The sequence below is a fragment of the Bubalus kerabau genome, chromosome 12 (assembly GCF_029407905.1).
Source record: "Bubalus kerabau isolate K-KA32 ecotype Philippines breed swamp buffalo chromosome 12, PCC_UOA_SB_1v2, whole genome shotgun sequence".
NCBI classification, from domain to species: Eukaryota; Metazoa; Chordata; class Mammalia; order Artiodactyla; family Bovidae; genus Bubalus; species Bubalus kerabau.
In genome coordinates, this window is record NC_073635.1 from 14,003,932 (window position 1) to 15,157,364 (window position 1,153,433).

Genomic DNA, 1,153,433 nt, shown 5'->3' on the forward strand with positions numbered 1-1,153,433 from the left:
TGAAATGAGATGTTGTTGGCAGCCTGCGTCTTCATGGAGAACTCTTCAGACACCCCTTAGACTCTTAACAGGCTCAGAGGAAAGAGCAGTAAGTTCGAGTTCTTTCCTTTTACTAATGCAATGCCTTGGGGATCTGCATCATGTTCTTGGTTTTGTTTTCTTTTCTTTTTTTTTAATGCAAAATTGAGAGCGGGGAAAAAATCTCTAGCAGTCTTCTCTCCTTTGGGACTCTCTCTTTTAAATGTGATCCTTTCAGTTCAAGAACCAAAACACAAAGACGGAAAAAACAATAGAATTTGCATTGAAAGCCTCAGATGTGTTGGACTCTGTAGTGAGCATTTTGTACATTTTGTGAGGTCATATCCTTAGAAGAATTCTATGAGAGAGGTAGGATTCTCCTCATTGTGCAGATTTAGAACTAGGGACTCACTGAGGCTCAGTGATTTGCTTGGGACCACACAGCCTGCCAGCGCGTCAGTGTTACCCAGTCGTGTCCTGACTCTCTGTGACCCGGTGGACTGTAGCCCACCAGGCTCCTCTGTCCGTAGAATTCTCCAGGTAAGAATACTGGAGTAGGTAGTCATTCCTTTCTCCAGGGGAATCTTCCCAACCAAGGGATCAAACCCATGTCTCCTGCATTGCAGGCAGATTTTTTAGCATCTGAGCCACCAGGGAAACCTGCCAGTGGGTCAGAGCCTTGGTTTAAACCCAGATCAGTTTGACTTGTAACACTCCTGCTGGCTTAAGGAGCTGGTTAAGCTGCATACACACACAGCTGGTTTGTCAGGCCAGCTTGTCCTTGAAAATTCTGAATTACCTGGTTGTCCAGTGGTTAGGACTTGGTGCTCTCCCTGCGGTGGGCCTGGGTTTGATCCCTGGTCAGGGAACAAGGATCCTGCAAGCTGCTGGGTGTGGCCAAAAGGAAAAGTTGTAACTGATCAACATCCTCTGAGAACCTGTCTCGGGTTGCTCGGAAAACCTCAGCTACTTCTCTCTGCTCTCACAGGATTTCCGTTCCACCTGTGTCGCAGAGCCTCTGCCATTGTGCTGTAAAAACACCCACCTTTCTACTTATCCTCAAAGTCCTCAAGGTCAAAGCCTTCTTTCTATCAAGTGTGTGTCTCTCTACATTGAGGGACCAGAGTACTGTTTGGCACACAGTAGACTCTCAGTAAATATCTGCTGTTGGATACTATTATTTCCAATTCTCTTTTCCCATTTGTTTAGGGAGTCCAAGAATGCTGTTGTGTTGGTGTGTGGCATTTGTCACTGCTGGCCTTCTGCACTCCTATCTATTTTCTTACACTGAGTTTTCTATTTTCCTGTCTTCGATGGTCACGCAGCTAACTGGCCAACACCAGTACTGATAAGGGCTTCCCTGGTGGCTCAAATGGTAAAGAATCTGCCTGTAATGCAGGAGACCTGGGTTCAATCCCTGGGTTGGGAAGATCTCCTGAAAGAGGGCATGGCAACCCACTCCAGTGTTTTTGCCTGGAGAATTCCATGGACAGAGGAGCCTGGTGGGCTACAGTCCATGGGGTCGCAAAGACTCGGACACGACTGAGTAACTAAGCACAGCACAGTACTTATAAAGGAATCTTCTGGGGTCAAAAGGTTGGAGCAGCAGGGATGCCAGGATGCATATATTTGCAGAAGTCCAAGATGGTCTTCTCAACTGCCCTTCCTTGTGATCTGATGGAAAGGTAGTGGCAGAGTGAGCCCAATGGAAGGCCTCACTTCCCAGATTTAGGATCTTAAGGCTGATGGATTGGGTTGGCCAAAAGTTGGGGTTTTTCCACAACATCTTATTGGCCAACCCAATGTTTTCAGTCACAGCAATACAGGGATGGAGTGTCAAGAGAAGATTGAAAAATATGCCAGTGAAGGAGGATGGCAGATTAGCTCTGATCCTGTCTTCTCACAAAAACTTCTTAGAAAGTCACCCTGTTTTTGAAAAGAGTACATATTCCCAGAAAACTTCTTTCAGGAAGTAGACGGTACGTCGTCCCTTGATTCTGCTTCCAGAAGGAAATGTGGTCATCGAGGGAAATGTGGGAGTCCCCGTGTCCTCTGGCCCCTCGGGGATGAACGGGCCATGAAGCCGGTAACTGGTGTTCATGGACAGGTATTGGCTAAGAGGGTTGAATGCGTTCCCAGCCTAGCCACCGGGAGCTCAAACATGAAGGAAGTGTGTATATGGAGATCCAGCCTTTAAACGCTCCTGGCGTTTGTGTTCTTCTGCAAATCCGAGGTCCTTCAATGGGGTTTTATGACTAACAGTGATTGCCCTGCCACATTAATTCATCTCCCACAGGCTATTTTTCTTTCAGGTCCTATCTGGGGCAAAGATGACTGTGTTAAAAGTCGGGACTTGTTCTTGCTGACAGAGTTAAATTTGGTCTGTGTTTCTTCTGCACAAGAAGCAGAGCCTGAACTGCACCGAACAACTCTCTTGAGGGCACGTCCAGTGCTGAGTTTGTCTCTCTCATCTTCATCCTTTTATTGTTTTCGTTACAGTATATATTTCAGTAGTGTCAGGATTTTTTAAGGCTCCATCTTGGGAGACGGTCAAGAAATGGCCTGTGTTAGCATGGGTGAGGCTCAGACAGGTTTATGCATATGAGCCAGGCTGTTTATTGATCCCATGAAATAAGAAACCATTTGAAATATCCTGGTTGTGTGAAATATAACCCTTGACCAGCCAAAGCCATTTGTCTGCCTTGCCTGTTGAGAGAAGCACATTTAAAATTCCACACCTGGGAGGAACTTCTTGGAAAGAATATTTCATGCAAATGAATACATTCTTTGGATTTGCACTGCAATTTGGATTAGAAAATATGAGCTTGTTATGCCTGGACATAAATTTTGTTAGAGGCCACCTTGAGGATGAGAGCATGGATTATTCCGGGGGTCTTGTGTAGGATCTGTCATGGAGTAGGTTTTGGATGTATTTGTCTCCACATCCTGCGTGAGGGGTTTGAAGCTTGAACCGCTGCTGCTGTTGGTTTAATGCTGTATGTTGCTAGGGTGGAGGCTGCAAGGTTCAGAATTTTAAAATAAAGTGCTGGACTCTGCTGGGAAGAAATGGAGAATGGTTCTTAATTCCCATCTTGAGGGCTTTATGGATAGTTACTGGGGGGGAAAGAACTTCCAACAATTAAAGTCAGAGATTAATATTTTGTACATGTTTTGTATTTGGGAGAATGTTGTGTTTTCCTCGAGAGGTTTGACTTTATTTTTTAAGCTAGCCTGTGAAATATGGCTAAGGAATATTGGAGAAACTTCAAGAAGTTTCTAAGTAATGTTGAAGAAACTTCCAGTCAAGACCAGGGACACTAATCCTGCCCCAGACTTTCTTTTTCACAACTTGCCATTTCTGAAAGCCTGAGCTTGGCAGGCAGCTGAGTGTGGTTTGAGCACCTTACTAGAGAAAGCTTTGGGACAGCCTTGCTGTGAGGTCATGGGGGCTTCAGGCCCTGGGCAGAACTTGGTTATGAGTCTGTTACTGCCATGCGCTTGGCCATGCACACTGCAAAAACTTTATAAATTGAAGAAAAGGGAATTCCCTGGTGGTCCAGTGGTTAGGACTCCATACTTCCAGTACTGGGGCCCAGGTTTGATCCCTGGTCAGGGAACTAGGATCCTGCAAGCCACTCAACATGGCCAAAGGAAAAAAAAGTAATTGGAAAAAAATATATATATATAATTATAGTGAGTGAAAATCGCTTGGTCATGTCCGACTCTTTGTGACCCCATGGACTGTATAGTCCATGGAATTCTCCAGGCCAGAACACTGGAGTGCGTACCCATTCTCCAGAAAATAGTAGTATTAAATTAAAAGTTTGTATCATAAAATTGTATTAAATTTTATATTATAGTTTGACCTACCTCTTGAGAAACCTATATGCAGGTCAGGAAGCAACAGTTAGAACTGGACATGGAACAACAGACTGGTTTCAAATAGGAAAAGGAGTATGTCAAGGCTGTGTATTTTCACCCTGCTTATTTAACTTCTATGCAGAGTACATCTTGAGAAACGCTGGGCTGGAAGAAGCACAAGCTGGAATCAAGACTGCCGGGAGAAATATCAATAACCTCAGATATGCAGATGACACCACCCTTATGGCAGAAAGTGAAGAGGAACTGAAAAACCTCTTGATGAAAGTGAAAGAGGAGAGTGAAAAAGTTGGCTTAAAGCTCAACACTCAGAAAACGAAGATCATGGCATCTGGTCCCATCGCTTCATGGCAGATGGATGGGGAAACAGTGTCAGACTTTATTTTTTTGAGCTCCAAAATCACTGCAGATGGTAATTGCAGCCATGAAATTAAAAGACACTTACTCCTTGGAAGGAAAGTTATGACCAACCTAGATAGCATATTCAAAACCAGAGACATTACTTTGGCAACAAAGGTCCATGTAGTCAAGGCTATGGTTTTTCCAGTGGCCATGTATGGATGTGAGAGTTGGACTGTGAAGAAAGCTGAGCACTGAAGAATTGATGCTTTTGAACTGTGGTGTTGAAGAAGACTATTGAGAGTCCCTTGGACTGCAAGGAGATCCAACCAGTCCATCCTAAAAGAGATCAGTCCTGGGTGTTCATTGAAGGGACTGATGCTGAAACTCCAATATTTTGGCCAACTGATGCGAAGAGCTGACTCATTGGAAAAGACCCTGATGCTGGGAGCGATTGGGAGCAGGAGGAGAAGGGGACGACAGAGGATGAGATAGCTGGATAGCATCACAGACTTGATGGACATGAGTTTGAGTGAACTCTGGGAGTTGGTAATGGACAGGGAGGCCTGGCGTGCTGTGATTCATGGGGTCGCAAAGAGTCAGACATGACTGAGCAACTGAACTGAACTTAAAGTATAATATATAATAAATTTATAAATATATATTACTTATATATATTATATCATACTAACATTTCTTTTTTTTTAATTTTATTTTATTTTTAAATTTTACATAATTGTATTAGTTTTGCCAAATATCAAAATGAATCCACCACAGGTATACATGTGTTCCTTGTATATTATAATAGCATAATAAAATTAGATTAAATTACATATTATATTAAATATATTTATAATACATATTATAACAATTGCATATAATTGTTACTGAATATATAACTATATTCTATAATTCTATCTATAGCTATATATTATCTATATCTATATATTATAAATACATTATATTTATATCTATATCTATATATTATCTGTGGGTATTTATACATATATCTTATCACATAGATTTTGAGAAGGTGCTATTCAGAGAGTGACTATGAGGTTATCTTGAAGATGCGGTCTCACACTCAGCATAAGGGCTGTAGGAAGTGGTGTCTGCCCTGATGTTCCTCTTTGGAGTCATGGGCATCATCATCCTGATGTCAACACTTTTCTGGTTTTTGATTCTCAAACACTAACGTGTTAGCTTCATAAACACGTGATAATTAGGCTGAACTGAGAGTGGGGACAGGAGCAGAGAGCAGGCTAGAGAGCTTTTCCACCAGAGCTCTTGGTCTCTGCACTTAGGGCCCTCTCTGTGGCCAGAGTCCTAACTTCACTGTCCCCTGGTTCCTCGTGGGGAATTTCAGCAGGAGCTTTTAGCTGGTAATGACCACACTGTTCTAGGTGCTACAGGACATGAAGATCATCAAAATAACCCATTGTTAGTTATCAGAGTTTGCAAAGGGCTTTTCTCATTCTTGATCTCATGAACTCCTCCCTCAAGGAGAACTCTGGTTCTGAGCCTGAAGGTGGCCCTCCCCTAGAAGGTCCAGATAGCCCTCTTCGCTGAAGGCTCCTTGTAACTTCTTGCTAGAGTGCATCCATTGGAATTTTTCCTGAGTTCTTAGATCATCTTTGCTGTAAACCCTTTCTCGGGTAGATTGACTATGTTCACTTCATTTAGTTCTTCTGGGGTTTTATCTTGTTCTTCCATTTGGGACATATTCCTTTGCCATCTCATTTTGCTTCAATGTCTGTGTGTATTTTTATGAGTGGACTAGGTTAGTTGTGTTTCTTGACCTTGGAGAGGAGACTCTCTGTAGGGGATGCCCTGTGTGTCCCAGCAGTGCACTCCTCTCTTGTCCCCTCTTATCGCCCAAAAGACAGGGACCAGCTGGTCCCAGGGGAGGTTCTCATCTGCATTTGCTGACTTGGCTCCTCATGCCGCTGGACTGGAGTTCTCTTGCTTCTGGTGTCTGCCCCCTTGTGGGTGAAGCTGACTCTTGGCCTTCTGGTGGGCAGGTCTGTGTCTAGACTCAGCTGTGGCTTTAGGAAGTCTTTAAGCAGCCTGTCTGCTCATGGGTGGGGCTGGGTTCCCACCGCATTGGTTGTTTGACCTGAGTTTTCCCATAACTGGAGCCTGCAGGCTGTTGGGTGGGCCAGGTCTCCAAAAGTGTCAAGGAGTCAAGCAAGGTGTCTGCCCTGGGCCAGAGTTCACGTAGACAGATACTCCCTCGTATCTCCACCAGCTGTGTCCATGTCCCCAGGAAGAGGCACAGCTGCACCCCACTCCCCACCACCAGGAGCCCCCAGAGCCCAGCAGATGTGTCTGCCCGGCTCCCATGAGGCCACTGCTTCTCGCTGGCCCAGTGCACCTTGGGTGCACCTCCAGGAGTGGAGTCTGTTTTCCCCAGCCCTGCTGCGCTCCTGTGCGCAAACCCCACTGACCTTCCGAGCCGAGTGCTCCGGGGGCTCGTCCTCCCAACACCAGAGCCCTCAGCTGGGGAGCCTTTTGAGGGGCTCGGCATTCCCACTTGTGTGGGAGAACTTCTGTGATATTATTGTTTTCTAGTTTGTGGGTCACCCACCTGGGGGCATAGAATCTGATTAGGTGGCACATGGGCCTCTCCCACCAGCTTGTTGTGATGTCTGCATTGTCTTTGGATATAGAATATCTTTTGGGGGGCAGCTTCCAATCTTTGTGTCAGTGGTTGTTTGGTGGGTATTTGTGATTTTGGTGTGCTCATGAGCGGGGGTGAGCTTTTAGTTCATACAGGAAACCTCCTTGTCTGCAGTCACCTGTCCGAGGAGCCTGCCCACAGCAGGCTTCCTCACAAAATTTTGTTCAAATTAGTAGTTACTGGAATAGGAATGTTTCAAGGCCCCTGGGAAAGGATTGGTTAATGTTGAAAGAGTACATTTAAGGGTTTGAAATAAGATGTGATTGTGGAAAAGAAAAGAGAGAGAGAGAGGAGAGGGGCCCATGGTCCCAGTGGGTGGACGCCACTGCTTTCTGGAAGGGCTTCCCTGCTGCTCAGAGGACAGAGGTCTCACCAGAATCAGCGGGGAATCCCGACCTGTTGGCAAGACGGGCCAGATTGCCTTTATGCCCTGATTCACACACACAGAAGGTTTTAATGCTTTTCCCTCATTCACAAGAGTGCATCAAGCTTTAAAGATCCCTGTGTTACAGGTTGAACTGTGTCCCCCACAAAAGGGGTGTTGAAGTCCCACCCCCCCCCATGCACATATGTGACCGTGTTTGGAAACAAGAGTCATTGCAGATGAAATCAGTTAAGATGGAGTCATACTGGAGTAGGGTGGGCCCCTAACGTATTGCGACTGGTGTTTTTCCAAAAAGGCCAAGTACGGAGAGAAACATGCAGGGAGAACCCCACGCGATGATAAAGGCAGAGCCTGGAGCGACACCTCCACGCTAAGGAGTGCTGAGGACGGCTGACAGCAAACAGAAATTAAGGAGAAAAAGAAATGGACCCTCCCCAAGGGGCTTCAGAGAGAGCACGGCCCTGCTGGAATCTCGGGTTTAGACTTCCAGCCTGCAGAATTCTAAGAGAACAAACGTCTGTTTTTTTAAGCCTCCCGGTTTGTGGTACTTGTTAAAGCAGCCCTGGCAAACGAACAGTTTGACCTTATGACCCGTACAGCAGAACCACGACTGCATTTACTTGTGAGCAAATTTGATCTCATTCAAGAGCCTAGGAGCTCGTATGCATCCCTAGAGCCCACTGCCTAACACAGACCACAGAGCACACTAGTAAATATGGGTTGAATGAATACATTTTAGGAGTTTAGATCTCCGTGGTATATTAAATACAAATAAAATGTTAGAATTAACAAGGGAGAAATGACTGCCTAGATTGATGTATGTATTTTATTTATAACACTATATAATCTCATTTACAATTTGCAGAAATGAATATTATGCCATACTTTGAAACCCTAAGTAGTGGCTTTCCTCCACAAAACGAGTGAAACAAAAGTCTGTATCTTGTCTCTGAGGTTGAAGAGGACTGCTGCGTTGGTCAAACAAGAGACCTTGGTCTTCACCACCTCTTTAACTTCTTAGCATCTTTTCTGGTTTCTCACTGGAGCTAGAATGGCTGCTGAGGGACCCTCCCTGCCTGTGAGATTTACATTAGTGGAGATTTAAAGCAAACACTACTTCAAAACTAGCAGTAACTTCAATAATTGACTGAGGTTAATGCCCCGAGGCAGAATCTCAGATCATCAATTTAACTTACCTGGTTCTTAATGGCTGGGAAACAGCTGGCATCTGGGTAACCGCTGGGTACCTAGGAGGCCACAACAGGAGGGACCCCGTGCCTTGGAAGAGATGTATGATATTAATCTCATTGGATCTTTGTTTCTGAGTAGCAATTTAGCAGATACTCGGTTGCTGCTGCTGCTGCTGCTGCTGCTAAGTCGCTTCAGTCATGTCCGACTCTTCGCGACCCCATGGACTGCAGCCTGCCAGGCTCCTCCGTCCATGGGATTTTCCAGGCAAGAGCACTGGAGTGGGCTGCCATTGCCTTCTCCGATACTCAGTTGAGAGGGACCATCGCACATATATGTTTGCATGTGTGTTCCTAAATGAACCAAAAACAGCAGAGTAAAGGGTTAATAAGGATCCATATTGCAATCACTTATTGAAGATGTACAAGAAAATATATGGGAGATAAGAGAAAGAAAAACAAACGAGTTAGAAAGGGTCCCAAATCCTTGAATGACTTTGTCCTTCTTTTCACAGTTTATCTATTCTTTGTACTTAAAGATTCTGGTTCCATTGGGTGCCGTCATTTACTTCTTACTCAAAGGAGATCAGCAGTGACATTTTGGGAGATTTCCTTTTTTTTAGACCCTGAGAGAGCGCACACCATCAGCCTCATCCTTAAGTTTATCATCCACAGACATATCTTACTCAATCCAGGTTTTAACTTCTTACCTTATGCCAGGCTCAATGCTTGACAGTTGAATGCAAAGATAAGTCAAACAGAGCTCCAGATTATAAAGAGTTTATGATCTATAGAAGGGATTAGATGCATTATGTAGGTATGAAAGCGTCCCTTCATTTTCTGTTCTTAAGGGTCATCTTGGCCAACCCTTGGAGGGCAATCAGGAAGTTGAGTCACATTGTTGCCCAGATCTGGAGTTTTCCCTGCCATCTCCTATTCGTGAGTCTCTTCTCTGCAGCTGTGTCAACAGGTAATCTCAGAAGTCACCTACTCAAAGGGCTGGACGAGATCCACCTCTCCCTGGACCCCTTGATGCTTCGGCCCCCATGAAGTCCAGTAACTCAGGTGACAATGTAGATATGTGGAGTTCTGTCCTGAATGGTTAACAGTGTGGAGGTCTCATTTGGGTTCTAAACTTTCCGGAGATGGTATAGGTTGCTACCCGGGGATACAGAAGGTGAGATCTACTTGACTGTGGGCCCAGCAAGGGCTCAGTGAGAAGTCCAGGGCTCCTGAGTCACTCTGGACAGCAGCAGTGTGAGTGTCCAGGACCAACATGTGCCCTTTTGCGCCCTCCCCTAGAACTAGGGCCAGCCCAGCCTCCCTAGTGACTCACAGGAGGAGGAGAACGGACTCAAGAGGGCAGATAGCTGGCTGGCCCTACCCAAAGGCAAGCCTGTCTATGACCCCCATCTCCACCCCCTGGGAACACGATGGACCATTGGCCTGAGAGAAGGAGAGGGACTGAACCTGTACCCTACTTTTAAGGGAAGCACCCCTACCCATGGGCATGTAAGATGTGCACCCAGGAATTTCTCTCTCTGCTCATCCATCAGGTCAGTTCCCCCTCCTTTGGTCAAAGGGCCCAGATGATGAGAAGGGGAACTAAACTCTGCATTCCAATCCTTCCTTCTGATCTTGGGGTGGAAATTTCCTTCCCTCCATGAAAATGAGCACGTGCTTTGGGTGCTGCTGCTGCGAAGTCTCTTCAGTTGTGTCCGACTCTGTGTAGCCCCATAGATGGCGCAGCTAAGAATGCCCCTGGAAGAGAGGCAAGACAAACAATGACCAGACAGACCCTCCAGAATATTCTGAATTGGATGGCATCACCGACTCAATGGACGTGAGTCTGAGCAAACTCCGGGAGATAGTGAAGGCTAGAGAAGCCTGGTGTGCTGCAGTCCATGGGGTTGCAAAGAGTCAGACATGACTTAGTGACTGAAAAACAACAGAAAGAAGATTAGAGCTGAAACTCCAGGTAGACATTTCTTTCTCCTACACCTTTCAGACCTGCATGAGGGAATTGTCCCGCCACACCTCCCCACCCCCGCTCACCTAGCTCTGGCCCTGAATCGCTCCCCCCACAACCGTCCCTACAGTGACCCCCCAGGTCTCAGCACAGGGACCCCACGCCCGCACTGTGCCTTTCTGAGGGTTTCTTTGAGAATCTGGTAACGCACATCTTAGCCTAGGTGTGCGGCGATGTTTGCTTCTTCATCACAGCTGCTGCATGGGGTGGGCCATGGACTCCACCCTGTGGCCCTAGGGGAGCTTCGGGGGGGCTGACCACCTCAGCAGGCCATACATGAAGTTTGCTTGGTGAGACAAGCCTGGATTTTCCGCAGAGAGCACACGGCCTCATTCTAGAACACTGCATGGGGAGAGGGGCATGTTTGCCATCCCTGGCTTTGGGCCTTGACTCTTAGGAAGAGTGGACACTCACTGTCCTGTCCCTCCCAGACCCTGAGACCTTCAAGAGGCCACGGGGAGATGCTCACTGTCATGGCGTAAGATGTGGCAGCAGGCCCGGTGCGCTGCCTCAGGTTACAGTGTTCTGATCCAGGTTTTCTCCTAATGAGAGCTCGTCGGAAGGAGGCTCTCCAGGTGCACCCTCACCTACAGACAGGGAAGCCTGGCATGCTGCTGCCCGTGGGGTCCCAAAGAGTCAGACGAGATTGAGCAACAACAGAGATGTAAATCAGTGAGCTTACTCAGGGACAGAAGGTTGAGAAGCGCACAGAAGTTACTGAGTTTTGATGGAATGTAGGCAGGCACCAGAGGACGCACCCTGGGGAGGGAAGGAGGGACGGAAGAAACCCCAGGAGCAGAGGCTCGGAAGTGAAAAAGCAAATCTAGCCTGTGTGGTTTAGTGAAAGTGAGGGGGAACGTGAGGTTTACCATTTGGCTGGGTGTATGGAGTAAGTGGGGAGGTGGGAAGACTGACAGAGAACCAGGGCTGAAAGGCGGGCTGTGCAGCTCCAGCTTCATGTGGAAGGCATCCCGCGGCGATGGAAGATTACTGAAGAGAGCACACTGATCAAGCAGACCTTTAGAGATTAATCCCGCAGCGGTGTGGAGGTGGGCCTGGAGGGCAGATTAGGATGCTGATGGTGGTAACGAAGAAGACATAATAGTCAAGTTTATGAAGACAGTCATGGTTTTCAGCACTTTGCATCCATTACCTTCTGTAATCCCCTCAACACTCCTGTGAAAAGAGATGACTGTTTTCTCTATTTTACAGATAGTGAAAGTGAGGAACAGATAAGTTTGGTAATTTACCAGGTCACCCAGCTAATAAGGGAGAGACCTGCTAATGAGGACTGACTGTACAGCACAGGGAACTCTACTCAGTGCTCTGCTGTGACCTAAATGAGGAGGAAATCCACAAAAGAGGATATATGTGTATACATAGCTCATTCACTTTGCTGCACAGCAGAAACTAACACAGCATTTTAAGGCAACTATACTCCAATACAAGGCAATTTTAAAAATATGGATTCATGAAACTACAAAATTACAGAAATATGGAACAACAACAACAAAAGGGAGACCTAGATACAGCCAGGGGCTGTCATCTATTCATTTAGACAAACTACAAGGAGAGCCGGAGCAAAAGTGGGGTCGCCAGAAAGGCAGAGATAGTTGGGCTGTCACAGAATCAGAGGCCACCAGATGGTAATGATAGCAGGAGGCTGGGTCTCTGGAAACGGTGCTAACGTCACTGAGATAGGGGCACCCAGGGGCAGAGCTGGCTTCCAGAGCTGATGGGGCACCGAGGTCCCCACTAGCATTTCTGCCCCCAGCCCCGGAAATCCTGCAATAGTCATCCCACTGCTGTCTCTCCTTTCTGCTTGCTCTCACCATCCACTCTACATGGTGATGTCTACACTATGGAAAGCAGATCGCATCGCTCTACTGAAATCTTCCAGTCTTCACAGCTCATCAGTCTAAATCCCAGGTTCCTTACCCTGTCCAGCAGACCCTACATGAAGTGGCCACAGTCTCTCCGACGGCGTCTCACAGCCCTGTGCCCCGGCCGCCTGGCTTCCATCTCCCTGGCTCCGCACATGCTCCCCGTGCCCCTGGAGCCACATGCCCCCCAAGCCCCTGGAGCCCCGCCCACCTGTGAGCCTCCACGTGGCCGCCGGCCTCTCTCCGCCTTGCTCCGGGCTCACAGGCCCCTGCTGCAATGCTCACCGCGGAGCCGCCTGCCTGGGCTGTGTCCTCTGAAGGGATTCCTCCGTTTCTCAGTCTCATCGATCGCCACGAATGTCATCACATTCACGTGCGTGTGTATGTACTGGCTTCCCAGTGCTATGGAAACAAGTGACCACACTCTTGGTGACACAGAAATGTGTTCTCTCATGGTTATGCAGAGCAGAGATCCAAGAAAAGTGTCCTGGGGCCACAGTCAAGGTGTCAGCTGTCAGAGCCACATTCCTCTGGAGGTTCTAGAGGAGAATCTTGTTCTTTTTTTTTTTTTTTAAACAAATGCATTGTTTTTGTTTATTTGGAAAACTTTCTCACTCACTCTTTTTTTTCTTTTTGCTGCCCCCCACTCTATTTTTTTTTTTTTTTTTTTTTGCTGCCCCAGGTCTTGGTTGCGGCATGCCGGCTCCTTTAGTCACAGCCTGTGGGATCTAGTTCCGTGACCACGGATTGAACCCGGGCCCCCTGCATTGGGAGCACAGAGTCTCAGCCACTGGACCACCAGGGAAGTCCCTGGAAAAATTTTTTAAAGCAGGTATTTATCACTTTTCCATTTATGTTCTTTTCTTATTTTTTTAAAATTTATTTTTTAAAAATATATTTGATGAGCCACCAATGAAGCCCAAAGGCAAGGGAAGTATAGTTGATTTACATGTTAATTTCTGCTTTCAGCAAAGGGATTCGGTTATATATAATTCTTTTCCATCTTCTTTTCCACTAGCTTTATCACAGGGTATTGAATGTAGTTCCCTGTGCTGTACAGTAGGACCCTGTTGTTTATCTGCTGATACCTGCATCTGCTGATCCCAAACTCTAGCCCATCCCTCCTCCACCCCGCCTTTCCCCTTGGCAGCCACAAGTCTGTTCTCTGTGTCTATGAATGTGTTTCTGTTTCAGTGATAAGTTCATTTGTGTCATAGTTTAGATTCTATGTATAGGTGATATCACATGGTATTCGTCTTTCTCTTTCCTACTTACTTCATACTGTTTGTGGCGTTCTCAAGGCAAGAATCCTGAAGTGGTTTGCCATTCCCTTCTCCAGTGGACCGCGTTTTGTCAGAACTCTCCACCGTGACCCGTCCGTCTTCACTTGGTAGGATAATCTCTAGGTCCACTCATGTTGCTGCAGATGGCAGTGTTTCATTCTAGGAGACTCTCTTCTTGCCTCTTCCACTTCTGATGGGCACTGGCGTTCCTTGGCTTGTGGCCATATCACTCCAGTCTTCAAGGCCAGCGTCTCTCTGTGCCATCATATTACTTCCTCTTTTACAGCGTCAGAATCTCCCTCTCCTTCTGTCTTAGAAGAAAACATGTGAATGCACTTGGGATCCACTCTAATAATCCAACATAATCTCCCCATCTCAACACCATTAACTTAATCACATCCACAAAGATACTCTTTCCATGTTAACATTTACATGGAGAATTTACATTTAATCTTTCCATGTGACATTTACATGGAGAATTCTGCATGGGGAAGGAGGTTGAGCCTAATTATCTCTAAGGATTCCTCGGAAAATTCTATGAAAGAATGAGCCCATTAAAAAAGGAACGTACAGAGAGGGAAATGAGGAAAGACACTCCACTGCTTTGCCATATATTTTGGTCTAGGGATTAGGAACTGATATCTTTGGGGGGCCATTATTCAACCTCCTACAATTTCTGTTTCCCTCCACTTGCTCAGTGGAAGAAATCTACTATATCCTACATACCTAGAACATAGCAGGTACTCAATCTTCATTTATTAAATCAATAAATAAATTAATATAGCAAGTGTATTTTATTCTTAAAAGTATTTTTCATTATATGTTCATCATTTAAAAATAACCCACCATATGATTCCAACTTCTATAACAATAAAATAGCTTTGATATAACAGTCACATAAATGAAAACATGATTTAATGAAATGGCATTTTATGAGCTTTAGGCAAGCAAACGTTTGAATTATCTTGTTTAAATTAAATGGCTCTTTTGTGTTCAGTAGTAAGCATCACTAAGTGTGTCTATCTTGCTAATACAGTGGCATCATTATATTCTGAATTATACAATTTAATTACATGTAACTTGAAATTTAAACTGAAACATTGTTGAGACATAAGCCTGACCTTCACTTCCATTCATTCCAGTTTTTTTCCAAATTATGTGACACTGAGAAACGGTTAACAAAATCTTAGTTTTTCAGTTGCTTAAAGAAACCGCAAGGAATGGACAACTCTGGTTCTCAGCCTGGCTTTGCCACTTATAGGCTGCATAACCCTGGGCAAGATATTCAAGCAGCTAAGATACTCAGACCTCACTCTGTAAAAGGCAGCTCTTGAGAAGCCTGAGATGAGGTAAGATAAGCACCTCAAATATGCCTGTTCACTGTCAGCCGGTACCAGCTCCCTCTTCCTCCATCCTTTCGCTCAAACAAGCCAGAAAAAAATAACTTAGATCTGATAAATAACTCTTCAAACCCACGCCACCGTACGTAAACATACTGGCTTAAAATATATAGGTGGCACACACTGCATGAAGTCTGGACCACCCCAGCCTGAGCTGTGCTCTATGACTTTGCTGTTGTGTTGGGCACTGCGCCTAGCTGCTCCGTGAAACTTGACTCCTCCCCCGGGGGACCAGAGCTCCTGACTGGCTTGTTGGTTTGGGCTTCCCTTGTATGTAGTTCAGCTGGTAAAGAATCTGCCTGCAATGAGGGAGACCTGGGTTCGATCCCTGGGTTGGGAAGATCCTCTGGAGAAGGGAACGGCTACCCACTCCAGTGTTCTGGCCTGGAGAATTCCATTGACTGTATACCATGGGGTCACAGAGTCAGACACGGGTGAGCGACTTTCACTTTCGCTACTTTCACTTTCCAGGGGACCAGGGTCCAGGAGTGAGAAGGAGTGAAGCTGAGCCCTTTTCAAAGGCTCAGAGAACGTGCTCCTTTAGGCATCTGGTGGTTAATAGAAGCGTCATACTACAAACCCCCTCCATGGACCACAACTTGGTCATGGTGAATGGAAGGACTGATGTTTGGGCCACCTGATGTGAAGAGCCAGCTCATTGGGAAAGACCCTGATGCTGGGAAAGATTGAGGGCAAGAGGAGAAGGAGGAGACGGAGGATGAGATGGTTGGATGACATCATCGACTCAATGGACATGAGTGTGAGCAAACTCCGGGAGATGGTGAAGGACAGGGAAGCCTGGTGTGCTGCAGTCCATGGGGTCACAGAGTCAGACATGACTTAGTGACTGAACAACAACCAGCAAATCAGGCTGGGTTGGCTGGCAGAGGGAAGGGGGAGCGGGATTTGCCATCAGAACCGTCCCTTGGTTCTCTGAGAGAGAGAGAGAGAAGGGGACTGAAGCAGGGTGATGGCCAGGTTTTCTTCAAGGAGAAACAGACTACATAACCGCGTATGTTTTTTTGGAACTTAAAAAAAAGGGGGCCAGTTTACCAACCTGAGAGGGGTGTCAGAAGTCACAGAATATATGTCAAAGCAGAGTGGAGTGTTTTTCTTCCTTTCCCCTCTGTACTTCCTTTTTTTATGGGCTCACCATTTCAGAGAATTTGAGTTTCAGAAGAGTCTTTAGAGATAATTAGGCTCGACCTCCTTCCCCAAGCAGAAATCTCCTTTATGATGTTCACAACAGATGGCCATCCTTTGTCATGTTGCTTTTGTTATGATTTATTTTCTTAAGTAATCAGTTTTTATAGAACACCATTAAGTTAAGGAGTTTGTTTCTCAAGTCCCCATGAAATGCCTCTCTCTTTACAATGTGTGTGTGTGTGTGTGTGTGTGTGTGTGTCCGTCCCATATCCCATTCCACCCTGGGACTTTCTGACCCTGGTGGCCCTAACTATTAGTAGGGGCAGGAAAGGGAAAAAAGACTTGACTTTTCAGGCATAACTCTTGGACTGGATTTAGTGCCAGGGGATGGGAAGGGCAGGAATAATTTTTAAAAATATCTCCTAGCTTGAGAAACATCTTTCTGACCCTTAGTGTTATTTTTTTCCCAAATAGTGCCAATCAAGATTTAATCCTTCTTCAAGTAACCAGGTCCAAAGAAAATTTTTATTTATGTTTTTGTTTCATTTTTCAGCTGTGCCATCCAGGTTACAGGATCTTAGTTCCCAGACCAGGGATTGAACCTGATCCCTAGGCACATGGAGTCCTAACCACTAGTGTGTGTGTGTGTGTGTGTGTGTTCAGTCACCCAGTAGTGTCTGACTTTTTACAACCCATGGACTATAGCCCGCCAGGCTCTCTGTCCGTGAAGTTTTCCAGGCAAGAATACCGGAATGGGTTGCCATTTCCTCCTCCAGGGGATCTTGCTGAGTCAGGGACTGAACCCACATCTCCTGCGTCTCCGGCATTAGCAGGCAGGTTCTTTACCACTATGCCACCTGGAAAGCCCCCCAACCACTGGACAGCCAGGGAAATCCCCAAAGAAAAATTCTATAGATACAAAAAAGCATGCAAAAAGATAATAAACATTTGAGAGTCCTAGGATTATGCTGCTGCTTCAGTTTTCATATCCTGCTCTTTTCATGTTGTGTTGTTGACATGTCCTGTATCATTATATGTTCCCCTGCAGCCTAACTCCTAATTATGTGTCGTGTTCTGTTGTCTGGCTGGATTTATTTACTTGTCCAGCCCCTTCTAGTTCCTCTCACGTCTTGCCTCCTTATGCTGGTCAGGGAAGCTGCCTCTGGCATAAGCCCTTCTTAATCTCCCTTGACTTCTGTCCAGACACATAAATGCTCGTCCCAGCGTATCTGGATGGCGTGATACAATTACAGTGTGTTTCTGGGGAGTCATCACAGTGGTGCTGTGAGAAGGACAGCCAGAGCCAGAGATTCTAACGTTACAGAATCTTGAATCCACCTGGAGCTGATGGGCTTACTTACTTGGATTATTCACTCCTGTAAGTAGACACACACACACACACACACACACACACACACACACACACACAGAGTCCAACTCCTTAGAAGAACTCGTGGGCCAATAGGATTCAACCTGCTGGTTTGACTTCTGAGTTTCCAATTCTCTGTCTCATACGGTGCTGCCTGAACAGCTGTTTTTAAGGACAGCCTTGGCCCGTGGTCCTTGACCTTGTTCTACTAACTTCCACCTCCTCCTGCCGTAGATCCACAGCCTGGACACTGGCAAGGTCTTACTTCCTCCCACGTCCTGTGCTGTATGTAACCGCCGTCTTCACTGTGGTGTCCTTGGAGGGCAGACTGAGCTGTCACATAAAAGAATGCCCTCTTCTCGGCATTGAGCTCAGTCCCCTGGACCTTAAGCAGTGCTGCGTATGCCCTGGCTCTCCAGTGGTATTGGCAGTGATGCGGCTTTACCTCCCTGTGGCTTTAGAGGCGGTAGAGAAAAACACCCAAGAGAGGACGCCAAAGGCAGACACGTGTGGTGCCTCATGGTAGCTGCTGGAGTCGGCTGTCACCCGCTTTCTCCCAATACAGACTTTGCCTCCAAGCTGCAGAAATGGCCCTGTGCCCCCCACCCCCTCCCTGGATACAACACTCAGCCTAGGCTTGGATCTGAGACCCATACAGAGTTAATCAGAGGCTGTCCCTGGGGTTGGGAGACCTGGGTTCTATCTCTGGATGGGGAGGATCCCCTGGAGGAGGGCATGGCACCCCACTCCAGTCTTCTTGCCTGGAGAATCCCATGGACAGAGACGCCTGATGGGCTGCAGTCCGCAGGGCCACAGAGTCAGACGTGACTGAGCAACTAAGCACACACATAAATCCGTGGGGTTGACTCACATAGCTCTGTTCTGGGCCATGCAGATGAGGAGAAAAAATGAGGCCATACATAAAGAGGGCAAAGACAGCAGAAATGAGAGAATGAGAGCAGCGAAGAGAAGAAGTGTCGTGGAGGCGCTGAGCGTTGGTTTGGTCCTTTAGGTCCGGCCGCCTCCACTACTACTTCAGTTACATGAAAATCCTCAGCATCCTCCTTGTTTCTTCCTGACTTGCAAGAAAGATGGTTCATTGTACATGTGTTCCATGCAGCCACAGCTGAGAATGGTCCAGAATGTCAATAGTTCCAGGGTAAAGGACCAAAAGGGACTGCTTTGATATGAGCAAGGTGGGTCTCTCAAAGGCAGTTGAGGCCATCAAAATAGCTCCAGATGTTCCAAACTCATTGAGACAAGTTCTAGACTGTAGGCATGCATGTGTGCATGCCAAGTCACTTCAGTCTTTTCCGACTCTTTGGGACCTCATGCACTGTAGCCTGTCACAATCCTCTGTCCACAGGATTCTCCAGGCAAGAATACTGGAGTGGGTAGCCATTTCCTTCTCCAGGGGATCTTCCTGACCCAGGGATTGAACCCGGGTCTCCTGCATTGCAGGCAGATTCTTCACTGTCTGAGACATCAGGGGAGCCCCATAATCCAACAGTTCATACCAGCATCCCTGGCCTCTGGCTTCCCTTGTTTCTGCTCGAGTGGCTTCCGTGGGTATAAAGTCTCCTTGGCCCCCTGCCTCATCTTTCTTCTTTGGCACTTCAGCTTGTGTGTTTGCTTCTTCCTCTGCTTCGCTCTCATGACGTGGAGGTTTCTCAGAAGATGGTGCTAAGGCTTAGAGCCTCCGCCTCCTTCTTAACAACGGGAGTCAATTATTCTCTTGTATAGGCCAGTTTTTGACGGCCTCTGACACATGGCCAAGCTGGCCCCGGCTAATGCACATTCTGGTGCCAGCAGGTGCCAGTTTGATTTGTGAATACAGATGAGACACCCTCTAGGGACTTCTGGAGATGGCAGTAGGATACTTTGAGAAAGAACCATTTCCTGCAGGCAAGCAGGATGAGGTCTCCTGCAATAAGAATTTGGATTCTGAAAGGGAAATATGACCTTGCTTTGTAATCACAGGCTATTGTGCATGCATGCATGCTCAGTCATGTCTGACTCTTTGTGATTCCATGGACTGCGGCCTGCCAGGCTCCTCTGTCCATGGAATTTTCCAGGCAAGAATACTGGATTGGGCTGCCATGCTCTTCTCCAGGGGATCTGCCCGACCCAGGGATCAAACCTGTGTCTCTTGCATTGGCAGGCAGATTCTTTACCACTGTGCCTCCTGGGAAGCCCCACAGGCCAAGGAAGCCAGGAATACCCTCACAAAGTCATGCAAACCTCTTAGCCAAACTGGTGCCTGCTGGATCTTGGCCACTTGCCTGGCACTCTAGGATCTCAGAAAAGATCAGACACAAGTCTGAAATGTAGCTGTGGTGGTCACTTGGGTTCTAACTGGACGCCCTCCACTTCATTCAACAGTCTACAGAGAGGGACTTTCAAGGTAGGATTGTGAGGTTTTAATGGTAAGATCGGTGTAAAGAGGTGCTTCCCAGGTGGCTCAGTGGTAAAGAATTTGCCTGCAAATGCAGGAGACATGGTTTTGATCCCTAAGTTGAGAAGATCCCCTGGAGAAGGGCATGGCAACCCCTCTAGTATTTTTGTCTGGGAAACACCATGGACAGGGGAGCCTGGCGGGCTTCAGAGTCGCAAAGAGTCAGATACAACTGAGCGACTAAACAACAGCAATGTAGAGAGAGGAGGTCGCAGTGATTTAGTCAGTTGTGTCCGACTCTGGAGACCCTGTGGACTCCAGCCCTCCAGACTCCTCTGTCCTGGGATTTTCCAGGCAAGAATACTGGAGAGGGTGCCAGTTCCTCCTCCAGGAGAGAGAGGGGGAGGAGGAATAATCAAGGGTAATGTCAAGGTTTAAGGTTGGGGAGGCAGGTTTTGGTGATGCCACTAACCTAGATTAAAAAAGTTATTGAGGACTGGGGACTTCCCTGGTGGTCCAGTGGCTAAGACTTCTCACTCCCATTGCAGGGGGCCTGGGTTAGATGCCTGGCAGGGGATTAGATCCCACATGCCGCAACTAAGAGTTTGCCTGCCACAACTAAGACCCTGCACGCTACAATTAAGACCCTGCGTGCTACAACTAAGACCCTGCATGCTACAACTAAGACCCAGCATGGCCAATGTTAAAAGAAAATGTCGAGGGAGACCGGGCACATGGCAGAGATCAATTCAAAGCTGGACACATTACAAGGGCAGAGCATGCCGGACACAGAGATGCAGGGTGTCAGCTGTTGAAGCGGGTGCTTGGAAAGCAGATCTAGAACTCAGGGAGAGAGAGCTCCCAGCTGGCACTTAAGAGCTAGAGGTCACAGACATATAGATGGGCTTGAAACCTTAGCGACTAAATTACATTACTTAAGCTGATGGCTGCGGTAGTTTCCTAGGTTTACTGTAACAAATTATCACAGACTGGGTGGCATAAAGAGGTGGACACTACCCCCCCCCCCCCACAGTTCAGGAGGCTAGAAGTCTGAAATCAAGCTGTTACCAGGGCCATGTTCCCTCTGAGAACTCCTGAATTCTTCCATGCTGCTTCCTACCTTCTGATAGCTGCTGTACTAAAAAAAAACAAAAAACAAAAAAACTCAACAAACTAAATTTTAAAGACCTTTATTGACTGTAGTCAATGATTCAAGAACTGAGCAGCACCCCAGAACGGAGCTCTGAGGAGCTGTACAAAATAGAAGACTCACAGGCAGAAGGATGTGGGAACAAGGAGGTTATACTAGACAAAGAAGCAGCAGGCCATTGCAAGGTTACTGTCCTTTAGGGGAAGGCACGTGTCTATGTAGCAGAAGACCTCACTAGAGTGAACAGCTGATTCCTGATTGGTTTAAAATTCCATCTCTGGAAGAGGCTGAAACTATAATAAAGTATTAGATCTCAGTTTAGTGACATGGAGTTGAGCATAAGTGACTCCATTTTGGGCCTGTTGTTTTAACACTGGCAGTGTTGGCGTTCCTTGGCTTGCAGTGGCCTTGCTGCAATCCCTGCCTCTGTTTGTCATGTGGCCTTCTTCCTTTTGTGTCTTTGTGGGTTGTCTCCTTGTCTATAAGGACATAGTCATACTGAATTTGAGATCCTTCCTAGTCAACTGAAAAAAAATGTACAACCTAAAAGCTGCAAATTATATGTTATTTGGGGACCATACTGAGGACTATAGCTTGGGAGACAGCCTCTCAGACAGCTGTAAGGAACTGCTCCCCAGAGGTAAGGAAGGAGCCAGGATATATAGGAATATTTGCCAGAAAAAAAACCTGTAGTTGGACATTAAAAGATTAATGCTAGTTGCAAAAAAACAGACATCTCAAATTAATGGTTTGAGTGCTTTTCTGTGTGTGGGAAGATGCAAGAGTCTGTGTTCACTGAAATTATTCCTTTGATATGCATCTTAACTCTCTAGGGCCAGTATCCTGTTTTTCTCCATCCTGAATTCCCCTCAGGGTGCACCATCTGGCCATCAGCAGTGGCTGATGGCTTTATGGCAGGCAACATTCTTTGCCCACAACCTTATCTTAACTTCCTTTGCAGAAGCCAGTGGCAACTCACTTGCCTGGTGAATTCCATGGACAGAGGAGCCTGGCAGGCTGCAGTCCATGGGGTCACAGAGAGTCGGATATGACTGAGCAACTAGAATTTTAACTTAACCAGTTATATCTGCCAAAACTCTAGTTCCAAACAAGGTCATGTTCTGAGGTTCTGGGAGGATATAAATTTAGGGGGACACTGTTCAACCCAGCATGTTGGGAAGAGAAAAGGCAAGCTAAGGACAGAACTGTGAGAAGCGCTGACACTGTAGAGGCTGGAAGGAAGGTGTCAGCAGAGAAATGAGAGGTGAAGAAAGGAGATAGGAGAGAGGGAAGGGGAAAGAAAGCCAAGGTGGGGTTCTCTGTGGTCCAGTGGTTGGGAATCCCACCTGACAACGCAGGGATGCTGGCTCAGTCCCTGGCCTTGGAAGATCCCACGTGCCTTGGGCAGCTAAGCCCATGCGCTTAGAGCCTGTGCCCCAAACCAGAGGAGCCAGCACAGTGAGAAGCCCACGCACCGCAACTAGAGAGTAGCCCCTGCTTGGTGCAACTCGAGAAAGCCTGCATGCAGCAGTGAAGACTCAGCGCAGCCCCAAATTAAATACAATAAATGGAAGCCAAGGGGGCAGAGAGTCTTCTCGAAGCGCAGGGGCTAACCCACATCCAGAGCTGCCGAGAGAGCAAGCATCCATCAGAGAGTATTGGGAACCTCAGTGGGGGACCAGCTATCCCAGTTTACCCCTGACTGGTGGAGCTGCCTTGGATGTAGGACTTCCCGTGCTAAACGTGGATGGATCCAGGCCCACTTGGACAGAGAGTCTCCCTGCTTCCCCACCCACTCACCACCTGTCATTATTTAGAGCTGAGGGTGGACAGAAGGCAGGGTGCAGCCTAATGAATTGGGGAGTGAGTGGGAGCTCAGATATGTACTTCCTAGGGCATGGTTGTGGCTCTGATGGTGGATGAGTTGTGTTTTTCTGAGAATATTCGCCACAGTGGGAATTTTCTTGGTTAGAATGTGGACTGGGATGTTTAGTCCCCAATGAAGTCTTCAGGTAAGGCCAGCTCAGTCTCTATAACCACCTGACATCATGGAACAACCAAATTATGGGAGATCAAAATGTTCCTCAAAGGCAAGGAAAGCCACTCCGACCCTCTTTGGCTGGTGGGAAACTCTGGGGCATGCTTTTTAAATGAACCCAGTTTTGAAAGTTCACCTTACTCCACTGAATGGGATTGCTACCTCGCTCTGCCTTCAGAGCACTTATCTTCAAAGTATTCAGCACCAGGCGGAAACCTTGATTTTCCTTAAAAAGAAATCATCAGAATGTCTGATTTCGTCCAGACGTCTGGATGTGTGATTTCATTATTCATGGTTGGCATTCCTCTTCTGGCTCTTGGTCTGTAGTTTTCAGAATATGTGCCTAAGCAGGCTCTCTTTTCCATAACCTGATCTCTTTACCCTCTCAGCCCAGAATCACTTTCCATTTATTCCTGATAAAGCGCTGATGCTGTGAGTCAGCATATATTACATCTGTTATGATACAAGCACAGCACTAGACTGCTTTCCAGCCCAGATCCACATCCAGATCACTGTCAGGGATCCTCAAGTGTTTGCTGATGATAAACAGCACAGGGGCCTGGGGAATTTTTCACAACCGTCAGATCTGGGGAAGGAATCCTTTTCTAGAACAGATCTCAGAGCCTGTCACCAGTCTCCCAATTCTACTGCTAGCTTGCCAAGGTAGTTAAATAATGTCAGCCTTAAGTCAATAATAAGCATTTTAAGATACACAGAAAAAGGAGTTCCCTGGCAGTTCAGTGGTTAGGACTTTGAGCTTTCACTGCAGAGGGCGTGGGTTCAATCCCTGGTCAGAGAACTGAGAACCCGCAAGTGTGGCGAGGCCAGAACAAAAACACCCCATGTTAAAGCACCATTTAATTTAAATTCTTAAATGGCTTTCCACCTCTTTTCTTTTTTCTCTACAGTTTTTTCTTTTATATTGGAGTATAGCCGATTAACATCGAAGGGACTCAGCCATACATATACATGTATCCATTCTCACCTAAATTCCCCTCCCATCCAGGCTGCCAGATAACATGGAGCAGAGTTCCCTGTGCTCTGCAGTAGCTCCCTGTTGGCTGTCCATTTTAAATATAGCAGTGTATGCATGACCATCCCGAACTCCCTAACTAGCCCTGCCCCCCACCTCCACAACTCTAAGTTCATTCTCTCAGTCTGTGAGTCAATTTCTGTTTCATAAGTAAATTCATTTGTATCATTTCTTTTTTGATTCCATATATAAGGGAAGTCATATGATATTTCTCCTTCTCTGTCTGACTTAACTCACTCAACATGACAATCTCTAGATCCATCCATGTTTGCCTTCAGCACCTTTAAGGCTGGAAAAACATCTCAAAGCCTAGCACACTCTTTTGGATCTAATGCGTATGACTGGACATTTAATTAGCATTTTCAGGTAGACCAGTGATTTGGGGTTTGACTTGAGAGTGAATAGATGATATATTTCTTAACTAGTAGTTATGAAACTTTGTGGAACTAAAGCTCACAGTCTTATTTTTATTTTCTTCCTGCTGGATCATCGAAAAAGCAAGAGAGTCCCAGAAAAATACCTATTTCTGCTTTATTGACTATGCCAAAGCCTTTGACTGTGTGGATCACAATAAACTGTGGAAAATTCTGAAAGAGATGGGAATCCCAGACCACCTGACCTGCCTCTTGAGAAACCTATATGCAGGTCAGGAAGCATCAATTAGAACTGGACATGGAACAACAGACTGGTTCCAAATAGGAAAAGGAGTATGTCAAGGCTGTATATTGTCACCCTGATTATTTAACTTCTATGCAGAGTACATCATGAGAAATGCTGGACTGGAAGAAACACAAGCTGGAATCAAGATTGCTGGGAGAAATATCAGTAACGTCAGATATGCAGATGACACCACCCTTATGGCAGAAAGTGAAGAGGAACTAAAGAGCCTCTTGATGAAAGGGAAAGCAGAGAGTGAAAAAGTTGGCTTAAAGCTCAACATTCAGAAAACCAAGATCATGGCATCTGGTCCCATCACTTCATGGGAAGTAGATGGGGAAACAGTGGAAGCAGTTTCAGACTTTATTTTTTTGGGCTCCAAAATCACTGCAGATGGTGACTGCAGCCATGAAATTAAAAGACGCTTACTCCTTGGAAGGAAAGTTATGACCAACCTAGATAGCATATTCAAAACCAGAGACATTACTTTGCCAACAAAGGTCTGTCTAGGCAAGGCTATGGTTTTTCCAGTGGTCACGTATGGATGTGAAAGTTGGACTGTGAAGAAAGCTGAGCACCAAAGAACTGATGCTTTTGAACTGTGGTGTTGGAGAAGACTCTTGAGAGTCCCTTGGACTGCAAGGAGATCCAACCAGTCCATTCTGAAGGAGATCAGCCCTGGGATTTCTTTGGAGGGAATGATGCTAAAGCTGAAACTCCAGTACTTTGGCCTCCTCATGCGAAGAGTTGACTCATTGGAAAAGACTCTGATGCTGGGAGGGATTGGGGGCAGGAGGAAAAGGGGACAACGGAGGATGAGATGGCTGGATGGCATCATCAACTTGATGGACATGAGTTTGAGTGAACTCCAGGAGTTGGTGATGAACAGGGAGGCCTGGCGTGCTGCAATTCATGGGGTCACAGGGAGTCGGACACGACTGAGCGACTGAACTGAATACTTTATATTACTTGTGCTGCTGTATGTACCTCCACTAAATTTAATTTACAAGTAAATTTACAAGTAAAAGTAAACCTACACAGCAGGGGCTTAAGCGATAAGTATGTTTTTAATTTACTCACCAAGAAGTCTGGAGGTAGGTGATTTCTGGCTAAGTTTAGAATTTCTGTGACATAAAGACACCAGATTGTCATCTCATGTTTCTCTGGCCTTCTCATGGCCACAACGTGGCTACCACAGCTCTAGGCACTACATGCTCACCCGATCCTGGACAAAAGGCAGAAAGTAGGGTCACATAAAAGTGTTCTCCCTGTGTGCCTCCCTCCTTTGATCAGGAAGGGAAAATACTTCCCAGATACCTCCAAGCATAGTTCCGTTTAGCAGCACCTTCCGTTGCAAAGGAGGCTTGGGACATGAGTCTCTAGCATTTTCACTCTTCACAGTGGGAGGCGAGCAAAAGGGAAGTGGGATTTGGAGTGGAACCATACAGCAGTGTTTGCCATGGGATCATGCTTATTGATCTTAGTCCTTCAACCTCCGACTTGGAAACAGATAAACCATCTGTTTTCCCTTCCTGGGGAGTAGCAAGTTATGAATAAATTATGCTGCCAGAGCCCAGAGAGTCCTTAAGGCAAAATACTGTCAATCCAAGGCCCTCATTTCATTAAACCCGTATTAGTTTGTATTGCTTATTTGATGGCCTCTGATTGCTCCCTAGGATGGGAAGGATTGGCAGTGGAGGAGAAGGGGAGAACAGTCCCTCACATCCAGTGTTCCAGCCCCTCTCCCCAGCACTGAATACACATAAGACTCCACATATTCCAGCCATGTCTGGGTAACCAGGAAGCTATGGCTACAGATTCATAGCAGGGGGATTGATACGTTCGAGACCATGGAGAAGGCCACTGGGGAGAGGAGACATTGCTGAGAGAGCAGCTTCAGGCGCCAGTGAGGAAGTTGGAAGTGTTGGGGAACCCTAGGCCTTCATGAGGCCCTGAAATAACTTCTGTGTCAAGCCACCTCCCTGCCTCCCACGCAGTCTGATTCCATCTTCCCAATTCTCTTCATCTCAGGATTCTTAAAGGGGCTTTAAGAAAGTTTCAGTTCCAGAGGACGTTTGCTCTGGAAGCAGGGTTGGCTCATGACTGACTGTGGATCCACAGGTCTCCACTGGAGAGCTTGAGCGTCCCAGAGGCCGAGCAAAGCAAGCTTCCCGAAGAATCAACTATAGCCATGGAATCGCCGCTGTCACCGTGGGCCTGAGCCTCTTAAGTCGGCCCAGGCTTCCTATGCCACAGGGCTCGAGCCACAAACACAGACAGCCCTTGCTCTCTGCAGGTCTCTCTCCCGAGGTTCACGCACACTCCTATCTTTATTTTTCCTCCTCAGAGCCTCACTGTTTTGCGGACCTGACTCTGTTTTCTCTCTCTGATGCTATCTGTTTCCTGCTCCCTGGTGTTTGCGGGGCACAGGCAGAGGCCCCCACTGACCACTCCAGGCCCCTGGGGACCCACCCTGCTCTGGCTGGCCTACTCAGCCAAGAAAAGACATGCTGACTATGAACACGGCCTGCGCCTTGGAGGTTAGACGTGAACAGGCTTCCTCGAGAGTTTTCTGTGTCTGGTCTGCCTTTTTCCTGTGCCACGATCTGTTCCTCTGTTCCCCCTCATACTCTGCTCTGGCTCCCGGAAATGGTAGTGCTGCGTGGTCTTCATGTAAAGGTCATCCCAATGGACTCTCACTCCCACAGGCTCCTGGGGCTTGTTGGGGAGGCCTGACTTGACATCTGGTTTCCAGAAGCGCCAGCAGACTCAGGACACCATCTAAGTGTGGCCCGGCCTCTGATTGAATCAGTTTGAAAACAGTCACAAGTAATTTGCAGCCCAGATGTCAGCTGGAATCCTATTGAGTTTTGAGTTGTGATTGACATTGGCTTCAGGGCACAGTGAGCAAAGGCAGGGACCCAGGAGTCCATGTGCCCGGATCCCGCATCTGGGTACTCTGTGACTCCCTGTGTGATCCTAGGCAGGTGACTGAACCCCTCTGTTCCTTCATCTGTAGACTAGGCATAATCGTGCTCTTTTTGCAGTTGGGGTGACCATTCAAGGAGCTGTAGCAAGCAAAGCATGCAGAACAGGGCCAGACCTGCGGTGCCGCCATTAGCTCCGCCCCTTTCCCCTGGCCGCCCTGGCCCTGCAGCTCTGCTGTAGCTCAGGGGCCGTTCCAGGGGCTGTCTCACTGCCCCGTGCTCCCTGGTGGTTTTCTACACAGCCACCCCATTCTGGGTGCCACCCACTTTTCTCTCTTTCTTTCCTGTTTTTTTTGGCTGCTCCGTCTGGCATGCAGGGTCCGCGACCAACGATTGACCTCGTGCTGTCTGCATTGGAAATGCAGAGTCTTAACCACTAGACCACCATGGAAGTTCTCAGCCCTGCTCTGTTTGCTCTCCCAAATACCTCTAATCTCTAAGGTTGGGTAGGCAGACAGCTTTCTGAAGTTGTAGGGCAAGGAGAGGGATTTGTAATACAGTGCTGCACAACTTAGATCAAAATATAATACATCCAGTTCTTAAAAGTTCTTTGAACTCCACAGTCCCTAGCCTCCAGCCCTCTCCTCGTCTCTCTTTTCTGATTGCCTTTTCCCTTACCTTTATCCCTCTGTCTGCTTATGACAAAGTCCTTGAGGGCTTTACCTCTGCCCTGAATATTCCAAGGTTTTTTTTTTTTTTTTCCTTGAACAAAGATAGCTCTTTTGCCCTTAGAGGAACTCAAGTTGCAGCTTCTTAACTAAAAAAATATTCTGCTGTTTATATGTTGATCATAATAATTGATGGTGACAAGCAGAGAATTTTTTCACAGACACTAATAAGAAAATGGTAACTAACAACCATCATTAGCATGCATTTTACAGTTTACAGAATAAGTTCAAATTTCTTATTGTCTCACTTGAAGTTTCTTTTCTGTTTATGCCTGAAGGGTTTATAAATACAGGCTGTGTAGCAGAGGAGGGAATCACAGAATTTCTCGTGAAGACACACGCACACGTGTGCACAGCTCCCTGTTTTATGTGGACTCTGGGATGCTCACATAAAGCTCCGTAAGGGGCAAGGCCCCAGATCAATTAATAGACAAAGTCATTGACGCAGTGTCTGTTGATCCCAAGTCCTGGGCTGGAAACTCCTGACACCAGGGGCCACTGTGAGGAGCTATTACAACCTTGTTCTCCTAGTGGATACACGTAGTGAGTTTCTGAGAATTCAGAGAACGGATGGGCTCATCTTCCTCTGGGATTATTGGGTCATTTCTCAGCATGTCTGCAGCCTGAAACAAGAGCGAGGCCCTGATGAATCACACTCAACATCCACAGTTCAAGCAGGAGAAATCTGAAATTTGAGCGGAAATTTAAGTACTTCCGAGCACACACCCTTTCATCTTCAAGGACTAATTCACATTGTTTATTTTATACATTTCTGTAGGGTCAGGTTGCCGTTCCTGGACCCTTATTTCTTAACAATTGGTGGGTGGAGGGACACTTGTAAGTATATTCATTCAGTGGGAGAGCTTGCTTTGACATGTATTTCATTGGCAGAGGCCATAAATACTTTCCGCACACGTGTTTGTGTATCCGTGTGATGCCTCATTTTGGAAAGCAACAATAACAACTGCGTCATTAAGCCACAGAGAGGTTAATGTTTCAGCTGGCCGCGTGGAGAAGACAAACAGAGATCATCTTGTCAAGTCATGAAATGGATTGTGCTCTGGCACGAGCTGCCTGCTTATTTCTGGGTTTCGCAGTTTCAGGACTTGAATTTAACCTGTGACTTAAGGTATCTCATGACCTCAGGAAACTTACAAGCTTCTCTCTGTCCCTACCCCAGGGTCACTGCGTGGATGGGATGGAAAGCTGCTAGAAGCCTACAGCTTGGATCAGTCATTGCCCAGGCCTTTTCAGAGCGTCCCTGAATAGTTAAAGAAATGGAGCCCAGTGACTTGTCTGGAATGTCCTTAAGGCTCTTTGCCACCCTCAGAGCTTTTAACATAGATTTAATGTTGTCGTTGACTGATCAGTTTTCAGTCTCCATCGCTGGATCAGAAACTCCAGGCAGAGACTGTATCCTATTTATCTCCATATATCGAGCATCTAAAAAGCAGACATCACTTTGCTGACAAAGGTCCATATAGTCAAAGCTTTGGTTTTTTCCAGTAATCATATGTGCATGTGAGAGTTGGACAATAAAGAATGCTGAGCACCAAAGAATTGATGCTTTTGAACTGTGGTGTTGGAGAAGACTCTTGAGAGTCCCCTGGACTACAAGGAGATCCAACCAGTCCATCTGAAAGGAGATCAGCCCTGAATACTCATTGGAAGGACTGATGCTGAAGCTGAGTTTGGCGACCTGATGCAAAGAACTGACTCATTTGAAAGACCCTGATGTTGGGAAAGATTGAAGGCAGGAGAAGGGGATGACAGAGGATGAGATGGTTGGATGGCATCACTGACTCAATGGACATGAGTTTGAGCAAACTCCAGGAGGTAGTGAAGAATAGGAGAGCCTGGTGTACTGCAGTCCTTGGGGTTGCAGAGAATTGGACATGACTGAGTGACTGAACAACAACAACAATCCAGCATCTAACGTAATTACCCTATTACAGTAATGGATTAACAGGTTGGTTGATTGAAGAAGTGAATGGCCCTGTGCCAAGGGGACAGTGAGATTAGTTTTGTCTGATTCTGCTATGACAGCGCTCACTTCTCCTAGTTTCCTTTGGCTCACTTTATGTCTCTTGTGCCAACTAGAAGTTGTCAGTCGCCATCTGGTTCTACAAGGATTGAGTCTCTCTAGTCACTGCAGCCGGTGACCATGAGCACACTCTGAAAAGAGTTCAGGGCAGAAGTCAGAAAGGAGGCCTTCTGTGCTCTGGAAAACCTTGCAGGACAGGACTTCAGGTAGTTTGATATTTCCAGGAGAAAGTTTTATGAGCCCAATGTCTTGCATCTTCTATCTAGAAAAGCACTAAGGGCGTTACTGGAGGCACCTGCTCCATGTGATTAATAGCAACTTCCTTGTGACTAGCAGCAATTTTCTGCTAAAGTGTGTGCTTGACTGTATGTATCCCGCCTTCATTAAATTTACATATATATATGTATATACTGGCCTCCCCGCCGCCTCTTCAGAGCAGTGCCCCAGAGCTCTCTGAGAGGCTGTCTCCCGGGCTACAGTCCTCATTAGGCCCAGATAAAACTTGGCTCACAACCCTCACGTTGCGCTTTTTTTCTCAGTTGACAGCTGCATATAGGTAATGAATATTGATTGAGAACACTTACACTTTACTTATTCACTCTCACCCTCAACTGACATGAGAGTGAATAATTCTGTCATAAAATCAAATGCAAGATCAAACCTAGGGTGACATACCGAGTGAAGTAAGTCAGACAGAAAAAGAGAAATATCATGCGATACTGCTTATATGCAGAATCTTTAAAAAAAAGGATACAAACGAACTTATTTATGAAACAGAAACAGACTCAGACTTGGAGAAATGAACTTAGGGTTGAGGGTGCAGGGGGGAGGGGGAGGGAAGAGAGAGTTAGGGAGTTTGGGGTGCACATGCACACACTGCTCTATTTAAAATTAATAAACAAGGACCTACTGTATAGCACAGGAAACTCTGTTAATATTCTGTAACAATTGGGAAAAGAAATTGAAAATGAATAGATTCTCTGCATAGATGTGTATAACTGAATCACTTGTTGTACACTTGAAACTAACACAACATTGTTAATCAACAATGTTGTTGTGTTTGTTCAGTTGCTAAGTTGTGTCCAACCCCATGGACTGCCGGCATGCCAGGCTTCTCCGTTCTGCACTGTCTCCCAGTTTGCTCAAACTCATGTTTATTGAGTCGGTGATGTTATCAACTAATAACCATTGACTAATAGCTAATCAACCATATTCCAATATGATATAAGAAGTTTAAAAAAAAAACAAAGTCAAAGGGAGGCATGAGGGATTGGGACCTTGGGAGAAGAGATGCCTAAGCCCATCCTGAGGCCAGGCCTGATGGAGTGTATGCACAGCCAGCTCCCAGGGGCAGTTTGAAATGTGTTTGTCAGGAGGAGAGAAAACGAGCAGCCCTTAATGGGTGGGGCTCAAGGATGCTGAACAGCCTCTAACATTTGGGTTGGTCCCTGTAATGAAGAATCTTTGTTCCAGTGCCATGCATACGGGAGTCATCTTTTATATTGTAAGTTTAATTTCGGGATATGACGTTTCTTTCCTTCCTCCACACTTTTCTTCCTTTTTCTTCTTTTTAAAAAAATATGTATTTTTATTTGACTGTGCCAGGTCTTAGCTATAACATGCAGGGATCTAGTTCTGTGACCAGGGATTGAACCTGGGCTCCCTGCATTGCAAGAGCAGAGATGTAGCCCCCTGGGCCACCAAAGAACTCCCTCCTCCTTTTTTTTTGAAATTTCTTTTCTTTCTTCCCACCTCCCCTTTCTTCTTCCAAAACTTAAACATCTACAACAAGAAATCTATATGGAAGGCTATGAAGATGAATCAGCCAGGAACTTGGCCTCAGGGAGCAGAGTCATGCAAGAAGAGAGACGACACGTGCTTAGAAACAAGAGGACTGGGCAGAAAATAATAAGCAGAAGGCGAGTAAAAGTCGTGTTAGAGGAGATCAGGCGGAGAGATGTGTTTGGTGTTTTCAGTGAAATGCATCTTACGAATCAATACCCAATCATGTTTACAGAGCTTAACAGTTTACAAAGGTCTCTCCTATGACATTCCTGGTCTGTATTCACTCTCACAATAACCTAAAAAGGTGCTTGCTTGTCTCAGATCTATTCTTCACTGGTTCTCTGCTCTGCTCTGTATCCCCAGGGCCCTGACCCCGCAGGCCAGGTGAGTGCTCAGTCACTCAGTCGAGTCCGACTCTTTGCGAGCCTATAAAGTATATCCCACGGGCTCCTCTGTCCAGGGGGTTCTCCAGGCAAGATTACTGGATTGGCTTGCCCTGCCCTCCTCCAGGGGATCTTCCCCACCCAGGGATCGAACCAGCATCTCTTAGGTCTCCTGCATCATCAGGTGAGTTCTTTACTGCTGGTGCCACCTGGGAAGCCCCTCCTGCAGGCCACGCCCCCGTTCCTTATCAGCTGGTTTCTCACAGGGTTCAGTTAATGGGAGCACTGGTGGGAGGTGGGAGCTGCTCCGTTAAGCTGTGAGGGGCAGTGTCTTTTCTGGGCCCCACCTCCCACCAGACAGGCCTCGGTGCCTGGACTCCAGAGTCCTGCCTCCTTCTACTTTCTGCTTCCTGTGTTGCAAATCTCTGGTTACCTTAACCATCTTTTCCTGGGTCTCAGAGCCTCCATCACCTGACTAAGCAACTCCTTGCATTCAATTCCCTTGGTTGTAAATATTTGAAGGGGATTATGTTTTCCTAATTAGAAGGAAAGCATTATTCTTAGCATTTAGAGATAAGAAGAGAGAAGAATTAAAGGACTTTCCCAAGGTCAACCAGGCATATGAGGAAGAGCCCAGGTCTGTCTCCTGACTCCAAATACAGGCCTTTATCCACTGCTTCCTGCTGCTCTTCATTGAGCTAATAACGATGGAAAAGATTTTTCCAAGATCATATGAAAGACATATCAGTTTTTTTTTCTTTTTTAAGGTTTCGTGATGTGGCTTTTGTTTCGATTCGTTCTTGGAAAAAGTTAATGTATTAGCTAGATTGGGAGAATGCCTCACAAGTGCTTATGGATATCAGTCTGACATTTGGCTCTGTTGCTCATGATAGCCTCACGGAGTAATGCATGTTGGTACAGTCACATGGATTAGCAAGTGACTGGTGCAAGATAAAGTCCTCACAGTATTTTATGCCATAATTTTGTTGTTGTTTAATTGCTAAGTCGTGTCCGACTCTTTTAAGAGCCCATGGACTGTAGCCTGCCAGGCTCCTCTGTCCATGGGATTTCCCAGGCAAGAATACTGGGGTGGGTTGCAGTGCCCTCCTTCAGGGGCTTTTCCTGACCCCAGGATTGAACTCACATCTCCCGCAGCTCCTAAACCCCTGGGGAAGCCCCTTATGCCGTACTATCTCAGAGGATTACTATGACTGTCATGATTATCTCACCTTGGGAGAAGATGAACAGTAAAGATATTGAAAATGCTTTGGGTTTGGAAACATTCTGATAAATATGTGAATCAGAGATACATTTGTACAGGTTACCACACCCCTGACAAGAATAGTTTAATTCTTCAGTGTTACTGAACTAAATACTAAATGTTCGTAATCACTAGATCAATTAATTCAACAATAATAAATACCTGTTCTCTGAAAAAGCTTTTTTAAAAATAAGTTTACTGATTTATTTTTGACTGCACTGGGTCCTCGTTGCTGCGGTAACTTTTCTAGCTGTGGGGCACGGCTTCTCACGGTGACGCCTTCTCTTGTTGCAGAGCAAGGTCTGTAGAGGGCTGGCTCAGTGGTTGTGGTCCACGGGCTTAGCTGCCCTGCGGCACGTGGGGTCTTCCTGGACCAGGATCGAATCTGTGTCCCTGCATTGCAGATGGAATCTTAACTGCTGGACCACCAGGGAAGTCCTCTGAAAAAGCTTTTGAGGGAGGGTCTGAATCTGAAGTAAGGGTCTTGGTGGGTATAGGCCAGTGGGGTACTGGTCTGGAAAGGATGGGCAGGAATGGGGGCTTTGTATGAAGGCTCAGTTTGGGGGCTGCTTGAAGCCCAGAAGACTCATTTGGGGTTGGACTCTTTGTTCAGATGATACTATGACTTGACTCCTATTATTTCTTGTATAGAACAAGTAACTGAAAATAAGAGTCTAGAAGCCATAAGTCGTGGTTTATCATGGACCATGGACCACATCCATTGCCAGGCACATCTATCTTGCCTTGAAAGCAGAGAAGGAGGAATAGGATAAAAAGCATTTGGTGGTGAGATTTCCTTCTTTGCACATGAAACCAAAAAAAATAGCCTCTCTTTCTCTCTCTCTCTTTTAAGTGTGTGGCATTGAATGCTATATTATCAACATCCTTGAAGGATTGGGTTTGGATGAGTTTTCAAATAAATCCCAGTGATTCTCAATTGTGGATTCTAGTGGACAGTTGGAAAGTTGTGGGTCATTTTGTTTGACACAAAATGGGGTTGTTTGGTATATGTCACGGTAGCAAGGCCAGCTCCACAAAACAAAGAATTAAACTAGAATTATTGCATCCACCCCGAGGTGTATCACTGTGAGGTGCTCTGTTGTGCCTGTCCCATTCAAACTATAGAGCTGAGAGTTGAGACTATACTGTTGCCAGGGCTGGGACGAGGGTCTTCCCTGGAAAAGAAAGGCTTCCAGATATGAGCTTTTTGTAAAGGAGGAGATTTATCAGGAAAAACTCTCATAGTTCTTTGGGGGAAGACATCTAAGAGTGCTTCTGCTTAGAGCAGAAGTAGGACCACCTGCAAGAGAGAGTTATCATGGATCATATTAGATGTGTGGCTTAGAGGTGCCGACGGCTCTCAGCAGAGAGAACTGGTGAGTTGGTGGAGTTATCACCAGGCTTCTTTGGGCTGTGGAAGGAGCAAGCTGGCCTGTTTCATCTAGCCCCACTGCTGAGCAGCATCTTTTCCACGTTGTTAGGTTGGTGGAAAGTGCGAGTCCTCCTTGGGAGGGTGCATTTAAATGGTTGCAGCAGCCTCTGATGTCTTGGTGGTGATGGTAATGATGCAAATGAAAGAGCACTCAAGGAAATGCCAAAGGGGAAAAGAATAAGACTGCATGATCCACTCACCCCTTCCCCCTTGGGGAGTCTCCAGCTGTTACCAACTTTGGAAGATTGCGGTTTTATTTTGTTGAGGGAGTTATGGGTAGATGCTCATTTGTCCTCCCTGGGCACTTTAGAAGACGACACTTCCCAGGAGTTAGTGTGAGGCTGAGGTGACCCACGAAATGTGGGTGGAAGTGACCCATGCCACTGCTGGACCTGGCTCCTAGAATCTCCTCTGAGGTGCTTAGCTTATTCTGTCTGTTCCCTGTCCAAGGACACTGTGGAGGCATTCCATGGGAGCAGTCCAGTTCCGGGGTATTGCACAGAGGCATCTGCCCAAGAGAGTCACTCACCCTACTCTGGACTGAGACGTGAATAGTAATTAAATTTATGTTGTATCGAGCCACTGAGATTTGAGGTTAATTTGCTACAGCATCATAGCCTAGTTTTTGTACAAAAACGTTGAAAGAGCACCAATCAATGAACTGTTGCTCATTACCTAGAGAAAGGGGTAAGGAGCTCAGCGAGGTGATAGAACCCAGGAGAACTGGTCTGCCTAGCCCTGCAGTCTCAGGGTTTAGGTGGTGGGGTTGGCCTTCTGGGGTGTCTCTGGCTGATCATCTTGCTTGTTGCCCTTATTGGTCTGAGTCAAGGCTTTTCCTGGTTGCACATCATCTCTCAGTCGAGATGGATTTCAGCTTGAGGGTTTCTGGGAGGGTGGCAGGACATGTTGGCAGATACCATGGCTGGTGTCTCCTCCTTCCTTTTGGCCCCTACTGAATTCTTCCAGTTGGCGGCAGCTGGTCAGTTCTGTGTTCCTTATCGGGACCTCCTTTTGTGAGATAACTCGTGCACGTGGGTGATTATCGTACCGGCAAGGCAGGTAGTTCTGGTCAATGGTTCCCTAACAGCTGCCCTCTGAGAGACTTCATACGCAAGATACTTCTGGGGAGTTGGGTGGAGGTCTCTTTTGTAACTACTTCTTGCTAGGAGTGGGATCATCTTGCCCAGTAGAGTAGAAGTCTCTATCTGATCTAAGTAGGGTACTTCATGTCTGAAACTGGCTTCCAGCCTTGTAGTAATGACAATTTAGCCTGAAACTGTAGGAGCCTGTTGGAGATAAACCCTGTGAGCAGTTGAAACAGACAACAATTATTCGAATCTGCCCTTTGGAACTTAAGGAAGGTCAAGGAGGTGGAATGAAACCTTTTCCCCACAAACAAGAAACAGGGGACATATAGAATTTGTACCTGGAGCCCTGCAGCCTTCTGCCCAGTTTCATATTTACCCCATGAAACTAACCAGCAGGACCCCCGTGGCCCTTCTTGTTGGAGCAGGCCTTCCCCCCCAGTTCCTCTCTGAAGTACCTAGATAATAGTATTTCATGCATATTTCCTGAGTTACTTTGTAGATGTGGAAACCTCTCACCAAAAAGAAGAATTAACTCTTTGATGACCATAAGCCCACAGCCCCAGGCCTCCTGGAGCCTAAGCACTGATAATGTTAACCCCCGTGACACAGCCCTGTTACCTTACCATCAGCCAGAGATGCACAAGTTAATCACATACTCTGTGACACTCCCCCCAACACCCCTCCCCGCCCCCACCCCCTTGGTCCCAAGCTGGCTTTTGAAAGTACTTTTAAAACCATTAGGGCACCCTGAGGGATGGAATGGGGAGGGAGGTGGGAGGGGGGTTCAGGATGGCGAACACATGTACACCCGTGGCTGATTCATGTCAATGTATGGCAAAAGCACTACCATATTGTAAAGTAATTAGCCTCCAATTAAAATAAAAAAACAAAAACAAAAACAAAAACCCTTAGGGGAGCTTAGAGTTTTTAGGGCATGAGCCACCCGTCTCCTTGCATGGCCTTGAAATAAACCTTTTTCTGCCCTAACAGTACAGTTTATTTGGCCTCACTGTGTGTGGGGCACACAAACTTTCACTAACAAAACCTGTAACCTTATAAATATTATTTTAAATTTTAGTAGCTTGTAATTGTACTTTGAGGGCTTCCCCTGATGGCTAAGTGGTTAAGAATCTGCCTGCTAATGCAGGAGATGCAGGTTTTATCCCCAGGTTGGGAAGATCCCCTGGAGAAGAAAATGGGAACTGACTCTAGTATTCTTGCCTGGGAAATCCCACGGACAGAGGAGCCTGTGGGCTACAGTCCATAGGGTGGCAAAGAGTTAGACAGAACTTAGCAATTGAACAATGACAAACAACAAATTGTACTTTGAACTTTCTACATATACACTCTTGCTTTCTGCAAAATAAAAAAAAAAAGAGGAAAAGATTGTTTTATCCCTTCCTCTCCAGCTCTTATATGTATTTATTTTTCTGGCTTCATTGTGCTGCCTAGAACTTTTATTAAAATATGTGAATATAAGTGGTAGTAGCCCGCATATCTGAATCACTTCAAATCTCAGAGCAAAATCTTTCAACAATTTACCATTAACTGTGATGACTGCTGTGGGTTTGGATAGATAGTCTTTAATAGATAAAAAATATTCCCTTCTCTTCTTTGTTAACAAAGAGGTTTATTTTTTATGAAAGGATGTTGAATTTCTGCATCTGTTGAGATGATCCTATTTTGTCTTTTATTCTGTTAATGTGATAAAATACATTGATTTTTTTTTGTTGTTTTTGTTCTCCCCTCCAGCTCTGTCATTTATTTGCATAACTCCTTGGGAGAAGCAGTAAAGAGAGGTCTGTTACATCTTCAAAACAGAGAAGGGCATACTGTACTTTACGCCTACTTCTTCAAAGAGTTACAATACATGCCACAAGAAAGAAATGATGCCCTCCTAATTTTGAAGCTGATTGTTAAACTGTCAGTCTTTTATAATTACAGTCCATACTGCTGCTGCTGCCGCTACTGCCAAGTCGCTTCCGTCGTGTCCAACTCTGTGCGACCCATAGACGGCAGCCCACCAGGCTCCCCATCCCTGGGATTCTCCAGGCAAGAACACTGGAGTGGGTTGCCATTTCCTTCTCCAATGCAGGAAAGTGAAAAGTAAAAGTGAAGTCGCTCAGTTGTGTCCGACTCTCAGCGACCCCATGGACTGCAGCCCACCCGGCTCCTCCATCCATGGGATTTTCCAGGCAAGAGTACTGGAGTGGGGTGCCATTGCCTTCTCCAAGACAGTCCATACTAGAGGTTGCAAACTGGTGACCAATGTGGGTAAACGTGGCCTGCAAGTGGGTTTTGTCTAGCCCACAGTGGTTTTAAACTCCCCCTCACCCCCACTCCCCCTCACCCCCAATTTGTTGCTGGAGACACAAAGATTTTACATCTGTGATTTCAGCTTTCTCTCTTTAAAAAAAAAAATTATGGCTATGCTGGGTCTTCATTACTATTCTCGGGCTTTCTTGAGTTGTGGCGAGCGGGGGCTGCTCTCTCGGTGGGGCGCACGGCTTCTCATTGCAGTGGCTCCTCTTGCTGCAGAGCGCGGGCTCTAGGGTGCACAGGCTTCAGTTGTGGTGCGTGCATGGGCGTAGTTGCCCCATGGCATGTGGAATTTTCTCGGACCAGGGATCCAACCTGTGTCTTCTGCATTGGTAGGCAGATTGTAAACCATTGGGCCATTAGGGAAGTCCTCAGCTTTCTCTTTCAGTTCAGTTCAGTCGCTCAGTCATGTCCGACTCTTTGCGACCCCATGAATCGCAGCACGCCAGGCCTCCCTGTCCATCACCAACTCCCGGAGTTCACTCAGACTCACGTCCATCGAGTCGGTGATGCCATCCAGCCATCTCATCCTCTGTCGTCCCCTTCTCCTCCTGCCCCCAATCCCTCCCAGCATCAGGGTCTTTTCCAACGAGTCAACTCTTCGCATGAGGTGGCCAAAGGATTGGAGTTTCAGCTTTAGCATCAGTCCTTCCAATGAACACCCAGGACTGATCTCCTTCAGAATGGACTGGTTGGATCTCCTTGCAGTCCAAGGGACTCTCAAGAGTCTTCTCCAACACCACAGTTCAAAAGCATCAATTCTTTGGCGCTCAGCTTTCTTCACAGTCCAACTCTCACATCCATACATGACCATAGGAAAAACCATAGCCTTGACTAGGCAGACCTTTGTTGGCAAAGTAATGTCTCTGCTTTTCAATATGCTATCTAGGTTGGTCATAATCTTACAAGGAGTAAGCGTCTTTTAATTTCATGGCTGCAGCCACCATCTGCAGTGATTTTGGAGCCCAAAAAAATAAAGTCTGACACTGTTTCCACTCTTTCCCCATCTATTTCCCATGAAGTGATGGGACTGGGTGCCATGATCTTAGTTTTCTGAATGTTGAGTTTTAAGCCAACTTTTTCACTCTCCTCTTTCACCTTCATCAAGAGGCTTTTTAGTTCCTTTTCACTTTCTGCCATAAGGGTGGTGTCATCTGCATATCTGAGGTTATTGATACTTCTTCCTGCAGTCTTGATTCCAGCTTGTGTTTCTTCCAGTCCAGTGTTTCTCATGATGTACTCTGCACAGAAGTTAAATAAGCAGGATGACAACATACAGCCTTGACGTACTCCTTTTCCTGTTTGGAACCAGTCTGTTGTTCCATGTCCAATTCTAACTGTTGCTTCCTGACCTGCATACAGGTTTCTCAAGAGGCAGGTCAGATGGTCTGGTATTCCTGTCTCTTTCAGAATTTCCCACAGTTTATTGTGATCCACACAGTCAAAGGCTTTGGCATAGTCAATAAAGCAGAAATAGATGTTTTTCTGGAACTCTCTTGCTTTTTCCATGATCCAGCAGATGTTGGCAATTTGATCTCTGGTTCTTCTGCCTTTTCTAAAACCAGCTTGAACATCAGGAAGTTCACGGTTCACATATTGCTGAAGCCTGGCTTGGAGAATTTTGAGCATTACTTTACTAGCGTGTGAGATGAGTGCAATTGTGCGGTAGTTTGAGCATTCTTTGGCATTGCCTTTCTTTAAAGCTGACACTAATGAACCCGTGCAGCAATCAGCTGAAGAGAACAGGCCCTCTTTTGAAAAGGCAAAGCATCTGGTCTGTAATTTGCCTCAGGTACGTCCATTCATACCACATTTCTACTTCTAATTTTGTTGCACATTTTGTTATCTTGGCAGATTACCTGCCCTTTCACAAAAATGTTGTTTAGCAAGTAAACAAAATATAAAAACATTAAAATTTACACTGCTGTAAAATGCTGGAATCAGATTAAACCAAAATAGAAACTGCAAATTAAGGGGCGAGTAGTGAAACCGAGCAGGGCTCTGTGGGGCTCCCTGGTGCCGGAGCTTTTCTGTCTCCATTTCTTGTGGGCAAGACTCCAGCCTCCATGGCCTTCCCTGAGTTCCAAAGGGTGGGTTCAAGGGAGGAACTGCTCATCATGGGAGGACCAGCCAAGAGACCACCTGAGGCAAGATTAAAGGGACCAGAGAAGCTCATCAAGATTTGGAGACCCACCACCTGGGAGGGCTCCCCAGGTAGCCCTAGTGGTAAAGAACCTGCCTGCCAGTGCAGGAGAGATATAGGATGAAGGTTCGATCCTTGGGTTGGGACGATCCCCTGGAGAAGGAAATAGGCAACCCACTCCAGTATTCTAGCCTGGAGAATCCCATGGACAGAGGAGCCTGGCGGGCTACAGTCCACGGGGTCTCACAGAGCCAGACATGACTGAAGTGACTTGGCATGCACACACCACCTGCGTGATTAAGGGAGTGGAAGCCCTGCTCACACCCGAATCTTGTCAGAGACCCACTTTAAAAAATGTTATTTATTTTTTAATTGAAGGATAATTGCTTTACAGAATTTTGTTGGTTTCTGTCCAACATCAGTGTGAATCAGCCACAGGTGTACATGTGTCCCCTCCCTCCTGAACCTCCCTCCATCTCCCGCCCCATCCCACCCCTTTAGGTTGATGCAGAGCCCGTTTGAATTCCCTGAGCCACACAGCAAATTCCCATTGGCTGTCTGGTTTACATATGGTAATGTGAGTTTCCATGCTACTCAGAGATCCCACTTTTGAACAGCTGTTACGCATCTCATCAGGTCCTCTGGAGTTGAGACACCTGTCCAAGGGCAAAGCCAGGTCTTCTCCCTTTGCCTGTCAAAGCAATAAGTCTGTCCTTTTCTATGTCACTTACAACGCTGTCTCCGGGATGTGATTTTACAACGACATACAGAGAGGCTGAGTTTTTGATAAGTGGAAGTTTAGAACTTGGATTTTAAGATTTCAAGGCAAGCCAAACCATATATACAGCTTAGAAAATATTGTATGGTAAAACATAAGGTAAAACCCATGGAGCCCTATACCAAGGTCACAGGACAAAAATTTCTGGAATTAAGCAAGCTCCATAGCAACTGCTGCCATGAACCTCCTGATCTTAACTGGCCAGTTCCCTGACCCCATAATACAGACCCTATTAGCCAGCCATAGCATCCTAAACAATCACCTCATGCCCCTCTTCCAGCTGGCATTTTCTTTGTCTTGAGGCTATAAAAATTGGCCACTAGCCTCCGAAAGGGGTCAGCTGTCCCCTTGAGCCAGCCCGCTGTTCTAACAGCGTCTCCCACTCTAATGAACTATTCTCTTCTCATTCTGCCTGAAATATCTGGAAATTGTTTTCCAATCCATGCACAGACCACGACAGACCCTAAAGTTAAGAAAATTTGTAAAGCCATTTGTCAGCAATTTTTCAGCTATAAAGATGTTTTATGTATCTTGTTAAACTGTAAAGATTTCACTGACATAAATTTAAACTATTTCATGGAACGACCACTTCCTAGATAATTAAAACAATTTACATATTAAAGAATATATTCTATAGAACATATTCTATAATATGAAATCAGACCCAAGAGTGTATTATAAACAATAAACTGTCCTTAAGTATTGGGTTGGGCAAAAAGCTCATTTGGATTTTTCAATAAGATGTTACAGAAAAACCCAAAAGAACTTTTTGGCCACCCCAGTATATGACCTATGATTTATTTGGTATGACTAATTTTACTACACTTCAATTCAAGGCACAAAATTGTTTAGTTTTTTATTTTAATTGGAGTAGGTTGGAGAAAAAGCAGGGTGAGTGTTTAAAAACAAAACAACTTTTTATTTATGTTACAAATCACAAGCTGAAGATACTCTCCAGCAGAGACTCAGAAGCAGTATGATAACTGTTTGGTAAGTAACAGTAATCCAATAAATTGCAATCCAAAAACATTTTTAAAAAAGTTATTTTGTAGATATTTCAGAATCCCAAGCTCTTCTTTACATTACAGGAAAAAAATGCAAATAAATCTATATTTGAGGCAATATAACAATCCACATCTTTCTCGGGAGAGACCATACCAGGCCGCTCAGTATGGCAGGATGTTAATCTGTCTTGTCTGCCCATTCCATGAGGCCACTCAAAACATCCTGAACTGTCAAAGAACCTAACTCTTGGGTTGTTCTTAACAATTTTGGATATTTCATGGATTTCTGGGAGTCACTGCCCAGTTTTCATATCACATAAATGGAGAGAGAGGGGCCATTTCCTATGCGTGCTGGGAAATTTCATGCGAATCCCTTCCTGGATTCATTATAGGAATTCCCAGCTTTTCTGCATCTCCTGAATCTAAGGGCTTCCCAGGTGGCACCTAGTGGTAGAGAACCTGCTTGCCAAAGCAGGGGACACCAGAGACACGGGTTTGATCCCTGGGTTGGGAAGATCCCACTGGAGGAAGGAAATGGCAACCCACTTCAGTATTTTTGCCAGGATAATCCTGTGGACAGAGGAGCCTGGTGGGTTATCATCCATGGGGTCGCAGAGAGAGACGACTGAAACAACAGGCATGCACCACTTGATTCCAAATGCTTTAAAGGGATGTGCAGAGCAAGAGGCAAAAAGAGATAGTTTGAGATGTGAAGTTCAGACGCAGGTGCGCTGCCCCTCTGAGCTCACCAACTGCGGGGCACGGTACCTTCCAGTCCTTTCCAAGCCACAGAAAGCTTGTTTGATAGTTCTGCAGATTAATCACAGCAGACCCTGCTGTTCCACTGCTGAGTTCTGCCCAAATGCCTGCGAAGGCGTCCCAGAGCAGCAGGCCACCACTGTGAGAGGCCCAGACAGCAGTGATTCTCAGCACATCAGCGTCTGCAGGCAGCCCAGCACCCGGGTCGTGGTGACAAGCCCAGACACCGAGTGTCCCGCCATTCACACAGGTGGTCACTGCCTCCCTTGGAAGCCCTAGGGGGAAGATGCATGGATGGGGAGACCCGCCGTTCTCATGGAAACCTGGGATATGGGCCTGGAAGCAAAGGCACTGGCCGACACAAAAGGGCAAGGGGCAAACAAGATGCGTCATTAACCAGGTAGCGGGTGAACGCTTTATCTGAGCCCTTGGCTGAAGGGCCTGGGCTTAGGGCACGCACTCCAGGCAGAGGCGAGGCGACCACAGATGAAGCCTGGCCTCGCGGTGCCACCCTTGTCAGCCAGGTTGCTTGTGTCCAAAGAAGCGGCAGTCCCTTTAACCAGGGTGGTCCAGGCCAGAAGTTGTCTTGAGGCTACTGTGAGCAGCTGCGTCCATCGCAGCTCAGGACGCAGGGGCGGTCCGGGACCCAGCTGTCCGCATACATTCAGCGCAGGCGCACTAGCAGCTGGCCTCCTGCAGAATCTCAATTTGGAGACTTTGGGTCACTCGAAAGGCAGCAGGCAGGTTTTCCTAGTCTTGCTGTGACTCCAGCTCCTGCTCCGCCTGGCCCCGGGGGCTGGAGCTGCAGCTCCTGCTCAGCCTGGAGAGCCTCCACAAGCTTCTGCTTTACGAAATTCAGCCCGTCGTGGTACTTAGGTCTGCAAGGTGAGTCCCTACCCCCAACAGCCATGGCAGCTTGTTCTGGAAGTTGTCAATACATTGCTTTTTGAATGTTTAAACACACTTGTGTGTGTGTGTGTTTTCTTTCTTAGACACAATTTGGCCATGGTGTGTTTTCTTTTCTGTATATTGGTGAATTTGGTTTGCTAAAATTTTGCATCAGGTTTTTGCATGTAATGTGAGAGACGGACCTCTAATTTTCTTTTGTTGGTATGTCCTTGGCGAGCTTTAGTTTCAGTGTTATGCCTTCCTCATTGAATGAGCTGGGAAGTAGTCCCTCTTTTAACAGTCTGCAAAGTTTATCAGGCAGATGTAATTTATTCCTTAAAATATGTCGACTGAGAAAAAGCGCACACTGTGAGAGTTGTGAGTTAAGTTTTATTTGGGAAAATGAGGATTGCAGCCTGGGAGACAGCCTCTCAAGATAGTTCTGAGAACCTGCGCAGAAGAGCTAAGGGGAAGGTCAGTATGTATGACGTTTTAAGGGATAAGTGCAAACAAGAATACATTTTGGCAGAAGGTTGCTGCTGGTCGCAAGAAGTAGATGTCTCCCTAATGATTTTAGTGCTTTTCTAGGTATGAGAAGATGCGAGAAACTGGACTTATAAAATAAGTTCACCATAAAAATGCAACTTTTCCATATGGGATATTTTTTCAAGTTCTTAATCTTTTTTATCACAAACTTACACAAAATACTTCTCTCAAGTCGTATTCAGTAGACTTCTTACATCTCATTTGTCAGAACTGTGTTGACTCAGAAACAGGAGTATTTGGAGAGTTGATCATTTTCACCTGGGCCCATGCTGCCACAGACAAGACTGGGCTTCTGTTAGATCACAGAAAAAATCAGTTAAGTGGATCTTAGTTCTTTAGCTTTTGTATAATTTTTCTTTTAAGAGTTCTCATTTAAGTGATATCATATGATATTTGTCTTTCTCTATCTGACTTATTTCACTTACTATGGTAATCTCCAGGTCATCCATGTTGCTGCACAGATATTATTTCATTATTTTTAATGTTTGAGTAGTATTCCATAATAACATCCCATGCCATAGTACTCATTCCATATGTACTATGTCTTCTTCATTCTTTTCTCTGTGGATGGATATTTATGTTGCTTCCACGTCTTGGCTTCTGTAAACTACAGTGCTACAGTGAACATCGGCATGCACATATACTTTTAAACCATGGCTTTCTCTGGATACATGCCCAGGAGTGGGATTGCTGTGTCATATGGTAAGTAAGTGTTAGTCGCTCAGTTGTGCCCGACTCTTTGCGACCCCATGGACTGCAGCTCACCAGGTTCCTCTGTCCATGAGATTTTCCAGGCAATGATACTGGAGTGGGTTGCTGTTTCCTTCTCCAGCTCCACTTTTAGTTTTCCAAGGACCTCCATACTGTTTTCCATGTACCAATTTACATTCCCACCAACAAAATAGGACGGTTCTTCCCTTTTCTCCATTCCCTTTCCAGCATTTATTGTTTGTAGATTTTTTTGATGATGGTCCTTCTAACTAGTATTGCGATATATTGGGATATATGGTGATTAGCAATGTTGATTGTTTAATTAGTTTCAGGTGATTAATTAGTCTCAGGTATACAGCAAAGTGATTTAGTTATACATATTCCTTTATCTGGGCGCTTCCCAGGTGGCTCAGACAGTAAAGGATTCACCTGCAATGCAGGAGACCTGTGTTTGATTCATGGGTTGGGAAGATCCTCTGGAGAAGGGAAGGACTACCCACTCCAGTATTCTTGCCTGGAGAATTCCATGGACAGAGGAGCCTGGCGGGCTGTAGTCCATGGGGTTGCAGAGTCAGACAGGACTGAGCGACTAACACACTATACGTGTATCTAGGGCTTCCCAGATGGCACTAGTGGGAAAGAACCTGCCTGACAATGCAGGTGGACAGACGCGGGTTCAGTCTCTGGGCTGGGAAGAGCCCGTGGAGGAGGGCATGGCAGTCCACTCCAGCGTTCTTGCCTGAAGAATCCCATGGACAGGATTCTGGGGTCCATGGGATCACAGAGGCAGATATGACTGAAGTGACTTAGCACTCACGCATACATGTATCTATTCTTGTTCTAATTCTTTTCCCATTTAGGTTGTTATGCAATACTGAGCGGAGTTCCCTGTGCTCTATAGTAGGTCCTAGTTCATTACCCATTTTAAATATAGCAGTGTGTACACGTCACATCCAGACTCCCTAACGATCCCTCCCTCCCCCTTCCTCCCTTAGAACTGTAAGTTCATTCTCTTGAGTCTGTGAGTCTGTTTTTGTTTTATAAATAAGTTGATTTATATCAGTGTTTTTAGATACGACATATAAATGGTAGCATAGGAATATTTGTCTTTCTTTGATTTATGTCTCGCTAAGGATGACAATCTCTAGGTCCATCCATGTTGCTGCAAACGGCATTATTTCATTCTTTTTAATGGCTGATTAATATTTTATTGTATATGTGTGCCAGCTCTTCTTAATGCATTCCTCTGTTGATGGCCATTTAGGTTGCTTCAATGTCTTGGCTATCGTAAACTGCACTTCAATGAACACTAGGGTGCATTTGTTCTTTCGGACCATGTTTTTCTCTGGATATATGCCCAGGAGTGGGATTGCAAGGCCATATGGTAGCTCTATTTTTAGTTTTTTAAGGAGCCTTCATACTGTTCTCCACAGTGGCTGTACCAGTTTACATTCCCACCAATAGTGTAGGAGGGTTCCCTCTCTCCACACCCTCTCCAACATTTATTGTCTGTAGATTTTTCGATGGTGGCCATTCTGACCAGTGTGAGGTGTTAACCTCATTACAGTTTTGAATTGCATTTTTCTAATAATTGATGGTGTAGAGCATCTTTTCATGTGCTGCTTGGCCATCTGTATGTCTTCTTTGGAGAAATGTCTGTTTAAGCTTTCTGTCCTCTGCCCATTTTTTAATTTTTTTTTTTTTGTATTGAGCTGCATGAGCTGTTACTAGATTTTGGAGATTAATCCCTATCAGTCCCGTCGTTTGCAGATATTTTTGCCCATTCTGTGGGTGGTTTTTGTTTTGTTTTGTTTATGGTTTCCATTGCTGTGCAAAAACTTTTGGGTTCAGTTAGGTCCCATTTGTTTGCTTTTGTTTTTTCATTAGTCTAAGAGATGTATTGAAAAGCATATGGCTGCAGCTTACGTCCAGGAATGTTCTGCCTGTGTTTTCTTTTAAGAATTTTATAGTATCAGGTCTTACATTCAGCTCTTTAATTCATTTTGAGTTTATTTTTGTGTGTGGTGTTAAAGAATGCTCTAATTTCTTTATTTTACTTGTAGCTGTCTAGGTTTTCCAGCACCACTTATCGAAGAGACTGACTTTTCTTCATTGTATAATCTTGCTTCCCCTAATTGACCATAGGCGTATGGGTTTCTTCTGGGCTTCTATCATGCTCCACTGATTTATATTTCTGTTTTTGTGTTACTATCATGCTGTTTTGATGACTATAGGATTGTAGGACAGTTTGAAGTCAGGGAGCCTAATGCTTCCAGCTCCATTTTTTTCTTTCTCAAGGTTGTATTGGCTGTTTGGGGTCTTTTGTGTCTCCATATATATTTAAATTGTTTTGTTCTAGTTCTGTGAAAAATGCCATTGGTAATTTGGTAGGGATTGCATTGAATCTATAGATTGCCTTGGGGAGTGTAGTCATTTTGACAATATTGATTCTTCTGATCCAAGAACACAGTATATCTTTCCATCTGTTTGCATGTCTTCAATTTCTTTCATCAGTGTCTTATAGTTTTCAGAGTACAGGTCTTTTGCCTCTGTAGGTAGGTTTATTCCAAGGTATTTCATTCTTTTTAATGTGATGGTAAGTGGGATTGTTTCCCTAATTTCTCTTTCTGATCTTTTATTGTTAGTATATAGAAATGCAACAGATTCCTGTGCATTAATTTTGTATTCTGACTTTACCAATTTATGGATGATATCTAGTAGTTTTCTAGTAGCATCTTTAGGATTTTCTATGTGTAGTATTACATTATCCGAAGATATTGACAGTTTCACTTCTTATTTTCCAATTTGGATTCCTTTTATATCTTTTTCTTCTCTGATTGCCATGACTAGGACTTCCAGAACTATTTTGAATAGAAGTGGTGAGAGTGGACATCCTTGTCTTGCTCCTGAACTTAGAGGAAATGCATTCAGCTTTTCACTATTGAGTACGATGTTAGCTGTAGGATTGTCATATATGGGCAATATTATGTGGAGGAATGTTCTCTCTAAGCCCTCTTTCTGGAGCGTTTTTATTATAAGTGAGTGTTGAATTTTTTCAAAAGCTTTTTCTGTATTTTTTGAGATGATGACATGATTTTTATTCTTCAGTTTGTTTATGTGGTATATCCAACACTGATTGGTTTATGGATATTGAATAATCTTTGCATCCCTGGGATAAATTCCATTTTGTCATCGTATGTGGTCCTTGTAATGTATTGTTGGGTTCTGTTTGCTAGTATTTTGTTGAGGGTTTTTGTGTATATGTTCCTTAGTGATACTGGCCTGATTTTGGTATCAAGGTAATGGTGGTCTCATAGAATGAGTTCAGGAGTGTTTCTTCTTTTGCAAGTCTTTGGAATAATTTCAGAAGGATACTAAATGTTCCTTCTCTAAATGTTTGGTATAATTTGTCTGTGAAGCTGTCTGCTTTTGGACTTTTGTTTGTTGAGAGTTTTTAAGTTACTGATTCAATTTCAGTAATAGTAATTGGTCGGTTCATATTTTCAGTTTCTTCCTGGTTCAGCCTTGGGTGATTGTACATTTCTAAGAATTTGTTCATTTCTTCTAGCTTGTGTATTTTATTGGTATTTAGTTACTCATATGCTATGCTATGCTATGCTAAGTCACTTCAGTCGTGTCCGACTCTGTGTGACCCCATAGACGGCAGCCCACCAGGCTTCCCCATCCCTGGGATTCTCCAGGCAAGAACACTGGAGTGGGTTGCCATTTCCTTCTCCAATGCATGAAAGTGAAAAGAGAAAGTGAAGTCGCTCAGTCGTGTCCGACTCTTAGCGACCCCATGGACTGCAGCCTACCAGGCTCCTCCATCCATGGGATTTTCCAGGCAAGAGTACTGGAGTGGGGTGCCATTGCCTTCTCCATAGTTACTCATAGTAGTCTCTTATCCTTTTTATTTCTTTGGTGAAGGTTGTAATTTCTTTTTTATTTGATTTTATTGACCTGCACCCTCTCTCTCTTTTTCTTGATGAGTCTGGCTAAAGTTTTATTAATTATGTTTATCTTCTCAGAGAAACAGCTTTTAGTTTAATTGACCTTTTCTATTGCTTTTGTAGTCTCTAGTTTATTTATTCTGTACTGATCCTTATGATTTCTTTCCTTTTGCTAATTTTGGGTTTTGGTTTTCCCTCCTTCTCTAGTTGCTTTAGGTATAAGGTTAGGCTTTTTATTTGAGATTTCTGTTTCCTGAGGTAATATTGTATGGGGCTTCTCTGGTGGCTCAGATGGTAATGAATCTACCTGCAATGCAGGAGACCTGGGTTCAATCCTTGGGTCAGGAGGATCTCCTGGAGGAGGGCATGGCAGCCCACTCCAGTATTCTTGCCTGGAGAATTCTATGGACAGAGAGGAGTCTGGTGGGCCCCAGTCCATGGGTTGCAAAGAGTCAGACATGACTGAGTGACTAACACTTTCACTATCATAGTGCAATAAACTTCCCTCTTAGAACTGCTTTTGCTGTGTCCTGTAGGTTTGGGATCCTCATGCCTTTTTTTTTTTTTGTCTCTAGATACTGTTTGATTTTCTCTTTGATTTCTTCAGCGATTCATTGGTTGTTCAGTAGCCTGTTGTTTAGCATCCATATGTTTGTGTTTTCTGCAGTTCTAATAGTGGATTTCAAATTTCATAGTGTTGTAGTTGGAAAATATGCTTGATATTTTAATTTTCTTAAATTTACTGAGGCTCACTTTGTGGCCCAGCATGTGGTCAGTCCTAGAGAACGTTTCTTGTGTGCTTGAGAAGAATGTGTATTCGTCTTCTTCTTCGCTTGATCCGTTGATCATTATGTAGTATCCCCTGTCTCTTAACAGCCTTTTGTTTTAAACTTTGTCTTCCATGAGTATTGATACACTGGCTTTCCTTTGATTTCCACTTGCATGGAGTACCTTTTTATGTCCCCCCACTTTCAGTCTGTATGTGTTGCTATATCTGAAGTGGGTCTCTTATAGACAGCATATATAAGGGTCTTTTTTAAAAAATATATTTTAAATTTTATTTGGTTGTGTCGGGTCTTAGTTGCAGCATGCAGGATCTTTAGTTGAAATATGTGGGATTTTTAGTTGTAGCATACAAACTCTAGGTCCTTGACCAGGGATTGAACCCAGCCCCCTTGCATTGGGAGCATGGAGTCTTAGCCACTGGACCACCAGGGAAGTCTCCACAGGTCTTGATTTTGTATCCTTCCACCCAGTCTGCGTCTTTTGGTTGGGGCATTTAATCTGCTTACATTTAAGGCAATTACCAATATGTATATTCTTAACTGCCATTTTGTTAATTGTTTTGCATTTATTTTTGTAGGTCTTCTTTTCTTCCCTTCCTCTCTTGTTCTTTTGTGATTTGATGACTATCTTTAGTGTTGTGTTTGGATTCCTTTTTCTTTTTTGTCTGTACATAGATTATAGATTTTTTTGTTGTTTGTGGTTACCATGTGTTTTGGTATAGCAGTCTATATGTAAGTAGAATTGTTTTACCTTTCTGGCCTTTTAACTTCAAAGGCATTTACAATGTCTTGCATTTGTAGTATTTTCTCATGATTCCTAGTTTAGATATCTTAGTTCTGTGTGTATGATTTCCTACCTTTACTGTTTGCCTTTACCAGTGAGCTTTTCCATTTGTAATTTCCTTGTTTATAGTCCTGGCCTTTTCTTTTGCACCTAGAAAAGTTTCTTTAGCATTTGTTGCAAAGCTTGTCTGGTGGTGCTAAATTCTCTTAGCTTTTTCTTGTCTGTCTGTGGTTTTTCCAGTGGTCATGTATGGATGTGAGAGTTGGACTGTGAAGAAAGCTGAGTGCTGGAGAATTGATGCTTTTGAACTGTGGCGTTGGAGAAGACTCTTGAGAGTCCCTTGGACTACAAGGAGGTCCAACCAAACCAGTCCTTCCTAAAGGAGATCAGTCCTGGGTGTTCATTGGAAGGACTGATGCTGAAGCTGAAACTCCAATACTTTGGCCACCTGATGCAAAGACTCATTGGAAAAGACCCTGATGCTGGGAGGGATTGGGGGCAGGAGGAGAAGGGGATGACAGAGGATGAGATGGCTGGATGGCATCACTGATTCGATGGACGTGAGTCTCAGTGAACTCCGGGAGTTGGTGATGGACAGCAAGGCCTGGTGTGCTGCGATTCATGGGGTCTCAAAGAGTCAGACACGACTGAGCGACTGAACTGAACTGAAAGCTTTTAATTTCTCCGTCAAGTCTGAATGAGAGCCTTGTTGGGTAGAGTATTCTTGGTTGTAGCTTCTTCCCTTTCATAACTTTAAATATATCATGTCACTTCTGTCTGGCCCGCGGAGTTTCTGCTGAGAAATCAGCTCATAACCTTATGGGACTTTGCTTGTATATTATTTTTTGCTTTTCTCTTATGCTTTTAATACTTCTTTGTCTTTAATTTGTATGGTTACCATGTGTCTTGGGCTTGTCCTGCCTGGGACTCTCTGTGCTTCCTGGACTTGAGTGACTGTTTCCTTTTGCATGTTAAGGAAGTTTACAGCTATTATCTTTTTCAAATATTTTCTTGGGTCCTTTCTCTCTCACTTCTGCTTCTGGGACCCCTATAATGTGAATGTTGGTGTGTTTAATGTTGTCCCAGACATCTTTTAGACTGTCTTCATTTCTTTCATGGAAATGGCAACCCACTCCAGTGTTCTTGCCTGGAGAATCCCAGGGACGGCGGAGCCTGGTGGGCTGCCATCTGTGGGGTCGCACAGAGTCGGACACAACTGAAGCGACTTAGCAGCAGCAGGGGCATTTCTTTCACTCTCTTTTCTTTATTTTGTTCTGTGACTGATTTCCACCATTCTGTTTTTCAGCTCAATTATTTGTTCGTCTGCCTCACTTTTTCAGTTGATTCCTTCTAGTGTATTTTTCCGGAGAAGGCACTGGCACCCCACTCCAGTACTCCTGCCTGGAAAATCCCATGGACGGAGGAGGCTGGTAGGCTGCAGTCCATGGTGTCGCTAAGAGTCGGACACGACTGAGCGACTTCACTTTCACTTTTCACTTTCATGCATTGGAGAAGGAAATGGCAACCCACTCCAGTGTTCTTGCCTGGAGAATCCCAGGAACGGCAGAGCCTGGTGGGCTGTCGTCTATGGGGTCACACAGAGTTGGACACGACTGAAGTGACTTAGCAGCAGCAGTGTATTTTTCATATTGCAGTTACTGTACTGTTCAGCTTTTGTTATTTAGTTCTTCTAGGTCTGTGTTAAACATTTCTTGTATCTTCTCAATCTGTGCCTCCATTCTTTTTCTGAGATCATGGATCATCTTGACAATCATTATTTTGAATTTTTTTCAGGTAGACCACCAGTCTCCACTTCACTTTGTTCTTCTCCTGGGGTTCTATCCCCTTCATCTGGGACATATTCCTCTACCATCTCATTCTGTCTAACTTTCTGTAATTGTTATTTCCATTCTGCAGGTGGCAGGGCTGTAGTTCTTCTTGCTTCTGTTGTCTGCCCCCCTGGTGGATGAGGCTAAGAGGCTTGGGCAGGCTTTCTGGGGGGAGGGACTGGTTCTTGCCCACTGGTGGTAGAGCGGGGTCTTGTGTCTCTGGTGGGCAAGGCCATTTCAGGGGGTGTGTTGAGTGGGTGACTGTGTACTCAGGAAGACTTCATGCCACCTGTATGTTGATAGGTGCAGCTGTATTCCTGTCCTGTTGGTTGGCTGGCCTGAGGCATCCCAGCATTGGAGCCCACAGGCTGTTGGATGGGGCCCCGTCTTGGTGAGAGAATGGTGGACCCCAGGAGGGCTCACACCAGTGACTTCTCCCCAAAACTGCTACTTCAGTGTCTGTCCCAGCGATGAGCCACAGCTAACCCCGCCTCCATAGTAGATGCTCAGTACCAACAGGTGGGGCTGACCCAGGTTCTTATGAGATCATTGCTTTTTTCCCCCTGGGTCCTGATATGCATGAGAGCTTGTGTGCACATTCCAAGAGTGGAGTTTCTGTTTCCGCAAGTCCTGTGGAATTCCCGCAATCAAAGCCCGCTGGGCTTCAAAGCTAGGTTCTCTGGGGGCTTCTACCCCTGTTGCCATCCTCGAGGCTGGGGATGCTGTCCCGGCACTCAGAACTTTTGCATCTGTGGGAACACTTCTGTGATACATTTTGCAGTTTGTGGGTCATTGACCTTGTGGGCACGGGATTTGATTTTATAAGCAGTTGCGGCAGTCTACTGTCGTGTCGTGGCTGCTGCTTTGTTTTTGGATGGAGGCTAGTTTTGGGGGTGGGTTCCAGCATTTTTATGTGGATTGTTATTCATGAGTTGTGATTTTGGTGTTTTTGTAAGAGGTGAGCTCATGTTCTTCTACTCCGTCTTGTCCCCTCCTCTCCCATATGGGATGTTTTACTTCACATTCATGAATTCGTCTTTAACTGATTTCTTAAATCAATGTCTTATTCCATTTGGGTGCTATAACAGACAATACTGTAGACTGGGTATTTTAAACAAATATTTATGTCTCACTGTTCTGGAGGCTGGAAAGTCCAAGATCAAAATGCCAGCAGATTTGGTGTCTGGTGAGAACTCACTTCCGGTTCATAAAATCTTTTCCTGAAAAATATCTATCTGAAGGCCTGTTCTGCCAGTTTTTCCTAAGCACAGAGTGCCTCATTCCTGATCTCTACCCTAGACTCTCTTCAGAGTGTGTTGAAGGTCATTGGCTAATGACTTCATCCTTATAGAGGCAGATGGCAAGCAAAAGTTTTTAGTTCTTAAATATTTGATGAAAGTGGTGATTTCTTCTGGATTTCAGATTTTCATTGATGCCAAGGCTTTAGATTATGGGTTTGTTCCTTTAATAGATTAGAACTATTTAGAGTTTCTATTTGATTTGGGTAAGTTGAGCCTTCCCTAGGGTACATTCCATCTAAAAATTTAAATTAATTGGCTTAAAATTGTTCATAGTAAGCTCTTATGATGTTTCCAATATAGGATCTGTAAGGTGTTACTTTTTTCATTCTCAATTTTTGTTGGTTGTGTTCCCTCTATCTCTGTGTCCCTCCTTCTCTTTCTCATACACATAGCTTCTCTGGGCTCATCTTGTTCAGGCTGGTCAGTTACAGACTTGGGCCACATCTAACCTTGAGTCTGTTTTTGTCAATAAAGTTTTATTGACACACAGCCACACCCAGTCATTTATTGTCTATGGCTGCTTTCACTCTACAATGCCAGATAGAGCTGCACAGAGACCACAGGCCTGCCAAGACTAAAATAATAATAATACACCCGGCCCTTTACAGAAAAAGGATCTACTTGAACAACTTTCAGATATACTATAAAGCAGTGTTAACAGTAGTTTTCGGGTTGTACATTACATCCCAAGGGTTGTTTTTTATTTTATTTTCTTCTTTGTAGTTTTTGTGTTTTAAAAACCTTTTTATATTGAATATGTACTGTTTTATAGGGTTTTTTATTTTACTTTCTTCTTTGTAGTTTTTGTGTTTTCAAAACCTTTTTATATTGAATATGTACTATTTTATAATCTAGAAAAAGAGTCATAAAGTAAGCCCATGGCTCACCTTAATCCAATGGATTGTGTGAATCCAGTTCTAAAGGATTAAAATACCATCTTTTTTTCAATTAAAGTACAGTTGATTTATGATATTATACTAGTTTGAGGTGTACACCATAGGGATTGAGTATTTTTATAGATTATATGCTAAAGTTATTATAAGTATTGACTGTGTTTCCTGCGGTGTGTGATATATCCTTGTATCATAGTAGTTTGCACCTCTTAATCTCCTCCTCGTATTGTTCCTCCCTCCTTCCTCTCCCCACTGGTGACCACTAATTTGTTCTCTGAATCGATGAGTCTGTTTCTGTTTTGTTATATTCATTTACTTTGTTTTTCAGATTACACGTATAAGTGATAACGTGCAGTATTTGTCTTTCTCTATTTGACTTATTTCATTAAGCATAAATACCTCCAGGTCCATCTGTGTTGTTACAAATGGCAAAATTTTGTTCTTTCTTGTGGCTGATAACACAAAGTCTTTAGCGAGCTAGAGATTCTTTGTATTTTTAAACAATTTAGTTCCTGTATTTCACACTAAGAAGACAAGAGCTTGGAGGAAGCCATAGGGGAGGCTCCTGGCAAGGTGAGACAGAGCGTCTGCGCCGCTCCGGGGAGCAGTTGGCTCTGTGGCTGTAGCGTAGTTGACAGTGGTTTTAGCCCTTGCAGCCCTGATCGTCTTCAGTTTTATTGATTGAATTAATACTTCTTTATCTACAAAAAGTAGAATGGATTTTTTAAAGAAGTCTTTTTCATTATGACAAGATTCTATCCAATTGGATTCTATTAACTAAAAATTTTGGTTTAAAAGCATCTAAGTAGTATTAAGGGAATTCTCTTCTTGAACTTTCTAATTAGCTTTCATAAGAGCCAATTTCCACCCCTCCACTCCCGTTTTTTTATAGAGCAGGTCATGTGTAGATGGATCTTATCTTCAAAGGAAGGCTGAAGAGGGGCAGTTTGGTTTCTTGACTGATTACACAGCTTTTCCATATGGGGTGTTTTATTTTACATTCTTGAATTAATCGTTAGCTGATTTCCCATATCTGATTCCATTTGGAATAGCAGTCCTATTCCATTTGGGCTGCTGTAACAAAAATACAGACTGGGTGCTTTTTACAAATGAATTTTTGGCTGTGCCGTGTCTTTGTTGCCGCGCACGGGCTCTCTCTGGTTGTGGTGAGCAGGGGCTCCTTTCCACTGTGGTGGCTTCTCTTACATGGAGCGCAGGCTCTAGGGTGCTCAGGCTTCGGCTGCTGTGGAGCACAGTGTCAGCTGCCCTGCAGCATATGGAATCTTCCTGGACCAGGGACCAAAAGCGTGTCCCCTGCATTGGCAGGCAGGTTCTTAACCACTGGATCACCGGGGAAATCCCTAGACTGGGTGTTTAAAAAACAAATACTTATTTCTTACTGTTCTGGAGGCTAGCAGGTCTGAGATCAAGATGCTGGCAGATTTGGTGTTCGGTGAGAACTCACTTCCTCGTCCATAGACTGTGGCCTTCTCGTTATAACCCGGCGTGGTGGAAGAAGGCAAGGGGGCCCTCCAGGGTCTCTTTTATGGGAGCACTGATTCATGTGGGTTCCACCCTCATGACCTGATCACTCCCAAAGGCCCCACCTCCTGATATATCACACTGGGGGCTAAGGATGTAAACTTATGAATTTTGGGGGAACACACATTCATTCTATAACATCTGACTTTCATTTTCTTTCAAATGTTGATTCACTGATTTTTTTTTCCCCCTCCATCCCCTTCCCCCTCTTTCTTCCTTGAGTTCAGAAACCTAGCGAACTTATTTTATATATTGATTCACATATGGATACTCTGGAAACTTTCTAAAGGTTTTTATTGCTCTTTTTGGCTAAACATTTTGCTGATAGTCCCAGGACCCTGAATTCTTCCCTAATTCAATGAAATGGCCTGTTTTAATATTTAAACTGGTCTGCAAGAGTAAGGCCATCTTGATACAACTAAGGGTTCTGCCACCCTGGACTATTGCTCAAAACATATTTCAGTTTTATTTGAAAGCTTTTTTATGTGTATCCCCCAAAGCACCTTAGTTGAAAATCAAATATGTCTGGAGCTTTATACAGACCAATGTCTCTTTCTTGCTTCCTGTATACCAGTAAAATTGTGTATTTTATTTTAACCGCAATCTGCCCGTGTTTAAAATATAAAGCTAAGGTTAAGGATTTTACTGCTAACAACCCCACCTGGACACCTCAGTTTCGAGATACAATCTCACAGAGACCGTTTTATTAGCCCCACAGCTCAACCCTACTAAATATGCCAGTTTATCTTATTAATCCTTGGCTACAAAAATATCAGAATCATTTATGAGCTAAAGTTTGTTTTAGCTTTTTAGTTTTCTGGACCTTTTCCACGTTATTTCCATTAGCCTGGGGGAGGAGAGTTTCGGACTTGGGGACAGAGAGGCTTTGGGACTGGCCACCCACTGTAGCTGGCCTCTCCTGCTGGTCCCTTGGCCCTAGGACTTGGTACTTCCTGGTGGAAAAAGGGCGTGAGGGCGGCAGAGAAGGAGAATGCCTCTCCTGGCCTTCTATGGCCGGGCTTTGATGAACCTTTTTTTTAATTAATGTTTGTTTACTTATTTATTTTTGGCTCCGCTGGGTCTTCATCCAGGTTTTCTCTAGTTGTGACGAGCAGGGGCTGCTCTTCATTGCAGCGCACAGGCTTCTCGTTACAGTAGCTTCTCTGATTTTTTTTTAATTGAACGATAATTGCTTTACAGAATTTTATTGTTTAGCAGCTTCTTATGGAGGAGCACGGGCTATAGGCACGAGGGCTTCAGTATTGCAGGATGTGTGCTCAGCGTTGTGACTTCCAGGCGTAGTTGCACGTGGAATCTCCTCGGACCAGGGATCCAACCCAAGTCCCCTGCATTGGCAAGTGCATTCTTAGCCACTGGACCACCAGGGGAGTCCAGGCCCTCCTTTGGTGTAAGAGGGTCTCCTGTCTTATCCAGGGAGGAACAACCTGGATGCCTGCTGTTGCTTAGTTGAGGTTGGGGGTTCCACGTCTGGGTGGCCTTCCTTTTGTGGTGTCGGGGGGGGTGCAAGCTGCCCTCCCACTGTGTTGCTCCTCCGGTCCCAAAGCAGCCGGCTTTCTTCATATCACATCTTGCTCTCCTTTGGTGCCTGCTGTGCTGTTCCCAGTTTTTATTCTTGTGTTTAGTGGAGAGGAGTCAGGAGAATGGGCCTCCGCCCCTCTTGTCTGAACCGGCTTTCTTAGCTGTATAAAAGGTTTTATTTTATTCATACTTCTTCACTTATTTATAAAATAATGCCCTACATTCAGGGACCATATGTGGTTTTTCATGCCAGAAGAACTCCAGGATTTATTTTCTGCTCATAGACAAGAGCAATGATTGGACTGAAATGGTGTAGAACCCATGAAATACAGCTTGGACCAGTTCTCCAGCTGGGACTCAGGATGTCTTGAGTTGCTTTCCAGACCTCACGCTCATGTTCACGTTTCACTATCGTACTCAGGAGATGGGCAAAAATGTGTAAGTCTGTTGGAATTAGGGGCTGGGGAACCAGTGCCACGCACCTCCTGCCCTTTCATGTTAACAAGGACATTGGCTGCTTGCTGAATCAGAGATCTTTATTGCTTGGAAGATTTGGCCCCACCTGGCTTTTCTTGCCACCCAACAGAAACTTGGGCATATCTCGAATTTTATTTACCAAAGCAAAGCGCTCAGCTGAAGCCTGGACCTCACAACCACTGGGCTTCAGGAATGTCTAGGGGCAACATGGAGAACTTACAGACAGCTGACAGCATCTCCTGGGAAAGAGCGTAACCCTGTCCACTGCTGGAGCTCAGACATGGGCGTGCATTTTTTTAAATTGTTCTCTTTCCCTCACATTCTGTATCCAGCCTCTCTTCACATTCTGTATCTAACCTCTTGTCCACACCACCTTCTATATATCCAGAATCCAGCATCTTCTCATTGTCTCCATGGGTGTTGTTATTCAGTCGCTCAGTCGTGTCCAACTCTCTGTGACCCCATGGACTGTAGCCCGCCAGGCTCCTCTGTCCGTGGGATTTCTCAGGCAAGAATACTGGAGTGGGTTGCCGTTTCCTTCTCCAGGGGATCTTCCCGGACCAGGGATCAACCCACATCTCCTGCATTGGCAGGCGGGTTCTTTACCGCTGAGCCACCAGGGAAGCCCTAATGGGAAGCCAGCCAGGGAGGTCTCGATGGCTACGTCCCCACACACCACCAGTGCGCTGGCTTGCCAGCCGATGTCCCCTTCCCTCTAGCTCCTTCACCACTGCACTGCAAGTCAGGTGATGAAACTGCCCTGTTTAAATCCCTCCAGTATTTCCAGCTCGCTCAGGGTAAGATTCAAAGTTCTTCGGTGGCCCTGGGGCGCCCACAGAATACTTCACTGACCTCATTTCCTCCTCCTGTCCTCCTTGTTCATTCCTCTGCAGTAATCGTGGCAGCTCGCAAGCCTGCCAGACGCCCTTCCACCTCGGCACCCTCACACACACAGCCCTCTGCCTTCGGTGATCTTCCCTGTACATTCACATGACTGACTTTAACCTCTCAAATAAGCCCCCTTGTCAACAGGTCCTTAATAACTCTGGTATCTGAGCTGGCTGCCTAGATGGTAAAGAATCCGCCTGCAGTGCTGAAGACCTGGGTTCGATTCCTGGGTTGGGAAGATCCCTTGAGAAAGGAATGGCTACGCATTTCAGTATTCTAGCCTAGAGAAACCCGTGCATGGAGGAGCCTGGCAGGCTACAGTCTGTCGGGTTGCAGAGAGTCAGACACGACTGAGCTATGGACACTAACAAGCGTGGTATAGAAAATATTCTGCACTCCAGGGTCGCTCTTAATCCCCTTACTCTGCTCTGTTTCTCTTCACTGCACCGGGCATCTCTTGACATAGATCTGTATTTGTCTAAGGAACATGTAAGCTCTGTGGGAGAGAGGACTCGGATGCGTTCCTTCTATATCACCAGAACCTAGGACGGAGCTTGACACGTGATCGGTGCTCGCTGACGAATGAGGGAATGGATGTAGATGATAACCTGCGTCTCTTCAAGGTGGGACTGGGACGCCTCCTGCAAGAGCTTGTCATCATGAAACGAGGCACGTGCGAGTTTTAACCCAGCGCCGAGGAGGGTTGTTCTAAAGACAGAGTCATGACTGTCAGGTCCAGTACCCGTTGGACACATTTTGGGGTCTTTGAAAGACAGGAAGACTTTACATAATACCAGAAAGATCCATTCCATTTCGCTGGACTGGAAAATATGGGCGCCCAAACCAGCGCTGGTGTGGGAGGGAATGTTCTCTTTTCTCCTGCGTCGGTTTCCGGTGTCTGTGACACGCACGGCCAACACTTAGCAGGTTGAAACAGGACCCACTCGTTCTCTCATAGATCTGTGAATCAGAAGTCCTGGCTGGGCTCTCTGCCTAGTGTCTCGCAGGCCAAAGTCATGGTGTCGGTCAGGCAGGTTCTTCCCTGGAGTCTCTGGGGAGGATCCTGCTTCCAAAGTCATTGAGATTGTTGACAGTGTTCACCTCCTGTGGCCAAAGGACTGATGTCCTTGTTTCCTTTCTGACTGTCAGTCAGGGGCCGGTATCAGCTTCCAGAGGGCATCTGCGTTTCTTTCTGCACTGCCCCTCGGTCTTCAAGGCAGCAGTGATACATCAGATTCTTCTGCTTCCTATTTCTCTGACTTCTCTCTCTTCCATGGGCTGCAGAAAGCTCTGCTTCTAAAGGGCTCATTCAGTTTGAGTGAGGCCCAGCTGGATCCTCTTTCCTTTGCCCTAAAAAGTAACATAACACAGGAGTGACATCCCATGGTGTTTGTGGATTCGACCCATACTCCCAAGGGAAGGGGCTTGAAGCAAGGGTCACAGCGGATGGTTCTTAGAATTCTGCCTAACTCAGCTCACTGCACATCACAGCACAGTTGGGTTCTGAGAGGGTCCCGGGCATCAGAAATGATACCTGACGAGAGGCAGTGGAACCCACTCTATTTGTGAGACCGATAGTGGGACTCCTGTTCAGCCCTGGGGAATTCTGTAGGGAAATGGGATGCTTCTGGGAGAGGCGCTGCCCTTGTGACTTGACAGACCAGTGGCACTGGCAGGAATAGACTTGTTTATGTACCCGTGAGAGATGCCTGGTAGAGAACTGCAGAAAGACTTGAGAAACAAAGACTTTTCAAAGGGTCGGTGATCCTATAGCAGCAAATGGGGGCCACTGATGAATCAAATGTGAGTCATTACTGTTCAGGTGACATGTTTGTGTATAAGGAAGTAAGGACTGGAGAAATTTCCCCCTGTGAGAGCGGATGTTAGCAACTTAGTCTGAGGTCTTGAAGATCTGTGGTCTTTCAGCTCAAGATCTTAACCTGGTAAGTGGGGCTTCCCTGCTGGCTCAGTTGGTAAAGAATCTACCTGCCAGTGTAGGAGATGTGAGTTCGATCCCTGAGTCAGGAATATCCTCTGGAGGAGGAAATGGCAACCCACTCCAGTATTCTTGCCTGGGCAATTCCATGGACAGAGGAGCCTGTCGGGCTACAGTCCACAGGGTTGCAAGAATTGGACACAACTTAGTGACTAAACAACAACAACCTGGTAAGTAGCTAAGCCAGGTCAAGCTCTAAAGCCCATTGAGTTCTCTGAACTTCCCTGGTGGTCCAGTGGTTAAGAATCTGCCTGCCAGTGCGAGGGACGTGGGTTCGATTCCTGGCCTGGGAAGATTCCACATGCTATGGGGCAACAAAGCCTGTGTGCTGGCATTACTGAAACTTGCACCCCAGAGCTGGGGCTCTCCAGCAAGAGTGGCCACCGCAGTAAGAAGCCCAAGCACCACAATGAAGAGTAGTAGCCCCCGCTCGCCACAACCAGAGAAAGTCCATGTGCAGCAAAAAAGACCCGGCATGGCCAAAAATAAACCTAAAACATTTTTTAAAGCCCCTGAATTCTCTTAAGCACTGTGCCAGGGGTGGGAAGCGAGTGGCAGACTTACTGTGCTGGGCACACCCTCGCATGCCCCAGCACTGACTGACCGCATAGACCTACTGGTGAGCCTTGGACTCATCCAGACTGACCGCCACTGCCGATAAAACAGTGGAAATCCAGGACAGAACTCACCTCCCATCCCTCAACTACATTATACCACAAATCCCAGCCATGCCAGAGACAGAAATTTTCTACTTCTTTCTTACTCTAGCTGCAAAATTGCATATTGTAAGTGTTAAAGGAAGACGTTGACTCCCTCTATTATGTACCATTAGTTGAATCTGACCGAGAAGAGAAAGTGAGGAGAATTGAAATCTTTTATACATTTTTTAAGGGCTATTACTCAGACTTATATGAATTCAGGGATCCTCTTCTGTGAGTGTTCCCCTTTTCTAATGAATGGAAAAGGAATTAAAATGATTAGATGGCAGGGATATAGACCCACAGAGGACGTAGCACAGCCATTTGTGCCATTTAACCTTCTTAGAGCTCGCGATGTTCACATTAAGAGGCAGTGCCCTGTTCGCACGGACAAGCAGAGCGGGCTTAGAGAGCTGTCGGGATGCCCCCGCTAGTGGAAGTTACTGAAGGCCGTGCAAGCTGTTGCCATGAGAGGCACAGGGGTCTCTTGGGTGGCGCAGAAGCTCTCTTCAGAAGTAGGAATATATGGGGGCTACTGGAGCCTTTTGTGGTCTTGAGGTTAGAACCTGGAAGGTTAACTTGTTAAAAAATGTTTATTGAAGTGTAGTTGATTTACAATGTTGTGTTAATTTCTGGTGTACGAAAAAAAAAGTGATTCAGTTATATGTGTGTATATATGTGTTTTTTTATATTCCTTTCCACTGTGGTCTATTATATTGCATATGATTTCCTGTGCTATACAGCAAGACTTTGTTGTTTATCCAATATCCCTATTTGCATGTACACACACACAGACACACACACAGACACACACACACACACAATTGTTTGTATCTGCTAATCCCAAACTTGCCTGGTGGCTCCATCAGTAGAGAATCCACCTGTGATGCAGGAGACCCAGATTCAATCCCTGGGAGGGGAAGATCCCCTGGAGAAGGAAATGGCTACTCACTCCAGTATCCTTGCCTGGGAAATCCCATGGACCCAGGAGCCTGGTGGGCTCCAGTCCATAGGGTTGCAAAGACTTGGATGCACCTAAACGACCACCAATGCCAAACTCTCAGTCCATCCCTGTCCCACCACTGCCTCTGGCAACCACAAATCTGTTCTGAGTCTGTCTCTTTAACTTCTTTATATAGACTTCTTAAGGATGGATCTAACCTGCACAGCCAGCTCACACACAAGAAATCAGGTATTTCTAGATGAGACAGTTGAGTGGAAGAGGAAAACCATGACTCAGTCTAAAAGCCAGTAACAGGTTATGTGAGAGTAACACTTGATGCGGTTGCCTTCCAGAGCCCGGTGATACAGCTCTGACCAGGTGGGAGCCACCTGATCTCAAAGCTTTCTGTATGGTTCTTCTCTCTTCCTAGTCTGCCCTTTCCTTCCTCTTTGTCTGGCTACCTACAGTTCAGTCTCAGATCTCAGTGTGAGTGTCATGCCCTGCAGGCCTGATCAGATGCCCCAGTTACACGCCTGCCTGGAGCCCTGGACTTGGTCTCAGTTACCCTTGTAGTTGCTTTTTTAGTGATGCTTTACTAAGTGAGTAATTGTGGAGCTCGTTGCTTAATAAGGTTTTAAGTTCCTTGAGGGCACGGCTTAGCTGCCCTCAAGTGGAGTGGGTAGCCATTTCCTTTCTTCTTCATGTCTGTATCTGCAAAGCCTGACTCAGTGTTTAACTCTCAGGCAGGGGCCCAGTGACCATGTGTGCAATGAAAGAAAGAATCGAAACACCAGAGCATGGCCTTTGGAGCATGGCTGTGATGGAAGCGTGCTGCAGATGGGCCTGGTTTTCAGTATGCCTTCTCCCTCTGGTAGCATCTCTCATCCTGTAGACTTCCACCAATTCTGAGTTCATGCGCATAGGCCTTACTTAACTCTCAGCTGGCTGTTGGGTATTTCCCCAGTTAAGAAACTGAGCTGACAATGACCAGGGCTATTTTAAGCTATTGTTGGAGAATCTTCACAGTGTGTTTCTAGGTGCCAGGTGCTGGGAGGATTCTAAATTGGTAACCAAGGTGCTGATCTAGGAAATGTCATGTTCCATGAGGAGCTTCTCTTGAGAATCTGAAATTAGGCCACACGGCAGATGGGAGAGGTGGGAGGGAAATTTTTTTGTGGTGGTGATGTGTAGGAAGATGGATCAAGCAACTGTTTTTGTTTTTAACAGAAGCTGTGTTAGTCAAAAATGTCCGCAAGACATCTGGCATTTTTATTAAGCCTCTAGAAAAGCTATGCACCTCAAAAATATGGGCCTTACAGGCAAGGGCTCTGCTCGTTGGTTAATTGTGGGAGGCTTGGTGGGTGGTTAGTTGTTTGTTTTCTTCTGGTCAAGGCTTGCCTTTCTCGCATTCGATCGTTTTTATTTATCTGGCTGTGGTCGGGTCTTCACTGCGGCAGGTGGTGTCTTGTTGCGGCACACGGGCTGTCCAGTTGCAGCATGAGGGCTCCAGGGCGTGCAGACTCAGGAGCTGCAGAGCACAGGCTTAGTTGCTTTGAGGCATGTGGGGTCATAGTTCCCTGACCAGGGATTGAACCAGCGTCCCTTGCATTAGAAAGAAAGAAAGTGAAAGTCACTCAGTCGTGTCTGACTCTTTATGATCCCATGGACTGTACAGTCCATGGAATTCTCCAGGCCAGAATACTGGAGTGGGTAGCCTTTCCCTTCTCCAGGGGATCTTCCCAACCCAGGGATCCAATCCAGGTCTCCTGCCTTGCAGGCGGATTCTTTACCAGCTGAGCCAGAAGGGAAGCCCAAGAACACTGGAGTGGGTAGCCTATCCCTTCTCCAGTGGATCTTCCCGACCCAGGAATTGAACCAGGGTCTCCTTCATTAGAAGGTGGATTCTTAACCACTGGACCACCATGGAAGTTCCAGGGCTTGACTTTCTAATTGACTAACAAAGTCACGAGACTCCCTTATCTCGTCAGAAATGGGTCTTTCTGGTCAGAATCAACCCCCCAGGGCCTTGGTGCTCCCAGAGCGGTTGGTAGACATTTCATTTCATTCTGCGCATCCCCCAGGAGGCAGCAGGCCAGGTAGCATAGGAAGCCTGTTGCTCAGGTCTGTGTCCAGAGCCTCAGCCCCAGGGCATCATCATCACACGCTTGTCCTCAGGACAGGTGTGTTGGTCTCCAAACTGAACATGTTAGAGCAGTGACCTGGCCTCCCCATCACCACCAGCCAGGGACTGGCCGTGGAGAAACCAGTCCAAAGCATCTGGCCCTTTTCCATTTTTTCCCTTTTGTTGTGTGAGTTTCGCTTCCATCTTTCCCTCTCTCGCGTTCTTTCTTCCACCTTCCCTCTCAGTCTCATTCTCTTTCTCCGTTTCTGCCTCTTTTTGTGTGGTTTTTCTTATTCTTCTTCGTCTGCTTCTCTCTCCTCTCTCCCTTCTCTGTGCCACGGAAGGGTGTGTAGGTGTTTAACTACACAAGGGCACCTTGCCAAGACGAGAAATGAGGGCTGAAACCCAGCCTCCACTCTGCTCGCTAAGGCATAAGCACGGGCATGGGGTTTTGCCTACCCAGAGGAAGCATCTTTTTCTACTTTACAAAAAAGGATTTTTTGGGGCTAACAGCCACTGTTTCCTTCCTGAGAATACTTCCAGGGGAGACAGTCATGGTCTATTTTTCCGCTTGACCCAGGCTTCCTCAAACTCTCAAGAGGAACCTCTTTTCCCCTCCTTCTCTCACCTGCTGACCAAATCTGGGTGGGTTAGAATTGCCTTTGCATCAGCAACATACCATTAAACATGTCTTTCTGCAGTATTCTTGTGCTTTCATCTTTTTTCTGCTGATCCTTTAATTTTGTTGGAGCTCTTTTGAGTGGAAGAGCTAGCCTTTCAGTTGCGTGCCTTAGATGTTTAACTCTGAATTTCTCTTCTCAGTTGTCTGTTTAAACCCTCTTAAGCTCTTGTTGATCCATTGGCAGCGGTGGTGTTTATTTAACAGCAGTGTTAGTTCCGTAACCTCTCACGGGAAATATTGAGGATGGGGGCTGTCTTTGCAAGATGTTAGAAGTCAGACAGCTGCGGACTTGGAATTTCAAGTTCTTGGAATTCTCTCGAAGTTACGGTCATTTCTAACTTTCCTTTGTGCCCATAGTGCCCGGCAAGTTGTTTGGCTGGCACAGGATAGGTATTCATCAAGACTGTTGCATGCCCCAAAAGTGTTAGCCGCTCAGTTGTGTCTGACTCTTTGCGACCCCATGGCCTGTAGCCCGCCAGCTCCTCTGTCCATGGGATTCTCCAGGCAAGAATACTGGAGTGGGTGGCCATTCCCTTCTCTAGAGGATCTTCCCAACCCAGAGATTGAACCCAGGTCTACCCTCATTACAGGTGGATTCTTTACCAGCTGAACCACAAGGAAAGCCCAAGAATACTGGAGTGGTTAGCCTATCCCTTCTCCAGCAGATCTTCCAGACCCAGGAATCACACTAGCGTCTCCTGTACTGCAGGCAGATTCTTGACTGTTTGAGCCACTAGGGAAGCCTGCATGCCCCAAAGAAGGGCATAAATAAAGCCTCCTTTCACTGCAGGCTGACTTAGAGACTCATCCTGGTGCTAAAAGGAGCCATTATAGATCTACCCTGAGGTGGGTGCCCTGGCCCTCACACTCAGCTGGCCAGGGTAGAGTGAGATACCACCTGTGTTAGGCTCTGTGTGAGCTGCAGGAAACGGGAGCAGATTAGACCCAGCCAGCTAAAACACATCAAGTACTTGGGGAAAGCCAGCTTCCGCAGAGCACGGCCGCATGTCAGGACCCTCAGCTTCGGAGAGATTGTTCCTCGGTCCCCTGTTCTAGCGTGGTGGTGCCGGCAGCTTTGCTCTGCCTTTTTTTTAGTTCCAGTTGACCTGACTTCCTGCTGACCTCCAGCCCCCGGCTCCTGCTTGGTGTTCGAGTGGCCCTCAGCTTCCAGGGTCCCTCCCTCCCGACGGCCTCTCTCCGTGGGCCCTGCTGTCCGGCTTTTCTAGGGGGACTTAGTGGGCTGCTGCACGCTGCAGAGCCCTTGCGCCAGACAGAGCCTTGTCTACGGGGAGGCCCTCAGATGGGTGCTGGGCGGGGGCAGGTGTTCAAGGCTCCCCCGGAGTCCTCCCAGAGCCTGGCCTTTGCTTGTGAGGGCTGCTGCTGTCCCTTGAGCATCAGACCTCAGTGTTCCTAAGGTTGCAGTCTGTCCCATCCAGCACTGACCCCAGTCAGTGCCGCTGTGCCAGCAACACTGTTAGGGTTTACATAAACCCAGGCTGGCACCGAAACAGGGAGAGGACCGCGGAGCAAGTCAGCCGGTAGAGGGAGCACCCTCAAAGCTCTAGGCCCCGCTGGGTCCTTGCAAGTCATAGAGACATGGCCTGGTTCACGGTCACTTCTGCTCGGCTGTGATTCCTTTCTATGTCGTTGACTCGAATGACTGAGAAAAGGTGCTGGAGGTGTCTCAGAAGTGCCAAGGGACAGTATCACACTGGCAGTGTCTTCCCAACCTTTGAGTTTCCTTCCAGAAAATGGTTCAGAAAATGGCATTAGGCCATCAGGGATTGGCAGAAATCTTTTGACGTTATGAAAGAATGACGTAAAACTCCCTGCAGCCTGGGAGGACTGACTGAAGATTCTGTGGAATTGGGAGAAATCATGGCTGGAGCTTGCCAGACTCCAGGGGATTTGAGGCGAACAGGCACCACCTTATCAAGGGCTGCACGACCGTGATTCAGGGGGTGACTGTGTTATCTTCATCCTGCCCCTGCCTCATGCTGTTTCCCAAGAAACACACTCAAGACAATCACCAGGAAGAGTCCTACTCTTTTCTTTTTGTAAACTTTTTGTTTTATATTGGAATATAGCTGGTGAACGGTATTGTGAGTTTCAGGTGACCAGCGAAGGGACTCAGCCATACATACACATGTATCCATTCTCCCCACCCCACCCCCCCATCGAGGCTGCCACATATCATGGAGCAGAGTTTCCTGTGCCTCACAGTAGGTCCCTTCTCTCTTCCATATAGCAGTGTGTACAGGCAACCATAAGTCCATTCTCCAAGTCTGAGAGTCTCTTTCTGTCTTGTAAGTTCATTTGTAGCCTTTCTTTTTAGATTCCACGTATAAGGGATGTCATACGCTATTTCTGCTTCTCTGTCTTACTTCACTCCATATGACCCTCTCTCAGCCCTTCCATGTTGCTGCAAATGGCATTATCTCATTCTTTTTATTGGCTGAGGAATAGAGCCCCCAGCCTCGCACTGGCACTCATTGGGATTTTCTCTGCCAACGTGAGGCATTAATGGTGCTGAATCTGCCCTCTTGTTCCACAGTGAGTGTTGCCGTGAGTCCAGATGCAGCTTTCCTTTCAGGGGCTTGGCAGCTGGTCCAAGCCTCCTGCCTGGCTTTGCGCTGGGGGGAATTGGGGAGAGGCAGCCCAGGCCATCGTCCTGGTACCCCTCGATTGATCTCCCCCTCTACGCGGCAGACTCAGTCCCTGATGCCATCCATCCTGCACATTTCATGAACAGTAAATTCATTTGAAAACCCTGCCGCTGAGCAGCCATCTGTCTCCATTTTTGTCAATCTGCTATTATAACAGTGCTACTGTACCATGAGGCCGCCTTTCATGGACAACTCCTTGATCCGAAGGCGACCGTGTTCAAGGTGGAGACAAGAGCGATGGGCCGGGCTGACAGCATTTCCACCCACTAGCCTTTCATCACTGGAGCCTGGAATTTAAATCTTGTTTTTGACCCAAGGTGGTGGTATCGATGGTTTCTATCTTTTGCTCTGCTTGATTTATATACTTTAAGATTACAGAGTGTTCCAAGGTCCTGATTTATAATTTATTAGGTAAGGCAGACAAATGTTGTTACCACTTGAGAGACGCTGGTGGATAAACTGAGGCATAGAGTGGTTACCTTTCCAAGGTCAGATAGCAAAGGAGGAAAAATTGGAATGTGTCTTGGAATTATCTCCCTCTTAAAACAATGGAGCTGTCTCCCTTTAACCATGTTTTTAAATTTTTTTTTTTTTGTACTATTTAAACATTTCACAAAACTGCTACACATGGACTTTTTTTTCCTTCTGCAGAGACTGGTCTGAAAATAGCAGAGAGAACTGGCAGCTCTGGGCTGAGTTGTAAGAAGCTGACACCTGGAACCCAAGCCAGTTTTTAATACATAACGTCCTACGGTGTTTCTCCTTGCAGCACTGGAGACCTCTCTGCACTAATCATTTTTTATTAGGGGTGGGGAACATATTAAACAAAACCCAAAAAACCGCAACAACATAAAAACCTCTGAAACCAAGCCAAGGATGCAGATGGGATTGTAGGCAGTGGGAACTCCTCTTGCAAAGGAAGCTTGGTAACTTAGGCTCTGTTTCCATGTGCTTGTCTCTGGAGGAATCGTTTGCAAGAGCTCAGAGTGTATTTTCCTATGCTTCCCATCAGTGAGCACCCTTAAAAGCCATTCTGGGTGGGACAAGAAGAGTTTTAGGTGGGGAACCTGGTGGCTCAGATGGTAAAGAATCTGTCTGCAATGCAGAAGACCCGGGTTCGATCCCTGGGGAGGGAAGATCCCCTGGAGAAGGGAATTGCTACCCACTCCAGTACTCTCAGAGGAGCCTGGTAGGCTGCAGTCCATGGGGTCGCTAAGAGTTGGATACGACTGAGCGTCTTCTCTTTCACTTTTCACTTTCATGCATTGGAGAAGGAAATGGCAACCCATTCCAGTGTTCTTGCCTGGAGAACCCCAGGGACGGGGGAGCCTGGTGGGCTGCTGTCTATGGGGTCGCACAGAGTTGGACACAACTGAAGCGACTTAGCAGCAGCAGACAGTACTCTCGCCTAGAGAATTCCATGGACAAAGGAGCCTGGTGGGCTCCATGGGGTCATGATGAGTCGGACATGACTGAGCGCCTAACACTTCTAGGTGCAAACAGGTTTTCAGAGCTCTTGGAAGTTTCATTATTTCCACGGCGCTGGCACGCCTTATCTGTTAACATGGAGACTTAACCTGAGACAAGTCTGATCTGACCTGCAGGCGTGGACTTCAGGGAAGGCAGGTGGCTCTTGTGCTCATCCTTGCAGCATCCAGGGCTGTCACCAGCTTCACTTCCGTCCACCTTTCTCTGAGGGAAGTGCTTGGCATCGACACATTCCCTCCAGTCTCCTCGTCAGTCCTCTTTGTGGCCTTCCCCTGCTTCATTATTTTTTTCCCAATACATTGGACACACCACCTCCTTCCAGCCAGAATTGAAAAGGCCAGCTTGTCTTTGAATAATCAGTGGATGTCAAGGTAAACCCTTCTGTCTTATTAAATTTTTTTTTTTTTTTTTTTTTTTTTTTACTTATTTGGCTGTGTCGGGCCTTAGTTGTGGCGCGCAGGATCTTCTTTGTGTCATGAGGGAGCTTTCTTTGCAGCACGTGGGCTCTCTAGTTGTGGCACTCAGGCTTCAGTAATTGTGGCATGTGGACTTAATTGCTCCCATGACTCGTGGGATCTTAGTTACCCGACCAGGGATAGAACCCACAGCCCCGGCATTGGAAGGCTGATTCTTAACCACCGGACCACCAGGGAAGTGCCGACTTCTGCCTTACTCTTGTTCCCTGGGGCGATGGTTGACTTTAAGAGTCAACTGGGATAGGTATGACACCCAGCTGTTTGGTAGCTGAGATTTGCTGTGAAGGTACTTTTTAGATGTGGGTGACATTTAAATTGGTAGACCTTGAGTAAAGCAGATTACCCTCATAAGGTAGGTGGGCCTCATCCGGTCTGTTGAAGAGGAAGACGGGCCACTGCTGGAGAGGCTGTGCCCGAGGAGGAGTGTCAGAGTGGGCGGGCTGCTCTGGGTCCCGAGTTTATTGCTGCTCAGTCTGAGGTCACAGGCTGGTCTGTGGGCCTGGGTGCTCCCCACAACTGGGCTGGCTGTGCGCCCGTGCTCAGGCCACTGGACGGTCAGGACCACCGCTGAGTGGTCTAAAGTATTCTTCCGCTGACTCTTTAACAGAGATGGAAATAAGCGTGACCAAAAAAGTGAATTGGTAGTATTCTCTGTGGAGTATTACGAGGATTAAATGAGGATGGACTTGCCGCACAGTGAATGCTGTGTGTTTATTAAATTAACCTAGTATCCGTCTATTGCTCTGATGCTGTACACATAAGAAGATGTCCGTGTATGTACCTCATGTGAGGAGAGGTGGAGAAAACCATGCAGTGCTCTTCATGGTGTTCCCAAATCTCTGTTTCTAGTTTTTCTGGAGGCACGTGGTTGGTGTGGTAGTAAAGGAAAGAGCAGGAACATTTGGAGGTAGATCCAGCCACCTTCAAACCTCTCTCTCCCATCTGCACACGGTATGATTTACAGCAAGTGATACTACCTTTTTCAGATTCCAGACTTTTTTTAAAAAATTGAAGTATAGTTAATTTACAATGTTAATTTCTGCTGTACAGCAGAATGATTCAGTTATACACATATATATATATACACACACACCTTCTTTTAAAATATTCTTTTCCATTATGGTTTATCACAGCATTCTGAATATAGCTCCCTGTGCTGTACACACAGCAGCAGGACTGTGTCGTTTATCCCTTCTATATAATAATTGTTTGCATCTGCTATTTCCAAACTCCCAGTCCACCTGGCCCTGGCAACCACAGCATTATTCTCTATGTCTTTGAGTCTCTTTCTGTTTTATAGACACATTCGTCTGTGTCATGTTTTAGCTTTCACGTGTAAATGATGTCATATGGTATTTGTCTTTCTCTTTCTGACTTACTTCAATCTGGATGATAATCTCTAGGTCTATCCATGTTGCTGCAGATGGCATTATTTTGGTTTTTTTTTTAATGGCTGAGTAATATTCCATTGTATATATGTACCACATCTTTTTTAAATTATTTTTTTAATTGAAGGATAATTGCTTTACAGAATTCTGTTGTTTTCTGTCAAACATCAACATGGATCGGCCATAGGTGTACATATATCCCTTCCCTTTTGAACCTTCTTCCCACCTCCCTCCCCATCCCACTGCTCTAGGTTGATACAGAGCCCCTGTTTGAGTTCCTGAGCCATACAGCAAATTCCCATTGGCTATCTATTTTACATATGGTAATGTAAGTGTCCATGTTAATCTCTCCACACATCTCACCGTCTCCTCCCCTCTCCCTGTGTCCATAAGTCTGTTCTCTATGTTTCTCCATTGCTGCCTTGCAAATAAATTCATTGGTACCATCTTTCTAGATTCCATACATATGCATTAGTATATATTTATCTTTCTCTTGCCGACTTACTTCACTCTGTACAATAGGCTCTAGGTTCACCCACCTCATTAGAATTGGCCCCAGTGTGTTCCTGTTTATGGCTGAGTAATATTCCGTTGTGAATATGTGCCACATCTTCTTTCTCCATTCATGTGTATCAGTGGACATTGAGGCTTCCATGTCCTGGCTGTTGTGAATGGTGCTGCTGTTAACATTGGTGTGCACGTATCCTTTTGGATTAGAGTTTTGTCTGGATATATGCCCAGGAAATGGTGCTTCCTGGGTGGCACTAGTAGTAAAGAACCTGCCTGTCAACACAGGAGATGTAGGAGACTCAAGTTCAAGGAAGGATCCCCCGGAGGAGGGCGTGGCAACCCATTCCGGTATTCTTGCCTGGAGAACCCCGTGGACAGAGGACCTAATGGGCTACCATCCACAGGGTCACAGAGAGCTGGACATGACTGCGGTGACTTGGCACACATCCACGTGCCCAGGAATGGGATTTCTGGATCATATGGTAGCTCTGTTTTTAGTTTTCTGAGGAACCTCCATACTGTTTTCCATAGGGGCTGTAACAACTTACATTCCCAGCAACAGTTTAGGAAGGTTTTCTTTTCTTTACATCCTTGCCAGCATTTGTTATTTGCGGAGTTTTAAATGATGACCATTCTGATCAATGTGAGGTGGTATCTCATGGTAGTTTCCATCTGCATTTTTCTAATAATTAGCAATGTTGAGCATGTTTTCATGTGTCTGTTGGCCACTGTATTTCTTCTGAGATCTGTATGGTCAGGGCTTTTATTTTTAAATTGGGTTGTTTTTTGTTGGTGGTGGTGAGCTGTATGAGCTGTTTGTATGTTTTGGAAATCAAGCCCTTGTTGGTGGCACTGTTTGCAGATATTTTCTCCCATTTTAGGTTGTCTTTTCGTCTTTTAAAAATGGTTTCATTTCTTGTGCAATAGCTTGTGAGTTTGATTACATTCCACGTTTATTTTTATTTTTGGTTCTATTGCCTCGGGAGACTGACCTAAGAAAACACTGGTGCGATGTATGTCAGAGAATGTTTTCCCTGTGGTCTCTTCTAGGAGTTTTATGATTTCAGGTCTTTTGTGTAAGTCTTTATCCATTTTGGGTTTATTTTTGTGTATGGTGAGAAGGGGGGTTTCTAACTTCATCTCTTTACATGTGGGCGTCCAATTTTCCTAGCATCACTTGCTGAAGAGACTGGACCCTAGGCTTTTTAAGACTCTTAATTGGACCTCAGCTTGATGGGGTGGAGGTCTTGGGAGATTTACTTAGGAGTCCACAGAGAATTCACTGTGAGACGATGCACGCTTTGGTGAATCACCGAAGCTGACCACCATTGAGCAGCAGGCTTTCTGAACGCGATACCTGTCATACTACTGGAATCTTCAATGGTTTAGCCCCTAAGTTTGTCCCAATTCGCTCAAGAATGATGGTTGCAGACATATTGGAAGCCTGATAAAGAGCTTTAAAACCTGGTGAGTGGTGCAGCAGAAGTTATTGGAGGTAGATGATAAATGGGGACGAGAACAGACCAGCTGCCAAATGAAGGTGTTTCAAGTGAACAGCCGTGAGAAGTCTCAGCTACACACAAGGCTGCAGGCTTGGAAGGAAGCTTGGCTCCCAGGGATGTTACCTGGTGATAGTGGGGTGGTCTCCATTTCAGTAACAACAACAGGGAATTCCCTGGTGGTCCAGTGGTTGGGACTCCAAACTTCCATCGCAGTGGGCACAGGTTCACTCTCTGGTCAAGGAACTAAGATCCCACATTCAGGCTGCATGGTGCGGCCAAAAACAAAACAAAAAAATAAAATTGCGATTTTGTTTTTCTCATAGTCTAGAACAGTGGTTCTTAGCTAATAGAGATGTTGCCCTTCAGGGGCCCTTTGACAATATCTAGAGTCAGTGTTCTTGCCTGGAGAAGCCCAGGGACAGGGAAGCCTGGTGGGCTGCCGTCTATGGGGCTGCACAGAGTCGGACATGACTGAAGCGACTTAGCAGCAGCAGCAGCAGCAGCGGAGTCCGTTTTGGTTGCCACTTCCGGAGTGGGGGGTGAGGGGTGCTGTTGTCATCCAGGGGCATCTAGGGCTTCCCGGGTGGCACTAGTGGTAAAGAAGGCACCTGCCAGTGCAGGAGGTGCAGGAGATGTGGGTTCGATCCCTGGGTCAGGAGGATCTCCTGGAGGAGGAAATGGCAACCCACTGCAGCATTCTTGCTTGGAGAATCCCCATGGGCAGAGGAGCCTGGCAGGCTACAGTCCATGGGGTCACACAGAGTTGGACACGGCTGAGTGATTGAGCAGGGGTGTCTCCAGCATCCCCCAGAGCACAAGGCAGCCTCAGAACAAAGTATGCGACTCAAACCATGAATAGCAACGAGGTGGAGATGCCCTGCTCTAGAGGCCTCCGGGAAGGGGAGGCTGCCCAGGTCTGTGCTGTCAGACTGCTGGCTGGAGAGGCCTAGAGTCATAGCTCCTCTGTCCATGGATTCTGCAGGAAGGAACACTGGAGTGGGTTGCCATGCCCCCTCAGGGCCAGGGATCGAACCCAGGTCTCCTGCGCTGCAGGTAGATTCTTTACCATCTGAGCCACCAGGGAAGCCCTGCAGGAGAACAGGAGACTGAAACGTATTTTGGATGTTTCCTCCAAGACAAAGGAGTTCATTTAATGCCAAGTTCTGTGCTATGGACGCTACCACAGCACAACCAGATATTGGACGAAATGATTTGAGACCAGTTCACCTCACTGCCTCATTGTGACGGTGAGGTAAAGCCAGGATGGATTTCATGATGGAAAGTCCCTGACAAGGGACTTTGTTTCCGCCCTTTTTGATACATCTGTGTGGCCTCCTCCTGCTCCAGGCTTTATCTCCCCAGTTAGAGGGCAAACTCTGAGTTGCCAAGGGCTATGGATTCTCTCCCCTTTCCCGGGCTTTCTGCCATACCTCACAAAGGGCAGGCCCTCAGGAAGGAAATGTTTAATAAAGGAAAGTCACCATTCAGCTTAATGTAGTCCAACAGGCTGACAACCTGAAAAAAAAAAATTAGGACAGGAAGAAGAAAACCACCCTCACTGATGAATGTTCTAAAATTAGAGTCTGCAGTACAGGTTGTATATTTCCTTAGAATATTAATATGCCCTCCCTGGAGTATATCATGGAGATTTCTCTGGGAAATTAGCAAGCACAGGGGAAGAGTTTCAGGCTGGAAGGATAGTTTGAATATCTTAAGTGATTGAAATAAGCAAATTAAAAAATGAACTTGTTATATTCAGGACCAGATTAATAACAGGGCAGTTAGTTTTAGGCCATTTTTATGGTGGCAGATAGGAAACACCAGAGGATTCTTATGTCCCAAAGAGGCATTCATCAAAATGTTTTTATAGTCTTCAAGTTTCAAGGGAACAGAAAGAATAGTGTTTCCAATCTACTCTGCTTAGGAGGGTGTGACCGCTTTAAGACAGCTCCATGCAAAGCCAGGACTAAAACAGTTTCTTGACCACAAGACTGTCATCCTGTGCTGTTTAACCTGCCTTCTGTCGTGATGCCTGATGTTCTACCACTGACAGGTGAGGAGATGAAAAGATGGTAGGTGTTTGGTCAGGCCAATGTGGACATGCGTTCCAGCTTTACGCTCCCGTTCTGTGAGGCTTGGTTAGCTTTCCTGACTCTTGAGTTCTCGTGTGGGAGTAAAGAAAATAATTACCACAAGCAGTTCTTTAATCTGTCCCATGAAAGCTGCTTCTAGGTCTCCTAAAGCTCGCTCCTGTAATGCAGTCATTACAGATTTTCATAACTTAGACCAGTGCTTCTCAGAATGTGATTCGAGAAACACTTGTTCTGCAAGGTATCTTCAGCAATTTTTCTCTAATGTGTTTCCTGGCTAAATGTATGTGTGAGACACCAGTTAAACCAAGGTAAACAGACACAGGAATTCTCAGAGCCTTTTATAGGTTAGTAAGTACAGTGACTCACCAAAAGGATATAATAAATAGCATTTCACAAATTTGCAAACATAGAAGTCTTTATTTTTAGTGGAATATCTCATAACATCTTCTGGAACACTAGTTTTTATGGAAGATAGTTTTGGAATTATGGTAGGTTGATTGCATTGATCCCCTACTCCTGGTTTCTGGGCTCAGTCATGTGACTTATTTTGGCCAACTGGTGTTTAGCAAAGGAAATCAGTCCTGAAGATTCATTGGAAGGGCTGATGCTGAATCTGAAACTCCAATACTTTGGCCACCTGATGTGAACAACTGACTCATTGGAAAAGACCCTGATGCTGGGAAAGATTGGAGGCAGGAGAAGGGGATGACAGAGGATGAGATGGTTGGATGGCATCACCAACTCAATGGACATGAGTTTGAGCAAGCTCTGGGAGTTGGTGGTGGACAGGGAAGCCTGGTGTGCTGCAGTCCATGGGGTTGCAAAGATTCGGACATGACTGAGCCACTGAACTGAAGTGTGATGAAAATAAGAGACCTGGAAAGTCTTTGTGCATTCAGGCTTTCTGTCTTGCTGCTCTTTATAATGAAGACATCGGTCACACTCTTCTCTTGCTTCTTCGTCATCGTGAGCGTATGCTAGGGCTGCTCTGATGGAAGGATGAGACTTACGGAGAGTGGATCTGTCACAGCTGAGGTCATTGAGACATGCTTGCTTCAAGCCAATTACCACCAGAAACATGATCCCAGCCATTAGCTAGTTGACTTAAAAAAACATGCAAGTCAGGGAATTCCCTGGTGGTCCAGTGGTTAGGACGCCATGCTTCCACTACTAGAAACCTGGGGAATCGATCACTGGTTGGGGAACTAAGATCCCACAAACTGTGTGTGTGGCACAGTGTCCCGCCCCCACCCCCCCATAAAAAGCAAGTGAGCCCAGTCAAGATCAGGAGAAATTCCCAACTTAAATCACACACCTGCAGACCTGTGATCACCATTAATGTGTGACAGGAGAAAACTGACATGGAAATTGGAATGGAAACTGGTACAGAAGTGAAATGTCTACACTGATCTCAACTGCTCATTTTATTCATACGTGCATAATACACTTACCCCTTCCTCCCAAGAGCCCCGATGATGTCATTTAATCACAGCATCAGGCTCAAGTTCCAGGGTCTCAAAATGAATAACATGTTCCAATGTGGCTCCTGGATATAAATTCTTTGTGACAAAAAGCCCTATGAATGAAAAGGGTAAGCTATTTTATCCCAAATCTTATACACTAGGGTAAGGAAGGACAGGGTAGTTATAGCAGACAATCCCATTCACAAGATGAATGGAAATTACATGAGGCAGCAGTTCACACCAGTTCTGAAATCCAGTCCTGTGAATGCTGCCAGGAGCGCCTGTCCCAGAGAAGGCGAACGTTCTTTGACCGGGCCTCAGCGCTGCTCCGAGGGCGCCTCTGCAGTCCATTGTCTTCTGTGGCTCTCTGCGCTACTGTCTGGGATGGCTTGCTGGTCCTCTCTCCTTCGTTACCTCTTTGTGCTTTGAACAGTTTTCTCGCCCTGCTTTTTCTTTGTGAAAATGAGGAACCTAGGGATTTTGTTACTTTTTCAACAGTCAGGTTTTTTTTTAGGATAAATTGGTAGAACTCTTGCCAATATAGTGCCCTCAATGTTTTTGTGGGTTTCTTACAAATCTGATGAGCCGAAAGCAATACCTACAATTCTTTTAGAGCTAGAGCTCTGTCTAGACATAATTACTGTTTGGGCAAGTGAGGTTTCTGTGGGGGCAATGCTTTGAAGACTCCTACCAGTCCTTTTGTCTAGCTTAGAGGTTCTTCGAGGTTCTGTTTCTTTCAGAGGTCATAATAAAAGGTCTTAAATGTTTGTTTGGCTTCTTGCCCCAGGCGTTATTTTACTTGGAGAATCTTTTGCTGACTGAAGAGACAAGAGATTGTTTTCCAACCAAGAAGTTACCTTTCTTCTGTAGCCCCTTTAAACTTGTTTTGTTTATTTTTCTGGCCATGCTGGGTCTTTGTTGCTGGGCACGGGCTTTCTCTAGCTGTGGTGAGTGGGAGATCCTCTCCTTTGCGGTGGGCGGGCTCCTCATTGAGGTAGCTTCTCTTACAGCGAAGCCCAGGCCAGACACGCGCACACGGGTTTCGGTGCAGCACGCAGGCTCAGCAGTTGTGCACGGGCTTAGTTGCTCTGTGGCATGTGGGATCTTGGACCAGGGGTCGAACCTGTGTTCCCTGAATTGGCAGGTGGATTCTTAACCACTGCACCACCAGGGAAGTCCCTCGATTATTTCTCAAACCCTTCTGATTTCTCGTAGGAACCTCGTTGACACGTGGGTAGCAAGAGCCACTGGTACTTTCAGGGTTCTGCCTAGATATGTTATTACTCAAATCCCCAAGTTCAGTAGGTACATTTCTTCTCTTCTGAATTAACAAATGGCAGTATTACCAGTTTTTTTGGCTACTGCATAACCAATGTTGCTATTTTTTCCATCCTTCTATAGCCATTTTCTTATTACTTTTCCCGCTTCTGCCCATTTCTTGGTCTCAAAGACACTGTCTCATTTTTTACTCTTTTGTTATAACAGCACCCTAATTCTAAATCACAGTTTCTGTGTCAGTTATCTGTTGCCACAAATAATGCTGCATAACAAGTCACCCCAAAATTCAGTGGCTTAAAACAGCCATTTAATTAGCTCGCAAATGTGCTGATTCACATTAGGCTGAAGTGTACTTGTCTCTGATACGTTCTCTTGATTACATACATTATTCATCCTGTGTTCTAGCTAGCCCGCTGTGTTCTCATAGCCGTGGCAAGAGTGCACAAACCCAGTCAGGCAAGAGAGCAGGCAGAGACGTGCAGGTGCTGGTCAAGCTTCTGCTAATATTTCTTCGGCCAAAAAGCAGGGCAAAATGACCAAGTCCAGAGTTGAAGTGGGAGGAGATTACAAAATTACAAGGAAGGAGGGGTAGATACAGGAGAGCCATTGAATAGTTGATAGTCTTCATTTGCTATAGGAATTGTTGCAGTATATATAAGAACCTTGCTCCATTGCCTCTCTGGAGCAGAGCTCCTTGATGTCCTCATGGGTTAGCTAGCTCAGTTTTCTTGCCTTTTCTGACTCTTTTGTAAATTTTTTTTGTAAACCCACCTACATTATTATTATTATTATTTTTTGGCCAGTATCATCTTTTAAAGGCATGTTTCATATACTTCCTAATATCACCTAGAGGGGTTAGTTGAAGAAGGCAATGGCACCCCACTCCAGTACTCTTGCCTGGAGAATCCCATGGACGGAGGAGCCTGGTGGGCTGCAGTCCATGGGGTCACGAAGAGTCAGACACGACTGAGCAACTTCACTTTCACTTTCCACTTTCATGCATTGGAGAAGGAAATGGCAACCCACTCCAGTGTTTTTGCCTGGAGAATCCCAGGGATGGCGGAGCCTGGTGGCTGCCGTCTATGGGGTCGCACAGCGTCGGACACGACTGAAATGACTTGGCAGCAGCAGAGGGGTTAGTGGCACCTTCTCTTATTTGTCCTCTAAGTGAATCATCCTCCTGGGAAGAGTGAATAGCTGATAGAAGAGGGAAGCACTTGAGGGGGCAAAAATGATGACCAGTAGCAGAGATGTTTGAGTGTCAGCGTATATGTGTAAATGTGGCTACATAAAGATGCATTTGTATGATGTGTGCATATCTGTGTGAAGTTTTATTAGTATGTGACTAATACACATCTGTGCACATGTGCATTTGTGCCTGTATATATGCACAGTGGTGGGTGCTCCTTCCCAGCTTATTAAAAAAAAATACCACTGTACTTGATCTGATAAATCATGAGACAGTGACAGGACAAAGTCTTATGGGAACAAAGGAAACAGGAGTCCAAAGAGTTAATGAGAACAAAGCGGGAGTTGAGTGCTTCCAAGTTTGAGAATCTTCTGGCAGTAATGAACGTTTCCTTACCCCTTCTCCCCACCTCCTCCACGTTGTCCCTTAAACCTGGATGCTGGAGAAATAGGAGCTAAAACATCCCTTTTGCCATTACATAAAGTGATATGAAGCAGAGAAGCACAAGAGAGATTTTATTCCTCTGATTCTCCCACCAAAATGTCCCCTTCTTATTGGAGGTCAAGGACCAGGGATAAGACATCCAGTCCTTTCTCAGTCCCAAAATCGGGATGTTGTCCTGTTTCCTTTGGAATATTTTATATTTGAAAAAACACACCAGGTTTGTCTTTGCCAAGACTGCCTTCCAAGAGGTCTGGTTTGAGTTAGGAACTTTACTGGTTCTTCGTTGATTTCTGGAGTCCCTAAAACCTCCCATTGAGACCACGGGAATGCAGAGTTCTTCAGAAGGCCTAGATCTAGCTCCTCGCAGTCCACCAGTCTCTTGGGACTGCAGGAGATTTCCTGTTATGCTGTGTTAAGGCATCTGTTATTCCAGGGAGGAATCAGGAAGCTGAAGCCACTTGATGTGTTAGTGGTGACCTCTGAGGGGAGATTCTTTCCAACTGGCAGTGGACTGTGGAGGCCATGAGATGGAAAACGGCTGCTAAGTTCTGTGCGCTTAGATGACCTAGTAAGTCCCGGATAATGGGAAGAATCACAGGAAGACTATGAGACAGGTTGTTCCTATCATCCCTATTTCAGAGATCAAGTCCCTCTCCTGTGATCATTCACTTGAAATGATTCCAGAAAAATGGAATCTCGCTGTACTGCTTCTGACCAGGTGACCTACCCCTTCCATGAGCTAAAAACTGGAGGCTCCTCCTTTATCAGCCCGTAGAAGTAAGCGATATAAAATACTTGACTCTAGGTTGGCATCGTCTAGATTTCGCTGTCTGTTCTCTGCCACCCAGTTTGCTTGCATATAGCACCACACAGCCTTTTCTTTGATGGACATTGAACCAAAGTTACCTTTATCTGCTCAAGGAACAGATGTTGGTGTTGTTTAGTCACCCATCTGTGTCTGACTCTTTTGCAAACCCCATGGATTGGAATTTTCCAGGCAAGAATACTGGAATTGGGTTCTCATTTCCTTTCTCCAGTGGATCTTCCCAACCCAGGGATTGAACCCACGTCTCCTGCATTGCAAGCGGATTCTTTTACCACTGAGCCATTGGGGGAGCCCTCAAGGAACAGATACTGAGGTGCAAAGTCCCTCCCAGCTGCTTGCCCAGCCTTAGGAAGTGACAATTATCCTAAGAATTCATAGCACTTCCTATTTGAAACTTGATTTACTGTGATTGTAAGTCATAAAAATGATACATGATATGTTGATTTGACGTAACAATCAATGTCTGTTTAATAAACGACCCACAATGGCGTTCATATATTATCACCATCTGAAGACAGTGTTTGACTTGCCAGCCCATATTTCACATTCTATCTCAAAAAAATACGAGAGACAAACCCTCACTTATGCATAAACATATTCAAAGGCAAAAGATTTATTTATTGATGAGAGCCTCAAATTGACCAATTTTTAGCTTTTTCTTTTGAAGAGAAGAATGCTTTCTGAAAAGAGATTGCTACCAGATGTGGTGGGTTGCATAGCACTCACTCAGATATGAAAAGCAGATGAAATGGAATATTCTGGTTTCTGCTTCAGTCCTATTCTTATCTACACGTAGCTCTTCTTAAGTGAACTTGACAGTCTCGGGTTTGATATTAAGACAGACTGCTTTAGTAAACAAGAAAAAGAGTTTTTACTCCCTACAACAACAAATGAGCTTTATATAGGAATTTCTTCATGCAGGGGAAGATATTACAATTTTCAACACACAATAAATACATTTGCTAGACAAAAAAATGCATTTCATTACCTGCAATGCACTTTCTGTTGTACATTAACCACTTTCTTGCTTTGTCTAGAAAAGTACCATTTTCTACTGTAAAACGTTTGCAATTTCTTTTTATGAGTCTGTTTTTCCCACGAAGTAAGAACGTTCCATTACATGGCCCTGTACGATATATGTACATTATGTAAGAGGTGAAATGGGCAGTTGAAACGTCTCAGCTTTATTGTTTGTGTATCTCCATGGTTCTGAGAGCAGGCAAAGAGAGTTAAAATTTTGGGCCCGAACAGCTAATTTTATTAACACAACTCGTCTGTAATTACTAGATTTACTGGAGTCCTTTACTTTGACTCTCTCAGCAACTATAATAGATGTGTATGTTCTCTTAAAATAATACTATGGCATGTTCCAGCTACAGCTATAATTTTTCTTGACCATGTTTCTGCTGGGTTAAAGAGAACATAATTAATACTTTATTTAATCCTTGCATACTGTATACCTAGTTGATCATCGTTCAAAATGGCAGCTGTCCAGAGCCATACAATGTCTTCACAGTTGAATGTATATGACCCTGATTACTGTTTGTTGGAAATAAACCAAATAAGTAAAAAGGGAGTTGCTACAAAGAATTCTGGTTCTAGATTTTCTCCTGGCTGAGGGTCACTGTGATGATGACTGCCGATTTGCATATAAGCATTGCAAAGTCTTGGCAGGTTAGGGGGCTTCCCTGGTTGTTGAGATGGTATAAAATCTGCCTGCAATGCAGGAGACTTGGGTTTGATCCCGGGGTCAGTAAGATACCCTGGAGAAGGGAGTGGCTACACACTCCAGTATTCTTGCCCAGAGACTTCCATGGACTGAGGAGCCTGATGGGATACAGTCCATGGGGTCACAAAGAGTTGAACGTGACTGAGCTCCTTTCTTCGCAGGCTGCTGCTGCTAGGTCACTTCAGTCGTGTCCGACTCTGTGTGACCCCATAGACAGGAGCCCACCAGGCTCCCCCGTCCCTGAGATTCTCCAGGCAAGAACACTGGAGTGGGTTGCCATTTCCTTCTCCAATGCAGGAAAATGAAAAGTGAAAGTGAAGTCGCTCAGTCATGTCCGACTCTTTGTGACCCCGTGGACTGCAGCCTACCAGGCTCCTCCATCCATGGGATTTTCTAGGCCAGAGTACTGGAGAATCCCCGAGTTCCAATTATTTTCCTTATGTTGATTTTACATTTGTACATATTTAATAGACTATTTGTGGGGATGATGATTATATCTGTTTTATACTATTATTTGTCTTATTTTATTCTTATATTTAGAAACATATTATTGGCTGGTTATCCCTAAGGGCAGGAATAGACAGACAGCAGGGAAAGGGGCTTGCCTACTTTGCCTGGGATGATGTATCTAAAGTTTCTGTGTTCTGTGTTTTAAACCGGGGCAAGCTTTTAAAAAAAATTAAAATGTATTTAGGCTGTGCTGGGTATGACAGAGGATGAGATGGCTGGATGGCATCACTGACTCGATGGACGTGAGTCTGAGTGAACTCCGGGAGTTGGTGATGGACAGGGAGGCCTGGCGTGCTGAGATTCATGGGGTCGCAAAGAGTCGGACACGACTGAGCGACTGATCTGATCTGATCTGATCTGGGTCTTCGCTGCTGCGTGGGCTTCTCTCTACTTGCAGCGACTGGGGGCTACTCTGTAGTTGCGGTGTGCAGGCTTTGCGTTGCAGTGGCTTCTTCCGTTGCGAGGCGGGCGCCAGGGCACGCAGGCTGCGGCAGCGGCAGCACACAGGCTTGGTAGTTGTGGCTCCTGGCCTCCGGAGAACAGGCTCAGTAGTTGTGGCCCACGGGCTTAGTTGCTCCATGGCGTGTGGAATCTTCCCTGATCAGAGATCGAACCCGTGGCTTCTGCATTGGCAGGCGGATTCTTTACCACTGAGCCACAGGGTCACCCTAAAGTTCAGTTTTTGAAGAAACCAGTGACTTCAGTCTCCCTGGCTCCGATCTGGGTGCTTTATGCATGCTGTCTTACTGAATCAATCACCGTGATCCTCTGACATAGGTGTTAACATTACTGTATCACGAATGTGGGGCTAGCACCTCCCTGGGGTTAAGTAACGGGGCTGGGGCTGGACTCGACTCCACACAGACTCAACACTCTCCTAGTATGAGAAACGGTCAGGTGTTTGAAGCCCAGACATTTTTCAAAGACGATCCACTTTCTGAGAGCAGAAGAGGGGAACTGGAGTTGGTGGAACTAGAAACACAAATTTTTTAGTGATCTAATATATAAACACATTCATAATAAGTTGTTTAACTCTGAAATGTTTATGTTTGGTATGCTGCTTGTGAAAGTTGTAGTTTATTCAGATACTAATGACAGACTGATTGAATATACATGTGAACCTTTTACCATGTTGACATAAAGTGAGCCAAGCTATAAGATTTTAGGACTCTAACATCTCTTTATTTTCTCAGTTTATGAGGAGAAACTATGAGTATTATGGTAAAGTAGTTCTTACGGTTTTGGGATAAAATGTCTTTTATTGAGTGAAACAAACACAGCATCCATTTTTAGAAAATGGATTAAAAAAAAAAAAACCCTCAAAGTGAAACATCTCCAACCCTTAGCAAGAGAAAATAACTCGTCACATATCACATTTGTTGCATGGATATGTGTTGAAACAGTCTTTTTCTACACAATTACTGCCAACATTTTCTACTTTTGTCATTTCATTTTTATCACCCTCAATGAAAATGAGGTTTATCTAGATGGAAGCAAACTTCTCTACACTTGCAAATGTTGTTTTTGATGTGGTATTTACTAAAAGTACTTAAGTACTTTCAAACGTAGACAAGGGACTTTTCCTTGCTGCAGTAGATAACAGGTACTTAAGCCAGCAAGAAGAGTTCTCACACAACAAAGTATTATTCAGCCTCAGAAAGGAATGAAATTCTGACACATGCTATGGATGAATCTGGAAGACATTCAGCTAGGTGAAATACGTGAGACTAGGTACATTCAAAGAGACATAACGTAGAAGAGAGGCTACCAGGGGCTGGAAGGAAGGGGGATAGGGAGTTATTGTTTAATGGGTGTATTAACATTTTTGTTGAGGATGATGAAAAAGTCATACAGTGGTGACTATCTGTGCCACCACTCTGAATGTGTTTAATGCCACTGATTTATACAATTATGAATGGTTAGAAGTATAAACGTTATGTGTATTTTCCCACAATAAAAAATTTTAACATATTCCTGCCATATTACATGTATGCACGTACAGGGGATTTTTGCAGAAACTAATGCCTGTGGTAATTTGTTATGTAAGTGAATATTTAAATGTGTACAGTCAGTAACATTCAGGTGTACCAAAAGATGTATTAAAATGTCGCTGGTCAATAATGTGTTAAAAAAGAAGACTTCTGCCAGGATCTTACAGCTGAGAAGAAGAACGTTCTGGCCTTTATTCTGTATTGGGCCTAATACCTCAATATGATTTGATTCAGAAAATTCCTGTGCGGGCTTTTCTTTCATTTATTGGGTCCATTCAGTCGATAAATGCCTAGAAGTCATGGTATGTCATGTCGGTCTGCAGGCGTAGAGGGCTGAGTAAGGGAGGTCTACAGCCTGCAGGACGTGGGAGAGACAGGGTTACAATACATAACTCGGGCCGCAGTGGGAACATACTGTGGTAATGGTGGGAACCAGGAGAGGATCCTGGAGACCAGGGCTTCATCAAAGAGTTGCTAATCAATCTGGGTTTCAACCTTAAGAAGGAATTGGGTTGCTTCTTGTATTTCCATAGCATACAGTATATTATTGCTCACATTTTCTGTCTTGGAATCTCGGATCTAAAATATATGCAGCCTTTTAAAATATTTTGTAATTTTTTTCTTTTGTGTCTAAGCAAACTGATCTCTGGTGGCAGAAAAACATCTTGGTTCTTTCTCTGTCTTGCGTTCTAAATATTTATAAGTAACATCACTTTGAGAAATATTCAAAGTAAATGAGACAGGCTTGGATCCCTCAAAGAGCCTGTGACCTAATGGGGAGATAAGGCAAAGACTGCTGGGGATTAAGTGCCTCAAGAAATCGTCCACATGGCATGATGGTCACACAGAGGCAGGAGAAGCGACTTCTGGGGGATGGAGAAATGTTTTATGGCTGAGGAGAGGCTTTGTGTTTCCTCTTAAAGCTGTGTAGAATTGTGACAAGTAGTGCATGCATACAGACTCAGTCACTTCAGTCGTGTCCACCTCTACAGTCTACTCCGTGGACTGTAGCCCGCCAGGCTCCTCTGTGCATGGGATTCTCCAGGCAAGAATACTGGAGTGGGTTGCCATTTCCTTCTCCAGAGGATCTTCCTGACCCAGGGATCGAACCTGCATTTCTTACATCACCTGTATTGGAAGGCGGATTCAGGTTAAGTATTCCCTTTGGTTAGATAGATACAAACAAAAGCCAAAAGACAAAAACTTACTAGTCTTATTTAGGGGAGGAGTGAGAAAGCAATCCAGAAAGACCCATCGGGGCCAGGTAACAAGATTTCCAAACTTTCAACATTTTGCTTCTCAGAATCCAAGAACGATGATTTGTTACTGGGTGAGTTTAGGAGAGAAGGGTCTTCCCACCTGTATGCATGTACAGGGGATGGAGAATAAAGGAGAGCAAAAGCGGTGGTCTGAAGGCCCTGGGTGACCACTGAGCTCATGGGAGGAGTGGGGACAGACTGAGAAGCGTGGCATAGTAAAAAGAGCAATGTGTTTTGGAGTCATTGGGTCCTGGTTTCAAACCTCGTATTCAGAGTTGTCTAACTGTGCAAATTTGGCCAGATTGTTAGCACGTGTGAGCCTCCTTCTCCTTGTGTGACAAATGAGGACAATAACACTGTCCTTTTTAATAGGATTATCCCGAGGATTGGGGAGGACGGGGTGATAGGAAGACGCCCCTCAGAGGTACCAACGCCATTTCCTTCCCCAGGTGACCTCTAAAGTCCTATCTGAAACCAGCATGTGTGTGAAATAATTCAGAAGTTTTCTTTTTTTTTCCTGGCAAAAATAAGTTATTCACATAATTGAAGTTAGAAAGCAGTGTCTTATCTCAGATCTAACATAAGGTCATGCCAACTCCTTCTCCTGAGCAGAAGCCGTAAGTTGGGGTCTGCCCTGTGCAGTGTGTCCTCAGGCTACAGTGACTGCGGGCGATACTTGAAAGTATGAATGCACACTTGAAAACGCTGACCAGGTTTCAGCTTGCAGACGGTCTAGATTATGGTACTTTCCTTTGGGCCCCTACTAGACGTTGTCTTTAACTGCCACTTGACTGAATTCGTCTCTTCTAGTTCTTTTTCAGGTGAGCCTCTTAGGTCTTCTATTTTATGGTAACCTTATCTGTAAATAAGGGTCCCCTTTCGGATTGTTGTATCCTTATTCGTCTCCTGACCTAAACATGTCAGGATGAGGGTGATGGTGGGCATTCACAGATGGCAGTGGAGACCTCAAGTGTTTCAGCATTAATATGACATTGATATTTAGGTTGGATCATGGCTCCATTATCAAATCTTTCCTGTCACATGGTTCACATCATATAGACACTTTTGGGAAAATTTCTTTTCCCCATTGACCTCTGAGTTCGTTGGTTGGGGTGGGGGGGTGTTCCTTTCTTGTTCAGCTACATATTCATGGTGTTAGCACTGAGCCTGAATATAACATATGTGTAGATATTTATGCGAGGCATGAATAAGAATCTTAATTTATCAGAACTCAATAAAAAGAGCCGGAGGACAATAATGTCCAGTAGGAAATTATGAATGTCTTTTTGGAATTTTAAATAACATTCACTGTTCAGCTGTCTTCCTAAAAAATGTTGTTTCATTTAAAATCAATCAGTATCTTGAATACTTGTTTTTTTTGTGATTCTCATGTAAGGAAACAGGAGGGAAACACAACTGAAAGCTGTATTCTACTTACATTTAAAGAAGGCAAACCTAAATTTTCTCTAAATTGTTGATGTGTGAATTTTTTAATTCTTTTTCTAACTTGTATGTTTTCTGGAAAACATACAAATAAACCCAGGAATTAATAATAGTAACTGGCTACTTTTTTATATGCATGAGGACACAAAACAAACATAAAATTTATGTTGATTATATTTGGCTGTCATATCTTGGTATTATTTGAAAATAATACCCATTTTAACGCTATATAATCTTTTCTGAGTACTTTCTACTTTATGATTTTTATATATTGCTGTCTGAAATGTTTTGTCGCTTCATGTCACTTATGCATTTATTTAATAATTTAAAAATAATGGGCCATGAGATGGGATTGAATAATGTGAAAAATATTTCTTAAAATATATCAAAGAATAATTTGCAAAACCAATATGGTAGAAGTCATATTTATTGAAAAAAATTAATATCTTTGCTATAAAATTTGTAACAGCAATATTTACTGAATGTTTATTTTGATGCATAAACCTGAATGTTACATACCAAGTACAAGACAGGAGCACTAGTTTGTCTTTTATTTACATTTTATGAAAATCATTATGCAGTCCATGTTAAAAGAATGTATGATGGAGGATTGTTACATTAGAAAAATAATATTCTTGGTAAAGCATTCTCAAGGAGTCCCATCACATTTTCTGCCTCTTCAATAAGGCAAAAGTCCCTAGAACAGCATATAACTTAATTTACAAAATACAATAATTGTTCAGACACATATTCAAGTTTTCTTTTGGTATGATTCTTTTTCCTTACTGTAAAATTACTTTTTTTCTTTCTTCTTTTTTTTTTTTACTAAAACAGAAAGACTTTCAGGAAAATGTCATTGAATGATTTCAGCTATACATTACATATACAGCTTTGTAGCCTAGCAACGACCATTGCTACACCATTATTTAAATAGTCTGCTTGGTGAGCTAGTCTCAAATGTAGCATATTTTAGGGTTCTGCCATCACTATGACTGTGGAATCATTGGTTTTCATAGCAAACAGATCTGTCACAGTATGAAGCTTTGTTTTAGGGAACTGGTACACAATTACATTTCCACTCACAAGAGAACGCCACGGATGTAACTACAGTCAGGCTCTGACGGCTCCATGAAGGTCCCGCGTTGGACCTGCCCCAAACCTCCTGGGCTCACGCGGCGCAGCCCTGGCCGGGTTCAGGCGGTTTCGTCCAGAGATTTCATCGCTCTTCACAGTTAGGTAGTTTTAATTCCTTCGAAGGCACACAACTTCCACCTTTTTTCCAGTGTTGCTCCCACGCCTGTGAATTCCTGCTTAAACATGCGTGGCAACCTCATCAAAAGCATTTCGATTTCGTTTGCAGATATCTGTTAGAAAGGAAGAAAAGTCACTTTTGGGAGGGGAACTCATCTTACAGGAGGCAGGGGGCTGAGTAAGGACGCGCTTTCCCAAATGAGACAAGCGTGCGGTTTTCCGCTTGGCTGTTAAGTAAGGTCTTTACAGAAGGAGCGCGAGATAAAGGGCTGAGAGTGATTCGCTGCATCGTTTCCTGGGCAGCTGTTAGGAGAGGGGCATGAGATAAGCAGGTGGAAAGTTCCAGGTTCACTCTTCATATGGATGACTGCCTTACTGGCAGCGTGATGTCTGAGCAGCCCTGCCTTGATCTAAAAAGGAGATGGGGTAAGATTTAAGATGGCTCAGAGCAAACTGATCACCACTTCTGGAGAACCACAGTCCTCTGATCCAAAGGGCAGCTCTGCTGTCTGGCTCGGTGAGGACCAGAAGACGGGTGGGTAGATGTCCCGTCACCCTAACTTCCTTCTGTTAACTTTCACAGGGACCAGAAGACCACATAGCTTTAGGAATAAAAATGAAACTCAGCACCCACAGCAATAAAAGCCTCAATGTCTAGTCATAAAACCCAGGTAGGTTTTTTAAATGCAATTTTTTTTCTTCTCCCAATTTTTATTACATATATTTTTATACCAATAATTCATTTTTTCTTAAAGATTGGAACAACCACAATCTTTCTACTCTAACACAGGCATTGCTCTTATTTTCCTGTGTTTGCATCCTAATCCATGCCATATATATATATATTGGGATCTCAGATAGAAAGTTGACTGGGATCCTGAATTTCTGTTTAAATTTTGTATCATACTATTGTTATGAGCTAAAAATGGCCCTACCAAGATAGTCTCCGTAAGTCACAGAAAGGGGGATAACAGCATTCAGTAAGGATGTGTGAAGACTACAGGCTTAGCACAGCTTTGGACATTCAGAAGTGCTCAGCAAATAAGACATTATGTTTTCATGGTACAATCACTGTGTAGATACTGTGTGTGTCCTAAGTTGCTTCAGTTGTGTCCAACTTCTTTGTGACCCGGTGGACTGTAGTCTGCCAGGTTCCTCTGTCCATGGGGACTCTCCAGGGGATCTTGCTGACCCAGGGATCGAACCCGCCTCTCTTATGTCTCCTGCATTGGTAGGTGGGTTCTTTACCAATAGCGCCACCTTGGATACTTCCCAGTTAACAATTAAGAGAGACCAAACAACTGATACCACAGAATACAAAAATGTAAGAGAATACTAGGAATAATTATATGCCAACAAGTTGGACAACCTATAAGAAATGGATAAGTTTCTAGAAACTATACAACCCACCAAAACTGAATCAATAGATATTTTGAACAGCTAGATCACTAGAAGTGAAATAGAATCTGTAATTAAAAAAACAAACAAACAAAACAAAACTCCCTGCAAACAAAAGTCCAGGACCAGATGGGAATTCTACCAAACACACAAAGGAACTACATGGATTCTTCTCAAACTCTTTCAACAGACGGAAGAAGGAATATTCCCAAAGTTGTTATAGGAAGCCACCATCACCTGATACCAAAATCAGACAAAGACAATGTCAAAAAAATTATAGGCCAATATCTGGGGCTTCCTATGAGGTGCTAGTAGTAAATCTCCCTGCCAATGTAGGAGACGTAAGAGATGCAGGTTCAGTCCCTGGGTCGGGAAGATTCCCTGGAGAACAAAAGGGCACCCCACTCTAGTATTCTTGCTGAGAGAATCTCATGGACAGAGGAGCCTGGTGGGCTACAGGCCATGGGGTTGCAAAGAGTCGGACACAACTTAGCGTCTGAGCACATATCTTTGATGAATAACAGATACAAAATTTAAAACAAAACATTGGATCAAACTAGATGGATGCATGGTTAGAAGGAAGTCCGTCTTGCCGTGGCTGACTTTGAAGAGAGAGGTGAACGTGAAGTCGCTCAGTCGTGTCCGACTCTTTGCGACCCCTTGGACTGTAGCCTACCAGGCTCCTCTGTCCATGGGATTTTCCAGGCAAGAGTACTGCAGTGGAATGCCATTTCCTTCTCCAAGGAATCTTTCCAATCCAGGGATTGAACCCGGGTCTCCCTCATTGTAGACAGACACTTTACCATCTGAGTCACCAGGGAAGTCGAGAGAGGTAGAGAGCCATAATTCAGGGAACACAGAACAGCTTCTAGAACCTGGACAAGGACCCCTGCCAGTGTTGCTGGGGCATCCTGCATCACTCAGAGCCCCAGAAGTGGCCCTGTTAGTGCTGAAGGCAGTTCTGTAATGGATGTACAATTAGATGTCATTATCATCACTGTGAAGGGGTGCTGTTGTGCCTATTGATATGGCACTGGTTTAAAAAAAATCAGTAATTAAGAGTTGATTCATCATGCCGATGGCAGAATAGAAGGAACGTGAGCTCACTTCCTGACATAAGCACACCAAAATCCCAACCCATTGCTGAACCACCACTGATAAAAACAAAAACAAAAACAAAAACACTTGAACCTACCAAAAAAGATATTCTAATCCAAAGATGTAAAGAAGAAACTCAACAAAAAGGTAAGAGGGGTGCATGTGTGATAGAGTGAAATCCCATTACCCCCTGGGTGGGTGACCCACAAACTGGAGAAGAAATATACAGCAGAAGGTCTCCCACAAGAGTGAGAATTCTGAGCCCTATGTCAGACTCCTTAGCCTTGGGTTCTGGCATCAGGAGGCGGCATGCCCAGAGCATTTGGTTATGAAAGCCACGAGTGCTTGAGTGCAGAAGTTCCGCAGGACTGGGGTAAACAGCAGCTCCGCTCTTGGAGGGCAACACAATGTCTCGTGTACACCAAGAGCCAGGGCCAAAGCAGTGCCTTTCTAAGAGCCTGGGCCAGACCTTCCTGCTGGTCTTGGAGGGTCTCCTGGGGGAGGCAGGGGCGGTTGGGGCTCACTGTGGGGACAGACACTGGCGGCAGAAGTGCTGGGGACAGTTCATCTGTGCGAGCTCTCCTGGGCTGCCACCAAGACCTGGCCCACCCAAACGCCTGTAGGCTCTGGTGCTGGGACACCTCAGGCCAAACAACCAGCATGGTGGGAACACAGCCCCTCCCATCAGCAGACTGGCTGCCTAAAGACTTCCTGAGCACAAGCCCCTTGCCACAGCCCCACCCACCAGCGGGTGTGTACCAGCTCTTCCATCAGGAAGCCTGGATAAACCTCTAGACCAGCCTCACCCATCACAGGGGCAAGACACCCCGAAGCAAGAGAACTACAGACCAGAGCCTACCCTGGGACCAGCTGGTCCCTGGCCCTTGGATGACAAGAGGGGGCGTGTACTGCTGGGACATGAAGGACAGCCCCTATATAATGCCACTTCTCCAAAGTCGAGAAACATAACTTTCCACTTACATAAAAATGTGCTGCTAAACTGGAGCTCCAATGATGTGAAAAGCCAACTCATTGGAAAAAGACCTTGATGCTGGGCAAGACTGAGGGCAGAAGGGGGTGACAGAGGATGAGATGGTTGGATGCATCACTGACTTGATGGACATGAGTTTCAGTAAACTCGGATATGGTGAAGAACAGGGAAGCCTGGTGTGCTGCAGTCCATGGGGTCACAAAGAGTCGGACATGACTGAGTGACTGAGTTGTTGTTACAGTATACAGTTAGAAATTGAGACAACGTGAGATGGTAGAGGAATATGTTTCAGATGAAGAAACAAGATAAAACCATAGGAGGACAACTAAGTGACCTGGAGATAGGCAATCCACCCAAGAAAGAGTTCAGAGTAATGACGGTAGGGATGACCCAAGAACTCAGGGAAAGAATGCATGCAGAGTGAGAAGTTACACATTTTTAATAAAGAGCTAGAAAATATAAAGAACAAGAGTCGATGAATACAGTAACTGAGATGAAAAAAGTAGAATCAATAGCAGAAAAAAACGAGGCAAAAGAATGGATAAGTAAGCTGGAAGAAAGTCATGGAAATCACTGCCACAGAACAAAATTAAGAAAAAAAAAATAATGAAAAGAGGACAGTTTAAGAGATCTCTGGGACAACATCAAATGTACTAATGTTTGCATGATAGGGGTTCCAGAAGGCTTAGGGCCTGAGAAGATATTCAAAGAAAGAATAGTTGAAAACTTCCTTAACATGGGGAAGGAAACAGTCACCCAAATCCAGTAAGAAAGTCCCGGGCAGGATAAACCTAAGGACAAACAACACACCAAGATGTATACTAATCAAACTGACAAAAATATTAAGTCAACAAGAGAAAAGCAACAAGTAACATACACGGGAATTCCCATAAGGTTATCAGCTAATTTTTTTTCAGCAGAAACTCCAGGTCAGAAGGGAGTGGCATGATATAATTAAAGTGATGAATGGAAAAAGCTACAACTGAGAAAACTCTACACAGCAAGGCACTCATTCAGATTTGACAGAGGAATCCAAAGCTGTACAGACAGGCAAATGCCAAAAGAACTCAGCACCACCAAACCAGCTCTACAAGAAATGCTAGAAGAACTCCAGTAGGTGGAAAGGAAAAGGCCACAACTAGAAACCAGAAAATTATGAAATGGGAAAGCTCACCAGTAAAGAAATCATCCACACGCAACTATATCTAAACTAGTAACAGGAGAGGAGAGTGCAAATGCAGGATATTTGAAATGCATTTGAAATTAAGAGATCAGCAACTTAAAATAATCATGTGTATGTGTATATATACGTGTGTGTGTACACAGAATGCTATATATCAAAACCTCATGGTAACTGCCAGTAAAAAAACCTATAATATATATTTTTAGGCAAAAAAGAAAAATGAATCCCAACACAACAGCAAAGATATCCATCAAATCATAGGATGAGAATAAAAGGAAAAAGACCTACAAAAACAAATCCAAAACAATTAACAAAATGGCAGTAAGAACATACATATCAATAACTACCTTAAATGTAAATAGATAAAAGGATCCAACCAAAAGATATAGACTGGCTAAATACAACAACAAGACCCATATATATGCTGTCTATAAGAGACCTACTTCAGACCTAGAGACATATGCAGACTGTCAGGGGATGGAAAAAGATATTCCATGCAAATGGAAATCAAAAGAAAGCTAGAGTAGGAATACTCATATTGCACAAAATAGACTTTAAAATAAAAAGCATGTTACAAGAGACAAAGAAGGACACTACATTAAACAATAAAGGGATCAATCCAAGAGAAGATACAACAATTGTAACTATATATATATATGCACCCAACATAGGAGTACCTCGATATATAAAGCAAACATTCACAGACATAAAAGGAGAAACTGATAGCAACATAATAATGGTTGGGGGCTTTTAACACCCTGTTTCATCACTGGACAGATCATCCAGACAGAAAATCCATAAGGAAGTACAGGCCTTAAAGGACACGTTTATACCAACTGGACTTAGTGATATTTAAAGAGCATTCCATTCAAAAGCAGTCGAATACACATTCTTCTCAAGTGCACATGGAACATTCTTTAGGACTGATCACATGCTGGGCACAAAGTAAGCCTCAGTAAATTTAAGAAAATTGAAATCATATCAAGCATCTTTTCTGAGCACAGCACTTAAGATTAGAATCAATTACCAAAAAAAAGAAGCTGGAAACACAGTCATGTGGAGGCTAAACAAGATGCTTCTAAACAACCAATGGATCACTGAAGAAATCAAAAAAGAAATAAAAAAAAAAAACCTAGATGCAAATGAAAACAAAAGCACGATGATTCAAAACCTATGGGACACAGCAAAAGCCGTTCTAAGAGGGACGTTTATAGCAATACAGTCTTACATCAGGAAGCAAGAACAACAAACAAAACCTAAAGCTAGTAGGAGGAAAGAAATAAGATCAGAAATAAATGAAAGAGACTACAAAAACAACAGAAAAGATCAAACTAAAAGCTAGTTCTTTGAATAAACAAAATTGATAAACCTTTTGGCAGACTCATCAAGAAAAAAAGAGAGGGCACGCAGGTCAATAACATCAGAGATGAAAAAGGAGAAGTCAGACTGTCACCATAGAAATACAAACGGTCATAAAGGACTGTTACAAGTTACTGTGTGCGAAGTCACCTCGGTCATGTCTGACTCTGTCTGACCCTAAGGGCTGTAGCCCACCAGGCTCCTCTGTCCATGGGATTCTCCAAACAAGAATAGTGGAGTGGGTTGCCGTGCCCTTCTCCAGGGGATCTTCTCAACCCAGGGACCGAACCTTTGTCTCTTACGTCTCCTGCATTGGCAGGTGGGTTCTTTACCAGCTGAGCCACCTTCGAAGCCCTACACCTGTAAAATGCACAGACTAGAAGAAATGGACAAATTCATAGAAAGTCAAAAGAAAATCTCCGAAGACTGAACCAGGATGAAATAGAAAATAATAGACCAATTACCACTACTGAAATTGAATCAGTAATTTAAAAATTCTCAACAACAAAAGTCCAGCAGCAGGTGGCTTCACAGACTACTTTCAAACACTTTGGAAGAGTTAATACCTGTTCATCTGAAACTTGTCCAAAGAATTTCAAGAAGGGAACACTCTTGAACTCATTCTACAAGGCCACTATCAACCTGATACCAGAGTTAGACAAAGATGCCACAGAAGAGAAGATTATAGGTCAGTATCACTGATGAACAGAGATGGAAAAATCCTCAAGAAAATACTAGCAAACCAACTCCAACAGTACATTAAAAGGATCATACACTATGATCAAATGGGAGTTATCCCAGGGATGCAAGGGTTTTTCAATATCCACAGTATGGATCAGTATGATACACCATATTAACACATTATTGCCTGGGGGATTTTTGCAGGAACTAACACCTGTTGCTGGTGATTGTTATGCAAATGAACATTAAAATATCTCAATAACGTTTTGTAATAATATGTCTGTGGTCAATAACTTATTAACAAATTGAAGAATACAAACCACATGATATCAATAAGTGCAGAAAAACATTTTGAAAAAATTCAACCTTCTTTTATGATAAAAACTCTCCAGAAAGTGGGCACAGACGGAACATGCTTCAACATAATAAAGGCCATTTATGACAAACCCACGGCTAACATCATACTCAGTGGTGAAACTCTTGAAAGCATTTCCTCTCAGATCAGGAACAAGACAAGGAGGATATATACACTCTCACCACTTCTATTCAACATAGTTTTGGAAGTTCTAGCCACAGTTCAGTTCAGTTCAGTCGCTCAGTTGTGTCTAACTCTTTGCAACCCCATGAACTACAGCATGCCAGGCCTCCCTGTCCATCACCAACTCTAGGAGTTTACCCAAACCTATGTCCATTGAGTTGGTGATGCCATCCAACCATCTCATCCTCTGTTGTCCCCTTTTCCTCCTGCCCTCAATCTTTCCCAAGATCAGGGTCTTTTCAAATGAGTCAGCTCTTCACATCAGGTGGCCAAAATATTGGAGTTTCAACTTCAACATCAGTCCTTCCAATGAACACTCAGGACTGATCTCCTTCAGAATGGACTGGTTGGCTCTCCTTGCAGTCCAAGGGACTCTCAAGAGTCTTCTCCAACACCACAGTTCAAAAGCATCAATTCTTCTGCGCTCAGCTTTCTTTATAGTCCAACTCTCACATCCATACATGACTACTGGAAAAAACATAGCCTTGACTAGATGGACCTTTGTTGACAAAGAAATATCTCTGGTTTTTAATATGTTGTCTAGATTGGTCATAACTTTCCTTCCAAGGCCACAACAGTCAGACAAAAGAAATAAAATGTATCCAAATTGGGAGAAAAGATGTCAAACTGTCACTATATGCATATGACATGATGCTATATATAGAAAACCCTAAAGACCACACAAAAACGACTAAAATTAATAAAATAATACAGTAAAGTAGCAGAATACAGAAGGCAATGGCACCCCACTCCAGTACTCTTGCCTGGAAAATCCCATGGATGGAGGAGCCTAGTAGGCTGCAGTCCCTGGGGTCGCTAAGAGTCAGACACGACTGAGCGACTTCACTTTCACTTGCATGCATTGCAAAAGGAAATGGCAACCCACTCCAGTGTTCTTGCCTGGAGAATCCCAGGGCTGGGGCAGCCTGGTGGGCTGCCGTCTATGGGGTCACACAGAGTCGGACACGACTGAAGTGACTTAGCAGCAGCAGCAGCAGAATACAAATTGATGTACAGAAATCTGCTGCATTTTTTTACTTTGCACTAACAATGAAATATCAGAAAGGGAAAGTAAAAAACCAAAAATCCCTTTGAAAAAATCATATAAAAAATACTTAAAAATAAACCTGACTTAGGAGGTGAAAGATTTACATGCTGAGAATAATGAGACAATTGAAGATGATTCAAAGAAAGAGAAAGATACCGCGTGCTCTAGGGTTTTATTAATAAGAATCAGGATGATTAAAAAGGCATACTGTCCAAGACAATCTACAGATTTAATATGATCCCTGTCAAATTACCCACAGAACAAAGAATCCTAAAGTTTATATGGAACCATGAAAAACTCGAATTGCCAAAGCAGTCTTGAGGGAAAAGAACAAAGCAGGAAGCATAACCCTCCTAGATGTCAGACTGTAGTAGCTGTTCATCACCAAGTTGTGTCCCGCTCTTTGCAGCCCCACAGACTGCAGCATGCCAGGCCTCCCTGTTCCTCACCATCTCCTGCAGTTTGCCCAAGACAACAATGGAAAGCTTCAATAATCAAAATGGTATGGTAGACAAGGATAACAGAAATAGACATGGATAAACACAAACAGACATGGATAACAGCCCAGAAATAAATCCACACACCTATGGTCAATTTTCGACAAAGGAGGCAAGACTATAAGGGAGGAAAGACAGTTTCTTCAGCAAGTGGTGTTGGGAAAGCTGGACAGCTGCATATAAATCAATGAAGTCAGATCATTCCCTCACACCTCTTTCACACCATACGCAAAAATAAACTCAAAATGACACCATAAAAATCCCAGGAAGAATATAGGCAAAACATTTTCTGACATAAATTATACCAATGTTTTCTTAGGTTAATCTCTCAAGACAATAGAAATAAAAGCGAAAATAAACAAGTGGGACCTAATTAAACTTAAAAGCTTTTGTACAGCAAAGGAAACTATAAACAAAATGAAAAGACTTCATACAGAATGGGAGAAAATATTTGCAAACAATGTGACCCACAAGGGCTTAATTTAGAAGAGACACAAACAGCTCATCTAATAGTAGAAACAACAGCCCAATCGGAAAATGGGCAGAAGGTCTAAACAGACATTTCTCCAAAGAAGAAGTTCAGTTCAGTTCAGTTCAGTTCAGTCGCTCAGTCGTGTCCAACTCTTTGCGACCCCATGAATCGCAGCACGCCAGGCCTCCCTGTCCATTACCAACTCCCGGAGTTACCCAGACTCACGTCCATCAAGTCAGTGATGCCATCCAGCCATCTCATCCTCTGTCGTCCCCTTCTCCTCCTGCCCCCAATCCCTCCCAGCATCAGGGTCTTTTCCAATGAGTCAACTCTTCGCATCAGGAGGCCAAAGTACTGGAGTTTCAGCTTCAGCATCATTCCCTCCAAAGAAATCCCAGGGCTGATCTCCTTCAGAATGGACTGGTTGGATCTCCTTGCAGTCCAAGGGACTCTAAAGAGTCTTCTCCAACACTACAGTTCAAAAGCATCAATTCTTCGGCACTCAGCTTTCTTCACAGTCCAACTCTCACATCCATATATGACAACTGGAAAAACCATAGCCTTGACTAGATGGACCTTTGTTGGCAAAGTAATGTCTCTGCTTTTCAATATGCTATCTAGGTTGGTCGTAACTTTTCTTCCAAGGAGTAAGCGTCTTTAGGTGGACAAATTGGCATATGGAAAGATGCTCAACATCGCTAATTAGAGAAATGCAAATCAAAGTTACAATGAAGTATCACCTCACACTGGTCAGAATGGCCATGATTCAAAAAATCTACAAATAACAAATGTTGGAGAAGGTGAGGAGAGAAGGGAGCCCTCCCACACTGCTGGTGGGAATGTAAGTTGGTGCAGCCACTGTGGAGAATAGTGTTATTATTAGGATTGTGTGTAAAATGTAACACAGGGCCTGGCACAGGTTCAATTTCTCTCTATCTGTATTTCAGCAATGCTGATTGAATCCTGCATGCTCACATCAGGTCATCAGTTGTGCTGAAAAGCAGCAACATGTTGTTTCCTATGGTCGCTTCTGACCTGAGCCTAGACTTCAACCACAAAGGAAGCAGAGGTCGGCAAGCGGCAGCAGAGAGGCAGCAGCACGTCCTGCGTCTGGGCCAGGCACAGGGTCCGTGCTTTAAGTGCACTGTCTCATCAAAAAGTTATTTAAACAGGCAAATAAGCCGTTCACTTGCCAGAAGAAAGAAATGCAGAGGCAGAAGTTCACGTTCCAGTCACGAATGATCCTTAACCTGCTTTACCATCTTGCCTGGCTTCCTGGATGGCTCAATGGTAAAGAATCTTCCTGCTAAGCAGGAGATGTCAGTTCGATCGTGGGATCAAGAAGATCCCCTGGAGAAGGAAATGTCACTCGACTCCAGTATTCTTGCCTGGAGAATCCCATGGACAGAGGAGCCTGGTGGGCTACAGTCCATGGGATTGCAAAAGAGTCAGACGTGACTGAGCGACTGAACAACCACCGCCACCATCTTGCCTAAGTCACTAAGTCTCTTTGGGCGTTTTCTCACTCGCAGGAAAGGAATTGGAAGGAAACTCATCGGATGCTCTAAGGACTTCTACTGGGGTGTTGCCCAGCACACGCTAACACTGGGTTTTGGGCAAGCCTTTAAAATTCACCTGTCCACTAGGTTGTGGCGAATATCTCAAACTGAGAGAATGTGGTAGGTCTTTTGTGCGCTTTTAAGCTCAAAACAAATGGCAGCCAACACTAGGTAGCACTTAACTATGTGCCAGATACTGCTATAAATGCTTTTATCTATTAAGCCATTTAATACACATAAAAAACCCATTCTATAGGCAGTGAAGCTAAGGTACAGAGATGTTGAGTGAGTTGTCCGAAGTCACACAACTAAAGAGTAGTGAAACTGGCATTTGAAATTCTCATGATTACTTAGTTGGAATAACCAGCTAGTCAGAAATGATTATAATAACCACTGGTGTCTTCAGAAGTAGTTAACTGCCAGTTGCTGTTGATAGTGCTAGGTAACTGCCTGATTCAGTGAGGATGGTGTAAATATTATAATATGGACAGGGAGACAATTACAGAACAGGCACTTCAAATGAAATCTTATCTAAAATACCCATTAAAAATAAATTAAAAGCTTCTCTACAGTGAAGGAAACCATCAACAAAATGAAAAGGCAATCTACCGAACAGGAAAAATACTGCAAGTCATATGTCTGATAAAGGGTTAATATTCACAATGTACAAAGAACTCACAAAATCAATAGCAAAAAACCAAGGAATCCAATCGAAAAAATGAGTGAGGATCTGAACATTTTCCAAAGATGACATACAGATGGCCAACAGATACAGGAAAAGGTGTTTAGCATCACTAATCAAGAGAAAAAAAAACCACCACAATGAGATATTACTGTGAATAATCTAGAGATAGTTAAAAGTATAGAGAGGATCAGGGCTTCCCTGGTGGTCCAGCGGCTAAGACTCCGAGCTCCTGATGCAGGGAGCCTGGGTTCGAGCCTTGGTCAGGGAACCAGATCCCACATGTCACAACTAAAGATCCTGTGTGCTGCAGTGAAGATCGAAGATCCCACATGCCTCAACTAAGACTGGGCACAACCAAATAAACAGGGCAAGGACGTTGCTGCGTATGTTACTTGCAAAGACCAAGTCATTTTATGTGAATATAAAGGATTTGAGCATCTGTGGATTTTGGTAACCACAGGGTTTCTTTGAGCCAGTCGCCTGCAGATACCAAAGGACAACAGTATTGGGGAAGCAATTAAAAGGAGCCTGATGCCAGGAAAAAAAATAATTCATTTACTAATAAGGTGCTCAGCTAGATTCTAGAGCATTTCCTTAAAGATGTTTATATCTCATGCGAGAAGAAACAGCAAGGAGAAACTGCTTCATGTTATTATTTTGATGGTTTTTAAACCTTTTCCCTTCCTGATAAAACAACCTATATGACATGTGACATTTGGGGATTTTCAAGACAAATTCAAGAGAAAATTCAATTTGTCCTTCTGTTTTAGTGTATGGCTGAAGAAGAATGTTAACCTACAAATTTCTTCACTTTATTTTTTCTTCCCCTTCCTTATTAAAACATGTCAGGCATTATGATCCTGCCTTCATGGTATCCTTTCTCTTCCTCTCAGTCATTTCATGGTCTTCAGAACTGGAAGCGTCATGGAATCATCACAAAGACACAGCACTCAGCGCTCACTGGCTGCGATCAGAGCCAGAGGGACTCGTCTCCCCGCTAGGTGTGCAGGATTCCCTTCCCCAGACCCCTTCTGAGGCCGGGGATTCTCCCTGAGCGCCTGTAGGTCACGGATGGAACCCTGGGGTCCAGGGCAGGGCTGTTGCTGGCCCAGCTGGTACGTGGAGAGGCTGGAGCTCCGCTCCGGGCTCCTGATGCTGCATCTAGCCCGGCTTTCCAGCACCGCATTCGCTTTCTCACAAGGATACTATGAGACGAATCAGATACATGAGGCTAAGAGAATCCCGTGCGGCGTTATGATATAGGTCAGCAACGTGCCGTGACTGTGAAATCTCATTTTCCCATACACCACATGCTGGTGCTTTGGCAACTGGGGAGGGTTGTGATAAACATGATGCTTTTATTTCCTCTTACTCAGCTGGCTTTAATTCCGGGAAACTGGGGGTCTGTGTGTCTTTTTATTCTTCAATGTTGTCAGTGGCTCCCCCTCACTTCTGTTTAAAATTTTCTAAGGTTTACTCTTTGAGAAAGGATTGATTTGCTCTAATTAGAAGGAAAAGAAAGGATGAGAAGGAATAAAGGCTCTAACCAAGGGGCTTGGGTGATGGTGGTTTGTGAGAGGCAGAGGTCATCTGTAAGATGTACTTGCTTTATTTTTTGGTTTGCTGACTCTGGTTCAAGCCCACTGCCTCCTTGCCAGGCCACTAAGCACATGTATACACGGACACAGGAAGGCATAAATAAATTTTATCACCGAGGATGGTTGGCTCCATGTCCCATATCAATCAGCCAAGGGAGGCCAGTGGAAAAGGGGTTTTCATTTTGGGGGACTGAAGAGACACCCACATAGGCTTTGTCAAGGCTGGAGAGTTAAGAGAAGCCAACTGCAAAAATCAGATTTCTTTTTGTGGAATGAACTGACTGTTAGCCTTTCCTGCACGTTGAGATCTTACTCATCCTTCACATCCCTGGGCAGGTCACGGTGTCCTACAGCCACACAGACGCCTTGCAGCGAATATCCGCAGAGTGTGGGTGGGGAGGGAGGCAGGACACAGGAAGAAACGGGAGAGGGGAAAAGGGAAAGACGATAAACGGAAGTGAGGACCTGGGGGAAAGAGAAGGAAAGGGCTGGGAGGCAGAGGATCAGGGAGGAAGGCGAGGAGGTGTGAGGAAAAGCACAGGAAAACAGGAAGAAGAGAACAGAAGGAAAGAACCAGAAGGAGAAGAGGAAAGATCTGGAGGGAAATGGAGAGAGGAAGGAGGGGAGAAAGGGGAGAGAGGCGGTGAGGACCGCTCAGGCGCCCCAGAGGAGCCATGAGAACCAGCACGGACTCGCGGGCGCCCCTGCTGGTCATGATGCGCACGCACTTTGCCCTTCTCCAACCCCTGTTGCGCTCCCTGTCTGCCCGCCCTACCGAGCGAACATCTCATTAGTTCACCTCTGACTCTCAAGTTCCTTCATAAACACACCATTTCCTCATTGAGACTATGAGCTTTTTGAGAGCAGCGTCCTTTCTTAGATTTCTTTTGTACCCTGGCCACTCCCCGTTCTGCCTTGTCCGTAGGAAACACGGAGTTTGTAAAAAAAAAAGCAGTGACTTAACCAAGCAGTCACTGGGTCCCTGGTACCCTCGTCAGTTATAACTCCCTTTCTGCTTTTCACGCTGCCAGATGGAAGTCTCCTTACCTCCAAACCTTCCTATGCCACATGCTTTCCAGAGGCGCTGTGACGTCTGGAAAACACATTCATGATAGCCTGTCTAAGCAACAGAACACTCATTCACTCATGTGGCTACTCAGGAGAACACCAGAATATATGTAATATTAAAGATTATTCAGGTAGGGGGACTTGCCCTGTGGCCCAGTGGTGAAGACTTCACCTTCCAGTGCAGGGGGTGGTGGGTTCGAGCCCTGGCTGGGGAGTTAAGATCCCATGTGAAAGGGTCAGTTGCTGAGTCGTGTCTGACTCTTTGCAACCCCATGGACTGTAGCCCGCCAGGCTCCTCTGTCCATGGGATTCCCCAGGCAAGAATACTGGAGTGGGCTGCCACGCCCTCCTCCAGGGGCTCTTCCTGACCCAGGGATTGAACCCAGGTCTCCCGCACTGCAGGCAGATTCTTTATATCTGAACCACCTGAGATTCCACGTGCTTTGCGGCCAAAAAACCCCCAAAACATAAAATAGAAGCAATATTGCAACAATTTTCAATAAATACTTTAAAAATGGTCCACAGTGACAAAAAAATCTATCAAAAAAAAAAAAAAAGATTATTCAGGTAGGCAATCTCACAAACACTATTTGGAACATCTTCTCCAGCCTTACCGCCTAGCTATCATCTGGGGAAGAATGCTCTCCAATTAAGGTCTATTTTGCACCTCCTTGGAATTGACAAGATATTTTATCTATTTCACAGGAATGCTTCCAGTACATAGATGCAAATGGTTTTCCCCTCTGGCAGGAAAGGAACACGTCATGAGCACCCAAGCCTGTTACCAAACATGGTGTCATGTCCCAAATGGCAGCTCTTTCTAAAAAAAACTAGCCTCTGTGGCCCCATTATATCGAGTCTGGTCTCAGAATCAAATCTTTCACTTTGTGAGTTTTAGGAAGAGGCTGCTGGTATGTAGGTGGGGAGCCAGAGACACTTGGAAAACTGGGTCTGAATCTCTTAGACAGTATTGGGGGAAGATCAGAGGTCTCCCCCCTCTTCACTGTTAGACAGAAAATATTCATCTGCTGATGCTCAGATGTGACTTCTGCAAGGCTTAGGATGAGCCAGTGAGCTCAAAAGGCTCTGGGCTGATATGAGACATTCTAGGCATTAATCATAAAGCATTTTCAAGATAGTGTTGCCCATTTGGAAAAGCTTACCTGCCTGTGCCCGGGGCATGAGTTTTGACTCAGTAAAGCTTCAGGAAGCCATCTCCCCCCAACCACTCTGGCACTGTCTTCCTCTGAATGCATCTTTCTGACTTGGTCATATGTTTGTGACATAAGAGAGCTGAGCAAATGAGAGTGAGTGGTTTAGAAGAGGCAGAAAAAGTATTTAACTGGAAAATGGACTATTTGGGGATACACAGTTTTAGGGACCCAAGTGCAATGTACATGCCCATCCTAACTTAAATTAATTCCTGTCTCTCCTTCCATTTCTGACCATCCATATCCTCATCTGTGGCCTTCAGGGAACTCCTAAGAAAAACAGCTCTGCTACAGGCTGGACGGAAGCTGCTTTCCTTGTTCCTGTCTGCATGTGTGTGCTGAGTCACTCAGTCGTGTCTGACTCTTTGTGACCCCATGGATTGTAGCCCGCCAGGCTCCTCCGTCCATGGGATTCTCCAGGCAAGATATCGGAGCGAGTTGCCATTTCCTTCTCTGGGGATCTTCCTGACCTAGGGATCTAACCCAGATATCTTGCATTATTGCAAGCGCCTTCTTTACCATCTGAGCCACCAGGAAAGCCCATCAAAACAGGGCAAGGCAGAATCGAAATGTTATCTAAACAGCAGTGGTGATGATGCCTCTGTCTGATCTCAAGGAAACCATACTGTGCCAAGTGGGATTTCTACAAAGCCCTCTCAGGACTTCCCTTGGTGGTCCAGTGGTTAAAAAATCCACCTTGTCATGCAGGGGACTCGGGTTCAATCCCTGGTCAGGGAATTAAGATCCCACATGCCACAGAGCAACTAAACCCAAGTGCTGCAACTTCCCAGCCCAAATGCCACAACTAGAGTCCACGTGCCGCCAGCGAGAGATTCTGCACAATGCGGCGAAGATCCCGTGTGCTGCAGCTAAGACTCAACGCAGCCAGGTGAACAACCAAATGAACAAACAGTAAAAAGCAGGAGCCCTCTCAGCAGAGTCAGCAAACATCCCGAGCTGCGGAAGCCAGGCTGAATTCCCCATCTTCATGCAACATTCACCAAAACTCTGGAGTGGGGGGAGACCGTGACACTCAGCTTGTCCCGATTAACCAGAGCGGGCGCCAGGAGCTAACCAGGATTAACTAACAGGATTCACCAGGCCGCTGTGCAGGAGAATGTCAGCGGCGGGGCCGCGGCCCTGCAGGGCCCTGAACCTCCTGGTAGCAGATGCGACGACAGGGCCCTGGAGGACACTTAGAGGATAAACCACTCCTCGTTTTACTACCTGCTGAGATTCTGGGGCTGTGGGATTCCAGTCTAGAGCCGTAATCTGCTCTTTGGATTAAAAGTCTTAAATATCCTCTCAGCCTCACTGGGTTAGAAAGAATATTTGGTCCAGTCCTTGGCACCCAGGAGTTTTAGTCAGAACACTTTTTTTAATATAAAGTGAAAGTGAAGTCACTCAGTCCTGTTCGACTCTTTGTGACTCCATGGACTGTAGCCTACCAGGCTCCTCTGTCCATGGGATTTTCCAGGCAAGAATACTGGAGTGGGGTGCCATATTTAAATTTTATATATAAATATTAAAATGTTTTATATTTATGTATAAATATTTTATTTTGTATTTATGTATATATTTTAATATTTATGTATAAATATTTATATATTGTAATATCTATGTATGGATTTATTTTAATATTTATGTACATTAATATATTTATGTATAAGTATATATAATATGTATATTATATTCATATAAATACATGTTTATATATAGGAGAGTGAAAAAGTTGGCTTAAAGCTCAACATTCAGAAAACGAAGATCATGGCATCTGGTCCCATCACTTCATGGGAAATAGATGGGGAAACAGTGGAAACAGTGTCAGGCTTTATTTTTTGGGGCTCCAAAATCACTGCAGATGGTGATTGTAGCCATGAAATTAAAAGACGCTTACTCCCTGGAAGGAAAGTTATGACCAACCTAGATAGCATACTCAAAAGCAGAGACATTACTTTGTCAACAAAGGTTCGTCTAGTCAAGGCTATGGTTTTTCCTGTGGTCATGTATGGATGTGAGAGTTGGACTGTGAAGAAAGCTGAGCGCCAAAGAATTGATGCTTTTGAACTGTGGTGTTGGAGAAGACTCTTGAAAGTCCCTTGGACTGCAAGGAGATCCAACCAGTCCATTCTGAAGGAGATCAGTCCTGGGTATTCATTGGAAGGACTGATGTTGAAGCTGAAACTCCAATACTTTGGCCACCTCATGTGAAGAGTTGACTCACTGGAGAAGATCCTGATGCTGGGAGGGATTGGGGGCAGGAGGAGAAGGGGACGACAGAGGATGAGATGGCTGGATGGCATCACTGACTTGACGCACATGAGTTTGAGTGAACTCTGGGAGTTGGTGATGGACAGGGAGGCCTGGCGTGCTGCAGTCCATGGGGTTGCAAAGAGTCGGACATGACTGAGTGACTGGACTGAACTGAACTGAATGTTTATATATATATATATATATAAAATAGATAGATAGATACTTTTTACCTTAGACATGAGTAAAGGATTTGACAGTCCCACTAAGCATTTGAGCCAGGAGATGGAGGGCTGTCTGGAGGAGATGCCGTGTGTTTTCTCTGTGAGGGTAATGCTGTCTTCTAAAATAAAACTATGAGTCTGTGAGGAAATGGAATTCCCCTTCTGGAAAAGTCCGCCATCCAAGGGCCAGAGACCAGGTGTATGACTTCTCTCCTCAGTGAGGGAGACCGCACAGATCTCAGCTGAGCAAGGGGGTGACGGACCCTGCCTTGAGGGTGAGAGTGGAACAAGAACTCCCGAGCTGCTCGCCATCATGTAAGTGACTATACCCGGAGGTCCGCGCGCGCTCACACACGCCTCACGGGCGTGCACGTCGGACTAGCGCCCTGCCGTGATTACACGGCTAACAAGTGGGTTCCTAGTGAAACGACCACTGCTTTCTCAAAAGGCTTCCCGCTTGAGGTTTCTAGAAAGGGAAGGAGAGAAGTGTCAACAGTCCGAGGGAAGGATGATAGCAACAACAGGAATCATTTCTTGAGGGCTCATTCTATGCCAAGAACACTGGTGCGGGCAGTATTTCATTTACTCCTCCAGACAAAGGTAGTGGTGATATCAGGAAGGATGACGCTGAAGAAGGAAAGCACAGCCAAGAAGCTCTTCAAAGGCTGCTTTCAACAAAGGAAAGTTGTATTGCTCCTCCTCCTCCTCTCTTCTGAATTCACAAGAGTGTGTTCTGTGCCTCAAGCCCAACCCCTTCCAAGCGAAGGGAGACCACAGGGAGGGCAGTGCCATGATTCTGAATATCGAGACTCTTCCAATCACCGGGCTTCCCTGGTGGCTCGGTGGTAAAGAATCCACCTGCCAGCGCAGGAGATGTGAGTTTGATCTCTGGACCCGGGAGATCCCAAATGCTGCAGAGCAACTAAGCCTGTGTGCCGTAACTACGGAGCCTGTGCTCTAGAGTCCGGGAACCGCAGCTACTGAAGCCCATGCACCTGAGAGCCCACCCTCTGTAGTAAGAGAAGCTTCAACAGTGAGAGGACTCAACACAGCAGCAAAGGGTGGCCCCCACTTGCCGCCAGCTAGACAAAGCCCATGCAGCAGTGAAGACCCAGCACTGCCAAAACGAAATCATTTTTTAAAAAAAGTTACAGAAAGACCCTTACAATCCCCTCCTTCCACAGGGCCGGTCCACCCTGTCCCCAGCTGCGGGAGACTCAAGAGGGCATGGATCTCTACGACTGCAAACCACCTTTTGTTCCAGCTGATTTCTCTCGAAGGTGAAGTGTAAGGCCCATGAGAAAGGTCGATCGTTTGTGGGATCATGCACTGGTTTGATCATCTGCATCAAAGAGAAGATGACAATGAAGCCCTACAGTTGATCCTGACCACTGAAGAGTCAGGATGACTGACATGTACTGAGGTCAGACAGCCGCAGGCCATGCACCCAGTCCTGTACACCCCATGAACCTTATTGCCATCAACGTAAGACCTGCTTATTTCCATTGGCCTTCCCAGCAGGACACTTAGCAGGCTGCCTAGTGACAGGCCCAGCATCTCTGTCCCTTCCAGGGCTGCCTGAGGCAGTCCTGGTTAATGCCACCGCTTTATTTCGACAGTAAATACATCACTGCAAAATCACTCCAAAATCACTGCAGATGGTGACTGCAGCCATGAAATTAAAAGACACTTGCTCCTTGGAAGAAAAGTTATGACCAACCTAGACAGCATATTAAAAAGCAGAGACATTACTTTCCCAACAAAGGTCTGTCTAGTCAAAGCTATGGCTTTTCCAGTAGTCATGTATGGATGTGAGAGTTGGACTATAAAGAAAGCTGAGTGCAGAAGAATTGATGCTTTTGAACTGTGGTGTTGGAGAAGACTCTTGAGAGTCCCTTGGACTGCAAGGAGATCCAACCAGTCCATCCTAAAGGAGATCAGTCCTGGGTGTTCATTGGAAGGACTGATGTTGAAGCTGAAGCTCCAATACTTTGGCCACCTGATGCAAAGAGCTGACTCATTTGAAAAGACCCTTATGCTGGGCAAGATTGAAGGCGGGAGGAGAAGGGGCTGACAGAGGATGAAAAGGTTAGATGGCATTACTAACTCAATGCATATGAGTTTGAGTAAACTCCGGGAGTTGGTGATAGGGAGGCCTGGTGTGCTGCAGTCCATGGGGTTGCAGAGAGTCGGACATGACTGAGTGACTGAACTGAACTTATTTCAACAGAGGCCCCTCTCACCATTCACCGGGATCTGATACTTTCACTGAGTTTTTTGTCCCTTCTTTTTTGGTGCACAAACGCCTCTATGGGCTAGGAGCGCAGCTGTCTGCAGAGGAGGAAAACTAGCCTCTGAGAAGAGAGGAGTGACGTCCTGACCTGGGTGTGCCTCTCGAGGCACATAGCTGAGAAGAACTTTTGTAGTCATTTTTTTTCTATTTGGGGAATGATGCTAAATACCACTACTAACACAGTTTTCTTGAGAGTTGTATCAGATCTTTATGTAATTTGAGGTGATTTTCCTCTATCGTGTCAAGCCCTTAGCATAGAGTTCTGGGAGGACGAGGCCGAAGGGTAATGCCCCATTAGCCGCCCTGACCTCGTATCTCCCTTGTTGTGCGGACTTTCAAACCAAACTGCACTTTCAAATCCCTCATATGCTGCTCAAAGTCATTTGATGCCTGCTAAAAGTCAGTGTCATTTTCGATAACTGCTTTTCTTTCCACAGGGACAAAAGCAAGGAAAAGAAGACATTCTCTGCCAGAAACTGAGTTCTTGTGAAGAAGTACAGACAGACCTCCATCCGCTGTTATATCCCTAACACAGATCACACGGGTTCAACCTGCAGCCAGCAACCAACGTCCTAAGTTTTCGCAATGCCAGTTGAGAAAAAGGACTTACCTTGGAGTCCAGCTGCTGCATGTACGACCAGAGATATTCTATATTGGCTCCGAAAGGATGGACGTGAAGAAACGTGGATATGATGCCTGAAATGAAGAGGGCAAACGGATGTTATTGAGAGGCAAGTAAAAATCTCAGGCGAATATTGTCATCTGACCCCAGTGACAGCTTTGTCAGGGCCGAGTCGTGGTCTTGCCACTTGTATCCGTGCTCGGCAAGCATTCAGTAATAGCCTGTTTTGAAGACAGTAATAGTACTGTGGCCAACAGAACATTGTCTCCTGCAAAGACCGTAGTTAGAAAAGCGAGACTGAGAAAATACACAGATGAATAAAGGTATTTCCAAACAGAGGCTTCTGGCAGCATTTCAACTACCAATTTTATGCTTGATTTACCAATATAAGATTGTAGTTATTGAAAGGATCAAGTGATCCCCTTCCTCCCCCTCGATGGACTTCACAATATGAAAATGGCTCCTGCGGCTGTGTCAGAGAGCACTCTGCCTCCAATTCCCCTGGTAATTACCAAGGCTAGTTACAGGAAATATTTAGTCCCTCTTTTCCCTGCCACTGAAGGAAGCACAAATCCTCTGCTATTTCCCCCTGGCTGTTGCTGTTGTTTCAAGGGAGCCAGCCCGCTCTCCCCTCTCTGCTGTAATTTACAAGATCATTTTAAAAGGCCTGGGAATGGATGGTTTGGCTGGAGTCTGATTATAAATCAGAGGGCTTTTTCCATCGTGAAATTCAACTGTCAACATTGCAGTGACAAATGAAAAGCTGAATGTCGGTGTTAGGGCTGAAGGAAAAGCATCACCCTCCTACCTCCCTGCTCCTACATCCAAAATTAAAACAGTGAAAATGAGAATGTTGACCCCACAGGCTGTATACTCCTGTTTTTAAGAAACCATGTTCAGACTGACGTTTTTGGCTTCTCTTTGGAACAGGCTTTGAGATGAATGAATCACGTTTGTGGATGAGGCCCCTGATGTTCTGTTTATTGTGACGCTTTGGTGCTTGAGAGCCAAAGGTCAAAGGAAAGACCCACTCTGGTATGCAACTGGTCATGGTCATCGTATCAACTGCAGGGTGTCCTGGGACTGCCCTGGGATAGGATCTCATGGCCCCCTGGGCTCCCGTGAGATGCTTGGAATGCTCTGGATGAGTGTCAGTTTTTAAAGAAAAATTTCCCAGTTTATCCTTAGGCTGAGAACAGAGAACCAAGAGGTCTACACAAGTACTCTTAAGACTGGTCCTCAGAGCACTTTAGTGGGTGCTTTCTTGGACAGTGAAATGGGGAACATAGAAACACTTTTCCATAAAACTAAAATCTCAGTTTTCAGAGATTGACCTTTTCCCTGAAATACAAAGAGCTACTGTTTTATTTTGATATTATGTTCTTCTTCTTCTTCTTTTCTTAAAATGTCCTTCTCTGAAATAATGGTGATGATAAGTTAGGGATGGAGTAAAGGGACAGAACAGTTGATTAAATAGTTAATCCCACTAGGGGACTGTAGGTAAAGGAAAAAGTATGGGAGACCGCTATAAATTAATGACCTCTATGACATCTATGCTCTCTGCACACCTAAAAAATAATTTATGGAAAGGTGTCATTTCAAAGTGAAAGATCCTCATTGTACCAAGACCTGAAATAATTTTTTCCATAGTGCCCTGACAGTAACCTCCTTGGATCATGAGGTACAAGGAGACGTCCCCCTCTCCACCAACACAGAGGAGGAACTTATGATGGAAGCATAATGTCTACTCAAGAATGAGGAAGAAGGTAGTCCTTTCCCGCTCCCTGCTTTTCCTTTGATCATAAAACTGTAGCTCTCTAAGTTCTTGGGGCTCGTAACATCTTGCCCACCTGCTTATAAGCCTCCCATGGGAAGTATTCTAGTGAATCATTTCTTATCCATCACTTTGCCTCCTGCTGAATTCTTTCTGTGCTGAGACATAAAGGACTAGAGCTCCGGAGCCCTCTGAAACGCCACTGAGCAGGTTCAGATAGCAGGTAGCAATGGTAGTTTTAATCTAAGTGGCAAACAGCCATTTTTAAAAACTTATTTTGTATTGGGGTTCAGGTGATTAAACATGTTGTGATAGTTTCAGGTGAACAGCAAAGGGATTCAGCCACTTATATATATCTGTACCCATTCTCCCCCTAACTTCCGTCCCATCCAGGCTGCCACATAATACTCAGCAGAGTTCCATGTGCTCTACAGCGGTCCTTGCTGATTATCCATTTTACATAGAGCAGTGTGTACAGGCAACCATAAGTTCATTCTCTAAGTATGTGAGTCTCCTTCTGTGTTGTATGTTCATTTGTATCATTTCTTTTTAGATGCCACGTATAAGGGATGTCATAAGCTGAGTGCCGAAGAATTGATGCCTTTGAGCTGTGGTGTTGGAGAAGACTCTTGCGAGTCCCTTGGACTGCAAGGAGATCCAATCAGTCCATTCTGAAGAACAGCCTGGGGATTTCTTTGGAAGGAATGATGCTAAAGCTGAAACTCCAGTACTTTGGCCACCTCATGCGAAGAGTTGACTCATTGGAAAAGACTCTGATGCTGGGAGGGGTTGGGGGCAGGAGGAAAAGGGGACGAAAGAGGATGAGATGGTTGGATGGCATCACTGACTCGATGGACGTGAGTCTGGGTGAACTCCAGGAGTTGGTGATGGACAGGGAGGCCTGGCGTGCTGCCATTCATGGGGTTGCAAAGAGTAGGAAACGACTGAGCAACTGAATTGAACTGATACGATATTTCTCCTTCACACTTCCCTTAATGTGACAATCTCTAGATCCACCCATGTTGCTGCAGATGGCACTATCTCATTCTTTTTAATGGCAAACAGCCATTTTTAATATACTTAAGTGGAATTGTTTTGTCCCTCTCCTACCGCTTCATTTGCTAATTTGTGTTTGAACTATTTCCCTGTGCCTGAAATTCTCAAATCTGGTGAGGTGGCACTGTAAGTAATTCTGTCACCAGTATAGAAGCTTGTGAATGATTTATTTAGAAAGTAAATTAGAAGTCTTTTAAAAAAAAAATACTTTGATTTGTATTCCTTAGGTGGGAGAGAGGGGGCAGAATTCTCATGGGGAATTGCTTCTATTTCAGGATGGTGAGTGGTGCTTCTCTGCTGTCCCAGGCTGAGGACGAGTGGTTCAGTGTCCACTGCTTTCCAGAGAAGAGCTTCCGACAAATGGTGGACAGACCCCCAGCCCCTGTAAGGGGGAAAGGTGGTGGACAGGGAAGGGAGGGGCAGTCAGTGCTGGCTTTGTGGGAAGGCGAGGGTGTTCCCAGTGAGAAGCTCTTTGCTTTTCCTCTCAAATGGGATGCTTCCAGGGAGGGAGGAGGCACCTCAAGAGAGCAGCCTGGAGAGACTAGAGGGGTCCTGCAAGAGGGGGACGGGCATTCCTTTCCCTGGTGGGACATCCACTTGGGCAGCAGACTGACTGATCCGGCTTTGCTGTGAGCCAAGCACCGGGGAGACGGTGGGGCTGAGACGGGGAGCGGTGTGGCGCGGCAGCCTGTGGGTGACAGGACTGTGAGCGTCCCATGGGACACGGGGGCATCTCAGAAGGTGGACGGGCTTGAGCAGTCTTACAGGTGTCGCAGGGGCTCCAGCAAATAGAGAAAACAACATTTTTCACGTTAATATCCCTACGGGACAAAGATTCATCAGCATCTCCTGGGTCACCCAGCTCCTCCTCTGAATACCCTTGGGGGTGTGCCATGAAGTTAAATGCGCCCAACAGGATGGACAGTGTGGTTTAGAAGAGAGTGGGGTGGGGCCGAGGGGGAGTGACTGACAACTCTGGGCCGAAAGAGAGAAGATATGAAGGAGGAAATTTAGGGATACCGGAGACGGGAGGACTTGGAGTGGCTGCTTTTCTCGCCTCTCTGATGCTGGCATCCCTCCTCCTTACAGTCCCTCAGCCCCATTCTTGGGTCTCTACCCCCAAGGAACTCTTCCCTTAGACAGTATTTGTGTGTTCAGGTTCAGCAGCAGGAATATAGTATACATTTACAGTAAATGTATGTTGAGGGACCTTCCTGGTGGTGCAGTGGCTAAGACTGCGAACTCCCAATGCAGGGGGCCTGGGTTCCATCCCTGCTCAGGGAACTAAATCCAGTGTGCTGCCTCAAAGATCGAAGATCTCACATGCTACTGCTAAAAGACCCAGGGCAGCCAAAGAAATAAGTTAAAAAAAAAAAAAACAAAAAAAAAACGTTGTTCAGTGGCTAAGTCATGTCCAGCTCTTTGCGACCCTGTGAACGGCAACACACCAGGCTTCCCTGTCCTTCACTGTCTCCTGGAGTCTGCTCAGACTCACGTACATTGACTTGATGATGCCATCCATCCATCTCATCCTCTGTTGTCCCCTTCTCCTCTTGCCCTCTATCTGTCCCAGCATCAAATGTACCTTGAATGAATTTATCCTCTAGAACTGAGAATAGCTAGTATATTTCTTTGACATTTCTACTGTTCTGTTATTGATAAATGAGGAGAAATAAGAACCTTAAAAATTGGTACCAGTACTCACTAATGATATCATACTTCCTCAAAAGCAGGTAACTTTGAAGTACTATTCATCAGTGATTCCTGCCCTTTGCTCATGCTCTACGGATTCAAGAGAGTAACCTGGATATTTTGGGTGCAGAAACTTCTTACTGAAACTATTTTGCTCATAAAGCTAAGGGGAAAATGCTCATGTGATTTCTAGAGATGTCTCTAAAGTCAGATTAGAAACCCTAATCCAGACATGAGTCTTTTTCCCTAGGAGAGTATTTAGAACCATCTTAGTGGTAGCTGATATTAACAAGCCATTAGCTTTTCTTTATAAAATTTTAAGGAGTTGTCACTAGATACCTGTGGGGCCAAAGCAGGAAGTTAAATAAAGGTTCTCCAAGCTTTACCTCTGGATGGGAACCAAGTTATTCAGTATTGCTAGAGACACAGTATAAATGGGAAACGCGAGTCATCATCTCTGGCAAGTCCTGCACCCCCTCCTCCCTCCTCCCCTGCCCATCCCAGCAGCATCGCCAGAAGCATCAGTCATGCTATCTGAGAACATGTAGTGTCCAGGCCCTGGTTCTGGATCAGTTCATTTTAGGGAAGCTTTCTAAATAATCAGCTAAAGCTTCTTGCTACATTGCTTTAGTCGTGTCTGACTCTTTGTGACCCTATGGACTGTAGCCCACCAGGCTCCTCTGTCCATGGGGATTCTCCAGGCAAGAATACTGAAGTGAGTTGCCATGGGGATCTCCCCCACCCAGGGATAGAACTCATGTCTCTTAGGTCTTCTGCATTGGCAGGTGGGTTCTTTACCACTACCATCACCTGGGAAGCCCTCCTTTAAAGGAACTGGGAGATTTCCTGAGGCTGGAAAAAAAAAAAAGATAGGTATAACTCAAAATCTAATCTATAAACCCAGAAATGGAAACTATTTATGGTTCTCTGGAAGACCATAAAGACCATAAAGGCTTGGTAAAAGAAACACAAGGAACTGAGGGTGGAGAACTCAGCCATTACTGAACTGATGGATCTCCAAAGGGATGGATTCAACAGCTGGTCTTGGTTCGATCCATGGAGAAGCAAGGTCTCCATGTTTAAGACTGGATTTCCCAACAGTGGAAAATACAACTCTAAATTAGCTAAATTAAGAAATAAAGAAGAAACAGAGGAGGCTGTCAGTACTCTTGGATTTGCAACACAGCTCAGGGCCTAGTTTATAAAGAAATACAAGCCAGCTCTATATACCTTGTGGCAAATCCCTCACTAGGAAAACCCATTTAAACAGGCACATTAAGACATTTTCAGCTTTTCCCATCAAAGTCATCTAGCCCATTCTTGATTTCAGACCTCACTAAGACCAAGGGAGCAGCATTTCAATTAGATTTGTACGGATTCATCTCCTTAGCGGCATTTGGGTACTAAGTCCTAGGGAGTATTGCATTGCACACACAGACAAGGTTCCTGCTCTTGAAGAACTAATTTTCTAAGTAAGCAACACAGATGATAAACACAAAGATTAAAAATAAAACGAGGACTTCCCTTGTGGTCCAGTGCTTGGGAATCTGCCTGCCAGTGCAGGGGACATGAGTTCGATCCCTGGTCCGGAAAGATTCCGCATGCCTCGGAACAGCTAAGCCCGTGAGCCATGACTGCTGAGCCCACATGCTGCAACTGCTGAGGCCCCTGCACCCTAGAGCCCGCTCCAAAACCAAGAGACACCAGCACAGAGAGGAGCCTGCGCTCCACAGCTGGAGAGCAGCTCCGCTCGCTGCAGCTGGTCCATATGCAGCAACAAAGACCCAGCACAGCCAACAATAAAATTAGAAGAAAACAAAAGGAGATGCTTTCAGATGGTGAACACAGTGCGGAAAAGAAAGCAGGTGACAGGACAGCACTGGGAGCGGCCCCAAGTGCGGAGGAGGCTGCTTTGCAGGAGGCCAGTGGAGGCGAGCTGCCCAAGGGCAGCTGAGGAGTCAGCCACAGTGAGCCGGGGGCGATGGCTCGGGGAGCGGCAACAGCACGTGCAAAGGGCCTGAGGTGGGAACGGGGTGGCAGGAACACACATGGCTGGGGAGCGACAGCGTGCACTCAGAGGTAGGTGGGGGGCCAGACCACACAGGGCCCCCGCTTTAGGAGGCTGGATTGAGCTCTAAATACAGCAGGAAACTAGTGGAAGGTTCTAAGCAGGGACATGATGTGAACTGAATCACGTTTTAAAAATTTCATTCGAGCGGCTGCACAGCATACAGACAAAAGGAAACTGGCAGACAAATTAGAAGCGTTTGCAACAACCACTGGATCACTGAAGAAATCGCAGAATGAATTTAAAAAGATACCTGGAGACAAATGAAAACGAAAACACGATGCTCCAAAACCTACGGGATGCAGCACAGACAGTTCTAAGAGGGAATTTTATAGTGATACAGGTTTACTTCAGGAAACAAAGAAATCTCAAATAACCTAAACTTACACCTAAAGCAACTAGAGCAAGAATAATAAACAAAACCCAGAGTTAGTAGAAGGAGAAAAATCATAAAGATCAGAGCAGAAATAAATGAAACAGAGACTTAACAACAACAAAAAGCTGGCTCTTTGAAAAGATAAACAAAACTGATAAACCATGAGCCAGACTCAGCAAGAAAAAAAGAGGGTACAAGTCAATAAAATAAGATATGAGAGAGGAAAAGTTACAGCCTTCACCACATAAATACCAAGGATCCTAAGAGACTACTATGAGCAGCTATATATACCAATAAAATGGAAAACCTAGAAGAAATGGACAAATTCTTAGAACTAAAAGTACAATCTCCCAAGACCAAACCAGGGAGAAACAGAAAATGTTAACAGGTCAATTACCAGTACTGTAACTGAGTTAGAATTAAACTCCCAGCAAACAAAAGTCCAGGCCAGATGGCTTCACAGGTGAGTTCTACCATTTAGGGAAGAGTTAACAGTTAGCCTTCTGAAACTATTAAAAAGAAACTGCAGAGGACCTAACACTTCCAAACTCATTCTATGAAGTCAGAATCACTCTGATACCAGAACCAGACAAAGATACTACAAGATAAGAAAACTACAGGCCAATATCACTCATGAGCATAGATATAAAAATTCTCAACAAAATACTAGCAAACCAACTCTAACAATATATTAAAAATATCATACACCATGATCAAGTGGGATTAATCCCAGGGATGCAACAAGATTTCAGAATCTGAAAATCAATCAGTGTGATATACCACATTAACAAAGACTACAATAGATGCAGGATAAAGCTTTTGATAAAATTCAACATCCATTCATGATAAAAACTCTAGAAAGTGGGTACAGAGGGAACATACCTCAATGTAGTACATGGATTTTTTTTTCTCTTAGAAAGTGAAAGAAAGTGAAGTTGCTCAGTCGTGTCCGACTCTTTGCGACCCCAAGGACTGTAGCCTATCAGGCTCCGTTGTACATGGAATTTTCCAGGCAAGAATACTGGAGTGGGTTGCCATTCCCTTCTCCAGGGGATCTTCCTGACCCAGGGATTGAACCTGGGTCTCTTGCATTGCAGGCAAATGCTTTACCATCTGAGCCACCAGGGAAGCTTTTCTCTTATGGACTCCTATTTTTTAAAATGGTACTGATACTGGCACCAAAACAAACATATAGATCAATGGGACAGAATAGAAAGCCCAGAAAGAAACCTACACACTCATGGCCAACTAATCTGCAACAAGCGAGACAGGAGTATACAATGGAATAAAGATAGTCTCTTTAACAAGTGACGCTGGGAAAACTGGAACACCTACATGTAAAAGGGTGAAATTAGAACATTCTCCAACATCATACACAAAAATAAACTCAAGACGGATTAAAGACTAAATTTAAGACTGGGTATGATAAAACTAGAGGAAAACATAGGCAGGACGCTCTTTGATGTAAATTGCTGCAATATTCTTTTAGATCTGTCTCTAGAAGGCTTAGCTCTGCAGAAGAATAGCTGTCCTTAGACGCAGTCATATCTTGCTGGAAATCAGTAGAGGCCTAACCAGGAGTCTGGAGAGTCAGCAGGGAGGGGTTATGTGAAATCTGGGTCTCCCCCTAAGCCGCTGGGGACAGCTGCCTGTGGGCGGCTGCAGAGGACAGAGCATTTATGAGAAGTGGAGAGAGGCAAGACTGGGAGTGGGTGGCAGAAGGCTGATCAAACACTTCTGTGCTTTGGTCTAATGTTTCTCAGTGCCCTGGGATTTTAAAAACCTTTAATTGTCCAAAAAGTAGGTTTTCCCACTTATTTGTTGATTATAAATACCGGATCTCGCACAGCTTTGTAAAACTGTGTCTTTTTCTCTTAATTTTAAAATTAATTTTTATTGGAGTATAGTCGCTTTACAATGTTGTGTTTCTGCTGTACAGCAAAATGAATCAGCCCCATGTATACATACATTCCCTCCTTTTTGGACTTCCTTTCCATTCAGGTCACCAAAGTGCATTAAGCAGACTTTCTTATGCTATATAATATTATTGCGGCGTGGCTCTGACAGTCAAGAATCTGCCTGCAATGCAGGAGACCCGGGTTTGATCCCTGGGGTTGCGAAGATCCCCTGAAGAAGGGAATGGCAACCCACTCTAGTATTCTTGCCCGAAGAATTCCACGGACAGAGAAGCCTGGTGGGCTACAGTCCACAGGGTCACAAAGAGTTGGACACGACTGAGCGACTAACACTTTTCACACCGTACAATATATTCTCATTAGTTATCTGTTTTATATATAGCATCGATAGTATATATGTCTGTCTTATTTTTAACTAAACTGCTGAGACCGCACTTGGCTCTTTCAGTAAGTTGCTCCTTGTATCTGAAATGGCCTTGGAAACTCCCCATCTATCCAGAGGAACTCTGTCCATCCTGTAGGACGCCCTGAACTGTCCTTTCATCCCAAAAGGCATCTGCAGCAGAAGCAGCTCCTTCGCTGTGTTTCTGATTTGACTTTCATCGTCATTGACTACTTTCTTTCTCGTTAGTCTATAAAGTTCTCGAGGGGAGAGCTCGTCTCATCAGCACCATCAGCTAACACACGTCTTGGCACATGGTAGGCCCCTAGTTCCTGAAACAGACCCAGAGGTGCCTGCTTCAGTATCACCTCAGATGTTAGTCTCTCAATAAACCGAACCTCTGTGCATGAGGACAAAGACTCTGCCGATTAAACAGGCTGCTCAGATGATTCTTTTCCACAGTACAAAGAGTTAGTTGCTCAGTTGTGTGTGACTCTTCGTCATCCCATGGACTGTAGCCCACTAGGCTCCCTATCCATGGAATTTTTCAGGCAAGAATCCTGGAGTGGGTTGCCATTCCCTTTTCCAGGGGATCTTCCCAACCCAGGGATCGAACCCAGGTCTCCTGCATTGCAGGCAGATTCTTTACCGTCTGAGCCACCAGGGAAGCCCTTTTCCACAATGAAGCCTAGTAATTTTTACGCAGGCTTTTGACAAAAGTTTGTTGGTTTGTTGGTGTGGACATTTGTGTTATGGAAACAAGATTTAGGTCGATGACTCATTCTTTATGATCAGTAGCTTTCAGACAAGAACACACTCCCTAGATTACTTTTCTCAGGTGCAGCCTAAATAAAGCCTTAACTCTTTTCACTGAAAACACCAAAAAGTTGCCACTCAACCTTCTATAAGTGTTTTTATCTACAGTTCCTTCATCTGCTTTCTAATACCCATGGGTTAGGGGGAACATTCCAATTCAGATGCAGACTGGCTGTGAGCAGGTGGGTTACATAGTGAGAGCGATGGATACGGTGGTCACGGTAGGAGGGGTGGGGCTTGATGTGAACAGTCATCTTGGTTACACATAATATGTGTGCCGTGACCCACAGAGGGGCCACAGGCCACAGTGATATGTAAAGAAGCCTGCCTGATGATTAAGAATGTGAGGATGGTTCTCAGGGATACGGGTAAGTTTTGAATAACAACTTCATAAACAGTTGTTGAGAAGGTTTGGGCTGTATTTGGATGGGATTTACAATGATGACTAGCACTGCTGGAGTGCTGATCAAGGCTGCTGGGAATGGAAATCTATTGTGTTAGAATTAATTAAGCAGGAGAAGATGGAGTGATGCAGAGTTAGACTGTCAGCATCTCCTCAGAGCTATCTGCTTATCAATAAAAAATGTTGATCCATTCTCCTTCCTAACAACAGCCAGAGGTTTCCAACTGAACCTAGCTCCAAAGCTTTGGTTCTAAACCAAAAGTATTGACTCATGCTCTCCCACATGAATTCAACACATGCCAAATCCAACATGCAGGGCATATGTGAAATAAACCAGGAGTTCTGGCATAGACACTGGGCAATGCCAAGCTGACCTAATGTGTGGTTACTATATAGCTTTGAGATATAAAATGCTACCCTCCCAAACTTCCATAAAAATGTAATTCTGTTAGGTTCAATTATATGCCAACCTGTCTTCACAAGAATTGATTGATTCCAGCAATCAAAATACTAAAGTGCTTTCCAAGGGCCTAGCTTCTTTGGTTGAGTTGGAACATAGCACTCAATGCCCATTAATTGTGAAGCAGAAAGTTTGGCAGAACGGTGGAACTCCCAAGGGACTCAGGATGGAAATCTGCAAAGATCCAAGTAGTGTTACAGATGAAATCCCACTGATCTTCTTTAATGTACACATAATCTATATGCCTTAAAGACACCACTTTTATAAAATGGTCATGAGAATGTCTAGAAAGAATACACATTTTGGCCCAGATAAATTCACATCACAAATTAAAGTCACAAACTAGGACTGCACATTGTTTAGGAAGTGCCAGCCTCAGTGTTAAGTTTTCTGTAGATAAAATTCATTTGAGTAGCTTATCTCTCACTCCCCTCTTCCAGGCAATCAAGACTTGTTCCACTTTGCATTTTTATATAAAATTTGTGTGTCCCAAGAGGGTTTTAACTGAATATATTTGCATGCAGCATATACTATAGGCACCTAGATATGATGAAGGTTTTGTTAATAAGCATTTCTAATACAAGGGAGATTTTCTGCTGTGCTCCTAGCCTTTTAGAGTGACTTAGGGCAGGCCTACTGTATCCTGGATATGGGTTTAGTTATTCCAAGGGCAGATTCCAGGGAAATTCCACAGTACTGCTGACCCCTCCAGATGTATCACAAGTCCAGGGGACTCCCAAAATCATTCTGCTTACAAGTGTTCTTCAGAAAAGAACTAGAATCTCCCCCCTCTCTCTAGCTTGCTCCAAAGCAGTTCTGAACCCGCAGTCTATCATTCCGTCTCTATCACAGTCCTTATCCAGATTCCAGAAGCTGCAGGAGAGCTCTCTATGGCCCCAGCATTTGGGTGTCCACAAAATATGAATGGCCAAACTCAACTAGTAGAGTGGCACATTTAATTCAGGGGGCAACTGCAAGATCCATTTCACCAATCTTAGAAACTCTTTCTCTGGAACTTGCCTGGTGGTCCAGTGGTTACGATTCTGCGCTTCTAACACGGGAGTGGAAATTCAATCCCTGGTTGGGGAACTGAGATCCCACATGCCACATGGTGTGGCCAAAAATATAATAAATAAAAAAAAAAAAAGAAAAAAGGAACTTCTCTCTACTTTTGGCCATTCTTTTGGATGATTACTCTCTCTCTGACTACAAAATGGTGTAAGTACCTACGTATTTTGGGTAGGGTTTGGGCAGGAAGTCACATCTGTAATCAAACTTCCATTAAATAAAGTTAAATAAAACACTGAGGTGGAGAGGTAGTGGAGAAATGAAGGGAAAATTAAACTCCCAAATTTAATCAAACTGTAAATCTTGAATCTTACTTCTCGTTAAACAGCCTCATATATTGATTCAAAATGAGTTTCACATCCTTTTTTTTTTTTTTTTTCTTTGCCCAGCCCTGAACTGCAAATGCTAATATGAGAGACCACTTTGAAAGATCAAAAGTGAAGGAAAAGTTCTGGAAAATTTGGAGTTGGTTGTACCTAATTTTTATTGAAGATCCTGATTTACAAAATTTATTCTTCTAAACAGACATGAATTTACCCATTTTTAAGTTTTTTTTTCCCTAAGATTAGAGACCTCAGTCGAGTTCTCCCGTGTCCTCCCATTCACCTCCATTGTGTAAAGCATTTCTAACCTTTAGAGGTGGCTGACTGAAAAAAATGCTGTGTGGTGTGTGTGTCTATATAGACAGGCCCCAACTTACTGTGGTTCCACTTAATGATTTCTCGACTTTATGATAGTGTGAGAGCAGTGTGCATTTAGTAAGAACCGTAGTTTGAATTTTGGCTTTTCCTGGGCTAGCCACACCCCCCGTGACGCTGGACAGCCGTATCGAGCTGCGGCTCCCTGTCAGCCACGCGACCGTGAGGGGAACAGCCAACACGCGACCGTGAGGGGAACAGCCAACACGCTGAGAACTACTCTGGACCCTACAGCCAGCTCTGTCTTAAAGTTTCAGTACTGTAGTCAATAAGCTACATGAGATATTCAGCACTTTATTATAAGTAGACTTGTGTTAGATGGTTGCCTGTTAGCTCATGCAAGCGTTCGGAGGTAGGCTGGGCTAGGCTATGACGTTTGGTGAGTGAAAGAAAAGTGAAAGTATTAGTCACTCAGTTTGTATCTGACTCTCTGAGACTCCATTGACTGCCCGGCTCCTCTGTCCATGGAATTCTCTGGGCAAGAATACTGCAATGGTGGCCATTCCCTTCTCCAGGGCATCTTCCAGACCCAGGGATGGAACCTGGGTCTCCTGCATTGCAGGCAGATTCTTTAGTGTTTGAGCCACTAGGGAAGTTAGGTGTATTAGATCCATTTTTGACTTGGATATTTTCAACTTAAGATGAGTTTATTGGCATGTAACCCCATCATAAACTGAGGAAGATCTGTGTGTGTGTGTATGTGTAATATAAATGCTGCAAAATAAATTTATATATGCAAAATAAATACTGTGTGTGTATATATAGGGGCTTCCCGGGTGGCTCACATGTTAAAGAATCTGCCTGCAATGCAGGAGACCTGGGTTCCATCCCTGGGTCAGAAAGGAGGAAATGGCAACCCACTCCAGTATTCTGGCCTGGAGAATTCCATGGATAGAGGAGCCTAGCAGGCTACAGTCCATGGGATCCCAAAGAGTTGGACATAACTGAGCGACTTCAGGGTATGTGTATGTATATATATGCATATATATGTATGTATGTATGTGTGTGTGTGTGTGTGTGTGTATATATATATATATATATATATATATATAAAATCTAGCTAGCTAGCTATATAGTTGGAGAAGGCAATGGCACCCCACTCCAGTATTCTTGCCTGGAAAATCCCATGGATGGAGGAGCCTGGTGGGCTGCAGTCCATGGGGTCGCACAGAGTCGGACACGACTGAAGCGACTTAGCAGCAGCAGCAGCAGCTGCTATATAGTAATTATGTAGCTGATATTGTAAATGAACTGTGTTCTCCAAGTAGAACATAAAAGCAGCAGCAATCTATACTGACAGGAAAGAAGTAAAGAAAATGGACACTGTTCCCATTTTTTTAAAACTGCCAAGTGGCCTACATTACTCAGACTTAAAGAGGGAGCGTTTACTGTTGATCATTAATTATGTACTCCAGTCATACCCTAAAAGCACTGCGGGAGAAATCACAACTTTGTCACACTGAGCAAAAGAGAAACTGTTGTCAAGAGTCTGACATATTTTCCCGTAAAAGAAAAATCCAGTTGCCAACTACATATGGGTTCATTTTGGGCTCCTGGAACCAACAACACATCAGCATGTCTTATGAAACTCATGCACGGCTGTGTATCATCACAGAAAAAAAAATAATTGGTTTTCCTTGGAGTATCTCTAAGTTGATGTCATATTCAATAACCCTGTAGTTGAAAAATCTATATGTGATGGATGAAGTCTGGACTGTCTTTTGAGTTTAATTCCTCCTGTGCCAGATTCTCCAGGACCTGAGGTACCTGTCGTTCTGAGGTGAGTGCCTGCAGTATTTAGAAAATGCAGCCACGTGCTACTCCTGCCAGATAACAAACTACGGAAGAACAGTTTGTCTCACGTGGACCACAGCCTCATTCCTCACTCTTAAGCACGCCGAGGGGGAGCCCAGCTAACCTTGGGACCTGACATCGGGCTCAGTGCCGAGGTGTGGCTGAGTTGGTGCTGTGCATCGGGGAGTGAGGCTGCTGGCTTCGCCTCCTCTGGATTTGAGGACTTTAGGAACAGCCTGAAATATACGGGCTTCCAAGGTGGGGTCCCAGGAGTACTACCAACACATCACCATCAGGAACACTTCCTTGTGAGACTGAGTACTACCTTTGTATATGCTGATGGATTGGGGGTTTGGGTTTAGCAGATGCATAGATACAGAATGGACAGGCAACAAGGTCCTACTGTCGAGGACAGGGAGCTATACTCAATGTCCTGTACTAAACCACAGCAGAAGAGTACGAAAAAGAATGGATACATATGTATCCTTCTACTTCTCTGTCTATCCGCTCTATTAATTTTTGAGAGTTTGATAGTGAAACTCCAACTAAAAATCTTCATTTATCTACTTAAAAAATAATTGTAATGTATCATGAACTATATGTAACTTTGTTCTGTATTTTCCAAGTCTCCTGTAAATGTGTTATCATACTTAAGTAATTTTAAAAATTAAACAAAAAAGAATATGTGTACGTGTGTGTGTGTGTGTGTGTGTGTGTATGTATATGTGTGTGTGTGTGTATGTATATGTGTGTGTGTGTGTGTGTGTGTATGTATAACTGGGCCACTTAGCTGTAGACTGGTAATTAACACAACATTGTAATTCAGCTGTATTTCAATAAAAATAATTTTAAAAAGAACATTTAGAGCTTTCTCTGGACCTGGCAAAGAAAAAGCCAACCTTGATACATTTTGTGGGGCAGCTGAATATGTTTTAGGCAAACACCAACTTTCTTCCTTCTTTCTCTTCTTTAGTGAGCATCTTGTTTCATTTACCTTGGATAAATGAACCCAGACTTGGGCAGGGAATCCTGGTCAGCTGTCCTAGACTAGCCCAGCTCTGTGGTCTAGATGCCCCTGTATCGTTAGTGCTGCAGGTCTGGCCTTGGAGCTGACCTCAGGGCATGGCTGCTCCTGAGTCTGGGGATCTGGTTTCGGGTAGAAGATCCCCTTTGGACTGAATCCAACCTGGCCTCCAGTTGTGGCTGCATCTTGAAATCAAGATTTGTAACATGTGACCTGCAAGTTAATCTGTTTTTCTTGTATTCAGTTTTATGTTGGATAACCAACTACTATACATGCTTGGAAAGTGAAAGTGAAAGTTGCTCAGTCATGTCCGACTCTTTGTGACCTCATGGACTATATATTCCATGGAATTCTCCAGGCCAGAACACTGGAGTGGGTAGCCTTTCCTTTCTCCAGGGGATCTTCCCAAACCAGGGATGGAACTCAGGGATGGAACCCAGGTCTCCCGCACTGCAGACAGATTCTTTACCAGCTGAGCCACAAGGGAAGCCCAAGAGCAAAGTCCCAACTGGCTGGTCTGCCCCTGATTTGTAATGTGTGTAATACAATCTTGATGAAGTTAATCCTATCTTTGACCAGAAGACAAAGCTTTTAAATCATCAACATGTTGGAGGTGAATAACTTAAAAATACTGTTTAAGTGAATTATTACTAATGAGAGAACAGATGAGGAAAACAGAATTTCCTTACCAATCAGCAGAGCTTCTTTCTCTGATTTTAAGCCTTGGCTTCTTTTCTCAGTGTTGTTCTCTCGGTCTTGGTTGACCAATGCGACTGTCAATACGTTGATTTCCTATAAAGTCAAAAAACAAAATCATGTAGGTTTTTTGTGCATTCTGACAAAAGCAACGAGGTCTTTTAAAGTCTATAAGAGAGGTCACTGCTTCTATTTATAGCCGAAGATCAACTTTTATAACTGGCTGACCTATTTACCCAAGAGTAGAAAAGTAATTCTAAAACCTAGGTTCCCAGCTACTGCTTCTAGTGAACTAAGTACTAAATAACTGAAAAAGTGGCACATTTTGTACAAATTGTGTTACTTTTGTCCACGTTTTGATAAAACTCTGTTAGCAAAAAAAAAAAAAAAAAAAAAAAAAAAAAAATTTGACCATAGCTAACTTTAAGAAGTTTTGAAGTATGAAAATTTTCCTGAAAGGCATATACAGAATAATTTACAATATTATGTGAGTAATCTGTGTCAGTGTATGAGGACACAGGCCTGCTGGGAAGGTCAGAAAGAACTGGTAGGAGTGTTTAAGTGGAATAAGTATATCCTTATACACAACTGCAAAAGGAAGATAAAGCAAAGGTTGGGAAATTCTTTTCTTTGAAAACTAAAAATGAAGAATTGTACAACAAGTTGGTATGGGAGGCTGGACTATTTTTAGTTTTTTATATGGTCTTTTTAATTGAAAAAGAGAAAAAGATTTAACTCATATTGTCCCAGACTTGATATCAGGACTCATAATGGGAATAATTTAATAGAAAATCAAGTTTAATGATCAGAGACCTGTATATATGCGATGGCAGAATCATTAGTGTAGTTGAGTCTTGTTGGAGGGCAATTTCTCACTGAAAGATACATCTCAAAGAAGGACTAGCCCACTGATAAAGAATTAAGGATAGGGGCTTCCCTGGTGACTCAGTGGTAAAAAAAAAAATTCCACCTGCCAATGCAGGAGACATGAGTTCGAGCCCTGGTCAGGGAGGATCCACATGCTGTGGAGCAATTAAGCTTGTGTGCCACAACTATTGAGCCTGTGATCTAGAAGCCTGGAGCTGCGACTGCTGAGCCTGCACCCCACAACAAGAGAAGTCACTGCAATGAGAAGCCCGCTCACGGTGACTAGAAAGTAACCCTCACTCTGCACAACTGGAGGGAAGCCCATTGAGCAATGAAGACACAGCACGGCAAAAAACAAAACAAAAAAACAAAACTGTCACCTTAAAAAAAAAAAAGAATTAAGGACACTGTTTCCATTAGCGGATGGATTCTGTCAGAAGGACAGAGGGTAGGGAGGCAGGGACAGAGGACAACTTAGATGGTTTGGCCAGTGATCCCAGGATTGGAGCTGGTTACTCCAGCTATTTAGCTATTTACTCCAGATATTTAGCTAACTTTTACATATTAACAAAGCTGGCCAGATAAAAGAATACAGGAAATTGTTAGGAGCGTGTTGAGTCTGTAAACAGCACACTGCGACCTGAAGGCATTCAAATTAAGAATGATCCGGGGCAAGTCTGGAGCCCGTTAGACATAAAAGGTCATGAGAATGAAAGATGCTCTTATACTTGCACAGAAGGGATCTTGGAAACCAGTCCCAGCAGAAACACAATCCAGAACTTGAAAACAATAAACCCAAAGGTTTATGTAGATGAGATGAGAACACTTGATGAAGAGTCACAGACAGTTCCTTCTGTGATGAAGCAAGCGTTTTAAGGGCTAGTAGAGAAGGCAATGGCACCCCACTCCAGTACTCTTGCCTGGGAAATTCCATGGACGGAGGAGCCTGGTGGGCTGCAGTCCGTGGGGTCGCACAGAGTTGGGCACGACTGAGCGACTTCACTTTCACTTTTCACTTTCATGCATTGGAGAAGGAAATGGCAACCCACTCCAGTGTTCTTGCCTGGAGAATCCCAGGGACAGAGGAGCGTGGTGGGCTGCCGTCTATGGGGTCGCACAGAGTCGGACACGACTGAAGCGACTTAGCAGCAGCAACAGAGATGTATCAAGAAAGAGGATGGATCAACATTAACTAGGATGATGACGGTGTTATTTAAGAAAAACATAAATAATGAACTTCAGGGCTGAGTGGAAACAGGATCTCTGAGAAGGGGTGCTCTGTTAATAGCCAGGATGATGACGGGGGCCAAATGAGATCACGAGCAGAGTTTAGCAGACAAGAGACCCACATTAGCTGCCAAAACTGAGTGGTGTCCTGGGGCATCACACAGCTGAGGATCCAGGTTTTCGGGGGAATATGGACCACAGAGGGCAGGCAGCAGGTCAGAAACCAGCAAGAAGAGGAAGGGCGGGCCAGACTAAGGCCAGTCAAGAGTGCTGTAAGGCATCCATCCTCATGTCCAAAGCTGAAGTCATAAAAGAAAGGGACTGTGAGCAGCCTCCAATAAATGTGGCTCAGTCAACAAGGACTCAGACGTGCCTCACCAGTGACTGTTGCTTTGATGATTGTTTTAGGGTAGGATACATGAGGTTGGAAAACTGGAAGTCCTGGGAGCACCCTTCTGTGTAAGTATTTCTTCAGACTGAAAATCGCAGCCTATGCTCTGCTCTTAGTATAAAATCCACGCTTTAAGTCTAAATCCTAGTCTGACCTTAAGGGTTTCATATTCTCTACTTAGGATGTTACAACTTATCTATTTAGTAATTGGGGAACATCTTTTACTACGACACTGGATCACGGGTTAGAAAGACTTAGGCCATTTCTTAAAAAAAAATTAACTGTTAATTTCCCCCCCAAATCTATGGAATATAGAAGGAACTTTCACCATCAGAAGCATAAAACTGTTGTTCAGTCGTTCAGTCCTGTCTGACTCTTTGCGACCACGTGGACTGCAGTACACTGGGCTTCCCTGTCCTTCACCATCTCCTGGAGTTGGCTCAAACTCATGCCCATTGAGTTGGTGATGCCATCCAACCATCTCAGCGTCTGTCGTCCCCTTCTCCTCCCGCCTTCAATCTTCTTCAGCATCAGGGTCTTTTCCAATGAGTCAGCTCTTTGCACCAGGTGGCCAAAGTATTAGAGCTTCAGCCTCAGCATCAGTCCCTCCAATGCATATTCAGGATTGATTTCCTTTAGGACGGACTGGTTGGATCTCCTTGCAGTCCAAGGGACTCTCAAGGGTCTTCTCCAACATCACAGTTCAATAACATTAATTCTTCAGCACTCAGTCTTCTATATGGTCCAACTCTCACATTCATACATGACTACTGGAAAAACCATAGCTTTGACCATATGGACCTTTGTTGGCAAAGTAACATCTCTGCTTTTTAATACCCTGTCTAGGTTTGTCATAGCTTTTCTTCCAAGGAGCAGGTATCTTTCAATTCCATGGCTGCAGTCACTGTCTGCAGTGATTTTAGAGCCCAAGAAAATAGTCTCTCACTGTTTCCATTGTTTCCCTATTTGCCATGAAGTGGAAAATAGAATTTGTATCTTTTATCCCATACAAATTCTTTGCCCTGATAGATGTAATATGCCCTTAAGAAGTACATGTCTACTAGTGAAGGTGTTCCAGGTGCTTAAGAGACTGAAAACTGGATACAGTAAGTGCAGATTGGGTTAGGAAGTAAGAGAGGTTATCAAGGACAAATTGCTAATAGTGTACAAAGTATACACTAGGAAGGAAACATTAGGATGGGGATCAAGAGTTTCTTCACCATGAGATCAATAGGATTATGAAATAGTATTCCAAGGGCAGTGGCAAGAACACCATTCACTTGACATGGTCGAAAAGCACTCCAGACTAGAAAATGCACAATAAGTAACAATCCTGCACTTGGCAGGAGAATGAGCCAGATTATCTAATAAATCTTTTCGCCGTCTACCTTTTAACTCTAATTTCTGTGACACTTACAGGGAATCATGAAAGGCCTGGAAGAAGAGGTTTTCAATAACTGGAAACTACAGATGCCATGGAGGGTTTTTTCAGACTTCTGAAAGGTTAGCTACTCAAAGGCAGACATTTCTCCTTTAAGAGTCCTTGTCAATTACTTTAAGAGATGGTCAAAGTAATTTATCCATTTAGAGAAGCTCTTTTTCAATAATTTACTGAGCTAGGTTCGTGCTTTGTTGTTTTGTTTTTGTTCTCCTCCACCTACCAAGCCCCTAAGAACCAAGTACATGACTTCTCCAGCCTTATAAAATCTTCGTGTTACTCCTTTCATTATTCCTGTGACCTCCTTAACTTTCATGCTAATTCCACCACAAAGTTTCTCGGATACATGGTGTATACCCACTGTGGCTACTGCCTCACCACCTGGAACCTCAGCTTTCTCATTACTCACCCCCTGAAACTATCCTTTGAACTGCTTATATTTTTCTCAGTCTGTGTACCATGTGATGTTTGACATCACTCACTCATCCCTTCTTAAACCCTCTGCCTCACTTGCTTCTGTTACATAAGAAGTCCTGGTCTTTTCCCTCCTAATTGTTAATTTCATCTTCATTGGCTTTTTTATTCCCTCTGTTGGCCCAAGGGTTTCCCTGGTGGCTCAGGTGGTAAAAAATCTGTCTGTAATGCGGGAGAACTGGGTTCAATCCCTGGATTGGGAACATCCCCTGGAGAAGGGAATGGCAACTCAGTCCAGTATTCTTTCCTGGAGAATTCCATGCATAGAGAAGCCTGGTGGGCTACAGTCCATGGGGTCACAAAGAGTCGGACACGACTGAGCAACTAACATACTGCTGGCCCAGTACACATGGATAAAATGGTAACTTTCTTATACTCTTAACTGGGGTACTTTTGCCAAAGCTCAGTCACCACTTTTTCTCCTCTATTTCCTTTGATCAGAGTTCTTTCATTCTCCTGGGTTCATCTATCATCACAGTTCACGCTTTACCTTCTGTTCCTTATCATCAATTGACCCCTGGGCTTGCTTGCTTTATCACTTCCCATTTCAAATTCAAAATGAAAGGTGGGGGGCTCCCCCGGTGACACAGTGGATAGGAATCCACCTGCCAATGCCAGGGACATGGATTCAATCCTGGGTCCAGGAACATTTCACATGCCATGGAGCAACTAAGCCTGTTGCCACAACTGCTGAACCCGAGTGCCCTGAGAGCCGCAGGCTGCAACTGCTGACCCTTCGTGCCCTGAGAGCCGCACGCTGCAACTGCTGAGCCCGCGTGCCCTGAGAGCCGCACGCTGCAACTGCTGACCCTGCGTGCCCTGAGAGCCGCATGCTGCAACTGCTGACCCTATGTGCCCTGAGAGCCGCATGCTGCAACTGCTGACCCTGCGTGCCCTGAGAGCCGCACGCTGCAACTGCTGACCCTGCATGCCCTGAGAGCTGCACACTTCAACTGCTGACCCTGTGTGCCCTGAGAGCCGCACACTGCAACTGCTGAGCCCGCGTGCAGCAACTAATAAGGCCCGTGCACCTAGAGGCCATGCTCCACAATAAGAGAAGCCACTGCAGTGGGAAGCCGCTGCCCTGCAAGGAGGAGTAGCCCCTACTTGCTGCAACTAGAGAAAGCCTGAGTGCAGCAACAAAGACCCAGTGCAACCAAATAAATAAAGAAAAATAAATAAATTCACAAAAATGAGAGCTGGTCAGGAGGTGGCAGAAGGCACGCTACATGCTTAAGTTTTGCCTTGGCTCTTCTACGAACAATGAGTTGACCTTGGGCAAGGAAAGCAACATCTTCAAGCCTCGGATCAATAGTCTAAAAATGAGGGTGCTGGAGAGGGTTCATCATCTCTGAATGTATGCGTCATGGAACCCCATCAGCTCTAAAATTAACTAGGAGCAGATCTCTAGAATTTCCAGTCTGTTACTTCTTTCTTCTGTTTTATAATATAGGACTTCTATTTAAAGCTTCATTTAAAGGGATGTCCTCGTTTTTATTAAAACATTTTTGATTATTCTTTTTTTAATGTAAATTTATTTATTTTAATTAGAGGCTAATTACTTTACAATATTTTATTGGTTTTGCCATACATCAACATGAATCCGCCACGGGTGTACATGTTATTATTCTTTATAAAGTCCATTATTGTCTTAAAAATTAATGTAAATGCATATTCTATGCAAAACAACATGATTTCAGAATAGAAAAAAAGAGGCATTCTTTAAGGTGCAATTCTTAGCCCCGGTATACTGTCTATACTTAACCATCTGTTAAAACTCTGCAGAGGAGTGTGTGTCGGGGGTGGGGGTCAGGATAGGAGTTAAATACTTATTTATTTATTATTTAAAGTAATACCTTAATAAGTATTTGCCGAGGGAGGAGGGTTCAGGATGGGGAACACGTGTATACCTGTGGCTGATTCATGTTGATATATGGCAAAACCAATACAATATTGTAAAGTTAAAAAATAAAACAAATAAAACAAATAATAAAAAAAACAGTACAAAAAGGGTTCAAAAAAGTTTAAAATATGTGCAGACTGTGACTTTAGAGGGTAAGAAAGTAACAGTATATGACAAAATATGTTCATTAGGAGGAAAACAAAGTTCAAAATTTATAAGACATAACATTTCTTTAAATAAATGAAAGCAAAGTAAATTCAACAGATAATAGTAACTACAAAATATAAAATAATTCAATGTATTAGAGCAAGGTACGCTTCAGTTACATTATGATGTTCCTCTCTAATTATTTAGTCTGGAATAAAAGTCAGTGTTCTCACCTCACACCAGTCAGAATGGCCATCATCAAAAAAAAAAACAAAACTATAAACAGTAAATGCAAGAGAGGATGTGGAGAAAAGGGAACCTTACTGCACTGTTGCTGGGACTGTAAATTGGCACAGCCACTCTGAAGAGCAGTATGGAGATTCCTTAACAATCTAGGAGTAAAACTACCCTATGACCCAGCAAACCCACTACTGGGCATATACCCTGACAAAATCACAATTCTAAAAGATACATGTATCCCGATGTTCATTGCTGTACTATTTACAATAGCCAGGACATGGAAGCAACCGAGGTGCCCACTGACAGATGAATGGATAAGGAAGTAGTGGTACATATACACAATGGACTATTACTCAGACATAAAGAGCAAAGAATGTGAGTCAGTTGTAGTGAGGTGGATGAACCTAGAACCTGTTACACAGAGTGAAGTCAATCAGAAAGAGAAGAACAAATACTGTACAGTAACACATGTATATGGAATCTAGAAAAACAGTACTGACGAACCTATTTACAGAAAAGAAATGGAGATGCAGACCCAGAGGACGACTTGTGGACACAGCAGAGGAAGAGGGCAGGATTAACTGAGAAAGAGGCACTGACGTATAATATACACAACCACGTGTCGAGCAGCTAACTAGTGGGGAGTTGCTCCGTAACACAGGGAGCCCAGCCCGGCACTCTGTGACGACCTCGAGGGATGGGATGGAAGCAGGGAGGGAGGCTCCCGAGGGGGGTGATATATGTATCTAGTCTAGATGTATACGTATTGCTAATTCTCCTTTCTGTATAGCAAAAACCAATACAGCAATGTAGAGCAATTATCCTCTAATTAAAAAATTAATTAAAAATAAAAGACTGCATCCTTTGGAATGAGTGGAATGTCCTTATTTTAAAAATGTGTGCATCCAGGTCCCTCCTGATGTGGTGCTTCTTCTAAAATTCTATAATGCCTACATTCTAAAATGTCCAGTTCACCTCACCTGTCAGGGCTGCATTTTCTTCTAACTTTTCTCTTTCACTAGTAGCAGCAGCATCCTTCCACTTGCAGGCCTTTGGTTCATCCTCTCCTGCCCCCAAAGACCTTTCTAGATCAGGATCCCATCGAGGATCTGTGAAATCTCTCTCCTGCTTCTCTCCCATCACCACTCCCAGTGCTCCACTCTCAGTCCGATTCATTTCTTCCTTGGACCACAGCAGGGACCTCCCGCTTTGTCTCTGCGTCTGGCTTCTCCCTCTTCAAGTCGACCTTATATGGTATTACCAGATCAGTTTTCTAAAAACGCCAGTTTCACCTTGTCAGTCTCCACTTCAAAACTCAGATGCTTGGGGACTTCCCTGGTAGCTCAGTGGCTAAGACTCTGTGCTCCAAATGCTGGGTTCTATCCCTGGTCGGGGACCTAGATCCCACATGCTGGAACTGAGACCCAGTGCAGCCACATAAAAACAAAAATTAAAAAAACAAAACAAAACACCACCACTTTGGATACTTTCTGATAACCCGTGGAAAAACGCCAGATTGAGCCTGGCATTTTGGATTCAGTCCTCCCCTTACAGCCTCTCTTCTTTAGATGGTAGGTCCAGATACATTCTTAGAAAACCCTCTCCTCTTTTCTTCACCACCTCCTACATGTATTTTTATACACAGTACAAATCCCATATCTCTTAGCAGCATTGATTCCAGGCTATTTGTAAGCTTCCCTTATCTCAACACATTTCCTATGTCACTTAGTGTGGCAGTTGCCCACTTGCACATCTGGCATAAACTGAGGATCACCTGTGTTTGCTTCTGCAAAACTGCCAGCTCCTGCAGGGCACTCACATATCCCAGCAAGTGAGGCAGCCTGGCCAGGTGGGACCTGTGTTCCGATTCTGTCCCCATTATTTACGTACTGGATAACTTCAGGCAGGGTGTCTCTGAACTGTCTTACATAAACCATGGAGAACAATGTATGCCTATCCCTCCAAGGTGCTATGAAGACCAAATGTCATCCGTGAAATGGTGCTTTTGAAGACTATAACCTTCTAGGAATACTGTGCCATCACTGTTATTAAGATCATTATTTCCTTTTATTATTCTCAGGACCGACTGGGTACAGAACAGGCGCATATACATACTTGGGGTACTCCACCTACGGGAGAGTTCTGTGTAAGACCCTGGCTACGGTTACACAAAAGCACGTGTGCAAAAGGGGCAAACTGCAGCAGGCTTCGAACTGTGCATAGTCCGTTTTCCTAATGCTCCGTGGCACTCTTACTATCCTGCTATCCTCTGATTTAGAAAGAAATAAAAAGACGCCGTTCTGCAGAGCTGTACGTAAGCACACTCGGTAGCTGATTACTGAATAACACACCAAACGACATCCCCCCGCCCCCGCCACACACATCTGAGATAAGGAGACCTCCACCCTGTGGCCCTCAAAGGGCTACTAGAGCAAGGTGAATGAGAGAGTCGTCAAGATTCGCTTGGTCAAGATTCACCGTGTCGCCTCCCCACTGCCAACACCACGCCGTAAGACTCTGGTTCCTTCTCCGCCTCCTTTGTTCCATGTTTGTGCCCAGGCCTTAATCCTAGACATCACACGCCATGAAGCCAGGGGCCCTGCAGACAACCGTCAAGATGCCGATCGGCTACTTCAGCAGCCTTTACTTAACGCTTTTTCAAGATACCAAAGCAATCCATCAAGTGCCATGGCAGTCTCTAGTAGCCTTCAGCTAGTTTACACAAGATTAGAACCACAGTCGGGGAGGAAGAATGGATTCTTTTTTTTTTTTGAAGCATGGATTCTTCTCCTGCTTTTCTTTATGAGCCAGTGACTAAGATGGTTATACAGCAGGTACCCCTGATAAATGAAGGACAATAAATGAAGGCTGATAAATGAAGGATGACCCATAAACAACGGCCTGGAATAGTGAAAGGATATTCCCAGGTGGCGCAGTGGTAAAAGAATCCACCCACCAATGCTGGGCACATAGGAGACAGAGGTTCCATCCCTGGGTCGGGAAGATTCCCTGGAGGCTGAAATGGCAACCCGCTCCAGTGTTCTTGCCTGGAAAATCCCACGGGCAGAGGAGCCTAGCGGGCTACATCCACGGGGTTGCAAAGAGTTGGCCATGACTGAGCACTCACACACAGAACGGCGGGAAAATGGTGGATTTAGACACAGAAGACTGGTCCTAAGCGCGACTCACTTGCTGTGGGCCCTCATTTCATTATCTCTCTTTGTTAAAGGTGGACTTGGTAGTGGATGAGCCCTACAGTCTCTTCTTGCCCCCAGATTTCATCTCTGCTATGTGCTCTTTTCCCTGACTTGGCACTTCCATCCAAATAAGACAGCCAGCTTGGCACTGACGATATATACTTACCCTGCATTTCAGTGCCAATAAAAATTAGAGAGAAAAGAAAAGGAAGAGGGAAGAAAAAAAAACATTTAAAAAGCAAATGGATGGGAAAAGGATTGTCGAGAATGAGTATCTGAGTAAGCTTCAAGATTCCTTAAGGTTCAAGGGAATGTAAGAATGGATCAACCCCCAAGAGTAAACATGATGGCAGGGATTTTCTGTGGCTTAGAAGTTCCAAGGCCCCACTAATCTTACCAGTTGCTGAAGCTCGGTACCACCAGTCCTGAGGGTCAGGGCCCCCCACCCACCTTTGCTCAGCAGCCTTTGATGTCCAGGGTCTGCAGAGGGGAGCCTCAGAGAGACCGTCTGAGAGCAGACGTGTGGCTCCTGCCCTCAGCCAAGAGGCAGGGATTCATCACAGCACTAGCTCATTTTCTGTGCTGGGATGTTCCACCTCATTGGGTTTCAATGCCTGGACTTAGACCCAGAGGGCATGCATCATGTCCTAAGACACCTAAAAGATTTTCTAAGATTTCCAATCGCAAAGATTAAAACGGGTGAGAACCGATTAAGAAATCAGCCGAAACTCCACTACTTTGCCCACCTGATGTGAAGAACTGACTCATTCTGAAAAGACCCTGAGGCTGGGAAAGATTGAAGGAGGGAGGAGAAGGGGACAACAGAGGGTGAGATGGTTGGATGGCATCACTGACTCAATGAGTTTGGGTAGACTCTGGGAGTTGGTGATGGACAGGGAGACCTGGCGTGCTGCAGTCCATGGGGTTGCAAAGAGTCAGACATGACTGTGACTGAACTGAACTGACTGATTAAGAAAGAGAAAACTCAGGGTAGTTTAGTTACCTGAGATAAAGCATTTCTCCCGGTGGCTTTCTTTCTAGATCATCCTTGGTGATATTTATTTAATAAACACAGACAGTGCTTACTCTGTGTAGGCAGTATTATAAGAACCTTATGGGGACTTCCCTGGTGGCCCAGTGGCTAAGACTCTGCGCTCCCAGGTTCAATCCCTGGTCGGGGAACTAGATCCCACATGCTATAACTAAAATGATCCCACAATCCACAGTGAAGACAGAAGATCCCGTGTGCCACGACTAAGACCCAGCACAGCCAAATACAGAAATAAGTAATTGAACAAAGAACTTTACACACACGAACTCATGCAATCCTCCTCGGGAAGACTGAGCCCTAGGAGATCAGCACTGCTGCACTGCCATTTTACAGATGAGGCAAGCGAGGACTGGAGCGGCTGCGGACTTACGTGAGATCACAGAACCAGTAAGGAGCAGACTGTGGATGTGACCCTGCGCTGTCTCCCTCTAGGGTCTTAACCACTGTGCTGAGTTCCCTCTCTGGCCCTTGTAAATTGCAGAATGCCTGTTGAGTCCTGGGCCCCCTCTGTCATCAGTCCTGGCCCACTGGGGAGTCAGCAGGGGCTCCAGGCTGGCTGATGAGTGGTGGCTCGGGGGCAGCTGCGAACGCAGAGGGGAGCAGGGAGGAGAGTCGTGGTCCCGGGTTCCCCCTGCCCAAGCCAGAAGGGGCCTGGCTTGGGAGCAGGGTTAGTGGGGACGGGCCTGGCTCTCTGCTGCTATTACGTGGTGACTCCCTGTCCTTTGGACAAGTGTGACTTGTTGTAACCATGGTCCATGCAACAGGGAAGGGTTTCAAAGGCAGGATGCTGGGGCCAGTGAGGAGGAGGAAGATGCTGCATGCATGCCCTCCTGGTTTTGAAGATGTGTGCGGGGGAAAGCTGGGGTCAGGGCATGCTCCAAAGACCAAGGGAGGGCCGTGGGTGGGTCTGGCTGAGAGAGGGAAGAGGCTCGGGCAGGGGGAACACGGGGGAGCCCCAGCCACACTCCAGGTAAGTTGAGGTGATGGGAGAAGACAGAAAATCGGGGGATACAGAAGCCATTCTACAGGAAGAATGGGGACTTCCCTGGTGGTCCAGTGGTTAAGACTCTGTGCTTCCAATGTAAGGGATATGGGTTCGATCCTTGGTCAGGGAACTAACATCCCACATGCCATGCCTTGCAGCCAAGAAAATACAAAAAAAAAGAAAAAATAAAGAATGAACAGATTGTGTGTGTGTGAAGCAGAAAGTCTGGACAACTAGCAGAATAATGATACCAGAATCAGGGGTCACAGAGAATGAGAAGGACTGGCCCCAGCAGTTGAGAAATACTGGAGGTAGCTGGAAAGTTAACACTTAAACACATAACGAAAGCACTCATAATAAATACTCGAAATTAACTCTGTACTACTGTCTAACTCTGTCCGAATCGTGGACAGGTAGCTGAAAGTACGGGTGGGTCCTGACCTCAGGACAGCATCTGGGCTGGGAGCGGCTCTCCAGCCACCCTCCGTCTCCGCCCCCCGCAGGTAACAGCTGCCACTTGCTGTACCCCCGCCATCCTTCGGTGTCTCTGCCAGGACTTTGTGCGACCGTGCCACCTGCAGGCATTTCTCTACATGGGGACAGTGTCCTCAGGGGTACACAGTCCTCTGCACACAGCTAAATCTGCAACCAATATTTTTTTTTTTAAAGAATAAATAGTAAGTAGACTTGGTAATCTTTGTTGAATTAAATCAAGCGAGTCTGTTATTACATGGAGAGGCATAAATTTTGTAGACAAAACTGACTGGCAGTCATAGGATCAGGTCAGTACCCCTGGCCAGGAGTGATTTACCAGGAGTCTGTTGTTGAGTTGCTAAGTTGTGTCTGACTCTTTGTGACCCCATGAACTGCAGCTCGCCAGGCTTCTCTGTCCTTCACTATCTCCCCCAGTTTGCTCAGACTCCTGTCCTAGACTGGAAGTCTAGGAGGACTATGTGTAATGAAAAGAGAAAATAAACAATGCAGTTGCTTTGGGTATTTTACATCCTTTGGTCCCTAAATGTATTTGTTGAGGCATCATTTTAAAGTAAAATAATTTCTTTACTAGTTTAGATTCAGTTGGTACAAAGTTAATTTTGAGTTTGTATCTGTCGTTATTGCTTTCAATATGTTTTAAAGTATTAACGTTTTTGGGGACGTCACATTATAAGCTTATAACTCTTTTCTTTCTTTTTTAAACTTAAGAGTTCTCCAGTTCACTTTAATTTTTAAAACATTTCTTGGCTTTCTCATTACAAATAAATATGTATTTATAAATAAACATATATTTTTAATATAGAACATTGACAGAATATAGATTTTAAAAAATAACTGGAATTCTACTATCCAGTTGTAAGCACTATTAACATTCAGTTATCTTACCTTTCATATTTTACATATAACCCTCCTCCCACATACATGTACACATATATTTACTATTATATAATATACATACACACATGAATGCATATATACAGTTGTGTGTGTGTGTAGTTCAATTCTTTTTTTAATCTATTTTTTAATTGAAGGATAATTGCTTTACAGAATTTCTGTTTTCTGTCAAACATCAACATGAATCGGCCATAGGTATGGGATTATCCCACAAATACTTTTAATAAGAAAACTCTGATAGGGAAGAGCAATTTCAATTTTGTGATGTTTTCCATTAAATACTAAGAGCATACTGCTGCCTGGATCACAGCTTAATTATGGCTATCACAGTTCACACCAAGCTTAAACTGTGGTCCCAAGCTGGTGATTAGATGACTTTCTATTGGCATAGTTTTGTGGCAGCCACATTAAATAAAAGTGATGTAAATGTAAGAAAAATCACACTTTTGTCTTCCTTTAACTCCATTCAGTGAAGCGCAGGTGGCAGTATTTTGTTTTACTGTATGCTACTACGGATGTTGCCAAATGAAAAAAAATACCCTTGATCTCAGAAACAGTTGTGTATTTCTCTTCAGTACATAAAAAATGTAACCCCTACTACTGTATCTACCCAAGTCCATACCTTCATAGCCTGAAAAAGTACTGACATGAAAAATCTCCTTAACCAATAAAAATGGAGCAGCAAATAGAAGAAACTAAAGCGAAATACTTCTAAATGTATGTATGTGCATCCAGAATTAGTCAGCTTGATTCATCTTGTATGATACTGACTCTATTGCCGGTAAAGATTAATTGTATTATGGCGCTCTTGGCATGTTATTTTCCCAGTCCATTTCTCAGTATGACATTTCTTATTTTTCTCCGCTACAAAGCACCCACTATCATAATTTTCACCTGCTGAGTTTACATTACTAATGATAATATTAAAATTCAGTGTTTTTTTGACCTTTATAGAGGTAAATTAGGTCATGAGAATAGATGGGATGCAATCTGATAAATGGGAAAGAGAGACATTTAATTATGATTAAAGTAAGATCAAATTCCACAGGGCTTGCCAGCCATACTGAGATCTCAGTAAACATTAAAGCATCTCCCCTCCTCCATGCACCAAAATCCAATTCTGTCTCCTCACGGCCTTCCGGCATACGCCAGCTCTGAGAAATACTCCAAGAATGGAGTGGTCTGGATTGCTGATGCATGGTGCATGATGGATGTAGAATTTGGAGTCCTCTGAACTAAAAAAATAATGGCACTGATAGTTAGCCCTTGCTGAGTGCTTGGTAGCTACCAGGACCCAGCCCTGCTAGCCTCCCCACTTTACAGATGATAAAATCGAGGCATAAATAAGTTAGTTTCCTAAGCTCACATACCCATAAAGTGGTGGCTGTAAGACCCGGCTCCAGGGAGTCAGCCTGTCGAGCTGTTAGTCTATACCGCCCCTGTGCAAGGTACTTCTCAGGGAATCACAACTTCTGGACTTTGCTCAAGTCTCTAATCCCAGCCCAAGTCCCTTCCTTGCTGAGAGGACTGAAGCCCATGTTTGGGGATTTCCCTCTTCAGCATCTGCTGTCTCCACAATGGGCCATGGGCTCTCTGAGAATGGTGACTGAGCTGTAGTCACGCGTGCTCCCAACACACAGCACTGTGTCTAGGACACTACCCTGCCCATCACGTGGACTTGGGTGGACACAGGAGCATCTGGTTGTGAGTAGTCCCCAAATGGCTGTGATTTCTTATAAACCAGAATCAGGTGATTCCTAGCTGTATATTTTCCTTCTGGCGTTGAATCACAGCAAAGTTCAACCTTTAGACTTAAGTCTCTGGACACCTCAGTTCAGTATAATCCAATTCACTGAACCTCCATCACTCTCTTATCCATCAAATATGAATTGAGTATGTACTACATGGTTGGTTTTATGCTAGATAAGAGTCAAAGATGGCTAATAGTGTTTCCTGCTCTGAAAGAACTTAAGAGTCTAGAGGATGGATAGGCACATAAAATATATTAAAATGCAGTGTGATGTAACTCTGACAAGCGCTGGCTTTAGGGGCTGTGGAAGCCCACAGTGGCTTAATCTGGACTGGACAGTAGGCAGTAGCTACTCAAAGTGTGGCCTGGAGATTGATGGCACTGGGAGCTTAATCAAGTGCAAGTTCTCAGACCTCAGCCCAAACCTTCCCAATCTCTAAGCGGGGCCCAACAAGCTGTGCTTTAAGAATTCTGCTCTCCTTTTGATTCTGTTGCTTACTAAAGTTTGAGTAGCACCACCTTAGAGAGTATAAAATTCACAGAGGCGCTAACCATCAGGCAAGAAAACTTACACCAAATCAAATCTGTAAAATAAGAAAGCTGGATGAGCAATCCCTGCTACTTCAATTCTAACTTTCACCACTGGCAAGACTTCTGTACACATCTTACACTGAACTGCAACGAAATGAGCTTAATCTCTGAGATCAGCTGCAGATAATATATAGAAGGAATCACCTAATCAGGCCAAAGAGATTCACAGAGCTGTCTGAATTATGTCCATCAATCAATAAGTATTAGAAATGTATTCTATTACAGATGTGCCTACATACATAGGCTCATCACTGTGTTAGGTTCTGGAACGCATACCTACATATTATGGGCCTTTAAGGCACTTAAACCTGAGTTGAGGAGCCTATCATATCTGGGTGGTTCAGAATGTTTGAGACAATGATAAATTCTGTGGGAATAAGAAGAAGATGGTCATTAACTTGGGCTGATCCCAAGAAGTGGGAACTCAGCTGGGCTTAAACACAGTAGAATTTGCATTGCGGACCCAAAGCATGACATGAAAGATGGAGGAAAACTGAGTTACCAATGAAAAAAGTCTCACTATTTAGAGTTTTTAGTGAATGGTGCTGGGGAAGATTGAGGGCAGGAGGAGAAGGGGACGACAGAGGATGAGATGACTGGATGGCATCACCGACTCAATGGACACGGGTTTGGGTGAACTCCGGCAGCTGGTGATGGACAAGGAGGCCTGGCGTGCTGCGGTTCATGGGTTTGCAAAGAGTTGGACATGACTGAGTGACTGAACTGAACTGAACTTTGACCTGTTGACTAAAGTCATTTATTTAGGAGACCGGGTCAACAGTTACTCCCAGTAGCAGACCAATAGTCATTTCTGTTCTGACTAAGGGGACCAACCTGAGAATTGGTATGTAAAATGTCCAGGAACCACACCCAAGCTTACAGTGGTACAACATGCCATACTTCTGCACACGTGTGTCTGTGTGTGTATACACGTGGTGACAGGAGCAGGGAATTACACCCGCACAGGTGTGGGAGCTTTACACAGGTCATGCTTGAAGACTTCTGCCCTAGCTTCAAGTCCTCCTTCTCAAAGCTGGCATGGAAAGAAATTGTGCAGATTCTGAAAGTCTCATGAACATAAGCAGCTTATGAGCATACGCTGAACAGTTTGGAAACTGTCCAGACAAAGAAAGGCACTCTGAGATCTCACAGGGAAGCTGACCTAACAATAAAAATGATGGCGATGCTGAGCATCATGGCCACAAATCTCTCCTACAAGGGCAGTTTCAGGGCTGGAAAGGCTGAGGCTTAGAGGATTTTCTTGGGGGGAAGAAAAGGAACAGAAATCTTAAAACAACAATGACAAACAAAACCTATTAAGTGTTCTGAGGCTGTGAGTCTCTCTAGAGAGAACATAAGATGTGAAGGTCTCTCCCATCAGCAGGAGTGGATGGAAGCTTTCCTTCCCAGCTCAACAGTCTGCTCTGCCTGGATCGGGAAGACATGGAGGAGGGCGACACAGAGGTTGGCGGGCAGAAGTTCTGAAATTTTGTGAGACCGTAAGTCAGGTTTCGGAGAAGGCAATGGCATCCCACTCCAGTACTCTTGCCTGGAAAATCCCATGGATGGAGGAGCCTGGTAGGCTGCAGTCCATGGGGTCGCTAAGAGTCAGACACGACTGAGGCTGCAGTCCATGGGATCACTAAGAGTCGGACACGACTGAGCGACTTCACTTTCACTTTTCACTTTCATGCATTGGAGAAGGAAATGGCAACCCACTCCAGTATTCTTGCCTGGAGAATCCCAGGAATGGTGGAGTCTGTTGGGCTGCCGTCTATGGGGTCGCACAGAGTCGGACATGACTGAAGCGACTTAGCAGCAGCAGCAAGTCAGGTTTAAAGCTACAAGTAGGATGTCTGGTGCCTGGGAACGCAGGGTGGCCGGGTGGCCCTCTGGGCAGGGTGGGCAGGCCGGGAAGGAGGGAGGGGGTGCTGCATTTGGCCATGAACTCATGGCTGGGGGCGTGATTCTCACTTGTCAGGCCCTCAACAGGGTGGGGTGCAGGGGCGGGGGGAAAGAGGAGCCTCTATCAGAGCAAGAAGGGCTTGTGAGGCTGAGGGACTGGAATGCACTTCACTTGCTGGCAGGTCATCTGAAATTTCCAAGTCTGACCTTTACAACCCCCTCCAGGAAGTCTGCTAGGATTGCAGCTGCAGATTAGCATCTGGGTTTTTTTTTTTTTTGGCCTAGAATTCCAGGGTAAACTTATTTTGGGGTAAAGTTTCCATGACATGGGCATATTTGTATGACGACGTACACCTTTGGTGAAGGCAGTTTGGCCAACTCGAGCTGGCAGGGACGGGTCCACACCCGTTGGTTGGCAACCCTTGCCCTTCTGCCTGTGGTTTTACAAGTGCTGGCGGCCGCAGAAAGTGATGGAAACTTGGGAAAACTCTTCCTGTGGCGATCTGCTCTGCCCCGCCTCCCCTTTTTTTTTTCTTCCACCTACTTTTCTTCTTTGTCACTTTTCTACACATTTCCTCGAAGAAATGCCACAGTCTGGTGAGTTATGTGCCACTGTGATGGATGAGGTCTGGAGATGAGCAGTGTGTGTGCAGAGAGAGAGGCTGACCGCCCTGCACAGAGTTCTAGAAACCTCTTGAGACCCCAGGAAGCGCCGAGCAGGAAATCCTTGAGCGAGACCAGTGTCACGGGTGGTGAGCCGGGTGACGCTGACCCCAGCCTGGGAAGAAGCATCTCTTACTTCCCTTTCTACTGGTCCCCGTGGTGGGAAGAAACGAGGACTGCGGAAATCACTGCATGACGTTTAATATTCTAAAAACAACAATGGGGCTTCCCCAGTGGTCCAGGGGTTAAGGATCCGCCTTGCCATGCAGGTGAGGACCCGTGTTTGATCCCTGGTCCGGGAGGATCCTGCCTGTGGTGGGGTGACTAGGCCCGTGGGCCACGACTACTGAGCTTGTGCTCTAGAGTCCGGGGGCTGCAACTACTGAGCCCATGGGCCGCAAATACCGAAGCCCGCAGACCGAGAATTCTGCAGCAAGAGAAGCCACCGTACTGCAACCAGACAGGAGCCCCTGCTCGCCGCAACTAGAGAAAGTCTGCACACAGCAATGAAGACCCAGTACGGCCAAAGATTAAAAAAGAAAAAACAAATGTCTAGGAAGCCCTACAGCTCCTAAGAAACACAGAGGACTAACAAGAGAGGATGCCCACCCCCTGGTGAACCCCTGTTCCCCAGCGTTTTCAGAGCCACTGATCCCAGTGACGTGCCAGCAGGAACGGAAGCAGCCTCAGAGAAGAAGGTGCCCTGCATTCCCCTACCTCTTCCAGAGGCCCCAGAACCACTTCTGTCCACCTTCTGGGCCTCTGGCTTTTTTCATAAACGCTCCTCAGCCTTCTTCCTGTTCTGTTCTGAGCAGCACACCTTGCAGGGCTAGGCAGGATCTCCTGGGAGAAAGGGATTGCGCTCTCTGGGTTTATTACACTTCAGAATGATGCTGCCTGCACTCAGCTCAGGTCTGTGTATTTCTGTCTGTGTCTCTTGCTGACGGTTTGGAGTTTCCATGTATCTGCTGGGCCATCTTAGAAAAGAAAAGTGAATTTTCTATTTGGGCTTGGAACTCTTTTCATTCTTTTACTTGAACCTTCTTCTCAACTGCGTGTATCCTCCTGAGACAGTGGACTAGCCTCGTTTGTACAGGGGTAGTCTGGGTCTGAGGTCCACACAGAGAACAGACTCTGCCCCCGCCAGGGCACCAGAAACATGGCCCTCTAGTTCACAGCACAAATTCCTCTGATAACATGTCTCCACCTTGTTCTTCTAAATCATTTATGAAGGCTATACAGTTTGCCTGTATCTTCAGAATGCAGACTTTTTTCATGCCTTTTTTGGGGTCACACTGCACAGTATGTGGGATTTTAGTTCCCTGACTGACCAGGGATCGAACCCACGCCCCCGGCATTGGAAGTGCAGAGTCTTAACCACTGGATTACCAGGGAAGTCCCAGAATGTAGACATTCTTGGGAGCTATTTCCCTTTCCAATTGAGAACTCAGTACCCACTCTCTGTGGTAACTCTGTGTCTTTCCAGCTGCATCAGTCAAGTCCCACTTCTGTGCAACCCCATGCATTGTAGCCCACCAGGCTCCTCTGTTCATGAGATTCTCCAGGCAAGAATAGTGAGTGGGTTGCCATGCCCTCCTCCAGAGGTTCTTCCCAATAAGGGATCTAACTCATATCTCCTGCACCTCCTGTTGCAGGCAGATTCTTTACTGCTGAGCCACTGTGGAAATCCCTCGATGTGGTAACATCCAGACATTATTATCTGTTGTTTACTTCATCACTTACCATGTAGGCGATGAGCTTTAATCTTTTTAAAGAATCAGAGAGGAGTCTGGGGAGATAGGATACATGTATATATATGGCTGAGTCCCTTTGCTGTCCACTTGAAACTATTCCAACATTGTTAATCAGCTATACTCCAATACAAAATAAAAAGTTAAAAAAAATAAAGAATCAGTGGATCCTCCTCTAACAGTTCAGTTCAGTTCAGTCATGTCCAACTCTTTGCGACCCCATGGACTGCAGCATGCCAGGCCTCCCTGTCCATCACCAGTTCCTGGAGTTTACTCAAACTCATGTCCATTGACTCGGTGATGCCATCCAACCATCTCAGCCTCTGTCATCCCCTTCTCCTCCTGCCTTCAATCTTTCCCAGCATCAGGGTCTTTTCCAATGAATCAGCTCTTTGCATCAGGTGGCCAAAGTATTGGTGTTTCAGCTTCAACATCAGTCCTTCCAATGAATATTCCAATGATTTCCCTTAGGATGGACTGGTTGGATCTCCTTACAGTCCAAGGGACTCTCAAGAGTCTTCCCTAACACCACAGTTCAAAAGCATCAATTCTTTGGTGCTCAGCTTTCTTTGTAGTCCAACTCTCACATCCATACATGACTACTAGAAAAACCACAGCCTTGACTAGATGGACCTTTGTTGACAAAGTAATGTCTCTGCTTTTTAATATGCTGTCTAGGTTGGTCATAACTTCCCTTCCAAGGAATAAGCATCTTTTAATTTCATGGCTGCAGTCACCATCTGCAGTGATTTTGGAGCCCCCAAAAATAAAGTCAGCCACTGTTTCCCCATCTATTTGCCATGAAGCGATGGGACCAGATACCATGATCTCCGTTTTCTGAGTGCTGAATTTTAAGCCAACTTTTTCACTCTCCTCTTTCACTTTCATCAAGAGGCTCTTTAGTTCTTCTTCACTTTCTGCCATAAGGGTGGTGTCATCTGCATATCTGAGGTTATTGATATTTCTTCTGGCAATCTTGATTCCAGTTTGTACTTCATCCAGTCCAGCATGTCTCATGATATACTCTGCATATAAGATAAATAAGCAGGGTGACAATATACAGCCTTGACGTACTCCTTTTCCGATTTGGAACGAGTCTGTTTTCCATGTCCAGTTCTAACTGTTGCTTCCTGACCTGCATATAGATTATTCAGGAGACAGGTCAGGTGGTCTGGTATTCCCATCTCTTTCAGAATTTTCCACAGTTTGTTGTGATCCACACAAAGGCTTTGGCATAGTCAATAAAGCAGAAATAGATGTTTTTCTGGAACTCTCTTCCTTTTTCCATGATCCAGTGGATGTTGGCAATTTGATCTCTGGTTCCTCTGCCTTTTCTAAAACCAGCTTGAACATCTGGAAGTTCCCGGTTTATATACTGTTGAAGTCTGGCTTGGAGAATTTTGAGCATTCCTTTGCTAGCATGTGAGATGAGTGCAATCGTGTGGTAGTTTAAACATTCTTTGGCATTGCCTTTCTTTGGGATTGGAACGAAAATTGACCTTTTCCAGTCCTGTGGCCACTGCTGAGTTTTCCAAATTTGCTGGCATATTGAGTGCAGCACTTTCACAGCATCATCTTCTAGGATTTGAAATAGCTCAGCTGGAATTCCATCACCTCCACTAGCTTTGTTCGTAGTGATGCTTCCTAAGGCCCACTTGACTTCACATTCCAGAATGTCTGGCTCTAGGTGAGTGATCACACCATCGTGATTATCTGGGTCGTGAAGATCTTTTTTGTATAGTTTTTCTGTGTATTCTTGCGAACTCTTCTTAATATCTTCTGCTTCTGTTAGGTCCATACAATTTCTGTCCTTTACCCATCTTGGCATGTAATGTTCCCTTGGTAACTCTAATTTTCTTGAAGAGATCTCTAGTCTTTCCCATTCTGTTGTTTTCCTCTATTTCTTTGCACTGATCACTGAGGAAGGCTTTCTTATCTCTCCTTTCTATTGTTTCAAACTCTCCATACAAATGGATATATCTTTCCTTTTCTCCTTTGCCTTTTGCTTCTCTTTTCATAGCTATTTGTAAGGCCTCCTCAGACCACCATTTTGCCTTTTTACATTTATTTTTCTTGGGGATGGTCTTGATCACTGCCTCCTGTACAATGTCAGGAACCTCTGTCCATAGTTCTTCAGGCACTCTGTCTATCAGATCTAATCCCTTGAATCTATTTGCCACTTCTACTGTATAATCATAAGGGATCTATCACTAAATACCAATTAAGTGGAAAAGCTTCCCCACTTCAAAAGTGCTTAAATGGTGGACGAATTAACTAATGCATTGTTAAAGACTAGTCACTGCACACTATCTATGACAGCAAAGACAGAAAACATTTTAAAGTCCCACGGCAGACACATTAAGTAACCTACAGGACACCTATGGCATGAAGTATGTAAGCAGTCATTAAAAGTCAGAAAGAGAAAATCAAGTGTCATGTATTAACGCATATATATGGAATCTAGATGTCTCTAGAAAGCTGAGACATTACTTTGCCAACAAAGGTACATCTAGTCAAACCTATGGTTTTTCCAGTAGTCCTGGATAGTGTGAGAGTTGGACTATAAAGAAAGATGAGCACCAAAGAATTGATGCTTTTGAACTGTGGTGTTGGAGAAGACTCTTGAGAGTCCCCTGGACTGCAAGGAGATCCAACCAGTCCATCCGAAAGGAGATCAGTCCTGAATACTCATTGGAAGCACTGATGCTGAAGCTGAGTTTGGCCACCTGATGCAAAGAACTGACTCATTTGAAAGACCCTGATGTTGGGAAAGACCGAAGGCAGGAGAAGGGGATGACAGAGGATGAGATGGTTGGATGGCATTACCGACTCAATGGACATGAGTTTGAGCAAACTCCGGGAGTTGGTGAAGGACAAGGAGACCTGCAGTCCATGAGGCTGCAAAGTGTCAGACACGACTGAGTGACTGAACTGAACTGAGAAAGCTGCTCCTGATGAACCTATTTGCAGGGCAGCAGTGGAGATGCAGACACAGGGAGCAGACTTGTGCACACAGTGGGGGAAGTAGAGGGGGGACAAGCTGAGAGAGCAGCACTGAAAAGTGTGTTATCACCACGTGCAAAATACACAGCCAGTGGGAATTTGCCATGTGACTCAGAGAACCCAAAACTGGCGCTCTGTGCCAACCTAGAGGGGAGGGAGGTGGGAGGGAGGCTCACGAGGGAGGGGGCCTGTGTATACCTATGGCTGACTCATGTTGATGTATAGCAAAAACCAACACAGCGTTGCAAAGCAATTATCCTCCAATTAAAAATATAATAAATTAAAAACATAGAAATGTCACATTAAGAAAATCTCTTTGATAACATGGGAGAATGCTCATGATTCACCATGAAAAATAAATGTAGGCTATAAAACTGCCCATATGGTAAACTGTAAATCTGGTAAAAGCGTGTATGTGTGTACACGGACAAAGCTGAAGGAAACACAAAGAAGTGTGAACACTCATTTCTGAGTCGTAAGATTGCAGGTGGTTGTATTCTCTGTATTTTCTTGCACTTTCCACATTTTCTACAAAAAGAAATGCTCTTTTAAGTTAAGAACATGTGTGTGTGTGTGTGTGTGTGTGTGTGTGTGTGTGTGTGTGTATTGGATCTATAAAAGTTACTAATCTTTCACTGTAAACAATTGCTTTTGCTTCTACATCACATAGGATTATCATTAACCTTTGGGGGGAAGAGTATTGGTTTCCAAAATGGAAAACTTTGGTTTCAGATCTTGGCATCAGGTATAAAACCATCATGTCTGTGTCAGACCATTTCACTCAGTACTGAAATTTATGTCTCCTTTGGCTGTTTCTAACTTGACCTGGGGGAAAAGGTGTTTTCACTTCTCCAAATCCGACCTGTCAGTTTTATTAAACATGTGCCAATCCTATTAGAGCTGACTCATTGGAAAAGACTCTGATGCTGGGAAAGATTGAAGGCAAAAGGAGAAGGCGGCGGCAGAGGATGAGATGGTTGGATGGCATCACTGATTCAATGGAGATGAACTTGGGCAAACTCCGGGAGATAGTGAGGGACAGGGAGGCCTAGCGTGTACTGCAATCCAGGGGGTCGGAAAGAGTCGGACACGACCTAACAACTGAACACCACCACTACCAATCCTATTACATGCTCCAAATCCTCTAATGGCCAGGCAGTTCCTCAGAGCTCCTGTCCCTGACAAAAAGGACCAACTGCAGCGCCGGCTCCGGCTGCAGAAATACAGGGTGTACTTGGCAGGAAGGCTCCCGATAAGGAAACCTCTCGAGCATTTGCCAGAAACAAAAGCGCGAACCCTGAAGTCAGCTTCGGTCTTTCCTGTGGGTTTTTTCTTTCTCTTTTGCCTTGTTTAATACATGAGTATGTATGCTTTCTCTCTCATGCTTATGCACCTGAAAGATGAGAGCACACTCTGAAATCGGGCCCAGGACTCGGCACCAGCAGAGCTCCGGCATGCAGTGCACACCGTTAGGATACCTGGTGAAGGGTGGCTGTCTGCTGCGACATGCTAAACCTGAAGAACGGCCTTCACACTGCAGCTCTTTCACAGATGCCTCACATCTTTACTTGGACACACTGAGGATTCACTTTCTTGTAGACGCAACGTGAAAAGCTGAAAAATCTTTTCTCTTTTGTGTTTTTTATTTTTGGGGATGGGAAAGGTATTCCATGGGATGGTGGTAACCTTCAACACCACAAATTCAAACTCTTTGCAGATTGCCAGTGGTTTCTCTATCTCCAGTGTGTGAGCCTGAAGTAGGCAAACAGAGGTTGGGAGCAGCAGCTTGCCTGGAGCAGACGCAAAGAGGGAGGAGGAAAAAATTCACGGGAAGGGACTCTCCTGGCTGTCCAGTGGTTAAGACCCTGTGCGTCCAAAGTAGGGGGCGCAGGTTCGATCCCTGGTCAGGGAACCGAGATCCCACAAGCTATGTGGTGTGGCCAAAAAAAACAAAATTCATGGAACACCTTGAGAATAAATTGTTCTGTATATATTGCTGGCTTAAGTAGCCACTTTATTCAATCCCTCTTACTTTCACAGCCTTTCTTTCTTCCCTTCCACCAAACGTATGTACGTAAGGGTCATAGCTGGCAATGGAATACCTCTGGGAGGCATTTGGGAGGAAGGTTGTTAAAAAAGATGCAAGATGAGGACAGATATGACATTCTTTTAATTCAATAAATAGTAATAATTTAATTTGAGATTCTATTTTTAAAGTGAGATTTTAATATCTGTTACATATAATGAGCTGGGACCAGGTTAGTTATTCAGCAATCCTAGGAATTAAGAGAGAGCTGAGAGGGAAAAAAAAATCATAGCTTGGGCTTTTAGGAAAGAAAATTGGTTCTGGAATAACTGAAATCTCTAAAGGATCTGTGCTTAAGGCTAGTTTTAAACTTCAGTGTACTTATACAAATCCAGTTTCAAATACAGGGAGAAACCTATTTCAAATCCCAAATGCAGTCCTCTTAGAGAAAAAGCCTTGGCAATCGATCTGTTTCTGGTGCTAATGCTTATAGTTTTCAGAATCTTTTTTCTTGTGGGCACGAGCCTACAGAAGGTCCTGTGCGTGGGACAAGGGTGGGCTTTGCAAGGGTACCTCTGCTTGGGGACTTCAAGAATACTGAATGAGGTGTCGGGCAGATACTGTCGTTGCTCCAGAAGACGCGAAAACAACAGAAAAGTTTAAGTGACTGCCTGACTCGACATGCAGCTAGTGTCCCATAAGCTTGGCTCTTGAGGTTAAACTGGCCAATGAGTTATTAAATTGTTAAGATTCCACGTATCTTTGAGCGGATCCCTTTAGGATGACTGATGGATATGATCCGTGTGCACCTGCCAAGCTAATATTCTATTAAAAAAAATGTTATTTATTTAGTTTTGGCTGTGCTTGGTCTTCATTGCTGCTCAGCTTTTACCCAGTTGTGGTGAGTGGGGCCTACTCTCTAGTTGCGGTGTGCAGGCATCTCTTGTTGGGGAGCATGGGCTCCAGGCTGCCAGGGCCTCAGCAGTTGCAGCTCCTGGGCCCTAGAGCACAGGCTCAATACTTGTGGTGCTTAGTTGCCCTGCAGTATGTGGGATCTTCCTGGACCAAGGACTGAACCCGTGTCTCTCACATGGCAGGCGGATTCTTTACCACTGAGCCACCAGGGAAGCTCCCACCCTAACATTCTGAATGCCCAGCAGTTCTATGAGGTCCGAATCTCCCTGCCAGACTTTGCAACATGGCTGTTAATGTACAGAATCCTCCAGAAACAAACAGGAGCAATGCAGACCAAGATTTTGGGGCGTGTAAATCATGGCATTTTTTATAATGTTAAAAAAAATGAGAAGTTAAAACCCTAACACATTAGGCATGCAGTTTAATTAGTTCATGTCTCCATTCTACAGCCATTAAGAACCATGCTTTTGAGGAACATTTGTTGACATGAAAAATATTCATGGTATAATGAGAAATCAGAAAGGTATAAAACAAGACACTATGAAATCATATTTATTTCTTCTTTTTCTTAATGGTTTTTCCCCTCTGGTCATATACATGCATGTGATTGAGAAGAACTAAAATAAAATACTGATAGTGACTATTTCTGAATAATGAGACCTTTTTCTCTACCTTTGTGTGTTGTCTAGTCACTCTCTCGTGTCCAGCTCTTTTTCGATTCCGTGGACTGCAGTCCACCAGGCTCCTCTGTCCATGGGATTTCCCAGGCAAGAATACAGAAGTGTGTTGCCATTTCCTTCTCCAGGGGATCTTTCCAACCCACAGACTGAACCCCTGTTTCCTGCTTGGCAGGCAGATTCTTTACCACTGAGCCACCAGGGAAGCCTCACTACCTACCTTTGTATTCTTTCCTGTGATTTTCCAGTTTCATACAAAGCTCCTTTTCTAATAAAATATATTATTTTAAGGAAGCAACTGTTAATCTCACAAGAATATCCAGCAAAGCCAGTGCCAGTCTACTATATATTATTAATAAATAATAAATGTACAAAGTTCTTGTCCTTGCATGTGAATAATGATGGTTGAAAAAAAAAAATCTATATGCCTTAGTCAATAACCTCTGGGCCAGAAGCTTTAAACCTCATGATCCACATTAAAATTCAGCATGTCAAAGCACTGCCTACTGTATTAAATACTGCTGATACTGATGCATGAAAAGGGAATTGATACCTGTTGAGAAGGTACTCTGGGCCGGGTGTTTATATATAGCGTTTTGCATAGGTCACTTCTAGACGAGGAAGGTGAAGTTCTAAGAGGTCAAATCACTGGTTCTGGTCACATGGCTAGTCAGTGATCAAAGTAGATGCAAACCTTCTCAGTCTGACCACAGGGTGAAAACTTCAGATGACACACAGATATTTAAAAAAAAAAATCTTAAACTATTTTGCTAGTGCTCTGAATGTGTGGCCCAAATAATTACGTTTTGTTTCTCATCTTGCATGGCAGCCTGGAAGAGGTGCTGGAGAAGCTGCCTAAAGGAGACAGCATGACGGAAAAGAGAAAGGCAAGGGAACAATCCACCTACAGGGACACACCTGAGCAAACAGGCGATTCTTACGGCTACAGAAACCAGCCTAGCCCTCTGCCCAGTGACAGAGAAGACAAGCCGTTGCTACCAGGCTACATCAGTCTGCGAATCTCTCCCCCCTGCCTCCCCCCAGCAAGGTCCTGCTCCTCCCTCCTACTCAGCCTGCTCGAATAACATCTCTCAATGGTGGTTTTTGGTGGTTGATTACAAAGCACGTGTCATGGATTCCAGAGAGGTTTAAAAAAATTTTTTTTCATAATTGTTTTTTATTTTTTGGCCATGCCTCACGGCATGTGGGATCTTAATTCCCTGACCAGGGATCAAACACGCACCCCCTGTATTGGAAGCACAGAGTCTTAATGACTGGACTGCCAGGGAAGTACCTAGAGAGGTATTTTTAAACATTAAAACTTTCCTTTAGAGAGGACATCAGACCTTAAAGATGATCTCTTTTCACTTTTTCCATTCAATAATAAACGTCTTTAGACATTTCGTAAGAAAGAGCTTACAGACCAGACATTGTGTCAGGCCTGTCTTCCCATGCATCATCCCGTTTAATGCCATCAGCCGATGAGTTCATAATCTTAACAACATCCTACGCAGTTAGAACCTCACAATCACTTAGTGATTCCGTATCAAGTATCCCATTTGCTTCCCACAGTAAACCTTAAGGAAGGAGAGGGAGGTGCTATCACCCCATTTTACAGATCAGGAGGTTGAGGCACACTGCCACTTTGCCTGGCTTATTGGATTAGACAGCAGCTTCCTCGAAAGGCACGGAGGGGCTGACTCTGGGGAGGCAGGGAGCAGTGCACGCAAAAATTCTAAAACGTAGCAGCAATGTGTCTCTGGAAGACAGGATCCTGAAAAAGGGTTTTCAGGTACGGATGGAGTAATCAGACACTGGAGGGTGAAGACAAACGCTGCTTAGGCCTCACTGTTGCCTGTGAAGAGCTCTGGGTGAACGGCTTCCTTCCCTAACTTTCCAGGAGGTCATGCTTGATTATCCATTATGGAGAAGCCATAACAACCACATCTTAAGGTTCCCATGTGCCTTAGCTTATTGTATCATTGTGAGTTTTTTGAGGTAGGCTTTGTAGATAATTTTGCAAATGAAGCTCAGAGGGGTTTAGGAACAGGTTAAGCTGACATAGCGAGTAAGCAGCAAAGTCGGGATTTCAAACCACATCACATCACGTCCACCTCACCTTCCTGTACACGTGTCTCATCTTGTGTGTTGCCTGCCCGCGTGTTCCTTAGCTCATCAGTCTTTTGTTGTAGGTTTTTGAGGGCAGACGGCAAGCCTTATATTTCTTTGTAACCACCCCTCCGGGACTGAGCAGAGCCCCACCACACAGTAGGTTCTCAAAAAGCATCATATGTCAAATATCTGTTTGGGAGTAACAGAAGTTATCAAGAGGGACTCTTTGGTACTCTGAATGTCAGGCTCTCTGCTGCATATAATTAAAACAAGAGTGAACACGAGATGTGTAATTTCTCCCAGCTCCAGCTTAATCAGGCATTCATTACCATGTCTGACTCTGTGTTACGTGAAAAGAACTGCTCAGTAAGCATGTTCTGTGATGAGGCCAGTCAGATACAGACAGACATCAAAGAGATTTCAGAAAAGGCACAAACAAAATCATCAAACATGTGGAGAGACAATGATCTCCATGGTGTACTGCTTAATCTGAGACTAAAGAACTTACAAGGTAAAGAGAGTATTTGACTACTAAGGAGAAGAAGCTGGATGCCAAGTGGGATCAGGTACCATTAGCCTCTCTCAAGAGTAAGGATGTACCACGCTACTGATCTGGGTCAGAGACAGAGCGAGGTACACATTCAGGGGTTTTTCTGGGAGGAGGAGTTTGCTTTGAACCCTCTTCAGCACAGCAAGCATTTCACTGTGATGGCTATCACAATCATTTCACTACCATCTTCACAGCCAGGCAAACCTAACAAATACACATGCAATATACAACTTATCATCCTGCCGGGTCTCATTCCATTTGCCATCCCAACACCACATTAGTTTACAGCTTTCAAAACATAAAGGGCTCGAATGAATTCATTGAGATTGGAACTTCTATGACAGAGATTAGCTCAAGTACTTCTACGCTGACATTTGGTAACCTAAGCTAATAGGACTTACCCTATTTTATTGCCAAACCACACACTGGTCATCTTCATAAGCTACTGAGAGGCAGGGTTTCTGACTTCCTTTGTGTTAAAAAGTGCCACCTTCTCATGAGCATTTAATCAACACCAAGCAAGAAAAGCAAACGTCAGATTCGGGGTACCTACATTTGTGTCCTCGTGGCTGTGGCCATTGGTCTCGACCAACTCCTTGGTACCCTTCAACTGCAAGTTTAAAGAGAAAACAAAAACAAAACAAAAACCCAAATGAATAAGCAAGCATATCTATTAAGTGCATAACATCCTGTTGACCCTGATTTATCTGCAGCTACACTTCAGAAAACTTCCAACAAGAAAAAAAACAGAAGGAGCACATAATTCTAACGAGTCTTACTGAAACCAGTTTGAGGCCAATATTTTATGAAACTTGATGGCTGGCAAAAAAATAAACGGGCCTTGGCCATTCTTTTTAAATAATAAGATTAGAAAGCAGTTTCATAGGCATAAAATGTATAAAATTGGTTCTTAAGAATAATAAATGATTTCATTTCCTCGTTGTATTGCTATTAATTTAAACCCTGCAGTGTTTGCAAGTTGCCGCCAGCTAAATGATGTTATACTAATGATTATTCGAGAGTGATGTATTTTCAGTTGCTTTAATGCGCCGCAGCGCTACTCTACGCGTCCTCCTAGAGAACCTATTCGAATGACTGACGTGATTTCTGGAGGCCTAGAGAAGATGCTCTGCTGCTTTTTGGAAAGGAAGAAATGGGACCTCAGCTCCTTGGTCACCGAGGCATTAGAAGAAAAGCTGAGACTTTTAACAGTGCACATCTGAAAATGCCCTTCTCCCTGTTCTCTCTCAGAAGGCTTAGGAGTAATCAGTTATCGGGAGATTTCCCGGAAACCTTTAATTGGCATTTTTATTCCAGCCTGACTTGAAGCAAACACGTGGAGACAAAGAACAAGGGCAGAGGTGAGCAGCCTTGCAGCTGTCTGCTGGCATTTCTTCCTGGCTTATTGCACTTAGGAAGCAGCATCTTCAGCACTCTCTTTTTCTAATGCCTAAAATAAAGCACTCACGGTGCGATATAAATGCTTGAAGTTTGAAAGAAAACAAATGCACCACCAACATGTTTGACTCAGATGTTGGTTCTTTTGGGTTCTATGTACATGTCAGAAGGAAAGCTTCTTTGGTTTTTGCAAGGCGATCTCAAACTCTCAGCAAGAAAGGCACCCGCTCTCCAAGCCAAGAGCGGGGCTCTGCCAAAGCCATGGCGACATGATGGGGCTGAGGACGGGGCAGCTGACTGCGGACCCGTGGAGCCGAAGAAGGCTCACTTTCACATCATCGCACTTGAGAAAGAGACATTCCGTCCAGGGGTCCTCAGGGTAGCACCACAGATGTTTCTGCACGCAACAAGGACAAGGGAGCACGGGCAACGTGTGTCAAACGTGAGAAGCCAAGTGCACCTCGGCAGCAGGAAGCCCAGCTGGTCAGAGGGCATGAAGGGACTTCAAAACCTCTGCTTTCCGATCTGAAAGTTTTCTTTCCATGGGTGACCCTCACCATCTCCGTCGCTGCTCATCCCGCCTTGCAATTCGCACTTCCGGGAGTTAAGAGCGGGGCTGGCTCAGAAGAAGGTTTTGCTGTTTTTCAACAGAAGGAATGGACTCTATTTAAAGCCCTGTCCCACCTTCACATGTTTCCCAGCACAAACACACCCACTGCTCTCCTTCTTCTGTTTAAATAAATTCCATTGTCCTGCTTTGTGTTCCCCTCACTCTGCCGTGTGTGTGTGTGTGTGTGTGTGTGTGTGTGTGTGTATGAGATCTCACTCCCCATTTGCCTGCTCTCTGCTGTGGGATCCACACGTGTCCTCCTTGCCTGGGGTGGTGGGCTGGCCTCTCCGTCCTCACCAGCCTACCCTCTGTCCCCTCTGGAGCTGCTGCTCCCCTCGAGATGGAGAGGTTGGCATCGTGTCCGAGGACACCTGGGCTTAAGTACAGGGTGTTGAAAAGTGAGTGTTAGTTGCTCAATCGTGTCCAGCTCTTTGTGACCTCGTGGACTGTAGCCTTCCAGGCTCCTCTGTCCATGGAATTCTCCAGGCAAGAATACTGGAGTGGGTTGCCATGACCTTCTCCAGAGGATCTTCCCAACCCAGGGACTGAACCCGGGTCTCCCGCATCGCAGGCAGATTCTTTACTATCTGAGCCACCAGGGAAGCCCATGCAGAGGTAGGTGTGCTTCTAATTGTACGTGCGTGTGTGGGTGTGTGGTGGTGGCGATACGGAATATGGCAGAAGGAATATGTCCACTGCCTGTTCTCATCTCTAAGATGACAGATGGGGGCACCAGCCGAGGGGCTCTTGGGAAAACAGCGGCCGACGGCCCCTCTTAGACTTACGTATTCTTGGGGCCTTTGCTTGAAAAAGAGCCATCCCATTAGCACAGCAGATTTTAAAATGCTTCCTCTCCAGTCATACTTCCTAGGTCTTCAATGATTTCAGTTGTTCTGAATCTCTTTCATGTTACCCATTTATCTTTTTTTTTTTTTTTTTTAAGGAATGGAGAATGAAGTGTGATGCTTCACCAAAGCTTATGTGTGCTCACTGCTCTTTAAAAACGCGTGTCATAACAAGGATATAGCAATGGGATCTGCAAAACTTAGCGTCTAGTTTTATGACTGGGGTTTGGACTTCACATCAACATAAAGGATTGGAGTCCTTTAGAGGAAGAGGAATTCACCCCTCCTCATCCCAGTAAATCAAAGAGACAGAGAGAGAAAACACAAAACAACAAAGCTCAGGGACATGTATGTTCGATCAGGTGCAAATCCGGACCAAATGTGCTCCAATTTGTTGGAAGCTTTTTCATAATGCAAAGGAAGAAAGAACAGGACAGAAGAAAGACTGCAGGTCTCTTAGACAGCACATCACTGTGAATTTAGTCATCAATATTTCCCAGTTCAATCTAACTTCTCCAAAATCATACACAGTCAGACTCAGTCTGTTACCGAATCTGTCTTAATCATATAAAGATAATGATTAGTTTAAGAAAGGATTTTCCTCCAAAGCTAAAAAAGCTTATAAACTATCCAACACCTTCAAGGTTCTCTCACAATTCACTGATACTTTTAGAGGAAAGTGACTGAAAATGTATTTTCTTGGTTTCAAACCATTAAAAAATCATTTGTACAGTGACTGAGTCACAGTGGACTAGGTCATACTTTCCCAACTTCATAGTTTTTTTTTTTTTTAATCACTTTTGAAGTGATTTATGTTGTACAAAGGACCTCCTCATATATCATGGTAAATGAAAATTTTAAAGCAATCTAAATTTGACTACCCCCAAAGGGTTGGGGCTACTACATGTGATTTTTTTTCCCCTTCCATTTGCCATTCATTACTTCATGGGCAGCCTGTGAAGGCCAGAAATAGGAAAGTATTTCAGGAACTTGCCTGGCTTCTCCTGTGTAGATAACGGGGCTTAGATTTCACTCAGCTGCCAAGCAATCCATCTTACCCTGCTGTAAGACAATACTTTCAAATCCACTTATCAATGTCAGGCCACACTTTAGTATCAGAGAAAGCCAGGATGAAATGATCAGATTTACAAACTTCGTATAAAAGGTCTGTTGCTCACCCTGGCTAGATAAGTGTCCTGATGCACAGGGGAGAGTTTTGTGGGTTTTTTTGTTTTTTTTTTTTAATGTTGCTATGAATCAGTCCTTTTTATTCAGATGTCTGCAGGAGGACCATAGGCTATGCTAAACTCATTTTCCTCATGATTAGACTTAAGATGAAACTAGCTGCTTGCTCTGAAATTTATCTGCATCTCCAATGTTTTAAAATTTAATCAAAATTCATTTGTCTTCTGGAAGAAAGTTTCACAGATCGCTGGAAGGCTTGGATGGCCTAAGAGGTACCAAAGTGAGAACAGAGATGCTGGAGATAAGATCAAAAATCCCACGCAGCAAAGCTGGGAGGTTGGGATGATCCAGGCTAACCCTACTGCAGATTAACTTCATCCAGAGTTTGCACATGCGTCAAACACGGGGAAGCGTGTGTCTGTGTTTGAACTGATGCGCGGGTCGGAGCTGTGGCTTTCACTTACTTGTTCCTGGAGGACTTTGAGTAATGCTTGTGTGTGTGACTGCTCTTCCTTTGCTTGCTCCAGTTCTGACTTTTTGTTGTTCAACTCTTCCTGGATGGTCAGCAATTGCTGTGAAATTAAAGGATGGTTATGATAAGATAGAAGGCCAATTGGAATATTTTAAGAAAATTAGAACATCCATTCCAAAACACAAGAAAAAAATTTTGTACATGCCTTAAAGTGTAATCTGGACTTCAGTTGACTTTTTAAAATGTGCATTTCACGCCCTACATAGGGTAATGAGCGTGCAGTTAATGCCACAGTTTCAGGCTGTCGGTGACACTGAGGTACAATGCTTGTGTCAGTGTCTGTGAAGGCGCCTTTGTTTCCCTTTGAACAGATGCACATTTATAAAAATAATGCATGTTAGGTAGGAAGTTAGGCATGAGCAACCAAGGGTGCCCTAGAAGGAAAGGATGAAAGGCTGATCTCTAAACCCCATCCCAGAGGCAACCAGGAGAGCTCATAGACATGCTACAAAATTACCACAGAGACTTTTCCACCTCCTGAACATGTGCCATAGCACACGGGGGATACAAACTAACCACAGGGGCCTCGTCTAGTAACCTTAGGCAGTTAGGAGCCCATTAAAGGTTCATGAATATTCTACACATATATGCACCTGATTGTAACAGACTCAATTATGAGAAGACATACACAACAGAACCTGCTGTTATATAACTTGAGAGTGTCCATCAGCCTTGAGCCTATGCCTATTTGCATTCCCTTTCATTGACTGGTGGTGGGTACAAGCCCTATTTTGCACAGGGCACAAGCAAAGGAGGAGACAGGAAGTGTAAAAAGGGGGAAGACAGGAGGTATTGTGAGAGGACTATGACTCCTGCCTGTGTCTTGGGGACTATCCGTCTAATAAAACATCTGTTTCCTTGGGCTGTAACTTGTCTGTTGTTTTAAACCCTTTAGTCAATTGTTCCAAACGTTTGTTTCAACAAGAAGCGAGGAAGTGAAATAAACCAATACGACATGCAGAATCCTGGTAAGAAACGAAAACATTGATAGCTGAAGAGATTTAAAAAAAAACAAAAACACTTAAAATAATTAGTCCATGTCCAAGGTTACATCAGTTTACACTGGACCCTACAGCTAGCTTTAGAGCAGCTCTGTAAAGCCGTTTCGCCAGGTGGCTGGGACCACAAACGAGACTTTTACTTTCTCTGTTATGACGGTGATGTTTTATTAGATCAGCAGGACTCAGGTCCAAATGGCAATCAATATATCAGCCGAGAAAACTGCTGATATAAGCTGTCAAAACACTCAGCTACGGCCTGCGCTGCTATTTGGAAGCAGGGCCCTGATGGCATTGCTGGAAGCTTGAGCGGTCCTTGCCCCCATCAACTGTAACTCACGCAGAGGCTCACCTGGCCTGCCAGGAGGATGCGGCTGCCCAGCGCTAATTCCCTGTAACGCGGTTCTCCGTTAATATAGACACAGGCTGGAGAACACATTCAAGAGCTTCCAAACAGGCCCTGGAAACAGGGTGTCTATTCAGAGCTTCTTGACAACAGAGGGCTAGTTTGCAAAGACAAATGTGTGTTTCTTCTGCTCCGGCACAAAACAAGCGGTGCCCTAATGACATGGAAATGTCAGTGCGGAGCCATCTCCACGCCGAGGCTGCTGCTTCTGGGGCTTGACAAGCTGGCTGCAGAGCTGCCTGGCCGGTTCTGAACTACCAAGACTGGAATAAACAATGGCACTGGATTCCTGGTGCTTAAACCTACCAACTGGAAGGATTAAATCAAATCTTCAAATCCGCTAGTTTAGGGGCTATGTTGAAGACAGGAAGTGCTCAGAAAAACACACTGTATCTTAACCCCCGGGCTTGCTTGTCCTGGCCTCTCACCTGGTGCGGGATACAGATTTAAACATAAACAGATATTTCCCTGCAGTTTTGAAAACACTCAGGGTTTCTTATTTCACTACCTGCCCCTATCCTACACTGCCCATATGAGGCAATACACACAGCCCCCACGGGCTCCCTTTAGACGTTATGTGGTTTAATTGTGTACGGATTACAGTGCAGAAACCAGGGGGCCGTATTGTACTTTGGCACCATGACAGGTCACGAAAATGGCCCTTTCCAAACGGTGGGGAATGATCCTGTTTCCTTATTCTCATTCACGACCAGCCCCAGAATGGTTCTGAAGGGATCTGGTGCTCTGACTTCCATGATGCTGAGTGGATTTTTTGTGTCATTAGACAATTTCGAATCCAATCCTGAAATCTCCTTTCAAAATGAGCCGAATAGAGGACAGGGAATTATCTTCAACAGCTCCTGTTCACTCACTGCTGTAAGCAAAGTAGCAAAATTTAGAAACAACTGATGTCTGGTTGAAGGGGACTGGCCACGCTAAGGATGGTGCCCCTGGACAATGGAAAACCAGGCAGCCATTAAAAATGAAGTTACACAAGTGTGTCTGGACACAGGAGAAACTCAACATACTGTTCCCTGCATGAGGGGTTCACTGAATTTTGCAAAACAGAAAAGGATCTGGATAGAGTCTGCAGGTGAGTAGGTTTGTGGATCTTTCTGTTAGTCTGGCTTATAATTTTCTGGGAAGTCTGTAAGGAGCAGACACTGCTTTAGTAATAAGAAGAAAAAAAAAGCAAATGAACTTAAATAAGGTTGAGGAAACAACAAAGAGGAAAACTACTTGGACACAACTCTCAGTTGTCATTACCAACACTGTGAATAAATCAGAGGGGAAGCGAGAACGCTACTGGAGTCTGCCATTTCAGCCACACGTTACAACACTGCTTCATTCAAAACATGACTCTGTGTGCACGTGTGCGTGCACACACACACACTCCCTTCCCTGGACCTCACTTCCCAGGTTAGCATCTACCTTATCTCACTCTTATGTGGAATCACGCTTTTTAATTTAAATTGTAATTCCAATTTAAGTTTTTAAATCAAAAAGTGTGATTCCAAGGAATCATCTGCATTTCCTTCTCTTCTCATATGCAGGCAACCGTTTTCAATGGTTTCTTTTTTATTTGAATGTGTTTTTCCAAAATATATACTGTTGTCGTGTGAGTATGCAATTGCATGTAAGTGGCTGTGCCATATTTCTTGTTTACTATGTTTTTTACGAAGCGCAATTCTTTTAAGATAACCATGTTGATATGTATATATCTCTAACTAATGCCTCTGGTGGCTGCGTAATAGTCTATGGGATATGTCCACCCAGTTATACTTATTTCGCTCTCCCAGTGAAGCCCACTCAGATTACCCCCATTTTTTGCCCCCTGTCAGGGCTACAGTGGGAGATTCTGGTGCTTGTCCCTCTGGACCTGTGGGAGACTTTCCCTGGTGTGTATCCAGCAGTGGATCTGCTGGTTCACATGACATGCTTGAGGATTTCACTGCCAAAGCGGCTTTACAAAATGGCTATACAGTCTGCCCACTCACCAGTGCTGGATGAGTTACTGTGTCCACACTTTACATTACCTAGCTTCCTAACATCTGTCAGTCTAATAATATCAAGATTCTTCATCTTTTAAAATCATCTCATACTTTCTCTGATCCCCTGTGATTTTAGGCTTTACTTCCACATGTATAACCTGGGTTTAGAAACGGCAGAAAAACCAGAGATCAAATTGCCAACATCTGTTGGATCATAGAAAAAGCCAGAGAATTCCAGAAAAACATCTACTTTTGCTTCATTGACTATGCAAAGGTCTTTGCATGGATCACAACTGTGGAAAATTTTTAAATAGATGGAAGTATCAGACCACCTTACCTGTCTCCTCAGAAACCTGTATGAGGGTCGAGAAGCAAGAGTTAGAACCAGACATGGAACAATGGACTGCTTCAAAACTGGGAAAGGAGTATGGTAAGGCTGTATATTGTCACCCTGTTTATTTAACTTACATGCAGAGTATATGATGCAAAATGCTGCAATGGATGAATCTCAAGCTGGAATCAGGACTGCTGGGAGAAATATCAACAACCTCAGATACGCAGATGATACTATTCTAATGGCAGAAAGTGAATACAAACTAAAGAGCCTCTTGATGAAGGTGAAAGAGGAGAGTGAAAAAGCTGGCTTAAAACTCAACATCAAAAAACTAAGATCATGACATCTGGTCCCATCAGTACATGGCAAACAGAAGGGGAAAAAGTAAAAACAGTGACAGATTTTATTTTCTTGGGCTCCAAAATCACTGCAGATGGTGACTGCAGCCATGAAATTAAAAGATGCTTGCTCCTTGGAAGGAAAGCTATGGCAAACCTAGACAGCATATTAAAAAGCAGAGACATCACTTTGCTGACAAAGATCCATATAGCCAAAGCCATGGTTTTTCCAGTAGTCATGTATGGATACGACAGTTGGACCATAAAGAAGGCTGAAGAACTGATGGGCCATAAAGATGGATATGACAAGTTGACAGATATAAAGCTCCGAAGAACTGATGCTTTTGGTGCTGGAGAAGACTCTTAAAAGTCCCTTGGACTGCAAGGAGATCTAACCAGTCAATTCCAAAGGAAATCAACCCTAAGTATTCACTGGAAGAACTGACCCTGAAGTTCTAATACTTTGGCCACCTGATCCGAAGAGCCGACTCACTGGAAAAGACCCTGATGCTGGGGAAGATTGAAGGCAAAAGGAGAAGAGGGCAGCAGAGGATGTGATGGTTAGATAGCATCACTGATTCAACGGACATAAATTTAAGCAAACTCCAGGAGATGGTGAAGGACAGGGAAGCCTGGTATGCTGCAGTCCATGAGGTCTCAAAGAGCTGGACACAACTTACTGATTGAACACACACACACACACACACACACACACACTGTGTATACGTCAGTGCTAGTCTCTAAGTTTGCCCCAGCCTCCCCTCCCCTGCCTGGGACCACATGTCTGTTCTCTACGGCTGCGTCTCTATTCCTGCCACACAAAGAGGTTCATCTGTACCATTCTTCATAAAAAGCAGAGACATTACTTTGCCAACAAAGATCCATCTAGTCAAAGCTATGGTTTTTCCAGTAGTTGTGTATGGATGTGAGAGTTGGACCATAAAGAAAGCTGAGCGCCAAAGAATTGATGCTTTTGAACTGTGGTGTTGGAGAAGACTCTTGAGAGTCCCTTGGACTGCAAGGAGATCCAACCAGTCCATCCTAAAGGAAATCAGTCATGAATATTCATTGGAAGGACTGATGCTGAAGCTGAAACTCCAATAGTTTGGCTACCTGATGGGAAGAACTGACTCATTGGAAAAGACCCTGAAGCTGGGAAAGTTTGAAGGCGGGAGGAGAAGGGAATGACAGAGGATGAGATGGTTGGATGGCATCACTGATTCGATGGATACGAGTTTGTGTAGGCTCTGGGAGTTGGTGATGGACTGGAAGCCTGGAGTGCTGCAGGCAATGGGGTAGCATAGAGTCAGACATGACTGAGTGACTGGACTGAACTGTACCATTTTTGCGGATTCCATATATGTGCAGTAATATATGATATTTTCTTTCTTCTGACTTACTTCACTCTGTATGACAGACTCTAGGTTCATCCACATCACTACAAATGACCCAATTTTGTTCCTTTTCATGACCGAGTAGTATTCCATTGTATATATGTACCACAACTTCTTCATCCATTCATCTGTTGATGGACATTGAGGGTGCTTCCATGTCCTGACTATTGTAAACAGTGTTGCAATGAACATTTAAGTCAACTTAAAGAATGCTTTCAGGCTAAAATCAAATCATTTGATGACTTATAATGTAGAAAAGAGCTGCCCCCTCTAGCCAGACAGGGCCCCTCACTAAGGCACATGGTTGGGCAGTGGAGCAGGGGCTTATTCTCATTCCCATTCACCCATTTGGCCTGCTGTCCTGCTCAGGGCAAAGCTTGCACAACTATTTGCAGCAGTTTTGGGTTCCTCCTCAATAAAGACCCCCTCCATTCATCCAAGCAAAGTTAGTTTTCTTTCATCTTCCCAAAGCACTTTTATATGACTTATTACAGTTCATAGGAATCTCCCCAGCTAGACTACATCCACCAAGGGTAGAAGCCATAACTGGGTTACCTCTAACATATAGTAGGTGCTGAATGAATGAATGAGTAAAGAGGTAAATGAATATTTGCTCTGGTTCCCCCAATTCTATGAGATTAAGCCATAATCTAGCAAAAAACAAAACAAAGGAAAAAACCACACACACACACACACACATCAAACTAAAACAAGCTCAGTTACAAAAACTACTTGATCTATCACTGGGTAACTTATTGTTCCAGACATATGGATATATGAAAGCTTCAGAGGGAAACAGCAGTTCCACGAAAGGCATTCTGATTCATTACTCTGGAAGTAATAGATGCTGTCCTGAAGCTATAGGGGAATATTTCTTCAAAGTCTAAGGAAGCCCAATCAGTGAATTTATAATTATGTAATTTCTTCCCCATGTCCCACCGGAAAGCAAACAAATAAACCAAAACCGCCACTAGGAAAAACAAAATCAACACACCCCTAGAGTACTGTCTGCATTCTTTCAAACCGTTTCTTTTGTTTACAAAACATCAGCTCATGAACCTAATATTTATGTATTCAAAACAGTGGTAATTCAGAACTGCTATTCCTTATTTGACTAGATGCCCTATAAAAACAATGAGATAGCCTGCAACTAGATAATTTAAGTCAGGCTTTCTCAGTCTTTTTTCTCTTCAAATTTATGAAACTGTATAATGTTCTTTCCGGTTTGAATTTTTAAGTACCAAAGTGCCTCAATTACAGAAGTTCACAGGCAGCAAGAACTTAATCAGAAGAGCCTTTCGGTTGGACTGGCTGACTGCAGCATAATTTTAATTTAACAGTGGAGAGTGTGGTATTAAACAGATGCACTATTACATCTTTTGGTGGTTACAACTGACTCTGTTCCAATTAGACAATTATCCATATGCCAATCAAGTACAAACACTCGGGCGGACAATAACAGGTAAATAAATGCAGTACCTGACACATCTTAATGTTTCCAGGCCACTGATTTAATAGGATCATTTGTAATGCTCTTTGGGGATGTAGACTTCGGTGTGTAATGGGTCTTTCTCTCTGACAAATTCAAAGTGCATTACAAATGTTATTTGGAGCCCCAGAATAAGTGAGGTCACATTTCCATTTTTATAGATGGGTGAATCATGGGCGCCCAGAGGTTAAGTCATGGACCTAAAGCCATGGCGTCTTGCAAAGACCTACCGCTTGCCCAACTCAATTTCCCCGTTTCAAAGTGCACTTTCTACCCTGGCAACCACATCAAGCCCTCAATATGAGAGGGAAATGAGGACACACCAGGTTTAAAATCCTCCTAGCAAGGACTTCCACCTAGGCATTCACCATTTTCCACTTACAAGTGAGGCTGTTTTTGTACCTCATGGGACATGCCTTTTATGTACCCTTTGTGAGCAGTACGGTAAATTTCACTTTCCTTTAAAAACTGTAACTCTATCCTTGTTTTTTTTGCTTACGTTTTATACTTTTGTCACTAAAGTGAAGTCTATATAACTAAAAGATAGTATAAAGTTAGATCCCATGAAAATCATGGACTATGGTGCAAATTCACAGTAGGAAGTACACCAGCAACGTCTGATGATGAGCTGTTGTTTGTGAGTCACTCAGTCGTGTCTGACACTTTGCGACCCCATGGTCTGCAGCACACCAGGCTCCCCTGTCCTCTATGTCCTGGAGTTTGCTCAAACTCACGTCCATTGGGTCGATGATGCCATCCAACCATCTCATCCTCTGTCGCCCCCTTCTCCTCCCACCCTCAATCTTTCCCAGCATCGGGGTCTTTTCCAATGAGTCGAATGATAAGCTGACGCTCACAGAACTGTGATAGCTCAGGAATCTTTGGCAGGAGTGGTGAGCTGCTGGGGCATGGAGGTGGTGGTTGGTGTAAAACCGAGAGGATCCCTAAACGGAACACTGGTTTTGTGTCTTTCATGGTGGTGGTGGAGCACTTTCTAAACCTAGAGTGGTGGCAAAGTCACGTGAACTTACGCCATGAGGTGGAAACACGCTGACAGTGAGCGCCAATCACATGCCAGGCTCTGCCTGAGGTAGACACAGCCAACAGTACTCCTGACAAGAGACAGAAACCCACCTGGCACCTAGACCATTCACTTTTCTCCTTGGGAGAAGAAAAAAAAAGGATGGAATTGAACTAGCTTGAATTTTTGGGGTCACATGAGATGCTAAGACTACTCAAAATTTATTCTAGTTTAAAATGTCACTGGCTTTGGACTTCCCTGGTGGTACAGTGGGTGAGAATCTGCCTGCCGAGGCGGGGGACATGGGTTCAGTCCCTGGTCTGGGAAGATCACACTTGCCATGGGCACCGCAACTAGTGACCTGCACACCCGAGAGCCTGGGCTCCACAAGAGAAGCCTCTGCGATGAGAAGCCTGCACGCCACGAAAAAGAGCAGTCCCTGCTAGCCGCAGCTAGAGAAAGCCTGGGCAGCCTCAGAGACCCAGAACAGTCAAAAATAAAAAATAAATAAATTTTAAAAATGTCATCTGCTTCTCCCTGCGGATGAAAGTGCACTTCAATTTACCTTAAGACCCAAGGATGATGAAGACTGTGGCCGGGTATACGCACCTGGGCATCTCCCTCTCCACCTCTAGCTCGGTGACCCCTAGGGGAGAAACATCTCTCGGAGAGAGCCCCACCATTCAGATGACTGATAACAGGACTACTGGATCATAGAAATGAAATTGTGCTCCGAGCCTAATATCCTATTACACCAGGCTATACATATTTAATTCCTTGGGTCTTTCCTCATAAATCAATTCCTTCAGGCCCTTAATCTCGTCAATATCTTTTCTGATATTGAATTTTAAATGCCACTCTCATTGCTAGGCAGAAAGGCAATCTCTTGCTCATGATGGGATCAGGTTTCATTTACAACTGAGAGATGCTTGGAGTCTGATGCTGTTCCCTGACCCCGCGGTCACAAATCCTGATGTCGGCCGGAGCCAAACAGCCCAAGGGCAGGTCTGACCTGGCTGGTCCTCTGAGAGGTCGAGACCAGGAACCCTGGGGTCATGTCTGTGGGTGCTCTGGGACAGCTCTGGGAGACTGGGGAGAGGCAGAAGTAAGTGTTTTCAGGGGTGCGGATCCTTGCAGGGGGGTCCTGTGAAACATGGGCACCCTGCCATCCACCCAGAGCAGTGTGCTGATGGGGGTCCGCTTCTCTGAATGTATGTGTCTGACCCAAGATACACACAGCATGCATACATCAGAGTAAGATCTCAGGAAGTGGGTGAAGGGAAGGAGAGGCTTGTGGATTCTTTGGAGGGGAAGCATGAAATCCAGAGGGCAAGGGTTTGGAGCGGGAATGTTTCCAGGTTCCCCGGGGCTGGTCCCTAACACTGGGATCTCCCTGGTTGCAAGGAAAGGGAAAAAAAATCCACGAATTCTGTGAGCTGTGCAGAATTTCCAGAGGGGAGCAGGAACGATGAATGTTAAGACTTCAAGAGTGTGGGAAACACGGGGAACTACTGAGATGAGGATTTGGGGGCCTAAGTATGCAGTGGTAGGATTCCCACAGCAGGGCTCTAGGCGCTGTCGGACTCGGTACAGGAAATAAGCAAGTGCAACTGCACGGAACTGAACAAAAATTAAACTATCCAAAGGTCCATCTCTTGACTATCAGTGCACCAGCAATTCGAACAAAATCGGACAAAACACTCCATCCTGATAAAAATCCTTTGTTGACCTAAAACCTAAACAGTTGCTGCCTTTACTGTTAAGATTCAACATATATGTACGCTTCAAATGAGTACTGTTCCATCTCTTACCCTTTAATAAACATACTTTATGTAGAAACTAATTTGGAAAATGTTGGAGTCACAGTCTGCTCCCCGCCAACCCTCCCCCACCCCCCCAGACTCACACAGGACTCAGCTAAGCCCAGTTTTGGGGCTTAAAAGCACTTGAGCTCATCTAAATCCCATGGACGGAGGAGCCTGGTAGGCTGCAGTCCATGGGGTTGCGAAGAGTCGGACACAACTGAGTGACTTCACTTTCACTTTTCACTTTCATGCATTGGAGAAGGAAATGGCAACCCACTCCAGTGTTCTTGCCTGGAGAATCCCAGGGACGGGGGAGCCTGGTGGGCTGCCGTCTACGGGGTCGCACAGAGTCGGACACGACTGAAGTGGCTTAGCAGCAGCAGCAGAGCTCATCTAAGACACACAGTGTCCTCAACCCCTGCAGCACTACACAAATTCCTAGATTTCTGCAGCAGATTCAAAATAAACAATGAGAACACAGTTGTTGCCAAGACTAAGAACTAGAACTGAGTTACTCTACTTCGTTTCACAAGACCCCTTAAAGAAATTTTATGTCAAAAATTGGAAAGAGCGAAATGTGGTGAGGACCACGAGCCATTCTTGTTGAGTGCAGAATTGATTTCTCATGTGAAATATTTTTACTGAATTTTCATATTTTACAAGCCGAAATAAATTCTTTCAAAATTGTTAACTGTTTGCCTTAAAACTAAAGAACAAATCAAGAAAATGTTACGTCAGTGACAGTAACAGCAGTTGTGTAAACTGTACCCTTTGCATTTGGTTTTGTTGAGATTCACGGGCAGGAGGAGAAGCGGGTGACAGAGGATGAGATGGTTGGATGGCACCATCGACTTGATGGACGTGAGTAAACTCCAGGAAATAGTGAAGCATAGGGAAGCCTGGTTTGCTACAGTCCACGAGTCTACAGCAAAGAGTCATGACTGGGCAACTGAACAACAACAAACATTCAAAGATCCACGTATTTACTGGCCATTTACGTACTGTAATATATTCAGTTCAGTTCAGTCGCTCAGTCGTGTCCGACTCTTTGAGACCCCATGAACTGCAGCACTCCAGGCCTCCCTGTCCATCACCAACCCCCGGAGTTCACGCAGACTCACGTCCATTGAGTCGGTGATGCCATCCAGCCATCTCATCCTCTGTTGCCCCCTTCTTCTCCTGCCCCCAATCTTCCCAGCATCAGGGTCTTTTCCTATGAGTCAGCTATTCGCATCAGGTGGCCAAAGTACTGGAGTTTCAGCTTAAGCATCAGTCCTTCCAATGAACACCCAGGACTGATCTCCTTTAGAATGGACTGGTTGGATCTCCTTGCAGTCCAAGGAACTCTCTCTCAAGAGCCTTCTCCAACACCATAGTTCAAAAGCATCAATTCTTTGGTGCTCAGTTTTCTTTATAGAGACATACTGTAATATATTAACTATAATCAAAATATCAAAGTTCAAACTGCTAAGTGAGCTAAAAAAAAAGATTTAATAGATGTGATTTTTGTCCCTTTTTATTATACTATTAAAAGTTTGTAGGCATCATATATGTGAAATTCAATATCAGAAAAATTTCACTGTATTTCTTTCTTGGCCATTATTATTACTTGTTTCATTTCATGATTATTACTGAAAATAAGCTGATTATTACTGAAAATAAGCCTGTCACATAGAGGAGGAGGATGTTTAAAATAGGATCCTCCCTGAGTGTCAAGTTACACCAGGCACACTGCTGGCAGGCAGCCCACTGTCTGTGCAGGAGAGGAGATCATGACCTTGGGGTGGAGGACTGTGTCATCAGACAGGGTTTTAGAGACCATTTCCGCTACTTGGATATCCTCTTGGGAGGGCCTTGTGTGAAAGACAAGATACTTTCTGGCATCTGTACAATCCAGTAGTTATTTACCATGATACATGATACCCCGATCAGGCAACATTATGAAAAGAAGTCCAGCCAAGGTTTGGCGAAAAGGCCAAAAAAAAAAAGAAGCCCCAGATCATCATTTCAAGGTTAATATGGTCAGCTCTGAGGCTGACGTGCTGTGTGACCTTGAGCAAGCCGTGTTACTGCTCTGGTCTCCTCTTTTCCTCGCAACTGTCTCATGAGGAATGATGTATCATGTGCAAAGCAACACATCAATTAATGTCCTGCTTACCGGACTCATGAAGATAACAAAAAGGGTTTGGAAGACTCTAAAATCTGCTTTCTCTTCTTCAGACGATTTTTCAATAGTGTACTTTGCAGGGTCGTTTTAACCTCCTGTCTTTCACTGTCCTCACATGTTACACAAAGATGACAGTACTTGCGAGAGGGATATTGTAAGACTAAAGAGTATCCATTAAGTTCGGAAGGCTCCTTGAATGGCAAAGGGTACCAAGTTAAACGAAAGCGCCGTCACAATCCTCTCTGCAAAAATGGAGAGACTAAGGTCAAGTGACTTTTAACTTCCACAAGTGGGCACTCTTGGGGATTAATATTCAGAGGCAAGGTCTGCTGTTCAGGCCCGTCCTAGCCAGGCCAGTTGTCCTCCTTCAGCCAATTTTCAAAACACAGGGCCAGCCAACATGAATTAACACCATTCATGCAATTCCCAAGAGAAGGTGTCAACTGCTTTGCCAGAGTAGGAATACAGATCGGTGATGCTCTCTCTGTTGCCTCTGCTGGCACTTCTGCTGCAAATGATAATCCAATTTGCTGGGATTTATTTATTCTTATCACTTTTTTTGGGGGGTGGTAATTATATAAGGTGGTCATCACCCCAGCCTCTGGGCACATGTACAGCTGCTAATGTAGAAATTTAAAATATTAACATGCTTTCCAGCCAGGTTGGCCCATTTGCTTCAAACAAGCACGGAATTGCACAGCTGGGTCTCGAATCGCGCCCCAAAGGCCAACAGAGATTTGTTCTTTGTCTGCAGAGTTTATAACCCAGTCATGAGCAAGCTTGTAGCCAGAAAATCCTTTTATGGATGACTTGTGACCAAAATTCTGTGGCCATCTCTGAAGGTGACTGATGCAAAGTGATCTGGGCCTCATTCAGAACAGCCCACGGAGAGCAAAGCGTGCTCTCTGTAGTATCAACAAAAGATACTACCACCATCACTGGCCACCTGGCTGCAGTTTTAGAAATGAACATTTTAAAAAATTATTTTTAAATTTATTTGTTATTAATTGAAGGATAATTACAGTACTATGTTGCTTTCTGCCATACATCCACATGGATCAGCCACAGGAATACATACGTTCCCCTCCCTCTTGAGCTTCCATCCCACCTCCCACTGCAGGTTGTCATAGAGCCCTGATTTGAGTTCCCTGAGTTATACAGCAAATTCCCACTGGCTACCTATTTTACATAAGCTAGTGTATATGTTTCCATGCTACGCTCTCCAAGGAATGCCCATTTTGAATTCATGGTTAAGGGTAAGAATGCAAGTTGTGGTTTTGAGAGATTTTAGTTGAGTCCCAATTGGTGAGAAAGCTGTCATGATCTAACATGTGCTGCATATAAATGAGAGAAAAAAACAGCTGAAACTTTTATCTCTGCATCAGCCACAGATGTCTGACAAAGGATGGACATGGGTCATCACCTATGTCACTTAACTCTCAATTAATGGAAGAACTTCAGGGAAGCCAACTCAATGACAACAATATTCTCAATTTTCCTTTGTTAACACAAGTTAATGTTTTTACGTTCAGGAGACTCACACATCCAGGGGCAGCCTGAGAGGAGGGTGAGAAGTGCCCCTGAACTGAGGACTTCGAATCTTTAGGTGGCCCTGCAACAAGGTCTGTAAATACTGGGCACATTTCACCTGTCACAGAAGACGTGGGAGGCAGAGGACGTCTGCTCATGCCCCGAAGTGTCCACGTGACTTTAATACACTGGGGCTGGTCTGGAACCCCACATGAGGAGTCTCAGAGTAACTGGAACCTTCTGGAGGTCTCTAAGTTTCACTGGTTTCTGGCTCCAGGGCCACGTCCTGGGGAGATAGGTGAGGGCCTCACCAGATGAGAACAGTTTCCCTGGACTTCCCTTTTGGTCCAGTGGTTAAGAATCCACCTGTCAGCGCAGGGGACATGGTTTGATTCCTGGTCTGGGACGATTCCACATGCCGTGAGGCAACTAACCCCGTGCTCTGCAACAAGGGAAGCCACAGCTAGGGGGCAGCAACGGAGATGCAGACACAGAGAACAGACTTGCAGACAGGCGGGGACGGGGGCGGGACTACCAGAGAGTAGCACTGGAACATATACATACAGTTCAGTTCTGTTCAATCGCTCAGTCGTGTCCGACTCTTTTCGACCCCATGAACTGCAGCACTCCAGGCCTCCCTGTCCATCACCAACTCCCAGAGTTCACTCAAACTCATGTCCATTGAGTCGGTGATGCCATCCAGCCATCTTATCCTCTGTCATCCCCTTCTCCTCCTGCCCCCAAGCCCTCCCAGCATCAGGGTCTTTTCCCAATGAGTTAACTCTTCACATGAGGTGGCCAAAGTACTGGAGTTTCAGCTTCAGCATCAATCCTTTCAAAGAACACCCAGGACTGATCTCCCTTAGAATGGACTGGTTGGATCTTTTGCAGTCCAAAGGACTCTCAAGAGTCTTCTCCAATACCACAGTTCAAAAGCATCAATTCTTCGGCGCTCAGCTTTCTTCACAGTCCAACTCTCACATCCATACATGACCACTGGAAAAACCATAGCCTTGACTAGACGGACCTTTGTTGGCAAAGTAATGTCTCTGCTTTTGAATATGCTATCTAGGTTGGTCATAACTTTCCTTCCAAGGAGTAAGTGTCTTTTAATTTCATGGCTCCAATCACCATCTGCAGTGATTTTGGAGCCCCCAAAAATAAAGTCTGACACTGTTTCCACTGTTTTCCCATCTATTCCCTATGAAGTGATAGGATCCGATGCCATGATCTTAGTTTTCTGAATGTTGAGCTTTAAGCCAACTTTTTCATTCTCCTCTTTTACTTTCATCAAGACGCTCTTTAGTTCCTCTTCACTTTCTGCCATAAGGGTGGTGTCATCTGCATATCTGAGGATATTGATATTTCTTCTGGCAATCTTGATTCCAGCTTGTGCTTCTTCCAGCCCAGCATTTCTCATGATGTATATATTACTCTATGTAAAATTATATAGCCAATGGGGATTTGCTGTTTGATGCAGGGAGCTCAAATCTGGTGCTCTGAGACAATCTAGAGGGGTGGGATGGGGTGGATGGTGAGAGGGAGGTTCGAGAGGGAGGGGACACATGTATACCTACAGTTGATTCATGCTGACCATGAATCAGATCAACAGAGCCAACACAATACTGTAAAGCAATTATTCTCCAGTTACAAATAAATAAATTTGAATTAAAAAAGAAAGCCCACACATAGGAATAAAGACCCGGCACAACCAGAAGCAGCTCATATACCAGAAAAACAAACAACCCAACCAAAAAGTGGGCAAAAGACTGAAACAGCCATTTCTCCAAAGCAGACAGATTGCTAATAAACACATGACAAGATGCTCAACATTGCTCATTATTAGAAAGATCATATCAGATCAGTCGCTCAGTCGTGTCCAACTCTTTGCGACCCCATGAACTGCAGCACGCCAGGCCTCCCTGTCCATCACCAACTCCCGGAGTTCACTCAGACTCATGTCCATTGAGTCAGTGATGCCATCCAGCCATCTCATCCTCTGTCGTCCCCTTCTCCTCTTGCCCCCAATCCCTCCCAGCATCAGTCTTTTCCAATGAGTCAACTCTTCGCATGAGGTGGCCAAAGTACTGGAGTTTCAGCTTTAGCATCACATTATTAGAAAAAAGGCAACCCAAAACTATAATGAGTTATCACCTCACATTGGTCAGAATGCACATCATGAAAAAACTCACAAACAGGCGACACCAGGAGGCCGGCGACGCACCATCCAGAGCGCCAGGTCTCAGCAGCTGGGGTCTCTCCTCAGCCTTTGAGCCATCATGTCCCATCCCAGTGCCCCTCCTCCATATGAGGGCCGCAGCCCCCTGTACCCTGGCTCTCCGCCCCCAGGGGGCTACGGGCAGCCGTCTGTCGTGCCCGGGGGGTATGCCGCCTACCCACAGCCTGGCTACGGTCACCCTGCTGGCTACCCACAGCCTATGCCCCCAGTCCACCCGATGCCCATGAACTATGGCCCAGGCCATGGCTATGATGGCGGGGAGAGAGCAGTGAGTGACACTTTTGGATCTGGAGACTGGGATGACAGGAAAGTCCGACACGCCTTCATCCGAAAGGTTTACACCATCATCTCCATCCAGCTGCTCGTCACGGTGGGCATCATCGCTGTCTTCACCTTCGTGAAGCCGGTCGGTGACTTCGTGAGGGCAAACATGGCCGTGTACTACGCATCCTATGCTGTCTTCCTGGTCACATACCTGACCCTCGCCTGCTGCCAGGGACCCAGACGCCGTTTCCCATGGAACATAATCCTGCTGATCCTCTTTACTCTTGCCATGGCCTACATGACTGGCACCATCTCCAGTGTGTATAAAACCAAAGCCGTCATCATTGCAATGATCATCACTGCTGTGGTGTCCATTTCAGTCACCATCTTCTGCTTCCAGACCAAGGTGGACTTCACCTCGTGCACAGGCCTCTTCTGTGTCCTGGGAATAGTGATGACAGTGACTGGGATTATCACTGTCATTGTGCTGGCCTTCAAATACGTTTATTGGCTGCACATGGTCTATGCCGCTTTGGGGGCCATTTGCTTCACTTTGTTCCTGGCCTATGACACACAGATGGTCCTGGGGAACCGGAAGCACACCATCAGCCCGGAGAACTACATCACCGGTGCCCTGCAGATCTACACAGATATCGTCTACATCTTCACCTTTGTGTTGCAGCTCGTGGGGAGTCGCGATTAAGGAGCACCTCCAGGGCTTTCCCTTCCCTAGAGGGCTGGGCCCTATGATCCTGGTCTGGGCCTACACCCATTTCCTTCTCAAGTAATACGCCCATTTTTCTTTCTGTCCCGGGATGGGCAGCTTCTCTCGCTGTGGATGTATAGGCACCTGGTGCGGCTGGAGGAACTAAGGACTAACTCTTGCCCTTAGTGGACAGAGCTGGGCCAAAGATGTGTGTTTTCCCTCCACTCCACTACAGGGCACCAAAGCCTTAACAGCTGGGGTTGGAGTCGGGTGGGGTGAAAAGAGCCTATTCTGTAGCTCAAAGGGAACATGAGAAGGAGAAGGGACTTCCTGGTGATAAGGTTTCCCCTCCCACTCCCGCCATGGGCTTCTGGGCTTGACAGCTGGAACATTTTTCCTCTCTCAATCCCAACAAACCCGGAGAGCTGTCCCCTGCCTCCTGGACTCATATCTTGTACTTTTTGGCAACCCGTGGCACCTTTCAACACAGGAAGGTAGAGGGGGTTTGTCTCCTTTGCTTCAACCCCTTCTTTTGATAGCATATATATGATGGTCTTCTGGGTCAGGGGTGGGGAGGAAGTGGAGAGTGAGCCAAATCAAACATTGAGGCCAGTTGAGAGCAGCATCTGTCCAAGCTTCCTCAGGGCTTGTGTGGTAGAGAGCAGGCCCCCTGGCAGTCACCTGGTTCTCCGAAGCTGCCCGGGGCCTCTCTGGTACTTCTGAGATCTCTACAGTCTGTGGGACCACTTGCTTCCTGTGCTCAGGCTGCTCAGAGTAGAAAGTGAGGGCAGAAGTCAGGAGATGGGGTGGTGTGTAGGATCACTATAGCCAGGAAGTAACTAGGGTGAAGAGAGCCTAGGGTGTGGGCAGGGTCCCCCACCCTGTCGGAGAGATATGGAAGTCTATGTGGTACCCAACGGGCTTCCCTTCTGCTAACTGGGGAGGGCCCTGAGAGGAAGAAGCCCCTCTTAGTCTGTGAACTCACGCTGAGGGGATTTAAGATGCCCCATCTCTCCAGCCAACTACCGCTTTCTTCATGACACCAAGTGCCTCAAGCTGCATGGGGAAGGGAGACAAGGGTCACTCTACGGGGTGGGGGTGGAAACCAAAACAGCCCAAGGATATAATTAAGACTTCTTTATTAAGTATTTGGTCCTAAGTATATCCCACAAAGGGACGTAACTAGAAATAAAGTTTTATGTTTAGAAGGTAAAAAAAAAAAACAAAAAAAACTCACAAACAAGTGCTTGAGGGTGTGAAGAAAAGGGAACCCCCTTGCACTGTTGGAAGGAATGTAAATTGATACAGACACTATGGAAGACAGGATGGAGATTCCTTTAAAAGCTAGGAATAAAACTACTACACGAACCAGCAATCCCATTACTAGGCATATACCCTGAGGACACCAAAACTGAAAGACACATGTACCCCAATGTTCATTGCAGCACTATTTACAATAGCTAGCTCATGGAAGCAACCTAGATGTTCATCGATAGATGAATGGATAAAGAAGCTGTGGTACATATATATAATGGAATATTCAGTTCAGTTCAGTTGTTCAGTAATGTCTGACTCTTTGAGAACCCATGGGCTGCAGCACACCAGGGTTCCCTGTCCTTCACATCTCCCGGAGCTTGCTCAAACTCATGTCCACTACGTCAGTGATGCCATCCAGCCATCTCATCCTCTGTTATCCCCTTCTCCTCCCACATTCAATCTTTCCCAGCATCAGGGTTTTTTCCCAAGGAGTTAGTTCTTTGCATCAAGTGGCCAAAGTATTGGAGTTTCAGCTTCAGCATCAGTCCTTCCAATGAACACCCAGGACTGATTTCCTTTAGGATGGACTGGTTGGATCTCCTTGCAGTCCTAGGGACTCTCAAGAGTCTTCTCCAATACCACAGTTCAAAAGCATCACTTCTTCAGCGCTCAGCTTTCTTCACAGTCCAACTCTCACATCCATACATGACCACAGGAAAAACCATAGCCTTGACTAGACAGACCTTTGTTGGCAAAGTAATGTCTCTGCTTTTAAATATGCTATCTAGGTTGGTCATAACTTTCCTTCCAAGGAGCAAGTATCCTAATTTCATGGCTTCAGTCACCATTGGCAGTGATTTTGGAGCCCCCAAAATGAAGTCTGTCACTCTTTCCATTGTTTCCCCATCTATTTGCCATGAAGTGATGGGACCAGATGCCATGATCTTAGTTTTCTGAATGTTGAGTTTTAAGCCAACTTTTTCACTCTCCTCTTTCACTTTCATCAAGAGGCTCTTTAGTTCCTCTTCACTTTCTGCCATAAGGGTGGTGTCATCTGCATATCTGAGGTTATTGATACTTCTTCTGGCAATCTTGATTCCAGCTTGTGCTTCTTCCAGCCTGGCATTTCACATGATGTACTCTGCATATAAGTTAAACAAGCAGGGTGACAATATACAGCTTTGACATACTCCTTCCCAGATTTGGAACCAGTCTGTTGTTCCATGTCCAGTTCTAACTGTTGCTTCTTGACCTACATACAGATTTCTCAGGAAGCAGTTAAGGTAGTCTGGTATTCCCATGTCTTGAAGAATTTTCCACAGTTTGTTGTGATCCATACAAAGGCTTTGGTGTAGTCAATAAAGCAAAAGTAGATGTTTTTCTAGAACTCTCTTACTTTCTCAATGATCCAATTGATGTTGGCAATTTGATATCTAGTTCCTCTGCCTTTTCTAAATTCAGCTTGAATATCTGGAAGTTCATGGTTCATGTACTGATGAAGCCTGGCTTGGAGAATTTTGAGCATTCCTTTGCTGGCATGGGAGATGAGTGCAATTGTTCAGTAGTTTGAACATTCTTTGGCATTGCCTTTCTTTGGGACTGGGATGAAAACTGACCTTTTCTAGTCCTGTGGCTGGAGTTTTCCAAATTTGCTGGCATACTGAGTGCAGCACTTTCACAGCATCAGCTTTTAGGATTTGAAATAGCTCAACTGGAATTCCATCACCTCCACTAGCTTTGTTCGTAGTGATGCTTCCCAAGGCCCACTTGACTTCACATTCCAGGATGTCTGGCTCTAGGTGGGTGAATACACCATTGTGGTTATCTGGGTCATGAAGATCTTTTTTGTACGGATCTACTGTGTATTCTTGCCACCTCTTCTGAATATCTTCTGCCTCTCTTAGGTCCATACCACTTCTGTCCTTTATCGAGCCCATCTTTGCATGAAATGTTCCCTTGGTATCTCTAATTCTCTTGAAGAGATCTCTAGTCTTTCCCATTCTGTTGTTTTCCTCTATTTCTTTGCATTGATCACTGTGGAAGGCTTTCCTATCTCTCCTTGCTATTCTTTGGAACTGTGCATTCAGATGGGTATATTTTTCCTTTTCTCCTTTGGAATGCAGTATTACTTAGTAATATTCCATTTTCCATTTTCTCCTTAGTAATGGGATATTACTCAGACATAAAAAGGAATACATTTGAGTCAGTTCTAATGAGGTGGATGAATCTAGAGTCTATTATACAGAGTGAAGTAAGTTAAAAAGAGAAAAACAAATATCATATATTAATGTATATATATGGAATCTAGAAAGATGGTACTGATGAACCTATTTGCAGAGCAGCAATGGAGATGCAGACATAGACAACAGACTCATGAACGTGGTGGGGTGGGGAGGACGGGGGAGTGAATGGAGAGAGTAGCATGGAAGCATATACACTGCCATGCATAAAGCAATCAATGGAAACTTGCTGTATGACTCAGGGAACTGAAACTGGGGCTGTGTAATAACCTAGAGGAGTGGGATGGGCAAGGAGGTGGGCGGGTGGGGACATACGTATAACTATGATTGATTCATGGTAATTTATGGCAGAAACCAATGCAATATTGTAAAACAATTATCCTTCGATTAAAAGTGAATAAATTAGAAAAAATATATATATATACATACATATATATTTCAAAAGGAGCAGTTTCCCTGAGGCGCTTTAACCACCTGTAGGCATCCTCGGAGGCAGCTACTTAGCCTCTGGACTACCTGAGGCTTGCTAGTCTGTGAACTGTAGATTGTCATAAAGGAAAAAAAGAAAAAAAAAACAGGCAAAACCCCAGCAAGAGTAGCAGCAGCTGCAACAGAAAAGCTCAACAGAGACTGCCACTGTGAAATGTGCCACATGTTCTTAATATCCGGGGCTGAGATCTATTGGGTAAAATGAAATACGGTACCACCCATTTTGCATAGATCTCAAGGACGCAGACAGAAAATTACCATTTTAAACCAATTTTCTCTGCTTCTGAAACATTAAACATAGGAAGCATTAAAGAAGTGAGCTGAATCTCTCAGACCCTTTACAATAAATGGTGTCAGCATGGCCGTGAATGATAACAGCAAAAAAGGCTCCCAAGGTATAAAAATTAAGAGAAATTAAAGTTGTAGTTCCACACTTAGTATCAATATCAATCTACCCTGGGATGATGTCTTCCTCCAGCCTCAGCAATCCTTCAACTAGAGATCAGAGACTGCATGCAATTGAACCCTGCAGGTGGGAAGTCTACCTATGTTCTTTGACTGAAAACTTCAACCACAGGCTTTGCCGAAGTCAGCAGAAAGACCACCATCTAACAAGGACAATCAGCATCTGGGATATATAGCCAGTTAACAAGCATTCTAGAAATAGGAAAATCAACACCAAGATGACTTTAATTTTTTTCTAGAAGAAACAAAAAAGAAACCACATTTTTAGGGTCTGCCAATAGACTTTGCGTAGCAATGATTTTTGCTTCCAAAGGACAATTTGAAAATGTAAATCATGATACAGGCAAGTGACATAAAGCAGTTACATTCTAGTCCAAGTGATTATATCAGGATTAAGAAGGATTATGTAAGGATTACATTGGGAAGGTTAAAAAAAATCACTTGTTTTGCCACTGAGTTCACTGTGGATAATGTTGTAACAAGAAATGAAGGTTTTATTTTATTCCAAGTTGTTACAATCTTCATTTTTTACTTAGTTTTATATTAATATTATGAATGGATATTCAGTAGCTGTTAAAAAGATTATATTATTCTGACTTAACCTGTTAATGGGGTTACATTATATTAATAGACTTTTTTAATATTGAACCAACCTTGAATTCCTGGAATAAATCCAATAGGGTGGTTTATAAAATACTAGATTAAATTAAGTTTTCAAAAGGAATTTTAAATCTAAGTTCATAAGTGAGACAGACCTGTAATTCCTCCACCCCTCTTTTTTACTGCCTTTGTCCTGTTTTGGTATCAAGTGTACTATTTATGCCAGCCTTATGAGTTAGTTGGAAAGCTTTTCCTCCTCTTCTATCATCTGAACAATTCTGTAAAAGACTGTCATAATTTTCATTGAATATTTGGTAGAACTTCTCTGTAAATCCATTTTGGATCCATTGCTTTGATGTGAGGTTTTTAAGCTACTACCTCCAGTTTTTAAAATGAGATCATTGCGGCTTTTGATTTTTCCCTGATTTAATTTTAACACATTTTTTTCCTTTAGCGATCTTTACATATCACCTGAGTTTAAAAACTTGTGGTAAAGCTAGTCCTGATTTTTTCATAGCTCTTTAATTTCTGTCATATCTAAAGTTGTAACTCATTTAAAAAATGTTATTTATTGGTTTATTCTCTTTATGATCACTGTTGCCAAATATTTCTATTATATCAGTCTTTTCAAACAGGCAACAACTGCCTTTGCTGATCTTCTGCAGCGTATGACTCTGCTACTTTAGTAAGTTCTGTGCTTATCTTTTGGAGAAGGCAATACCACCCCACTCCAGCACTCTGGCCTGGAAAATCCCATGGACGGAGGAGACTGGTGGGCTGCAGTCCATGGGGTCGCACAGAGTTGGACATGACTGAAGCGACTTAGCAGCAGCAGCAGTGCTTATCTTTACTTATCTTTCCTTCTTTGTGTTTATTCTTTTAAAACAAGAATTCAATGCTTACTTCTGTTTCCAATTTTCTTTTTTCCTAAAACAGACATTTAAAAGTCTAAAATTTTTCCTCTAGGTTCTGTTTTAGCTGCATCCCACAAGTTTTGATATGTTGTATTTTAACTATCAATTATCAAGTATTTTAAAATTACAATCCTGATTTCTTTTTATGTGGATTTATATGTGTGTTTTAAATTTTCTAAGCATACAGAATTTTAGTCATCCTCTGTGACATTGATTCTTAATAATTTTAATGTGGTCAGAAAATACAATAGCACCACTTTGAAATTTATTGAGATTTGCCTTAAGGTCTACTATGGAATTAATTTTTGTAAATATTCCAGAAATATTTGAAAAGTACAGTTTTCTGAACAGGTCCTGCTAATCAACAGTGTAGGAATCAACATAATATTGTAAAGCAATTATCCTCCAATTAAAAATAAATAAATTTTTAAAAAGAGTGTAGAAGCTGAATGCTATGGAAATGCTTCATCAACTGCAAACATCAGCAGGAAGAGCAAGAGGAAGGGAACAGCAGAGCTGCTTTAAAAAGTGTCCTTATTCCCTGTCATCTTTTAAGGTCTTTCACTAAGAGTGGGCTTGGCATGTCACCATTGTCCTTTAAAGTCTCAATGTGTGATATAACCTCACTTTCAAAAGATTAGGAAAAATAATTAGGAAGAAATTTTAAGCACTGTGCTACCTGGATCGGAGCTTTCTTACTACTCTTTCTAAGCCTTGGTTCCTTGATAAGCACAATGTACATGTCAGCTCTCAGGATGCAAGGTTCTCAAAACATCTGGATGGTAGCAAACAGTCTAAACAGAAACGTATATGACTTATGTACACACACTCAGTGCGAGTGAAGACAGAATGGCTGTTTCCCAAGGCTGCAGTCATTCTTTCAGAGCCCTGGGGCCATGCCTGTAGTACCTAATGAGGTCAGCGACTAATAAGTTCCTTAGCATCTAATTGCAGCAGAGAGCATCCATGACTTCTAAAGACAGAAGGGCTCAAAAAACCCTTACACTTCAACAAAGACTTGTCAGAGAGTGGGTTCTATTCAATCAGTGAGATGAGGTTAGTATATATTTGGGCATGACTAGGAGAAGCAGTGGATATTAAGAATCAGGGAAGCTGGTTTACAGGTTTTAGTAGCCGAGACTAAAACATGTGTGGTGACTCAACAATTTGTTCTTTAATTCATTCATTCTTTACTCAGAGAGTTGCTGGATATAAAAAAATAAAAATTAGCCTTTAAAGATGGACCTTAGGCACCAGAATTAATCTCTATTCCATTATCAGAAGAAAAAAGAGACTGACAGTTATTTGACATGTTGGGGGAAGGATCATAGCCCCCTGTGTCTCAATTCACTTTCCAGGGGGTAGGAGATCAATATGAATGAACGTAAAAGGAAAAGATTCTCAGAATGCAAGCATGAGCAGGCGGAGCAAGGAGCCAAGGACCGAGAACCAGGAGCCGTGAGGAGCAGGAGGTGAGCTTGGGGTTTGGGAGTACGGCTTAGCTCAGTGACTTCAACTCTATTTGATTAAAATTAGGAAATAAGTGGGCTGGATTAGGGGTCTCAGCAATGCCCCTCTTAGCTTTAACAGTCTGTGTTTCGCAGTTCTCTTGGGGTAACTATGGTGGTAACAATCTCTTGTCGTGCTGCAATTGAGCCCATGCCCAGTCCAAAATTTATATCGAAAGCAGAATTCCCATTATCATCATATGCTAGCTTGTTTTTTATACTGTGGGTGAGCCATGAGAAATGGCAAGAAAACTGTGAACCTAAAATCAAGCATATCTATCACGAGCTGGGCAGAAAAAGCAGACTAAAAAGACCAGCCTAATCAGTTAAGATCCAAGGGTTCAGGAGGGAAAGATCAGACTTGAGAGTGCTCCTTAAGTGATCCGGTGATTCTTGGAAATCTGAGCTCATGATATCCTGTGTAGAGGGGTGAAACTTCATCCAGAACACTCCTTTTCTCCTTCTCCCTAAATGATAACTAAGAGGACTACCTGGGGAAAATCATTTTGTAAAGAGAAACTCGGCACAACACCCTTTTTATGGACTTTACAGTTACATCATTACCAAGATTTTCCTGAAATAAACTGAGTAGCACTGGAGATGAGAAATACATGCCACAATGGAAGAAATATTGGAGAAGGAAATGGCACCCCACTCCAGTGTTCTTGCCTGGAGAATCCCAGGGACGGGGGAGCCTGGTGGGCTGCCGTCTATGGGGTCGCACAGAGTCGGACACGACTGAAGCGACTTAGCAGCAGCAGGGAAGAAATGTAAACCCAGGAGAAAAGAAGACAAGATACACAGAGAATTAGCGAAGGACAACATTGCAGGGCACCAGTCTGTATTTAAATAATTGAAAAATGTATAATGCACTGGTTCAGGAAATGACTTTGGAAAAAATGTAAATCACGGGTGAAAACATATATCTCTAACACGGGGAACGAGAGCCCTGGGGCTTGCCAATGAAAGTCTTGTGACTGGAATATGTGAGTGATACCAGCTTGAAATAAAGTGGTGGTGGTGGTGGTGGAGGAGGACATAAAAACACGAACTGTGTGTGCATGGAGGGACAGCAGAATGAACTACACGTGTAATCACAATAAATTACAGAACAAACGAAAGAAGGGAAAAGTGAAAATAAAGGCATGAAGTGTCATTCTGCTCATCTCTCATTTGTAAGTACCGTTTGTAATGCCCATTCCTTGGAAACCTATAACCAGAGTGCTAATATACTTTCTCCTTTTATATCTTCCAGAAAATAAAGCTGCTCTGGCCATTTACTAAGTGTGTGTGCACATGTGTGTCTGTGTCTGTGTGTGTGTATGTGAGACACAGAGTGGGTGAGACAGACAGACAGACTGACCCAGCGACACACAGAGAGGGAACAGAAACCGGAGAGGCGATCACCAGACTGAGGAAGCTGCATCGAGTTAAGAACTTCATGAGGCAGGGTCTTTTCAGCGATCAATTGAGTGAAGTGGGTGGTTTATAAAGGGAGGGCCAGATTGGGCACTAACTTTGTTTAAGCTTCCCTTGATGACTATTCTGGGTGCTTTGTTAAACAGAGGAGAAAACGTAGTCTTTAACTAACCATTCCAACATCTTGGTACTGAATTCCCAGCTCTACTCTTTGGCTACAATTCCAGAAACGTGAACTGACTACGTTCGGCTAGTCCACTGGTCGATATTTAAAAATGATAACACTGCATGTTTATGCGCACAGAGAGAAAGAGACTGAAACAATATATGTAAATGTTACCCACAGTGATACCTGGGAAGCGACACCCTGAATGATGTGTTTCCTTTTATGTGCTTCTTTTAGGTTTCCCAGTTTTCTGCACTGAGCACACACTGTTTTGTAAGATGGAAAATAAAACAAAAATTAACATGACAAACCTAGACCCAGAAAAACTGCAGCTCCCACCCACACTTCTCCTCCCCTGTGTTTATTCTCTTACTCAGCTGAAGATTTCTTCCCCTTCTGAGTCATTCTTCTTTCTCCTTTGTTTCCACGCGGTCTTCTTTCACCCCTGCCACACTTCTCCCTGCTTTCTCTTCACAGCCCTCATTTCTGATGAGGAGGAAATTGGCTGCCCTTGCTAATCCTCATGTTTCCTCTCCTAACCAGCTGCATGGAGAAAGCCCCAGAGCACAATTCCCCCCCAACGGCAGCCCAATTGGAGAGATGGATTAATTACATCGTCTGGCTGCGAGCTGACACCTGCTGTACGCAGGCAGCCATGTGTGCGTCCGGGCCCAGGGCTTTGGTGCGGATGAGCCTGTCTCTTTGCATTGGCAGATGCTGAAGAAAGAGAGTCGAGGCCAGGACACAGGGATTCATTTCAGCGTTCATGGCTGCAGGGGAGACCCGACAGTGGTCAAGTAGTACGTGTCTGCAGCCAGAGTCCATTTTGATTTACTGCATTTAAGAAAAGATCCATGGTGCTGTAAATCTGGGACTCCTGGCCTGGTATATGGCCCATACGTCAGGAGGCAATTTCTAAAAGAGGTGGCGGAGAGGAGGGTCATTTAAAGGTCATCCACCAACTATGGCTGACAGTGTCGGGGGAAAAGCCAAGTTCTTTTATCCTGGGAATGGCTGCGAATCTACCAACAGTCCATATTTCCCAGGGCAGACGTTGGGGAAAGTGGCAAAAGGTAGAAGCTGAGAGATTTTAATGGTCTGCAGGGCGATGCCGTTATGTCTACCCCTGGCTCCTGCACTGATCTGTCCACTAGTCTCATTAATTTTTAGAAGAGATGATTACTAATGAGGATGCATTTGATGATCAAATTAATTACTGGCAGAGCAGGAGTACTCAGGGTCAACTGAAACCTCCCCGAGTTAAACTTTATTAGGGCTTCTCTTTCCTGTCCCAGAAGTGAAGAGATTTATTTTCACAGTTCAAATCTAATAAATAAAAGCTGCACATGTGTTATTTTCTTCTTGCTGGTTCTTACTCTGCCCAGGTAAAAATCAAGGGGCTGGGACACAAGAGTCGGAAAACAGGCAGTGGATTTTGGCCAAAAGTATTTCTAATGAGTGAGGAGCTCTGGAAGGTGTCCTGGGCCCCTGATCACCACAGCTCTGAAGCCCCACTTCTCTGCAGGCTCCACTGTGGGGAGTTACGGGGAGACAGAGAATGCAGAGGCCGTGGTCTGGCAGGACTGGCCTGGAATTCTGACTCTGCTGCGTCCGGACCCTGGGTAAGTCACTGGCCATCTCCAGCTCTCAGGTTTTCCTCCGAGAAACCACAGTGAGCACATGCTCCTGAGGTGTGAGCGCCAAGAAGAGGAATGAAGGGGTTTCTGGTGCGTAACTGTAGGGAGCGGGTCCCCCAGCCATAAAGGGGCATAAGAACAACAGAACAAGCCACCGTAGGGTCGGGAACCGCATGTCTCCAGACTTACTCTGCGAGTCCTGGGTCTTCTCCTGCATGCTTGTGCCAAGTCACTTCAGTTGTGTCTGACTCTCCAGGGCATCTTCCCGACCCAGGGCTCAAACCTGTGTCTCTTGTGTCTCCTGCATTGGCAGGCAGGTTCTTTACCACGAGTGCCACCAGGGAAGCCCCGAGTCTTCTCTTAAACCTCCGCACTTCTTCATGTTGGCCCCGAGAATGCAGCGATCGCAGCTGGCATTTGTGGAACAGCTTTTCCGAATGCGTTCATGTACATGGCCTCATTTTACGGCCGCAAACCCTGATGGAGGTGAGCAGGGCCTGTTTTCCAGGTTAAGAACCTGAGGTTCAGACAAGCTGACTTATGCAGTGTTATGCAGGAGACGGCCAGGCTGGACACCCTTTCTGTCCCACTGGTTCGGTGTCTTCCTCCTCTTGTGCAAGGCTCAGTGTCCCACATGTCCACGAAGGCAGCCTATCTCCTTTCTCATCAGAAGGTCTCTCTGTCCGGTGAAAATGGTATGATGCCCCATGGTCTGCCCCTGTCTGAAACTACTAAAAACAGCAGTTTCCTCTCCACGCACATCGCTTTTGGTCCTTTGTATCTTGTCCAGATTTAAATGGGCAAGTGCCTTCATCACTCCCAACCCCCTCAGCAGATGTCAGGTGGGATCATTTCAATGTGATGGGAATGAGCCAAGGACCTGTGCACTGGTTTCCACTTCTGGTTCCAAATGTCCCCAACCATCCCTTCAAGACTCTCACTCAGCAGTGGGTACCAGACGCCCAGAAGTGCCAGGGAGTGTGATCTGCAAGTGCTAGAAAATGGACATGCTGCCAGCAGGACAACTGATGTTCAGCTGAAAGTAAGGGGTGCTGAATTATAAATGAGGGTATCATCACCATCACGCGGGCTGCTATTACAATGCACCGTCCCACAGTCCAACTCCTTTGGCTTCCCAGGTGGCTCAGTGGTAGAGAATCCACCTGCCAAGCAGGAGATGTAGGTTTGATCCCTGGGTGGGAAGATCCCCCGGAGGAGGAAATGGCCACCCGCTCCATTATTCTGGCCCAGGAAATCTCATGGAGAGAGGAGCCTGGTGGGCTATAGTACATGGGGTCACAGAGTCAGACATGACTTAGCGACTGAACAACAGCAAATCCCAAGGTAATGGTTGAAGAACAGGCAGAAAATGAAACGACAAACTCTGGGGAGTTACATGAAAAGGAACGATGACCATGGTGGACCCCGGACTCAGCAGCTGTTGTGAACCCTGATGTCTTGCCTTGGAACTTATGTCAAGCCACACTTTGAGAGATGTACATGTTTTTATGATTGTTCTAATTTTAGCAAAATGTCAAAAATCTTTGATATGAATGTGGGAAACGTCTTGTGAGTTGTTTTTTGATTCAGAAAGAAAGAGACTGCATCTGGGTAGCTTAAATAGAATAAACATGCTTATGTCTCTGCAGCCACAGCTTGTAAAAATTCCAGATGTGTGTGTGTATGTCTTTATGCACAGAAATATTTTTTTGAACTTTTTAAGACTACAGAATGTTTTACTACTTGCCCACAAAGACTGCCCAGACCCTTTCTCTACACTGTAATAATGCAATTTTCTTGCCTTGTCCAGTGATACTGAAGTATTTTCTGCACTGATGTAAAATATTTTCATACAGTAAAGATATGGATGAGTAAACAACCAAAATTTCCAGGATACTTCTTCAACTGAGCAATTTTGAGGTTCATGAGCCCTCCTTAGGAAGAAAAGCCTCATAATAAACTGCAACTTAAATTCCCAACGAATCAGTCTTTAGTTTTGCCCAGCCTGCACCTAGTTCACTGATCTATATATTTCACAAAAGCTCTTAAAAGTTAACCTGCCATTATAAAAGTGGTGAATTCCTTCTTTTAGAGAACTCTCTCCTCTTCTCTTCTGTGTTAATGTCCGCATCACTGTGTTTTTAACTCCGGAGGAAGATCTGTCCTTCCGCCGCCTCTCCAGTGTCTCCACGTATCCTTCTCCTTCCTCTACCTCCAGCACCTTCTAATCTACTCTTCACAGGCCCACTGAGGCTGAGGCTTGCCTTCCTCCATATCATTCGTTTTTCTCGGTTCTGTGCCTCTTTCTCTTTTCTAGGGCAGCCAGCCAATATAGACTGGAGAAAAGTCACCCAGTTAAGCAGTATTTCTATTTTCATTCATGAGGATAAGTCCATGAGTCACATTTTTAAAGAGCCACCTGAAGGGCTTCCCTAGCAGCACAGTGGGTAGGAATCCACCTGCCAATGCAGGGGACGTGGGTTCCATCCCTGGTCCGGGAAGATTCCACGTGCCACGGAGCGACTAAGCCCGTGCACCACAACTACTCAAAGCTGCATGCTCTAGGGCCCGAGAGCTGCAGCTACCGAGCCCGAGTGCCTGGGTGCTCCACAACAAGAGAAGCACTGCAGCGAAGAGTCCATGCGCCGCAAACAGAGAATAGCCCCTGCTTGATGCAACTAGAGAAAAGCCTGTGCGGTAACAAATTATGAGTTATAATTAATCAATCAAGTATAATTATATAAATTAATTATAGTCATAATTAATTAACTAATAATAAAAAGAATCAACTTAAAACTCCAACTTTCCGTCACCTTGTTCAGACTATTCATCTTCATTTTCTCCTCCCCTAAATGCCCCTAATTTGTGTATCTGCCTTCCTCATCCTGAAGCATCCAACTTTATTCCAAAATATGCTGCCCTAAGTTCCTATGTTCCTACCTCCTAGACGTTTAGAAAATGTGCTCTCTCTTCTCTTGTTTCTGCAAAGCCAGAATAACGTGGAATGTTCCCCCCAAGCTCCGTTCCCTTTCCACTCTCCAGGCACCATACTAACCCAGAATTCGTTCAAGAACTGGATTAAAACCAAGAGCTCCTGAAACAGGTTCTTGTTCAAAATGTCAGACTCAGTCCATGGGTGTTAGGTTTTGCTTTTTCTCTCCTCCACAGACAACTGAAATGTATGTCAACAAATAAACTTAAAAGAGCAAAGCGAATACAAGGGAAACGCCAGGGAGTTCTTCTTGTAGGACAGACTCTGGCAATTGTGGAATCCCCAACTCTCCTCAAAATGAAGCCTGCCAGTCAGTGAGCCGCTGAAAGGGAGACTCCGCTGTGGGGGAGACCTGGACTCAGCCATCAGCAAACCACACAGCATCCTGGAACAGCGGCCTCCAGCCCTTCATCCCAGATACAAACAGGCTACTAAGCATGACCTCCCATGAGAAGAAACCCGGAGCACGAAGGACAGATGGAGACACAGAAATGAAGCATGCAGTCCTGGAATAAACAGAAATGTTCAGGACCAAAAAGAACTTAAAAAAAGAATTCTAATTGGTATTCTCGAAAAGATTGAGAAGAGACGGTAACCAAAAAATAGCACTGCATGAAAAGATAATAAACAAAGAACAGAAATAACATTCGCAAATAAAGTAATGTGACAATCAAATAGAAACTTCAGGGGAAAGGATAAAGTTTAAACAGATCATATGAGAAAAAGGATAATGGACAGAGCGCACCGGCTTCGTAGGTCCATTATCTGACTGCTGGGCATTTTCAGAAAGCAAATACAAATGCAAATCAGAAGTGAACAGTTATTGAGAGAACAGAGATGCCTGTTGCATCTGTCTGCGTTCTCTGCCTGCAGAACCTCGCCCATGTTCTTTGTAGCACTGTCTTTGAAGGCCACTGGGAGCAATGGGGCCGCTGGCCTTCATAGGATTTTCACAATGTTTAAGGGACATGCTCTTCCCCCCACCCCCAGATTTAAAAAAAAGTTATGTGAAGTTGTCTTGGGTAAGTTCATTTTACTTGTCTTCCTCTAAAACCTTCTAATGATCAAAAACACCCCCAGCCCAGCACAAGCAGCATCCGCACACAGTCATTATCACAGCAGCCCTGGACATGACTCCTGCTGCCATAACAACGACCCTAACTGTGACCTGTGCATGCCAGACCTCCTGACACGTGAGGCTGGGAAGGCAAGCAAACACAAACTTTTCACTATCTCTTAAGAAAAAAAAAAAGGACTTACTTAGACAACTGAATAAAGAAGATTTCAGAAGAGATGCTTAACTTTCCTTATAGTGGTCAGATGCACTCACTGGTGTTCTCATTTCAACACATTTTTCATTTAATTTATAATACATATCCCACAAACCAATCCTTGATGATTTGGCAAAACTCGCTGGGGTTACGTGGTATTTTAGGAGAGTGACGTTATTGTATTTCTTTGCCCTCTTCTGCACGATTAGTCTAGATTAGGAGTTGTAATACATATACAGAGAATTCCACATATGCTCCTCTTTAAGCATAAAGTGGGGAAAAAAATTGTTACTTAATTACTGAAATAGTGTTGATGGTAATAGGACTCTTTTTCCAATCCCCCCCGCACCCCGGTCTCTTTTGCTGAAAGCTGTCAAGACAGCTGAATAGCCCTTGTCTTTACTAATGTCAAGCCAAAAGCGTAAGAGAGTTCTACGTGGGCCAATAAACCATTGGCCTTAAGACATCTGGTCTCAAGACAGTTGGTCTTCAATGACATTTGTTAACAGCATTAAAGAGCATTGGCTGAAATTCAGTGTGTATGAGGGAGCCTTCTGATATAACCATCATTAGGCACTCAAGTTTTAGGACCGGCAGCTTACAATGGTATCCTGTTGTTATCTAAATATTTACCAGTCCTATCAAAAGGACTTATACATGGCTTCAAAAAGAATTCTGATTTTTAAGTTGCTTATTTAGAAATATGACAAACTGACTTATTCTCATGAATTAGAACACAAAGCCTACTTAAATGAAGGTGTGGTTAAAACCATAAAAAGATACTACTATACACTGCTTCAGTCAGTCAGTCAGTTCAGTCACTCAGTCGTGTCTGACTCTTTGCGACCCCATGAATCCCAGCATGCCAGGCCTCCCTGTCCATCACCAACTCCCGGAGTTCACTCAGACTCATGTTCATCGAGTCAGTGATGCCATCCAGCCATGTCATCCTCTGTCGTCCCCTTCTCCTCCTGTCTCCAATCACCCCCAGCATCAGAGTCTTTTCCAATGAGTCAACTCTTCGCATGAGGTGGCCAAAGCACTGGAGTTTCAGCTTCAGCATCATTCCATCCAAAGAAATCCCAGGGCTGATCTCCTTCAGAATGCACTGGTTGGATCTCCTTGCAGTCCAAGGGACTCTCAAGAGTCTTCTCCAACACCACAGTTCAAAAGCATCAATTCTTCGGCACTCAGCCTTCTTCACAGTCCAACTCTCACATCTATACATGACCACAGGAAAAACCATAGCCTTGACTAGACGAAACTTTGTTGGCAAAGTAATGTCTCTGCTTTTCAATATGCTATCTAGGTTGGTCATAACTTTCCTTCCTAGGAGTAAGTGTCTTTTAATTTCATGGCTGCAGTCACCATCTGCAGTGATTTGGGAGCCCCAAAAAATAAAGTCTGACACTGTTTCCACTGTTTTCCCATCTATTTCCCATGAAGTGATGGGACCAGATGCAATGATCTTAGTTTTCTGAATGTTGAGCTTTAAGCCAACTTTTTCACTCTCCACTTTCATCAGGAGGCTTTTTAGTTCCTCTTCACTTTCTGCCATAAGGGTGGTGTCATCTGCATATCTGAGGTTATTGGTATTTCTCCCGGCAATCTTGATTCCAGCTTGTGCTTCTTCCAATCCAGCATTTCTCATGATGTACTCTGCATATAAGTTAAATAAGCAGGGTGACACTATACAGCCTTGACGTACTCCTTTTCCTATTTGGAACCAGTCTGTTGTTCCATGTCCAGTTCTAATTGTTGCTTCCTGACCTGCATACAGAGTTCTCAAGAGGCAGGTCAGGTGGTCTGGTATTCCCATCTCTTTCAGAATTTTCCACAGCTTATTGTGATCTATACAGTCAAAGGCTTTGGCATAGCCAATAAGGCAGAAATAGATGTTTTTCTGGAACTGTCTTGCTTTTTTTTTGATCCAGCGGATGTTGGCAATTTGATCTCTGGTTCCTATGCCTTTTCTAAAACCAGTTTGAACATCAGGAAGTTCACGGTTCATGTATTGCTGAAGCCTGGCTTGGAGAATTTTGAGCATTACTTTACTAGCATGTGAGATCAAATATGCAGTAGTTTGAGCATTCTTTGGCATTGCCTTTCTTTGGGATTGGAATGAAAACTGACCTTTTCCAGTCCTGTGGCCACTGCTGAGTTTTCCAAATTTGCTGGCATATTGAGTGCAGCACTTTCACAGCATCATATTTCAGGATTTGAAATAGCTCAACTGGAATTCCATCACCTCCACTAGGTTTGTTCATAGTGATGCTTTCTAAGGCCAGCTTGACTTCACATTCCAGGATGTCTGGCTCTAGGTCAGTGATCACATCATCATGATCATCTGGGTCATGAAGATCTTTTTTGTACAGTTCTTCTGTGTATTCTTGCCATCTCTTCTTAATATCTTCTGCTTCTGTTAGGTCCATACCATTTCTGTCCTTTATCGAGCCCATCTTTGCATGAAATGTTCCCTTGGTATCTCTAATTTTCTTGAAGAGATCTCTAGTCTTTCCCATTCTGTTGTTTTCCTCTATTTCTTTGCATTGATCGCTGAGGAAGGCTTTCTTATCTCTTCTTGCTATTCTTTGGAACTCTGCATTCAGATGCTTATATCTTTCCTTTTCTCCTTTGCTTTTCGCTTCTCTTCTTTTCACAGCTATTTGTAAGGCGTCCCGAGAGAGCCATTTTGCTTTTTTGCATTTCTTTTCCATGGGGATGGTCTTGATCCCTGTCTCCTGTACAATGTCATGAACCTCAGTTCATAGTTCATCAGGCACTCTATCTATCAGATCTAGGCCCTTAAATCTATTTCTCACTTCCACTGTATAATCATAAGGGATTTGATTTAGGTCATACCTGAATGGTCTAGTGGTTTTCCCTACTTTCTTCAATTTCAGTCTGAATTTGGTAATAAGGAGTTCATGATCTGAGCCACAGTCAGCTCCCGGTCTTGTTTTTGTTGACTGTATAGAGCTATACACTGCATATAGTGACTAAAAAAAAAAAAATAAAACAAAACTAACTGGCCACTCCAAGTGCTGGCTGACAAGGACGCTGGAATTCTCATGTAATCTTTCGGGAATGCACATCAGGAAAGACATTCTGGAAAACTGTTTAGCAGTTTCTTAAAAAGTCAAACACCATATGACCCAGCAATTCTATATTTACCCAAGTGAGATGAAAAAATTATGTCCAAACAAAAAGCCTGTAAACGGAATGTTTAGAACAGATTTATTCACATTGGCTTCAAACAGGACACCGTCCGAATGTCCATTAACTGGTGACTAGATAAACCAAGTATGGCCCTTCCTTACAATGGAATACCATTCAGCATAGAGAGAATGACCAGCAGACACACCCAGCAATACGGATGCCTCACAAATCCGTCATGCTGAGGGACCGGAGCCAGACTCAAGAGGCTGTACATCCTGTCCAAGTGCTCAGCTGCTTCGGTCGTGTCCAGCTCTGTGCGGCCCTCTGGACTGTAGCCCGCCTGGCTCCTCTGTCCATGGGATTTCTGGGGCAAGCATACTGGAGTGGGTTGCCATTTCCTTCTCCAGGGGATCATCCCGAGCCAGGGATTGAACCTGGGGATCGACGCAGGGATCGAGCGTCTCTTACGTCAGCCTGCGTTGGCAGGTGGGCTCCTTACCGCTAGTGCCACCTGGGAAGAATATACACTATGACTCCACTTATATGACTTCCTTGAAAGGGCAGAACCAGGAAGGCAGAAAGCAAGTCAGTGGTTCCGAGGAGTGGGCTGGACTAAAAGGGGCATGAGAGAACGTGTGGGTGCTGGTGGTGATAGAACTGTTTCATATACTGAGTGTGGCAGTGACTGACAAAACCCTGAAAATAGTCTCTTTCACTGTGCATAAATTTTACTTCGATAAACCCAAGAAAAGACTTCAGTGTGGTAACCTGAAGATAAGTAAGAATTTCAAGTATGGATATGCTTTCCTTGGATACCTAAAGATACAAACAAAAGCCCACAGCCTCACTCTCCCCATGGCAGAGACAGGTTAACTATGTCACCAGCTTCAGATCAGGTAAAGGCTATCGTGTTACCACGGATACCAACTATTACTTCATTTTGTGTGAAACCTCTAATACGAAACTGTGACTCACATGCAGGGCAGGGGGAACACTGAGAAATACCCAAATTCACCTGAGGCTTTTTTTCACTTTTCCAAACCCTGCCCATAATATTTCCTGCATGAACTCATGAGAAACCATGTGAAGTCAGTGAACACATCCTTCAGGGATGGAAAGAAGAAAGGTGAGCAACTTTCCAGCTAAACTTGAAGGCAGTTCTAAAAAACTGTATGCTAGTCCTAAGGCTAGTAAGACTGTTTATATTGTTTTGTTTATTGCAGAATAATTTTCCCTAGATGGATTGCTAAGACAGTGACACGTGAGAGACCAACGCCCTCCTCTATCTGCTGACTTTCCTGGGAGGTGATTATTTTCTGATTTATAAAGTGGACAGCAGGCAGATTGAGGGTGGGTTTTAAAGTTAGGAGAATTCTTGGCAGTGGGGCTCAAATTGACAGGTTGTGGGAATTCATTCAAAGTGAATAAGGTAGGAAGATGACTCTTAAGAAGCACATACATTTAAAAACTCTATTAAAGATGTGTTCCACAATAATCACCATGGGTCCACCTAAGGGCCAGTGAGAATGAATACTGTACCTGCTGCCACTGACCTAGTGCCCCTCACGTGCTGAGGAGGAGCTACACGGACCCCTGGGGCATCAGTTCTCCCCACACCCTGCCCTGCTCTTTCCAAGATCCCAGAGTCCCCCAGAGGCACTGGGCTAGTTCTTGCCCCTGTACCTCTGTCCCTTCATTCTTCCATTCAACAAAGATATTTTGACATCTCCTCTATGTGTGCTGCTGATGGAATTGTGCCCCCCTCCAAATTTAGAGTCACGTACAGATGTGAGAGCTGGACAATAAAGAAGGAAAAGTGCTGAAAACTGATGGTTTCAAATTGCGGTGCTAAAGAAGAGTCTTGAGAATCCCTTGGAAAGCAAGGAGATCAAACCAGTCAACCTTAAAGGAAATCAACCCCGAATACTCTTTGGAAGGACTGATGCCAAAGCTGAAGCTCCAATACTTTGGCCACCTGATGTGAAGACCTGACTCATTGGAAAAGACCCTGACGCTGGGAAAGACTGAAGGCAGAAGAAGAAGAGGGTGGCAGAGGATGAGATGGTTGGATGGCATCACCAATTTAACAGACATGAACTTGAGTAAACTCTGGGAGACGGTGAGGGACAGGGAAGCCTGGTCTGCTGCAGTCCAGGAGGCTGCAAAGAGTTGGATGTGACTTGGCGACTGAACAACCACCACCACCAAATCTATATGGTGATGTCCCAAACATCTGTACTTCAGAATACAAAATTATGGAAACAGAATCTGTGCAGGTGTTATGAGTTAAGATGAAGTCATATTTGAATAGTGTGGGCCCCTTAACCCTGTACAGATTGTGACCCCGGCACACACACAAGGAGAAGGTCATGTGAAGATGAAGGCAGGGAGCGGGGTGATGCGTCTACAAGCCGAGGAAGCACAAAGCTTGCCAGCAAACCCACAGAAGCCAGGGGAGAGAAGAGAGCAGACACTCCCTTGGGTCTCACAGGGAACCAACTTTGCCAGCAACCTGGTCATGCACTTCTAGGTCTACAACTGTGACCATAACTTTCTGTGATTTAGACCAAACCAGAAGAAACCAAGACAGACCTCCAAACAAAACTCCCCTGCCCCCCAAACAACACAAACATAGGAAAGGACGCTTTCTACGGACAAGGAGATTCTGCAAACGTATAAGAGGCTGCAAGAGGAGAACTGTCCCTTTAAGGGGCTGGAGCTCAGTGAGGATGCCCAGCGCTGTGGACCAGTGTGGACCAGGGCATGCTTCTTCCTGATGGGCCAGCCCACCCTGCCTCCTGACTTCTCTCACATTTGAAACTTCAGCCGCCTTCAAGGTTTTGATCCACTTTTCAAGCAACCAGGGTCACCTTTCTTGGGAGGAAAAGAGGGCCCTGTTGCAGGAGATACGAGATAGTAGCTTGCTGGCTAGATCTGGCGTCATGGTCCTCGGAGAAACGGCCAGACGCTCCTCTTGGCAAAGGCACCGCACACCCCGTGATGGGGACAGATGGACAACCCCAGGAGCCCCGCGTGGCAGCTGTTACACCGATTTTCGAGTGCGGGGGCCCGAGCCCCGCCTGTAATAACATTTTCCTGGCTGGCTCTGACCTCTGAATCTCGCTGATTTGTCTAACACACACTGTGAACATCAGCGAGTCAGGACTCAAAGCCAAGATGGCAGAACTGCTTTTAAATGGCAGGAGATGCTTAAGACAGGATTTCTGTGACTTGGTCATTAACTTGTTTACATCCTGATCTGCGCTTCTCTCTCACATCCCTTCCTCTCAATTATTTTTTCCCTCCCTTGATACTGCAACCTGTGTTTGGCGAAGGTTTCAGCGGCAGTTACCTCTCATCTTTAAGACACTTCTGTAGGCAATTCAGGCTGCTTAGACAGCAGTCAATACAGATGGGGGAATTTGAAAAAATATCCTACTCACTCCATCATTTTCCATCAGCCTGCTTGTATTTCCCCCATTTAACGAAAAACAATCCTTATTCCTCCCCTGTAGAAAGGAGAGGTTAAATTGATATATTCAGAGGAGTAACACAAGTACCCTTGTATGATGATAATTTCAGCTACATTATTCTAAGATAACTCAAAGGCCCAAACCCCTTAAGTGCGTCACACATCAATCGATGTTTCCAGATATAAATCTAGATATGACTCTTTGACCCTCTGCAGCCAGTGCCCGGGTTATCCCAGCCCTTGAGCCCTCGTTCCCCATAGTCCATGTTCCTTCTCCTTCCTACAGAGCCCATCACTTCTGTTTCTTTCTTACACCAGCTGGAAAGATCCAGATTTAATTTGAATGTGCCAAACTGAAGCCCGTGGCTCTTTAACAAAAAGCAGAGACGTGGCCTCTTTCTGAAGCTTCCCATCGCCCTGAATTCCAGTCCTTCATCCAACCCAACAGCAAACATTTCTGAAATGCAGAGTGTTTCCAAAGAACCGGTCTACATCTGAAGGATCACCCGGGAGAAGAGGAAATAAAAACAGTTTAGATGTTCATCGATCTCGTAAACAAACTTGCCACGCTTTTATAAAAATCAGTCTGCTTGCTTGTAAGTGGAGACGTTCTAAGATTACAGAACACTGGTGTCGTGATGGGCACGGATTTTCTAACCATTTGCCAGGGGGCTACATTTCCCGTGTGGAGCTTTCAATGCCTTAGATTCTCTTCCTTTGTTTCCCACCTGGAGGGTGTAGTTATTGATACTGCAACCTATTTCTTTGTGTGGCTTCTCCCCAGACCCTCTCCTCCCACAAAACATCATCGGGACTTTCCTGATCCCACCACTCAGCTTTTCTGCTGTCCTTTTTTCTCCTCCAGCTTCCCGCCACCCCCCCTTCCCCTGAGCACATGTGCCCCTTGCTCTCTGAGCCGAGGCGCAGGTACCTGCTGCATGCCTTGCATTGTCTGCTGCAGGAACTGCACCTGCTGGTCCTTGGTCAGGTTTTCCTCTGTCCGAAACAGCTGCTCCTTCTCCTGCTTCAGCAGCTCCACCTCGTTCCTGTAGGCATCCAGCTGCCATCGGAGGCTGTCGTTCTCCTCTTTAAGTGCGTAGGCCTGGGCGGCCAGGGCTGCGGGGCAGACAGAACGAGTTCAAGTGAGTAACCATCTCGCTGAGATGGAGGGCCTTCGGTGCTAAAGGGAGCCTTGCACCCCAATTTTTTATTTTCTAATTTTTTTTGTTGTTGTTGATGTGGACCATTTTAAAAGTCTTTATGGAATTGGTTACAGTATTGCTTCTGTCTTATGTTTTGGTTTTTTGGTGCAAGGCATGTGGGATCTAAGCTCCCCCACCAGGGATCGAACCCACACCTCCGGCACTGGATGGCCAGGGGAGTCCCCCCTCACTCTGATTCGCCACCTTTGTGCCAAACTTGAATGCCCTACCGTGGGGCGCTGCTTCATTTTACAGCTGGTGCTGCCTTATTTTGCAGCTCATTTCTTTGGCAATGTGTTAGCTATTCTGTCTGTCCCATCTTATGGGTGCCTGTGGGTACAGGATGAATTCCTTCTGAATTCTTGTCTCCTGACCCCTGCCCCGACCCTAGGCTCCCTCTCAGAAACTGATCTGGGTTGGTGGTGATGAAAGCGCTCAGAATTCCAGGCAGACACCCTGTCTGCCTTGTGACTGCCCTCTCCCTTTCGGCAGGATGGCTCAGCTCCCTGGAGGGCCACGTTCACATCATTCGTGGTCCCCAGGTGGAGGCATGCAGCCACAGCCACCCAGGGGAGGGTGGCGGGGATGGATCCACACACCGTTCCTTCCTGCTGAACTGCCAGGACAGACTGCACAAGCCTGTTAGCTCCTTCTAACTCCTCTCAGGACGGAGACCTGGTTTCATCTGTTTCACCAACAGCCTCCTACGCTACTCCTTCCTGAAACCCGAAACTCTCCAAGTAGGGGGCTCAGAGCTCACTCACCTCCCCACCCAATGGAGAAACTGGGATGGGTAATTCAGGGCCTTACACATCTCATGACTCCAAAAGTAACTGAAGTGGAATACAGAAGAGTGAATGGGACCAAGGAAAATCGAGGATGGGGACTCCCTTCCTTCGTCTCTAGCTGACTACTTGGTGGTCTCTGCAGCAATCACAACAGCTTTTTGAGCTCTCACAATGTAACAGACGCTGGACCACACACTCACTCACTCCATCTCCCCCATCAGCTTCTGATGCGGGTGCTGTTCTTATTACTCCGCTTTACAGATGAGAAAAAATGAGGTACATGGATGTTACAGAACTTGTCTGATTTCACAGAGAAAGTACCATCAACAGCCTTCAAACCCAGGTCAGGCTCCAGAGTCTCTGCTCCCAGTCACTGGGCTATTCTGCCAGCCCAATGGGTTTAGTTCTGAACAGATTATTTTAAAAGAACCCCCAATTCTCTCTCTTTTTTTTTACCAGTCTCCCATACTTTCTCTGCCTCCTTCAGAAAATCCATTCGCTACTTTTGTAAGCAAGATAAAAGGGGAGATATTTCAAAAGTCTGTTATCAGAAGCTTCTTTAAAGACGTGACTTCTGGTTTGTAAGGACACGGTGTGGAACCTCGCTCCAGCAGGTTCTTGGTCCAGGATCATTTCCACCCCCTCCCCAACAATCCCCCAGTTCCAAAGCCAGATCAAGGTCAGCCTCTCAGGTCACAGTTCCACCATGAAGAGGTGACAGATGTGAACAGAGTTGCTCTGAAAACCCACTGAGCTCTCTCCTCAAATAACCACCATCAAATTACGTCAATAGTGGTTTAATAGTTGAGTGTTTTACGGCATTCTACTTTGTAAAACTGATGATGTATATAGTACACACTGAAAGACTAATCAAATAGAACATACAATTAACCAGAAAATTCCCTACCTCAAACCATCAGGGATCAACTAGTCAACGAGCATTCACTGCATATGCACTCTGTGCCGGAGCCTGTCTGGGCCTCTTGGATCACAAAACAAGGAGACAGAGAATGTCTCTCCTCTCAAAGAGCTTGACATACAATAGAAACCTACAAGTTTGAAAGGAATGTACTCAAAGGAAGAGAGAAGAGGCTAATGCCTGACATGTATGCTACGTGCTAAGTCGCTCAGTTGTGTCTGACTCTTTGCGACCCCACGGACTGTAGCCCACCAGGCTCCTCTGTCCATGGGATTCTCCAGGCAAGAATGCTGGAGTGGGTTGCCATGCCCTCTTCCAGGGGATCTTCCCAACCCAGGGACTGAACCCACGTCTCTTACATCTCCTGTATTGGCAGGTGGGTTCTATACCACTAGTGCCCCCTGGGAAGCCCACTGTAGGCACTCAAAAAATATTGGTTGGATAAATAAATGAGCGACCAACTTAGTGTCAGGGTGTATGACAGGGGAATCCATTCTACAGGAATTCAGAGGAGAGAAAGGAAAAAGCAGATGGGAATAATAAAGGAGGGCTTTGAAGGCTGAAAGCCCATGAACTGGTGAAGGGCGTCTCAGTCAGGAACAAGAGCTGACGCAAAACCCAGAGATGGAAAGGCAGACTACTCGGGGCAGAAAGCAGAGAAGCTTGACCAAAAAGTGCAAGAGTCCGTCTGGAAGCAGTGAGAGAAAGGTGAGCCATGCTGCGTGATGAGAGGGGATGGAGGCCAGCTGGACCGCTGGGCCAACGGGGCGGCCAGTTGAGCACTGCTGAAGGTGCCTGGCAGTGGAAGATGTGACGAAATTGGTGATTTAGGAAGATTGGTTTGGCAATGGTGCGTGGAATGAACTGGAGGCTGAAGAGGATGAGTAAAGGAAATTTTATTTGCTGTATATGTATGTGCAAACCCCAGAAACTGCCAGTTTTACAGTTTTCAGGCACTGACTCATAAATCAGAAACGACCCAGGGTCTACCTTGGAGTATGGGCTGAGTGTGTGCACGTGTGCTAAGTTGCTTCAGCCGTGTCGGACTCTGCAACCCTATGGACTGCGGCCCCCCAGGCTCCTCTGTCCATGGGACTCTCCAGGCAAGAATACTGGAGCGGGTTGCCATGCCCTCCTCCAGGGGATCTTCCCGATCCAGGGATCGAACCTGTGACTCCTGCATTGCAGGCAGATTCTTTACTGCTGAGCCACCAGGGGAGCCCCGAGTACGAGTTGGTGGTTTTTTAAACATGGTGCGGCCCAACACTATACCACATCAGATCCTGTCCACACCCTGACACACACCCTGACAACTCAGTTTACCAACCCCTAAGGAAATGGTTACCAGGCATCATTTAAGAGAGGGATGTTGTAATAGGGCAAAATTAGAGAAAATGCAAATGACAGAAAAAGTGTTGGCGCTACAGAAGCACGTTACTACATTTAGTAGCATTCAAAGACACTTAAGTCATTTCCTTAGGAAGCTTCATTTGGCCCCTTCTCAGTTCAGAGTGGCATTTTTATTATCATAACTGATAGCAGGTGTTCGTGAAGAAATCGATTAGTATGCAGAGATGGAAATTACATTTTCCAAATGAATTGCCGAGTCTGCAAGATATGCTGAAATCTGGGTAGCAAAATGCAAGCAGCTATAAAGCATGTGCCAGCAACATTATTTAAATAAATTGTCTGAACATAAATACATAGAGGGAAGTGCACCATCCATTATTTTAGGACTTCTCTTAGAATGGCACAGCTGACAGCTCTTGCTCTTGGCTTGAGCTGAGTGACCACTGCTCCTGCCAAGTAGGATACAACGTCGTCAGCATTTCTGGAATAGGCATGTGATATCATCATATTAAAAAAGATGAAAAAAAATCCAGCAGGTGTAACTATCCACTCTCATCCCCCGCTCCCCTCCCCCCAAATCAATACCATAGCCAACCCCATCAACATTTATATAATTGGGGCATATAACTGATTTACATTCCTTATTAAGTGATTTCAAGCCTGATATCTGCAAAAAAAATCTTGGTTTCTCTTGTGGCTGCAAAGTGGTTATTTTATAAAGGGTGAGAAATTGTCTATTGACTCCACTTAACTTCTGGCCACCTGTTTGTAAACATTTTTCAGCATTATGCTGCATGGATCCGCCCCTCAGATGAGGCTTTCTGAAGAAGTTAGATTATGTTTCTTGGACCAGGGCTCCAAAGGAAACAAAAAATCCTAATCATTTCTAAGTTAATATCATTTCTCGGTGTATTCAAAATTCAGAAACTTGAAAGGTCTACCTTTTCCTTTTTTTTCTAGGATACTGCATTAAACAGTTTTGAAAATGTATAATGAGGCTTCCAGGATAAAATTTACCCTTGAATTACATTCAATTACAATACAAATGGCAACCAACCTACCATTCAAATAAGCAGGATTAAAAATAGACAGTAGGCATCTTTTTGTAGGAACTCCTGGGGAGTATGCACTGTGTTGCAACAAATAGAATAGTGAACATGTGGATTACTGACTTTCAATAAAATTTAAAGAAAAAGAATACAGTGAGACACTTTAAATGTAAACTATTCTGAACATAACTGAATTTTGCTTTGGTGATTTTATGTGAAAGTCGCTCAGTTTTCTCCGATTCTTTGTGACCCCGTGGATTACACAGTCCATGGAATTCTCCAGACCAGAACACTGGAATGGGTAGCCGTTCCCTTCTCCAGGGCATCTTCCCAACTCAGAGATCGAACCCAGGTCTCCTGAGTTGCAGGCAGATTATTTACCATCTGAGCCACAAGGGAAGCCCAAGAACATTGGAGTGGGTATCCTATCCCTTCTCTAGCGGATCTTCCTGACCCAGAAATTGAACCCAGGTCTCCTGCGTTACAGGTGGATTCTTTACCTGCTCAGCCACCAGGGAAAAGCATTGCTGTATCCAAGGGTGTCTCAGATCATCATTCATTCATTCACCAATCAGCTGTGTGAAGCCACATGCGGGGAGCTGTGACCTCCATGAGGGTAAAGCCAATGCAGGCATCGGCTTATCCTTGCTCAGGACCTTAGGAAAATTCTGTTACAGGGATTTTCTGGTTGATCAAAACGGAAATAAAGACACTGGAAAAACCCTGTTAAACAAGATTAAATTCCATTTCAAAAATTAGCACTAGACTACTAAAATTAACCAAAGCGTATGAAAGTTGATCCAAAGATTGAATTGCATCACTGTAAACGAGGCTTAAAGGCATTACAGCACCTCCCTGCACCCTTGACTAGATCCTATACAAACCAGTATTCTTCATATTAATTATGGTCAGAGTGACCTCCTCTTCCGACTCCTCTATTACTTACTGTGTTTCCATGGGAACAGATAATGGCATGCTTAACTTCTTTAAGTAAATAATCTGGTGAAAGCCTTGAAATCTCTCTCTTAGCAGCCTGAGCCAGCCTCAGAAAAATAATTAGCACTCTATGGAAATATGTAAGTTATTTTGGGTTATGTCCCAGTAAGCTGACAGTATGTTAATATCTTTTTCCTGCTCAGGCAAGATGTAACTAAATAATCAAACACTATAACATATTGTTTCTAACAATATCTGGATTTCTTGAGAACTTGGTGTCACTGGGGGGACTCTGTGTTTAATGTCCCTCCCTCCCCTCTGCCAGCTGTCCTCCTGGAATGCCAGGAGGACGCTGCTGAGCTGTGCATCGCCTCCTCGTGTGCAAAGAGCATCTCTTCCAAGGATTTCATCAGCTGCGACCGATACAGGCACTTGTGCTAACAGGTCCAGAGCCCAGGATGACGGGATGGGTCTGAGACCTGGAAGATATGGCTGCCGTATTTGTTTGCCTTCCAGCTCCCACAGACCCGGGCACCTAGGGACCAGGCTCCATCTGCCTCTCTGCGTCTGCTCTTCTTCTTGAAGGGCGCCTGGGGTGTCCAGTTGCTCTGCTGTGGCACAGATACCACGCTATGTCATGCTTTTCTCTGCTTGGTGAAGCTCATTCTTGAGGGGTGACCGGGCCAGGCACTGCCATCTGACTGGTTTTCACGGATGCAGCGTGAGGGGTGTAAGATGTGCCTTCTGCTCAACCCCTCATTCTCTTCTTGCTGCTGAAATGGGCCTGGGTCTCTGAATCACTGCATGGAGGAAAGGTGCCCAGGGACCAAGAATACCTGCTTTGGACTCTACTAGGCTACAAAATCACTGCGGATGGTGATTGCATCCATGAAATTAAAAGACGCTTTACTCCTTGGAAGAAAAGTTATGACCAACCTAGACAGCATATTTAAAAGCAGAGACATAACTTTGTCAACAAAGGTCTGTCTAGTCAAGGCTATGGTTTTTCCAGGGGTTGTGTATGGATGTTGAGAGATGGACGGTGAAGAAAGCTGAGCACCGAAGAATTGATGCTTTTGAACTGTGGTGTTGGAGAAGACTCTTGAGAGTCCCTTGGACTGCAAGAAGATCCAACCGGTCCATCCTAAAGAAGATCAGTCCTGTGTGTTCATTGGAAGGACTGATGTTGAAGCTGAAACTCCAATACTTTGGCCACTCTTTCTCATGTGAAGAGTTGACTCATTGGAAAAGACCCTAATGCTGGGAATGATTGGGGGCAGGAGAAGGGGATGACAGAGGATGAGATGGCTGGATGGCATCACCGACTCGATGGACATGAGTTTGAGTGAACTCCGCGAGTTGGTGATGGACAGGGAGGCCTGGTGTGCTGTGATTCATGGGGTCGCAAAGAGTCGGACACAACTGAGCGACTGAACTGAACTGTGCCCAAGAAATAAGCTTTTTTTTTCTTTGAAGTTTTGGGACTTAACTGTAGAGCAGCTGACACTATTCTACCCCAGTTTCCCAAACACTGGCTTGGATCAGAAACTCCCAGTAGGTGTGTTTAACACGTATTTCTTGGTCCTCCCCCCAGAGTTTCCAATGGGATTATGTCAACGATGTGGCTTGAGAATCTGCATTCCTTCAAGTTCCCTGTGATGCTGATGTTGCTGGGGCCGAGACCACATTGGAGAGCAGCGGCTCAGACCACGGCTCCGTCTACTCCTTGGCATCTGAACTGTGGCTACAGTTAGCTTGTTTGGACCAATACTTCTGAGGGCACCACAGGCTCAGCCTGTCCTTCTGGTTTCATTCCTTGACCTTCTGAATGAGCCCCAGCCCCATGCTCTGCACCAGGGTAGGCAGTCCTGTCCCAGGCCTGTCCCCATGCCCCAGCTACCTCCCTATAAAAACGGGGAGATCTGAGCAGAAGATACAGTCACCACCACTTTCCTGTGCCTGGTTTGTTCACCAACAGTCCCAGCAGGCATAGCAGTAGTAATGAGAACAGTAATAGCAGTAGTAATAGCTAAGGATGTTACTGCCTAAGCCGATGATTTACACAATCTCCTTCTGCGCTCGTGGAACATGACATAGTAAATATGACTATTATTTCTTTTTTCCAGGAGATAGGACTAAGTTTGAGAGACGTGGAGGTTACACAGCTGGCTGGAGGTGCAGGGTTTATCCTCGGCAGGGGGAACTCCAGCATCTGCACCTCCCAAAGAAACGCCACTCGGGTGGCCTCGCACAGCAAGTGCTGCAGCTTGAGAGCAAAAGGAAACCAGGGGCCCTGCTGCAGGGCCTGGTGTGTCCCTAACAGAGGCGAACACTGCCTTGCTGGCTCCGTTTGGTGACTGTTCCGCAGGAATGGGGCTCTATTATGGAGGCAGAGGGGATGAGACTGTTTTAAAACAAACACACACGGATCTTCTGCAGGAGTTGTTTGGGAATAAGCCATGTGGAAGTTAAACTAAGGATTCTAGAGTCTTGAGGCTTGACTTGATCCACTCGGCAGGGATCCTGCCTTCTGTGCTGTGTCCCTCTTCTATGAAACAGCAGCATTGAGGCTGCCAACCACTGAGAATCTGGGTTTTGGCCAGTTAGTGAGGCTCCCTGACTTGACCACAAGTGTATGGCTTTATTTCTGAGCCTCTGTTGTGTTCCATTGCGCTTTATGTCTGTTTTTGTGCCAGGCCATACTATGTGGATGACTGTAGCTTTGTAGTATAGCCTTAAGTGATGAGGTCTGATTCCTTAAGCTCCACTCTTCTCTCACAGAAAACTCTAACTTGAAAAGATACACGCACCCAATGTTCAAAGCAGCACTACTTACAACAGCTAAGACATGGAGGCAACTTAGGTGTCCATCACAAATGAATGGATAAGGAAGATGTGGTATATACACACAATGCAATACTACTCTGCCATAAAAAAGAACGAAATATGGCCATTTGCAGCAACATGCGTGGGCCTAGAGCTTATCATAGTAAATTAAGTAAGCCAGAGACAACTATCATAAGATATCACTTATATAAGGAATCTTAAAAAAAGTAAGCTTATTTACAAAATAGACTCACAGACATAGAAAAGCTATGGTTACCAAACGGAAAATGGTGAGAGATAAATTATGAGTTTAGGATTAAAACATGTATACCAATATATAGAAAATAGATAACTAACAAGGACCTACTGTATAGCTCAAAGAACAATATTCACTATCTTGTAATAACCTATAATGGAAAAGAATCTTAAAAAGAATACACACAGACACACACGCTTGTGTGTATGCTAAGCCGCTTCAGTCGTGTCCAACTCTTTGCTACCCTATGGACCACAGCCTGCCAGGCTCCTCTGTCCATGGGATTCTCCAGGCAAGAATACTGGAATGGGTTGCCATGCCCTTCTCCAATATATATATATGTATGTATATATAACTGAATCACTTTTTGCACACCTGAAACTAACACAATATGGTAAACCAACTGTATTTCAATACAATTAAAAAAAAAAAAAGGCTCTATGAAGACAGCCAGGTCCAAGGCCTCAGGCTGCTCTTGCTGTCCTGAAGGACGTTCCAGTGCACACCGTACCCATCTGAACACCCCTATGCTGTGCCTTTCTAAGTGTCTTCAGCTGAAGGAAAGGTGGTAGAATCCCCTCTTCCCACAGATTCCCCTGGTCTGAATGGGCTCAGAAAGGTCCAGGACAAGGACCAGATGGCCCTCAGATGACAGAACAAAGCCTTGGCTCCTCGGGCTGGTGTCACGGCATGCCTCCCAGCATCCTGGCACAGGGCTGGGGAGCATCAGACGCCTGCCTTGCAGCTAGTCTCCTGCTAGACAGCCTCTCCTGCTCCCAACAAACTAAAATCGATCTGTTTTCCAGCAACACCTGTATCGCCACTGAAGCAGCAATCTTCTTCCAACTGCTGGCGGAAATTCCTTCTGTTACAGTTTTTCAGGATTATTATCATTACAACTTAGCATTGACATAACATTTTCTGTTTGCAGTGTCTGTGCATTAGCTGTGATTAGGGAGAACTCACCAGAAGCACAATGCAGTGTCTATTTCCATCTCTGTGTGAGGTCAGTGGAATAAGGGTAATTTGAAAAGTGCAGGTAAGCTGGATCCTGTTATTATAATGGCTTGTGCGAGTCTGCAGGCACACCTGGCAGCAGGTGACTCGGGAAAAGAAAAAAAACTATCTTCCAAGACCCTGTTCACAGAGCTCCTCCTAAGGACATGATCTGCTGGTGGCCGTGACTATGCTGTGCCCCTGGGCCACTGACGCTGCTGAGAACTGACCTCACACCTTACTGCTTTTCCATCAACGTTATTATATCTGATACCCCCCCACCCCCAACTCTCCCATTCACTGTCCTGGAGGGAAGTAAGTGAAAGAAAGAGGCACGCCTGTTTCTTCTACGAGCAGGGAGCAGGGTGAGTCTGCCATTTAAAAGGGTCCTCAGGGAGGCATAGAGTCCCGCAAAGCTCAGCTCCTGGCCTGTGCTAGGCGAGCACACCTGCCTGACTTTGGGGGCTCGGTGCCCAGGGACGGGGGAAATCAGACAGGCATGGATGGTCCCTCACCTGCTCTCCCCTCCCCGTGCTGTGGTGGTCGGAAGGAGGGAGAGGCTGGGAAAGGAGGGCTGCTGGGGGGCGGGTTGGACCTTGAAGGCAGGCTCACGCTGCGAAAGGCTGCAGGACTCGGGAGCGGGCCACCGCCCGTGAGGATCACGTTCACTGTGGACCCAAGAGCCGGTGCTGGCGACAGGGCGAGATGGACGCGGGGAGGGGAGGAGGCTGGGCTGCCGAGGGCCCCGTCTGCAGTCACCACGGCGGACGCCTCAAGGGAGGCATTTCCACCAACTCTCACTTTTAAAATCGGACTTCAGTTTGCTTTTCCACCTTCGGTCCCTATTTTGATTTCCACGGCGCGTAACTACCTTCCCACCCCCCAACTCTGAAGGCTTTAAGGTTTCTTTTTTAAGTCCGTCAGACTTAAGACGGCGATCTGTCCCAGAAGGACGCAGGTTTTCGGGAACAAGGGCCCCACCCTGGCCATGCCTTCGCCGCCTAGGCACCCTCTCCGGGGACGGTGCTCCGCCCTCGCTCGCGGCTGGTCTCTCCAGAGAACAGCTTCAAACAGCAAGCCTTCCCCTGAAGGCGTTCACTGCTCTCCCTTCCTCGCCTCGCTCTCCTCCCGACCCGCAGATTTCTTTCCCTTTTAACCAACAGTCACTTCCAATTTTCTTCAAGAAACCTTTCCCTCAAGGAGTGATGTTTTTCTACTTGTTCTAACCCCCTGCACTCATGCATGCGCTCTCTCGCTCTCTCGCTCTCTCGCTCTCTCTCTCTCTGTTTCTACCACACAAGACTGAAATGTGCTGTGGAGGTCAGTCCATGTGAAGCGTGTGCTCAGTCCTAGACACCATCCTTCACAAGGAAGAGTGGCCTTTTCTACAAAAAGGTTATTAAAACACCAAATATCTAGGGTAACACAGATGAGCTAAAAAGAAAGCCTCTGGCTCCCCTCAGGTTTTGTGCGGAGCATAAACCCAGTCTAAGAACAGGAAGCGAGGCTGCTGGGAAGCGGTGGGCAGCGATTCCCCTCCACATGAGCCTCCTCACCAATGCTGAGACTGGCTGAAGCCCACATGTTGTGTCTGGCACCGGGACAAAAGACTACTACTGCATTCTCTAGACACATAACCAAGGTGGAATGACATGGCACCTGTGTGCCACTAAGTCGTGTCTGACTCGGTGCGATCCCATGGACTGTAGCCCGCCAGGCTCCTCCATCCACGGGATTCTCCAGGCAAGAATACTGGAGAGAGTTGCAGTTCCCTTCTCCAGGGGATCTTCCCGACCCAGGGATCGAACCGGTGTCTTCCGCGCTGCAGGCAGATTCTCTACCGCTGAGCCACCAGGGGAGGCCAGAATTATGTGGCGCCCAGCCAGCAGTCCAAGCTTGCTCCACACACAGCCGCTACCTGTCCTACCCTGGTGTCTCATAAAAGGGAGTTCCTGGACCCATCCCAGCCCCCCGGAATCTGAGCTTCTGACACGGGGTCTGAGGTTGTGCATTTCAGCAAGCTTCGAGGGTGACTCTAATGCCAAAGTTTTAGGACCACTTCACTAGCCTTTAGGGACCAGATCCCTGGTTTCTCTATAACGTCTTTCAGGCTTGTGCTTCTTTCATTATTTTTTGACACCTGCTTTCTCTCAGCCTTTTCCTAACGGCTTCTGTTACTGAAATGAATTTTCCCCTCTCAAGCTTGTACCGTTCAGCATGGCTTTCCAGGATTTTCTGCCTTCTGTTCTGCCTTCTCACACTTTGCTCATCTATCTCCCTGCTCCTCTGAACACTGCTTACTGCCCTTCCCGTGATGATATTGTGACTGAATGCTTTCATAAATCCTCCAGGCAGTGTCTCCAAAACACATTTCTCTGATCTACTAGATGTGGTTGTGTATTACTTTTTCTTGCAGCCATATTTCTGGAGAGATCGCGGCTGCAGTGCGTTTGTGGCCTGCACCCAGGAGAGGCTGGGCTGCACCCTCGTGCTCGCCAGTGGGGCAGGGGCGGCACTAATCACCCTTGACCAAGGGCCCTTGGACCAGCCTCTCACTGGAGGAGTGGAGACCCTTCTTGCATGCGAGCTCTCCCCAGACCAGTCGGTAGGTCCTGCAAGGCCTTTTTCTTTGGCCAACACCCAGACTCCCCTGCTTTCTTCTCTCACCGCTGATGGATGAGAAAACAGTCCCTGGCTATTCTCCCAGCATCAGAGAAGAGCAAGAACTCTGTCCTTGGCTCTCATCCCATCTTTCTGCATCGGGCTACTTTCATTTTTCCTCCCAGTTAGTCTTTTTTCCCAATTAACCGAGGGCTATTAGGATGCATTGCACACAGATATGGGGGGAATTCTCCACCTGGATCATGCATGCCATACTTAAATAAACTACCTCCCTTTCTTCTCTCTTTGGTCCTTTATCGTTGTCTATATCAGTTGCTTCCTCTCGACTAAACATTTTTATCTTCTACTTAATTTTCATTCTCTTCTTCTCTCTTTTTAGTTGGGATACAGTTGCTTTACAAAGTTGGGCTAGTTCTGCTGTACGACCAAGTGACTCAGTTATACATTTACATATATCCCCCTCCCTCTTGGACCTCCCTACCTCCTACTCTTCATGCTACCCCTCTAGGTCCCCACAGAGCCCTGAGTATAGCTTCCTGTTTGTTACCTTACAATCTTTTTTAACCTTCTTTTCCACCTATAATTGACAGCCATCAATTCTCCTGTCACGGGCCAGTGGTTTCCAATCCTTTGCACATCAGACCTGCCTGAGGAGTATTGTAATAACAGATGTACCTGGGCCTAAACCTCCAGGCACTGGTGTTGTGTAAAGCTTCCCAGATCTTCCCCACTCACAGCCGGGGCTGGGAACCGCTCATTTCACTTTCTGTGATTGCTCAGCAGTATCTGTTCTCCACCTTGTCACAGTACCACTTGCAAAATGCCCTGGAGACCCTTAGTTGGTTATTTCTTACAAAGTTGAGAAAACCCTCTTAGGATGAACCTTATATTACTGCCGAGAACGCTGAGGCTTGGAGAAGGAACATCACTGGCTGAGCCACCCTGGAAACAACTTGAAACTTCCTCTGGGGGCCTCTTACCTTGTCTGGTCCAAAGTTATTTCTGAACTCTGCGGTGAATCTAACATCTCTCTTCCAGCAACACCAATTCTCACTCATGTGGGCCACTTTCTCAGAGCTTTTCTAATGGTTTGACCACCCAGGTGAGGTGGTCTTCAAAAGAGCATCAGCGTGAGGTTGGCATCCCTCAATCAGGCTCAGAAAATGGGAAGGAAATGTGAGAAGCAGCCTCTCAAACACTTATCTTCAGGGACTTCCCTGGTGGTCCAGTGGTTAGGACTCTGTGCTTCTGCTGCAGCAGGTTTGATCCCTGGTTGGGGAACGAAGATCTCACATTCCACGAAGTGTGGCCAAACAAACAAAAAACTTACTTCCAAAACTCATGTTCTCTCCTCCAGCCAGACGGCTTCAGCTGGACACCTCTTTCCATTACTTCTTTTCATCCCTAGAGCTTGAGTGTGACCAAATTTTGCTTTAACAACCTCGGCATTCATCTTGGAGTCCTTGGGCAGGGAAAAGTGCATGTGTTTCATAAACTGTCTGGATGGCTAAATTATAGCATATTTTTCCCTGAGAGAGAGTTGTTCGGATATTAAAACCTACTATATATCGAGTATGATCATGCTTCTCCATCCCCACAAATAGCAGTTCTTGCTTTGCTTATTAAAATGATGTTTCTGATGGGGATAATTTTTCAGGTAGCAATGTTTTATTCTTACTGGTGATGCCTTAGGATCCCTCTGCAAGTGCTGAAGCCCCAGTTCAGCAGAATTAATCAGACACTAAATGCTTTAAAACATCACTGCCCCTTTTTCTAATTGAGAAATAGTGCTATTTGGGCAAGTTGAGAAGGTGACCTTGATTGAATTAGAAAGGTCAGGGGCAGAACAGACTTCAAGCTCATATTCAATGATTTTAAAGAAATGACTTCCCTCCAATTAAGCAGAAATTAGCATGAAATATTTTGTTTCTGAAAGGTGAAAAGAATTCCCCCGAGAAAGCAGTTCTCTGCTTACTAGCTTTTTATCGAACTCGGGAGAGAAGGTGGTTTTATATCAAGTGCTTTGTTAACATGGTGTTGATGGCCTGGCGTCAATTACACTATTCCTTTGGAGCCTAAATGTTATATAGAATGGGCAAAGTGTTCAATCTAAGTTTTGATTTCTATTTCAAAAGCTCAAGGACCTAACAACTTTCTGTTACTACCAAAGAGAAAAAAAAAGCTCTATTTTTCCATCTGCAATCATCTCAGCCTAGTTCCAGGAGAAAAATGGTTTCAAACATTACCTGACATATTTCTTTGTTGTTTTCCCTTTTAGCTCCATCCGTCACCTTGCCAAGTCTCCCATCTTTTAATGGCCTGAAAGAACACACCCGTCTTCCTGCTCTAAACAGTAACATGCAGATGTCTCTGCATAATTCTGGAAGAGGCTCCCACAGAGAAGTGAGGAGGGACAGGACACAGATGGTGATTCAGGGACCACCGCGTGCATCTGAGCGGCAGCGGTTCTAAGAGGACGCTGGGTGGGCTGTTCTGCATCCCAGTGTCTGCCCTTGTCAACCTCGGAGAGTTGTGCAGACACAAATTATACAATATGCAAGTGCGAGGCAGAGCAGTGTTAGGAGGAGAGAAGGGGCTTTGCAGCTATATGCCAGTTTTGAGACTTGGGGGCAATTAGTCAACCTCCATTAGACCTCAGGGTTCTCATCTGAAAAACATGGTCAGTACTCTGAGGATCAAACAGATAACAGATTTTTTTTTTTTTTGGTCTAAGCTGAAAAAATATCCTTCAACAGATTAAAAAATTAGTTGAATTGGTTCTTCCTAGTTTTTATTTCCAATCCATTTGGTTAACAAATTCTTGTCCATTGACTGTGTACCCTGCAAGGTGCTGGCCATTCCAGGAGGTTAAAAGATCCTGACCTAGTCCTGAAGGAGTAGATGGGTGGAAAGTCTTCCATCTCACCATTATTTACTTAAACAAACAAACAAAAAAAACAAACAAAAACCAAGCAAATTTTCTCCAGGATGACAGAATTCAGCTGAATAGATTTACCCTTCTTTTCAGATCCTCGCAGCATTCACGGCTCTGCCTGTGAGAGTTTATGTTAGTCTTGGCTGTGACTTCTGAGGGTGTGGAGAGCAGGTGCAGGATGGACCTATGATCCAGTGTTATTCCAAGGAAAGGAGATCTCTGGTAGCTACTGGGATTTTTCAGAGTAGGAAAACAACACGCTCAGTTCAAAGACTGTCTCAAACAGTCTTAAAAGACTTAGCTACTTTTCCTCCTTAATACGGCACCGCAAGACATGATATCATGGTCCCATATGCGTTGCAAGTAAGAGTTCACTAAATATTTGTTTTTGTTTTATCGTTGCTTTGTATTATGGCATTGCTTAAGACAATTTCATGGAAAGAAAGGGCTGAGGATAGAGAAATGGCTAGCTTTACAACTTTCAGATTATATAACTAGAAGAAAAGTCTAGAATGGCAAGTGGAGACATTTCTTAAACAACTGACTGGTAAATCACTAAAGAAAAGAATAACAAAATTCTGTGAAGCAATTATCCTTCAATTAAAAAAAAAATTAAATTTCTTATCCTGCTTCCAAGAGATTTGCTAAACTTGTGTTACCACTTATGTTTTGCCTAAAAACTTGTAATTACAAAAAATCACTAATACAAACTTGCAGAATTTATTCAGCATTCCAGCTACTTATTGTTGGGGGTAAAAACTACATTTTTGTCATAATTTTGGATATAGGGTAATAAAGGAAAGGACATAATACTTCTAAGAATCTTTTTCCAATCAAAACATGCCTGAGTCTGTGTATCTCAATAAGATTACTACTGTAGATGCTCCCCTTCAGACATATATTTTCCAGATTGATTGAGGGGTACATCTCATAAAGAAGAAGCCTCAGGAGCAAGGAAGGAGGGAGAATGCTTCAACAGGTCTTGAAATTAGATGGAAAGTCAATGAATGATTTCCAGGTAGGCTCTCCCAGTCCCTGGGCATGCAGAGAAAACATGAGATGGGAAATCAAAGATCTAATACTGTAGCTCGGATCACTCTCGATCAATCATCACATCTGTGCTTGCGTTTGGGGTAGTTTTATTTTCCTCTTCGCCTTTTTGGAGAGTCAGGGAATGGAACACTTGGGCTTCCATTGGAAGACAGTGTATCTATCTGGTTTATCAAAGGCGTACATGACATGGCACGATTCCTCCCCCATGTACATACTTCAGTTCTTCAAAGCATGTCTTCTTCTTGCTCAAAGCCACAGAACAGGCTGTTTTTGAGGAAATAAATACCACTCGACTTGAAAAGGGATTGTGCCAGTTTCCTGAATATTTTTAGAAGCTGGCATTTCTGCTGGCATGGGCTAGAGAACAGTTTGCTACATGCACTGCGTGTGCTGAAGCTAACTTCTTTCTAGTCAGCAGAAAACCCCGAGAGTAACGGGAAGACCAAGAGAAAGCCACAATGAGCTTGGTCAGGATGAGCACTTTCAGGTAATGAACATACCCAGTCTACCTCTGCCTCCCAACGGCCTCATGGCGCCATGCACGAGGCAGGCACTCAATGTCCTTGGTGGATTTCACTGACTCTGTTGATGCCACTCAAGGTGTCTGAAGGATATTCTGGAGCCTTTCCCCCTCTAACACGCACGGAGCGGTGCCACAGAAAGATCATCAACCTGGAAAGAAGGGAACTAGTACTGAGTTCAGGACCTTCTACTTACTATCTTGGGCAAATAACATAACTTCTCAATGTAGAGCTGCACACTCCTATCTGTGCAGAGGGGGGTATACAAAATGATTTCTCAGCGTTTCTTCCACATCTGATGAAGAGACTCCTCATTGCCAATCTCCTTGTGACGAGCAGCTTTGCTGGTGGTCCAGGGGTAAGAAACCACCTTGCAGTGCAAAGGGGACCCTGATTCGATCCTTGGCCTGGGAAGACCTCAGACCCAAGCAACTAAGCCAGTGCACCACAACTCCAGAGCCTGGGCTTCAGCTACTGATGCCCGTGTGCCTAGAGCTCATGCTCCACAACAAGAGAAGACCGCACATCACAGTGAGAGAAAGTCCGTGCGCAGTAACGAAGACCAGCGCAGCCATAAATAAGTAAATATTAAAAAAAAAAAAAAGAGCTTCACATGTCTGCCTAGATTCGAACTTGAATGATTTCTCAGATCTTTAGTTTAGTAGCTATGCAAATATGATCATAGTTAGCATAGGAAACTGCAAGACAATATGGTCTAGGAAGCTGTAAAATACAGAAAATTAAATGTGATCATTCCGTTTGGGTTTTCCTGATAGTTCAGTTGGTAAAGAATCTGCCTGCAATGCAGGAGACCCCGGTTCGACTCCTGGGTCCGGAAGATCCACTGGAGAGGGGATAGGTTACCCACTCCAGTTTTCTTGGGCTTTCCTTGTGACTCAGCTGGTAAAGTATCTAACATGCAGTGCGGGAGACCAGGGTTGGATCCCTAGGTTGGGAAGATCCCCTGGAGAAGGGAAAGGCTACCCACTCCAGTATTCTGGCCTGGAGAATGCCATGGACTATATAGTCCATGGAGTCGCAAAGAGTAGGACACGACTGAGTGACTTTCACTTCACTTTCCCTGTCCAGGGCGTCCAAGTATCATAAATAGCAGGTGGACTTTCTAAGAAAGGGAAGAAATAAGTACTGCTACTCCTTTAAATTACTTTTCCATTAGTTCTATGGCACTTAAATGTGCATAGCTCACTGAAATTCTACTAGACGTCTGTCCTCACGGTCTGTCTTCCTACAGCAGACATTAGCATCTCTAGGTCTGCGATTAATGAAGCTTATGGGCAACACCGTTAGAAGTCAAGGTACACTCACTACATATCACTGTCTTGAATAACGCAGTATAAAAGCACAGAATTAGGAAGACTGTGTTCACGAACAGTACATTAGGGCTAAGAAGCTGGTAGTAGCATATGTTTTAATATGGTCTGGTATCGATTCTTTTGGCCAATGTTCTGCTTTAACAGTGGGATAGTCACACTTGAAGATTTCAGATGGAAAGGTAGAGAAGAAAATCAATAGATGCTATCTTTCCACGACCAACCAGCTACATATCTGTATGGTTTTCCGCCATGCTCACATTTAAGGGACCTGAAAGATGCTATGGGGAAGGCTGGCCCAATTTTCAGGCTTTAATAACCTTAGGTATCTACTCTGACCACCTCAAAGACTACAGCTTCAAATCATAAAAGGTTCACAGGAAGGAGTCTATGACCCAGAAAGGATACACATGCATTTGCTCTATATTTTCTGTTTCATTAACATATAAAAAAAGCTTTAAAAAACTTCCCTTGCTATACAAATTGGTCTGACTGAAAACAAAATCACATAGAATTGTTTCTGAGCTTTAAAAATATATACAAAGATGCTTATATAGTTAGGCTGTGCAGAAGAAACAGAATTAAAAACTAAAGTCTTTGTTGTGTTATAACTAACAGTTTTATCTTTTGTTATTGGCAATAATTAGATTCTCCAAAATTAACAAGTATTTTTCATATAAAAAGTAATTTCATTTTTGAAGTGCTACAGCCTGCCAGAGGGCAATGGATTGATCTACTAAAAGCATTTTCTATAAGCACCAACTAGAAACATAGGTGGGCACTTAAAACATTACATCAAGTTTGAAAAGAATAATTCTCATTTTGTAATCAGAAATTCTGACTTTTACTTACAAACTAAGAGGAAAAATTAGGAATAAATGCTGCTAAAGAATTCTTTTTTACATTTAGAAAGGAAAAAGGAAAGAGTCACAAACTTACCCAGATTCTGTCATCTAAACTCGCTCAAAAATACTCGGCTGTTTTTTCCAGAAGTTGTGCAAACCCCAGTTAAATTCCAACAACACTGTGTTAATTTTGTTCAAATGCAAGCTGAAAACATATTTTAACATCCTGTCAGAATGAGATACTAAGAGTGTCGATAAAATGACTCTAAAATAAATGTAAATTTAGATTGCTGTTACAAGTGGCTGCCTGGCTCTGGGAAGATGCTAGGTTGCTATAGTACTTTCCATAGCAACTTTGCATCTTATTACATAAATATTCCCTCAGTGTCCTTAGAGCCTGCTAAGAAAACAGGATTAAATCTACTCCCCAACGTAATGATCCCGCAATCAAACCTTATCAGAATGAAATGCCCAGAAAACACAATAAACTGTAATGTATATCACAGTGTTCCTGGCAGCTGGAAGGCATCCGAGTACCACAGGCGGGTCAGGGGCAGCTGTGCTGTGACCTCAAGCTGCCCACCGGTCACTTGTCTACACTCCCTCTGGGTCAAGGTCTCTGCGCCTCTCCCTTTCTGAACGTTGCTTGGTAAGTTCCCCATTTTTCTCCACTGCCTGCCATCTGTCCATCCGCCCAGGTGCTCTTCATCACACTCTGGGGGCTCCTGTCACCAGGCAGGAAGCCAGGGTTTCAGAGAGCAAATGCAGCGGGGCTAGAAGCACGTGCTGGGCTGTCACCCAGGAAACCAAGCAGAGAGCCCCCTGGGCTCCAAGCTAGGATGGACCAGGCGTGGATGGCCAGAGACTCTCCACCAGGGCTCGCCTGGGTTCTCCGGAGGGGCCACACAGCTAAGTGGCTGAAGCATTAGGGAAAAATCCATGGTCTCTGAGACACAGCACAATTTCAGCAACATGAACTGATTCGACACGAAACACACGATGATGGAAAATTTGTGCATATATGAGAGCGATGTTGGGAATACGGCATTGTTGTGTGCTACAGAAAAACAAGATTATAAAGGGATTTGGCTTAAAGAGAGTTTAAGCTCCAAATGTGAATTTACACAACAGATAAGCACGGTCTGGTGGGACAGATGTGTTGCTGTGACGAGCAAGCCTCCACCGCAGGGTGGGGACTTCCCGGGTGGCACTAGCGGTAAAGAACTCGCCTGCCAACGCAGGAAATACAAGAGATGTGGGTTTGACCCCTGGGTGAGGAAGATCCTCTGGAGGAGGGCATGGCAACCCACTCCACTACTCTTGCCTGGAGAATCCCATGGACAGAGGAGCCGGGCAGGCTACAGTCCACAGGGTCCCACAGAGCTGGACACGACAGAAGCGACTTGGCACGCACGACGCACACCTCTTACATATAAAAGGTAAAGAATGATTTATACACTTCTCAGAAATACATCCATCATGAGATGAGAACTGCAGCTGCTCGTGAAATCACCAGGGAACTGAAAAATCTGTCCCAAGTAAACATCGATTTGATTTCCTTTGGCAAGATTAGCAAGATTAAAATACAAAGGAAGAAACAGAGGAAAAACCTGGACTGCTTGCAAATGAAGCTCCATGTCAAGAGATTAGGAGCGAAGCTGGCTGCTCAGCGCACTTCTGAAGACTGATTTCTTCATCCTGAAGCCATGTAATTGTAGCTGATCACATCTCCTTGTCTGGCCCTGGAGGTCCCAGAAGACATTCAGTTGTGGTAATAAAATGCTCATGTTTAACTCGGTGGCAACTGATGGACACACATCACCATTCTTATTTCTCTTTTGGGTAACCATCGCATGTGAAAACAGGAAGTCTACAAACACCTTAGGTGAGCCTCTGGGGCTGGCGTCTAATTGGAATGCCTCTGTTGGGTCTCCTTCATGGCTCTCAAAAGCACTTCCTTCCAGGAAATAAACTGAATCAGAAAAATGAAGGCAGTCCTGGTGTTCAAAGAGATCAGGGATAGCCAGAGACAGCTTTATGATTATTAATCTTTTAACCTGACTTCCGGCTGTATATGAAACTTCAGACATACTGAATACTGATAACCCAATTATGAGTCCCTAACGTGACTCAGTTGTCAAAAATCCTTGTTTAACTTCTTACTGGAATTAAAAAGAAGTCTGTATCTATGCTGTGGTTGAGTCTCCATGGAAAATTGACAACCTGGACAACACTCTTCATAATTAAGAGTATTGGTCCCTACAAAGAACTCTGAGTTTAAATGAGGTGTAGTTAAAATCCAAGAGTGTCTGTACGTTATGGAATGGTTTAAGGGTTGTGTATTAAGCAAGGGCTGTTTTAGTTCTACTTTTCTCAAATCTGTGTTCAACATATAATGTATACTCACCAAATACTGCATGAGGTACACACACTGGAAGCGATGCTCATTTTGTTTTATACGGAATTTAAATTAATGGCTTAAAACATATTTGGCTTCCGGCACAACATTTCTATTAACTTAAAAAAGTGTTCATATTTCTCTTCAAAAAGTATCTTATAGCCTGGAGGGCAAGGTTGACTGTGTCTGAACTCTCCCCGTACCCCTGGGTCCATAGTGCCTTGAACACAAGAAGGTGCCTGACAAATGCTTGCTGATCACTAGGTTAACACCGAGTTTCAACCCTCTGGTTCATAGCCTCTTCAGCGTGTGGCACGGGAATTCCGGGTATGCAAAAGTTCTGAACGTTGCGGAGAAATCAACGGTCCCTGTTTGAACACGCCACTTAATGCCTGACGTTGCAGTTTAACCGGAGCAAGTGTTCTTAGGGCTACCATCCTCTGGTTGACTTACGGGAGGGCACCATCCAAAACAGACAGGAAGAAGACTGAAGTCAACCAACTTTTATTGAGCACTTACTTGGGGAAAGGCCCAGGACCAGGTGTTGGAGGATGATTAAGGTAAGAGGCAGAGTTAACAGCCACTGAGTTACTTGTCATGTGCTAGTTGGATGGGCTTCACAAGACGAACTGACTCACTGAACTCTCTCAACACTGATGCTGATCAGGTTCTGCCAAACGAGGCCTTACGCTTTAGGACAGACTTCCCCTCTCCTTCCCTTCCTTCCAGTGCACTCCTGCGCCCCCTCCATTGGCGATCTGGAGGGAGGAAGGAGAAAGGGGGAGGGAGAAGCAAGCTGGGGGGAGGGAGGGAGAGGGAGTGGGCGGGAGAGAGTGAGGGAAGTAGGAATAGACTTGGCTTCAAAAGTTTGGCTTGATTGCAGCAGGAGGCAGACTGTGCAACAATACATTTGAATTTTTATCAGAAATTATCTTCAGGGGTTTTGGAGCAGGATGCCAATCTTCCTGAACGAACGCTTTTGATACGTCTGTCTTGATTTTCAAATGTATTAACAAAACTCATTTTCATTTTCATCAGCATTTCAGTTTGGCTCCATCAAACCCCTTTTCCCTCTTTAAGAGTCACCTGCTGAGCCTCAGTGACCAGCCTGCCCAGAGTGATCTGGAAGGGACAGCTGGTCTGGGCGAACTCTGGCCAAAGACACACTGTAAATTACCAGGAGCAGTCAACAGCCAAAGTACAAGGAAGCATTCTTCTTAATCAGAAGAGCAGGGATGGCCTGAAAACCTTTGATTAAAGGAAAAAATTAAACTCAAGGTATCATAGAAATCCTTCCTTTTCTGAAAACCAAAGTCCATTCTCTCCATCTCCTCATCAGAAATAAAACCTGTGGAGGTTGGTTTTTTGTTCTGGGAGGGCAGGGCTGGTAGGAGGCTCCCAGGAGGGGATTCCCCCCTGGCATTTCTAAGAATTTCTGGGTCAGCTGCTGCCAGAAAGGTCTGAGGCAAAATCTCAAGATTTCAGAAGAAGAGGAAGGGCCAGGGGATTCCTTAGAGCAGGGAACCCCAACCTCTGGGATCTGATGCCTGATGACTTGAGGTGGAGCTGATGTAATAATAATAGAAATAAAGTGCACAATACATGCAATGTGCTTGAATCATCCTGAAACGGTACCCCCACCCCTCAGTCCATGGAAAAATTCTCTTCCATGAATCCAGCCTCTGGTGTCAAAAAGGTCGGGAATCACTGCAAAAGATGCAGAAGCTTACTTCTATCGTGAGTCTGGCAATTTCCCTTCAGTGCAGTAAAGTGCTGTCTTCAGAGGCCTGCTAAGAGGTGACTAGACATGCAAATTTGTACCTAAAAAAAAAATAAGTGGCCTATTACCTAAAGAGATGCCTCTGAAATCAGACCCGTTTCCCTCAGGCTGCGGTTCAGGCAGCTGGACCTGAACCACTTTCAGTAGATCACAGGGATCTTTTGTCTGAGGCTTGGCCAAAGATCAAGGGGATTCCTGCTCTCAGGTTGTGCCCCCGCAATAGGCAGGGCTGAGAGAACCACCACCTGCCTTTCGGCAGGGTCTTGAGGGCCCGGTGGAACAAGGGTGGCTTTCCCTTCCATCTCATCAGTCCTGCACTTTCCCCATAAACCACATGCCATGTTCTCTGGTCCATCTCGTTTGGAAAAGCACAAGAAAGACTCAGAACTCCTCAGGGCCTGGCATTTGCTCTCTGGTTCTTTCATCTCTGCTCTGGGCACCTGGTGTGGACCATGTACTGGTTGAGTTCATTAATTCTGCTGACCAAAGGAACAAGCCTAGAGAACATTCTGCAAGTTCAGGTCCTATTTCAGGCTCTTATGAGATGCCTGGGGGAAAAAAGTCATAGCAGTCTGGGAAGGGCTCTTTGGTCAAACCTCCTGGGAGCATCTTTGTGGTCCTGACTGAGAAGAGAGGTCCTTGGTATCTTGCAGATTCTTCTCGAGCAAAGATTGCAGGTCATTCTATAGGAACATGCTTACTACCACAGTCTGTAAGATTTTCTCTGTGGCTTATTATTATTCTTGTCTGCTCCCGAGTAGGCTATGAAATTATACATATTTCTTACTTGAGAAATTGGTAGGTTGTTTAAAAAGAAATGTCACCACCCCTCAAATAGGAAAAAAAACTTACAGTTTCAATCAGAATTCCTGATTGAGCCTAGTCTTGTCTTCTCTACCTACCTTATAAGGTTGTTAAGGATCCGGGTTTTGTGCAAACTTGCCCCACATCTAGAAACTTCAAAAATGATGAACGCCTTTTTTGAGAAAAAAATTTACTAATTTATTGGAAGAGCTTGTTGAATTTAAGAAAAATCACACCCAAACTCACTCTCTTCTTCTGATATATGAAAGTGTGCAGAACAGAAATGCTGGGCAGAAGGTGCTTTCCTCACATAAGCAAATCCAAACCCAATAATCGAGCAGTCCTGAGAAACGTGACATCAGTTTAATAAGAGACATTACATGTGTCACATAAGTGTTTGGTTCATTTTCCAGACAAAAGATATATGGCTTCAAAACACAGCGCGGTGGTGCCTGCTTTTACGCTAGGCTTTAAAAGATTTAAATGAATGGAATTTGAGGATGAAAGGGAAATTTTCTAAGGCCTGGCTCTCAAACTTGAGCCTGCATCGGGATTCCCCACAGGGCTTTTTTAAATCACAGATTTTTGGATCTCACAACCCTCCTCTTCCATCCCCTGGAGTTTCTGACTCAGTAAGTCCTGAGTAGGACCCAAGAAGTTAACATTTTGAATAAGGTCCTAGGTGATGCTAATATTGCTGGACTGGGGAACAATGTTTTCAAGAACCACTGCTCTAAGGAAACGAAACTCTCCTCTGTATACTTCTGTGCAGGAGCTTTTTCTTGTGATCATCTTATGCTTCAGGTATTCTCTCCTAAAGCACTGCAGAAACAGAGTGTTCTGACAGCTTAAAAAAATTTTTTTTAATTAATTAGTTTAAAAAATAGAAGTATAGTTGATTTACATTGCTGTGCCACTCTCTGCTGTGATTCAGTTATACACACACATTCTTTTCCATTATGTATCCCAGGAGACTGGACTTATTATAGTTGCCTGTGCCGTACAGTAGGACCTTGCTGATTATCTTGTCTAAATGTAATAGCTTACATTTGCCAATCCCGAATTCCTAGTCCATCCCTCTCCTTCCCCCCGCTCCCCTTTGGCAACAACAAGTCTATTCTCCGTGTCTGTGAGTCTATCTCTGTTTTGTAGACAGGTTCATTTGTGCCATATTTTAGATTCCACATATAAATGATACCGTGCTTTCTCTGACTTACTTCACTTAGTATGATAATCTCTAGCTGCATCCATGTTGCTGCAAATGGCATTATTTCACTCTTTTTATGGCTGAGTAGTATTCCATTGTGTATATGCACCACATCCTCTTTATCCATTCGTGTGTCGATGGACACTTAGGTTGTCTCCAGGAGGCATAACTCTCCCAGACTTCAGAAAATACTACAAAGCTGCAGTAATCAAAACAGTGTGGTTATCTGTACAACAACAGACATATTGATCAATGGAATAGAACAGAGTCCAGAAATAAATCCACACACCTACGGTCAATTACTCTCTGTCAAAGGAACTAAGAATATACAATGGGGAAAAGACAATGTCTTCATCAAATGGTGCTGAGAAAGCTGTACAACTGCATGTAGATCAATGACGTTAGAACACACGCTCGTGTCATGCACAAAAGTAAACTCAAAATGGTTTAAAGACTCAAACATTAGACATGACAACACAGAACTTCTAGAAGAGAAAACAGGAAAATCATTCTCTGACCTAAATCATACCAATATTTTCTTAGGTCAGTCTCCCAAGGCAATAGAAATTAAAAAATTAATGCATGGGACCTAATCAAACTTACAAGGTTTTGCACAGTAAAGGAAACCATAAAAAATAAATGAAAAGTTTAAAAATAAAATAAAATTTAAAAAAAATAAATAAATGAAGAGACAACCTACGGACTGGAAGGAAATAAGATGTGACTGGCAAAGGCTTAATCTCCAAAATATACAAATAACTCATACAAATAAACAACAACAGAAAACAACCAACCCTATTTAAAAATGGACAGAAGACCTTAATAGACATTTTTCCAAAGAAGACATACACATGGCAAGTAGGCACATGAAAAGATGCTCAGTATCCCTAACTGTTAGAGAAATGCAAATCAAAACACCTATCAGAACAGCCATCATTAAAAAAGTTTACAAACAATAAACACTGGAGAGGATATGGGGAAAAGGGAACCCCCGGACACTGTTGGTGGGAATATAAGCTGGAACGACTGCTGTAGAGAACAGCCCGGAAGTCCCTCAGGAAACTAAAAATAGAACTACCGTATGATCCTGCAATCCCCCTGCTAGGCATATACCTGGACAAAACTCTAATTCAAAAAGATACACGTAACCTACGTTCATAGCAGCACTCCTGACAACAGCCAAGACACAGAAGCAGCCTAACTGACAACTTTGAAATCCTGACAACCTGATCATTTTGTAATCCTGATCTTGGCCTCTACTAACAAATTCATAAAAATCCGTTGTTCCTGGTCACCTGAGTCTTCCTGTTAAAAGGCCTGGGAGAGGGGGCTGTTTTATTCCCTTTTTGGCAAAGGTGGCAAGGGTGGTTGTCCCAGGCCCTTTAGACAACACTCCTCCCCTCAGACAAGCAGTCTCCCCGGGTGTCTCCTACCTCTGAGTGAGCATTTCCCCTGCGTGCTTTTATTGATACAACACCGAGGGAATTACACACAATTTGAGAAAAAGAGTTTTAAGTCGGCCTCTCAGATTAGTCAGAGCATATAAAGCAAGGTTCTCTCTAAGCCTCTCTCCTTTTTATAACTCAAGGATTGATGCCCCTTTCTTGGTACCGAATAGGGCCATCCCTTTGATCATAGGTTAGGAACTAAAATTTATTGGAAAAAAATCTAATTCTCCAAGCATGTTGCTTTGGAGGCTAGAAACCTTCTTTAGGGATTAAACATTTCCCATGAAAGAAGTACACTGATTGAAACCAAATTTTATCTGTATTTCAGCATCAGCAGTGGCTGCCACACTCTGGAAGAGGATTTTTATGGGAACAGGCAAATGTCCCCGAAAAAAAAATGTCTTAACAGCCCCAGACTCATGCACATAAGAAACGAATGGGACAATTTAAATCATTATGTTTCCAAAAAGGAATTTCAAGTTCTATTAATAAAAGGCAGAGTCACTCAAAGATGAAAAGTTTAGCGTAACTCAAATGAAAGTGAGTGACGTGACCACCTGCCGATATGTACGCCCCAGCTAAGATTAGGAAGACCATTACGGCAGCTCACAGGGCTGTGGTGGTGATCAGCGTTACCTGATTCATCGACTCTCATCTTTTTAGTGGGGCTATCACAGTTCTCATCGTCCGACATTTCCATCTCTTCTTCGCGACGGATGCCCATAAGCTGCTCACTCTGAGCATTCCGAAGTTCCTGGAAGCAGAGGACCCACGGGCGTCAGAGTCGCAGACACGTGACACTGCTTTCTCAGCGGTCTCTCGGGGTATTAAGACTGATACAGACATGTCTTCACCTCCCATACGCTGCCCCACCTAACCCAGAGGGGAGTTCTGCGGGGTCTGGGGATACCGAGGGATTCGGTATCCGATTCGCAAGAAATCCCTGCTCACCAAAGGTGAATCAAGGGCTCGTCAGCAAGATATTCAATCTCTTGAGTCTTAATTTCCTCTTTGGTAAAAATGGGGGCAATAACATCCACCCTGGCAGGGCTATTTTGAGGCTCCCACAGAAATGTCTATTACCAGGAATGGCACGCAGGAGGGGCTCAGCTAGTGATTAGGAATGCACACAGGAGAATTTTTAAAAAGGCCTCATCTACCCCTGAACCACTGGGGTCACTTTAGGGATATTTCATCTTTCTTAGGGTCAATTCACTCACTGAGATAGTGGGACAATAAGAGTTTTGAGGATAAACAAGTTAATGCATGTGACATTCTTAGCATCATGTGAGATTTGGTTAAGTTGAAAATTAAGTTCATGCGTAATAGTGTCCCTGAATGTATGTGCCCACATGTGATCTCTCTCTCTCACACACACACACACACACACACACACTTCAGATATCCAAAGGTGTTCCAGGACAAAATAAAAGCAGATGCCCTCTTTTCTGGTGTTTCACATTATCACAGGGGTTTATTGTTTGTGATGTAATGGTTGTTTTAGCATCCCTTTAAGATCTAAGGATTGTATCTTTCTCTGTTTCCTAGAGAAGTGACTGTAATCAAGGCATTTAATTTCTTTGAGTCTCAGTCTACTCACACATCAACGAGATAGTAGTAATACAAGGCTGTTTGAATGGAAAAGTGTTATGTTAAAATTCATTTTCAAAAATAAAGACTTACATAATAAATTGTTTACTACTGTGCCTAAAAATCAGGACACTGTAATGGTTTACATTAAATTACTATATTACTATTTTGCATCAAGCTGGATATTATATATTTGTAAATTCTTATCTATTCTGTTCTCTTACATGTTCTGATCTCAAAGAGGGAAAAAAAAATAAGAGCAGGGTTGCATTATTGTTTTTCTCCCCATTTAAACCAAGGTCTCTAAATAAAAGTCAAACAGTTAAAATAATTTCACTTTATAATAAATGACTCTATGACTCACAATAAAACTAAATCACAACACTAGCGTGTTAGTGGCATGACTTTAAACGCAAAGTGCCCTTTCAATGGATGGATGTGTCTGTATTATTCTGTTATAGGTCCTCTCAATTCTCCTCTCTCCATAGTGCACACATTTTAACTGAAGCACGATGGATGGGGAATTATGTTTTGCCAATCACGCTCGCACGGTCAGCTCTGAGCCCCAGGAAGCACTACTGCAGAAACAGGGAAGCCATAAGACAGGGAGAAGGAGAGGTAGAAGGGACGTCCCTGGGACAGGACCACCCGTCACCGGGCAGTCCTGAGCGGCACAATGATGAAGGCAGCGTTCCCTTATTTGACCGTGCCACCCAGCAGAGAGAGGTTCCAATTCCGCCTTAATAACACCATCGGAGCTCGGAGGTGGTTGTCACATGTGATTAGTGGGGAGGTTTTTAGATTGTGGACAGCTAATCTTTCCACTGACAAGGGGCCCACTTCCCCAGGAGGTGGCCTGAAAATACTCGAAACAAAGAAACTTCAGGTGGAAAGAATAAAGGAGGCTGAAAGGGTCTGTTGTTTAGTCTTTACAATTAATGACAAACTGTCATACAGTAGCTGTTCTCGGAAGGGTGATGGAAAGGAAAAAAAAATTGAAGGGGGAACAAAAAGCGGTGGGTGTTTCCACAGGGTGCCTCTGGTTCAGCAGTAAATCACTAGTACACTCTAATAAATCTGTAAAGGTGTTGCCGATAATTAACAGACGCTGTTCACGGGAACGTGGAAAAAATCAAGCCAATTATCAAGCTTATATGCAACTGAGAAATCATCCACAATGTTAAACTGCCAACTGGTATTTAATCAGTTAGGCGACATGGAGGAGAGAAAATCAAAGGTAATTTAGAATTCTATTTCCTGGTATATCAAAAGAGGCGGTGGGAGCAGCAGGGAGACGCAAAGACCCTTTCCAGGAGCATCTCTCTGGACTGCTTCCGTTTCTGCCTCCCGGGAGGAGTGAAGAAGCAGGGTTCCTTGGGACAAAGCCAGAACCCTTTGTGTGTCCTGTTCAGCAAAGGAGAGGATGGCCCTGCACAGGAGGCGGCAGCAGGGCTGGGGAGCAGGACCAGACATGGCAGGAAGCCTGATGGATCAATGAGTTGCTGACACTCACGTACTAATGCCAGATTTGGTAGGTCTCGATTTATCCAGAGTTAAGCCACCTGCCCTCCTCTTAACATTTCTCCTAGTATGTCTGGTTTTGTGTGAAGCCAAAAAAGCAAACAATTCATAGGCAGATCATTCCCACACCTGAATCGTGCTTTGTGGATTCCAATGAGTGTCTCAGAACACTCATCTTGGATATTTCATCACTGATTTCCGGGACTCTTTCCTCCTGAAAATCAACCCTGACATGGGTCCTGAGTCAGTCAGTGTCTGCGAGAGCCTGAGATGAGCTCCTGTTGGTTTTCTGCCCCTCTTTTCCCCAACATTGAAGAGAAACCCCACCTCCTCCTTATCCATCATCCTGGGCAGAGGAACAGAATTGTATCAGTCACCAGCCACATTCTCCGAATTTGTGAACAAAATAAAAAATGTCCTTCTTCATAATAAATTGCACTAGCGTTTTAAGTGTCCCATTATTGTGAAGTCATTCAGTATTCACCATAATAACAGTGATAATAAAGAATTCATTTGGTATGCATGTGGATGCTACATCCAGCGCCATTGGTATTCAACTGTAATTTAGCATTAGTTAATGGGCACTTAAAATGCTACCCAGATGATTGATTCCCCGGCACTTTGTGGTTCCTCAAACTCTACATAAAACACTTATTTTCCAAGTGTGAGCCAAAATCATTAAATAAATAAACCTTACCTTCTATAAGTTTGGGATTTGGAAAGAGGGGGTTATCATTTAGAGAGCTTTAATATTAACATGCTAGAAATGGAGAAGCATCCAAATGAAAGACATTCTCTCGTTAAATAAAAAAAAAGAAGAAGCAAACAAAGACAGTATACTTACTTTCAAATTACAGGTTCAAAGCGAACACTACACTGCAGGGTTAAAAATAACAGCTGGATGAGCAATGACTCATGACACATTCTGGTTCTTGTAGGTGGCAGGGAAGGTCGAGGTCTGAGCTCTTGCCTCAGGGTAGATACTCACACTTCACACATGCACGGATGCAGAAAGGTGGGCAGTGCTAGCCGGGACATTCACTACCTAGGGACATCTGCTCTGGGGAGGGATCTGACGGGACCCATCGGCTGGCACAGGGGACTACAACATTGCTTAAGATGAGAAGATGTGGCTGAAAGGCACACTTGCCATTTCTAGCCAAGGGGCCAATGGTAACCATGGTGCCACAGAACACTGGAAAAAAAAACAACTCAGTAAAGACCAGTTTTCTACTTTACGTTACACTTTTTCGGCACAACGATTACGCCAAGGGCTTATTTCCAAGCTCTTTACTATGAATGGGAGAGATGCTTTTCTCTGCAGGAAAGAAAAGCTCTCCGTCCTCCAAGCATCAGGTCAGCTGCTTTTATGGACCAGGGGACCAATCTGAGCTGGATGTGGGGCTGACAGTGAGACAGGACACGGGCCGGTGGACTGCCCGCTGTAACAGAAACCATCATGGCTGAAGCCACACTCTTCCCTGCCAATCCAGCTGTGTGATGGTGGTTAGAAAGTAATAATAAAATCACCAACCTCAGAGTGCTTTCGCCAAATGTCTATGTTCTTGCGCTGAGCTTTCGAGAAATGGTCCCAAGCTTTTTGTCTGGTAGAAGCGTTGAAAACGGCCACAATCTGCTCAACTTTGGTGAACAAGGAAGTCAAACAAGACAAGTAATTTATGTTGTGATCACTCCAGGGAAGCAAAGCAAAGGCACTAAGAGTCTACAGATGATGTCACAGTAGAAATGACATCATCCATATCCATCCGATTCGTGCCTTTTCGTACTTACATGTTAGCAAGGTTGGGGAGGTCTCCCTTCAAGTCTGTCTCCACAACTTTAGGTTAACACAAGTTCTAAATACAGCTGGGGAAAGGGCATGGACATTGGCACCCAAGCCTTCTTGGGTGTCTAAAAACATGACTTGGTGGATCTGTCGACGTAGATCTATAGATATCCAGGCACCGGTGGTGGCATACAGATACAGATCTACAGATCCAGGAACGCCCGGGTGGGCGCCTGAGAAGTGAAGCCAGGGTGGAGCGGCTGAACGAGGAAGAGCCAAACATCCATCTTTCCCTCTGCTGGCCTCCATCTCAAGGGCCCTGTTGCCGCCCTCTGAAGACATTACCGTGTCCAAGTTCCAAGGCGGGGCAGTGAGTAGTGGTGTCATGTTTCCCCTCGATCTCAAGGCCATTTTCACTCGTTGGTCCCCCCTTCTCCCCCGTGGCACCCACTGCAGCCAGCTCTCCAGCCCTCTGGCAGTAAACAGGAGCCACTGCCTCCACTTGAAGACAGACCGAGGCTCTCACCCAACCAGCGGCACAGTGCATGCAGATCTTAATGCAACACCATGTGGCGCCCTCCAGGGTTTCAGCACAGCCACAGACCATTCTCGGTGACTCCGTTTTCACTTTCATGATGCTCCCCTCCCCCTCAGGCTCCCAACACCCTTGAAGTTCTACTTCTATCACTTTGACTTAACGTAGCACTTCTGTGGCTTCCAGGCAAGGTGCTATGTCCATGGTCAGTGCTGAGGGGTGGTGAACAAAGCTCTCCAGGGAAAGGAAAGGATTCTTAGCAGTGGAGCTCAGAGATGGAGCCAACCTACTGCAGATTTAATTTTGCTCAAGCAGTTACCAATCTACTAAGCACGGGATTAAGGAAATCGTGGCACTGAATGAACCATATGATTAAACCTGAACTTCTAAACATTTAGGAAATGTTAGGAAAGCACAGGTAAAATGAGCTTATTATGGATGCTAATGCTCTACTTAACATAAATCTTTCTTAAGTGATTTCCCAGGGCTCTATTATAAAAAAGGATATCAAAGCTCTTCCCAATCTTCCAGGTGTCCAAAGAATGTCAAAGAGAAATAGAATAATGCCTGCAGAAGAGCAGCACCTGATGCCCTGATTTCAAAAGTGAGCCCACAAAACAAACAAGTGTGTGATGGAGGAGAGGAAGAAAGCGGATTTCCTTCACTGACTACACGGTGCTGGCTAAGTCGATGTAGTCGTGTCTGACTCTTCACGACCCTATGGACTGTAGCCCGCCAGGCTCCTCTATCCATGGGGATTTTCTAAGCCAAGATTACTGGAGTGGGTTGCCATACCTTCCTCCAGGGGATCTTCCCGACCCAGGGATTGAACCTGCGTCTCTCATGTCTCCTGTATTGGCAGGTGGGTTCTTCACAACTGAGCCACCCGGGAAGCCCTACTACATGGTAAATATCTTCTAATATTAACAAGTAACTACTTCTCACTCTGTGGTGATTTTCACAGGGGCTCTCCCGTGGACTGTTTTCTGCCTCAAGGGAATCCCAACTCCGAATCTCCTTATCAAACTTCATTCTCCGGTCACCTGATGAATTCGTTGTGCTTACTTGGAACAGGAGGATCTGTGGGCAGCTAAGCTCTCCCCCACCTTGAGTACACTCAGTTCCCCTCTCCCGCCTCACCTAGAGGAAGGAACACTGCCAGGCCAGTCCCGCCAAACCACCCCTGGTGCTGACTTTCCCCTGATCACCCACCCCCAGGGCTCCGCTCAGCTGCGCGGCTGGTGGAGAACTGGTTCGACTCCTGCAGCCTGGGTTTCCTGTTGCTTTGTCTGCGGGGAGGCTGCGAGAATCTGGGGCTTCAAGCTGCCTGCTGCAGGGGCAACACAGAGCTGCAGGGGCAACACAGAGCAGCCGGCCCAAAAGGCCACGGTGGGATCCACCGTCTAATGAGATTATCTGTCCAGGGTGGTGATCGTGGGATTGTTAGAGAGTAAAGGGCTCCACTGCTTTTAATAGTAGAACTCTAACCAGCATCATGGTTAGATGACGGTGTCCTGAATGGTGGGTGTCCTGACACCAGGCCTGAGGACAAAGCACAGGACAGGTTGAGACTGAGTATCTGGGGGGTGAAAGTCAACATTCTGCCAGCAGTCAGGGAAGGCTGTTAATAGAGGGGATATACAACAGTGAAAATGGTGAGGTCACACGTGTGTGTGTGGAGTGGCAGGAAAGTAAGAGGGATCATTAATGCACGTGGAGGCGTACAGAAGGCGAGGCATGTAGAGGAAAGACTGCACAGGTTCAAGGGTAAATACAGACCCCCGGGTATCTACTGAAGCCCAGTACTCTTAAATGAGGTTAAGTGCCTCAATTATTTAGAACATGTTATTACCACATCCCAGGGCATAAGTTCAATTCATTCATTCATTCATTCAGCAAACATTGAAGATCCTCTGAATGAACAAGCATTTGACTGATTGTTAGAAACACACAATTAAGACAAAGCTCATGCCCTTGATGAGATCACTGTCTCTAGGGAGAAATAAAGACAAGCAGGTAATTACCCTACACAAGAGAGGTATTGATGACAGCTACCAGTCCATTCTGAAGGAGATCAGCCCTGGGTGTTCTTTGGAAGGAATGATGCTACAGCTGAAACTCCAGTACTTTGGCCACCTCATGCGAAGAGTTGACTCATTGGAAAAGACTCTGATGCTGGGAGGGATTGGGGGCAGGAGGAGAAGGGGACGACAGAGGATGAGATGGCTGGATGGCATCACTGGCTCGATGGACGTGAGTCTGGGTGAACTCCGGGAGTTGGTGATGGACAGGGAGGCCTGGCGTGCTGCGATTCATGGGGTTGCAAAGAGTCGGACATGAACTGAACTGAACTGATGGGGACACAGTAACTAACTCAGTTAGGCAGAAATCAGATGGAACATCCCTAAAGAAGGCCACATCTGCTAAGTCTTAAATGATGAATCAGTGGCTTGCCCAGTAGAGAAGGCAGGGGCGGCTGGTTCAAAGACAGGCATGGAGCTGTGAAAGGGCTTTGTGTGAAAGTAGCTGGTGAGGATGGGGCTGAATCTGGGTGAGGATGACTCAGGAGGGACTGTGTATGTTATAAGCCAGAGTGTGACTGTATACTGTAGACCAGAGGAGGCACCGTCAAGTAGGATTTGTTGGGGAGACATGATGAAGGCTTGGGATTAACACAGGGCACTGGGTGGAGAGAGGAGCAAGGAGTCAACAGGACACAGTAGCTGACTTGCTGTAAGGTTGGAGAGAAGGGAGAACAGAATGGCTCAAGCTTGGGACGTACACCAGAGACCAAGAGGATGAGCACAGTGGAGGTCTGTGAGAGGAGATTAGGAGCTGACTTCTGGACAGGCTGAATCTGAGATACCTGAAGGTCATCCAGATGGAGCCAAAACATTAACACACATTGGAGGTTTGGGGAAAAAAGTAAGAATTCAGAGATTTATCTTGAATTTTCTGGGCCATTTTCAACTTCATGTAATTAATTGTATTCTGTTCAATAGCGCATTAACTAAAATGATTATCTTTATTTCTTATTAAGTTTTATACTCCCTACCCCGCCCCACATATTAACAAGTTAAAGAAACCTCAAAACCAAAACCCCCAAACTGGGTAACTTGGCTTAGGTTTAAAAAATAACTCGCACAGTATTTCTGAGGTCCAGCTGACTCCTCTCATTTCGGTACAGACTAACCGTGAGCCAGCTGTGTCTTTCAAATGAAAAGTGCATGAAAGGACTCAGAAGAATGCTAGGCTCGGCATGAATTCATCCTCATTAGGGAAACACTATCTCAAAGAGTATGCCCTCATGGATGGGATTCCAAGCCAGCGTATTTTTTAAAATCATAAATCAGGATGACTGCTAGGATTGATGTCCCAGGGAAAGACCATTTAGTCTTCATTGTTTCCAGCAGGACACACCAAAGAGCAAGTTGGTAAATTTGACTACCACTCACCACTTCCCCAGTATGATTTATACAACATATTCCATAAGGCAAAACTACAAGTAGTTGCTAACGTGGGATCTTCAACACTCTATTTCAATGCTGAGACAGAGAAATAGTACACAAGACGGTGCTGGCCTGAGTTCACAAAGACAGCATGCAGAAGTTGAGCTGTGAGCAGAATAAACTCACGTCAACCCCCACGGGGCCTTCACCACCCAGGGATCTGCAGAGTGGTGGCTGGAGGCCCTACACCAGCCTACAGTGGTTAGAATACTTCAGCATTTTGGAAGCATTATCAACAGAGCTCTCAGTAAGAGAATTAATATGTAATCTTTATACTTTGCAAATCCCCCCTCCCATTATATGTATTCAGGCCAGTTCAGCCGCTGTCGTGTCCGACTCTGCGACCCCATGGCAGCACACCAGGCCTCCCTGTCCATCACCAACTCCCGGAGCTTGCTCAAGCTCACGTCCATCGAGTCGGTGATGCCATGGGTTTCTAAGTATTAGGTTTGCCTACATTTAGGTTATTTGAGAAAAATGAAAAAAATTTAAAGTGATGGCCATAAAAGGAAATGAAGTTGGGTCATTTGTGGTGGATGTGGATGGACCAGCGTCTGTCATACAGAGTGAAGTAGGTCAGAAAGGGAAAAACATATATGTGATATTTTATATTATTATAATGCATATATGTGAAATCTAGAAAAATGGTACAGTGGAGCCTGTCTGCAGGGCAGGAATAGAGATACAGACGCTGAGAACAGACGATGGGGACACAGAGGTGCAAGGGGAGGGTGAGACGAACTGGGGCAGGAGGACTGACGTATAAACACCGCCACACATGAAGAAGCTAGCTAGTGGGACCTGCCGTAGAGCACCAGGAGCTCAGCGCGGGGCTCTGCGCTGACCCGGAGCGTGGGATGGGGGCGGGAAGGAAGCCCAAGAGGGAGCGCGTATCTGTGTACATAGAACTGATTCACTTCCTTGTACAGCAGAAACGAACACAACACTGGGAGGCAATTACGTGTGTGCGTGCTCAGTGGTGTCAGGCTCTCTGCAGCCCATCGGGCTCCTCTGCCCATGGAATCTTCCAGGCAAAAATACTGGAGTTGGGTGCCGTTTCCTGCTCCAAAGAATCCTCCTGACACAGGGATCGAATCCCAAAACAATTATCCTCAATAAAAGAATGAGAGAGACTGATTTTTTTCAAAAGGATGCTTGAATGTCCGTCTTCGGGGTGACAGTCGAGTCCCTGAGGACACATCTGGCAGGTGTGAAGGAACATAAGGGAAGGACGAAGAGAGGAAATGGCTCATCACCCTTTGAAGAAACTCTTACGAAAGGATAAACTGAAGTATACTAAACTTTGTGAAGTTTATTTCAGCAAAAGTGGATTGCAACCGAGCAGGAGGGAACCGGAAGTGGCCAGGAGTGCTCCGCTGACGGGAGCCGGGGAGATTCCCCGGGAGCAGGCAGAGGCTGAGCAAGGGTACTGGCTGACTCGCTGGTGCTCAGACCCCAGCTGCTTATTTGGCGAGCGGCTGCCCTCAGGTTTCTGTCTTAACCTTGAGGCATGTGCCGGCGGAGGGTTTGGTTTCCAGCCCCACCATGGCCTGAGAGCCTCCTCAGCCTAACGGCCTCTACCTTTAATTAACTGAACACTGTGTGTGTGTGTGTGTGTGTGTGTGTGTGTGTGTGTGTGCACGAGGTGTCCGGCTTTTTGCAATCCCTTGGACTCTAGCCCCGCCAGGCCCCTCTGTCCATGGACTTTTCCGGGCAAGAACATTGGAGTGGGTTGCTATTTCCTACTCCAGGGGATCCTCCTGACTCAATGATGGAACCCACGTCTCTTGCAAGTCCTGCATTGGCAGGTGGAGACTTTGCTGCTGTGCCACTGAGAAGCCCAACTGAACACCTTACTAGCGATTATTCGTTCTCTTATACACGTAACAGGCACACATACTTGTTAGGATTTTTTTTTAATTCTGAAGAATTTATACACATAGGTGTGCATGTCGAGTGTATAAGAGAACTGAACAGTCTACTAGTGAGTGACTATTCATTCTCTTATACACATTACATGCACATGTATGTGTATAAATTCCTCAGAACTTCAAAAAAATCCTAAGACTAAGTAATTTAATACATTTTCCCGGTATTTCTCCCCCACTTCAAACTGTTTGGACATCTGTTGACTTCAGAACAGACTTCTTATATGAGAGAGAACTTTACAAATCCTCTTGAGAAGCACTTGACTTCAGTCTTCTCAGAAAAGACAAGCTCAGAACAGGGCGTTCTGGGTAAACACCCAGGACAGATCCCACTCCAGTATGCTTCTGGGGAAGGAGCCAGGCACCAGACTTCTGGGCCGCCCCAGGCTCCTGGTTTTTGAGCTCTGGACAGAAAAGCATTGGAAGCAGTCAAAGAGAAAGTTAGGCTCCTCCAGAGAACAAACACAGACCTCCTCCCCCACATCCTCCTGAGCTTATGTCTGAGTCTCTGAACCTCCTGCATCTTCTGTTCCCACCAAACAGCTGTGACAGAACCTCCCAACCATTTGGCGGTGGTGGTTTAATCGCTGTCTGTGTCTGACTCTTGGGGGCCCATGGACTTTAGCTTGCCAGGCTCCTCTGTCCATGGAATTCTGCAGGCAAGAATACTGGAGCGAACTGCCATTCCCTTCTCCAGGGGATGTTCCCAACCCAGGGATCAAACCCAGCTCTCCTGCACTGCAAGTGGATTTTGACTGAGCCACTAGGAAAGGCCAATACCTGGAGAAATTGATGAAGTCCTCATAGGCAGTAGGCCTGCTTACATAGAGCACCTCAAACAAATCTTCCAGGCAGAATGTTTGTTCTTAAAACTTGTCTAGGTTCCAGATAGAACCTTAAACTCTGTGGGGTTCAGAGGAAATTTTATTTCCCTTTAAGGGCTAACATTTTCCCAAATTCTCTGCCAGTGGCTTGGAGAGATTTTCAAAGGCATGTAACAAGTGAAAGAAGGGGAGTTTCCCCACCCTGGCTCATCAGTGCTGTTATTAAATACTAAAAGCGGGGGTGGGATGGATGAGCCTTGGCCTTGGATTGAAGAATTAGAACAGAGAATGGATAAGTGATCCAGGGCTTCTGGGATGCCCAGAGGAGCGAGACAAAGCCAGAGGGAGGAGCAGTTAGTGTTGAACACGACATGGGAGGCTGCTAGAGCGGCTCCCAGAGATTCCTGCGCCCTTACTCTGGTTCTGGGTCCTCAGCTCAGGAGCCAGTCAGTCTGGCGGGAAGCCCAGGAAACGGAATTAACTCGGCCCAACCCATACATTAAGGAAGCATGGGCTGGAATTTCAAGTCGAGGAGGAAAAACGGCCTTCTGGGGTTCTGTCTTGAGATGAGTCAAATGAATCATGCTGTGTAACCCTGTGAAATCCATGACAGCCTTGTTAAAAAGTAAAAGTGTTAGTCGCTCAGTTGTGTCCCACACTTCGTGACCCCATGGACTGTAGCCTGCCAGGCTCTTCTGTCCATGGAATTCTCCAGGCAAGAATACTGGAGTGGGTTGCCATTCCCTTTTACAGGGGATCTTCCCGATCCAGGGATCAAACCCGGGTCTTCTGCAGTGTGGGTGCCTGCTAGGCCACTTCAGTCATGTCTGACTCTCTGCGGCCCTCTGGATCATAGCCTGCCAGGCTCCTCTGTCCATGGGATTTCCCAGGCAAGAACACTGGAGTGGGTTGCCATTTCCTTCTCCAGGGGATCTGCCCGACCCAGGGATCAAACTCATGTCTCTTATATCTCCTGCTCTATAGGCAGATTCTTTACCATCTGAGCCACCTGTGGCCAAAACATCACCAGCAGGTGCCGCAGTTCTGAACTTCCTGTCTGGATGAGGTAAAAAATCTGATTTTGGGCGGGGGGAATGGGATGGGGCTAGGAAGAAACACATGCAGATTAAATTGTAAAAAAAAAAAAAAAAGGAAAAAGAAAAGGGTCCTTTTAGCAAATTTTAAGCAAGCAGGAAATGGTGACACTGTTTAAATAAATGCTAGGACATTGGACAGTGACTTTTTAAGCTGTGTATAAATCCCACTACATTTCAGAGAACTGTAGATGCCTTTATTTAATGCATCTATTCAAAGATTCAGGGAAGTAACATAACAAAAATCCATGAGACTTTTATAATTTTAATGGTTCCTTACAATATATAGAACTCATTAAGCTTTTTAAGACCCAATAAATCACCCTGTCTAGATTATCCCTTTGGACTAAATTAAAGTAATATATGTATATACGAAAAAAGGAATAAATTGAAAAGTCAAAGTCTATCTCCCCATCCTGACTACTTTCCACTCAGTGTCTCTTTTTATTTCTTTACTTATATTTTTTAACTGGAGGATAACTGCTTTACAATGTTGTGTTAGTTTCTGCTGCATGACAAAGCGAATCAATTATGTGTATACATATACAGCCGCCTGCTTGAACCTCCCTCCATCTGAATCAATTATGTGTATACATATACAGCCTCCTGCTTGTGTATGCATGGAACCTCCCTCCATCCCTCTCCTCTAGGTCATCACAGAACATGCGGCGGAGCTCTCTGTGCTGTTCAGTACGTTCCGTGTCTCTCTTTAAACTACTGTTAAGAGCCTATCCCTCCAGAGAAAATGTTATATGCAGAGTACACACTGTGTATTTTACTATGTGCAACCTTTTTAAACTTACATAGATGTGCTATTATATACACTGTGCTATATCTGAGCTTTCCTGGTGGCTCAGATGGTGAAGAATCTGCCTGCAACGCAAGAGACCTGCATTTGATCCCTGGATTGGGAAGATCCCATGGAGAAGGGAATGGCAACCCACTCCAGTATTCTTGCCTGGAGAATTCCACAGGGTCTTGTTTGGAAATCTAGCCTTATGTGCATAATTAACAAGGCCGCAGTGGACACCCTCAGATGTATTTTCTGACACATTCTTACCTAAATATCTTTATAAGAGATTCTTAGCAGTGGGAAAAAGATAGAGTATCTGAATTTTTAAGTGCTATCACCAAGTTTCATTCCAATTTTCTGCCCACTAAGTGTTTTTCAGATTCTTTTCCTATCCCATGTCAACAGCTGGTAATCAAGTGTTTAAATTCTGCCATTCCTGATCAATGAGAAAAGGCTTGAAGGACATGATGACCAATGCTCTGAATCTGAGCTATCTGCGTTTGCAGTTTCCATTATGAATCACAGAAAGATGCCTACAGAGTCGTCAAAATGGCCCCTTTGTCAGTGGTTGGCTTGTCTATCACATAATCAGGAAGGGGAGAGTTACAGTTTGTGTTCCTTCTTTGTGACCTTCAAAATGGTGACCCTGCCTTCCTCTGGGTCACCATCAACTCCATGAGTGGTGCTAGGAAAATCAGACAACAGTTGTTGGTTATTTGCAGTTACTTAGACTTAATTGGGTTGCCATTTCAGTGTTCTTGCCTGGAGAATCCCAGGGACAGGGGAGCCTGGTGGGCTGCCGTCTATGGGGTTGCACAGAGTCGGACACGACTGAAGCGACTTAGCAGCAGCAGACTTAATTGGGCAGACACTACACTTGATTTGAAACAGTGGTTTTCAAAATGTGGATCCTGGACCAGTACCATAAGCATCACTTGGAAACTTATTAAAATGCAAGGAGCCCCTACACTTACTGATTAGAAACTCTAGGGGTGGGGTCCAGCAAATTATTCTTATGAAAACATTTTCCCAGTTTTATTGAGATGTAATTGACATTGTGTAAATTTAAGGTGTACAACATAATGATTTGCTATAGGTAGATATTGTGAAATGATTACCCTAAGGTTACTTAACATCCATCATCTCACCTGGGTACCACATTTTTTTCTTGTGATGAAAAATATTTAAGATTTACTGTCTTAGCAACTTTCAAGTATGCAATACAGTATTGTTAACTATCGCTGCCATGCTGTACATTCCATCCCCGGGAATTATTTATAACTAGAAGTTTGTGCCTTTTGACTGCCTTCATTACTTTCCTGCACCTCCACCTTCGGCCTCTGGCAACTACCAGTCCAGCAGACACTCTTTTCTAAGGTCTTCAGATCATACTCACACATAACAAAAGTTTGAGAATCTCTGATTTTAAAATATTATCTCATTTAAATTTCCCAACAACTCTCCATATACTGAACGCTATGGTTTTTCTAGTAGTCATGTATGGATGTAAGAGTTGGACCATAGAGAAGGCTGAGCACAAAAGAATTGATGGTCTCAAACTGCAGTGTTGGAGAAGACTCTTGAGAGTCCCCTGGACAGCAAGGAGACCAAACCAGTCAATCCTAAAGGAAATCAAGCCTGAATATTCACTGGAAGGACTGATGCTGAAGCTGAAGCTGCAAAACTTTGGCCACCTGATGTGAGGAGCCGACTCACTGGCAAAGACTCTGATGCTGGTAAAGACTGAGGGCAGGAACAGAAGCGGGTGACAGAGGATGAGGTGGTTGGATGGCATCATCGACTCAATGGACCTGAGTCTGAGCAGACTCTGGGAGACAGTGAAGTATAGAAAAGCCTGGTGTGCTGCAGTCCATGGGGTTGCAAAGAGTTGGATATGACTGAGCGATGAACAACCATAACTCTCTGAGGCAAGAGTTATCGTTATGCCTGTTTCACTGACAAAGAAACTGAGATTCACAGAGAGGTGTCGTTATCAGTCACATACTTGGCAAGTGGTAAAGTTGGGAATGGAAACAGCATCTGGGCAACTTCACATCATGCGTTTATAACCATTTGTACGTGTATCTGTACTATGAGCCCAAGTCTTATGAACACTGGGGAGTGCTAGACCTTTTACAAGGCACTGAAGACAAAAACGGAGAAGGCAATGGCACCCCACTCCAGTACTCTTCCCTGGAGAATCTCATGGACAGAGGAGCCTGGTAGGCTGCAGTCCATGGGGTCGCTAAGAGTCGGACACAACTGAGCAACTTCACTTTCACCTTTCACTTTCATGCATTGGAGAAGGAAATGGCAACCCACTCCAGTGTTCTTGCCTGGAGAATCCCAGGGATGGGGGAGCCTGGTGGGCTGCCGTCTATGGGGTCGCACAGGGTCGGACACAACTGAAGCAACTTAGCAGCAGCAGAAGACAAAAAATGCCAAAGATGCTGCTGGTCCTCGCAGCCCCAAGGAACCCCAGTATGAAAACTGCTGGAAAGGAGGTGGCAGAAAATGTCAAAGGAGGCGGGAACGACTTTAACGACAGCTGGAGAAAAGCTTTAAGTAGAATTTTCTAACACAAAGAAGCCAAATATTTGTGTTTATGCACAATAAAGGACAGAAACATATGAACCTAATAGAAGCAGAATATATTAAGAAGAGGCGGCAAGAATACACAGAAGAACTGTACCAAAAAGAGCTTAATGACCCAGATAACCACGATAGTGTGATCACTCACCTAGAGCCAGACATCCTGGAGTCCGACGTCAAACAGGCCTTAGGAAGCATCACTACGAGAACAAAGCTACTGGAGGTGATGGAATTTCAGCTGATCTGGATTCCAGCTATTTCCAATCCTAAAAGATTGCTGCGAAAGTGCTGCACTCAATATGCCAGCAAATTTTGAAAACTCAGCAGTGGCCACAGGACGGGAAAAGGTCAGTTTTCATTCCAATCCCAAAGAAAGGCAATGCCAAAGAATGTTCAAACTACCACATAACTGCACTCATCTCACACGCTACCAAAGTAATGCTCAAAATTCTCCAAGCCAGGCTTCAACAGGATGTGAACTGAAAACATCCAGATGTTCAAGCTGGATTTAGAAAAGGCAGAGGAACCAGAGATCAAATTGCCAACATCCACTGGATCACAGAAAAAGCAAGAGAATTCCAGGAAAACATCTACTTCTGCTTCATTTACTATGCTAAAGCCTTTAACTGTGTGGATCACAACATAATACGGAAGATTCTTAAAGGGATGCGAATATCAGACCACCTGACCTGCCTGATAAGAAACCTGTACTCAGGTCAAGAAACAACAGTTAGAAGCGGACATGGAACGACAGACTGGTTCCAAATTGGGAAAGGAGTACGTCAAGGCTGTATATTGTCACCCTGCTTATTTAACTTCTATGCAAGTACATCATGAGAAACGCTGGGCTGGATGAAGCACAAGTTTGGAATCAAGATTTCTGGGAGAAATATCAATAACCTCAGTTATGCAGATGATACCACCCTTGTGGCAGAAAGTGAAGAACTAAAGAGCCTCCTGATGAAAGTGAAGGAGGAGAGTGACAAAGCTGGCTTGAAAATCAACATTCAAACAACAAAGATCATGGCATTCGGTCCCATCATTTCATGGCAAATAGATGGAGAAACAATGGAAATAGTGACAGACTTTATTTTCTTGGGCTCCAAAATCACTGTGGACAGTGACTTCAGCCATGAAATTAAAAGACGCTTGCTCCTTGGAAGAAAAGCTCTGACAAACCTAGACAGCATATTAAAAAGCAGATACATTACTTTGCCCACAAAGATCTATCCAGTCCAAGCTATGGTTTTTCCAGTAGTCATGTATGGATGTGAGAAGGACTGATGCTGAAGCTGAAGCTCCAATACTTCAGCGACCTGATGTGAAGAACTAAGTCATTAGTTCTAAGTCATCAGAAAAGCCTCTGATGCCGGGAAAGATTGAAGGCAGGAGGAGAAGGGGACGACAGAGGATGACATGACTGGATGGCACCACCGACTCAATGGACATGAGTTTGAGCAAACTCCAGAAGTTGGTGACAGACAGGGAGGCCTGGTGTGCTGTGGTCCATGGGGTGGCAAAGAGTCGGACATGACTGAGCGACTGAACAATGATGGGACAAGAAACTGCATTGAGCCCTCTCCAATCTGAAAGACACCAAGGAAGAGTCTGAGAGTCTGGAAAGCGGGCCCCTGCTCGCCTGTCTGCCAGACTGCAACTGATCCCTCTTGCGGTGCATCCTCAGCATGTGCTTTCATCTGTTAAGAAAATCTGTCCTGCTTCTGTTTATCACTGTTGTTGAACAAATGCCTTGGCCGGGAAAGCTCAAGGCGGGGCTGGGTGAGAGCTTTTAGGGGTCTAGGAGTGGCAGAGGGCTTCGGGGTACCCTGGGAGGGCGGGGAGGGGCAGCAAGCCTGCATGGCTGAGGCTGCGGCTCCATCTCTCAGCAGCCACGCAGCGTGCAGAAACCTCCCCTGGTTTGAATCCCTCGGTCAAGAGAGGTGGACCAGTCAGCCCCGTGCATCCTTCCTATCCCTGTTGTCCCACCACAAAGACGCCCGCAAACTTCTTGTGAAGGGACAAATGGCTTCTCAGCTCACATGCCGACCTGCTCGAGCGGGGTGGGCCCACCTGAGCTGCCCGGCTCCTCCAACAGAGCTCTCCCGCCGTCTGTGGCCACACTCTCACCAGCCGCACGGGACGGTGTCCTTTCTTTGAGCACACATACTAACCTGTACTCCCTTCTCAGTTGCACAGACAGTTACGGACACGTCGGCCTTCAAGGAACTTTCCTGGCCCCTCACTTTCCCTCAGATCTAATGTGAAGGTCCTGTGGCTTTAAAGGGTCTTTGGTAAAAGATATTTCTTTTAAACGTGTGATTCTTTCCAAAGTAGCTCAGAGGCTGTTTCCTCACAGGAGCCCCCCCCGTTTCTCCTCCTCTTCCCCTCCCCCTTGCCCTGGGCAGTGGTTTCTTTCCCAGACCCTGAAACTGGGCTCCGATCCACGGGGGAAAGGCCTTCATCCTTAGCACCCGAGAGTTAGATATAATATTTCCTGAAGTTCTGTGTTTCACACAACATTTGTATGTTAATTCTTAAAATCTAGCCCTCTAAAAGTCTTCATTTTCCAGAGTGTGACACGTAACTTCTCTCTCATCTTTTGCTATCCTTACATTTTAAAAGAAAGGCCAATATTATAGTGTATTACTTAACCAACCATATATATAGGTACAGGTATGGCTTCTCGGGTGGTGCAGTGGTGAAGAGTCCGCCTGCCAATGCAGGAGACGCAGGAGACCTGGGTTCTATCCCTGGGTCAAGGAAGAACCCCTGGAGAAGGAAAATGGCAACCCACTCCACTATTCTTGCCTGGAGAATCCTGTGGACAGAGGAGCCTGGCGGGCTTACATGGGGGTCACAAAGTCGGACATGACCGAGCACGCATAGAAGGACAGACAGACAGACGGAGGCGATACCAAAAAGGCTCAACTCAGTTCTGGCAAGTTTCTAGAAACTTCTGCCATCTGCTTTGCTGTCCTATGGAACAGAAAACTGTGCTCATCATTGACTGGGAAGTTATTACAAAAGATATTGTCTCTGGATATTTTTTTCCCCTAGAGCCAAGAGGTTTTTTTTTTTTAATGAAACTTTCATTTGCAGCACTGACAACACTAGAAAATACAGCCATCTGTGTAATTTAGAGGAAAAGCAGAAAACCTGGCGCGTGGCTAAGGCCGTCATGGGGAACTTCCTTCCCAAGGATGTACAACAGCAATGATGACCACAGACACGGGAAAACATTTTAACACTTCATAAAATTCTTTTTTTCCCGACAGCAGGGACACGGGAGCCACATGTCCCTTGGTGGAAATTTAAAAAAAAAAAAAATAATAAACTGAAAAGTTTGGCTCAGAAGTTCCTAAGGAGGAAATGATTTCAGAGAAAGCCTTTTAGGCGGGAGAAATGTGAACAAGGATGCCAATCGCCTGAAAGGGGGGGGGTCGAGGTTTAGAGGGAGATCAGACACCCCTCACATTTCACTCCAGCCCTCTGCGTGCTACCTGGCACTTAATAGGGACCCAGTAAATATCGTGGATGGGTGTCATCATTCATTCAGACGCCAGAGGCTTTTACGATTTCAGTCAAGAAAACAGATGAGGACGTGCCAGAGGAGATGCAAGGTGCAGCCTCTCTGATATGAATTTTGGCCGATCAATAGTCACACATGATCTCAGGGGGCAAACGTGGCTTAAAGCTCACAGTGCCGCCTGGAGCTGTAACCCCACAGCGGGGCAGAGTCGGGACAGGCGTGGGTGGGGGGCACACTCCAATCCTCTGTTCTGTGATCAGCTCAGGAGCCACTGACATCCTGGCTGGGTCCTGGCAGGTGCTGGCCGTGTGCAGACGTTCAGGGATGTTCAGGGGCCGAAGCTGTTGATACAATACATGCACGCGTGTGTGGTCAGTTGTGCCCGACTTTGTGATGCCGTGGACTGTAGACTGCCAGCCCCCGCTGTCCACAGGGATTCCCAGGCAAGAATACCGGAGTGGGTTGCCATTTCCTACTCCAGGGGATCTTCCTGGCCCAGGGATCGAACCCCTCCTCCCCTGTCCACTGCACTGGCAGGAGGATTCTTTAGCACTGAGTCACCTGGGAAGCTCGCTGACAGGATAAGGACAGCGGGATTTTCAGAGTGGGAAGAGACAATCCTACGGGATCGTCTGGTGGAACACTTTCCCCACAAGAGATGATAAAACAAGACTCAAGGAGCTTCAGGATCTTTCCTAAAGTCACCTGCCTAACTTATAATCAAGCTGGGACTAAAATCAGGATCTCCTGGTGCCTGGTTGAAAGTCTTTCCACTGTTTTTGAGATCTAAGACGAGGTTGATGCCATTCCCTATCATAGAGGTACAAAGCAAATTTGCATGATGGTTCTAACCTTTCCAATCGGCAGGTTAAAACAATATTAATAACAGTGCCATAATACTACTTCTACAAAATTCTCAACTATGGTACACTCTGTGTATTTCACTTTTAAGGGGAAGGGTATATTAGAGCAAAGTCAGATGAGATCACGGCTTACCTCAAAATCCAACACTGAGAATGAGTTTTAGGTTAACACTGCAATTTCCAATCTTCAGTTTCGTCTACCATATCTGATCAACAACCAACACTTGTACTGAGGTGCTTACAAGTATCACGTCTGAAAGTGGTACAGCGAGGTGAGAAAAGAGAGCAGCAGATGGACTGTCTTTGGTTAGCCTAAAATCGTGCTAGAGGAAAAAACCAAACCCCCAAAACCTGATGCTTAGGAAATCATCAAATGCTCAAGTGGACAGTACTAACAAGCGCCACAGAAAGGAAGAGAGAGGGTGGTGGTGATGTGTAGAAAAGACAGGAAAACTTCACGGAGGAGATGTGATAGGAGCTTTGGTTCTTATCAGACAAGGACAGGGAGGAGGTCCAAGCGTGGAGGTGAGAGAGAGGGTTGCGCTAGAGGCAAAGACTTCCTTTTCTAACCATATTGTAGCATTTCTATTCAGTGTGATGCCAGTACATTTCTTTACCCCCACCTGCAAACTATAAATTCATATTTATAACATCCTCCTCTGATCATTTTCAGCTTTCATGAACACACATCACACAAAGAAAGTCAACTGTCTGAGAAGCTGAGTCTTAGTTTCTAAGCTACCCACAGACTGCTAAATGGTGGGGGCCCAAGAGGTCTGCTCTCAGAACCTCAGTTTTCTCTTCTCTAAAATGAGAAGGTTTGGGCCGACAAGTGTCTGAAGTCCCCTCCAGGTCTGACACTCAACAATTTCTACTTTTCTGTTCTGCTCGTTAATATTTATGGCATGTACTCTTTTTTTTTTTTTAACTTTGTGTTGGGGTAGAGCCAGTTAGGAGCTTCCCAGATAGCTCAGTTAGTAAAGAATCCACCTGCAATGCAGGAGACCCCGGTTTGATTCCTGAGTTGGGAAGATCCCCTGGAGAAGGGATAGGCTACCCACTCCAGTATTCTTGGGCTTCCCTGGTGGCTCATATAGTAAAGATTCCACCTGCCATGTGGGAAACCTGGGTTCGACTTCTGGGTTGGGAAGACCCCTGGAGGAGGGCATGGCAACCCACTCCAGTATTCTTGCCTAGAAAATCCCACGGACAGAGGAGCCTGGGGGGCTATGGTCCAAGGGGTCGCCAAGAGTCAGACACAACTGAGCAACTGAGCACATGCACAGAGCCAATTAGCAATGCTGTGCCAGTTTCAGCTGAAAGGTGAGGGGACTCAGCCACATATACACATGTATCCATTCTCCCCCAAACTCCCCTCCTACTCAGGCTGCCACATAATATGGAGCAGAGTTCTCCTGCGTGCCAGGCGGCTTCTTACCGCTGAGTCACCAGGGAAGCCCTCCGTGATGGCACATATTCTTAGTATCACTAGGCCCTTCTCCATCACCATCTGCTTCCTGTTTGCCTTTTCCACACCTTCCTCCCTTCCCCATCTCCTCTCTCACCGAGGAGTGTGCTGGGAAAGTCCCAGAGTGGCATGATCACGGAGTGTTTAAATTTTCATCAGACGTGTGTGCGTGTTGTAACAAGGCATGCCCAATTGATCATCTTGGCATGCATATTAATAATTGAGGGCCGTAGAACATGCTTCCTCAACTTTATAAACAGTTTCTCTCTGAGCTTTGAAATGACAAGCTTTGCTCGTAACTGAAAAACTGAACTCAGGCAGGCCTATGGGGAGTTTCCTCAGAGGTATTAATGTTTAAAAAGCGAAGAAGATCAAAACCTGAAAGTCTCTCACTTGGGAAACCAGGAGGAGTTTCTGCTCAATGGGCAGGTTAAGAGATGACATAAAGATGAAAAAAGGATGATGTGAGAATAAAATGGCATAAGGATGAGATGATTCACCTGCATTGAATTGTCTTTTTCCCTTTCTTTATATCTAGTAAATGAGAATCTATCCAGCTGGCCTTGAAAGGAAGGGAAAGACCCAGGGGCCCCAGCAGGATAAAAGAGGCTCTCACCTAAACATCCTGGAAAACTGCACATTCATGGTCAGAGGTGGAAAATGATCCAAAATACGAGTGGCTGCTGTACTCCCCAAACTCTGGTTGGGTTTAGCTGCTGCCCTTTGACACGATACACCAGGGCCCACATGGAAACAATGCCCGTTGGATTATAATTATATAGCCCACCCTGGGGTGAAGGCTGGAGACAGGAAGAAAGTCAGAACTTAAATAAATGTTGGCGGAACTGAATACCAACAAAGCTAGAAGGTAACTGCTGGCCTCTGATGCAGACCTTGAAATAAATCACAACTTTACATTATTATTCATGGCTCTTGATTTTTTTTCCCCTTTGAGCAAATGCTATTTGTTCAAATATGAAAACAAGGACAAATGTGATCAGCAAAGCAAGGAGATACATGCATTCAACCCAGCTTAATGGACTAACATTTCATGCAATTTCCCTTTCCCTGTTCAACAAAATCTATATAGGCATCCACACTTTTCTGCACTTGGACCTTTGTAATGTACCTGAATTTTCCTGGTAGTTGTTAGATGGACACCGCCTTCAATGCCAGGCCAACCCCACTTACTGTAATAAGTTAGTTCAACAATAGACCTGCTCCCAAACTACCTATGAACAACTCCCTGAGACTTGGCTTTCTAATAGAAAGGCTCCCATGGAATGCTAGAACAATTGTGGGGATCTTTTAAGTGGGAGGAAGACACTGCCAAATAACCAGCAGACTTCCAGCCACTTTGCAGAGTCAAAGCTGAGATGTCATTCCTGAATCTTAGTGCTTTACAATCTTAATCTAATTCTAAACGAGAAAGCCAAATGTGGCTCTCGCAGTGTCTGCCAGGAATATTAAAGCTGACAAATGGGGGGTTTGACTGGTTCTGCTTTTGGAAAATGTGACAAGTATGAAGACTGCTGTGGACTTCAGCAGCTATTACTTTAGAGGCAGCTCTATGGATACCAAACTCAGCCTGAGGCCAGCTGGGGAAGCAGAAAATGAGGTGCAGACCGAGAAACATTAACTCCACCAGACCTGAAACAAGATCTATTTCAAAATTCAAAGGCGGATGAAATGTACACATACCTACCACGTTAGCCAGGTTACCAGTAACATTTTCATGACGAATTTCATGTTAGAACCTGGATCCCTTTTGCATCTGGGGAATTGCCATCTTTGTAACAGCACACAGAAATGAATGGAAAATTCTGGTTGTTCAGTGAGCTGTGCAATGCTCCCGTTCTATCTCAGAGGTCTAACTCCAGCTGAGGCTCACATTGAAAGGATCTGCATATTTTCAAGTCACCCTCAAGGGTCCTGGCTATTGACGATTCACTCGAAGGCCTCCCAGGCCTTCCGGCTGAGGCCTGTAGCCCTTGGACAGCCCTGGGGGCCGTCAAGTTCACCTGGGCTTTTCACCTTCTCTGTCGGCTGCCGAAATACTTCCAGGATCAAATTACAGGGTTACGGAGGAATCTCTCAAATAGTAACAGGGAGATGCGGAATGCACAGGCTGTCAGACGGTGACAACTGGGAGATGTCAATGTGAACTTTGGTGTTTATTTTGCTACCTCAACTCTTCTTATATCCTCTGGCCTGTGACCAAGTCTGGTAAAATGTAGCAATCTCCAACAAAAGCATAGCTGGTGAGCTCTCTATTCAGTTTGTTTGATTATACATGCAAGGTGAAAACTCTACAGACAGGACTAACACTGATGAAAAACTCTTCTGGGAGGTTCCTGGAAACGTCTTAGCTCACTGTTTCAGGCTTACTTCCTGTCTTCCTTCCAATGCACTCATTCATATTCACTCACTCACTCACCCATGGAATATTTCTTGCATATTTCCACATCCCAGGCGCCTGATACACATCTGTGACTAAGAGACACATGTCTTTTCCTTTGTGATGCTTATAATAATAATCATAACCAGACAATTTATCAAATTATACCCATTTGAATGGGCTTCCCAGGTGGTGCTAGGGGTAAAGAACCCAACCGCCAACACAGGAGACATAAGAGATGCAGGTTCCATCGCTGGGTCGGGAATATCCCCCTGGAGGAGGGCATGGCAAACCACTCCAGTATTCTTGCCTGGTGAATCCCATGAACAGAGAAACCTGGTAGGCTACAGTCCACAGGGTCACAAAGGGTCAGACATGACTGAAGTGACTTAGCATGCACCCATTTGGATAAGTGCTCTGAAGGACTGATGAAATATGAATGGCGAGCCTGTTAGGAGAGGGGAGATCAGGAAGGCCTCTCTGATAGGATGGTCTTACAGCCAGGACTGAAAGGATGAGGATTCAAGATTGCAGACTGCAAGGATGAGAACATCAGACAGAGGGAATGGATGTGTAGAGGCTCAGAGATGGGAGGGAGCTTTGATGGGCTCAGCAGGAAAAAGGCCAATGGAGATGATGCCTCGTGAGTCGAGCGAAAGCTGACGCAGAAGAGGCAAGCACAGTGAGCTTGGGAAGATGAATGTTATTTTAAGTGCAATGGGAATCTACTCAAGGGATTTCAGTGGAGAAGATGTGCTCTGAATTATGTCAGATGATGTGTGAAAAATAGATTGAGCTGGAGTAAGGTGGAAAGGGAAGAATCACACATGGCAGAAACTGCAAAATGTCTGCCTGCAGCCATTCTTCCCTCCTTCCTTACCTGAACTCCAGTTTTATTCTGGAGGGCAATGGGTCCAGTCAAAAGAGTCTATTTCCCATTTTCCTTGTATAAATAGCTTGGCATGGCTACATGTAATACTTCTGCACAACAGGACATAAATAGAAGCCTGTTGGGGACTTTTTGGCAAGTTTTGCTTTTCTGTTTTAAAGGTACAACCCTTTCCTCTTTCTTCCTCTCCTTTTTCTTCTGTGATTCCAGCTAGTAAAAAAAGAAGTGATGGCAGGAGAAACAGCAGCCCTCTTAGACAACTATCTAAGAAAGCTAATAACGTCACAGAAACCTCAGGCCTGGCGCTCTTCAACTACCAAACCAGTGCCAACAATCTGGGTTTCACCGTATGTAAAACAAAAACTCTCCATTTGTTAAGATCAAGTTTGGTGGGGGGTTTCTATTACTCCCAGACACCATCATCGTTCAGGCAGCCTGCACTTGAAAGGCTATAGTGAAAATGAAGAAAAGTGGGCTAATTTGAATGTTGAAACAATGGGATTTCTCGATAGCCTAGATGGGCTTTGGTGGTGGGAGATGGTGGGTGTGAAAAGTACTCAACAGGATCTGAGTCTGAGAATTAGTAAAATGGGAAGGAAAAACCCAAAGAGGGGCAGGTTTGAAGATTAAAAGCAAGAATTGAACTTTTGATATTGTACAGGTGAGGTGCCTAAGCGGTGTCTTGAGAGTAATCTCCATTCCTATGATTTCCATGAGACGGGATCTTCCTCCTAAATCTCTTGCTCTGGCCCTTCATTCTCTCCTTTTCAGGGAGGGAGAAAGTAAATCCGCTTGCCTGGACAGAACACAGTGAACCCTTGACTAACACGGGTTTGAGCTGTGTGGGTCCACTCACATATCCTGTACTACAATATGGCATCATCCATGCTTGGATATGGAACCCAGGACAGGGAGGGCCGGCTGCAAAGCTACACTCGGATTTTTCATCACATGTACGTCACTCGAGGGTCACCTGTACTCATTTCCATCAGCTTCTCCACATGTGATGTGGCACATACAGATACAGGCTCTGCGGGAAGCAGCCTGTGGTCCTCAGTGCTGCCTGTGGTCCTCGGTGCTGCCTGTGGCTGGAAGCTCAACCCCCAGGTCAGCATCAGGGAGCCCACCACGGCTGCAGATCTCAGTCCCATGATCCGGTTCAGCCTTAATCAGGAGTAACAAGCTGGTGTTGGTATTCCCACATGCTAGACCTGTCTATCTGTCTCTCAGTGGTTTCACACCTTGGCCCGCTTCTACCTGTGTAAGGTTGGACATGTCCTGTTCACTCAGCCACATGATCGCGTGCTTGTTTTTAACAGGGGCTTGTTGCAAAAGATACTGCCAGAAAAAACGAAAGCCCTCCCCTATTCTAACGCCTTCCTATATTCCTTGTGAGAGTCAAGGATCGAATCTTCCCTGCCCAGTGGGACGATAAACTGCATAGGAATGGGGATTTATTTAAAACTGATGCCAGTAAGCAAAGGGTAATCGGTGATCATTCTACTATTCAGGCAGCTGGCTTCTTGCCTCAACTTTGCAGAGGCTGTATTATTAGAATTGGTGTGGCCTTTCCTGCTTTCTGTTACCAACCCACCCTACCCCCCCTCCACCTACTAGATCCATTCTCTGCTTCTCTCCTTTACAGGTGGTCTGGGTGTTAGTGTATTTATCCTAGCTCTAGTAACCCAAACTTCAGAACTGCTGGGCATACACAGCCAGGTAAAAGGTCATTGCTCACCATCAGGGAATCTAGGGAAGGTGGTCTGACAGTGACGTCTATGAGATATACCAGTTCTATTGTTCCTGTAAAGACAGGTGTCCTAGGTTGGTGTCATGCTGGATATCTGGTCACTTATCAGAGTTTACGTTTGGGAGTTATTTGACACTGCAGCAAAAATGGTCTTTTGACAACAAAGTCAAATAAAACACATTTACAGTGAGGCTTCTGGTTTTTCCTTCCCTTTTCTCTTTCCATCCTATCAGGCACATTATTGCTGGAGTTTATACTGATGAAAGAGGTGATGGGTATTTTGGCATAGTGTATCATTGAAAATAATACTTATCCTCAGAATGAGTATGTAAATTGCATGTGTCACGTCCTGTGTGGGACCCTGCACCTGGTGTGGAATGGAGCGTGGCATTGTTACAGTGCCATTCAGTGGCTTTTACCAGGCGCGGGCACATCAGCAGCTGTGATGCATGCGGCCACAGACACAGAGAGCATGCCCATAAAAAAAAAAAAAAAATCCGTCCTTTTTTTTAATAGAGCCCTGGGTAATTACCCTAACCATTGTTCTATGAGAAAGCCCTGTTTACACCCTTTCATCAGTTTAGGATCTAGATGGGAATGATCACCGGCATTAAGCGGTGAAGGCAACTTGCTTTTTCAATGAAGAAAGGACCAAAAAAAAATAATAGCACCGAAAGATCTCTGCTCCTGAGTCGCCCGTGTTCACAGCCAAGGCTCACCCCACATGAAAAGGATCCTGAGGAGGAGTCTGTCTGACCTTCCTCCTAAACAGAGCCCAAGGATAACGAGGACTGTGTGTTCTGGGGCTGCTTCTACTCTCAGCGCAGGGAGGACGTGGGCTCTGCGTACCCAGCCTACGGGGGAGGGTGGCTGCCCTGAGGGGTGGTGTGGACTGCGGAGGGTCCAGCAGGCATGGGAGCATCTGTCCACCCTGCCCTGGGGCCCGGACGGGGTGTTCTGCGGAAAAGCTACAGAAACGCTGCTCACCTTGAGAAGTAAGCTCTCAGGGCGGGGTCCGTGTTCCTCCAAGATGCCACAGAACATGAAACTGGTTATGAGGTTTGGCCATTCGGTATGGAGTAAGATGGGAAACTATGGGACTACTTACCCCCAAATGGGAAAAAAAAAATGAGTACACAAGAAAAGGCAACATCACGACAAAAAGAGATGGCCCCCAGAAGTCTTACTTACATTGAGTGAGGATGCCGGTTAAGGCGTTTTTGAAGTTCTCCTTGGCCTCCTCCATCTCCTGCTCATGGGTGGCCTTCTCGTTCATCAGCCGGCGCACGTGGCTGTTGGCTGACTGCACCATGGAGTAGAAGTGGTTTGCGGACCGCCGGTTCACCTCCCCTCGCTCGATCCAGGACAGCAGCACCGTGATGGCCTCTGAAAACTTGCTGTCGTCTGCAAACGGAAGACCACCAAGTTCAAATCATGCCAAGGCAAGGTCTTGGTTTTCACTTCGGGTCCTCTCCAAAGGCATAGCACAGTCCATCCTGTGTATATGTGAGTGTGTGTTAGTTGCTGAATCGTGACCGACTCTTTGAGACCCCATGGACTGTAGCCCGCCAGGCTCCTCTGTCCATGGAATTCTCCAGGCCAGAATACTGGAGTGGGTAGCCATTCTCTTCTCCAGATCTTCCCAACCCAGGGATCTAAGCCGGGTCTCCCGCATTGCAGGCAGATTCTTCACCCTCTGAGCCACTAATGGCCACAACTTGACCTTGTGAGCTTTCCTGCAACTAATGGTTCCCTCATCACTTAGCTTCTCTTTCCTCATCTCACTGCACGGCACTACAAAGCCACCCAAGAAACAAAGAGTGGCTTACCCTCAGACTACCAACTTGGTGAGCCCAGTTTCAGGAGATCTGTTCTGGGGATCCTTTGAAATATGACACAGCTGCATTCTCCCACCAAACCCAGATTTCTCTTTCTCAAGACTGGCTCAAAAAACTGTTACCTGTTTGGCCTCCAGTTGATTTCCTTATTCTTTTATTGGTAACGGCATACAGCAATATCAGTTTTCTGACTTAGGATCTGCTGAGTTATGGTCAGGATGTGGATGACGGGTGAAATTACTTTTAAAAGTAGTCATGATGTAAGATATTGTTCCCAAGCTAGTAGTAGCAATAGGTCAAATTCTTGTTCTGCTGCAGTTCAAAACCAATTTCGCTTTAGGTTTACTATAACATATTTGATTATGGTGAAAACTAGACCATTTCCATGCTTTCAACAAAAGAGGACCTGTTTCTGGGGGGTGTTGGGGTCAGTGTGTGTGTTGGGGAAGGCTGCTAGAGATCCATTTGTATTTGATTTAGGAGTATGGGGCTTGGGGTAGAGGCCAGGAGGTTCCACCTGTAAAGTAAGTGATAAAGTTCATTTCAAAAGAAAGCAAATAGACTTGCCTGTTTGCAAACAGTTACTGGAGCAGATCTCTGTTGTACGGCTTAGACATGGGAAAAAAGTAAGTTTGGAGGTGATTAATTGGAACCGGAAGTTGTATGTCAGTTATTACAACATAAATCAATCCTACTGCTGCAAGCGCTGGGCTTGTTTTCTAAACTTGAGAAGTCTTTCATTTTTGTATTTTTCTAGCCTCTAAAAACATAATTTATGAAAAATATCCTAGAAGCGAACACATTATAAATTAATTATACTTCAATAAGAATTATTGTAAAAATAAAGAAAACAAAAATATCCTGCATTTTCCAAGGAAACGGAGTCAGGGTCCTAAATATCAGGAGGAAAATTAAGACTAAAAGATTCAGATACTTACTCATTTATTTGACAAATACAGAGCGGCTACTATGTTCCTTCCATTAGAGGAACACCAGAGACATCCTTATACGCTGTGTATGTGTGTGCACTATTGTTTATATATTATATATTGGTCATATATACATACACACAAATCCATATTCACACACACACATACATACATATACGCACACACACTCCAGATGAACAGATAGAGGGTGATTCATATTTAGCAAAGGAATCTTATTTTATTTTACTACCCAGACGTTTTCTAATCAGGCACTGTTAGTATTTTACACCCCATACGAAGCGTGCATTTGCAGAGTGCTTTCTGAGTTTTGCAGAGCGCTACAGAAAAACCCTTAATCCCTTTTCTCCCAGGCATCCCCTCCCAAACCAGGGCACGACTTCACGGTACGTAGGCAGGCTAGCCTGACCCGTGCCCGTGGAGCGGGTTCTGCCCTCTCCAGGCTGGAAATCGCGCTGCTGATGGGCCACCATCTCTAGTCCTCTCCCGCCCAGGTGGTCCCCGTCTGGGCTTGGGGATCAAAGCTTTATTCCTGAGCAAACCTGCCCCCGGGGCCCTCACGCTTTGATTCGAGGAGATAACTGGCCTGAGGAAGGCCCACGGGGCAGCCTGCACAGGAAGGACTCCAGTTTCCTTGCCAATTTCAACCTGCCGCTGAGCGAGCATGTGCACGCGTTCAGCGTCACGGCTGGCCCACACAGTTCTGCTAACTCTGGGATTTCAGTCTGAGTTCAACCCTTAGTGAACTCCAGCTGCACGAGTTTCTTATTTCATTTCATGGATCGGAGCAGGCTAGTACAGAGTCCATCATACAACTTAACACCGTGTTCAGCCCGAGGAGAGGCCCAAAATTTAGCATGATGCTTGTGGGAGCCCCACTGAGACACTTACAGTCAGAATAAACTCTGCCTCCCTTCCACTCTCTGCCTCTCTTCCTGCCCATGTATGTTAGGAGAATGGGCCTCCAAAAAGACAGCAGAAATATACCTGATGCCTTTAAGAAATCTTTTCTACCTGGCCCCCGGCTTCTTAAAAGATAACAACAGAAAAGGGAACTCTTGACTTCATGGACCATTCTCCCCCTTTGCTGTGACATTTTCATCTCTGTGTAACACAAAGAAAAATCCTAAACGTTTTTGTTATGGGGCTTCCGAGAGAGAGACAGAGAGAGAGCAAGAGAGAGAGACAACGAGAGAGAGCGAGCGAGCATGCACAAACAACGGGGCCCCATCTTCCTTTCACCCATGAATGGGCACGGTTTTTCTTCTCTTGCTTGTGGCTACACAGATCATAAATACCCTTAGTGTCAGGAAGAACACACTTAAATTTTAAAAACAGATGTTTGCTCAAATGATCTAAAAGCCACATTTTATTGCTCTTCACTCTTAGACCTAAAGTGTAAGTTCACCAGTAGATTATAGTTAATACATAGTTTTCAGAGAGAGAGCAATTTTAGGATTAAGCAATTAAAAATACACAATGAAAAAGCAGTGAAAAAGTAAGTAGGCAAGAGACTTGCTATTGTCATAACAAGCAATAGTAGGCAGATTCCATTTTCTCAATATATGTGAATAAAATACAATACATATTATATGTTGTATATATCATATACATATGTACATATGGCTTAGTATATAGTTTTGAAAACTTCCAGTTTCATCATTTCTGAATTTTCTGTGGCAGACTCATGGATGACTGATGCACTACATTTAAATTAACCATGAAAACATTAGTTAACATGTGATTGGTTAAGTCTAGTCAATATTTGTTGCCATGCAAGAAGTGAATTTATATTAATTAAGACTAAGCCAGCAGCTCCTTCTGAATGGCTACATGAGTGTGTTGGGAGTGGTCATTTTCAATATCCAAATGAAAATTCAATTCTGCCTTCAGGGGAAAGATCACTAAGAAAACAGAAAACAATATAAACTAATTTAAACAGGACATAGATTGCAGCACTATTAAAGCTATTTATGTGGAAAGAAATTAACACGGCTCATAAAAATCACATCCAAGATGCAATTAGAAAAATTCCAAACAGTTTTTGTGAACACGCTTGGACTTAACTCTGAACATTAGTGCCCTTTAGAAAAGAGAATGGTCAAACACATCTTCTTCACACTAAGAACTGGGAAAGTTTGCATATTATGGAGCGACTATGGACCATCTGGTTTTCCCTAGTGGATAAGACGGTAAAGAATCTGCCTGCAATGCACAAGACCTGGGTTCAATCCTTGGGTCAGGAAGATCCCCTGGAGAAGGGAATGGCAACCTACTCCAGTGTTCTTGCCTGGAGAATTCCATGACAGAGGAGCCTGACGGGCTATTTACTGCCCACAGGGTTGCAAAGAGTCGGACACAACTGAGCGACTTTCACTTTCACATGGGCCATTTATTTGCTCACTAAAAATTCTCCAGTGTTTCCTAATCAGGGACCTCGCAATGTCACACCTGGATTACTGCAATCATTTGTTCCATGGCCTCCCTTGATTGGCATTTCCCCTTTCAATCCATTAGCTGTTCCTTTGTCATGGTCCTCTTTGTTAACACAGTTTTGACCAGAGATATAGTAATATCTCTTTTGTTACCTGAACAGTATGGACTGGAGACTTATCAATACGTTTTCAGAGAGTGATACCATGAACATCACCGGGCGAAGTTGTTTGAGCTTAAAATTGATCAAGGGTTCACTGTACAAATTATGATTGTCATTATCTTTCACATTTTGCTCCATTAGGTTTCTGTTCCAGCCTTGTGTATATTATAAATTTTCAAAAATGATGCATTGCGAAACTTTGAATGAAAAAGAATTTTTTAGTGAATCTTGTGCAGATACCTTGATTTTCTGAGTGACATATATACTAGTGTTTCAGAAGATGCCAGTTCTTCAGATTATAGTTCTGATTCAGACAATGTGAATATTAGAACAACAAAAAGACAAAAAACCTTAGTGATTGATTCTGACACGAAAAGTGAAAATGAAAGTCACGGTGCTGGACTTCCTTTGCTTCTACATACGAGTGGATTGAAGACAACATTTCATGAAAATTAGAAGACTTTACACGGGTGTGCCAGGTGTAACTATTGCATATAATAACCCGTCAAGTGTTAATAAAATAACAGAATTATTTTTTTGGCCGGTCAAAATAAAAATAGCCAGCCTCAGATATTAGTTTCTGCAAAAAAAAACAAAAAACAAAAAAAACAAAAAACAGTTAAAAATGAGTTAAGCACCCCGCCCTTGTCTCCCTAATTCTGCATGTGCTGTGTACTCATCCTAGGGTCCCTGGAGATCCTGGTCGACCCAGCTAACTGGTCTGCTTCCCTCAAGAGTCAGCCTAAGTGCTTTTCATAAAGGAAGCTTTCCTGTAACCCTAACATGAATCAAGGATCCCTTTGCTAATGTTCCCACAATTCCTTACATATCCTGCTATTAAAACATTAGTCATTCTGTACAGTAATTGTTGGTTCATGTACCAACTGGCCTTCTAAACCTCTGAAGTGTCAGGATGAGAAGAAAATTTCCAAGACATATTTAAACCTTCTGTTCACTCTGAGTTTTCCCCTTTGTACTTTATTTCATTACACTCTGTGTCTAATAGATTTGTAGTGCATTAGTACTGGAAAGTTACAGCAAGTCCAATGGTCAAGAGTTGATAATAAACATTTTAATTTCATGTTGAAGAGTATTTTCACGTTGTCCACCAGAGATAAATGTTCTCATGGCACTTAGGCTGGCTGGTCCTTTTATCCTTCAGGCCTCTGAGGTTATTTCCATTAGCAATGAAAGTTAAGAGTGATCTCAGAAAATTACACAGAAGTCTTCCACAGTAAGCTAACCAGCTTATCCAATGACTTAAAAATCTTTTGAAAGTTTCTTTTTTTTTTTTTTAATTCTGGAAAAGTAATAACCTTTGCATTTAACCTTGTATTTAGCTTTTTAATTTTGGGAAGGGAATGACTTAGCTTTGTGAGGACTAAAGAATATTATAATGATGGTCACACTTCAATGTTGCTACCTGAATCCATACCCAGTTCATTTTATTTCTAGTTACTTCAGAATTTGTCAACCTCTCTCCCTATCCCCCTTTCTCATGTGTATTCAGCATGAGGCACGCAGTAGGCATTTTAAAAATTGCACATGGGATACATGCCTGCATTCTAAGTTGCTTCAGTTGTGTCTGACTCTTTGTGACCCCTTGGACTGTAGCCCACCAGGCTCCTCTGTCCATGGGATTCTCCAGACAAGAATACTGGGTGGGTTGCCATGTCCTTCTCAAGGGAGGATCTTTCAGAACCAGGGATCAGCTGTTTCCTGCACTGGCAGGTGAGTTCTTTACCACTAGCGCCACCTGGGAAGCTCACATATGGGATACATCTCTCCTATTCAAAGACCATAAGCATGAGCCTCATTCTGGGGCGTGTTGAAAGTACAGTCTCACCCTTACTCAGGCCTCCTGACTCAGAATCTGCATCCTCATCCAAGTGTTTCATATGCACATTGAAACTGGAGAAGACCTGGAAGAAATTACTCAATAAAAACCAGGGAAACTCGTTAGGAGCTTACCTAACTGAAAAAGATCATGAAAACCGGAAATGGAAAGGGGCATCTGAGAGAGGGGAGAATACTGAAAGATCCTCACGTGACTCCCGTGAGATTTATGAATCTCTGTCTGCAAACCCTCCACTCCCACTTAAAGAACAGTGGCTTAAACATCAGTCATCCTTATGCCAGAAAAAGAATGTGAAAAATAAGTCAAAGTCTTGGAAATGGGCACTGAGAGGGCAGCAGATTTTTTCGATGGAATGCCAGACTGGAGGACCCTCTGGGATTTTCTGATTTTACCGGGGTGTGAATCTCCAACTGTCATTGACTAGGCTATTTTACCATGCTTTAGGGACACAACGTAAATTGTGAAAACTGATAATGCAAATAATTCTTCTCTGTAATAATGAAAATAAATTTTTGTCCAAAAGAAAATATAAGTCTTTACAAAGCAAACTCTCTTTTGAACCAGTTTTAACATCTTACTCGTTCTCTCATTAATTAATGCCTTAAATAAAATCACTGACACATGTTCATTTCATATTTGTAAGACAGTCATGATTCCATTGTCACAGCATCCTCGAGCAACCACTGACTATAAGCTCCTCGGAGGCAGGGCCCACGCCATGGTCGTATCTGAAACCCCAGGTAGGGCACAGAGCCCAGGGCCCAACAGGTGGGCACTCGGTGACCTTTAATCAAATGGATGCACAGACAATGAAGGGGAAGGGGAAAAGGAATCAAACCGGTAAGCAGTTTCTTCTCCCTCTTTGTGGGCAGAGGAGATCTGGCCCTGAACTTCAGAAGGCAGGGGTGGGATGACTTGAGAGAAGAGCACTGAAATATGTACATTACCATATGTAAAACAGATGACCAGTGCAAGTTCGACGCATGAAGCAGGGCACCCAAAGCTGGGGCTCTGGGACCACCCAGAGGGATGGGGTGGGGAGGGAGGGTGGGTTCAGGATTGGGGGGGTGGGCACATGTATACCTCTGGCCGATTCACACTGATGTATGGCAAAAAGCCATCACGATACTGTAAAGTAATCATCCTTCAATTAAAATAAATAAATTAATTATATACATAGGCAGGACAAGAGCCAAGACAATGAACCCTGAATATGAAAACTGAAATGCGTTAGTGGAACCTGATTTCTGGCAGGTCCAGAAAGGAACGATAGGAAGGGAGAGTTCACATTTGAACAAAATGTCTCAAGAATGAGAGGAAAAAAGTAAGACATTTTACAATGCTTTTCAAAGAAATGGGGGTGGACGCACACACAAACATACTGAATGATGTGTCTATAAAATTGTCCCTGGTTTCTGGCTTGATAGGTAGAGATAACTTACAGTGTACATATTGATCCAGGCAGAATGGCTATTTCAGGATGGCACTACAACATCCCCCAAATTTTACCATGTGTTCCTAAAACATGGACATCCCAAAACAAAGCTCCATCTCTGGCTGCTCAATTAACCATCAGAAGGTGTGGTACCTCACCTACCCTTCAGATCACAGATAGCATGAAAAGCTACAGAGATGATTAATACTTTCCCCCCTACCCGGTGGCTCAGTGGTAAAGAATCTGTCTGCAATGCAGGAGACGCAGGTTCGATCCCTGGGTTCAGAAGATCCCTTGGAGGAGGGAAATGGCAACCCACTCCAGTATTCTTGCCTGGAGAATTCCATGGACAGAGGAGCCTGGCAGGCCATAGTTCATGGGGTCACAAAGAGTCAGAGTCAGACACAATTTAGTGACTAAATAACAACAACAACCCTACCCTACAAGCTCACTCTCTGTTTCTCTCTCTCTCACACACACAATCTCTCAGATTTAGCACATGAACGTGCACTGATTATTCCTGCTTTTGGATCAGGCAAAATGTGAGTAGATGAAATGGCCCATCTCGCCTCTGTGAAGGTCAGTAATGCCAAAGAAGTGATTCTCAAACAGGCTCCCATGCTTCACATCTCCTGTGTCCTGAGAAGGAAGTCTGGCTTTCAGCTAATGGAATTTCCACTTGGCTCATAGCATTATTGATTCTTTCTTTCTTAGAACCATAAATGTTGACAACCATCTCAGTAAGACGCTGGCAACCTCTTCCACCCTTTCTTCCTCTGCTAGGCTGTTTCGGGGCCATTCCGTATGCAAATCAGAGACAAGTCCCTGGAAATTAGGAATGTTGATCCCAGGAAGACTGTATCCTGGATGACACATGGGAAACAGGGAGTCCCAAGGACACTGCTTGTAAAGCTTTGTAAAACTTCACCTGAGGCCGAGAGAAACCATTCTTTCATCACATGGTGAAAGATTATGTGAAGTTTTCTAAAAGGGGGAATAGTACACAAAAACTTTGAAATGCTCTTGCCAGGAGAAATCCCCCCATGAATCAGGAAATCATCTCTCCTCACTGTCTAATCAATCTCTTCCTTCTACAGTCCAAACACGAGGCTCCTCCCGGGGTGGATGGTCTGTCTTAGAAAGGCAGAAATTCATTATCTCATCTGCCGGGTGCTACCATCTCCAATAAAGTACAATTATGCTGGAATTGAGCCCCTTCTCACTTTCTCAAAGCCGTGCTATAAACTCGGCATCTGTGAGAAGTTACTTTCCAGTCAGTCTTCATTAAGTGGAATCGTCTCAGAACAATGTCTATTTAATCCGCGGGGTGCCCACTAATTTTCTTTTTTAGAGTCTGCATTAACCTTAACAGACATTGGGCGTTTGGTGCCTTAGACACTACACAGTTGCAACTCAGTGTCTCGTCTGACTTCAGAAGGCCCAGGGGTCACTGGAACGGGGCTACCTGGTCCCAGGAGGTTGGCCATCTCTCATCCCAGAACAGTGCTTTGTAAATGCCTGGATCACTCAAGTAAACCGAAACTAAACGCAAACTCTGTAAGGCAGGGGCTTTGTGTTCCCCTGGCCTCACAGTGTCAGGGGTCCAGCAGAGCGCTCAGGGATGCATGTGGAGTGAATGAATGATACCTGAGGGCATGTCCCCATGCCCTCCCCATGCTTTCATTCCTGGCATTGCGGCCGGAAATGCAACATGCTCACACACTCCTGACAGCGAAGGAAGAGAGAAATGGAATAACCTACTGAGCATCTACTATTAAGCATAGTTTTAACACTGGGCAGGACATGGAGGGCCTTGTGGGTCATAACAAAGACTTGGCCAGAGGGGAAGGTTGAGGGGAAGGGATACTTAGGGTGTTTGGGATGGACGTGTACATACTGCTATATTTAAAATGGAAAACCAGCAAGGACCTGGTGTATAGCACTGGGAACTCTACTGTTATGTGGCAGCCTGGATGGGAGGGAAGTCTGGGGGGAATGGATAAATGTATAGGTATGGCTGAGTCCCTTTGCTATTCACCTGAAATGACCACAACATTGTTGATTGGCTATACCTCAATACAAAATAAAAGCTTTTTTAAAAAAGATTCAGGTAGTACAGATTTTGCTGGATAAAGCTGATTTTCCACAAGAAAATTGTAAGGATAAACAAGTATGATATAAAAGAGGGGAAAAAATGCTTGTAATAAACCTGAGATAGCAAGATTTCTCATGGGAGGAAAAAAAAATCAAATCCAATTAGGTATTTTCAGATTGCCTTTCCATTTCCTTTCTGACCCAGGCTTATTTTACCTGACGTCTTGATGGCATTTATATCCCCATATCAAGGAAAATCATCTTCAGGGAAACAGTTTCCTTGGCTCCTCCTGTCTGGCTTTTCAGTGTTACAAGGAGCATGGAGTGGATTTCCTCTCTGAGGCAGCCAATTTCCTAAGCAATTAAATGCTGTTTATGTTCCAAACTCTGCTCTGGTTGAAACTGTTAAGCTTGATACTACCTGACTGTTGCCTGAGATGTCGTCCAGGCTAGTTCATTCTACTGTAACTGCACTCTACTAAAACTTCCAATCTGTTCTCTCCTCAAGGGATCACACAGTGCTTGGCAAAGGTGCCGCTTCTAAATTCTGCATATTATGCTCTTCTATATAAATATATATTTTTGAAATGGCAGGGTTTGTAAATGACTTTACCAAACGGATACCCCAGTCTGCTATCCTCTTACAGGAAAGGCCACGCTGTGTGGCTTGTATGTGCAGACACTCTGGCGCTGGCTTCTTAAAAAGAACATTAATGCAGATGCCAAGCTTTCCTGAAATTCCTCCACGGGGTCACAGCGGCAGGGTGCACGTCTCTGTCACTTCTTGGTGTGGACATGATCGAATGCAGCATAGCTGATGTAGTACGTTTAGCTGATATACACAATGTGTATCAGTAGTGATACTGATATACACAATGTAATCAGCAGTGTTAGTTGCTCAGTCGTGTCCAACTCTTTGAGACTCCATGACTGGAGACCGCCAGGCTCTTCTGTCCATGGGATTCTCCAGGCAAGAATACTGGAGTGGGTTGCCATTCCCTTCTCCAGGATATCTTCCTGATCCAGGGATCAAACCCAGATCTCCTGTGTTGCAGGCAGATTCTTCAGTTGTCTGAGCTACAGGAAGACAATGTGCTGGATAGTGAAGGAAAAATTATTTGTTCTGAGATCAACATTCCTGCTTGAGAAGGGTGGTCTTTCTCACTCTGCCCACTCCTTATGGATTCTGGTCTGAACAGAAAAGTGAGAGGGTGTCTGCGTTTGCATTTTATATGTTTTTTTATTAAAGGGACAGCCACAGCCTATGTATTCATGATGGCAGGGCTCGCCTTTGCGGAGAGCCAGAGCACGTGCCAAGGGGCACTGGTAAGAGGGACTCCACGGTTATGTCAACTAAAGAAGGTTCCACAAGGGCTAAGTCATTGGGCACTGCAGCTGCTGACTTTCAACACAGCCTGAAAGGAATTCAGAGCAGGGATTAGGCACGTGGCACTCTGTGCTCTGGGAACACCGGCAGAACGGACCTCCAGATAGGCAGGTATTTTCGGGAGGAAGTTTCATGAGCCCAGATTCTTGCCTTGCCCCTCACGGAGAAAAGTACTAAAACCGTTTACCAAGATGTCTGTTCCTCGTGACTAGCAGCAACCTTGTACTGAGATGCCTGCTTGGTGGCAGGTAGCCCCTTCACCAAAATCACGCATACACTTCCTCCTTTACCTGTAACTCTGGAAAAGCTCCTCAGAGCCATCTTGAGAGGCTGTCTTCTGAGCTGCAGTCCTCAGTAAGACACTGAATAAACTCAACTCACAGCTCTCCCAAGGTGCGTTTTTCAAAAAATTTTCCAGGTCCACAGTTTCAGAGGGGCATTTCAGTGGCAATTACATCTGATTAAGGGTCCCCAAGGCCAGAGGAGAGGATGAAGACTAGAAGCAGAAGTCTTTTTTTTTTTTAATTCTTTTTTAGGACTTCCTTGGTGGCCCAGGGGTTAAGAATCTACCTGTCAGTGCAAGGGATGCGGGTTCAATTTCTGATCTGGGAAGATTCTTCAGGTTGTGGGGCAACTAAGCCCGCCCTAGAGCCTGAGCTCTGCAACAAGAGAAACCACAGCAACGAGAAGCCTGCGCACAGCAAGTGCAGAGTAGCGACCACTCACCGCAACTAGAGAAAGCCCATGTGCGGCGACAAAGACTCAGGGAAGCCAAAGGTAAATGAATAAATAAATAAATGATTTTAAAAAATTCTTTAAAAAAAAAATAGAATGTCAACTTTTTATCTTCCAAAAATAGGTCTGGGGCAGCTTTTCAAGTTTCCTTTAGTGAAAACACACAATCCACTTTGAACACTGCCAGCTAGGCTCTAAAACACTCCCAAGGATAAATCACATCTCTCCTCTCCTAAGAGTCCTTCATGACTTCTGCACTGTTTATGGAACAAAGCCCAGATCCAGCGGCAGCCCTCGGGGCTCCCCCGTCTGGCCCCACACTGGGTTCCCAGCATCACCTTCACTCCTGTGAGCTTCCAAGCGGCTCTCACGTTCCCCAGAGGAGGCAACGTGCCTCCCTGTTTCTGTGCCCAATTCCCCATCTGCTTCCCTGTGTCTTTTTTCCTAGGGCTCCTGCCTCTGACAAGAATGTCTTTGGACCCTTTCTTCCCCTGGTGGGGGGGAATTCTTGTTTCTCTTGCAAGGTTCAAGCTCCGCCTCCTCTGTGAAAGCTTTCTTGACACCTCCCTCAACATCACGCTCACGTGTCGCTGAGTTCCCAAGCGTACTGCTCACATACTGATGGACCACTGTGTCGGTGGCTTTGTCACAGCGCGTCGTTTCCTTGTAGACACTTGTGTGTGGCCAGCGACCACGACCTGTGTTCTCTCTTTAAAACCTGACATGCCGGATAACTGAGGAGGGGTTGACCGCCACCTGCCTGTACAGTGCACCCATGTTGCTGGGGTCAACAACTCTGATCAAGAAGGAAACAACTCACACACATGTCCTCCTACCTTCAAAATCTGGACCCTTCCCAACCATCTGTGGTTCACTGCGGCAGGTACTAAAGCCTCTGTCTGTCTCTCCCAGAGTCTCAAACCCGGGAGAGGAGCACAGAAAGCATTCAAAGAAATGAAGTGCTCTCACTTCTAAACCTCATTCTTCTGCAGCTGTTAGCAGGGTCCCTTCCACTCTGGCTCTAAAGACAGAGGGGCCCTCTTCTACATTTCTCTTCTGTCCCGCATGGGTCCCAGCTTGGTTTCTGATGAGCCTCTGGGGAAGCTTGGTTAAGAGCCCAGTGGAGGTGCAGACCATACAGATCAGCAGGAGCCCTGGGACCGCCCAGCCCCACAGGAGGAGACACGGGCTCATTCAACACGGTGGGAACCTGGTAGCCTGCTTTGCAGTTGTACAGGAGCTCTCCTGCCTGTCTTTGCATGAATTTTGTTGAGTGATGAAGGCACCCAATCAGGGAGAACTCAGGGGTGAGGGCCGGGCTCTGTCCAGGGAGCATGAGGAAGCCCAGGTGGGTGACGCCAGCTCTATGAGATCAGGATGCAAAGGGCCAGGAGAGACGCTCGGGGCCTCGGCGCCTGGGGAGGGTGCTGGCATGCGCGGACGCAGAGGAAGCCGGTGCCAGGCTCCTACCTTTGAGCTTCTCGGCCAGCAGGGCGGCCTCGTGCTCCGAGTAGTGCATGATGGGTGGTGGTGAGGGCGGCCGCAGGCGGTCCTCCTCCAGCTTGCGCCGGTGCCTCTCCTCGCGGGCGCGCATCCGCTGCTTGCACTCCCACTCGTAGAAGTCGTCGCGCGCCTGGGCGAAGTCCACGTGCAGGCGGCCCGAATCCTTTTTGTCCGTGCTGGACCCTAAGCGCATCCGGTAACCTGAAACCAATGGGGGAGTCCGGTCACATCACAGGGTCACGAACATGGTCCCATGCCACTGTCGACAGTCGTGTCCAGGCCATTCAAGGTGAGCCTGGGCGCTCTCGCTGACCTTTTTCCCTTAAGAAGGACATCCTTCCCAGGGGAGGTGGGAAGCTGCAGTCCTCCGTGATTTGGAACGGGGCCAAGATGTATCTGTTACCGATGGGCAGCTAAACTCGTCGCTGGGAAGTGATCTCCAAGCCAGTGTTACCAAGATGATCTCAAGAACCAGGACACCTATCCTAACTCCTTCTTCCCTCTGGCTTCCAGGAAGCTCACAAACAAACGGAGCAGGGAGCTTTTTTTCTACCCCGCCCCCTCTGGTTTTTATGGCCTCAATTTTCTATTTTCAACGTACTGTAACTCTACCTCATAAGCTCACTTACATTCTTTTCAGAAAGTGATGGAGTGTGAGTAAAGAAAGAATATCTATGATATTTAAAAAGGTCTAAGTAGTAAATTCTACCACGCCTCACTCACAGGCTATCGCTTCATTCTGCCACTCCGTTCTCTGTCTCGGCAGCTGTAAAAGCCACAACTACCACGGCAATTTGGTAATACTGTTTTATTTCCACTTATCCTCTGGGGCATGCAGGAGAATATTTTACCTTCAATCAAGAGGCCTTCCTTACAGCCCTCCAGCACCTCATCTGGCACACAGCACTGCACAAACTGTTTGTGTGCAATCTCTGAAGGCCACAGGAACCCGTGTGAGAACCCAGAGCTAGACCAAAAAAAGAAAAAAGGGCCCGGAGGTCTCTGGGGGATTTGCTGTGAGCTACACAACTTACAGAGATTATGAGCCGCAACTGGAGCTGAGACATCAACACACACGGAACTGCAACCGGACCGCCAGCCTAACTTCAAATGGAGGAGGCCTGGCTTTGAGGTTGCTCTTTAGTTTGGGGTGCTCGGATTTTAGAAACATAAATTCAGGTCCCAGCAGGATCCTGGCTGTTGGGGGCTGCCAGAAGAGAGAGCAGAAGGAGCTCTTTTGCCGTGTGGGGACTGCACACATGAGCCACCACTGCGAGATGCCGGGCAGCACAGCGCTGATGCGCGAGCGCTCGTGGTGAATTTCAGAGGACCGTCCTAGTATCTGGGGTTGAAACTGAGCTGAAAATCCCAGGACGGCCTGGCGCCTCCCCAGGAGGGCACTTCACATCTTTGAAAAGTTAACAAACGTGAAACTGATCTCACACCTGATTCCTGTTGTGACTGTCTCCCTTCCAAGTTTAAACGATATTCTCCCAAAATGGGAAGACATAACAATACCTATCAATACTGATCACAGAGGAGCAGTATTAATGCTAAAGCAGAGTGTATCTTGGCTGTGGGCCGTGGAGCACTTAACAAACCAGCAGGCTGTGGTAATATATATCTAACAGCTGAGCAGGCAGAATGGCCTAAGACTGGCCAGCTGTCCCAAATGGCCAAGAAACTTTCTCCTGCTTGGGTCCAGAACATCACTTTTCAGACATTTCTGCGTCCAGAAAGCACCCCCTCGTTCACCCAAATACCATTATTAAGGCTCTTAAAAGAGCCTATGATGAGGCCGAGTCTAAATTTAACTTGACCGTCAGATGTGATCATGGTCCTAAAATTAGACAGGCCATCCAGCTGGGCTCCGGCTTGCAGTAAAGCTTGCACACAGGAGGGGCAGCCTGTCTGACTTCCTGCCCCTCCCAATCAGCCCTTCAGATCTTCCCAGGACGATGCTGCACCCGGGCAGGGGACGCTGGAGGTGAGGCCTTTGCTGTGGGCTCCTTCTGCTGCCAAGGGGCAGTCAGGAGGGGGCCCAGGTCAGAGCTTGAAAAAAATAATATATAGCATCAAGGCATAAATTTGGGACTTTCAAGTGCCTAAATTTGGAACTGTTCATCTCTGGTAGTGTACTATGAGGTTTCTGATTGGGTCTAAACATTGTGCTATGTTGGTGTTGAAAAGCACCTCTGATTTATTCTAACTCCTTCATTTAATAAGGTGGGATAAAGTCACAGTTATATTGGTAGAGCTGTGATTAGAATCTGAATTCCCAGGGCAAGGCTACTGAGAAACCAGTCCTACTTTATCATTATCAGGATATTTGTGTTAAAAACAACCACTTACTGAATGGTTCCCATGCTGCGTATGTCCTGCTAGGTGCTTAATATCCATTATTCCCATTATTTGGATTTATTCCTCGTAATCATCTGATGAGGTAGCACTGTTACTGTCTCAATTTTGCAGATGAGAAAACAGAGGCTCCAAGAGAGGTTATCTTGCACGAGGCATGTGAAACCCAGTGCCAAGCACTCAACAGAATTCCTGGTTGTCTAATAGATTACTCTGATGCTGTAGCTCAAGAGTTGCAAGAAACATGTATGCTGTACAATATTTCTATGTTTTGTCTTCCATCTCCATTTTGGAATACTGTTAGGTTTTTGCCCCAGTTTGTCAGGTTTTATTGGAATAAAGGTTTTAAAATTCCCCAGGTCACTATTTAGCACAGGGATATCTCTGCAGTGTTGGAATAACCCCAAGGCTTCTGGGGTTTGCAAGAGAATTTGATGGCCATAGGGGCTGACGGCGGAGAAGGCAATGGCAACCCACTCCAGTACTCTTGCCTGGAAAATCCCATGAATGGAGGAGCCTGGTAGGCTGCAGTCCATAGGGTTGCAAAGAGTCTGACCCAACTGAGCGACTTCACTTTCTCTTTCTTCATGCATTGGAGAAGGAAATGGCAACCTACTCCAGTGTTCTTGCCTGGAGAATCCCAGGGACGAGGAAGCCTGGTGGGCTGCCGTCTATGGGGTCAAAGAGTTGGACACGACTGAAGCGACTTAGCAGCAGCAGCAGCAGCAGCAGGGGCTGACTGCAGAAGTTAAGAAAACCTGGTAGTAATGTTCAGATTTTTTTTTTCCTATTCTTTTCTCACCTTTCCTCACTAGCTTTGCTTCAGGAAGAGGGAGGTGGTATGCAGAGTGACAGACTGAAACGTGCAGATGAAGAAAGAGAGGGAAGGAATAGCAGTGAATTAAATCCAAAAAGATGTCCTTCTAATGCTCTGCGATTCTTAGACTTGGCAAAGACCTTGTTGACAGGCTCCGTATGAAACAGGATGGGAAGAGAGTAGGGCACAACCCCTTAAAGAATGACATGACCTCGAGCCTTATCATATGCTCAGTGTAATATACTAGTATATGCTAAATGACACACCACTCTAGCACTGGGACAATTCTGAGGCCAACCATAAAAGGTCAAAAAGTGGGCAGTGGCCCAATATCTGGAAATCTCCACGCCTTCCCTAAAATAGTTCAAATAATCCTCCCACTCATTAGCCTATAAAATAACAGCTCCTAAAAACGAACCATGCCATATTTCAGGGCTCTCTCTCACCTTCTGAGATGGCCTCATTCTGTCTGCGGAGTGTGTTTCTCTCTAAATAAATCCACTTTGTACCTATCACTTCGTCTCCAAATTCTTTCGCGATGGAGGGAGAACCTTAAATTCACTGGGAACACATACACTTGCTCCAACACCCACCCGATGGAAGGCAGCCTTACATTCCTAGTTTCGACATCTGTAAAAACCGCCTGTAAATGGCACCAGAGAAGCAGGGCTGGTGGGTGGGCTTAGAGGCTAAGTGCGCGAGCAAACAGAGGGAGACTGGGCCTGCCTTCGGCCAGGACCACCTCCTGTAAGGCACTGATCTTAAACCGGTGCCCTGCTGTCTAGAAAGTGAACCACTTCTGAAAAACTGAAATTACGCTGAGAGAGGGCTGTATTCCCCTCGAGAATTACATCTGATAATAACAGCGGTCCTCGGTAGTCATAATATTGCTTCTTAGTTAATAAGCATTTGAGGACATTGATTAGAAAGCCAATGGAATCCCTAAAGCCTGGATGGTAGGAAACCCACGCCTGCAGCCTAGAGGTGCGCTCACAGACTTCGAGGTTCTGGCACCCGGGGGGAAAAGGCAGAATCCCTCCTCTCCAGCCCCAAATTGTGAGCGCTTTTATTGCACATTAAGGCCAAAGGGAATACGCTCATATTAATATCACAAAACATCACCAAAGCGCTGGGGGAAAAAAAAACCCTTATGTAATGCAAAGTACCAGAAAGGTAAATGGCTTTATCAACCATGAACTCCTCGGCGAAGCGGATGTGACAGAAATTCTTCTTGCTTTTCCGAATCGCTGTGATGTCACCGCACTGCTCAAAGACTTCCTGGATGATCTCCTCGGTGGCGTTTTCCGGTAAGCCTCCAACAAAGACAGTCTTACACCCGGGAGGTCGTTCTCTTGTGGAGGGGGGTGGAAGATCTGAGAATCACAACCAAACACAGGGTGTTTTGCCTTTTACTTATTTTTGCTCTATTTTATTTTATTTTTCTTTTCTCTGGTTCACCTGACAAAAGTCACACTCGCAGACTAACTTTCTCTATTCTGAGCAATGATGAACGTCTAGAGCAACGGACATGGATGGGGGTGTCAGGTTTCCAGTGCCTGCCTCCTTCCCACCTCTCCGTTCCTCTCTGCTCCTTTCTACAGAGTGGCTATGCCCGTCCATGAACAGAGATAAAGCAAATGTGAGCATAATTTCATTTCTCCTTCATAATACAGAGGCCCAGAGAACTGGCGGGGGCTGGGGGGGGAAGCCTTCAGAAACTACAAAGCATGATGAAATGACAACATGCTGGAAACCTGAGGCTGGTTATCTGCTTTGTCTTTCTGGGGTACAATGGAGCGACGAGGCAGAACGGGAAACAGCCGGAAAGCGGGCACAGTACTTACTTGGCTGGGAAACAGCAGGCCTGAAAAAAATATGCTTTCAAAAAAAATTATTCACATTTAAATGAGCAAACTCCCAAATTTGAGGGAGGCTGTATAAAAAGATAAAATGTACACTGTCACAACATTTTACCTAGTTTATATGTAGATTACTAAAGCAATCTTCTAGAAGGTCCACTTTAAAAAGGCAACACTGATTAATATGAATAAAAAAAAAATTCAGCTATTTAAGCCCATAAACTTAGCATCAGAAGTTAAATTAAAAAAAAAAAAACTGGCCTATTCATTTCATCAAATCTGTGTTTCCTTCAAGTGAAGGCAATCTGGCCCAGGAGCTCGCAGATGTGGGCTCCCCCCACCAAAATTGCTAACTGCCAAATTAATTCCGTTTTCCATCTAGCAAAACACATTTCAGGGTTTCTCTCCTGCATTTGTGAAGATGGATGGAAGTGTGCACATATTTCACACTCTGATCCGCAGCAAATGCTAGACTTCATTGCGCGCAAAAAAAAAAGATTCTTAATGCTGTTTATACATCCCCAATCACACGTGTGCCCTTCATGGTGTCGATTCAGCTCCTGGAAAGACACAGGGACCCACAGATTTTTTCTGTTCTAGAGCCAAAGGACTTCTGTAGCATGATCCCCACTCTGCGTACCAAAGTGGGAGAACTTTGAGTCATATTTGGAAAATGAATACTATATTTAAAAAAGACAAAGAAATTAAAACTTGATGATCAAATACTGCTCACAGATGCCACTTACTTGGATTTTGAGGGAAAAGAGTACAACTTTTGCAGTGGATTATTTCTTTGACAACAGCCACTTCTGTTGGCGGTGGGGGTGGTACCAGCCCCAGGCCTGGTATCATCGGATTAATAGGGGTGATCCCAGTCATCATGTTGAGGCCCGGATCAAAGCCTGGTACACAGATCGAGTCTGTAAAGTACATAAGATATCATTTTGGCTGGTGGATCTTAGATCAGTTTCTGTGGTTACTTTGCTGTTTTCCCGCAAAGGTGATTTGACTTTCGGCTTTCTATTTTTTAGGAATTTCTCATTGGCATAAATATAGCAATACAGAAAGGTAACGAGTAAAGATGAACTTAATGCTTCATGGAAAAGAAGATATGTTATTTAAAATGTTAACACAGCAGGACAGAAGATAGCATATTAGAGTGCAAAACCATGAACCAGGAAGCTCTGCTATTATTGTCAACTCTATTTTCTGTTTCTTAACTTCCAATGCAGATGTGACTGGCTTATGACCAAGGAGGTGGGAAGAATATATTTAACACTGAAGTGCCCAGTGAATCCAACTGTCAACCTGGTTTTATCAAAAGAGGCTTCTTATCCAAATGACCTAGATTTAAGAAAAGTTCAATTTAGATGTGCATACTTTATAATGATGCATTCAGGTCCAACCTATCCTATTTCCACCGGGAAATAAAAAGCAAAGGGTGATTATAATTACGAAGGCTGGGTTAGATACATTATCTGCATATTCAGTCGAATCTGATTCTTTGCAATCCCATGGACTACAGCCCGCAAGGCTCCTCTGTCTATGGGATTCTCCAGGCAAGAATACTGGAATGGGTAGCCATTTCCTTCCCCAGGGAATCTTCCTGACCCAGGGATCAAACCCACATCTCCTGCGGCTCCTGCACTGGTGGGTGGATTCTTTAACACCGAGACACCTGGGAAGCCCATGGGTTAGATACATGTGGGCATAAAATTAGCTATATACATTTCTGAGATCTGTGGGATAATCACACATTCTTCCTCTAATTCAATCAGCAAATAATTGACTGCCCTTCTGAAATCTTTATTTGTGGAATAAAAAAAATACAGCTTTATGCCCTGCAATAAAAATGGAAGGGCACAAAAAGGATGGGTTTTCCAATATAAACACTGAATTTTTTTTTTTAGTGTGATAATAAAAGAAGTCATTTCAAAGGGATATAAAAGTTTTTTTTTTAATTAGTAAGGCCTTTCTAAGGGTGGGGATTGTTACAGTGTACTGTGTTTGTGAGTAGCTGCAAGGAGATCTCTCTCCTGAGGATTCTTCCGTTTTCAGATAACAAATACTTTTCCTGGCGGCGTGGTACTGCTCCCAGACAGATCGGCAGCTCAGACGCCACTGACGGTAGCCCTGGTGACCCTCCACAACCGCTCTTGGGAATGAAGTTTTCTTCTGTAATTTCTCTTTTTTCCGCCATTATTCTAGCTCATTCCCCTCCTTCCCTCCTGCCCCCTCTCCTTTGAGGTGCTCATGTCCAGCTGGTGCCTCAGGCCCTTGGGAGGCTTCATTCTTTGCTTGGCTGAGCTGACAGGTCAGCTATGCCCAGAGGCAGGTGAGGAAGGGACAACTCCAGGCTCTGTTTGCTAAGACAGGCCAGGACAGAGGCCCAGCGCCAACTTTCCCTTTCTGGGAAGAAGCCTGTTAGAGCTTTCTTCCAGCTACTTCGGGTGTTTCTGCTTCTCTTCTGGGCTGAATGGAAGAAGCAGCAGGGTGATCCTGCTTTATGACCCCAAGAGGACCACTGGCCTATTTATGAGGAGATTCATTTAATCTGACTGCATACCAGCCTCACTTCAGTAAAAGGAGGTGGGGTTTTGGGTTTGGTTTTTGCTTTTTGGTTTTTTTGTAAAGAAACCCTCCATGTAAATGCTAAAGAAGCATTGTCTTTCAAAGCAGTGGCCCTGACATCCTAGGCCCTTCTTCTATATAATCATGGCTCTTAGTTTCTTTGTCTCTCACATGGGGCTTTGAGTGGACAGTCTCTGCGAGCACGAGCCTCTGAGGACTCCAGGACTCTGCACTGATAACTGCTCAAAACAAAGTGAGGTACAAATATCAAAATTTGGAAGAGACAGAGACAGGTCTAACACTCTGGTTATTCACTTGAAATTTTCATGAAGTTTCAGTCTTATTCCCATTTCACAGATAAACTAATCAAGGCTTAAAGCCGGAAAGTCAGATTTCCAACATCATAGAGCAAACGAATGGCAGAGTCAGAACTAGGGCCCAGGTCTCTGGCCCTGGTTTTAAATACATCTCTTTTTATAACCACTTGAAAGTTTCCACTGAGAATGACCCAACACTATCATTCACATAATGCATGCCACTACTACAAAAGTACTCTACTCTTAAAAAAAAAAATCAAGATACAGCCTTCCGATCCAGATGCCAATTCTAAAGGAGAAGGTCCAGAATAGAATGGCTTCCAATGTCATCATCACTGACATAACTTATTGGCTTCTAAGGAGAACATATTAGAAATAGACATATTGCCAAGGGGAATATTGGCACGGTGATGCCTTTATTTAATCTCATTCCATACATGAGATTTGTCTGTTTCTTTCCTGGCCTGGCTCTTACTATTGTTTGCCAACACAGGGTGATTTAAGGCTGAAACCACTCAGGACTGCAAACCCTGAAATGAGGGCTCTGTGAATTACAATAACCAGATGTTTCCCCAAATGAGACGAGGGGTCCAGCCCTTGAGTTCTCTTTTAGTTGTAGCAGACTTCTGTTTTCTTTTTGAAGGCCAAATAAATAAAGACATCTTCAGAAATAGAAACAAAAGATTAACAACTCTTGAGCAAAAATCTGAATACACAGCAAGAGTTACTTTGCTTTTTCTGAGACGTGAATACAAAGAGATTGGGGAGGGCTTAATGAAATCCGCATGGTGAGTGCAGTAGTCTGAAAAGCACTTCGCAAGGAATTAGTGCTTAAATTATGTTGGACCTTAAAGAATCTGAGACTCTGTTTTTAAGGGAAAGAGGTAAGAAAGATTAGACTTAAAAAATTATGAACCCATTACTTTTTAACAATATATGAACACATGAAAACTGTTTTCTCAAACAGCACAGCAATCTATTTTGGATGTATGCATTAAAGAAAACGCACAAGTTTTGAAGGTGTGAGAGACACATGCATAACAAGACAAAGGTGAGGAGACAATGGATGTTCTCAGAGTCAGTTCCTCATCTTGCTTTGAACTTGAGAGATGGTGAGCTCTAATTCCACTCAGGGAAAAGAGGGAGGAGGTGGGAAACTGCAGCAAGAAATAATTCGATTAAGCTATGACAAACCTGGAGATCGTATTAAAAAGCAGAGACATCACTTTGCCGACAAAGGCCCACAAAGTCCAAGCTATGGTTTTTCCAGTAGTCATGTACAGATGTAAGAGTTAGACCATAAAGAAGGCTGAGTGCAAAAGAACTGATGTTTTTGAATTGGGGTGCTGGAGAAGACTCTTGAGAGTCCCTTGGATGGCAAAGAAATTAAACCAAGACATCCTGGAATGTGAAGTCAAGTGGGCCTTAGAAAGCATCACTACGAACAAAGCTAGTGGAGGTGATGGAATTCCAGTTGAGCTATTCCAAATCCTGAAAGATGATGCTGGGAAAGTGCTGCACTCAATATGCCAGCAAATTTGGAAAACTCAGCAGTGGCCACAGGACTGGAAAAGGGCAGTTTTCATTCCAATCCCAAAGAAAGGCAATGCCAAAGAATGCTCAAACTACCGCACAATGGCACTCATCTCACATGCTAGTAAAGTAATGCTCAAAATTCTCCAAGCCAAGCTTCAGCAATACGTGAACTGTGAAATTCCTGATGTTCAAGCTGGTTTTAGAAAAGGCAGAGGAATCACAGATCAAATTGCCAACATCCACTGGATCATAGAAAAAGCAAGAGAGTTCCAGAAAAACATCTATTTCTGCTTTATTGACTATGCCAAAGCCTTTGACTGTGTGGATCACAATAAACTGTGGAAAATTCTGAAAGAGATAGGAATACCAGACCACCTAATCTGCCTCTTCAGAAATTTGTATGCAGGTCAGGAAGCAACAGTTAGAACTGGACATGGAACAACAGACTGGTTCCAAATAGGAAAAGGAGTTCATCAAGGCTGTATATTGTCACCCTGTTTATTTAACTTATAGGCAGAATACATCATGAGAAACGCTGGGCTGGAAGAAACACAAACTGGAATCAAGACTGCCGGAAGAAATATCAATAACCTCAGATATGCAGATGACACCACCCTTATGGCAGAAAGTGAAGAGGAACTCAAAAGCCTCTTGATGAAAGTGAAAGTGGAGAGTGAAAAAGTTGGCTTAAAGCTCAACATTCAGAAAACGAAGATCATGGCATCCGGTCCCACCACTTCATGGGAAATAGATGGGGAAACAGGGGAAACAGTGTCAGACTTTATTTTTCTGGGCTCCAAAATCACTACAGATGGTGACTGCAGCCATGAAATTAAAAGACGCTTACTCCTTGGAAGGAAAGTTATGACCAACCTAGATAGCATATTCAAAAGCAGAGACATTACTTTGCCAACAAAGGTTCGTCTAGTCAAGGCTATGGTTTTTCCTGTGGTCATGTATGGATATAAGAGTTGGACTGTGAAGAAGGCTGAGCGCCGAAGACTTGATGCTTTTGAACTGTGGTGTTGGAGAAGACTCTTGAGAGTCCCTTGGACTGCAAGAAGATCCAACCAGTCCATTCTGAAGGAGATCAGACCTGGGATTTCTTTGGGAGGAATGATGCTAAAGCTGAAACTCCAGTACTTTGGCCACCTCATGCAAAGAGTTGACTCATTGGAAAAGACTCTGATGCTGGGAGGGATTGGGGGCAGGAGGAGAAGGGGACGACAGAGGATGAGATGGCTGGATGGCATCACTGACTCGATGGACATGAGTTTGAGTGAACTCCGGGAGTTGGTGATGGACAGGGAGGCCTGGTGTGCTGCGATTCATGGGGTCGCAAAGAGTTGGACATGACTGAGCAACTGATCTGATCCTAAAGAAAATCAATCCTGAATATTTATTGGAAGGACTGATGCTGAAGCTGAAACTCCAATACTTTGGCCACCTGATATGAAGAGCCAACTCACAGGAATAGACCCTGATGCTGGGAAAGATTGAGGGTAGGAGGAGAAGGGGGTAGCAGAGGATGAGATGGTTGGATGGCATCATCAACTCAGTGTATATGAGTTTGAGCAAACTCTGGGAGACAGTGAAGGACAGAGGAGCCTGGCATGCTACAGTCTACTGGGTTGCCAAGAGTCAGACACGACTGAGTGAATGAACACGACAAGTATATAATAGAACTTTCTGCTACAGTTTCTTTCTTTAGAAACTATACTTAAGCAAGAGGAAGCATCACTTATTGCCAAGTTTGCAGCCAGGTCCAGCTGCTCTCTGTATGGCTAGCTGCGATCACAGAGACAGCAAGGCTGTAGCTCAGAAAATATTTTAATTGTCTTTCCCCAATTGGACAAGACAAAAACAGAAACAAAAATCCTGTTGAATCGGTTTAGTGTTTTATCAACCAGATGACCATTTTTCAGAGGGCAACTTGTGGTTTGTGTTGCAAGCTTCTGAGGTATGGCAGTCGAATCCATCCATCCATTCATTCATTTGACACATGCTGAGCACATACAATTGCCAGGATCTGGAGTTACACAGGTAACAGCAACACATTGCCCACTTGGGAGAAATCACAGAGTTTGAAGAGAGCAGGAAGGATGAGGACCACCCTCAGCAGAAGAGCTGAGACATGCGAACGGAGGTGCACAGGGCTAAGAGTCGTCCAGGAAGGGGCCAGCCAGGGGGAGCCTGATGGGAGAAGTCTGAATAATCCTGAGGCCACAGCACAGGGAGCACGTGACGCTGCGGCCGTGATGTGATGAGGGGATCTTGCCATTCGAGCCAGTGTGGCACCACCAGATGGCGGCCACTGAAGGCCAGGTGTGCCCTCTGCCAGGCCAGAGGCCCCGAGCTGGGTTCTGTGCTGCCCTCCATCCCTCCTGCTCTCTTCAACTGCTGCCCCGAGCAGGGGCTTTCCCCTTTTCTGTCCTTCCAGGCATTGCCTCCGTAAAGAATCTCATATTTAAGGTGAGCACTAGATCCCATTTGAAAGAAAGGCAATGCATAGTATAGTCAAGGCTGGACAGAACTGAGTCAGGTGTGGGCTGGACTGTGGCCGAGTGGACGGACATATGCTGTCAGTGCCAAGAACAAGGGCAGCCCAGGAGGCAGGACACAGCACTCTAAGAGAAGAAAAGAGGGAAAAGGTGGGAATCAGGCCAACTGGTAGCATCTGAGGTCTAGTGATGGCGAGAGATCGTGAGCAGCAGACAAAACATGAAGCCAGGCTGGCCGACTTTGCCAGGAGACACTGTCTGCAGGTCACAAAGCCTAAGCCACCCTGGTCCATGGCTCTGACTCATTCCAGGGGAAACTGGAGTTTGGCAACAACACTATGGGGTCACAGGTCAAGAAAAACTAGGCAATCGGGCAGGTTACCTGAGTGGAGACTCAAGCTGGAGAAGTAAGATACTCCTAGATGCCAGGAGTGACGCCTGGGGTTTGCAGGAGGAAGCAGACACTCTGGTTATAGGTCCCAGAGTACAGGGCAGGGTACTGCCAGGTCAACCCAGCGGGATGCTGAGTCCCAGAAGCAGGGTGCTGGGGTCCCCTTATTTCCTACCAGAGAAAGCCCAGGGAGCTGCCAGGCATGGGGTTCAGGGCCCAGGGCATGTACAGGCAGAGACAGGCAGGAGGGGTCCCAAGAGACGTGCAGTAACTCCCCTCCTTTCTCAAGAAGTGCTGACTCAAAACAATGGGATATATGGGGACATTCTTTTTCTTGGAGTTGAGGATGGTGATGCTGTTTTTCCCAAGGGTTCACACTGCAATTGACAAGTTTTGCTTCCGTAAGATCAGTTAAGCTCACGGATTATTAAGGCAATGCTTTTTTCCAATCCAGGTCTGCCTTTCCTTTAATAGCCTTAAAAATCATTTCATGATCAACAGGGAAAAGCAGATGCTAAAAAGGGTGACCCTGAAGTAGACAGATGTGGGCACAGCCAGGTGAACAGAAGTTCCGTAACTCCTCTCAGCTTCAGCGTCTTCATGAGGTAAAGGCGAACATGAACGCTGGGCACCCTCCATCCACAAAGCGGGAGCGTCAGAGAGGACAGTCTGCAGGACAGCCGGGTACGGACCTGTAAGTGCCCGCGTCTGCAGTCAGACTGCCTACGGGCAGGCCCCTGGGTCTCCCACGTACTTGCTGTGTGACCTCAGGAAACTGAACTAACCGTGTTAAATCTCACTTATAATAGCCATAAAATGGGGATAATCATATTTCAACCTTAATATTCTTGGGTGGATTAAACAGGATTAAATAAAAACCCAAAGTGTTTAACATAACATCTAACATATGGTCAACAAACGGTAACGGTTGCCTACGACATTAATATGGATTTTCATACCTACTTAATGTAACCTTAAATAAGTATGTTATCAACACTGTATACACATAAAACATCATCTTGGGGCTCCCCTGGTGTTTCAGTGGTAAACAATCCACCTGCCAATGCAGGAGACATGGATTTCATCCCTTATCTGGGAAGATTCCACATGCCTCAGAGTAACTGAAGGAAATCGACCCAGAATATTCATTGGAAGTACTGATGCTGAAGCTCCAATATTTCAGCCACCTGATGCAAAGAGCAAACTCATTACAAAAAACCCTGATGCTGGGAAAGATTGAAGGAAGGAGAAGAAGGGGGCGACCGAGGATGAGATGGTTGGATGGCATCACTGACTCAATGGACATGAATTTGAGCAAACTCTGGGAGATAGCGGAGGACACGGGAGCCTGGCGTGCTGACGTCCATGGGATTGCAAAGAGTCGTACATGACTTAGTGACTGAACAACACCTAAGCCCATGCGTCACAACTACTGAGCCTGTGCTCTGGAGCCTGGAAACCACATCTACAGAGCCCATGCACCACAAAAACTGAAGCCCATGCATTCTAGAGCCTGTGCTCTGCAACAAGAGAAGCTGCTGCAATGGGAAGCTCGTGCACTGCAACAGAGATCAGCCACTGCTCGCCAGAGCTAGAGACAAGCCCGCACAGCAGCGCTCTAGTGTTAGCTCGGTCACGTCCAACTCTCTGCGACCCCGTGGACTATATAGCCTGCCAGGTTCCTCAATCCACGGGATTCTCCAGGCAAGAACACTGGAGTGGGATGCCATTTGCTTCTCCATGACCCAGCACAGCCAAAAATAAATAAATACATAAAATTATCTTTAAAAAATCATGATGATGGTAAATTTCATTTGACTAACATTTAAACGCTGGGCTTTGGCTAGGTACTTGGCCTGCAAAGACAAAGATGGGAGTCCTTTCTTAGTGAAATCAACAGTCTAGTGGCAGAAACAACTACACAGAAAATGACAATACCGTGGGAGAACTGTTGCGGAACATTTAACCAAGAGGTGCTACGGAAATACAGAGAAGGGGCATCAGAACCCGTTTGGGGCAGGGGTTGTCATGGCTTAAACTGTGTCCCCCAAACAGGTGTGTTGAATTCCTAATTCTCCTAGGGAGCTGAGAATGTGACTTTATTTAGAAATGGGTCTTTGCGGATGTGATCAAGTTAAGGTGAGGTCATACTCTGCTTAGGGTGGGCCCTATCTAACAGGACTGGGGTTCTTATAAGAAGAGGAAAGACACAGACAGACACACAGAGAAGATGGAGGCAGTGACTGAGAGGAGGAGGCTGCAAGCCAAGGAGTCCAGCAGAGCACTGACGAAAACCAGCAGCTAGGAGAAAGGTGCGAAACAGGTTCTCCTCTAGATCCTTCGGAGATAAGACAGCCCTGCCAACACCTTGATTCCGGACTGCTCGCCTCCAAAACTGTGAGAGAAGACATTTCTGCTTTAAGCCCTCTCACTCTGTTCTCTGTTCTGACAGCCGTAGGAGACTGATCCAGAGGGACAGCATCATTGAAGGAATCCAAGAAGGGGGGCGGGGGTGACAGCTGACCTCAGTCTTAAAAAGGATGGCTTCTACATACGCACTGGGCGTATAAAAAAGGTATTTCCACAACATCCTTATCAGGATCAGAAACACAAAGATAGTTCTAAATATTCTCTTAGAAGAAGTGTTCAAAGCAAGCCCCCTGTGGGCAGAACAGCCCTTCGGTTTTTCCTCTGGAAAAACAATCCTAGAAGACTGCTATATGTTTGTTGAGAACAATCTGATCACAAAGACTGTACATTAATGTAATTGTGTACTTTTAAACGGTTATGTGAGGCTTCCCAGATGACGCTAGTGGTAAAGAACCTGCCTGGCTATGCAGGTAGACGTAAGAGACACAGGTTCGATCCCTGAGTTGGGAAGATTCCCTTGGAGGAAGGCACAGTAAACCCCTCCAGTATTCTTGCCTGGAGAATCCCACAGACACAGGAGCCTGGCGGGCTACAGTCCATGGGGTCACAAAGAGTCGGACACGATTGAAGTGACTTAGCATGCAGGCACACGAACTAGCAGAATCTTGAGGAAAGCAAAATTGAAAATGCTGCTGTGATCTTCCCGAAGAGACCGGGAGGCGGAGAGATGTGTGTGCCATTTAATCCCAAGGTGCGTATCCCAAGTAAGCTCCTGGAGCCCCGCCCGGCTGTGCACGCCTTACAGGCAAAGACCTCATGCCATCAGTAAAGCCGGCTGTCTCCTATGGCAGATGCAACGCTGGCAGTTAGAGGAAACGCAGCTGTCAACAGCTAACTTGAGACAGAAGATCTGTGCCCGTGTCTGTAAATATGACATGACGCCAAGCGAACGGGATTTTCAGAACTTCTGACCCAAACTGGTGCAGAGGAGAACTGACGGCTGGAAAGGGCTCTGTCAGATTTTTCTAGTAACGTGCACGTGGGAACCAGACACGTTCTGATGGAGTGGGAGGTAAACGCCCATCAAAGGTTCTGGGAAATTCATTCACGCTGAGGGCCGGGGGATTTGAATTTTCTGCCAGGGCAGTTTGGGTACAGAGGCCCGAGCCGTCACACTCCAAGGGAGCCGCTCTGTGTCCCCCGGGCTTGCGGAACACGCTCCTCAGACACAGTGGCCTCACCAGTGAGGCATAAAGATGGTGGGCGGTGCCTGCCAGGCAGGATGGGCTCGATCAGAGAAGGAAGCAAAGGCGACTGGGCATTATCACGGACCATCACATTTCAGAGCTGCAGGGGACTTGGGCATTTCCTAGTCCTACCATCTCGATTTGGAGATGAGAAAACTGAAGCCCAGAGAGGTGAAGTGACTTGCCCAAAGCAACAGAGCTGAAGAGGCATACAGTTGGAACTGGAATCGGAAGTCCTGGGCTTAGTCATCATGCATTTGTAGTCTCCAACACCTCTGCATCCTGCCTTTATTGGGATACACCTAGTGACAACCACCTCTGTATTTGCTGCCTCCCAGGATAACCCATTCCATTGTCCAACTTTTGTTTTTTTTTGATGTAGATCATTTTCTAAAGTCTTTATTGAATCTGTTACAATATTGCTTCTGTTTTATGTTTCAGTTTTTTGGCCTGGAGGCATGTGGGATCTTAGCTCTTCCACCAGAGATTGAATCCACACCTCCTGAGCACTGGAAGCTGAATCTTAACCCCTGGACCACTAAGAAAGTCCCTCTAACGGTTTTCACTATGAGATACTGACTGATAAGCAGAGAAGAATTGATGCTTTCGAACTGTGGGACTGGAGAAGACTCTCGAGAGTCCCTTGGACAGCAAGGAGATAAAACCAGTGAATCTTAAAGGAAATTAACCCTGAACACTCATTGGAAGGACTGATGCAGAAGCTCTAATACTTTGGTCACCTGATGCAAAGAGCTGACTCACTGGGAAAGACCCTGATATTGGAAAAGATCGAGGGCAGGAGGAGAAGGTGGTGGCAGAAGATGAGATGGTTGGATGGTGTCACCAACTCAATGGACAGAGTTTGAGCAAACTCTGGGAGATGGTGAAGGAAAGGACAGAGGAGCCTGGTGTGCTGCAGTCCGTGGGGGTCACAAAGGGTTGGACACAACTGAACAACAACAGTCTATCTGCTGTCTTTGGCCTGGACTCCTGGACTATTCCCAGGTCGAGTTCTCTCCCACCTTTACTGCTCAAACCCATGGAGAATGGTCACAGGAACACCTGAGTTTCCTCTCAGCCGCCCTGGGCATCCTGCTCCTATAGTCCTTCTACGTGTTACTGTCCTCAAAGACCCCCTTTCCTGAGGTCTGGGGGTTTTCCCCAGAAACAGGCCATGCAGACACTGGCCCCTCTGATCAGGAGTGCTCACTCCCTTTCTGAATTCTGAACTCTGTGGTTTTGCTGACTGGATGCGTCGTGACTGAAAGACAGTGGTCACGTTGGAGTGCCCGCTCTGTGCCAGGTGGTGCCCACAGCTTCATGTCCATTCGTGATTTGGGTCTTTCTGGCAGTTCCATCACAAAGGTGACATCCATCGAGGGACCCCAATCCACTGGAACACGCATCTTGTCTCCTCAGGGTGCTGTCATGGGGCACTGCAGTTGGGCACTGTGAAACAAAACAGATGGTTCTGCATTCTGCTCTGTGTTTTCCCCGATTTGTGTTTTTTAGGTTCTCCTCCTGTCTTGAACGTTCCCTCCCGGGCCTTCAGCGTCTTATACGAAAGCAGGACAAGTCTTTCAGTAAGTTCCTGCCCCATCCAATTCCCCAGCAAATTTCTCTTTGCAGGTCACGCTTGGCCACAGGAGAGAAGATGCCCTTAGACATATCCCATTTAGTTGCCTTCCCCTTAATGCTTATTTCTTCTGAAGACTTTGTTGCTCATTGGCTCCAGTTTTGAGGGCCATTGCCAAGTCTCCCAGCACACAGGGTGACCCCTACTTCCTTGTGTTGGAAGCTCATCAATTCAGTTCAGTCGCTCAGTCGTGTCCAACTCTTTGTGACCCCTGGACTGGAGCATGCCAGGCTTCCCTGTCTGTCTCCAACTCCTGGAGTTTACTCAAATTCATGTCCATCAAGTCGGTGATGCCATCCAACCATCTCATCCTCTGTCATCCCCTTCTCCCCCACCTTCAATCTTACCCGGCATCAGGGTCTTTTTCAATGAGTTGGCTCTTTGCATCAGATGACCAAAGTACTGGAGCTTCAGCTTCAGCATCAGTCCTTCCAATGAATATTCAGGACTGATTTCTTTTAGGATTGACTAGTTGCATCTCCCTGCAGTCCAAGGGACTCTCAAGAGTCTTCTCCAACACAATTCAAAAGCATCAATTCTTCGGCGCTCAGCTTTCTTCACAGTCCAACTCTCACATCCATACATGACCACCGGAAAAATCGTAGCTTTGACTAGATGGACCTTCATTGGCAAAGTAATGTCTCTGCTTTTTAATGTTCTGTCTAGGTTCATCACAGCTTTTCTTCCAAGGAGCAAGTGTCTTTTAATTTCATGGCTGCAGTCACCATCTGCAGTGATTTTGGAACCCAAGAAAGTAAAGTCAGCCACTGTTTCCCCGTCTATTCGCCAGGAGGCGATGGGACAGCACTGAGTTCTTTCCCCTGCTCTGCGGCCTCCTGGCCCTCTCCCGCTTGTTTTCTGTGTCTTGGCTGAATGTTCTCCATGGCAAACTATTCACAGTGTATAGGACATCCACCCTACTCCAGTCCACCGAGATGTTCTTGAGCAGATGAAGTAACTTTAGGGTTTTCTGTTTTTGGGGGGCCACATCATGTGGCATGTGGGATCTCCTAGTTTCTCGACCAGAGATCAAACCCATGTCCCCTGAATTTGAAGTGTGGAGTCTTCACCACTGGACCCCCAGAGAAGCCCCTTTCCTATTTATTTCACTGGTACCTGTCCTTCCTCTCAGTTTCCAGTTTGTAACCTCTTGTGGGCAAATATCCAGGGCAGGCCTTTTAGACAGACCTATTCATGAAGGGTTTTCTACGCCATCTCCCCCCCCCCACCCCATGGCTATTTAGGCTCGCATTAGCTCTCATCCTGGAGAAGGCAATGGCACCCCACTCCAGTACTCTTGCTTGGAAAATCCCATGGATGGAGAAGTCTGGTGGGCTCCAGTCCATGGGGTCGCTAAGAGTCAGACACAACTGAGCGACTTCCCTTTCACTTTTCACTTTCATGCATTGGAGAAGGAAATGGCAACCCACTCCAGTGTTCTTGCCTGGAAAATCCCAGGGATGGTGGAGCCTGGTGGGCTGCCTTTTCTGGGGTTGCACAGAGTCGGACACGACTGAAGTGACTTAGCAGCAGCAGCAGCAGCAGCAGCAGCAGCAGCAGTAGCTCTCATCCGGAGCGCTGTGAAAGCCTCTTTGTCTGCCCAGAAGCTTCTTTTCCCTTCCTCCCTCTTTTCCTGCCCTCCCCCACCCCTGCTCTCTCCCCGTTCATCCCCTTCTCACCCCCCTAGACCTGGGATCAGCCAGTGATGCTCACAGGAGGCCCACAAGAATAGACCCTAATTGGGGCCTCTAAATTGCTTCTTTCAAACTTTTCACATCCCTATCTCATTAGCCGATGATTAATTTTCTCTCTGTACGATGTTAAGTGACTTCGTACAGCAGGACTGTTACATAATGATAGGGGGGAAAGGACTGAATAGGCTCATGGTGTTCTCGGCTTTGTCCTCACTGACACGCTCATGGCATGGGAGCAGAAAGTAGAGCCGAAACGCTGTTGAATGCTGAGAAATATTTTTGACTATTCAGTCAAGCACGTAAGAAGCGGTCTTTAATTTTTACCCATTTATTTATCTGTTTATCTGCCAATCTTTCCAAGAAGTGGAGATACTCCCGTGTACATAGAAAGGCTAGAGAGTTTATGTCCACATATTTGTTTCTGGAATTCAATGCCTCTTCATTCTGCAGAGACGTTTCCTCTTCTTTGAGGTCAGGGTAATTGCCAGGTGTGATATTGATATAAAGCCCGCTGTTCAGTTCACTCAGTAGTGTCTGACTCTTTGCGACCCCATGGACTGCAGCATGCCAGGCTTCCCTGTCCACCACCAACTCCTGGAGTTTACTCAAACTCATAACCATGGAGTCAGAGATGCCATCCAACCATCTCATCCTGTGTCATCCCCTTCTCCCCCACCTTCAATCCTACCCAGCATCAGGGTCTTTTTCAATGAGTTGGCTCCTTGCATCAGATGCAGAGGTGGTATTTCACAGCCTCGGAACGTCTTTATAGAGATCTTACCTGTGAAACCTACATCTTTCCAAGGTAATAGACAGGACCTAACCTTTTCGTTTTATTTATCAACCTTAGTTTCAGTTGCAAAGGCATCTGGGAGATAGGTAACATCTCATAAATTTAAACCGGAACAAAGAAAAGCATATTCAACGTGTAGCTTCAAAGAAAACATTCACAGCATATTATCTTAAACAATTTATGTAGGTTTCGATTTAAACTTACTGTTTGATGGGGCGGAAGGAACACATAGTTGGTCTCTTTCAATAAAGTTTAAAAATAAAATAAAATTTAAAAAAAAATTGAACAATAAAAATTAATTTTAAAATGAAAAAAAAAAAAAGATCAGCACAGGGCTGTGGACTTGGAGAGAAATTAGAACCTATTTTCAAGTAAACACTTCACACTTCTAAAGGAAACTTCAAATCGTGCGTTGTATTTAAATCACAGACTAATCTAATATTAATTTAATTTTTCCACTGTGGGAATATCACCTTAACTCTTGGGTCTAATACAGTCCCTGGCACCTGGTGTCACCCTCAAGAAATATTTGTGAAGTGAATGAAAGAAACTGCAAAATTCACAGAACTGACAAGAGTTCTTACTAAGGGGACAAGACAAGGTAATGCATGGTGGTTAGAACCGTAGGGTCACTGCACAGATTCATGGAAGATTCTAGAGCAAATGCTATCTGGTGTTCTTTATACTGATATTTAGCTTATTAACTGAACAGTGAGAGCGATGAGGGTTTCTGCCAGTCATTCCTCTTCTTATCATTGGAAAATGATGTGGTTGTGATTGTTACTCACATGTTACCGATAATGAGTCTGAGAGGCAGAGGAGCGAGGGGCTGCTCAAGACCACAGAGGACACTACAGGACAGGTCTCAGCGCTCGTCAGTGTCGCATTTAACACCCTCCTGCCAGCTCATGGCTGCAAAACACAGACCTGATCCTACAGCCATGGGATGGAGAGACAGGAGGGTGGTACAGTATCATCTAAATTCGTACAAAGTCAATTTGCTTGGGTGCACTTCAAAAATTCAGGGCAGGAATGGGTACCATTTTTTTTTTTTTTAACTACAACTTACTTTCATGCCAAAGGGAATCCTATAATCTAATGGCATAAGTCAGAGTCACTTTATCAAAGCAAGCTTACAAAAGAGGTAGAAATAAAATACAGGTTCATCTACTGCTAACATTTTACAAAGGGAGCATAAGCCATATTTAATATACATCTCTGATTTTATATTATGTTCAATTAAGGGAAAAATAAAGATGGGGGAAAATAAAGATGGAGGGGGAACGAAAGGAAATGTAGACTCTGGGTAGGAATGAGGAAATATGGGGGAAAATAATAGCCGAAGATGGAAAGGAAAGAGAAATCAAACAGAAAGGCTGCAACGGATTAAGAAATGGTCTGAGTCCTGAATTCAAGGGCGGGCCTGCCCTCCTGTCCAGCTAACTAGCCTATCTCCATACCTCATCTGTAGAAAGAGGAATAAAAATGATACTTATCTTAGGGTGGTCATGAGACTTACATAAAACACATAAAGGGCTTGGAAGAGTGCCTGGAATATAAGAAATGCTTGATACGTATTAGCTAATCACTTCGATGATGAGTATCACGTATATTTGAGTGTGCAGAGCAGGGCCAACCCCTGGGCCACGGGCTGATGCCAGTCCACGGCCTGTTAGGAACTGGCTTGCCCAGCGGGAGGCTGAGTGGTGAGCGGGCGAGCCAAGCTTCATCCGTATTTACAGCCACTCCCCATTGCTCACATCGCTTCCTGAGCTCTGGCTCCCATCAGATCAGCGGTGGCGTTAGATTCTCATAGGAGCGCGAACCCTCCCGTGAACTGCGCATGCCACGGATCCAGGTTGCGCTCTCTTCACGAAAATCTATTGCCTGCTGATCCGATTCTGCGTTGTGGTGAGCTGTACAGTTATTTCATTATATATCACAATGTAATAATCAGAGAAATAAAGAACACAATAAATGTAATGGCTTGAATCATCCTAAACCGCCCCCCTCTCCCTGGTCCGTGGAAAAATCGTCTTCCACGAAACCGGTCCCTGGTGCTGAGGCGTGTGAGAACCGCAGGTGTGGAGCACGCATGTGTGAGCCACACTTGTACATGGTACAATATCGCCCTGGTGTCCTTCCTTAAAAAAAAAAAAAAAAAAGCCTCCTGCAGTCTTCTGTTTCTAAGTTGATGTTCTGTTATCTATCTAAATTCCAAGAAGTAATTCTTTAGGTGGAAATCAGAGGGTCTTTTCTAGGTAAACAGAGGGGGTAGAGCTGTACAGGTTCACACAGGAAACGTTTCTCTGTAAGTTTAGCACCAGGGAAAAACTCCTCTCTGCCCCCGAGGGCCCAGGATATTTTTCTGTGCCTGGAAATGAGAATTAGAGAATTCAGAGCTGTTTACACTCAGCTTTTTCTGCAGGAATATTAGCTGCTATATCCAAACACACCATGATATTCATATATCTGGCATGTCTGCTTTCTCCTTAAATTTAGTTTTTCCCTTTGTAATCCTGTTTTATTAACTTAAATGAACATGTCTATGTTATTAAGCTTCTTTATACATACACACACAGTCTTTAAATAAATTAAAACTGAGCAGTGCCAGACTTTAAAAATACTTTGTTACATCTGATGCTCTGGCCAGATTTAATTATTTATATGTTAATATGAATTTTAATTTAGAAGATGCCAAACCATACTCTCTGATAGCCTGTCATTTCTAGCTATACCCTGAGAAATCTCAGTGGCTGATTTTTTTTTCAGAGAAGTAAACTAAGGTGGAATAATTTTGCTAAGAAATTGCCATTTAAAATGAATTCAGCCTTTTGAGCTGAATGTGGTATTAGACTTTGAGGAATATTTCCAAACAACATGTTTTGGTCAAGTCCTCCTCCAGGGTGTCAATCCCTCAATATGAAAAACTCAGCGAATTCATTCCTGGCATGAAAAATAGATCGTAATTTTTTTTTTTTTCCTGGAGAGTTCAGGGTGAGGAGCAGAGATTAGTCCACAGATCTTCATTTGAAATTACTTTCTGTCCAGTGGTAAATCCACAGAATGTTTTTGTTCTTCATTTGGGGGTCCATGTCTCCTGCCTCACGCTCATTCTCAGAGGCCTCTGGCTTTGAACTGTCACTAAGCCTTTACGCAACACCATCTTTCCAACATCCTTTCTCCATCATTTAATGGGCTAGTCCTCATTGCATCTCTCCAAGATCATTCCCCCTTTAAACATGAGTGAGGAGGCTGGGCTTTGGGAGACTAAAGACATTTGCCCACAGCATCCCTGGACTCGGAGGAGAGGCAGACGGTGGGCCAGCCCTTCCTGGCTGTGGTGAGGGCCTGTTCGCCTGTAGTCTTCCAGGAAACCCAGGGCACAGGGGGAGAGCCAGGATGCTCGACATGCAGGGCTCAGCCCCACGTCCCCCCCAGGCTCCTCACTGCAGACCTGAGGCGCCCACCTGCCCTGCCTACTCCCCACCGTCACTGCGGATGCCAGATGTCATGATGGACACTTATGTGCTGGCCGTTTACAAACCCGAAAGCAACATCCAAATGTAAATTATAGTTAGGATTTTTCCACTTCAGAGACCTCTGGGGCTCCACAGTGGTGCTAAGTGCTTCTCCTGTGCAGAAAGAGAATCCAATATATTATTTTGTATATTACTGTGCTTTAAAGAGCAGACAGGAGCACGGCAGGAAGGAGGAGAGGGAGGGGAGAGGGGCATGATATATGTGTATATGTGTGTGTGTGTGGTATATCCTCTTTCTTCTCACTATAATCCATGGTGCCAACACAACCACGCCATACTCCACATTAGGGCCATCACTCAGTTTTACAGCTGGAACACTGAGGAGCTGAGAAATCTACTGTCCTGGGTCCCTCTGAGATCTCTGCTCATTCATTATCTACAAGGATGTTAAGTCATGTGCTAGTGGCTGGGGGAGCAGAGATAAGCCAGGAGCCCAGGCTCTGTGGCGCTCAGTACACTGTGACACAGACGCGTGGGCACGTAGCCGCATAAGAAAGAGGCAGCAAAATTCAGGAGGATGCTGGCCTACACAGCATCCGCGCCATCCCCTTGAAAACAGCCGGTCCACACTCTGAAGGACAAGGAGCCTTCTCACTGCAAGTATCTGCCCAGCTGAGCCACTGGGTCCCTGAGCCTGAGCACCGACTTCTTCTGTAAATACATTCCCAAGTCAGACAGTGGCTGCCCCCCGGGGCTGGAGCTGCCCTTTTGACCACGGTCATTTTTGCCACATTTATCAAATGACTCTTTGAGGGCAGAGGACTGTCTGGTGTTTTGTTTCTTTATCTGTGTTACTATATATCTTTCTCTTCGTCTTAGTTCTGGGGACATTCTGGATCAACAGGCCTCCATCAGGCTGAGTTTATATCAGAAGCATCCCTGGAGTGGAGGACGGAGGTACAAATCTGTCAGGGACAGAGTCTGAGGCTCTGCTAACCTACAGCTGCTGGCTGAAACCGGACGGGGAATCTCCATCTGTCGGAAATGCCAGAGTAGAAATGCTAGCTTGGGCATTCAGACCCTTATTCAATTATGGTTTTTTTCTTTTGACTGTAACAAAAACAGATCGTAACACTTTTTTTGTTTTTTTAAACATGTGGTATTTCAGTCAAAAGGATCTGAAACCTTGATCATGGGTACTTTTCTTCCTTCCATCACACAGTGATGGGACAGAGGTGTGAGGGAAAGGAATAATTTCTGCATAAAGTGTCTATTGCACAAACAGAGCTAAGTTGAGCTAAAATCACAGAGTGAACTGGGAGGACATGTATCAAGTGTGAATCATGCAGTTTGATTCTGGGACCTTACTTGGGGCTTCCCAGGTGGCTCAGTGGGAAAGAATCCACCTGCCCATGCAGATGTGGGTTTGTTTGGTCTCGACTTCCTGGGAAAGAAATGGCAACCCACTCCAGTATTCTTGCCTGGGAAATCCCATGGACAGAGGAGCCTGGCAGGCTACAGTCCATGGGCTCGCAAGAGTTGGACAGGACTTAGCGACTAACACCAGCAACAGCCCTTACTCGATGACTTGAACAGAGAACTCTGTGACACACTTATTAAACACCGTCATCACCAAGCACTTGTCCACAAAGCTTGAGTTGGGTGCTGGGGACACAAAAAGGTTGAAAACAAGGGTTTGGGCTTCATGGCTCCAACGGGACAGAAACTTCCAGGGAGAATAAAAGTGACAAATACAAAGGGCCTTCATGTTTTGAAAAGCATCTCAAAATGAAGTGAAAGGGCTGATGGTACAGGTGACATTACCTGATTCACTGACAGTGGAGAGTGAAAAAGAGAGCCACACATGTGAGCAGGAAATCCCAAACCCTGAGAATGATGCCAGAGAAACCCAGTCCCACAAGGTGCCCCTCACACTGTTCTTCTTGGCCCCCGTCTGTCAAGGGGCTCTGCTAGGATGGCTCTGAAATGTTATCACCTTAAGAAGCAGAGAAGGATGCACTGGGAGGATGCAGGTCAGACTCCTGCCAAGCTTTCAGAACTGAGCTCAGGTACCTCTCCCCTTGCGTTACCCTTCCACACCTGGCCCTGCTAGCACTGTCCTCTCCGGTGGCCATGGACACCAGCTCCCCCATGGACTGACTTTATACCAGCATGACTGGGAGGTTTCCTGAGTTATGGTGATCACTACCCAATTTTCTGCTTCTTTACCATCTCTTTCATGCCTCTTCCCTCCACAAAGAGCTCCTGGGTATAATCCCCGCTTTCTTTTTGGATGAATTGCCCTCTGAGTTGTGGCTGGCCTTGAAGAACACATGTGGACCATGGAGGAAGGTTTGGTTAGGATCTGGAAGGGTACTCACTTTTACTGAGTATCCCAGAGGCATGGCAAGATGCTAGCGACCTTAGCAACCTTGATCCAAGTTGTAGAAATTAACCTTTTCTACAGCAGTACATGAGAAATTAAGAAAGGGAAGAAATTTAAGTCAGGTGGTCACTTAGCAATGGCTGAGTCAGAAGGCAAAGCCAGGTCAATCTTACTGCAAAACTCCTTTTGTGACTTCAGGACTGTCAATGACAAGCCCCTGAACTGGATGGATTATGGGGTTTCATCACTACACAGGACTGACCTTTAGCTGGTAAACACCAGGATGGCCATTATCACCATTTCAGGCCAGTATCTGTTGTTTGGTCAGTGCCCAAGACCTAACAGTTGTTAAATATTTGGGTATCATTGTTTCCCTTATTCAAACGAAAAATGTGGAAAATGTTTAAACTTCTGCTTCTGGTGAGATGAGAGTAACAGAGACTGAAAATGCTCTCCCACCTGAAACAATGAAAAAGCCAGATAAAATAGATGAAACGTGGTTTTCAGATAATGGACATCAGGCAGTATAAGACAATCATTCCTAAGAGACGGGGAAACAAACAAGGCGAGCCACGTGACTCCCAGGGTACTTCCAAGAGAGGACGCAGCACAGGGAGGAGGAGCCCTGCAGCTTCCTCGAGTGAAGACATAATAGGCAGTCTGGGGAGGTCAAGTCCATCAGAGCTTGCAGGGTAGGGTGCTGGAGAAAAGAACTACAGACACATGTGTATGTACACACACGCCCACAAACACACAGCTCCCAGACTTAAGAGGACCTACTTCAAGACTTCCGCTGAGGACTGGTGATAAATGCATATGAGGACACTATTCAAGGCTGAGAGAAGAACCACTGAAAAGGACTGGAAGAACAAATCCCTAGTGATCACAAAGCTGGGGAGAGTTTGTGCCCTCATCAGCCACAGCAGAAAAGTCTCACAATTCTCAAGTATTGGGTAGAATACCCTGAATAGTATGGCCTCATTGGTAGGGCAAAATTAACCCTAGATTAATAAAGCCTCAAGTGCAAGTCGCTCAGTCGTGTCCAACTCTTTGCGACCCCATGGACTATACAGTCCGTGGCATTCTCTAGACCAGAATACTGGAGTGGGTAGCCTTTCCTTTCTCCAGGGGATTGTCCCAGCCCAAGGATTGAACCCAGGTCTCCCACATTGCAGGTGGATTCTTTACCAGCTGAGCCAGCTTCAAAGCAAGACTTAAAAGGTTGAGACTATTTCCAATTAACTTAAATGTCTCCTGGAATAAACCTCAAGGATATTTAGAGGAATAAAAAAAATATCCAACACCTAATAAGGTGAAATTCATGTTTGGCAACCAATGAAAAATTACTTCCACATGTGATAGGCTAACGCAAATCTGGGAATATGTTATTTTATATGGTTAAGGGATATTAAGGCTGCAGATGGCATGAAAGTTGCAAAACAGCTGACCTTAAGAGAGATGACCCTGGATGATTTAGGGGGCCGAATATAATCATAAGGGTCCTTACATGGGGAAGAGGGGGACAGAAGAAAAAGTTAAAATGATTTGATGTGAGAAGGATTCAACCCACATTACAAGGCTTTGAAGACGGACGGGAGCCATACGCCAAGGAATGCAGGCAACACTGAGAAGCTGGAAAAGGCAAGGAAGCAGTTTCTCCTCTGGAGCCTCCAGAAAGGAATGCAGAGTTGATGACATGTGGATTTGAGCCTAACAAGGCCTTCTAACCTACCGAAGTGTACACTGATAAATTGTGTTGTTTTAAGCCTCTAAGTTTGTGGTAACTAGTTACAGCAAAAGAAAGAAATACACCAGGCACTTAAAGAAGAAAATGTGACCTACAATAAAGAGAAACACACATCTGTAGAAACAATAACATAAATAACATTAATTATTTATGAGACACCATTAGTAGCTGAGAAAATTAAAATGGTCACAACTGTGCTCCATGTGTTCAAGGAGATAGAATACAGAAGACTGAACACATTATATAGACATGGAAGATTTAAAAAATACAAGTTGAACTTAATTAAAAGTAAATCCAATTGAACTTCTAGAGGTGACAAGTATAACGCATGACATGAAAATACGCATAAAATTAACAGCAGATAAAAATTAAATTACAGATAGTGAATTTGCAGACAATAGTAATAGGAACCACCTAAAAATGAAACACAGGGGTAAAAATAAGAAAAATATAAACAGAACATAAAAAGAGCTGCGGTACAAAGACAAACGGCCTAATATACTTGTAATTACTTTCTCTGAAAGAAGGTAATTGAGTCAGAACAATATCTGATGGCCGAAGAGTCTCTAAATTTGACAAAAACCATAAACTCAGAAATCCAAGAAGCTAAGGAATACATGGTAAAAAAAAAAAAAATAATGAAGAAAAGTATACCAAGATACATCATAATCAAGTTGTTTAAAACCAGGGATAAAGAAAAATTATTAAAGGCATCCAGAGAAAAACAGATATGTTATATACAGAGGAATAAAGATAATAATGAGAACAGATTTCTTATTGAAAAAAAATGCAAGCTAAATGATTGAAATGAAACCTTTAAAGAATTGTACAAAAAAAATTGTCAACATAGAATTCTGTACCAAAAAAAAAAAAGCTTTCAAAAATGAAAGCAACATATTGACATTTCTGGACATAAAAGCAAAGAATCCAACACAGTCAATCTACACCATGGTAATATTAAATAAAGTCCTTTAGGCAGTAAAATTGTAAAATTAAGTCTGAAAACTGCAAAATTCAGACTTAAACTGAAGTAGGAAAAACCACTAGGTCATTCAGGTATGATCTAAGTCAAATCCCCTATGATTATACAGTAGAAGTGACAAATAGATTCAAGGGATTAGACCTGATAGAGTGCCTGAATAACTACAGATGAAGGTTTGAAACACTGTACAGGAGGCAGTGACCAAAACCATCCCAAAGAAAAAGACATGGTTGTCTGAAGAAGCCTTATAGACAGCTGAGGAAAGAAGAGAAGTGAAAGCTAAAGGAGAAAGGGAAAGATAAAGCCAACTGAATGCAGAGTTCCAAAGAACAGCAAGGAGAGATAAGAAAGTCTTCTTAAATGAACAATGCAAAGAAATAAAGGAAAACAATAGAATGGGAAAGACTAGAGATCTCTTTAAGAAAATTAGAGATCCCAAGGGAACATTTCATGCAAAGATGGGCACAATAAAGGACAGAAACGGTATGGACCTAACAGAAGCAGAAGAGATAAAGAAGAGGTGGCAAGAAGAACTGTACAAAAGGTTCTTGACCTAAATAACCACGATGGTGTGGTCACTCACCTAGAACCAGACATCCTGGAGTGTGAGGTTAAGTAGGTCTTAGGAAACATTACTATAAATCAAGCTAGGGGAGGTGATGGAATTCCAGCTGAGCTATTTCATATCCTAAAAGACGATGCTGTGAAAGTGTTGCACTCAATATGCCAGCAAATTTGGAAAACTCAGCAGTGGCCACAGGACTGGAAAAGGTCAGTTTTCATTCCAATCCCAAAGAAGGGCAATGCCAAGAACTATTGCACAACTGTACTCATTTCACATGCTGGCAAGTTAATGCTCAAAATCCGTCAAGCTAGACTGTAGCAGGACATGGACTGAGAACTTCCAGATGTAAAAGCTGAATTTAGAAAAGGCAAAGGAACCAGAATCAAACTGCCAGCATCATTTGGAATATAGAAAAAGCAAAGGAGTTCCAGAAAAACATCTACTTCTGTTTCATTGACTATGCTAAAATCTTTGACTGTGTGGATCACAAAAAAATGTGGAAAACTCTTAAAGAGATGGGAATACCAGATCACCTTACCTGTCTCTCAAGAAACCTGTATGCAGGTCAAGAAGCAACAGAACAGGACATGGAACAATGGACTAGTTTCAAATTGGGAAAGGAGTACATCAAGACTGTATATTGTCTCCCTGCTTATTTAACTTCTATACAGAGTACATCATGTGACATGCCACACTGGAGGAATCACAACCTGGAATCAAGATGGCCAGGAGAAATATCAATAACCTCAGACATGCAGATGACACCAACCTAAAGCAAAGAGGAACTAAAGGACTTCTTGATGAAGGTGAAAGAGGAGAGTGAAAAAGCTGGCTTAAAATTTAAGATTAAAAAAAACCTAAGATCATGGCATCTGGTCCCATCACTTCATGGCAAATACATGGGGAAACAATGCAAAGAGTGATAGACTTTATTTTCTTTGGAAGAAAAGCTATGACAAACCTAGACAGAGTATTAAAAAGCAGAGATATCACTTTGTCTGCAAAGGTTCATATAATCAAAGTTATGGTTTTTCCAGTAGTCATGTACGGATATGAGAGCTGGACCAGAAACAAGGCTGAACAATGAAGAATTGATGCTTTCGAACTGTGGTGCTGGAGAATACTCTTGAGAGTCCTCTGGACAGCAAAGAGATCAAATTAGTCAATACTAAAGGAAATCAACCCTGAATATTCATTAGAAGGACTGATTCTGATGCTGAAGCTCCAGTGCCTTGGCCACCTGATGCAAGAAAAGAGCCAGCTCATTGGAAAAGACCCTGATGCTTGGAAAGATGGAGGGCAGGAGGAGAAGTAGGTGACAGAGGATGAGATGGTTGGATGCCATCACTGACTCAATGGACATGAGCTTGAGCAAGCTCTGGGAGATGGTGAAGGACAGGGAAGCCTGGCGTGCTGCAGTCCATGGGGTTGCAAAGAGTTGGACATGCCTGAGCCACTGAACAACAAAAAGACAGTAAAAAAAGTGAAAGGAAATGTAAATTTTAGCCTTATTCTACACAAAGGGAAGATGAAAAAGGGAAATGGAAAATACAGAATTCCGTGTAAAACAGATTTTTATATTTCTTTAAAAGATAATTGAAAAAACAAAAATACTAGCAATGTATTTTGGGTTCATAGCAAATGTAGAAGTAAAATGTATAAAAGCAAATAGCACATAAAACAAGGGAGGGAAATAAAATTATATTGTTTATGGTTCTTGTACTATACATGAAGTGATAAGTCAACAAGAGAGAAAATTGGAATTGTAAAAGATACTCAATTGAAAAGAACAGAGAAAAACAGAAAGGCTGGCATAAAGATCAGAACAGATAAATAAAACCCATCAGTCAGATTGATTTTAACCCAACTGATAATCATATTAAAGGTAAGCAGTCCAAATACCCTAATTAAAAGACAGAGATTGTTAGATTGGATTAAAAAGGCAAGGCTCAACTATATGCTGCCTACAAGTAACTCATGTTAAATCTGAAACCGTAAATAGGTTAAAAGTATTTAAATTCTGTACCATGCTAATACTAGCCAAAAGGAAACGGGAAGAAAGCTATTATTAGTACCAGACAAAATGGGTATTAGAACAAAAACTTATCAGATATAAAGGGGTCACTTCAACATAATAAAGGAGTCAAATAATTAAGAGAACATAATGATCCCAAAACATTTCTGCACCAAATAAAAGGACTTTAAAAATACTTGACATAAACATTAACAGAACGGAAAGATGATGTAGAAAAATCCATAATTACAGAGATTTCAATAACTCCCTAGTAACAACTTGCCAGAGCAAGTAGGCAGCAAACCAGTAAGAATACAGAAAGCTTAAACACTATCAATCAATGTGACCTACTAACATTGTAGAACACTTCTCTTAACAATAGGAGAAAACATTCTTTTCAATTATACACAGTGCATTTACCAAATAGACCATATTCTGAGCAGAAAGCAAATCTCAATAAAATTACAAAGATACAAGTCATAAAAAGCATATTCTCCAACCACAATAAAATAAAATCAGAAAGTAATGACAGAAAAGCACTTGGACAATCAAATATTTGGAAAATAACTTGTATTTCTGAATAACTTGTAGGGTCAAAGAAGAAATCAAAAGAGAAATTTAAAAATATTTTAAATTAAATGAAAATATATACAACAAACCAAACTTCATGAGACGTGGCTACAGCAATACTTAAGAGGGATATTTACGGCACAACACTGCCCAATTAGAAAAGAGTCTCAAATCAGTGAAACTGACCTCCACCTTAAAAGTCTGGAAAAAGTGATGAGTAAATTAAGCATAATATAAACAGCAAAAACAGGTAAAAACAGGAATCAAATATAAAACATTAAAATTATGGAGAAAAATCAATGAAACCAAATGCTAGTTCTTTGTGAAAATCAGTGAAATTGATAAACCTTTAGCCGGGATTAGGAAGCAAAAAAGACAGAAGATACAACATATACGGATATTAGGCATGAGAGAGCTAACGTAATTACAGATCCTAATAAGTATAACTTGATATTGCGAACAAATTTATGTCAACAAATTGGACAACTTGGATGGAACAGATTCCTTGAAAGACACATATTAGTGAAACTCACTAAAGTAAATGTAAATAATCTATATAGTCCAATATCTATTACAGGAACTGAATTCATAATTAAATCATTCTTACAAGGAAACTCAGGTCCAAGATGACTTCACTAGAGAATTGTACCCTAGCATAAATTAAATACTAAATAAAACATAATATTAATTCTCTATAAACTCAGAAAACTGAAGAGAAGGCAATACTTTTCAATTTATTTTATGATGCCAACATTACACTAATACCAAAACCAGGCAAAGAAGAAAAGAAATAGAAGAAAGAAAAGAATAGAAGAAAAGAAAAACATAGATAATATCAGTCATGATCTTTGATGAAAAATTTTAGGAAATTTAATCTAGTGATCTGTATAAAGGATAACACATTACAACAAAGTAGGGTTTATTACAGGAATGCAAAGGTGATTTAACACTAAAAAAACAAACAAAAAAAATCAATGTAATTTACCAAAGTAGCCCGTGGAAAAAGAAAATAAAAAAACAAACTCACAATTATCTCCACAGAAGCAGAAAAAGCATCTGAAAAAACCCAACATCCGACTTTCTCAACTTAGTAAAGGTGACGAACTTAAAATCTACAGACATCCTCATACTTAACTGTCTTTTCTTTATAACATCAGGAACAAGGCAAGGATATCCACTCTTACCATTTATATTCATCCTTTAATATATATGACAACACAGAAGACTTTCAGGATGATTTACCTAGTGAAAGAAGCCAGAAATTGAGTACATTCTGCATGATACATGTATATAAGATTATGGAAAATGCAAAATAATTCATAGAGACAAACAGAAGATTCATGATTGCCTGGGTATTGAGGTGTGGGGGGCAGTGGGGGGCAGTGGGTTTGAATAGGGAGGGAGAGTATTTACAAAAAGAAGAAGGAAGCTTTGAGCTGTGACAAATATGTTCATTATTTTGATTGTGACGGTGATTTCACAAGTATATTCACATGCCAAAGCTTATCAGGTTATACAATTTAAATACATATAGCTTATTGTGCATCAATTATACTTTATACACATATGAAGTAAAATTTAAACAAACAGCCCACTATTATGCTAATTCTATCATCTCAGAAGTCAACAAGAAACATGCAGGAAATTATAGATGAACTCAGCAAAATTTGGCATGGTTCCTGATCTCAGGCAGTTTTGAAAATTATAGATGACTTGGTAGGTTTTCCAGGTAGCTCAGCTGGTGAAGAATCCACCTGCAATACAGGAGACCCTGGTTGGATTGCTGAGTCAGGAAGTTCCCCTGAAGAAAGGGTAGGTTACCCACTCCAGTATTCTTGGGCTTCCCTGGTGAGACGTAAAGAATCCACCTGCAATGTGGGAGACCTGGGTTCATTTCCTGGGTTGGGAAGATCCCTTGGAGAAGGAAATGGTAACCCACTCAAGTATTTTTTCCTGGAAAATCCCCATGGAAGAGCAATCTGGTGGGCTATAGTCCATGGGGTCACAAAAGAGTTGGACACCACTGACCGACTAAGCACAGCACAGGGTAAGATTAATTCTCATTCTCAACTCAATCCAAGAGTGACAAAGTCTCCCAAGTAACATTAACAACTTGCTGGGTTTTAGATGTCACTGTGTATCTGAATTTCCACCCAACTGTAGAGGCTGGGAGAAGGCAATGGCACCCAACTCCAGTACTCTTGCCTGGAAACTCTCATGGACGGAGGAGCCTGGTGGGTGGCAGTCCATGGGGTCGCTGCCAGTCGGACACGACTGAGCAACTTCACTTTCACTTTTCACTTTCATGCATTGGAGAAGGAGAGGGCAACCCACTCCAGTGTTCTTGCCTGGAGAATCCCAGGGATGGCGGAGCCTGGTGGGCTGCCGTCTATGGGGTCACACAGAGTCGGACATGACTGAAACGACTTAGCAGCAGTGTATCTGAATTTCCACCCAACTGTATTAGCTCAAATTCCTCTCCCAACTTGTTAAATTTCAAGACTTGTCCTTGGAGCCATGAGCAGAATAAGAAAAACACAGATGGTTCAACCTCACTGTAATAATGATTCAAGGCAAGCACAGCTTAAGCTGTTTGTATTTCAGATTTTAAAATAGAATTGAGGAAAGCAACATCATTATCCCGGATGCTAGAGTGAGTATTGAGGCAAAGCAAGTTTAGATCTTGCTAATATTGCAACATGATTCCTTTCAGTTTGCAATCCACGTGAAATCCATACATCCTTCCACTGCTTCCCTCAGCATTAGTATTTTAAACAAATTCTACATGCTTAATAAATAAAGTCTACTTATTTATTCAAAGGCAACAGACCCTATGGTACTATCAACAAAGGCTTCCCTTGTGGTCTCCTGCTGCTGCTGTTTATGGGGCTGCAATTACAGAAAAAGGTTCTTGGGAAAGAAGAAACTACACCATTACCATCAACAGGAATTCCCCCAGCACTGTGGAGACTCTCTATTGAAAGCAATACAAAGACAGTCTGTTGTTGGCAGAATGCATAGAGTTCGTTTGGCAGCGGCTTTGCTGTTTCTGGACACCACCCTGCAGGTTGTGTGTGTGTGTGTGTGTGTGTGTGTGTGTGTGTTCTGGACACCACCCTGCAGGTTGTGTTTTGTGTGTGGTGTGTGTGTGTGTGTGTGTGTTCTGGACACCACCCTGCAGGTTGTGTTTTGTGTGTATGGTGTGTGTGTGTGTGTGTGTGTTCTGGACACCACCCTGCAGGTTGTGGTGTGTGTGTGTGTGTTAGCCGCTCAGTCATGTCTGACTCTTCGCAACCCCATGAACTGTAGCTCTGCCCATGGCATTCTCCAGGCAAGAATACTGGAGTGGGTTGCCATCTCCTCCTCCAGGGGATCTTCCCGACACAGGGATGGAACCTTGGTCTCCTGCATTGCAGGCAGATTCTTTACTGTCTGAGCCACCAGGGAAGCCCACCCTGCAGGTTGATGATGCTCAACTCTGAGCATCCCCCTTCTCCTTCAGCATCTTTCTGGGTAAAAGTCTCAGAAAGGGAAGGCTGCCACTCCTGGGAAAATGCAGGAGGCTGATGGGCGGGGGAGCCAGGTGACTTGTGCGCATTTTCTGGTTGTGCCATTCACTGGCAGCGTGACTCAGGACAGATCCCTCAGCCCCTCTGAGCCTTGGGGGCACTTACTTGTAAAAATGAGCTACGATCAGCACCTCTTTCATTAGATAAGGATTAGATAATAACTGTAAGGTGCTTGGCAAAATGCCTGGCACATACACAATGAATGTAAGCAATTATTACTATTAACACAGCTTCGCAGACACAACCATAGTTGTGGAGAATGGATGACTGAAGCATCTCTAAACTGCCTCCTCCTGACAAGCACAGGAGGAATAAGACAGAGAAGTACTTCCTCCTAATGATGCAGCAAAATCTTCCATGAAAAAGTGCCGTACAAAACCACTCTATCAAATAATAACGATACTAATACCATCACTTCATGGGAAATAGATGGGGAAACAGTGGAAACAGTGTCAGACTTTATTTTTCTGGGCTCCAAGATCACCGCAGATGGTGACTGCAGCCATGAAATTAAAAGATGCTTACTCCTTGGAAGGAAAGTTATGACCAACCTAAATATCATATTCAAAAGCAGAGACATTACTTTGCCAACAAAGGTTCGTCTAGTCAAGGCTATGGTTTTTCCTGTGGTCATGTATGGATGTGAGAGTTGGACTGTGAAGAAGGCTGAGCGCCGAAGAATTGATGCTTTTGAATTGTGGTGTTGGAGAAGACTCTTGAGAATCCCTTGGACTGCAAGGAGATCCAACCAGTCCATTCTGAAGGAGATCAGCCCTGGGATTTCTTTGGAAGGAATGATGCTACAGCTGAAACTCCAGTACTTTGGCCACCTCATGAGAAGAGCTGACTCACTGGAAAAGACTCTGATGCTGGGAGGGATTGGGGGCAGGAGGAGAAGGGGATGACAGAGGATGAGATGACTGGATGGCATCACTGACTCGATGGACGTGAGTCTGAGTGAACTCCAGGAGTTGGTGATGGACAGGGAGGCCTGGCGTGCTGTGATTCATGGGGTCACAAAGAGTCGGACACGACTGAACGACTGAACTGAATACCATCAGTTGTTGAGTATCTTTGAATACAAAGCAAAGGCATCACATACACTATATTATTAATTCCCACCACAATCCCAAGAAGCAGATGACAGCACACTCCCATTTTCCAGACAGGGAAACTCAGGCCTGAAGAAGTTGAATGCTTTGCCTCAGCGCACATGGCTGGTAGGAGCATTTCTGCACAAAGCCTGGCAGGGCCTGCTCTTTAGAACATGATTTTGCCACGATGCCATGTGATTTTTCAACAGACAAAGTGGTGCTGTGCTTTGAGCAAAGCTGTTCAGAAGGAAAACAAATCTTTCAACAGGCAGAGTTTCCAAGAGGTCACAGTCTTTTGAAATTATTAAAAGAAGGATGGTCTCACATACTGCTGGGTGAACCATACCTTCCTCATCACACCTGAACGTGGAGGTAACATCATCATTGCTGAGCCATTTCTGTGTTTCAAGAGAATATACTTGAAATGATAATGACTTTTTTTCCCCCTGCTTTTTCCTTTGTCCCTACCTGGTACCGCAATTCAAATCAGGCTGTTCCGTTTTCTTCCTCAGGGAAGGATATTATGCAGATAGCACAGAGCAAAGAAATGTGTGGCATGGTGGCATAAGGTATTGTAAGAGTTGGAAGGACCTGGGGCATCAAGATCCAGAGCAGAGCTTCCTGTTTCCCAGGGGGAGGGAAACAGTCTCTGACTGATGCATTTTAATGTATATTTGGAGGATTTCATGAATAAAAATTACAAAGTAATTATAAGCAGAAGAAAATTTTATCTTATACTATCGGTAAGCTCATAGCTATGAAAATATTCTCAAGATTCTCAAGAAACCATATAATGATTAACTTGTATATAAAGTGACAATTCTATGAAAACAGTCGCTTACATTAAATTCAAATTGCAACTACTAAAAATACTTGCAATATGTATGACAGATAAAAGGCTAAACCTCTAGCATATAAAGAACACTAATATTTTTTTAAAAAAGGAAAATGTTTCAGTAGGAAACAAACAGGTAATTTATGAGAGAAGACATTGATACATACAGTCTGTCAAGATTTGAAAAGGTTCAGACTTAACAGAAATAGAGACAGGATTTGTGGTTGCCAGAGGTGAGAGGTGGGCAAAGGAGTCGGATGAACGTGGTCAAAGGTATGAACTTCCAGTTACTAGATGAGTAAGTCATGAACTGCATGCTGGGTGCACTGAACACTACTGAGTGTTATACAGTAAAGCTGTTAAGAGACTAGACCCCAAGAGTTCTTCAGATAGGAAAAAAAATTTCTATCTCAATGAGATGGTGGCTATTAACTATAGTTACTGTGGCCATCATTTCATGATACAGAAGTTAAATCATTGTGCTGTACACCTTACATTTACACAATGCTGAATGTCAGCTGTATCTTAAACTGGAAATTAAAAAGATCTGAAAAGGTTCACATAAAAGCAAGATTCTTTTCACTCATTAGCAAAGATTTAAATGACAATCATAGCAGTTTTAGCAAGGATTTGAGAGATGGGCCAGCATTACAAGCGGCTAAGTCAATTATTATGCATCCAAAGAGTGTTTACTGACATGAGACAACGGTCTTCTTCCTCCCTGGTATGAAAAAATGATAAGCAATTATGTATTTGAAAAGATACCATATTTTTAGTATCAAATACATTTGTTTATACTTTTGTAGAAAAAGTGACTGGAAGGAAATACATCAATATAAGTTGTGGGAACTCTGAGCCTTTAGATTACAATATTTTTCTTCTAAAGACAACAGAATTTTTACAGTAAAATTATGCTATAAAATTTTTCTCTGCATATTCCAAGTTCCTCTAAAAAAAGAAAATCTCTATCTTTGATAGAAAATGGATGAGACAAGATTCATGTTACACATCCCTCCTATCATCATTGAGACATGCTGATAATGTATACAGTTTCTTTGTAATAGTATTGGTGTTGTTTTCCCAAGAGGATTATTTAAGATTGGATGCGTAGGTCTGTTGGAAAATGTAACTTTATGTAAAATCATTTTTTAGAACTGGAAGTCCAGCTCAGCAGGGATGAAGAGAACACATATGACGGTACAGTATTAACACATTATTATTTTGTTCCAAGTAAATGATATGTTTCCTAGCTGCTTTGAACTCAGCAAATCTACAACTGGGAGAAAAGTTGATAAAAACCGCTGCTGCTGCTGCTGCTGCTAAGTTGCTTCAGTTGTGTCCGACTCTGTGCGACCACATAGATGGCAGCCCACCAGGCTCCGCCATCCCTGGGATTCTCCAGGCAAGAACACTGGAGTGGGTTGCCATTTCCTTTTCCAATGCATGAAAGTGAAAAGTGAAAGAAGTCGCTCAGTTGTGTCCGACTCTTTGCGACCCCATGGACTGCAGCCCACCAGGCTCCTCTGTCCATGGGATTTTCCAGGCAAGAGTACTGGAGTGGGGTGCCATTGCCTTCGCCAAGTGATAAAAACTACTGCTTAGTAAATAGTATATTAATAAACCATTGTTTACTCCCTCATTGTTTACTTAGGTATAAAAATTTTAACTTTTTGCTTAATTTACAATCAAAAAACTAGAAACAAAATTACTTTGGGGCACTATAATTTAAGCATTACACGAACATGATGGTTCCTTTTGGGAAATGAACTTTGAAATTCTACTTAATACTTTAATAAGTAAAAATTCTCTTCAGGTGCTCTTTTAAAATGGTTACAACTGATTTCTAAAACATTTTAGTGTATTCTTCCTAGTAGCCTTTGACCACAGGCTTTCAAATTCCTACCAGCAATCAGACTTCAAATATCAAAACTTGACCTGATAACATTAACTACAGAAAAAGCTGTGAAACACAGTTTTTAAAATTGGAAGGTTAAAAAATAAACCCGACTGGATTTAGAAATGAGAGAAGAAAACTTTCTGAAAGATGTTGAGTCTTCTATAAGATGAAGTCCTCTGCTTCATCGATAGACTCTACCCCCAGCAAATATTAATAAGTGCCTTTTAAGATAGACCTGCCCACCCTCTCCTGAATCTTACCTCCTGGTGGGGAATTGATGGAACATAAACCATAAAGCAAGAAGCTACCTTTAAGCAGTGGTCAGTGCCCAGCGCAGGGATGTTACCTGTAGATAAAGAGGAGGCAGGAAGCCCTGTGGCTGGTGAAGGAAGCGCTCGCTGGTCATGTCTCTTTTGATTTGAGCTCAGAACAACAAGGAGTCTGGCTGTGAGAGGTGGGAAGCTCTAGGTGAGGAGATGCTAGGCAGAGGGAATGGAAGGGGCAAAGGCCCGAAGGTAAGAATAAGCTTAGCGCACTCCAGAACCAGGCATACAAGGAGGCCAGAGTGTATGCAGCCTGGTGGGCAACGGGTACAGTGAGGACAGATTATGCATTTTGCAAACTGCTCCCAAGAACCTCCCTGTCCCTACTCTTCAACTGGATAATCACTATGTTTTATGACTTTCTGCTTCAGTGATCATTCATTAGTATTTTCACTTTAAAAAGAAAGATTTGAAAACTTTGGTTGTTTTAAATCTATCCTAATTGCTAGAGGTTATGGACAGAGGAGACTAGTGGGCTACATGCAATTCACAGGGTTGTAAAGAGTCAGGCATGATTGAGCATGCACACAGAGATACACACGCATACATGTATATATAATGTGTATGTGATTATATAAACATACGTATGTTTATAAACATATATACATGTGTATAAACATGTATACACATGCACACACTTATATGCTGGTATTTGCCAGAGATTCAGTCTAGGCAGCGGTCCCCAACCTTTTCGGCACCAAGGACCTGTTTGGTGGAAGACAATTTGTCCACAGACTGCAGGGTGGGGTGGGGGGCAATGGTTTCAGGATGATCGAAGCACATTGTGCACTTTATTTCTATTATTATCACATCAGCACCATCTCAGATCATCAGGCATTAGAATCCAGAGGATGGGGACCCCGGCTCTAGAGAAACAGTGGCTTAAAAATCTTGGCAGAAGAGGCAAACTTGAATGAGCATGATTTGGAAGAGCCTGAAGCCGGGGAAGCAGAGTCAGCCGCAGGTGGGTGGCCACTTTCCCCCGCCAGAGAGAGCAGCTCAGGATGCTAGTGAAACCAGAGATGACTAATAAGACACATGAATGACACGGACAGGTATATTCTGAAAATAGAGTGGGAAAACACTAACATTAGAGATGGAGTCAATAATAACAATGAAGGCTGCCAGAATTAAGCAGATGGGTGTCATTTAAGAAATTTGATCTAAATAGAGAAGAAATTCAACCCATGTGTGAGAATGCTTCAGCTATTTTGTTTGAAGAGAAACTAATCTTGCTCACTGGAAACAATCAGAAGTCTAAGCAAGAAAAGGCCATGAAGGAAGGTACCTAAAAGGCAATTCAGGGGGAATCCCCTGGTTGTCCGGTGGTTAGGACAACACGCTTCCACTGTAGGTAGAACGGGTTCGATCCCTGATCAGGGAGCTAGGATTCTGCATGCTGCACGGCACGGCCAAAACATTTTTTTTTTTTTAAAGCAAATCAGAATGACACAAAAACAATAATGTTGGCGAATGAAGTATAACAGTAAATTTTCTTTGCTTGCCCAGAGTTCTGGAAATGTGTTGACAGGGGAGAGGACAGTGTTTCTTACACTCCATCACTCTCTGGAGTAAAGTATCTGACAGGGCTTCAGTTCAACACCCCTGACCCACGTCAGTTATGCACCCATGTGTGCCTGGCACTGTCTCTGCTCACAGAGAGGAAAGCCCACTAAGAAAAGAGGCCTGCTGTGAACATCCCCGGCAGGTGGAGTGTCTCCATTGTACAAAACCCGACCAGCAGAGTAAATAATGGAAACAGACGGGCTCTAGCCCAGGGTCACACCGCATCATCAGGACCATCACTGCCTTGGTGTGGACAGGGAAGGGCATCACTGGGCTTGCCCCAAGCTACCAGGGGAGGCTACCTGAACGGAGTGGGGCTGGAGGTACCCTTGGAGGAGCTGGCAGACTTTAGGTGCGTGAGAAGCTAGGGGAAGGTGTTCCTGAATCATTAACAGCTCAGCAAGAGCAGTTCAATCTGATCCAACTGTGAGCCTAGAAATATTGTTGGATTATTAACTAGCAGGTGAAAGCACAGAAAACAAACCCCTGGTGTCACTGTGGGCTTCCATCTGGCTGCAGGACCATTAGGAGGCCCTTTAAATTATGACTCTTGGGCAAGACAAAGAAAGCAGAACTTGTGCTCACTAAATTAGCAAAAATAATTTCAGTAACACCCCGGGTGAGCAAGGATGCTAAAAAGAAAACATTCAGGCATTTCTGATGAAGGTATAAATTGTAAAGCCCTTTCAAAAGTAATTTTGTGATGTCTCCAGAGTAACTGCAATGATCACTACTTTCTGACCTGGAAACTGACCTTAAAGAAATATTCCAAATGGGAAATAAAAAGTCCAAGATACCAACTGCAGAGTTACTTATACTATCTGAAAACTGGAAACATCTCAAAGACCACCAACAGAGTAGTCAAAGCAATGCAAATCAATCAATGTGTGAGATCTTTTTCACCCAAGGAGAAAGTTTAAAATGCTTTTAAATATCCACTATCACTGTGAGAGTTGGACCATAAAGAAGGCTGAGTGCCAAAGAATTGATGCTTTTGAAATGCGGTGCTGGAGAAGACTCTTGAAGAGTCCCTTGGATGCAAGGAGATCCAACCAGTCCATCCTAAAGGAAATCAACCCTGAATGTTCACTGAAAGAACGGATGCTGAAGCTGAAATTCCAATACTTTGGCCACCTGATGCGAAGAGCTGACTCACTGGTACCGACCCTCCTGATGAGAAAGATTGAAGGCAGGAGGAGAAGAGGGCGGCAGAAGATGAGACGGTTAGACAGCATCACTGACTCAATGAACATGAATCGGAGCAAACTCCAGGAGACAGTGAAGGAAGCAGAAGGGTACATTTTTGTTTTCCCGTCGACCTCGCTTCACAAAGCTCCGGCTGTGCCTGAGCCCAGGCTCAACCAAGCAAGGGAGCAGCGCAGCATCTGTGCGGCCCATCGCGTGTCCATGTGGGACAGGCTCCTTCTCTGAGGCAATCAACCCTGTGTTCTGTGTCCAGTGGCTTCTCCCTGGGTCCTGGGCTTAGGAAGGAAAAGGAAATGAGGCCAGACCTGCTCTAATCATGTTCATGAGAAACAGAAAGCAAGACTTAGGGCAAATATGTAAATGAAGTCTACATCATTATTATGAATTATTCAGTTCAGTTCAGTCACGAAGTCATGTCTGACTCCTTGTGACCCCATGAACTGCAGCACGCCAGGCCTCCCTGTCCATCACCAACTCCAGGAGGCCACCCAAACCCATGTCCATTGAGTTGGTGATGCCATCCAACCATCTCATCCTCTGTTATCCCCTTCTCTTCCTGCCCTCAATCTTTCCCAGTATCAGGGTCTTTTCCAATGAGTCAGCTCTTCACATCAGGTGGCCAAAGTATTAGAGTTTCAGCTTCAACATCAGTCCTTCCAATGAACACCCAGAACTGATCTCCTATTATGAATTAAGAGTCACTAATAAGGATCATTAAGAATTTATTGTAATATAGTACCCCTTGTATGGAAAGCTAAGAGCACCAATTTAGGCGAAATAGTAAGATTTGGAAGTTAGAAGGGACTTTAGATAGTCATTTCTTATATTGGTATTTAGGGTTTAATTTTTCAGAGAGGTTTCAGGTACTGTATTTCATTTACACCTTAGTGATCCACTCCATGGTGGCACATGTTTCTTATACTGTCCCCATGCTTCTAGCCGATGTTTATAACCTATCAGGATCCTCTTTCCTGCTAAAGTTGTTGTTGTTCAGTCGGTCAGTCGTGTCTGACTCTCTTGTGACCCCATGGACTGCAGCACGCCAGGCCTGCTTGTCCTTCATTATCTTGGGAAGCTTGCTCAAACTCGTGTCCATTGAGTCAGTGGTGCCATCCAACCATCTCATCCTCTGTCACCCTCTCCTCCTCCAGCGCTCTGTCTTTCCCAGCATCAGTGTCTTTTCCAGTATGTCAACTCTTTGCATCAGGTGCTGGGATTGACCTCACCACGTCTCCTGCATTGGCAGGCCGATTCTTTTACCACTGAGCCACCAGGGAAGCCCACAGACTAGAGAAAATCCTAACCAAGCAGCCTTGTTGGTTCTTACTGTAATTGCTTTTCCTCATGGCTAGATCTGATTTATGAATTGACAGTTCCTTAAAGAAAATTAAGAACTTAGTGAAAACACGAGTAGGAAGATAGTGAAGGACAGGGAAGCCTGGTGTGCTGTAGTCCATGGGATCTCAAAGAGTCGGACACAACTTAGCAACAAGAAGAAAAACAGGTGTGAGGATAAAATGGGTGAAATTTTTGGAAACGACAATTTGGCAACATCTAAACTTAAAATATTCACTCCTCTAAGTCAATTCTAGAAATTTAGTCTTTTGACTACCAACTATCCAGTACTTAAGGTGTGTAAAGGACTTTACTAAATTCCAAGGCATCTGCTAATTTCCTTTCAAAATTATGTAATACACAATACCTTTAATCCCTAAAAAAAGGATGTCATGATAGATACTGTTATTATTACTATTATATTATCTTTTGGCCATGCCATGTGGCATGGGGACCTTTTCTTCCAACCAGGGATGGAACCTGTGCCCCCTGCACTGGAAGATCAAGTCTTAACCCCTGGACCTCCATGGAAGTCCATGATAGATACTGTTGATAGGCCCATTTTCTAATGAGGAACATGAAGGTCACAGAGATTAAGGGATTCATCCTTGCTGTTGTTCAGTTGCTAAGTTGTATCCGAATCTTTGAGATTCCCATGGACTGCAGCACTCCAGGTTTCCCTGTCCCTCACCATCTCCCGGAGTTTGCCCAAATTCATGTCCATTGAATCCGTGATGCCATCCAGCCATCTCATCCTCTGCCACCCACTTTTCCTTTTGCCTTCAATCTTCCCCAGTACCAGGGTCTTTTCCAATGAGTCAGCTTTTCACACCAGGTGGCAAAGTATTGGAGCTTCAGCATCAGTCATTCCAATGAATATTCAGGACTGATTACCCTTAGGATTGAGTGGTTGGATCTCCTTTCAGTCCAAGGGACTCTCAAGATTCTTCTCCAGCACCACAGTTCAAAACCATCAATTCTTCAAGACTTAGCCTTCTTCATAGTTCGAGTCTCACATCCACACATGACTACTGGAAAACCACAGCTTTGACTGGGCGGACTTTTATTGGCAAAGTGATGTCTTTGCTTTTTAATATGCTGTCTAGGTTTGTCATATAGCCTTCCTTCGAAAGAGCAAGAGTCTTCGAATTCATGGCTGCAGTCACCATCTGCAGTGATTTTGGAGCCCAAGCAGTGAGAATGTCACCACTTCCATTTTTCCCCCTTCTATTTGCCATGAAGTGATGGGACCAAATGCCATGATCTTAGTTTTCTGAATGTTGAGTTTTAAGCCAGCTTTTTCACTCTCCTCTTTAATCCTCAAGAGGCTCTTTAATTCCTCTTTGCTTTCTGCCATTAGAGGGGTATCATCTGCATATCTGAGGTTGTTGATATTTCTCCCAGCAATCTTGATTCCAGCTTGTAATTCATCCTTATCCTTACTAGCCCTAAATTCATATGCCTAGCAAGTACAAGTCAAATCCTTTACTCGCGTTTCTAGTGCCCCATGATGCAAATGGTGGGAATTTTAGAAGGCTAAAAATACAGTCATCTTGTTTATGTCAAACATCTCTTTGTTTAGCCACAGAACTCCATTTCACGGAGGCAAACCCCGAGGATCTGGGGTCTAATTCTGTATTTTCTGTGGAATAATGGGTAACACTGCTCCCACTATATTCTGCAGGGGGGGCAGTGTTGTTGGGGGGAGGAGAGAGACAGTGGCAGGGAGGGAAAGAGAAATGGCCTCTTAGGTAGGAAGAAGCGTGAGGTTGTTGGTCCTCTAACCTAGCACGTGAGAAAGAACACACAGAAATAACTTATATGCAAATATAAGATGCTGTGTGAATGCTTAAGTGGAGGTGAGGATTATGAAATCTATTATTCACAACTGCTGCATATACTTGGAGAGCAGATTCCAACAGGGAGGTGAGGTCTTATTATTTCACAGCAGGAGAAGTAATAATCCTTATTGCTTCTAAAAGCCATGTGGACTACAATGGATTTCACAATAATCAATTAATTAACCAAAGTAAATATTTAGAATGAGTTACAGCACAAAACGATGATATCAAGGCATGCAAATGAGCTTCAGACATGTAAACGCGCTCTTTAGAAGGACAGATTACACAAAAGGGGGCCGTGGTGTTGCACCAGATGGCCGGTAATAACTTCAGTGGACACATGGCATTATTGTTCTGTTACTTATCAAGGAAAATATCTGCAAAAATTCAGTCAGTATACACAGGGTTTGCCAGTGACAGGACTGCATCAGTTGAGAATGTGTTTCATTTTGAGTTTTAAAATCCTCCCACTCAATAACCGGATTCTAGAGCAAGGATTCACTATTTCTCTATGCCTCAGTTTTACCATCTACACTATGGACTGAAATGCTTAGCTCAGATCAAGGGCTTTGGGGCTCTTTCTTCCCAAGGACTCTGATTTTTGCACGAGCCCCTCTGTCCTGAATCTCACACTTCTTCCTACCTAAGGGGTCATTTCCAAAAGTGAACTGTTACGTCTGAGTTCATTTTAATTTTCTCTCGACCTTGTATCTCCCTCAAGTTACCTTTAAATTTACCTGCCCTCTTTGCAGACAAAAACCTTCAAAGAGTCCTTCGTTCATTTGTTTATATCTTTTTTAAAAATTAATTTTATTGGCATATAGTCGATTTACAATGTTGTCTTAATTTCTGTTGCACAGCAAAGTGAACCAGTTATATATATACCTATACCCACTTTTTTAATTAAAAAAATATATATTTTTAGGCCACACTGCATGGTGTGCAGGATCTTAGTTCCTGACCAGGGAATGAACCCTCCTCCCCGCCCCCTGCAGTGGAAGCGCGCAGTCCTAACCACTAGACCTCCGGGGAAGGCCCTCTGATCCATCTTTAACCCACCAACCCGGTTTCTATTTGTACCAGTGGCAGTGACTATTGTTCAGGTCCCCAGTGACCTCCCCACTATGGCCTTTGCGCTTGACCTCTCAGACAGTATCAGTCCTGTGGCTGCTCCACGGCTGAGAAACGCGACTCAGCCCCCAGAAGGTCATGCGTCTGTCTCCTAATCTTCTCGGTGCTCTTTCTCCATCTCCTTAACTGACTCACCTTTTCCTCCTGAACATTAAATGCTGTGGATTTTCAAGGCCTGCTCCCCTCCCCACCCTCTGTCCGCTCCAGCCTGTCTCCCTTTGCGATGGATACAGGTCTTTTTCTATGTGTGGATACATCTGCCCCACTGTGTCTCCCACTCCGCACTCTCATTTCCCTCTGCCTACTTCATGCCACTTAGATTTTCTCACAAGAGCTCACACTGAGGACATACAGATCTGAATACACAGTTCTTCCCCTATTTGTTTCTCCTTTACTCGTTTTGTGAAATGTCTCCACCATTTACTCTGTTTCTCGAGCTAGAAACCAGGGGTCCATCTTGATTCCACTTTTTATCCCATTCTCCTCTCATCTAATCACCAAGTCCTGAGCTCTCACCCTCAAAAATCAATCACAGGCCCATCCTCATCTCTTCGACTTCACTCCCACCCTCCCACCCCCAGGGGAAGCCACACTCACTCTAATCCTCTAACTGGGACTCACAAGGTCTCTTGGCTGATTCCCAAACGCCCATCCCCACCCCAGCACTGAAACCCATTCTCCTTTACCATTCAAATTTAATTATGGAGTCTCTTGGTTGAGTGAGTGAATGAATGACAGAATGAATGAATGAATAGAATAACCGTCAGTTAATCTCAAACTTGAGGAGGGCATGGTAACCACTCCAAGTATTCTTGCCTAGAGAATTCCATGGACAGAGGAACCTACCAAGCTACAGTACATGGGGTCACAAAGAGTCACACACGGCTGAAGCAACTTAGCATGCACGTAGTCTCAGAATTAAGTCCAGACCCTTTCACAGGATGCAGGGAGCCTCGAACCACCTCTATAACTCTTCCCATAACAGCCTCCACTCCATCCCCTAAACTGGCCCTCTGGTAGTTCTTCAAGCAAGTCAAGCTCCTTCTGCTTTGAGGGTCCCTCATACCCGCTTCCTTCCACACTTTCCACAGCGGACTCCTCCCCATCCTTCAGGATCTCGGGCTAAATGCTGAGCAGATTCCATAAAGATCTACGGTCGATTCCCTCCTTCGGGGGCTACCATTGCAGCGCTCTGTTATCTCCTTCCTAGCAACCGTTATGACTTGTAACAATGCACTTGTGAATTTGTTTGCCTGCTTACTATCTGTTTCCAGCATCAGACAATAGCTCCATGAGGGCAGAAATAACTTTAGTTCCGAAAAGTGGACAAGTAAAGAAGGCAATGAGGGACAGAGGGATGGAAGGAAGGGAGGGATGAAAAGGGGATGGAGGGAGGGAAGCACGGGCAGAGGAAGGGAAAATGGATAGGTATCATCAAGTTATATAAAATCAGAAAGAGTATAGAATCCTTAAAACTGGGAGGTGGCCATATTAATCCAAAAATTCATTTTCGTGAGAATAAAATTTTAGTTTCAACATTTTCTGCATATTTTGGCTTTATTTTTACATACACATTAATATTTTTTTTCCTTAAATTAAGCTACCAGTTTCTGTACAAATTTGTTTTGTTTTGTTTTTTTAGCCAAAGCATGAAAAGCATGACTCTCCTGACAGGTCTTTAAAAGGAATCCCTTCTCTGCTTTCTTTTCTCTGTCCTTAGCCCAAACAAACAAACAAAAACAGAAGGTGTGAGGAGCGAGGCTGCTGCAGGAGTGGGGCAGATGCCTTGTCTTGATCATTCTAAGTTAGTACCAAGGAGTCTGAGGCAAAGCCAGGTACAGTTCTGTAGATATTTCTGATACTGCATTCAGTTCAGTTCAATTCAGTCGCTCAGTTGTGTCCGAGTCTTTGCGATCCCATGAATCGCAGCACGCCAGGCCTCCCTGTCCATCACCAACTCCCGGAGTTCACTCAAACTCACGTCCATCGAGTCACTGATGCCATCCAGCCATCTCATCCTCTGTCGTCCCCTCCTCCTGCCCCAATCCCTCCCAGCATCAGAGTCTTTTCCAATGAATCAACTCTTCGCATGAGATGGCCAAAGTACTGGAGTTTCAGCTTTAGCATCATTCCTTCCAAAGAAATCCCAGGGCTGATCTCCTTCAGAATGGACTGGTTGGATCTCCTTGCAGTCCAAGGGACTCTCAAGAGTCTTCTCCAACACCACAGTTCAAAAGCATCAATTCTTCAGCGTTCAGCCTTCTTCACAGTCCAACTCTCACATCCATACATGACCACAGGAAAAACCATAGCCTTGACTAGATGGACCTTTGTTGGCAAAGTAACGTCTCTGCTTTTGAATATGCTATCTAGGTTGGTCATAACTTTCCTTTCAAGGAGTAAGCGTCTTTTAATTTCATGGCTGCAATCACCATCTGCAGTGATTTTGGAGCCCCAAAAAATAAAGTCCGACACTGTTTCCACTGTTTCCCCATCTATTTCCCATGAAGTGATGGAACCGGATGCCATGATCTTCATTTTCTGAATGTTGAGCTTTAAGCCAACTTTTTCACTCTCCACTTAGCATTAGTTATAAATAATTCATATAAAAGAGGTGAACCACAAATAATATGAGGAAAGAGTATGAAGCACTGTATGCTTTTGAATTGTTGCTGGGAGGAAATTCATTGTCAGCCAGAACACAATAGGGCTTCGCCCTTTGGCTGTGGAGCTGGCTGGAAGTAGAAGTGAGGCGCAACAAGAATCCTACACAGTCGTGTGGCTGCCTGCTGTGAGTACTCAGGCCCACAACCTGATGAAGGCTAACCAGAAGCCCTTAAGGAAGGTCCTGTTTAATTTATTTTTTTCAAATAGGAGAAAAAGTACGGGCTGGTTGGGGGGGATACTTTCAAACTGTGGTGTTGGAGAAGACTCTTGAGAGTCTCTTGGACTGCAAGGAGATCCAACCAGCCCATCCTAAGGAAATCAACCCTGAATATTCATTGGAAGGACTGATGCTGAAGCTCCAATACTTTGGCCACCTGATCCGAACAGCTGACTCATTGGAAAAGACCCTGATGTTGGGAGAGATTGAAGGCAGAAGGGGAAGGGGATGACAGAGGATGAGATAGTTGGATGGCATCAAACTCAACAGACATGAGTTTGAGCAAACTCCGGGAGATGGTGAAGGACAGGGAAGCCTGGCATGCTGCAGTTCATGGAACTGAAGAGTCAGACACGAATGGGCAACTGAACAACAAAAATACAAAGAGAGAGTAGGTAAACAGGCAAAAAATTACAGACAAAAGATTCTGTTTATAATCATTCATTGAGCATGCCCTGTGCTGGGAGGTGTGGGGGCACAAAGATGAATAAAATACAGTGTCCCTTAAAAGGCTTAGCATTAAGCAGAAGATACAGACTGGATGGAAGGAGGGGTGGATGGATAGATGGGCAGATGGATACATTCACAGGTGCAGCATGAAAAAAAGATGAATGGCCAAGCCTGGTCTCCTGGGGAAAAGAAAGTAACCAGGATGCAAAATTTAACGAGTAAGAGTTAAAGAGACTCCGATTATAAATGTGGAGAAATGAACACGCTTCATTAATTTTATCTGTATCTCCGTTGCCTTGGGAAATATCAACAGACCTTCCCTTTATTTTACTGTACACAAGACTCTCATAGTGAATGAATGAAAAATGTAGTCTCCTGTTGATTAACTCTTGCGCTCAGGCAATCAAGGCTAGGGATTAGTTGTTGCTTTACAATCAGTCTCCTTCAGTGACAGGGGCACTCTCAGACCTGGCATGCTCTTTAGCAGGTGTGGAAGGGACAGGTGAGAGCGCCTGGGTGATCCTCTCCACCTACCAAAGATGGAGGAAACAGTCAAGATACAGTATTCAACAGGACTGAACTAGACCCTATCCTGATCTCTAGCTCCTCATCCATGAAATGCAAGGTCTGGGTCAGCTGGAGGTTTTCTTCACATCTATTCTGGTGTTGGCTGCCTGGAGCATCGTGTCAAGATATAAAACACATCCTACTTTAGGAGAATTGATGCTTTTCAACTGTGGTGCTGGAGAAGACTATTGAGAGTCCCCTGGACAGCAAGGAGATCAAGCCCATCAATTCTAAAGGAAATCACCCCTGAATATTCATTGGAAGGACCCATGCTGAAGCTGAAACTCCAATACTTTGGCCCACCTGATGCAAAGAACTGACTCATCAGAAAAGATCCTCATGCTGGGAAAGATTGATGGCAGGAGGAGTAGGGGATGACAGAGGATGAGATGGTTGGATGGCATCACTCATTCAATGGACATGAGTTTGAACAAACTCCCAGAGATAATGAAGGACAAGGAAGCCTGTTATGCTACAGTCTATGGGGTTGCAAGGAATCTGACGTGACTGAGCAGCTAAACAATAATAACAACTTCAGTAGGAAAGATGGTCCTGATAGGTTATAAGCATCTGCTAGAAGCATGGGGATAGTATAAGAAACACGTGCCACCGTGGAATGGATCACTAACATTTAAATGAAATGGCACCTGAAACCTCTCTGAAAAATTAAACCCTAAATACCAATATAAGAAATGACTATCTAAAGTCCCTTCTAACTTCCAAGTCTTACTGTCTCACCTAAGTTGGTGCTCTTAGCTTTCCATACAAGGGATACTATATTACAATAAATTCTTAATGATCCTTATTAGTGATTCTTAATAATTCATAATAATGATTAAGACGTCATTTGTATTTTTGCCCCAAGTCTTGCTTTCTGGTTCTCATGAACATGATTAGAGCAGGTCTGGCCTCATTTCCTTTTCCTTCCTAAGCCCAGGACCCAGGGAGAAGCCACTGGACACAGAACACAGGGTTGATTGCCTCAGAGAAGGAGCCTGTCCCACATGGACATGCGATGGGCTGCACAGATGCTACTCTGGCTCCCTGCCTTGGTTTGAGCCCGGGTTCAGGCACAGCCGGAGCTTTGTGAAGCGAGGTCGGCGAGAAAATGAAAACATACCCTTCTGCTTCCTTCCTGCTCAGGTTTTCACTAAGTTCCTAATTTTCTTTATGTGATGTGATGTGATGTGAAGTCGCTCAGTCGTTCGGACTCTTTGCGACCCCCGTGGACTGTAGCCTACCAGGCTTCTCCGTCCATGGGATTCTCCAGGCAAGAATACTGGAGTGGGTTACCATTTCCTTCTCCAGGGGATCTTCCTGACCCAGGGATTGAACCCAGGTCTCCCGCATTGGAGGCAGATGCTTTAACCTCTGAGCCACTGGGGAACTGTCAATTCATAAATCTGATCTAGCCATGATGAAAAGCAATTACATAATAAGAGCAAACCAGGCTGCTTGGTTAGGATTTTCTCTGGTCTGTGGACTTCCCTGCTGGCTCCGTGGTAAAGAATCAGCCAGCCAATGCAGAAGATGTGGTGAATTCAATCCCTGGGTAGGGAGGATCCCCTGGAGGAGGAAATGGTAACCCACTCCAGTATTCTTGCCTGGAGAATCTCATGGGCGGAGGAGCCTGGCGGGCTACAGTATAGGGCCACAGATAGTTAGACACGACTAAGAGACAAAACAACAAGATGGTCTGTACCCTATTAGCCTTAGCTGACAAGAAAGGCTGAGATAGATATGGAAGGCCCTGCTCACACTCTTGCCAAGATGACTTGAATTGACAATCTCCAGTTTCTAGAATCTATGCAACCCTCACCTCCACATTTGCCATTGGTTATTGGATATTCAGCAGATGCCAATAAGGCAAACGGCTTGAAACTGGTGGGAGTCAAGTCCTTCCCTCTCCTGAAGTTGCTTCTTCAAAGCCTAGAAAGATTATGGAGCTCTTTACAGTGATTCTCCCACAGCATTTCCAAGGCCATGTCTGCGATTTACTTCACAGGGGCTCTCTCCACTGAAGAACAAATAAATAAACAAAAACGAACAAAAACCACTATCACCACCACCAGAAAGATTACCTTAATTACAGAGCTACTTATCCTGTGGTTCTCGTTAAAAGTTTCCATCCTGCTTTACTTCCTCAAGATGTTACCTGGATGCCCATCACTGTGCGTAGTAAGTAAGGGACTTATATTCTAGACATGAGGATTTTCCTAAATCTTGAAATTTCAGAGCCTTAGTGGAATCTGGACACCCTCCTGTGACAGGTGGGCAGAAGAGGGCCCTCAGAAGCTGTGCAACTTGGCCGGCGGTCACTCAGCCCTCACTGGACTGCAGAGGGGGCTCACACCCCGGCCCCCCGGCGCTCCACTTCCCTGACTGAGGCTGCCTGGCGTTTCAGGCACCTGGGTACCCCCCAGTCTTCTCGGGTCAGTTAGGACCTTCTCTGGCCCCTGTGGAGCCTCTCGCCTGCCCTTCATCTGGCCCAGCCCCAGCGAGGATGACACAGAAAACCAGACATGGATGACATCACCGTCTTCCTCGATTATTTCCCTAAATTGCTTTTTTCCCTACCCATGACGAGGTAGTATTTTCTCACAGCTGGGGATGAGCAAATTCAAAGAGATGTTCTCAAATGCATGGTTTCCAAGAGACAGAGAGGCCACAGAGTTTTGGAAACAGCCAATGAACATTTTTGAGTGATTGCCTGGCTCATGAAAATGTCTCTGGTTAGAAGCTCTTCGGCAGTGATTCACTCTGAGCGAGGGTCCCCTGCAGAGACTTGAGCTGCCTTGCATAAGGGTGGTGAGGCAGATTTTTCCTGCTGAGATGGAATAAATGTCTAGGAAGCATTAACTGATAGAGGTCACCAGAGTTCCAGCCAGTGAACTGAGGAATATTTCTTTAAAGATGCCCTCGTGGTCGTAAAGCCTTAGTGAACTTGAAGACTACAGTATTTCTCCTTCAGCTTAAGGATTAAGTGTCTCTTTGCCTACAGGCATAAACTTTCAGAAGTCAAGCTTCAAGGTCAAAGCTGTGCCTTCTATGAGAGCAAGTAACTGTCCTTGATGAGGAGGAAAATATAGTTTATTATAGTCCGGGGATGTGTGTCTTGATGCTTGAGATTTTCTTTTTTTTTTTAAGATAAAATCTGTTTTTAGATGAGATTATACACAGTGCTTAAACATAGTAAATTCCCTGGTGGCTTAGATGGTAAACAATCTGCCTGCAATGCAGGAGACTAAGGTTCAATCCCTGGGTCAGGAAGATTCCATGGAGGAGACCATGGCTACCCACTCTAGTAGTCTTGTCTGGAGAACCCCATGGACAGAGCAATCTGGCTGGCTACAGTCCATGGGGTTGCAATAAGTCGGACACGGCTGAGCGAGCCACACTCGCACTTTGATCGGATTTTTAGCCTTACATCAGCAGTCCCTTGTTAGCGACTTTATGGCTCAGGCACTTTCACACATTCACACACACACCACTAGAAAAATTATGGTATAGTTAAGGAATGTAGCATCAGAAAAGTTTCTCTACCTATTCCAGACCCAGTCGGGTAATTTTGTTTGCTTCCCAACAGCTCAGGCTCTGAAGTACCTCAAGGAGTTGTGTTCTCAAGTCTTCAGTTGTCATTTCTGGGTCTCCGGAGGTCTGAAATAGGACTGGGGATCTCTATTCCAGGGAATGCTGGCACAAGGGACTTCTGGAAATTACTTTGGGTAATACTGTCACAGAGGTACCATTTATGGGTGTGCGCTGGCGTGCTGCAGCCCATGGGGTCGCAGAGAGTCAGACACAACACAGCGACCGAACAACAACAGCTACTGCACAGGAGAAGGGCCGTCACTGCTCCTAGAACAGGAGAACATTCAGAACGAGAGTCCTCGTTTGGAGGGGCCAAGTCTTCTCTCTCATTCCCTTCACACAGAGAGTCACCCAAGAAGCCTCTTCCCCACTTCCTACGTACCCCCTACGCTGCCCTCCAACGAGAGTACAGGAAGCGCGCGTTTTGGATCTCTGCGTGGTGTCCCACACTTTACGTCACCCCTTGCAGGAAGTGCAACAGTCCTCTGGTAATAATGCTGGTGTTGTTATGGCCCTTTTATATGCAGACAGACTCAGGGAAGTGAAATCCATTGCCCCAGGATATACAGTTAAGGGAAAGAGCCTGGATTCAAACCCAAGACCTCAGGCCACCATCTGCTTCTCATAGAGAGCTCGTCAATTTCTATGGAAAAGGATTCTTCTTCTGCAAAGACCACAGGAAGGGTCCTCGTTTACTGCTGCTACTGGCTAACGCCCCCTTGCTCCCTCACGCCTCCCGGCCCTGCTGACCCCCTGCTTGCCCTCATGGGCTTCCCCCATCCAGCGACCCCTCCATATTCTCTGACACGGGTCCTCCCCGTTTCGCTGCTCTGTCTCCAGTCTGCTGTAGGACTGCACGGTCAGGCTCCATGACGACTCTCCTGTGATGCTTATCCGATCCTCTTTGGACCCCTGTCCTTTTCTTCCAGCCTCCTGCTAAAACCCAACCAGGACAAAGGCCACCCTCCTTCTCCGTGCCCACCCACTGGGAACACGCCACATTGCTCAGGGAAACTGTGTGAGCTCCCAGTGAGTATTCATCAATCTCCCTAAACTTCCACATTCAGTTTCTTCCTGCTTCTCCAGTGATTACCTTCAAGGGCTCTCCTTTCTCAGACCTTTCATACCTCATCAGCCCACCTAACCTCACCAGATAGCTTTGCCTCCTACTTTTCTGAGAATGCAGAATCCTTCAGCCAAGAACTCCTTCCACTTGTGTTCACCAAATCCACAAGTCGTACCCTTGCTCTGGATTCAGGACCATCCGAAGAGTGAATATTTAAGCTGATCCAAGTGCATCTTGCGAGTCCCTTGGATGGCAAGGAGATCAAACCAGTCAATCTTAAAGGAAATCAACCCTGAATACTCATTGAAAGGACTGATGCTGAGGCTGAAGGTCCAATCCTTTGGCCACCTGATGCCAAGAGCCAACTCAATAGAAAAGACCCTGATGCTGGGAAAGACTGAGGGCAAGAGGATGAGATGTTTAGATAGCGTCACTGACACAACGGCCACGAGTTTGAGCAAACTCTGGGAGACAATGAAGGACAGGGAAGCCTGACATGCTGCAGTCCATGGGGGTCACAAAGAGTTGGACACTATTTAGCAACTGAACAACAACAAAGTTCATCTCATGAGCATTAATCACTGAAAAATTCAGTTTCTTTTATCCTTTGGGAGCACTTTCTTATTTTCAGACTGAAATGTACATATTCACCTTATTTCATCATCGTTTCTGGTTAGGATATTAACCCGATGGCATGACCACCATGATTTTATTCATAGCAATCAACTTTATATTACTAAACTATTCCTGGTTAAATTGTAGTACGTATCTTAGATCACTGGACCTCGAGTCCTAAAATTGTAAGGTTTAATAGAAATCTCCAGATTTCAAGCACAATGATATGCATAAAAATTAAATAACTGAAATCTTTTAAACTTCAATGCAATACAAAAATAAATCTCTACAATCATCACTTCTCCCCAATCTCCAAGATATATTTCCACCTAAGCTATTTATCTTAAAAAATAAAAGTGTAAAGATAGGGCTAGCTTGAGGTAAAAATGTAGAAGATTTTGCTTGAATCATTTCCTCCCAGTTCCTGATAGAATAGAAATAATTTAGGCAGCCAGACCTGGATTTCAATTCCAGCACTGTCTCCTTCTGAGTAAGTTAACAAACATCACCCAGGCTCAGTTCCCTTGTCTCTAATACCAAGTAAATAATATTTAGCTAGCAGAAAAGTAATTGAAAGTATTTAGAGTATTTAGTATGTATTAGGTGCTCAATTGGAGAAGGCAATGGCACCCCACTCCAGTACTCTTGCCTGGAAAATCCCAGGGATGGAGGAGCCTGGTAGGCTGCAGTCCATGGGGTCGCTAGGAGTAGGACACGACTGAGCGACTTCACTTTCACTTTTCACTTTCATGCATTGGAGAAGGAAATGGCAACCCACTCCAGTGTTCTTGCCTGGAGAATCCCAGGGATGAAGAGCCTGGTGGGCTGCCGTCTATGGGGTTGCACAGAGTCGGACATGACTGAAGCTACTTAGCAGCAGCAGGTGCTCAATAATTGGTGGGCATATTACTATTCTTTTCAATGTTCCTAGTAAAGTCATTCATACCATAGCCTCAGATTTATACTGAGTATGTCTTTAGAGAAAGCACGCAGGCACACTGAGACAGCAAAAGAGACACTGATGTATAGAACAGTCTTTTGGACTCTGTGGGAGAGGGAGAGGGTGAGATGATTTGGGAGAATGGCATTGAAATATGTATAATATCATATATGAAACGAGTCGCCAGTCCAGGTTCAACGCATGATACTGGATGCTTGGGGCTGGTGCACTGGGACGACCCAGAGGGATGGTATGGGGAGGGAGGAGGGAGGAGGGTTCAGGATGGGGAACACGTGTATGCCTGTGGCAGATTCATTTCGATATATGGCAGAACCAATACAATATTGTAAAGTTTAAAAATAAAATTTAAAAAAATTAATTAATTAATTAAAAAGACTTGAAAACTTCTGTTTCTAGTCATGAGGAAGCAACTGGGATAGAATCAAACCTTCTGCGTCAAGCAACTGAAAGGTGAGAGACTTTCCTGGCAGTCCAGTGGCTAAGACTCCTCGATCCCAAAGCAGGGGGCCCAGGTTCAATCCGTGGTGGGGCGATGAGATCCCACATGCTGCAGCTAAGATCCAGCAGAGACAAGTAAATAAATAAACAAAAATAAGTGTTCAAAAAAGACAAAACACATGAATGACAGTTTTCAGGCATTGGACAATGGGAAGTAGAAGACAGTGATTACTGAGAGAATGGAGACAGATGAAGTGAAAAACATCAATTGCCCCAGTCTGCTGTCTAGGAGGTTTCAGGGATTTACCTCATGGAAGAAAAACTCAGAGCCTAAGGGGGTACCTGAGTTCAGTGTCTGAGGAGGCTGAGGTAGCTGGAAATTACAGGGCTGAGCGCTGGGAGGAAGGAGCTCATCAGAGAGAGGGCGCTCTGGAGACCTTTGGCTGGCTCTCCTCAAGACTCTGGATGAGTTTTGATCAGGCATGTGAGGGAAGTACTAAGGCTGAGGCAAAAACCGTGGGAGAGGAGGAGTAGGTGGAACCATTTCTGAAGCTCTGGGAACAGATCAGATTTCCAATAGCCAGACAGGGGAAACCTTGCAATGTATTTGGGTAAAGGTCCAGTAGGGTATCGATTCAGAAGGAGGATAAAATTATCTCCAGGCCGAAGGCTGCTCGAGACCCAGTTACCCAAGATTCAGAGAAAGTCTTTGAATGAACTAAACTATTTTAAAAATATTGAAAGGAAAACAAAAAAATATTCTACCACCTAATAATGTAAAATTCACAATGTCTGCTGCTACTGCTGCTGCTAAGTCGCTTCAGTTGTGTCCGACTCTGTGTGACCCCATACACGGCAGCCCACCAGGTTCCCCCGTCTCTGGGATTCTCCAGGCAAGAACACTGGAGTGGGTTGCCACTTCCTTCTCCATCACAATGTCTGGCATCCATCAAAAAATTACTAGGCACGCAAAGAAATGGAAAAATATGGCCCATCAAGGGGAGAAAAACTAACCCAAAGAAGGACATGTCGAGACATCACATATAACAGAATTGGTCGATGAAGGCTTCCTGGGTTGCTCAGTGGTAAAGAATCTGCCTGCCAATGCAGGAGACATGAGACACGGTTCAATCTCTGGGTTGGGAAGATCCCCTAGAGAAGGAAATGGCAACCCACACCAGAATTCCTGCCTGGGAAATCCCATGGACAGAAGAGCCTGGAGAGCTACAGTTCATGGGGTTGCAGCAAGTCAGACGCGACTGAGCATCTGAGCACCACACAAAAACAGCTATTGTAAATAGACTCCGTATGTTCTAGAAGGTAAATGAAAGCCTAAGCATAATAAGAAGAGATGGGAAAGATACAAAAGAAAAAGGAAAAAAAAAAAAGATAAAAAGAATAAGGAAATAATCTCACAGACATCAAATAAGGAGGATGATGGCTATCGCTAACCTAGATTAATGACATAAAAGCTATACTATTCCAAGTATCAGGTACAAAAGTGACTTTTCCAAAATTAATACTTTTTATATAACTGATTATATAAAAAGTCAAATCATACATTCTTTCATCTATGTAGTTATTGAGCACTCAGCTCTGTGTATGATGATGAAGAAATAGCTGAATTAGATACGGTTCTTGCTTGTATAAGTGTACAGTCCAGCAATCTGTTAAATAAATGATAGTCTAATTATATAAAGGCACAACTCAACTACAACTCAAAAACACAATATCTAACCCAGAAAATGATCAGGCTATAAAATAAGAGAAAATAAAAAGAAATGAGATACAGAAAAATATATATAATTATTCCATATTTACAAGTAAAAAGCTTTGAAATTAATTCAAAACAAAAACCTAATATACAGTAACATGCATCTGTGCATGTGCACACATGGGACAGAAATGCACAAACTGATTTTAATACAGGAATTTAACTGTTTGGGTTTTTTCTTTCTCTTCCCAGATGCATTAGATGTCTACTCTGAGGCCAGGATACAATTTTCCATTATGAAATGCAAATATTTCCCTTCAATTCATGTTGCTGTCAAAAATATCAAAGCTTCTCCATCCCAGGGGAAGAAAAGGAAACCAAGAAAACCAGGGGATGTGTGTGTCCATGATGTATATGCATGTGCCGTTGCTGTTTAGTTTTAAGTCGTGTCCAGCTCTTTGTGACCTCATTGTCTGTAGCCCACCAGGCTCCTCTGTCCATGGGATTCTCAAGGCAAGAATGCTGGAGTGGGTTGCCATTTCCTTCTCCAGGGGATCTTTCCGACCCAGGGATGGAACCCACGTCTCCTTCATGGCAGTTGGATTCTCTACCACTGAGTCACTTGGGAAGCCTGTACACATGTGTACATGCATTATGTATTTCTACGCAACAGGTGTATACTTAAATATATCCATCCGTACAGAAATATACATGCAATTCTATGAATATATTTTCTCTAGTTTTAGCCTAGTGGGTAGGAAAGTGACTTGCCTAGTTCAAAAGGCTAGTTGAACAGTGCATATACCAGGGTACGACAGATCAAAGACTAAGCTAATCAAGAGATGGACACCAACTTAAAATTTTATTTTAATTGTTATGGCATACACAGGAAGAAAAAAATTACACATTGATAATTCAAGAGAAAGTGAAGAGGAACTAAAAAGCCTCTTGATGAAAGTGAAAGAGGAGACTGAAAAAGTTGGCTTAAAGCTCAACATTCAGAAAAGGAAGATCATGGCATCTGGTCCCATCATTTCATGGGAAATAGATGGGGAAACAGTGGAAACAGTGGCTGACTTTATTTTTTGGGGCTCCAAAATCACTGCAGATGGTGATTGCAGCTATGAAATTAAAAGACGCTTACTCCTTGGAAGGAAGGTTATGACCAACCTAGATAGCATATTCAAAAGCAGAGACATTACTTTGCCAACAAAGGTCCATCTAGTCAAGGCTATGGTTTTTCCAGTGGTCACGTATGGATGTGAGAGTTGGACTGTGAAGAAAGCTGAGCGCCGAAGAATTGATGCTTTGAACTGTGGTGCTGGAGAAGACTCTTGAGAGTCCCTTGGACTGCAAGGAGATCCAACTAGTCCATTCTAAAGGAGATCAGCCCTGGGTGTTCTTTGGAAGGAACGATGCTAAAGCTGAAACTCCAGTACTTTGGCCACCTCATGTGAAGAGTTGACTCATTGGAAAAGACCCTGATGCTGGGAGGGGGGGTTGGGGACAGGAGGAGAAGGGGACAACTGAGGATGAGATGGCTGGATGGCATCACTGACTCAATGGACATGAGTTTGGGTGAACTCTGGGAGCTGGTGATGAACAGGGAGGCCTGGCGTGCTGCGATTTATGGGGTTGCAAAGAGTCGGACACGACTGAGTGACTGAACTGAACTGAATTCAAAAGAAGTCAGTCTACAAAGAAGTAAATTTACACAGCAGGTAATAATTATGTGCTTCATTCCATGAAAGAGGGAAAAAAAGACAGTATTTCAAATAACTATCGTGTTACACAAACACTTGGAAAGGGCTTGCATTTTACAACATCTCTAGCCATCAGGGACATGGGCCGTTGTCACTTGTGGGGAGTTATGGGAGGACAAGCCTTGATTTGTCTGGAGTGACATCAATTACTGTACATGGTATCTCGTACAGGAAGGAGCAAACAGCTTCTGAAAAAATTTTCCACAGATCCTCTTCCCTCTAGAAATACTGTAGACTCACACACATCGCTAACAAAGCACTAGAACACCAGCTCCAGGAATGCGTGTGAATCCCCAGTGCCTGTGGCCATGCCTGACACAGAGTGGGTGTGCAGTCTCCAGTCTACCATTCACCTCTTTAGGGATTCCCATAAGCCTCCAGATGTGGGGCCAGATGCCTTCTACCACCCTTCAATGCAGTCCCTATAAAACAACTTGGGTGATTTTTTTTTCCCCTCTTTTAAACACGAGTCAGAGGTTGCTTCCCTGCTTGAAATCCTTCAATAGCTTGCACTTCAAATAACATCTGTACTCCTCACTTTGGCAGGCATGATCTGGCCCAGCCAACCTCTCCAGACACATGTTAAGGACCAGCCTGACAACCCACCCCATGCCAATTGCCTTCTCCTGCCTACCCATACACACCTTTCATTTCCTTTCAAGAGCCAGGTTCTCACTACCTCAGGCCTTTCCACGGGGCATTTTCTGTTTTTAGAATTTTCTCATCTTCCCAAACTCGCCTTTTCTTCCTGTTCTTCCCTCCTGCTAGTGGAATAATTTTAATCTATCCTTGGGGTCTTAGCATGAATATAACTTCTTCAAGGGGACCTTATCTGAACACCCTCCAATTGCTCCGAGGCGAGTCAGGCTTTCAGCTCTCTTTGGTAACAGCCCACGATTGTAATTATATTATCACCTGCACAGCTATTTGGAAAACATCTGCTTCTTTAGAAATGTGTCTCTCCATAGGAGCATCACCTGTCTGTCGTGTAAACTGCTGTTTCTCTAGTGTCTTGTAAAATACGCAGTGCATTATGAACCTTCAGTGATGGTGCGGTGAATGAATGAATACACCAATGTACCGCCCTGCTGTCCTGGGGAAAAAAGGGTAAATAACCGTGGAAAGTAGAACAGAACTGTCAAGGAGACATGAAATCAGGTACATAAATTGTGAAATGTTAATTCGAGGGCCTACTTATTTTCTGGCACTTGATAATGAGAAGTCTTCCGACATGATGGGAAATGAAAACAAAAGAGGACTGAACATCATCTTCTGGAGAGTCCAACCACTAAGCCCCCAGGCTATCCTCATCCCTTAATCATGCCAGGGCCATCATTAGTATCGAGAGGGACTAAGAAAAAGGACGTTTGCTGGTTGGAGTGTAACTTTCATTTAAGAACAAGTGTGTGGCATAGTTTACCATCAGATAGTCTGAGTATCTCTGTGAGCTGGTGAGAAAGCTTTGGTTATAGATTTCCAGGTTACATTTTTAAAGTCTCTGACGACTTCTCTTATTTCAGACCTTGGAATCCAGCAGCAATAGAAATCGAGCGGGTCAAAGAAAGGAGAAGATGAAGGAGTTATCTGGAGATGCAATTGGAGTCTAGGCTGATCACGGCATGAGCAGCTGAGGGCCTATGTTAATTTCAGAGCAAAAGTGTAACTAGCAGAGACAGGAGTCAGTGGCCGTCCACGCACCACGCGTGCCAAAGCAACATCTCCACATCTGCTTCTTTCATGAGCTCGAGACCCTTACATGTGACTGATCACCACATGCTTCCTTCAACAGCCTCTTCATATTCAACACATCCAAAAAGGAACACACCATCTTCTCCCCACTCCCCTTCTCCCTTCCCTGTTCTCAGTCAACGACCGCACCACTTACACAATTTCCAAAGCCAGAAGCCCAGGATTAATGGATTTACTGTTGATTATTCACTTTCCGTGCATTTCACATGGACCCAGTTATCAATTCCTTCTTTTTTTTTTCTTTAATTAAATGTTCCCTTCACTTCTCTCCCCACTGTGACAATAATTGCCATTATTATCTCATGGCTGCATAACCACTACACCCTCTCAGCAGATTTCTTTGCCACCAGCCTTTCCCCACTCCCATCAGTTCTCTGTAGGACTTAACGCAAGTGCTCTGTGGAACTACAGATCTACATTCCACATGTAAGTGATATCACATGAAACTTATCTTTGTCTGTCTTACTTACTTCACTTAGTATGACAATCTCTAGGGGAGGGATAAATTGAGAGATTGGCATTGACATATACACACTACCATTTATAAAACAGATAACTAATAAGGACCTACTGCATAGTACAGGGAGCTCTACTTAATACTCTGTAATGGTCTACATGGGAAAAGAACCTAAAAAAGAGTGGACGCATGTGTTTGTAAAACTGATTCACTTTCCTATACACCTGAAAAGTGTACAGTATTGTAAATCCAGCATACACCAATAAAAATGACAAAAAACCCATAAACACACATACACACACACACACAAACAAGTAAAAAACTAGAGCTCTAATCATAGGACTCTCCAGCTTACCACTCTTCAGCCATATCCTGTAGCATCCTTTATTTGCTAGTGTCATTACTACTTATCATGCTGATTTGTATTTGTTTATCCCTGCTTTTCTATTTCTCCCACTAGGCTCTCATATAGGAGAGTGAGGTCTATGTATTGTATTCCCAGTATTCATCACCACATCTGGCTTGATAAATCCAAGTTAAAAGAGAGCTGCTTCAGGAGATGAAAGGATTTAACAAATGCCTCTTCATATCTGGGCATATTGAAGAGGATAAAGGTGTTCCTGGGAGGATTAAACAACCCAACAAGGAAGCTAGACAAAAAATATTCAGAGGAAGCAGAGTGGAATTAAAATGAGTGGAGGCATCCATGAGTGAGAGAGGAAGAGGACAGCTCATGTCCCCATGAGCTGTGAAGCTAAGCTCTTCTCAGAGTGGCAGGGAACAGGGGTGCGGAGAGTGAACTCAGAGCTTCAGAAGGAACTGCGAGGTAGGAACCGAGGACCAACTCGGATACTTGTGAGAGTTAAGCCATGATAAGGCAGGTGGCACTCCCACAGCTAATGGGGAGCTGTGATGCCTTTTCTGAACAAGTATTTGAAACACAACAAATGTCACACTAAGAAACTTGAGGTAAGAGATATATGTCCACTTTAAGTCAATAACAGGGCTTCCCTGGTGGCTCGGATGGTGAAGAAACCACCTGTCAATGCGGGAGACCTGGGTTTGATCCCCACATTGGGAAGATCCCCTGGAGAAAGGAATGGCTACCCACTCCGGTGTTCTTGCCTGGAGAATTCCATGGACAGAGGAGCCTAGAGGGCTACAGTCCATGGGGTTGCAAAGAGTCAGACACGACTGAGCGACTAACACACAACAAGTCAATAACAGCTAAGGAGAGATTGCTGATTTAGGCAAGAAAACTTCAAAAAGTGTAGAGCAAATCAAGGTATAAACTCATGTCCAGAGAACATCCAGGAAATATTACCAGCTCCCAGGCGGGCCTGGGCAGGCAACTTAACACCTGGTCAACTCAGCTGCTGCTTTCCAACCCTTCCAGTCGATGGCTATGAGTCTGGAGGAGAAGCCAGGATATACGGAGAAGGGGGCAGCTGGTCGCACAGATGGTGTGAAGCTCGGGATTTGATATTCTCAGTTTCAATCGATGACACCAGAGATGGGGGGGCTCCTGGGAAGTGACACTGTGTATCACAGGCAACACCAGATCACGTGAGGATTATTTTGAAACCTGAGATTAGGAAGTGACACTGCTCAGTGAAAACACAAACACACACACACACACACATACACACACACACACACACAACTGTAAACCAGATCACAGGGAGCATACCAGAGAGGGCAACAAAAGATGGATGGATGGCCGTGGCCTGGGATCTCCATAGCTGGAGGGAAAATCTGGTTTGACGGCAGTATTCTAATGTCTCGTGAGATGTTAACAGATATTTGTTAGAGGCTAAGTTATGTTTGGGGAATCCAAGATACACGCCACTGCTCTTTCAAACTGCACATTAGCAGAGTCAAGGCTCTGAGGAAACCCACAGAGAAAGCAGTCACCACAGCCTCGTCTAACTCAATGAAACTATGAGCCATGCCGTGTAGGGCCACCCAGGACGGATGGGTCATGGTGGGGAGTCTGACAAAACGTCCACTGGAGAAGGGAATGGCAAACCACTTCAGTATTCTTGCCTTGAGAACCCCATGAACAGTAGGGAAAGGCAAAAAGATAGGACACTGAAAGATGAACTCCCCAGGTCAGTAGGTGCCCAATATGCTACTGGAGATCAGTGGAGAACGGTGAGATGGCTGGATGGCATCACCGACTCAATGGACATGAGTTTGAGCAAGTTCCAGGAGATGGCAGACGACGGAGAAGCCTGGCAGACTGCAGTTCGTGGGGTCACAAACAGTCGGATACGACTGAGCAACTGGATTGAACTGTGTTAAACCCAGAATCTACCATGGCTATTAGGCCACATAAATACTTACACGACATCCACCCTACCTAACAACTGTAAGACACTGATGTTCCATCAGGCCAGTTTAGAAAATCTGGATCTACACTAAGGCACAAGGTATGGATAATAGAAACAAATCAACAATAACAAAAATTTGAAAATTCCTCAGAACTAAAAATATGTGGAATAAAATAAGTGTACAATACTATAAGGAGGTAAGTATCATCTCATGATAAGCCAAGACTCTGAGTATGGGATTTAGGGCTGGAGTATAGGTGGTGCTAGTGGTGAAGAACCCGCTGGCCAGTGCAGCAGACAGAGACGCGGGTTTGATCCCCGGGTCAGGAAGATGCCCTGGAGGAGGGGATGGCAACGCACTCCAGTCTTCTTGCCTGGAGAATTCCATGGACAGAGGAGCCTGGTGGCCTACAGTCCATGGGGTTGCACAGACTGGACATGACTGAAGCGACTGAGCATGCATGCACTTACCAGTAGAAGGGTTCATTTGGGATAAAATAAGCAAATTCGATGAAATGATCTTGAGTAGCACTTCATAAAAAGAAGGTAGATGGGGAAGTTCATGAAAGTGGGAAGGGGACTGTGGTAATGATGAAAGGGGAGGAAAATTAAAGAGGTGTAATCGTGGGAGCTCACAATGACCCATCAGAGTGGCATGATACAGCAACCATAAATGCACTCAATTTCCTGGGAAATCCTTTTGATAAAATCAGAGGGTATGAAAAATGTGTGTCCTGCTTTGTTGATAATTCATATCTCCCAATAAATAGGGAAAAAGTAGTAAGGAATGGGATTCAGTGTCAATTTGATTTTAACAAGCAAGAAAAGAATAGTTGGTCATTCAGAAATAATCAGAAACTTTGGGAGAAGGCCAAGTGCTCATAAAATCTAACCTCTCTGTCATCCTGTTAGAGACAATTTAGAGGAGATTTCTTGGAAGGAAGGGTACAGTTAAAAGTTGCCTCAGACAGGTGCTAGCATGAAAACTGGGCGAGGGGCAACATTCTGCGGCTCTATGATTATGGGGGAAAGAAACAGCACCACCCATTAGGTACTTCATGTAAATATACAACAGAGCTGTAAGAACTGAAAAGATGTGGAGGCAGGAAAAAAGAGAGGTTGGTAGTACAGAACAGATACTTTAGAAATAGATTAAACGTGCACAACAAGTGAATTTCTGATAAAAGAAGAAAGTATATCCATGAAGGCATGGACAATTAGGACTATGTATCAACTGTAGAGAGTGGACAAAACCTTTCTGTATTTAGAAATGGAATACTCAAAAAGCACTCATAAAGGAAATGGTAAACTTTCTTTTTTTAAAAAAGAAATAATATTAAAGAGGTGAAAAACAGACTAGATAAATATTTTTAGAGAATATGAACCGCAAGATTAAAATAATTTTTCAGGTAAGAATAGTGGGGTGGGTTGCCATTTCCTCCTCCAGGGAATCTTCCCAACCCAGGGATCAAAGTCACATCTCTTACGTCTCTTGCATTGGCAAGCAGATTCTTTACCAACTGCACCACCTGGGAAGCCCCTTAAAATGCTTAAAAGCAATGACCAAATACAAGCCAATAAAACAAAATTACCCCGAATCCTATATGATAAGTGGATATAGCATGAAAGTAATCTATTTACAAAAGAGGAAATATGAATGAAAAATAAATGAAGGAAAATGCCACAATTTATTTTGATATTTGGCAAAACTAATACAATTTTGTAAAGTTTAAAAATAAAATAAAATTAAAAAAAAATAAAGAGAGTAGTTATAAAATAATTTAAGGCAAAATAACAGGATGCCACCTTTGCATATCAAGTCAGTAAATATTAAATATGCATTTATATTTTGAAAATTAATTGTTCAGTATTTAACAAGAAACTTTAAAATGTTCATTTCTTTTGACCGACTAATTCTACATGTAGGAGTCAATCCAAGGGAAATAATTCTAATTGCCAAAAACTTCTATGCATAAAAAGGGTTCACCATAATATCGTTAAAAAACATCACAAGGAAGAAAGGAAGGAGTAAGAGTTAATGTTTAATGCATGCTTACTATGTGTAGGTACTATGCAGTTAGTATATGTCATAAGTTATCATATTTCAATCTTACAACTGTCTCATGAAATAGATACAATTATCATTTTACAGAAAAGGTAAAAAACTCGAAGAGATTAAGTTCTCCAGAAACTTGGCTAGGAAGAGTAAAATAAAATTAAAAAAAAAAAAAAAAAAGGAAACAGCTTAAGTGCAAATACAGAAAAACTGGTGAAGATTTATTCAAAGGACTATTCTAAAATTTTAATATAAAACTATAAAATGGAAAAAAAATAATTTAGGATAAGGTGTTAATAAAAATACTAATAGAGATTTCTATATTTAATAGTACTCAAATACTTCATAGAGAAAAGACTGGAAGACAATATATACACAGTAACCAAGCACAACAGAACTTGACCCTGAGAGAGCCTCGACAAAGGAAGTCTGCAGGCCGCCACGAGAACAAAGCCAAGTACAGTTCCCCTGATGGGTGGGGAGGGATGACGCAGGATGCTCCGGAAGACCCCGAAAGGCTCAGACGCAGCTTAAGCACTTTGGCTAATATAGGAGATGGAGAATGTAATTCAGGGCAGATACGGTAAATCTTCTACAACGAGTAGGGCTGTAATTCTTTTCATGGTAAGTTGCTGGGAAAATCATAAATCGGTCATGGTTAAAATGTCAGAAGACTCAAAATAATAAGAAAAAAATAATGAATTATTGAGGTTGTGGCTTACCCTGGAAGTCATACAACACTTTCTGAGAGGAGTGGAGGTGGAGACAAGAGTAAAGTGATTTCTGCTGTATGAATATTTCAATTAGGCAGCTGGGAAAATTTGGGACAGAAACATATAAATCTGTACTCTCAAGTTATTAGGAGGAAGTATTTGTCTAGATTAGCTTTAGGGAAAAGGGGTCTGGATAAATACATGTTCAAATGATAGAAAATGTCATTTATGTGCATACACACACATCCCATAGCAGACTAAGCCTCTACTGCATTTATTTTATAACATTTTGGGGAATTTTATAAATAGCCTAAGCATAATGTTTTGTAATATTAATATCTGGCTTTCCTTTTCCTATCTCCCACCTTCCTTTGCTTCCTGTCCTCTCTTCTCCTTTGTTATGTTATAGAAGAAATGGCATTACATATATGCTTGTATTCGTGTGCACACTGCCACACACAGTACATATAACTTACTACAGCTAGTTTAGACTCTTATATGTACTGCCCTATTGACAAAACAAAAACAACAAAAAATCAAATGCTTGCTCAACTCAGCTCAAAGTACACACATATATGGGTGTGAAACTTAGTAACTCTCCAAAGGCAATAGGTTTATACTTAATGTATCCTGTCTACTCTAATACAACTTGATGTGCAAAAGTGAGTTGTTCTTCTGACATATAACAATGACCATAGTGTAATTCCAATCCCAAAGAAGGGCAATGCCAAAGAATGCTGAATCTACTGCACAACTATACTCATTTCACATGCTAGCAAGGTAATGCTCAACATCCTTCAAGCTAGGCTTCAGCAGTACATGAACCAAGACACACAAGCTGGATTTCGAAAAGGCAGAGGAACCAGAGATCAAACTGGCAACATCTGCTGGATCACAGAAAAAGCAAGAGATTCCAGAAAAACATCTACTTCTACTTCATTGACGATGTTAAAGCCTTTGACTGTGTGGATCATAACAAACTGTGGAAAATTCTTCAAGAGATGGGAATACCAGACCACTTTATCTGTCTCCCTGAGAAACATGCATGCAGGTCAACAAGCAACAGTTAGAACCGGACATGGAACAACAGACTGGCTCAAAATTGGGAAAGGAGTACGTCAAGGCTGTATATTGTCACCCTGCTTATTTAACCTCTATGCAGAGTATATCATGCAAAATGCTGGGCTGGAGGAATCACAAGCTGGAGTCAAGATTTCAGGGAGAAATATTAATACCTCAGATATGCAGATGATATCACTCTACTGGCAGAAAGTGAAGAGGAACTAAAGAGCCTCTTGATGAGGGTGAAAGAGGAGAGGGAAAAACGGCTTAAAACAACATTCAAAAAACTAAGATCATACCATCTGGTCCCATAACTTCATGGCAAATAGATGGGGAAAAAAATGGAAACAGTGACAAAATTTATTTTCTTGGGCTCCAAAATCACTGCAGATGGTGACTGCAGGCATGAAATTAAAAGATGCTTGCTCCTTAGAAGAAAAGCTACAAGAAAACTTGATGGCATATTAAAAAGCAGAGACATTACTTTGCTGACAAAAGTCCATCTAGTCAAAGCTATGGTTTTTCCAGTAGTCACGCATGGATGTGAGCTGAACCATACAGAAGGTTGAGTGTTAAAGAATTGGTGCTTTTGAAATGTGGTGCTAGAAAATAGTCTTGAGAGTCCCCAGGAGAGTACGGAGCTCAAACCAGTCAATTCTAAAGGAAATCAGTCCTGAATATTCATTGGAAGGACTGATAACTGAAGCTGAAGTTCCAATACTTTGGTCACCTGATGTGAAGAACTGACTCATTGGAAAAGACCCTGATGCTGGGAAACATTGAAGGCAGGAGGAGAAGGGGATGACAGAGTATGAGATGGTTGGATGGGAATCACCGACTCGATGGACATGAGTTTGAATAAACTCCAGGAGATAGTGAAGGACAGGGAAGCTTGGTGTGCTGCAGTCTACGGGGTTGCAAAGACTTGGACACGACTTAGTGACTGAGACCTGGGTTTGATGCCTGGGTCGGGAACATCCTCTGGAGAAGGGCATGGCAACCCACTCCAGTATTCTTGCCTGGAGAATCTCATGGACAGAGGAGCCTTGTGGGCTACCGTCCATGTGGTCGCAAGAGCTGAACACAACTTAGGGACTAAACCACCACAGTAGCGACATAGCATAATAACTGTCAGTTTTCCACTGAAAATTCTGGAAAGGCAGAGAGGCAGGGACCACCCCTGCACCAGGACAGTGCCTCAAAAAATGTGTGTTAAGTGAGTGAATAAGTTGAGTAAAGTGGATACAGGAGACCTAAGCATCTTTCCAGGCAGCACAAATCCCATCCCACTGATAACATCTTTCCTCAGACCCCAGGCATTGATCCTCCCAGAAATTTCTATAGGACTAGTCTGAACCACCTCTTAGCCCATGATTCTACCCATCTTTTTTTTTTTTTTTTGGCTGGTTTTTAATCACTATGTTTTTTAATTCGGGGAGACATGCTCCCTGAATCCTCAAGGACACTTATATAGGTATATATTTATTCTATTTCCCAAAGCACTTGTTACAGAGCACATGGAAAATCAGCAACAAACTTGTTAAATTCAACGATGAACTCTTGCCAAAGACCTCCTACTTTGTGAGGTCTCAAAACGTTTTCTCTCTTGAATGCACTCCTGTTATGACAATTCCAAAATATGATGGAAAGAAACCATGGAACACAATGTCAGTTAACTCAGGCTTCTAAGCCTTGCCACTTCAGTGCTGGAAAAGCCACCCACCCAAACTCCGGGCCCCCTTTCCCTATTTTTAACATGGGAACACGAACCTGAGCCGCAACCACCATTAGGACCTACCTGTCTCAAAGAGAAGACTGGAATCAAATGCTGTAACATCTGTGGAAGAGCTTTGCAAATTGGAAAGCAAATATTAGCTCTACTATTTACCTTTTTAAAATACAAAATTCATGATGCAATGCCATCAGTGCGAGATACTGCGTGTGAGTTTTTTTCTGGGAACGGCTGTTCGGCAGAAGAGTGAGGTGACAAGGACAAGTCGCTCAGGCACATGGCCTGCCAAACATGCTCTGGGCATAAATCCCAGGCCAGGCTCAACACTTGTGTGTGGAGAGATTACGAGGTGCCAAGCACCCAAGCCTGCCGGCACGGCTGCAGACATCTTCCAACCCCAGAGAGAGCTTACCTGACACGAGCTGCTGTCCAGGCAAACCCACGGGAACCATGCCCAGGTTATTCATGGCGGTGGCCCAGGCGGTGGGGTCCGTCACCGACATGTTCAGCTGGGTCGCGTCTATTGCGATGCTTCCCAAACCATCGGCCGCTGCGGGTGGGAAAGCAAATCGACTTAGATTCCACCGGTGAGGGTGTCTGAAAACAAATCGCGTTTCTAGAGACGTGAGGCTTCCTTTAAGCACATTCCCAAATCACAAAAAAATACGGCACTGTAATCGACACCAACACTTTCTCTGTCAACATGATGGAACACATTCTGGGAGGAAACTTAACGACATGCAGTTTATATCATACTCAGCGTGCCATTAAGGACGCACCTTTGGGGGGAAAAATGCAGAATCACTTCCTTTTCCCAGGGAAACATTAGTTAAGTTCCCCAGTGAAGAGGACTCTTTGGGTAAAACAAGTCAATTGGCTAAGAATAAATAAATTTGTCTGTTTGTAATTCTGAAGCAGGCACACCCTCTAACTATCTAATAAAAATCTCCAAATTCAGTTGAGCAGTCAAAAGCGGTCCTGATTGAATTTATTAAGATTTACCTTATAACACATTCCATCCTTAACAAATAATGAACATTCGTACATGAAATGCAGGTGCCTGTCTGAAGTGACTCCCAAAATATTTCTTACAAGCACAGACTTTTATTAAGACAAAATAAATAATATTGAAAACAAATAGCACAGAGCTAAAAAAGAAGACAGCAAAATATATCCAACTGGACTTGATGCTCTTTTTTGTTTTAAAGAAATTTATTTTCTCAATTACCTTTGGTTAAAGTCTTTATTGAGTTTGTTACCATTTTTGCTTCCGTCTTATGCTTTGGTTTTTTGGCCTGGAGGCATGTGGGATCTAAGCTCCCTGATGGAGGGATCTAAACCACACTCTCTACACTGGAAGACAAAGTCTTAACCACCAGCCCACCAGCGCAGTCTGAGTTAACTGTGATGGTCACTAGTTCCACGGCCTGGCTTGTTTGAGGAGCACAGGCTCCCACTTCGACACATGTTTCCATGGCTGGGGAGCCTTTCCACTATGATGCAAAGGGCCCGCTTTGTGTCCTATGCCGGCCACCGACATATACCTGCAGCCATCATCTGAGGAAGCTGCTGGGAACACTGGGTGATGCTCTCAACGCCACCTGCATCTACGACTGAATCACGAGCATCCTGAGCGGCAGGAGTGCTTTGATGGCTGAGTGCAGGGTCCCCACGGACATCATCGGATTCTGCAAAAGGGGGAGAGCAGTGGGGTGAGAAAGCCTTCCGGGGCAAATCTGTCATCTACTCCAAACAACAACAGCAAACAAACAATGGCAATTTGCAGGGGCACACACAGAAGCGAAGCTGCCTCCTTGTACAGTCTCAGTTTCGGAGGCCGGGAGACGTGAGGGTCAACCGGCAACCACCTGGAGCAGGGCTGGCTGAATAAACCGCCCCTCTGTGGAGCGGCTAGTACCTGGCCTCCAGCTGAACAGACTTCACAAACGGAGCTTATCAGGCCCTGCACAGCCTCCTCCACACACGGCATATCAATGGAGAGGGCAGACTCGCGGTACATGTGATTTTTTTAAGTTCAAAAATTAATTGATGTTATTTTCGAAGACAGTCATCTGTGAAACGTATTCAGACAGGGAGAAAAAGTGGGGAAAAGGAGAAAAAAAGCAATAAGCTATTCACGGTGAGATTGGTAAAGGACGTGCCCAAAATACAATCGTGCGAAAAGGCAAAAGGGAAGAATGGCATGCTGCCTGTCCGTCGAAGAAGTGCAGAGGGTGATGGGGCCACCGAGGAAAAGCACTTGCTTTTTTTTTATTTCTATGACAAGATATGATTAACTGGCTGTACCTTGTTTGGTCTGAGTTTTCCTGAGAATTGCACAGCTTATATATAAATGTATTTTTATAAGCCTTTTCAAAGCACTTTTCTAACCAAAAAAACCCACAATAAAACATTACAAAAAGTTGCAAAGGGCCCCTCCAGACTTCACTATTTTTACAATGCTATGCTTTCTCTCCATCCTTAAAAATGCAAAAACATACCTTCCTATGTACATGTTAAGTGCACTTTCACCAGCTTGAGACTAGAAGATAAAATATATCACTTGAATTTTACATAGACGGGTAAAACAACTGAATGCAAAGTATTTATTTTTATTTAGGTATCCATTTAGAAATTTTTATTACATGTGCTTCTCTTAATAGGTATTTTAGAATTAGTGTTACAGTCTCTGTGTTAGTATATCTAGTATGAAGATTGGCCCTTTGATTTCTTTGATTCTTAGGTGGGAGAATCAGTGATCCCTTTGAACACTACTCTCAATAAATAAATAAATAAAGAAGACAAAGAAAAAACTTATTTCCAGGTGAGTATAAGTTTCATTCAAATGGAAGCTCAGGTTTCAATATCTCAAGGATAGGTGGGTATTGAGCAAATTGTTTCTTTAGTCTCCATGAATCCCTAGCCCTCAGCACAGGGACATAAGAAATGGTAGGGAATTGTTTTCCATAGTCTATCAGGAAGATGAAACCTTTTCATCAAGAAGCAGTGAAATGATTCCAATTTTGGGAGCAAACTGCACTCAGGTCAAATGTTTTATACCATGCAATTAGACTCTTCCACCTAAATGAATTCAGAATGTGTTTAATGTATTACATGCATCCATTATCTTAGGCAATGAATGCCATCAAAGAGATTCTCACCATGTAAAATAAAACCAGTAACATCAAGGCATAAGTAACCAAATGCCTGCCCTCTCGCTGTCCACTCACTAGCGACATTTCTACGGTGAAACCTTAAAGCAATTTTCTTCTCTCCACATCCACCTGTTTCAGAACACCAAAGCAGAGACAGGCTAGAATGTGTTCCTTCTTTTGCTCAAATGGCCCAGAAGTAGAGGCAGTTCGGATCACTGCAAGGTCACTGTTTGTCTTACTTATCGCCCCACTGAAGTTTAGTTGGCTAGCTTTTTTCTTTTCTAGCTCAAGTTCTCCCCAAATGGGCATTAATCACAACTTTTTCCTGTCCGATGAGTCTGCAGTTCTGGAACACTACATCAGAGAACATCCCTCTGTCGTGTAGGCTTTATGCCTTGCGCCTGACCAGCCATGTTTCACTTTGCCTTTTTCGCTGTAGTGTTTCAGGGGAGGTGTTAGTCTTCTTGGCTTTTTAACTGTCTGTTCCAGTGTTCGTTTTCACTTTAATGACGGCGGTCTTATAAAGGGGCATCAGGTGTCCTGGTGGCCCATAGCTTCTACCTACACTTTTCATCACCATCTTAATAAACTACTGTTTCATGGAGGAAAAACACTAACAAACTGCTACTGTTTCACCAAAACAACTGTTGTTTCCTTGGCAAGTTGTGCTTTGTGAACCTAAAGTTGCCCCTAATGAGACTGACATTCAATGAATTACATCTCCTCAATCTGCCAACCCAATGGTTTGAATGACATACAACTTCATGTGGCTGCCACGTACCTAGAATAGTGACTCTGAAGGAAGTTCTGTCATGTCTCAGGCATTTCCAATAGCCTGAGGGATGCCTTGCAATTCTTCAAAACTTTTAAATTGCTTTATCACTTGGCTTGGGAGGAAGGTGATATTTTAAATTAATTATTATTCCGGAATTTATGAATAGTTGCAAGAGTGATTTTTATACTCTACTAACTTCTATTGTTCCTATTGAGTACCTGCCGCTCTAAATGATTCAAGGCCATAATACCTAATTCATCATTCTAATCAATTTCTCTGCCTTAGTTTTCTTATTTCTAAATGATACAAAAGACTGATATTCTTAATGATGTTTATTTACACACAGACATGTGGGGAGTTAAAAATTACAGCTAATAAAGCACTTGGAATAAAGCAGGTATTAATTATTATTATTTTATTTGGAAGTGTAGCTTGACATTAAGGTACCCTGGGATCTTGGTGTTCCACTGGATAATTATGTAATTAATTTTAAAACAGTTAGTAACACTTAATATTTCTAAAAGTAAGTGCTGCCCTAGTTTTCCGTGTCACATCTAAACTGTACAGGACTATTTCTTCCCTTTCCACTGTTCCTTTGTAAAATAATGTAATTTAAAAGATGTACAAATGTTTCTCTCTAGGTTTTTTTTTTCCAAGCTATCAAACTACAAAAGCCTTCAAGAGATTCATGATCAATTGTGAAACTGGCAGTTTCTATTTACGGCTAGTAGTGAGGTAAGATCATTCCCAAACAATCAGGAATTGGGAATTCCCAAATTCCCAATGTATAAAATGCCTAGGATAACAATACAGTTTTGTCCAGGGTTCAATGGAAATCTAACCTGTTCTTTGTTAAGTTTCATTCAAGTACAAAATCTCACACCCAATTTCATAATTGTTCAATACAATATATTTATACTCAGGATTTTACTGGGCTGTATCAATGGAGCAAATAGCTTTGAAACTCACCAAGGCTTTGACTGTGTGGATCACAGTAAACTGTGGAAAATTCTGAAAGAGATGGGCATACCAGACCACCTGACCTGCCTCTAGACAAACCTGTATGCAGGTCAGGAAGCAACAGTTAGAACTGGACATGGAACAACAGACTGGTTCCAAATAGGAAAAGGAGTACATCAAGGCTGTATATTGTCACCCTGCTTATTTAACTTCTATGCAGAGGACATCATGAGAAACGCTGGGGTGGAGGAAGTACAAGCTGGAATCAAGATTGCTGGGAGAAATACCAATAACCTTAGATATGCAGATGATACCACCCTTACGGCAGAAAGTGAAGAAGAACTAAAGAGCCTCTTGATGAAAGTGAAAGAGGAGAGTAAAAAAGTTGGCTTAAAGCTCAACATTCAGAAAACGAAGATCATGGCATCTGGTCCCATCACTTCATGTCAAATAGATGGGGAAACAGTGGAAACAGTGGCTGACTTTATTTTTCAGGGCTCCAAAATCACTGCAGATGGTGATTGCAGCCATGAAATTAAAAGACGCTTACTCCCTGGAAGGAAAGTTATGACCAACCCAGACAGCATATTCAAAAGCAGAGACATTACTTTGCTGACAAAGGTCCATCTAGTCAAGGCTATGGTTTTTCCAGTGGTCATGTATGGATGTGAGAGTTGGACTATAAAGAAAGCTCAGGGCAGAAGAATTGATGCTTCTGAACTGTGGTGTTGGAGAAGACTCTTGAGAGTCCCTTGAACTGCAAGGAGATCCAACCAGTCCATCCTAAAGGAAATCAGTCCTGAATATTCATTGTTCATTGGAAGGACTGATGTTGAAGCTGAAAGTCCAATACTTTGGCCACCTGATGCGAAGAGCTGACTCATTGGAAAAGACTCTGATGCTGGGAGGGATTGGGGGCAGGAGGAGAAGGGGATGACAGAGGATGAGATGGTTGGATGGCATCACCAACTTGATGGACATGGGTTTGGGTGGACTCCGGGAGTTGGTGATGTACAAGGAGGCCCGGTGTGCTGCGGTTCATGGGGTCGCAAAGAGTCAGACACGACTGAGCGACTGAACTGAACTGAAGCCTAAGAAAATATTACTTGGCCTAAAAGAAAGACACAGGCTTCTCCTGCTCTAACACAACTCTTTGTACCTGTCCAACTCTTACGGGTCCCAAGCATACACACATGCACACCCTGTGAGTAATAAAAATCCATCTATAACTGTCCACAAAACAGATTCCTGTTAAAAAAGGGTGAGTACTGAATTTTTTTCTTTTTTTAAGAATGACCTAAGTCCTTAGTTTCATGCCTACTTTAATAGAAGAATAATTATACTGAGGAAGTCAGATTTATTAGTGTCTTGTAGAGAGTTGATTCCAAAGGAAACCTATTTCATAGGACATCTGAAACTTCTTTAATTTACAGGAAGTAGTCATAGCATTATCATGGGTTACATTTACAGAAAAAAGAAAAATGCATTCCCAAAACTCTACTTTCTGCTTCTATTACTAAGAAAATATTCTCACTTTGATCTCCATCATCCTAGTCAGTAGGATGCTCTCTGGAGGTTATGGAAATGCTCATAGTTTAAAACAACACAGAACACTGTTAAATTGACATTACTTATGTTTTAACTCGATAATTTTTAAGCAACCATTTAGGAATAAAGGAGACATTTCTGCTTCCTGTAATGGTAAACAGTAACTCAGTAATTTCCCACTGAGGAACAACCAGAAGAGCCTAGTATCTTTCATCAGTTTTATAAAATTCTCACTGTTATCTCTTCAAACACACAAGGATCACAAAGACATGTTTAAATTATCGAAGAGGATTACGAAACAGGCTTCTAAGGAGAACAGGTCCTCTTAACTGATCTAGGATCTGGGTGGAATCTGTTAAGTTTCAAGGCAGAGTGGAGTTGCTCTGAAAAATGTGGTTAAAAAGAAAAAGGACACCAAGGCTAAGTGCTTTGAGGGGGGTAAGAAAGAAAGGATCTTTGGGGGTCACTCATGAGAAAAGGGGACTTCAGAGAAGAGAAAGGAGTAAAGCCAGACTACTGGGAAATATACAACGTAAATCTTGCCCCTGTGCCCTCTAAGGAAATGTCAGTAAAGACTACATTACATCTTATTAATAGTATTATATGGGAGTAATTCTTGGATGGTGGATACCCTTTAGAGACGAGAGCCTGAAGAGGATAATGAGGAGGAAGTTGATGACAGAGACAACTCAGGGTACTATGTGATAACACACGATAAAGTTTTCATATCTGTTAAACATAGAGGATGTTGGATATTAATGATCAATGTCTCCTGATTAGTGTGGAATAAAAGGATTAACGTTTGGAAGAAGAGATTTCGATTATATTAAAGTTTATGAGGAATGAGATTTTGTGGGGGAATTTCTGATGTGAGAATTGCAGGGTAGGAATATTACATCAACTAAAGCTAGAAAGGCCCTACTTGGTAATGGAAGAGAAAAAGCCGCCTCTCGGCAGAGGATGGAACTGGGCTGGGGTCGACTCAGGCAGGGTTGAACCCTGTAGTACTTTCTATCGAATCCGTGATATCGACAGGGCTTTTTTAATAAAACCTGACCTATAACCTTTAGTTTTGTATTGGTATGTTCATGAAGTCACTAGACTCTTTTCAAAGGGGCCATGATGTGACATGTCTCACAGCCGCGCACCCGAGGAGAAAAATGCCATTTCGGTGCTGAGTAATTTTTAGCTTGTCCTTTGTGGCTCAGCTGGTAAAGAATCCGCCTGCAATGTGGAAGACCTGGGTTCAATCCCTGGGTTGGGAAGATCCCCTGGAGAGGGGAAAGGCTACCCACTCTATTCTGGCCTGGAGAATTCCACGGACTGTATAGTCCATGGCGTCACAGAGTCAGACACGACTGAGCGGCTTTCACTTTCGTTTAAGGTAAGAAGACAAAGGAGATATGTATTCCCTCCTCTGTGTTCGCACAGCGCTGTGTTCTGTGCACCAGCACTCGGAACTTCATACTCTAATTAGCTGTTTATGTCTACATCCCTGATAAACAGCATACTTAGAATGATCATGGAAACTGATCGTTTTTGCATACCCCGCAGCAAGCAAGTACAGTACCTAGAATTATGGCAGATGCTCAGTATACACATAAAATTGTTTATAAGTCTATACATTTAAATCCTTATGTATAAATTACACATTATATATGTGTTTTTCAAGAAAATTCAGGCATAAAAGGAAGGAAAGAAAGTAAAAAGGAAAATAACAGAGGGAGACAAGGAAGAAATAAGAGAACAAAAAGACAGAATTCAGTTCCAGGGTCCAATCTCACAGGCTGGAGGTTTGAAAGCTAAAGAAAAAAGGGAAAACTGCAACTGAAAACTAGAACACAAGATGAAATTTAAAATATCAAAGACAATTTTTTAAAATGTTAGATTTTTCCAGATGTCTTGGTGCAATTAACAAGTCACTCTCCAAGAGCTAAGACCCCACACCTCCCTGGTAACCAACACAGGGTCATAAGCACGTGACTGCGATGTCCTCCTTTTGTGAGACTTCTTCCCAGCTATTCTCTGGAGGAGCCGAAATCCATAAATAAAATCCATAAATAATGGCATCTCCAGGTCCATTAAGCAGTACATTAGTGTAACAAAGGCATACAGGTATAGTGCTAAAGACGTGAAATCAGGGTAAAAGGGAAAGTTTCCATTTGGCAGGCACCACAGAGGATAAAAAGCAGGTCTGGCTATTTCTCAAACACAGAATGCCATTAAGGGTCTGTGATTATATCCTCCATCTTTCTACTTTGTCGAGTAGCCAATTTTAAACTACAAATCATCATCCTTCCAGCTGAGGGGAGGAAATGGTTACTGAATGGATGATGAAGTTTTGCCCACGACATATCTATTTCTGAAAAACTGGATGCTGAGAGAGGGGAGTGGGGACTGAATATGAGAGAGACAGAAGGTCTCCCTCTGAAATGATGTGATCAAACAAAAGAACCAACTTTGCCAAAGAGACAACTCAACCAGCATGGCAGGACAGCAGATAAAGCCAATTATCTTTTGACACAAAGAAAAATACTATTTGGCATTACTTACCTAAGTGTAGAGAAATGACAGAAGTAAAATTATTTTGTTTTCAGGAGCTCTTTGCTTTAAAAAAAATTACACTTTATATTTCTAAACTGAACAAAGTAATAAATGAGAAAGCTCGAGACCACAGGAATAAAGTACTTCTCTTTCCATTAAAAACAGAAATAAAAAGAAAATAGGACTGGATGCTACTATGATAATACATATTTCAAAGTCTTTGCAGAGACACCTTCCATACTTAGGATAGTTCAGATTTTCTGAAAAGGGCAATATTATACTTGAAAACTGTTTATGAATCATGTAATAGGTCAGTTAAGTCCCCTCACTAATGGCTACCTACCAATGGAGACAAACTCACCCAAGTTCATAGAATATCAATATTCTAACCTGAGAGTTCATCACGTGTAACTTCACCCAGATACAAAAGTCCCCAAAATGTTGCTGACAGGCAACCATCTCAGGACAGCCTTAGAAGTTCAAATCTCCCTTCAGCAGAGGTCTTATCTGGAAAACAAGACATCTGAGCTTTATCAGTCCTGCCTCTACAGTGATGTGCGGCCTTGGGCAAGTGACTCTTCCAGCCCCTCCCTAGGGATACGGAGGTATAAACTCAATATCTGCCAAATTAGTCAGTCACGGACAAGTTTATAAAAGGAAATTAAGGACAGGCATCCCCTGGTGGTCCAGTGGGTGAGAATCTGCCTTGCAGTGCAGGGGATGCTGGTTTGATCCGTGGCCCAGGGAGATCCCACATGCCTTGGGACGACTGAGCTCCTGAGCCGCAGCTACTGAGCGCACGTACCTTAGAGCCTGTTCTCCACAAAAAGGGGAGCCACCGCAGCGCAACTAGAGAGCACCCCGCCCTCTGCGCAACTGGAGGACGCGGCAACGAAGACCCAGTGCAGCCACAAATAAGGAAAAGAGAAAAAGTAAACAAGGCCGTATCAGGCAATTCTTGCTTCCCCTCAACAGACGAGCTTTTTCTGTGGGCACCTGCTCTGTTCTCTTTCTTTCCCATTGAAAAAGTTCTACAGAACAGACAATGTAAGCAAAAGGCTGGAGCTACCTAAAAACTTCTCTTGAAAACTATGGGAGGCCGATGGAGAAAGCAGAGAGAACAAGAGTCCTTTGGAGAAAGATGGTAATGCCTCCCGAAGAGGCTTCAGGTCGACTCCTGGCTTCAAAGACACAACCACCATCTAGGTTGAGCAAGAATGCACGTATATGGACGGCTGAGTCCCCTCGCTGCTCACCTGAAACTCACACACTGTTTGTTAATCGGCTACACCCCAATATAAAACAAAAACTTGTTTTGCTTTTTTTTTGATCTCTATAAACCATAGGCAGTCCCACAGATCAAAGAACATTTTTTTTTTAATGGAATGCACAGTTGTAGAAAGGCATATTGGTCATAAACTGATCATTTTGAACCATACTTATGCACTGAAAGTGATTTCTGGAAACTTCTTATGTAAGGGAAAGCAGAGGACATTTAACTCTACAATTCGTGCTGTCTGGTACTCAGCTGGTTTTTTTTTTTTTTTTTTCATTACACTCTCATATCACACCTTGACCCAACCATGGAAAATATATTAAGCTACAGAGTGGAACACTTTAATGGTAAAGGGTGAAAAAAGTGACCCTTAAACAGCTGCAAACTCTGGTAAATGAGTTACCTGTTCTCCAAAAAGCCTTGAGCAGAGCTCTTTAATCTATGGAAATCCACCTGCAATAAAACCTGGATGGGGCCGTGACTGGTGTGAGCTGGTTGCTCATCCTGTTTAATCTCTCTCCTTGGAGGGTCAACAAGAACATGTTAGTTACTCTTTAAACTAATGTGCTCTTAATGATGCCATTGCAACACGATGAATAAAGCATTAGCCCCACAGCCGTGATCGCCCCAGGAGCAGGAAACCTCACCTCCAGCGTGTTACTGGGGCTGGAGACCTTGTTTTCTCTTCCCTAAATGAGCACCCACAGCCCTTGCTGATGCTCTGTAACCAGAAGGCAGGAGTCTGGAGGCCCTGGGCTCCCTGGGATGATCCTTTTTACTCTTCGGGGAGTCACAGATGGAGACAAGGGGCTGGGATGGTTGGGAGGGGCCACCAAGGCACAGTGCAAATGCCTGTGCAGTGAGATTTCCAACTGGAAAGTTCAAGGCTGGCAGGGAGCATCCTGAGGAAATGGGTCAAACCTTGGCTGCTACTGGCCGTGCTTGGCAACATTCAAAAAGAGCTGCTGTTGTTGTTCAGTAGCTAAGTTGTGTCTGACTCTTTTGTGACCCCTAGGACTGTAGCCCGACAGGCTCCTCTGTCCACAGGATTTTCCAGGCAAGAATACTGCAATGGGTTGCCATTTCCTTCTCCAGGGGTTCTTCCCAACCCAGGGATCGAACCCACATCTCTTGAATTGGCAGGTGGATTCTTTACCACTGAGCCACTTGGGAAGACTCTCAAAAACAGGGGGTGGAATAAATAATGATGAGAAGGTTCCAGCATTGAAGACAATGTTGAAGGTCAGTGTAAAATGATGCTGCTATTTGAGCATAATTCCATCCTTTGCCTCCCTTCCCCTTTCTCTCCCCACCTCTCCCTTATCCCCCTCTCAGTAACAGAATCCAATCCAAAGGTTTAAATATGCTTCCCCCCACCCCACCTTCTCCCATGAACACTCATTCTCCCTCAGTGCCAGCAGGAGATGCAATTCGCCTCTTCAGTATGTCTTAAAGAAAACCTTCCTTCCGTACAAGGGGATGGCATTTGGAGGACTAGGCTCCTCAAATGGAATCTCTTTCTCTACTCCTATCTTCCAGATTAAGAACCCATCCGCCCGGGGAAAGTAGCCTGTTTCTCTAAATATGACTGTTACCAATGAGGCACTAAAGGCACCAGATAATGTGGGAGAGCTGAAAATGGCTTGTGTCAACCTGCAATGAAACGTGCACGACCAAAAGCAAATAGTCATTTAATGAAATACCGGTGCATTCTGTATTATGACAACGTCTCTAATTAGCAAATTTAGATCTCATTAGAGTTAAAAGTCATCTGTAAGCAGGGCTTGCTCACATTGCAAAAAAAAAAAAAAACACCCTGAGCTTGCACAGTTATACAAAAATCAGAGTTGGTTGTAGATGAAATGAGTAACGTGAAGGCAAGTAATTTCAAAAGCAGAATTACAAAGACCCAGACTGGGACTTCCCTGATGATCCAGTGGTTAGGACTCCATGGTTCAACTGCAGGGGTGCAGGTCAGATCCCTGACCAGGGAACTAAGATCCCACATGCTGTTGATGTTTGGCAGAAACCAACACAATTCTGTAAAGCAATTAAAAAATAAATAATTTACATTAAAAAAAAAAAGGTCCCACATGATGTACAGTGTGGCCAAGGGGGAAAAGAAAAAAGTCCTGCTCAAAAGTTGTGTAGACAAGGTCATATTGAATGTCATGCGTGAGTGCATTTTGTATGTTTGATACAATGTAGGATGAGGCCTCCCGAAGAAGGCTGTGGGTGCCTGGAGCCTGTGAGGTTTTAAGTGGCTGTTTTGAGGCACCATCCGGCCCCTTCTTTCCTTCTGCACGTGAGATAAACAAAGCTCCGTCTCCCCTCAAATTCACCAAACTCAGATCAGATCAGATCAGATCAGTTGCTCAGTCGTGTCCAACTCTTTGCGACCCCGTGAATCGCAGCACGCCAGGCCTCCCTGTCCATCACCAACTCCCGGAGTTCACCCAGACTCACGTCCATCGAGTCAGTGATGCCATCCAGCCATCTCATCCTCTGTCGTCCCCTTCTCCTCTTGCCCCCAATCCCTCCCAGCATCAGAGTCTTTTCCAATGAGTCAACAGCACCAAACTCAGGTCAAGATCAAATGCCATCCCCAGTTATTTATTCACAGATTACTTACAAATTACCGGCAGGGGAGTAAGCTAAAACTGACCCTAAAGGACACAGATCTGAGAGGAAAACATCTGGCTCCTCGTGCTGAATGTAATTTCATGTTAGCTGAGAGTAATCATATTTATTTATGGTTTTATTATTTATAAAAAAAGAAATTATGCTGAATGTGCTTAGCGTGAATTACAGTGTATTGCTATTGCTGCCACGGTTTATTATTTTCACAGCTAGATGGCTTAAGCGCAACCTAAACAAATATTTTAAAAGAATTCCCACTAGCATTGTCACTTCCCCCTGTTAGTCTTACTGCAAAAGATCATCTGCTCGTCAAGGACTCTGATGTTCTTACTCTTGTGCATTTCTAAATTTTACGATTTATTATATGAGATAACGCTTACTGTAAAATGATGACTAAGAAAATAAGCAGCAATGAGTGGTGGTTGAGCCATGCAGGGAATGAGTTGACGGCACTTAAGAACCTCGTAGCTGTCAATTCCAAACATACTCCAGGCCTAGGCCCATTAATGCAATCAGGATAATGATTCCATTACTCGCACGATGAAGCAGACATGTGTTCATGCACTTATCCAGCATATCAACCTGACACAATCTCTACAACACAAAGAGCTTTATTCATAATTAATTAGCTAAAAGTAAGGTGGATATGACTGTGAGACACACAATCAACATGAAAAGTAATGGTAGCATTATTTCCAGACTGCCCACAGGAAAATCTCTTAACATTAGTCTCTTTCTTTAATAGAGGACACCATCTTCATGCAAACAGGCTTCCCAAACTCTTGCTACCATTCCTATTCATCAGCTAATTCAACTGCCCTTTCTTTGAGCAGTGAAATTTGCATGAAAAAGCAGTGACATAATTTCTCCCCATAACATCACTGTATGGCACGTAGATGGAAACTAATGTTCTTATGCAGACACTTTTATTTTAAAGGCATTTTTACTAACACTAATACTTGGCCTGAATTTTTTTTTTTTAAAGCCGAAGTCCATAAAGTGAAAGGAAAATGTCATTTCCTAAGCGCTCGCCATGAGGTACGCAGCAGGAAAGTAGCTTACTGTGTTACATCTATATTCTTCATTTCATGAAAACTCCCAACAACCCGTGAGACAGTTGTTACTAGCACTTATGTTTTTGCAACAGAAGAAAACTTAAGTTTCAGAAAATTAAGACTGACTCATGTACCTTGGGTCACAAGGCTAATGACTGGCAGAGCCCAGGGTTCAATCTGTCTTAGCCTGGACCTCTGTTGTTACAGACTTGAGGAACTTTTCTCTAAGAAAGAGCCCGAGTAGGAGGTCCCTTTTGGTTTTGACTGATTCTGAAGACATAGGAATCTGGGGGAAAAGCATTAGTTACATCACCTAGGGATGCAGTCACTCAATAGATCTTTATTAAAAGCTTCCTATATGCAGGTCCCTGTGCTTGAAATCAGGAATACGGTGAACAAGACAGACCCCATCTTCAAGGAGTCTGCAAACTAAGAGGCACCAGTAGATGAATGAATACAACAAAATAGAGACTCACAGATGCAGAGAATAAACTAGTGGTTACCAATGGGAAGAGCAAAGGGGACTAAGAGGTACAAGTGTTAGTCTCTCAGTCGTGTCTGACTCTTTGCAACCCCATGGACTGAAGCCCGTCAGGCTACTCTTTTCATGGAATTCTCCAGGCAATAATATGCGAGTGGGTAGCCATTCCCTTCCCCAGGGGTATCTTTCCAACCCAGGGATCGAACCCAGGTCTCCCGCATTGCAGGCAGATTCTTTACTGTCTGAGGGACCAGGGAAGGCCAAGAGGTACAAACCACTAAATATAAAATAAATAATATACCAGGATGTGATGTATAGCACAGAAAATAGAGCCAATAGTTTATAATAACTATATGGAGTATAATGTACAAATATATTGAATCAATTCAGGTATATATATGTTATATACCTGAAATTATAATCCGGTCCCATCACTTCATGGCAAATAGATGGGGGAAAAAATGCCAACAGTGACAGACTTTATTTTTTTGGGCTTCCAAATCACTGTGGACTGTGACTGCAGCCATGAAATAAAAGATCCTTGCTCCTTGGAAGAAAAGCAGATGACAAACCTAGACAGCATATTAAAAAGCAGAGACATTACTTTGCCAACAAAGGTCTGTCTAGTCAAAGCAATGGTTTCTCCAGGAGTTATGAATGGATGTGAGAGTTGGACCATAAAGAAGGCTGAGCGCTGAAGAACTGATGCTTTTGAACTGTGGTGTTGCAGAAGATTCATGAGAGTCCCACGAAAAGCAAGGAGATCAAACAAGTCAATCCTAAAGGAAATCAACCCTGAATAGTCATTGGAAGTACTGATGCTGAAGCTCCAATTCTTTGGCCACCTGATGACTCATTGGAAAAGACCCTGATGCTGGGAAAGACTGCGGGCAGGAGGAGAAGGGGAAGACAGATGATGAGATGGTTGCATGGCATCACTGACCCGATGGACATGAGTTTGAGCAAGCTCCAGGAGTTGGTGATGGACAGGGAGGCCTGGCATGCTGCAGTCCATGGGGTCGCAGTGTCGGACAAGACTGAGCAACTGATCTGAACTGATTATAACAAAACAGCAACACAGCTAGATTCTGGATGTAACCACGTTTTAACATATTGTTAATCTTGAAGAAAGGAAGGGAAGTCACTAAGATTCTTCCCTCCCCACCCACCTCCCTCCTATGCTCTCCCCGCAAAATGAGAAAGACAAGTGGGCTGAAACCAGAAGCTGCTGGAGCAGTAAACAAACAGGAAGCTAGATTTTTCGGAGGGAAATGCCAGCACTAGCTTTGTGTCAGATGACAGCCTGTCCTGGTGAGGCGGAGCCAGGGCCCGAGGACCCCACAGTCATCCCTTGTTGACTTGGAAACCTTCTTGCATCTTTGCATGGTCCTCCCTCCAGTCCCAGTCATCCACCTTGACCCCTCTACTTCAGGTATAAAAGTAGACAGGGGGATAAAACATGAGCAAATCAGCAGAAATCACTGCTGGAGAACATTTCAAGACCCATGCTTTAGGGAGAAGTACATTTTTTCTTAGAATATTGATTGTGCATCTAGAGAAAAAGAGGTGGAGAGGAAATGTGTAAGACATCTATCTAGGGTTGATCTGCAGGCTGAGCATTTTAATGGGCTGGGTCTTATCAGAAAGCCTCACAGATGCCTTTGCCCACACTGGGCTTAACTCTGTTCAAATGCAGTAAGCACCCGACATATGAACAAGTTTCATACCAACAGTGTGTTCTTAAGTCCAACTTGTTCATGAAGTCCAACAAAGTTAGCCTAGGTACCCAACTAATACCACTAGCTATATAGTCAGTTCAGTTCAGTCACTCAGTCATGTTCGACTCTTTAAGACCCCATGGACTGCAGCATGCCAGGCTTCCCTGTCCAGCAACTGCTCCCAGGGCTTGCTCAAACTCATGTCCATCAAGTCGCTGATGCCATCCAACCATCTCATCCTCTGTTGTCCCCTTCTTCTGCCTTCAATCTTTCCCAGCATCAGGGTCTTTACTTGTGAGTCAGTTCTTCACACATCAGGTGGCCAAAGTACTGGAGCTTCAGCTTCATTCCTTCTAATGAATATTCAGGACTGATTTCCCTTAGGGTTGACTGGCTTGATTTCCTTGCAGTCCAAGGGACTCTCAAGAGTCTTCTCCAACAGCACAGTTCAAAAGCATCAATTCTTCAGTGCTCAGCTTTCTTTATGGTCCAACTCTCCCATCCATACATGACTACTGGAAAATAGCTTTGACTAGACAGACCTTTGTTGGCAAAGTAATGTCTCTGCTTTTTAATATGCTGTCTAGGTTTGTCATAGGAAAAGGAGTACGTCAAGGCTGTATACTGTCACCCTGTTTATTTAACTTATATGCAGAGTACATCATGAGAAACGCTGGGCTGGAAGAAGCACAAGCTGGAATCAAGATTGCTGGGAGAAATATCAATAACCTCAGATATGCAGATGACACCACCTTTATGGCAGAAAGTGAAGAAGAACTAATGAGCCTCTTGACGAAATTGAAAGAGGAGAGTGAAAAAGTTGGCTTAAAGCTCAATGTTCAGAAACTAAGATCATGGCATCTGGTCCTATCACTTTATGCCAAATAGATGGGGAAACAGTGGCTAACTTTATTTTTTTGGGCTCCAAAATAACTGCAGATGGTGATTGCAGCCATGAAACTAAAAGACGCTTACTCCTTGGAGGGAAAGTTATGACCAACCTAGATAGCATATTGAAAAGCAGAGACATTACTTTGCCAACAAAGATCCATCTAGTCAAGGTTATGGTTTTTCCAGTGGTCATGTATGGATGTGAGAGTTGGACTATAAGGAAAGCTGAACGCCAAAGAATTGATGCTTTTGAACTGTGGTATTGGAGAAGACTCTTGAGAGTCCCTTGGACTGCAAGGAGATTCAACCAGTCCATCCTAAAGGAGCTCAGTCCTGGGTGTTCATTGGAAGGGCTGATGTTGAAGCTGAAACTCCAATACTTTGGCCACCTCATGTGAAGAAATGACTCATTGGAAAAGACCCTGATGCTGGGAAAGACTGATGGCAGGAGAAGGGGGCGACAGAGGATGAGATGAATGGATGACATCACCGACTCAACAGACATGAGTTTGGGTAAACTCCGGGAGTTGGTGATGGACAGGGAGGCCTGGCGTGCTGCGGTTCATGGGGTCACAAAGAGTTAGACACAACTGAGCAACTGAACTGAACTGAACTAGGTTTGTCATAGCTTTTCTTCCAAGGAGCAAGCATCTTTTAATTTCATGGCTGCAGTCATCATGTATAGTGATTTGGGAGCCCAAGAAAATAAAGTCTGCCACTGTTGGCAATTTTTTCCCCATCTATTTGCCATGAAGTGATGGGACTGGATGCAATGATATTCGTTTTTTGAATGTTGAGTTTTAAGCCAGCATTTTCACTCTCCTCTTTCACTTTCATCAAGATGCTCTTTAGTTCTTCTTCACTTTCTGCCATAAGGGTGGTGTCTTCTGCATATCTGAGGTTATCAATATTTCTCCCAGAAATCTTGATTCCACTCTGTACTTCATGCAGCCCTGCATTTCTCATGATGTACTCTGCATATAAGTTAAATAAGCAGGGTGACAATATATAGCCTTGATGTACTCCTTTCCCAATTTGGAACCTGTCCGTTGTTCCACGTCGGGTTCTATCTGTTGCTTCTTGACCTGCATACAGGTTTCTCAGCATGCAGGTAAGGTGGTCTGGTATTCCCATCTCGAAGAATTTTCCACAGTTTGTTGTGATCTATAAAGTCAAAGACTTTGGTGTAGTCAATAAATCAGAAGTAGATGTTTTTTTTGGAACTCTCTTGTTTTTTCAATGATCCAATGGATGTTGGCAATTTGATCTCTGGTTCCTCTAACTTTTCTAAATCCAGCTTGGACATCTGGAAGTTCCCAATTCACATGTTGTTGAAGCCTGGCTTGGAGAATTTTGAGCATTCCTTTGCTAGCATGTGAGATGAGCGCAATTATGCAGTAGTTTGAACATTCTGAGGCATTGCCTTTCTTTGGGATTGGGCTATATAGTACTGCACTGTATTAGGTTTATAACACTTCTCACATAAATAATACATATATAAAAAACAAACGCACAGAGACACACACAAACATTTAAAATCCGACAGTACAGTACCTTGAAAAGTAAAATAATGTAGTACGCCAGCTGGCATACAGGGGTGCATTCACATCTTTGAATATTTTGCAACTTGAAGGTTGTATGTAGGGCTTCAGATCAGATCAGATCAGATCAGTCGCTCAGTCATGTCCAACTCTTTGAGACCCAATGAATCACAGCACGCCAGGCCTCCCTGTCCATCACCAACTCCTGGAGTTCACTGAGACTCACGTCCATCGAGTCAGTGATGCCATCCAGCCATCTCATCCTCTGTCGTCCCCTTTTCCTCCTGCCCCCAATCCCTCCCAGCATCAGAGTCTTTTCCAATGAGTCAACTCTTCGCATGAGGTGGCCAAAGTACTGGAGTTTCAGCTTTAGCATCATTCCTTCCAAAGAAATCCCAGGGCTGATTTCGTTCAGAATGGATTGGTTGGATCTCCTTGCAGTCCAAGGGACTCTCAGGAGTCTTCTCCAACACCACAGTTCAAAAGCATCAATTCTTTGGCGCTCAGCCTTCTTCACAGTCCAACTCTCACATCATACATGACCACAGGAAAAATGAGAGTAAATCTGTGATTTGAGCTGAGAGCTTGTTGCAAGTATCACTACCATCAGGGATTGCCAAGAACTGTTATCCCTGTATAGAGAGCTTCTACTGTCATCTCCAACTCACCGTATCACCATCACCAACACAAAGAGGACAGTGAGAGAGAAGGCTGGCAAGATACACAGGCTGGTCGGGGCCACCTGAGTGGGAGGGCTGGGAGGTAAAGTTGGGTTACTGTTCCCCTCACCCCTTCTGTACTAGCATTCCTTCCTGCCTACTTGTCTTCCTTCACAAGCTATCTCGTTCCACTGGTAGCTGGCTACAAGGCTGACCCGGAGTTCAAGTCTCCTTTCTGCCTTCCACCATGAACAAGAGCTACAGGAAGTGGAGATATCAGGGCAGGGGAAAGCTGGGAGCTGAGTGAACCAGAAACGCCACCGTCTGTTCTCCGGGGCTGCTGACATCCTGGAAGTGCTGCAAGCACAGGGTGTGTTAGCGTGTGACGCACACGTGAATCCAAGTCCCACTGCCTGCTCATCAGGATGGCTACCCTGTGCCAATTACGTTTCCCCTTGCAGTGAAGATGACCTTACACACTGAGAGCTGATCTGGGGCCCCCTTTCTGCCTCTCCTATAAAACCAAGGACAGCAGTTTGCACATCACAGGAGAGCGGCCATCACAAGTCCCCTCCGGGCCAGTTCCCTGAGCTTCTCCACTTGATGTCCCTTCAGATCTCATCTCACGAGTTATTTGAGGGGCTAATGCCTAACGCCTTTTGGAGGAACTGAAAGAAATGAAGCACTGCTGTCAATGCTGTGAGACATTGTGATGGTTCAAATCTAGATCCCTTTACCGAGGTTCTCACAGAGGAATTCTTTTGATTATAAAACAGCAGCAAAACTTCCACAAACGACAATTTCATGAGTGCATCTTTACACCAACTTTCCCCTCTGAAAAGTACATATTCTGGACTCTCTGGTTTTTTTTTTTTTCTATCAGTATTTTGGCTTGATTCATTGTTGGTTCACAAGACACCAGAATAATAAGCTAGGTGGCTTGAGGCTGTGAGTGGCAGGGTTTGGCATTAGCATCAGAGTCTTGGTCTGTGAACGCCTGTGGTCCAGGAGATCAAACATGGGAAAGGCCTGGAGTGCCCACCTTGATGACTTAATCCATCAAACCAAGTTCAGAACAGCAGCCAACAGCAGCTTGGATCATTTGACTACATTACTTGCCACTGGCTCACACACTCAGGAACCAAAGAGATGAACAGGCCATTTTAGGCAGAGCAGCCAATTAAAAAGGAAATGTGAGCTAATCCTGAAATGTGATGCAGAAGAAAAGAGAGGTTATAATTGGATCCTTTCTGAGAGTTGTACTAAGCTCAAATTATTTCTGAATTTGCAATCTCCTTGCTGAGTTAAACTGCAAAAATAAGTTTATATGAGAAAAGGTGATTTCTGAAATATATTAAGTATAATATATAATGGCTGTAAATTTATACATGAAATCCAGAAAAGTGTTTTTTTTCTTCATGCCACATGATCGGAGTCTTATTTTACACTCTACTAGATTTCTTTTTTCTTTCTTTGGCCATGCCTTGCAGTTTTGGGGGATCTCAGTTCCCCAATCAGGGACTGAACCTAGGCCCACGACAGTGAAAGCACCAAGTCCTAACCACTGGACCCCCAGGGAATTCCCAGCCACTAGTTTTCTCATACGTGAATATTCTTGACCCAAATCAATGAAAGCGTATGAAATATAAGCAACGGAGTCTCCATACAGAGATGGACCAAGACACTGAACTGCATGGCGCTGCTTGTCTTGCCCACTGCAGCCAACATCATGCCTGGTATTAAGAAGTGGAACATGACTTCAATCTCACTAAGTGGGGGTGGTGGAGGGTGTTAGAACCAGAACAGAGGAGAAGCTAGGCCAACAGCCTACTCTTTAGCTTCCTCCATTTACCAAAAATAAAACCGCCAAACCCCCAACCAGCTTTTAGTTTGCACCACATTTGAAGTTTCCCGAGAGAAAAACTTAATAGCAGTAACAAGGGCATCTGCCTGCCAATGCGGGAGACAAGGTTCGATCCCTGGTCAAGGAAGATCCCACATGCCACGGAGCAACTGAGCCCACGCGCCCCAACTACTGAGCCCTCGTGCCACAACTCCTGAAGCCTGTGCACACCAGAGCCTGTGCTCTGCAACGGGAGGAGCCAGGGCAATGGGAAGCGGGTGAATCGGAACTCGACAGCAGCCCCTACTCGTCACAACTGGAGACAAGCCGGCACAGCAGTGAAGACCCAGCGCACTCTAAATGAATAAATAAAGTTATCTAAAAAATAGCAGTAACAAGATGTTGAGGTTGATAGAAGCCGGTATGCTCCCTGTCCATTCACCTGCCTTCTACTGAAACTAAATCAGGAAACTGCAGCCTATGTGGTCAGAAGGTCTTCCTAGTTATATTCATAATTTCCTCCCCTCCTTTCTGTGCTCCAGAGAACACCTTCATAGACATGGGGTGTTTTAAAATTCTGATCAGAATTGGCAGTAGGAAAAGAGCTGGGGAAATAACGGAGACTCCAGTACTTATATGAGACGTTTATAAACCCCATGAATTTTTAACAAAGGAACAATATTCACAATTATATTTGAAATGAGGTTTTCTTTGTGGGCGCGCTTATGGTAAGTGGAGTGTGAGTGGATTTTACTTTATATTCAGTAAACGATACCAAGTGCAAAAAAAAAAAAAAAAATCACAATGCAACAGAAAATAAAAGCAAATTGTTGATTGTTCTCAGATCTTTTTTCTTGTAGATTTTCAGAAGTGTGGCAGTTTTCCAATTGTATTTCATTTTATTTAAATGCCACATATATGCCAAGGAACTCAATGGTACAGAAAGTCGTTTTCCAACATTCCTAACCCAAAGCTATGCTTTTGCATTTTATAGAGAAGTTGTTTGTTTTCCACTGTAAAAAAAAATATATATCCAAATGTAGAACTTTGGGGGAGAAAGACATTAAAAAAAAAGCCATCTCAAATAAATACTGAAAAAATTTAATAGTGTAGACGATAAGAGTGATTTACCAGAAACTTTCAACCTGGATTCCCTGGTGGCTCAGATAGTAAAGAATCTGCCCACAGTGCAGGAGACCCAGGTTCGATCCCTGGGTTGGGAAGATCCCCTGGAGAAGGGCATGCCAACCTACTCCAGTATTCTTGCCTAGAGAATTTCATGGACAGAAGATAAGAAAAGAGCTTGAGGCAGTAGCTACTTAATTTGCCTTTTGAGGCTAAAGCTTACCTCTCGTCTTCATAAGGCTTGGGTTTCTAGCTTCACAGAAACATACAGAACTTCTTATTGCCTGCTGAGGTCTGAGATTCTGCCATCTCATCATCCCTGCTGTCTCATTTCCTGTAGCCCCCTTTTTCCCCAGGGCTCCCAGGCCACAAGCTTTGCTACTGTTCCCTGAGCCTGACAAGCAGAATCCTCTCGGTGACTTGGCAGTTGCGGTGCCTCCAGACACCTGGACACTGGCCCTGTCCTCTCCCTCAGCCTCGCCTCTGCTGAACCATCACCCTCTGCAGAGAGGCCATCCCTGACCTGCCAAAAAGAGCAACTTCAGCTCCCTTCCGTCCTTCCACCAGCTGGATTTTTCCCCAGAGGATTTCTCAGTATTTGAGGTTATATTATATAACTATTTCTTTGATAAGTTGGGTCTTTGCCTTAGGGCAGGCTGCCTTTCAAAAACTGTTTACATGGTTCCTGCTAAACCATCATCAACCAAAACAGGGTCTGGAATGCAGCAGAACATGCACGCTCCCCTCCCCCCACACAAAAGCACCGAACACACAGAATGAGTGAGTAGGTCTGTGTACATCCGTGTGTGTGTGTGTACATATACATTCATATACATACATACTGCATTGTGTTTTTTTCCATTTTTTTTCTATTTTTCTGATGCTTTAATATCTGGGCCCTTCCGGACCCTGGAGGGATTGCCAAGGATTGTTGGCTAAAGACAGTCAACCAGAGGAGCATATTCTTCAAATGCAAGCCAACCAATTGAGAGCTCGTATCTTCAATCCACTCCACTAAGCCCCTGCCCTAACCACCCCAGGACCAGGCACCAGACAACTAGAAACAGCCCTGTCCCTCATAACCTGCTGAAGTGATTCAAACTAGCCAATCCTAAACCAACCTGCCCTACTTTACCTGTTCTTTCTACCAGGAAGCCTGTTGCTCACTCTCTCCCCTTGCTCAGTCTGCATCCTGACCCAGGGTGGCATGCTTTATCTTCTTAGGATCTGTGAGTGACACACGACCTTATGATGGCAGTCTGCTTCTGACCTTTGGCTTCACCATAGCTGATTCACGTAGATTCACTAAAATCTACGTTTTACAATTCATCATACAAATCTGCTGAATGACTCAAGGAATGCCACTGAGTCCTCTGTATATTCAAGGAATATGATAGATAATCATCACCAGGAGTTATGGTATCTTTGGACTCACAATAAATAAAATAACTGTACCATTTTAAAGTAAAGCAAAGAGAAAGTCACTCAGCCATGTCCGACTCCTTGCAACTCAACCCTTTGGACTGGAGCCCGCCAGGCTCTTCTGTCCATGGGCTTCTCCAGGCAAGAATACTGGAGAGGGTTGCCATTTCCTCCTCCAGGGGATCTTCCTGACCCAGGGATCAAACCAAGGTCTCCTGTATTACAGGCAGGTTCTTTACTGTCTGAGCTACCAGGGAAGCTATTTTAAAGATGTATAGGTAATCTGGCCTTCATCTTGGTTCTGAGAATAATTTATAAATGGATTGATTTCTAAGGTTATTATTGCTGGTTTTCTATTTGACCTTCCAGCTTTTTTGGGGTAGGAGGCAGTCTAGAGCCCATCAGTGAATAGGAGCAGCTTTTCCTTGTTCTTTCTGCCATAGACACAAATAATAAACCCTGGACATCAAACACCAGTAAATTGTCAGTAAAACACATACAAGTTTATTCTCTTTACATGCAATAAAATAAGAAGTCCTACTCAAACTTTTCTAAATACAGCGAGCTCTCAAACCAATGGGGACACATTTCTTCAACAAAAGCCCTTGGTTAGCTTTTCTAGCACATGAGAACGCAGGTGTTCTCTTTTTAGTCCAAGAAAATGCAGTTCATGCTGTTCCAGGGCCCACTGCTCAGATGCCTGGATGTTCTCTGCTGGAACATACCCCTCGGGCAGGCCCAGACTGGGCCTGCAGGCATGGCAGCTGCGGAAAAGGATCCTGGGAAGCTGACCTTGGAGTCACCCTCACAGTAAGTGCCGGGGAATGTCGGGGGTGTTACCCGTTACGTGCACCTGGTGAGGACGAGAGCCCGGGGCTGGCATCTTCAGCACAGTAGGGATGGGCCAGAAAGAGAGAGAGACATCCACAGGAATGGCCGGGGGAGTTTCTGGAATGACTGGAGGGAGCTTTAACCCTGCCAGTTGCTGTCTCTGGCAGGAGAGATCTTGCTGAGGTTTGACAGCCTGGGGAGCCTGACTCTCTCAGGGGGAGTAGCCAATGGAGCCTCCCACTCTCTGAAGCTGTCTGCTTGCAAGTTTATGCTTCCTGTATTCGCACCGCACAGCCATTCCTAATTGTGGTCACCCTGCAGACAACCGCACACTCCCTATCAGAAATGCTACTTGACCTGCATGAGGTGTTGGTCATCGAACAGAGGAACCCTCACAAAACTCCAGAAAGGTCAGAAAACTGTGCTCATGTGCTTTGAAAACGTGCTTTCCAAATACATGCGAGTTACTTTACCCTGCAAGACAGACTCTAAGTCCAACCACATCATGACCAATGACCCAATTTCGATCCTTTTTATGGCTTGGGTATCGTGTATTAACACAGATGTTTGGAATCTAGAAAGATGGTGCATATGAGCCTGTTTGTGGGGCAGGAACAGAGAACAGAGGCAGAGAGTGGACATGTGCACCAGGAGGGGAAGGGGAGGGTGAGATGGATTGGGAAACGGGAAAGTAGGATTGACAGATACATATACTGCCGTGGGCAAAACGGCCAGCTAGTGGGGAGCTGCCCTATAGCACAGGGAGCTTGGCTCAGTGCTCTGGGATGACCTGGAGGGGTGGGTGGGTGGGCTCAACAGGGAGGGGATGTATGTATACATGTAGCTGAGTCATGTTGCGGTACTGCAGAAACTAACACAACATTGCAAAGCAATTAGCCTCCTATTAAAAAATGCACACAACTGCATCAGAAACAAACAAATTCGGGGATTAATAATTTACAGCAGAGGAGTCCAGAGCGCTTCCTCCAGTCCACTGGCTCTCCTTTTCCGCTTGGCCCCCTAGCCGTCCTCACAGATGGCTGCTCCCCAGAGAGCCATGCTCCTCTCTCTCTTCTCTGTGCGTCCTTCCTTCCAGGCTCGCAGCCTGGCCCCCCTCCTCTGAGAAATCTCGCAAGACCCACTGTTTACGGCTTGCTCCCTCCAACTCCGGACCTCCTCTGGGGTGACATGTTCCTCTGTTGTTATATCCAGGGATTCAATGTGAGCCACGAAACCCTCATTCTGACTTGTAATAGTTATATTTACTTTAAGCCACGTGAAACGGATGTCTTTGAGGATTTTTTTTTTAAAAGGTCAAATATTGGCAGTTTCATACAGTTCAACCTAATATGTGTCAGGAATAAAAAAAAAAAAACGTATTAAAAGGAAACCATACAATTTTGCAGGTATTATTTCTTAGGGAGAGGTTTCAGTTCAGTTCAGTCGTTCAGTCATGTCCGACTCTTTGCGACCCCATGAATCGCAGCATGCCAGGCCTCCCTGTCCATCACCAGCACCCGGAGTCCACCCAAACCCATGTCTATCGAGTCAGTGATGCCATTCAACCATCTCATCCTCTGTCATCCCCTTCTCCTTCTGCCCTCAATCTTTCCCAGCATCAGGGTCTTTTCCAATGAGTCAGCTCTTCGCATGAGGTGGCCAAAGTATTGGAGTTTCAGCTTCAGCATCAGTCCTTCCAAAGAACACGCAGGACTGATCTCCTTTAGGATGGACTGGTTGGATCTCCTTGCAGTCCAAGGGGCTCTCAAGAGTCTTCGCCAACACCACAGTCCAAAAGCATCAATTCTTCAGTGCTCAGCTTTCTTTATAGTCCAACTAGGTACTTTTTTGAGTCACATATAAAGAAGTAAATAAATGCTTCTGATGACACAGAAACTACAAAAGTTGTTAAGCTGGTATCCACCATCAAATGGCAGGACAGCAGAACAAATGCATTTTGACAACCAGTGTTCCATATGCCCCTCTGGCCATTTAACCTGCCTGGGGGTTTTGCGTGCGTGGCTATTTTCTTTGCTTATCTGTGCTTAGGTTTTCTCTCCAACTAGTTTGGAGAAGGAAATGGCAACCCACCCCAGTGTTCTTGCCTGGAGAATCCCATGGACGGAGAAGCCTGGTAGGCTGCAGTCCATGGGGTCGCACAGAGTCGGACACAACTGAAGTGACTTAGCAGCAGCAGCAGCAGTTCCCCAGGCAGGCAAAGGCAGCGAGCAAGGTGAATGGTGAACCTCTTAGCGCAGGACCTTGTGCATAGCAGACAAACCCAGGAGGGGGACCTGGTCGCTACGATGATGCTCTCTCACCAGGAAGCATTGTTTGTTTTCCTTATTATTCCAAAGCCAGAAGCTGATGGGCCACGCTGTTCTGGTCAGGAGGCCTGAGACCTGGAGCAATTTACCACTCAGGACTCTTAGTAGCACTGCTTATTAGAAACTGCCAAGAAGTGTTAGGAGGCACTGTGGTCTGCTGGACAGAACATGCATTGACCATCTGGACTCCCTCTATTCAGCGGAACAGTACGCACAGTTCCCTCTGCTCCTCAGTCCCAGTGGGCAGGGCCGCGAGCAGGTGGGAGAGGAGAGACTGCGAGAAGCTAGCTCCTCCTGGGACAGCCTCCTGGCACCTGACCCCTGGCCCCCATCCAGCTACTGAGCATTGCAACCAGCATCAAAGTGTAAAAGAAAGTCAAAGTTCCTCAGCCATGTCCGACTCTTTGCGACCCCATGGACTGTAGCCCGCCAGGCTCCTCTGTCCATGGAATTCTCCAGGCAAGAATACTGGAGTGGGTTGCCATGCCCCCCTGCAAGGGGATCTTCCCAACCCAGGGATCGACTTTGCAACCCCATGGACTGTAGCCCGCCAGGCTCCTCTGTCCATGGAATTCTCCAGGCAAGAATACTGGAGTGGGTTGCCATGCTCCCCTGCAAGGGGATCTTCCCAACCCAGGGATCGAACCCAGGTCTCCTGCATTGCAGGTGAAGGTTTTTTTTTTTTAACCATCTGAGCCACCAGGGAAGCCCAGGCTCGATTAAACACTGTCCTTTATCTATTTATTTATTTTTTTTGCAGTTTCTAAATTCTCTGAAGAGTTTTATTCTTTTATTTTTAAAATTTATTTAATTGGAGGCTAATTACTTTACAATATGTGGTGGGTTTTGCCATACATTGACATGAATCTGCCACAGATGTACATGTGTCCCCCATCCTGAACCCCCCTCCCACCTCCCTCCCCATCCCATCCCTCTGGGTCATCCCAGTGCACCAGCCCTGAGCACCCTGTCTCATGCATCGAACCTGGACTGGCGATCTGTTTCACATATGGTAATACACATGTTTCAATGCTATTCTCTCAGATCATCCCACCCTCGCCCTCTTCCACAGAGTCCAAAAGATTGTTCTATACATCTGTGTCTCTCCTGCTGTCTCGCATAAAACGATGCCTGTAATTGCAGCAACATGGAAGGACCCAGAGATTGTCACAGTGAGTGAAGTAAGTCAGACAGGGAAAGACAAATATCATATGATATCTTTTATATGAGGAATATTAAAAAAATGGTACAAATTAACTTATTTATATAGAAGAGTCTTATGGACTCTGTGGGAGAGGAAGAGGGTGGGAACATTTGGGAGAATGGCATTGAAACATGTAAAATATCATGTATGAAACGAGTTGCCAGTCCAGGTTCGATGCACGATACTGGATGCTTGGGGCTAGTGCACTGGGACGACCCAGAGGGATGGTATGGGGAGGGAGGTGGGAGGAGAGTTCAGGGTGGGGAACACATGTATACCTGTGGCGGATTCATTTTGATATTTGGCAAAACTAATACAATTATGTAAAGTTTAAAAATAAAATAAAAAAAAATAAAACACAGAGTCACAGATGTAGAGAACAAACTTACAGTTACTAGGGAGGAAAGGGGGCAAAGGAATAAATTGGAAGACTGGGACTGATAGGTACACTGCTGCTGCTGCTGCTGCTGCGTCACTTCAGTCGTGTCCGACTCTGTGCGACCCCATAGACGGCAGCCCACCAGGCTCCCCCGTCCCTGGGATTCTCCAGGCAAGAACACTGGAGTGGGTTGCCATTGCCTTCTCCAATGCAGGAAAGTGAAAAGTGAAAGGGAAGTCGCTCAGTCGTGCCCGACTCTTAGTGACCCCATAGACTGCAGCCTACCAGGGTCCTCCGTCCATGGGATTTTCCAGGCAAGAGTACTGGAATGGGGTGCCATTGCCTTCTCCGGATAGGTACACACTACTATATATAAAATAGGTAACTAGTAAGGACCTGCTGTACAGTACAAGGAACTCTACTCAGTACTCTGTAATGGCCTATATGGGCAAAGAATTTTAAAAAAGATTTGGTTACATGTATAACTGATGCACTTTGCTGTACACTAGAAACTAACACAACATTATAAATCAATTATCCTCCAATACATTTTTTTAAAAAAATGATGCCTGACTCTTTCAAAATGTGTGGGGCTAATTATGACTCCCATGCTTTAAATCATTCATGTCACTTGGATGGCTTCTATATATCATTTCTTTTTTAAACATATAAAATATTTTGCACAGTTGATATTCTGAAAGCTCTTGTAACTCAGCTTTTATATTAAATCCAGTGTTTAAAAAAAAAATTCTAACCAGTCTTCACGGCAATGCAGAGAACGACATGTCTGCATAGCACCTAGGAGGTCAGTCACTAGATGCTGCAATCGATAATATTAGAGGAAAAAAAAATTTTTATTGTAGAAATGGGTGGTGAGGAGACAGAAAAGATGCTATTTTCTTCTGGGGTGTCAGGGAAGCACCACAGAGAAGAAAAATATGGGCTGAGTCTTGAAGGATAAAAAATACCTCAGTAGGAAAAGAGGGAAAGCGGGCCTGTGGCTCAGGAAGGGAATGGTAACCCCTGATGCTTGAAATCCAGAGTGGGAGGGGCCTCTGAAAGGACATAGCTCTCTCTCCCCTACTGTACCCCGAAGTGAAGTCACTCAGATTACATCGGTCTCCATATCCATATAAAGACGGGGTGGCTTTTATTCTCTAAAGTGTTGCTTTGAGGAAAATGTCAAGGGATATAAAGGCATGCTTCCTAAGTAAAACACTTTCCTACATAAAGATGCCAGTTAATCAAACAAAATGAAACTCACCTTTTTTTTTTTCATAAAAAATAGACTGAAGAGATTAAGAAAGTCTTGATAATGTAAACAAGCATTTAGTCACCAACTCATGCAATATGAAAACTAGGGTTTTACTGCTCAAAAGCATAGGAGAGATCCTTTTAGTAGAGAGAAAATAATGTCCATTTTTTAACAGCATAAAAAGTAATCTCAGAATTCATTTAACCAAAAGAGTGAAAAAATATGCTAAATATTACATATTTTAAGAGAGTTTTAAATAAAGTCACAGAGGGCAGATTTACAATGGTTTGACTAAACTAGGTTAGGAATGGCAGGAGTCTCTTCCCAAGCTTTGAGGACACGGAAGAACTAAATAACAGCCTAGTTATTATATTGACTAGCTGCAAAAAAAAAAAAAAAAAGTCAATAACAACATGAAGATGATTGGACTCTTAGACGGAAGTTACTGTACCAGTCTGGATTCTGTAATAGTGAGGAGAGAGAACATTAATTCTAATCAGATCCAGAGAGAACATTAATTCTAATCAGATCCACACCACTGACTTAGGAAAAACATTTTAAAACACCAGCAAAAAGATACGTATAAAAGGAACACAGAGATACTAGTTATAATTTAAAAGAGACTCTGAAAAAGAAGATTTTGATCGTATAACTACATAGTCTAATCCTAGTAAAAGAAAAGGGGATGCTACTATGGAACTGACCATGTCTTTACAAGAACTCTGATGAATTCTGATTCTACCAGGATGAAATAAATGGAAGCAGTGACACACAGAGATCGTCATAAAGGGGTTGGAAGAATCCTTAGGAGAATTGCAGAGGCCTAAATCCAGAAGGACTGGGATTGAACATTTTGAAAAACTACCCGAGGTGGTACTCAGAGTATGTTTTAAAATATCTGAAGAGAAGGAACAAGGAAAAATTAAAATCTTTTGGAGGAAGGTCATTAACAATAAACAACAATGTTCACAGGACTGTCACAATTCCCCTTTTGTACATTTCCCTCTGCAAGCAAAATAATCCACACATGCAAACAAAATAGTCCATAAATTGGGAAGGTGTAATAAACAACACAAGCAAGGGACGTCTGCCTGAGGAGGTGGTGGGAGTGAGGAGAGGGAAAGCATTAGGTGAGCAAAGGATGTTCTCAAAATAAGAAGCAAGAGTAAAACTCCATCCCGGGAGGAGAGTGGCCAAGATGGTAGATTGGATTGCAGATGGTAGATCAATTGCAGATGGTAGACTGGATTGCACATGGTAGATTAGGAAGCTCCTGACCTCACCTCTTCTCATGGACACACCAGAATCACGACTATTTACAGAGAAACTACTGAAGAGAAAGGCCAGAAGACCAGCACAAGAGATCTTCTCCAACTAAAGACATGAGGAAGGAACCACAACAAGACAAGAAGCAGGGAGAGCAGAGACCCAGCCCAGGTAAGACCCAAGTTCCCCAGTGGATGACCCACAAACTTGAGGGTAATTACAATTGCAGAGGTTCTCCCCAAGGAGCGAGGGGTCTGAGCCCCACACTGGGCTCCCTAGACCAGGGTTCCTGTGCTGGAAAGATAAGCCCCCAGAACGCTTGGCTTTGGAGGCTAGTGGGGCTCACATTTGGGAGAACTAGAGGGCCGTGGGAAACTGAGATGCCACTCTAAAAGAAGCGCGCATAAAGTCTCTCGAGCTCCAGGATCAGGGCAGAAGTGGCCATTCGACAGGAGCCTAGGTCAGGCCCCCCTGCTGATCCCGGAAAGCCTCCCAAGAGGCAGAAGGCAACTCGGACTCGACCTGGGGATACAGATGCTGGCGGCAGGGATTTTTGAAAGCTCATTCCCACGAGCACACTGATGCCAGCAAGCAGCATTTTGGCATTCTCCCTCCAGCTTACTAGCCTCAGCATCCAACCCTGGCCCCACCCAGCAGTCTGCAGGCACCACACTAGGATGCCTCAGGCCAAGCAGCAGCTGGGAAGGGACACGGCTCCACCCACCAGCAGACAGGCTGCCTGAAGACCCCTGAGCCCACGCCTCCCCAGAACTTGGCCTCAACAGCCAGAATGCTCAGGGTCTGGACCTACCCACCAGGAACACCAGGGCCTAGGAGCCAAAGACCCTGAGATCCAGCTCCACCCATGAGTGGGCCAGCAATAGCCCAGGGATCAGCCCCAGGACCCCCTGGGCCAAGCTCTGCCCACTAGCAGGCCAGCATCAGTTCTGAGACCGCTTGGGGGACCCCTCATTCAGCCACCGTGGTCCAGTCGTACTCCCCTGCAAGTCAACACCAACGTTGGGACATCCCAGACTCCAGCTGTGTCAGAAACCGATTCGACCCTCCAGCAGGCTGAGAGCAGATCTGGGATCCCTGGTCCCACAACGACCCGCTCCAGAACCTGGCTCTGCCAACCTCTGCACAGTAGGTTAGCAGCCTCCACACCAGGCAGGGCATGGCAACCATCAGGACTGGGAGCCAGCCTGGCAGACTGCCCACGGGCGTCAGCGCATCACTAGTGAAGGACGCTGCAGCTGATAAAAGGGGAACTCCTAGAGTACACAGATCACTCTGGTGACCAGTGGGGATGGCACTGCCAGGATACACAGGACCTCTCCTACAAAAGGCCACTTCCCCAACGTTGGGAAATATAACCAACCCACCAAACCTATGAGAGGCTTCCCTCGTAGCTCAGTCAGTAAAGATTCTGCCTGTAATTCAGGCGACCCAGCTTCGATTCCTGGGTCGGGAAGATCCCCTGGAGAAGGAAATGGTAACCCACTCCAGTATTCTCGCCTGGAGAATCCCATGGACAGAGAAGCCTGGAAGGCTACAGTCCCTGGGGTCACAGAGAGTCAGACATGACTCAGCAACTAAACCACCACCACCACCAAACACAAAGAAATAAAACCAGGAAATCAGGCAAAATGAAGTGACAGAGGAATATGTTCTTCATTTTGGAACAAGAGAAAACCGTAGAACTAAGGGGAGTGGAGCTAAGCAATCGACCCAATAAAGAGCTCGAGGTAATGACCATAAGGATGTTCAAGGAACTCAGGAGAAGACTGGATGGACAGAGTGAGAAGTCAGAAGTCTTCAAAAAAGAGGCAAAAAATATGAAGAACTAAACTGAGATGAAGAATCCAGTAATTTTAATAAAAAATACACAAGAAGGAACCAACAGAAAGTGAGAAGATACAGAGGAACGGATCATCAAGCTGGAAATCACAGTAGTGGACTGTGAACAGAAAAATGAGCACAGTATAAGAGGCTTTTGGGCCAACTTTATGTGTACCAACATTCATACCATAGGGTCCCAGAAGGAGAAGAGAGAGAGAAAGGGGCTGAGAATACACCTGGAGACATAATATTTGAAAACCTTTCCTAACCTAGGAAATAAAACACATATCCAGGTCCAGGAATCACAGAGTCCCAAACAGGATAAACCCAAATAGGTCCACACCAAGACATGTTGTAATTCAAATGGCAAAAATTAAAGAGATAAAAGCATCAAAAGGAAAGCAACAAGTTATATACAAGGGAGCACCCATAAGGCTATTAGCTAAGAAATTCTGCAGACCAGAAATGAGTGGCACTCAAAATTTAAAGCAATGAAAAAGGAAAACCTACAACCAAAAATCCTCTACCTAGCAAGGCTCTCCTTCAGATTTTAGGGAGATCAAAGTTTTACAAATAACAGTATCTTGTAATGGCCTATAATGGAGGGGAGTAAAAAATGCAGGATGGTTAAAATGCATTTGAACTTAAGAGATCAGCAGCAATCTTGAAGTGAATGCGGTATAATACAAGGTTAAATGCTACCCACTTTACTCTCTCACAAAAAATCTGAGCTTGCAGCAAGTTTATCAGGATTAGGTCATTTGACTTTGAGAGCTTAGTGCAACTTTGAAACTGCCCGTAGTGACTACTAGAATTCTAAGGAGTTAGCATCAGTTTTAAAATGAAAACTTATTAGCTCTGTGTCTATGGGAAAAGGACAAAGGATGAGAGTAATCTTCATATATTAGAAGGAAAGCAGTCATATAAAATGGACTGGATTAGCTAAGCAATACACCAAAAAAATGGAATTCAGACCTGTAGGAGAGGATACAGGAAACCAGCTTCAGGTTCATTTATTCTTTTTCCCTCATTTATTCTTTTTCCCTCAGTCAGTGAGTATTTAGTTAGCTCCTATTGTGTGTAGCACAAGTTCGAGGCAAATAAAAAACCAAAAAACCTCATTCCAAAGAAGGCTGCCCCAGATAGATACGTCAGTATATGGATATACGTGATTAGTCACTTCTTTTGTGTCTGACTCTGCAACCTCACGGACTGTAGCCCACCAGGCTTCTCTCTCCATGGGATTTCCCAGGGAAGAATATTGGAGTGGGTTGCCATTTCCTCCTCTAGTGGATCTTCCCGACACAGGGATAGAACCTGAGTCTCTTGTGCCTCCTGAATTGGGAGGCAGGTTCTTTACCACTAGCGCTACCTGGGAAGCCCAGGATATAGGTATGCACATAGATAAATGGGTGCATTAATTAAAACATAGGTTAATATAAAGAACAGAGAGAAAGAACCAGTCAAACTAACTTTGGAAGCAATTTTAGATTTTCTTGAAGGATGAATGAAGGTGAAAACTGGAATAAAGAGTGTTTCAGGCATTGGTCACACTATGAGCACAGACACTGAATGGAAATGTGCATGGTATGGTATAGAAATGAGTGTTTCTGTCTGCCTGGAACTATGGGGCAAATGGTGAAATGGCGCGGAATGGTGCTGAAAATACAGGTGGGGGGGCCAAGCTGGAGGGTTTGATCTCCACAGGAAATGAGGGCCAAGGAGAGTGTTCTACACCGGGAGTGACAGGATTACATTCGTAGCTTAGAAACCTTCTCAGAGTAAAGTAAGGGTCTCCTCACAGGGAGGGAAACATGGGGAGGGTAATTTCAAAGTAGTTCCTACAGACCAGGCAAGATGGGATTGTGGCAGCAGAGATGGAGAGGGACCAGATTTGAGAGAGACTCCTGGAGACAAGAGTCCATCTGGATTTTCCTGATGGTTCAGATGGCAAAGCATCTGCCGCATTGTAGCAGGAGACCGGGGTTCAATCCCTGGGTCGGGATCTCCTGGAGAAGGAAATGGCACCCCACTTCAGTATTCTTGCCTGGAAAATCCCATGGACGGAGGAACCTGGTAGGCTACAGTCCATGGAGTCGCAAAGAGTCGGACACGACTGAGCGACTTCACTTTCTTTCTTTCTTTCCTGGAGACAGAGAGCTAGGACTGGAAGGGCAGTTGGAATACATATGTGATGGTGCAAGAAGGTCATATTCAAAAACTATTCCCAGGTTTCCGGCTCAGGGGATTGGTGAATAAAAGCAGGAGATTTCCAGGGCACCAGGAACAGGTAAAGTATTAAGTTTAGTTCAAAAGGAGGAAAACGTGCGTTTTCCATAGAGCAATTAAATGCTTCCATTCCTGAACTAATAATAATATAGAGACATGCTTGTTCCTAGGCTTCTCTGAGTAGCCACAAAACTAGCCTCTGCGTCCAGCACAGAGGTTCTCGGCCTTTGATGGACACCAGAGTCACTTAAGAAGGTTTTTACAAATGCACATGCTAGTTTCCAGGCTTCCGCAGTGGCTCCCTGATAAAGAATCTGCCTGCAACGTAGGAGCCACAGGAGATGCGGGTTCAATCCCTGAGTTGGGAAGATCCCCTGGAAGAGGGAGTGGCAAACCACTCCAGTATTCTTGCCTGGAAAATCCCATGACAGAGGAGCCTGGCAGGTTTACAGTCCATGGGGCAGCAAGGAGTTGGATACAGCTGAAGTGACTTAGCACACGTGCATGCATGCTGGTTTCCACCCTCAGATTTTTAAGCCCTTGGTGGGTTCAATGTGAGGGCCAGGCATTAAAAAAAAAAAAAAAGCTCCACTAAAAGATTCTTATGTGTGTCAAAATTTGACAGCCACTGGAACATAGAGCTGATAAACAACAGATTAATTTCAAAAGAAGAGAGGGAGAAGGAGAAGGCTTCCTGCAGTTTTTGAATCAGCAGCTGGTTGACCTTCTATACTCAACAGCATGGTGTTGGCTGTCAAGTCTGCACAGTGCCCTTTCAGATCTTTCAATCTCAAGGGTTCAAGATCATGCTGTTTACAGAAACCCCGGATTCCACCCTTCCAGACAGTGTGCCAGATGAGTGATTACTGGCTCGACCTGAAGACTCTTACATCTCTGACATTATTAATGACCTCTTACGGCAAGCTGTCCTTTAACTTGATAACATTTTGTATATTTGTAAATACATATTTTTATCCATTTGCTTTTCTTCCTATGCCTGTCTCTTCTACTAGACTGAAGTTTCATACAGGCAGGCATTCTGTTTCTTTTGCTCATGACTGTGTATCTAGCACCTACCAAGGAAAACACAGGTGCTCAGTGAATAAACGAGCAATGAGTCAGATTTTTCTCATGAAAATGTTTCGGCCACTCTGCGTCACTTTCAGTATGCCTACAGATTCATCCAGGAGGGTCTTACAGACCCAGGAAACAGTTTCAGAAGTGTTGAAATTACACACAGCTGCAGACAAGATATTTTTAGATCTTCTTCCTCGAGAAAACATTTTGGTTCCAAGAACTCTGATGTTCTATAAGATAGCTCCGTAGATGAAATAAGTCAAATTTTAAAATGGGGAATAAATAAAAGGGTGAAATAGGGACAGCTGTTTTGCCTAAAAAATACAGTTTAAGCTCTGGTATTGTTCCTCATCGAGACCTAGGAAGTCGTACCCTCAAAGTCTGACGAACTTGGGGCTTTCATATCATTTTTGTTAACGATCAGGTCTAATGATTAGGTACAAAACAAACAAACAAAAGGGTGAACTAATGGGGAAAAAACTCAAAGTTAATACAGCTGCTGCTGCTGCTAAGTCACTTCAGTCGTGTCCGACTCTGTGCGACCCCAGAGACGGCAGCCCACCAGGCCCTTCTGTCCATGGGGTTTTCTAGGCAAGAGCACTGGAGTGGGTTGCCACCGCCTTCAGAGTAATTCAAGAAGTAGAAAAAGGGCTAACTTCAAGAGCCAGAAACATTAAACATTTTTATATTGTGATCAGTGTGCTGCTATATGTTTAAACAAACATTTGCCAGGACTTCCCTGGCAGTCCATCTGTTAAGACGCCATGCTTCCACTGCAGGGGACAAGGGTTTGATCTCTGGTTGGTGAACGGAGATCCTACACACCACAGGGAATAACCAAAAAATAGAAAAAACAAAAGCAAAAATCAATGACCAACAGTAGTTGCTATGATATTTAATTAACTCAAGACATTTCAAAACATTTTACTATCCCGAGAGGTAATTTGAGGTGTTTATTTTTTTTTAATACAAAAATTATCAGCATTCTACTTTTCCTAAAATTTGCCAGGCACCTATTATATGCAACCACTTTTCACATTTATGATCTCATCTGATTCTCACAACAACTTTATAGATCAGGAAACAAGAAAGTCAGAGTAATCTTAGAAGTATGCCGAAAACTGAAATACTGTTGAAAAAAAAAGTGTCAATTAAAATTAAAAAATCACTTAAGTGTCATGCTAATCCAAATGAAAAATATAGAGTATACTTATAAAAGCATATTTTATTAATATTAAAATGGTAAATGTAGACTTCAACCATCAGAATGCTAGAATACTATGCTCTAATTAATGATATAATTTGGCTTAATAAACAGAAAATATTACTATTTCCGTTGATGTTATCAAAAAGATCTTAAGATTAGTGATATGATATATGGATATCATGTGCCCATAACACACCAAGAAGGGTAATAGCACTTCTGAGATATCCTTGCCAAAACTGCATAACCTCAATTAAGTAATGAGAGAACCTGAGACGAACTCAGATCAAAGACATCTAACCAGTACTCTTCAAAAACATCATAAACAGGAAAGACAAAGAAAGAATACCAAAAAAAGAGAAAGAATGTAGAGCTGTCCTATTCATTTTATATCTCTGATGTATTCAGATCATCTTTCTGAAGCTCAGTAGTCAATGCATAGTCCTGGCTGTATAAATGTAGGTTTAAAAAACTGGATTAATTGCTATCACACCCAGGGTATTAGCTAAATTCTGTGATGCAAGCTTATTTTCATATCATTTGCAATTTTTCCCAAACAGCTATTAAAAAAAAAAAAACAACTAGAGATTTCAGTTAACTGATTGAGAATTACATTAAGCTAAGCTCAATCTACATGTCATTTCTTACAAAGGCTGTGTATCTTTCTCAATCAGTATCTCAGCCGAGATGATTAGAGTTATGATGGGTGTTGCCACTGTCCAAACAGGAGAGCAGGCAGACAGGAGAAGTCAAACCAAAAGAGGGTGGGGGACACTGAAGCAAGGAGGAAGGAAACATTTTTCCCTTGAAACACACTCGTTAACCTGGGAGTACCGCTAGAAGCTCCCGGCTAGAAGTGAGCACTCACTCCTAAACAGATTTTAATTTTTAATCCAGCTGAATAGGTCAGGTGCTGCTCTCCCACCTGGAGGCCTGTCCCTGGACCAACCTGCCCCAGGGCGGTACTGCAGGTCTGCTAGTAATGTTCACACCGGGTAACTGCTACCTCCAGGCCACCACGTGACTGCGTGTTCTCATTCCAAAGACCCGCAGTAAAAGGGAAGGGATCATGCAATGAGGTAGGGGGTTTCTTTTTAGATGTTTTTTAGGAGTGAGAGGAGACACAGCCAATAAACATTTTTTTTTTTTAATGGAGGTGGGAGGGGGGAGAATATCCATGTTTGAAATAAAATTCTCATAAATAAAGATCAGCTTTACTATTTAATTAAAATTGGGTGGAGGCACAAATGCTGGTCCAAATGTGATGCTAATGAGACAAACGCGCAGACACGAGAAAGATCTCCCAGGAAATCAGAACGCCTAAGCGTAGGGAGAATTGAACAGAGAAGGCGTCCACACGTGGGGCTAAAACAAACCAAGATGAACAGAGGGTGACTGACTCCCAAGCTTTCTGCAGACCTAAGATCAGCTGGGTATTGGCATAGACAGGCCTCAGCTGTCCATGAAAAATGAGAGCAGGTTTTAAAAGCTGCAGTTTAATTTCAAGGGTACTCAACATTTCTCGTAGTGCTTACTGGAAAAGGCCAACACCCGTGTGTTTTATTGATGCACGGCAGAACCTCAGTCTAAAAGCACCAGGTCTGCCTTGTGGCATTTGCTGAGGGTGTTTTAAACGCATAGTGCCAGAGTCAAGAACATTGTCTCTCGGACTCAGTGAATGCATTATTAAAGGACTTCTGCTGTGCCCAACACGGGGTAGGGAGAAGAGGGGGCAGAAGCCTCACATTCTGAATGCAAGGGGACAATGATGAAGTCATGCGCTATAAACTCTAACGGCAACAGCCCCAACTCACACTCCACCGCCCCCTCGTCAATTCTCTTTTGGCCAATCTAAAAAAAAAAAAGGCAAATGGAAACATTTAAATAGAACTTATATAAAACTTCAGTTCCAAGCACAGTCTCTTTGGTTCTTTGGTGAATAAGGCTTTCACATCAGCCCTCATCAGCCAGTTCTACTTGCAAACCACGAGTATAACATACTGGCTGTTTCCAGTAAGATTTGTGTTAAAATCATTAAATGCCCACACGAGCAATTTTTTTTATTAACTGAACCAGAAATAATACATAATGCATACCAATTTTACGACACAGAAGAGTTATTCACTTTTAGTAAGCCAAGAATATCTGTTGTACAAATTAAAAATCTTAGGAATAAGTCCGGTGTTTTAAATAGACTATGGAAAAGCATGAAGCTTATGCCAAGTGAATTTTGAATGCAGGAGAGCCTTTATCATTCTAGGAAAAATACATTTCTACAACAGGCAAATTCTCTTGATAAGTTCAGAAATGATCCATTTTCATTTAGAAAATGATACCCTTTCACTTGGAAAAGTATTTTTTAAACTGATGCCTTGGTGCATTTTAATACATAATTTGATTTATAGACATCAGGTTTACACACAACTTTTCTAGCATATATCTTTGGCATAAGGCAAAGTGAACTGGTGACCAAAATTTCTTTCCTGTTAAGATGTGGGCAGCAAACACATGACCAGTATCCCCAGATGCATGGCAATAATATATGCAAAGTCCTATGTACAACTTTCCCTTTCAAGATAAGAATATAAAACAGTTTATTCAGAAAATTCCAGAAGACCATGGTTTTAAAATTATTCCTTTACTTGATATACTTTTCCCAAACTCAGAACCTTTATATTAAAAAGAGTTGGTGCTGATACAATGAGTCGACCTCGTAAATATGTACAGAGCTCCCAGGGCACCTCATCTTCTGTGCTCTGAGCAGGGAGGTAGGTGACGGGAGACGTGTCAGGCACCGTCTGCTGGCCCTGCCTTCGGGGAGCCCACGACTGGGTTGGCAGCACAGATAACGTGTAACTGGTTCGAACGTGCTGGAACTATATTCTCATGGAATGAATAAAACGCTCTGATGGAGCAGAAGACCAAGGATTCTGGAACAGGACGTGAGAGCAGGAAGGGCTGATGCTCAGCAGAGGAGATGACATTGGAGCTGGGTCTTAAAGGATGAAGATTAGGGAAGGCAGGTGAGAGCATTCCAAGACAGGGGAAAAAATCACACCAGCCCATCTAACCCAAGTGCTTATTACTGGATGTTTAAAATTTCCTTCAAAAAGACTCAGTTTTGTGAAGTCTTAACGTGAAATAAAAATCACGAACGATATGGTTTCTTTCTTACTGGCCTGGCGTTCTCACAAGCAGCCTAGACATTTCGGAAGTACACGTCACAAGAAAGAGAGGATTTAAAGTTGTCTTGGTAGAGAGACTTACTTCCCTGGTGGTTCAATGGCCCTGCACTCCCAATGCAGGAGCCTGGGATCAATCCCTGGTCAGGGGACTAGATCCCAACTAAGAGTTCTCATGCCACAAATAAAAAGATCCAGCATGTCACAACCAAAAATGACCCCGCATGCTGCTGCTAAGACCTGGCACTGCCAAATGAGGAAATGCATCTATATATTTTAAATACGGTACCCCACCAGGAACAGAGAAAGTGAGAATGTGTCCATAACTGAAATAATAGATGGAATTAGCACTGCAGATGTTTGCAACTGAGAAGTGCTACCACTGCCATTCGGAAAAACATAATGCAATCATCATAGCTTTTTGGTCTGTTTAAAATATAAGTTAAATTGAAAGAAAGAGGGTCTGCTAAGAAAAAAGTCTGCCAAGAGCTATTAACTCGAGTGTGTAAGAATTTTGCTTTGGAAGGGAAGACAGCAAGGAGAAACTGATCAATTTCTCCCAGTCATTTAATCCCACCAGTCTCCCGAATGGAGACGAGGGCTGGACTGCAGCCTTCGTGTTTCGTATTGTGTCCCTCTCCTGCCACAGAGGGACAAGGAAGAGGGAAGCAAGGTCCCCTGGGAAGACTTGGATGGAGGAAGCATTAGGTTCTAATGCCCAAGTGAAGATGGTGCTGAGAGGCTGAGACCAAGAGAAGGACAGGAGTTTACTGGGTTTTCACAGTTGCTATATGCTAACGATAGTGGAGTTAAAAGCCTGAAGGAAATTTAAAGACTGGAAAAGGTCAATTTTCATTTCAATCCCAAAGAAAGGCAATGCCAAAGAATGCTCAAACTACTTCCCAATTGCAGTCATCTCACACATTAATAAAGTAATGCTCAAAATTCTCCAAGCCAGGCTTCAGCAATACGTGAACTGTGAACTTCCAGATGTTCAAGCTGATTTTAGAAAAGGCAGAGGAACCAAAGATCAAATTGCCAACATCCACTGGATCATCGAAAAAGGAAGAGTTCCAGAAAAACATATATTTCTGCTTTATTGACTATGCCAAAGCTTTTGTCTGTGTGAATCACAATAAACTGTGGAAAATTCTGAAAGAGATGGGAATACCAGACCACCTGACCGTCTGACTCTTGAGAAACCTATATGCAGGTCAGGAAGCAACAGTTAGAACTGGACATGGAACAACAGACTGGTTCCAAATAGGAAAAGGAGTACGTCAAGGCTGTAGATTGTCACCCTGCTTATTTAACTTATATGCAGAGTACATCATGAGAAACGCTGGGCTGGAAGAAGCACAAGCTGGAACCAAGAATTGCCGGGAGAAGTATCAATAACCTCAGATATGCAGATGACACCACCCTTATGGCAGAAAGTGAAGAGGAACTAAAAAGCCTCTTGATGAAAGTGAAAGTGGAGAGTGAAAAAGTTGGCTTAAAGCTCAACATTCAGAAAACGAAGATCATGGCATCTGGTCCCATCACTTCATGAGAAATAGCTGGGGAAACAGTGGAAACAGTGTCAGACTATTTTTTGGGGCTCCAAAATCACTGCAGATGCTGACTGCAGCCATGAAATTAAAAGACGCTTACTCCTTGGAAGGAAAGTTATGACCAACTTAGATAGCATATTGAAAAGCAGAGACATTATTTTGCCAACAAAGGTCCGTCTAGTCAAGGCTATGGTTTTTCCAGTGGTCATGTATGGATGTGAGAGTTGGACTGTGAAGAAAGCTGAGCACTGAAGAATTGATGTTTTTGAACTGTGGTGCTGGAGAAGACTCTTGAGAGTCCGTGGACTGTAAGGAGATCCAACCAGTCCATCCTAAAGGAGATTAGTCCTGGGTGTTCATTGGAGGGACTGATGCTAAAGCTGAAACTCCAATACTTTGGCCACTTCATGTGAAGAGTTGACTTATTGGAAAAGACCTTGATGCTGGGAGGGATTGGGAGCAGGAGGAGAAGTGGAAGACAGAGGATGAGATGGCTGGATGGCATCACTGACTCGATGGACATGAGTTTGAGTGAACTCCGGGAGTTGGTGATGGAGAGGGAGGCCTGGCGTGCTGCGATTCATGGGGTCGCAAAGAGTCGGACACCACTGAGCGACTGAACTGAACTGATCTGAAGGCAGCTGGAACCTAACTATAATAGGGTTATACATTTGCTTCTTCACATTTTACAAAATGAAGTTAATTCATTCATATTGGTATTTTTTTCAAAGAGGTGTACGCATATGTGTAAGTGTATGTGTGTGTGTGATTGTGTGTCCAAGAGAGGTTAAAAAGATAAACCAAGTATCCAGACTGTGTGCAGTGTTTACTTTGAGCCACGGACAAGCAGAGCCAAGCTGTAGGGAGAATGGATTTAGGAAGATGAGCCTTGGGGATTAACCCTCTTATTATTCCCCTTGTAAAAGAAGGCAGCTTTAGAGAGCTGAGCGAGTGCCTCCCTGGCATCCACGGGTCCCCCTCCTCCCCAGGCGGGTGTGTGGGCTGCCTGTGGCTCCGGGTCTGCTGCTGACTCGCTGCCTGAGCTTGGGCTGGTCGTGGCTCTCCCGGGCGGAGAGGAAAGGCCAGGGTGTGGATTACACACTTGGCACTGGCCTTCCTCCCCCAGTGTCCTCTGATTTAGCAGCACAACGTGATGTTCTAAAGAAATGTTATCGTCCTTCTGGGTTTCATATTTGCACGTGTTAGAGCCCCTGTAATAATAACAATGCCCCACCTAGTGTCAGAATAGGGAATACTGACTCAGGAGTGTGAGCGGGCCCTTCATGGCTTCAGGGCTCAGAATGGCAGGGGGCATGACAGATGCCTGCTTGCGGGGTGGGTGGTCTTTCTCTTGTCCCCCCTGCCCAACTTGGTGATGTGGGACATTTTTTAAAAAAGGTCTCCTGGAATCACCTTTCCCACTCTTCTCACTGGCAGCCATCACCATCGACCTGAGAGAGCCCCCGGGGGATGGAGACAGGCAGGCAGCACCTTCCCAAGGGAAGAGCCCGAAAGATGCTGGGAGAGTTGCCAGCAAGCCTCCCGGCTCTGGCCTCCTGGACTTACACTGGGGACTTCTGTGGGGCTTAGATCCTCTACCCTCCCTTCCTCACTTCTTTCTTTCCAAATGCTCCCGCAACAAAAACCTCTCCAGCCAGCTGACAGCTAACCACACACATTACCAACTTCCCAGGTTCTGTGCAGCTCTGCCCTCCCCTTGCTAAGTGGGCCCCACAGGAAAGAAAGCAAGGGAGGGGACGACACCCACACAGGGGCAACACATGTGTCATTGAGACATGATCCTCCCCCTTATGTGTTTGACACTCCTCTGGATTTTTCTGTGTGTGTGTCTCCATTAACTGCCAGGGCAATTTAATTTTTATATTGCTGCCTATAAACTGCTTCATTCTGGAACCTGCCTCCCTCTTCGGATGCAGGTCAGTTTGGCGGAACAGTGTCTACCTCAGGCCAGACACCGTCTTACTGACATCTGGGCTGAGACAACATGTTGAGCCCACGCTCAGAAATTCTCTGTCATGCTTCCTGGTCTGCTCTCAGCCTGTGACCTAGGTGACCAGAGGCACATTTTACTTTCTATGACCAAGTTTAGTGCCAGAGGGTTACCATCTTCAAGCCTCATTCCCGTGGCAGCTGGATCTACCCCACCAGCAGGGGCTGAGCTTCCGGAATGCACACAAGCTGGCTGGGCTGACGCTTCCAAAGACTCACCTGCTCTGATCTCTTCCAACTGGTGGCCTCCACTCGTCTGCCTTCTAGTCTTACCGTCTGGTCAGTCACTGAATTGTGACTTCTGCCCAGCCCTCAGCTCTGGCTTGTCAGGTTAACGTGCCTCGACATTCCAAAATCAGTTTGATTCTAAGTGGCCCATATTGTCCTCACTCCTTCATTCCCCAGGATCTTCAAGCCCATCCTGAAGGCGATGCATCCTCTGCCTGAATTTAGAGTGATGCTTTTGCACTGTGGTGCTGGAGAAGACTCTTGAGAGTCCCTAGGACAGCAAGGAGATCCAACCAGTCCATCCTAAAGGCAATCAACCCTGAATATTCATGGGAAGGACTGATGCTGAAGTTGAAGCTCCAATACTTTGGCCACTTTATGTGAAGAGCCGACTCACTGGAAAAGAGCTCGATGCTGGGAAAGACTGAAGCAGGAAGAGAAGGGGACAACAGAGGATAAGATGGTTGGATGGCATCACTGACTCGACAGATATGAGTTTGAGCAAGTTCTGGGAGACAGTGAAGGCCAGGGAAGCCTGGTGTGCTGCAGTCCACGGGGTCGCAGAGTTGGACACGACTTAGAGACTGAACAATGACAAGGAGCGATGGTCTCAGCTCAGTTCCACTGACATCCATTCAGAACCGGCAGCTGTGGTACCCTTGGGAACAGCTGTTACCCAACCAACAATTGAGGCAGCTCCCACAGAACACTCACAAAGGAGATTTGCCTTAGGGAGCCACCAGGACATAGGGGTCTCTGCTAATTACTCGAGAAAGAAAACATCTGGAGTATTTCCTGAACACCTAGAACAGTGGCAGGCACACTATGGGGATCCTTCAAAATTTGGCAAACTACGTAAAGACATCTTTCAGACAACAAACTGCAAATACTGAGAGTTATGATCAGATACTGTAAGTTCCCTCAGGGTAGTGAGTCTGGGTTTATATCCATCCTCAGGGCCCAGGGCAGGACCTGGCCTTTAGTAGAACTGGCAAATATTTGCTGAGTTAGAATGACTTTGTTGATAAGAGCATGTCAAGCTACGTTTGAAGGATATCTAACCTCCCAGGAATGTGGATGAGGCTGGACTTCCGAAGATATCCAAAACACAACTATCAGACGGGTGGGAGTCCTGAATCTATTAATACACACTAGAGTGTTCCTGAGCACGAGAGCCTCAGCTCCTGAGCACGTGAGTCTGTCCGGTGAGCATGGACCACCACGGGACAGGAGTGGGGACTCCGCAGGACGGTCTGTGACCCTGCGTGCATTTCCCTTCTTCTGGGATCCTTGGCACCTTCAGGGCTGACCTGAGATGCAGGAGATGGACAGCTACTTACTCATAAGCAAAAGCAGGAATGTGGGTTTGGCCCAGCATCTCTGATGCCTGAAACACATCGAGAGTAAGCAGTCAGCTATAAGCCTCTAATGGAGCACAGCAGAGCTGCCCAAACGGTTAGATGGCAAGGAGCTTAGATGATCAGGCTTCTAGTGAATGGTGTAAGTAAGCCTAGTAGCTTAGAGCATTTAGCTCCTTATTTTTATGGCTTAAGAACTCCATGAATGTTTGGAACTCTATACTTAGGTTAATCAAGGGTACATGATTTTCAAAATATATTAAAAGAGGTTAGTGTTCATTTCACATAAAATAGAAAAGAACCATCTTTAAAATGCTCACAGCAACTGATGCTTTTAATTGAGCAGAAAAAAACATATACAAACATAGAAATGTTTCATCCTAGCTAGGGTTCCTGACAGTCATCCTCAGAGATACATTTCCACAATGGACGTTTCAATTACTTATGACAGTAATATTTATTGAAAGGTGAAACCATAAACGTATAAGCGCTTGAAACATTATTGACCAAAAGTAAATTACGCTGCAGCTGGTGCGCTGCATTTTAGCCCTGCTTTGATTTTATCAGCATTTGTCAATTAATCAACATGAACCTTGTAAAACATGTTCTCTTATTAGTGGAAACAAGCAAGTGTTTGCAGACTCTGAAGGAAAGGTCCTTTCATAATTTGCTAATTGTGCAAAGATGGATCTAAATTTTTTAAAAAAGGGCAACTCTCATTACCACCCTGCAAGAACAGAAGTTTCAGTTCAAACTTGCTAACTAAATCATGGTCAAAGGTTGAGCTGTTTTTTGTTTTTTGTTTGTTTTTATATTAAATATGGAGCAAGATTAAGAAGGAAAGAAATTAATCTAGCTGCAGATTTTCAAAATATATTTTAGGAAGCTTTTGTTGTCACCTCTGACCCTTTACTTTCATGCATTGGAGAAGGAAATGGCAACCCACTCCAGTGTTCTTGCCTGGAGAATCCCAGGGACGGGGGAGCCTGGTGGGCTGCCGTCTATGGGGTCGCACAGAGTCGGACACGACTGAAGCGGCTTAGCAGCAGCAGCGGCGGCAGCAGCAGCAGCTGACCCTTGAGAGCTGCTGCCAACCTTGAGGCTAGGGTTATATAAACAAATCAACTATATTTCCTTGGCAGACAAGTGAAGAGAAAAAAAGACAAAGCCACAGAAACGGGAAATGAAGCAGCACAAAAGAGCCTGGCAGGGCAGTGTTTTCTTTCCTTCTTTTTTCTTTGCCTCAATTCATCCTTCATTCTGCTAGATGAGATGTCAGCCCCTTACTTCTGCCTGCCCGGTTCATTTTAAGTTCAATAAGTGAGAAAGAAGCTGAGCCCGGCTCTCCCTGGAGGGAAGACAGGCTTCGTTCACACCCACCACCTCTCCTGGCCACCAAGAGCAGGCTTTACCTTCTGGGCAGAGCACTACCCCCACCACCCAGCTTGCTGCGGTCACCAGAAGGGCTGGAGGAAGTTTAAAATGGGTAACATACCTCGGAGAGCAATTTCTACCCTGGGGTCTGCAGGGCTGAACCGAGAAATCCGCACCATTTTAGAAGTCTAAGAGCAATTTAAGAAGAGATCTCGTGCCTCGAGGCGTTTGGAAGAGTCGGAGTTTTGAACAGAGCTGAGAGAGAGAACGTTCCTTGAATGGGGATGGGGCTTGGCAGATGGTCTGGGCAAACTGCAGGGCTCCTTTTATAACAGCGAGGCCTGGGTGGCTCTCAGCTTGCTTAAACTGGCTTATCAATCCATTCCATTCCATTGGGTTCCGTGTTCTAAGTAAGTCATTATTTTAAGTCATTTTGGGCACATTTCCCTAAACAGATGCAAACACTCCTTTCCTGTGTGAAACTCCCTTGGGCGAATTAGGTTTCTTGGAATAGGGTCAGGGAGCAATGAAACAAAATACCTACCACCAACAAGCCTGTGGCTTCAGGGCATGCTGTCTTTTTTTTTTTTTTTTTTTGGTAGGCCCAAAAAATTTGACTACAAGTCAAATTTTAGAGACTGTTCAGGCAGTAATGTTGAATCTGATTGGGCCACGAATGTTAAGCAAAATCCTGCTATCTGCAGCCCAAGTTTCCTTTCGCAGTCATGACAAATAAGTTCCCCCACCCCCAGGCTGATCAAAGTATAACTGACAAATAAATTTGTATGACATTTGTATAAACATGATGATTTGATATACTGGGCTGACCAAACACAATGTTTGGGCTTTTTCATAACATCTTATGGGAAAACTCGAAGGAACTTTTTGGTCAACCCAATACATACGACGAAATAACAATTCATAATTGAAGGCATAACGAAAAAAAATTTAAACACAGATTTTTTTTTTCCCCTCTGCCTATTTGGGCCTCCTCCCTCCCCTCAAGTGTGTACTGTGAAGCTGCTTCATGTGTTAACCAGACCTCCCAAATGGCAAAAAGGCCAGTTCAACCATAAAGATCGATTTCTCTTCTGGCACCAGCCATGTGACTCCTTGGAAGAGAAGCATTCCTTTCTCAATCCTGTAAGGAGTCACGATGACCCACCACTTGCCTTGTATGTGTACACATCTCTGCACATACAGAGCCAATATATTATTCCCCTTAAAGATAGTGACTGGTGTAGAAAAGACTGATCAAAAGATCGAGGAGATCCTGGGCTGCACTAATGGAAGTTCTGAGCTTAAATATTTATGACCTTGTTAATGTTACTAGCTGTATTACTTGCATTCTTGTATTATACTACTTGTATTCTATTTTACAAGATTATTGTTTCTTGTACTATCAAATGCAATGATAAATGGTAAAGTGATAAAAAAAAAAAGATGACCAGGTGACTTGAAACAATATACCAAACACCGAGTTCTATTAACATCCATAATGGCAGATGTAACTCTAGATGTGAGAAGAGAAAACTCTAGATGTGGATTAGACAAAGCCATTTCCTGAACCATAACAGAGTCTTGGTTCCCTTACCTATAAAACTGGGCTTTTGGCTACTGTTAATGAGACCTAGTGCGCTAACAGCACATTGAGAAGCCTATCAATGAAATCCTTGCCTGACCTGGAAATGAACATTCCTAGCACAGTGGGACAAATTGGTCCTGGGTATGCCTCCAAAACCGTGGGTGAAATTCAGACTGAAAAGGAGGGACTGTAAAATAAAGAAGGTTGTTCACCATCCAGTTCTACAAGACTCAAGTCATTAACCACTGCAATTGGTGACCTACAACACACCCTCAAAGGAATTCGGGGCAAAGATTAGGATGCAGTTACTTCGTGCTCTAGGAAAACTGGCAAAATTGACCCTAAGATCACTAGACATTTTAGGAGAAAATTTGATCAGCTCTCAGATCCTTGTATCCTCTGAATGTAGAAAAGCCCTAAAACCATGAAACACTTCTCTTCCTTGCAACCAGCAGTAACCTTCTACCAAAATGCTTGCTTAATTGCATGCACCCCCTTCTCCAAAAGTCACATATACACCAACCTCCCCACTTTACCTCTTTGGAACAGCTTTCAAAGTTCTGAACTGTCTTTCAGGTTATAATCCCCAGGTTGGCTTGAATAAAATTTACACTTCTTTCTTAGATTTATTATTGATTAATTTTTTTTATCAACACACATTATATTGTGAAATGACCACAATAAAGCAGTTAACATACCCATCACCTTGTGTGTGTGTGGGAGTGGTCAGTGACAAGTTAATTTTTTTATGGAAGCACAACTGATAGTCATAAAATAATGAAAATTTTCCTTATCTAATATTTCTAATTAAAAGCTGCTAACCAAATCCTATTTCCTTAATAAAACTGCAGCAAAAATTTTTATAAGGGAAAAGCTACCATGAAATTATTATCTTCTGTTCTCATCATCCTACCTAACACATGTGGAATATTTCTGAAATAGATATTCCTTACTGTATTTTTTTCTTTGAGTCTTAGGGAGAAAAATCCCTTTTATACTCTTTTAATATTTGCTTCTATGAACTTCAGCTTCAGTTAGCTCACTTCCATACATCAAGATTCTTTTCAAAGCAGAAGAGAAGAAAAAGGAAAAAGAAAAACTCAAGTTGTTTCAGTTATGTCCAACTCTTTGCGACCCCATGGACTGTAGCCCGCCAAGCTCCTCTGTCCATAGGATTTCGCAGGCAAGAATACTGGGGTGGGTTGCCATTTCCTTCTCTAGGGGATCTTCCCAACCCGGGAACTGAACCTGTGTCTCCTCTGAGTCCTGCACTGATTGAGACACCAGGGAAGCCCAAGAGGTAAATGCAAGCGTGGCGAGGGAAGCTGCTGGCTGACCTGAAAGCCGCTCCCTGGTAGGAGTGATCTCTACCTAAAACATACCCACGGTATTAAGAAACCACAGGGAAGAAATGAATGGATGTGGGTGGCCGGTTTTCACTTGTTTCCTGGATGTCTCAGACTACTGTAAATAAGTGTGTTTCAATTCAGATGGTTCCATTATCTTGGAGGGCCTAAGCATTTGTAATAGCCGTTTCTGGAGTATGCAAAGCTTATGCTTAAGGAGCATTACTGGCATTCAATGCAGTTGAATGCAGACTGCGTTAAGCAGATTTACAACCCTGTTCACAGCTCTCCTTGATCGTCTTTATTTAAAAGTAAGTTCAGCCTGACGAGGTGGCTTAAGAGTCTGCCCGTGTTTCAGCCTGTTAGCCATGCCCACCAGAACGCCTGGCTCTGCTGTGCACCCTTCACCACTTCTCTAAATGAAACTCCAGTTGCCAAGGTGAATGGGAAGGACTGGCAGGTGGCACTTCACTAGGAAAGAAAGTTTCATGGGGGCAGCTTGTTTTCAAAAGTATCCAGGGCTGCGGTTGCCCAGGCAGCTCGGTGGTAAAGAGTCTGCCCACCAACGCAGGAGACGTGGGTTAGATCCCTGGGTCGGGAAGATCCCCTGGAAAAGGAAAAGGCAACTCACTCCAGGATTCTTGCCTGGGAAATCCCATGGACAAAGAAGCCAGGCGGGCTACAGTTCCATGGGGTCGCAAAGAGTCGGACATGACTTAGTGACTGAACAATGACACGGCTAGCAGACTGGGAGACACGTGTCACTGAAAAGACAGTTTGTTGCCTATAGTTCCCAAGAGGAGGGGTGTGCAGTGCCACAATGGGCCACGCAGGCCCACGTGGGGAGGCACCAGGATTGCCCACGAGCAGAGGAAATAAGGGAAAAGTGTGGACAAAAGTCTCTCCTGTGGTTTCTGCAAGGTAAGAAGGTTCTGAATTCAGCAGCTTAAATATTTTCAGCGTGTTCTAAGGCATTGGGACGACTGCCAGCAGCTGGCCCTGGTATAATCTGGGGCACGGGGATAGTGCTCTGGATAACAAGAGCCTGATAAAAAGGGGCAGGTGTGGACACAGCCTCAGGACTGGTTCACCTGCAAACCAACGGTGTGATCCCAGGCAAGCTGTTTGCTATCTCTGTGTGAGTGTGTGGAAGTCGCTCAGTTGTGTGCAACTCTTTGCGACCCCATGGACTATACAGTCCATGGGATTCTCCGGGCCAGAATACTGGAGTGGGTAGCCTTTCCCTTCTCCAGGGGATCTTCCCAACCCAGAGATCGAACCCAGGTCTCCCAGATTGGAGGTGGATTCTTTACCAGCTGAGCCACAAGGGAAGCCCTAGGAATTAGCTAACTCTGGGTAAGAGCAGTGCCTCCCAGGCATCTGGAAGACTCTGAGACCTCAAAATACATCTCACAAAATACCGAACATAAAAAACAAGACTAATACGAGCCTGTCTGGAACACTGCTGTAAGAAACATGAAAACAGAGCTTCTCAAACTTTATTGTGCCTAGGAATCACTTGGGTATTTTGTTAAATGGCAACATCTAATTCTGATTCATTGGATCAGCTGGGGATTGAAACTTTGCATTTCTAATAAAGTCCTCAGTGATGCTGGGACCTTGATGATGCTTTGAGTCATTAGGGATAAGAATATTCCTGGGTCAGCTTCTGCAGGGAAAACAGAAGAACTTAACATTTACTGAGCCCTGCTTTGCACTAGATACTGTGAGGCCCTGAATACACACATTTCACCTTGTTTTGCTTGGACAATATCCTTTGCTTTTAAGAAGAATTATCCCAATATTATAGGGAAGGGAAATAAGACTCAGGATGGTTAAGTAACCTGCCACAGGTCACTTAGCTGAGACTCAGAAGATATAAATACATCTGACCTAGAAACCCAATTTTTCCTCACCACAACCTAAGTACAGATGGTTTCTGTGATGGAAAATAAAAAGTCTCTGTTGGTAAAGGTTTCATAAAATATAAACTGTGGACTTGAATGGTGGTCCATATACAACTTGACTTCTGGAAAGAAGAGAAATTCTGACTGGTGTCCATTATCTCAGGAACAGAAATAAACAGTGCTGACTAAATAACTTATATTTTACTATAGCCAGTGGAGAAACATTTTAGATGGATTCTCTATTACACTTGTGTCTTTATTTTAGAAAGTGATGCACGTCCATGGTGAAGATAGAAACAGTAAGAGTCTGCCTTCCTCCCACGTGCCCTATGTTGTATAGAGAGAACTACTGTTACCTTTCTGTCGGTTTCTAGAAATTCTGTGCAAATAGTAACCTCATATGCAAATAATCAGCTTTCCCACACAAATTCATTCATTCCAGTCATTTATTTTTCCAGGGGGAGAAGCAGTAAATAAAACATGCACCATCCCTCATCACCTGACATTCGAGTGGGCGAGCTACATCACAGACAAATACACATTATGTCAAATGGGAATAAATGGGAATGAAGAAAAAGCCAGCAGTGGAGGGCACGTGTTTGCAACTATAAATGGAGTGGTTAAGGAGGGCTTCATGGAAAAGATGGTATCTGAGTAGACATGAAGAAGCCCATCTTATTCCACATTTACTTTTTCCCTTTAGCAATATATATTAAAGCTCTTGCTGTATCAGAACGTGGAGATCTACCTCATTCTTGCTAATGGCTTCATGGTTACTCCACTGTTCACATACACCATAACACGGATGGGCATATTCTGTTATCTTTACAAAGGAAACATTTTAGATTCGTCTTGTGATTTAATTTGTTAGGGGATCATCTGAGTGGTTATAAGGAGATGTGAGCAGCGTGGTGTAAAGCCTGATGGAGTAGAAAGAGCAATTAGGTGCAAAGCTGGGGTTGGAAATCCTAGTGGCTGGTCAACCAGATGACTGTGTTATCACTGACTATTTCCTGAAAATCTGCTTCATATTGGTTTCCCAGGTAGCCCTAGTGGTAAAGAACCTGTCTGCCAATGTAGGAGACATAAGACATAGGTTTGATCCCTGGGTTGAGAAAATTGCCTGGAGGAGGGCCTGGCAACACACTCCAGTATTCTTGCTTTGCCTGAGGAATGCTACGGGTAGAGAAGCCTGGCAGGCTACAGTCTATACGGTCGCACAGAGTCGGACACAACTAAATGGATTGAGCACACACGCACTACTTTATATTAGTGCTTTATCCTCTTCTGCTACATCTTAGACAGGGCTATGTCCACCACGTACAGGGAGATATCTAAAAGCTTCTCTACCCTGAGACCAAGGCAACATTCTACTGATGTTTTGCTCAATTCCAAGCTACCCTATAATCCCTGCAGAGTCAAATATAAACCCTCTGGGTGACACTTTTCCATGTTCCCCACAAAGGAAACATAAGCAAAAGTTTTAGGGAGCAGCTAACCCTCTGGGCTCTGAGTATGATCTTCCTCTTTTAGGAGAAAACACATCAGCTTCCTTAAAACAAAAAGGCACATAAATTCCTTTCCTTCCAGTAATATTTATTTATACAGATACAGATGTTTAGCATTGGGCCATATGACTGAACAGATTTCAAATGTAATGGAAGATTCATTTATTCATTTAATTATTATCTGAGGCATTACCTGTATTATGTCAGCACTCTGACAGCCTCTGGAAGAGGAATAAATATCTGTGCAATATGGTTCCTACCCTTGCTACCTGCTAACTCTGAAAAGACTCGACAAGGGAAAAAAAAAATAGGACTGACTGAAAGCCATGTGTGGTCAGTGGTGCCAAGGATAAAGCAAGAGGAATTAAAGGAAAGGGGAGGATGCTGTGATCCAGAGAGGGGGTCCTGGCTGAGATACAAACAGGAAGAGATGCAGGTGGAACCAGGGGATCTGGGGAAGGGATGTGTATGTATCTTGGGGGGGATATATATGAATGGAAGGTGAATATAACTATGTTTTATATTTTTGTGACCTCATGGACTGCAGCCCACTAGGATCCTTTGTCCATGGAATTTTCTAGGCAAGAATACTGGAGTGAGTTTTCATTTCCTCCTCCAAGTATCTTTCTGACCCAGGGATTGAACCCACTGTCTCCTGCATTGGCAGGTGAATTATTTATCACTGCACCAATTATATAAGCAAAGGCTGAGGTGAGGGAAAATACAGGCATTATAAAGGGAACAGGAAGTGGCCCAGTAGAGTTAAACACAGAATATGGGGGATGGTTGCAGATGACAGGAGATGTCAGCTGGAATGAGACCGGTAGACGGTTCTCAGGCCTCTATTTTGTCATTAGACATGAGATAGATAAGTCCTGAAAGAGATCAAGAAAAGCACCACTGACCTCTTCTTGAGCTGTTTTTGCTTTTTCTGGGAGAGGGGTACTGTGTACTTTGCTTTTATAGCCTCTGTTTCTGATTCCAGTAAATTTAAAAACCAACTTAAAACCTTTCAAAGTCACATATGCCTAGAGCTTAAAAAGGCAAGCAGGATATAAGAGGCCTAGAACCCAAATCAGCCACCCCCCACCCCACTTGTCCCTGCCGCCCCCTCCTTCTCCTCCGAAACCACTTTTGTGTGTGTGTGGTTTACTTTTTTTTTTTTTGATTTATTTATTTTAATTGGAGGCTAATTACTTTACAATATTGTAGTGGTTTTTGCCATACATTCATATGAATCAGCCATGGGTGTACATGTGTCCCCTCTCCTGAACCCCCCTCCCACCTCCCTCCCCATCCCATCCCTCTGGATCATCCAAGTGCACCAGTCCTGAGCACCCTGTCTCATGCATCGAACCTGGACTGGTGATCTGTTTCACATATGATATTATACATGTTTCAATGCTATTCTCTTAAATCATCCCACCCTCAACTTCTCCCACAGAGTCTGGTTTGCTTTTATTATGAAAGATGATGCTTTGCCTAAGCGAGCAGCCTCCGATACAGGTAAGACTTTTGCCTCAACTGGTTCCTTTCAGTATGGTTATACCTATGGGCTGGCCCAGGGCAGGTAGCCTAACCAGTAAATCTAACCCAGCCCTCCCCACCTCAAGGAGGTTGAATCCTGTCGTGGAAAAGGACACCGCTTTTAACTTTCAATTCTGATATCTGATTCCATATATTTCAGTGATACATGTACACTGATATTTCTTAAATGATCATTTGTAGAGCTTACCTAATGTCTTACTACTCTGTAAAATGAGGAACACTCGACACTCTTATACCATCACCCCTTCCCAAAGAGGATTCTTCTCTCATCTTTCCAGTTGGCTAAATTGGAATCTTGCGAAGAAGGCAATGGCACCCCACTCCAGTACTCTTGCCTGGAAAATCCCATGGACGGAGGGACCTGGTGAGCTGCAGTCCATGGGGTCGCTAGGAGTCGGACACGACTGAGCGACTTCACTATCACTTTTCACTTTCATGCATTGGAGAAGGAAATGGCAACCCACTCCAGTGTTCTTGCCTGGAGAATCCCAGGGACGGGGGAGCCTGGTGGGCTGCCGTCTGTGGGGTCGCACAGGGTCAGACACGACTGAAGCGACTTAGCAGAAACTGGAATCTGGGGTTAAATCAATATTTTTTGTTTACATTGTTATGCCATGCAATATCATTCACTTTTAAGTCACGCCCTACAAGAACACACTTCCTATCTTAATCCATATTTTTCATTTGTGCTGTCTTTTTTCTTCCTTCTCGTGTGTATTTATTACTAACAGCCCTCAACTTTGCAGAGGAACCATAAAAGCCCTATTGCCACCCTTTCTGACGTAAGCAGCTCCATCAGTGACCCTCTCAGACCTGTTTGTCCCTCCACAGGCCTCCCGTTCAGTCCGTCCAGGCTAGTGGTTCCCCAGGCCAGCTGCCCACCTGTTGTCCTGGGGCTTCTTTTTAACACCATCTGGCGAAATCCCTGTGCCTCTCGCCTGTGCTGGGTCCCCCGCCTCCTGGATCCCATGGTTGCCTCTTTCTTGGTTTACAGCCTCATTTTTGTGGAGCTCATTCTCTAGTAGCTTCCTGAGAAAAGGTACATGGGAGGTAAATTTGTTGAGACCTTTCTTGTGTGTCTGAAAAACGTCTTAACTTCTACCCTCACACTTGGCCTGCTGATTAAGCTTTCTAATTCTAAGTAAAAGTCATTTCCCTTTAGAACTCTGACGGCTGAGTTCCACTGTCTTCTAGCGTCCAGTGTTGCAGTTGAGAAGTTTGAAGGCCACTTGTTCTCTTGACCTTTCATCTGTGACCTGGTTTGTTTCGCTGGAAGGTTTAGGAATCTTTTAAGTCCCTGGGATGCTGAAACCTCAGAGTAAAGAACCTTAATGAAACTTCTTTACTTATCCATTGTTCTGGGCACTTTCTCCCCTTTAAAACTGGAAATTCCTACTGTTCTGGTTTGAAATTTTTCCTGTATTATTCTTTGATATAATACATCATTTTTTTTTCTATCTTTCCTTTGGGGAATAGCTACGGTAAAATGCTGAAGCTGGCGGGCTGATCCAATCCATTTTTCACCTTCTCTCCCCTACCCTGCTATAACTGCTGCCTGTTAATCTACTTTCTAGAAACTTTGCATGACATGACCTTTTACACCTCTGAATAACTTTGTTTTTAACTATGAGTTTAATTTCCAAGATCTCTTTCTCATTTTCTGATTGTTTCTTTTTTTCATAGAATTTACCTTTTATTTCATGGATGTCATAATGTCTCCCACCTTTCTGAAGATACTATAGGTTTTTAAAAGCTCTTCTTTTGCTTCTTGAATTGTCGATATTTTCCCCAAGCCCTCTAACCCATTTCTATTTTGATCTCAATATTTTATTCTGTATTTTCTATTGGGAGCCATACTCACATCTATATGTGATAGTCATCGTATGTATTATGCATAAGTAATACAAAGAATTTATTTATATTTAGGGACGGTGAGTCCTCACACAATGAATTGGAAACACTGACTGGGGGCCAGTACGCTTATCCGGCAGGCGTCCCCCGAGGTAACTGGGTGGGACTCCAAATGCCAGTCCGGTCATTTAGTTTCTCTACGTAAGAATCCTTTAATCTCCTGTCTACAGAGCCTGTCGTGGCTACAAATGTTCTGGGGGCTCAGCTGTAGGACAGTCTGGGCAGGTCTCACCTACCTGTTCACTCTACGGAGTTGCACTGAATTCCCCTGGTTTCACTTCTCTATCCTAGGCTTCAGTTTCCTGAGTCTGGAGCATCTCAGAGCCCAAGAGTACGCCCCAAGCCTCCATCAGGGACAGGTTTGGGAGCGGCTGTGTGAGGGTGGGAGAGGAACAGGGCCAAGTTCGCACGTGCACTCTTTCACCAAGTATTATTGATCACTCTGCACCCGCTGTCAGCCTCCTCCAGGCTCACTCGCACGCCCATTCTAAGCCTCCCCAGGATCCTGCAGAATAGATCTGCAAGCTTCTCTCGGGACCCCTCACCAGTCCCCCCATCACAGGGCCAGCTTCCCAAAGTTTGCTCATATCTCCTGTTTAGTACCACCTGCTTCTCTGCTCTCTCTCAGGCTCTATCTCTGTATAGTATTTTTTTTTTCTTATTCTTTGCCAAAATTTTAGGGAGATTTTTGGAATAAGAAGATTTAAATGCATGTGTTCAATGTGACAGAACCACAAGCTCCCAGTCTTATGAATTTTACTTTGTCACCTATGTACTTACTATGTACATCACCCTAGTCTAGACAGTTTATCCAGAGAACCTTAGGTGTTACCCTAAACCAACTGCTAACTACCTAACAACTACTTTCAGGTAGGGTATTGTCAAAATCATTTTAATTCTCGGTGATTTTCTACAGAGTACAAGTTCAAAGTGAGCTGGACTCTTACAAATTTATCTTTACAGCATCTCATTATTATCCTGGTTCTAGAAGTTTGGACCAAAGGTCAATTTGAATAGATGCCACATCCATTTTCAAATAAGAAGGAAGGAAGGAGAGGAGGGAGATGGAAAGGGAGGAGGGAGAGATGAAGGGAGAGATGGAGGGAAGCAGGGAGGAAAAAAAGAAACAGACATCAAGAAAATGATTTAAAAACAGAACAGTAAGGGGGCTGGTCCAACAAATACTATTTTAAGAAAAGCTATGTAAGCTTATTAAATAAGAAGAGAGACAGCAGGAAACAACCTGACTTTAAGATAACTAAATGAGCACTCACTTGGAAGGCAGTTGCTTAACTCCTACCACCCAATGTTAGCTGTGAAACTCCAGTTACTCATTCAACAACTTGCCTTCAGAATTCATATAAAAAAATCACCATTATCCAGCTAGAAATTATATACATATGAGATTCTTGCAAATAGTTGCGAGATCACCTTCCAATTATGTACTCACCCTTTTATTGCCTAAATGTGTATGTATATACACATACATATGTATATTAATGTACATATGTAGGTATTCCTCACCTCATCCCCCTTAAGACAGCTTGCTGGTTGTTCTTTTAATATATTACTTCAATGTATTTTTATTTTCCTAAGTACATTTCCTACAAATTTCTCTACTTCAGTTCATTTCAGTCGCTCAGTCATGTCTAACTCTTTGTGACCCCATGAACTGCAGCACGCCAGGCCTCCTTGTCCATCACCAACTCTCAGAGTCCACCCAAACCCATGTCCATTGAGTCGATGATGCCATCCAGCCATCTCATCCTCTGTCATCCCCTTCTCCTCCTGCCCCCAATCCCTCCCAGCATCAGGGTCTTTTCCAATGAGTCAGCTCTTCGCATCAGGTAGCCAAAGTACTGGAGTTTCAGCTTCAACGTCAGTCCTTCCAATGAATACCCAGGACTGATCTCCTCTAGGATGGACTGGTTGGAGCTCCTTGCAGTCCAAGAGACTCTCACGAGTCTTCTCTAACACCACAGTTCAAAAGCATCAATTCTTCGGTGCTCAGTTTTATTTATAGTCCAACTCTCACATCCATACATGACCACTGGAAAAACCATAGCCTTGACTAGACGGACCTTTGTTGGCAAAGTAATATGCAATTCTTTCTACTCTCTGATATACTCAACTATGGGTCAATTAGTTTTTAAAGAGGTATTCACGTTGTCAACAAGAATGATCCTAATGTAGCTGAAACCACATCTCCATCTCTGAGTTTGATAAGATGAAAAACTCTGTAGTCAGATTGACCTTGTTTTCAATTTCACTTCTACTTACTGAATGTCTGACCTTTCAGTTCAGTTCAGTTCAGTCGCTCAGTCGTGTCCGACTCTTTGCGACCCCATGAATCGCAGCACGCCAGGCCTCCCTGTCCATCACCAACTCCTGGACCTTTAGGGAGCTAAATAATCTCTCCAAGAGGAAAATGGACATACTATTATCCATTTTGCAGGCTGTTACATGGATGAAATCATAAAATGCATATAAAGAACTTGACATATTATAGGTGTTCAATAAATTAAAGCTATTAAAATCAGAACATGAGAAGATATTGAAACCTTGACTCTTAAAAAATTCAGGTTCTTTACCACGAGCACCACCAGGGAAGCCCCAGATCACTGGCAGGCTGGTCAACTGGAAGCAGCTTGTCAGTCACTGAAAAGCAAGGGGGGAGTTTACAGGCAACGAGGGAAGCCAGTGTGAAAGTGGGGGTGGGGAGAAGGCCTGGAAGAAAATTACTTCATTTTGGGTCAGTTCCTTAATCTTTTTGTAGTTTATCTATCTACAAAATTAGGAAGTTGGATGAAGTCCCTCCAGATACTCACAATGAAGAGTTCTGTGGTTGGATAATTTTGGAATATGACTCTTCATGTCATGCCTGTCCCCTCCCCCATTTAAGGCAGCAGCTTGATTTTCTTTTACCTGGAATATTACAAATCTGAAAGTGTTAGTCACTCCATGTGTCTGACTCTTTGTGACTCCATGGGTGTAGCCTGCTAGGCTCCTCTGTCCATGGGATTTCCTAGGCAAGAATGCTGGAGTGGGTTGCATTTCCTTCTTCAGGGAATCTTCCTGACCCAGGGACTGAACCGGGGTCTCCTGCATTGCAGGCAGATGCTTTACCATCTGAGCCACCAGGGACCGCCTACAAATCCTTTCCACATTTCCCCTCCCCACCCAGGTACTATGTATTAGCATATTCTAGAAAGGATGGATGAGCTGATCTGCAGTTTCTCATCCTAAAATATGTTTCTCTGAGTTTTACTACTTCACCTAAATGTTTGGTTAAGGAAAAAAAGGATAAATGTGATGTGTCGGGAGTTTTATTTATTGGTGCTTTCTCCTATAGCAGCATATAACTTTTAGAGTGGGAGAAAAAAAAATCTATCATAATTTCAGTGAAACCAGCTATTTCTTAGTTTAACATTTTAGCTATGGCACCATCCATGTCTTGGGCAGGTGATCACCAAAGCATTGGTTGAACTGCTGCCAAGTCAGTGGATTTAATTTGGTTATGAAGATAGACATATTACTGGGACACATCTGGCGATTTTGGCAGACGGTGAATGAAATGAATCAACCGTGGAGTAATTGGACTGGCTGCTCAGTGATCAACATGACCGGAATGGAAAATAACTGTGGGATAAATTAATCCTTACGCAGCAGGACTGTACCGTTATTCCAGAATACACCTCAAATCGGTATTCAAGATGAATATACTTTCAGGTACAATTACCAATTCAAACAATTAAGGTATTTCTAGTAGAAAAATATGTTCACTTTTTCTATCAATCTACCAACATTTATTTTTATCTAAAAGGAAAAGATGGTGCCGTTTGCTGGGAATGGAAGCATTTAGTAGGAAGGAGGCCAAAGAACCTTACCAGAGAAAAGATCTAGGAGCCAGATGCTCTGTAACTTTCCATGGAGCCTTCAGTAAGTCTTTGTTTTCTTTTAAAAATAACTAACCTCAAGTAGCTTATAATTTAGCTGATTATATTTACACATTTGGGGTTTCCATTTCATGCCTTCTTACATTACAAAATCATTTTTAATTCTGCTACGTAGTGGAGATATAAGTGAACAAACTTTTCAATGTTCTATAGTTAACCTTTGAATGGCCAAAAATTCATTTAGGTTTTTCCCTAAGATGAAAAGAAAAACTCAAACGAACTTTTGGGCCAATCAATGCCCTAGTACAGACAATGAAGCTCCCCTTCTTCCCATTTCACCTTAATTGCAAGAATTCTATCAAAACTTGTTGCAACATTCTTTTTCTTTCTCTCTTGATATGTCTCCCACCCCTCAAGACTGCTAAGGTTCTAATTATGTCTATATTTTCATTGAATACTCTACTCCCACCACCAAAATACATTTCCTTCTCAAGAGGAAGTTTATCAATTCTGTCAAAATAAAGTTCATCAGTTCTGTAGGATCCAAATGCTGAGCATGTTAGTAGTAGAGTAACCAACTGAGAGGTTTCTGTGTAGGGCTTTCTGTATTCCTCTGTCCATAGATTTCTCTAGGCAAGAATACTGGAGTGGGCTGCCATTCCCATCTCCAGGGGATCTTCCCAACCTAGGGACCAAACCCAGGTCTGCTGTGTTGCAGACTCTTTACCTCCAGAGCCACCAAGGGAGCCCCAAACAAGCACAAGTCCCTGACAAATGAAGACTGTGAGCCACCTCCGTTGGTAGCTTGAGAGGAGGATTGGAAGTGGCAAAGGCTGCCTGCATCAGAAAGTTGCCACGTTAATCCTCTCATTAGAAGCACTCTTCTTTCATCACTAACCAGCTGTAGAACGCCATCAAACAGCAGATAGAGGAGCACATTTAATGACCTTTAACTTTCCCTTACACCAGTGGTTCTCAGTCTTGGCTTCTCACTAAAATCATCTGGTAAGCTTTTTTTTTTTTTTTTTTTTTAATGATACCATTCCCTGACTTATGAACTGAAGTTTAGCCCTGGTCATCAGCATAGATGTCTAAAATTTCAGAGCTTATTCTAACGTTATCCAGGGTGAAGAAACACTGCTTGGCATCCATTCTGGGATTCAAACTACAGGCCTAGCAAGAGTCATTCAAAAGCAAGGAGAAAGCTACTTTATTATCTCTGACTTTTAAAAGATTGCATGCACGTTTCCACTTCACATTTAAAACACATGAGAACCCACAAACTGACTTTAAATGTAGCTCAAATGGTAAAGAATCTGCCTGCAATGCAGGAGACCCGGATTCAATCCCTGGGTCGGGAAGATCCTCTGGAGAAGGGAATGGCAACCCACTCCAGTATTCCTGCCTGGAGAATCCCACGGACAGAGGAGCCTGGAGGGCTACAGTCCGTGGGGTGGCAAAGAGTCGGACACGACTGAGCGACTAACACTACTAGGGTTCATGATATGCTTCTCCCTTGCTGTGTTTTCATTCTGATTATCAATCACCACCATCCACTGAGTTTTGTTTTTTGCCTTTTTTTTTTTGCACAGGAAATTGTTTTAGGTAGGTACTGTGGGGCTACAGTGATTTCAAACCCAGGGTTTCTGCCTTCGGGGAGCTCACACAGGAAAAGGTGACTAGATGATAAAGCAAATGACCTCATAGAAGAGACTCAAAGAAGGAAATGGCTGTAGCCTGAGATGGTCAGGAATTCTGCACAGAGGAGGTAGGACTTGAAGAAGGCCTTGGAGGACTGGCTAGCATTCTAATTAGAAAAGGCCTGGGACTTCCCTGGTGGTCCAGCGATTAGGAATCTGTCTTCTAATGCAGGGAACACGGGTTTGATCCCTGGTCCAATAACTAAGATCCCATGAGCTGCGGGGCAACTAAGCCTTCCTGGGCACCACAACTACTGAGCCCATGTGCTCTGCCCGCTGCGCTCCAGAGACCCAGTGCTGCAACCAGAGTCTGTGAACCACGGTGAGGGGTCCCGCATCCTGCAGTGAGGATCCCACGTGCCACAACTGAGTCCCGACGCAGACAAATTAATTAATTTTAAAAAGCAGCAAAGACCTTCCAAGGAGGAAGTGGGTACGATGCCATCAGACTACCAAATTTAAATATACACACAAGTAACAAAGTTCATATTCTGAGAAGTTCAAACTATATGAAGCCAACTGCTGAGCAAAGAGACATAATGAGCTCAGTCACATTTTTTTTTTTTGGAGATAACCACTCTTGACATCGAAAAGAAGAATTAAACTGGCAGATCAAACAGCTGGTTCAGCTGAAGCAAAAAGACAAGCTTGGCATATAACTCAGAGAACAAGCCACAGAACAGCAGCCTCACGCGGTACAGGGTCCTTCCCTCTCTCTCACGCTGGGCCCACAGAAGAGACCTCATTACCCAGGCATCAAGGCAAAAGCTGCCCAGAGCATCACCAAAGCCTTGAGGTTCCCACTCTACATGATCGCATGACTATCTAATGTTGAAGGAATATATTCAGGACAAAAATCGTCCAAAAGTTATATGTTGACTTTTACGTCATGTGATGGTCAATCACTGATTTTCAATCACTTTTCTAATGCAATGGCTTTCTCTCTGGATTTCAGAATTCAAGTACCACTGTGCCATTTGTCCCTGCCCCCTAAAATAGTTAGTTTTCCCCTTAGAAAACTAAGATGTTTTCAACCTAGAAAACCAGATATTCCAATATCTGGTCTTCGGGCAAGACAGTAACTAAATGCCAATAAACGATCTGGGTCTGCATCATCCCAGGAAGTCAGCTGGCAAAAAGAACATTTAGAAGTAGGCACCACTGGTTATTTCACACATTATTAACTTATAGTACAATTCAAATAAGCTTACAGCTGGCAAAAAAAAAAAAAAATCTCTTCTGTAAAGTGATCTCAAACATAATAGGCTTAATCAGAGATAAATTAAATTAGGCAGCCAAGCATACTACAGCATATTAATTCTGAGTAGTTATTAAATACATTTTCTGTTATCAGTGGTGTGAACAACATTATACACAAACAAATTCTTCCAGAGGACAGCAAATAAAGTTTATGTTTGGGATGCTGTGTGCCTGACATTTCCCCATGCCTCCTTATAACGTTAAATAATCTTTTCTGCTAATAATGGCACTAGGTTAAGTCTCCACAAATGAGTCAACTTCCCTCCCAGGCTATTAAGCAAAAGAACAGCAGGGGAAACTGCCAGCGTGGTTTTGGTTTTCTCCAAAGGAAACTTTTCTACCTTTCTGCCCCAAATTTTAGAAAGAAGGCATTAGTAAGTCAAGCTGGAGCAAAACTGTCCAAAATATAAGGTGGTGAATATCCATTAGGTTAAAAATGATGTATCTCATTCTGTGTTTTGGGGAGCCTGGTATGCCTGAGAATATTCAAGGAAGGAAATTACTAAAGTTGAATGATCTTTTGTAGATAACATCCTCCCATCCTGTGTTTCCTTGAATGGTAGTAATCTAAGCCATCAAACTAGCACTCTGATTCCATAGACCAGGAAGTGGTGCCTCTGTGAAAGAAAAGAAAAAGAGACATCTAAAGGATGAAAAGATACATCAAGGAAGGTAATGTACACACACATATATACACACATTACCTTCCTGGATGTACTTCTGCCATATTACCTTGTTCTTTCATTAATCAACCAGGTCCTTCAATTTCTGTATCCAGAAGCAATTCAAGTTGCTAGGAATGAGCCCCCCTCCCCCTGCCAACCCACCAAGTCTGAGAAAAACGTTTGACACTCCTTGCGCTTTGCACATTTAAAACTCAATGTAAGGTGACAAGAACATTAAGCTGCCCAGTGAGCAAAATGTGAAACTAATCACTATCTGTTCTTAGCCATGGGTATAGTAATTGGCAAATTAAACTGCCTGAGAATAGCTGGGCCACCTGCATCAGAAAGCATCTCCTCAGAATGACTAATGAAGACAAATGCATGCTTTACTGGCAACTCCAGCAGCCTGAAAAGGCACACTACACCACCTACTTCATTTACAGTAAGGGTAAGCACACTGCAGACTTTTCATTTCAAAGCAGGGGTCCCCAACTCCGGGATCCGATGCCTGAGAATCTGAGGCGGGAAATAAAGTACTCGATAAACATAATGTGCTTGAATCATCCCCAAACTATCCCCCACCTCCCTCCCGTCTGTGGAAAGACTGTGTTCCACGAAACCTGTCTCTGGTGCCAAAAAGGTTAGGGACCGCTGATTTAAAGGAATAAAAGCTAACCACCTGCAATATTTTGTACATACATACTGATTGAATTGGACTTCCCAGGCGGTGCTAGTGGTAGAGAATCCTCCTGCCAATGCAGGAGACACAAGAGATGTGGGTTCGAGCCGTGGGTCAGGACGATCCCCTGGAGGAGGGCAAGGCAACCCACTGCAGTATTCTTGCTGGGAGAATCCCATGGATAGAAGAGCCTGGCGGGCTACAGTCCACAGGTTTGCAAAGAGTCAGACACAACTAAAGTGACTTAGCATGAACACAAAGCACAAAGGGTTGAATTTACATTGTTATTTACTCTTGAAAACCCAACACTTCTCTTTTTAAGTTGGCAAACTGGGATCAACTTGCTGACTAAAATGTTGAATTGCGGCTTTATAACAACTAGATTCAAATAAATAAAACTTCAAAAAATACCTTTATTTTAAATAAACTTGCTGTTATTCATCCATCCATCCATTCTGCATTCATACATCCATTCTATATTTACTGAATACCTACTATGTGCTAGGTACTGCTTGATATTTGGCAGAGAGAGAGAGAGGGATGAATGACAGTTCCTTAAGGAGTCTGTCAACTCTTGGAGGAAAGCTGCACACACACAGCCAATTTCTACATGTTCTTGTAGGAATCATTTCAGAGTACCTTCTCTTTCCTTGGAGACTTCAGAGAGGAGGTGACTCTGGAGCTGCATTTTAGGACCAGGTAAAAAGGGTACAAAATGAAGAGTTTTTGTGGCTGAAGAGGCTTGAGAAAAAAAGCCTTGGAAAATGAGAGGCAAGCATATGCAAAATCAATAAGAAGGCTGTGGTCTGAATGAGAAAAAGAAATCGCCTTCAGAGTATATGAAGGAAATAAATACAAGAGGCCAGAAAGTCAACCAGAGAAAGAAATGGCAACCCACTCCAGTATTCTTGCCTGGAAAATCCTATAGACACAGGAGCCTGGTGGGCTACAGTCTATAGGGTCGCAAGAGTTGGACACGGACTTAGCGACTAAACCACCACCACCAGAAGGTCAACAGATGATGGTGAAGGCCAGGCAAGGGTGAGGCTGTGCAGGACCCCAGAAGACAGGTCCAGGATGTGGCATTTCATTCTGTGGGGCATTTGTTTGCAAAACACAGGACAGGGGGACCCTCGGGTCACAGGAAGGGAGGGAGGCAGACTGGGGAGGAGTCAAGAGTAAGGAAGCGGCCTTCCCGTCAGGACGCCGGGCCCTCAAACTCTGCTTCAATTCCAGTAGCTTGGCCAATGTCTATCTCCTACTGGGCCTTCTAAATTTTTAAAATATGTGTTTTGAGTTTGGAAAAGTTTGAGATTTACAACAGTTGCAAAGCTAATACAAAGAGTTCCCCTTAAACACCTCACCCAATTTCCTTTGACATTAACCTCTTCATGTTACCACAGCCATTTGTCACAGCCGAGAAGCCAGCCCTTGCACGGCGCTGTTAACTCTGGGCTCCAGTCACATTTCACCAGTATTTCCACTCGCGTACTTTCTCTGTTCCATAGTCCATGCCAAGACATCACACTGCATTGAGTCACCGTGTCTCTTTCGTCTCTTTTCATGTGTGACAGTTTTTCGGTTTTTCTTCCTTCTTAACTCATGACCTTGACAGTCTGGAGAAATAGGAGCCAGGTATTTTTGTTCTCACTCTGGGTTTGTCAGATGTTTTCCTCATGACTAGACCAGGGTTATGGGTTTGGGGAAGAATACCACAGAGGCGAGGTACATTTTTCATCTTGTCATATCAGGGGGCATATATCATCAACAAGTCTTGGCAATTGCCACGCTAACCTTGAACACTTGGCTAGGTGGTGTTTGTTGGGTTTCTCTGCTGTGAACCCACCACTTTCCCTCTTCACATACACTCTTATTTGGAAGCCGGTCTCCCCGGGCCACACTGACGGACGAGGGTAAGCTTCACTTTCTGGAGGGGGCTGTATCTACCCACATTATTTGGAATTCTTCTACAAGGAAGATTTGCTCCTCCTACTGCCATTACTCATTGGTTCAACCCTTTATATTACAGTGAACTCATGCATATTTATATTTTAGATTATAATCCAATAAACACCATGTTACCTATTCCATTGCACAAACTATTCCAGCTTTGGCTGCTGGTGACTGTTTTTAGGTTGTCTCTCACATTCTTCTGACGGGCCCCCATCCTGTTGTTTTCTGAGCACTTTTACTGTTTTAGGGAATCCCAGATAATCCAGTCTTACATTGTACTTTCACTACCATAGCTCCAGAACCAGCCATTTTTCCAAAATCCCTTGTCTTTTTTTTTTTTTTAGTTGGCTATTTTATTTTATTTTTATTTTTAAACTTTACATAATTGTATTAGTTTGGCCAAATATCAAAATGAATCCGCCACAGGTATACATGTGTTCCCCATCCTGAACCCTCCTCCCTCCTCCCTCCCCATACCATCCCTCTGGGTCGTCCCAGTGCACCAGCCCCAAGCATCCAGTATCGTGCATCGAACCTGGACTGGCAACTCGTTTCATACATGATATTTTACATGTTTCAATGCCATTCTCCCAAATCTTCCCACCCTCTCCCTCTCCCACAGAGTCCATAAGACTGTTCTATACATCAGTGTCTCTTTTGCTGTCTCGTACACAGGTACCATTTCACACCAGTTAGAATGGCTGCAATCCAAAAGTCTACAAGTAATAAATGCTGGAGAGGGTGTGGAGAAAAGGGAACCCTCTTACACTGTTGGTGGGAATGCAAACTAGTACAGCCACTATGGAGAACAGTGTGGAGATTCCTTAAAAAACTGGAAATAGAACTGCCTTATGATCCAGCAATCCCACTGCTGGGCATACACACTGAGGAACCCAGAAGGGAAAGAGACACATGTACCCCAATGTTCATCGCAGCACTGTTTATAATAGCCAGGACATGGAAGCAACCTAGAAGTCCATCAGCAGATGAATGGATAAGAAAGCTATGGTACATATACACAATGGAGTATTACTCAGCCATTTTTTTTTTTTTTTAATGGAAGATGATATTTAGAAACTAGTATCTGGGTATGGGTATGCTAGATGCTTCTGGGGTATCACTGCTCCCAGGCCCTCTCAGCAGAAAGTGAGGAAATGTATGTGTGTCTGTGTGTGTATATATACATATAAATATATATATAGTGTAATATAACAATTATAGCTATATATATCGGAGAAGGCAATGGCACCTCACTCCAGTACTCTCGCCTGGAGAATCCCATGGATGGAGGAGCCTGGTGGGCTGCAGTCCATGGGGTCGCGAAGAGTTGGCCACGACCAAGGGACTTCACTTTCACTTTTCACTTTCATGCATTGGAGAAGGAAATGGCAACCCACTCCAGTGTTCTTGCCTGGAGAATCCCAGGGGCTGGGGAGCCTGGTGGGCTGCCGTCTATGGGGTCACACAGAGTCAGACATGACTGAAGCGACTTAGGAGCAGCAGCAGCTATATATATATATATATACATAAATTGCTTCTATAATCATTAATCAGTATATATATTACACTAAACATGAATTCACACTAATATGTCCACCTGTACCCCAGTACCAAATGGTTCGTTCTGGTTCTCCCTCTCTGCTTATCTGCAAGAGCCCTGACAGAGAGAACCAGGCTCTCACCATCCATCCATTTACTTGTGTATTTGACTCCAGTATTCGAACCTTCTTTTGAAGATGAAATTCTATTACTTTAAAATAATAGAAAAAAAAAACTTGAAAACAAACACAAATCAGTTTGAGAGGTATTTTACAAGATTAATTCACAGAACTTAAGTGATTGGATGTGGAAAGTGAGAGAAGCTAGAAATAAATGTGGATTAAGTAATGGGGTGAACAGTGTCTTTTTATCTCAGTTTTAAAAAAATACACGGGGGAAAGGATTTGGGAAGAAAATAATTGAGTCTGGGGAATTTAAAATGGAATATCCACGTGGACATGCATCAAAGACCTCCTGAAATGAGGGTCAGGATTTCAAGAGAGTTCTAAGCTGTAAAAGTAAATTTCAGGATCTTAAGCCTAAAAAGGAAGATAGAAAATCTTGGGGCCAAATAAAAAGGCCAGGAAAATAAAATGAATAGAAATAGAAGGTAAGGGACGACAGCCTACACAACAATAATAGTGAAAAATACATGTTGAATACAGGAACATGTACTATCTCTCCATTGATTTAGATCATCTTTAATTTCTTTAAACATGCTTTGTAGTTTTCAGTGTATATGTCCTGTACTTCCATTATTAAATCTTGTCCTAAGTTTTTTTTATTTTGATGCCATTTTAAATTGAAATGCTTTCTAGATCATTCACTGCTGCTGTAAAGAAATGTAAGTAGTTTTTAATATACTAATCTTCTACCCTGCAAGTCTGCTGAACTCATTTCCTAGATCTACAGTTTTTTGGTGAATTCCTTAGGATTTCATATATATAAGACTGTGTCATCTACAAACCGAGTTTGTTTTGTTTGAAAGTGAAAGTAAAAGTCATGTCCAACTCGTTGCGAGCCCATGAACTGTAGAGTCTATGGAATTCTCCAGGCCAGAATACTGGAGTGGGTAGCTGTTCCCTTCTTCCAGGGGATCTTCCCAACCCAGGGATCGAACCCAGGTCTCCCACATTGCGGGCAGATTCTTTACCAACTGAGCTATCAGGAAAGCCCTTGTTTTGTTTGTCCCTTTTCAATCCAGATGCCTTTTATTTTTCTTGCCTGCTTTTGTTAGAATCTCCAAACTATAACTGAATAAAAGTGGCAAGGGCAGACAATTTTTTTGTTTGTTTTTTTTTTTTTAATCTCAAGTAGGAAACTTTCAGTCTTTCACCATGGATGCTCACAGATATTTCATTATCAGGTTGAGAAAGTTTCTCTAGATTCTTAGTTTGCTGAGGGTTTTTTTTTTTTTTTAATAACTTATTTATTTCTGGCTGTGCTGGGTCTTCCTTGCTGTGTGGGCTTTTCTCTAGCTGCAGCGAGTGGGGGCAGCTCTAGTTCTCTTTGAGGTGGCTTCTCTTGTCATGGAGCACGGGCTCTAGGGTGCATAGGCTTTAGCAGTTGCAGCCCCAGGGCTCTGGAGCACAGGTTCAATAGTTTGAGGCACAGCCGCAGGTGCTCTGTGGCATGGGGGATCTTCCTGGGTCAGGGATCAAACCCGTGTCTCCTGAATTGGCAAGTGGACTCTTTATCACTGAGCAACCAGGGATGCCCGAGTGTTTTTTAATGAAAGGTATTTCGTCAAATGCCCTTCCTGCATTGGTTGAGATAGTCATAAGGCTTTTGTCTTTTCTTCTATTAATATGGAGTCTTACATTGATCAATTTTTGAATGTTGAACTAACCTTGCATTCCTGAGACAAATTCCACTTAGTCATGGTGTAGAATCCTCTCTACATGTTGTTGCATTTGATTTGCTAGAATCTTATTGAATATTTTTGAGTCTACATTTATAATATTGGTCTGTATACTTGTTTGATTTTGGTATCAGGAAAATAGCACAACTGCAGTTTTACATATTAGCAGGAAAGAATTGGAAGATAAAAAATTTAAATTACACCTAAATTATTAAAACTACATTAAATTCTTAGTGATAAATGAACCAAGAGGTATGCACAAATTATATACTAAAAGCTATAAGACACTGCTGAGAAATATTAATGAAGAGACAACATATATTTATGGATTGAAAGGCTCAATACTGATGTCAATTCTTTCCAAACTGAGCCTTAAACTTAACATATTCTCAATTGTAATCTGACTAAACTCATTACTTTTAAAAACTGACTGCTAAGTCGCTTCAGTCGTGTCCGACTCTGTGTGACCCCATAGATGGCAGCCCACAAGGCTCCTCTGTCCCTGGGATTCTCCAGGCAAGAACACTGGAGTGGGTTGCCATTTCCTTCTCCAATGCAGGAAAGTGAAAAGTGAAAGTGAAGTCGCTCAGTCGTGTCCGACTCCCAGCAACCCCATGGACTGCAGCCCACCAGGCTCCTCCATCCATGGGATTTTCCAGGCAAGAGTACTGGAGTGGGGTGCCATTGCCTTCTCCATAGAAACTGACTAGCTAATTCTAAAATTTATATAAATTCTCAGAAGAAATATCTAAACCAATTATTACAAAAGAACAACAAAGATGGAGGGCTTACATATCTGGCTTGACATCTTATGGTAAAGCTACAGTAATCAATACAGTACAGCCCAAGCATAAGCAGCAATAAAATCAGTGAAACAGCATAGAGAGCTCAGAAGTAGGTGCACACTTATCTGGTCACTTGATTTTTGCGAATACCACTTAGGCATTCCAATAAGGAAAGAAAAGGCTATTCAAAAATACTGTTAGGAAAATTAAATATCCTACAAAGAAAACAATAAGCCCTACTCCGACCTCTTATAACATACAAAAGTTAATTTCAATAAGGATCATAAATCTAAACATAAAAGCTTAAACTATAAAATTTCTCAAAGAAACCACAGAATTTTTTTTTACTTGAGTGTAAAGCTATTTTAGGATACAGATAACAGTACTTATGACTAGATTTTGAAATGTATGAAAAAAATTTTCAGAATTTATGAAAAGATTCTAATAAATTACACCCTCCAAGTTAGAACCTCTGATCAACAAAAAAACATCATTAAGAGCATTAGTAGGCAATCCATAGATTAGAATTGGAAGGAAATACTTGCAATGTATACATTAATAAAATACTAGAGATATATATATCTTATACCTCAAAAATAAAAATACATACAAACAACCCAACGCAGAAGGATGTGCAAACAATGTAATGAACACTTTAAAGATATATGAATAGCTAGTAAGCACATGAAGATGTCAACATATTAGTTATCAAAATTGCATATTACATCACGATGAAATATCACTACAAACCCAATTCTAGCTTACCAGAATGGCTAAAATTAAAGATACTGACAAGACCAAATGGCTAAGGGTATGTAACAACTAAAAACCATCATTTAGTGGTGGTGTGGATATAAAATGGTGCAGCTAACTTTGGACAAAGACTTCTTCTAAAACTACACCTACTATGACTAAAATTCCACTTTCAGATACTGACCTAATAGAAATGAATCCCTAGGGTCACAAAAGACTTGACTGAGAATGTGCATGGCAACTTCATTCATAGCAGTCGGAGCCTGAGAAGAGCACAGGTGTCCATCCATAGAACAACGGATAAACAAACTGTGAAACAGTCACACAATCAGACGTCACTAAGCAGGAGACAGAAGTGAACCACTGATAGACCCAAGAACAATCTCAAAAGCATACTATGGAAAAGAAACCTGACACAGAAGAGCATGCAGCATATGGATCGATTCATGCGGAGTTCTGGAACTAGTGAAAGTGTTAGCAGCTCAGTCGTTTCTTACTCTTTGAGACCCCGTGGACTATATAGCATGCCAAGCTCCTCTGTTCATGGAATTGTATCTTAAAGAGTTGGTCATGACTAAAGTGAGAGACGCACGGAATTAGAATTGATTTACTCTGGGAAGTGGGTGGAGGGCGAGATGTGCTGGGAAGGAGTATGAGGGAACTCTCTGGGGGTGATACACACCTGGATAGCACAGGTCTATGCATTTATTAGAACTCATGGAAATAGACACTTTAGATCTATGCATTTTATGTAAATAGGCAAATTTTAACCTAACAATTTTACTTAAAAAATAAGAATCATGTAAAAAAATCATAAACTTTGAATTCTAGTAACGGTACATATGCCCAAGTATTTGGGATAACTGTAGAGATATCTGGAGATCAGCCCTGGGATTTCTTTGGAGGGAATGATGCTGAAGCTGAAACCCCAGTACTTTGGCCACCTCATGCGAAGAGTTGACTCATTGGAAAAGACTCTGATGCTGGGAGGGATTGGGGGCAGGAGGAGAAGGGGACGACAGAGGATGAGATGGCTGGATGGCATCACTGACTCGATGGACATGGGTCTGAGTGAACTCCAGGAGATGGTGAAGGACAGGGAGGCCTGGCGTGCTGTGATTCATAGGGTTGCAAAGAATCAGACACGACTGAGTGACTGAACTGAACTGAACTGTAGAGATGTCTACCACTTACTGAGAAATGTTTCCAAGAATATGGTGGATTCACGGATGAAGAGAGAGATGTGTAGAGGTAAGCATCTGAGTGACCACTGTAAATTTTTCGACTTTTCTGTACGGTTAAATATTTCTCTAACAAAATGTTGCCAAAGGCAAAAAATCCTTAAAAACTGAGTCGTTCACAGTAAATAACAAATAAAAAAGAAAAGAGAAAGTTCAAAGAAAAAAAAAGAAAGCAATAGTCGTTCAGTCATGTCCAACTCTTTTTGACTCCACGGACTGCAGCCTGCCAGGCTCTCTGTCCATGGGATTCTCCAGACAAGAATACTGGAGTCGGTAATCATTCCCTTCTCCAGGCAGTCTTCCTGACTCATCAAACCCATGTTTCCTGCACTTCAGGCAGATTCTTTACCATCTGAGCCACCAGGGAAAGTCCAATAAATAAAAGGAAAAAGTTCAAAGGAAAAAAAAAAAGAAAGCAATCCCAACTTCTTTTAAGTTACTAGCCATGTGAACTTGACAAAGTTTTTAAATAAAGAGTCTATGTCTAAATTTCCTTATCTGTAAAGTTAAAATGATAAATAATACCTTCTATGTGTATGTACTAGTCACTTAGTCTCTGGCTCTTTGAGACCCCATGGACTGTAGCCTGCCAGGTTCCTCTGTCCATGGAATTTTCCAGGCAAGAATACCATGAGAATACTGGACTGGATAGCCATTCTCTTCTCCAGGGGATCTTCCTGACCCAGGGATCGAACCCAGGTCTCCTGCCTGGCAGGCAGCTTCTTTACCTCCTGAGCCATCAGGGAAGCCCAGCACCATCTGCACAGGATCCTTAAAGGGCTACACTTGCTAATATATGTAAAGAAGAGTTCTTGATATAAATAAGCACAGAGTAAATGTCTCAGCCACTATTTCTGGTGAGCATGGGGTGCCCGTGGCCATAAACCCATAAAAATAAGATGTCTCAGAAACAGAAGAAGGGGACACTGTATGCACACTTGGAGCGAGTCGTCACGTTTGTTGCACAGGTGACATTAGACTCCCTGTGATTTCTTTTTTTCTGGGCACTGTGTGTCATTGATCAAGACCCCTAAGTGAATGAGCTAGGAGACTGGAAATATTATTTTAAAAAACTCATAAAGCATATTTTTAGAAATGGTATTTCCTTGACTTTTCGTTCCAGGAAAATAAGAACACACTGCGTGGAGCCTGCTGGGCCCAGAAAAGAAAGCCTGCCAGATGCCACGGCAATAAACAGAGTGGGGCTTCAGAGAAGAGATGGAAATGAGAGCGTGTAACACTGTGGTTCCAACGCCCTCACCAAATGATATTTAGCCCACTGAAAGGATGGGGGCTTTTGGAAATTCACCTTTGTAGGTCACCTTTAATTAATTTTCTTATTTATTTGTTTAGCAAACATTTAAATCACAGCCTACCAGGAGCAGCATTCTATGCATGCCCCCCAGGACATAAGCAAAACGAAGCTGAGTGAGGCAATTTTAGGAAGAAAAAAAGTTCTAAGTGCAGTATAATGAGAGGTTAGTCCTATTTGCACCTGCCACATCCTTTTTCAATATTTATTCTAAAAATACACTTTTTAACCTTTTCAATCAATAGATTAAGCAGCCACATATTTTCATAAATGACAGGGATGCTCAGGAAAAGAGACAGGAGGATGTGTTATGTGAGTTATGTCTTACTTTGCTGAGAAATGTGTAAGTAGAAATACATTTGTGTAAATTGTATTTCCTTCAGTGCTTGTATTATCGTTTTTATAAATCGATATTGTAAACACAAGTAGGATTTCTTAATGTGATATCTTTGACTTTCAATTTAGTAAATGCTTCTGAGAAGAAAACTGGGCTCTAGAATGTTGAAAATTGACTCATTCTATGATGAACACTGTCCTTTCAGTTTTCAAATATATACACTTGTGATAATTCTAAGAAGCTGATATTGATGAATTTTTACCCAGAATTTGAAAAAAACAACAACAAAAATTCTTTTAAATGAAAAGAAAAGTACATCCTGTTCCCCTGACTCATCTTTATTTTGGGATTATACATTCTGTGCTAAAATTTAGGATGGAAGTTCTAACAGGGATGGCATTGTTCAGCAAATAGCAGACCTTTGCGTGTGTGAACATTTTCAAATGAATGGAAATGGTCTTAGACATTTTATCTGGAAAACTTTCGCCTATAGTATTTATTCAAATATTGTCCATATTTTCAGGGAAGGATTCAGAAAAATGTCTTTCTCATAAAAAGAAGTCATTCCCTTGTGTCTATTTATAAAGGAACTCTCTCTCCTCCCTACACGACACAACACACAGGCCCTGTGCTATCAATAGAAGCAAAAAATAAAATTAAAGAAACACTGACTGCATGCCAAATTCTGGGATGAGAGAGAACAGAGAGCCGGTCAGCAATTACCTCTCCTAGCCCTGATCTTTTCCTCCCACTTATCTCTCCCAGGCTGGGGATGTCTGTGACCTTTTTTCTGAGGGGAGACACAAGCTGTGAGTCGGGTGCCCCGCACTTTAAAGTCTTATTCTTCTTCTTCTTGAGTGAAACCTTAACTGTTAAGAGGAAATGAAATGTTCTGTGTCAATGAAACTACTCGGTCACTTGGAAATCATCTTTATGGGTTTCAGCACCAATACATCTATGATGTTAAAAAACATTCTTTCAATTTAAATAATAATGAATTTGTCACAGAGGTACATTAAGAGCCCTATATGCAAATAAGGGGCTTCCCTGGGGGCCCAGTGGTAAAGAATCTGCTGGGCATTGCAGGAGATGCGGGTTTGATTCCCGGGTCAGGAAGATCCCCTTGAAAAGGATATGGCAACCTGATCCAGGATTCTTGCCGGGAGAATCCCATGGACAGAGGAGGCTGGTGGGCTGCAGTCCATGGGGTTGCTTAAGAAGCTGGACATGACTTAGTAACTAAGGAACAACAACAACAACAACATCCAAATAAATCTCTCCACTGACTTCAGGTGAATCCACTGTTTTCTAAATCAATACCTGTTGTTGAGGATGATCAAAGGCAAACTTTTGTTAGTTCCTCCCCATGCAGATCATCTCAGAGTAAAATTATTATGGAGAGATTAGGGATTCATAAGGCAAGACAGGGTTTTTTGCTACTGTTTTTGTTACTGGGATTTTTATTAACCACAAGCTCATACGACTGCATTTATTGAGAGTGCCTAACTGCCTTGAAATGAAACATCACATAATTCTAACAAGTGTGCTCTATCTAGTTCACCCAAATTAGGAAGGCTTCCCTGTATTAATTTTGTCTCTTTCACAAGCATCCTTGAGGTTCTTTATTCTTAATTACTTATGACTGTGTTTCAGGTATTAAGAGCACACTTGAAATTTACAATTTTTCTAAATTCCTAACACTTATTAGCTTTGTTTTCTGCCTAGACCTGTTAACCTAATTTTGTCTTCAACACTTCAGGGGATAATACAGTGATTATTTTTAAATTTTGCATAGCTCTTTCTACATTCAGGACCCCAAATTCAAGTTTTAGTTTACTCAGTACGAATTTGATGATCCTCTAATGTGAGTTAAAACCCACACTTACTAATTTTTTTCATTCTTCTCCTTTATGTTTCAAACTTGAACAGATACTTCTTGAAAATTTTATAATCCAACGTCATGACCAATCTTTCCACCAGCATTAATGGCCTAATTCTTTTTATTTTTCTAAAGTTCTGTGGACTGTGATATAAAAGAAAAAGAAAAGGAAATGCAGAAGGACGATAGTAGGCCTATTACTGGACACATTTCCTCATTTCCCTCTGCAGCTTCGTCTCCTTGGACAGTGTCCAGAACCCAGGGGCTCCACCCCAATTCCTGAGAGGATGGACCTGCAGAGAAAAGGGGAGGAAGGCAAGGAAGGCTGCAGACCTGGTGGTAACTTGAGCTGAGTCCCCAGGCCCCAACTTGGAGGCAGACAGATGGCCAGAGCAGCAACTTCATTTCCTAAAGTGAAATCCACCAGAAATTAACAGTGTGCAATGTGTGGGGATTCCAGCACTTATTAACAAGTATGCCAAATGAGAACCCAAAGTCATCTGCAGACCCGTCATTATGATGGATACTGATTAAAAAATCATACATTTACTGCTATAAAATAGCACTAATAATCTCATAATGGGGATATTGGTTCTACCAGAACAAATTCTACATAAAACCATATGTGAGTTAAGATTTAAAGGCATTTCCTTGCAGATTTCAGATACACAGGAAGACCTAAATAGTATGGCCAGCAGAGCAGCTCTAGGTAATGTGGGCAAGAATTTCTGGCTGAAATCCTATTTTCTGAAGACTTATACTCAGTGACAAATGTCTGCTGGAGACTAAACTTGGCACAGATCTTAGGGTAGTAGAACTCCATCAAATGCAACAAAAATAAGGATTAAGTGTAGGGGAAAACCCTATAAACTTGACTTTCAGAAGAGACTAGAGCATTGTGTGCAAGGGAAACCAAAGGAAATTCTCAATACTTACTGATCTTTTTATATAGAAAATTACTTTGGCAAGTGCTAAGATCACTTACAGTCCAATAATTTCCAGTACCTTGAAAGGAATAAGTAAAAAGAACAAGAATTGAGCCCCAGAAAGGCTCTGTCAGTTCTAAAAATAATTGGTTTACTCTTCAATTTTTCAAAGTTTCATTTTTTTAGTGATGTCAACTGGCTCATCCCACAGTCATATATAAAAATATAATGGACTAAAACAACCTTTAATTTTTAGAATAACAGAGTTTCAGGCCCATCTAAACACTGAGATACATAGCTGTCAAAATTTTGAGAGAGTAGACATTTGTTTTAGAGCCCTAAATAATCTGGTAACCCTAAACAGAGACTTTGATTTTAATAACTTTTGGGAATAACAACATTTTGTATTCTCAGGTAACTCCAGTCTTTGTTTTTAGACCTCAGTTTCCAGTCACAGGAGATATAAATGCTAAAGTTCAGTGTGTTTTAGTAGATGGAAGACTATTACCAGGAACATTAAAATATCTCCAAGTCAAATGACCATATAACGTCTACAAATATTTATTACTGTTACCTTTATAAATATTTATTACTTTGTTCATTTATTCAACCATTCACCAAATATTTATTCAGAACATACTAGGCAAAATACAAAACAACTCTAAAATCTATTAAAAAGTACAAAAATAGATTCATTTGAAGATTTTTGATAGCTCCCATTTTTTGAGGCACCAGAAATTAAAAGACACTTAATTTGAGATAGATCTTGAAACATTATATCTAACTTTGAAAGAAATAATGCATATTTTCCTAATGTGATTATGAAACTAAGGAAGTATTTAATTAGTTTAATGGAAGATAAAGGCCTCCCAAACTAGCTGATCTCTGAGATGATGGAAAATAAGAAACTGTGCAAATGCCCTTTAAAAAGTATCTCTGAGAAACACCAATTGAATCTCAGAGGCTAAAAATTAGACATAATCCCTTCTTTCTTTTTTTAAATTCTCTCTTGTTAAGTCTTTGCTTTATTTCTTTTGTCTTTTCTCATGGTTCAGACATAATTATACCTGATTTCTATGGAATAATAAAGCCACATTAGAAACTGCTCACAGAAAAAAATCAGTAGAAAAGGGCAGAGGCACAGCAAACAGCAACAACAAGACAAAACAGAAAACTTTGTTGACAGAAAGGAAATAAAAAGGTTTTCTAGTATAAAGAATAACTAGTTCTCAAGTCGGAGAAGCCGATGGCACCCCACTCCAGTACTCTCGCCTGGAAAATCCCATGGATGGAAGAGCCTGGTGGGCTGCAGTCCATGGGGTCGCTAATAGTCGGGCACGACTGAGCGACTTCCCTTTCACTTTTCACTTTCATGCATTGGAGGAGGAAATGGCAACCCGCTCCACTGTTCTTGCCTGGAGAATCCCAGGGACAGGGGAGCCTGGTGGGCTGCCGTCTATGGGGTCGCACAGAGTCGGACATGACTGACGTGACATAGCAGCAGCAGCAGTTCTCAAGTGCCTGTTCAATGGCAAGGAGGGTCCTGCATTACCAAACATTGAACCCACAGCTACATGTCTCCCCGTCTAGTGAGTGATAGATGAATGAGGGGTGCAGGAAGGCGGCTGTCCGGAAAAAAAAGATGACCTGTAAATGTTCCATTATGAGAAGGGAAGTACATACAACAATTAATTACGATGAACGAGTCAAATGTCCATGTATTAAGAGATCCAGAACGAAACAAATGGCTGGAATTCCCTGGCAGTCCTGTGATTAGGACTCCACGCTCTCATAGCCAAGGGTCTGGGATCAACCCTTGATCAGGGAACTAGGATTCCACAAGCCACACGGCCTACCCTCCACTTCCCCCAAAAAAACTGTTAAGGAGAAACAAATTGAAAGGTATAAATTCAGTATGATCTCATCTATGAAAACTTGAAAGAAACATTCCATATCCATTCACACAGACATAACTAGATAAGGAAATAGAACATATAACACAAATGGAATAAAATATAAAATCTTATAAGTGATATTATCTATGGGATGTTTAAATATTAGAAAGAATGGTACTTTTTTTCACTTTAAAAAATAGATATCCAGAACTTTGGCAGAATTAACATTTTTAAACTACGATAGTGGAGATGGTGGCCAAAACGTTGAGCAGGTGGACCTGAGCGAACTAAAATTACAACACAGAGCAACTCGCAATGAGAATGATCTGAAGACTAGCTGAAAAGATTTTTTTCAGTTGCACACATTTTCTCCCGTTTGGAGGGTTATATTTTCATCTTGTTTATGGTTTCCTTTGCTATGCAAAAGCTTTTCGGTTTAATTAGGCCTTTTAGTTTAAAAGGCCCCGTTTGTTTTTATTTTCACTACTGCAGCAGGTGGATCAAAGAATATCTAGTTGTGATTTACGTCACAGTGCTCTTCCTATGTTTTCCTCTAAGAGTTTTAGAGTGTCCAGTGTTACATTTACTTCTTTAATCCATTTTGAGTTTATTTTTCAAAGGAAGCACTGATAAGGGATTAACCTCCAAAAAATACGAACAGTTCTGGCTGCTCAATTAAAAAAAAAAAAAGCATGGAAGACCTAAACGGACACTTCTCCACAGGAGACACAGAGATGGCCAAGAGGCACATGAAAAGATGCTGCTGCTGCTACCGCAGTTAAGTCACTTCAGTCGTGTTCGACCCTGTGCAACCCCAAGGATGGCAGCCCACCCTACCAGGCTCCCCATCCCTTGGATTCTCCAGGCAAGAACACTGGAGTGGGTTGCCATTTCCTTCTCCAATGCATGAAAGTGAAAGTGAAGTCGATCAGTCATGTCTGACTTTTAGCTACCCCACGGACTGCAGCCTACCAGGCTCCTCCAGCCATGGGATTTTCCAGGCAAGAGTACTGGAGTGGGGTGCCATTGCTAATTAAGAGAAATGCAGATCAAAAGACTTGCTCTACAAAGAGTTATTACATTACATAGGTCAGAATGGCCATCATCAAACAATCAACAAACAATAAATGCTGGAGAAGAGGTGGAGAAAAGGGAAATCTCTTGTACTATTAGTCAGTCAGTTCAGTCACTCAGTCGTGTCTGACTCTTTGCGACCCCATGAATCGCAGCACGCCAGGCCTCCCTGTCCATCACCAACCCCCGGAATTCACTCAGACTCACGTCCATCGAGTCGGTGATGCCATCCAGCCATCTCATCCTCTGTCATCCCATTCTCTCCTGCCCCCAATCCCTCCCAGCATCAGGGTCTTTTCCAATGAGTCAACTCTTCGCATGAGGTGGCCAAAGTACTGGAGATTCAGCTTTAGCATCATTCCTTCCAAAGAAATCCCAGGGCTGATCTCCTTCAGAATGGACTGGTTGGATCTCCTTGCAATCCAAGGGACTCTCAAGAGTCTTCTCCAACACCACAGTTCAAAAGCATCAATTTTGGTACATATACACAATGGAGTATTACTCCGCCATTAAAAGAATACATTTGAATCAGTTCTAATGAGGTGGATGAAACTGGAGCCTATTATACAGAGTGAAGTAAGCCAGAAAGAAAAACACCAATACAGTATACTAACGCATATATATGGAATTTAGAAAGATGGTAACAGTAACCCTGTGTACGAGACAGCAAAAGAGACACTGATGTATAGATCAGTCTTATGGACTCTGTGGGAGAGGGAGAGGGTGGGGAGATTTGGGAGAATGGCATTGAAACATGTATAATATCATGTATGAAACGAGTCGCCAGTCCAGGTTCGATGCACGATACTGGATGCTTGGGGCTGGTGCACTGGGACGACCCAGAGGGAGGGTATGGGGAGGGAGGAGGGAGGAGGGTTCAGGATGGGGAACACAGGTATACCTGTGGCAGATTCATTTCAATATTTGGCAAAACTAATACAATAATGTAAAGTTTAAAAATAAAATAAAAAAGCATCAATTCTTCAGCGCTCAGCTTTCTTCACAGTCCAACTCGCACATCTATACATGACCACAGGAAAAACCATAGCCTTGAGTAGACGAATCTTTGTTGGCAAAGTAATGTCTCTGCTTTTGAATATGCTATCTAGGTTGGTCATAACTTTCCTTGCAAGGAGTAAGCATCTTTTAATTTCATGGCTGCAGTCACCATCTGCAGTGATTTGGGAGCCCAGAAAAATAAAGTCTGACACTGTTTCTACTGTTTCCCCATCTATTTCCCATGAAGTGATGGGATCGGATACCATGATCTTCATTTTCTGAATGTTGAGCTTTAAGCCAACTTTTTCACTCTCCACTTTCACTTTCATCAAGAGGCTTTTGAGTTCCTCTTCACTTTCTGCCATAAAGGTGGTGTCATCTGCATATCTGAGGTTATTGATATTTCTCCCGGCAATCTTGATTCCAGCTTGTGCTTCTTCCAGCCCAGCGTTTCTCATGATGTACTCTGCATAGAAGTTAAATAAGCAGGGTGACAATATACAGCCTTGACGTACTCCTCTTCCTATTTGGAACCAGTCTGTTGTTCCATGTGCAGTTCAAACTGTTGCTTCCTGACCTGCATACAGATTTCTCAAGAGGCAGGTCTGGTGGTCTGGTATTCCCATCTCTTTCAGAATTTTCCAGTTTCTTGTGATCCACACAGTCAAAGGCTTTGGCATAGTCAATAAAGCAGAAATAGATGTTTTTCTGGAACTCTCTTGCTTTTTCCATGACCCAGCGGATGTTGGCAATTTGATCTCTGGTTCCTCTGCCTTTTCTAAAACCAGTTTGAACATCAGGAAGTTCACGGTTCACGTATTGCTGAAGCCTGGCTTGGAGAATTTTGAGCATTACTTTACTAGCGTGTGAGATGAGTGCAATTGTGCAGTAGTTTGAGCATTCTTTGGCACTGCCTTTCTGTGGGTTTGGAATGAAAACTGACCTTTTCCAGTCCTGTGGCCACTGCTGAGTTTTCCAAATTTGCTGGCATATTGAGTGCAGCACTTTCACAGCACCATCTTTCAGGATTTGAAATAGCTCAACTGGAATTCCATCACCTCCACTAGCTTTGTTTCTAGTGATGCTTTCTAAGGCCCACTTGACTTCACATTCCAGGATGTCTGGCTCTAGGTCAGTGATCACACCATTGTGATTATCTGGGCCGTGAAGATCTTTTTTGTACAGTTCTTCTGTGTATTCTTGCCATCTCTTCTTAATATCTTCTCCTTCTGTTAGGTCCATACCATTTCTGTCCTTTATCGAGCCCATCTTTGCATGAAATGTTCCCTTGGTATCTCTAATTTTCTTAAAGAGATCTCTAGTCTTTCCCATTCTGTTGTTTTCCTCTATTTCTTTGCATTGATCGCTGAGGAAGGCTTTCTTATCTCTTCTTGCTATGCTTTGGAACTCTGCATTCAGATGCTTATATCTTTCCTTTTCTCCTTTGCTTTTGGCTTCTCTTCTTTTCACCGCTATTTGTAAGGCCTCCCCAGACAGCCATTTTGCTTGTTTGCATTTCTTTTCCATGGGGATGGTATTGATTCCTGTCTCCTGTACAATGTCACGAACCTCATTCCATAGTTCATCAGGCACTCTATCTATGAGATCTAGTCCCTTACGTCTATTTCTCACTTCCACTGTATAATCATAAGGGATTTGATTTAGGTCATACCTGAATGGTCTAGTGGTTTTTCCTACTTTCTTCAATTTAAGTCTGAAGTTGGCAATAAGGAGTTCATGGTCTGAGCCACAGTCAGCTCCTGGTCTTGTTTTTGCTGACTGTATAGAGCTTCTCCATCTTTGGCTGCAAAGAATATAATCAGTCTGATTTCAGTGTTGACCATCTGGTGATGTCCATGTGTAGAGTCTTCTCTTGTGTTGTTGGAAGAGGGTGTTTGCTATGACCAGTGCATTTTCTTGGCAAAACTCTATTAGTCTTTGCCCTGCTTCATTCTGTATTCCAAGGCCAAATTTGCCTGTTACTCCAAGTTTTTCTTGACTTCCTACTTTTGCATTCCAGTCCCCTATAATGAAAAGGACATCTTTTTTGGGTGTTAGTTCTAAAAGGTCTTGTAGGTCTTCATAGAACCGTTCAACTTCAGCTTCTTCAGCGTTGCTGGTTGGGGCATAGACTTGGATTACTGTAATATTGAATGGTTTGCCTTGGAAACGAACAGAGATCATTCTGTCGTTTTTGAGATTGTATCCAAGTACTGCATTTTGGACTCTTTTGTCGACCATGATGGCTACTTAGATTGATGCAGGCACTATGGAGAACATTTTGAAGGTTCCTTAAAAAAATAAAAACAGAACTACCACATGACCCAGCAATTCCACTACGGGGCATATACCCTGAAAAAAACCACACTTTCAAAAGACACATGCACACCACTGTTCACTGCAGCACTATTTATAATACCCAGGACATGGAAGCAACCTAGATGTCCACCAGCAGGGGAATGGACAAAGAGGATGTGGTACATATCTGCATTGGAACAATACTCGGCCATAAAAAGGAACCCAATTGGGTCATTTGTAGTGATGTGGATGGACCTAGAGTCTGTTGCACAGAGTAAAGTCAAAGAGAAAAACAAAGACTGTATTAATACACAATAGAAAAACATATAGAAACTGGAAAAATGGAACAGGTGAACCTATTTGCAGGGCAGGAAGAGAGATGCGGATGTAGGGAATGGACGTGTGGACATGGGGGTGGGGGGAGGAGGGGATGAACAGTACTATTAGGAATCACATATATATAGCACCACGCGTGAAACAGATGGTGAGTGGGAATCTGCGATGACCTAGACAGGGGGGACTGGGTGGGGGGGGTGGGAGGGGGGTCCAAGAGGGAGAAGATACATGTATACGTACAGCTGATTCACTTCATCGTACAACAGAAACTAACACCGTAAAGTAACTATACTCCAATTTTTTAAAAAGGATCCTCTCCAATGGAAGATATAAATAAGGAACCACAACAAGATCCGTAGGAGAGGCAGAGATGCCATATAGTCAAGACCCGCATCCAAAGGTAGGTAGCCCACAGACAGGAGAATAATCCCAGCTGCAGAGACTTCCCTCAAGGAGTAAGGAGTCTGAGCCTAATCTTGGGCTCAAAAGCCTGGGGCTGGGGGGGGGTGGGGGAGGTCCTGCATCAGGAACATGAGCCAGAGTTTCTGGCTTTGAAGGATAGCAGAGCTTGCATTCAGGAGAACCAGAGGCTACAGGAAACAGAGACTCTTCTCTTAAAGGGCACATTCCGAATCAAAAGCAATTGGAAAGGAGCCTGATTCAGACACATCTGCTGGTCTTGGAGAGCCTTCCAGAGAGGCAAGAGGCTACTGGCACTTACCCTGCTGACAGAGACACTGGAGGCGGCCATTCTTAGGAGCTTATTCTACTACGAGAACGCCAGTGCTGACAGACACCACGCTTGAGCCCTCCCTCTAGTTTACTGGCGCCTGGACCTGGCCTCCCTAGTCAACTTTGCAGCATCAGAGTCGGGATGCCCTACACTAAGCAGCCAGCCTTGCTGGGACATATCCTCAACCACCATCAGGCTAGCACCAGGCCCTGGACTTCCTGGGTTACGCAGGCAGCTATACCAGGACACAGCTCCACCCACCAGTGGCCAGCAGCCTCTGCACTTGGCAGAATCTTAAACCCAACAGGCTGGGGACCTGTCACATCAGTATACCCACAGTAATCAGCCCCCCGCCCCCAACAGAAGGGCCCAAGCAGCCCACAATGGGGAGGAACTCCTAAATCATTTAGCTCAGGTGAACAGAAGGGAGTGTGCATCTGGGCCCCATAGATGTCTCCTACATAAAAAGGTCGAATTTCCAAGATTAGGACATGCAACTGACCTACCTAATTTACATAAACAAAAACAGAGAACAGGCAAAATAAGGCAAGAGGGGAACAGGTTCAAAATGAAGGAACAAGGTAAAATCTTAGAAGGGCTAAGCAAAGTAGAGACAAGTAGTCTACCCAGTAAAGACTTCAAGGCAATGATCATAAAGAAGCTCAATGAATTTGGGTGAAGAATGGGTGAACACGGTAAAATGTTTAAGAGAGACTTACAAAATAAAAAGAAGAAATAAGCAGAGCTGAAGAATACAATGACTGAAATAAAAAAGAAGGAAAGTACAGTAGATTTCATGATACAGAGGAAAGGATCGGCAAGCTGGAAGACAGAGTAGTGATAATCACTCAAGTTGAACAAAAAAAGAAAAAGATTTTAAAACTGAGGCTACATCAAGAGATCTATGGGACAACGTCAAGTGTACTAACATTCTAAGGGTCTCCCCCAAAAAGAAAGAAAGGGGTAGAGAACCAATTTGAAGACATAACATCTAAAAATTTCCCTAACTAGGAAAGGCAATGGACATCCAAATCTGGGAAGCTCAGAGAGTATCAAACAAGGTGAACCCAAAGATGTCGACACCAAGATATATTAAAATTAAAATGGCAACAGATAAAGAGAAAATATTAACAGCAACAAGAGAAAAGCAATTATTTACATACAAGGGAACTCACAAAAGGCTATCAGCTGACATTTCAGCAGAAATTCTGCAGGTCAAAAGAATGACACTATATTTTCAGAGGGATGAAAGAAAAAAAACACACACACAATTAAAAATACTTTCCTCAGCAAGGCCATAATTCAGGTTTGGAGGAGGGATGAAGAGTTTCAGAGACAAGCCAAAGCTAAAGGAGTCCAGGACCACTAACCCGGCTTTACGTGCGTGTGTGTGCTGAGTTGTGTCCGACTCTTTGTGACCCCACGGACTAGGCTCCACCGCCTGTGGAATTTTCCAGGCAAGAATGCTGGAGTGAGTTGCCACTTCCTATTTCAGGGGATCTCCCCAACCCAGAGATAGAACCAGTGTCTCTAGCATCTCCTGCACTGGCAGGAGGATTCTTTACGACTGTGCCACCTGGAGAGCCCCAGAAACAGGCTTTCTAAAAAATGTTGAAAGAACTTCTTTAAGCAAAATGATACACCTAGAAATACGAAAGCTATAAAAGGACAAATCTCATTGGTAAAAGCAAACATACGATAAAGCTGGCAGTATCAGGTTCCCTGGTTTCAAGCGATTATACAAAGCTACAGTCATCAAAACAGTGTGGTGCTGGCACAAAAGCATAAACCTAGATACAAGGAACAGAATACGGAGCCCAGGGGTAAACCTAAGCCTCCATGGGCAATCAGTCAATGACAAACGGGGCAACAATACAAACAGGGATAAGACAGCCTCTTCAATAAACGGTGTTGGGAAAACTAGACAGCATGCAAAGAACCAAACTGGGCTACCTTTTCACACCACATAAAAAAACAAAAAGGACTGAAACTTAAATAACCTGACACCACAAAACTCCTCGGAGAAATCATAGGCTGTATACTCTTTGACATTGGCCTTGGCAATAACTTTCTGGATGTGTCTCCTTAGGAAAGGGAGACAAAAGTAAAATTTTAAAACTGGGACTGCATCAAGCTAAAAGACTTTTGCATGATGAAGGAAACTATTAACAAGATGAAGAGCCTGCCTCGTAAATGGGAGAAGATATTTGCAAATGAATCTCTGATATGGGGTTAATATCCCAAATATATAAAACTCATATAACTCAACATCAAAAAATGAACTACTGACCGAAAACTGGACAGAGAACCTGAACATTTTTTTTTTTTAAAGACACATGAAAAATGCTCAACATTACCAGTCATCAGGGAAATGCAAAGTAAAATCACAATGAGCTACCACCTCACACCTGTTAGAATGGTTGTTACCAAAAAGAAAAGTGCTGGTGAGGATGTGGAGAAAAAGAAGCCCTAGAAAACTGTTGGTGAGAATGTAAATTGGTACAGTCACTCTGGAAAGTAATATGGAGGTTTCTCGTAAAACAGAACTACCATATGATCCAGCAATTCCACCTCTGGCTATTGCTCTGACAAAAACGGTGATTTGCAAAATATATGTCCCCCTATATTCAATGCAGTGCTATTCATAATAGGCAAGATATGGAAACAAGTTAAATGTCTATTAATAGATAAATGGATTAAGGAAGTGGTGCATATATTCAATTGGAATATGAGTCATAAAAGAGAATGAAATCTTGCCATTGATGACAACATGGGTGGACCTGGGGGGTATTATCGTCAGTGAACTCAGTCAGACAAAGAAAGACAAACGCTGTATGATTTCATTCATATATGGAATCTAAAAACCAAAACAAATGAACAGATATAAAAGAGCAGACTCAACAGATATAGAGAACAAAACAGGTAGTTACCAGAGGGGAGGGGGTTGAGGGAAGAGTGAAATAGTTGAGGAAGATTAAGAGGTACAACCTTCCAATTACAAAAAAGAAAAGAAAAAGTGAGCCTCGGGGAGGAAATGTCCAGCGTGGGAAATATAATTAGTTATATTCTAATATCTTTGTCTGTTGACAGATGGTAATTAGACGTATCATGGTGATCATACTGTAATGTACAGAAATACGGAATCACTATCTTGTCCACCTGGAATTTGTATAATGATATAGGCCAGTTATACCTCAATTTTAAAAAACTCTGAACACTGGGAAGAAACACATAAAAATGCTAATAATGATGGGTATCTCTGGGGGTAGGTATCTTTGGCGGTTTTTAATTTTTACCTTATGTTTTATGTATTGCTAGTTTTATGTCATCAACATGTATTGTGTATAAAATTGGAAAGAAAACAAAAACAAATCCACTAAAAATAAAAATAATAAAATAGAACATGGCAGTAAATAGACTTTATTATTTTCCGTAGGCTTAAATTACTTCATAATAAAATTTAATGTATTTTCAAATTTTGTGGTTTAAAAGAAGCATCCTGTAGAAATTCAGGCAATTAGAAGGAACTATTCCAATAGGTTCAATTTTCTTATTGTTGAGCCTGGATTATACAAGGCTGATTATTTTCCATCTTTATCAAGAGGAACAATGGAATATTAATATAAGAGAAGAAACTGTCCTTGATATAAATCACTGGCACTTTTGGCAAATGGATAGTCATTTCTAGAAGGAAGTGAATTATCTGAACATAGTAATTATATTGAATCCTGTAGCTTCAAGAGTGTTTCAACTCACACATTATCCATGAAGGTTACTCTTTTTCTTCCTTACTGGGTATGAATATGAAGCTTTAGGGGCATGATCAATGGATTGTACATTTTCATTGCTGTTAAACATGCATAATTAGAGTCTGGATTTCACAGTAACAATTATCAGTGGTAAAGAATCTGCCTGTCAATGCAGGAGACACAAAAGATGTGGGTTCGAATCCTGGGTTGGGAAGATTCCCCTGGAGGAAGAAATGGCAACCCGCTCCAGTATTCTTGCCTAGAAATTTCCATGGACAGAGGAACCTGGTGAGTTACAGTTCATGGGGTCTCAAAGAGTCGGACACGACTGAGCGACAGCATGCATAAAGTATGGACTAGCTATGCAAGACCACAACTGACTTTTCATTTTAAATCCCTCACAAAACTTCTTTTAGACTGAAAATTGCCATTAGACATTTTCTAATGTAATTCCAAGGAGCTGGTTGCATGCTGGGGGTCTCCAGCAAGAAAGGAAGCCACAAATATTTTAACTTTGGATCATATGTAATTTTTAGAATTAATAGCAAGACTCAGAGCATTTCCTTGGTTTTTAAATCATAGTGGTAAATAAGTTGGAAACATTTCACTAGTGAGGCGAGACTCACTTGAGATATATTGTTAAACATGAGGGATGAAAATATATCACAGACACAAGTGGTATTACACAGCACACCATTTTTCTGAAAACACAGTCTCCATGCAAGAGCATCAGATATATACCCACCATAAGAGAGCATATTGACCTATAATTTTCAATATTACATCCTTGTATTTTTTATTATATGCTATTTTTCAACTAGTAGAGGAACATGGTCTCATAAAGCTAATATTTATTCTTCCATGTTTATAGAGCTAGTGGTATACTTCAGGAAATGAGAAACTCCGAGAAGCCAAATAGAACTCGGTGTCCTGAACACCCAAGAAGGGAGGACAGGAAAATCGCCATGTTTAAAAAAATCAGGACCAGAAACTCGGCTATAAAGCTTTAAATAATTCAACAACACAAGCTAAGGGAAGCCTTTGGTGTTATTTCTGTCTCTATAATAGTAGTCTTTTTTTATAGATGATTGATAAATCTTATGTAGGAGTCTTCATTTTAGCAGAAAGCAAAGAAAGAGAGTCCTTTAGTCTAGTTCCCATGTGCAACTCTGCATTTGCTGTGTGTATTTTGTGCAAACCAAGGCAGACGGTACGCGTAACCCACATAACAACCAAGATACCCCTAACTGTATTCTTAAGTCACGAATTACCCTCATCTTCTTATTAATTGAACTATACGACAAGCTCCCCTGGTGACTCAGTGGTAAAGAATCCACCTGCCAATGTAGGGGACACGGGTTCAATCCCTGTGTCGGGAAGATCCGCCGGAGAAGGAAAGGCAATCCATTCCTGTACTCTTGCCTGGGAGATCCCATGGACAGAGGAGCCCAGTGGGTGACAATCCATGGGGTCGCAAAAGAGAGACACAACGCAGCGACTCAGCAACAACAAAACTCTGTACTAGGGAATTCAATGATTCCCTGTGTTAAAAAAAAATAGTAGCAAATGAGAATTTGTTTTCCTATGGAAAGGTTATGCCTGTGTTAACGGTAAATGTCTCAAGAGATCAGAGCCTTAACAAAGCTTTTATGGGAAACATTTCCTGAAACCCATTGTTTCTATGCCCTTTCTTTTTCATGGAGAGCCTCTTTGAGGTTTTGGAAGAATCCAGAGAAATAAAAGGCATTAAGTCATGACCCCATTCTCTGCATGCATGAAGAATGAAAGGGGGTGGAGGGGATGCCAGAAGGTAAGTGAGGGACAAGACAGAAATGTGGATGGAAGGTGGGTGAGGAAGGAGTATCGGGTCTGATGGGAGAGAGAGTTTTGGCTGCAGTAAAGGACCAGTTAAAATCCTTATACACTGATCCCTGAAGTCAGCCCACGGGGCACACAGCTGAAACTGGGATGCATGCCACAGATGCAAGTGAAAAACTACTCCTTTGCTCCTTACCTTTTCCAGTCTCCCCTCGGATTTCAGCCGCTCTGCCCCTTCCCTCTCCCCGTGACTCAGCGGGTGTCACAACAGCGACACACCCGCCCCACCACTTCCGCTGTGGTCTGGGCCCTCTCCTTTCTGTAAGTCCCCAGAGCTCTCCACTCTCTCCTATTTTCCTGCACTGAGTTCTGAGATTATCATCCCCAGATCCATGTTCCTGTAGCAAACAACAGTGACCTCCTCTAGACCCCAAATCAGAAATTCTGGTTCTCAAAAGAGCATCCATGTACACATGTTGGTGTGTTTCTAGACAGCTGAAAAATCAATGCAAGCCCAGAATTTTCAGAAGAACGATAGGATGGGAAGAGGATGGTACCCAGAGTTAAAATGGGGTCCGGGCCAGCCTCACCATTTGCTCAGCTCTGCCCGTTTCAGCATGTTCAGTTCTTGCTGAAGACTCTGTGGTCTGGGCAGTCCCGGTCCTCCTCAATAGGGATGTGAGGAGGTTTGAATCTGGTTATATTGCACCAACCAGGGACTGGGGGCAGGGGTGCTGCTGGTCTGCAGTTCCTGGAAGGCAGGGCTACTAACCTTTCTAAACTCCATGGGCCAATCTTACAGCATAAAGAAAAAATCCCCTGGGACTTCCCCGGTGGTCCAGTGCTTAAGATTCTGCACTTCCAATGCAAGCGGGGCAGGTTCGATCCCTAGTCAGGCAATTAAGAAAATTCATACGTGCCATGTCAAGAAAAAAAAAATTTTTTTAAAAAGAAGCACTCCCTTCAAAATGTCAATAGTAGCTCCACAGAGGAACACCAATAGATGATTTTTAATGCTCCAGTAACTATGGGGTCGCACAGAGTCAGACACAACTAAAGTGACTTAGCAGCAACATGTCTGTATTGTCAAACTTAAGCAGAATGTAGAGAATTTAAGAGACTGAGAACGAAACTGTGAGGGTAAAGAAATTTGTGGGTTGTACGATCTCATAGGAAAGGTTCAGAAAAATGTGCTTCTCTCTCCTGAAGAGGAAAAGGATGACTTGAGACTTGAGTCTGTAATGATGTAGGTGGACTCTGACCAACACATTCCCTGTCTCCGTGGCAGCAGAAATAAACTGCTACGCAAGGAGGTCAAGAATCCCTTAGGCTTTTAGACAAGGAGGCTCTAAGAAAGGAGAATCTGTATTAGGATTCAAAAGGAAAGTGGATACGTAGTATGAAGGTCTGAAGATAGACAGATTCTTGTTGGTTTCAGACGGTTCAAGTGGGATCCTGCTTGCCGAGTAGGGAAGAACATTTGGGTCACTTGTCAAGTTCTTCCCAGTGCCTCTTTTTAATACAGATACTCTTTGTTACGTCTCTGCATACCACAGCGTCCTACCAGACTGGAGAGTTAAGTGGAAACACAACTTCCCATCTTCCCACTCCCCCATACACATGGCTCATCCTTCAAAGAAAGTCCATCATGAGGCCCAGCAATGAAGGCTACAGTGGGAAAACGAGTCTAGCCCGGCAGGGCAGTGAAATCCACTTTGATTTCTCAGTAGCAATAAAAGAAATTAAAAAAAAAAAAACAAAAAAACAGAGAAGAGAGCTATTTAGGGGAGAAAACATTTGTCACCGTGGACAGAATGAAAGTCCAACCAAATGAAATAAACGCCTGTGGAAAAAGACATGTCATTCCAGAAGAACTACGTTCCTTCTTCCATGCTCTCCGTTTAGTTTTTGTGCACTTGGTGTACAAAGCTTTATTTGTGAGCTTGATCGTTTTTTCATCTATGAAAGAGGCGGGGATTAACTTCAGCCTTTAGGTGGGTCTTTTATCAGAAAGTACTTTCAAAATAAAAGTGATTTACTTGGTACCATCTCAACAGCAGAACACGTATTTCCGAAATAAAATGCCTGTTGTGCTAGCAAGCTTTGTCCTTAAGTAAGCAACAATATAGTTAGTAATCTTTTAAGCTGTTAACACATACGCATTAAACAACAACTGTGGTCTACCATAATAAATCATACAGTGAGTACCCCTTGTTACGGCTAAATGAAAACATTCTGGCTACTGAGATTGTATAAGTTGAAAAATGTCAAAATGATAACACTAGTTGATATTGACAAATGCAGTTTTGATTTTCAATGTTTCAAAGCATAATTTATCTGCAAAGTCTTCGCTAATTGAAAGTACTTAACAAAATCTGATATATGTAGACACTCAATATAAATTCATTGAATCTATTCAGTTAGAATTTATGAGCACAGAAATAAAACTTGTTTAAGCCAACGTGGGGGATATGTTATTTCTAATATCCCTGTAACATCCCAGAGAGTACATAATAATAAATATGAGAAACAGCATATCAAATTTCTTCTCATTTCTGTCTCCCAGTGAAATCAAAGGATTACAATCTGTACATAATCTACTTCCAGAGTTCTTATTGCAATAGAGTAAGACTATTACCCATTTAAAAAATATCATTGAAAATTAAGAATAACTTCATGAGACAAATGGAAAACTTAACACAAACCTTAAGAGCTCCAGGAGACAAGAAGACAAATGTGTTCACTGGGGACTTGACTGAAACCACTTATTCACCAAACTCTTTTAAATGGAAGCTGTTCACAAAGGCAGTCCCATGGAAGACAGTGGAGCTTCGACATGCCAGATGCTTCTGTAAGGAGAAAAAAGCACTCCATTAGGACACGTCCAAAGTATTGTGACTGTCAGAACCGGCCACTGTGGTCAGAACGGAATAGCATCTACCACTATTGTTAAAAGTATTAATTGCTATTAATTTTGCACTCCCAGATCGTCATATTCATAAATGGCAGGGTGGGATGGCAACCTTTTCAGCACTATCTCTAGAAATGACCAAGGGCCAGCAGCACTTTATACTTAAGTGAATCTGCTTTTCTCCTTCTTTAACCAGATGAGGGTTGAAGGACAGTTCTCATCATGCAGGTGGCAACAACTGATCTTCACCGAGAGCGCACCAGCTGTGAGACCCCGGGCACAGGCTCTCTGATGTGAGGAATGGCCCTGCCATTAGAAGGCACTGGCACCATTTCCCAGACAAGAAAACGAAGGCACAGGTTCCTGATCAGGCTGAAAACCAGGGCACCAAAGCCCAAAAGGCCTCTTCCCTCACTTCACTCTGTGGTCTGTGTGCTTTAGAAAGCTAATTCACCTGGCGCAGTTGCTATGGAGAACAGTATGGAGCATCCTTTAAAAAAAAAAAAAAAAAACTACACAGAGTTACCACAGGATCCCACAATCCCACCCCTGGGCATGTATCCAGAAAATAAGGCAACTCTGCAGCCCAATGGCCACAGCAGCACTATTTACAAGAGTCAAGATATGGAAGCAACCTAAGTGTCCACCAACAGATGAATGGATGAGAAGATGTGGCACATGCAGATTATGGGGTATTACTCAGACATAAAAAAGAATGAAATAATGCCATTTGCAGCAACATGGGTGGACCTAAAGAGTATCATACTAAGTGAAGCTAAGTCAGACAGAGAAAGACAAATATCATATGATATCATTTAGATGTGGAATAAAAAAAAATGATACAAAACAGCGATACTTACAAAACAGAGAAAGACTTACAGACACAGAGAACAAACATGGTTACCAAGGGGGGAAGCGTGGAGGAGGGGGACAAATTAGGGGAATGGGATTAACAGATACAAACTACTATATGTAAAATTATATAAACAACAAGGATCTGCTGTACAGCACAGGGAACTATATTCAATATCCTGGAATAACCTACAATGGAAAAGAATCTGAAATATATATATATATATAAAACGGAACCACTCTACTATATACCAGAAACTAACACATTATTGTAAATCAACTACACTTTAACTAATACAATTATGTAAAGTTTAAAAATAAAATAAAATTAAAAAAAATAAAATAAAATAAAAAGCAGAGACATTACTTTGCCAACAAAGTGTATCTAGTCAAAGCTATGGCTTTTTCAGTATCACGTATGGATGTGAGAGCTGGAAAAAAAAAAATTTAATAAACAGAATTTTGACAGGGGAACAGGTTATACTGCAATATACCAAATGAACTCACATATTACTAAATTGATCAAGAAAATTCCTCTCCTAATTTGCTTTAGTTTTATATCAGACATTGTCTCACTGAGCCAGGAGTCATGGAAATGCAGACACCCAGCTCTACACGGTGCACTTTCTCTCCCACCTTCCTGATGCAGAGAGAGCCCTCTGGAGCCCCAGGGGTCTCCTGGTGTGGTGGGGAGGTTTGTGCGTGCCCTGGGACATCAGCGATACCAAGGTGAAGGCCGCATCTTCCTCTGGCACCTCCATGTGGCCCATAGTTCCTTCGTTGACCAGGGGAAAGAGGACGTCACCTTTGCCTAAGGAGAACTGCGTCCCTGACGCAGGGACGGAGCCTGCATCCCTGTAGCTATCTCTGAGTGACAGGACTGTATCTCCTTGTCGCTGTGTCCATCTATGAGGGCCAACTGACAGGTCTTGGCAGAGCTCCATCTATTGATAGATTTCCTCTCTTATTTTCAGTCAAGTACCTACATGTTTTGGGTTGTTCCGGTGCCAAGAGCTGACCCTCTATCAGTTTTCCCAGCGTCCATGTTTGTGGTGTGTTTCATATTTACTACCCTGTAATCAATCACTTCAAAATTCCCCTCGAAGTGCCAGCTTTTAATGACACTGTCTTCTGTACAAGCCTTGGAACTTTTAGCTCATATCTACACTGTGGCCGGGAAGCTTTACAGAAAGGCTAGGGAAGGATGAAGAAGGTCACGTGAAACTTTAAAAACTTTTCATTTTATTTTAGGCAACAAAAGCTTAAGGCATGAATAAAGAAATAAGGAAGAATGATTGACAGCATTTTTAGAGCTCTGCAGAACTGGACCCTAGGATTACTACATGGGGCCAAAAGAAAAAACAACCGAGCCAAACACAGCCGGTTTATCTCTGCATAAAAGAAGGAAGAGGAGCTTCACAAAGAACAGGGAATGGAAGTATCTGGACCACGGAATCTAAGCTAAAAGACAAGAATACAAAATAAAGAGCAACTGTTCTTAAAACTTCACAGACTAGCATTCTCATTTCTTCACACCGCTTAAAAACAAAGTTTCACGTGGAATGCCTCAACTTATAGATTGTGTTTTCCATAAAATATTGATGGTGCCTTCCAAGCAGTCACTCAGCCACAATTTACTGCAGACTTCATTTTTAAATCTTTTTGAAATATAATTGATTTTCAAATGTTATGTTAGTTTCAGATATACAGCAGCATGATTTAATTATATATGTATATAAATATATATGTACATAAACATAGATTCCTTTTTACATTTTCTTCCATTATAGGTTATTACAAGATACTGAGTAAAGCTCCCTGTGCTACACAGTAAGTCTTTGTTGGTTACTATTTTTTATGTGCTGCTGTTTTTGAGTCACGCCCGACTCTTTTGCAACCCCATGGACTATAGCCCACTAGGCTCCTCTGTCCATGGGATTTCCCAGGCAAGAATGCTCGAGTGGGTTGGCATTTCCTTCTTCAGGGGATCTTCCTGACTCAGGGATCAAACTGGGGTTTCCTGCACTGGTAGGTAGATTCTTTACCACTGAGCCACTAGGGAAGTCCCATTTTGTATATAGTAGTGTGTATATTTTAATCCCAAACTCCTAATTTACCCCTCGCCTGCTTTCCTCTATGGTAACTATAAGTTTGTTTTCTGTATCTATGAATCTATTTCTGTTTTGTAATTAAGCTTATTTGTATCATTTTTTAGATCTCTCATATAAGTGTTATCATATGAGATCTGTCTTTCTCCAAGCCAGACAAAGACAAATATCACAGTGCATACTTCTGAGTCATCAACATGTCAGAGAATTCCAAGAATACTGAAAAAAAGGCAACACAGTTTTTCCCTCAAGCATCTTACTGGTTTGGAATGGGATGCTACTTGGATGTCCAAAATTTTAAGAAGGAGGTACTAGTACGTGGTTGAAAGAACCGGGTCTGGACCAGACTGCCTGGGGGTGTTCTTGTTTCATCAGTTACTAGCTGTGTGATCTTAGGCAAGGCACCTAAGACTCTTTAACCCTGGCTTCCTCCTCAGCAAAATGCAGAAATGATATACTTCCCATATAAGTTGCTGTGAGCATTAAGTAAGATAACCTATGTAAAGAGTTACATAAGAGTCGGACATGACTTAGCGACTAAACAAGTAAATGGCAAACGATATAAAGCGCTCGGCACAATAAGAGGAGCGCGGTCAGAACGCATCAGTCGGTAGTGAGGAGAAGTACTGCTGTTATATAACAGACCACAATGACGTCAGAGAGGGAAGAAGTGCTCTGAAGCCTCGAAAGGACTGGAGATCCTCTTTCTTGGGGACAAGGGGGATAGTGAAAGCATCAGTGAGGAAGGTAGCATTTAAGATCAACCATAACTGAACACACACAAATAATTCGGCTTTTACAGAACTCCTCTAATGATCATTGAAAAGTCAGAAAATAAGCTACTTGAGAAAAAAAAAAGGCCCATGAAATTAGACATTATTTTCCAGGATCTGGTGTGGAAGTAGGCATCTATCATAACCACCCGACCAGGGAATAATACAAAGGAGAATCTATGTATTGCTACGAAGAAAGATACAATGACCCACTGGGTCCTATTCTATTCAACTGTAATCCAAAATGACACCAGGGCTTTTAATGGAACTTGGCACACTCTGGACACACCATTTCTAAACTTAGCCTCAAATTGAAGTCACAGGGCTTGTGACTCAAATATCCAACGTGACCTTTACAGGGCATTGTTCAAGGAAACATGCCTGTCATCATGCAGAGAAACTATATGCCCTTTCATTCCCGCAAGTATGATGAAAAGATGCCCCACATTGTTACAGGCACAGAGCCGCAAAAGGATTCCGACTTTGACCCTCTAGAAGCAACGAAAACAAAGACTCTATTTGATTTTGTATCCTTCATGTAGAAATGCTGTCTTATCGCATTAATGAACATTCCTATTTCCCCTATATTCTGGACTTTATTTAATTCAAAAGAAGCTTGGCAGGAATCTCATCATTTGTGGATTTAAAATATAGTGCCTCTGAATAAATCCCCCTTTCAAGGGCTTACTGAGCTACTCTACTCTGTCCTTGTCAGACCCATAGAATATTTTTTTGAACAGAAGAGCTGAGGCACACGGTAACTGAAATTCCCCGACACCTTCTCTGCTTCCCAGCCCTGGGAGGTCTGCTGAAGGAGGGTGGACTTTAAAAGACGTGGTGTCATCATTCCCTTCTCACCCTTCTTTATTTCTTCCACTGAACTATGGAATCCTGTCAACTCCTCTTCCCATTCACCCAACTCATGACATCACACCTCATATACCACCATAAGCTTTTTGCTGGTGTTCCTTCTTATAGCTCATCCTACAAACAGTCAAAAATATCTGGGATCCCGGTCTATGGTAGTGATAAAGAAGTATTTGAAAAAAAATGAATGCATGAATATATAAATGAAAAATTTTCAATGTAACTATATTCATGCACTACTCAGTAACTTTCTGTGAAATTAAAAGATGCTTGCTCCTTGGAAGAAAAGCTCTGACAAACCTAGACAGCCTATTAAAAAGCAGAGACATCATTTTTGCCAACGAAGGTCCAACTAGTCAAAAATATGCTTTTTCCAGTAGTCATGTACAGATGTGAGAGTTAAACCACAAAGAAGGCTGAGCACTGAAAAATCGATGCTTTTGAACTGTGGTGCTGGAGAAGACTCTTGAGAGTCCTTTGGACAGCAAGGAGATCAAACCAGTCAATCCTAAAGGAAATCAACCCTGAATATTCACTGGAAGGACTAATGCTGAAGCTCCAAAACTTTGGCTACCTGATGCAAAGAACTGACTCATTGGAAAAGACCCTGATGCTGGGAAAGACTGAAGGTAGGAGGAGAGGGGGACAACAGAGAATGAGATGGTTGGATGGCATCACTGACTCAAGGGACATGAGTCTGAGCAAACTCTGGGAGATAGAGGACAGGGAAGCCTGGCATGCTGCAGTCCATGGGGCTGCAAAAAGTCGGACATGACTGAGCAACTCAACAACAACCAACTCAGTCACTTATGATGTCTCCCTATTTTCTTAAGGATCAGATCTATGTCCTCATTATGAATACCTGTTTCCACCATTCTCTCTAACCTTAAAAGATACTATTTCTGATCCAAATCCTTGGGTCAACTAAAAACTGTCTGCTCATTATATTACAGTGAATCTTAACTAGGGATGTGTCAAAGTTACCCATGTCAACTAAACTGCAGTCACCAGAGGAAAGCTGTCACTATATGCATTTTTCAAATGCTCCACAGATGCTCAGATGTGCATGGCTTGTGAGGAACTATTGCTGCTGCTTCTCTTCCTCTTGGTGTATGAACCCACCTAGCACAGCTTAGGGAAGCCTCCCCTTTTAAGTGAGTCTTCCTAAGCCACAGCAATATTCCATCCTTTCTCTAGTTCCTCATTATAGAGTTAAAACATTTCAAACTAGAAAGGATCTTCCATTGATTCTCTTGACTGACTCTATTCCAGTATTCACACACTTAGGTAATCCCCTCTCCTTCCCCACCTTGAGTGTGGGTGAGACCTAGTCTTCTGATGAATAAAGTATGGCAAAAGTGATGGGAAGTGACCTCTCTCTTGCCCTATGACCCTAATGATGCCAGCTGCCAGGCTGGCAGTGCTCTCTGGAGAGGCCCACTGGCAAGGGTCTGAGGCCCTCAGTCCATCCAGCTGTCAGGGCACTGAGCCCTGCCAATGATCACTGGGTGAGCTTGGAAATGGATCCTGGTGCGGTTGAGCCAGGGGAACTGCAGATCAGCCACAACTGGGATAACTGTGCGTCTGACCAACACCCTGACTGAAGCCAGGTGAGGGACCATGAGCCGGAGGACTGCCCTGGGTCATGCTGATTCCTGACTGTGATAGTTAGTATTACGTGTCGTTTGGTGAGGCCACAGTGCTCAGATATTTAGTTCAACACCAGTGTGAATGATGCTGTGAAAGGATTTTTTAAATGAAATTAACATTTAAATCAGTAGATGCTGAGTAAAGCAGACTAACCTATGCAATCCTGGTGGGTCTCATCCAATCAGATGAAGGCCTTAAAAGGGAACCATCTGAGGTCTCCCGAGAAAGAGGTATAATGCCTACAGACTGCCTCTGGCCTTGAGCTGAAACACAACTCTTCTTTGGATCTCCAGGCTGCCCTGCAGATTTTGGACTTGCCAGCCCCCATAATCACATGAGGTAATTCTCTGAAATAAAGTTCTCTACAAATAGGTAAAGATACTGATATATATACGTGTGTATCTCTATATATTTGTGTATGTGTGTGTATAGAGGAAAAATGTTGAGTGTCCAAGAATTGATGCTTTTGAACTGTGGCGCTGGACGAGACTCTTGAGAGCCCCTTGCACTGCAAGGAGATCCAACCAGTCCATCCTAAAGGAAATCAACACTGTATATTCTACGGAATGACTGATCTGATGCTGAAATTCCAATACTTTGGCCACCTGATGCGAAAAGCCAACTCACTGGAAAAGACCCTGATGCTGGGAAAGATAGAAGGCAAAAGGAGAAGGGGGCGGCAGATAGTAAGATGGTTAGATAACATCACCGACTCAACTGACATGAATTTCAGCAAACTCCAGGAGATAGTAAGGGACAGAGGAACTTGGCGGGCTATAGTCCAAGGGGTCACAGAGAGTCAGACACGACTTAACTGAACAACAATGTGTGTGCACACGTGTGTGTGTGTGTGTGTGTGTGTGTGTGTGTTCATACTCTACACACATGCACCCTGTTGATAGTATTTCTCTGGGGAAATACTTAAGTTTCAGGGTAATTTGTTAAGCAGCAATACATGACTAATATGAGACTCCTCCCCCTCCATAGCACTAACCACACTGAATTATAATTGCTTTTTAAATTCCTCTCTAATTAGGGCTTCAAGCTCTGTCAAGGCAGGCATCATGTTCACCATGCTTGCAACCAAATCTACAGCTCTCAGTATTGTGTCTATGGTATATGGCCGGGGCCCAATACATATTTGTTAAATAAACAAGTGATAAAGCTTTCACAGCAGCGTCTTCATATTACAAAAAATAAAAAAGATGCAAAACAAAACAAAAAACAATAGGACAATTCTGAAACTAAAATTGTTACTGTATATAAGTACAGGTTCCTTCAAAAGGGGTACTAATCAATGTGAAAAATTTTAAATGACACATATATTGCTTTACTGTAGAGATGAGAGAGGCTGTGCCACATTTGGAGATGGGAGAGGAGAATTTATGGAGCTGGAGAATCAGACTAGGGTGTGAATTCCAGAATAACAAATCTGAAATTTTGTCAACCGGCTTAGAGCTACCGCAAGCGTTCTTGTTTCAGATGGATTTTGACCAGGAGTGTTTTTTTGAGGATAAATGTGGCATCAGTGTTCTGAATAATTAAAAAAAAAAAATAAAGGAGAGGACTATTGCTAAGAGAGTGAAATAGAAATATAGTTGTGAAAGTATAAAGGAAGGCCTAGATGGAAGAAAAAAAAAGCAGAGAATAGAGGAAATTTCATAAATTAGATGGAAGTCATGATAAAATAGAAGAAATAATCAAAGCTGCAAGAATATTTTAAGCCTGGGTTTGAGGAAAATTGTAAGAACACTGACCGAATGTGGAAATTCAAGAGGGGAACCTGGTGTGTGAGCACAGGCCCAGGAGAGTGCAATGGGATGACCCACGCTGCTCTACGCTTTAGAAGTCACATTCCTTTCCATGTTCATGACTATTGAACACCCAAGATTTAATAAATCTTCCCCCAAAGATCAGTACAGAATACAGAGTATGTCTACAGTTTCTTTCAAGTGGCATATAATTTACATACAGTAAAATGCACAGATTCTAGGCGTGTACTTCAGCGTGGAGCATCCGCAAATGTAACCAAACACTAGTTAAGATAAACAGCCTTTTCATCACTCCAGAAAGTGCCTTTCTGTCAAGCCCTTCCAAAAGGGGAGCTCTGGGTTCCATCTCTGTCAACGGCTTGGTCTGTACTTGAACTTCATGTATACAGAATCATAGATTATACGTTATTTTTTGTCTGGCTTCCTTTGCACCATAGTGACTACACTTTATTCTTGTTGTTAAGTCTATTCAGTTAATTCATGAGCATTAGTGTATAAAAAATATTGTATAAATGAGTATCATTCCGTGGTAGGAAAACACCATAGCTTCTTACCCACTCTCCGGTTGATAGACATTGAGGTTGATCCAGTTTTCAGTCACTATAAAGTTATTACAAACACTCTGATACAAGGCTTTTTTTAAATATACTCTCTCATTTCTCTTAAGTAAACGATTAGAGCAAGGCTGATGGGGCCCAGGGAAGGTTCATGTTTAACTCTAAGGAGCTACTAGTTTTCCAAAAATGGCTGTAATATTTTGCATCCCCGCCAGTACTGACTGAGAGCTCCTGATATCCTGACCAACATTCCGCATCATTGCTGCTTTTATTTGTAGCCAAGTCTAGTAGCTGTGAAGTGGTATTTAACTTTGCATTTCCCTCACGACTAATAATGTCATTATTGATTCTCAAATGTTTACTGGACGCTCTGGTATCTTCTTTTGTGAAGGTTCTGTTCAAGAAACTTTGCCCCTTTGGGGAAAGGGTGTTTTCTGTCTCCTTAAAATGAGTTGTAAAGGTTCTGTAGAGATTCTGGATGCAATTTCTTTGTCAGAGTATGTATTACACAGTATCTTCCCTGTCTGTGGTATCTCTATTAATAACGTCTGTTTACGAATGGAAGTCCTTCATTTTGGCCAAGTCCAATTAATTTTTTCCCCTATAGTGTTAGTGCTTTTGGTATTCAAAAAAATAGTTGCCATCTTTCGAAGACACTGGCTACATTTTTTTCTAGAAGCTTTACAGCTTTTGCTTTCACATGGAGATCTATGATACATCCTGAATTACTTCCTGTGTGAAAGTGAAAGTCATTCAGTCATGTCCAACTCTTTGTGACACTCCATGCAATTTTCCAGGCCAGAATACTGGAGTGGGGAGCTGTTTCATTCTCCAGGGTATCTTCCCAACCCAGGGATTGAACCCAGGCCTCTCGCATTGCAGGCAGATTCTTTACCAGCTGAGCCACGAAAGAAGCCCAGGAATACTGGAGTGAGGTGGGCATTAAGTTTCACTGTGTTTCAACACAGTTAATGAATGGTTCCAGCACCATCTGTTGATGGACTGTTCCTTTATTCCACTAAACTGCTTTGATATTGTTGTGGAAAATCAATTAACTATATAGTTGTTTATTTCTGATTCTGTTTCACTGATCTGTTTCTCTATCTTTTATCTAATATTAGATTTTCTTAATTATTGATGCTTTTGGAGTAAGTCTTAAAATCAGGAAGTGAGGGTTCCCCCACACTGTCATTCATTTTTAAAAAAAAGTTTGACTTGGACTTTCCTGGCAGTCTAGTGGTTAAGACTTCATGCTCCAAACACAGGGGGCATGGGTTTGATTCCTGGTTAGGGAAGATCCCATATGCCGCATGGCACAGCCAGAAAAGTAAAAAAAAAAAAAAAAAAAGAGAGAGAGAGAGAAAGAGAGAGAGAAAAAAAAGTTTGACTCAGTTTTTTAAAAAAGAGGAAGAAAGTGTTTTGATTCTTGTAAGCCCCCCTGTGTTTTCATATAAATTTTAGAAATTGTCAATTTCTACAAAAAACAAAACAAAAACCCCTTTTTGATTATGGTACTCTATATACTATTTTGGGAAAACCAACCTCTTAAAAATACTGATTCTTCCATTACATATATATTTTTCCACTTAGGTCATCTTTAATTTTTATCAGAAATATTTTATACCTTTCAGTGTTTAGGTATTGTGCTTTTCATTTAAATATATCACTATCTTATCGTATTGATATTATTGTAAGTGGTGGTGTTTTTAATTTCATTTTCTAATTATTTCTTCATGTATAGAAATACAGTTGATATTTTACAACGACCTTGTATCCTGAGGCCTTGATAAATTGAATAGATTTCTGCCAAGTTCAAATAGATCTTTTTAGATTTCTCAGAATTTTCCAGATATGTAGTCATACCATTTGCAAACAGAGACAGTTCAATCACATCTTCCTTTCCAATCTGTTAACTTCTAAAATTTCTTTTAGTAGCTAATCCTATTTCATTGGCTAGAACCTTGAGTTCAACGTTAAACAGAACCAGTGAGAGGACATGCATGCCGCCTTCTTGATTTAGGAGGAAAGAATTCATTGCTTCAGCTTTTTATTTTTGGAAGTATAGTTGGTTTACAATACTATATGGGTGTCAGGTGTACAGTATCGTGACTCAGCACCTTTACAGAGTATCCTACACTGAACGCCATTATGACAGCTAGACTGCCCTGTGCTGTGCGCTGTATCTGTGCTGCTCGTCTACTGTACACCTAGCGGCTTGTGTCTCTTAACCTCTATCTGTCCCTCCCTCATTCCCTCTCCTCCCTGGTAACCACTAGTCTGTTTTCTGAATTTGTGAATCTGTTTGTTTTGCTATATACATCTGTCAGTTTAACTTTTAAATTCCACTTCTAAGTGATATCACACAGGGAGGGATATGTGTGATATCTTTGTGTATGTGTCTTTGACTTATTTCACTAAGCATAATATTATCTAGGGCCATGCACATTGCTACAAATGGCAAAATTTCATTCTTTTCTAAATGGATAAATAATATTCCACTACACACACACACCCCTTAATCCAGTTGTCTGCCGATGGTACTGATGGGTACGTGGGTTGCTTCCACGTCTTGGCTATTGTAGCTAGTGCTATGGACACTGTGCTGCATGAATCTTATCAAATATAGTTTCCATGTTTTCCAGATATATACCCAGGAGAGGAACTGTTGGATCAATAGGGTAGTTTTATTTTCAGTTTTTTGAAGGACGCTCCACACTGTTTTTCATAGGGGCTGCACCAATTTACATCCCCACCAACAGTGTATGAAGATTCTCTTTTCTCCAGATCTTCAGCAACGTTTGTTATTTGTAGGCTTTTTGATAATAGCTAGTCTGACAGGCATGAGGTAATATCTTGTTCTTTTGATTTGCGTTTCTCTAATAATTAGTGATGCTGAGCATCTTTTCATGTGCCTATTAGCCATATGTATGTCTTCTCTGGAAAAAAGAGAGGTCTTTTGTCGGGTCTTCCGTCCAATTTTTAATTAGGTTGGTTGTTTTTTTTAAATATTGAGTTACATGTGCTATTTATATATTTTGGCTATTAGCCACCTGTTACATCATTTGCAAATATTTTCTCCCATTCCACAGGTTGCCTTTTGTTTTGCTGATGATTTCCTTTGCTGAGAAAATGTTTTAAGTTTAACTAGGTGACTTTTTTTTTTAATTTTTGCTTTTATTTCTTTTGCCTTAGATTCAGAAATGTACTGCTACAATTTATGTCAGAGTGTTCTGTCTATGCTCTCTTCTAGATGTATGGTTTCAGGTCCTACTTAGGTCATTGATACATTTTATCTTTAATCGAGTTTAATTTTTGTCTCTGGCGTGAGGAAATGTTCTAATCTCACTCTTTTACAGGCAGCTGTCCAGTTTTCTCAGCATCACTTACTGAAGAGATGGACGGTCTTTTCGTCACTGTATATCTTTGCCTCTTTCACTGCAGGCTAATTGACCACAGACGTATGGGTTTATTTCTGGGCTCTCTGTTCTGCTGCATTGACCTTATGTCTGTTTTCGTGCCAATGAAACGCTTTCTTGATTGCTGTACCTTTGTCATAGTCTGAAGTCTGGGAAGGTGATACCTCCCTTCAGCTCTGTTCTTTTTGCTCAATATTGCTTTGGTAATTCAGAATCCTTTTTACCAGTAGTTCCAACAAATTCTAGAATTATTTGTTCCAGTTCAGTAAAAATAGGTCATGGGTAATCTGACAGGGACTACATTAAATCTATAGATTGCTCTGGGTGGTATGGCCATTTTAACAATATGAACTCTCCCAGTCCAAGAGCATGGAATATCTTGTCCATGTCTTTGTATCATCTTCAATTTCTTTAATCAATATTTTTATAGTTTATAGAGCATAGGACTTTCACCGCCTTGGTTAAGCTTATTTTTCTTTCTGATGCAAATTTAAACAGGACTGCTTTTTTACTTTCTATTTCTGATAGTTCATTATTGATGTACAGAAAAGCACCAGATTTCTGTACTATTAATTTTGTATCCTGCAACTATCATCCTTTTTATATATCACTGCATTCTATTCCTAATTGTGAATTAGATATTTTTGCATCTATGGTCGTGATAGATATCAATGTGTATTTTTTTAAACTGCGTCAGGACTTGGTATTAAAGTAGTATATATCTCAGAAAATGACTTAGGAAGTGTTCTACTCTATTTTCTGTTATTTACCTAAGATTAGTGTCATTTCTTCCTCAAATATTTGAAGAAATTCACTAATAATACCATCTGGATCTGGGGGGATTTTGGTTGTTGTTATGGGAATGTTAAATTTAATTAAACAAATCCAGAGCTATTTCTACCTTCCATTTTTTTCTTGTATCATTTTTAGCTGGATTTTTATCTTATAAAACAAGAAATTCTGTCAATTTCCTCTAAGATGACTTTGTCCCTCACTACTTCTCACACCCTCTAATAACAATTCCTGCACTTATTTTTTCCCTTGCCACTTCACTTGCCTGAGCTAGATCTATCTCTCAAGGTTTCCTTTCTTGACATATTCAGATTGATGTTACTTTCTCTCTCTTCTGTGAGCTTCTCCAGTCCTTACTAATTCAATCGTGTACTGCCTTGTATTTTCCATTTTCTTTTATTAGTTTATTTTATCTCTGAAAATAGATTATAGAATTCTTGAAGGCAGAAATTATACCTTAAACTTCATTGTTGCCCATAGCAACTAGCATAGTCATTTAACATTAAATAAATATTTATGAGATTATTGATTTGTCCACTGTGGGTTAGTTTAAACATCTACTGTGGATGAGTTTGGAGCACCTTATATAGTGCCAGGAAGCATGGAGAGTTAAAATTAATGATAGTAATAAGAAACTAGTATCAGGCACACTAAAAGGCATAGGAGCCAACCTGAAAGAGCTCCCAATGGCCAAAACTGGAACAATTTGAGAAACAAAACAAATAATTACAGTACCCGACCATATAATCCAAAGAATAAAATAAACAGCATGAGTTCATACTCCTATAAATAAATTAATGAACAAACAAATAAATGGGAGAAAAAAGGCACTTCTTCCTTACAGAATTTTAGGTAGAAAATGCAGAGGGAAGGAGGGAAAAAGAAAACAATTAGAAACCCAGCAGGAAATGCTACGGATATGATCTAACGATGAATATTGAAATTAGTTGGGAAAGCTTTAAGGAGGAACAGTTAAATAACCTTAAAGTAGCCCACCCTAAAATATTTATTAATTACTGCAGTCGATTTAACGTATGCCACCAATTCTTTGATAGTCTCCTATCTGGGATATGTAACAACTTCTCTCCCCTTGACTGTGTGCCAGACTTAGTAACTTGCTTGAAATGGATGTAACATGGAAAAATAAAATGGCCAACTGCGAAGAAACCTGGTAGATACTACCTTAATCAACTGACCAAGGTTCATATTACCAGGGTAAGACATGTTGATATCATATACCTTTTATATGGTGAGAAGTGTACTTCACCACTGCGGTATTCTTCCCTATAATCCCAAACTCTCATCTGGTCAACACAAAACATCATAAAAAAAATAAAAAAAAAAACAACCGAAGAATATTCTACAAAATGTCTGACTAGTACAATTCAAAGCTGTCAGAGTCGTGAAAGATAAAAAATAAAACTGAAACTGTTGGAGCCTGGAGGAGACTATGTGGGACAGGGTCCCCCTGGCATCCTAGACTGGACCCCGGGACAGAAGGACGGGCAGATCTGAAAATCTGGTGAAGTCTGGCTGCAGTATGAAGTGTAGGTAACTGCATTTCGTCATTGCTAATTTATTAGTTTCGATGGGGATACCACAGTTTGGTATTCTTTATGGGAAGCCGGGTGAAGAGTACAGAAGAACTCTCTGAATTGTTTTTCCAACTCTTTGGTAAACTTAAAATTATTTTGAAAGTAAAAGGGTTTGTTTTTTTTCCCTGCTATTTAAAAAAAAATATTGGGAGTATAGTTAATTTACAATGTGCATTAGTTTCAAGTTTTTTAAACACCGTTTTACTTTTTAAAACAAAGTGCTACATTCTCTAATTATATCATTATTAAAAACCAAACAAAACAAAACCTTGTATTGGAATTGCTTCCTCAAATTCAAAATGTTAAGGCTTTTGATATGTATCAATTATAGTGGCTTCAATTGCTATTAAAGGAAATTTAAAAACCCAATCAACATTTAAATATCTTAAAATATAATAAAGGCTTTTTAATGGCTCTCATACAGTCCACAGATAACTCAGGTCACAAAGCTTGCTTCCCTCCAGTAGCTCGACAGTGTTATCTCCTGCTTCTTTCTATCCTCTGCTCTGCCTACTTTGGTTAAGAGCCTCCTTTTCTCATAGATACCAAATGGCTGCCAACAATTCCTGGGGATACATTTTCTCTTTCATGCTCAGAGGAAGAACACATCTTCCCCAACCCTCAAACAGAAGCCCCAAGCTTTCCTCTAGATCAGTTTGTGTCACGTGCCCATTCCTGAGCTTTGACGAGGCACTGAGATACTGTCGCTATGCAGAGGCTTCCCTGGTGGCTGAGCCAGCAAAGAATCCACTCACAATGCAGGGCATCCAGGTTCCATCCCTGGGCTGGGAGGCCCCCTGGAGAAGGAAATGACCACTCCACTATTCTTGCCTGGGAAATGCCATGGACAGAGGAGCCTGGTGGGCTACAGTGCATTTGGTCACAAAGAGACAGAAAGGACTCAGTGACTAAACCACCACCACCAACAGAATACCACAGACTGGGTGGCTTATAAACAAAGAAGAAAAAAAAACCAGTCCCACAAAGAATGTGAATCCAGGTTTCCTCCAGCATTCATTTATACTGAGAATTAACCTTTAAAAGATCACAATAAAATCAAAAGCTGCCAACATGACAACTAAAATGAGTAGGCCAGTAAGGAAAGCCTTTCTCATTTGTTTGGCTGCCTGCATCTTAGCTTCCTGGGCAGGGATCAAACTTGCGCCAACCCCCCCACCCCTCCCCCTGCAGTGGAAGCATGGTCTCAACCACTGGACTACTAGGGAAGGCCAATGCTTTTTAATTAAAAAAATCTATTACATCACTCCATACACTGATGTTTGGAAACACTGGAATTTTGTGCTCTTTGTGTTTATATTAATAATTGGACTTACACTCCTTTTTCTGAAACATAGGGTAGTTTGGATTTATAATTACACAAAGTTTATGAAACAGGATAAACAAGAGCAATTTATTAGAAACATTTTCGCTTATTACTAACATTATGACTATTAGGAATAGCTACAACTATTCCTAAGACGACACAGGGTACCATTAAGAGAAGGAAATAATAAAGGCCAATTCCATAACTACTCTCACTTCAAAAATCACTGAGATAATACTGATCTTCTTAGGGAACAAAAGAACCTAACAGGTATCCTTTGACGAGGCAGTGCCAAAGTATTTCACATTTTAGCTTCTCAATCAACTATAAAAAGAGACAAGTACTGGTTGTACTTGCTTCCAGCTTAAGACGGCAAACTGATCATGTCAGTTTATCCCACGCCTTCCCAGGTTCTCATCAATATTCAGGTCAAGAAACCAAGTAGGCACAAATCTACAAAACCAAAGAGGAATGGATGAAACAGTCCAGCAAAATTCTAGACGATGGTGTTGATCAGAAAGCAGACAAAGTTATAACCTGAATACACTTAAGAAGGAAGGATGACCATGACAATACAGAAACATGGAGGATCCTGCAAGGAAACAGCCAGGTTTCCCATAAACACCCTAGAAAAAGCAGGATGACAGGACATACAATCTCTGATGATGCAGTCCCCAATCAAATTTTCATTCTTTAATACATTTGGACATAAATTATTTGGACATATTCTTAAGTATATTTGGACAACAACTGTTGACAGACATTTGTATTGAAAGATAAAGGAAAATATCTTCAATAAGAAAAATCCAACCAAACAAAAATGATCTTTGAGAAAACCTGAATAATTTGAGGAACAGAACTTGAAAACATTGAGAAATAAGAACACAATTCTGTTTTAAAAAGAAACACTCAGAATAAGAAAGGGTATTAGAAAATTTAAAGTATAACAGTCAAAAATTAAAAAAAAAAATATAAGGTAAGGAAACAATTTTGAATAAGTCCCCCTGAAAGTTAGGCAAAAAAACTAAGACAGAAAAAGTCCAAGAGGAAAAAAAAAAAAATGTACAGAAGCCAACCAGAAGGCCCCACTACTACAGATTTTTTAAAGAATTCTAAAGCAGGAAAACAGAGGAAAGGAAATGATCAAAGAAATAATTTAAAAGAATTCCCACAACTATAGGTCACAAGTCTTCAAAATGAAAGGGCCCATCAAGAAGGCCATCAAAAAAGCACATGAAGAAAAGAACCACAATCAGATAAGTTTTGGTAAGAGATCATAAAAGTCAGTTTCTAAAAATTGAAGGGGGGAAAAAAGTAACTTTCAAAGAGGCAAGAATCATATTTCTTACCAGCATTACTAAATGCTAAAAAATAGGGCAATGTCTTCCAAGTTCCCAAGAAAAACTTACTAACCTATAATTCTTGATCTAGCCAAAACACTAATCATTTACAGATACACAGAAATTGAGAATATTTACCTCTTATATACCCTTTCTGGTGGTTCAACAGAAAAGAATCTGCCTGCAAAACAGGAGATCTGGGTTCAGTCCCTGGGTCAGGAAGATCCCCTGAAGAAAGAAATGGCAACCCACTCCAGGATTCTTGCCTGGGAAATCTCATGGACAGAGGAGCCTGGTGGGCTACAGACCTAAGAGTCACAAAGAGTCGGACACAGCTTAGTGACTAAACAGCAACAACAACACATACCCTTTGTAGGAGGATCCCTGAAGTATGCTTCAGCAGTCCATGGAATTAAAGTGAGAAAGATGGATCCAAGGAAGGTTAGTGGAAGACGAGATGCCTAGACTACAGATGCTCCAGGCTGTGGACAGCATAAAGTATATAAGAAAAGGGGGTATTGCAAAGAAGCTGAAAGGACTTAAGGATTCCCTAAAGACAGATTATGGGGGGAAAATACAAACTATCAGAAACTCAAGGGAAAACAAAAAATTACAAAAAGGCAAAGTAATCACAATATACTACTTCAATTGGCAGTAACAATGCTTGCTGCTGCTGCTAAGTCGCTTCAGTTGTGTCCGACTCTGTGCGACCCCATAGACGGAAGCCCACCAGGCTCCCCTGTCCCTGGGATTCTCCAGGCAAGAACACTGGAGTGGGTTGCCATTTCCTTCTCCAATGAATGAAAGTGAAAAGTGAAAGTGAAGTCGCTCAGTCGTGTCTGACTCTTAGCAACCCCATGGACTGCAGCTTACCAAGCTCCTCTGTCCATGGGATTTTCCAGGCAAGAGTACTGGAGTGGGGTGCCATTGCCTTCTCCGGTAACAATGCTTAGATACTCATAATAGTTTTTGTTGAATTTTTTAACCTTCAGAGTCAATCTACTAACATAACATTAAGACCTTCAGATGACTAACACTAGGTATAAAGAAATTAGCTTTAATAGTGTAAAATTAAAAGTCCAAGTGAAAGAAACTAGAAAATATTAAAGCCAGAAGTTACAGAAAGAGTAATAATCTCATCTTATAAACTAAGGAATCACTAGATACTGCCTATAGTTAATAACTATATTAACTATTGACTATGACTTCCCTGGTGGCTCAGATGGTAAAGTGTCTGCCTACAATGCGGGAGACCTGGGTTCAGTCCCTGGGTCAGGAAGATCTCCTGGAGAAGGAAATGGCAATCCACTCCAGTACTCTTGCCTGGAAAATCCCACGGATGGAAGAGCTTGGTAGGCTACAGTCCATGGGGTCACAAAGAGTCGGACATGAATGAGTGACTTCACTTTCTTCTTTCTTTCTGCAGTTAATAAGGGGCTTCCCAGTTGGCACTAGTGGTAAAGAAGCTTCCTGCCAGTGCAGGAGATTTAAGAGACACGGGTTCCACCCCTGGTTTGGGAAGATCTCTTGTAGAAGGTCATGGCAACTCACTCCAGTACTCTTGCCTGGAGAATCCCATGGACACAGGAGGCTGGCAGGCTACAGTCCATAGGGTCGTACAGAGTTGAACATGACCGAAGTGACTTAGCACACACACATAGTTAATAAGATAGAAATAATCAGTTAATAAGATAGAAATAAGCATATTATTTAAAGGTATGTAGGCAACAAAAAACTAAAAATGGTAGTATATTGAAAGTGGGATGGCTGTAGTACAAATAAGCTAGATCTTTATCATAATATTAAGTTAATAAACAATATCTAAATTTAACAAATCAATAATGGTTAATATACTGCACATACAGACAGACACTCAAGACAGCCAATATTACAAATATATTTAGAGCTATAAACGCAAAAATTGTAAACACAGGAACATATAAAAGAATTGTAAGTTTTTCTCTGTGCTGGGGGTGAGGTCTAGGACAATAGTTTTGCATTATAAGCCCATGGCTTTATTTTTTTTTTTCAAAAAGTGTACAAATATGTACACTTTTATACATACTTATATATATTATCAATAAAATGCAAGTATATATCTATATATATGCATTTTATCAATAAAAATAAGTATTTTTGAAATATTTAACATTTTGAATGTGAAATATTTATTAACACTTTAAAAATCTATCTGGGAATCATCCCACTAGACAATGCTTCATAGTGTAGCCCTCAAGATTTAAATAAGGTCTTGGTATTTCATAAACTAAAACAGTATATTTTAAAGTCTCAAATAGAGACTTGGTCTTCTACAAATCCTAATGGCCCAAAAAGTGCTGATGAAATTTAAAACTGATGTGATTACAGTATTTATGAAAAATACAGGAGGTAAGTAAATGCCTGTCCTTCATGACTCTCCGTGATGGCATCTGACACGTGTCAGACAAAAGGGGGCACGCTGACCTCTAGCTGACCAATACAACAACAAACGACTCCTTAGGCTGGAGAGTCCTTAAACCCCCCGAGTCCGTCATTTATGCCCTGTGTGGTTCCCAGTAAGCTAGACCACAAACTGTCCATCAGAATCGGGTCTGTGGAGCACACCCCCAGCCTTCATGTCTAGGTGACAATACCCCCTCTATCAAACACGATGAAGCTCGAACGACAGGCAGAGCAGGACACCACAGAATTTATGTCACTTGAAATTTGGGATGTACCTGATGTGGCATGAATTTGAATTTTCTGGTTATAATAAACTGCTCTGTGATATGGATTTGGAAAAAGTGAAAATGAAGTGGAAAATCTTCAGAGGAGACAAATGTCAGAATAAGAAAGATGGTAGAGTCTGTGGATGGTATTCTCATTCATCTTCAAATTTCTTTTGCTCTGTGTTTAAATATTTCAAATAAAGAGTTTTTCCAGTGTCATTTGATAGAGGCAAACATCTGAAACTCAGCAGCAGACTTTAAATAGTTTCATCTTGTAGGATGCTTTAAAAATGAATGCTGGCTTGCTTTTCCTAAAGAAAAAAAAAAATGCAGGCTTCTAGCCCCCCACCCCTTCTTGAATGAGAATTTTCCAGCTGTTGCTAAGTTTCCAGACTTTATGTTCTCAGGGTTGGATAGTCCTACTAGTAAATATTCCTTTGCAGCAAAAATTAGGGCTCAGAAAGACTGGCAAGTGGTAATGGACCTCAGATCTCTGTTGGAAGTGTTCATGGGAAAAGCCTGGGTATTTGTGTATATATCTATATGTCTGTGTCTATATACATATAAAACTAGAAGAGAGAAGTCACCAAACTGTTTCTGCAATGAAATAAATAACCACCAAAAAAAGTAATTCATAAATGTTATAGGATTCTCTTCCTTATGAATGAAATCAGAGCTTAAAGAGCCTTAAGATAACAGCATGTGAATTTCATAAGCCTTCTAGAATCTGGAAAGAACAAGAAGTTGCTCCCCTGCCTGCCTGCACTGCCATTTCTGAGGCATTCACATGTGGCAATTGTTGCTACTAACGTTATAGTTACTATGCAATCCTTTTAAGTAGGTAAGATTCATGACAGCGAGTTCCATGTCTCACTTACTACTGTATCCCACTGTCTGGAACAGAGCCTGACATATAATAGGGACTTCGTCAATTTTGAACCTGAATAGCAACCTTATTTCATTGTACAGAACAAAGGAGCAAGGAGAGACGAAAATGCTTTGCGAATTCTCAAACACTCTAAGATTTTAGTGATGGCTGTTGCTATTCTGCATAATGTCCAGTTCCCTGTTGGGGACAGTTCCTAAGGGCTCTGACAAAGCTGTTGCCTGCATTTTTAAGTCTAATACCAGGGTATATAATTAAAAGCACCTACAGAGGTAAGAGGGCTTCCCTGGTGGCTCAGTGGTAAAGAATCTGCCTGCCAATGCAGGAGACACGAGTTCGATCCTGCCCTGGAGAAGGAAATGGCAGCCCACTCCAGTATTCTTGCCTGGGGAATCCCGTAGACAGAGGCGTCTGGTGGCTTATAGTCCATGGGGTCGAAAAGAGTCAGACACAGTTAGGCACACAGGCAGGCACAGAGGCGAGAGGTGGACCCGGACAGCTGCTCAGAGCATAAACCCTGGAGCCAGCTGCCTGCCATCAAATTTCACTCAGTGGCACACTTTCTGGCTATATGACCTTGTTGTTCAGCCACTAAGTCGTGTCCGACTCTGGTACCCTATGGACTACAGCACGTCAGGCTTCCCTGTCCTTCACTATCTCCCAGAGCTTGCTCAAACTCATGTCCATTGAGACGGTGATGCCATCCAAACACCTCATCCTCTGTTGTCCCCTTCTCCTCTTGCCCTTAATTTTTTCCCAGTATCAGGGTCTTTTCCAATGAGTCTGCTCTTTGCATCAGGTGGCCAAACTGTGGTGAGTTTTTTCATCTCTGTTGGCAACCCACTCCAGTATTCTTGTCTGGGAAATCCCATGGACAGAGGAGCCTGGTGGGCTACAGTCCATAGGGTCACAAAGAGTCAGACAGGGCTTAGCAACTAACACTTTCACTTTTTCTATGCTTCACTGGCTTATCTGTCAACTGGGAGATAATGGTGCCTAACTTCCATGGCAATTGTTGAAAATGACTGCAAGGAGATCCAACCAGTCCGTGGTAAAGGAAATCAGTCCTGAATATTCATTGGAAGGACTGATGCTGAAGCTGAAACTCCAATACTTTGGCCACCGGATTCGAAGAACGGACTCATTGGAAAGGACCCTGATGCTGGGAAAGATTGAAGGCAGGAGGAAAAGGGGATGATAAAGGATGAGATGGCTGGATGGTATCACAGACTTGATGGACATGAGTTTGAGTAAACTCCGGGAGTTGGTTTGGACAGGGAAGCCTGGTGTGCTGCAGTCCATGGGGTCACAGAGAGCTGGACACGACTGAGTGGCTGAACTGAACTGGTAAGTAACGCATTGAAAGAGCTTCTGAGTGCTGATGCTGCCACTCCTATTACTACAGGGAAGCAGAGAAAAACAGAAGGAAATTCAGTCATGTCCATGATGCTTGTTTTTAAAATTTTTTTTTTACCCGTGCCATACAAATTTAAGCATAGAGTTTATATTCCTGAATTCCTCTGAATATTCAACTTAATGCCCTATTTTTCTATATATTTAGCTCCTTCAAGAACCCAGTGGAACTACAGTTTGGCAAGTTACAGGTTGCAGACAAAACTAGGATATCAGCTGAGGCATTAAATCATGGAGGGAACTTCATGCAGCTATGCATGTTTTTCAAAGCACGTTGCTGTGATTTCTTTTTCGTGAAGTCCTTTTATTTTTTTTTCTATTTTATTTATTTATTTATTTATTTTTATTTTATTTTTTAACTTTACAATATTGTATTGGTTAAAGTGACATGGACATTGCAATCGTTTTAAACATACAACTATTTTAATTTTTACTGAGATCTGCTTTCGCGATGTCCTTGGAGTTGATAAGTTGACATGTGTTCTGACAGCAGTTTCATTCAGAGGTGCTTAGTCTATGATTACTGTTCACACGGTGGAGGCTGTGCCGCTGTTTATATTGACGCTGCGCTCCATTAGTATTGAAATCCAGATGCCAGTTTACTTCATCGCAAACATATCAGACTGACCTGAATTCTTCCAGAGACTTAAAAGGAAAAATCCCAAATGAAACCACACACCTTTTGTGAGCCACACTCTGTGCGGTGGGCGAGACCTTTCAGTTAGAACTTAACTAAATCTAGGTCAAGGGATTCTCTTGGAGGAGGGCGGGGGGCAGTAGTTTGCCAAAGAAATTCTAAAATTTCCAAAATAAAGCACAATGCAATATGCCATTTCACTGATTCTGAGTTATTCTTGTATAGTGGTTTGAGAAATGTCAGATCAGTGGTGGTCTGCCTCATTTCATCTCCTTGTAGAAGAAAAAACTGTCACCAGCCAGCTCCTGCTTCAAACTTTGATAATTTTGCAGGTTCATTCTAAGAGAACTAATAAATTCCCAGAAATTCCCTCCCCTGGGGTGACCATGGCAATACCTTCGTGTAAAGCTTAGAAGCGTGTGTGACTGACTGACTGATTTATACTTTTATAAGATCAGGTTGCCCTGGTGCTTCAGGAGTAAAGAATCCGCCTGCTAATTCAGGAGACCCAGGTTGGATCCTTGGGTTGGGAAGATCCCCTGGAGTAGGAAATGGCAACCCATTCCAGTATTTTTGCCTGGGAAATCCCAGGGACAGGGGAGCCTGGCGAGCTATAGTCATGGGCTCACAAAAGAGTCATATATGACTCAGCAACTAAACAACAAGATCAGTTTGAGCTTTTCTATTACTAGGAAGTCCAAAGATGGCTATTTGGATTTAAACCACTACAAGCAGTTATACAAAAATCTTTCCAGAAGGAAAGAGCTCAGAAAATTAATTCTAACTTACGTTCCTTCTGACTGTGCTATACACTTGAGATAATACACACTGTTTGAGGCACTTTTACCATTTTGCACATTTTTATCACCAAATTCAAACCTAATCCATTCTGAGAACAAAAGCTGGCAAGAAGCACTTCAAGTGATAAGCGAACAAAATGCAACAGAAAAGCAACACCCTGACACGGAAATGTCATGTGAGTTGCTGAATGGCACACTGCTCCAAAGTTTACCATAACATTTTGAAAGCCTTTGCCAGTGAGCATATAATTGACTGAAAGACTTGCCAGCACTGTTTTAGAGATGTCTAACATACTATATAATAAAGAAAATCATTTACAAAGAAAGTTAAATGTTAAAAATGCATTTTTAGAGAGCTTTCAAAACCAGTGTTTCCCCTCCCATTTATGGCCAAGGAAATAACTCTGATATTATCTAGTTTAATATTTTCATGTTCATACTTTACTCGCTGCCTATCATTCACATTTTTGCATGGCAGTCAAGTCGGACATGACTGAGCGACTTCACTTTCACTTTCCACTTTCATGCATTGGAGAAGGAAATGGCAACCCACTCCAGTGTTCTTGCCTGGAGAATCCCATGGATGGGGAAGCCTGTAGGCTGCAGTCCATGGGGTCGCACAGAGTCAGACACGACTGAAGTGACTTAGCAGCAGCAGCAAGTCAATCACCCTAAGAATGTAAGAAGTACAAATTTCTTGGCTCAAAATGCTATCAGTTAAGATCCTGACTCATGAGGTCGGAATCTACCCTTTCTTGTGAGTGTTATATTCTCCCATTCATCCACCCGCCCAACCATGCATCCATCTAGTCATCCATCATCTATCTATCCATTTTTCTAACAAATACTCGCCAAGTATCTAAGCTGCAGCAAGCATTGTGCGGTTGCCAGAGACTTAATGATGAACAAGACAGAGTTCCTGCCACCAAGGATTTACAGGATAGCTGGGAAGACTCATCGTGAAAGGAATGCTAATTTTAATTTAGGATAAAGAAATTAAAGAAAGAATAAAGGTCCTGGGATAGAGGAAGAACAGAATGCTAGATGGGAAACAGGACGGTCATAAAGGAGTCCTAAAGAAATGGCATTTACCCTGAGGCCTTAAGAATAAGTAGTACTAGGTCAGAAAAAAATGAAGGGACTTGCGGGGGCCAGAGGGAACAGCACCATGGAGGGAGTGGAACATTAAAAACAAAGAAACCTCAAAGAAGGAGGGGCTGGTGTGTAAAGAACTCTTTAGTGGCAAGTAATGAGACTGGAAATATGGGCACAGGTTGGGACACTTTCTATTTTTCTATGATTCGTTTTTTTCCTTTCTCTTGTTATTTACTGTTTTAATCAACACTAGACAGGGTAAATGCTGAAGATACAACCGGAAGTAATAATAAAGAATTTAAGTATTATTCCATTATTCTTAGCACAAACCTCATCTTGCAATCCAGTGAATTGTCTAAATACAAGCACTAACCATTTACTCCCCTAGAAAATCTGCGGGAGCTCTTAAATAGTAAGTATCATGATCACATCTTCAACTTTACATTTCCTTTATGAGACTTATTATAATGAGGGAAAAAAACCCAAAAGTAACAAATACATTTAAAATTGATAAAAATCACAAGTACTCCTTCAAGTAAACTTTGAGCTAAAGTTCAACTTTAAGTAACGATTCTCCCTTAGCTGTTGATCACATAATTTGCAAAACAAGTTTTCAAGGAAAAATAAGGATCTCAACACTACAGTTTTGCATTATTATATGAGCACAATTGTTTTCCTAGAATACATCAAAATCTTTAACCATGAAATGCATATATTAAAGCAATGCTTATTTACATACTGACACACTTAGGTACACATTTGTATGTGGATCTATTTCTGTCTTAGCTGGCAGGGAGAGGAGCAGTAATAATTAGCTTTTATTCTTGTGGTATCTATTTCATAGTCACCTCCAGAGACAAAAGAGGTAATTTTGGATTTCACCTTTTTTGTTGGATTCTATTACAATTAAAGTGGAATTAAAAAAAAAAACTCAAATTAGTTTTATATGTCCTAAATTTCCAACTGAGAGTTTTTTTGTTTTTAATTCTAACTAGTTATTTGCATCACAGTAAGTCCCTATGGGTAGCTGCTAAATTCCTAAACCAGAAGCAGCTATATTTCAGGAAGAGGGTTTATATCTTAACACCTAATATGTTTTTATAAATTATAAATTTAAAAATATATTTATAATTTATAAATTAAAAAAAGATCTCTTCTAGCCTTCTGTTTTTTTCTAAATTCGCTCTTCACATTGGCATGGGAACTTGCGGCTGTAGCCAAACGCATTGGTCAAGAGGGAGTGTTCACTTCAACAGCTGGGAGGGAAAAATGAGCAGCATCTGCCGGCCAACAATCCTCTGTGTGCTCCCCACCCAAGTACTGGGTTCTGGCCCCATGCTGTTCAGTCAGCCTGTTCTGATTAACCCTTCCACATTCAGTTGTTCAGCTGTCCCACACGATACACTGAAATCTAGCCCAGCAAACAGCAGGCCTACTTGGGCTTAATCTGTGGCACTTTCTTGTAACCAGAGCTGTCTAACAATGGGACTATTTGTCCTATAAAGTAGTAACGTAACTGAACAGGACTCTATGGGGCCTTCCTGGGACAGACCTGCCCCACATCCTCTGCTTTAGCTCCTCTCTGAAGTGCTTAGATAACAGTATTTGACTGCTTGCCAACGCAGGTTCCATCCTTGGGTTGGGAAGATCCCCTGGAGAAGGAAATAGCAACCCACTCCAGGATTCTTGCCTGGAGAATCCTATGAATGAAGGAGCCTGGCAGGCTGCAGTCCATAGGGTCACAAAGAGTGGGACACGACTGACTGACTTATACAACAACAATGAGCGGTTTTTGATGCACACTTCCTGAGTTGTTTTGCAGGTGTTAAAAACCTCCCCCTCTCCAACAAAAGGAAGATGGTAACTACTTAAGGACCATGAGCACACAGCCTCAGGCCTCCTGGAGCCTAAGGACTGATAATGTTAATACCTGTGACAGCACCCTGCCACCCCACCATAGGCGAACTGTGCACAACCTGAGGCTCCCAGCTCCTTCAACTGACTTTTAAAAATGCTTTGCCAAAACCCTTTGGGGAGCTCAGGGCTTTTAGGGTATGAACCACCTTGTCTCTCTGCAGGGCGTTGCAATAAGCCTTTCTCTGCTCCAGACTCCAACATTTCAGTGCTCGGCCTCACTACATGGAGCACGTGAACTTGTGCTAACAGGGACTTCCTGCATCTTTATCTGCTGAGCTCTGGAATATTAGCTGGATAATCAAATGAGATACTAGAGAAGAGGCAGGTGGATTCCATGGAAAAACGTGGGCAGAGGTCCAGTTTCCACACCCTCACCCTTCCCAATCCTGAAACAGCCGTGTCCTCAGGGGTGAGGCTTTCTGCTGGCCCAAATGTGGGTTGAGGCTCCCTCCCTTCCAGTCACGAGACCACTTTACAACGGTCAATTCATTAGTGCCTTTCATCTTCACAGCAGAGCCATGACAGTATTCCCGGACAAATACAGGGGATGCTCACAGTGAAGTTGCTTCCTTGGTGGTTCAGACGGCAAAGAATCTTGCCTGCAGTGCAGGAGACCCCGGTTCGATCCCTGGGTCCGGAAGATCTCCAGGAGAAGGGAATGGCTACCAACTCCAGTATTCTTGCCTGAGAAATCCCATGGACAAAGGTGACTGACCGGCCACAGTCCATGGGGCAGCAAAGAGTCAGACACACATGAGCAGCTAACTCTTCACGATACTAACCGACATGCCCAGGGTTACACAACCAGGATGTGGCAGAGCTGGGACCAGAATACAGTCCTTCTGAGTCCCTAGAGGTCACCTGCTTCTAAAGGGCAAACGCTCAGGCAATGTCTCAAAAAGAGTCTGGGACTATGTGTGTGAAAATCACTGATCACTGGGGTGGTTTTTTAAATGTGCATTTCTGGATCCCAGTCAAGAGTGAGGAATTAGATTCTCTGGAGGGTGGGGCCGAGAGTCTGCATTTTAACAACCTGTCTGGGTAATGCTTGCTCACAGTGGGCTTGGAGGACTGCGCACTACATCTTTTCTTCCATCTGAACTTTGGAGGAGCTTGTCATTAGGAACATTTCTGGGATTTTTTATCCATCAATTGAGTGTCTTTTATGAATAAGCCACCACCCGGACCTTCCCGGTCACATATATTAACACATTATTGACCAGAGACATATTACAACTCCAGGCGTTAGCGTCTGCAAAAATCCCCCAGTCGATAATGTGCTAACAAATGCTCATAGAGTATTTACTACTTGCTAGGCCCTGTTACTTGATTAACTTCTCACCACAACCTCACAGTAGCTGACATTGTCATTATACTCATGTTACAGAGGAGGACACGTATACACAGAGGGGTTAAAGGGACTTGCCTCAAATCACACTCAAGATACGAGCTTGGACTCTCTGGCTCAAGTTCATGTTTAGCTATTGCACTAGGCTAGACCTGCAGCTTCAAACCAAGATTTGTAACTGCCCTGAGCAGTGCTGGGGGAGCTCTGCTCACAGCCTTTGGCCTGAGCCTAGTGAATCAGCTTAGGGTCATCCAAAGCACCCCTGCTCCATGTGCGTTGCCTCCCTGTATTTGGTTCCCTTTCCCAGCATGCCCTGTACGCCCCACCCCTCTCTTCACACGGCTAATGCCTTCTCCTCCGGCAAAACCTGGACACAACGCCCAGATGTCCAGGACACGTGATGGTCCCCTCTGCTTCGCCTCTAGGCCCTGGCGCACACTGGCTTCCTGACACTAGTCACACTGAGCCACACCTGCAGACCTACTCCCATCCTCCACCGGGAGACTCTAAACCCCTCAGGGTGGACATCGAGCCTTGATTATTATCTGCCCAGCTGTCTGGAGGTGAGCCGGAGCACCAGAGATGTTCGTGGCATAGATGACTGGTTGTTTGCAAAGTAAGGAACGGTCATTCGTTTTATTTTCAGTAATAAAATTTACCCAAGGTTTCTAAACCCCTGTGCTCATTTACATATCATTAATTTCTGGACAGCAAGCCTGAAGAACAGTAAGCGAAAGCCACTGCCAACTGGAGATCAATCCAAATTTCTGATAAAATGTCTCTGAAACTATGATTTAAGTCAGTGGGAATCTTCTGTGGACCTATGAAAATGGCGAAATGAACCACTGGTTTTCAGGGAAGCGCCTGTACCCATTAGTGCCTGCTGGTTTTGGTGCTGAAAATGTGTAAGCAGATGGGGGAAGTGAAGCTTGGCTTGTGAATGCGGTCCTTCCCTCTCCAGCTGGCAGGAGCCAGAAATTTTGAGAGCTCCCGCTCTCCTGGCTACTGTAGGATCAAGTTTCCCTGCCCGGCAATGACCGCTGAAGCCATCTAGGGAAAACAACCTTGTTCTGCAGAAGAAGAACACAGAGGACAATGGGGACGGCTTGGTTCCCTTGGCTCCTGCTTCTAGAAAAGTCTGCTTGGTGTTTATCTAACTTGTCTCTCAGCGGCCTAGTACATCAAACAGAAGAGTTGCGAAATGGTCTATAGTCATAGGGTAAGAATAGTTTACATGCCTAGAAAGCCACCCGAATTGTAATCAAATTCCTCAAACAAGCAAAGCGGCCCCAAATACAGAACATTCGCCTCCCCATCTTATGTGGCTTACTAAATTCTTGAGATTGCATACATGCTAAACAGGCTCACTGACATTTTTTTTTCCTTCCTTTAAAAGAGATTTAGTCTTTTCCCTCACATCAAAGAAAGAATATCAAAGAAACACAAAATGGAATTTGTGATTAGTAGAAACAGACCGTATTAATTTTTCCTTCTAAACAATACCCTAGGACGAAAATAGGCGAAAGCTATTATGCTAATTCAGTGATGGAGAGCTCAGATTGCGACACAAATAAACAATGTGTTTCAGATAAAACAGACTATACACTGTACCTCACAATTATATTTTATGGTGGAAAATATATTTATGAAGCTTTTGGCCTGGTGATTTAAGAGAAATGCCCTCAAGTCCTCAAGTTTCTATAAGTTCCATGTGAAACATTACAGTTCTGTGACTTCCATTACTTACGGAAATAAAGCCCAATGTCTTTGAACAAAAGTCCAGGAGTCAGTGCCCTCTGCCTTGGTTGTAGGACGGATGGACTCGGGTGTCAGCTAATTATCTTGGCTCTGCCCTGAAGTCAAGGAATGCACTATTATTTTCCTTCCTAACAGAGCCTAGGAGACAAATCAGGGAGCCCTGATGGCTGATCAAAGAAACAAAACCAATCTAAAGAATGCATTCCTCACCAGGAAGAACTCATTAACCATATGAATAAGGCTTGTTGTTGTTCGGTCGCTAAGAGACCCCATGAACTGCAGCACTCTAGGCTTCCCCATCTTCCCGGAGTTTGCTCAGACTCAGGTTCATGGAGTCGGTGATGCCATCCAACCATCTCCTCCTCTGTTGCTCCCTTCTTCTTCTGTCCTCATTCTTTCCCAGCATCAGCGTCTCTCCTTTAGATGCCCCATCTCCTCCTTTCAGTTCATCCTCAGGACAGATGCACTGGGAGCACTCATCCACGTGTTTGATCCTTCACTGATACTAGATTTCCTCTGATAGGTGAACTATGTTTTCTCTCCCACAACCTGGCTACCAAACACTGCCACCTATGCAACCATCTATTGGCAAGCAGGCACAACAACAGGCAGGTACTCAGTTCCATGAGAAATCTCTGTGTTCTTTTTGGTGTTCCAACAACATTTTGGATCAAAAGTTCAATGCAGGCAGATATCATGATATTCTAGGGCACCATTCAGCTAACTCTTTTAGTTAGTTAAGGATAGTCTTACATATAAGACAGTGCTGCACTACCAACTGACCGGTCATGTTCAAAAGGTGACTGGCTTTCCCATATTTGGTTCACTAGATCCTAACATCCTATTCATCCACAAATCTTGAATCCCTTCATTTCACTGTTGGGGAGTAAATTCTTCAGTTCAGTCGCTCAGTTGTGTCCAACTCTTTGCGACCCCATGAACTGCAGCACGCCAGGCCTCCCTGTCCATCACCAACTCCCAGAGTTCACCCAAACCCATGTCCATTGAGTCGGTGATGCCATCCAACCAACTCATCTTCTGTCGTCCCCTTCTCCTCCTGCCCTCAATCTTTCCCAGAATCAGGGTCTTTTCAAATAAGTCAGCTCATCACATCAGGTGGCCAAAGTATTGGGGTTTCAGCTTCAACATCAGTCCTTCCAATGAACACCCAGGACTGATCTCCTTTAGGATGGACTGGTTGGATCTCCTTGCAGTCCAAGGGACTCGCAAGAGTCTTCTCCAACACCACAGTTCAAAAGCATCAATTCTTCAGTGCTCAGCTTTCTTTATAGTCCAACTCTCACATCCAAATCCTCCTCATTGATCAGATCCAAAGATCACTGAGACATTTATCGTAATCATTTCATGAATCTTCCAAATACTAGCAAAAAACCTGAACTGAATAGTCTCAGTTAGGAATTATATATATCCATCACTGAGATGCAGATTAACTCACATACAGCACACACACACACACACACTACACCCCACTACGTCTACAATGAAGAGTTTAAAAGTAAATTATAGAAAACGTAACCAAGCAGGTTATCCATTCTTTTTAACACTCTTTCATCAAATTTAAGATTGAAATGAATAATTCTAGGCAATACATGATAAAAGTCTCTCTCTCCTACTCACGTCAGAAATTCCTGCCAAACCTTACATCCTTTCCACAGTGTATGAAAGACCTGGTGGCCTAAAGAGAGCATGGATGGAGGACATGAACAGCCTGGGTGCTGGTTCCAACGCAAATACCCATGTGGTACCTTCTGGTTAGGAATCTCTGTGCAACAGTTTCCTCCAGAGGTACTGTCAGGGCAACTAAGACGCATATTAATTCACATCAAATTGCAATAAATTCAATTCAGCTACATTACTGAACAGACATATGTGTGTCCCCCAAGCTCAGCATCCACGGATATACCACCTTCGGCCCACAGCCTGTAGCACTGCATTAATCACACGCTGGAGGGTTCAGGATGGGGAACACATGTATACCTGTGGCGGATTCATTTTGATATTTGGCAAATCTAATACAGTTATGTAAAGTTTAAAAATAAAATAAAATTAAAAAAAAAAAAAAGAATTAAAAAGTAAAAAAAAAAAAAAAAAAAAGAAAACAAAAACAAACAAAAAAACCAACAACAAAAGAACTTCTCTGCCTACTAATAAGGAACGAATAAGGAACAGATTCTCTATTCAAAGAACGAAACTTCAACCTATGTCTACAGCCTACCTGGCCACCACCTGGACCATTTCTTCCCATTTCCTGCCTCTGGGTTTCAGCTCAAACTGTTCCCAGCATCTGATATGCCTTTCCACACACCCCCTAGGGTAGGATCTCCCTCTAACCAGTTCTGAGACTGTGATGAGTTCACCTCAGTTTGCCTAGAGCACCCGGGAGAAAGCCTATACTGAGTATGTGGTCAACAGCCAAAGTGGGCCCGGGAGAGTGAGGACTGGAAATCCCAAATCACGGAGCCCAGGAGCCGGCCATGGGGGGAGCAGGGGGTTGGTCAGCAAGAGGAGGCAGAACCAAACATAGCAAGTGCTCAGAACTCTTCATCCTACGTGATCTTCTCTCACTACCCCGCTCTCAGCAGTCCCAGGCTCACACTCAAAGCCCTTGTCTCTGCTGCCCTGTCTTAGACTAAGGAAATGGATCCAGACTTCCAATGGGCTCAGAGTCCCTGCTACTAATAGACCCCCACTGTTACACATGACTTCCCCATCCCTGAACATTTACACCACTTTCTAAGAGTCCACGGATGTGTCTGGGCCCTGAGCTTCATGAACAAGCCTGGGCCTTATTCATCTGAAGTGTGCCCAGAACCCAGCAGAGCAATTGGCCCGTAGAAAACGCTCTGCAAAATGTTCATCAAATAATTGAATAAACACAGGAACTCTAGAAATGTGGCAGGGCCTGCTGACAGGCTGTTCCGCTGGCTCGGTGAACAGGTTTCATCACAATGACCCTGGGCAGTACCCATTCTTTTGCTCACTCTCCCACAGCAGGTCAGAAGCGAATCCTAAAGTGCCTTCCCTAGCAACCCCTGTTGGGATGGACTCTATGGGTACTGCCCCTGGTCCTTCCTTATATTCCCTGAAGGATAATAATCACCCTTCACACATAGGTATCTTGATGTTCTCAGTATCTTACTAATAAGTTCTCTAAAGTTCTCTAAAGTAAATGGCAAGTTTTGTTTTGTTTTTTTTTTTTTTTTTTTTAATTTCAGAACTATATTTTATTTAAATTCTTAAAAACTGTCTAATATCACTGCTATGGGTCTGAATGTTTGTGCCCCCGCCCCCCCGCAAATTCATACATTAAAACCCAGTGTGATGGTATTAGAAGATGGGGGCCTTTGGGGAGTGTTTAGCTCATGAAGGTAAAGCCCTCATAGGTAGGATGAGTGTCTTCATAAAAGAGGCTTGAGAAAGATCCAATACCTCGCCTGTCCTGTGAGGTTACAGAGAAAAGATACCAGGAAATGGGCCTTCATGGGACACAGAATTTGCCCACACCTTGATGCTGACCTTTGTAGCCTCCAGAACCTTAAAAACACTGCTGTTGTTTATAAGCCACTCAATTTATGGCATTTATTAGTCTGATAGACTAAGATGTAAAAAAGTGAAAGTGTTGATTGCTCAGTCATGTCCAATTCTTTGCAAACCCGTGGACTGTGGCCTGCCAGGCTTCTCTGTCCATGGGATTCTCCAGGCAAGAATATTGGAGTAGGCAGTCATTCCTTTCTCCAGGGGACCTTCCCAACCCAGGGATTGAACCGGGTCTCCTGCACTGTAGGCAGATTCTTTCACATCTGAGCCACCAGTCAAGTCCCTTGACTAGACTAAGATAACTACTAATAAATACTGACTTATCTCCTACTACATGCAAGAAACTAGGCTAGTTGGGTTAGGTCCAGAAAATAAAAAACAATCTTTTTTACTCACGAGGCTTTTTATCTAACATGGGGAGACATGGTTTGTTCCCACAAAGAAAAGTGAAAGAAAGTGAAAGTGACAGTCACTCATTTGTGTCTGATTCTTTGCGACCCCATGGACTGTAGCCCACCAGGCTTCTCTGTCCAAGGGATTTCCCAGGCAAGAATCCTGGAGTGGGTTGCCATTTCCTCCTCCAGGGGATCTTCCCGACCCAGGGATCAAACCCGAGTCTCCTGCATTGTAGGCAGATTCTGTAGCACAGAATCTGTGCTACAGTTGCCAGGGAAACCACCACCAAATGAGCTCCGCAGACACAGCACTGGAGGACTTGACTGCGGCAGCCGTCAGTCAGACGGTGCACAGAGCGTTTGGAGAGAAGGTGGCGCCGTGATGGAAGCACAATGTGAGCACGTAAGACTCAGGGAAGTAATGGCAAGCAGATTCAGGTCTCAGGACGCTTTGCAAGAACCCTGGCAGGAAGAGGCCTTGACGACACACCAGGAACACAGCAGGCTCTGTGTCAGGAACCTCGTGATCACGGCAGCAGGCTCACCCTGGGCCCCGACCACCACCCGAGGTGACAGTCGCTCTTTAAGAGCAATCCTCTCCTGAACTCTCTCATCCCTGTGAACTGTCAGGACTGAAAAAGAACACAATTTGCTAAACTAAGGCAGCTAACAAATAACTGAGGCTGCTGAAAACTTTTCAGTGTGGCTTATTTGTATGGGGTGAAAAAGAGAAAAAGTGACCTGACAGACCAAAGCAGGGTTGCTATGATCATCAGAAGCACACCAAATGACTAATGGTTTTAGCAAACACCTCAGGAGATGGGCAATTAAAACGGGCCACACAAGGAGCTGGAGGGCACGACAACATGGCAGAGCTTCTTGCATCTGCGAAGTTCACCTCTAACTGCACTTCATAAACCCAGGAGGAGCCCCATTCTTTACAAGTTTAATTTCAAAGGTCTAGCAAAGGAATTCAAGACTACTGTATATCTTTTCACAGGCACATTATAAAATATTAGCAGAATGCCATAAATGAATCAAAATGAGGCTACAGAGACTTTCTCCAATGTAGAAAACTACCCTTCTCTTCATTATCTGCAGAGGACTTAGCATCAACTCTGTAAGTTCAACAGGAAATTGCCTATACTTGCCAAAAAATATGACATTACTCAGAGAGTTGAGACATAAAACCTGTGCCAACTATTGGTAATTATTGGGTTGGTCAAAAATTTCATTTGGGTTTTTCTGTAAGATCTTCTGGAAAAACCTAAATGAACTTTTTGCCCAATCTAATACACTACAGAAAAATGCAGTCATTCTCTTTCACATATAATCAAATCAGCTGAGAGTAAAGACAGGAAAAACCAACACTTAACTGGTTACCTTATTCAACTTCCATAACCCTGTGAAGCAGGTTTAATTATCTTCATTTTCATTGATGATGGAAGTGAGTTTAGAAGAGCAATTTGTCCAAGGCCATGAAGCTAATAAGGGGTAGAGCTGGGACTCAAAACCTGAGTCCAAAAGCTCTTGCGTCTTTGTGCACAAGTGAACACTCTACATTCAGTGAATGATGTAGGAGGGTAGGCAAGGGGGTATACGGTGTGCTAAGAGATTGCTTCACCCTCTGGCCCGACCACTGAGCAGAGTGAACTGTGATGCCAACACTCATGACAACTGGGCAGGGACAAGAGAGGCCAAATGGGGCTCGAATGAATGGGTTGGGGAGAAAGAGATGCTTGCACAGATACGTGGAGTTCAGTGAGTCAAAAGACAGTGACTAGCCATAGGCTATAATTATGCCTACCAAATTCTAGGTTTTTAAAAATAGAATTTCATGTCAAGTATCTCACTGTAAAGAAACACAACTATTTAGATGATCTGGCTATTTGAAGACCACCCTGGGCTGGCAGATGAGAACAGGAGGTGGGTTTCCATCAGAAGACCCCATTCATTCACTCTCATGCCAATGACTGATCCCCAGTTACATGAACAATAGTTCACTGGTCAGGGTGGAAGATACATGCGATTCCTGTCCTTAAGGGACTATAATATTGCAGAGGAAGACTGATAAACAACAAACATTCCAACGTAGAGTCAAACGCAGAATGTGATCTGTACTCATCACCCTGCAAGTCCAGAGAAGACAGGAACGTGGTTTCCGAGGACTCCAAGGTCCCTCCCAGTCACCACCCCTAATACTCCCAGCCCAGGCAAAAACAGAATGGGACGAACTAGGAGGTCCATGTTTTACCCCACATGTAAATAAACAATATGATTTCTTCCAGCTCAGCTAAAGGGAAGGAGGGAGGGGAGAAGAACGAACCAAACAAAGACAGGAGGAAAACCCTTATGCACTAACTTTAAGGAATTTGTCAGAAATTCACATGGTATAAACGCTGTGTGTATGCTGTACTGGAAATAGTTTTCCCTAATGTGGCATGCCTGAGAACATAGCCCTATTTTCCAAACAAGAGAAAAGCGTGCTTTAGACCATAGCTCTCATTTGGAGCTTGTGAAAAAGTCAATAGAATTTGAATTGTGTCCATACCCTTTGCATGAGATATACTGACTCTTGTGTCTAGAAATACGTTTTGTTTTGTTTTTTCTATAAGAAAACAATTAAGTTTTATAGGTATATGATGAAAGGCACAAATTGATAAACTCTAATGTTTTACTGACATGACCAGTTGAATAATAATAGACTTAGCATTAATTTTAGACCAAGGAGATATTCACCCTCATTAGACATGTCTGGATACAACTCGGTGTGATGACTGGAGTAGGAAATGGCAACCCACTCCAGTATTCTTGCCTGGAAAATTACTTGGACAGAGGAGCCTGGTGGGCCACAGGCCGTGAGGCTGCAAAGAGCTGGACATGACTGAGCACACATGCAGGGTGATGATGCATGCCATGCAGGATACTCTAAGGCCCTGTAGAGAAAGCAGGCAGGATCATCCGAAGACTGAGCCGGAGGCTCAGCCCACTTTGCTTAACAACAGATCCTGCTCTGGTACCTGGCTCCCACAGGAGGAAGGACTGTGGCCGTGTTCTCTTCCCTGTGAGACCAGTTATTACACTCACCCAGAGGAAGGCTACAGTCTCCCTGTACCTTCTATATCTTGCATATGAGTCCAGTCCTTTGGTATCCAAGTGGTTCTTTGTCCCTGAGCCTTACAAGGCCACTCTTGCATCCCTCCTCCTCAAAAGGAAGGAGAGCAGAGGACGTAAGCCCTGAACAGCCTCGGTACTTGATCAAGCGTCGGGGAGGAGGGCTCAGTACCACAGTGTTCTCAACACCCAGCTTTACACCCAAAGATACTTTGCCCTAAAGGGACACTGGTTGGGATAATCATGAATTGAAGTTTGAACAAAAAGACTGAAAGTATAAATTGTTCAATACTGTATTTCTACCATATTTTATTCATTTATTTGTAAGACTAACTCCTCTACTGGACTCAGAGCTCCCTGAGGTCTGGAACTATATCCTCAAGGCCTAGCTCAGTCTGGCAGATAGAGTGAGCTCATTACATGCTTGTCAAATACACGAAAAAATTAGTGCTGCAAGGCAACAGAGTTGCCCCAAATGAAATATGGATTTCAAAGCTGATGTGGCATTTAAGTATTTATAAGACACCATGGAGAATGATTAGTAGAGTCAGGAATAGAATCAAACCCTAAGTATCTGATGATTTATTTGTGGGTGAGAGCATTTGAGAGAGAATGTGGTTATCAAGGTGGGGTCACCTTCTGACAAATCAGAGGCTGATGTTCAATGGCATATATATCAGCATTCTTGAATTAGGAGGAAAAAACCCTATTTAAAAATAGGGAAATTGAAAAAAAATTAACGCGATTCAGATAATTCAATATTTTACTACTAAACCACAGAGATCTAGATTGCTAGGGAATAGCAATTGCTTTGAATTAAATACCACTCTGGGTAAGCCAGTGTTAGCTTAATGAGCTTTCTGTGTACTGGGCTTAATAAAAAATTATATTAGTTGTTTCATACAAATATGGTAGAGCTGATGAATTACTCATAATGAAGGAAAATAACTCCTAATCCATTTTAATAATTCCCTTATTTCAAAATACAGAAATTTATCCCTAAGCACACAGAATCCTGGATGATGACACAGGCTCAGAGAAATTAAGTGATTTGCTGAAGTCACATAGCTAATTAATGATGGAGACAAGATCGGAATTGTGGTCTCCCAACTCCTTGTCTGGTACACTCTCCGCCACCTCAGTGGTTCCCTAACAGTGCTCCGTGGAGCCCTCCAGGCACCCAGGAATGGGGCACTGGAGACCTGGAGGGCAGAGTCCCACAGCTTGCCTCCTCGTGCCTTCTTGGCAAGTAGACTCCCTGGGTTTTCAGTGGTTTAGTACCAGATTTACGGATTTCATGCTGTTAAAAAAAATACTAAAAAAAAAATTATCATCATGCCATAAAAAAAGACTATTTTGTTACTAAAAACATTTAGTATTAAACAATCTCAGAATAAGTTGAGATTCTTGATAAAACACAATACTGTCCTATATTTTTCTCATTTCACTATGGATCACAGGGGGGAAAAAACATGGAAAGGAATGTTCTGTAGACCTGCATTTGATAAGTGATGATTTTGCGGGGAAAACACAGTATCTAGGTGTCTCAACCACATCCCACTAGCAGAGTACCCCTGACTGAGCTGTTTCATCCTCCACGTTTCTGTCTGTAAAATTCAATAATAATTCCCGACCCACATACTTCAGGGGTTCTTCCTTCACAAAAAATTGAGTCTGCTTATTCTCAAAATGTGGCCTCGGGACCACCTACAAAAGCAACATCTGAGGTGCAGATTAAAAACCCCTGTTCCTTGGCCCTGCCCTAGATGAGGCTGTCAGAAAACGAGATCCGGTTCTCAGAGACGCGGGTCAGGAGGTGGTAAACCTGGGCTCTTCTTTTGCCGGTGGCGGTGTGCCTTATCTGTTCATCCTGGTGGAGACCAGTGTGGATTTCAAGGATGGAATTCCTCTGCGACTGTGCACTAACTAGGAGATAACTAAAAAGGAGACCATGAAAAGGAGGGCAGGAGCAGGGAGGACCAGAATAACGAGAACATCAGTCATTCTCACAGCTGCTGTTTTCTCCTTTGACAAAGACTGTGACCGGGATCATTGACTTTTTAACCCACTCTGCTCAACTCTTCACAGGTAAGCTATTTTTAAGCAGAATCTTTCAAGGATTAAAAAAAAAATCGTTTGACAGATGCTGAGTTGCTCTGGCAGAAGTGACCAGGGACCTGTCCCTTGAGCCCACTCTCTTGGACACCTTCCACCCTCCAGGTGGCCTCTGAAGCCCCCTAACCCGGAAGACAGCAGAACTACCCCAGCTCTGAGGTGTCAGTCTGGCTCCGGAGAAGGTAAATCTAACCGTCAAGCATCAAACATTAACCGGTGCCGTCGGCTCAACTATAGTTAGCACAGAAAATACAGCCCACCACCTGATTCTTCTTCTTGACCAGGGATTCATGTGCAGAAGAAGTGGCGGGCACGGCCCAACACAAATGCCACCAATGAGAAGACCCTAACCCTGAACTTTTCAAATCCATTACTCACAGCGTCTTCCATTTCTCCACATCCTCATCAATGCTTGTTATTTTCTGTTTTGCTTTTTTTTTTAATTTTTATAGTAGTCATTCTAAAGGGTGTGAGGCGATTGCCCACTGTGATTTTGATCTGCATTTCCCTAACGATTGTGGGAGCATCTTTTAATACACCTGCTGGCCATTTGTATGTCTTTTTTGAAGAAAACTGTTCAAGGGCTTTGCCCATTTTTAAATTGAGTTTTGTTGCTGTTGCTGTTATCTTTGTAGGAGTTCTCTATAAATTCTGGATATTAATCCCTTATCAGATATATGCAAATATTTTCTGTTGTTCAGTGGGTTACTAAGTGATATATTTTTTAATTACTTGAATTTTAATATATTTTTCGCTGATGTCTTCTTAAGCTTTCCATAATTTATTTTGGATGGTGTACTCCTACAAAAGAGAGATGGGCCTGTTAGTCTGATCTGTGAAATTCTTAGCAAACAATGCTCTACACAGGCTCAATGCCTGATGTTTTTTGATGATGACTTTGAAACAATGTAGGATATTATTTGGTATCACTTTTCTTTCAATCACTTTTCTATTTGGTTGGCAAATAAGAGTATAACTGTTAATTAAATCACATAATATTGCCTGATTATGAATAAAATGTCCCAGCTCACTAGAGCATAATTCCTACAGCATTAGTGGAAAATTAACTAGCTTTATTAAAGATTTGGAGGACTAGTCACTTTTTCATCATCCTTTACATCTTGCACCTCTGCATCTTGCACTTAAAAGTCTTTGTTTCTTATCCACTATTTTCATCCTTTATCCTGGCCTTGTAAAAACAAGATGAAAATTTTAAAAAATCACAGAGATTTCTAAACGACTTTTTCATGCTCTGTAATAATAGAAAGGCATAGTTTTCTAAAATATTGGTTAAAAAGTAAGATTTTCACGTTCTTCGAACTAGAAGGCCAAAGAGACAAAAAGAAAAGCAGCAGTTAGCAGAACAGTTTGGATTTAAATTTTTTGTAGTCTAAAATAACTTTACGTTCATAAACAATTTCTCCCAAACTCCATACTCACACTAACCATACCGGGTTGGCCAAAAAGTAAAGATGTAACGAAAAAACCCGAATGAACTTTTTGGTCAACCCCATATTACAGGTCAGGGATACCAGGTCCAAGTCCTGAAGCAGAAAATCACCCGGTTAAACACAGCTTACTCTACTTTCTTTTTAACTTGGAATCTGCTCCGAAGTAAACAGCAGGGCAAGCCACAGCCTCCCTCAATGTGGGTCTCTTCCCCTCCCAAAGACCCATGCATGAGTGCCTTGCACAGTACCTGACATACAGCACACACTCAATTCAAGTCTGTTAAGTAAACTAACACTTTAAATACATTAGCTAGGGTTTGTGGTGTATTATGTGCCAGGCCCTGTGCTGTGTGCTCCAAGCTGTGATGTCACAACTCCAGCGGCTGCTGTTATCACTTTCTAACAGCCACGCTCTACTACACTCAATTCTGTATTTCTTCCCATCAACCCCAGTTATAGCCTTTCTCTCCTCTAAAAATTCTACTGCATGCTACTGAAGAAAAAGAGAAGGGACTTGGTATTTTTATCTTGATTTTTGAGGACCCCCATTTCTCAATCTTTTTGTATAAGTAGAGTTTATTAAACTTGTTTCAGCTCAGCTGGGAAGAAGTCTAGAAGCAATATATTTTTGAGTTTCATCCTGTCCCACTCAATTCAGTCGCATGCATCTTGCAAGCAGGCTCCCAAGGTGGCACTAGTGGTAAAGAACCCACCTGCCAGTGTAGGAGATGTAGGAGACGCAGGTTCGATCCCTGGGTCTGGAAGATCCTCTGGAGTAGGGAATGGCAACCCACCCCAGTATTCTTGCCGGGAAAATTCCATGGACAGTGGAGCCTGGCGGGCTGCAGTCCATGGTGTCCCCAAAAATCAGATATGCCTGAGCACATCTTGCAGGAAGGAAAAACAATGCATATGACACACGCAATAAAGAATCTGAGTGAGGAGGCCAAGTTTCAACAACTAGAATTATTATTGGTTATGATTAAAATATAAGGACACCTGAATTTCTCTTTTCTGTTTATGCTGTTTGAGTCTCATTAAGTCCATGTTTCTGCTTTCTTCTAAATATTATTTTCCATATTTCAAACATCTAATTAAGTAAACACAATGTAAACTGAGATGATATACTGTGTGGAAAACCATAAAATTATAGAGTAGATAGGCTTCCATTATAATCCAATTTTCACTCCATCATAATTTTCCCAAAGGGTTTCCTCTGGGGTCGAAACTTCTAAGCTCAGTTTTGGCTCAAACCGGAATGTTTTAATTCATGAAAATTTGAAAAAGATTTAACTCCACCTTTTCTCTGCTGATCATGACTTTGTTTTCTATAAAAGTAGACCAGGGTTTCACCTCATTTTGTTGACATAGCTTCTGCCAGATCCCCTTTCTCCTGAATCCTTGAGCACTTAATTAATTCCATCCTGTAAATGGCACAAAAGACTAATGAGTTGATCTTCTTTGATCCATTCCCCTGCCAGTTCTACCCCTTGCATACTGTACCCTCTGGTATATGCTCTCTTGGTACTCAGGACTATTGTCTTACTACAGACACCTAGAATTGTTGGATCAAACGGGATGCAGATTTCAAATAGTCATAGATATATATTGACAAACTAACTTATAAAATGACTGCAAAAATTACTATCATTCCACCTATACACAAGAGTGTATCTATTCTCTATATTCATCAACACTAAATATTATCGATTTGCTGGATAAAAATTCCTTCTCTGTTATTTTAACATAAACTTTCATCAGTGTTATGAGTTTGGATATTTTATTGCTCACTTTTTTTAATGCTATCACTCATTTGCTTTTCATTTCGTTGTGGCAGATCTAGAAGTTAGTTTTAGAAGGTTCTGCACCTCTAAAGATATCTTTATTGTACCTTCATGTTTGAGACTTTCTGGGCTCAAAATAATCTTCCGTGAAAATTTAAAGGTTTTATACTTCACTGTATTACAAAATTTAGGATAGCCAAAAGAAGTCTGCTAACATAATGCTTCCTTTCTTCTTAGGTAACTTTCTTTTTCATCCTTGGGAACAGAATTTTTTTCTTTATCCTATTCTAAGAGTTCTGAAATTTCATCACGGGGCACATAGGTATAGTATAGGCTGTTTTTCTTTCATTTTGCTGGAAATTGGTCAAATCATTTTAATCTCAAGGCACAAGTCTATCTCCAACTTAGAGGAATTATCTTCTGGCTATTTCTCTGATAATTTCTTTGATTATTTTCTTATCTATTTCTCTGCTCGCTTCTAGAATTCGTAGTAAGTAAACGCTTGATCTCTTGGATTGATTTTCCATGCCCCCGCATCTCTCTCGTGCTTTCATTTTGTGACTCATTGGCTTTGCGTTTGGGGAGGAGGCTTTCAGATTCCAAATCACTATTCTGGCATTCAGCATTTTCATTCCATTATTCAGCCATTCCATTGATTTTTTTCATTTGAAGACTGGGGATCTCTTTCTGGTTCTGATTCTATGATTTGCATTTTTTAATTTTTAAACTGAAGCAGTATCATGTTCCTCTACACTTGAAACACACTTTCATGAGGTTAGCGTGAACAAAATTTGACTCCCAAACTGCATGTGCCCCAATTTAACATTTCAGTTAGGTTGCTTAATGCAGAAATTGGGGGAGAATCCCATAACACTATCGTGTGCATACCTAAACAGTGAATTATATGCTACGAACAATAACGGTAGTTAATATATGTTGCAAATTTCCTGCTTTTTAAAGTATCTGACAAGCTCATTTAATCATTAGAGAAACTCTGTTACTATTTTACAGAAAAAAAAAAAAAAACAAACCATTGATAGAAAGTGGCTAATTGCTGCTGCTGCTGCTAAGTCGCTTCAGTCATGTCCAACTCTGTGCGACCCCATAGACGGCAGCCCACCAGGCTCCCCCGTCCCTGGGATTCTCCAGGCAAGAACACTGGAGTGGGTTGCCATTTCCTTCTCCAATGCGTGAAAGTGAAAAGTGAAAGTGAAGTCGCTCAGTCGTGTCCGACTCTTTGCGACCCCATGGACTGCAGCCTGCCAGGCTCCTCCGTCCATGGGATTTTCCAGGCAAGAGTACTGGAGTGGGGTGCCACTGCCTTCTCCATAATTGCTACTAGTAATTATTATTGCTACTAGTTACTAGCAATACTACTAGTAGTATTGTTGTATCATTTCTAGTGATACCAAATACTACCAGAGAAGTAGAGGAGTCAGGTTTGATCCCAGGCAGAGTATCTCTAGCACCCACTCAATTAAAAAAGTCAATAGTCTAACAGTTGTTTGCACAACTATTAAAACAACAGACAGACAGTTAATGCAGCTGTCGTGCTAAGCAGTGCAACCTGGATAGTCTAGAGTTTAGATGCCAACAGTGCTTCTGAGTCAGGATCCCTCTGAATCAACCACTGAAGCTAGGAACACTCTCCTGGGCACCTATGACATTTTAATATCCATCTAATGTTCCAGGAGGCCTGTGAGCAAAGGTGATCTTAGAGCAGACAGGAAGTAACTAAACAAAGCATCCTCTGTTCACAGTATTTCAAACAATACCTATCAGCTCTCATAAATCATCTGCTGCAATGAAGGTAACAAGCTTGACGCCAGTATTTTTAAGACCTGAAGTATATAATCAGAGGAGACAAGTTGTTTGGGGGGTTTACTTTGATAGACAGAAAGAGTACAATTTCTCCAAAAGAACCAAAGTGGCGCAAAGAAGAGGTGTTGCCATTCAATTATTTCTTCCTTATCGTTTCTGATAGAAAGTCCCCTGGGAGTGACCCCGCAGAGCCTACCTGTGTCCAAATGCCCTTAGCTAGGGAGCATCATACAAGTGATGCTGAGACATGAAAATGACAGGACTTGGAAAATGGCTGCAGCTGAGTGCCAACCAGCAGAAATCTCTTATGTGCAGATATAAGGCATCATCAGAATCTGAATATAGTTATCTTTCCACATTAGCCCTAAGTGGTGTGTGGAATCAACCAGGTTGAGAATGATTAAAAGTTAAGAGGGTGTAGTTTCCGTGACAATAACATTAAACAAAACTGCCTCGACTAAAGTACTGCTGGCTATTTTTAAATCTTTAAGAACAAACAGGAAATTGCTAGATCATTAAAATCAAATTAGCATAATTTAGGATCTAAAATTATTAGAGTGTTAATGCAATGATTACATTTCTGTAAACTCAGTTAATGAAAAATCACTGTTACTTCTTGGGAGGAAGAAATTGCATTAACTAAGATCACTAGGTACCCTTTAGACAGTTCATCTCAGTATGAGCCAAAATTTGTATGAGTAATATGAATGCTAATATTTTATATGAAATTAAATATTAAAATTAAATTAGGATGAAAACTCATGGTGATATATAATAATACGTAGAAAAAGGAATTTTCTACTACTCTATTCAAAATATACATACAAATGAATAAAAACTAAAATAAACAGTTGTAAAAACAAATTCTAGCGATCATTTGTACCACACTGTGCCTGTAGTTAACAATTCTGTACTGTACACTTGGAAAGTTAAGAGGGCACCCTGCTCGCCAAAACCAAACAAAACCTACACACAGCAATGAAGACACAGCATAGCCAAAAACAAATAAATTTTTTAAAAAATTATGCACCCAACATAGGAGCACCACAATATGTAAGACAAATGCTAACAAGTAAAAAAGGGGAAATTAAAAATAACACAATAATAGTGGGAGACTTCAATACCCCACTCACACCTATGGATAGATCAACTAAACGGAAAATTAACAAGGAAACACAAACTTTAAATGATACAACAGACCAGTTAGACCTAATTGATATCTATAGTACATTTCACCCCAAAACAATGAATTTCACCTTTTTCTCAAGTGCACATGGAAACTTCTCAAGGATAGATCATATCCTGGGCCATAAATCTAGTCTTGGTAAATTCAAAAAAAATGAAATCATTCCAAGCATCTTTTCTGACCACAATGAAGTAAGATTAGATGTCAATTACAGGAGAAAAACTATTAAAAATTCCAACATATGGAGGCTGAACAACACGTTGCTGAATAACCAACAAATCACAGAAGAAATAAAAAAGAAATCAAAATATGCACAGAAACGAATGAAAATTAAAACACAACAATCCAAAACCTATGGGACACTGTAAAAGCAGTGCTAAGGGGAAGGTTCATAGAAATACAGGCATACATCAAGAAACAAGAAAAAAGTCAAATAAATAACCTAACTCTAAACCTAAAGCAACTACAAAAGGAAGAAATGAAGAACCCCAGGGTTAGTAGAAGGAAAGAAATCTTAAAAATTAGGACAGAAATAAATGCAAAAGAAACAAAAGAGACCATAGCAAAAATCAACAAAGCCAAAAGCTAGTTCTTTGAAAAGATAAATAAAATTGACAAACCATTAGCCAGACTCATCAAGAAACAAAGGGAGAAAAATCACATCACCTAAATTAGAAATGAAAATGGAGAGATCACAACAGACAACACAGAAATACAAAGGATCATAAGAGAGTACTATCAGCAAGGCGGCTGCGACAGGCGCGCCAAGCGCGGCCGAGAGGAGCCACCCCATGTCCGAGGTCAGGGGCAGAAGCTGGGAGGACCCTATGCCCGAAGGGCAGTGGCCAAGAGGAGTTACCCCACGTCCAAGGTCAGGGGCAGTGGCCGAGAGTACCAGACTGCGACGGCGCAGGAATGGCCAAGAGGAGCTACCCTGCGTCCGAGGTCGGGGGTGGTGGGGGCGGCCGAGAGGAGATACCCAGAGTCCGAGGTCAGGGGTGGTGATGAGAGGAGTTGCCCCGCGTCCAAGGCCAGGGCCAGTGGGCGGGAGGAGCAACCCCACGCCTGAGGCCAGGGGCGGTGGCCAGGAGGACCAACCCCACGTCCAAGGAGCCGTGGCTGTGTGGGTGCAGGAGGGCCTAGAGGAGCTACCCCACGTTGAAGGTCAGGAAGGGTGGCGGTGAGGAGATACCCCTCATCCAAGGTAAGGAGCAGCGGATGCACTTTGCTAGAACAGCCTTGAAGAGATATCCCACGCCCAAGGTAAGAGAAACCCAAGCAAGTCGGTAGGTGTTGCAAGAGGGCATCAGAGGGCAAACACACTGAAACCACACTCACAGAAAACTAGTCAATCTAGTCACAGTAGGACCACAGCCTTGTCTAACTCAATGAAACTAAGCCATGCCCATGGGGCAACCAAAGACGGGTGGGTCATGGTGGAGAGATTTGACAGAATGTGGTCCACTGGAGAAGGGAATGGCAAACCACTTCAGTATTCTTGCCTTGAGAAGCCCATGAACAGTATGAAAAGGCAAAATGATAGGATACCGAAAGAGGAACTCCCCAGGTCAGTAGGTGCCCAATATCCTACTGGAGATCAGTGGAGAAATAACTCCAGAAAGAATGAAGGGATGGAGCCAAAGTAAAAAGAATACCCAGTTGTGGATGTGACTGGTGATAGAAGCAAGGTCCGATGCTGTAAAGAGCAATACTGCATAGGAACCTGGAATGTCAGGTCCATGAATCAAGGCAAATCGGAAGTGGTCAAACAAGAGATGGCAAGAGTGACTGTCGACATTCTAGGAATCAGCGAACTGAAATGGACTGGAATGGGTGAATTTAACTCAGATGACCATTATATCTACTACTGCAGGCAGGAATCCCTCAGAAGAAATGGAGTGGCCATCATGGTCAACAAAAGAGTCTGAAATGCAGTACCTGGATGCAATCTCAAAAACGACAGAATGATCTCTGTTCATTTCCAAGGCAAACCATTCAATATCACAGTAATCCAAGTCTATGTCCCAACCAGTAACGCTGAAGAAACTGAAGTTGAACGGTTCTATGAAGACCTACAAGACCTTTTAGAACTAACACCCAAAAAAGATGTCCTTTTCATTATAGGGGACTGGAATGCAAAAGTAGGAAGTCCAGAAACACCTGGAGTAACAGGCAAATTTGGCCTTGGAATACGGAATGAAGCAGGGCAAAGACTAATAGAGTTTTGCCAAGAAAATGCACTGGTCATAACAAACACCCTCTTCCAACAACACAAGAGAAGACTCTATACATGGACATCACCAGATGGTCAACACTGAAATCAGACTGATTATATTCTTTGCAGCCAAAGATGGAGAAGCTCTATACAGTCAGCAAAAACAAGACTAGGAGCTGAGTGTGGCTCAGACCATGAACTGCTTATTGCCAAATTCAGACTTAAATTGAAGAAAGTAGGGAAAACCACTAGACCATTCAGGTATGACCTAAATCAAATCCCTTATGATTATACAGCGGAAGTGAGAAACAGATTTAAGGGCCTAAATCTGATAGATAGAGTGCCTGATGAACTATGGAATGAGGTTTGTGACATTGTACAGGAGACAGGGATCAAGACCATTCCCATAGAAAAGAAATGCAAAAAAGCAAAATGGCTGTCTGGGGAGGCCCTACAAATAGCTATGAAAAGAAGAGAAGCGAAAAGCAAAGGAGAAAAGGAAAGATATAAACATCTGAATTCAGAGTTCCAAAGAATAACAAGAAGAGATAAGAAAGCCTTCTTCAGTGATCAATGCAAAGAAATAGAGGAAAACAACAGAATGGGAAAGACTAGTGATCTCTTCAAGAAAATCAGCAATACCAAAGGAACATTTCATGCAAAAATGAGCTCGATAAAGGACAGAAATGGTATGGATCTAACAGAAGGAGAAGATATTAAGAAGAGATGGCAAGAATACACAGAAGAACTGTACAAAAAAGATCTTCACGGCCCAGATAATCACTATGGTGTGATCACTGACCTAGAGCCAGACATCCTGGAATGTGAAGTCAAGTGGGCCTTAGAAAGCATCACTACAAACAAAGCTAGTGGAGGTGATAGAATTCCAGTTGAGCTATTCCAAATCCTGAAAGATGATGCTGTGAAAGTGCTGCACTCAATATGCCAGCAAATTTGGAAAACTCAGCAGTGGCCACAGGACTGGAAAAGGGCAGTTTTCATTCCAATCCCAAAGAAAGGCAATGCCAAAGAATGCTCAAACTACCGCACAATTGCATTCATCTCACACGCTAGTAAAGTAATGCTCAAAATTCTCCAAGCCAGTCTTCAGCAATACGTGAACCGTGAACTTCCTGATGTTCAAGCTTGTTTTAGAAAAGGCAGAGGAACCAGAGATCAAATTGCCAACATCCGCTGGATCATGGAAAAAGCAAGAGAGTTCCAGAAAAACATCTATTTCTGCTTTATTGACTATGCCAAAGCCTTTGACTGTGTGGATCACAATAAACTGTGGAAAATTCTGAAAGAGATGGGAATACCAGACCACCTGATCTGCCTCTTGAGAAATTTGTATGCAGGTCAGGAAGCAACAGTTAGAACTGGACACGGAGCAACAGACTGGTTCCAAATAGGAAAAGGACTTCGTCAAGGCTATATATTGTCACCCTGTTTATTTAACTTCTATGCAGAGTACATCATGAGAAACGCTGGGCTGGAAGAAACACAAGCTGGAAGCAAGATTGCCAGGAGAAATATCAATAACCTCAGATATGCAGATGATACCACCCTTATGGCAGAAAGTGAAGAGGAACTCAAAAGCCTCTTGATGAAAGTGAAAGTGGAGAGTGAAAAAGTTGGCTTAAAGCTCAACATTCAGAAAACGAAGATCATGGCATTGGTCGCATCACTTCATGGGAAATAGATGGGGAAACAGTGGAAACAGTGTCAGACTTTATTTTTCTGGGCTCCAAAATCACTGCAGATGGTGACTGCAGCCATGAAATTAAAAGACACTTACTCCTTGGAAGGAAAGTTATGACCAACCTAGATAGCATATTGAAAAGCAGAGACATTACTTTGCCAACAAAGGTTTGTCTAGTCAAGGCTATGGTTTTTCCAGTGGTCATGTATGGATGTAAAAGTTGGACTGTGAAGAAAGCTGAGCGCTGAAGAATTGATGCTTTTGAACTGTGGTGTTGGAGAAGACTCTTGAGAGTCCCTTGGACTGCAAGGAGATCCAACCAGTCCATTCTGAAGGAGATCAGCCCTGGGTGTTCTTTGGAAGGAATGATGCTAAAGCTGAAACTCCAATACTTTGGCCACCTCATGAGAAGAGTTGATTCATTGGAAAAGACTCTGATGCTGGGAGGGATTGGGGGCAGGAGGAGAAGGGGACGACAGAGGATGAGATAGCTGGATGGCATCACCGACTCGATGCATGTGAGTCTCAGTGAACTTCGGGAGTTGGTGATGGACAAGGAGGCCTGGCGTGCTGCGATTCATGGGGTCGCAAAGAGTCAGACACGACTGAGCGACTGATCTGATCTGATCTGATCAGCAACTATGTGCCAATAAAATGGACAACTTGGAAAAAATGGACAAGTTCTTAGAAAAGTACAACTTTCCAAAACTGAACCAGGAAGAAATGGAAAATCTTAACAGACCTATCACAAGCACAGAAATTGAAACTGTAATCAGAAATCTTTCAGCAAACAAAAGCCCAGGACCAGATGGCTTTACAGCTGAATTCTACCAAAAGTTTAGAGAAGAGCTAACACCTATCCTACTCAAACTCTTCCAGAAAATTGCAGAGGAAGGTAAATTTCCAAACTCATTCTATGAGACCACCATCACCCTAATACTAAAACCTGACAAAGATGCCACAAAAAAAGAAAACTACAGGCCAATATCACTGATGAACACAGATGCAAAAATCCTTAACAAAATTCTAGCAAACAGAATCCAACAACATATTAAAAAGATCATACATCATGACCAAGTGGGCATTATCCCAGGGATGCAAGGATTCTTCAATATCTGCAAATCAATCAATGTAATACACCACATTAACAAATTAAAAAATAAAAGCCATATGATTATCTCAATAGATGCAGAGAAAGCCTTTGACAAAATTCAACATTCATTTATGATAAAAACCCTTCAGAAATCAGGAATAGAAAGAACATACCTCAACATAATAAAAGCTATATATGACAAACCCACAGCAAACATTATCCTCAATGGTGAAAAACTGAAAGCATTTCCCCTAAAGTCAGGAACAAGACAAGAGTGCCCACTCTCACCACTACTATTCAACATAGTTTTGGAAGTTTTGGCGACAGCAATCAGAGCAGAAAAAGAAATAAAATGAATCCAGATTGGAAAAGAAGAAGTAAAACTCTCACTGTTTGCAGATGACATGATCCTCTACATAGAAAACCCTAAAGACTCCACCAGAAAATTACTAGAGCTAATCAATGAATATAGTAAAGTTTCCGGATATAAAATCAACACACAGAAACCTCTTACATTCTATACACTAACAATGAGAAAACAGGAAGAGAGATTAAGGAAACAATTTTCTCATTGTTAGTGTATAGGAATGCAAGGGATTTCTGTGTGTTGATTTTATCAAAGAGGACACAAACAGATGGAGAAATATACCCTGTTCATGGATTGGAAGAATCAATATAGTGAAAATGAGTATACTACCCAAAGCAATCTATAGATTCAATGCAATCCCTATCAAGCTACCAACGGTATTTTTCACAGAGCTAGAACAAATAATTTCACAATTTGTATGGAAACACAAAAAACCTCGAATAGCCAAAGCAATCTTGAAAAAGAAGAATGGAACCAGAGGAGTAAACCTGCTTGATTTCAGGCTCCACTACAAAGCCACAGTCATCAAGACAGTATGGAACTGGCACAAAGACAGAAATATAGATCAATGGAAGAAAATAGAAAGCCCAGAGATAAATCCACGCACATATGGACACCTTAGCTTCGACAAAGGAGGCAAGAACATACAAATGGAGAAAAGACAATCTCTTTAACAAGTGGTGCTGGGAAAACTGGTCAATGACTTGTAAAAAAAAATGAAAGTAGAACACTTTCTAACACCATACACAAAAATAAACTCAAAATGGATTAAAGATCTAAATGTAAGACCAGGAACTATAAAACTCCTAGAGGAGAACATAGGCAAAACACTCTCCGACATAAATCACAGCAGGATCCTCTATGATCCACCTCCCAGAATATTGGAAATAAAAGCAAAAATAAACAAATGGGACCTAATTAAAATTAAAAGCTTTTGCACAACAAAGGAAACTATAAGCAAGGTGAAAAGACAGCCTTCAGAATGGGAGAAAATAATAGCAAACGAAGAAACTGACAAAGAATTAATCTCAAAAATATACAAGCAACTCCTGCAGCTCCATTCCAGAAAAATACATGACCCAATCAAAAAATGGGCCAAAAACTAAACAGACATTCCTCCAAAGAAGACATACAGATGGCTAACAAACACATGAAAAGATGCTCAACATCACTCATTATCAGAGAAATGCAAATCAAAACCACAATGAGGTACCATTTCACGCCAGTCAGAATGGCCTGCGATCCAAAAGCCTACAAGCAACAAATGCTGGAGAGGGTGTGGAGCAAAGGGAACCCTCTTACACTGTTGGTGGGAATGCAAACTAGTACAGCCACTATGGAGAACAGTGTGGAGATTCCTTAAAAAACTGGAAATAGAACTGCCATATGACCCAGCAATCCCACTGCTGGGCATACACACTGAGGAAACCAGAATTGAAAGAGACATGTGTACCCCAATGTTCATCGCAGGACATGGAAGCAACCTAGATGTCCATCAGCAGATGAATGGATAAGAAAGCTGTGGTACATATACACAATGGAATATTACCCAGCCATTAAAAAGAATACATTTGAATCAGTTTTAATGAGGTGGATGAAACTGGAGCCTATTATACAGAGTGAAGTAAGCCAGAAAGAAAAACACCAATACATTATACTAACGCATATATATGGAATTTAGAAAGATGGTAACGATAACCCTGTATGTGAGACATTAAAAGAGACACAGATGTATAGAACAGTCTTTTGGACTCTGTGGGAGAGGGAGAGGGTAGGATGGTTTGGAAGAATGGCATTGAAACATGTATATTATCAAATGTGAAACAGATCGCGAGTCCAGGTTCCATGCATGAGACAGGGTGCTTGGGGCTGGTGCACTGGGATGACCCAGAGGGATCGGATGGGGAGGGAGGTTCAGGATGGGGAACACATGTACACCCGTGGCAGATTCATGTCAATGTATGGCAAAACCAATACAAATATTGTAACGTAATTAGTCTCCAAAACATAAATAAATAAATACAAAACTTACAAAAAATACAATAAAAAAATTAAGAGTGTAGATCTTATGAGTTCACACACAACAATACAAAATTTTTTACAGGAATAAAAATAATCCTCTTAGGGTGATGGGAGTATAAGAGGTTTTTTATTTTGCTTAAAATGTCAAAATATTTAATTTCTAACATGTTAAAGATGGAAACAGTAACTATACTGGTACAAAATATTATCAGTGGGAAACTCTGTAAAATAAACAAAATGAAGAAAATAAAAGGACCACTAATTCTTTTATCCTGAGATATTACCATTGTTTAACAGTTTGATATGGGGCTTCCCAGGTGCCACAGTGGTAAAGAATCCACCTGACAATGCAGGAGATGCAAAAGAGATGTGGGTTCCATCCCTTTGTCCAGAAGATCCCCTGGTGGAGGAAATGGCCAGCCACTCCAGTACTCTTACTGGAAAATTCCATGGACAGAGGACCCTGGAGGGCTCTGATCCATGGGGTCGCAAAGAGCAGGACACGACCAAGCACAACAAATAGACCATACACGCACATGTACACGCACACACACACAACAATTTGCTATATACTTTTCAGTTTTTCTTTTTACTAGAAGAAATATTTTCAAATGTTGGGCAATTTTTTCTGCCCCTTTATTATTGACATGCTATGGACTTTTCCCCCACATTTTAAAATGTTTTTCCCTAACAGCAGTTCTCAAAGGATGGTCTGCAGACTCCTAAGTGTTCCCTGACCGTCTTTCTTTGGATCTGCGAAGTCAAACCTATTATGTTTTCATGACAACACTAAAATGCGGTTTGCCTTTTTCACCAAGTTGATCTTTGCGCTGATGGGGCAAAGGCCAGCACCGGTAAAACCGCTGTAGCCTTCAAGGCAGTTTCTGAGTATGGAACGGTATCAAAAAACAACATTCAGAATTATTTGAAAGGGCTACTGAAATACTCCTCCCATTTATCTGTGAGATGGAATTTTCTTTATATTCTTCCACTGAAACACATCATTCACAGATTGAACAGTGAAGTAGGTATGAGAATCCAGATATCTGCCAGTCAGTAAGACATTAAAATAGGAAATTAAATATTAAATTAAAATAGGAAATAGAATTTCCAAATAGGAAAAGGAGTCCATCAAGGCTGTATATTGTCACCCTGCTTATTTAACTTATATGCAGAGTACCTCATGAGAAATGCTGGGCTGGAAGAAACACAAGCTGGAAGCACGATTGCCAGGAGAAATATCAGTAACTTCAAATATGCAGATGACACCACCCTTATGGCAGAAAGTGAAGAGGAACTCAAAAGCCTCTTGATGAAAGTGAAAGTGGAGAGTGAAAAAGTTGGCTTAAAGCTCAACATTCAGAAAACGAAGATGATGGCCTCTGGTCCCATTACTTCATGGGAAATAGATGGGGAAACAGTGGAAACAGTGTCAGACTTTATTTTTTGGGGCTCCAAAATCACTGCAGATGGTGACCGCAGCCATGAAATTAAAAGACACTTACTCCTTGGAAGGAAAGTTATGACCAACCTAGATAGCATATTGAAAAGCAGAGACATTACTTTGCCAACAAAGGTCCGTCTAGTCAAGGCTATGGTTTTTCCTGTGGTCATGTAAGGGTGTGAGAGTTGGACTGTGAAGAAAGCTGAGAGCTGAAGAATTGATGCTTTTGAACTGTGGTGTTGGAGAACTCTTGAGAGTCCCTTGGACTGCAAGGAGATCCAACCAGTCCATTCTGAAGGAGATCAGCCCTGGGATTTCTTTGGAAGGAATGATGCTAAAGCTGAAACTCCAGTACTTTGGCCACCTCATGCGAAGAGTTGACTCATTGGAAAAGACTCTGATGCTGGGAGGGATTGGGGGCAGGAGGAGAAGGGGATGACAGAGGATGAGACGGCTGGATGGCATCACCAACTCAATGGACGTGAGTCAGAGTGAACTCCGGGAGTTGGTAATGGACAGGGAGGCCTGGTGTGCTGCGATTCATGGGGTCGCAGAGCTGGACACAACTGAGCGACTGAACTGAACTAAACTAACTGAAGACATTAAAGAGATTTGTGAATACTGAAAAGAACACTTACTGTTTTCACTAAAATTTTTGTTCTTGAAAACTTTTATACCAAAAAGTATGTGATTTATGTTAACAGGTAAAGGTAATATGTTTAATGTTGTTTTTAAATATATAAATAGAGATATATTAATATTTTTATTTAATTTCTAATACAGTAAATATTGATCGATATAAATCACATGAATTAAGGTTCTTTGGCATCTTCAGTCATTTTTAAGGGTGTAAACAAGCCCGGAGACCACCAAGTTTGGAAGGGATTTTCTATGTTTTGGGCAGACCACATGGCATATGGGATCTTAGTTCCCGATCAGGGATGGAACCTGTGGCCTCCTGCAGTGGGAGTGTTAGGTCTTAGCCACTGGCCTGCCAGGAAAGTCCCAAGGAAAGGACTTTTATCAAAAAAATAGTGGTCTTTTTAATGTGTGTGTATGCTCAGTCACTCAGTCATGTCCAACTCTTTGCGGCCCCATGGACTGTAGCCCACCAGGCTCCTCTGTCCATGGGATTTTTCCAGGCAAGGATACTGGAGTGGATTGCCACTGCCCACTCCAGGGAATCTTCCCAACCCAGTGATTGAACCTGCATCTCTTGCATCTCCTGACTTGGAAGGTGGGTTCTTTACCACTAGTGCTACCTGGGAAGCCCAAAGTCTTTTTAATGGGCATGCCTTAATGTATTTAACATTAGAATATACAGTTCTTGAAAGCAAAAACTACTGTGCAAAACCTAAAGAGCCTGGAGAGCGAAGTATAGCTCCTGGCATTCCAGGTCCTTCCCCCAGAGGTGGGGCGGATGCAAGACCAGGAGCAAAGGCCAGACTCCCCTTGGCTGTTTGAGCACAGCCATGCTCACTCTTCTGCTTAGCTTTTTCTCTCTTCTTTATATTTTGTCTAATTTTTCTAGGATTTCCACAATGTTCAAAGAAGGTGAAATAGAAATTTATTTCAGTAAGCCACATGATGCTTTCCTTGAGCTCACCTTATACTTCTGATATCTTCATTTTTTTTTTTGATTTCAACCTCAGTCAGGTTGCATCCTGAGCACCTTAGTTTTGTCACTCCCTTCCCATCTTCATCGCCTCTCAGTCAAATACCAGAGATGTGAATAGCCCTTAATGAATTAGAATTATTTAAATCAGCGTTTTTTTAAAAAAAAATCTTAAGAATATACAAAGGAGTACTAAGAACTCATGGCCCAGATTACTTATTTTGCAAATTCGGATTTTCTTAAATCAGGATGATTTTTTATTTTTTTTTAATTAATCTAGTAGAATGAAAAAAAGAGTCTGTTCAGAGTCCTAAAGCATAAAAATTCCATAAAATGCCATTCTCTCATGCATTAATGTTACTTTTAATGAATTAAATATATACACAGTTAACCTCATTAATCTCAAATGGTCTCCGGGGGGCTTGCCTAAGTCACCTTAAACATGACTATACTCCCTAAAATGTATTCTGCAGTACTTGGGCATTTTCATTGTTATAGAGGCACTTGCGTACCCATTTAGTCTGGTATCCATGCAGGAAGATTAAAGAGCCTAGAACTAAAGGACAGGACAGTCATGTGAAGTTCTCAGACTGTGAACACAGGAGCAGCAGATCCTTTCTGTAGTTCAGAATGGAGTGTGAGAAATTTTTACCAGGGATTTTCAAATATGAATGTTGAGTTTTGCCTCTGCAATCGTATCCTGACCCTTTCTATTTTATACCAATCCGCTCCCTTCTGTGCAACTGATCCCTTCCATTTTACGAGTCAATCACAGACAGACTGCGGGTCTTCAAGAAACAGAGATCCTCAAGGAGTCTAAGGGTAGGGTACGAAACAGCCCACTGGGAGCCTCCTCCCAGTGTCATCCAGGCCTGGGTTACCGGCATTCGCTCTGGTCTTATGTTCTCAAGGTGAGGCCCACCGTCGCTGCAACCAGTGAATGAAGCTCTTCCTTACCTCTACAATTCACCCACGGCTCTGCTCCTATAGGTCTACCTTTTTCTTCTCCCAGGGTTAGAAAGTAATTTATTATTATTATTATTATTATTTTTTTGGATAGAGTCTTGTCATTTTCCAAGGATAATGATGTTGCCTCCTTTCCCTCCTATAACAGGAGGAAAAAACATACAAAAATTATAAAAACTAAATACTGCTCCCTCCCCTATCCCCTAAGTCCTAAAGGAGTAAAGACAGTACCACATCACCAAGGAAGGAAAATGCACCTCAACTCACTTTTCCAGGGTTGTAGACGGTGATGTGGTTGGTCTCTGGAAGGCACAGTCATTCCCAGGTGAGCACAGCAGGAATCCGTGCTTTTGGAGGCAGACGCCGCAAGTGGCCTTCTCACTCAGGTACTTTTCCACCAGCAACAATTATGCCCTCCAGAGGCGCCTGTGGTTGTCAGAACTGGGAGAGCGAGGGGGGGACTGTGTGCCCCTGGCATCCAGTGGGCAGAAGGCAGTGCTTCGTCGCTTCAGTCACGCCCGACTCTTTTTGACCCCATGGACTGCAGCCCGCCAGGCTCCTCCATCCATGGGATTCTCCAGACAAGAATACTGCAGTGGGTCGCCATGCCCTTCTCCAGGGGATCTTCCCAACCCAGGGACTGAACCCACATCTCCTGCATTGCAGGTGGATTCTTTACCATCTGAGCCACCAGAGAAGCCCAAGAATACTGGAGTGGGTGGCCGATCCCTTCACCAGGGGAACTTTCTGGCCCAGGAATCGAACTGGGGTCTCCTGCATTGCAGGTGGATTCTTACCAGCTGAACCACCAGGTAGAAGGTGGGAATGCTGTTAACCATCCTACACACATGGGAGGGCCCTCACAGCAAGGCATTACCTGGCACAAAATACCAAAAGGTTGAGAAACTCTGCCCCCATCTAATGCAAGACGTGCAGATTCTGGATTCATGGACATAAATGGAAACACGGCTTGCAGAACTCAATAGTTCATTCAACTCTTTGCATTTTTGTACTGTGTGCATTATCAGAGTGATCTGGTCTCCAGCTCTAACACCTCCCTACTAGTTGCGGAATCTTGGGCAAGGCACTGAAACCTTATGCCTCATCAACGAATGGAAAAAAAAAAAAAAAACCCACACACAACAATAACACCTTCAAGACAATTGTCATAGTGTTACATTAGTAACACACATAAAATACACGCTCAGTGAGTAAATGTTAGCACCTACTGCCAACACCATCTCGTCACCACCATTATGATCACCGCCAAATACTTAATAACTACCAGGAGCCTGGTGCTGTGTTTGGACATGAAAATACACTAATGGAAAAAAAAAAAAAACACACACTTGGAACGTATGCTCAAGGAGCTCATGGAAACACACAGCTAAGCCAAAATGTAATTAGGAGCCACAGCCTGCAGTTCTGAAATTGTAGAGGATTTTCCCAAAGCGAGAGACACACTTATGAGCCCTCTGAGTCTTCAACGAGATGCATCTCCTCGGGCATCACAGGGTCCTATGCTTGTCCTAACCGGGTCTTCTCACGCTCTGCTTTCCTGTGACCTCTTCCTCCCATTATAACCTCGGGTTCTTTGGTTTTGGACCTCAGGCCTTTTGTAGTGAAGAGTTAGTCTCACAGCAAAGAGAAAACAGCACATAAGTGGCATGACTTCCCGTGGATCTCCGAACGGAGGAGGGCTGACCCTATCACCATGCTGAAAATCCAGGGGTCAAAGGCGCAGCCCAGGAGGAGCTTGTGGTCAGCAAGTACCATCAATCTACTGCTCCTCATGGCATTTTTGGCGTGACATCAGCTAGAAATTCCTAATTTAGCAGAAAAAAGCATCTTTCAAGGAAAAAAAAATTCCTCCAGTTAAAAACGTCTTCAGAATTTTATCGTATCAAGTGACTTTTACTTATCCCTCTTACACCATCGGACGCACCTTAGTTCCTTGCTCTGTGCACGAAAGTTCTAATCTGCACATGCGCATTATAATCTGTATGAACGACTGCAGTGTCACGTTCATTAGAATAACGACCTGGAGCATAAATAAATAGGGCGTGGAAGGAAAGCATATGTCTTACGACAGTATCCTTTAAGCCCTCCAGCTCAGAAAAGAAGTTCTGTCTTGCATCATTCTACACATTCAGCAGCCCAAAAAATTACTTGAAAGGTAAAAGCTCCATTTAGATGGTGCATATTTTTTGTGGATTTGGATTAAACCCAAATGATTATTTTTCCGTTAATGTGGAAACACTGGAAAAATGAATCATGTTTTAATTGCCATAATGCTGTATCATTTATTTACACTAGAAATGATTGGTGAATCTGGTTTGGTGGTAAGTCCTAAACAAGCCAATTAGTACACAGATTAACCTCTATAATCACTCTCCAGCCAATTGCATTCCATAAGTTTTTCATAAAATTAGTTTGCACTCATGTTTCTTAATGAGGCAGGTAACTCGCCTTGCATTTCAGAAACCTGGTCCTCTCACATAGGAAAATTTACAGTCTTTGCCTTGAAGAAATGTATTGCTGATTTACTTGCATGTAATACAGAAATCCTCTAATTTTCTCAAAGGCTTCAAACCATAAGAGGATATAAGATAATTAGTTTTGGGGCTAGGCTTCTCTTGTGGCCTAGACCGTAAAGAATCTACCTGCAATGCAGGAGACGCAGGTTCGATCCCTGGGTGGGAAGATCTCCTGGAGAAGGGAATGGCTACCTACTCCAGTATTCTTGCCTGGAGAATTCCATGGACAGAGGAGTCTGGTGGGCTACAGTCTATGGGGTCGTGAAGAGTCGGATACGACTGATCGACTAGCACTTTCACTTTTTCATTAAAAAAAGTTTCACTTAAAAAAAAAAAAGAACTTCATAGGTTCTCAACTCTATAAATCTTTCTTCAAGAAAAATACACATCCCAGACCAGAATGATAGAGAGGCCAGAGAAGTGCCTTCATGACAAGCTTTCTCCTTCAAAGTACGTCATCACTTCCCATAACACTGCTTTTTTGAGTCACTAAGTCATGTTTGACTCTTTGCAACCCCACGGACAGCAGCATGCCAAGCTTCCCTGTCCTTCACTAACCCACAGAGTTTGCTCAAATTCATGTCCATTGAGTAAGTGGTGCCATAACACCTCCCATAACACTTGTCTATTATTCTGGTCACTCATAATCTTACATGCTTGGGAAGTAATATTTTTAAGATCTAATTGTGATAAGGACTAAGATGTCCCCCTTTTGCTGGGGCGGTCCCAGGCATGAACTTATTTATGTCCCAAACTGAAGCCCCATGTGTCCCTGAAGTCAGGTGTCCCCTGGCATGTGGAGGATCATTCGTGGACTTGTCCACGTAGACAAGAGGAACCAAGGAGCCTCCTAAGCTAAGAATGGAAGGAAAAGGACCAACAAGGATCTTCTAAGACAAGGGACAATGCTACTCGTACAAAGAACTGATGCTGAGAACAACAAAGTATCCCCTCTGAATACAGAGGGACTGTTGGAGCAGGTGAGCAAGAGTCCTCGGTAGAGAAATGACCATGAATGCAGTGTCAACAAAGAAGAGCAGTTGATCTGAACCTCAGTGGGGCACTAGAAATGCAAGATGTGAGTAGCGTTTATCCAGCAGCATGTATCAGTGCACACAAGATAGCTCTCACTCCTGAGCTGCAGCTGAGTGCCCGAGATGTGAGGCTCTGTCACCCTTGAATGGGCATGGGTAGAAATCACAACTCCAAGGAGCCCATAGGGACTGCACGTGGAGGCATAGCCACTGGAAGCCCTCCCCAGGGTGGGAGCAGAATGAACTTGCTGGTGATCAGCAGTGATCAAAAGGACTCACTTGCAGAATATAAGTGAGACATTCACTGGAGATTCTGAAGTACTAGGGAGGAATCTGACAGCGCTATTATCGAAAGCCAAAGAAATGCTGTTTTGTAACTGTTCCTGTGATTTGTTTTTTATTCCCAGGATGAAGCGGCTCAGGATATACAGGAACCATGTGGAAGTAATCATGGTGACTGCGATAATAGCTACTTTATTTTTCTGTGTAGTTCTCGGCATCGTTCCTGTGAATCAGGACAACTGCATCGAACTATTTCACTGGAAATTAATAAGCTGTCAAGTTAAATTATAAAAGATCCTGTGGTATGAGACACAATATCCAGAAGCATTGAGCTGGGGCCGGGGTGGGGAGGGAGGGAACTGCTGAAAATCAGTGTTTCTTCTACCCTCTCACGATGACGAAGCACAAACATGAAAACTTTCTTGCCATATTACTGACTGAAACCGAGAAATCGGAGGATGACTTGGGGTACCCCTGGCACCACAGTCGACACCCACCAGGTAGAGTTCTCAAAGATATGAGGCAACAGAAGGCATTCTCGAGGCTGGTACTCAGCCTCTGTCCTCCAAGCAAGTAACAACCCCACCTCTCAGTGAACTTGCATTTCCTGGGCCCTTGGACAGAGCCTCCTTGGGCCTATGACAGCTTGTCCCAGATCTTGCCCTTGACCTGTCTTCTGGATCTGGCCATGCCTTCCAGTTCTGCATGCCTCTCAATATGGGTATTCTTCCAGGCAATGTCTAACTTAAAATCATAATACTTAAACTCCTCGTGGGCTTCCCTGGTAGCTGATAAAGAATCCGCCTGAAATGCAGAAGAGCCCGGTTTGATTCCTGGGTCAGGAAGATCCACTAGAGAAGGGATAGGCTACCCACTCCAGTATTCTTGGGCTCCTCTGGGGGCTCAGCTGGTAAAGCATCTGCCTGCGATGTGGAAGACCTGGGTTTGATCCCTGGGTTGGGAAGATCTCCCGGAGATGGGAACAGCTACCCACTCCAGCATTATGGCCTGGAGAATTCCATGGACTATTTCATGGGGTCACAAAGAGTCAGACATGACTGAGTGACTTTCACTCACTTTAACCTCCTCTTAACATCTTTCTAGGCATTCTATATGGCATCAAACATAAAGAGTGTCCCCTTCATTTTACTTTTATTTCATCAATTCCGATGAAATGAAATCATAGAGAAGATGAGCGATTAAATGTTCAATGGCACAGCACAGGCCTGGAAGAGGCCAGAATGTCCTCTGACAGGACACAGGCTTTAATTATAGATCTAGGGGGCACAGATATAACATACAATGTTGACTTTGGAGTGCATACTCTTTTCAAATTAAGACAATTTCCTTTTCTTCCTGGCATCCTAAGAATTACTATCATGCTGCTGCTGCTAAGTCACTTCAGTCACGTCCAATTCTGTGACCCCATAGATGGCAGCCCACCAGGCTCCCCCGTCCCTGGGATTCTCCAGGCAAGAACACTGGAGTGGGTTGCCATTTCCTTCTCCAATGCATGAAAGGGAAAAGTGAAAGTGAAGTCTCTCAGCCGTGTTCAACTCTCAGCGACCCCATGGACTGCAGCCCACCAGGCTCCTCTGTCCATGGGATTTTCCAGGCAAGAGTACTGGAGTGGGGTGCCATTACTTTCATGGGCTAATGTTTAATTTCAATCAATACTTTCTTGACTTATAACAAAATAATCACACAATGTTCCTCTCTTATAAAAAAAAATAGAACAGAAAATTATATTAAATCAATATTGTGCTATACCTTAAACTCAATTGTTCATGTGGTAACATTTTTATATATTAATTAACTTGCTAATACTTTCTTCAGAAATTTTATACCTATTAAAGTTGTTGATAGTATTTTTCAGTATCTGTAAGGAACTATAATGATACCTTTTTTCATCTCTGACTACTGTATTCTCTTTTCCTTGTTTGACCTTGTCATTTCTAACAGACTTTTCAAAGAACAAAGTGGCTTGGATGATGGTGTCTGCTATATATTTGTTTAGAAATATTCACTATTTTCTGCTCTTCTCTTTATTTTCTTCCTTCCCGCTAATTTCTTTCAGTTTTTTTTATCTTTTTGAGATGGATATTCAGTTAATCAATTTTCAGACTTTATTCTAACATACGCACTTAAGGCTAAAAATTTCCATAAAGACGGATTTAGTTGCATTATATACATGAAATTTTGAGATGTCAAAATTTCATTATCATTCAGGTAAAAATACTTTCTAAATACCATTGTTATTTCTTCTTTGACATATTTCATTATGTAGAAGAATTGTTAACTTTTTAGTATAAAAATACTCAAGATTTTAGTGTTTTTTAGATCACTGTCTTGTCACTGATATAGTTTAAATGAGTAATGATCAGCTTTTAATCATTTGTAAGATTTTAATCCTTTCAAATATTTTGAGACTTGACTTCTGATCTGGTCAAGTTTGGTATATCCCATGTATATTAGAAAAAGATGATTTTCTGGATTTGCTGTGTGTTCAATGCTCTATATGTGTCCATGTCTGAAGTTCGTTATAGTGTTCAAACCTTCTAAACGCTAATTTTTTGTCTGTTCTATTACTGAAGAAGATAACAAAATCTCTTACTATGTTATTCAAAAAAAATTTTTTTCTCTTAGTTTCACCACTTTTTGCTTTAACTAGCTATTATTAAGTGGCTAAAACTTAACAATTATTATAACTTCCAAATGAATTAAAGCTTTAACCATTGTAAAATATCGTCTTTATATCCTGTAATATTTTTGCTTTAAAAATCATCTTAGTATTAATACAGTTACAAGTACCTTTAGGCAGGGATGGAGGGACAACATTGGCATCTGCATTTTATGGTTTTTTCCCAATTTTTTAACTTCTAACATTTTTATAGCCTTATATTATATGTGTGCACGCACGTGTATGCATAGCATTAAGTTGGATCTTATCCAATTTAACAACTTCTGCCCTTTAATTAGAACATCAGGACTATTTACAATCAATATGTTCTATTTACAGTTAATACAATTGCTAATATATTTAGACTGAAGTCTACTATATTATCATATACTTAGCTTTCTGAGTATTAGTATCAACTTCAATTGTGGGTTTTAGGAAAATTAAAATATCCTAAATCAAACTTTGCATCGGTAAGTATTCTTCAAGATTTAAAAACAAACGAGGAAAACCTCTGCAATGCAGGCCTGTGAATGCAGTTACAGAGATGTATTAAAAAATATATCAAGTATGTAGCACCAGGAAAAATACTCAATATTTTGTAATAACCTATAATGGGAGAGAACGTTCGACCTATATCTCCATTTACCTACCTATCTGTAACTGAATCACTTTGCTGTACTCTTGAAACTAACATGACATTGCAAATCAACAATATTTCAGTAAAAAATTTTAAAAAATAGAGCAAGTGTGACAGCATCATAAGGACATATGCACTATCTCCTGAGAGGACCCCTGTGGGAGAAACAGAGCTCGTGATGCTTGGGGTCAGAAGGTGTGCAGGATGGCTCTGAGAAGGAGAGCGCCTTGGTGCATTTGAGGAGGAAACGGGATGTGTGGCAATAAGTGGTAAGATTAGTGAGACGGGCACACGCTAGACCCTCAGAGCTTTGTGGGGTTGTTGACTGTGTTAGAAACCCACTTCCCAGTATAGAGGGCAATGCCACGGTATGATTTATGTTTTTAATAGTTTACCCGGGCAGCTCTAGTAAAAGCTGATGAGAAAAGGCAAGAATGGAAGTGGGTGGACAGTAAGGTTAGCCATTTCAGACTCCAAGAGACATCTCCCTGCCAAAGCCATGTCTCCTACTTGACAGAAGCAGGTGGAATTCAAAGTATCTCTCAGGGTGGAATCATTAGGAGATAATTAACAATGACTCGCATGGGAAGCAAGGGACAGGGTGCTGTTAATGATGGCATCGTCATTCCAGCCACACAACACTGATGTGAAGTGTTAGTAAGGAATTTTTATCTACAATGAAGTCTAATAACTATAGGCCATTTATCAAACTTACCGATTAGCTTATCATTATCTTATTTTCATTACTTAATAAACTTTCCAAATTGCAAGCTTATGAAAACCTCTCACGGTTCGACAAACGCCAATCTCTAATGTTTTTCCTTTGCGGTGTTTGTGTTAAAAATGATTTCAAAGAAAACTGAATGGTACCCTACATACTACCCAATATTATTCTTCTCACAAAAGACATTATAAGGTTTGGTCGGAAACCCTCTCAGTGGTTCATATCAGGTTAACACTGACTCTAAAAAAATTAAAATGCAAAACTTTTGTTCTTTTGCACTTCTCACAAGAAAGCAAAATTGAAGTAGACGATTCTGCTGAATGACAATTTGCTTCCCCCAACACAAAGCCTCAGCACCACTGCTTCCAAAAGAAGCATTTCTATTATAGAAACCATCATGTTTCTTGCTGAAGTGATCACCCTCAAAACATTTACTGGGCCTGCCTTTCATTGAGGTTTTCAAGTTTTGACCTCTCTCTCGAAAAGAAAATGATAAAGTCCCTAATGGAATTGTAAGACTGGTGAATAGCAAAGTTCTTCTTTTCTTTCCCCCAGTTATAAAATGATGCCAAGAAACATCCAAAAGAAAGAATATTTTCTGAACATTAGAGAAGCTTCATTTATAGGAGGGGGGGGAGCCACCCTTAACAATCATAAACTGCAAAGCACCAGTAAAAAATAATACACATCCCTCAGCTGCAAAAACCAAGTGATACAGACACCAGAGGTCCCTGGAATGTAAAGAACAGGCGTGTGGGCTTCCTTGGTGGCTAATAAAGAAAATCTGCCTGCCGATACAGAAGACGTGGGTTTGATCCCCGGTCCAGGAAGATCCCATACACCATGAAGCAACTAAGCCCGTGCACCCCAAATGACTGAGCCTGTGCTCTATAGCCCATGCCACAACTGCTGATGCCCAAGGGACCCAGAACCCCTGCTCTGCAATGAGAGAGGCCACCGCAACGAGAAGCCCATTCACCGCATCTAGAGGGTAGCCCCCGCTCGCCACAGCGAGAGAAAAACCTGCACAGCAATGAAGCTTCAGCATAGCCAAAATAAAATACATAAATAAAATTAAAAAGTATTAAAAAATAATAATAAAGCACAGGCATGTGTGTTAGATTCGCCGAAAAAGTTCTTTTATGTTTTTCCATAATGTCTTATGGAAATGAACATTTTGGCCAACCCAATACATGGGAATGTGGAACAAGGAAGGGGGTGAAAGGAGAGGAGGGGTGTTGGGGTTTCTCTTGCTTGCAATCGAGATGCGTCTCCTGGGGTTAAGGAATAAAGAGAGGAGAGAAAACACAGTTGATGGATTAGACAGAACCTTGTTTTTCAAACACTATGTAGTGAGCCATTAATGAATGGTTTGTGACCAGAATTTATTAGCTAGAATAGAAGGTATCAGAGTACATCATATGAATAGAGGTAATATTTTATGAAAGGTTTCATATATATATGAATATACTTTGTGAGAATGTGTAAATGTGTATTATTGATTTGTCACATAAAATGCTTTTAACTCTATGGGTGTGTGCTCAGCCACTCAGCTATGTCTGACTCTTTGTGACCCCATGGACTGACTGTTGCCCGCCAGGCTCCTCTGTTTATGGAATTTTCCAGGCAAGAACTCTGGAGTGGGTTGCCACTTAATACTCCAGGGGATCTTCCCAACCCTGGAATCAAACCAGTGTCTCCTGTGTCTCCTGCATTGGCAGCAGATTCTTTACCACTGAGCGGCCCGGGAAGCCCTTTTAACTCTGTGGTCTGTCACAAAAAGTGAGTCTGAGCTACAGTAGCTAAGGTTCCCTGTCCCCTGCTTCTACCAGGAAAGGACTGTCTGTTAAATATCTTTTGCTCATTTTTGACTTGGACTTCGTAACTTCAAAATAAGACACTGAGGTTTCACTTTAGCCCTGTTCGTGGTCACAGAACAGAGAAGAAAATCTTGCTTCCGAAGTTTCAGAAGTTATCCCTGCCTTGTCTCACTCTGTGTCACATGGTGATTCTCCTTAAGTTGTCCTCAAATCCTTTAGCCACACTAGATCATTGGGCTTTCAAAGATTAGGAAGGTCCTTTCTCCATTGGCTATCTGTTTGTTAGAGGGTCTTAAAAACTGGCATATGAGCTGGCTTTATTTGAAAGTACATTCCTATCTAAACTATTGTCCAACTGAAAAGGAGGAAAAAAAAAAAGGATGCAGTGAATCAAAATCACTTCAGTGCTGTATAAACTTGGGAAATTATTCATCCTCTCTGAGCCTTAGTTTCTTTGGCTATAAATAAAAGTTAATACTACCTCTGTAGCCAGACTGTTGCAAGGAGTGGAGATGATTCCTACAAAGTGCCCAACAAAAGTTAGGCATTTGAGAAATGACTATTTTGAACTATAATAACCCGAGAACCCAAGCACACAACTGCTTCTTATCCCTCTTCTGTATGAGCAGGCATCTTGCTTCCTACCCTCATGATGAGCACTTTTCATCTCTTTTCATCCCGAGCGCAACGCAGGGCCTGACATCCAGTAGATGCTTGATAAAAGTTGACAGAATTGAATTTAAAAAAAAAAAAAAAAAAAGGTGGTGTTGTGTTTTCTTGATAACAGAGTGTCCCTACTGCCAAAGCAATTATGAGGGCCAGTATTTAGGCCCATATTAGCTGACTGGGCTTTCTGTGGACTAGGAGTGTAATCCCAGCGGGAAACACTGACCACCCGAATGGTCTGACAACAAACGAAGTCAAGCTCCATCAGGTGAGCCACATTTGCCCTGACAGGAAGTTAGTGCTTCTCTCTGCTCCAAAAAAAAAAAAAAAAGCCAGTAATTGAAAGCACCCGGGGGGTCAAGATGAGCCTCGCGCTTGGACTGAGGAGAAAGTGGTATTTTTGCTTATCTTCAAAAGCAGAGACTGGGTTGATGAGAGGGAACAGTTGTTTTGCTGAGAAACAAGCCCGTGACAGACTATATTGAATAGGAAAGTGTGAAAGTGTTAGCAGTTCCATCGGGTCCACGCTTTGTGACCCCGTGGACTGTAGCCCACCAGGCTCCTCTGTCCATGGAATTTTCCAGGCAAGAAATACTGGAGTGGGTTGCCATTCTCTTCTACAAGCAATCTTCCCGACCCATGGATCCAACCCGGGTCTCCCGCATTACAAGCAGATTCTTTACCATCTGAGCCACCAGGGAAGCCCGTACTGAATAGAAACCAATTCTTATTTTCTCTTCCAAACTTTCTTCTGCTCCCATCTCTACACACACACCTCACACCCCTAAATCTGCATGCACTGGGCTGTCTTCCCAACCCCAGTCCCTCAGGTGGCAAGGCCTCTCTGAGCACTTGTCCAAACCAACCTCACCCGAGCCCTGCTCTCTTGTGACCACAGAGCTTCATCTGAGGCTGGAGGGGAGCCTGGGTCTGAGGTTTCTCTGCTGCCTCAGAGGAAGTCCAGCTATTGTTAATGCAAAACGTCTGTGCCACCAAATAAAACAGGCCACGTGTGTCTCCGTAAACAATCGGTCATCTCTAAAAGACCCCGGGGTGTATGAAGGTGTGAAGTGTTCTCATCCTTCCATCTTCAAAGCAACAATGAAAATATAGTTCTTGGTCATCTAGCCTTTCCAGCTGACCCAAGGGTGGCATCTGCTTTCTCTTCTGCCTTTAAACTGCTTCACAGAAATGATCTTTGTATCAGATTTCTTTCTGTGTCCTCTCTTACACACACAAATAAGAGGCCCAGAGGAGGAGGAGATGGGAGGGTGGGGAGGACGGAACAGAATCCCACGGATGGTGTCAGTCGGAGGCCTGGTCTGCAGGCCCCCTGGTCTCTATGAAAGGTCGGCTGAGAATGCTGGGCCTTCCTGCTTCTCCCTCTGTTTTTCTGCCGGGCGCCAGGGTTACACATTCCATAAAGCAAAGCCAAAGGTCACATGTGGAAAAATGGCAAGGAACTTTCAGGGACTTGTGGATTTTCGAAAGTTGACATCCACGCTGTGTGGCAGTGTCCATGTTCCCTGGGGGCGTCTGTGTCAGAAGGATGTTTCAGAGGAAGATGTCTCCTCCAAAACAAACCATACAAAGTCTGACATCCCCTGTTCTCTCTTCTCTTTCAGCCAAGGTAGTCATGTACGGATGTGAGAGTTGGACTACAAAGAACACTGAGAGCTGAAGAACTGATGCCTTTGAACTGTGGTACTGGAGAAGACTCTTGACAGTCCCCTGGACTGCAAGGAGATCAAACCAGTCAATCCTGGAGGAAATCAACCCTGATTATTCGTTGGACAGACTGATGCTGAAGCTCCAATACTTTGGCCACTCGATGCAAAAAGCCAACTCACTGGAAAAGACCCTGATGCTGGGAAAGATTGAAGGCAGAAGGGAGCGAGAGAGGAGAGATGGCTGGATGGCATTACCAGCTTAATGGACGTGAGTTTGAGGAAACTCAGGGAGACAGTGAAAGACAGGGAAAGCCTGGCATGCTGCAGTCCATGGGGTCACGAAGAGTTGGACACAACTTAGCGACTGAACAACCACCACCTGGTCTGAGCCACATGGACCTCTGATAGGTGCAGGGTGGGATGTGGTGGGGGTGCTATATCCACTGGTTGAAGTTTTCCTGGTAATGGCAAGGGGCAATTGAACTACCGCCTTCTGTATGATCCATATATAACAGTGGATCAGCATTTGAACAGGTCTAGAAAATTTAGATGTTCATTATTAACTGAGGCCCTATATAGTGCCCGATGATAATTAAATGCTGAGAAGACAGTGGTGAATAAGGTCCCCATCCTCATGGAAAGTGTATTTTTTAAAATTGCAAGGACAATTTTATTAAGTGGCATTTTACTTAGGCCTTGAAAGTTTGCCTGCAAGCCAAGAAAAATTAAGTAAATGAAAAAATGTGGCCCCCCCAAAAAATGTGCTCCAGGCACAACAAACAAACAATCAGAACTTCAAGGAAGAAAATGCGATCACAGTGCACTACTTGGCTAAACTGTTTTAAAAAAGGAAACACAAAGACAAAGTGCGTGGAAGTTATGGTACACAAAAGGAGACGAAGCAAACGTAATTACGCTAGTCCATGAATTCTAGTGGTAACAGGAAAGAGACAAGCTAAAAGCTATTTCAAAGTGTTGCGCTGTGAAGGAGGTAAAATGTGGTCAGTGGATGGAGTGACTGGATATGGAGTGGGGTTAGGAAGGTTTAGAGAAGGCGTCTAGGAGGAGTGCCTCTTCCTGCAGTTTAGACCGTAAAGAATCTGCCTGCAATGCAGGAGACCCGGGTTCGATCCCTGGGTCAGGAAGATCCCCTGGAGAAGAAGGGAATGGCCACCCACTCCAGTATTCTTGCCTGGAGAATCCCATGGATAAAAGAGTCTGGTGGTCTACAGTCATGGGATCGCAGAGAATTGGACATGACTAAGCGACCACACTTTCACTTTCTAGGAAGAGCTGGTATTCAAGCTGAAAGCTTAAGGATCAGAAGAAGACACCAAGCTCTGGTTCTGGTCAAGAGCAGCACAGGCAGCAGATGCAAATGCCCTGTGGCCACGTGGAGGGGAAGTCTGACCTGGACACCTGGGGTCTGCTAAACACCGAGCAAGTGGCACAAGGAAAGGTCACGGGGCAGGAGGGCCAGATCCCATGGGGGCTTCTGGACAGTGAGGCGTTCCCATGTCACTTTCACAGCAAAGGGGAGCCACTGCAAAGGACCTAAATCAAAATGAAATAAAGTCACTTTACCTTCTCACTGCATGTCTCCAGCTCATTGCCTTCTATGGATCCATGCCTCCCAAGACTGCAGATTTCCAGGGCACAGAGATGTGGGCCCTGCACCCCCAATTTCTGCTTTTTTTATTTTTTTTAATTTTTTTTTTTTTGCTTTTATTATTTGTGAAAAATACTTAATGAAGACTGAATTTTGAGGACTTCCCTAGTGGTCCAGTGGCTAAGACTCTGAGATCCCAACACAGGGGGCCCGGTTTTGATCCTGGGTCAGTGAACAAGACCCCACAGGACGCAACTAAAGATCCCACATGCTGTAGGGAAGACAGAAGATCCTGCGGGCCACAACTAAGACCAGGGCAGCCAAATACAGTTTTAAAATAAATAAAAATACTGAACTATGATGATAAACTGTTTACATCTAAATAAACCAATCATTCAAAGAGCCTTTTAAGGGATTTCCCTGGTGGTCTAGTGGTTAAGACTCTGCACTTCCCATGCAGAGTACACGAGTCTGTTCCCTGGTCAGGGCACTAAGATCCATATGCTGAGGGGTGTGGCCAAGAGGTTTAAAAAAAAAAAAAGGGAGGAGAGATCTTTTAGCTACCACCAGTCTCACCATTCTTGGGTGTTTCAGAACGGCTTCAACAGCAAGACACAGGAACTAGAAAACAGTTGTGCATGCGTGCATGCTCAGTCGTATCTGACTCTTTCGTGACCCCATGGACTCCAGCCCACCAGGCTCCTCTGTCCATGGGGTCCTACAGCCAAGAATACTGGTATGGGTTGCCATTTCCTTCTCCAGGGGATCAAACCCATATTTCCTGCATTAGCAGAAGGATTCTTTTACCACTGAACCTCCAGGGAAGCCCCAGAAAACAGTCAGAAGAGTACAAATTACTCCAAATCATCCTTCTCACAAATCCCTCAGCTTGACTTGCCCGGCCTTGATGTCAGATTGAATTCCCTGGAAGCGAGTGTCTTCTGCGCAGTATCTCAGATACAAACAATGCGGGCTGGACTAAATGGCTCTCTTCCCACATGTGTTGTCAGCATCTCCCTTTGGACCAATTGAGGATTATTGTTTCAACAAGGCATGCAAGCTCACTGTTTGCTAAGCTGGCTCAGCCGACCATTAAATCATAGGAGAGATGGACCTGGCCCATCCTCTTGCCTCCGAACTGGCTCACTTCTCCAAGAACCCCGCCCTCGGTCCAAAGACCAACTGGAGAACAGGCTCTTTAGCAAAGTCTGAATTGCATTTTCCTGAGGGAAGGGTCCTCTAATACGATCAACTACTTTTGTCAAGTTACCGCTCCTTAGTCTACACCTGCTTTAGTTTCCTTAAATGAAAACAAACCAGAGACAAAAGTACAGAAGTGAAATGGCTTCAAAGAGGCAGAGAATCCATAGAAGAACACATTAACTTAATTTGTACCCCTAGATAAATGACAAGATATGTGCGTAAGGGGAGCAAACGTTTTAAAAAATTCATTAATGGTGTGTGAAGATGAAAGTTATCTCTGGCTGAAAAGGTAACTGATAAAAGACATCAAAGAGAATGCTCTGCAAGTACACTTGCTAAATAATCACCAGATGAGACCGACAGAGGTGCAATCTGGCTTTGCTTTCGTCTTGTAAATCCCAAGAGGATGCTTTCATTTTGAAATACTGGTGAGCAAACCACGCAGGAAGTTTTACAATTTGGAATGACTAGTTTGAGTTAACAATGGATGGTCATGCGTGCGAAGCTGCTTCAGTCGTGTCCGACTCTGTGCAACCCCATGGGCCACAGCCCACCAGGCTCCTCTGTCCAAGGGACTCTCCAGGCAAGAATACTGGAGTGGGTTGCTATGCACTCCTCCAGGGGATCTTCCCCACCCAGGGATTGAACCTGCATCTCTTAAGTCTCCTGGATTGGCAGACAGATTCTTTATCACTAGCGCCACTACAAAAAAAAAAAAAAAAAAAGTTCTGCCCCAATACATCTGCATATGTTCAGACAGCTCCAAAAATCTGCAAGGGAGACTAAACCAGGGACAGCTCTTCAGAGGCTCTTCTGGAAAGTGGGACTCTCTAGTGCTGAGATACCACTGCAAACCCTAGAAGAGAGAGGGGTCTGAGATCCCAAGTGCGGCCAGGTAAGGCAGGTACAGATACAAAAATGGTGTGCGGGTTTAACTTCCCCAGTGCCAAGGGCATTGATGTCCAGAAACCTAAGTCCTCTCCACCGAGAGGGTAGTTGGAGAATATATTACTATAAAAACAAAATAAAGTTTTATAAAAAATTAATGATTTTCTATGTCTAAAATTTGGTGAAAGGCTTCTTTCCTTTTGTGTGTAATTGATATAAAGTGCTGTTCTGAAATAAGGCTTTAAGAAACTAAGGTTAAATTTCTGATAAATACATGTGAAAACAGGATATAAGCTTCCCTTTCAGAGGAAATATTGGGGAACTGCCACGGATTGTTTTTAAATCAAAAGTAACAAAATTCTGCTTTAAAAAGAAACCACAAAAAAACCCAAAACAATTTATTTAGAACTATTCCAGTTTCAAATGACAGAAACCCAATCCAAAGTAGCTAAAGAAAAAAGGAAAAATTATTGGCACACTTAACAGAAAAGTCCAAAGGATAACATATTCAGGTATGGCTAGATCTAGGCGCTTAAATTATATTATCAGAAACTTTCTCCTTCATTCAGTTAAAGCCTTAGCTATGGTTTTGTTTTTAAGCAGGTTATCGTTAATAGAACCAAAATAATTACCAGAAGTCTAGATTTCTGCTGTATCATATAACCACCTCAAGCTTAAAACAAAAATAAAGCAAAATTCTTCCATGAGTTCAAGAAATATTTTAAAATTGGTCTCATTAACCTGGCTTGCTTCACATGCTAGCTCTACGGTCTGCAAGCAGGGTGAGGGAGTAATACTCTGAGTAGGATGATGTGAGCACCACTTGAATTCCGCAAGTTAACAAGAGACCTAAGGCAACCTTTGACCTCAGGCTCCCTAAGGAAAACTTAGGATCTTGTTACAAGGAAAGGAATGCACGCCATCACGTAAGACTAAGAGACATTTACTGTATGATATCTATTGTTCCCTCCATTCACCTGTTTCCTCCTTTTTTCATCAAAATCCTATCCAAATTGATTTCGGCTACACCCTCCAGCAACCCTCCCCCCACCAAAGTCCACTGGATTGCTCACTTCAAAGTGGTTAATTAAAAAGAAAGTCTTTTTTCAGACTCTCACCCATTGGTTTCAGACCCCTTCCTGGTTCTCCCACTGACTCTTGTGCTTCCCTTTGCAGCAGAAGTCCATACACTTTTTGAAACTCTCTGCTCATGTATTCATATTAAATATAACAAATTCCCCAAGGCTTTTCATCCTTGCCACCTAGGACCATCCTTGGCATAAAAACAGCAAATATTTGTGGTTGAGAGAGACAGTTCTGTTTTATAATGTATCAGTGAGTCTGTTGTAAGATCAGTCATACTGAATTTACTAAGGGAGAGCAATGAAACAGTCTCCAGAAGACCTTGCATCTTAATGCCTCTATCTTGTAAATGGAAATTTGAAAATTCAGTCGCTGAGAAATGAGTTGTTACCTAGTCTCGAAAGCCCAACTCAGACAAGCATAGCAAAACATTAACTGCTATTTTAAAATATTTTAAAATAATTCATTAGGAAGTGCTCACCCTTCTGTTCAACCTAGCAAAATAACTTTAATGCAACTTTAATTCCTTTTTATGTTTTCAGCTTACAGTGTTGACTTTACAAAAACAGAAGTTCTGTGGTTCACAATGACCAAAGACACTTCATGTCAAAATAGCTATAGATCAATAATACATGCTTTTTCAGATGATGTCATTTTAAACACTGCTTAAATTGACTACCACTTAAAATATGAACAGTATAAGTGGATTCTAGAGGATGCTGCTCGGGCATCCTGCAAACATACACAAGCTCTGAGCCTCACTCACATCTGTCTCCTCCTCAGCATCAAAATAAAATGAGGATTATCTCACAATAACCCGGTTCTCAGTTTAGAACCGTCCACTTCAAGTGGAACTCCGTGATCAAGCCCTAAAAGCTGTACTGAACCCCACGTCAAGGTCCTGTCGGTTCAGGAAAGACTGATGCTGAGGTCCTAGGAGCAAGGGGAAGAGAAACCAATACTAGCTAGGGAAGATCTGGGGTTGGGTATTTTAGGCACACATGGCGGGTGTCCCACCATCCGAAAGTTTTCATGCAACATGGAATCTTCCTTCAGAGCTCACCATCACCTGGTTTCTGGAGGGAAAAATGGCCTGAACAGGACTTCTCAAGAGATGGTGCAGGCGGACAGAGAACCACATTTGCCATTCCTTATGGGCAACTTAGGGCCATTTCAAATAGTTTTGCCCACACATCTTTCTCTTCTTGTACCTGATTGCAGACAAGGTGCATCTCTCCCTTCTTGAAATAAGTGAAATTCCACTCTTCAGAGAATCAACTACCACGGAGACACTGAGAGAGAACTATCATTGGCCTGGTTGCTACATGAGAAAACGAAACCTAAGAGAAGTGAAGTAACTTTCCCACAATAATGTGCTCCAAGACCCCAATTCTCCTTCTCCTTCCAAAGATTCTAAGGGTTATCTTCAGGATACTTATTCTTGGCAAAGGAGCTGCACTTAATGTTAACAAGAGAGTTAATCTTGGATGAATCTTTTCAGATATTACAAAAGAAACCTAAATCACCATTTTATGCTATTAAAGCAAGGGTTTCATATGACAAAATATGCCTCATGTTGAAAAGTTTAGACTATAAACAACCCATATTTAGAGAGTAAATCCCTAATGTATTTGTGTCTTATCCCAGCAACATCCTTCAAGTACTCTAATAACCCAAGACACTTTTTTTAAAGTAACTTTAGAGAATTCTCAAAAACACACACAATCCTAAATTTAATTTCACTTGGCTTTGTAAAATAAAATCAAAATCACAGATGCCATCCCCTCAAGACATGCTTTCTCAGATCCTCCTCCAAGCACCACACCCCCTCGGAACACAGAAGGAGCTGACATTTGACATGAGAGCTCAGAATGGAGTGATTAAATCAAGTCTGGGGGACTGCTTATCTTCTAAAAAGAATCACATGGCGTATTTCTGCTCCAAGAAACTGCTGACCTTTTAAAGCAAACAGAGCATTTTTATATACCCGAAACATTTTTTTTTTAATCTTAAAAGGTACATTATAATTTGGTCAAATTTAATAGTTGTAGGTTTAATAAATTGCAACCATCTCTGATCCTGTTGGATGGCAAAGCAAAAGAACATTTGCTATCCTAACACCATATAAATCACACATTACATCATGATGACACAATCTCTCACTAGGCTGTTACTAGCCTCCCGGCTCCCGCAGGCTTCCTTCCAGGGCCACACCTGCCCATGGCATCGGGAAGACGGCCCAGCGCAACTGCGCATCTGCAACAGCCCAGCCGCGTTGAGACCGGACTTAACACGTGTAGCAGTGAGCTTAGAGTCCCTGGTGTCTCAGCTAGTGGAGAATCCGCCTGCAATGCGGGAGACCTGGGTTTGATCCCTGGGTTGGGAAGATCCCCTGGAGAAGGGAAAGGCTACCCACTCCAGTGTTCTGGCCCAGAGTATTCCACGGACCGTATAATCCATGGGGCCACAGAGTCGGACACGACTGAGCGACTTCCACTTAGCGTCTTTTTAAATTTTCTTCAAAAAACACTCCACCGCACTTTTTCAGCTGAGTGAGCAGCCACTCTATAAGGAAGCTGGACTCGGTTCTTAGCCGGCCTGATCGCTGCCTGATGCTCCGTGCCCACATCCTCTCCCCAACCTCTGCCAGGAAGGAGCAAGCGACCTGTAGCCACGATCCTCTGAGAGATTTCTCATGTCTAACCAGGCCTCTTTGAGGGTTCTTTAGGGTCTCTTCTAAAGGGTTCCCTCTTTAGGGAAGAAAATGCTTAAGTATTTACTGACAGCCCCCCACCTCTCCATGGGAGACATTTTCTGATGTCACGGAAGCGTGCCATGTGCCAACCTAGCTTTGAAATTCCTAGAAGCTACAAAAGAGGGCCCACCTCTGCTCTGGGAGGCAAACAGTGCATCGTAATATATCTATTAACGAGGCTCTTAGTTAAAGAAATGCAGCTTTGACTGTATTCCCAGAACCTTCCTCCTTCCCTTTTTATTCTTCTTTCCTCCCCTTTTTCTTTCTCACAGACACAGAATTTTAGGGTCAGGAGAGACTGATGGTTAAATCATTCAGCTCCCGTGGCTGTATACTTTCTCCTCTGTTTCCACTTTGTCTCCCCGCCCGTGCATGCTTCCTGCACCCTTCCTCTCTGCTCCCGCTTGCTCTGAGATCCCTGAAGCCTACAGGGTAGGCAGAGGCAGGATGCTGCCCTCCTGGGATGAACAGCAGGACTCAGACAGCCCTGAGGTCCCATAAGGGTTTGTGCGTGATGTGTGCTCAGTCGTGCCTGACTCTTTGCGACCCCAAGGACTGCAGCCCGCCAGGCTTCTGTGTCTATACGAGTGGAGTGTCCATGCTGGAGTGGGCTGCCATTTCCTCCTCCAAGGGATCTTTCCAGCCCAGGGATAGAACTCACATCTCCTGCATTAGCAGGTGGATGATTTACCACAGAGCCACCTGAGAAGCCCAGCATAAGGGTTTAGGCCATGTCATAATTTGAGGTTCAGGACCAAGCCACCCGAAAGGACCTACCTGACTGCATGGTCCTTTGTCTGTCTTAGCACATGAAAATGAGACCAGGTGCTCAGTTTCTATTGAATAAATGGATAAATTGTTTATCTGAAAAATAACATACTTGAAGGCCATCATTCTCTTTTAAAATGGAAACACACCCATAGGAGAATTAAGGGAGGAGCTTTCTTTGGTCACAAAGACCTTATTATGAACTGTTTCATCAAAGTACTTTTACCTAATTCAGTCAGCCATAATTGGAGGAGGAAAATGAGATTTTGTAATGACACAGAGAGGGCAAAGGTGCAATAATTTTGGAGGCTGGGCTATTCTGTATGTGGGCAGGTAGAAGGTTGAGAGGTCTTGAAACAAAACGGGAACTTTGGGCAGGGGCAAGCTACGGACACAGTGGGCACCTGAAGGTAAGAGAGGACATCAGGAGATGGGAAAGGTAATAGAAAGGAAGGATGGCAACAGCAGAGAACATGAGCATCACTATGACCATTTGGATTAGCATTATGCTGCTGCTAAGTCTCGCAGAACCTGCACTGAGTGGTCCATGACAAGTCAATGGTGAATGCAGGACTACCACCATTCGACAAGTATTGTAATTTTCCAAAACAAACAAACAAACAAACAAAAACTGCTCCATAAGACAGACGCTTACTCCTTGGAAGGAAAGTTATGACCAACCTAGATAGTATATTGAAAAGCAGAGACATAACTTTGCCAACAAAGGTCCGTCTAGTCAAGGCTATGGTTTTTCCTGGGGTCATGTATGGATGTGAGAGTTGGACTGTGAAGAAGGCTGAGCATGGAAGAATTGATGCTTTTGAACTGTGGTGTTAGAGAAGACTTTTGCGAGTCCCTTGGACTGCAAGGAGATCCAACCAGTCCATTCTGAAGGAGATCAGCCCTGGGATTTCTTTGGAAGGAATGATGCTAAAGCTGAAACTCCAGTACTTTGGGCACCTCATGAGAAGAGTTGACTCATTGGAAAAGACTCTGATACTGGGAGGGATTGGGGGCAGGAGGAGAAGGGGACGATAGAGAATGAGATGGCTGGATGGCATCACTGACTCGATGGACGGGAGTCTGAATGAACTCTGGGAGTTGGTGATGGACAGGGAGGCCTGTCGTGCTGTGATTCATGGGGTCGCAAAGAGTCAGACATGACTGAGCGACTGAACTGAACTGAACTGAAGACAGACTGGGCTTGACCTTTGGCTGCTGTGATGATTAAGTCTGAAAAGAAAACTCATACTTTACTGGGGTCAAATACTCACAGTTCCTCAGAACTGCCTCACTAAAACATATCTGCCTCCTTCCTTTTTTATTTCATTTGTATGATTTGATTTTGCTTTGGTTTCTGGTTTTACAAATTATTAGTTCCCAAGTAGATAACGACAAGTGAAGGGATTAAAGGAAATGCAGGATGATGAAGTAGAAAGCCCAGCATAAATCAGGCACATGGCGATGTTTACCTAAGGTAGACAGGCTAAAGTATTGACTTGTTTTTCTTATTGTTTCCCTTCTAAGTCCAGAATACTGTGAGAAAGCACAAAGTTATCTTTTCAAGAATACTAATGCTACTGGGGAAAATATAAATAATGACAGGTAGGTCACTGCAATAATATTATAAGTATACAAGGCATTCCTCATTATTTCCAAAGAGATTCCACAATCTCCTCTGGAAATTCTAAAGAGATTTTCCCATCCCTTCCAAGATGTATACAAGATACAAAAAAGTAGGTGGGCATAAAGATGCATCTATACATGAGTAGAAACCACATGGACAAAACAGGGTACAATATTACTAACTTAGCAGTAGTCCTAACTGAAATCCCATTTCTGCCTACATTTATTTCAAAAGAAATCCCTCAGTGGCCCATATAGAATTTAAATGACATGCCAGAAGATTGTTAGAATTAATAAACTAATTCATAAATGGTACAAAGTCAACATATAAAAATAAGTTGTGTTTTGATACACTAAAAAAAGAAATATCTTAAAAATGTTATATCTTAAGAAGAAATAAAGAATCCCATAGACATTACAATAGGATCAAAAATAACAAAATATTTAGGAATAAATTTAACCAAGGGGGGGAAAGATCTATATGTTGAAAATTATGACACTGATGAAAGAAACTGAAGCAGATAAAAATAAATGGAAAGAAATTCCAAGTTCATGCATTGGAAGACTTAATATTATAGTCAATACTACCAAAAAGTGAACTATGGATTTAATGCAATCCCTACCAAAAAAAAAAAAAAATTAAAAATCCACCCTAAGATTCACAGGGGACTCTAAACAGTCAAAGCAACCTCAACAAAGCACAAAGTAAGAAGTCTCACACTTCCTGAATTCAAAACATGGCCAACAGGACAGGAAAAAATGCTCAAACATCACTAAGCATTAGGGGAATGCAAACCAAAACCACAATGAGCTATCACCTCACACATCTTAAAACTGCAGTTAGCAGAAAAGACAAGAAATAACACGTTAAAAATGATACAGAGAAAAGAAATCCCACTGCACTTCTTTTTTTTAAACTTATTTACATCGGAGGATAATTGTTTTACAACTTTGTGGTGGTTACTGCCATACATCAACATGAGTCAGTCATAGGTATATATGTCCCCTCCCTCTTAAACCTAAAGAGCCTCTTGATGAAAGTGAAAGAGGAGAGTGAAAAAGCTGGCTTAAAGCTCAACATTCAGAAAACGAAGATCATGGCATCCAGTCCCATCACTTCATGGCAAATATGTGGGGAAACAATGGAAACAGTGACAGACTTATTTTCTTGAGCTCCAAAATCACTGCAGATGGTGACTGCAGCCATGAAATTAACAGATGCTTGATCCTTACAAGAAAGGCTATGACCAACCTAGACAGCATATTAAAAAACAGAGACATTACTTTGCCGACAAAGGTCCGTCTTGTCAAAGCTATGGTTTCTCCAGTAGCCGTGTATGGATGTGAGAGTTGGACTATAAAGAAAGCTGAGCACCGAAGAACTGATGCCTTTGTGGAGTTGGAGAAGACTCTTTAGAGTCCCGTGGACTGCAAGGAGATCCAACCAATCCATCCTAAAGGAAATCAGTCCCAAATATTCATTAGAAGGACTGACACTGAAGCTGAAACTCCAATACTTTGGCCACCTGATGACAAGAACTGACTCTTTGGAAAAGACCCTAATGCTGGGAGGGATTGGGGGCAGGAGGAGAAGGGGACGACAGAGGATGAGATGGCTGGATGGCATCACCAACTCAATGGACATGAATTTGAGTAAGCTCCGGGAGTTGGTGATGGACAGGAAAGCCTGGCGTGCTGCAGTCCGTGGGGTCACAGAGAGTCGAACATGACTGAGTGACTGAACTGAACTCTTGAATCTCCCTTGTACCTCCCACCCCGTCCCACTCCTCCCCTGGGGAACTCTTTCAGTTCAGTTCAGTTCAGTCACTCAGTCGTGTCCGACTCTTTGCGACCCCATGAATTGCAGCATGCCAGGCCTCCCTGTCCATCACCAACTCCCGGAGTTCACTCAGACTCACGTCCATCGAGTCAGTGATGCCATCCAGCCATCTCATCCTCTGTCGTCCCCTTCTCCTCCTGCCCCCAATCCCTCCCAGCATCAGAGTCTTTTCCAGTGAGTGAACTCTTTGCATGAGGTGGCCAAAGTACTGGAGTTTCAGCTTTAGCATCAGTCCTTCCAAAGAACACCCAGGACTGATCTCCTTTAGGATGGACTGGTTGGATCTCCTTGCAGTCCAAGGAGTTCTCAAGAGTCTTCTCCAACACCACAGTTCAAAAGCATCAATTCTTCGGCACTCAGCCCTCTTCACAGTCCAACTCTCACATCCATACATGACCACAGGAAAAACCATAGCCTTGACTAGACAGACCTTTGTTGGCAAAGTAATGTCTCTGCTTTTGAATATGCTATCTAGGTTGGTCATAACCTTCCTTCCAAGGAGTAAGCGTCTTTTACTTTCATGGCTGCAGTCACCATCTGCAGTGATTTTGGAGCCCCCAAAAATAAAGTCTGACACTGTTTCCACTGTTTCCCCATCTATTTCCCATGAAGTGATGGGACCAGATGCCATGATCTTCGTTTTCTGAATGTTGAGCTTTAAGCCAACTTTTTCACTCTCCACTTTCACTTTCATCAAGAGGCTTTTGAGTTCCTCTTCACTTTCTGCCATAAGGGTGGTGTCATCTGCATATCTGAGACTTGATATTTCTCCTGGCAATCTTGATTCCAGCTTGTGTTTCTTCCAGTCCAGTGTTTCTCATGATGTACTCTGCATAGAAGTTAAATAAGGAGGGTGACAGTATACAGCCTTGACGTACTCCTTTTCCTATTTGGAACCAGTCTGTTGTTCCATGTCCAGTTCTAACTGTTGCTTCCTGACCTGCATACAAATTTCTCAAGAGGCAGATCAGGTGGTCTGGTATTCCCATCTCTTTCAGAATTTTCCACAGTTTATTGTGATCCACACAGTCAAAGGCTTTGGCATAGTCAATACAGCAGAAATAGATGTTTTTCTAGAACTCTCTTGCTTTTTGTCTGTTGGTCCATGTCCAGTTCTAACTGTTGCTTCCAGATCTGCATACAGATTTCTCAAGAGGCAGGTCAGGTGGTCTGGTATTCCCATCTCTTTCAGAATTTTCCACAGTTTCTTGTGATCCACACAGTCAAAGGCTTTGGCATAGTCAATAAAGCAGAAATAGATGTTTATGGGAATGTAAACTGGTGCAGCCACTACAGAAAACAAAATGGAGCTTCCTCAGAACATTAAAACCAGAACTATATATAGTATGACCCATCGATCCCATTTCTGGGTGTACAGCCAAGTTAAATCTCTGTCTCAAAGAGAGATCTGCACCTCCATGCTCACTGCAGCATTATTCACAACAGGCAAGAGGCGGGAACGACCTGATGCCCATCACTGAGGGAATAAACAAAGTAATGTGTACATATAGTGTGGAATATTAATTTAGCCACATGAAAGGTAGAAATTCTGACTTTCGTGATAACATAGAAGGACCTAAGGGTCGCACGCTAAGTGAAATAAATCGGATGGGAAAAGATAAGCCCTGTGTGTTCTCACTTACATGTGGAATCTAAAAAAGCTGACATCACAGAAACAGAAAGTAGAATGGTGGTTATCAGGGGCTGAGGGGTGGGGAAAACGGAGAGATGCCAGGTCGAAGGGCACAAACTTCCAACTGTAAGACAAATTCTGGGGGAGTCAATGCACAGCATGGCAACTATCGTTAACAGCACTGAATTATACACACACACACACACACACACACACACACACACGCACACATATACATATATGAATGTTGTTAAGATAGTCGATCTTAAATATTATCACCATCAAAATGGTAATTATGTGAGGGGACAGAGATGTTAACTAATCATATTATGGTAACCATTTCACAATATGTACATGCATCAAATCACCACACTGTATACCCTGAACTTACATATATGTCAATAACATCGCAATAAAGTTGGGGAGAAGGGAGGGAGTTACATATGTATAAGTGCTGCATAATTTACAGCACTTTACATTCATAATCTCCTTTGATGTTTATAGTTTTTTTGAAGCTCTCATTCTAAAATGATGAAATTGGTACCCAAAGGCCTAGTGTGACCACTATAAGGATACACAGCTACTGGTCATAAAACCGAGAACCAAACCTGGTCTTCCAGCCCAATATACTTCCTGTTGCATTAGCAAAATTTTCCTTTTCTTTACTTACATAAATTTCCAGAGTACAGCACTATAAACCCAACATCTGTATACACTACACAGTGATCGCTATTGCAAGTTGCCATAGCTACTGCGAGTTCCCGTCCGTCACCACAGAGTTGCCACCACCCACTTCACCCATTTCACTCACTGCCCAACTGCCTTCCCCTCTGGTAACCACTCATCTGCTCTCTGTGTCTATGAGTTTGCTTTTATCTTTTTGGTTAATTTGCTTTGGTTTTTAAAATTATACATATGAGTTAGAACATACGGGCTTCCCTGGTGGCTCAGACCTACAATGCAGGAGACCTGGGTTTGATCCCTGGGTGGGGAAGATCCTCTGGAGAAGGAAATGGCCTCCCACTCCAGTACTCTTGCCTGGAGAATCCCATGGACGGAGGAGCGTGGTAGGCTACGGTCCATGGGGTTGCAAAGAGTTGGACACGACTGAGCGACTTCACTTTCATTTCAGGACATGTGGTATCTGTTTTTTGCCACCTGACTTATTCCACTCAGCATAAGACCTTCAAAGTCCATCCAGGTTGTCTCAAATGGCAGGATTTCATTCTTTTCATGGCTGAGTAGTAGTTCACTGTATTTTTACTGCATCATCTTTATCCATTCATCCATCAATGCAAACTTTATGTTGTTTTCCTATCTCAGCAATTGTAAATAACTGTTGCAATGAACACAGAGGTGCATACATGATTTTCAATTAGTGTTTTCGTATTCTTCATATCAATACAGAGAATTAGAGTAACTGGACCATATGGAGGACCCATAACTTAATTTTTGGAGGACTTTCCATACAGTCTTCCATAATGGCTGTGCCAATTTCCAGTCTCACCAACAGTGTATAAGGGTTCCCTGTTCTCTCCATTGGAGAAGGAAACGGCAACCCACTCCAGTATTCATGCCTGGAAAATCCCATGGACTGAGGAGCCTGGTGGGCTACAATCCATGGGGTCGCAAAGAGTCGGACATGACTGAGCGACTTCTCTGTGTGTGTGTGTGTGTTCTCTCCATCTTCTCCAACATTTGCCATTTTTTGTTTTTTATTTTTTTATTTATTTTTTTAATTTTATTTTATTTTTAAATTTTACATAATTGTATTAGTTTTGCCAAATATCAAAATGAATCCGCCACAGGTATACATAATAATAGCCATTGTAACAGGTGTGAAATGATATCTCATGGTGGTTGTGATTTGCATTTCCTTAATATTTAGTAATGTTGAGCATCTTTTCATACACCTGTTGGCCATCTGAATGCCTTCTTTGGAACAATGTCTATTCAGGTCCTCTATATATATATTTTTTAAATCAGATTATTATTTTGATGTTATTATTGATCTGGGATATAAACCTGTTATTGGATATATGATTTGTGAATATCTTTTCCCATTCAGTAGGCTACCATTTCATTGATGGTTTCCTTCACCAGGGAGAAACTTTTAATTTGACACAATCCCATTTTGTTTATTTTCCAGCAACTTTTAAAATTTTCCAAATTGGGCTAATTATACCTTGGAAATAATTAAGACTTCCAAGACATTTTGAAAGTACAAAGAAGCTTTATCTATAACAAAGTGATACTTGCATTTTTAACATGTCTTTATACCCAAGAGTTCGAGTGTTGAATAATACATTCCTGTCCATAGGTATCCTTGGATACTAAACTCTAAAATATAAATCAACACCAAACTTAGAACATCCCAAATCTTTCAAAAGTAAAAAGAAGTTAGGATCAAGGAGAGAACCTATGGAGAAGAGAGCTATGATGGCACCACCTTGGCCGCGTCCTACTCACCGCAGGAAGGGCAGCTGCCTCCAGCGTTCCATGCGTCCTCCACCGTCCATGCTCTCAGCCCTTGTTTCTCTGCCTTGGACCCAACTTTGCTAATTTCACAGTACCAGACAATACTTCTTTGTGTTATTTAAAGTACTCTATTTAGGCCCGTTGACTCCACTAATTAGTCTATAAATATTGGACCTTTACCCACCGCTTTGGTAAGCGAGATAATTCCGGGGGAAAGGCCAAAGCCTTTATGGTCAATCAGATGACGAGGGAGGGAGTATGGTCTTTCAGCTGAGGACAATGGACAACATTATGTGGCGAGACAGAAGCTATTAGCAGGATCAATATTTCTCCTAGCACCTTAATAAATCATTGCATCAGAGCCCCGACACAGGATGGAGACCTCAGTCTACCTATGTGGAGGCTTCTAAACTGGAAAATAAAATTCCATTTAAACTACAAAGACTTAACTGGCACACAAAGGAAATGATAGGTGACAGCCTCCGGGTTCTGAGTGTGTTCGGAGTTTTTAAATTATTAGTGGGGGAAAAAAGGCAGAAAGACAAAGAACGCTGCTACTCTCCGGGCTGCACATTTACAATTTGCAACTGGTAAATATGTATGAATCTGCTGTGCTAGCTCGGCATGACAGACAGCTCCAAAGAGTCAGCACAGAGCAGAGGAAGCCTGGTGGGAAGCTCAGTGGCTATAACCCACCTCCCCCACACTTAACAGTCCTCAAACTTCCTGAATCTCCTCTTACTTAAATACTCTCCTTTGAAAATGGTTTCTTAACATGAAAAGTATTTTGATGCCAACGGACAAAGCATAGCCAAGTGTCCCACGCTCAGCTCTAACTATATCACAAGATATAATAACAGTCAATCCTAAAGGAAATTAACCTATATATTCTTTGGAAGGACTGATGCTGAAGCTCCAGTGAGTTGGCCACCAGATGTGAAGAACTGCTGCTAAGTCACTTCAGTCGTGTCCGACTCTGTGCGACCCCATAGACGGCAGCCCACCAGGCTCCCCCGTCCCTGGGATTCTCCAGGCAAGAACACTGGAGTGGGTTGCCATTTCCTTCTCCAATGCAGGAAAGTGAAAAGTCAAAGTGAAGTCGCTCAGTCGTGTCCGACCCTTAGCATGGACTGCAGCCCACCAGGCTCCTCCGTCCATGGGATTTTCCAGGCAAGAGTACCAGAGTGCGAAGAACTGACTCACTGGCAAAACCCTGATGCTGGCAAAGATTGAGGGCAGCGGGAGAAGGGAGGGACAGAGAATGAGGTGGCTGGATGGCTTCATCGACTCAATGGACATGAGTTTGAGCAAACTCCCGGAGACAGTGAAGGACAGGGAAGCCTGGCGTGCTGCAGTCCGAACGGTCGCAAAGAGTCAGACATGACTGAGTGACTGAACAACAACAAAAATAATTGCATCTGTTTTATAAACTCCTAACCTCCCCTGTTCTCTTTGATGTTTACAAGAAAACAAGCAAGCAATTAAAAATAGTTACTAGGCCTAGCTGTCCAATTATTTTAACCATAGAAATAATTGTTTTTCTTTTCTAATAAATACCCAAAGACAAAAGAAACATTTTGCAATGATCAACACAGGGAACATTAGGCTTTCTGTTAAGGACACTGTATCTCCTTTTTTTTTTATACAGATAGTGAATATAGACACTACTTTGATTCCACTATGACTTTTTCTTTGCGCTACAATGCTTAATTAAAAACTTTTTTTTTTCTTATAATCACAAATGACTTTACTGTAGGTCTCTCAAATCATGCAGCAAATGAAAGCTGAGAACTAAGAGGTCACACCAGGAAATTTGTTTAGAAAAGGCTATAGCTGTCAAACCAGCAATAAAAGAAAGCCAGGCTCCCTAACAGCTTAAGATATTCTTCATGATTGATGAATTCATTTCACAAACATTTATCAGATGTTTAAATATAAGTTTGATAAGAATTATATCAAAGCAAAGTTCCCAGAAGGTTCCATCCTCAAAGAGAGCTCGACCATCTAAATGGGCACATGGCAGGTACACATCAGAAAGTTGCACAGCATTACCGGATTTAAGTTATAACACAAAGTAATGCTCAGCTGTCACAAGCACTGCATGTAATCATGTGCCAAGGAGGGGCTACAGCAAAACTTGAATAGAAATCTCTACTGGCAGGAGTCTTCAGGGAAAGGACTAGGGGAAAAGATAACACAGCCGAGTGAGACAGGATTTGAGTGGGTGAACAAGAACACTAAAATACTCCTGAAGGAAAAGCAAGACAAGCCAGTGAAAGCACAGAGTCCACTGCGAGGCTGAAGGTTCACGCGGCAGATCAGAGCAAGCAAGGGCAGAAAAGTCCACCCAAACGACCAGGAAGGGAAGGGGCAGGACCGCCTGAAACTCCAGGTGAGGAAAGTTTAGTATGATGGGAGAAGAGACGGAGAGTCGCAAGATGCTCTGACTCTCCAAGTCCAGGAGCATCTGGGGTGTAGAAACTGCAAAGGAAGAAGATACCCTCTCTACATAATAGGTACGTTTCATGTACGGCCAGAGTTGCAGAAGGAAGTCAGAGCTTTCAGGAGACGCAGGGGCAAGCCACAAGTTCAGAGAAGGGAGCTGGGGGCATGGTTCTTGCAGAAGGAACTCCTTGATGGGAATACAAGTGAGGGTATGTGAGAGGAACCCCTGCCTGGATGGTTTCTGAGACAGGAGGGACAGAGGTGGCAGAGATGAGAAGCACAGGGACTTTGACTGAATGCAATCTGGTGTCACAGGTTCTGGGGCTCTGCTCCGTGCTAGAAATAGCACCTTCCTTCAGCCTCGCCTGTCACTGGCAAGAATCATCTCCTAAGAGATGATCTTCACACCTTAACCAGCCCCGTTCCAACAGCTGAAAGAGCTGGGCTGAAAGCAGAAGATTCACTTTGTGGCTGAAGTAGAAAAAACAGGAATGGGGAGAAACATGTTGGTTAGGAGGTCACCCCTCATGGGGCCTAGAGGGTTCACTAGAACGGTCAATCTTCCACCCAAATCCCCTGCCTTATGAAGTTCCAGCAAGTCCAGGGACAGTGACCCACTGAGGGAAATCGCGTCAAAGAGAAGAGGTGGAGGGGTCCTGGCTGTGAGAGCCGTACCCCTTGGGCCATTGCTGCTTGGAAGATTGGGTCTGTGGTGCGTGCTGAGGGCTGGGAACCAACGTGGTGGTGGGCTGTCAACAAGGCAGCGTCTGCTACTTCTGGTGCCTCCGGGGGAATGCCTCTGCCAGGCTCTGAGCTGGCAGCTGCCCTTGCGGCTCCTTTCTGATGGCAACTTTCTGACAGCTTTCAGTGTTTCAGGAGAAAGGCCCTCAGCTGTTGGGTCAGTGTCGGGGCTTGACTGGTTGGGAGAATTCTGCCCCGAGGTCACCAGTGTGACTTGTTCGTCTGGTGTCCTTGATCAAGCAGCAGTGGATCCGAGAACAATTAGCTGTTTGTTCATCTGCGTGAGGCTGAGCGACGCAGGATGGACGATCCAGCCGGACTTAGGCTCCGGCACCTCACTCAAGGAGTCAGGATGCTCCCAGGGTTTGTTTGTATGGGCGACAGGGTAAGTCCAGCATTTCTATTGCGGATCACAGTGAATTAGTCACTGATTTGCCTTCGTTGTTCTGACAAGCTTTATTTATTTTTGCCTCTGTGACCAGGAGACACTCCCACCTTTCAATATTAAATAGATTGGGCAATTAATTATTTTTTCATTCTTTGTTTTTCCCACTCTTTCAGGTAAAGGGAAAAATGGATCGTTATGGCAAATTACAGAGGCTAATCAATAAAAAACAAAAAGATTAAAGAGAAGTAGATTCGTGTAAAAAAAAAAAAATGTTTTCATGTAGCAGAACTTCCTTTTACCAGCCAGTCTTGGGGACTGAGCCATCTTTCTTATGAAAGAGCATTTCTTTTCTGCCACATGATCTACTTCTGTCCGCTAACCACACTTTGTGCCTTTTTAAAGAGGATGAAAGCAACATAAGAAAACTTGTTTTCGGCCTCCCTAGCCCTTGCCCCTCTTCTCTGAACTACGCGGCTTCCATTACCAAAAAAGGTGGCACAAACAGAACAGAAATGTGTTACCAGGGACGTGTTACCCCAGTTCACTGCACCACTCGCTCAGCTAAACCTGGCAAACTCGGCCACATCTGGCCCCTTGGCAAGTCTCGGTGGAATTCAGCGGTGGCAGTCCACAGAAGGAGATGGCAACCCACTCCAGTACTCTTGCCTGGAGAATCCTGTGGACAGAGGAGCCTGGTGGGCTGCCATCTATGGGGTCGCACAGAGTCAGACACGTCTGAAGCGACTTAGTAGCAGCAGTCCAGAGAAGCAGTGCTGAGACCGAGACCAACCCTCTGGCCTGCTGATCCCTCAAATGTGCAAAGGTCACAGGTCACAAAAACGCCTCCTCCAACACATGCAACCTTACTCGGTGTTTTCATAGTTGTTGTTGTTGTTGTTTTTTTTCCCTCTCTCATTTTTCAGTGCTTGATTCTCTCCTTTAATAAAAACCATTTTTGTCCTCTGGCTGCTTATAAACCTCACTGGAATCCAGAATCCTGAGCACAACCTTACTTTCTTCATGACATGGGAGAAAGTACAGACTCAGGGAGATTTCAAATCTGTGGACCCGAAACCCACTGCGGATTCTGTAGATTTAGATCTCACTGTCTCTCAGGCAGTTCAAACCGCTTCTGAAAAGAAATGCCTATTTAAATAGGCTTCCTCTATGGGACTTCCCTGATGGCTCAGATGGTAAAGCGTCTGTCTACAATGCGGGAGACCCAGGTTCAATCCCTGGGTTGGGAAGATCCCCTGGAGAAGGAAATGGCAATCCACTCCATTACTATTGCCTGGAAAATCCCATGGACAGAGGAGCCTGGTAGGCTACAGTCCATGGGGTCGCAAAGAGTTGGACAAGACTGAGCAACTGAACTGAACTGATGTTTCCTGAGGTTTAAATAAGTTATCACAAATCATAAGTATATTAAAAAAAAAAAAGAAAAAAAAAAAAAAACATGAACAGGAGAATAAGAATCCTAACTGCAGAGAATACGTGGAATTTCCTCCTGTAAGTCAGTAGCCAAAGGTAATACCGTAGGAAAGGAACCATCCAGAACAGTGGCGGGAATGACAGCCACAAAGATCAGCAAAATGTATATAATGTATAACAAAGAAAACCTTAATTTCTAACAGGAGCATGGACCACAAGGAAAAATACCTAGTTCTTTGGGGTAACATATAAAATGCGTAAATATATTCTTCTTTAATAAAGGGCTTTCAATATACTCTAACTGGGGGTTTTCTTCAAAACGAATATATGATTAAAGTCAAAGTTTCAGCTGGTTCAAAAGACTACCCAAGAAATAAAAGCTTCCCTACAAACAGAGGCTCACTTTCTAGATAATAACCCTACAGTTTCAAGTACAGTTCATGCATATAAAAGCATATATATCCATATATTTACATATGTGCATATTTGCTGGTACATGCTTAATCTATATGGAAACTGGCTATTTTCTTCAGATGTGCTCAACTATATATAAAATTCCTACAGCCCTGGTTTGCATCATTGCCATGGATTGACTTACCCTTTTTTTGACAGCTACTTTGTATCTTACTGAACAGGTTATCATAAACACTGATATTCCTACTGAAACAGGAGGGAAGTGGGCAGGGCACAACCTTTGAAGAATGACACAGGCCTAGGGCACAATATCAACCGATGGGAACCAAATGGGTCCAAGATGGCAGACACGTCAACTTGACTAGGCCTTAATGCTCAGAATAAGCTCCCTGCAAACACGTCAGCAAGCTAAATGACACACCCAGAGGTGCCATGACAGCTCCAAGGTCGACCATCAGAGACCAGAAAGTGGGCGGTGGCCCGTTCCCTGGAAATCTCAGCCGCTTCCCCAAAACATTTGGAATAATCCTCCCACTTGTTAGCTTATGAAATTACCTGGCCCATAGAAGCTAATCACAGCACGTTTCGCGGCTTCCGCTTGCCCTCTGTGATGGCCCACACACTGTGGAGTGTGTTTCCGTCTGAATAAAATCCACTTCTTACCTATCACTTTGTCTCCCACTGAATTCCTTCTGCCATGAGACACAAAGAACCTGATTCTCAGTAAGTCCAAACACCAGGTGAGTGATTTTAATTAAAAGATCGTGGGTTTGAGTCTCAAGCAGGGTTTTGGCTGGGTTCGAGTCCCAGACGTGTGGGTTACAGTCCCAATCTAAGGTAAACGGTTTCACTATTGACATACTTTGAGATTACTTCCAAGTTTTAACTGTTACAAAAGAAGATGCAATATGCTTTCCTGCAGTGAGAGTTGCCTATCTTGTACAAATAGACCTAAAATTCCTCCAAAAAACCACCTTGCCCATCTACACTCCTTCCAACAGTGTGAAAAGTTTTCACCCTCACTAGATAACATCACCAGCTTAAATTGTTTTTAATTGACAAGTGAAAAATGCCACCTCATTTTAACTATTTTTTTTCTTTCATCACTAATGAGGTCATGTTTCTTGGCTACTGTATTTTTCTCAGAATTAACCATTCATATTCTTTATTTATTTTCTTCTACTGGGTTGTTATTGTTTAATGACGCAAACATAGGAGCCCCTTGCTTAGCAAGGAAATTAGCCCATCGACTGTCATACATATTACAAATTCTTTACCTGATTTTCATTTGTCTGTTGACTAAAGTTTTGTTTCAGAGTGGGAGGCAGTCGTCTAGAAAGTTAGGTATTATTAAACAATATGTCAGCAGCTGTATTGAATGCAAGCTCACCAGAACTCATTGACGGAAAGCCCTCTAGTAGGCTCTGACTGTGGGGTCACTCTCACCTGGCTTTTCTTGCCTTATCCTCAGATAGGATCCTGACTCAAAAGTGCCTGTTCCTTTTATCTAGAGGTTGCTCAAAAGCCAGTAAATATTTGTTTTATTTGATCCCCCTCCTTCCTTGCCCAAAATTTTGGGGAGAGTCAGGGAGAAAAGAACTCATTTGATAAAATAAATTCAGCCACTTCCTAGGATTCCGTTTCCATCCTCCCAGTGATTAGCCCAAATCTTATACTCCAGGGTTCTGCACCCTGTCCCTCGTCATCACCGGTGACATGGGTTATCAGGCTGTGCCCCCTGTAGGGCACTGGCCGGACTTGCCACCGGCACGCACAGAATGACAGGGCAGGAGTCCAGCCAACAGAGAGCTCGCCTGTACTTCTGCAGGTGGGAGATGGTGACAAAGGCCAAATCCTCACCCCCAACTTGTTCACGGTATTGCCCAGAGCTCCAAGGCTCAGAATCCTTAACTATGAGATACAGAAAAATACAGGGTGTCCGAATAATAAAAGCAGCTACATAAGAGGACTCCTATATCTGCTTGCAATACAGGAGACCCGGGTTTGATACCTGGGTCAGGAAGATGCCCTGGAGAAGGGCATGGCAACCCACTCCAGTATTCTTGCCTGGAGAATTCCATGGACAGGTGTGACTGGTGGGCTACAGTCCATGGGGTGGCAAAGAGTTGGACACGACTGAGCAACTAACACACTTCATAGCATAGGATTCCTATATGGTAAAAGGAATTTTTACATAGAGCAGCACCTGGCACATGGCAAGGTTTTAAATAAACACGTGGTGTGATTTAGTCACGAAATCATGTCCAACTCTTGCAATCCCAGGGACTGTAGCCTGCCAAGCTCCTCTGTCTATGGGATTCTTCAGGCAAGAATACTGGAGTGGGCTGCCATTCCCTTCTCCAGGGGAAATCTTCCCAACCCAGGAATTGAACCTGGGTCTCCTGCATTGCAGGTGGATTCTTTACCTACTGAGCCATGAGGGAAGCCCTAAATAAACATAGTTGGTTAATGATAATGAGACCAGAGAGCAATGTAAATTAAGAGTGTGATAAAATCCAACCAGCCTTACTCCAGTACTAGGTGACCGCAGAAAAGGGAGCCCCACGAGGTCTGTGAAGAAATGCAACAAGGAAAAGGCAGGACGTGAGAAGGAGGACTAAGATAAGCAAAGACCAATGCTGTGTGCATTCCGAAGGCGAGGCTGGGAAAAGCCTTAAAGACACCACTCCCCCCAGACCCTGAGTAAAGCAGGGTGGGCACAACCAAAGCAGCATTGAGACAGGAGGAGGAAATGGAGACTGCCCAGGAGTTAACCTCTCAGGCAGCTGCACTCTGTTTGTTTGAAGACGAAAATGTTTACTTACTCTTTGCTCTCAAGGAATAAACTGGATCAGCTGTTGTCTCAGATGGAGAGCTAACCCGGAACAGAAGAGAGGAAAGCTGCCTTCCCAAAGTTTCTCTCTCCGGCAAATGTTTGCAAAGAGAAGCACCTTTCCCACAGAAGCCCTGCCTTACACTGTAAGGCTTCTGTGTGTGCTGTGTGCTCGGCCGTGTTCAACTCTGTGCAACCCCTGGGCTGTAACCCCCCAGGCTCCTCTGTCCACGGGGTTTCCCAGAGAAGGATACTGGAAGGGTTGGCATTTCCTCCTCCAGGGGGTCTTCCTGACCCAGGCGTCGAACCCGCTTCTCTTGCACCTCCTGCGCTGGTGGACAGATTCCAGGCTTATGGGAAGAAGAACTTCTAGGTTGGCCCCTGCAGCCCCGGCTGATAAACGCTGCTAAGGCAGGGCTGGAAGCCTGCCTGGCTCAGTCATTCATTTGATATTTGATGTCTGCCTACCACCTGGGCACGGCTCTCCTAAGACAGGAGTGGCAGTCGTGGGCAGACACAGAAGGTGTCCACACTCTGAGGTTTGTTCAGTGCATGTGGCAGGGGGGAGGTGAGGGAGTGGGAAGAGCAAGGGCCACAGAGCAGAAAAGTAAACGAATGGATGAAGGAGGTGCCATCAGACAGGAAAAGTGCCGCGGGGAAGGTAAAGGCAAGCCCCATCCTGGGGTGGAAGGTCACTTTGAGGAAGCAGCATCAGATGACACCTGAATGAAGAGACAGATCAGCAGCAGGAGTTCTGGGCAGAAAAAAGCAAAAATCAGAGCAAAGCAGTGGAGGCTGGGAAACGCCCAGTGTGTTCCTGGCACAAAAAAAGCCAGCGAGGCTGGAACCTAGCGAAGGGGAAAGTGCCAGGGGCCATGCTTCCTAAACAGAAAGTGACTCCACGTTCCAGCTTCATATATCATGCCCGCATGTCCCCCTCCCTCTGCCAGGGTCTTCATTGGCAGTGCCTGCCAGAGGTTTGGTGCTAGTGGTAAAGAACCTGCCTGTCAATGCAGGAGATCTAAGAGATGCGGGTTCGATCCCTAGGTTGGGAAGATCCCCTGGAGGAGGGCATGGCAACCCACTCCAGTATTCTTGCCTGGAGAATCCCATGGACAGAGGAGCCTAGTGGGCTACAGTCCATAGGGTTGCAAAGATAAAGCAACTTGGCACGCACGCCAGGGGTTTAGCAGCTCCTTAGCCGCTGACACAGAATGCGTGAGGCCAGGTCTTCAGAAGGGCCCAAGGCCAGCGGGTCTCATGCAGGGATCCAGCAGGGGGCCTTGGGATTCCAAGGATGGAAGGAAAGTGAAATGCTTGAGTGAGTGAAGGGTAACGAGGTGCTCATGGCTCCAGTACCCAGAAAAGTCACCCTGGATATTATATATAAGGGGGGAGGGTGGATTTCAACCCATCTTCAGAGAATTTTCGTCTGACTTAAAGGAAAGCTACATGCCTCCCCCTCCGCCCCTTAGTTTGCCTGTGAGCTTCCAAATTAGCACTTTGGACAAAAATCAACTGGGAAGAGCAGAATTCCAAGGGAGTCCTATGTGCAAACCAAGACCAGGGGAAGGAGACAACTGCTGACGTATCACTAACCTTTTAAGATTCACGTAAGTACTAAAACAAAACAAAATGCTATCCTAGTAAATGTCCCTAAGGATGACCCTGAGAAGCAAAACCAAACCATTGATGGTGGAAGTGAATCTCACATAGCAGGATGATTTTTAAAGCGGTTTTTCTACCTGCTGACATCTTTTCAAAATGCCTACTCTTTATAATCACCGTGAATATTATAGTATCAAAATAACTTGTGACTGATAATTAAGAACAGAAAATTTAAGAAGTGCCTGTTTTTCTAAGCTGAGTTTCAAGTAAATGATTTCTACTAAAATCATGCTTTCCTACAGAAATGTTGAATATAAGTAAGTTGCTCTGAAGAACTACAGTTAACACTTTTTACCCACTTGCCATTTATCAGCAAGGATTAATAGGCTAGTTTATATCTGACACCACACTTCTTTACTCTTAAAATAGTAAGACCGAATTTGACTGCTTTCTTAAAAAGAATGTTTGTTCCACAGTCACAAAGAATAAAACTCAATGAACTTGTCACCAAAGGTTAGGCATTTTGAACAAACTATCAATGCATGGGTGGAAGAATTTTATGCTTATTATATCACATGAATTCTACTCTACTAATAATTCTAAAGGGCTTCCCTGGTGGCTCAGATGGTAAAGAATCTGCCTGCAAAGCAGAAGACCTGGGTTCGATCCCTGGGTAGGGAAAATTCCCCTGGAGTAGGAAATAGCAACCCACTCCAGTATTCTTGCCTGGGAAAGTCTATGGGGTCGCAAAGAGCCAGACACAACTGAATGATTTATCACTTCACTTCAATAATTCTAAAGAAGATGAACACCCAAATTGAATAAATGTACTTGATTTCTGGATATGGGATACACACATTGTTATCCTCAATGGCAATAGCATCTCTATATTCCGTTAGAACGTGACTTTTTGTTCAAGTTCTGTGTGCAGCAATAGAGAAGGAATTTTAGTTATATGAATAAAAAGAATAAAGCATTATTTCTGAAAGACAAGAGCTAAAACTAGAAGCTAAAAACTTAGTGTTATTTGGACTGTTATCATTTGATAGAAGAATAATTAAAAGACATTGCTTCCACTCTTGGAAGAAAAGGTATAGATCTTTGAAAATTTAATAATGTACTAATCTATACACATATTCTGCATAAAATGTGGTAAAAATGGGTGAAACTTTCGCAAATTATAATATACTGCAAAATGTAAGCGCATGTCATTATTACTGGAGTCGATTTATTCTGCCATTTATTATCACTGAAGCCCTGTCTGTAATTATTTTTTTCACTGACCAGCCACAGGTCATTTAAAATAAAAATGAGCAGAAGCATCTGATCCCCTAGAAGTAGAAACAGCTAATGCAAAAAGGTATTCCAGGGACTTCCCTGGTGGTCCAGTGGTTAAGAATCCACCTTCCAGCACAGGGGATGTGGGTTTGATCCCTGGTCGGGGAACTATGATTCCGCATGCAAGTAAGCCTGTGCAGTAACCAGAGAGCGCGCCGTGCTGCAGCAACTGAACCTGTGCGCTCTAGAGCCCGTGGCCACAAGAGAAAGTCCACGCGCCACAGAACAAAGAGCCTGCATGCTGCAACACATGCCCAGTGCAGCCAAAATAGTTTTTTTTTTTTTAAGAAAAATGTATTCCATCCACGAAATGAATGTGTTGATTCATAATCTGAATGAAGTGCCTTCCTCTGAGTCAATTCTGATTGGTTTTTCCAAGGTCTTTTTTAAATTCACCAGAACGGATGAAGCATAAAAGATACAACTAAAACCTGATTGTGTAATTAGCAGCCTGGAAGCTTAGAACGAAAACCATGTCATAACCAGGTCCTCGATAGGAAGGTCAGTATCAGGGCGTATCCCTTATACTTAACTCTGAAGAGTCAGCAAAGCAACACATTTTAATATAAAATCAGCATCAGGGGTTTTTCTTCCTGTGAGCATTAATTTTTAATACTTTAACCTCCATAACTATTTTAAAAAGTACTTACTCTTCAGTCCAATGAGTTCTATCATTTTCATATAACCTTTCTATAATAGTTTTAAATGTCTAAGATGGTTTAAAATGGATAAAATTAAATCCAGTAAATAAATGGCTTGCCAAGAGTTACTTTTTTTCCTTAAAAAATTTTTTTAAATTGTTGGAAATGACAAATATAACTCCCAAAGTTAATTTTACACAGTAAATGATTAATCTTCATGCATTTATAAGTAGTAAAATGAGAATCAAGATATCCCTAATTTAGAGGAGAAAAACTGAGGTTCAGAGAAATAAGCACCTTGTCGAGAAGGGATCGGTGCTTAATCCACAACTCCACTGTGCTCCTTTCCCATAATCAGAGCTGCAAGGAAGAGAAACCGAATTTACAAGGGAGATTTCATAAATCCTGATAACACGAGTCAGGGTATGCTTATGTAACTTCAAACATCTTGGAATTAAACAAGGCAGAAACCCAGAGCTTGGTATTTATTGAATTACACACATACCTTTCCTTGCTCTCCTGTTTACAACAAATTTACAATAAATATTTATAGGATATTTTGATTGGTGAATTCTAGCCAGTGTGCTCTCTAATGAGACTACAGCTTGTTTGGGTTTTAAAGCTTTCTGACACTTAAAAATGTTTACTTTGAGTTACACAACAACATATGGGATCCTTTTTGTAAGCTAAATTTTATATGATCTTAAATGAAAAAAAAAAAAAAAAGGGAGAAAAAGCCTCAGAGTTAGCAGTAATATTGGATCATGAGGACTTACTGTGTCATCCCTCTTTGTATCAACGAGGATGTAGTTTCTTATACTTAGGAGAGTTTAAAAGCACAAGCAAAATTTTTGCTCTTAGTATAACTCCAAAGTCTCTACTGTGCAACAGAGTAGAATGATTAGCAGATGTAATCCAAATGTATTGTAGGTTTCAAAGAATTTAGTTATTTAAAAAAAAAAAAATGTTTGCTTTGGGTCTCTCAAAATCACAGAAAATTCTCCCTCACTGTAAAAATGCTGATTGGTTGTACTCTCACAAAACAAAATATGAAAAATTCCTAGGTGATGGGTTTTTCTTTGTGATAGACTAACAGTCTCCCCCACCCCCCCGATTCTTTGACAAACAGCACTATTATTTATAAATGAGTTAAATCAAATAGTATATAGCCATAGCCACAATACTTAGATCAAAGGTGTGAGATAAACGCTTTGCCTCAAAAGGATAACCCAGAAACCATGTTCCGCCTTCCCTGATGTGTGTGGAACCTTCCAGAACAGCCAGCAGGCCGTGCACTGTCCGCGTGACATGCTATCACCTTAAGAATACCCAAAATCTAAGTCAACATGTCAGCTTTTGACAAGGAAGAGCTGTCCTCAACAAACACGTCAGGGTGCCTTTGGAAGGAAGTCGGACATCCCTCCGGCCATTTCTGTACCTAAGAAAGAGACAACTCACACTTTCCCCATCAACCCAGCACGTGTTGTCAAATCAGCCTGCTCCTCCTGAAGTTCTGAGGGTCAAGTTAGATCACATGTTGAGAGGAGAGAGGGCAGCACAAATGAGAAAGAACCAAGCAACAGAAACAGCACATCCACACATGGTCATCAGTTCCAGCTTTGTCCACGTCGTCACCTGGCTGCTACTGCTGTTGCTAAGTCACTTCAGTCATGTCTGTGCGACCCCATAGATGGCAGCCCACCAGGCCCCGCCGTCCCTGGGATTCTTCAGGCAAGAACACTGGAGTGGGTTGCCATTTCCTTCTCCAGTGCATGAAAGTGAAAAGTGAAAGTGAAGTCGCTCAGTCGTGTTCGACTCTTAGCAACCCCCTGGACTGCAGCCTACCAGGCTCCTCCGTCCATGGGATTTTCCAGGCAAGAGTACTGGAGTGGGTTTCCATTGCCTTCTCTGTCATCACCTGGAACAGACCCCAAAACCACAGAACTGATTTCCTGGGTCTGCCAAAATTTAAGCTGCTACATGAATTTGTTGACTTAGGCCCATTATTCATATAATTATTATTTTTTCAACACCACAATCATTAAGCTTACAAAACTCATTTTATTAATGAAATTAGACAGAGGAAAGCAAACCGACTTCATTTCCAAAACCAATTTTAATCTATTCATAGTTGGCTGCCCAGGGGTCAGGAGTGAGAAGCACATGGAGGCCGGGAACAATGGAAAAGTGTGACTGACTGATTTCATGCTGTACATTAAGGGTGCTGACCTGTTGAATCTCCAGGGCTAACAACACAGGTAAGGTAATCAATAAACATTAAAATAATCAGTTCATGCAATATGGCTGAGGTCTCTTTGCAAGAGGGGCTTTAAAAAAAAATAGGTAACAAACAGTAAATAGTTGTATTCCCTTAGATATGCCTTGATTTAGGAATCCACACACTTCCACACACTCAACCTTCATCTGGCATACTTCCAGAGTTCTTTAAAGGGTCTTCCTGCCTCCACCCTCTCAGTCTTTTCCAAACAACACTGCTATTAAAATGAGCTTTTCTATAACTATGTTGGATCACATCTGCCCTTCTCACCCCCGGTTCTGCATTCTTATTGGGCTCGTTTATGAAACATGGCACACAGATTATAAAAACTGACCATGGCAGGCAGATAAACAGATTGGAAGGATGGATGGATGGGAGGGTTGGAGGCAAGCTGGGATGCTGGCTGGCTTGTTGAATCAATGAACAGACGTAAAGAAGGAAACAGAGAAAGATCTTAAGATAGACCCCAGATATTCACCCAGGATATCTTCATTAACCAATTTATCAGTTATATGGAGAATAATTTTTCTGTTCTCTGAGCCTTTTGCTTTGGCTCACAGGCCTTCATGAAAGCTTTGATTTCATTGTAACCCCTAGGCTTGGGTGAAAGACACTCTGACACTCCCCCAAAGAGACTCTCAGCAGAGGAAATGTCCCTTAGGATTCCTGTGTGGAGAAGCAGATTGAGACAACGCCTCTTTACTCAGGCCAAGCTCCTTAGCTTGCAAACCCTGTCTTTTTCCATCTGGCCTCTGTTGTTCTCAGTCAGCTTCATCTATCACTAATCTCACTCCCCAAGGATGAGCCTCTGGTAGCTCCCCGACCATATCATGCTACGTCTAGTTCCTTGTATTTTCACGTGATGATTTTGCTTTTCTGCCTGCTTGATAAATTCCAACGTGGTTCTGAACACCCAGTTTATAAATTATCCCATGTTACACCCTGGGAAAAGTTGGTTATTCCCTTCTCTAGATTAGCTCTGTTAACTCTCCCATAAATATAACTGCACCAATCACATGTGCTGTCTATGAGTTTAAATTAATATCTGAGAGCAGGAAGTTTGTCTTAATTTGTCTCTGTTCTCTTAGCACCCAGCAGAGTTTGGACACATTGGGGTAGCTTCAGATGTTGTCAAGTTACAAGGCAAAGGGAATAGTGACTACGTTAACCAAGAGACGAGATAAGAAATAAAAACTGTTTTGTGCGATGTAATTTGTTTAATTTCAGTTCAGTTCAGTTCAGTCGCTCAGTCGTGTCCAACTCTTTGCGACCCCATGAATCGCAGCACGCCAGGCCTCCCTGTCCATCACCTACTCCTGGAGTTCACCCAGACTCATGTCCATCGAGTCAGTGATGCCATCCAGCCATCTCATCCTCTGTCGTCCCCTTCTCCGCCTGCCCCCAATCCCTCCCAGCATCAGAGTCTTTTCCAATGAGTCAACTCTTCCCATGAGGTGGCCAAAGTACCGGAGTTTCAGCTTTAGCATCAGTCCTTCCAAAGAAATCCCAGGGCTGATCTCCAGAATGGACTGGTTGGATCTCCTTGTAGTCCAAGCAACTCTCAAGAGTCTTCTCCAACACCACAGTTCAAAAGCATCAATTCTTCGGCACTCAGCCTTCTTCACAGTCCAACTCTCACATCAATACATGACCACAGGAAAAACCATAGCCTTGACTAGATGAACCTTTGTTGGCAAAGTAATGTCTCTGCTTTTGAATATGCTATCTAGGTTGGTCATAACTTTCCTTCCAAGGAGTAAGCGTCTTTTAATTTCATGGCTGCAGTCACCATCTGCAGTGATTTTGGAGCCCCCAAAAATAAAGTCTGACACTGTTTCCACTGTTTCCCCATCTATTTCCCATGAAGTGATGGGACCGGATGCCATGAACTTCGTTTTCTGAATGTTGAGCTTTAAGCCAACTTTTTCACTCTCCACTTTCACTTTCATCAAGAGGCTTTTTAGTTCCTCTTCACTTTCTGCCATAAGGGTTGTTTCATTTAGAGATGCTCAAATTTCAAACTTCCAGTAAGATGTGCCCCAAAGGGAACCAGAAAGTTGGGAAAGCTGGGCGTACAGCTGGGGAAAGGGGTTAGGGCTAAAGACAGTCATTTGGGAGTTTTTATGTAGGCGGCAGTGGAAGGTATGGGTGGATAAAGAGGATTTGATAAAACACAAGAGAAGAACCTTACAGAAAAGCTCTGGGAAATAACATGGCAAAGAACCTAGAGAACTTAAGAGGCCAAAGGTATTAAAAAGTTAACATTAGAAGGAGCATCAGCCATGTGAGTGTCCCACAACGCTCGTGTGGGATGGACGTTAAATGGAGATGATGAATTTTACACCTTGGGGAAATGAAGTGCAGAGACAAGTAAGACGCCACTGAGAGCAAATCCAGTGGAGGGAAAGGACCAGGACAAAACAGACTGTGGCTGCTGAAAGTGAACGAGTGTCTTTCATCCTGACTCATCACTGAGACAGTGTGCGTGGATGGAAGATGACTTCAGCAGGAAGCCTTCAGTGGCTGCCTAAGTGGGGAGTGAAGGAAGGCTTGATGGGGAGGTACGATGAGAAGGCATCAGCAAATGAGCAAAGCAGGAAGGATGCTCCTCTGCCCACTGCAACCTTTTACTTTATATTTGGGGCAAGATGTCCCTGGGAAAGTGCTTCCATGATTCCTACTGGGGACAAATGTTTACCCCGCTCCTCCATTCCTCATGTTTCTGCAGAGGTAAGAGAACATCAGCTTCCCAAGAAGGGGCAAGTCGCTGTATTCCCCGTTACTTCTCCTTGAGAAGAAGCAATTTATCTGATTTTTATGTTTGGGGAAAGTTAATGAGCATGTCGAGCTCATCACCTTCCTCCCGTAGAATCAGAGGCGGCACAGAACCTCCTATTCATTTTCAATAGCCCACCACAGCTGGGGAAGACTGAGCTGTCGAGCTCTGCCTGTAGCTGAAGGGCCAGATTATATCCAAGGGGCTGTATTAGGAAACCCACGTGGTCACAGATGTAAACCACTTTGGTTGACAAACGGAACTGAGAACCAACCAGCTCGTGTTCTCCGGTTCAGTCCTACTGATAGTAAGGCATACGGTATGTGCGTCACGTGTCTGACTCCCCTGTTTGCCTTTCAACTAGACTGGAATTCAAGGGGAGAATGTGTGTTTAATTATAACCACCTTAAAGCTAACTTTCAAGGAGACTGTTGCTGCAGCTGCTACGTCCCTTCAGTCGTGTCCGACTCTGTGCGACCCCATAGACAGCAGCCCACCAGGCTCCCCTGTCCCTGGGATTCTCCAGGCAAGAACACTGGAGTGGGGTGCCATTTCCTTCTCCAATGCATGGAAGTGAAAAGCGAAAGTGAAGTTGCTCAGTCGTGTCTGACTCTTAGCGACCCCATGGACTGCAGCCCACCAGGCTCCTCCGCCCATGGGATTTTCCAGGCAAGAGTATTGGAGTGGGTTGCCATTGCCTTCTCCGAGGAGACTGTTAGAGACACAGAAATATAAGGTCTCCAGTTCTCATCTGCCAGTTGAAGGGGTGAGGGTAGCTAATACCTAAAATCCTTTGTGTGTGCGCACGTGCTCAGTCATGTCTATTTGCGCCCCCGTGGACTGTAACTCACCAGGCTCCTCTCTCCATGGGACTTTACAGGCAAGAACACTGGAGTGGGTTGCCATTTCCTCCTCTAGGGGATCTTCCTGACTCAGGGATCAAACCCTCATCTTTTGTGCCTCCTGCATTGGCAGGTAGATTCTTTACCACTGCACCACCCGGGAAGCCCCCAAATTCCTTTCATCCATCTCTAAACATTCGTGTGTTCTTGTATACAAGCGCATAAGATATAAGTAGGGGGAATCAGGAGTCAGAGACATCCGAGGAGCAAAAGGAAGTAAAGATTTCAAGTAGAAGCAGGCGGGTAACCATATAGTCCAGCAGAAAAGCCTCCTGGGATGAAGGCAGATTGAGAGATCAGAGGGTACCTTATCAAGAGCAATCTCCAAGAGAAAAAGGGATCAAAAGAATGAAGACCACTGTACGTAAACAAAAATGTATATACACGCCTACAGACATAGAGGAAAAGACATAAGCAAACCAAAGAAACAAAGAATCAACCTGGAAAAAAAAATTCCTCCCCATTCCACTGATGAGAAATCTATGCTTATATAAGCTTGTTCCCTCACTAGATTACAAAACTTGGTGCCGCTGCATCTAAATTTTCCCAGAGGGGCGGGGAACAAAACAGCCACAAAATGCTTAAAGGAAAATGCTAAGGACTGTTTGGCTCAAAGACCAAAACAGAGCCTTTTAACTGAGCTGAGGACAGTAGAATGTTATTTTGCTCTCTTGTCCCTTGGAAGCTCTGAGACCTTTTCAGTTCCAAGATTGCATATGGCAGGGGCGTAGGTGAGGAGGGGTTCCAGGCTGTGAGCGCCATGGGGACCGTGATGATCTGGGTCAGGTCAAGGTACTCAGGGCCTGAGGACCAATGCATTTCATCCGGTTCATTAGTGAGCACCTCTGGGAACAGAGGGGAAGAAAGTTTTTTTTTTTTTCCCCAGCTGCTGTAAACAGAAATCTCAGTGAGCTCTGTCCTGAATTCTTGCACAGGAAATCTCTGCTCACCTGCCTTCTGAGACGCAGGTCTCTGGCGGGCACCCTCCAGAGGCCCAGGTGAGATGCCGTCCACGCAGAGAAATTGGTTGCTATGTGTTTCATTGTGGCAACCGCGATCCACGAGGGCAAAGCTGATCCACCCGGGCTTTCAGCTATAATCCCCCCCGGAATCTCTCCCTGCTGTTCCAGGGATAATTGTCTGGTTATCCCCGAGGCCAGTTCTTACAGCTTTCACATAAAAATCACCTCTTGCATAAGACATGAAATTTAAAATCATCCCTTCGTAGCTATCACTGAGTCACTCTGTTACCTCTGGGACAGATATAAATTATGCATTCTTTGAGTCTCTTGAAAATTTGAGAGGCACAGGGGGACAGAGAAGGATCTCACTGGCATGCATACATACATATATATATATATATATATGGCATTTCAGAAAGAAACAATAACTTGTGTGATATTAACTGCCCCAGAGGCTCCCTGCATGGTCAAGAAAATTGCATAAAGCGTGAGAAACTAACAGCAGGCTTGCATGCTAATGACGGCTGGTGACAAGGACTCGTTCAATGTCACTGCTTCCTGTCCTCACGCTGCTTGTTGTCCTTATCTCAGTGACATCTCCGCAACTGATGCAGCCCCAGGCGTGAGCGTCTTTCTGGGCGTCGGTGACCACGAGGGCACTCAGCAGGGCCTGCATTCAAACCCTCTGCGTGCCTTTGCCAGCCCTTCCCCCCACGCCACTCCTTGACACCGAGAGTCCTCCGTCTGTACCGTGGAGATGGGTAGGGATCCTCCGGAGCTAGTTTAATTTTTACCCCTTGGTGCCACCCAGGTCTGCAAACACGTGGATGTTCCTATTTCAGAGACAGCGTGACATGTTCTTAATTAGCATGAGGAAAACGCAACGGCTGTCACCGGGAGAAAAAAGGGATCTGTGTGTTCTGGTGCTCGCCTGCTACAATGACCTATTTCACACCAGCATCTGGCCGGTGTTGATGAGCTCTTCCAGATGTGTGTGGGGGGCGGGGGGGCAGCACGGCCCAGCAAGTGCGTTACCCAGACGCCCACGGAGCGCTACAGATGTTCCATGCCACAGTCCACATTCAACACGGACCTGACTCATTTTTCCCCCACTGTTATTCTAATAAAAGAACCTTCCTGAGAGAATCAAGGGTCTGATTCTCGTTTACCTCAGAGGCCTCAAATAATCTGCACACGTGCTTGCTCAGTCGCTCGGTCGTGTCCAGCTCTTTGTGACCTCATAGACTGTAGCCCGCCAGGCTCCGCTGTCCACGGGATTTCCCAGGCAAGAAAACCAGAGCTGAGTTGCCACTTCCCCCTCCAGCAGATCGTCCCAACCCAGGGACGGAACTCACGTCTCCTGCATAGGTAGGCAGGCTCTTTACCACTGCACCGCCTGGGAAGCCCGCCTGAGATAACCTGAAGACAAATGAATGAACAGCATCCTCCCAGATCAGTCTCGCCACTGAGGTTAATTCCACTGCGTGGTCTCTAAGAGCTGCTGGTGACTGTTGGAGGAGTTTCCTGACTGATGGGAAAAATGAGACAAACTTCAGTCTCCTGCTTGAAAGGCTTCCCTTGGGCAAAATGCACCGTGTAATGTTAACTTTTCAATTTAAAAATTACAGACATATGGAAACTACTGCTCCCCCCACCACAAACAGGAGAGAAAATCACTGTCCAGATGCTAAAACATGTACCACTGTCGCCGAAAACATCCACCAACTCTGTATGAAATGCCTGAAGCCCTTGACCTAATGAGGTTACTGCCAGGGATACAAACGAGGAGAAGAGAGAACGAAACTGAGAAAGAATTTTGTGTGTGAATTGCCATATTTCTCCTGTCATTTCACCAATTTTCTTCTTCAAAATTACAACATGGACTGCAGATCTTCAAGGCTAGTACTTCATATGGCAGAGCAAGTTCTATTTAAAATGTAATACATGTGTCCATCTGATAGGAGAGAACAAGGGCCCACAGGAGAGGTTTTTCAGATAGGGACGGGGTTCTGTGTGTGTGTGTTAGTCTGTAGCCCGCCAGGCTCCTCTGTCCATGGAATTCTCTAGGCAAGAATACTGCAGTGGGTTGCCATTCTCTTCTCCAGGGGATCTTCCAAACCCAGGTCTCCCTGCATTACAAGCAGAGTTTTTTCCTTTGGAGCCACCAGGGAATCCCCTGTGTGGGGTCTTAGAAAGGTATAAAGATGCCAATCAGGAAAGTGAACCACAGAAAGGCTACTCCCAGCCGCTTAGTCAAAGTGTGGTGCAGTGAGCGGATTTTGCAAAGCAAAAAGTTCTTTCAGCCTGAGCCCTTGCGGCATGTACCACTCGGGTACCTTGACCTCCACGGCACAATCCATCAATTTCTACTAATATTAATGTTGTGGGTTGAAATCAGAGCTTGGAAGACACTGATGGAAATGGTTTGATGAGTGAACCATGCATGCCACTTCCTAAGTTTCCCATCGTGGTAATTCACTGTGAGACACGGGCGGACACGTAGAATGCTGGCGCTTCCACTGCTGATCAAAATAGACGCTTCGTTTTCCACTTTAATCCCAGCCAGAGCATCTGTACCGTCTCAACACCTGTCATGCTTGAATTATCAAGAGGAACCACAGGTTTCCAAAAAACATACTTTATCATCGTAGGGGATTCCTTGCTTGAGAACCATGACACGGATATTCACACCAATTTGCTGCTGAGACGAGGCGCGGAAGATCCAGGACACTCAGGATTCTTCCACAGTGACTGACATCAGGACCGGGAACTGTCAACGGCACCACGCCTGGACCTGCCGGATGCTCTAGGAACTAAGCATCAGACTGAAATGGGATGGAGAGGGAAACGGACTAACGAAAGCCGGATGTTCTTGCGCCTTCCCTCGTGGAAGTTTCTGCAAAGTAAGGTCTGAAAACACAGACGAGACTAAGACGATATACAAGGCTGTGGAATAAAGACGACGAATAGGACCAGGAAGACTCAAAAGGAGCTCTTTTTGGCCAGTTGAGAGGCAGGCAAAGTGGGTGAGGGGGCAGTAACAACAGGGAAAACAGGATTCCTGGAGGAAAGGCACAGGGAAGAAGTTTACTGCTTTACAAGATTTGGGCTCAAGTTCACCTAGGACTTAACCAGGGCTTAAGAATCCATCGGTCAGTGCAGGGAACAGGGGCTCAATCCCTGGTCTGGGAAGATCCCAGGTGACATGGAGCAACTAAGCCCGTGCGCCACGACTCTCGAAGCCTGCGTGCCCACAGCTTATGCTCCACAACAAGAAAAGCCTCTGTGATAAGGAGCCCATGCATTGCAACTAGACAGTAAGAGTCCCCGCCGGCCATAACTAGAGAAAGCCCATGGGCAGCGACAAAGACCCAGTGCAGCCAAAAATAAAAGTAAATGAAGTTCATCTAAACCGACTCAGGTTCGACCCCTGGGTCGGGAAGATCCCCTGGAGAAGGAAATGGTCACCCACTCCAGTCTTCTTGCCTGGAGAATCCCATGGACAGAGGGGCCTGGTGGGCTACAGTCCATAGGGTCACAAAGAGTCGGACATGACTGAGCGTGCCAAAACTGATTTTTAAATTTAAGTACCTATAACTAAAGAATAGTTTTGATTTTGAAAGAAAAGGTGCAGGTGTCAGGTATGGAGTGAGTCACCTGGTCCTCCAATATTTCACTTTACTGAGAATACACATCAGTATAAAAGACCTCCTGAAAGGAGACAGGCCGGGGTATGGCCCTCTCATTTGGGCTTATAATGAGAACTAGAGGGAGCTTGACTCCCATCTGATACTTCCCATCTCCGAGGCCCCCTTGGAAGCAAGCGCTGCCTGCTGATGGGTGAGAGCTGAGAGGACAGCCTGCCAAAGTGAGGGGTTTCCCGCGACGAGCCAGGCCCGTCTCAGGAGGCCCTGACACTGCGCTCTCACAGGCCTCCACTCCATGCCTGCCTCTGACGAGTGGAAAACACATCAGCTCCTCTCTGGACAGAGGTAAGCGACACAGGAGACTTCGGGAGGCGGCCTTCAGGCCGTATCTTCCAAGCACCTAAAAGCAGTGTTGTTACAGCATTCCTAAGAAGTGGATGTGAGAGCTGGACTATAAAGAAAGCTGAGCACCAAAGAACTGATGCTTTCGAACTGTGGTGTTGGAGAAAACGAGAGTCCCTTGGACTGCAAGGAGAGCCAACCAGTCCATCCTAAAGGAGATCAGTCCTGAGTGTTCATTGGAAGGACTGCTGCTGAAGCTGAAACTCCAATACTTTGGCCACTTGGTGTGAAGAACTGACTCATCTGAAAAGACCCTGATGCTGGGAAAGACTGAAGATGCAAAGAGAAGGGGACGACAGAGGACGAGATGGCTGGATGGCATCACCCACTTGATGGACATGAGTTTGGGTGAACTCCGGGAGTTGGCGATGGACAGGGAGGCCTGGCGTGCTGCAGTCCATGGGGTCACAGAGTCGGACACGACCGAGCGACTGAAGTGAACTGAAGAAGTGCCCAGCCTTCATGCTGACCCAGCAGACCTTGGGCTTTTCTCGAGAGTCGTGTGTTACACGATGCTTTTACACTGCAGTTATCACCCAGTGACTGTCTATCCTGGTGGCTCAGAACAGCGGGACCAGGACTGTCACCAGAAGAGTAAGGCAGATTCCTCAGTCATTCAGCAAAGTGCTGGCTGACGTCCTCTTCACCCGATAAAACGTCTGCCTGGGATTTCGGGATTTTACACCAGGTTCTCCTTTGTAAAATCAATCAACACAGGTGGCATGACCTTCTCCTAGTTACAAGGGATGAACATGTGCACCATGAGTGTATCTACAGGGCTAAATCCCTGGGAAGGACATTCTAGAACTACACTGTAATATGTAAGTTCCTAAAGACTGAAAAGAAAAAAAAAAAAAAAAAAACATGAAATAATTTACATTCTGTTGTGAAGTATCAACTTCGTAGTCTAATGAGAAACTTGTGAGAGGAGATAATGAAAATAAAAATATTTTCTTCAATTAAAAAGACAACTCAGGGAGAATTGTTGAGAATGAAGAAAATGAGATCTTAAAAAGCAGGCAGAGTAGCTGCCTAAATCTGCTTCCCAGGTGACACAGATGGTAAAAGAACCCCCCCCACCCCCACCCGCCGATGCAGGAGATGCAGGTTTAATCCCTGGGTCAGGAAGATCCCCTGGAGGAGGAAATGGCAACCCACTCAGTAGTTTTGCCTGAAGATTCCCATGGACAGAGGAGCCTGGGGGGCTACAGTCCACAGGGTCGCAAAAGAGTCAGACGCGACTGAAGTGACTTAGCACAGCACACAGCTGCCTAACAAATGCATAGCCAGTCCCAGCACTTTCCCACTTAGACTGGCCCCAAATCCTTAACAGGAACTCTTGCCATGAGACACCAGAGTTTAAATGGAGAGTGAAGTGGAGTAGCTCATCTCTCCTGCTTTTAAGACCTGACCCGCCCGTCATTCACGTTTCTCCTTTCTTCAGGGAATCTTCCCACACCAAATGGGCTTAGGTTCCATGCAGGGTGATCTCACAGGCCTCTGTGCTTTTTCTTGATATAAATCACACCTGCACTTATTTTTCCACATCTCTCGACCCCCCTGGATCTGAGCTGTCCAATATCGTAGGCCCTAGTTCACGCGTGGCTACTGAGACTTGAAATGCAGTGAGTTCAAATGGAGATGACCTTTCATGTAAAATACACGTTGATCGGATTTGGAAGGCATTATGTGAATTCTGCTAGAAGGATGCAGCCTGGCTGACACCTTGATTTGAGTGCACTCCATTAAATCCTCTGATCTTTAGTTCTATTAGAGAAGACATGTGGGTTGTTTTAAACCCATTGTGGCTGCTAGAAGGTGGACCTATATGGATTACATAGTATTTCTGCTGGATGGAAAGCAAAAGTCAAGTCACTCAGTCGTGTCTGACTCTTTGTGACCTCATGTACTGTAGCCTACCTCTGTCCTTGGGATTTTCCAGGCAAGAGTACTGGAGTGGGTTGCCATTTCCTTCTCCAGGGGATCTTCCCGACCCAGGGATTGAACCCAGGTTTCCTGCACTGCAGGGAGACTCTTTACTGTCTGAGCCACCAGATGGAACTGGGGTCAATTATAAGCTCCAAGAGGTCACGGCTCCCTGCCTTGCCCCATCGCACACTCTGGCTCAAGCTAGCTAGTTCAAAAGAGCAGGAATGAAGGGAGCAATTTAAATAGAGTTCCTCTCCTTTCAGAAATCTGTAATCCACTCATTACTCTGATATACATTCTATTCTATTCTAAAATTTGCAATCCACTCATTGCTCTAAGCCAGGTACTATGAAAGGCCCCGAGGACACAGAAATAAACAAGAAGTGGTTGCCAGGGGCTAAGAGGGGGAAGAGAGATGGGGAGTGACTGCATGGTGGGTATAGGGTTTCCTTTGAGGATGATGAAACTGTTTTGGAGCTTGATGGCAGCGGCGACTACATAACTCTGGGAAGGTACTAAATGTCACTGAACTGTTCACTTTAAAATGGTTAATTTTTTATTATGTGAATTTCATTTCAATAAAAACTAATAAAACAAGAAGATGGCACTGTCCCTGGTCCCTGACTTCAGGGATCTCAGTGTAGCTCAGAGTTGTATGTACATGAACATGTGTGTGCCATAACGCACTAGAGGCCTATGCCAGAGCCGTATCCAGGTCACAGCTGCTTGCAGGGGATCCATGGCCGGGTGGAGAGAATGTGCCTGGGTAAAAAAAACAGGTGTCAGGAAAAGCCTGAAAAGGGAATGGCAGCTGTTTTTCCTAAATCTTCCTAAATTTTCCTAAATATGATTTTTTTTTTCTTTTTAAACCTTGCGAAAGTAGAAGGACTAATTCCACTAAGAAAGCGCAAACATTTATAGCAACCCTAAGTGACTTCTCAAACTCTTGGCTTTCTCTATCAGTCTCTGTCTGCTTGTATGTCTCTAGCCTGATTCACAGTCCTTATACGGGAAAGCCGGAGTCCTTAAAGTCACAGCTATGATAATTACTCACAAACACAGAACCTTTGGGGTAAGAGTTGTTTAAAATGGGAAACTAGAGAAAGGGAAATGGGAACCACAGACTTGATCGATTCTATGGGTGATGCAATAAAATGGGCATGCAATGTATAATCAGAGACAAAGAAGGGGAAAAAACAAAAACAAAATAAAACCAGTTTTGCTCTGAATTTTTTTGACTACACAGGATAGTCATTTGAAGCCATCTGGCTGCTGATACAAACAAGATGTAGAGACCTAAACACAACTTGGGAGGAACACCAGGAGGTCATCAGACTCACAGGACAGACACGGCAGCTAAGAACATTTGGCTGCTCTTCCAGTGGGAAAGACTTAACCACCACCTGGAAATATTAATAAAAACGATCTCAACTAAGAGCTGACTCAAGCTCAACTTTAGTGTAAACAAAGAGGAAAAGGTAAGTTTGGGAAAATATATTTTGATTGAACAGGATTCTATAGTGTTTCCAAAAGTTTTGACACGTATGAAAACTTTTATTTCTAATTCTCAATAATGATGAATGAAAACACAAATATTAATTCTCAATCCAAATGCTACTTCTTCTGAAAGGACTTCCTATCAAAAGAAAAATCACTCACTAATTATAAAAAGTCACCTTGCTTTATTTTTATCAGATCACTATCTGATACCTTCCTGTTCACTACCTGTTTCCTTCTGCTTTCCTCCTTCTAGAAGGTCAGCTTGATCTGAGCACAAATGGTATTTCTCGTTCACTGTTTCATCTGCAGCATCTGAGAGTGCCAAGTCTTAGAAGATAATTTTGCTGAATGAATAAACAAGAAATTCAAATTTATTATTACCTGACTTAATTCCACATCCCATCTCCTCCCCCCAATGATTTATAAAACTTTATAACTGAAAGACATTAATTTTATATCTAGTCTAGAGGTCATACTCGACTTATTGAGTATAAGTAGGGATGTGAGTTTGACCATAAGGAAACCTGAGGGCCAAAGAATTGATGCTTTCAAACTGCGGTACTGGAGAAGACTCTTGGGGGTCCCTTGGACAGCAAGGAGATCCAACCAGTCAATCCTAAAGGAAATCAACCCTGAATATTCATTGGAAGGACTGATGCTGAGGCTGAAGCTCCAATACTTTGGCCCCTTGATGTGAACAACTGACTCACTGGAAAAGACCCTGATGCTGGGAAAGATTGAAGCCAGGAGAAGAAGGAAATGACAGAGGATGAGATGGTTGGATGGCATCATCGACTCGATGGACATGAGTTTAAGCAAGCTCTAGGAGATGGTGAAGGCCAGGGAAGCCTGGAGTGCTACAGGACATGGGGTCTCAAAGAGCTGGACACAACTGAGCAACTGAACAACAAAAATATAGGATCATTTAAGAGCATAACACCAGAAACCCTACTGCCTAGATAGGAATTCTCCTTCCTTATTTTTTTTCTTCTAGGATATGACCTTGGGTAAGCTACTTAACCTTTCTCTGACTTGGGTTTCCTCATCAGTAAAAATCAAGTTATATCACATGGTTGAAGACTAAGCGTCTAAAATAGTGTCTGGAACCTACTAAGCACTAATAGAAACTCCATAATGGATGGAGACTTCCCTGGTGGCTCAGATGGTAAAGAGTCTGCCTGCAGTGCAGGAGACTTGGGATCATTATCTGGGTGGGGAAAATACCCTGGAAAAGGAAATGGCAACCCACTCTAGTTCTTACCTAAGAATCCTATGGATGGAGGAACCTGGTAGGTTACAGTCCATGGGGTTGCAAAGAGTCGGACATGACTGAGCGACTTCACTTTCTTTCACTTCCCGTAATGGGTGGAAGTCACAGAAGAAAGATTGGTGGCTTAACAAAATGTGGAATTTTCTGTCCTTAGATGGTTTCAGGAATGAGTTTTCTATACCTAGAGGTATTCAAACAGAGACTTAATGACCCACTCGTTGGACATACTGGAAGAAAGATTTATACAGCAGAAAGCCATTGACATTAGGTAACTCTTAACATCCCCCTTCCTGTTCCTGAAACCTTTAGCTCTTATGGTAATGACTAACACAGTGAACTGAAGCTAAGAAGGAGACAGCACAGCTCCCAAGTGCAAAAGCAAAGAGCATTTTAGGCTCCAGATTTTCGTAAGAGAGTTGATGTCTTTTCGTATGTGAGGAGCTTCCTGCTGACGTCTGACCACCAGTGTTGGTCTTTCCTGACCTCCTCACAAGGACTGAGGGGTAGATGAACGTAGGGACTGGGGTACATGTGTTCTTGGAGATACTAAAAGTTAGACTTGCTTAGAAGGCTTACAATAAAGAAAACTAAAAGGAATGTGGAGGGAAGAAATTATAAAGATGCTGAGATCTGCAAATGAGCCAAAAAAAAAAAAAAAAAAAACCCCAGACAAAAACACTATAGTTCTTAATGGAAAAGGAAGAATTTAAATATATTCACATTTAAAGAAATCCATATCTTACTACAGAGAGAGGGATAGGAAACTGGGAACAAGCCAGCCTCTCCCCAAGAGGCCCGAGGTAGCGAAGAGCAGGCTCGGGGAATTCTGAGGCCAAAAAGACAACCATCGGAGGGACAGGCTGGGCAGGAAGGGCGATGTGCGTGGGGAGTTCATCAAGACGCAAGCAGCTCATAGCGTCTTCTTAAAAGAGGGTGAGACCTGAAATCTAGGTTCAGCATGAACGAACGTTATCAGTGGGTTCTAAATGGTGGTAAGGAGAGACATAACCTGGGACACTCGAGTCCGTGAGAAACACAAAATCCGACGTCACCTGAAACACCAGGAAAGACCATTAAATGGCATTCTGAGTTCGTTTTCATATTAGGTGAGTTTTTGGGTTTTTTTTTTTTTTTTCCATCTTGCACATGTGGTCTCATTTTACTTTATTTTTTGCTTATTGTCACTGAAGCACCATTTATTGAATGGTCCAGTTTAACGGCACTGATCTGACATACCTTTTTTTTTTTTTTTTTTTAACTAAGAGAAGGATTTTTTAAAATTGAGTTTACAATATTGGTTTGATTTCTGTCATACATCAACATGAATTAACAATAGGTATACACATGTCCCCCCATGTTGAACCTCCCTCTGACCTCCCCGCCTTTCCCACCCCTCTAGGTTATGAGAGTCTCAGGTGAGTTCTGAGTCATACAGCAGATCCCCACTGGCTGTCTGTTTTCGTATGTTAGTGTCTGTGCGTCCATGCTGCTCTCCCCACTCACCTCACCCCCTCCCTCCTCTCCCCCTGTATTAGGTCAAGTTTTATGATACTACATTCACTGCAAATTAACGACCTGAGCATGCTGAGTCAGCCCACCTTCAGTCTTCTGTTTCTGTAAACAATAATGGACCTTTTAGTACCAATAAGTAATGGTATGAGCATTCGCAGACATATCATAACTTAATTCTCACCAGTGGTCGATTTGGAGCAGCTTCCCTGTGAGGTATTTTCAAGGGCTGACCAGAATAGCTCTGCACTAAGAACAGTCTGTATGCTCAGGTGAATACCTAAAAATACCCACTTATTCTCCTTTCTATAGCAGTCAAAGTCATTTTCAACCACCCTACAAAAGACTTTGATGTCAGTGTGTGTTAGCTTCAGCTAAGCTGTTTCAAATCCTATCCACACATTTGGGAAGATTCTTTCAAATTGGTAAGCTAACCAAAAGTTACTTTGAAATTGCTATGCCCCTTCCACACTGTTTGCATACAAATTTTTTAATTTAATTGGAGGCTAACTACTTTACAATATTGTATTGGTTTTGCCATACATCAACATGAATCTGCCACAGGTGTACACGTGCTCCCCATCCTGAACCCCCCCCCCCACCCCGTACCATCCCTCTTGGTCATCCCAGTGCACTAGTCCCAAGCATCCTGTATACTGCATTGAGACTGGACTGGCGATTCGTTTCTTATATGATATTATACATGTTTCAATACCATTCTCCCATTCATCCCACCCTCTCCCTCTCCCACAGAGTCCAAAAGACTGTTCTATACATCTGTGTCTCTTTTGCTGTCTCACATACAGGGTTATCGTTACCATCTTTCTAAATTCCATATATATTCATTAGTATACTGTATTGGTGTTTTTCTTTCTGGCTTACTTCACTCTGTTTAATAGGCTCCAGTTTCATCCACCTCATTAAAACTGATTCAAATGTATTCTTTTTAATGGCTGAGTAACACTCCATTGTGTATATGTACCACAGCTTTCTTATCCATTCATCTGCTGATGGACATCTAGGTTGCTTCCATGTCCTGGCTATTATAACCAGTGCTGCGATGAACACTGGGGTACACGTGTCTCTTTCGATCTGGTTTCCTCGGTGTATATGCCCAGCAGTGGGATTTCTGGGTCATAAGGCAGTACTATTTCCAGTTTTTTAAGGAATCTCCACACTGTTCTCCATAGTGGCTATACTAGTTTGCATTCCCATCAACAGTGTAAGAGGGTTCCCTTTGCTCCACACCCTCTCCAGCATTTATTGCTTGTAGACTTTTGGATCGCAGCCATTCTGACTGGTGTGAAATGGTACCTCATTGTGGCTTTGATTTGCATTTTCCTGAGAATGAGTGATGTTGAGCATCTTTTCATGTGTTTGTTAGCCATTTGTATGTCTTCTTCGGAGAAATGTCTATTTAGTTCTTCCCATTTTTTGATTGGGTCGTGTATTTTTCTGGAATTGAGCTGTAGGAGTTGCTTGTATATTTTTGAGATTAGTTGTTTGTCAGTTGTTTCATTTGCTATTATTTTCTCCCATTCTGAAGGCTGTCTTTTCACCTTGCTTATAGTTTCCTTTGATGTGCAGAAGCTTTTAAGTTTAATTAGGTCCCATTTGTTTACTTTTGCTTTTATTTCCAATATTCTGGGAGGTGGATCATAGAGGATCCTGCTGTGATTTATATCAGGGAGTGTTTTGCCTATGTTCTCCTCTAAGAGTTTTATAGTTTCTGGTCTTACATTTAGATCTTTAATCCATTTTGAGTTTATTTTTGTGTATGGTGTTAGAAAGTGTTCTAGTTTCATTCTTTTACAAGTGGTTGACCAGTTTTCCCAGCACCACTTGTTGAAGAGATTGTCTTTTCTCCATTGTATATTCTTGCCTCCTTTGTCAAAGATAAGGTGTCCATATATGTGTGGATTTATCTCTGGGCTTTCTATTTTGTTCCACTGATCTATATTTCTGTCTTTGTGCCAGTACCATACTGTCCTGCTGACTGTGGCTCTGTAGTAGAGCCTGAAGTCAGGCAGGTTGATTCCTCCAGTTCCATTCTTTCTCAAGATTGCTTTGGCTATTTGAGGTTTTTTGTATTTTCATACAAATTGTGAAATTATTTGTTCTAGCTCTGTGAAACATACCGTTGGTAGCTTGATAGAGATTGCATTGAATCTATAGATTGCTTTGGGTAGTATACTCATTTTCACTATATTGATTCTTCCAATCCATGAACACGGTATATTTCTCCATCTATTTGTGTCCTCTTTGATTTCTTTCACCAGTGTTTTATAGTTTTCTATATATAGGTCTTTAGTTTCTTTAGGTACATATATTCCTAAGTATTTTATTCTTTTTGTTGCAATGGTGAATCGAATTGTTTCCTTAATTTCTCTATTTTCTCATTATTAGTGTATAGGAATGCAAGGGATTTTTGTGTGTTGATTTTATATCCTGCAACCTTACTATATTCATTGATTAGCTCTAGTAATTTTCTGGTGGAGTCTTTAGGGTTTTCTATGTAGAGGATCATGTCATCTGCAAACAGTGCGAGTTTTACTTCTTCTTTTCCAATCTGGATTCCTTTTATTTCTTTTTCTGCTCTGATTGCTGTGGCCAAAACTTCCAAAACTATGTTGAATAGTAGTGGTGAGAGTGGGCACCCTTGTCTTGTTCCTGACTTTAGGGAAATGCTTTCAATTTTTCACCATTGAGGATAATATTTGCTGTGGGTTTGTCATATATAGCTTTTATTATGTTGAGGTATGTTCCTTCTATTCCTGCTTTCTGGAGAGTTTTTATCATAAATGGATGTTGAATTTTGTCAAAGGCTTTCTCTGCATCTATTGAGATAATCATATAGTTTTTATTTTTCAATTTGTTAATGTGGTATATTACATTGATTGATTTGCAGATATTGAAGAATCCTTGCATCCCTGGGATAAAGCCCACTTGGTCATGGTGTATGATCTTTTTAATGTGTTGTTGGATTCTGATTGCTAGACTTTTGTTAAGGATTTTTGCATCTATGTTCATCAGTGATCAGATCAGATCAGATCAATCGCTCAGTCATGTCCAACTCTTTGCGACCCCATGAATCACAGCACGCCAGGCCTCCCTGTCCATCACCAACTCCCGGAGTTCACTCAGACTCACGTCCATCGAGTCAGTGATGTCATCCAGCCATCTCATCCTCTGTCGCCCCCTTCTCCTCCTGCCCCCAGTCCCTCCCAGCATCATAGTCTTTTCCAGTGAGTCAACTCTTCGCATGAGGTGGCCAAAGTGCTGGAGTTTCAGCTTTAGCATCATTCCTTCCAAAGAAATCCCAGGGCTGATCTCCTTCAGAATGGACTGGTTGGATCTCCTTGCAGTCCAAGCGACTCTCAAGAGTCTTCTCCAACACCACAGTTCAAAAGCATCAATTCTTCAGCGCTCAGCCTTCTTCACAGTCCAACTCTCACATCCGTACATGACCACAGGAAAAACCATAGCCTTGACTAGACGAACCTTTGTTGGCAAAGTAACGTCTCTGCTTTTGAATATGCTATCTAGGTTGGTCATAACTTTCCTTCCAAGGAGTAAGCGTCTTTTAATTTCATGGCTGCAGTCACCATCTGCAGTGATTTTGGAGCCCAGAAAAATAAAGTCTGACACTGTTTCCACTGTTTCCCCATCTATTTCCCATGAAGGGACTGGATGCCATGATCTTCATTTTCTGAATGTTTCTTTTTTTGTGGCATCTTTGTCAGGTTTTGGTTTTAGGGTGATGGTGGCCTCATAGAATGAGTTTGGAAGTTTACCTTCCTCTGCAATTTTCTGGAAGAGTTTGAGTAGGATAGGTGTTAGCTCTTTGAATTTTTGGTAGAATTCAGCTGTGAAGCCGTCTGGACCTGGGCTTTTGTTTGCTGGAAGATTTCTGATTACAGTTTCAATTTCCATGCTTGTGATTGTTAGTAAGTTCATCTTGCATTCTAAGAACTTCAGGATTTATTTTTATAGATAAGGTTCCACCTTCTTTCAATGGAAATCTGATTTTTTTGTGTGCTATATGTACAGAGAAGGCAATGGCACCCCACTCCAGTACTCTTGCCTGGAAAATCCCATGGACGGAGGAGCCTAGTAGTCTCCAGCCCATGGGGTCACTAAGAGTCGGGCATGACTCAACAACTTCACTTTCACTTTCCACTTCTAGGCATTGGAGAAGGAAATGGCAACCCACTCCAGTATTCTTGCCTGGAGAATCCCAGGGACAGAGGAGCCTAGTGGGATGCCGTCTATGGGGTCGCACAGAGTCAGACACGACTGAAAAGACTTAGCAGCAGCAGCATATGTACAGAAATAGGCTTGAGTCTTTAGAAATTTATTTTAGAACTAAAAGTTTTCAAATTTCATGTATGAATATTGTGTAGTATGCCATATTTACATTCAAGAACTCATCAATTTTATACAGCTTGCCCTTGGGGAGATTAAATTGCAGCAGATGGTAATAAAAGTTAGGACTCTGTTGAAATATGATACATTGACTTATTTTAAGGCTATTGGAAAAGTTAGATTATTTGGGAGACCTTTCTGGTAGTCTCTTGCACCCTAACAAGAGCAAAATATTGGAAGGAGAAGGGTCTGACTCAAGCAATTTTAGCTATCTCCGATTTCAACTGGCTCCTTCTGCCATCACTATTTAATTGATTTCATCAGATCCTCAAGAGAGGGAAAGAAAAAAATTTCTTCACATATAATTATAAATAATTTCTTTAAAAATCTTAAATTTTCTCGTAAGACATAAAACTATCATATAAACGAGCAGGGGAAAAAAAGTTTAAAAACAGTTTCCAACCACAAGTGATTCAAAGTTACAAACAGTAACTATCTAGAGGGTATTTTTCATTGTCAAAATAAACCAGTGAAGCTTACTGGCCTAAACTGCATGGAAGCCAGGGAAGGTAAACATCCTGCAACACACAGGAGAGAGGTTCACAAACAAGAACTGTCTCCACCTAAAGTCAACAAGGTAAGAAGCATAGAAACAAGTTAGGAGCAGAAAACTACTTTTCTCTTTCCATTCATGATAAAACAAGTATACAGAAAACGGTAATTATTTATAATATCTGAAAGCCATAATTTAAATAGCAGATCTAATTAGTATAGATCATATCCACATTCTGAAAACAGAGAAAATAATCTTTTCCAGCATCCGTCAAATGGGCATAAAATTTGACAATGTATTACACCAAAAATAAAACATCAATACATTTCACTAAATAGAATAGTATAGAAAATATTCTTTTCTCATGATGTAATAAATCTGTCAATTACTAACAAAATTAGAAAAAGGTAAACTGTATCATCTGAAAATTTTAAACCTCTCATAATTTGGGGGTCCAAAAAGTAATATCTAGAAAACAACTGTATGGAAAAAAACTCCATGGCATAGTTAAAGCAGTGCCCAAAGAAAAATTCCTAAACAGCTTATTTAATAAACAGAAAGGAATAAAAAATAAGCACTCAAGTTAGGGTGTTAAAGGAAATAAAAACTATAGGAGACAGAAAAGGGAATGTAGATAAGTGTAAGTTAATTAGAAGAAAAAAAAAAGAGTAGAGGATTGATAAATAAATCTAAAGGCTTAAACTGTTAGCTAACCAAGTCAAGGGGAATGACCAAGTCAAGGGGAATAAGGAGGCTGACACAATCAAAATAAGAAACAGTAAGAGGTATACTACATTGATATAGAAGATTAAAAAAAACAAACAGATTTCTTGCTGAACTCTATACAAATAAATTTCAAAACCTGGATTAAAGAGGTAATTTTATAGAACATATGGTATGCCAAACTGGCTCTAGGAAAAAAAGATTTAGACCAATTATCATGCAAATAAAGGATATAAATGGTTATTCCCCAAACTGGACACACACACACAAGGCCTAGATGATTTCACAGTATAATTTGCCAGAACTTTAAAATAATACATAATTCGAATATCATTTAGACTCTTCTAGAGCACAAGGGAAAAAAGACAAAGGTGATTTCCAAGTTCTTTTTACAAAGCAATAGTAACATTGATACCAAAATCTGGCAGCCTACACCAAAGAGAAAATTATAGTGCAAACTCACTTAGGGATAGCTGTGTGGAAATTTGAAACCAAACACTGACAAACAGAACCCAGTAGCGAATAAAACAATATGCATGGCCAGATGGAATTCATTTCAGGAATGTAAAGAATTAAAAAAACTTAGGAATAAATCTGTCAACATCAAATTCCTCAAAGCCTTTGACTGTGTGGATAACAACAAACTGTGGAAAATTCTCCAAGAGATGGGAATACCAGACCCCCTGACCTGACTCCTGAGAAATGTGTATGCAGCTCAAGAACCAACAGTTAGAACCAGACATGGAACAACAGACTGGTTCCAAATTGGGAAAGGAGTACGTCAAGGCTGTATATTGTCACCCTGCTTATTTAACTTATATGCAGAGTACATCAGGCAAAATGCCAGGCTGGATGAAGCACAAACTGGAATCAAGATTGCCGGGAGAAATATCAAAAACCTCAGATATGTAGATGACACCACCCTTATGGCAGAAAGCAAAGAAAACCTAAGAGCTTCTTGATCAAAGTGAAAGGAAAGTGAAAAAGTTGGCTTAAAACTCAACATTCAGAAAACTAAGATCATGGCATCCAGTCCCATCATTTCATGGCAAATAGATGGAGAAACAATGGAAACAGTGACTGACTTTATTTTCTTGGGCTCCAAAATCACTGCAGATGGTGACTGCAGTCATGACATTAAAAGATATTTGCTCCTTGGAAGAAAAGCTATGACCAACCTAGACAGCATATTAAAAGGCAGAGACATTGCTTTGTCGACAAAGGTCCATCTAGTCAAAGCTATGGTTTTTCCAGTGGTCATGTATGGATTCGAGAGTTGGACTATAAAGAAACTAAGTGCCAAAGAACTGATGCTCTGAAATTGTGGTGTTGGAGAAGACTCTTGAGAGTCCCTTGGACTGCAAGGAGATCCAATCACTCAATCCTAAAGGAAATTAGTCCTGAATATTCATTGGAAGGACGGATGCTGAAGCTGAAGCTCCAATACTTTGGCCACATGGTGCGAAGAACTGACTCCTTGGGAAAGACCCTAATGCTGGGAAAGATTGATGGCAGGAGAAGAAGGGGACAACAGAGGATGAGATGGTTGGATGGCATCACCGACTCGATGGACGTGAGTTTGAGCAAGCTCTGGGAGCCAGTGATGGACAGGGAAGCCTGGCTTCCCATCCTGCAGTGGGGTCGCAAAGAGTCGGGTATGACTGAGCAACTAAACTGAGGGCACTCAGTTCATGAATGATGATTTCCCTCTCCATGTTAATCCTGTCACTCCAGTGACAGTCATCCTAAGTCATTCAGCCTTCCATGTACTTAATGTTATTTCCTATCTCTTGACCTCTCCTAATTTTGTATCTCTGTTTGAAATGTCATGGGTTCCAACTTCTTCCCGTTTCTAAATATTCTATTCACTCATCAAAACCGCAATTTAAGGGACTTCCCTGGTGGTGCAGTGGCTAAGACTCTGCACTCCCAATGCAGGGGGCTGGTGCAGCCAAATAAAATAAATTTCAAAAAACTCGCATCTAAATGTTAACATATTAGAAAAGCTTCCTTGATTCTCCCCACAATCAGAAACCTCTCTTCTTATGCTAACTACTGAAAAGCTCCATTTCTCTCTCTGTCCCTTCCTTCTTCTGTCCTTCTCTCACGGCACATGTATTTAACCCTGTATAGTAGGTATTAGTACCTGTAAGACATGACTTCTCCTATCAGACTGGAAACTTTTTGAGGGTAAGGGCCCTGTCTTGAGCTCTCCAGGTGGCGCAGTGGTAAAGAATCCACCTACCAATGCAGGAGACACAAGAGATGCAGATTCAATCCCTGTGTGGGGAAGATCTCCTGAAAGAGGAAATGGCAACAGGTTCCAGTATTGTTGCCTGGAAAATTCCATGGACGGAGGAGCCTGGTGGGCTACAGTCCATGGGGTTGCAAAGAGTCAGACACGACTGAGCGACAGAAACAGACACTCCACACCATGTCTACAGGATATACCATGTCTTAGATGCCGCTGTCTGCCAATCTTCCCAAGTACCAATCCTTCCATACTTGCATGCTTTGGAGCACAGACACACAGAAATCAAGACCTTAAAGGCAAAAAGCGAGCTGCAGACTTGTGAGCAATGCTGTCCTTAAAATGTTACTGCATGTGCACAGAAGGAAAAGTTAGCATCTTGCAGTAGCCATGCAAGCCCCACTCTCACCCCACACCCGCAATCAGGGCAGCATGAAACGGGCTGAAGCTCCTGACTGGGCAACCCTAATCACAATACCTTCCACCAGCCAGTAAGCTGACAGCAACAACTAACTGCAGAAGCCGAAAGACAGCTAGAAGCATCGACTGAAGGCACAGGAGGGGGAGTGGGGGAATGAGTGAAGAAGTCAGGATGGAACAGTTGGTTTCATTAGCATGTCAATATGGAAGCAGGTACTTCTCACGCCCACCTTAGCACACCTGCTAGGCACAGTCATCCTCTTCACATTTTCACGCAGCTCCAGATATTAACCTGTGCTCTCAAATTTCACTGGAAATGTGTAAGCTTGTGAGACAGTCATAATGTCGAGTTTCAAAATGTGTGCGCAATTTGTTATGCATGGTGGGGTCAGCAGTCCTACCAGAATGACACTGGGAGCTTTGCCGAGAGCAGAATATTAAACAGAGTGGAGATGACGTGGTATATGAGACATCGACACTGGGTCAGGAAAGGACCAGAAGGCCACATTCCGACAACTGCTGATACACTTTCTGAGAACTGGACTTTCAACCTAAACCTACTATGTTGTTTCCAGGTGCTATTTCAAAAGCAATGAAAACGTTCTGGCTCATTCTGGATATAGGAGTTACAGTTTAAGACCGAATCAAATGCAGAAGTTGACATACATAGCACTTTCCTGGTAGGGAACTGTAGCGATGACTTCTTTTTTTTGGCCTGCCCCTCCTGTTGATCATCCCTTTCATAGAATGTGCCCTTCTGAGATATTTGAGATGCCCTCTCTTGGTATTCTCCTACTTCTCTCAGGCTCCCTCATCTTTTCCCACCTGCCCTTATATTTCAGGGGTCCCCAGCCTCTGTACTCAGTCCTCATCTCATGTCACACCACACGTTCTGCCATTTCCAAGCTCACTACTGTTCACGGTCTCAACCCCAAACTAAAATTGAAGCCTTATGTCACGAACAAGGAGAAGGCAATGGCAACCCACTCTGGTATTCTCGCCTGGGAAATCCCATGGACAGAGGGGCCTAGTGGGCCATGGTCCATGGGGTCGCAAAGAGTTAGACATGACTTAGTGATTAAATTGGAGAAGGAAATGGCAACCCACTCCAGTATTCTTGCCTGGATAATCCCAGGGACGAAGGAGCCTGGTGGGCTGCCGTCTATGGGGTTGCACAGAGTCGGACACGACTGAAGCGACTTAGCAGCAGCAGCAATAGTCATGAACAACGTCTCTATCTCACACAGCAAATTCCCGCTGGCTATCTACTTTACACATGGCAATGTATATATCTCTATGCCAGACTCTCAATTCCCACCTTCTCCTTCCCCCGCCGTGTTCACAAGTCTGTTCTGTCTGCGACTCCACTGCGCCCCTGTAAATAGGTTCATCAGTACCATATTTCTAGATTCCATATGCATGCGTTAATATACAGTATTTGGCTTTCTTTTTCTGGTTTACTTCATATCCTCCAATAAAAAAAAATTTTTTTACATGTCTTTCTCAGATAAGAATCATGTACCTAACGGTCCCCAAATTGTTGCCAGCTGCTCATACATAAATTGAACTCACCTTGTCCAACCCAACCAAGAGAGTCTAAATGATGGTCCCCCAAAGATGTCCATGTCCTTATCCCCAGAATCTCTGAATATGTTACTTCACATGGCAAAAGGGATTTCATAGAGGTGATTTGGTTATGCACATCGTGGTTATCTGGCTGGGCTCAATATAGTCACAAAAGTGCCAAGGAGAATGAGGCAGGAGAATCAGCATTACAGTAATTGAATGTGGGAATGACCTGACTGCCCAGGTGGTTAAGATTCTGCACTTCCAACACAAGGGCCGTGGGCTCAATCCCTGGTCAGGGAACTAAGACCCCACGTGACACATGGCATGACAAAAGCCAAAAATGTAAAATGGCAGCCGTGAAACAAAGAATGGAAACAGCTTCTAGAAGCTGGAAGAAGCACGGAAGGGTGCTTCTCTCGAATGCCTGAAGAGAGTCCAGTCATGCTGACATCTTGATGTTAGCCCAGTGAAACCCATTCAGACTTCTGACCTCCAGAATTATAACAAGTTTACCCTGCTGCAAACCACTAATTTTGTGGTAATTTATTACAGCAGCCATTGAAATTCTGAGTCCATGGCACCACCCTGAAACATCCTCAGATTCATTAACCGCTCTAGATTATCACTCTCCCACATGCCTTGCCAGGAACTACTGACTCTGCCTCATCAATTCGTCACGTTCCCTTCCAACATCTGTTCTTATCTCCATGGCTACTCTCAAAGACAGATCTACATCCCAGAATGCTTACTGGTCTCCCTGAACCTGCTTAGGACACTCCCTCCCCCAACCCCAACCTGGGCAAGGTCAGTCTTCAAACTTTCCCCAGGGGATCTCCACAAGGCACAAATCTGATCAAGTCGCAAACCAAATGCCTCACTACTGACAACAGACTGATATGTTTCTTTTACCTGAAATAGCGTTTTCATAGATTGACACCCACCCAATTTTAATCTGTGTCCTCTGTCTATAAATTCGGTGCCCCACACAGCATTCCCATTGTATTTGGTACTTCCGCTCTATTCTGTCTCTTCACTACTTGTCTGTGGCCAGTTTCTACATAGAGTTCAATTCCGAGCCGGCTGTGTGCTGGCGAGCTCTTGACTGTGACCTTCGTGAAGGCTGGGACCTCGGTCCATCTCCTTCTCAGTGCTAGCCCAGCCCACATGCTGAACAAGGAGGCGGGACAAGCCTTTCCGTCTCGTGGCCTCTGGCCTATGCCTGCCCTACCTTTCTCTTAGTTTGGCTCATATTTGGCTTTGGAATTACCTTGAGAATTAACTCGGTAAGACACCATGCCCTCATAGCCCTGTATTCTCAAACAGCAGGTGCTAGATTTGAGAAGTGATCCAACAACAACCCACCCTGGGATAAGGGCCACTTCTTCTAGGGTGAAGGACTCCACCTTAAAAGACAGATTTAGGACAAGAGACCCCTGTCAGTCTGAGTTCTGCTGCAGACGAGACTCATTCCGAGTTCTTCTTGCACCACCTACTCTCTTTCCCTCCTTGGTCATAAAGAATTCCACTTTCTTTCCATTTGCAGCGTAGATAAATTTTTTTGTACTTTCAAAAAATCTCCATTCCTTTTCTCTGGCCCATATCCAATTTCTGAATATTGTGTGTAAAATACGGAAATGAAAATGAAACTCTACTATGGGCTTTATCAATGTTTAACACAGTGAGTGAAGTATTTCATGATTCTGGTGGATTATGTTCTGGTTAACTCAACCCATATCGTGTATGTCTGCCTTTTTGCTAACAGTCCTATATTGCAGACTCATATCCCTGAGTGACAGGGTGAGAATGACTTTTTATCTGCAGAATACTTATGTGCCAATCCCACTCTATATGATGGCTAGGATAATTTACCAGTATTTTCCTTTTCTAGAATAAAAAAAAATAAAAACTCACATTTGCTAAGAACTGTCTGATGCGCTGACAGTATAGTTCACCTTGATTTGATGTTCCTCTTGATGATTGCAACCATCAGGTTCAAATCGGAGCCTCACAAAGTTCTCTAGCAGTCCTCTTCACTTTTAAATATATGTTACATATTTGTGTGGGTAACAATTCAACTCCAAGTAAAAAATAAACGCACTTATTTTTTAACACCAGTTGATACAAACCTCAATCTAGATTAAGTAAATTGCTGTTAATTTAAGTAAGTTCATTTCAGAAGCCCTAAAACACCAGAATGATGATTTAGACAGACCATGTGAAGACAGTCCTAGGAGTTATCCTCTGATTTCATTCATCTCTGTGTATTTTTGTTTGTTTGTTTAAATCTACAATGAGAAAGACAGTGTTGAGAGCAGAGAACTTTTTTTAAAATTTTTTTTTCTGATAAAGCAATGGAAACAAAGACCCAAATTATGTTTCTGAACTGAAATGAAAGAAAATAAACAATAAATGTTATTTCTGATTCAATTCTGGGGGAAAAAATCTCAATCTAGATTAAGTAAATTTCTGTTAATTTAAGTAAGTTAAGTTCATTATACTTTCTCACACTGACCTGAAAAAATTGAAGCATGAATATTAGAAAGAAATGTTTTGACATACAATAAACATAGATTTAATATTATATCATTGAAACAAGATGTATAAGTGAGTGAATTTGGAGAGGAAAGGTATGGATCACAGTCTTAGCTCATTCATGCACCATCAAATCAAAAAAGTCACATTTTGCCTCTAGATCTCTATTTCTTTTTTTAAGTAAAAATAATCAGTAATCAAACTAACACTTAAGCCTTGTATTAAGGCCACAGGACTGGAAAAAGTCCGATTCAAAGCCTCAATGCCCTCAAATATTAGCATTACACAAAGCAGAATATAAAACAGTCATGTTCCAAATAGCTAAAGAAATAAAAAAGAGAACAGTTTTAATACACAAAAATATAAGACTATCAAAAAACAGACTTAGATGATAAAATAGATGTCTGGAAAATAAAAAGAAAATTTTTGAAACTGAAACTGAATGCTACACATATTAGAACACACCTGAGGGTCTTCCCAGGTGGCTCAGTGGTAAAGAAGCCGCCTGCCAGTGGAGGAGACATGGGTTCAGTCCCTGGGCCAGGACGATCCCACACGCCTTGGAGCAACTAAGCCCGAGCATCATAACTATGGAGCCGGGGCTCAAGAGCCTGGAAGCTGAAACTACCTAAGCCTGTGTGCCCACAGCAAGAGAAGCCACAGCAGTGAGAAGCCCGCCCACTGCAACTGGAGAGTAGCCCCGGCTCAGGGCAACTAGAGAAAAAGCCCACGCAGCAACGAAGACCCAGCACAGCCAAAAGTTAATAAATAATTAAGGGAAAAAAAACCTCAGTGAACCAGAAGACAGACCAAGACATATAAACCAGATTATCACATAAAGTGACAAAGAAAATGGAAAATGTGGGAAAGTGGCTATGAGACAAATACAATAGAAATGACAAGAAATGTATTATAATTGAAGTTGTCTTTATCAAAAGACGCTGTAAAGAAAGTGAAGAGCTAATCCACAAACGTGGTGAAAGTGATACCAACAAAGGATGTTATACAGAATATAGGAGACGAAAGCATGAATGCTCAATACAGTTATGAATGGAAACTCAAATATCCAGAGAAATTTACCATTTCACACCCAAGATTTGGAAAAATTAAAAAAAAAAAAACTTGTAGTTCCAAATGTTAACAAGAACTCAGAACACTGAGAACTGGTAGAATATTAAATCTGCCTAACCACTTCAGAAAGTAATTCAGCATCTCATCTGGAGATGCACACCCATTGACTAATCACTTCAATGATTAAATATATTCCCCAAAGAAACACACGCACCCATGAAACAGGGACCTGAGAAAGCTCAAAGGTCTTGACAGCATGGTTTATAATAGTGGGGAAAAATCTAACTATAAGCAACTCAAATCATGCCCATCAACAGATCATTAAAAACTTCTGGAAGAGTCATATAATAGAATATTTCGCAGCAGTGAAAATTAATGAAGTATAGCTACACTGATCAACACAATAAATCTCAGAAAACCATGCTGAGTTTAAAAAAAAAAAAAGCAAAAGTCTCACTCTACATAAACTTCAAAAGCATATAAAAGAATACATTGTCTACAAATACACTGCTGCCGCTGTTCAGTTGCTAGGTCATTCCCAACTCTTCACGACCCCATGGACTGTGGCCCACCAGACTTCTCTGTTTATGGGATTTCCCAGGCAAGATTACTGGAGTGGGTTGCCATTTCCTTCTTCACGGGATCTTCCAGGATCAAGGATCAAACCCGTGTCTCCTGCATTGGCAGGCGGATTCTTTGCCACTGAGACACCAGGGAAGCCCCTACAGATACATACATGTGTAGTAAAACCCTAAGACAGAGCATGATCACTGAAGCAAAGTGGTTTGCTGGGAGACAGAGGAGAGAGGATAAAATCAGAGAAGACAGGAGCCATCTGCTTTGTTCCTAAGGTCTATTTCTTAAGCTGTGTGACACACAGCTGCTGTTTTACTAGTCCTTAAAATATATTAACATGTTACGTATTTTTCACTGTATGTATAAAATATTCCAATAAAATTCTAAAAAGAGCACCGAGGAAAGGAAACAATAAACCTGAGTAGGACTGAGGGCTCGGCCAGGTACGTCTTTGATTCTCTCCCACCTGTGTCGTTTCTCAGACTTAAAGGTACACCTTGCAGCTTCCACCCACAAATCCAGCCGAAGGATAATCAAGGTTTGGGCTAATAAAAGTTTGAGCTAATACTTTCCAAGGAACCTTTCAAGTCAAAAGACCAGCTTTGGCTTTGAAGTCCTCCTGGTAACCCCCACATCTGCAGGCGTCACCTTCTCCTGGTAGAAAACTCCCCCCACCACTGCCCAGTAGCTCCTCAACGGAGGTGACCAGGGCCACCTGTAGACCACTTCAAAAAGCTTCCTGGAGTCTCTTCTAGACTAATTACTCCTAATTATCACAATGCTCTGTATGTATTTTCACAGTAATATGGCTGGCAAGTTTTTAATCATTCATCTTACAGGGGGAAAAATCATTTGAACACCTTTTAGACTAGAGATGAAGGTGAAAGCAATCCAAGAAAATGTACCAGGACAACATCTTGTAATTAGATATCTATTTAAACGCAAGGGACTTTCAGATTTCAGACTTTTGTGGCTGTATGTCAGCTGACTGGTGTTTTCTAAAATGTTCAGTCCTTATAAAGATAACTTAGTACAACTGTCGTGATTTAAAATCTTGAGGGTCTGAGACAGGGAAAGATGGGTGACTAAATAACTTGTGGGAACATTCATGTGGTTTCATTCATAGGTGATTAAAAATACTATCGCTGTTTTAATAAAAACACACACAAAATGAAAAACAAAATCCTAGGAAGAAACAGTAAGTGCAAGGCTATTTGACTTACTCTGATCTACTCTTGTAAGTGATAGAACATTAATATATCTATTAGTATGTGATTTAAGTTAATTCATCAAAATTAGTTTGGTTGGATTTTAAAGTTTTTACAACAGTATGCAAACGCTATTGGTATATATTTTTTTATGCTGAAAACACAATCTTAATGATTTAAGATTGTGAAAACACAATCTTCTATATTATAGAAGAAAGAAAAAAAGGGAGGGAGAAAAGAAGGAAAGAAGAAAGGAATCAAACTTTTGCTAAAGAGAGCCTACATGATTCAACTAACCCACTTTAAGGTATGCTGATGTTTGCCCGATTAATATCCTTCTCTGCAGATAAAAGGTCCCCAAACAGTTAATGTTTATCATATAAAGTGAAAGTGTTAGTCATGTCCCACTCTGCAACCCCAAGGACTATACTTGCCAGACTCCTCTGTCCATGGAATTCTCCAGGCAAGAATACGGAGTAGGTAACCATTCCCTTCTCCAGGGATCTTCCCAACCCAGGGAACAAACCCGGGTCTCCTGTACTACAGGCAGGCAGATTCTTTAACACTAAGCCATCATACACCCTCCTAAAGTCAAATTTGGATCTGATACAGTCGGTGCTAAATACTCGAGCACTCTGAAAAATCAACCTCTAGCACGTCTCTGAAGGCAATGGCACCCCACTCCAGTACTCTTGCCTGGAAAACCCCATGGATGGAGGAGCCTGGTAGCCTATAGTCCATGGGGTCGCTAAGAGTCGAACACCACTGAGCGACTTCACTTTCACTTTTCACTTGCATGCATTGGAGAAGGAACTGGCAACCCCCTCCAGTGTTCTTGCCTGGAGAACCCCGAGGACGGAGAAGCCCAGTGGGCTGCTGTCTATGGGGTCGCATAGAGTCCGACTCGAGTGAAGTGACTTAGCAGCAGCAGCATGTCGCTAGTAAGTATTCCTTGGCTGCAAAACTATACAATTTCAGAAATTCTTAAAATTCCACTTGATATTCCAGCATCATTGATGTTCTCAAAAATATTAGTACCTCTCATAATAATTATTCAGTAACAATATTTGGTTAGTGTTTCCAATATTAACAGAATAAATGCCAATGAATTCCCATCACTGCTAGTACACTCTGTTTAAAATTTTGCTAACAATGGTTTTAGAGGAGAGCTGCAGTCTAGGGTCTGGTCCAGATTGCTGCCTGGAGTGACTTTCCCATCTACTTAACTTCCTGCAGGGTTGGGTGGATCGACTGTTTGGCAGACAACCAAGGGATTCCACTGTTTTGCCCAGAATGCATCTTCAGGTCCACGTACTTCCAGGGAAAACAACCAAAATAAAGAAACAAGCCCACAGCCTTACCAATCGATGGATCAGAAATATAACTGTCTGGGGATGGGGTGAGCAGAGAGAGTCTGGGAGACCCCTACAGGACAGCCCTTCCAGGGCTGCAACTTCCCCAACTGCCTTCCCTTAGTTACCCTGCCTGTAATGAAACCTTGAAGATAAATAAATACACCAGAAACATCTCTTTCCTCTCAGCAGATGTACTCTTTTAGTTGAGGCAATCACAAGACAGCCAGATTTCAGGAGAGGGGTTAGAGTCCCTAAAATTAAAAAGGCAGCCCTTCAAAACCTTTAAAGCTTATCTGGAAGGTGAAGTCAACTGAGCGGAGCTACAGAGAGCATTTCCTGCTTAGCAGGAGTCTGGCGGGGTAGGGGGGTGTTTGAGGGGGGAAGCCTCACCCTTGAGGATCCATTTGGATTTGTATGAATAATTCTATTGCTGTCCCCCTACCCCTAGCCCAGCACACACAGGCACCTCTTTCCAAACAATTAATTCATCAGCCTTTCTCCAGGGGAAGACCTGGACTATTTAAAACTCAGTTCACAGTGAGGATGCTCAGTAAACATGCGTTATTTGAACTATGTCTCTTCTCCGAGTGTCAAAATATATGGTCCGTTTTGCACAGAAGCTGAGCGATGGAGTTTGGAGGCACACCGAAACTACACGTTCGGGCAATTGCATCCATCCGAGTTTTTGGACTAGGGTCCCATCCTCTTACCTCCAAGTTCTAGCGTGCTCTCTACAAGGTTTTCTCTTACAGAGCCCCATCAACACAACCCCATTTGCTCTTGGGTGGGTGAAAGTGTGCAGAACTGCAAGGAAAGAAGGCAGAAGGGATTCCCAAGATGTGCAGATAATCTGCCCCTTAAAATGTTTCTCCTCCCTTGGCAACCTGGGAAGTGGTCCCTGGGGGTGTAGTACAATCCCTGGAAGAGATGATTTTGATCGTGAGCAAATATGAATGGCTGGGATGAAAACAGCAACTGACTTGGGTCCACAAACAGAGGTCAAGGACATCTTCCCATGGGCACCGCCACTAGCGCCTGTCTGGTGTAATGGTGGAATAAACATTAGTCTGTACACACACACACACACACACACAATTCCTCAAAACAGCATCTTCCTATGAGGAGAGCTATATTTGTACAAAACAATATGTTTGAAAATTACGGACAATGTAACAACAATTCCCGCGTTATTCTCTTGTTTAGGACTTCAGTTCAAAAGGCTAATTAGTATTTTGTTTCAGCTGGAGGGAGAGGGGGCTCAGGTTGACAGGGGACCCACAGAGTCTAACTGCTGGCGGACAGACTAGGCGGTGAGGACATGCCAGGCATTGAGGGGCCTTTCATGCCTCATCTCACTGAACTCTCCCGGCAACCCTGGCAGGCAAGCAGGAGTTATTACCTTGATCTTACAAAAGTGAAGAAACAGAGCTTGAGTGAATGTACATAACTTTTTGCGGCCCCCAAAGCTAACTGTTGGTGGAGCCAACATTCCAAAAGACCCAGGCCTGACTCCAAATTCCGCCCTTGAGGCTACACCGCTGTTTCCTGGGAGCTGGGGTGTGTGGAGGCCGTGGAGGTGACCTGCTCCAGTGTCCCTTCAAGAGAGCCCACGGAAGGGACTCTCCCGGTGATCTGGGGGCTAAGACTCCGCACTCCCAATGCAGGCGGCCCCAGGGCCTAGTCAGGGCACTAGATCCCACATGCCGCAACTAAGACTGAAGATCCTGCATGCCACAATAGGACCCAGAACAGCCAAATAAACAAATATTTTACAAAGAGAGCACGAGCCTGCTGCAGGGAGCCTGGCCAACAGATAGGTGCTGGACCTTTCCATCCACGGTGGCTTTCCTTCGAGACCACAATTCCAGAAGACTTTTCTCTGCCTGTGTCTGAGCACCATGAGGTAGCATAACTGGCCCATTCAGGCCAGACCTGGGGTTCCTCTAAAGCTGCGCCACCCAATTTGGTAGACACTAGCAGCATGTGATAACTGAGCACCTCAAATGCGGGCAGTGTGACTAAGGAGATAAACACTTAACTTCCTTTTAATTAATTTAAATCTAAGTAGCTCCAAGGGGCTACTGGTTACCAGACTGGATGGTACAGATACAGGGCATTTCTGCTACTGCATAAAGTTGTACTAAACTGCATTGCCCTTAAAAGACAGGGCTTCTCAGGTGATTCAGTGGTAAAGAATCCAGCTCCCAATGTAGGAGATGCCGGTCGGGAAGATCCCCTGGAGAAGCAAATGGCAGCCCACTCCAGTACTCTTGTCTGGGAAATCCCTTAGAAAGAGACGAGGCTGGCAGGCTACAGTCCATGGGGTCGCAAAGAGGAGAATCAGACGTGACTTAGCGACTAAACAACAGCAACGGGAAAGGCCACTTATGCCATCAAAGAGACCATCAGACTGCAATGTGCACAGATCGAGAAGCAGCAGTGAGAAAGCCTGACCTGAGAGGTGCCTCCCCTTCAGACAGTCATCTCAGGAGACCCTGCAGACGCAGGGAAGGCTGTGGGAGGTGAAGTGAGGTGGGTGGCCCGCAGGAAGGGGGCAGGCACAGAGCGCACGTGACTCAGAGCCACTCTGCCTCTCTGGGGCTGGCAGCAGGGCTGCAGAGAAGAAAGGGCGTCTCAGGGAGGGAAGAGTGGCAAACCGAGGGCAGAATGGGGTAGAGCGGGCAGGGCTTTATGTGGCTCCTGAGAGAGACGGGAAACTAGGGCCCAGAGGCGGCAAGGGTCTAGGGGTAGGACCAGGTAGGCGCTGGTGACGTTTGTTTCTTCACCAGTTTCTCCTACGCTCTTCTTTCTCCTTGATCGCCTGACTCTCAACTCCTCATGAAAAATCTTAATCGGCCCTCGTTCGCCTCCACCCTCCAATCACCAGGGAGAAACACAGACCTGCAATAAATATTTTGTTTCTTTTATGTATTAGACTTTTACGCTCACTAGTCTTCATGCAGTTTAACATTAAAATTTTTTTCTCAAAAAGAGTTAATTGAGAGATTGAAATTGACATATATACACACCACCATGAGTAAAACAGCTGGTGGGAAGCTGCTGTTCAGCAGAGGGAGCTCAGCTCAGTGCCCCGTGAGGACCTAGAGGGGTGGGGTGCTGGGGCAGGGAGACCCAAGAGGGAGGCGCATATGTGTGCATACAGCTGATTCACTGTGTTGTACAGCAGAAACACACCACTGTAAAGTGATTACACCCCAATAAACAAAAAAGAAGAGCTAACTGTCCTTTAAATATGTATTGTGACCCTCCATTAACCTTTCATTGGGTCACAGAGTCAGTGACGAGACGAGGTTACCCTTTTTACCTTTATCAGGGGTATTTTCGCAGGGAAATGTTGGCCAACATTAGCTTTCTTGTATAAAATTAAAAAAAAATCTCTTGCAAAATCAAATACACTTATAAAATATGTATATACAATCTCACTTACTGTAAAGCTGTAGTCAACACAAAGGTCTTCTTTTAAAACAGTCTACCTTAGGAGCTACCTGCAAACTAATATCTGTTCTGTTATTTACTAGTTATTAGCCTGAATTGGTACCTAAACCATAACATGAGAAAATAAAAGATTCATATCAACAGCTTTAAATTCCATAGCCTCAATTCCCAGATATGCTATTAGTTGGTTTTATGAATTTCTCTTCAAAATGTGTGGAATTAATGCATTCATCTAAAAAAGCAGCTAAGAATTCATACACAGCTTAAAAACTACAAACTTCAGAAACACAGATGTTCTACCAAATTCTCACTTGCTTACTTCCAGCTAAATTCATCACTGAGGTTTAAAAAGATTTTCTAAACTGTCAAGGATAAAAAAAAAAAAAGGTAGTATACATTCACATCTGGCTCTGTCACCATCTAGGCGATTATAGACATTAAACATCTGGGCAGGGGAGAGGATCTGTTTGGGAGCTTTTGGCTACCATGACAACTGAGTGTAGTCTCTGCTTATCTACTTTTAACACCACTGCAGGCCTTTCATTTTTGTTCAAAAAGCCCACAGTAGGCACCATTTTAACACAGCGATCATCATGGTAACTAATACTTAGATGTAAGAAGTCAGTTCCTAGAGCATCTCTCTTATTCCTGTTATTTATTACTACGGACAAATTCTTTCCAGTCGCAGTCACGCAGAGAAAGTAGTCTGGGGGCTTCCCTGGTGGTTTAGATGGGCTTTCCAGGTGGAGTTAGTGGTAAAGTACCTGTCTGCTGATGCAGAAGACATAAGAGACGTGGGCTCGATCTATGGATCGGAAAGATCCCCTGGAGAGGGGCATGGCAAATCACTCCAGTATTCTCGCCTGGATAATCCCATGGACAGAGGAACCTGGCAGGCTACAGTCCATAGGGTCAAAAAGAGGTGGACAGGACTGAAGCGAAGACTGAAGCGACTTAGCACACACATATGCTGGCAGTTTAGTGGTTAAGAATCCATCTTGCTATGCAAGGCATGTGGGTCTGATCCCTGACCAGGGAACTAAGATCCCACATGCAGCAGAGGGACTGAGTCCACGCGCTGCAACTGGAGAGTCTGTGAGACACAACAAAGATCCTACGTGCTGCAACTAAGGCCCAATGCAGTCAAATAAGTAATAAATGAACAAAATGCACAGAGCACGCGGGTAGACATGCTTTCCAAAGACCTACAGATGACCAAATGCTTGAAAAAATGAACATCAACAGACATTAGGGGATGCAAATCAAAACCACAATGAGGTATCACCTCACACCTGTCAAAATGGGTATCATGAAACAGCAGTTAACAAGTCTTTCAGAGAAGACGTGGAGAAAAGCGGACCCTTCAACACACCAGACTACTGGTTATACACAGCTCCCAATCCCTCTGGTGTCCTAAAATCAGCCAGGCTTGGAAAATGCTAAAAATTAGGCCTCTTTACTCCCTGAGAGTCAAGTAACTGGCATAGCACTTTCCTTCTAAAAATATGTATCACCCTCCCCACAAGAAAATATGCTTCATGAAAGCATATTTAGACAAAAACAAGTCGTTTTTGTCTACTTTAAACAATGTGTTTTCCACAAGACCTATAGTGCCTACGTGGGTGCCGCATGCTAAGTCTGCTTCGCTCATGTCTGACTCTTTGGGACCCCATGGACTGTAGCCCGCCAGGCTCCTCTGTCTATGGGATTTCCCAGGCAAGAATACTGGAGTGGGTTGCCATTTCCTTCTCCAGACCCAGGGATCAAACCCTGAGTCTCTCACATCTCCTGCATTGGCAGACAGGTTCTTTATCACCAGCGCCACCTGGGGCCTATAGGGCTTGGCAAATATTTGTTGAATGAATGAATATTCTGTCGTGTCTCCTATACTCAAGCACATTGAAAGAGCCCAAAGTCCAATCCTCCATCTCAGAACTAAGGTAAGCACAGCCTATGGTTTAGACAGCTGGGCCCTTTCCCTGGCCTGCTTCATCTGCTCACAAAGGGGTCTCTCTGCCGGGGGGCTTTGTGACCAGCAGGTGCAAGGCCTGCCATGAAACTCAGTCTCTGGAAATATCTCCAACCAAAGAAGGGCAAACGGTAAGTCTGCAAAAAAAAAAAAAAAAAAAAAAAAAAAAAAAGCATGACACGGCCGTTTTTCACTTTTACTGTAACTTGTTAAAAACAAAAAGTTAAACTATAGGCAATATGGGGTGCTATGTATAAAACCAGAGGAAAGGGTCTGGGCTCCTTTAAAATGCATTATTTAGAATGTGAAAGCACTTTCTTCTGAAAGCTTTATTCCTGCTTCTCTTTAAAATATGTATTATTTTATTTATGTATTATTTAAATTTGTATTATGTTTATTATTATAAATATTTATTTATTATTTGGCTGTGTTGGGCCTCAGCTGCGCTCTGTGGGATTTTGACAGGTGTGAGGTGATACCTGGAGAAGGCACTGGCACCCCACTACAGTACTCTTGCCTGGAAAATCCCATGGACGGAGGAGTCTAGTAGGCTGCAGTCCAGGGGGTCGCTAAGAGTCGTGTCACTTTCCCTTTTCCCTTTCATGCATTGGAGGAGGAAATGGCAACCCACTCCAGTGTTCTTGCCTGGAGAATCCCAGGGACGGGGGAGCCTGGTGGGCTGCCGTCTGTGGGGTCGCCCAGAGTCGGACACGACTGAAGCGACTTAGCAGCAGCAGCAAGGTGATACCTCATTGTGGTTTTGATTTGCATCCCCTGACGTTCGTTGACATTCAGCATCTTCTCCTGTGTTTGGTCATCTGCAGGTCTAGCTGTCGTTAAGTGAACTCAGTTGCTCCACCGCACATGGGACCTTAGTTCTCTGACCAGGACCCGAACCTGTGTCCCCTGCACGGCAAGGCAGATTCTTAACCACTGGCCCAACAGAAAGTCCCAGAATGTGAAACCTCCTTTTTTTTTTTCCTAAAAATTCAAGAAGTAGTTTAACAGAAGCTCTGAAGGCAGCACCAAGCTGACAAGGACCTGGAGAGTTAGTATTCCTCCACTTACTCTAAGGAGAGTCCTGTGGCAAGTGGCGTTTTTCCACCCGAGAGAGAACACTGATGACCCCCTGAAAAGTGTTAATGGCATCCTAACTAGATTTAAGTGAAAACAGTTGAGTGTTAGTGTGCCTGCTGAAATGCGTGGAGGCGGTCAGAATGCTGTGGGGAAGCTGGAAGAGGCTCTGACAGAGCTAATAGACTCACAGCCCTGGGTGAACTGGGCCAAGAGTACGTAGCCTGTAACTGAGTCTGCAGAGAGGCTCATTTTTCATAAATCACACTTTCTAATTTTCCTTATGTAGGAGTTGCCGATATATCCCAAATAACTCATTTATAACTACGTAACTTATTAGTAAAAAGTTCCTTCTGATTGTCCTTATTTTCAACCGTTATCAGTGGGCAGTAAGTTAATTCCTTGGCAGCAAAGTTACCTAAAGGCTGGTCTGGCCACAGAGGAACCCTGGGCTGGTATGTGTCTAGAGCTCTCAATTCCCCCAAAGCAATGACACGTCATTTCACACATGCGCTTGCTAGGTTGCTTTAGTTGGACACTGAAGTGACTGAGCACAATCCAAAAAAAAAAAAAAAATCAGCATGAAAAAAAAACCTAGTTCTGAGTCATGGACCAAAGCTGACTATGTTACAGCATAAACCACTGGAAGTGTTAGCTGTGATAAGCTATAAAAACTCCTAATAGAACTACTGCTAATAGGCATAACAAAATTCTGAATCCCAGGTTTTATATCAGCTATAATCTTACAGACTCTTATATGCACATGAGTGCTAAGTCGCTTCAGTCCGTTTCGACTCTTTGCAACCTATGGACTGTAGCCCACCAGGCTGTGCCCATGGGATTTTTCAGGCAAGAATACTGGAGTGGGTTGCCGTGACCTTCTCCAGGGGATCTTCCCAACCCAGGGATCAAACCTGCGTCTCTTACATCCGCTGCATTGGCAGGCAGGTTCTTTACCACTAGCGCCACCTGAGAAGCCCTATTTCACATGACTTACCAATAATTCTGTAGGGTGGATGTGACAACCCTCATGCTATAATTATGAAAACCTACGCCCAAGGAGGTTACAGCTTACCAATGAGGGCAAATACGGACACTCAAATCCCAGACCACAGACCCAAGAACCTACTGCTCTTTCTACCGCATGATGAAGATTCTACTGGAAGAAAATTTGGTCTCTTGGGAGATGTGCTGGGCCTGGGTATCTGTGAGGACACCTGAGCCAAGTCTCAGGTAGAGACATCTTATGGACACTCTATAGTCCTGATCCCAGAGTTTTGCTTTTTTTTTTTTTTAATTTTTGGCTGTACTGGGTCTTTGTCGCTGTTATGTGGGCTTTCTCCACTTGCAGTGAGTGGGGACTATTTTCCAGTTGCAGCGCTTGTGGGTTTCTCATTGTGGTGCCTTTTTGCAGAGCATGGGCTCTAGAGTGCATGGGCTTAGTAGCCCCATGGCATGTGGGATTTCCCCTGATTCTTAGCCACTGGAAGTCCCAGATCCCTGGTTCTTATCTGCCTAAATCCCATCTTGTGCAGTTAAGGGTACTGCACCAAGCTTATGGCTGTTGTTGCTTATTCACTCAGTTGGATCTGACACTTTTGTGACCCCTACAGACTGCAGCCCACCAGGGATCCACAGTCCATGGCATTTCCCAGGCAAGAATACTGGAGTGGGTTGCCATTTCCTCCTCCAGGGCATCTTCTCGACCCAGGGATCAAACCCACGTCTCCTGCATTGGCAGGCAGGTCCTTTACCACTGAGCCACCAGGGAAGCCAAAGGCTTACAGCTAGTGACACCCACGTCACTGAGCTGCCGGGGATGGCTCCCTGGTGTCTAGGATGCAGAATGGCAGGGAATGACTCCTTCATGTGACACGAACTGTACAGTATCTTCCTCTGTTAAATGTTCCCGGGGAGAAAGTTTTAGAAACACATCCTCCACATCACTAAAGACATTTCAGTAACTGCATCTTTAAGACCTGAAAACATCCTCTTATTTGAGGGCTAAGAACGAGTAGGAGTGTGGGAAGAGCGATGTATTATTTCGGGTTGAAACTCTGGATAATAAAAGGACTGACTTTTAAACAACATATTTTTTTTCCCCCAAAACTTAAATTATGCCTATTCTGTTCAGTGTCACAAATATTTTTATCTCCTATGCAAAGAACATTGTGCTGGGTGTCAAAAGATACAGAGATGAATAAGAGATGATTTCTTCCCTCGAGGAATCATTGATCTAATGAAAAGATGGGAATCTTTCTAGAATTTACATGTGCCTACCTTCTTAAGAATAATATTGTACAACTTTTCCTTGGTGGCTTAGGGCATCGTTATAAATATCTGCTGTTGTCCTGGCAACAAGAGTGGGCACAGCTGTAGTTAGAAATGAGCATACTCTGGTACTAACGGCTACTGATCACGGGGGTTAACCAAGAGCTTGTCGTCTGCCTCCTGGAACTGGCTGGCTGGCTGGCAAGGCAGATACACGTATCCTTCTGCTCCCTGGTCTTTTCCCATTCTTCTCATGCTGCACATGAGCCAAAAACATGCTGCACATGAGCCAAAGACATGCTGCATGACAAATGTGCTTTGACCATGCACACAACTGTCTTAAGTCTTCACTGAGGCTCTCCAGGGCTAAACTCTTCTGCTGACCACCCTGTTGAGTCCCCACAGTTTCCCTGAAGGTCACTTTTTATCGCTGAGACTTTCTCTGATGTCAGTGTCAGCCACCCGTCTCCCTCCAGTCACTTGAATGTCCACAATGCTGGCACCACCCCTTCAAATCTCTGCCAAGTACCCTGCAACGCTTCACTCTGTTGTCCTCCAATGACACTGTGCCTGAGATGCCTAGCAGAGAGTAATCGGAGAATAGGCGCTGGAGAAAGGCCAGTCTTTGATGTGACCCTCGCCCTGGTCTCGGCATCTTTCACACCATCGGGCGGACTCATACAGATACTGCTCTGTGGTCAGCAAACCCACACATCACCAACACATCACTTTTTATTTCTGTGCATCTGGGAACAAAGTTCGGGCTTCCCCGGTGGCCCTCGTGGTGAAGAACCTGCCTGCCGATGCAGGAGACAGAAGAGACACGGGTTCGATCCCTGGGTGGGGAAGGTCCCCTGGAGGAGGGCATGGCAGCCCACCCCAGTATGCTTGCCTGGAGAATCCCATGGACAGAGGAGCCTGGTGGGCCACAGCCCACAGGGTCGCACAGAGTCAGACACCCCTGAAGTGACTTAGCACACACGTGAACAAAGTTTTCTTTTCTCCTTCACCTCTGCACAAGACATTCATTATGCTTGCCACAACTCATTCTTAACGGTACAGTCTGATAGCTTAAAAGCTCCTTAGTATTTTCATAAATTTTCTCCACTCGGTGGTTCTTTTTAATAAAAGAGTCACTTTGGCTTTATTTATATTTTTACAAACAGTTTGTATTTCAGATATAACATAATTCTGGGTCTGAGTCACGTTATCATGGACGCACAACTCAAGTTTTCTAGAAGCCTCACCATCATTCCGAGGCTGCTCCCTCTCATCTAATGATGGCAAACCTATAGATGACATGAAAGTCTAAGGCTCGCAGCTAAAAGACAAAGCAACTATAAAGTATGGCACACGCAGCATCTGATTATCTTTCTCCAGGTAACCTCACACTTGCAATTCAAAAAAAGAAAATGGTCTTGTCTTCTTTTGTAACATAAAAACAATGTCATGGAATCCTAATTTTATTTTAATCTCCTTGCAGGCTCTCATTAAAGCTAGCACATATTATAATTGAATTGAAAAGTGATAACCATTACATTATTGTGGCATAAGAATTAATGTAAGGTGCGTCAGGGCAAATATTAAAATAACTATTATGAATGTAAGAAGAACATGCCTCCACTATACTCTTAGGGGTTTCATTTAGGTAAGAATTATTTCTATCTCCTTCTTATTCATCCAGACGAGAGCCAGATAAATGACAGTTGCGGATCTAAACTTATCTTTACTAATAGGGTTGTTTTCTCAGAGAATAACTTCCTTATGATTGATTGCCCCAGTTTTGAAAATTTGCACCTCTCAGCCCCAGGTGTTCTTTGGAAGGCATGATGCTAAAGCTGAAACTCCAGTACTTTGGCCACCTCATGCGAAGAGTTGACTCAGTGGAAAAGACTCTGATACTGGGAGGGATTGGGGGCAGGAGGAGAAGGGGACGACAGAGGATGAGATGGCTGGATGGCATCACTGACTTGATGGACGTGAGTCTGAGTGAACTCCGGGAGCTGGTGATGGACAGGGAGGCCTGGCGTGCTGCGATTCATGGAGTCGCAAAGAGTTGGACATGACTGAGCAACTGAATTGAACTGAACCGAACCTCTCATGAGTATATGAAAATTCTGAGTGTTTCACGTCAACCTATTTGAAATTTACATGGCAGGGTTCCAAGCTGGGAGTTACAAAGTGCTCATCCCTCCCACGCAACAACCATCTGCCCTGGTCATCAAGACAGTGTCCAAACACCAAAGTGCTCTTGGCATTTATGTAATGTTTTCGTGGTATTTTTCAGGTGGTAAATGAATTCTAGCTTGGTATCCATTCAAACTGATATTTCTGAAATATTTACTCAACCTTTATTAGCTGGAATTGGGGGAAACTTATTAAGAAAAGTGTGTATCTATCTCTTCATGGTTAGTTAGCAAGCCTAGCGGATGCGCTGAATGAATGTATCACTTTCTCTTGCATCAATCTTTTTCACATTTTTTTTGGCTCATTACTGGCTAAAATTAGTTATTCACACTCATGAGGGCAGCAGTAACCTACATATATTGAGTTACAACATGGATTGCAAAGTTCTTTGGTTTCTGTTCGTGTTGTCAAAAACGTTTTCCACTTTTCCCTGGTCCTTTTTTTCAGCTCAGTCTTCCTTTACGATATGTCAAAACCAAGCAAACTCTTGGAAAGCACACAGACAACAAAATAAATGCACAGCATGGTGACCAATAGTTAATACTGTAATATATATTTGAAAACTAAGAACATAAATCTGAAAAGTTTTCATCACAAGAAAGAAAAACTGTAAGTGTGGTGATGGATGTTAACTAGACTCACGGTGGTTGATCATTTTACAATGTATACATATATCAAATCATTATGTTGCACACCTAAAACTGATATAATGTTAAATGTCAATTTTATCTCAATAAAAGAACATAAATTTAAAAAATAAACAAATCACTTGTTTCCAATAAACAGGCCTATATATACTACTACTCAGGATAAGAATTTCAAGAGACTGCATTTCCAAATTCCGGTGCTCACAATAGCGGTGAGGTTTGCTGTAACATAGCACAAAATATCCAATACAGTTCAGCAATGCCAGCGATTATTATAGTTATGAAAATATTCAATAGAGACAGTTCAGCAACTGTCAGCCAACCATTCTTATTGTTATGTTGCCCCCACACCCCTGGGAGGTGGTTGGAATACATTCTGTCTTGTCAGTTGCCGAAGAGTTACATGTGGAAATCTGGGTTAATACGTAACACATTTCCCATTAACTAATGATCCTCTATCAGTCCTGGTGCCTGAAGACTCTGCCTTTCCTTAATTCAGATCTGTTCACCCAGGCACATACTCGTATCCCTGGATCCATCTATCAGACATCAAGGATGACACTGATACTTGGAAGACTAATTCTCAGTCTAAACATTTAAATGTTATATGCGAAATAACGTCGCAGGATCTGAAGCAAGGAACTTGCACACCTGACTCAGTCACACACCCGGTGCGGCCCTGTCCAGATGTTGGAATGCATCAGTCGTTTCGGATTAACTTATAATGAGAGAAATCAAGGCACGACTCATACAAGTCTCAGAGGTCTACTTAGGTGACGACGAAGACCTACGATGCCCCCTGAAGTATAGCTGACTCTCCAGTCTTATTAAGAATATACGTTTCTGACATTTTAAATATCTTAAGTCAGGGATTTGAGCCACTTGGGAAAAACAGTGTTGCAGCATGTAATTTAGGTTATTTCAACAGAGCCAGTTCAATCTTAAATCACCGTTTCTAACGCATTCTAGCAATGCTTCTTTTGTAAAGCCACTCTGCCCAGTAGTTACAGCAATCATCAAATGTGATGTAACAACAAATTACATGTAGGGTCTGCAAAACATGTCAACCTCCCGGCAGTTGGAAGCTTCTCCCAGGAGCCTGGGCTTGCCCCTGGCATGGTACTCTTCTTCATCAGTTTCACAATGCCACACTGCTTCCCAGCCTACTAATGCACAGGCCTCAAACACAGACCCCCTAAGCACTCTCCAAGACACTGATATTACCTTCAGCGTAGACACTTTCTTTCCCTCTTGGCAAATTCTACATTTTTTACCAATCACTATCAACAGTCATCTTCATATATGAATATTAATACTGTATATTAAATAATTCTTGGTAACTTGTTTGGTGGGAAGAATTGAAAGGAGGGGGGTCACCCTGGTGGCTCAGTGGTAAAGAATCCGCCTGTCAAAGCAGGAGATCCAGGTTTAATCCCTGGGTCGGGAAGATCCCCTGGAGAAGGAAATGGCAACCCACTCCATACTCTTGCCTGGGAAATCCCACAGACAGAGGAGCCTGGCCAGCTACGGTCCATGAGATTGCAGAGAGTTGGACATGACTGAGTAACTGAAAACACACACACACACACACACTGATCATAAGCAAGCAAGCCAAAGGAAAATCATTTCCACTACGAAAAGCTGACCTCTGAGAAGCAGCTTGAGAGAAGAGATTAATGCCCGAGGCAGGATCATTTCTAATAAGATGGTGGGTATTACATCAAGGAAGAGGAGACAGAGTATATTTCCCAGTGACCAGCCCATTCAATGGTAGCTGAACATGTTGGAAATGAGAAAACACAGCCATATCCTATATGGATGACATTCATAGCCTTGTGAGTCACTAGTCAAGAGCAGCATATCTGAAGGTTGAGAAAGATCTGGAAGGGAACTGGATTATCACTGACAAATAGTTCTAAATGGATAGAAGCAACATTTTTGCTGCCATCCCAGCTGTCATCAATTACCAAAGGGCAGATTTTTTTTTTTTTTTTGCTAAAGACAAAGGAATAGAATTATAGGTTCTTTCCCAAAGAGTAAAAAAAGAGAGCAGACTTTATGACTTTTGGAAAGCTTTGACCCAAGAATTCCTATAAGGTGACTTGAAAATTAATGTTTTTTCCCCAAGGGAACTTGTATTAAAAATTAATCTAATAACCAGTTAATTATCATAAATTCTCCTCAGTATTTTTCTCACCAAGACTTTCATGACTCTCAAAATAAATCAGTAGCATTATGACCTGTGCCTTCCACTACAGCCCAGGACTTTGTTCCATAAACGCAATACAATAAATTTCATTTCTCATCATCGATCATTCTCTTTGCAAAGAAATATTGAGCCTTACATTTCACAATAAATATTTTTGGGTGGTTAGAACTGCACTTAAGGAACATTTCTGAGTGATAATAAAAGTTTACCCTAGTGGCCTCCTTAGTTTTTTAACAAACTGCCAAACCATTTTCCAAGTTGGCTGTATAATTACACATTCCTATCAACAATCGATCAGTGATCTAGTTTCTCTGCTTCCCTGCCAGCGTTTGCTCTTGTTACCAGTTTTAATTTAGCTATTGTGATAGATGTATAGTGATTTTGCACTGTGATTTTAATATGCATTTCCATGATGGCCAAGGATACCAACATGTTTTCACATGCTTATTGGCCACTATATATACCCTTCGATGAAATTCTTCCTGTCTTTTCCCCATTCTCTAACTCGATTGCTTTTCAGCGTGGACTTTTGAGAGTTCTTTATGCGTTCTGGGGCACTAGCTCTTTCACAGATTAAGGGTTTGCAAATATTTTCTCCCAGTCTGCAGTGTACATTTTTATCCTCCCAACAGAGTCTTTGGCAGAGCAACACAACTTCATATGAACAAGTTCTGAAACTGTTTTCTTTTGTGGATCATGCTTTTGGCATCAAGTTAAAAACTCTTTGTCTATGCCTACACACCAAAGATTTCATCCTATTTTTTCCTAACAGTTTTGTACTTAAGTCCATGATCTATTTGGAGCTAATTTTTGTTAAAATAAGGTTCATTTTTCACCTATAAATGTCATATTGCTCCAGCACTGTTTGTTAAAAAAAGGTATCCTGAGATATTCCCAGTTCTTGGTATGAAGTGTGATTTTCAATTAAACTCTGAACCCTTTTGTATTATGCGCCGAGACACTGGATCTTATTTAAACTCACCTTAACAAGGCTTTCTTTCCCTGACAGGGATGACACTGCCTCATTATTGCCAAGTGAAAGTAGAAGTCCAGGTTCCCTAATGGGCCTCCGCTGACACACAAGTGCAGAATTTTGTTACATGAGTATCCATTTTCACTTGTGGAGCCCTTGTACTCTATTATCTCACACCTTTATTTTCCAGACATTATGGCCTCATAGTCCTTAAGTGCTACTTCAACAGTAGTGGGAACAGATTATTCCAAGCAGCAATAAAGCATCCTTTAAAACAGGAATACAATTAAAACACCTCCCTCAGTTAAACCTTACTGCCATTATTACATGGTCCCCAAAACAGGCTTTGCTTATTTTAATTCAAAAGCTGAACTTCCTGCTTTTCTCTGCAAAGAAACTCGTAAACAGAAAAGGATTAACTCCTTGTGGACCTCAGTGTATTACATAAAAGGGTGTGTGTATGTGTGTGTACACACTTCTGATAATATTTGCTCACTGGAATACTTTGGGGAAAAAGAAATGCATACAAATATAACTCAACATAATACCATCTAGCTATAAACTCTTCATACATTTTCTTTGGAATGGTCCACTCTAGTTTCTTCCATGAATTTTTTTTCCTTCTTTTTATAAAATGGGCTGATACTATAAACATCATTTGGAACCCCGCTTTATTCACTTAACATTAAATAATGTGTTTTCCCATTTGGTTAAATGGTCTTTAAAAACATGAGTCTTTAATGACTATAGTAATATTCTACCTTATGAAGGTGCCATAATTTATTTAAATGTTCTTCTATTTGAGGCTATGTTTCCACACTTTTGCTGTTTTTAATGATATTGCAATGCATACCCTTTACCATAAATCTTTGATCTATTTTTTTCTTAGGGCAGACTGCTAGAATTTGGATTACCAGATTGCAGTTACCAGTAACGCCAGGCTCCATTCTAGAGCAGGAAGTACTGCTGTGGGTCAGGACTTGGTTCCCTCTTGCCCATGGGCCTGAAAGGAGTTTGCAGATTCTGCATCCTTCCAGCAACACAAGGCCGGGGTTGTCTTCAGAGTACTTGTTTAGGGTACACCATGTGGCCAGGCAAGCCTGACGCTCCTCCTGCTTGCACCAAGATTTACTGGCTTCCCGTGCTCCTTAAAGAAGCTTCTGGGAACCAGGGAAACTAAGTCATGCGTGTGCTTCCTCTAGTTTGCATCCTACCTCTTTTCACCTCTGCAACTGTGAGGGCCAAGGGGAGGGTATGAGTCAGCAGAACGGTGCTTTTTGCAGGAAGCCTTACTTGTTAATTTATTTCAGGAGAAATAAAAGGGTTACAGTATCAGTCCATTTGAAACAAAATCGGTGACTTCCCTGGTGGTCCGGTGGTTATGAATTTGCCTGCCAACGCGGGGAACGCACGTTTAATCCCCAACCCCAGGAAGATGCCACATGCTGGCAGGGGGGAGAGGGCAACTGAGCCCACAGGGTAAAGCCACTGACCCTATATGCTGCAACTGACTAGGTCTACTTTAGAGCCTGTGTTCTGCAACTGACTAGGTCTACTTTAGAGCCTGTGTTCTGCAACGAGAGAAGCCAGGCCAACTAGAGAGTAGCCCCGTCACAATGAGAGAAAGTTCATGCACAGCAGCAAATCCAGTGCAGTCAAAAGTAAACAAATACAATTATAAAACAAAACAAAACAAAAGAGAAAAAGAAAACTAGGAACACAATACCTATATGTAAATATATTTCTATTTACCTATTGCCAAAATTTAGGACACTAGTTTCATTACGCTGTGCGACTGCATTACTGCTTCTAAGTCGCTTCAGTCGTGTCCGACTCTGTGCAACCCCATAGACGGCAGCCCACCAGGCTCCCCCGTCCCCGGGATTCTCCAGGCAAGAACACTGGAGTGGGTGCCATTTCCTTCTCCAATCTCCAATTACACAATGCTCTTAATAAAGCACTTTCAAGCTATTTTCTTTTCTTAATAGAATATATGTTATTTAATTGTAAAACTGTACACTACCTCCTTATACCCTTTAAAACAAGAATATTTTCCATTGCCATCAAGACAAACAGGAGTATCTTTACACAAAAGAACTCATCTGTCAACTTACTTTAAAACACCCAATTTCCATCAGCTGTTTGCTCTCCCTAGGAGCAGCCTTAGCAGGGGATAATTTACATTTTATTTATTCATGTTCTTTGCTCATTTTTCTATTGAGGTGTTAAGGTTTCTTTTTCTTATGAATTTAGGAAATTCCTTTAAGTATTGATGATATTAACTCTAGGTCTGTCATATTTGTTGCAAAATTTTCCCCAGTTTTCAGAGGCATTTCATTCTGAATATGATTTCAGAAATGTTTAACTTTAGGACATTAAAATATGTCTTTTACTTCAGCATTTTTTCTTTTGCACAGTTAGGACACTTTCCCAAGTCCCAAATCACATACATACTAAGCTATGTTTTCTTCTAGTTTTATTATGATTTTAATATCATTTTTGAGAAATCATTTGATTCTTCATTGATTTTTATATCATTTTTATCATATAATAAATTATTTCACCTACTGGATCTTTTAAAGCCCTTGCAATTGTACCACTGTGTTATCTGATGATTCTCATACTGTTTACTGAGGGGTATATTGAATATTTTGGGAGGCAAATATTCTTTCCTCCACTACCATTTATTTACCTTTTCCTCAAAAATTTAACTAGCTCATCCATTCATTAATCCAAATGAATTTCATAGTCAATAGTTTCAATATAAAAATTCTCTTAGATCTTAAACATAAGATTTAAATTTATGATTATTAAAGATGCTTACACTGGTAAGCATGCAAAAAGACATTTAATTTCACTACTAATCATAGCACAAGTTATTTGCCATCTAAAGGTAGGTAGAAATTTTAAAGCTTGATAATGTTTGGGGTGGTATAAGTATTGGGGAAATTAGTACTTTCAAAGACCACTGATGACAAAGGAAATTGGTAGTTATTTTAGAGGAAGTTTTTCATATCTGTGAAAATATAAAATGTGTGTACCATTTTATCCAACAATCCCCCTTCTAGGACTCTGTCTCACAAACATTTTTACACATGTACATAAAGATACAAGGCAGGTCACTCACTCCCTGCGCCATCGTTTGCAATTAGACCATAATGGAATCCACATAAAAAAACCACCTTAGGGGAATGATAAAATATATAGTGTCCATACAGTAGAATATTGTACAGCTATTAAACAGAATGAAGCAGATCTATTTGTAATGATCTATGTGGAACAAAACCTCGAACATACAGTAGTCCCTCCTTAATTGCGGCTTTGCTTTCTGAGATTTCAGTTACTCATGGTCGATACAGTCTGAAAATACTAAATGGAAAATTTCAGTAATAAACGAGTCCTGAGATTTAAGCTGCACGTCATTCTAAGTAGTGAGATGAAATCTCACGCCGTCCTCATCTGTCCCACATGGGATGAGAGCCATCCTTTTGACCGTCATATCCCACCTGCCAGTCACTCAGCGGCTGTCTCAGTTATCAGATCAACTGTCTAGATATCTCAGTGCTTGTATCCAAGTCACCCCCCCCCTTTTTTTTTTTAACTTAATAATGGCCCTGAAGTACAAAAGCAGTGATTCTGGCAATTTGGATGTGTCAAAGCCAAGAAGGAAAGTGCTTCATTTAACTGAAAAGGTGAAAGTTCTTAATAAGGGGGAAAAAAAAAAGTCATACACTGAGGTTGCTAAGATCCACATTAAGAACAAATCTTCTGTCGTGAAACTGTGAAGAAGGAAGAAGAAATCCATGCTAGCTTTGCTGTTGCATCTCAGCAGAAAAAGTTACAGCCCTAAGGCATGATCAAGCATTTACTTAAGATGGAAAAGGCATGAAACATGTACAATAAGATATTTTGAGAAATCAAAACTACAATGATTTACCACCTCACACTGGACAGAATGGCCATCATTAGAAAGTCTACAAATAACAAATGCTAGAGAGGGTGTGGATAGAAGGGAACCCTCCTGCATTGTTGGTGGGAATGCAAGTGGGTGCAGCCATGGTGGAAAACAGTATGGAGATTCCTCAGAAAACAAACAAACAAAAAAAACCAGAATGATCACATGATCCAGTAATTCCACTCCTGTGCATTTATGTAGACAAAACTATCATTCAAAAGGATATATGCCCCCAGCATTCACTGCAGCCCTGTTTACAAGAGCCAAGACATGTCCATTGGCGGATGAATGGATAAAGAACATGTGGTACATATATACCATGGAACACTCCTCAGCCATAAAAATAACAACGTCGTCTGCAGCGACATGCACGCAACTAGAGATTATCATATTAAGTACGTCAGGAAGAGAAAAGCAAACAACACATGATATCACTTATATGTGGCATCTAAACCTATGATTCCATGAACCTACCTGTGAAACAGACTGGCGGTCCTACTATAGAGCACAAGGCCCTACTATAGAGCACAGAGAACTACAGTTAACATCCTATGATAAACCATACTGGAAAAGAATATTTAAGAAAAGATGGTTTGAGAGACAGACACATATTCATACAACTTTTATTCAGTGTATTGTCATAATTGTTCTATTTTGTTATTATTATATTTAGTCTCTTACTGGGCCTAATCCATTATGTAAACTTTATCACAGATAAGTATGCATAGGAAAAAAACAGTATATATACAGAGTTCAGTACTATGCAAGGTTTCAGGCATCCAGTGGGGGCCTTGGGACATCTCCCCTATAGATAAAGGGAACTACCACATACTATTAAATAAAAAATTAGTTTCCAAACAATATGACCAACACAATGCTATTTATACTTAAAACATCTGTCTTCATGTGTTGAGAGGTAGTTGTGCTGTGCTAAGCCACTTCAGTAGTGTCTGACCCTTTGTGACCCTATGGACACTCCTCTGTCCATGGGATTCTCCAGGCAAGCATACTGGAGTGGGTTGTCATACCCTCCTCCAGGGGAATCTTCCCCACCCAGGGACTGAACCCAAGTCTCATGTCTTCCGCATTGGTGGGTGAGTTCTTGACTACCAGGGCCACCTAGGAAGCCCCTGAGGGGTAGCAGGTGTAAAAATATTGAGAAGGGCAGACACTAAAAGGGTAATTTTATTTACTTCTGGGGAGTAAGTGAAATTAAGAGAGTAGAAAGGAAGACTAACAGTTAATCTAGGTATTTTGTACATTATTTATCTGCTAAAATGTTGTGTTCATATACAACTTCCATGTTTTAAATTTAAAAATTTAAAAGCAATACCTAGTCACTACTTATCTTTTCCTGGACCACCATTTTGGGTTTCTACATGCTTATTTACTCTCTAACTGGAAGAAATTTATTCATACTTGGAGTTGGCCAACAAATAAAGTGTGAATCCCGGCTGGCCATGCTGCTTGGGTACTAGTTTCTGCACCTCCTCTGGGTTCTATCCTAAGGTCCAAGTTAGCCTGGAAACTTCTGGGGTTTAGCCAGCATTCATTCTGGACTACCCTAAATGACTGGGGTGAGATTTCTTTTTTCTCATTGCATATTTCTCTACCCTCCCCACCCTGCCACCCCAAGTCCCAGCAAACAAAGAGAAAAGCTACAATCCATGCAATCAATGAGCTTCGTCTGCCTCCACATAAAGCAGTCTGACAGTGTGTTATGTGGGGGAGGGGACTTTACCACTGAATGGATTTTATTCCTCCCCTTCTGCACCACCCACTAGACAAGGAGAGTAAACTTCTGGGAACTGTAGTCTACACGGACATATAAAACCTTGGTGCAAAGGAGAAACCCTGTTACAGTAATTTTTTTTTTTTTTGGCTGTGCCGCACAGCTTGCAGGATCTCATTTCCCCAATCAGGGGTTGAACTCGGGCCCCAGCAGTGAAAGCATTGAGCTCCAACCACTGGACCACCAGGGAACGCCCATCTGCTACAGTATTTTGAACACGTCAAAAAAAGCACATGGCCCACAGGAGAGCACTGCTCGGACTTTCTTTTGGTACAGAAATCCAGCAGTGGCCAACAACTTTCAGTCTCAATTCAGCTCTATCAGCCTAACCATCAGTAGAAATTCCTCCAGGAATCCTGCAAGAGGCTGTGGGTCCTATTTTCCACTGGTACACTACCTGTCTTTATCCTTTGCTGTGTCATCAGGGGTACTTTAGCGGAAAGCTGGGAGAGGCTGCGTCAGGGCTCAGCAGCCAGATGACACTGGAAACGTGGTCTTCTGCAAATAAAAGTCAAGCCCCAAATACAACACAGCACCATCGATGGACAAAAGGGGCCATAAACACAAAAGGTGTACATGGACAAACACAACCGTTAAGACCTTGTCTGTATCGCGGTGGTGTACCCACTACTTACTAATCAATCATGGCGGCTCCCCAGGGCGCTAATTCTCCCGAGGACCAAATTCCCATTTATGGTGTATGTGTACAGAGAAGAGAAAATGTTTCTATGAAAGCTGCTCTGAAAGATCAGGACCAAAGGGACAGAAAGGAATGAAAAGCAGCATAACAATACAGAGAGACTGAAATCTGAGTGGAAATACAGACATACAGTGGGGGATAAAAGGGGGATTAATACCTGTGAAGTGATGAGAGAGGACAGAGTCCCAGACCGGGTCCCAGAGAAAAACCCTGTATACTGTCAGTGGGAAATGGAAGCTCTGCTGGAAAAGATCTTCAGTCTAATTTTTTTCAGACTTAAAACTGGGATTTCATGCCACCAGGAAACAGCGGGTAAGCAGGAAAGCAAAGGCAATTTATCACAGTGATCATATCCACTGATAAGCATTTCTTCCTTTGAACAAATGCCCACTCTTAAAAACCAAGTCGCAATCGAATTAACAACTTGGCTTCCAGTGATGTTCCCTGTAATAATAATTTAAAAAAATCTTCCAAAAATATAAAAAATACTGACCATTTGATCATTTTTGGTCTTTCGACAAAGATAAACTAAGAAGGATATGCTAAGAAGGATATCTGCCACTCTTTAGCTTAAATGTGGAAATCTATATACCTCCTGTAATTTCCACATGAGAGAGGGGAGAATACATTTAAAGTTATCCAGCATCAGTAAAATATGAGGTACATCAGTATTCTGTTGGACCTCATCAGCTACTCTAGGGCAATCAGACAGCAAAGGAGGGGCCAGGACTTGCGCTCGACTTGCTGTTGGAGCTAGCTGTGCGTGCTCAGGGTGGACAAAGCATAATGCTGTGACCTCCATTCAGGGCAAAAGAAAACTAAGGAGTCCCAGGATCCAGGGCCATATGCAGTCCTTGGAGGCCATCCTGCATGGTAGGCAGGCTGTCAACAGGGAAGCAGCAAGGCCCTGTGTCCCTGGGCTGGACTTCCCAGCACAGCCACTGATGCAGACAGTGGAGTGAGTTGGGCCTCAATCCTACAAATGACGGAATAAGAAGAGAGTTCTGACCTGGACCACATTCAAGTCAACTGAGTTCAAGAAATCGGGGCACAGAAGGTTTGCTGTTTAAGAAGAAGCCAACCTAGACAGCATATTGAAAAACAGAGACATTACTTTGCCAACAAACGTCTGTCTAGTCAAGGCTATGGTTTTTCCAGTGGTCATGTATGGATGTGAGAGTTGGACTGTGAAGAAAGCTGAGCACGGACGAATTGATGCTTCTGAACTGTGGTGTTGGAGAAGACTCCTGAGAGTCCCTTGGACTGCAAGGAGATCCAACCAGTCCATCCTAAAGGAGCTCAGTCCTGGGTGTTCATTGGAAGGACTGATGTTGAAGCTGAAACTCCAATACTTTGGCCACCTGATGCGAAGAACTGACTCATTTGAAAAGACCCTGATGCTGAAAAGATTGAGGGCAAGAGAAGAAGGGGACGACAGAGGATGAGATGGCTGGATGGCATCACCGACTCGATGGACATGGGTTTGGGCGGACTCTGAGAGTTGGTGATGGACGGGGAGGCCTGTGTGCTGCAGTTCATGGGGTTGCCAAGAGTTGGACATGACTGAACTGAACTGAAGAGGCATCAAGAAGTTGCTGTTGTTCAGCTGCTCAGTCTTGTCCGACCCTTTGCAACCCTATGGACTGCAGCACACCAGGCATCACCAAGGGTTAACACTGAATGGACTGACGATGCGTCAGGGGGACTTGGAACCACACCCAGGGCCACACACGTGCTGGTGACGCTGCAAAGACTAGAAAAGGTCTCCTATTTATAGCGAGTAGCGCCACATCACATCTCAGTTCAAAGCATGGACTCTTCCCTTCAAGTCTGCAGTTAGCAGCTCTCACGGAATCATAGGATGCTGACTCTGGAAGAGCAGGTGGACCATCGGCTCGGGCTGCCCAAGCTCCAGGGTAACGTGCTGCTTGGCTTTGGTTTTCTCATCCAGCAGTCTCTATGAACACCTCTGGAGACTCTTGAAAGCTCATGAACTTTTGTGATGAGGCTCTTATTAACAAGTAGAATCAGCAAAAAGGGTCCTATAGTGTGGCCTTTTCCTACTAATTCGACACATCTAAAGAGGATAACCAGGGACCTTCCTGATGGTGCAGTGGTGAAGAATCTGCCTTGCAATGGTGAGGAAGTGGGCTCGATCCCTGATTGGGGAACTAGGATCCCACATGCTGGGGGGCAACTAAGCCCACGCACCACAGCTAGAGAGCCCATGTCACAACCAGAGATTGTGCACCAGAACGAAAGGCCCCACGTGACACAAGGAAGAGCCTGTGTGCTTCAACTAAGACCAGACAGTCAAATAAATATTCTTTTAAATCCACTATAAAAAATAAATAAAGGGAATAATCACACTCCAAAATGGGTCAGAGCAGTCTAGCTTCCTTCACTCAAATCCTTGGAAAAGCGGACATGCTAACAAGCCCACCAACACCTTGTAAGACTGACAATGAAATATATCACGTTCATCACGGGTGAACGAGTCTCCCTCACCACTCTGTGCCCAGCTCTATCTTTCCAGGAACAGGGGCTGGTGTGTTGGGTTGTCTTTGTCCTTCAGAAGCTGGGGGTCTGTGGGTCCTGGCTGCCCTCTGTGGACTGGGGAGCCGAGTGATGTCAGGTTTCATTAGGAGGCAGGAAGGAGAAGGGCTGGTCACGGCCACACACAGGAAGCGGGGTGGGGGCTGGGTATAAGGGCCACAGGTGTCCCCGGCCCAATCCAATCAGGAAGACGCCCCAGCAAGACCCTGGGCTCCTAGCATAGGGTGCCCTCGGAAGCAGCTTGTGGCAGGAGGCACCCTGTGCCTTGGCACGAACCTTAAACCATGCACCCCTGCTCTACTCATCTCGAGCTCAAGCACACCTTTCAAACTGCTGATCGTACAATGCTCTGCCTAACCTGTTGGTTCCTTCTGTACAAGTAGAACTGAAGACTAAGTAATTAGCAGATGGCCTGATCTCTTCCCTGGCTTCCCCTTCAGTAATCTCACAAACAAACTGTGAACAAGGCAAGCATCTCGGGAAGGATCACAAGAAGTCAGCAAGCCTGCATGCAGTAAGCGGTGGAAATGACACTGACCCCCCATCTCAATGATTAGATGAGATGACTTCCCTTTCCCCTTCAAAAACTTTCATAGCTGAGCAGAATCTTTGGAACCGGTTTTTGCAAGGACAATGAGGCCACCATCTGCCCAGACTGCCCGCATTCTGATTAAAGGCAACTTTCCTTTCTGCCAGCATCTGCCCCCTCTCTCGAGTACTGATTTCTGAGTGGTGAGCAACTGAGTTCAGTAACACCCCCAGTTCTCCATGGAAGGCCACCTTCAGATGAGCCCTACTCCAAGCATAAGTGAGGAGCTGACATCCAGAGCTCCTCCTAGGCCCATAGTGGCCTGGACAGCTATTAGGACATGGGGACCTCCCAGGTCTGACTCATCTTGGCACCAGAGGAGGAAGACTAGAAAGAAAAGGGCTGGAGGAGAGAGGAAAAAAAAAAAAAAAACTTTCTATGACTCTAACTTTATGGAGAATAGCATAAGCTTTCTATGGGGGCTGCATGGAAATCCCAGGGGACTCAGCTCACAGTGCCTCCCCTTTCATAGAATTCCAGTCTGGGCACCATCCCCATGTTAGGATTAAAAGTATTCAGAACCACTTTCCAAGAGCTCCAAGTATTGCACACATGCATTTGTTTTTATTAATCTGCTACATCTTTACAAAATTCCCTGTTATTTGGTTAGAAATGAACAAAGCAGGGTTAAACGCTTACATCTTTTTCAACCACTGAAGCACAACTGAAAGAGAACTGACAATCTACCACAGGTAATACAAAAAGTTAAGGAGGATGCTTGGAAAAATCGGTCCCAAAAGGAGAAAAAGAAGATCACTAGCACAAGTCTATATAGGCAAAGCTACGGTTTTTCCAGTAGTCATGTACAGATGTGAGAGTTGGACCATAAAGAAGGCTGAGCGCCAAAGAATTGATGCTTTCAAATTGGTGCTGGAGAAGACTCTTGAAGAGTCCCTTAGACAGCAAGGAGATCAAACCAGTCAATCCTAAAGGAAATCAACCCTGAATATTCATTGGAAGGACTGATGCTGAAGCTCCAACCCTTCGGCCACCTGATGCAAAGAGATGACTCACAGGAAAAGACTGTGATGCTGGGAAAGATTGAGCGCAAAAAGAGAAGAGGGTGGCAGAGGATGAGACCGGTAGATAGCATCACAGACTCAATGGACATGAATTTGAGCAAACTCCGGGAGATACTGGAGGACAGAGGAGCTGCAGTCCATGAGGTCACAGAGTCAGACATGACTTAGGGACTGAACAAGACAGCCCTTACCCCAGTGAAGCCTCGCGGCCTACGGAGGGCCAGCAGAGGCCAGGCCTATCCATACCCCTCCCCAGTCGCAGACAGATACTCACGAAGCAGGAGGTGAATTCAGAACATGCACAGGTTAGGTGTTTCTGATCTCAGAGGGTAGCTGCCACATTCAAATTCAAATCCTTTATGAATGGCCCTCATAGGGACTTACCCGGTGGTCTGATGGTCGAGGGTCCACCTGCCAGTGCCGGGGACATCTGTTTTATTCCTAGTCTGGGAGGATCCCATATGCCTCAGAGCGGCTGAGCCAGCGGACCACGACTAAAGCCCAAGCGCCCTAGAGCCTATACTCTTGACCGTGATGAGGAGCCCGTGCACTGCAACTACAGAGTAGCCCCTGCTAGTAGCCAAAGTAGAGGAGGCCCACGAGCAGCACCAAAAACCCAGTGCAGCCAGAAACACACAAATGATAAAATAAAAATGATTCAAGAAACGAACAAAAAGCATGGCATTCATACACGCTGAGCATCTCTGCTTTATCCACAGAGATTTCCAAAACACTCACCTCCTGTCTCTCCCCACTTTTAAGAACAGTCTTTCCCAACATGTGCAATAGAACTGCAAAGCGGGGGGACGCTGTGGGGCCTTCGGGGACAAACGGTCCCCCATCTCTGAGGTTCCCAGACAACCTTATCTGACGCGCATTTCCTGAGTTGTTTTATAGATGCTAAAATCTCCATCAGAAAGAAGACTAACGTGATGGTTGTGAGCACACAGCCCCCAGATGGCCTGATACTCCTCTGTTATCCCACCATCGACCAATCAGAGAACTGTGCTCGAGCTGATCACATAACCCTGCCGCGTGACACTGTTTCCTCACCCTTGTCTTTAAAATTCTTTGCTGAAACCCATCGAGGGAGCTCAGGGGTATTTTGAGCATTAGCTTCCTGGACTCCTTGTCTGCTGCCTCACAATAAACACTGCACTTTCCTTCACCACAAGCCAGAGGCAGCAGATAGGCGAGTGGACCCCAAGTCTGGTTTAGAAGCATAATGAGTTACTCACCATTTCTTCAACCAGTTAAGTCTGCAAATGGCAGGCACGTTTCACCTGTGTCCAACCAGGATTTTGCAAGGTTGAGAACAGGGGTTTAATTTGAAACTCTTCATTACAAAACTCACCTCATCTGGCAAAGGGGAAAATCCCAATCATCACATTCTTTGCTGAGCATCACTAGAGGAAGCCAGAGAAAGACAAGGACCAGGAGAAAGGGTCAAAGAGCAACTCTTTAGCTTCTGAAAGAAGCACAGGCCACTCTGTCCAACTCCCAAAATCAGAGCTTGCTGAATTCAGTTCAGCCCTGCTGCTGCTGCTAAGTTGCTTCAGTCGTGTCCGACTCTGTGCAACCCCATAGATGGCAGCCCACCAGGCTCCCCCGTCCCTGGGATTCTCCAGGCAAGTTCAACCCTAACAACCATGTATGGACGAGATTTTTATCACAGCAGTCTCATTCTGCAAAACAGGACTACATTGGCTTGCCTTTCTTGATGGCCAAGAAATAATGGTACATCTTGTAAACAGAGGCTGGTTACTTCAGGGAAGTGGTGGCGGGGGCGAGGGAGGATGATAGGAATTAATTTCAAATCTATCACATAGTTTCAAGTTATTTCCCATGAGATTTACAGAGCCCAGCACTGGAAGCAATAATTTTCATAATTTATTGGAAATTGCATCTCAGCCAAAGTGGTGTATTGTGTCCTCACAGTGAGACTTCACCCAGGGAAACAGAATTAACTCACCCTACCATCATAAATGTCCAGGGTCTTTTTCAGAAAACTGTAATATTTGACCCTCTAATTCTGAGAAAGTTTCTTTAAATGCACTGCACTTTAGCAAAGACTGTAATTTAAGGAACTGATTTCTAACCTAATAAACTTCTTTGCCAACTAAACCAAAGAGTTTATATCTGTGAAACACACAGCAATAATAGAACCAAATGTCTATTTTTTTTGGAATCGTACATTTCCCAGCAGGATTGCTTAACCGTGCCTTTATTTATGGATACATATTTTCTTCTCTAAGGCCATTTCATAATCTGCTAAAATATACTTTTATATAAAATATACAATTTATATATGTGAAAAGTATGTTTATATGTTTACATGTCTGTACATGTGTTTATATGTGTATATGCATGTGTGTGTATGTGTGGGTGTGAATATGAACAAATTGGCACAGATTTAGACTGAGAAAATCACTGATAAAGGACGCTGCATATTGCACATGTATCTGAATACTGGATTTTAAAACCACTGGTGACAGCATTATTTTATTAAAATTATGCAATTCATTCACTGAGGCTTCCAGCTCAGAATATAACTCTCCACAAATCTGGATTTTTCAGTTTTAGTTTTCTGTTGTTTTAGAAGTATTAACACCTCTTTAGGAACTATAAACAACATCCGGCTGGCATGACATTAACACAAACACTACAAGAAATGTGATGCATACAAACTACTACATTAAGAGAAAAAAAATCTGAGAAATTAGGTAAAATTAGTTAACAAGGAAAAAACTGGCTATTGCATAAAAATAAGAACCTAATATTTTCTTAGAGAGATTTATACTGACAATACCTTGACCTTAGTCTTAGATCACCAATACCCTATTTGACTCATTAACTGAATTGAAATAAAAATAACAGGATTGATCAGGACACTCGGAGCTGAAAACAGTACCCTCCCTAATACATCCTATGAGATCAGGAGCCTGACTCAGCATGATTTTTTTTTTTTTTAAAAAGGTCTTGAAAAATGCCCTTTGCATCTGTGAGTGATTTAGAAAATTTTCAATACTCTTTTTATTAAATAAAGTTTTTATTGTTATTCTTGCTACCGTTATATAAAAATATGTATTTTGGCAGCCTTACAAAATTAATTTTAAAATAATTCCCCCAAATTATTGCATTAAAAGCAGAGTATATGTATCCCTCAAAATGAACATTTCTTTTATCTGAGTAATTGAAGCCAAGCAATGTTTATGCCCTGCTTTAAAAGAAAAAAAAAAAAATTAAAATTTCAGGCTCATCCTATCTACTTTCGTAGCTCCTTAATTCCACAACATCCAATTTTTTTTTTTTACATTTTAACATTTTTGAAAATGAGATACACCCTAAGCTAAAATCTATATTAAATATGGGTTTATTATCTCCTAAAACACTTTTAATGCATCCAGCAATCCACAGTGAAACAGACATGAGAAAACACATGATTTTTCACATGCCTACTACTGACTAGGCATGTAGATTCTGCTATATGCTTAATAAAACAGTACTTCTCACACACAGCAGTCCCTAGAGGCAGCCTAATGCCCACAATCAATCGCTGTTCTGCTTGAAAGAAAGGAAAACGGTGGCACCAAGAGCCGCCAGAAAGAATAGAAAAGTGAACCGGGTACTTCTCCGGTTCCCTGTGAGGCAAGCAGGGGTCACGTGATTCACTTCTGGCCAATGGGAAGAAAGCAGAGAAGCAGCTGTCCTAGGAAGAGAGACATTGCTGGTGTGACCCCTGCTCTTCCCGCCTTACGCTTTAAGGATAATGGTACCAAGGCTCAGAGAGGTTAAAATAACTCAACCCAAACCATGCCTTTCCTAAGCCAGAGGCGAATGCCTCAGGGCAATCGGCCAATTCCTTAGGAGCCAATTTCTTTAGAAAGCTAAAATGTTACCGGGGTAATATGCGCCAGTCAAATCAAATTTCATCATGCAATCCTTCATATAACAAGCGCAATATAAAAACAGCACTCTGAGGTAGGAAGAAGCCTGTCCCACTGCCTACCCACTCACTCACCCACCCAAAGAAAGCCTGCCTAGAACCACTCATCTATCTGTAACCAGCAGTCACTGCCTGCTAAAATTCTGCAACAGGGCTTCCCTGGTGGATCAGTGGTAAAGAATCCACCTGCCAATGCAGGAGACACAGGTTAGATCCCTGGTCTGGGAATATGCCACTTGTTGCCGAGCAACTAAACCCATGCGTCACAACAAGAGAAGCCACCGAGATGAGAAGCCCAAGCACCACAGTGAGGAGTAGTCCCCGCTTGCTGCAAACAGGGAAAGACCGCATGCAGTGATGAGGATCCAGCGCAGCCCAAAATTATTATTTTTTTTTTAAAAAGAAAGAAACCCAGAACCCAGAGCTCTGTCCAAATTTGCTGAGCACCTACTCCGAATAAAGCTCTAACATGCCCCTACTCTCAAGGCCCTTGAGTCCCTGTGACTTTTGTGTGATTTAAATCAATTCAATGAAAATCAGAGACATTATCATAGAAAAATTTTACAGTCTCATTTGCCTCTTAAGATATCTCAAATTCAAATGAAGCTTTCCATCTGACAAAACCCTAAAATATATACTAATCAAGATAAAAATATCCAGATTGATCACGGCCACAACGATAACCATTTATTACTGAGCACAATGCAATAGGCGTTATTTTAAATGCTTTCCAATTTCTAATACACAACAACATTAGATACTATTAGATACTATTATTATTATAATTTTAAAAAATGAATTGAAAAAGCTTACAGACTTAATAACCTGTCCAAATTTATGTATGCTAATAACCACTACACAATGCAGCCTCCAATTTCAAAAGATCCTGCCCTCATTCTGTAAGTTCTTAAAAAAGATAACAGTTCCGCTACTCACATGTACAGAGTTTTATCTGTCTCTGTGGGTCTGTTTTTCCATAAAAACATCTATGTCTGCTTTATTGGCTATGCCAAAGCCTTTGACTGTGTGGATCACAATAAACTGGAAAATTCTGAAAGAGATGGGAATACCAGACCACCTGACCTGCTTCTTGAGAAACCTGTATACAGGTCAGGAAGCAACAGTTAGAACTGGACATGGAACAACAGACTGGTTCCAAATTGGGAAAGGAGCACGTCAAGGCTGTACATTATCATCCTGCTTTTTTAACTTCTATGCAGAGTACATCATGAGAAATGCTAGGCTGGAGGAAGCACAAGCTGGAATCAAGATTGCCGGGAGAAATATCAATAACCCCAGATATGCAGATGACACCACCCTTATGGCAGAAAGTGAAGAACAACTAAAGAGCCTCTTGATGAAAGGGAAAGAAGAGAGTGAAAAAGTTGGCTTAAAGCTCAATATTCAGAAAACTAAGATCATGGCATCTGGTCCCATCACTTCATGGGAAATAGATGGGGAAACAGTGGAAACAGTGGCTGCGGATGGTGATTGCAACCAGGAAATTAAAAGACACTTGCTCCTTGGAAGGAAAGTTATGAGCAACCTAGATAGCATATTAAAAAGCAGAGACATTACTTTGCCAACAAAGGTCCATCTAGTCAAGGCTATGGTTTTTCCAGTGGTCATGCATGGATGTGAGAGTTGGACTATAAAGAAAGCTGAGAGCCAAAGAATTGATGCTTTTGAACTGTGGTGTTGGAGAAGATCCTTGAGAGTCCCTTGGACTGTAAGGAGATCCAACCAGTCCATCCTAAAGGAGATCAGTCCTGCGTGTTCATTGGAAGGACTGATGTTGAAGCTGAAACTCCAATACTTTGGCCACCTGATGTGGAGAGCTGACTCATTTGAAAAGACCCCGATGCTGGGAAAGATTGAGGGCAGGAGGAGAAGGGGATAACAGAGGATGAGATGGTTGGATGGCATCACCAACACAATGGACATGTGTTTGGGTGGACTCTGGGAGTTGGTGATGGACAGGGAGGCGGGACGTGCTGCGGTTCATGGGGTCGCAAAGAGTCGGACATGACTGAGCGACTGAACTGAACTGGTGGGTCTGTTTGCTTTGACTGTCCCCAAATTAAATCAGTATCAGGAAAGCAAGCTAGGAGCTCAAAGCTGAGAGAAATATTACCCATTTGGAAAGGGCCATTTGTTGTGAAAAAAATAAATCAATAAGGTAAAGAATAGGAAGTGTTTACCAAGAAAGTTCCCAACACCTCATACCTTCTGAACTGAAGGAATTATTGGAGAAAATTATATTTTTAGAAAAGCATTTAGGGATTTCCCTGGTGGTCTAGTAGTTAAAGACTTCCCCTCCAACACAAGTGGTATGGGTTCGATCCCTGGTTGGGGAGCTAAGATCTCACATGCCTTATGGCCAAAAAACCAAAACATAAAATAGAAGCAATCTTGTAACAAGTTCAATAAAGACTTTAAAAATGGTCCACACTAAAAAAAAAAAAAAAAATTTTTTTTTTTTTTTTTAAGAAAAGCATTTAAATTTATCCTAAGGGTACCACTGATACAAAGGTCATTTCAACAAAATGATTTTCAAAGTAACAGAAGCAGAACTTAGGGAGGCGGCACTCAAGAGAAGGCCACAGCAGAATCAAGACTGATTTGCCCCCATGTCCAAGGAGTAGAAAACACAAACCTCATTTCCCCAAGATCCTGCTGGGACTGAATATCTTTACTTACTTAACTACTCATCCATGATACTATCTGAAAAAAATGCTGACCCTGCAACTTTGTGCAGATGCCTGCTGTGGCCTCAACAACTCTTTATTGAAATACACATTTTCCTGTCTAATAGAGCCCAGAGTTTGAAGCTCCTTCACTTGAGCTGACTTTCTACTGCTTTATCTCTGCTATGGCTGCATTTGTGCTAGGTGTCCAGTATTTGTCTCTGTGACCACGTACAGTCCAAGGCAAAGAAAAATACAAGTAGAAAATGAAAAGCAAGAGATATTTCTTTCACTGTCTTACAAACTAAAACAACTACAGTTAAGTAGGGAAAAAATTCCTGTAAAAAATTAACTCCCATCGTTTTTTACTTACAAAAGAAAATTGTTGATGTAAGCAAACTGATCTGTATGTGTATGTGTGTCCTGTCTCACCAACGTGCAAGCTTCTCTTCTGTATTATAAGGCTCTAAAGGGCATGGGTAAATTCAAGAAACCTCCCTTCTCACACGGGACGATGCCAAGGCCGGGGCCATGGTGGCTGTGCCCGCCCCCCCCCCCCCCCCCCCCCCCCGCCCCCGGGTACTCTCTGGTTGTAAGGGAGCTGAGCTGATTTGCTGATGACGTGGCCAGGTTTGTCACTACACACCCAGACAGAACCCTGCCCAGGGGAGGGGCCTATTTAACATGAGTTGGACTAAACCGAAATAATGTCAGTGTTATCCAGTTACCTCCACTAGCAACCAATCTAGGCAAGCTTTGATATTTTCTAAATTGTTCATTTGCTTTACTCTCTTTAGAATTGTTACTATTTTTAAAGTGTAGGCATATGGTTATACTTAGCTGGAAGTAAATATTTAACCCAATCTCTACTAAGTAAAGCCATTAACATTTTGCATACAATCTGAAGACATATACAAAAATACATATATACACAAACACACATTTGGAATAAAAGCTGTTCTCATCATAAGAGTGCTGTTTTCTATTTGGTAACAGTGAATAGAGATTTACACATCAGGAGGCAGACACCTTACCATTTATCTTTCGTCAGCCCATCTGCCAAAATACATCAACTTTCCTCTCCACCTCCACCTCCTCAGTCATGAATGCCCTCATATTCAGGATGCGCGCATGCTAAGTCACTTCAGCCGTATTCAACTCTGAGACCCCATGGACTGTAGCCCACCAGGCTCCTCTGTCCATGGGATTCTCCAAGCCAGAACACTGGAGTGGGTTGCCATGCCCTCCTCCAGGGGATCTTCCTGACCCAGGGATTGAGCCTGCCTTTCTTGCGTCTCCAGCACTGGCAGGTGGGTTCTTTACCACTAGTACCATCTGCTGCTGCTGCTGCTAAGTCACTTAAGTCGTGTCCGACTCTGTGCGACCCCATAGACGGCAGCCCACAAGGCCCCGCCGTCCCTGGGATTCTCCAGGCAAGTACCACCTGGGAAGCCCTAAATTCAGAACACAGTAGCTGCTTATTTTAAAAAATCTAGAACCTCACAGCTGCTCCCAACATGTCTCATTCTGTTCCCACGGCAAAGCTTTCACCTTGTTTGTCAAAACTGAAAACCTGTTTCCTACTTTTCATTGGAGAGATCGATTAAACTGATAAAAATAGAACCCCAAACTGCCATAGCTCTTTTAGTCATCTTAATGAATTGTAATTAGTTTCTAAATATTCAGTTCCTGATTCCCGATAAAACTGAGGGCATAGGCTCATGCAAGCTCTGGTTATTTCTTAACACCAGCGCTGGTAACAGAAATCTAACAGTCCATTTCTTCCCCGTGGTCTTTATGTTTTCAACTCTGATTAGCATGTGTGGGGCTGGTAAATAACTGAATTGGTTTTTACAGTGAGTGACATATTTTGAAATCTGCAAAGCATCTTATGCTGAGAAATCAAGCCAACCCTTGCTTTTCCCAAGATAGCTCTGTGCACTCCAGTAATAATAAGCTGGAGCAGATCTTGACTTTCCTATTAGCATCTCACAATTTATGAGCTTTTGATATCCATGGGATGATTTTTAGAGGATGATTTTAATTCCCCAGTGTACCCAGATAACTAGGAAAATAATAGACAATAAATGAGTGCTTTAGAGAAGGAATTTAACTAAGAATTTAAAGCTTCACCCAAGCTGAAAGTAATCAAAGAAACTTTACAATGGTCCTGATCTGACTTCAGTATTCCCTTGACATTATAAACGGAATGTACCAGCTTTGAATAACTTACTCCATTTAGGCTGCACAACTATTCTGTGACGCAGTAGTCATTATCTACAACAGTTGTATGAGGAGATTAAGGCTCAGATATTTTAGGCAAGTTACAGAATTAGGAATTAGCAGATCTTAAATTCAGTCCAGATCCAGCTGCATTCAATCTAGATCAGCCACCTTCACAGCGCTCACCAACCCCCAGGCATAAGACATAAAGTGAGTTCTTGAACTTTCTGACATTTACCGCAGGCACCATGTGGATCCTTGCGGGGCTTCCCAGCTGGCACCAGTGATAAAGAACCCGCCTGCTAATGCAGGAGACCTAAGAGACACATGTTGGATCCCTGGGTCAAGGAAGATCCCCTGAAGGAGGGCATAACAACCTACTCCAATATTCTTGCCTGAAGAATCCCATGGACAGAGGAGGTTAGCAGGCTATAGTCCATAGGGTCACAAAGAGTCAGACGTGAATGAAGCGGCTTAGCACATAGCATATAGACCTATGTATCAAGTTTAAGCCTAAAAAATATTCAAAGTTCATTTATTTCATGGATTATCCAAGACTTTTGGCTTCAATTTATCACTGATTACATACTGAGCAGGAAATGGTAGGGCTACAATTTTCAACCATGATCTTACGTAAAGATTTAACATATCTGTGGAATTTGAAAAATCAAATATAAAGAAATTTTTTATATTTTATATATATATATAAATATATACATACCATATATATGTGTCTCAAATAATAATTTTAATAGAATTTGCCTAGTAAGTTTATCGTGGAAATCAAAGTGTGTATTGTTCTAAGCAAAAATCTTTAAGTTTCTATCAGTATCATCCACTGACAAAGTATTAATGTCTTAAACTTTGTCACACCGGTAACAAAGCTGTGTGTCAACCACACACCCCCTGCATGCTCCAGGTAAACTGCTTTTAATCTATGTATCTTTCAATTACCAATTCATTAGAAGTTTGGAACTCCATAGTAATTAAGTATTTAAGCAACAAGTTTGGCAGAATCACCATCCAAAAGTATTGAGAACTCACTAAGTGAACAGAATTAGAAATGGATTTTTTTTTCCCCCAAAGTGAATTCAGATTATACCAACTCACTGGTACAATTCCAGCTACTTAAACACAAACACCTCTGATAGGTAATTGTTAGGAATCTCTGCTAATTCTGCATTAGGTTCTACTGGGAAACTTCATTACACGCCTTGTGAGAGCTTTTGTCCCAGACTGTCTCTACAAGGATGTCTGTAAAGTGAACAGCCTAGAAGGATGAAGACAGTGTCTCCCTCCAGGACAAATGACAGACTGGTTACCTGACCAGGATATTAAAGGCTGGATATGTTTGCCAGCAGCCCTTTATAACAGCGGTCCCTAACTGTTTCGGCACCAGGAACCAGTTTCGGTGGAAGACAATTTTTCCACGCACCAGAGGGCCAGTGGGGGTGAGGGTATGGTTTCAGGATAATTCAAGTGCATTACATTTATTGTGTACTTTATTTCTAATCTGATGCCGCCACTGATCTCACAAGGAGGTATTGGTCCGAAGCCTGGAGGCTGGCGACCCCTGCTTTGTAAGAATGATGGCTTCTTAAGCTCTGCCCGCCTCAGCTGTGACACAGACCCTCCTGGGTGAAGCACCCACTGGGGTTGCTAGGCCCTGCCCCTCTGGGAGTTGAAGGCCAAGAGAAACTGAGCGGGAGCTCCCGCTGCCGGCTGGGCCATGAGCAAATAAAATCCTTTGTGTCTGACCCAGGATTTTCCTGTCTATTTCCAACCGGTATAGAACTGAGTCAGGCGCAGAGTTCACAGGCAAGGTAAAATCTCAGAGCTTTACCGATCTTGACAGTTATGTATGATTGATTAAGTATTTGCAGAGGCTCTTAACTCCAAGGTAAGTTTCTGCACCTCCTTTCTGAAGCCTGAAACTCACAGCCACCACGTTCGTTCACACAATTACGGCAAACCCACTGAATAAAACCACCTTCCTTCAAGACCTGGCCACCTGACAGCTAGTAAAACGAGGGGGTTGCAGAACAAGCGGAGGCGGCTTGTCCACTGTCCGCTTATTAGTACCTTAGTGACCATGGATCTGCACGCCCAAAACAAGACATCCTTCTAATGCCCTGATGGATTACATGCTTTCCCAGGCTGACCTGTAAATCCCCGCCATCAATCAGTTTCACGGGAAGAAAAACTCCTGTCTTGCTCCCGTATTTTGCTCAAGTTTTTGAGGCGCGGAGGTGCCCCTACTTGGTTCCGTTCCCCGACCTTGCCAGTCTGGCATGTGGACAGTAATAACGAAGATTTACAGGGCCCTTCTCAACAACCGTTTGATCCTTGTCCCACCTGGAGATGCCGACGATTTGTAGGCTCTCTTCACAAGAGGCTCGACGAATCCAAGTGCTGCCCACGAACCCAGGTCTGGTAATTGATGCAGCAGACGTGTCAGCTCCGGGCTTCCGAGCCTTTCCCCTGTAACGGTTTGAGTCTCCTGTTCAGTGAAGGGCTCAGCCGGCATCTGCCCCGCCAGTCCCGGACCCGGCGCGCCCGCGGGCGGCATGGTCCAGCCTCCTCGCAGCATCTCCCGCGCCCACCCAACCGCCGGGCTGCGCCTGCGCACGGCGCCTCCTGCCTCCGCTTCCTGGAGACCCCAGGTCCCATCACCCACCTGCTCCCACACACACCTGCAAGACACGGAGGCTCTGCCCCGCCTCGCCCCCACTGTGGCTCTCTTAAAGCTCCTTCGTGCTAAATCGCCGTAGTCAACCTGACTTCTTTGCGGCCCTATGGCCCGCAGCCCCCCAGGCTCCTCTGTCCAGAGGATTCTCCCAGGCAAGAATACTGGAATGGGTTGCCAATTCCTTCGCCAGGGGATCTTCCCCGCCCAGGAATTGAACCCGTCTCCCGCATTGGCAGGAGGATTCTTTACCACCAGCGCCACCTGGGAAGCCCCTTTAGCTCTTTTCAGCTACTCTCAAAATGGCCCTATGAGCAGCAAGGGAGGACAGCGATTACAGAGCAGGACCTAGAGCCAGAAGACATGGGGTTTATAACTCCAGCTCAATTACATATTTGTTGTATGATCTCAGGTGACTTATTTAACTTCTCTGCCTTAGTTTCATCATCCATATAATGGGGATAATAACTACCTCTGTTACAGGATGCTGTAAATACGGCATGAATTAATTACTCCAAGCAGGCCTATACTCAGCAAATGTATCTGTTACCAGTACTAGAACAACCACTCCGAGTCCCCACTGGACACACCAAATCCCATTTTCGGTTAGCACCTCAATTTCTCATTGTCAGGCCTGGAACTGAATTCAGGTGAACTTTTCCAGGGTCACCACATCCAAAGCTAGCCTAGCCCACTCTGCCATCAGAAACGTAATTGTCAAAGAAAACATGACAAGCTCCAGAAATCTTTATCATTGAATGAATAAATGCACTGAACAACTCTGTCCTTCACGATATATATTCTGAAAGAGAAATGAAACTCTGGGCTAGCCCACCCTCTGCCTGCTCTTTGAGTAAATTCACATAGTAGGCAGAAAAATAATCCCCCTCCAGGCCCCTCACAAGACATCCATGAACTTCTCCTGGAGCCTATGAGTATGCTATCTTACCTGACCAAAGGACTTTGCAGACTTGAGTAATAAGAACATTGAGATGGCAGGTTTTCCTAGTTTATCTAAGTGAGCCCAATCTAATCACATGAATCCTTAAAGCAGAGAAAGCACCCCAGCTGCAGTGAATCAGAGAGATGGCAACCCGAGAAAGAGTCAACTCATCACGGCTGGCTTTAAAGACCTTGAAAGGGGTGCAAATCAAGGAATGTGTGTGGCCTCAAGAAGCTGAAACAGGCAAGAAAATGGATTCCCCCTGGAGCCTCCAGAGAGAAACGCAGACCGGCTAACACCTTGGTGTTAACCCAGTGAGACCTGTGTGGGCTTCTGATCTCTAGAACTTTAAGATAACAAATGCCTATCAAGTTGCTAAGTCTGTGGTAACTTGTTGCTGCAACAATAGAAAGCTAATGGAGTCCCTCTGGATCCCCCTCATAGGGAAAGACCACAAGCCAGTATATGGGCACTATATTACTGTGGGATTGAGCAACAGAAAAGCACATACTTCCTCACTAATTCATTCTTTCATCGAGTCACTCGATGAATTTGAATTATGAAGCACTTGCCATAAGCCAGGCACCATTCTATGTGTTATGAAAAACAACAGTAAACCAGGGAGGCACGGTTGGCTTCCGTGGCATGGAGCTTATGTCTCAGAGGTAACACAGAGAGAGACAGAGACACTAAACAGGCCACTAAAGAAATAAAACCATTTCAAACAGTGATAGGTGCTGTGAAGAAAATGAAACAGAATGATGAGACAGAGAACACAGGGAGCAGAGCTGGGGGGAAGGAAATCCCAGACTGGGTGGGAGGAAGGCTCTCTAAGAAATGACATTTGAGCTGAAATCAAAAAGGTACAAGGAGTCAGCAAGGCAGAGATCTAAGTCAGCTCCCGAGCTGCTAACCCGCGGCTGACCAAGACATTCTTACTGAGACTGTAAGAGATGAAATAGCCACTCTGAGAAACTGACAGGACTCCTTGCTCCGAAGAAAAATGCACCGTGTGAATCGCTGCTCCGAAGACAAGTGCACCGTGTGAGCTATTTCACTCATTTTCCTGTCCTCCCTCTTCACAACCATGACTTTCAAGGCTCTATTTTTTAACATACTTAAGGAGCAGGCTCGGAGAAGGCAATGGCACCCCACTCCAGTACTCTTGCCTGGAAAATCCCATGGACGGAGGAGCCCGGTAGGCTGCAAGTCCATGGGGCAGCTAAGAGTCGGACACGACTGAGCGACTTCACTTTCACTTTTCACTTTCATGCATTGGAGAAGGAAATGGCAACCCACTCCAGTGTTGTTGCCTGGAGAATCCCAGGGACGGGGGAGCTTGGTGGGCTGCCATCTATGGGGTCACACAGAGTCGGACACGAGTGAAGCGACTTAGCAGCAGCAGCAGCAAGAAGCAGGGTAACGGCACCACTACCCGCCGAGCCCCTGATAAGCACTCTTCGTGAGATCACTTGGTGCTCTCCTTATCTGAATATGGACGTGGTTAGGTTCCTGGGACGGCTAGATTGCTCTTATTTGTGACGGATTCCCCGGTGGCCGATGCCTCTGTCAGTGACACTGGCTCCAGGACCAAATTCCTCGCTCAGGGTTCAGACTCAGATGGAGAACCAGAGGCGATGCAGACCCCCTGGTTCATCCTGTACGCTTAATCAGGAGGAAAAAATATCAAAGTCTGTAGATGGTGAGGAAACGTGTAAGATTCTCTCTCCTGTCCTGTCAGGGAGGAATGATGGCTGCTGTCAATCAAAACATACATACACAGGATAAACCACTTGATTCATCAATTAAAGGGCAACTTTCTCCGACAACTATGGTAAGCTAGTGAAAACAACTCCAATTTTTAGTAAGACTGCCATAGTGTCATTAATATCTTTCACAACTGCTTCTCTCTCAGGTCCTTTATGAAGGTCAAACTAGAATATCCAAGGAATCTGCCACGAGTCAGCATTTCCAGACATACACACACAATTCAGAGCAATGCACACCACCTTGCACACTTGCTAAGGGTTTCTTCCACATACACCTTCCCATGTGAGAAGGAGACAAAGCTGAGATACACAAATGAGTCAGTTTCTAGAGGTATGCTACCCATTCCTTATATGTTAATATAATAAACATACATATAGAAATTAAAATTTCATTTCAGCCATGAAATTAAAAGACGCTTGCTTCTTGGAAGAAAAGCTATGACAAACCTAGCCGGCATATTAAAAAACAGAGACATCACTTTGCTAACAAAGGTCCATATAGTCAGAATTATGGTTTTTCCAGTAGTCATGGATGCATGCGATAGTTAGCCCATAAACAAGGCTGATAACTGAAGAATTTACGCTTTCGAACTGTGATGCTGGAGAAGATTCTTTAGAGTCCCTTGGACTGCAAGGAGATCAAACCAGTCAGTCCTAAAGGAAATCAACCCTTAATATTCATTGGAAAGAGTGATGCTAAAGATGAAGCTCCAATAATTTGACCATTTGATGCAAAGAACTGACTGACTGGGAAAGACCCTGATTCTGGGAAAGACTGAAGGCAGGAGAAGGTGACGACAGAGGATGCCATGATTGGATGGCATCACTGATTCCAGGAGATAGTGAAGGATGGGGAAGACTGGTGTGCTGCAGTTTATGGGGTCACAAAGAGTCGGATGCAACTTAATGACTGAACAATAACAACATATAGACTTACTATTGAGTGGGAAGGCTTCTGTGTTGGGGAGTTGGGGTGCAAGGTTAACACTGTGTAACGCACTGACCCTGAGGATGGTGATCATATTTTAGAGCCAGAATATCTGAGTCTGATTTCCAACTCCACCAAATAACAACTATATGACCTTAAACAGGACACACCTCTGATTAATCATCAATTCTTTCTTCTCTATTGATTGAGGTTGAAAGAAATGCCCTTTCACCTGTTCAGAGGGTTCTCACAACCTCAAAATGAGGTTGTTGGGAAAGAGCAAATTAGCCAAAGCAGCAGTGGTCAGGCTCTCTTGCTCCATGCCCTCTCGCTCTCCCCCCGCCCCGTTTTGTAAGTAATGATTTTGTAGCAGCTGAGCTCACTTATAGCACCGCACATACACCTCACGAGCTACGTGCTTGGCCATGGGCTACTTCTGTTCTGTAAGCATATATAAGCTCCACCTGGAAAGCCCTTGAGGGCGAATTGGGTTGTGTTGTGTTATGTTATATCTGCTGCTGCCATGTGGGAACCAAAAAGGTAGAGTCTGCTTCTTGGGTGCACTTTGAAAATTTAAAAGGTGAGTTTTTAAAACCTTTAAATTTTTCTCTTGAATCTCTGGATTCCCTTTTGATCTTAATAGAAATTAACATTATGCACTTCTGAAGTTCTCAATATTGTTTTCTTTTAGATGGGAGCTCTCATCACCAGGTATATTTAGGATTGCAGAACTAAAATTTTTAACATTTTAAAATTTTTAACATAAGTACTGTTCATTGATTACTTATGAACAGTACTACAGATAATAAGTAGCTTACTCAGTAATTAATCTGCCTGCAATGCAGGAGACCCAGCTTTGATTCCTGGGTTGGAAAGACCCCCTGGAGAAGGAAATGGCAACCCACTCTAGTATTCTTGCCTGGAGAATCCCATAGAAAGAGTCCATAGGTTTGCAGGAGTCGGACACAACTTAGCTTCTAAACCACAGATAATAAGTACATATTTTTAAATAATTTAAATCTTAGAAATTAAAGCAGATACCTTTTAGAGTTGTGAAGATTTAGTGAGAAAACTGTGGTCATGTCAAATGCACAATAGATCTCTCTTTCTTCAGCTGTAAATGTAGTCAGTTTATACCTCTGAACGAGTTTAGTTTCTTGATCTTTATCTGTACATGTAAAGGCTTCCTACATGGAACATTTATGAAAACAACACATGTGTATAGAAAAGTCTGACTTATAAACAAAAGTATTTGTTACATATTATGAAGTATAATAGGAGAAGGAAATGGCAACCCACTCACTCCAGCACTCTTGCCTGGATAATCCCACGGACAAAGGAGCCTGGTGAGCTACAGTCCATGGGGTCACAAAGAGTCGGACACGACTGAGCGACTAACACACACACACACACACACACGCATGTTGCAGCAGCCAGAAAAGAATAAACGTGTCTGCAGTTCCTACAGCTTCTCGCATTTTCTTCCAGCCTCTTAGCTCGCGCCGTGCCTAAAGCGGGTTCAGCAGACACTGCGCACAGTGAGACACAGCGAGACAGAGATGTACTCTGTGAACTAAATACAAGTGTAAACCCAAGTCCCCTGGCCTTCTCGTTCATGGTGCTACAAATATATTGGGTTTAAGGCAAAAGCCTGGGTCCCAGGTCTCCACACTCTGCCGGGGAGTCCTCGTCTCAGTCATTCGCTCTGCAGTGCCCAGGTGGCGGTGGGCAAGGCGATTCCTAATCTGAGAGCCTTCCTCTCCTCTTCGCCTGTGCTTTTCCCCGTTGCACTGGCCTTCATTGCTCCATCAATCCACAGGTTACAACGGACACCACTAACAACCCTGTCTGGACACATAACTTCCTATAGAACACCAACTCCAGGCCCAGCCATCAGGGAAACCATTTCCAATCTTGGGCCTTGCTATTTCAAAAAGTGACCACCAGGAAGGAGTCATTAGGCATTATGACCAGTTCTTTACAGGGACTGACAATTATATATTAAGGGCCAGATAATATTGTAAACTTCAAAGGCTTTAGTACTGTATCTAACACATTGTTTTTTGCTTTGGTTTTTCAACGCATTAAAAACAATCCTGAGCCTTTGTCCTTACAAAAACAGATCTGGATATGTCCCAGGTACAGAGTCTACCCACCCATGCCTTACGCCACAGCCTCCTTCCTCCGGGAGCACACTTGTTTCTGTGTGTGTGAGGAGGTGTCTGCTGTAGTAAGGGGAGTTGCTGCTGTTAAGTCGCTTCAGTCATGTCCGACTCTGTGCGACCCCATAGCTGGCAGCCCACCAGGCTCCCCCGTCCCTGGGATTCTCCAGGCAAGAACACTGGAGTGGGTTTCCATCTCCTTCTCCAATGCATGAAAGTGAAAAGTGAGTGTGAAGTCACTCAGTCGTGTCCGACTCTTTGCGACCCCATGGACTGCAGCCTACCAGGCTCCTCCATCCATGGGATTTTCCAGGCAAGAGTGCTGGAGTGGGGTGCCATTGCCTTCTCCAAAGGGGAGTTGAGGGGATGCTAGTTAAGTCAGGAGAGGTACCTTGAGTCTCTGTTACCTTGACTACCCAGGCTGTTGCTCAACCTAGTCCCACTCGCAGACTTCTTCCCATGTGCCTTTCTCTCAATCTGGCCTCTTTTGAGGAATCCTGAGCCATAGGAGAAAGCAGTCCGTGTCTGAGCTCCAGAAGTGAGTCAGGCTCAAGTTCTCACACTCAGTGCTCCTGTAAAGCAAGCATGTGGCTTCCATGTCCCCTGGACATTCTCTGGCAGTGAGAAGGCCACTCTGCCCACAGCACACGGATGGAAGATGCGGGCTGCAGTTACCTACGATACCATCCAGCTCAGCAAAAAGGCATCACTGGGCCACCTAGAGTACCTTAGACATTTATAAGCTGCTATGGACAGGACAGGAGTCACTAAGTTATTTGCGACCCCATGGACTATATAGCCTTCCAGGCTCCTCTGTCCATGATGTTTTCCAGGCAAGAATACTGGAGTGGATTGCCATTTACTTCTCCATAGGATGCTATGTTTATTATCAAAAAGGAAGAGGGGGAGGAGAGGAGAAGGAAGAAGGAAAAAGGGAGATGAGGAGGGAAAGGAAGAGAAACCACTGCATAATATTTCATTTGGAGGTCATTATAACCACAGAGCCATTTTCACCTGATACTTACAGCAAGTTTATCAAACACTGTCACATTATCCAAAAGCAAAAGTGAGACTCCTCCTCATTGATGGCAAGGCCAAAGAATGTTCAAACCACCGCACAATTGCACTCATCTCACACGCTAGCAAAGTAATGCTCAAAATTCTTCAAGACAGGCTTCAACAGTACATGAACCGTGAACTTCCAGATATTCAAGCTGGATTTAGAAAAGGCAGAGAAACCAGAGATCAAGTTGCCAACATCCATTGGATCATTGATAAAGCACAAGAGTTCCAGAAAAACATCTAGTTCTGCTTTACTGACTATGCCAAAGCCTTTGACTGTGTGGATCACAAAAAACTGTGGAAAAATCTTAAAGAGATGGGAATACCATACCACCTTAAATGCCTCCTGAGAAATCTGTATGCAGGTCAAGAAGCAACAGTTAGAACTGGACATGGAACAATGGAATGGTTCCAAATTGGGAAAGGAGTACATCAAGGTTGTATATTGTCACCCTGCTTATTTAACTTAGATGCATCATACAAAATGCCGGGCAAGCTGGAATCAAGATTGGTGGGAGAAATATTAATAATCTCGGACATGCAGATGATACCACCCTTATGGCAAAAAGTGAAGAAGAACTAAAGAGCCTCTTGATGAAAGTGAAAGAGGAGAGTGAAAAAGTTGGCTTAAATCTCAACATTCAGAAAACTAAGATCATGGCATCTGGTCCCAGCACTTCATGGGAAGTAGATGGGGAAACAGTGACAGACTATATTTTTGGGCTCCAAAATTACTGCAGATGGTGACTGCAGCCATGAAATTAAAAGATGCTTGCTCCTTGGAAGAAAAGCTATGACCAACCTAGACAGCATATTAAAAAGCAGAGACATTACTTTGCCAACAAAGGTCTGTCTAATCAAAGCTATGGTTTTTCTAGTAGTCATGTATGGATTTGAGTTGGACTATAAAGAAAGCTGAGTGCCGAAGAATTGATGCTTTTGAACTGTGGTGTTGGAGAAGACTCTTGAGAGTCCCTTGGACTTCAAGGAGATCCAACCAGTTCATCCTAAGGGAAATCAGTCCTGAATATTCATTGGAAGGATTGATGCTGAAGCTGAAACTCCAATATTTTGGCCACCTGATGCGAAGAGCTGACTCACTTGAAAAGACCCTGATGCTGGGAAAGATTGAAGGCAGGAGGAGAAGGGGACAACAGAGGATGAGATGGTTGGATGGCATCACCGACTCAATGGACATGAGTTTGAATAAGCTCTGGGAGTTGGTGATGGACAGGGAGGCCTGGTGTGCTGGAGTCCATGGGGTTGCAGAGTCAGACATGACTGAGCAACTGAACTGAACTGACTGAAAGGAGAGAGAGTAGATTTGGTCCTCAGTGAACATCTCCCCTTCTTAAGAGATAACTTCACTTTGATTCTTCTTGATTTTCACACACATGCCGTAAGTCAAGGCCTTCCCATGTGTAGAGGGTGCTCAGCTACAAATCAGTGAGTGAGTCCCCTCAGCCCACAAAGGAGCCAGAAAACAGGGCCCCTTCATCTCTGTGTCTCAGCATAGATCGGTCACCTGAAGGTGCCTCTCTCAGGGCATGAATGGGGGATGCAAGTCCCCTCTGACCCTGGCAGATCCAGCTGTACCCAAGGACACCCGTGTCAGTGGGTTCTCATCCTGACTCTTGTTCTTGACAAGCTGCACAACATCATGCAGAGGTCAAGACATGGGCTGTGACTCAGCGTCCACAGACCTGATGAATTCAGTCCATCTTCTAAGCAACTGGCACTAAGCTGACACAGAACCCGGTGATAACATTCATGGCATTGATGATGGTGACCGTGGCGCTGTTACCAACCGGTCAGCTGGAAAGCCTGTGCTCATTGCCACTTAAGGAGGGCTGACTTTGAGAGGGGTGGAGACAACGTAGAGACGGAGAAGGTGAAGCCATCCCGAGAGCTGGTAAGTTGTAGGAGGAGGGTGACTAACAGCCATGAAGATGATCAGAAAGAAGAAGGGTAAAGAAAAAAAAAATTAGCCCAACTAAGACACCAGAGCTGACTACTGGAGCTGAGGATGGAGGCCTGTCCCCACGGAAGATGCCGAATGCCGGGAGGTCTACGCTGAAAGAGCACTTTCCTCAGTAGTGGGAAGGTGTGGGAGGCCTTGTCTGGGCTGATAGAAGAGGAACACAGCAGAGAAGCTGGGGGGTCAGTGATGTGGTTTCAGCCGCTCAGAGGAGAAGGAAGAGCCACAGGTGGTGCCTGGAGCTGTACCAGGAGGAAAATGGAAAACCTGAAACTGCCTGTAAGCGGCCAGGGAGAGCACCAGTGACAGATGGGAAGGGGAGGAGGAAAGGTCGAGCAGTCAGGGCTGGGGAAGTGCCTGGCCCAGGAGGACTGATGGCTGTGTTTTGGTTGCCAAGACAACGAGCCTAAGGAACAGCCGGAGAGGCCCCAGACTCTCTCTCTGGGGTCCATCTGCTCTGGGTTAATCCTGGCAGACCTGATCTTCTCCCACTTAAGTGTACAGTGTGCTACTCTTGTCGCGTGAGGTGTGTTTATCACCTGAAACAACTCGCCCCTGACTGTATCAAGATCCTGCTGGTTACAATCAATCACGATTCAGAAACACATATTTTTCAGCATCGTTAGTGGAAACAAATGTCTGCAACAACTAACCCGAAGCCAATCACAGGAAAGAAAAAGAAAAGCATTCTAACCTTTAGCATTAGGCATAACTTCTTTAAACACTGAGAATGTTACAGCAGAGATCTACCTTTCCCAGCAGAGAATGTACTTCATATTTGCCTCTGGAAACTAAAGATACTACATATAAATTTGAAATCATATATTTCTTCAAAGTATTAATTTTTAAAGCGGCCAAAATTGCTAACAACCAGGGAAAGTACGGATTTATAAATTATGTGCTTGGTACATAGTATACATTGTGAATTTGCATGCATATTAAATGCAAATAACCAGAAGAGTGTAACATTAAAGCTTCAAATTTATATGTGCAAAAGACAGTAAATTCTAACACTGAAATTCTTCCCAGAAAAAAAATTAACTCGCCACATCCCATGTGATTACTGCAGTCAGTGGAGCAGCCTCAGTGCAGAGTTCAGGAAGAAAATAACTTTTATCAGTTATGCCCATCCCGCCAACCAGGTAGAGCTCACAAGACCATTTGGCATCGTGTGAGACAGTGGTAGGGTATTGATATTGCTCAGCTTTTCAAAGTTTGTTTTTTAAATAATTTGACAGGAAAAAAATGTTCCACTAAAACTGCCACCTTTGAATCACTAAGAGAACCTTTCTTCATTGTAAAAATTTAAACACTGAGGAAATGGGGCAGAAAACAGCTGACTCTGCTCTTCCACTAAAGGAAAAATCAGAGATTTGTGATGGTAAAATTTTACATGTCAGCTTGGTCAGCTGTGGTGCCCAGTTATTTGGTCCAACAATAGTCTAGATGTGGCTGTAAAGGTATTTCTGTAGATGTGACTGACATTACCTATCTGTTAACTTTAAGGGAAAGAGGTCACCCTGGACAGTCTGAGTGGGCCTCGTACGATAAGCTGAAGGTCTTAAGGGCAAAAACTGAGTTTCCAGGAGAAAAGAGAATTCTGCCTAAAAACTCTAGAAATCTGGCCTATGTTTTTAACCTGTTGACTTGCCCTAAAGATTCCAGATTTAAGGCTATAACATCAACTCCTGTCTGCTGGCCAGCCCAGTGAGTGTCAGACTTGCCTGCTTCACGCAACTGTGTGAAACAATTACTTAAAATAAATAAACCACACACACATATTATACACACACACATATACACACACATATACACACACATATACACACATATATTATACACACATATACACACACATACACACACATACACACATATTATACACACATATACACACACACACACATATATACATGCACGATATCTATTGATTCTATTTGTCTGGAAAACCCTGAGTGATATGGGATTCAAAAAGATTTCCCATTTAGAACAAAGTGTCCAGTATTACAATCCATCCTGGAGGCTGGGTGAATGCTGCTTGATTTTGATTACAATATAAAAATTAATGTATTCTTTTATTAATTTTTTTATTTTGAGACATATAACATTACATCAATTTCACATGTACAACATAATGATTCAATATATGTATATATTGCAAAACATTTACCATAAGAAGTCAGGTTATTGTCAATCACCACCCATAACTACAAACTTTTGTCTTGGGATGAGAAGTTTTAAGCTCTAGTCCCTCAGCAAGGTCTGAATGTATAATACAGTGTTATAGTCGCCATGCTTTACAGTACATGGCAACGACTTACTTATTTATAACTAGAAATCTCTACCTTTTGACACTTTTGCTCCTTTTGTTCAAAAAGCTCCACCACTTCAGAATGCAAACCTATCTTGAAAATTGCCTTCCTGATACTCATTTAAAGCCTTTTCACTCCAATAAGCTGACTCTAAGAAGAATAATGGGGAACTGTATCTGTAAAGGGGGCTCATGAAAATCTCTTGGCTGGCTGAACATCTGGTTAGCAATACTGGTTTGGAGCTCACCTTGTTTGTATTTGTGAATTCTTTGTAGATGCTAAGTCTTGGGTAATAAGATTGTCCCCCCCCCCCAACATTTATGACCTAAAAGCAAAGATCATGCCATCAGCTCTAATAAAGCAAATATCCGTGTCAAGTTCAGATCAAACAATTTCACGGGTTTAATGCCACTCTGATTGCTCCTTCTCTGTCTCCTTTCTCCCTTGGCCTCACCAAAGCAGCTTACTGTGTGTGCACTCCCGCCTTGGCTCTTACTGGCTCCTCTTTGCAACATGGAATGCTTATCCCCACACCCGGATCCAATTACTGTGTATACAGCCCAACCCAAGCCCGTGTTTCCCTTCCTGGACCGATAACTCTTCTCACATCCTTTTATTTATTGCCAACTGCAGGATCTCCTGGGGGCAGGAAGAATGAGGGGAAGGGCCCTACCATGTCCAAAGGATAATCAATCAATTTAACAAATTTCTATCTTTTGCAAACTGATCCTTTGCCATGGTTCCATGACTTGTAAGCTGGGAAGAGAACTGACCTATTCAGGAAGGCATCTGGACATTTGATGCATAATCTTTTGGATAACCCCGACACATTTTTTGGGGGGGGGGGAACCTGTAGGGATGGGAGGAGTTCTCCAAGGCAGCCTAGGAAAATCTCTTCTCTTTCTCCCTTCTTCACTGCAGCCCTTCTCACCAAGTGCCTGCCTCTTTCCTCTTCTTTCGAGTTTCTGTATAGCCCACAAAGCAAGCATCATCTCCCCTAAATGTCATTTTGATCATGTCACTTGTTGCCAAGAGTTCCAAATGTTTCTTCAAGAAAATTAAATTTCCATCCCAGATCTCAAGTCCATCAGATGACTCCCTGCTTTCCTCCTACTCCTCTTTTCCAGCCCCGCCCCCGCACCCTGACCCCACCCCCACTCCCTGGTCCCAGCCCTGCCCAGTCCCTTCTCTGCTCTCCAGATGGTGATGCTAACCCTTCTCTCTCCTGCGGGCGTGCATGCTCAGTCCCTTTAGCCGTGTCCAACTTTTTGTGACCCAATAGACTGTCCATGGAATTCTCCAGGCAAGAATACTAGAGTGGGAAGCCATCCTCTTCTCCAGGGGATCTTCCCGACCAGGGATTGAACCCACATCTTTCATGAGTCTTGCACTGGCAGGCAGGTTCTTTACTTGCCCTCTTTTTAGAATCTTCTTTTGAATCTTTGCTTGGAATAGAAGTCCCTTAACTTTATAAAACTAACTCCTGCTCATTTTTCACAGGGAACATTCAAGAGCTGATGGGCTTCCTGGATCCCATATCCCAAATAACTAAGTCAACATGGTTATCCACCATTCCTGATTCAGATCCTGAAGTTGGGACTCACAGCTCACATCCAGGAAATCCTGGAGCAAAAAGTCAGTAACCACCTGAGTAATAACGCTCTTGATCTCATCTGAAAGCACGCCTATTTGTTTCAATCTCCTAATAAAATCACAAATGAAAAAACTCCCCCAAATTTAACCTTTCCTCTCAGCAAATTCTCTTAGACAGGAAACTGGTCTACACAAGTATTATTAGGCATCTATACCAGAATGCATTTTCCATTGTGATTTATGCACATTACCTACAGTTATGGATGTATTTTTGGAAAATTGTTTTTAAATATTTAATAGCCATTAAACGGGTAAAATAATACTCTGCGCCTTATGGAACAGTGAGAAGTCATTCTAGCACTTTGTGCAAGAATTTGCAATTGTAATCAGTAATTTGGGCAGAAAGAATGCCAATGGTTTTCAATCATCACTGGTAAAAATGTAAATTCTTTAAAATTAAGACTCTGAAGTTCACCTGCATTAATCTACTGCTAATGCAAGCTGGGACTATTCCCTAGGATTTTGAATGGCTTAACATCAGCAAGACATGTCACAAACGCCATCCAAATCATTCAATACATATCATGCATTATTCCAAACTTCTCAGAAGATAAAACAGAGGCAATGAGAGTGTTTGAAGAACAAAAGGAAAAATGAAGCACAGAGACCTTGGGTTAAAAGTATAAAACCCTTGAGAGGGTTTTAAGGACATTTTAGAGTCCTGAAAAATGAAGACAAATCAGCAGGCCCATTAACTCAGCAGTGAATTAAAGTGTCATTGTTTCCAGTTTCAGCCTTGAATATGGAGGGCGCCGAATGGACCACATTCTCCTTCCCTTACGTAGAAGGACGGTGAGCAGTCACTACTCTGTATACTGAAGTGCCTTTCTTCTTTTCCAGCTAATTTAGTGAAAGAGTGCTATCCATTTCCTACCTCTTTTGAAACATTATTACTAACTTCCCTAGGACCACATTAAAGGGATAGTGAGAAAATTAACAATTGGAGATTCAAAAAAACACAAGCTCTATTCCCCATTCATTTCAATTTTTCTTCCTTTTAGTCAAAGGTGCTGTTTATTATCTTCAGATGTTCTGTTCTTTATTGTAATACTTGAAACAGAGTGGAAAATACAGCATGTGGATAATCCACAAACTGACGAGTCCAACTTGTGACCCCATGGACTGTAGCCCGCCAGGCTCCTCTGTCCATGGGGATTCTCCAGGCAAGAATACTGGAGTGGGTTGCTGTGCCCTCCTCCAGGGCACCTTCCTGATGCAAGGATTGAAGCCAGGTCTCCCACATTGCTGGCAGATTCTTTACCATCTGAGCCATCAGGGAAGCCCAATACTTGAGACAAAATGGAAAATACAGCATGTGGATAATGCAGAAACTAAAGAAACTCTGAATTTAAGAAGTGAGCCGTATTCCACAATTATCTACATTTGCTTGCCTCATCTCATGGAAATAGAGTCAAAGCAGCTCCTTCCAATCCCTGGATGAGGTAAAAGGTCTGGAAGATCTAATGTGAACACATGAGAGAGATTCCTAAAGAAGCAGCTTGTATTTATACTAATTTGTTCATGACGCAGTCTCGCCAGTTAAGTAGGGATAGGCCCACGGGTTAACTGCTTGCGACTCTTGCAGTCCTTTCGCGGGCCTCTGCTTCCACATCCAGAAGTCAGTGCATCCCAAGTGGTAGGTCTCAGCACACTGCTGTGCTGTGAACTGACTCCAGATCTGCTGTGAGGTCCTGACACCACTGGGCCATGACACCCACATGGACATGCTGCTGTACAAGGCACCACTGCCCTTCTGGAGAAGTGGCCGATGCAGCTGGAGGGAGGTGTTTGCATTTCAGATGTGCAAGGAACATCTGGACGGAGGCGTGGCTCTAGGAAGTTGGGGAGAGAGACTTGCTGGGCAACGCTCCAGGTATCAGCTCCCCAAATTCTCTATGGATTTCAGAAACTTCTTTGTGCTGGGGGCTAATGCACCCTTTTCCTTGGCATCCAAGCAACCTATGGGGTAACTGCTCTGACAATGAACATGCATTTTACAAATTAGGGCCCTGCCATTATTTTTAATTACTTCATAGACAAAAAAAAAAAAAAATACAATGGGCAGTATCAGAGTATCGCATGTACAGAGAAAAGAGAAGTATTAAAGCAATTGAATTTTTTAAATACAAACTTTCAAAAATATTGTTGTAAAATTTGGAATAGTGTGGAAACAGCTCGAATATTTCTTAATTGCTGCCTGTATAGTATCTGACAGCGACGAACACGAATGCCAGGAGAAGAATCACTGACATCTTGATCAAGAATTCTATGAGACTATTTCAGGCAAATAAGCAATATGAAACAAAGTTACATTCATGAAAACAAATTCAAGTTTCTTATTAGAAATTTGAGAACATTTTATTTGGAAGTTTCTTATCTATGCAGTAATCCCAAATGGATGTCCTCAACTATGTGCACCACCATGAGGTGAAATTGAGGGCTGATTTAAATAATGTGCTTATGTTCGCACCTCTGGGATTTTCAATTTTAGGTATTATCTACTGACCTCTCACGGAGAAGGCAATGGCACCCCACTCCAGTACTCTTGTCTGGAAAATCCCATGGATGGAGGAGCCTGGTAGGCTGCAGTCCATGGGGTCGCTAAGAGTTGGGCACGACTGAGCGACTTCACTTTCACTTTTCACTTTCATGCATTGGAGAAGGAAATGGCAGCCCACTCCAGTGTTCTTGCCTGGAGAATCCCAGGGACGGGGGAACCTGGTGGGCTGCCGTCTATGGGGTCGCACAGAGTCGGAAACGATTGAAGCGACTTAGCAGCAGCAACTGACCTCTCAAAGAGGAAGATGAGGGTTTCTTTGTTTCATCCACATATACTTGTCCCATGTTCCTGTCCTGTCAGATTTCTAGCACAAGTGTGGTTATGTTAAATACCCATTTTTATATCATTGCAACTACAGACACTCTTAATGTCTGAGTCAGGTATTTTTCACGGGCTTCCCAGGTGGCTCAGTGGGAAAGAATCTACCTGCAAATGCAGGAGCCAAAGGAGATGCGGGTTCATTCCCTGGGTCGGGAAGATCTCCTGGAGGAGCAAATGGCAGCCAACGCCAGTATTCTTGCTGGGAAACCCCATGGACAGATGAGCCTGGCGGGCTACAGTCCATGGGCTCGCAAAGAGTCAGACACAGCTGAGCACACCAAGCATACATGTATTATTAATGCTACTCAATGATTATATTTCCTTTTCAACATTACTTTTTCTTCTTCCTGGAGTTAATCTCTGTTGCATTCAGGTTACTTTCCTTATATATCTACCATGAGGTTATCCCCAAAGCCTCCCCCAGTTCTGTAAACTTCTTAACATTTTATCAATGTCATCATCTTCAAGAGGTCTTTCCTGTAGCCCCCAGCTTACTCCTGTTGAGATCAGCGGGACACTTGTCCCTCTCCATGCCTGGCTCTTCTGTTGTCCTGTCTCTGGGATCTGGGGCCTTCTTTCTCCCCCACCCCCAACTGGTTTATGCTATCATTTTGCATTCCAGTCCCCTATCACGAAAAGGACATCTTTTTTGGGTGTTAATTCTAGAAGGTCTTGTAAGGCTTCATAGAGCCATTCAGCTTCAGCTTCTTCGGCATTACTGGTTGGGTCATAGACTTGGATTACTGTGTTATTGAATGGTTTGCCCAGGAAACAAACAGAGGTCATTCTGTCATTTTTGAGAGCGCATCCAAGTACTGCATTTCAGACTCTTGTTGACTATGAGGGCTACTCCATTTCTTCCAAGGGATTCCTGCCCACAGTAGTAGATATAATGATAATCTGAATTAAGTTCGCCCATTCCAGGCTATTTTAGTTCACTGATTTCTAAAATGTCGATGTTCACTATTGCCATCCCCTGTTTGACCACTTCCAATTTACCTTGATTCATGGACCTAGAATTCCAGGTTCCTATGCAATATTGTTCTTTACAGCATTGGACTTTACTTTCACCACCAGTCACATCCACAGCTGGGCATGGTTTCCACTTTGTCTCAGCCTCTTCATTCTTTCTGGAGCTACTGCTTCACTTATCTCTGGTAGCATACTGGGCACCTACCAACCTTGGGAGTTCATCTTCCAGTGTCATATCCATTTGCCTTTTCATACTGTTCATGGGGTTCTCAAGGCAAGAATACTGAAGTGGTTTGCCATTCCCTTCTCCAGTGGACCATGTTTTGTCAGATCTCTCCACCATGACCCATCAGTCTCCGGTGGCCCTACATGGCATGGCTCACAGTTTCACTGAGTTAGACAAGGCTGTGGTCCGTGTGATCAGTTTGGTTAGCTTTCTGTGATTGTGGCTTTCATCCTGTATGCCCTCTGATGGAGAAGGATAAGAGGCTTGTAGAAGCTTCCTGATGGTAGGGACTGGCTGTGGGGGAATCTGGGTCTTGTTCTGATGGGTGGGGCCATGCCCAGTAAATCTTTAATCCAATTTTCTCTTGATGGGGAGTGGAATGAAAAAGTAGGAAGTCAAGAGATACCTGGAGTAACAGGCAGTGTTGCCTGTTTGTACTCCAATGTTGCCTTGGAGTACAAAATGAAGCAGGACAAAGGCTAACAGAGTTTTGCCAAGAGAACACACTGGTCATAGCAAACACCCTCTTCCAACAACACAAGAGAAGACTCTACACATGGACATTACCAGAGGATCAATACAGAAATCAGATTGATTGTATTCTTTGCAATTGAAGATGGAGAAGCTCTATACAGTCAGCAAAAACAAGACCGGGAGCTGACTGTAGCTCAGATCATGAACTCCCTATTGCCAAATTCAGACTTAAATTGAAGAAAGTAGGGAAAACTACTAGACCATTCAGATATGACCTAAATCAAATCCCTTATGATTATACCACAGAAGTGAGAAATAGATTCAAGGGATTCAATCTGATATACAGATTGCCTGAAGAACTATGGACGGAGGTTCATGACATTGTACAGGAGGTGGTGATCAAAACCATCCCTAAGGAAAAAAAAAATGTAAAAAGGCAAAATGGCTGCCTGAGGAGGCCTTACAAATAGCTGTGAAAAGAAGAGAACTGAAAGGCAAAGGAGAAAAGGAAAGATATACCCATTTGAATGCAGAGTTCCAAAGAATAGCAAGGAGAGATAAGAAAGCCTTCCTCAATGACCAATGCAAAGAAACAGAGGAAAACAATAGAATAGGGAAGACTAGAGATCTCTTCAAGAAAATTAGAGATAGCAAGGAAACATTTCATGCAAAGATGGGCACAATAAAGGATAGAAACGATATGGACCTAACAGAAGCAGAAGATATTAGGAAGAGGTGGCAAGAATACACAGAAGGACTATCAAGAAAGATCTTTATGACCCAGATAACCACAATAGTGTGATCACTCACCTAGAGCCAGACATCCTGGAATGTGAAGTCAAGTAGCCCTTAGGAATCATCATTACAGACAAAGCTAGTGGAGGTGATGAAATTCCAGCTGAGCTATTTCAAATCCTAAAAAAATGATGCTGTGAAAGTGCTGCACTCAATATGCTAGCAAATTTGGAAAACTCAGCAGTGGCCACAGGACTGGAAAAGGTCAGTTTTCATTCCAATCCCAAAGAAAGGCAATGCCAAAGAATGTTCAAACTACTGTACAATTTCACTCATCTCACACGCTAGCAAAATAATGCTCAAAATTCTCCAAGCCAGGCTTCAACAGTATGGGAACCGAGAACTTCCAGATGTTCAAGCTGGTTTTAGAAAAGGCAAAGGAACCAGAGATCAAATTAACAATGTCAACTGGATCATGGAAGAAGCAAGAGAATTCCAGAAAAACATCTACTTCTGCTTTATTGACTATGCCAAAACCTCAACCGTGTGGATCACAACAAACTCTGGAAAATTTTTCAAGAGATGGGAATAATACCAGACCACTTTACATGCCTCCTGATAAATCTGTATGCAGGTCAAGAAGCAACAGTTAGAACTGGACATGGAACAATGGACTGGTTCCAAACTGGGAGAGGAGTACGTCAAGGCTGTATATTATCACCCTGCTTATTTAACTCATTTGCAGAGTACATCATGCAAAATGCCAGGCTGGATGAAGCACAAGATAGAATCAAGATTGCTGAGAGAAATATCAATAACCTCAGATATGCAGATGACACTACCCTTATGGCAGAGAGGGAAGACGAACTAAAGAGCCTCTTGATGAAAGTGAAGAGAAGAAGAGTGAAAAAGCTGGCTTAAAACTCAACACTCAAAAAACAAAGTTCATAGCATCTGGTCCCGTCACTTCATGGCAAATATATGGTGAAAAAAGTGGAGACAGTGGCAGATTTTATTTATTTTCTTGGGCTCCAAAATCACTGCAGATGGTGATTGCAGCCATTAAATTAAAAGATGCTTGCTCCTTGGAAGAAAAGCTATGATCAACCTAGACAGAGTATTAAAAAGCAGAGACATTACTTTGCTGACAAAGGTGTGTCTAGTCAAAGCTATGGTTTTTCCAGAAGTCATGTACAGATATGAGAGTTGGACTATAAAGAAAGCTGAGTGCTGAAGAATTGATGCTTTTGAACTGTTGTGTTTGGAGAAGACTCTTTGGAGTCCCTTGGACTGCAAGGAGATCATACCAGTCAATCCTAAAGGAAATCAGTCCTGAATATTCATTGGAAGGACTGATGCTGAAGCTGAAGCTCCAAAACTTTGGACATCTGATGTGAAGAACTAACTCATTGGAAAAGACCCTGGTGCTGGGAAAGATTGAAGGCAGGAGGAGAAGGGGATGACAGAGGATGAGATGGCTGGATGACATTACTGACTCAATGGACAATGAGTTTGAGCAAGCTGCGGGAGGTGATGCTGGACAAGGCAAGCCTGGTGTGCTGCAATCCATGAGGTCACGGAGAGTTAGACACGACTGAGGGACTGAACTGGCTGACTGGCCCTGTCATCTGCTAGCATGCTGCCACGTTTCATGACAAGCACTGGTACTATCTTTTAATTGGGAAACTCCTGTCTTTGGTTGGGGAATTCTGTTGAATTAGTCCTTTGATGGTTTTCTGTCCTCTGCTTTCTATATTCTCTTCAAGCTGGTTGGTACTATTTTTGGACATTGGACCTCATGAGCCAATCCTATAAATTTCTTGTCTTTTTTTTTTTTATATTACTTCGTATTTTTTCTTTTTACTTCCCATTCTGAGAAATTTCCTTAACTTTAATCTCCCAAGTCTTACAAATTCTTTTCTGTGTCCCAGCTGTAATATCACACCTTATGTCTCTGAAGATACAAGTGATTTTTTTTTTTAAGATTTCTTCCTTCTTGCAAAGGTTCTGTTTCCTCTAAGTTGCTTTATTTTTCCTGTTTGCACGTTTTAGTGTCTGTCTCTCATAAGAGAAACTTTTCTTAAATATCTCATGTTCCTTGGCTGTCTGCTGATAATTAAAGAAAGCCAATAGAAAGGGTTGTATGGTGGGGAGAGGGTTGGGGTGGAAGGAGAGTTGACTTGGGATTCACTTTAGGATTGTTCTAGTTAGGCCTGTTCTTTGGGGAACCCCTGATTCAGCACCCTTGTGTTATATTTTTAGGTCAGAATCCCAGGGAAGTCTCCTGGGGTCTCATGTAGGCAGGTTATCACCCTGTGTCCTCAGGCTAGGGGGCAGGGAGAAGATGGTAACTGTAATTGGTAAATCAATGCAATCGCCCTGATTTCAACACTATGTATGGATAATACCACTTTTTACTTTTCCTGACACCTTCCGAATTCCATGGACGGAGGAGCCTGGTAGGCTGCAGTCCATGGGGTCGCTAGGAGTTGGACACGACTGAGCGACTTCCCTTTCACTTTCCACTTTCATGCATTGGAGAAGGAAATGGCAACCCACTCCAGTGTTCCAGTGTTCTTGCCTGGAGAATCCCAGGGATGGAGGAGCCTGGTGGGCTGCCGTCTATGGGGTCGCACAGAGTCGGACACGACTGATGTGACTTAGCATTCCAATGCAGAAGCCTCTGTTTATCATTTCTACAGAAAAAACAAACAAACAAAAAAAATCCATTCCTATGTTAGAATGGAAGGGGGGCAGCTACCCGCTTGTGTAAAGTTGGGGAACAGAGCTGAACATTCATCAATACTCCTGATTTTAGCCCTATCTTCAGGCTCATTTACAAGGGGTTCTTGTTGCTGAAAATTCCTGAGCTTCTGTAGAATCCATCAGTGTAAATTCTTCTTTACACTGTAAATTCTTCTTTACACTTCTTTACACAACGAAGAAGGCTACTTCTTCATTTCTCCTCTGCTCAATAAGCTACCAATCATTCACAGATTCCAAAATGCTATGTTAATTGCCCCATTTCTTTGTTCTTTTAGGTGGGTGATTGTTTTTTCAGACAGATCACTTAAATGTCATTTTAATGGTGTCTTGAAAAGTACCAGAAACTAAAACATGTATCATCTATAACCAGAAACCTATCTCACTCTTCATCTTTCCACATTGACATTGAAATGGGGATTATTCAGCTTTTTAAACAAATTTTTAAACCGTTCAGACCAACTCCAGTGTTCACATGGAATTTATTGTTGTTCAGTCACTAAGTGGTGTCCAACTCTTTGTGACCCCTTAAGACTATAGCCCGCCAGGTTCCTCTGTCCATGGGATTCTCCAGGCAAGAATACTGGAGAGGAAATACTTGCCATTTCCTCCTCCAGGGGATCTTCCCAACCCAAGGATAGAATCCAAGTCTCCTGCTTTGGCAGGTGGATTCTTTACCACTAAGCTACCAGCGAAGCCCTTAGGTGAAATAGAGAGCAGGAAAAAGAGCAGCTTGGGAATTTAGGTGAAACTGAACCTAATAATTGTATATTTTTATAAATCAATATGTCATGCTGCCCTAACAATGTGTTGGGCATTGTGGGAAATTAAAATATATCCCTATTTCAGAATAGCATCTAAAAATTCTCAAAAAGGTTAAATAGTTTAAAATGTCCTTAAATGGATCACGAGCCTTAAAAAAGGTATCTGGAGGGGGAAAAACCACCACACAGAAGAGCTGAATGATAAGAGGCAAAGCCAATGGAGGAAAAAGGACTTAAACTCAGTTTTGAAGAACAAACATTAGAAACATTTCTACTGTAGAGTCTGCAAACTGTGTATTAGATACAAAGCGATCAATTGATTGAGAAATAAGATTTATTTAATGCAGACCAAGACTGCTGGGAGAATGGAGAAAAAGCTCTTCTACTTAAAATACAGCTGCTTTAAGTCTTTATTCTTAGCTTTTCACCATTGTGGGTCCTTAAAATGTTGAAATTGTTTTTTTTAAATTCCAGTTTAGTTCACAACAAACCTGTGAAAAGAGATACAGTGCCATGTTATACTTTTCAGGGATCTTCAGATTTTAAAGTCACACTCCTATAGACATTGAAAACCCCATTATCACTGAAATATGCTCAGTCACTAAGTCCTGCCTGACTCTTTGCAACCCCATGGACTGTAGCCCACCAGGTTCCTCTGTTCATGTGATTTCCCAGGCAAGAATACTGGCGTGGGTTGCCATTTCCTCCTCCAAGGGATCTTCCCCACCCAAGGACTGAAACCACATCTTCTGTGTCTCCTGCCTTGGCAGGCAGATTCTTTACCACTGAGCCACCTGGAAAGCCCAACTTCTGGTAAAACAATTCTGTTACTGTGTGCCTGCAACGCTTTAGTTCCTCGTACCATTTATCTCACTGAAATAAACGTCTTCACAACACAGTTCTTGCTAACACACAGTTTTAAGGAAGATCACGTTTGCCTTGGCCAGACAGACTCTAACTGGAGGGATATAGATATGAGAAGACGACTTCCAAGGAGAGCATCCTGCCTGTTTGAAAACGGGATGATGCCCTGCAGAGATCCATGTGCCTTCCATTGGGCCCAGGTAGGGCCAGTGAGAGTTGAGTGTGGACAGACAGTGGGAGAAGTCTAAACACAGAAGCTCTTCAGAGCCACAGGCTGCGGAAGGGTGTAAAGTACAAAGAGCCTGTAACTTGGGAGACAAAGGGGAGACGCAAGCTTTCTGGAGAGGCAGTAATGTCATCAAAGGGATATTTCCCCCGAAATGTAATTTGCTAGTGCTCTACAGGGCAGAAAACATAGTCACAGGAAACAGGTCAGACCTTAAATAACACAGAGACCCGAGGTCACCAAGACTGGCCTGGAAGGCCAGGCAGCAACGTGAGAGAGAACTCACTGCAGAGGTCAGTGCGATGGAGCCAACCCCACTCACAGCATGACGGACGCAGTCCAGCAAGGAGAAGGGGCGGGACTGAATCAGTACCCACGGAAGGACTTACACTGAAGTTGCGTTTCAAGAAAAATCCGTGGTCTCCTCTGGCTTTTAACTCAAGAAACCTTTCCTGAGTATCTACTATGTGCGAGGCAGACCAGCTTTGCTCATCACTTTGTCCCGTAACCTTATGAGCTGAATGTAAAAAATTCCAGCTAATTGATTTCACAGACTGATTGATGTTCTTCTGTAAGAACAACAGATTGATTTTTTTTTATAGACAGCAATACTAATTCTTCCATTATGTTCTTCTCTCTCGGTGCACAGAGCCCAATCGACTTTAGGGCCAAGTCAATGTGAAGAGCAGAAGAGAGGCATTAAGAGAAACAAGGTCCATTAGGTCCAATATTGCCTCAATTACTTTAATTCCATTATTCCTGTTCATATTACTCCTGTAATCGATATTCCCTTTTGGTTATTCATGTTTACCCTTTTCAAACTCACAAGTAATAGGATTATGGTCTTTTGAGCTCAGTGGCAACAGACTTTCATAAATATATTTCTGCATTTGTGATTATCTCCAGATCTGCGGCGGAGAAGTCTTAAATTGAATCAAGTCTTCCAGGGCCATCTCCTGGAGAGATGCAGAGCTTCTTAATGCAATAGAGGTGCTCTTACCTGTTATGTCATTTGTCATTCACTGTCAAGATGGGGCCTATACGGCTTCATGGCTTTCTAAGTCTCTTCTTCGCACGTCCCAGCCTTAGGGCGGATAAACTAGCTTTCAGAGTGAACGTTCCAGCTTTTTGTCTAATGTAACCCTCCTCCCTTTGCTGACAATCATTCTGCCCTGAGAGAGGTCATCTGGATCCTACGTTAACCACTGCTTCTCCCAGATGGCAAGTAATCAATCCCTTGGTTCCACCTCTGTAGCAGCCTTACAAATTACGGGAACTCTGTCTTCCCTCCACTCTTCACACACATCAATGCAGCGTTCACTGTTTGCAAGAAGCTGTGCTTTGAGCACAAACAGGACATGTAATAAGTACATGGCCCTTTCCCTAAGCACCTGCCAGCCCTTCCGAGGGTGTTAATGAACTGAGTCGTGACATCACAGAGGCAGGTGTCAACCCGTGATGTGAAGAGCTTGTTGAAAGTTCCCCTGGAATGAAGAAAGGGTAAATTATGAATGGAGAAAAGTTTTCATAGAGGAGATGAATTTAAGTGAGGTCCTGAAGGATGGTGGCGGGGGACGTTCTGAAGATGGAGCTTGAATGGGAAAGAATACACTGTGGGTGAGAATCCAAAGTAGGCAAATGTAGCCAGGACTGATTTACAGAGTGAATACTGGGGTGGCCAAAAGGCTCATCTGGGTATTTCATGAGACGGTACGAAAAACCCAAACGAACGTTTTGGCCAACCTAGTCAGGGCACTGAGGTCATCAAGCACCAGCTTAGGAAGGCCTGACTTCCTCTTAGCAGCAGCGAGGCATGGAAGTGTGGCAGGGGGTGAGCCTGCTGGCACGGGCAGCCTCGCTGCTGTGGGCAGAATGGAGGCAAGTACAGGTTGCAGACCTGAGATGAGAGGAGGGCTCCCAGTGTGCAACACAGCTCCTGGGGGCCGCGGTCCTCTTTGCTCTGTTTATTAAACACTGAGAGCAATGACGATGTCATGCTTATTTAATAATATGCCAGGCCCTGTGCTGCTGCTACTGCTGCTGCTAAGTCACTTCAGTCATGTCCGACTCTGTGCGACCCCGTGCTAGTCATCTTGAAACCATCATCTCATTTCCCACTCACAGTGGCCTGGGGAGACGGGGCTGCTCCCACCCTCCCGCGGAGCCTCAGACAGCTCGCGCTCCAGCAGCATTAGCCACGCAGCGAGGACCACGCGCCGCACCCTGCCCCGCCCCCACCACACCCCTCCCTGCCCTCCCCACCGCCGCACCCCAGCTCCCCAACGCCGCACCCTGCCCCGCCCCACGCTGCACCCTGCCCCGCCCCACGCCGCATCCCTGCTCCCCCACGCCTCACCCCGCCCCGCCGCACCCCCCCCCCCACGCCGCACCCCTGCCCTGCACACCGCCCTGCGGAGCCGCCCCCCACCTCTACCCCCCGCCACCCCTGACCCCTGCCTCCTTTCGAACGTTCTCTCCACCACACTGGTCCCTCTGGCACGGTTCTGTTTCTTCCAACCTCCACTCAGATTCAGACCTTCTCTAAAGCATTTCCTGAGGCCCCCCGAGCCAGCCCCACTGCTCTTTTTCCTGTGTGTGAGGAGCCCACAGCCCAGAGCGCCAGCCGAGGAGCCATCTCCGCGTGATCGTCTCCCACCTAGATTGTAACCCTCTTCCTGTGACCCCCAGGGCCACTTTTGGCACGCGTGAGAAGGACAATATTTGCCTGAATGAACAAATGAAGAAACGGAAGGGTCCTATGAACACACAGTAGAAGAGGGAACGAAAAACCTGGGAAAAGGCGGTCATGGACGCAAAGGTGAAAGGAAAGCAAAAATATGAAAGAATTATAGAAAATTTGACAAAGCTTCCTGAGAGCTAAATGTTGGGGGAGCAAGTGATGGAGGGGCATGCCAAGCTTCTGAGCTCTGCGCCAGAAGCCCTCTACTCCTCTCCATGACTTTTTTATTATCAGCTTAAAAACACTGAGTATTAACGCACGGATTTAAAAGAAACAAAATAGGAACTGTCAGGAGACAGAGGCAGAAAAAGAACCCAAGGAGAACAAACACTAAGATTTGTATCTTAACTTACCCATGTGCAAACATCTTTGGAGAAAGTCTGATAGAATCTTGATTCAAAGCACAAGTTCTTTAATTAAAATACTTCGCATGTATCATAAATACACACTAAAATTTCAGAGGCCTTTAAAGAAACTACTGTTAATTACTAACAAAACAAAACAAAATAATTTCCCCTTTGTTTAAAGATCCAAGTTTCATAATGACTACATGTATTATTATCAGTTCCACGAAACGCATATATCTGAATTTTCAGAAATCTCAGATTACTGAAATTAGAGTGTAAAATGCAAATAGAGGAAAATATTAGCAATAGTAAATTAGTTTCTAGTTTTCAAGGCACTTAAGGTTTTATTTCTGGTGTATTTCTCTTTAATGGTAGAGAAGTGTCAGGTACACACAAAATAACCTAGTTATTAAAATAAAATTTATTATAATAAAAATTATACCAATGCATAATTTAGGCACTCAGTTCAGTTCAGTTGCTCAGTCGTGTCCGACTCCTTGTGACCCCATGAATCGCAGCACACCAGGCCTCCCTGTCCATCACCAACTCCCAGAGTTCACTCAAACTCATGTCCCTCAAGCTGGTGATGCCATCCAGATATCTCATCCTCTGCCGTCCCCTTCTCCTCCTGCCCCCAATCCCTCCCACCATCAGGGTCTTTTCAAATGAGTCAACTCTTCGCATGAGGTAGCCAAAGTACTGGAGTTTTCAACTTCAGCATCAGTCCTTCCAATGAACACCCAGGACTGATCTCCTTTAGGATGGACTGGTTGGATCTCCTTGCAGTCCAAGGGACTCTCAAGAGTCTTCTCCAACACCACAGTTTAAAAGCATCAATTCTTTGGTGTTCAGCTTTCTTCACAGTCCAACTCTCACATCCATACATGACCACAGGCATACCATAGCCTTGACTAGACGGACCTTTGTTGGCAAAGTAATGTCTCTGCTTTTCAATATGCTATCTAGGTTGGTCATAACTTTCCTTCCAAGGAGTAAGCGTCTTTTAATTTCATGGCTGCAATCACCATCTGCAGTGATTTGGGAGCCCCCCAAAATAAAGTCTGACACTGTTTCCACTGTTTCCCCATCTATTTCCCATGAAGTGATGGGACCAGATGCCACTAAGCAAGCTGTTTGCTTAGTGATAAAGAATCTGCCTTCAATGCAGGAGACACGGGATTGATCCTTGGGTCTAGAACATCCCCTGGAGAAGGAAATGGCAACTCACTCTAGTACTCTTGCTTGGGAAATCCCATGGACAGAGAAGCATGGGGGGCTACAGTCTATGGGGTCACAAAAGAGTTGGACACAACTTAGCGACTAAACAACAAATAGTTTAATGATCAAGATGCAATTGCTCATTGAACCTGACACATCACTATCAAAGAGTTCTTCCACCATTACTCTGATATGATCATTGTGTGACCAAAATCAATTGTTTTAATTTATGCCTGTTGACATTCTCACATACCAAATGAGGAGATTCACATAGTAAGTTACAGAAGGCTTGTAACAGAGAGTAGTATGCACTTTGATAAAATGGAAAAGAAAGTAAACACTGGAGGCATGAAGATGAAGTTATACAACCATATACGGTGGCATTTGCTGGAACTCTGCCTGCAAGCATCACATACCCTGTAAATATGTTATGTAATCTACCAATTTCCTTAGGACTAGTGTCAACATAAAAATGCTAAAATGACTTATTTTCATTTTCACTTTCTCCTGCCTGTCATCATCTTATAAATCCAGTGCTGTCTGGACCAGCGCTATTATTTGACCATAGGATGGCCTCCGTGGGGTTGAGAAGCCTGGAAGTCAATTACTCCAGCCTGCCTGCTGTGCAGTCTTGGGGAAGTCAAGCTGGAACCCTGTGGTCCATGGACTAGCCCAAGGGCTGACATCAATTTACAGGATCCCTAAAGATGCCTGCTTCATTCCTCGGACCAGGTTCCCATGGCCTTGGACTTTGCTCAGCAGGAGGCTTCCTTTGGGGACAGAAAGGTAAGCCTTTCTGTAAGACTTTCTTTCCTGAAAGTCACAGTAGACACATCCAGAAAGCTCCACCCTTGCAGGAAATAAGGGTTCTCTAAATAAACATCTCTGAGAAATGTATCCTTTAACTGCTATCTGGAGACCAGCATCCTCATAATGTTATCAAATCTAAACACACAAAAGGCTGCAGCTAATAGTCTGAGCTGAGGAAGCACAGAGAAGAGAGAAGACACAACAGGGGCAGGTCTGTTTCAGGAGCGCGTTTAGAGATGAGGGCTCTGGAACAGAATGTTAAATTTAATAAGTGCAAAGTGATACAGCTGGAAAGAAAGAAGAGCCCGGCTAAGTATGATTTAAATGGTATTGAATTAGCTGGAAAGATACGTTGATGTTCTGATACAGGTAGTGTGTAAACTGACAGCTCAGCCTGAGATGCGACAGAGAAAGCAGGCCGGGCTCACGCAGAGTGCTACCTTTTAGAAATTGTCTACTTGCTCTTACTTTTAAAGGGACAACTCTTATCCCATTTAGGATGTTGTTGAACTTGGACTCTCCCGAAAGTTAGAGCTTGCTGAGGACAACGGAGTAGAAGTCCCGTCCGCTCCTGGTCACTGAGCTTTACTTTTGCCAACTGAATTTGACGATGGTCATTACGGTCTCTGCCATTCACTCATTCAACCAATATTAAGCAACAAGCTTGGTTCTAGTTTCTTCAGGGCAAACCAAAATCAATGAATTTGCCTTTCCTTAGACAATGTTATGGGTTGAATTTATGTATCCCCAAAAGATATGAAAGTCTTAATTAAATGTGGCCTCATTTAGACATAGAATCTATGCAGATGGTTAAATTACAAGAGAAGTCATTAAAGGCGTCTCTAATTCAATATGATAGGTGTCTTTAGAAGGGGGGAAATTTGAACATGGAGATAGACAGTTCAAAGACACAGGAAGAAGATGGCCATTCATAGGCCAGGGAACACCTGAGATACCAGAAGCTGGGACAGGCAAGGACCACATTCTCCCTTACAACTTCCAGAAGGAACGAAGCCTACCGACACTTTGATTTCAGATTTCTGGCTTCCAGATGACAAGTGTCTGTTGTTTGAGCCATCCAGCCCTTGTTACTTCGTTACAGCTGCCAGAGAAAATGAATACAGACTGAGTTATGAAAGAGTGATGCCAATGACAAAATTGCCATGGTCAACAGAACTCCTGTGGGGGTCTATCCACAGATAGTTAATGGGGCCAAGTTCAGTACTGGACCAGAGGTTACCACCATCGACATCAGTTCCATAAAGGCCACCAAAGAATAAAGATGGTTTATATCCTACACAGAGATTGACCCAATGGGAACTGTTTAATCCTCTAAAAAGATGATTAGAAAGAAAGAAGCAATAAAGGTTAATGGGAAATTAATCCTGGTGACCTATTTGGGCAAATCAAAGTTGTGGGACATACATTTATTTAAAAGGAAAACGTAAAGACACTCTACAGAAGGGCAACTTCAGATAAGGGAACAGAGATAACACTTTAATTAGAAGAGTCTTTGGTGTTCACCCATTTACATCACTGTTGAAAAGATAAAAGCCTTGTGATAAGGTAATAAAGATGAACAATCATAAGAAGTCTATGTTAACTCTGTAGAAGATGGAGAGAGATTTCTGGTGACCAGTCCTGTTTTTTCCCTGGTTGTCTACAAAGGTACTCTGTTGTAGGGACTCTGAGATGCTTCCAAAATGTGCATTAATTCAGTGAGACCACCCATGACTGGCCCTCTGCACGCTGGTTATCAGTGAGTAGAACACACACAAGAGAATGATGTCAACTGAATGTCATCTCAAACAGTGACAGGCAACCTGCCGCTGGTCATGCCCGTGGCCTGTGGGACTCACCACCCCTTTACCTGCACATGGTGAGCACGTTCTCCTCCAGGGATTATAAAGATGGCATCATACTGGCTGTGGATGACCTGGAAAATAAAGGCCGCCTTGTTAGAGAAGACTTCCAACTTCGAACTCAGAGATCTGTTGGAACACATGTAAGCAGAGGTGAGATTTCTCTTGCAAAATTCAAGCTGAACATTGCCTCTTCCTACTTGCTGCCATTCTAAGTGACTGTCCTTGGAGAACTTCTCTGCTTGGTCACAATCAATAAATGTGAAGGTCTCACAAACACAGCCCTTGAACTGCTGATCTTCCAAAGAATATTTCTGCTTTAAAGTCATCCCTGTTGCTAAAGTAGCTACACCAGGGCCAGGGCCTCCCAAATCCGGAAAAGCCTAAATAAATAAAGCTGTATATTAAGAGGAGTACAACCTAGAGGATCATTTGAAAGCAGTTTTGGGGGCTGATCAGTATAGGGTTTCTCTGTTAAGTGTGGGAAAGATTTCTCACAAATTTGAAAGCTGAAATAAGAGTTAGATACTTATAAGTTTTCCCCGTAGGAAGTCCGCTGTTCTGCAGACTATAAAAATGCATCTAGGTATTTGCATAGAATAAATCCCAACTTTATTTACTAGAACCATTTTTAAAATCCTGTTACTCAAGTCGGGTCTACCGACCAGCAACCTCGGCATCCCCAGGGAATGTGAAATGCTCAAAACTCCTGAAACAGAATCAGCATTTTCACAAGATCCTCACGTTAAGTCCTATGCATACTCATGTCTGAGAAGCATGGCTCTGAAGTGCCTCATGCATATGGCCTGCAATTACAAGACACAAGAAACAGGCTGCCTGAAACTTCAAGACCATCCCCTGGTGTCCAGGAGTGAATGGACTCATAATCCATTAATTATAGTTGAATAAACTCCCCAGAAGCCCCTTACTGCTGGCTAAGTCAACTTTTCCTTTTCAGAACAGATAGGCTAATGGTACAGATACGTAAAAGCATAGCTCATTCTAGAAGAATTTGCTTTTATACTCATAAGACAACCACCATAGCCATTCATTTATTCCATGAACAGTTAGTGAACATCTATTCAGATGCTCCATAATAACTAACACAGGCTTCCCTGGTGGCTCAGCGGTAAAGACTCTCCCCGCCAATGCAGGAGATGCGGGTTCCATGCCTGGGTTGGGAAGATCCCCCTGGAGAAGGAAGTGGCAACCCACTCCAGTATTCTTGTCTGGAGAATTCCATGGACAGAGGAGCCTGGCGGGCTACAGTCCACGAGGTCACAAAGAGTCGAACATGACTTCGTGACTAAACAACAACAATAATAACCAACATGGGCAAAGAGTCCAGAATGTGCAGAAGGATAGGAATTACAATAGGAACGGGAGCTCTAATCAGGAAGGGTCAGGACCAGAAGCCAGGGTGCAGAGGAAGACAGGGGTGCTCACTTTAGATAGTACCTGCCCAGACCTGGAACATCGTGAAGGCTTCCTGCCCACCTTCAGGCACAGTGAGTGTGGCGCTGGATTAGGGCAAGTCCCCAGCCCAGCAACGAACAAGTCAACTACCTTACTTAGAGAAAAATATTGGTTTGGGACTGTATAGATTGTTTTTCCCAACCGCTTTGAATATTTGTATGCATGAGCTCTAAATGCAGCAACCCTCAGGCAGAGTTTTTCCCTTTCAACTCTCCTACCTGTGCACAAGGAAGGATGGCAGACATCAAATGCAAGCAGCCCTGATTCAGAAGTCTGCCCAACACTGCGAGGCGGCAGGGAAGACAGAGCCGGGTCTCCGCGTCGGCTCTCTGATCACACACAGTATCAATGCAATCGCAACCAGCGACACGGGGGGCCATAAACAGAATGGCATTGAAGTTAACACAAAAGTCAGGGAACTGTCTGCCGGGAGGACCCTGGCTGTTTGGCGGGTGCACTGCTGGGAGCAACTGAAGGCTCTTAGGGAGTCCACCATGTACACACCTTTCTCTGTGCCTGGCTCCTCTCTCCGCATTTAAATCGTTCTCATCCTGTCTCCTTCCCCCTGGCTTCCGCTTCCTCTGACTCATTCTCCTTCTCTCTTACCACCTCCAAGTGCCCTCCCACCTCTCATCTCACTCTCTTTTCCCCCTTTTCAATCTGCCTGCTTTCTCACCCCCTCCTGCTATGAGATGAAGGAGAGGAGGATGAGAAGCGAGGATGACGGAGCATCTTTATCCCTTGCCCACCTTGAGCTCGCTTCCCTTTTCTCTGCTAACATTCCCACACTTCTTTTCCCTCTTCTTTCTTCGTTTAATTGGAGTCTAATTGCTTTACAATATTGCATTAGTCTCTGTTGTACAACAACGTGAATCTGCTATACGCATGCACGTGTCTCCCCACTCTGGGACCTCACTCCCACTCCCCCCATCCTCCCCATCTCGGTCATTACAGAGCTTCAGGCTGAGCTCCCTGTGCTGTAGAGCAGCTGCAGCTGGCTCTCTCTTGTACGCTACTGCACACACGGTAGTGTACACATGTCCATGGGCCTCTCCCAGTTCGTCCCACCCTCCCCCCAACCTGTGTCCACACGTCCATTCGTCACATCTGCATCTCCAATGCTGCCCTGCAAACAGGCTCATCAGTACCGTCTTTCTAGACTCCACATATATGCGTTCCTATACGATATCTGCCTTTCTCTTTCTGACTTGTTTCACTCGGTACGACAGGCACTAGGTTCATCCACATCTCTGCAGATTTTTTTGTCTTTCCCCTCTGCCATGTTCTCTCTTTTCCTAGCGTTGAACCTGTCATGAGTGTGCGCCCAGGCATCCCAGGCATAGAGCTTGGAAGTAACAGCATGATGGCTGGACTGCTCTGCTGTCGCGTCGTCACACTTGAAGTCTGCACGTTCTCCCAACCAGCTGCCAGATCAACAGTTGAGAAAGGAAAAAAAAAAACCCACACTTTAAAAATGCAGTAAGCTAGCATTTTCTTAGCAGTCTTTAAAATGTCGAACAATGCTGAACTATTCAGCTGCTGTGCTCAAAGGGTACACAGACGTAAAATACACCCGGTAAAAGGGTTTCATTCTACCACTGGTTTTTCCTAAGGACACTCCCTTCAACCTGCCATGACTCCAACCCTTTCCCTAGTGTCGCCTGACGCCTCTCTGTGCCGATCCCCCAAACCTTCCAGGAATGACTGAAACCTGCCTTGTCACAGGCTGGAGTTCCCACAGTGCTTCCCGACAAAGACACAGCGCAGCAGACAAAAAGGCTCCGTGAACACCCCATCAGGAAGCCTTACCAGTTACAGCTTAATAAATATATGAGGATTATTATAATACAGAAAATGTCTGGTAGCACCACTTCCTGCATGAAATGCACTTAGGGAGTACTCGGCAGAGTAGGCTGTGATACGGCAATCTCACACATACTCTCTGAATTGCAGAAAAGCCATTTGGTTTCCTCTATGTATTTCACTCTTATTTTCACCCCTGTGAACCCTCAGCAAAGCTCCAGACAACTCTGCTCAGCTCACCCTTCTATTTCAGAGAGTAGATGTAGTATGTGCCCCTGGCATAGAGTTATATGCTGCCCAAATAGCTGAGGAATGAGTTAATTAACCGAAGAATCAACTGATCAGTCAATATCAGCCCAAGACACGACACAATTAAGCAGCCGGAGGGAAACACTATGGCACATGGGTGTACTTTGAAAACCTACCCCAGGCTTTTTCCATTGGCCCTAATCATAAAGTCAGCCTAGCGTAGTGGGTGTAACTCACCTCCAAGAAGTCAAAGGGGCAGAGGGACTGACTGCCGAGGGATAGAGTGGTCACATGTGACAACTGCCATTCTAACAGCAAATGGGTGGACAGAAAAACTCTATAGAACTGACAAAGGTTCTCCAAAAAAAAATAATAGTAACGTAGCCCAGGATAAATGAGTCAAGCCCCCCATGTATCCCTGCATGATGCTGTGCCCCTGCCCTATCATCAGTGATGCTCTCATCACATTTTTTCACGCCTTCAACAGTGTCTGAGTCAGGCTAGCAGTGAGGACCTGGCCATTGGTCACCAAGATTTCCTAGATGAGTCAAGAAGGCTCCAGAATGGATTCGCTCTGCAGACCAGGAAAGGCATTGCAATCCTATCTTAGAGAAGGGGAAGAGAGACATGACAGATTGAACTAGGTCTAAACTAGTCCAAAACATCTCGCCTCTCTGGATTCACATGAGAATTCAGGGGCCAGGTCAGCTGGCCCCCCAAATAGGAAGTCACTCCATATCAACCAACAAGAGTTAGAGAAGAGGCAGCCTTATCGGCAGTGTTTTTGTTATATCTGGCTCTGACTCTCTTAGTGTATTTCATTACAAATAATCAACACTCTTCCCAAAGTCAGCATGCACTTTCTTCATGTTCAAAAAGAAGAACATGTTCTTTTGAACACTAGCAGCATTCAGTTCAGTTCAGTTGCTCAGTCGAGCATGAACTGCAGCACACCAGGCTTGCCTGTCCATCACCAACTCCCGGAGCTTGCTCAAACTCATGTCCATCGAGTTGTTGATGCCATCCAACCATCTCATCCTCTGTCATCCCCTTCTCCTCCTGCCTTCCATCTTTCCCAGCATCAGGGTCTTTTCCAGGGAGTCAGTTCTTCACATCAGGTGGCCAAAGTATTGGAGTTTCAGCTTCAGCATCAGTTCTTCCAATGAATATTCAGGACTAATTTCCTTTAGGATTGACTGGTTGGATCTCCTTGCAGTCCAAGGGACTCTCAAGAGTCTTCTCCAACATCACAGTTCAAAAGTATCAATTCTTTGGCACTCAGCTTTCTTTATAGTCCAACTCTCACATCCATACATGACTATTGGAAAAACCAAAGGTTTGACTAGATGGACCTTTGTTGGCAAAGTAATGTCTCTGCTTTTTAATATGCTGTCTAAGTTGGTCATACCATTAGCAGCATTAACACCATTAAAGTGATTGAGCTGAGATGGTCACCTCTCCAGAAACCCATCCAATTATCCTGTAGAAAGAGCCTCCTATGTTAACTCCACTGCCCCTCTGACCTGAAACAATTTTAACAAACACCCTGCATTCTGAAAAGAAGGATGTGACCTTGTAAGGAAGAAACTTTGACAACTCTAGCTAGAATGAATGTATTTTCATTTACATCTGACCCAGAGTAAAGTACCTCAATGATCCATCAATGGAAAAAAGAAGAAAATATCTTAAAATAATCCCTAGATATGACATATATCACTACCTCTGCATATCAGAAGACCTAGATTTGTTACCATTCAACAAAGAGTGCTAATAGTAAGGAACTGAGTAAAAGACACCATGATTTAACGCTTTCTCCTAAATTTCATTTTGAGGTTTCAAGCAATATAGTTTGCTACCTATATAAAGCCCATAGCTCTACAATTTCAGTGTCAACTATACATTACTGTAAATATTTTGAAGAAAAAATAATAGTTGTATTTGCCATCTGCGTCCACTCCCTAAAGGTGTGTGAGTGCGTGTATCCTAAGTCGTTTCAGTGGTGTCCAGCTCTTTGCGACCTCATGGACTGTAGCTCTCCAGGCTCCTCTGTCCATGGGGATTCTCCAGGCAAGAAGACTGGAGTGGGTTGCCATGCCCTCCTCCAGGGGATCTTCCCGACCCAGGGATCAAACCCAGTCTTTTATGTCTTCTGCACTGGCAGATGGGCTCTTTACCACTACTGCCATGTGGGAAGCCTTCCCCCTAAAGGTTTACTGCTATGTTTTTGCACTGGGCCCTTAAGGATGGCAAAGGGAGGGGGCATGAATCTATGATCGCCCACAGCCAGTTCTCAGTGCAGTCTCCCCTCTGATTAACAGCATTTCTTTTCCAGATCAACTCCCTGTTCAGTTGACCAGCATCTCAACATGTGTGGATTTCTTCTAATCTCACCTCAATAAGCTACTGCTTGTGGGAGGATAAAAACCCACTTCCTTCCACATTTGTGGGCCTGTGTGTATTTGAGTGTTCATCTCTCATACAATTTCCAAGTTAGAACTCTAGATCAAGTAGACAAAATAATGCATATGCAAAAAGAACTACAGCATGAAGAAAGATCAAGGAAGGGGGAACCCTGCCCATCACTTCTACTACATCTTTGAAAGATATAATTCAGCTAACCCCCTCCCAGTCCCGAGATCCCTTGAACAGCAAGGAGATCCAACCAGTTCATCCTAAAGGAAATTAGTCCTGAATATTCATTGGAAGGACTGAAGCTGAAACTCCAATACTTTGGCCACCTGATGAGAAGAACTGACTCACTAGAAAAAACCCTGATGCTGGGAAAGACTGAAGAGGGAGGAGAATGGGACGACAGAAAATGAGATGGCTGGATGGCATCACTGACTCAGTGGACATGACTTTGAGCAAGCTCCAGGAGTTGGTGATGGACAGGGAAGCCTGGCTTGCTGCAGTCCATGGGGTCGCAAAGAGTCAGACACGACTGAGTGACTGAACTGAACTGAACCGAGTCTCTAGATCCTGCCAAGCCCTCCATTAAACAGATCTTCCTGAGGGAGGGGTCTGGGTGAACACCACTGTAAGAGATGACCACATATTTCCATAGTTTACGAGGATAAAGCAATTACAGCTTCAGTCATTCATGAATAAAGCCTCTTTAACATTTTAATGAGAACATTAAACTCAGCTGCACTTGGTTTGGCCTCCCTAGAAAGTCTGTTAGCCTTGGAGAAAGTTTCTTTAGGAAGCGGTAATGAAATTGCAGGTTCTCTGTTCCACCGCCTCCAGCCCCGAGGGAAGCCTGGGCCACGAACACTGGCTGCACAGTGACTCTCCTGAAAGAACCCATATATTCTGATAAGGCTACAGTTTGGCAAATGAGAGAAGGCATCTGGAGAAATACCTTCTCCTCTGCAGCATTTGTGCGCTTGTGTGTGCTAACTCATTTTATATCTGACTTGTCCCCTAATTCGCTTTTTATGTTATACACAGCTTGGAGTACAATGTGCGACTCAATAAATGTTCAATCATACTTTTCTGCTATTCTCCCTTAATCATTTTTCTACCACCTCTGTGCTCCTTTGCGATGTGACTGATTCCCACTAAGGCTCCCAACGGCCGCTTGCCTGGAGGCCCATTAAATTCGGCAGACATCCAAGAGAGCTTCAGGTGCAAAAGGTGAACGAGAAATAACTCTCAGACTCAGTGACTTAACACGAATGTCTGCCTCTTCCTCCAAACAAAACCCGGAGCTGTGCGAATGAAAGAGTGTGCCACCTCAAAGACCAACTACGGGAGAAGAGTGAAGCTAACGGGGGCTCATATACGTGGGTCACTGACGCGTTCAATCCTTCCAACATTTACTGAGCATCTTCTATGCACTAGCCTGTTCTAGATACTCAGCTGCAGCTAGAAGTAAGGCAGACAAGACCTCCACTCCCACAAAACTTGAGATCCCGTGGGAGAGACAAGCAGCAAACAATAAAAGAAAATGTCAGAGGGTAACAAGTGCTAGGAAGAACATACAGAGGGTGATGTGATACAAGAGGCTAGTTAAGTAGGGTGGACAGGAAAAGGCAAGCAGAGTGAAAAGCTATAGCAAGAAACATAAGGTCACAGAAAGATGCGGGGGGAATCTTAAAGGCATAGCACTAAGTGAAAGAAGCGAATCTGAAAAGGCTACCCACTGTATGATTCCAACTATATGACATTCTAGAAAAGGCAAAACTAGAATGGAGACAATAAAAAGATCAGTGGTTGCTGGGGATGCGAAGAGGGTGAGATAAACAGGAGGCACACAGAGGATTATTAAGGCAGTGAAACTTCTGTATGATACTATTGCATTAGCCAATTTGGGTTTTTTCCATTAGATGTAATGGAAAAACCCTAATGAAGTTTTTGGCCAACCAAGTATATAATGGTAGACACATGTCATCATCCATTTTTCAAAATCCATAGAATGAATGTGCGACACCAAGAGTGAACCTGAAGGTTAACCATGGACCTTGGGTGATGGTGACGTGTCAGTGTAGGCTCATCAGTTGTAATAAATGTATCTCTCTGGTAGGGGGTGTCCATAGTGGGAAAGACCGTGTAATGTGGGCAGGAGATATATGAGAATGCTCTGTACGTTCTCCTCAATTTTGCTGTAAACCTAAGATTGCTCTAAAAAGATAAAACCTATGGTTTAAAAAATTCTTTGGGATTTTCCTGGTGGTCCAGTGGCTAAGACTCTGTGCTCCCAATGCTGGGGGCCCGGGTTTGATTCCTAGTCAGGGAACTAGATACCGGGTGCCACAACTAAGACCAGGAGTAGAAAAATAAGTAAATAAAAATATTAAAATAAATATAAATTTCAAAATCGTTACAATAAGAAAATGTGGGGTGTTGAAGAATGAAAAGGGGTAAGGCTTCGCTAGAGCATGGTAAACCAGGCAGGAAGAAAAACGCCGCCAAGGAAGCCAAGGAGGTCATGGTTAGAAGTGTGAATTTCATTCTAGAAGCATCAGGAGCCACTGGCTAGTCTCAAGCCGGCCCTGTCATCAGGTGCTTTCTGTTTCTGAAAAATCACTCTGGCTCCCATGTGGAAGATGGATGGGTGACAGCGAGGAATCAACAGAGGCTGATGAGAGTGGTGGAGGGCGGCAGCGGTAGCAGGGGGTGGATCGGAAATATGCTTTGAAAGAAGAACTGGCAGAATCGGTGATGGATATACTGGAAACGGGAGGTGAGGGAGAAAGAGAAACCAGAGATGATTTCTGAATGGGAGGAGCGACCATTCACAGAGATGGGGAAGACCCTTGGGAAACCACCTATGAAGACCACGCAAGGCGCATGTGAAGCTCAGAGCAAGTACTGGGGCTTCAGGCTCACTGGGGAACTCAAGGTCAACTTGCTTGACCTCTGCCATAATGTGAAGGGCAGATGTGTGTGTGCATGTGATACCCGCACTCACAGATATGGATATATGCAAACAGGCATTGTGCTTAAGAGACGGGCTTTGCAATTCAAAGCAAATCTGAAATCGTTTCAACAATCAAGAGATAAAGTGTAGGAGTTGTGTTACTGTTGTCGTTTTTTCCATTAGCGTGCAAGGCAGCTGAGGACAAATGAGGTGAAGCATCTTGGCGGCGGTCACACAGCCAGGGATCAGCAGAGCTAACACTAGGAACCAGGTCTCCTTGAAGGAATTCACACCACCTGTCACACTCTCTGTAGATCATCCGGAAAGTGCAGGGTGCCCATGAGCCCCACTCTCTGTGTGGGAACACACTCCCAGGGTGAAGGAAGGGTGGGGGTGTCGAGGTCCTTTCCTTTAGCTCATCCTGTCTGGACACTATTGAAATCATCGCTACGGCATGGCTGACAAACTACAGAAAATCAATACCATGCAAGCCGACCTCTCAGAGAGCAAATCAAATATTCAAGTGCAATGTGACACCGATTTTTCAACAGATGTTTTAATTATGAACAAGCCCTGCAGAAACCTCCTTGGGGTGCCACACACGGAGCGTCCTCAGAAGCTGGCCTGACACCACCTCTCCAGGACCTCCTCCCCTGTGTCTTGGGTTTCCCCAAGAACACCAGAAGCACTGAACACATTTGAGAAAGAGGAAAAAGCGAAGCATAGGCAGGCTGGGGTTTTTTGCAGTATCATTTAAAGGAGGAAAATTCAACTAGATGGAATCACCCCTAAAATCATTCTGATCATATCTGAAGAAGACAGAGGGCAGGTTTGGGAGGGCTGGGCATGCTCTCTCATCTGCATACCACCTCACAGGACTTCAAAACAGTATCTGCTTGGCCACCTCCCTGCTGGTGCAGTGGACAAGACTTTGCCTTCCAATGTAGAGTGTGCAAGTTCTATCCCCAGTTGGGGAGCTGAGATCCCACATGCCTGGTGCCAGAAAACTAAAACGTAATATTGTAGCAAATTCAACACTTGCTCAGTCACTTCAGTCGTGTCTGACTCTGTGACCCCATGGACCATAGCCCGCCAGGCTCCTTTGTCCATGAGATTTCCTAGGCAAGGTGGTTTGCCATGCCCTCCTCCAGGGGATCATCCAGACCCAAGGATTGAACCCACATCTCCTGTGTCTCCTGAATTGCAGGTGGATTCTTTACCGCTGAGCCACCAGGAAAGCTCAACATATTCAAATAAAGACTTTAAAATTGGTTCACATCAACAACAACAACAACAAAAAAAAGAGTTCCAAGCAGCGGGTACAGGTCCAATCTTTGGCTGGAGAACTAAGATGCCACGTGGGGTGCAGCCAAAATAAAAATGTCTCTCCTTTTTCCATCTACTGGGCTGTCCATCATCCACCAGGCTCCCGTGAAGCTGTGAGGTCTCCCACCTTGCCGTTTTGAAGTCCGAAAGGGAAACGGTGAGGGGCGTCTGCCTCTGTTTCTTGCTGTGAGTCGCACACTCCCTGCTCTTACTGAATGTGGCTCCTTTGTGTCTTATTGATTTGCAGACTTGCTCTCCGCGGCTTCTGTCTACTAATGTGTTTCCGAAGGACCCCTGCATGGTAGGCAGAGCCCTGCTAACAGACAACAGGGCCACTGTGAATGGGCGCACCCTAGCCAGACTGAGAACACGCAGGGAAGGAGATTTGGGGGAAAGCAGTTTGAGATGCTTGGTCAGCAGCATCCTGTCCTCCAAGCTGGAGATTTAGAAATTCATCTGTCAGGGTTAAAACCACATGGCACAATGGGACTCCCTCCCCCTTCAATACCGGCTTTCTTTCCAAAGCTTTCACGAAGGCACGTAGGACTGACAGGCTCTCCGCACACACCAGAGGAGGGTGGACACTCGCTCTATTGTTAGACAGATGCTTAGGCGGCTCCCTGTCTGAAACTCCCCGCTGGTTCCCACCACGGCTCCATTCCCATCAAGCTCCTCCACCAGGCCCCATCACGCTGTGAACCCCTCTCTGCCCTGCAGAACCCTTTGTCCTGCCTGAAAGTGAAAGTGTTAGTCACTCAGTCGTGTCCGACTCTTTGCGACCCCATGGACTGCAGCCCGCCAGGCTCCTTTGTCCATGGGATTCTCCAGGCAAGGAGACTGGAGTGGGTAGCCATTCCCTTCTCCACAGGACTGTCCCGACCCAGGGATTGAACCCGAGTCTCCAGCATTCCAGGCAGATTCTTTACCATCTGAGGGGACAGATCCTAGGACTGATTCTTCACCATCCAGGGAATGCCTGGACAGGTCATTTTCTTAACTCCATCTTCTCATATCAGTGAAGTTTTCTTGCTTTTTTTTTTTATGCTGTGGTGATTGAGATTTGCCAAGAGAGTTCAGAAAAGACAGATGGCGAGAGTGAAGGCAAACTGGGGATAATTCAGAGAGGACTCAATTCAGACGGTCTGAGCCTAGGAAAAGCCCAAGCTGGTGGTTAAGATGGGCTGATGGGGGGGGCTGGGGAGCAGACGGGGACACAAGTAGGAATGACTGAAAACAAGTGGGTGAGATACCAGGGGTGGCATTCAAGACAGTGGGCTTTCGACACCCCTGTGGGACACCTTAGAGGCAACTTTGGAGGCTAGAAGCAGAAGGCTACAGGAGGCCAGGGTCTCTGACACAGGAGATGGCTAGGAACACAGTAGGTAATAAGGCAAATGCTCACGCTCATCTTCCTAAGAGTCAAAGCAACCTCTCTCAACAGCTCTATTTCTTGTCTTTCCATCACAGCTTGAGCCTGATGTCAAATGCTCTTTTATCCTCATAAGACACCTGAGATCCGGCCTGCCAATTATCAGAGTGATGATCCTATCTCTACACAATTAGACACTACAGCTTTTCTGCCAATCACTTCTCACATCTATTATGTCATTTAATTCTCACCACACCATGTGACATGCATGTTTGCGTGCTCAGTCATGTCCAACTCTTTGCGACCCCATGTGGCCAGCCAGGCTCCTCTGTCCACGGGATTTTCCAGGCAAGAATACTGAAGTGGGTTGCCATGCGCTAACCCAGGGGATAGTCCCTACCCAGGGGATCGTCCCCACCCAGGGATCAAACCCATGTCTCCTGTGTCCATTGCACTGGCAGGGGGATTCTTTACCACTGAGCCACCTGAGAAGTACCACGTGACATGAGCACTATTAAATCAATGAATCCAGGTTCAAAGAGATGTAAAATTGTGCCCATTTCCACCCCCAGTGAAAGAGCCTTCTGTCAAACCCAGGTCTTGTGACTTGAGATCCTATGCTTTCTAGAAGATGCTGTTAGTGTAGTTCTTGTTCTTTACCTCTATGTGCTGTAAATTTTACTCATCTAGGTTTGGCTGGGCTTTCCCGATAGCTCATGGGTCAAGAAGGTGCCTGCAATACAGCACACACGGGAGATGCAGATTCGAGCCCAGGGTCAGGAAGATCTCTGGAGAAGGGAATGGCAACCCACTCCAGTATTCTTGCCTGGAGAATTCCATGGACAGAGGGGCCTGGCAGGCTACAGTCCATGGGGTCGCAAAGAGTCAGACATGACTGACTAAACACAGGCTTCACTACTTCAGAATTTCTGAGGCAATAACCATCATCAAGTGATATCCCACTTACTTGGAATCCAGGAGATGCTATGACAAATATGCACCCAATTTCATAAAGGGTGCCAAATGGGGAAGCTACCAGTCTAAAGGAGGAGAAAAACAAAGCTTGCTTTTGCTTAGTCATGAGGCCTTAGAGCACCAATTTCATACCACTATGCAATTAAAAAATTAATTTGCTAACTACAAGTGATTTAATTGTTTTGTGGCTAAGCAATATTTTTAATTAAAAAATAGCCCCCCAAATATGAGAAATATGATTTGAAAGGAACAATACTGGGTCTACGATGGTGCATGCATGCTCAGTTGCTCAATCGTGTTCGATGCTTCAAAACCCCATGGATTGTAAAGCCCACCAGGCTCCTCTGTCCATGATATTTCCCAGACAAGAATACTGGAGTGGGTTGCCCTTTCCACCCCCAGGGTATCTTCCCAAATCAGGGATCAAACCCTAGTCTCCTGCATTAGCAGACAGATTCTTTATCACTGAACTACCTGGGAAGCCCCCACTGAGTCTAGAGGCTAAAATCAAAACCATCCCAGTCGTACGGTTTTGTCGAGTAATTTTACTACTTATTACATTACCCTGTAGTTCAAATTTCTATCAATTCATATCTGCATCTCCTTAATGTGTTTGGCATTTTAAAGCTGATCTCCAGATATCTGTTGAATGGATGGATAGATACCTAAGCAAATGAATACATGTGTTCATCAGGCGACTCTCCATGCTAACTGAAGAGGGAAATGCTACTTGCTTCAAGGACAAAGGGCTGAGCCACATGGATACAGATTCGAATTCTGTTTGCCAGCTGTGTCATTGTGGGCAAATTAATTCACTCCTTGATTGTGCATTTCCTCATCAGCTAAACGGACACCACTGAGTACCACACAGAACTGGCTGAGGATCAAATGAAGTCATAGACTTGACACACTGCCTGGGTTGCAGAAGTTGCTGTAGCTTATTTATCTCCCCTTCTGTCTCCCACATTTAGTGTGTCCCTCTTTCATCGTCCTGACCCTGAGATCAAACCAACATCTCTCCTATCTCCAGCATTGGCAGGCAGATTCTTGACCACTAGCGCCATCTGGGAAGCCCAATCCCCTTTCATACCAACCTTTATTATGGTGCTTCAGTACAAAAAAGCCTGCGGTGAATATCAAATTTATTCACAGTGATGGTCCATCTCCCCTCCACTAACATCAGACTCATCTATTCATGGTCTAGAGACAAGTTGTTGTACATAACAGGTGTTCAACAGATTTCAATGACCAAATATTTTGCAGACTAAATGAGTAAATGTCTCAGAGAAGCGAAGCTCATCAATACTTTTTATATTTGAAAACTTTCTAAAATGTAATGTACACTTAACCACTTGGCTAAAAGAACAGGTTGAAGGAACTTTAATTTTTTTCTTGACTTGGGGTTGTCAACATGAATGTAAGTTTTAGCACTGGAATGGGAATTTTTAATTCCTTGTAGTCTTTTTACATTGGTTGATTTGCTCACATTGAAACTGTAAGTGTTAGTTGCTCTGCTGCTGCTAAGTCGCGTCAGTCGTGTCCAACTCTGTGCGACCCCATAGACGGCAGCCCACCAGGCTCCCCCATCCCTGGGATTCTCCAGGAAAGAACACTGGAGTGGGTTGCCATTTCCTTCTCCAGTGCATGAAAGTGAAAAGTGAAAGTGAAGTTGCTCAGGCGCGTCCGACTCTAGTGACCCCATGGACTGCAGCCCACCAGGCTCCCCTGTCCATGGGATTTTCCAGGCAAGAGTACTGGAGTGGGGTGTCATTGCCTTCTCCGGTTAGTTGCTCAGTTGTGTCCAACTCTTTGTGACCCCATGGACTGCACTGTCCAAGCAATTCTCCAGGCAAGAATATTGGCGTGGGCAGCCGTTTCCTTCTCCAGGGGATCTTCCCAACCCAGGGATTAAACATGGGTCTCCCACATTGCAGGCAGATTCTTTACCATCTGAGCCACCTGGGAAGCTTGCTCACACTAAATTTTCCCAGATTTTGACATTTTGACCATGGTTTTCATTTCTTCCTGTGGTCAGGGGTTTCATCCCCTGGAAGGCATGAGACACTGGGGAATTAAGAGAAAGTCCTCGTCATCTTCAAAGAGTTTACCAGACCTCATTCTCAAGAGATTTCTCATCTGTTTCTGCTTCATGACACGTATGTTTGCTAAGAGCTTGAAGGAGGGCCCATAGCTTTCCTAGACCAAGGAGTACTGCTCTATCCCTAATGCCTTCCACATAGAAGGCACTCAACAAATACGTATAAAGTGAATTAACAGAGTAAATAGTATGCAACCTTTGTCCGCACCATTTTCTATCTGAAGACTTTATTCTAATCCACGACTAGGCCCCTTACTTGTTTGAGGCTGTACTATCTCACCTGCAAAATCAAACAGTTGGGTAAGGGATCTCTAAGATCACGTTCAACATTCATCTTCCATGATCCTATACTCCTGTGCACCTGTGTATGTTCCAGATTATAGAGCTGTTGGAAATCCGATCACCAGGTAACTGAGATCTTAGAGACATAATGAATAAACAATGCATCCTTCACCCTCTAATCCCGACATCCTCACAAGGAGATATTATCCTTGTACCACGGCAACAAATACAGAAAAAATGAGCTCTCTTATTTCTTTCTCTCATCCCTCACATCATATATAACAGTAGAAAGACTGACCTTGGGATGTAAACATATCGATCCATTTTTTTCCCCGTGCCAAGTGTTCATAAGTGAAAAACTAGTCTGTCTCCAAAGGAGTCAACTGCATTCAGGCCAATAAAACTTTAAAGGAAAAAAAATTTTTTCCTAACAACTAAATCTAGCGCTTTCACTGACCCTATGTGCCCAGCTATTTCTCGGTTCATATATTAACTTCTCAGCTACATTTGTGTAAATGGTAACTGTAGTGACACTGTTTGTACAGAAGTATAATTCAACTCCTTGAAACCAGTCTTTCTTAAAGTGGAAACTTCTAAATTAAAAGGGTTTATACAGACAGGAAGTAGACACTTTCAAACACCAGGTTAAAGGTCTGTCAACCCAATTCTCTGCACAGCTGGGAGGCCACTTATGGACACAGTTTCTCCCCTGGAGACAGTGGATGCCTCTCATAGCTTTCTCTAGGTAGGATGGGGCCCCTTTAATTCCATCCTGCACAAATTCGATGTATACCTTCCTCAAGTACTGTATCAAACTCTCAAGGGGATGCAGAAAATGAATAAAACATCATCTCTGCCTCAGAGGAGACGCAGCAAGGCCAAGAGGATAAAAGCAGCGACACTGGAAAACAACTGCCTGAGGACGCAAGCTGGCTTAGCCATAATCAGCCAGAGACCCTGGACAAGTTGCTTAACCTTTCTGATCCAGCATCTTCATCAGCACAGGGGTGCTAAAGACGGGACCTAGTTACTGCCGCTACAGGGATCAGCTGAGTAACTTCCCTGATGGCATTAAGAGCTGGTCCCTGCATCAGGATCATCATCTATACGAACACACAACCCATGATTTTAAATTTTTCATTGTCCTATTGAGTAAAATTATAACAGATTCTGGGAAATAAAAGGAATTAAAAAAAAAAAAAAAAGACAACCTGGAAAACTATTCCATTCAGTTCAGTCGCTCAGTCACGTCCGACTCTTTGCAACCCCATGGATGCCAGGCCTCCTTGTCCATCACCAACTCCCGGAGTTTACCCAAGCTCATGTCCATCGAGTCGGTGATGCCATCCAATTATCTCATCCTCTGTCATCCCCTTCTCCTCCTGCCTTCAATCTTTACAATATTGTATTGGTTCTGCCATATAGCAAAATGAATCCGCCACAGGTATACATGTGTTCCCCATCCTGAACCCTCCTCCCTCCTCCCTCCCCATTCCATCCCTCTGGGTCGTCCCAGTGCACCAGCCCCAAGCATCCAGTATCGTGCATCGAACCTGGACTGGCGACTCGTTTCGTATATGATATTATACATATTTAAATGCCATTCTCCCAAATCATCCCACCCTCTCCCTCTCCCACAGAGTCCAAAAGACTGTTCTATACATCAGTGTCTCTTTTGCTGTCTCGTATACAGGGTTATTGTTACCATCTTTCTAAATTCCATATATATGCGTTAGTATACTGTATTGGTGTTTTCCTTTCTGGCTTACTTCACTCTGTATAATAGGCTCCAGTTTCATCCACCTCATTAGAACTGATTCAAACGTATTCTTTTTAATGGCTGAGTAATACTCCATTGTGTATATGTACTATAGCTTTCTTATCCATTCATCTGCTGATGGACATCTAGGTTGCTTCCATGTCCTGGCTATTATAAACAGTGCTGCGATGAACATTGGGGTACACGTGTCTCTTTCAATTCTGGTTTCTGCCTTCAATCTCTTCCAGCATCGGGGTCTTTTCAAGAGAGTCAGCTCTTCGCATAAGGTGGCCAAAGTATTGGGAACTTCAGCTTCAACATCAGTCCTTTCAGTTAATATTCAGGACTGATTTCCTTTAGGATGGACTGATTGGAAAACTATTGGCTTGGCCAAAAAATTGTTTGGATTTTTCCATAAGATAGGAATAACTGGAACAAACTTTTTGGTCAACCTAATACTTTCCAACAAATTTCATTATTCTTCTGTCTTCCTAATGAATCTTAACAACATCTATCCTCAGAGTGATGTAAAGATGGTGGTGGGTAGGAGTATAGAGAAAAATGTAAAGAATTATGGGACAGAGAGAAAAGGAGAGGAAAAGGAGGGAGAGCAGTCAGGAGGCGCATTTCTGAGCTAGCTGAACCATCAGGTAGACAGGAGGTGAACTAAGCTGGAGAGAACCCTTGTAGCAGCCTTGCCCTGATTTGTTTGCTCCTCTGCCCAGAAAATCCTTCCTCAAGCACTAAGCTACCACACTTTTCCTTAAAACTCTGTGTTTTTCTTTCCACTGTTCACACCTCTATTTTATAGAATATGAGATGCAGAAAGAACCTTATTGTTGCTGCTTAGTCATTCAGCCCTGTCTGACTCTTTGTGGCCCCACGGACTGCAGATGGCCAAGCTCCTCTGTCCATGGGATTTTCCAGGCAAGAATACTGGAGTGGGTAGCCATTCCCTTCTCCAGGGGATCTTTCCAACCCAAGGATCAAACCCAGGTCTCCTGCATTGGCAGGTAGATTCTTTACCACTGAGCCACCAGGGAAGCCCATAAAGAGTCTCAGAGGTCACCCAATGCAGCTCTCTATTTCACACATGGGAAAAATTTGAAGGGCAACAAGACCAAAAACTGAGGGCTGACGAGACCAAAAACAGAGGGCCAATGAGACCAAACACTGAGGGCCAACGAGACTAAACACTGAAGGCAATGAGACCAAACACTGAGGCCAACGAGACTAAACACTGAAGGCCAACGAGACCAAACACTGAGGGCCAACGAGACTAAACACTGAGGGCCACGAGACTAAACACTGAGGGCAACGAGACTAAACACTGAGGCCAAAGAGACCAAATCATTTACCTGGGGCTGGACAGCTCCACAGTGGCACAGACAACATGCACACTGGACTCCCAGTGCCCTGAATCTGTGCCGTCTCCTTTAGGACAATAAAATGGGTGAAAATGAGTCATTCACCATCTGACTCATGGTGACTACCATCTGACTCTTTGTGACCCCATGGACTATACAGTCCATGAAATTCTCCAGGCCAGAATACTGGCGTGGGTACCCTTTCCTGTCTCTGTGGGATCCTCCCAACCCAGGGATCGAACCCAGATCTCCTGCATGGCAGGTGGATGCTTCACCAGCTGAGCCACAAGGGAAGCCCAAGAATACTGGACTGGGCAGCCTATCCCTTCTCCAGTGGACCTTCCTGACCCAAGAATTGAACTGGGGTCTCCTGTATTGCAGGCAGATTCTTTACCAACTGAGCTACGAGGGAAGCCATTTACCCAAGTCGAGTCTTACTGGCCCTTATACAGTCAGGTATGTAAGTTTTTATCTTGGGAAGAAAATCTTGAGAAATATTTTTAAATAAATTAACAAGAAGCTTACTGTTTTTAATTCAATAAACATGTTTTATTATTAACTTCATTGCCTGCTAAGCCTGAAATTAGGTTTTCTTATGCTTGGGTAGGTCCTGCCTAACCAATAACACAACAATCAGATTTCAATTAAACAGATACTCACTCTTGGGCTACACACACACACACACCCCTCAAAGAGGCACTTAATCAAAACACAATTTAAGTCCATTCTTGCTGTCATTCTTCTGGCCTGTATTTAAGAAGTAGGTATCAAATATAATAAGATAAGGCTCTCTGAATAAGGCTCTCTCCAAGTCACTCATTCTCCAAAGTAGGAATGTTTCTTGCTATTGCTTCCTATTTCTAACCCAACAACAAAAGGCAGCCTCCCCAAAGGACTCTTCCACAAGCTTTTTACTCTGTCTTCTCTGTGAGTCCTTGGTCTGTTTGGGCAAAACCAGGTCAGTAGTCTCCTGAAGACTTTTAACTTTCCTTCTTCCTAGTTTTCAATTCTGCAGTGGAAGAGGGAGGCTCTGAAAACAGAGCTTTTGATGCATCTTAACAATATATTTAGAAACAGGGAATTCTGTGGTGGTCCAGTGGTTAAGATTGCCCCTTCCAAAGCAAAGGGTATGGGTTTGATCCCTGTTTGGGGAGACAGATCCCACAAGCCTCATGGCCAAATAACCCCAAATTAAACAGAAATAATATGGTAACAAATTCAACAAAGACTTTTTTTAAAAAAAATCCTATAAAAATAAACACTGTAAGTATGTTTTTGCATTGTGGTTTTAGCTCAGATCCTTACGGGTAAGCATCTGGCTAAAACAAACATTTTAACGTGAGAAGAAGCCACTTGTTTGCTGATGCCCACCCCCTTCCCTTCCCTGCTCTCAGGGTAGTTGGGTGTGTGCTCTGTTCCTCAGTCCTGCCTGATGCTTTGCGACCCCATGGACTGTAGCCCACCAGGCTCCTCTGTCCACGGGATTTCCCAGGCAAGGATACTGGAGTGCGCTGCCATTTCCTCCTCCAGGGGATCTTCCCCACCCAGGGGTTGAACCCCAGTCTCCTGTGTCTCCTGCATTGGCAGGCAAATTCTTTACCCACTGAGCCACCTAGGAAGCCATGTGGATGCGCCCTCCCTGTGATTAAAATTTGGGCTCTCTTCTCACATTGCTTAGACTAGAGGAACATGTGAATCTGGGCCACTAAAAATAACTCAGTTCTGTTGCCTAAATAGGTGTTTACTTTTAGTAGACTACAGGAACATAGAGCCTATTTATTAGAACTGCGCTGGGTGAAGTGTTGTTTACATGGATTACACTCTGTGACAACGATTTATTTTGTTTTTCTTATTCTCTTTCTTTTTCTTGCACAGTCGAGATAGGCTGGTGGTAGCTGCGGCTGCTGTTCTCATTCATATGAAATTCAATTACAGGAGAAGCAGAAGAATGTGGCATTGCCAAAACAACTGCAAAAATCAAACACTGAAACTCAGGAAGACCTGAGCCAAAATCTGAAAGTTTCTATGGAAAAAAAAAAAAAAAGCTGCTGCATCTTCCTACCCTGCCTGCCAACCAGCAGAGGCAGTTCACTCTCTCCAGATGCCTCTCAGAAAAAAAACACCTCACAAGTAACAGGAGCTGAGATCCCTTAGGGAGCCAATTAGATTTAAGCCGTTTTCTAAATTCTGTTAAAAAAAAAAAAAATCAGAAAAATAAAAACACACAAAAAATCCCAACCTGGCACTTGAAATGACATTTTACATATTCTGCTTAGGGCCTGTGGAATAATACTCAGATAATGACTAGTTGTCATGTTTATGAAATAAACCTCAAGTTTTTCATGTAACAGAATAGAATCACTGGCGAGGAAAACAAACCGCTTCAGAGCAAGAAGAAGGTGGCACAACAAATCTGATAGGTACCTCATCCTTTGTCTTTGGAATATCAGCTAAAACATGACCAATTAGGCCAAGGTCGGTGGCAGGTAATCGCAGAAAAGTTCTCCTCCAAGAGCTGGCTGGGTGATGCTCTGAGCTTCCTGCAACTGTCCCGCAAAGGCAAGATGGGACAGTGCTATCAGGCAAGAGGACTTCTAGATCTCGCACCCCCAATACAAGTTCCTCAGCTATCCTTTGACAACTGATGATGGCAGAAGGTGAGACAGGGAAGAGAAGCAACTTCATAAAGGCCAGTGAGGGTCTCCCCAGGTGCAGAAGCAGGTCTGGGTTTCAGCTGCTGGTGGGACCCAGGGACCTGGTGTCCCGTGCCTCCTGCATCTCTGCAGAGCTCACCATACTAATCCCATGGCTAGTTGTATTTCCTCATTAGATGTACAGCAGATGTGTCAAAGACAACAGAATCAGGGAAAAAGCCAGTAAGACTTATACATAATCAACTTCAGTTGGGTTTCTGAGATGGTTTATCTTCACTCCAGGATGAAGTGGCCCCAGATCCAACTCCAAAGATGGTTTTATAAAAAGCAACCAGACTCCATCAGACCCTCACTCACTCCTTCACCCTGTCTTTTGTATGCCATCAAAGTAACTGGGTCCAAGATGTGAACAAAGAGGTAAAAAGGAAACATGCCCTCAAGAAAATACTGCAGGGATCCTGGGCAAGGACATGCTTTTGTCCCACCATGTGTTTGAAGATGTGTGTGTGTGTGTGCTCGGTTGTGTCCACCTCTGTGCAACCACATGGAATGTAGCCCACCAGGGCCCTCTGTCCATGGAATTTTCCAGGCAAGAACACTGAAGCTGGTTGCCATTTCCTCCTCCAAGGGATCTTCCCAACTCAGGAACAGAACTCACATCCCCTGTGTCTCCTGCATTGGCAGAAGGATTCTTTACCACTGAGTCACCAGAGAAGCTCACGTGACTTAACGTGAACATCCAAAGATGAAGATGCCAGTATCTATGCAAGAAGCAGCTCACGAGTCAGCACCTCATCTTCTCAAGTTCTACCTTAAATATAACCTATTCCGTGAGGTTGTTCTAATGCCCTAACCGGAAATAACATCTTCTTCACTTGAGTTTAGCTATGTATGTAGTTGTCTTATTGCCCCTTAAGTTCTTTGAACAAGGATATTTTACTGAGTGGAAAGAATGAAATATAATGAACATAAGATTCTTGACTATGTGGTAGAGACAGCTATTGAGGGATCCAAGTGGTCAGGGAGGACTTTACCGAGTTACACTTAATAGGACACCAGAGTTAAACTGTCAAAGGAAGAAAGGAGCAGATTCAAAATTAAGGAAGAAGATAAGCCTGAGGTCCTGGGATGTCACCTAACATATTCATTTAAAGTATGTATGCTCTGCTCTGCTTAGTCTCTCAGTCATGTCTGACACTTTGCGACCCCATGGACTATAGCCCGCCAGGCTCCTCTGTCCATGGGATTCTCCAGGCAAGAATACTGGACTGGGTTGCCATGCCCTCCTCCAGGGGATCTTCCTGACCCAGGGATTGAACCCAGGTCTCCCGCATTGCAGGTGGATTCTTTACCACGTAAGCCATCAGGGAAGACCATTTAAAGTCTAGTAGCTTCTAATAGTATGTCAAAAGGCTTTCCATGTGGGTTGGTTGGTAAAGAATCTGCCTGCAATGCAGGAGACCACGGGCAATGCAAGAGATGTGGGTTCGATCCTTGAGTGGGGAAGATTCCCCTGGAGAAGGCCAAGAAAGACACCGAAAGGTCCTTTTAAGATGGGAACATCATTCGCATGATGGTGCTCCTAATCCATACCAATGACAGGAATCACTAGAGGATAATAACATCTTTGTTTTTGAGGCCCTGGAATGCCTCTGAGGACCATCCGCCTGCAGAGCATTTTCAGAAACAATTGAATTCCCAGGCTGCATTAACCACGTTGAAAAATATGACCTCTATGGTAACAAGAAAGGATTAAGAGCTTAATTAAGCCAATGCTCCCTTATGCCCAGCATGCCTGCCAATCACGATCAGTGACAAGTTATGTCTCTTCATGGACTTTTTGGACCAATTGGATAATTACAATATGGGACTACATACATTGCCTCAGTTCTATTCAGTTCAGTCACTCAGTTATGTCTGACTCTTTGCAACCCCATGGACTGTAGCACGCCAGGCCTCCCTGTCCATCACCAACTCCAGAGTTTACATAAACTCACATCCATTGAGTTGGTGATGCCATCCAACCAGCTCATCCTCTGTCGTCCCTTTCTTCTCCTGCCTTCAATCTTTCCCAGCATCTGGGTCTTTTCAAATGAGTAACTAAACAGCATCAATATAAATATTTCAGCCTTGCAATGACTTTCAAAGAAATTTAGAATCTCTTTTTAGAGCTAATACCTTTTAGAAATAAGTGTTCCTTCAGCATTTGCTTTCTTTCTGGCCCCATTGTACAAATCATTTTGCTTTTCCTCACTTTTCCAAGATCCCCAGGGTCATTCTCTAAGGCTGTCTGCTTTAAAGACGACTTGGTGCCAAAGATCCCACCCCAGCTCTGAAGTTCACTCGGATGACACTTTCACACACTGGGTCTCTTCCTATTTACCTCCATCCAAATCTAGTCATTTTCTGCAAAAAAGTTTCACTTCCCGGGAGCTGCAACCTGCCTCTTGCACATTTTCCATCTATTTCCCTGGGTAGGCAGCTGCCCAGAAGGCAGCAGGGAGGAGGAGCTTTTTGATCTAATGAAGCTACTCTGCAGGACTCACAGCTAATGGCTAGGAGCTGGGCTGGTAGTTCTCTGGGGAGCACAGGTGAGCGCAAGTGTAAAGGCTCAGCTGAGAGTCATCACGGTGCCTCGCTGGTAGCCTAGAGCATGGACTCCCACTTCGGAGCGGTAACCTGTTAATGGCTTACATAATGAAGAAATGAGTCAGTGTACTTGGCAATTCAGACCTGAGCTATGGGAGGCCTCAATTCAAAAGGGAATTCTGAAAGACAAGTATCAAATGGTGACATGGTGACTTTTTTTTTTTTTCCTTTAAGGTGCTGGTAGTGGGGAAGAAAGGCTAATAAGTGATAGACATTTGTATTCTTCTGCTGTTTCCAGCTTTCTGGGCTTTTAGATGACTGCTGGCTCCAGGTTGAGCCCAGCTTTGGCCAGCCCTGGGCATCCTGGGGAACGAGAGCACCTTGGCCTGCTGAGCCCAGACCCGTTATGGAGCAGATTCAACCTCCTCAGGAACTGAAGATGCCTCCCGGCCTTTTAGAAGACCCAGGGCAAAACTCACCACGGGATTTTTTTTAAATTGAAGTCTAGTTGAATTGCAATGTTGTGTTAATTACTGCTGTATAGCAAAGTGACTCAGTTATATATATATGTGTGTGTGTGTGTGTGTATATTCTTTTCCTAGTCTTTTCCATTATGATTTATACAGGTTATTGAATTCAGTTCCCTGTGAGATACAGTAGGACCATGAATGAAATAACGCCACTTGCAGCAACACGGATACAACTCGAGATGATCATACTAAGTGAAGTACGAAAGACAAATGCCATATGCCATCACTTGTATGTGGAATGAAAATAAGACAGAAATGAACCTACCCAGGAAACAGAAATAGAACCAGGGAACAGACTGGCAGTTGTCAAGGGTAGAGGAGACGGGAGAGAGTTGAATTGGGAGTTTTGGATCCCGGGTGCAAACTGGTAATGCATGGAATGGATAAACAACTACACGGTTTAAAACAATGAGATGTCTCATAATATAAAGTCTTGGCTAACATAAACCAATCAAGGAGTCAAAAGTCACGGATGAGACCTTAGGACAGATAACCTTTCAGCAAGCTCTTGCCATGGTCATGGCTAAAATGGCAAAGGAAAGTCTCTTCACCTTCTAAACAGAGAAGAGGCAATAGGCAAGGCTTAGAGCGACTTCCCTTTCACTTTTCACTTTCATGCATTGGAGAAGGAAATGGTAACCCACTCCAGTGTTCTTGCCTAGAGAATCCCAGGGATGGGGGAGCCTGGTGGGCTGCCGTCTGGGGGGTCACACAGAGTTGGACACAACTGAGGTGACTTAGCAGCAGTAGAGTTTGGGACTCAACAAAAGATAATCTTAATGAGCTCTTAGGATATGCCAGGATCTTATTTATATTATCTCACTGAATTCTCATAACAATCTTTGAGGCAGATGGCGGTATACTGAGCTGGCCAAAAAGTTCATCTGGATTTTAATCTCTCATGGCAAAACCCAAATAAACCTTTTGGCCAATCCAACAATATTATTTATAGTATTAAATCCCAATTTTTAAGATGAAGAAACTGAAACTTAATGAGCTTAAGTAAATCATCCACATTTCCTCAATCTGATGGGATTTAAATGAAAGTGAAAGTGTTAGTCACTCCTCAGGTCCGACTGTTTGTAACCCCATGAACTGTCTCCCACCAGGCTCCTCTGTCCATAGGATTCTCTAGGCAAGAATACTGGTTGCCATGCCCTCCTCCAGGGGATCTTTCCGACCCAGGGATCAAGCCTGGGTTTCCTGAATTGCAGGCAGTTTCTTTACCATCTGAACCACCAGGGAAGCTCCCACATGCTATCAATTACTTACACTGTCAGTGGCCAAGGAGATTTTTTAAATAAGAATTAGCCTGTTTCCAAGAAATTTTGTAGGATGAAGGAAAGGGGTGAGCAATAAAAATAAGAATTCTTGAAAAAAAAAAAAAGCTGAGAAGAATAAAAAGAAACAACCCAAAGAAAACAGAATTTCTCTGCCATATTGTCAGTTCATTTCTGTTATCTGGCTTAATGAGGCAGGAGGAAATTCTAAAGTCGGACGATGTGAACATTTGCCCACAAAGACTGGGGCTTGTTCATAGCCAAGCAAATTGTCTGTTAAACACAGTTTCCAGTGTAGACTCAGACCTCACTCACATGGGGTTGCTCTTATTTACCAGCGATCTGTCCCCACCAGTAATCTGTGGCTATTTCAAGAGGTCAATGCCCAGGAGCTGAGTTTTCCAACTGAGTCTCCTCCTTGGAGAGGCAGGGGACGGCTGGTGACATCATGGGAACAGTGTCTGTCTTCTCTGCTATGCCTCAACCAAACATGTCAAAGAAATACTACTCTTGCTGGCCCCAGAGCAACACATGAATGATTCGATTTGCCCAGCAAAGTCCATGGAAAACAGCAGGCTACCTCTATCCCAGTTCCACGAAAAAGTGGGCAAGGCAGCCATGAGAAGTTACTCAAGCAAACCCGAACCACCAGAGAGAGGCGACCTTGACCCACCTCCTTCACTCCCCCCATAAAAATGTGTACACACATCTGCATGTTCCTCTTGCCGAAAATGGGACAAGACAATTGGCTTCCTTCCTGCTCTGTGCTCTCATTCTACTTTAGACCAACTGCTAAGTTACGGATCTTAGCAGACTGTCCTGCCATATATTTCACCTGTGTGGCTTCCCAGGTGGCTCAGTGGGAAAGAATCCACCTGCCAATGCTGGAGATGCAGGTTTGATCCCTGAGTTTGGAAGATCCCCTGGAGGAGGAAATGGCAACCCACTCCAGTATTCTTGCCTGGGAAATCCCATGGCCAGAGGACCCTGCTGGGCTAGAGTCCACGGGTCGCAAAAAGTTGGACATGACTCATCGACTAAGTAACAACTTTCCACTTAGGTAACAGCTCCTCTTATCCCCTGAATATCTGAGTCCCATTCATCTGATATCATGTGTAACAAATACTGTTAACAAACCAATGTAAGATTGAACGTAATGATGAGTGAAGGACAACTTGCTCCCACTTCAGCTCAGCTCAGCCACTCAGTCGATTCCGACTCTTTGCGACCCCATGGACTGCAGCACACCAGGCCTCCCTGTCCATCACCAACTCCTGGAGCTTACTCAAACTCATGTCCATTGAGTCAGTGATGCCAGCCAACCATCTCATCCTCTGTCGTCCCCTTCTCCTCCTGCCCTCAATCATTCCCAGCATCAGGGTCTTTTCCAACGAGTCAGCTCTTTGCATCAGGTGGTCAAAGTATTGGAGTTTCAGCTTCAACATCTCTCCTTCCAATGAACATTCAGGACTGATCTCGTTTAGGATGGACTGGTTGGATCTCCTTGCAGTCCAAGGGACTCTCAAGAGTCTTCTCCAACACCATAGTTCAAAATCATCAATTCTTTGGTGCTCAGCTTTCTTTATAATCCAACTCTCCCATCCATACATGACCACTGGAAAAACCATAGTCTTGACTAGATGGACCTTTGTTGGCAAAGTAATGTCTCTGCTTTTTAATATGCTGTCTAGGTTGGTCATAACTTTTCTTCCAAGGAGTAAGCGTCTTTTTATTTCATGGCTGCAGTCACCATCTTCACTGACTTTGGAGCCCAGAAAAATAAAATCTGTCACTGTTTCCACTGTTTCCCCATCTATTTGCCATGAAGTGATGGGACCGGATGCCATGATCTGTGCCCTGCAAGAGTCTATTTCCCAGTCCCGTGTAAGTTCTGGCAGCTCTACAGTGGGGTTAATGGTGACCTCCTCCAAGAGGACGTATGCCATACCCGTACCCAGAGCCCCTGTCCCTGCGGCAAACCACTGCCGACCCGTACCTCCACAGGAGACGCTCACAGTTCTGTCTCCGTCTCTGTGGGGTCCCTGGGTCCTGGTGCGCACAAGGTTTGTTTGCAACTTGCTTCCAGGCTCAGGCTAACTGGGGCAACAAGAAATGTGCTCTTTCCTCTATTGCTTATGACTGAGGATGGCTGACGCTGTCGCACTTGGCGGGGGGTAGATCATGCCCATTTGTAGTGTTAGATGTCTAGGATGTTTGGGCACTTAATGAACGAGTTTCATGTGTGGTTATACGTGCATGTATAACCATGCAACTTTTTGGTTGGCCAAAAAGTTCATCTGGGTTTTTTGAAAGATGCTACAGAAAAACTAGAATAGACTTTTTTTGGCCAACCAAACATTTTGCATTTTCCTCTGCAGAATTCATCACTTCCACTTTGTATCCACCAAGCCTGCCTATCTCATAATTTTCTCCCTTAATTACGTATTTCTTTGGACTTAATTCAAGTAAAATCCTTAATCTAAAAAGGTATTCTCCTTCTTACTATAAGACTCCAGAGGGAGGAAAGGGTAGAAAATGTGACTTGGAACCACCTCACAGAGCTGCCCGCAATACGCCAGCTGAGCTCCAAGTATGTTGGATGCTACAGTTTCAGCAAGACTCAATACAGATGTGGCGACTCCTCTTGCAGAATTTACAGTCAGTGATCGAAAGAGATAATAAGGTGAGTAAAGCATAGTAACAATGACAATGGAAACATAGGGTGTTACAAGAGCACAGAAGAAAGAGATCAAAGCTCATCTGGAAATCCGGAAGGGCCCCCTAGACAAAGTCCTTTCAAGTTTTGACCTGAGAAATAAGCAAGACTTATCCAAGTGCACCAGGACTGTAGGAAAGAGGAGGGGAAGACCCAGGGACAGGGGAGAGCACAGCGTATGAAAGAACTTATGGAATGTTGTCATTTCCTTTGTTCGCTCAGTCATGCCAGACTCTTTGTGACCCCATGGACTGTAGCTTGCCAGGCTCCTCTGTCCCAGGCAAGAATACTGGAGTGGGTTGCCATTTCTTTCTCCAGGGGATCTTCTGGAGCCAGGGATGAGACCTGCATCTCCTGCACTGGCAGGTGGATTCTTACCACTGAGCCACCAGGGAAGCCCACTTAAAGTATGGCTGGGGTTTGTAGTCAGGAAACGGCTCGAGCCCCAGCTAGTCTATTCTCAGGGCAATCAAGAACACCAAAGGGTTTTAACCAAGATGGTGACATTTGGATTTGAGTTTCAGCAGAGAGACTGGGGTTGTAGAGAAAGACATCTAGATATGCAGTTGTACCATTAGAGTAGGCTAAGTGCAGCAATAAATAGATCTTCAACATTTTCCTTTTAGCACGATTACTTGGCTGCCATATGGAGAATGGATTATAAAACTGTGAGACTAGATACACAGAAGCCACTTAGGATGCTGTTGCAGTCGTCCAGATGAGGGTGCTAATGGCCATGATGGAGACGGAGAGAAGTGGATGGGTGCAAGAGAAGATTAAGAAGACAGAATCAACAGACTGTGACAATCTTAGGTCAGGGGAGGGCACAGGTTTCCTTAAAGGGCCAGAGAGGAAGAAATTAGGCTTTGCCAACCATATAATTTCGGTCATGATGACTCAACTCTGCTGTTTTGGTTCAAAGAGTAGACATAGACAATATCCAACATCCACACTGTACCTGTGTTCCAGTAAAATTTCCTGTACCAAAAGAAACATGTCAACAGGCCAAATTTAGCCCAGGGCTGATGCCTGCAGACCCCTGGACTAAGTGAGGGATGAAGCAGGAAGAGTATGAAAAAACAGTCCCAAGCATGGGCATGAGCCCCTGGATGGCCAGCTTACTATTTTCAAAAATATTGATTTACTGGCCATGCTGGCTCTTCACTGTTGCACATGGGCTTTCTCTAGCTGCGGTGAGCAGGGCTTACTCCTTGCTGGGGTACAGAGACGGCTCATTGCAGCGGCTTCCCAGGCTGCGGCTCGTGGACTCTAGGCGCTCGGGCTTCGGTAGTTGTGGCACATGGGCTTAGTTGCCTCGTGTCATGCAGAATCTCCCTGGAACCTGTGTCCTCTACACTGGCACATGGATTCTTAACCACTGGACCACCAGGAAAGCACCCTCCCCACCCCCGCCACCAACCTGGCTTGCTGTTCACAGACAAAGGGATGCTGGAAACAGAGCGGCGTCAGAGAGAGGGAGGTGTGGCCAGTTTTTAGACAAGCTGAGTTCAAGAGACCTGAGAGACATCACTCAGATCCTAGATACAGGACACACAGGGATCTGGGAGTTGTCTTGGGGAGAGCAGACTAAATGTTACAAGCAGATAATCACAATTCTGCAGCTTCGGTAATAATAAGGCTCTCAGATGGTGATGCCAGACACTCCGAGGGGGAAGCGGGGACAATCATTCCAGGATCCTGTCGGGTAGCAGCGCCTCGTTACCACCCACAAGGACAACAGTTCAGGGAGGAGCACTGGCAGGAACCCTCTGGGGGTCAGGTCGGGAGGTGGCATTATGTCTGCCCACCACCTACTGGAGAGACGTCACCCATATGGCCATGGAACTGCAAGAAAGGCTGGGGACGCGGTGGAGTTGCGTCCCAGAATGTCTAGGATCAAGGGTAGAGTGGATTTGCGGGGGAGGTCACCAGGATGGACCACCAGAGTCAAAACTACCTACAGGCTAGAAGGCTTGAGGGTGAATAAGAGAGATTCAGATAACGTGACAAGTGAGACCAAGTCCAGGGCCCAGAAGGACACTGATACGAGATGAACGGAGAAGATTCATCCCCGAACAATCCAGCCAAGGAGAGGAATGACAGGGGGAAAAGAAAGCTGGGAGAGTGTGTGAGAGATTTAATGAACATATGCAGACATGAGCACAAATTTAGTCGTTAAGCATCAAGCACATCTTTGACAAGTTGACACATATTTGGTACCTCTGGTATTTAGATGAGTGTGTGCTCAGTCACTCAGTCGTGTCCAACTCTTTGCAGTCCCTTGGACTGTAGCCCGCCAGGCTCCTCTGCCCATGGGATTTTTCCAGGCAAGAATACTGGAATGGGTTACCATTCCCTTCTTCAAGGGATCTTCCCGACCCAGAGATCAAACCCGCATCTCGTGTCTCCTGCAGTGGCAGGCGGGTTCTTTGCCACTAGCACCACCTGGGAAGCCTCTATTTAGATGAGAAAGGAGCCAAATTGCCTTTAAGAAAAAAAGGCAAATCAGCTCCTCCAAAAATTCTAGGTTTCCCTTACCATTTAGATGGACTGCTTTAGGGCTATGTAGGGCAATCATTTTGTTTCCATTCACTTTTGTGTCCATAAATCAACGTATACAGGTAAAATGTGTTTTCTGCATCAAAAATGTTATGTGGTCTTATACACATTGTGAACATACTAATATAAATATGAATATACACCTGTCTGTATACACACATTGACTCAGCACTCCCCGAGTTCATTCTTACAATGCATTTCTTTTTCACTTCTAGTTTTTGGCAATTTTCCACACTCTCTGCTTTGTTCAAGGCCCTTCCACCTCCCACCCAACCCATGTTTAGTCCTTGCTCCCCATGAGAAGACCAAGAAAAAAAGTTGTATTCCACCCTGATAACACTTGAAGCACTGCTTCATGATTACAAAATACAACAGAGCCTGTTCCTGAAACAAGAAAATCAAGGTCAGAACACCTAAGCTCCTGTCTTCAGCTATTCTGAGCCCAGGAGACCTCAGCTGAGAAAACAGAAAAAATCTGAGATCGAGCAGAGTTGTGTCTACCAACCTTCCCACTTTTAGAATGTTAAATCTTTAGGGTACAGAAGGGGCTTCCAAAGGTTTTGAATCTGGAACACTCTTCAGCAGAAAACCAGCCAGCCTTGCTTATAAATACATTTTAAAAAGACAAGTAGCTTTTTAAAAAATGATCCGCCCAGGAAGTACACAGATGGTAAAGAAAGTAAAATTAGTAACCTCTTCTACTTGCCCAGCATAAATTATTATGTACTCAATCCGACCAAGTGACTATTTATAAGCCTGACCTCGAACACCGTGGGGTTCAATAAATATGAATTGCAGATAGTGACAATGTTACCCATATTTCCTTACTTAATGACACGCAGGTGGCAGCTCAGTGGCACAAATCATATGCATTTTATTTTCCCTTCACTGCTCTTCATCTTGGAACTCACATCAGGTCTAACTACTGGAAAAAGCCTCCCAATTAGCAAAATTAATTCTTCCTTTGATTTGAGAGAGACCAGCCCGTGTTTACAAGCAAGGAAAAACTTTGCAAGCAGCATTTCTGCCCTGACTTCTGTGATGAGATGTTCTGTCAGCTCCAACAAGGCTTTCTTATTGCTACTTTTATAGGGGCATCATTATTCAAAGTCAGCTCGCTTCAAATATCATCTGCAGAGCACACATCGAGAAATTTGGCTACTGATGCAGATAATGTATGAAACTGAGAAACTGCAACTTGTTTCCCACCGGCCAGATTAAATACGTAACTTTAAAAAAAAAAATTCTAGACTCTTTCAGCTGTTTTGGGGGGAGTTGGAAGAGGCGGGCAGGAGTTCACCAACATGAGGTATACAAATGTCACAGGCAGTTGTTCAAAAAGATTATGCAAATGCGAAATTCACAATTTGAACCTCTATTATCTGATGCTTCAAACGGCTGCTGGGCTGGAAAGCCCATCGATTTTCCTTGATCAGATTCTCCTCCTATCTCTGTCATTCTAAAACCACCAAGCCAACTCAGCTGCCTCTTCCTCTTCACTAGATGGTCTTGCTTCCTCCCAGTCTAGAACTGAAGGCCATTCAGCCACACTGGGAACCCTGGGCCCTCCCCCGCCGTGTTCTCCCACCAGCTCATCAATCATCCTGCGTGAGCTGTCACCAGAGATCTGCCCATCACCCCCGTCTCTCCCTCCACCACCTTAGTTTAGGTCCTGTTACCCTTTACTTGGACCAGCGCAGAAATGACTCGTGATCTCCTTGCCAGGCTCAATTTCTGTACAATGGATTCAGCTCATGGAAAGCAAACAAAACCTACCTAAAACAGAATTCAAAAAGTAAACGGTCTCTGCTTAAAACACTTTCGTGAAAAACACCCTCTGAAAATAAATCTAAACTTTTTAAAAGGCAATAAGAACCCCAAACATCAGGCACCAGACCACAGCTACAACCTCATTTCTCATGTTGTCTGCCTATTTCTCTCTCTGATACACACACACACACACACCCGCCCTTCTAGTGATACTACACACACACACACCTGCCCTTCTAGTCCCCACCTCATGAACCACTCACACTAAAGTCGCTGCCCAGAATGCATTCCTTGTTCCTGACCCTCACGTGGCTCCTCCCAGTACACGTTTGCAGCAGGGACCACCTCTGCTCTTGGCCGACTCAGGACGCCTTCTCAGCGCTCTCCATGTACTGTCTATCCGACTCTGCGAGTGGAAGCTCATATTGCCATTCAACAACACATTTTTGTATCTCTGAGTTAACAGCACAGTCATCTACAGAGTACAATAACAGAATTAGATCCAAACCCATGGGAATTTTGTGTATGATGAAAGTGGAAAAGCTATGGACTCTCAAATAATGGTGCCCAGATAATGGGTTAAAAATGTAGAAATTACCATTTTGGATACTCAGCCAGTTATCTTACCCCCAAATTAATTCCAGTTAGATTAAGTATTCAAATATCCAAAAAAAAAAAAAATCACAGAAGAATTAGAAGAAAATTCATGAGACGATATCTGTAACACAAAGGAAAGACTTTTCCAAGCATGATGTTAAAAATCAGAAACTATAAAGATTGATATATATAACTAAATACATAAATAAGTAGCTTTTTAATTGGAGAAAAGTACTGTAGTCCAAGGGAAAAGACAATCAACAAATTGAGAAAAATGCCTAGTGGGTATATTGCCTAGTTTGAATAAACTGATTCAAATGGAAGAAAGTTAATCTCCATAGTATGTAAAGAATTCTTGAGAACCAATACAAAAAGATAAACCTTCTATTAGAAAAAGAAAACAAATGACATAAACAGACACACAAATTGCTTCTCAATCTATGTAAAGTTTTCAAACTCTTAAGTCAGAGAAATTCAATTTTTCAGTGATATTTTGCATGTAAGAACAGCAAAGATTAAAAAAAATACTCTGGATTATTGAAGGTATGAGACAGGGGCACTGTTAAATACTGCTGAGAAGAAAGGTCTAGGAAGCAGTTTGACAATGAGTCTCAAAAACTCTGACCCTGAATTTTTCCCAGAATTTATCCTGGAGAACAATCTAAACATCCAGCACTGCGGGGGAGGCGGGGAGGGTTCTTAATAAAATAGAATATCTCCTTCACTCCAGCGTTCTTCCCTGGAGAATCCCAGGGACGGGAGAGCCTGGTGGGCTGCCGTCTATGGGGTCGCACAGAGTCAGACACGACTGAAGCGACTTAGCAGCAGCAGCAGCATGGCACTATTATCATATACCCATTAAAATTCAAGATATATGCACAAAGATATATGCACACAAAAAAAGATATATACACAAAAAGATATATGCACACACACACACACAAAGATACATACACAAAAAGCTATGCTTGATATGTCAATTTTTTAAATTGATTTTAAAACAACCAAAAACATCCTACTTTAAGATATGTCTGTTTATTTGCACAGGAAAAAAAAAAAATTTGGAAGGACATTTACCAAAACGTAAATCATCATGATCTCTGAAAGATGAGAATAGAATTCCTTCTTTATATCTTCTTTCCTTCTTCTTCATACCTTTTCATATTATGATTTTTTTAACCAAGCGTATGTATACTTTTATCATTCAAATAATTACCAACAATAAAACTATTACCACTATTTAAAAAGGATGAATAAAATGGAGAAAGAAGACAGAAACAGTCTTCATACAAATAGATTGAGAGAGCCCAGAGTCTCTGAAAGAGACTAAAAGAGCTGCCGTTTTAACTGAATTATGCCAGCCAGGAACAGGGGATAGTGATGAAGTTCATCTTCTACAGGGGTGCCAAACCCCACTGACACAACACAACAGGAGCGTCAGGGGACGCACACTGTCGGAAGCCACCCGCCCTGGCCAGGCACCATGGCAACCATTCGCATGAGCTGTTTTGACAGGAGGTCCTGGTAAGGAACACGGAACTAATAGGCCACCACCAACAGGGAGAGCTCAGGAAAGGTCAAAAGGAGACACCACATGTCCAACCAGCTCCCAGAATCCTTCTTGCTGGCATCCATCTTGGCTGAACAAGGCGTGCACCACCAGGAAAGACTCTGAGTCAGAATGACTGGCTAAAGCCAACCCGGAAACTAATCCCATTACCACAAAACCCAAGACTGCAAGCCACATGGCAGAGCAGTCCTCCTGGGTTCCCTTACCCTACTGCTCTCTGCCCGGGAGCCCCTTCCCAATTAAACCTCCTGCTTTGTCAGCATGTGTGTCTCCTCGGACAATTCATTTCCGAGTGTTTGACAAGAGCCCAGTTTTGGGCACTGGAAGGGGTCCCCCTTCTTGCAACAGGGCCACCTGAACTAATACCTGAACAATGTACACCATGAATTTACTTTTCGGAATTTCTCTCCTATATGAGATGATCAACAGATACTCTGATCTCATTGAGCATAAAAAATGATGAACTGTTCTTTTTCATAACAGAGTAAATAAAGCTAATATCCTCCTTCCCTCATTATGACACTTTGGCTAGTTTTAGACAGAAAAAAAAAAAAAGTTGGAAGACTTCAATTCTAAGGATAAATCTATGAATAGGTTAGCAGGACATGTAAGTCTACACACAATTTTTTTTTTAATTCCTATGATTAGCTAATACTTATCACAAAAACAGATGGGTATCAGAATATGGTTAGAAGAACAACAAACCAGATGTCAACTAACTAAACTTTAAATTCTACGTATTTTATTACCCAATTTTAAGTCCATTGTTTTAAAATAGGGCGTTTCAACCATGGGGAGTAGGGGAAAGCCAGGACTCAGTGATTGGTCTTTCTGAAGACAAAAGAAGTAAAAGCTATTTATAGTGACCTTTGAATGTTTACCTTTGAGCTGGCTAATCAGATGTAAATTGTCACTCCATGGATATGCATAATCAACTTTATTCCCTTTGCTAACTGAGAAATAGAGCTGTTCATGTCAGGAAACATTTGAAAAATACACCGAGCTTGCTTAGTGGAGCAAGGTCTTTTAAAAAGTCATAGTTTCCATATGGTAAAATCATGGAAATTAGACTTACAGGGGAAAAAGAAAAAAAAAAAAAAAAAAACACTAAGAAAGGCTAATTTGTTATTGAGCTGCTAGTCTGGGTTGGAACAAAATCAGTCTTAACAATTTCAAATCTTCTTTATTCACTGATGTGTTGTTGGACATTTCAGTTGCTTCTATGTCCTGGCTATTGTAAATAGTGCTGCAGTGAACACTGGGGTACATGTGTCCTTTGGAATTATGATATTCTCAGGGCATATGCCTGGAGAAGGCAATGGCACCCCACTCCAGTACTCTTGCCTGGAAAATCCCATGGACGGAGGAGCCTGGTAGGCTGCAGTCCATGGGGTCGCTAAGAGTCGGACACAACTGAGCGACTTCACTTCCACTTTGCTCTTTCATGCATTGGAGAAGGAAATGGCAACCCACTCCAGTGTTCCTGCTTGGAGAATCCCAGGGACGGGGGAGCCTGGTGGGCTGCCGTCTCAGGGGTCGCACAGAGTCGGACACGACTGAAGCGACGCAGCAGCAGCAGCAGCAGGGCATATGCCCAGTAGTGGGGTTGCTGGGTCTAGGGTAATTCTACGTTTCGCTTTTTCAGGAGCCTCCATCCTGTTATCCATGGTGGCCGTATCAATTTGCATTCCCACCGACAGTGCAAGAGGGTTCCCTTTTCTCCATACACTCTACAGCATTTATTGTTTGTAGGTAATTTTGATGATGGCCATTCTGACCTGGGTGAGGTGATACCTCATGGTAGTTTAACACATACGTGTGCAATCTAGAGAAATGGTACAGATGAACCTATTCCCAAGGCAGGCAGATGTAAAGAGCAGGCATGTGGACATGGCGGGGTGGGACTGGGGGGTGGGAGGGGCAGGGAAGTGGAGGGTGGGATGAATTGGGAGATGCGGACTGACATCTATACACTGCTGCTGCTGCTGCTAAGTCGCTTCAGTCGTGTCCGACTCTGTGCGACGCCATAGATGGCAGCCCACCAGGCTCCCCCATCCCTGGGATTCTCCAGGCAAGGACACTGGAGTGGGTTGCCATTTCCTTCTCCAATGCATGAAAGTGCAAAGTAGAAGTGAAATCGCTCAGTTGTGTCCGACTCTTCGCGACCCCATGGACTGCAGCCCACCAGGCTCCTCAGTCCATGGGATTTTTCAGGCAAGAGGACTGGAGTGGGGTGCCATTGCCTTCTCCGCATCTATACACTACCATGGGTAAAACAGCTAGTGGGAAGAAGACGCTATAAAGCACAGGAAGCTCCGCTCCGTGCTCTGCAATGACCTAGAGGGGTGGGAGGGAGACCCAAAAGGGAGGGGATACATGTAAGCATACGGCTGATTCCGTTCATGGAACAGCAGAAACTAACACAACATTGTAAAGCAATTATATTCCAATTTAAAAAAACTCAAACCTGGAATTTTTTTTAAACACTTATGTTCAAAAATGACTCCATCAGCCTTTATGGAAAAGCATTCCATCACTTTACTACGCTGAGTTCCTCTCCTGCTGAGTGTACGCTTTCCCCAGCCGGCAGTGGCTGTGGCTTGGAGGTCACTTTGCCAGGACACTTATTTACCTACTGAACTTGGTTCACACAAGTCAGTCCTTCCCTTTCTTTGACTCTCCTTAAGCCTCTTTAGTTTTCTTTAAAACTGATCCCCAGTAGGTAAGTGGGTCTCATCTCAATTGGGTAAAAATGGGCCGATACATTCTCTGGACAGACACTTCAAGGTTATTTCCATCTTTATAATCCTAGTGGAAGCGTCCATTATTTCAATTATTGTTGGGGTTCTGGAACAAGTGACTGACGCCGCGGCCACCTGCAAGGACCACCTCGCTTCTCTGATTCCGAGATAGGACCCACTTCCACCTTAGTCAGTGACTTCCTTGTATATGAAGCCCAATTTCTCTCCCTCTTCGAGACAGTCCTCATTCATGAACATTCTATCCCTTTTAAATACAGGAGTAAAACCCCCTCCTTAATTGTTCAGTGCATTTGGTCTCCCACATGGTACATGTAAGAAATGAAAAGCCACCACTCAGCGTAAGCCCCAACCACTCTCCTCGCAGGAGGATGGACAAGCACTCTGTTCTCCGGAGGCTGGAAAACCCAAGGAACAGAGGAACAGGAGGCAGGGCACTCAGAACACAGTCCACAGCCCACTCAGTCCAGGCACTGGAAGGCACACGCGGCAGGGTGGGGCTTTATCCTGGGGGGTCCTGACCTCAAACTCACTGGCTCAGCTGGCAGGCATCACAGAGCCACATGTCCACAAGACACACCGATATGTGCACTAAGGCCCTCTGAGAAGGAAACATAATTAGTGGAATAAGTATGTGTTTCGAGGAACGGTGCCATGCTCCACCCCCACTACGCACTGCAGGGTCCTACGAGGGTTACTTAACCTGTCTGAGCCTTGACTTTCTCCTCTGTAAAAGTGCTTTCACCAGCCTCCCAGAGTCAGAGGGCCCACCCTGGTTCCATGAAACATTCAAATTCCTTCCCTGTTTACCTTTAAATTCTCTAATCATATCTTGGCTTTTTTAAAATTAACAATTCTGTGGAGATGTCATTCACATACCATAGAAATTCACCCTTTTCAAGTTGATGTGCTGTGATGTGCTTAGCTGCTCAGTTGTGTCCAACTCTTCGCAACCCCATGGTCTGTAGCCCACCAGGCTCCTCTGTCGATGGGGATTCTCCAGGCAAGAATACTGGAGTGGGTTGCCATGCCCTTCTCCAGAGGATCTTCCCAACCCAGGTGTCCCGCATTGCAGGTGGATTCTTTACCACCTGAGTCACCAGAGAAGTCCTTTAAAGTGGATAATTCAGTGGGTTTTAGTGTATTCAGAGTTGTACAACTTCTACCACCATGTAATCTCATAACATGTTCGTTATCCCGGAAAGGAAAGCCCATATCCATTAGCAGTCACTCCCCATCTCTCCATCACAACCACTAATCTACTTTCTGTTTTTATGGATTTGCCTAGATGCCTTCTAGGCTCATCCATATTGCAGCATGCATCAGCATTTCACTCCTTTTTATAGCTGAAGCACATTTCATTGTCGGGATATAAGATATTTCCCTTATCCATTCATCGGTTGATAGACATGTTTAGCTAACATGAATAATGCTGTCATGAACATTTGCATACGGACACGACTGAGCGACTGATCTGAATCTGATCTGAACACTATGGACGTAACATACTGTCAGTTCTCCAGGGTATACATCTAACAGAATTCCAGGGTCATAAAGGTCCCTCTATGTCTAACCTTTTGAGGAAATGCCAAACTGTTTTCCAAAGTGGTCATACCATCCTCTTTGCTTTTGTCCTTTGGGTTCCTTCTGTGCCTGCTTTCTGGTTGTTCAGTCTCATCTGGGAAGTAACTAGGGTTTTTGTAAAGGTGTTTCCTACAGAAAGAGTAATTTTTAGTCACTATAGGTAGAGAAAGGGCTTCCCAGGTGGCTCAGTGGTAAAGAATCCACCTGTCAATGCAGAAGACACCAGAGATGCAGGTTGGATCACTGGGTCAGAAAGATCCCCTGGAGGAGGAAATGGCAATTCACTCCAGCATCCTTGACTGGAAAACTCCATGGATAGAGGAGCCTAGTGGGTTACAGTCCATAGGGTCGCAAAGAGTCAAACACGACTGAGCCACTGTGCATGAAGGCCTAAGTGGAGAAAACACACAAGGTGGCCGACATAGACACACACAGACGCACAAGACGCACATAGACGCACAAGACGCGTAAGGTGGCGCACACAGACAGGTCATCCACGTCGGACAGCAGTGGCATGGAGTTCAGGGGCCACTTCAGGAAGTTCTGAGTGGGGTTCAGGATGGCTTAAATTTCGAGGCCCTAGCTTTATAACAATACACCACACGGATATAAGTATACCTGCATCTTTATTTCAAGGACTTACAATACAATTGGAACAATACAACAGGAACATACATAATGACAAAATATGGTTTTAAAGAAACCCAACACGTGAGAGAACAATTCCTGCTGTGCACATCAGGGAAGATTATTTTGGAGCAGAGACCATTTTTCCTGGCTCTTAAAGGCTTAAATTTCATGAGGAGGAACAAATCTCAGAAGGAATTCTGTAAGTAAATGTACCTAGTGAAGGTATGAATGAGAGGAGGGATTAGGAAAACAGAGAAGAAACAAGGAAGAACTGACATTCTGGCAACTGACCGAATGTGCCAAGTGAGGCCCAAAGTAAAATAAAGATGCCTCCCAGATTTGGGGCTGAGACAGTCAGATCAGATCAGATCAGATCAGTTGCTCAGTCGTGTCCAACTCTTTGCGACCCCATGAATCGCAGCACACCAGGCCTCCCTGTCCATCACCAACTCCCAGAGTTCACTCAGACTCACGTCCATTGAGTCAGTGATGCCATCCAGCCATCTCATCCTCTGTCGGCCCCTTCTCCTCTTGCCCCCAATCCCTCCCAGCATCAGAGTCTTTTCCAATGAGTCAACTCTTTGCATGAGGTGGCCAAAGTACTGGAGTTTCAGCTTTAGCATCATTCCTTCCAAAGAAATCCCAGGGCTGATCTCCTTCAGAATGGACTGGTTGGATCTCCTTGCAGTCCAAGCGACTCTCAAGAGTCTTCTCCAACACCACAGTTCAAAAGCATCAATTCTTCGGCGCTCAGCCTTCTTCACAGTCCAACTCTCACATCAATACATGACCACAGGAAAAACCATAGCCTTGACTAGACGAACGTTTGTTGGCAAAGTAATGTCTCTGCTTTTCAATATGCTATCTAGGTTGGTCATAACTTTCCTTCCAAGGAGTAAGCGTCTTTTAATTTCATGGCTGCAGTCACCATCTGCAGTGATTTTGGAGCCCCCCAAAATAAAGTCTGACACTGTTTCCACTGTTTCCCCATCTATTTCCCATGAAGTGAAGGGACTGGATGCCATGATCTTCGTTTTCTGAATGTTGAGCTTTAAGCCAACTTTTTCACTCTCCACTTTCACTTTCATCAAGTGGCTTTTGAGTTCCTCTTCACTTTCTGCCGTAAGGGTGGTGTCATCTGCATATCTGAGGTTATTGATATTTCTCCCGGCAATCTTGATTCCAGCTTGTGTTTCTTCCAGCCCAGCGTTTCTCATGATGTACTCTGCATATAAGTTAAATAAGCAGGGTGACAATATACAGCCTTGACGAACTCCTTTTCCTATTTGGAACCAGTCTGTTGTTCCATGTCCAGTTCTAACTGTTGCTTCCTGACCTGCATACAAATTTCTCAAGAGGCACATCAGGTGGTCTGGTATTCCAGATGCCAGTAACATAAATAATGGCAAAGGCTAGAAGACCTTGCATGAGAGGGAAGCAATGAGTCAGTTCCTTTCCAGAAACCTATAGAGTTTAAAGTCCAGAGGAGGGAACTTCCCTGGTGGTCCAGTGGTTAAGATTTAGCCTTCCAATGCAGGGGGCGCGGGTTTGATCTCTGGTCAGGGAGCTGAGATCCCACAGGCCTCTAGACCAAAAAACCAAAACATAAAACAGAAATAAAACTTTAACAAATTCAATAAAGACTTTAAAAAATGGTTCACATTAAAAAAAAAAATCTTGGGGAAAAAAAAAAAAAGTCCAGGAGAACACATGTAGGTGGGGTCTACCGGGCAAAAGAAAACACAGAAATGGGGCTTAGGAAATATTTCCTCATTGAAGTCATTGCTGAAGACCTCAGAGGATGTAATAAGAGAAGAAAAAACGGCTTGTCTCAACTTCTACCCAAACAGGAAATCAGTCCTCTGGGAAAGCCAAGGAAATCAGGACTATGCTGGGTCAGGATTTGGGAAACTGACCCAACTTTAGGACTGAGCCTCAAGGCAGGCGGTCAGCTCTTCAAGCACGAGGGTCTAAAGGCCACGGCAGACTCAGGCTTAACCAGACCAGGGCTGACATCTGGGGGATTTAATCCGCTAAGTCAGGCCTAGCAGTAGGAATTCCCCACCAGAGAAGTAAGAGATTTCTGAGCTACCTCCTGCACTGACTGAAGAGGTGAAGGGCAGTGTTCGGCCTCCCAGGACAAGCAAGAGCTGAGCAGAATGTCCAGGTTCCATCTGAAAGGATGGGCTCCACAATGGCTCTGCTTCACACAAGATGGACAGACGCCACAGAGGCGGGTGCCAAGCCTCAGCCTGTCTTCTCACTCAGACGGGAACCCAACATGCTACTGCCGATGACTTCCATGGGGCTTTCTGACCTGCTCAGGAAACGTCCAGAAACCCAGTGAAGCCAGACCTTCAGACGCTTATAGCTACTCTGGAACCAGGGCTGAGGAAGAAAGGGACAGGGCCATACAGAACATCTGTATTTGTTGGGGCAAAGAAGGAAGAGGGAGAAAAATGATGAGGCAGAGAAGACATTCAAAGGACGCTCTGCACCTTAGTGAGAGTGAGACTGACGCAGGAGAGAAGTCAGGAAAGTCAGAGGCAGAGGAGAAGACTCAGCAGAAATGAGTGGCTCACCACAGAACCCTCCGGATCCCCTGGTTCTCACAAAAATGTTCACTGCACTGTATCCATTAGTGATGTGCTACCACAAATAATGCTGTGTTGGGCCATTTATTAAAGCTCTCTTTTTGGTTTTTGGCAACTGATATGTAAGAGTAGCAACTCCTGTATAAACACCTTTTAGTGAACATATCCAATCTTGATCTAGAAACTCTCCTAAAAGCAGAAGGAAAAATCAAGAATATAAATTGGAACTATGGGCCTCCAAAAGCTCTCATCGCTAGAGTACCAGAAAAATGTAAGAAATGCTGCAGAATGCCAAGTCATGGCAGAAATGACAAAATGTAAAATTCAGTGGTTAGAAAATAGATGGTGAACTAAAATGTAAACAATTAAATTATATTCTAAAAAGGATCTTTTGGAAATTTAAAAGATGGTAGTTTTAATACAAACAAAAACTCACAAAAATTGAATAGTTGTTTTTTCCCCTCCTCTTTTATGGAGGCAAAAAGAAAAACAAAAATCATCTTAACACCAAGATCAAAAAATAGAGAATTTCAATCAACACTGCTGCACTTTTCACAAAATTACAACAGGCTGAAAACTGCCAGCAACACATGTCAGATCTTTTGTACACTTCACTAAAGATGTATTTATTCAAAACAAAATGTCTCCCAGTGATCCCGCTGTAGAAGAAGCATGAGTCATATATGCTGAGAAACTCTCGTCACAGTTTTAACCTTTTGGGGGAGAAAAAAAAAATGCAGAGCTTCCAGCCCATCCACTGGAAACTGAAGAAGCCTGTGAAGAACAATTTCACAGTTTTAAAAAACAAGAATTGCTTTGGCAGTATGAGGCCTGATACCCAGCACTGCAGATATAGAAGTGAAGAACTCATTCCAGTTCATGACTGCCTTACAATTTGAGAAACAATTGTTCAACGACTCATTCTGAAACCTGTATGGACGCTGAGACCAACACCACAAAGCTTGAAGGATTAAAAAACAAACAAAAAAAAGCTCAGTGGATAATAAACCAGCATGGCGACTTAGGCGACTTAGGCCCTCCGTGAAGCAGCTCAAGGAAAAGCTTGTGAAATGAAAGTTGCACAGTCGTGTCCAACTCTTTGCAACCCCATGGACTATACAGTCCATGGAATTCTCCAGGCCAGAATACTGGATTGGGTAGCCTTTCCCTTCTCCAGCGGATCTTCCCAACCGAGGGATTGAACCCAGGTCTCCCGCATTACAGGCAGATTCTTTACCAGCTGAGCCACAAGGGAAGCCCAAGAATGCTAGAGTTGGTAGCCTATCCCTTCTCCAGTGGATCTTCCTGACCTAGGAATCAAACCAGGGTCTCCTGCATTGCTGGCGGATTCTTTACCAACTGAGTGATGAGGGAAAAGCTTGGGGACCCCTAATATCACGCTGTGCCTGCAGTGTAGAATGACTTGATGGAGGCATGCCACCTATGGAATGATCAACAAGCCATACAGACCACTTCTTATTTACATGCTGTGGCTTCCCATTCAGGGTTCTGATCCGGGGCTCTACAGAGGAACATATCCACTTCCTTGTTAGGGAAAAGCAACAAAGAGATTTGTTCTCATTCTCGGATGGAAAAAGTGCTCTCGTCCAATAGCAACTACTTGAGGGGTGACAGTTTCCAGAGCTTTCTTAAAGTGACTCCTTTTCTGAATACTAAATAACTTTTCCCATGCTTTTTGAGTGAGCTGAAAAACCAGTTTTGGAAGATAAGATATTAAACCATTTCTATAGGGAATAAGAACACTGGAGATTATTTACTTTGCTGTAATTACTCCAGCACATAGGGAGATTAGCTTTCAAATACTATCAGGTTTGCGTAGAGAGATTTCAATAATGAAGAAAAATTAGTGCATGTTTTGAATATTTAGGGGCTTGAAATATATATTACTGCTAAAGAGTGAACACTGGTTAATACCTGTGCAGTGAATAATAATTACCCAAACCATTCATTGCTCCCATGTTTCTTTCCCCTCAAATAACAATTTGTTTTTTAAAAGCATCTTGATTCTTATTAGAGCCAACAGTACATTAGTAAGTGAAATGTATTTGCACATCCACAAATGAGTTTGAGCTTCACAAGTCTTGGATTTTAAATCAAGCAGCAAGGCAGTCAACACTCTCATTCAGTAAGGGTAGAAAAAAAATCTGCTTTTGACTTAAAAAAAAAAAAAAAAAACAATTTTCAGGAAGAGATAAATGGCCTTTAATATTTCATTATTTACTAGGATATTTGGAGGGGATTTTCAAGATTATTGGTACCATGACTTTAGCTGGCATAAAATGTATTACTGCAAAAGTTCTCATAGCGTTCCCAGCTTTATAAGCCCTATGCAGCTGCTTGTTATCTTTCAGGGGAGAAGTTGCTAAGATTAAATGAAAATGTTTACATAACTTTTTTTTTTAACTGTTTACTTTGAAATAGTTATGGACTCACAGAAAATTAAAAAAAAAAAAATTACAGAGTTCTGTGTACTTTTAGCCCAGGTTTCTCCAAATGGTAACATGTTACATTATAATACAACATCAAATCAGATTTCCTGGTGATCCAGTGGTTGAGAATCCACTTGCCAATGCAGGACCAGGGTTCAGTTCCTGGTTCAGGAAGATTCCACATGCCCAGGGGCAACTAATAACCCCATGGACCATAACTACTGAGCCCATGTGCCGTTACTACTGAAGCCCAAGTGCCCTAGAGCCCATGCTCTGCAACAAGAAGAGCCACCGCAATGAGAAGCCCACGTACTGCAAATAGAAAGTAGTCCCCATTCGTTGCAATTAGACAAAGCCCACTTGCAGCAACTAAGATCCAGCACAGACAAAAAGAAACAATAAACCAATAAGATTTTTAAAAATGTACATCAATCCAGGAAATGATATTGGTACAATACTCTTATAAAAACTTCAGGCTTTATTCAGATTTTACCACTTTTACATGCATTTATGTGTGTGTCTGTGTGTGTCCACACACGTGTATGCACTTCTATGTAATTGTATCCCCTATATAGATTCAGGTAACACCCATTTCAAACGAGAACATCTCTCACCAAGGAATTCTTTCATGCTACTCCCTGCATCCCATCCCTGTCCTTGGTTACCACTAATGTGTACTTCATCTCTATAACTCTGTCATTTCAAGAATGTTATACATTATGGAATCACATATTATGAAACCTCTTGAGATTGCCTTTTTTCCTACTCAGCATAATGCCCTTTAGATCTATCCAAGATGTTGCATGTATTAATAGCTTGCTTGCACCCTTTTTGGTGCTCTGAAATATTGCTAGCATTTTCATCATCATACAAATTGACTGGGCTCAAAAATATAATGGTGGATTTTACTGGATCAATAAATAATACTCCTCTCATGTTCCAAACAAAATCAGAAAGCAAATGAAGCAGTCATTCAGGGCCAGAGATATCAGTGTATTACTGTTCAATCTGATTGGAGAATGTGGCTTTTTATCTGCAGCCAAAAGCACTGGCTAACATTCTACTGCAGGATTAAACTTCTTCACTGGCATAAGCTGGAAAACCACTGGTAGACGGATCAGAAAGTCGGGGGCAAGCTCACTTCCTATTCCCCAACTCATCTCTTAAGAAAGTTCAGACACTCCAGAGGCTGAGGAGACACCGTGAAATAGGAAGTGTTCCTTCCATATGCTTCTTTCCTCGCGTGTAGCGTTCACATTTTCTCTCCCCCACAGAAACACAAAGATCATGGAATAATTATTCCACCCAACAATTTAGCTTTCTTCTCTTGTCCCATTCACAACCTTTTTTGCTTATCCCCTTCATTTATGGGTAACCAGAAATGTGACCATCTCCCTAAGCAGGGACTAGTTTTCAAGACTATAAGTCTAGGCGGCTTCAGGCAGCATTCTCAGCTACCTCTTTTAGGACCTCTGGGAATGTCACACATCTATCCTCCTCCTATGATCGAAAGGTCCAGGGATGAGCCTATTCCTAAATTAGTTCTATACCGGGGTCCCCAGCCTCTGAGATCTAATGCCTGATAATCTGAGGTGGGGCTGATATAATAGTAATAGAAATAAAGTGCACACTAAATGTAATGCATTTGAATCATCACAAAACCATCCCCTAATCCCTGGTCTGTGGAAAAACTGTCTTCCATGAAATCAGTTCCTGGTGCCAAAAAGGCTAGGGACTATGGCAATACAGACTATCTCAACACTATTTCTCAACAGTGGATTTTCACTCAGGAGCTGAAACATTCAAGGCGAAATGTATAACCAAAAGGCAATACAGTAGGAGTTCAGAGAACTTAACATAAATTCTGAATGAAAACTGTATCTGTTTTGTTTTCCCCTTATGTTTTTTTAACAAGAAATGGCTAACTATAAAAAATATGCTATATTTACCAATTCTGTAGCAGTCTTCCTTAAGAAGCTATTTCCTTATTAGTGTCTCAAGTTAACATTTTGAAGAAACAACCTTGTATCTAATGGAATATATTTTATTTTTTTAAATTACATGTGATGGATGGCAAAATGGTAAACTAGAACAGGTTGCTGTATCTCTTACTTAGGCAAAAATCTGGAGAAAATATCCCTTTTAAAAAAATCAAGTATAGTTGATTTACAATGTTGTGTTAGTTTCTGGGGTACAGCAAAATGATTCCGTTTTATATATATATTATTTGAAGAAAATATCCTTAATAAAAAAGAACTAAAATTCTAACACACCCAAACGTCATGAATAAGGAATGACACCAAAGAGAGATGTACTCCTGTACTTTTCTTAATAGTGAAAAGACTGTGTTAAAAGACTATTCATGCTAGGACTAAAGTCAAAACCAAAACAGGCCTGCATTAATGAAGTCTTACACCAAGCCTCCACAAGTTTAATGTGATTACTACATACACAACTAGCTGCTACAACACAACACAAATATATTCAGAGCAAAGATAATCTAAAGCACCTATAGCATGTTATCCACAATATCAGCATGCAATAAAAGTTCACTAGATATAAAAATAGGACAATGGGACACATAAACAAGAGAAAATTCAGGCAATAGAAATAACTCCAATGTTGGCATTAGCAAACAAAATTATGGTAAAGATGTTATAAAATCTATATGAGAAATTTGGTCTAAAGAATGATTAGCTAGGGGATTTTACGAAAGGTATAGAAACTGTAAAATTGGATACATGTAAATCCCAAACAGAAAAATACATTATTTGAAATTGAAAATTTTAATGACTGAAACAATCAGCATATTGGCTACAAAAAAGAATCAGTAAACTTGAAGTGAGGTCAACAGAAAGCATCCAAACTAAAGCATAAAAATCAGAGAAATAGTCAAATTTACTATCATTATAGAGTCTCAATAAACTGAAGGATGTTACAAGGTAGTCTAACATTCTTATAATTGGACACCTCAGAGGAGAGAAAAAGAAAACACACCCATACATATGCACACATATACATATATGGTTACATATGTTTAACTGAATCACCATATACCTGAAATTAACACAACACTGTAAATCAACTACACTTCAATTTTTAAAATGTCATTAAACATTAAAAAGAAAGTTCTAATAAGTTTAAGAAGGCTGATATATATCAAACACCTTTTCCAAGCACTATAGTATAAAACTAGAAATCAGTTATAAGAATGGAACATTCACAAATCTGTAATTAGACAAAATGCTACTGAACAAAGAGTTAAAGAAAAAATCAAAAGGGAAATCAAAAAAATCTTCAGACAAACAAAAATAGAAACAATAGGCCAAAATTTATGGAACATAACAGAACTAGGTTTATGCAGGAAGTTCATAAAAACCTCAAATAAACAACATAATGTTACACCTCAAGGAACTAGAAAAAAAGAACAAATGAAGCCCAAAGTTAATAAAAGAAAGGACATAACAAAGATCAGAGAGGAAATAAATGAAATAGAGACTAAAAAATCAATAGAAAAGATCAATGAAACTAAAAGCTGGTTTTTTGAAAAAAATTAAGCAAAATAGACAACACTTTAGCTAGACTCTTCAAAAAGAAAAAGGACTCAAATACATGATAGAGGAGATATTATAACCAATACCACACAAATAAAAGTGTTGTAAGAGACTACTATGTAAAATTATATGTGAATAAATTGAAAAACATAGAAGACATGGATAAATTCCTAGAAAGACAACCTACCAAGACTGAATAAAGAAGATACAAAAATCTAAATAGACCAATTACTAGGAAAAAGATTAAATCAGTAAACAAAGCTTCCCCCAAAACTAAAGTTCAAGACCAAACAATTTCACTGTGAATTCTACCAAATATATAAAGAAAAATTAATATCAATTTTCCAAACCTTTCCAAAAAATAGAAGAGGAAGAAACACAGCCAAACTGACTTCACAAGGCAAGCATTACCCTGACACGAAACCACACAAGGACATTACAAGAAAAAAATTAAAAGCCAGTATGCCTGATGCACAGACTTCCCTGAGGCTCAGATGGTAAAGAATCTGCCTGCAAAGCAGGAGAACCTGGTTCAATCTCTGGGTCAAGAAGATCCCCTGGAGAAGGACATAGCAACCCACTCCAGTATTCTTTCCTGGAGAACTCCAGGGACAGAGGGGCCTGGAGGGCTACAGTCCATGGCGTCACAAAGAGTCAGACAGAACTGAGCAACTAATACTACTAACCCTGATGCACACAGATGCAAAGATCTTCAATGATATGTTAGCAAACTAAATTCAACACTGCATTAGAAAGATTCTATACAAAATGATCAAGAGGGATTCATTCCAGGTTAAAATGGTGGGTCAATATCTGCAAAACAATGTCATACATCACACTGACAAAATGAAGGATAAAAATCATATGATCATCTCAGTAGATGCAGAAAAACCTGTTGACAAAATTTAATATCCTTTCATGATTAAAAAAAAAAAACTTTAAACAAACTGAGTGTATCTCAATATGTGTTATGTGTGCTAAATAGCTTCAGTCATGTCTGACTTTTTGTGACCCCATGGACTGTAGCCCGCCAGGGTCCTCTGTCTATGGGAATCTCCGGGCAAGAATAGGAAACGTTCCTGACCCAGGGATCAAACCTGCATCTCATATCACAGTATAATAAAGGCCATATACAATGAGCCCAAAGCTAACATTATAGTCAACAGTGAAGAGCTTCAAGCTTTTCCTGTAAGATTATGTACAAGACAAAGATGCTCACTCTTACCATTTCTATTCAAAATTTTTCTGGAAGTCCTAGAGAGAACGATTAAGGAAGAAGAAAAATAAAAGGCATTCAAATTGGAAAGGAAGAAGTAAAAATGCCTCCATCTGCAGGTGATGTAATATTATATATTAAAAAACTAAGGATTCTACCACAAAACTGTTAGAACTAAAAAAGCAAATTCAGCAAATTTCCAGGATACAAAATCAATACATAAAATCAGTGGCCTTTCTATACAGTAACAAAATACCAGAAAGAGAAATTAAGAAAACAACGTCATTTATAAAACAAATAAAATACTTAGAAATAAACTTTACCAAGGAGATGAAAGATACCTACACTGAAAAGCACAAGATATTCATTAAAGAAACTGAGGAAGATACAAATACATGGTAAGATATTCCAAGCTCATGGAATGGAAGAAATAATATTGTTAAAATACCCATATACCCAAAGCATTCTATAGATTCAGGGCAACCCCTATCAAAATTCCAATGGCATTTTTCATGGAATTTTTTAAGAGTCAAAGTTTATATGGTACATTAAAAGGTTTTCAGCATCATGAATCATCAGGGAAATGTAAATCAAAACCACACTGAGAAATCACCAAATAATCTTTAAAAAGAAAAACGAAATGGAAAGACAAAAGCTGGTTTTAAATTTTATAAAAACACAGTAATCAAGAAAATGAAGTACTGATATAACAGATGAATAAATTAAGGGACTAGAAAAAAGAAATGGGAAATACGTTTGGACATGTATGACCAACTAATTTTCAAAAAAGTCACAAAAATAATCCAGTAGAGAAAGTATAATCTTTTAAACAATTGATGCTGAAATAACTGCAAATCTTTAATGATAAAATGTGTGCCTCAAAGCAGACAGAAAAAGTGATGCAAGATGGTTCACAGGCCTGAACATAAAAACTGAAACTGTCAAGCAGCTAGATGAAAACATAGGAAAATACCTTTCTGTCCTAAAGATGGCAAAGCTCTTTCTGCACACAAACCCACTAAGGGCTAGGCCAAAAAAAAACCCTGATATCATCATTTGCCAAAATTAAAACTTCTGCTCTTCAAAGACATCATTTAGAAAATGAAAAGAAAAGACATAAATAGGAAGAAAATATTTGAAAGATACATACCTGACAAAGGACTTGTATTCAAAATACTTTTATTCTATAATCTAATAATAAAGAAATAGAAAATAAAATAAAAAATAAACAAGCGTTAAATAGGACCGTCACACAAGAAGATACAAATGGTTAATTAGCACATGTAAGGATGTTCAATTAGACATCACTAGTTATCTAGGAAACAGAAATTAAAACCAGAATGAGACCTACCTATCAGAATGGTGACTACAAAGATGAGAATGTGGAGCATCGAGAGCTCTCAGACATCACTGCCGGGAACATAAAATGATAAGAATGGTTTAGAGAAGCATTGGCAGATTTTCATGTATCTATCCAGTGATGTAGTAATTCCATTCCCAGGTATCTACACTTTCTGTCCCCTCATCCACCAAGAAAGGTATTCGACACAAATGTTTATAGCAGCTGTATATATACTAGTCAATTAATCAAAACAACTAAAAATCCCATCAGCTGCTTGATGGATAAACAAAGTGCAGGGTATCCATACAACAAAATTAGGGACAGCAATAAAAGAAATAAACTGCTGATATTGACAACAATCTGAAGGAAATTTTTAAATATCATGCTATGCTGAAGACACCAGACACGAGTATATAACGTATCAGTTCAGTCCAGTCACTCAGTCGCGTCTGACTCTTTGCGACCCCATGGACCACAACACACCAGGCTTCCCTGTCCATCACCATCTCCCAGAGTTTACCCAAACTGATGTCCATTGAGTCAGTGATGCCATCCAACCATCTCATCCTCTGTCGTCCCTTTCTCCTCCTGCCTTCAATCTTTCCCAGCATCAGGGTCTTTTCCAATGAGTCAGTTCTTCACATCAGATGGCCAAAGAACTGGAGTTTCAGGTTTAACATCAGTCCTTCCAATGAATATTCAGGACTGATTTCCTTTAGGATGGACTGGTTGGATCTCCTTGCAGTCCAAGGGACTCTCAAGAGTCTTCTCCAACACCACAGTTCAAAAGCATCAATTCTTTGGTGCTCAGCTTTCTTTATAGTCCAACTCTCATATCCACACATGACTAAAACCATAGCCTTGATGAGATGGACCTTTGTCGGCAAAGTAATGTCTCTGCTTTTTAATATGCTGTCTAGGTTGGTCACAACTTTCCTTCCAAGGAGCAAGCGTCTGTTAATTTCATGGCAGCGGCCACCATCTGCAGTGATTTTGGAGCCCCCGAAAATAGTCTGTCATTGTTTCCACTGTTTCCCCATGTATTTCCCATGAAGTGATGGGACCGGATGCCATGATCTTAGTTCTCTGAATGTTGAGTTTTAAGCCAACTTTTTCATTCTCCTCTTTCACTTTCATTAAGAGGCTCTTGAGTTCTTTGCTTTCTGCTATAAGGGTGGTGTCATCTGCATATCTGAGATTATTGATATTTCCCCCAGCAATGTTGATTCCAGCTTGTGCTTCATCCAGCCCAGCATTTCTCATGATGTACTTTGCATATAAGTTGAATAAGCAGGGTAACAATATACAGCCTTGACGTACTCCTTTCCAGATATAATGGATAATTTAATTTCTATAAATTCCTACAACAGGTCAAACCAAGATGCATTGACAAACATCAGAAAAGCAATTGTATTTGTGCTTCAGAGAAGGATAAAGAAAGTGAGTAGAAAAAGGTAAGAGGGCTTAATCTGGGAGATCAAAATTTCCATCCTTTGCTTGGAGTGGTAGTTACATAGGTATATACATTTGACAACTTCATCAAACCATACACTTAAAATCAGTGCAATTTATACATGTCAGTTATACTGTCCCCGCCCAAAAGATACATATTTCCTAAATGATTCTAAAATGCAAGCAATATCTTGTTAACAAAAATAACATTTTAAAAGGGATATAAAAGTACAGAAACAAAAGAATAAGAATATTTATATATCAGATATGAATGAACCAGAAGAGATCTAGCATAGCATTCTTTATAAGTGACAAAAAATAGAATTCAAGGAAAAATCATAAGGGACAAAGAAATTACATGTTAACAAATAGAAGAGGAATTTGAGAATATAAATCTATCATGTACATAAATGCACCTAACAATCTTGTCTCAGAATAAGGAGACAAGTGGATATATCTAAAATTGTAATTATGATATTAACTTACACTCTTGGAAACCGATGGATCATGCAGACAATAAAGTAGCAAAACAACAGAATATGATAACACAGCGAATAAACTGAAACTAGTAGCTTTAGATAAGACTTTGCATGAAGGAGAGAAATGTGCTTAGAACACTCCTGAAAAATGATGATGTAACAGGTCACAAGAAACAATAAATTCCAAAGAATCGACATCATATGGAGGGACTTCCTAGTGGTCCAGTGGTTAGGAGTCCGCACTTCCACTCCTGGGGGCATGGGATCACTATGGTCAGAGAACTAAGATCCCACGCTCTGCAACGGGGCCAAAAAAAAGTGATATAGGAAATGTCCATTGAAAAAAATGTCCTATGATTATAATACATAATAAACTCAGAAACTGATCACAACAGGGAAGCTAATCAACAACAAAAAGGACCTGTGTCTGGAAAATACATTGTTGTTCAGTCGCTCAGTTGTGTTCGACTCTTTGCAACCCCACGGACTGCAGCACACCAGGCCTCCCTGTCCATCACCAACTCCCGGAGTCCACCCGAGTCAGTGATGCCATTCAACCTTCTCATCCCCTGTCGTCCCCTTCTCCTCCTGCCTTCCATCTTTCCCATCATCAGCGTCTTTTCCAATGAGTCGACCCTTCAAATCAGGTGGCCAAAGTACTGGAGCTTCAGCTTCAGCATCAGTCCCTCCAATGAACACCCAGGACTGACTTCCCTTAGGATGGACTGGTTGGATCTCCTTGCAGTCCAAGGGACTCTCTAGAGTCTTATCCAGCACCACAGTTTGAAAGCATCATACCATACCACAAGAACAAAGACTGGGGGTGGGGGGGTGTGGGCCAAGTGTGTAAAGGGAATGAAAATTACAAATTTATAACTGAAAAGTTATGAAATAAATAACTCATGGGGATGTAATGTACAACATGTTTACCATAAATAATACTATTATCTATAGCAATATCATATAGTATTTATTATGTTGAAATTTGCTATGAGACTAAAACTTAAAAGTTCTCATTACAAGAAAAATATTTTGTAAATATGTGTGGTGGCAAGTGTTAACCAAACTAATTGGGTGATCATTTCATAGTATATAGAAATATCAAGTAATTACATTGTACATCTGAAACTAACATAATGTTATATGTCAGTTACACTTCAACAAATAAATATTAGTTAAAAAAATAAAACCAGATACAACTACAAACATAAAATTTTAAATGAGAAAAGAATAACCATTAAACATTCCAAAAAACATTAAATATCAGAATTAAGATGAAGTACGAACCTTCCTTAAACACAAAATATTACAAATTGTATAATGTATAAAAAATAGAAACTATAATAATGATTGTTTTATTTTGGGTGCACAACATGTGGGATCTTTGTTCCCTGACCAGGCACTGAACCCACACCCCTTGCCCTGGAAGCTTAGAGTCTTAACCACTGGAGGGCCAAGGAAGTCCCACGGTAATTTACAAAATCTCTTCCACAACAAAAAAAGATCAGTCTCAGATCATGTTGCCATCAAGCTGTACTTTTAAGGAATAGAAAATCCCTATCTCATACTCTTTGCCAACAAAGGTCCATCTAGTCAAGGCTATGGTTTTTCCAGTAGTCATGTATGGATGTGAGAGTTGAACTGGGAAGAAAGCTGAGCACCGAAGAGTTGATGCTTTTGAACGGTGGTGTTGGAGAAGACTCTTGAGAGTCCCTTGGACTGCAAGGAGGTCCAACCAGTCCATTCTGAAGGAGATCAGCCCTGGGATTTCTTTGGAAGGAATGAAATCCTTCCAAAGCTAAAGCTAAAACTGAAGCTGAAACTCCAGTACTTTGGCCACCTCATGCGAAGAATTGACTCATTGGAAAAGACTCTGATGCTGGGAGGGATTGGGGGCAGGAGGAGAAGGGGATGACAGAGGATGAGATGGCTGGATGGCATCACTGACTCGATGGACGTGAGTCTGAGTGAACTCCGGGAGTTGGTGATGGACAGGGAGGCCTGGCGTGCTGCGATTCATGGGGTCGCAAAGAGTAGAACATGACTGAGCGACTGAACTGAACTGATCTCATACTCTGACTAGTATACAGGAAAAGAAGAACAGCTGTCTAATATACTGGATGAGAACAGTGGTATCTTAATTATAAATCTTGATAAGGACAATGCAAGAAAATCTTATTAATTAACATAGATGCAAATACCCTAAAGTAAACATTAGCTGAAACTCCAATACTTTGGCCACCTGATGCAAAGAACTGACTCATTGGAAAAGACCCTGATGCTGGGAATGATTGAAGGTGGGAGGAGAAGGGGATGACAGAGGATGGGATGGTTGGATGGCATCACCAACTCGATGGACATGAGTTTGAGCAAGCTCCGGGAGTTAGTGAAGGACAGGGAAGCCTGGTATGCTGCAGTCTATGGGGTTGCAAAGAGTCGAACACGACTGAGCAACTGAACTGAACTGAACACTGGTGCACACAGGTGCACACACTCATTCACGTACACATGCACACACATGCATCCATGTTCACATGCTCAGAGTTAGGTGTGAGCACTGGTTTCCATGGCTTTGTCTGCTCTAGGCTGCCTGTCTGGAAGCTGAACTGTTCATGCAGTAACTGAGCATTCCGCCTCCCCCTGAATTCTCCCCAAACCAATGGAAACAACCAGTGGCTGGGAAACTGAGATAGGAGATTACAGGTGAAAGGAATGGAGACTAGAAATGCACCAAGTCCTAAGACATTCATAGGCAAGACACGTGATTCAAAACTTCATCTCAACATAAGGAATCAAAAGCAGCACCCACCATAGAACCCAAATGCCGCTCACCAAGTATGGACAGCCTTGGAACACACTGTGGAGCAGCCAGAACTCTGAGAGACCAGCCAGAAAACTAAAAGGGTTTACTACACTATGGCCAGGCTTCCCAGGTGGTGTTAGGGGTAAAGAATCTGCCTGCTGATGCAGGAGATATAAGAGATCGTGGGTTTGATTCTTGGGTCAGGAAGATCCTCTGGAGGAGGGCATGGCAACCCACTCCAGTATTCTTGCCTGAAGAATCCCATGGACAGAGGAGCCTGGTGGGCTACAGTCCAAGGGGTCACAAAGAGTCAGACACGACTGAAGTGACTTAGGAGCAGCAGCAAACCCTTTGACCATGGACCAGATGGACCACATTGCCTCCTAACCCCTGGCCCGTCCAGATGAATGGGTGTCTTGCCCAATCCTGGCCTCCTGTTTCAGGTTACCAGAGAAGGTATCAGGACCCACAGGCTATCTCTGAGACATGATTAGGGCAATGTCTTTAAATTCACTGGGATTTTCACATATAAGGAAAAGAACTTACAGCCTGTTCACCTAATCCTTTCTTCAAGTAGATATATTTGGGAAAAAAAATTCAAGATTTATATCTCTAACTGTAGTCATTTTAAAAGCAAGACAGAGAATTAATAGTGTATCATTTTGAGGGGAAATTGTCTAAAGCTAATATAAATTACTTACATTATTATTGAAAAATCACATATATAAATCTGATGTTTCTCTCAGGATGATATTTGCAGATTTATAGATCCTATGCAATATAAATGAGAATAAGGAAGCCAGGATCTTATTCAATTTTTCTCATGCCACACAGAGTAAACGTTTTATAAACCTACCACGATGTCCTTGCCCAGGCCACCCTGGACCATAGCTGTTCCTACACCTAATGGGTCCCTTACCCCCATCTTCCATGCCGTGGCACAAGTTTTCCCTCATGTAGAAATCCTTTCAATGACTCTCTTTTTTTAAATTGAGATATAACTGACATGTAACGTTGTATTATATTCAGGGATACAACATAATGGTTCAGTATTACAGCTTTTTTCTTGCGATGAGAACTTTTAAGATCTACTACTGTCTACTCCCCTGGTGGGTCAGATGGTAACAGACTCGCCTGCCAATGCAGGAGACCGGGGTTCAACCCCTAGATTAGGAAGATCCCCTGGAGAAGGAACTGGCAACCCACTCCAGTGTTCTTGCCAGGAGAATTCCATGGACAGAGGAGCCTGGTGGGCTACAGTCCATGGGGCCTTAAAGAGTCGGACACGACTGAGTGACCAACACTTTCACTGTCTTAGCAGCTTTCAAAGATGCAATACAGCATCATAAACTACAGTCACTGCTTATCTTTATCAACTGCTTTCTCCAGCAGCTACTTGACTTTATCTTCCCCTTGAAACTTTCCTGCCAGGCGCCCAAGCCCATAGGCTGTCCTAATTACCACTCAGCCTTGCATTCAACTGACCTGTTTCTTCGCTGGGCAGGGCTGGCCTCATGGGGTCCCTAGGGGACCCATGAAGTGTGGGAGTTTGACAAGGCTCAAAGCCCAAGATAAGTACATTTATCACTGAGTAGCGAGTAGGTAGAGGCACTGAACATCCCCAAAAGCCATGGTTTTCATTGGAAACCAGAACCTGATCTGACTGCAGAAAGAAGGCAACAGGTCTAAACATTAGTCAACCATTTATGCTGAAAATAATGCCACAGAGAGAAAAAGAACGAGAGGGTAATCCATAGTCTGGTTTCCTTTCAGGACTTCCTTATTTATCAGTAAGAAAAGGTAGAAAGAGTGTTAGGTAGAATATGCACATGAGAAGCAAAATAAACAACTGAGGCAGTTTTGTGCAGCGTTTCCACTGTTCTGGTAGGAATGAGACACACAGGAATTATGTGATTTCAGTGATTCCACATATAAGTTTAGTGCCCTTACATTTATATTTACAACCTGCATTGCATCACCAAAAAATGAATGGTAAAGTTCATGCTGAGTGTCGAAGAATTGATGCTTTTGAACTGTGGTGTTGAAGAAGACTCTTGAGAGTCCCTTGGACTGCAAGGAGAGCCAACCAGTCCATCCTAAAGGAGATCAGTCCTGGGTATTCATTGGAAGGACTGATGTTAAAGCTGAAACTCCAGTACTTTGGCCACCTGATGCAAAGAGCTGATTCGTCTGAAAAGACCCTGATACTGGAAAAGATTGGGGGCAGGAGGAAAAGGGGACAACAGAGGATGAGATGGTTGGATGGCATCACTGACCTAATGGACATGGGTTTGAGTGGACTCCAGGAGCTGGTGATGGACAGGGAGGCCTGGCATGCCGCAGTTCATAGGGTTGCAAAGAGTCGGACACGACTGAGTGACCGAACTGAACTGAAGTGAATAATTTACATTTTCAATTGTTCCTTATGTAGAATGACATTAAATAGCAAGAAAAAAGAAAGAAGGAAACCACAAAAGAGAGCAAAAAAATTATATTAAAATTAAAAAAAAATTATACCTTTAATGGCTTCTTTTTCCCCTGTTTTTGAACAAGCGGCCCCTCATTTTCAGTTGCTCTGGACCCCGCAGCCAGCCGTGCCTCTAAAACTTACATTCCCAGAGGGCAATGACTTTGCTTTATCCATGGCTGTATGATTGCAGCACCTTGGCCCCTACTTTTGAGTTCAGTAAGTATTTGTTGGATCTGGAATATGGTGGGTATAATAAAGAAAAAAAGACCACAGTGTCCCAAACTAGGATAACAATAATCTGGCTGTCTGCTCTGAGCAGGACAGAACATATCTGGGATGTTAAGCTCAGTTCCAGGGGTCACATGTGAAGGGATCTGCCTGTGATGCAGGAGACCAGGGTTCGATCCCTGGGTTGGGAAGATCCCCTGGAGAAGGAAACAGCAATCCACTCCAGTATTCTGGCCTGGAGAATTCCACGGACAGAGGAGCCTGGCGGGCTACAGTTCACAGGGTCGCTAAGAGTCAGACACCACTGAGTGACTAACTTTGGTAATGTATTACCTGTATTAACCAAAGGAAAATTAATTAACCTTTGTCAGCATCAGTTTTCTCTTTTGCAAAATAAGGATAATAAGGTGTTTTTAAAAAGATAAGAGGGGAACACAACCGCTGACTCCTAACCACTAAACGTCTGCTACTGAGAAAACAGAAGGTTTAAGAGTAACGCGTAAGAGCCCAGTAGAAACCAACGGAAAGAAGCTTCTAAGAAGGCATAAAACCAATATGAAGAATTTACGAAGGCAAACATGAGCCTGCCTGGGGATACAGTAAGTTCCTTGTCTTTGAGAGAGGAGAGGGGCACTTGACAAAGTTTTAAGAAGCATGCAATATCAGATAAAGACTAGGACAGAAAATCGGAGAAGGCAATGGCACCCCACTCCAGTACCTCTTGCTTGGAAAATCCCATGGACGGAGGAGCCTGGTGGGCTGCAATCCATGGGGTCGCTGGGAGTCGGACACGACTGAGCGACTTCACTTTCACTTTTCACTTTCATGCATTGGAGAAGGAAATGGCAGCCCACTCCAGTGTTCTTGCCTGGAGAATCCCAGGGACGGGGGAGCCTGATGGGCTGCCGTCTATGGGGTCGCACAGAGTCGGACACGACTGAAGTGACTTAGCATAGCATAGCATAGGACAGAAAATAGTAACAATGATTACAGTAGACGTGGAAGATTCTAAGTGCCAGACGCTACAAGAGGTGCTTTACACATATTACCTTAGTGAATCATAACAAGCAATCCATGAGGTAGACAATATTCCTCTTATTACTGTTATTCTTAGAGGATAAATAAGAAAATTTAATTAATTTATTCAAGTTCACCAAGCTAGTATATTATGAAGACAGCCACTTACCACCAAATTCTAATTCTGAGACTCCAAAACACTGGACAACATTCACCCACATGCTAAATGAAATAAGAATGATTACAAATCCTGTGTCTGAATGTGAAAGACTCCCCAGATGGTACCTTCAATGTCACACCAATATGACAGCACCCATCTGAATCATTATGAGGGAACCTACAAGATGCAAGAAACCGTCAAGGAGAATTACATCATTCTCAAGCAGAGCTTCAAAAACATCAAGGAGCCAGAAGGCGTTTTCTTCCCTGAACATCCACAGAGTTACTGAGTTTCCAGCCTGCCCCAAACTGTTGCTCCATCTACCAAAACAGCTGAGTTTCTGGAGCTCTATCACTACACATACAATTCCCAACGTTGTCCTCAGCCTCCATCTGCAGAGCAAGTGAGAGCGCAGGTCTGCCAGAAAGCAGCTTTGTCCCATTTTAAGATATGTGCTGCAGCTTTTTATACTCACACATCTTGAAAATCACCCTCGGAAAGCCATATTTGGGTGTTTGGGTACATGGTAGTCTAGCAGGTGTGAAATTACCACTTTGTGGGACATAATTCACTTTATCCGCCTTGCTTCCTACCACGAAAGCCCAGAACGTGGTTGAAACCAACATCTGTCAAAAGCAAAGCGGGGATGCTCATTTAAATGCTTCCCTTTCCAAAACGTGACTCAGGAGCCATGAAAGTGTTCTGGATTCTACCTGTTAGGATTGTTTTGAAAAGACATCACCCCAAATTTCAACTGAAAATTCAGAAGTGGAAAACAGCCTACTCTATCTGCTATTCTTAAAAGGACTTTGAACTCTTAATCTTCTTATATTCATTTTTGGTAGTTAACAAAGCACTCTATGGGCTTCCCTGGTGGCTCAGCTGGTAAAGACTCTGCCTGCAATGTGGGAGACCTGGGTTCGATCCCTGGGTTGGGAAGATCCTCTGGAGAAGGGAAAGGCTACCCACTCCAGTATTCTGGCCTGGAGGACTGCATGGACTGTATACTCCATGGGATCACAAAGAATCTGACATGACTGAGCGACTTTCTCTTCACTTCACTATGAGTACAAGTTCATTTCTGGTGTACTTCTGCAAAAAGGGAAAGCCCACAACGAGAGTCACTGAAAACACTCAGGTTTAGAAGTGAGTTGACAACATAGCTGAAATGGGATCCAAGATTCTTTCTATCCAGGTGTTGCTCTCCATCAAATCGGTGGTAGCATTTTAAAAACCTATACAAATGCCTGAAAGAAAAAAGACAAAAAAAGAAAGAAAAATGTATATGAAAGAAAGAAGTATTGGACCATATCCTCAAGCTACAAGTAGGAAAAGGGGAAACTAGACACCTGAATGTTTCATTAGGATAAAAATGTCCACATACACGCTCTGCCACTGAAAAGTTACTCTGTGCTATCTCATCAGCAGTACAACACCTTATCTCTTCACATCACTAGGCTGTTTTTATATCTGAAACTACGCAATATATTATACTGTAATACCTATCTGCTTCAAACCACAGTAGAAAAGTACCTACACAGCATAAATCACACATGACATCACATTAGGACTTTTAAATAATGCTGTGAACACCAGGAAAAGATTCTAGGGGTCCATTTTTCATGTTCTTTTTGCTACTGCCAAAATGGAGGTGCTTACTTTGCCTCTCTACCAGTTCCTTTCAATTCAAGAAATCAAATGTGTACAAACAACTTTTCATGTGTGAAAGGTACCAAATGCTGCCATACAAATAGGAACACCATATCCATCCTCCTCAAGACCCAGAATGCTGAGTTCAAAAACACCAAGTCTATCTTGGCTCTACCCCTCCTGATGAGTCTGATTCCTGTTTCTCCTTCCATGCTCCTTTTGACACCTGATTTACCCTGACATCCAACTCATGGAAGGAAAGGACAGGAGAGGGAATTCCCACAGCATCCACGCCTCCCTCTCTCCTTGGCGGCACGAATGTACCACATGGAGGAAATAATCTACTGTCTGAACCTGGGCGCAAGGACAATTTTATTCACTTGTGTACTTTCCTTGACTAGCACAATAGTGGAAACTCAGTCAACACCAAATGCATATGTAAAAATTAAACAAAGACCAGTCAAGTCTCTCTTTGAATTATAACCCTGGTAACAGGTTTTGGAGGAAATTCAACTAAAAAGTAAAATGAACTTCAAGATTCTGGATGGCTTCCAATCCGTATTTGACTAATTCATCCTTCCTCAAAAGAACACATTTTCTCTTTCTCTCCATCCCCTCCTTTTCCATCCTTCCCCTTCCCCATCTCTCTGTTTCACATACCCAGCTTCTATTTAAACCTATGCAAGAAATATACTTTTATATTATTCAGTTACCCTGCTTCCTCTTGCTGTGAAAGCAGCATATATGAGATAATGACAAAATACAAATTATCTGACTCTATTATTCTCATCATGAGAGCACAGGGCCATTGAGAGAAGGGGAAGGCCAGAGCATGGCTGGCAGCATTGAATGCTCTGCTATTTAGCAGGACAAAGCGAAGGTAACATTTCTTGCACGTCAGGAATTCAAGCATTATTACATGGAATGTATGTTCCAACTTCCTTGATTATTAGGTTGTAATTCTAAAGCATCTGACCTTGGCAGGAGAGGATAAGCGAAGATTTTCTTGACTGCCATTTAGAAGGAGTGATGAGTGCATTTTCAATTTTGTTTTTATGAGGAAACCAAACAGGAGCGCCTTTCTCACTGATTAAGCAATCATCAGCCAATCACTCTGAGCCTGAAAAGGTGACTGTAAATGCCATTACTTCCCTAAAATGCTTGAATGTTAAGAGATGAGGGTATGATTAATTGGGCCTTTATAATTACCAGAAGTCTAAAGAATAAGGAGAAAATGGTGATGTCAGAAGATCCTGAACTTACCTCTTCCAATGGACACACTAAATCTACAACTACATATAGAATGATCCCTATGGAAATGGACCTGAAGACTGGATGAAAAGAAGGTAAAAGTGTCAGTCACTCAGTTTTGTCCAACTGTTTGACAATACATGGACTGTAGCTCACCAGGCTCCTCTGTCCATGGAATTCTCCAGGCAAGAATACTGGAGTGGGTTGCCACTTCCTACTCCAGGGGATCTTCCCCCAACCGCAGAGATCGAACCCAGGTCCTCTGCTTTACAGGCAGATTCTCTACCACCTGAGCCACAGCATTTACTTCCAATAAAAACAACCTCCAAATGAAGAGTAGAAGGACATTGATATGGGGAGCAGTGGAAGAGACAGAGTCTTATCAAAGGGAAACACATACCAGCCATGGTGATTCACAATTGGGAGGGATCACAAAGATACTTTTTTACTCCTTTCCCCTATGTTTTATACTTTTGATGACATGTTTTACATTTTTAAGTTTTATACATACCTTAACAAATCGTTGTTATTTTAGTTAATTAATTATGGTACCTTTATCTTTTAAACTTCATACTTGCTTTATAAGTGACTGATCCACTATATTTATTACATATTTTCCTTTTCCAGATAAATTTTTAATTTTGTATGTTTTATTATTATTAAATAGTGGCAATTTTTAAGTTTCAGTTCAGTCGCTCACTCATGTTCAGCTCTTTGCAACCTCATGGACTGCAGCACGCCAGGCTTTCCTGTCCATCACCAACTCCCAGAGCTTATTCAAACTCATGTCCATCGAGTCAGTGATGCCACCCAACCATCGCATCCTCTGTCATTGTCGTCCCCTCCTCTTCTCGCCTTCAATCTTTTTCAGCATCAGGATCTTTTCCAATGAGTCAGTTCTTAGCATCAGTCAGTTCAGTTCAGTCGCTCAGTCATGTCCGACTCTTTGCAACCCCATGAATCGCAGCACGCCAGGCCTCCCTGTTCATCACCAACTCCTGGAATTCACTCAGACTCACATCCATCAAGTCAGTGATGCCATCCAGCCATCTCATCCTCTGTCGTCCACTTCTCCTCCTGCCCCCAATCCCTCCCAGCATCAGAGTCTTTTCCAATGAGTCAACTCTTCGCATGAGGTGGCCAAAGTACTGGAGTTTCAGCTTTAGCATCATTCCTTCCAAAGAAATCCCAGGGCTGATCTCCTTCAGAATGGACTGGTTGGATCTCCTTGTAGTCCAAGCAACTCTCAAGAGTCTTCTCCAACACCACAGTTCAAAAGCATCAGTTCTTCGGCGCTCAGCCTTCTTCACAGTCCAACTCTCACATCAATACATGACCACAGGAAAAACCATAGCCTTGACTAGACGAACCTTTGTTGGCAAAGTAATGTCTCTGCTTTTCAATATGCTATCTAGGTTGGTCATAACTTTTCTTCCAAGGAGTAAGCGTCTTTTAATTTCATGGCTGCAGTCACCATCTGCAGTGATTTTGGAGCCCCAAAAAATAAAGTCTGACACTGTTTCCACTGTTTCCCCATCTATTTCCCATGAAGTGATGGGACCAGATGCCATGATCTTAGTCTTCTGAATGTTGAGCTTTAAGCCAACTTTTTCACTCTCCGCTTTCACTTTCATCAAGAGGCTTTTGAGTTCCTCTTCACTTTCTGCCATAAGGGTGGTGTCATCTGCATATCTGAGGTTATTGATATTTCTCCTGGCAATCTTGACTCCAGCTTGTGCTTCTTCCAGTCCAGCGTTTCTCATGATGTACTCTGCATATAAGTTAAATAAGCAGGGTGACAATATACAGCCTTGATGTACTCCTTTTCCTGTTTGGAACCAGTCTTTTGTTCCATGTCCAGTTCTAACTGTTGCTTTCTGACCTGAAAACAGATTTCTCAAGAGGCAGGTCAGGTGGTCTGGTATTCCCATCTGTTTCAGAATTTTCCACAGTTTATTGTGATCCACACAGTCAAAGGCTTTGGCATATTCAATAAAGCAGAAATAGGTGTTTTTCTGGAACTCTCTTGCTTTTTCCATGATCCAGCAGATGTTGGCAATTTGATCTCTGGTTCCTTTGCCTTTTCTAAAACCAGCTTGAACATCAGGAAGTTCATGGTTCACATATTGCTGAAGCCTGGCTTGGAGCAGGTGGCCAAAATATTGGAGTATCAGCTTGAGCATCAGTCCTTCCAATGAATATTCAGGACTGATTTCCTTTAGGATGGACTGACTGGATCTCCGTGCAGTCCGAGGTACTCTCAAGAGTCTTCTCCAACAACACAGTTCAAAAGCATCAATTTTTCAGCGTTCAGCTTTCTTGACAGTCCAACTCTCACATCCATACATGACCACTGGAAAAACCACAGCTCTGACTAGACGGACCTTTGCTGGCAAAGTAATGTCTTTGGTTTTTAGCATGCTGTCTAGCTTGGTCATAGATTTTCTTCCAAGGAGCAAGTGTCTTTTAATTTCATGGCTGCAGCCACCATCTGCAGTGATTTTGGAGCCCAACAAATAATTTCTCACTGTTTCCATTGTTTTTCCATCTATTTACCAGGAAGTGATGGAACCGGATGCCATGATCTTAGTTTTCTGAATACTGAGTTTTAAGCCAACTTTTTCACTCTCCTCTTTCACTTTCATCAAGAGCCTTTTCAGTTTTTCTTCTCTTTTTGCCATAAGGTGGTGTTATTTGCATATCTGAGGTTATTGATATTTTTCCCAGCAATCTTGATTCCAGCTTATGCTTCATCCAGTCCGGCATTTCACATGATGTGCTCCACAAATAAGTTAAAAAAGCAAGGTGACAATTTAGGTAAGTCCAATTAACATTTCTTGTAGTGATGGTTTAGTGATGATGAACCTCTCTACCTTTTGCTTATTTGAGCAAATCTTGATCTCTCCTGCATTTTGAGTGGTTATCTTTGCTGGGTAGAGAATTCTTAGTTGGAAGACTTTTTTTTTTCTTTTAGCACTTTGAATATTTAATGCCAGTGCCTTCTGGCCCACAAAGTTTTGCTGACAGCGATGGCAAAAGGTAGTAAGATCAAGTTTTGGAATGTGTTCAAATTTAATTTGCTACCAACTTAAAACACCCTGCTATTTACATAGGGTGCTATATTTGAACCTCACACTAACCACAAGAGAAAAACTTATAGTAAATCACAAAAGACAATGAGAAAGGAATCTAAAGATGACACTAAATATAATCATTAGAAAACAAGGGAGGAGAGAAAGAGAAGAAAAACAGGAATTACAAAAATGCCTAGAAAACAATCAACATACTAGCAACAAGCATATACCTATCAATAATCAAAGTAAATGGACCATATTCATCAATCACAAGACACAGAGTGGCTCAATGGATACAAAATCAAGATCCATATATATCTGCCTACAAGAAGCTTATTTCAGGAGAAAAAAAAACACAGACTGAAAGTGAAGGGGTTAAAAAAGATACGCGATTCAGATGGAAATGAAAAGAAGGCTGGAGTATCTATATTCATATCAGAGAAAAAAGATTTTAAAGCAAGGACTATACAGAAGACAAAGAAGGGCATTACATAAATGATTATAAGAGGAATCCAGCAAGAAGATAGAACACTTATAAATGTACATGCACCCAGCATAGGAGTGCCAAGACATATAAAGTAATTGTTAATGAATTGAAAGGGAGAAGTTGAAAGCAATACCTTAATGGTAAGGGATTTCAACATCCCACTTACATAAATGGATAGATCATCCAGACATAAAATCAATAAGGAAACACTGGCCTTAAATGACACATTAGGTTGGATAGATTTAATAGATATATGCAGAACATTCCATGCAAAATCGATAGAAAAGACATTTTTCTCAAGTGCACAGGAAATAGTCTCCTAGATAGGCTGCATGCTGGGACACTAAACAAGTCTCAGTAAATTCAGGAAAACAGAAACAATGCCATCCTCTCTAACTACAAAGGTATGAAAACTAAAAATCATCGACAAGGAAAAAACAGGAAAAAGCACAAAAGTATGGAGATTAAACAACATTCTACTGAACAACCAGTGAGCCATATAAGAAAGAGAAATTTTCAAAATACCTAATGAGAAATGAAAACAGAAATGAAGTACAACATAAAAAATTATAGGATGTAGCAAAGTCTTTTCTAAGATAGATAGTCACAGAGACACAGGCCTACCTCAAAAAAATAAACAAAAAATCCCAAATAAACAATCTAACTTCATACTTAAAACACCAAGAAATAGAAGAACAAGTGCAGTGTAAAACTAATAAAGAGAAAGTAGATAATAAACATTAGAGAGGAAATAAATAGAGACAACAGAAAAAACTGATGAAACTAAGAGCTGGTTCTTTGAAAAGAAACTAAATCAACAAAACTTTGGCTAGACTAACCAAGAAAAAGAATCGAAGAGGACTCAAAATCAGAAATCAAAGAAAAAATATATAACAGATAACACAAAAATACAAAGGTTCATAAGAGACTACAACAAATAATTATACACCAACAAAATAGACAACCTATAAAAATGGTTAAAGTTCTACAAATGTACAATCTTCCAAGAATGAATCAGGAAGAAATAAAAAATCTGAATAGACTGAATACTAGCAAGGAGCTTAAGACCCCAAAATCTCCCAACAAACAAATGCCAGGATTAGATGGATTCACTTTTGAATTCTACAGATCACTCTACAGATCATTTTCAAACTCTTCAAAAAATTGAAGAGGAATGAAGCCTTCCAAACATTTCATGAACCAGAATTTTCCTGATACCAAACCAGACAAGGACAATATAAGAAAAGAGAATTATAGGCAATATTCCTAATGAAAATAGACACAAAAATTTTCAACAAAATATTAGTAAAATGAATATAACAATATTTTAAAAGGATCATATATCATGATCATGTAGTATTTATTAGAGGGATGTGAAGATGGTTCAATATACACAAATCAATCAATATGATATTATCACATTAACAAAAAGAAAGATAAAAATCATAAGATTATCTCAAGAGGTGCATAAGAAGCTTTAAAGAAAATTCAACATCCATTTATGATAAAAATTCTCAACAGTGCAGGTATAGAGCAGAATGTACCTCAATATAATAAAGGCCATATGTGATAAGCCCATAGTTAACATCATACTCAACAGTGAAAAGCTTAAAGCTTTTCCTCTAAGATCAGGAAGAAGACAGGGATGCCCATTCTCACCAGTTTTATTGAACATTGTATTGGAATTCCTAACCACAACAATTAGACAAGAAAAAAATAGTAGGCATTCAAATTGGAAAGGAAGAAATAAAACTGTCACTAATTGCAGATGACCTGATACTGTATATATAAAACCCCAAAGATTTCATCAAAAACTGTTAGAAATAATAAATGAATTCAGTAAAGTAACAGGATAAAAAATTAATATAGAGTAAACTGTGATGTTTCTATGAGTGAGTGACGAGTGAGTGATGTCCCTCAGTCCTGTCTGACTCTTTGCGACCCCATGGACTACAGCCTACCAGGCTTCTCTGTCCATGGGATTTTCCAGGCAAGAGTACTGGAGTGGGTTGCCACTGCCTTCTCCAGAGGATCTTCCTGACCCAGGGATTGAACCCGGGTCTTCCGTATTGTAGGCAGACACTTTTACCATCTGAGCTACCAGGGAAGTCCAGGATACAAAATTAATACAGAGTAATCTGTGATGTTACTACACACCAATAACAAACTAGCAGAAAGAGAAATTAAGAAAACAATCTCATTTTCAATTACATTGAAAAGAATAAAATATCTGGGAATAAATTTAACCAAGAAGGTGAAGGACATATACTTTGAAAACTATAAGACACTGATGATAGAAACTGAAGAAGATACAAATAAATGGAAAGATGTTCTATGTTCATGGACTGAAAGAATATTGTTAAAATGTCCCTACTACCCAAAACAAAGCAATCCAATACAATCGATATCAAAAATCTAATGGCATATTCCACAAAACTAAAACACATAATTCTAAAATTTGTATGGAAATGCCAATGACCCCAAATAGTCAAAACTATTTAAGAAAGAACAAATCTGAAGTCACATTTCCTGATTTCAAACCATAGCACAAAACTATGATAATGAAAAGAGTCTAGTTCTAGCACAAAGGCGGACATACAGATCAGTGGAACAGAATTTAGAGCCCAGAAATAAACTCACACATATATGGACAAAGGATTTATGATAAAAGAGCAAAGAACATATAAGGAAGAATGGATAGTTTCTTCAAAATATAGTTCTGGGAAAAGTGGACAGCCACTTGCAAAAAAATGAATCTAGACCACTATCATATACCATGCACAAAAATTAACTCAAATGGAACACTTCAATGTAAGACCTGAAACCATAGGTTTCAGAAGAAAACATAGGTAGTAACCTCACTGTCATCGATCTTAGTGATGCTTTTGTGGATCTAACTCTGAAGACCAGGGAAACGAAAACAAATAGTACTATATCAAACTAAAAAGCTTCTGCACAGTGAAGGCAAGTATCAAAATGAAAAGGAAACTATGGAATGTGAGAAGAAATTCTCAAACTAGATATCCAATATGGGGTTAATATCCAACATATGTGAAGAACTCATATAACTCAACAGTAAAAAAATTAAAACCGCATTAAAAACAGGCAGGTGATTTGAATACACATATTTCCAAAGAAGACCTATGGATGAACAACAGGCAGAGGAAAAGGTATTCCACATCACTAATTATAAGGAAAATGCAAATCAAAACTACAATGAGATCACACCTGCTAAAATGGTTATTATCAAGAAGACAATAACAAAATAATGTGGAGAAAAGGGACCCGTCATACACCACTGGGGTGACTGCATATCGATACAGCCACTGGAAAACAGTATGGAGGGTCATCAAAAACATTAAGACTAGAACTACCACATGGCCAATGTATCTACCCAAAGAATATGTAAACGCTAACTCAAAGAGATATCTGCACCCCTATGCTCACTGCAGCATTATTTACAGTAACCAATATATGGAAATAACCTGAGTGCCCATCAACAGACAAATGGATAAAGAAAATGTGAGACAGACATGGGCATAATGGAATATTACTTAGCCATAAAAAGAATGAAACCCCACCATTTGCGATAACCTGGACAAAGGTATACTATATGAAATAAGTCACACAGAGAAAGACAAATACCACGTGATTTCATTCATATGTGAAACCTAACAACAACAACAAAAAAAATACATTAACAAACAAAAGAAAAGAAGAACAAACTCACAGGTACAGAGATCAGGTTACTGGTTACCAGAGGGGAAGGGGTTGGCAGTGGGTAAAAACTGTTATAGGAGGAAAGCTATATTGTGATGAATGGCAACTAGACTGGTGACGGTGATCGCCTGGCACTACATACAGGCGTCAAACTAAAACGCTGCGTGTGCTATGCCGTGCTCAGTCCCTAAGTCGTGTCCAACTCTTTGGGACCCTTGGGACTGTAGCCCACCAGGCTCCTCTGTCCATGGGGTTTTTCAGGCAAGAATACTGGAGAGGGTTGCCATTTCCTCCTTCAGGGGATCTTCCTGACCCAGGGCTCAAACCTGGGTCTCTCTCGTCTCCTGCACTGCAGGTGGATCCTTTGCCACTGAGCCATCAGGAAAGCCCCGTGATGCTGTATATCTAAAACATATAAATGATAATAGTAATAATAAGTGAAGTATATGGAGGCTCACCAATTAGAGATGCTCTTCTCTTGCTGTGACGTGTCCCAATCAGAAGAGCTAACACATCGGCAGTCAAAGTCACGCTTCCCTCCGTGAGACACAGCCAGGAATCGGATAACAGCTTTACAGATAAGAGCACGCTCTTTGTCTCCAAGGTCAGGTTTACTTCCCACCAGTAAGAAATGTCTGCAGGAGCAGTAACTGCTGGTCACTGTTGTTGCATTTTTTTACAGCCACCTTCTGCTCTGGGCCACCTATGAGCCACTTAAAGATAGTTTTGATGCTCCTAACTTTTTTGGTAACCAGACATGATCCAAAGAGGGCATGATGACATATTAGTTTTCAGAGCAAGCCACGTATTTACACAACAAGGGAACGGAAAAAAATGGTCACGCAACTGAAAAAAAATTGTAAAACCACAGAAAGGCACACATGAAAGGACAGAGAAGATCTCAGGCTTTTAAACTCTAACTTTCGTTATGCAACTCACGGTTTCAACTTTACTCATCCAGTGACCATCCCATCATCCACGTGAGATTAAAAAATGAACTACTAGGGAACACTTGAATCCCCCCCCCAAAAAAATATACTTATGCTTTAAACAATCAAGGACAAGGCAAAGACCAGCCTTAATGGAGGAAGTAGAAATTCTCCTCTGGTCAGAATTCAGCCCCAAAGAGACTAAAGAAAACATATTGCTTCTTTTAGGCAAAAGCATTGGAACTTTGGCCTCAAGGGCAAAGTCTTACACCAAGAACATCCTGAATATTGTCTCAGTCCTTTCTTTGCTCTGTGCAAATGTTGGTTGTTGTTGCTGTTGAGTCACTAAGTCGTATCTGACTCTTTGCAACCCCACGAACTGCAGCACACCAGGCTTCCCTGTCCTTCACTATCTCCCGGAGTTTGCTCAAACTCACGTGCACTGCAGAGAAGGCAATGGCAACCCCCTCCAGTACTCTTGCCTGGAAAATCCCACAGATGGAGAAGCCTGGTAGGCTGCCATCCATGGGGTCTCGAAGAGTCAGACACGACTGAAGTGACTTAGGAGCAGCATTGAGTTGGCAATGCCATCCAACCATCTCATCCTGTCGCCCCCTTCTTCTACTGCCCTCAATCTTTCCCAGCATCAGGGTCTTTTCTAGTGAGCTGGCTCTTCACATCAGGTGGCCAAAGGACTGGTGCTTCAGCTTCAGCATCAGTCCTTCCAATGAATACTCAGCTTGACTTCCTCTAGGATTGACCGGTTTGATCTCCTCGCTGTCCAAGGGACCCTCCAGAGTCTTCTCCAGCACCACAGTTCTAAAGCATCAACTCTTTGGCTCTCAGCCTTCTTTATGGTCCAATTCCTACAACCACACACAACTACTGATACCGACACCCTCTCTCTTTCCTGGGGTCCTTCTTGCCATCTCAGACTCCAGAGTACAGGCTGAAGTCGCCCAGAGCACTTTCTGTTGTTGTTGTCGTTAATCTTTACAATGTTGTGTTGGTTTCTGCCATACAACAAAGCGAATCAGCCATAATGACACATATATCCCCTCCCTCCAGGTCATCACAGAGCATCACACTGGGCTCCCTGTGCTCCACAGTACGTTCTCACCAGCTACTTTAACAAACTCAAGTTACATGCCTTTTTATGATCATTCTGTGGCTAATTTCTCACTACACATGTTCAACTGGATGGAAGTAAAGGAGCAACACCCACCTTCAGATCCAGCAATCATCCCCCTGCACACACACAACCAGTACAGGTCCTGCTCTGCAAGTGTGTTCATGGTTCAGTTTTGTCTGACTTTTTGTGACCCCATGGACTGTGGCCCACCAGTCTCCCCTGTCCATGGAAATCTCCAGGCAAGAATACTGGAGTGGGCTGCTATTTCCTTCTCGAGGGGATCTTCCTGACCCAGGGATCGAACCCAGGTCTCGAGCATTGCAGGCAGATTCTATACCATCTGAGCCACCAGGGAAGCCCCAGAATTTTGCTTCCCTCACTCTTGGTAGACAATGTAGACGTAGATTAAAATTACTTCAATCTACGTCCTTTTCTATCCTTGGCTGGCAGGCAACCTAAGTAGACTGTCATTAAACAGTGGTTCTAGAAAGTTTGTGTTAGGCATGGGGTTCCCTGAGGTCAGGGGGCTCACCACAGGGATGGTGAAAGATGGTGGTGGAGTCCACGTGTGGCTGCTGCGGAGGAAGAGGGGAGGGAGAAGAGACCAGGCAGAAGTGTGCAGAAGCACTGATCTGAATTAAACGCTGTGCGGCACAGCCAAGGGAAAGGCAGGATTCAACAGCCTCCCTCCCACTCCTCCCCACCCCACTCTTTAATCAAACGTACGGAGCCATCTGAAAAACAGTATCAACTTTGAAGGTTTGTTTAATGCTAAAATCATTACCCTTACTATTAGGCATTTGATTACTGATTCTTTCATTTTAAAGAAATCAAATTTTCACATAAGCTGTAGGTACAAAATAGGCATTTTTGCACATCTGGTATAGACACTAGTATCACCAATCCACAGCAAGAAATCATTCTAGATTTAAAACAAAAGCCCCCACTTAGCCTCCTTTCTATCACAGGAAATGTACAATAGTCTAAAATAGTCAAGGCCGTGCAACCAGCTGTGGGAATTTAGTACCCCTTGGGCTTTCATAAAACCAATTTCCCCTCCTTTTATTTTCCTTTACTTTTTTCTTTTGATCTTTTTTTTCTTCTTCCTTGAAGAGGTATGAAGAGACAAAAATGAGGTGGGGATGGGGCAAGAGACCTATGAATCAAACCAGACTGGATTTTATGAGTCAAGAGCACATTCTTTTCCTCGGGTAGTCCTCAGAATAAAAGAAAAAAGGGAAAACCTCAAATTCATAAGTTTTAGTTCAATGCTATTGCTTAATGTGGAATTAAATACAATCCTAAGGGAAATTAACCCTGAATACTCAATGGAAGGACTAACACTAAAGCTGGAAGCTCCAATATTTTGGCCACCTGATGCGAATGGCTGACTCACTGGGAAAGACCCTGATGCTGGGAAAGACTGAAGGCAGGAGAAGGGGGCAACAGAGGATGAGATGGTTGGATGGCATCACTGACTCAATGGATATGAACTTGGGCAAACTCCAGGAGATAGCAAAGGACCCCTAGGGAAGCCTGGCATGCTGAAGTTCATGGGGTTGGAAAGAGTTGGACATGACTCAGCGACTGAACAACAACAATGACAAAATACAGTCTGAACAAAATAGTATCATTTGTCAAGTTAAAGACTTTGAGGGGGTCAAAAGCATTTTGCTTATTTCTTCCCGTAGCTATTTGCCAGGCTGCCGGGAGTCGGCATATTGCATATTGAGTGCATACTGCATATTGCATATTGAGTGCAGCACTTTCCACAGCATCATCTTTCAGGATCTGGAATAGCTCAACTGGAATTCTATCACTGCCGGGAGCCAGCGTGAGGAACTCCGCCCATGACAAAGGTCATGAGGAAGGAGGCTCGGCATACGCAAAGGCGGGATCGAGCCTCAGGAGTCCCCCTGGAAATTCTCGAGCATCTACCCCCAAAACCAGAGTCTGCTTACTTTCTGCTTTGTGCTTTCACCTACAACTCTGACTTTACGGGGGGCTGTCCCCCACTACCTCTCTCTGAAAAAAGAGTTAGCTTACAGCTCCAGTTAATAATTCCTGGGTGTGACAGTGTTTCAACCTACAAACTCCTTTGGAAATCCTCTAGCCTGCCTGAATAGGTTTTTCTGGCCACATGTGATTGTTCAGAGCCTCCCAACTGTGAGAGGCAGGAGATGTTCTAAACTGTCTAAACACAGATTCTTTTGAGTAGTTAAAAGATTGATTAGAAATTGTATTGGTGAAGGGTTTTTCACTTATTGAGCCAATGTTTGCTGCTAAGTCTCCATACTCCTTACCTACTGTGTCCTTGGCGGTGTATTGATTGATATAATGGGTGTACAGAAATGTAAAATGCAGCTTTGTCCAATGCTTTTTTGGAGGCTGGTGCCTGACTTTGGAATAATCACCTTTAGAGAAAAATAAGTTTCTTAAAATGTTAACAGGCCTCCTGGCCAGAAGATGATGTAATTCACCTGAACTTTTGCATATGATAAGTTTGAAAGCCTGGCTTCGATTAGGACCAGGAACTGCTGTCCTTGCATGACTCCACCCCTTCCCCCATTATTATCTATGCACAACTTAAGGTATAAAAACTACTTTGGAAAATAAAGTGCGGGCCTTGTTCACCGAAACTTGGTCTCCCCATGTCGCTCTCTCTTTCAAATTCTGGCTGAGTCTCCATCTGGAGCGCAGAACCCTCCATGCTTGCTAATTATGCCTGGGCTTCTAAGATCCGACCGGGGAGGCCTCAGTGTCTCCTCTCCTTCAGGAGAACGGAAGGACACCTGCGGCCTACATAAGTGGTGCAAACTTCTTGTCTTGAAGTTTTATTGGTCTCCCGTGTAAACCAAGCTACTCAGCCTCTTTTCTCCACTGAATTTTCCTACTGAGCTATCCTCATTCTATTATTCTTTATATCCTTAATTAACGTTTAATTAAGCAGTTGTTTCCCGACCCTCGCCTACGCCGTCTCTCCTTCGAATACCCTGGATCAGCCGGGGCTGGTCCCCCGCACCAGGCCATCTTAGATCACAAGCCTTCATGAGGTGGCGACATCCATCTGGGTCTAGTGTAGTGGCTCATCTCTCCAGCATTTAACACTCTGTCCCTTCAGTGGACATCTGGAGAGCTTGGGCAAATGCATCATTTTTTCCCATAAAGTGCACTGAGATCAAGGGCTCTCTGGGATGGTAACAGAGGCTGAGTAAAATAAGAATACATTCATTTGAGAACATGAGTACTGGGTTTAGGGGGGGGAAAAAAACTTCAACACATTTGTTCACAGCAGAACTTGCTGCAGAATGTGAGACGCAGTGGGAATTGCTAAGTGAGAGATACGGTGAGCCATATTTCCCAAGACTTACCTGGCCACTAAAACTCCCCAGGGTTGCATGTGTGCTAAGTTGCTTAGTCGTGTCTGACTCTTTGCAACGTTATGAACTGTAGCCCGCCAGGCTCCTCTGTCCATGGGATTCTCCAGGCAAGAATACTGGGGTGGGTTTCCATGCTCTCCTCCAGGGGATCTTCCCAACCCAGGGATCGAACCCGTGTCTTTTACAACTCCTGCATTGGCAAGTGGGTTCTTTATGACTAGTGCCACCTGGGAAGCCCCTTCTTGGGGTTACATGTCACTAACCAATGTTCTATAAAACATAAGTAGGAGGTGAGAAATGGACTACATATTTGCAACCAAATCATGCATATTTATAAAATGGTTTGCCTAAGTTCTTAAATAGCAGCTGGAGGTGTGTGGATACCAAGAACCTGAGCGCCTGGGAGAGGAGGGTGGAGAGCAAGTTTCTGCCCTTTCTTTGGTCAGGTAAGCTGCTCTCGAGTTCCTGAGCACCCAGTTACCTTCCAACGCAAACCTGAGTCCCTCTCTCAGCTTTATTCATTTTTAGTTGTGCTATGGGGGATCCTTTTTTATTTTTCTCTTTAGTAGAAGGATGTGGGATCCAGTTCCCCCAAAAGGGACTGAACCTGGGCCTCCTGCACTGGGAGTACAGGGTCTTAGCCACTAGACCACGAGGGAAGTCCCTTCCCCTTCCCTGAATTTGTGGTCCCCTCTATCCACGGGAGTAGGGAATCTTTTCCACTCTCACAATTTTACCTACCGTCCATATGCTGTGTGTTTACTCACTCAGTCGTGCCCAATTCTTTGCAACCCTTTGGACTGGACCCCACCAGGTTCCTCTGTCCATAGGGTTTTCCAAGCAAGAATACTGGAGTGGGTTGCCATTTTCCTTTTTCAGGGGATCTTCCTGACCCAGGGATTGAACCCATGTCTCTTGTGTCTCCTGCACTGCAGGCGGATTCTTTACCTGCTGATCCGTCAGGGAAGAGCCATATGCTAATGGATCCCAAACTAATAACTATAGTTAGCCACCTTAAACACTTCTGAAGCAAAGAGAAGAAAAGAAAGGAAAGGAAACAAGGAAAGAAAAGGAGAGTGGATTCTTCAGGGCTGGCTGTGCAGCAGAGAAACTGTTCCTATCCCACAGAGCATCAAATCGGGCCTGGCCTCCTCCTTCTCCATAAACCTGATCCTCCACTTCTGCTCCCAGTTTCCTCTGTAGACGCCAGAACTCCTCTAGCTGCCCAAAGAAGAAATCTCAGACTCATTCTATTTCCCACCGTTGCCCTCAGAACTTCCATCCACTTAAACTCCAAGCTTGGCTGCTTTTACCAACAAGATTCCAATTCTCCCTTTTAGCCTGGATAACTCAAAAAAGTCTCCCTTTAAATAGTGTGCATGCCTCTGGCCATGTTCCACCCTCAAACCCATCCCCAGAGAACCATTCCCCAGAGAACCGGTGAAACACAAAACCGACTCCACCAAGTGTGTGTGCTCCGTTGCTTCAGTCATGTCCGACTCTTCGCAACCCCATGGACTATAGCCCGCCAGGTCCATGTGATTCTCCAGGTGAGAATTCTGGAGTGGGTTGCCAGTTCATTCTCCAGGGGATCTTCCCAACCCAGGGATTGAACCTGAGTCTCTTATGTCTCCTGCATTGGCAGGCGGGTTCTTTACCACTAGCACCACCTGGGAAGCCCTGTCTCCACCATATCTGTAATCAAAACCCTTCATCAGCACTGTATCATCTAGAGGCCAAAGCCCCAACTCCCTAACTCAGGCTCCCATGTAGCCTCTGCCCAACGCCCAGCCTCACCATCAGGGCCCCATACTTCAAGTGGTCCGGAAACTGCTCCTGACTTCCTGCTGTGCCTGAGTTATTTCTGACCTCAGTACTTCTGTCCATGCTGTTCCCTCATCCTCAGCTTCATCCTGAAGTATTCAGCTCAGGCACCCTCTCCTCCAGGAAGCCTTCCCTGGCCCCGGCTAATCTAGCGATCCATTCCCAGTACTTCTGTGATACTCTGTAACCTGCTACCCTCATAGCAGGCAGCCTCATAGGCTGCCTCACTCTTACTTATATATTTATTTTAAACTGAAGTATAGTTTATAGTTTATAAACTAAAGTATAGTTTATAGTTTATAGAAGTAAAAATAAAAATATATTTATTTTTAAATGTTTTTAAATCTGGACCATTTCTAAAGTCTTTACTGAATTGGTTACTGTGGAAAAAAGTAATTATCTTATAATTAAAATAAATAACTTTTTTAGAAGTGAAAGTAAAAATGTTAGTTGCTCAGTCATGTCTGATTCTTTGCGACCACATGGACTGTAGCCTGCCAGGCTCCTCTGTCCATGGGATTTGTCCAGGAATACTAGAGTGGGAAAATGACTCCACTACCCAAAGCAATCTATAGATTCAATGCAATCCCTATCAAGCTACCAACGGTATTTTTCACAGAACTAGAACAAACAATTTTACAATTTGTATGGAAATACAAAAAATCCTCGAATAGCCAAAGCAATCTTGAGAAGAAGAATGGAACTAGAGGAATCAACGTGCCTGACTTAAGACTATACTACAAAGCTACAGTCATCAAGACAGTATGGTACTGGCACAAAGGCAGAAATATAGATCAATGGAACAAAATAGAAAGCCCAGAGATAAATCCACACACCTATGGACACCTTATCTTTGATAAAGGAGGCAAGAATATACAATGGAGAAAAGACAATCTCTTTAACAAGTGGTGCTGGGAAAACTGGTCAACCACTTGTAAAAGAATGAAACTAGAACACTTTCTAACACCATACACAAAAATAAACTCAAAATGGATTAAAGATCTAAATGGAAGACCAGAAACTATAAAACTCCTAGAGGAAAACATAGGCAGAACACCCTTTGACATAAATCACAGCAGGATCCTCTATGACCCACCTCCCAGAGTAATGGAAATAAAAGCAAAAATAAACAAATGGGATCTAATTAAACTTAAAAGCTTTTAAACAACGAAGGAAACTTTAAGCAAGGTGGAAAGACAGCCTTCAGAATAGGAGAAAATAATAGCAAACAAAGCAACTGACAAAGAATTAATCTCAAAAATACACAAGCAGATCATGCAGCTCAATACCAGAAAAATAAGCAACCCAATCAAAAAATGGGCCAAAGAAGTAAACAGACATTTCTCCAAAGAAGACATACAGATGGCTAACACATGAAGAGACACTCAACATCACTCATTATCAGAGAAATGCAAATCAAAACCACAATGAGGTACCATCTCACGTCAGTCAGAATAGCTGCTATCAAAAAGTCTACAAACAATAAATGCTAGAGAGGGTGTGGACAAAAGGGAACCCTCTTACACTGTTGGTGGGAAAGAAAATTAGTACAGCCACTATGGAGAACAGTGTGGAGATTCCTTAAAAAACTGGAAATAGAACTGCCTTAGGACCCAGCAATCCCACTGCTGGGCATACACACTGAGGAAACCAGAACTGAAAAAGACACATGTACCCCAATGTTCATCGCAGCACTGTTTATAATAGCCAGGATGTGGAAGCAACCTAGATGTCCATCAGCAGACGAATGGATAAGAAAGCTGTGGTACGTATACAGGATGGAATATTACTCAGCTATTATAAAGAATAGATTTGAATTAGTTTTAATGAGGTGAATGAAACTGGAGCCTGTTATACAGATTGAAGTAAGTCAGAAAGAGAAACACCAGTATATTAACAGTATATATATTACAGTATATTAATGCATATATATGGAATTTAGAAAGATCGTGATGACGACCCTATACACAGAACCGCAAAAGAGACACGGGTGTAAAGTACAGAGTTTTGGACTCTGTGGGAAAAGGCGAGGGTGGGATGATTTGAGAGAATAGCATTGAAACATGTATATTACCATATGTGAAATAGAAAAAAAAAAAAAAGAATACTAGAGTGGGTTGCCATTTCCTCCTCCAGGGGATCTTCCTGACCCAGAGATCAAACCTGGGTCTCCTGCACTGGCAGATGGATTCTTTACCACTGAGCCACCAAGGAAGCCCTAGTTACTATACTGCTCCTGTTCTGTGTTTTGGTTTGTTGGCTAAGAGTTATATAGGATCTTAGCTCACTGACCAGGAATCAAACCTGCACCCCAAGCACTGGAAGGCGACGTCTTAACCACAGGACCAGCAGGGAAGTCCCCTCACTCTTCCTTGAGGGTGTGTCTCGTCCTTCAGCACAGAAGCAATGTATTACCTCTGTATATTGTCACCCTGCTTATTTAACTTATGCAGAGTACATCATGCGAAATGCTGAGCTGGATAAATTACAAGCTGGAATCAAGATTGCAGGGAGAAATATCAACAACCTCAGATATGTGGATGATGCCACTTTAATGGCAGAAAGTGAAGAGGAAGTAAAGAGCCTCTTATTGAGGGTGAAAGAGGAGAGTGAAAAAGCTGGCTTAAAACTCAACATTCAAAAAACTAAGATCATGGCATTGGGTCCCATCACTTCATGGCAAATAGATGGGGAAACAGTGGACACAATGACAGATTTTATTTTCCTGGGCTCCAACATCACTGGGAATGATGACTGCAGCCATGAAATTAAAAGGCACTTTCTTCTTGAAAGGAAAACTATGACCAACCTAGACAGCATATTAAAAAGCAGAGACATTACTTTGGTGACAAAGGTCTGTATAGTCAAAGCTATGGTTTTTCCAGTAGTCATGTACAGATGTGAGAATTGGACCATAAATAAGGCTGAGTGCCAAAGAATTGATGCTTTTGAACTGTGGTACTGGAGAAGACTCTTGAGAGTCCCTTGGACAGTGAGAAGATCAAACCAGTCAATCCTAAGGGGAAAAAACCCTAATACTCATCTCGAGGACTGATCATGAAGCTGAAGCTCCAATACTTTGGCCACCTGTTATGAAGAGCCGACTCACTGGAAAAAACCCTGATGCTGGGAAAGATTGAAAGCAAAAGCAGAAGCGGGCAGCTGAAGATGAGATGGTTAGATAGCACCACTGACTCAATGGATATGAAGCTGAGCAAACTCCAGGAGACAGCGAAGGAAGGGGAGCCTGGTGTGCTGCAGTCCGTGACGTCATGGAGAGTTGGACATGACTTAGCAAATGAACAACAGCAACAACCAAGTTCCGAGCACCGTGCCCATTACATAAGAGGCAACCAACGACATGTCTACACCATAACCAGCTATGACCAGCACAGACCCACTAACCCGACCTTGTCTCTGAGTTCCTGCCCACCTCTAAGAACCATGGCCAAGCTCTAGGTAAGGGCCATGGTAAGTCATATCAATTTGGCATACACAAGAGATTACTCCAATATAAACGTCACTAATCTGGCTGGCCTTTCCAAGCTAGTCTTAATTAGTGAGGTTTTATCTGTTGAGATGCTTCACAAAGAGCTTTTTGGACTGAATTATTCTGACGTGTGCGCCAGTTTTCTGTCACTTTTCATGCATGGAGCCTTCCCCAAGAAATGACAGAGTTTACAATTTTTTCAAAGTTCGTGTTGAGGATATTTCTAGGCAGAATATTAGAGCCACCTGTTTTCACTCAATCATAACTCCCTTCCTCAGCCAAACTTATTTAAGCTTGGTCCCAGTCCTATTTTTTTTTTTTTTTTTTTTGCTTTCTTTGGGAATAATTTGAGGGGGAAAAAAAACCCATTTAGCCATTCTGGAGTGAGAGGAGATTTAAAATGATTAAAACATACTTTACATTGAAGGTGTAACTGCTTTTGGCTCAGAATAACCAACATAATTCAAAAATGCATTCAAACTACCTTTCAATTTAGTATCTAGCTTACTCTTCCTGATGAAATCACCATCTAACCACCTTAAAGCAAAATAAAATACTTTTCAGTTAAAAAAGGACTAAAGCTATCACTTCTGAGTGAAGGCAATCGGCATAGTATTTTAGCAGAACATCACAATTATTATAATACACAATAAAAATAAACACTTCTGCCACTGAGGTCCTTGGCTCTGCAGAGGAAAGAACAGAGCTTGACCCATGGGCTTGTAATGTAAATTAAACACACAATATGAGCCACACAAGTTTCAAAGGTTAGAGTTAATTAACATTTTATCCCAAGCAAAGGAGGAAAAGGGACAGAAAAATAAAATCAATATTAAGAGAATCAAAAATCACCTCCAACCTTATAGGAGGCATCTGTAATGTGAGTATAACTGAAAAGACATCACCAAGCCCGATCTGATACCCCTTCCTCCTGCCCCTATTCAGCCAACCCTTAAAAACAGCATATGTGTGGTTGATTCAGCCTCACGAAGCCAATGGCAGACCTGCCAAGAGACACGAGATGGATCAGATGAATTCCAGGGACTCATTCCTGTTTTATGACTGGCTCTTCTCTCTTTTGTCTTCCCTTTATGACTAGGCATCCCAGGTCGGGCAGTGGTAAAGAATCCACCTGCCAATTCAGGAGATCAAAGCTTTGATCCCTGAATCTGGAAGATCTCCTGGAGGAGGAAATGGAAACCTACTCCAGTATTTTTACCTGGAAAATTCCATGGATACAGGAGCCTGGCAGGCTACAGTCCATAGAGTCACAAAGAGTCAGATAGAACTGAATGACTAAGTACACATGTACTCCTTAAAAGTATCTGATGACAGAAAATACACTGAACCTAGATTTATCACACACTGCATTTATCCTCTTTTTTTAAAATTGAAGTATAGTTGATTTATAGTATATTAGCTATAGGTATATGACATATGATTCAATATTTTTATAGATTAATTATACTCCATTTAAAGTTACTAAAAGTAAAGTCTGTATTTCCTTGTTCTATGCAATGGATCCTTGTTGCTCATCTATTCCACACATGTACCTCAATGTTCACAGTCGCACTGCTTACAACAGACAAGAGATGGATGTAACCTGCGAGTCTACCAACAGATGAATGGATAAAGAAGATGTGGGATATATGCACATGGGATATTACTTAACATAAAAAATCAAATTTTGTCATTTGCAACAATATGGATGGACCTAGAGGATATTACACACAGGGAAGTAAGTCAGAGAAAAACAAATACTCCATATTATCACTTACATATGGAATCTAAAAAGTAAAACAAATGTATGTAACAAAGTAGAACAAACAGACTCACAGACAGAGAAAACAAACTGCTGCTGCTGCTGCTAAGTCGCTTCAGTCGTGTCCGACTCTGTGCGACCCCATAGACGGCAGCCCACAAGGCTCCCCCATCCCTGGGATTCTCCAGGCAAGAACACTGGAGTGGGTTGCCATTTCCTTCTCAAACAAAAAAACAAACTAGTGGTTAGAAAACAAACTAGTGGTTACTAACAGAGAGAAGCAGAGAGGGGCAAGACAGGAATATGGGATTAAAAGATACACCATAGTTATTTTTATGTATGCACCCTCAATTCCTTTTAACCAAACACCATTTGAAATTGATGTATAAACAATCCAGAGCTTCCCAAGTGGTGCTAGTGGTAAAGAACCCAACTTCAGGAGACATAAGAGACTTGGGTTGGATCCCTGGGTCAGGAAGATCCCCTGGAGGCGGACATGGTGACCCACTCCAGTATTCTTGCCTGGAGAATCCCATGGATAGAGGAGCCTGGCAGCTGCAGTCCATGGGGTCACAGAGAGTCAGACACGACTGAAGCAACTTAGCAAGCACACGTAAATAACTTAGGCTTCTAGAATACACTTTTATCCTCATAAAAATTAGCTGTATCTTCTACCAAGTCACTGAAATACACATGCCAAATCAAGAATAAGGCCCTGTCAGCCTCCTACTATTTAAAAAAATGTTTTTAAGTGAACTATCTTTTCCATCAGTTCAGTTCCGTTCAGTCGCTCAGTCGTGTCCGACTCTTTTCGACCCCATGAATCGCAGCACGCCAGGCCTCCCTGTCCATCACCAACTCCCGGAGTTCACTCAGACTCATGTCCATCGAGTCAGTGATGCCATCCAGCCATCTCATCCTCTGTCGTCCCCTTCTCCTCCTGCCCCCAATCCCTCCCAGCATCAGAGTCTTTTCCAATGAGTCAACTCTTCACATGAGGTGGCCAAAGTACTGGAGTTTCAGCTTTGGCATCATTCCTTCCAAAGAAATCCCAGGGCTGATCTCCTTCAGAATGGACTGGTTACTGAAGAAGTAATACCAAAACCAGTACACTTGAAAAAAAGACAAAGTGCTAGTAAATGAAAGAGTAATAAGATATATGTCTCTTAAACCTTGCTCCAAGATTTTCCTAAATGAGAATCCCCACAAGTATTAAGTTGGCAGATTCTAAAAGCTCAGACAGCGGAGCACTATTCAGGCATCACTACCTATGAACGCTTTGGGCTCACTCACCGGGTTCTCTCTGGCCTTTCGGTCCCCCCCAGGGAAGCAAGACAAAGCAAGCTCTCCACCTGCCCATCAGACTGCTCCGGGTGCAACAGAGACCAGGCTGTACACGGTGACGGCTCACACCACTGACACAAATTACAACTAATTGCACAGGGGCACACACACAACGTAAAAGACAGCCCGTGTCTGAGAGACCAGGCCCGTCCTAAGAGGCGGCTCAGTGTTATCAGTCCCTTTCCTGGAACCTTCCCTCCATCCCTGGTGTGGAGGGTAAAACTCTGTTCAGGACATGCCTTTATACCTGGATGTTCAGACCCCATTTCTCACAAAAAGTGTATGTATCATGGGGGGTGGAGAATAAAAATATAAGGATTTTACGTATCCAAAGTCAATCCTAAAGGAAATCAACCCTGAATATTCACTGGGAGGACTGATGGCAAAGCTGAAGCTCACAAAACTTTGACCACCTGATGTGAAGAGCCAATTCACTGGAAAAGACTCTGATGCTGGGAAAGACTGAGAGCAAAGAGAAACGGGCAACAGAGGATGAGATGGTTGAATAGCATTATCAATTAAATGGACGTGAGTTTGAGCAAACTCAGGGACATAGTGAAGGACAGGAAAACCGGTGTGGGGCAGTCCCTGTGGGTTGCGAAGAGTCGGACACGACTTAGCGATTAAGCAACAAGTGATCAATCTTATACCATTCTTATTGGGGAACAGTAACAAATACACACACACACGTGTGTGTATATTACAACACTGTATTTTATATGAATGGTACATAAAATACCTTCTACAGCAAGAGAAAAGACAAAGTGGTAATTGCTATGTGAAAGCTCCCATAACCATTTATGAAGAAAGCATCAGCTCAGTTATTTCCCACAAAAAGAACTGGAAGATAATAACCTCGATGCACAAACGAATCCGGGGCTTTACAAACATGTCAGAAGCATCAAAAGGCATTAACGTAAGCCACATCCAACGTGGCAATTTATCCTTAGACTTTGTCTCAATGCTCCCAAGTAAAACCAAGACCCCGTTTTTCAATATACCAAAAGCACTGTCCTTTAAAAAGCTTTTTCATCTCTCTTTGTACCAGAGACTTGTTTTCTAAACACATCGTTCAGATTGCTGACCTGCAGGTTCAACCCCTCAAGAGGCTCCCTGCATCTTAGACATGGAAGGAAAAAAAGAGCTTTAGGGTTATGTTGGGGTGAACAGTGTCCCCCAAAATGGGACGTTGAAGCCTCAAATCCAGTATCTGTGGATCCAACCTTATTTGGAAATAGATGTAATCAAGTGAAGACGAGACCATTAACGGTGAGTCCTAATCCGATCTGACTGATAGATACCTTTATAGGAAGAAGGGAACAGATATTGACACACAAGTGTCCTGTGAGGACCAAGGCAGAGACTGAAGTGCCGCACCACAGGCTAAGGGGCGCCAAGGTCTGCCTTCCACTGTTGCCAGCAAGCCACCGGAAACTAAGAAGGGACAAGGAAGGACCGCAACCCCCCAGCCCTGGCCCCTGAGATGTTGGGGGAGCATGGCCCTGCCAAAACTTTAATTTCAGACTTCCGGACTTCAGAACTATGAGCCAACAAATTTGTGTTGATTTAAGTGATACTGTTTGTGGCACTTTCTTATGGCAACCCTCAGAAGCTAACACAAGGCACATCTTTCTTTTACCTCCCAAGCAGGACTTCATGAAAATTAATCCTGATAGGGGTCTAGTTGAGCCCATAGGAGCTCCCTCCATAACTTACAGAAGCGTTAGTCACTCAGTCATGTCCATCAACTGTTTGCGACTCGCCAGGCTCCACTGTCCATGGAATTCTCCAGACAAGGATCCTGGAGTGGGTAGCCAATCCTTTCTCCAGGAGATCTTCCCAACCCAGGGATCGAACCCAGGTCTCCCAGATTGCCAGCAGATTCTTTACCCCCTGAGCCACCAGGGGAGCTCCATAACCTACACCAGTGGACAAAACCCCCTGACACTAGAACTTCATACCTATAACTAAGAGGGAAACTTGCTGCAAGCTGCCACCTTCAAGCCTGAAAGAATCTTTGGAAACTGCTGAGGTCACCCTGCCTGCCTATCCCCAGGGGACTCATCCTGGACGAGGCGATGAAGCAGATCCGGCAATCAACTTCTCACCTGTCATTTGCTTCTTCAGAACACCCAGCTCTAAAGAGGCCCTAGCAACCTGATGTTTTAACAGCCACAGGTATGAGCGCATAGAGGATGACAGCCCTGGATTATTTAATGAGATCACAGCATGTAACGCTGGCAACCAGGAAGACTGAGCACTCGTGTTGAAGAGACGGTAATACTGTGTGATATGAAGGGGATGCCAGTTTGCTCTGTGTGGAACAAAGGCATGTGGGATGTGTTCATTAGGACAGAGGACAGCTCCGGAGACACAGAAGCAGAGAACTCACTACAAGAGCCAGTTATGCTTTTAGAGGTCGCATCCCGTAATTTTACAGATGAGAAAAACCACGCTCAAGACACATCTTGAGGACTCCACTGCCAACCCTGACCTAGGCAGGCCTTGTGCCAGACTACTGTCTGTCTGCTTCTTAATCTCCAAAGAGTAGGGTGATGATGTCTTTTTTTTGCAGGGGGGTGATGATGTCTCTCCGTAATGTGCTTTTTTTTCCCCCTCCTTTTGAATTTTTTAAAGCCTCAAACATATGACAGTTGGGATATGCTTTGGTTTCTTTTTTTTTTAAACTGGAAGATAATTGCTTTACAGTGATGTGCCGTTTCTGCTAGACAACAATGCAAATCAGCCATAAGTGTGTGTGTGTGTGTGTGTGTGTGTGTGTATTTACATATACACATGTGTGTATATATATTTACATATACACGTGTGTATATATTTACATATACAAGTCTGTATATATTTACATATATGTGTTTGTGTGTATATTTACATACACGTGCATGTGTATTTACATATACATGTGTGTTTACATGTGTACGTGTGTTTACATATACATGTGTGTTTACATATACACGTGCAGGTGTATTTACATATACACGTGTGTGTTTACATATACATGTGTGTATATTTACATATACATGTGTTTACATATACATGTGTGTGTTTACATATACACGTGTGTGTGTGTGTGTGTGTGTGTGTGTGTGTCCCCTCTCTCGAGTTCCCTCCCACCAGGTCAATACAGAGCACCAGACTGGCATCCCTGTATCACAGCAGCCTTCCACCTGCTGTCTGTCCTCTACATGGTAGCGTATATATGTCAGCACCGCTCTCTCAGTCTGCCCCACCCTCTCCTTCCCCTGCTGGGTCCACAAGTCAGTCCTCGACATCTGTGTCTCTATTCCTGCCTGCAAATAGGTTCATCAGTACCATTTTAGATGCCCCAGTTAAAGCCAATTCTGTGCCCACAAAAAAAAAGGCAAAAACTCTTAATATTTAAAGTGGAAAGTGGATTTGGGAAAATGGGAAAGATATTCCTATACAATAAATGTTAATCAAAATTCTCAGTGTTTAAACGTATCAGAAAGCATGACATTTAAGGTAATAATCTAGTAGTTGGGGCTTTAAAGATCACAATTACAACTTGGCTTTTCTGAACAGACATTAAAAAAAAAAGCTCCTTTTTGCCACATGTTAAAAAAATAATAATAATAATGATGTAATCAATAAACCACATTACAGTATTTACCAAATTGAAACAGGTGATATTTATTACCACTCTTCTTCAATCACACAGAGTACTTGGAGAATTAGGAAGGTGAATGAAGAAGGCAAATGTGGAGCAAAAAAAATCCAATGTGAAAGATGAAAGGCCACGGAGAAAAATAAGTCAAAAGCTAAGGATGGTTAACACACACAGATCGCATCAGACCAGAAGGCTGGTCAAGGTGAAGGCTTAAAACAACCCAGGCCTCCCATTCAGCACTGACCACAGCACAATGATGGGAAGATGCCACGCTTCCTCAGATTTCCCATAAAAGGGCAGCAACAGAAGGAAAAGTGAGCAAAACACAATGACGACCAAAACCCATCATCAGGACTAACTCCTTCCGTTTTCCTCCTTTTATTGATTTTTTTTTTAAGCCCACTTTGCACTCTCCCAGGCAGCTTGGTTGCAGGGAACACCATTTAATGCACCTTATTGATTCGATCGTACACATTTATACGTGTGTAGAAACTTCTGCTACAGTGCCTTTATTGATCTTTTAATTGGTAATGGAGGCCAGACAACCTGACAAGAGCCTTATTGCAAATATTTTTTATTTTCTCAAGTGAGGGCAAGAAAATCATCAGGAATGTTCAGCAAATGAAGCACTGTGGTTATGTTTTAGAGATGCTGTCACTAAGAATTTTTTTTTTTTTTCTAAAGTCAGAATTACTTAAGACTGACTGAACAACCCATTTGGATGGAAATGTCTTTTTTTTTTTTTCAATTTCTAGAAATATTCCTGCTACTGCTGCTGCTAAGTCGCTTCAGTCGTGTCTGACTCTGTGCGACCCCATAGACGGCAGCCCACCAGGCTCCCCTGTCCCTGGGAGTCTCCAGGCAAGAACACTGGAGCGGGTTGCCATTTCCTTCTCCAATGCATGAAAGTGAAAAGTGAAAGTGAAGTCGCTCAGTCGTGTCTGACTCTTAGTGACCCCATGGACTGCAGCCTACCAGGCTCCTCCGTCCATGGGATTTTCCAGGCAAGAGTACTGGAGTGGGGTGCCATTGCCAAATATTCCTGATGGGCCCTTAATTTATTGGCCCTGGGAATGGCAAGCCAGTGTTCCCTTTCAGTGCAGCCGTCTTCAGGTTACACAGTGCTCACAGGGTGAGCAAGCCTTCTGGCCAAGTTGCCACCAGGTTAAGCGCTTCTATTAACAGCAGTTGTGAACACACTGTGAAGGGGCCCTGGTGAATGACTTCATGACACTGAGTTAGTTCTGAATACTTTGTCTCTCATCTATAGCACGGCCCTCTAGTCCTAGGGAAAGACTCATTCTCACTCAGATATTTTGTACCATTTAAGTCCCCTACATACAACCTTCAGGTCGTGAGCTTTCAAAGGTGCAAGCATGCATTTGTAAGTCCAATCATGTAAGTGAGATCACGTGTCTGGAGTTACCTGTAAAGGCTGGGTTCTGAGGCTAACTTTACTGGACCTATGAACAAACTGGAGATAGGAACTCATTCTCAGAGTGGAACTTGTCCACATACCGGGGAGAAAAATGAGAGTTAAGGGGACCGTTTGGGTGGCAAACTCTACAGAAGCAGTCACAAGGCTGTAATGAAAAGTGGGTTCCAGGGTCTTTGGCAGAAGTGGAGGGAATGGAGCCCAGCCCTTACTGAAGACAGGGAGGCAGCAGGGGCGTGAGGTTCAAGGCAGAAAAGAGATGAAACCTTCGCTTGTCATCCATGCCCCTCAAACTCCTTCCTCGTCTCTCTCCCGCAATCCCAACATTATGTAGCCTGGTGGTCGTTGTTCAGTCACTCAGTCATGTCCGATTCCTTTCGACCCCATGGACTGCGGCATGCCAGGCTTCCCTATTCTATCTCCTGGAGTTTGCTTAAACTCAAGTCCATTGAGTTGGTGATGTCATCCAACCACCTCATCCTCTGATGCCCTCTTCTCCTTTTGCCTTCAATCTTTCCCAGCATCAGGGTCTTTTCCAATGAGTTGGCTCATTGTATCAGGTGGTTAAAGTATTGGCGCTTCAGCTTCAGTATCAGTTCTTCCAATGAATATTCAGGTTCGATTTCCTTTAGGACTGACCAGTTTGATCTCCTTGCAGTCCAAATGACTCTCAAGACTCTTCTCTGGCACCACAATTTAAAAGCATCAATTCTTCAGCGCTCATCTTCTTTATGGTCCAATGCTCACATCTGTACATGACTAATGGAAAAACCATAGCTTTGACTATGTAAGCTTACATATAGTCAACTTAAACTTGGATGAATCACGTGAACCAGAAGTTCCAGTCAATGCAGTGAGTGAAAGTCGCTCAGTCATGTCCAACTCTTTGCGACCCCATGGAATTCTCACAGTCCATGGAATTCTCCAGGCCAGACTGTTGGAATGGGTAACCTTTCCCTTCTCCAGGGGATCTTCCCAACCCAGGTCTCCTGGAGACTCCTATGGGAGTCCTAATGCAAGGCAGGTCTAATCTCACTCTGCCATAGAAGATTTCTAGTGGAAGGCAGATTTAAACTTTGATTTTTGTTTAATTAAGTAATATTGACAAGCAAATATTTTTCGTATTGCATTTTGTACTTTCCAATATCAAGGCAAATAACATGTGTAATAAAATCAAGTGTATAAAAAGATAGAAATAAAAGGAAAAAACCAAGGATAGCCTCTAAAAGGCATCCCCAGAATCATGGATCAAATTTGAAGAAAAATAGTTTAAATCTGTATTGCTACATACCATTCACTGACCTTTAGGTTTTCCCATGCCTAGATAACAGCTAGGTGGATCTGCCACTTTCTGGCCTGCTGCTGCTGCTGCTGCTGTTAAGTCGCTTCAGTCGTGTCCGACTCTGTGCAACCCCATAGACGGCAGCCCACCAGGCTCCCCCGTCCCTGGGACTCTCCAGGCAAGAACACTGGAGTGGGTTGCCATTTCCCTCTCCAATGCATGAAAGTGAAAAGTGAAAGTGAAGTTGCTCAGTTGTGTCCGACTCTTAGCGACCCCATGGACTGCAGCCTATCAGGCTCCTCCGTCCATGGGATTTTCCAGGCAAGAGTACTGGAGTGGGGTGCCATTGCCTTCTCCATTCTGGCCAGACTGGTCATTAATATTAACAGAGGGTCTACATATCTTGAGGTTTCCGGGCTGGCTCAGTGGTAAAGAATCCGCCTGCTAATGCAGGAGATGTGGTTTCAATCCCTGGCTTGAGAAGATCCTCTGGAGGAGGAAATGGCAACCCATTCCAGTATTCTTGCCTGGGAAGTCCCATAGAGAGAGGAGCCTGGAGGGCTACAGTTCATGGGGTTGCAAAAGAGTCCGACAGAACTACTGAACAACAGCGACACATATCCTGAAGTTCTTCTGGTAACTACCAGACAGCCTGGGCATGGGTCTGGTGCCTGATGCAGATTTCCTCCAGCAAACGATCTCTGGGAAATCTCTGCCTGTCTCAGCAGCGGCAGTGAACTGAACACGCAAACAGGCTGGCAGGCTCCACTGTCTCCCCCGCCCCCTGTTCCCGAGCATGGCACGCTTCTTCCGTGTGGTTCAGATCTTCACTGAGTTCTTCTGGATAGATGGGAGCTCTTCCCCAGCACTGATCTCACTGACCAAGGACACCACCCAAACCTGTGCAAGTTAAACACGTTGCCCAGAACGCCTAGTTAATGTACTTATATATCATGAGCGCACAGCAGGATAACATAGTCAAACAAGGAAGGAGACGAGGCCTGACCTTCCAGAGAGGCCCACCTGATTTAAGGCCTGGTATTCACAAATACCAGTGCTATTGAGCAAGGCGTAATTTGTGAACATCGCGACTATACCTTGACGTTTATTATTTAAAATTCATGTATAGCTAATTTGCCAATCCCACTGAACACACAACGGGCCCTCACATGGCAAACAGAACTAATAATGTGGGATCTAATTCTTATGCAGCCCCACTTCCAACACAGGGGATCAACCTCACTTGAACCAATTCTGACAGGAGAACAGGGGCCGTGATTTTAGGCCATTTTCCTCTTTTATTTTCTGCAGAATTCTTACTTTAAATTAAACCTACATCCATAACTGTAATTCATTCCCTTGAAAATCTTCAGGATTTTTGAATTAAAATGTGTAGGAAAATATTATTATTCATAATATGGTATTTTCCAAATATTATAAAGCATTGGAAATGCCATATTTTTTATTTTGTAATATGAAAACTTTCAAAAGCCCTTTTTATCCAGGCTCAAAGAGCACACAGTATATGATAAAACCTAGAGGAAAAGAATTTTATAAACTAGACCATAGTTTTTTAAATATAAGAATCTCTAATCAGTTTTTCAACATAACAAAATGTAGTTTTTACAGTCAAATGATCTAGTAATTTAAGGAAAAGCTCTGTGACATTAAGTGAAAAAACAAAAAGATCTTACACCAAAAACATTCATTCTATGGTTAACTGCCTTTCTCTAGTGCAATGTGTAGAATTACAATGGAATTAGTTCTTAAGTTATCAATTAAAAAGGTTAAGTGGTAAAGATAATATTAACCCATTCTATTTAAATGGTCCATCTCTCATCCACATTTAAATAGAAACAGTGCTTTCATTTGCTGCTTTTCAAAAAGAAGTGCCTTCCAAATAATAATCCTTTAATAGCATATCATTAGAGATGTTTCAAAAAAATAATAAAGACAGTTAATGTCTAATAGGCATACCAAGATGGCAACAGATTCCTCTTGGGTTATATTTGCTCAGTCCCTTTTCCTGTTACCTAACCATAACAAGCATCCTAAGCATAGATTAACAATTTTTGCCTAAAAAACTCTGAAACCATCTCATTTACTCATACTAGCTTTTTGTTGTTCAGTCGCTCAGTCGTGTCTCACTCTTTGCAACCCCACAGACCGCAGCCCGCCAGGCTCCTCTGTCTATGGGGATTTTTCAGGCAAGAATAGAGGAGTGGGTTGCCATTTCCTTCTCCAAGGGATCTTCCTGACCTAGGAATCAAACCCACATCACCTGTGTCTCCTACATTGCAGGTGGATTCTTCACCGCTGAGCTACTGAGGAAGCCTTTGCTAATCAGCAACGCATTCTTACAAAGGCCCAACACCACCCTAACTAAAGCTGTAGAAGAGGCACTTTCTTTAATCCAGTCCTTTTGTGTTCTGGAGGTCATCCCATACCATGTCCTTGCTGAAACTTCTCAACTAGCAGCCGAGAGCCTCACCCTCAACTATTCATGACTTCATAGGGTAGCCTCTTTATGGACAGTATTCCCAAATCTGGCCAATCTGCAAAGGCACAGTTTCTAAAAACCTATCCTTTCTCTCCTTTCTTCTGTCTGCTACCATTTCTTAGGTTCCAACCATCTAATCAGATTGATAGCAATTGTTCACTAAGAATCTTATACTGATCCATTCATTCAACAAGTATCCACTGAGCACCAACTATGTGTCAGCATTCTTCTAGGTGCTAGGGGTATATCCATGGGTGGGATCAGATCAGGACGTTCACCTTCATGAGAGGCTAACACAATACATACACGAATTAACTGATAATAAAGAGAGATGTAGGTATGTATATGTATATTCCGTTAGATGTTTCTCAGAGAAATAAAGGAAAAGAACATAAAAGAAGAGTTGCAGTTGTGGGGTTGCATTTTAAATAAGATGGTTACACAGGTGATTAGCTGCATAAAGGCCTGAAGAGGGGGAGAAAGTCCTGTGGAGGGACACGGGGAAAGCGTTCCATGCAGAGGGCAGCAGATTCCTAAGTATCAAGTCTAAAATTTCTGAGCAACAGAAGAGGCCAGTGCCTCTCGACTGGGGTACATGAGGCGAAGTGTAGCCAGGGCGGGCACCAAGGACCGCTGTAAAGACTCTGCTTTTACTCTGAACGGGGAGGGAAGCTACTGGAGGGTTCTCAGCAGAGGAATACCATCACTTACTATTTTCAAAACATCTAAACAGGAAGTCCCCGACATACGAACCTTCAAGTTACGAGCTTTCAAGGACGCAGACCTGTGTTCCATCGACGCCCGGCGGGATGAGACTGCCGCTGGCCCTCCGGGTCTATCACTGACGACTCTCAGCTGTATCATCTCCCGCCGCCTCTCTCACCTCCACCCAGAAGCTCTTGCCTGTTCCCTCAGGGCCAGCCCCTGGATGCCGGCTGCTGTCCTGCACTACTGTGCTTTTCAGGGCACCGCACTGTCAGATTAAACACACTTTCTTTATTTCTATGTTTGTTTTTATGTATTATTTGTACGGGAAGTATTATAAACCTATTATAGAACAGAATGATACAGTTGAGTGCATTAGTTGGGTACCTAGGCTAACATTGCAGGACTTACAAACTGGATTTAACAAATGTGCTCTCGGAATGGAACTCGCTTGTATGCGGGGAACTTAACTGTATTGAGATACAACTGACAAACCATATGTTCTTCCATTTGTAAAGTGTACAATACACTGGTCTTTAGTATATTCATAGAATTATGAAACCATCACCACAATCAACCCTAGAACATTTGCATCACTCCAAAAAGAAACGCCATGCCCCTCAGCAGCACTCCCCAAGCCTCAAGCTCCTAGCCTAGGCAACTCGTCTGTAGACTTGCCTATTCCGGATACATCGTATAAATGGCATCATGCAACATGTGCTCTTTTGTCACTGGCTTCTTTCACTTAGTATAATGTTTTAAAGGGTCGCTCTTGTTGTAGCATATACCAGTACTTCATTTCTTTTTACTGCTAAATAGCATTCCATTAAATGGATATACCACACATGGTTTATCCAGTCATCAGTTGACGGACATTTGGGTTGCTTCCATTGGCTAACTGTCACAAATAATGCTTTTAAGAACATTCGTATTGTAGTTTTTATACAGATGTGTGTGTGTGCTAAGTCACTTCAGTTGTGTTTGACTCTTAAAAAAGCTATAGCGTGAGCCCGCCAGGCTCCTCTGTCCATGGTATCTCCAAGCAAGAATACTGGAGTGGGTTGCCATGCCCTCTGCCAGTTTTATATAGACATGCATTGTCAGCTATCTTGGGTAAATATAATGCCTAAAAGTACACTTGCTGGGTCATATGCTTAACCTTTTGAGGAACTGCAAAGCTGTTTTCCAAAGTGGTTGAAATATTTTTACTTTCTACCAGTAGTGTGTGAGGGTTCCAACTTCTCCATATTCTCAACACTTGTAATTTTACCTGTCTTTTTGATCACAGCCACCTAAGCTGGTATAAAGTAGCATCTCATTGTGGTTTTGATTTGCATTTCACAGATGGCCAATAATATTGAGCATCTTTTTCTTCTTACAAGTCATTTGTACATCCTCTTTGGAAAATGCATATTCAGATCCTCCACTGTTTGTTTTTTTTTAATAGGGAAGGTCTTTTTATTACTGAGTTGTGAGAGTTCACTACATATTCTAGATAAAGGTCCCTCATCAAATATACGGTTTGCAAATATTTCCTATCATTTTTGTAAGCTGTCATTTCATTTTTTTATGATTTGCCATAAAACATTAGAGTTTTTAATTTTGATGAAATTCAAATTATCTATTTTTGCTTTTATTTTTTTGTGCTTTGGGGGGTCATATCTCAGATGACCCCATTGCTTAATCCAAGATTGTGAATTTTTATACTTCTGTCTCTTTCTCAGAGATTTATCATTTTAGCTGTTAGTTTTACATCTTTAATTAATTTTTGTATACCGTGTGAGAGAAGGGTGTCTAACTTTATTCTTTTGTATGTAGAAACCACGTTTGTTTCAGCATCTTTTGAAAAGACTGTTGGTTCTCCACTTAATTACTGGCTCCCATGTCAAACTAAATTATACTTTAACAGGATTTGTCTGTTGCCCTTAAATTGGCCAGGTAAGAGATGGTGGTGGCTCAGCAGGGAGGGTGACATGGCAATGCTGAGAAGCGGTCAAGTTCTGGATATGTTTTGAAAATTGAGCTGATGAGACTTGCTTAGAGATTGGATGTGGGTGCAAAAGGAAGAGAGGACTTAAAGTCAGCTCCAATATTTTTGCCTTGATGTCACACAGACTGTAATTCTAGTTTGGAAAAGAGTCACATGGCTCCTCTGGCCATGGAATTCTCCGGGCAAGAATGTTGGAGAGGGTTGCCATTCCCTTCTCCAGGGGATCTTCCACACTAAGGATAGAACCCGGGTGTCCTGCATCTTCTGCATTACAGGTGGATTCTTTACTGCTGAGCCCCCAGGGAAGCCCCTTCATGAGGAAAGAGGTGGCTTAAATGCCCCTGTTCCAGACGAGAGCAGACGGACCATTCAGAAGGCTACCGTGATAATCCTTCTTTGAGGATTTATCTGAATTGTCCCTAGTCCTTCCTAGAGACACAGTGACTGACCTCTGACAAATAATTAGTTGTGAGAACTACAACTCTCACCATGGGGCAATGCAGAAGACGGTACAGGCTAGAAGGGATTTTTAGGCATCCTTCAAGTCACACTCCTGCAGAAGGTATTCACTGGAAGACAGGAGAGCTTCATTTCTTATTAACTCAAGCAGCTCTTGTAGCAGACTTGCTAATAGGCCCAGCCCTGGGGGTTCTCAGGCATTAATCTTCAAGTTCTATGAAAGCCCCTTGAGAAGATGGTCAAGGCACAACTCACACAGCTCACATCTCCACACTGGTAAAAATAAGCAGCACATCTCTAGCGTTCCTTAAAGGGACTTGATCTCCCTCCCCTGGCCTCTGGAGCAGCAGGTCAGGCAGGACAAGGATATGACACGCAGGGAGGGAACAGGGGCATTTAAGCCACCTCTTTCCTCATAACGGGGCTTCTCCGGGGGCTGAGTCATAAAGAATCCACCTGCCATGCGGAAGACACAGGAGACCCGGGTTCGAGCCCTGGTCGGGAAGATCACTGAAGAAGGGAATGGGAACCCAAGCCAGCATTCTTGCCTGGACAATTCCATGGACAGAGGAGCCTGTCGGGCTACAGTCCATGGGGTCACAGAGTCAGACACGACTAAAGTGACTTAGCACACATGCACGTTCTTATTTTAAAAAAAGGTGATTTTCTTCTGGATTTAGCATCCCTCCTCTCCCCTCTAGCCTAGCCAAGGTTTCCATTTCAGAGTTCTATGGAGTCCGGAGGGCAGGGGGAAGAGCTAGTGCTCCTTTCAAGGGAAGGCTGGGAGGCATCTCTGAAAACCGGCTCTGGACAACCTTGAACTAGATCTGAGAACCTGCTCTACAGACAGACAAAGAGCCTCTGTTCAGGACCCTAATAAGTCCCTCAAGTCATTCCTTGTCAGTGAAGCAACAGCTAATGAGGAAGCAGTGCCTCTCAGCACTAGACACACTCAGAGGGAAGGAGGCCAGGCTAGCACGTCAAGGATTTCCAAGGCACACAAAGGAAAATGTAAATCTGTCCCCGGGCCTGGAGACAAGACAAAGACCAAATGGAATCCGAGAGGAGGTTGTTAAGCAGTTCGTTATAGATGCATGGGAGGCTTTTGATGGACCCCTCCAAGACGGACGTTAAAACAAACAACCCAAATGTAAATATGAAGACTGTTTGCTTCAATTAAGTCTAAGCTACAGGAGTGTGAACTTTCCTATTGCCTCCGTGCACCACTCTGCCAGTGCCTTCACCATTATTAAAGTGTGTTTATACAGGGTTTGGCTTTTCATCTATTATGGAAAAATTACATCTTGCCCACAGCACTACAGGGGCCTGAGCACAGTAAATCCCCCACTGACCTTGAACCCAAGCTACAACAAACAGTCACTCTCCTTGGTGCTGAACCGCCTTAATAATGCACTGCATACATGCCTACGAATATAAATTACAAACTACAAGGCGTCTTACCAACAGGGTTTTCCAGAAGCCAGTGTTTGTACGGGCACTTGGATGCAGACAAAATCCTTGGGGAGATAACTGGGAAGACGCTCCCTGGCAGAAGATGATCGTGTATGTACTGAACACTAAGACTCTTGAGAGTCCCTTGGACTGCAAGGAGATCAAACCAGTCCATCCTAAAGGAGGTCAGTCCTGAATACACATTGGAAGGGCTGATGCTGAAGCTGAAGCTCCAATACTTTGGCCACCTGATGCAAAGGACTGACTCATCGGAAAAGACCCTGATGCTGGAAAAGACTGAAGGTGGGAGGAGAAGGGGACAACAGATGGTTGGATGGCATCACCGACTTGAGGAGTTGGTGATAGGCAGGGAGGCCTGGAGTGCTACAGTCCATGGGGTTGCAAAGAGTCGGACACAACTGAGCAACAGAACTGAACTGAAATGAGGAGTGCTCAGTCACGTCCAACTCTTTGCAACCCCAGGGACTGTAGCCCACCAGGCTACTCTGTCCATGGAATTCTCCAGGCAAGAATACTGGAGAGGGTAGCTGTTCCTGTCTCCAGGGGATCTTCCCAACCCAGGGATCGAACCTGGGTCTCCTGCATTGCAGGCAGACTCTTTACCGTCTGAGCCACCAGGGAAGCCCAAACACACACAAGAGTGTGCTGGGGTTGGAGCCTCACCGAGGAGGTGGCAAGGCTGCAGCAGCCTCTGGTCAGAAGGCTTCACAACGGTGGAGGAAGAAGAAGTTGCAAGAGCAGAGGTAACTGCAAGGAAAAGCTCAAACTGGCAAAGCATCGTGCGACAGGTAACAGGAAGCAGGAGTGAAAGAAGACAAAAACATCAACCAGAATGTCAATCTCATGGAAAATGGCATTTCCATTAGAACCACCAAGAAAATGCATCCACATGGAAAAGTGTTTCTAAAATAACGTTAAATGAGAAAAGCAAGATATAAAATAGTGAATGCACTATGGTTGCAATCACGTATACAAAAGGTTGAAAGGTAGACGGGAATCTATCAACAGAAAATTCAAAACGACCAAACGACAGTGGCAGAATTATGGACAGATCAGTTTTCTTTTAAAATGACTTTTAATCTTACGGTAAAGACACATGTGTATACACTCACCATATTTTTATAGGCAATTAGAGTGTATGTAAATATTCACTGCAGTCCTGTAATGGTTTAAAAAATGGGAAGTGATTCAAACATCCGTCTATCAGGGACAGATCAAATAAATTCTGGCATATACAGAAAATAACTTCCTATGCCACTTTAAACACTGAGGTATATCTGTCTGTACTGATGTGCAGCTAAGTCTGTGAGATACAGCCAAGTAAAATTTTTAAAAGGCAAGATGCAGAAAAACATGCATGATATAATAATACTTTTATTAAAATAAATAAGTGCATTAGTATATGCTGGTATATATACAGGAAAGAAAGAGTTTGGAGTAACAGATATAAATGCAGGGAAAATTATGGGACTGCATGTTTTCATTTCCTACATTAATGTATGTCTCTGATGCTTTCACTTTTCACTTTCATGCATTGGAGAAGGAAATGGCAACCCACTCCAGTGTTCTTGCCTGGAGAATCCCAGGGACGGGGAGCCTGGTGGGCTTCCGTCTATGGGGTCGCACAGAGTCGGACACGACTGAAGTGACTTAGCAGCAACAGCAGCTGATGCTTGAATTTTGTACAATACAAACTTATATGGGTCACAGTTTTAAAGAGTGAAAATTGCACCAAAATTTTTGAAAGCGACTAGCATATGTGGGCTTTCCCTGTGGTTCAGCGTTCAAGAATCTGCCTGCAATTCAGGAGACACAGGAGATGCAGGTTCGATCCCTGGGTCAGGAAGATCCCTTGAAGAAGGAAATGGCAACCCACCCCAGTATTCTTGCCTGGAGAACCCCCATGGACAGAGGAGCTTGGCGGGCTACAGTCCATGGGGTCACGAAGAGTAGGACATGACTGAGCGACTAACACTTCATGCGCTGAGATCTCACTTACATCATGCAGCAAAGATCCCACGTGCTGCAACTAAGCCCCGATGCAGCCAAATAAATAAATAACAAAGATATAAATTTCTCAAAAAAAAAAAAAGAAAAAATAGAAGTCTATCCCAGGGTAATAAGCGGTAAAATCTAAGCACAGCTTTGAAGAGCAGAGGGTGGGTAGGGCTGCGGCGGCGCAGGGCACACACAGGCAGTGTAACTAAGGGAACGAAAAGCGGTGGTCACACTGAGCTCTGACCTGGGCAGGGAGCTAACCAGTTGCCCTGAGTTGAAGGGTAGGAGGAACGAGAAAACCCCCTGAACCAAAGGAGAAGGTACTTCACAGGGTACGAAGATCCACTGCCCATTCACAGAGTCCCGAGGGAAAAAAAATGACAGGGAATTTCTGAAACACAGAAGGAGGTGGCAAAAACATGGAAAAAGCAAGGCTGAGAATGACTGCGTAACAGTGAGTAAAACAGCACAAAAGAATATCAAGAGGCGAGGAAACAGAATTTATGTGCAGACTCATAACATATGGCTGATTTACCAAAAGCCGGTCAGGCACCCAGTAAGCTGGCTGCAAACCCATGAACCTGAAATCTTCTTTCCTGCTTTCAAAAAGCAATCAGAACTTCAAAATGCAGTTTGTCTGCCCTTAATAAGTTCAGCAAATTTCAGCTGAAAATCACTGTTCCTTATAGATCCTGTTAGCCCGTGTCACCATGTCCCAGATGTTCCTAGGAATCAAAACAGCTAATTTGTTCAGTTACCAAGCCCTCCCATCCGGTAGGCAAGGAGAGCTGACAAGAGCAAGCAGCATCCCTCAGTATAAACAGTAAAATGATGGGCTTGGCTCTACCTCTCACAGGCACATCTAAACCACTAGGTGCCTCAGGCTCCCAGTCTGAAAAATGGGTACACAGAATTGTGAGATTCAAATGATAGAAAAATGATAACTCAGTGTCCTGGACATAGCACAACACTCAAATGTTACTGAATGAACACATGAACCGAGGTAGCTTGGTGCTACACATACTATTATGCATAAAACAAAGGTATGGGAAAGGGTAACTAACATTCTAGTGAAATCTCTCTTACTGAAGTAAGGGCAAGTCACTTGCTTTTAACATCCAAGTCTCCCATCTACTGCTTCTACTACTGTTATTGCCCTTCCTGGGCATTTATAACACATCCTCAACATTGGAAAGTATTATTTCTGTGCTTTTTGGCTTTTCTCTTTAGAACTGTAAGATCTCAGATGGTGAGGAATGTGACTTCAGGATTCATGAGTAGGCAAATTACCAATGAACATTATAAAGCCACGCAGAGAAGAATGCATGTCCAAGCCTTCCTCGGGCCCAGGGCGGACCCTACCGTGCCACAGTTTATGTGGTGGCAGTGAAGGGGACCCCAGATCCTTTGGCAACGCTGAGGTGAGGCAGTCTTCAGAGCACATCAAACGGGGTACCTTTCACTTGAAGGGCATTAGGATTAAGCAATACTCTCTAGGTTAGGGGTTGTTAACTCTAGGTCCTTGGATTCCAAAGGGACTCGCGGATGGAATTCACAGAGGTGCTAATACTCAACTGGGGAAAAACGTCAGATCTTTATTTTTGCCAAAATAAACAGCAAACAATTGTTTAGCCACTAAGCTGCGGCTGACTCTTTAGCGACCCCGTGGACTATATAGTCTGCCAGGATCCTCCATCCACGGGATTTCCAGGCAAGAATACTGGAGTGGGATACCATTTCCTTCTCCAGGGGATTTTTCTGACCCAGGGACTGAATCCATGTCTCCTTCATTGGCAGGCGGATTCTTTAGCACTGAGCCACCTGGGAAGCATTTTTTATTTTTTTCTTACCAATATCCAATTGAAATTTAGCATTTGCTTCAGTTATGGATCTAGGCAACAAATCATAGTAGCATTAATGGGACTTGTACATTTGTCACCAACGGAAGCCATCAATGTTTTCAGATCTCATTGTAACTGACACTGATACCTGAAAACATCATGTACATTTACAATCAGCTTGAAATTACAGCAGTTACTATTCCCTCTGCCAGATCTAATATAAGCAAAGGGCACATGTGATATTACTACAAAACAGATTTGACTTAATACTTGATAACTATAATTAACATAATTGGTTCCTTATTATTCTATGTATTTCCTCTTACGTCTTTACATACTTTGCTCTGAGAAGCAAAAATAAACTCTGCCGGACTACCAAAGATGTCCAGGACACTGAAAAAGTATAAGAAGCCCTGGACTGCAGCGCCCAACAACTGAAAACACCATGCAGGCTTGAAACGATGCAAATGCAAAGGTGGAAACTTTTGAGTTTCTGAGATCTGTAATTATTCTGAGATGCGTGAGTTGCTTATATTGACGAGAAAGTTCGAAATTGATGACAAGACTTACATAATAGAGCAGCCCATGCATGAGACAGTCCAATCTGAGTTCTTTTTATAACCTTTTTCCCTTTGGGTTAAAAAAAAAAAAAGCATCTGAGTCAAGTGCTTGGCTTTGAATTCTATCTCAAATTTACTGTCTGGCCTTGGGCAAGCCAGTAAACCTCTCTAAGCCTCATTTTTTCTTGTCTATAAAATGTGAATGATAATACCTGTCTCAAAGCATTATTAAGAGGATTAAATAATACATGCAAAACACTAAATAATACATGCAAAGTACTTAGCACAGTACCTCACATAGTAAGTACTCAATAAATCAGAGCAATATCACTGCCTTTCGTCATTAATGGCATTTGAATCATAACTTATATTGAGACGTAAGATGATTTCTTTAAAAGATTATACAATCAAGAGGCAATATAATACACGGCCTCAGAACACAGACTCTAAAGATAGACTGCTCGCGTTTGAATGCTCCTCCACCACTTACAAGCTGTGTAACTCTGAGTAAGCGCCTCAGTTTTTTTGAGATTGAGTTTCCAGATCTGTAAAATAGGGAAAATGGTCATATCCGCTTCGTAGGATTGTTACAAAGGCCAAGTTATAGCCATATGTGAAGCCCACTACAAAGTGCCTGGCAAACGGTAAATACTTGGTGATCATCAGCTATTGCTACATCATCAATAGTCATTATATAATGGTTTCACAACAGGCGACACAGAACTCTTTCTTCTTCCTCTCATCTTAATTTCAGTGATGAATGACCATAAATGAAGTGGAGAAGTTCCATTTCAACAAAACTATTTCCTGGAGAAGGGAATAGCAACCCACTCCAGTATTCTTGCCTGAAGAATTGCATGGACAGAGGAATTCAGCTGTAAACCTGGCGGGCTGCAGTCCTCGGGGTCACAAAGAGTCGGATGCGACTGAGACTAACACATTTACATGAATATATCTGGATGCTAATAAGAACAAGGCAGGGAGGAAATTCAGCTGCAGTTATTTCCTAGGAGGGATTAGAAAGGCCCCACTTCTCAGGGCTTTGTAACCAAGGCCAAGCTCACATAGAAAGATACTTAAAAAAGAAATGCTTCCCTCATGACCACAGATCTGTGTCAGAGAGGGACAAGCGCACCTCTGCTTCTGTTCCTTTAAACAGGCGCCAAGGGGGCCTCTGTGGCCCGGGCTGGAGCTCACCTTGGAGAAAGGAGCCATGGAGACGCGGGGCTCGGTGACAGCGAGGCCCACGTCAGCATCACGGGACAGAGGCGCACCTGTGCTCAGCAGGGGGCCGGCCCTGCTCCTCACCCCGCAATTAGTAGGGTTTGGCTTAATTTAAAACCTGCACCTACCACTCATCTCTGAGAATGGAACTGAGGCTGTTTTCTGAACTCAGGGTCACAGTAAAAACAATAATCATGATGATAACAAACACATTCACTTCTCCCCATCTTTTAAGGGAGCTGAGTAATCAGTAACCCAGCAATTCACCATCACGGCAAAGTCAGGAAACAAAACTATCCTCACCTCACTGTATTTCCTTGATTTTTACTCATAAAAATCAAAAACTTTTACTCATAAGCTTTAGGAATTCAGGGTTCTCTGCTGACTGTAATATTAACACTCCCAGCATATAAGGGAGTAAATATTAAAATCAAATGATGATACGTAAGCACCATAATTCTGACAGATGATAAAAACGAATGCTCATCGCTCTCCCCAGTACGCCACAAAAATGCAAGGGTCGGATCTGCTTTTTATTACAAAATAACAATTAAAAGATTACTAAGTCACCAGTTTGAAAGTCAGAAGCACGAAATCTTTAGGTTTTCCCCAGCTGCACGCAGCGGTATTCCCTGGAGGTTGAGTTTTCCAACACATATAGCTAAAGGTCCACACCAAGAAGGAAGGAAAACAAGAAGCTTTTCATACCAGGAAAGCAAAATTTGGCATACTCTGGGCTCAGTGGCCAAAGGTTATCAGGGAGTAGAAATATTTACAGTGGAATTGGGGTCAGTTGGTAATTAGAGGGCTCTCCTCTTTGGGCTCAAGTCATGCCAGTATTATTATTTCCAGCATCCCTAAACAGGAGCCACAGTAAAACATTCCAACTGAGGGATTAACAGTGCCCTTTCCATGCTGGCTTTCAGCGCTGCAGGGGCGCTGCCAAGCACCCAGGGAGACGCAAGTCTGGGCTTCAGCGCCTGGACCACTGGAGCTCAACCACACCGAGACGCTTTCCAAATCTCCAGGCTGCTGAGTTTGGTTCTCAGCTCCGGGCTGATGCGATTCTGCGGCAGAGCAGGTTCACAATTTGGATTAAGGCAACATCTCGGATCTGGAATCTTCTGACAAAGCAGCCTTGGACCAAGACTGGCACATGTGCACTGTCAACAGATGGGGTGAGGGGAGACAGGAGAGAAATCCAGGAATGGATGTCCACGGTATGTGTCTGCAGAGTTGGCATTAAGTGCCAAATTTTCCACAGGACCCCGTTTTGGGGTGGGTGCCATTCAAAATACAATACCTATCCCAGGAAGTGATCCTATGGGACCTTCATCAATGGAAATTTTTCTTATTTAGCTAAAATCCCACATATCCTTAATTATCAGAGGTAAGCATTCATTCTAGGGTGAAAATAATCTTCCTTAAACACAGCCTCCTCCTCCCTCCCATCATAAATGGGAAGGAAATCTAAAAAAGAGGGGATATATGTATTCATATAACTGATTCACATTGCTATACAGCAAGAAAACTACCATAACATTGCAAAGCAACTACACTCCAATAAAAATTCATTAAAAAAAAAATACATGGCCTATTACTGCCCAGATTAAACAGCTTTGGTGGCTTTCCTGTACCTAGGAGCTAAAAATCCTAACACTTCAGAATGATGAGCAAGACCTCTGTGGTCTGGTCCCTATCTACTTCTCTGCTCTGCATTTACCTCCAGGCTGCCAGGATGCTAAACCTCCCTGTGAGTCCTCAAAACTTCTGCCACGCTCCTTCACACCTCCCAGCCCTCACTGAGCCTCTGTACTCTGTTCTGTCTTTGCAGCATTTCTGACAAATGCGTATCCACCTTTCCCAGCTCGGCGAAGATCACCTCCCGGGAAAGACTGACCACCCCTTTCTGCGCGCCCATGTCATGCCCTGTAACCGCCTACCTGCCACAGCCCTTCCCTGCACTGGTTCTTCCTAGTTTTATGGAGGAGTAACTCAAATTCACTGCATATTTTAAGTGTACAGTTTCGTAAGGTTTAGCATAGGCGGTACCTGTGAAAATATGACCGCAATCAAGATCATGAACATAGCCCACTAGCTTCAAAAGTTTTTCACACCCTGCTGCCGTCTCTCCCTGTCACCCCCTCCTGGCCTTTTCTCATCCTCAGGAAAAACTGATTTGCTTTCAGACACTATAAATTCACTCTCATTTTTAACAGTTAAATCTACAGAACTATATGGTATGTATTCTTTCAGTTGAGGACAGAGGACTTGTTCCTTTCATTCAGCATAATTACACTGAGATTCACCCATGCTGTTGCACGAATCAAGGGTTCATGACCTTTTATTCCTGCGTCATTTCAGCACAGATAGGGAGACCCAGGTTCGATCCCTGGGACAGGAAGATTCCCTGGAGAAGGAAATGGCAACCTGCTACTCCAGTATTCTTGGCTGGGAAATCCCATGACAGAGGAGCCTGGAGGGCTAGACTCCCTGTCACGAAAGAATCAGACACAACTTGGCTGCTAAACAGCAGCAGGAACAGAGGGCTGCGCTACAGTGAGCCTGCTCTCTCACCTACTGATGACCATTTGCGCTGTTTCAACATTTTGGCTATTGCAAAGTCCACTGCTACGAACCGTTCATCCGTAAGTCTCTGAGCAGACACATGTTGTTATTTTTTTCTCTTGGGTAAACATTTAGAAGTGGGAATGGATGAATCATGCACAAGATGTTTAATTTTCTTAAGGAACTATTTTAAGGAACCGCCAAACTATTTTCCCTAGTGGCTATTCCATTTTATATTCCCAGGAACAAAGTATGAAAGTTCATTTCCTCCAAAGCCTCATGGACATTTGATATGGTTAGCTGTTTTATTTATAGCCATTCTAATATGTCTTTGTGTTATTTCATTGGAGTTTTAATTTGCACTTTCCTCATGATTCATGACGTTGAGCATCTTTCCATGTATTTATTTCTATTTCTTCCTTGGTGAAATATCTGTTCGTGTCACATGTCCATTATTTTAGTCAGTTGCTTATTTTCTTATTATTAAGTTTTGAGAATAATTCATATATTCTGGATACAAGTCCATTATCATATGTATTTGGAAATATTTTCTCCAAATCTGTTGCATTTTCTTAACAGTATCTTTTGAAGAGCAGAATTTTTAATTTTAGATGAAGTCTAATTTATCAATTTGTTCTTTTATGGATTGTAGTTTCTGATCTAAGAGCTAAGAAATCTTTTTGTTTTTTTCATGACTGTATTAAGTTTAATGTGTATAGCACAATGGTTTGATTTACATGTATTATGAAATGATGACTTTAGGTTTAACTAACATCCATAAAATCTAAGAAATCTTTGTCCAACCCAATGTCACAAAGACTTTTCCCTATGCTTTCTTCTATAAGATTTATAGTTTTATGTTCTCCTTATATGTCTATAATCTATTCTGTGTTCATTTTAATACATACTACAAGGCATTCTTCAATGTTCATTTTTTCGCTTTTGGATGCTGAATGGTTTCAGTGTCATTTGTGGAAGAAACAATCCTAGAGTCAGTGAATGAATCTAGGACCCCTTTATCTATAATACACACGCATCTTTGTCTGTATACACGTGTATCTCTTTCTGTCTCTTTCTGCTGTTCTAGCACTCTATACGTTTACTGAATTAACAGCACCACACTCTCGGTTACTAAGCTTTATAAGTCATTAAATCACCTAGTTTTTGTCCTTCAGTTTTGCTCATCTCTTCTGGAGTTGTTTTGGCTAGCTAGTCTAGTATCTCTGCATTTCTACGTGACTTTTTAAGTTCATCTTTGCAATTTCAAAAACTACCAGCATTTTGATTGTGGGTGAATCTACAGATCAGTTTGGGGAAAATGGACATCATAACAATATTGAGACTTCTGACCATGTACAAAAACACACCTCTCCATTTATTTAGGTCTTCTTTAGTTTTTCTCAGTAACAACGTGTGCATTTTTAGCGTCTAGGTTTTGCACATCTTTCGTCAGGTTTATTCATAAGTATTTCTGTCTTTGATGCTATTGTAAATGGCATTTATTTCAATTTCTGATTGCTCAGTGTTAGTATAAAACAACTATTTTTACATATTGATATTGTATCCTGGAATCTTGATTGCTGGAATTAAGAATTAAGTTGCCATCTCAATGCCTCAGGGGAGAAAGAAAGTTGATCACAACCACATTCAGGAAACTGTATGCTGTGGAGATGTATTTCCTAGGGGAAAATAAAGGAAGTCAAATATCTCCTCAACATTCCTGTTTCTATATTTCTGACCTAAATGGTTCGAATGAGTCCTTGAGATCATGAGCCAAGTGCTTTGGAAAAAGTTCTAAGATTAAATGCACATGGTCCTTCCTAAACTGTTTCTGAAATGAGCAACAGTATAATCCCTCAGCACAGAAAAGGAACTCCAGGGAGCCCGTAATAGTAGAGCTTCACCAACCTATTGGCCCTGATTCCTTCAGTTTCTGCTCTTTTCCTCACCCTTTTATGACCAGGTTTTCTCAATGGGAATCTAGCCCTTCCATTTCAGAACTGGGCCATAAATTGGAGGTTTTCCTCTATGAATCTACTTGCATGATGAATGATTAGTCTTGAGTTCCTGACTCTGAATTCTACATATGAATACACGTCTACAGCCTGTGTAACTGAATCCACTTACGTGCTTATGGACCGCACATCCATAAATAGGATGCCTGCTTCCCAGTGCAACATATCCTGTTTGCTGCACTGATTCTCCACAAGAGAAAATTCTGAGGTCATGTGTTCCACCATCCTCCACATCCCCAGAATTCTATCTGCTTGGGGCATAAAAGAAAGGACACCATTGTTACAAACCCCAGAACACAAAACCACTTCTCCATCCCACACTGCACAGGGAACTTCAAAGCATGCTCCTAAACTGAAAGGATCGGGGGTAGAATGTGAGCATCTTCAGCTATATCCACGTCTCCAGATGACTATCACCGTCAGAAGCGGCACCTTTAAGTATGAATGACACAAGCTATGAACGCCAGGGCTCAATGGAGACGCCAGGGGAGAAACATACAGAATTAACATCAAAGAATGAAATCTGGTCAAAACTCCCTAAACCTGCTTCCTATCTCTCTGTTAATGTAACAGTTATTCAGGAGGCCTCTGCTGCTGTCTTAATCAGGGTCTTGCATACCTGGGAAGCTCTAATGCCTGTCCCTCCCATTCTCTCTTTCTGGTTATAAAGCATTACCTGTGGGCCATGAATTTCTCTCATATTAAAAAAAAAAAAACTTTTTACAACCATCATACACTTTATAGTATAAATTACAAAACACAATGAAGCCAAAATAAGAAAACAAATCATCATTAAACTAGCCAGCAAGAAATCACCACTCCTAACATCTGGTATATATTCTCTCAGACTTTTCTTCCCTGTTACAACATTTTCAAAACAAATGAAATCAGAAAGCTATCCACAGTGATCTTCAAAGTTGTCGAGGAGGTAAGCATGGCAGGAACACATGTTGATTATTTTTTGCTGCGATTTTACCGAGAGAAGTAAACATCAGAAAGAGTGTTAGAACCTTCAACAAAAGCCGTAAAATAATTATGGTGTGACGCCTGTACTCCCTCCGGCCGCCTGTGCTTCATTACTAAAATGAGCAGAATTAACTAGCAAATGGAGAAATCCCTCACTAATTAGAACACCGTACTCAGAACACTGTCACTCAGCCAGGTGGCACAGAGCTCTGGACAGCCTGGGTGTGTAGGACTGCACACTGGGGGCCGGGAAATGGGGAAAAGATAAGGGCCATGTTGCTGCTGCTGAGAAGGAAAAAAATTTAATAAATGCAAGAGACCCCAAAAAAAAAAAGTGTATATGAAGTGGGAGATACAAGCTGCCACTTGGCACTGTTCTGTACACCCATTTCTCTCACTGGGCTGGAAGTCCTCAGCAGGTGTGTGTATATATATACACTTTATATATATATAAGTGTATACATATATTTGGCTATACCCCTTAGCATGTAGGAGCTTAGTTCCCTAACCAAGGAGGGGATCCAAGTCCCTGGCAGTGCAAGCACCGAGTCTTAACCACTGGAATGCTGGGGAAGTCCCCTTACAGGTATATTAATCCTCTTTTTTGTATCCCCCATGCGTGGCCCTTAGTTAAGATTTGCTAGATGAATTTAAGACTGCCCTAGAAGCAGCTGAGTTAAAACTGGAAGGGAAGAAATTAGCCTACAAAACACACTACAAAAAAAGATGAAGATATAATCTTCTTTAATTATAACTGTCCCATTCTGATTTTGGCAGAAGTCAACCCTGCATGTGTTAAAGGTAAATGCTTATAAATAAGCTGGATAAAATTAAGGCCCTAGGCATCTTTAATCCAATTTCTTAACACACACATACACACACACAGATTTTCCAACTCCTAGGCAAATATACAGGGCTTCCCAAGTGGCTCAGTGGTAAAGAATTCACCTGCGAATATAGGAGACTCACATTTGATTCCAGTGTTGGGAAGATCCCCTGGGGAAGGAAATGGCAACCGACTCCAGTATTCTTGCCTGGAAAATCCCATGGACAAAAGAGCCTGGCAGGCAACAGTCCGTGGGGTCACAAAGAGTCAGACACAACTGAGTGACTTAGCACGATGACTAGTCAAATATACTTTCACAAGTACACTACTTGTGTATTATAAAAGAAAAATGAGAGTTGGACCATAAAGAAGGCTGAGAACTGAAGAAATGATGCCTTCAAACTGTGGTGCTGGAGAAGACTCTTGAGAGTCCCTTGGACTGCAAGAAGATCAAACCAGTCCATCCTAAAGGAAATCAGTCCTGATTAGTCATTGGAAGGACTGATTCTGAAGTTGAAGCTCCAATGCTTTGGCCACCTGATGCGAAGAACTGAATCTTGGAAAAGACCCTGATGCTGTGAAAGACTAAAGGCACCAGGTGAAGGGGATGACAGAGGATGAGGTGGTCGGATGGCATCACCAACTCAATGGATATGAGTTTGAGCAAACTCTGGGGAGTTGTTGATGGACAGGGAAGCCTGGCATGCTACAGTCCATGGGGTCACAAAGATTCAGACATGAATGAGCAACTGAACTGAACTGAACCGAAAAGAAAAATGGGTGGAAGATAATTATAAGATACCTGATATGGTATGTTAATTGCAAAATGGCCCTCAATTCTCTGTTACTCTCTGTATCCATACTCTTGGATATTCGATTTTGCAATTTCTACCTTCAAGAGGTAGATGGTCTATTTTCTTGCTTCTCGAGTCATGGCTGGCCTTGTGACTTGCTGTGATTAATAGAATACAAGGGAAGTGAAGGTGTGCCAGGTCCAAGTTGTTGTCTTGTTGTTCAGTAGCGTCTGACTCTTTGTGACCCCATGGACTGCAGCAATTCAGGCCTCCCTGTCCTTCACCATCTCCCAGAGCTTGCTCAAACTCATGTCCATTGAGTTGATGATGCCATCCAACCATCTCATCCTCTGGCGCCCTCTTCTCCTTCTTGCCTTCAATCTTTCCCAGCATCAGGGCCTTTCCCAAAGAGTCGGCTGTTCACATCAGGTGGTAAAGTATTGGAGCTTAGACTTATTACTCAAAAGACCTGGAGGACCTCCACTCTCAGAACCCTGCCCGGTCACCAGACTGGCCTGTTGGATGAAGGCAGACAAGAGGGATGTGGGCCCATCACTCCTGCCGACAGACAGCTGACCACCAGACTTGGGGCCGGCCAGTCCTGAGCCATGTGGCAATGTGCACATAGAGGCAGATGAAACCCACCCTGAGATAACACTAAAAACCCACCAAGGTGGCTAAATAAAAAAGAAGGCTCACACCACGTGTTGGTAAGGAGGCAGAGAAACTGGATCACACAATTGTAGCTGGTGAGGGTGTGAAATGGGATAGCCATTGTGGAAAACAGTTTGGCAGTTTCTTATAAAACGAAGGCTCAGATGGTAAAGAATCTGCTTGCAATGTGGGAGACCTGGGTTCGATTCTTGGGTCAGGAAGATTCCCTGAAGAAGGAAATGGCAACCCACGCCAGTATTCTGGCCTAGAGAACCCCATGGACAGGGGAGCCTGGTGGGCTACAGTCCCTAGGGTCACAAAAAGTCAGACTTGACTGAGTGACTAATACTTTCATTTTCCGCTATAAAAAGAAACACGAGGGAATTCCCTAGTGGTCTGGTGTTTGGGAGGCTGCCTGCTATTGAAGGGGGTGAAGGTTCAATCCCTGATCAGGAAATTAAGATCCCACATGCTGCAGGGTATGGCCAAAAATTAAAATAAATAAAACTTGAAAAAAATCCTTTAAAAAAAAAACTACCCACCACTCATACTCTTGGGCATTTATCCTAGACAAGTAATATGTTCAAAACAAAAAACCTACACAAACGTCCACAGCAATTTTATTCTTAGTCGTTGAAAACCAGAAACAACCCAGAAGTTCTTCAACAGAGAAGATGCTTAAAAAACTGGACCGCTCCTCAACAACGAGTGTGCTAAGTCGCTTCAGTTGTGTCCAACTTTGTGCTACCCCATGGACCGTAGCTGTAGCCTGCCAGGCTCCTCCGTCCATGGGACTTTCCCAGGCAAGCATATTGGAGTGGGTTGCCACTTCCTGCTCCAACTATAAGACGTAACAAACTCTTGGCACACATCAATTCATGCAGTCAAGGCGCTCACTAGTGAACAGAGCCTACAGCAAGGGAAAGGAGACCTTATCTGCTCAAGGACCGGGAAACAGAGCTAACTCTATTTAGAAAAAGCTGTAGAATGGAAGAAAGAAAATGTGTGTCAAACAGCTGGGTAAATGAAAACCTAGGCTGGAAATGGATAAGTCGCTATAATACACCTAAAGAGATGTAATTAAACACATATCCCGAGAGTCACAAGATCTTGCAGTCAAACTTATTTCCATTTAAACTTTCAACCCCTCAAGCTATGCTCCACAATACCTAATGAGAAAGTATCTCCCTTTAAAAAAAAAAAGTAATGGAGATGCTGAACAGGCCAGTATCTTTCAGAGCTGAACGTTAACTGTAACACTCTAAATCAGAGCTTGGCGTAGGCATCCCAAGCTGCACATCAGAGTCATCGGGACAAGCATTTTGAAAATGAGGATTAATGGCCTCCATCTTCTATCACCTTGGAATGATAGAGAGTGATGTCACTTCTGGGTGTAGATAAAGGCAACAGTTTAAGACACTTACTTCTTTGATGGCATCTGAATCCAGCCGACGTTCAGGCTCATCGAGCTGCACTGCGTTTAAGGGTATCCATCCATCCAGCCATTCATTCAACAGGGAATCACTGGGCATCTCCTTTGTGTTAGGTACCACATCAGATGCTGCAGCTACAGCTGTGAGCAAGGGTGACATGGTCTCTGCCTTCATGAGACTTCTATTCCACGAGGCGAGGAACTTAATTTATTTTTATTTCTTTTTAAACATTTTATTTTGTGTTGGAGTATAGCCAATTGACAATGCTGTGATTGTTTTAGGTGAACAGCAAAAGGACTCAGCCATACATCCGCAGGTATCCACTCTTCCCCAACACCCCCTCCCACCCAGGCTGCCACGTAACACAGAGCAGAGTTCCACGTGCTATCCAGTAGGTCCTTGTTGGTTATCCATTTTGAATACAGCAGTGTGTACATGTCCATCCCAAACTCCCTAACTATCCCTTCCCGGGGGGCAACCATAAGTTTGTTCTCTAAGTCTGTAAGTAGGAGAGGAGCTTAATTACTTGTTGATAACAAAATGTACAATAATGGGGATTATAGAGGGGCTTAAGACTTCACCAGATGCAGAAGAATCTACTCATCTGAAAAGTTATCATCAACAGTAAGTTGATCTCTTCCACGCAATGTAAAAATAGCTCATTTTTTTCCCCCATTTAAGTAATGAAAAATACTTCATTTTGCCTGCTATTATCAAAGAGTATTCTGGTCTGGCTGAGTGTATTTTCTAGGAAGCTGGAAAGTATCACCCTGTGGTAACATTTTATTTAAAGTTTCAAAAAACTACCAGTGAACCAGTGAAGTTGCTCACTCATGTCCAACTCTTTTGCAATCCCGTGGACTGTAGCCCACCAGGCTCCTCCATCCATGGGATTTTCCAGGCAAGAGTACTGGAGTGGGCTGCCATTTCCTTCTCCAGGGGATCTTCCCGAGCCGGGGATTGAACCCAGGTCTCCTGCACTGCAGGCAGACCCTTTACCACCTGAGCCACCAGGGAAACCTAAAAAACTACAATCCTTCTAAAATGCAACAAGTTATTCACACTTCTGTATCAGTACACTGCACAGGTGACCAGAATTTACTCTCCTTTCGATGGTGACACTGGGAATGTCAGTACCACCTGTCACTTTGAATTCTGCCCAAGAGGACCGGACCTCTGGCCTGCTGTCTGCAGACCTGCCCACCGCCTCTCCGGTGACCCGCGAGGACATCAGCGTTGGGCCGCATCACACAGCCCAGGGCAGCGCCGCGGTCTGTCTCCCATACGACCCACTCACTCCAGCGGCATGAGTCCCTGCCACCTGCCTCCACCACCACTCCTCACTTCTCACCTGCTTTCTTCAGCTTTTATTCTCCTTGTATTTTCTAAGCTAGATCAAAAATGAAAATTTCCAAGGGAACCCAAACAGCAGGCACAGTATTCAAATTTAAAGTAAAAAGACCCTTTGCCTACAACAGAATTCAAATGCATGGGATTTGTGAAAAGTATTTTCGGGGTGTGTGTGTGTCAGGGGAGGGTGTTGAGGGATACAGTGCTTTCCTGCCTTCGCTTCAGAATCACAGCTATCCCAGAGCAGAAAAGTGGAAGAAAACAAAGAAAGAAACACCACCTGCCTGGCAGTGAGAACTGCATCAATCCATATTACTACAGCATTTTTCCCTCAGAGGAGCTTTGTACTATTATCTTGCTTATTTTCCCCAAATGCGTGAGATACAGAAAAAAACCAACTACACCTATTAATACTTTGAGAGGGAGGTTGTGGTGATCAAGACTGTGAGTTGTCCAAAGTCACAAGAAGAGACCTGAGGGTCTTCCTGCCTCGTGGTCCTCATTTTCATCCCAAAAAAGAATGCTTCCCAAGGCTTCCAGAGACAAGCTGCCCACAAGATACCTGATTTTCCGCTCAGATATAGAGACACTGAAGTTAAAAAAAAAAAGCAAGTTCCTCAAAACTAAGATCAGTAAATTTTTCTAATAGATGTTTTCAATCATGAAAACCACCGTTATTTCACACAAAGATTTATGGATAGTACCTAAAACTTATAGGAAAATACTCATTTTTCTATACCATCAGATGGACTTGTCACTTTGAAACTGCTGAGATAAATGCAGAAACTCTCAAAGTACTTGTCATACAGTGAAAAAAAAAAAAGCAACCGCATGCTATGACAGCATGTAAAACTACACACTTTCACAAGACTTTGCATTAGAAAGTTACAAATATTAACTACCCGCCCACTCTCTTTGGCTGTCCTCTCAGGCTACGGCACTAGACCGGATTGTTTTCAGATGAATTTCACTATGGGGACCCACCTCTACTGGCTATTCAACTAGAGGGGCTCGGGCGCCTCTTCTTTCTCCTCATTAGTGTCTGCAGAATCTCCCAGGATGCTTGTTATATGATATAAGTGTTCACAATGGTCTCGTTGCTTTAAGCCAAATTTGTGTCACTTCCCAGCCTCAATGAGTAAAATACTACGAACTTCTACAGCAGAGGAGTTGGAAATAGCATTCCGGGCAGTCAGCAGCACATCAGGAAGAGAAACAAACATGGTAAAATAAAAGCGTGAGTCTGTGTCCTTCTTGAGGTCACTGCTGCCTGCCTCCTCCTGTAAATCTAATCACTGCACATCCTCCTCCTCCACTTTTTCTGCACCAGATGTCAAATAAAGCTGGACCTCCCACTCCAGTACCCTTGCCTGGGAAATCCCGTGGGCAGAGGAGCCTGGCACACTACACTAAGAGTCGGGCACGACTTTGCAATTAAACAACAACAACTAGCGGGCGTAGAGGAATCACGTTTAAAGAGCCCAGGTGAGCGTGAGGCGGCCAGGACCACCGAGATGCATCTTGAGGGACAGCTCAGCACTGGCGGGAGTCTGCAGAGTTCCTCTGACAACATCTCCATCAGGCGAGAGGCTCATAAATTAAAGCCGCCCGGGGGCAGTTTAAACTCTGTTACCAGTCTGGTCTCTCCTTCCACACTGCCCCTTCTGTTTGCAGCTCCCAGATAAGGGTGAGCTCAGGGTGTGGCCACTGCCAGTCCTTCTGTGCAGACCTCCTTCCAACCTTCCCCTTCCTCCCCAGCCTGATGCTGAGAAGAGAGAAGCAAAGCTGTGCAGGTAGGGCGTCGTTATTTACTCTATGGGGAAAGCCAGGCGTCCGTTCTCTGCGATAATTGGGGCTGAGAAGTTACCTCCCTTTTAATGCTCTGTTTGGAGTTTCTTCCTTATCAACTTCCTCTGCTGTTTACTCAACCAGGGGATAAAATTTGAATTTAACTCCCTACAACTGCTGCTGTATGTCTTTTAAGTCAGGTCCCCAGCCTCCAGGATCTAGTGCCTGATGACCTGAGGTGGAGCTCATGTAATAATAATAGAAATAAAGTGCACACTAAACGTAATGCATTTGAATCATCACAAAACCATCCCCTAATCCCTGGTGTGTGGAAAAGCTGTCTTCCACAAAACCCGTCCCATGGTACCGAAAAGGTTGGGGACTGCTGCTCTAAGCGGTACTGCTACCAGTTAAGTACTGAACCAGACAAAACAAAATATAGAAAGAAAAGAAGAAGCTGGATCTCTTGCCTCCAAGAAGAGTCAGCCAGTGGTACCCATGTTCACCGGGAAGACGTCAAGAATCTGGGACGCTCATTCACTTGGATCCTACAGTCCCAAGGAAAGGCACTTGGGATAGCCAGCTGTGGAAGTTAAGCAGGATATTTTCTCTTACTATTCATCATGCAAAACGATACTTATTCTACCTAAAATCAGAAAGTATTTTAAGAAAAAAAAGGGGGGGTCACGCTATATGAAGCCCATATTTATGGGCTATTTACATTTTTTGTTAATGTAATTAAGAGAATGTCCAAATGATTCAATCAATTCTCAATTATTCCTACTAATGGAGTGGATCAATACAGTTGGAGAGCCTGAAATGGCAGCCCACGAAGTTTAATGATGGCTCATAAATCCCCTCTCTTTATTATTGGTATATGGGTGCGTTGAATATTCTTCAGGTTTAATAGAATTCATCAATTCACAGTGCTTGGGACTCGTAGAGGGTCGTTCTGTTCAACCTTCTTTTGCACACAAGGGAAATCTGGCTTAAAATGCTGAAGGGACCACCACTGTAAATGGAAGGGGTGGGGGTGGGGGGCTCAGTGTAACCATGGCAACTGACACTGTGATGTAGAGCCCTGTGGCCTATATTTTAAAAGAAGTCTTAAAAACAAGTAGTTGCTTCAGTTAGTGTCTTTCACCTCCAGCCCCATCCTTAGTAGACTTCCCAAAATACTAGTAACAAGTACCACCTACTTGAGAACCTCCTCAGTACAAGTTTCAGATGGATTTAATACTCCAGCATACATAGGACTTAATGTCCTTCCATCATGCCATGGCTATGGATTGACATCTTCCTCAAGGAAATAAGCAATTAGCAATTTTGATTTTTAAAATGGATCATTGAAATTTTCGCTAGCCTGGAAGCAGCAAAAGGCTTCTGTAGATCAATTATGCAAGAGGGGTAACATAGCAACTTACTTAAAAATAAAATGTGAGCGCAGGCTGGAAATAGAGTTACATGCATCCGCATGGAGACAGAAGACTCACAGAGCATCTGGATCCTCAACACGTGAGGATGTAGCCTGTTCCAGAAGAATTCTGAAGGCAACTCCAGACTTCCCACAACCTTCCCTGGCAGCACATGCTCCCGTCTGCCTCTCTCAGCACCGTCAGGAATGAGACACCAATTTCAAAGCTGCCTGCGTCCGTGAGTGGCTGAGTCGCGTTAGCCATGTCCGACTCTCTGCGACTCCATAGGCTGTAGCCCACCAGGCTCCTCTGTCCCTGGGATTCTCCAGGAAAGAATACTGGAGTGGGCCGCCGAGCCCACACCGAGGATCTTCCTGACCCAGGGATCAAACCCAGGTCTCATGTTTCCTGCGCTGGCAGGCAGGTTCTTTACCACTAGCGCCACCTGAGAAGTCCCTAAAACCTGCCTACTGCAATTTAATGGGGCTTCCCTGGTGGCTCAGATGGTAGAGAATCCGCCTGCAACGCAGGAGACTCAGGAGCAGAAGACCCAGGTTTGATCCCTGGGGTGGGAAGATCCCCTGGAGGAGGAAACGGCAACCCACTCTAATCTTCTTGACTGGGAAATCCCATGAACAGAGGAGCCTGGTGGGCTACAGTCCATGGGGTCACAAGAGTTGGACAGGACTTAGTGACTAAACAACTGCCATTGAATAGGTGTGGTGTTTTTTTCCTAATTTGCCAAAATGAGGTCGCTGACAACATAAACAAGGGGATACGGTGCCGCTCACGTGTCAGTGCCACAGAGGAAAAGGTGCCTCAACCTACCTCTCCCCAGTCCCAGCCCACGCCCCAAAACATCTATAGAAACATTTTTAAACGTACAAAAAAAGTGAGCACGAGAGAGTTCGAGAAATCCTTGAGAGGTCTGTGAACGAGAACACTGTTGGAACAGAAGGTCTTATATTCCACAAGGAAACATCCTCATAAACCCAGCTGAGAAATGAGCCCACTTGTAACCACACAACCGGGCGCCAGGATAATTACAATAGAAACACTTTATTTCAAATCATGAAAAGAGTTACACTTGATCTTCTTGTTAGCAGGGGCTGTGCAGACAGCAACATTAACTGTGAAATGTAAGGGCAGATAACAGCTGATTTGAAAGGGGATTGTGTAAATCTAGTTAAGGAGCAACTTTAGAAGATTATTTTCAATTACTGAGATAGCATCATGGTTCTCAGGAAAAAAAATGGAAAGGTTTGTTCTTTACACCAGACACAGTGTACTGAATCTAACAAAACCACCTGCTTTCAGGCAATAATATCAGCCAGCAGCTAATATGCCTTGCTTCCACTTTACCCTCCCCTTCTTCAAGTCATTTTCAATTATTGCTAGCACTCACTCAGCTCTGTGACCAGAAAGTCATTTCAGCAGGAGAAACAGCTTTAAAAAAAAGATCCCCTTCAGAATAATTACTAAAAGCTTTTAGATTTCCAAGTGCCAAATATACATAGCCTGGGAGACCTCTAAACTAGGGCTGAGGTCAGGCAGGTAAAGAAAGGGTGCCTGCTTCGTTGATGGAGTGGCAATTGCTTCACCTGTCGGAACATTTAACCCAGAACGTCTGGGCCTTGGCCCCCAGTCACCCCAGCTCATATACAGGAACGCACGCAGATTCATACGTTGCCCAAAATGCAAGCTACATTGCTAGCTACATGAGATAACCTTGTCAAGTGAAATCCCCATTTGTCATTTGCTTTAACGTGGCTTGTGTAGAGGGTGCGAATGCTACAAAGAATCTAGCCTAAGAGCTTCCCTGGTGGCTCAGTGGTAGAGAGCCCGCCTGGCGGGTTCAAACCCTGGGTTGGGAAGATCCCCTGGAGAAGGAAATGGCAACCCACTCCAGTATTCCTGCCTGGAGAATCCCGTGGACAGAGGAGCCTGGTGACTACAGTCCATGGGGTTGCAAAGAGTCGGACACGACTGAGTGACTGACACTTTCACTGAATTTGTTTCCTCACCTTTAAAACTGGGACACTGATAATTACCCAGTTCATTCAGAAGTCACAATGATCAAAAGATAAGATGGTACTTTGCACACTGTTAGATGCTGTATGAATGCAAGTAATGATTAATATCTCAGTGTACAAATATAGTATGATATCTCCACATGCAGCAAAAATGTTATTATTCCCCATGTGCACCACATGCCTATGCTCGATTTCCATATTCTTTTCCCAGAAGTGAAAATTGCTCAGTCATATCCTACTCTTTGCAACCCCATGGACTTATATATATACAGCCCATGGAATTCTCCAGGCCAGAACACTAGAGTGGGTAGCCTTTCTCTTCTCCAGGAGATCTTCCCAACCCAGGGATCGAACCCAGGTCTCCCGCATTGCAGGCGGATTCTTTACCAGCTGAGCCACCAGGGAAGCCCAAGAATCCTGGAGTGGGTAGCCTATCCCTTCTCCAATGGCTCTTCCGAACCCAGGAACCAAACTGGGGTCTCCTGCATTGCTGTCAGATTCTTTACCAACTGAGCTATCAGGGAAGCCTAATCAGAAAGAGAAATTAAAAATTTAGCAGAAAAGCACACTTCACTGTCTTAAAAAAAATGTTCTTTTAACACTAAAACTAAATATTTAAAAGTCAGAGAATCATTAAAGTCACTTTACATGCACTTCTCCTCCCATTCAAGGGCTTCCCTGGTGGCTCAGATGGTAAAGAATCCACTTGCCAATGCATGAGACCTGGGTTTGATCCCTGAGTCGGGACGATCCCCTGGAGGAGGGCATGGCATCCTGGAAAATCCCCATGGACAGAGGAGCCTGGGGGGCTGCAGTCCATAGCGTTGCAAAGAGTTGGACATGACTGTGGCTGAACAGCAACAACTCCCTTTAATTAGCCACAATTTTCTGTGCAGACATGTGACTACAGATGCCACCAAATCCTGCAGATGCCGCCACTGGGCTGTCACCTCAAAAGCAAAACGGCACCTCTCTAGAAGCACAGCTCCACAACATCCTGGAGGACTGGGGCAGCTCTCTGAAGAGGCAAAGCAAACCGAGAGTTGATGTCACTCTTCAGCTGGTGGGAACTTAGGACTGTGTGCTCAAGGTTTCTCTTCAAATACCTCTGCTCTTCCTAACCAAAATGCTCCCTTGTCCCAGAAACAGAAAGAATTCTCTCAGTTGATCAAGACCACCGCTGCACAGTAGGAAATCCTAAAGCAGTTCTCTGAGCTTGAGGAAGCACAGCATCCTAGCCTCATCCAAGCCACAACCATGCCCTCTCAGGCCCCAGGACAACAGGGCATTGCATCACAACGTCTCAGTGGCAGGAGGACGGGCTTGATACAATGACGCCTCAAAGCCCGTATGCTCCCAACTGTCCCATTATGGATTTGTCATCGTTTTAAGGTGACAAAAAAAAAAAAAAACAACTCTAAAATAGTGTTCACAGTCCTCTGCTCCCTTCCTACAGAAGAACTGAATGGGGACTTCCCCGGGGCCCAGAGGTTGAGATGTCATCTTCCAACACAGGAGCTGCGGGGCTGATCCCTGGTCCAGGGGAACCGGGTCCTGCATGCCTCCTGGCCAAAAAGCCAGAAGAGAAACAACAGGGGCAATACTGCAAAAAATTCAGTCAAGACTTTAAAAATGGTTCACATCAGGGCATCCCTGGTGGTCCAGTGATTAAGAATCCGCCTTGCAATGTAGGGAACCTCGGCTCGATCCCTGGTCTGGGAAGCGCCCTCATGCCCGGGGCAACTAAGCCCCTGTGTCACAACTGCTGAAGTCCGAACACGAGCCTGCCCTCGGCAGCAAGGGAAGCGGCTGCGATAAGCCCACGCGCCACAACTAGAGAAAGCCCTTGTGTAGCAAAGAGGGCCCAGTGTGACCAAAAATAAGTCAATAAAAAATAAATACACAATTTTAAAAAATGGGCCATATCAAAAGAAGAAGAAGAATGAAACAGACATAGTTTCTAAACATGCAGATATATTCAAGGTCAAGCTACGGCTAGTCAAAATCCTGCAAAAGAGCTAAACAAATCTCATCATTGGCTGGGAGGCTGGGAACGTTCGAGTCCTCACTAAAGGGATGAAAAGCCTGTCCCAGCTGTAAGTGATCATAAGCGACTTGATCATCAGCTGCCCGCTACAGCTGTATCCACCGCTCAGCTCACCCAAAGAGATTCACACTGTTGTGATGCCAAAATAAATGTCTCGTCAAAAAAAAAAAAAATCACCCATTTGAAAATAACTCTCTAATCTGCATCCTTTCAATAGAACTGAAGTGCACTTCACCAACACAGAGGACGGGCATCTTGAATTAGCAGAGAACTATTTTTAACACATGAAGGATAAGATATGAAATTAGTTTCACGGGGAATGAGAACCTCGGAGATTATTTACTTTGCCTTAATTACTTTGACTCACCATTAATTTAGCTTTCCTAGGGTACTCAATATTTCACGCTAAGATTTGGAGACCAAAGAGATGGGAGCACAAGTCTGGAGCTCCGGGTCGGGGGTAGCATCTTCTCCGCGGAGGTGCGGATGGTCGAAGTCCAGTCACAGTGTGTGCCGCTCAAGAACACGTTCAGGGGCCCGTTTCTGTTGTTTTTCTGCCCCGGGACCAGGAGCTGTGCCCTGAAGGATGCACACAGCCAAACTTTATTCAGCTTCTGTTCAACTCCTCGGCCAATAACATCACTAGTGCTCATAGCTACTCAGGCGACTGCCAAAATAGGGCAAGCCGCGACTGCCTGGAGCCTAGGGGAGGCGAGCTGGGGCTGCACGCTTCAAGAAGTTGTTAATGATCGGTGCAGCTGGGCGATGCAATGATTCCCAGGAAAGGAGACAGAGGAGCCAGCCTAGCAGACAGTCCACGACGGCTGCATGAGAGCATCCGTGGGTCAGGAGGCGCTCGCTCCCAGTAAAGCACTCACGATGCCTGGGGGCTGCTGTGTGCAGCTGGGCACTGACTAAAGTCCTGCAACGCACCCCCAGGCCCAGAATCACCTGCCCGCCGGCAGACGCCACAGACAAGGGCTGCGCCAGGCAGCGGACAGCAATGCACAGGTTCCCAGATGCAGGAGGGGACTTGCTGGGATCACTCAACCTGCTGGTGCTTCCCCCATCCTCCTGCTCCACGTGGCCTTCAGCAGTGGGAGGCCTGGGAGAGGGGTGCAATGGGCAGAGACCCTGAGACCCACGATCTTTCTGACCCACAATCGAAAGGACTCTCCCTTACTCTCAAGGTCAGAAGAACTGACCGTGTGTTACGTAATCCCATTCCTGAGAGTTCAAGCCCTTCTTTTTCTCCATGAAGCACGCTACACCCTGACATTCTCTTTTCCCCTATAAAGGTATTTTTCACTCTGACACAGCTGTGCTTTATTTGGAAGTTGCCCTTTTGCTTCTTTCTCTTGATGAGGATATTGTTTGACTTCACCGAGCTGTAGCCTTCGAGCGTGCTGAACCCACATCAACAACGGAGCAGCGAGGTTCACACGTCTCCAGAACTCTGCAACTTCTCTATTGGTGATAAAATAGCTCTCATGGAAATATGCTTCCACGATAAACATTTCTAATTTAACAATAATAATTTATATTTCTGTAGCACATGCATAGCTTTGAAACATGCTCACATATATTATGAAAGAGAAAGTGTGAAAGTGTTAGTCGCTCAATTGTGTCCTGACTCTTTGTAACCCAACAGACTGTAGCCCACCAGGGTCCTCTGTCCATGGGATTCTCCAGGCAAGAATACTGGAATAGGGTGCCATCGCCTTCCCTCCTGACTCAGGGATCGAACCCAGAGCTCCTGCACTGCAGGCAGATTCTTTACCATCTGAGCCACCAGGGAAGCCTATGCTTCATCTTAGCTACTTTTCCCCACCTGGCCCCTTTCCACGAGGCTTCTGCTCATGAAACTGCCACCGTGCAGTCACGTCCCACAGGGAACTCTGTCCTCTTTGTCACTGCCGACACAACAACAGTGGGTGTCACTGCAGCTTTCTGGGTCACACACCTCATTTGTGCCATTCGCACTTTCAGTCCCTTTTATCATTTACAATTCTCCAGTGACTCTCCTCACTGCCATATCTTAATTTTAATACTAGACATTACATTCATTCCTTGGCATCATCAGAGAAAACAAAGCACAATGCCATTAATCATTTCCACTGGGCAGAAAAGGAGCCTCAAAACACAGTGTGGTCGAAGACAGGGTTCAAACTTCCTACCTCTTCCTCCTACCGGCTTTGACAGTGGACCAGTTGCTCAATCTTCTGGAGCTTTGCTTTCCTCTGGTTACTGACATAAGAAAAGGTTGCCATGAGGATTAAACTGGACGGCATGTCAACTGTGCCTGCAAATACACAAGAGACGCCAACTGCAATCCTCCTGCTGGGTCCCCACTCACGCCACTGTCATGCACACCAGCAAAGGTGATCCCACAAACAGCACCTCTGCACCCTTGGGTTGCTCAAAGCATGTCTTCGCAGAAGTCTCACCACTCACTTCCTCCAAAGGATGACCACGGCACACGAGATCCTATCATCCCAAAGATCACTGCTTTCCAAGCTTTTTTCTACAAAATTCAACTGCAAGACGTTCCAACGTACTACAGTTGAAATTGCAGGGTACATGCATGAATGGCCATCCTCTCCTGGCATTTCCAATCCCATTTGGCCTGTCTTCGTATCACCCTGAGACGGGAGTCGACAGCAACAAAGTGAATGCAGAGCACGTGCTGACGGCAATTTGCAGGTGGCCACTCAGGGCACCCGAAGAGCCATCCCTGAGCCGCCGCCCACCAAGCACGAGACTTGCAGCTGGCAGAATCCGTCCTTTTTGCCTGCCTGGTGAAACATTTTTACACCACAGAAGCTTTGATTAATCTTAAATTCTGTCACATCAAATTTGTCTTGCTCAGAAAAATTGTGACATCTGAAATTCTGCTGTAAATCTGAAGTCTCTGCTTAATGATTCAAAAACTTAAAAAAAAAAAAAAAAAAAAAAAAAAAGCTCCCAACAGGCAGTTGAGGGATTTCAACATGTACCTGGCAAAAGGGTGGTTTTAGAGCTTGGATGGTGGGTGGCTTACAGCTATTAGGTGGAAAGTGGACATACTTTTTGATCCAGCAACTCTTCTAATAAGAATTTACCCCAGTGAGGTCACTGCGCAGGTGTAAAATGGTGAACATACAAGCATGCTTAGAGGGGCAATGATTTTCCAATAGAAAAATCAGAAACAACTTAAATGTCCATCAGTAAAGCCTGGAGTAGGGGCTTCCCAGGCGGCTCAGTGGTAAAAATCCGCCTGCCAAGCAGGTGATGTGGGTTCAGTCCCTGGGTCAGGAAGATCCCTTGGAGAAGGAAATGGCAACCCACTCCAGTATTCTTGCCTGGAGAATCCCATAGACAGAGGAGCCTGGAGGGCTACAAAAGGGTCACAAAAGAGTCAGACATGACTGACTGACTAAACAACAACAAAGTCTGGAGTCAAGCCTAAGAGACGGCATTAGCTGCCTCCTCAGCAAGCTGTTTCCGGTATTTTCTAGCAGAACTCTGGATGTGTGTATGCACTGAGATTGGGTTGGATTAGCACAAACTTCTACCCAAATCTGAAGCAATCAGTGCATGCCACTTCCCTGGTAGCTTTACCTATGATGGTTCAAGCAGAAGGAAGCCAGGATTTCTTTTTTTTTTTTTTGATGATGATGATGATTTGTTTATTTGATGATTAAGAGCAGCTATCTTTCACTGGACAGTGAATGGGTCCCTAGAACTTCAGCTGTTTTGCCACCATGAGGTGCAAGGAAAAAAGCAAGTTCTAAAGAAAGAAATCCTGAATCCTGATTAAATCATGCCTGAGCCCCAGCCCACAGGATTTTTCAGTATGTTCTATTATTTAAGCTAGTTTGCCCTGGGATTTGCATTACTCACAATGAAAAGCATCCAGTACAACTATTCAGTCATTAAAAAGATAAGATATATTTGCTGACATGGAAGGATGCCCAGCACACGTCAGTAGAACAACAGAGTAGATTACAGAATAGCATGCACAGCAAAATCCCTTTTATTTAGAATTTCATCTGTATATCATGCATACATGTACACGTGCAGATACATACATATATATATATAGAGAGAGAGAGAGAGAGAGAGAGAGACAGAGAGAGAGAGAGAGAGAGACAGAGACAGAGACAGAGAGAGAGAGATATGCCTGGAAGAACTTTACTAAAATGTCAGCAAAGGTTAGCTCCAGTATTTCTGAAGACTTTAACCTTCCTCTTTGTATTCTTCTAAAGTGTGTGCTCTCATATAACAACATGTATTTGGGCAGGGCACAGAAAAATCAAGCTTTAAGGAAAGTTATTTACTGATTCTGTGTATCTTGAGCGTAAAATAAGTGGACAGTTTTACCTCCTATCCCTCACAAATCCGAAGTGTTTCAAGATTAAAAAAAAAAGAAGATGCTAGCCAGACACTCAAAATATTATTTCTTCATAAAATTCCATGATGAAGCAGTGAAACCACTTTAAGATCTGAGTTTGTACACTGCTGAAAAAGAAACACAGCCCGAGGTGCCTAAGCGTCTTTCTAGGAGAGTGGAAATAATATTAACCAAAATGAAACATCTTCTTAAAGAAGCTGAGCACCTCATTTTCCCAAAAGGGAAAGCGGGAGTGGGGGAGGGCAGGAGGGGCAGAGAGAGGGCAACCCACAGCTGCTTCCAGAAAGAGCAGTGCCAGTGGGCAGGAAAAGGGCACAGGGCGGGGCTGCTGTGGGATGCTGCCATGCTGGGGTGCAGAGAGGTTAACCCCTTGGCTGCTGGCGGACAGCCGCAGCCTTTTCTCATGGGGACAGTCCCCCCACAAACCTAACCCCACTCCCCAGCAGCGAGGACTGTGACAACCCTTCAAGCTCTCCAAAGGTGATGGCTTCAAGTAGACCAGAAAGCCAGATGCTCTCCATGAGCATCTCAGTTCTAAAGGTATAAGTCAACCAAACGTATTATCTCAACTGTTGGGAGGAAGACGATTATTTGAAAGATCCAAACACCATTAGGACAGAATCATCTGAGTGGCTGAGACGCGGCGGGAAATTCTGTCTGTAAGAGGTAGCACTGGGTTAGAAAAACATACCAAAGGCAAGTGGAAAACAGAAGTCAAAGACAAAAATCTCCATCTCTTTGTTGGTGATTTTTTACTACAGCTTGTAGGACTTTCTGATATGAAGTCTCAAAAACTTTGGCTCTAAAGTCAGTTAATTTGAGGAAATCTCTCTTTAAAGTTGTAAGAATCTTGTAACTAGAAGGTAACTCCAAAAATATCAAGATGATTTTCTTTACAAGTTAATTTCCTGCAGTTGTTGGCTTTTTTTTTTTTTTAAACAATAAATTAGGCTTCCCAGGTGGCTCAGTGGTAAAGAATCTGCCTGCCAAGCAGGAGATGCTGGTTCGATCCCCAGGTTGGGCAGATCTCTGCAGAAGGAAATGGCAACTCACTCCATGGTTCGTGCCAGGAGATTCCCATAGACACAGAAGCCCGGCGGGCTACAGCCCATGTGGTCACAAAAGAGTCAGACCGTGATTTAGAGACCAAACATCAACACAATAAATTACTACACAGTACCTACATTGTATTTCATGATAATGCCACTGTTCACAAGTCACTCAGGGAGAGGCAGGATACTCCCCAAGGGAAAAGAATCAAAAACAAACACCACCCATAAAATTATCTACATTACACATCCCAGTCCGCCTTCGGGATTAAGTCAAAGATACATCTCGGAAAAGCATCTCTCCCACTCAAAGTCACAAGCACGCTCTAGGCAATCCATTTTTCTATCCTGTGTCTCGTTCTGATTCATCCCTCTTGGATGGACTGCTGGCGACCTTCAACCTGAAAGGGCATCGGAATGAGAAGACAGTAAGTGGTTCTCAAACCGCAGTTCCTGTAAGAATCCCTTAGGGAACCCGCCTCATTCCTTCTGCTTCGGTACCGGGGGAGGGGGGGCGGGGCTTAAGAAGCTGTACCTCCAACAAGCATCCTCCACACGTCTCAACGGGGTATGGATCACCCTTTGGGAAACACTTTCGTAGGCTATTACAAAGTGACCAAGCCACTTGCAGATCATCGCACGAGACGGTCCGACGCTCACGCGGCTCACCCCACCCTTCTCCACGTCTCGGGTGACTCCTCTGGCCCCCCTGGTCCAGGAAGCCACTGCCACCACCTCTTCCTGCAGTCGACTCTAATTTCCCAGTTGCTTGTCTTGCTTCCACTCTTGCCCTCTCTAATTCCGTCTCCAAAAGCTTGCCAGAAAGATGTTACGCAATAAAATCGCACCACGTGACTCCCTAAAGCCCACGACTGCTGCGTGGGTCGGGGGTTTCCATTCCGGGTGGTGGAAATGTTTTAGGGTAGACACGGGTGGCAACCGCACAACGCCGTGAACACACAAAACGCCGATTTGTTCACTTTAAAATGCTTCAGCTTATGTTGTATAAATTTCACCCCGATTAAAAATAAAGAAAGAAAAAACAAAAACCTTTTCAGTGATGCCCCAGGGGGTTTGGGCTAAAATCCAAAGTTCTCAGCTTGGCCTGGCAGGTCCTGCACCACCAGACCCCAGCCTACCCTCAGCAGCCTCACGCCAGCCACGGTCACCCTCATTCTGCCCTGAAGCCACACCGCCTCTTCCAGGGACCCCCGCTCACACATAGACCCTCCCCACCACCGCGCCCTGCGACAACCCCAACCAATCTCCAGGTCTTGAATGACTCTCCCACACAGGCCTTCCCTAACCACCCTCACGGTATCTTTTCAGAGAAACCTGGTCTTTTCCAAGAACTTCTCATAAGCTTCAGTTCCATCATGCTTTTTGTTTTACTTGATATTCTTTCCAGTAAACTATGGACTCCCCGGAGGACAGGACCGGGACTTTTTGTCCGCTCCTGTGTTCCCAGCACCCAGTGGGAACCTGGCAACCATAAAATCATTTGGCACAAAGGTTGTGTAGCACGCCTTCCTCCAAAACCATTAACTCTTTGCTACAAACAGAGTAGAGAGCTGGGTCACGATACAATGGGAGATTTAAAATATACATGTCAACATTATTAATAACTAGATGAGAAATGTCACAGACTACTGAGGGCCAACTCAGCACAGTACAGAGACACCCACCTGGCACAGAAAGCAAGCTCTCCGCCTTCTGCAGCACCTGCTTTGTGTTTCTGGGCAGAGTCAAGTCCCTGATACCCAAGAAAACTCCAGATCCAGACTGTCTCCTTATGCCACTGCCCGTCGCTGAGGAATACGGGAAGAAACAGAGACTGTATCTCTGCAGAGAGATGCACCTGAGCCAGGTGCAAGACCAACCTTCGGAAGGATGTCAGGGGAACCCGTGGGCTGGCTCTCTCGTGGGTACCAATTCCTTAAAGGAAAATGCGGAGAGCCTGACCTGGGAAGAGAGGATGCTGAACTCAGTCTGTTCTGAGGGATATTTCTTTGCAAGAGAAGTAGAGGAGAAACTCACATAAGAGCAGGCATAATTGGTGTTTTGTTACTAAACAAATTGTTCCTTGGTGATTATAGGTGTGCAACTGACTTATTCTTTTCAATCTTGCATTTGTATTAACTAGAATCCTAATTTGTAAGTGTGTCTTAATTAACTTCCTTCAAAGCTTCTGCCCATTGAAAACAAGCTTATTTCTTTTCCATTGGGCCCAGCTCTCACCACTTGAGCTCACCATGGAGAGCAGAGATTAGCAAGTGACCCAGCCCCAAGTAGACCCATCTGTGCAAAACTCTGCGTGAGCCCTGTTCCCCACACAAGGGCAGGAGAACATCAGGACTGGGTACATTTACTACCCATGTCATCAGTTATTTCTCAATACTTAAACTGTCCTTTAGCCAAAGCTCTTGACTTTTCCCTAAGCCCCAGTCCTTAGACCTGGTGGTGATTTGCATGACTGGGAATTTAGGGTGTCTCCCTGTATGCTGAGGGCTCCCCATGTGGCTCAGTAGTAAAGAATCCACCTGCTAATACAAGAGACGCAGGAGAGGCAGTCCGATCCTTGGGTCGGGAAGATTCCTTGGAGAAGGGAATGGCAACTCACTCCAGTCAGGTCTTGCCTGGAGAATCCCATGGACAGAGGAGCCTGAGGGCTACAGTCCATGGGGTCGCCAAGAGTCGGACAGCTTGGCACAGACAAAGCTGAGCACTTGTGTGCTGCAACGCCAAAAGGTCCTGCTCCTGGCACCTGAGGATGGGGCACCTACAACTGGGCTGTGTGTGCAAGCTCTTGGACCTCTTGGTCAAAGACAACTTGAAGGCTTTCTCCTCGCTCCAATTCCCAGCTCTCTGTGCTCAACTGGAGACCCCCTGGAGAAGGTACAGAGCTGCCCCTGTGGCCAACTACGGGCCCTTTATGGAAGCAACCAACAAGACTTGCCCTCCAGCAGGGGAGGGGCCTGGACACAGTCCTTACGGCACAGCACGAGACGACCGTGCCAGCTGGCCGCCAGCGTGGCTTCCTCTGATGCAGCTCCTAAGTTAGCTTTATACTGGAAGATGCCACTTGAGTCCTACCTCTTTCTTCCCAAAGCATCCTTATTAACGTTCTTACCAATGGTTTACTACAAAACCACATACACTTCTACAGGAGATGAGGGGGTGAGGAGCCTGGTAACACATTTTGAAAGCATCTCAGTACAGGAAAGTGAAGTGCCTGCAAACCCAGGGTTGTTGTTTAGTCGCTAAGTCATGTCCAACTCTTTTGTGACCCCATGGACTGTAGCCTGCCAGGCTCCTCTGTCCATGGGATTCTCCAGGCAAGAATACTGGAGTGGGTTGCCATTCCCTTCTCCAGGGGATCTTCCTGACCCAGAGATAGAACCTGAGTCTGCTGCATTACAGGCAGATTCTTTACCACTGAGCCACCAGGGAAGTCCAGCATAGATACAACTGTAAACCAAAGCACAATCAGGAGTGAGTCGTGAGACCAACACACTAATATAGGCTATAAGGATATTACACACAGGAGATGGAGCCAGCCAGAAAAACCACTTGCAGAAAATAAGGCAGGAATGGTTAGACAAAGAGAAGCTCAAGGACAAATTACAAGGACATCAGGGGAGGTTGCCAAAATGCAGAATATATATGACAAAGAGAAATTAGCGCTTCGGAAACCAGAGCCTAGGAGAAGATGAATAGTCACTAAAAGGAAGAAGACTCCTAGTGGGAGGCGGTGACATTAAAAATGCAGGTACTTTCTGCCAGGACTGGAGCTGACCAGATTCTTGCCGTGGAAGAAGCCAGCATGTCACAAAGAGGAAAATCTCATCAGATGTTTATCATTCCCACGCTTTGAGGACCTGGGGACTGTCTAACTAAGGAAACAGGAATCTCTACAAGTATATTTCACAGAGGAAATGTATAGGCGAGAATCGGTGACTCCGGTGATGGGAGGAGCAGAGCGCCTACACCAGGATAGTTAGATAATCCAGAGACTAGCTCAAAGCAGGAAGCTGCCGCCTCCCCTGGGCTGACACGGGACAACAGACAAGAAGAGGAGGTAGGGCTGCAGGCGTCCAAGGTCACTTGTGAGCAGCTGGAACCACAGAAGGTCCGTCAGGCATGAGTGGTGCTACGGGGAGGGACTCCCGCTGCCAGGGCTGCCCCAGGAAGCTGGAGGAAAGAAAAAAAAATACCCTCCCTGGCTGGGCCCTTCTCCCTGCTGCCTCCTACGTGCCTCCCGAGGGCTGAGGACAGCAAAAGCCAGAAGACCCAGAAACCTCGGAGAGCAGCCTGCAGGGGTGAGCCCCCAGGACCCGGAGGGGAGGGGGAGACCAGGAGCGCCGGGACGCTGGAGGGGCCACGCGCTGTAGCAGACAAGCTTCCCTCCCAACAGGCGCACTTTTACAAGAGTCCCTTACCGGGACCTCCCTGGTGGCGCGGGGTAGAGAATCCATTTGCCAGCGCAGGAGACACAGATTCAAACTCGGCAACCACTGGAGACAGGGGTTTGAACTCGAAGCCCGCGCCCTAGAGCCCGTGGTCCGCAGCCAAGGGAGCCCCTGCAAGGAGAAGCCCAAGCACCGCAACAAGAGAGCAGACCCCGCTCGCCGCGACTAGAGAAAGGCCGGCGCAGCAACAATGACCGAGCGAGAGCCAAACTGAGTAACGAGGGTTGGGGAATTTATTCTATCCTTTATAGTTTATTCTATAATTTATATAATACCCTTTCTTCAGTTATAATTACTCCGGGACTAGTCTTAACAAGCGCATTTTCCCCCCAAAATCCTAGGGGGGGAAAGGCTCTTTGAAAAAATATAGGTATCGAATAGGAGAAAATATACACGAGCAAGGCTGAGCGCACACCCCCAAATAAGTCCAAGTGAAACGGGAAATCTGAGGAAGACTGGCCTGCAGCCATCCAGGTTGGTCATGATGCAGTCCTACAGGTCTGAAAGATGTTACCAGGGGCAGGGGAGGGGGAATGTTACCAGACACAGGCTCACGACTTCCCGGCAGTCTTTGGAAGTCTATTGGAAGGCCGCACTTCCAATAGAGAGAGCTTGGGTTCGATCTCCCTGCGGGAACTAAGATCCTGGCATGCCACGCAGCCAAAAAAATTAAGTGTACAACTTGAAAAGTTTCAAACTGATTTACGCATTAAAAAAAAAAGTACAGAGGTTCTGCGTTACTTCTTACAACTGCACAAGAATCTATAACGATCTCCAAATTAAAATTTTAATTAAAAAATATCATAAGTATGTGCATGCATGCTAATTCATTTCAGTCGTGTCCGACTTTTGAGATCCCATGGACTGTAGCCAGCCAGGCTCCTCTGTCCATGGAATGCTCCAGGCAAGAATACTGGAGTGGGTGCATTCCTTTCTCCAGGGGATCTTCCCCGACCCAGGGATTGAGCCTCATCTGTCTCCTGCATTGGCAGGCAGGTACTTTACCACTAGCGCCATCTGGGAAGCCCAGACATACCTGCAGCTCTTCTCAATTATTAAGCCTTCTTCCTTTCCACTGTGTTTCCCCCATAAGTGTCTCCAGTTTGTATACTCACAAGCACAGCATCTCTGCTCTCAGGACTCTGATCCGCCTGTGCAGCAAAGCTCAGGAAGGTCTGAGCTGGCCCCGTCTGCAGCTCCTCCAAATTCTGTCTATTCTGTGTTATTGGCTCAGGGCTACTTTTGCAGAAATATGATGGTGTCGCTTACTCGTGTTTGATTCTTCAGCCTTGGCCTTTCTGACTGCAGACGGAAGCCAGGACATTAGTATTCACGCACAGGACAATTAGGAGGCTGCCTGATCTTAGTACAGATCAGCTAACAAGCCTTAACCTGCTCATTTCACAATGAAGTATTCATTTCAAAACTGCTCTCTTTCTGGAATGCATGCTTTCCTTCCCGCACCCTCTGGTCTCCTGTGAGAGCTGGTGGCCTAAGAACCAGTGGGAGAAGCTGCGTTGGGAGACCCTGGCACTTTGACAGATCAAGAGGCAAGAGCCAGCCCACCCCAGCCACCACTCATCCACTTAGCTAAAATACAGGCTCCGGGAGAAGCAGGGAAAACAATAGATAGAAGTGCATGCTAGGTCTTCCGGAAACTGATGCTGGATGAAAATCCCTTCTTAGCCAAGAGTATGAGGGTGGGGGGAAAAAATCACTATTCATCACAAAATGGACACGCACCACAGACATCTCTCCAACTCTCCTTCTCTACCACTCCACAAATCCTGCCTGTGAAATATAACTTTCTTCCTTTAATGATCTGGTGGTGAATTATTTATATGCTTCAATTTATCTTTCTGTCTTCTTTTATTTATGCCCAGAATTGTACTGCTTAACTCCAAGACAGCCTGACCAGGACTGCAAGCAAGGCAGAGGCAACCCAGCCCTTTAGGGGGTCACTGAGCCAGAGGGACAGAGCAGGCGGAGCTGTGGGGAGGGGACCAAGGTCTCGGTCTAGGGACGCGCTAAGTGAGCCCGCGTCTCAGGCCTTTGCATCATGCTGACTTTTCCAGCCAGCTTTCCATCCAAATCCATCTTGTATCCCATCCCCATCTCCAGTCCCCCAGCTACTATCTTCACTATTTGTCTGGGCAGCGCCACCTCGGAGCTGGTCTCCATGCCCCCAATTCTATCAATCCCTCCCCCCAACACCTGTTATCAAGAGTAACAATGCCATCATCACAATTCTTCAGCAGCTCTCTATCACCTGAAGCCAGAGCTCCCAAATCTCCCTCATTAGTGAAACCTGTGTGGTAGTGATTCAGTCACTAAATCATGTCCGACTCTTGCAACCCCATGGACTGTAGCCCGCCAGGCTCCTCTGTCCATGGGATTTCCCAGGCAAGAATACTAGAGTGGGTTGCCATTTCCTTCTTCAGGGGATCTTCCCTCCCAGATCAGGAATTACACTCAAGTCTCCTGCACTGCAGGCGGATTCTTTACTGCTGAGCCAGTGGGGGGCATTACTTTTGAAATAAATAAATCAAGCAGATTCTTCAGTGTCTTATGTTGGGTTTCTCCTGAAACAGACCTTGAGATAGAGGTCTCTTAAATGCAAGTTATTCAACTGAGAGAGGATCCTGGGCAGGACTAGTTCCTGGGGAGGAAGGCAGCCAAGTAAGCCCATATTCTGCAGGAGATGGCCACCACGGGCAGCACCGTCAGTCTCACTAGGGGATCCTGGGACATCGTGCAGGACACGGGTCAGTCTCTGCATGGGCTGGGTCAGGAGGCCAGGGCACTGCCTCCCTGCTCTCTTCGGTCATCAGCTGAGGTCCACTTCTGGGGTCACTTAGCTTCACTGTCCCACGGCTGCCCCACAAGTCAGAGAGAAAGCCCTGGAGAACAGTAGATGCTTGCAGAAGAATTCTGCAGAAGTGTACAGGAGCGTGAGTGTCTGGGCGTATGAATGAGTCTACCTGACCTGGCCGTGTCCCTGAAGATTCTGATTCGGGAGGCTGGAGGGTGGGACCCAGGAATCAGAACTGTGGCAAGCACTGAGTGGGACTCTCTTGCACAGGCAGATTGTGAAACACTGACCCATATCATGAAGTGCCAAACCTTCAGTAGCAGCTCCCAGCAGTCACCTGTAAACCACACGGAACTTGTGCCCTTTCCACAAGTCTTCCTTTAGGCAGCATACTCTTCTACAAGCAGGAAATGTGCTTTAAGAATGTCCGTGATCCCCAGAGCCAAATACCAGTCATACAGTAAATGCTCAATAAATGTGTATTGATGAAACCACCCTGAAAAGAAACAGTATGGTACTAGGTACCTCGGCTCCCTGGACAAAACTATCTTCCAAATCTCTCAAAATAGTAGTAAAATGAAAAAAAATACCTATTGAGCACCTAGTCTATGCAAGACACTCAGGAGTTCCTCCTGAGATGCTCCATAACTGCTGATTCGCATGCACCTTAACAGAGACTTGCTGCTGTAACACAGAACTGTGAATTAATCCCTACAAGGGAGACAAAAGACTGAGGTCATGGTAGGAAGGTGAAGGATGCTTTCCAAGGAACTGGAAGCCTTTCGGGCTTGACCCTACCTGGTCATTCTGCTGGGGTTGTCCCCAGAAACACGGTCGCCCTCCTCCTACTTCAGAGATGGAGCGGGATGAAGAGGAAAGTCGTATTTCAGCAGCAGGCACTGATGTCTCAGGATGAAGGTTTCTTCCAAAGACCAGAAATTTGGTACCTGGGGCCTCAATGGGAACTCTGGGCTCCACCCTCAGAGGCACAACAGTTTCTGCAGTTTTCAAGGAGCTCTCTCGCAAACGAGACCAAAGCAGAGGCCTGGGCACTCGGAGTCACTACAGACCTCATCGGTGGCTTTTCTCCCCCGGTCTGGGATCTTAAACCACAGCCCAGTGGCCACGCTCCAGTCTGGATAAGCAGGCTGGGGCTAGCAGACTTCCCCCTCCCGCTGCAGCTAAATAAAGTATTCCTTCAGACCAGCTGCCCTAACCTTTGTTAAGCTGCTGTGGGCTATTAAAGAGTTCTTCTGTACTTAGGATGGCTGTATTTGGGAAAAATCAACACCCCTGGTATAACTTTCTACACCAACAAGAAGTACGTTCCAAAATATCACTGGCTACGTTAGTCCTTTTGATATGCTTTTATACAGGGCTGGAAACAATTGGAAAAGTATTTCTTCTCCATTTTCCAGGCTTTTGCTATTCATGAAGATACAGATCAAAATATGTGCAACATCACAAAAAGGAGGTGGCAGGTGCATACTTCACAAAATACCCTGAGAGTCTGCTGCAAGCCAAGCACTGCTGCAGGTACCGGGTGCTGACGGAAGGGCCACAGGTTATGCGGTCAGCACAAATGTGACATTTTTCCAAGGGGAATAATTCAATTTAATTCTTCCTCTTCTGCTGCATTTCTGAAAATCTGAATCCATCAACTTCGCTTAAAATCTATCAAACACAGGTAGCCCCATTCAATACTATTTCTGTCCACCCTTAAAATTAGAACCACCTAAAGAAGCATATGTAAGACCTTAAACTCAGTATGTGGGTGTGTGTGGAAGTGTATATGTGTCAAAGAATGAGAAAATATGCTTTCTTGGCCAGCCTGTAGGGCAGCAAATGGGATGCTGCTTAGATAAATATTTATTTGTTTGCTTGTTTTTAGCAATCATCCTATTTGTGTGGGTGAGAGTTTACAGCTTATAATAGCAAAAGCTGACATAAGGAAGTGGAAAACATAAATATCTCTTGCTTAAAGATTCTCTTTACTGTATGAAAAAAAAAATACAAATCAGGCCCTTTGGCATTCTATTGTTAGGACAAAAACAACAAAAAGGAAAAAAAAATGCCAACGCATATGTATGCATACACACACATTATCTTGAACATGAAGATAGAAGAAGGAAGTTAATTAAATTTCAAGATTCCAGTGGACTAAATTAAATGTATGAACTACAGAATATTTAACATCATGCCACAAAAAGACAGTTCTGATTTTTTTTAATAATAATAACTTTAAATTTTAGATTACTCCTAGAAGACCCAAAGCAAGTGCTTGTCCTAAACTACAGACTATGAAAAATAACTTTAAAAATCAGTGAAGTTCACTTGAAATCTGCCAAATTATTCTGCTTGGAAATCCTTCTAGCTAGAACAAGTTAACACCAGGCTTCTAACACTAGGTGAAACTCGCTGCAAATCAATTTATTCCCCCCAACCAATCTGCTAAAGTGCATGCTTTTCTGGTGAAAATGATTCTTCAATGATACTTAATACTGTCACTACGTTGTTTCTCCAACCAGTTCGATCCAAGTTCTTCTTCCAGTTAAGGTGTATTAAAGTTAAATGCCTACCTTTGTCATAAATAATAAACGACAGAACACAGATTCTTCAAAGTATTTATGGCAGAAGGAAACTCAAAATGTATCGCCCACGCAATACATTTCCTAAGCTTAAAAAGAAGGCTTAATAAAGCACATGTGATTCAAGTTCCCATCCAATACTCCATTCATTAGCATCTCAGGGTTCAGAAACAATCTATGCCATTGTCATCTCTCACAGATAGATGACTATCCTCCACAAGCAGGCTTCAGGTGACACCTCTGGCAAAACAGTTTTGAAAAGGACCAAAAGTAGGATGATGCAGCAACACAGTCTGTCCTGTGTACTTTATTTTTTTTAAAAATTTTTTATTCTATACTGGAGCACAGCTGATTAACAATGTTGTATTAGAGTCAGGTGTACAGCAAAGTGACTCAGTTATACATACACGTGCATCTATTCTTTCTCAAATCATTTTCCCATTTAGCTTATTACAGAATATCGAGCAGCATTCCCTGTGCTACAGAGTAGGTCCTTGTTGGCTAACTGTTTTAAATATAGCATGTGTACATGTCAATCCCAATCCCCAATCTTGCCTCTCACCAACTCATCCCCCAGGTAACCATAAATTCAGTTCTCTAAGTCTGTGAGTCTGTGTCTGTTTTCTAAATAAGTTCTTTTTTTTTTTTGAGCCCTGATCATTAGACCAATATGTCTATCCCTTACAGACAGAAGACCACAACGAGTGATTAATTGGCTGTAATGGTTAAACTCTTACAGGTATACCCACTCACCAACACAATCCTCAATCTCATCCCCATTTTAAATTCATATAGAGAAAAGGAGAACATTAAAGACTCTCCAAAGACGTAAACAATTATCAAAGCAAGGGAAAGGGCATCCCCAGTCTGAGGAAAGAGGTGGGAGTCCCAGGACTTTCTGAGACTGAAGGCTGTACACAAGGTATCTAAAACCAAATGGAGCCTGGTGTCAACACTGAATTTTGACTCCCAAATACTACTGTGTTCTTCTAATGATCTTTATCAGGGTAAAAATCCTGATTATAAATTATGTGTAAATAAAGAAGAAAGAAAGAATGATTTGGGGGAGGAAACAGGGTTGGGGGGGGGATTTTCAAGTGTGACCCAAGGCAAGACCTCCTGGAGAGGGCTCGGTCACCAGGTCTGAGTCACAACATTTCCCTGGGCCTCAGTGTCCCTTAAAACTAAAGGCTTAGGCCACAGCATCCATCTCTAACTCCCTCCTGGCAGTAAAACCCAGTCACCTATTTAGGTATCAGAGAGAACTCAAGTTTTTGTAAAATCCTAAGGGCATCTGAGAGCGGCAGAAAATGTGCTTATGGTGTTTACAAAGGGAGAATGAGGAGGGTCTCAACAATCCTCCCAGCCTTGCATTTTTCAGTTTCTACAGGGCTTAAGAGGGCAATTGAAATTAGATGCTTCATTTCATCCCACAATAACAATGTAATTCAGATTGTAACAAAATGTTGAAATGTTCTTTTTAAAAACATCCCCTTCCAAAGGAAACAGCTTCACCTTCCTCAAATGCAACTTGGTAGAGCTGTCTCCTCCCTAGGGCTGCAATGCCCGAGCTACAGTATGAGTGTCAGGATGTGGAAGCAGCTGTCACCGCTTTGTTTTTCATTCACAGTAGGTGGTTGCCAAGCAACAAAATACTATTGTCTGTTTCCATGATCTATTGGCCAATTCTACCGGTGATAATGCTTTCCGCAGTTTAAAATAGGGCCACCTTTTAGACAAGAAGAAATGCGAAAAAATTCTAAGAACAATAAACATATATATAAGCAAACACAATGAAGGTATCCCTAAATTATGTTTATAAACATACAGCTGTGTGCTGATATACATACATACATTTTGCATGTGTATGTATGTGTGTGTGTGTGACTATTTATTATACATTCTCCTCCTACCTACCTCCAAACTCATCTAAATTGAATAGGCCAAAAACTTGATCTAAATCCCAGAGGGCAAATTAAAGCATGACCTGGAGAGACGAAAACACAGTCCGAATTATTTTCTCAACAATAACAATAACTTCCAACTTGCCAGATGTATCAAATTCTGTCTCTTGAATACAAAGTTCTGCAGTCAGGAAAGCAATTCTACTGATATAAAAATAATAAATGGAATGCCTTTACTATCTACTTTGGAATCACTGATCATTTGTTGTTTTACTTCATGTCATCATCTGCTACCCCTGTGTACAAAGATAATAATTCAAATGGGAAAATTCTGTTTTTCTTTACACCCAAGAATATTAACATATATTCACTTTTAAAATAATTGAATTGTTCTCTCTGGAATAGCCTCATGTGATTCCCTACTTTGTTCTGATATTGGTCCCTCAGGAATAGCCGTCATGCTATGTTACTTTTGCATATTTCACTAGCTTACAAATAAAATAACGCAGTGTACTCAATATAAAGCTGTCAACATTCGCTTGCATCAGTTGCTGTTTGTTTTCCATTGACAAGGCTTCTAAAGATAAGAATTACAATATTCTTAGATGTACAGACACAACATCAAAACAGCCTGAAGGAATTAAAGCTGGAAACTGCTAGAGGCAATCATGCTTTGAAATGAAGAGAAATCAGTATCACTTATGCACACGCATATATTTCTGCAAAGACCCTAAATAATGCCAGAACAGTCTTTGCATTTTATGCAACGCTCATCCATCTTCCTTCACAATATTTCCAAACCACTTTAACTATTTAGTTCAATTCTCTAAACAAGCCTTTGAAATTCACCTTTTGAAATTCACCACCACTTGCAAATCTACACGTTGTAAGAAACTGGTAATAAGCAAAACTCATTACGTGGATTGACGTTATTACTGTAAAATCTGCTATCAAAAGGGCAACTTTAACAAAACAGAAACAGAGTCTGTTAAATAATTAACTGAATACTAGTCAAATGATCACTTTTCCGGACGGAACCATCCTCAGCGGACCGCTCCTGGGAGGGAGCGCCCAATCCAGGTTTCTCCTTCAGGTCTCACCCCACACATGACCCACTTCCTTCTCCCGCAGCTTCTCAAGCTTGTTCACCTGTATCCAGACCTCACTAAGAAATACGCTCTCCCCACTTTCTCCACCCTTTTCGTATTCCTTAGACACTCATTACTTTCTGCAAACCACCGGACTCAAACCTGCAGTTTGCCACGAACCTCCCCATAAACACTTGTCTTCCCGATTCTTCTAGATCTGCTTTAAAAATCTCCGCCACCGAACAAATACAATATTAATAAAAGAAAGGCTACAAGCCAGTTGATTTTTTAATGTCATAGCAGCAAAATGTTGGGGGGAAAAAAAGACAGAAAAGGAGACATGCAGGCGTGTACTTGGAGGAAAGCGGGTGGGAGTGTAGCTCTGCACAGTGGGTCGCGGGGACTCAAGGGGCCTCGCTTCCTCTACCTGTCGACCCCACTTCCCCCATGTGCGCACCGCCGCTGACAACCACAACACTCCCGGACCACCCCCTCCGGAAAGGGGGCGGGGTTACGCCTTCGGCCAATCAGAACCCGCAAGCCCCGGGTGTCCAACCTATGGGGTGGCCCTGGCCGTGCCGGGGGAGGACGCGGGGTGGTCGGGGAGGGGCCGCGTCCGTGGGAGGCGCGCACGTGTCGGGTCCAGGGAGGCGGGGAGGCTGCGAGGTGGCGAGCGTCCTGATCCCGAGGCGTGGGCTCTGCACCCCGGCAGCCCCCGAGTCCCGCTGCCCAGTTCCTCTTTTGCCTTGGCCCGTTCGGGCAGGACATGCTCCCGCCGAAAAAAAAAAAAAGACCGGTCCACAACGTCGGACTTCCCCGCTCCCCCCCGAGTAAGGGGACAGTCACAGATAACAGTAGTACCCGGCTCAGACAAGACCGGGAGGAAAGTTTCAGGCCCGCACCCTACGGAGTCCTCCAGGGCTGGGAGGAGGAGGAGGACGGAGGCTGGGCGGGAGGGTGACGACCTGGAAAGCAGAGGGCAGCGGGAGGGCTGCGCAAGCCGGGCGCAGACCGGGGCGCGGTGCTTGGGGGACGCTAGCGGCGGGGTGCGCTGTCCAAGGTGTACGGGAGGTGATGGGCGCGCAGCGGGCGCGGATCCCGAAGCCAACACTGGCTGGCGGCGGCGGGGGGGGGAGAGAGCTCGGAACGGCTGTCCGGGGGCGCCAGGCACCGCCCCCGCCCCCCGCACCCCGCCACCCAGGCTTGTAAAAGTGAGCCTAGTGGAGCTGAGACAGGAAAGGGAAGGGCGCGGGCGGCTACGCCGAAGCCCCTCACGCTCCCCTGCACCCCTCCCTCCCGGCCGCACCTCGAGCTCCTTTCCTTTCTCCCTTTCCCCCGACCCGAGCCCACTCCTCTCCGAGCCTCGATCCCGGTACCGCGGCGGGGGCGGGACCGCGAAACCCCCGCTCCAAGCCCGGACGCCCCAGGGATGCTGCGGGCCCCCCGGAGCTGCTTACCTGGGGCCGCGGCACCAGGAGCGGGCGCGGCGCGGCTCCTCCTCGCCTCCGCGCCCTCCTTCTCCGCTTCTCCCTGGACTCTGTCCTGGGCGCCGAGCTCTGAGACCGGGCCGGGCTGCAGCCGCCTTCCCCGCCGCCGCCTCGACCGCCGCTGCCGCAGACAGAGGACGCCCAGTGGCGGCTGGAAGCCCGTGTGAGTAGCGGCGCCGGAGATTCCGCGGCTCCGGGCGCGCGGCCGTGCGCACGCGCGCCGGCGAGTGTGAGTGTGTGTGTGCGAGTGCGCGCGCGCGCCCACGGGGAGGGGGGGAAGAGGCCGAGAGATGCTCGTAGGGACCGAGGCAAAATTCTCCTGCCTCGGGAATCCGTAAGCCGGGAAAGGAGGCTCGAACGCGCGTCTCGCCGCGGGGAGGAGCTGCCCGCCGGGCGACGCCGAGGAGGAGGGGGCGGCCGCGCCGGACGCGCAGGTTCCGGATCCGAGCGGGGCTGAACCGAGCGGGACGCGCAGCCACGGACGCGGCGGAGGCGGCGCCCGCAGCCCACGGTCGCGCTGCCCGCTCTGGGGAGGGGCCGGGCCGCTCGCTCCCGCCGCCGCCGCCGTCCGGACTTCTCGGCTGGGCGCGGAGGCCAGGGATCGAGACCCCCACCGCTGCCACCTCGACCGTGGAGGCGCCCCGGGCCGAGCCGGGGAACCCGGGCGCACGTGGCCGATTACCGGCTGCAGCCGGCGTGCGCAAGAGCTCCAGGCGTGCGGTGGGCGGTGGACCCCGGGCGGCGCGGCCCGCCGCCTCCGCTGGGTGGAGGAAGCCGGGCGGGGGAGCGGGGATGAGGTCGGTCCAGGGTGCGGTCGGCAGGCAGAGTCGAGGGTTGTGGGGGGCTTCCGCTCCGGGCGGAACGTTGCCTGTTTTCCCCTTTGGAGGGCACTTTTCCTCAAAGTTATCCACTGCCCAGGTAAAAGTGCTGGGTTCCTCTTTGTTCGGAGCCAGCTCATTGTGCAAGGCATCTGAACACTGTGCTGCTTTGAAGTCCGGCTTCTCCAAGAACCAGCCAGCCTGGCGCCTCTTAAACCTTTTAAACCGCTACTCTCTCACTCATCCAGGCTACACTTTCTATCACAGAAATAAAATGTCCCAGCACATTTACATACCTTTTCTCCTAAAAGATTTGTCGTCCTAGCGGTATTCTTTTCCCTGCTTATTTTAAATTCGGAGTGCACTGTTATTCACTCAAGAATTTCTTAAAAGGTCATAAGGTCTGTTTGATACTTGAAATAACCCATCTGAGTCCGCCGGTAGGGGTTGTGTTCCGCGTACTTTTGCATGTCCTCCAGTACTGAGCCCAGCACCGAGCACTCTGTGTGTTCTCTATAAACGTTAAATGAATGACATTGTTTTCTAGCTTCACATGTCCTGAAGGCAAAGGCTTGGATGCTGGGAAAGTCATTACCACCCCACCAGGCTTGCTTGATTTTCACTTAGGCTATTACCCTGTGTGTGTGTGTGTGACTATTTTCCCCTCTGGCGGCCTGAGCCTCAGTGCAAAGAAAGATAGCAGAGAATACTGACCCTTAGTGCTGTCTCGCCAAGGTGCAGGCAGAGTGCACTCTGCAGGGAACCCCAGAGGACACCCCGGGTGAGAAGGCTAAAGAGTGCTTCATTTCAGTCCTGGGGGAATCCGGTCTCTCAATCGGAAAGTCACATTTCATTAACAGTTTATAATGTCTTTTTTTTTCGTGCAGGACAGGAAGAGAGTTTTAAGAGAAATGCACGCTTCTAATAGCTTGTCAGGTACAAGCTTTTTCTTGTAAAAAGCATTACTTCATGGCCACTTGCCAATCTATGCAGGGTCATCTCAGATTACTAATTCTGCTGTAGCACCGAGCCCACACAGTTCCACGCTGGTATTTCCACAATTATCCTCTGAGAAGCAGAAGTCCTCGATTTTACATTGCATACTAAATTTCAGTGCGTTTGAACTCGGGCTGTTCTATGAGCTGCTTCTCTCTCCACTCATGATACCACAGCTTTGAAGCAGAACGGAAATAAAGTGAAAATTAAAATGGATTTATTTGGGTGCTGCCTTGTGTTCTCTAGTGGGAGTCCCTTTAAATGACTTCTTTTCTGTCACTCAATTTACAATCATTTTGGAAGCCATTTGTTGTGCTATGGAATTCATGTGCTTTTTTGTTAAGTTAAAAGCGTGGATATTTAAATTTTTTACTTGGAAGCTCTAGAACTTGCAGGAGCAGAAAATCTCTGACACTCCAAATGGACTCTTGACAGCCAACCTTTAAAATGGGTATGAGTCAAAGTCTTCCAATGTAATTGTAAAGCTTTATTTTGCTTAGAAAGATGCCTTTAGGGTTTCATTCAACAGCTTCCCAAGAGCTTGCTCATTTGGTAGGATGGAAGAATGGAACAAAGCCATAACTTCTCTGATGAGCACCAAAGGGAGCAGACTTGGCCTTGTAAAAACAAAAACATTTACAAGAAGCCAAAATTTAAAAACAAGAATGTAGGCTTGTAGCAGTCCTAATAAATGTTAATTTAAAAGATAAACAATAGAAAGAAAAAATCACAACATAAGAGTTAAAAGTGCTTCTGACCCACTTAAAGTTTGGAAGAGGAGCTAGGATTAAAATGCTATAAACCATGGCTCTTCATGCTAGCTAAACACTAAATAATAATAAAATGTTCTACTGAAAGATCCATTTTCATATGTTATTATCAGTTAAACTGAGAATTAATAGCATAATTATAAAGGTTTGATTTTTCTTCCTTAAAAGGGAATGCTCCTTAATATAACTGCCTTTTTAAAAAATTCTCAGCAGTGCAATAAACCGAGTTAAACGTTAACTTAGAAATACAGGACTGGAAAAGGGTAGGGTGTGTAGAGAAACACTTTAAACTGATTTGACCACAACTAACTAATCTATTCTGTCCGTCTACAGAAACAACAAAAGCTTTCTAACTCTGAAGACATAAATTTAGGCTGTGAGATGTACCGTGAATTCGAAAATCAACTCCTCATGCCGGGGGCCGATTGCCCCAAATTCTTTCAAGTGAGAAGACAGGGACCGTTAGCTGAAATGCCGCTGTTGAGTTTAGTGGTGTGTGAGCACGCATAAGGATACAGGTAATTTCCCCCATCATTAGGTCGCAGATCACTTCGTGCATTAGAGTTTTAAATGATAAAAAATACCTTGACCTGCACATGGACCCAAATGCCAGCTCAGTAAAGAGTGCAGCCTGGGAACAAGAAGAAGTTTCAATTACCCTGTCTTCATGCTTTATACACTGGTTTATTCTAGATATTATTAAATGCTTAGGGCAACTTAATTCTAACTGGAGATCAGGCATGTTTAGGAAAGTAAAAGATCAGAAAAAAAAGGTTAAAGTGTATTCCAAGCAAGTGTAGATGGGCCTCCAGAGTTATCAGTGCTGATATTCGAGATGCAGGAGAAAATATTAAATACCGCTTGTTCTTAATAGTTTATGGAGTGATGGATTTCCTGGAAGTGAAGAACTTTCTAGATCCTCTCCCCAGCTAAGTGAACATATGAACACAAAAAAAACAATAAAATTTCAGAGAGTTAAGGGAACACCCTCTGAAGCTCAGGATAAGAACCCCCATATAACATAGATCCTTTGCACATTGACATTTATGGCTAAAGGGAACTGAACTGGTAGATACACTACTATCCTTACATCTGTTTTTAATCTAGTAAGTTATTTAACTGCCAAAGACAAGAAGGTGCAGAAGCAAATCTGTAAACCCCACAAGTAACTAGTGAGTACCTACTTCATCAGTTCAGTTCAGTTCTATTGCTCAGCCGTGTCCGACTCTTTGCGACCCCATGGACTGCAGCACGCCAGGCTTCCCTGTCCATCACCAACTCCCGGAACTTGCCCAAACTCAGGCCTATCAAGTCAGTGATGCCATCCAATCATCTCATCCTCTGTTGTCCTCTTCTCCTCCTGTCTTCAGTCTTTCCCAGCATCAGGGTCTTAACCTACTTCATAATCAGTACAATTCCTCACGCCGTGATTGTTACCAATAAAGTATAAAATGCAATCTATCTCTGCCTCTAAGGAGCCTACAATCCAGCTATCATTATTCTTGGAAACAAAAAAGTAAATATAAGCATACTTTATCACTTGACAACAAACTTAAACTTGAATTACCAATGTGACTTAGTGAGCCACTGGTTAAGTAAATAAACCAACTGAAAACTGATTAGTGGCCAAGGTATATATACATATTTCATATTCATATTTCCTAGTAGTGATCACTTAGATTATCACATGATGTATAAGGTGAAAAGCTCATCTGATGCTGAATTCTGAATTTTAAATTGGGGACAAGAAGAAAATTATGGACAAGAAAAAATCAACCATATTGGCAACGGCAGCTGTGAGTTGCCTATCATTGGGGATCCTTGGGCAGAATGGAATTGATTAGAATATGCTAATCAATTTTATAGACTTTATATTTCAACTGATTCATAAGTTAGTAGGGCTACCCATGTATTTTGAAGTTTCCATATCTACAAAGACCCTTTAGTCTATTCTTGGATAATGTTATTATAATACTTGATTATCACTCTCCTTAAAATTTCTTAGTTTTGTCCTCTGTTCTTTTCACTTATTAACATGATTTTTAAAAATTTATTTAATTTTAATTGGATAACTGCTTTACAATATTGTGTTGGTTTCTGCCACACATCAACATGAATCAGTCATAAGTATACCTAGGTCCCCTCCAACACAACTTAGTTTTGGCTAATAGAGCTTTTGAAACTACAACTCTTCACTCAATTCATGAAAAACTTATAAATAGGAAAAGCAATAATCCAAGGAAACAAGAAGCTTTCAGGTGAAGGCAGTGTTAAGGGGAAGTCCCCTGCCACTTACAGGGTGGCACAAACATAAAATCAGACATGTGATTCAGTTCAGTTCACTCGCTCAGTCATGTCCAACTCTTTGCAATCCCATGGACTGCAACATGCCAGGCTTCCCTGTCCATCACCAACTCCTGGAGCTTCCTCAAACTCATGTCCATTGAGTCGGTGATGCCATCCAACCATCTCATCCTCTGTCATCCCCTTCTCTTCCTGCCTTCAATCTTTCCCAGCATCAGGGTCTTTTCCAAGGAGTCAGTTCTTTGCATCAGGTGGCCAAAGTATTGGAGTTTCAGCTTCAACATCAGTCCTTCCAATGAATATTCAGGACTGATTTCCTTTCGGATGGACTGGTTAGATCTCCTTGCAGTCCAAGGGACTCTCAAGAGCCTTCTCCAACACTAGAGTTCAAAACGTGATTAGAGCTGTGGAAAGCTCACCCATCCATGTGTTGACCATTTATATAACCTGCCTCGCCAAGTACCAGGACTACCAGTCACATCTTTTTCCTTTTCCAGCGGCAGTCTTGATGTCATATAAAAATGGCACTGAGCACCAAGTGTATGATCCAAGGTCAATCCCAGCCTGGTTTTAACCTTTTTAAAGGTGCCGGGAGACCTTGGCAACTCACTTTCTAAGCTTCAGTTGACCTTGCTGTGTAATCCGGACAATAATAACTACCTCATTGGTTAAGAACATTACAACGTGAGAAAGGGTTTCTCATGTAGGAGCTTAGTAACTCTTGCACAGTCTTAGATCTAAATCAAGTGTGTGGCAGAAAATTGGAACATGTACATGAATGGGCAGCTCCCATAGAAATGCTGGAGCCTTTGTAAGACTATAACTTAGAGAATGTTGAACTGATTTGATGATTTCTTGGAGTCCCTTCCAAGGATATTTTAAGAAAACCACAGACAACCAGAAGTTGGCAGAAACAGACACATTGCAGGAAATTGTGGGCTCCATAATTCTAGAGGTGCTGTAATTCTATAAATTCTGCTGCTGTTGCAAAACCCAAGCTTTTGTGTTCATTTGTTTTTAATTAGTCTCTGTTTTTCCTGCCACACAGATCCTGCTTCTCCAGTGGTGCTCCGACTAACTTCGCTATAGGAATGTTTATTTTACAGATTAAGGCCAACCATAAAATTTCTTTTGTTTTTAAACAAAAATAATTCACTGTTTATCCCTCCTTAATTGTGAAAGCAGTGTGTGTGCTCACTGGGGGAAAAAGGGCAATACAGAAATGTATAAAGAAGAAAACAATTGTCTAACATGCCTTCTCAGGGAACAACCAACATTCCTACTTTGGTGTGGATCCTTCCAGACATTTTCTTTGCATCATTTTATTCTTTTAAAATGTCATTCAAGTCAACATATCAGCCACTTAAATATATGCCACCAGCATTTTAGCAAAAATAACTAGACTCTTGCACAAAAAGGTTCAAAAGTGTTTTCATATTTTTTTTTCCTTTCATACCCTTTCTTATCAGGATGGTTTCTTTGCTCAGCAAGTCCTTTAAATGGGATTTTACCAAGTCATCCTTGAAACCTTTCCTTTGTACTTCCCCACTTGGAACACATCTAACAATGAGCACTTTTTAGTGACCCCTTAAAAACTTCATCTCACCTTGAGCTGACGTATTCTGGAGTCACAAGCCCTGCTCCTTGGCCTCTAGCCATTCTGTGGATGCTTTGCATTACTTACCCCCCACCCCCAAGATGTGGTCCAGCACTGACCTTGGCTCTGGTACTGAATTCCCTGATGGAACAGGAAAGATTCTTGATTTCAATAAGTAACCAGAATGTTCACTGGAGTGACCATCTACTGGTTATACAGAAGGCTGGCCAGGAGGTAAATTATTTGAGTTCATGTTTTGTGTCAACTGCTGCAGGCAAAATTTGGGAAATATGTTTTATTTTGTTTTCAGGGTCCATAAACAGTCCTTCAAGACACAAATGCTGACTGTAATTACAAAAGAATCTCCTGCTTTTGCAACTGAGCATACTCATTATTTTACCTAGGAAGCTATCATTGTTAATGAAACATGTAACAATGCTTATAATTTTGCTGATTTGTTCATTGTACAGAGCACAAGTTCCCAAAGTAAAACAACTCCAACTCAGCCTATCCCACTCTGCCAATCCAAGAGACCAGGACATCTGGCATCACTCTTGAAATCTAAAGAACTGACAATAAGAAAGAAGGAAAGAAAACAAGGTGAGATTAATTATCTATAGGAGCCTTCTAAGGAATATACACTCTATACTGTGAATTATGAAAGTTTTAAGTAAGTTACCACCTTCTATGTCCAACTCATATAAGAAAATAATGAGATAATAAAATGCAACATATGAGATAAGCTAAAATCTTAGAAATTGCATACATGGCATAGCATTAAAAAAGTTTTAGAGAATTGATAACATGTCTCTAGCATTCATCAAAGGAGAGAGCCACCATGTTTGGAAAATCAGAGAGTTTCAGCAAAGGTATACTTGGAAAGGTACACTTGAGTTGTGCAGGATCATTTGTCCTGGTTCTTTCCTGTCCTAGGTGATGCAAGTTCATGTCTATAGGTCCACCTTGGGCTGAGAAGTTGTCTTAGGCAGGAAAGGTACCATGTGTACAGTACTGGCTCTGAAAGGTGAGGTGAGAGAAGAAACAGCAAGTCTGAAACCTGGAGACAGGACACGGCCGCTGCTCTGGAACCAAGTCCATGAGAGCTGGGTAGCCGTGGAATGCGTCTTGTGTGTGGGACTTGGCTTGGTTAAAGTGCAAAGGGGTGAATGTGCTCCACTTTGATTTCTTTTGACCCCAATTCTCAGAAGTCAGCCTTTGTTTCAACTAATATAATAAGGCCATATTTGACCAGAATAATTAAGTTAAATACCAAAATATTTTTAAATTTAATTATTAAATACTTTATGGAATTATGCTAAAATATAGTATGTTGTATATCCTTTAATCTTCACAAATTAAAATCAGCAGTATAAATATAATATTTAATAGGAAGATAAAGATCATAGAACAGTAAAAATATTATGGGATTTAAGATCAGATTGGGCTAGATTTAAATCATAGTTCTGTCAATCTCTGAGTGAATATGGGTGAGTTTTTCAGGTTGTTTTTTTTTCAAGATCAGTAAAATGAACTTTTTAAAAAATTGGAGTAACTGATTTACAATATATGAGTTTCAAGTGTACATCAAAGTGATTCAGATATACATATATATATACACACACATATATATACCTATATATGCATATGTGTGTGTATATATGTGTGTGTGTGTATGTGGTTTTTCCTGTGGTCATGTATGGATGTGAGAGTTGGACTGTGAAGAAGCCTGAGCGCCGAAGACTTGATGCTTTTGAACTGTGGTGTTGGAGAAGACTCTTGAGAGTCCCTTGGACTGCAAGGAGATCCAACCAGTCCATTCTGAAGGAGATCAGCCCTGGGATTTCTTTGGAAGGAACGATGCTAAAGCTGAAACTCCAGTATTTTGGTCACCTCATGCGAAGAGTTGACTCATTGGAAAAGACTCTGATGCTGGGAGGGACTGGGGGCAGGAGGAGAAGTGGACGACAGAGGATGAGATGGCTGGATGGCATCACTGACTCGATGGATGTGAGTCTGAGTGAACTCCGGGAGTTGGTGATGGACAGGGAGGCCTGGCGTGCTGCGATTCATGGGGTCGCAAAGAGTCGGACACGACTGAGCGACTGATCTGATCTGATCTGATATGTGTGTATATATATATGTTCAGTCCCGGGGTCACGAAGATCCCCTGGAGGAGGGCATGGCAACCCACTCCAGCATTTTGCCTGGAGATCCACATGGACAGAGGAGCCTGACGGGCTACAGTCCATGGAGTCGCAAAGAGTCGGACACGACTGAGCAACTAAGCACGTACACATGCCTCTCTGGAGAACTCTGGCTAATACACCCTCCTCTATACCAAACAGACCTTTGAGTTCACACGCCTGCTTTCTCTACATTCTTTCAAGGTGTCAGCCATTTCTTCTTAAACATTTCTTCAGTGTGACTGACTGTAGATTCTTCTCTGCTCAAAATAGAACTCCATTACACACACTTGAGGACATCAATTTTTCACTACAAATAGTCTATTTATTTTCCATGTCCAAGCTATATTCAGAATACATAACATATTGATATCTTAAAATACAACAAAAAAAGTCCAACAGAAAAGGTATACATCTGTCCTGCCTCCTCCATGTTCGACTCCATACCCCTCATATCATACCACATATTCACCCTTGTAAACAAGTTTCTTGTGATTTCAGCTAGCATGAATCATTTGCTCGGGGCCGGACGACTCCTCAATTTATTGAAACTGTAAAACTGTGGACCGAGGCCCAGACCGTGAAAATTTCATTAAGAGTCACAACATGTGTGATCCAGCCTGAAACATGCAGTGATTTTCATATCATAAAAATCACAAGTTTTGGGAAGTAAATTAACCTAAGTTCTTTTCTATATTTAAGACAGTCCAAGAGTCAAATTTTCAAATGCAAATATTCAGTCTCTATATTTCTTAATCCGTGGTAAGGGATTAAATCAGTATAAAGAAGAGTTCTGAGACAAAGAAGGTGATTGCATTGTAATTCAGTTAAGAAAGATGATGGATTGTCGTCTCTGAAACTCTTAAAGTGAAAGTGAAAGTGAAGTCGTGTCCGACTCTTTCCAACCCCATGGACTGTTGCCTACCAGGCTCCTCTGTCCATGGGATTTTCCAGGCAATGGTGCTGGAGTGGATTGCCATTTCCTTCTCCATGGGATCTTCCCGACCCAGGGATCGAACCCCGGTCTCCTGCATTGTAGACAGACACTTTACCATCTAAATAGGTCTAAATGAAAGTATTTATGCACAGTACCTCCTAAAGGCAGACACTGATAATCAACCAAGTACTCTTCTAGTCATATGATTCTCTGATACTATAGAACAGAAAATTCAGAGTAGGATGATATGTTTCAATAGTTTTATTACATGACAATTATAGAAGGAAAAATTAAAAGAAAGGGAAATTGGCCTTCAGCATGTGTTTTAGTAAGACAATCTTTATTTCAGATTTCTGAAATGGAGACAACAGTCTGGGAGAGAAGAAACAAGATTTTGTTTTTATTGTGATAAAGTATCTTTAGTTAAAGATTTTGTTTTTATTGTATGTGTGTTTGTGGGAGAGAGAGAGAGAGACCTAAGCTACCTGCTATGGACTGAATGTTTGTGTCCCCCCAAAAATTCATATGTGGAAGACTAATCCCCAAAGTGATAGTATTGGTATTAGGCGATGGGGCCTTTGGGAGGTAATTAGGTCATGAGGATGGAGCCCTCATGAATGGGATTAGTGCCCTTACAAGAAGAGACAAGAGAACTTCTTCTTTGCCATGTGAGGCTAAGACAAGAAGATAGCCATCTGCAAGCCATGAAGGGAGTCTTCACAAGACCCTGGATCTACCAACACCTTGATCGTGGACCTCCCAGCCTTTAGAACTGTGCAAATAAATGTTTTGGTTTAAGTCCCCAAGTCTGTGGTATTCTGTTATATGAGCCTTAACTATAGCACCGCCTCAGGAGTTACTGTAGTGGTGGGTGTCTTTTACCCCAACTTCAGCAAAGGGGCCATCCTGTAATCTGTTCTTGGACTAGAAGACGAGTAGGATTTCCAGGGAATCATTAAAGTTTTGCTACAACCATGCATAATTATGTGATTGTGTATGTGTTTTACTCATACAGTCTTCTCATTAATTAGACATTTAACTAGAATCTTATTTCATTCTTTAGAAAAGAGATGTCAATTATGACTTTATATTTGGGTTATGTTTCTCTGAAGCTATTTTCACTCTCTTTTTAGATTTCATGTTACATATGACTACCTGTAACTAATGAAAATAAACTAAATGCTTTATGCTTTAAACTGTTTTGGTGCATCTCACATCAGGGCTCTTTTGCTTTTTTTTTTTTTTGGACAATTCTAACCATGTTATAAAAGAAAATGTCATAAAACTATGCAGAACCACAATCCACAACTAAATCTTCACAGTGACATTCCTTAAGAAGGCAGAGTTTGCCCCAAACAACCATTTCATGAAATTCTACTAATAACTGCATTACTCTGGAAACCAATGGAATGGACTTGTAAATCCTACAGATGGAATAAGATGAGTGTAAAAGGTACAAGGCTTCCAAGTTCAAGCCATGCTTTGAGTTTCCTTTTAAATTTATTTACCAGGTTTCTTTCTTTTTCCAGCACATTTTAACAGCAACTTATTTTAGAATGTTGACTTATTTTTATGTGACATGAAGATGGAAAACACATCTAAGAGTCAGAAAATCTGGGTTCAAGCCATGAGTCTCTCTCTAACTGTCTTACTTCCAGTAAATTATTTTAACAACTCCTGCCCAGCTTTTTCATCTGTAAATTAGAGATAATGGTGATGTCCATCTCATGAAGTTATTATGGAGATTAAATTTAATTGTTCATGTAAAATATTTGTAAAACCTAAGGCATCATATAGATACTAAAATACCTGGGGGAGTAGTATTACAATTGTTACTACTTAAAAATATTAATATTTTCAAAGCTAACTGTAGGATCACAGTCAACTATGAGTTGAACTACTTAGTATAGTTTCTAGAGCAAAATAAAGAATCTCCTTGATGTTCATCTCATACCAACATCAATGTTTCCCCCATTGAGGGCTCAATGTAGTATAAAGCATAGAGCATCTTGTTGGATTCAACTGCCCCATGTTATTTATTCCTTTCTTTTTTTTTAATCGACATATAATCTTTTTTAAATTGACATATAGTTGATTTACAAAATTTCATGTGTACAGCAAGGTGATGCAGTTATATATGAATATGTGTATCTTTTTCACATTCTTTTCCATTTTAGGTCATTACAAGATATTGAAAATAGTACTTTGTGCTGTACAGTAGGTCCTCGTTGTTTATCTATTTTATATATAGTAGTGTGTATCTGTTAATCCCAAGTTCCTCATTTATCCCTCCTCCTACTTACTCTTTCCACTTTGGTAACTAAGTTTTTTTTTTTTTTTTTAATCTCTATGAGTCTATTTTTGTTCTGTAAATAAGTTCATTTGTTTCATAGTTTTAGACTCCACATATATGTGGTATCATATGATGTTTGTCTTTGTCTGACTTATTCCCTACTTTTTACTCAATTTCTTTTCAGTCCTCCTATAGCTTTCTTTTTATTTTGCATTATGTGGATTATTTTTTCACAGGAAACAAATATCCTAAGGGCTATGAAAAAATGCCCTTAACCCTTGCCATCTAAGAAATTCACAGGCCTTTTATAAACACATTAATGATCATCACACAATACTGTCTACCTTGAATGTTTTCTCATCGTTCTGTCACACATGTCTGCCTAGTTTAAAATCACAGGGCAGGAACTCTAATTCTGTCTGTAAACCAGGGAGCGAGCATTGTTGTTCGATAAATGCACAAAGCAACAGCACGCATGTGAGGTGAATAGGTGGAAATTATTATTTCTGTCTATTGCAAGGTGAAAATGGGCACTTTACAATTTTCAAAGCATTCTCCTATCGATTGCCTGGTTTGTCCATCATACCGACACTGGGAGGAAGCTGGATGGGGCGCTTTGACTGTTGGCCTCCATGTGTGAAAGCAGAGAGTGAGACTAAAAGGTTAAGTGCCCACTCTCAGGTTCCTTGGCAAGTCAGCAGCACAGCAAGCGCAGAGCCTCTGCCCATGCTCCTCTTAACTGATGCCCCAGCTTCACAGCCCTCCCTGGGGCTGTCTGTGAACACAGCAGGAAGCATATCTATCCTCTTTCCTTTCAAACTCAGCACTGAACTCTGACTGGGGCCCACAGCAAGTGCTCAATAAACAGTTGTTTGATTAATTAATTAATACTATGGATGTCCTGTCGGCAAGATTCAAGAAATAATTATTGAATCTATAGTGAGGCCCGTATCTCTGCCATCAAGGCTGTTGCTCAGCCCACAGAAAATCATGACATATTTCTAATTTTCTGTTTCGTTTAGGGCAACTTGTGAGGCCAGTTGTCAATCCCACTTTCCAATCATATCATTCTCTCAACAGGTTGATAACCCTGTTCAGTAGCCCAGTCATACAGCCATCACTCTGATAGACTCAACTATAAAACTATAAAACCTATAAAACACATTAGAAGAGCCCTTAAAAGTTTCACTTCTCATTTCAGTAAGAAAATGTGTGACTTGTTACTGCCTGAATCTTCTGTGTTGTCTAGAAGTCAGACACTGATGCCAGGACACATGTGGCCGAGCATCTGCTGTGAAGGTCCTCTGTGCTAGTGGCATACAGGACTTCTGAGACATTGGTGCTTAGACTGGGCGTCGGGAAGTGCTGGGCATGCAAGCTGGGTTGTGCAGTAAGGGAGCTGGGGACTGTAGAGGGAAGGCTATGAGAATGGCTGTCCATTTCCCAGCAATGCTTTTCTTAGATGTGCCAGCAACAGTGAGGGATCCTCTCACCTAGATGAGACTGAGCTGAAGGGGCTGCTTGCTCACGCGTTAGTTGCTAGCGTGATCGTCAACCCCTGATGGTACCAGAATCAAATGACAAGGCAAGAGTTTGAATGTGCACTAGTGTAGGGACAAAGTCAACCTCCTCCACCCCCTTTCTATGTATGCTTTCGTTTTGCAGAAGCATTTTAGTGTGTTAGTAGCATTTGGCCTAATTATTTTTTCAAAATGGTTCAAGGAAGTCAGTGGTTGAACTTAGTATTATTTCTTTTAATCATAATCAATTCTGATTACAAGCCAAGAGACTGCCAACACTTTCTCACCCACACAGCCTTTGTTAGACAGACATATTGGTGAATTCAGCTAACTCTGCACCCTCAGTCCAGTTTTTCAATTTCTAGTAAACTGACAAAACATCCATCAAACTATTTCTCTTGGAAGAAAATCTTATTTAAAATGAAGACCTTATGATAAAATGTTCTAATAACATTTTGAGAAATTGTAGAATATATAACCCTGGATTCTTGAGCGCCAATATCATGTGGTAGTTCAATTTTAATATCCCTTCCATAAAACCATCTGAGATTTTAAGTACTTTTTCAACTTTTTATATCAAATTAGAGATCTGAGAGACACACAGAGAAAAGGACAGAGGAGAGTGGGTCCAAACTCCCTATTTCTTGATCCTTAAGTCTTCTTCATGTTCATTTTGCTTAACCTTTTCACATCCTGACTAGGCATATATTAACAAATATCTCTGAATATCACAAAATAATACACACACACACACACAGAAAGTATCTAAGTTAACAAACCTAAACATCTAAATATCAACCAGTCCTCCTATTTAAATTAAACTACAGACAAATACTTGTCGGGTGTTTCCCTACTCTTCAAGTAGGGAAGCTAATTTCCATTAATAGGAGTCAACAAATGAATGACTTAGAAACAACAGTGTCTTCCTTTTGGTGTCCTGTTATTCCACAATTTCACTGTACTTAATAACATTTTTTACAGTGTCATTTTTGTTAAATTTTAAATGAACTAATAGATGCTTTTTAAGGTAATTCTATTGTTATTTACTTTTAAAATTATGTTTAAAAATAATTATCAACAAACTAATTTTTTGTAGTTGCAAATCCAGGTTTTAATATATCCAATTATTTAAGGGTCCACCTATGCTCTGAGTTAATTTTTAAGCAAATATTGAGCTACTCCTATGTTTCAGGCACTGTGACAAAATACTGCAATCACTTCCTATGGAGCATGTATTGTTATCCTCATTTTTTATAGATGACAAAGTTCTGCTTCAGAAAGGTTAAATAAGTTCTCAAGGTAAGAAAACAAATAAATAGAGTTGGACATGACTGAGCGACTTCACTTGCACTTTTCACTTTCATGCACTGGAGAAGGAAATGGCAACCCACTCCAGTGTTCTTGCCTGGAGAATCCCAGGGACGCGGCAGCCTGGTGGGCTGCCATTTCTGGGGTCGCACAGTCGGACACAACTGAGGTGACTTAGCAGTAGCAGCAGCATCTATCTATGAATCCAGATCTGTCTTTCTCCAAGGCCTGTGCTCTTTTCAGTATATCATATGGTTTCTCAAATCTCAGAACCACCAAGGTTTATATAGATATAACACAGAAAAATACACACAAGAAGAGGATTCTCTCTTTTTTAAAAATAATCTTGGCATCCAAAAAACAACTGCACTGAAAAGACATGAGTATCAGTAGTGAACTTCTTCTTCTTTTTTTTTTTTTTTTAGTAGTGAACTTCTGACATCTTGGTATATACCTGCCTTGGCTTTAACCTGGACAAAATCTTTTTTTTTTTTTTTATTGAAGGATAATTGCTTTACAGAATCTTTTTGTTTTCTGTCAAACTGCAACATGAATCAGCCATAGGTGTACATATATCTCCTCCCTTTTGAACTTCCCTCCCATCTCCCTCCCCATCCCACCCCTCTAAGTGGATACAGAGCCCCTGTTTGAGTTCCCTGAGCCATACAGCAAATTCCCATTGGCTATCCATTTTAAATACGGTAATGTAAGTTTCCATGTTACTCTCTCCATACATCTCACCCTCCTCCCCCTCTCCATGTCCAAAGTCTTAATTAACACTGGACCAACCTTGAGGAATCAACCTTGCTTTTAGTAGATATGGTTTGTGAGGGAGATACTTTGCCATTTTTTGCACTTCTAAACAGTTGTGTCACCAGGTATAAAGACTAACAGCAGATTTAATAAGCTATTTATTTCTATAAAGAGAGAGACTCTTATTATTCACCAAGAATAGACTGCATTTGGGGATACTATAATAGATGGCCGAAATAACAACTGAAATTCTGAATACATTAGAACCCCCACCATGTTGCCAACCAATTAAAATTGACAACCAAGTAGAGCAAATACACATGGATAAATAAAATTCAAAATGTTTCTAAGGTGATCCCCCTCTTATCTCTTTACTAGTTGGTATTTTTCTTCCCTCTGAACATTCCAGTTTCAATTTGTTAATATTTTTCTGCTTGGTTTCTGAATTTTAATCAAATTGAATACCGACAGACATCAAATTTTAATTCGCAGGAGAATACCTTGGCACTTTGATGTATTTAGTGCTCTGATGTTGGGAAACTATCACTAACTAGAAATACTAGCTTTTGTAGACAATATGTAATTTTCATAATCTTAAACCAGGATGGGGAAAAATAGATACTATACTAAACGTTTCAGCCATGTGTTCACCTCTCTGCATTAAATTAGTATTGGCAGCTGAGTAGGAGATTACAGGGTACAGCTGCTTTAACCTTCAACAGTAAATGATGCTTGCTGAATTGCCTCTGTGTGCCTGCCTCTAAAGCCCAAGAAGCTTAAAAATATAGGCTTGATGCTAATGATGAGAAAACACAGTAAATTAGTATCCTGTAGGTTGGGGGAGGGGAGAAGGCAATGGCACCCCAGTCTAGTACTCTTGCCTGGAAAATCCCATGGAAGGAGGAGCCTGGTAGGCTGCAGTCCATGGGGTCGCTAAGAGTTGGACACGACTGAGCGACTTCACTTTCACTTTTCACTTTCATGCATTGGAGAAGGAAATGGCAACCCACTCCAGTGTTCTTGCCTGGAGAATCCCAGGGATGGGGGAGCCTGGTGGGCTGCCGTCTATGGGGTCGCACAGAGTCGGACACGACTGACGCGACTTAGCAGCAGCAGCAGCAGCAGGTTGGGGAGGGTTACAACTAAATATACTGCTGATAGAAATTATGGAATTTATTTTTCTGAAGTTTTTAGAAAGTTTTGTATCAAGCTTGACTGATTCTGGGAGATTAAGTTTGATATAACAGCATAAACAACAGATAGTACTACTTGATTATCTGCTGTGGATGCTGCACTGTATGGATGCTTATACTATCTGGTTTCATTTTCATAGTATCCTTATGGAATAGGCATTGCTATCACAATTATACACACGGTAAAAATGATGCTCAGATAAGTTAAATACTGGACCCAGGGTCCTATGATTAGAGCTGGGGCTGGAACCCCCAGAGCTCACACCAGTGCTCCATCTGGTCTCAGGACCTACCCACAAGGATTACACCTTGTTTCTCTCATCAATAGACACAACAAGAGGTTTGTTCATAAATGTATTATAGCATTTTTTAAAAAATGATGTTCGAGAACAGCTAAGTATAATCCCAATACAAACATAATTTCATTTTAGCACAAGTGCAGTTCTGGCCTAAAATTGATTTTGAGCCTACATCTTTTTTGAAGAGGGAGCATCTGTAGAGTGGATGGGGGTGGGTGGCGGAGGAGAAGTACATCTGTCTCAGCAGCACTAAAGGAAAAGGGACAAGCTAAATGCATTCTACGCTCAGACAAGATTAATAATCCTTAAGTACTTTCCTATTTAATAAATTGTGACAGAGTTACTCAGTGTAGGTCCAGAAGAGGACATAATGATTGGGCTTCTTGTAAGGAACGCTTTTTTAAAACAGAGCTTGGATTTATATTACTGCAAAAACAAATAGATTTGGGGGCAAGGGGAATGGTTCCTTGCTGAATTAATTTGTAAAAAGTAGCAGACAGTGCCATCTACTGGGCTTTAATTTTCTCTTTGTCAGAAGTTTTTCTAACAGCTGTGTACATGTATCAGAGAAGGCAATGGCATCCCACTCTAGTACATGTATATTCAATATACATACACAAGATAAATAAAACAATAAAATAAGAAAAAATGTGTTACCTGTCATGAAGATTTCAAGATATTTTAAAGTGGCTGTTTGTTTCTTTATGAATACATTCTAGGTTACTTTACTAATGGTATTAACAGAAATATTCAATAAAAACAGAAATCTATTTTGATAATAGGGATTCCCAGTTGGTACAGTAGTAAATAATCCACCTGCCAATGTGGGAAATGCAAGAGATACAGGTTTGATCCCTGGGTTGGGAAGATCCCCTGAAGGAGGAAATGGCAACCTACTCCAGTATTCTTGCCTGGGAAATCCCATGGACAGGGGAGCCTGGTGGGCTACAGTCCATGGGGTCATGAAGAGTCAGACATGACTGAGTGGCTGGGCACACAAGGCACTGTGATGTTTAAAAAGCTCTTTCTAGACAGAAACTTAAATTACCCTACATGGAAGCATCATCAGGTAAAATTTGAGTGAAACCTCCATAGGTTATGAGATAACCCATCTCCTCTGCTCAGCTGACAACTCTCCAACCTCAGTCTGATCTACCTCAGAGGCTAACATATTACCTTCTCTACAGAGAAGAGGAGGAATAAAATAACTTATCCAGGGAAGGAGACCGGGGCCTATGTGGTGTGCACGATGCTGGTTCTATGCTGCCCATATGGTGGGAAAAGATGGCTGGAAGTGTTGTCCTATCTCTTCCCAGGAGGACTCAGGGCACTGCGTCTCCCGGCTTCCATACCAGTCAGTATGCAAGGTGGTTCGTGATCCACCTCCTGGCAACATCCTGCACAGTGTTTCGCAAACTGAGGTCCTCGAACCACCCACATAGGAATTACCTGGGGAGCTGGCAAGACTGAGGTTCCCGGTCTGCACCTAAGATGTGCTTAATCATAAACCTCTGGTTCCGGCACCCAGACATTTTCATTTAACAAGATGTTCTTATGCATGTTGAGGTTTGATGACCACAGTCCAGCACCTTGGGATTCTTGACTCTGTAGCCTCTGTGGTGCCTAAGACCACACTGCAGGTGGGTAGGCCTCCAACCATCCATCTAGGCCTTCCCCGATTGGGCTGTTCTGGAACACTGTGTGTCTGCACATTAGCACCATCTGTGGCATTTAAAAAGCTGTGCATCATTCACCCATAAAAAAGAATGAAATTATGCCATCTGCAGCAACATGGATGGACCTAGGGTTTATGAGACTAAGTGAAGTAAGCAGGCGAAAGACAAATATCATGTATCACTTATATGTGGAATTCAAAAAATTTTAAATGAACTTATCTACAAAACAGAAAGACTCACAGACATAAAAAACAATCTTACAGTTATCAAAGAAAGCAAGGGAGAGGATGAATTGGGAATTTGGGATTAACAGATGCGCTCTCCTTAAAAATAATGGATAAACAACAAAGACCTACTGTATAGCACAGGGAACTATATTCAATATCTTGTAATAACTTACAATGAAAAAGGATATATATAACTGAAACACTTTGCTGTACACCTGAAATCTTGTAAATCAAGTATATTTCAATAAAAAAAATTGCTGAAGGCATACAAAAAAAGTCTTCCACAACATAGATTTACTTGAAATACATTTTAAAAAATTATCCATTCTTGGGTCCTAGCTCAGTGATCTCTATTAACTGGGTGTCTCCCCAGGTCACACCAATGTACAGCCAGTCTTGGTAAGATGCAGCTCTGGGGAGACTCCAGGCCTACCCCAACAAAGGCAGTCTTCAGGAAAACTATGGAGCAGACAGGAAGCATCTGCTGGCCATCTCCTGCTGCTTTTTGAATGTCCCCTCCTTCGTCTTGGCACCTGTCTCTCCGTGTGGGCTGCTCCTCTCTTACTCCCGACACTCAGATTCCTTTCATTTATCCCATTCTTTATCAGTCTTATTAATGGCAATTTACCTCTCCCAGAACATTAACTTTTAATGAACTTCAGTGCTCAGCAGGTGGCCTATAAACATAAAATATTATTTTGTCATACACTGTAACAGAATATCAATAGATAATTTATTCTTTTTCCAACTATGTCCTCAGATTGGTGCTCCTTCTTCAGATCAGGTGTCAAACACTTTGGCTTGGTAAAGGCTCTCCGATGTGGTGGTGACACGTGTGTGTGGTTCACAGAGTGTGTGAAGTGTGTGGCAGTGTAGACAGGGGTTCACTCACCCGGCCTCTTGTGGAAGTCAGCTCATGTGTGGTGTCACCTCTTCTGGACATGCTGGTGCAGTGAGGCCACCTGACTGCCAGTAAATCAGACCTTCTCTCACTCTCCCTGAGGACAACAGTGACACCAGGGAAATGCAACCCCAGGACTGACAACACCCTCCTGTCAGTTAACTACAGCCAGTTCAGCCATCAAACCCAGCTCGGGTTCGAGCCCCTCTGTGAAGTCTTCTCCTGGGTCAGCCCTGTCTGCAGTGATCTCTTCTTGTCTAAAGCCATAGCACTTACAGCTCGACACTCTCCATGACAACTAGTCACTGGTTTAAAATACTTCAGTTGTGTTGAAGAAGGCCTTGAAGAAAGATGATTTGAAAGTGAACATTTGCAATAATATGGAGCATGGGTATTGGTGTTACAATTCTTGGAAATATTCTCATAAGAGGCAGGGACCATATATTTATTATCTTTGATATCACGCTCATAGTATCTCCTATCTCATTAAATAGTGGCTCATTTAATGCAACTTTTTCTTTCCTACCTGTCCTAGGGGCTAAGATGCAAATAGCAATTTTTGAAGTGTTCAAAGGCTCCTTTAATGCAGGACTTGCTGAGTATTCTGCAGATTGGAGGTTACAGTCAACAGAGTAGAATTATGTCTGAGGTTGAGACCCTCTGAACATCACTGTCATGAAATTTTGATTCAGTCTCTTCCATACCAATTCCTTCTTCACGTGGTGACCTTAGAAGTCTACTTATTTCATTTCATCCAGCTCTAATGGGCTCTCCAGCTTGTCTCTTCATGCAGAACTCCTCCCAGTGTAATTCCATTATGCTCTAAGCACAAATTTTGCCCTGTTTCCCCAGACACTTCCATAGCCATAAAACATTTCCTCTTCTTACTGGTTGTTGGTTATCCTTTTCCAGAGGATCTTAACTTCGGCAACAAATCAGAAACATTTGAATAGCTCTGTCGAATGCTGATGCCCAGGTCTCTTAAGCAAGTCTGATTTCATTGGTTTGGAGTGGACTCAAGGGGTCAGTATTTTTTAAAAATCTCTCAGGTGATTTTTACAGAGCTTTCCTGGTTGCTCTGACGGTAAAGAATCTTCCTGGAATGCAGGAGACCTGGGTTCGATCCCTGGGTCAGGAAGATCCCCTGGAGAGGGGAATGGCAACCCATTCCAGTATTCTTGCCTGGAGAATCCCATGATAGAGGAGCCTGGCGGGCTACAGTCCATGGGTTGCAGAGTCAGACACTACTGAGTGACTAACATTTTCACTTTCAGGTGATTTTAATATGAGAATTGAGAACACTACTTTTTTTATGCTCAGCTAGGAAGCTCCTATTTTGTCTTTCTCATCAAATTTAAGTCAAAATTCCTGACTTAAGATGTAACTATTAAAAATTAATATATGAAAATATTGACATTTACAGAAAGTAGGCAGACAGTGGTATACACTGTATAAATCTGAATATAATTGTATAAATACAATGTATTTAAAGTGTTATACTCTACCTTATTTCCATCAGCTTATGTGGCTAACTAAAATCCTCAGATATTTTAAAGGTTTTAAGGCTAGGGATTCTCCCAAATGTGTTTAAGAACCACCGAGTTAATATATTAATTATAAATGGGTATGAAATGGAAATCTCTGGTAAAATAAGACCTTGGAAATCTTCACCAGTGTTCTCTCTTCCCAAGCATTTCTCTTTAGTGCTGGAGAAATTAAAGGGTTGAGAGGTGTGTTTGCTTTAAGGACTGCCTTGAATGGAATTTAGAAACACGACTCCCACTCAAATGTGCTGCCCAGTAGATGATGTTGCCAGCTATCGTATCTAACCCGGTTTACTGCCCACTCAGTGCACTGTTTCCAGGATTTATTTGTTCATTACCTTTGAGGACAATAGCACAGGATACTTCTCAACCCATCTCTATGTTTTGCATGGCACATCAGTGTCCAGGGGATATGTGAATGGCTAATAAATATATGTGTGTAATAGGTTTCACTAAAATAGAATGATTCACATTAGGACAAAATGCCCTCCTCCATCCATTTGAAATTGTTTTATTTAACCGCATTCCACATTATTTTGGGCTGCCATCTATGGGGTTGCACAGAGTCGGACACGACTGAAGCGACTTAGCAGCAGCAGCAGCCACATTATTAGATCCCTACTCTCTGTCAGTAACCAATGGAGATTACAATGGTATAAAGTCTGCATGTCTAACCATCTATTTTATCAGCAAATATTAGCTGATCTGAAATACATAATTCTTTTATAAAGTGTGTTTTTGAACAACATTTGAAGAATGAGAGTGTTTTTAATCCGCCAATTTTGCTGAATAGGTATTTATGGGTATATGGGAACTCCAAGGAAAATTATGAAAGAATTCACAACCAATTGAGGGATGAGCCTTAGAAGGGTACTGAGATTGTTATGAAACCATGCCATCCTTCAAAAAACATATTCTGTTCTGTGAGCTGAAAACAGCCGTTTCTGTTTCTTTTTAAAGAACTTTAACAGATTTTTCTACGTTTGGGTTCAGAGATGTGTAATTGAAAAATCAAAAGACTTGACAAGTCAGAAAGCCAGACTGAGAAGAAGCAGAACACACAGGTGTGCAATACTTGACAGCCCCCCAACCATGCTGCCTCCTTTTTTTAACTACAGACCCATTATGTAGGTTTATTTTCTTTGTTCTGTTTTACTCATTAACTAAGCATGTCAAAGTTGACCCAGCAGCGTCTAAAAGCTTTGTAGAAGTAAAGTGGAATCTAGTGACACAGTAGCATCACATATTTTTAAGTATGAAATATGTCCATTTAGAATGATTATTAACATTGGATAAATGCCCAGGTAATGAATATTTTTGCTATCTTAGACATTAACAGAGAAGATCAATAGAATAGCAAATTGTCAGAACATGATGGTCCCCTGCTGCCACAACAAGGACAAGCTAAAATCTAGAAAGGAGAGAGTGAAAAGAAGCCAACTTTGTGACAATTAGCAATTAGCAGTGACTTGTGGCTTTTGGCTACTATTGATCAACTGACAAAAGAAGAAAGAGGGAGGGTGAAGGGGAAGAGAGGAGGGAAAGGAATGTCTTCTTCACATTGTTCTACTAAAGAAAACTATCAATGTTTGTAAAATTTTGAATTAGAAACCAGAAGGCACTCCTCATTGGATACCATGATTTACATGGTTACACATTGATTACAGAGTAAATCATTCCTTCAGCCTCCTATAAGATAATGGCAGTTGACTTCACCTCCTCTTCAACCATTCCAAGAAAATTTGTTTCAATGAGCAAAAACCTGGCCTACATTAGTAGATCATTGCTTCCCTGGTAGCTCAGCTGGTAAAGAATCTGCCTGCAGTGCAGGAGACCCCGGTTTGATTCCTGAGTCAGGAAGATCCCCTGGAGAAGGGATAGGCTACCCACTCCAGTGTTCTTGGGCTTCCCTGGTGGCTCAGATAGTAAAGAATCTGCCTGCAATGCAGGAGATCTGGATTCAATCCCTGGGTTTGGAAAATCTCATGGAGGAGGGCATGGCAACCCACTCCAGTATTCTTGCCTGGAGAATCCCTATGGCCAGAGGAGCCTGGTGGGCTACAGTCCATAGAGTCGCAGAGTCAGACACAGCTGAGCAACTAAGCACAGCACAGGGCCATGTGACATGTAAATCCAGGGACAATATTCTAGAGGATACTTGCTGATTTAGCAGGTATGACTCTCAAACCACAAACACAACTGTGCGAAAAATATCTATTTACTTTCTAAAATGCACCTTAATTTCTGACTCCAGACTTCCTATCACTCCTGCCTGGAGGAAATCTTAATTTCCTGCTTCTCTTGGAAGCCTCCTTGGCCCCCCAAACGTCTCATCATTACCGGACTTTGCACATCCCAACCAGTGGACACCAGAGAGGTGCCAGGTTTGAGCCAGCTCCTGAGGCTGCCCATTGAAGTGGAAGGATCCCAGCATAAGGAGAATGTGGGTGCACGACAGAGGCTGGGAGCTGCAGGGGATGGTAGGAGGCCATATGGAAGGTATTCTATGAGAGAACGATGCAGACTAGAGTTCCCTGACTGGGAGGGATTTAAATCATGAGCACAAACACCTAGACAGAGAGTCTACATCTGACAGAAGACAAATGGCAAAGCTAAGTACATAGGCTTTTGCTCTTTCCTCTCAGCCCTCCTCCTTGACCTTGGGGTGTGGAGAGGAGGTTGTGCTGTTGCGAGTTGGAGACTGGAAGAAGACGGCAGTAGAAGCAGCCTGCACTTCTTAATCCTGGCACCCAAACAAAAGCAGGAGTCAGACCTCAGCTGAGAGAAGAGAAGTCTTATTGTAAGCAGGGAATTAGAGTTACATTTATGCCTGCCTGAAGACAGGACTGTCTTTTAATTTTCATTTGAAAAGACAGTCTTGTCTCTTTGGAAGGAAAGTTATGACCAACCTAGATGGCATATTAAAAAGCAGAGACATTACTTTGCCAACAAAGGTCTGTCTAGTCAAGGCTATGGTTTTTCCAGTAGTCATGTAAAGATGTGAGAGTTGGACTATAAAGAAAGCTGAGCACCAAATAATTGATGCTTTTGACTGTGGTGTTGGAGAAGACTCTTGAGAGTCCCTTGGACTGCAAGGAGATCAAACCAGTCCATCCTAAAGGAGATCAGTCCTGAATATTCATTGCAAGGGATGTTGAAGCTGAAACTCCAATACTTTGGCCACCTGATGCGAAGAACTGACTCATTGAAGAAAAGACCCTGATGCTGGGAAAGGTTGAAGGTGGGAGGATAAGGGGACAACAGAGGAAGAGATGGTTGAATGGCATCATCGACTCGATGGACATGAGTTTGAGTAAACTCTGGGAATTGGTAATGGACAGAAAGGTCTGCTGTGCTGTAGTCCATGGGGTTGCAAAGAGTTGGACACGACTGAGTGACTGAACTGAACTTCCCTGCTCAGTTATGAGTTCTGTAACTAAATTGACTCCTGAGATACCTTAGAATTCATGCAACTGTCTGGAGCTTTCTGACTCAGAGTCAGCCTTGTGTTATATATGATCTGCTATAGGTTTGGGGGTTACAGGATATATTCCAGCAAGTTTTGTTCAAGCATTTGTTAAAATAAAAATTTACTTTCTTTTAAAAATGGAAGTACAGTCGATTTATAATATTGTGTTAGTTTCAGGTGTATAGCAAAGTAATTCAGTTACACATATTTTTTTCTGATTCTTTCCATTATAGACTTTTACAATATATTGAATGTAGTTCCCTGTGCTACACAATAAATCCTTGTTGTTTATCTCGGTTATATATAGTGTTGTTTATCTGTTAATCCTACCCTTCAAGTTCATCCCTCCCCTGTCTTTTACCCCTTTGGTAACTGTAAGTTTGTTTTCTAACATCTGTGAGTCTGTTTCCATTTTGTAAATAAGCTTATTTGTATTATTTTTAGATTCCACATATAAGTGATATCATATAAACAATTTACTTTGCAGAGATAGGATAAAATGGCATCAACCTACTAGCTGGTTTTAGAGCTATAACAAAGAAAAACATCTGGGCTTAGTTTTTTACTTTAAGGGAGAAATCAGAAAATTTAAACTGCCACCTCTTCGTATTTATTTGGTATATTTTGAGACTTTAAAAAGAAAAAAGTGTAGGTTGCTTAAAGGCCTTGTGGCTTGCTCCAAAATTGTTAGTTTCCAATTTAACTTAGACTACTGAGTTGGTTGGCTGAGGACTGCTTGCAGGAGAGGGACTTACTTAATGATGACAGAGAACACTGACATATATAAACTTCATGTTTTGAAAATCATTATGCTGGATTTATGGTAAGTTATAATAATCACAGAATACTATGTGGATAACATACCATAGTAATGACTCCACAGCCAAAACAACCTAGAGACTTAGATCCAGCAGAGAAGCCAGTGATGTAGATACATGCTCAGAGATCTGGTTCTCTTCTCTCCCTCCATGAAGCAGCCCTCCCAACCCTACCCAGCCTCAAAGTCAGTATATCTGATTCAAATATGCTCTTTCACTCTCTCCCGCATAGTAACTAGACCTGTGTGCTATGGGTATCCCAGAACACAATGACTGTAGTTTGAAATACCCAATTTTTTTCCCTTTCCTTTTCATCCAAATCCTATCCATCATCACAAAGATAGTTCATATTGTTCATTCCTCTGAAAATTTGTAAAATATGTTGGTAGTTCATTATAATTACTCTTCCAGTGTTGCTGAACTGATTCATCTGTTTCATATATTATTGGAAGGCACACTTGGGTATAAGATAAAGGAGAAAAAGGATTATGCATTGTACTTTATATTACATTGCAGAGAGATGCAGTTAGTAGATGTACAATTCTTGAATAAATGATCCAGAACCTTGGAATGCTTAATTAAATCAAGTTACATATTTGTGTGGTGCCCTAGCAAATAGTGAGCATTTCTTAGGTATCTCATAAATATTAGCACTCCACTTGTAATCTGAGATGTCAAATTTAATTTTAAAATAAACCAACAAGTCACGCAAACTACTTCCCAGGTATGAGCTCAACCTTCTTTTTTACAACTTTTATATTTACCACCATACTAGCAAATGGAGAGAACAGACATTTAAAATGACTTCCTTCTGGTAAAAGTCCATAATTTTTTAAGAAAATTAAAAAGTGTTTGACACACTGAATTTATTTAATCCAATTTCCATCCCATCTTTTGCTATGCTTGCTGACCCTGGACAAGAGAACTTCGCTAAATAAACACTGCAAAGCTGAAATTAGTAGGTTCACCACCGATTTACACCAATCATGGATTTACTCTAATCAGCACCATTTAGATCAGTAAAGCCCATCCCTTTCTTTTCTAGCTTTGTGGCAGCTCACATAATTCCCCTTTTCCTCTAATGCACTAACACTACACTCTCACCCTCAGCTGTTTCCTTACCCTCTAATAATCAAGAACTCCTTTGATTTCCCATTTTCTTTCAGTTGTCCTATTCCTTTATTCATTTTTTTCCCATCCTGATTCAGGAGTGCTCTTTCTTCTCAAGGCTACTCCCTTCCTTTCTGCCCTGGAACCTGTCCCCTCCTGGCTTCCAGGAGCAGCATCCATGAATCAGCTTTCACTCTCTTATATCTTCAATGCTGCCCTTTTCAAGAGCCCTGCAAGCCTGGTCACCCTTTTAGTTACCCTGTAAGTCATCTTGCATTTCTATAGAACGGTCAATATATGCTATCTCAATTTATCCACTTCTTGAGTTGGATGTATGGCGTCCCTCTGGTCCTCATACCTAGGGCCACAAATCCCAGTCCTAAGGGGTAGTAAGCTTGTGCTTAGATTCTATGACAAAACTAGTGGCGAGGGAGCAACTGTCACCCCTTAGATTTAGTTTTGAATCTCTAGGTCAGGTGCTCCTACCAGAACTAGATGCTGCCTGCGTGTGTGCATGCTCAGTCTCCTCACTCAGTCACGTCTGACTCTTTGCAGCCCTATGGACTGTAGCCCGCCAGGCTCCTCTGTGCAAGGGATGCTCCAGGCAAGAATACTGGAGTGGGCTGCCACGCCCTCCTCCAGAGGATTGTCCTGATCAATCCAGGAATCGAATCCACATCTCCTGTGGTTCCTGCTTTGCAGGCGGATTCTTTACCACCGAGCCTCCTGGGAAGCCAAGATGCTGCCTGTTGTCACTGCTACTAGAACTTACTGAAGCTAGCCACCTACTGGCTTCGATTTCTGCCTACTGCTAACTCCCAATGCATTCTTTTCTTCCCGCTTCACATTTAGACAGACCTCAGAACGTTGACTTTACTATTGATAAAGCTGATTGGTAAATGTATCTTAGATATTTAGGCTAATAATTTTATTAAATTGGATTTTCTCCTGTAAGAGCAGACTAGAATGCGTCCTCTCTGCACTTGCTTTGCAGTCTGGCTTACAAGAAAAAGGATCAGGGGCTAAGCATGATTCCAAATCAACAAAAGGTAAGTCACTCATCTACTGGGACAAGTGGAAGATCAGAGATTAGCTGAAAACATTCCTACCATAATTTTCCATTCCTGGAGAGTAGATTGGACATTCTCTTCCCTTTATGGAAATATGAGTCATGGGGAATAAATGTTCTACACTGTCCATCCTCTGCCTCCTTGCTAAGGCTTCTCCTAACTGCTCCTCTGTGCCAGAAAGCCTCTAATCTTAGCCATCATGGGAGCCCTGCAGCTGCTGGAATACACTCACTCCTTAACCCTAATGCCGTTTTCTGGCTCAAAGATCAACTGTAAGACTGTAACTACTCAATCCAGTGACACCTTCCCAGTCTCAAATCCTCAGCTCTAAAATTCTGATCACTTCCCATCTGACTGTGGAAAAAGAGACAAAGGTCATGGGGTCATGCAATATGGTTTTGTATACTGCTTCTTATATGATCACCACTGTTTCCAATCAGAAGGGATCTCTCTTCATAACTAAGGTCCTCTAAAATTAACATTCCTACTGATGTAGTGAGGAATGGGAGCTCTAGAGTAAAGTCAGATCACAGGTTACATTTGAGTCCAAAATCTGACACATACTAGTTAAATGACTTCATCTAACTTTCCACTTCATTCATAAATTGAGAATTTTATTAAGTAATAGTAATACTAATTATATTAACAGTAGTTAGTATGTACTGAATATTTCATTCTAATCACTAAGGACTTTATATGCATTATCTTATGTAATCTACAACAACTTCATGAAGCAAATAGTATTATTATTCCCATTCTACAGATTTTAAAACTGAGACTTAATGAATATAAGAAACTTGCCTCTAATCACACCACAAATGGATAATAGCTTGGGCTAGTAAAATCTAGTAAAACAGGTATCAGAACTCGTTTATATAACTGTAAAGTTAAAGCTCTTAACCACTGTATTTTTCTACTTTCCCTATACTTAACTGCATGTAAAGATCTCCTACAGGGCCTTGTACAGAATGTGAAGCCATTAGATAGTCAGCTGGCATCATCATGATGGTGTTGTCATCGTTATTACTGAACAAAGGATTACATTCTAACTTGGACAACAGTCTTTGTGTAGTCTTTTCTCAACTTGTTTTTTTATCATTTGAGGAAAGGAGTCAATCTTTTTCTCTGAAAATGTTATAGTGTTATTCATGTACTAGAAGAAAACATAGGTATGTTCCTTTATAAGTTAGGTACAGTGAAAACTGTCCTGTGACACCAAATATAGAAGTAATAAAAAAAACTGATAAATTTAACTACATAAAAATGAAATGATGTTTGCATGGGAAAATGTACTTTAAGCAAAGTAAAAAGACAAGCTCAGGGCTGGTGCACTGGGATGACCCTGAGGGATGGGATGGGGAGGGATGGGGGTTCTGGATGGGGAACACATGTGCACCCGCAGCTGATTCATGTCAATGTTTGGCAAAAACCACTACGATATTGTAATTAGCCTCCAATTAAAATAAATTAATTAATTTTTAAAAAAGGACAAGCAACAAACTGGAATAAATATTTGCTAATTGTATCACAAATAAAAGATTCTTCTGTCATCAAGATAGATGTGTTGACCAATGAAATAAAATACAGAGCCCAGAAATAAACCCTCCCATGTGTGGTCAAACAATTCTTGACAAGAGTGCCAAGACCATCCAATGGGGAGAGGACAGTCTATTCAGCACATAGAGCTAGAACTCCAGATATCCACACACAGAAGAATGATGTTGGACCCGTACCGTCTATTATGCACAAAATTAACTCAAAACAGATGAAAGACCTAAATGTAAGAATCCAAACAATAAAACTCTTAGAAAAAAACAAAAAGGAAAAGCTTCATGACACTGGATTTGGCAAGAATTTTAGGGGTATGATACAAAAGCACAATCAAAAAGAAAAACTAAATAAAAGGCTTTCATCAAAATTTTCTGCATATCAAAGGATGAACTCAACAGAGCAGAAAGGAAATTCATGGAGTGGGAAAATATTTGTAAATACATATATGATAAACAATTACTATCTAGAATATATAAATGACAAAAATAAAAGCCCGCTTAAAAATGGAGAAAGGATTTGAGTACACATTTCTCCAAAGAAGATATACAAATGGCCAATAATCAAATGAAATGATGCTCTACATCACTAATCATTAGGGAAGCACATCTCAAAACCAAAGTGAGATATCAATTTATATCTATCATTTTATATCCATCACCTTATATCTAATTATAAAAACAAAATATGAGTTGGTAAGATGTTGAGAAATTGGAATGAGTGTGCATTGCTGTCTCTCAGGTTTGGGAATGAGTTCAGCGTAAGTGATCGATATACTATATGGCTACCATAAAAGCCTCTGTAAACTTAAGTTGCATTAACAGAAAACTGAGCCCCAAGAATGGGATGAAATAGGTCTCTTCTACAAGGACTGGTCAGACTACACCTTAAGTGTCATTTTCTGTTTTGCATCTTTCAGGGGACAATGTCAGGGCAGAGTACATCCAGAGGGATGTGACTAAGATGGTGGAGGAGCACGAACTAAAGTCACAGGAGTTGCTACAAAAGAACTGGGAATATTTAGCTCAGAGAAAACAATTCTTGGGCTAGACGTGAGCTCCATATTCCCAGCTCTTTTAAACCAAGTTCATAGTCACTTTGAAAACTACATAATTAGAATATATATCTCCTAATTTTTACAATCTACTTTTCCTCTTAATTCAGCAAATTCATACTCAGTAATATTCATATTAATAAGGTCTTTTTTTAATCACTGTTTTTAATAAGGTATATTTGGCTTTTCATTTTTTTATTCACTCCATTCCAGGGTCCATCATATTAAGTAGTGCTGCAATTTTTATTCAGATTCAAAGAATGCTTACAGTTTCAAGGACTTTGGTTTTCTTTGAATTTATTCACCTAAATTGTGATGTATTAGCAATTACAATAGTTAATATAACAGAATACACATTGTCCTTTTGTATATGGGATGTTAAACTATGTTACCATGGTCATTTATTTATCAGCTACTCAGTGCTGTTCTCAAACAGCCCTGGTTAAAGCAGCCATAATTATATTAAGCTATAGCTGAAATGAAAGTATCTGGGAAACATCCTAATGAAGGCTCAAAACCCCCTTTCTACAAGAAAATTAGCACTCTTAAAGGCCTAATAAGCATGGTTAAGGATACTTCTGATGCCAAAACTGAAAAGCACTCAAAACTCCCATGCCATCAGCTTGTGGAAGATCGCCATTCAAGGGGGAAAAAGCAAAGAATATTTGAAAATGATTAAAAGAGAGGCTATTTTGATATAAAGAATAATATAATAGACATGGAAAGCTGGTTTTCTGAAAATGATTGTGCTACAGATGTAATTAGCAAAGCTATAAAGTGTGTCATTGAAAAAATATATTAGAAATATGGTTAAACTCCATAATTATGCATAACCCATATAGAAACAATAAAACAAAGTGAAATTGCCCCAAATCATCCTGAATAGGCATTATATTTATGAGTAATATATGATATGCCATTCAGAGAAATGTTACAGTTTCCATTTTTAAGAAAGATTTTCTTTCTATTTCCATACAGGCCCCTTGTTTATATTTTCATGAAACTTTTACAGATTTCCTCTTTAAAATATAGAGTATTTTATACAGTTTTTCAATACATAAAACTCTTTTAAAAAGCATGGTGCAAACTGTTTATAATTGAAGAACACAAAAGCATATTTCTTGTGGCTTGTTAAACATGTTTATTTTCATTAGGGTTACCTAAAAGTTTCATTTCATTTTCTAGAAAACTGTTTAAAGAAAAGTTTTGGTCTTAATAAATATTCACATATTTTGGCTTAAAACCATAAAAGTAAATTTTGGAAGTAATCTTCATGTTCTTTTATAAATTATAAATGAATTATCTGTTATTTGGAATCATTCAATGTCAGTCAAATGATTCCATGCTGGACTCTCCATAATTAAGCCCAACATTTAAAAGCTTAAAGTTATTTTAACCTATTTTAAACAAGGAACTCTACATAAGTTCTCTAAATTGTAAACCAATATCTATTTTGAGTCAGAATTCATGATGCAGATTTCTTAGTACTTCTAAGCTATTGTAGAGAAATACTTCTAAGTTCATTACAGAGAAACTGAGGCATTTGATTTTATTTTCCTTTTTTAATTTATTTTAGTTGGAGGCTAATTACTTCACAATATTTTGGTAGGTTTTTGCCATACATTCACATGAATCAGCCATGGGTATACATGTGTTTAAATGTAGTTCAAGCTTTAGAGTAGCTGAACTTGGTTCTGAGGCTGTATTAGTATTGACTCGTAGGTGACAGAACTTGAGGCAAAGGGAATATGTGAAAATATTGCCTACAGAAGAGTTAGAATTTTGCTTTCGCTGGAATACAGAGTTCATTGTTAAGCAGAGCAGAAAACAAAAATTGACAAGTGGATTAATAGGCAGGTTGGGACAGATTTTTAAGTGTTTACTGTTTAGTCCTAAAGTGGATTTTGTGTTTTGGGAAGGTTTTCTTCTTTTTTTCAGAAAAAGTGTTTCATGCTCAGTTTTTACTCAAAGACGATAACTCAAGCACTAACATTAACAATAAGATTAGAGGTGGGAGCGACTGAAAATAGGGGTATTGGGAGCTATTGATCACAAGAGTAATGGTCGATCATTTTATTCACTAATTCATTCAACGTAAAGCTGAGCATCTATTATGCAGGCCAGATATTTGCTTGCTAATGGAAATGAAAAAACGGAATAAAATAGAAACTTTCAGAGTGTGATGAGCGAAAACAATCATGAGAACTTAATAACTGCTTTGCAGTCCATCTCAAACGTCACCTCTTCTTTTAAACTCTCCCACCCTCGTCTGGAAATAATTGCACCTTATTTTGTGTTTCCACAGGGCTTGGTTTATGCTTCTGTCATGGATGTTTTATGTTGTATTTGACCCTTACACACACACACACACACACACACACACACACATATATATATATATATATATATATATATATATATATCTTGCCAACTAAATTGACCTAGATAGAAATAACCATGTCATATTCACTGAACAGAGAAGGTAGAACATAAAATTTTTTCTTTGTCATCATCAGCTGGTTCTAACTCATAGCAGTCAGCTTCTTTTTAATATTATGTTACAAAATGAAAGCCATTGTTCAAATTTTGTTCATACCACTGGGCCCTACTTCCATAAATATCTGACATTTTTCAGAGTTTTAAATTATTTACATCAGCTTAAAATTTTGAGGACTAGCAATATTAATGTTTTTAAGTGTTTGAAGGCCCAGAGCAAAAAGTCTAAAATTTACTTTAGCCTAGGTTAAAACCATTTTCACAACAGTAATAATTGTTTTTTGTAACTGTTACTAATTTTACATTTTTCAGTGTTTCTAAAGTAAAAAAAATCACAAAGATATTATAAAATACCCTTAGCAATAAATACTTTTACAATGATTGTAAATTTTCTGAAGCCATGATGACAGGTGCTATGACTCTGACTCTTTACAATGTTCTGTCTTCTAGACCCACGTTTCTTTGTAATATTTTGAGCTAATTACTCTTGATCTGCAGCAGGCTGTTACTGTAGTGTTTTGAGCTGTAGTGAAATAATCAATGATTAAAAGGGAGAACAGCTAATTTTAAGAAATGGATAAGATTAGGAAGGACTGTTGAAAGAAAAAAGAAACAGGATGACTGTACAAAACAGTAACTGACTGAGTATACTTGAAGGCTCATAGTAGTTTTACTGTTGTACTAAATATCTGGAGTAAAGTTTGTGCCTTTTGGCTTGCCTTTTTAACTTAAACACAAATATTAAAATTATACTAAATGAAAAAGCAAGAGAGTTCCAGAAAAACATCTATTTCTGCTTTATTGACTATGCCAAAGCCTTTGACTGTGTGGATAACAATAAACTGTGGAAAATTTTGAAAGAGATGGGAATACCAGACCACCTGACCTGCCTCTTGAGAAACCTATATGCAGCTCAGGAAGCAACAGTTAGAACTGGACATGGAACAAAAGACTGGTTCCAAATAGGAAAAGGAGTACATCAAGGCTGTATATTATCACCCTGCTTATTTAACTTACATGCAGAGTACATCATGAGAAACGCTGGGCTGGAAGAAGCACAAGCTGGAATCAAGATTACCGGGAGAAATATCAATAACCTCAGATACGCAGATGACACCACCCTATGGCAGAAAGTGAAGAGGAACTCAAAAGCCTCTTGATGAAAGTGAAAGTGGAGAGTGAAAAAGTTGGCTTAAAGCTTAACATTCAGAAAACGAAGATCATGGCATCCAGTCCCATCACTTCATGGGAAATAGATGGCGATACAGTGGAAACAGTGTCAGACTTTATTTTTCTGGGTTCCAAAATCACTGCAGATGGTGACTGCAGCCATGAAATCAAAAGACGCTTACTCCTTGGAAGGAAAGTTATGACCAACCTAGATAGCATATTCAAAAGCAGAGACATTACTTTGCCAACAAAGGTCCGTCTAGTCAAGGCTATGGTTTTTCCTGTGGTCATGTATGGATGTGAGAGTTGGACTGTGAAGAAGGCTGAGCTCCGAAGAATTGATGCTTCTGAACTGTGGTGTTGGAGAAGACTCTTGAGAGTCCCTTGGACTGCAAGGAGATCCAACCAGTCCATTCTGAAGGAGATCAGCCCTGGGATTTCTTTGGAGGGAATGACGCTGAAGCTGAAACTCCAGTACTTTGGCCATCTCATGCAAAGAGCTGACTCACTGGAAAAGAGTCTGATGCTGGGAGGGACTGGGGGCAGGAGGTGAAGGGGACGACAGAGGATGAGATGGCTGGATGGCATCACTGACTTGATGGACGTGAGTCTGAGTGAACTCCGGGAGTTGGTGATGGACAGGGAGGCCTGGTGTGCTGCGGTTCATGGGGTCGCAAAGAGTCGGACGCAACTGAGCCACTGAACTGAACTGAACTGAAATGGAATAGTGATTAGATTTCAAAGGTGCTAAGTTTCTTGCTTTTTTAAAAATTATTATTTTCTGTTGCTGCTGCAGCTGGAAGCAGAACGGATCTGCAATGAGGAACAGGAGTAAAGTAATACTCATCTCTTGAAAATAGAGATTTTGGTGTGTAATTATTTTTGCAAGGTGACTTAGTTTGGGATCCCCAGAAGCAGACTCTGAGAAAGTAGTTTATCCCAGTTTCTCCTGGGAGAGTGAAGTTCTGGGAGAGTAAGGGATGCAAGAATGGAAAGAAGAAGCCAAGTGAGGCTGTTGTATTGGGCAAAGTCCTTTTGAGGGTAGCAAACCTCCCACAGACAGTATTAGGTGAGAGCTAGTGGAAGTAAAATTATGGCTCACTTGGGAGAGGGGTGCTCAACAGGATTTTAAAAAAAGATCTGAGAGAATCTGGGCAGAGCACTGACTGTGTAGTGTTTTGCAGAAAATTTATCTTTGTGACGCATTTCAAAGTAAAGATGGAGCCTCCTGCACAAGACAGTTGCAAATTAAAGATGGTCTTCAATGTTCAGGATCTGTATTTAGGCCAGTGAATTAAACTTTGAGTTACAACAAAAATGGTAATTGGAGCTTAAAGATGATACAACTGGAGCTGTTCAGGGAGTGAGAAAAGGAAAGCTCTGAAGGTGGAAATGCTATTTTTTGATGGAAAGAAAAAGAAAAGTGGGAGAATTAGACTAATTATTAGGAAACTGTGCATGAGTAATTACATTGACAGATTAATTGAGATTGAAAGGCACAGAGGATGAATAATCTAAATTGGCGAAAGATTAGAAAAAGAATGGACTCTTTTGAGAATTGAGTGCTTTATATAAACTTGTATGAACCACAGATAAAATAGCAACATTTTCTAACTTCCCAACCAAGTCAATATCACATCCAACGGATGGAGGCGTCCTCAAAGCAGCATCCCTCTAAGGAGCAACAGACGCTTGACAATGGCTGAGGAGAGAGCTGTGTGATGTCTTCAGCCCAGGGATACATCTGGCTGGTGCACTGGGCGTGAATTAGTTAACACTATGGCGTCGCACAGAGTCGGACACGACTGAAGCCACTTAGCAGCAGCAGCAGCAGCAGTCTCTGAAGACAAAACAACTCGGTTCTGCAGGATTGTTGGCTTTCTCCTATATCACACACACAATGAGGCACTATGCAATCAAGGAAAAATAAGTCTTGAGAGCACCTTGAGGAAGCTTCTCCGATATAAGCACAGGCATTACAAATTTCTATTCTACATAAAACAATGTCACAGAGAGTAATAAGTAGATGAGGTGGATGGTATGTCTCAACGTAAATGTTTTGGACAAGAGAAATTTGAAAATGTATCTTAGATGGGCAGTGCATTATCATTGCCTCTAAATTACCTTGTGCTACATGACTGAGCAATACTGGCAAATATCTGTAATTTAAGTGTTTTATTCTGATTCTTACATGGTTGTTATGCCAGAGAGCTTTTTAAAACTATTTATCACGTTAACTCTGGTTTTGCTTTTGGAATACATCATCTAATTAATTAAGAGATTGAAGTTTCATTACTTCATGTCTGTCTTTACTGGGTTATGTCAGCAGCAACTCTGTCATTACTAAATCATATGCTATTTTTATGTTTCTCAAGATCTAGACCTCACAGTCATCATTTAAATAGAACATTACAGGGGAGAAAAAGCAATATGAAGCATCCCATTCTTAGCTATGTATTGAATAAATCTATTCTGCTATTTTAGTATCTATTTCAGTTCATTTTTCCTTGTTTCGGTCATAGTTCAGTAACATTCAGGAGAAAGTGCTATATGGTAAGCTAATGTGATATAGAAGACGCACTACTTACCTGCCAAATTTATCAGAAAAGTAAAAGAAAAAATCCTTCCCTTAGAAATACATTATAAATTTAAGTAAACAAATACAGGATAAGTTATTTATGACAGACATATAACTTTTTCTGATCATCAGCTTTACTAATCATTAGCTTAATTTTTGAAAAATAAAATATTTATAGTACTGAAAACATGAGCAACTAATAAATCAGATAGTTTTTAGTTGAAAAACCACAAGTTTTTCTTAATCTACTGACTCTCCCCACCAAAAAATAGTCCTAAATTTCCACAGTATTGATGGAGGCCTTAATTATTTTTATGGATGAACAAAAGATTCCAAGTTCAATCAATGAAAATGATATAGGAACTTTGCATATTAACTGCTATACCCTATATGGCTCACACAGTAAACAATCTCTCTGCAATGCAGGAGACTTGGGTTCAATCCCTGGGTTGGGAAGATACCCTGCAGAAGGAAACGGCTACCCACTCCAGTACTCTTCCCTGGAGAATTCCAAGGACAGAGGAGCCTGGTGGGCAACACGACTGAGCAACTAACACTTTTCTTGTGAACTTTACAAGGTTACAAAACAACCTTTATAAGTAGAATTTCACTTCCCTTGCAAAATGCTTTACTAATACTAACTTGCATGCACTATTATCTATGGATCTAAGTGCTTTAAAAAAAAAAGACATTTTTATAACAGTTGTAGGTTTACAACAAAATTGAGAGAAAGAGGTTTCCCATATACTTCCTGTTCCCACACATGTGTAGGCCCCCCATTTATTAACATTACTCACCAGAATGGCACATTTTTTTAAACCAAGGGTAAACCTACCTCAAAATCACCCAAAGGCCACAGTTTACCTTAGGATTCATCCTTGGTATTGTACATTCTATGCATTTGGACAAATGTATAATGACATATCCATCATTATGGTATCATACAAAATATTTTCAGCGCCTCCCCAAAAATTCTTTGTGTTCTGCCTAATCATCTCTCCTCTAACCCCTCACCCCCTAGTGACCCTGGCAACCCCTGATCTTTTTACTGTTTCCTTAGTTTTGCCTTTTCCAGAATGTCATATAGTTGAACTTAGGTAATCTTTTCAGATTGGCTTCTTTCACTTAGTAATATACACTGAAGTTTTGACATATCTTTTCTTTGCTTGATAATATTTCTTTCTTAAGCACTGAATAATATTCCATTATTTGCCTGTAACACAGCTTATTTACTCATTCACCTACTGAAGGTCATCTTGGCTGCTTCCAAGTTTTGGCAATTATGAAAAAAAGCCGCCATAATCATCTGTGATTTGGTGTGGACACTGGTTTTCTATACTCCTTTGGATAAATACCAAAGAGTGTGACTGCAGGACCATATCTTAAGAGTATGATTAGTTTTGTAAGAAACTGTCAAAGAGTCTTCTAAAATGACTTGCCTTCCCAGCAGCAACAAATGAAGTCTCTGTTGCTCCGCATTCTCATCAACTTTTGGCGGTGTTGGTGTTCCAGATTTTGGCCATTCTAATAGGTATATGGCAGTACCTCATTGATTTATTTCTCATTTCCCTGATGACATTTCATGTGGAGCATCTTTTCATGTGCTTATTTGCCATCTGTATATCTTCTCTGGTGAGGCATCTTTTAAGGTCTCTGGCCCATTTTTTAATCTGGTTATTTGTTTTCTTATTGCTGAGTTTTAAAATTTTACTTTATATTTTAAATAATGGTTCTTTACCAGGTTTGTCTTTTGCAAATATTTTCTTTCAGTCAATGGCTCGTCTTATCACTCTCTTGACAGTGTGTATTACAGAGCAGACATTTTTAATTTTAATGACGTCTGGCTCTTCAATTATTTCTTTCATGAGTTGTGCCTTTGGTGTTGTTTCTAAGAAGGACATCCCTATGTCGATGGTCATCTAGGTTTTCTCCTATGTATCTTCTATCAGCTTAATAATCTTGCATTTTGAAGTTATGTCTGTGATCTAGTAACCTTAACCCTAGTCCTAAAAAAGTAGCAAGAAAAAAAAAAAAACCTAGTTCTGAGTCATGGACCAAAGCTGACTGTGTTACAGCATAAGCCACTTGAAGTGTTAGCCGTGATTAGCCATGCAAATTCCTAATAGGACTACAATTATTAGGCATAATAAGATTATTAATATCAGGTTTTAAATCAGCTATAATCTAACTGAGTCTTTGCACATAGATAAGTGAGGACAAAATGGACCTGAGATACTTGTTTAATGTTACTGCTTTGAACTCATTAAATCCTAAAAGAGAGTATTTTAAAATCGTATCTTAAATAATTAATAATTTATTTCTGCTTCTAAAAATTTGACTCAATGGAGCCAAAATAAGGAACACTTTTACTCTAGAAGTGACAAATTAAGTATTGATTTGTGGCTGTGGACATACATGAGAAAAAAATACATGCTATTCTACATTGGCTAACATTCATTTTTCAAGAGGTGGTATGTTTGTCTTACATGATACTATAACTTGAATTTAGTTATAAAATAGTAAGAATGTATAGACAGAAAAGTGAACAAAAGACTGTATACATTGCAAAGCTCTAAAATACATTTATCCAACAGCAAAGAAAAAATGATTGTTACCTTCTGGATAAAGGAGAAAACTAAGTAAATATCGAAAGCCTTGAATACATAACAACATTATAATAAATGTCAATATTTATGGACTTCTTTGAAGCCAAGGTAAAAGAGCAGGTTGTCTGAAACAGACAACCATTTAAAATACCTTAAAAATTCAAATCATTGAAAATTCAAGTGCTTCTTTCTTCTAAATGTTTGCTTCATATAATAGTGAAGGCAACATGTTTATAAATAGGCATTGATGAGTTCAGGACATCTTATACACTCAAAATATTCATACAGAGTCTTTCACTATTCTGTGAGCCTTCCTACTATCTCTCTATTGCTATCAATTATAGTGTTGGAAGGAACTTTAACAAAGAGATGACTGATTCAAAAAAGGAGAAAATATATCTGTCCTTAAGACAACCCCTTGATAGTGGATGCTGTTGTTAAGACCCAAAGGATATTCTCACCTTTCTATCCCATAATTTTTGTGGCATAGTCCAGGCCCTACAACACCCTATAGCCATGCTAATCTTTCATTCCAATACGTTTTCTCAGTTCAGCAGCAGTTTTTTCCAGCTGTTGGATGTTCCATTGCCATTGTCTTCTATTTGAGTGAAGCTTATTTAACTGACAGTGCAAACGCTTAAGAATTGCACCGTATCTTTTATGTTGTACCTATTAAAAGAAGAGCACATATCAACAGGGCTTGAGAAAGAAAAATAGTAAGCAGCCATAAAGGATATTTTGACTACTCTAAATAGGAAAGCACTCAATTAAAAATTACTTAATAAATAATAATGTTAATAAAAATAAATAGTAATTATAACTATTTATTCAGTGCTTACTACATGTTAGATACTGTGATGAGAGCTTTTTACATATGATTAAACCCTTGTAACTCCTTATGAGGTAAAGATTATTATTCCCATTTTTGTATAAACTGAAGGTCAAAGAGTTTAAGTCACACACTCAAGGTTTCACAGCTGGTAAATGATGGTGTTGGGATTTGAACCCAAGGCAAGCATTTGTGATGGAAGGCCTTCTACTTATCAAAGTAGTTTCCAGTTAAGAGATATGTTTTTTTTTTTTCCTGTATCAAGTGGTTCACTGAAATATAGACCCAACTGATCTAAAAGATCTGGGAAATAATGTAGGCCATTTTCCTGCCAGTAAGTCAGTATTTATACGTGACACAGTATATATACCACATTTTGTTTATCCGTTCATCCATCTAAGGACATTTGGGTTGTTCCTACTTCTGGCTATTGGGACTAATGCTGCAATGAATGTGGGTGCATGAATATTCCTTTGAGAGACTGTTTTCAATTTTGGGGGGCATATACCCTGAAGTAGAACTGTTGGATCATTTAATAATTCTATTTTGAGGAATTGCCATGCTGTTTTCTACTCTGGTTGTACTAGTTGACATTCTCACCAGCATGGAGGAGGGTTCCATTTCTGCACATACCGAAAGTACTTTATACTATCTGCCTTTCTGGTCATAATCAGAGCCATCTTATGATGGTATGACGTGGTATTTCCTTTGAGTGTAACAGTGGTGTTGTGGTAAAATGTCCTTTTTAAATGAACTGATAGGATAATATTAATAGAATAGTAGGACTGCGAAAGTTACCCCTTCATTCTCATATCTGATTAAGAGAGAGCTCTAGTCAATCAGGAAGGTGCTGCTGCTGCTGCTAAGTTGCTTCAGTCGTGTCCAACTCTGTGCGACCCCAGAGACGGCAGCCCACCAGGCTCCCCCGTCCCTGGGATTCTCCAGGCAAGAACACTGGAGTGGCTTGCCATTTCCTTCTCCAGTGCATGAAAGTGAAAAGTCAAAGTGAAGTCGCTCAGTCGTGTCCTACTCTTAGCGACCCCATGGACTGCAGCCTACCAGGCTCCTCCTCTAGGTCAATACAAAAAAGAACCAATTTGTCAAAACACCAGGTCACATTTATCAAAGTAACCAATTTGCCAAAAAAGCTTATAGCTTAAGATGGCTGTAGAGAGACAAGACTCTGGGTTTCTGGGGCCTTAAGACTCTGCCCCAAGCTGTCTCCCCTTCTCTCTGTAACTCAGCTTTCCTTTCTACTGGGGCCCTTCTTCCTGGGACCCTCAGAGGAGCGCCCCCCTCTCTCTCAGAGATCCTCCCTTAGTGAGCTCAGAGTTTCTTTACCTTTATCATGCCATGGCTCATTTTGATAGTATAGCAAGGACCATGGACTCCCTCTTAGAATGTTTTTAAATGTATAAAATACAATACACGGGATTACAAAAGAAATCAATTATATGGAAACACAGTTCTGCAGAGCATCAGGGGAACTAGGACAGAGACACTCTAGGTATTCCAAAATACTGATATAAAAACTCATCAACTAAGTCTTCACATAAATAACTAAAAGCTTTATATATCTTTTGAAGTTTTCAGTTTTTTTAATTCTGAAAATTCAGATAGTTCATTCAAACTGGTGAACTAGGCCTCCTGATATGTTGGCAAAACAGAAACTGACTTTAAAAGAATTATAAATAAATTAGTAAACAGAAACATTATCATATTAGGTAATGAAACTATATTCAAAAGAAGATTTTAATATATCAAATATATTCAAAGGGATATATATCAAGTTGGGCTTCCCAGGTGGTGCTAGCAGTAAAGAATCCACCTGCCAATGCGGGAGACTTAAGGGATGCGGGTTTGATCCCTGGGTTGGGAAGATCTCCTGGAGTAGGAAATGGCACCTCACTCCAATATTCTTGCCTGGAAAACTCCATGGGCAGAGGAGCATGGTGGGTTGTAATATAAACTAAAGAAAGAATAATCCATCAGAAGGGATTATGTGAAGAACACAGCATAAAAATGGGCAAGTGAAGATAGTTCCCACTCAGCGACTCTCTGATAAGAATGACACTGTTATGGAGATTGGCTCCTTGAGTGTCCAGAGCCAGAGGTCAAGAGCACTCAAACTCAAGTGATGGACTTGATTCCCATGCTCAGTAACTAGCTTTATGATTATCTGGCTTCCAGTGTCATTTCCTTACAAGGAGAAGAAGCACTAATGACCGATACAAGTTTTCTGATTTCCTTGAGAGTTTTGTGCCTTCTTGTAAATGAATAAACTGGCATTTGAGTTTTATATAGTTGCTATTTGTGAACTCTAGTAACACTTCTTTATATCTCCCCAATCCTGGGATGCTTACAAGGTCAAGTTTCTAAGCTAATAAGGCTAAAAGGCAGTTTTGGCCAAGAAGTGACTTCGTAAAGGTGAAGGTCACATTGGGAGCTTTCTTGGAGGCCGGCCAATTGTTCAGCCTCTATAGGTATGATTCTGACTTTGGTAAGTGTCAATACTTAAACTTGAATACCTTTATACACCTAAGGATGTAGTGGTTCTGTAGAAAATATAGCTCTTTTTTGCCTCTAGGAAATGGATACATTACTATTCTTATTTACTTATTGTTACCCTTGCGGCAGAAATGAGAATAATAATGAAGCAGGGGTGGTGCCCACAGAATACAGGGGTAACAAGAACTGCCTCTTCATTCCCTTCGCTCTAGACATACTTCACTTCCAGAATCTGAGTCCAGGTATGTTCTCATCTTAAGACCTCTGCACCTGTTTTTTCCTTTGCCTGAAAAACTATTCCTCAGACTTTCATGACTAGCTCCATCACTTCTTTACATTGTGTTTTGAAAGTTGAACGTACTCTGATTCCTGAGATAAACTTTGCCTGGTCATGACGTATTAACTTTTTTATATATACCAGCTATAGTAAATTTGAAAATATTTTGCATCTATGTTCATGAGGAACACTGGTCTGTAATTACTTTTCTGATAATGTTCCTGTTCATTTTGTGTGTCAGGGTTAGGCTGGCCTCCCAAAATAAGCTTGGAAGAGTTCCCGCCTCAATTTTCTGAAAGAATTTGTATAATATAGATATTATTTCTTCCTTAAATATGTGACAGAATTTACCAGTGAGGTTATGTCAATCTTAAGCTCTCCTTATGGGAAGAGTTTTAATTATGAGCTCAATTTCATTGATTTCTAATTCATACCATTTATATAGCCTAATTTGAAATGGATCATAGAGCTAAACATAAAAGTAACTTCTTCCTGTGTTGATGATGATATGTGTATTTTTCAAGGAATTTGCCCATCTCATCTAAGCTGTCAAATTTATTGACATGAAGTTGTTTAAAAGAGGCTTTTATCAAATTTTAAGTCTATAGGACCTAAAGTAGTAGCCCCACTATCCTCCTTTTTCTGATCAGTATTGTTACGGTTTATCAATTTTATCAGTCTTTTGGCTTTGTCAATTTTTCTGTTTTTCCATTTTCTATTTCTTTCATTTCTACTATTTATTATGTCATTTCTCCCTATTTGCTATTGGCTTATTTTTCTAGTCCCCTATGATAGAAGCTTAGATAATTGTTTCTAAACCTTTTTCCTTTCTAATATACACATTTAAAGCTGTAAGTTTTCCTCTAAATACTGCTTTACTTGTACCTCAAAATATTTATATGCTGTTTTCATTATCATTCAATTTACCCTAATACCAAAACCTGACAAAGATCCCACAAAATATTTTCTAATAATTCTTGTGATTTCTTCTTTGACTCGAGGATTATTTATAATTGTGATGCTTAATTTCAAAATGTTGACGTATTTTCTAGCTTTGGAACTGTTACTGACTTCTAACTGAATTCTGTTGTGATTAAAGAATATATAATTCTTTGAAATTTATCATCCAGTATACTGTCTATCTTGGTGAAAGTTTCATGTACATTTGAAAACAAAGTATAATCAATAGTTGCTAGGTAGAGTATTTTATAAGTGGTAATTAAGTTTAGTTGGTAGATTAGTTGTTCAAATTTTCTATATGCTTACTTATTGATTTTGTATATTGTGCTATCAATTACTCAAAAAAGTTAAGCTCTCTAGTATGACTGTAGATTTGTGTCTTTTTCTTTTTAATTTTGTCCATTTATACTTCTGTATTTTGAAGCACTGTGATTAGGTAAATTTATATTTATTCAGTTCAGTTCAGTTCATTATTATTATTCATTTCTGACAAACTGACTGGCTGTCTTCAACTTTGGGGGTAGTCCATACCTTAGAATCTACTTGGTATTAATATAGTCGTGACCAGCTTTCTTAAGATTGATGTCTTCATAGTTTATCTTTTTCCATCTTTCAAATCATGTGTCTATATTCAAAATGTATCTCTTATGAAAAAGTTATGTTACCAGACTGTTTTTTCAATCCAATCTGAAAATTTTCCCCTTTTAATTGGATTTTTTAGTCCATTTACATTTGATGTAACTAATGGTATGCTTGGATTTAAGTCTACCATTTCAATATCTGTGTTCTATTAGTCTCTTTTGCCTTTTTTATTTCTTACTTATTTTCTCTCTTCAGAGTGGATCACAGGCTTAAATATAGAATGCAAAACCATAGATCTCCTAGGAGATAACACAGGAGAAACCTAGATGACCGTGGGTTTGGTGATGTCTTTTTACATACAACACTGAAAGCACAATTCATGAAAGAAATAATTGATAAGCTGGACCTCATTAAGCCTTCTGCTCTATAAAAGATACTGTCAAGAGAATAAAACAAGACACAGACTGGGAGAAAATATTTCTAAAAGACGCATCTGATAACTGCTATTCAAAATGCACAACAAATTCTTAAAACACAACAATAAGAAAAAAATAACCAGATTAAAAAATAGGCCAGAAACCTGAACAAACACCATATCAAAGAAGACAAACAAATGGTAAATAAGTATATGAAAATATGCCCAACAAGAAATGTCATTAGGGAAATGAAAATCAAAACAAGATATCACTACGCATCTATTGGAAAGGCCAAAATCTGGAACACCAACAACACCAAATGCTAGTGAGGATGTGGAGCAATGGGAACTCTCTCCTTCACTGCTAGTGGGAATGCGAAATGGTCCAGCCACTTTGGGAGAAAATTTGGCAATTTCCTACAAAACTAACCATATTCTACCACATGATCTAGCAATCATAATCTTTGGCATTTACCCAAAGTGCTTCCCTGGTGTCTCAGTGGTAAAGAATCTGCCTGCAATGTAGGAGACTGCCTGCAATACAGGAGACCAATTTGATCCCTGGGTCAGGAAGTTCCTCTGGAGAAGGAAATGGCAACCCATTCCAGTATTCTTGCCTGGAAAATCCCATGGACAGATGAGCCTAGCAGTACAGTCCATAGGGTCACAAAGAGCTGGATACAACTGATCGACTAAACCAATTCAATTCAAGCAAGTTGAAAACTGATGTTTACACAAAAACAGATGTTTATAGCAGCTTTATTCATAATTTCTCAAACTTGGAAGCAACCAAGATGCCCTTCAGTAGGTGAAAAATAAACTGCTGTATATCCAGACAGGCTGGTTCCAAATTGGGAAAGGAGTATGTCAAGGCTGTATATTGTCAACCTGCTTATTTAAATTATATGCAGAATACATCATGAGAAATGCCAGACTGGATGAAGCACAAGCTGGAATCAAGATTGCCAGGAGAAATATCAATAACCTCAGATACACAGATGACATCACATTGGTGAAAGTAAAGAGTAACTAAAGAGCCTCTTGATAAAAGTGAGAGAGGAGTGAAAAAGTTGGCTAAAAATTCAACATTCAGAAAACTAAGATCTTGGCATTCGGTCCCATCACTTCATGGCAAATAGGGAAACAATAGAAACAGTAACAGACTTTATTTTGGGGGGCTCCAAAATCACTGCAGATGGTGACTGCAGCCATGAAATCAAAAGACGCTTGCTCCTTGGAAGAAAAGCAATGACCAATCTCAACAGCATATTAAAAAGGAGAGACATTACTTTGCTGACAAATGTCCATCTAGTCAAAACTATGGTTTTTCCAGTAGTCATGTATGGATGTGAGATTTGGACCCTAAAGAAAGCTGACTGCTGAAGAATTGATGCTTTTAAACTGTGGTACTGGATAAGACTCTTGAGAATCCCTTGGACTGCAAGGAGATCAAACCAGTCAATCCTAAAGGAAATCAGTACTGAATAGTCATTGGAAGGACTGATGCTGAAGCTGAAACTCCAATACTTTGGTCACCTGATGCGAAGAACTAACTCATTGGAAAAGACCCTGATGCTGGGGAAGATTGAAGGCAGGAGGAGAAGGGGATGACAGAGGATGAGATGGTTGGATGGCATCACCAACTCAATGGACATGAGTTTGAGCAAACTCCCGGAGTTGGTGATGGTCAGGGAAGCGTGCTGCAGTCCATGGGGTCGCAAAGAGTCAGACACGACTGAGCAACTGAACTGAACTGAATTGATATCCAGACAATGGAATATTATTTAGCAATAAAAAGATAAATAAAAGAAAAAATGAGCTATCAAGCCATAAAATGACACAAGGAACTTTAAATGCAATTACTAAGTGAAAGAAGCCAATCTGAAAAGGCCACAAAGTATATGATTCTAACTATATGACAGTCTGGAAAAGGTAAAACCATGGAGACAGTAGAACCATTTTTAGAAAAGATTGGGCTTTCCTGGTGGCTCAGATGTAAAGAATCAGCCTGCAATGCAGGAAACCTGGGTTCAATCCCTGGGTTGGGAAGATTCCCTGGAGAAGGGACTGGCAGCCCACTCCAGTATTCTTGCCTGGGAAATCCCATGTAAAGAGAAGCCTGGCAGGCTACAGTCCATGGGGTCACAAAGAGCTGGACACAACTGAGAGACTTTCAGGGCTTCCCTGGTTGCTCAGAAGGTAAAAAGATTGGGAATAGAGTCCAAAAGACGTAGACTTATATTCTATTCTGTCTCTTATCACTAGCTATATAAAATTACACGAATTATTTAAATTTTCTGAAATTCTGTAAAATATGTTACTATGAGAATTTAAATGGGATAGCTTTTAAAAAGTACTTGATCCAAACTCATTCTACGAGGCCACCATCACCCCAATACCAAAACCTGACAAAGATGCCACAAAAAAAGAAAACTACAGGCCAATATCACTGATGAACATAGATGCAAAAATCCTTAATAAAATTCTAGCAATCAGAATCCAACAACACATTAAAAAGATCATACACCATGACCAAGTGGGCTTTATCCCAGGGATGCAAGGATTCTTCAATATCTGCAAATCAATCAGTGTAATACACCACATTAACAAATTGAAAAATAAAAGCCATATGATTATCTCAATAGATGCAGAGAAAGCCTTTGATAAAATTCAACATCCATTTATAATAAAAACTCTCCAGAAAGCAGGAATAGAAGGAACATACCTCAACATAATCAAAGCTATATATGACAAACCCACAGCAAACATTATCCTCAATGGTGAAAAATTAAAAGCATTTCCCCTAAAGTCAGGAATAAGACAAGGGTGCCCACTTTCACCATTACTATTCAACATAGTTTTGGAAGTTTTGGCCACAGCAATCAGAGCAGAAAAAGAAATAAAAGGAATCCAGATTGGAAAAGAAGAAGTAAAACTCTCACTGTTTGCAGATGACATGATCCTCTACATAGAAAACCCTAAAGAGTCCACCAGAAAATTACTAGAGCTAATCAATGAATATAGTAAAGTGGCAGGATATAAAATCAACACACAGAAATCCCTTGCATTCCTATACACTAATAATGAGAAAATAGAAAGAGAAATTAAGGAAACAATTCCATTCACCATTGCAACGAAAAGAATAAAATACTTAGGAATATATGTACCTAAAGAAACTAAAGACCTATATATAGAAAACTATAAAACACTGATGAAAGAAATCAAAGAGGACACTAATAGATGGAGAAATATACCATGTTCATGGATTGGAAAAATCAATATAGTGAAAATGAGTATACTACCCAAAACAATCTATAGATTCAATGCAATCCCTATCAAGCTACCAATGGTATTTTTCACATAACTAGAACAAATAATTTCACAGTTTGTATGGAAATACAAAAAACCTCGAATAGCCAAAGCGATCTTGAGAAAGAAGAATGGAACTGGAGGAATCAACCTACCTGACTTCAGGCTCTACTACAGAGCCACAGTCATCAAGACAGTATGGTACTGGCACAAAGACAGAAATATAGATCAATGGAACAAAATAGAAAGCCCACAGATAAACCCACACACCTACGGACACCTTATCTTCGACAAAGGAGGCAAGAATATACAGTGGAGAAAAAACAATCTCTTTAACAAGTGGTGCTGGGAAAACTGGTCAACCACTTGTAAAAGAATGAAACTAGAACACTTTCTAACACCATACACAAAAATAAACTCAAAATGGATTAAAGATCTAAATGTAAGACCAGAAACTATACAACTCTTAGAGGAGAACATAGGCAAAACACTCTCCCACATACATCACAGCAGGATCCCCTATGACCCACCTCCCAGAATATTGGAAATAAAAGCAAAAATAAACAAATGGGACCTAATTAAAATTAAAAGCTTCTGCACAACAAAAGAAACTATAAGCAAGGTGAAAAGACAGCCTTCAGAATGGGAGAAAATAATAGCAAATGAAGCAACTGACAAACAACTAATCTCAAAAATATACAAGCAACTCCTACAGCTCAATTCCAGAAAAATAAATGACCCAATCAAAAAATAGGCCAAAGAACTAAATAGACATTTTTCCAAAGAAAACATACAGATGGCTAACAAACACATGAAAAGATGCTCAACATCACTCATTATCAGAGAAATGCAAATCAAAACCACTATGAGGTACCATTTCATGCCAGTCAGAATGGCTGCAATCCAAAAGTCTACAAGCAATAAATGCTGGAGAGGGTGTGGAGAAAAGGGAACCCTCTTACACTGTTGGTGGGAATGCAAACTAGTACAGCCACTATGGAGAACAGTGTGGAGGTTCCTTAAAAAACTGGAAATAGAACTGCCTTATGACCCAGCAATCCCACTGCTGGGCATACACACCGAGGAAACCAGAATTGAAAGAGACATGTGTACCCAATGTTCATCGCAGCACTGTTTATAATAGCCAGGACATGGAAGCAACCTAGATGTCCATCAGCAGATGAATGGATAAGAAAGCAGTGGTACATATACACAATGGAGTATTACTCAGCCATTAAAAAGAATACATTTGAATTAGTTCTAATGAGGTGGATGAAACTGGAGCCTATTATACAGAGTGAAGTAAGTCAGAAAGAAAAACACCAATACAGTGTACTAACACATATATATGGAATTTAGAAAGATGGTTATGATAACCCTGTATGCGAGACAGCAAAAGAGACACAGATGTATAGAACAGTCTTTTGGACTCTGTGGGAGAGGGAGGGGAGGGATGATTTGGGAGAATGGCATTGAAACATGTATAATATCATATAAGAAACGAATCGCCAGTCCAGGTTCGATGCAGGATACAGGAAGCTGGGGCTGGTGCACTGGGATGACCCAGAGGGATGGTATGGGGAGGGAGGTGGGAGGGGGGTTCAGGATGGGGAACACGTGTACACCCGTGGCAGATGCATGTTGATGTATGGCAAAACCAATACAATATTGTAAAGTTAAAAAAATAAATAAATAAACAAAAAGTACTTGAAAAATACCAGGCAATCAATAAACAACAACTGATTTAATAATACTGAACATTTCTCCCCGTATTTTCATTACCATGTCATCTAGCTATCTGAATCATTCTTACCTTGCCTTTAGTTTACCTTTCTACCTTTGTTTCTTTGGGGTTTTCACCTAGGACAGGCTTTCTAGTTGTGCAGTCATTTCTGTAGCTGACCTCAGTAAGTGAATGGATTAGTTAATTGTGTAAGTTGTAAGCTGTACTGTAACAAGTTAAATGTGTTTTGTTCCTGCTCCCTAGTAGCTCCGAAAGCACTCTTAAATTTTTCCTGTACTTTAAATTTGGAGCTCAAATTGAACAAAATTTAGGCAAGAGTAACCAGCAATGAATCTTAAGGTGCTTTACATAATACCTATTATCACAAAATGTTACTTGCAGCACTCATCATTTGCTAAGAACTTCTTAAATGCTCTAGTTTCTCCTTCCTGAAAATGCTTAGATTTGGCAAATAACATGTTCTTAAACCTTGAACTAAAAATTACTGATCGTTGCCTAATGCTTTGTATTAGAAGCTTTGTGTTTGTATGCTTTGAATTTTGCTTCCCAATTTTTTTGTCAGTGACTCATAACTTATCTTTGTTTTCTCTCTCTTATCTTTAGTTCCTTTCTTCTACAATGTATTTAAAGACAGACAGTAGACAGGGGAAAAAAGGCATTTGGGGGTAAGTATTTGAAATACTTCCTTCACTCAGACATGGCCTAAAACAACCAAACACATTTATTTTATTAAAAAAAATGTAAAATCCAAAAACCATTTTCATGTTTTCTTAATCAAAAATGTGAACAGTAGCATTAATATGAAGATTAAATATGCAAAGCACAAAATGTTTGAAAGAGTTAAACATTAGAACAAAAGAATGCTATAACCTAGGTAAAAGATGACCAAGAACTGCACCAAGGCCACAGCCGAATACATCCAGAAGGGGAAGAAAAAAAAAAAAAAAAAAGACTCGAAAAAGAAATAAGTAATAAAAATCTGTTTAAATTTATCCTCTCAAAAAACTGCTTGTTTTGAGAAAGAGGTTACTTGGATCAATGATAAATTCTCATCAAGCAATAAGAGAAATTGTTGGGAAAAAAAAAACACGCAGTGTTTCAAGGCAATGCTGTGGCATTTGTCCTTCAATGTGATAGTTTATTATAGATAATCTCTGATTTCTTAGATTTTCATTTTTTCATTTCATTTTTCAACCATAATATAGTAATAGAATTGAGGAATATTTTTAATACATTAGAGTTAATAAAACTAAGATTAAAAAGTCTAAAAGAGTCTTTAGTAACCCTAATATGAAAGCTTAAAATTAGTAACCCTATTATGAAAGCTTAAAAAGAGTTTATTAAATTTCAGCATAAGTATAATGATGAAAACATTAAAAACTGAATATCAAGCTCAGTGACATTCCATCTAAATCTAACATTAGTAGTCACTTACATCACCCTTTACCACTAAATATACCCATGTACACTTCTGCTTCTGTCAAAATAAAGTATAAGTATTTCATATAACTACCCCTCATGCCAAGTACAACTAAAAACCCTGGACATTGGATATAATATTAACATAAGAAGTTCTGAAAGGTGGAGAGAAGAAGGCAAACTGACTGGAGGCCTTAGGATTCAAGGAACGACTTGGTAATAGCTCCCTGGGTTTTCATTTGGCCTCATACATCACAGATAAGAGGAAGGAAGAAAGAAAGCTCAAAATGCCAACAGATGCAGACAACAACAAAACAAAACAAATCCAGGAAAAGCCTGCTCTCTAATCAAAGGACCAGGAAAAGGGCAGCCTAAGACTGAAAATTTTGAGGCAGCAGCTACTCTACTGAAGACAAACACCACCACCCACACCAGCAAACACCGAGTGGGAAGCCTCGACTTGCACCACTGCTGGGCTATAACAGGGCCCCAGTCCTCCTGCTGGGCTGGTGTCAGAGAAGGCTGACTGGGGAGACAGGGCTCTTCATTCCCTCTGGAAAGGAACAACCACATCCTCTGGTGTGAGGGGAGCCCCTTTGGGGAGGCTAGACTTCTGCTCCATCTAGTGGCTAACAAGGCACTCTCCCCCTTCCCACTGGGAGAGTGTCAGAGGAGGCCTAGCGGAGAGTCGAGGTTTTTTACCATCACTCAGCAGTAGCAAGGCCGCATCTTTGTGGGAGCAGTAATGAGGTGCTCCTGCCCCGCCCAGCCAGGGGCTTATCAGCAGAAGCCTAGCAGGCAGCCAGGACTCCCACTTCTGACCAGCAGTAACAGGAAGTCCTTATTCCCTCCAGGAGTGTCCATGGAGACTCTGAACTTCCACTACTATGTGGAAGTAACAATGATACAGACTCTTACAACATAATACCCAACATGTCCAGAGTTCAACAGAAAATCACTCACCAAAGCAATAACCAGGAAACTCTCAAACTAAATAAGAAATAACAAGCAACATGTGCCAACACCAAGAAAATGCAGAGGTTAGAATTATCTGGCGGGCATTTTAAAGCCATCATCATAAAAATGTTTCAATGAGTAATTAAGGAATGTGCCTGAAACAAATAAAAATATTAAAAATCTAAGAAAAGGAATAAAATATTCAAAAAACCAAATGGAAAAGACACAATAACTGAAATAAAAAACTTAGTGGGATGGTTCAATAGCAGAATGGAGGGGATAAAGGACAGACTCAGTGAATGTAAGATAGAACACTAAGGAGTATGCAATATGACCAACAGAGAGACAAAAGACTGAAAAAAAAGAAATGAAGAGAGCCTCAGGGACCCGTGGGACTCCAACAAAAAAAGACCTATAATTTCTGCCATGAGAGTTCTGGAAGAATAGGAGAAAGAGGGCAGACCTGCAAAAGTTTCAAATAAACTCGAACTGAAAATTTCCAAAATTTAGCAAAAGACATAAGCCTACAGAACTGAGAAGTTAAGAATTTTCAAAATCAGATAAATCCAAAGAAATTAATTCCAGAAAAAAACCCACTCCAGTACTCTTGCCTGGAAAATCCCATGGACGGAGAAGCCTGGTAGGCTACAGTCCATGGGGTCACTGAGAGTCAGACACGACTGAGCGACTTCACTCAAAGACAGCAAAGCTTGAAAGTAGCGAGAAACAAATGTCTGAGAGGAAAACAATTCAATTCAAATGACAGTGAATTTCCCATTAGAAACTACGGAGACCAGAAAGAAGTGGGACAGCATTTTTCAACTAAAAAGAACAGTTAACCCAGAAATCTATATCCAGCAAAAACATCTTTCAAAGATGAAAGGGGAACGAAGACATTTTCAGGTGGAAAAAAAAAAAAAAATCCCAAGACTGGCACCAGCTGACCTCTCCTAAAAGAATGAATTTAGAAGCTTGAAAGAGAAATAAAACAATAAAGGAGGAAATCTTAGAACATCAGGGAGTAAGAAAGAATATGGTGGAGCAAAAATACAGATAAATACAACAGACAGATGGAAAGGGCATAGCTAAAGGGTATCAGGTTTCTTTTGAAGTGATGAAAATTTTAAAAATTGACTATGGTAATGGTTACAAGTGCTTCCTTGGTGGCTCGGTGGTAAAGAGTCTGCCTGCAGTGCAGGAGACATATGAGACGTGGGTTCAATACCTGTATTCATATTAAAAACCATTTAATTATGCATTTTAAATGAGTGAATTATATGTTATGTGATTTATATCTCAGTAAAGCTGTTTTAAAAATCAGAATCATGGTAGCCTGAGAAAAAGGGACAAGAGACCTTTCTAGGCATGATGCAGAAGTTTTATATCTTGTTCAGTCATTATAACACAGGTATAAATTGTCAAAATTAAACAAGCTGCTGCTGCTGCTAAGTCACATCAGTTCTGTCCGACTCCGTGTGACCCCATAGACAGCAGCCCACCAGGCTCCTCCTCCCCTGGGATTCTCCAGGCAAGAACAATGGAGTGGGTTGCCATTTCCTTCTCCAAAGCATGAAAGTGAAAAGTGAAAGTGAAGTTCCTCAGGCATGTCCAACTCTTAGCGACCCCATGGACTGCAGCCCACCAGGCTCCTCCATCCATGGGAGTTTCCAGGCAAGAGCACTGGAGTGGGTCACCAGTGCCTTCTCCAAAACAAGCTAAAGCCTTACAAATAATGTACCTACTCTTATGACAGCTATACTTTAATAAAAATTATTAAGAATCTCAAATTTCTTTCCAAAATGCTTTTACCAGTTTATACTCATACCAATAGTATTTTAGAATTCAGGTGGTCCACATCTTATAAATTGTTAATATTGATAATTGACAGGCCAAATTTGGGGCCTGATTTTGGGGCCTGATTTATCAATCCCTTATTTAACTTATATGCAGAGTACATGATGAGAAACACTGGACTGGAAGAAACACAAGCTGGAACCAAGATTGCCGGGAGAAATATCAATAACCTCAGATATGCAGATGACACCACCTTTATGGCAGAAAGTGAAGAGGAACTAAAAAGCCTCTTGATGAAAGTGAAAGTGGAGAGTGAAAAAGTTGGCTTAAAGCTCAACATTCAGAAAACGAAGATCATGGCATCCAGTCCCATCACTTCATGGGAAATAGATGGGGAAACAGTGGAAACAGTGTCAGACTTTACTTTTGGGGGCTCCAAAATCACTGCAGATGGTGACTGCAGCCATGAAATTAAAAGACGCTTACTCCTTGGAAGGAAAGTTATGACCAACCTAGATAGCATATTCAAAAGCAGAGACATTACTTTGCCAACAAAGGTTCGTCTAGTCAAGGCTATGGTTTTTCCTGTGGTCATGTATGGATGTGAGAGTTGGACTGTGAAGAAGGCTGAGCGCCGAAGAATTGATGCTTTTGAACTGTGGTGTTGGAGAAGACTCTTGCGAGTCCCTTGGACTGCGAGGCGATCCAACCAGTCCATTCTGAAGGAGATCAGCCCTTCAATTTCTTTGGAAGGAATGATGCTAAAGCTGAAACTCCAGTACTTTGGCCACCTCTTGCGAAGAGTTGACTCATTGGAAAAGACTCTGATGCTGTGAGGGATTGGGGGCAAGAGGAGAAGGGGACGACAGAGGATGAGATGGCTGGATGGCATCACTGACTCAATGGACGTGAGTGTGAGTGAACTCCCAGAGTTGGTGATGGACAGGGACGCCTGGCGTGCTGCGATTCATGGGGTCTCAAAGAGTTGGACATGACTGAGCGACTGATCTGATCTGATCTACTGTTAATGAGGTTGGTCATAATTTCCATTGGGTTTTATCTTTTTTTATATATATTTATGTTTTAAAAAGTAAGACTTTTCAAACCATATTCCCAAGGTTCTATGGCTTGTTCAAAATTTGCTTATCGCTTAGTCACTTATGTATGTTACAAATACACCCTCTCAAAACGAGTCTAGTCTTCTTTATTGTTATGCTGCATCTCAATAATCTAGAAATTTATGATATAGCCAAAAGTAGTATTTAATCATGCAGTTTGGATATATGTCTGTGTCTTTTAAAATAAATACTTCTGTAATGCAAATGCAAAGTAATTTTGTCTCTTACATTATCTTTAATCCTTGTGGAAGTCTATGTATGTACATGTTCAGAGGTAGGAATCTAATTTTACTGCAAAACTGTTGTAATTTTTTCACATGACTAACATTTTGTTTGTTCCATTTATGATGGATTATTTCTAGATTCCTTTTTTCTGCTTCATTAATCATTTTTTCTATTTCTATGCCATATATATGGATTTATAATAAATCTTGATATTTAGAAGGGTAAAAATATCCATTTATTTACATTGCTAGTAAAATAGAAGATAAAATCATGGTGTTTCTTAAAGAGAATGTTTTGTAAAGGTAAGGGCTTTTGTCTTCAAATTCCTGTTGCTTTTTCATTGTGTCAAATTAGTCACAAGCAAGTTGAAAATATGCATCTTTTTATTTTCCAAAGTAATTTTAAAGGGTGAAAATTGTTTGCCCTTAACAACATACACTTTTCCCTTTTTGTTCTCCACTCATCTAAACAATGACTATAAGGTCTACCAGTGGCATCTCAAATTTAGTCTCACTTTTAATTTATCATTCAGTTTGTTTTCTAATTGGATTATTGAAAAATTACAGATAGGAAGTCAGAGGTTTAGAATACCAACACTTCCATTGTCTTTACTTTGAAGAGTCTTTAATTTCTGTCTATGAGTGGTCCTTTTTGACTGGATAGCCTCTGCTGTCTATCCATATTAATTGGTTACAAAGCTGATGGAACGTGGAGAAGGAGATGGCAACCCACTCCAGTATTCTTGCCTGGGTAATCCAAAGGCCAGAGGAGCCTGGTGAGCTACAGTCCTTGGGGTTGCAAGAGTTGAACATGACTTAGCGACTAAACCACCACCACCACCTGATGGAATGAGACCTGGAAGAACTCTAGGCCAGACTGAAATAAGACCGAGTACTTAATTTTCTTGAATACATTCAAATATCTGAATATTTTGGGAGTTAGCTATACTTATCTATTAATAGTTTGGATGTATCAACTGTTTTTCGTAGTTCTTTTTGGCTCTCTGTTTTGGGAACTGACAGTAAACTACACAAAGTATGACTACAGTATTAATAAAAGTTTAAAAATGATCCCATAAAACATTGAAATCCAGATATTTAAGACTTACCTCTATTTCTTTTCTTAACTTTTCATGTGTCTTTATTTCTTTCTCAAGAAAACAAGTTTGTTCACTGATGGATTCTTCTACACTTGTAATTTCATCCTTCAGTTTTGTAATATCTTCCTGTATGTTTATAAAATTTAAAATATACATGTCAAACAATGAATCGCCAATAAAATCCAAGATTTCAGTGTTTCTATAATTTAAGAAGATTAACCATGACATTTAATTTGATTAATACGATTAGAATGTTACTTCTATAGGTATAAGGAACGAGAAAGCATTATTCAAACAAGCAAACCCTAGATTTGAAGATACAGAAGTAAAAACCAAATGAAAATAAGACACAAAGGAAAGCGGAAGTCATAGCGGCAACTGTTTGGCAATGCTGTATAGGATATTTTTTTAATTCTTAGGAAGCAATAATAGATATTTTAAGTTTTTATCTCCCAAAGTCTTCAAAGAATATTAAGATGCTTAGGGTGCAATTATTAATTCACATTGTTTGTGTAACAGCATTAAGCACACTAAATAGATTTTAATTGGTCTGGATCCATTAGACTGGAAGCTAGTTAACATTTTTGTGAGTCACACTTTCTGTAACAAATGGATTAACTGTTCATCTGATTTTGTTGGACCACATATTTTTACTAATCCACAAGGGATTTGGGGATGTTTCCTTTACACATTTGTACTTTTGACATAGTTGTTACATAACTCATGCACTTACACAAGGTTTTAAAAGCTGTGAATCCAGTTAGAGCACTCATGGGTATTTTACCAAGTTAATGATAATTTATCACTGAGTAAGTGTACTCACAAAAAAAGGAATACTAGAAAATGTTTTAATAAGTGACATTTCAAACCTGTGCTTGTCTCATCAGGTTTCCTTCTGGATTCTGGAGATCCAGCTTAAGTTCCTCTTTCATTGTCTTTAGTTTTTTAACAAGGTCTCGTTTCTCATTGAGTTCAGTCATGAATGACCATTTGTTCTCTACCTCTCTCAAACTATCTTTATGTGCTTTTATCTTGGCATAGTATTCATTATATTTTATCATTTGTTCCTCAAAATTTTCTTGGGCTGTTTCTATGTCAGATTTAAGCTTCACATTTTCCGCGTGTAAGGATTTGATTTGATTTTCCAGGTCTCCACAGTGAAGTCTGGTATTCTGTATGGCAGCATCTTGCTGATAAATTTGCCTTTCTGTTTCTTTAGTTTCTGCAGAGACAGATGCTATTTGTGTTTCAAGCTCATGAAGTTCATTCTGTAAGATATTTCAACATTATTGTTATTAATTCATGATATTCAACATGAAAGAAAAGCCATTGTTTTGATCCACAGTGTGTGTAGAAAAATCACTTAACATAAAAAATATTTTTTATCAAATATAGAAAAATTGATGCATAGTAGGAGACATGTAATAAAGTAATGAAATTATCATATAATCAGAGAGAGCCCAGGGTTACATATTTCTTATTTTTTAATGTTCATCTAATTCTCAGTATTAAAATTTTATCATTTGTCTTGACATTTTATATATAAAAAATACTTTACAATAATTTTAACAATATATTTATGGGCATCAGAAGTACAAACTAAAGAAAAATTTATGATAAAAATGATAAAACTCTGAGTTAAAAGAACAAAAGATCTAAGTTCTAGTGCCCTTACTGCTGTTTACTAGTTGGGGTGATTATACTTGCTGTGCTCAGTTGCTCAGTCATGTCAGACTCTTTGTGACCCCATGGATTGTAGCCCACCAGGCTCCTCTGTCCATGGGGATTCTCCAGGCAAGAGTACTGGAGTGCGTTGCCATGCCCTCCTCCCAGGGATCTTCCCAACCTAGGGATCAAACCCAGGTCTCCTGCACTGCAGGCAGGTTCTTAACCGTCTGAGCCACCAGGGAAGCCCATGATCAACTAGCAAACTTAATTATCCTATTCAAGCCTCACTTTCTTCACTTGTAAGATAAGTATGAAGGTATATTTATCTTTGCCTCCCATGTGGTACAGCGGTAAAGAATCTGCCTGCCAATGTAGGAGGTTCAGGAAACGTGGGTTCGATTCCTGGGTCAGATCTCCTGGAGAGGGAAATGGCAACCCACTTCCACGATCTTGTCTGGACAATCCCATGGATAGAGGAGCCTGGTGGGCTACAGTCCACAGGATTGCAAAGAGTTGGACATGACAGAGCACACGTAACTCTTACCTCTCTTTTTACTCTTATTATATGATAATCAGGGGCATTTGACATTTCTAACCAGCACCTGCTTTTTAGAACCTACCCAACACTCGTCTCTGTTTCTCAGATACCTCTGAGCATTCCTTCTCTGTCTCATTGGTTCCTTAAAATATAGATTTTCCTCAGGGTGCAGTCATCATAATTTTCTTCTCCCATTCTATCTATACTCCTTGGATAATCTTACACATACTTAGATCTTGAGATACATATATACTGATGATTCACAGAATATAAGTGGCTATTAAGTCCTAGGCCCAGCTACCACTGGGCATCTCAAATTCACTGTCCAAAAATCAGACGACACCTCCCCTCCCGTGGCCCATCCTGTTCTCCCTTGTATCAGTTGCCAATTGTCAGAACCACAAAAACTCTGTAGCACACTAGTGTTTATTGCTACCAACTAGTTGGTTCTGTTAACTTCAGGTGGCTTTGTTCAAATGTCTGGAGATCGGCAGTCTGTAAAATGGTTTAGGTTGGCTTCAACTGGGCTGACCTGGGTGTCTTGGCTTTGCTTCACGTATATCTTTTCCTCCAGTGGGCCAGATCAGGTATGTCCTTCTCATGATTATAGTAGATGTAAATAATGGAAGCCCAATTATGTAAAAAAATTTTCAAACTTCTGTTAGAATAACATCTGCTAACATGCCATCTGGTCACATGATCAGACTTCTCAGTGGAGGGGTAGAAAGTGTGTCCACCCACTATGGGAGGTCATTATAATGATAAATGGTAAAGGGTGTGGATATACACAAGGATGAATATTTGGGACCAAAAATGCAAACTACCACACCTCTATATTCCCAAACTTAGTTAATGGTATTCTTTTGGGAGCCATATTTAATTTCTCACTTCTGTTTATATTTAGCATTAGTTGCTCAGTCGTGTTCGACTCTTTGCGACCCTGTGAACTGTAGCCCACTAGGCTCCTCTGTCCATGGAATTCTCCAGGCCAGAATACTGCAGTGGGTAGCTGTTCCCTTCTCCAGGGGATCTTCCTGACCCAGGGATCAAACCTGAGTCTCCCGCATTGCAGGCACATTCTTCACTGTCTGAGCGATCATGGAAGCCGTCTTTATATTTAACTATTCATCAAATTCTGTAGATTACTCAGCCATTAAAAAGAATACATTTGAATCAGTTCTAATGAGGTGGATGAAACTGGAGCCTATTATACAGAGTGAAGTAAGCCAGAAAGAAAAACACCAATACAGTATACTAACGCATATATATGGAATTTAGAAAGATGGTAACAATAACCCTGTGTACGAGACAGCAAAAGAGACACTGATGTATAGAACAGTCTTATGGACTCTGTGGGAGAGGGAGAGGGTGGGAAGATTTGGGAGAATGGCATTGAAACATGTAAAATATCATGTATGAAATGAGTTGCCAGTCCAGGTTCGATGCACGATACTGGATGCTTGGGGCTGGTGCACTGGGACGACCCAGAGGGATGGAATGGGGAGGGAGGAGGGAGGAGGGTTCAGGATGGGGAACACGTGTACACCTGTGGTGGATTCATTTTGATATTTGGCAAAACTAATACAGTTATGTAAAGTCTAAAAATAAAAAAAATAAAAATAAAAATTCTGTAGATTTTCCCACCAGTATAACTATAGGCCTTTATTCTTTTTCTTCTATCTAGTATGGTCATCCTCTTTAAATAAATGTATAATTATGGGAGGGAAGCACTTCACTAAGAAGGCAGACCCAGCCTATCCTTTTCTTAACAGAGACAGGAGAGGGAAGTACACTGAAAGATACAACATGCTGATGAACTTCAATCTTTATCTCCAGTTTTGATTTTTAAAATGCCCATCTGACATTCTATTTGGATATCTAACAGACATCTCAATATACATGTTCAGAAGTTCAGTTCAGTTCAGTTCATTTCAGTTGCTCAGTCGTGTCTGACTCTTTGCGACCCCATGAATCGCAGCACGCCAGGCCTCCCTGTCCATCACCAACTCCCGGAGTTTACTCAGACTCACGTCCATCGAGTCCGTGATGCCATCCAGCCATCTCATCCTCTGTAGTCCCCTTCTCCTCCTGCCCCCAACCCCTCCCAGCATCAGAGTCTTTTCCAATGAGCCAACTCTTCGCATGAGGTGGCCAAAGTACTGGAGTTTCAGCTTTAGCATCATTCCTTCCAAGGAACACCCAGGACTAATCTCCTTTAGAATGGACTGGTTGGATCTCCTTGCAGTCCAAGGGACTCTCAAGAGTCTTCTCCAACACCACAGTTCAAAAGCATCAAACTTCGGTGCTCCTAAAAGAGCTTTTAATTTGCAAGCCCAATATGTTCCTCTTTCAGACTTTCTGATTTCAATAAACTTTCCACCTTGGATACTAAAAGACCTAGAAGCCATTCTTGATTCTTCCCTTTATCTTATCACCACAACTTATTTAACAGCAAGCCTTGATGCCTGGGCCTCTAAAATAAAATCCCAACTCACTTCTGACCAGTCTTTGTAGCATGGCCCAGCTCTTAACCGATCTCCCTGTTTCCATGCTTCTTCCTCTCCCTCAAATAGAACTTCCAACACTGTTCTTCAAAGTTGTTCCGGTTATATAGGTTCTTTGCATTTCCATAGGTCTTTTAGAATCAGTCTGTCAAGTTCTCTAAAAAAGTCTGCTGGAATTTTGAGTAGAACTGCTTTTAAACAATAGATAGAAGAGAAAGACCTGATGTGTTAACAATACTGGATCTTATGATTCATGAAAAGGGTATATCTCTCTATTTTGGTCTTTAATTTCTCTCAACAGTGTGTTGCAGTTTTTAGTACACAGGTCTTACATCTTGTCTTAGTTTGCTATAGCACAGCCATAACAAAATATCATAGACTTAGTGGCTAAAACAACACAAATTTATCTCTCACAGTTCTGTAGGCTGGTCAGAGTGTTAGCATAGTCAGGTTCTGGTGAGAATTCTTCCTGGCTTGCAGAGGGCCAACTTCTCACTGTGTCGTTACATAACAAAGAGCAAGCTCTCTGGTATCTTTTCTTCTAAGGGCACTAACCCTACCACCAGGATCCCACCCTCATGACATCATCTAAGCCTAATTACCTGACAAAAACCTCATCTCCAACCACAATCACATGGGTTTTTATGGCTTCAGCATATGCATTTTGGGGGTGATACAAACATTCAGTCTATAATACAATACTTTTGTTAAATTTACCCCTATTTCATAATTTTGATGCCACTGTAAATAACAATGCATTTTAAATTTCAATTTCTGATTGTTTCTTTTAAAATGTAGAAATACAACTGGTTTTTATAATTAATCTTATCTTGCAACCTTTCTAAACTCCCTTATTAGTCCTGAAAAAGTGAAAGTGAAAGTCACTCAGTCATGTCCGACTCTTTGCGACCCCATGGACTATAAAATCCATGGAATTCTCCAGGCCAGAATACTGGAGTGGGTAGCCTTTCCCTTCTCCAGGGGATCTTCCCAACCCAGGGATTGAACCCAGGTCTCCCACATTGCAGGTGGATTCTTATTAGTCCTAATAGATTTTAAAATAATAGATTCCTTAGGATTTACTCAAAAAAATCATGCTGTATGTGAATAAAAACAGTTTTACTCCCTCCTTTCCAATCGGGATACCTTTTATTTCTTTTTCTGTGAAGGAGTGGCTTGAATTATTGGTACCACAGAATGAGCAGAAGTGATAAGAAGACATATGCTGCCTTATCTCTGATCTTAGGAGAAAAATATTCAGTCTTCCACTATTACGTATGTTTCCTGTAGGATTTATGTAGATGCCCCTTTTAGTTGGCTAGAACTTTCTTCTATTCCTAATTTGCTGGTAGTTTTTATCTTAAATTGATGTTGGATTATAACAAGTATCTTTCATTCATCTAGAATTCTCTTTCTAAAACATAAGTTTAATCATTTACTCTTTTGAAGTCTATCAAAACCCTCTCATCAACTCTAAAATAAAATTTAAGCTTCTTTTCATGCTATACATCTCTTATTGCTTCTCAAAATAGACTCTATGTTATTCCACTACCGAACTACTTATAGCTCTATGAATGTACCAATGCTATTTCAGGCCTCTGAATTTTCTCAGTTGTTTTTTTTTTTTTTTTGCCTAGAATATCACATCCTTGTTTCCCTTTAATCCTCAAACCAATCCCATACACCCAATCATTCTAGTGAACTCCAGCTATTCTTTAAAACTCAACTGATCATTCCTTTTTCAATGTTAAATCTGTGTTTATGTCTCTATTGTTGACATACTTCCCTGCATGTAATTATTTGTTTAGTTATTTGTCTCCCTCTTCAACAGATGGTGAGGACTTCTCTGGTGGCTCAGATGGCAAAAGAAAACACTTGCAATGCAGGAGACCCAGGTTCCATCTCTGGGTCAGGAAGATCCCCTGGAGAAGGGAATGGCAACCGACTCCAGTATTCTTGCCTGGAGAATTCCATGGACAGGGGAGCCTGGTGGGCTAAAGTTCATGGGGTCACAAAGAGTCTAATATGACTGACTAACACTTTCACTTTCATTTTCAACAGATGGTGAGTAGCTTAAGAGTGAGGACAATGTTCAGCAAAATGTTTAACAGAAATTAGGTTCTCAATATAAATGAAATAACACCTCTAAAACTCCTTGAAGATTGACAAGTTTTATGGAATGATTCTTTATAGAAATCTAAGACATTATTATTTTTATATTATATCCTACTGTCAACATGTGTTCTTTCCTAAAGTGACTTAGTTCAGTTCAGTCGCTCAGTCATGTCTGACTCTGTGCCACCCCATGGACTGCAGCATACCAGGCCTCCCTGTCCATCACCAACTCCCAGAGTTTACCCAAATTCATGTCCATTGAGTCAGTGATGCCATCCAACCATCTCATCCTCTGTCATCCCCTTCTCCTCCTGCCTTCAATCTTTCCCAGCATCAGGGTCCTTTCCAATGCATCAGTTCCTCACATCAGGTGGCCAAATTGGAGTTTCAGCTTCAACACCAGTCGTTCCAATGAACACCCAGGACTGATCTCCTTTAGGACGGACTGGTTTGATCTCCTTGCAGTCCAAGGGACTCTTAACAGTCTCCTTCAACACCACAGTTCAAAAGCATCAATTCTTCCACCCTCAGCTTTCTTTATAGTCCAACTCTCACATCCATACATGACTACCGGAAAAACCATAGTTTTCACTAGACAGACCTTTGTCAGCAAAGCAATGTCTCTGCTTTTAAATATGCTGTTGAGATTGGCCATCACTTTTCTTCCAAGGAGCAAGTGTTTTTTAATTTCATGCAATGCAAATATTTACAAGAAATCTATACTACCACATAGTGTAATTATTATCATATCTGTTGATGCATTAACGCCTAAAACCATATTCAAAATCTGGTCCTACACTGCCCACCAGGGTCCCAGCAAGGATACCTTAAGTAATGTTTACAAGTATTCTTTCATTTAATTATCATGAAAACCTTACAGATAGGTCCTATTATTATCTCCATTTTACAAATGAGAAAACAGAAGCATGGAAAGATTAAATCAAGGAGCTAGAAGTAGCAAATCATCTCCTGGCAATTCAGATCTAGAGTATATTCTTTTCATATCAATGATACATTTAATTTAAAAAATCTTTAAAAAGTAAAAACACTGTTTTCATTTTTCCTTCTTCTGCTTTATTAACAGAATAATTATGTCTATGCTGAATACCAAAACATGTATGGCTTTCAGATTCCTGTGATGGAATTATGAACATATTCTGAAATTTAAGTGTTAGTCGCTCAGTCATGTCCGACTCTTTGTTACCCCATGGACTATAGCCTGCCAGGCTCCTCTGTCCATGGGATTCTCCAGGCAAGAATACGGAAGTGGGCTGCCATTTCCTTCTCCAGGAAAAATTTAAGGAACACAGAAATGTTCCTTATCTATCTGAAATGTTCATTGGCAACTAGTAATTTCTAAGCCACATCTTTAAAAATACTGGCTTAAAAACTTAACCTTCCTTCAATTCAGCATTTTAGGAAAAACTATCAAATAAAGTTAAAATAATTCTATGTGACCACTGTCTTTTATATGCTTATCTATAGTATGATGACACTGTTGAATCTCTGCACAATGAATAGGTAAAATGTTCCTCAAAACTGGAATATTCATGTAGATTTTACTTAAGGATGTTATGTGTGCTTAGTCACTCAGTAATGTCCGACTCTTTGTGACCCCGTGGATATAGCCCACCAGGCTCCTCTGTCCATGGGAATTCTCCAGTGAAGAATACTGAAGTGGATTGCTATGCCCTCCTCCAGGGGATCTTCCCAACCCAGGGATCGAACCCAGGTCTCCTGCATTGCAGGTGGATTATTTACCATCTAAGACACCAGTGAAGCCCTTACTTAAGGACACAAGAATAATTTAGAAGGTATAAATATGAACATTAGAAATGTTATATTGCTTCCTCAGAAGTTATTAAATTTGCTTAATAACTAATTTAATATAGTTTTGAAGAACATAAAAACTCATTTACAAGACTTGGTGAAATAGATTACCTGCAAATGGAACAGAACTTTTCTGTTTCTTTCTATTTCTGATGTTTGTGATTGTTGTTGCTTTGCAACTTGTTCTACAGCATCGGTTAATGACGATGTGTCTTGTTTAGCCAGAGCTAGACAAAAAGAATAAAGTACATAATAAAAATCTAAACACAAACATTGTAAGAAACTTATGTTTCATCACCCCAAATCATGAAAATTGTGATGTTTTCTCATTAATAAACTAAATTTAGGGTTGATATTCTTCCCTTTCTGACTATAAACAAAACTAAAATCAAAGGCCATGATAATAGACAATTCAAAGTCACCTACTGCAATACTACACCTGTTCCTTTATGGAACATTATAAATATTTTGATTGTCCTAAAATTTTTTATCCAGACCATCTGCACATATACTATAATTATAGTGCTACCATAACAACTATTTCTCAATTACAGTTGATGAATTTTCATTATAGGCCTGCATTTTCAGGTTGTTATGCCTTTTCTAAATACTCTAGAAGCTTCCTCCTGGCAGCTTTCCTCTATTCTAATTTGCTACTAATTTTAACCCAATTTTCCTATCACACTACTTTTTCTGTTACTGCTCGTCTTTCAGCTCTATATTTATGAAAGGTGCTTCATTACCTTCTTTGGGAACTCCTTGACTCTTCCTTTCGTTTTCTGACATTGTTGTGTCTCTTTCCACCTTTTCAGTTCACCTTTTCTCATACAAAATAATCAGTGCTGATAATCTTTCACTTTTATTTTTTTTGTTGTTATGTATTAGTGATCCTGAAAGTAAATTAACTGTCAAATGTGTCACAGGGATGGCGATGACATTCATCATCAGTTCCAAGAATTAAAATACAATGATTGAGTGAGAGATTGGGGAAGAAAGTAGAACTTTCTATGGAACTTGCTTGTCCTGCTTTTTAGCTGTTATGACCCTGAGAAGTTTCTTAATTTATTTGATCATCAATGTCCTCGTCTGTAAAACTTCACAGGGCTAGTGTAATAATGAATGTGGGCTTCCCCAGGTGGCGCTAGTGCTAAAGAATTCACCTGCCAATGCAGGAACCACAAGAGACGGAGGTTCCCAGAGACCTGGGAATGTGGGTTCCCAGAAGTGGGTCGGGAAGATCCCTTAGAGTAGTAAATGGCAACCTACTCCAGTATTCTTGTTTGGAAAATTTCCTGGTCAGAGGAGCCTGGTGGACTACTGTCCATGGGGCCACAATGAATTGGACATGACTGATCACACAATCAGAGAAGGCAATGGCACCCCACTATAATGAATGTATGTAACACACTCAGCACAGTATCCGACATATATCTTAAGTAAATAATTATCTCCAGTACTATTGTGAAGTGTATTCTAAAACTACAACCAGAATCTGTGAAAAACAGTAACAAGATGGATTAGCAATGGCATTCCTGTCCAGTGCCAGCCAGGGTAAGCCTCACACAGGTTTAAAATCACCAACCTCCTCTATACTTAGGAGAAACTGATGAGATGAAGGGGGAGATATTTTTCTATCTTGAAAGGTGAAAAGAAAGAGTTCTTTCCTCTACCAGGGAGTGAATGCAATGAATGAATGCTGAGTTGACAGAATTAAAGACATTACCAGTTTTTGGAAAAAGCATATCTGATTTTGCCTGTCCATTCCTGTACAGAAGAAATCACACAATTCTGCATGATTAATAAAAGGAATGTAATGTTTCTGCTTAACATTTGAACATATGGATTTTTCTTTTTAGATAACATCTTTTTTAAAAAAATCTTAGTTGATTTTTTATAGAACTTGTGAATCTTTCCAAATCATACTAAAGTCATGATAAACTTTGCCAGCCAGAAGAAGTAAAATATTATCATAACAGTAAGGCATGTATATAAGGAAGCTTCCACAAGGAAATGTGCAAAATCACTAAATATCTTTCTAAAGATTGCTTAAATATTGATACAGAGTACTTGTATACTAGTTACAAGTGTTTTTAAAAAACAATATTTTAAAAGACTGCAATCTGATAAAAACAACAACAAAGTTAAATCACTTCCTAAGTCAGGAAACTCAAATCTATCCAGAAATATCTTATCAAGCTAAAGAAGTCCTGAGAGAAATACTCAACAGTGTCATAATCACCTCTGAGAATATATGATTCTTTCCTGTTTATTCACATTACTTCCTTTCTTCAAACCTCACTTCTGAGCTGCCTCCTCCAGGAAGTCTTCCCTGATACTGAGTCCATTCACTCTGTTCTTGCCATTGCTCTATGTCTTTTCTGCCCCTAGATCAATGCCAATGAATCCAAGCTCTTTAGCTTTTTTTGTATGGGTTTCATGGTTACAGATGTTATTCTTAGTGTTACCTATGTTGAAAATGCATACCGTCTACATTTATACTCTCAGTGAGTTCTCTCAATTGATTATAAAGATAAACAACTAAATAGTGCTTTAGTTTTTTGCCCCACTGTTCTAAATGTTTTAGATTTTTAAAAAATGAACATTTATATAGTGCTGATTCTGTGCTATGTGTGGGAACTCTATAAATATTCAATTTATAAATATTAACTTATTTAGCCCTATGAGGTAGATACTACTAGGTCTTGGGGTAAGGGCTAATCTTGAACCAAGGTTGAGCAACTGCTAGTTTATTAGGTAAATTCTTTCCAACCTGAGACTCAGATTCCTTATCGATAATAGTAGCAGCCTCATTAGATTACTGTGAGGATGAAGTGAAATAATGAATGTATTTAGCAAATTTCTGCCACTCAACTATTTCTATTCCTATTACTGAATTTACATTATTTTATACTGTATTTCCTTACTATATTATAAGCTCCAGGAAGGTAAATACAGTGTCTTATTCATTTTCATATTCTCTACAAAGTATTTGATGAAGAAACCAAAAAAAAAAAAAAAAAAAAAGAAAATTAGATTTTTAGAGTAAAAATAAAGTAATTGGTACTTTTGGATCTCTACTCCTGAAGCAGCATACACTGAAGAACTATTGGGTGATGTTTCTTTAAACAAGCTATTCATGAAAGGATATCTAGTTTAAAATTGAGAAAGTAATTGTTTTTTTCCAGATCTCCCTAAAATGGACAAAAAATAAAAATGAAAATAAACTACTGCCATCTACTGATAATTCCTTACAATTGCATAAATCAATGAAAACACGAGTTTAGAGATTAGACAATATCAGTTATTCTTTCACGCCACATATGGGGTACATATATATATATACAAAACATTGTGGGAAATATAAATATGAATTAAGTGACTCTGATTTTAAAAATAAAAACCTTATAGTATCTACAGTATTTGATAATAGACAAGTATTACATGTAAAAAATCATTTAGGAAAAACACTTTCAACTAAATAACTAGCTTTACAGAAAACAATGCAATGGAAATACTATAATAAACCACCATGTCCTATATTAACTACTGTTGTTTAGTCGTTGTCATGTCTGACTCTTTGAAACCCCATGGACTGCAGCACACCAGGCTTCCCTGTCCTTCACTATCTCCCAGAGTTTGCTCAAATTCACATCCATTGAGTCGATGATGCCATCTTACCATCTCATCCTCTTCTGCCCTCTTCTCCTTTTGCCTTCAAATATTAACTATAGCCAATATTTATTAATTACCTGTAAGTATTTCCACATAGTGGGGTCATTCCTGGTGGCTCAGTGGTAAAGAATCCACTGGCCAATACAGGAGACATGGATTTGATTCCTGGGTTGGGAAGATCCTCTGAAGGAGGAAATGGCAACCTGCTCCAATCTTCTTGCCTGGGAAATTCCATGGATAGAGGAGCCTGGCAGGCTACAGTCCATGGGATTGCAAACAGCCAGACATGACTCAGTGACTAAGCAACAGCTTTCACATAGATTATCTGTTTTATCCTTCAGAGCAGTCCTACAGTCTAGACATTATTTTTACCTATATTTTGAAAATAAGGAAACTAAAATTTGGAGAAATTAGGAAATTTGCCAAAGTAGGAAGCATGAAATTTGAATTAGGATCCAAATTAACATTAGGTATTTAATATGTACTCAGGCATTGTAATAAACAACATTTGTGCACCATCTCATTTGAATTCAAGAGGCAAGTGCCTATAATTGGCCCTTGGGAGGAGATTTTTAAAAGGCCATGTTTCCAGCTTTTGGAAATTCATCATCCAGTACCTCCCTCTAAGTTAATGAACAAAATAAAGCAAGGCTGTCAAATCCTTCCCCCCACCCTCCCAACCCCGGAGTTTTGAGAGCTTCCGGCTTAAAAGAATTAAGAGGCAGCCATCCATGTGCATCCATGTCACATAAACATCATTTTTCATCCAGAATGGAAAATACTGCTATGTGGACCTGCCAGGTAGTTTTAGTTAAGTTTATAATTTCCTCCCACCTCTTTTAGAGCAAATATTTTATGAGAAAACAAGGAGAGAAAAATTGTGTAGATAATTTTCAAATGGCTATGAAATTGCCTTTAAAAGTTTTTGTTTTCCAAGTGGGAGAGGAAGTTTAATACCTCATGTTGATTTCGACTGGGGAAGCTAGAAAACTAACCTGGGGAAAGATAAAAGTGTTCCAGGAAACTGAGACCTAAAAAAACATGATGGAATCAGTTCTGGATGGCTTAGTTCCAACAAAAAACTAAAGAGGCATCATGGGAAAAATATAACATACTGCACGTATTAGTAAGAATCAATAATACACACAATTCAGGTAAAAAAGACTATTTCTACCACAGGTTTTCAAGAGAAGCTAGAACATCAGAGTCATACCAAAAGAATAAATTAATTGAATCATTAAAATTAAAAAAATTATTATAATATCATACCTATTATATGGCATAGTCTTAGAATCTACTGAAACTAGGGATTATTCTCTTCTGTGGCTAGGCGATGAGATTAAAGTTTCAGGTTGCTGAAAACAGAAAGTAACCAGAGGATTGGTACTATTCCTTAAGTTCCTTTCAGAGAGAATGTAGAGAATATTTATATATTATTCATTGTTTATAGCTTTCAGTCAAAGGTGGGATTTCTCTGAGCAAGTTTGGTGTATGAAGCAGGGCACAGAAAGCCATGCTCTGTGATAACCTGGAGGAAGGAACAGGGTGGAGAGGGAGGTGGGAGGGGGCTTCAGCGTGGAGAGGTCCTATGATGGATTCATACTAATGTATGGCAAAAACCATCAAAATACTGTAAAGCAATTATCCTCCAATTAAAATACATAAATAAATAATTTGAAAAAAGATTTCTGCCTCCATAATTACAAGAGAACACATTTTGTTGTTTTAAGCCATCCCGTTTGGTCATTTGTTATGGAAACTAACGTAAGTTTTTCACAAGGAAGTTTGCATGTTTTATGTCCATTTCTGGAAGGACTCATAAACTCTAGTGTAATTGGCTTAAAGACAACTGTTACCAGTTTTAAAATTATCAAGATAAGGATTTACATGGTGATGTAACAAGTCCTGGTGATTTTCCCAATGGTTCCCCTTAACAGCCAGGCACTATCTCTGTCCCCCAAAGACTTTTTAAGTCTCTATGGGTGAAGTAGATGCAAAGTCAAATAATGAAAATGTAGAGGTGCAGTGTGTGTTTTCTAAGTCTACCCACACTTAACCTCTCACCAATTAACTCTATTTCCTTTTAAATCATAAGCTGCAAATCCCCACATCACGCTGAATGTGCATGCTGAATGCTGAAGGGTTAGAAAGCCACTCTCCAATGAGTCTGCCCACTTCTGCTCCTACCAGTGAAAATTGTACATCTGACAATGTTACTTGTTTGTTCTCAAACCTGTTTATGCCAGTTGAACCTGTCACTGTGCTTTCACAATTTAATTAAGCATTAAGTAAACTAATGTAATAGTGTGGGGAAAAAAGTTTGTTCTTTAAAAGCTGCATTTACATTTTTCAAGACCCAATTAAGGTGAGTTGCTTGAATGAGTGAGATAACTATAAAAAGATTATAAAGAAGTAATTTGCACTCCGATAGCTTCACAAGTGTCTCTTGCGTGCATGATAAGTCGCTTCAGTTGTGTCCAACTCCTTGCGATCCCATGGACTGTAGCCCGCCAGACTCCTCTGTCCATGGGATTCTCCAGGCAAGAATACTGGAGTGGGTTGCCATTCCTTTCTCCAGGGCATCTTCCTGGCCCAAGAATTCATAGAACCTATGTCTCTCCTGCATTGGCAGGTAGGTTCTCTACCGCTAGCACCACTCAGGAAGCCTCATTTTCCTCTTAAAAGAATGAAATTTTGAGAAAGCTTAGCTGATGGTTGGGAAGTGTGCTTTACGGTAGCAATATGACGCAGAACTCTAATCTGGAGGCCATGTACAGGCTGTGGCAAAAGGCTGTGCCCTCAACAGACTGGCAAACAAGCATGTAGCTGTTTCAGGTTAAAAAAAGAAACTTTAAGGTATTATGGTATATTTTTTATACTTTTTCATGACTGGTTTAACTTTCCTTTGAAACAGTTTTATTTAGATATAATTTATATACTACCATGTTCATATTTATGAAGTATACAATTTAATCTTTAATTGACTTTTTCAATGTATTGCTTGGTTATGGATCCAGACTGCATCTATGAATGAGCTTCTCCTGTACAAACAAAATGCTCAAAGTAGTTGATTGTGCTTGGTGAGGGGATGGGGCTTCAAGGAAGGTTATATTTGAGCTTGGAGGGTCTTGAACAAGTAGCTGTTTAAAAAAAAAAGTATATATAGAGAACAGTGTTCTAAGTAGAAGAAATAGTTTATGTAAAGGATGAAATCCCAAAAATAAATAAATAAAGGATGAAATCATATGGTGTTCCAAGAAACAGCCTTTAGTTTGAGTGGTTTGGTAATAGGGAAGTCATTTTTTCAAATCTAATTATGCATCTGAATCATCTGTAGAGATTAAAACAAAACAACAAGCAAAGCAAAACAGGCTGAGACTTGACTCCTTGAGTTTCGGATTCAAATGTGTATCTGGAGGTGGTAGAGGGGGGTGGTCCCTGCATTTCTGCTTTTTAAAGTTCTACTTGTAGTTCTGATAGGCCGCCAGGATTGAGAACCACTGGAGTTGGGGAATGGGGATGAGATGAGTGTCAGATCAGGCCATAGTCCTGGACCGGATGGTGAAGGGAAATGGTTTGTAAATACAATATAATGACAAACTTTCTCTTCCCTGACGGCTTCTCTATTTTGAAATATTTCTTTTTTAACTTGTTTACTGTTGTATGACAGGACAAATGCCCACCATCGTCTATAAAACCAGACATAAATGTTTTAACCCAGCTTTGTAACTAAAGACCTCTATTTTGTTTACAGTGATATTCAACATAAAACAAGCTTGGGGCAGAGGGGATCCGCTGCTACACCTACCACTCAGTGCTCTTAATGTCCAGAAAAATAATGAAAATACAGTTTTCGGAAAAAAAAAATCTGCCAGATACTGAAGAGTGGGTTAACTGGTAGGTGGATTGGGGACCATATTCTCTACTCAAACAGAATAGCAGCAGTCTCAGTTCCCAGTGCTCTTCTAAACTCCCAGATTGCTGAGATTCTTTCAGGGAGACATTCTTCAGAACTTCTCATGTGAGCAACTGTCAGAAAAAAGGGACCCCTCCTTCCATCATAACCAGTGCCACAGGACGCACCTTGTCTCCTGCGCTTTGACGGTTGGAGACAGTTTCCCTTTGGCCATAGCATCTGCCATCTACATTAGGTAGGAGCTGTTCGGTATTTTAAAATAAACAAATGTTACGCTCTTTGAGGGGAGAAAGGGGGTGCTAATTTACATTTTTATCATAACTCTTAAGGTCAGTGCCTTCTAATTTTCTATGCTTGGCTCATATTTTTATAAGGACATCGGTTTATCCACACACGTGAAGGAGCTATGAAGTCTAGTCAGAAAGTTAGGTGGGATCAGCAAAAAAGGCAAAGGAGGGTTCCGCCAACTTGTTTCTGGAAACAAAGCCAAACAGTAAAGATGAAAGAAAAAAAAAAAAAAATCTGCCTCAGGAGGCGCAGTAAGTGAACTTGGACGAGACACAGTGCCAAGTGCTAACGTAAGGAGGTTCTTGGGCCAGGGCCCTGAGGATGAAACTGGGGGTCCCGAGCGCGCCGAGCGCTGCCTCAGGAGAGGGCGTCGTGCCCGGGGAGGGAGGCGGCCGCCGCCCCCTCCGCCGCGCGCCCCGTCGGGAGGCCGGCCCGCTGCCTCACGGCCCGCCCGCCCCTCACCCGCCCCGCCTCCTGCCCGGCCTCCCGCCCGCGGACCTGCCTATAGCTCCGCTCGGCCCGGCCGCTGCTCGGTTCCCGTTCCTCCTCCAGGGGCCGCGCGGCGGGTGCGGGCTGGCGGCCGCCGGACCCGGAACTGCTGACGGTTCCCGGTGCTCGAGCGCGTCCGCCCCCAGGGTCGCTCCCGCTCCCCGGCCCCCAGCCCCCCGGCCCGGCCTCCGCAGCCGTCGGGTGGAAGCGGGGCGGGTGCGCCGTCCGCAGTCGAGCGGGTGCAGCGGCTGAGGCGGGACGGGCGCCGCCCTCACAGCGGCGGGCACCCGGCTGAGGACTGAGGGGCGCACGCTCGCGGCCTCTGGGTCTCGTTCAGGCTCAGGACCGGGGCCGGCAGACGCCTCAGAGCTCGAGCTCGCCGCCGAGCGTGCAACCGAAAGTGACGGAGAACGGCCTCGAGTGTGCGCCCGACCGTCAGAAAGGCCCGCAGGGGCTGCAGGAGTCGGGGCGACGGCCCGGCATGTGGGCAGCGGCCGACCCGTGGGGCCGAGCGTCGACCGGGCGGTGGCCGAGGCGTCTGTCGTGCGGCTTTACTCGGTGCGGAGGGCGGGGGTTAGGAGGGGCAGAGGCTGACACCGGAGGGGTCAGCAGAGACTGAGCGGCAGCCCGGAGGGGCGGGCAGGGGCTGGGGTGAGAAACGGTGTGCGTGTAGTCGGGGAGTGAGGAGAGCCGGGCGGGGGCGGGGGCGGGGGTGAGGAGAGCGGGGCGGGGGCGGGGGCGGGGGTGAGGAGAGCGGGGCGGGGGCGGGGGCGGGGGTGAGGAGAGCGGGGCGGGGGCGGGGGCGGGGGTGAGGAGAGCGGGGCGGGGGTGAGGAGAGCGGGGCGGGGGTGAGGAGAGCGGGGCGGGGGCGGGGGCGGGGGCGGGGGTGAGGAGAGCGGGGCGGGGTGGGGGGTGCGCACGTGATCCAAATGACAGTTGCTTGCGTGATCGTTGGACTTAGGAAGGGACCGAGTGCCAAGTGCTAATGTAACGAGGTGCTGCCATACCCGTGAATCCTGGAGGCAAACCTCTCGGTCATCTCTGCGCTTAACCTTCAAAACGGATTTTTTTTAAAAAATTGAAGTACAGTTAATTTACAATATTAATTTTGGGTTCAACATGGTGAGTCAACGTTTTTATAAATTATACGCCATTTAAGGTTATTCGCAAATACTGGCTGTATTCTCTGTGGGGTACAATATACCCGTGTAGCTTATTTATTTTATAAATAGTAGTTTGTATCTTAATCCCCTTAGCCCTATCTTGCCCCTCTCCGCCTTCCCTCAACCTGCTGGTAACCGCTCATACCTGTGAGTCTGTTTCGGCGGAGGGGGTGGGGGGGGGGGGGCGCAGAAATACAATTTTTCTGAAAAAAAAAAAAAAAGAAATTAAAAAAATTTTTAATTTTAAATGCAACTCCATTAATTTTATTGAACTTAAGGCCAAGGTATTAAGATCATGGCATCTGGCCCTATCACTTAATGGGAAATAGATGGGGAAATGGTGGAAACAGTGTCAGACTTTATTTTGGGGGGCTCCAAAATCACTGCAGATGGTGATTGCGGCCATGAAATTAAAAGACACTTACTCCTTGGAAGGAAAATTATGACCAACCTAGATAGCATGTTAAGAAGCAGAGACATTACTTTGCCAACAAAGGTCCGTCTAGTCAAGGCTATGGTTTTTCCAGTGGTCATATATGGATGTGAGAGTTGGACTGTGAAGAAAGCTGAGCGCTGAGGACTTGATGCTTTTGAACTGTGGTGTTGGAGAAGACTCTTAAGAGTCCCTTGGACTGCAAGGAGGTCCAACCAAACCAGTCCTTCCTAAAGGAGATCAGTCCTGGGTGTTCATTGGAAGGACTGATGCTAAAGCTGAAACTCCAGTACTTTGGCCACCTCATGCAAAGACTTGACTCATTGGAAAAGACCCTGATGATGGGAGGGATTGGGGGCAGGAGGAGAAGGGGACGACGTAGGATGAGATGGCTGGATGGCATCACCGACTCAATGCACATGAGTTTGAGTGAACTCTGGGATTTGGTGATGGAAAGGGAGGCCTGGTGTGCTGCAATTCATGGGGTTGCAAAGAGTCAGACACGACTGAGTAACTGAACTGAAGGCCCAGGTATCTCGCAGGAAGGGATGTGACCTAACAAGCCTATCATGTCAGAATTAATGATATATCAATGATACGTTGACACCCTGTAATTAAAAAACAGGACTTCCTTCAAGTCAATACGTAATTCCTCGCTTAAAATTTATTATCTGAAAACAAAACCAAACCTGTTGTTCTACTGAAAAGAGGTAAAGTACACTCACAAAATGAATTAAGAGCTGGCTGTGCTTTCATTGTCATGGTTCTCTTCTGATAAATAGTGGATTAGCTTTTCTGGGAGGAGTACAGGCTCGCTATTCTGGTTACATTTTTAAATCAATGCAATTCTTCTTTTTACCCATCCACAAGTTTCTGTTGTAACTATAACTATATTGATATAATTTTGCATTCTTACTTATGCTAATTTTTCTTTACAGGTGAATTTTGGGGGACACACAAACTTCATTCAAGAACTTTGTACAGAATTGAAGGATGGCAGAAGCAGTGTTGATTGATCTCTTTGGTTTGAAACTGAACTCTCAGAAAAACTGTCATCAGACATTATTAAAGATATTGAATGCAGTCCGATATCACCATGGTGCCAAGGCCAAGTTCTTTTGCATAATGTGTTGTAGTAACATCAGCTGTGACCATGATAATTGTGAATTAGAAACAGGCAATGGATTATCAGCTCTCTTGAGAGAATTTGAGATTGTTAGCAATCCCAGCATGGCTGCCTCTTTGTATACAATTAAACAAAAAGTTGATGAAAGAAATTTGAGTTGCATTAAGGTAATTGTGCCTGTGCACCGGAAGACATTAATGAAGGCTTTCATTGATCGACTCTTTACTGATGTTTACAATTTTGAGTTTGAAGATCTACAGATGACTTTGAAGGGAGGTCTTTTGAAACAGTCTACTGAAGTAAACATAATCACATCTCAAGAACTAGAAGCAATCCAGAATGAAATAGAAACATATTTGAGAAGTTTGCCAGCACTGAAGGGAGAATTAACCATTATCACATCTCCTTTGATCCCAGGTATGTTAAACACTATCAGTTGTTTTACTTGAATATGAAAAGCGAGTCTGTCTTTACAGGTTGTTCATCACTTTTAACCTTGTTTCTTTTGTAGACTGGTGTGAGATTATGTGTTCCTTAGCATCAGTTACAACATGGGAGTGTCATGGACAGCCTTATAGAGTCACGAGTATGAAGGGATAGTCCCTTCAAAGCCACTCTAAATAAATTCGCTTTATGCAAATTCAGCTTTAAGACAAATCCCCCAGCCTTGGTTTTAAGTGAGATTTATGACCCTAAGCATTTCCTACTTAGAAATTCTGAAACCTTAACTCCGTAGTGCCTTCACAGAAGAATGAAATTTAAAACAGTCGATCTCACTTATTAGTAAAAGGATATTTACTGTGAGCTATATGCTATTGGGATAACAAAAACTAATGGGGAAAAGATACCCTTTGAAGAGCAGTAATCCCACGGAGAAGGTAAAACAAACTCAAAACATTGTGTCATAAGCACAGATGAAGCTATAAAGAGCTGTAGAAATTAGAAACTGGACAAACTAATACAGGGTGAGGTTATTAGGGAAAGTCTTAATAAGAGAGTGGGTTTGTAAGGCTTTATATAGTCTTTTGTACAGCCTGGTTTTAATCTTCATTGTTTATCCTCAACAGATACTTTCATACATGGATTTACTACAAGAACAGGTGGGATATCTTACATACCAACTCTTAGCTCATTCAATCTCTTCAGTAGTTCCAAACGGAGAGATCCCAAGGCTGTTGTTCAAGAAAATCTGCGTAGGTTGGGGAAGGCTGCAGGATTTAATGTGAATAAATTTTACCAAATAAAGGTACAATTTTGTTTTCATATTTTGGAAGATTTAAAGTATATTCTTGATTCTGCCAATGACTATATGGACTTTAAATAATCTATTTAATGTTTGCATCTAATGTTTTATCTAAAACTTAGGATAATGTTTGTGATTATTTTTCTTAGAGATACATATCATATTCTAAAGATCAATTCTGTGGTATAATACACACACACATACACACACACATCTGGAACTCCTTACATCTAAAAGTATAGTTGTTTTTTACTCACTAAGTTGTGTCCGATTCTTGTGACCCCATGGACTGTAGCCCATTGGCTCCTCTGTCTATGGGATTTCCCAGGCAAGAATACTGGAGTGGGTTGCCATTTCCTTGTCCAGGGGATCTCCCCGACCCAGGGATCAAACCTGAGTCTCCTACATTGGTAGGTGAGTTTTGTTTTGTTTTGTTTTTTTTAACCACTGAACCATGAGGAAAGCCCCAGAGTATAGTACCACTGCCTTTTTGATTTAGAGGTAAGTTTCCTGAATGGTGGGAGAGAAAAGCCATTGTTTTCTATATCAACACTAGGAGGAACTAGGGTAAAACTGATAATTGTTTCTTACAGGATTCTAGATTTCTCTGACTCCAGGAAAAGTAAAAATATTATTGATTTGGAAATTTAATTTCTTTCAGTCAATTAGTACTTTGTGGAAGGTACTGCTATTAGGTTTAGACCCTAATGCTGGGAAAGATTGAGGGCAGGAGGAGAAGAGGGTGACAGAGGATGAGATGGTTGGATGGCATCATCAACTCAATGGACCTGAGTTTGGGCAAATTCCACGAGATAATGAAGGACAGAGAAGACTGGTGTGCTGCCGTCCACGAAATCAAAGAGAGTCGGACACAACTGAGCGACTGAACAACTACTGCAGTTAGAGATTTACCGATCTCTAGTGAGGGCTGTTCGTGATGGATGGACTATTTCGAATTTTTTTAAATTTATTTTTAATTGGGGGAGATCTCTTCAGGAAAATTAGAGATACCAAGGGAACATTTCATGCAAAGATGGGTTTGATAAATGACAGAAATGGTATGGACCTAACAGAAGCAGAAGATATTAAGAGATGGCAAGAATACACAGAAGAACTGTACAAAAAAGATCTTTAAGACCCAGATAATCGTGATGGTGTGATCACTCACCTAGAGCCAGACATCCTGGAATGTGAAGTCAAGTGGGCCTTAGAAAACATCACTACGAACAAAGCTAGTGGAGGTGGTGGAATTCCAGTTGAGCTATTTAAAATCCTGAAAGATGATGCTGTGAAAGTGCTGCACTCAATATGCCAGCAAATTTGGAAAACTCAGCAGTGGCCACAGGACTGGAAAAGGGCAGTTTTCATTCCAATCCCAAAGAAAGGCAATGCCAAAGAATGCTCAAACAACTGCACAATTGCACTCATCTCACACGCTAGTAAAGTAATGCTCAAAATTCTCCAAGCCAGGCTTCAGCAATACGTGAACTGTGAACTTCCAGATGTTCAAGCTGGTTTTAGAAAAGGCAGATAAACCAGAGACCAAATTGCCAACATCTGCTGGATCATCAAAAAAGCAAGAGAGTTCCAGAAAACATCTATTTCTGCTTTATTGACTATGCCAAAGCCTTTGACTGTGTGGATCACAAGAAACTGGAAAATTCTGAAAGAGATGGGCATACCAGACCACCTGACCTGCCTCTTGAGAAACCTATATGCAGATCAGAAAGCAACAGTTAGAACTGGACATGGAGCAACAGACTGGTTCGAAATAGGAAAAGGAGTACGTCAAGGCTGTATATTGTCACCCTGCTTATTTAACTTCTACGCAGAGTACATCATGAGAAATGCTGGGCTGGAAGAAGTACAAGCTGGAATCAAGATTACTGGGAGAAATATCAATAACCTCAGATATGCAGATGACAACATCCTTAAGGCAGAAAGTGAAGAAGAACTGAAGGGCCTCTTGATGAAAATGAAAGAGGAGAGTGAAAAAGTTGGCTTAAAGCTCAAGATTCAGAAAACTAGGATCATGGCATCTGGTCCCATCACTTCATGGGAAATAGATGGGGAAATGGTGGAAACAGTGTCAGACTTTATTTTTGGGGGTTCCAAAATCACTGCAGATGGTGATTGCAGCCATGAAATTAAAAGACGCTTACTCCTTGGAAGGAAAGTTATGACCAGCCTAGATAGCATATTAAGAAGCAGAGACATTACTTTGCCAACAAAGGTCCGTCTAGTCAAGGCTATGGTTTTTCCAGTGGTCATGTATGGATGTGAGAGTTGGACTGTGAAGAAGGCTGAGTGCCGAAGAATTGATGCTTTTGAACTGTGGTGTTGGAGAAGACTCTTGAGAGTCCCTTGGGCTGCAAGGAGATCCAGCCAGTCCATCCTAAAGGAGACCAGTCCTGGGTGTTCATTGGAAGGACTGATGCTGAGGCTTAAACTCCAATACTTTGGCCACCACATGTGAAGAGTTGACTCATTGGAAAAGTCAACTGATGCTGGGAGGGATTGGGGGCAGGAGGAGAAGGGGACGACAGAGGATGAGATGGCTGGATAGCATCACCAACTCGATGCACATGAGTTTGGGTGAATTCCAGGTGTTGGTGATGGACAGGGAGGCCTGGCATGCTGTGATTCATGGGGTCGCAAAGAGTCGGACACGACTGAGCGACTGAACTGAACTGAACTGAATTGCTTTACAATGTTGTGTTGGTTTCTGCCGTACAACAATGTGAATCAGCCACAAGTATATATATATCTCCTCCCTTTTGAACCTCCCATTGGCTCTCTGTTTTACATATGGAAGTGTATATATGTCAGTACTACTCTCAACTGATCCCACCCTCTCTTCCCTGCCCTCCTGCTGTGACCACAAGTCTGTTCACTACGTATTTGTGTCTATTCCTGCACTACAAATAGTTTCATCAGTACTATTTTGATTTTTTTTTAAATGTTGACGTCTGTTTTCCTTTGAGGAAAATACATAGAGATTATCATATCATAGAGTTAAATAAATTTGTTATTATATATATATGGACCTGATGTATTTAAGGAATGCTAGTAACCTTAAACTGGTTATATAATTTTGTACAAAATACATACTTTCAGGAAAGCTTATGGTATGAGAAATTCTATTTTAAAAACATTTTTATTTCACATCTTTGGTTTTAGACTGATCATGCCAATGATGTCTGGATTATGGGAAGGAAGGAGCCTGAATCTTATGATGGAATCACCACAAATCAAAGAGGAGTCACAATAGCAGCTCTTGGTGCTGACTGTATTCCGATAGTTTTTGCAGATCCTGTCAAAAAAGCATGTGGGGTTGCTCACTCTGGTAAGTGTACTTAGTTAAGCACCTAGGATTTTTACCAATCTGGGGGAAAGTTATAATTTTTCTCTGATGGACATTGTTTTTGTTCATTCTGTAAGTAATGGTCCGACTCTCTGTGACCTCATGGGCTACAGCACTCCAGGCTTCCCTGTCCTTCACCATCTCCCAGAGCTTGCTCAAACTCATGGCCATTAAGTCGATGATGCCATTCAACCATCTCATCCTCTGTCATCCCCTTCTCCTCCTGCCCTCAGTCTTTCCCAGCATTTAAATAGTTAATTACTACCTATGGTGATAAGTAAAGATAGAAGAGGGCTAGTAGACTCAGGTCAGGAGCAAATACAAGGAGTACTTATGTCAAATTATGTGACTCAGAGTATAATCCCTAAAGAAAGCAGTTGCCTAGGCTGATTCCTGGGAGATTTGTAGGGTTTGGCTAGGTACCAATGTTTCTCAGCAGGAGTGTTATTAACATTTGGGGCAAGATAGTCTTACATTGCAGACTTAAGTTTGCTTGGCTTTCAAAATTCTTAATGCCAGTTGTACTTGTTGTAATAACCAAAAAGAAAAGCCTCTATGCTTTTCAAAACATTCCCAGGGAGTTGTACTGAGTTGTATTGTCTCTGGTTTGAGAAGTCTACCCTTGAAGTCTAGGTAATAGGGAATAGGAAGGTTAGACATGTCACAGAAGGTGTTTTTGAAATGCAGCAGCAAGTGTAAAGATAAAAAACAAGATATGTTTGGAAAATTGCATTTAGTTTAATATGTTATAGTTGATTAGCTTTAATTATTCTCTGAAAATAAGAACAAAGAATTTTTAGGTGCTATGTTTGTTAAGGTTTTGGAATTTTGTTTGTTGGAAGTTTTTTAAAAATACTATTTAGATTATCCAGTGGTAGTGAGTCTATGTAAAATGAGGAGTGCTTGTAAATCTATGGCTACTTTGTTTGCATTTTAGACTATAGACAAAGTGGTTTTTTGTTTGTTTTGATCTAACTAAAGTAATGGAATTGAATGACTAGAAGTCAGGTTTACTATTTAACATTGTCAAAAGTTATTTAAAATATGAATCTTAGTTCCTGGATATAAAACGTGAATATTATTTGTTACTTCCTGGGTTTTGAAACATTAAATTTAAAATTATGAAAGATAAATGAAACAGTCTTGAAAAGGAACAAAGTTAGATGTCTCATACTTCTTAATTTCAAAACTTACTATAAAGCTACAGTAATCAAAACAGTATGTATAGTACTGGCATAAAGACAATAGAGCAATGGAATGGAATAGACATTCCAGAAACAAACCCTTGCATTAGGGTCAGATGATTTTTGACAAGGTACCTAGACTATACAATGGGGAAAGGACAATTTCTTTAACAAATGGTACTGGGGAAACTGGATAGGCATATGCAAAAGAACAATGTTGGACCCTTATGTCATATATAAAAACTAACTCAAAGTGGATCAAAGATCTAAATGTAAGAGCTAAAACTCTAAAAATTATAGAAGAAAGTATAAGTGTAAATCCTTGTGATCTTGGATTAGGCAATGGTTTCTTAGATATGATACCAAAAGCACAAGCAACAGAAGTAAAAATAGATAAGTTGGATTTTATCAAAAACAAAAATTTCTGTGCATCAAAGAACACAATCAACAAAGTAAAAAGTCAGCCCAACAGATTGAGAGTAAATATTTGCAGTTCATACATCTAATAAGGAGTTAATATTCAGAATACAAAAAGAATACCTACAGTTCAACAACAACAAAAACTAAAAGATTTGATTGAAAAATGGGTAAAGGACTTTAGTAGATCTTTCTCCAAAGATGATATACAAATGGTCAGTAAAAATGTGAAAAGATGCCCAACATCACTAATTTGGAAAAAGCAAATAAAAACCACAGGATATCACCTCACATCTGTTAGAATGGCTGATATTTTTTAAAAAATGAAAATAAGTTTTGTTGAAGAGAAATGGAAACCATGATGCACTATTGGTGGGAGTATAAAATGATGCAGCTGCCATGAAAAACTGTGTGATGATTCCTCAAAAAGTTTTAAATAGAATTCATATTATCCAACAGTTCCACTTCTGAACATATATCCAAAGAATTTAAAGCAGGATGTCAATAGGATATTTACACATCTATGCTCAAAACATAAATTATTCACAATAACTAAGAGGTGAAAGGACCCTTAGGAAAAATACATAAACTGACCCTGCTCATTTTTAACTTAGATATAAATTAAGATGACATTTTGTTATGTTATGACTTTGCTTAGCTCTCTTTCTTCCTATTTACTAGGTTGGAGAGGTACCATGTTAGGTGTTGCTATGGCTACAGTGAACGCTATGAGAGCAGAATATGGCTGCAGTTTGGAAGACATTATTGTTGTATTGGGGCCTTCAGTCGGACCATGCTGTTTTACTCTTCCAAGGGAATCAGCAAAGGCATTTCATAATCTTGATCCCGGATGTGTACAGCTGTTTGACTCACCAAATCCCTATGTTGACATCCGTAAAGCCACTAGGTATGTTTGATTTCAGGCTACCCTGTTGGTTTAGTGGTAGAACTCGCCTACCAATGCAGGAGATGTGGGTTTGATCACTGGGTTGGGAAGATTCCCTGGAGAAGGAAATGGTAACCCACTCCATTTTTTTTGCTTGGGAAATATCATGGACAGAGGAGCCTGGCAGGCTGTAGTCCATGGGATCACAAAAGAGTCAGACAGGACTTAGCGATTAAACAACAATAACAATTGATTTCAGTCCAGAATTGTAATGGTGAAATCTACCATTTCCTGTTGTGTCCCTGTTCTGTAACTGAATGACAACTTGCATTGTTCCAAGCAGATCTTTCCCAGAGTTCTTTTACACTAATATCAATGCTTTTTCCGTATTGCTTTGTCTGTTGGTAAAGTAAAGTTTCTGTCTTTCGAAAAATCTTTATCCTAAGGATTCTTCTAGAACGGGGAGGAATTCTACCACAGAATATTCAGGACCAGAACCAGGATCTCAACCTCTGTACATCTTGTCATCCTGACAAGTATTTTTCCCATGTCCGAGATGGCCCTAACTTTGGTACACAGATTGGCTTCATCTCAGTTAGAGAATGAGGTACAGTAGCTTCTCTCTCCCTTCTCCTCCCTGCTTCCACCTTTCCCTCCCCTCATTTTGAAAAATAATTGTACTTAACTTCACTCCTTTATTCCTGTAGGAAGAATTAATTTTCTACTTTTTAGTGAAACAATAATGGTAGAACAGTTCATTTTCAGTGATGTACTCTAATATAAAAGGAAAGTGTATATATAAGAGTATAAAAGTAAACCAATTTTTCATTAAATCCTTTTTGTATGCCATTTAACTCTTCTATATGCTCAACATCTTCTATTTTTATCATAACATCTTTATAATTTTTAAAATTCTTTTGAATTTTAAGAAGAAATCCTTGCTAAAAAACCTGAATTCTAGAGTAATAATACATACACAGACCAGCCTAGTTTTACAACCAAACTTCCAACTGGTTATCTGTAGCAGGAGTTGGTCAATTTTTTTAAAGATCTAGATAGTACACATTTTAGGTGTTGTGGGACACATCGTCTCTTGTCTCAGCTATACAAGTCTGCTTTTGTAAAGCAAAAGCAGACAGAAGCAGAAATGAATGAATATGTCTGTACTTCAGTAAAATTCTGTTGACAAAAATACAGGTGAGGGGCCAGATTTGGTCCACAGGGTATAGTTTGCTGACACTTGAGCTACAATCATAGAGCAGGATTGAGTGTAATTTCATTAAATTAGTATTTCTTAGAGATGGATTTTTTTGGTTATACAAAATTTTGTGACAGTGATATGGCACTGACTCTTTAGCATATATCTGATTTTCCTTAAGGTTATTTTAATGAATATTGTTTTTAGCTTTACAATGTCTTTAACTCTTTAATATACAAGAGACTTTAATAAATTTAGTGATTCCTTTAATAGCACTACTAATGGTCTCATATTTGATTTCTATGTATTTTTACAGATACTTGACTGGATTTTTGCATAACTGTTTCCTGCTTCCTTCCAAACCAACTTTAAGAAAGAAATGTAGCTGTTTGATATACTTAAAACCAAAAGGATTACAATGAATAATTCAACTTTCATATATACTTTCATTATTATCAAAGCCAAATGATTTATTGATTTTAACAATAACTGACACAAAATCAATATGATATAGTTTGTATGTTATACAGATAAGAATTATTCTTAAAGTTTGTCCTCTGTATTTGTTACATACATCAGGAATAAGTCTATTAAGTTTAGTATTTACTGGGTAGCCTCTATTTATCAAGCATTCTGTGAATCATAGATGAAATCAAGATGAGTAATACTTTTTCCCTTTGAGTCTAATGCAGTGAAAGAGATAAACACTTCTAACACTTAAGTTTAATTTTAACAGCAGAAGAGTACAGGAGAAGGAGGATTAATTCTATCTGGAACGCAGACTGGAGAAGGTATTGCAGAGAAAATGACTTGTCACATGGATCTGAAAGACATATAGACTTTTGACAAAGAACAACCATAACAGGTTAAGGGAATACCATAAACTAGGGCATGAAACTGAAAGTGTTCTAGAAAGAGGAGGGTGTGGGTAGGAGTTACTGGAAAAACAGGTTAGAAACAAATTAGGGTCTTGACTGCTATGTCAAAGAATTTTGGAGTTTATTTTCCAGGCGAAGAGTAGGCATAGAAAGTAGGGGAGTATTTTTATGTCCTTGGAATTATATTAACATGATGGATTTGTGAGAGACTAAAGCAGAGAGATTAATTAAGAGGCAATCAGAATACTTTAAAAAAGAAATAATGAAGCCTGAATGCAGTGGAAATTAAAATTGAGAGTAAATAAAATAGTATGACATCCTGTTCCTAGAGCGTGGAGGTGAGAGGTGAAGACCAGTGGGGAAATCCCTGATAACTCCCCAGTCTCTGCTTGATGACTGTCTGGAAGGGCAGCAAAGATGGGGAAGAGGTTTGGGACACAGGAGGAATAATGAATTTGACACATAGACTGAAGGGCTTCGAGATGGAAATATGTGCTCAATAATTAGATACAGAGACCTGGAACCTGGGAAGGAGCCATGAAGAGAGAGAGATTTGGGAGTTGGCTGCACAGAGATAGTGCCTGGGTCTACTAGAATAGGCTGAGTCATCTTCACAGAAACACAGAGTGAGAAAAAAGGAGGTCCAAGGATGAAACCTTACACACCTGCATTTGAAGAGCCAGAAACTGAACCAGTAAAAAAGATTAATCTAGAAAAAAAAAATACAGTTATTTTGGGGAGAGAAGCCAGCATAAATATGAGAAGTACTCAAAAAGAAATCTTCAGGGAGTTCCCTGGTGGCATAGTGGTTAGGATTTGGTGTTTCCACCGCGGAGGCCTGAATTTGATTCCTGGCCAGGGGCAGGAGGGATCATCCTGCGTGCTGCTGGTTGCAGCCAAAACACAAAAATAAATAAGAAGCTAGTAGATTACTAACTGTGTTGAGGCTGTTCTATGGGTCGCTGTGGTGATGAATTTCAGTGCTTTGAGGAAGAGGATGCACCAGTGTCAACACTGCTTTGCTAGTATTTATTGAAGTAAGTGAAGTCGCTCAGTTGTGTCGGACTTTGCGACCCCATGGACTGTAGCCCACCAGGCTCCTCCACCCATGAGATTTTCCAGGCAAGAATACTGGAGTGAGTTGCCATTTCCTTCTCCAGGAGATATTCCTGACCCAGGGATTGAACCCGAGTCTCCTGCACTGTAGGCAGATGCTTTACCATCTGAGCTACCAGGGAAGTCCAGAGGACGTAAAACACTGGGGGCTGTATTTTGACACAAGGGGTGTATGTGTATACTGTGTGTGTGAAGGAGCGGGGGTGAGTAGTTTTAAGCGTATGTGTAGGCTGAAGAGAAAAGGTGTTTTCACTTGGGGAAAATGGTATGGTACCTATTTTTACCATGAATTTTGTCACAGTGAACCTTAAAAGGATTTATTTCATACATGTATTTCTTACCTGAATATGCAGAAAATTACATTTGTTTGGTACTTCTCATCCATTACCTCATTTTACCCTTACAGGTACTCTAAAGTACATAGGTCAGGTGCTATTCCTTTTGTTCAGATGACCCTCAATGAGTTAGAGACTGAAATCACATTAATTGTGATAAAGTAAGATTTGAACCTATATGTCTTGTGACCCCATATCTCATTTCAGATTTTACAGTTAATCAAAGCTATCTAAATTAAAATTTTACAACTTTTTGTTCATGTCAGTATTCTTATACTCAGTCAAAATTTTGTTGAGGTGCTAGGGTAAATTAAAAAATACAGTTGTAGCCCATGTTTTTTTAATATCCAGTGAAAGGTGACAGTCAATACAACAATTTCAATACTGTGATATGTGTTGTATGGTTGTGACAACCTGATACCTTGTTTGTTTAATTCTTTTATGAAACTCATGAGAAATTTATATAAAATATCTCATTTCAAAGTAAGAAAGACAAGATAAATGTCGGGTACTAACACATATATCTGGAGAAGGAAATGGCAATCCACTCCAGTGCTATTGCCTGGAAAATCCCATGGACAGAGGAGCTTGGTAGGCTACAGTCCATGGGATCGCAAAGAGTTGGACACGACTGAACGACTTCACTTTGACTTTCAACGCATATATATGGAATCTAGAGAGATGGTACTGATGAATTTATTTGCAGGGCAGCAGTGGAGAAACAGACATAACGAACAGACTTATGGACAGATTGGGGGAGGAAGGAGAGGGTGAAATGTATGGAGAGAGTAACATGGAAACTTACATTACCATATGTAAAATAGAAAGCCAATGGGGATTTTCTGTATGTCTCAGGAAACTCAAACAGGGGCTCTGTAACAACCTAGAGGGGTGGGCTGGGGAGGGAGATGGGAAGAAGGTTCAAGACAGAGGGAACATATGTATACCTCTGGTTAATTCATGTTGATATTTAGCAGAAAACAACATTTTGTAAAACAATTTTTAATTTTATTTTTAAACTTAACATAACTGTATTAGATTTGCCAAATATCAAAATGAATCCGCCACAGGTACACATGTGTTCCCCATCCTGAACCCTCCTCCCTCCTCCCTCCCCATTCCATCCCTCTGGGTCGTCCCAGTGCACCTGCCCCAAGCATCCAGTATCGTGCATTGAACCTGGACTGGCAACTCATTTCATACATGATATTTTACATGTTTCAATGCCATTCTCCCAAATCTTCCCACCCTCTCCCTCTCCCACAGAGTCCATAAGACTGTTCTATACATCAGTGTCTCTTTTGCTGTCTCGTACACAGGGTTATTGTTACCATCTTTCTAAATTCCATATATATGCGTTAGTATACTGTATTGGTGTTTTTCTTTCTGGCTTACTTCACTCTGTATAATAGGCTCCAGTTTCATCCACCTCATTAGAACTGATATTTGGCAAATCTAATACAGTTATGTAAAGTTTAAAAATAAAATAAAATTAAAAAAAAAAAAAGAAACACTAAAAACCACTATCAAGAAAAAAAAAATAAATAAATAAATAAATACATTTTAAAAAATACCTCATGTCTTCCAATTCAGGGAAGGCATTAAATACAAATTATAAGACAGCAATTTCAAACTCATGCAAAATACTCTTTTGTTTCGTGATAACAATAAGATTAAAGAATTCCACTGAGAAAGATGGGTAATTTTCCAATTTGTCTCTCTATATTAATCTGTTGAATGCAAAGTATTAGGTAGCCATGTTTTACTTTATGTACCAAAATATTCTAAAGCCAAATAAAAAATTATTTTTGAAAAAAATTACATTTGATTATTTATGACTGGATTATCTGTGTCAAAGCATATAAAGAGAAGTTGTCTCCTTGCAGTTTTACTGAGTGAGAAGTATTGATTCAATGACTCAGAAACAGACTGTTACTGTTAAATAGTCATAGCTTATTGCCTCTACAGGAGTCTCTCTCACGTTTAAGCATTTGTATGTAGGTTTCTGGGACTTTCAGGGTGTAACTACAATGATGACTTTTAGTAAGTTTTGTTCTGTTTTCAATCTCAGTACTGCTTCTAACTGCACATAGAAAATACAAGTTGTCATTTTAGTGAGATGATAAATTAATTTTTTAAATCAGAGTTCAGGAGATCATTTTTTAGAGGTATTAATTATCAAACTAAAATTTATGTAATTGTAATTTGAAATTCCAAGGGGTAGCATAGTGACTAATTATGCTATACTCCATTGCCTTACAAAGCAATGCAAAAAAATGGTCTTTCCATGACGAGGTAGTAGCTCTGCTACTTTCTACAAGTAGCTCTGTTCTGTTTCTTGGTATAAAGTTGAACCAATCTTAACCAATGTGTTTGTACAAAATACTTGTAAAGCTCTCATTTTAGATACAACTTCTTTACACTTTCAAGTAGATAAAAACATTTAGGAATCCTCACCTCCCTGGGTCTCACTTCTACAGAATCTCCAGTAACTGCTTTTCTGTAAGTAGATTTTGAGGGAGGAAATTCAGAGAAGCTTACTCTGTGTCATGTGGCAAACAGATAATACCCATGGATTCATAAGCTGGAACTAAGAGGACAATGACATATGAATTACATCATTTTATATCTCAAAGTGGGATTTTACATTTTTTTCACCTGGTTTTCCTGAAGTTATCCTTCCAATGTATCCATCCTACTTCTTTATGTGAACTTTTAGAGAATGCCTTCAATCTGTAGAAGTCCACTCAGTTATCTGTGTATTTGTGTGTGTAGACATGGATCTGTGTGTGTGCTAAATAGTAAATGAGAAATATCTACGTGCCATGTAAGATACATACCTTATCGCCCTAGCTAGTGTAAATTCACACAAAATACATTGGATGCAGTGGAATCAGGTTTCTCTGTATAAAAATGTTGTGAATCGTACAGTAAAGAATGGAAGCGTGGTCCCTGTGCTCACTGTAGTGTTTATGGGAACTCTGGCCTAGAGCATGCCCGTTTCCATTGTAGGCAATGTTTTAAACTTTACTTGTGATGGCAAAGATGAGGCAGCTCCTGTAAGTAATGCACTGTTCCATGCTAGGTCATCCTGTAACTAAGGAAGAGGAAATCTGCCAGTACTGTTTTTTCTGGATTTAATTTAGTTTGGACTCAATGATCACATGTCAGTTATGTGGAGACAAACTTCTCATACTCTCCCCACAGATGCATTTTCTTTGTAGAAAAAGATATGCTTATGTCCCACCCCCCTGTGTTTGTGTCAGGGGCCTGAGGTGAACTATGTCCTTTCTGTATCTGGAGCAAGCTTTTTAATTCTCAGAAGGCTGGGGTGTCCAGTTACTGTATCTTCTTAAGCAATTAAAATTTCTAGCCGATTCAATAGCTTGAACTACTACAGTCCTTTCTAACAATAGCAACAATAAAAAGGGTACTCATTTCATGAGAAACATTTGAGTGTAAATTAGATTGATTTATGTGACAATTGAGTTTTGCATTTTCATCCTTTATTTTCTTATTTCTGCATCACTCATTACTACATTTACATCTTACCAGTGCTTCCCTATTCCTTCACTTTCCTTAAGCACGTGTTTTAGTCTATTAGTGCTCTCAAGCTAATTATCAATGTATAAGAAATATGTGGAAGAGAGGATTAAGTTGATACCACAAATTCGAGGTGGTAAAAAAGTGATCCACAGTTTCCAACTGGTCAAGAACTTTAAAAAGGATAGGAGATATAGCCGAAACCAAGATGTCAACTACACTTCAGTAAAACTTTTTAAAAACTAAATTGGCTATACCATTTTACCAAAAAAAGGAGGCAGACTGTTCTAGATAAAAGTATGTTTATTAGACCTAACAATCCCATGTAATGAGCGGTTCCTACATTTTTGAGACAATTGGGAAAAATTTAAATATGGTTGAGGTATTAAATGATGACAGGAATTATCATTAATTTTTCTGCTGCTGCTGCTAAGTCACTTCAGTTGTGTCCGACTCTGTGCGACCCCATAGATGGCAGCCCACCAGGCTCCCCCGTCCCTGGCATTCTCCAGGCAAGGACACTGGAGTGGGTTGCCATTTCCTTCTCCGATGCGTGAAAATGAAAAGTGAAAGTGAAGTTGCTCAGTCATGTCAGACTCTTAGGGACCCCATGGACTGCAGCCCACCAGGCTCCTCCACCCATGGGATTTTCCAGGCAAGAGTACTGGAGTGGGGTGCCATTTAATTTTTCTAGGGGTTAATGATATTGCAGTCTTGTTAAAAATGTCTATGTTGATCCTTATTGAACTATGTAGGAGTAAACAATATGCCAGTTACTATGAAATATTTTAATAATAAAATGGATATGATGCAAGTGTGGCAGTATCTTGATAATTGTTGAACCTGAGTGATGGTTATCTGGGGGTGCATTGTACTATTTTCTCTGCTTTCCTGAATGTTTTCAATTGAGCCATAATTTCTTGCCCTGCTAGTAATATTTAAAGTAACATTTCTGTTTCAAAAAATATGTACATGTTTCACTTTTCTTTTTTTTAAAGCAGAAGATGAACAATGTCAACTCATTCTTGTACATACATGATGTGGAGAGTGGAAAGAAGATCACAAAAATCGGTTGAACTCTTGTTTAAAAGAAGAGTTTGAGGGTTGTATGTCATTTATATTAACACTGTTCTCTTATATAGAGGAGGAATAATTCACAAAATATCAGACAAGGAACTGCCTTTTCTGCTAAATAACAGCTATCTTAAAATAATAAGCTTACTTTCATCTTTTCTATTATATGAAATGGAATCTGGTTGATACAATGATTACTTTAATGAAAAACTACATGAAGAGTCTATTCTCTAGCATAAAAATATACTAGGACAGAATAAAAATGTATGGCTTAATAGGAGTTTATGATAAAAGTCAGTGTTTTCCAATGAGAATTAATGGGACTGCCAAAAAAGTTCATGGGATCCCAGGTTGCCATATAGAAGTATACTTCTAGAATATGCAAAGCAATGTCTTTTTCTTCTAATAAATTGATTAGACAATATTTGGAGCATTATAATATATTTTGGGAAATAATCCTTGTATAAGGTCAAAGAAAAGCAATACTAATGGTGAGGCAAGAAAAAAAGCAAGAAAGTTCAGAGAAACATTTGCTTCTTCTTTATTGACTATGCCAAAGCCTTTGTGTGGATCACAACAAACTGTGGAAAATTCTTCAAGAGATGGGAATACCATAACACCTTACCTTCCTTCTGAGAAATCTGTATGCAGGTCAAGAAGCAACAGTTAGAACCAGACATGAAACAATGGACTGGTTCCAAATCGGGAAAGGAGTATGTCAAGGCTGTATATTGTCACCCTGCTTATTTAACTTATATGCAGAGTACATCATGAGAAATGCCGGGCTGGATGAAGCACAAGCTGGAATCATGATTTCCAGGAGAAATATCAATAACCTCAAGATAATACAGATGACACCACCGTTATGGCAAAGAGCAAAGAGGAACTAAAGAGCCTCTTGATGAGAGTGAAAGAGGAGAGTGAAAACGCTGTCTTAAAACTCAACATTCAAAAAATGAAGATCATGGCATCCTGTTCCATCACTTCATAGCAAATAGATGGGGAAACAATGGAAACAGACTGTTTTCTTGGCTCCAAAATCACTGCAGGTGGTGACTTCAGCCATGAAATTAAAAGACACTTGCTCCTTGGAAGAAAAGCTATGACCAACCTAGCCAGCATATTAAAAAGCAGAGACATTACTTTGCTGACAAAGGTCCATCTAGTCAAAGCTATGGTTTTTCCAATAGTCATGTATGGATGTGAGAGTTGGACCATAGAGAAAGCTGAGTGCCAAAGAATTGATGCTTTTGAACTGTGGTGTTGGAGAAGACTCTTGAGAGTCCCTTGGACTGCAAGGAGATCAAACCAGACAATCCTAAAAGAAATCAGTCCTGAATGTTCATTGGAAGGACTGATGTTGAAGCTGAAGCTCCAATACTTTGGCCACCTGATGTGAAGAACTGACTCATTAGAAAAGACCCTGATGTTGGAAAAGATTGAAGGCAAGAGGAGAAGAGGACAGCAGAGGATGAGATGGTTGGATGGCATCACCAACTCAATGGACATGAGTTTGAGCAAGCTCCAGGAGTTGAAGACAGACAGGGAAGCCTGGTGTGCTGCAGTCCATGGGGTCACAAAGAGTCAAACACGACTGAGCAAGTGAACTGACTGGTGAGGGGACTCAAAGCCAGATTATGGAAGGCATGGTCAAAGGGACTAGAAATGATTAGTTTGGAGAAAAGAAGTCTAAATGGAATTTAAACACACTACAGGTATCTGATGTACAAAATGCTGAAGGGATAGAAAGAAAAAAGAACAAATTAGTGGAAATTATAGAAAGGCAACCTGCCATAATCCTTAAGTACCCCAGCAAGGCCCCATCTGCTGTTTCTTCCCTGCCACCCTCCCCCCGCCAGACCATTTATCAGGATAGTTTGAAGCAAGCAAACTTTGAGGGATAAGTTAGAGATCCCACTTTGGAGAAAAGACAGACTTGTTCACTACTTATTATAAAAGCAGTGAATTCCCCAAGCTCAGTGTTCTTAACCTAGGACAAAACCCTACTGTGTGCATATAATATACCTGGGCCCCTCTTTGGTGCCCTCATTGACCTTGGACCATAAGGGAAACTAACTCAAATGTGATGTTTATCCTACTTGTTAACTATGAATAATGGAAAATTTTGTCTCTGACTCAGACATCTCACATCTTCTGCCAACACTGGTGAAACAGTAATAGACTAATTTATTAGTTCATAAGTAGGATTAGATAAATAAATACCAGACCCAACAAAGGAAAAACACATTAGTTAGTGGGTTCCCTGTTGAGAGGTGTTCAAAAGTGGATGCACAAACCTTTATGTTAGTATACTGCATAGACATAGCAAAAACTAAAGCCCCACACTAATTTTCCTTAGACTTTTAATGTCATTCCATTTGAGTAAATTTTCTTTTTAGGGAACACAGTATATAGGTTTAGACTTCTCTGTAGAAGACCAGAAGACTTTTATTGAGTTATCCCAAGAGAATATTGCTGTATCCCTCCAAGATGAACCATTAGGAAATCCCTATATAAACATGATTCAATGCATCTTTAAATACCCAACTTCCACCCACTGTCCCTACATATCCCTAATCTCATAAATCTTTATTTGCTAGCAGATGAAGGAAAACTCAAAAAGTATTGAGCCAAAATTTAATTCATCCCTGACTTTTCATCAAAGCTTTTGGCACCCTGAGGAGTCAAGACTTGAATCTCGAATCTCTGCCTTGGCAGCCCTCTTTCTGCCATATAAGAAGCTAAATATCTCTTATTTGTCTTATTGGAAATTCATGAACTTCAGTTTTATTAGCCTTAGTGAAACTCTAGTATGTAATGTGGTAAGCACACTCATAATATTTTTCTTTCACTGCTAAAAGCCTTTCATTTATCAGAATACTTTGAAAAATATGTATTACAATCTAGTCTGGCTTTTGCATGAGTGGTGTGATTCAGGTTTGCATCACGTATGATATCCCTGAACACAGAGTTTTAACACAAGCTTCCTGTGGTAAGCTCACATTCTTTGTCTTCTTCTTTGCATATGATTTGTGCATCACACACATTCATCCGCTGGGTGGCGATGTGTACTCAGGGATATTTACTGTTCCTCGTTCCCCCAGTCTAACTGAATTTGACATCAGATGTTTTTATTTGGAAAATTGGCCTTGTATCAAACCTTATGAAACAATATTACCTGAATTCAAGCTTCTACCTACAGAGACTTTAATAATTTTAATACTTCCTCCCAGCGACTGAACTGACCTGACCATTTGTTCTCAACCACATGCTCCTCCCAATATATTCACAGACCACACATTTGCAAAACAGATGATCCCTCATGCTCTTCTCAGTCCATACCATTCTATAATTATTCATACCTCACTCCTTAAACACACATATGCCCTTTCCGTATTCCCCTAAACTGTTTTCCAACCCCAACACTCTTAGTTCCCTACCTCTCATTTCTGTGGCTTGTGCCTGACAATGGATTTTCCTCTTTTCCAATTTGTTTCTTAAATATCACATCTCCTTCATAGTGAAATCAAGAGACACATCATTAAGCTCCTATATAACTTGACAGATATCCACTCTGGTTCTTTACTACATACTAGATAAGGAGAGCAGATTCAGGATATTCAGCCTTGGGAAGTTATGTAGTTGCACTTGACTTAACTATCAAAAATGTAGAATGAGACTAATTAACTAGCTCTATGTAAGATTTCGGGCATCCCTGGTGACTCAGCAGTAAAAAATTTGCCTGCCAAGGTAGGAGATGCAGGTTCAGTTCCTGAATCAGGAAAATCCCCTGGAGAAGGAAATGGCAACCAAGTCCAGTATTCTTGCCTGGGAAATGCCATGGAAAGAGGAGCCTGGTGGGCTACAGTCCATGGGGTCACAAAGAGAGTAGGACACAACTTAGTGACTAAACAACCATATTCCATTATACATGTACATATCTTCCTTATCCATTCATCTATTGACGAGCACTTGGCCTAGTATGTGATCTATCCTGGAGAATGTGCCATGTATATTTGAAAAGATTGTGTATTCTGCTGCTTTTGTATAGAGTGTTCTATTAATATTAAGCCATTTTGTTTTAATGTGTCATTTAAGGCCTGTGTTTCTTTATTGGCTTTCTGTCTGGATGACCTGTCCACTGATGTAAGTGGACTGTTAAAGTCAATTTCTGTAAGTTACTGTCAATTTCACCCTTTATGTCTGTTAATATTTGCCTCATGGATTTAGATACTGGTGCTCAGAGGTAAAAGAATCCACCTGCAGAGGAGGAGACCTGAGTTTGATCCCTGGGTCAGAAAGATCCCCTGGAGAAGGAAAAGGCAACCCTCTCCAGTATTCTTGCCTGGAGAATCCCATGGACAGAGGAACCTGGTGGGCTATATAGTTCATGGGGCTGCAAGAGAGTCAGACATGACTTAGTGACTAAACAACAACATGTAAGATTTATTTTCAATTTAAGAAAGAGAAAAACTTCCAAGAAATTAAATTTTCTGTCAAGTCTGATTGCAATATGAGAAAACCCACAAAAATTTATATATATGTATATATATGATTGAAAATAAAACAATAGTAATAGTAGCTGCATTAGATGGTGAAATTATGGAAACTTTCATTTCTCCTTTCCATTTTTCTGTATCTTTTTATATTTTATATTTATTTTAATGAACTACACTTTTTTCCTGGAGGAGGAAATGGCAACCCACTCCAGGATTCTTGCCTGGAGAACCCCCATGGAAAGAGGAGCCTGGCGGGCTACAGTCCATGGGGTCACAAACAGTCAGACACTACTGAGCCGCTAAGCACTTACTTTTTTCAAAAGAAAAAATTATATGTAACTGTGTCTAAAACATATTTATTTCTCTTCCCTGGATTGAAAACCTTTTTCTTTCATATATCCTTCTGCCATCTAATTTTCCAAACGGTACTTAATAATATTTTGAAATTTCCTTGCACAACCACAAGGTGCTGAGTGTTTTGGGAGGGTTGGCTCATGCTTTTTTTTTTTTTTTTTCTGTTAAAGATTTATTTTAGAATAGCTTTTAAACTTACAGAGAATTGTAAAAAACAAGACAAACCAAAACATAACCACTTTTCCCTATTACTAACATCTTACATTAGTTTGGTACACTTATTGCAATTACTGAACCAATACTGACACAGTATTTTTAACTAAAGTTCAAACCTTATTCAGATGTCCTTTGTTTTCATGTCCTTTTTCTGTTCCAGGATCCCATCTACGACACTCCATTACCTTTAGTTGTCATATCTCCTTAGGCTCCTCTTGGCTACAAAAATTTCTCAGGCTTTCCTTATTTTTCATGACTTTGGCAGCTTTGAGGAATACTGGTCAGGTATTTTGTAGAATGCCCCTCAACTGGTATTTCTCTGATGTTTTTCTATTAATTGAACTTAGATTATGGATTTGGGGGAAGAAGACCACAGAGGTGAAGTCATTTCATGGGTAAGTGCTATCCCCATGACTTAGCACCATTGGTCACCCGGCTGAGGTAGTGTTTGTTAGATTTCTTCATTGTAAAGTCACTCTTTCCAGTCCATGCTTTACTCTTTGGTGGTCTGAGCACAGTTATGCTGGTTCCAAACAGGAAAAGGAGTACGTCAAGGCTGTATATTGTCACCCTGCTTATTTAACTTATATGCAGAGTACATCATGAGAAATGCTGGGCTGGAAGAAGCATAAGCTGGAATCAAGATTGCCAGGAGAATATCAATAACCTAAGAGATGCAGATGACAACACCCTTATGGCAGAAAGTAAAGAGGAACTAAAAAGCCTCTTGATGAAAGTGAAAGAGGAGAGTGAAAAAGTTGGCTTAAAGCTCAACATTCAGAAAACGAAGATCATGGCATCTGGTCCCATCAGTTCATGGGAAATAGATGGGGAAACAGTGGAAACAGTGTCAGACTTGATTTTTTTGGGCTCCAAAATCACTGCAGATGGTGACTGCAGCCATGAAATTAAAAGACGCTTACTCCTTGGAAGAAAAGTTATATCCAACCTAGATAGCATATTAAAAAGCAGAGAGATTACTTTGCTAACAAAGATCCATCTAGTCAAGGCTATGGTTTTTCCAGTGGTCATGTATGGATGTGAGAGTTGAAGAAAGCTGAGCACTGAATAATTGATGCTTTTAAACTGTGGTGTTGGAAAAGACTCTTGAGAGTCCCTTGGACTGCAAGGAGATCCAACCAGTCCATTCTAAAGATCAGTCCTGGGTGTTCATTGGAAGGAATGATGCTGAAGCTGAAACTCCAATACTTTGGCCACCTCACACGAAGAGTTGATTCATTGGAAAAGACTCTGATGCTGGGAGGGATTGGGGGCAGGAGGAGAAGGGGACGACAGAGGATGAGATGGCTGGATGGCATCACCGACTCGATGGACATGAGTTTGAGTAAACTCCAGGAGTTGGTGATGGACAGGGAGGCCTGGCGTGCTGCGATTCATAGGGTCACAAAGAGTCAGACACGACTGAGCGACTTAACTGAACTGAACTGAACTGATGCTTACTGAGTAGGGAGTTACATTCCACCTCTTTGAAGGCAGAGAATCTACATAAATTATTTGAAGATTTATGCAGAGGAGATTTGTCTACTCTTCTCCTTTTATTATCTATTCAATTATTTATATTAAAAGAAAAGAGAAACACTAATTTGAAATAACATGCAGCCCAATGTTCACAGTAGCACTGGTTACAAGGCCAAAATATGGAAGCCACCTAAATGTCCATTGGCAGATGAATGGATGAAGAAGGTGTGGCACATATATACAACAGAATACTACTCAGCCATAAACAAGAATGAAATAATTGCCATTTGCAGCAACATGAATGGACTCAGAGATTATCATACTAAGTGAAGTAAGTCAAGCAGAGAAAGACAAATATATGATATAACTCACATGTGAAACTTAAAAAATAAAATGAATGAATGAATATAACAAAACAGAAACAGACTCACAGATAAACAGAACAAACTAGTGGTTACCAGTGGGAAGAGGGCAGGGAGGAGGGGCAAGATATATGCAGGGGACTGAGAAATAAACTACTATGTGTAAAGCAAATAGGCTACAGGATATATCATACAACACAGGGAATATAGCCAATCTTTTATAATAACTTTAAATGGGAGTAAAAACTATAAAAATTTTGAATTACTATGTTGCACACTTGAAACAAATATCATATTATAAATCAATTATACTTCGATTAAAAAGAAAATTCAGTCATCCCAATGAATCTTTTTGTATTTTCAGGACTGATATGTAGCTTCTCTTCTGGCCCTGTTAGCGATTCTACGTACGCCAACACTGAGGCCCAGAGATCAGGCGACTTCTTTAGGTCACCCCCTAGTCAGCAGTATGGAACTGGATGCCTACTCTCTTGACCTTCAGATCAGAGCTCTTTTCACCACAGAGCTTTGCCTCATTTAATAACTGACTTATGCATTCAACTCATTCATTTGTTAAACAATGACAACAAAAAATACCTGAGTAACTGCTCCATACTTGTCACTCTGCTAGGATTTGCAGGTATTTAAATTTTTGGAGAGTTTATACCACTTTAAAAGAATTGAATCTAAAAGTGGATAAACTTCCACCAGGTGGCACAAACCCTCAGACTGGCAAGAACATTTGTAAGTATTTTATAGGTAACCAATTCAGCTTTTCCTTTCAGACTTTTTTTTTTTTTTCAAATTCAGACAGTGAGAATTGGTCTGAATGTGTTATCCAGGTTTATCATTTTCTGTGAAGGTGCTACACATCTTCCAGCCTTCCAGCAAAATCTTTGAGTTATTTTTCTGTTTCACTTCACATTTTACTTATGGAGTCACTGCTTGTTCAAATTGGCTCCTTCCCTCACCTGTAGGTAGTTCATGCTGCTGCTGCTGCTGCTAAGTCGCTTCAGTCGTGTCCGACTCTGTGCGACCCCATAGACGGCAGCCCACCAGGTTCCCCCATCCCTGGGATTCTCCAGGCAAAAACACTGGAGTGGGTTGCCATTTCCTTCTCCAATGAATGAAAGTGAAAAGTGAAAGTGAAGTCTCTCAGTCGTGTCCAACCCTCGGCGACCCCATGGATTGCAGCCTACCAGGCTCCTCCGTCCATGGGATTTTCCAGGCAAGGTAGTTCATAAAAACCTCCAATTTGGCCGTGTCAGGGGAAAAACACCTGCGCTAGTCTCAGCCTACTGCAAGTTCACTGCCATTTCTGGACCTTGCTTCTGCTTTTCTCTTTCCCTGAAATTCCCCCTTAACTCTTTCATTACTGAATCACCAATGTTGAACAAACATTTAAGTAGGCATTAAGGTGATGCTAATATAAAAAAGTCCTAGACTATATACTCTCTCCTCACAGTGTTGTGTCCCTCCCTACCCTTCTAAGGGTAGAGAAAATCTTGTTGATAAAATGGTTTTATGAACAAATATATTGAAAGCATTTGCCAGAAACTATGGTGGCCAAATTATCGGCCTTGTAGAGATGGTCAAGAAAGAACGTGGTCCTTGGGTTAGGACTGGATACATCCAGTGTAAATGGATACAGAGTTAAATATAGTTTTACACAGTGAGATGAAAGGGCATGGTATTTCAAAGTCTGACAATGGATAGAAGGTAGGAGGTATATAGGCAAATGGCTAATGAAGTGTAAAGAAGAAAGACAGGGACGAGATTTTGAGGGCCTTTGAATTACACGCAAAGAAGTGTTACGACTTACATACTGGGCACTCCTATGTTGGGAGAATGTTATGCTTTAGACACTTGGAGTCACTGAAATATTTAGAAGGGGGGATGACACAGACTTTCACTTTAGAAATATCATCTGCAACTGTGTGTGGCATATATTAGACAGAGGTGAGATCAGATACAAGGCAACCAGCTAGGAAAAGGGCATAGAGCCTGGGTGGAGAAGTGAAGGCCCGAGCCAGGGTAGAAGCCGGAAGCTGTCTGAAGGAGATCAGGGATGAATCTGAGAGATTCAACAGAATTTGATGAGGAATCAACTTGAGAGTAAAGAGAGTGTTGTGTGACCACAGTTTCCTGATTTAGGTCACTGGGTAAGTGGTGATGTCATTAATCAGGGTAGAGGATACAGGAGGCTGAGCAATTTTTAGGAGGTAGTGGTGATAAACGTCTTGAATCTCCTTGAGGACATATTATCCAGTTATTTGCACTAATCAGCTTCATACATTATTAATACACAGGTTAGAATGAAAGATTCCATAGAGAAAAATCTCCTGCTGCCATTCATCAATCAATCAATATGCTGTCAAAAGTATTTTAGGGGTTAAGTGGAATGGGTATTGTGGACCGTACATCCCAAACTTTCCAAGACAGTTTTACTTCCTACAGGTTTATTCTTTTTAATAAACACAGGTCATTAAATGTATAATTAATATTATTTAACTTTTTATCTCTTGTAAAGACTGTTCTCGTAAGTAAGTCCATAAATAATTAAAAGGTTTAAGATCTGAGTCCTGTTAGTTAGGAATCCATAGCCTAATTCAGAGGAAGAATTTGACACCCAGTGGGAAACCATTTAGTGATCAACTGTAGTGTACAGACAGCATCTGTCTTTTGGGGCAGAGAGGGCTGCACCGAGGAGAAGCTGGAACTGCAGCAAAGCTCTGAAGGCTGAGCAGTATCTGAAAGTCTGACCCTGAGTGAGGAGAGTCGCCTTAGGAAAGGAGCCAAACTGGAAATGACCTCACCGTGTCCGAGGGAGATGGAGGACCATCTTTCTTGATTTTTCTTTTGACTCAGCCACAAGGAGAGGCTGCTGGGTGCTGTGACGCCTATTTCTGCCTTCCTATATCCATCTCCTCAGCAGGATTCACTATGTGATCATTTTTCTATGATAGAATGAAAATTTCTAGTTGTGTGGATTCCAGGATTTCTTTTTGTCATCCCCTTTCTGGCTTTTTCCCATTTGCATCTCGTTCTGAATTTTAGCTTTTCTGACCTGAGTCCTAAAAGCTTTTGCTAGATTGTAGGATTCCCTAGTCACCTTAGTCTCTATTTTGGGTAAGATTCCTGTTTTCCTGTGAGGTATACACACAGTGTTTTGAGGCAGTGTTACTGGAATTCCCATTAGAGTTAACTGTATAACAGTGAAGTATTCTTCTAGCATAATGGATAGATAAATGTGTGGTACTGAAAACTCCATAATGTAAGGAAGACACATAATAGTGACTCCTGCACAGAGGCATCTGATAAGTTTTTGTAAATGAATTAATCTTATGTAATAACCTATTTTAAAAAGAATACATCTTTTCTGTTCTATACTTTTAAAAAAAATTTACCTATTTCATTGCAGCGTGCAGGGTCTCAGTAGTTGCCACATACAGCATAGTTGCCCCATGGCATGTGAGATCTTAGTTCCCCAACCAGGGATCAACCCACATCCTCTGCACTGGAAGGTGGATTCTTAACCACTGGAGAACCAGGGAAGTCCCATGTTATATACTTTTCAAAAGCACTTTTTACCATCAGAACAACAAATACAGTAGAGGCTCCAGAGATACATGGTGAGGTCATGCTTCTTCTGAGACGATTCCTCCAGCTTCTCCTTAAGTCAAGCTCCGACTCCCGAGGCTGTGAGAGCAGGTCACAGGCCTTGTGTGTCAACCCCCTTCTCTCCAGGGTCCCTCGCTCAGGAATCTGTTAGAAGTGTATCAAAACATTAGTCCAAGTGGCTGGCTCCACCTCAGCTATGATGTTCTAATGGGAATTCTGAACACTCTGAAAATAGTCCATTCTTCAAGATTGATGAGCATTCCTTTTATAATTTGCTGACACTGTGTGTTGGACAAGCTATTAATATATCTGATAGACAAAAATTAAAATTCAGCTAGCCGTACTCTGATGATTGATCATAAATCCAAAATTGGCAAAGTCCAATTAATGAGGTTTTATTATCCACATATACATGTGTATGTATATAGGGTTACATGTATGTAAATCAATAAGGATAGCAATTTAGAACTGAAGGGACAGAGAAAAATGAATTCTATTTAAAGCTTACAATTTAGCAGATGAAGAGATCTGTGCCTGGTAAATTGTACGTCTTGTACCCAAGAGACTAGCTCTATATTTAAACACAGTCCAGAAATAGCCTCCTTTACAGATGTAATTTGCTATGACTCCATGGCTCCACTGAGCACATACATGTTATGTAATGCTCTTAGTCCTATTAGCTGTGTCTTCTCTTCCTGTAAGTCTCCAACCACTTTGAAGATAGATTTTATCTTTTTACAATCTTCATTTATCTTTGCCCAGTCCCTCCCCATGTCTGGTACTGGACTGAGCATCAGTCAAGCCAACAGGCAGCCATGATCCTGCACTGAAATTAAGGAAACACACAGTCAGCTGATAGATTTCTTGGGAGCTTTGCAAATCTTCTGCTCCAGTACACCTGACAGCTTCCCCAGTTAACCTTGTGTGCTGTTTGGAGCGCTGTGGTCTTTACTCTTCTCCTGATAGTGGGAAGCTCTGCCCTTATGATAGGGCTATCCCATCCCATTGTTTCCCCACCCTAACACCAACAATTGCAGGGGACTGCACTGGGTTTGCCTTTCTCTGGTTTGGATACAATTTAGAATTGTTGCCACTCACCAGCCCTCTTTTAATGGTGCCCGTCAGCTCAATCTCCTCCATTCAGGCAACCTGAGTGGTAAATAACACAGCAGCCCATGTAATCCCACCCTGAGATCTAAGGCTATTGCTTGCCTGGCACTGTTACATAAAATAAATGGGTGTTGAATAATTTGAAAGAGAGTGAATAATATATTATACAGTGTAGTAAATAGCAGAGACATCATTTTGCTGACAAAGGTCCATACAGTCAAAACTGTGGTTTTTCCAGTAGTCATGTACGGATGTGAGTGGAGGACCATAAAGAAGGCTGAGCACTGAAGAACTGAAGTTTTCAAATTGTGGTGATCTTCTTGAGAGTCCCTTGGACTGCAAGTAGATCAAACCAGTCAATCCTAAAGGAAATCAACCCTAAATATTCATTGGAAGGACTGTTGCTAAAGCTCTAATACTCTGGCTACCTGAGGCGAAGAGCTGACTTACTGGAAAAGCCCTGATGCAGGGAAAGATTGAAGGCAAAAGGAGAAGTGGGTGGCAGAGGATGAGGTGGTTATATAGCATCACCAACTCAGTGGACATGAATTTGAGCAAACTCCGGGAGATAATGGAGGACAGAGGAGCCTGGCATGCGACCGTCCATGAGGTCACAAAGAGTTGGACACAACTTAGCAACGACAGTGGCTCAGATGGTAAAGAATCCGCCTGCAGTGCAGGAGACCTGGGTTCTATCCCTGGGTTAGGAAGAACCCCTGGAGGAGGGAATGGCTACCCACTCCAGTGTTCTGGCCTGGAAAATTCCATGGACTGTATAGTCCATGGGGTCGCAAAGAGTCAGACACAACTGAGTGACTTTCACTGAAACTAGCAACAACAGCAACACAACCTGATACATACAATACCAGATCCTTTTCCAGGTGCTGGAGACACAGCAGAAAACAAGATCAAATTTCTGCCCTCATGGAGTTTACATTCTAGCAGGAAGGGCACAATAAACAAATAAATTAACAGATATATAATATAAAGTCACTGCTTAAGAGTTAAGTGCTGTGAAAAAACAAGAAGCAGGAGAAGGGAATGGAAAATGACATCACTAATCGACATCGCTAATCATCAGGGAAATACAATCAGTGAGTTATCACCCACATTGTCAGAATGGCTATTATAAAAAAGATGAGATATAACAGGTGTTGGCGACAATGTGGGAAAAGGGAACTCCTGTGTACTGCAGATGAAATTGTAAATTGGTGCAGGCACTTTGTAAAACAGTGTGGAGGTTTCTCAAAAAGTTAAAAATGAAAAAAAGAGAGAGGCATTGCCCCTGAACAGGAAGTCACTATTATTATTGTGACAAATGTTACTGAGAGATCACAGGTCATTTATTGAGTGTCTTCCATTTGTTGGGTATTTTGGGGGCATTCAAAATTTAGAGATGGGTAAAACACAGGCTTTGACTTCAAGAAGCCCCAGGACAGAACTGTGAACAAATCAAAATGTCAGGAAATGAAGGCCACAAAAACATTTACAACTCTCCAAGCTTGCTGCTCTTGTTCCCACTTTATACATGAGACACCAAGACTCAGGATTAAATGATTTATTCAGTGTTATACAACAGACAAAACTGAAATCCAGCATGGAGACAGGGAGTTAACACCTAAACCCTTCCTGTCGTTCCATACAACCTTCTTCAGAAAGCGAGAGCAGAGGGGATCCAGCCCAGTGCCTCGCTGGATGCTGGGATCCTTGCATCCTTCAGCGGAAAGCCAACGTCTTGGTGAATTTGGTCATAGATGATGAAAGTAAAATGGAGGATTACATATGCTTTGTCTTGGTTTATAAGTCTATTCTTTTTACCCATTGACAGGTTGTCCATCAAACTAGCATTTGTAATATTAAGTAGTAAGCTAGATTTGCATACCTATCTTGGGCTAGTAGAAATATGAGGTGTCCCCTGGAGGGTACATTGGTCAGTTTTCAAAATATCTGAGTCATAGGTCATAGCCTTTTAGTGAATTGGATTTTTGTTAATATAATGATGATAGTATTTTGATGATAAAAGGAAAACTGAATGGATCATTAGGTCTTCCATTCCTGAGAAGTAAGAAGTATTGTGGGCAGTCATATGGTATCCTGAGAGCTAGAGTGTATGTACAAATACAACTTTCAGCTCTGTTAGCCACTATGGAGCTATTACCATAATGTTCTATATCAGTATTTATTAAGTGTGCCATAACAGTTTAATACAAAATGGCTCTTCATATTCATTCAGAAAAATGTCCATGAGCTAAATGTTTGCAGAACATTTACCATAACTCTGTTAAGGTAAATTATAGGTACCATACTATTGTTCCTGTGTTAAGAAAGAGAAATCCAACTAGAGGAGGAAATAAAAATATGCAATTCATGTATAGAACAGTCTTTTGGACTCTGCGGGAGAGGGAGAGGGTGGGACGATTTGGGAGAATGGCATTGAAACATGTATAATATCATATATGAAACAAGTTGCCAGTCCAGGTTTGATGCACGATACTGGATGTTTGGGGCTGGTGCACTGGGACGACCCAGAGGGATGGTATGGGAGGAAGGAGGGAGGAGAGTTCAGGATGAGGAACGCGTGTATACCTGTGGCGGATTCATGTTGATATATGGCAAAACCAATACAATATTGTAAAATTAAAAAATAAAAAAATAAAAAATAAAAACAATAAAAATCCAAAAAAAATAAACTGAATGAAAATCACTGACCAATTATCAGTGTTTATTTAAAATAAATATATAGTAAATTAAAAAAATATATATTCACTTCACTTGGGTACAGTAATAAATCATTGGGAAAGTCCAAAGTAGAATAGAATTCTAGTGACTACTAGCCTGGATTAATAGAGCTTTAGTTTTTAAAACAAACTTTTGGGGAATATGAAGGGCACAAAAACAAACCTGACCACTAAGACTTAATTTTGTGTGGCCTATCAGAGAGAAAGTTAATGAGTGCATTTAATGCTCCGGCAAGAACTGGGATAATTATGAAAACTAGAAAGGATTGGAAAGCTCGATCAATCAGGACAATGTTTCTGTGCCATTGTTTTACACTGGAGATGTTTGCATTTTGTCCATTTCTTATAGTGAGTTTCGTATTGTCTCTTTGAGGTCTGGATTTTGTTTTACTTCAGTTCTAGTTAGCGTAATGCTGAATGCCAGTATTCTGTTACTTCAGTTCTCCCCTCCTTTCCCAATTTCCAAGCCCTTCCATGGAAACTCAGTATTGAAAGTCTGTCTCAGGAGTGGGTTGCCATGCTCTCCTGCAGGGGATTTTCCCAACCCAGGGATTGAACCGCCTCTTGTATCTCCTGCAATGGCAGTCAGTTTACCACTAGAACCACCTTGGAAGTCCCTTTACTAACAAAGGCCCTGGCAAATCTGCAGGTGTCCCTTCCCCACCTTGATGATGGAGCATTGGAACCAAGTTGAGCCTGTTGTTCAGGTAGCCTTCACTCTTGAATCTGCTGGAACACATTTTCAATAGACCTCTGGTGGAATCTGGAAAATAATGACAAGGAAAAAAAAATCACCCAATGCAGGTCTAGATACTCAGAATATTTTATTTACAGTGGGCAAATATCCTTATAGTTTTAGGAGCTCTTCCCATGTGTGTGTTTGATATAGAAACAGGATCTCAGATGTTTCTCTCTCTGGAGAGGATATTTATTTACATAAAAGAAAGGCAAGGTTAGAATGGTTTGTCTATGAACCTGTGTGAGCAAGCCCCTGGTATAAGGAACTAGATCTATTAGGCTCTATTTATTATTACTATCTAGCAATTAGGGTCTATTCTCTTTTTATTGGTTTTATTTTTTCGTCTTATTTTTTAAAAGAGGAGTAGATGGAAAAACATATGGCCCTCTTCCTTTGGATCAGAAGGTAAACATTCTCTCAGCATGGAGCAAATTATTTGGGAAAGAGTAAATTAAAAAGTTAGAACAATTTGAGATGGGAACACTCAGCCTTGTTTCTTTGCCAATAATGGATATTACCTCATGACTATGTTTGAAATTTTCCTCAGCCTGTTTTTAAGGTCTGGAATTGATCAATTCAAGCATTTCCATGACACCAACTTGATTTTTCTCCATCTGAATTTCATATAGTTACTTCTAGCTAGAAGGTAATTCGTTTGGCTCATTATAAAAAATGTTGAAATGGCCAAAGTTTCCAAGATCATTTCTATTTTTTTTCTTTCTTTTGGTAAAACCAAACTGCTTAGCCAATTGTCCAATTAAAATTAATTTCCTATGAGGGAAACTTCTTCTTATGGTGAAGGTTCCTAATTTACTTGGACATCTTTAGATATATTGGGTTGGCCAAAAGGCTAATTTTCCATAATCTTATGGAAAAACCTGATGAACTTTTTGGCAAACCCAATAATTTGATTATTTTATGATGGTTAGGCTTTTCTTTCCTTTGGACCAACATCTATTCTGTGACTTTTCCCTTTCTGTACTTTTTTTCTACTCATTATTCAGACAGTTTTGCTCTTCTAGTATCATACTATTTTAATCACTGTAGCTTTGTAATATATTTTGAAATTAGGATACCTCTACTTTATTCTTGTTTCTCAAGATCTCAGGATCAAAATAGCTTTGGTTATTCAAGATCTTTTGTGACTTCATATGAATTTTAGGATTTTTTTCTATAAAAAGATACCATTGAGATTTTGATGGAAATAGTACTGAATCTGTAGATTGCTTTGGATAATATGGATAGCTTAACAATATTGAGTCTGAACATGGGGTGTTTTCCATTTATTTGTATTTTTATTTTCTTCTTTCTTTCTTCAATGTAGTTCAGTTTTCAGTGTACAAGTTTTTCCAACTATTTGGTTAAGTTTATTTCTAAGTATTTTATGCTTTTGATGTTACTGAAAATGGGACTGTTTTCTTGATTTTCTTTTTGGATATTTCATAGTTAATATATAGAAGTGGAATTTGTTTTTTAAATTAATTAATTAATTTTAATTGGAGGCTAATTACTTTACAATATTGTAGTGATTTTTGCCATATGGAATTTGTTTTTGTCTGTTGATTTTCTATCCTGCAGTTTTCCCAAATTCATAATTAGTTCTAAGATTTTTGTGTGTGTGTGAAATCTTTAGGATTTGCTGTGTATAGGAGCAAATTATCTGTAAACAGAGATGCTTTCACTTTTCCTTTCTGATTTGGATGCCTTTTATTTTTTCTTGCCTAATTGCTTTAAGACTTTCCATACTATGTTGAACAGAAGTTTCACCACTATATTTCAATCAAACATCAGTAATAGTGATTTAATCTCTTATATATTTTTTCTTTTTCTCTTTCTTTCCAACACTGCTGCCACTTTGGTTTTCATCACTTCTCTCTGCAACAGCCTAACTGATTTCTTCCTGATCCTACATTGCTCCTTTTGATTTTTACACATCTCAGTGGAGTGGCATTTCAGTAATAAAAATGCTCCCTTTCTTAAACACATGTTATGTATTCCTTTAACTTTTAGGACAAAAATAACATTTTCTTTTTTGCTTAGCATGTAAGGCCCTTCATGATCTGATTTTCAGACATCTCTTTAGTTTTTGTCTTTTACCAGCCCTTCATACAAAGCATTTACCAAGTAGAACTCCTATCATCATCTAATATTGTGTACTTTCCTACCCCTGGTCTGTGGTGCAAGCTTTGAACATTATAAGATCTTTTTCAGATTATCTTCTCTGGATCTACCTCTTATCCTTCAACTCATTCATCATCAGTCAGCTCAGTGTCCTTGTCACTCAATTTCATTCAGATGTCCCTCTTTTGTGCTCTTATAGTGTCCATATCACATATCTTTTTAACTAGACCACATGTATCTGGAGTTGTTACCCTATGCTTTTTTAGTATATTTTCTACTATGAAAAGTGAATTAAGTGCAAGTGTTAGTCACTCAGTCATGTCTGACTCTTTGTGACCCCATGGATTGTGGCCCATGAGGCTTCTCTGTCCATGGGATTCTCCAGGCAAGAATACTGGAGTGGGTAGCCATTCCCTTCTCCAGGGATCTTCCTGACCCAGGGATCAAACCCAGGTCTCCCTCATTGCAGGCAGATTCTTTACCATCTGAGTCAGCAGGGAAACCCATTTTCTACTATAGTCACTGATTATTTTTACATTCTAACAAAATAAATAATTGAGGGAATACCTATTGAGGGACTTGATAGTATTGGGCTGCAGAAGAGAATGGTGTGGAGGGGTGAGGTGGGCAATAGAGAGGTGAAGGGTCATGATACCTGTTTCCACACCTGAGAGCTTTCCTAATGGAGGGTTTATAAAGCCATCTGGGGGATACTGCAGGGGAGCAGACTTTCTCTTGATATGGGAAAAATGAGCAGTGTTGTTTGAATAAAGAATAGACTACTGGGTCATGAGGAAGTGAATAAATCACTTATGGGTCTGTTTAGAGAAATGTTGGACTTTGTCTTTTGATTAAGTTTTCTGTTGAAGGAAGGAATTCAGCCTTTTCTGGAGGGCTAGGTCAGATGTCCTATGAGGTTTCTTCCTAATGTTTAAAAAAGTATTTATTTATTCATTTATTTTTGGTTGAATGGGGTCTTAGCTGTAGAACGTAGGAGCTTTCCATTGTGGTGCGAGGGCCCTTTGTCGAGGTAGGAACATAGGGGAAATGTCTGTACCTTCCTTTCAAGTTTGCTGTAAACCTAAAGCTGCTCTAAAAGGCAATGTATTTAAAAAAGTAAATAACAGCCTCGTCGCACTTATACCCTGAAAACAGACTGACCTACCTAGTAGCATTCAGAAACTACCAGCATAGGCAAAGGATTTACTGCACAAGTGTTTGATGGAGCGGCTTCCTGATTTCTGTGTTTCACTCTTTTCCTCATCAGTAGTATCCCATTCCTGATGGCCAGTATTTCACAGTACAGTGGTCAAGGAACGATGTTTCATGTATCCTAAGACACTTATCTCATTCTACCTTGTGTTATTAACACATTGCTTTTTTTGTGCTTGAATATCCACCCAATTAGATACTGAATGATGTCTTCAATTTTCATTTACCCTCTGTAGCTTTCATATCTGTCCTTAGCAAGGATTCCATAAGTAATTGTTAAGCTGAATTGAATTTAGGTGACAGGGCAAAACAGATTGAGCTAATCCATTCTAAAATAATGTGGTATCTACCAGAGGGATAAAACTAGGAAAAAAAAGAAAAACCTGAACCTGGGACCTCACGATACTCTGGCATGAAATGTGGCAAGTGGATAGTACAGGCCGGTTGGCGAGGGAGAAACGCCCATTACAGGGTGGGGAGGTGAACAGTACAGCTGAGAGTCATAGCAGGAACGGGGGGCTGAGCACCTCCGTCCTGACTTAGCCTTAAGTGGTCCTCAGTAGCATGCGACAGGCAGACCCCCCTGGGGATCCAGGAAATATTGCAAACACAGGGAATTCAGTCCATTGTTAATGTTGGCTAGATTACATACAGTATGAGTTTAAATACCAGAATTCACAAAGCAAGAATGTTTCTGTCTATTTCATAGGAATCTAAAAATGGCATTAGCTACCAAAGACAAAGAAAGAAACCACCAGATTTTTCAAGAGGAGGAGAAATGATTTTGATTCCTTTTTTTTTTCTTACAGATTTTTTTTATGGCTCACAAAGCTATGCTCATGAATCCTTTGGTGTTGACAGCAAGATATGCCACAGTATCTACCAGGTAGCTGTTGATCTGTAAATCATCCACCTTCTCTCCCAGACTTATTGCCTCTGGGGAGCCCCTGTGTGGCAGCATCCTGCTTGGAGCTGAAAATAATTGCTGATCTTTATAAAGGCACAGTGAGGCCTGAGGGAAGGAATGCTGGACCTAGAGAATAGTGGCAGTGGTACGAGAGGAGCTGACCAGTCTGTATAGTAACCTTTTACTCAAAAATTCAACTGAAAGCCTTCCCAAGTCTGCACGTTCAGTTCTGTTGGCCTGTTATCTGCAGCAGCAGAGATCAGATATGATGACAAAGCTATGCGAACCCTGGGTGGAGAGACATTCCCGTGATGCGCCCTGTGGGACTTTTTCCTTCCAGCTGACAGCATCGTCTGTTAAAAAAAAAAAAAAAAAATTATGCTTCTAATCAAGACTGAAGCTGAGAAATTGTCCTGACAGGGATGGAAACTGTAGCATGCATGGCCTGTTCGATTTGCATTCTTTGTTCAGTGGGACGTAAAGTCACTACCAACAAATTGAAATACCAAGGCTATTCTCTTTGACTTTTCCTATACACAATCACTCCACCCGCCACATGCATGCCTGCAGACACGCACATCCACCTTACTACTACAGAGTCAAGTCTTTTTTTCTTTTTAGTTTCAGGTGGAATCAATCAATCAATTTCTCTCTGTGTATCTGTCTCTCTCCAATACTTCCCTGACTCATGGCTGACTTTCCTTCCAGATTTGGTTGTTTTAAATTCAGGGCAACCTTGATAAAATAAAGATGCTTTACCACTAAGGAGATTTGGGGGAAAGAAAAAAAGCCTCTATCCTTAAAGGAAATACCAAAAGTTGAGTCAAAAAAATTTTTTGAGTGGTCATTAATTGCTGTAATAAGTGATCGTTTCCCCACAATGATTAATTTGAAAGGGACAAGAGTTATCTACAAGTATACAGTTTGATGCGTTTGGTAGGGGAAAAAACAAGCCTCCTTACTTTATAATGACAGCTTGTGTTTTAGGTCTCTTCCTAACATGGGGATGTTGCCAAGGCAATAGCTTGGCAATCTTCTACATGGCTGCTTTTTACATTAATCCACACAGGCTTCACGGATGTTAATCTTTATAACACACCTATGTAGTCCAGAAGGGCAGACTCTTTTTAGTCTGTTTTTCATGAAGAATAATAGAAAAAAAATGTTTCTCGTCTCCCTTCTTCTTCCCAGGACACACTGTCAGTGACCAAACCTTGGATTGTGGCATGGCCTTAGGACCTCAGCCCAGGACTGTGGAGAAAAGAGAGCAGGAGGCCTAAAGGGAATGAATGCGCCAAGCCAGAGCAAGGACACAGCTGATGGTCAGAGCTGCAAGGTCGGCTACTGAGAAAACATGGAGGCCAGCGGGCAGAAGCCCAAAAGGAACCAGAGCCAAAAGTCACAGTTAGCAAAGCTCAGAGCCAAAGCACAAGACAGGAACCAAAGAAGCAATCAGCACTGAGCAAGAATGTCCAGTGTCAGCATTCAGCAAGTGCCCTCGTGACCTCCCTCGGTGCAACGGCGCTTCCTTACCCCTGATGTGGGCAGCTCCTTTGGAAAGCAGCCACCACAGCTGGGCTTGGTGGTGCGATTAACCTTGGAGTCAGGGTGAGCTGTTTACACTTTTACTAGCTTTCCACTATGAGGAGACAGAGTAGAGACAAGATCTTTATACCTAAGATGTCTCTGGAGTCATAAAATTCACCAAAGTGAACTTTATGGAGGCAGGGCTTAGACTAGGGCGGGCAAGTAAGGTGCCAAGCGTGTCAAACTGAAGTGGGCATTCACTCTTCGGGTCATACAGATGCAGGCCACTGGGACTCAGAGAGGGGAAGGCGCCTCCCTACCCAAGGCCGAGCACACTGGCCCTGATACCTGATGGCCTCTGTTCTTTCTTAAGAGTATTTTCTTCGAGAAGAACAGAGAGGAACTTCCCTGGTGGTCCAGTGGTTAAGAATCTGCCTTCCAATGCAGGGGACATGGGTTCGCCCCCTGGTCTGGGAACTAAGATCCCACATGGCTTGGGACAACTAAGCCCACCAGCACCTCAACTACTGAGCCCACAGACCACAACTCGAGAGAAGCCCACACACCGCAACAAGGACCCCGTGCGCTGCAACCCGACTCAACGCAGCCAAATAAATGCTAAAAAAAAAGAACAGAGAGAAAGTTACTGAGAGACTTCAGCAAATACTGAATGAATAGATAACGAATTAAAACTGACAACAGGGAGAACCGGACTCACACGAACCCCATGAAAATACTCAGTGTTCTTCATTTTAGTTCCACCTGGTGATAAACAGACTTGTTTTATTTTATATACTAACTTTTTTGAATCAATATCTATGTTAAGTGCCCACAAGCTTTACCTCTGAAACTTATCATTTAAATCACTTTAATTGATTCTGATCCCAACCAAGTAAGATGTTAAGGAAAGAACAAGAGAAATAGCATAAAACTTTATCCAAGAAGACTTATTCATCAGTTTTGATTTGGGTTGGTTGTGAAGAGCTCCCTCACATCCATATTCTAAACCGAAACAGGAGTTTCTTCAATTTTCCATTCAAGAGTGATTTTCTTTCTCCCTTTTTCCCCCAACTGGGCTCCACAGATTGGGCTGTCTTCTCTCAGCTTCTGGGTCTGTCATCTGCCTCCGGGGTTTATAGTTGCTGACAACGAGCTTCAATAATTCATGAGGAACAGGACCCATTTTCTCAGTTGGCTCAGTGATGCAAAGCAGATTAAAAACATGCTTTTTGTCAGTGAAATAAGTCAAGAGGAATCAGAGACACCCTACAAGGAGTAATATTGAAGGAGTTACTGCTGTGAAATGTTTTCCTACCAAAGCACAACCAGATAAAACCAGAAACACACTGGGATCTCACCAGTATCCTTGAATCTTGCTTGCCTGGTAACTGTACTCAAGACTCCCCTGTCCCACCTCCAGAGTGTGGAGTTGATTTACTGTGGCTCTCAAGGTTTGAGAAAGGGAACTCTAAGGACAAAATGAAATTCTAAATTCACTCGCTCAATTTATAACCTTTTGCTTGCATTTGTCTGCTAATTATGTCAGTAAGATGTTTCAGTTCAATTCAGTTCAGTCGCTCAGTCATGTCTGACTCTTTGTGACCCCATGAACCGCAGCACGCGAGGCCTCCCTGTCCATCACCAACTCCCGGAGTTAGGTAACAACTATTATGCATTGTTTCCTTAACTCTCTTCAAAAGAAGATGCCTTTTATATCTGCGTGGTCTCAGACAATAGGACAGGAAGGAGAAGGCCATGCAGCCTTGATGCTGACTCTTCAGAGAAAGAGCCTCCTGGGGATGTGCTGTTGCTCAGGTGTCTTTAATATTAAATGTAAAAGTTCTGTGTCAGGCTCAAGTCCTCAGACTGGCCTCATCCCAGAGGAGGCTGGAGCCTGCCAGGGCTTTCCATGTCCCGATTCTGTTGATCGATTCTGCTCATTGAAATTCAGCAGCAAAAGAAGCTACCTGATCCCTGCAGCCAGCTCCTCTCCCTGTGTAAACAGGGCCATGGCTCACAGGCATCGTAAACCACGGTTTCCATGGCCAAGTTCAATATTCTGGTTCCTCTCTGAAGCCAATAACCAGACCCCTCCAGATGAAGAATGTATTTATTTAGGTTCATGCAGAAACCAAAGTAGAAAGAAGGGTGGGTGAGAAAATCCTATACTGGTCTTTGCAGTTGAGCTGAGAGCCGCTTTGTGGAGCCTGGCTGACCACATCAGCGGCCCTGGACACATACCACGCCCTTTGCATGACCTTGGCAGGTCTTGCATTTTCAGTTCAATTTCGGCATTAGTGGTTTTCCTAGATTTTTCTTCCTTGTCTTTCCCACATATCTCATATTATTACAAAGAGTGTATTTTGGATAGACTGGTCCTAGTCACTAAGTGAAAAATTATGCTTTTGAAGAGTGTATTTGTAATGAAATATTGCAAAGTTCACTATCTGGAAATCAGGTGACATCTGCTATATCCATATATATATATATATATATATATATATATATATATATATCAGGACATATAAATGTACACAGATATACAGATAGATGGGCTTCCCTGATGGTTCAGTGGTAAAGAATCCACCTGCCAATGCAAGAGAAGCAAGAGACATGGGTTTGATCCCTGAGTCAGGCAGATCCCCTGGAGTAGGAAATGGCAACCCATTCTAGTATTCTTATCTGGAAAATTCCATGGACAGAGGAGCCTGGTGGGCTACAGTCCATATGGCAGCAAAGAGTCAGACATGACTGAGCAACTGAGCTCACATATAGATAGATAGTTCTAGATGTAAAATATTAACTGTATTTATATGAAGTTTTCTTTAGGTAAGTAAATATAATTTAACCTTGGTTCCACTTGGCTTTTGGCAAGAGGTTGGCATCTTGTTTTTCATCCAATTGGCAAATGCACATAATTAATAAATGAGTTTAAAGGATATGATTTCTCCTTTCATTTTCTTTAACATGTAATTTGAGATTGGAATAAAACAGAATGAATATCAGTGGAGGCCCAAAACCTTCCATAAAATTTAATAGGATAAGCCTGCGGTAGCTGGAACCCTAGCCCTGGAGGTCTACACTGATCCAGAAATTCCAGTCATCAAAATCTGACTTTTTTTTGGGGGGGGGGTTCTCTATAATACTCTGAAGCTTGTGGTAGTCCTAAAAGGGTTGCCCCTTCACTCTTACAATTCTGCCCCAGGCTGAAGAAAGAACTGACTTCGAAATGTGTCCTGAAAGCGACTTAGTCCCAGCTCTCTCCTCACAAAGGTGAGTCTTCTAGGTGTGAAAACTATCATGGCTCCAGATACAGGGGATGTGCTCATAGGCTTCACTGCAGGGATGCTGGGAGCAACTTGCTCCCTCAGGTGAGTGCCACACGGACGACCAAAATGCAGGAGTGGGCACAAGACTGTGACATGCTCTGGTCTTACCATGTACTGCACCAGCAGAGTCCGACTCGGCACACAGCACAATGCCACACTCACAACACAGCAGAGCCCGGCTCCACACACACCGCAGCGCCACACTCACGACAGCAGAGCCCGGCTCGGCACACAACACAACGCCACACTCACGACACAGCTGAGGCAGCAGTTTCCAGACCATACCTCATTAAGAGGTGCGGGTCCTTATCCGGGGTGCAGTGTCTACTTGGTATTAATGGATGTTATACGGTGTGGCATCCTCAGCGGGCAGAATACAGAGTTCCGAGAATTGGTAGAGGCAGGACTGGCCCTGCTTACCATCACCCCGGTTACCTTCTTGGAGAATTTCTCTTCCTCTCTTTCAATGTCTAGGTTCTGTGGGTTTAATGGCCCTAATTCCCTCTGGTCCTTCCACCAGAGGACACGGCTGAGTCCTGTAACCGTAGTTGACAGCTGGGCCCTCTGGGTTCCTTGTGCCAAGGGACCGACAGGCCAGAGGGGATGTCTCCTGGCATCAGGAGACGGGGAGCCTGTCATACAGTGCAGGCAGGAAAGAATCTATTTGACACCCATATTTTTTAGGTGCCTCTTGGTGCTACTTTGCCCATTTTTAACCGTGATAGACAAGTTCAGAAACCCTAGTCAGAGAAGAACATGGTGACTGGGAGCTTGGACTCTGCTAGTGGGTTTTTGCCAGCAGGTGAGACACCCAGCCCTGCGGAGGTACTAGATGAGATTGAGGAGAATATAGAATGGATGGTGGAGGAGCAGACAGTGAGTTTCCCTTGCGACTCCAAGACTGGCTGCTCAGCTGGGGCTGTACCTAATGCCACAAAACCTCAGTAAGTTTTACTTGAGAAAGGATACACCAGCACCTTAATCTTAACAAAACTGCTTCCAGAATGTCTACAAAGAAGTATATTCAAAGGGTGGACTTGTGAACTCTGTGAAGTGCAGCCTAGATCCTCATTCAGTACCAAAAAGCTTATTCCCCAAGCTGCTGGGAGTGCTGCAAATGGATAGCTTTGGCTGTCAACTTTCTTTGGAACAGTCTGAACTGAAGAGAGCCACTGGAATCCAGGAACAGGTTGACCTGAGGATGTCAGACTTGTTGCCTCTTGCTGAAACAGTTTATCTCTGTACTTTGCAGCTTCAGAACTCAACTGTGGGGTTTGTTGAGGTTTTTGTTAAGACTGTGCTGCTGCTAAGTCACTTCAGTCGTGTCCGACTCTGTGCGACCCCATAGACGGCAGCCCACCAGGCTCCCCCGTCCCTGGGATTCTCCAGGCAAGAACACTGGAGTGGGTTGCCATTTCCTTCTCCAATGCATGAAAGTGAAAACTGAAAGTGAACTCGCTCAGTTGTGTCCGACTCTTCACGACCCCATGGACTGCAGCCCACCAGGCTCCTTCTTCCATGGGATTTTCCAGGCAAGAGTACTGGAGTGGGGTGCCATTTGTATCCTAATATCTCCCTTTGTCTACTGCTTTTATCTTTGTCTTCCTTCCCTTCCTCAGGTGTTGATCAAGACAACCAATAATGAACTTCCTCCATGCAAACGACTCCTCAGTTTCTGGTTCCAGAGAAACCTAACTTGCAGCAGTACTATGAAAAAAACCAAACAGGGTTGTTGTTGTTCAGTCACTAGGTTGTTTCTGACTCAGAGGATGAGATGGTTGGATGGCATCACTGACTCAATGGATTATGAATTTGCACAAACCCCTGGAGATAGTGAAGGACAGAGAAGCCTGGCATGCTGCAGTCCATGGAGTCACAAAGACTTGAAAGAGGGTAATGGAATAAATATCAGGACGGCCCGGCCTTCCCAGGCGGCTCAGTGGTGAAGAAGCCAATGCAGGAGATGCAGGGCATATAGGTTCAATCCTTGGGTTGGGAAGATCCCCTGGAGGAGGAAATGGCAACCTGCTCCAGTATTCTTGTCAAAGAAAAACCTATGGACAGAGGAACCTGATGGGCTAAAGTTCATGGGGTTGCAAAAGAATTGGACACAGATGAGCACAGATCAGGAGGGGATGCTCTATTTAAGACAGGCAGGTAGGACTCCTCCAAGGAGCTGATATTTGAGCTGATACGTGAATGATGAAAAAGGGCATGGAAAGATCTGGGGGAGAGCCTTCCAGACAGACAGATATATGAAGACCATAAGGGAAGAATGAATTGGATATGTTCCCCAAAAAGGCCAGTGTTAACACAAGTGTGATAAACAAAAAATGGGTGGTAGAAAAAGCTGCCACATATGGAGTCTGAACTTTATTCTAAATATGGTAAAGTATTATTCATGATAATTTAAAGTATTACTTTGACTTCTACTTTGCAAGCGTAGTGAATGACTTGCTGATGTTCAAAAGAGAATCGGGAAAGATGGTGAGATATAAGACCACCCAGAAAAGAAATGCAGTGTTTGGGGCAAGCGTGGTGATGGCGGTGTGTGACTGATTTTGCTATTTATTTCAGAGGTGAATCTAAAAGAAGTTGTGATGGGTTAGGTGTAGGAGAGTGAAAAAAGAGTAATTAAAAATGACCCCTAGGATAGGCCATGAGCATATAGGGCCACTTCACTAACTGGGATCTGAAAGACTAGCAATACAACAGAGGAGAATGTTTGAGAGGAAATCTAAAGCAATCTGAGGGTAGGGTATAAGGTTCTAGAGAAAAGAATAGATTCAAAGTTTAATTACCTAATTAAGTAGTGAATTCAACCTTGCTGATCTTTGCCTTCCTTCTCTGCCTCAGTTTCCAGTTTTCCATTCTTTCCTAGGCATTTTGACATTTGTCAGCCCTCCATCTATAACTGCCTATAAACGGGTAGCAGTTTCTCAGAGATTCTGCATTTGCAGCCACCTCCCAGCTGACACTGATGCCGTGATCAGAGCATCAAGGTTTCAGTCAGACAGACCCCATTTTGATTTATTTCCTGGCCAATTATTAGCTGTATAAAGCTGGTAAAATTTAAATCTCAGAGCTTTCGTTTCTTTCAAAACGGGAACAATACAATTACTTTATAAAGTTACTGAGAGAATTAAACGATGTCATGTCTCTCAAGCATGAAGCAAGCTGCCCAACTCCTGACTCACACTACTGCTACTACTACTAAGTTGCTTCAGTCGTGTCCGACTCTGTGCGACCCCATAGATGGCAGCCCACCAGGCTCCGCCATCCCTAGGATTCTTCAGGCAAGAACAGTGGAGTGGGCCGTCATTTCCTTCTCCAATGCACTGGGGCTCACTAATTTAGTCTCCCTCTTGTTTGGACTCAAACAAGCTGTATATTCACAAATTATACTAAAATTTAAAAAATCATTATAAGACCATTGGTGTTTAGAGAATTGTGCAGCTTTAACTACAGATAAGTAACTCCAATGGTCCACAGAACGTAGTCATTTGAACTTTCCTGAGCTATGCTTTTGAGTTGTGCACACTGAGGGGAGGGTCACTGGCAGGTGAGTCCTGTTCCTGGGGTGAGACCTATGCAAGGCCCAGGATCCTCATCTCAGCCTAACTTCAGGGTCCTTGGTTCACAGTCTAATCCATGCAGCTTTTGTGAAGCAAGAGAACCTCTGTATTTTATGGAAAATGTTCCTGCTAAACAAAGGCACAAACAGAAAAACAACAACAAATAACTCAAACCAACCAATGCAGAGTGTTGGCATGAAAGTGAAGCAAAAACTAAGAAATCTAAGAAATAATGATGATTAAACAGCAAAATAGGAGTTTAGACTAATTTGTGGAGTGGGAATGCCACATTGGCAGTGGCTTGGAGCCATGATATGAATGCTTTTACCATTTGTCCCATAAGGAAATAAGGAAAGGCAATTCAAAAACTATTTCAATAAATTTTCCAGACAGAATTCATATTAGTTGCTTTATAAATGAGTCTACTCCTCTATTTATAGAATTATAAAGGTCTTAGGGGGTCAATTAAGAGTTTTTAACGATATCTGACTGAACCTTATGGAAAAAATTGTGTGCTATAATGGTATCTGTGATCTGGGGAATTTGTAAATTGTGAATTGGAAATTGTTAACCATTGGGTTGGTAATTTATACTGTAAAGAGAGAATTGGCATCTTTCATTTTCTGATTTACACTAAGACCATGGTGCTTGTCAATAATTCTTCAGTATCATTTACACAAAACACAGGCATAAATAAGACATGCCCTCTTTTGAGGAAGGAAAAACACTGGCTCCATGACACAAATATAACATAACCCTGAAAATCGGGAGGATAAATTGTGTTCGGGAAATAATACTGGGGTCTGTAACTGGCAGATGCTCATACTATAGGTGCATTTAAACAATGGCTAATCCCTCGGTAAGCATTCAGAGAGACAAAGGGGAGATATAGTTTCTTATGATGCTAAAGCACTTGGGGCTCAGCTGGTAAAGAATCCGCCTGCAATGTGCGAGACCTGGGTTCAGTCCCTGGGCTGGGAAGATCCCCTGGGGAAGGGACAGGCTATCCACTCCAGTATTCTGGCCTGGAGAATTCCAGGGACTATACAGTCCATGGGGTCTCAAAGAGTCAGACACAACTGAGCGACTTTCACTTTCACTTTCAAAGCACTGAGCTAACTCTAAGAGATAAGACACATCCTAAAAGTGATCAGCCGATCTCAGCACATTCTATCTCTGTGAAGTTACTTAACTTTGGATCCTTCCTGTGCTAGCTAGGGCTAAAACATGCCTAAAGATAAATCTATTTCCACAAAAAATTATTTATATATTTACATCCACAAACAAAACAAGACAGCAGTCACATTTTCACAAGGCTCTGATCAGTCTCAACACTGTGGTGTTCCTTTCATTTGAGCCTTGCAATCCTTGTGGGACTTGCCATGGTTGTTGGAAGAGTCTGAGTTGAATTCTGTAGACATGTTAGGCTATGTTGCAGAAAGACTGGTATTTCCTAGGGCAGGTTAAAGAGAGTAAACTACAAGATCAATTAAAATTCAATTGGACACTAATTCCTCTGCATCATCTTTTGGAACCCTCACTTAAAATGCAGATACTCTAGGGAGGGTAATGCATTAAAGATCCTTAAGAGAAACACTATCAAGAGAGCTGAGGCCAAGGTCAATTTCTATCTGAATAACTTCCTCAGAATGTCACTCATTCTTAGAAAGCCTTTCAAGACTTTTTCAAGAATTCACTTAAAAGTCTTATCAGTGATTTCCTAGTCCGATCCCAAAGAAGGGCAATGCCAAAGAATGCTCAAACTACCGCACAATTGCACTCATCTCACACGCTACCAGTGTAATGCTCAAAATTCTCCAAGCCAGGCTTCAGCAATATGTGAACTGTGAACTTCCTGATGTTCAAGCTGGTTTTAGAAAAGGCAGAGGAACCAGAGATCAAATTGCCAACATCCGCTGGATCATGGAAAAAGCAAGAGAGTTCCAGAAAAATATCTATTTCTGCTTTATTGACTATGCCAAAGCCTTTGACTATGTGGATCACAATAAACTGTGGAAAATTCCTCAAGAGATGGGAATACCAGACCACCTGACCTGCCTCTTGAGAAATTTGTATGCAGGTCAGGAAGCAACAGTTAGAACTGGACGTGGAAGAACAGATTGGTTCCAAATAGGAAAAGGAGTCTGTCAAGGCTGTATATTGTCACTCTGCTTATTTAACTTCTATGCAGAGTACATCATGAGAAATGCTGGGCTGGAAGAAGCACAAGCTGGAATCAAGATTGCCAGGAGAAATACCAATAACCTCAGATATGCAGATGACACCACCTTTATGGCAGAAAGTAAAGAGGAACTAAAAAGCCTCTTGATGAAAGTGAAAGAGGAGAGTGAAAAAGTTGGCTTAAAGCTCAACATTCAGAAAACGAAGATCATGGCATCTAGTCCCATCACTTCATGGGAAATAGATGGGAAACAATGGAAACAGTGTCAGACTTTATTTTTGGGGGGCTCCCAAATCACTGCAGATGGTGACTGCAGCCATGAAATTAAAAGACGCTTACTCCTTAGAAGGAAAGTTATGACCAACCTAGATAGCATATTCAAAAGCAGAGACATTACTTTGCCAACAAAGGTCCGTCTAGTCAAGGCTATGGTTTTTCCTGTGGTCATGTATGGATGTGAGAGTTGGACTGTGAAGAAAGCTGAGTGGTGAGGAATTGATGCTTTTGAACTGTGGTGTTGGAGAAAGTAGACGCTTGAGAGTCCCTTGGACTGCAAGGAGATCCAACCAGTCCATTCTGAAGGAGATCAGCCCTGCGATTTCTTTGGAAGGAATGATGCTAAAGCCGAAACTCCAGTGCTTTGGCCACCTCATGCGAAGAGCTGACTCATTGGAAAAGACTCTGATGCTGGGAGGGATTGGGGGCAGGAGGAGAAGGGGACGACAGAGGATGAGATGGCTGGATGGCATCACTGACTTGATGGACGTGAGTCTGAGTGAACTCTGGGAGTTGGTGTTGGACAGGGAGGCCTGGCGTGCTGCGATTCATAGGGTTGCAAAGAGTCGGACACAACTGAGCGACTGAACTGAACTGAACTGAACTGAGTGGAGATAGGCTAACCACTGGAATCACCAGTGAAATGAAATGTGGAGAAAAGAATGTAGCATGGCATTCAAGTAGTCTTAATCAAAGCAGGGAAATAAACTTTTGTTGAGTCTCCTAAGTCCCTGACTCTGTCCTTTGAGCTTTGCATATGGTGTCTCATCAAATCCCTTCTCCAATGCCATTATGCTCTTACTTCTATCACTGTTTTATGGATGGGAAGCTGAGGCTATGGGAGGCTGAGTAGCTGCCATTAGGAGCTGATAAATAGCAGATCTTGGAGTCAAAGTTGACCTACCTCCTTTCAAATCTCACTAACCCCAGAAAAAATCTTACGTAGGAAATTTCATCCAGGGCATTTTGGTTCTCTCCATCAGCATTCAGGTCTATAAGGTTCTGACTCGTACAGAGGATCTTCAAGAGAAGACACGTAGACGATAAAAGGTTAACATGTTAAGTATTACGAGACCTACTATCAAGCAGGATTGGAGCAGCAATGGAAGGAAGGCTATTTCCCGTGTCCTATTCAGAAGTGCCTCATTTCTTTATTTTTAAAATATTTAAAAAATGAGTCTGTGTCAAAGCTAAACATAATCTTGCCATATGATCCAGTGATCATGCTCCCAAATGAGCCAAAACTCAGGTCCACATAAAACATTGCACTCACATTTTTATAGCCGCTTTACTTCAACCTGTCCAAATTGTATGCAACCAAGATGTAATTCAATAGATGAATGGATAGGCAAATTGTGGTACATTCAGACAATGGAAAATTACTTAGTGATGGGAAGAAGTGAGCTAGTGAAAAAGTCATGGAGGAAACAGTGCATATTGCAAATCAAAGAAGCCAGGCTGAAAGGCTCCATACTGTATGATTCTCACTATGACATTCTGGAAAACAGAACTACAGACAGAGTAGAAATATCAGAGGTTGCCAGGGGGTTAGTAGGGTTGGTGGGGTAGGGGAAGGAGATGAACAGCTGGCACACAGAGCATTTTTAGGGCAGAAAACTATTCTGCATAATACCATAACAGTAGATATATGACCATGCACTTATCAAAACCACAGAACTGCACAATACAATGAACCCTGGTGTAAAACTGTGCACTTTAGTTAATAATAATGTGTCAGTATTGGTCCACTGATTGTACCACACCAATGCAAGATGTTAATAATAGGAAAACTGTGGGCAGAAGGTGGGATGTCTTAGAAAGAGACTATGTGGGAACTCCATACTTTCTGTTCAATTTTTCTATAAACCTAAAACTGCTCTAAGAAGTACCTTAATTTAAAAAATCATTCTAAATCTAGACAATAATATTGTCCTATAATTATGTAATGTGATAAATATCACTACAATGGTAATCATATTACAATACAGAAGTGTATCAAAGAACATCTTGTACATCTTAAGTTTACACAATGTTGTCATTCAGTCACTATGTCGGGTCCAAATCCAGGACTCCATGGATTGCAGCCTGCCAGGCTCCTCTGTCCTCTACTTTTTCCCAGAGTTCACTCATTTTCATGTCCATTGAGTAAGTTGCTATCTTATAATCTTATCCTCTGCCGCCCCCTTCTCCTTTTGCCTTTGGTCTTTCCCAGCATCAGGGTCTTTTCCAATGAGTTGGGTCTTTTCCGATGAGTCAGCTCTTTGCATCAGGTGGCCAAAGTATTGGAGCTTCAGCTTCAATGTTACATACCAAATATATTAAATTAAAAAACTCAGCATTCCCTGGCAGTCCAGTGCTTAAGACTCCATGTTTATACTGCAGGGAACGTGGGTTTCACCCCTGGTAGGGAACAAAGATCCCACATGCTGTGTGGCATGGCCAAAAACTTAAACAAACAAAAAAACCTCCAATACTTGAAGACAAAACTTCAGGTGGATACAGTCTACGGGCCACCACTTTGGATCTCTGCTAAAATTGGTTTCCAGTACTCAGTAAATGCTGCTGCTAAGTCACTTCAGTCGTATCTGACTCTGTGCGACCCCATAGACGGCAGCCCACCAGGCTCCCCCGTCCCTGGGATTCTCCAGGCAAGAACACTGGAGTGGGTTGCCATTTCCTTCTCCAATGCATGAAAGTGGAAAGTGGAAGTGAAGTCGCTCAGTCGTGTCTGACTCTTAGTGACCTCATGGACTGCAGCCCACCAGGCTCCTCCGTCCATGGGATTTTCCAGGCGAGAGTACTGGAGTGGGCTGCCAATGCTAGTGTTCAACAAATTAAAAAAAATTAAAAATTTAAAATGTCAATCATTCCAAAACGATTCCATTTTTTCTAATATCTTGTTAAACTATAGCAGGTATAGGTAGAGAAAAAAGAAGTAATATGAATAGTGTAAAGGAAAGAAAGAGGCAGAAAAAAATATGAGAATGATAATAAACTAAAATAAAATGTGTGCTAGCAGGGGGAAGAGAGGAGATTAGAAATTTACAGAGCCACCTCTTCTTAATCTTTTTCCTTCTTTTCTTCCTTTGTTCTTTTCTGGGCCATGAGGTAGGAAGGAGGACTTGAGCAAGCTTAGAATGTGGAGTAAGATGACAGCATGGTATCGTAAAAATAGTCTATGCGCTTTCCCCAAGGCGGGCATTTTACTTAGGGCTGACGGAAGCGCAGGATGTCTGGAACAGTATATACTTATGAGATGGTTAAGGCTGAGATGGTTAAACTCTAATTTCTGGGTGGTTGCGGGAAGAGCATGTACAAGGTGCTGCCACTGGAAGAATCAAGGGGCTGAACGACTGGGAACCAGCTTTCCGTCTGGTAAACAGGACACACAGGGGCGGTGGGTGGGAGAGTGCTGGAAATCATCCGCAGCTGTGAAATGCAGACTTAAGCGTGAGGGAGGTGAAGGAGCTTGGAGGATGGGGGAGGATCTCTCCCCAACAATTTTTTTTTTCTGTCGAGGAGTAATATCACTAGAATGGCATTCTCTGTGTACTTGTGGATTTAAATGTTTTATTGCCTTTACTGCCTCCCTACTGAAGTTTCTAGAGGAAAAATGGTACATGTTTGTGCTCAATCTACATTTTAACTGAAAGCCAGTTAGTCAATATGCAAGAATTTAAAATCATCTCTGGATGTCTCTGAAACATAAATAAGAATTGCTACTTTTTCACTGTTGTTCTGAGAGCAGATTGATAAATAAAAGCACCCACACTCAGTATGCCCCTTGGGGAATGTTTTAGAATGAAATGAGAATCAAGAAATAGATCATTGCCAAGGGGACATTTCAGGACTAACTTTCTGGTCATATTTAGGATCAAATCCCCACAGAAAGGTGGCAACATTATAATATAAAACTGTTGTTCTGGATTTGTTGGCTTGATTATTATAGGAAAAGAACAACAACAACAAAAAAACAGAATGTAACAATTATCAAACATTGATAATCAAAATAATTATCAATCATTAGGAATGATTATTTTACTCATTTGATGCAAAGACTAGAAACCTAATGTGAGATTTCAATGGAATATTCAAATTTTATTTACCAGAAATCCTCCAAGTACATGAGCATATTCTAAATATATTCTACTTATGCTTTTTGGTCTTCATGGAATTACTTCCATTTTTACAGATAAACATCCCTCCTGTTACTAGTCACCAGTGGTGATTCTGGATATTGAAAAAAACAAAACACTATCACAAAACAAGCACACGTTTGTTAAGAAGGCTGACACCAATTTGTGATAGAGGTTTCTTTTTTCATTCTGCTTTGTGTAGCTGGAAAATCAGGCTACATTTTTTTTAAAGAATGAAATAAATCCTTGTAATTGAGGGAGTTTAGTGACATTCTCCTCACACGCCATCATTAGTGACTGCCGGAGTCTGATCTTAGATAATTGCTTTATTAGCCTCCATCATTATGAAGATTTATTTAACATCAAAAGTTGATAGTCTGCCAGACTTAGTTGCTGCTATAATATTATATGGCCAGAAAAAGTAGACGATGGGAGGCAAACATGGAAAGTATGTTTGAGTCTAGCAAAGTAATAGGGTAGATATAAAACTCCTTTTAAAAGACTTCAGAAGTTTTGAGATTTTTCAGACCATCTAAATACATGGAGCATTTAAAGGAGAGGAATGTAGAGCTAGCTGAATGGGAATTATTTCAGGCATGTGTGGCTGTAGGCAGGAGTTGGGGGTGAGAAAATGGAATGAAGGGAATTAGGATTAAGTAGAGGAAGGAGACCCGAGAAGTGCACTGAGTTGGGTGGGATAAGCCTAGACCCTGACAGCATCTTGTGTGTTGTGTATGAACTGTGAGCTCTTAGTGAATGGCAGCTGATGTAGCAGAAAAACTGAGAAAGTGCTGTGAAATTGAGAGTCTGGAGCTGACGTATTACTTAGAAACTGTGACACATGTGATCCAACGCCTAAGTTGTGTCACTTTACAAAAGCACTTTATAAAAGTAGAATAGGCAATCCAAGCTTTAAAATGCTTCTCAAAAATATTCAAGGAAGCCCAGGTATGTGACTCCAAGCATATTTAACTAAAGTCTTTTTGAACCTGCAGCCCACAGTTCCCAGCATGTTACGTGCACAAGGCTGTTGACTCATCCATCATTATTTAGCAAATTGCCTAATAAATGAGAATAGAGTTTCCAATATTATCAGTAGGTTTTCATGAAAGGTATTGGTATAAATATTGTTAAGTAGATTCTGGATTACAGAAGGTTTTCTGCTGACTATCCTTTTCTTTATCTAATGAACTCTAAGGGAAAAATGATCCACCTGTGTTTCTTGGCCCTCCCACAAATAGTCAGAATTCCATTGGTTGCCGTGGCATAGCCTGTTTTTGTGATAGAAGCTTTACTGGAGTGATGACTTGTACTGAGAAAACTGTGATGCCCCAAGTTTTTCTCCTTGAGTTATTATCTATCCAGGAAAGACGCTGGTTTTTTTTTTTTTTAAGGAGCCCCAAATCTCTGTTGTGTTTGCCCATGTGAACACCAATCCAATGGAAAAAAAAATGACCATGTTGCCTGTCTTAGCAACAAAGTGCCTACTGCTGCTGCTGCTGCTAAGTCGCTTCAGTCGTGTCTGACTCTGTGCGACCCCAGAGACGGCAGCCACCAGGCTCCCCCGTCCCTGGGATTCTCCAGGCAAGAACACTGGAGTGGGTTGCCATTTCCTTCTCCAATGCATGAAAGGGAAAAGTGAAAGTGAAGTCACTCAGTCGTGTCCGACTCTTCACGACCCCATGGTCTGCAGCCTACCAGGCTCCTCCGTCCATGGGATTTTCCAGGCAAGAGTACTGGAGTGGGGTGCCATCGCCTTCTCCTAGTGCTAATTAAATGGCTAAAATATGTACTAAAAGTTATAATTAGAAAAATTCCTGTAATAATCAGTAAATCTGAAACAAACCAATTGATTTATTAATTCAGCCTAAGGAAATTTTATCCTTGATAACTTATAATTGAGAGAAAAGTCCAAATTTCTTTATCACAGCAGACTAATGGGCAGATCCATTTCATTTTTATATTAAGGAATACTTTCCCAAACCCAATCCATTAAGTCATGCTTAATTAAAACATAAAATATGGTTCAAAATTCTACATAAAAAATTATTCTTTAGTTTTTCATCCTAGAGAAATCCTAGAGTAGATTTGTAACTCTATAAAATCAGAAGAATAAATATTCAGTAAACACATATGATGGGTCAGGCCTTGCCTTAAGTCTTATGGGAGGAAAAAAATTCCTGTCTTAAAATCTAGTAGAAGAACATAGTTAAGAACTGAAAGTTTAAATAGTATCATAAGATATAAGTAATAAAGAAAACAATGGAAAAACACATACAAGGCCAACTGTGAGTATATGTCAGACATTAAAATTCCTTTGGAAATCAGTAGTTCAGCTATTACCCACTCCAGTGTTCTTGCCTGAAGAATCCCAGGGACGAGGGAACCTGGTGGGCTGCCGTCCATAGGGTCGCACAGGGTCAAACATGACTGAAGCGACTTAGCAGCAACAGCAGCAGCAATTCAGCTATTTGGCTAAAGAACAGAGTTTCTGAAGATGGTATACTTCCCTAGTGGCTCAGATGGTAAAGAATCTGCCTGCAATGCAGGAGACCCAAGTTCCATCCCTGGGTCAGAAAGATCCCTTGAAAAAGGGAATGGCAACCCACTCCAGTATTCTTGCCTGGAGAATTCCATGGACAGAAGAGCCTGGCGGGCTACAGTCCATGGGGTTGCCAAGAGTTGGACACAACTGAGCAACTAACGCACTTTCTGGGTAGAGGAGATAGGCCTAAGAAAGAAAAACTGTGGTAAAATTATGGGCCTTAGATGCCAGGCTAAGGTTTTAGAACTTGATTTTACAGGGAAACCACTGAAAGATTTAAATTCTAACCTTCAATGGAGAAGTGAAAAATCAGAGCAGCATGTTGGAAAGGTGACTCTTTCAGCTGTGTGCAGACTGCACAGAGAAAACTTCAGACACTGAGATGGCTTAGAAGGTATGGCCATTTCCCAGGTTGTTTAGGTCCCTCCAGGGAAATGGGATGGGCTTGCCACCATCCCAAATTCAATTCAGGGGTCCAGAATGATGACACCACACACAAATAGAGTCCAAGAAGCTTTATTACTCACACAATGGAGATTTTAAGGGAGTACAGGACAAATTCCCAAGCAGGTCTAAAGGTTTGAGAGAGCAGGCAGGTCTGACTGGCATGAGTTTTTAGGATGGTGAGAGCGTAGGGATGGAGTGAGCATCCTCTCACATGTGCTGAGGCTTGTGTGATCTGAATTTCCGGCTGCACCAAAGGAGGGAGCACCCAGGCTATTTTTTAGCTGGTTCAGATGTGGGGCAGAAGGAGAAGGGGAATAATAATGTGGCTGGAAAGTTGTCAGCAGACATCAAAAGTGGAGTCTGATTCACTGTAATGCACACATAAGGTAGGAAGTGCCAAATGAATGCTGTCAATATTTTAAACCTGAGCTATAACCCTCCACCTGATAGAACCTGCATGGTAGGAGGCAGGTATCTGGAGGAATGGATTTTCATAAGCGTGCAGTTATATAACATTCAATTTACAGGCCCATCGAGGGCCTTTGGAATGTCAAAGAGGAAGTCTCCAGGGCTCTGAAATAAATATCCCAGGAACTCTTGACCTTTTGTTCACTGCATTTCTTTTAAAACAAAATCTAATATATTGCTTATGTTTGGAAAAAGATTTTTTGAAAAACTCAAAGCTAAATGGAATTTGTTTGCATCTGGGATCACAGTTGTAGATTCTAGCCTTCAATAAATCAGTTGGTTTTGGTTTAAGGATCAGTTCCATGCTGCCAACCTATGTGTATAGTAATAATTATCTAGAAAGCTTGTTTACAATGTCCATTTTAGCCCTCAACCCCTGGGATTCTGGGTGAGAGGTTTTGTGTGGGTTTGAGGAATGTATCGCATGAAACAAATGTTCCTGATACAGGGCTCTACAGGCCTCACTTGAGAAGCATCACCCCACGGTGTACCTAGGACTGCACTAGGGTCGCAAAGCTTCATGTAAAGTTTAACATGATCATAATGAACAAAGACATGTATGGATGTGAGAGCTGGACTATAAAGAAAGCTGAGTGCTGAAGCATTGATGCTTTTGAACTGTGGTGTTGGAGAAGACTCTTGGGAGTCCCTTGGATGGCAAGGAGATCCAACCAGTCCATCCCAAAGGAAATCAGTCCTGAATATTCATTGGAGGGACTGATGTTGAAGCTGAAACTCCAATACTTTGGCCACCTGATGTGAAGAACTGACTAATTTGTAAAGACCCTGATGCTGGGAAAGATTGAAGGTGGGAGGAGAAGGGGATGACAGAGGATGAGATAGTTGGATGGCATCACTGACTCGATGGACATGAGTTTGGGTAAACTCTGGGAGTTGGTGATGGACAGGGAGGCCTTGCGTGCTGCAGTCCATGGGGTCGCAGAGTCAGACATGACTGAGCGACTGAACTGAACTGAATGAACAATAAGTTGACTGCTTTACTGGTTCTTTCTCTGTTTAACCAACCTCTAACTTCTGCACCTGTGAAGTTTGTAAAAGCAAACTTAAAAGCCAGGACTATGATTCTGTTTAGTTGCTGTTCAGGAGTTGGCAGTGCTTGAGTGCTTACTATGAGAAAGGGCTGTATGTACTTTTTCTTTTTTGATTTTCACAAAGTCAAATAATTATCACATTATAATGTATAAAAATTGAGGTTCAGTAAGATTAAGTGACTTGCCTAAGTCACACAAGCACTAAGTGGTTAAATGCAGATTCAAATTTAATGTTGTCTAAATTAAACTCATGTTATTAACCACGACACTCTACTGTCAGGAGCCTGGTTCTAGCTTTGCAGTCTCACTTGAGTGGTGACAGGGGTCCCATGGCACTGAGAGCAAGGGGAAAATTAGGCAGTTGCCTGTTTAGTTTTCTCATATATTGTTAGTAGAATAATGGAAATTGGTTTGATACCATATATATCTCTGTTCTCCAGGGTAGAATTTTCCTTATTGGCTGACACATCAGCCCTTCTGAGAGCTTTTGGAAGACTTGGATTTTGTAGGTTGCTTCCCCGTAAGCACAGTTTGTCTAGTTTAGAATAGCACTTTTTGGACCAGTCACTTTTACGAGGCTGAGAGGAACTAGGGTGGCTATGAGACAGTGAGGGAAAGGGTGATGAGACTTGGGGGCTGGGAAGTATGCAGGGCACAGATCAGACAGGGTTTGGATGTCACATCAGAAATTTGGCTTTTGGTCTAAGTATGGTGAGGAACAAATGGAGTGTTTCAGATAAGAGATTTGGTGCTCTGATTTTGTCTTAAAATAGCCTTTTGGTTGCTATGTGAAGAATGGATGAGAGGAAACAGAGTTGAATGGGAATATGGATAAGGAGGTTATTTTACTCTGACTATTTTGAATGTGGAAAAGTTCCTCGTGAAGGAAAAGCCAACAAAGGAAGAAAACTGATAGTTTTAGCCTTGGTGGAGCAGAAGCAGAGTGGAACACAGGAAAAAAAAAACTTTTTCTAGAGGCTTCCACACTTCTTCCTCAAAGTAATTTTGGAGAGAAGATAAGAAGAGGGAGAGAAAATCAGAACTTGAGCATTTCAGATTTCTTTTTTTTTTTTTTTTTGCTCCTTTTTAGCCTTCTAAAACCCAGGTACCACCCCCCTCCCCACCCCCCACCAATATTTTTCTCAACTTTAACAGTGTTGACTCTGAAAGCCTACCTACCAGGCAGGTGTCTAAGATAACAGTAATCTCTCTAGGAAATTCCATATGTAAATATCTTTCCTTGGAGAGTTGAAGAAAAATATGTTTCTTGATGGTGGATAAGAACCTGGCTCTGGAGTTTTTCTCCATCATACAGTGTACTCTTGGAGTGGCTTGAAAGCGGCAACCTGGTGTCCTAAGGCGAGCATCTCCTTGTCTGAGAAAAGCCACTCAAACTGCCATGAGACCTAAATGGAGAGCAGGTTCCATAGATGCTGTGCTTTGTCCACGTAAAACTCCCCTGATCGCAAGCGACAGAAACCAAACTTGAATCACTATAATGGAAAAGGGTGTTTACTGTAAGCATAGATGTCTCCTGGAAATCAAGGTCAGAAAGATGGCTTGGCTTCTGGAACAACTGGGTGAGGTTTTTGAAAACCTTGACTCCCCAGACTATTTTTTTAAAAACAGTTCTATCTACATGACAGAGAAGACAGCTGCTGAAAGCCCTCAGAACTTTAGTCACTTATACAGAGATAGAGAATGTGATGCTCTCAACCCAAGTGTAAAACTCTGGGAGAAAAAGCTTGTTGGCTCTGCTTGGGTTAGGTCTTCTCCTGTGAATAACTATGTCAGAGGAGGGTAGCACTGGGCTAACAGAGTGGACTCTACAGCATCCATCGAAGTGGATAGGAGGGGGCAAATCTTTGAGGAGAGTTGAAAAAACACAAGTTTCTACAGAAGTTTCCAATGATAGAAAGGTACTAGATAAAAAGCCCTACAGATATCCACTGCACAAGAGAGTTTGTGTATGTGAATGTTGGTAGAACTAGTTCTCTTAAATTAATGACCAACCTAAAGCATCAAAAAAGCAGAACACTCAATCCAGAGATATCTAAGCATTGAGAAAACAGAATTAGTAACAAAGGTGGACTCTGTATTTTTCTGTTAACTGTTATTTGGGTAAGCCATTTCAAAGAAGGATTGACTTCTTTGCCTTCTATATGTAAATGCTATGTTAATTTCCATGAGCTGGATTTTCCTATAATGAGGGAAAATGCTTATTTATAAAGTTTATGAGAGAACAAAGTCCCTCTTAGCCTCTCCCCTATCTTCCCAATCTGCTGGATGAAGATATTTACCCCTGTTAACATATAAAAATATGGACAATCTACACAAATAAATCATAGACATATTTTGCATTTCAATATACATAAATCCTATGGGTTTTTAAAATACTTTATCTAGATATAATTTCAAACTTAAAGAACACCATATCCCCCCATCTATCCAGATTCTCCCTTACATTTGCTCCTTCATTTTCTGTCTTTATAGATAAGGATATGGATACAGATATACCCATCAGTGTTAAGTTTTTTCTGAATCATATGAGGGGAAGTTGCAAATATGATGCTCTATCATATCTGGATCCTTCGGTGTATATTTTTCCACATCCTTTCCACAAACAATTACACTTTTCTACATTCTACCATACACGTTTGCCAATCAGGAAGCTGGCACTCATACTACTGATAACACTACTTTCTGATCCACAATCCACAGATGCCATTCACATTCCTTCAACTGTCTCTGAGATGCCTATTCCTCTATCTCATTCAAGATCCAGTCCAGAATCATGTGTTACATTTAGTTCCCTTCTTTCTAGAGCAGTTCTCATTCTTCCCCTGTCTACCATGGCCTTGATGTTTTAAATTCTGTATCTGTATTTAGTTCCATCTTCATTCTATATAATGTCCTTCAACTTGAGTCTGTGCAATGATTCCTCATGCTCAAACAATAATGCCCATGCATTCTTGAAGCAATACCCCCCAGAAACAATGCTACCCCTGCTCTTCTCAGGGCACTACACAGGAGACAATATAATGCTGACCTATTCCACCATGGTGATGTAAACACCGATCACTTTCTGTGGGAGGCCTTCAAAGATGTCTGAGCTCTAACCCCAGGAACCTGCAGTAGGTCACCTTAGGTGGCAGAAAAGATTTGGCAGATGTATTTAATGTTAAAGACTTTGAGTTGCTAAGGTTATCTTGGATTTTCCAAATGGGTCCAATCTAATCACATGAGTCCTTTATAAAAAAAGAAGTGAAAGTCGCTCAGTTGTGTCCAACTCTTTGCAACCCCATGGACTGTATTCTACCAGGTTCCAGGCAAGAATACTGGAGTGGGTAGCCGTTCCCTTCTCCAGGAGATCTTCCCAACCCAGGGACTGAACCCAGGTCTCCCAAATTGCAGGTGGATTCTTTACCGTCTGAGCCACCAGGGAGAAGAGATTTTATTAAGTCAATAGAGAACCAGAGAGATGATGGTGTGAGATGGCAATCCACCATGGCTGGCTTTGGAAATACAGGCCAGGAACCGATGAATGCAGACAGCCTCACGATGACGGAAAAGGCAAAGAAATGGCATCTCCCAGGAAGCCCCCAGAAAGCAGCAGAGTCCAGCTTTAGCCCAGTGAGAATCCTATCAGACTTCTCACCTACAGAATTGTAAAGATAATATCAATAACTGAGTATTCTTTAAGCCCCCAAGTTTTTGATGATTTACTGCAGCAGCGATTGTAAATAGATATACTTGGTCAGCATGATATGTTTGGTTGAAATCTATTGCTTGGGCTTATCTGAACATAACAGGATATTAAAAGAGCTTTGTGGTTCTCACAGATCGGACAGAGGCTTGGGAACAAAGGCTTGGCCATGGTCAGAAATCAAGGTAGCCAGGGAAGCAAGCCTGGGCTGTTGTAAAACAGGGAGGAGAGAATGGACCAGATGCAGTTAGGTGCGAGTTCACTGTTGTAGGTTTCCCTTCTCCCTCTCCATTCTTGGTTAACATGTGTTCAGGAACTACAAGTTAGTTCTTCCCTAAGAAAAAGCTTACAAAGTTAGCTCTCTTGGAACTAAAAGATTTAACAGTTACTATACGAGACTAATGTTAACAATTTTTCCTACCACAGCTTTCTTCCATTAATGGTAGATTGAGGCAACAATACATTTTTCTGGATCCCACTGCTGGGCATACACACTGAGGAAACCAGAAGGGAAAGAGACACGTGTACCCTAATGTTCATCGCAGCACTGTTTATAATAGCCAGAACATGGAAGCAACCTAGAAGTCCATCAGCAGATGAATGGATAAGAAAGCTATGGTACATATACACAATGGAGTATTACTCAGCCATTAAAAAGAATATATTTGAATCAGTTCTAATGAGGTGGATGAAACTGGAGCCTATTATACAGAGTGAAGTAAGCCAGAAAGAAAAACACCAATACAGTATACTAACGCATATATATGGAATTTAGAAAGATGGTAACAATAATCCTGTATACGAGACAGCAAAAGAGACACTGATGTATAGAACAGTCTTATGGACTCTGTGGGAGAGGGAGAGGGTGGGAAGATTTGGGAGAATGGCATTGAAACATGTAAAATATCATGTATGAAATGAGTTGCCAGTCCAGGTTCGATGCACGATACTGGATGCTTGGGGCTGGTGCACTGGGACGACCCAGAGGGATGGTATGGGGAGGGAGGAGGGAGGAGGGTTCAGGATGGGGAACACATGTATACCTGTGGCGGATTCATTTTGATATTTGGCAAAACTAATACAATTATGTAAAGTTTAAAAATAAAATAAAATTAAAAAAAAAAAAAGAAATCAAGGTAGCGCTGAAATACCAAAAGATGGGATTCAGAAGCTATGGTAATAATTCCATTCTGATGTGTTACTCCACCAAGACTATGCACAATGGGAAATAAATAGCTATGCATTTCGCCAAAGGAGTTTAGATCTTATCAGCTCAGACAGAGAGAGCCTTAAGCATTTTGTAACTTTATAAAGATGAGGTTTTCCATTCAGCTTCTCCCTAAATCTGTACATTAGTTTCCCCTCTTTTAAATGTAGCTTCTGGTTTTCTCTTGGAGTTCAAGTCCATACGAAACTCAAGATCGGTAGCAATCTTGATGCTTTTTAAATCTTTGCTCCTTCCTTCCCTTTCTCTCCTTTCTTTCTTCCCTCCCTCCCTTTTTCTCCCATTTTTTTTTTTCCTTTGTCTCTTCTCAGGCTTTATGGAAAAAAAGAAAGCACATTCCTGGGAAGTTCTCCAGCCCGTTTTTCTGCTATATCTATGCACTTACACTCTTCTCTGCCTGAGTTGCCCGCTCACCCTCTCTGTTGGCAAACTACCACTTATCCTTCACCAAGGTGAATTCTCTGATCTTTCTCTAAGTCCACCAGGAGGAATCATTATCTTCTTTTTTCCCCCACTGGTGGTTTTTTAATCGAGGTATAGTTGATATATAATATTATGTAAGTTACAAGTCTACTAATATAGTGTTTCACAATTTTTAAAGGTTATACTCCATTTACAGTTATTATAAAATATTGGCTATATTCCCTTGTGTTGTCCAGTTTAACCTTCTACCTTATTTTATGCACATTTGTGCCTTAGTCCCCTACCCCTATATTGGCCCTCTCCTTTCCCCTCTCTTCACTATTATCCCTAGTTTGATCTCTTTATCTGTGAGTCTGCTGCTTTTTTCATTATATTCACCAGTTTGTTGTTTTTTTTAGATTCCACATATAAATGATGTAATACAGTATTTAGCTTTCTCTGTCTGACTTATTTCACTTAGCATAATGCTCTCCAAGTTCATCCTCTTTGAGGCATTACTGTGTCTTCTCTGACCTTTAATTACAGCATCATTAGTGACATTAGTTTTCTCTCTTTCTCCTTCTCCTAGACCCTAAGCTCCTTTTAGGAGTTATCATCAGGAGTTTAGCACTGTGACTGGTCTGTGGTACGGCCAGTATGTTCTCATACCAACCTCCACATACGGTTTATCGTATGAAGTGTAAGATGTGAAAGAGGACAGTATTTTCACTCATTCCTACCTTGCCTCAAGTAAAGATTCAGGGAAAACTTTTAGAGGAAGCAAAGGATTCTAAAGTTGATTACATCTTTTCGATATAATCCTAATTCTTTAGGATTCTCAAAGGGGCAGATACATTTAATGTCCAGCACCTACCCACTTCAAGAATCACTTCTAGGGGGCCGGGAAGGACCAAGCGTGACACAAGTGTGCTGCTAACCTCGTTTTTATTGTGGAAAGGTGGGAGCAGGAACAGGGGATCTTCACTTAGATTTTAATGTGGGACAGAACCTTCTGGAAGAGTCTGAGCACCAGGAACTCTTAAGATAAGGGCTTCAAGAAACCTGGAAGGTAGTAACAAGAATATCAAAACTTACAAAACTAGAATTAACCTTTAAGTTTCATGACTGCTCATAGAACTATAGGAAACAAATAAAAGTTTAGAGCTGGAAGGGATTGTCACAAACATTTTAAAACAATTTCTAACCCATCTATTGTTACGGATTACCGATGAACTTTGTAGGTGGCCCTCTTCAGTGTTCCTCTCATCTCTTATCCTGACATTGCCAGTGGAAAGTTCCCAGGGAGTCGCTGCTTTAGGGACAGGGATAGGAGGGGAGAGAGATGCAGCTACTTGCTTTGCCCATGCCCGGAGGGTAGATTCAAAAGATAAAAACACTGGAGACACAAGCACAGTCTATCTCCATTCTCAAGATCATTTATTTATGTTTTCAATCCTTTGTTTCATTCTAAAAATTATTTAAGACTCTATGTGAAAACATATGTGCAGTATAATCGAAAGACAACAAAATCAGAGACAAGATTAACACACAAGATCCTTGAAATATATTCCCTGAAGAGGATCCGGATTTGGCTCTGAACTTCCTAGCTGCCAAGTAAAATGAAATGTAATTGATTACAACGTGCAGACTGTCTAAAAATGAAAACAAATCCCTTTTTTTCAGAGACACACAGCTCTTGATATTGAGAATTGAGAGAAACCTCTCCTGTGATTTCCCATAGAGATCAACATCCTCAACAATAGTTTCTGCCATAAATAAAATGACAAGCGTAGAATGACTTCCTCCTCTTACCTTCCTGTATGCAAGTCAAAGAGGCACAATGCCAAAGCATAGCTATTAATAGTACACAAAGGGCCAAATCAGTAAAGTCAAAAGCAATGTTTTTTTCCCCTTAGCTCTTTAAGATTCAAGGGGGAGGAGTGGACTCCTGTAGTCTTAATGTAATCTTCTTTGAGTGACATTTTTTACAACTAAGTTTTTTATTTGAGAAAGTTCCACAAAGAAGAGTATAGAGTCTGTTTAGAACCTAATTTTCAGGTTACTGAGAAAGCAAAGTTTCCTACATACATTTTAAGAATAAACTGAGAGAAGGGCAGGTTTGACATCTCTTTAGACATTATTTTATGAATAATAAAGGGTCTAACCAGGACATGTGAATGCCCCAGTGGCAGTCCCACCTTCACACAGGGTTACCCTTAGTCAGGGCCAAGATCTTCCCCAGAAACTAATTAATTATTTAACCTGAACACATAGGCAATTCATGCCAGAAGCATTATGGGTTAATACATGTCCACAAAAATTTCACTGGAAAATGTTTCCATTAAGTGATGTACATCACCTGAAATGGCTATTAAAAAAAAAAAAAACTCAAAGATACAGTCTAATTTAAAGAACTAATGTAAAATACTATTTAATACAAACTAGTTAAAATTTAGAATTTCTGAGCTCAAAATGACAGGATTCTGGAATGGCTGATGTTCATTTGTTCTTTCTGTTTATAGGAACGGCTGTCTAGTTTATGACATCAAACTATATCATCAATTTCCAGCTATGATGAAATACCTGTGTTTCTGCTGGAAAACAAAGAACCATTAAAAAAAAAAAATAGAAAAAGAAGACTTGTTGCAGCCTTGCCAAAGCAATCAAGACATAAAGATCCAAGGAAAGGGAATGGCAGAGAGGTGAATCAACTTCAGTGTCAGTTTTTCTCCTGGGGCATTTTCTGAGCCTCGGTGTAGAGTAAGAGATGAGATTTTGGGCAGAGAACTGCTAAAAGGCAGATGATTTAACAACTAAAAACATTAACTTCTGTAAAGAGAAAATTAAGTGAAGAAAAAGTAAAACAGGCATATAAAAGTTACTAATTATACCCAACTAGGGAAGATAATCTCCCTTCCCACAAGTGACCCCCAAGGGATTGTGACCTCTGCACCCTGATAAACTCAGTACCCGGGTCAGGGGTGGGTGGGAGGTTCACTCCCCACAGAGTCACCTGCCTACTGCACTTGGTACTGCCAGCCCGGATGCCACCCTGGAGGGCATGTCCTGTCTGAAGGTGGTGTGGAGCACGTCCCAGCCTTTGGGTGGGTGGGGGCAGGAAGAGGAGGCTGAGCATGTCCTGAGGTGCCAGGGAGTGGGAGAGTGGGTGCTGAGAGCCTGTCTGAGAGAGGGGAGCTGTGATGGGCCCTCCTGTGGGCCAAGCCTCCGAGCCATCAGCACATGCTCAACTGACTCCTAGACTTCATTTTAAAAACATAAGTCGGAGATAAATTGAAGAGTTTTAAGACAACGGCATTAACCACAAGCGTAAGGCCCTTGTGGGCATGGGACACCGTGACTGCACCCGTAGCATCCCCGTGAGCCTGGCCTTGGTTAGAAACGCTGTGTTCAAGGTTGTGCAGCCTGGCCATCATCTGCTAGCGGATCTTCCTCCCGTGCCAAGTTATTCCTGCTTCAGCCTCTGTTTTTTGATGTTTTGTGCTTCATTTAAAAACACATTCTTTTTCTTGCTAGTAATTAGCTTTAACAATTCCTCATGTCTGAACTCTTCCATAGAAAATTCATAGGAATGAAGGTACGGCTAATTTTCAGGGATAGCATGTGAATATTCTTAAATAAACAAATTATATATATATATACATCTTCATTGGTTTTAACTGGGTTGGGTTAAATTTCATCTCTATGATTCCCCATGCTATTTTATTTTGATCATCAAAGATACTATTTAGTTCTCCAAGGGACTTCTTCTGACATATTAGTTTTCCTGGTTTTAAGTGGAAAATTAGAATATCACACTGGTTTGCATTACCTAGATCTGATGAATGAAAACATTAAAAACTGAAGTTCTATTCAGAAAAATACATTTCAAACTCCCAAAGAGGTAGATGTGACTTTTCTGTTGGTTGTTTTCACTTTGGTTTTCAAGATTTCTGATAAAGAGTGAAGCCCAAAGCCAAATAATCATACTGAAAACACTTCGGGCTAAGATTGACTAATGTCTGTAAAGGGCCTCTTTTAGAAACTTGTGTGAGATTCTAATTCGGACAACCAAGCCAGGATTGTGAAATTATAACTTCTCATGGCACAGCTAACACACTTTGTTTCCTGGCTCCAAAGAAAAGTATAATCTTAACATGTATCCAGTACCTCTTAAAATATATTCTGACTCATCTCTCAAACTCCAGGCCCTATATTCCTGCTATAAATTCGATATTTAAGTACATGTTGAAGCCTCAGAGGACGTGAGCTTGGTTAGCAGGGAGCCCTATTTATAATCTGCAAGCTCCATTTGTTTTTCTTATCTTTCTGAGATTTCTGGCTCAGTTAACAAGGTGGAGTTGGAAGCTTTAGCAAAGAACTCTGCAGTTTAGGCAGTATAATGAGGGAAAGAGGCCTTAAAGGAGGGAAGGTTATCGAGCCCCACGACAGTGAGGTCAAACAATACCAAAACATTGGAGTTTGGAGCACAGAAAGGTTTATTGCAGGGCCTTGCAAGGAGCTGGGTGCCTTATGCCTTAAAAACTCTGAACTCCTCAAAATGTTTTCCAGGCAAGCCCTTTTCTAGGAAAGGTGTGTGAGGCTGTGTGTTGGCGGGGGAGGGGGGATAGAGGGGGCGGGGAGCGTGAGGTGTGACTAGTTGTTGCAAACTTCTTGGTATCAGATCCTGTATTCTTGAGGTTAGGTAATGGTCAGGTCATGATATTCCTGCAAATCACCACCAAAACAAATGCTTTTCTCTGTTATGACAAGATTGAGCAAGGTCCCAAAGCTCAACTTTCACCCTTCGAGGTCCAGGCCTTGGCTAAGTGGAGGAGGGGTCTCTATGCAGGCCAGTCACCCTGCCCGGAGAGCATTCGTCCAGCACCGGGACTGGGTTCATCCACCAGCGCTGGGCCTGGCTAAGGAGGCAGATCTCAGCTGGCGGGGCCAGGTCTCCAGACCCTACTCAGCCTCATCACCGAGGCAGGCAGAAGCCCAAGACATAGTCCGTCCTCAGGCTTTTCATTTACACCTCAGAGAATCAGTTGTATGGGATCACTAGGAATACAGTCAGGTCAATTCCCAGCTCACAATTGCCTTTCTTAGAAAACAGCCCCAGCCACAGAGGTGGGCCTGAAGTAATGCTGTGCAATGCCCTTGCAACTTAACCCTGACCTCCGGCTATCTCTTAGGGGTCAACAACTGATCTAAGCTGTACCAGCTTTTGAAACTTGAATGGAGAGACTGAGGTTGGTTGAAGCTCTTACCTTAATGGCCATGTCTGTACATACTCCAGTTGCTGGGCGCTCCATGGGTCACGTAGGGAGGGCCTGGGGAGAGGTTTGCTGCTGCTTCAAGGCATGGGCCCGGCCAGGGGTGGCCGTGGAGAGGGCTCTGGAGCTCTAGAGACACAGCCCTCAGTCTCTTCTGGGGCCCTCAGCTCACCCGCCAGCCTGGGCCAGAGGCCTGCAGGGCCCGGAGTGAAGGCCTCAATCCACCTCTTACCACATGCTCTGGGGCAAGGACCACTGGGAGCTGACTATTGGCTGAGCTGGACCTTTAACCTCCCGGCTCAGGGTCTCGCGATAACGACTGGGCGCCCACCCTGCTCAAAGGGCCAGCAAGACTTGGTAATAAGCGTCGACAACTAGACAGGGCAGTTAGAAGTCATTCTCTATTTCCCACCATGCTACCCTCCACTTCTCTTGCTAAGATCTCCAAAGCATACCTTGTTTTACCTGTTGAGTACGTGGGAGGGGTGGCGATAACTCCAATGATGCGGTATTGGGAGGCTGTGGTGACAGGAGAAAGGGAGTTCCCAGAAGCTGGGCTGGTATGCCCCGATTCAGTGCTATGCTGGAGAAGGTCGTATTGACTTAAGAGAATCGACTGTTACATATTTTGGTAGCTTGAAATGGCCCAGACATCCTGGAATGTGAAGTCAAGTGGGCCTTAGAAAACATCACTACGAACAAAGCTAGTGGAGGTGATGGAATTCCAGTTGAGCTATTTCAAATCCTGAAAGATGATGCTGTGAAAGTGCTGCACTCAATATACCAGCAAATTTGGAAAACTCAGCAGTGGCCACAGGACTGGAAAAGGTCAGTTTTCATTCCAATCCCAAAGAAAGGCAATGCCAAAGAATGCTCAAACTACCACACAATTGTACTCATCTCACACGCTAGTAAAGTAATGCTCAAAATTCTCCAAGCCAGGCTTCAGCAATACGTGAACCGTGAACTTCCAGATATTCAAGCTGGTTTTAGAAAAGGCAGAGGAACCAGAGATCAAATTGCCAACATCCGCTGGATCATGGAAAAAGCAAGAGAGTTCCAGAAAAACATCTATTTCTGCTTTATTGACTATGCCAAAGCCTTTGACTGTGTGAATCACAATCAACTGTGGAAAATTCTGAAAGAGATGGGAATATCAGACCTGCCTCTTGAGAAACCTATATGCAGATCAGGAAGCAACAGTTAGAACTGGACATGGAACAACAGACTGGTTCCAAATAGGAAAAGGAGTCCGTCAAGGCTGTATATTGTCACCCTGCTTATTTAACTTCTATGCAGAGTACATCATGAGAAATACTGGGCTGGAGGAAGCACAAGCTGGAATCAAGATTGCCGGGAGAAATATCAATAACCTCAGATATGCAGATGACACCACCCTTATAGCAGAAAGTGAAGAGGAACTAAAAAGCCTCTTGATGAAAATGAAAGAGGAGAGTGAAAAAGTTGGCTTAAAGCTCAACATTCAGAAAACTAAGATCATGGCATCTGGTCCTATCACTTCATGGGAAATAGATAGGGAAACAGTGGAAACAGTGTCAGTTACTTTTTTGGGCTCCAAAATCACTGCAGATGGTGATTGCAGCCATGAACTTAAAAGTCACTTACTCCTTGGAAGGAAAGTTATGACCAACCTAGATAGCATATTCAAAAGCAGAGACATTACTTTGCCAACAAAGATCCATCTAGTCAAGGCTATGTTTTTTCCTGTGGTCATGTATGGATGTGAGAGTTGGACTGTGAAGAAAGCTGAGCAGTGAAGAACTGATGCTTTTGAACTGTGGTGTTGGAGAAGACTCTTGAGAGTCCCTTGGACTGAAAGGAGATCCAACCAGTCCATCCTAAAGGAAATCAGTCCTGGGTGTTCATTGAAAGCACTGATGCTAAAGCTGAAACTCCAATATTTTGGTCACCTCATGTGAAGAGTTGACTCATTGGAAAAGACCCTGATGCTGGGAGGGATTGGGGGCAGGAGGAAAAGGGGAAGACAGAGGATTAGATGGCTGGATGGCATCACTGACTCGATGGACATGAGTTTGAGTAGACTCCAGGAGTTGGTGATGGATAGGGAGGCCTGGCGTGCTGCGATTCATGGGGTCGCAAAGAGTCGGACAGGACTGAGTGACTGAAGTGAACTGAACTGAATAGATCAAAGCCCCCATTCACCCACCCAGTAGCCCAAGATTTGATTTACCAGGGCTATGGTTTCTGATTTTACGACTTTCTAGAAATGTTCTCTGGCTCCCTCTTATTGGAGGGAGTTCTATGGCTCTTCCCTGGTGATGCTCTGAGGCCCTTGTCTCCATTTATTACCATTATATATAGTCTTGCCTTAATTCCCAGTTATGTGGGCCATAATGGCTAGCACATAATAGATGCTCCACAAATGTCCCTTGTATCAACGGACCCATAAAATACATATTTTCAACTCACATTAAAACTAGGAAAAGATAGATCTTCACTAGCAGCATTGTTTTTTCACTCCTTTATTCATATGTGGAATATTTAATGACCTCCTATCAGATAACAATGTACTCGGTCCTAGGGATTTACCACAGAATAAAGCATGTTTCCTTTCTTCAAGCTCACAGTTTTTTCGAGGAAGACATGTATAAATAATCACACTACACTTACATGTATGTATTAATAATAAAATATGAATAAAGAGTCATGTTCAATTTTAAGAATGAATGTGTTAGAGTATGGGTGTGTTTTTATAAGTTAAGAATCACCTGCAATAATATGAAACCTGAAATACTGTAGGTATCAATCAGTAAGGCACTGATTAATTAAATAATTACCAATAAAATAAAATAATTACCAATAAAATGGAATGCTATGAAGCCACTAGAATTAGGTAGGGTTATGGATGCTGATATGGAAAGAATCTCAAAGATGTAGTTTTTCAAAGGAAAGAATAGTACAATGAAAAGTTGCATGTATATAATAATCCTTTTTTATTAAAACAGTATCTATATAATATATTTGCATGTAAGAATGCTATTCCATGCATACAAAAAATTTTAAGGGAAACATAAGGTTGTTATCTTTAAAAGAGATTGTGGAGAGGTAGATTTTTTTCACATTTTAGTTTTGATATTTATATATTTCAATTCTCTATTATCAGTAATTGTAAATTTTATATAACCATTTGGTGGTGGTGGTGATTTAATTGCTAAATTATGTCTGACTCTCATGACACCATGGGCTATAGCTCACAAGTCTCCTCTGTCCACGGGATGTCCCAGGCAAAAGTATTGGAGTGGGTTGCCATTTCCTTCTCCAATAACCATTGGGTAATATTTATCAAAAATGTGTAAATGCCTACCTTTCATTCCAATATTTTTAGTACCAGGTACATATCCTACCAAACAAGAGCACAAAGTCTGGTGTGCGAGAATGTTTGGCCCATCACCTAAACGGTGAAAATCGGGAGCGAAACACCCATAAACGGGGCAGTTTGAAGGAACTGCTGCAGTGCATTTAAGCAATGGCATATCAGGCAGTGGTACAAACAGATAAGGCCTCGAAAAAAAATGCCCCTGGTTACAAAGCAGTGTATTACACCTTCACTGGTGGCGGTTTAGTCACTCAGTCATGTCTGACTCTTGCGATGCTGCGGACTGTAGCCCGCCAGGCTCCTCTGTCCATGGGATTCTCCAGGCAAGGATACTGGAGTGGGTTGCAATTTCCTTCTCCAAGGGATGTTCCCAACTCAGGGATTGAACCCGGGTCTCCTGCACTGCACGTAGATTCTTTACCAACTGAGCCACCAGGGAAGCCCACCCTCGTAATGATGAAAATATATATTCAAATAGACAATAGAGTCACATCCAATGAGGGGATTCGGTCTTGGAGCAAATTCATCAGCTGAGAATCAACTCCAGTCAGAACTGCATCTGTGAGCGCTAGGAACACACCCAGCTCAGGTTCACCCTCCACAGGCCTGGAAACAACTCTCTGGAGGGTGAGTGGAGTCCTGGCTTGTATTCCACGGGCTCTACCAAGGCTCTGTGCTCCATGGAGTAGAATATGGAGTCTGAATTTCTCTACTTGTCTTGCTTTCTCTTTGCAATTTTCTCCATTTCTACATATTTTTATAACATGTGCATTCATCGGTTTGGTAGGTTGTAATACAATTACAACAGGTAAAGATTTATATGGAGAAAAAGATCCAAAAGCCTATGTGCCAAAGCAAACAGTTTACTTCTGAGAAAAGGGTGGAGATAGAAAAAGATAAAATACTTTTTCTTTGTGCCTTTTATACTGTTTGAGTGCGTATTATTTTATACTTGGTAAAGTATATATTATTTTACACTTAGTATTTTATGTTAAAAAGAAAATTAAAAAACAGATATGGCTAACACAAACGTAAGGAAGTATGGAGGGGTATGAGACAAAGGTGTGTTGAGAGACTGGATTTGACTCTGTCGATAATGAGAAGCACATGGAGATTTTTAACCTCTAAGGGTGGTGAGAGTCAACTGGTATTTTTGGGAGACAGGATTGAAAATTATAGGCGCTGGTGAGAGGCAGACTGAGTTTACGAACTAGTTATCTTTTGGTTTTTATTTACAGTATGAAAATACTCCTTATCTAATTTTGGATGGAAATACTTTGCGCTGGAGGTTCCTAGGGTACAGTGAATAAGTCCTGATGTGGCTTTTAAGAGTAGACGAAGGGCCACACGCTCAGGCCCCTTCTTTCCTCTCTGTGGTCGCCCTCATTTCATGTCCCAGCTCCATTAAGAGTCTATGGGTGTCTTAGCAAGAGGGAAATTCAGGCTCTTCTTGAGTCGTGCAGGTGGACAGATAGTGTTGCAGGAAAGAAAACCTCCCAGCAGAGGTTGGTCTTTCTGGAATACAGAGCTGGACAATCCCCATCTGAGGGTATCAAGGGTGTCAGGGAGTTTGGCAGTTGTCATGTGAGGGTGGTCTGCGTCGTGCTCAGTGGCATTGACTCCTGGCAGATGGACCGGGCTCTTTGACTCAGAGTGATTTTGATTCCTTCAGCTGGTGAGGGTCACAGCGTGCCAGTCTCCTCCAGGACAGGCTTGAATGAAAACCACCATGTCAATGTAGGGGGGATGAGAGTCCGGTGGAGGACTGATCACTGGACTTGCAATACTTCATGTTAGGGGAGGTGGCCCAGATACTCTCCAGCAGAAGAGGCAGGAAGGGAGGTTATGCATCATTTGTGTGTTGTTTTGGTCCAGAATATTGTCTGCTCTTGTTGGCAAATACTGTATGCTGTCCAGGAACGTGGCAGTGGGGCTGGGTGAAGTCCTCTGCTTTGAAAGAGACCTATTCTAACAACCCCAAAAAACTTCGGGGGGAAGGTCACTTCCTATGCCTTGCTCAGATGAGATAGCTTTAATCTGTAATAAGTCTGAGGCCCATGTTGATACCATTCATAGAGACTGGTTCTTTCATTATATACCTAGCCAGTTCCTAAGACAGGCCTTCCCAGGAAGGGTGGATCTAGATCATTTCTAGTGTTGGTTACATCATAGAAAGTAAACAACTATCTCCCTTTCTGTTGCTAACTCAAATCCACTCCACTGGCTCCATGTCTTTCTACCCTTGTGGTAACTTTATGTTGGACTTTTTTTTTTTTATCCTCTCTGCCACTTACCTTGATTGTGCGTACATGCTAAGTCACTTCAGTGGTGTCCAGCTCTTTGCGACCCCATGCACTGCAGCCCACCAGGCTCCTCTGCTCACGGGGATTCTCCAGACAATAACATGGAAGTGGGTTTCTCCAGGGGATCGTCCCAACACACAGGTTGAACCTGCATCTCTTCTGTCTCCTGCATTGGCAGGCAGGTTCTTTACCACTAGCGCCACCTAGGAAGCCCTACCTTGCTTGGTAACACCCTAGATAGATCATTCCAACTTATTCATTCATTCATATCATTTACTGTTTCAACAAGTACTGTGTGTGTTGAGAGCTTGTGTGGATCAGGTCCCACGTGAGGCACTAGGAACATAATGCTGAACAAAGAGAGTCATGGCCCTTGCCCTCATGTTACTTGAAGCCAGGAGCAGGATTAAAGCATGAAACAAGGAATAACAGGAAAACACAAAGCCACACTGTGAGAAGGCAATGACGGAGTGGTAGGAGAGGTTACATAAAAGGAGAATCCTCGAGGAAAGGCGAGGAAAGCCGGAGAAGGCTTTGCAGGGGAGATGACTCTGCTGAGCTCTTTTTTCAGAACAGCCTGGCTTTTGGCCAAAGTTGATGAACTTCCTACCAGAAAGTGAAACAACATTTCCCAAGTCACTTTAAAAGAATGTGAAATAAAGGAGCCCTGTTACACCATAGTTCTAGGTCAACGGTACTTAGGCGGCTATAGTCACAGAACTGAGGGCCGGGCCACTCAAGTAACTCTGAAGGACAAAAATAAATAAAGAAACAACTAAAGACAGCAAGCAGAAATACCCTGCTCTGCTTATTAAAGGGTAGAGTCCCTTCCTAACACCTGAATCTATGAAGTTAAAAAGACATCCATTTTCCACTTACTTTGGGCACTTTTTCCTTCTGAATGTTTTGTTCTGTCTCCAGCCTATTAAAACCCATTTCCAACATTTTTTTTTTCCAGTTTTTCAAGGTCCTTTGGGATTTTGACCAGCAGTTATTTCTCTCCTCGCAAAGAGACCTGCATTAAGCTGTCTCTGACTAGAATGGATTGAGTTATTTGACTTTCAAGCTGATGGAACTTTGGGAGGTAAATGCAGGTGTCAGGCAATGCCCTCTGTTTTCTGGAATCCCAGGATGGAATTTCCAGCCATAAGCAAAGGTGCCAGTTAGCATTTCTGGATGGAGAGTCTGACTAACAAGCTCCTTTCTCAGGAACCAGGAATGACAGTTGCCTGGCACTAGTTATTAGCAGCTGTGGAACCGGACCACCCTGGTGATGTGTTACAGAGCTTGCTTCAGAATTCCCCCAGCCAAGAGGAGACTCATGAGGCAGGATTTTAGGAACTGCATGGGTAGCCATCTTGAAATTTCAGAGAAACTTGTCTGGCTTACAAATCATGAAAATAAATAAATGCTATGTATTTTGAAAGAGAAACAGGGCTGTCTAAGTGTGGGGAGATTGAAATGGATGCAAACATATATATATATACTAACTTCCTCTTTACTGACAAGACCCTGAAAAGACAATGGCTTCCAGGGCAAATGGATGAAAATGGTCACGGTTAGTTTGAGGTGTTTAAATCATTAGACGCCCTACAAGCCACAAGGCAGTGGACTCACAAATTAAGCAAGAGTGATTGGTGGTAAAATAACAAAGTAGCCAGTATATGGAAATGTTCAGCTGTTACGAAACTTATCATTGCTAACATGTAGGAGTAATCAAAATAATTCCAAACTAATAAAGCTCATTAATATTGAAAACAGGGAGACAGTTCACTTAAAGTATATATATTTTGTACTTAGTGTATTTAGCATTTCACATCCTGTGTGCATCATGACAATCCATTTTTACATGTTGATATGAGTTTATTTCTCATTATAAACAAAACACTTTTATCATGAATAAGTTAAAGAGATGGAGAGATATTAAGTTAAAAACAAAATTCACAGGGAAATCCCAACTGAGATCACTACTGTTGAGAATTTTGTCAACATCCTTACAGACACTTCAGCGTGTGTGTATGTGTGTGTGTGCCTAGGCTTCCTTGGTAGCTCAGCTGGTAAAAGAATCCACTTGCAATGCAGGAGACCCCAGTTCAGTTCCTGGGTTGGGAAGATCCTCTGCAGGAGGGCATGGCAACCCATTCCAGTATTCTTATTTGGAGAATCCCCATGGACAGAGGAGCCTGGTGGGCTACAGTCCATGGGATTGCAAAGAGTCAGACATGATGAGCGACTAAGCACAGCACAGCATATATATATATTAGATACTGGTATAATAATTTTGTTTTTGCTACCAGGTTGAGACATTGCAGTATATACAGTCAATAAATATCTTTTTTTCCTACTCCTTAGGAAAGAAATTTTGTTCACTTATCATTTTCTTCTACCTTGTTATTCAGATTACGGTAATTACTACGAAAGAAAGAGGGAAGAGAAACAAGAAGAGACGGGTTGATCAGTTTGGGAGCAAAGCTGGTGGCTGAGACTGCAAAAGCTGTTGGGGAGAAAGAGGCTTCAGGAAGGAGCTGTTACAGTGTGAGAGAACAGGATGAGAAAGGTGGGGTGCAGAAGATATTTTAAGCATAATGATGTTATGAGTTAGGAGCTGGATGTTCTTTACTTTTTTCTGGAAGGTAAGAGCAAAGACTGAAATTGCTGGCTTGGTTAAGTCTTTTGGTAGCTGGGCCGTTTCTGTGAAGGTCGTGAAGCTGTGAGTGGATCACAGTGGGATCCGGGATTCAACTGATTTATACACAAATGGGATTATATCAACTATGCTGCTTTGTAATTCCTTTTCTCTCAAAAATGTCATGGTGCTTCTTCTCAAGTCAACAAACATGAATCTCTGTGATTCTCTTAAGTGGAGGCACAGAGTCTCTGGAGGGGAATATATCACATCTTCCTAAACTGGGCCCATGTTGGTGGATGTTTAGGTTTCTAATGATGATGAAAGTCTTTATATATCTTGGCATATTTATGTGACTGTCTCACTGGGATAGACTATTTATACCTAATAAATAGGCTGTTTATTAGATATGATATTTTACATTTAAAATTTTATTACATAATGCCAACAAGTCACACTAAGTTGTACCTCCATGGAGTATAAAAGTCCCATAGCCACCCAAACTCATTCTTATCATCTATTAATACTTTGCAGGTGAGAACTGCCACAATTTGGACAACATATCTAGAGTATACATCTGAAGAAGCTGAAACCCAGGAAGACTGAGGGACTCTCATCTAAGATGTTAGAACTGAATCGCTCTAGTCTGGTGATCTCTCTAGAGGTGTCTTGTGCCTGGAAAAGCCAAATGACAATGACATCTGTTAGGCCTCATGGGGGACTAACGCTGCCCAGAAGGGAAAGGGAGATACTGAAAAGTGGTGAATGAAACTATTTTCAGTTCAACTCATCTGTGTAACCGGGGTACACACCATGGTGATAAGACGATGTGTATAAAAGTACTTCATGGGGCTTCCCTGGTGGTCCAGTGGTTAGGAATCTGCCTTGCAATGCAGGGAACACTGGCTTAATCCCTGATCCGGGAAGATCCCACATGTCACGGGGCAAGTAAGCCCGTGCGCCACGACTACTGAAGCCCTCGTGCGCACAGCTTATGCTCCGCGACGAGAGAAGCCACCGCACTGAGAGGCCCACACACCACAACTGCAGAGTAGCCCCACTCTGCAACTAGAGAAGGCCCACACGCAGCAACGAAGGCCCGGCATGGCCAAAAGTAAATAAACGCACGTTTTTAAACAAGTACTTTGTACATTGTTAGAGACTGAGGCATCATTTGCGAAAGCAACTGTCCCCTTCCTCGGCACAGTCAGAGCTCTGCTTAGCTAACTGAAGCCCTATAAACACTCTGCTTTGACCTTGCATCTCAGTGTCATTTTTATCTTTTGCAACCTGATAGCCGAGTTCCCAGTAAATGAAGTATTTATTACAAAAAAGTGCTGACAGGGTCATTGCCAATCTGGACCATGTTTCCTTGTGATATCCTGATGATTCAAAGCCAGAACATCTGATTCTGTGCTGTCCTGTAGCAAATGTACTAACAGACAGTATTTGCATCTATCAGTTCACATCCCCAGGTTGCCTCTGACCTCGGCCTAGGGGGCTTGTTGATTCTATGCTTATTTATGTTCATTTTGTCTCTAGAAAAGTGGTTCCAGATGGTCCTCTCTGAGTTTATTTTACCAGCTCAGGTCTTGCCTGATTCTTAGGGATTTCGGTCACCCGAGCAGCTGTGTTTAACCTTGTTTGTTAGTCCCTGCCCAAGAAACCCATCCGAATTGGCAATACTTCTGAAAACACAAGTGAGACTAAATTACAAATGGAGAAAGTGTCTGGGTTAAAATAAACTGTCACCAGACCAAAGCTATCTCTTTCCATGTTCTTTTTTTCTGTAAGAAAAACAGGGAACTAGATCTGATCTTATTCTTAGGTGAGATTTGTTGTTCAAATCTTTTTAAAAGCACGTGTCTTAGAATTTCTTTTCTGTAAGAAAGGGAGGGTGTGCAGTTCACTTGTCTGCTTGTAGTAATAAAGCTTTAAATCTAATTTCTGCTGTTCTGCCTTTGGTATTTTATTTCGAACAAGAATAGCACAGAAAAAAAATGGATAGAGGACTTTGTAATTGGAGCGTGTCTTGTGTTGCCTAGTTACTGGGACCTTCTGGAGATTAGATTTTCAGGATGCTTAAATGCACAGAACAGCAAACAAAACTCTTACCTCGCCGGAAATTCCTCTGTGAGGACAGGACAACCTCTACGGTTGGAAACTTAGGTGAAGGGAGAAAATCATAATAAATAATAATTATTTTCAACTATATCTGCCCCTAAGAGATGAACTTGCCATCCCAGAAACATGGTCAATGAGAAGTGTTCTCATTCAATATGATGAACTGTATCCTGCTTTAATTCTGGGGATCCTATGATAAGTATCCACTCGCCTGCTTATCTTCAAAAGCTGCCCCTGCAATCTGAAAGAGAAGAGGACCTTCTAATTCATTGGTCTTGAAAAAAGTAAAATACATGCTTTCAAGTATCCCTAAGGAGGGCGCTATAGGATTTTTGTTAGAAATGGACCTGAAGACAGAGAGTCAAGCCGGTGAGGCTTATCCTCCTCCTTCAGCTAGCTAATTTAGAATGAAACTTCTGCCAAATGATGCTTTTAGCTCAGCATCGTCATTGCCCCTTTCTATGTTCTCTCCTGCATCACAGGAGGGAAATCTAAAATGTCACTTTCCTGAATTCCTTTCCAGGAGAATTCTGGGTTAAATCTGCCAATAATAAGAACTCAGGTGAGATTAGGAAGGAGAAGAGGAGAATGTGTTTTCTCCTGTGATAGCCCCGTGTAGGGAGCTAAGATCATTGCTGACAGCTTCCCTAGGATACAGAGTTTGGGCAGAGGGGCAGCCCATCAGATAAGCAGTGAGGTCACTGACGATGGTTTCCCCGCCATCATTGCATCTCCAGGTCTCCTAGAGTGCACTCTTGACCTTTGCCCCCTCAACTCTTCCAAATCTTTCTAGTTTTCTATATTAAGTAACTCCCGACTCAAAATGCATAGTCATTTTTTTAGCCTTCCTGAATAATCCTGAATGACACAAAGGTACAGAAACAAAGGCTCAATACTCTGGTTACCAAAGTTAATAAACCTGAATTTTGATTATCACCAAATTATAGACCAGTATATGGCTTACAGACATAAAAATATATATGGTATAATTTCACATCTATAATGTTCAAAAGCAAAGTAATTTGTGGTGTTGAAAATAAGGACAGAGGTTATGTTTAAAGAGTATCAAGAGGGTCATGATTTGGTGAGCCATTTGGAGGGTTTTGAATGCTGGTAAGCATCACTACGAACAAAGCTAGTGGAGGTGATGGAATTCCAGGTGAGCTATTTCAAATCCTGAAAGATGATGCTGTGAAAGTGCTGCACTCAATATGCCAGCAAATTTGGAAAACTCAGAAGTGGCCACAGGACTGGAAAAGGGCAGTTTTCATTCCAATCCCACAGAAAGGCAATCCAAAGAATGCTCAAACTATTGCACAATTGCACTCATCTCACACACTAGTAAAGTAATGCTCAAAATTCTCCAAGCCAGGCTTCAGCAATACGTGAACCGTGAACTTCCAGATATTCAAGCTGGTTTTACAAAAGGCAGAGGAACCAGAGATCAAATTGCCAACATCCACTGGATCATGGAAAAAGCAAGAGAGTTCCAGAAAAACATCTATTTCTGCTTTATTGACTATGCCAAAGCCTTTGACTGTGTGGATCACAATAAACTGTGGAAAATTCCTCAAGAGATGGGAATACCAGACCACCTGACCTGCCTCTTGAGAAATTTGTATGCAGGTCAGGAAGCAACAGTTAGGACTGGACATGGAACAACAGACTGGTTCCAAATAGGAAAAGGAGTCCGTCAAGGCTGTATATTGTCACCCTGCTTATTTAACTTCTATGCAGAGTACATCATGAGAAATGCTGGGCCGGAAGAAGTACAAGCTGGAATCAAGATTGCTGGGAGAAATATCAATAACCTCAGATATGCAGATGACACCACCCTTATGGCAGAAAGTGAAGAGGAACTAAAAAGCCTCATGATTAAAGTGAAAGAGGAGAGTGAAAAAGTTGGCTTAAAGCTCAACATGCAGAAAATGAAGATCATGGGATCTGGTCCCATCACTTCATGGGAAATAGATGTGGAAACAGTGTCAGACTTTATTTTTGGGGGCTCCAAAATCACTGTAGATGGTGACTGCAGCCATGAAATTAAAAGACGCTTACTTCTTGGAAGGAAAGTTATGACCAACCTAGATAGCATATTCAAAAGCAGAGACATTACTTTGCCAACAAAGGTCCGTCTAGTCAAGGCTATGGTTTTTCCTGTGGTCATGTATGGATGTGAGAGTTGGACTGTGAAGAAAGCTGAGCATTGAAGAATTGATGCTTTTGAACTGTGGTGTTGGAGAAGACTCTTGAGAGTCCCTTGGACTGCAAGGAGATCCAACCAGTCCATTCTGAAGGAGATCAGCCCTGGAATTTCTTTGGAAGGAATGATGCTAAAGCTGAAACTCCAGTACTTTGGCCACCTCATGCGAAGAATTGACTCATTGGAAAAGACTCTGATGCTGGGAGGGATTGGGGCAGGAGGAGAAGGGGATGACGGAGGATGAGATAGCTAGATGGCATCACTGACTTGATGGACATGAGTCTGAGTGAACTCCAGGAGTTGGTGATGGACAGGGAGGCCTGGCGTGCTGCGATTCATGGGGTCGCAAAGAGTCGGACACAACTGAGCAACTGAACTGAACTGAATGTTTGATTTCTTCATCAAGATGGTTCTTAGATGGATGAATTCTTTTTGTACTAATTCTTTAAGCAAGAGAACTATAATTTATAATTTTATTTACAGATGTTCAACTTTAATATGTATTTAAAAAATGTAAGGCTGGTAGAAAATCTCATTTTTTAGTTTCAAGCCTAAAATAACAGTGTTTTATTTAAGTTCAATCTTACTCTTTGACAGTTGCTAAAGAAAAAGATAACTAGAGAAGCCTGATTGAGAATTTTAACAATTAAATCAGATTATAATTGGATAGAAAACTGAGCTTGAAGGCAGCAAGTGACCCAACTTACTTAGCCAAAGTTTGCCTTCAAGCTCAGTCTTCTACCCACTTATAATCTGATTTAATTGTTAAAATTCTCAATCAGACTTCTCTAGTTATCTTTTTCCCAATTAAAAAAGTTTATGGTTAAATTGAAATCAACATTACATAAAAACAGGTAAGTGGAATCAATTAGAGCTAATTTGTCATCTCAGGCATTACTTAAGAAATGTCAGGCTCTCCAGTAAAAAGGTCTATGTGTAACATGGGCAGAGAATGTGCAGACCTTACCAAGGTATTTAAAATTTAGGAATAGGAAGCAGAGATGCTGCTTCAACAATGGGCTATTGTGAATTGAATGTGGCTCCAACTCAGGCAAAAAACACATGCTCTAAAACATCACCATGAAAAATTAATTGAATACTGCTTGAAAACCCACGCTAATTTTGCCCACTTGTTCATTTCCCACAGCTTCTGCTACCACTGAGCTGCCTAGATAGTCATCTCTCAGGGCTTGGGATTCCTAAGGCATACTGGACACATCAGCTCAGCATTCCCTTCCCTGCTGTTCTTGTCCAGAGAGTATGGGCTGACCGTGAATGCTCTCTGAGTTAGAACCTTGAGTTTTATTAAGGGGCCACTAGTTTCTGGAGACAGAAGGCAATGGCAACCCACTCCAGTACTCTTGCCTGGAAAATCCCATGGGTGGAGGAGACTGGTAGGCTGCAGTCCATGGGGTTGCTAAGGGTCAGACATGACTGAGCGACTTCCCTTTCACTTTTCACTTTCATGCCTTGGAGAAGGAAATGGAAACCCACTCCAGTGTTCTTGCCTGAAGTATCCCAAGGATGGCGGAGCCTGGTGGGCTGCCGTCTATGGGGTCACACAGAGTCAGACACGACTAAAGCGACTTAGCAGCAGCAGCAGCAGCAGTTCCTGGAGAGCTCTGGATTCATAGATAAGAAAGGATAAGAAGGTTCTTTTGGCAGAATTCTCCCTTGCCCCACACAACTTTTGCTAGGATCAAAATCTTAACATATTCCAGGACATTCTAGGTTCATTACAACACACATATGGTTTTGAAATCTTTTAATCCATGACTTTCAGAAATCAGCAATAGTGTGAATTTTTGAGCTCCATGACTTTTTCTGAACTTGCATCCAGCATAATCCAGAAAAGACTACTTCTTACCATCTATTTACTCAATGTCCACTATATGCCTGGCAGTGAGCTTGGTGCTAAAGTTGTATAATGACTAAGGTGTAGTCTCTGTCTCTAGGAAGCTCTTGATTGGTTGCAGAACAGTCATGCAAATTGATAGTCTAGTCACAGGAATGAATTTTGGTGCTAGTTAAAGCACCAAAGTTTACATCCTAACTATGACTTTTAAATTTTGTTTTCCTGATACTTCTTTGCTGGTGATCTTCCAGTGTAAGGGTAACTTCTATTTTGATTAGGGGCTTCCCTAGCTTCTCAGCAGTAAAGAATCTTCCTGTCATGCAGGAGCCTCAGGAGACCTGGGTTTGATCCCTGGATCAGGAAGATCCTCTGGAGAAAGGAATAGCAACCCACTCCAGTATTTTTGCCTGGAGAATCCCATGGACAGAAGAGCCTGGTGGGCTACAGTCCATAGGTTTGCAAAGATATGGACATGACTGAAGAGACTTAGTATGCATGCACTATTTTGATTAAAGAATTTTTTTCAGAGAATTCATCCTGCTTGACTTCATTTAAAAGTACTAAGCCTAGGCATAGTTTAGGAGTATCCCAAGATCAGAAGATGAAAAGAATATACATATAAGAATTGAGCTGGGACTTCTTGCTTGAAATTGATACTAATTAAAAGTCCTAGGAGTAGGGAATTTTATGGCAAGAAGCTCCTATAATGGTGACTTGTAAACTAAGTTTGAGAAGGTTCTGAGAGATATATTGATGTTGTGTTGAAAGAAAGGTCAAAGATAGTGCCTAGTATGTTTAACTGTCACCTGTCTATCAACAGATGATACTTCAGTGATATAGCTGCTGTTGCTGCTGCTGCTGCTAAGTCGCTTCAGTCGGGTCTGACTCTGTGCGACCCCATAGATGGCAGCCCACCAGGCTCCCCCGTCCCTGGGATTCTCCAGGCAAGAACACTGGAGTGGGTTGCCATTTCCTTCTCCAATGCATGAAAGTGAAAAGTGAAAGTGAAGTCACTCAGGCGTGTCCAACTCTTCCTGACCCCATGGACTGCAGCCCACCAGGCTCCTCCGCCCATGGGATTTTCCAGGCAAGAGTACTGGAGTGGGTTGCCATTGTCTTCTCTGAGTGATATAGCTAAGAGCATGGAAATTTAACATAGTTTCTGTAGTCTCCAAGTTTCTATGTCTTTTCAGAGCAGAACATTCTATCCTAACTCAGGAATTATTCCTGAAATTTTTGTCTGGAAAATAAATTAGCTGCCAAATTTGATCAGAGACTTGAACCAGAAAAGATTCTCAGTCATGCAAGAGGTTTTTTTAACCTAATATTTATTGCCCTTGGGTTCAAACAAATCAGGATTTGGTTAAAAACTCTGCTGAAGGACTCTCCTTCAGTCTTGATGGAAAGATCTGGTGATGAATATCCAAAAGATCAGGAATTACAGGTCATGTGACTTGGGCTGGATGATAGGAGTAGGAAGAACTGGGTGGAAGTTGGGGGTTTCCACCTTGAGTAAAGGAGAAGCCATAGCTTGGCTCACTAATCACTGCAAGTAAGGGCTACAGGCCTAGAGGGTTCAAGAGAGCCTACCTTCAATAGAAGCTGGAAATCTGCATATGTCTTTGGGTTTCCCTAATTTTTAATTATGGTTAACTAATTAGGAACTAGAAAAAGGTAAAAGGAAAATAACTTTGCTTCCAGTTAGGATCTAGAGACATGTGAAAGCCTTTTGCTTCCATAGGTAACAAAAAGTAAGATCCATAAAAAATTTAAATCATAATTTTCCATGGGGCAAGCAAAGAGCAGTGGTTACATGGAAGCCTTGATGAACAGAACTGGCTCAATAATTCTCCTTCCAAACCAAATTTTACTGAGAAATCAACAGTAAAGGAGGAGGATGGTAAGTAGAGAGGAAATAACAGAAAACCTATGTTCCCATGGTAACTGAATTCCAGGACGCTGATTGAGCTGACTCTAAAGATGAACCAAAAATACTTACAAACTTTCTTGTAGCTCAAATACTGAAGATCAAAAAGGCAGTGACAAGGAAGATGGCGTTGTGCTCAACATCAATTTTTATCTGAGAAATGCAAATTAAAACCACAATGAGATGCAATTTTAGAGCCACTTAGACTGACTAAAAGTATGACATCAAATGTTGGCAAGAAGGAGAAACCATTGGGACATTTATACCCGGCTGTGGGACTATAATTATTTTGGAGCACTCATTGGCAGTTTCCTATAGTGTTATGTATGCCTATTCATGGCAAAGCAATTCTATTCCTATACATATACCTAAGCAGTATAAAAAGTTTATCCATCAAAAGACTGTAAAATAATGTTCTTTACAGCAGCTTTATTCATAGTAGCTGAAAATACTCCTAAAAATATAAGTGCCTGGGACTCCAGGCAGACACTTTTGGAATCAGGAATGGCATTGAGGAACACTGCATGTAGACCAAGCACCTGTTGATTGACCCCATTGAGGGACCGCTGAATTCAGTGACTACACTCTGTAGTGGATGTGCTTGCCTTTCTCAAGAAAAGCACCAGGAGTCTTTGCACTTAAAATAACCAGGCACCAAGGGGTCAAGTGGTGAACTTTGCTACCATTGGTTAACATCTGGGTCATGCAAGTGGCATTTTCTTCTTCACAGTGCTCTCCTTAATAAATGTCAAATGTTTCTCTCCCGGCAATCAACACTGGGGAGTAATTTGCTTTCCAGCTTCCATCCAGGGTTAAAATAAATTTGAAGTCCTTCTCCACAAAAACAAGTATAGCAAATATCAATCCTTTCAGCAAATAATTGAGTTTTAAATTGCATCTTAATAATATTCTTCCATCTTCCAAACAGCTGGGCTGGAGGAATTTTGTGAGAATGCAAATCTGAAACCCAGGGGTAGGAGGTGGGGTGGGGAGGCAATTTCACAGGGTCTAGTCAATGAGCTGTCATGCCAATCCACATTTGCAGTGTTTCTGCCTATTCAGTGAGTTGAAACTAGAAGAAAGTATTTTTTCTCCAAACATTTCTCCTGATCACTTTCATGTGATTGCCATCTTTTCATCTTGTGCAGAAAGTCTGAGCCCAAAAAGCAGACTTCATTTCTGTGCTATTGATTGAAAGAGAAAAGGTGTGCTGAGAGTACTATAGGAACCTCCATCTAAAGAGACTAATCATCTTTTATTTCTGCTGAAGAAATAAAAAAGCAAGTGGGTGGGTGCTCAGTTACATCCAACTCTTAGGGACCCCATGGACCGTAGCCTGCCAGGCTCCTCTGTCCATGGGATTTTCTAGGCAAGAATACTGGAGTGGGTTGCCACTTCCTTCTTCAGGGGATCTTCCCGACCCAGGGATCGAACCCATATCTCCTACATCTCTTTCCTTGGCAGGTGGATTCTTTACCTCACCACAAGAGAGATAGGTAAAATGGATTTTTTTCCCTAAGCCTACCTTGTGAGCACACATGTGCAAGTGTGTGCCTTTATGTGCATACGTGTATACTCACAGATGTGAACCAAGCTGAAGTTAGCACCCTCCAGGTTACAATGGGAGGCCTGGAGCATTTCCTATCGACTCAGGCATGTGAGTGTGTAAGGACACAGGGCAATGTTTGGCAGACAGATGTCTTTTCTTTTCTCTGATAGTAGCCTGGACGGTGTGCCGAGGCGCTGGGGGAAGTACTGCTACAGATACTGAAGTCTAGCCCGGTGAAGCCTCTTAGGCTGACAGATAGGAGTGAATCTCGAAAGTCCATCAACTCTGCCAACTCAATTTCAAATGTAAGGCATGCCAGGCTAACTCAACAAATAACTCAGCATCAGTCAGTGGGAAAGTCTGCTGGAGGAAATGGAGGAAGACAGAGGGGTGAGAGAGCACAGGTCTACATGGGAAGAAACTGATGATTTGTTAGGTCTGACTTCTGTCAACAAGCAAGGCAGTTCATCCTGGTGTCATCTTAATTATCTTCTATCCTAAAAAAAAAAAAAAAAAGGTGGTAAGTGGCAACGATTAATTTGTACTGTAAATTAATAATTATTTTTCTTTCTAGGAATTCTGACTCACAAAGCATATTATATAACCATCTGTTTTTCTCTAAAGATAAATTCTAATCTAATCTAAAGATAGATTCAGTCATTTCTGTCTCCTCAGAAAAAGTACTAACATCAATACTGAGCATCTGTGTGTGTGCGGGGGGTGGGGGGTGGGGGGGGGTGGGGGGGTGGGATATTTGGTGGTTTTTCTTTTGCACACAGGTAAGTTTTGTGTCCTCTAGGGGAACTTATGGCTTCCCTGGTTCCTCAGATGGTAAGAATCCGCCCGCAATGTGGGAGACCTGGATTCAATCCCAGGGTTGGCAAGATCCCCTCGAGAAGGGAATGGCAACCCACTCCAGTATTCTTGCTTGGAGAATTCCATGGACAGAGGAGCCTGGAAGGCTACAGTCCATGGGGTCACAAAGAGTCGGACACGACTGAGCGACTAACATTTTCACTTAAAATTTCTCTTGCTTTCTGGTCTCCAAACTCTAATGACCAGTTGTTTGTAGGACTACATGCTTTGCAGAAACCAGGGATCAAACTTATCTTACTCCGGGGGCTTAGAAGGAAAGAGAACCTTCCTCAAGGTGAGGATGAGGAATTCACACAAGTCAATACTTCAGAGGTGATGTGGGGTCTCACCTGGCTTGGCACCATTCTTAGAAGTGATATCACTTTATCTACTCAGTTTTGACTTCTTTTCTAAGGAAATAGAGACGGCAGTGCATTCACCTCTTTTTGGAAAGCAAGAACAAATGAACACGATCATCTGCTTTTCTACCTTCTGATTTCTCCTTTTTGCTTATTACATACTGTCTAATAAAGGGCCGGTGGGAACATTTTATCTATTTATTTAACACTTATTTACTGTTTCGGAGAAGGCAATGGCACCCCACTCCAGTACTCTTGCCTGGAAAATCCCATGGATGGAGGAGCCTGGTGGGCTGCAGTCCATGGGGTCGCTAAGGGTCGGACACAACTGAGCGACTTCACTTTCACTTTTCGCTTTCCTGCATTGGAGAAGGAAATGGCAACCCACTCCAGTGTTCTTGCCTGGAGAATCCCAGGGACGGGGGAGCCTGGTGGGCCGCCGTCCCTGGGGTTGCACAGAGTCGGACACGACTGAAGCGACTTAGCAACAAATGTACTGTTTATTTATTTAACACTCATCTATTGATTCAACAACTTCTGCTAGTATCTGGGTAGGAATTATACCTGCTCAGGTGTAGCTAGGGGCAGTGGACTGGGTGAGGTGGTGGTCTGCTCAGACACTGTCATCTGGAGTAAGTTGTGTCTGAAATCAGGAGGGGAAAGCACCTGTTTGGAACATGATATAATAAATGACTTACAAGTAGCTTCTTTAATCTCCCCTTCCGCGCAGTCCCTTCATTCTTTGGTCTTGGACCCTGAGGATGCTAAGTTCTCCTGTTTTCTACACAAACTTAACCCAAAGAACTCTCAGACCAGAGCAGTCAGCAGAGGAGCTGCATGGTCTCCACACATATGGCCAGCCTCCCAGCCCTCCCAGAGACCCACGCCTTCACTCCCCACTCCCAGGAAAATCTAGCATCCTGACCTGTGCAGAGAAAGGACTGAACTCTTTGTTGAGTCAGTGAGAAAGTGGATAAAAAAGCACGTTCACTTTTCTGCGGCACCTCTGCTCTCCCGTTTTTAGTCTGAGTGAAGATAATCCAAGAGAACATTCTCTGACAGAGATGAAAGCCTCAAGGCATTTGTTTTATGTCCTGGAGAACAAGCAAGGAGATCTGAAGCAAAGCCTTCCCGCAGAGCCCTGAACTCCTAGGGCCACTGATAACGATGTGGTTTTGAAGTATGGGCAGTGGATCAGAACTCTCAGAAAGGAGGTTCCTTGGGACCCTGGGCTCTCTGCTCTGCTAGCCTGGACATCCTTAACAAGAGCACTGGTGGGGAAGAAGGCAACAGTCAAAGGAGAAAAAGTTCTCAGTTCCACACAGGATTTGGCCATGTTGTTTAAGAGACATCTTGAAAGAGCAAATCATAAAAACCGTACACTGTACATCGAGTGGAGAATTCTGTGGGCTCAATCTGAGAAGTGGATCTCTGCTCTGGCTGTAGGGCCAACAGTCATGCCCAGAAACATGAATTCAAGTTTGGTAATAACACGCAGGATTCTTCTTATAGCTAACCTTCAGACACTCTCAGGTGGCTCTTTCCTGACCAGCTATGTCATTGGAGGTATGGGCCTTCAAGAATTGTCTCCTCAATAGCTCCTTGCTTACTTACAAACGTCCATGGACACCCAGTTGCTTCTGTGGTCCCTGTAAAAAGCCAGATAAACCATAACACTTAGCAACTCATCATTCTTTAGAGATTAGCAATGCGGAAATAATCTATTGTTTTTATCTTTTGAGTCTGAAGAAGCGTCTGAGAATCTATAACCCGCTACACTAAATGTAACACAACACAAGAGCAGCTAGTCTTTCAAGGAGATATCTGTGTATCAGCTCTCTGGAGAGGCTGTGGGAAAGCCTGTTTTGGATTTTTCTCTTTTCTGGCCTGACAAAGTTTTGCATGCCCACGACAGCTCCCCTCCTTGGGCTCATGTGTTTCTGAAAATTGTTCCTTGCTCTTAGCTTACTCTCTTCTCTGTGAGCCAGTCTTTTCATGCCTTTAAATGTTAACATTTAAAACACTTCCTCAAGCCTTTGGCCCCCTAGAAGACTTTTCAGAAAACTCCTCTCTAAATTCTTCACTTTGGTTGGCTCAGCTAGAGCTGGTTTGAAGTCATAAGAAGCCATATCTGTGATTTCTGTTTATCATTTGCATGCGGTCCTGTGTTTGTATTTAAGTTAGACTTTGTATCTGTCCCAGGTGGGCAAGGAAGGTCTTTGACTTTGCCATAATCCGGAGAAGCATGTCATGCACGTGACAGATGATGTTAATGGGGTCTAACTGATCAGCGAAAAAGGCGGACAGACTGAACTTGGCAGAGAGGAAATGAGACATGAAGGCCTGAGGGTGGCTGAAGAAAAGGCAGAGTTATCCCAGTGGACTGCGCTCTGCTGATGGGCTCCTGTTCAAATATAACAGAGAACAGCAGGGACTCGATGCATCAGTCAGGGACTCGATGCATTTACCATCTGATGGATATTTGGTTGTTTCCTGCTTGGGGTTCTCAGTCCAGTTCCTGGAAGACATATGCCCTGCAGACTGCAAGTTCCAGTTAGAGGGGAATTACATCTTTTAAAAAAATACGGTTTTCAGAAATACAACATAACTAAATAAAATCCAGTACTGAAGGCAGGAAGAAACAGCCGTCTCCTAATGTTTAGCTGAAATAGCTTTTCCTCCACTACGTGGGACACATATTGTTCAGTTCCTTCATTGAAGACAGATTGGAAAAATGAGAAGCAGCTGAGTTGGGGAAATTAATTACTGTATCATTGTGTCAAATGCTGTAATGCTTTAAACGTAGGATTAGATGGAGTTCATCTGGGGACTAATTGTTGAGAGGCAGCATAGGATAAAGGAAGAAAACAAAAGCAAGATGTTCTTGAGTCAGTCATTTAATCATCCTCCTAGACAAAAGATAACCTTGTGTTATAAGTCTTCAGGTTATAGAGTGAAAGATGCTTTTTACATTCTCTTGTACACCAAGAGCATAATCTGACCCAGTTGTAACCCAACCTGTGAATCAAAAAGTTGCTTTATAACAGGATTTAATTGTTCTTGTCTGGAATTTTTCCCTTCATTGCAGTTGTGGGATTTAATTAATTTTTACCCACAGGTCAGTCACTTCAAGGCAGATGCCATAAAAGGGCAAAAAATTGTCTTAATGTGGGTTAGGATTAGATGCAGGCTGCTTCATTTTATTACTATTATCAATTGTTTTAAGAGCTTTGCTGAATGATCTCATTGTACGCATGCCTTGAGGCTTTCTAGAGCAATTTGGAAAATACATTATAGAATAAACCACAAGATTATTAAAATGACTTTAAACAGCATGAGTCCAATTTCCAAAGGAGGTTATAATACCCATATTTACTCATATTTCATCTTCTTAAGTAATTATTCACACCCCATATTTCAAGAATAAAATTTGTAAGAATGAGTCCCCACTTAATTATCTCATCCCCTCTTTCTTCTTTTATTTCTGTTCTTTTTATTCTAAGAAGTAACTTTCTGGCTTCTAGCGAGAGCTCACAGGGGAATTTAATAACAAGAGGCTGAGTGATCTAGATGAAAACATCAGAATCCCTCCTTCATGTACTTTCCTTTCTATACATCTAATTTTTTCCCCATCAAGGAATACCTTTTGAAAAAAAAAACAGAGCGGGTTTGTTCTCACCATGGTTGGCAAAGAATTAAATCACGGTTTCTTCTTACTGCTCTTTAATTGCCTGTTTCTTACCTGTTTCTGCCCCCTTGTTCCCTGAAGTGTTAATGACTGGGCTGGAGCCACTGAGAACAACTAGAACAAGGATGGAGCAAAGAACAGCTTCTCCAGGGACATCTGCTGGCGGCTCCAACCCCCTGTGACTCCAGGGGCCACAGGAACAGACTGGATGCAATTTGCCTGAAGAGGTTGCCTATCGTTAACCTGTTCCAGACAAAACATACCAACATACTGAATATGAAACCCAAAAGAAAAGGATATTCTAAATAGAGACCTTTTCATCACTTCGTAAATATATTTTCTTCTCCTTTTCTAATTCCTCTTTTTTTTTGCCTTTCTTCCATATTAATTATCATAGATATATTTCAAATCAAGATCTCTATCACAACCCCTCTTTTATTTCTAGATAAAATGTTTGACATGGAAGGATGATTTTTCATGAAAATATGAAATAACTTGCCTGTCTCCATTGTTAAGAGAGACAGAGTGTTGGATTCTGTCTTCAAGAGTTCCAGATGCAGTGATGATATTAACTACTGCAGATAACCACATAGTACCTCTGCTTATTTCGTTGTAAAATAGGTGTGTGTGTGTTAGTTGCTCAGTCGTGTCCGACTCTTTGCAACTCCATGGACTATAGCCTGCCAGGCTAATCTGTTCATGGAATTTTCCAGGCAAGAATACTGGAGTTTGGGTTGCCATTTCCTTCTCCAGGGGATCTTCCCAATCTAGGGATCAAATCTGGGTCCCCTGTATTGCACGCAGATTCTTTACCATCTGAGCCACCAGGGAAGTTGTAAAATAGGTATGATATGATATTTAATACCTCCATTTCACAGAGCCTGGGTGAGGCTGGAGTGAGATAAATACTGAATAAAACTTAAAATGGAAAATACATACTACAGAAACATGAAGTATAGTGCATGGTAAAGAGCAGAGTCATAACTTGATCTTGTCTTTTGTTCCTTGTTTGCTTTTTGCATTATGCCAGGCAAATAATAACAGCCACTATTTATGTTTCAAGCACTGTGCTAAGTGGTTTGTATATATTATTTATTTATATAATTACTGGTTACTATACCACCTCTTTTTTCCAGATGAGGAAACAAAGGCACAGAGAGGTAAAATAAGTTGCCCAAAGTCACACAGCTGGTAATGTAGTGGGTTGAATTTTGCCCCTGCAAAAGAAATATATCCCAGTCCTACCCTCTGTACTTGGGCAAGTGACTATTTGAAAAAGCGTCTTCATAGATATAATTAAGCGGAAGATCTTGAGATAAGGTTATCCTGGATTATGGTGGGCCCTACATGTAATGTGAGCATGCTTATATAAAAGGCAGATGGACACACAGACACAGAGGGAAAATGGCCATGTGAAGATAGAAGCAGGGACTGGAGAAATGCTGCCATAAGCCTGGACATGTCTGGGGTCACCAGAAATGAGCAAGAGACAAGGAAAGAGTCGTCCCTAAAGCCTTCAGAGGAAGCGAGGCCCGACTGACCGCTTGATTTAGGAACTTGCAGTGACTAGAATGGTGGGAAAGTGCCCTTCTGTTGTCTTAAACCATCCAGTTTGTGGTAAGATGTGACACCAGCTGCAGGAAACCACCGCAGGGCCCAGCCCAGGATTCAAACAGAGCAAGCACGACCCCAGAATGGAGACACTTGGTCATTTTCTCTTAATTTCCTTTTTATTTTAAATACAAGCAAACTTGGGAGAAAAGCAAAATTTCCAACTCAGTGTGCTATGATTGTTTCTGTGAAACGAAAGGGTTAATAAATTGTGGGCCTGTGCTCTTACACAAACTAAAACATCAAAATCATTTTTATGTGAGGATGGGGTTGTTGAACGCTAAGCTTTCAAAATATTTGGTCCAGAAGTTCAGTTCAGTTCAGTCGCTCATTTTGTGTCTGACTCTTTGCGACCCCATGGACTGCAGCACGCCAGGCCTCCCTGTCCTTCACTATCTCCTGGAGCTTGCTCAAGCTCATGTCCATCGAGTCGATGATGCCATCCAACCATCTCATCCTCTGTCATCCCCTTCTCCTCCTGCCTTCAATCTTTCCCAGCATCAGGGTCTTTTCCAGTGAGTCAGTTCTTCACATCAGGTGGCAAAGTATTGGAGTTTCAGCTTCAACATCAGTCCTTCCAAAGAATAGTCAGGACTGATTTCCTTTAAGATGGACTGGTTGGATCTCATTGCCCAAGGGACTCCCAAGAGTCTTCTCCAACACCACAGTTCAAAAGCATCTGTGCTCAGCTTTCTTTATAGTCCAGCTCTCACATCCATACATGACTACTGGAAAAACCATAGCCTTGACTAGACGGACCTTTGTTGGCAAAGTAATGTCTCTGCTTTTTAACATGCTGTCTAGGTTGGTCATAACTTCTCTTTCAAGGAGTAAGTGTCTTTTTATTTCATGGCTGCAGTCACCATTTGCAGTGATTTTGCAGCCCAAGAAAATTAAGTCTGCCACTGTTTCCACTAAGTATTCCACTGTTTCCCCATCTATTTGCCATGAAGTGATGGGACCAGATGCCATGATCTTAGTTTTCTGAATGTTGAGCTTTAAGCCAACTTTTTCACTTTCCGCTTTCACTTTCATCAAGAGGCTCCTTAGTTCTTCTTCACTTTCTGCCATAAGGATGGTGTCATCTGCATATCTGAGGTTATTGATATTTCTCCTGGCAATCTTGATTCCAGCTTGTGCTTCTTCCAGCCCAGTGTTTCTCATGATGTACTCTGCATAGAAGTTAAATAAGCAGGGTGACAATATATAGCCTTGACGGACTCCTTTTCCTATTTGGAACCAGTCTGTTGTTCCATGTACAGTTCTAACTGTTGTACCTGACCTGCATATAGGTTTCTCAAGAGGCAGGTCAGGTGGTCTGGTATGCCCATCTCTTTCAGAATTTTCCACAGTTGATTGTGATCCACACAGTCAAAGGATTTGGCATAGTCAATAAGGCAGAAATAGATGTTTTTCTGGAACTGTCTTGCTTTTTCGATGATCCAGCAGATGTTGGCAATTTGATCTCTGGTTCCTCTGCCTTTTCTAAAACCAGCTTGAACATCTGGAAGTTCATGGTTCACCTACTGTTGAAGCCTGGCTTGGAGAATTTTTAGCATTACTTTGCTAGTATGTGAGATGAGTGCAATTGTGTGGTAGTTTGAGCATTCTTTGGCATTGCCTTTCTTTGGGATTGGAAATAAAACTGACCTTTTCCAGTCCTGTGGCCACTGCTGAGTTTTCCAAATTTGCTGGCATATTGAGTGCAGCACTTTCACAGCATCATCTTTTAGGATTTGAAATAGCTCAACTGGAATTCCATCACCTCCACTAGCTTTGTTCGTAGTGATGCTTCCTAAGGCCCACTTGACTTCACAATCCAGAATGTCTGGTTCTAGGTGAGTGATCACACCATCGTGATTATCTGGGTTGTGAAGCTCTTTTTTTGTACAGTTCTTCTGTGTATTCCTGCCACCTCTTCTTAATATCTTCTGCTTCTGTTAGGTCCATACCATTTCTGTCCTTTATTGAACCCATCTTTTCATGAAATGTTCCCTTGGTATCTCTAATTTTCATGAAGAGATCTCTAGTCTTTCCTATTCTATTGTTTTCCTCTGTTTCTTTGCATTGATCGCTGAGGAAGGCTTTCTTATCTCTCCTTGCTATTCTTTGGAGAAGTAACCTACAATAATTTAGTTTTTTAAAAAATTAAAAATCCTTTTCAGAAAGAGAAAATAGTACATTAACCCTCAGCATAGATAAGCAAACTTACTAACATGTAAAGCCTATAAGGCTCAGTGGCTCAGTGGTAAAGAATCCGCCAGGCAATGCAGGAGACGTGGGTTTGATCTCTGGGTCGTGAAGATCCTCTGGAGAAGGAAATGGCAACCCACGCCAGTATTGTTGCCTGGGTAATCCCATGGGCAGAGGAGCCTGGTGAGCTACAGTCCATGGCATCATAAGAGTCAAACACGACTGAGCGACTAAAGAGAAACAACAATAAACCCAGTAAGAGCAGAACACAAGAGCATTTTATTTGACGAGCTAAGATCTGTGCTATCATTATCAGTAACAATGACAATGTCAGCTTGGGATCAATACATCTTGTCTTGTGTACTTAGAGAAAAAGCAAAACAATTCCTTAGAGATATTGGGTCTCTTGGGCCAGATTAAAACTCCTCTGAACACTCTAGGATTTCTTAACATGGTTAATATATTTTACTCATGAATAAATTTTTGTTCCAGAAAATTCCCTCCATTTCCAATGATTTATAATACACCATTAGAAAGCTTTTATAAATATAATTCTTTGGAGGTTGAGTAAAACTTTGGGTCAAGGCTGCTTCCTCTCTTCCTTGCCTCTGGGACATCAGCTATGCATGATAACAATTCAGCTGGATAGCTCAGGAATTGCTCCTTCACCTTCCTCTGAGAGACACAGAGGAGCAGTGAGTTTCAGGGAAAGAGGAAGTGAGCACCACAGCGAGGATCCCAGTCTACTAGCTACTAAGCTTTGTCTTTTCATGCTCAGTAAAATTTGAGTCTGCTTGAGCCAATTCCCTAACTTCATCTCTGAGGTCTCGCCTAACTCTGACTCAACATTTGAGATGGTTTTTGCAACCTTCCCCTTAGTTTTCACAACCCTCCCCTTGGTTTTTCATCTAGTCCATCAGATTCAAATGTCCTTACTGTAGCCCTTCTTTTCCCCTGTCAGTTCAACCTCAACCTGGGACTTCTCTCAGTTACTCATGGTGTTAAGGTCAGCACCATTCTCTCTGGAATCAAGGCTCACAACTTTTCCATCATCTTTGATCGTGGTCCCCCATTATTTGGACTTCTGATCATTTATCAAGGGCTGGTAATCATACTCCATAATGCCTCTCCTATAAAAGTTGTCCTCTCCATTCCCACTGTTCTTAACTGCCAAGGTCAAGTTCTGACCCTGCCTCCTGCCTTGACTATTGAACCACCCTATAACAGGACTTTTTCCCATGTAATACGTCACATACCTGCAGTCAAGATTTGCCTGTGCTCTACAATTTTCCACTTCTCTCTCCAGTCTACAAGATACATTTCAACTTCCTTGAGCTGATCATTGATGTCACCTGACCGTCTGGTCTCAGAATATGATTTCAGACTTGCTCCCTACTCCTGCCTTCGTTCATGCAGCCAGGCTTCAGTACTTCCTCTTTCTGCAATAGCATTTCCTTCTCACTTCCTGCCTTCTATTATTGCATTTCCTCAGCTTGCAAATCCAGTTCTCCCCACTCTGCAAGCCTGAATTTTAGCCCACACAAATTCCTCTCAGATTCTACTTCTTCCAGGATTCCAACACTCCCATTTGAAATAGAGGCAAAGTATTATGAGGATGCAGAATGCCAAGTCGTTTGAGTCATGTCTGACTCTCTTTGATGCATGAACCATAGCCTGCCAGTCTCCTCTGTCCATGGGATTCTCCAGGCAAGAATACTGGAGTGGGTTGCCACGCCCTCCTCCAGGGGATCTTCCTGATCCAGGGATCGAACCCACATCTCCTACATTGCAGGTGGATTCTTTACCACTGAGCCACCAAGGAAGTCCATTAACTATTGTACTAGGTACTGAAAACACAGAGAAAAACGGGACTGCTTTTTCAGCATTTTACAACAGTGCGGAGGTAGATAAGTAACTGGACAATCAAACCTGGGGTAATATAAAACTAGATAAATAGGGTACTGTGTAAGGATACCCGGTCTTTATTTGGCGGAGAACAAGATCAGGGTTCCAGAAAGGGCAGTTTTTGCAGGTCCATGCTGTGAGTGCACACAGATTTGAAGACTGTTGAAGGAGTTCTGTCTTGGTTGTTAAGAAGCTGCTCTGATACCCTGGATGCCTGGGCCCAATTCTGTGATCTCCCTGGGATTCAGCTGGGCAGGAGGTCTCCAGTATCTCTGCCAGCACTCCAGCCCACATCTGTTCTTGTTGCTCAGACCTTGATGTCCATTAGGTATTTTCAGTATCTCTGCTGCCTGTCTTACTAAAAGTTTGGGATTGACAGAGATGGTGGGAGAAATAATCTAGCCCACTTGACCAGGGCATGGCCCAGCTCTCGCCAACTTGGCTGCTCTCCCAGGATTAACGCTGTTATCTGAAGTCAGTGCTCTGTGATCACCAAAACCCAGGTTGTGTCCTCTTCCCTTAGAATGTTTCTCATCCTCATAATTTCCCATTATTCTGCTATTTTCAACATTTATGCATTTCTTTTTTCTTATGGCTTTAGGACCCTGCTCTAGGCTTCAAACTCTTGGATGTATGATCAATAAAGTTAGTGAAGTAATTGAATCTTACAGATATAAACCGTGACTTTATGTCTTTAGCAGGGAGGCACTCGCCCATAGGTGTCCCTTTCTCCCTAGAAAGGAGAGCCTCCTTCTGATGACACATCTTGCCCCAGTCATTGCTGTCCCTCCTCTGTGTCCTGTCCACCAACGCTGGACTCCTGACATCCAAGTAAATTCAGAGACCTCGCTGGAATCACTGAAAGAGTTACTGTTTGACTTGACAGTCTCACTATTGTCCACTGAAATTTTACCAGTAAGTTCAAGTGACAGCTGGGGGACATAGCAAAGAAAAGGTTTTCATTATCAGAGGCCTTAGTGAGATGTGCTCATGGTCAAGGTTCAGATGGGCTGGAAACTCAGGGGCTGAGTCTTGGGGAGGTCAAACGTCAACTGACTCTCAGCACATTGTCGATGCTCTGGGTTTGCCAAGTTTCTTGTACAAAACGGTGCTGTTTTTCTCTAGAGCAGTTTACGTGCTCAGTAGTAGAGCCAAGGCAGGCTCACCGTTTGTTTTCATACCTTTTTGGGAGCTTAGCCTGTGTGATCTGCAGAGGTCTGGATTAACAGTCCTTTCACCAGGTGTCTCGCAGGTTGGGTCAGTTCTTGGCCCCTCGGCTGACTTGTGGGCTCCAGCAAGCAGCTGTGATGGTCATTATTTCCCATCTGCTTGTCCCCCTCCATGTATTTTCTGTTAGGCAAAAGCAAACACAACAAAAAAAGTCAAAAACACAACAAAACTTGAAACATCAAGTGGATGGATCTGTGTAATCAGTCCTTAGCTCTTAAGGGTGTTGCAAATTGAGACCCTATCCTGATTTCATCTTATTTTTGAAACTCTTGTACTTCAATCTCTGTTCATTTTGTTCTGTTCCTTCCTTGAGGTTAGAGCTTAAGCTCCTAGCTCTAATTAGTAGCTCTTCAAAATAGTAGACAACTATTTTGTCTACATTATCTGTCTGTCTATCTATCTGTCATTGATCTTCTCTATTTTTATCATTTGTTTATCTTCAGAATTATCTCATAATTCTCTTATTCAGCACTATGCTTTACTCAATTTACACATATGTAGTATTTATTACAAATAAATCACTAACACTGTTTATGATAGTAGGATCATCTCTTCCCTTTCATTTGCACTTGGAACTAAAGTAGCACCTGCTATATCAAATATTTCTAATAGAATAGCTAGCTTTCACATCATTTTATCAAAATTATTCTCCTTGAGTGAGGTAATTGTGGTAGATTTTATTAGATCACCTATTTGTTGTTGTTATTTCTTTAGAAGCAAATTTTTTCCTGACTTTTTGATATAAAAATTCTTTATTTAATAATTTGACCTACCCTAACATATTCAAAGCTGAGTGCCGAAGAATTGATGATTTTGGACTGTGGTGTTAGAGAAGACTCTTGAGAGTCCCTTGGACTGCAAGGAGATCCAACCAGTCCATTCTGAAGGAGATCAGTCCTGGGTGTTCATTGGAAGGACTGATGTTGAAGCTAAAACTCCAATACTTTGACCACCTCATGCGAAGAGTCGACTCATTGGAAAATACCCTGATGCTGGGAAAGATTGAGGGCAGAAGGAGACGGGGACGACAGAGGATGAGAGGGTTGGATGGCATCACCGACTCAATGGACATGAGTTTGAGTGAACTCTGGGAGATAGTGATGGACAGGGAGGCCTGGCGTGCTGTGATTCATGGGGTCACAAAGAGTCGGACACAACTGAGAGACTGAACTGAACCGAACATATTCAAAACACTTTTATATGGAATTTTTTCCCCTGAATTAAAAATTTTACCGAATAGAATTAACATGTAACTTTATATTAGTTTTAAATGTACGACATAATGATTCAATATTTGTATACATTGTAAAATGGTCATCACAATAAATCTAGTTAATATCTATCACCAGACATACTTACACATTTTTTGCCTTTAATGGGAACTTTTAAGACACTCTCTCAGTGACCTTCAAATACACAAAGCAGTACGATTAACTATAGTCACCATGCTGTAGATTACATTCCCATGACTTACTTTGTAACTGTAAGTTTTGTACGTTTGATCCCTTACACCTATTTTGTTCTTAATCTATATTTTAAAAATTCCAAACAGCTGGGACTGAACTGACCTCTTCATCGCTGCACAGATGTCTCTCTGCTTCACTCATCCCAAATGTCTCAGCCTGGCTAATAATGTTTCCATTTGACCTGAGCCAAACTAGATACTTCACTGTTCTTTTTTTCTTTAACCCACCATATTCCATTTGTGCTCAGTGGTTGCAGATTTTGCAACATAGTTCCCCCGTTTTCCAAGTCCACTTTTCCAAGTCCACTGAGCCTGACTTGGCCCAGGTCATCACGGTTCACCTGGTGGAGTCATCTTCTATTGGCTCCACTGTAACCAGTCGGTCCAGTCACCGTACTCCACTCCTTTCCCCTCTGTGCTCTGCTTGTGTTCATTTATCATTGTTTTCTTCCTTAACTTCTTGCTTTTTTTCCTGCCCTCAAAGCACTTCTCAGCTGGGAACATCCCAATTGAAAATTGCTTTAATTCCTTTCCGGGATGTGGTAAAGTATGAAAGCAAAATAAAACAAACAGCACAAACAACCCAAGAAGAAGAGTCCCCTGGTTCTTCAGGTTCCCAGAGCCATTCATGAGCCCCACAGCAGGGCAGGCAGTGTCTTCCTGGTACCCCCACAGGACTGGTCAGACACTGGCTGCTTCTCTCCCAAGACTGGAAGTTGTTTGACTGCAGAGCATGGGGACCATGTCTCACCCACCCTTCGTTCCTCCTTTTCCAGTTACTGTTTAACACGTTCACACCAGGTAGGTCCTGCTGTGCCCAGGGTGGTCTCCATTTGACTCTGCAGCCCCTCCCCGCTCCCCCGAGTCAGTGCCTGCAAGAGAGAAGTAGTTTTCCTCTGTGGGCCCACTTGGGCTCACTGGCTTAAAACCATGCACTTTCTGTGGCCATCTTCTTTCTTTACTGAAAATTATCCTGATTCCTGACTAAAACATCTATATCTTCTCCAGAATCTGGACTGTGCCTGATGTGAGTATAGGTTCTTGCTCTCTGTCTGGTATTGTGATTTGTAAACTTTCTGGGTAAGCTAGCCAAAAATGCAGATTTCTGTGGCTCGTTCCCCCAACATTGTGATTAATACCCCAACAAACTGTAATATATGTTCTCCCATTCATGTCTGGGATCAAGAAAGGGCCTCCTTTCCTTCACCAGAGAACCCACCTCATTAGCCTTGCTCTGATTGGGGCGCTGCTCACCCCAAATCAATCCGGTGGCCAGAGTGACTACCTACAACTACCCATGCTGTTGATTCATTTGGATGACTCAAAGCCAAGAGCTTAACATCTTTAATCATATTGACAGAATTTAGTTTGGTTTTGTGATCCATAACTGCCAGTTTCCCCAGGTGTGCAGGTAAAAATGCTTTATAGACAAGAATGGAAAGTGACTGAACCCAAATGAGTTGAAAAAGGAACAAGGTTTTCAGAAGAGAACCATGGGTGTTGGTTGTTATTCACTATGCCTTCTTATTCATCTTTATGTATAGCCACTAGCAGATGCCTGGTGTAATGCATGGTTAAGGCTCATTATGTTTTTGTCAAGTGAATGATAAATAAGTGAATGTATCTTTACTGTAAGTAATTGAGATGTGTTTTAGTAAATTCATTTGGTCCTCTAGAGTTTCATCTACTTTAAATTCCATAAGGTTTTGTGTTGGTGTATTTCTGTTCCAGGCTGAACATCTTTATGTTTACAGAATCATAATCCTCTCCATGTAATCTAATGTTCTAGAGATATCAAAACACCAAAATTGTTCATCACAGAGTGACACAAAGCTGAAGGCAAAAATGTCAAAGGTAACAACAATAAGACTCCTATGTTAGGAACAGCATTATCAATTGAATGGCCAACAGTGCTCTATTTTTGTTATCAATGTTACTGCTTTCAATCTTAAATATGCAGAATATTGATTTAACACAGCTTGCTACAAAACACTGATATCAAATTCATGTCTGCTGCAAAATACCACATCTCAAATCTGCTTTCTTAGATTTCAAAATTGACATTTAATTAGGGAGAACTTTGTTTTAAGCCTGTGGCAAGTTGATGGTATTAGTTATACACTGCCGCTTAATAATCCGCTCTAAAATTCACTCACTTAAAACAATAATTTATTTTGATCATGAATCTTCAATTTGTCAGGGCTCAGCAGGGATAACTCATTTGCTTAATTAGAGGACAGCTGGGGTAAGCTTGACAGGATTCATATGTTGCTTGGGCTTCCTGATAGCATGGTAGGTGGTTCTCAAATATAAGCATCCTGAGAGAAAGTGAAAACCAGTGCCATTAAGGCCAGTGTATGAAAACCAGCATAGTGCCTTTTCCTCTGAATTCTATTAGTCAAGCAGTCATAAAGCCCACATTTACAGAGAGGAAATACTTATGGCAATGTTTGTAAATGCCACGGCGATCTCAGTCTTGGCTCTTGCCCATATAAATGAAGTTTTACTGAAACACTGAATTGTTATATCGATTTTCTAAGACTCTCAGAACTAATTCAACTCCTTAGAATATTAGACATCTCCCTTTGATTCAAGAAATCTGACTCTAATTCTTCAATGAAACGATCCTGTGTGTGCCTGGGTGTGTGTTAAGTCACTTCAGTCGTGTACGACTCTTTGCAACCCTGTGGACTATAGCCCGCCAGGCTCCTCTGTCTGTGGGACTCTCCAGGCAAGAATACTAGAGTGGGTTGCCATGCCCTCCTCCAGGGGATCTTCCTGACCCAGTGATTGAACCTGTGTCTCCTTTGACTCCTGCATTGCAGGCTGATTCTTTAGCATTGAGCTACTGGGGAAATCCCGAAACAATCCTAACATGCACAAATTCTCCCAGGAATCTGTGCTAACTAACCCTCATATGTCAAGGTGGCCCTGGTCACTGTACTCAGTTGGAATTTTTCTCTGGGCCACAGTACCCTTATCCTGCAGCTAGAGAAGTGGGAGGTGAGCTTGCTGAAAGACTTGTCAGCCAAAGGATGCCTACTCTTCTTCTGTGAAAAATAGACCCTAACTTGGAACACTTCAATTCTTGCCAGAAAATTGTCCAAGACAATTCAGATGTGAATGCTTTACAGTACCTCTTTGCTTGAATTATTTGGGGGCATGACTGGTTAAATACAAAGCGAACACGTAAACAGCTTCCTGAGAAAACAGTGATGCCATTCAGTGCATCCCCAGGAAACACAACTCTTTTGGAAATGTTGAATCTCCTCGTGAGAAAAGACTTCAGAGATCACACAATCTATGTTCCTCTGCCAGAGAATGATGCCAAGTGGGGAGTACATGGTGGGGTGGACATGGGAGTTGGAAAGAACAGGGTGCATTTCTTTGTAATAATCAGAAAAGTTTAATGTGACTCTCTGGTATGTGCATATTCATCTGCCACGCAAAGCTGTACAATGGATGTGGGAAATCCTCTTTGGCAACCCAGCATGATCTAGGATATAACAAAAATAAAAGTACATTTTAATTTCACTCTGCTTGCTGTTTCTCTGTTGCTGAGATGACTGTGGAGGGCTTCCTCATGACAGGAAGCAGTGCTAGTCACTGTGTTTGGTTGGTACATGGCACCTGGTCCCTGGAAGTACCGTGGTCCTAGTGGGAGGCAGAAAGGAGAACAGAGAACAATGTGGATATTGTCACCGGCCTTTGTCTACTCCAAGATTACATGACTTGAGAGGGGTAAAATCCTAGAGACTCTCCTTTTCCTAAAAGGAACTTTTCATTTGTCAAAAATGTACATGTTTTCTGGATGTTGAGCAGGAAAAGTTCTCTAAAGTGTAACTGCAGGGAAGCACTCTCAGTATTTGCAAAATGCCATTCCCCTAGATTTGGCCAAGATCAGGTAATGCAGATTTTTATTTCCTACCTACCCTTTTCTCATGTTTGACTGTCCCCTGGGAGCTTCTATTCTTTGAGCACAAATTTATGCCAACATTAATAGAAAAAACTGTTTTTTTCTAAATCACAAACTTCCTTGTGTGATGGTGGAAGAATGTCAGGCAGAATACAATTTTGTTATATTTCCCTCTCAAGGAACACCCACAGTCAATTTGTCAACGAAACTGGAAATAAATCTAGGTTGAGATGATTGTTAATTGGCTTTTAATTAATGCTTCTGAAAAACCTATGATTATGAGCAACTGGTTCTTGGAGTCATACCAAATTTATTCAAAAACAGGAAGCAAATATTCGTATTACCTTTGAAATATATTGTCCCTCTATCTTCAAACTTGAATATGCTTTGAATTTACTTCCAAAGAATTCTCATATAAAGGAATCTATTGTGTCCCTTTTTAACCTTATACATTTCTTGTGCTAATATAGTTCTACTTTAATCTGCTGTTACTCTTTTAAATATTAGATTTCAAAATGCAGCACATAAAGATGAACTATGCAGTTCATTATACTTTCTTCCTCAAGTTAAGAATATAATCTGCCCACAACACCTGCTGTCTTGGTGGTTACGTTTTCTTTTCCTCTGTGTTCAGTGTTGTCCCATAAGGCCCAGAAATTGCATCTTCAGTTTAGCTCCTCATTCTTCTTGAGCAGAGAAGGCTGTTTCTCTGCCACTGGGACATAAAACTCTACATTTTATTTATTTTGTTTCTTATTTCAAATATCTGTCCTATGCTTCAAGGCTTTAGAGTTAATTTTCAGTTTTCTCTAGAAGACAGTGTTAGCTTTGTTTTCCAAATCTTCTTTTATATTTTATCTAGAATGTGGATTGAGAGTTCTAGTTTCTTCATGGCTAGCCTCTCCATGTCCTTCTCTTTCTTTGGTTTTTCCTGATTGTCTTGTGTTTACTTTTATTAACTTCTTAAACTGGATTATCCAGATCATCCCTTTTATTTATGAATCCTGGGTTAGTGTCCTCTCGCTCTCTGTCTCTTCCTTTCAGCCAGGAGCTATAGAGTGGATGGGTGACCTGTAGATATGGGGTTAGGAATGCAATTCTATATCTATTAAAAAATTGATTGATAGGATTACAGGATGTGGGTGGGGGGGGGGATAAACTGGATTAAACCAGAGGAGCTATTCATCACACAAATGTGAATTATTTCCAGGAAATTTTATTTCAGTGTCTGTAGAGAGAGGGGATGCTGAGGTTAAGGGCTCAGTGATGAAGATGCCAGATGAACACCTACAAAGGATAACAGAAAAGAACTGTATCTCTATGGTTATGAAAATCTAGAAGGGATAAGACTAGTCATCAAAGAAAGAAAGAACTTGAACTGAGGTGGAGGGCAAGGGGGAAGTTAGGTCATAGAGTTTCAAACATAAAACCTAGTAGATGGAGGAAATTGGTACCAATGATACAGAAACAGATTAACATTAGATTCAAACTAAGGAGAGTGTATCTGATGTCCCACAGAAAAAGAGAATTATCTCCAGAACAGGGGCAAGAAGCATTTTGAAAATGGAAAAAGCCAGACTTGGGTGTGTGACCTGCAGACTTAGCCACTGGCTGAATACCTACAATTTAGGCCTTCTGTAGAATTCATTGCCTGAGACAGCAAGGCCTCCCAGACAGAGCAGAGTAACAAAGTGTGTGTGTGTTTTAAGCCGCTTCAGTTGCTTCTGACTCTCTGGGACCCCATGGACTGTAGCCCACCAGGCTCCTCTGTTCATGCGGTTCTCCAGGCAAGAGTACTGGAGTGGATTGCCGTGCCCTCCTCCAGGGAGAGTAACAAAGTACAAGGATTGATGTCTGAAGAGGAGTTTTGAGCCCTGGCAATATGTATTGGCTAGTCTCTGCGGGGAATTTGGGGAACTCAGTGTTTCAAGGTGTCCTAGGCAGATACTTTTCATTATTCTTCTTTAATTTCTTCTTTTGCTGCATGTATGCTCTGAGTCACCTGGAGTTAATTACAGGAGTTCCTGCACCTTCTCCTTTTACTTTGTCCCCCATTTGTCAGGAGTGGGGACATTGTAAAGATGAAATGAGATGTAGCATTTAGAAGCACTGTGAGCAGAGAAGCATAAGAGTTGAAAGTGGCCCATCTAAATTGGGGTTGGTTTTCTATGATGCTCTGACACCCTATTTCTCACCCTCTGATTGTATCAAGATACAGTAAACTCTGAGTGTAGCACCCTGAAACTGTTGGATGTTTTTCAACAAACATTGATTAAGCCTGTAGTAAGTATCTGTATCTGGTGTAAACAATGGAGATACCAGAGGAAGACCTAGGGCTGTGACATAGGTCTGCAGGGGAGGCCAGGGGGCAGCCAGCCTTATAAAGCCTGAAGTTTCTGTGATTTGCAGGGTTCTCTCTAAGAAAAAAAAAAAAAACTTACAAATATAAATTTAAGTATAAAAGGGAAGTGTTATTTGTTTAGGGTGAGAAAAAAATTCCAACAAAATAAAAGTCAGACAACACAAATATAAAATCTAGGTAGGAAAAAATATATAGTATTTTTATTAACTAACTGCATAACAAACTTCTATTACTTTTTTACCTGTATTTTTTGACTATAAATTCTTTGATCACCTCTTCATATGACAATGATTTTTAAAAATTTATTTTTAATTGGAGGATAATTGCTCCTCAATATTGTGTTGTCTTCTGCCATACAACAACGCCAATCAGCCACAAGCATACATATGATTTTTTCCTGATTATTTTTCATAGAAAGACAGAAATGTAATTCAGTCTTTCTGGTCACATAGTTCCAAGTGAATTTTTTTTTTTTTTTTATTGATCATTTTGACTAGGTATGATTAAAGGCTGAATCACTTACTTAACAATTTTATGTATTGAAAGACACTTTGCACATTGCAAGCCTTGCTTCACCTCACTGCCCTCACGGTCCGTGCCTTGCACGGCAAGCTGTTCCTGTTAAGGTGCAGCACCCGTCTCCTCGCTCCCGAGTGTCACGGTACTGGTGAGTCAGCCCCGTGGGTAGGAGGCGTGTTCCTGGAAGCCACTCCTACACTGGGACGGCTAGTGTCACTTAACTATGCATGGAAGTGTGTATGAATCACATAAATACACCTGATTAAATCCAAATAAATGTCTCTCTATATCAACTCTCTCTAAGCTGGATCCCTCAAATGCCCCCAGCCTTTCCAAACTACCTAACATGAGGACACATATGTAAAGTGGGATGGGGTCGGTCAGAGTGGGACAGAAAACAGTGGACTTAAGTCACTGCAGTTAAAATAGATCATATATGCAAACTTTAGAAAGATCTATGACCTCATGAATGCACAAGGCCCAGGACCTTTGCAAATGAAGTGTCCTGACACGTGAGTTTTATTAGCTAGTAGCTCAGTTGTGTCCGATTCTTTGCGACCCTGTGGACTGTAGCCTATCAGACTCCTCTGTCCATGGGATTTTTCCAGGCAAGAGTGCTGGAGTGGATTGTCATTTCCTTCTCCAGGGGATCTTCCTGACCCAGGAATCGAACCGAGGTCTCCCACATTGCAGACAGACGCTTTACCAGACGGCCACCAGGGAAATCCACCTGGAGGGGGGAGGAAGGTAGATAACATGACTGAGTGAATAAAGACATCACAGCAATACTGAACTTGGAGCCAAGTCTTGAAAGATAAGGGGAGATTTTTTAGCAGGTCAGTGGTAATGGCCAGGGCTCATGGGAGGTGCCAGTGAAAGAGTCAAAGATAGAATGGTAAGAGTGGGAGGAAAATCAGATGAGTATGGTGGCTTTGGGGAGTTTAGAGCAAATTTCAACAAGGGATGGTTAAGTGCTGTGACAAGTCCAAGTAGATGAGAACATAAAGGGGTCTATTGGATTCAGCAATAAGGAAGTCACATGGTGACCTTTGCCACTGTGGTCTCAGTATTTTAAAAGTGAAAGTCACTCAGGAGTGTCGACTGTGACCCCATGGTCTATACAGCCCATGGAATTCTCCAGGCCAGAATACTGGAGTGGGTAGCCTTTCCCTTCTCCAGGGGATCTTCCCAACCCAGGGATCAAACCCAGGTCTCCCACATTGCAGGTGGATTCTTTACCAGCTGAGCCACAAGGGAAGCCCGATGTGGTGCAGTGGGTGGCAGTGGTGGGGTGGGTGTCATAGTGATGTTCTATGGGCTGAGGGGGGAATGGACCACAAGGAAGCTGACATTTTGATTCTCTTCCGTTAAGAAGTGTGCCTGGGGAGGGAAGAAGAGGCAGACGAGGCACTCTTCTTAGCACTGTTTTTTGATTAAAGAGGAGGGTGCCCTAGCATGTTAAGAATGTCCTGGAACAAAGCTGGTAAAGAGAGATGTTTTCCTGGTCTGAGCAGAGGGTGTGTGGGTTCCATTTGCTCATAATGTTGCAAACCTGCTTCTAATGACTTGGAAATTCTCTAGGATGACTTCCAGCCCCAATCAGCTAAGCTTGCATACGGGTCCTCAGAAGAGTCTGTACCTGCTCATCCCAACATCCCACGTGGTGGCCCTCAGCTCAGCCCTGCCCTCCCGTCGCACACAAAGAAAGTATTGAGTTCACATTCAGTTTTCCCTCAGTTTCTCAATCTCATTTCACCTCTTGTCCCAATCTTCTGCTTCTGTCTGTGTATCTCTCTCTATACTCTTTCTTTTCTGATATGACATATTTCCCATGCCATTATATTCTTCAAAGATATAACTTTTAAATGACTGCATAATATTCTGTAACATGGATTAGCCATGTGCTGTGCTGTGCTGTGCTTAGTCACTCAGTCGTGTCTGACTCTTTGCAACCCCATGGCCTGTAGCCCACCAGGCTTCTCTGTCCATGGGGATTCTCCAGGCAAGAATCCTGGAGTGGGTTGCCATGCCCTCCTCCAGGGGATCTTCACAATCCAGGGTCGAACCCAGGTCTCCCACATTACAGGTGTATTCTTTACCAGCTAAGCTACCAGGGAAGCCCAGATTAGCCATTACTTATTCTAAATCTTTGTTGGACTTTTTGTCTGTTTCGAGATGAATTTTCAGTTGTCTAAATTTTTATGCACAGTAGTTGCTTATTCCCTGAGGACCAATTTAAAAAAATTTTCAAGAAATGGAATCACTTACACAAAGATATGCATGTTTATATGGCTTTTGACATACATTGCCAAATCGCTTTCTTGATCTCTCAAATGTTTGATGATAATGAGGTACTGAGAGATCAAAAGCATTTGCATTTGATGAAACACATCTGAATAACATGATAAAATGGAAAGTCTTAAATAATCATCCTGATACATTTGGGTAAAAGCTGGATTTGATTGTTTTTGTCCATATTTTGAATTGACTAAGGAATGGAGAACTGGCCTCCACATTTTCTAACTACATGTTGTGAAAATTTATTAAGATAAATTGCTTCAGACATACAGTTGGATCTTTCTGGTTCTTAGATTGTGGTTACTGCCCTAACTGGTCAGCCTGGGGTGAAAAACACTTCCTGGCAGTTAGCAGGCTTATTATTCTGGGATCTAGAAACATGAGAGCCAACAAGAGGAAAGCTAATCCACCAAATAAACAAACAGGCATGGTGGACACATAAGGGGCAGTCAGCTCAGGACAGTAAAATACCCTCAGGGAGAGAGGCTGAAAGACCCACCTCCTCCTGCCTTGCACCCCAGGGGTCCCTAAATCCTGGCCCCCTCTGGGAGAACTCAGGATGCTTGCCACCTTTCTGGTCCTCCCCTGGTCCCCAGGTTCTAGGATCTTGCAGAATAGCCTGAGGACAACTGAGAGGTTAAACAGAGGAGAAGAGCTTTCCAGGGGCTCTCTCGGGAGATTTTGCCAAATTTCTGGGAATATATAAGAAGCTTAGGCTGTGAAAGCCTGGGTGATCCATGAATATGAATACATCACTAGGGGAAATCCAGCTTTATATTTTTTAACCAAAGCTCTTTTTAAAATGTTCCCTTTTGGATTTCAAAATGCTCCCTTTTCCAAATAACAATCACATAGAGGCATCAAACAAGAAAGCTCTTTGATAATACCCTGCCTATTTGGGGAAGGGTGGAGATGAGAAAGATGTGGGTTGGAGCTGTTGGGCTTGGTCACAGTCTAAGAAGCTGAACTTTGATCATTCAGCAGAGAAGGGGCAAGACCATGATGCCTCCAATTCACAGCCTCAGACCAAAACTCATTAATAAGTCATGTCTCACCCACTCCATTAATGATCAGCAAATGATGGGAACCCTAGCCAAGAGACCCAGACTTCAGGACAGAGTGTCAAATAACAGCTGACACAGTCAACTAAAAATAGTACTTTGGATTCAAATGAGTGATTCAGATTTGTTTTCTTACCTTTGCCTGGAATAGTATTATACAGAGGAGGGCTGTTTTGAAATGTTTCTCTTTTATGTGAAAGGAAGGTTTTATTGCAACCAGCTGGCCAGTGAGCTCAGATTCAGCTCGGCGGGAATTGGATCACCCACATGTCCATCTCCAAGGCTGAGGGGATTTGGCACAGCTGGCCTCCTAAACATATGCATGCACTTGACTCTGTAGACCAGGTCACTAAGAACAAGAGATGGTTTGGGAAGTTACGTCAAAGTTTTACACCATTTCCAGAAACTTCTCCCTTTGTGCTCTTCCCATCATTCTGCTTCTTCATAAGATAAAGAGCACTTAAACGGCTAACTGGTCAATGATGAATGACACAAGCTAAACAACTTAGGATACTCTTTGGCTGAGATGATAACTGAAGAACCAAATTGATCTTTCCAGAATACACCCATATACTTAATCACTTTAAATGTGTTGACCAAACTGACCAGATAATTTAATAAAATCTACAATAAAGCATACATTTGTTTCTGATTGGATATTAGTAGTCTTTTTCATCAAATTTGTTGGTACTGGCTAATCAGATTGAGCAATGTGCCTTTTTGAATTTCTTTTTTTTTTTTAATTTTTTAAAATTTTATGTTATTTTTTAACTTTACAATATTGTATTGGTTTTGCCATATATCAACATGGATCTGCCACAGGTATACACGTGTTCCCCATCCTGAACCCTCCTCCCTACTCCCTCCCTGTACCATCCCTCTGGGTCGTCCCAGTGCACCAGCCTCAAGCATCCAGTATCGTGCATCGAACCTGGACTGGTGACTCGTTTCATATATGATATTATACATGTTTCAATGCCATTCTCCCAAATCATCCCACCCTCTCCCTCTCCCTCAGAACTTTCTGAATTTCAATCAGTATCACTACATGTTAGGCCCATGAAGGATGTCTAAGCTGTATGTTCTCAAGGTTTTGTCCACTATGAAATGCATACCCCTTGAATGTAGATGAATTTCTATTTTGTATAAGCTTCTCTCCCCCTTGGACATTTTTCTGCCACTCAGCCAATTAGCAGATTCCATTGTATTTAGGGAACATACAATGTGTCTACATTCCTTGCCTGGTCATTGGTGTCTTGGGCAATGGTCCTTGGTGTCATGAGAACAGAGAATGGAGTCCAGAGAAAAGTGTGCAAGTCAGTTTTCTATAGGGATTGCAGACCAGCAGTACATGTTCAGAACCCAATTATTAGTTCCAAAAGGGACAGCACAGGCAGGGGCTGTCACACCATGACAGCTGCTAGAGTAGAAGCTGAGTGGAACCCGTGAGAGATGGAGTCAGAGTTTAGACCGTGAGGCTTCAAGAGAATTCCTTAGGCCAGGAATTCACAGAAGCTCTACAGCAGCTTCTTAGTCCTCAGACATGGGTGTGGGAGGAGCAATTAGAGAGGGACTACAATGGCAACCCACTCCAATATTCTTGCCTGGAGAATCCCAAGGACAGAGGAACCCACTGGGTCGCAAAGAGTCAGACACGACTGAAGCAACTTAGCACACACACACAGCAGATGCAGCCAGCGGTGGCACCAGACTTCAGGATCAGAGGCCCTAACAAAACCTCATTAGGAGTTCCTAACCTGTAGACCCCGGTCCAAACACACTGGACTCTTCACACAGACATGCAAAGAGTACCGTGGGCCTAAGTGTTTCATGAATGTGCTAGAAACGTCAGTGATGCCATCAGTTCCTGGTCTCACTGTTAGACTGTGGATCAACTGGCATGTGAGCTGTGAAAGTCTGTGTGTGGTGGCTGCAGCCCCAAGGAGAGCTAACCCTCCAGCCTATTTCTTCCCAAACCCTTTCTCTTCTCTTCCTCACCCCTTTCCTTTCTCCACTGGGTCTCAGAACTGTCATCAGACTCCTAAATCCTGATGTCAAGACCTGTAGAAACCCCTCAGGTGTGTCTGCTGAGTGGCCAGTCTCTGCAATGGGGCCCTTCGGCTGGTCCAGTGGGGCCAGGACCACTCTCCCCTGTGCTTCCTCACCAGCACCCACGTGAAGACCCTACCACTAACACCACCTTGTTCTAATGGTGGTTTTGGATCTTTGTCAACAGAGCCAGAGTTTGTACCCCATGCAAGAAGCATAGCCCCTTCCTGGAGAAGTCCCTTCCTCCTTAAAGGAAGAAGAGTGGGAGGTTGTGCAAACAGGAATGGAGAACACATTTTGTGCTCCAAGAAGTTCTGTACCCCTAAGAGCGAGAAATGACACTCACTGGTCAAGAGAGAGCAGCCATGCTTCTACTGGCTCTATCTCCAACTACCCAAAGGCAGGCTGGGTAGTGGCTTCTCAGGAGGGAGAGACGGAAGGGAGGGAAGGAAGGAAGGAGAAGGAGGGAGAGACAGGCAGGGCAGAGGGTAACCCTTCATCTTCTTATTGCAAAAGAAGTGCCACAGAAAATAGCAATGCCTTCAGAAAAGTAAATAAGGCAGCTTGTACCCTATAAACTCAAGGCAGGATTGGGGTGAACAATGGGGTTCTCATAAAATCTGAATGGTGTCAGTGGAAACTAGTAATGAGTTAGGCAGGCTTGTAAGTTGTGCAATCTTTCAACAGGTTGGAGGATAGACAGGTTATTTCCAGGAATTTTACTCATTCCTTAAATTCTTTTCTGAGTGGATCTGTGTTAAACAACTGAATGGTAGTGCCAAGCAGGAACGGCAAAGCAGCCAAAAATGATAAAGAAATGTGAGGGAAGGCCCAGGAGAGGGCAGGGTCTGAGTGTTCCAGCACCAGAAGCAGAGCTTGCAACCTAGATCCTACAATTCTGCCAGTTTTTCACAAAACCATGGCTACTTTGTCTAGCTGACACCTTGGAATCGCCCTTTATTATTAACTTTTGAATGATTCTAGTATAAAACAAAATCAATTCCTGACTCATTAGGCTCTACAAAAATAGTGATGGTATTGAGTTGTAGTAGGTACACTTTAAAAGACCCTGCTGCTGGCAAAGATTGGGGGCAGGAGGAGAAGGGGACGACAGAGGATGAGATGGTTGGATGGCATCACCGACTCGATGGACCTGGGTTTGGGTGAACTCCAGGAGCTGGTGATGGACAGGGAAGCATGGCATGCTGTGGTTCATGGGGTCGCAAAGAGTTGGACACAGCTGAGTGACTGAACTGAACTGAAGGCACATTTGACAGTATTATTAATATAAAGGTCTAAAAGAGACTTGGTAAACCCTAGTTAAAACTATGTTTCTCTTAGACCTTCATGTGAAGTTTTCTCTTTTGGAGACTGATTTAACAGCATGTTAACACTGATTTGATGAGGAAGAGGATGGTAATTATGAAATTTTGAAATACAAATGGCCAAGGAAATAGAATTTTCATTAATGGAAATGGGAAAGCCCCAAGAAATGATTAGCTTGAGAGAAAGCTGATGTATTACACATGAAGTGTGAGATGTGGGTAAAACACCAAGTTAGAAACAGCATGTGGGAAGCAAGTATAAACCTGGAGGAAATTTTTGTAATTAGCATATTGCAGAAGCCAAGGAAGCAGATATGATTGAAATGGGAGAGAAAGTGAGGGAGAAGAAGAGGAAGATCAAATAGCATGTGGAGAATCCAGCTCCGAGGAGATCAGCTGAGGATAAGCTTCCTGGTGGAGGAAGCAAAGGAAGAAACTTTAGGTAGGTAGAATAGGGAAAAGGAGTCCAAAATGGTGGTGGCCAAAAGACAAGGAAGGTCTGAGGATCAGAGTGAAGACTTCAGGCAGAACAAACAGCACTCCTGGCTAAGCCCAATTTGCATAGGGCAGGCCCAGGTGGAGGAAAAAACATATAAAAGGAGGAGCCAAAGCGCTTTCTCTGGGACTCTCTCTCCCGCGTGCATGCGCGCGCTCTCTCTCTCTCTTTCCCTTTCTCTCTTTCTCCCTCCCTACACACTCCTCCACTCTCTTTTCTTCGAGTCTTGGATTCTCCTGCTATCTTCTAAATAAAATGGAGCTGTAACACTGATTTGCCTAAGAGCTGTAACACGGTTTGTCCAAGACCCGAGAGTTGTGATGCGCCAAGGGCTTTAATGTCCGTTGCTCCAAATCTTTGTTGTGACGAGACAAAGAACCGAGGAACATACACTCGTGTGACAAAACTAAAGAGAGAACCAGTGCAAAGCTTGGTGCCATGGAGGCCAAGGGGGAATGTGAGCAGCCAAGATGGCCTGCAGTCTAACAGCTCTGGGGCTTGTCTTCTATGACTCTCCCCTCAACTCTCCCCTCTCCTGTGCCCTGGCTTCCTTGCATTCCTCGAGCAGGCAGGTAGGCTCCACCATGGGGTCTTAGCCCTGGTCAGCCTCTCTGCCTGGAGCAGCCCCCACCCCGGAGGTCCACACAATTGGCAGTCACTTCCTTCAGGTCTCTGCTTGATTGTCACATTCTCAGTGTGGTCTGCCTGCTCTCTTTCCTGTTTTCCCTAGGACCGCTTAATATATTAGGAAAAGTAAAGTGAAGGTGCCCAGTCGTGTCTGATTCTTGGTGACCTCATCGACTATGGCATACCAGGCTCCTCCATCCATGGGATTTTCCAGGCAAGGGTACTGGAGTGGGTTTCCATTTCCTTTTCCAGAGGATCTTCCCGATCCAGGAATCGAACCCAGGTCTCCCACATTGCAGGCAGACGCTTTACCATCTGAGCCACCAGGGAAGCAAATATTACTGGAGTGGGTAGCCTTTCCCTTCTCCAGGGGATCTTCCCAGCTGCGGGATTGAACCCAGGTCTCCTGCATTGCAGGTAGATTCTTTACCATCTGAGCCACAAGGGAAGCCCAAGAATACTGGAGTGGGTAGCCTATCCCTTCTCCAGTGAATCTTCCCCACCCAGGAATCGAACCGGGGTCTCCTGCATTAGAGGCAGATTCTTTACCAACTGAGCTATGAGGGAAGCCATTTAATATATTGATGCTAGATAATTTACTTACTCATTTGTCTACAAAATAATAATTGCTTATGCTGTTTGATATCAGTCTAATCAAATATAAACATCATGAAGGCACCTTTCCTGAGTGCCTACAACAGTCCTTAAGTATACAGAAATATCAAATGACTATTTGTTGAAGGAAAGAATGAACCATGTTGGACAGAGCTGAGAGGACAAGGTGGCTAGCGCAGGGGAATGGGCAAGGTCCCTGGACTTGATCTTGGGTGATCTCAGCCTGCATCAGCTTGGAGCAGGGCCAGGGTTCCCAGCAAGAGATTGAGACAGGGTCGCAGCGGAGGAACAGATTCTAGCTACTAGACCAGTGGTCAGTGAGAAGGGTCCTGGCCTTCAGCTTTGCAGAAAAAAATTTCCACAAAGAAAGTAGTGAAGTAAAGTGTTTATTAAGAGGATAAAGAGTATATATAGTATGTGTGGGTAGGCGCACAGGCAGACTGAGAGAGAGTCACTGAGTTGTGCCCTTGTGGTAGTTTGAATTACTTTCACGGGGCCCAGCCTTCTCCCTTAATTGTTGTACTATTCTGGTCTTGGAGTTTTGGTCCATAGGGAATGAATCTCCAATGGCTTTATCCTGGTAGGGGCCCATTCTGCCTCCTGCCTCAGATTGATGTTTGGGAAATCCTTGGCAGATCTACTGAGGGAAGTTTGGGGATGGTAACTGGGGGCTGGGCAGGGTAGAGGAAGTGGAGGCAGCAAGGTCAGAGAGCTAATTCAGTTACATTTGGGCATATTTAAAACTCCAGAACTGCAAGTAACTGGATCTGCTCTTCACGCTGCCGGTTTCGGAAGACAAATCAAAGGCACGCACTGGATTGGCATTCACAATGGGCTGGTCTGTGTGGAGTTGCAGTTTAGAGGGCGGGCTGTGACCTGCACTGTGCAAATCCATGTGAGATTGAGCTGTGCTATAAAGGACGGTACACACAGCCTGTTCCAGTACCACCTATTTTAAGACAATCCAGCTTTCTGCAAAACCCAAAGCTACAAATCTCATGAGTCCAGAGTGATGGATTTCAGAGATAAGAGAGAAAAGGGAAGTGGGAAACCAACACAGAATGCAGCTAGGGCTCCACAAAGAGCACAGGAAGAAGGGGGAAGAAGCCATCCCCTGCTGAGATAAGGCGACAGTCTGGGCCTGCCCTAGAGAAAAACAACCCTGTCCAAGGGCCGCGGGGGAGGAAAGGGCTCAGGGAGGAGGCCGTTCTCGGAGGTGAAGACGGCCAGAGGAGAACAACAAGCTCAATTATAGAAAGATCCGCAGGAAGAGGATCTGCTGCAGGAGGGAGTTTTGGAATTTGAGACAGTGAATAAGCCAGAAACTGAGGAGTCAAAGAGGAGAGGGGAAGAGAAAACCCTGAGGGCAGTCAAAGCAGAGTTAAATTCATCTCAAGAACAGGTTCCAAGAATAGGAGAATAGGCAAGGCCGCAGAGAGAGCTCAAGGGGGAACTTGAGGAACAAAGCAAAAAATAAATAAATGGAGGAGACAATGGAAACTCTGAGGGTACCTTTCGTATCTGAGCCTGGGAAGTGTTCAAGGGTGTGTGGAATTTGATGTTGGGTCATTAATTCATTCCACTGTGCCATGTATTTGCATAAGTAACACATCAACACCTTGTGAGAGGCAAATGCAATGCAGAGAAGTGGGGCCCCCCGGAGATGGGGGGAATGATGCTCACCCAAGGATTCAGTAGCTTTTGACCCTAGAGAACGTGGAAGGTGGGCTCACTAGGAGTCCACTCCCTGGTGGACACTGGAGCCACTGGGGAAAAACTCACAACACTCTCTATCTGGTATAGAAGGCTTGATCAATGAGCCAGAAAATATTTCCTTTCGTTGCCATCAGCAGCAGGTAGCACTGGGATCTCCAGCAACTGTTGTGGGGTGGCCTCCTTGCGTCTTAGGCCTTGGCAGGGGCTTGTTTTAACTACGTTCACACAGGAACAACAATGGTTAACATTAACTGGTGGGGGGGTGGGGCAGGTCCACGTCATGTGCTGTGCTGAGCTCTTTATAGACAGTCCATCCTGATTATTTGTGAATTCCACTTTTGCTTATTTGCTAGAATGTATTTGTGACTCCAAAATCAATACTCACAGAGCTTTTGTGGTCATTTGGGGACAAGGGCAGACAGAAAAATCTGAGTCCCCTGACATGCATGTGTGTTCCCAGCTGAGGTCAAACAGAGTGGCTCTGCTTGTTTCAACTTTCATACTGTAAACAAGCACACTTTTTGGAGTCTTGGTGCTTTTTGTTGGTGATTTCAGTTTGATATGGGCTCCAAGTGTAATAATGCTGAAGTGCCTTATAGTATTATTGCTAAGCACAAGAAGGCTGTGATCTTTTTTAGACAAAAAGGTATACATTAGATGAACTTTGTTTCAGCATGAGTTCTGATGCTATTGGCCATGAGTTTAACCTTAACGAATCAGCACTATGTATTATTGTTTTTTATTCTTTCTTTTTTAAAAGTTATTCATTTATTTTAAAAATTCTGGCTGCGCGGGGCCATCATTGCTGCTCTTGGGATTTTTCCAGCTTTGGTGAGTGGAGCTACCCTCTCGTTGCAATGTTGGGCTTCTCATTGTGGTGGCTTCTCTTGCGGTTCAGGGACTCTAGAGCACAGGTTTGTGTATTTATTTATTTGACTGTTTCGGTCTTAGTTGTGTCATGAGGGATCTTTTGTTGCAGTACACGGACTCTCTAGTTGTGTCGTGGGCCCAGTAATTGCAGCACCGAGCTCTCTGAGCTGCTCCACAGCATATGGGATCTTAGTTCCCTGACCAGGGATCAAACTTGTGTCCCCTGCATTGCAAAGCTGTCCCTTAACCCCTGGACCACCAGGGAAGTCCCAACACTATATATTAAATAAGTTGTTTTTAAACAGAAACACACACAAGACAAGATTATGTTTTGATTAGTTGAGAAAAATGTGACCAGAAGCTCTCAGGAATCTAAATCTGTATTTCCTCTCCTAGTGATAGTTCAGTATTTTCTAATTTAGTTCATGGTGACTCTATAGACCATAACTGCCATGAATAATGAGAAGTGACTATACATTATTTCACTAAATAATCATGGTTCCAGAAATTAATTCTACAAGGGGATTCCCTGGTGGCTCAGCAATAAAAAATTCACCTGCAATTCAAGAGACGTGGGTTTGATCTCTGGATAGGGAAGATCCCCTACCCATTTCCAGAAGGAAATGGCAATCCACTCCAGTATTCTTGCATGGGAAATCCCATGGACAGGGGAGCCTGGCGGGCTACAGTCCATAGGGTTGCAAAGATGCTGACTTGACTTAGCTACTGAACTACCAATTCTACAAAGGTCACATTTTACAAAAAGGCCTAGAGAGGTTAAATATTGTGTTCAAAGCTTTAATACTGGCAAGGAAGTAGAACCTAGTTCTGACTCTGAATCTCCAGCTCATGATGCTGATATTACTCTGGCATGAAAGTGGATGCTGGGAAATGGTGGATTCCCCACAATGTATGGAGGATTTTATTCGTGAACAAAACATAAGTTGGTCTGAGGAAGTTCCTAGAAATTGCTTAATGGGAATTTTAAGTAGAACCAGAATTTCTAAAATCACAAGTAGAGAAAGGACCAGGAAACTAGTTTGTTGTTTTTGCTATGACCTTAGTTTATATTCCGAAATGGGATGGCCTGGGGAGACCTGGGTCTACATGAGGTTGTGATCATGCTTTGAAGAGAACAAAACACTGTAAAAATACGTGGTTCAATAGGAAAACACTGAGCTGGGAGCAGGAAGTCCTATTCTAAACCTAATTCTGCCAGTAACTGCTGGCGAGCTTTGAGAAAGCCTCTTCACAGCTCTGAACGTTTGCTAATCCACCTGAAACATGAATGTCCTGGTGGGTGATTCCCTCTGCTCTGATTTTAGGCTCTGAAAACTGTGTAGCTTCTAACTGAGTGATGTCAGTTCTATTCTGCCTGGGATAGACCTAGTTTACACCTTTTGTCTTGGCATAATTATTAACAGCATCCTTCACTCTCCCGTGTGTGACAATCTGGACAATAAATTACACGATTGTCCTGAGGCCAACCCATACTTGTTCTGTGTGTTTTCTTGGCTAGATCAGATACAAGGAAGCCCGTAGGAATGAAGACCAGCAGGTTTCTCCTGCCAGTACACTGGGTTCCTGGTGTCAGGTCACTGAGCTGCTTGGCTGCTACCTGCTGCCAGGTTCCTGGTCTCTCCAACCTGGGACTTGCCTCACACCTTGGGTCTCTGTATCAAGGAACCTGCTGCTTAACCTGGGGAAAAAATCTGATTTGGCTTTTGATTCCCCCAAAAGAAAATTATATCCATTGGACTGTAAAAAGAGGACAGTCTTCGATACAGAGAAGCAACTTGATACAGCACTGCCTATTAAAGGACATGGTGTGTCTCAATGAGGTCATTCCTGGTTGTACTAGGCGACGCCTTTTTAAACAAATTGCCTACATTCACGGTATAACTCTATCCACACTGATTGAATGTAACAAAAATAAATTTTCAAATGTAGAAATAAGAAAGCTAGACTGAGAAGTGAAATGTCGAAACAAAAGCTTCTGGTAGACTTTTGAGTCTTCTGAAATGTACTGTAGTTTGTTTTTCTAAACACTGCTTCACCCTCTGATTGTCACGTAAGAAAATTACATGAATGAATCACTATTCAAAAAATAAGGAAATAGATAAAAGCTTCTATTAAACAAAATATATTTTCCTTCACTCACTCAAATTTTATAGAAATAAAGCACACACACAAAAAGAAAATAATTATACCCTATTCTTTTTGATTGGTTAAAATGCACTAGATAATTTTATTACACTGTTAGCCAGACACTTCTTCCCAGACAGTAAAATACAAGCTTTGACACAGATCAGATTAAATAATCCTAAACTTTTTGAATATAGTTTAGAAAATGAAATAATCAATTAATCTAATTCTCTAACCTGTGTTTCAGGTTCAAATGCTCCTTTCCGATCTTTCTGGGTAAACTTCAGCTATTCCATCCAGAAAATGTAACGTATTAATGACTGAACAAACCTCCAGACTGGCATCTTAATTGAAATCCTGTTTCTGCGTGCTGCTCACAGGTTAGGAATGAACAATTTCTCAGTAGCAGTTGCTTGCTTCCTGGAAAGAGCTCTGGTTTAGAAAGGAGAGTTGGGGGAGAACTGGTACTTGGTGCAAACCTAACTGACTGACTTGCGTCTCTTATTACAACCCTGAGACGATATCAAAATGGATTACTGGCTAAAAGATCACATTCCTTCCAACCTGCCAACTAGAAACTCAAATGGAAGACTGTCCCCTGGATGCTCTGAATCAAAGATGTCAAAGTAGCCTTGGGTCTCTCCCTTCGTGAGGCTTGCTCTGTGGTCAGGAAACGTGGTCAGGACCTAGGGAAACCCAAGGCCTGGCAGGGGCTCTGCTAGTCTACACCCTGAAGAGGAAGAAACCACCAACAACTTTTATCTGGTTCAGTTCAGAAATTAAAACCCCCTGTCATTGCCCCAGAGGGATAATTTGATTTTATGAGCAAATAGCAAAAGGCATTTTGCCTTGTAAAAAAAAAGAAAGAAAGAAAAATACTGTCAAAAATCTGTTAGTGGTTGGTGTCTTACAGTTTCTACAATTATCTTATGAAATGCTAGATGTTTGTAGAAGATTTTGTTTTGTTGCTGACATGTGTTAAGTGAAAATCTCTTATGATGTTGGGCTTTTATGCTTAATATGTTTTCTGTTAATAATCCTTCTCGTTTGATTATGAAAAAATGAAACAAATGTTGTCTCTTTGTTTTGTGTCTGGTTCAAGATATTTGACTTTTAAATGTTGGCCAAAGGAAGGAGAATGTGGTTGCTGTTTGTTGAGCTTGGAGGAAGAAATTCCCTATGAGTGTTAGTTGAACTCATTGGTACTCCTGCTTACCTGCTACCCATTCTCTTCCCCAGCCACTTTCTCCTTAAATGTTTCACCAACATGTACCTCATGTTTGGGCATAACTACATGCACCGTTTCATCTTCTTCTTTTATCTAACATTTGGAGTAAAATAAAAGTTAGAGAGTAACCGATTCACATCTTGAACTATCGGCAAAGACTGACCAGGCCAAGCCCAGAGACACAGATTATATTTAAGATCAAGATTCAGAAGCAAGGTAGGTGAAGAAGGTCCAGGGTCAGGGAGGCCACAGGTTTGAGGTGATGATGAATGATCACCAGTGCCCAAGAGACTCTGCTCAGGGATGGCGCTTCAGCCTCTTCTCGGTTTTCTATGAGCAGGTGTCTCTGGGCCCACCTCAGGTAGGCAAACATCCTGGGAGTGGGAGACCAGAGGTGTTCTCTGCCTCTGACTGGACATACTAGATTCAAGTTCTAGGAATCTTGGTGAGATTTTACGTTTGCAGTGGTCATGTATGGATGTCAAAGTTGGACTGTGAAGAAAGCTGAGCACCGAAGAATTGATGCTTTTGAACTGTGGTGTTGGAGAAGACTCTTGAGAGTCCCTTGGACTGCAAGGAGATCCAACCAGTCCATTCTATAGGAGATCAGCCCTGGGTGTTCTTTGGAAGGAATGATGCTAAACTGAAACTCCAGTACTTTGGCCACCTCATGCGAAGAGTTGACTCATTGGAAAAGACTCTGATGCTGGGAGGGATTGGGAGCAGGAGGAGAAGGGGACAACAGAGGATGAGATGGCTGGATGGCATCACTGACTTGATGGACGTGAGTCTGGGTGAACTCTGGGAGTTGGTGATGGACAGGGAGGCCTGGCATGCTGCAATTCATGGGGTTGCAAAGAGTCGGACGTGACTGAATGACTGAACTGAACTGAACTGAACTGAATTTTTATTTTCTCAAGGTAGGGACAAAACTAAACAATTTAAGTAATTCTGTTTAATGTAAATCTGAAAAGGAAAAAGAAAGGTCACTAAGAAGTCTGTTCCATACCATGCACAGACCATAATATTCATATAAACTGGAGAGGATGCTCAGAATTGAGAATATTCTGTATAAAGGAATAATAGAAGCAAGTCCTACAAAACGTTCTGATGAACCCAAATATGTTTAGAGTAGTGAAAAAATAAAGAGTGCCCTTTATCCATTACAAATTTGACAGGTTTAGTAAAGAACTGTTTCTACACTTACTGTATGACATTAAAGGAGGAGCAGGGAGAGAGTTCATCAAATGAGTTTAGTGAGTCAACGAGGACTTTTTCCTGTTGGGGAGGAAACTATCAAAGGTAAGAAGCCTAGGAAAAAAGAGACATATTTTGACCATTTTTTTTTTTTTTTTCTGTTCCCATGGTCTGGCCTTGAAAAGAGAGATCACAGAACAGGAAAAAAAAATAGTCTGAAGCTTCATAAGAGATGAATTCCAGGAGACAGTGAAGGAGGACAGGGAAGCCTGGTGTGCTACAGTCCATGAGGTCACAAAGAATTGGACACAACTGAGCAAGTGAACAACAAACAGGTGGGTAACTAGCTCTTCTTCAATAAAGAAGATGCTCTTCCTGATCCTCAACAGGCGAAAAAAATGAAATCTCAGTAGCTTTCTAGGAGGAAGGGCAGGAAAAGAAACAGTGGAGGGAATTCCATCCCTAGCTACGGGAGGTCCCACAGATGCAATAAAGATCTGGGACCTGAGTGTGATAAGTGATCACCTGTGATGAATCAAAAGTGCCCCAGGAAGGGAAAAGAAAGACTTGGTCTTTTTTGCAGTGGCTGACAATATTGGAGTGTGACAAAGAGACTGATAAGGAGATCACATACTTAAGGGTATGCCTTCAAATTTTATTCTGTAATTTATTATATCTTATATATGTAAAATAGCTAACTCTGAAAATGAAATTGTTTTAGAAAACATTTTTTAATAAAAAATTCCTAGCTAGGCATTTTCCTGTTTCTGCAGTTTTTCCTAAGTAAAGAAAGCTGTCTGCAAACCCTCCAGCCCTTCAGGAGATACTGGTGCTTATGTGGTGCATAATCATTTCAGATTTAATGCACAAATAATCAGGCCCTGAAAGACTGGCCTTAAGCATCTATACTTATTAACTGATGGCAAATGTTAAACTTCAGGAACAAACAAATGCTCACTCAGATCATCATGTGGTGAAAAAATATATATAAGCATACAAGCCCTTGAGCCAGAGAGACACAGGTTCAAACTCCAGCTGCGAAGTAAATAGCCATGTCACCTATAACCTCTGAGATTTTTGTTTCCCACCTGCATCAGGTGATTTAGATGATTTATAATTTATATGATTTATAATAAGGTGTACAGTTGTAGGAATTATATATAATACATACCAAGTGCAAACACAGCACCCCCAGAACTTTAGGGCCTCAAGAAGAGCTCATTACTGTTAATACAGGAGACTGTGAGGGCATCCATATTTTTATAAATATGGATACTTTATAGATGGAGTATCTTAAATCTTGTGATTTTAAAATCCTTTTGATCTCCTAAATATAAAGCTATAATTCAGCATTCAGGAAAATGGTTTTGGGAAATGTTAAGAAGTACAACATTTTAATTCAAACTAGAAATATTTTTGGCCTCACTTAGGGTGACCAACTTGCCTGCTTTGATCTGAACTGAAGGAGTCCCTGGGATGTGGGACTTTTAGTATAGAAACTGGGAAATTCCCAGGCAAACCAAGATGGGTCAGTCATTCTAGCCTCACCTCAAAAGTACCTGACCTTTTAACACCACCTGGGATCCTTACCTGGAAACCTGTAGGAATCAAATCCTTGAGTCACAACCCAGACCTATTGGGTCAGAAACTCTAGATTGAGGTCTAGCAATTGCATTTAAATGAGTTCTCCAGGTGATTTTGAGACGTGCAGCATGCTAATGTTTGAGAAATGTTTGTTTATAATATGTGATTTATGTCAGACTAAGACATTTCACCAGAGAAGGCAATGGCACCCCACTCCAGTACTCTTGCCTGGAAAATCCCCTGGACGGAGGAGCCTGGTAAGCTGCAGTCCATGGGGTCGCTGAGAGTCGGACACGACTGAGCAACTTCACTTTCACTTTTCACTTTCATGCATTGGAGAAGGAAATGGCAACCCACTCCAGTGATCTTGCCTGGAGAATCTCAGGGAAAGGGGAACCTGGTGGGCTGCCATCTATGGGGTTGCACAGAGTCGGACACGACTGAAGCGACTTAGCAGCAGCAGCAGCAACAAGATATTTCACAGAGGAAATGGGAAAAAGAAAGAAACAATGTATTAACCCTATTTCAAGATACTTAAGTCAATATTTTCACAGCTGATATTTTCCATTATTAATATTTCCCAAGTTCTCTGTCATTTCATCACTGAGCTATGATCAGTGAGGAATGAGAAAGAAGGCCAAGATACTGTAAACAAGATACTGTAATTCAGCTCAGAAAGTAAGCTTCAGCCAGTTAGAGCTTTGAGGGAAGGTTGGTAGGAGCGTAGTTATGCAAACTAAAACCCAGGTTCTAGTCTAATGGTTTCTCTACCTTTGCAAAACATCACGCAGTGAGTTTCCAGGGCTGGGTCTAGGGCAGTAAGCAGGTAGGTAGGGCCAGAGAATATCTCTGGAGGGAATCACCCAGGAGACTCCCAAATTAATGTCATTTTAGTTCCTGCAACAACCACACCAGTCAATTCCTCGGAAGGCTCTGGTTACTTTTGCAAAGCAAACCAGGGGAATTTTCATAATACTTGGTCATTATATATGACTTCAAATATTTGAATGTCTAGGACACTGGACTGGGCAACAATCCATTTTATCCAATATTGAAATCTTCACAACAGGCCCCTCAGCAGCTAACAGAGTTTTCTCAGTGAAGGGTGACTGCTTTTGGTACTGAGTGAAGAGGGATGAAAGAACAGCCAGATAATAGTGGTGAATGTAAGTGAGGAGTGGGATGAAAGGAAGGTCATTAAGCTCTCATTGTCACCACATTCCAGTGGGAATTGTGGGATGTCAGCAAATGACCAAGGCGCTATGACTTGATCATTTTTCACTGATTGCCTTGATTTTTACATACAAATATGACATAAGCATATATCATTACCAGATTTGCCACAGATCCTAATTTTCCCTCCAATAATAGGCCTAATCACACCCTTCTTTCCCAAGAAGGATGATTTCTGTTTGACCAGGGACAGAATCAGCCGAGGCTTCTTCAATTGGCATGCTTTTCCCCTTCATCCCACTGTGAAGTCCTAAAGGTCAAGTCCTTTTCTTGCTAAACCTAAGAATCACAAAGGCCAAAGTTGTTGCTAGACTGTACTAACTTTAGTCTCAGTTTAAAACATGTAACTTTTCTATTATGCTTAGCATAGCCCCTTCTGTCTGAAAGACAGATATATATTCTTTTTTATATTCTTTTCCAGTATAGGCTATTATAAGATATTGAATATTGTCATTTTATCCCATCCAGCAAAGCAAATGTTCTTCATTGTTCCTTCATGATTTAATTACTGTAGGATATGAATGTAACTTTCTCTGGGAAAAAACCAAACACTAAACAGAAAAAAATTCAGAAACAAAGTTTCAGGCTAGTTTCACTGATTTTTGAGAGATGAAACGGAGGAGATTTGTGCAGGGGAGTTGCTGGGAGGTACTGTGTGGGTCGGGCCTGGCAGACACTCAAGGCGTTAAGTCTGGATTTGAATCCAGACTAGAAAATCATTACTTGCTAAAGGTCTTGAGAATTTGGGCCCAGAAAAGTCTATGTCAATAGATAATAGCTTTGAAAGAATTTATGATTTTGCAGAACTAGAAAAAAGTTGTAACTATTAACCTTTTCTGTCCTACTGTAGAGCATCTCTGTCTTGGCCCAACCCAATGTGTAAGAGCAGTCATTTATAATTTCTGGCCTCACAAGCCAGCACTTAAATTCTAGAAAAGGAGCTCAAAGCAGCTCATGGAATATAGTCTCTCACCATAGCAGGATTTGAAGTCTGCTTCTGAGTTAAATCCATGCCTTCTGGAGGCCTCTTATAGATTAGTGGCAAAATGAAAAATTATTTATACTTTAATAACTTACATAATGTAAAACTTGGTGACTATAGTTGATAACACTGTATTATCATTGAAATTTGTTAAGAGAGTAAAACTTTGTTCTCATCAAAAAACAAAAAAGAAAGATATATATGTGATGTGACGGATGTGTTAATTAAACAGATGGTGGGTTTAAAAAAATTATGCTTGACTATCAAGTAGGGAAGTAGTGTATTAATTTCACTATCATATAAGCATAAATGACCAAACATAGTCTCCTCATTTCTTTGGAAATCATACCCTGTCTAGTTTCTTAGGGATACAAGTGTGAAAGAGGGAAAAAGAATAATTACTGTTTAGTTCCCTGGATGCCAGGAGTGAAAAGGACTAGACTAACTTTTAATGAGCACCTTCTGTATGCCGGGTGCTTTGCATATGAACTGAGATGAAGGGATCTCAGTTAACTTTCACAACCACTTTATAAAGTAAGTATTTTTTCTTCCCATTTTAAATGAGGACACCATGGCTCACTGCCTTTTGTTAAAATACAACAGCTAAGCATCCAGAAGCTCATGGGGCCAAGATGTGAACACATGTCTCATTGACGCCCAAGCCCATGTGCTTCCCAATGTGAAGTGATGCTCCCCAGAGTGGTCCTGGTTTGGGTCTAGCCCTGGACCTGGATTTCCCAAAGCAATGAACACTGGTAGAGCTGTGAAGCTGGGCGGGTTATTGAGTTTCTTCCCTCCCAGTTTTCTCCTAAAGTCTAATCTTAATTTGCGGCTGTAACCCTGCATTCCAAGGCTCACATTGAGCTTGGATTTTCCTCATTACCTTAGCAGTTACTTTCTCACTTGCAACGAGCTGATCGCATCTCTGATCACTGTGCCACCAGTTCCCCAGTCATTCCTCTTACCCACTGCCCACAGTATAGCTGTTTAAGGTCCTACACATGAGCGATCAGACAATGTTAACTGTGATCACTCCTCTTCAGTAAGGTCATTCACCAGTTTCTCAGTGTATTCATTCCTTGGGCTACCCAACCCAGGTGGTTTAAATAACAGAACTATATTCTCCCAAAGTACTGCAGGCCAGAAGTTCAAAATTAAGATATTGGCAGGGCCATGCTTCCTCTGAAAGTGCTAGACAAGAGCCTTCCATGTCTCTTCTTGGTTTCTGGTGGTTTCTAGTAATCCTTAGCTTGTAGGTACATCACTCCAGTCCTTGTATCTACCCTCTATCTCTTTCTTTCTTCTTATAAGGACAAAAGTCATTGGATTTAACCCCCACTCTTATCTACTATGGCCTGAGCATAACTAATTATATCTGCAAAGACCCTATTTCTAAGTAAGGTCACATTCTGAGGTTCCAGGAAGACATAAATTTTGGGGGGCTGGGGGGACACAATATTCCATATAGTGTACTTAGGGAACTACTGGCCCTCATTCCCTGCTGAAATTCACCATATGGGGTCTCCTGGTGGTGACAGTGCCTAGAGCAACAGATGGGCTCAGGAAGCCCTTGGAAGCCATTTGAATATGAAGTTCTGTTCCTTACTCTGGAGACTGCAACAGACTATTCATTCTCCCTGCTTGCTGCTGCTGCTGCTGCTAAGTCGCTTCAGTCGTGTCCGACTCTGTGCTATCCCATAGATGGCAACCCACCAGGCTCCCCCGTCCCTGGGATTCTCCAGGCAAGAATACTGGAGTGGGTTGCCATTTCCTTCTCCAGTTGCAATTGCCTTCTCCTCTCTGCTTATTCTGAAACAGGTAATAGATTTAACTAGCTGTGAACAACATATTTTACCATTTGACATATGGTTAATTATACTTTAAAGTGGGCTTCCCTGATGGCTCAGATGGTAATGAATTTGCCTGCAATGCAAGAGACCTGGGCTCCGTCCCTTGGTCGGGAAGATCCTCTGGAGGAAGAAATGGCAACCAACACCAGTATTCTTGCCTGGACAGTTCCGTGGACAAAGGAACCTGGTGGGCTACAGTCCATGGGGTCACAAAGAGTTGGATATGACTGAGCAATTAACAATATTTTAACAGAAAAAATGCCCTGAAGATATAGCAAAATGCCCTGAAAATAAGGCAAAAAGTTTATATCACCATCAGAGAAAAAGCATATCAGTTTAACAGATGATAGAAATAGCTTAAAAAAAAAAAAAACTCCTTAATGAAAAAAAGCTAACAAATTTTAAGTTGTGCTTGCCAAAACATAGCTCACATAGACAGCCATGTAGTTGGTAACTTTTTCAAGGGCTTGAAGTATTGGGATGGCCAAAAATTTGTTCAGGTTTTTCTGTAGGATGTGTCTGTAAACCTGAACAAATATTTTGGACAATAACTTGAAAGAAAGATTTTTTTAAAAAAATTCAGTTAGATCTAAAGTTCTACCCACCCTCATATACAATGTCAACTGAAATTCCAACAAACTGGTCACACATGTTTACAGGCAGAATCACGATTTTGTACAATGGTCTCCAAGTGAATTACACTGGAGAGAAAGCAAGGATATTTTGCTTATTATCCTCCATTAGCCAAACTGGATTTACAGCTCACAAAGAACAGTCACAAGAAACTGCAGAACAGACCAGAAACTTGCACTGATGGAAATCATCTCAATTTAAATAAACTTTAAGAAGCTTGCTGAATATAACTGTTATGGCAGCCTTTCAAAGATCACTTTCCCAAGTGGACTTATTTGAAAAGAAGTTAGCCAGACTGGAAACAATCTGGAAAACTCTACTCTTGCTATATTTACTTTTTTTCTGTGAGGGTGGGAGGGCTCAGGGGAACAATGTACAGGGGACTAGAGAGACACCATCCTTCTCTAAACCTTGAGATTTGCAAAGAGGTGGAACAAATAAGCATTGCTAAACAGGCAGAGAGTATGTACATCTTGAAGACTGTTTTAAAAGTGTGCAAGCCTCTGGACTACAGAGCTTGTCTAGCAGGCTATGTTAATGCCTTAATGTTTGTCAGGAAACAACACAGGCAATGAGCTAACAGCATGGACTTGAAGACCAGTCAGACTTGTAAAGGAGTCCCTCTAATGTCTCTATGAGTAACACAATTTCCATACATTTCATCATATTGAAATCAAAGCTTGTGAAAGTGTCTATTACATAAAGTTACAACATGCCTTAAATCAGCCTGAGGTTCCTGCCTCCCCTCGAGATGAGGCCCTCTTCCATTGCGCAAAATGAATGGCATGTAAGTGTTCAGTTCATGTTGGCAATTACTAGAAACCCTTTTCTCATTTGTTTTGTTTTGTTTTGTCTTTGGAATGTTCAGAGACAACTTTCTAATAGTTAAACAGAATGCTTAACTGCCTTTTCAGGGGAATTTCCACTGCATTTTTTGTAGGCATGAGGCCCAGGGGTCTGTGTTCTTGGGCTTGAAGTCCCCTTAACAGCTGTGCAGCGTGGGATGCCTCCAGAGTTAACAGATTTGCACTGGTATGCTGGTGTTGCCACTCACGAGTCAGCCCAAACTCTCTAGGCCTGATTTCTACCTGTGGATGGAACTCGTCCCATTCCAGAATGCCGGGTTTGTATCCATAGCTGATATGACAAGTAAGCCTACAGAGAGAACTGGTGAGAGGACATGGAATCGAATGGGGGTCATGGTTGGTAGGGTTAGAATACAGACAGATGGTGAAGTTTAGGGGAAAAGGAAGATGATGAAAGAAGAGGAGAATCAAATGGTTGTAGAGGAAAGGGATGAGGAAGACAAACGAAGAAAAGAGAGGGAGAAAGAGGAAGGAGAGTAGGGAAAAAGAAGAGAGGGTTGACTGGGAATCCCGATTCTGCTTGATTGTGTAAGTGAGGAGCAGTGGCCTGATCCCCGCAACCGGACTGAGAGCTCAGGGCTATGGCTGACAGCGCTGCCTGCCCTGAATGAGGACATTTTGTGAAGTCAGCATTGCCGTACCTTTCCTTTCCAGGAATTGGGATTTGGAGACAACAACTTTCTCCAAGGGGTAAGTGCAGTATCAGACCAAAAACAGGAGGACTGTTTGAAATGTTCTTAGAAAAGGAAGCAAGAGAGGGGAGGAAGTTATTACATAAATAATGCAAGAAAATTTCCCTGGAGGACATAAGAATTTGGAGAAAAGGGCCCTTCAAATACACAGCAGCATAATAAAATGAAAGACACAACAAAGTTCACGGTAGTCCTGAAATTTTATGACATTCATGAACAGTAAAACATAAGCATCCAAGAGGAAAAAATAGGTCACACAACACAGATTAGGAATTAGAGGGGCATCCGTCTCCTCAAGGACAACACTAGAAGCTAAAATACAATAGAACAATGTCTTCTATTCATCAAGAAACTATTTTATAACCTCGATTTCTATACCCAACCCAATTAAGTATTTTCAGACGTAGTCAAAAGTTGATTTGCCACACACAGTTTCTTAGGGAGCAACAAAATGTGTTCTATATAAATTAAGAAAAAGAAAGAAAGAAAAGAGAGAAAGAGGCAAGGAAGAGGGATTCAGGAAGGATTCAGGAAACACAGGCTTTATTACAGGAGAGAAGCAAAGGGAATTCCCAGTCTTCTGCTAAGGGTAAAACCTTAAGAGTCCTAGAAACAGTGAAGACTGGAACAGGAAGGCAAGGAGCTGTGAGAAGCTTGTAGGAAGAAGAAATTGAAACTGATGTCACCAGATGCATTCGATCATGTTGAGAGACTTGGTAGTTCAGGTGGAGACTTGAATGAAAAACAAATAGAAAATAGAATAAATTCTATTTATTGGTGGGGGGAGGGAGTTAACTAAGAAAGGAATGTAATCATAGTAAATTAAATAGCTCAGCTCTGATGATGTTTACTGCCATAATAGTATAAATACTGAATCCTTATGTAATCACAAATCATAATAAGCTACAATGGAAGGATGAATGAGGGGAAAGTCTGGAGGGTGAAACAGGAGAAGTAAATTCTAATCTTTCAATTTAATAATTTAATATATACTATCTAAGTGTGAGAAGGAAATGGCAACCCACTCCAGTATTTCTTGCCTGGAAAATTCCATGAACAGAGGAGCCTGGTGGGCTTCAGTCCATGGGGGTCACAAAGAATTGGACATTACTAAGCATGCACATTCCACCCCACACCATCTAAGTGTGAGAAAACATTCAGAAATGATAAAAGCCTGTTATAAAAATGGACATAAACAATTAAAAAAGAGTTAATAGTAGTTGGCCCTGGAAAGCAGGAATTTGGAAAGAAAATGCTGCTTTTTTCATTATTGTTGCTTTGAGACTTGTAGCAATATTGAGTTTTTAAATTATATATATCAATTAATTTAATAATTATAAAAGTTATAATTAAAGTGTATTTGGAATGTAGAAAAAAAATACCTCAATATGATGAATGAAGTGAAAACCCAGAAAATCCTTAACAGATAAATATTATATATTCATTTTACATGGGAAGAAATTGAAGCCCAGAGAGCTTGTACACGCATATAGTTACTAAGTGGTAGACCCTGAGCTCAAACCCAGTCTTTCTGATTTTGTATTCCAGGCTTCCTCACAATAACGTCCTGTCTCTCATTATCTTTTACTTTAAAATTGTCATGTTGCTATAAATAATACCACCTACACAGGGTTTCTCAGGTGGTGCTAGTGGTAAAAAGAACCCACCTGCCAATGCAGGAGATGTAAGAGACATGGATTCACTCCTTGGGTCAGGAAGATCCCTTGGAGGAGGGCATGACACCCACTCCAGTATTCTTGCCTGGAGAGTCCCGTGACAGAGGAGCCTGGAGGGCTACAGTCCATAGGGTCACAGAGCTGAACATGACTTAATTGACTTAGTATGCATGCATGCACATGGTAGCAACTAAAAAAATCTGAATATACAAAATGACACCCTTCATTAGTCATGTCTTAGCTAAATGAACGGAATCTAATGTCACCATTGCATCCTCGGTTTGGAACAGAAATGAGCATTCAGGTGAATAGTAGGTACAGCTTTAGGGTCTAAAGCTTTCTCTAGTGGATAGATGCTTCTCTGTAGAACACCCCAAGACACAATAAACTGATATCACTTCTCAATTTGAATAAGTGCCTCTGGGAAATAACATTTCTATTTGCTCTCATGACTGCATTAAACCTTAATGATGTACCTAACATGGGGGCTAGACAAGAATATTTTAATTGAGTGTCAACTATACCACTGGTGCACTCTTCTAGATTTATTTTCAAAAAGCTATAAGCTTTGATAAGTTCTCAGTTCTCATCTATTAGTTTGAGGTAGGCCCCGGTTAATATCACCTCCCTTCCCCAAGCACAAGGCGTCACCAGCCTTCTTCTTGGTAACTAGATATTTTTTACCTCCTTTGACACTAGTTCCTGGATCCGCAATTATGATGTCTACAATGTGAAGAATTCAAGGGCAGCTCCAGTAAAATAAACAAAATCTAATTATGTCAAGATTGGACTTGGCCTGATGTAGGATGATTGGTTTTCATTCTATATATGTGAACACCTGCAAAAATGGCAAATGTCAAGATGTTTCTTAGCAAACTTTATGAAAATACTATAGGAAAAATTTAGATTGAGTTGCTACATATCCTATCAATTTGACCTCTCTAATATAAGTTCTGGGGTTTTAAATTTACAAACTCTTGGAATTTTATTCAAAATGATGCATGTATGTGCATTTTGAAAAAAGACGGTCCATAACTTTCATCATAACTAGATGAAAAAAAGAGGTTCAAGGCATAAAGAAATGAAGTTCATGTGAAATTCTTTAATTATATTCTCCTTGGTGAAAATATAAGGATTGTTACAATGGGTATTCATAATTTTCAAGAAATAGAAAGTATTAAATATGTTCTTCTTCATTACTATTCAATTATTTTTCTATTTCTGGAACTATAAATCTCAAAGTTCATCTAAGACAAATATTTCCCCTCCCATCCCATCCCCTAAATTTCCTTTTTTTCTAGCTTTTGAAGGTTCATATGAGATTATCAATACTTTTTATTGCAACTTCCAAGTTGAATTTTCTACTTCTTTCTCTGCATTGTGTAGTGAGCATGTCTGTGTGTGCAAGCTAAGTGGCATCAGTCATGTCTGACTCTTTCCGACCCTATGGACTGTAGCCCACCAGGCTCCTCTGTCCAAGGGATTCTCCAGGCAAGAATATGGGGGTGGATTGCCATGCCCTCCTCCAGGGGATCTTCCAGACCCAGGGATCAAACCTGTGTCTTCTGTGTCTCAGCAGATTCTTTACTGCTGAGCCACTGGGAAAGTCCATAGTGAACATACTTAACACAAAAGTGAAAATCTAAAGCATGACATTATTCAGTGATGCCAATGGTGGAACCTGGCTCATCTTTCCCTTTTTCTTTCATTGATCAGATGTAGCTTTTGTGTCATCTCTGCTAGAGCTCTCAAGAGACATTTTCCTGTAAGCAATTACAGAGAAAGTAAAGGGTCAACTCAGTCATGGGTGTGTGGTCTGGATTTCGGAAATTTTTAAAGACATTTCATCATTGGTAAATTTAACCTCTAGCAAACTGGAAGCAGCATATAAAATTTCCAGAAAGGACATTCAACTGATCATTCTCATGAAGGAACATGTTTCTGTAATATTTTAAAGACCAACTATAGAATAGTTTGCATTATGAATAAACAGAACACATACTCTCAAAAACTTAATAACTGACTGAGAACAGCCTTTGGAGTGGAAAGACAAATAATCTGTAGGTCAAGTCAGGTCTTCAGGTAAAGTGATGATAGCAGAGGGGCCACCACGATGTGGAATCACTTCCTTTCCTTTTCACATCAAGAAAATAAATTCTAAAAATGCATCTATAAATTTTTTTAATTTGAGTATAACTTCTTCACAATGTCGTGTTAGTTTCTGCTGTACAACAAAGTGAATCAGTATACGTAGATTTCCTCCTTCGTGGCCCTCCTTCCCCTTCTTCCATCCCACCCGTCTAGGTCATCACAGAGCACCAAGCTGAGCCCCCATACCAAGTCATGCTAACCAAATCAGTGAGACACTAAAGTATAAATCAGATGTAAGTGTATTTATCTGTGCAAAGCAGAATTTATCTATCAGAGTCTGTTATAACTGTTTCTTTTACTTTTATGTCCACTTTTTGGAATCTGGGAAAACAAAAACGACTAACAGTTGAAAACTGAGAGTAGAATTGTAACAGAGAAAACTGACTATGGGAAAATTCCTAATGAACGAGCTTGACTTAACCAAAAGCACAGCTCTCAGATATGAGCGATTTTATAACTGCCTGATGACTCTTGGGCTGCATGTCCTTCATTTGTAAATGGAATCTGCCACTTTCTTGATGTGAACCATTGGTTGAGACAATTGACTTTCTAAGCCTCACAAAAATAACAGCGCCTACCTTCTAAGGTTGTTATAACTTTGACTAAGATAACTAGTGTAAAGAGTTTAGCATTGTATTTGACTAAGATAATTAGTTTAAAGAGCTTAACAATCTCATGAAAGTGAAAGTGAAGTCGCTCAATCGTGCCGGACTCTTTGCAACCCTATGGACAGTAGCCGGCACCAAGCTCCTCCGTTCATGGGATTCCCCAGGCAAGAGTACTGGAGTGGGTTGCCATTTCCTTCTCCAGGGAATCTTCCCGACCCAGGGATCGAAACCAGGTCTCCTGCATTATAGACCGACGCTTTATCGTCTAAGCCACCAGGAAAGTCTAATAAATTAGATCCATAGACCCTTTGTTGAATTTCATTTTTCCTCTTACCCTTGTATTTTTTTCCTTTTCCTTCTTCCTCTCATTCTTAAAAAACTACATCATTTTTCCCTTAAAATTGAGATAAATCTGTATCTGAGAAATACTTAGTATTATTTTATGTGTATGGTTTTAAAAGTTTACATAAATGACATTGTACTCTAATCTCATTCTGTTTCATTCATTTTTCATGTTACTAAATGAGAATCTGCTTCATTAGTTTTGACTGTTAGTTACATGATGTCTTGATATGTGTATAAGACATATTTTATTTATCTGCTCACTTAGTGATAAACATAGTGGCTTGCATCTCTTTGCTTCTCCCAAATAACTCTGTGATCAACAGACAAGTGCATTGTTCCTTGGGAAGGTACAAGCTTTTCTCTCATGTATCTTTCCTGGTGTGAAATTGCTGGGTCATAAATTCATGTGTTTCCATATAGTGGACCTGAAAGGACAGCTTATACTTTTACATACTTTTCCAGTAGAGCAAGAAGGGGAATGGGATTGGAGATGGAAAATGAAAGTAATGAAACAAAGACCTCTCAGATGGCTACTAATAATGTGAGTACGATCATCTCAGTCCTAGGCACCTGAGGTCCTTAAAACTGAAATATGACTTGGGACTTCCCTGGTGGTCCAGTGGTTAAAAATCTGCCTGCCAATGTAGAGGACATGGGTTTGATACCTGGTCCCGGAATATCCCACATGCACTGGAGCAACTAGAGCAACTAAGCCTGCGAGCCACAACCACTGAAGCCCGTGTGCCCTAGAGCCCGTGCTTCACGACAAGAGAAGCCGCTGCAATGAGAAGCCCGTGCACTGCAACGGAGAGTATAGCCCTCGCTCACCAAAACTAGAGAGAGCCCACACACTGAACCAGAGGCCACGTGCAACCAAAGAAGAAAGAATATGACTTAATGCATTGACAATATAAACACAAAGCTCACTACAATGGCTCGGCATCACCCGCTGTGCTCCAGAGCCAGGATGTCAGCCTCCCATTCTCCTATCAAGATGCTGCAAGGAGATGCTGTCTGTGAAGTCCTTGAAACGCTTGAGACTTAGATTCTATATGAACAATGCAAATATTACTCTGAAAAAACAGATCTTAAAATTTTGATGATTGATCTCTTTGTTAACCAGCACTGGAGACAGCGATGACTTAAATAGTCTCTTTGAGCCTGACTGTGGCTGATTCTCAACTAGCCTAAAAAGATGTCTTAAAAGTGGATACTTGTGCCTATTTCATCCAATCAAAGAATGAATGGAAGGTCTCACATTGAAGTCACATGTAATTTAGACAAATATGTTAGCAAGAGGTATAGAATCAGTTTTGAAGTAGCAGTAAGTGCAAAAAGGAACATCAAACAAGGTTCAGGTGTTAGTTTAAATTTACAATCATAAATGGATATGCCTTTAAAAAAACCAAACATAGAAAATCACTCAAGCTATTTTGTCTATGCCAAAAGATTAAAATAACAATATCTTACATTTTCAATAGCACTTTTTGCTTTTTTTTTTTTTTTTTGGTAGATCCAGAGTCCAACAACAAGTATGACAGCTTTTCAAACCTGGATAAAGTGATTATTTCTTTAGGAATTAGAGACAGACCTGAAAAGAGGCTCCCCAGGTGGCTCGGTGGTAAAGAATCTATCTGTCAATACAAGGACACAAGAGACACAGGTTTGATCCCTAGGTTGTAGAATATCCCTGGAGCAGGAAATGGCAACCCACTCCAGTATTCTTGCCTGGTAAACTCCATAGACAGAGGAGCCTGCCAGTCTACAGTCCATGGGGTCTCAAAGAGTCAGACATGACTGAGCACAGCACAGCACAAACCTGAAAAGGGGGTCATAATGATTTTCTTCAGAAATAATAAGAGAACTAAAGCATAAGAACTAGACCTGGAAAAACAGACTGGTCCCAAATAGGGAAAGGAGTACATCAAGGCTCTATATTGTCACCTTGCTTATTTAACTTATATGCAGAGTACATCATGAGAAACACTGGGCTGGATGAAGCACAAGCTGGATCAAGATTGCCGGGAGAAATATAAATAACCTCAGATATGCAGATGACACCACCCTAATGACAGAAAGTGAAGAAGAACTAAAGAGCCTCTTGATGAAAGTTGAAAGAGGACAGTGAAAAAGTTGGCTTAAAACTCAACATTCAGAAAACTAAGGTCATGGCATGTGGTCCCATCACTTAATGGCAAATAGATGGGGAAACAGTGGAAACAGTGACAGACTTTATTTTTTTGGGGGGGTTCCAAAATCACTGCAGATGGTAACTGCAGCCATGAAATTAAAAGACGCTTGCTCCTTGGAAGAAAAGTTATGACCAACCTAGACAGCATATTAAAAAGCAGAGACATTACTTTGCCAACAAAGGTCCATCTAGTCAAAGCCATGGTTTTTTCAGTAGTCATATATAGATGTGAGAGTTGGACTATAAAGAAAGCTGAGTGCAGAAGAACTGATGCTTTTGAACTGTGGTATTGGAGAAGACTCTTGAGAGTCCCTTGGACTGCAAGGAGATCCAACTAGTCCATCCTAGAGAAAATCACTCCTGAATATTCATTGGAAGGACTGATGCTGAAGCTGAAACTCCAATACTTTGGCCACTTGATGCGAAGAACTGACTCATTTGAAAAGACCTTTATGCTGGGAAAGATTGAAGGTGGGAGGAGAAAGGGATGACAGAGGATGAGATGATTCGATGGCATCACCGACTCAATGGACATGAATTTGAGTAAGCTCCAGGAGTTGGTGATGGACAGGGAAACCTGGCGTGCTGCAGTCCACAGGGTTGCAAAGAGTTGGACACGACTGAGTGACTGAACTGAACTGATCACCACTAAGTTTGAAAAACCTTTCCATTTGTAAAATTGAGTTTCATTTAATTTTTTCCTCTCTTTTTGTCTTTACCATTACTTGTCTAATATATGTGCACCCCTCAAACTGATCTGTATAAGTTCTGTTTATAGTATTTAAACATATATTTTATGTAAATATATCAGAGCTGAAGAAGGGACAATAATTTGTGACTAAATCCAATCTCTTAATCCAGTTTTTGGGAGTTTTCTGTGAAATCTTATCCTCAGCGCTTTGCCCCTTTTAACTCTAACTAGTTGTATGTTTACTGATTTAGGGAACAGGAAAATTCACCTTCTCAAATAGGTTTTTCAAATAGCATTTTCTGATTTGAAATCTTTTTAGAGGGATGTTTGATGTGTCAAACAGCTGTGACTCTTTTAGAAGTAAGTAATAACTGCTGGTATTAAAAATACCAGTTAAGACGTATACTCACCTCTGTTCTATATATAGGATGTGTTTACATACCTGATATTGTACAAATATGTGTAGTACAGCATAATTTTCCAAATGCAATCTAGATGAATCCCCTTTTCTGGGGTAAGAAAAGCGACTTGCAATATAATCTCTTTGTCACAACCCTCAAGTAGTATCTTCTGGGCTTGAAAGCATGCTGGAGATTGTGTGTTAGCTTACAACTCAACATGAGGTCTGCACCAAACTCCTCTCTCTGTCTCCTCCATCACACCAGGATATACACCTTGGAACAGCCATCATATTGTCTTACTTCACCAGCTGTCTTCCTTGTGTCACTCAATTCTAATAGAAGAAATTGCACTGTTCATAACAGAGATATTCTGATTCTAGAATTCAAAGATTGGAATTTGAGACACACACATGAAATAGAACTTATTTTAGCTCTAAGAGTTCTGGTGAATATTAAGGAACAGGTTTTAAATTTTTTGTTTTTAATATGATCCAGCAAATCTGTAGCATCTTCCTTATAAAGCAAAGCATCAACAATCACCCATTTGCTGGCTCCTGCTCTGCCTTGGGTCATCTGAAGTCAATTACTGCCATCCTTGGAGAATGGTAGAAAAAGCCAGTGAAATCAGGCACTAATTCAATGACATGCTCATTGTTCCACTCATTTAGGCAAGCGGTTTTCAGAACAGGGAAGCATTCTATATACCCCTGGCTGTTCTAAATTAATTCAGAAAATAAATGTAATGATTAGATCCTTTGCTGTTTATCTCTAGTTTTCGGCCATCATCCTGGAGTACAAGACCCCAGAGTCGTCTTGCTCATGAGAGGACTAGTGAACATTCAGAAAAGCCTAAATGCACTCTCACTGGGTCACAGGGATTTGGAAGGAAGAACATATGCTGTGGTATTTGTGGTTCTGCCTTGTAGAATTGATATCCTTAATTATAGGCAGCAGATGGGACAGTGAGTGAATGAATGACCTTGTAAGCTCCCTCCCCCAAGTAGACTTAATGCCATCACAGCTCAGAGGCAATCACTGTCCATCAGCTCCAGGTCAGCCTGTGATGGGGCTGGGGGCCTGGGCTATGAGAAAGAGATTGGCTAGGTCAAATTCATGGAATCAAAGAAAGGAATGAAAGGTGGCTACTAGGGTCAGGGAGAGAAGGAGATGAGGAGCTGTTCATCAAGGGGCTTAAAGTTTCAGTTAAATAAGAGGAGTAAGTTCTAGAGATCTGTCCAACATTCTTCCTGTAGTCAGCACGCCATATTGTACACTTAAACATCTGTTAAAGGGTGGATCTCACATTATGTGTTTTTACCACAATACAATAAAATTTAAAGAAAAAAAAAAAAAAAAACCCCAGCAGAATCAGACTCATTTTCCTCATGACTTAGTGGTAAAGAATCTGCCCGCAATGCAGGAGACACAGGTTTGCTCCCTGGGTTGGGAAGATCCCCTGGAGGAGGAGAATGGCAACCTACTCCAGTATTCTTCCCTGAAAAATCCCATGGACAGAAGAAGCCTGGTGGGCTACAGTCTATAAGGTTGCAAAAAGTCAAACCTGACTGAGTGACTGAGCTTGCAAGTTTAGCAGATTACAGGACCCAAGAATTGGTATCAGTGACAGTCTAAAGCATGACTCAGGCCAGAGGGAACCAACAATGAAAAGAAAAACCTTTCTCTTTTCAGAGGAAGAATTCTCTGCTTTCAGAAGCACTGGATGCCTCTTTACCCCACATCCCTATGGCAAAATGCTTTTCTCATCTACAAAACACTGGTTTACAGTTTACTAGAAGCTTGCAATTGTTTCGCTACCTAGTAACCCACATTTACAATTTCTACCACAAGAGCGGCATAGATGAAGATGGAGTACAGCACCTGAAATAATAGGATTTTACAGGAAATAATGTAGATGAAGCCTTTTGCCCTTAATGACCCATAATAAAATGTTCTTGTTACCAAGCTCTGCAGGCGAGCCTAGGAGGTTACCATGGTAACGTGCAGCTGCGCCTCCACACTGTTGCTTAATGATCAGTGTGATGTCAGGCCCTTGAGATAACCACGAGATTAGACAAATCTTTACAGCCACAGTGACAGTCCACTTGGGACTTCAGTTATGTCTGGATGAGGGCTCCTGTGTCCAGGTATAATTAAAATACACTCAGACTTATGATTGGAAATGCTTTCGGCAGAGAATTAGGTCATCTTTTTAATTCTCTGTTCACTCTCATTTCTCCACATGAGTGGCCAGTCAGAAGTGAGCCAGAAATGGGGCAGGCCCGGCACATTGCGGAGGATGACGCCTCGACACGTGTGCCCGGTGGGTGGCATGGGTGGGATAATTGGCTGGTCCATTCTGGTCTGCATCCAAGAAGGACATGATGAAGACCTTTCATCCCTTCTTCCCGTGTTCCCTGCATCTACCTTCTGCCGTGGCTGAGCCTGAAATTCTCACTATGATTCTTTACTCAATTTAGACAAAAAAAAAAAAATCAGTCAGGATGTTTTGAGTATAATTTTCAAAATTTGTCATTTGGGAGGAAAAAACAAGTCCTTGAAGACTGTCCTTTTCCTTCTCCTTTTTTTTATTCCTCTTTTCCTTCCCCCATTTTTTCTGTCTTAAAAGTGTATTATTAGTGCCATTATCTGCCAGGCAATTACCAGGAAGATGAGGATGAATAAGGCTCAGTCAGTTCAGTTCAGTTTAGTTCAGTCACTCAATCGTGTCTCACTCTTTGTGACCCCATGGACTGCAGCATGCCAGGCTTCCCTGTCCATCATCAACTCCTGAAGCTTACTCAACCTCATGTCCATCTCCATTGAGTCGGTGAAGCCATCCAACCATCTCATCCTCCGTCGTCCCCTTCTCCTCCTGCCCTCAGTCTTTCCCAGCATCAGGGTCTTTTCCAATGAGTCAGTTCTTTGCATCAGGTGACCAAAGTATTGGAGTTTCAGCTTCAGCATCAGTCCTTCCAATGAATATTCACAACTGATCTCTTTTAGGATTGACTTGTTTGATCTCCTTGCAGTCCAAGAGACTCTCAAGAATCTTCTCCAATACCATGGTTCAAAAGCATCAATTCTTTGGCACTCAACTTTCTTTATGGTCCAACTCTCACATCCATACATGACTACTGGAAAAGCCATTACTTTGATTGTATAGACCTTTGTCAGTAAAGTAATGTCTCTGCTTTGTAATATGCTGTCTAGGTTGGTCATAACTTTTCTTCCAAGGAGTAAGCGTCTTTTAATTTCGTGGTTACAGTCACCATCTGCAGTGACTTTGGAGCCCAAGAAAATAAAGTCTGTCATGGTTTCTATTGTTTCCCCATCTATTTGCCATGAAGTGATGATCTTCGTTTTTTGAATGTTGAGTTTTAAGCCAGCTTTATCACTCTCTCTTTCAGTTTCATCAAGAGGCTCTTTAGTTCTTCGCTTTCTGCCATAAGAGTGGTTTCATCTGCATATCTGAGATTATTGATATTTCTCCCAGCAATCTTGGTTCCAGCTTGTGTTTCATCTAGCCTGGCATTTTTCATGATGTACTCTGCATATAAGTTAAATAAGCAAGGGGACAATATATAGCCTTGGCATACTCCTTTCCCAATTTGGGACCAGTCTGTTGTTCCATGTCTGGTTCTAACTGTTGCTTCTTGACTTGCGTACACATTTCTCAGGAGGCAGGTAAGGTGGTCTGGTATTCCCATCTCTTTAAGAATTTTCCATAGTTTGTTCTGATCCACACATTCAAAGGCTCTAGCTTTTGAGTCAAAGGCTCAGTACATTTTCTCTAAGGAGCCTACAGGTTATCAAGTGGGATATGGCATGTAAGCAAACAGGGAAGATAGAGACATACAGGCTTCCCTGGTGGCTCAGATGGTAAAGAATTTGCCTACAATTCAGGAAACCCAGGTTCGATCCCTGGGTTGGTAAGATCCACTGGAGAAGGGAATGGCTACCTACTCCAGTATTCTTGCCTGGAGAAATCCGTGGACAGAGAAGCCTGGCAGGCTACAGTCCATGGGGTTGCAAAGAGCTGGACACGACTGAGCAACGAACACACACACACACACACATACACACAAAGAGACAGAGGCATGCACAAGGCCCACATGAATAAATGCTACCTGAGGGAGAGCAGGACTGGCTTGGAGAGAAAGTGATGCTTGGGAGACTTTTCAAAAGGAAATTAGTGGGATTGGGAGAGGGTGGTAGAGGGGACAATGTGAGTAAAGACTCAAGGCATAGAATGATCTTGAATGTTTGGAGAACTGCAAGTAATTCAGAATGGCTGGAGCTATGGCCTTGAGAGCAGTCCAGGGGAGAAATAAGACAGAGGTAGGTAGGCAGGGTCCAGATTCTAATGAGTTTTGGCTTTATTTTTCAGGTAAATAGGAGCTACTTAGGGTTTCTAGGAAAGAAGGCAGAGAATTATAATTGCTATCTAGGAAGATTATTCTTCTAGCAAAGGAAAGCATGAACATGGGGCAATTAGGAAGCTATTGAAATAATATGACTACAGAAGACATTTGGAGAAGGCAATGGCAACCCACTCCAGTACTCTTGCCTGGAAAATCCCATGGACGGAGGAGCCTGGTAGACTGTAGTCCATGGGTCGCTAAGAGTCGGACACGACTGAGCGACTTCACTTTCACTTTTCACTTCCATGCATTGGAGAAGGAAATGGCAACCCACTCCAGTGTTCTTGCCTGGAGAATCCCAGGGACGGGGGAGCCTGGTGGGCTGCCATCTATGGGGTCGCACAGTCAGACACGACTGAAGCAACTTAGCAGCAGCAGAAGACATTTAACATGTTTTTTTCATTTATTTGTTTTCTGTCTAGCATCTGCTTTTTGGAAGAGAACTGCCTGGTTATCAACCCTTAGCCCATCTTCACAGGAGTGGACATAGGACCCAAACCCAGCCCATTATGGTACCCTAGTCCTGGTTCATTATGATTGGTTTGGGGATGGGCACCTAATCTGAGCAGCACAAAGCAGAAGGCTTCCCTCATGAAACTTCACACATGGACTTCTGGATGTAGAATTCTTTTTCTTTCTTTTGTTTTCCCTTCCTTCCTGATGAAAGGATGCAGGCTTTGATATCTAGAAGCCCCCTCTCCTTCTACATACAGAGGGCCCTTTGATCATCAAGCCAGTTAGATGAAAATACATTAAAAGGTGGGAAAACAGAGCTTTATTGACATTCTTTGAGCCCCCTAGGATCTAGGACCTAGATTCAGCTGTGCTGAAACAAGTATACCAGTGAACTTGCCAGTCACATGCATCTAAAATTCCTTTTTGCTTGAGCAAACTGGGGTTAGCTTTCCCTAAATAAGATAATCTGGTAAAAACGGCGAGACCCTGAGTTGAGGCTAGAGAGAATGGTTTCAGTGATGTTAATGAAACTTCAGGTAATAGAGAAGTAAAGTGTGTGAAAAGTACTAACAGAGGCACCTACAAAGTACTGGAGGATCACATATATTGGACACACCAGCCATGAGTCTCCAACTCCGGCACAACTAGGGGTTGTGAAGTTTATGCTTTGGTGAGTACATTGATGAAGAGCATTTCTTCTTTCAAGAGGCTCTATCTCCTTTGGAGTGACCAGATTTATAGGAGTTTAACTTTATGTTGAGCTGATTTTGTCTTCATGCTCACTGGCCCTGGTTCTTTTTTCAGTTCAAACTTGATAGAATGTATTTAGTCTCTCTTTTACAGAAAATCCTCTTTACATTGTAATAAGGCTTCCCTTGTGGCTCAGCTGGTAAAGAATCTACCTGCAATGTGGGAGACCTGGGTTCTATCCCTGGGTTGGGAAGATCCCCTGGAGAAGGGAAAGGCTACTCCAATATTCTGGCCTGGAGAATTCCATGGTATAGTTCATGGGGTTGCAAAGAGTTGGACATGACTGAGCGACTTTCACTTTCACTTCAAGGCAGTTGCATATTTCTTTTATCTCCCCCTTTCCAATGTAAACATCATGTCTCTAGTTCCCTTCCAATGTATTTGATGGGACTTGGTTTGGGTGGTTTTTAAAATGGTTTTAAAATGGTATGGGCTTCCCAGGTGTCGCAGTGGGAAAGAATCCACCTGCCAATGTAGGAGATTCAGGTTCAATCCCTGTGCCGGAAGATCCCCCAGAGAAGGAAATGGCAACCCACTCCAGTATTCTTGCCTGGAGAATTCCATGGACAGAGGAGCCTGGCAGGCTTCAGTCCATCTATGGGCTCGCGAAGAGTCAGATTCAACTTAGCAACTAAACAAAGAACACTTATCAGTATGTAATGTTATCAACTATTTATCTTCTTTGTTTTCAATATATATTTATTTTAATTGGAGGCTAATTACTTTACAATATTGTAGTGTGGTTTTGCCATACATTGACTTGAATCCTCCATGAGTGTACATGTGCTCCCCATCCTGAACACCCCTCCCACCTCCCTCCCCATCCCATCCCTCTGGGTCATCCCAGTGCACCAGCCCCGAGCACCCTGTATCATGCATTGAACCTGGACTGGCGATTCATTTCAAATATGATAATATACATGTTTCAATGCCATTCCCCCAAACCATCCCACCCTTGCCTTCTCCCATAGAGTTCAAAAGACTGTTCTATACATCTGTGTCTCTTTTGCTGTCTCACATATAGGGTTATCGTTACCATCTTTATAAATTCCATATATGTGCATTAGTATACTTTATTGGTGTTTTTCTTTCTGGCTTACTTCACTCTGTATAATAGGCTCCAGTTTCATCCACCTCATTAGAACTGATTCAAATGTATTCTTTTTAATGGCTGAGTAATATTCCATTGTGTATATGTACCACAGCTTTCTTATCCATTCGTCTGCTGATGGACATCTAGGTTGCGTCCATGTCCTGGCTATTATAAACAGTGCTGCAATGAATATTGGGGTACACGTATCTCTTTCAATTCTAGTTTCCTCAGTGTGTATGCCCAGCAGTGGGATTGCTGGATCATAAGGCAGTTCTATTTCCAGTTTTTTAAGGAACCTCCACACTGTTCTCCCTAGTGGCTGTACTAGTTTGCATTCCCATCAACAGTGTAAGAGGGTTCCCTTTTCTCCACACCCTCTCCAGCATTTATTGCTTGTAGACTTTTGGATCGCAGCCATTCTGACTGGTGTGAAATGGTACCTCATAGTGGTTTTGATTTGCATTTCTCTGATAATGAGTGATGTTGAGCATTTTTTCATGTGTTTGTTAGCCATATGTATGTCTTCTTTGGAGAAATGTCTGTTTAGTTCTTTAGCCCATTTTTTGATTGGTTCGTGTATTTTTCTGGAATTGAGCTGCAGGTGTTGCTTGTATATTTTTGAGATTAATTCTTTGTCAGTTGCTTTGTTTGCTATTATTTTCTCCCATTCTGAAGGCTGTCTTTTCACCTTGCTTATAGTTTCCTTTGTTGTGCAAAAGCTTTTAATTTTAATTAGGTCCCATTTGTTTATTTTTTCTTTTATTTCTATTTCTCTGGGAGGTGGGTCATAGAGGATTTTGCTGTGATTTATGTTGGAGAGTGTTTTGCCTATGTTCTCCTCTAGGAGTTTTATAGTTTCTGGTCTTATGTTTAGATCTTAAATCCATTTTGAGTTTATTTTTGTGTATGGTGTTAGAAAGTGTTCTAGTTTCATTCTTTTACAAGTGGTTGACCAGTTTTCCCAGCACCACTTGTTAAAGAGATTGTCTTTTCTCCATTGTGTATTCTTGCCTCCTTTGTCGAAGATAAGGTGACCATAGGTGCGTAGATTTATCTCTGGGCTTTATGTTTTGTTCCATTGATCTATGTTTCTGTCTTTGTGCCAGTACCATACTGTCCTGATGACTGTGGCTTTGTAGTAGAGCCTGAAGTCCAGCAGGTTGATTCCTCCAGTTCCATTCTTCTTTCTCAAGATTGCTTTGGCTATTCGAGGATTTTTGTATTTCCATACAAATTGTGAAATTATTTGTTCTAGTTCTGTTAAAAATACTGTTGGTAGCTTGATAGGGATTGCATTGAATCTATAGATTGCTTTGGGTAGTATACTCATTTTCACTATATTGATTCTTCCGATCCATGAACACGGTATATTTCTCCATCTATTTGTGTCCTCTTTGATTTCTTTCACCAGTGTTTTATAGTTTTCTATATATAGGTCTTTTGTTTCTTTAGGTAGATATATTCCTAAGCATTTATTCTTTTCTTTGCAATAGTTAATGGAATTGTTCCCTTAATTTCTCTTTCTGTTTTCTCATCGTTAGTGCATAGGAATGCAAGGGATTTCTGTGTGTTGATTTTATATCCTGCCACTTTGCTATATTCATTGATTAGCTCTAGTAATTTTCTGGTGGAGTCTTTAGGGCTTTCTATGTAGAGGATCATGTCATCTGCAAACAGTGAGAGTTTTACTTCTTTTCCAATCTGGATTCCTTTTATTTCTTTTTCTGCTCTGACTGTTGTGGCCAAAACTTCCAAAACTATGTTGAATAGTAGTGGTGAGAGTGGGCACCCTTGTCTTATTCCTGACTTTAGGGGAAATGCTTTTAATTTTTCACCATTGAGGATAATGTTTGCTGTGGGTTTGTCATATATAGCTTTAATTATGTTGAGGTATGTTCCTTCTATTCCTGCTTTCTGGAGAGTTTTTATCATAAATGGATGTTGAATTTTGTCAAAGGCTTTCTGTGCATCTATTGAGATAATCATATGGTTGTTTATCTTCCGTTTTCATTAAATAGTCACCTCTGTGTGAACAGGGACCTTGTGTGTTTTGCCCACCATTTATTCCCAGCACCAAAATCAGTGACAAAAACAAAGTAGGCACTCAGTAAACATTTGCTGGGGAATAGTTTCTAGTTTCTAGCTCATCACCATCTCAATGGATCTCTTGTTTGCCTACGGCTCAACTAACATTCAGTAGCCAGTGCAGGATGCTCTGGTATCAGTAGAGCCATTACAGAATGCAAGTGGGTAGTTGCCAACTTTTTCTGGATCTTTATATCTATATGATGTGCCCCAACATTGTACTGGCTCTGGGGGAGCTGCACTACATTGTCACCCTATGTCAGTCATCTCAAACCATTAAGTCTTTTTCATGAAGCAGCTGCTAAGCCCTGTCTTCCCATTCTGTAATGGCATTGCTAGGTTATTATATTTTTTGATCCTTAGTTCAGAATTTCACATATATCCATACTAAATTAAGCCCATTGAAGGTCAGCATGATTTTTTGCTTGTGACAATGTCATTAAATTTTTAGTTCCCCCAGCTTTCTACCAACAGCATAATCAATGAATCTGACTTTAGCCGTCCAGAAGTAAGGCTTTCTGCATCACTCATGTCTAATCTCCCCAAATCCTAGCATAAGGCCTGGTGTTTAGAGCATACTCAGTTGAATGTTTAGAGCATACTCAGGTAAATGTTTATTGGACAGACTTGAAAGACATACCTCATAGTTTTCAAGTTTTGATTAAAATGTTAAAAAAGGACAGAATATTTTAGCTTTCTTCCAGAAACATCCTTTTTTGGTATCTATCTCTCGATGTGTATTAATCCAAATGTATTTAGATTCAGCTCATTTTTCTCCTTCATCTTTGTCATAAGGAAGGTTTCAGGGATATTTTGCTGTCAACAAGGTACACTGCACTTACACTATAGAAACAATTTGAATGAAAGATGAGTTTAGACTGATATAACTTGATGCTAAGGAACTGCACTGGGTCTCAGTAACTGTCAGCTCCTCTTCCACAGGTTCCAGAGTCTCCCTTTCTGAGCAGCGTGTCTGATTAGCCCTCTTGTAGACACTCCAGTGGGAGCAGAATTTCTGGGAGGCAATCGTGAATCTACATTGACTTTTCAGGTTGCTGCAGCAGATCAGGATGCATTGCAGGATGGGAGTTATGGGAGAGAAGCAGCTACTAAAACTCCGGATGGTATATTTTTAAAGTATTTATATTTATATTTTTGGATGAGATAAATTCTCATTTTGTTTAGAAAAGCCTTCACATATCCATATATATTCAAACTATAGCCACTGACAGTTATAAGTAGGCATGTCCTAGGTATACCTCTAGGGATGCCTCTATCCCCTGTTTAAGCAGGAGGATAATTTCTGGCAGACTGCTCATCCTAGGTTTGGTCCAAGAGTATGCTGAATGGAGGTGGTAGGAAAGAGGAGTTGGAGATTACTATGCTCCACCCACATCCCCTGCCAGGGCCATCTGAGTTGAGTATGTTGGTTACATCAGCATTATTTTTTCCTCTATGCTATAGTAATGACTCTGGAATACTACGAAGGACCTTTCTTAGATTTCAATGTCCTTCAAAATCAAAGAGCATATGGAACAGACCAAGCCCTTAGCCTCTTTCAACATAAAGTGGAATGATCTTTCTGATTTGAGTGGCTTCCCCCAGAACCCATGGCATAAAGAGCCACATTTCCTTGAAATCCACAGGACATTTAGTAACAACCATGGCATCTCCTGCATGATTTATGGCTACCTCTTCTCTGTGGGTTTTGGCAGGAAGAAGGGAATTCAGATTTGGCTATATATGGGCCAATTCAACAGGCTTGTTGCATCCTTTTGGTCACGCTAACTTGAGGAGGCTGTCACTTCCCTCGAGACTGTGTCAGTATGATTACTATCACATCTCTATTCTCCACAGTCCGTAAATTAGGAATGGGTAAGAATGCAGACAGTTCACAGAGATGTTATTTTTTCTCATTTTTCTTTCTCTTTTAGGCACTTTTAAATGGCTTACTGAAAAATGTTGCCAAACTTAATTTTTTGCTTCTTAAGGCATAAGAGAGTTTCTCCACCCCACCTACCCCCGTCCCCTGTTTCTCACCCTCTTTTTTTCTTTCTCTCTCTCTCTTTAGAAAATGCTCAGAAAAGCATGAGTATCACAGGGTCAGAGTATCATTACAATGTACACTACCACTATAATGAGCTAAATGGTACCTCAGTGTCTTAAAGAGTCTCTGCCTTGTCATATGTGTTGAACTGATTGCTGGAAAACACTAAACTGTGGGGAAGATTTTAATTCATAGCCCTTCAAGGAACAAGGAGGGCTTCCCCGGTGGCTCAGCGATAAAAAAAAAAAATCTGCCTGCAATGCAGGAGATGGGGATTTGATTCCTGGGTCAGGACGATCCCCTGGAGGAGGCCATGGCAACCCATTCCAATATTCTTGCCAGGAAAATCCCATGGACATAGCAATCTGGCAGATTACAGTCGATAGGGTCACAAAGAGTCAGACACAGATGAACTGACTGAGCACAAACACACACCAGGGCCAAGGACAGAGTCTGGCTTATTTGAAGTGCATTGAGCTTACTGATATCAAGTACCTCCCTCAAAGAGTACTATTTGAATAAAAAGAATGCATAGTAGTAATAGCCCGATAAACATTTGCTGACATGCATTTACGGATTCAGTGAAGACACCTTAATTTCACTGCTTCCCTATTTCTCCACCAGATGGCAGAAGAAGGGCCAGGGAACTGAGTGTGAGATAATTTTGATTCTTAGCTATTAAATACGAGATGTACCAAAGGCAGGAAATAAACTGTGATATGTATTGCTATGATTTTATTTTTATTATATGTCCTAGTCTTGCCTGGAGAATCCCAGGGATGGGGGAGCCTGGTGGGCTGCTGTCTATGGGGTCGCACAGTCGGACACGACTGAAGCGACTTAGCAGCAGCACCAGCAGATGGAAATATGTAGAAATGAAGAAAAGGTTGTAGAGAACTTAGGTGAATCTTAGAATTTAGGTTGGAGATGACAAATTAAGCCAGGGATGACAGACTAAAGGATATATTAATCCTCTTTGTGGTATCCTGATGAAATGGCTACTGGGGACAGGAGAATGAGTCAATGGGTTCATCCAGTCTCCCTTTGTATTTGGAAATATAATAAGAAAGACAAGTGGATATGAGAAATGCTCATTTATCCAGTACTGTAATGGCTCCAGGTCTTACAGGAATTACATTTTCTACTCCTATTTACTGTTACTTTTGAAGCTAAACCCTTAAAATCCATCTCGCTGGATAGTTAAAATGTATGAGGAAATAAAAAGGGGTTAGCTGGGGACCCGAGGGCCATCAGCCAATAAAAAGAAGAGCCTGCATTCTTACAGCCGGTAAATGTTTAACATCTTGGCACTGTCAAGGGTTGCCCAAGTTTATTTACCAAGTTCTCAAACAGACTGGGGAAAATATTTTATTATTCCTGTATAAATGGATTTAAAAGGGGAAATTTGTAAAAGACAGCGTGCTTCAGTCGGAAAACAATGCCATTCCCCTTCACTCTCCTCCATATCAAACACCGACAGCATTTCTCATGATTTACACCATCTGTCTTTTGAGATAAATGTCCATTAGATTACAATGGAGAAAGAAAGGGGGTGAGTTGTAAAACAAATTGTTTTGAGAATATTCTTTTCAGGTAATAAGCTGCATGCTAGGAGTGGAAAATTAATTTTAAGACAGTGGATCAGAGATTTTTTTTTAATCCATATTTGCGAAGAATATTTTAAGAAGCACACACATATTTATGATACTTTTTTTTTTTTTGCACGTCCGCTCTGTTTTCTGAGACTTCGGCTTTAACCTTTTCTAGTCACCATAGCAACAAAGACACAAAAACAACATCCACACTAAGAGCTGAATATATGAGGTAAAATTTCCAGTGATACACACGGAATGTATATTTGACCTAAGCATTACCAAAAGAGATTAATGTAATCTTAAACATAGTAAATTGTTTGAGTGAGTCATAAAATGGAAATAGTGTATATGGCTAGGAAAATGTAATCTCATAAATGATCTGAAGAAAAATAGTGTTGGATTCCCCTTTTCTCCAGAAACTCCCTCTTGCCTTCTCCCTTCTCGCTTCCTGATGTAAAGAATGTCACAGGGAAACTTGAAGAAAATCATTCTAAGGCTTTATTTTTCTTCCTTCTAAAGTCTAAGTCTATTTTCTGAAACAAATGATTTATTCTTAGACAAATCATAAACCTGTAATCTGAGACACGGGTCTTGCGAAAACACTTCAGCACTTCCAATTCCTGGCTGTAAATTGCTTTCCTAAAAACCCTTCTAAGTGTTCATTCTGCATTCTGAAAAGAAGAAAACAGATGCTGAAATTTCACCCTGAGAAGCTCTGACTATTGTCTAGGGTGCTTCTCACACAGAATCCGTGAAAGCAGAGGGATGCATAGATTCTACAGTGGAATAAAGGCTAGACCCACGCTCACAGTTCTGCCCTGGACTTTAAGTAGCATCTTGAAAGGAATCAAAAAGGGGTCCTGCTCTCGCTGTGACAAGGGTAACACCAGCAGTGAGACGAATGAGCACCGGGGAGTTTTTGGGCAAGGGTGAAGAGCCACGGGAGAGAAGCAGGGAAGTGTGAACGTCACAGACACAAAGTGAAGGCCAGCAGGGAGCCTCACGCAGATGCTAAATAAACGCTTTTGGATATGATTGAGTGATCAAAGTGTGGTGTTAGTGTCAGGCAGTCTCAGCATCATCGCCTATGGATGCCTTTGGCAAGCTAAATCCTGATTTATTTGGGGGGTTGGACTGTTGAAGGAATGCTGTGCCCTTAGGCTCATTGTGAATGGGCAGCCATTCCTCTTGATTGAGCCACACTCCTCTGGTTTTGGAAGCTTGTGTTGAGCACCTGCCCTGTGAAAAGCTGTCTCAGGTGTATTTTTCAGACTCCATGGGAGTTGCTACAACCTAGCTCTTCAGTTTTCTTATGTCTAAAATGAGATACAAGTCCACCAGTAATAAGTAACTAACTATAAGTAGTTAGTTCCTTATTATTAGTAATAAGTAACTAATAATAAATAACTTATATAAGTAACATTTAAGTACAAAATCTAACTCATAATACTGCATGATGGTAAAGAAAAAAATTTAAGCAGCTGTTGTAAAAATTTAAGGTCCTTTTCATGAGAATGTTCTTCTGCTAGCATCCATCAAGGAGGTGGCATAGCAGAGTAGGGAGAATGTTGGCCTGAGAGGCCAGAGAAGCAAATTTAAGTCCCAGATGGTTGGAGACCTGCCGTGAGACCTGAAAAAACCTCTCAATCTCACTGCTGTCCAGTTTTCTCATTGGCAAAAGTAAAATGCTGGTCTAGAACACCTTATATTGAATATTTGATTATTCTCGTGAGAATTAAGTAAAGAATTGAGAGTGTAGTGTCTCTGGTAAGTCAATTCTACTTCTGACTCCCTCAGATAACCCTCTAGACACCCAGAAAAAGGGGAGATGCATTTACATTCAAATTTTCCACTTGGGTTTGGGAAATCAGAATTAAAAGCCAACACATCTTACATTCCAGAAAACATGGTCCTAGGGTGGGAAAGAGAGAAGCCAACTGCCATACAGTTAACACCAGCCCCATCTCTGCTCCTTACCTGCCTGGCCACCCCTGTCCAGGTCAATAACTTGGAAAGGCTAGCAACCAAACAGCCATGTGCATAAAGGGTGTGGGCATGATGGCAGGTGGGAGAAAGAGATAATAGACTTTTCTGGTCCCTAAGTAAATAAAATTTCTTTAGTATTGAGTGGAGAAGAATAGGCATTATTATCGGTTACCTAAGACCAACTTTTAGGACTTTGAACACTCTTCGACTTTTCCAGTTAAAAAACAATGTGGTGTGTGCACGTACATATGCACTATATGTACATGTATATATTATGTCCTGGACTTCCCTGGTGGATCAGTAGTAAAGAATCCACCTGCAATGCAAGAGTCGCAGGAGCTGCAGGTTTGATCCCTGGATTGGGAAGATCCCAGGGATCCCATAGCAACCCATAGCAACCCACTCCAGTAGTCTCGCCTAGAGAATCCCATGAACAGAGAGCAGCCTGATGGTCTACAGCCCATAGGGTCGAAAAGAGTCGGACACCACTGAGCATCTTATCACGCCCACATTATCCCTTACATAAGAATCCCAGGGAAGTGCTAACCTTTCCACTAGCAGTCTCCTCTTTGATTCTACATCTTACTCTTTGTCTTTAGCAATAAGGCATAAGCCCAATGAGATACAGAGATTTGAAATGTGCTGAAGTCTTTTCTAGATATTCTTCTTTGTGTGAACACTCCCTTCATCCTGACTTCTGCCACGGTTCTCCCACCATTACAAAGTATAAGCACAGAACTTGAGAATTCTAACTACTGTGGGAAATTGTAATTGCCTACACATCTTATATTTGCTACTGTTTCCATGACAGACTGCCTTCTTTCTAGGAGAAAGAAACATTTCTAAAAGATCATCATTATATCACTTTGAAAGATTAAAAAAAAAAAAAGATGGAGGCTCTGGGAAAGTATTAAGATGGAATAACACTGTATGGATCTAAAATTACTTATAACATTTATAAAATTCCTCAAGCACTTCTAATCTGCGAAAATTTAAAGTTCAGCCTTTTCCTTGTGTTTCTTTTTTTTTTTTTTTTTTTGGCACAGAGTACAAAAGGGTAAATAACTTTTGAACATTTTTTGGTGATACCATAAGATTTGGATTTATTGATGTGGATTGATGCTGAGTGATACATTTTATGCTGAAGAGGTCATTGCTACTTTGGCATGAAGAGAGAGGTTATATCTATATCTCTTCAGTGATTCTCATTTGGACTCTATTTCTCTTTGCTTTCCCCATATTGTTCTACAGTTACTCACATAAGGATTTTTCCGCCATCAATCTATTTGCCAATTCTTTCTGTAATTTCAACATCCGTTTTGATTATCCTCCTAGAAACTTTTGTGAAGTGATATGTGATAAATGTTAATTTATATCCCAAAGAGAAATTGTTCCTCAGCTTAGATACACAGGATCGGATAGTTTCAGAAGACCTAGTTGAGAATACATAGGATACCACACACACACACACACACACACACACACACACACAGTTAATAGCAACAGTGAAAATGACTCCCCTCTCCTTATTCCTCATCTGTGTTTCTCTTATGGATCATCCGCCAATAAAATTAGAGATAATGTTCTTAAAGGATAAAATTCTCACACTTGGCCATATATTTATATAAAGCAGCTCACAATTAATTACTGACAACTGTGAATGAGCTTATCATAGTCTCTGAGTTTTGACAGAAGAGATAGATTTTGCTATGAACTGCCTGGGGAATGTTAGAAGGAAAAATTATGTGAGTGAGGAGAGCATGGTGGGAAGAAAAGAGAGAGAAGGGGTTGAAAAAACTCTACAGTACCATATTGAGTCTAACAGGACTGGATCCAAATTCTGGATCCTTCATTCAACACTTGTTTTGTATGCTTGAACTAGTTATTTGCTCTCTATGATCCTTAGGTTATTCAGGTGTAAAAAGAATAAAAATACCTACATCACTGGATTGATTTTAGAATTATGTTAAATTATAAGCTTAAAGCATATAGTGCAATTCCATTAAAAATAATTTTTACTTTCATCAATTTGTAATTTCCCAAGCATAAAAATAATCTCTATATGACTATGAAAAAAAACTTGAAACATTTCTTTTTTGAAGAATGGTAACTAAATGAATTTCTTATTCTAAGGGAGTAGTTAAATGTTTGGAAGGAAACTATCTATAAAACAGAGCTTAACACTGATACCTAACAATGGAGAAAATGAAAAGTGAATTAGAGCAGGTTTATGCTACAAGGGACACATTTTAGAGAGATATACTATGCAAAGAGTAACCAAAAGAAAGCTGGAGTGGCTGCACTAACATCAGACAAAATAGACTTTAAGACAAAGGATATTCTTAGAGAAAAAAGGGGGGGGTTTAGTAATGATAAAAGGAAACAAGAACATATAACAGGAAGATATAATAATAATTAAGTGTATATTATGCTCCTTACAACAGAGATTGCTCCAAAATGCATGGAACAAAAACTGACAAAATGATCATAGCAACACACAAGTCAACAATTTCAGTTGGTGATTTAAATACTCCTCTCTCAGTAACTGACAGAATTAGAAAGATCAGTAAGAAAGATTTGAACAATGTGAACCAAATTGGCCTAGTTGACATACATAATGCACTCCATCACCAACGGCAGAATGCACATTCTTTTCAAGTGGATGTGGAGAAGTTTCCATTATAGATATTATGACAATTCCATAAAGCAAATAGTAATAAATTTAATAGGATTAAAATTATACTAAGTAATTCTATGACTACAATGAAGCTAAATTAAAAACCAAATCACAAAACAAAATCTGGGAACTCAAAATTTGGAAATTAATCAGCACAATTCTAAATAGCTCGTGTCTCAAAAAAGAAGTCATACTTATGAACACGGGGCCAGGGAGGAAGGAGAGAGTGGGGATGTATGGACAAAAGAACATGGAAACATTATTACCATCAGTAAAACAGAAAGCCAATGTGAGTTTGCTGTGTGACTCAGGGACTCAAACCTCCTCAACCCCGGGCTCTGTAACAACCAAAAGGGGTGGGATGGGGAGGCAGGTGGATGGGAAGTTCAAGAGAGAGGGGACATAGGTATATATGGCTGATTTATGTTGGTGTTTGGCAGAAACCAACGCAATATTATAGAGCAATTATCCTTCAATTAAAAATAAATAAATTTAATTATAAAAATAAGTCACAAAACAAGTTAGAAAATATTGTGAGCTAATTAAAAATGACAACAAATCATATCAAAATCTGTACACTATGGCTAAAATAGTGCTTAGAGGAAAATTAGTGATAAATACTTACACAGTATTAAAAAGAAAGATCTAAAATCATTAATCTAAGTTTCCATCATAATAAGCTGGAAAAGAAAAGTAAATCAAACCCAAAGGGAGCAGGAGAAAATAATAAAAAGCTGAATCAGTTCAGTTCAGTTCAGTCACTCAGTCATGTCCAACTCTTTGTGACCCCATGAATTGCAGCACGCCAGGCCTCCCTGTCTATCACCAACTCCCGGAGTTCACTCAGACTCACATCCATCAAGTCAGTGATGCCATCTAGCCATCTCATCCTCTGTTGCCCCCTTCTCCTCCTGCCCCCAATCCCTCCCAGCATCAGAGTCTTTTCCAATGAGTCAACTCTTCACATGAGGTGGCCAAATTACTGGAGTTTCAGCTTTAGCATCATTCCTTCCAAAGAAACCCCAGGGCTGATCTCCTTCAGAATGGACTGGTTGGATCTCCTTGCAGTCCAAGGGACTCTCAAGAGTCTTCTCCAACACCACAGTTCAAAAGCATCAATTCTTCGGTACTCAGCCTTCTTCACAGTCCAACTCTCACATCCATACATGACCACAGGAAAAACCATAGCCTTGACTAGACGAACCTTTGTTGGCAAAGTAATGTCTCTGCTTTTGAATATGCTATCTAGGTTGGTCATAACTTTTCTTCCAAGGAGTAAGTGTCTTTTAATTTCATGGCTGCAGTCACCATCTGCAGTGATTTTGGAGCCCAAAAAAATAAAGTCTGACACTGTTTTCACTGTTTCCCCATCTATTTCCCATGAAGTGATGGGACTGGATGCCATGATCTTCGTTTTCTGAATGTTGAGCTTTAAGCCAACTTTTTCACTCTCCTCTTTCACCTTCATCAAGAGGCTTTTTAGTTCCTCTTCACTTTCTGCCATAAGGGTGGTGTCATCTGCATATCTGAGGTTATTGATATTTCTCCCGGCAATCTTGATTCCAACTTATGTTTCTTCCAGTCCAGCATTTCTCATAATGTACTCTGTATAGAAGTTAAATAAACAGGGTGACAATACACAGCCTTGACGTACTCCTTTTCCTATTTGGAACCAGTCTGTTGTTGGAAATTAGTAAATTAGAAAACAGAAAAACAATTTCAATTACACTAAATTTTGGTTCTGTGAAAACATTAACAAAATTGATAAACCTTTACTTAGCCTTACCAAGGAAAGATGGAAGTAGACATAAATTGCCAAAATAGGAACAAAAGAGATACATTAACACAAACTATGAAGAAATTAAAATAGTTATAAGGGAATATTATGAATAGCTTTATTTAACAAACTAGACAATTTAAATGAAATGGACAAATTCCAAGAAAGACACAAATTACTAAAACTGACTTTAAAAGAAATAATAAATCTGAATGGATCTACATCAAGTAATTAAATTGAATTAGCAATTAAAACTCTTTCCATATAGAAAATCTGAGACCAAATGACTTTACTGGTAAAATCTATCAAGTCATTTCTTCTAAGGAAGAAATAACACCAATTCTACACACACTCAGAAAATAAAGGAAGGAATACTTACCCACTTATTTAATGAGGCCAGCATTCCTTTGATGGCAAAGCAAGACAGTTATCATAAAAAAAGTGAATAAATAAAACTATGGAATAATAACAGTCACTCACTAGTTTTAACTATGGAATAATAACAAAGTTTATTTACAAAATATTAGCGGATCAAATTCACAGATGTAAGAAAAAAGAACTATAAATGATGTAAAGCAGGATTTGCAAGAGTAGTTTTAAGTTAAAAAATCAATCAATGTATTGTGTAATACACAATATTAGGAAAAAGGGCAAAAACCATATAAACATCTCAATAAATATAGGAAAAAGAACTAGAAAAAGCACAGTACCCATTAGTGTTTAAAATTCCCAACAAACAAAGAGGAAAAGAGAACTTCCTTAATTTAATAAAGAGCATCTATGAGAAAACACAACAACCCTACAGTTGATATCATACTTAGTGAAAGACTAAATTCTCTCTCCCTTAGACTGGTATATTAATTGTATATTGGGCGCTCTATTCAGTGAAGTAAAGCAAGGAAAAACCTAAAGTTATACAGATTAGAAAGGGAGATGTAAAATGTTTTATTCACAGATGAAATGATCTTATATATAAAAAAATCCTAAGGAATCTTAGAAAAAGCTGTTAGAACTAATGGTAAGTGTTTAGCAAGGTAACATGAAGATGAACACACAGACAGCAATGTATTCTTATATACTAGCAACAACCTAAAAATACAATTAATAAAAGAATTCCACTCACCACAATATAAAAGAGAACATAATACTTAGGAATAATTTCTATTTCTTTAAAAAGATAAGACCTCTACATTGAAAATTACAATACATTGCTGAAAGAAATTAAAGAAGACCTAAATGAATGAGAAATATGTCATGTTCATGGGTTGTGTAACTTGATATTAAGATGTCAACTTTCCACAAATTGATCCAGAGATTAAAAATGATCTCTACCAGATTCTGGCTGGCTCTTTTAATATATTCAATTAGTTGATCCTGGGAACCATATGTAAGAGCAAAGGACATAGAACAGTCAGAACAATTTTGAGAAAGAGGAACAAAGTTGGAGGAGGGAGGAGGGTTCGGGATGGGGAACACAGGTATACCTGTGGCGGATTCATTTCGATATTTGGCAAAACTAAAACAATATTGTAAAGTTTAAAAATAAAATAAAATTTAAAAAATTAAATTAAAAAAAAAATGAAGGACTGAACACTACCTGATTTCAAAGCTCTCCATAAAGCAATAGCAGGCAGGACAGTGTGATGTTGGTATAATGGCAAACATAAAAATCAATGGTTCAGAATAGTCCAGAAATAAGACCACATACATATGTTCAATTTATTTTTAACAAATGTGCCAGGGTAATTCAAAGGGAGAAAAACAGTCTTTTCAACAAATGGACCTGAAATAATTGGATATCTATTGGCAAAAAAAAATAATAATAACTTTAAATTGATCACAGAAATTGAAGAGTTGAAATTCAAAGAGAACACAGGAGAAAAATCTTTGTGATTTTAGATTAGTAAATATTTCTTAGATGTGACATCACAAGCACATCTTCACAAGATACTACTAAGAAAATGAAAAGACAAGACGGAGGGAAATAGTTTCAAAACATCTGATAAAGGGCTTTCATATAAACAAGTAACTTATACAATTCAATAATAAGACAAACAACCATTACAAATGAGAAATGATTTGATAGACATTTCTCTAAAAAAGACATACAAATGATTAATTAACACATATGTTCCATGCCACCAGTCATTAATGAATGCAAATTAAAACTTCAGGATACAACTACACACTTACTGCATGCACGTGTATATGCTAAGTCGCTTCAGTTGTGTCTGACTTTTTGCGACACAATTGACTGTAGCCTGCCAGGCTCCTCCGTCCATGGGATTTCCCAGGCAAGAATACTGGAGGAGGTTGCCAGTTCCTTCTCTAGGGGATCTTCCTGACCCAGGGAGAGAACCCGTGTCTCCCACATTGGCAGGCAGACTCATTTCCACTGAGCCGCCAAGGAAGCCCTCATAAACATAATGGTAAACAAAAGAAGCCAAATGCATTAAGCTATAATGATTACATTTTAAATAATTTCTAAAAAAGACAAAAAAGCTTGGGGCTAGGGAGAAATCAGGGATTATCTGAAAATAGTTCAAGGGAATTTTTTCATTGATGAAAATGTGCTAAAAATGAATCCTTCTGAATGTTCATAACATCTTTTTTTAAAAATCAAAACTAGAAGCAACCAAGATAGTCTTTAAGAGGCAAATGTCTAAACAAACTATAGTATAGCCATATGATAAAACACTATTCAGTCATAATAGAAACGTGTTGTCAAGACACAAAAAGACATGGATGCATCTTAACTGCATACAGCTATGTAAAAGGAGCCAAGCTGAAAGAGCTATGTACCATGTGAAGAGTCAGTGTTACAGAGATAGTAAAAGAATCACTGGACAGGGAAGATGGACAGGCAAGCACGCTGCAGTCCATGGGGTCTCAAAGAGTTGAACATGACTGAGCGACTGAACAGAAAAGAATCACTGGTTGCCAAGAGTTCCAGGTCGTGGTGGGGGAGTATTGAATAAGTGAAGCACAGAGGATGTTTTAAAGTGGCAAAACTATTCTGTATGTTACTGAAAGTGTGGGTACACACCACTGTGCATTTTGTCCAAACCCAGTGAACTTTAAACCATCAAGAATGAAACTCGGTTTATGTAAACTTTTAAGAAATCATTTAAGATGTCAGGGGATACAGGGAGTAACACAAACTATGACAAGAGACTCTAACTATGCCACAGTGTATGAAACAACCTCACTAAGAGCAAAGGAAAGGTGCTGACCTTAGTAATTTAGGGAATGAGTGGCGTCTGTAAGACTTAAAGGAGAAAGAATTTGCACATAAGCACTGTACTCTTGACTAGTAAAGTTGTTTCTAATAGGGACATAGACTAACGATTCGGAAACTACTACATGTATATTGGAGTTGACCAACCAAGTAAATGGATGATGGATAATGAGAGCACGATTTCTCATTATTACAGTGGATGTTAACAGACAAGCAAGTGGAGAAGGCCACAATGAACCATGAATGGATCAGGTTTGGTGACATCAGTATGAACTCATGTTTAGCTTAATAAAGATAGTTATATAACAAAATATTTTAAATATGTATGAATACATAGATTAGTACACTTACATAGATTCCTTTGCTCTGTCTGCTGAAGGGCTCCAGAAGCACCAACACCCCGGTAGCAATAAGCACACCCTGTATGCAAATCTTGGTTTCTAATACCATTCCCAATAAAAGGAACTAGAACTCCTTGGAGAAATGGCTGATTCTAAGGCTAGGACAACAAGATGATCCTGGAGCATCTTACAGTCCAGAAGGTAAGGAAGTGTCCAAAAAATGAAAATTAGAGCAAAACAAACAAAACCCCACAATAAGGGATGTAGGAGTCAACTAAAAGAGCTCCCAATGTCCAGTGCTGAAACCATTTGGGGGAAAAAATCAGATAAGAAGTATTGCCTTATAATTCAAAGTGCAAAATAAATGTCTGTGAGCACATATTGATACAAAGAATTGAATGGATAAATTACTGGGTATAAGGTAAGTATCTCCTATGCAGAAGAATTCCAAATAATTTATGTAGATACTCTGTCCTCAAGAACTGGGGCATATCTCCCCCACACTTTTAGTGTGGCTGAATAGCCTACACACAGTGCCTTTTTTCAGAGAAGTACAATATGAAACAGGGAATTAAAAAATAACTTTGCAGTGCAGAAATCTGATAGACATGACCTCAGCCAGGTGACCATGATTAATGACAACAGTGATGTTATGTTGATACGATTCTTAATACAATGTAATGAAAAATGGTACTTAATCTCGTTGGTCTTCCTCTCCCAAACCATAATCCCAATCTAACCATGAGAGAAAAATCAGATCAATTCCTGCTTGGTAACAACCTAGAGGGGTAGGATCAGGAGAGTGGTGGAGGGATGTTCAGGGAGGGGACATGGGTAAACCTACGGCTGACTCATCTTGATGTTTGGTAGAAACTAACACGATACTGTAAAGCAATTACCCTTCAATTAAACATAAATTTTAAAAAATCAGACAAATTCCAACTAAGAGTCATTCTATAAAATACCAGACAAAGTCTCCTCAAAACTGTCAAGTCATCTATAACAAGGAAAGTCTAAAAAACTGCCACAGCTAAGAAGAAACTTAAGGAGATGAAATGTGGTGTCCCAGATGAGATTCTGTAACAGAAAAAGGAAATTAGGTAAAAACTAAGAAAACTAAATTATGGCCTCTAGTTCATAATAACGTTTCAACACTGGCTTATCAATTGCAGCAAATATACCACTCTAATATAAGACGTTAACAGAGGAAAGTGAGTGTGGGTATATGAGAACTCTCTGAACCACCTTCACAAGCGTTTGGTAAACCTAAAATTGTTCTAAAAATAAAGATTAGTTACAAAAAATTTGCTCTTTTTTCTGTGATATTATAAGACTGATCAAGGGAGAAATAGATAGAAGAGTCTGGGATAAACTGAACTGATAGCATACAGATAAATTCCAGAAAAAATGTGTTCCCTGCGGCTCTGTACTGCTTTAGTGCTAAAGTGGCAGCCAGAAAAGGTTGAGTTAGAATGATCACTATTACTTATTTGGCAGAAATTTCCACTATTAACAGCTGAGAAAACATGACATGGAACCCTTGAACAGAACTGAAACAGGAAAATACAAACTCTCTCGACTTTGTTTTCTGTGTGCAGCTGACATCTCCTAGGAACAAATGGCTGGATTTTTCTTTGTAGAGCCTGCAAGATGTTTCTTTCAGGAAACTAGCTTTAATAACTGTAGAATGCTGCCCAATGTTCAAAGGCTCCTTAATCCATTTGATGCCTAAAAGGACTTTGTGAAGTGGGTTTTGTTATTACTTAGAGGAAGAAACACATTCAGGGACAGTGAGTATTTGCACAGACTATACATCTAAACGGTGGGCTTCCCTGGTGGCTCAGTTGGTAAAGAATCTTTCTGCAATGCAGATGAGGGTTCAGTCCCTGGGTTGGGAAGATCCCCTGGAGAAGGAAATGACAACCCACTCCAGTATTCTTGCCTGGGAAATCCCACAAACAGATGAGCCTGGTGGCTACAATCCATGGAGTGGCAAGAGTCAGATACACTTAGCGATAAAACCACCATACATCTAAATGGTAGTGGAGTTGGAATTAACACCTAATACCCTTTCTACAACTAAAATGTGTTTTGAGAAAGCCTTTGTTCTGTCCTTTGGCACATGTTAGAAAATACCAGGCATTTAGAACAAAGTGTCATCTGTTGAGTGAGAACACCACAGGTGGTCTTTGGCCTTCTAAGTGGGCATGGGTACAAACCTCAAATTTTTTTCTGCCTATCACTGTCTCAATTCAATCATTTAGTTTCTTCTTTCAACCTGTTCCCCAAAGGCTCTCATTGTCTCTGCTTCTTGTACGAGTCTGATCTGATCTTTGGGTCTCATTATTCCTGCTCAGCTGGTAAGCAGTCCCTATATACCTTACTTAATCTTGCTTCATACCATAATTTAGCTTTCTTTTTAAAATTTTGTTTCTATTTTTTTTTTTTGGTGATAACATTTAAGTTCTACTCTTTTAGCAAATGTCAATTATGCAGTGTAGTGTTATCAACTATAGTCACGTCTTTTACATTAGATCCTCAGATCTTATTTATCTTACAGCAGAAAATTCGGCTTTGAATTTCTCACTCACTTGCCTGATACTGAGACACTGGTCTCTGTCCCTGTTTTGCCTTGGTCCTGACCAAGAGTGATACATGACAAAGAGCATTAGACTGTTAGAGATGACCCAAATGCCATTTCAAATAGGCTCTCTGTACTATTTTTAAAAGTTCACTGAAAAATGAAGTACTTGAGAATTCACAGTTATTATGAACATGTAATTCTACTTCATCTCTCTTTTTGGGGAGATAAGTCTTAATATGTGCCACTTCTATTGAAGGAGATGAGGAATTGGGTCATTATCTTCAGTTTCACAGTAATATTTCACTGACCCTTAAAAATACTATTAAAATGGCATAGAAATGAATTCTTCAAATCAGACTTTAACAGGGGAGAAAAATAATACTGTACATTAGAAAAACAAGCTTTCCTTTAGGAAGGGATCTTGGGTTTTAACAATCTAACCTATTAAGGTACAAGGCATTATAAGATGTATTTATTAATAGTTCCTATCTTTGTTGGGGTTATTGTGGAAGAGATTCACATATCACATGACAGTGTGGAGGGCCTTGGGAAACGGAACTGATGACTTTTGAAGTCAGTCTTTTAAATCTATGTATCAAATGAAATTTTGTATTGGTTCACCCCAGTCCATTAAAACTCATCTGTGTTGCCAGACTGATATTTTCCCCATGCAGTGCTTTGGCAGTTCTCATCACTTCTGGCTTCTACTTCTGAATTTGAGCCTACATGCTCCTAGGAAGACTGAGAGAGTCTTATACTTCTAAAGGCTGTAGAGCCACTGGTTTTTGCCTCCATGTGACCAGGCACTGAATGGAAATGTTCTCTTGCCTTCAGAGGCTGCCAGGTAAGCTCGGGAAGAACAACCTTGGAGGGCTAAAAACTTAGAATGAGAAGGCAGGGAGAAGGGTCCACCTACAAGTGCTGAGAAGTTAACCTAACAGAGGGAATGCTGTCTCAGAGCATATGGAAATAAGCCATAGGTATGGGCAGGGGCATTTGAAGTAGGAAGATTGTCTTGTAGAGGAGAAGCTCAAAGCAGAAGAGCAGGGACGTTATGAGAGACAGGCAGAGGAACTCTGTGAAGATTGCGGTATGAAGGGATGGATACTGAGAAGTCCAGGCAGGCAGAAAATATAAAGAATCTCTTAGCAAGTAGCAGGGCTTCACCTTCTATGTCAAAGTTCAAAAACAAGACTCTAGTCTCTGACTCACCCTTGTGGCTTGGGAACAAAGAGGTAGGCAGGCAAGAGTAAGGCAGGGCATGGTGCAAGAGACAATGGCCAGCAAGTAGAACACAGGCTGCCTGGGGTGGTGGGTGAGGGGAAATGGGGAGCTGGTGTTTCATGGGTATAGAAATTCAGTTTGGAATGATTAAAAAGTTCTGAAGGTAGATGTGGTGATGGTTGCTCGACAATGTGAATGAATATACAATATGAAGATACTGTGCATTTAAAAATGGTTAAAATGATAGATTATATGTCACGTCTACTGCAACAAAAACATTTTAAAGAAGAAAAAAACGTTTTAATATAGAAAGCATAAGATTTCCAATGCAGGAACTCAGACACTAGGGACAAGGGAGAAACCAAATTCTCAGAACTGGCACCTGAGGTAGATACTAGCTCTTAGGGTAAGATAGAAGGGCCTATGTACAAGGGTAGAGCTGGACTGGGAAACATGTAACTTTATGCAGAGGCTCAGGGTCTGTTTTGGAACTTCTTGTTGCTGTTTAAACCTCAGAAGGTTGAGCCTGAAACTGGACGTAAGTAGCCTCAGCTATGGAGGGAGAAGCCTGGAGAGGCTGGATGTTGGGCAAGACTAATTCATGTTGGTTTCCTGTGACCTCATTTTCCTTACCCAGAACTCACTTTGGGGATGACAAGAAGAAACATCAGCCCTGAGAAAAACCAGAGTCCCCACTGAAGGAAATAATTTGAGAATGAACAGAGTAGAAAGAGGATATGGAGCTTCTAAGATTTTAGGCCAACTCACTAACTGGTAGACAATTGTTCCTTTTAAAGAACTCTCTGCCTTTTCACTAATGAATTCACGTCCCCATAGAGCCATAAAGGATGAGAATTTGGCCCAAATGTATACTTAAACTGGACCGCCTTGTAAGAAGGCTTAAAAAAAATAAAAGGCAGCCACCTGTGACTTATTAAGACTGTTAATGTACTCATTGACATAAATACCTGAAGGGTTTTCTACAACAGCTGGAACATGGCTCACAGATCTTTTGTGTCTGCTTTTTAATGTACTTCCAATGTGACTTCATAAAATTGTAACCACTACCACCAGTGGGACTGTGGCTTTGTTTAATTCCCTGAGTCCATCTTCCATCACTATTGATGTTAAGTGGTTATTAATACAGCCTACTCTAAATGTCTTAAAGATAAAAATCAAAACCCACATAAGTTACCAATTGAGAGACAAGGCTTAAAAGACTTAGGCAATTCAAATCTGCATGTCCTTGGCCACAACCCTCACAAAATGGCATTTTTCTAGCTCTACCCTCATACACTCTCTGTAGAGTCTTCAGCCCCCTCAAATTCATCCAGTGAGGGTCTTAGAGAAGGCTCAAATTCTTCCCATTTGGTGCATCCCAAAGGTTCAAACAACTAACCTTCTTGGCTCTTATGAGACCCCAGTGTGCCCAGACTTCCATGTGCTGTATCTTCTTTGCCTGAGGGAAGAGGTTGGCCTTCAATGCCCACCAGAGAGGCTGACTGTTTCAGATGTCCAAACTGAGGCTGACGTAACCAAGGTAAAAGGAATGAATATCTGGATCACTGCTGTCAGTCATGACAGACCCTGTACTGTCCTCAAAGCAGCTCTGTCTCCACCTCATTGCCCTTGAGCTTTGTTCAGTTCAGTTCAGTTGCTCAGTTGTGTCTGACTCTTTGCAACCCCATGGACTGCAGCACACCAGGCTTCCCTGTCCTTCACCAACTCCTGTTTGAGCTTGCCCAAATTCATGTCCATTGAGTGGGTGATGCTATCCAACCATCTCATTCTCTGTCCTCCCCTTCTCCTCCTGTCTTCAATCTTCCCTAGCATCAGGGTCTTTTCCAATGAGTCAGCTCTCCGCATCAGGTGACCAAAGTATTGGAGCTTCAACATCAGTCCTTCCAATGAACACCCAGGACTGATCTCCTTTAGGCTGGACTAGCTGGATCTCCTTGCAGTCCAAGGGAGTCTCAAGAGTCTTCTCCAACACCACAGTTAAAACACATCATTTCTTAGGCTCTCAGCTTTCTTTATAGTCCAACTCTCAATCCTTACATGACTACTGGAAAAACCACAGCTTTGACCAGATGGACCTATGTCAGCAAAGTAATGTCTGTGCTTTTTAGTATGCTGTTTAGGTTGGTCATAGTTTTTCTTCCAAGGAGCAAGTGTCTTCTAATTTCATGGTTACAGTCACCATCTGCAGTGATTTTGGAGCCCAAGAAGATAAGGTCTGTCGCGGTTTCCACTGTTTGCCCATCTATTTGCCATGGAGTGGCGTGAAGTGAACATGAGCTTTATTCAACCACTGTCCATTCTTTTAGTCCACAGTGTTCATTGACAACCTATTATTTACTGAGCCCCAAAGTAGGCTCGTGGTGTATAGTTATGGCCAAGTAAGCATCATGGAGTTTACATCCTGTGTGTAGACTGACAGCCAATAAGCAAACAAGCTAATAGATGGACAATTACTGACGTGAAGTGCTGAGAAGGAAATAGTCACGGGTACTGTGATGAGGAATGAGAGTTGATGGGACTGCCAGGAGGTGGCCTCATTTAGGAAATGACATTTACATTGAGAACCAAAGGGAGAGAAAAAAACAACCCTTTAAGGATTACACATACACACACACAGACACACACTTCTGTTTATTTAACAATATTTTGGAATCTCTGTTGTGCTTTGGAACTGGGCTGGATTCTGGGAGTAGAGCCATAAACAAAACAGAGGTGGTCTTGGCCTTATGAAATTTACAAGCAAGTAGAACAGACACTGAACAACTAACTAACATGACGTAGGTATTGATGTAGAAAATCAGAGAGTTTAGGGAGGGAGGAACAGAAGGAGCCGGCAATCTGAGGGTCTCCAGTGAAGGCTTCCTGGTGAAGTGATATTTAAACTCAGCTCTGAAATATAAGTGAAGTTAGTTCAGTAAATACGTGGATAGAGAGTTTCAGGCAAAACATGTGCAGAGCATGTGTAGAGGCCTGGAGGCAGGAGAGATTAGTCTTTCCAGGAACCAGTCTTGTAGTACTAATTCTTTCTCCAGAGAGTCTCAGTCTTCACAGAAACAGCTTGTCATGGGCTCGTTCCATCAGCCCTCCAGGCATGCTGGCCACGGGGTCCACAGCTCACACTTCAGCCAGGATTCCTGCCACACCACGGTGAAAAGACCTGAGTTCAGGCTTTCAGTCCACAGTTTCTTTGAGCACCTAGCCATGAATTATGGTTCTCTAGATGAACTTCTTGCCTTCAAGAAACAACTGGTCACTTAGTAGAGGAGTAAAGAGTGTTATATTAAAATTATGTATAAAGAACTATGGGAAGATGGAGCAAGGAGTGATTGACTCACCCCGGGGGCCACAGAGAGGTCATCTCAGAGGGAAAGGAGGGAGAGAGAAAGAAAAGGAACACTGATATGGGGATGAACACGTGGAAACATGTGAGAGAAAGAACTGTGTGCCTGGGAAATAACAAGATATTGGTGAAATAGACCGTTCTTATTAACTTGATGCACATGAGTTTGAATAAACTCCGGGAGTTGGTGATGGACAGGGAGGCCTGGCGTGCTGAGATTCATGGGGTCGCAAAGAGTCGGACACGACTGAGCGACTGAACTGACCTGAACTGATGAACTCTACAATGAATATATTGCATACATTGTATACACCTCGAATACATTTTCTTCCCTAGTGCTGACTTCTCTGCATTTAGCAATAGCTGTGATTTTGTAACTGATGAGATTCTCCAAGGAGGCAGAATTAAAGGCTAAGGGAATAAGTGATCCAATGCCAGTGGTCATATGAGTAAAAGAAAGAGGAATCCCCCAGGAGCCAAACTGAGGCCTCAAAGCTTTACTTCCCCTTAACACTTTTCAGCTGCCTTCACAGATAATCAAGGATTATATATGATATAGATCCTCTTCTTACCAGGAAAGAAGTCACCTGCCATCCCCACAGGAAGGCCCCCCCAGACCTCTGGTAGCACTCCATATTCCCCACCCGACCCCCAATGTCAGAGCCTCTGCCATTGGGAAGCTTTTAAGCACAGCTTTTCCCCTGTGACTGATGGGGAAAAATCAATTTGCTTGTGGCCATTTCTTAATTAAAGTGGCATTACACAAAAACAAATTTAGAAATTGTAGTAACTCAGAGCTGTTAGAAAATGAAGACATGAAGAAGGGGGAAAAGTGGGTGTGGGGAGAATCCTAGAAAGAGGAAATGAGTCCATGTGAGAAACTCTTTCCCAGTGAGCCCCCATATTAATCAAAGCTTTCAGGCCGCAGCCTCAGAGGCCACAGCTGGGTGATAATTAGGAACCGAGCAATCATCCGGAAAGGAGTACAAGATGGAACATTATTAGGCGACTTTTTTTTTTCTTTTTTTAACCCAGAAATGTACTCCAGTTCCTTAACAGCTTTGAAAAGCTAGAACATTAAACATGAAGGCAGGATGTCAGGAGCAATGGAAAACTCAAGCATGGGCTTTCTTCTGTTGGTCCTAGAAAGAGTCTAGTCACGTAGTCACATTAAATTAAAATACTCCGGTAGCTGCCAGGGGCTGGGAAGGAGAGAGGGATGAACAAGTGGAGTTTAGGGAATTTTTAGGCAGTGAAACTATTATGTATGATAATTTCATGTGGATACATGGCATTACATATTTGTAAAATCACAGAAATGTACAACACAAAAATTGAACCCAAGGTACAGACTTTAGTTAATAATAATGTGTTAATATTGGTCCGTCAATTATAACAAATATACCAAATCAATGAAAAGGGTTAATAATAGGGGAAACTGGAGGGAAGAAAGGGAATAAATGGGAGCTTTGTACTTTCTATGCAATTTTTCTGTAAACCTAAAAATGCTCTAAGAACTAAAGTCTTTTAGTTAAAAAAAAATTAAGATATTCCAAAGGTTAATTGCTGAATTTGATCTCTTTTACTTTATTCAATATTCCAGGACATTTATTGAATTTCCACTGCATGCTATTTCCTATTTCAGACACTCAGGACTCAATGGTTAAGACAAAATCCCTGCCTTCTTGGAGTTTCTTTTCTGGTTGGGAAACAGATAATCAATTCATAAAAACTCAAATAATGTCAGGCAGTAAATGTTATGGAGGGATATAGATCAGCACAGTGCACAGGCAGGGGAGGTAGAAGCCGTGTGTGTTAGATTTGGTGGTCAGGGAAGTGCTCCCAGCAGGAATGTGTGAGGGTGGCCCTGAGTGAGGAAGTGAGAGAGGAGCCATGAAGACCACTCAGAGAGAAGTCCTGGAGTCCTGCAGAGAAAGAAGAAAGCCCCTTTACGATGCAGGACTGTGGCTGGGGAGCAGTGAAGAGGAGCTTATTATGCAAAGAAGCCAAAGTGATGGTTAGAGATCAGATCATATAAGGCCATGCGAGCTGTATAGGAACTCCGGATTTATTCCAAGCATGACAAAATGTCAAGGGAGAAGCAACCCAAGTGTCCATAGACAGATGAATGGATAAACTAAATGTGGTATATACATTACATACAAAGTGTGGTATATATACAATGCAACATTATTCAGGTTTTAAAAGGAAGGAAATTTTTGCACATGCTACAACATGGATAAACTTTGATGATATTATCACCATTATTGGCTAAGTGAAATAAGAGTGAAGGTTAGTCACTCAGTTGTGTCCAACTCTGTGATCCTATGGACTGCAGCCTGCCAGGCTCCTCTGTCCGTGGAATTCTCCAGGTAAGAATACTGGAGTGGGTAGCCATTTCCTTCTCCAGGGGATCTCCCCGACCCAGGGATTGAACCTGGGTCTCCTTCATTGCAGGCAGATTCTTTACCATTTGAGCCAGCAGGGAAGTAAGTCAATCACAAAAAGATAAACACAGTGATTCCACTAACATGAGGTACCCAGAGTAGTCCAATTCATAGACAGAAAGTAGAAGGGCAGTAGCCCAAGGCTGGGAGGAGGAGGCAATGAGGAATGGTTGTTTAATAGACAGACAGTTTTAGTTCTGCAAGTTAAAAAGGGTGCTAGAGATGAGTTGCACAACAGCGTGAATGTACCTACACTACTGAGCTATGCCAACTAGATCACAGTTCTCAGATGACATGATTGTTAGATGTATCCCAATCTCAAAGATGTTAAAATGTAAAGAAAAAATTTATCTATTTCCATTTCCAGGTTTTCCTGGTGGCTTTAGAAGGTAAAGTGTCTACCTGCAATGTGGGAGACCCAGCTTCCATCCCTGGGTTATGAAGATTCTCTGGAGAAGGAAATTGCAACCCACTCTAGGCAATGGCACTCCACTCAAGTACTCTTGCCTGGAAAATCCCATGGACGGAGGAGCTTGGAAGGCTGCAGTCCATGGGGTTGCTGAGGGTCGGACATGACTGAGTGACTTCACTTTCACTTTTCACTTTCATGCATTGGAGAAGGAAAGGGCAATGCACTCCAGTGTTCTTGCCTGGAGAAACCCAGGGACGGGGGAGCCTGATGGGCTGCCGTCTATGGGGTTGCACAGAGTCGGACACAACTGATGTGACTTAGCAGCTAGTACTCTTGCCTGGAAAATCCCATGGACAGAGGAGCCTGGTGGGCTATAGTCCATGGGGTTGCAAAGAGTCAGACATGACCAAGCAACTTCACTTTCCTTTCCTTATGTCCATTTCCAATGATTATTGTAATAAATTGCCACAAACTTGGTGGCTTAAAACACCAGAAATTTAGGTCCAAGTTGTATCATGAGGTTGAAACCAAAACCATATTCCTTCAGAGGCACTAGGGGAGAACTCATTTCCTTGCCTTTTTCAGTTCTTAGAGCTGCAATCCTTACGTTCCTTGGCTTGTCACCCCTTCCTCCTCCTTTAGCTGCAGTATCTTCTTTCAATTATCACATTACCGTCGGTGTCTACAGTCAAATCTCCCTTGCCTCCAATTTTTTTCCTTTTCTTTTTTTACATTTATTTTTTAATTGGAGGAAAGCTAATGTTGTGCTGGTTTCTGCTGTACTTGCCTCCATCTTACAGGGATATTTGTGATTTTATTTAGGGCCCACCTGAATATCCTGGGCAATCTTCCCACTTGAAGATTCTACATCACATTTGCAAAGTCTTTTTTGGCTTATATGGGAACATTTACAGATTCCTAGGATTAGACCCTGGATATTTTGGGAGGCCAATATTCAGCCTATCTCAGAATCTTCAGTCCAGTTCAGCTCAGTTTGTGACCCCATAGACTCCAGCATGCCAGGCTTCCCTGTTCATCACCAACTCCCAGAGCTTGCTCTAATTCATGCCCATTGGGTCAGTGATGCCATCCAACCATCTCATCCTCTGTTGTTCCCTTCTTCTCCTGCCCTCAATCTTTCTCAGCATCAGGGTTTTCTCCAGTGAGTCAGCTCTTAGCATCAGGTGGCCAAAGTACTGGGGCTTCAGCTTCAGCATCAGTTCTTCCAATGAATATTCAGGACTGATCTCCTTTAGGATGGACTAGTTGGATCTCCTTGATGTCCAAGGGTCTCTCAAGAATCTTCTCCAACACAACAGTTCAAAAGCATCAGTTCTTTGGTGCTCAGCTGTCCTTATGGCCCAACTCTCACATCCATACATGACTACTGGAAAAACCATAGCTTTGACCAGATGGACTTTTGTTGACAAAGTAATGTCTCTGCTTTTTAATATGCTAGGTTGGTCATAGCTTTTCTTCCAAAGAGCAAGCATCTTTTAATTTCATGGTTACAGTCACCATCTGCAGAGATTTTGGAGCCCCCCAAAATAAAGTCTGACATTGTTTCCATTGTCTGCCCATCAATTTGCCATGAAGTGATAGGTCCAGATGTCCTGATCTTAGTTTTTTGCATGTTGAATTTTAAACCAGCTTTTCACTCTCCTCTTTCACTTTCATCAAAAGGCCCTAGTTCCTCTTCACTTTCTGCCATAAGCATGGTGTCTTTTGCATATCTGAGGTTATTGATATTTTTCCCAGCAATCTTGATTCCAGCTTGTGCTCAGAATCTTAGGCTTGATGAAATATGTGGATGTCATTCAAAGCCATAGCCTGCATGAGATCAAAAGGGGGTGAATATAGATAAAGAGGAGTCTGATGACTTGCCCTTGTGCACTCCAACATTCTGAAATCAGGAAAAGGAAAGGATCCATCAGAGAGGACTGAGGAGTAGTAGCCTCTAAAGTCTGAAACAGACAGGACATTATGTGTCTTTGTAGCCAATTAAAGAAGGTTTTCTCAAAAATAGGAAATTATCACTTGCTGAGTAAGATGAGAGTTGGTGCCTTTGATAAAAACAATTTAAGAGGAGTGGTGTGTACAAGAGCCAAACTGGATGAGTTTAAGTGAAAATGAGTGGGGAGGGAGTGGGAAGAACCACATAGAAAACTCGAGGTTTTCTATAAAGAGAAATGGGGTGAGGGTGAGAAGGTTGGTGTTTTGCCAGGCCTTCAGGATGGAAAGGGAAGGGACAAAAACATCAAGTGGGAGACAGGAAATTCTAATGATGGGCCATGGATTCTAAATCCAGTGAGGTAACTTGAGGATATGGAGGCAGTGATGGACATTGGAGGTAAGGTCTATACAATAGAGATTCTCATTTGTGAATAATCATTAAAGTTGTGATAGAAAGAGCCTGTTGATCTGTGTCCAGGTCATTATGCCACAAATTAATTCTGCATTTCTAATCACAATGACAAGGAACTAAAGCTACATTGAAGTCTTACTGCATTCAAATGATAAATGGAATACAAGTCATAATTACAAAAACCACACTCCATTTGATTTTGATTTCTTTTTTTCTCAACCTTATAATGTTTAATTGTTTCATTTACCCATGAGAAACTACTAATAGCTCTTGGGACAATTATTATGAATTCTTTTATTGAAAGCATTTCCTCCCCCTTTTGCTAATTTCATACAACTCTTCTAATACAGACATTGAACGTTCGTTTTGAGAGAATCTCTAAGGCAAATCGTCTTCCATGTAAATGATTACATGACAATATGTAACAAGATACACATGATTATCCTGGAGATTTTGAGAAAGAGATAACAAGAATACCAATTATTGAGACCCTATTTATGTCAATCATTTTGCCAGGAAATTTCTAACCTGTGCAACAACATTGCAAGTTAGGCATTATAATCCTCATTTTACAAATGAAGAAGCAGAGACTCAAACCACATAGCTAAGACCACATGGCTGAGAAGTGACAGAACCTGGGAATTTGAACCCTAGTTGCCATGACTTCAAGACACCTTCTCACTCCTGCACTCTTCCTGTTTTTTCCATATACTCTCTGGTACCACCTGTGTGGTGAATTACAGCATCACTGTCTACCGGGTTGGTATCTTTACTGTGGAAGGGCAGGTTGGTGGATTGCTTTAGGCCAATAACCCAAGTAAACAGTCAGGTGGTTGTGTTTGTTCATTTCCTCCCTTATTCACTCATTTGGCGTGACCACTTATTATAGACTGTACACAGAACGGTGCCTCCCCCCGAGCCTACCACGTTGCGCTCTCATATAACGGATGCACCTGCGACTTTTCAATAGCTGAGGAAAAGGGGCCACTCAGTTCTGCCACCTTATTTTCCAATTTTCAATATAAAATGATTAATTGTACCTGCCTCTCAATCATACCTTCTTTTATCATGTTACACTAAAAGATCATGGTTCAGTTCAGTTCAGTCGCTCAGTTGTGACCGACTCTTTGCGACCCCATGAACCGCAGCACACCAGGCCTCCCTGTCCATCACCAACTCCCGGAGTCCACCCAAACCCATGTCCATTGAGTCGGTGATGCCATCCAACCATCACATCCTCTGTCGTCCCCTTCTCCTCCTGCCTTCAATCTTTCCCAGCATCAGGGTCTTTTCCAATGAGTCAGCTCTTCGCATCAGGTGGCCAAAGTACTGGAGTTTCAGCTTCAGCATCAGTCCTTCCAATGAACACCCAGGACTGATCTCCTTTAGGATGGACTGGTTGGATCTCCTTGCAGTCCAAGGGACTCTCAAGAGTCTTCTCCAACACCACAGTTCAAAAGCTTCAATTCTTCAGCACTCAGCTTTCTTTTTAGTCCAACTCTCGCATCCATACACGACTACTGGAAAAACCATAGCCTTGATTAGATGGACCTTTGTTGGCAAAGTAATGTCTCTGCTTTTGAATATGCTATCTAGGTTGGTCATAACTTTCCTTCCAAGGAGTAAGCGTCTTTTAATTTCATGGCTTCAGTCACCATCTGTAGTGATTTTGGAGCCCAGAAAAATAAAGTCAGCCACTGTTTCCACTGTTTCCCCATATATTTACCATAAAGTGATGGGACCGGATGCCATGATCTTCGTTTTCTGAATGTTGAGCTTTAAGCCAACTTTTTTACTCTCCTCTTTCACTTTCATCAAGAGGCTCTTTAGTTCTTCTTCACTTTCTGCCATAAGGGTGGTGCTACTAGATAAATGATCATATTTTTAGAATGAAATAACAGCCCACTTACTTTCTAAAAATGAATGAGCTATTAATGGTTCTCTTCCTCTTATACACACCCACACTGACATTGCAGAACTTGTTTTCCAGTACCATTCCCTTTGGTTTCAGCTAATATCTTGCTGGTAATATCATCTCATGGTTTATTTTGTTCCTCCTATCACTTGGTTTCCAGCATGACTACAGTGGAGTCATCTATTAAAAATGTGGTTGTCAAGTAATCAGTGTCCTAACTTCAGGTTGTTATTTTACATGACAGAAGAAATGCAACGCTTCTTTGATATTTAAATGTTTTTCATCAAAATGATATTTAGAAGTAAAAGAAAAAAAAGTAAAAGTTGAATTCATTTACATTTTAAAGAATCATCGAGTACTTATAATATCAAATCAGCTCCCTCTCTGATAACATCAGTGAAAGCTGGACAAATACTAAAATGTAGCAATTCGAAGGCATTAGAAAATAATCAAGGGGGTAAGGAGGGAGGGGACAAATAACCTGGAAAGAAAGAAAATACCATGAGACAAGCTGACACTCTGTTGCTTTTCCCTTTGAGACATTCTACCAATGATAAACTGTGTAGGGTGAAAAGATTAGGACAACCCCTGGACCACAGATTTCTACCACTCCCTGACCTGCAGAATCGGGGTGAACAGCAGGAGGTGAGCACAGGCTAGGGAGTGAAGCTTCACCTGTATTTACAGCTGCTCTCCATTGCTTACATTACTGCCTGAGCTCAGGAAAACAAGTTCAGGGTTCCCCCCTCATTGTGCATGATGGTGAGCTATATAATTATTTCATTATATATCAGAATATAATAATAATAGAAATAAAGTGCACAATACATGCAATGTGCTGGAAAGATCCTGAAACCATCCCCCACATCCTGATCTGTGGAAAAACTGTCTTCCATGAAACAAGTCCCTGGTGCCAAAAAAGCTGGAGACTACTGGAGTAGCAGACAAGCATTTTTGCAATGACAATCTAGTGTCATTGCACACAAAAGAAGTTAAAAAGCCTAGCAAACTTCTGTTGATATCATGATACTGGGAAGACGCAACTTGGAGTTTAAATTCCAACCGAGGAGGAGAAGCAGTGGTCAACATTCTATTCTCTTAGTTGAGATCCATGAATAACTGACTATATTCTGAGAGTAAAGGCAAACTGGAAACAGACAAGCCCTTACAAGAATGGAAATTCAAGCCGATTTCTCCTAGTCACTCATTGAATCAAGATTACATGGTCCTACTCGAACTGCCTATATGTGTGCGTGCTCAGTCGCATCTAACTCTTTGTGACCCCGTGGACTGCAGCCTGCCAGGCGCCTCTGTTCCTGGGATTTTCCAGGCAAGAATACTGGAGTGGGCTGACATTTCCTTCTCTAGGGCATCTTTTTGACCCAGGGATCCAACCTGCATCTCCTGTCTCCTGCACTGTGGGCAGATTCTTTACCACTGAGCCATCGGGGAAGCCCTTAACTGCCTACTAGAAGGAAAATAAACCCTTTATGGAAGTAGATAATATCACAAAAGTCTCTACAATTTTTCATAGGTAATACTCATTTTTTGATTGAAAATTAGGTATTCCTGGAGACAGGACTAAATGATTGAAAACCAAGAAATAGAAAGAAAACAATAGAAATGGATCCACAAGAGACTCAGTTATTGGAATTATCAGGAAAAAACTTAAAATTAATTGCACTCCATATTTCTGAGAAAACTGATGACAAGCTGGAGAATAGGAAACTCGTATCTTTTAAATAAAGACTACATAGGAATTTTAGAATTGAAAACTACAGTATTTTAGATTAACAACTCAATAAATGAGTTTAACACAAAATTAGAGTGGAAGAGAGAAATAATAAACTAGAAGATTGGTGAGTGAATAAAAATTCAGATTGAACCATAGAGAGAAAAGAGGATGAAAAATACAGAAAGACAGTAGAGTATATGAAATACAAAAAGGAAAAAAAAAGACAACATTTGAGATTGAATTTACAGGCCTAGAGAAGAGAAAATTGTGAAAGAAATAATATTTGAAGAGCTAATTTCCAAAACATAAAGAAACATATCAATCCACATGCAGGAAGCTCTAAGAACCCAAAAAGATTAAATACAAAAAAAACAAAAAACAAAAAACCAATCCCAGACACAATGTAGTCAAACTGCTGTAAACTAAAAACAAAAGCAATTTAAAAGCAGCTGAAAGAAAAAGACTCACATCTTCAAAGTAACAATTATAAATTGATGGTTTCTCAATAGAAATAACTGAAGTCAAAAGACAGTGGGGTCACATCTATATATAATCTGAAACAAAATAACACTCAACCTAAAATTCTACATTGAATGAACATTCTTAAAAAGGGAAGGGGAAATCTTAATTTCCCCCTGTATATTTTCATACAAAATCTTAGAGCATTCAGTTCAGTTCAGTTCAGTCACTCAGTTGTGTCCGACTCTTTGCAATCCCATGAATTGCAGCATGCCAGGCCTCCCTGTCCATCACCAACTCCTGGAGTTCACCCAAACTCATGTCCATCAAGTCAGTGATGCCATCCAGCCATCTCATCCTCTGTTGTCCCCTTCTCCTCCTGCCCCTAATCCCTCCCAGCATCAGGGTCTTTTCCAATGAGTCAGCTCTTCACATCAGGTGGTCAAAGTATTGGAGTTTCAGCTTTAGCATCAGTCCTTCCAATGAACACCCAGGACTGACCTCCTTCAGAATGGACTGGTTGGATCTCCTTGCAGTCCAAGGGACTCTCAAGAGTCTTCTCCAACACCACAGTTCAAAAGCATCAATTCTTCGGTGCTCAGCTTTCTTCACAGTCCAACTCTCACATCCATACATGACTACTGGAAAAACCATAGCCTTGACTAGACGGACCTTTGTTGGCAAAGTAATGTCTCTGCTTCTTAATATGCTATCTAAGTTGGTCATGACTTTCCTTCCAAGGAGTAAGGGTCTTTTAATTTCATGGCTACAATCACCATCTGCAGTGATTTTGGAGCCCCCCAAAATAATAAAGTCTGACACTGTTTCCACTGTTATGCCATGATCTTCGTTTTCTGAATGTTGAGCTTTAAGCCAACTTTTTCACTCTCCACTTTCACTTTCATCAACAGGTTTTTTAGTTCCTCTTCACTTTCTGCCATAAGGGTGGTGTCATCTGCATATCTGAGGTTATTGATATTCCTCCCGGCAATCTTGATTCCAGCTTGTGTTTCTTCCAGCCCAGCATTTCTCATGTATATAAGTTGTACCCTGCATATAAGTTAAATAAGCAGGGTGACAGTATACAGCCTTGACATACTCCTTTTCCTATTTGGTACCAGTCTGTTGTTCCATGTCCAGTTCTAACTGTTGCTTCCTGACCTGCATATAGGTTTCTCAAGAGGCAGGTCAGGTGATCTAGTATTCCCATCTCTTTCAGAATTTTCCACAGTTGATTGTGATCCACACAGTCAAAGGCTTTGGCATAGCCAATAAAGCAGAAATAGATGTTTTTCTGGAACTCTCTTCCTTTTTCCATGATCCAGCGGATGTTAGCAATTTGATCTCTGGTTCCTCTGCCTTTTCTAAAACCAGCTTTAACATCTGGAAGTATTAAGTACCAGCAAAACTACACAATAATAAATATTTAAAATAATTTTTCAGGAAGTGGAAATAGCTGATAGAAGTCAAAAGAGAAATAAACATATCCACAGTTACATGAGCTGAAGATTCTGACTCATTTCTCTCCCTAATTTGTAGAAAACAACTAGATAGAAAAATCTTTAAATGTATACAAGATTGAACAACACTATCATCCACGTGATATAATTGACATTGGTAGTAGAACTTCCACCCAATAACAGAACACGTGTTCTTTTCACAGGACAATCACTAAGACCACACTGAGTGCCATAAACCAAATCTCATTATTTATAAAATAATTTAAGTCATACAAAGTTTGTTCTCTACCCACAATGAATTAAAGTAGAAATCAATAACAGAAAGATATTTGGAAGTCCCCTAAAGACCTGAAGATTAAATAACATGCTAATAATTGATAATCATGAAGTCTTATAATATTGACCAAGCAACCCCCATATTCTAGTATTAAGTGTAAGTTTTTCTTGTCCTTTTCCTGGATTAACTGTATCTACATTGGCCTCTTTGCTGTTACTCAAATAAGCTATCCTTTTTTTTTTTGAGGCCTTGGCACTGACTGTTCCCTCTGTCTAGAAAACTTGTCTTCTCCCATAAATTTGCATAGCTCATTCCCTTGCCTCCTACAGTGCGCGTGTTCTCAGTCACTTCAGTTGCTTCAGAGTTGCCATGCCCTCTTCCAGGGGATCTTCCCCACCCGGGGATGGAATCTGTGTCTCCGGCATTGCAGGCAGATGCATTACCCACTGAGCCCCTTGGGAAGCCGTCTCCTACAGGTCCTTGTTCAAAGTCAAGGCCTGAAATGGTAGCAAGTGAAACCTTCCCTAAGCCATGATCACCTTCCCTGACTAATATTAACGAGTACTTCCTAGCCAAGGTTTTCTATTTAGCTCATATTTATTTTTCCAACCCCACTAAAATATAAGCTCTGTGGTGGTTTAGTCGCTAAGTCGTGTCTGACTCTAGCAACCCATGGACTGCAGCCCTCCAGGCTCCTCTGTCCATGGACTTCTCCAGCAAGAATACTGGAGTGGTATGCCATTTCCTTCTCCAGGGGATCTTCCCGACCCAGGGATTGAACCCAGGTCTCCTGCACTGCAGGCAGATTCTTTACTGACTGAGCTACCATATGAGGATGACAAGTTCTATAAGGGCAAGAATTTTGCCTAATTTCCTCATACTGCATTCCTGAAATATCTGACACATAACAAGGCCAAGCTACCTTTGCATACACTATTTCTGCCAGGGCTTCCCTGGTGGCTCAGATGGTGAAGAATCTGCCTGCAAAATTTTTTGTAGAAGAATCTGCCTGCCATCTTTTTTGTACAGATCTTCTGTGTATTCTTGCCACCTCTTCTTAATATCTTCTGCTTCTGTTAGTTCCATATCATTTCTGTCCTTTATCGAGCCCATTTTTTGCATGAAATGTTCCCTTGGTATCTCTAATTTTCTTGAAGAGATCTCTAGTCTTTCCCATTCTGTTGTTTTCCTCTATTTCTTTGCATTGATCGCTGAGAAAGGCTTTCTTATCTCTTCTTGCTATTCTTTGCAGAACCCGGGTTCGATCCCTGGGTAGGGAAGATCCCCTAGAGTAGGAAATGGCAAACCACTCCAGTATTCTTGCCTGGGAAAGTCTATCAGCTTGCAAAGAGTCAGACACAACTGAGTGACTATCACTTCATTTCTGCCACCTCCAAGCCTCCTTCTTACCATTCAGTGTTTAGGTTAAATAACACGTCCTCAGAGAAGTCTTTCCTGACCACATTAATTAAAGTACTCCAGTTCCATTCTGTTCTTTCTCCCTTTTAAGATTTCTTCACGTGCTCATATTCCTCTGAAATTACATTACTATCTATTTCTTTGTTGTCAGTGTCTTGCTGTTGCAATGTATGTTACACTGTACACCTGGTTCATACATAAGTAATCCTAGAGCCTGAAACAGAACACTGCCTGCTCAGTAAATACTAGACAAAGGAATGAATGGGCTTGAGTCCTTTGTGCTTTTCATTACCCTTGCTGGAATGCTCATATTAACCAACCTTCAAATCTTAACCTTATGACTTTTTGCTCTAAATAATCTGACCTGTGATTCATATATAAAATATAAACTTGCATGGTGACCCAGTGTTTTCTAGTTTCATAAAACACTGCGGTCTTACCATAAACAACTAAAACAATAACAGCAAAATCCTAATTTGAGGATTTTACTCAACTACCCTGTGACTAATGAAGATAAGCTCTTTCTGTTCAGTCTCCTCTTGTTTCATCTGAAGTCACTCCACTTTTGTATTTTTCACCCTTCTAAACTGAACGTCCTCAGCAGCAAAAGTGAAATCCTTTAATCTTCCATTTTGGAGCCTATGTTTGAAATGGATTAAAGAGTCAAACAAAATTAGTTTCCAGACCTTCAATTTTCCAGGCCTACAGGCACTCTCTCTCACTCAGAAATGAAGGTGGCTTCGAGCCATCTGTTACTTCCTGTGAAACATTTCCCTTGGCTATCACTGCTGATTGTTCTACTTCTTTTTTTTTTACATAGGAGAAAAAGAAATTTTAAAAGAGAAGGACCTACCCTGCCCTCCCAAAAAAAGACATCTCCTGGCCACCCATACACACAGCTTTGCTTACTGGTCCTCTAGCTTTCTTGGGAGACCTTGCCAACAAGAAGCTCCATCTAGCTGACAACAGCCATTTCTCATTAAACCCCCAATTTAAGCATGACCAAGAGTGGAAAATTGCAAAACAGGAAGCTTGCAAATTGCATCAAAGTAATGTTATTATACATTGGAGTAAAAGACCCTTTATGATGCTGGCTCTTGGGACAAGAACTAAACTCTATAGGAGGAGTTTAGGGCTTTGTGTACAGGGCTCTTGTGGGCACTACTTTCTCTTTATTGAGTTGAATATATCCTGAATGCATGTACCTACAGGCAGTAACCCAGCTTCTTTGGGGTATGTTCACAAAAGGTAGAGTAACCATGTGTCCTGATTTGCCAGGAGGGATAGTCTTTGCATTATGCCTATTGTCCCAGGGCAATTTTTAAGAATACCTCTTTTCTCTCTCAAAAGTATTCCTGTTTGTCAGAAACAGTCTCACAGACATAGAGAATAGACTTGTGCTTGCCAGGAGGAAGGGAGGGTGGGAAGGGAAGGACTGAGAGTTTGGAATTAGCAGATGCAAACTATTGCATATAGGATGATAAACAACCAGGTTCTATTGTATAGCACAGTTCAGTTCAGTTGCTCAGTTGTGTCCGACTCTTTGCGACCCCATGCTGCAGCATGCCAGACTTCCCTATCACCAACTCCTATATAGCACATTTAATATCCTACAATAAACTATAATGGAAAAGAATAAGAAAAGAATACATATATGCATAACTGAATCACTTTGCTATACAGCAGAAATTAACACAAGATTGTAAATTAACTATATTTCAATACAATATTGTAAAGTAAAAAAAAAGAAAATAATAATAATAAATCAAGCTCTTATTTAAAAAAATAAACTATATTTCAATAATTTTTTTAAAAAAAGTATCCCCGATCTAATGATCGATAATATCTACAGTCATCCTAACTGAAGATCGGTGTGGTTGATGAAGCAATAAAAAAAGTCCAGTTCACATCTGTGGCAGATTGCAAACTCGTTTGGATGTCAAAAAGAAATCCCTGCCAAGTTTCAACAGTGTTTAACCAAGTGCATCCACGGATTGACTTTGGCTGGCTGGAATCTTAGTACAGACTCTTTGAAGCCAGGCTTCCCAGCTTTGGTGTCTCAAACACTGAAGACAACTAATTCCAGAAAAGCATTTACAATTTATCTCATGAGCCGTTCAGAAAACTGAACTTTGTCCTTCTCTTACTTGGCTTGTTCTAGAGCTCCATGCTGTCTGACACGGTGGCCGATGGCCATGTATGACTCTTGAGCACTTGAAATAGGCTAGTTCAGACTGAGACAGTTCACAGTATATAATACACACAATGGAATTTGAAGACTTTGTACCAAAAAAGGGGCAAAATATTTCATTAATAATTTTTATATAGCTTACATGTTGAAATAGAGATGTTTCAATATATTGAGTTAAATAAAATATATTTCTAATATTAATTTTACTCCCTTCATTTTCACTCTTTTAATGTAGATACTAGAAATAATTATCTATATGGCTTGTATTGTTTTTCTAATAGACAACACAATCTAGCCTTTTTCATTTCTACCCAAGGAGTCCCAGTGAACTGAAACTAAGCAGAGATTTGGCTTTATTTCAGACTACTATTTGGCAATCTTTGTTTTCCTTGGGTCAGGTATTTACTAACACTTCCAGATTTAAATGAGATAACAAATATTAATTATCTACCATGGATAGAAACTTGGTGTTAATGCAGTTCTCCTTCCCTGGAGCAACTGATTTAATCTCTCAAACAATTGTGATTTTTTTTTTTTCCACAGAAAGCCTACTCTTTCTATTTAATCAATAAGGGAAAAACTGCTTAATATAAATTCAACTTGTCAATTACTTATTCACATTCCCTTACTTAAGTGGATAAAACTAGCAGCATTTTAGGAAACTTGTCTTGCATGCACTTATATTTATACAAGTGGAATGGGAAATACACATATATTCTACAGTAAAAGTTGCTGAAATTATCAGGTTGGGTAAGCTGTGGGTGTGAAATATGATTCATAGGCAGTGATTGAGGTGGAATTTAGTGAACTGAAGAGCATAAATAAATAAAAATTATCTGTACCATTATAAAAATTGGAGATAATTTTCAAATTATGTTAAAAACCTTTCAGACCAAGACTGTTGGTGAATTTGTGAAGACATTTAAAAAAAAGAAGTGCTGCACTTTACATTTTGCGGGAAAAATGGATTGATATCAGGGAAGGGCAGTGGAGACATTTGGAGGAACACCCTGTACTGCTAAGAGACTCTGGAGACCCAGGGGATTATTTCTGCTCTTTGGGTCCTAAGACTGTCTCTCTTCCCTACTGATCATCCAGATTGTCCAGATCATTTCTTAAATATGAGATAGTAAGAAATGTGTGTATAATGCAGTAAGGCTTACAATTATTTTATGCCAATTAGAACTTCAATTAATAAAAATCAAATCTGTAAATGTCTCCTTATATTTGCATTAAGAAACTATAGCTTTCATTATTTTTCTATTTGTAAATCTGTTATTGATTCTAACCTGATGTGAGAATTAGTATGGTTCTTAGTATGAACAACTCTTTCAATTCAGTCCCCAGAATGCAAGAGTGCTCAGATTCAGTGATAGCAATTTTCTCATATCCGATTAACATCAGCATTCTTCCAAAGAACTTCTATTTACTTGGCTGTCTCTCCTTTTCCAGAAATACACTGAATAAGAAAAAAAAAAAAAAAAAAACCTCTGTATAAGCAAAGTTAGTATTATCTTTGTGTGAAGCTCTGAGCATCATCTTCTAACACTAGTTGTAAATTGGTCCAACCTGTTTGGCAAAAATGTTCATTTTGCTGTAATATTTTAGTGTGCAATTAAGCAAGGACTACTGAAATATTATTTATTTAATTCCATATACTTCATTTGGATGTGTGAACATCTATTTCTCCTCTATTTATTTTATAGACAGAAAAACAGAAGTACTCTTGTAGTAAAGTATGTGTCCAAGCCTCACAATGAATGAATAACAGATTTCTCAAATGAAATCCAGTTGCTATGTTATTTAAGCTTCTCTCATGTATAATACATTTCATATCCTGTATTTCAGCAACTAGTATTATATTGCTTTCTTTTATTGCTTTTAAAATATAATTTCTCTGTAGACAATGGACCATTGGTTTAAAATGCAGGAGTAACAAAAGTCAGAAATGAATGGCTTCTGTCACTATAAATAATGGCCATTTTGATAACCTTGATTCAAGATGTGACAGATATTATAATGAAACTTATGCTAGGTTAATTACATTTCATGTTGCAAGCACTGAAAATTAGATTGCTTATTTACAGTCATTTATTACAGGTTGGAAGTACTGTCATCAAATTTGATTTAGATGGATTTTCTTGAGTAGGAGGGAGTGGGTTTAATTGAAAAAGTTTCTATTTTAAAGCACACTGGAGTTTTCTATTCTCTAGTTTTGAACATGAAAGGCCTATATTTGCTGCTCCTCAAATATTTCCTGCATGTACTTGATTTAATTGAGTAATGACACAAGTAACCAGACAGAAATTTCAAATTAGAAAGGCCCAAGAATATAATAATTATTTGAAAGACATAATTATAGCAGATATATTTATATCAACACATCTTCAGACAATATAATCTTCTACATTAAATGATTTTTGTATCTTTGAGCCAACACTGTTAAACAATCTCAAAAGAATCAAAGATCACTTTTGTATTAAGATGAAAATCTTGACTTCCTGAAAGCACTTTAAGGCACACTGAGCTCTACTACAGCTCTCTATTTCCATCAATAACTGCTCCATCAATAACTGTTCAACACAATATCTTCAAGTATACTAGGTATTACACAGAATGCACTGGAGACTTGAAGGGGCCAATCAGTTTTATCTGATGGGGAGTATCAGTTTTATATGATGAAGAAGGTTCATCTAAATGATATTCAGGAAATCAGAAACAGACTCAATCCAATCCAAAAGTGAAAGGAAAGTGAAGGGAAAGTCGCTCAGTCGTGTCCGACTCTTTGCGACCCCATGGACTACACAGTCCATGGAATTCTGTAGCCCAGAATACTGGAGTAGGTAGCCTTTCCCTTCTCCAGGGGATCTTTCCAACCCAGGGATCAAACCCGGGTGTAACTGAGCTGTCAGGGAAGCCCTGTCCAAAACTAGCTACAAAGATTTCTGTATTTCATATTTATTTTTCAAAGAGATGTGCTTTTTTTGTGAAATCAAAATTCCTTCTTAATCTGAGCATCCTTCTACTCCCCTCTCCTCATGGTTCAGTTCAGTTCAGTTGCTCAGTCATGTCCAACTCTTTGTGACCCCATGAATAGCAGCACGCCAGGCCTCCCTGTCCATCACCAACTCCTGGAGTTCACCCAAACCCACGTCCATCGAGTCAGTGATGCCATCCAGCCATCTTATCCTCTGTCATCCCCTTCTCCTCCTGCCCCCAATCCCTCCCAGCATCAGAGTCTTTTCCAATGAGTCAACTCTTCGCATGAGGTGGCCAAAATACTGGAGTTTCAGCTGTAGCATCAGTCCTTCCAAAGAACACCCAGGACTGATCTCCTTTAGAATGGACTGGCTGGATCTCCTTGCAGTTCATGGGACTCTCAAGAGTCTTCTCCAACACCATAGTTCAAAAAATAAAATAAAATAAAATAACAATTAACCCTAAAATAAATAAATAAATAAATAAAAACAAAAGCATCAATTCTTCGGTGCTCAGCTTTCTTCACAGTCCAACTCTCACATCCACACATGACTACTGGAAAAACCATAGCCTTGACTAGACGGACCTGTGTTGGCAAAGTAATGTCTGTTTTTGAATATGCTATCTAGGTTGGTCATAACTTTCCTTCCAAGGAGTAAGCGTCTTTTAATTTCATGGCTGCAATCACCATCTGCAGTGATTTTGGAGCCCCCCAAAATAAAGTCTGACACTGTTTCCACTGTTTCCCCACCTATTTATACAGTATAAATAGTATATAAAGTATGTATAGTATATAGTATTCTTGCCTGGAGAATTCAATGGATAGAGGGACCTGGCAGACTACAGTTCATGGGGTCACAAAGAGTTGGGCACAACTGAGCAACTAACACTTTCACTTCTCATACACTATAAATGTCATGAAGCCATTAAAAGTAATGTGGTAGATGCACATATCCTAACACAGAAATATCTCTAACATATACTTTTAAATGAAAAAGCTAGTCACTCATCAGTATGCATAATGCTCCTCCTGCTGCTGCTGCTAAGTCCCTTTAGTTGTGTCTGACTGTGCAACCCCATAGACCTCAGCCCACCAGGCTCCTTTATCCCTGGGATTCTCCAGGCAAGAATACTGGAGTGGGTTGCCATTTCCTTCTCCAAGTATGCATAATATAATTGGTTTTATCTAAATAATAAAACATGTACATACTTTGCAAAGATTCACCAGTAATATAAATGCACAGAAAAATATTTGTATATTTACATACTAAAATTAAGGAATTTTCTTTACATTTCTGTTTTTTTGTAAGAGAATGTATTCTTACACTACATAGGTTTATTTGAAAATAACACAAGTTTAAAGATTGAAAGTGAAAGTGAAAGTCACTCAGTTGTGTCCGACTCTTTGTGACCACAAGGACTATATAGTCCACAGAATTCTCCAGGCCAGAATACTGGAATATTCCCTTCTCCTTGGGATCATCCCAATCCAGGAATCAAACCCAGGTCTCTAGCATTGCGGGTGGTTTCTTTACCAGCTAAGCCACAAGGGAAGCCCAAGAATACTGGAATGGGTAGCCTATCCTTTCTCCAGCAGATCTTCCTGATCCAGGAATCGAACTGGGGCCTCCTGCATTGCACGTGGATTTAAAGATTAAATATGATATATAAAGCATTACAAGTGGATTCTTTACCAGCTGAGCTACTAGAGAAGCCCAAATACTTTAATACTTTATACATATTTAATTGCATTGGAGTCACAAAGTCCCATAGTCCATGGGCTCACGAAGAGTCAGACATGACTGAGAGACTTTCACTTTCACATTAAGTATAGTGCCTGACATATCATAAGAACTTAACAAATTCTCTCTTCAAAACTAATACAATTTTGTAAAGTTTAAAAATAAAATAAAATTTAAAAAAAAAGTAAGTTATTGATGGGGTATAGCAGAATATGATGGTGATTTGTGATTTATTACAAATCAGTTGTAGACCTTGAGTTAGAAATTTTATCTTTTAAATAAAAGTACTGATCTGCTTTCAAACTATAATTTACAGATCACTTGCTTCACTTAATGGCTTTCATATATTCCCCACCCCCCTCCAAAAAAATAAGCTTTAAAATGTGCTCTGTGATCAAATGAATTTTAAAAGTTCTGGGTTATACCAAGTATAATAGTTTTGTTTGTTTTGTTTTTTAACAGAATGAGTTGTCAGAGCTGTAAAATCCTATTATGCATTGTGAATTTCAAAGAGGGCATTCCTGTAAGAAACGCTTCCAAATCTTAATGAACTCCAGAATCCCTTCTCTGAAGCACCTCCAAGTGCTTCTCTTCTGTGAAATGCCCTTTAGGAAATACTTTACTAACCCATTATTCAGATAAGAGATATCACAATATCCTTTTACTGACCCTGAACAAATTGTAGGGTTTTACAGCCAGTTTGTCATGATGTTTAATGGATAGTGCAGCCTCTTTGTCCTTTAATTTGTCTAGAACAGACTCCAAGAATAAACAGTGACTTGTTTTTTAAGGGACGGAAAGAGACCTGCCTTGTCTATGCCCAATTCTACTTTGGATTAGCATTGGTTAATGGATGGAAAATATGATGCATCTAGAGCTGTTACTCGGCATCAAATTACTTAAAGCCAAACAACAAAGAGCAGGCATGGAAAATAAAAGGAGAGAAGAACAAGACACCTGATGTCCTTGTTTCTCCTGACTGCTACTACAGAACCAAGGACCCTGATCGGGAAAAAAAATACACTGGTATCTGCAACTGGCTGAGAAGGTATTTATTGCACATGCTTGGACTGAATAAAGGAAAACTGAATGAGGTCAGAAGATATCAAAACAAAATATGTAATTGCTTAGCTCTAAACTATTAATAAATGTAAACATGCTAAATATCTCCTTTCTCCGCCTTTCACATCTGCCAGTTACACCATATTTGCAGATAGCTATTGTCTTGGCATTCTTCATTCCTTTGAAAATGTGCCCTTCAGCATGTAAATTTGTTTTCACAGCACCAACTAATCAAAGGACAGGATGGAAGGGACGAGACAGAACAAGAGCCCTAATGTCTTTGTCCCTGCTGACTGTTAGCACTTTCAGATACAGCCATCCCAAGGACACAAACATTGTGAAGATTACAAGCTGGAAATGTGGAGTAATGTATATATATAGTGATTTAGACAGGGTTTAGCATGGTTTTGCTCCTACAGTATGCTAACTGGGCTTGACTTAGATTATTCCAGATTGTGGGCAAGCAGAGAGTCTTTACCTCTATAAGATGACTGCAAACCAGAGAACCCTCTGGGAGACATATTTTTAAAAGCCTCCTGGAAGGAGAAGATCTCTTTGGTGACATCAAAAATGCTTCCTTCCTCTAATCTACAATGAAGTTGAATTGAATAGAAGCTTTTCCACTGCCTGAAATTATACCATGACTTTTTTCTTCTCAGTTATGAAAAAGCAAAAAATAGATGATGTGGATTTCTCAACTCTTTAAGCATAAAAGTACTAACAGAATTCAATGTTTCCTGACCATTGCTTCTGAGTGGGTGTGATGTAACAAGGGTACTGGTAAGGTGGTATATGGGTTGCTATTTGTGTCCAGGAAATTCTTAGTTCTGGTAAAGCTGAAATTGATCATTCAATTATTAATAAGTGACAAAGCCTGGAATACGTTCTCAACTGTCCACATTTGTTAAAATTGTTAATCTGTGTTCTCTTGCTGTTCATGAAAGTGACAATGAAAAATAGCTGTCCATTAACATGAAAGCAAAACGTGATGCAGTAATGATTCTTGAAGCTTCCTGCAGTGCTGGAATTTTTAGAAATCATTAATAATAAATTTTCAGCAATGCCATGAGCAACTGATAGCTCTTCTCTTTAGTAGCTAGAACTCTCCATTATAAATGATAATATACTAGGTCAATACGTCACAGCCTTCAGCAGTTTTCCTAAAGTTATTTTATGTTAACTCCAGCATTGCCAACATTAAACTCATTTTACAGAGAGGAAAATCAAGGTTATTCTACCAAATGGTTGTTCAGAATGAATCAGAGTATTACATCTAAGGTCACCAGGTTAGCTCCAGATTTAATTAAGACCTCTGGCATATTTGTTAATATGGGAGGCATAAGTAGAATTCTTTGGTTAATGAGTAGGGGATGGAGTGGAGACGGGGTTCCATTAATCACAAACTCTGGGTCATCTGTTTTATCAATCAAGTTTAAGTACAAGCAACATGATAAATTATTAAAAGGTAGACTTGTCCTATACATCTCAATATGTGACTGGGGGCCACATGGGGAGTAAGTCAGTGTTCTCTTAGAGGAAAGGAAACAAACACAAAGCTTGAGAATGTGAAAGCAAAACACTCTTGTTCAAGGTTCTTGTTTATCAGCTCAAGAGCGGCATACTCTGTGTGCAGAAGGGATTCAAAGTAAGGCGTAAGTTTAGACATGCGCTGAGATGCGTCCCTCTTCTCATTCCCCTCAATTCCACTCAGCTGCAAGAAGCTAGTGGCTTCCTCCTAATTTCAGGGTTTGCAGGAATCCAAAATGGAAATAAAATGGCCTAAGCACTTCAAAGTGCAGAACCCATGGAGAGGGACTTCATGTCAAATAGTTCTTCCAGTGCTATCATCCGATATTTTTTTCTTTGTAATATTTCACATCACCCAGTTAAAGTATGACTAGCTCAAGTTCTTGGTTCTTTTCTTTGAATAAAACTCATAAGAAGGTGAATGCTGAGATACAAATCACATGATTTTTATTGTCACTTTCCCTCTTAGACTTTGTCACTTCCCCTTAGACTTTGTTTCCCTGTGGGTACTGAGAGGTAGGAGGATTAAAACAAGGATCCTGAAGTGCAGCCCTCCAGAGAGCCCTGGATTACCTGATTGCTTAAGATCTTTCCCACTTCAAAATTTTGTGGCGTTTTTATGAAAAAGTTCATACATCATGATCAAGTTGGGTTTATTCCAGGGATGCAAGTATTCTTCACTACATGCAAATCAATCAATGTGATACACCATATTAACAAATTGAAAGATAAAAACCATATGATCATCTCAATAGATGCAGAAAAAGCCTTTGACAAAATTCAACACTCATGTATGATTAAAACTCTTCAAAAAATGGGCATAGAAGGAACCTACCTCAACATAGTGAAGGCCATATATGATAAATCTACAGCAAACATTATTCTCAATGGTGAAAAACTGAAAGCATTCCCTCTAAGATCAGGAACAAGACAAGGGTGTCCACTTTCACCACTATTATTCAACATAGTTCTGGAAGTCCTAGCTACAGCAATCAGAGAAGAAGAAGAAATAAAAGGAATCCAGATCAGAAAAGAAGAAGTTAAGCTCTCACTGTCTGCAGATGACATGATAGTGTACATAGAAAAACCATGGGGTTTTCCAGGCAAAAATACTGGAGTGGGTTGCCATTTCCTTCTCCAGATAGTGTACATAGAAAACCCTAAAGATAGTATCAGAAAATTACTAGAGCTAATCAGCGAATTTAGCAAAGTTGCAGGATACAAAATCAACACACAGAAACCACTTGCATTTCTATATACTAACAATGAAGAATCACAAAGAGAAATTAAGGACTCAATCCCATTCACCATTGCAACAAAAAGAATTAAATATCTAGGAATAAACTTACCTAAGGAGACAAAAGAACTGTACACAGAAAATTGTAAGACACTAATGAAAGAAATCAAAGATGACATAAACAGATGGAGAGATATTCCATGTTCCTGGGCAGGAAGAATCAATATTGTGAAAATGACTATACTACCAAATACAATCTACAGATTCACTGCAATCCCTATCAAATTACCAGTAACATTTTTCACAGAACTAGAACAAAAAATTTCACAATTCATATGGAAACAGAAAAGACTCCAAATAGCCAAAGCAGTCTTGAGGAAGAAGAATGGAGCTGGAGGAATCAACCTTCCTGACTTCAGATTATACTATAAAACTACAGTCCTCAAGACAGTATGGTACTGGTGCAAAAACAGAAATATAGACCAATCAAACAAGATAGAAAGCCCAGAAATAAGCCCATGCACCTATGGGTACCTTGTTTTTGACAAAGGAGGCAAGAATACACAATGGGGCAAAGAGAACCTCTTCAATAAATGGTGCTGGGAAAACTGGACAGCTACATGTAAAAGAATGAAATTAGAACACTTCCTAACACCATGCACAAAGATAAATTCAAAATGGATTAAAGACCTAAGTGTAAGACCAGAAACTATAAAACTCTTAGGGGAAAACACAGGCAGAACCCTCAATGACATAAATCAAAGCAAGATCCTCTATGACCTACCTCCTCAGTTCAGTTCAGTTGCTCAGTCATGTCCAACTCTTTGCGACTCCATGAATTGCAGCATGCCAGGCCTCCCTGTCCATCACCAACTCCCGAAGTATACTCAAACTCATGTGCATCGAGTCGGTGATGCCATCCAGCCATCTCATCCTCTGTCATCCCCTTCTCCTCCTGCCCCAATCCCTCCCAGCATCAGAGTCTTTTCCAATGAGTCAACTCTTCGCATGAGGTGGCCAAAGTATTGGAGTTTCAGCTTCAGCATCAGTCCCTCTAATGAACACCCAGGACTGATCTCCTTTAGGATGGACTGGTTGGATCTCCTTGCAGTCCAAGGGACTCTCAAGAGTCTTCTCCAACACCACAGTTCAAAGCATCAATTCTTCAGTGCTCAGCTTTCTTCACAGTCCAACTCTCACATCCATACATGACCACTGGAAAAACCATAGCCTTGACTAGACGGACCTTTGTTGGCAAAGTAGCATCTCTGCTTTTGAATATGCTATCTAAGTTGGTCATAACTTTCTTTCCAAGGAGTAAGTGTCTTTTAATTTCATGGCTACAATCACCATCTGCAGTGATTTTTAGAGCCCCCAAAAATAAAGTCTGACACTGTTTCCACTGTTCCCCCATCTATTTCCCATGAAGTGATGGGACCAGATGCCATGATCTTTGTTTTCTGAATGTTGAGCTTTAAGCCAACTTTTTCACTCTCCTCTTTCACTTTCATCAAGAGGCTTTTTAGTTCCTCTTCACTTTCTGCCATAAGGGTGGTATAATCTGCATATCTGCAGTTACACCTCCTGCTGCTGCTGCTGCTGCTAAGTTGCTTCAGTCGTGTCCGACTGTGTGTGACCGTAATGGAAATAAAAACAAAAGTAAACAAGCAGGACCTGATTAAACTTAAAAGCTTTTGCACAGCAAGGGAAACTATAAGCAAAGGTGAAAAAACAACCCTCAGAATGGGAGAAAATAATAACAAATGAAATAACCAACAAAGGTTTAATTTCCAAAATATACAAGCAGCTCATACAACTAATACCAGGAAAACAAACAACCCAACCATAAGTGGGAAAAAGACCTAAAACAAACATTTCTCCAAAGAAGACATACAGATGGCTAACAAACAGATGAAAAAATGCTCAACATCACTTATTCAGTTCAGTTCACTTCAGTCTCTCAGTCGTGTCTGACCCATTGCGACCTTATGAATCGCAGCACGCCAGGCCTCCCTATCCATCACCAACTCCCGGAGTTCACTCAGACTCATGTCCATCAAGTCAGTGATGCCATCCAGCCATCTCATCCTCTGTCATCCCCTTCTCCTCCTGCCCCAATCCCTCCCAGCATCAGAGTCTTTTCCAATGAGTCAACTCTTCACATGAGGTAGCCAAAGTACTGGAGTTTCAGCTTTAGCATCATTCCTTCCAAAGAAATCCCAGGGCTGATCTCCTTCAGAATGGACTGGTTGGATCTCCTTGCAGTCCAATGGACTCTCCAGAGTCTTCTCCAACACCACAGTTCAAAAGCATCAATTCTTCAGTGCTCAGCCTTCTTGACGGTCCAACTCTCCCATCCATACATGACCACTGGAAAAACCATAGCCTTGACTAGACTTATTTCTCTAACGTCACTTATTAGAGAAATACAAATCAAAACCACAATGAGATATCACCTCATACTGGTCAGAATGGTCATCATTAAAAAGTCTACAAATAATAAATGCTGGAGACAGTGTAGAGAAAAGGGGACGCTCTTGCACTGTTGGTGGGAATGTAAACTGATACAGCCACTATGGAAGATGGTATGGAAATTCCTAAAAAAACTAGGAATAAAATCACCAACAATCCCACTCTTAGGCATTTACACTGAGGAAACCAAAATTGAAAAAGACACAGGTATCCCATTGTTCATTGCAGCACTATTTACAATAGCTAGAACATGGAAGCAACCTAGATGTCCATCAACAGATGAATGGATAAAGAAGTTGTGGTACATATACACAATGGAATATTACTCAGCTATAAAAAGGAACACATTTGAGTCAGTTCTAATGAGGTGGATGTACCTAGAACCTATTATACAAAGTGGTGAGTCAGAAAGATAAAGATAAATATTGTATTCTAAGGCACATATATGGAATCTAGAAAAATGGTACTGAAAAATTTATTTACAGGGCAGCAATGGAGAAACAGACATAGAGAACAGACATATGGACATGGGGAGAGGGGAGGAGAGGATGAGATGTATGGAAAGAGTAACATTAATGTAAAAGTTACATTAATTACCATATGTAAAATAGATAGCCAATGGGAATTTTCTATATGGCTCAAGAAACTCTAACAGGGGTTCTCTATCAATCTAGAGGGGTGGAATGGGGAAGGAGATGGGAGGGAGGTTCAAATGGGAGGGGATATATGTATACCTAAGGCACCCCACTCCAGTACTCTTGCTTGGAAAATCCCATGGACGGAGGAGCCTGGAAGGCTGCAATCCATGGGGTCGCTAAGAGTCGGACACGACTGAGCGACTTCACTTTCACTTTTCACTTTCATGCATTGGAGAAGGAAATGGCAACCCACTCCAGTGTTCTTGCCTGGAGAATCCCAGGGACGGGGGAGCCTGGTGGGCTGCCATCTATGGGGTCGCACAGAGTCAGACATGACTGAAGTGACTTAGCAAAGCATAGCATGGCTGATTCATGTTGAGGTTTGACAGAAAACAACAAAATTCTATAAAGTAGTTATCCTTCAATAAAAAATTAATTAATTAAAAAAATATTTTGTGGTGTTTTTCATTAGTTGTTGTTGTTGTTTAGTCCTTAAGTCATGTCTGACTCTTTGAGACCCCATGGACTGTAGCATGGGACCCCAGGCTCCCTGTCCTTTACTATCTCCAGGGGTTTGCTCAAACTCATGCACATTGAGTCAGTAATGCTATCTAACATCTCATCCTCTGTCACCCCCTTCTCCTATCCTCAATCTTTCCCAGCAACAGGCTCTTTTCCAGTGAGTCAGCTCTTTGCATCAGGTGGCCAAAGTATTGGAGCTTCAACTTCAGCATCAGTTTTTCCAATGAATATTCATGGTTGATTTCCTTTAGGATTGACTAGTTTGATCTCCTTGCAGTCCAAGGGACTCTCAAGAGTCTTCTCTAGCACCACAACTCAAAAGCATCAATTCTTAAGCTCTCAGACTTCTTTATGGTCCAACTCTCATATCTGCACATGATTACTAGAAAAACCATAGCTTTGAGTATGTGGACTTTTGCACTGGTATTAAGCAAAGTTATGCTTAAAGCCAGTTAAGGCTGGTATTAAGTTCTAAGTTAGAACTGGCTCTTTGACCCAGGCTACCTATATATAGCATTTATAAATTCCTAAGATGATAATCAAACAAATCAGAAATACAGAAATCACATAAAAGAACAAGTTCCTGAACATCTACCACATTTCTTTCTTTGATAATTGAATTATGTTCATAGCTTGTGAAACAGGTATAAATCATCTGTCTCCTCCTTCTTCATACAGTTACAAAACTCAAACTTCTATTCCAAGTAAAGAACTGCCAACTATTGAAACTGTGGTGGTTGTGGTTAGTCGCTAAGTCATGTCTGATTCAGGCAACCCCATGGTCTATAGCCTGCCAGGCTCCTCAATCCATGGGAGATTTCAGGAATGAATACTGGAGTGGGTTGCCATTTCCTTCTCCAGGGGATCTTCCTGACCTAGGGATTGAACCTGGGTCTCCTGCATTGCAGGAAGATTCTTTACCAACTGAGCCACCAGGGAAGCCCAGGTTGAAACTTTAGGCAAACTTAATAATAATGATTTGGGGCAAAATCTTAAAATTTAAGCTGCCTTAAAGAATAACACATGATTTAATCCTCATAAAATCTACAAAGCTCATTCTAATCAGATGCCATAATCAAAATTTTTTTTAAATCAGATGTCTACAGACAGAAATCCAATCTCATCTTTTAAGCCTCAAACACAACTAAAGGATATATACAGGCAGAAGAAAATAAAAATGTGTTGAAAAAAGTTCCAATATATCCTCATAAGATTATCAGTCAATGCCAGAGAGAGAGTGTGTAGATCATGACTACATAGTCCCTTTCACTGGATGGTAATTGACTTGCACAGCCTGTCATCTGCACTGCGTGCTTTGTCATGGGAAGGATTTCAAGACAACTTGCCAACAGGATCTCAACCAGCCTAGAACAAGGGAAATGGCATCTCCCATCCAGAAGCTCTAACAGGAAATTGCTTTGAAAGAGCTGATTGGCTTCTCTTTCACATGACACCTGATTCATATCCTTGACAGATCTAATTTTCAATGAAAGAAAAGATCACTAGTGTTTCTCTGAAATGGCCCTGTGTATTGAGAGCCAATTCTGCTAAACTTGGCTTGTTCATCCTTGTGCAGCATCTTCAAGAAAAGCAATCTTGCCTCAATAGGTGGCCTTTGATAGCCAGAGCCAGGAAAGTTCTCTGACACATTTGGAGTCTAACCGGGGTCAGTGTCTGACATCCTGCAAGCACTCCTGGGGAATCTCCACAAATTTTCCATCTTCTCTCTTGTTTTCATTACTCCCCAGGAAGGTTCAAATTAGGCAAGCATCAATATTTGGATGCAGAGACATGATAAACAGCCACGGTCTGAACTTGTGATTGCATTTCTTCAAGTGTTAGACTGGAGGAGGTAAGAAAAATAAGTAAAACAAACACCACAGAGAATAATCAATTAAGAATCTTGAAAAGACATTCTATAGAACAAGCTTTTACAGAAAAAAAAATCCTCAATCTGAATGTGTCCAAAACTGAATTTATTATCTTCCTTCCAAAACCTGGCCTTCTTCCGTGTTTCTTGTCTCCGAGAATGGCATCACTGTCAGTCAGACCCATTTGCACAAGCAAGAACCTGAGAAGACACCCTTGATGTCTCCCTAGTCTTCAGTCACCATGTGACTGTGAAAATCCTTCTCCAAGACCTGCTGATTTTAACATGTCTCTTGAATCTGACACCTCTCCATCTCCACTGTCTCCAGCACCATCACCTCCCCTGGTAAAAACTGCTGCGTGGTGTAGCCTCCTCTGACTTCACCTTCTACAATCGATTCTCATGCCACAGCTAGAATAATCTTTTCCAAACATAAATCCAATAACAATATAAACCTATTTTAACATTTTTTTATTGAAGTGCAGTTGATTTACAATGTTTCAAATATACAACAAAGTGATTCAGCTTGTATATATATAAAAAACTTATACAAACTGAATCACTTTGTTGTATACCTGTTTGGAAAAGATGATTCTGGAATGGGTCGCCATCCTTCTCTGGGAAATCTTTCTTCAATGGGTCAAGTGGTAAAGAATCTACCTACAATGCAGGAGACACAAGAGGTGTGGGTTCAAACCCTGGGCCAGGAAGATCCCCTGGAGAGGAAAATGGCAACCCACTCCAGTATTCTATGGACTGAGGAGCCTGGGGGGCTACAGTCCATAGGGTTGCAAAGAGCTGGACACGACTGAGCATGCATTCACATATATATATATTTACATGTATATACATATATATATATAATATATATACACAAATGTATATATTCCTTTTCAGATTCTTTTCTATTACAGGTTATTATAAGATATTGAATATAGTTTCCTGTGCTGTACAGTAGGTCCTTGTTGTTTATTTTATATATAATAGTGTGCATCTGTTGATTTCAAATTACTGATTTATCCCCTCCTACCATTCCCTTTTTGTAACCACAAATTTGTTTTCTATGTTTGTGAGTCTATTTCTGTTTTATAAATAAGTTCATTTGTATGGTCTTTTATATTCCACATATAAGCAGTATCATGATATTTATCTTTTTTTGTCTGACTTTTTTCACTTAGTATAATAATCTCTAGGTCCACCCATGTTCCTGCAAATGACATTATTTCACTCTCTTCTATGGCTGAGTGGTATTCCATTGTTTATACGTACCACGTCTTATTTTTCTATTCGTCTGCTGTTGGACACTGAAAACGGCATCCATTCTTGGTTCCTGTCAATAGTGCTGCTTTGAACAATGGGGTGCTTGTGTGTCTATGAGTTAGTTTTCATCTTTTCCAGAAGTATGCCCAGGAGTGGAATTGCTGGATTGTATGACAACTTTATTTTTAGTTTTTTAAGGAACGAGGATACTGTTTTGCATAGGGGCTTCCCCAGTTTCCATTCCCGTCAACTGTGAAGGAGAGTTCCCTTTTCTCCACACGCGGCTTTAATGCTCCTGATTGCCTTCCCATTCATTACGCTCTGGATAAACCCCAAGATCCTTAACACAACCCACAAAATTCTCAATGTTCTGGCTTTACCCTTCTCTCCAGCTTGATCTGAGCAGTTTTCCTTCATACACTGTGCTTTGGTTACTCTGACCTTCCAGTTCCTTAAACTCATATGTTTCTTCCTACCACAGGATCTTTGTAGATGTCATGAAGCCCAATATCTAATGCTCTTCGCTTTATGTGTCCACTTTCAACTTTTAATTAACCCTACTGTCTTTCAGATCTGAAAGATCTGAGATCTTTCCGGTTGGAGGTCAAGTTTCACTTTCTCAGAAAAGCCTTTCTTGATTTCCTCCACCTCAGTTCAGTTCAGTCACTCAGTCATGTCCTACTCTTTGCGACCCCATGGACTGCAGCATGCCAGGCTTCCCTGTCCATCACCAACTGCCAGAGCTTCCTCAAACTCATGGCCACTGAGTGGGTGATACCAGCCACCCATCTCACCCTCTGTCATCCCCTTCTTCTCCTGCCTTCAATCTTTCCCAGCATCAGCGTCTTTTCCAATGAGTCAGTTCTTCACATCAGGTGGCCAAAGTACTGGAGCTTCAGCTTCATCATCAGTGCTTCCAATGAATATTCAGGACTGATTTCCTTTACGATTCTCATTTGATCTTCTTGCAGTCCAAGGGATTCCCAAGAGTCTTCTTCAACACCACAGTTCAAAAGCATCAATTCTTTTTTTGTTGTTTTAATTTTTATTTTTAAACTTTACATAATTGTATTAGTTTTGCCAAATATCAAAATGAATCCGCCACAGGTATACATGTGTTCCCCATCCTGAACCCTCCTCCCTCCTCCCTCCCCATTCCCTCCCTCTGGGTCGTCCCAGTGCACCAGCCCCAAGCATCCAGTATCGTGCATCGAACCTGGACTGGCAACTCGTTTCATACATGATATTTTACATGTTTCAATGCCATTCTCCCAAATCTTCCCACCCTCTCCCTCTCCCACAGAGTCCATAAGACTGTTAATTCTTTGGCACTCAGCTTTCTTTATAGTCCAACACTCACACCCATACATGACTACTGGAAAAACCATAGCTTTGACTAGACAGACCTTTGTTGGCAAAGTAATGTCTCTGCTTTTTAATAAGCTGTCTAGGTTGGTCAAAGCTTTTCGTCCAAGGAGCAAATATCTTTTAATTTCATGGCTGCAGTCACCATCTGCAGTGATTTTGGAGCCCCCCAGAATAAAGTCTGTCACTGTTTCCATTGTTTCACCATCTATTAGACATGAAATTATGGGACAGGATGTGATGATCTTGGTTTTTTGAATGTTGAGTTTTAAGCCAGCTTTTTCACTCTCCTCTTTCACCTTCATCAAGAGGCTGTTCAGTTCTTCTTCACTTTCTGCCATAAACGTGATGTCATCTGCATATCTGTTCTCTTGGCAATCTTGATTCCAGCTTGTGCTTCATCCAGCCCAGGATTTCACATGATGTACTCTGCATAGAAGTTAAATAAGCAGGGTAACAATAAACAGCCTTGATGAACTCCTTTCCCAATTTGGACCCAGTCTCTTGTTCCATGTCTGGTTCTGCACAGGGAAGCTTGGTGTGCTGCAGTCCATAGGGCCACAAAGAGTTGGACACAACTGAGCTACTGAACTAAACTGAACTGGCACAGTCAAAGGCTTTGGCATAGTCAATAAAGCAGAAATAGATGTTTTTCTGAAACTCTCTTGCTTTTTTGATGATCCAACAGATGTTGGCAATTTGATCTCTGGTTCCTCTGCCTTTTCTAAATCCGGCTTGAACATCTGGAACTTCACAGTTCACATACTGTTGAAGCCTGGCTTGGAGAATTTTGAGCATTACTTTGCTAGTGTGTGAGATGAGTGCAGTTGTGTGGTAATTTGAACATTCTTTGGCATTGCCTTCTTTGGGATTGAAATGAAAACTGACCTTTTCCAGTCCTGTGGCCACTGCTGAGTTTTCCAAATTTGCTGGCATATTGAGTGCAGCACTTTCACAGCATCATCTTTCAGGATTTGAAATAGCTCCACTGGAATTCCTTCACTTCCACTAGCTTTGTTCATAGTGATGCCTCCTAAGGCCCACTTGACTTCACATTCCAGGGTATCTGGCTCTAGGTTAATGATCACACCATCATGATTATCCGGGTCATGAAGATCTTTTTTGTATAGATCTTCTGTGTATTCTTGCCACCTCTTCTTAATATCTTCTGCTTCTGTTAGGTCCATACCATTTCTGTCCTTTATTGTGCCCATCTTTGCATGAAATGTTCCCTTGATGTCTCTAATTTTCTTGAAGAGATCTCTAGTCTTTCGCATTCTATTATTTTCCTCTATTTCTTTGCATTGATCACTGAGGAAGGCTTTCTTATCTCTCCTTGCTACTCTTTGGAACTCTGCATTCAAATGTGTATATCATTTTCTCCTTTGCTCTTTGCTTCTCTTCTTTTCTCAGCTATTTGTAAGACCTCCTCAAACAACCATTTTGCCTTTTTGCATTTCTTTTTCATGGGGATGATCCTGATCACTGCCTCCTGTAGAATGTCACGAACCTCCATCCATAATTCTTCAGGCACTCTGTCTATAAGATCTAATCCCTTGAATCAATTTGTCACTTCCACTGTATAATCGTAAGGGATTTGATTTAGGTCATACCTGAATGGTCTAGTGGTTTTCCCTACTTTCTTCAATTAATGTCTGAATTTGGCAATAAGGAGTTCATGATCTGAGCCGCACTCAGCTCCCGGTCTTGTTTTTGCTGACAGTATAGAGCTTCTCTTCTGTATATGCTTTGGCTGCAAAGAATATAATCAATCTGATTTTGGTATTGACCATCTGGTGATGTCCATGTGTAGAGTCTTCTCTTGTGTTGTTGGAAGAGGGTGTTTGCTATGACCAGTGCGTTCTCTTGGCAAAACTCTGTTAGCCTTTGCCATGCTTCATTCTGTATTCCAAGGCCAAATTTGCCTGTTACTCCAGGTATCACTTGAATTCCTACTTTTGCATTCCAGTCCCCTATAATGAAAGGGACATCTTTTTTGGGTGTTAATTCTAGAAAATCTTGTAGGTCTTCATAAAACTGTTCAACTTCAGCTTCTTCAGCATTATTGGTCAGGGCATAGACTTGGATTACTGTGATATTGAATGGTTTGCCTTGGAAATGAACAGAAATCATTCTGTCATTTTTAAGATTGCACCCAAGTACTGCATTTCAGACTCTTCTGTTGACTATGAAGGTTACTCCATTTCTTTTAAGGGATTCTTGCCCACAGTAGTAGATATAATGGTCATCTTAAGTAAATTCACCCATTCCAGTCCATTTGAGTTTGCTGACTCCTAAAATGCTGATGTTCAGTCTTGCCATCTCCTGTTTGACCACTTCTGATTTACCTTGATTCATGGTTCCTGTGCAATATTATATAGGTTCCTATGCAATATTATTCTTTACAGCCTCGGACTTTACTTCTATCACTAGTCACATCCATAACTGGGCATTGTTTTCACTTTGGCTCTGTCTCTTCATTCTTTCTGGAGTTATTTCTCCACTTTTCTCCAGTAGCATATTGGGCACCTACTGACCTGGGAAGTTCATCTTTCAGTGTCATATCTTTTTATCTGAAATCATCTTCATTGTCATAAAACTGTCTTCCTTCCCTTCGGAGCACTCAGCTGATGCAATTTCACATTTGTTCATGTGCTCACTTGATTATTATATGTATCCTTTACTCTAGTGCAAGTTCAATATAGGCAGAGACTGTGCCTGATTTTTCTAACTTCTATTTTTTGTTCTGTCAGTTTCAGTGAACTATGTTTAAAAGCTTCCACTGTGACAAGGCATTTGCCCATTTCTCTTTTAATTCTATCACTTTTTCTTCATATATTCTGAAGCTAAATTATTAAATACTACAAATTTAAATCCTAGTGGACTGACAAGAAAGGCAATGCCAAAGAATGCTCAAACTACTGCACAATTGCACTCATCTCACACGCAAGTAAAGTAATGCTCAAAATTCTCCAAGCCAGGCTTCAGCAATACGTGAACCATGAACTTCCAGATGTTCAGGCTGGTTTTAGGAAAGGCAGATGAATCAGAGATCAAATTGCCAACATCCGCTGGATCATCAAAAAAGCAAGAGAGTTCCAGAAAAACATCTATTTCTCCTTTGTTGACAATGCCAAAGCCTTTGACTGTGTGGATCACAATAAACTGTGGAAAATTCTGAAAGAGATGGGAATACCAGACCACCTGACCTGCCTCTTGAGAAACCTATATGCAGGTCAGGAAGCAACAGTTAGGACTGGACATGGAATAACAGACTGGTTCCAAATAGGAAAAGGAGTCCATCAAGGCTGTATATTGTTACCCTGCTTATTTAACTTCTATGCAGAGTACATCATGAGAAACGCTGAGCTGGAAGAAGCACAAGCTGGAATCAAGATTGCTGGGAGAAATATCAATAACCTCGGATATGAAGATGACACCACCCTTATGGCAGAAAGTGAAGAGGAACTAAAAAGCCTCTTGATGAAAGTGAAAGGGGAGAGTGAAAAAGTTGGCTTAAAGCTCAACATTCAGAAGACGAAGATCATGGCATCTGGTCCCATCACTTCATGGGAAATAGATGGGGAAACAATGGAAACAGTGTCAGACTTTATTTTTTGGGGCTCCAAATCATTGCAGATGGTGATTGTAGCCATGAAATTAAAAGACACTTACACCTTGGAAGGAAAGTTATGACCAACCTAGATAGCATATTCAAAAGCAGAGACGTTACTTTGCCAACAAAGTTCCGTCTAGTCAAGCCTATGGTTTTTCCAGTGGTCATGTATGGATGTGAGAGTTGGACTGTGAAGAAAGCTGAGTGCTGAAGAATTGATGCTTTTGAATTATGTTGTTGGAGAAGACTCTTAAGAATCCCTTGACTGAAAGGAGATCCAACCAGTCAATTCTAAAGGAGATCAGTCCTAGGTATTCATTGGAGGGATTGATGCTGAAGCTGAAGCTCCAATACTTTGGCCACCTCATGTGAAGAGTTGATTCACTGGAAAAGACTGATGCTGGGGAGGGGGGCGGGTTGGGGGCAGGAGGAGAAGGGGACAAGAGAGGATGAGATGGCTGGATGGCATCACCGACTTGATGGACATGAGTTTGAGTGAACTCCGGGAGTTGGTAATAGACAGGGAGACCTGGTGTACTGCAATTCATAGGCTCGCAAAGAGTCGGACACGATTGAGTGACTGAACTGAACTGAACTGGACTGGAATGACCTCTATCATTTTTATAGGATCCTTTTTTGTCTTACAATTTAATTTGGTACTAATGTAACTATGTCAGCTTTTTTTGGTTATGGCTTGTATGGTCTATCTTTCTTCATTCTTTTAGTTTTATTCTTTCCATATCCTTTTATTTAAGATGCATCTCTTATAAACATTGTACTATTGGGTCTTGATATTTTTAACACAGTCTGACAGTACAAAATTTAACAATTGTTTATATTTAATATAATTGCTGAAACACTTGAGTTTAGATTTACCATTGTAACTAATTTTTCCAGTTTCTCCCATTCATTCTAAGTTCCTTTTTCTCTTTATTTTCTTTAGGGTCAGTCAAGTATTTAAATGGAGTTTTAATACTCAATTTTTTCATATATTGGCACTTGTGTAATCTTTTGGCATTCTTTCAGAGATTATTTAGAGATTTAACATGAATCCCGGATTTATTAAAGTTTAATATAAAGTAGTATTTTTAAAAGCAGTTTCTGTGCAATGAAAGGACTTTTGAACACTTTGACTTTACTTATTATCTTTTTCTGACTTTCATGCTATCATTGCCACATATTTTAATTCTCTGAATATTTAAAACCTCATATGACAGCATTCATATTTTATAGACTCAATATTATTTAGACTTACATACACATATTTTTCCTATTTACTCTATCTTGTAATTTTTTACTGTCACTTAGCAACACTTTTCCTCTGCCTGAAGACCTCCCTTGTATATTTCCTTCCCTGCAGGTGTTGGTGACAAATTCTTCCAGAAAATACAGCGTTTAAGTATCTGGATCCAGCTAAAAATTTTCAAGAACAACAGAGATGAGAGGGACTTATTAAAAGGCACTATAATTATGAGTTTAACAAAATCCAGGCTTTGGGAAATTCTATAGGTCAAACAAGCCAAGATATTCAAAAGATAAAGTCCCTACACAAGAAAGGAATGGAGAAGCCCCACTAGATTAAATGAGACTTACGTGCCATATCAAACATATTTTTTTAGTGGGCCAGAATAGACTATAGTGTTGAGAGAGGCATATTGGATAACAAAACTATAAACACAAGAAAGAGATGACAATTAAAGTTTGACACAAAGGTAAGAGCTGCTCTTAGAGAAGATAGTGCATTGTGATTGGAACAGCACGTAAAGAGAGGTTTTTGAGTGGCTGACAAAGTTTTATTTCTTTATGGTGGTTGCAAAGGTATTACTCTTAATTTATTAAGCTATACCTTTGTTTTGTGTGTTTTCCATATGTGTATGTTATTTTATAATTAAAATATACAAAATAGAAATAAATTTAAAGTTAGTAAATTTTATCTTCAATATTGAAAAATAATTTTTATAATTCCAGTTTGGAAGTGGTATTTTTCACCTTAGAATGGGATACTAATGTCTTTGGCTTTCCTAATTTTTCTTAAGACTTCAGCTGTCAGTTTTATTGTTCTGGTTGAAGATAATGTGTCTTTTTAGCCTTTAGCTGCTTTTAACATTTTTATCTTTTCTCCAATTTTCAGCAGATTTATAATGGTACGTCTTGCCATAGTTTACTTGTATTTGTCCATCATGGGATTCATAGAGCCAGTTCCATATGTGGTTTGAGTCATTCATCAGTTTTCGAAAACTGATGAATATTGTTCCTACCCATTCTCTTTCTCTCTTTCTGACACTACAATTATGTGTTTATATATGATAATCATTCCAATCCCAAAGAATGGTAGTACCAAAGAATGCTCAAACTACCATACAATTGAGCTCATTTCACAAGCTAGCAAAGTAATGCTCAAAATTCTTCAATCTAGGCTTCAACAGTATGTGAACCAAGAAATTCCAGATGTACAAGCTGGATTTAGAAAAGGCAGAGGAACCAGAGATCAAATTGCCAGCATCTGTTGGATTATATAAAAATCAAGGGAATTAAAACAAAAGCATCCATTTCTGCTTCAGTGACTATGCTAAGGGCTTTGACTGTATGGGCCACAACAAACTGTGGAAATTCTTAAAGAGATGGGAATACCAGACCACCTTAACCTGTCTCCTGAGAAGCTTGTATACAGGACAAGAAGCAACAGTTAGAATTGGACGTGGAACAATGGGAAAGGAGTACATCAAGGCTATATATTTTCACCCTGTTTATTTAACTTATGTGCAGAATACATCATGCGAAATGCTGAGCTGGAAGACTCACAAGCTGGAGTCAAGATTGCCAGGAGAAATATCAGCGACCTCAGATATGCAGATGATACCATTCTAATGGCCAAAATCGAAGAGAAACTAAAGAGCCTCTTGATGAAAGTGAAAGAGGAGTGTTGGCCTAAAACTCAACATCTAAAAAAACTAAGATCATGGCATCTGGTCCCATCACTCATGGCAAGTAGACGGGGAAAAAGTGGAAACAGTGACAGATTTTATATATTAGGCTCCAAAATCACTGTGGACAGTGACTGCAGTCATGAAATTAAAACACTTGCTCACTGGAAGAAAAGTATGACAAACTCAGACAGCGTATTAAAAAAGCAAAGATATCACTTTGCTGACAAAGTCAATATTGTCAAAACTATTGTTTTTCCAGTAGTCATGTATAGATATGAGAGTTGGACCATAAAGAAGTCTGAGAGCTGAAGAATTGATGCTTTTGAATTGTGGTTCTGGAGAAGACTCTCGAGAGTCCCTTGGACTTCAAGGAGATCAAACCAGTTAATCCTAAAGGAAATAAACCCTGACTATTCACTGGAAGGACTGATGCTGAAGCTGAAGCTCCAATACTTTGGCCACTTGATGCAAAGAGCTGACTCATTGGGAAAAAAAAATGCTGGGAAAGATTGAGGGCAGGAGGAGAAGGGGGTGACAGAGGATGAGATGGGTGGATGGCATTACCAGCTCAATGGACATGAGTTTGAGCAAACTCTGGGAGATAGTGAACTTCAGCTGTATCTAATGTGCTCTTAATTCATTTATTGAATTTTAAATTTTATTTATTGTATTTTTTTGGTTCTCTGACCTCCTTATTACTCTTTTTACAGATTCCAATTGTCTGTTGAAATCCATCTAGTCATTGATTTTCTTTAATATAATTAATAGTATTTAAAGTGTGTGTCTGAGAACTCCAGTGTCTATATAGTATCTATAGCTACTATGAATCTGTTTCTATTGCCTTCAAATGATTTTTGGTCATTGGCTTGTCTCCTGGCACACTAGAACTTTTTAAATTGAATACTAGACACTATTCTATGAAAAAATATAGAGATAATTTGAGGCCTTGGGTGATTATCTTTCCTCATAGGGTGGTCTAGGTGGTTAAGCTAGGCAAATCATCATAATCCAACCTAGGGCGAGGCTGCTTTTAGTTTTTGTGAGAGCTAACCTGTACTTGGAGAAGGCAATGGCACCCCACTCCAGTACTCTTGCCTGGAGAATCCCATGGATGGAGGAGCCTGGTGGGCTGCAGTCCATGGGGTCGCTGAGAGTCGGACACAACTGAGCGACTTCACTTTCATGCATTGGAGAAGGAACTGGCAACCCACTCCAGTGTTCTTGCCTGGAGAATCCCAGGGACGGGGGAGCCTGGTGGGCTGCCGTCAATGGGGTCACACAGAGTCGAACATGACTCAAGTGACTTAGCAGTAGCAGCAATCTGTACTTACTTTGCCCTTACTCACAGCATGGCCCTCTAGAGTTTGAAATTGAAAACTGACAGTGTTCCTCCTCTTTAGTGGGCCATGAACTCTTAATTTTGTTTCATGAGATTGCTGAAAACTATCTTCAGCCATTTACCATCTTGCAAATGTTTCCAGGAAAAAGCAGAGCTGCATTTTAATCTTACTTCTTTGTATTTACCTTCTCTCTGGAATCCTGTCTAACCTTGCTGCTGTGGTAGCTCTTATATTCCTTCAGATTTTTAAAAAAATATTTTATCTAGTTTCTCTCAATTATTCTTTGTGGATAGGTTTGTCTGATAAAAATGAATCTGTCCTATTACAGAGTAATATCTGTCTTTAACTACTATTTATTGATCATTTATTCAGAGGCCATATTATATTTGCATAACACCCTGGCTTTTCCCTTTGTAGAATTCTCCACAACTTGTAATTGATTAGTTTTATGTTTTCTTGTTTGACATCTGTCAACTTTAGACTGTAAATGCAGTGAGCCCAGAATAATCACGTCTGTTTCTATCCCCTTGATATCTAGGTCGTATTAGGCACTCAACAACTATTTTCAATGAATGAATGCAGGCTTTGGGGCTAAGACTTTAAAGCACGTTATGCTATTTAATCTTCATCATAATCATGTAAAGCAAGTATTGTCATGCCTGATTCAGAGAAGAAATTAAAAGACAATCAGAAAAGTGAGCAGCCTCCCAGGGTTACCATATAATAGATGTTCTGTAAAACTCTTCATGGATGCTTAATTATCATGCTTTTGAAACATGCAGCCAGTTTTCTATTTTCAATATGTAAGCTATTCAAGCATCCTTTACTTCCTTCTCTTTGCTGTCCCCCTTCCACCTCTTTCTTATTTCCATATCTTGCTTTTGAGTCTTCAGTGCTCATAAGCATTTCATTGGGGAGAAAAATGGAAAAATAAAAGGCCATGAAACACAACAACTGAGCAGGAGTCTGTGCTCCAATGCACCAAAAGGAGGGCACATTCTCCCCTCCTTTTATGTCTCAGAGGACAGCTTTGGGATCTGGACTCATTTATTTAAAAATGTTTAAAATTATTTCATTTTGTTAAATAGGCTTTATTTTTTTGAGTAGTTTTAGGTTCCAAGCAAAACTGAGCAGAAAGTATACCCTCAACAGACAGACAGACACACACTCAGACACACATACACGCAGTTTGTTATTACCCATGGACCCATGTAGACTCATTCATTTTTATCCTGCTGTATGAAACCACCTGGGATTGTGTGTTTGCCCAATTTCAGCCATCTTGTGCTAAAAGCCCTCTTTTGACCTGCAGTTTAAAATACCTCTGCCTCTTCATCAGCATTTATTCTGTTCTCAACGTGCTGCAGTAAAGTTCACTTACCCCTGAACTTTGGCTCTTCCAGTGAATTTCAGTGTTTGCGTGCTCAAAATCAGGCAATTAACTTTAATATTGCCTTCTTAAAGGAAATTAGGTATAATCTCTAAAAGCTGTAAATGACCCCACTGTCAGGGTGAGTCTGGAGTCTTTGAGGTGCTGCTCACACTCATGGTACGGCTCCCCTCCTGCCCACCCCACCAAGGTCTGGCTCTGCTCCCACCATGTCTGTGAAGCCTATCTTCATGAGCTCCATTCCACAACTCTTTTTTTTTTCCTCTTTGGCACCATATAACTATCCTTGAGAAAGTCATTAACCCCTCCTCAGCTTCAGTTTCTTCACTGGGAAGTGTGAATCTAAAATACCTCCATATAAGTTTGAGTGTTAGTCACTCATTCATATCCGACTCTTTGAGACCCCATATTCTATAGCCCGCCAGGCTCCTCTGTCTATGGAATTCTCCAGGCAAGAACACTGGAGTGGGTTTCCATGCCTTCCTCCAGGGGATCTTCCGGACCCGGGGATTGAACTCAAGTCTCCTGCATTGCAGGCAGATTCTTTACTATCTGAGACACTAGGGCAGTCCTTTTGAAATTTGAAGGTGAATTTAAATGAATCCCAATGTGTTCATGTTCCGTGTGCAGTAGATCCACAGTAAACATCAGGAATTTCTCTCCTTTTCTCTCCTTACCTGCTCAGGTGTGTTTGGAGGACAGGTGCACAATGGGAAAGACAAAAGTATAAAAAAATGTGCTTGGACATAGACTGTAGTAGAGAGCAATATCTTAGGGATATTACATTATTTCTGGGTTTGTGAAGAAGGAGGACTGTGAAACAGCCAGAGCAGAGAAGCTGATGGATAGTGGAATTGCCAGGGAAAAGTCAAAGGGAAAGTGGGCTTTAGGGGCACCATTCTGCCCCAGGATATCATATTAATCTCCAAAGGTCAAGTGAAGCTGTTTCAGGACTAGCAGAGGACAATGCATAGATCCATTTGGCAGCAATGGGGTCCTTGGAAAGTCAGTAGAAGCCTGATAGCAAAGCACCTTGAATGTCTCATTGAGGAGGATGGAATTTATCCTGCAATCACTGGGAGCTATTAGGAAACAAGTGATCTGTCACACTAGGACTGAAGTACTTGGGCAGCAATGACTGCAGGGGAAAGAGGCTGGAGGCTGCAGAATAAATTAGACAGTTTTGTAACAGTTCTGGTATGAGCTGACCAAGGCCTCACACCCATTGGCAACAATGGGAAGAGAAGGGAAGGATTTGTGTTCAAGTGCTGTCTTCTAAAATATTCTTGTGGCCTCTTGTTTCAGATTCCCCCCTCTCGCCATTATATCACAGACTATAGGTATTTATATGGAGAAGGCAATGGCACCCCACTCCAGTGCTCTTGCCTGGAAACTCCCATGGACAGAGGAGCCTGGCGGGCTGCAGTTCATGGGGTCGCTAAGAGTCAGACACGACTGAGCGACTTCACTTTCACTTTTCACTTTCATGTATTGGAGAAGGAAATGGCAACCCACTCCAGTGTTCTTGCCTGAAGAATCCCAGGGAAGGCAGAGCTTGGTGGGCTGCTGTCTATGGGGTCGCACAGAGTCGGACACGACTGCAGCGACTTAGCAGCAGCAGCATAGATATTTATACATGCTTTTTTTTTTTAACTTGATGAGTCTTTAAAAATCTATTTACAAGTAGAAGATAATAAAATGGTCTTGATTCTGAGAGCTTATTTATAAAATATTGGAATGGGATGAATCAGCAAACCCGTCGCCGTGAAACTCAATGCGGAGGAAGAGCTTGCTGGGCAGGGCTGCGCCTGCCTGTTGCAGTCGTGGAGCTTGGTGGGCAGCAGGGCGGCCGGCCGCGGGCCCCCCAGGTGCAGCGTGCTCAGGTGGGCCAGGGACTCAGCGCGCTGCAGCGGCGTGGCCCATGTGCCCGGCGAGGTCCTCACCCTGGGCCTGCTGTCCTCAGCCTCCTCGTCCGTGCCGTCGCTGCGCCTACCCTCGCCGGACAGCAGTGCCGCGCTCCTCGCACCGGCTCTGAGCTTCGGCTGGGTGCGCGGCCCGGGCTGTTCTAGCTGGAGAGCCGGCTGCTCCAGGTGCTGCTTGGGGCGCAGGGCGAGCTGAGGAGGCTAGACTGCGGGGTGGAGGCAGGAATGAGCAGGCCGGACACCTCCTAAGTCACCCCCAACATCCCGGCCTCAGGGGCACCCGGCTCAGGGGCCTTTCCCATCCGGCGGCATCTCCACTGACCCCTGTGGGTGACTTTGTACGTGGATCATCTCCTTTAACGGGCTTCCCTGGTGGCTCAGATGGTAAAGAATCTGTCTGCAGGAGGCCTAGGTTTGATCCCTGGGTTGGGAAGACCCCCTGGAGAAGGAAGCAACTAACTGAGCAACTAACATATATGCCTCTGCCACTCACCATCAAAGAGAGATACATAATAGGATATAATTAATTGTAAATAATAAAATATAATCAAACCTGGTACTATTTCACTCAGGAAGCAAAGAGCATAACTATGACAAAGATCATGATTTGTCTTATAGGCAGGCTCAGCACAGGCAGAAACAAAACATTTCTGAACATTAGTGGTAAGTGAGTGTTCCAAAGTGAAAATCAGGGTGATGGAGAAATTAAGTGACTTGGGGTGGCTCTTTCAGGGGAGAGGGAGACAGAAATGGAGCTGGAAGACCTTCATGCATTTGCACTAAGTTGCTTCAGTTCAGTTCAGTTCAGTTGCTGAGTTGTGTCTGACTTTTTGGGACCCCATGAACCGCAGCACTCCAGGCCTCCCTGTCCATCACCAACTCCCGGAGTCTACCCAAACCCATGTCCATTGACTTGGTGATGCCATCCAACCATCTCATCCTCTGTCGTCCCCTTCTCCTCCTGCCCTCAATCTTTCCCAGCATCAAGGTCTTTTCAAATGAGTCAGTTCTTCACATCAGATGGCCAAAGTATTGGCATTTCAGCTTCAACATCAGTCCTTCCAATGAACACCCAGGACTGATCTCCTTTAGGATGGACTGGTTGGATCTCCTTGCAGTCCAAGGGACTCTCAAGAGTCTTCTTCAACATCATAGTTCAAAAGCATTAATTCTTTGGTGCTTAGCTTTCTTTATAGTCCAACTCTCATATCCATACATGACTACTGGAAAAACTATAGCCTTGACTAAACGGATTTTTGTTGACAAAGTAATGTCTCTGCTTTTTAATGTGCTGTCTAGGTTGGTCATAACTTTCCTTCCAAGGAGTAAGCATCTTTTAATTTCATGGCTGCAATCACCATCTGCAGTGATTTTGGAGCCCAAAAAAATAAAATCTGACACTGTTTCCACTGTTTCCCCATCTATTTCCCATGAAGTGATGGGACCAGATGCCATGATCTTAGTTTTCTGAATGTTGAGCTTTAAGCCAACTTTTTCACTCTCCTCTTTCACTTTCAAGAGGCTCTTTAGTTCCTCTTCACTTTCTGCCATAAGGGTGGTGTCATCTGCATATCTGAGGTTATTGATATTTCTCCCAGCAATCCTGATTCCAGCTTGTGCTTCTTCCAGCCCAGCATTTCTCATGATGTACTCTGCATATAAGTTTATTCAGTTGTGTTCAATTCCTTGCGACCCCATGGACTGTAGCCCACCAGGCTCTTCTGTCCATTGGATTCTCCAGGCAAGAATACTGGAGTGGGTTGCTATGCCCTCCTCCAGGGGATCTTTCCAACCCAGGGATCTAACTCGTGTCTCCTGTGCCTCTTGCACTGCAGGCAGATTCTTTACCACTGAGTCACTGGGGGAGGCTGAGAAACCTTCACATTTCACCCTTGATTCTGGAACCATAGCCCAGCCCTTGCCATCCTGCCCTTGGTATAAGTTGACTGAACACAGGTGGATTTGTGAATATCCAAATGAAGAGCTTAAGGAGGGATTATGTTGCTGTGTTTCGAGGAGCAGAAAGGGATCAAAAAGTGAATCATCCACTTTTGGAAAAACGTAGACATTTCCGAGAGCAGGGATGACTGAGCTTGGAGACTGGAAAGGGGGCTATATGGTGAGGGGGACTGGAAACAGGAGGTCACATCAGGAGGGCAGGAAGCACAGCTACCACTGGCTGAGACCCCTTCTGTGCCAAGCCCAAGGACTCTTATGCTGCCATGCCACCTAATTCTCCCCACCAGAGTGGATGGGGGGACCCCCACAGCCCTATTTTATACAGAGAAGCAGTGGAGCTCAAACACCTGCAGGAGGTCATCTATGATCCTACGTGGCAGTGTCGGGACTGAAATTTAGGAATACCTCCCTCCAAGGATCTGTGTGTCTGCCTTGTTATGCCCTGCTATGACATTTGATATTATGAAACAGAATGTTTACCAAGGGGAGAAATGACTCCTTCATGCAGTGCCTGTGTTCTGTGTACTGTTAACCTCATCTGAATAGGATTTTTATTTTAGTCCAAAACCTAACACTCGCCCCTCTGCAAAGCCGCCTCTACCTGGCCCATGCCTTCTTGAGAAAAGCTCTTTAGTGTGGCTGGCAGGCCTTCAGAATTGAGTGCTTCTGTTAAAAAAAAAAAAAAAAAAATCTGAGTAAGGAATTCAGTCTCACTTTGGACACTCAGCTCTTTGGCTTGAACAGAGAGAAGGAAGTCCAAGTCTTTGAAATCGAGAGAAGGAAGTTTCTGCAGTGAAGCCTATGCGGCTATTTAACAAGGCACATCTTTTATTGATGCAGAGGAGGGGATCTCTGTCCCTCGGTGGAAGCTGCCCGCTTCACTGAGAACACCATCTCCCCTCTCTCCACTGGTTCATCCCATGAGGCAGTCAGGACGGCCCACATGAGAAGCTGCCCCTCCATGCCCCTGTGACTCCTTCCCTACTGAACTGTGAGTTACTCAAGGTCAGGGATGGGTCGTATTCCTATAAGAATCCCGAGAGTTTTAAACCCTTAATGACTGTTTACATGAGTAAATACATGAATGAAGGTGGCTAGTCCAAAGCTTTGTGGGGAGTGTACCAGTAGGAGTCAGATGCGAATTACCGAGCAGGCCAGATACCTCCCACCCAGATTCCAGAACCATCTCCCCTCCTTTCTTCTTCCCTCAGAGTGTTATTCTTTCCCAGCCACTCCCAAGTGAGAGAACATAAAGGAGGTGAACTTGCCATTTGTATCCATGCTTCACTCTTTATCTTTTTTTTTTGAAACATGACAGGCCCATGCTTGTGAAGTGAGTGAAAGTCACTCAGTCGTGAGCAGTCCGTGGAATTCTCCAGGCCAGAATACTAGAGTGAGTAGCCTTTCCCTTCTCCAGAGGATCTTCCCAACCCAGGAATTGAACCCAGGTCTCCCACATTGAAGGCAGATTCTTTAACCAGCTGAGCCACAAGAGAAGCCCAGATATGTTCAATTAGCTCCAGATACAGCATCCTCTGCCACATTTTATTCCTCAAATATTTAGTCCTTGTCTTCCCAGCTGAAGGAATAGGAATGTGGTTTCAGAATCCTACGTGATTATATTTATTGCAGGCCGTTATGGCAAAGGGGCTGCCTGCCAGCTGTGCCCTTTTTGAGCTTTGCCAAGTATCTCCTGAGAGCCTCCCCAGGGCCTTAGACAGAGGCGGGAGCCGCTGCCACCACGAGGGTGGGCTATCTGCCTACTTGGCTTCTCTCCTTTATGAATCTTCATCCATGGCTGCAGAGCTGCCTCACAGCAAGGCGGCGCCTCCTACACAGAGTTCCAGGTACCTGTGTGGTGCTTTGGCCCTGGGCTTCCTTCTTCCGCTGTGCACTCTCCCTGTGCACTCCTTATCAAGGACCCACTGAATAGTATGGGAAATAATTTCGAGGGAGGTTGGTGACCAGAGAGACTCAAGGATCCAGTGCCCGATCTTGCAATTATGCAAATTACTTTTTCTTTCTGTCTCTACGTTTTCCCCCTTCTCTCTATCAGATGAAGCTAAACATCCCGACGTTGCACGCTGTCATCATTAAAGCTGTAGTTCTCAACACTGGCTGCACGTTAGGATTCTCTGCGTGTGAGAATCCAACTGTGTCCAACTGTTTGCAACCCCATGGACAGTAGCCCGCCAGATTCCTCTGTCCACAGAATTTTTCAGGCAGGAATACTGGAGTGTGTTGCCATTTCCTCCTCTAGGGGATCTTCCCAAGCCAGGGATCAAACCCACATCTCCTTCATCTCCTGCATTGGCTGGTGGATTCTTTACTGATGAGCCACCTGGGAAGCCCAGGATTCTCTGGGGAGCCTTAAAATGCCAATGCTTGGGCTTCTCACGAATCAATGAAGTCAGAACCTTTGGCGGGTGGGCCCAGGTATCAGTATTTTAAAGTTCCCCAGGTAGTTCACATGGGTACCCAGGTTGTTATCACTAGATTGAATGACATAGCACCTTCTAAACAATAATAAATGATACCAATAGTATTAATACTATTATTACTCTTTCATTATGCCTGCCCATAACCTTACTTCTGCCAAGAAAAGAAGTCTGGTTATATTGAAATTGTACATAACAAAAACACTTACAAGTGATTATCACTGGCCTCTAAGCTGCTCCGTGAGACAATGAAAGTGACCTGAAACAGCCAGTCAGCTGTGAAGACCCCATTCTTTAAAATATGTGCGTGCGTTCCCACACATCCCATGGCGTGACTTCTCACCCAGCAGGCTTCATCCAGCCTGGGTCTATGCCAATGGAAACACTTCCATTTGAAGAGCCCAGTGCCCTCGTTTCCAGGTGCAATGGCAGGCAGCTGTCTACTTTTACATCCCAAGTTACCTTTGCTCTGCAGTAAACAGATGAGTCACAGTTGGTCCCGGCAGGTCAACTAACAAGCAGCGCTGGGCCATCCTGTCTGGTGGCTTAGGCTGTTGAGACAGTGCCCTTGGTGCCTACGCGGGAGTCATAAAGTTGGGTTTGACACTCTTTAAACTTATCTTTGTTTGCTGATTGTTTGGCTAGAGGGACTGGTGTTGAGTTATTCCTGGCGTCTATGGGCCCTGGATGATAAGCATAATTAGGGTGAAAGGCAGGCATGCAGCCCTTCATTAACTGAAGCAATGGGTCAAGTAGATTAGTGCAGACAATTGACATGTGTAGACAGACCCTAGTTCCACTTTGGATATAAGTTTACTGTCTTTCTTCAGACTAAATATGTTCTGGGTGTTCCTGACAGAAGAGCAGCCTGAAGGTTAAGGTTTTTACCTGTTCTGTCCCTATCTGAGTGGCGGGATGAGGTTAGCTTGGGTTTTAAGCCTACTGTTTAAATTTCTTTCAAAGCCACCCATTTCTTTGCCTTCATCCAAGTTGGGACCAGAATCATCAAGAGATTATGCATTAATGCCTCTTAGCAGGACCCCACACTCCCTCTTGCCTCACAGAGCAGTCAGAATGATTCTTCCTAATTTCAGATGGGAACATTTCCCTTCCCTACCTGAAACCCTCCAGCAAATCCCCCATCATTCTCAGGATCAAGCCTCACCCTTTGAGATGGCCTCCAAGCCGACTTCAGAATCTGGCCACCATCCCACCTTTCCATCTTTCCCCACTACCAGCTCTTTTCCTTCCAGACCTTGGAACCACAATCTTTCACCTGTCTGGAGCACTTTCTCAAGTGCAGCTGATGCCTAGAATCCTTCACTTCTCATTTCCTTAAGGAAGTCTTTCCTTCCTCCTCCTGTGAGTTCCTGACACATAATTCCCTCACTCTGAGTTTCTGATCCTAACGCTTCTCAGGTTTTGTTGTTACCACTTGTTTAACCAGAATTTAAGTTCAGTTAAGGAGGGACCCTATCCACACTCCTGCCTGTGCCTCTTCCCTCTCTATTCTTAACATCAAGTGGGTGTTTGTATTTCAAATAAACCCTGTAAAGACTTGCCAAATGAAGATCTTTGTAATCCCTTAACAGGTTCACCGGAAAAGGTCAAAGCGGTGGAGAAGCCAAAGGAGCGGAATATAATTTGAGAAGAAGCAACACATGTTATTATTCTACATAGCAATCAAAGAGCCATTGTATGATATGCCTACAATATGTAAGGTACAATGTTAGGTTTTTTAAAAACAGCTTTGTTGAAATATAATTGATAAAAAGAAAACAAAATCATTACGATATATACATCAGCTCATTCCAGTTAGAATAGCTATTACTTGAAAAAAAAAAAAAAGAAGAAGAAGACATGTGTTTTCAAGGATGTGGAGAAATGGAGACCCTTGTGCACTTTTGGTGGGAGTATAAAATAGTGCTCCCACTACTGAAAGCAGCGTCGAGGCTCCTCAGAAAAGTGTAAGCAGAACCACTGTATGATCCAGCAATCCCACCTCAGGGTATGGATTCAAAATAAGATACTTTATAAAGATTCATTTAACTGGTCACTATAATTGTCTTCAAAGAATTCTTTGCCAGACTTTCACAGGGTGAGACCATCGTTAACTACTAAGAAGAATGGGCATGCTGCTGCTGCTGCCGTTGCTAAGTCGCTTCAGTCGTGTCCGACTCTGCGCGACCCCATAGACGGCAGCCCACCAGGCTCCCCCGTCCCTGGGATTCTGCAGGCAAGAACACTGGAGTGGCGTGCCATTCCCTTCTCCAATGCATGAAAGTGAAAAGTGAAAGTGAAGTCGCTCAGTCGTGTCTGACTCTTAGCGACCCCATGGACTGCAGCCCACCAGGCTCCTCCGTCCATCGGATTTTCCAGGCAAGAGTACTGGAGTGGGGTGCCATCGCCTTCTCCAAGAATGGGCATAATAGCTGACAGTTATTTAGTACACAGTGTGCCCGGCACAACTACACTATGGGTAAAGCGCTATCGTTACTCCCATTTTGTGGATGAGGAAACTGAAGAGCACAGGGAACGAAGCCATCTGCCCAGGGCCGTAGAGCTGGTGCCCCGAGCCACACGCGCGGTCGGACACTGCAGTCCCAGGGCAGGCACCTGCTACACCATCTGCCTGTGGAATTGCCTGCGCGCTGCCTCCAACAACTTGAGAGTCTCCACGCTGGCAAGAAGATGTCACAGGTTGAGGATGTAACATAGATGTTCCATCCTCCTTCCAAGAGGCAGAGGGAGGGCTAACTTCAGAACATGAGGGTGAGGCTTCATTTCTCAGCTCCGTGAATTATTTCTGAGTTTATTGTATTATCAGTGACTAAGGAACTGAGGCCATGAGGAAACACAAAGGTGTTTCATTACAAATGGTGTAATCTTTAACTTTATTTAAAGGACCTGGAACTCTGTGGCTTCCCACCCATTTTGTGACCCAGAATTGTGCTGATCTGAAAGTACTGTGTGACTTTGGGGAGGTGGTTATCAATCGACACAGCCGCAAGGGCTCTTGGCGGGAGCCAAGGAGGCCCACGGGTCTGGCTGTTTCCACACCAGCCTCCCGGCCTGGAGAATTTGCACAATGTTTGCCTTCTCCAACTGAAGTCAAGAGCACAATGGGAACATTATTAGAGGCCTTTCCCCTTTAATTAAATTTCCTGCAAGGGGCATCTGCTAGCTTTTTCTAGTTTTGCAGGCACCGCTTGTATGCTTGGTGCGGATTCGCTGCCACTGAGCAGGGTTATTTGCTTACTAATTATGAAAGGAATGCAGATGTTCTGAGGGCCCAGCTGCCGACAATCTTGTGATTATTACTATTTGTTGGTCAGGTGTCCTCTTCCCCATGTTTTGTAGGCCTGGTTACTGGGGGTCATATTCACTTCCACTAATAAAATCACTTGCTCTGTTGCTAAGCTTGGTGACAATTTCTGTCGGGATTAACTCTTTCCAATTTCTTGAACCTGAGAAGTAGACTGTTCTACTACAAGGAGCTCAAAAATATTAGATATGCCCTCCTTTTGATAATAGCACATTTTTATGAAGAGTTAGATACTTTATAGGCATTCTCGTTTAATTTTTACAACATCCTGATGTGTACTTACTGTTACTGTCCACTGTATAGATGAGAATATAGATGAGATGAACATGCGGTGTTTGCTTGCTTGTTTTTAAGTGACCTATCAAATGTCACACAATCAGGAAGTAGCAAAACTGGGATCTAAACTCCTGCAACTGATTTTAAGAGCCTATAGTTCTAACCACTGTGCTGTACTAGTCTACCTTACTTCCCTCTAGTATTTTTGAGTTATTTTATCCATTAGAGTTGTAGCCATGAATACTTGATTGTTTCTTCATCAAAAATATGGTTCAGAGTAATGTCTTTTCCAGCACCATTCAATTTCTGTTACACACATTCTCTTCCAACCCCCAGCACACACAGAACTATGCCCACATATACCCCTCCAAATTCAGGGAAAGAAACTCTGATGCATTTTTCATTTCATAGAATCAAATTTTTCTCTTTCCTGTCCATATCTTTCCCATACCTTACCAATTCTTCCATGGTGATCTAAAACCTATTCCTTGTGAGCCTTTTTAGAAGCTAGGGTGACCTTTTTGAAAAGGGAGAAGTTTCCCTGAAAAAAAAAATGAAATTTCAGGGAAAGTATACACAGGGTCTAGAGACATGGTCACAGGGTGCTTGTCTCTTCACACAGTTTTAAATAATATCTGAAACCTTAGGATTGATTTCATTTCACCTTGGAAACTAACCACATGACAAATTGGGTTGGATAAACATATTCTCAGCATCTCTTGAAGCAGAAGAGGTGCAAATTTTCTCCTGTGACAATAACCAGACAGTTGCAGGCAATACAACAAGCCTCAGACTTGCTCCTCATAGTCCTGTGACCTGAGCACATCACAGCCCGTTGGAGTCTTGGTTTTTATTTCTTCAATAAGGGCTGACAATACTTGCTGTCCTGCCAGACTCTTCTAAGGGTTCAATGAAATAACATGGGAAAGCTGCCTAGTGTGGTGGCTGGCATACAATAGGCCCTCATTAAAAGTGAAATCTTAACCTGGTGTTAGTGACTCTCCTTAATAGTCTAAGAAGTGTCTAAATATTCTCCCTGTAAGATAATTTGTTAAAATGAGCACATTTCTGGGTCTCGGATCCCCAATTTTCCAGAGGTATACCAAAAGGGAAGTTTTGGTCTCATCACAATGAAACAGCAAAGAACAAGATGGAAAAATAAGGGATTTGAAGACTGTCAGTGAAACAAAGAGGTAATTGCTAAGAAACACTAGTTTTATGAAAGTTAATTTAGTTATCCATTTTTACCCTTGGACTACTTAAGGTTAGAAGGAGTGAGGACAGGTAAAGGCTAATGATCATTTTGACAGGACAAAAAGTATAAATCATAATCACTATTACAGAATAAGATCTATTTCCCCCACTTCAGGACAGTGACTACTATGTGGACAGAACCCAGAGAAAACACTTCAACAGCATTGTTTGCTGAACAGAATTCCTGTAACCAAATCAAAAACATTATTATCACAGGCCATCTCCCAGGGCAGAGAAACAGTTTTGTTATTACAGGCTCACCTTTCTAAAGCTGATTTTGTGAAAGGATTTTGTGAATGATCATATTTATTTTTTACTGAGGAATCAGCTTTAGAGCATGTGTGAGACTGACTCAATACCTCCGCGATCAGTGTCTTTTTCCCCTGAGAAACGGGAACCTCTCCTCTGCATCGTGCCATTGTAATGAAATAACATTTTACTTTCCTCCACGTTGGGTATTATTTTGAGGGGCAGACCCCATTCCATCATGTTTGTTCTTCCAACCCTTTGCCTCCTTCCTCTCCACGCAACCGCTGAAGCTCCTGCAGAAACCATCAACAGAACCCTTGTCCCCAGGATTCTGGACTTCCAAACAGGTTATTTTTGTTGTTAGTGCTGTACAATTTACTGGAAGAAGGTAAAAGATGATTCTATACATCCACAGCTATTTAGCTTCTTGAAAATTGTTTATGAGATAAAGCAAGACTGGAAGGGGACACTCTGTGACAGCAAAAGAGGCCCAGGATCAAGCATATTAATTGGTGAGCACAGCTGACGGGCACAAGATGCAGCAACGTAAGACTACTACAACATACCTGTGAAGCTGTCTGTCTAAATGTCAGGCAGATGCTGGATTGTGAGCAAGGTGTCATTTTGCCTTTAGGGAAAAAAAAAAAAAAGGGAAAGAACACCTAAAATATCTCTACTAGTACTCATTCACTCATTCATTCCTGAAATATAAATTGAGTGCCTATCAATGGGCAGAGGGTTGTGCCAGTTGCTAATGTGATCAGAGCCAGAATCCAGAGAAGGCAAATGAGCACCAGCCTGAAGCACAACATTCAGTGACACCATAACACCTGGGAATCAGGAAAAATAACACATGAATGCACTATTCTTTTAAGAATCAAAATCAATGATGAACAACATATCAAGACTTCTAAAAAAGATAGAATCAGTAACAGTGCTGGATCATAGTGAATCCTGGGGCCAAAGGAAGACTCTGAAAGAAAAACAAAATGAAAATAAAAGGAAAAATACTGATCTAGTCTTTATTGAAAATTTTGATATTTGTTCATCGTGGATTTTTGCACTAATTTTTATTTTTTTAAACTGTGATGTTATGTATTGTTATTTGGTTTGGAGGGGTGGGGAATGCTTAAATTCTGCATCTGAGGCAAATGCCTCAATCATCTCACAGCCTGCTGAGGATCTGAAGACCCCATATCACTTGAGAAAGTGGTACATGTAAGTAGAAAAGTTATGAAAAAATGTCAGGAGCCAAGAGGAAGGAGAGCTTATTTCCACAGTGGGGGACAGTGAAGGCTTTGGATGAGCTTATATTTACACAGGACTTTACCATGCTTGAGCATTAATAGAAAGAAGATCCCAGAAATCCAATCACACTTTTAAGTGGAGCAAGAAGCATTGCCAGGTTAGAATAAAGGAAGGGAATTCACAGGTTGTAAATGGAGGAGGTGCGCCAGGTGATGAAAATGTGGGTTTATACAACACAGAGTGTGTCTGGGAGTCCTTCCCATGGCAAGGGAGGAGGCCTTGCAAGGATGGATTCAGCTTACAATGCCTTATACAATCAAGACCCCTTTTACTAACTCTGTGGATGCAGACAGAAGCCAGTGTGGAAATGAGTGAATAAATCATGCTTCTGAATGGTGAAGGAGATGCCCTGCACCTAGAAGGCATCCTCATTCAGTAAATGAATTCTGACCTCAAGGACTGGTTTCTGAATCAGCACACAGAATTCTGTTGTGGTCAAGATCCAGGTGAATGTCCATGCCAATGAAAAAAATGCTGATGTGGAAAACCAAACCTTCATAAAGCACAAACCACAGGAGAAAGCATGAATTTAAAATTATCTAAAAATTTGTTTCTTAGAAGGAATTAGAGCTTAGCTAAAAGGCTTGATTCTGAATCCTGTAATTCATTCAGGTTCCACCATCCTTTATTGACTAATCACCAGGTTCAGAAAGAGAGACTTTAGAAGGTTGTTTTTTTTTTTTTGACCTAGCTCTCTCTTTTGAATGAGCAGAGTCATCTGTGAATCTATACCAACCCAGACCTAAAGGGGCAGATTTCCTGTTGTGCCCACAGAGATGATGCTAAATCCAAACAGAGCCATTTTCCATCGCAGTGTGTGTGCACCCAAATTTGTGGTCTTGTCCTAATTAGACTAAGGTCAGAGTCCCCAAACTCTGTTTATAACAGGGCCCATTTTCCATGTCTGTGAGGCACACCAGGCTAACAGCCAGACCACTGGCCCAGGGGTTTAGGTGGTTCTGAGTGTGGCCCAGCCACCCTGAGGAGTGAGAGGAATCTCTCTCCATAGACCTGTAAACCATTGCTGGGGAAAACACTGGCTGGGAAGCTTGACGTTCTGCAGCCCAGCTCGCTATTCCTCCAGAGAAAATTAAGAGAGGAAAAGACTTTGGTCTAATCGTGTTCTAACCATGCCCCTGTGCCTATGATGTACCATTTTCTAACACTTGTTTAGTAGCAAGATGTACACACACTGGGCAGAGCTGGGTGCTCAGCAAAGTCAGCAGATAGGCAGTTATATTATTTCCATGCCACCCAGTTTTCTTAGCATCTATTTGACCAAATCTCCATTCTAAATGCTGTGGTGAAAATGAAATAGGATAAGGTCATGACATAAGTGTTTGGTTGAAGCTATCAAAGACAGATTAACCAGGTGTTACCAGAGCAGGTGGAGGCTTCAAGGAGAAGGGATAACTGGATGGTCTTAAAAAAAAAATGAGTAGGTTTCAACAAGCAGAGAAAGGCAAAAGGGCCAGTCAAGTGAAAACACCAGATGGGACAGCTGGATACTTTCCCTATCAAAGTGGGAAAATCCAAGCCTTGTTAAGGGAAAGGTTTGCTTTGTGATTTATAATGGAATAGGGCCATGAAAAGGCACACTGGACAAATGGGGCAGGCCAAGGTTACAGAAGGCCTAGAGCGCTGTATCAAGGATACTGGATTTTACGCTATATAAGCAGACATTGGAGATATTGTAGGTTCAGTTTGAGGCCACCCCAATGAAGCAAATATTGCAATAAGGTGAGTCTCACAAAATTTTTGGTTTCCCAGTGCATATAAAAGTTATGTTTACACTATAGTGTAGTCTGTTAAGTGTGCAATAGCCTTATACCTCAATTAAAAAAATTTTTTTTTGCTGAAAAATGCTAGCCGTCATCTGACTCTTCAGTGAGTGATAATATTTTGCAATAGCAACCTCAAAGATCACTGATCACAGATCATCATAATAAATATAAAATTATAAAATGTTTGAAATATTGCAAGTATTACCGAAATGTGACACAAAGACACAAAGTAAGCAAATTCTATTGCAAAAAACGGCACCAATAGACATGTTCAATGCAGGGTGGCCACAAACCTTCAATTTGTTAAAAAATGTAACATCTTCAAAATCCAATAAAATGAAGCATGCCTGTATTCATCCTTGCTGTTGTTCAGTTGCCAAGTCATATCTGACTTTGTTACCCCATAAACTGAAGCATGCCAGGCTTCTCTGTCCCTCACCATCTCCCAGAGTTTGCCCAAGTTTGTCATCCTTAAGACAAGATATTAGCCACTCACTAGGTGCTTGGCACTGTGGGAGGTGTTGGGGATGCAAAGGTAAGTCACAGTCTTGGAAGTAGAAGAGAGATATAAAGAAGTAAAGGGTCATAAGTATTATGACCGAAAGGTAGAATGTACAGTGGTCAACTCTATACGGAGCTTAGGAATACCTCCAGGGATGAGGTGGGAGGGGGCAATGAAGTTTGAGAGTTAAGAAAACAAGACTACTGGGCCAGGGACATGATTAGAGCTGCATTGTAGCAAGATCGCCCACACTGTGTTGTGTGGGATGGTTTGGAGAGAGGAGCAACTGGAGACAAGGATTCTGGCTAGAGGTCATCACATGGTCCAGGAAATAGACAACGAGGGTAATGCTAACAGTGGTAGAAAGGAACACATTGGTGGATTTGGCTGGTCCAAGAGTCAAATCAGATCATGCATTGCTCAGTAACTACCTACAACAAAGTCTGGGCTTCCTTGCTGGCTCAGCGGTTAAAGAATCTGCCTACTAATGCAGGAGATGCAGGAGACGTGGGTTTGAGCCCTGGTCTGGGAAGATCCCCTGGAGAAAGAAATGGCAGCTCACTCCAATATTCTTGCCTGAGAAATCCCATGGACAGAGGAGCCTGGTGGGCTACAGTCCTTGGAGTCACAGAGTCAGACATGACTTAGCGACCAAACAAAAACAAACAACAAAGTCTAATTCATATGATAAATCTATGAGACTGAAGTTATGTCTATTTCTCTGCCAGCTATGTAGGAGTGCCTTCAGAACATTCCCTGTCCCTCTAATGTAAAAATAATGAACAAGTCCTCTTTCTAAGTACATCCCTTTTAAACCCATCTTCTGGTATTTGTACTAAGAATCTTTACCTATCCCTCCACTCTCAGCTTCCAAAGTAAATAAATATTTCCAAAGAACGTTTCTGGGAAATAGGATGGTAATTTTCACATATCTGAAGATTTAATCATGATTCTTGCTGCTGCTGCTAAGTTGCATCAGTCGTGTCCAACTCTGTGCGACCCCATAGACGGCCTCCTACCAGGCTCCTCTGTCCCTGGGATTCTCCAGGCAAGAACACTGGAGTGGGTTGCCATTTCCTTCTCCAGTAATCATGATTCTTAGAACTATATTTTGTGTGTAAATGGAAGAACAAACCTTTCTGCCTCTGACCCCTGGGGGTTTGCTATATATAATGATAATAAATCCAATAAATCTCTCAGCAACCTTGTATGGACCCTCCAATATATACTATAGCTCAGAGAAGAGTGGAGAAAAATATTTTCAAGAAATAAACCAGGAGAGCAGGGCCTTGACTCTTAGAGAAACTGCTAAGCGTTTTTCCTTCTCAGTGTGAAAAGGTCCCTGATGCTGGGTCTTGGGCAGGGCAGGCATAGAGGCTGTGACTGGATTAGTGAATGTGTTTTGTGCCTAAAATGGTTTAATCTGTATATAGTAGTTACACAATAAATATTTATGGAACTCAATTTTTCAAAGGGGCAGATTTCAGATGAATATAGGGAAAAACTTTCCAACAATTAATTAGAGTTGTCCAACCACAATGGCTGGAGAAGCGAAAGAACTCTCCAGCATCCTTTCCTCCCAGTTTCTTACCCTCTTATCCTCTTCCCTCCTCCTCCTCCTTCTTTTTCTTCTTAACAACAACATTATGACTGCAAATACCACTTCATGGGAAAGATCCTACTGGAACTATAGGGGACACAAAGTACCAACTGCAAAGGAAATGACAAGTGTGTATGTGTGCGTGTGTGTGTGTCTGTGTGTCTGTGTGTCTGTGTGTAGTTGGGGAGTGTGGAGGACAAGAGACCAGAGAACTAGAGATAAAAATACACAGAAATGTCTGCTCATTTTATGACAGACAGGTTCAAAGGGAAAATGATGACAGACTGAGAGAATTGAGAGAGATTTCTTTGGAGAAGGATGAATAGGACCTAAAAGGATGGCTAGCATTTTAATAAAAAAAAAAAAAAAAAAAAAGAGGAATTGATGAGCAAAGAGAAACACAGGCACTAGTTATCTATTATACTTTGGCTTGGGCATAGGGTAGATGCTGCTGCTGCTGCTGCTAAGTCACTTCAGTCGTGTCCGACTCTGTGCAACCCCATAGACGGCAGACCACCAGGCTCCCCTGTCCCTGGGATTCTCCAGGCAAGAACACTGGAGTGGGTTGCCATTTCCTTCTCCAATGCATGAAAGTGAAAAGTGAAAGTGAAGTCGCTCAGTTGTGTCCGACTCGTCGTGACCCCACGGACTGCAGCTCTCCAGGCTCCTCTGTCCATGGGAGTCTCCAGGCAAGAGTACTGGAGTGGGGTGCCATCGCCTTATCCATAGGGTAGATAGTAGAAGGTAAAACTGGAAAACTTTTTGGGATTGTACAGCAAAGTTTATTGGGGGATGGGAGAGGAGTTTGCACTGGATCTCAGTAGCTATTTAGGGTTCCGTTACAATAAAATTATTTAAAAGGATTTAAATTGTGTTTTGGGAACACTCACCTGGCAGCAATGAAATAAAAAGATTATAGGGGAAAGAGAAAAGAGGCAGGGAACAAGGGAACAGACAATGGCCCAGAGGTAATACAGGGACTACCTGGACTAAGGATGGAGAAAAGCAAACAGATGTGAGGGAAACAGTGACGTGTGACGGAGGCACTGAAATGGGCCTGAGCGGCTTGGTTTGGATGACTCTAGTTAGTTCTATAGATGGAAAGGGAACACAGAAGGGATCCTCAGAAAAAGAAAGGGTGAAAGAGAGGAAAGTGCAGAACTGTCCCTTCAGAAATGTGCCGACCCATATACCTACCGTGCCTGCTTCATTTTGATTTAAACAATCATAGTATCAGTTCTTTGGTATCTTGCATATGGTTTACTACCAATAGTGGTGGAGGTGTGCTAAAGTTAGCAAAATATATATTATTTTTATAAATGAGTGTAGTTTCAAAGTTATGATTCCAATAACTTGCATTCTGATAGGCCTTCTGAAGTGGAAAAGAAAAGAGTGTAGATGTAGCAAATTTCTTACAGCCCTGCGCATGCCCAAGGGAGCATGTCATTCGTTAGAACAAAACACACCACCTCTTTCACACAAGAAGAGCGAGAGAAGCACTGTTTTGAGATTAGAGCCTTTGTTTTCCTCCAAGTAGTGTCAGTGTTTAGTGAACAAGTAATAAATAAGTTCTCTGTGCTTTGGTTTCCTCCAAAAAGAGGATGAGAGTACCACCCTCAGAAGATGGCGGTGGGGACTGGAAGGGATGATGGATACCAGGTCTCCATCATGGTGCTAACAATAGGAGGTGCTGAACAAGAAAGGACTCTCTCAGACCTCCCAGCCCATCTCCCAGAACTGGGATCCACATCGGGGGAGGAGGCGGGGCACGTGAAAGCTCACCACCAGTAAACCGGGTTTGCCTGAACCGAGGAAAAGAGACTCTAGATACCGCTTTGAGGAGAAAAATTGTTTCTCTTTCAACTAATATGAACATATTTTAATATTTGAGATGTTAGCTAAATCAACTCTTAATATTGTTTTAAAAAATTTAAGCAACTGCAGACCAGACAACATGAGAATAAAGCCTTGAGCAGACATGCTACCACAGCCACACTCCTGATCTGATGGACTTTCTGCTCAGAGATGAACTGTAATGGTTTCATTTCACACTTCCCCATTTAAAATGGTGTGTGGCTAGCCAAATGCACGTAACATAGCTATTCCCTATTTGGTTTTCCATTTCTATTTGCTATTCCCTTCTCCAGGGGATCTTCCTGACCTAGGGATCGAACCCAGGTCTCCTTCATTGCAGGCAGATTCCTTACTGTCTGAGCCACCAGGGAAGCCCTTCCATTTCTGTAAATACTATGTAAGGTGTTGCACTATTCCCTGTGTAAGCTTTAATCAATCTTTATAATTTTGCTGTGTAAATGTGTGTAACAAATGATCCACAGAGACATCTGCTTCTAACCAGCTGTGTGACCTTAGAAAATTTACTTTTCTTTCTTGACCTCAAGTCTTCAGCTGAGAAAATAGTTTTAATAATGTCCCATTGTTATGAAAATTCATTGCTGGGAGGATTGAGATAGTACATAAATTTCCTAGCATATTCCTCTTCCCAACTTCCTATGATAAGGCAAGATGATAATAATTCAGGTTCGGAATGTGCCAGAACTCTTCCAAATGCTTTATGCACACTAACTCACTTAATGTTCTTGAGGACCTCATGATTTAAGATTATCCCCAGAAGAGGAAACTGAGGCGTGGGGAGGTTAAGGAACTTGAATAAAGTTGCTTACAAGTAAGTTTGGTCAAGTCCAGATCATTGGTACCAGAGGTTGGATTCGCATGCTCTACGGCCCTTGCCACATTTGGGTTCGTGACTAACATTTTGGGTGATTTCATGTCTGTAATCCATAAATCTTCATAAAGAATGCTGAAGATCTTTATTTAAAAAGATCAAAATGCTGGTTTGTTGTTGTTGTTCAGTCACTAAGTCGTGTCTGACTCTTTGTGACCCTATGGACTCCAGCACACCAACTCCCCTGTCCTCCACTACCTCCTGTCATTTGCTCAAATTCATGTCCATTGAGTCAGTGATACTATCTAACAGTCTCATCTTCTGTCTCCCCCTTTCCTTTTGCTTTCAATATTTTCCAGCATCAGGGTCTTTCCAATGAGTCCACTCTTTGCATCAAGTGGCTAAAGTATTGGAGTTTCAGCATCAGTCCTTCCAATGAACATTCAGGACTGATTTCCTTTAGGATTGACTGGTTGGATCTCCTTGCAGTCCAAGGGACTCTCAAGAGCTTTCTTCAGCACCACAGTTCGAAAGTATCAATTCTTTGGCACTCAGCCTGCTTTATGGTCCAACTCTCACATCCATACATGACCACTGGAAAAATCATAGCTTTAACTGTAGGACCTTTGTCAGCAACGTGATGTCTCTGCTTTTTAATACACTGTCTAGGTTTTTTGTAGCTTTCCTCCCAAGGAGCAAGCATCTTTTAATTTCATGGCTGCAGTCACCATCTGCAGTGATTTTGGAGCCCAAGAAAATAAAATATGTCACTACTTCCACTTTTTCCCCTTCTATTTGTCATAAAATGATGGGACCGGATGCCATGATCTTAGTTTTTTTTAATGTTGAGTTTCAAGCCAGCTTTTTCACTCTCCTCTTTCACCTTCATCAGGGGGCTCTTTGTTCCTCTTCACTTTCTGTCATTAGAATGGTATCATATGCATATCTGAAGTGGTTGATATTTCTCCCGGAAATCTTGATTTCAGTTTGTGATTCATCCAGCCTGGCATTTTGCATGATATACTCTGTATAGAAGTTAAATAAGCAGGGTGACAGTACACAGCCTTGATGTACTCCTTTCCCAATTTTGAACCAGTTGGTTGTTCCACGTAAGGTTCTAACTGTTGCTTCTTGACCCGCATTACAGTTTTCTCAGGAGACAGGTAAGGTGGTCTGGTGTTTCCATCTCTTTAAGAATTGTCCACAGTCTGTTGTGATCCATACAAAATGTTAGACATTTAAATTTCTTTTGGTCTGATTTCTTTTACCAGGTAACACTAGTATACCTAAATCAAGCCAGTAAATAGCTGTCTACCCTCCTCCCCCAACTTTGCTAAATTTGCTCTTAATTTAACCAAAGTTTCAGAGAGAAAATCTGCCTTTTGAGTCTCAAATGAATTGCCTTACATTCCCATTTGAAGGGTTTTGCATTCCTTGTGCTTCCTGGACTCTGGATGCATAAGGAAGGTGCACCTTTTGATATTGCTGGTCAAGTTCCAGTTCCTCCCATTGAAACACTGACTCTGTGCATCAACATGTGGGTCACCTCATTGTGCCTTGAGGGCTTTCTCTAACAAGGAGATATACATGTAGAAAATCCAAAATGGTCCCTTGATTTTCTCTCTCTCACACACACACACTGTCTTATATACACTGATTATAATTTATAAGTACTTTATGCCCTTTACTGAAGACTTAAATACAGGCATTTATATCAGACCCATGCAAACAAATAAAGTCATTACTATTGATATGATATAAATATATTTCTATCAATTGAGACCAACTACCACATTATTCTCTCCTTCCTATCCTCACTCTTACTAGCAAAAAGTATTATGCTTTATATATACAGAGCAATCAGCCCTCTCTTTGTTCCTATCTTTTCTTTTCAAAACTTACCTGGGTCCAAACTTTCCTGCTCAACTTTTCACTTCAGGCTGGCTCACCAAGGTAAGAGAAATTCTGAGGCCAGGTGGTAAGATAGTCTGTTCCCATTCTGTTCCATTAAGCTTGCCCACAACCTGAGTGAGAAATGTATCTCTGTGAACAACCAACCTTGACAATTAGGCAGCAAGTTCTAACATCCCACCTCAAATCTCCTTCTGCCTGTTGTCCTACATGCAGAAGCCTGGAGAGTGGGATCCATCCAACCTGACATAATATTCCATCCCAGAGGTACTCATTTTTGGTGAAGCTGTTTTTAATCCCCCCCCCCCAACTCCAGAGGCCACTGGCTGAAGAAGAAGAGATTGGAAGTGATGCAAGAGAAGTGTCACCTTGAAGGGATCTCAGGACCACTGGGTGGCAAATAAGGGTGCTGATGGAAGGATGCATGAGCAGAGTTTAGGGGGTACCACCAGGGGTAAATCAGAGAAGGGATCATGGCAGAGAAAGACCTGGAAGTCCCAGGTGCCTGAGGGCCCTGCAAAAATAAGTTGGAGACTGAGAATCAGGTCTGGGTCTACTGGATGATTACCCTTATTTTATCCTTTGGTCATGGACAGCAAGCTGCCATTTTTGTCTCCCCTCCTCCATGTCTTTTATCTCAGGGTCAGCATTTCTAATTAATATTTATCTAACACCAAGCATAGGGTAGATGTTTGAAGATTAGACCAAGAAGAAAAGCCTGGACCCTGCCCTGGGAAGCTTTTGGGGTCTTTCTCAAAGACAACAGCTTATTTATCTAGAGCAGCCATACTTGAGAGCAAGTGGGAAACTCATTTCACCCAGATTTAGTCCCATCTGTCCTCAAACTGGGGGAATAGAGGACAATGTAGGGATTGGTAAAATTTCCATTTGTGCCAAATACATGGACTTTGCACACAAAAGTAAAAAATGTCTCAAGAAGGCATACGCTTCCTAAGTAGAAAGCTGTTCAGCCCCAGGAGAGTCAGCCCTTGGGAGTGTGTACCGTCTGGGCTCTGAAGGAGGGTGCCTGTCTGCTGTGAAGCCTTCCAGCAACACTTCAGAGTCAACACCATCAGCCAGTTTCTCCTCATGGAAATCATTTTGCCATCAAAGAAAAATTCTATTTTCCCCTCATTTAATTACATGGACTTTTGCTAAATTAAATGCACCAAGCGGCTGGGAGCCAACATCTACAAAGGAGAAATCTCAGCTGCCTCTGTTTTCTGCAGATCCATGCTTCCTTGAAAACAGACACTGGGCGATGGAAAATATGGTAAAAGTGTTAACATTCATGCTAAAAGGAAAAACACCTTTCCTTTCCTTTACATTGGCCAGCCACACCTGGCAAGGCAAAGGCCAGCTTAGTGAAAAGTCTCTTCTGCAAAATCCAGCTGAGCTGTCAGCTGAGCTCAGCAAGCAGTGACTTGGAAACAAAAAAATCTGGGGAAAGAATCTTTAGTTTAAGATAGATTGCAGTTCTGGTGTTAGAATATATATATTAACTAATATATACAATTAATTATGTGTATCATGTGTAAACAATATATATTCAACTTTTTTGACAAGAAGTAGGTCATTTACCTTCAAAGAAATGTTCTCAAGGACATGTCCAAAAGTATCCAAGTTTATTGTATATTGTATTCATGCCTAGCCTACAATACAAGAAAACTAAAAGTAGCGAAAACAATTCCCTGTAAAGTAGAAAGGATTTGCTTTAAAATTTCTAATGTGATGCCAGTCCTTTGTGAAGCTAAGTAGAGGAGGAGATAGGAGCACCTTAATAATCCCTTTAAATCTTCACTCTAATTTGGCCAGAAAGGAATTTGCATCTTTCCTTGATTCAAAACCTGTGTCCCCAGGTGGGACAAGAAGTCCAGTTGTGGGGAGAAAGGGTAATGCCACTCCTTGCTTTTCCACATGGCTTTATTCAAAACTTGTTTAACTTTTTGAGAAACAATTTATCTGAAAAACAGAAACACAGATGCTTCCTAACAGACCCTTATTGTCACAAGCCTTGAGATCGAGGTGAGGAAAATGGAAATGTTTTCACCTGTCCACGAATGAGTGGGGTGGTAGCACTGAGCCCTGCCCCAGCACACTCTCCTCCGCATCCTAAAGCCCAGGACAACTTGAGATGCTTTGGAGTCTGTACATGGCATTAAGGAAAGCAAAAGCTTTCCTTAACATTAAATTCCTTAGTCAACTTCTGGGCCCCTTTAAACTGTGAACAAGACGACCCTTGTTCTGAAAAATCTATCGCCTCTTGCCAACACACACACATATACAAAAACACGACTGTTGGGCAAATAAATCTTTCCAGAGAAAATAGATTCCTTTCCAATTCAGTCAACTGTACTGAGCTGGAAAGGGAGAAATGTTATTTTTCCAGGATGAAGGGAAAACAAGATCTCTCCTGTTTATCCTTTCTAGGCCATTTTAAAAGAAGGTCAGTTTAGTGCCTTCATTAAAAAGAAAAAAACTCAAGTGTTGTTTATCAGAAGACACTTGGTTTCTTTCAGGCTGGGAATCACACATTGGAGCTCTATTCTTTTTCTCTTTGACCTAAGATACACATGGCAGGACTGAATTTCCTGCTGCTCTGGAGGAGTCGAAAGTGTTGGGAATGGGAAAGACAGAGTTTGATGATGGGGGATTCTTTCCAATGGGCCACTGTCTCCATCACCAGCCTGTGTCCCACCCAAATCACTGAGCATGAAATATTGAGCTTATGATTGATTCCCACTTCATTCAAGGCTGCACACATATTCTACGCTTACTTTTATCTATATTCCCCATAGTTTGTGGACCTGACTCATCACCTAGGAGAGTGAAAAAAAGTGGAGTAATGAAGTCCCTGGCTGAGGAGCATGGGTAGAATTTAAATCGGATATAACGCTGTCTATTCCCCAGCATGTTCTTTAGAGCTTACTGGAGTGAGTCTCAAGGAAGTCCCATTCACAGCTCTGTTAACCTGAGACTGAAGATACGAGCTTTCTAGCTCCTAACAGGAAGATAAGCCTCATGTATACGGCATACTGTTGTTGCTCAGTAAGTCTGGTGAAAAAAATCGAATGTGCTTTTTTTATGATGAATCTAGGAGACTAAACTCTAAAAAATCTTACTATAAAAAATGTTTCTACAACATGAAGGAACCTTGAGGACATTAAGCTAAGTGAAATAAACCAGTCATAAGAAGACAAATACTGTTCGATTCCACTTATATGAGGTGTCTAAAGTAATCAAACTCTTAGAATGGTGGTTAACAGGAGCTGGGGGGAGAAGGGGAAAAGGAATTGTTATTTAATGTGTATAGAGTTTCAAATTTATAAGACGAAAAAGTTCTGGAGATCCGTTTCATAATGATGTAAATATATTAAAACTACGAAACTGTATAATTAAAATGATAAAAAAAGGGTAAAGTTCATGGTATGTGTTTTTATCCCACACACCAAAAAAAAAAAAAAACACACTGATCTTTACATAATTATTTTAAAAAGTAGACAAAACTAGATTTAAAATGGGTTTGAGAGAAGTCATCTTGTCACCCTCCCACCTAAAGCAGAACATTGTATTAGATTTGGTAGAGAAAGGAAATAATTTCAAACATTGTCATTTGCTTCAAGTATTGTTAATATTTGCCTTACCGAACTTGTGGCTACCATAAGCTTATGCAATATGTGTTTCTTTCTTCTCTGTTTCATTCCAAACCAATTCCAAACAGAACAAAAGAGCTGCTTGACTGCACTGGAACGTGAGTGAGCCCCAAGTGGAAAAAGTCGTCTCCCTTCTTCCCATTTGTTTAATGGCTAGTGTGGTTTGGATCTTCCCAGGTCTGGGATGGAATACCATTTGTTTAAGAATTCATATTCTGGCCTCTTTTGTATAAGCACAAGGTGTAATAAATAACCAATTTAAAAAAGAAAGAATTCATATTCTGAATGCTGAGGAGAAGAGTCAGAAAACCTGCAATCCCTCAATAAAGCAGCCAAAACGGCTGTGTGGACTCCTGCAAATAGCTCCTTCCAAGGCCCCATTCAGCCTTGCTCCAGAGAGTGGAGGAAAGGAGGGGACATTTGCAAAGATCTTCTTGCCAAAAGCACTAAAGGCCTAAAGACTGTTCCAAAGAACTCTCCGTTTCCAATGACTGGGGTGGGGAAAAAAATGCTGTATTGTTTTTTAGACAAACTTTTAGTTTCTGAGAATGATTGAGAGGAACTTAATGATTTTAAAAAGAATGTTTAAATAATAAAGGATTTTAAACACTATATCTAGACCTGTGTGTTCAGTGACAGCCACTACCGCTTACATGTGGTTAGTAAGCATTTGGTGTGACTCATCTGAATTGAGGTATGTTCTAAGTATAAAATATACATAATATTTTGAAACAATAAAAAGGATTTAAATATCTTATTAATAACTTTTATATTGGCCACATGTTGAAATTGTATTCTGTATATATTGCATTAAATAAAGTCTATTGTTAAAATCAATTTAACCTGTTTATTTTTATTTTCTTAATATGGCTACTAAGCATTTTAAGTAACAAATATGACTTGCATTATATTCTTATGGACAGTACTAATGTAGACTACTCTGTGTAGAATTAGTAAGAGAAAAATGGAAGGTAAGGGTCTACAGAAAATTGAAAGAAGGGTCTTCTCCGATTGATCCCTTTATCACTACGCAGTATCCTTCTTTGTCTCTTGAACATTCTTTATTTTAAAGTCTATTTTGTCTGATATGAGTATTGCTACTCCAGCTTTCTTTTGATTTCCATTTGCATGGAATACCTTTTTCCATCCCCTCACTTTCACTCTGTATGTTTCCCTAGATCTGAAGTGGGTCTTTTGCAGACATCTTATATATGGGTCTTGATTTTGTATCCCTTCAGGCAGTCTATGTCTTTTGGTTGGAGCACTTTCAGTTCAGTTCAGTGGCTCAGTCGTGTCTGACTCTTTGTGACCCTATGAACCGCAGCACGCCAGGCCTCCCTATCCATCACCAACTCCGGAATTCACCCAAACTCATGTGCATCAAGTCCGTGATCCAGCCATCTCATCCTCTGCCATCCCCTTCTTCTCCTGCCCCCAACCCCTCCCAACATCAGGGTCTTTTCCAATGAGTCAACTCTTCGCATGAGGTGGCCAAAGTATTGGAGTTTCAGCCTCAGCATCAGTCCTTCCAATGAACACCCAGGACTGATCTCATTTAGGATGGACTGGTTGGATCTCCTTGCAGTCCAAGGGACTCTCAAGAGTCTTCTCCAACACCATAGTTCAAAAGTATCCATTCTTCTCAGCTTTTTTCACAGTCCAACTTTCACATTCATACATGACCACTGGAAAAACCATAGCCTTGCTAGATGGAACTTTTCTGGCAAAACAATATCTCTGCTTTTTAATATGCTATCTAGGTTGGTCATAACTTTCCTTTCAAGGAGTAAGCGTATTTTAATTTCATGGCTGCAGTCACCATCTGCAGTGATTTTGGAGCCCAGAAAAATAAAGTCAGCCACTGTTTCCCCATCTATTTGCCATGAAGTGATGGGACCAGATGCCATGATCTTAGTTTTCTGAATGTTGAGCTCTAAGCCAACTTTTTCACTCTCCTCTTTCACTTTCATCAAGAGGCTTTTTATTTCCTCTTCACTTTCTGCCATAATGATGGTGTCATCTGCATATCTGAGGTTACTGATATTTCTCCCGGCAATCTTGATTCCAGTTTGTGCTTCCTCCAGCCCAGCATTTCTCATGATGTACTCTGCATATAAGTTAAATAAGCAGGGTGACAATATACAGTCTTGATGTACTCCTTTTCCTATTTGGAACCAGTTTGTTCCATGTACAGTTCTAACTGTTGCTTCTCTCAGTTACATTTAAGGTAACTATCAATATGAATATTCTTACTGCCATTTTGTTAGTTGTTTTGGATTTATTTTTGAAGGTCTTTTTTTCCTCCCTTCCTCTTCTGCTTTCTTTTCTTTTGATTTGATGTCTACCTTTAGTGATGTTTGGATTTTTTTTTTCTTTTTTGTGTATTTAATCACTTGTAGATTTTTGGTTGCCATGAGGTTTTTAGAATTATGTCTTTTAAGCATTCCTTGTGTGTATGTGTGTTTACCACGCAGTCGTATCTGACTCTATGTGACTTCACTTTAAAAAATATGTCCAAAATGTCAACATTCAGTGACTTGGAAAAAACAAGGGTATCTTCTCACTTGGTTCCTAATGTTGGCTTAAAAGTTTTGATGATCTAAAAAATCAGCATTATCTATTTATTATTGAGAAGGGGTTAATAAAAATATTGGTCCTTCAACTACAAAAGTTAACAGAATTTAAGTTGAAGAAAATTGCAAATTGATATTCAATCTTGGGATTGCAAGATGGCGGAGGAGTAGGTGGACATGGAATACATCTCTCTCCGTGGATACATCAGGAATACACCTTGAGACACAAAAGTCCATGCAGAACACCAGCTGAGAGCAGATAGGAGTACCTGATCAGCAGAAAAGAATACATAGACCCACGCAAAACTCAGTAGGATGAAGGAACTAGGGGGGAAAACAGGAGAATTAGGACTGGACCTGCCCTCAGTGGGTGGGAGAACTGAAGCAGGAGTCTGATCCTCACATCAGGCAATTGTCTGAGTCAGAGGAGCAACATCTAAGGCTGAGACGAAAACAGTCCTTGCCGCAGCCATACATACACTACTATGTATGTGGCTGGGAGCTGGAGTTTAGGGACTGTGGAGCAATCCCAGGGCGAGGGCTGCTGTTGACTGCAGAGAGACGGATCAAGGGAATGTGAAGGAGGATATCATGCTGGAAAATGCCTGTGGAGCAGAGCTGGGCAGCCATGGAAGCAAGGCGATACTGCTGAGTCACGTGTAGGGGGTGGAGCCATCACCATAGTGTCTCTCTCCCCACACGCCAGCATCTGCAGCTGAACAATAGAGGCTGGCCCATCAAACGCCTGACACACTGAACTACAGAGTAGGACCCACACAGGGTGCCCCTTCAAGTGCCTGACATGCTGATCTACAGAGTAGGACCCCAGGCAGGGGGCCCCTCTATGTGCCTGATGCCACAAACAACAGAGAAGGACCCCCGGCAAGGAAGCCCTCTAAGTGCCTGAACAGGTGGGGCTGTAGAGAAAGCCTGGCCAAAGAGGCCTTCTGACCACCAGCTACAAGACACTTGAAAAAAAGACTCTGATAGGGCCATCACTCCTGTGGCAGAGGCAGTCCACGTCCCCACACCCTTGGCGCCGCCAGAGTCCCTGTAAGCCAAGCAGCTGCGCTACCTTCACACTCAACTCTCACTGAGGCAGAGCTGCCACAGGCAAAACGATTCTTGCGCCTGTGCGCACAGGGTCGCGTGGGTAGTGTCCCACTGGTTGCGACCCTGTAGACTGCGGCCTGCAGGCTTCTCTGTCAGGGGGCTTCTCCAGGCAAGAATCCTGGAGCATATTGGCCAATACTGGTTGCCATACCCTTCCACAGCACTATATTTCCTGTTGCCCTGGCCACCGACTCCCCTGAGTACCTGGTGCTGCCAGAACCCCTGCGACCCAAGCAGCTGCACCACCTCCACACCGGGCCCTCACAGGGCAACCTCAGGAGTAAACCCCAGTGGACAGCCCATATTCAGAGGGGGAAATAAAACCACAATTGAAACCCAGGGGCAGTGTGGCTAATGAAGAAGAACCAAAACCTTCCCACCAGCTGTACAAGCTACAGATTAAATCCACATGATCAACTAGGCAGACTCTGTGTCTGTGGAATATAGAAAAGGTCACTGAGAGCTCCCGCTAAAGAAAAGAGAGCTGTGGACATTGGAGGCAAGAACACAGAGGAGTAGGAGCAGATTAGAATCTAAGCTGCCTTCACAGCAGGTCCAGAGATGAGCACAGCGTGAGAGGACACCCTAGGGAGGTGACGTACACCTGTGACTCCCAGTGAGGGAAAGGACTCTGACAACAGTGACTCAAGAAAAGCATTTATTATTCTTATGTTTCGATTTCTTCTGTAGATTCTTTGGGGTTTTTCTTTCTTCCCCCGCTCCCCCTCCCCCCCGCCCCCACCGCTCTGTTGTAGTTGTCAATTTTATTGACACTATGAAATCTAACCAAGCTTTTGAGCGTTCTTTTTTTTTTTCTTTTTTTCCTTCGGTCACATTTTTTATTGTTATAAACCTCTGCCTCTATATTGGGCTTTTGTAGTTCTGGGGAGTTGTTTTTGTTTTTTTCTTTTCTCTTTGTTTTAAATTTTAATTTTTAAACCTATTATTATTTTTTCTACATTTATTCCTTTGCTTGCTTTTCCTACTGTTCTTTTCCCCTTGCCTTGCAGTTAATCTTTAATATGTATAAATCTTCTTTATCTACCTCTATTTAACTTTGCATATCGATTATTTCTTTCTTTTCTTTCTTTCCTTTAGTCTCAACATATTTGTTAGTTTTATTTTCATTGCTTTATACCCCAATTGGTGCCTTACTTTAGTTTTGTTTTCCAATTTGTGCTTTAGTTAGTTTCATTCTGGTAGACATAACTTTTGGTTCCCCTTGTTTGCCAGGTCAATCTATTGACTATATTTTTGTTGGACTGTTTTGATTTTCTTTATGGGCATATATGTATATGTATATACATTTTACTGTTATAAACTTCTGCCTCTACGTTGGGCCTTTGCAGTTCTGTGGAGTTTTTCTTTTCTTTTTTTTTTTTCTTTGTTCTTCCTTTTTTTCTTTATCTTTTCTGTTTTTTATAATTCTAACTTTTAATTTCTTTAAACCTATTATATTTTTTATATATTTATTCCTTTGATTGCCTTTCCTGCTGTTCTTTTCCCCTTAAAGTTAATGTATATAAATCTTCATCTACCTCTATTTAATTTTGCATATCTATTCTTTCTTTCTTTTCTTTCTTCCCATTCCTCTCAACAGATTTCTTAGTTTTGTTTTCATTGTTTTATTCCCCACTTGACAACTTGCTTTCATTTTGTTTTCCAGTTTGTGATTTAGTTAGTTTTGTTCTTAACTGGTAAATATAGATTTTGATTTCCTTCATTCGCCAGGTCAACCTGTTGTACCTTATTTTTGTTGGACTGTTTTGACTTTGCTCATGGGTGTATATGTATATGTGTATATTCCATTATTTTAATTATTATTTGCCTGATTTTGTACCTGCCATTTGTCTGGGGTTCATCTTTGATTACTCATTTTTGGATATTTGTTGTAGTCTCACTTAATGCCATAACAAATCACTTGTGGAATCTTCATTCCTGACCAGAGATCAGGCCCTGAGCCTTTGGATTAGGAGCACTGACTCCAAGACCCTAGACTACCAGAGAAGTAACCCTAGGGAGTGTCAAATAGTGAGAACTCACACAAAGGAAACCACTGTAATATAAGACCCAGCATACCCAACCACCAATAGCACCCTGTGCAGAATGCCTCATCTAAAAAACAAAAATATAAACCCAATCATCAGCAGACAGGATTACCACCTCACTCAGCCTTGCCCATCAGAGGAAAAACAAACAACAAACAAAAGCTTAGCACAAATCTCACCCTATAAGAAGCTTACACAAACCACTGGACCAACCTTAGAGGGCAGAAACCAAAAGGAAGAAAGAATTCAACCTTGAAGCCTGGGAAAAAGAGACCTCAAACACAATAAGTTTAAAAAAAAAATTAAAAGGTAGAGAAATACTACACAAATGAAGGAACAAACTAGAAACACTGGAGTCCAAATAAATGAAGAAGAAATAGGCAAACTACCTGAAAAAGAATTCAAAATAATGATAGTAAAGATGATCAAAAACCTTAAAAGCAAAATGGAGAAAATTCAAGAATCAGTTAACAAAGACCTACAAGAATTAAAGAATAAACATGCAGAGACAAACAATGCAATTACTGAAATTAAAATACTCTAGAAGGAATCAATAGCAGAATACCTGAAGCGGAAGAACGAATCAGTGTGCTGGAAGATAAAAAAGTGGAAATAACTTCTGAAGATCAGAATAAAGTAAAAAGAATGAAAAGAACTGAGGATAGTTTCAGAGACCTCTCGGACAATTCATACGCACTGACATTTAAATAATAGGGGTCCCAGAAGAATAAGAGAAAAAGAAAGGGTACAAGAAAAATTTTTAAGAGATTATAGTTGAAAATTTCCCCAACATGGAAAAGGAAATAGTTAATCAAGTCCAAGAGGCACAAAGAGTCCCATAGAATAAACCCAAGGAGAAACACATCAAGACACATACTAATCAAACTGCTGCTGCTGCTGCTAAGTCACTTCAGTCGTGTCTGACTCTGTGTGACCCCATAGACGGCAGCCCACCAGGCTCTCCCGTCCCTGGGATCCTCCAGGCAAGAACACTGGAGTGGGTTGCCATTTCCTTCTCCAATGCATGAAGTGAAAAGTGAAAGTGAAGCCGCCCAGTCAGGTCCAACTCTTAGCGACCCCATGGACTGCAGCCTACCAGGCTCCTCTGTCCATGGGATTTTCCAGGCAAGAGTACTGGAGTGGGGTGACTAATCAAACTAACAAAGACTAAACACAAAGAAATAATATTAAAAGCAGCAAGAGAGAAGCAACATATAACATATAAGGGAAACCCCATATGCTTAACAGCTAAGTTTTCAGCAGAAACTCTGCAGGCCAGAAGAGAATGGCAGGATATATTTAAAGTACTGAAAGGGAAAAATCTACAACCAAGATTACTGTATCCAGCAAGGATCTCATTTAAAATTGATGGAGAAATCAAAAGCTTTTCAGACAAGCAAAAGTTAAGAGAATTCAGTACCACCAAACTAGCTTTACAACAAATGTTAAAGGGACGTCTATAGTCAAGAAATACAAGAGAAGACAAGAGATCTACAAAATCAACCCCAAACAATTAAGAAAATGGTGATAGAAACAAACATATCAAAAATTACTTCAAATGTAAATGGATTAAATGCTCCAACTAAAAGACACAGACTGGCTGAATGGATACAAATACAGGACCCATATATATGCTGTCTACAAGAAACCCACTTCAGACCTAAAGACACATATAGACTGAAAGTGAGAGGATGGAAAAATACATTCCATGCAAATGGGAAGCAAAAGAAAGCTGGAGTAGCAATTCTCATATCAGACAAATAGACCTTAAAATAAAGAAGATTATAAGAGATAAGGAAGGACACTACATACTGATCAAGGGATCAGCCCAAGAGGAAGACATGACAGTTGTAAATATCTATACACCAACATAGGAGAACCTCAATGCATAAGACAAACACTAACAGACATAAAAGGAGAAACTGACAGTAACACAATAATAGTAGGACACTTTAACACCCCACTCACACCAATGGACAGATCATCAAAACAGAAAATTAATAAGGAAACACATCTTAAATGATACATTAGATGAGGTGGATCTCATTGATATCTTCAGGACATTCTATCCAAATGCAGAAGAATACACCTTCTTCTCAAGTGCACATGGAACATTCTCCAGGATAGACCACATCTTGGGTCACAAATCAAACCTCAGTAAATTTAAGAAAATTTAAATCCTATCAAGCATCTTCTCTGACCACAATGCTATGAGACTAGATATCAATTATAAGGAAAAAAAAAACAGTAAGAAACAAACATGGAGATTAAACAACACATTTCTAAATAACCAACAGATTACTGAAGAAATCAAAAGGGAAATCCAAAATTTTCTAGAAACAAATGACAACGTAAACACAACAACTCAAAACCTATGGGATGCAACAAAAGCAGTCCTAAGAGGGAATTTTATAGCAATACAATCCTACCTCAAGAAACAATAAAAACATCGAATAGACAGCCTAACTTTACACCTAAAACAACTGGGAAATGAATATCAAAAAGACCCCAAAATTAGTAGAAGGAAAGAAACCATAAAGACCTGAGCAGAAATAAATGAAAAAGAAATGAAAGAAACAGTTGTAAAGATGAATAAAACTAAAAGCTGGTTCTTTGAGAAGATAAACAAAGTTGACAAACCTTTATCCAGACTCATCAAGAAAAACAGGGAAGAATCAAATCAACAAACTTAGAAATGAAAAAGGAGAAGTTACAACAGAAAATGCAGAAATACAAAGGATTATAAGAGACTATTTAACAAACACCCTCTTCCAACAACACAAGAGAAGACTCTATACATGGACATCACCAGATGGTCAACACTGAAATCAGATTGATTATATTCTTTGCAGCCAAAGATGGAGAAGCTCTATACAGTCAGCAAAAACAAGACCAGGAGCTGACTGTGGCTCAGACCATGAACTCCTTATTGCCAAATTCAGACTTAAATTGAAGAAAGTAGGGAAAACCACTAGACCATTCAGGTATGACCTAAATCAAATCCCTTATGATTATACAGTGGAAGTGAGAAATAGATTTAAGGGCCTAGATCTGATAGATAGAGTGCCTGATGAACTATGGAATGAGGTTCGTGGCATTGTACAGGAGACAGGGATCAAGACCATTCCCATAGCAAAGAAATGCAAAAAAGCAAAATGGCTGTCTGTGGAGGCCTTACAAATAGCTGTGAAAAGAAGAGAAATGAAAAGCAAAGGAGAAAAGGAAAGATATAAACATCTGAATTCAGAGTTCCAAAGAATAGCAAGAAGAGATAAGAAAGCCTTCTTCAGCGATTAATGCAAAGAAATAGAGGAAAACAACAGAATGGGAAAGACTAGGGATCTCTTCAAGAAAATCAGAGATACCAAAGGAACATTTCATGCAAAGATGAGCTCGATAAAGGACAGAAATGGTATGGACCTAACAGAAGCAGAAGATATTAAGAAGAGATGGCAAGAATACACAGAAGAACTGTACAAAAAACATCTTCACGACCCAGATAATCACTATGGTGTGATCACTGACCTAGAGCCAGACATCCTGGAATGTGAAGTCAAGTGGGCCTTAGAAAGCATCACTACGAACAAAGCTAGTGGAGGTGATGGAATTCCAGTTGAGCTATTCCAAATCCTGAAAGATGATGCTGTGAAAGTGCTGCACTCAATATGCCAGCAAATTTGGAAAACTCAGCAGTGGCCACAGGACTGGAAAAGGGCAGTTTTCATTCCAATCCCAAAGAAAGGCAATGCCAAAGAATGCTCAAACTACCGCACAATTGCACTCATCTCACACGCTAGTAAAATAATGCTCAAATTCTCCAAGCCAGGCTTCAGCAATACGTGAACCGTGAACTTCCTGATGTTCAAGCTGGTTTTAGAAAAGGCAGAGGAACCAGAGATCAAATTGCCAACATCCGCTGGATCATAGAAAAAGCAAGAGAGTTCCAGAAAACCATCTATTTCTGCTTTATTGACTATGCCAAAGCCTTTGACTGTGTGGATCACAATAAACTGTGGAAAATTCTGAAAGAGATGGGAATCCCAGACCACCTGATCTGCCTCTTGAGAAATTTGTATGCAGGTCAGGAAGCAACAGTTAGAACTGGACATGGAACAACAGACTGGTTCCAAATAGGAAAAGGAGTTCATCAAGGCTGTATATTGTCACCCTGCTTATTTAACTTATATGCAGAGTACATCATGAGAAACGCTGGACTGGAAGAAACACAAGCTGGAATCAAGATTGCTGGGAGAAATATCAATAACCTCAGATATGAAGATGACACCACCCTTATGGCAGAAAGTGAAGAGGAACTAAAAAGCCTCTTGATGAAAGTGAAAGAGGACAGTGAAAAAGTTGGCTTAAAGCTCAACATTCAGAAAACAAAGATCATGGCATCTGGTCCCACCACTTCATGGGAAATAGATGGGGAAACATTGGAAACAGTGTCAGACTTTATTTTTCTGGGTTCCAAAATCACTACAGATGGTGACTGCAGCCATGAAATTAAAAGACGCTTACTCCTTGGAAGGAAAGTTATGACCAACCTAGATAGCATATTCAAAAGCAGAGACATTACTTTGCCAACAAAGGTTTGTCTAGTCAAGGCTATGGTTTTTCCTGTGGTCATGTATGGATGTGAGAGTTGGACTGTGAAGAAGGCTGGGTGCCGAAGAATTGATGCTTTTGAACTGTGGTGTTGGAGGAGACTCTTGAGAGTCCCTTGGACTGCAAGGAGATCCAACCAGTCCATTCTGAAGGAGATCAGCCCTGGGTGTTCTTTGGAAGGAATGATGGTAAAGCTGAAACTCCAGTACTTTGGCCACCTTATGCGAAGAGTTGACTCATTGGAAAAGACTCTGATGCTGGGAGGGATTGGGGGCAGGAGGAGAAGGGGACGACAGAGGATGAGATGGCTGGATGGCATCACTGACTCGATGGACGTGAGTCTGAGTGAACTCTGGGAGTTGGTGATGGACAGGGAGGCCTGTTGTGCTGCGATTCATGGGGTCGCAAAGAGTCGGACACAACTGAGAGACTGACCTGATCTGATCTGATTATGAACAACTATATGGCAATAAAATGGATAACCTGGAGGAAAGGGACAGATTCTTTAAAAAGTTCAATCTTCCAAGACTGAACCCAGAAGAAATAGAAATTATGAACAACCCAATTACAAGCACTGAAACTGAAGCTGTGATCAAAAATCTCCCCAAAAACAAAAGTCCAGGACAAGATGGCTTTACAAGAGAATTCCATCATTTAGAGAAGAGCTAATGCCTACCCTTCTAAAACGCTTTCAAAAAATTGCAGAGGAAGGAACACTTCCAAACTCATTCTACAAGGCCAACATCACTGTGATGCCAAAACCAGACAAAGACAAAACAAAAAAAAGAAAACTACAGGCCAGTATCACTGATGAACATCGATGCAAAAATCCTCAACAAAATTTTAGCAAACAGAATTCACCAACACATCAAAAAGCTCATACACCATGTTCAGTTCAGTCGCTCAGTCATGTCCAACTCTTTGTGACCCCATGAACCACAGCACTCCAGGCCTCCGTGTCCAGCACCAACTCCTGGAATCCACCCAAACCCATGTCCATCGAGTCAGTGATGCCATCCACCCATCTCATCCACTGTTGTCCCCTTCTCCTGTCCAGTCAGCTCTTTGCATCAGGTGGCCAAAGTATTGGAGTTTCAGCTTCAACATCAGTCCTTCCAATGAACACTCAGGACTGATCTCCTTTAGGATGGACTGGTTGGATCTCCTTGCTGTCCAAGGGACTCTTGAACACCATGTTCAAGTCGGGTTTATTCCAGGAATGCAAGGATTCTTCAACGTACGCAAATCAATCAATGTGATACCATATTAACAAATTGAAAGATAAAAACCATATAATCATCTCAATAGATGCAGAAAAAGCCTTTGACAAAATTCAGCACCCATGTATGATTAAAACTCTTCAAAAAATGGGCATAGAAGGAACCTACCTCAACATAGTAACAGCCATATATGATAAATCTACAGCAAACATTATTCTCAATGGTGAAAAACTGAAAACATTCCCACTAAGATCAGGAACAAGACAAGGGTGTCCACTTTCACCACTATTATTCAACATAGTTCTGAAAGTCCTAGCTACAGCAATCAGAGAAGAAAAAGAAATAAAAGGAATCCAGATCAGAAAAGAAGTTAAGCTCTCACTGTTTGCAGATGACATGACAGTGTACATAGAAAACCTTAAAGATAGTATCAGAAAATTACTAGAGCTAATCAGTGAATTTAGCAAAGTTGCAGGATACAAAATCAAATACACAGAAATCATTTGCAGTTCTATATACTAACAATGAAAAATCAGAAAGAGAAATTAAGAACTCAATCCCATTCACCACTGCAACAAAAAGAATTAAACATCTAGGAATAAACTTATCTAAGGAGACAAAAGAACTGTACACAGAAAATTATAAGACACTAAAGAAAGAAGTCAAAGACAACGTATACAGATGGAGAGATATTTCACGTTCCTGGGCAGGAAGAATCAATATTGTGAAAATGACTATACTACCAAATGCAATCTACAGATTCAATTCGGTCTCTATCAAATTACCAATGACATTGTTCACAGAACTAGAACCAAAAATTTCACAGTTCAAATGGAAACACAAAAGACCCTGAAGAACCAAAGCAGTCTTGAGAAAGATGAATGGAGCTGGAGGAATTAACCTTCCTGACTTCAGATTATACTACAAAGCCCATGCACCTATGGGTACCTTATTTTTGACAAAGGAGGCAAGAATATGCAACGGGGCAGAGACAGCCTCTTCAATAAATGGTGCTGGGAAAACTGGGCAGGTACATGTAAAAGAAAGAAATTAGAACACTTCCTAACACCATACACAAAGATAAACTCAAAAGGGATTAAAGACCTAAATGTAAGACCAGAAACTATAAAACTCTTAGAGGAAAACATAGGAAGAACACTCAATGACATAAATCAAAGCGAGATCCTCTATGACCCACCTCCTAGAGTAATGGAAATAAAAACAAAAGTAAACAAGTGGAACCTGATTAAACTTAAAAGCTTTTGCACAGCAAAGGAAACTATAAGCAAAGGTGAAAATAACAACCCTTAGAATGGGAGAAAATAATAGCAAATGAAACAATTGACAAAGGATTAATTTCCAAACTATACAAGCAGCTCATACAACTCAGAAAAACAAACAACCCAATCAAAAAGTGGGAAAAAGACCTAAACAGACATTTCTCCAAAGACATACAGATGGCTAACAAACACATGAAAAGATGCTCAAGATCACTCATTATTAGAGAAATGCAAATATAAACTACAATGAGAAATCACCTCACACTGGTCAGAATGGCTATCATCAAAAAGTCTACAAACAGTAAATGCTGGAGAGGGTGTGGAGAAAAGGGGACACTCTTGCACTGTTGGTGGGAATGTAAATTGATACAGCCACTATGGAAGACAGTATGGAGATTCCTTAAGAAACTAGGAATAAAACCACCATGCTGCTGCTGCTGCTGCTGCTAAGTCGCTTCAGTCATTTCCGACTCTGCGACACCATAGACAGCAGCCCACCAGGCTCCCCCGTCCCTGGGATTCCCCAGGCAAGAACACTGGAGTGGGTTGCCATTTCCTTCTCCAATACATGAAAGTGAAAAGTGAAAGTGAAGTCGCTCAGTCATGTCTGAGTCTTCGAGACCCCATAAACTGCAGCCTACCAGGCTCCTCTGTCCATGGGATTTTCCAGGATATCACCCAGCAATCCCACTCCTAGGCATATACCCTGAAGAAACTAGGGTTGAAAAAGACACATATATCCCATTGTTCATTGTAGCACTATTTACAATAGCTAGAACTGGAAGCAACCTAGATGCCCATCGACAGATGAATGCATAAAGAAGTTGTGGTACATATACACAATGGAATATTAATAAGCCATAAAAAGGAATGCATTTGATCAGTTCTGATGAGGTGGATGAATCTAGAACCTATTATCCAGAATGAAGTAAGTCAGAAAGAGAAAGAGAAATATCATATTCTAAGGCATATATATGGGAGAAGGTGCTGGCACCCCACTCCGGTGTTCTTGCCTGGAAAACCTCATGGACGGAGGGGCCTGGTGGGCTGCAGTCCATGGGGTCACTGAGGGTCAGACACGACTAAGCGACTTCACTTTGACTTTTCACATTCATGCATTGGAGAAGGAAATGGCAACCTACTCCAGTGCTCTTGCCTGGAGAACCCCAGGGATGGGGGAGCCTGGTGGGCTGCCGTCTATGGGGTCGCACAGAGTCAGACATGACTGAAGCAACTTAGCAGCAAGGCATATATATGGAATCTAGAAAAACGGTCTGAAGAATTTATCTACAGGGCAGCAATGAAAAACAGACAGAAGAATAAACTTATGGACACGGGGAGAGGGGAGGAGAGGGTGAGATGTATGGAAAGAGTAACATGGAAACTTATATTACCATATGTAAAATAGATAGCCAACAGGAATTTGCTGTATGGCTCAGGAAACTCAAACAGGAGTTCTGTATCAACCTAGAGCAGTGGAATGGGGAGGGAAATGAGAGGGAGGTTCAAAAGGGAGGGGAAATATATACCTGTGACTGATTCATGTTGAGGTTTGACAGAAAACAACAAAATTCTGTAAAGAAATTATCCTTCAATAAACAAATAAATTTAAAAAAATACAGAACTAATAAAAAAAAGATTCAATCTTTCCTAAACACAGAAGAAAAAGGGACTTTATTTGATGGGGAAGATTATAATATTAATTGAGTACCTACTAATTCTATCAGGGTGTCTCATAAGTTCACGATTCTTAAAAGGTCCAAAACAGAAAACATGGACTTTATCATCAAAGCAGCTCGTCCTCCCTTTTCACTCTTTATCCTGGGCACTGTCACCTGAATCTACTCAGTCTGGGATTAAGCCAGAAACCTTATTGTTTTCTCTACTCCTCTTATTTCCTTACCCCGCTTTTATTCTGGCCATCTTATAAGACACAGGTTTACTTACTTTGTCTGAATAGTACAGAGTGTGCTTCTCAATGACTGGGCCTGTCCTTACTCCCACCAGCAGGACTTATTCCCATATCTAGCCAACACAAAGCGTGGATTCAGCTTTCTAATTTTTTCCAGTGAAATAAGTATAAAATTATATCTCAGTATTTTGTCAATTTGGTGAGTTACTTATGATTTATTAGCCTTTTGAGTTTATTTTCTATAAATTGTTTATTGATATTTTGCCCATTTTTCTATTGAATTACTGTCTTTTTCTTGTTGATGTGTATTATTTGATTTCTTATTGATTTGATTTCTTGTTTGATTTGTGTTTTTCCACAGTCTAGATAGGAATCCTTTGTCCACTTGTCAACAATGTCCACTTGTCAGTCCTTTATCAACATTTTAAAGGCTCTTCATCCATTGTGAAATTTGTTTCTAACTTTACTCATATGCCTGTTATTGTGAAATAGAAATCCTTGACTTTGATGTATTCAATAATCAACTATACACCACATGATTTTTCAAGTTCTTGCTTAAGAGGTCTTATACTGCCTCATCAGTATATACATTTTAAAATACATTTATCATGTATCTCAAAAGTCTAACTACAATTTTAGTGGAATTACTTTGCATGTACCAGATGTGGGGAAAGCTGATATCTTTACAATATTATTAGTGTTCTTCTCTGAGAACATGGAATGTCTCTTAATCACTCAAAAATTTTTCTATGTTCTTTATTATAATATTTACATTTTCTCCAGAAAGCCTTATATGTTTTAAGTTAATTACCAGACTATTTTTAGTTGCTGTTATGTGATAGCATCTTGCTTTTTTATATAATATTTTCTAGTTGTTTGCTCTTAGAAATGCACTTATAACTTGATCATACATATACCATGTTCTTATAATTTACCTGTTGATTCTATCAGTTATTCAAAGTAAATAGGTATATCACCCTGAAAAAACCAATGGTTTATTTTTTCCTTTCCAAGCCGCTTATTTTCTTTCTTTTCTTCAGTGTTGGTCAAGATTTCCAATATTGTAGTATTGGTTATAATATACAGTGGTTTTTAATTTAAGAATATTTGTTTCCAGTCTTAATAGGAATGTACTTAAAATTTCTTCAATAAGTATATCTACTGAGGGTTTTGGTATATTTAAGGGATTAAATGACAATTAATATTAATTGATTAATTAATTAATAAGGGACTGCTGCTGCTGCTAAGTCGCTTCAGTCGTGTCTGACTCTGTGCGACCCCATAGACAGCAGCCCACCAGGCTCCCCCGTCCCTGGGATTCTCCAGGCAAGAACACTGGAGTAGGTTGCCATTTCCTTCTCCAATATATGAAAGTGAAAAGTGAAAGGGAAATTGCTCAGTCGTGCCTGAGTCTTCGAGACCCCATGGCCTGCAGCCTACCAGGCTCCTACGTCCATGGGATTTTCCAGGCAAGAGTACTGGAGTGGGGTGCCATCACCTTCTCTGGATTAAATGGTACTTAATTCATTAAGGAAATTAAAGAAGTCCTTTTTACTCTTGGCTTACTAAGATATTTATCATAAGTAAAGAACTTATCAAATGCTTTTTTTGTATCAATTGAAATTATTATGGGATTTTAAAAAAATGTTAGTCTATTAATGCTCCAATTATGTTGGCAGAATCCCTAATGATGAACCATTCGTTAACCAAGCTGTATTATTTTAAAGCAAACTGTTAGAATCAATTAGTTAGTATTTTCAAAGATTTTTCATCTTTCAAAATATTTTTTAAAAGAGGGTAGAGTTTTTTTTTTTTTAATATAATGTGTTCATCTGATTGTACCAATATGAAATGACCTTGATTAACTTTTGTTTTTGTCTCTTCTGGAGTAATTTGGAAACTTATTATTCCTCAAGAGTTTGGTAAAATTCACCTGAAAAACCATTTAAGTCTATAGTCTTATGAGAGTGGAGGTTTTCAATTGCAATTTAACCTCTTTCAAACGTATTGGTCTATTCAAGTTCCCTATTTCTAACACTAATTTTGGCATTTGATAGTTTTCCATTTTGTCTATTTTTTTTATAATTTATAAGTCTTTTAATATTTTAATGTTTCTTATGAATGATAATCACTGTTGAAGATTTCAATCAATATAGAAAAAAATTAAAGAAGAAATTGAAAATCCTACCCCAAATCCTAGCCCTAGAAATGATGATAATATAAACACTTCTGTACACATATATGGTTAAAATTTTATAGCAGACATTTCTTGGTATGCATACTTATAATGTTATGATTAATAATAATAGCAAACATATAGTACTTTATATAATTACATCAGATAAATTTAGAAGAATTATATGAATCTACAGATAGAAGCCTTAACTAGACAGACCTTTGTTGGCAAAGTAATGTGTCTGCTTTTCAATACGCTATCTAGGTTGGTCATAACTTTTCTTTCAAGGAGTAAGCGTCTTTTAATTTCATGGCTGCAGTCACTATCTGCAGTAATCGTGCTACGATTCATGGGGTCGCAAAGAGTCGGACATGACTGAGCAACTGAACTGAACTGAACTGTACAGATAGAAGAATGGATGCCTAAAAACCAAGAATCTGCAGTTCCTTCTTTAAACAAATGTTTAATAAATTCTTCTTAGATGCCAAGTGATGGATTTCAATGATTGGTAAACAGGGCTCCCATCTTTAATGCCTACAAAGCTAACAGTGAAACATAGGGACTTACAGTTAAGCTCTGCTCTGGAATTGGAATGGGATGAAAAGGAAACATGAAAGAAAGAAGATGGTTCTCAAAGGTTTGCTATGTAAAAACAAGGAAGAAAGAAGGTAGGCAACCTTCTTTAGGAAGGAGGGAGGGACTGCCATCTACATCAATAGTGGTGAGCAGAAGAAAGCACCCCCAGGGGAACAGAAGGGCTGCATCTAGTCCTCTCTATAAAACAGTACACATTTTGGGTCCACCAGTCAGAAAACAGTGCACTCTCTGGACTGGCCAATTAGAAGACATTTGCCCTTCTTCCTGCTGCACACACCGCACTGGGATCCCAGTGGCTATTACATCTGCTTGGTGAGGTGTCCTTGTCCTTGAGCCTGCTTCTGGTAAGGCTGTCCTCATCATTGCTCAGTGTACTTGAGGTCACTTTAACACATCATTAGAACAGATCACAGTTGGTTTTGTGATATCTGTCATTTAGGATGAACAAACATGTCAATAAAAAGAATTATAACCCAATTAGGGATTGCAGGGCTGGCAGGATAGCTTATTTTCTGGTGATTTGCATATTCCCACAAACTCCAATTAAAAATTTCAGACTTCTTAACATTATTTTAAAATATCACAAATTCTCTAAGAAGAAATGCATTCTGGAGGAGGGTGTATTAGAAAGAAAACATATTGGGATCCTGTACATGTCAAACTTTTTAATTATGGATTTCTGTTTAACTATAACAAATACACAGAAAACTATACAAATTATAAGTGTACAGCTCAAAAAATTTTCACAAAATGAATACATCCAAGTAGCCAGCACTCAAGTCAATAAACAGACCTGGTCCTAGTACCCCAGGGACCCCTTCATGGCTTCTAGTCACTGCTTGCCATCTACAAACAACCTCTACTCTGACTTCTAATGCCCGAGGCTCACTTTGAATGTTTGTGAACTCTACTGCTACTGCTAAGTCGCATCAGTCATGTCCGACTCTGTGCGACCCCATAGATGGCAGCCCACCAGGCTCCTCTGTCCCTGGGAGTCTCCAGGCAAGAATACTGGAGTGGGTTGCCATTTCCTTCTCCAATGCATGAAAGTGAAAAGTGAAAGTGAAGTTGCTCAGTCGTGTCCAACTCTTAGCAACCCCATGGACTGTAGCCCACCAGGCTCCTCCATCCATGGGATTCTCCAGGCAAGAGTACTGGAGTGGGGTGCCATTGCCTTCTCCGTTGTGAACTCTATGTAAGTGGAATCATTTAGCATGAACTCTCTTCTGTCTGGCTTCTTCCTCTTAACCTTCCATTTGTGATATTGATTCAGATTGTTGCCAGTAGCGATAGCTCCTTCATCCTTTCATATATATACATACATATAGGAGAAGGCAATGGCAACCCACTCCAGTACTCTTGCCTGGAAAATCCCATGGACGGAGGAGCCTAGTAGGCTGCAGTCCATGGGGTAGCTAAGAGTCGGACACGACTGAGTGACTTCACTTTTCACTTTCATGGATTGGAGAAGGAAATGGCAACCCACTCCAGTGTTCTTGCCTGGAGAATCCCGGGGACAGGGGAGCCTGGTGGGCTGCCGTCTATGGGGTCACACAGAGTCAGACACGACTGAAGTGACTTAGTATGTGTGCATATATATATATATATATATATAAAATTTTATTTATTGATCTCTTTTTGACTGTCCTGGGTCTTCATTGCTGTGTGTGGTGTGCAGCTTTCTCATTGCAGTGGCTTCTCTTGTTGTGGAGCATAGGCTCTATCTAGGTTCAAGGGCTACAGAAGTTGCAGCATGTGGAATCCTCTCAGACCAGGGATCAACCCCCGTCCCCTGCATTGGTGGGCAGATCCTTAACCACTGTGCCATCAGGGAACGCTGTAGAGTCCACCCTTGTAGGAATGCATCACAAACAACTTAATTCATTCTCCTGTTGATGAACATTTGGGTCATTTCCAGTTTGGAGCTAACGTGCATGGCTGCCAGCCATTTTAAATGTCTGACTGTTGTTAGCATACTCCTGCCAGAAGCCACACCACATGAGAATGTGAAACTCAAAAGTTGATAAACTGCCATGGCTGTGAGGAAGTGAAAGCTGCTTAGTCGTGTCTGACTTTTTTCGACCCCATGGACTATATAGTCCATGGAATTCTCCAGGCCAGAATGCTGGAGTGGGTAGCCTTTCCCTTCTCCAGGAGATCTTCCCAACCCAGGGATAGAACCCAGGACTCCTGCATTACAGGTGGATTCTTTACCAGCTGAGCCACAAGGGCAGCCCAAAAATACTGGAGTGGGTAGCCTATCCCTTCTCCAGTGGCTCTTCCCAGCCCAGGAATTGAACCAGAGTCTGCTGCATTGCAGGTGGAGTCTTTGCCAACCTAGCTATCTAAGGGAAGTCCGTCATGGCTATATGAAGCAAAAATAATTATGAAAGGTCTTTTTCCGGGCTTGGAAAATTTAAAGGTATGGTTACTGTACAAGGCAGTTATGTGCAATTCACAGTATACTGCTAATAAGTCATTAGCCAGTGAGAAGAAAACAAAATTGGTGAATTTTCAGGTAAAGAATAAGAGTTGATATGATCTCAGCAACAGTCGGTTATCTTTACTCTCTGCCTTTAGCAAAGCTTGATAACTTTTTCATGATACCATAATGTGACACTCCTAGGATTTAACATATATACTGTGCTGATCAACTTAAAACTGTTAAGTAGGTGGCAAGTGGCATGTTCCAGAAAAAGGAGTTTAGGCAAATCACTTCACCTCCCTATTGTCCTATTCATGATAGCAAGTCAATATCAACTTTAGACTGTGAGCTGAGAGCTGTCTCCAGCAGGCCCCTGCCCCACACACAGTCAGGCTGGCAGGTGCCCCGTATGTTGCTGCAAAGATCTCGTGGGAAGAACCACAGCCTCGAGGTGGGAGGAATTCTATTAATACCTTAGACTTTTATAGTACTCTGCTGTGCTGTAGAGGACTTTGAGCATCCTTCTAGAAGAGGTGGCCAAAGCTTGTGACTCATATGCCAGCATTAGAAGAAATGTGGCTTTGGAGATGAGCCTTCATACGGCTCTTGTGGTGGCTTCCAGGCTCCTTATATGGGCTAATTTCTCATGTCCAGCCATTATGTTCAGGGTTCAAAAATATGATGAACTAGTCAGGGGGAAATTCTCTTTTCTTCCCTAACATCACTCACAGCATCTTAGCTTTCTGTGTATTTACAACAGGCTATTTCAAAGGGCTTTTTCTTTCTATGCCATGGATTCCTTTGCCTGTCTGGTGAAGTCTGTGGACTCTTTCTCAGAATACTGCTTTAAAATGTATAAAATAAAATATACAGGACTACAAAGGAAATCAAGTAAATAAAAAATACTGTTATCCAAATAGCAAAACAAAACAAACTAGATTTATGATATAGTGATGCTAAAGCTGAAACTCCAATACTTTGGCCACCTCATGCAAAGAGTTGACTCACTGGAAAAGACCCTGATGCTGGGAGGGATTGGGGGCAGGAGGAGAAGGGAACGACAGAGGATGAGATGGCTGGATGGCATCACCAACTCCATGGACATGAGTTTGAGTAAACTCCGGGAGATGGTGATGGACAGGGAGGCCTGGCGTGCTGCAATTCATGGGGTCGCAAACAGTCAGACACTACTGAGCGACCGAACTGAACTGAATGTATTTACTTCCTTATTGACATATAATAAGACCTAGAGATGGGAAAAGAAGATAATTTCAAAGTAATAATGAATCTTCACAATATTCAAAGGTATCTGGGACAACTGAATGTGATATTAAAGTATTTTTATTTCCATTGGTGACAAAGCCACAGATACGAATACTTCTGTGCTTTGCTGCCTATGCTGCTGCTGCTGCTAAGTTGCTTCAGTCGTGTCCGACTCTGTGCGACCCCATAGACGGCAGCCCACCAGGCTCCCCTGTCCAATGCATGAAAGTGAAAAGTAAAAGTGAAGTCGTTCAGTCGTGTCCGAGTCTTTGAGACCCCATGAACTGCAGCCTACCAGGCTCCTCTGCCCATGGGATTTTCCAGGCAAGAGTACTGCAGTGGGTTGCCATTGCCTTCTCTGCTTTGCTGCGTATATTTATAATTAAAAGGAATTATGAATTTCCATTAAAGGATAATAAAATCTTAAGACGTATCCCTTTTCTCCATCTACATTCATAGCTCCCCCTGAATTCCAACACAATTCCCTGCAATCTATTTCCACTTCAGTGCCCCAAAGATGGCCCTTATCTAAATACATACACACACACTTTGAAATAGCATTAGCTCTCTAGAACCCAACATCCTCTCTCCAGAAAGATGGATTCCAGGCCAGTCCTCTCTGTTAGAGAGCAGCCAACCTCTAGCTTGTGACTGTCATTCTCAGACTTTGCTATTACCTGCAGAAAAAAAGTGACCTTGAATTTAATCACTGCCTTTTCTTGTCAGTTTCTAGCATGACTCCCTGTGACAGGCTGAGAAAAAGGCCTTCTTTTAAATGATGTTCTTGCTCTTTGGAAACAATTAGGGAAGTTTAGATGATTTACAGGAATTATTGTTAATTTTAAGTTGACACTAATCAGCTCGATTAGTCAAGTGGACCTTAGGAAGCATCACTATGAACAAAGCTAGTGGAGGTGATGGAATTCCAGTTGAGCTATTTCAAATCCTGAAAGATGATGCTGTGAAAGTTCTGCACTCAATATCCCAGCAAATTTGGAAAACTCAGCAGTGGCTACAGGACTGGAAAAGGGCAGTTTTCATTCCAGTCCCAAAGAAAGGCAATGCCAAAGAATGCTCAAACTACTGCACAACTGCACTCATCTCACACGCTAGCAAAGCAATGCTCAAATTCTCCAAGCCAGGCTTCAGCAATACTTGAACCATGAACTTCCAGATGTTCAAGCTGGTTTTAGAAGAGGCAGAGGAACCAGAGATCAAATCGCCAACATCCGCTGGATCATGGAAAAAAGAAGAGAGTTCCAGAAAAACATCTATTTCTGCTTTATTGACTATGACAATGCCTTTGACTGTGTGGATCACAATCAACTGTGGAAAATTCCTCAAGAGATGGGAATACCAGACCACCTGACCTGCCTCTTGAGAAACCTATATGCAGGTCAGGAAGCAACAGTTAGAACCGGACATGGAAAAACAGACTGCTTCCAAATAGGAAAAGGAGTACATCAAGGCTGTATATTGTCATCCTGCTTATTTAACTTATATGCAGAGTACATCATGAGAAACGCTGGGCTGGAGGAAGCATAAGCTGGAATCAAGATTGCCGGGAGAAATATCAATAACCTCGGATATGCAGATGACACCACCCTTATGGCAGAAAGTGAAGAGGAACTCAAATTGATGTATTTGTATTGAGCCTCTTGATGAAAGTGAAAGAGAAGAGTGAAAAAGTTGGCTTAAAGCTCAACATTCAGAAAATGAAGATCATGGCATCTGGTCCCATCACTTCATGGCAAATAGATGGGGAAACAATAGAAACAGTCTCAGACTTTATTTTTTGGGGCTCCAAAAGCACTGCAGATGGTGACTGCAGCCATGAAATTAAAAGATGCTTACTCCTTGGAAGGAAAGTTATGACCAACCTAGATAGCATATTCAAAAGCAGAGACATTACTCTGCCAACAAAGGTCCATCTAGTCAAAGCTATGGTTTTTCCAGTGGTCGTGTATGAATGTGAAAGTTGGATTGTGAAGAAACCTGAGTGTCGAAGAATTGATGGTTTTGAACTGTGGTGTTGGAGAAGACTCTTGAGAGTCCCTTGGACTGCAAGGAGATCCAACCAGTCCATCCTAAAGGAGATCAGTCCTGGGTGTTCTTTGGAAGGACTGATGCTAAAGCTGAAACTCCAATACTTTGGCCACCTGATGTGAAGAGTTGACTCATTGGAAAAGACTCTGATGTGGGGAGGGATTGGGGGCAGGAGGAGAAGGGGACGACAGAGGATGAGATGGCTGGATGGCATCACCGACTGGATGGACATGAGTTTGGGTGAACTCCAGGAGTTGGTGATGGACAGGGAGGCCTGGCAAGCTGCAGTTCATGGGGTCACAAAGAGTCGGACACGACTGAGCGACTGAACTGAACTGAATCAGCTTGATGAATGCACATGGTTATGAAAGAAAATGTCCAGATTTTTTAGAGGTGTATTTTTAACTATATAGAAATAAATAACATATCTGGGATTTGTAATTAAAATTTTTTAATTACTGTAGGTAAAAATGGCTTTGTCTGCCTCAATTTTATTGTTGTTGCTAATCTGGATTGATGCAATATGCTAATAGCTATTATGCTACAGATAGAAATTATGGAAATGATAACAGGAGAAGTAAAATCAACCCAGATTTTTTTAAAAAGAGAATGAAATAACAGTGGTGAAAACCTGAAAATTCTAGACTCCAGGTGATAGTTATATGGGAATAAAACTGTTTTCCCTACTATAACAGTATGTTAAACTTTTTAATTATTAAAAACCTTAAAAATAATTTTTTTGACCAGGAAATTAGGTTGCTGTTGTTCAGTCATTAAGTAGTGTCTGACTCTTTGTGATCCCATGGAGTGCAGCATGACAGGCTTCCTTGTCCTTCTCTATCTTTTGGAGTTTGCTCAAACTCTCATCCATTGAATTGGTGAAGCTATCTAATCATTTCCTCCTCTGCAGCCCCTTCTCCTTTTGCTTTCAATCTCTCCCAACATCAAGGTCTTTTCCAATGAGTCAGCTACTCGCACCAGGTGGCCAAAGTATTGGTACTTCAGCTTCAGCATCAGTCCTTCCAATGACTCTTCAGGGTTGATTCCCTTTAGGATTGACTGGTTGGCTCTCCTTGCAGTCCAAGGGACCCTCAAGAGTCTTCTCCAGAATCACAATTTGAAAGAATCAATTCTTTGGTGCTCAATCTTCTTTATGGTCCAACTCTCACATCCAAGCATGACTACTGCAAAAACCATAGCTTTGACTACATGGACCTTTGTCAGCAAAGTGATATCTCTGCTTTTTAATGTGCTGTCTAGGTTTGTCATAGCTTTCCTTCCAAGGAACAAGCATCTTTTAATTTCAAGGCTGCAGGCACCACCCGCAATGATTTTGGAGCCCAAGAAAATAAAGTCTGTCACTGTTTCCACATTTTCCCCTTCTATTTGCCATCAAGTGATGGGACTGGATGTCATGATCCTAGTTTTTTGAATGTTGAGTTTTAGGTCAGCTTTTTCACTCTCTTCTTTCACCTTCATCAAGAGGCTCTTTAGTTTCTCTTCACTTCCTGCCATTGGAGAAGAACATGGCAACCCACTCCAGTATTCTTGCCTGGAGAATCCCATGGACAGAGGAGCCTGGTGGGTTACAGCCCATGGAGTCACAAAGAGTCGGACACAACTGAAGCGACTTAGCATGAATGCATGCACACACTTTCTGCCATTAAAGTGGTATCATCTGCATATCTGAGGTTATTGATATTTCTCCTGGCAATCTTGATTTCAGCTTGTGATTCACCCAGTTCTTCATATCCCATGATGTACTCTGCATAGAAGTTAAACAAGCAGGGTGACAATATACAGCCTTAATGTATTCCTTTCCCAATTTTGAACCAGTCCATTGTTTCATTTCTGGTTCTGCATACAGGTTACTCAGGAGACAGGTAAGGTGGCCTGGTATTCCCATCTCTTTAAGAATTTTCCACAGTTCATTGTGATCCACACAATCAAAATCTTTAGTATAGTCAATGGAACAGAAATAGATGTTTTTCTGGAATTCTTTTGCTTTCTTTATGATCCAACAAAAGTTGCAATTTGATCTCTGGTTCCTCTGTCTTTTCTAAGCCCAGCTTGTATATCTGGAAGTTATCAGTTCATCTACTGCTAAAGCCTCGCTTGAAGGATTTTGAGCATAACCTTATTAACACGTGAAGTGAGCACAGTTCCCTTCTCCAGAGGCTGCTCCTCAACCAGGGAAGCTGGGTCTCCTGCATTGCAGGCAGATTCTTTATTTTCACCACTAGACACATCCACAACTGAGAGTTTCTGCTTTGGCGCAGTCTCTTCATTCATTCTGGAGCTGTTAGTAACTGTCCTCTGCTCTTCCCCAGTATGGTACTGAACACCTTCTGACCTGGGAGGCTCATCTGCTCATATCCTTTTGCCATCTCACAGCAAGGAAACTGGAGTGGTTTGCCATTCCTTTCTCCAGTGGACCACTTTTTATCAGAACTTTCCACTATGCTCCATCTGTCTTGGGTGGCCTTGCATGGTGGAAATTAGGTAGAGAGTGCTGGTATGCTTCTTTACTGTAATTATTATTTAATTAACTTCCATGCACAATGCAACTCGATTTTATTGCCTCTCATAACCCAGGCTCCCTGCAGTGGGAGTACAGAGTCTTAGCCACTGGACCACCAGGGAAGTCCTCAAGGTATGGCCTTGATCCATAAAAGTGACCTCAAGAATGACCTGGTTTGACTTACAGAGACCAGGACATAGAAGCACCAAACTTCTGCTTAATAAAGTTACCAAAAATCTGAGTTTCCTCAGGGAAGCCAAGTGACACCATAGGGTCTTAGTCTCCAAGAAAAGGCAGTGGTTCCTGGAGAGATAACAGAAGGTAACAGGCCTTGAGGTTCAACAAGGGTTGTGAAAAATTGCTTGGGGGCAAGAATGGCTACAGCATTTTGCAGAACAGTGGCATTTTTATTTTCTATTTTAAATAGTTTTTCCTTTTCTTGTGATGCCTCCTATAACCTCCAACCACTCTGCAAGTCTATTACACACAAAAGCTTTGATTGAGGGGTGCTTTGGGGATGAACAGAGATGTTGCCCAGTGTGAGGGGAAGGAAGGATAGGTCAACAATTGCAGGAGCTGTGACTGGCCATTAAGATCAGGCTACAGTGGAGAGAAGGCTGGAGCATGGGCCATCCCAGCTCGTGAATGGGCACGATGTGACTCCTTTTCATTCAAAATACATTTGAAGAAGGTGAACCTGACAGGAAGGCAGGAGGAACGCTATTTCCTACAGGGGAAAGGGCTGTGCTGGTGGGAGACACTAGGAAACTTGGTTAACATATATATTAAAAAAAAAAATACATTTCTCTGGTTTGGATGACAACCTCCTACACACACACACACACACACACACACATATACAATTAATCATTCCTATTTCTTGGTTTCCTTAAACTTTTATTTATCTTCTATTATAGCAATAATCCCATTACACTACATTATTTCTGGTATACTCATATCTGTTTTCATACCTGTGAACTTTTTCTTTGTATCTTTGACCTGTGCCTGGCATGTGTTAAGAAGTATTTGCTGAATGAATATTTGAATAACTGACTACTACACATATCTGTTAACAGGATGGAACCCTGAGTCACTCAACAAAATCAAGTCTCATTTATCATCAAGGGGCTGATGCCAGTTTTGTTCTTATCTTTCTGTTCATTGCTGAGATATGTAGATGAACCCTGGACTTCAGAAAGCATGAATTCTTTGATGACCCACACTGGAATCTGCAATACTCCTCCATGTCCTGTGGCTTCTGGCTGAGGAGGAGGTGTGGACAGGTTGGTGTGGGCATGCCACTGTCACTGGGCCTGGCAGAGCTGGCTCAGCTGCACTGCCCACTATATAGGGGTCAGCTGCTCTCCAAGGGCAGCAATGGCCTCTGAGTAAGAAGAGTGGGCATTTGAGTGGGCATGGCATTTGAGTCATCTGGCAACTGCCTGAAGGCTCTCATCCCACAGCTTCCCCACTGAGCTTTCCATTTCCTGTCATAGTACCCCAAATTCTGTCATCATTAGCTATTCATACTTTTGAGTATTTCGGATTCCAATTATTGAGTGCTTTCTTTACTTGGTATCTGTGTAGGACTCTGCGATATGGGGCAGGGGGATAGGTAAAGAAGACAGAAAAAGAAATGGGAAGGAGATATAAAAAGACCTAGTGTCTCTTCTCGTGGTCCCAGTGCAGGGCGATACTTTCCAGAATACCCTTAGTGCTTCCAAAGTTAAACAGACAATACTGAAAAGCCCAGCAGGTCAGGACTTAAAACACATCTTTAAAAAAAAAAATATATATATATATATATATATATATATATATATTTATTTATTTATTTATTTGGCTGCACCAAGTCTTAACTGCAGAACGTGTGACCCTCAATCTTTGTTGAGGCATGTGGGATTTTTCAGCTGTGACATGTGAACTCTTGGTTGCAGCACGTGGGATCTAGTTCCCTGACCAGGAACCAAACCCAGGCCCCCTGCCCTGGGGGCTCGGAGTCTTAGTTACTGGACCATAAGGGAAGTCCCTCACAACACATATTCTTAAATACATACTTTCTCTCTCAGCCACACAGCACCTGAAAGCTCAAGTACTGAAGAAATAAGAGAGGGCTTCCCTGATGGCTCAATGGTAAAGAATCCACCTGCCAATGCAGGAGACATGGGTTTGATCCCTAGGCTTGGAAGATGCCACATGCTGAGGAGCAACTAAGCCCATGCACCACAACGACTAAGCATGTGCTATATGGCCCAGGAGCTGCCACTACTGAAGCCAGAGCACCCTAGAGGCTGTGCTCTGCAACAAGAGAAGCCACCACCATGAGAAGCCTGCGCACTGCAAAGAAGGGTAGCCCCTGCTCACCACAGAAAGAAAAGCCAGAGTGCAACGTCAAAGACCCAGCACAGCCAAAAATAAATAAACAAACTTATATGCGTGTGTGTGTGTGTGTGTGTGTGTATAAAGAACAGAGAAAGAGAACATCAAAACAAAAGTATGTTGCTGCAGATGATACTGTGACCTTGGTAATGCCCCAGGTCCTCTTTTCTAGACACCCTTCTCCATCCAAATAAGACCTAGAATCTGAAGAAGGATTCTTTTCTAGATTAAGACCAAGGACATAAAAGGAAACACAGGACCGAATTTCCTAATTCCAAATTGGAATGTTGGTTCAGACATATATGTCAATTTGTCCTATGAAGTCTAAAAAAGGAAAATAAATTGCCTTTAGTTTACATATAATAAATTTCCTTTATTAATGAATTTAACTTTATTAACTCATGGTCCGGGAGAGGAGGGTTGTTAATCAAGTTATCCACTGTGCCAAGACCACTTCTGGAGCTGCTGCTTTTAACCACCCAGATCACAGTCATATGCACAGGCCCTGAAATCTGCATTTCTTTGCCTTCTGTGACCAGCATGAATTGTTGATTTGTTGTGTTTTCTCTTCTCATTGTAAACAAATACTCATTTTCATACCTAATTTTGCATCTGTGGTTTTGTGTTCCTCTTCGTCAAAAAGGTCCCCATGTTCTTTAAGTTTCAGCGCCCACAAAGTTGGATCTGCCTTTTGATACACCTACCACGGACAGAAGAGCCTGGCAGCTTACAGTTCATGGGGTCGCCAGGAGCCGGACGCGACTGAGCAGCTAAGCACAGCACAGCCCTCACGTACTGCACGCGTTTAATGTGCATAATCACAAAGGAAATCTCAATAATGAGGGGCCTGATAACTAGGGTTCTTAACTAACCAGAATGTTCTCGGCGTAATGCTCTCAGATGCAAGTCATGAAACTGCAATAAAAAAAAAAAAAAAGGCTGATGGGATTTCAAATACTAGAAATGTAGCATGTGTCCCACATGGTCCCAGATCTTTTTTTCCCCTACATCCACAAAAATGCATGATAACAGCTAACACATAATATTTACTGCAAGCTGGACCCCTTTCAGTCCTCCCTGAGGTGGGTACCCTAACTGAACTCATCTTATAGCTAAGGAAAATGAGGCATAACTTCCCAAAGTTACACCTAATCTATAAGCCATCAGGGGCTCCCCCAGTGACTCAGGGGTAAAGAATCTGCCTGCAGTGCAGGAAATGCAGGAAATGCTGGTTCGGGTCCAGGGTCTAGGTTCTCCATCTCTAAGGTATATCACCTGTGCAGATCATTATTTATGTTAGTAATGATGACCCAGTAACACAGAAACAAAATTTTTACTTTGTCCTCAATTGATAAATACTTCCTATTTCTCTCTGCATTCTAGTTAAAAAAGTTGTGGTTGCTTCACTTTCAATTCCTCAACTAGAAATGAGAAACATTCCTAGAAACCCAAGATAGCCTGACACATGGCAAGGGATTACAGTGGACTTCGTGGTGCTCCCAAAGATATCAGTCCTACACCTTAGAACCTGTGGATGTTATTTTATAACTTTATAACAGATGTGACTACTTTAAAGAGTTAGAGATGAGATTATCCAGAATTATCTGGGTGGGTTGTAAACCCAAACGTGTCTTTTCAAGAGATTAGACACGCACAGAGGAGAGGGTGATATGAAGATAGAGGTGGGGATTAGAGTGATGCAGCCACAAACCAAGGAACACCAGGAATGCTGGCAGCACCAGAAGCTAGAAGAGGCAAAGAACTAGTTCTCCCCTGGAGCCTGTGCTGCGAATGTGGCCTGGCTGACACCTTGATTTCAGATTTCTGGCCTCCAGAAACGTGAAAGAGTAAATTTCTGTTGTTTTTAGGTCATGAAAGTTGTGGTAGTTTGTTACAGCAGCAACAGGAAGTTAATACAAGGATCAACCATGGCAGCCAATAGTTAAGAGCATAATCATCATCTTAGCTGCCATGTACTGTATCCTTACAATGTGTTGGCTACGCACTCTGTGATATTTGTTCCCCATAAGGTAAATGAAGAAACTGAGGTCACACAGCTGCTATGTGGTAGAGCAAGGATATAAACCCAGGTCTGTCTAATTCCAAAGGTCATGAACAGAAACAACATATGTACTATACAGTCAATCCCAACACCTTACATTGAAACTTGTTAAACACTCTAAACTTGTTAACAGCCAAACTCCAACAGTCTTTAATGATTTCTCTGTGGCTAAATTTCCTAATTAAACTTTCACTCTTTGCCTATACACCTCTCTTGGCTGTTTCTTGGTTCTTCTTAGCATTACTTTAAAAAATGAGGTGCAAACTGCTATTAGCCTATTTTCCAAATGAAGAAACTGAGACACAGAGAAGTTCAGTCATTTGTTGGAATTCAACTCCCCCAGAGCCTGACCTGGAAAGGTTTGACCTCATCATTCCTTAAAAAAAAAAAAAAAAATATTTTATTTATTATTTATGTATTTGGTTTCATCAGGATGAGAGATCTTCAATCTTCATTGCAGCACCTTTAGTTCTGACATGTGGGATCTCGTTCCTGGAACAGGGATCAAACCTGGGCCCCCTGCATTGGAGGCGTGGAGTTTTAGCCACCGGACCACCAGGGCAGTCCCCAATTTCATCACTCCTGTATCTACCCCTGTAAAATCTTGGTCTGGGTCTGTAAGAAATAGCTGGCAACTTTCAATTTTTTAAGTGCTTTTTAGTTCTCTGTGCACAAAGGTTAATTAAACCACTATAAAATTCAGAAGCAGTCAGGTCTTTGTCTCCAAAGTAATAAAATCACAAAAGATTCCTGTTCAAAATGAAGCTTGTAATACTCTGTTGCCAGCGGGTTGTGTGCATTTTTTCCATTTTAACAATATGTACTTCTCTCTTCAGAAACATTAGGTCACAAAAGCCAATCTCATCTACATCTTTACAATGTTGTTTATCATCTTTCTGCATGCAGGAGACAGAACCAGTAATGAAGCAGCCAAATTGGATTCTAGGGAGGATTTGTCCTGACTTAGAAAATGTTCAGAATCCATTCAAAGCGTCTCTGATTTATCATTAAGCCCTTGGAAGCCATTTATTTGGGACCAGCTTTTCAGGGATAGGATGTCAATTGTGTGCCAGTTATTAGGAATTATAACACAGCTGATGAAGTGCGACAATACAGAGTCCACTGGATTTTCAGGAGTTTACAGGACGGTCCTATAGAAGTCAGCAGCTATTCCATGGAAAATGTTTCTGAGCAGAAAGAGAGAGCATGGAAATAAGGAAACAGATTCTATCCTGCTGCCTGACACCTCTCCTGTGGTCTCTCAGTTGAGCTTATGATGATCCCACCCCAACAATTCTTTTCACTTGCCCTACTTGGTTTGCATCTACTCCAGCCCACTCCCGCTCTCCCTCAAGCAGCTTCCATGCAAAACTGGGAGCAGTAATGGAAGGCAGATCGATGCTTGTGGCCAAACAAGGGTGGGTAAAACGCTCAGCCATATCAAGGACACAGTTATATTCTGAAAAGGGCAGGTGGCATGTTAGGCATGTTACCTAATAAGATTTTAGCTGACTCATAAAATCAAAAATACTTTACAAATCATGAATCATAGACTTGTACTCACAGCTGCATCTCCTTGAAGATATTCTAGGTCAGCCTGACCCTTTCCCACATTACACAGAATAGGCTCTGGGGAAGCTCATGGAAGGGGCAGTGGTGAAGTGTTTTAACCTTGTTGGTGATATCGCCCAAAATCACGAATATACATACTGATCTGACCACTATACTTTTGTTATTCTATCCTAAGAAGAAAGAAAAAATGCCCTAGTATTTAAGGATTTATGTGCAAAGGTGCTTGTTGCTCAGTGGTAAAAATCTAGGCAGACAATCTGTATTTCCTACAATAGTAAATGCTTGAAGAATGAATGGGAGAAAAAACTATGGAATATTATACAGCTATTAAAAAGAATGAGTTAGATCTAGATACATGAACTTGGAAGTATGTCCACATGTTATTAAGTGAAAAAAGTCAGTTGAGGTATAATAAACACAATACTGTATGATCCAGCTTTAAATTACTAGGGCTTTAGTGTCCATAGTAAGAGTATCATATTAACATCATTTGTAAGTCTGAGGAGGGCTCATCAGCTTATCCATAATGTAAAAACAGTTTGGCTCTGAACTGGGTTGGTTTCAATCAAGTTTGTACGGACTTAATAATGCATGCATGCCTTGCCTACGCTTATACTATGCTGTAATCCTCACAAAGTAAAAATACCTTTTAACCTCTAGAGAAGTCCCTTAAAGTTCCAATTCTGTTGGGGTGTAAGGTTGGAGAAGAGAATGAAAGAGAGCATTTTACATCTGCCTTTTCAAAACACAATGCCTGTGTCTATTCCCAGACCAAATGAGTCTGAATTTCCAGAAGGTTAGGGATGGGAGATGGAGAAGGGGGTTAGAAAGTGTATACATATCCCAGGTGGTCACGTTACTCTTTTTTCTCTGTTTTTCTTTCCTCTATTTTGTGACCTAATTGAAAATAACTGTCTTAATGTATATGGCCTCCTTCATTTATCAAGAGGCAGCTGTAATGATGACAGATAGCAGCATTTATCATGTGCCAGACACTGACCTAAGGGTATTAGAATAAACTAATTAATTTAATTCTCACAACAATCTACACAGGAGGTGTTAATTATTATTATCTCCATTTTACAGATGGGAACAGACAAAGAGCTTAAGAATCATATCTAAGACTCTAGCTACTGGTAGAGCTGGGGTTTAAAACCCAGGATGTCCAGCTTCAGTCTATATGGAGAGATGTAATCCAGATGCTTTTGAACTGTGGTGCTGGAGAGGACTCTTGAGAGTCCCTTGGACTGCAAGGAGATCCAACCAGTCCATCCTAAAGGAGATCAGTCCTGGGTGTTCATTGGAAGGACTGATGTTGAAGCTGAAACTCCAATACTTTGGCCACCTGATGCAAAGAGCTGACTCATTTGAAAAAACCCTGATGCTGGGAGGGATTGAGGGCAGGAAGAGAAGGGGACAATAGAGGATGAGATGGTTGAATGGCATCACCAACTTGATGGATATGAGTTTGGGTGGACTCCAGGAGTTGGTGATAGACAGGGAGGCCTGGTGTGCTGCAGTTCATGGGGTCTCAAAGAGTCGGATACAACTGAGCGACTGAACTCAACTGAACTGAAGCCAGACCAAATGAAATAGGCCAGGCTCATGTGCTCAATAAAGCATTTTTATGCCCACATTTCTCACTGATCTTGTCACTTGGGTGAGACCCAAAGAATTGTTCTACTTCTCAGAGCTTACCCTTGCTAAACTCCTCATCAGTGAATTGCACTTGCCTTTCGAATTGTTCACTGTATCTGGAGAAATGATTCTGAGAAAATACTCTCTACTGTTTCTCTCTTTCCTCCCTCAGTCCCACCCTTGCTATGGAAACAGGCTCCTTTCATAAGCAGAGAATTGTATTGTCACCCATTAAAAGTCTGTGCAAAAATGAGCCAAAATCTCATAATGTCTAGTTCTTTACCATGTTCCTAATAGCCATCACTTTCCAGACCTGTCTTTAAACTTAACCCAAGGACTAGCTTGCCTTGAAATGCTTTGCTTAGGGGAGGAGGAGGTGGTGAAGGAGACAGGCATACAAGTGTTCTTTTCTCTAAACATGGCCTAAAATATGGAAATTAAGTCTTTCTTGACTTCAAGAATTATGATGTTGTGGGAAGAAAAATTCCTAAGAGTTAAGGGCCAGTTCTGTCACTTTGTAACAGTATCTCTTCAACCAAATCACTTAACCTTTTGAACTTCAATTTTAGCATTTGTGAAATGGGGCCAGTAATTTCTGCTCTACTTACTTTACAAGGTGATTGTGCCTGTCCAAACAAGAATTCCGCTCTTCTGACTTAATGTCCATGGTGTCCAAACATCAATCCATCTATCATCCTTTCATTTCTTCATTCTTCATGCAGTATATGTTGTATTTTCCAAGAATTAGATTCCCTGGTGGCTCAGACAGGAAAGAATCTGCCTGCAATGCAGGAGACCCAGATTCAATCCCTGGGTCAAAAAAACTCCCTGAAGAAGGGAATGGCAACCCACTCCAGTATTCTTGCCTGGAGAATTCCTGGACAGAAGAGCCTGGCGGGCTACAGCCCATGGGGTTGCAAAGAGTCAGACATGACTGAGTGACTAACACCTTCACTTAGTGAATTGAAAAGTATATGTTTGTTGCAGCTTAGGGTAAGAAGAGAGGCACTCCAGACTGGGACTGGGCATTGAAGACAGAGAAAATGAGGTAATTAAGAGCATTGTATGTGCAGGAACCTGCAACATATCATGATACCATGTTCTATTTTATAAGCTATTCCAGTTCCTTTGAGGGCGATCACTGTATGTGGTACACACACACACACACACACACACACACACATTGCCTTATAAGGTCTCCTTAAGACAGAGCCAGTTTTATTAATTCAGGCAGGACTCCCTAGTTAACATCTTTTATCTCACCTTCTCTCAAGGCCCTTCTGCTAAAATGTACAATAACTGGGGAACAGAAGTAGGCAAGACTTACAAGTGAGGTGGACACCTCAGACAGCCATAGGAAAAGGAATCTGAGGTGCTTTAAATCTATGTCAGATACAAAAATAAATCTTAGGTATTACATACTGCATATAAAATACAGGTTCTACATGGCCTATTTTTAAGGTGTCCAATGTGATACAAAGGGGCATGTATTAATAATGCTTTGTAGAGTGCTTCTCCATGTACAATTATATTTATCATTGAAGTAAGCTTAAAAGGTAAAAATATAAAATGAAGTGTTAGGTCACTGGCTCTATTTTTAAAATAAGGAACAGAGACTGGAAGCAAGGTATGGTAGATTACACAGTAAAATCAGCAGTGGGGCCAGAGCTAGCCTTCAGGTTTCCTGGACTCCAAGGTGGAGCTGACTGCCAATCTGAGGCGATTACTGAGCATTCACCTCAGATTATGGAGGGCCTCTATTCTGATAATACTGCTGAAAATTCTAGAAATAACTCATTCATTTATGTATTCCTCTCACAAACCCTTAACTGAAGAAAGGCAGTGGAAGGTGTCTAGAGCAGGGGCCGGGGCAGTCATCAGAGGTCACCCGCCACCCCATGGCCTTGAAAGCCACGTTCAGCGTTAGGTCTCTATCTGAGGGTAATGGAAAATCTCTTTGAGTTTCATGTAGGGGAATGTCCTGAGCATTTAGCAGCAATCACTCTGGGCTGCGGTGGGCACCGTAGAAACCGGCAAAATCTTGACGCAGGAACCAGTCGGAAGGATGGCAACAAAGCACGTGATCGCGTGCGGCGGCCTAAGAAGCAAAGGGAATGGCTCGCATCCAAATGTGTGAACCAAGGTGTCACTGTTTCCTCGAATCCTACTGTTCTGAATTGCTCCTTCTAGGACTACTGCAAATGTGTTTCTGGTAGGAACACAGTCCCTACTCCTTCTCCTGCTCCTTCTCCAGCCTCCCCTTGTTCCCTGCCCGTGGAATATTCGGGAATGAGAGAGGAATCAGTAGGCCAGGGTTTGGTCACAGAAATCAACTGTCCCAACGCCTGGATTCCAGAGCCGGGCCGAGGAGGCCATTCGCAGCATGTAGTAACCTCGCCAGCAGCCTGCTCTTCTTCCTAATGAGGTTTCGCCAGGCTCTTTACACTAAGGCCAGGCCTCTCAGTGCCGGGAGCTAGCGCTTTGGCCTTTAAGCTCCTCTGCCTTCCTCAGAGCTGACGTCCAGCACAGCAGGCGCGCGACCGCTTCTTTTCCCACAAAGCCTCTTGGGGCCGAGGGGCAACCCCGCCCCTACCGCCTCCTGCAGCGCTATTGGCCAACATTCCTGCCACTCATCCGAGTGCCTGGCGGGAAATGGGCTCTCGAGTCCCCCTCCCCGTGTTATCGTACTTTTTCCGTTTATTCTTTCCTCCAAGTGCTTCTTTCTATTTGGAGTAAGGATTCCAATGCATAGACACTTCCTCTGGAGTCTAACCCTGTGAGATGGACCTGGGAGGGAGATTCCAGTTTTACAGGCAGGAGAAATAAAGGGTTGCAAAGGTTTAAAAACTTTCCGTAGAACCACGTGCTGGTTCCAGCCTGCGTTTTCCATAGCATCGACTTAGTGGTTAAACAGATCTGAGCTTATTTCTTCTCCGTGAAATGAGGAAAATAGTAGCAGCCATGCAGAACTGGTGTGAAAAATACACAAAGTAACAAGAGAAGAACCCGGTATGTGGACTGGTCCGTGTAGGCTTTGAATGAATTACATAGAAAATAGGTAACTACTGAACCCACCCAGCACCCTCTCAAGTTGTCTGACTTCTAGTCTGGGACTCTTTATGGAAAACCTATGATTCTCGGAAGTCCAGAGAGCTCGGGTTGGCCCAGGGACATACTCAGAGGCTTCAGTGAGTTCTTACATAGGAGAAACACACTGCTGGAAAACATATTCCTCCAAGTCAGATGCTAAACACGATTTCTATGACTGCTACTACTAATATAACAGTACATCTTTTGGTTAGTCTCTTCCCAGGCACTGTTTGAAGTACTTTATATTCAATGTCATTTAATCTTAGCAATGGCCTGTGAGGTGCATCCTATTATAATTCCCTTTTCACAGGTGAGGTGATTGAGGCACAGAGTGTTTAAGTAACCTCTCGTGTTTAAAAAGCTAAACGTTGTTGGAGCCGGATTATACCCAATCTAGCTCATAGAGTCACACACATTAATATTTGTGCTATATAAAACAGCTCTCTTTGATAATGAATACTTTTGTTACTATCTCTAAGATGCCTTTGACTTTTTAAAATTCCCAAAGGGCAGGAGGAAAAAAGCAAAAACAATACAGTGAGTGGAACCTAAGTCCTGCGTTATGGAGAGACTATTTGCTGACTGATAATTAGAAACCCCTGTGTGGGTGCTGTGTCTGGAATTGTACTTTAGCTAAGTGCTCTGGACTCTCCGTGTCTCTGTGGACATGCCCACTGTGGGAAAAAATGGCTGAATGATGTGACTGTAATGGAATGTAGTGGTTATCTTAACTGACCACACAGATACCTGCCAGGAGAGCAACGCCTCACTTCCCCATGGCAGTGTTGAAGACTTTCTGAGAAGGTGATAATATCATCCGGTTACCTCACAATCACAAGGTATGCTGCAGTGACTGCAAATCCTGTGTGCCTCATTCAACAGATGTCACCGAACAAGGGAAAAAGAAAGACAGGGAAGGACGTGGGAGCTGGTAGACCTCAGGGGACCAAGGACTCAAACTGAAGATTAAATACTATAAGATGGGAGCAGGGATTTATTTGCCTGGCAGACAAAAAGGGCTAATGTCTGTAAGGGAAAGCTGGAGGCAGATTTTCCTGGAAGCCAGGTCAAGGTTCCTGCTAAAGTGACTTTGACCTCTGTAACTCTGGTGGCCTTGAACTACACAGCACACGTTCATACACAGCCTCTGTTAATCCAGAGCAGTCCTGATTCTTGATAAAGAAAAGTACCCAGGTTCTTGGGCTTCACCCCTCTCTCTTCTGCCTTCTGTTCCTCTGCCTTTTCAGGTAAGCCTGGGACATACTGAGTGTGAGGAGGGAGTAGGGATAGTGTGGGGCTTAGGTCCCAAGGGTTCCATTAGTATCCTAAGAAGACGTTTAGAGTGACCGGAGAAAATGCAGCCTCTGTCAAAGAGGGAAAGAAGTGAAAATGAAAGTGCTAATCGTTTAGCCCTGTCCCCATTCTTTGCGACCCCATGGGCTATAGCCCGCTAGGCTTCTCTGTCCATGGAATTCTTCAGGCACGAGTACTGGAGTGGGTTGCCATTTCCTTCTCCAGGAGATCTTCCTGACCCAGGAATCAAACCTGGATCTCCTGCATTGTAGGCAGATTCTTTACCATCTGAGCCACCAGGGAAGCCCATCAAAGAGGGAAATCTAGGGCAGTTCTGGGAGAGAAATATTGGTTGTGTGATTCTAGTGGTGAACATACAGACACAGACAGGATATGGGGCAAGATGCTGGGAGCCAATGACGCCATTTGCTTAGGAAATGGAATAAACATGGAATGGTCAATAGAGTCTCAGGCAGACACTGTGGGTTAGAAGGTTCAGAGGATTGCTTTGTTCTGTGGGTGTTGGACACGTGAGATGAGGGCAGGGCAGTGGGGTTAAAAGCCCAGAAACAAATAATCATAAAGTGTGACTCTCATTCCAGAAAAGAAGAGGCTTCACCAAAACCATTATCCATCAAGCCCTTCATCCCAACCACCTTGACATTCTCATTATTATGTGAATAATATCCACTGTGCTGCTTAGTGTTCGTTCTGAGACATTTATTGTAACACACACTTTGTGTTGGGCTTTTGCTAATTGGCTATAAATGCTAACCTTTTCTAAATGATCCTAAAAATGATTATTTCTGCACCATGTGCCAAACATTTATAATCTCAGGGAAAATGGAAGAAGCAGTGGTCTTTGCAGACACTCCTGAATAACTTTGGAGACATAAGCCAGGGAGAAGATCTGGAATGAGATAAGGAAAACAGTGCTCTCTTTTGGAATCTGAAACATTTAAATGTAGACTTTGATGTTCACCTTGGCACCATCATTCATGAGTGGATAAGTATTAGGTTGAGCCACATGAAGTACTGATATTCAATTGTTTTTGATGCACAGAAACAGTAGCTTCATATTACTGAATCTTACAGAATCCTGAGATATAGGATATGATACGGGCTATTTAACTTACTTGACTGCAGGGGAGAAAAAAACAGGAATTTTGTTTAGGTCTTTGTAGGAGTGAGTACCACTAACTGCAAACAATCCATTAGAAAGAGTCTTGCACTATCTCTAGTTAAAAACACGAGTTTTATTCATTCATTGTAACAATAGCAAAAATCATTGTTGTTGTTCAGTCACTAAGTCATGTCTGACTCTTTGTGACATCGTAGACTGTAGCCCTCCAGGCTCCTCTGTCCTCCACTATCTCCTGGAGTTTGTTCAAATTCATGTCCATTGAGTCAGTGATGCTATCTAACCATCTCATCCTCTGCCGCCACCTTCTCCTTTTGCCTTCAATCTTTGCCAGCATTGAGGTCTTTTCCATTGAGTCAGTTCTTTGCATCAAGTGGCCAAAAAATCGTCGAGCATCTCCTATATCTAAATCACTGTGCTAGAAACAGAATAAAGTGATGGTTCCTGCCCTGCAGGCACACACAGAATAGGAATGAAGGAGTAAGGATGATGCAGTGGATGGTGTTATGAAGACTAGTCCTGGGAGAACAGAGCAGCACAGAGAAGTAGCAATGATTTTGGAGAAGGAGCGGTTTGATCATAATCAAAAGTTTTGATGTAGGAGAGAGAAATAGTGATTAACCAAATGGTTATGACCGTAAACAACACTACAGACAGAATTGGGGAGAGATGACCACATGATTCAAAGAAATAGGTTGTGCTTAAAATGAATTAAATTTTATTAAATCTACAGAAAGGCATTTCTCAAAGGACCTTAAGCATCGGAGAGTCAGAGAGTATGTTGTACTCGTGTTCGTATACCAGGTGTTGAGTCCAAGATAGTGCCTAGCACAGAGTTGGTGCTCAGGAGATGTTGAGCCAAACTGACCTGGGAAAAAAAGCTGAAATTGAAATTAACAGCACATTCAAAAGACCCTTCTTCTCCTCTCTTCTTCTTAGTTTGAATTAATGAAATCTCAACCTGTTGCTTAAAATGTTTTGCAAGAAAACATGCACTTCAGCCTATGTCAGGGAAGAGGTGCAATTATGTAACCTGTTAATCTGTGCATAAAGAAGATGTCAAAAGAATGTCTTGCTTTAGAAGCTTTTTCAGTTCCTTTAATTTGAATTTGTATCACATACTCCATGTAGGTAAGGTGATATACCAGGCCCAGGAACATAGCAATGAATAAGACAAATAAGGCCCCTGCCCTTCAAAGAGCTTAATATTTAATAGATAAAACAGTTATCAAACAAATATTTTCTAATAATAATTGGGGTAAATAAAACAGAAAACCAACATTCAGATGCCATGGGAACATATAACTGGGGGCCTAACCTAGTTTGATGGGCGTTGGAAGGGTGTTCAATGTAAACTTCTTTAAGGAATACACATTCAAGCTGAAATCATGACAAGGAAGAAAGTGTGTTCTAAGAACAGCACATGTTAGGACATGAAGAAGCAGAGACTCACTTTCTAACAGGTGGGACTGTGTGACTGTGAGTATAAGTTGATAATAATAATCTTATATGATTCTCCTGAAGACTAATTGATTTATCTGCCATTTTAGTCCAGAAGATCCTACCTCATGCAGAGGAAAATCACTTCATTCATTTATTAAGCATATGTTAAATAATTGCTGTGTGTAGCAATTGTGCGAGGTTCTGAACATGAAGGAGAGAAAAGCCTCATGAAACTTTGGAAGCTCATAGTCTTCTGAGAAAACAGATGAGCCAACCCACGTTACAGGACAGTCATTTCTGTGCTAGAGATGTCACCTGTAGGACACAGGGGAGGTATGGTCGTGTTTGCCTGGGCAAGGCAGGAAGGCTCTCAGACAAAGTAGCCTCCAAAGGATGAGAGCATCGGAGTGGCATTGGAGGAGAAGGTGATGTAATCAGGGAAGAGCAAGTCAGGAGTCATACACGGGGCTGGGAAGGAGAAGAAAGTGTGAAAGGAGGTGGGCAGAGGTTAGATCTCGAAGCATCTTGGAAAGAACTTTTATTTTTAAATGTTTATTTAGTTTATTTTTGGCAGCACTGGGTCTTCGCTGCTGTGTGCTGGCTTTCTGTAGTTGCGTTGTGTAGACTAATCCTTGTGATGGCTTCTTTTGTTGCAGAGCACAGACTCTAGGGCACAGAGGCTTCAGCAGTTGGCAGTTAGAGGGCTCTAGAGTGCAGACTCAGTGGTTGTGGAACTGAGCATGTGGAATCTTCCCCAGGCAGGATCAGGGATCGAACACATGTTCCTTGCATTGGCAGGCAAATTCTCAACCAATGAACCACCAAGGAAGTCCAGAAAGAACTTTTTATTTTATCCTGTAGTCAGTGAGAATTTTGAACAAGGAAGTGGCATCCTTGGTGGGCTGAAATAGTTGAGACCAGAGGTGGGAGACCAGTAAGGCGGCAGTTGTCAATCCAAGAAGAGTTGGATTGACAGTTGTCAGTCCAAGAAGAGACAAATGCCCAGGCCTGCTACTAGAGCCATGATTAGGACCTGAGAAGAGGTGAGAGGAGCGGGATGCTCAAGAGATGCACCTGATGGGCTTTGAGAGTGACTGGAGGCAGGCACAGGAGAAAAAGAGAGATGGAGGAATCTGGATCAACCCCAAGGCTTGTAACTCAGGAACCTAGACAATAGGAGGCATCCAGAGAGACAAGGATACTCCTTATCAGACTCCAGCACAAGATCACCAACAGAACTGACTTATGAATGGGATGCTGGGGTTCTTGAATCACCAAGTTTTTTGGACTTTTAGGATTTTAGGTGTTTTTAGAATTTTACATAGAAATTTTGCAAAAAGAACTCTGCAAAAAAAAAAAAAAGTCTCAAGAGGAATGAATTGTTTATTAAGTCCCAGCCCTTCAAACACCTCCTCCTATCTGACTCTCCCCAGTTGTATGCTGCTGCTGCATCGCTTCAGTCATGTCCGGCTCTGTGCAACCCCATAGACAGCAGCCCACCAGGCTCCTCCATCCCTGGGACTCTCCAGACAAGAAAACTGGAGTGGGTTGCCATTTCCTTCTCCGCCCCCACCTCCCTGTTGTATAGCTGAAGCAATAACTGCTCCATTACCATCTATAGCCAAACTGCATAACCACCAGAGGGCAATGAAAATGCCCATAAAGGCACAGAGTAGTAATTATTTTCCCATTAGCATCAGCCACATTCATATCAGCCCAGAACAATTAACATTCCTAACCTCATGGTTAGGCTACAACCTACACATGTCTTGCAGGAATAGATTGATGAATATCTTGGGAGGATTAATTAGCAATAAGGTAGGTGTGCAGTGAGACCTCTGAGTCCTGGCCATACCTGGGGAGATCAGCCATGCCATCAGGTGAACAAGCAGTGGAAGAACTCAATTTTGATTGCCACTGATCTCACCAGTCCCCAGGCAGAAACATCTAATTCAGCTGCTCTTTCTTTGGGTCCCCAGGAAGGGACCATTTGAGTGGGAGAAAAGCGATAGCAGTAATAACACAGCAGGCAGAGTCCTCTGCATTTATGACTCTTTATTCTGTCCATCACTAGGCAACCATTCTTTGTGCTTAAAACTGCACATCTTTCTACATATGACACCTTATTCTCTGAAATAATCCACTTTGATTTACAGTGTGCTAAAGGGATATCCATTCTATATATTTCTGTTTAGATCAATCACGATGGAGACCAAACCATTTTGAACCAATAGCCTGATTTGGGAGCCTCTTCTCTGTGTTTTTGTAGCATTCTGTCCTAGTGGATCACAAACTCCATTGCAGTTGCCTATTTGTCCATTTTTCCCTCCAGACTGTAAAATCCTGGAGGCTAGGTACTATATCTTTATGTTTGTAGCCACATCCCTAGCACCTCACACAGCACTCAGCTACAAGGACAATACTACATAATTGTTGGTTGGCTGGATGGGTGGGTGAGTGAATGCTTTCCCTAAAATTCAAGCTTTAGTGATTGAAAGTGTGATTATTTGGTTTAAACAGGAAAGGCTAATTGAATAGACTTGGCCAAGAAGAATTAGGCAAAATGTGAGATAAAGAGGACTCAGTGCACCAGCCTAGAGAGGTCTGATATGGATGAGCCAGGTGCCAGCTGCAGAAGCAAGGCCATTTTTCTCCTCTGGCTAGGAACAGCATGTGGCAGAGACCCACCGGGGATCTGAATAGCAGAATCCCATGAGCAAAATTATTGCACAGGCAGCAAAGGGGCATTCTCTCCAAGCAAATGCTCATGTCTTAAGTTGGGTTCCCTTGAAGCAGATCCTGAGACAAGGACTCTTATCCAAGAAATTTTTTTTTAGTGAGGGCATTCTCCCTGGAGAAAGGGAGTGTGAGGAGCAGAAGGGAGCAGGGGAAATGCCAGGATGTGAGCTCAGCTGGAGACTAGCTGCAGCTTTATCACCATGAGCTTTGGAGTTGGTCCCACCTTAAGGCAAAGAGGCTAACTCTTTGTCTCTCCTTATGGGTCAGTCATTGGCTGTGGGCTATCACTTGAGGGCCAGAAACCCTATCTGCCTAGTGAACATAGATCTTGTTTTAGTAGACATTAATCCTCTCCAGGGGTGTCTGTGGGTCATTGGTGCTCAACACTCAGAGCTGGTACTTTTACCATACGTATCATGACTGGTAAAAAATAGTATGGGTGTGATACCAATAGTGTCTCCAGGAAATGGATAGTGTGAAATAATGCTGATCGTCGTTATCGAGCACCTACTATGTGCCATATGCTGTGCTAAATGCTATATATACATATAAAACATATATGTATAAATATGCTCATATAATCCTTGGAATATAGCTATTAAGTAGGCTTTATACCATCACCTATTAGTCCCATTTCCATTGGACTGATGAAGAAACTCAGAAAGCACCATACTTCATGCTTAGAATATTTCCTTTCGGTGTCTACATTTTTATGGATAGAATCAGGATATTACACATCCAGCTGGTCTGAATTCTATGCATTCATTCAACTCATGAATCCTGCCAGTGCTTTGGAGAAACTGTTACGTGCCATGCATAGCTAGGCTGGGCTAGGGACATATCAGCGAACTGAATGGCTTGGACCCTGCTCTCAAAGAGTAGGACTCACCTTAGGCCCAGTTCCAATACCCCTGTGATGCAACTAAAAAATATTTTAGAACACCTGTTGTGTACATTCTGTTCTGTGCATGCATGCTAGGGTCACTTCAGTCGTGTCCTTACTCTTTGTGACCCTTTGGTCGATAGCCTGCCAAGGTCCTCTGTCCATGGGATTCTCCAGGCAAGAATACTGGAGTGGGTTACTCTTCTCCTCCTCCAGGGGATCTTCCCAACCCAGGGATCAAACCTGCATCTCTTGTGTCTTCTGCATTGGCAGGCAGGTTCTTACCACCTGGGAAGTCCCCACATTCTGTTCCCTCCAGCTTTAATCAAGAAAGGATGTCAACCACAGGCCTCTATAGTAATTCCCTTGAATTTTTTACTTGCAACAGATCACTAGGTTGGAAAAATCAGTTTTCAAGATCATGTACAACCAAACACTGAAGGTCCCTTCCCTGTGCATGGAAGAGACTGAATTTGGTGAGTTCTAAATCCCCTTCTGGCTCTCACATCCTGGGATTCCTTCTGATGACCCACCCTGATTATGGTTATGTCTTTTGTAGGGACTGGGATTGTCAGGGTAATGTGTCATCTTGGCCAGGCTGTAGCCCAGTTATCCAAACACTGGTCTAAGTGTCACTTGGGAGGCATTTTGTAGATGTACTTAACATTTTTACTTAAACTGATTTTAAGTAAAGACTATCTTTGATAATCTGGGTGGCTTTCATCCAGTCAGTTGAAAGGCCTTTAGAGCAAAACTGAAGTTTTCCAGAGGAAGAATAAATTCCATCTGCTGACTGTAGCATCAGCTCCCATGTGAGAGTTTCCAGCCTGCTGCTGGCCTGCCTTACGGATTTCAGACTTGCCAGCTGCCCCCACAATCACTTAGGTCAATTCCTTAAAATAATTCTGTATGTGTGTGTTTCTCTCCTCACTCTCTCTCTCTCTCTCTCTCTCTCTCTCTCTCTATATATATATATATATATATATATATACACACACACACACACACACACACATACAATTTCCTGGCTCTTTTTCTCTTGAGAACCCTGAATGACACAGGGAACCAACCACCATGTCTTTTTTTTCCTTCTAATGCTGCCTAGTGTGTATAGTTATGGCCCTCCATCTAGTTACTAGCAGGCAGATGAAAACTGTGCTTAAGGAACCAATAAAACAAGAGCACAAAAACATAAGAAAAGTTCCTCTTAAATTCAACCAACTTGTCCAAAATTTTGCAACCAGAAAATCCAGAATTTTTACACACATGTAAGTTTTGTGTTTTAAACTATAGGTTTTTAATTTTTTTTTAACCTGTACATGGGTGGTAGGGATCATAACTTTTCATGTTAGAGCCTGTAAAGGTATTCATTTGTATGTCCCCAAGTAGAATATAAACTCCACAAGGTCAGAGGCCAAGCCTTAGTTTTTCTGTGACCCTATAGTACCTGTAGGGCTTCCCTTGTGGCTCAGATGGTAAAGAATATGCCTATAATGCAGGAGACCTGGGTTGGATCCACGGGTCAGGAAGATCCCCTGAAGAAGGGAATGGCTACTCACTCCATTGTTCTTGCCTGGAGAATTCCATGAACAGAGGACCCTGGTGGGCTACAGTCCATAGGGTCAAAAGAGTCTGACATGACTGAGAGTCTGATACTATATACATACACGTAGTACCTATAATGGTCCCTAACAGAGATTATACATATGGGAGGTGCTGAATAAATCTATTTATTTTCCTTTTCTTCCCCTTCCAGAATATGCTTGCTTTGGGACATGAGAAACAGACTCAGACAAATGCAGTTTTGTTGGGTTGGTTGGTTTTTAGGCAAATAAATTTGCCATCTCCAAGGGAGAGGCTGAGCTTCACTGGTGGCTCAGATGGTAAAGAATCTGACTGCAATGCAGGAGAACAGAGTTTGAGCCCTGGGTTGGGAAGATCCCCCAGAGGAGAAAAACGACAACCCACTCCAGTATTCTTGCCTGGAAAATTTTATGGACAGAGGAGGCTGGCAGGATACAGTCCATGGGGTCACAAAGAGTTGGACACAACTGAGCAACTAACACACAAGGGAGAGGCCGCTTCCTCAATATAGCTGGAGATTTATGATCTGGAGAGCATTCCAAAGACTAGCCCTTCTCTTGTTTCTCTTGTGAGTAGGAAACTGGGAGTCCAGATGACTGATGTGCATCAAGCCTTTGCAAGTATTTTACAGAGATTAGTTTTCACAATAGCACGTGGGAAGCCTGCCCCAAGCCAGCCACAAGCATTGTTGGCAGTAGGAGGGATTACAAGGGACTTTTGCTGAGACTCAGAGTCTAGACTCTTTCTTGGACACAATCTAAAATAGCTGTGTGATATATAAGCAGGATGCATCCCATAAATCTTTGACCACAGGTTGGCAGATTCTTGACCCCTGGATTATTTACACCCTTGGTGGAGAAAGTGAGGAGAGGTACAGGTTTAGAACAGAGCTCTTCTCAAAGCCACCGAGAGAGCACTTGTACTTATCACCTTTCTCAGAAGTGAACTGGAAACAACTACGGTGATTACCCTGGAGACAGATGTTTGTGCGTCTGGAGTCAGGATGCTGAGTCATCTGAGTAACACCAAGCAAATAAACAGGGCTCTGGAGAAGGACAGACATCCACCATTGGCCCAAGGTTGGCGAGTTCAGCACCTGGCCGGGGCTGCTTATTGCCTAAAAACCTAGCCTGAACCTTCCTCCATGGCCTGAACCATGAGGAACTTTGGCTATTGAACAACACTCAGACTCTTTCTTGAACACACCCTGGAATAGTGATGTGAAGTATAAACAGCAGGTGTCTAACAAATACATGTTCAAAGGCTGGCTGAGACTTGATCTCTGGACTACTAACACCCTTGATAGAGAAAGCAGAGAAAGATCCAGGTCTTCACATGGTAACTCTAGCTTCTGGTGAGAATTTATCACCTTGAAAAGAGAAAACACGTATTAATTATTTAGAACATAGACTTCAAGTTGAGTCCAGCCTGTGATGTGAAACTTCCATTAACCTGAGGTGTGCGCCCTAACCAAAGACAGAAAATATTGTGCACCCTGACTGGCAGAAATAAAGGACAAATCTCAGGACTCATGAAAAAAAACGTGGGGGAATGCTTCCAGAATGTGCAGATTAAGATGGTCAAATTATAAAGCAGCTCTGTGTAGTAATGCCCCAAAAAGCACTGAAAAGAGAAAAGATGGAAGCATGAGGTTGAGATAGACCCCATGTTGAGCCAGCCCCACTAATTCTGTCACTTCCTCACGTGTCTCTGCTTCCTTCCCTCCCTCTTCTATCCGCTCCCTTCCATGCTGGCAGACTCAGTCTTTTCATGTCCTCTCCCCAATAAAGCCTTCAATGTAAATGCCCACATCCTTCCCAGGACACTCAGAAGCTTCCTGAACTAGCATCATCTTCTCTCCAGCTCCTCAACTTCCCTCCTTGAATTCTTTGGTCACAAACAACTGTTCACATTCCTTTAACTGCTTGCTGTTCTTCTGGTTTCCAGGCCTGAAATACCCTCAACAGACCTTTCAGGAGCTCCCCAACCCCACAGTTCAGTTTCAGTTCAGTTCAGTCGCTCAGTCGTGTCCGACTCTTCGTGACCCCATGGACTGCAGCACACCAGGCTTCCCTGCCCTTCCTATCAATTCTCTCTAGAGTACGAACTCCTCAAAGCCACAGGCAGTGGTTTACTGTTTAAACTCTAAGTGCCCCAGTTGGTACCTGTTACTTAATCAGTCTTCAGTACATGGGGTTGGACAAATGAATTAAGTAATCACTTAAGCAACTTAGATCACCAGGCCTGATGTCCAGCTTGCACTCAGGTATTTCTCTCATGCGTTCTTCACGCGCTGCTGCTCCAAGAATCAGCGCTCCCTGCTGTGTTGCCTCAGATTTCCACATATTCTGTATTTTCATGATGGCTACTGAGCATAACCTGTACTCACGGTGCAGGAAGTAAGCTTCCTCAAAACTGTAAAACACCAAGCGAATGAATATGGGATGGCTAATAGATACTATTTCATTTTGTCAACAATTCGCCCTATTTTCCAGCCATTTAATTCTGTGCTTTGGAAAAAAAAAAGATAAGCACGGGCAGGATCCAAGGCTGGTCTGAATTCCAGGGAAATCTACTGATTAGTGGGGTAGGGAACTACATGTACTCACGGCCTTCCTGCAGTTATTCTCCATCCACTGCCAGCTCATGGCCCCCAGATACACGCGGACCTCATTTCCAGGTCCCAAATGGGGAGGGGCTGTTTTGTGATCTCCTGGAAAACAGGTGCAGCCCTCGGGCCAAGAGAGAAGTCTTGTTGGGTGAGGAGAAGGGGTTCTGCTCTTCAGAATAGAATCATGCCTAAACTGAGGCATAATTTGGTTTCATTCAAAATCATGCTAGGGACCTCCCCAGTGCTCCAGTGGTTAAGACTTCATCTTCCAATGCAGGGGTTACAGGTTCAATCCCTGGTCAGGGAGCAAAGATCCCACACGCCTTGGGACCAAAAAACAAAGCATCAAGCGGAAGCAATATTGTAACAAATTCAATAAACATTAAAAATGGTAAAAAAAAAAAAAATCATTCTGAACAAACAATAATGACTGAAAGTGTACCATTGTTGCTGTAGCTCCATGAGCAAGATGAACTGAGAAATTAGAGAAGGGTGATTGCCCTCAGAAGGGGAGAAGCGTCAGAACACAGCCAGCTGAGGCCGTGACACAGTGGATAATTTATTAGATGCTGAGTGGCTGTTTCTCTTCTCTAGGCCTTTGTGAGAAAAACATCCAAACGCCACACGTGTATTCCCAGGGAGCCTCAGGGTGGTAGGAGCCCAGGCCGTGGGAACACAATTGCCTCTTTTTTTTTAATTAATTAATTTTTTTATTGAAGGATAATTGCTTTACAGAATTTTTTTGTTTTCTGTCAAACCTCAACATGAATCAGCCATAGATATACATATATCCCCTCCCTTTTGAACTTCCCTTCCTTCTTCCTCCCCATTCCACCACTCTAGGTTGATACAGAGCCCCTGTTTGAGTTTCCTGAGTCATACAGCAAATTTCTGTTAGCTGTCTAATTTACATATGGTAATGTAAGTTTCCATGTTACTCTTTCCATACATCTCACCCTCTCCTCCCCTCTCCCCATGTCCATAAGTCTATTCTCTATGTCTGTTTCTCCATTTCTGCCCTGTAAATAAATTCTTCAGTGACATTTTTATCATTTACACATGTATGCATTAGAATATGATATTTATCTTTCTCTTTCTGACTTACTTCAGTCTCTATAGTAGGTTCTAGGTTCATCCACTTCATTGGAACTGACTCAAATGCTTTTCTTTTTATGGCTGAGTAATATTCTATTGTATGTATGTACCACAATTTCTTTATCCACTCATCTGTTGATGGACATCTAGGTGACTTCCGTGTTCTAGCTATTTAAATAGTGCTGAAATGAACAGTGGGACACATGTGTCTTTTTCAATATTGGTTTCCTCAGGGTATATGCCTAGGAGTGGGATTGCTGGGTCATATGGTGGTTTTATTCCTAGTTTTTAAGGAACCTCCATACCATCTTCCATAGTGGCTGTATCAATTTACATTCCCACCAACAGTGCAAGAGCATTCCCTTTTCTCCACAACTGCTCCAGCATTTACTGTTTATAGACTTTTTGTTGATGGCCATTTTGACTGGTATGAGGTGATATCTCATTGTATTGATTTGCATTTTTCTAATAATGAGTGATGTTGAACATCTTTTCATGTGTTGTTAGCCATCTGTATGTCTTCTTTGGAGAAATGTCTGCTTAGATCTTTTTCCCACTTTTTGATTGGGTTGTTTGTTTTTCTGGTATTGAGTTGTATGAACTGCTTGCATATTTTGGAAATTAACCCTTTGTCAGTTGTTTCATTTGCTATTATTTTCTACCATTCTGAGGGTTGTCTTTTCACCTTGCCTATAGTTTCCTTTGCTGTACAAAAGCTAAGTTAATGAGGTCCCACTTGTTTACTTTTGTTTTTACTTCCATTACTCTAGAAGGTGGGTCATAGAAGATCTTGCTTTGATTTATGTCATCAAGTGTTCTGCCTATGTTTTTCTCTAAGAGTTTTGTAGTTGCTGGTCTTACATTTAGGTCTTAATCCATTTTGAGTTTATCTTTGTATATGGTGTTAGGAAGTGTTCTAATTTCATTCTTTTACATGTAGCTGTCCAGTTTTCCCAGCACCACTTACTGAAGAGGCTGTCTCTGCCCCATTGTATATTCTTGCTGCCTTTGTCAAAAATAAGGTACCCATAGGTGCATGGGTTTATTTCTAGGCTTTCTATCTTGTTCCATTGCTCTATATTTCTGTTTTTCTGCCAGTACCATACTGTCTTGATGACTGTAGTTTTATAGTATAATCTGAAGTTAGGAAGGTTGATTCCTCCAGCTCCATTCCTCTTTCTCAAGACTGCTTTGGCTCTTCGGGGTTTTTGTGTTTCCATATGAATTGTGAAATTTTTTGTTCCAGTTCTGTGAACAATGTCATTGGTAATTTAATAGGGATCAAATTGAATCTGTAGATTACATTTGGTAGTATAGTCATTTTCAAAATATTGATTCTTCCTGCCCAGGAACGTGGAATATCTCTCCATCTGTATATGTTGTCTTTGATTTCTTTCATTCAGTCAGTTCAGTTCAGTCACTCAGTCGTATCTGACTCTTTGGAACCCCATGAATCTCAGTATGCCAGGCCTCCCTGTCCACCACCAACTCCTGGAGTTCACTCAAACTCATGTGCATCAAGTCGGTGATGCCATCCAGCCATCTCATCCTCTGTCGTCCCCTTCTCCTCTTGCCCCCAATCCCTCCCAGTATCAGGGTCTTTTCCAATAAGTCAGCTCTTCACATGAGGTGGCCAAAGTATTTGAGTTTCAGCCTCAGCCTCATTCCAATGAACACCCAGGACTGGTCTCTTTTAGGATGGACTGGTTGGATCTCCCTGCAGTCCAAGGGACTTACAAGAGTCTTCTCTAGCACCGGAGTTCAAAAGAATCAATTCTTCGGCTCTCAGCTTTCTTCACAGTCCAACTCTCACATCCATACATGACCACAAGAAAAACCATAGCCTTGACTAGATGGACCTTTGTTGGAAAAAATAATATCTCTGCTTTTTAATACGCTATCTAGATTGGTCATAACTTTCCTTCCAAGGAGTAAGCGTCACGTCTTTTAATTTCATGGCTGCAATCACCATCTGCAGTGATTTTGGAGCCTAAAAAATAAAGTCTGACACTGTTTCCACTGTTTCCCTATCTATTTCCTATGAAGTGATGGGACCAGATGCCATGATCTTCGTTTTCTGAATGTTGAGCTTTAAGCCAAATTTTTCACTCCTCTTTCACTTTCATCAAGAGGCTCTTTAGTTCCTTTTCACTTTCTGCCATAAGGGTGGTGTCATCTGCATATCTGAGGTTATTGATATTTCTCCCAGCAATCTTGATTCCAGCTTGTGCTTCTTCCAGCCCAATGTTTCTCATGATGTACTCTGCATAGAAGTTAAATAAGCAGGGTGACAATATACAGCCTTGATGGACTCCTTTTCCTATCTGGAACCAGTCTGTTGTTCCATGTCCCATTCTAACTGTTGCTTCCTGACCTGCATATAGGTTTCTCAAGAGGCAGGTCAAGTGGTCTGGTATTCCCATCTCTTTCAGAATTTTCCAGTTTATTGTGATCCACACAGTCAAAGGCTTTGGCATAGTCAATAAAGCAGAAATAGGTGTTTTACTGGAACCCTCTTGCTTTTTCGATGATCCAGCAGATGTTGGCAATTTCATCTTTGGTTCCTCTGCCTTTTCTAAAACCAGCTTGAACATCTGGAAGTTCATGGTTCACGTATTGCTGAAGCCTGGCTTGGAGAATTTTGAGCATTACTTTACTAGCCTTATAATTTTCTGCGTACAGTTCTTTTGTCTCCTTAGGTAAGTTTATTCCTAGATGTTTAATTCTTTTTGTTGCAGTGGTGAATAGGATTGATTCCTTAACTTTTCTTTCTGATTTTTCATTGTTAGCATATAGAAACTCAAGTGATTTCTGTGTATTGATTTTGTATCCTGCAGCTTTGCTAAATTCACTGATTAGCTCTAGTAATTTTCTGATACTATCTTTAAGGTTTTCTATGTACACTGTCATGTCATCTGCAAACAGTGAGAGCTTTATTTATTCTTTTCCAATCTTTTATTTCTTTTTCTTCTCTGATTGCTGTAGCTAGGACTTCCAGGACTATGTTGAATAATAGTGGTGAAAGTGGACACCCTTGTCTTGTTCCTGATCTTAGGGGGAATGTTTTCAGTTTTTCACTATTGAGAATAATGTTTGCTGTAGATTTATCATATATGGATGTTACTATGTTGAGGTAGGTTCCTTCTATGACCATTTTTTGAAGTGTTTTAATCATACATGGGTGCTGAATTTTATCAAAGGCTTTTTCTGCATCTATTGAGATGATCATATGGTTTTTATCTTTCAGTTTATTAATATGGTGTATCACATTGATTTATTTGTGTATATTGAAGAATCCTTGCATCCCTGGAATAAACCCAACTTGAACATGGTGTATGAGCTTTTAAATGTGTTGCTGAATTCTGTTTACTAAAATTTTGTTGAGGAGTTTTGCATCAATGTTCATCAGTGATATTGGCTTGAAGTTTTCATTTTTTGTGTTGTCTTTGTCTGGTTTTGGCATCACAGTGATGTTGGCCTTGTCGGATGAGTTTGGAAGTGTTCCTTCCTCTGCAATTTTTTTAAAGTGTTTTAGAAGGATAGGCATTAGCTCTTCTCTAAATGTTTGATATAGTAATCCTGTAAAGCCATCTGGTTCTTGGCTTTTGTTTTTTGGGAGATTTTTGATCACAGCTCAATTTCAGTGCTTATAATTGGGTTGTTCATAATTTCTATTTCTTCTTGGTTCAGTCTTGGAAAATTGAACTTTTTTAAGAATCTGTCCCTTTCCTCCAGGTTATCCATTTTATTGCCATATTGTTGTTCATAATAGTCTCTTATAATCCTTTGTGTTTCTGGATTGTCTGTTGTAACTTCTCCTTTTTCATTTCTAATTTTTTTTAATTTGATTCTTCTCTCTTCCTTTCTTGATGAGTGTGGCCAAGGGTTTGTCAATTTTGTTTATCTTCTCAAAGAACCAGCTTTTAGTTTTTTTCATCTTTACTATTGTTTCTATCATTTCTTTTTCATTTATTTCTGCTCAGGTCTTTATGATTTCTTTCCTTCTACTAATTTTGGGGGGTTTTTTTGCTCTTCTTTTTCCAGTTGTTTAGGTGTAAAGTTAGGCTGTATATTTGATGTTTTTCTTTTTTCTTGAGGTAGGATTGTATTGCTATAAACTTCCCTCTTAGGACTGCTTTTGCTGCATCCCATAGGTTTTGAGTTGTGTTTACGTTGTCATTTGTTTCTAGAAATTTTTGGACTTCCCTTTTGATTTCTTCAGTAACCTGTTGGTTATTTAGAAATGTATTGCTTAATCTCCTTGTTTGTGTTTCTTACAGTTTTTCTTGTAATTGATATCTGGTCTCATAGCCTTGTGATCAGAGAAGATGCTTGATAGGATTTCAATTTTCTTAAATTTACTGAGGTTTGATTTGTGACCTAAGATGTGGTCTATCCTGGAGAATGTTCCATGTGCACTTGAGAAGAAGGTGTATTCTTCTGCATTTGGATAGAATGTCCTGAAGATATCAATGAGATCCATCTCATCTAATGTATCATTTAAGATGTGTTTCCTTATTAATTTTCTGTTTTGATGATCTGTCCATTGGTGTGAGTGGGGTGTTAAGTCTCCTACTATTATTGTGTTACTGTCAGTTTCTCCTTTTATGTCTGTTAGTGTTTGTCTTATGTATTGAGGTTCTCCTATGTTGGTGCATAGATATTTACAACTGTCATGTCTTCCTCTTGGATTGATCCCTTGATCAGTATGTAGTGTCCTTCCTTATCTCTTGTAATCTTCTTTATTTTAAGGTCTATTTGTCTGATATGAGAATTGCTACTCCAGCTTTCTTTTGCTTCCCATTTGCATGGAATGTATTTTTCTATCCTATCACTTTCAGTCTATATGTGTCTTGAGGTCTGAAGTGGGTTTCTTGTAGACAGCATATATATGGATTGTGTATTTGTATCCATTCAGCCAGTCTGTGTCTTTTGGTTGGAACATTTAATCCATTTACATTTGAAATAATTATTGATATGTATGTTTCTATCACCATTTTCTTAATTGTTTGGGGTTGATTTTGTAGATCTCTTGTCTTCTCTTGTATTTCTTGACTATAGACGTCCCTTTAACATTTGTTGTAAAGCTAGTTTGGTGGTACTGAATTCTCTTAACTTTTGCTTGTCTGAAAAGCTTTTGATTTCTCCATCAATTTTGAATGAGATCCTTGCTGGGTACAGTAATCTTTGTTGTAGATTTTTCCCTTTCAGTACTTTAAATATATCCTGCCATTCCCTTCTGGTCTGCAGAGTTTCTGCTGAAAGATTAGCTGTTAAGCATATGGGGTTTCCCTTATATGTTATATGTTGCTTCTCTCTTGCTGCTTTTAATATTCTTTCTTTGTGTTTAGTCTTTGTTAGTTTGATTAGTATGTGTCTTGGTGTGTTTCTCCTTGAGTTTATCCTGTATGGGTCTCTTTGAACCTCTTGGACTTGATTGACTATTTCTTTTTCCATGTTGGGGAAATTTTCAACTATAATTTCTTAAAATTTTTTCTCATACCCTTTCTTTTTCTCTTCTTCTTCTGGGACCCCTATAATTTGAATGTTGGTGCATCTGATATTGTCCCAGTGGTCTCTGAGACTATCCTCAGTTCTTTTCATTCTTTTTACTTTATTCTGATCTTCAGAAGTTATTTCCACCATTTTATCCTCCAGCTCACTGATTTGTTCTTCTGCTTTAGATAGTCTGCTATTGATTCCTTCCAGAGTACTTTTAATTTCAGTAATCATGTTGTTTGTCTCTGTATGTTTATTCTTTAATTCTTCTAGGTGTATGTTAATTGATTTTTGCATTTTCTTCATTTTATTTTCAAGGTTTTTTATCATCTTTACTATCAATATTCTGAATTCTTTTCCAGGTAGTTTACCCATTTCCTTTTCATTTATTTGGACTTCTGTGTTTCTAATTTGTTCCTTCATTTATGTAGTATTTTTCCACTTTTTTTTTTCTTTTAACTTATTGTGTTTGAGGTTTCCTTTTCCCAGGCTTCAAGGTTGAATTCTTTCTTCCTTTTGTTTTCTGCCCTCCCAAGATTGGTTCAGTGGTTTGTGTAAGCTTCCTATGGGGTGAGATTTGTGTTGAGTTTTTTGTTTGTTTGTTTGTTTGTTTTTCCTCTGATGGACAAGGCTGAGTGAGGTGGTAATCCTGTCTGCTGATGACTGGGTTTGCATTTTTGTTTTGTTTGTTGTTTAGATGAGGGTGCATAGGCTGCTACCGGTGGTTGGGTGATGCAAGGTCTTGTTTTCCAATGGTTTCCTTTGTGTGAGTTCTCACTATTTGATACTCCCTAGGGTTAGTTCTCTGGTGGTCTAGGGTCTTGGAGTCGTTGCCCCTATTCTGAAGGCTCAGGGCTTGATCTCTGGTCAGGAATGAAGATTCCACTAGTGGCTTGTAGTGGCATTGAGTGAGATTAAAGCAAATACCCAGGAAGGAGAAGCCGAAGATGGACCCCAGAGAAATGGCAGCTGCTAAATCTGGCAACTAATAATTAAAATAATGCAATATACACATATACACCCTTATGCAAAGTTAAAACAGTCCAACTAAAATAAAGTACAATAGATTGACCTGATGAACAAAGGAAATAAAAATTACTTTTACCTGTTAAGGACAAAACTAACTAAAGCACAAACCAGAAAGCAAAATGAAAGGAAGGTGCCAAGTGGGGAATATATATTAAAGATTAACTGCAAGGTGAAAAGAACAGTAGAAAAAGCAAACAAATGAATAAATGTAGAGAAAATAATAATAGGTTTAAAAATTAAAAACAAACAAAAAAAAGGAAAATGCCACAAAACTGCAGAAGCCCAACACAGAGGCAGGGGTTTATAACAACAATAAAAAAGGTGACTGAGAAAAAAGAAAAAAAGCTCAAAAGCTTAATTAGATTTCATAGTGCCAATAAAATCAACTGCAACAGAGGTGGAAAAAGGAGGGTGGGGAGAAAAAAATCCAAAAGAATATACAGAAAAAGTCAAAACATAAGAGTAATAAATTTTTTTCTTGAGTCACTGTTGTCAGAGTCCTTTCCCTCCCTGGGAGTCATAGTCCACTTCACCTCCCTAGGATGCCCTCTAACACCGTGCTGATCTCTGGACCTGTTGTGGGGGCAGCTCAGATTCTAATCTGCTTCTACTCCTGTGTGTTCTTGCCTCCAATGTCCACAGCTATCAGAACTAGTGTGCATTCTTTTGTGGGAGCTCTCAATGTCCTTTTATATAATCCATTGACACAGAGTCTGCCTAGTTGATCATGTGGATTTAATCTGCAGCTTGTACAGCTGATGGGAAGGTTTTGGGTCTTCTTCCTTAGCCACACTGCCTCTGGGTTTCAACTGTGGTTTTATTTCCACCTCTGGATATGGGCTGTCCACTGGGGTTTGTTCCTGAGGCTGCCCTGGAGGACTTGGGTTTGCTCCTGAGGGCCAGGTGTGGAGGTGGTGCAGCTGCTTGGGTCACAAGGGTTCTGGCAGCACCAGGTACTCAGGGGAGTTGGTGGCTAGGCAGCAGGAAATATAGTGCTGTGGAAGGGTATGGCAACCAGTATTGGCCAATATGCTCCAGGATTCTTGCCTGGAAAACCCCCTCCCTGACAGAGAAGCCTGGCAGGTTGCAGTCTACAGGGTCGCAAAGAATTGGACATGACCGAAGCAATCCTGCGTGCATAGACGCAAGATTTTTTTGCCTGTGGCAGCCCTGCCACAGTGAGAGTTGAATGTGAAGGTGGCGCAATTGCTTAGCTGGGAGGGACCCTGGCAGTGCCAAGTGTGTGGGGACACAGACTGCCTCTGCCACAGGAGTTATGGCCCTCAGTTCAGTTCAGTCGCTCAGTCGTGTCCGACTCTTTGCGACCCCATGAATCAGAGCACGCCAGGCCTCCCTGTCCATCACCAACTCCCAGCGTTCACTCAAACTCATGTCCATCAAATCAGTGATGTCATCCAGCCATCTCATCCTCCGTCGTCCCCTTCTCCTGCCCCCAATCCCTCCCAGCATCAGGGTCTTTTCCAATGAGTCAACTCTTCGCATGAGGTGGCCAAAGTATTGGAGTTTCAGCTTCAGCATCAGTCTTTCCAATGAACATCCAGGACTGATCTCCTTTAGGATGGACTGGTTAGACCTCCTTGAAGTCCAAGGGACTCTCAAGAGTCTTCTCCAACACCACAGTTATGGCCCTGTTGGGGTCTATTTTTAAGCGTCTTGTAGCTAGTGATCAGAAGGCCTCTTTGGCCAGTCTTTCTCCACAGCTCCACCTGTTCAGGCACTTAGAGGGCTTCCTTGCCTGGGGTCCTTCTCTGTTGTTTGTGGCATCAGGCACATAGAGGGGCCACCGCCTGGGGTCCTATTCTGTAGATCAGCATGTCAGGCACCTATAGGGGCACGCTGTGTGGGGTCCTACACTGTAGTTCAGTGCATCAGGCGTTTGATGGGCCAGACTCTATTGTTCAACTGCCCGTGCTGGCGTGTGGGGAGAGAGACACTATGGTGATGGCTACATGTGACTCAGCAGTATCACCTTGCTTCCATGGCTGCCCAGCTCTGCTCCACAGGCATTTTCCAGCATGATATCCTCCTTCACATCCCCTTGATCCATCTCTCTGCAGTCAACAGCAGCCCTCTCCCTGGGATTACTCCACAATCCCTAAACTCCAGCTCCCAGCTGCTGCACCTTCCAGGGGACCTGCGTCCCTGTCCAGGGTATGTATGGCTGTGGCAAGGACTGTCTGATTCTCACTCCATTTAGGCCGCCACAGCTCAGCTCTTTCCCTCTCAGCCTTTAATGTTTTTCCTCTGATTCAGACAATTGCCAATGTGGGGATCAGACTCCTGCTTCAGTTCCCCCACCTGCCGAGGGCAGGTCCAGTCCTACTAACACTCCTGTTTTTCCCCCTAGTTCCTTCATCCTACTGAGTTTTGCGTCTATATATATTCTTTTCCACCGGTCAGGTACTCCTGTCCGCTCTCAGCTGGTGTTATGCATGCACCTCTGTGTCTGAAGCTGTATTCCTGATGTATCCGTGGAGAGAGATGTGCTCCACCTCCACCTACTCCTCCGCCATCTTGTTCTCTCCCAGAATTACTGTTTATCTGCTCTGCTTTGGGCTTTATCGAATCCTCTTGCTTCTAGGGCATCCTGAAGCAGAAGCGTTCATGGTGTTCCAGCACTGGGCCCACTTCTGCTGGCACTGCCAGGGGTCCAGGAGCCTGAGTGACCACAGAGGCTCCCAGCCTGTCCTCTTCCTCCCAGGCCTCAGGGCCTGTGCTGGCCACTCTTCTGATAAGCCCTGATCTGGCTTCTCGCTAAGTTCTTTGGAGACTCCCACTCTGTCTTTTTTCATTCTGGACTGGTTTTATCTGGGCTGTGGGCCCATGGGAGACTTGCAGGGTTAATAATAAACAAGTAGTCATGGAAATACGAATTTTTCACCCTTAAAGAAGAATGGTAGGGCTTAAAGGCTTTTGTAGGACTCAGCATCCACTTGTCCTTCTGTTTATCCATCATCCTTCCGGGAAAACACTGTTGTATTCAGTCTGCTCAGAAAATAGGGAGATTTTGCCCAGAGGTAGCTCAGCGCAGAGAATGCAGACCAGAAACCACACAAATACCATAAGTGCTTAGAAGGGCAGAGATCATAGCCCTCTACCATCAGCTGGGTTGGGTGGGGGGGCTGTCCTATGGAGGAATGGGGACACCCACGCTCTCCCCCTGTGAGCAAGCAGCAGCTGATCCATGCAGTTTCAGCTTCCCAGGAAGATTTGAAAAAGTGAAACCTACTGTTTCCAGTGGGGCTTCCCAGGTGGTTCAGTGGTAAAGAACCCATCTACCTGTGCAGTCGATTCCTGGGTTGGGAAGATCCCTGGAGAAGGAAACAGCAACCCACTCCAGTATTCTTGCCTGAAAAACCCTAGACAGAGGAGCCTGGCGGGTTACAGTGCATAGGGTCACAAAAGAATCAGACAGGACTTAGCAACTCCAGAGCAGCACTGCTGTTGCTGGTGGTTGGTCATATGGAAGACATTCTGAAATCTTTGGTGATCAGCAGAAGCTGGTGATTATCAGAGACATTCAGGGTTCTCTATGCTGCCCCTGCCTTCCCTCAACCCCAACTCTCTCTCTCTCTCTCTCTCTCTCACTCACTCACACACACGCACACACACACACCCCTTCCATTTGCCCAGCAATATGCAGGTATCTGACACATTAGGCTGTTTCACCCTTGACCCTCATGTTCTGTCTTCCAAGTGGTCTGTCTGCTGAAGCCTCCTGGGTAGGCTCAGAACCCACATAGGTAGACACCTCTGCAGAATCTCCTGGGTGGTGTCAACCACCCCCATCCCTGTGCCCTGTCCACACCTCACTCCAGTGTACGCGTGTGATCACAGCTCTCACCGGTGAGTACTCATGTAGAGCGCACACTCATCCTTGATCCTCGGGGCCCAGAAGGAAAGGCCTGAAATGTGTTGAAAAGGAGTCAGTGTTGAATATTCAAGTATCTTCTTGTTAAAATAGTCTTCTTTGTATGTCTCTCATATTCATTCTTTCCCTCATTCAATTTCAGACATCTGCTGAGCACCTACTATGTGCCAGGCACTCAGTTCAACACAACTGTCATGGTTTCTTCCTTTAACAATCTCCTGAAAGTGAAAGTGTTAGTTGCTCAGTCGTGTCTGACTCTTTGCGACCTCATGGACTGGAGCCCACCAGGCTCCTCTGTCCATGGGATTCTCCAGGCAAGAATACTGGATTGGGTTGCCATTCCCTTCTCCAGGCAATCTTCCCAACCCAAGGATGGATCCCAGGTCTCCTGTATTGCAGGCAGATTCTCTACCAACTGAGCCACCAGCGAAGCCCTTAACCATCTTCTAAGTATTCTTAAAGGAAACTTGAGGCTTGCTCACATAGTGTGTGTTCAGGTCTTAAAGTGATATCAGAGGAAAAAACATACCATCTTGCATTTACACAAGTGGTTTCATGTTTTCCAAAGCATTTTAAAGTCCTTAGGTTAAGAGGTCTTGTAGTTGAGTAAGGAAGTTCACACTTGTGCCCACTCCAAGGAACCTTGGAGGCAACATGGTTCTACAATCAGAGCTGTGTGTTTTCTATGGAGCCAGTGAATATACTCACCAGCTTCTGATGCCAGTTTGAAGCAGGGATGGGTGACAGATGGCATTGGTGCCACTCAAAGCCTTGTGGGTGGTGCTCAGCCCCTCCTCCGCATCACTCTGACTTTGTAGACTGCTTTTCCTCCTTTCCCACCTTTTTCCCATTTACTCTGTGTCCCTTTTTCTACTTTTGCCCTATTTTTTTAAAATTGTATACAATTTTTAAAGGTCACTTTCCTTTTGCAGTTACTACAAAATATCGGCTATGCTCCCCACATTGTACAGTACATCCTGGTAACCTATTTGATGACTTTATAATCTTGTACATACATACCCTCAGGCATTGCTTAGTGTCTGACACTTTGGGCTAAAAAGGCTTCCCTTCACTCACAGGCTGAACGAAAGCCCCACCCTGAATGTGGCCCTGGGAGATTGTGGGGGACAGGCAGAAATGGCCTAGCCTCTGTGATCCTTAGGCTGCTGAGGACACTGCTCCACGCCAGCCCCCCTGAGGGTGAGCGAGCTCAACCAGCAGCTCAATCTGGGCTGCAAACTAGGAAGGACCTCGGAGAGGGACGGCATTGCTGGATCTGGTTTAAGCTCCACTCGGCTTTGGGCAGGTCAGACAAGGGCCTGGAAATGGAAGCTGGGCCTTCTGCTTCGGGTTTCACACGGCTGCAAAGCCAGGCAACAGGAGCAGACGGGCTGTGTTTGCTTTTCATCGGAGGCTTGCAGCAAAGCCGCCTTATCCCAGCAGCAGCTGCCCTAGACCTGCCAAGGGTACAGTGAGACTTGACTGGCCCCGATTTATTGGAGGAGGAGAGGAGAAAAAGCAGCAGGCCCTAAATGTCAAGGTGAGGAGGAGGGAGGCTTGCCCAGAAAGGGGGTTGGGGAGTGGGAGAGTGTTCTCTGGGGTGTAGCACGTGGCTGGGATCCTCAGGCCTGGAGCGACCAGGAGCCAATTCAAGTGGGTGGTGGCAGGAATGCAGAGTCGCCTGTAAACTCAGCACATTAAAAATGTCAAGACAAGGCAGGGAACAACGCAGGAGAAAGCGTGCCTGCTGCTTTGTGGGAGGTAGGTTACAAAATGCTAGAAGCGCACGTTTGCTTTCGCGTGTCTGCCTGGTTGCCAGTGGGATCCACTGTCTGCTGGAACCCGGAAGGACACATGGTTCAGTGGCATCCAGGAGCCGCTCCCCCTTGGAGAGCCCTGGCTCTGCCTCCCACGCTACCGAGATTTGCTGCTGCATTAAGAGGAATTTAGAGAGCAATGCGGAGCTTCCCCGGGGGCTCAGTGGTAAAGAATCTGCTAGCAATGCAGGAGCCACAGATGATGCAGATTCAATCCCCGGATAAGGAAGTTCCCCCAGAGACAACCCACTCCAGTATTCCTGCCTGGAGAATTCCATGGACAGAAGCCCAGCGGGTTACAGTCCACAGGGTCAAAAAGAGTTGGACACGGCTGAGCGACTGAGCACACACGCATGCAGAGAGCAAGATGACGCAGGCCTGCCCAGGAAAGGGAGCGCTTGTGGCGCTACTTATGCTAAGTCACGTCAGTCGTGTCCGACTCTTTGCAACCCCAGTTCTCTGTTTCTTCCCCACACAGCCTCGATTCAGGGGCCCTTCCTGGATACACAGGCAAAGAGACTCTTCCAGCTTAAAGAACTCCATCATTGTAGCAGAACCACAGGCTGCCTGTCTGATGACTGAAAAGGAGCAGTGCCCGCCAGGAAATGCACACTTCCAGCAGGATCCTGGCTGTGCTGAAAGCCCACTATATACAAGGTGCTTCTGGGAGGCAGAAGCTTGTTAGGAGCCCTCGGTCTTAGTTTTCAGGCCTGAAACAGGAATCTGGTTGCACAGAGCTTTTGGGGGAGATGATTCCTAGAAATACAGTGAAGGATTGGGAAGCAAGATAGAAGAGGGAAGAGCCGAAAAGTTGACATTATAAGCAAGTTGCTGCTCAGAGCACTGGGGTTCACTCCCACAGGGATCCTTCTCAAAAACCCCTCAATTGTCTTATCAACAGGCAAGGAATCAGGAACATTTCCCCCCGAGTCCATTCCTCATTGGGTCTTAACCAGTGCCCGTGGTGCTGAAGAAGACTCTTGAGTCCCTTGCACTGCAAAGAGATGAAACCAGTCAATCCTAAAGGAAATCAACACTGAATACTCATTGGAAGGATAGGTGCTGAAGCTCCAATACTTTGGCCACCTGATGCGTACAGCCGATTCTTTAGAAAAGACCCTGATTCTGGGAAAGATTGAAGGCAGGAGGAGAAGGGGGTGACATAGGATAAGATGGTTGGATGGCATTGTCGACTTGATGGACATGAGCTTGAGCAAGCTCTAGGAGATAGTGAAGGACAGGGAAGTCTGGCGTGCTGCAGTCCATGGGGTCGCAAAGAGTCAGACACAACCGAGCGACTGACCACAACAATAAGGACCATTAGCTCTGGGGCTTTTTTAGGCTGCCCCACTCAGGTGCTTGCATGCTTAGTCACTCAGTCGTGTCCAACTCTCCACCCCAAGGCCTGCAGCACACCAGGCTCCTCTGTCCATGGGATTCTCCAGTAAGTTGTCATTTCCTTCTCCAGGGGATCTTCCCAACCCAGGAATCAAGCCTACATCTCTTAAGTCTCCTGCATTAGCAGGCAGATTCTTTACGCCAACAAATTCCCATGGCCAGAGGAAGCCTTCAGGCGGGGGCTGCCGAAGCCTGAGGCAAGAAGCCACAGTGTGCCCTCCAGAAGCAGCAGATGACCTCCAAGGGGATCTATTCCACTTGTCTTCAACGGCCATCACAGCAGAGCAGCTGTTCTTCACCTGTGAATGCAGGCTCTGTGTGTGTGGTGTGTGTGTACCCACACAAGTGCACACACACACACTCTCCTCCTTGGTCCACCTTTCTCTCTTTCAATTCCATCCCTCTCACTACAGCCTCATAAACAGCAAGCACCTCAACGGTCTCAGCCCCTCCAAGGCAGGCAGCCTCGCCTCACTGTACAGCGAGGGGAAGCTGCACAGACAGCCTCCGGGGCCCTGGCCCCACCGATGGAAGCCCGTGCCAGCTTCCAGCCAGCCCCTGCCCAGCTGGAAGGGCCAGAACCTGCGCCGTTTGATGCTTGCTGAAGCCCTGCTGAAGTGCAGCATGGAGTCATGGAAAAAACTGGAGCAGATGTCAGGAATTTGAGGTTTCTCAAGTCCACCAGTGATTTGCTTTATAGACCCAAAGGAAGTTAACGAAACTTTCTGAAACTTAGTTTCCCCATGGGTAAAATCGAAGAAATAACACCTGCCTTGTTTACCTCCAAGAGCTGTGTTGGGACTCAAAGGAGCCAATTTGTGTCCCTGGAAGCACCTTCATACTTAAGGTGGCTCTTGTTCAGCCTTGTGGTCATGTCTTGGTTTTAGCCCCCAAGGCAGGGAGTCTCGCTGGCCGACCTCTCACAGCCTCACCCCCAAGGGCAGCACCTTGTTCTGGGAGGGGAGAATGTCCTCTGGTCTAGACGGGATGAGGCCTTTGTTTGCAGGAGATCCAGGCAGAGCAAATCTAGGACTTGGCCACTCTCGGAGGTTGCAGTCCCCCATCTGGGAACAGGATAGGGCAGGAAGGCTTGCATACTGCCTGGGTGAGGCATGACCCCTCCTGTCTCTAAATTTAGTTCTATGTTCAGCAGCAATCCTGAATTACTGTACAAAGCGGCAGATCAGGCAACACAACTTTTCCCAAACCACAATGGGGACCATTGAGAAGGGCATCTACTGTGCTTAGCAAGTGCCATTAAGTCTGACTTGAAGACAACAGAGAATCTAGCATCAGTTGGACCTGACTCCTGCTATATACCCAAGAGGGCTTGTCAGTGGCTCAGAGAGGGCAGCACCAAGGGGTGATGCCACACACACACACCCCCTCCCCCTGCCAGCCAGGGCTGGAAAAACCAAGGGTTTCAGAAGAGGTCTCAAGGTTTAGCTCACAAATACTAGGGACGAGATGTGGAGCTGTAACCATGGTAACAATACACATCCTGTTGTTCAGTGTGGACTCAGCCAAGGTCTGGGGGAAGTACGGGGTGCTGAGTCCTTCTACTGGGCTCTGAAAGAAAAGCTCTTATCATCCTCCAGCTACAAGAAGTGAACGCAAAGTAATTCTCTGCAACAGAAACATGCTGTTTAGTGGGGAGACCTGGAGGAGCCTCTAGACAGTGCCCAGAATTAATCTGCACTTAAATCCCAAGAATGCTCATGCAGAGAAACTACTGCTCCCTCTCGTTTCTAAGCCAAAAACATCCTTCTGCCGGAACAGAGTTGTTCTTGGCACTTGGGAATAAATGTGAGGAGAGAATCAAAACACAACGCCTGAGAAAGGCATCCATCAGAAATCTGCAGCCAGGGGCAGGGTGAGTAGTAACAAAGAAAGATGGATTCGTGGCAGGAACAAAGATTAACTGTACCAGGGAGATGGTTGGTGTCTTGGCTCCTAGAGCAGGGATGGGGCAGCCAGCACCTGGAGGTGAGGCTGGGTCAACGAGATGCAGAGACACGTGGGCTCTTCCTGCCCTTGGCCTCTGCTCTGAGGGCTCAGAGGAGGGTCCCTGCCCAACCACATGGCGGCCGCAGGTCAGGCTTCTGGAAGCTGAGGCCCCAGACCTGCTGCCTGTTTGCGCCAATCCTGGAAGGACACACCATCCCCACCTCCATGAGGCTTCACTGTGTGATGTGAAAAGATCAACACAGAAATTAAGGAAACCTGGCAGAGAAAGTCCTCCCTTCCCTCCACCTTCAGTTACACCAGATCCGCCTCCAGGGACCTTGGTAAGTTTGACAAATGGCAGGAGAATTTGGAAAAATTTCTTCACTGGCCAAGGGCAGTTGATGGCTGGGCATAAACATGCTGCCCAGTGGAGGTTTTTTGTACAGTGGAAGTTTAGAGGCAGGAACAAGTGTCAGATTCTTTTCAACTCTTCCCTCCATCTAATCCCTGAGTGCTCGTGTGTACACTCCTCACGCTGATTTTGTTGTTAAATCCCTAAGTCACGGCCGACTCTTTTTGCCACCCTATGGACTGTAGCCTGCCAGGCTCCTCTGTCCATGGGATTTCCCAGGCAAGAATACTGGAGTGGGCTGCCATTTCCTCTTCCAGGGGATCTTCCTGACCCAGGGATGGAACCTACGTCTCTACGTCTCCTGCATTGACAGACAGGTTCTTTACCACTCGCCACCTGGGAAGCCTCACGCTGATAGCATCTGGATAAAGATGGAATTCTGTGCACTGGCAAGAACAGATTCATCACCAACAGTGTACATTCCAACCAAAGGCATCGTTGTGTCCACATGAATCACCCGGCAGGGACGGCTACGCTTGCCCAACTCGGAAACCCTTGACTCACGGGGCACTCATTCAGACTAGTTGCCCACTAGTTACGCAAGCATCTTCTCCAAATGCCTCGAAGGAGTTTACGAGCTGCTGGCTCATTCTGAGTTCTGTCTCTTGGAGGAAGAACACAGGTGGGGAGAGAGGAAGGGTAGACACAATCACCTGCCTGGTATATGGAGAAATTAAGGTTCAAACAAGCCCTTGAGTGAAATGCATAGACATTTATGAGTCAGACTCTTCCCTTGGAGGAGCCAAAATGAGCTGTTCTGAATCCTAAGCGGACTATTTTCTTGCCCAACAATTTCACGCAGCTGTTCTAACACAGCCTCAAAACAAGCAAGCCAAAATGCAAGCTCAGAGAATTTTATGTTTCTAAACAATTCCCCAGCCCTCACTCAACCTCTGACTCTTCTATTTCAGTTGGATTGACCCTGTCATTGACTTTAGAGACCTCTCAATGCTTCTCTACTCCTGATCTGCTTCCAGTTCTTACGGGCACCATATTCCTGACATTCACTCCCCATTACCTGATCCCTGATATTGCTCCCACTTTGAACTTCAACCACACTTTTCCCTTACCTGTACTAGATCCATACACCTTGATGCCTAGAGGTAGGATTGGCAATTGAGCAAATCTCAGGGTTAGGGTAAAACTCACCGATGGAGTATAAAATGCTCATTTTACTCATCATTTATTTAAACTTACTTCTTATTGAAGTATAGTTGATTTACAATGTTATATTAGTTTCGAGTGTACAACACACTGATTCAATTATTTTTATAGATTTTGTGAGTGACTCTTTGTGACCCTGTGGATTGGAGTCCGCCAGCCTTCTCTGTCTAATTTTTCCTGTCAAAAAATTCCTACTGGAATTTTTCAGGCAAGAATACTGGAATGGGCTGCCGTTTCCTACTCCAGGGGGATCTTCCCAACCCAAGGATTGAACCTACGTCTTCTGCATCTCCTGCATTGGCAGGCAGATTCTTTACCCATGAGCCACCTGGGAAGACCTTTTATTGACTATACTCCATTTAAAGGTATTATAAAATATTGGCTATATTCCCTGTGCTGAAAAACTAACATTTATTGGCTGAATTTTTAGGCCAAATCAAAATATCCTCATGTTAAAATAGCTGCACAAAAAGTGACTTTATTGAAATAGCTGCATCCAAAGAGCTGAAAGTCTGGATGTCGTTTGCTTCTGGCACCTGAGTCTGGCCCTCCTTTCGTGCAGCTTCGCCTTCTGTTCCGCTGTATGCCGGGGTGTGGTTAGCAGAAGAGGCGCTTGCACCGGGGCCGCTTTGAATCCTCTTGTTCCAAGAGAGGGCTGCGTAGGTGTCACAAACGACACTCGTCCAAAAGCCGAACAGGATGCTAATAGCAGGCCCACGTGTTTCCACCTCCCCGCGAGGCAGCCTGGGCTGGCGTCACTCCTCTCCCCAAACTCTTTCCTGCCCCCATACGCTCAGGAGCTCTACTTGGGTCAGAAATGCAATTCTCTGACAGTGCCAGACAGCCAGATGATGCTGGGGAAAAAGAAAGCAAAAGCAAAAGCAGATTTCTAAATTAAGCCCAAGCCTCGTTTATTAAAAAAAAAAAAAAAAAGCCACAGCCTAGCAACATGTTCACAGCTCAGCTTCCTTCTGTGATGAAGCCTCTGTGGCCAGAGCTGGGGATGACACAGTCATTGGGGGCCCTCGGCCCGGCCCCTCCCCATCTGGAAAGTGCTGACGGTGGCACGTTGATGGCCCAGCCCACCCAAGGGCGGGGCTCCAAAGGAACAGAGAGGATACAGAGCTTACTGAGGTCCAAAACTTTAATGAAGTCCCTAGACACCTACAGGCTCTTGGCAATGAACACACCTGAAGTAATAGCAGATGAAGTTCCTCGGGCTGCTCTGTTGAAACAGAAGCTGCTTCTTGAGATGGGGGTCTTCTCTGTTCACCACTGAATGCACAGCACCCAACTTAGCACATGGCACACACACGGTACACAGTCACTACGTAAGAGAGGACTGGACTGATGTGTGAACAGATGGACAGATTGATGCTGCCGTCCCCTCATCCCAGCTTCCCAAACTCTCCACCCTAAATGAAGTCCAGAATCTCAAGAGAGCCCTAATCTCCTAATTACTGCAGGCACCAGAGAGGCAATGTTCCCTAACCTGGATGTTTAAGTCTGAGCCAACGACTGGGGTGAGCACTTGCAAGGCGATTAAAGGGTGCAGCTGATGTGGCCATCACATATGCAGAGAGGCAAGGGCTGTGAGAAGTGCCCTTGGTAACCATTGTCAGTGTTCCTGAACCTTCACTTATTTTTAAACAGTATCAGCATCAAAGATGAGGTATTGCTAAACAGAGAAGCTACAGCACAAATAGTATTCGGTTGGCCAAAAAGTTCGTTTGCGCTTTTATTAGATTCAATGGAAAAATGGGAACGAAATTATTGGCCAACCCAATACATGAGCTTCTGGTCTGAGTCCTTTTGGAACACAAAAAGTAGAGCCCACAATGCCCTTTGAGGCTCCAAAGACCAAACTCATCAGAAATGGACCACAGTACAGAAGGCTGAATCTCATCACCAGCGCTCCCAAGTCATGAGATGATTAAGAAAAGCTGGGGTGATCCTGGCACCCAGATCCTCTGAATATTGAAAGTAAAGCAATCCTCTGAATCCCATGAGGATCTTGGTGATGTTTCAGGGGACAACTTTGATTCCTGGGAGTAGTTGCTCTGTGTTCTCCCTGGTGACCAGAGAGTGGTTGAAGACAGCATTGTCAAGATCATAAATCTCCATCTCAGAGCTGGGGCCCAAGGTTTAAAAGATCTGGGAAATTAGCCCACAATTCAAAAACCTGTCTTCCAACTTCTTTGTCTGAACTGGCCAGAAACAGTAAACACACATCCATGCTAGCGAGATAAAAGTTCTTAATTAAATTCAGACGTATAAGAATATAGGTAGGTCTACTCTTGGAATAATCATCTATAGTGGACAAGTCATCTAAACAGCATCAAAAGTGGTACAATATCACCCTGCTTCACGTGGTAGAACACAGCAAAGAAGCATGAGTCCTCTCAGGACTCTGAGATCATTTCAGCCCCATGGCATTCCAGAGCACCAGTCAGGAACAATCAGGATGAGGGAGACGAGCAGTGATCAGATTGGAGATGTGACCACAGGGACACAGCCCCAGCAGAAGGTACACACACAGATTGCCCTCAGATCTAGTGTGTGTTGAAAAAGTGTGTTAGTTGCTCAGTTCTGTCTGACTGCCAGACTCCTCTGTCCATGGAATTCTCAAGACAAGAATACTGGAATGTTAGCCATTTCCTTCTCCAGGGGATCTTCCCCACCCAGGGATAGAACCTGGGTCTCCTGAATTGCAGGCAGATTCTTTAGCATCTGAGTCACCAGGGAAGCCCCAAATCTAGTGTATCTCTTTTTTCAAAAATATGTATTTATTTATTTCATTTGGCCACTCTGGGTCTTAATTGTGGAACTCAGGATCTTCCAACTTAGTCATAGCATGTGATATCTAGTTCCCTGACCAGGGATTGAACCCTGGGCCTCCGGCATTGAAAGCTCAGAGTCTTAGCCACTGGACCACTAGGCAAGTCCCTAATGTATCTCTTTGGTGCCCCAACATTCATGGCATTCACAACCCCAAGCCTCTGCTCCAGTCTATGTTTCAGGGGTCCCTAATGCTCTATGCCTAGGGCTCCAGCTTCTGAGATGGCTGCTCAGTGATAAGACCCCACTGACACCCCTTCCCCCACTCTCTGTAGAGTTTCCAGAGATTCATGGAAAGGCTACCCACTCCAGTATTCTGGCCTCAAGAATTCCATGGACTGTATAGTCCCTGGGGTCGCAAAGAGTCAGACACAACTGAATGACTTTCACTTTCAAGAGAACAGAGTCCAAGACTCAGCTCTGTGACCTAAACTACTTGAAAGCTCAGTTTTCTCATCTATAGAATGGAGAGAACAGGAACTCTGATGCCTGCCCCCCAAGATTGCATAAGGCTGCTCAAATGCCACACTATTGTGTTCAAATGCATGTCAATCTGCAAGCTGTTGTTCTATGTAAAATGTTTTCTAAACGGTGACTGTCCATAATGAGAAGTTTTCCTCTGATATGGGGAGTAAGACTTCCTTTGTCTCTATCGTGGGTCTTCCTGGTTCTCAGTGTCCTAGGGCTTGATCCATCCTGGTCAGCATCACAGCTTTCTCTGACAACTTTGAACTATGGGATCATGGCAGTGTGGTCTAAACACACAGGTCTAGACTCTACTCCATTGCAAATCTAAAATCCACAATTCCCCTAGGTTTCTGGTGAAATTAGCAAAGCCTAGGTGAATAAACTCCCTCTGATGATTCAATGTTTCAGTGCTTCCCCAAAGGGCACTTTCTGCAATGGGACAGGAGTGTGTAGGTTCCTGTTTCCATTTCTGCTTCCTTGGTACAGGCCTCCCCAGCATGTATGCGGGGCTGTAGGGTAAGCAATGACCTAATGACTTTGGGCAGGAAGTAATCCTCGATCCCATTCAATCTGCATTCAATTGCTGACCTGAAATTAGTTTTACAAAAACATTGAAAAGATATTTCCAACAATTAAAAAATTCAGAATTTTCTCATTGATAAATTCAGAGAAGCTTGAAAAAATGGGAAGATTTGACAGTTGAGGACCACAATATACCCCATGGTCACAATGATCTGATAAGTGAAGGCCTACCTGGTAAAGTGGATAGGAATATTGGTTGTCAGGGTTCAGATCCCATCCCTGCTCCTTCAGTTCAGTTCAGTTCAGTGCACTTACTCAGTCGTGTCTGACTCTTTGCGACCCCATGAATCGCAGCACGCCAGGCCTCCCTATCCATCACCAACTCCTGGAGTTCACTCAAACTTACATCCATCGAGTCGGTGATGCCATCCAGCCATCTCATCCTCTGTCGTCCCCTTTTCCTCCTGCCCTCAATCCCTCCCAGCATCAGAGTCTTTTCCAATGAATCAACTCTTCTCATGAGGTGGCCAAAGTACCAAATTCATGAACTTAACCTCTCAAAGTCTTGGTTTCTCATCTTTTAAGAGAATGTTAAACTAATAGCAATTATTTTTATGTACCAAAAACGCTTTAAAAAGTGGCTAGCTCATGACAATCGTCCAATAAATGTCAATGATTCTCCCTCTCCACCCCCCTGACACAAGTAGCTTTACCATTTTCCATACCTTCCCAGCCCCGTGAGCATAACTGTTAACTGTTAGTCTAAGAACTTCAACAAAATGAGTTTGGCACTTATGGTCCTTGGGGTCAGAGGTGATAACTCAAGTCTGCATCCTTTCCTAGCTTGATTATCCTCAAGTCCCCGCTGAGCTGTCCCTTCTCCCTCTCTGAGATTTTCCCTCCTCCTGCTGGAGCTCACTTGAAACCCGATGGCAGAGCACGGGACACACAGCTATGCTGAGGTCCTCCAACTTTTTAGACAGAGGAAATATAGTCCCCCGAATTGCTTCAAGGCACCTCAACTTCTTTCTAATGTTGAGTCTTTCCTGGCCATTTTGCTCTTCAGTTCCCCCTCCACCCCCATCACATCCAAAGAGAAACTCTTTTGAGCAATTCAGTTAACAATCACACGGAAGACGTGAATCCATAGGAAAATGAGGAGGTGATTTCCTCCCAGACAGACAGTTGTTTTTAATAAACCAATGTCTGCTGCTAAGCAACCTTGATGCTGCCTCTTCCACAAGTACAGCTAAATAGAATACTCTATTATTACTGTGGATTAAGTTGGTGCTCTTATGAGTCAGAGAAGGTACCAGAGAAAGTTGTACTCAGGCTGCAAATGAGTGTAAAACGCTGCCTAAGAAGCAAAATAGGAGCGGCATGCCTGGGCTGTGTTGTGCAAAGCACAGAATTAGTTTACTCATGCTTGGGGCTTGACACTTGTTTGGGAGTTAGCTGTAAAGAGCTGAATTGTTCATTCAGGGCTGAGTGGACAGTCATGGTGTGGGAGACAGTCTCTCTGGTTCTCCCAAGACTACTAATTAAGGTTGTGGTTAGGTCTTACAGCAGACTAAGGGAGGTCCCGTGGAACTCCCTGGACATGAGGAAAGTCTTTGAGGCAGATTAGATGTTGCAACTGTCAGATCCCACAGCACAGTCATTATGCCAAGAATATGAGGTGAACTGCGAGCCAGCCAATCAGAGCAACAGGAAAGTGAGACCATTTCCGACTGCTGCCATCTCCTGACTCTGTTTAGAAGAGGTAGGGCCAGGGTGAAGCCAGCCACAAAGTTCCTTTTGCAAAATTTAGCATGCCAGGTGGCTATGCTTCCCATTGCCCAAAGCATGGAAAAATGCCTTGGTGTAATTTCCTAAGCCTCTAAATATATATTTCCTTTAATACCTAAATGTGGTTATTTCAACAAAGCCAATCAATTAACCTAAAGAGCAATATTTAGAGGGAAGAATGTTTGGAGTGGAGATGGGGGATTTCCCCCCAAGTGATAGTCGATCAGTCGTGTCCGACTCTTTGGACCCCATGGACTGGAGCCCACCAGGCTCATCTGTCCATGGAATTCTCCAGGCAAGAATACTGGAGTGGGTTGCCATTTCCCTCTCCACCCAACCCCTCTTTCCCCCCAAAATTAATCTCTTTTTTTATAACTTCTTCATCATCATCTTTTTGACACTGCAAAGAGTGGAACTAAATTTTTCTTTTGCCTCTATTTAAATGAAACTATAGTGAAAGAGAAAGAAAGTGGGCTTCCCTGGTGGTTCAGACAGTAAAGAAATCTGCTGGCAATGGAGGAGACCTGGGTTCAATCCCTGGGTTGGAAGATCCCCTGGAGAAGCGAATGGCAACCCACTCCAGTATTCTTGCCTGGAAAATCCCATGGACAGAGGAGCCTAGTGGGCTTGCTAAGAGTCCATGGGATCACAAAGAGTTGGACACGATAGCAGTTAACACTTTCTTCATTAAGCTGCTGAAGATAAAACTGCAGGGTATGCAGATAACACTACAAGAAGTGTGAAGAACTCCCACGCCCATCTTTTTTTTTTTTCCTTTGGTTGTGCTGGGTCTTCGTTGCTGCTCGGGCTTTCTCTAGTTGTTTCAAGCAGGGGCTACTCTCTTGTTGCAGAGCATGGACTCGAGGTGCACGGGCTTCAGTAGTTGTAGCACGTGGGCTCAGTAGTTGTGACTTTCTGGCCCTAAACCACGGGCTCAATAGGTGTGGTGCATGGGCTTAGTTGTTCCAAGGTATGTGGGATCTTCCTGGATCGAGGATTGAACCTGTGTCTTCTGCATTGGTAGTCAGATTCTTTACCACTGAGCCACTAGGGAAGCCCCCAGTGCCTATCTTTGGCCCTTTGTTCTCCCTTTCTTGTTCCTAATCTCTAAATAAAAACATCACCAAGATCTGAGGCGCCTCACACCAAATCTCCCCGAGTCTCTTCCTTACTGCTGTGTCTCCTTCCAAGCTACTGTTTCCTCATGCCTGGACCATGAAATAGCCTCTCAAGCGGAGAAAAATTGAGAGGCTTAAAGAGATAACCGCCTCGGGAACCCTACCATACTCTCCTTTGTTGCTGTTATTTAGTTGCTAAGTCATGTCCTACTCTTTGCTACTCCATGGACTGTAGCCCACCAGGCTCCCCTGTCCATGGGATTTACCAGGCCAGAACTGGAGTGGGTTGCCATTTCCTTCTCCAGTGGATCTTCCTGACCCAGGGATCAAACCCAGGCCTCCCACATTGCAGGTGGATTTGTTACCACTGAGCCACCTGGGAAGCCCAGGATTGTATTAGACTGACCAGAAAGTTCTTTTGGATTTTCTGTAACATCGTATAGGAAAACCCAAACGAACTTTCTGGGCAAACCAATATAATGACCAGAGCATAACAAATACTTTGCAAATGTTGGCTGTTACTATTATTTTCCCTTGACGGCACCTGTCATTCTGAGTTGGAGACCGTGCATGCTTTGCCTAGGTCTTGGCCTTTATCCCATCTGCAGACCATGCAGTAAATGCCTGGTAAATATTTGTTGAAACAGTACAATTTTCAGTTACACAACTGGGTAAACACGGCCAGGACAGCATGGGGGAGGGGGAAGGGGGGAGGGGGCTAGAGCTCTCCTCCAGTCTCCCAGAGACTGGCCCTTGAAGGCAGTGCCAGTCTCTGCCTGGAGGAAGGTCTCAGCTTCCATCTACATTGGCTGTTGTGCTCAGGATTATGTAAGCAACAGGGAGGAATTCCTTTCTGGCTTCAGAACCTGTAACTGAGAGGGCAGACACGGCTGGTCATGTGGACAGGACCACTGTTCACAATGGGATTCCACAGGTTTTCTTATGATACAGTACAGTCTATGGAATATACATGGGATTTGGGTCAGATGAACTTGCTATTCCTTTACCTATGGCCATCGGGTAATTTTAGGTAAGGGCAGAATCTTTGGGGCAAGACTTCTGGATTTGAATTCTAGCTCCTACACTTTCCCTCTGGGCCTTGGTTTTTCTCATCTGTAAGATGGAAATAAATTCTCCTTCACAGGGTTATTATGAGGACTGAATGAGTTAATAATTGTAAAATTCTTAGAACAGGGCTTGGCATATAGTAAGTACAATGCAAAGTAAAAGTGTTGGTCACTCAGTTGTGTCTGACTTTTTTTGACCCCATGGACTGTCACCTGCCAGGCTCTTCTCTCCATGGGATTTCCCAGACAGGAATACCGGAGTGGGTTGCCATTTCCTTCTCCAGGGGATCTTCCCTACCCAGGGATAGAGGCTGTGTCTCCTGCATTGACAGGCAGATTCTTTATCACCGAGCCACCAAGGAAGCCCTAAGTACAATGTAAAGGTATACCTAATTATCCTGAGCCTCACCAGAAAAAAAAAAAAAAAGGATATATGCAGAACACTTGATTTAGTGCCTAATATATGGCATACTCCCTGTAATTATTATTAATATTTCTATTATCATCACTTCCTTTGTAAGTGAAAGATAATTGGGTTGGCCAAAAAGTTCATTTGGGCTTTTCATAAGACGTAATGGAAAAACCTGAACAAACATTTTGGCCAACTCAATACTTTCTTAGGGTGAACTTAATGGAATAATAGAAACTTTCTTCCAATGGATGCTTTGGGTCTCTACTGGTGTTTGGGGGAGAAAAGGAGTTTTTTTCTGTATGATTCTGAGCCAGTCTCTTCCTTGTGCTTTGTCTTCTTTCCTTAATGCTCTGAAAACCTTCCTCATGGACCTCAACATTCAAATGCATATCTATTTCTCTCATAAGTGAACAAAGGAGGAGTGTATTAATTTTCCTGGACTGCTATACAAAGTACCCCACACTTGGTGGCTTAACACAATAGAAAGTTGTTCTCTTACAGTTCTGGAATCAGAAGTCTGAAACCAAGGTACTGGCAGGGCCATCTCCCTCTGAAAACTCTGGGGGAGAATTCTGTGCCTCTTCCATCTTCTGGTGACTCCAGGCATTCCTTGGCTTGTGCAGCATCACTCCAGTCTCTGTATTCATCTTCATGTGGCCTTCTCCCTCTCTGCATCTCTGTCACAAATCCTCCTCTACCCATCTCTATTATGGACACCTTTCATAGGACTTAAGATTCACCCTAAATTCTGGAAGACCTCATCCTGAGATCCTTAACCTAATTATATCTGCAAAGACAATTTTCTCCAAATAGGTTCACATTCACAGGAGTTAGGACATGGATATATCTTTTGGGGCAGCCTTGTCAACCCACTAGGAGAAATAAAAAAGCCCTAATGGGTTCTAACTCTTTCACAGATGGTGCTAGTGGTAAAGAACTCACCTGCCAATGCAGGAGACATCAGAGACCTAGGTTCGATCCCTGGGTTGGGAAGATCCCCTAGAGAAGCTCATGGCAACCCACTCCAGCATTCTTGCCTGGAGACTCCCCATGGACAGAGGAGCCTGGGGGGCTACAGTACATGGGCCTGCAAAGAGTCAGACATGAATGAAGTGACTGAGAACACACACATGCCCATGCAATTGGTTCTAAACAGAATTCATCCCTTAACCTTGCTAGAACCTACATATATCTGCTTTTCCTTTCCCCTGCACACTTATTCTAGTCTCATCCAGACCTCTTTCATGGGATGTTAACAGACAGAGGGGCAAGCAAGACATCCTGACTGACCAATCAGCTCCTTCCAGGCTCCACTCTGGCCCCCATCTGCACCTGCTCCCTACCTCAGGATTCGCTGCAGGCAGCATGGTGTATACTGGAGCCCGTGAAAGCATACTCCAGTTGGCCCACCCAGCGGCCTTGCAGACATCCAGGAGAGTCGGATGTCACCCTGGGACCTCGCAGTGCCAGCTTGCCCCACCTGGCTCTTCCCCAGGGTTGCCTTAGTCACACATCAGGTTTCATAGATGAGGCCAAAGCAGGAGACCCTGGTGAGCTGAAACAAGTAGGAGCAGTGGATCTGGGTCAGAGCAGGAATTATGTTTGCACTTGGACCAAGCAAATAGGCTCAGAGAAGGAATCTAGGTCAAAAGCTTGGCAGACTGGTAGGAAACATGAAGCCTGATACACAAAATGGAGACTAGCTCTTCATCTGCACAGTCCAGTGCTTGGTTCTCCAAAGTCTAATTGAGGTAGGTCTGTTTCATGTGGCATATCATATATTGTAAGGGGGCAAGCATTTGCTTTAACGTCAGGATCTACGGATAAAGGGTTAGGACATAGCACATGACATGTGCTGTGCTTTGTTGCTCAGTCGCGACTTGTTGCAACCCCATGGACTGTAGCCCACCAGGCTCCTCTGTCCATAACAATTCTCCAGGCAAGAATACTTGAGTATGTTGCTATGTCCTCCTCCAAGGGAATCTTCCCAACCCAGGGAGCGAACCCAGGTTTCCCACATTGCAGGCAGATTGCATATGATATATATACATAAAATATTAAAAAAAAAAAAAACAAATTGTCCTAAAATGTGGTAACTCTATGTGCAAGTGTTATAAGAGGTCCAATTCTGCCTTGCATTAGGGGTCAGGTCATGATAGGGGCACAGAAGAGGAAATATTTGAGTGGGATCTTGAAGAATTCAGTAAGGAGAGTATGGAAAGACAGCCCAGAAAGTACACTGTCTAGCTGACCAGGTGGGAGCCTCTTCCTCTCCTCTTTCTTTGCGTTGATCTTAACCAAAGCCTAGACCTTGCATTAAAAGAACCTTTTATTTTTAACACAAGAACTATTTTTAAAAAAAAAAACACAATTAATTAATTAGTTTTTATTTGGAGCTGCACTGGGTCTTTATTGCATATGGACTTTATCTGCAGCCAGCGGGTGCTACTCTTCATTGCGAGGCAAGGGCTTCTCTTGTTGCAGAGCATGGGCTCTAGGTGCTCAGGCTTCAGTCATTATGGTGCTCTGGCTTAGTTACCCCTTTGCAGGTGTGATCTTCCCAGACCAAGGATTGAACCCATGACCTCTATGTCGGCAGGCAGATTATTAACCACTAGACCACCAGGGGAGCCCCTGCACAAGATCTTTTTCTGATCAGAAATCTAAAGACAGATCTCAAGCATGTTCTACAAATGCATCATGGCCCAGGGAAACAACCAAACAGAAAAGCCTCCAGTTGTGAGGAGCTGGTTTGGTGGGTAGCAGAGACCTCACATCCACAGCGACTTCTGTCCGCACAGTGGTGAACACTAGGGTATCAGCATGTTTCAATGGTACATCACTATTGAGATTATCAGGTGGCCTGCTTCTATATCTTTCTTTTTTAAAAAGTTATTTAATTGCTTTATTTTTGGCTGCATGGCAGCATCTCAGTTGCAGCACGCAAGATCTAAGTTGTGGAGTGGGGGCTCTTCGCTCCAGTGTGTGGGCTTGCTCTGGTTGTGCTGCATGGGCTCCAGAGTGCATGGGCTCAGTGGTTGTGGTGCGTGGGGCTTAGCTGCTCCTGGCACAGGGGATCTTAGTTCCCCGACCGAAGATCAAACCTGCGTCCCCAGCATGGGAAAGCAGATTCTTAACCACTGGACCACCAGGGAAGCCCACTGGATATCTTTCTTATTAAAGTTTTTTCCATTGATTTTACCTATAGAATGTGTTGTCTCTCAAACCCCAAGAAGGCATTTCTGATCTCAGCCTCTGACAGAAAGGGAGGAGGCTGTCTCTCATTATTCCCTGTTCCATACTTTTTCAGTATTTAATGAATACCTCTTTGAACTTTCTTGGAGGTCTCTTGTAACCCAACATCTTTATAATTAACTGATATTTTTTAAATTAGAAAATGGGGCATCTTCATGGGGTATTCATTTTATCTAATTATTATCAGGTCACATTTAAGGAATCTAGCTGTGTAGGTAGGTTTAAATGTTTCCCAGTATTAAAACAAATGTGGGTATATTATTCAGCACTTTAAATATATGTGTTAAATGTGTATATATCATGTATATCAGTATTGAATATAAAATTCAAATAAATTTTAGAACCTAAATATTGGAATATTAAATAATGAAATAGGCCAGAATAATGAAAGAGGCCAGACATGTGAATCCACTTACATGACATTCTAAAAAAGAGAAGATTATAAGCATAAAATTCATTTCAGTGCTTGCCAGGGGCTAGGAGCGGAGGAAGGAAATTGCAGTGGTACACAAGGAAATCTGGGGATGATGAAAATGTTCTATATCTTGATTGTGATGATGGTTCAGTTCAGTTCGGCTGCTCAGTCATGTCCGACTCTTTGCAACTCTTTGCGACTCATGCACGCCAGGCCTCCCTGTCCATCACCAATTCCTGGAGTTTATCCAAACTCATGTCCATCGAGTCAGTGATGCCATCCAGCCATCTCATCCTCTGTCGTCCCCTTCTCCTCCTGCCCCTAATCCCTCCCAGAATCAGGGTCTTTTCCAATGAGTCAACTCTTCACATCAGGTGGCCAAAGTATTGGAGTTTCAGCTTCAACATCAGTCCTTCCAATGAACACCCAGTACTGCTCTCCTTTAGAATGGACTGGTTGGATCTCCTTGCAGTCCAAGGGACTCTAAAGTCCAACACCATAGTTCAAAAGCATCAATTCTTCAGCTCTCAGCTTTCTTCACAGTCAAACTCTCACATCCATACATGATCACTGGAAAAACCATAGCCTTGACTAGACGGACCTTTGTTGGCAAAGTAATATCTCTGCTTTTGAATATGCTATCTAGATTGGTCATAACTTTCCTTCCAAGGAGTAAGCGTCTTTTAATTTCATGGCTGCAATCACCATCTGCAGTGATTTTGGAGCCCAGAAAAATAAAATCTGACAGTTTCCACTGTTTCCCCATCTATTTCCCATGAAGTGTTGGGACCAGATGCCATGATCTTCATTTTCTGAATGTTGAGCTTTAAGCCAACTTTTTCACTCTCCTCTTTCACTTTCATCAAGAGGCTTTTGAGTTCCTCTTCACTTTCTGCCATAAGGGTAGTGTCATCTGCATATCTGAGGTTATTGATATTTCTCCTGGCAATCTTGATTCCAGTTTGTGCTTCTTCCAGTCCAGCATTTCTCATGATGTACTCTGCATATAAGTTAAATAAGCAGGGTGACAATATACAGCCTTGATGTACTCCTTTTCCTATTTGGAACCAGTCTGTTGTTCCATGTCCGGTTCTAACTGTTGCTTCCTGACCTGCATATAGGTTTCTCAAGAGGCAGATCAGGTGGTCTGGTATTCCCATCTCTTTCAGAATTTTCCACAGTTTATTGTGATCCTCACAGTCAAAGGCTTTGGCATAGTCAATAAAGCAGAAATAGATGTTTTTCTGGAACTCTCTTGCTTTTTTGATGATCCAGCGGATGTTGGCGATTTGATCTCTG

General features: G+C 42.7%; 5 protein-coding genes, 5 long non-coding RNA genes and 1 other non-coding gene across 23 annotated transcripts; 6 read left to right on the top strand and 5 right to left on the bottom strand.

The window, feature by feature from the left end:
• Positions 1-43,780: 43,780 nt before the first annotated feature.
• On the top strand, positions 43,781-102,141 carry LOC129624306 (uncharacterized). The gene is made up of 3 exons (XR_008700873.1): positions 43,781-44,407; positions 90,186-90,273; positions 102,005-102,141. It is a non-coding gene; the product is annotated as an uncharacterized LOC129624306 (long non-coding RNA).
• On the bottom strand, positions 88,763-429,540 carry ENOX1 (ecto-NOX disulfide-thiol exchanger 1). 3 transcript variants are annotated; one of them, XM_055541998.1, is made up of 15 exons: positions 360,640-360,917; positions 339,750-339,893; positions 338,618-338,755; positions 273,202-273,375; positions 271,763-271,969; positions 267,389-267,622; positions 254,220-254,432; positions 230,605-230,711; positions 226,596-226,713; positions 199,625-199,809; positions 160,355-160,462; positions 156,406-156,462; positions 126,594-126,696; positions 110,366-110,451; positions 88,763-89,715 (listed from the first exon to the last, which is right to left on the bottom strand). In XM_055541998.1, the coding sequence occupies exons 1-15, from the start codon at positions 360,731-360,733 to the stop codon at positions 89,584-89,586; spliced, it is 2,100 nt and encodes a 699-aa protein (XP_055397973.1). In that variant the 5' UTR covers positions 360,734-360,917; the 3' UTR covers positions 88,763-89,583. The 3 variants fall into 3 exon arrangements, with proteins under 3 accessions (XP_055397973.1, XP_055397976.1, XP_055397975.1); XM_055542001.1 differs by lacking the exons at positions 88,763-89,715; positions 360,640-360,917 and adding exons at positions 102,008-102,316; positions 429,423-429,540; XM_055542000.1 differs by lacking the exons at positions 88,763-89,715; positions 360,640-360,917 and adding exons at positions 102,008-102,316; positions 347,578-347,663.
• LOC129624307 (uncharacterized) lies at positions 110,534-112,840 on the top strand. The gene is made up of 3 exons (XR_008700874.1): positions 110,534-111,412; positions 112,028-112,143; positions 112,705-112,840. It is a non-coding gene; the product is annotated as an uncharacterized LOC129624307 (long non-coding RNA).
• TRNAC-GCA (transfer RNA cysteine (anticodon GCA)) lies at positions 118,399-118,471 on the bottom strand. The gene has a single exon. It is a non-coding gene; the product is annotated as a tRNA-Cys (tRNA).
• On the top strand, positions 176,096-177,814 carry LOC129624302 (protein lifeguard 3-like). Its single transcript, XM_055542002.1, has one exon. It carries the CDS (start codon positions 176,175-176,177, stop codon positions 177,099-177,101), a length of 927 nt encoding a protein of 308 aa, XP_055397977.1. The 5' UTR covers positions 176,096-176,174; the 3' UTR covers positions 177,102-177,814.
• On the bottom strand, positions 415,836-769,080 carry LOC129624822 (translation initiation factor IF-2-like). Its single transcript, XM_055543111.1, has 5 exons — positions 768,093-769,080; positions 739,691-739,839; positions 628,227-628,292; positions 431,356-431,499; positions 415,836-417,373 (listed from the first exon to the last, which is right to left on the bottom strand). Exons 1-4 carry the CDS (start codon positions 769,078-769,080, stop codon positions 431,416-431,418), a joined length of 1,287 nt encoding a protein of 428 aa, XP_055399086.1. The 3' UTR covers positions 415,836-417,373; positions 431,356-431,415.
• Positions 541,219-602,197, bottom strand: LOC129624303 (uncharacterized). Of its 10 annotated transcripts, none has more exons than XR_008700867.1 (6): positions 602,179-602,193; positions 598,199-598,324; positions 588,342-588,393; positions 543,447-543,636; positions 542,411-542,529; positions 541,219-541,447 (listed from the first exon to the last, which is right to left on the bottom strand). It is a non-coding gene; the product is annotated as an uncharacterized LOC129624303 (long non-coding RNA). The 10 variants fall into 10 exon arrangements; XR_008700869.1 differs by lacking the exon at positions 602,179-602,193 and adding an exon at positions 600,772-600,786; XR_008700862.1 differs by lacking the exon at positions 602,179-602,193 and adding an exon at positions 599,479-599,633.
• LOC129624304 (uncharacterized) lies at positions 602,433-611,372 on the top strand. Its single transcript, XR_008700872.1, has 2 exons — positions 602,433-602,749; positions 611,184-611,372. It is a non-coding gene; the product is annotated as an uncharacterized LOC129624304 (long non-coding RNA).
• Positions 769,081-803,756: 34,676 nt separating the features above from the next.
• Positions 803,757-834,037, bottom strand: CCDC122 (coiled-coil domain containing 122). The gene is made up of 6 exons (XM_055541816.1): positions 833,995-834,037; positions 833,363-833,478; positions 825,466-825,864; positions 824,606-824,722; positions 807,822-808,029; positions 803,757-804,060 (listed from the first exon to the last, which is right to left on the bottom strand). Exons 1-5 carry the CDS (start codon positions 834,035-834,037, stop codon positions 807,880-807,882), a joined length of 825 nt encoding a protein of 274 aa, XP_055397791.1. The 3' UTR covers positions 803,757-804,060; positions 807,822-807,879.
• Positions 834,038-841,705: 7,668 nt separating this feature from the next.
• LACC1 (laccase domain containing 1) lies at positions 841,706-855,579 on the top strand. 2 transcript variants are annotated; one of them, XM_055542004.1, is made up of 7 exons: positions 841,706-842,174; positions 844,151-844,755; positions 845,406-845,584; positions 848,762-848,927; positions 851,228-851,453; positions 851,879-852,039; positions 852,947-855,579. In XM_055542004.1, exons 2-6 carry the CDS (start codon positions 844,206-844,208, stop codon positions 852,036-852,038), a joined length of 1,281 nt encoding a protein of 426 aa, XP_055397979.1. In that variant the 5' UTR covers positions 841,706-842,174; positions 844,151-844,205; the 3' UTR covers position 852,039; positions 852,947-855,579. The 2 variants fall into 2 exon arrangements, with proteins under 2 accessions (XP_055397979.1, XP_055397978.1); XM_055542003.1 differs by lacking the exon at positions 841,706-842,174 and adding an exon at positions 842,572-842,738.
• A 197,974-nt stretch (positions 855,580-1,053,553) lies between these two features.
• On the top strand, positions 1,053,554-1,058,655 carry LOC129624309 (uncharacterized). Its single transcript, XR_008700875.1, has 3 exons — positions 1,053,554-1,053,789; positions 1,054,117-1,054,191; positions 1,056,829-1,058,655. It is a non-coding gene; the product is annotated as an uncharacterized LOC129624309 (long non-coding RNA).
• Positions 1,058,656-1,153,433: the final 94,778 nt, after the last annotated feature.

Bases quoted from the DNA above. Each gene is read 5' to 3' on its own strand.
- LOC129624302 (XM_055542002.1), top strand. From the start codon at position 176,175: ATGTCCCATCCCAGTGCCCCTCCTCCATATGAGGGCCGCAGCCCCCTG.
- ENOX1 (XM_055541998.1), bottom strand. From the start codon at position 360,733: ATGATGAGATGGCAGAATCTCAGACCTCAGCAGGCAATAAGAAGTTCT. The intron at 156,463-160,354 runs GTAAGTGAAAGC...TTAAACTTGCAG, and splicing joins TCAAAGTCCTCCAGGAACAA to TTGAAGGGTACCAAGGAGTT. The intron at 126,697-156,405 runs GTAGGTACCCCG...TTGACTTTATAG, and splicing joins ACAGCCACGAGGACACAAAT to GAAATCAACGTATTGACAGT.
- LOC129624822 (XM_055543111.1), bottom strand. From the start codon at position 769,080: ATGAGCTGGCTCCGAACAAAGAGGAACCCAGCACTTTTACCTGGGCAG. The intron at 739,840-768,092 runs GTAAGCAGCTCC...CCTTGCTCACAG, and splicing joins TCCTGGTGCCGCGGCCCCAG to CTGTAGCTGCAGCATCTGAT. The intron at 431,500-628,226 runs GTAAAGGGGTGG...TTCTCCTTACAG, and splicing joins AACGTGCTCACCATGTGCAG to AAGCATCTGGCATGTCGAAG.
- CCDC122 (XM_055541816.1), bottom strand. From the start codon at position 834,037: ATGTCAGAAAACGAAAGGAAGAGTCAAGGAGTTCCCAAAGAAG. The intron at 825,865-833,362 runs GTAATCTATTTC...AATATCTTACAG, and splicing joins AAGTTCTGTTCCATTTGCAG to AATGAACTTCATGAGCTTGA. The intron at 824,723-825,465 runs GTTTGAAATGTC...ATAAACATACAG, and splicing joins ACCTGATGAGACAAGCACAG to GAAGATATTACAAAACTGAA.
- LACC1 (XM_055542004.1), top strand. From the start codon at position 844,206: ATGGCAGAAGCAGTGTTGATTGATCTCTTTGGTTTGAAACTGAACTCT. The intron at 845,585-848,761 runs GTACAATTTTGT...CTTTGGTTTTAG, and splicing joins ATAAATTTTACCAAATAAAG to ACTGATCATGCCAATGATGT. The intron at 851,454-851,878 runs GTATGTTTGATT...CTTTATCCTAAG, and splicing joins GACATCCGTAAAGCCACTAG to GATTCTTCTAGAACGGGGAG.